General features: G+C 42.4%; 6 protein-coding genes, 3 long non-coding RNA genes, 4 other non-coding genes and 1 pseudogene across 36 annotated transcripts; 8 read left to right on the forward strand and 6 right to left on the reverse strand.

Moving 5' to 3' along the window:
* The first annotated feature begins 30,610 nt into the window (after positions 1 to 30,610).
* LNX1 (ligand of numb-protein X 1) lies at positions 30,611 to 215,930 on the forward strand. 6 transcript variants are annotated; one of them, XM_043906755.1, is made up of 13 exons: positions 30,611 to 30,913; positions 73,117 to 73,212; positions 85,918 to 86,115; positions 105,286 to 105,778; positions 174,720 to 174,958; positions 175,448 to 175,600; positions 184,058 to 184,260; positions 186,659 to 187,030; positions 202,455 to 202,589; positions 206,090 to 206,267; positions 207,278 to 207,506; positions 214,769 to 214,927; positions 215,332 to 215,930. In XM_043906755.1, the coding sequence occupies exons 4-13, from the start codon at positions 105,387 to 105,389 to the stop codon at positions 215,465 to 215,467; spliced, it is 2,196 nt and encodes a 731-aa protein (XP_043762690.1). In that variant the 5' UTR covers positions 30,611 to 30,913; positions 73,117 to 73,212; positions 85,918 to 86,115; positions 105,286 to 105,386; the 3' UTR covers positions 215,468 to 215,930. The 6 variants fall into 6 exon arrangements, with proteins under 6 accessions (XP_043762690.1, XP_043762692.1, XP_043762691.1 ...); XM_043906757.1 differs by lacking the exon at positions 85,918 to 86,115; XM_043906756.1 differs by lacking the exon at positions 73,117 to 73,212.
* LOC122696585 lies at positions 91,575 to 106,977 on the reverse strand. The gene is made up of 2 exons (XR_006341790.1): positions 106,902 to 106,977; positions 91,575 to 91,855 (listed from the first exon to the last, which is right to left on the reverse strand). It is a non-coding gene; the product is annotated as an uncharacterized LOC122696585 (long non-coding RNA).
* An 886-nt stretch (positions 215,931 to 216,816) lies between the features above and the next one.
* Positions 216,817 to 282,715, reverse strand: FIP1L1 (factor interacting with PAPOLA and CPSF1). Of its 18 annotated transcripts, none has more exons than XM_043906765.1 (18): positions 282,415 to 282,711; positions 281,228 to 281,272; positions 281,085 to 281,124; positions 277,696 to 277,753; positions 276,564 to 276,667; positions 271,856 to 271,920; positions 271,221 to 271,328; positions 270,659 to 270,789; positions 270,304 to 270,372; positions 262,566 to 262,669; positions 247,176 to 247,269; positions 245,273 to 245,429; positions 233,706 to 233,732; positions 231,641 to 231,695; positions 229,911 to 229,966; positions 226,188 to 226,401; positions 217,955 to 218,092; positions 216,817 to 217,181 (listed from the first exon to the last, which is right to left on the reverse strand). In XM_043906765.1, the coding sequence occupies exons 1-18, from the start codon at positions 282,497 to 282,499 to the stop codon at positions 217,034 to 217,036; spliced, it is 1,698 nt and encodes a 565-aa protein (XP_043762700.1). In that variant the 5' UTR covers positions 282,500 to 282,711; the 3' UTR covers positions 216,817 to 217,033. The 18 variants fall into 18 exon arrangements, with proteins under 18 accessions (XP_043762700.1, XP_043762698.1, XP_043762699.1 ...); XM_043906763.1 differs by having other exon boundaries at positions 262,566 to 262,675; XM_043906764.1 differs by having other exon boundaries at positions 271,221 to 271,331.
* A 6,130-nt stretch (positions 282,716 to 288,845) lies between these two features.
* SCFD2 (sec1 family domain containing 2) lies at positions 288,846 to 680,027 on the forward strand. Its single transcript, XM_043906784.1, has 9 exons — positions 288,846 to 289,809; positions 306,539 to 306,707; positions 344,493 to 344,620; positions 364,660 to 364,835; positions 444,567 to 444,816; positions 628,690 to 628,835; positions 646,715 to 646,849; positions 666,615 to 666,734; positions 678,487 to 680,027. Exons 1-9 carry the CDS (start codon positions 288,972 to 288,974, stop codon positions 678,577 to 678,579), a joined length of 2,055 nt encoding a protein of 684 aa, XP_043762719.1. The 5' UTR covers positions 288,846 to 288,971; the 3' UTR covers positions 678,580 to 680,027.
* LOC122696708 lies at positions 322,707 to 322,813 on the forward strand. Its single transcript, XR_006341837.1, has one exon. It is a non-coding gene; the product is annotated as a U6 spliceosomal RNA (small nuclear RNA).
* Positions 680,028 to 684,119: 4,092 nt separating the features above from the next.
* Positions 684,120 to 688,469, reverse strand: RASL11B (RAS like family 11 member B). Its single transcript, XM_043906785.1, has 4 exons — positions 688,260 to 688,469; positions 687,574 to 687,630; positions 686,346 to 686,422; positions 684,120 to 685,571 (listed from the first exon to the last, which is right to left on the reverse strand). Exons 1-4 carry the CDS (start codon positions 688,399 to 688,401, stop codon positions 685,101 to 685,103), a joined length of 747 nt encoding a protein of 248 aa, XP_043762720.1. The 5' UTR covers positions 688,402 to 688,469; the 3' UTR covers positions 684,120 to 685,100.
* Positions 688,470 to 689,757: 1,288 nt separating this feature from the next.
* LOC122696588 lies at positions 689,758 to 704,185 on the forward strand. 2 transcript variants are annotated; one of them, XR_006341791.1, is made up of 4 exons: positions 689,758 to 691,574; positions 692,780 to 692,924; positions 701,272 to 703,031; positions 703,589 to 704,185. It is a non-coding gene; the product is annotated as an uncharacterized LOC122696588 (long non-coding RNA). The 2 variants fall into 2 exon arrangements; XR_006341792.1 differs by having other exon boundaries at positions 689,758 to 691,429.
* A 78,785-nt stretch (positions 704,186 to 782,970) lies between these two features.
* LOC122696589 (protein FAM50A) lies at positions 782,971 to 784,499 on the forward strand. Its single transcript, XM_043906787.1, has one exon. The coding sequence runs from the start codon at positions 783,062 to 783,064 to the stop codon at positions 784,079 to 784,081; it is 1,020 nt and encodes a 339-aa protein (XP_043762722.1). The 5' UTR covers positions 782,971 to 783,061; the 3' UTR covers positions 784,082 to 784,499.
* An 11,839-nt stretch (positions 784,500 to 796,338) lies between these two features.
* On the reverse strand, positions 796,339 to 802,804 carry LOC122696590. The gene is made up of 3 exons (XR_006341793.1): positions 802,371 to 802,804; positions 797,350 to 797,458; positions 796,339 to 797,047 (listed from the first exon to the last, which is right to left on the reverse strand). It is a non-coding gene; the product is annotated as an uncharacterized LOC122696590 (long non-coding RNA).
* A 4,844-nt stretch (positions 802,805 to 807,648) lies between these two features.
* Positions 807,649 to 807,771, reverse strand: LOC122696676. The gene has a single exon (XR_006341810.1). It is a non-coding gene; the product is annotated as a small nucleolar RNA SNORA26 (small nucleolar RNA).
* Positions 807,772 to 838,510: 30,739 nt separating this feature from the next.
* USP46 (ubiquitin specific peptidase 46) lies at positions 838,511 to 901,437 on the forward strand. The gene is made up of 9 exons (XM_043906788.1): positions 838,511 to 838,693; positions 864,692 to 864,772; positions 867,175 to 867,388; positions 868,921 to 869,150; positions 882,360 to 882,436; positions 890,975 to 891,058; positions 893,192 to 893,389; positions 896,719 to 896,797; positions 897,630 to 901,437. Exons 1-9 carry the CDS (start codon positions 838,658 to 838,660, stop codon positions 897,729 to 897,731), a joined length of 1,101 nt encoding a protein of 366 aa, XP_043762723.1. The 5' UTR covers positions 838,511 to 838,657; the 3' UTR covers positions 897,732 to 901,437.
* A 136,427-nt stretch (positions 901,438 to 1,037,864) lies between these two features.
* On the forward strand, positions 1,037,865 to 1,037,971 carry LOC122696707. Its single transcript, XR_006341836.1, has one exon. It is a non-coding gene; the product is annotated as a U6 spliceosomal RNA (small nuclear RNA).
* A 44,524-nt stretch (positions 1,037,972 to 1,082,495) lies between these two features.
* Positions 1,082,496 to 1,083,639, reverse strand: LOC122696196 (annotated as a pseudogene).
* Positions 1,083,640 to 1,144,380: 60,741 nt separating this feature from the next.
* Positions 1,144,381 to 1,144,452, forward strand: TRNAC-ACA. Its single transcript has one exon. It is a non-coding gene; the product is annotated as a tRNA-Cys (tRNA).
* The last annotated feature ends 8,981 nt before the right edge of the window (positions 1,144,453 to 1,153,433 follow it).

Consider the following 1,153,433-nt stretch of genomic DNA (forward strand, 5'->3'; position numbering starts at 1 on the left):
TATATAAGGAAAAAGATTCACTTTCTATGGGGCACAGCCACTGAATTATCCCATCCTGTGTATGACATTTTTAAGTGATGAGGCTTCCAGAAATGGCACAGGATGAAAACATCAAAAAGAACATTATTATGAGTGTGCTGTTGAAAAACAGGACAAGCTGCCATGTGACACAATGGAGACCCGTCGTAGAGGCAAGAAGATCATTGGTGAGGCTGGCTGTGGACAAGCTTGGTTCTTGCAGGACCCTGTTGATTTGATAGAGAAGATCTGATCACACAGCCTTCAAGTGCCTTGTAACCCTAAGCATCATTGGGGAATTATGATTCCAAAGAGTTGGATAGAGGATGGGTGAATCATAGCCTTAATCTACAAACAGAGGGGCGACACTCTGCCCAGATGGGAGCCCGGGGAGAGCAGGAGAGCATGTCAGCATTTCCAGCTTACATCGTGGGAGAGGGTGCTGAGGAGCAGATGTGAACATTCTGGTTTCTGTGGTTGGTGTTTTCCTGCAGTGGAGGAGAGTGACTCATGGGGTCCCTGTAGCCTGATGATAATCAGCTCGAGAGGCAGTTTGGAATCATGGAAAATTGCTCCAGGTTTACAACTAAGGAGACTGAAGCTCAGAGAGGGTAAATCACTATTCCACAGTCACCCAGCTGATACGTGGTGGAGCTAGAATTCAAAGCTGGGGCTATCCAACTTAAAATCCCATATTTTCCCTGCTATGTGTAAATGGAGAATGTGTCCTAGGGAAAAGACCAGGGGCTGCAGGAGGAAGGCGCAAGAATGCATTCATTTGGATGAGGTAGGCTGCTATAAAGAAGAGGCCCCAAAAGTCATGAAAACCAAACAGTGGTTTAAATAAGATGCAATACATCTCTTTCACACATAATGGTCCAAACACAGGCAGCCCCAGAGTGATATACCAGCTTCACTGGGTTGGAGACCAGGCTCCTTTTATATCCTGGCTCTGCCATCACCATGGCATTGCCTTCAGCTGCTTCGTTGAAGATGACATTGCACCCCACCACATCCACTGGATCTATATTTCATGCCTTATGAGGGAGAGCAGAAGGGGGTCCCTGCATCCTCTTGGCTGTGATCATCACTGCACACTTTGCTTCTGCTCCCAGATCATTGGCCAAAACTAATCACATGGTCACACCAAGTCAGGAGAGAAGCTAGGAAACATCATCCTTCCAGGGATCTGTCTGCCTAGTTAAGCCTCCGAACCTCTTCCTCTAGAAGAAGAAAGGGAATGGATATTGATGGACAACCAGTAGCCTCGGACCCAGGAAATTACATCTGTTAGAAGAACAAGAAGAGGTACACAGAGGAAAGACTGAGACTATTCTAGCTTAAAATGAGGGAGGGCAGTCCAGGCACTAGAAATAGCCTGGGCAAGGGCAGAAGAGACAGGCCTCTTGTAGAGAAGAGCTTGTGGTCAAGTTGGCTGAAGAGTTTAGTGGTGCACACAGGGAACATTCAGAAACAAGGCTAAAAATTTCCATCATGGGCCTTCAGTAGATCAGGGAGGAATTTGTACCACCTCTTGGTCAGCAAGAGATTGCAGGAGTGTAAGCAGAAAAAGTTCTGATTAGGGTTGCACTTGTCAGAGATTTGTCCTCGCAGCTGTTTGCAGAGTGTAGATAGAGCCCGGCAAGATAGGAAGCAGGTAGGGATTGTGGAAAAACACTGGGTGGTGTTCAGAAGGCCTGGCTGCAAAGCCCCTGCCACTAAGCCACTCTTGTGCAGTGGTTACGAGTCTGGCTCTGGGGCCACGTCCATGTGTTCCGTCTCCGCTCCACTGCGTACTAACCATGCAGAGAACCCAGATGCCGATAGAGAATTCTTAGCACATGCCAGCACATTGCAAATGTTAGCTTGGCTGTAACCTTGACTAAACCTCGCTCCTTACTGAAACAAAGACTCCTTAGTTAAATCTAAAGGTTCAATGAACTGATTTCTAAAGACACTTTTAGCTTTAATACTCTCTGATTCTAAAACCTAAAATAAAATTCCCTGATTACATGAGTCTAATACAAATGTTTAACATTGGTTGAAGAAATATGAGAATAATACTTTAGAATAGTGTTTTTTCCCTTGAGTAATGTGTTAGTATTGTTAAATTCACCTCTGTGTCTTCCCCCACAACTGAATGCTGGCTCAGCGGTAAAGAATCCGCCTGCAATGCAGGAGACGTGGGTTCAATCCCTGGGTTGGGAAGATCCCCTGGAGAAGGGAATGGCAACCCACTCCACTATTCTTGCCTGGGAAATCCCCTGGACAGAGGAGCCTGGTGGGCTACAGTCCATGGGGTCACAAGAGCTGATTGCGACTTAGTGACTAAACCACCAACACCCAACTGAATTGTAACGATTTGTTGATTAGAGGAAAAGAGAATTATTTTCATATCATATTTTACTCAATACAAAATAATGATGCTCATCCAGGACATTGAGGAAATAGTGCCACCCAACTTGGCTTCTGTCTCCTGTCTTAGGAGAGGAAGGAGGATTCCATATAGCCCATTAGTTTCCTAAATCAAATCAGGAAGTAGTTTCTTTATCATAGTCTTTAGAGAAAGTTACTAAAGAGATCCCTAGGTCCAAATGCACTTTCTAGACAGATTGTCTACTTCCTGGAGAGTTACTGGGGACTCTTGGATCCCAAGGTTGGGAGAGCACAGTCTGCAAAGGAGCTGCACCTCTGTACCCGAAAGGGTGGATGCATAAACGGGAAGCAGGCAGCCAGTCTGATATCATTTAGTCCTTATTAAGGGTTAGATTGTGTCCCCGCTAAAGTCGTTGCATCCTAACCCAGTGCCTGAGGGGGAGTTAGGGTCTCTACGAGGTAATCAAGGTAAAATAAGCCATTTGGGTGACTCTAATTCAGTATAAGTGGCAGCCTTATAAAAAAGTGGAAATTTGGAGAAGACATGCATGCAAGCAGAATGTCTGAAGATGAAGACAGAGATAAGGGTAAAGTTTACAAGCCAAAAAACACCAAAGATCATCAGAAAACCACCAGAAGCCAGGTGAGAGGCACAGAACAGAATCAAAGAAGGAAGGATCCAAATCTGACAACACCCCAGTCTCAGGCTTCCAGCTCCCTGAACTGTGAGACGGTGTTAATACATTTCTGTCATTTGAGCCACCTAGTCTGTGGTGCTCTGTTCCAGCAGCCCTAATAAATGAATACAGTCCTCATCACAGAGAAGGGAAAATGACCAGCTAGTGGAAAAGTGCCTGCCTGACACATAGTAAGTGTTCAATAAATACTTGTTGGCTGGATAAATAAATTCATGAAGAAACAGCTTTGAACAAACCCATGACCTGCTCTCACTTCAGGAATCTGCCCTCTGTTGTAAATGGCACAACCTGCACCCTTTCTGGAGAACAAGAGAGGGGAACAGAGGTCACGAGAGCAGGAAGAAAATCCATTTTTTAAAAAAAATTTCTCTCCAGGTTGCAGGGCTCCAGCCTTGGCCAGCCATGCTCAGTCCAGGGAACGCACCTAGGACGTTGACAAGCTGCCATTTATTATTATTTATCATTAGAGCTCAGAACACAGTCACCTCTATAAATTCCCTTAGTTATTAAAATCAGCAAAACAGCTTAAAATACGTTTGGAAGGTTTGCAGACCGAGGGTAACCTCTGGTGTGTATTTTCAGAGCAGTTTTCCACTTCATTGTGAAAGACATCTGAGTTTCTGAGAAAATTTAATCCATATGTTTCTGGCCCCTTTATCCTGAAAACCTCGGGAAGACTTGCTCTGTGAGCTCCATGCAAAAGAACTGCTGGAGGCTTTTCAACCCATTCCCTGTGAATGAGTTGTATTTCCTGTCGCCATTTTCACTGGCAAAGTCTTTTGATTCAGTCCTGTTTCCCAGTCTACTCTCAGAGCTCACCCATGATTTTCTGGTTGTTTCTTCTTCAGAGAACAGACCCATTTCCCAGTGGGTCTGCCTTGAATGAATCTCACACGTAGGTGATACAGCCCCAGACCAAGCTTTGCTCTATTTCTTAAATAGCAGAGATTTGCTTCATTTCTCTAGCCACCTCTCCTCTGCGTATCTCTTTCTGGAAGGTGGTAGATGATTTCTTGTAGACTTTTTTTTATATTAAAAAAAAAAGCAAAGTACTAACAACCCCCCAAAATTGGACAAGATAAGAACTTGCTCAAGTGTTAATGGAAGCAAAATATTTGACCCATGCAGACCAGATTTACGTTTCATAGTAAATTCTTATGTCTCCTGTTCAGATAAATGTGAAGCTCTATTCCAGGAAAACTCCAGATTATATAAACCACATTGGACTGGGCCCTTTCAGTTTAATGCCTCTTATGACAGGCCTCTTTGAGATTTGTTATATTCAGTTATTCATTATTTTGTGTAGGTAGGTAACTTCAGTCAGTTAGTTCAGTCGCTCAGTCATGTCCAACTCTTTATGACCCCATGGACTGCAGCACGCTGGGCCTGCCTGTCCATCACCAACTCCTGGAGTTTACTCAAACTCGTGTCCATTGAGTCGGTGATGCCATCTAACCATCTCATCCTCCATCGTCCCCTTCTCCTCCTGCCTTCAATCTTTCCCAGCATCAGGGTCTTTTCAAATGCGAAGAGTCAGCTCTTTGCATCAGGTGGCCAAAGTATTGGAGTTTCAGCTTCAGCATCAGTCCTTCCAGTGAACACCCAGGACTGATCTCCTTTAGGATGGACTGGTTGGATCTCCTTGCAGACCAAGGGACTCTCAAGAGTCTTCTCCAACACCACTGCTCAAAAGCATCAATTCTTCAGTGCTCAGCTTACTTTATAGTTCAACTCTCACATCCATACATGACTATTGGAAAAACCATAGCTTTGACTAGATGGACCTTTGTTGGCAAAATAGTGTCTCTGCATTTTAACATGGTATCTAGTTAGGTCATAACTTTCCTTCCAAGGAATAAGCATCTTTTAATGTCATGGCTGCAGTCATCATCTGCCATGATTATGGAGCCCCCCAAAATAAAGTCTGTCACTGTTTCCTCTGTTTCCCCATCTATTTTCCATGAAGTGATGGGACCAGATGCCATAATCTTAGTTTTCTGAATTTGAGTTTTAAGTTGAGCTTTAAGCCAACTTTTTCACTCCCCTCTTTCATTTTCATCAAGAGGCTCTTTAGTTCTTCTTTACTTTCTGCCATAAGTGTGGTGTTATTTGCATATCTGAGGCTATTGATATCTTTCCCAGCAATCTTGACTCCAGCTTGTGCTTCATCCAGCCCAGGGTTTCTCATGATGTACTCTGCATATAAGTTAAATAAGCAGGGTGACAATATACAGCCTTGACGTACTCCTTTTCCTATTTGGAACCAGTCTGTTGTTCCTCGTCCAGTTCTGACTGTTGTTTCCTGACCTCCATACAGATTTCTCAAGAGGCGGGTCAGGTGGTCTGGTATTCCCATCTCTTTCAGAATTTTCCACAGTTTGTAGTGATCCACACAGTCAAAGGCTTTGGCATAGTCAATAAAGCAGAAATAGATGTTTTTCTGGAACTTTCTTGTTTTTTTGATGATCCAGCAGAAGTTGGCAGTTTGATCTCTGGTTCCTCTGCCTTTTCTAAAACCAGCTTGAACATCTGGAAGTTCACGGTTCATGTATTGCTGAAGCCTGGCTTGGAGAATTTTGAGCATTTACTAGCGTGTGAGATTAGTGCAATTGTGCAGTAGTTTGAGCATTCTTTGGTATTGCCCTTCTTAGGGATTGGAATGAAAACTGACCTTTTCCAGTCCTGGGGCCACTGCTGTGTTTTCCAAATTTGCTGACATATTGAGCGCAGCACTTTCACAGCATCATCTTTTAGGGTTTGAAACAGCTGTACCAGAATTCTATTACCTCCACTAGCTTTGTTCATAACGTCAAAACCCTCAAAAACTCCATCATCATTTTTAAGCAGAAAAAAGAAATTTAAATGAGAATTTTGTATTTGAATTGAAAACATTTTACTGGTAGTAGATGTGAGAGAGAGAGAAAGTGAATGCTCAGGGCAAAAAACCTGTGGGTCTTGGGACAAGCTACAGGATGTGAGTAAACCTGTTGCAGAGTTGGCTGACTCAGCCGACTGTGCTGTTGGTCCCTTGCAGAGAAGAGGCATCACACTCCTGAGCAAGGCACAAGAGCATCGTGGTCTAAGTCCTCTCAGGCTTAACTCCTGTATCATTTACCCAACATGAACATGCAGTTCCCCACTTGAGGAGTGAAATCACAGGAAACCATCTCTGATCTGATCTGTGAAGGGGAAGAACAATTTGAGTTAGCAAAATCACTGAAGTGCATTGTGCTTTTAATCTCACATGCCTCGTGTGGAATAACTCACATTCCTCATTTCATGATGCATTGTTATAATTTGTCCTTGGAAAGTCCCTTCCATTCTTTTCCTCCTTTCCATTTTGTTTTTTCTTCCTTATTTCTAATCTTTTAACTATTGTCCACATCACCATCCATTCTAACATGTTATATGTGTTTTTCTATGTACGTGTTGTTTGCCAAATGAGAACTATGCTTTGGTGCACATGCGCTTTAGTTTTGAACACTGTATTGTGTTATAGATCTTATGATATGCAACATCAATACTTAGTCATCCAGTGTCCCAGGGATAGATATGAATGTGGCCTTCAACAAGCCAACCCACAAATAAGCCTGCAATTAATTCATTTATTCAGCAAATACTTGTATAAGCATCTACTGTTTAAAGTGTAATTCTAGGTACTTAGGATGTATCAAAAAACAAAATAAAAATTCCTCTACTTGCAGAGTTAACAATCCAGCAGAGAAAAAGAGAAAATAAATAAAAACATAATATATAAGTAATTTACATAGTATGTTAGAAAGTGATAAAGGTGACAAAAGAAAAAAGTTGGTCAGAGGAAGCAGGACTGGTGTTGTGGGGAGGGGGTGGGCAGCAGTCTAAATAGTGTGTCTGGGCAGTCACTGGAGCCTAGACTTTGAAGGAGATGTGGGGACAATCATGCAGAGACCTGCAGGCAGGGAGATTCAGGGAGCAGGCACAGCCATTGCAAAGCCTTCAGAGTGAGAACACGGCTGACCTATTCAGAGGACAGCAGGCCGGCAAAGTGACCAGAGCAGCGTGAACAAGGTGGAGGGCAGGAGGAGATGAGGACAGACCATGGAAGGCCCTGGAGGGCATTTCAAAGGACTTTGATTTTGGATGGGGATTTTTTGGGGACTATTGAGCAAGAAAGCGTCATGATCTGATTTGTGTTTTAACAAGATCAGTCTGGCCGACATGTTGAGAAAAGGCTGCCTGAAAAACAAGGGTAAAAGCAGTGATTCTGGTTAGAGGCTTTTGTAATAATGTGAGCATGAGATAGATGATGATAGATGAGATCAGAATAGAAGTGGTAAAGGTGGCGAAAGGTGGTCAGGTTTGAGACAGACTTTAAATTTAAAACTGATAAAGTTCTCAAAGTTCCATTTCGACTTAGGATGTAGAAAACCACAAGAATACTAACAATGAGAAAAATCTGGAACATCTATAAAATCATAACTTAAGTCCATCAGAGAGTTGAGGTCTCAAGGCAAACAAAGAAATGGAATTTTAAAAAATGACGAGATTCTCGCAACAGATACATAGACAGTTCCACTTTCAGCAAGACACAGGGAGAAGAGGTGGCTGCCATAGAAGTGAGTCCAAAGAAACCAGCTAAAATTTTAGGAAATTCCCAAAGCCCTAGAGTGACTGGTGTGCCAGTATAACTGGAAGCTATAGATATAAGGGGAGCTTGCACTCCTAAGTTTTTTCTCCATAAGCCTCCAACAGGTATTCACGGGGACTGAGGGCAGGGGACCGTATCTGTCAGTCGACCACGTGTGTAGGAAATGATTAGATGCCACTGATAACAGCATAAAACAACTGCATGTTTCCCCAACGTTTCTGTCATTCCAAGCAAAAGCCTTGTGTTGCTGGGGGACACACAGGGGAAATATCTCACCTCCAGAGCTCCTTATTGGGAGTGGGAAGTAGTGGAAGGAAACCCCATCTCCTTTTGAGGGAAGTGTATGAAAGCCTCCTTCCTGCCCCCCAGAAACCAGGCAGAGACGCACTGCTTCTAGGGGAAGGATAGAAGCCAAATCCATCTTCCCTAGAGAAGGGACAGGAAAATCTCTTGGTACCTGGATCTCATACCAGTACAAAGCAGAGGTCTGCTGCCGCTGGCAAAGCGACGGGAGAGTCTCTCCTGTCCAGAAGTACACACCACTGTGAGACAGGATCCTGCTGCTGTGGGCGTGGGGAGGGAAAGAGCAAGAATGCTGAGAGGCTTCACTCTCAAAGTCAAGTGCACCGCCTTGCCTAAGATCAAGGCTGGACCAGGAGAACAGTCCCCTCCTGTCTCCTGGTCAGGAGCCGAGCACCAAGCCAGAAGCACTTGTAGTGTCCACTGCAAGAGAAGGGTCAGGGACAGGAAAAGAGAACCCTTCTATGGTGACTGCACGAGACTGCTGAAATCTGAGGGTGGAGAAGACACACAGGAGAAGTCACTCTGGTGCCCGAGGCCTCTCACCAAGCAGAAGGTAGGACGGTGTACCCCTGGAGGAATGTGAGGTGATGTACTAGAGAGAATGACAGCAACAGTGAGCCCCAACCCAGCTCAACTACCGAGCAGACAGACTGTTCCCCGATAGAATGGCCTGACGGGAGAGGCATGCCCACTTCTGGAACGGAATGCTACTGGTCCTTACTGTTCTTCAAACGTAGTGCCTGGCGGTCAGTGAGAGATGATGAGATACAAAAAAGCAAGAGGGAAAAAAGACTTTATTTTTTGGTTTCCCTAGTTTTATTGAGATATAATTAAAATATAACATTGTTTAAGTTTAAGGTGATCTGATGGATGTATATATTACAAAACGGTTACCACAATTAATTAACATCCATCACCTCCTATTTTTTCTCCTGTGATGAGAGCTTCTAAGACCTTGCTTAGTAATTTCAAATATATAGTACAGCATTAAAAACTATAATCACCAGGTGGTCCTTACATTACATCCTCATGGCTTATTCATCTTAAAATTGAAAGTTTGAACCTTTTGAATACCTTCCCCAACTTTGTAACTTTGGACCATCTTCTCCTTTCCTCCATTATTCCCTCTGCCTCTGCAACCACTAATCTATTCTCTGTTTCTATAAGACCCATTGTTAAGAGAGAAAGCCATTAATAGAAACAACTCAGAGATGCTGGAATTATCACAAAGTGTCTCTAAGATAACTATGATAGCTATGTTAAAGAAACAAGTAAAAAGTTGAACCATGTGCATGAACAGATAAGAAATTGACCACTTACAAGCAAGAAGGATGATTCTTTGAACAATTACAGATTACTTCTTCTGACTGGTGGATTGGTGTGTATGGGCTTCAATCTATAAGCATAAACAATTCTTCCTGTAAATTAAAAAACACCAAGGCTCTGCTAGCAAAGAAGAATGAAGAAATGATTACAATGGAGGCAACCAGCAGCAACATTGCAAGAATACGTATAGGACATGAAAATCACTACTCTTTACAGGATAATTTTCAAAGACTTAAGGCAAACTCTATGTTCTTATCTTCCACTACCTTCTAGGGGTGTGTGTGTGTGTGTGTGTGTGTGTGTGTGTGTGTGTGTGTGTGTGTGTGTGTGTGTGTGTGTGTGTGTGTGTGTGTGTGTGTGTGTGTGTGTGTGTGTGTGTGTGTGTGTGTGTGTGTGTGTGTGTGTGTGTGTGTGTGTGTGTGTGTGTGTGTGTGTGTGTGTGTGTGTGTGAAAGTTAAGGTAATATAAGAAGGAATGTCCACAATGACACCAAAACCACATTGCTATTGTCCCTGGACTGAGTCAGAACTCATCATACCCTAGATGAAGAAGCCTTAATACACTAAAGGAGAAAACAGACTGGAGGAAAAATCTCAAAAAGGAAATGAAATCAAGCAGAAGCACTGGATAGGGAAGTGATCCATATAAACAGAGCTCAGAGGAGAAACAAATGGACTTACAATGCAGTAAAGGGGAAGAAAAGGAGAAAAACCTAGACAGCACAAAATTAAAACCAACTCCAATATCACTGTGAGTTTTACCAGTTAGAATTACATTACTAAAACTAACTGTAAATTTGACTATAGTGGCTTAAACAAGGAGTTATTTGGATTTTTTTCACATAATATGAACTGTGGAAGTTGACAATTGCTAACACAGTTTCAGCAGTTTGGTGATGTTAGGGCTGACCATCTTTACCATTGCAATATGGTTGCCACAGCTCCAGCCATTACATCTGAATTTCAGGAAGGAAGATGACAGAAGAGGTTGGGGTAAGGCCAGCTGTCTCTGTCCTGTTTATCAGGAAAGCAGCCACTGTACCAGAACCAGCCCTCTCCATCAACATACTTCCATTTACATTCATTGGCCAGCTGGTCACATGGTCACCTCTAGCAGCAAGGGAAAGTGGGAAAGAAAGTTCATTTCCTCTGCAAGCAAAATCTAGGTTCTGTAAACAAGAAGGAAGGGAGTATATGATATTGGATAGACAATATCAACAGAGTCTGCTCTGTGAGTATTCATTGAGACAGTGTATGCAAAGGAAGCTAACATAACATCTGGCATGTATAGGCACTCAATAACTTATGTTTTTATAAAGCTGAAGAGATGGAACTTATTGGAGATGGGAGGATAGGAGACAGCCTGTACATCAGAGGTCAGGTTCCCACACTGTAAGACTGACAGATTTAAAAGTTTATACTTGATTTTGTGAATCCTTAAAATACTCAGCAAAAATAGAGCCATACACTTGAAGAGCAGTATTAACAGTTGGAGGAGGGTGATTGTCTATATATTCTTAACGGGTGGGATGGTTATTGTAAACCGAGAGAAAGAAACAGGGCCAGATGCAGAGAAATAGCAAATGTCACAGGAAATAAGCAAAGGCAGAGGTAGCCTCAGTTCTGAAGAGGACTTTTGAGAGGTGGAAGACAAATGGCATACAGAGTCTGTAAGTGTATTGTATATACACACATGTGCACTCTATAAATATTTCACAGGCCAAGCCATTCTTCAGAATCGTGATATAGGAGAGGTTTCCACACACCAAAACAAATCATCTCAACATATCCCTTCTATCAACTTTGCAAAGTTATTACAGACTATTAACTTTGTTGCTTTTAAGAAAGTTTAAGGGATAACTTTTAGAGTCTGTGTCTACATAGTCTAAGCAGAAAGAGGAACTGACTTAAAACTCTCAGTTTTTTTTTTTTTTTTAACAGTGATAACCGAACAGCATAATGAATTTAAGCTCACCACAAAATCTCTTCCATAGTAATAAATTCTTTTTGTGACATTTCTGATAGTAACAGTTATAGAGCATAATTTTCATCTCTACTTAATTTCTTGAGGCTGTGTGAGTCTACAAGTCAGAAGTATCACAGACACCATGGGTACCTAGCCCTTTCCAGGGGGCATTCTGAATCCCCAAGGCCATCTCCTTTTCTATCAAACAGAAAATGGCAGAGCAGGGTAACTATAGAGATGTACCAGACGTCCCTGAAAGGAGAGTGGTTAAGAGAATGCATCTTAGGTTGAGATCATCCTGTTGCAAATAATTTTCTTCAGTCAGTGTCCTGTTAGGGATCTTAATTAGGTCGCAAGACAAAAAAGATTGGTTTGAAAGGATTTCTTCACTATGGATGAATTATTAACTAACATTATCACACAGTTAAGTTAAACATTGTAACTAATTAGAAACCTACCACATAGGAATGTTTCCCTTTGACCACCAACCCTTCCTTACCTAGGATGGTTGCTGTGTTAGCTTGAACACAAGCTTTGATGCTTTAATAAAGACCCCCAAATAACAGTGATTTCATAGAAATTTGTGCTTTCTCATATAGAAAATCAAGAAGGTGATCCAGGGCTAGTATAACAACTTTACAACCACCATTATCCCAGGCTCCTCCTAATCTTGTTGTCCTGTCATCCTCAACACGTGACTTTTATCTCATGGTCTGTATCAGCCTGCTGGGGCTGCTACAACAAAATACCACAGACTGGTGAGCACAAACAAGAGAAATGTATTTCCTCACAGTTCTGGAGGCTGGAAGTCCAAGATCAAGGTGCCAGCAAGGTTGGTTTCTGGTGAGACCTCTCTTCCTTGCTTGCCAATAGCCACCTTTTTGCTGTGTCTGCACGTGGATTTCTCCGTATGTGTGCGCATCCCGGGGTCTCTGCCTCTTTCTTGGTTGTGTTTTTGATTGGAGTATGACTGCTTGCCAGTGCGCGCTTAGTCTCTGCTGTACAGCGAAGTGGATCGGCCGTCTGTATATAAATCTATCTCCTTCCTCTTGGACCTCCCTCCCACCCGGTCCCTCCAGACCCTCCCCTCTATATTGTCACAGGTCATGGAGCCGAGCTCCCGTGCCATACCACAGGTGCCCGCTAGCTATCTCTCACACACTGGGTGTTCCCTGGTGGTCTAGGGGACAGGATTCTGCCATCTCTTCCTCTTCTTATAAGGGCACCAGCTCTACTGGATTACAGCCTCACCCTTATGACCTCATTTAACTTCAGTTACCTCCTTAAAGGCCCTATCTTCAAATACAATCACATTGGGAATTAGGGCTTCAGCATATACATCTTAGGAGGATACAATTTATCCATAATATGGCCAGCATAGCTGCCCTAGCTCTCACCACAATGTCCACATCCCAGCCAGAAAGCAGAGAAAGAAAAAAGGGAAGGTCACAAGTCCGCTCTCTAAGGGCATCGCAAGAAACAAACCTATCACTTCTACTCAAATCTCATTGAGTTCAGTTCAGTCACTCAGTCACGTCTGACTGTGCGACCCCATGGACTGCAGCACGCCAGGCCTCCCTGTCCATCACCAACTCCCGGAGCTTACTGAAACTCATGTCCATCGAGTTGGTGATGCCATCCAACCATCTCATCCCCTCTCGTCCCCTTCTCCTCCCGACTTCAATCTCTCCCAGCATCAGGATCTTTTCCAATGAGTCAGCTCTTCAAACCAGGTGGCCAAAATATTGGAGTTTCAGCTTCAGCATCAGTCCTTCCAATGAATATTCAGGACTGATTTCCTTTAGGATGGACTGGTTGGATCTCCTTGCAGTCCAAGGGACTCTCAAGAGTCTTCTCCAACACCACAGTTCAAAAGCATCAGTTCTTCAGTGCTCAGCCTTCTTTATAGTCCAACTCTCACATCCCTACATGACTTCTGGGAAAACTATAGCTTTGACTAGATGGGCCTTTGTCGGTAAATAATGTCTCTGCTTTTTATTTTTTTATTTTTTTTCCTTTATTTTTATTAGTTGGAGGCTAATTACTTTACAGTATTGTAGTGGTTTTTGCCATACATTGACATGAATCAGCCATGGATTTACATGTGTTCCCCATCCTGAACCCCCCTCCCATCTCCCTCCCCATCCCATCCCTCTGGGTCATCCCAGTGCACCAGCCCCGAGCACTTGTCTTATGCATCCAACCTGGACTGGCGATCTGCTTCACACTTGATAATATACAAGTTTCGATGCTGTTCTCTCAGATCATCCCACCCTCGCCTTCTCCCACAGAGTCCAAAAGTCTGTTCTGTACATCTGTGTCCCTTTTTCTGTTTTGCATATAGGGTTATCATTACCATCTTTCTAAATTCCATATATATGCGTTAGTATACTGTATTGGTCTTTATCTTTCTGGCTTACTTCACTCTGTATAATGGGCTCCTGTTTCATCCATCTCATTAGAACTGAGTCAAATGTATTCTTTTTAATGGCTGAGTAATATTCCATTGTGTATATGTACCACAGCTTTCTTATCCATTCATCTGCTGATGGGCATCTAGGTTGCTTCCATGTCCTGGCTATTATAAACAGTGCTGCGATGAACATTGGGGTACACGTGTCTCTTTCAGTTCTGGTTTCCTCGGTGTGTATGCCCAGGAGTGGGATTGCTGGGTCATGTGGCAGTTAAACAAATGGGACCTAATTAAACTTAAAAGCTTTTGCACAACAAAGGAAACTATAAGCAAGGTGAAAAGACAGCCTTAAGAATGGGAGAAAATAATAGCAAATGAAGAAACAGACAAAGGATTAATCTTAAAAATATACAAGCAACTCGTGAAGCTCAATTCCAGAAAAATAAATGACCCAATCAAAAAATGGGCCAAAGATCTAAACAGACATTTCTCCAAAGAAGACATACAGATGGCTAACAAACACATGAAAAGATGCTCAACATCACTCATTATCAGAGAAATGCAAATCAAAACCACAATGAGGTACCATTACACACCAGTCAGAATGGCTGCTATCCACACATCTACAAGCAATAAATGCTGGAGAGGGTGTGGAGAAAAGGGAACCCTCTTACACTGTTGGTGGGAATGCAAACTAGTACAGCCGCTATGGAGAACAGTGTGGAGATGTCTCTGCTTTTTAATATGCTGTCTAGGTTGGTCATAACTTTTCTTCCAAGGAGCAAGTGTCTTTTAATTTCATGGCTGCAATCACCATCTGCAGTGATTTTGGAGCCCCCCAAAATAAAGTCTGACACTGTTTCCACAGTTTCCCCATCTATTTGCCATGAAGTGATGGGACCAGATGCCATGATCTTAGTTTTCTGAATGCTTTAAGTCAACTTTTTCACTCTCCTCTTTCACTTTCATCAAGAAGCTCTTTAGTTCTTTGCTTTCTGCCATAAGGGTTGTGTCATCTGCCTATCTGAGGTTATTGATATTTCTCTCAGCAATCTTGATTCCAGCTTGTGCTTCATCCAGTCCAGCATTTCTCATGATGTACTCTGCACACAAATTAAATAAGCAGAGAAACAGATCCTAATCACATGGTCATACTTAACTGCAAGGCTGGGAAATAGATTCTTTAGTGGAACTTCCATGTGCCTGGCTTAAATTTCTATTCGGAAGGGGAGAACAGATGTTATGAGATGACCAGCAGTCTCAGCCACAGTTGGAAAGATTCTGTTGCCTGGTATAATCTTAACATCTCCATTTTGTCCATTCTGTTTTCATTTCTCTTTTGTACCCCTGTGTTTCCCCTCCAGAGTCTTGGTTCCACCCAGTGCAACCTGGGAGAAGCCTGTTGCATACTTAGAACTGAAGGCTTCTTTAAGGCATCCATAGAAGACAAGAAAGTCTTATTATACCAAAAGTTCTCTTTCCCTTCAGGGATGAGGGAGATAAAATATGGGAGGGGATGATGCAACTAGCAATGTAAGAGTAATTAGGGGAGAATGTAGGGTCAAGGAAGAGAAAGGAGATTGGCAACATTAGAGCACTTAGTCTGCTGGCAGGAGTGATAACCCTTTGTCCTATTTTCAAATCTCTGCAACAAGAACAACCTTTTGTTCTGGAGGAAACATTTAGAACCAGTTGATTTTCTTTGCTATTTCACTCTGAGCAACAATGGCCTCTTGCCTCCTGCTTCATGTCTTTTGAAAGTGGAATGTCTCCTTTCATTAGCGTTTTTAATCTGGTTCCTGCCACATTGCGCAATTTCCTGCTATTTCTTCTGCAGTAATCCAGCCAAGTTCTGCTTTGGGGGGACTCTCCCCTGTTGCTTTGAGGTCTCCCCAGAGCCCTCCCTGAGTCTCTTACTCTTCTGTGCCTTTGTGGGAACACTTTGTTCTGGTCCTCATGGAACAGCTGAAAGTGCATCTTGTTGCCTTGGCCCCATTTCAGTCAACAAGTATTTACCGAGAACTGCCTTTACTCCAGTGCTCTTCTAGAGCCTGTCAAATATAGACACGAAAGAGTCTGAGGTCCGGAAATCACCTTAGAGATCGCTGCTCCTTTTCCAAATGAGGAAACTGAGGGCCAAAGAATAAACAACGTGCTCCAGGGTCATGGGGCCATTTGGAAAAAGAACCTGCTTAGTTTTCCTGCTTCCTACTCTCATGTATGATTTATCCTTTAATTGGGAGGATGAAAGAAAGTGTATGGAACATTATGTCACCTTTTCCAAGCCAAACTTCATGTTTTCAGAATGTTATGTAAATTGCATCATCTCCCAAAGAATTTAGTAAGATTATCTACTAACCCCACCCCCCTAAAAATTAAACTATGCACAATAGCTTCTCCTACCCCATGGTCCTATCTAGATGAACTAATAATCCAAATTCTGGACATATAAAGCTAAGGGCCAGATCCTGGATCCTCCAGGTGCTGGTACTTTGCAGGGACTCTTGAAGAGCAGTAAGCCAGACATCTTCGGGTCTACCTTTCTCTTGACCTTGTGTAAGTTGGTAACTGTATCTTGCAAACATCCCTGTGAAGTGAATATCACTATTCCCATTTCATGGACGAAAACATCCCGGCTTAAAGGGGAATTCCTACGCAGGAGACTGGCCTGATTGCCAAAAGAGTGTGAAGGAATTCAAGTTTTATTGATGTCTCTTCTTATCCTTTAGTCACATCCGTCTTTTCTTTGTACAGTTTCCCCCACATGGCATGGTACAAGAGCGTGGGGCAGAAGCACATAGGTGGACAGGGACTTGGCTGTCAGGACGAACTTGGTGGTGAGTGCTCACCCTCACAGCTGATCCCTCTGTGCAGGTCTAAGTCTCATGCCCCCGCCCCCTCTGCCCAGGAAGAAGAGCTCTTTCAGGGTGAGGCACAATAAGACCCTGACCCTGCAGAATGGAACTGAGCCCCCTGGAAACAAGCAGGGGCCAGAAAAGACTGTCAGAGTCAGGGGGATGGGGCGTAGAGGACTATAGACCAGAGAAGATGCTCAGGCCAGGTTCCCACCTGAGATGGCTCTGTTTGGCATGAAATGAGATTCCTGGGGAAAGGCAACACTTTGAACCATCTTCCAGAGTCATATGATTGCTCTCTATATGGAACTGAGTTCTGCCTCCCTAATCTTCTAGATGGTGCAGGCCTAAGAATGGAGTTATATATTTGTGTATACATGCAGGAAAAAAAAAATCTGAAATAATATCCATAAAAATATCACTGGTTATGATTAGAGTGGAAGGGTTTGGTGTTTTTTAATTTCTTCTTTCTGCCGAAGGTTTTAAAAATAATAAGCCAAAATTATTTTTTAATCAGAAAAAATGAAAATTTCTTTCATTGTTGTTTGGGAAAGAAGGAAACCACCACATGTACCCACTAGCTTTAATGTGATTGCTGCCTTGGGGATATTTGGAAGTTTCAAAATGACTTTGTGTGTAAAGTGATATTCTCTGGCCACACAAACAATTTCAGAAGAGATAGAAGAAATTTAATCTGAGAGTATGTCTAAGAGCATGTCTGTACTAAACTGGCTTTTAATCTGAGAGCATGTCTGTATTAAACCAATCACACATCCCACCTTTTCTGGTTCCCAAAAGAGGCTGTCTGATATTTCATGTCCCCACACATCATCACCTTCAAACTTTCCAGCTACTTGCTCACTGTGCCTTAGGGCAAAGAGAGCAATTTGCAGCTAATTGTGATTAGCCAGGATCTAGTATAAGAGGCTCACAAAACAAATGGGGAAAATGAGTGAGGTTTTTCCAAATCGGGATCCAAGAAGAAAGATGATGGCCACTCCACAGTGAGGAATGGGAGGCAGACAAGAGTCAAAATAGATAAGAACTCAAATGCCCACTTAGTACTTAAGAGCGAGGCCAGTTATAAGGCTGGGGGTTTTCTTATTTGCAGACCTCTTATCCGTAAACATGTGAACATCCAATAGGATTTGTTTGTGTGATAGTCTGCATAAAGGCACAGAGATAGACTCCATCAATTTCCCAATGTGTGGTTACAGACAATTCATATTTTACTGTATCTCAAGAAGAAAACAGCAATTGCGGACCTACCCCATTCTCCCTCTCTATCCTGACTTCCAAGGAGTGTGGCATCCTTAAAATTCATCACCTATTCCTAAAGGCTGTCGTTTTCAGAGTCCAAGTTATATGATGCGTCAGGGCTGCATCACTGAAAAGGAAGAAGGAGGTATTACTCCCTCTATTCCTACCAGGTAGAGGTGAGCAAGGGAACAAGGGTCAGAGTCCCACCATCTTTGAAGAATTGGATCTTTGTTGGAGAAAGAGTGCTTTCTTAGGCCTTGGTTATCCCACATGTAGCCATGTGTGAGTATGTAAATTTATGTTAATTAATTAGGTAAGGGAGTCTTGGAGACACATGGACACAGACAGAAGTTTCCTGAGCTAGGACCTCCTCCTGCTTTCATCTTTCTTAATTGTTTGAGAATTCTAACAAAAAGTATTGATTACCTCCAAAAAACTGGGCAACGAATTTTTGCTTTAAAAGAGTCTACTTTCTTTTCACGTGACAGGAAGTTTAGAGGGAGGCTCAGTTCAGTTCAGTTCAGTCGCTCAGTCGTGTCCGACTCTTTGCGACCCCATGGACTGCAGCACGCCAGGCCTCCCTGTCCATCACCAACTCCTGGAGTTTACTCAAACCCATGTCCATCAAGTTGGTGATGCCATCCAACCATCTCATCCTCTGTCGTCCCCTTCTCCTCCTGCCCTCAATCTTTCCCAGCATCAAGGTCTTTTCCAATGAGTCAGCTCTCCGCATCAGGTGGCCGAAGTACTGGAGTTTCAGCTTAAGCATCAGTCCTTCCAATGAACACCCAGGACTGACCTCCTTTAGGATGGACTGGTTGGATCTCCTTGCCGTCCAAGGGACTCTCAAGAGTCTTCTCCAACACCACACTTCAAAAGCATCAATTCTTCTGTGCTCAGCTTTCTTTATAGTCCAACTCTCACATCCTTACATGACCACTGGAAAAACTATAGCCTTGACTAGAGGGAGGCACACCCAATGATTAACTATGGGACTCAGAGTGGGACAGGAAGGCCATGGGTCAGAAGAAGAATGGGGTGGGGGGAGATGCCAAGGGATTTTCACTTGTTCCTGTATCCACCTCTGGGTTGCTGAGATTTTTTTTCTTTGATGAGGATATTTTAGTTTTTAGTGTGAGAAAATTATTACAGAGACTTAAAAATAAATAAGCAAACAAACACATGGATCCAAAATGCTAGCCAATCTCATTTTTCTTCTCTAAGAACAAAGATTGTAAAGAATAATAAACAAACATTTGGGAGGAAATCTTGTTTGTTTCCACCCTCCATATGTTTCGCCTGGTCCAAAGCAGCTGTCATGGCATTGTTTACCCATGATGTGTGCATGACTTGGGTTGGCTTCATGTCCTGGGCTCTGCAATTCTAAAATTAATAGGAGGCTAGCTGGGGAACTTCCCTGTCCTCAGTGCTGTAGGGGCACAGATTTGAGTTCTTGGATTTGCTTGGTAAGTCCTTCCTTCCATTTAAGAGATAGCTCTTAGTCTTATTTAGGGGTCAAATTCACTGAGATGCTGAGCTTGCCTCTTTATCAACATGGTCATAGAGATATGTCCTATCTGTCTATCTAAAGGAAATCAGTCCTGGGTGTTCATTGTAAGGACTGATGTCGAAGCTGAAACTCCAGTATTTTGGCCACCTGATGCGAAGAGCTGACTCATTTGAAAAGACCCTGGTGTTGGGAAAGATTGAAGGCAGGAGGAGAAGGGGACGACAGAGGATGAGATGGTTGGATGGTGTCACCAACTCAATGGATGTGGGTTTGGGTGGACTCCACGAGTTGGTGATGGACAGGGAGGCCTGGCGTGGTGCAGTTCATGGGGTTGCAAAGAGTCGGACACGACTGACGACTGAACTGAACTGATCTATCTATCTACCTATCTTCACCTATCCAAGTCTTTTTCCTGTTAAATAAGTTTAAAAGCTTCCCAGCTAGTATATATGGAACATTATAATTCAGTAAAAGCTGAATACAAATGGAAATTGACAAATAGCTGAGAAAACATCAAGCAGGAATCTCATGATTATTTATGAAAGTTATGCTCTGATTCTTCTCTCAAGATTTCTTAGTTCTTTTTAAAATACAGTGTCAAAAAGAGTGGATATATGTATATGTATAACAGGTTCACTTTGCTGTATACCTGCAATTAATACAATATTTTAAATCAACTATACTCCAATAAAATTTTTAAATGCAATTTCAAAATCCCAGGTTATAATAATTCAATTTTCTGGGAGGCAGCATAATTCTGTAATGTTTTAGTCCAGTTGCTCTCAGTCACAAGTAACAGAATACCTCCATTAAAAGTGGTTTTAAACAAAAAGGAATTTAGTAATCTCACAAAACAATAATTTGAGAGGTAGGCGGGCAAGGACAGGGCTGAATCAGCAGATCAGCAGCATCATTAAGGATGGAAGTTCTTTTCCTCTCTCCACTCTGCTATCTTCAAGATTGGCAGCATAGCTGCAAAAAGGCTGCCACTTGCCAGGCAACACATTTATGCCCTACAATATCTGGAAGAGAGAGATTGAAAAGATAGAGACAGGGATTTCTTGCCTGGCGTTTTCTTCTATTAGGAGGGAAAGTCTTCCCCAGAAGCCCCCCAGCTGATGTCTCCTGAGGTCTCATTGGCCGACACTGGGTCACATATTCTAGCTGCAAGGGAGGCAGGAAGAGAATGCCACTCCAGGCCCTTCCAGGAACAAAGGATGGCAGCCAACAGGTCAACCACACAGAGACTGATAGGATCAGAGCCTCTGGTACCAAACTGATGAGAATGCTGTCTCTTTCACTTAATACCACTGCAAACTTGAGCAAGTTACTCAATTACTCGGTGCCTTAGTTTCTTCCTCTGCTGTGTGAAATAAATTCTGCCATACATGTAAAGCCCTTTATAGTGTCTGCCATGTGCTCCCTATTAGGCGTCATGGTTATTTGCATATCTAGGATGACAGAGGGTCTCCTGGGGTTTGGAGTTCATCCAGATGCTCCCACTGAAAATTTGACAGACAAGTCAGATTTAAGTTGCTGTGATGTTAAATTCTTATAGGACCCTAACCACTATGGCTGTCTTCAATTTTTCAGACTTAATGCTTAATATTGTCATATATTTTTAAAAGCTTTTAGCTGGCAGCCTTGTCTATTAAACTTATTTCCAAAAAAGCTCTCAGAGATAGAAAGAGTGTCTTTGGTTGCTATGGGAGGTGCCAGCCTCCTCCAAGATTCCATCTCTTCCTCTCTCACATTGCTTCTATGTCTGACTTCTTGGTCTGTTCTCACTGCAGCTTAAAGAGGCACTAGTTTCACACAGCCCTATACCTCATCTCAGCTCTCTTTCCCAATCCCCCGGCTTCAAATGAGGGCAAATTCGGGATGAGGACAGAAAGTAGCTATTAGGAGTTTCCTTTAAAATTTGATACACTGTTAAATGGGATGGAAATTGGCACAACCTTTCTGAAGTGCAATTTGACACATGAAATATTTAAATACATAATTCCCTTGACCCAGGAATTCCTCTTCTATGCATGTAAGCAAGAAATAAAATTCATAAAGCATTGCTTGCCTTGGCAAAAAAAAAAAAAAAATTTAACAACCTAGATGTCCATTAATAGTAAATATGTCAAATAACTAGAGCATTACCATAATATGAGATTGCTATATCGGAACATTTTTTAAAACATGAGGAAGATCTTTATGTACTGACATGAAGGGATGTCTACAATATATAACTGAGCTTAAAAACAACAAAATACAGACTGTTGTTTACCATATTGTATCAGTTTTCTATGGTTGCATAGTAAACCATTCCAAAGCTTTAGTGTCTTAAAGCAACAGTATTTATTTATGGCTCTTTGATTTGGCATTTGAGTTGGGCTCAGCAAGAACAGCCTGTCTTTACCGTATGTGCTGTTGGCTGGACTCACTCGTGTATCTGAGGCCTCGCCCGGTATGTTGGGGACAAGTCCCTCCCTCTTCCTATTCTCTCATCCTCAAGGAGGCGAGTCCAGGCTGCTCACAAGTCAGCAGCACTCCCGGAGGGTGGGAGCAGCAAAAGGAAACCTGGTCGCTTGGCTCAGGACCCTGACAGCATTATTTCCCCCAGTTTCTATTGGTCAAAGCAAGTTTCAAGGCCAGACCAGAATCAAGGAGTGGAGAAAGAGACTTCACTTCTTCATGGGAGTTGCTGTCTCAAAGCCATCATCCAAAATGCCCTTCAACCATCCCCACTTCCTGAGATCCAGGCCTCTGTGTAGCCCCTCCCTTATTGAACCTGGACTGTCTGTGGGACCACCAGAATGTCTGAGTGTGTCTTGGAGCGTGACGTCAGAGGCTAGATCACACCAGGTCTTGCACCTTCCACCTTGCTCTCTTGGTCCTCTCCCTGTGGGGGACGTCAGATGCCATTTCATGAGGAAATTCAGGCAGCCTGTGGAGAGGCCCGAACATGTAGGAAATGAGGCCTCCTGCCAATAATCGGCACCAATATGTCAGCTGTGGGAGTGAGCGACCACGGAGGCCAATCCTCCAGCCCCAGCCAAAATGTGACTACAGCCTCAGGAGAGCCCCTAAGCTCCCCAGAACCTAGAACTACTGGTCAAGCCACTCTTGTGCATGGAAAAGAGATAGTAAATGATTAGTGTTTTTTTTTAAGCCATTAAATATTAGAATGACTTGTTACACAATGTTCAAGATTGAATGCTGCTGCTGCTGCTAAGTAGCATCAGTCGTGTCCGACTCTGTGCGACCCCATAGACGGCAGCCCACCAGGCTCCCTCGTCCCTGGGATTCTCCAGGCAAGAACACTGGAGTGGGTTGCCATTTCCTTCTCCAATGCATGAAAGTGAAAAGTGAAGGTGAAGTCGCTCAGTCGTGTCCGACTCTCAGCGACCCCATGGACTGCAGCCTACCAGGCTTCTCCATCCATGGGATTTTCCAGGCAAGAGTACCGGAGTGGGTTGCCATTGCGATGCAAATAATTCGTGGCTTCTGTGTGTGTGTGTATATACATAAATATACACAAAGATAAATGTTGCCTATCTATTTAATGATTATCCCTAGAGACCAGGAATAAGGGTGTATGTGTGTTGTTGTTGTTGTCTGGCACTAAGCGGCAGGCAGACATACTTTTTAATTAAGGCCCTTTTTTCTTCAGACTTGTTTGAGTTTTTTACTAAGAAAGTTTTACTTCTATAATTGTTTAAACAAAAACAATTTCCCTGCTATTTCAAAGCACTTTTAGGTACACATGAATATGAGCAACTGGGCTAGGAAGGAGGTACAGATCCATTGAGAAGTCCTTAGAGAGGCCCCCTTGCACAATTGTTCTGGACACTTCAGTTCTAGTAATGGTGCCACATGCCCCCAGCACACCAGCACAGGCTTGCTCTATGGAGATGGACACCGTCCAATCAAGCATAGCGTTGAGACTGCAGTAACAAGGCAACTCAGCGAGATTTAAGCATCCGTTTTCTTTTTAAATGAGATTTTCCCAAAAGACGACATCCAACCGAGTCACTGAAATGCAATTAGTACATACAGCTGGATCGAGTTTAGAACACTGAGAATCTGTTTGAAAAAACACATGAAATGGGGTCCAGCTGTCTGAACTTTTTAGTTTTGTGAAATCCACATTTAAAGACAAAACCTGCCTATATGTTTTCTGATCATTTTTTCATTGCAATGTGGTTTTAAAAATCAACCAACCCAATCAATTCATCAGTGCAATTGACCAGGGCTCTTAAAAACAAGGAATCTAAAGCCTTTTGTCCCCTGAAAATAGAGTTAAATGTCATAGAATCTTGGGGTTTTTTTTTAAAGTCTGTGGTAACTCCATGCATTTCTGGGTTGTAAGAAATCTGAATGCCCCTCACACTATTATTTCTATTCACAATATTTATTATTTCTATATTTATTTGTTATTTACCAAGAATTGACTGCATCCTCAGAACTGGAAACAAAATTCTAGAGGAGACTATAGTTTTTGCTAATAGATTGCAGTCTGGCCTTCTCTGTGATTGTCCCAGAATGGACAATATTTAGTCTCATGGCATTTCATATAGCCCTGAAAGAGCTAGTTTCCCCTTCAAATGGATATATCTCTAACTTTTAAAAAAGCATGTAGTTAAGAAATATATGTGTAAAGATGACATCTTCCTAACCCCTGGGAATCATAAGCAGATCACTGAAAATTTCTAATATTTGTGACACAGTGGAAGAGTTCAAACCCACTTGGTCTTTCTACGCAGGTTAAGTTTAGAGACATTGCAAAGAAAATTGGATTTTTCTTGATGTAACAACTCATTTTATTTATTTTTATTGCCCAACCTCTGCCCCCTAATCCAATTTAAGACAGTAATCTGGGGCACCTCATGTGTTTAAATATGAAAAAGACAACCTTTCTTCAGAGATTGCAAACAATTTTCCCAGGAACTGTTAGGAGAAATTCAGTGATAAAGAATCTGCCTGCCCATGCAGAAGCTGCAGGAGACGTGGGTTCTATCCCTGGGTCAGGAAGATTCCCCTGGAGGAGAAAATGGCAACTCTCTCCAGTATTCTTGCCTAGAGAATCCCATGGACAAGGGAGCCTGGTAGGTTAGAGTCCATGGGGTCTCCAAGAGTTGGACATGACTGTGACTACACACGCATGCATGCACACACAGCCACTGCCCAGTAATTTGGGATTTCCAGCGCGCAGGTTTGAGAGCTACATATCTGATTCATGTGCCCAGCACCAAGACCTGCCGTGGTTTTGAGCAAGCCCCCTATATCCTTCTAGCCTATTCCCTTCAATGATGTGATACTTATTTGTGAGCAAAGCTTTGTAAAATTCTGATTACACGGGTGACAAAATGTGGAACAGAAATCTTAGGTGTGGAGTTGGGATGCATGGCTGTGTGAATTTGTTTGAGTTGACTCAAGGGCAAAGCTGATTCATATAAAATTCCTCAGGGAGTTTTCCTGGGTTTTGTTGAAAAATCTAGGATGTAGGAAGACTTCATTTTAACCCTGATTTTGGAGGCTTAATAACTGGCAAACACTTGATGTACACACTTTATAACTCAAGTGTTAGTTTTATTTTCACATATATTTTACACACAGATATAGAAAAGCTGTTCACGAGGGGCATCCCTGGTGGTCCAGTCATTAAGCGTCCACCTTGTAATGCAAGGGATGTGGGTTCGATCCCTGGTCTGAGAAGATTCCGCAGGTCATGGGGCAACTCGGCCCGCGCGCCTCAGTTACTGAGCCCTCACTCTGGAGCCCGGGAGCCGCAACGAGAGAACCAGGCCCTAAAACCAAGACTCAGTGCGGCCAAATAAATGTGTGATATTTTAATGGACGTGATTTTTTTTTTAAGTTGTTTATGAAAGAAAAAAGTTAAAATACAACACAAATTACTGATTCTGATTGAGGACAGACATGTAGAGCAAGGGTAGATCTTAATACAGCGTCTGCTTTCTGAGGAGGTGGATTGAGAAGGAAGGTTTCCTGCCACCTTCCCTGAACTATGAGACCCACAGGACCCTGACTCCTCCAACCAATGAGAGGGAAGAAAATGGAAGCAAGAAAGCAGAGGCCTGGCATCCCCACACACCCTGCCTCTACCAGGGAGATAGGGAGATTGGGGCTGCATAGTCAACACCTCCCTTCATCCGAGTCTTGCCAGACAAGATCCAAGAGGCGAAGGAAAAGAGGTCTTTGCTTTTCAATGCAGCAGCCAAGTGCCTGGCTTAGGGGGCCCAGCAAGGACCTTCTCACCCTGTCTTTCCAATCAGACTGGCCGTCGCTCCTCCTCTTGGGAGCAACACCGGGAAAGCTGGGGAAGGGGGAGGGTAGCTAGAAGTGCGGTTCTAGATTGCTCCTTCCTGGGGAATGAGTCACAAGTTCCTTCTGAAATATGAACAGGAAAATAAATGTTTCCTGGCTGTGCCTCAACACCAGTAAATAAAACGCCTGTGTGAATAAATTATCTCATGGGCCTCCCCAATGCCATCCAACAGATGCTCACCAGGACCCGAATTCAATGAGCAGTCAGGGAGGGTGTGGCTGGTGATGAGTCTCCATATTTTAGAAAATTTACTGGAAACACAAAACGCTCCTGCTTAGAGAGAGGTTTGGTTTTTTTATTTGGGTCTTTTTGGGGGTATGTCGGTTGTTAGAGAATTTGGAACACATTTTTCCACATAAACTGATGTTCTAAATCTAAATGGTGTTTGGCTTCTCAAAGCTGGCCCCCCAAAGTTTTTATAGCAGTACAGTCTCTGCCTTATTGTTTTCATGGGAAATTAATTACAAAGTTAGCACAGTCAGAAATGCATTAGTCCTGGGTCCACACCAGTCCACCCCCTTCCTCTCCCCCGCCATCTCCCTGGGCCGTGAGGTAACAGCCAGTGGTCTCTCGGAAGGAAGAACGTGGTTAGATTCTCTGAGACCACAGTTCTTTGCTAATTCTCTACATCTACATCTACAAATTTTATCTGTGTCTGAATAAGAACTAGTAAGTACCTCTCAACAGCTATTTAACCAGCTCTTCCTTAAGTGATCCAAATTGAGAGGAAAAGATTTTTCTCATTCAATTACTCATTCCTTCATTCAACTTAAAAAAAATTTGGAACCTGAACATGTAGTTGTGAACCAAACAGATATAGTTCCTGCTTTCCTAGCTGTAGGTGGAGGGGTGGACGTAGGAGGGTAAACTATATAAGTTCTATATTAAGGAAATAGGCAAATAAATAATATACTTGCAAATCACATCAAGTACTACAAAGAAAATAGGTGTTGGAGGTATATGCCTCTAGGAAATGACATTTGTGCTGAGACCTGAAAGATGAGAAAGAGGCAGGAAGAGAGTGAATTTATGTGCTTTTGGCAGAAGATCTGGGAATGGGGTGTGAAGGTCAGTACAAGCCAGCCCAAGATTAGCAAAGCTCTGAGATGGAGAAAAGTTTGGAGTGTTCAGGAAACTGACAGTAAGCTAGTGTCGCCAAGGCAACATTGGAGAGGTGAGTGGGGATCAAATTATGCCAAGACTAGCTGGCCAGTTCAGAGATTTTATATTTCCTCCTTATTGCACTGGAAAGCCTTGAGGCTTTTAGGTAAGTTAATGGCCTCATCTGACTTACCTTTGAAAAATCTACTCTGGCTGGAATGTGGAGCATAGATTTGGTTGGGGGGGCAACATGGGCAGCAAGAAGACCAGCTAGGAGCCAAGATGAGGGCTAAAGTTGGGTCGGCATTTGTGGTAGTAGAAATTTTGAATAGAAAGTTGCAGTTGATATCAGTTTAGGAGGTGAGATTGACAGAACAGACTCATGGGTTGGTTGTGCGACTGGAGGGAAAGACTGGAGCACTTGGGTGGCTGAAAAGATCATTGACTAAGATGGAAGCAGCTGCTGCTGCTGCTGCTAAGTCGCCTCAGTCGTGTCCGACTCTGTGCGACACCATGGACAGCCACCCACCAGGCTCCTCCATCCACAGGATTCTCTAGGCAAGAATACTGGAGTGGGTTGCCATTTCCTTCTCCATGGAAGCAGCAAGAGGGGCGAAAAGAGGTGAAGACTTGGCTTTGGCTGGGTGGAGTTGGAGATGGCAGTGAGATTCTGAGAACACAGTTGGAAACTCAGAAGACAATTCAGAGCCAGAGATCCAAATATGGGAGTTGTTGGCACAGAGATGGTGTTTAAAGCCTCAGCGTGGAACTTTGCACTCCTCATTGCCTCTCCCACTTGCAGGCATAGGTGGACAAACTATCAGCGATGTGCATGGAGGAGGAGAAGGAAAGCAATCGGCCCACAATGGTTTAAGGAAACCATTTTCTGCCTCCTATTTTGATAAATCCACGTTCACCCTCGGCCTCTTATAAGCATACAAACGAGCCTAAAAGAAAGCTAGATCAGGTTCTGATTTCTTGATCACAGAATATTGAAATATGGAGGGGAGGGATAAATTAGGAATTTGGGAATAACACATACACACTATCATGTAGAACATAGATAAATAATAAGTACCTACTGTATACCCCAGAAACTATACTCAATATTTGGTTAAAAAACCTATATGGGAAAAGAATCTGAAAAAGAAAAATACATATATATAACTGAATCACTTTGCTGTGAAACTATCACCTGAAACTAATACAGCAATGTAAATCAACTATACTTTGATAAAAAATAAAATAAAAAGAATACTGAAATAGCTCCTCTAGCATTTTACATAATTCAGTTTTAATACTCCTTCTTCAAAATGCACCAAAAATGAGGACATTTTCTCTGCATACAAGTGGACATGTTACTTTTAGGGACACTAAGGATGGCCATGTTTCCTTGCATGGCTAAGTTGTGCTTGCTTTCCCACAATAATTAAAATCCGTGAGGATTCTAATTGCATCTGGATGTCTCTGCTGAGTTGGAACCTGTCACTCATCTAGAGCATCCCACACCAAACGGAAAGGACACGCTAAAGCCATGGCATTTGAGCAGACCCAGGTCCCGCACTGTGAGCTGCCAGGGAGTGAGTAATTCTGGCCTTGGAAAGGGCACATTTGTAAAGCTAAATTAATACGTCCTGTTTTTCATCTGTGACTTCTCTCTGTTTCCAGTTTTAAACAGTCAGCTGCCTTGGTTACATGACCATGCAAAAAAAAAAAAAAATGGGGTAGGGGGAGGTTTGTATGTTTATTGTCAACCCCAGAATGGACTCAACTCTTGGAAGCAACTCAATCAGTACTGATCCAGATGCTCAAAGGAGAGGAAGGAGAAATAAAACCCATCTACCTCATTACCTTTCTGAATGGAAACCCCCAAAGCATCTGACAGTCCCCAAGTCTGCTATCTTTATTCCCTGGTGGTGAAAAGCTGTGAAGCAGATGAGGAACATGAAAGCTTTCATTACATCAGCTCCCTTCCAACATTTTGGTTTGCATTTCATACGATAAGGTTGAAAGGCCCATTTGACTGTTATAAATTGCCTTTCCTCATCAAAGAACTCCAAGACCAGAGTCTATAAACATATCTGGACACTGTGTTTAGTTGTAAACCACTGGGAAAGAAAAATGAAATGACATCTAAACTAAAAGCCCGGCCCCTTTCCAATCTTCTTTATTTATTGCTATAAATCCAGTAAATAAGTCTTTAGTTTCTGTTGAGAATGAAAAGCTGACCAAACTCAGATTGAAAGGCAAATGTGGCCCCAAAGCAAAGTACCCCCAAGCTCCACAAAACCAAATGCAAGTGTCCCCTGCGCAAGCAGCAGCCCTGATGTCGGAAGTTCTATATTTAAAAAAACGGACAACTTAGACATCGCTGGGAGGCATCTCCTTGTCTCCTAATTAAAGGTTTTACTTTCCTTTGACCAGCGACCAGTTGCCCTGGGTAACTGCACAGGAGAGCTACATGCTAACAGTTGGAAGTAAAGATGAGCCCCCCTCCCTCAAAATAGTTGCAGTAGAACCTGAGGACTGAAAATACATGTCCTAATTTCTTCTCATCAGGCAGAAGTTTCCAGGCTGGAACTTAAAATTGTTCATCCCCTGGATTATTGATTAGAAGAAGCTTGTAACTGTTAAGCTTCTAGAGTCAAAAGGGAAAATTTGGGTGATCAGGCCGTAACTGAAGCACACACAGAGACTACGAGATTTACAGGGCCCTTCCTTCCGGGGCAGTCAGAGTCACAGTGGAGAGCTGGGGGAAAGCAGCCAACAGCACCCCCTTGGAGAAGAAGAGAGGGTGACAGGCTAGGTGTGTCCTTTGTACAAGTCGCATAAAGGTAGCACCACTTGGTAACTCCTGGAAGAGATCATTTAACTAGCCGATGAGCCATGGTTCTGTTTAGAATTCTATTCCCAGACCTAAGAGTTTATTTAAGCAAATCTTTGGCCATCACAGGAGCTGTCAGTCCACCAAAGTGCTTAAGCTGACTGTTGGGAAAAGCAAGACTCAGAAGAGCATCCTTCCAGAAAGGCAATTTCTACATTTTTAACTAGTGGGGTCACTGTGCCAGAGTGACTTAATCTCTCTAATCCTCATTTTCTTCATCTACAAAATGGGAATGAGAGTGATAGAATTATGTTGAGAATTAAATAAAATAACACAGGTTGAGGTCATTAGCACAGCACCTGGCAGACCATAAGCTCTCAATAAATGCTGGCAAAGATGAGGCCACTGATGATGACCGTGACATTGAAGAGTAAGTAGAAGAAAACTTTATTCAAATAATAATCCTCTATCTTTAGAGGATGTCTTTGAAAGTCTTACCTGTGTCTTTAAAAGTCTCGGCTTGTGTCAGCCATAAACTTGCTCATTCTTTTCCTTTGGCTACAAACGTTGGCCAGTGTTTGGTTACAAGAGATGCTGCCTGTGGAAAAATCTCTGAAAGATTTGGCAAGGCATTGGAGCGAGTCAGGATTGCTTGATTGGTCCAACATAGATTTCACACTTCTGATAGAAATGCACACTTCTTTGCATGTTTAAAATTTTTTAAATGCCTGGCGCAATTAAACAATGTCTGGGGCCCCTTCAGGCAGCGGCCAGCTCCTGCCTCTTTAGGAAGTGATCCCAGCGTGATGATGTCCCAGCCCGGTGATGACCTGGAGAGGTAATGACCCTGTGTTTATTTCCTTGTTGATTTCCCTTCCCTGGCTCCAAGCTCATTTTCCCATTGCCTGCAGGAAAACAATATCCAGGGGTGCGGTAGGCCTGACTTGGCAGCCCTAAAGGTGAACAAAAGGACCCCGGCTCTGGCAAGAGCAGAAGGAAGTTGCAGGGAGCCTCAGCCCATCCAAACCAGAACAGACACGTCGCTGACGCTCAGTGGGAGCCACTCTCCCTGGAAGCTCCCCAGAGGCTGCTCCAGGCTTATGGCTCAGCTCTGCGCACAGCCTGCGGCAGGGGCAGGGGTGCGCTGATTCAGTCCCAGGTGGAGTGGATCTCATGCGTGTCTGGAAGACGGGGCAAGGAAATTTTCCCGGGCTACTGCTGAGTCAGAAAAACTCAGCTCCCAAATGGACTTCACCCGGAGGCCTCACACGCCTGGAAACCGATCCACAGTGCCGCAAAGGTAAGAGGCCTGCCTCCTCCAGAGGGCTGCGTCTCAGGCAATTGGAGAAAACTCTGTCCCTGACTCCCCTAGCCCAGCCTCCGCCCCACCCCTGCCATACACCACACACACACACACACACACTCTCTCTCTCTCTCTCTCTCTCTCTCTCTCTCTCACACACACATCAACTTGTTCAGGAGAACCTAGGAATATTTTCAGCACTCTAGAAAGGTCTCAGGTCATTTACTTTCTTTATGTTTGATTTTTTCTGCATCCTTCATGGATACCACTTCCTCGGCTTTCAAAAATAAAAACTACTTTTTTATTTCATTTTTCACTGGCCAAGCTGGTCAGTCGAAATGTAAGTAATCCCACTGATGGTGACTGGGTTTCTATAACATTATTCTTCATCAGTATTCAAAACACATTCACGTGTTTTGTCCCATTTCTGTGGTAGAAATAGGCATTTCCATTACCATTTTACCCACAGAGGCACTTAGGTGCAGAGAAATTGTGACCTGCCCAGCAGTGTGTTAGAAAGTGACAGACAGCTCATCCTGTCTCCATTCCTGCCTCTTTTCAGGAGAACGGTGACTCTACTTTCTAAACCAAATGCCAGACTACACTCTCTGTTGCATATTCCAGCAAATGGTCCGATGAGAGGATAGAATTTTAGCAATTGGAACTCTCCGGGATAATCCAGAGATGGAGAGTCAGGGTTCCCAGGACAATACGCCACCGTGTCATGTATCCTTGTCCACCTCCATCCCTGGACACTGAAGCCAGTTCAGTGATAAGAGGTGGCCCCAGTGCCCACACGTTGTGTGAGGTGCAGACCCCGTGCCCAGCGGGTGCTGAAGCAGGCAGGGTGGGGGCTGGGGGGAGCATGAGTGAGAAAGCTCTCCTGGGAGGGGAGCTTCACACTCGGGCTTAGCATGCTGAAAGAGAGGTTTCAGATCAGCACAGCCCCCGGGTAGGGAGGGAGTGTTCATTTACAGCGCGGGGCAGGAGGTGAAGGGCACAGACTGAAGAATGAGACCATCCAGTGGTGACTCCTGGCTCCACCACCTACTGGCTCTGTTGTTGTCGTTCAATCATTAGGTCATGCCCGACTCTCTGTGACCCTGTGGACGGCAGCACGCCAGGCTTCCCGGTCCTTCACTATCTCCTGGAGTTTGCTCAGACTCACGTGCATTGAGTCATTGATGCCATCCAACCATCTCATCCTCTGTTGCCCCTTCTCCTCCTGTCTTTAATCTTTCCCAGCATCAGGGTCTTTTCCAATGAGGTGGCCCTTTGCATTAGGTGACCAAAGTATTGGAGCTTCAGCTTTATGTCTGGGGTAATTCAGGTAACACCTCTGACCTCAGTTTTTTGACATGTAAAATGGGAACAGTTGGAGATACCTACCTTAAGGAGTTGTTTTAAGGTATAAATGAGATAACACGTATGAAATCTTTGCTGGCACATGAGTGTTCAATACATACTAACTGGCTCCATGGGAGATGCCAGGGATAAAGATAAGAGGAGCCCTACCCTCGATTTGATCACAAGATCATGAGTTCCAATATATGCAGTGCAGTAAGGGCTGTGGGATGGCAGAGGAGGGATCCACTCGGTCTGGGAGATTCTGGGTGGAGGTTCTGGGCAGCCTGTTGGGGGAGGTGGGGAGAAGTTACACAGCAGAGGCCCTGTGTGTAGGAAGATGGCAGAGAACGGAACTGCACTGATTTGATTTTGAACACCAGCTTCATCCTCCCCCAGATGCCCCACCTGTGAGTCTGCTGGGACTACCGTCACAGCACCACAGCCTGCATGGCTTAAACAACAGAAATGTATTTTATTGTAGCTCTGGAGCCCGAAGTCCAACATCAGGGTGAGGCCATTCACCTTGGCTTGTAAACAGCACCTTTTTGCTGTGTCCTCACGTGGTCATTCCTCTTTAAAGAGAGTGTCTCTCTCTGTATGTCCAAATTTCATCTTCTTAAGAGAGATGGCTGTTAGTTGGATTAGAGTCTACCCTAAAGGTCTCTCTTTAACTCAGTCACCTCTCTCAGGGCCCTATCTCCAAATCCAGCCACATTCTGAGATATGGGACTTCAGCAAATGAATCTGGGGGGCGGTGGGGGGAGGGATACAATTCAACCCATAATGTTGAGGCTGTTACTAAGACTTCCCAAGCCTTACTTCCTCATTTATAAAATGGGGACAATTTACTTAGCAAGGAGAACCATTGTAATGATTATAAAAAGAAACTGTGAAGCATCTGTCCCAGTTTCTGACTCTTAGAAGGTACACAGTAGGCAGTGGTGGTTACTATCGGCACTTTAGGCCAAGTCTCAGAAGAACATGGGGTCCCCTGCACGATCCGTGTTCCAGATGGACATTGGAGAACCGGCCCGCAGGTATCCTGCAGACGTTTGGACAGGGCAAGGGGGCATTCAGTGCTTCCACTTCCTTGATTCTGGCAGAAAGCCCATCATCAGATAAGTCAAGTGGCTGGCCTGTGTCCTACAGAAACTATGTTCTCTCTGTCTAGTTACTCAAGTATCTGGATGTCCATTCTTTACTAAATGACTTGGGTGAGAATGTCCATCTCTGCACCTCAGTAGAGAACCAACACTCAGCAGAGAATCAGACACACCCTGATTCTACTCCTGGGGCAGCCACTCCAAGCTCTGTCCTCCCAAGGCAGGCCCTAGGCACCTGTGTCCTGGCAAGGCTGGAAAACAGTATGATTCCAACCTACATCACTAGATACAGATATAGATATATTATTTTGAAAAATCTCAAACTTACAGAAAAGTTGCGAGTACAATACAGTACAAAAATTTCTATAATGTATTTGTCCTGAACCCTTTGAGAGTAAGCTGCCAAAGAGATGCCTCATCTTCCAGAAATACTTGAGGGTGCATTTCCCATACACAGTATATCTCCCACACAACCACAAAACCAGGAGCTTAATGTTGATACATTACTATTATCCAATCCTCAGACTCTAGGAAATTTCCATTAATTGTCACTGGATCCTCAGACCAGTTCAAGTTCTTGTCACTTGTCCCCAAAATAGTCTTTATAGCAAAAAGAGTACTTTCAAATCATGTGTTGTATTTAGTTGTCACATCTCCTTAATCAACTTCAATATGGACTCTTTCCTCAGTGTTTCCTTCACTTTCATGACCTTGACAGGTTTCTTTTTTTTTTTTTTTGAATACTGGCTGGTTATTCTGTAGAATGTTCCTCACTTTGAATTTGAGTTTTCTCACACTTAGATTCAGGTTCTACAACTTTGGCAAGAATATCACAGAAGTGATGCCACGCTCTTCTCATTGCATCTATCATATGGCAAAAGATTTTAAATTCTTTTGAGAATTTCACTGAGGCCCCAGTCTCCAAATAGGAGATCATTGAGAGTAGCTGGTTAAAGTGATGTCTTCTAGGGATCTCCACTGGAAAGTTCCTCTTCCTCCTTTTTTAAATTCATAAATGTTCTGTAGAAAAGGACCTTGAAATTGTGTAAAATCTCATACCCATCAAACTGTCAATGTGTCCTTTTGTAGTTCCCATCACTATTTGCGCTTCCTTACCTCCTGTTACAATGAGATGTTCCAGCCTTATAGTCAGGGAGCTCTGGTTCCATTTAGTGGGAAATTATTTAGAATCCAAATTCTCACTGTTAGGCAGGCTCATTGCTGCCTTAGGTATTGCTGTTCCCCGACTCTTTCAGTAGAAGAGCTAGGGTGTGAGAGTGTGTGAGTGTGTGTGTGAGTGTGTGTGTACCTCTTTATTTCTTTCTACTGATGATTTGTATGTATTGAAAACCAGAATTTCACTCTCATACTTTCAATTCCAATCCAACCCCGCATGTCTCATTCTAGCTTTCTCCCTTTCTATATTGTAAGTTCCGTCTCTCACATTACAGAGCCTGTTTTCCATTATCCTTACTATACTTGCTTGTTTGATCAATCCGCTGCATGTAACCAGCCGCGATCATGACCTCTGCTGTCGTGACCTTCCCCCCAGGTACCCTCCTCATCCCGCTTGGATTCCGACACTCGAGCCAGGCTGTCCCTCCAGAGGACTCCCTTCCTCTGCCCATCCAGGGTCTGGCCCTTGTGCAGGGCAGCCCTTCTATGCGGTTAATCTCCTTACTCCATCTGGGCCAGCATACCCTCTCCACCCGCCACGGGGGTGATTACCTTACTCAGACCCCGTTAATGGCCTTAAGTATTATACTAAATTAGTTAGGAAGAGAAGAGAAGATGAAGAAGACAGTCATTCAATTTTAACATTTTTTTGAAACTTGGAAGTGGCTCTATGACCCACGGTATGCATTTGTATGTATGTCAGCCTTGTCAGTGTCTTTGATTAGCGGGGAGCAGTCTCTGCCATATGAATTGGGCACATGTTTCCACTAGCACTGAAAGCATGGGGTCCACACCACTGATTCAATTCCATTCAAGACCTCTCCAGTCTACATAGATGTGGGCCTCCCACCCCGCTGTCTGCTCAGGGTACCAACAACATTTCTAGGGTGAGAGCTACCATTTGGACAATCATTACTCCATCTTCTACACCAAGTCCCAGCCTGGGCTCTGCCTCATTTATTTCCTTAAGACCAGGTACCAAGCATTTACTACAAATCAAGTACTTGGCTGGGTTGGGACACAGAGACTTAAAACCTTGTTCTCTGCACTCAGGGAGCTCCCAGTCCATGGTGAGAGACAGACAAGAGTCAGACAGGTACAATTCCAGGTGGCAAGGTGCAATGGGAGCTGTCTGAACAGCCAGCCACAGGAAGACACCTAGCCCACCAGAGAAGGCAGAGCGGGGATACCCAAGGGGAACCCCGAATGGGGGTTAACGAGGTGGGACCACAGGAAGGAGGACCCAGGGAGAGTTGTGCAGAAGGGCCCGAGGTGCGGGGAGAGCTGGAAAGGCAGGTGCAGACTGGTGGAGGCGGGCCCACACGCCGGGTTAATACGCCTGGAGTTTATTTTAGACTTTAGGACAAGAGGCTCTGAAGCCCCATGTTCTGGGTTCAAATCCTGGTTCTGCCACTTACTAGCTGTCTGCTCTTAGGCGAGTGACTGCCCTGTGCCTCAGTTTCCTTGACTGTAAAACCAGAGATTGTAATCATGCTTATCTCATGGAATTGATACAATGATTAAATCAGTTATTTTATATAGTGCACAGAAGAAAACATAGCATATAAACAGAAAGTAATAAATATTAGGTGCTATTATCATTTCCCACTAGATGGCTCAAAAAGAGATTGTGGTAGTTTAATCACTCAGTCGTGTCTAATTCTTGCAACCCCGTGAACTGTAGCCCACCAGGCTCATCTGCCCATGGGATTTCCCAGGCAAGAATACTGGATGGTTGCCATTTCCTTCTCCAGGGGATCTTCCTGACCCAGGAATCGAACCTGGGTCTCCTGCACTGCAGGCAGATTCTTTACTGACTGAGCTACGAGAGACTTGCAAAGCCAAGACAGCAAACATATCATTAGTTAAAAGAAAGAGAAGTTTTTAAAAATAGATATGGGCATTTCAAAAGAAACTCGATGCTGTTATTTTGGAAAAATCAGAACTTTGTTGTCCTTCTCTAAGCACATTTTATGGTTTACTGTTGTTTTTCTTTTGTCATTCTTGTAGGGATGGGAAACCACCATAATCTTTCCATTGTTGCAGCCTCTAAAGGTCCCAGAGAGGTGTGACAGACAGACAAACTGCAGAGGCCTCCTCTCTCGTATTTCACTTAATATGTAGTTTTCTCGGGGTTCATTCATGTTGTGGTAGGTGTCAGAATTTCCTTCCTTTTTAAGTCTGAGTAGTATTCCATTATATGTCTATACCCTATTTTGTTTATTCATTAATCTGTTCATGGATATTTGAGTTTCTTTCATCCCATGGCTATTGTGAATAATGCTTCTAAAAACATGGTGTACAAATATCAGTTTGGGTTCCTGTTTTCAGTTATTTTGGACGTATACTCAGAAACAGAATTGCTGGTTCATATTGTAATTCTATTTTTAAGTCTTTGAGGAGTCACCACACCAATTCCCCACTTTCCTTAAGTGCTCTTGCTCATTCCTGGAAGTGGGGTTGTCAGCAAGCTGGTTCCTTCGATGGGGTGAGGGTGGGAGTGGATATGTGGATAGAGCTGCAGGGTTGGCTTAGGTGGTCTGCCTAACACCTTGGTGGTGCTGTGTGCAAGGATCATGTGTAGTGCCCTGCTTTTGCTCCTGGCACTTCAGAAGTGGAAATTAGGTTTGAGCCTTTCTTTTTTTTAATTTTTATTTTATATTGGAGTACAGTTGATTTGCAGTGTAATGTGAGTTTTAAGTGTACAGCAAGGTATAGTTACACATATACTTTTATCTATTCTTTTTCAGATTCTTTTCCCATATAAGTTATTACAGAGTATTGAGTTGAGTTCCTTGTGTTATAGAGTAAGTCCTTGTTGATTATCTCTTTTATATATAGTAGTATGTATATATTAATCCCAACTTCCTAATTTATCCCTCCCCTCCCAAACTTTCCTCTTTGGTAACCATAGGTTTGTTTTCTAAGTCTGAATCTATTGCTATTCTGTATTATGTTCATTTGTATGATTTTCTTGGGAGAAGGCAATGGCAACCCACTCCAGTACTCTTGCCTGGAAAATCCCATGGACAGAGGAGCCTGGTAGGCTGCAGTCCATGGGGTCACTAAGAGTTGGACATGACTGAGCGACTTCACGTTCACTTTCCACTTTCACGCATTGGAGAAGGAAATGGCAACCCACTCCACTATTCTTGCCTGGAGAAGCCCGGGGATGGCGGAGCCTGGTGGGCTGCCGTCTATGGGGTCGCACAGAGTTGGACACGACTGAAGCGACTTAGCAGCAGCAGTATCATTTTCTTAGATTCCATATGTAAGTGATATCATATATGTCTTTCTCTGTCTGACTTACTTCACTTAATACAACAATCTCTAGATCATCCATGTTGCTGCAAATGGCATTATTTCATTCTTTTTTAGGGCGGAGTAATATTCCATTGTATATATGTACCACATCTCCATTATCCATTCATCTACAATGGACATTTAGGTTGCTTCCATGTCTTGGCTGTTGTGAATAGTGCTGCAGTGAACATTGGGGCATCTTTTTGAATTATGGTTTTCTCCTGATATAGGACCAGAATTAGGGTTGCTGGATCATATGGTAGCTCTATTTACAGTTTTTTAGAGGAAACTCAAACTGTTCTCCATAATTTTACCAATTTACATCCCCACCAACAGTGTGCAAGGGTTCCATTTTCTCCACATCCTCTCCAGTGTTTATTGTTTGCAGACTTTTTGATTATAGCCATTCTGACCAGTGTAAGGTGACACCTGATTGTAGTTTTGATTTGCATTTCTCTAGTAATTAACAATGCTGAGAATATTTTCATGTGCTTTCTGAGGTTTGGGCCTTTTTATACCTATTGTTCATAATTTTCCCCAACTGTGCATGCACACAATTATTTTTAGTTAGTTCTTTGTACTCTGTTGCTCGAGGAGACATTTGTCCAGTTGCAAGCACTCCCGTAGGGGGTCCCAGGCCCTGTCCTGTTCTCAGCTACAGATGGAAAATATGAGGTAGAACAATGGTCACATGCTAACATGGCCCATTTCTGGCCAGCAGAGTGTTTTTAATTTTTTATACTTGCCACCAATATCTAAAAACCAGGAGATTTCATATAAAAATCCAAATTCCAAACTGTTAAAATGTAGTAAAAACCTAGCCACACTGGTCCCACTGAGTCATTAATTCATTCGACAGATGTGATTAGGTGACAGTTCAGTGCCAGGCATCGCTATGGATTCTGGGGATATAGCAGAGGTGAGAGACGGTAAACAGGTAAGATAATTCAGAAAATGATGAATGCTATGAATAAGCAGGGTTAGGGGCTAGGGACTGACAGTGGGGGGAGGATGCTATTTGAGTAGAATGGCCAGGAAAGACCTCTCTTCATTCGCCACAGTCTACACCGTGCTCTGTCACCACCGCATACTTCAGTCATTTACTGCCACCTCCCTGACAAGTAAAGGCATCTGAGAGTATGAACTCTGCAATAACAATGATTGGAAATATAATCAGGAATTTAAACTGGGAACAAGGGAAATAAAAATAAGATTAGGATGACAAGACCAGAGGAAATAAGAATCAAGTATGAATGCCAAAAGAGCCTTCATCACTGATACAGCTGGGCATTAGTTGAACCCTAAGCTTCCAGACAACTAGAGCAAAAGAGAGATATGTCCAATGACATCATCCTCATTTTCAGAAAGGAGGAAAGAAAGCCATTCTTTTATAGGTACAAAGCTTTCCTCACTTAAACTTGGAGTAGAAATTGACCATATCGGGCTTTTTATAAAGGGAACTGTGAATGATAGTGATCAGTACCCTCACGAACACACACACAGGAGTATGATGCATTCCACTGATCGGTCATTCATTCAAAACCCCTTTGTTGAGACACTAACATAAGCACTACCGATGCAAAAATGCCTGTGGTTTTCTATTCCCTTAGTGTCCATAGGTAAGAGATGAGGGTATCTCTTATGAGAATGTTGTTGTACGAACGGTCAAGATAATGCCATGCAGACCTTTTCTCCTGCTGATTTCAATTCACGGAGTATCAGAAGGATGCACAGAATGCCTGTCACTCAAACTCTTGTCCTTCCATGGATCAATCTGTTCTCAGCTGCTTAGACAGAGGGGGATTAAGAGCAGAATTGGCAGTTCTACGTGACTTTTCTCAGTGACAGCCACTCCTACTACTAAAATGCAATTTTTGTGGCCCTTGAACCTTCTGATTTAAGTAGATAAACCTCTTTCTTTCTCTGGACTAGCCCAGTGGGGGAAATACCTATGGATACACATTCTGACTGCTTAATACTGAGAATAGCCCACACGAGGGAAGGAAATTCCTACATCTATTTATTCACGCCCTGCATGAGAAGTCTCTGCCACACTCCTGGGCTGGTGACCTAATACTGGGAAATCTAATCTGTCTTCTAGAATGCTCCTGGGAGCTCTTTCATGGCTTCAGTGTCCAAAGCTTCTTAAGGGCTAACAGAGCCCAAAGGATTCCTACATTGCATATCCCCTAAGTAGAGTGCATACCCATGTTTTCAAATATGTCTCCTGCCCCACAAGAAAATGCACAGGCAGAAAAAGAGTTAAGCAAATTTTCTACTCTTATTTTTTGGCCTGGGGGTTGCCTAGCTGAGTCCTTATCACTGGGATTATCTCTTGGCTCACTGGCGATTTTGGGACTCACTCTCCTACGCTTGGCAAGAACAAAGTATTGTCTGAGGTCCAGGGCCAAGCTTTACTTCTCCCTCACTCTTCTGAAAGCTGAGAAGAGCCTTTGGACTGTGCTGGTTGTAATCCCTACCCAGACTTCCTCCACTCCATTACCATACTTCTCTGTTACTCTGACTAAATGTCCCCTTTGAGCCAACCTCACAGAACTGGTTCTCTGGGTTTGCAACAATGACCTTCCAGAAACACCCTGAGCTCAAACTGGCTTGAGCCTCATAGGCTCTGCTTGGCCATCTGGCAAAGAGGCCCTGCTGGTGCCAAAGTATCCGACCCCACCTGAGATCTGATCCAAGTCACCTGACATGGAATCCTGCTCTATCCTGCAACGGGACAGCCCAAGAGTCCCCAAGGATTTGCTGAAAGAGTCCAAGCTAGTGCTGTTTCTGACAAGCTTCACTGTGTAAATTTCTTTCCATAGACCATGAACAAATATATAGGCTTAAATCTATATACATGCATAAATACCTCAATACAGACTATGTTGTTTCAATTTAAATCATTTTTCATTCATTTCTTTTTATCACTAAAGTCAAGTTGAAAACAGTGCATTCAATGCACCCATTGGGCTTTGTTTCTATAGAGAGGGTTAATATTATTACAACTTTTAAAGTAAATGCTTTGAAGACTAATAAAAAAAGTTGTCACCAGTTGGCACTGGGGGGCTAGGAAACACCTAGAAAAGGTGCTTTGAGTTCAGCAGGTGCTTAATTCACAGAATAATGATAGTCACTTCTGAGTTCTTTTCACGTGTCAGACCCTGTCAAACTCTTCACGTGGCTTGGCTTATCTGGTTTAATTCTCATGCTTCTGAAAACTACTAAGGTCATTTCTATGTTTCAGATGGAAAACTGAGGCTTAAAGAGGTTACATCATTTGCCCAAAGTCACTGAGCAGCAGAACTGGGTTTGAAGCCAGGTCAGTTACATGGCAGTTCTTAACAGGGGGGAGAAGGGAAGGCGGTGCGAGGGTCAGAGGTTTTGGGCAGCTCACTGCTCACAACCCCGCAAGCTTCATGATCAACTCTCTCTGTCTCTACTGTGGCGCTCGTCTGCTTAAAGGACATAGAACCAGTTTTTCAGAATCTGCAGTCATATTTTCTGTCCATTCTTGTTGACAGTTGATTGAATCATACAAACAATGATTTCCCAACCTCGCCAACACTAGCATTTAGGGCTGGATAATTCTTGGATGTGGGGAGCTGTCTTGTAGAATATTTTGCAGCATCCTGGCTTCTGCTCACTATATGTCAGTAACCTCTCCCAAGTTTTGACAATCAACAATGTTTCCAGATTTTGCCAAATGTGCCCTCCTGGAGAACCCTGCACTGGATACTATGAGAGGTGAGAGGAATTGAAAATTTCTCAGAGGTGATGGTGAAATTCCCCAGAGGACAGGAGCTTCTGTGAGTGTGGTTGGGAGGCCTCTGGGATTTCTTCACACAAAGCTGCCCCTCTCCTAGTCACCCCACAATCCTGACCTCAAGCTAAGTGGAAAAGGTCAAGGCTCCAATCATCCAAAGAACTTCCCTGTAGCTCAAACAGTAAAGAATCTGCCTGCAAAGCATGAGACCCGGGTTCGATCCCTGGGTCAGGGAGATCCTCTGGAGAAGGGAATGGCAATCCACTCCAGTATTCTTGCCTGGAGAATTCCATGGACAGAGAAGCCTCATGGGCTACAGTTCGTGGGGTCTCAAAGAGTTGGACACAACTGAGCAACTAACACACACCCCAATCACCCAAAGGAAGCCTCAGGCCCCATAGTCGCAGGTGGGTAGAGCAGAGGGTCCCTCCAAAAGGCCCTGATGGCCATGATTGACCTTCCCAGTGTCACCATTCTGCTGGAAAATTTGCATTGATCTGGGAAATGGTCCTTTCGTCCATAGCCATCTCGGTAGCATTCACTTGACCCCAAGTATAAATGGCTATAGAGTGACCATGCCAGATGTGACTTTAGGGTACATGGGGTATGTGAGAAGTATCCAAGCTGGCCCTGGTGTCTCATGACTCATCACAAGGCAGCCAATGGAACACCAGAGTCCTTTGTCTCAGGCCCCACATTGGACTTCAAATTTAAAGTGTTAGCATCCTTTCCAATGTTATATACATGCTGAATTTTTGCATGTGGTCAAAAGCACTCATTTGTTCAACATATACATTTAAAATGTATCACACTTTTCATATGTCTATTTTGGAATTTCTTTTATTTTAAATATCCTAAGAGCCTCAAAAAGTGGGCATGACCCGGGCCTGTCAGGCATGGCCTGCTTGCATCATGATAACACAGCCAGGCACACAGCAAGAGTGCTCTCCAGGCGCCTGAAGGCCCTGGGCCCCCAAGTCATTCCCCACATGCTCTGGTTTGTTATTGCCATTGTTGTGTATTCGCTAAGTCATGTCCAACTCTTTGCAACCCCGTGGACCATAGCACACCAGGCTCCTCTGTCCATCACTATCTCCATGTTTGCTGAAATTCGTGTCCGTTGAGTCAGTGATGATATCTAATCATCTCATCCTCTTCTGTCCCCTTCTCCTTTTGCCTTCAGTCTCAGCCAGTATCAGGATTTCTTCAAATGAGAGCTCTGATTAGTTCTATCAAAATCATCTATGCAGTGTCTTACATTCCATGATAACCCTTTAAATAAAAATATCTCTGGGAGAATGTATAATGACCTCTCAAAACTCAATCATGAGAAAATAGACAAGCCAATTTAAGAAATGGTTAAAAGATTTACACAGTCACTTTGCCAAAAGATGATTTACAGATAATAAGTAAACACATGGAAAAGATGCACGACATGATCAGTCATTAGGGAGAAGCAAATTAAAACCAGACTGAGACACCATTACATACATATTAGAATAGCTAAATCTTAAAAAGAATGACCATACCAAACGCTGGAAAGTACAGGACCAAATACAGGAACTGCACCTACTAGTGGGAAAAAAAAATGGTACAACTACTTTGGACAACAGTTTGCAGTTTCTTAAAAAGTTGAACATATACCTGTCATACAATCCAGCTATTGCACTGCTCAGAATTTACCAATAAATGAAGGCTTATATCTACATAAAGACTTGGGCACATATATTCACAGCAGCTTTATTTGTAATCACTTCAAACTAGGAACAACCCAAATGCCCATCAACAGTGAATGAATGGACAGACTATGATACATCCCTACAATGGAATACTACTCAACAATAAAAAGAAAGAAACCATTAATACATACAATATGAATGAATCTCAAAAAGTATTATGCTGAGTGAAAAAAGTCAGACAAAAAAGATCATACTGTCTGATTCCACTTATGTGGGGCTCTAGAAAATGCAAATAATCCATAATTAAGAAAGCAGATTGATGGTTGCCTGGGGATGTAGAGTGGAGGAAAGAGTGACAGGATGAATTATAAAGGAGAATAAGGAAACTTTAGGGGGTGATGGACATGTTCATTATCTCGATTGTGGTGTGAATAGAGTTACCTGTTGTATCAGTAAACAAAGGATGTTGCAACCAGCAAGCTAGCAGCCACTGCAGCAACCCCCCACCCCAACCCCAGGATTCAGGATAGAGGAAATCAGCATCCTGGCCCTAGATATTACTAGTTAAGATGCATATCAAAGGAATGATTTTAGTGAGCCCAGACTCTTGCATCTTCCCATAGATCAAAAGGCACTAAATTCATTAACTTGAGATGTGAAGTTTTCTTTAATAGTAATCTGATTACCTGGTTTTTGTTGCAGAACTTCTATACATCCTGACTCCTCCCTTGCCTCTGTGGAGCAGTCCCCCAGAGCTATCTGAGAGGCTGTCTTTCATGCTTATATCTTCAGTTTTGTCCGCCAAATAAAACATAACCCTTAACTTTTAGGTTATGCATTGTTTTCAGTCCACAGTGGTGATTTCATGACTGTATCTGGATGCCAAAATTGATCATACTGTACACATTCAATATGCGCATTAGGATGGAGATTGGGCACTAGGGTGTTGTGAGGGGAACAGAGGCACGGTCATTAATTAAATCCACCTGGGCAGTTTCTCCATATCCCTCTCCCTGGGCTAAGCACAGAGGCTGTAGCCATCACTCTTGAATGCTGCCTGGATTATATCACTAGTCAAGTGTGAGAAACCCATAAAAAATGCAGCAGCTTCTGCATGGGTGAAAGCCGGGCTGTGACATCCTCTCATACTACCTGAAGGGCACCTCTTGTCTGGGTAAGTTCTCTTGGGGCCAGAAGAGATTAGATCAAAATATACTAGATTTATTAATACTTGCAGGGCTAAAAATCCCTCCTTCAAGAGGAGAGAAAAGAGGGTCCCTCTCCACTAGAGTAGAGAAAGTGGCTGAGCAGCTTGGATCCCCTCCAGACAATTCAGGCTAAAAGAACCATGCAGTGTCCCAGTGTTCATCGAGGAAATCAAATGCACACACACACACACACACAGCGGCCCCAGAGCCCAGCCGCCTTCCAGGCTGGGGTCTGCAGGTGCAAACTCCAATTAGAGCAGCCGGCCTTCCAATACCTTTTCATCCCAAACAAGGACTGGGTCTCAGCCCCCGCCAGGGATTGAGGAAGGGCCCGGAAGCACTGCCGACCAGACTGGACAAAACAAAGACTGTCCAAATAAAAGTAGTTCATGTGAGTCGAACCTGAAATCCTCCCTTCATTTTTAATACTCTTGGGAGAATTAACCAATGCGCACTTAGTGGAAAATCAGTCACTGGCCACAAGGAAACAAACTGCCTTCCAAGGCGCTCCACTTCCTCCCCTAAGTTGGGGAGATTTCTTTTGCAAACCAGCGAGGCGCAGTATTTCTATAATGGCACAGTCTCCTTGGTTCTCTCTACCGTCAACAACGGTTCACCCTAAGCTGATGTTACTTTCAGGATTACGGATGCAGTGTGGTCCCTTTGTGGCTCTTTAACATCAATTTCCCATCAAGGTTTAAGAGAAACAAGCCTTATGGTTAGCAAATAAGTGTATGTTTGATATGCTTGCCAAGCCTCTATCCTCAGCAGAAAAATATTAAGACCACAGACTCATTTTCTCCACTCCTCCTCTTTTTCCTCCTTATTTTCTTTTACTGACTTTTAAACAGAAGGCTAGAAAGGTCAAGAAACTTAAATGGAGCTCGGTGCTTCCTCTATAGTCAAGCCAGCTTGTCCCACAGCTAAGGAAGCACTCCAGAGGTGGGAAGACATCTCTGCAGGGGAGTCACACTGCCTTCTGAGCTCTTTGGGTGCTTAGCTGCCAAGGCCACCACCCCCCTTCAGCGAGGGCTTCCTCCCCTTCCTGACAAGCTTGCTTGTTTTCTGCTATCTAAATCTCTGAAGGAGTATCAGCAATTAGAAATATAAACAAAAGAATGTTTAAAACGTTCTCGACCTTTTTAGTCTTCTCTTTAAAACTTTAAACATTTGTTTGAGGTCAGAAGGTCTGCCTTTGAGTGGTGCTTCAGTCTCCATTGGCAGCCTGACCTTGAACAAGGCGAACATTTCCTGCTCTGTAAAAGCGGAAGTCCAGAGTTCATCAATTCAAAGGCACTCATTCTTTCACATCTTAACATATCTGAAACTACGTGGTCTTTTTGTTTTGTTTTACAGTTGATGGTGTGTCGTGGTTTAACTGGCAGCATTCTGTTTTCTTTTGGGGTGGTACATAGAATAAAGGTGAATATTCCACCCGTTGGCCTCTTAGAAGTGGTGAAATACAAGAATAATGATACCTACCTCATGATATCTTGAGGACTGGGAAATGCTGCAGCTTTACAAGGTTGATGTGAAAAAGTAAACAGAGTGAGAAAGGATATGAACAGTGCAGAGCACTTGCAAATTAGGGGATTGTTATCATGACTGGGAGTATTTTCTTGCTCCTGGAATAGATCAATCTTTTTACTTTTGAAGTTACTCAGGAAATTTCATAAAAGCTGCACCCGTGATCCCCTGTGACTATATTTTTCATGCAATGGTTGTTACAAACAAATTAGTTTAGTGGATCATGATATGTTTTTGTCATTGGAAATAGATTCCAAAAAGAATTTGAGAACTACTGCTTTGGGAAAAGCAAAACACAAGTTTCTGGGGGCCAGAGCAGTCCTTCCTCCATGTCTGTGATGTTGCAACTGTGAGGCTGCATGTGACCTGATTATTGGGATTCTATTATTTGCATTGTGAGATTCTTTGCCAGTAGAAATTGGATTTCCTCTCATAAAACTGCTTTTGCATATGTTCTGTCATTTCAGTGGTAAAAGGCATGTGAAACAATTGAGGTAATAATTCAGTCCTAAATTATTAATATACCCCAAGATTCTTTCATGTAGTTCATCCAGATTATCACCTCAATTGCCCTTTTTTGCAGGGGTGGGGGGAGATGGGATGGGGAGGGGGAGGAAGGAAGGTTACCTGGATCCTCTGTACAAGAGAAAGCTTATAACACCTTCACTCCAAACAGATGTCTTAAACTACAGATCTTGGCCATGTTTCCTTATACATGTTTGTTTGTTCCTTGATATAAAGGAACAGTATAAATCCAAGACATTTCTGTGGAGTCTAAATACAAGTTTAGGGTGGGATCTGTTGATGATGTGTGTAGGACTGAATGTCTGCTGAGGGTTTGCTCCCTGAGAGCAAAATACAGTGGTCTGCGGTCCTATTGCCAACTTCCTATCCAAGTAAGGAAATAAATGGAAAGGCTAGAAAACCAGGATTCATCAGGCTCCTTTTAAGCACCATTTTATTAGGTGCTTGTGCTGTTTCAACATACTTAAACATGAGCGTTACTGTTTCCATGTCTCTATGATCAAAACCTGGCACTTGAAGGTAAGATGATTTGTGTTAAGGTCACAAGAGTTTCAGAACAGAATCACCCTAACATCCAAGTCCTGTCTCAAAGCCCAGCTCTTCTATTCTAAGGGGCAAGAAGGGCCAACCAGTGTCCCCAAGATGTCGTGACAATCACCCTGCCATCCACTTGTCCTACTGCTGATGCTAAGTCGCTTCAGTCGTGTCCGACTCTGTGCGACCCCATAGACGGCAGCCCACCAGGCTCCCATCCCTGGGATTCTCCAGGCAAGAGCACTGGAGTGGGTTGCCATTTCCTTCTCCAATGCATGAAAGTGAAAAGTGAAAGTGAAGTTGCTCAGTCGTGTCCGACTCTCAGCGACCCCATGGACTGCAGCCTACCAGGCTCCTCTGTCCATGGAATTTTCCAGGCAAGAGTACTGGAGTGGGGTGCCATTGCCTTCTCCGGCTTGTCCTACCACCTTCTCTAAAGGGAACAGCAAACCTGACTACTTTATTCACATGGTTATTTTTCACATGATATGCAGAAGCAGATGCTTGCTAATTTTTTTGAGACCACAAAGTTTCATTTTTCTCTAAGACTGAAAGGATACATCCCTTTCATCCCACCACTTCTCCTCTCTTAAAAAAAAGAGAAAAGTTAATAGAACAGCGGTCTCAATGAGAGTCCCCTTCGGTTTCCATTCTGAATAGCAGATATTGTCCTCAGGGGTTATTACTTTCAGAGAGCTGGCCAATAGAGATTAGTATCTCCTTTGTTTAAATGCAGTGTGAGAACACAGATTTTAATTGACCCGCTCAAGGTCACACAGGAATTAGCAGTGGAGCCAGAAGTGGGCCCAGTGCTCGAATTCCCCTTCTCTGGCCACACTGCTGTTTTATGTACACTCAGTAAATATTTACAGCCTTAAATATCTTCCCCATTGCAGTTAGGACAAGAAGTACTTTCATATACGTGCATGTGCATGCAAAACAGATGTGAAAAATGTAAACTTGAATTACATGGACACAACGCCCCTGATCGTCAAGTACGGAGTAAAACCCAGAAAACCTAAGATTCAAGACTACAATTTTGTCCTTTCCCACCTCTTGGTGGTTCTTCAATGTTGTGAACAGAGAGTACGCCTTTGACTAAGAGACCTAAAATCTGTGCCCACCTAGAAGAGCACTGATGAAAAAGGACGAGGAAAGCCTTCTCTGCGCTGCAACCTTCCCAAGTTCATGATGCCCTAAAACAGCCTATGCTGGGAAAAGGAGTAAAGCCCATTACAAGATGCCTGAGTTTTGTGTTGGAAAGAATGTTGATCAGATCATGCCCTACTTCCTGAGACATTTTTTATATTAAATCATATATAACTCACACCAAGATAGTGACTCTACTTCTCTTTATATGTGTGTTAGTTGCTCAGTCGTATCCAACTCTTTGCAACCCCATGGACTGTAGCCAACCAGGCTCTTCTCTGTCCATGCAATTCTCCAGGTAAGAATACTGAAATGTGGAGCCATTTCCTTCTCCAGGGGATTTTCCTGACCTGGGATCAAACCCAGGTCTTCTTCAGGTGGATTCTTCTCCAGGTGGATTCTTTACCATCTGAGCCTTGAAATACTATTGACCCTTGAATAATGTGGACATTAGGGCACCAACGGTAACCAAAGTTGAAAATCTGCCTATCACTGATAGTCAGCCCTTGGCATTCACATTTCCTCTGTATACACAATTCACATCCACAGATCCAACCAATGTTCAATTGGATAGCACTGTATTTACTATTGAAAAAAAATTGCATATTAGTGGACCCACGCTGTTCAAACCCATATTATGCAAGAGTCAACAGCAATTGCAATATATTAACACTAAATGGACTCATTCTATTCTAATTGCATATATTCTTTAATATACGATACTTGAAGGAGAATATCTATCTGAATGGAAGCTTAGATTTTTAAAATTAGATTTTTAAAACGTTGTAGTAAGTTGTGTGATATAACCTCAAGTCTGACTAAAGAAAAAGAGAGATTTCATTGGCTCACGTAACCAGGCAGTCCAGAGCGGGGGTTCTGGCTGAAGCAGCGTCAGTATTTCCTTCTCTCTCCACATCTGGCCTCTGTATTTGTAACACTTTGGCTTCTGAGTGTGTTGGTAGCATTCTCTCCACCCCCACCCCCTGTGTCAGGAAAAATGGATGGTGGGCTTCATCCTACCAGCTTGTGTTTAAAAAGATGGAGGATACTACCCTTCTAACTCTTATTCCAAGGTACTGGAGAAGGATTCTGATTCACTTGATGAGCTGGCCACCCCTTGGACCAATGCCTGTGACCAGGGAGAAGAGGACTGTTGTCAATGGAGGCTGGGTCGCACACCCATCCTTCCTGTAGGGGACGGGGTGAGTCAGCCGGGCAACAAGCCACCATGGTCACAGCCCCACGAAGGCTCTGGAGAGACAGAGCTCTCCAGAGGAAAAGGAATGCCACTGCCAGAAGGAGGAGAATAAAAGGAGCTGGGCAGATACAAAATATTAATTAGCTCCAGCTGTTCCATTAAACGTATGGTAATAATTATTATTAAAATCCACTTGAGCAGCTGGTATTGGGTTAATACCAATTGAACCAAAGCTAACGTGTGACTTGCAGATTTCCCTCCCTCTTCAATGGAGGATGTGATCGTGACCAACATGATATACTCCATGTCCCACAGAGTTGAATTGCAATGGTTTCATAGCATTATTAACAAGAATATTTGTAACAATATACATTGTTCTCAGTTGGTTTCTGCACTGGGTTCCTGTGCTTCCCTCCCAAAACATTTTATGAATTCTAGGAGGTCCCTAGTGAAGTAGCTGGCACATATTCTGCTACAGAGCCTTCCTGGTGATGGAGAAACTAGACTCCAAGGAGGTTATGTAATCTCCCCAGTCCCACAGCTAGTTTGTGGCTGAGCCAGTAAACTCTTGTCTCAGGTCCTGACTGTGGTGATCAGCTCCCTCCTGCTCCACTGTTTGGCCCAGAAGTTGCAGACTGATGTTGATGAGGGTTCTTTATGTCCATCCAGTGCTAGTGTAATTGGTTTATAATGGCCTTATTTTCATCTCACAAGGAAAATAACATATCCTTTCCTGGCTAAACACTATCTCAGAAAGAGCCACAAATCAACCCCCTGAGTCCTGTTTACAGAACTGAACCCAACCTAATTCTGCTGAACTGGCAAAAACCGATAACTTCACTGCTGCTTCCCTGGCCATGGCCCACAGAACAAGGACCTGTGTTTCTGGATGTTACTGTATATCTTTGTTAGTCTATCATGGCTGGAGAAAGTGAAAAGCACTACAAAAAAATGAGGTGAGGAACCCTGGGGAAAGGAGATAGTATGAGGATAATATAGAAGGGAAGAAAGAGAATGGAGAGGCTAAGAAAATCATCGTGCAGGGGCACCAAAGACATCAGTGGAGAACTAAATTTGGAGAGAGGTGGCAGGAAGGTTCTAGGAGGCAACAGAAATTAACATTACTGGGTCTCTACTATGTGCCATGGAATTTCATGTCCATCCTCTTCCTGCATTTAATATCATCACAACATCCTGGCAAGGGATGCACGGCCATTCCACATTTTGTTGATAAGGAAATAGAATATTATAGGTAATTTGATGGATTCATGCAACTAAGAAATGCTGACATTGGGGGTGAATCCAGACATATCTGACTCTGAGGTTCATATGCTTTCTGCCCCACCCTCCCCATCACCCACATACTATCTACTCATTACTTGTCCTACAAATTATCTACAGAAGCGGAGCCTGAGTCAAGGATTTTTATACAAAGGATGTCTTGAGGAAGGGCTCTCAGGAGAAGGGGAATGAGGGAAGCAGGATGGGGCAGGGAACCTGTAAGCAAGAATAGAGCCACAATGAGTCTAGCTTTAGCCTGATCTGACAGAGCACATAGATCATCCTTCAGAATTCATCCCACCTGAGGCAAGAGAGGCACCCCAGCTAGTCTGTCATTGTCTGTGGACGGTCCCCCCTGGCCAGGGTGGAGAGCACTGTGGGGGTGTACCATGTCAGGGGAGCATCCGTTTAGGAGAAGGGGGCCCTGGAAAGAAGAAGCCACCACACTCGTGGTCACTAAAGACCCATGCCAGGTACTGGTGTCAGCTCCAAAGGCCCGACCACTGAACAGCCAAACTGTGGGTAACAAGATTTACACTGGGGCAGTTCCTGTGATGATGCAGCCCTAGGTCTGTCTCCCCGCCCCAAATGCCCTGCTCCCCTCAATGGCCCACCTGCCTCCCCTCCCAGGGGACAGTTCAATGGATTAGAAGAGTCAGAGGACCAGGATCTTTGAGGGTAACCAATGGCTGGCCTCACTTTCACTACATTCATATATCTATCACTTTCAAATATTTTACCGCATTCATATTTATCACCAACTCTTTCCCCACTCTCTATCTTGCTTTTCTCCAGCAGATTTTATTTCAAACATGTGATAACTATCTCACTAAACCAAGGATTCTCAAGGACTTTATAAAATATACACCAATGCCCAGGCTTTCTCTACCTTCAAGGGGGTTTTGAATTGATTCACCTGAGATTTAAGTACCAGAGTGATTCTAATGCAGCCAGGATTGAGAATTACTCTATTAGGCATACTTCAGTCACCTGGGGCCAGTATATTAGAATCACCAGGGCGTTGAAAAAATTACCCATGCTTAGGTCCCATCCCCCAGAAATTCTGCTTTGATTGGTCGTAAGTGGGGGTCTGACATGAGGGTTTTTGAAAACTGCCCATATGCTTCAAATGTGCAGTGAAGGTGGAAAGTTGGGGGATTTTTGAACTGTGCCACAGGGAAGCCTGTCAGGATAGGAGGTTTGGAACAGTGTTGGTGTCAGACTGCTAACAAAAAGAGGACTCTGGGGACAATTGCAACAGAGGTGAAAGGAGAGACTCCCACTTTTAATTTGACAGCCAATAGCCAGTTTGACTACATTTCCTATCAAATGCAAAGTAAAACCTGGAGAAGGAAATAGCAACCCACTCCAATATTCTTGCCTGGAAAATTCCATGGACAGAGGAGTCTGGCAGGCTCCAGTCCATGGGGTCGCAAAGAGTCAGACACGACTGAACAACAAGCACTTGTGCACGTGCACACACATACACACAAATAAAGTAAAACCAGATTTTTCAGGAATCTTTATATGTCTTCAGGTCTTGTTGGGGAGCTTTCTGGTCGTAGTTTTCTACTGGAAGTCCACAGCAGGATCCCCCCAAGTGATGCATCTTTGTGCCTGAGATCAGGCCCAGAATCAATTTACCCAATCAAGACGGCTCACGCTCCTGTATTATCCCACCAAACTCTCGATCCTTCAACCATGAAAACCAGCTGGATACTGAAATTCTTTCCAAGAGTCTCCCTCCCTCACACAGCCCTCTGCCCTCCTTCCCCACACATCTCTCTTTCTCTCCCCCTCTCTTTCACACACACATACACTTCTCCATATTGACCCGATCCATAAGACTATACTTCTAGCCAGTGGATACTTATTGCAAACTTCTCACCTCGTTCCCCTCATTGCCTTACCTGGACTGGCTTTGCATGAACTGGCAAAAATGCACAAAACTGCACAGAAATGTAAAAAACAAAAAAATGTAGCATTAAACAGATCATGAAAAAAACACGTTTATAGTATGAGAGCTGATAAAAGAAGGCAACTGGGTCTGAGCACTTCCACAGATGACTGTGAATGTGTCACAGGCATCGAATCTGGGATTACAAATACATTTTAGTAACTAGGAGAGTCCACAAGTATGGAATCTACAAATAAAAAAGATTGGTTGTGTAAGTATCCTGTTCTGAGTGACAAGATGTTTTAATGCCTTGAGTCATTATTAATTTAAAAGCCTCTGTTCTAAGCAAGAATTCCTGAAATACTACATAGCTCAGGTCAAGAGAAAACTCACACAGTGATATTACATTTCTTTTTTTTTTTAACCAAGAAATAATTTTTGTGGAAAAATGCTCATACTTTCAAAGATGATTGAAGGTACCCCCTGCCACCGACCAATGAAGCATAATAGAAAAAATCACAATCAGTACATTGTGTAGATTTTGGCTTTTCACTAGGATAGTGTTTTGTCATAATGAGAAAAACATTTCAGTTCGGTTCAGTTCAGTCGCTCAGTCGTGTCCAACTCTTTGCAACCCCATGAACCCCAGCACGCCAGGCCTCCCTGTCCATCACCAACTCCCGGCATCCACCCAAACCCATGTCCGTTGAGTCGGTGATGCCATCCAGCCACCTCATCCTCTGTCGTCCCCTTCTCCTCCTGTCCTCAATCCCTCCCAGCATCAGGGTCTTTTCCAGTGAGTCAACTCTTCTCATCAGGTGGCCAAACTACTGGAGTTTCAGCTTCAGCATCAGTCCTTCCAATGAACACCTAGGACCGATCTCCTTTAGGATGGACTGGTTGGATCTCCTTGCAGTCCAAGGGACTCTCAAGAGTCTTCTCCAACACCACAGTTCAAAAGTATCAATTCTTCAGCGCTCAGCTTTCTTCACTGTCCAACTCTCACATCCATACATGACCACTGGAAAAACCATAGCCTTGACTAGCGAAAAACATTTATTTATGCTCTTTTGTGGATACATGGAGAGGTTCTTCCCAGCCCCAACTTTGTGCAATATTGTATCATTCATTAAAAAAAAATCAGACCATAGCTTCTGTGTCACATAAAACAAAAGGCTCCCGCCAAGCCAGGGGTGTTGGTCTCAGGGTTGTCCCACTGAGATCTGCTGGAAAGAGGCACAGACTTACCACCACCACCCTGATCACCCCCAAAGACTGAGCAGATTTCAGGAGTGGGTGTGTTGTTTCCACCCCCCAGGTCTGAGCCTGTCCCTGCCCTCTGGTTCAGTTCTGTTACAAACGGCTTTGCCTTTGGTTCAGAGCACCCTTGAACTGGACTGCAGCCTGTGTACAGATGAGCCATTTGGAAGGCACACTCCTTTTTTCCAGGTCCAGGAGTAAAGCCACACTTTGGCATTGCCTTGAAAAAAATTGTTAGTTGCTCAGTCACATCCAACTCTTTATGACCCCCATGGACTGTAGTCCTCCAGGCTCCTCTGTCCATGGGATTTTCCAGTCAAGAGTACTGGAATGGGTAGCCATTACCTTCTCCAGGGGATCTTCCTGACCCAGGGATCGAACCCGACTCTTCTGCATTGCTGGCAGATTCTTTACAGCCTGAGCCACCAGGCATTGCCTTGGCCACATTTGAAAGGATGGGTCAACGCAGGTCAGAAAGAGCTAGAGAGAGTTCTTAGCACTGAAACCCTGCCCCTTTGCTGGATGGTGTGATACTGGTCTGTTTCTTGGTGGCAAGAACTTTGTAGCCATCATTCTGCCCCCCCCGCCCCCACCATGTAGGGGCAGCTTCCAGTCTTGTGTTTGTGGATACGCTGAGGAATGGCTGGAGGCGTGGGGATGGGGGATTCCCTGCCCTGCCCATCTCAAGTAGCCCCTCATCAGCCCACAGAAGCACTCAAAACCTGTGCGCCTGCCACATGCACTCAGCTTCAAGAAGTCTCTACCTGCCCCATCCTCACAACCAAATGGCTGCCTCCACACTTTCCCTAATGAAAATCCTGGAGATGATTCTGTTCCCAGTGAATTTAATTTTCACTCCCACTTGAAAATGAGAAAAGGTGCTAAAGAAAAATGCCTTCAGGTTGGAGCGCTGTGAACCAACACCCACGATCTTCTCTTTTAGTTGCTTCCTAAATGCAGTTTCCCTCAGAGACTTGTGAAGTTGGAATTAGGTAAATCCCAGGTCCACTTGATTCAGAGCTGAACACTCCCATTGGGCACCCCCCTGGAATCCTCCCATGGGAAATGCAAAGAGGACTGGCTAATAAGGAAGGTGCGGGCTCCTTAAAACCACGTCTGGATGCTTCAGAGGGCCAGCAACGGCAGTGGAGGCTTTAATAGGCTCGAGGTCAGCTCAGAGTATTACTGTTTTAAAAATAAATTTTAATTTTAAAGTTTTTTAAATTTCTTAAATTTAAAAAGATTATACACTTTTAAAGGTTACTTTCCGTTTGTAAATTGTAAGGTATCGGCTGTATTCCCTTTGTTGTACAATATACCCTTGAGCCTATTACACGCGCAATAGTTTGTACCTCCAACTGCTCTACCATCTACTGCCCTCCAGTCCTCTTGGCAGCTACTAGTTTGTTCTCTGTATCTGTGACTCTGCTTCCTTTTTGTTGTATTCACCAGTTTTGGTTGTAGTTTTTAGATTCCACAAATAAGTGATATCATGCAGTATTTGTGTTTCTCTGGCTTATTTCACTTAGCCTAATGCCCTCCAAGTCCATCCATGTTGCTCAGAGCAGCATACATTTGAGCAGATTATGGTATCTGTCTTCCAGAGGTGTGCTAACTCAAGACCGCTTGACCCTTTACCACATTTAAAAAAGAGCCACCAACTACTTTGTTTCCATATACTCAACAATTATTGGATTTCTTTAATATTTAAATTTTCTTTAGGTTGTGAGACTCTAGTCTGGGATTATTTCATTTTATTGGAGTCAAAGGAAAACCAATTCCAAGTTAAAAAGAAATCGCTATTTTTTGGAATGAGTTGTTCGCAAGTGAGTCCCTTTCAAGATAAAAACTTGCCATCGGTAGGAATTCTCATGGAAGAGATGTGTGTCAACCCAAGTTATTTGGAAACAAATTAAGCTTTCAACAAGATTGCTCAACTCTGTTAGAATCAGTTTAACACACCTTGATTCGGCTTTTCCTTATAAATGTTAATGAGTACTGGGAAGAGCGATGAATACATTCTGAGGACCACATTGTACCTTCAAGGACCGTGATAAGAGAGTTGAGAGGATGGGGCAGCCCATAGGTAATTAATGACTCTAAACCAAGTCCTCTTCATGCCATCTAGGAGAGTCTCATTACACCAGCTAAGTTTTCCTCCTCCCTGAAGACATAACTGGCCTAGGAGACAGAGTCTGGGCACCAGCTTGAACTGCCCTGTGAAACAGCCAGCCCCATTAGGTACCGGGGACAAACGAGGTCGGGGGGACCAGGGGGAGCCATGTTGGAGCAGGGGGCCCCACGGGCCACTCCTGTACAAGCAAGCTGGCCTCAGATCCCCGGCCCTCATCACACGCTGTGGTTTGTCTGTAGCATGTGAGGAACGAAGCCCAGTCCTCCGGGTCTCTTGCCGTATTCCCACCTTCACGTCCATTTCAGACTCTCGGCAAAGATGGGCCTATGGCGTGCTTTTTATGAGGTTTCAAAGGTAAAATTAATACTCGAGTCTTCAGTTTTATGATTATAAAGCTCTTTTCTGAACCCCCTGAGAAACCCTGGAGCTTTTTATTTTGGGGGATCACAAAAAGGCTAGAGAAGAGCTTGTTTCCCTTCTTGCTCTGTCTTTTAGGGTGAAAAGAGTATCTAGAAGTGACTGTTGACCAGCAGCGGCGTGATGCTCTGTATCAGCTAACTCCCAATGTTTCCAGCTCTGCATGTGGCTCTGGGTGCCCGTCCAGCCTGCTTGCCACGAATCTTTTTCAAAATGCTGCTATGCCTAGCTCCTAACACAGTCCCTTCTTCAAAGAATGTTCCACAAGAATTTGGTAAATGAATGAATGAGAAAATGAACACTAACTTGCAGGTAGCCAATCCCTACTTTTTTCCTTTTAAAAAAGCTTTATTGTGTTATAATTCACATACCACAGAATTCACTCTTTTAAAGTGCACAATGCATTTACAGGGTTGTGCAACCATCAACACTATCACATTTCAGAACATCTGCATCACCCGGAAATGAAATCTAGACCCCGTCACAGTGCCTCTCCACCCCCTGCTCTGCTCAGTCCCTAGAAACTTCTGATCTATTTTCTATCTCTGCGGACTTGCTTATTCTGGACGTTTCTTTTCAGTGAATCACATGATATCTGTTCTGAGTCAAGCTTCTGTCACTTACTGTAATGTTTTCAAGATTCATCTGCGCTGTAGCATGTATCAGCGCTTCATCCCTTTTTATTAGTGAATAATATTCTATTGTATGCATAGCAGGGCTTCCCAGGTGGTGCTAGTGCTAAAGAATCCACCTGCCAATGCAGGAGACATAAGAGACGCAGGTTTGATCCCTGGGTCCGGAAGATATCCTGAAGGAGGAAATGGACCCCATGCCAGTATTCCTGCCAGAAGAATCCCACGGACAGAGAAGCCTGCCAGGCTATCGTCCATGGGGTCGCAAAGACCTGGACATGACTGAGTGAGCACACGTATGGATATACCCTATTCTGTGTACCCATTCACCAGTTGCTGCTATGAACATTTGTGTACATATTTTATATGGATATGTATTTTAAATGTTCTTAGGGATATATATTATATAGAAGTGGAATTGCTGGATAATATGTTATCTCTGTTTAACATTTTGAGGAACTACAGAACTCAAAAGTGGCTGCACTATTTTACAAATTCAGCAGTGTCTGAGGCTTCCAATTTCTCTATATCCCTGCCAATGTTTTTTTTTTGCTTGGTTGGTTTTGTTTTGTTTTTGCAAGTTTAAGGTGTAGTGTGGCATTAAATACATTCACTTCTTGTATAACAATCTCCACCATCAATCTCCAGAACTTTCTCATCTACACAACCTGAAAATCTGTACCCATTAAACTGTAACTTTCCATTCCCCTCTCCTTAAGCCCCTTGCAACCACCATTTTACATTCTGTGTCTATGAATTTGACTACTCTGGGTACCTTATATAAGTAAAATCATACAGTATTTGGCCTTTATGACTGGCCTGTTGCATGCAGCATTATGTCTTCAAGGTTTATCTATGTCATAGCATAAGTCATTTCTTTCCTTTTTAAGGTTGATTAATATTTCATTGTATGTATATACATTTTCTTTATCCATTCATCCATTGATGGAACTTGAATTGCTTCAACCCTTTTGCTGTTCTGAATAATGCTTCTCTAAACATGGGTGTTGGAGAAGGCAATGGCAACCCACTCCAGTACTCTTGCCTGGAAAATCCCATGGACGGAGGAGCCTGGTAGGCTGCAGTCCATGGGGTCGCTAAGAGTCGGACACGACTGAGCGACTTCACTTTCACTTTTCACTTTCATGCATTGGAGAAGGAAATGGCAACCCACTCCAGAGTTCTTGCCTGGAGAATCCCAGGGATGGGAGGCTGGTGGGCTGCCGTCTATGGGGTCACACAGAGTCAGACACGACTGAAGCGACTTAGCAGCAGCAGCAGCAAACATGAGTGTGGAAATATCTGAGTCCCTGGTTTAAATTCTTTTGGATGTATATCCAAAAGTGGAATTTCTGAATCATGTGGTAGTTCAATGTTTAATTTTTTTTGAGGAACTACCATACTGTTTTCCACAGTAGCTGTACAATTTCACATTCTCATCAATAATGAACAAGTGTTAGGATTTCTCCACATACTAGCCAGACTTTTTATTTTCTTTCTTTCTTTCTTTTGTTTAAATAATAACCAATCTGATGGAAAGGAAGTGATATCTCCTTGTAGGCCAATATTTGTCCATTCTTTTTTATTTTAGATACCCTAGGGGTCGCAAAGAGTCGGACATGACTGAGCGACTTCACTTCACTTCACTTCAGTGGGTATGAAGTGTTATCTCGTGATTTTGATTTGTATTTCCCCAATAATTTGTGATGTTGAACATCTTTTCATGTACTTATTGACCATTTGTATGGTCAAGACAAATGTCTATTTAAGTCATTTAAGAGAAGTCATTTGCCCACTTTTCAACTGGCCTGCTTGTCTTTTTGTTGTTGAGTTGTAAGGATTCTTTATACATTCTTTTAAAAATTGTTTCTATTTTATTGCTCAAGCACAGAAATTGAGGCAAACCTGGAGAGTTCCTTATATTAATATATTCTGAAGACAAGTTCCTTATCTTATATATGATTTGCAAATATTTTCTCACATTCTATACGTTCTTTTTTCGTTTTCTTGATGGTGTCCTTTGGAACACAGAAATGTTTAATTTTGATGAAGACCAATTTATTTCTTCTTTTGTTGTTTTTTCTTATGCATTATTTCTAAGAAATCATTACTTAATTCAATCTTCAAATCATAAAGATTGACTTTTATATTTTCTTCTAAGAGTTTTAATTTTCACTCTGGCATTTAAACCAATGATCCTTTTTAAAACTTGAAATGTCACTGACATATAACATTGTATTCATTTTAGATGTATCACATAATGATTTACACATATTACAAAATGACTACCATTAGGTTTAATTAATATCGATCACCACACATAATTACAAAAATATTTTTCTTGTAATAAGAACTTTTATGATGTACTCTATTAAGAATTGTCAAATATACTGTACAGTATTGTTAACTATAGTCACCACGCTAATAATCCATTTTGTGTTAAATTTTTATATATTACGTACCAATAATTTAAAAAGTATTAACCAAAAACATATAAATCTTTTTTAAAAACAATTGAATTTATTCCTTACCCTATGAAAGAGGGCTGTTGCTGAAATGTTGGGCAGTTTCCTTAACTAGAATCATTTTCTTATGAATTATTTAAAAATATAGAAGGATGTTTATGTATAAAAACATTTTTTTTCTGATCTTTAACCATATGGACATTGTATTTAAGAATTTTTTTTTTTTATTAGTTGGAGGCTAATTACTTCACAACATTTCAGTGGGTTTTGTCATACATTGATATGAATCAGCCATATACATGTACACCCATGGCAGATTCAAGTAAATGTATGGCAAAACCAATACAATGTTGTAAAGTAAAATAAATAATTTAAATTAAAAAATAAATTAAAAAAAAGAATTTTTTAAATCTTTGAATATATTTTTAACCAATCATTTAATAAATTTTTGTGTGTCTAATGTGCACAGGCAGGATTCCAGGCAGTGGACGGTCTGTGGGGCCAGATGCTGCAGAAAGGTCAAGGTGAAGGACAGCCAGGGAAGGTCTTCAGGTTCGGTGGTTGAAGGTCATGAGTGCCTATGAGGATGCACTTCAGCAGAGCTGGGGGGTGGCTTGTGAGGACCATGAAGTCGAAGCCAAAGAGCTTACTTGTTGAGGAAAGGACAGAACTAGGATAATTATTAAAAGCTACAGAAGAGTCAAGAATTATTCAGCATAAGGGTAACTGGAATATGAGCATGTCGAGAGGGGACAGCCAGTAGAAAGATGAGCCTGAAGGTTCCTCAAGAAAAGGACAATAGGAGAGCCCAGTTCTCAGAGGGAAGGGGAGAGGGCAGCTTTAAGAGCATAGGTTACTCAAGTAACTGGGAAATCAGGAAAATCTATATTCATTTGATGAGTAACTATCTACAGATAGACCTTTCAATGCAAGACTGTCATTTAAACTATTATGAAAGAGGTTCAAAATGTAGAACTTGTACTCCAGGTGCAAACAGACCTGGGTTTAGATTCTGGCTTTGCTACTCATTAGCTGAGCAACCATGGGAATGTCATAACGCCACAGGGCTTCAGTTCACTTGTCTACAAAATGGGAACGAAGTAGGCCTACCTCATCGGACTGTGTATGTGAGGACTCTAAGGAGGACCACATATACATCTCTGGACAATTATACATTCTCTATAGCTCTAGCAGAAATGAAACACATCCGTGTTACTTCAGTTGAGACTTCAGTGGGTTGAAATGATATTTTATTCATGTTCTATGGAGTCAGACCTCTTCCCCTTCCATCCTCTGGTGCAATGGAGATGAAGTTAGCGCTATTTAAGTCAAGCATTCACAGTGGCAGACCTGGACATATTCTCACCATACGATGAATGAAGCCTCAGGTGCTCTGTCTAGAATGTGACTCTGCACACCATTTTGAAATCTCTTTCAGCCCTAGTTTGGATAAGTTATTAAAGCTTTTTAAGACTAAATACCACCATACACCATGTCCCTTAATCTCTGGCTAATGAAAGGACAAGCTCTTTCCACCTTTATTGTACAACCATATTCACTTCTAGCCAAAACTCATGAAAACTCCCCTCCCAAAGAATAATAGTTTACTTCTAAGAGAAATGAAATTGTGAAAGAAAATGCTGCTGATTTCCAGTTAAATTAGATTTTTAAAGTCCTATAACATAGACAAGGGTGAGGAATCTTTCTGGCAACATATGGGACAGCTCTACTCAGCCACTCATTTCTCTAGCAATGCTGTTTTTTTCCCAGCAAATGCAAGAAACTGTGCTGTGCTAGAGGTATTTGGTTTTCTCAGAAATTTTTCATTTACACTTTTAAACCTTTTCCTTCTCATGAGCATCCTTCTCTGTTTTCTTTACTGTATCCTGTTGTAATAAGAGGATTTTGTTTTTATACCGATTTGGAAAACTTCCTTCCTGGCATTCAGGCTCTCTCTTCAGATGTCAGAATGAGAGATAATGGTGCATTGCCAGCCCTGGGGTGGTGGAGCGGTGGAGAAACAAGGGGAGCCCCAGTCTCCCCAGGCCGGCCAGGTTGATGGTCTCCGCGTGTGAGAACAGCCCAGTGTGCGCCAACAGTGCCTCTCTGTTCCCTCCCGCGACACCGGGCCATTAACATGCAAGGCTAGTGTTTTGAAAATTGTCACTATTTTCTAATCAACACACTCGTTGAGGCGTTAGCCGGTTTTTTAAGGAACTTAGTCACTCAGAACAAAGTTGGGTTTATTGCAAATGCCAACTTTCTTGATCAAAATCCACTCTTCCTGGCTTACAATACGCCTAGGTCTTTCTGAAGCAGGTTCCATTCAACAGATTCCTTTTCATGAAAAACTAAAAATACAATAAGCCGTGATTTAAGAAAACGTCTGGGGAAATAGGGAAAGCATATAACTTAGTGTAACTCACCTATGAAAGAGATTTTGAAAACTGATTATCCTCCAGAGGCCTGTTTAAATAAAACCTGAATTTCCCAAAGTCACTTGCATTAGATGGCATTAATATCTCAGAAATATTAAAACTTAAGTGTTTAAAGCAAACTATGGTGGGGTGGGTGAAGACTGAGGGGGTTTCTGAGTCCAACTCCCTCACTTATTAATGAAGGGACAGAGCCAGAGACGAGGAAAGGAAAGGATCACAGTGATTCACCCCAGAGCAGTATTGTATTCAGAACCCAGCTCTTAACCCCGTGTTCGTTTCCTGTCATGTCACGGCCTGTCTTTTGAGGTGGGATCTGGGAAGTCAAAATAGAATGAGAACTCATAATGTGATCTTTTCAAAAGTAGGAATTGGATTAACCCCTGGCCACTCCCCAGTCCCCTGTTGCCCTTTCTGTCCTGCACCCACTATGTCCAATGAGGCCAGTATGGCCTGAATCTCTGCAAATTACAGAGAAAAATAGAAAGCTCCCTGACCTTGAGAAACTCTCAGTCCAGTACTAAAGACAAACAGATAAATAAACAACTGCAGTCTGGTGCTGTCATGAAAGGATGTCCGATTTCTCTGAGGGTCAGAGGAGCCAAAGGACGAAAGGATAGTCCGGACAGAGGGCATTACGCAGGATATAATTGAACAGTTTAGGAGAATGGCTTGGTCCTTCCCTCTAGCTAGAGCTGTACTTTTGAAACTTTATTATACATGCAAATCACCTGAGTTCTTGCTCAAATGCAGATTCTGATTCTGTAGTCAGGAATGAGCTCTGAAACTCTGCATTGCTAAGGAGTTCTCAGGCAATGTCAGTATGCTCTGTGGGCCCCTTTGAGTAGCAGGGGCAATAGGAGAGATGAGGTGGGAACAGACGTAGGAGCTGGTTAGTAAAGTGTTTTAAAAGTCAGGCTATAGAATTTGGGTTCTCTCCTGAAAGTATCAGGAGTAACCAAAATACTTGAATAACCTAAAACTGATGTTGGCTTTCTAAGTTTATTGGAAGCTCAATAAGGCATTTCCTCCAGGAAGCTTTCTCATTCTTCCCCGGGAGGAGCATCATGTGCATACGTTAATTTAGAACCAGCTGCACCATAAGGTAACACTGAGCTACCCTTCTATCAAATTCACTTGATTCTAAACCCTGGAAGGACAGTGATGTCCTTTTCAGTATTGAAGGCTCAGATAGAAATCATCGAACTCCTGCCACTGTATCTGACTCATAGGGGTTTATCTATAAACTGTGATCCTATGACATTCTTGCTCTAGATCAGTGGTTTTCAAATATTCACATGCATCAAAATGACAGAAGGCTTGTTAAGACAGAAATTGCTGGATCCCACCCTCAGAGTTCGTGATGCAGTAATTCTGGACTAGAGCCCAAGAGTTTGTACTTCTAACATACACACACGTGATGCAGACACAGCTGGTCTGGGGACCACATTTTGAGAACCACTGGTCTAGAGGAGATCATGGATTACTTCCTACCAAGTAGTACTAACAAATGAAATAAAGCAAATTACTGCCTTAAAAGCATGGACCCTAAGCCGTGGAATCTTGAGCAGTTAGTTAACATCTTCAGGCTTCAACGTACTCATCCATAAAATGAAGATGGTAATTCTAGCACCTACCCCCTAGGGCCAATGTGCCAATGTGATGATTCATTGAGCTTATATATATATATATATACACACACACACACACACTCAGGAATCACAGATAATATTAATTGTCATTGCTAGAAGCAATGACACCAGAGAAGCCTGGTGGGTTACAGTCCATGGGTCACAAAGAGTCGGACATGACTTAGTGACTAACACTCTCAGTTTACAAGTAAACTTGGCAAATGTGAGTTTTACCCCTCTTCTTTGAAATCTGTAGAAATACAATAGCCCCTGTTGCATTTTTGTAAGCACAGTTTTCAAATTTTTAATCTGTAAAACATTAGCTAACCCCACATTTGTTAAATTTCACACTCATCATGATGGCTATAACAAAAAAAAGTGAAAATATTAGTCTCTCAGTCATGTCTGACTCTTCGCAACCTATGGACTGTGGCTCATCAGGCTCCTCTGTCCATGGAATTCTCCAGGCAAGAATACTGGAGTGTGTAGCCATCCCCTTCTCCAGGGCATCTTCCTGATGCTGGGATCAAACTGGGTCTCCCGCATTGCAGGTAGATTCTTTACTGTCTGAGCTACCCGGGAAGCCCTATAATAAGAAAGTGGATAATACACATTGATGAAATTGGAACCTTCATACACTGCTAGTGGGAATGTAAAATGGTTCAAACACTTTGGAAAACAGTTTGGCTGTTCCTTAAATTGTTTAACACAGTGTTAGGATTTGACCCAGAAATTCCATTCCTAGGTAGAATTGAAAACATATGATCTCACAAAAACTTTTACATGTTCATATTAGTATTGTTCATAGTAGCTAAAATGTGGAAAGAACCCAAAGTCCCATCAATTGATGAATATGTAGTTAAAGAAAATGTGGTATATATCCATACAAAGGAAGAGCATTCAACCTTAAAAAGGAGCGAAGTTCTGATACATGCTACAACATGGATAAAGCTTGATAACATGCTAAGTGAAAGAAGTCTGATACAAGAGGCCACATATACTGTATAAATGGGTCCATTTATATAAAATGTCCAAAAGAGGCAAGTCCATGGAGATAGAATGCTCTGTTGGGGCTGGGAAAAAAGGGGAATGGGGAGTGACTGATAATGGTATGGAATTTCTCTGGGGAATGATGAAAATGTTCTGGAATTAGAGGTGATAAAGAGTGGTAACAAACAATCTTGTGATAATAATAAAGAGCGTTGGATTGTATGCTTAAAAGGATGAATTTCAGTGTGTGAATTATATCTCAACATAAAAAATTATTTAAGACGCTATAATCCTACTTGGTGAGAAAAACATTTTTATCATAGAGTGGCACTGTCCCATAAGGTAGCCATTGGTTACATGTGGCTCTTGAACTCTTGAAATGTGGCTAGTCCAAAGGGAGCTGTGCCCTAAGTGTGAAATGCACACTGCAAATGAAAGTACATTTTAAAAATTGAAAGGATTCTATTTTACGTACATTTAGTTAAAATATAATGGTAAAATCAACTTACCTGTTTGTTTTTACTTTCTAAAATGTGACCACTAGAAAATCTAAAATTCTGTAGGTGGCTCTCATTTGTGGCTCACAAGAGCCTTCGATTGGCCTGATCTGCCTCCGAGGTCCTCCTCACTGGCTTCGAGGCTTTGTCGAGACACACGAAAGTGTTTGCATCTGGGGTTAGTGTATCTGAAGCTGTTCCTTTTCCTTGACATAAAGGGCTTTGTACCCAGGACTTGATTAGCTCTGTTCCATCGGCATGACTCAACACATGTAAACAGGGCAATTCAATGGATGCTTCCAGTTTTTGTTCTTTGAGTAGAAGGCCACCTGCAAAAACAGAGCCTTGTTATCTCAAAGAGCAAGGTTCTGGACCGTTATTATTTGAGAAAGTACTTTTTGTGTCTCTTGCTAATGAACTACACAGCAAGTCATCTGAAAAAGAAATTTTTAAGGCATAATTTCTTTCCTCTTCACAGTTAACTTTTTTTCAAGGCTCAAGTTCTGTGTCAAAGTTTTCTTAGCCTGGATATAAATTTCTAGATATCAGTGAAAATTGATCATAAGAATTCTTTGGGAAGGGAAAATTGTTTTTAAATAAACTGAAGACAAGGATTTATTTGGTAGGCAAAGTACTTAAGGGCAAATTATTTAAATATTGCAGGACTGTCTATCAGTAAGTTAAGTAGGTTGATTGCTTTTAAAAATTATAATTTTTTATTATAAAAAATGCTCATATATGCACTTTTGAAAATAATAATATATGCTTTTTTGAAAAATTTCAAAAACAACAAAAAGCAAAGAGAAGTAAATAGTCAACACTCCTAATCCTACTACCAGAGATATTCATTGTTAATATATACTAATAGATGTTTATCCTCCTGGGAACGGAAAGGTCTAAATTATCCTGTATAGAGAAAACTGGCCCCAGTTCTATTAACTTTTGGTCAAAAAATAGTAAAACAGTGATTTTTCATCCAATAAAAATAATCCTATTGGCACTCTAAATTTTGAGAAGATAAATCCAATTTTTATAAGTTTGGTTATAATATTCCTGTGCTACAATTTACTTGCTGGGCTGAATGTAATCCTTTAGCCTTTACTTCAATAAAACAAGAAAGATATTTACTTTACACACATCAAAGATGTGGGTGGGCATGTCTCTATACATTTTCCTCCTCTCTTCACAAACAAGGTTGTATAAAAATATTTACTGCTTCCCCATAGGTTCATGTGTGTGGTGCAGTGTCCACGTCATGAGGCAGAAGGATGGATTATTCACTGGAGTTTTTACGGACCCAGATTCAAGTATTTCCCCAGCTGTGTTTACAGCTTTGGGTTTCTAAGCCTCTTGAAAAGTAATCAGTTTTGATCATCTTAAATCCCAAAGTAAATTTTCTTTCCTGGAGATTATTCTAGTTGCTAACACAGGTTAGTCTGGCCTATTGAGCCATCTTTCAGTGCTGTAACATCCAAACATGAACTCTGTGGTTTTGCTTCGAGGAAACAGGGAGCTTTGAAATATGGCTCAGATTCTTCCCTGCAAGAGGTGAGGTCTCAGAAATGCTTTGCTCTTTTTAAAATTGTGTCTTGTCTCATTCTCTGGTCATTTCACTTTATAAGTCTGGTCACTTCAAAATAGTGTAAATACCTTTAAAGCCAAGTTCTCATATAATGCTATTTTTTGTATTAGTTTACATGTTTTAAAACTTTCTCTGTACAACTGCAGTAATACTGTCAGTAATACTTGTTCTTGACTAGTGAGAAGTACAGTGATAGTTAAAACTTTGGGGATTGTCATTTATAGGTGATTTCTTGTTAGATAACTTTTATAAATGACTATGTTCAATATTCTTTAGTTTAAACCTTTCTGCTATAACCATTTTAGCTACAAAAAGCCAGAATGTTTGCTAAAAGCAGGAAAGCTAAGACTTTACCATGTAACTGGGCTAGCCTGAGCAGATAAATTAGTCCATCTGTGCCTCAGCTGCCTTATGGAAATAATAATGAACTAATTAACTCAATTAGCTAATTTATGTAAAGTGATAGTGTGATGACTAATATATTGATAAGTGCCAATAAACTCTAGCTGCTGCTCCTGCCACCAGTAACTATGGTCAGAGTCAGGTCCAAGCCTTTGTGACCCCATGGATCATAGCCCACCAGGCTCCTCTATCCACAGGATTTCCCAGGCAAGAATGCTGGAGTGGGCTGCCATTTCCTTCTGCAAGGGATCTTCCCCAACCAGGGACTGAACCTGGGTCTCCTGCATTGCAGGCAGATTCTTTACCAGCTAAGCTCCCAGGGAAGCCCATAGTCAGAACACTCTTGTCCAAGGACATCAGTTCCCCACCAAGTGGAGACAGGCTCACTTCTTCCCCACTGGCAACTGTGAGAACTTTCTATGTGGAAAAGTGAAGCAGCAAGGGGTCATCTGCAGGGCTGTCCAGGTAAGCCAAGCCAACCACAAGTCACCATTTCTTCAGTGACACATGCAAACACTAAGAAAATGAGATGAAAGCAACAGGTGTCTCACGAGATACTTAATTTGGTCAACATATGCTGACCATCCGTGGGTCACATGGTGCTGTTCTGGGTATGGGATACTGAAGAGCAGACACATAAGATGTACTGCCTGCCTTTAGAATCTTCTGTCTCTAAGGAACTTTTAAATGCATGGTATTTAGGAATTATTTGTACCCATGAAGAGAATGTATTTTCCAAGATTTCTAAGGAAAAATATTTAAAAGGAGCCCCATTATACACAGAACACTAGAAAAGAGAAAGAAAAGATACTCAGTTAAAACATCCAAGCCTCTATCTTCATCATTATTGCTGTTATGATAAACTGCTTCAAACTCAGTGACTAAACCCACAACCCTTTATTATTTCTCTTAATTCTGGGAGTTGGCTGAGCTCTTCCACTGTGGATTTTGCCTGAGATCACGCACGAGCCTGCCTTCAGCTGCCAGGTCCGAGACGGCCTGACCACATCGGGGAGGTGATGCTGCCATTGGTGAGAGCCTCTGCTCTCTTCCAAAGGCCTCTCGTTCCCCAGGAGACTTGCCTGAGCGTCTTAACAGCATGGCCATCTCAGGGTCCCAGCGGGTAAGGGTGGAAGTTGCCAAGTCTCTCAGGGCCTAGGCTCTGGAACTCCCACAACATTCCGAGGCCCGAGCAGGTTGATTCACGGGGTGGGGACATGGTCCCTAATTCTCACTGGGAGAAGCATATCATATTGCAAAGGGTTGACACAGCATCAGTTAATTACTTCTGCATAACAAACCACCCCAAAAGTTAAAGGCCTAAGACTAATCTCCCACAGCCCATTCACCTCTCTTTAACTTGCGTCATGTTCTCTTTAGTGGCATGTGTAAATTATTCCTCCTGTTTCTGCAGTTCATCCATTTGAAATGTCACGACAAAGTTAGGGTCAATGACTTGAGGGAAAAAGAAAACTACACTTCTTTCTCACTCTCAGAGTTCAAAAGCGGATGAATGCATTGAGGAATAGCTCCAGAAGTCAGCTTGGGATAAGATGAAGAGAGGACATGTTTCATTAAGAAGAGGAGCCAGACTCGGAGGCGGGGCCTGGGGTCCTCCTTGCACCTGGAGCTTCCTTTGAAGTGAAGGAAATTGCTCCACCACGAGGAGGCGGAGGGAGGCAGACAGATGTGAGCACGGAATGTAAAACTAGTAAACACTCTGTACACACCCAGGGGGCAGTCAGCAGCATAGGCTGACTAATAGTAGCTCCAGTTCATTTTCTTGGCTTCTGGTATTTTACCTCACATTTGATGCTGAAGAAGTTCATAATTTAGACAACTTTAAAGTTCTTGGACTTATGATCTAAAGAGCAACTGGGCATTTTCCAGTACCTTCACCTTCTGCTTCTCTGTTGTGGGGAGAGAACCATGGCCCGACACTCCTAGAGAAGGGTCCCCAAATTGTGTCATTTGCTTTAGTTACAAAGGTTAACCTAGAAGTCATTTCACAGAAGGAAGTATAGACAAAAAGCAACAGAGGTAGAGACCCCAAAGGATGCGCGTTTCCAGAAGGATGTTGGAGCCTTTCTGAGTGCTGTTTCTCAGGTGAGACACTATGCCGAGAGGGCGCTGTTAGTCACTCAGTCATGTCTGACTCTGTGACGCTATGGACTGTAGCCCACCAGGCTCCTTTGTCCATGGGATTTTCCAGCCAAGAATACTAGAGTGGGTTGCATTTCTTAAGTCTTTGGATTAAGAATGGAAATCCCAGAAGCAGAAATTCTTTCCTGGGGAATGTGTTGGTGCAGGTGTACAAATGCAACAAACAGTGTTCCTGGGAAGGAAGAAGTTATCAGGGAGACAGAATCCTTCAAACTGGCTGGGTGAGGTCTTTATGTTTGAACAATACACATTCATGTATTTTCACAAATGCTATATGAGATCAGTTTAAACATAGGTGTGTGGCTGTGTGGGTGGTCTTTTTGCTTGTTTTCCTTTTTATAGACTTGGCGCCTCCTCTTCCCTTACACACGTATATATCAATTCCCAACATACCCACCTACACAGATAACTGATATTAATAATCTAATATGTATCTTTCCTATATTTACTGATGACTGTATAGTCATATAAAAATGTATGCCTACACACACATGCACTTTCTGATCATTGTTTGACAAAAACAGAAAAATATTACCCTTCTTTTTCCTGCATTGTGCTTTACTCAGTCAACAATACTTTCTGAAACTTCCTGTCAACTAGCAGAACTCTGTCATTCTTTTTGATAGCCATGTTGTTCGAACACAGGGCTCCCCTATAGTTTATTCAAATACTCTCCTATTGCCAGAAACATTGTAGCTTTCAGAGATAATTTGCAAAAAAGAACTAAAACAATCCTCCCCTTCCAAAAAAACATTTAGGTTCTAGCAACTACATCTATTGGAGTGTTTCCCAGGAAGAAGATTGCTGGCCTGAAAAGTATGTGTATTTTAAATTTTAGTAGGTATTGCGGTACTGCTTCCCCAAGAGGCTATAGCATTTCTCATTCTGACCATGAAAGTGATCCCTTTCCTACAACCCTGCCAGGAAGAAGTGCTTCAGATCTTTTAAATTTTAGAAAATCTGGTAGGTGTAAAATGATATCTCATCTTAATTTGCATTTCCCTCGCTTTGGGTGAACTTGAACATTTTCTATAATTCTTAGCCATTGGATTTGCTTTTCAACGAATTGCCCATTCATATGCTTTGCCCATTTTCCTACTTTTTTGTTCTCTTGGTCTTGTCAAATTACAATAAATATTTGTATATTATAAAAATGAAATATACTATCTACACAATATGTATTTCTGCAAGCCTACTGTGGTCAATGATATTTTTACAATAGCTTTGCCTTAAAGTTATAATTTTAGAGTTAAATATGCCTACATTTTCTCTCATAGCATTTGACTTCTCAGTTTTGATCAGGAAAGTTTTCTGCACAATATAGTACATATAATCTAGATTTTTCTTGCAAGAGCTTTGCTTTACCTTTATATTTTTAGTGGTGTATTTTACTCATGTATTTGTACCTTTAGATACACAATAAAATTGGAATCAAATAAGGTACTTATCTGAATACAATGGCTTTCTAGAGAGTTCTAATAACTGGTGAGGAAGTCTCTGCCCCATGTTTAGTTTTCTAAAATTACTTACCTTTTCTTCAGTATTTCATTTTTTTCTAGAAATGATATAATCATCTTATTTAATTGCCAAAGCCTAACAAACCAAAATACCTACCTTGCTGTGAGTTTTAGTGAAATACATACACAATTTGAGGGAATATTTTTATGGCATTGAGTCTTATCCAAAAATATGGCATGTCTGTCCATTTCTCCTTTTACATACATATTTTAGTATGATTTTGTTATTTCCTTTTTTTGTTGTATCTATTTCTAAGTATTCCAGAGGGGTTGATTTTGAATGTTTTTTTCCATTTCTATTTTATTACTAGAATAGAGAAAAGTTAATGATTTTTGTTTTTTGCATATTTTTGGATCCGTCTACTTTACAAAATTCTCTTCTTAAATCCAGGAGATTTTTACCAGATTCCTTTGGGTTTTCTAAGTTTACAATCGTATCATCTGCAAAAATAGATCATTTTTCCTCTTCTTTCCTAGTGTTTTCTCCAGTTTTCAAATTTGTTGCCATTAAGTTTTAAATTATATTCTCTTTTAATACTCTTGGTCATTTTAATATTTGATCTTTCTACTTTCTGATCTTTTATAATTTTGCTTTTTTTCTTTTAAAAAATTAGATTATCAAGTGGATAGAATTTTAATATAATAAGATTTTAAATTTATTTATATACTTTATTACTTTTCTCCTTTCTATTAAGATTTTACCTTTATTAATCATTCTTTATTGTTATTTTTCTAATTTCTTAGAATGTAGACTTATTTTATTTACTTCTCATCTTTATTCTTTCACAAGGAAGGCCTTTTGACTGTAAAATTTCTACAGCTCTGTGAAATTAGAGTAGAAAAACTGTACAGTCAAAAGACCTTCCTAGTGAAAGAAGGTCAGTAATTTCCCTTTTGATTTCTTCAAGTCAATTGTTTTCTAACTATTTCTTCATTTTCAAGAAGACAATTTTTGGTCATCTTTTGATAATTTTTTTCTTACTAGCTGAATTAGGGTCAGATAATGTGACCTATAAAATCTTTATTTTTTGAATTTCTGAAGCTTTTTTTGTAGCCAGATATACGATCAGGCTTTATAAATGTTCTATAGACATATAAAAAGTAATAAAAATTATCTATATTTGAAATGTAGGGTATTCTCCAGTTATTATGTGTGGAAGCAGTATGGCACATAGACTAAAAGCAAAGAATATGGGGAATGTCTGCTTTCAATCTCAAACTTACCGTATGACCTTGATTGTGTTTGTAAGATATAAATAATAATGGTATCTACCTCATAGGGTCTTTGAGAGAATTAAATTATTTAATATATTTAAGTACTTAGAATAGAAATTAGCACATACCAAATGCTATATAATTAATTTTGTAAACAAAAAACATTCATATATGTCAGTTCATATATGTCCTTATTTCTTCTTTTCTACGGAATTGCCCAATACAGTCCAAAGAGATATATTGGGTTTATTTAAGCTTTTGCTGTTTCTAAGGATGGCTCTGTATCAAAACATTGTAAGTGAAAGTGAAAGTGATTCAGTCATGTCTGACTCTTTGTCACCCCGTGGACTGTCCATGGAATTCTCCAGGCCAGAATACAGGAGTGGGTAACCTATCCCTTCTCCAAGGGATCTTCCCGACCCAGGAATCAAACCAGGGTCTCCTGCATTGCAGGCAGATTCTTTACCTACTGAGCTATGAGGGAAGGCCTTATAAAAACATCATTCTGGTTCTATTTTAAATTTCAAATTATTAAAGTGATAGATTTTAAAATGCAATCCTTTTTTCTTCTTTAGATTTTCGATGCTCATTTTACTTCCTTGAATTTTTTCTTATCTCTATTACTTATTTTTTACATTTGATGCACAATTTAAAATTTCTTTGCCTTTAATAAACTTAGTCTCAGTCTCATTCTTCCTTAATTAAGTTGCCTTTTCTACCAAATCATACATAAATAACCACTCTCCTTATACTTTATAATGCTGGATTTCCTTCAGAGCAGTTCAGGCAAATTAAGTAGCCTGTATAATCAGATTGGATTACAGGTGTGTTCCCAAAATGACATTAAGTGTACTGAGTTCTGTTGTCAGTTCATTCTTAAAATTTCCAGTGTCCTTCATTTTTTGTGTAAGTCCAAGGTTTTGTCTCATATCATATTCCTTTTGCCTAAAGAAATCCCTTTAAAATTTCTTGTAGTTCATGTCTGTTAGTAATAAATGATCTAGGTCTTTGCTTTTCTGGAAAAAAGTCTCAATTTCCCTTCATATTTGCTATAGAATTTGGGATTGACAATTTTCCCCTTCTAGCATTTTAAAGATATTCCTCTGCAGCCTTAGGCTTTATTCCTTTCTTATGAGAAGTCTGATCTTTCTTATCTTCCTTCCATAGACCTGAACCATGAGGAAGGCTTTCTCCTACCTTCTACTCCACCACTGTCAAATCCAATCATTGAAAACAGCTTACCAACAGGGGCCATTTCCAAAGGTAAGCAGAGGGCCAGGGCAGACTCCGAGCTAGAGACAGTATGTGTTTCAGGGGGTATATAGTCGTATAGTAGTAGTGCTCAGTCGTGTCCGACTCTTTGCAACCCCATGGACTGTAGCCCGCCAGGCTCTTCTGTCCATGGGGATTCTCCAGGCTAGAACACTGGAGTGGGCTGTCATTCCCTTCTCCAAGGGATCTTCCCAACCCAGGGATCAAACACACATACCTTGCATCTCCTGCGTTGGAAGGCAGATTCTTTACCACTAACTCCACCTGGAAACCCAGGGGGTGGGTGAAGCTATTACCAGCAGGAGAGAAGCAATGATTAGAACTCAGAGAAAGAGAGCTTGTGCCCTATGTCAGAAAATGAAGCATTGCATTACCCTGGAAGGGGAGTTTAAGTGCATGGAAGAAGACGTCACTTCCCTCAGAGTTCTATACCTCCAAAGCATCACCTTCCCAAGTTTCCTGCTCCTGCTTCTCTCTTTTCTTGGAAGAAGTAACCCATGACCTGCTATTTCCCACCCAAGGGGTTCAGGCCCATTCCAGACATGAACACAGATTTTCAGCCTTGGGGAATTAAATGAAAGAAAAATTAGTCTGTCTCTGCCTTTGGACTGATGTTTATAATTCATTTCTGGTGTAAGAAACAACAAATCCAGCTAGCCTAAGTATACCTTGGATATGAAGTATGCTCACATGCCGTTTGGATCTCTAGTTAAACTTGGCCTGAACCCCAGTACCACCTCCCACGAGAGTTCAGAGTCCTTGGTACAATCTCTGAGGGTCCTGGGTTCCTTTGTCTTACATCTCCCTCTCTCCAGCTCCTACATCCACATGGGCTCTGCTAGTTCTGCTTAAGTCTAGACAGTTCATCAGTTTGCCCCCAAACACTCCCATTACTTCAGTATGTGCATATAAAAACTTTAATAACAGGTCACATTTCATTTGGTCTCCATTTATTTTTTCTTCAAACACTCTCCAGTTTAAGGAGGATGTCCTGGGCTTATGATAAGAGAACAAAGAAGTCCACCAGCAGTGGTTGCTAGTATATTTTTAGTGGGAGGGTGAGGGAAAAGTAATATAAATTCTTTCCTAGGGAGAGTAGAGCAAAAATCAGCAGCGCATCAGAAACTTGGAATGGACTTAGCCTCAAGTGATAAATTGCCCTCCACCAAATTCATAGAACAACAAATGGATTTGAGTAGCTCCTCTGACTTCAGCACCACCACCTGTGAGAATTGTTAGTATGTGTGGTGGCCCCATGTTGCAGTGAATGGCCATCAGAAATAAATCACTTTCCATTTGTGAAAACATTGCCAAATATTCTAGGCAAATGTGATCATCCATATAATTGGGATGATTTTCAAAATATTTAATAATCAGTACAGCAGAGGCATCAACCAATCTGGTTAGACCTGACCAATCATTAGAGATGTTAGGAGTAAGGACCCATTACAGCCCCATGGTGGACACCAGCTGAATACCTACCCTGCCTACAGCTTAATAACACCTGTGCTAATTCATATCATTTTGTACCCAGATGCTTCCTTTCTCCTTCCCTTTCCAAACTATATTTAATTGGCCAGAAAAGTTTTATGGGAAAAACAGTTTGGCCAACCCAATACTTTGTTCATTCATTCATCTATCCGTCTATTCAATAAAGACAAGATTAAGCTCTTCCATGTGCTTTCCCAAACTTTCTCAGCTCCTGTCCCATTACTCCTCATACAGGTGTCTTCCTTAATTAAGTCCTTGCGTGCTTAGCCTCATCCTGGCATCTGTTTCTCACAAGACCCAGACTGACTCCTAATGGTGGTGTCACAATCACAGACAACAGAGTAGTTTGTTATGTCTGAAGCCATCCCGGTATCACTATGGAGGGTAACCTCCTTTCCATTTTGGGGGCATGCTCATTAACAGACCTTGATTACTGTCTCTCACTCTGTTCTTCTTCCCATCACACCAGCAGAATTCTACAGCTTCCCAATGAGGACCTACTTTTGCTTTTTTATGAAATCTCATACGATCGCTTCCAGGGGAGGATAACAGTGTAACAGAAGTCAGCCATTTAAGCAGGAGTGAAGAAAGTAGGTAGCATGTGGATGCTATAGAACGGGGTGATTTTGGAGAGGGACTGGTAGAGCAGGGCAGGGAGAAATAGTAGCAATCAGTTTAGAACATTTGGTTTTGAGAATACCGGTACCTGGAACAGACCTGTTGGTGAACTCTGGCATGTGGTTCCTGGTTCATTTATTCCAGAGAAGACGCTACCTTAAGATGGGTAGAGGATAGACCAAGAGAGTCACAGATCTTCTTCCAACTTCAAGTTGACAGGAGTTAGTGTGGGCAGTGTTCTCTGTGGCAGAGGTGAGGACATGCCCAACATAACTGCTTCCCCCTCTGCCAAAACCCTACAGCAGCATGACATTGAAGAATAAGCATCCTGAGGTCCACCCGGCTTGCCGCCCCACACACTCCAAAATCACAGCTGTGAGTTTATGGAGGGGTAGACAGAATATGATCAGTGTTGATCCAGGTGCGGCCACATCACCGAGAAGGACTGGCCACGCTGGGGAGACACTAATGAGAATCACCCAACACGGAGCTGGGAATACACCTGTGGCAGGACTTGCCAAAGACATGCTTTCAGGCAGCCTCTGGGGCAACTCAGAGAAAGTGGGAGAAAGGACTGGAAGGGCAGCCTCTCCCTTGCCACATGCACCAGGCTGCTTCAGGGGGACAGGCTGAGCTGGAAGGACCAGTCTAGCCATCCTAGGCTGATGGCCAGTACTGATATTGACACAGCTTCAAATTACAACAGGGCAAATGGGGAACTTAGTGTTCCAGGGCCTCTATTACCCAGGCCAGTTATTAACACTGCTTCTAGTTCTTAACTCCATAAATGTTCATGGAACTAAGCCGAATGGATCTGAAAAGTAACTAGAGGCATCTTTCAGACACTCTCACACCCCAGAGAGAATAAGCTCCTGCTGCCTCACCAGTGCTCTGGCCACTTGGCCACAGTTGAGGTCAATATTTCCAGTGCAGGGTTAGATGGGCCACCCAGGGGTGGAGGACTCGAGGACAAGTTCACAGTGATAACAACTCCACATTCTCATAACTGCTGAGGGGGAGTAGGAGGGGACCCTATTCATTACTCTGTGATCATCTAAACTTCGACTGGAAGTGCAGCTTCTACGCTGGCCCTGGGAGGAGCAGCAGCTCCTAGGGCCAGAGGTACCAGGGCTGGCCATGGAGATGCCTTTGTCCACGTCACCCGAGCCTGTCTGTGGCTCCACCTTGTTGTGGCTTTATGGCCACAAGGAAGTGCCCTTACCTACTCCAGACACCTCATCGTGGCTTAGTGGCAGGTGCCCAGGGAAATTCAGCTCTAAGAAGGGCTGAAAAGAGAGACAATCATCCAGGTTCATTGTCCAAGTTGAGAAGGAAAATCTTCACCTGCTTGTGATTTGAGAAAAACCAAATGAATTGCCCCTTGCTGAGATTCTGTTGGAAGATTAACAGCTATCTCTGCATTAATGGTGAGTGGTTTTCAAGATATTCTTTCTTATATTTGACTTTGGAGAACTGAAGGACAGGATTCTTGGCAGTGAACGCCATTTTTGAGGACCTGCCCTCTCTTGGATGGAGGCAAAAGTTCATTGGGAAGGAAAACACTTCTCCATCTAGACAGCTGGCTTCTTCTGTGCTTATAACACCCGAAGGGACCAGCAGCATGCTTTGCCTCTTGTTTATGCCTTTTCCACACCATCTCTCCTTGGGCCATTTTGGGTGTGTATCTGTGACTCACTGTAGGTCACTAGTTATTGTGAATTTTTAACTTTATCAGGAAGAAGTTTTAAGAAGTTGGGCTCTTAGGCCTGGACAGAGCACTCTATTAGACAACATAAAAGACAGCAATTATAAGGAGGTTTTGTGAAGAAAATGATCATTTGGTCTTATTCACTGAGGATTGAATATACAGAAAGTAGAATTAAGTGGGACTTAAATTATGCAACACTGAAAGTCTATGAAGTTTAAGGTGGGGGTCTTTAATAAAGGTTTACTAACATTGTCAATTCCACTTGAAAGGAATTTCAATTCCTCTAAATAGCTACCGATGTTACTGTCACATGAGAGCACAGGTCTTTTTCAAGTTCTTCCCAAGGTACCAGCCAATCCTGACTGTGGGCAAGAAACTCCAAGACCACGTTTGAGGCGCAGTCTTTCTGCCCACTCAAGATAAGACACATCTACATTTGTGAAAATCATTAAGGTATAAGAAGATCCCCTGGAGAAGGAAATGGCAACCCACTCCAGTATTCTTGCCTGGAAAATCCCATGGACAAAGGTGCCTGGCAGGCTACAGCCCATGGGGTCAGAAGAGCAGGACATGACTAAGTGACTAAACCACCACCACCAAGAAGACTCAGGTTCTCTGAAGCAAACCTAGAAGCATGATGGGTCCCAGTTCTCATGGGCCCCCTTTTTGGCAAAGGGCCAGGGCAACGCCATGTGGGCCTGGGAAGGTCACAGGCGCTAAAATGGACCTGCACCCCAGTGTAAACACTGTCATTTACCAGTTGGGCGAACTTGGGCAGAAGTTTTTAACAACTTAAATCTTTTAAGTGAGAAAAAACAAGCCACCCTTCCTCTTTCCTGTAACTGTATGAATACCTGGCAATCTCCACCTTGGGTTTTAATCCTCTGTCTTTAACTCTGCTTCTTCATGGATGAGGAGTTCCTGAAAACTGAGATTCTTCTCATCCTTGACAGTGACTAGAACATCAACAGTTTAATACGTTTTTTGAATATCTGAATGAATGAATCATGAAGGTCTAGGTTGTGGCATTACTGTGAAAATTAAGTGTAATAAAGTCAGTCTCCTTTCTAAAGTCCATAGGCTTAGACTTCTAGGAAAAGGAAGGGATCCTTCCAGGTGTAACCTAACAATGAGAATTCCTTCATTCATCCACTTGTTTTGCAGTCATCTTTAGTTCTTTTGACTAATGTCTGTTGAAGGCACTGGGCTGTGTTCCTTCCAGACACTGGGCCAAGTCCTGCAGGTCTATGAGAATTCATGTTCCCTAGCTGACTGTCTAGAGAGAAGACTATCTTTTAAAAATTACAATCAGGATCACTGCCTGAGTAGGGCATGCAGCGAGCACAGCGCAGGAGTGGATGTCTGCTCGGGAAGGTGAGGAGAGGTTCTGTAAAGGAGGTGGCACTTATGCTGAGCCCTGAAGATGGAGTTGGAGTTTCCCAAACTGAGGGAGGAGAAATACCCGAATGTCAGGTCTGCCTGTAACCCACTGGGCCATTTGGACAAGTTACTTTACCTCTAAGAGACTCAGTCTCCTCACCTGTTAAGTAGAGTTAGCTCCTGGGGTTTCTGCCAGGATCCTGTAAGAGAGCATTTAAAAGTGCACGACATCAATGCAGGTGATGCTAGATGAATGAGAACTGTTAGGGTGGTGATGCATGAGTCAGAGCCTAGCAGTGAGAGACCCTGGTTGTTACGGGAACCACATTCAGGTTTTCTTGGGTATCTAAGAGGGACCCCAACAAACAGTGCTTCCGTTTCCCACCTGAGTTTGGAATAATTAGAGAAAAATTTAAGAGTAATTACTGAGGCCAAAATATCACCTTTCAAATGGTAATAGCTAAGTTGGAGAACAAGACCTGGAACAAAGTAAAAAGAGCTTGAAGGCACCCAGCCCAGGCAGATCTGGGCATGATGTCTTCTCAAACAGAAGCCTGCCCTGGGAGGACTCAGCATATGGAGCAGCAGAGGAAAACCCCCACGACAGCCAAGGGAGGAGTGCAGCTGAGCTGGCCCATTGATCTTTCCTAGTTTTCCACTGAAGGACTTGCAGGGGGCAGAGTGAGTGAAGGGCGAAGTATGGCTGGAGTTTTCTTTGGAAACCACTTTCTTGTGGAAATGTTAGGGCAGAGGGGGGCGGGGCAGACCCCTCTAACACAGTGTTACTAGGGCATGGGGGCTGGGGCATGGGCAGTATTCTGTGGGTGGAAAGGATACAGAGATGTTGCTGAGGTATGATAGGCAGGCAGGGCCCAGGGTCATGAAAAGCCTGGTGTGCCAGGCCAGGCAAATGGACTGCAGGTGGGCTGACCACAGAGACGAGACATGGTGGACCAGGACTGCTGAAGAGACCAGCTCGAGAGGCTGGCATTGCAGACATACGGATACAGTGGCTCCAACCCTCATGCCCATAGGAAGAGAGAAGCCTGGAGCCCTGGTTCCGCCAGGCCTTTGGGAAGCTGAGGATGCAGGCGAGGAAGTGGGATCTGGGTCAGACAAGCTCAAAGTGAAAACAGAAGAGAGCGATATTCTTGGGTGAGCTCCAGAAGTCAAGAACCAGGAGTACAATCCATTCAGAGAGGAAAGCAAAATTTGAGTAAGGGAGTGGAAAATCTGAACAGTTAAAAGAACATAGGAGAGTAACATTCTCAGATTTTTTTGAAATGAAAGATTTTTGGATGATAAGAAGGTCCAAGCGGCAGCCCTGAAAATGGGCAGCTCCAGGGGAATAGAGGTAAATGTCCTTAGAGTTGGTGGGGTCAAGGATGTAGAGGGGTCATCCACAAGGACATGGACCCCCTCAGAATGAGGTCAAAGTTCAAAAGGAGAGACAACATTTTACACTTTCAACATATGGTATTGGGTCAATTGGGCTTCCCTCATGGCTCAGAAGATAAAGAATCTATCTGCAGTGTAGGCTACCTGGGTTCGATCCCTGGGTCGGGAAGATCCCCTGGAGGAGGGCATGGCAGCCCACTCCAGTACTCTTGCCTGGAGAATCCCATGGACAGAGGAGCCTGGTGGGCTGCAGTCCATGGGGTCGCAAAGAGCTGAACATGATTGAGCAGCTAACACACAAATGATGGAACCAAGAAAGACAGATACAACAACGTTCACAATATCAACAACCATCAGCAAAAAAATTAAATAACCCACCTGGTTCATGCAACAGTGGAGTCATATAAACACAGATATTTACAGTTGAGGAATATAGGCCTTGTAACATTTATAGAGGGAGCAACAATGAAGTCTTTTTTTTTTTTTTCCCACTAAAAAAGAATGCTGGCTGCAGGCCCATGGAGGAAATCTTCACAAAATATGTGCCACCTCCAATGGCTAATGTACTCCCTCTTACCTCCAAAGCCCACACCCCGGAGCAGTGTCGGCCCCCAAACCGTAAATCCATCCAGTATCCTAGCAACTCATCTGCAAACCAGACAACACACGGGCTGTGCGCTTGTGAGAGAAATGCAATCTCTTCCACATACACAGAACCAGATGGCACTTATCCCATCAGCTGATATTTGTGATTATTACTATTATTTTCCATAATTGCCCTTCTGGGTCCTGTTTACTCATATCATGCTAAGTAATTGTAATTAACCAATGAAATATTTGGAGCTAGGCTAGTTCAAAGAAGAAACTGAGGCCAACATGATGGAACGTGTACAGCAATTCCATCTCATAATGCTATATACTTTCAGCTAAAGTATATAGCATTTTATTAAAATCAGATGGAATTTGTTCACTTTTGTTGTGGCATTCAGTCATCTTAGACAACTCTACAAACATGCTATGAAAAAAAAGGAAGCCAACAGGGGTAAAGTAATTCTGATGAATATTGAGGTACTGTCTTAGCAACAGTTCTTTGCCAGGAATGTCTTACAATAGTTTTCTGCCAGGAAGAATCCTTGAGAATGCCAACCTTCATTGTGGTGATCTAGAAGGAAAGAGCTTTGAAAACAGACCTCCTTTCCCCCATAGATTTCCCTGTCAAGATACATAAAAGAATTCAGACTAATCAAAAAGCCCAAGTGAGCTGGCTGCCTAACTAGGACAGGCCCAACCTTGAGTTCAGAGAGCTTTCTAATGCGTTCCATCCGTCTCTCCAGAGAACAAAGTTTACAGGATATGTTGACTGCAAAGGAGGCTTGCTTCTAACGAGAAAGATAGCTGAAATGGCATATCATGGAAGTTTAACTCAACTCTGAAAATACTGCTGCTCTGAATAAATGACGCATGCCCGAGATGCTGAATTTTTTTTCTCTTTCTTCTTCTCTCTTCCTCCCTCCTCCCTTCCTTCATTCTTTCCCTCCTTTCTTTTCCCTTCTTTCTCTCTTCCTTCTTCCCTTCCGTTCCTTCCTTCCTCCATTGCTTTTTTTCTTTCTGCCTCTCGCTGTTTAATCATCATGAGAGAAGTAGCCAGAAGTCCTGTGAAGACCTGAAGAGTCAGCCTTTGAGGTTCTTTATCATCTGGTCCACCTTTCCCACGCAAGCCGAGCAGAGGATGGCTCCTCTTCACCCCAGCAGGATGAACACTCCATTGTCTTTCCCCTTGTTTCCACTCACACCTTCCTCCCCAGCACTCACAGGCTGTGATCACCCCTGTCTCCACCTGCTGTCTGTGCTGGCTTTGTTTTCTTTGTCTTCATTGCTGCACATGCTTATCTCCAGTTTCAGAGAGAGGGGGGGCACTTTAGCTGTGGTACGTGGGCTTCTCATTGTGGCCACTTCTCTTACTGCAGACATGATCTTAGTTGCTCCAAGGCATGTGGGATCCTCCTGGATCAGGGATCAAACTCATTTCTCCCACATTGGCAGGCAGATTCCTTACACTGAACCACCAGAGAAGGCCCCTGCCTGGATTTTTCTGCCCCTCTCAACTATCTCCCCATATCCTTCAAGGTATAATTCATCTTCCATTCTCCATGAAATCTTGCCTAATGACACCAGCCAACACCAATCTTATCCTTTCCTGATTATCCCTCCTGCTTACTCTCAAGTCAAGGATAGAAATTGTCGCTGTGCTTGGACCTCTGTCTTGAAGATTCCTAGGTTACCTCTGAGCTGAAGGCCTTCTAGCAATAACGATGAGAATGATATAGGAGCAGCATGTGTCTAGTACTTGCCAAACCTGGTCTAAACTATCTAACTTGGTAGTGGTTGCATTGGAACTTAATTTTACATCATCTCGTAATATCCAACTGTATATAGTTCTAGGCTCTTATAGCCCTTCTGATAACATTTGCAGCTTTTAAGGGATAGGCCGTTAAAGTTTTAGAGAGAGATAACCATATATAATGTCATAGAGAGTAACAACTGATCCCTCTGGAGGGGCCCCTCAAGTTGGCTTTCCCTTCTTGGGGTTGGTTTGACAGATCCCAAAATATGATTTTGAGGATGCACTCAGGGGTGATGGATTTCCTGGTGTGTTTTCTGACAAATACATGTATAAACATATCCATCTACATACTCAATATATAAACCAGATTAATAATTCTTCTGTAATTAGAGACAGTCCTTCCCAGAAACTATACTTCCCAGGGCTACTTCTACAAGGCACTTCCTTCTAAATAGAGGATGGGTAAGAACTTTGATTAGTGCCCAGGAAGTTGCCAGGGAACATGAAATCAAAACCTTTCCACATTTCTTCCCCAGCGGATGAAACTGCTCTGGCCCTGTCACTTGTTGGCTGTGCTGGCCTTTGGCATGTACTCAACATCTCTATGCCTTGCTTTTCCAACTGTCTATACAAATAGTACGTAACTCATAGTGTTGTAAAAAGTGCTCACAACAGTGAGTAGCACCAGCTAAGCACTTAGTCAATGGTGGTTTTTTATAATTATTATGTATATCTTTTCACCAGTATTTGAGACACACTTCCATAACAACACAGCAGCCCTAATGGAATAATGAAGCCCACACTGATTTTTTTTTGAAACTTCAAAGATTATTCTAAATCCAAGAGCACCAAGTCAAACGGCCTGCTTTTCCTTTGTCTTCTGCACACTGCCCCACTTGCTGTTTTATGGATCGTGATCTCCTGCTGGTTCAACTTCTTGTCTCAGTTTTACTCAACGAGCCGCAGGAGCAGAATGCTCTGTGCTGTGAAGCCCTTAGCCTCAGGACTTGTTGTCACTCCCTGAAAATGCTTTTCCCCAGAAATCTTGCTCCTCCTTTTCCTACATCTTCTGTGAAAGTGCTAGCTGCTCAGTTGTGACCTATTCTTTGAGACCCTATGGACTGTGGCCCACCAGGCTCCTCTGTCCATGGGATTGCCATTTCCTTTTCCAGGGGATCTGCCCAGCTCAGGGATTGAACCCGGGTCTCCAGCACTGCAGGCAGATACTTGGCCCTCTGAGCCTCCAGGGGAGCCTCGTGGCTGCCCCCTGCCTAGGTGGGACCTGCCTCCTTCCAAGGCGATTGACACACAAGGAAGGCAGCTGTAGGCAGGCCTGGATGATTCATGAGGCTGGCGGCTGGCCCTGCCCCTCTTCCTGTCTTGGGAGACACTCAAGCCAGCGTAGAAGCCTGTTTTGCAGGTGTTTCTTAGTTGAGTATCAAACCGGTGGACCAGTACTTATTCCTGAAACACCAGCAGGTATATAAAAGGCTTTGCTGCCTTATTCTTATGTAGTTGTTGTTAATAATAAAGGAGTAGCCACATCTACCATAGTTTCTATCAGATGAAAACGTGAATGGGGAATTTTTTTTAAGCTTCCAGCTCTCTATGAAGTGCAGGCAGTTCCCAGGTGGGGACGGTGGTCTAGGCAGCCAGGGACAGCTTGGGAGAGGACCCAGCTCTACTGCAAGAGAAGATGCAGAGCCTGCCCTGCGGGCCTGCGACTAGAATTTTCCCTCCTTCACTCCCTGGTTGTTTTACAAGGTATCGGATGACAGGCGGCGCCCAGTCAATGGGGAGAACTAGAGACTGCAGTCAACACCTTCCTCCCCGCCCCCCTCCTATTGATTCTTCTTCCTCCACCCCTCCCCCTCAGTCAAAACACCAACCCACCAGCCCAATCCAAACACCTCTGAAGAAGTACAGTGTTAGAATGTGTGGAATCAAAGGATTAACAGTGTCAAGAGAAGAGGGGTACAGTAGAAACTAACAACGTTGTAGAGCAACTCTGCTCCAATAAAAGTTAACTTAAAACAGAGAGAGGGAAGAGGGGGACAGAATACGAGGAAAAGTCAGAATTTCAACATTTTTTTTCTCCTTCCAGGGAAAAAATAGAGTATATCTCTCTGGGCAAGTAGGCCGTCCACCTCGGAAGGAGAACCCATGTGTTCCCCAGGTAGTACATTCCAGAGAGTGAATAAATTGTCGAGAGATGCTGGACTGGGGCCATAGAAATACACGACGTTAAAATGCAATGATAGAAGCTGTTAACAATCCTTCGAAAGATGCCAGAGGGTTTAAGAGGCAGCCGCAATACCTCACAGGTGCTGCTGCAGCGCCGGCTGAGTTGTAGGGTTCTTGTCTTTTGCTGCTGGGAAAGCTGAGGCAACACAATGACTTGCCCAGGGTCACACACCACGCTTGGGACAGAAATAACCCTGACTCCTCCGTCCTGGCTCTAACCAGCTGACAACGCCACTTTATTACTGTACTATCATTCCAATCTGAATCATGTAAATTGCTCCTAATTGCAGGTCTGCAATGAACTATAACCTCCGTGTGACTTCTAGCTGCCACACCGGTGAGCTAGGAAGTGACTGAAGTTTCACAAACTCCCAAATATGGGATAAACTAGTGGGGCAGGGGGTGGGGGGGTGTTTGAAAACTTGACTCTGAAACTGCTGAGAAGCATCATATTTGGATTTTTTTTTTAATGAATTTGAATCATCACCTCTCACTTATTAAATCTGAACAGAGAAGCACTTGGGATCCAAATGGATGACATTCAGAAAAGCATTCAGGAATAAATCTCAGATATTTTCCAAGCATTCAATCTTCACACAGTTCCTTTTCATGCTCATTAAGTGACTGTCTGTTTTTGTATTTAAATATCCTAGGTGGAATCTAAAAGATAAACGAACAGATTCAGAGAGAACAAATCAGTGGGAGATGACCAGTGGGAGAGGGAAAAGCAGAGGGGCAAGATGGGGTAGGGGAAAAGTGAAAGTCACTCAGTCGTGTCCAACCAGTCATGTCTGACTCCTTGCAACCGCATGGACTGTGGCCCACCAGGCTCCTCTGTCCATGGAATTCTCCAGGCAAGAATACTGGAGTAGGTAGCCATTCCCTTCTCCAGGGGACCTTCCCAACCTAGGGATGGAACCCAGGTCTCCTGCATTGCAGGCGGATTCTTTACCGTCTGAGCCACCAGGGAAGCCCTAAGTGTAGGGGACTAAGAGGTAAAAACCAGTATATATAAAATAAATAAGGAAAAAAGATATATTGTACAGCACAGGGAAATATGACTGTGATTTTGTAAGAACTTCAAATGGAATAAAATATAGAGACTAAAATAACATTGCAAATCAACTATACTTCAATTTTTTGAAAGTTGTTAAAACGATAAAAGTAAATAAACTTTCTTTTTTAACTCTTTTATAGGCAGCTATTGGAAGGGGGTGGGAGGAGGAGCCCAGGAAGCAACCAGGCATAGAAATTCAGATCTGTCCTTGGGGCTGGACACGTGCCATGCTCAGGAAAGAAAGTAAATTCCAGTGGGCAAATTGCTTTAACTGATTCATTTGTCCACCCAGAGACGCCACCTACCTGCTCGCAGGTATTCAGGTGAATGACAGGTGGGCGGGGCCTACTGACTGTTTCGATAACTAAGGTCCCAGCAATGTTTTATCTGTCGAGGCTCCTGTGATGTCACACATTTCCTGGTCTCCACCGACCAATGCCCTCCTCCTTCCTCTAGGCACCTGTAGGACGGCGGTGGAGGCCGGTTACTGCTGGGGCAGCCCAGGGAGTTGTTGGACTCAGCCACAGGCGTGAGAACCGCTGGGGTGCTGCCTCTTTGAGAGCCCCGGGCAGCACTTGGAAGGGTGAGCTGAAACCCTGCTGTTCCTCCCTGGACATTTAGACCGTGGACCCCTGACGGATCTGAAGGAAGAATGTGAGTGAAAAATAGAAGCTGAATGGTTTAGCCCTGGGTGTTTGTCCCAGAGGGAGAAGTTCTTTTTGAAAGGAAAGAGATGCCTTTGACATTTTGGATGCAGAGGAAAATTCTCCCAGGTCAGATATTTAATCCTTTTGGTTTCTCTTAATCATTAATCCAGCCTCTGCTTGTCTGGGAAGTTGAACTGATTATTATTATTTTTAAACTCTGAGGTGGAGTGGGTAATTTTTTGAAACTTCAAGATGCAGACCTGTATAGTCTGTGTTGGGAGGGGGCTGAAATCAGAGTTGACTTATTTTCCCTTGCTTTCGGCGTTCACCAGAGGCAATTTCCTTCTAAACCTGTGAGATGACCTTAATTATTCCCCACCGCCCCCCTCTGAAAATCTGTTCCTCCGGCAGGTAAATTCTATTGCCCTTACTCAGAAGCCTGCACTCCAGTCTTCTTCCCTCTTTCTTCTCTAGAGAAGTCTACTGTTTTCTTTGTCCTTTATTCTTTTTAAAACTGCTTCACAGACTTGGATTAGAATTGTTTACATTCAGACCCTGAGTTGGCTGCCTGCTGACCTTTGGCTAAAGTAAAGATCATTTCCTCAGTGTTTACAAGAATATAAATTCAGGTCTGATACATAATTTTTTGGAACTCTTCCATTTTTTTTTTTTCTCTCTACCTTTTCTTTGCAAATATACCAAGGAGACTGTTCTGCCAGGACCTTTCTTTCTTGAGTAATTTTACCTCTAGAATCCATTTTGTTTTCTTAATCCTGACCACACAGACTGTTACCACTTCTGTTCTGGATGGTCCAGGAACCACACACACTCTCCACCCAATACTGTTGTTAGAGGAAAAGAAACCATCTCCAAACCTGGCTCCCTACTGGGATGAGCTGGAAAATGGGGAGAAAAGTCAACCTGTGAGGGAGGCATTTCATCCTGGATTCCTTCATGGGCTATTTTTCTGAGATTTCAGTTAGCCAGGGAATCACCTGTTAGGAATATTCCTATTCCTATAAATATTCATATTCATCCACCCAGAAATTCAAAGTACATGTCAGTTCTCCTAGAGTATAAATTGACACGAATTGAGAACACTTTAGTCTCAGACGCTTGCTTCTCCCCCGAGACTCTGCCTCGCGCGTGTTGCCAGTCTCTCTCACTCCTCGGAGGCTTGTGTTGCCCTTCAGCTGACCTTTGAGTCTGCCCTTCTCCCCTGAGCCTTCTGTTTGGGTGGTGGCTGCTTGTCCTTCACCAATAGCCTCACTTGATTCAGAGTTTTATCAGCACAAGAGAGAAAAAGATCTCTTAGATCCTAAATCTTCTGGATAAAATTGTGTCCTTAAAGTCACAAACCTCTTCACTATATTTCCTTCCCTCTGTGGGCCGTGGTTCATTAGGTCTCTGCATAGTAGGTAATGTATGATTAAACAAATCATTTTATCACTATATGTCAGGGCTCCTGACTATTAAAGGAACAAAGCTATGGATACTATGCCCCCAGATATAAGAAAGAGTGTGTACATGAGTTTTGCTCACAGGGATGAAAAGATCCACAGTGGTTCCCTTCCTGTAGTAACTCCATCCCTTGGTTAGGTGTAAAATGGCTTGATTGAAAACTGTACAGCCTCTTCCATTTACATCTTCCTCATATTACTTCTCTCAGCCCCCGTTTCTTCATCAGTAAAGCGAGAACTAATAATCCCAACAACATAAGATGGTCCTGAGAAGTACATGAGGTAACATATACAGAGCAGCTAGTGGCCACTGCCTGGTGTCAAGTGGGTGCCAAGCAAAGGCTAGATCCAGCCTTCCTGAGGGTATTTATCTGGATTGCTAGAGTAAATAGTCTGACCTTTCTGAGATAAAAGGTCTAATGTGGTTGCAATTGTCAGGAACCCTGATAGTTCTTGTTATGGTTATTCCTTGTAAGTAGTTCACACCGATGTTCACAGTGCAGAGAAAGGAAGCAGGCAGGAGGGAGGAAGATGCTTAAACTGTGTCTTTAAACGGGCCAGGCAGACTGGTTTCAGCCGTTCTCCCAGGCCAGCTTTAGGAGCTGCTAGCCATGTTATTACTCCTGCCTTTTCGCTCCTCGAGACTCTCATCCCTGTACAACAGCCCCACAAAATGTGGTCCTCCGCAGGCTTTCGGGGGAAACATTCTGTCGGCATTTGTGCAGTCTGACTTGGCAGACAGCCCTCTCTGCTCTCAACTGTGTTATCTCCAGGGCAGACTGTGCTTGGTCTCCTCGACTGCAGCCTGGTGAGCGGCAGGGCTAAGTCCCTGGGAGGAGGAGCCCTCCCTGGACTGAGGAAGGGGAACCGGGAGGTCTTGTGGATACGATCACCCCCTCAGTAGACCGTCATGTGCCCTTTGATGACCTTGAGCCATTGCGTGAGGGCAGGCGTGTTCCCAGTGCCCTGGGAGCTTCTCCAGGTCTCATCTTATCCTGAAAAGATAACGTTCCTTTTCATCATCAAGAGCAAGGTAACCGCCTAGTGGGTTGAGATCAGGGGTTCACAACCTTGAACTGATTACTAGCTTGCTCAGGGGAACCTGGAGATGCACCTCAACCTCCCCATCCATCAGTTTCCATATTTACCTTTTCCCCCAAAAGGGACGTCAATGTGTTATGTTTCACATCCCCAGGCCCCATAACAGAAGCTGGATGGGCGGTGCACCTATGTGAGTAGGTCAGGTTGGCTGCAGGGGAGTGGCCACATGCCTCATTAGGAAATATTAGTCTTATTTATTGAATTCTAGGTGGAATGGTGCTACTGCATTAGAACAGTGGCCTGTTTTTTGCCACCAGTCTCCCTGAGTTCAAAACCCATCTCCACCTCCTACTAGCCTTGTAACCTGGGATGGGTTATTTAACCTTACTTTACCTCAGCTATTAAGAAAATTGTGAAGCTGAAATGAATTGAAATGTTTAAAGTGCTTAGAACAGTCCTTGGCACACTGTCAACTATTATTTTCTTGAAAGGAAGGCATAGTGGCTAGAATCAGTCAGATCTGGGCCAGTTCCATCAGGTTAATTATCAAACTAAATCAGTAATTGAATATCTCTTTGTCTCAGTTTCATCATCTGGAAAACAGAAAACTTACCAAACCCAGTGCTATTGTGAGGAATAACTGAAATGGTTTCATATAAAGCGCCTGCTATATAGAAAGCACTCAATAAGTGTTAAATTCTGTAGTATTAGAGGAAACAATTATTATATTGGATATAGCTAGACTTCCTGGGTCATGCCACAGTTTGGGTATAATAATGATTGAAAGAGTAGTAAATTGAGAACCAAAGACTCTCTGAGCAAAACAGATTTCCCAAAAGGCCCCCAAAGGCTTAAAAGGAGAATCTGGTAACAAAGATTATTGATATCTTGTTTATCTTGGAGTTCCAAGCTAGAGGTGCTGTCAGCTGAAATGCCTGGTCCTTTGCAGAACTGTGGGTAGTAGGATTCTGCGATGCAAATAAACAGTGGGGTTTCCTGGAGTGGTGATTCCTGGCTTCCTGGCTTCCAGCATCTCCTTTTTAGACTTGAAGTCCTCACTTAAAGTAGAGAAGATAAGGTCTGCTAGGATTCTGACTACTTAAAAGACCATTCTGTACGATGCTGCCGAGAGGGGACTTATGAGAGGTACTCTAAAATGTATCCTCCCCCTTGCCTCAGCATTTGTGGACTCTCTGGTGTACATAACTCGTCCTGATATTTGTGTGCTGGCAACGTATAGACTCACTTTTATGTGGGTGGCAAATTTATTGTTCTCTGACAGGGCCTCTAAATAACATGGGCTTTTCCAAACTCTTTGGAAGGAAGACTACATCACTCTTTCTGGGTTAATAGGATTTAACTATCTATTATCTCCAAAGAATAAAGGTTTACATGAAAGACATGCAAATTGCAAAGCACAGAAACTGCACTGAGCTGAAATAAGAAACAGAAAACGTTGACTCTCCTCTATAAACATCTTCCATTTATCTTTTCCTCTCCTTTGGTTCTAAGATGAGGACAACACAGTGACCTGTTGCTTACCCACAGATATGGTTCAGATCAACATAAGGCAGAACTTTCAAAGAATTAGAGTTGTCTAAAAATCCAGTAGACTGTCTTGTAGGGCAGTGAGTTCCCTGTCTGAAGGTGATTGTTTTATATATTTATAAATATTTATATATTTAGTACCTAGTACAATGGCAACCCACTCCAGTATTCTTGCCTGTAAAATCCCATGGATGGAAGAACCTGGTAGGCTACAGTCCATGGAGTCCCAAAGAGTCAGACATGACTGAGCAACTTCACATGTTTACTGGATGAATGAATGACAAAGAAGATTTGCATCTCTTTAGCAGCACATACTGCTCATCTGTACAATAAGGATTTAATCACTGATCTCATAGGGTCATTCTAAAGATTAACTGAGAAAATACATGAAAAGTGTCCAACATAGTATCTTGCACTTAGTGAACTGCTCATTAACTAATAATAATTATGTTTTATTTTACATTATAAAATATAATCTAAAAAGGAGGGGAGAGAAGGGATTCCTGGGATTCAAGTAGAGGAGAGACAAGATGACCCCCAAATTTGAGATTTGTGGTTTTCTACCCCTGTTCTCTTCACCCTGCCCTGCTGGGTCTGTCTTTCCAGAAGAATATCTCGTGCCCTCCCCCACCCTCTCTCGCATTTAGGGAGCCACACTTTGACATGGTGGACTGACGATACGCTTCTGTCAGTGGCTAAGTTCTGCCCCAATTAACCAGAGATTTTTTAAATATATATCATTAATATGTGACTTAGAATGTGTGGACTTCACTTCCACCATTATTTTCCAGTGACTCTTAGTTGCTTCTTATGTTTGATGCATTTGTCACAGGGACAGAAAAGACTTCACCAATAGCAGAGTGGAAACTCTACAAGAATTTTCTTTAATAGCTTCTTGGCATGGAGCGTGGCAATAACACACATATGATGGTGAGGTCCAAATATGTCATTGCTATCTGTTGAGATGATTTACATAACTTGCTTATGACTGCTCTCACAGTCACGTGGCCTTTTTTGAATAGTACACTACATGTTTGGGCTCAAGCATACTCACGTTAACACATGAGTCATCTGGTGTTTTCAGATTCCTCATTAACTATTATCATTATGCTTGTCTTATGCCTTCCACAACACATGCACAAATTCAGCTATTCTACCTGTAGTTCTTTTTTCTCCCTTGGAGCCCTAGAAATTTGGTTTAACAGCCATCTCTGGAGACATCTGTGTTCTTGCTTAGCTATGGATTAAAAGAAAATTAGGTTTTTATACTAGAGCAGAACTGCTCACAATATTGTCCCTGAATCCTGTAGAGAAGCATTGGAAAAGATCATGGGGAATGTGTACCCCCTTCTGGGTATACAGAGCCCTGTGTTCATTTCCTATTACTGCAGAAATGAATTACCACACACTTGGCATCTCAAAACAACATGAGTTTATTTCCTCACAATTCTGGAAGCTAGAGTGTGAAATCAAGACATTGGCAGAGCCCTGCTTCCACTGGAAGCTCCAGAAAAGGATCCTTCTTTGCCTCTTTCAGCTTCCGTGCCTCCTGGTGCCCCAGGCTTGTGGCTGCTTCATTCCAACCTCGGTTTCCACATCACCGTCTCCCCGTGTCTTCTCTGTCTCCACATCACCATCTCCCCCGTGCCTTCTCTGTCTCCACATCACCGTCTCCCCAAGTCTTCTCTTCCTCTGTCTCTAAAGAGACACTTGTCATTGGATTTGGGGTAAATCAGAAAATCCAGGATGATCTCATTTCAAGATCTTTAACTTACTTTTATCATCAAAGACAAGACTGTTTTTCTAATAAGGTCACACTCAGGTACTAGGAGTTAGGATGTGGGCATATCTTTGGGAGGGACATTCCTACACATAGGCCCCTCCCACTTCTTATGATGAAATTCCTTATCTACTTGGAGATTGAAATATTGGGCAAAGTACAGGCAGGGAGAAACAGAACTGGCAACCTTCACCACTACCATTATTTATTCCTGTGTTCAAAGTTCAAAATACAATTGTTAAGTATTTTATATGCTAAAGACCTGCTGAACCTTTTCAGTCACTAGTATGATGAATCTACAAAAACAAATCAGTGACGGTCATCCTAGGTTGCTTTAACAGATAAGATAGGTGGTATTCTGGCTAAGGAAGTGATTCCTCCACTCAACCCTGAGTCCATCATTGGAGATGTTTCGAACAGAAGCCAGTAGGTCATCCCCCAGCATGTCATAAAGAGGATTCTTGCTCTTGGTGAGAATCTAAGATCATCACCCAACTCAAATCCCTGTGACTTCTTAATAAGTTTAAAATCTCAGTCATGTGGGAACACCAGACACCAGAGAGTGGATTCCTTTTCCTTGAAGAATTTGCTCAGTTTCTTCCTTCTGCCTGGATTTCTTCCAACCTGCCCAAATTTCATTTATCTTTCGTGACCCTCCCTGAGGACAATCTGTTCCAAGAACTTTCCTTGACTGTTCTGAGCCACACCACACTGCTTCCTCACTCTATTCCTCCACACTTGTCCCTGGCTCCTATTTTGGAGGACCATGCTTATTGTGTGTTTTCTTACACTGTTTTAAGTTGGTTTGTTTGTTTATATGAAAGCTCCATTTTCTTAATTAGACAAACTCATTGAGGATGAAATTGAATTGCCTATGGGAACTGCCACAGAAATGCAGACAAGTGTCAGGAATGTAAGAGGTAAATACTGTAGAATTGAAACAGTAGAGAAATGTTGAGCACTTAAATATCTTCCTCCACCTTGTCCTTTCTTCCTTAAATCTTGGTTATATGTTAAAAAAAAAAAAAAAAAAAAGCATTTCCTAAGTATGTTTAGGCTACCCACTCCAGTATTCTTGGGCTTCCATGGTGGCTCAGACGGTTAAGAATCCACCTGCAATGCAGGAGACCTGGGTTCAATCCCTAGGTTGGGAAGATCCCCTGGAGGACGGCATGGCAACCCACTCCAGTGTTCTTGCCTAGAGAATCCCCAGGGACAGAGGAGCCTGGCAGGCTGTGGTCCATGGGGTCACAAAGGGTCAGACACAACTGAGCGACTAAGCACAGCGCAGCACAAATATGTTTTTCAGCCGTGAGTGTAAGAAGACCAGTCTGCTTCCTCACCATACTTCTCATCTGACATCAGCCCTGCCCAGGACCCTGCGGCAACTGACTGCAAGGGCCATGAGCCGCTGGTCAATGCAGAATATTCAGCCTAGATTTTGCTGTTGGCAGGGGTCAGTTCCATCTCAGTATGTTGGTAGACCAGGAAGTGGAAGGATGTCTTTTATGGGCCAGAGTTCTTACAAACAAACCCAAGTTTGAAAGATGTGCCTTGACACCGCAGGGGAAAGGCAGTAAAATTTTCTGACAAGATAGACAAAGCTCCTCTCCAAGAGGAGCTGGTGAAAGTCCATCACTGATTTCTAAAACTTGAATTTCTTCTCATTTAACATTCCCCTTGTTTTTCCCACTTTCTGAACATCTTCTCAGTTATTGACTCCAGATATATCACATGTTCTCTTTTTAGTTCAATTTTCCTTTAATTTCCTGACTATATTTCAACCTCTTTAAAGATCATTTGTATTTTTTTTCTGTCTTTTATAGTGTTGGCAACACTATACAGACAGGTGTCATTTATAGACTGTGTTAATGAATTACTCTCTCTTAGAGACTGGTGATTTAGATATTAAGTAGGAGCAGAGCTAACCCTGACCTATGTAGCCCGTACACACCTGCCCTCCCTCTTTCCCCTCTCTTTCCCCTGCAATGCATATGGTACCCCCGTCTCCCCACCTCCACTTCCAACCCAGGCTCTTGGTTTGAAGATAGTTTTTATCTGGTGCATGACTATTTTTATTCAGATCACTAAAGTACCTGGAAACGGAAATGTAAGTCACTTAGTCATGTCTATCTCTTTGCAATCCCATGTACTGTAGCCCGCCAGGCTTCTCTGTCCATGGAATTATCCAAGCAAGAATACTGGGGTGGGTTGCCATGCCCTTCTCCATGGCATCTTTCTGACCCAGGGACTGAGCCCAGATCTCCTGCATTACAGGCACACTTTTTACCACCTGGGTCACCAGTGTGCTAAGTTGCTTCAGTCATGTTTCTGAGCCAACAGGGAAGCCCATCAAAGACCCTGATTTCTCCCCACTACAAATGTAAGTTAAGGTATAGCCCCCAGAGCATTTGTCTAGCCTCTTATATATCTTAATTCAAAGTTGGTATTTATAAAAAAAAAAATGATGGCACTTTGATACCTGCAAGTCTCACACAATTTATCCATAATTTAACATGTAACTATAAATTTACATTGTTTAATAGAGAAAGAATGAAGCAGGGCAAAGGCCAATGGAGTTTTGCCAAGAGAGCACACTGGTCATAGCAAACACCCTCTTCCAACAACACAAGAGAAGACTCTACACATGGACATCACCAGATGGTCAATACCGAAATCAGATTGATTATATTCTTTGCAGCCAAAGATGGAGAAACTCTATACAGTCAGCAAAAACAAGACCGGGAGCTGACGGTGGCTCAGATCATGAACTCCTTATTGCCAAATTCAGACTTAAACTGAAGAGAGTAGAGATAACCCCTAGACCATTCAGGTATGACCTAAATCAAATCCCTTATGATTATACAGTGGAAGTGACAAATGGATTCAAGAGATTAGATCTGATAGAGTGCCTGAAGATCTATGGACAGAGGTTCGTGACATTGTACAGGAGGCAGGAGTCAAGACCATCTCTAAGAAAAAGAAATGCAAAAATGCAAAATGGCTGTCTGAGGAGGCCTTACAAATAGCTGTGAAATGAAGAGAAGCAAAAAGCAAAGGAGGAAAGGAAAGATATACCCATCTGAATGCAGAGTTCCAAAGAATAGCAAGGAGAGATAAGAAAGCCTTCCTGGGTGATCAGTGCAAAGAAATAGAGGAAAACAATAGAATGGGAAAGACTAGAGATCTCTTCAAGAAACTTAGAGATACCAAGGGAACATTTCATGCAAAGATGGGCACAATAAAGGACAGAAATGGTATGGGCCTAACCTAACCCTCTTAATACCTAGAAGATATTAAGAAGAGGTGGCAAGAATACACAGAAGAACTAGCCAAAAAAGATCTTCATGACCCAGATAATCAAGATGCTATAATCACTCACCTAGAGCCAGACATCCTGGAATGTGAAGTCAAGTGGGCCTTAGGAAGCATCACTACAAACAAAGCTAGTGGAGGTGATAGAATTCCAGTTGAGCTGTTTCAAATCCTAAACGATGATGCCGTGAAAGGGCTACACTCAATACGCTGGCAAATTTGGAAAACTCAGCAGTGGCCACAGGACTGGAAAAGGTCAGTTTTCATTCCAATCCCAAAGAAAGGCAATGCCAAAGAATGCTCAAACCACCACAAAATTGCACTCATCTCACATGCTAGTAAAGTAATGCTCAAAATTCTCCATGCCAGGCTTCAATAATACGTGAACCATGAACTTCCAGATGTTCAAGCTGGTTTTAGAAAAGGTAGAGGAACCAGAGATCAAATTGCCAACAACTGTTGGATCATCGAAAAAGCAAGAGAGTTCCAGAAAAATCGTCTACTTCTTCTTGACTGACTATGCCAAAGACTTTGACTGTGTGGATCACAACAAACTGTGGAAAATTCTTAAAGAGATGGAAACACCAGACCACCTGACCTGCCTCTTGAGAAACCTGTATGCAGGTCAGGAAGCAATAGTTAGAACTGGACATGGAACAACAGACTGGTTCCAAATCGGGAAAGGAGTAGGTCAAGGCTGTATGTTGTCACCCTGCTTATTTAACTTATATGCAGAGTACATCATGAGAAATGCTGGGCTGGATGAAACACAAGCTGGAATCAAGATTGCCAGGAGAAACAGCAATAACCTCAGATATTCAGATGACACAACCCTATGGCAGAAAGTGAAGAACTAAAGAGCCTCTTGATGAAAGTGAAAGAGGAGAGTGAAAAAACTGGCTTAAAACTCAACATTCAGAAAACTAAGATCATGGCATCTGGTCCCATCACTTCATGGCAAATAGATGGAGAAACAATGGAAACAGTGACAGACTTTATTTTGGGGGGCTCCCAAGAATCACTGCAGATGGTGACTGCAGCCATGAAATTAAAAGGCACTGCTCCTTGGAAGAAAAGCTATGACCAACCTAAATAGCATATTAAAAAGCAGAGACATTACTTTGCAAACAAAGGTCCATCTAGCCAAAGTTATGGTTTTTCCAGTAGTCATGTATGGATGTGAGAGTTGGACTATAAAGAAAGCTGAGCACTGAAGAATTGATGCTTTTGAACTGTGGTGTTGGAGAAGACTCTTGAGAGTCCCTTGGACAGCAAGGAGATCCAACCGGTCCATCCTAAAGGAAATCAGTTCTGAATATTCATTGGAAGGACTGATGCTCCAATACTTTGGTCACCTGATGGGAAGAACTGACTCATTTGAAAAGACCCTGATGCTGGGAAAGATTGAAGGCAGGAGGAGAAGCGGACAAGAGAGGATGAGATGGCTGGATGGCATCACCGACTCAATGAACATAAGTTTGAGTAAACTCCAGGAGCTGGTGATGGACAGGGAGGCCTGGCATGCTACAGTCCATGCGGTCGCAAAGAGTTGGACATGGCTGAGCGACTGAACTGAACTGAATAGAGAAAGATAGAGTTTGCCCTGACTTTGGCAATTTCTTTCCCCCAATAATCTAATTTAGGTGTTGAAGCCAGAGCCAGGGCAGTGGTTGGACTGATAATCATTGTAGAAAGGGAGGCAAGGCCATTGGTGTTACAGGAATCTATCGGCATTGTCCCACCCTTTTGCTCAGAGGGTGTATAGCTGTCTTCACATTTCCAGACTATGTTCCTGACTATGTCTATGATCTGTACTGTCTCTGTACTGAGACATGGCCACAGTGACCAGTTCGAAACCAGCTCTGCAGCCATTCCGCCCTGCGGAGCTTCATCCAAATTTTAAAGCATCATCAACAGCAGGAAAACCTTAAGCTCAGTTTCGTTTTTTTTTTTTAAGGCTAATTCTTTTTTTTTTTTTTTAATTTTAAAAGTCGAAGTGTAGTTGAATCACAATATCATGTTAGTTTCAGGTATATAACACAGTGATTCAGTTTTATATATATATATGTATATTTTCCTCAGGTTCTTTTACTGTATAGGTTATTAAAAATATTTAGTATAGTTCCTTGTGCTATACAGTAGATCCTTGTTGGTTATCTGTCTTATATATAGTGGTGCATATGTGTTAATCCCAACCTCCTAATTTATCTCTCCCCCAAGTAGGGCCAAGTGTCACATTGTTTGTGTAGCAACAGTTCACACAGTGTCCTTCCTTGAGAGAACTCTTTCTATTACTTGAATGGGCTCTCTTATATACCCACAAAACAAAGCTATTTCAGGATTCAGTTGTTTTGTCATTGTTTTGGGGACCTGGCCTTAGGTTACATTTTCTTCCTCTCATTTGAAGAAAGTTCTTCCTCCTGCCTCCTGAACCCGTCAGCAGATTGCTCACCTGGTGCCTCTATCAAGCATGTATCAATACAACGATCAGTCAGATCAATTTAGACCTTGGTTAAAAGTTAGTGGTGCACCTGTGACAAGGTTGTAATTCTTCGCTTTTGCCATTGCAGCTGACTGGGAATCAGGGCAGGTACAAGGAAAATATTGAGACCCACAGAGGTGGTTGGAAGCAGAGCTGAGTCCTAACCATGGCCTCAACACACAGCTCTCTCTACCTGAGTCTCTGAAATAACAACAGTGACAGGGCCATGGGTCGGTGAGGCAAGTGCAGCGCTTACCTTTGGGTGTTAATTTTAAGGGGACCCCCAAAACCCTGGTAATTGTGATAAGTACTGTTTTAATGCATTATTTTAAAAAACCAAAATTAATGCAAAAACCCATGATGAACAAATGATTAACATTTAAATAAATACAAGGATCAGTAGCTCACGTTATCTAAAGATTATTTAAGGTTATCACTTAGTCAAAAGAAATTGTCAAACAGCAGTTTCATCAGTTGAAAATCAGACAAAAGAATAGGTAGATTTTTGAAAATAGTATTGCTGGGCTTGCTTTCTTTAAAGCCAGGAAAGTGAAACTATGGGGAAAAATTTTTGTTTTTAGTAAAGTAAAATACTTAAAATAATGTTGTACATTTAATATATGTGTTTTTCATGTTTCCCACGTTTTTTCAACTATCTTAATGATCTAGGGGAAATTAACCATTAAAAAATACATATGTATGTCAGGACTCATATCTCCTTTGGCCTTAGGCTGCAACATAGGGACTTCCTCGATGGCTCAGTGGTAAAGAATTCGCTTGCAATGCAGGAGATATGAGACATGGGTTTGATCTCTGGGTCAGGAAGATCCCTTGGAGGAGGAAACAGCAATCCACTCCAGTATTCTTGCCTGGAAAAATACCCCATGGATAAAGGAGTCTGGCGGGCTACAGACCATGGGGTTGCAAGAGACAGACATGACTGAGTGACTAAGCACACACTACATATTGCAACGTGGGCCACGTAGCTCTGGTGGGATAAGTGTATCTGTTATTTAGGGATGTCTTCAGTGGATTTTTTCCTGTGTTTGTCATAGGCTAAGTAGGAATTTTCTATAAGCAATGCTTTCTGGCAGATAAATGGAAAAGCCTAATGTTCCAAGGTGAGTGGCTAGTAAGCCTCCTTAGGTACATTTTCCTTCTCAAGCACTTGTGCATCTTCTTCTTTTTTAAAGCAGCTGGACAGGAAGAGGTACAGAGCATTTGAAGTTGCAGAATTTCTAGTTTATTCCATCACCTGCCCCTTCATCAGCTGCCCTTGGCCCTATTTTCATTTTTTCATTAATAGTGAATTCAGTGAAAGCTCATCAATGTTTATCCTCTGGATGGGAAAAATGATCTCAGATTTACCATTTTTTTAAAGTGGTTTCCATTGCCCTTGTGTTATGTATGTCAGGATATTGTAAAATACCAAGAGTTGTCAAAATAAAGGAATGTTTACAAACAAATAGGAGAGCACCAAATTCCCCAAATACCATTCATTCTTCAGATCAGATTATATGCTGAGAATTCTAGTACTGGAACTGTTTGGCCATTAAGGACTTTATTTTGTTTATAGAAATCTAGCTAATGCCAGTAAATATCATTGCATTTTCTAAACTGCTCCAAGCCCTTGCTTTTGCCTTTTAAAGCATCTACTTCTCTACTTCATTAGCCTTAATTTTTTTTTCACTTCCGTGGCCAAGAATTACTAATAGCTTCCGTCAGGGCTCAGGGTAACGTCCCCTGCTCAGCTCCGGCAGGACTGCAGTAACAGCCAAGGTGTGTATTGCCACCAAGAAAGCAGACAGAGGCAGTCTCTGGCTATGGGAGCAGTTGGTTACTCCCATTTCACTCTGTCTTGGAGGCTGTCCATACATTGCGGGACGTACACTGATACGTTTAGAGCTTGCTTTAAAAGAGTGTGGTCAGGCTCTTGGAGTCTGGAAACCTAAAGGAACGTCGGACACACCTGAGGCTGCTGAACCTATGGGAAGACTTGGGGGCTATCTTCAAATAACTGAAATGGATTTAAGGAATTAGACATGCTCTAAATGGCACCCATGAAGGGGTTAGGTGAGTTCCAGAGAGAAAAAATTTTGGTCAGTATATAGACTTTCCCTCCCTAATAGGTTGTTGTCATTTAGTCGCTCGGTTGTGTCTGACTCTTTTGTGACCCCATGGACTGTAGCTCACCAGGCTCCTCTGTCCTCAGGATTTCCCAGGCAAGAATCCTGGAGCAGGTTGCCATTTCCTCTTCCAGGGGATCTTCCTGATCTAGGGATTGAACCTGTGTCTCCTGCATTGGCAGGCTGATTCTGTACCACTGAGCCGCCAGGGATGCCCACATCCCCGAGTAGTTATTTATCCTTTAACTGGAAGTTTTTATCTTTTGACTACATTTACCCACTCTAACTCGTCCCCCACTCTGGTAACTACAAATATGATCTCTCTTTTCCCAAGTTTGTTGAAGTATACCACCACGGTAGTTCCTGGTGCAGCACGTAGTGACTCAATATTTCTATACATTACAAAATGATCACCACAATAATCTGGTTACAATATGTTACCACATGAAGATATTATAGCATTATTGAGTATATTATTTTATAAAATATGAAATGCCTTCATTTTGTAGCTGGAAGTCTGCACCTCTTAATCACCCTCCTGAAGGCTGTTCTTAAGGCCACTAAGTTTCCAGTCTATTGAATTTTCCAGTGCAGGTGACAATGTACATACAACCTCTAATGAGCCTCTTGGTTGCAGATGGTGCTGACTCACATTTGCTCTGAAATGTATCTTTGTTGTCAACCAGAGATGTTTAGAATTTCAAAGTTAGGTAGAAGAACTTCTGGACAGATTTCAGGCAAGATGAAGTAGTGGGAAAGGAAGCAGGGATTAAGGACAAACAGAGGTGGACATTGTTATTTTTCCTGGCACTTCCTGGCATGACCCTGGTGGACTGCACATCTCTGTAAACGTCCCCTCAGGCTTCTATTCTTCCCCAACTCAGAGGCGAGGAGGAAGGATGGTTCCTCAGTCACAACAGTGCTGTATCAAGGCAGAGTAAGATATCCACCCCACCCCCGTACACATACTCAAGGAAGGAATCTACTTCCTGCTTTTTCTCACTCCAAACTGCAAAAAAGCCACCTTGCATGTCCCTTTCTCCTTACCCCAGCTAGGCCCAGACTGCTGACAGCTGATATACAGACTAACGTGTATGGACAGACCCTCGTGCTTCCTCTTAGGGGACAAAAGATTTTGCCTTTTAAGCCTTAATGAGTTTCTATAATTTCTTCTCAGTTCATCAGCAAGGCACATATATGTCCAAAAACATGACACATCATACGTATTTATAAGATGTAAACTGGAAATAAGAAACATCAAGTAAATTATATTAATCATACTTTTAAAAGTCTACCTATTTCTTTTTTTGGAACCCAAACTGCTTTTTTAGCCAATTCTCTCATAATCTGTGTCTATTCATATGGGCTTTATTTAGTCTAAAGCAAAGTTGAAAAATATATACAGCAGTGTTTACATTAATATTATATGAAGAATCTGGTTTACTCACAAGAGTAAGTGCCAGGGAATTCAAATTGCTCTCAGATAAAAAAGAATGAAAAGGAAAACAAATTGGTGTTGGAGCTAAAACCTGCCATTTTTGCTTACTCCAATCCACTTATCCTGTCTTAGGCATTTTAGCACTCAGTAAAGTCAAAGAATCTTTTTATTCAGAGATCTTGGAAAACTCCATCTGCAACGGGGCCTACAGGGATTTTTAACCTTATAATTTCCTGGGGCTCTTTTATTTGGTTCAATTACTGGGTCGGGAAGATCCGCTGGAGAAGGGATAGGCTACCTGCTCCAGTATTCTTGGGCTTCCCTTATATCTCAGATGGTAAAGAATCTGCCTGCAGTGCGGGAGACCTGGGTTCAGTCCCTGGGTTGGGAAGATCCCCTGGAGAAGGGAAAGGCTATCCACTCCAGTACTCCGGCCTAGAGAATTCTATGGGATCTCAAAGAGTTGGACATGACTGAGTGACTTTCACTTTCCTTTTTACTTTTTTTGGATCCTGACTGTTCCTAGACAGATGCTGGAAGAAAAGGAGCAATGTTGTGAAGAGCAGTAAGGAGTTATGAGCCCCTGCTGGTTCGTTCTTTTTCGGTGTAACTGGCGAGTTACTTACCTACTACACCCAGTTTCCTCATCAATTAATTTAAAAACAAAATCCCTGGGGATTTGTAAGGATTAAATAACATAATCATATATATACATGTATATATATAGGCCCCAGAAAAAAAAATTTCCCCAAAGCCAACCACCCTAAAATACTTCAAGAAAACACCTCTATTATATTAGCACAGAACCATAGGACTCTGTTTCTGAAAGGGATTTCATAGTATCTAGTCCGGAGGATTTTTTGGTTTTTGTTTTCCTTAAGCCATGGTCCTTTGAGCAGAATCTTATGAGAAACCTAATGTGTGAGATGAAAGTGGAGCTGGTATATATGTACCACAGCTTCCTTATCCATTCGTCTATGGATGGGCATCTAGGTTGCTTCCATGTCCTGGCTACTATAAACAGTGCTGCGATGAACATTGGGGTACACGTGTCTCTTTCATATACACCATGGAATATTACTCAGCTGTTAAAAAGAATTCACTTGAATCAGTTCTAATGAGATGGATGAAACTGGAGCCCATTATACAGAATGAAGTAAGCCAGAAAGATAAAGAACATTACAGCATACTAACACATATATATGGAATTTAGAAAGATGGTAATGATAACCATATATGCAAAACAGAAAAAGAGACACAGATGTACAGAACAGACTTTTGGACTCGTGGGAGAAGGCAAGGGTGGGATGTTTTGAGAGAACATCATGTATATTATCTATAGTGAAACAGATCACCAGCCCAGGTGGGATGCTTGAGACAAGTGCTTGGGCCTGGTGCACTGGGAAGACCCAGAGGAATCGGGTGGAGAGGAAGGTGGGAGGGGGGATCGGGATGGGGAATACAGGTAACTCCATGGCTGATTCATGTCACTGTATGACAAAACCCACTGAAATGTTGTGAAGTAATTAGCCTCCAACTAATAAAAATAAATGGAAAAAATAAAATAAAATAAAAATAAATTTAAAAAAAAAAGTGGACCTGGGTTTGGGTGGAGTGGAAAATTGGACACAGCCCACCATCCCCCTTCCCTTCCCTGGAAGAGCCCGAGGCATCTGACACAGCTTGCAGAGCACAGTGAGAAGAAAACCAAACATCTGGTCCAATTCCACCTTTTCACCGACGAGGAAACGGCCCAGTGTGACATTGTTGTTACAGTGGTCGGAGCAGAGCTACCACCTGTATTCCTATCACCCTTCCGTTCAGCACAATGAGAAAGAATATGTGGGAGTACTTGACCCAACTCTGAGTGCCGAAGACGTAGGGTTTTAGTTCAAAATATGTGACCTTTTTTTTCTATAGCAGATGATAGTCTTTTCGATGGCCCATTTCCATTTTCATGTTTATTTTTGAACTGTTTTTCATGCTACTGAAAGCATTTCCTGTGTGGTTCTAATATCTTCTCTGAGCCTTGAGGACAAATAGCAGCTGTGTAGGTTTCTATGAAATTTGACTATAAACAGCTTCACCCCCTCCTGTATCCTCTACCTTTGTCTCCAGTGATCTCTTCTGATGCTAAATAAAAGTCTGTGATTTCTACACGCTTTCACATTTGGGGCACTTTACTTCTACCTCTTGACCAGAGTGTTCTTCAAGGCTTATTAACACAGTGCAGAAATGTAAGCTGATTCAGTACAAGTCTGAAGTCAATGTATTTTCTTTTTGAGATAAGGCTATGTTTGTACAAACAACCTCAAACTTTACTTGGAAAAGAAAAAACTGTAAGGCAGTTTATGACTGCTGTGCTGTTTCTAAACATGGTCAGTTTCCTGTTAGGAGATTCATCTGTCTTTATGTTTCTGCGGAAAACTTAGTCATTTTAGTTACTTTCGGAAAAGAAGAAAGTTGAGTTGAGGGCTGGGACACTACAGGATTCTTCATTGTCATGAGTGTTGACCCCGAGTCCCCTAACGCTGACCTGTCTGCACTGCTTACCAGGGTTTCTCAGTACTGGGTCATGTCCCATCCCCTGGGAAGGTCTGGGGACTCCAAGAGGGTAGGCATGTCCTTTAAAGCTCTCTTGAAGGTCCCCCACACAGCCAATTTGCTACCTAGCTCAAGATTGGTGCTCACAAAATGCTTATTGAAATCAGATGTTTATGATTATCATTGTCACTAATCTCACACTACTGCAGCTCATTAATAAAAAATATTGAAGGCAAAGAAAAAAATGTTTATTGACTGATCAGGAGACTTTCCTAGGTGTTGATCAGGCATGTTGAGATCTCCATTTTAAACTCCTGTACCAAAGGAAAAATAGCTTCCCTGGTGGCTCAGATGGTATAGAATCTGCTTGCAATGTGGGTGACCCAGGTTCAATCCCTGGGTTGGAAAGATCCCCTGGAGAAGGAAATGGCAACCCATTTCAATATTCTTGCCTGAAGAATTCCATGGACAGAGGAACCTGGCATGTTACAGTCCATAAGGTTGCAAAGAGTCAGACACAATTGAGCGACTCTTTCACTTTTCACCAATGGAAAATACATAGTGTGATAATATTCTACTAGTTTGAAAATATATGTATAATTGAATGAAAGAGAACTATGAGAACAAAGCAAAAAGACCCGTGACAGGAACTATACCTTTCAGTTTCCAGGCCAAATGAGCTCAGCTGGAGACAGAATGACTTCAGTAACAAATATATGTAAGAATAGTTAATATTTATTGGGCACTTACTGTATTTCAGGCATAATTCTAAGGAGTTTTATGCCTCATATGTCATTTACTCCTCACAACACCCCTCTGAGATAGGCCATTACAGTATTATCTCCACTTTATAGACATGGAAATAGAGACTTAAATCATTGGTGTGCCGTGGCGGTAGGATTGGCCCAGGCAGCGTGGCTCGGGAAACACCTTTACCGTGAAGTAACTGAATAAATGAAATGCACGCAGAAGAAAACAATGCTTTCATCATCATAAAAATACAACTGCCTCAGCAGCTCTTATTTCTTCTCAGATGATTTAGTTGAAGACTATGAGGTGTCCTTTATTTTCTGGGTTTTAGAGAAAAGTAGTGAAGAGAGATAAGAGAAAGCCATGAGCACATTAACTTTTTCCTCTTGTCGTGATCTGACAGAGAACTTTACAAATCACTCGTCTGTTTTGTCAGGGCCTGTTTCTGGACATTCTCAGATTTCTCTCAAATAATTTTCACTGCACTAATATGAGGACGTTAGAGGTAAGTATTATTCCTACTAAGATAGGTAGTTAAGCTGAGGCATAAGGAAGCCAGGCTTCAGGTCACGTCAGTCAGTCACCAAGTGGTCACTCGGCCCAGGCCTTCCTAGTCACAGCTCAGTTCTGTCCATTGGCAGCACCACTGACGTCCATAACCAAGATAGATGAGCAGTTCTTTCTCTCTTTCAGGTTTGTGGATGGCTCCTAGAAGATCCTGACTTACTCTGGAGGAAATACTGTTTTCCTGGGTTGGCTTCCTGTCTTACTGCTCCACCCACCCCCAGCTGACCATGAACCAGCCAGACCCGGCTGAGGACCCGGATCCCAGCCCTGCCCCACTGTGTGTGGTGTGTGGCCAAGCCCACTCCCCCGAGGAAAACCACTTCTACACCTACACGGAAGACGTGGACGACGACCTCATCTGCCACATCTGTCTGCAAGCTCTTCTGGACCCTCTGGACACTCCATGCGGACACACGTACTGCACCCTCTGCCTCACCAGCTTCCTGGTGGAGAAGGACTTCTGCCCCGTGGATCGCAAGCCCCTGGTTCTGCAGCGCTGCCAGAAGTCCAACATCCTGGTCAACAAGCTCCTCAACAAGCTGCTGGTGACCTGCCCGTTCTCGGACCACTGCACCGAGGTGCTCCCGCGCTGCGACCTGGAGCGCCACTTTCAGACGAGGTAGGGAGGGGCTGCCCTGGCGGCCCAGTGGTCAAGAAGGCGCCCGCAGTGCGGGAGACCTGGGTTCGATCCCTGGGTTGAGAAGATCCCCTGAAGAAGGGGAAGCCTACCCACTCCAGTGTTCTGGCCTGGAGAATGTACAGTCCATGGGGTGGCGAAGAGGCGGACACGACTGAGCGCCTTTCACTTTCACTCTCTAGGGAGGGGCTGCCCCTCGGCCAATCCTGAGAAGCCCCCGCCCTCACGGCTGCTGCTGCAAGGGCTGGGTGCTCCCGGAAATGCCTGTTTCTTTCCCTTCTGCTTTGCCGCCACTGAAAGGATTCATTCAAAATAAAGAGGCGGCTGAGGCGTTCTGGCTGTGGTTCGGTGTGAGGAAACAGCGCGCGGGGTGTGAGTGTGTGTGGGTATGTGTTTATACAGTGGGGAGATTTTCTGATAAAATATAAATAATATAAAATTTGCCATTTTAAAAGCATTTTAAAGTGCGGCTCAGAGACGTTAAGTACGTTTACACTGATGTACAATCACCACCAATAACCATTTCCAGGGTTTTTTTCATCTTCCAGAACTAAAACTTCATATCCATTTAAAAAATTAAAATAAACCCCCCCCTCATTCCTTCCTCTCCAGCCACTGGCAACCACCATTCTGCTTTCTGCCTCCATGAATTTGACTGCTCTAGAAACCTCATATAAGAAGCACCGTTCAGTATTTGCTCTTTTGTGACTGGTTTATTTCATTTGGGTGTATCTGAAATGTGAAAGATACTGGAGAAGCTAATGAGCAGCTTTCTCATCTTATTTTGTGAGGCTTCAGGTTCCCAAAAAGATATTCTGGAGGGCATTGCTTGCCTTTTTATGTAAGAAAACAAATCCCTCCCAATTTGTCCCATGATTTGCTCTGTAGGAGAAATACCAAAGCCCAGCTACCCTTTGAGGAGACACAAGGTATTTTCAACTAAGTTTTTAAGAGGAGAAACTTAACGAAACTTTTGTCCTTCTAGTGATTTGTTCTGCAAGGTTTTCAGCACAGGTGTGCGCTGATGCAGAACTGTGGTGTGACTACTCCTGCGTGTAGTCAACACCTCCCGTTCCACCATCTACCTCTTATTTCACCCACTCACACTGTTGTGTTCCTGAGCGTACTTCTTGTGGACAGCCTCGGGGGTGGTCCCGGGTCTCAGCGCAGGAGTTCCTCTCTTAGAGCCTCTGAGGTGCTTAATAAGACATGAACAGTAATACCAGAGTTATTTTGTAAGAGGAAATTTGGAAACTGGTATTTATCTTGGTTCCTGTTGTGACAGGGGCGAGAGGCAGGTGCGGGTGTTTTTTTTTCTAAAGGTCACATTCCTTAAGCCCTGAATCTGAGTCTTTGTCTTTGGGGACGTGCAGAATCTCTAACATGGAAGTTTGCATCCAAAGCACCCGCCTGGGTATAATGCTTCATATATGTTTTCCATAGTAATTACGTCGATGAACATACTTTCCCCCCCTAGATGTTGAGCCAAATGCATCTATGTCAGGTTCGTGAGTTGCCTCTGACGCTCTGTGATCTCAGGTGTGTAAGCTAGGATGTGCCCAGAAGGAAGCATGGCCAGAGGGGAAGGGGTAAGGGAGTCTGCGTGTGACCTTAGCTGCAAGTTTTGCCTGGGTAGGGGAGGCTTTGCCTGCAGGGCAGTGGGTCTGGGGTCAGAGATGAGGTGGATGCAGACAGATGCTGACACAGGGCCAGGGCCGAGACTGCAGCCACATCAGCTCAAAGAGGTGAGGAGCAAGAGGAGGAGAAAAGGCCCTGGGAGACCGCCCTGCCCTTTCCCATGTTGCCTACTTTGCCGTTTATATAATACATTTGTGTTTGGGAGCTGTATGCGATTCCTGCTTTGCTGTAACAATCACAAACTTAGTGGCTTAAAACAATGCCAAGTGTGTTACCTTCCAGTTCCGAGTATTCGGAGTCCAACACAGGTCTCACTGATGTCAAGGTGTTCGGAGGCTGGTTCCCTTTGGCTCTGGGGAGAGTCTCTTTCCTTGCGGCCTCCAGCTTCCAGAGGCCCCTGCTCTCCTTGGCTTGTGGCCTCTTTCTCCATCTTCAAAGCCAGCAGCCTAGAATCTCTCTCTCTTCTCTCCTTTCCCTCTTTCCCTTCTCTCTCTCTCACTCCTCTCCTTCCATCACCACATCTCTTTCTATGACTCTGATCCGCCTGACTTCCTTATATAAGGACGCCGGTGATGACACTGGGATCCACTCAGTGAATCCACCTGGATAGTTCAGGCTCCTTTCCTCATCTCAGGATTTATTTAGTCGCATCTGTAAGTCCCCTTTGCCATGTGAGGTGACACATTCACAGGTTCTGAGGATGAGGAGGCAGACTGCTTCGGGGAGGGGCGTGGTCAGTATTCTGCACTACTGGAGTTTTGCAGGGGAGGGACAGAGGACAGAGACGAGGAGAGAAATAGAAGCGCTCTGAAGAGAGAGAGTGAAATAAGCAGCCCTTCTTCCTCCCCTCATCAAACACTGATGTGGGGCCAAGAATATCCCTAAGAACTGGGATAAGATAGCACGGGGAGCTGAGATCAAGACTGGAAAGAAGTGGTTCTGGGGGAGGTCTGCAAAGAGACTGGTGGGGCGGGGGGCTTCTGGGGTCTAGGAGAGAGATGACTCAAGTGCACCTCAGCTGCCCACACCGGCTGCAGGACCCCACACCTCAAGAAGTCAGGGAGAAAGGTCTGCTGAACGCTCAGCGCATAACGAGATGTGCAGAGCTGATGGAATTCACAGGTCTGAGCCGTGGCCTCAGAGCCCTTCACCCTCCCCTTCAGCAGCCCTCGGTGGCGAGGGAACTCTCAGGGCAGGTGTTGGGCCTCCACGCTTGCTGTGACTCCACACTTCAGCTTGCTAAGTAGGTTAAAACCAACATTTCCAAAAATACGTTGAATTTGTTAGTCATCAAATGCTTAATATACACTTCCTTGCCTCCTGCTCCCTAAGCATTTTACCGGCCAGGATTCAGAATCTGGAGCTAATCTGGAACTTGACTCCAGAGCCCTCTTGGGCCAGGGGCTAGTGACCAATTCAGTAGACTATCTCTTCCTCGTCTTAGAAGAGAGGTTAAGATTAAGGCACTACTCCCGCTGGAGTCTCTTAAAGTCGGAAAACTCAGAGGTTACCAGAAAGCCGGCATTTTCCTTACGTTCCGATATGAGGCCTCCAGGCTGGTGGCTGCTTGTATGGAAGTGTTGTCATATGTTTGTACTAGAAGATAAGCTTATAAATTTTGCATTCTTCATTTCCGTATTTAAAATATAATGAGTTAAAAATATTTTCTTTGACTGATGGTACTTTGATAACTATAAAGTAGGCAGGCTAAAAACCTAAAATGGAGAACTTCACTGTAATTCTGGTTGAGAACTATGGGGAGACCGACGTGGATCCACATGTCCTTCCAGGGGGCCCTAGAGAGCTAGCGACCCTGGGCTTCATGGGAAGCTTCCTACATAGGTTTCTCCACCTGTGCAATGGGAATTTATTTCGGTTGACTCCTTAAATACTAAACTCTTGCAGAAATGAATCACATTTAGAATGTTTCCATTGTCCCTTTAGTAAAGAACCTGTGTTCGAGAACTGCTTCCCCAAGGCCTCTGTTCACGGCCTGTCTGGAGGATCGTGCATGCTACGGTTATCGGGGATGCTGCCTGTTTTTCTGCAGAATTTATGTCATTTGTAAACATTGTCTTACTACTTCAGACCCTGGGTTGAATATAAATCCTAAAGTAAAGCATGTAGGGGCAACTGTGGGTGTGCATGACTGGCTGGACCAGCAATGACTTGGGTAACTATTTTTAACTTCAGACTGTAGAGTTCTTCTATGGGAGTAAATCTAAGCATGTGAGCTGATGTTTGGAATCTTCTGGATAATTCTGTTGTCCTCTGCTCTTAGATGCTTGCAGACTCCCATCACATGGGTCTAATATAAAGAATTCCCACGCGAGTGATGGGCTTGTTGAGTGCAATGGCAGACTTCCCCACCAAGGGATATTGGCAGTGGGCAAAGTTGGGGCACAGCAGAGGGCCAGTTCAATGCACCTCTCTTGACCCAGACTGGCAGTGAGAGGGTGTGTGGAGGTGAAGCTTTTACTTCCTTGATCCTGAGTGGGCATTTTCTTAGTCTCAAGACTACATCTTTACTTTGCAGTATCATTCTCTGCGTATATAATATTTATCAACAATCCACAATAGGCCAGGCCCAGAATGAAAGAAAAATCTATATAAGCCACAATTTCTGCCTCTGAGAAAATGACCTCTGAAAGGTAGAAGAGAGAATTTGAAAACACACACATGTTGAGTTCATGGGACAAGCCACTTGCCCTTGAGTTTCTCTCTCGTGGAAGATAATAAAAACGTGAGACAGTAAAGCTGACCCCCTTCAGTATTTACTTAGCACAAACAAAGAGCTCATTGTTCAGTGCTTTGAAAACAGTCCTGAGTGAAAATTTGATGGTATTGGCACGCCTGACTGGAGACTCTGTAGGGTTATTTTCTTGATTAAACCCAACGTCCTGGAAATTTCCTCCCCAAAGACCTACACTGGAGCCTCTCCTGACCTTTTCTTCTATCAGGGGCCCTTCTCTGTCGTTGTTCAGTTGCTCAGTTGTGTCTGACACTTTGTGACCCATGGACTGCAGTGCGCCAGGTTTCCCTGTCCTTCACCATCTCCCAGAGCTTGCTCAAACTCATATCCATTGAGTTGGTGATGCCATCCAACCATCTCATCTTCTGTGGCCCTCTTCTCTTCCTGCCCTCGATCTTTCCCAGCCATCAGGGTCTTTTCCAATGAGTTGGCTTTTTGCATCAGGTGGCCAAAGTATTGGAGCTTTAGCCTTAGCATCGGTCCTTCCAATGAATATTCAGACCCTCCTCTGTACCATGTTCCATAAACACAGACTCAGCTAGCTGCCTACAGAGCAGGGAAGGGTTTGCTGCCAGAGTGAAGGACTAGGGACTATTACCCTATGGAAAGGTGGGCAAGTAACAAGTCTCGTTGGTCATTTTAGCCTGGCTTAACATCTCCACTCTGACTGTTCTTAATATGCATCCTTCACATGACTTTCCAACTCTGAACCCACTTTCTCCTGGCTCTGCCTAACTGAGAGCTGTTCTTTTAGTTCTCCTGGGCACAGAAGAGATGAGGCAATTTTCTGCCGTTGTTTTTGAGGGAACCATTGAGCATCCATCAGATTATGCTCCAAGCAATTCTTTAGAGAAACCACATTCTCTTAGACACTCATTCCCAGAAATCTTCCTTACATTTTTCCTTGGTTCCTGGGCATTTATTATCCATCCATATACATGCTCAACCCCTGCCATCACTCTCATAAAGTTTGAAGTCTGTTTTTGCTAATTTGCCTGTGATCAAGAAAGACTATTCCAAGAAATGGTCTCTTTAACTGAGTTGAATTCTCTTTCATTCAACAGATATTTATTGAGCATCTACGATGTTCTAGGCACTGTGGTGAGGATACAGTAGAAAACAGGACCAATAGAGCTCCTGCACTCAAGGAGTTCCCTGCTTAGTGACAAGGAAAAAAGACAAGAAAACTGGAGGTGACTGATGATTGGTGATGTCTGAGCTGACATTTAAGGATAAAGAGGACTCAGAGCCTGGAGAAAGGATTAGGGTTAAGACTCTACTGTTTATAGCAGTCCATGACCATGTGAAAGTAGGATATTATTCCCAAAAGATTATATTAGATAGGACTACATCTGAGGATGGGTAAAAAAAAAATTCAAGTTATGTTGATCTAACTATGTAGAAGTTTCCTTTTTCTCATTTAGCACAAAGTTTGGGGCTAGGAAGCCCACAACTAGTATGATGTTGCCATCAGGAATCCAGGCTCCTTCTGCTTTTCAATTAGCATTCATCCTCATGATCATTACCTCATGGCCTCAAAACGGCTACTCAAGCCCCAGCATCACATCCAAGTTCCAGGCAAAAAGAACCAGGCATCAAGGGCAAAATGCAATGTACAAACTAAGACTCCCTCCTTTAAAGAGCTTTCTAGGCTGCGTCACCCAGTAATTTCTTCTTATACCTCATTGGCCAGTGGCGTATTACATGGCTGCCAGTCTGTAAGAGAGGCAAAGTGCATCACCACCATAAACAAAACAGAGGTGCTCTTAAAAAGCAGAAGATGAGATTAGATATTGAATAGGAAACCAGCTGTTTTTGCAAGAGTAACAGAAACAATAAAAACAATATCCTCATTTTTATATTGCATTCACATCCATTAAGGCATCTTATCCTTTTGAAATGCAAGAAGTGAAAGTCAGGCATCTTTCTTTTTAACAGAGACTTGGAGAAGCAATCTGACCTGCCCAAGATCATCAGAAATACAATCCAACACACTCTGAAGACTATAGTCTATGTTATATACGATGCTACTTATGAGTTGCGCTCTATACGGTAGGTCCTGGACATTCAAGATGATCATGTCCCAGGACTCTGTGAAACTCTGTATTCAGGAAAAGACTGAGCAGGAAGAAAGAAGGGCCAGGATGAGAACTGCAAAGCCTCTTGGAAATAGATTCTGATCTGCCAGCCAGGCTCATCCACAATTGTTAGTAGCTATTAATAACAACATTTACAACAACAGCTAAACACTCATGCAGTCCTTTGTTCTTATAGGCATTATTTCATTCCACCTTCATAACAACACTGTGAGTTAAGCATACTATTGTTGTCTTTACAAAGGAGGATACGGAAGTTCAGAGAGATTAAGCAACATGCCCAGTGTCACACAGCTCATTGATGGCAGAGTTAGGGTTCAGAGTCAAGCCTGTTTGATGACAGCATCTAAATTCCAAACCTAACTTCCTTTTTTATGCTCTTCACAGACTCTGTCTCTCTTGCATACCAGAGAAAGGGAGTGGAATTCAAACTAGGACCTCAAAAGAATGATAGATGCCATGCTTTATCAAGGTTGTGTATCCCGGATCTGAACTGTAGAAGTGAAATCTGTACATCCTCAGGGTCTACTGTAGTTAAAGTCTTTTAGCACTGTCAAAGATGAAGGCAAATCTCTGACGCCTGTTTCCTGCGTGTGTGTGTGTGTGTGTGTGTGTGTGTGTGTAAGTCACTTCAGTCATGTCCCACTCTTGTGACCCCATGGACTGTAGACCGCCAGGCTCCTCTGTCCATGGGATTCTCCAGGCAAGAATACTGGAATGGCTTGCTATTTCCTCCTCCAGGGGGTCGTCCTGATCCAGGGAGTGAACCCATGTCTCTTATGTCTCCTGCATTGGCAGACACATTCTTTACCACTAGCACCTGCAGTTGGGGTCATCCTGTAGATTTTCCTTAGTCTTCTTCCTGTGAAGTGGAGTTTGTTGTAATTGCCAGGTTGTGGTTAATGTAACTATCTTTTTGAGCCATTTCTATTAAGATTTGGGTCTTCAGTTAGTGAAATGGACTTTCATCTTCTTAAATATGAACTAGAAGGAGAGGAATCTGAGGCTTCTATGGCATTCCAGAGCTTAGGCATGCAAAGAAGCCCTCTTGTTAAGACAGGTAGTATGGTCTGGAATCAGATCTCAAAGGTGGAAGAGATGCTGTGGTCCAGCCTTCACAGAACTAAGGAAATAAGGCATTATTAGCTTCGTTTCAAAAATGAGATGACTGAGGCTCAGAGCTTCAAAGAAATGCCCAGAATCCTGCAGCTAGTGTCAGAGCCTAATTCAGTTACTCCAGGGAGCAGGAGGAATAGAATAACTTTTCTTCTTACAGATCAGGAGTCTGTATACACTGTTTTTAAAGAACTTCATGTCTGTCTGTTGAGCCTTTTGGTTAGTCTCAGAGAGAATGACACAACCTATTCTATCATAGGGACAGTTTTCAAAATTAACAGGGAAGACATCACTTCCCTTACCTCTGTCTGTGTGGTCAGGACATTGACAGGTGACTTACCTTAAGTACATATTCTAAATATACATGGAGAGGTGGAGCTGGTTCCTATTAACATTCCTGTGCAACAATATCCAAAGACTTGCTTTGAGCTCAGCTCTCTAGCCTCTGTTCCAAAGATGCTGATTTCAACCCGTGTCTTCCTCCAGTCAAGCTGGAGGACAGCTTCTGAGTATCTGCTTGTTCACACAGTGGGCTCTGCGTGTGCCGTGTTCATGCCCTCTTCCAGCACAGATTAGCTTCCAGCCCGACTGCTCCTGGCCAGTGATGTAAATGTACCAGCTGCTTCCTGAGAACCAGTCGGCATTCTGCAGGAGGGGGCAGGTCCCTTTCCCAGGCATCAGCCTGCCTGCTCTCAGCCTAACCCTCTCGCCAGCGTTGGTGGGTCCCTCCATTCTCACATCTCCCCATCTGAGAATCAGAGCACCACACAGTCCTCTTACAAGCCTGTGATTTATCAACGCAGCTCCAGCTGAGGGCTCTGAGTCTGATTCTCTATGACTGCTGATTGTGGGAACATGGCAAGTGTTGTTTAAAGGGGCAGGCTGGGCTGGGCCCCTGCCACTGACGGACAGAGAGAAGGTGGCTGGTGGGGGGAGAAAGAGCTGCACCCTGATCGGAAAATGAAGGCGCTTCTGTTGCTGATCCTGCCTTGGCTCAGCCCTGCCAACTACGTTGACAATGTGGGCAATCTGCACTTCCTATACTCAGAACTGTGAGTCCCCCTCTCACTGTGCCTGCCTGTGTCTGGGTGTGGATTGTCGGGGGTGGGACCTGAGTCCGTCCTTGGGCCGGCATGTCAGTTTAGAGGGATAAATTCCACATCCACTAGATGCACTTGGACAAAACATCCTGTCAGTAGTTTGAAGTCGCGTGCTTAGCGGTCTGTGACTTAACAGAGAAACACCATCTTACTGATGCGGTGCTTTCCCAACAAGGCATTTTTTCCCCTGCATCTGTGCCAACACTGCTTTCTTCCTTGCTTTTTTTTTTTTGATACTCTGCTTTTTCTCAATAGATGCTTCTTCACTTCCCTCCATAAATAGAACCAAAGGACTGTTAAGAACAGAAGCTGCGTGTACAGACCTGAAGTCTCTATTGGACATTTCTAGTTATAAACAGATATCATCCTTTTTTTGAGACAATCGGTCTCCAATCCTGAAAACACCAAGAGTGTCAGTATGGGGGTGAGATAGCCCTATATGTAAAAAATATGCACCCTTTTTGTTTTTATTTTTGATAATTTTTATGCATCGGAAAGCAGAAGAACCCTGCACTGAATACCTGTATTCCTATCACCTAGATATAATGATTAACATTTTGCCAATTTTGCCTCATTTGTTTTATTTTTTTATGGAAGTGATTTGGAGTAGATTGCAGTCATCATAACATTTTATCTCTAAATATTTCATTAAGCATCTCAAAAAAAAAAAAAAAAAGACATTTTCCTCCATGACCTATGTTCATTTTGTAAGAGGAAATGACTCACATCCCTGATCTTTACAGTGATATTTTTCAGGCTGTTTTTGTTAATAAGCTTTGAAAAAGGATTGCAGACTGATGTGAACAGCTTCTAGCAATCAGATGAAAAGTGCTGCGGTGTGTGTCTCAGTCTTGGGAGTATTTACAAAAATGTAGTTCTCAAAAATGAGTTCTCTGTACTCACAGACAGGTAAAAATAGCAAGAGTTGCTTCTTTATAAATTAGAGTTGGGGTAGGGGGCAAATGAAAAGAGGGACTCTAAATAGAGTCCAGACATCCCAGAATAGAAAAGCTTGACTGGTCAGATTTAAGTAGAGATCCTCGCATGTTTAGATATAACCAGTGCCTCTGTTATAGTTAGGCAGACTGATCAATTTGCCCAGCACAGTAGATGCTCAATAAATGCTCCAGAAGTAGAGAAGAGAATAAATGACCTGGGTCTGTGAAGGACATTCATTTTGAGGACTCTTCGTTTCAGAATTTCCTGGTCCTACCTTATTGGAAGGTAAACCCAGTTCACCTTGGATAAGACGGTTCGTAGAGAAAGTATCTGGCTTAAGCCTGAATCGTAAGCATCTCTGGGGTAATAATGACATTGTGGAAGCTTTTCTGGAAAAACATACGATGGCAGATTTGATTGGGATTATGGAAAAGCCCCTTCCTCTCTCATGATGGATGCTGAAGCCATCTCTAAAATCTAGTGCCAGAAAGCTTTCCTCCCAACCCTTTCCACCTGCATCTCTCCACGCCCCACCCCCATCTGCTATTCTTGTTATTTGCTGTATTAGTTTCCCAGAGATGCTGCAACTAAGTCTATACAAGACAGCGCAGATTTATTCTCTCATAGTTCTGGGGGCTAGGAGCTTGAAATTAAGGTGATAATAGGGCCACACTCTGTGAGGGCTGTGGGGGAGAATCCTTCCACACCTCTCCCAGCTTCTGGGGGCTCCAGGCATTCCTTGGCTTGTGGCTGCATCACTTCAGTCTCTTCCTCCATCTTCACACAGCCTTCTACAGTTTGTGCTCTCCAGTTCTACATCTTCTTCCCCTCTTGCAAGGATACATGTCACTGGGTTTAGGACTCATCTGGATAATCCAGATGATCTTGAGAACCTTAGTCTAATTGCATCTGTAAGACTCTTTATCCAAATAGGGTCACATTCACAGGTTCTAGGTGGCATGTTTTTAGAGGCCACCATTCAACCCATGTCGGGTCCTAATGAGGAACCTTTCCATTGAGTTACTTTCCATTTATAGCCTAATTAAAGAAGGCTCTTCTTACTGGCTTACAGTTTTCTTTTCCACAAGTTCATGAATCAGAGGCAACTTTTCTGAGTGAATTCAAGCTAGCCACCTTTTCTGAATGTGAAGCAATCCAGGAGGCATGATATGAGGAAATTATAAATATCACATTCCTGTACTGATTTGATAGAACTTTCTTGGAAGCTCCCAGTTCTGTGCAGCTGTTACCTGATGCTGCTAGTGATGATGAACTAATCAGTGAATTAATGACATGTTTCAGGTACTGGGGCTTCCCTTGTGGCTAAGCTAGTAAAGAATCCACCTGCAATGCGGTTCAGGTACTGTGGCAGGTACTGGAAGGAATATACAGGCAGTAAAAATTAGTCACAGCACCTGCCCGCGAGGAGTTGAGGATTTAATTGAGAAGATAAAACTTATACAGATAAGAAATATAAACAATGATCTAGGACATAAAGGTGTAAGTCTTTAGACAGTAGGTTAGGTAACCAGTTGAGAGGAGGAGGAGATTGTGCATTTTGGTGAAATTGATCAGGAAAAGCTTGGCAAGAAGATGGGGGCCTGAGCGGGAACTTGAAGTAATTAGGGAGGAATTAGGCAGAATCAAAGAGAAGGACAGAGAAATGTTTCAGGCAGAATCCGTTGCACAAGAAAGGGTAAGAGGTGGCTGTGGTTGCCAGCAAAGGTTAGAAAACAACCACAAGCTGTGAGTGGCCCTGGGGGTGGGTCTGCTCAGAGTTCTCGGCCCTGGGGCCGCAGGGTGGTGAGCCTGTCGGCCACGGGGATCTCAGAGGTGGAGTGCATTAACCAGGCTTCTTCAGACACCCTTGTCTGGGCTTTGGCGTCCAGGCCTTGGGTGAAGCTTACCCTGTGTCCTGAGCCTCCAACCACAGAACTTCTGGATTTTCCTTTCTCTCTGACACCAAGACTCCCTCAGCCTGAGTCCTCTTCCCTAGCATCCCAGCTGGAAAACTGGAGGTAATCCAGTAAATGGATTCAAATTTAATGTGGCCCCCAGGGGTCTCAAACTCAAATGCCTAGAGGAACCAGGCAGGAGTTATCTAAACATGTGAATCATTCAGATCTAAGACTACAGGAACACCTGAGGCATCCGATAAACTGCTGAGAAAATAAACATATAAATATATATGCATGTATATATATAAACATATATGAAAAGAAATTGAAAGTGAAGTCACTCAGTCATGTCCGACTCTTTGCAAACCCATGGACTATAGCCTACCACACTCCTCCTTCTGTGAGATTTTCCAGGCAAGAGTACTGGAGTGGGTTGCCATTTCCTTCTCCAGAGGATCTTCCCGACTCAGGGATCGAACCCGGATCTCCTGCACTGCAGGCAGATGCTTTACGTCTGAGTCACCAGGGAAGTCCCATACGCATATACATGTATATATAGTGTCAGGGGAGTGTGTAATTTCCTTGGTTCTGTCTCATCACATCAAAAATTTGAAGCGACGGGGGTCAAAGCCCTCGGACAGGCCGTGTCACAGCTCAGTTTTATTTAGAAAATAAAAGGAAAATACATCCTCGAGGCACGAGGGCATGCCAACCTAAAAGACATGAAGAGAAGAGAAGAGAGAGCGAGCCCTGGCCCTTTGGCTCCTCTTTTTATATGTTATTCCTCCCCCGGGCCTGCCCCATGTAAACTGGGATAGCCAGGAGTGCTGCTTATTCTACCTGAGGTCCTCACTCGAGTCCTCTGACCTTTCTTTGTTCTATTTTCACTGGCTTTTCCCTTCCCGTTCTTTTAGCCACTGCCATTCTGGACTCCTTTTTCCTATTCTAACTACCTAACATATAATATACATATTATGTATACAGGTTCGACCCCTTGGTTCCAGGTTCCCTGGAGAAGGGAAAGGCTACCCACTCCAGTATTCTGGCCTGGAGAATTCCATGGACTGTATAATACATGGATGGGGTCGCAAAAGAGTCAGACAGGACAGAGCAACTTTCACTTTCATATATATGTAAACATGTATATGTATACATAATAATAACATATCTATTTTGTAAAGCATACATAATATATAAGGTAAACATGTATACATATATACTGGCTTGATACTGTTTTAGTTGCTAAGTCATGTCCTATTCTTTTGTGACCCCAGGGACTGTAGCCCACTAGGCTCCTCTGTCCATGGGATTCTCCGGGCAAGAATACTGGAGTGGGTTGCCATTTCCTCCACCAGGGGATTTTCCCCACCCAAGGATCAAACCCATGTCTCCTGCATTGGCAGGCGGATTCTTTACCACTAAGCCACCAGGGAAGCCCATAGATAATGGCTAAAAGGCATTCAAATTCAACTTAACTCCAAATAAAAACACCTGTGTCCAATCCCACAGACACTTCTGCCTGCCTGGTTTGGCCTTGAGGGCCCAGAGTTTATGACCCCAGGCAGCCCCTTCTTTAAACATTTCCATCAGCACGTGTTGACATGACCCAGAGGAGAGTGAATTCCATAGAAGAAGCCGAAAACCAGGGTGTTTAGTATAAAGGAGTCCCAGTCAGAGAATAGGGGGCAGGGAGCTGAGGATTGCTTTTGGGGTCTACAGAAAGCCTGCCGAAAGGATCAAGGGCAGTGCTTTCTTTCATAAGCCCTCACCCCCAGACTCCCATGAACTCTTTCTGAACTTTCTAGACGCCCAAGCAAATTTAAGAAATAGACTTTGAGTTTCACACACATGAGCATGGGTCCAGCCTTATAGTCTTTCTGGGTCTATTTACAGCTTCATGCATGTCCAGACTTACAGGTGAAGTTCTTGGAGCAGTGAGGGTTCTGAGGACCACCCACATAACAACTGAGGGCTGATTTTTTTTTTTTTTTACTTTAAAATGCAGATGGTCGGGCTCTAAATCAATTCCCTAAAACAAAAGTCTTGGGTGGAGTGCATCCATTTTTATTCTCAAGTTCCCCTTAATTCTTATGAAGCCCATCCTATTTTCATTCTTAACAAACAACTCCCCAAGTGATCCTTTTGGGCATTACAATTGAAGAACCCTTAGTTCCAGCTCAGGTATCAACTCACCCTGACATCCTGTGAAAGTCATCTCCCCGTCCCTCTGCGCTCCTCTGTGGTGTACCCTCCACAGCGTCCCATCCACTCTGCTCTGCCTGGTGAGTCCTTAGAAAGAGGGCTGGTTGAGAGTTGTTTATGTCTGAACACCCAGCTTCTGCACAGTACAGGCCTAAACTGAACTAAATGAAATGAATTCGCGTCGTGTCTTGGCCAGTTCCGTGACAAGTTGTCTGTATCTCAGGCTTTGCAGAAAGCAGCACTGGGCCTGAGTAACTGAAACGGCTGCTGCTGCTCAGGTTAATAAATCTCCTGTAGCTTTTGTAACATTTCTTTCAATATTTTGTTTAGCAAAAATCCCAAGGAGAAACATTAGAGTTGCGGGTGGTGGAATGATGAAATGAATTTTACGATACACTCCCAACTCTCAAAAGCTATTTACAGAAAATTGAAAGTTTTGTCATCTTTCCCCAACCATTCAGATTCTATCTCCTGTAGTGTCTGAAAACAGTTCTCACTTTGTGTCATATTTTGGTGGAAGCTGTGTTTATGCTTGTGTGGTAGAGTCTGAGTGAATTTCCAGCAGCTCAAGCCCTATTCTTCAAAGCAGGTGACTGTCCTTTGTTTGAAAGATGAAAGTATCAGTAAGGCAGCTAGGCATCGTCTGCCAGTGGGGGATAACTGGTCCCTAAAACTGGTGCTATGCTATTGCCATGGGGCTTCTCAGGTTGTCAGGAAATGCTGGCTGTCTTTCTCACTTACAGTCAAATATTCTTGGTTTGGAACTGGCATCACTAGAAACAGAATCCATGCCCATATCTGGAGGGAGAAATTGCACTCTTTCCCGACCCCTGCAGAGAGAGTAGCTCTAAACAGGGATGGTTTATTCCCCCTGGAGTTTTGTGCTCGGGAAATTAAAATGCATGACTCCAGTTTTGCAACCTGAATCATTTAAGGCTATGGAAGGATGTCTCTGGAGAAGCTGCCAAGAACAGCAGGAGTTCTGAGGCGGCCCTGTGTGTGTCCTTCTGGGAAGTGGGGTAGGGCCCGGAAGTCAGAGACGCAGAAGACCGACCACGTGTCTCAGGTCCAAGGATCCCAGCCACCCTCTGCAGAACTTCCTCGGACAAACTTGCAAAACACACCTCTGACAAACGACAGTCTTCATTGGGGTTCACAGACCAATAAGAGCCTTAAATCACACCCCACTGGGCATCCTGGGCTTTCACAGGTTTCGAGATGGTTTGCCCTGGTCCAACTTCTCCATTTCCCTTTCTTTAGGGAAAGGTCATGTGGCAGCACTGGCCTCCTCCCCGCTGGCTTCAGCCAGACTTGGCCATGAGCTACACAGCCCGGGGAAGCATCTTTTCCAAAGGCTTTGTATTAAGCAGAGGTCCACACAAGGCATGTCGAGACTGTTGCTGTTGGACTCTTCTTCGTGTGAATGAGGAGGAAGAGGGTTGAGGGAGAAGAGGGCAGTAGAATGACCTCAGCATCCTTTTCCTCCTCACTTCATTTGCACTGTGTTAACGACTCCCAGCAGTTTCCAAGTTTAAACCAACAGAGTGAACTCCATGGGTTTGCCAGGAGATGCTTTCCAAGTTAAGTCTCAAAGAAATTATTTCTTTTTCATCAAAATTGAAAACAAAACAAAAAAAAAAAACTGCCGATCTCTGGATTTTTCTCATCCTATGTTTTGAGAATCCAAGATCAAGTTTAGATTAGGATTTAGAAGCTAGGAGGTAGCATTTACAGAGGAAATGGGGTGAGGTGGAGAAATCCTCCTCCAGTAGAGGGGAGCGAGGTCCATTCTGGGGGAGTGGAGCCAGAGTCCATCTGTGTTCAGTGACTCTCAAAGTCTTCCAAAGCATTGCAACTCAGCACATGTCTACTAGGGCATTTCCCCCTTAAACCTACAGCTTGTGTATTTGGAGGGAAATTGAAGCTGCATGTTCCTGATTGATTATACTCAACTCATCAAAATGGTGCTTTGTAATGATGCTTTATCCAAAGAGCATAGTGATCCTGTTTAATGGTCTTATTTGTTTTCTCCTTGAGAATCAGCAAGTTCTTTTTTGCCAGCAGAAAAGCAACATCAGTCCCAAATCATTTACTTCCTGATCTAAAATGCCCAACTCAGGGGCTTCAAGGTACCACTCTGGTGCTCAGTAAATTGTCTGCTTTTCTTGATGTCACTTAACTATATCAGGCAGATGAAAGACAGTGGGTTTTTTTTTTTTTAATATCGGGCCTCACTGATTTCTTCATGTTTGGTTGATTTTTGTTTTAAAATTCTTCACTTTTTATAGTGAAAATCTCAGTGTAAAAGTAGAGTATAAGGAATCCCCATGTACATTAACACCTGTCTCCAATAATTAATAATTCATGGCTATCTTTTTTCATCTATATCATCTTTTGAAGCAAATCTCAAACATCATAGTTCATCTGCAGATGTCTTAGTGTTTATCTCTAAAGAATACAGGTTCTTAAGAAATGTAGCCATAACATTAATATCATACAAACAACCATAATCCCTTAATATCAAAATGCAAGCAGTTTAAGTATGCAATCAGTTCAGCATTTCCCTGTTGCCTTGGCAAACTCCAAATACCAGGTTAGTAGCTAAAAAAATACAGCAATTATTTAATTTACTGTAAAGTTGAGGGAAATGTAAAGAAGACAATTGTTACATCCAAAACGTGCAACAATCTTATGAATTCAACCAAGATGGGTATTTTTGATGACTTTGTCACCCAGAAGCTTTAAGAGGGGGAACTTAAAGAGGATTGGGCAGTATCTTCTCCTTGAAGTGATAATCTCCCAACTTTTTTCATCTCAGTGTTAGTCACTCAGCCATGTCCTACTCTTTGCAACTCCATGGACTGTAGCCCGCTAGGCTCCACTGTCCATGGGATTTCCCAGACAATAATACTGGAGAGGGTTGCCATTCCCTTCTCCAGGGGATCTTCCCAACCCAGGAGTCACACCCGGGTCTCCTGCATTGCTGGCAGATTCTTTACTGTGTAAGCTACCAGGGAAGACCCTTTTTCATCACAGACCTATAGCAATACATTCCAGGCAAGAATACTGGAGTGGGTAGCCATTCCATTCTCCACGGGGTCTTTCCCACCCAGAAGCTGAACCCAGCTCTCCTGTATTGCAGGCAGGTTCTCTACCCTCTGAACTACCAGGGAAGCCCTTACCTATCCTGTGTGGTGTTGTGCTAAGTTGCTTCATTTGTGTCCAACTCTTTGTGACCCTGTAAAATGGGATTCTCCAGGCAAGAATAGTGGAGTAGGTTGCCATTTCCTTCTTCCTGATCCAGGGGTCAAACCCACATCTCTTATATCTTCTGCATATGTATGATGATTTACAAATTGTATACATGTATTAATGTGTTATATCCATTGTAAGACATACAGAAATGCTGTTAAAGGATCAGAAAATTCTGCATAAGAGTTCTATTATAGTCCCCCACATTCCTCACGGGTATCATCACTTTGGCGACTACCGCGGAGGAACGGCAGGCTCTCAGGACTGGTTGGCATCAGAACACAACCCCTTCATTAAAGTAAACAGGGGAAATTTCCCACTGCCAGTCTGTGGGATTGGCCTTGGAAGGAATAGGGCAGGAAATGGCCCGTTTCTGCAAGCCAACGAAAACTTGCAGACCAAACAACCAGACAACTTTTCTCCTAGTTATTTCCCCCTTTTCAATCACCATTACTTCTTCTGCGCGGCCCATGTGGACCCTACTCTCCTCCAGCTGCCTCTGTCCTAAACAACACCTGCTTTCATAAACATTGGGTCTGGTAGCAGTGGGGGGCGGGAGTGGTCCAGGGTTGTTAAACCTGAAGCATTTAGAGGAGTCCTCTTTAAAAAAAAAAACCAGAATCATGAATTCATACTGGCTAGGTCCCTGGTGAGGTCTTGGAAGGACTCATGCATGCCTTGGGCTGGAATCATCAGTCTTGCAGTAACAACTGCCCCCCGCCCCCCTCCCGTGTGTGAGCGCTGAAATACCAGCTGTGTGTCTGTGTCCCCTTCCCCTCCCCATTTCTCACTGTCTTTTAGTTCCCTGTAGAACAAGCTCTGGGAATTCCGGTGCCCCTCGAAGCCCACTCCTCCTGTGTTTTAACCCCCACATATCCAGAGCTAGAACAGTCTTCCTGATGATCTGTGGGCCGAGGGAGAACTTGTGGCCCTTCTCCACTGTCTTCCTTCATAATCGGTTCTACCCAGAAGAGTCAGGGAGAGGCCTGGGCCCCAAGACCTTTGTCACCCTGAGAATCTTAATGAAGTGGCCCACCACTGAAAAGCTGGAGGTAAGATAAGGTGGTGATTAAAGCCACACACTCTGCAGTCAGACTCAGCTTCCTATTCAGTCTCTGCCAGCTGGGCAAACTTAGGCAAGTTACTTAGCCTCTCTGAGCTTTTCTCCTCTATAAACGAGGGTAGTGACACCTATCTCACAGATCACGAATTTTGAATCCAACTATATAAAACATTTAGTACAGTTCCTGGCACCTAGCAAACCCTTAAGTTATGGATTTTATTAGTAGTAATACAGTAGTTATAAGAACTTCTCATCAATTCTAAGATAATCCTTAATGTAAGAGCTGCCCGGGTCTTCTAATGGCACTGTACAGAGATAATGGGTAGTGCTTTTTTTCTATTTCTGTAAAATAATGCTACACCTACAACAGATGAAATCTTTAATGAAATTTGATAATAGCTAAACATCCAGGATGAGCAGGGATGGGCTGAGATCAAGAAAGTGGAGTTACTGAAAGGATACATTCCCTCCTTTCTTCCCTCCCTCTCTGAAGACTTAGCTCAGACAGGGATGACTAGTGTCTCTGGGAAAACCTGGGGAAACACCGAAGCCGTTTGTCAGTGGACAAGGACCCTGCCTCCCACACAGCTCTGTGGGTCCTCATCTCTGAACTGACTCCTGTGCTTCCTCCTCCCCAGAGTCATTCTTCCCTACTTAGCTCCTTGTCTTGTAACCTTGACATTGCAGCTCCTACTTCTCCTTTCCTTTTTCCTACTCATCTTCCCCCTTTCCTAATTTGCAGAGGAAGACTGGATCCAGCATGGTTCTTGGCTGGAGGAGTCTGTGGCCCAGAGTCATATTTTTTTTCCTAGCCAAAGGGGGCTGTGGAAATGATCCAGTCTGCCCACTTTGTAGGAATTCACCCAGATAACTCAGTCCTACCAGTAACAAGCTATGTGATCTCAAACATGATGTTTTGGGGGAAACAATGTTAATGCATTCATTATTTTAATTTTTCTTCAAGAAACAGTAAAACTGGAGTTAGTTGTTAAAATTTAACTAACCTTGGCTGATCCATATCAATGTATGACAAAACCCACTGAAAAAATAAATAAATAAATAAAGGGAAAAAAAAATAAAAAATAAAATAAAATTCAACATTTTGGTCTTTAAAAAAAAAAACTTTAACTAACCTTTTTGGACAAAGCAATGGCATAGATATGATAAAAATGATACATGTGACTATGCACATCACCTTTAAGGAGTGAGTGACTTCTGAGGGTATATGACCACCCAGGCATACTCAGCATCATTGTGGGACTTCCTTGATCAGTTTTGTACAAATGCAACCTGAGGTCCTTAAACAAAGATAAAGCTTCACATCAGAATATGGCATTCCAAGGATTTTCATATAATCCCAAGGGTCTCACATACAAGGGATGGCAGCAGAGAGACAGGGTGGAGCCCAATCACGAAGCAGTCACAAGCTTCAGCTTGCAGTGATTAAAACCATAGCTTCAGAAGGTACTCACATCTGAATTCAGGTTCTGACCTGTCACTTACCAGCTGTGTAACCTTGGATAGATTACTTAACCTCAGGTAGGCCCCAAGTTTCTCATCCTTAATCAGAGTTTTTAATGATAAGTACCTAACCCCTGGGTTAAAAATTAAATATATGCATGAAGCACTTAGTAGATGCTTGGAGCATTCCAAGGACACTATAAACATTTGCCATGGTGATGATAACCTAGCTCATTTGAACCTCATAGCAAATGTAATGACTCCGCATCTTATTGATGAGAAAACTAAGCTTCTTTGAGGTTAAGGGGTTCTCCTAGAATACAGGCATTCTGATTCAAGGGCCGAGGCTGCTTTTCTACTGCATCTCCCCTTGTTGCCATGGAGATGGCGTTGCTGAGATGTGTCTGCATCTCCCCTTGTTGCCATGGAGATGGCATTGCTGAGATGCGTCTTGGGTTGCTCCAGACCTTTACAATTCATTACCACCAGGTTGGGGAACTGAGATGGATTCAGAACCCAAAAAGTCAATTGCTTTGTAGATGACATCTTTCTGAGTGAGTTATTTGGGTAGTTTCTCTGGCCAGTTGTGCTGAAGATAGAGCTTTCCAGCACGCAGAACTATTTTTGCCACTGGAGTAGGCATAAGAGGGCAGACTACAAGTGGTCCCAAAGACGTTCTTTAAAGTGGTCAGCCAAAAATGGTTTTTGGCCCCATAAGTTAATTGATGATAGATTAAAGAGGATCAAAGGGATTCTGCTGCAAATGCATCTGGAATAACCCTTCCCTCCAAGATGCTGCTGCAGTTTTTGTAGAAAAACATCTGGGCACCATCAAAAGTAGAAGTCGCCTCCATCCTCACTCCCTCTATGAGACAAACCCTGTGCAAGTCATATAGCATTATGGTCATGAGCGTGGGCTCCAGAAAGCTGGACAGACCCTGGCCCTGTCATTCACTATATGTGGAGGCTTCAGGCAGCTCCCCTAACCTTCAAGATCACTCTTCTGGAGTGAGTGGGGACTACAGCCTCAGCAACGTGCCTGCCACATGAGCATCACAACCAATGTTAGCTGTTACGCTTTGGGCTTTTCTACTCTAAAGGCCAACTTCTTCATTTTATGCACATTTTTCTCTTTTCAAAAGAGGAGTCGTGTTGGTGTCTGATTACCGAAGGCTCCTTGCTGACGAGGTACCCCTCTTTTGGTCTCGTTGGATGCTAGTCAGGACAGCAGCCCAACCCCATCAGGGGATTATATTTCCTTTAACATCATGAAAGAATGACTCAACCCCTAAGAGGTTCTGATTCTCCAAGAAAAGCCCCCAGACACTTATAGTCAGCTTCCGAGAATTAAACGGTCCAAGTGGCAACTAGACAGGAATGGTAACTAGGGCTCAAATACAGGACTGGGGAGGGTAAAGGAGAGGAAGAGAAAGTGTTCTCTTTAACTCAGCATCATTTCCTTACAAAAGAACCAACAACTTAGATTATTCTGTGGAAAAAGAGTCAGTTTGTTTAATCCCTCTTCAGTTTCTTGGCATCTGTAAAGAAAGCATCAGGGCAATGAATTGACTTTCTTCACCTGAATTTTCTCGGTTTCTCTGCACATCCGTCCATCCCCTCCTACTTTCTTGGTGTGGATGACAGAGACCAGTGGTCTGGTTCTCCTTCAGATTCTTTATTTAATATTTAACAAAAGCAGGGAGTTTCTATTAATAACAGTACCTTACAGAAACTGTCTGCTTGGCCCAGTAGACATAAATTAATATTCTGGACAAATCTAACAAGACATTTCCTATTCTTCTGTTCAGCATTTTGTGTTATAAGTGTGATTTTTTTCCTAACTAGGCACCTTTAATAGACGAATTAGTGTGCATTTAGGTAATAAAAATAAAGCGTTTGTTCCTGAGAAGTGTATAATTTAGTAACAAATATTTATTGAGTACCTGTAAAGTATCAGACATGTTGGAGACTAGAGATTCTGTAATAAACATATATTCCAGCGAGAGGGCAGAAAGCAAGCCAATATATAGCATATCAAATAAAAATAAGTGGTATGAAATAGAGGAGCATCTCCATACCCTGTTTGGTTGATATAAGAAGGTCTTTCTTACATAAAAAACATAGCACTTGAGCGGAATCAGGAGGTGTAGGTGGGGCAAGGTGTGAGGGTGTCTGATGTTGGGATGAGCATGGGTTTTGGAGCCCAGCTGCGCTGTTTGCAAGCCCCAGATCTGACACTTTCTAGCTCTGCGCCTCCTTATGTGGCCTTAAACTCTTTGTCCTCAGTCGTCTCATCTGTGAAATGGGAGTGGAGAGGCCTGCTGCACAGGATTCCGTGCTGACTACTGACTGACTACTCAGTCAGCAGGACCCACAGAAAAGGAGCTGGCATCTGGGTGGGCTGGGGGAATGTGGCTTCCTGCTGTTCCCGCTTTCACCTCTTCTGGATTATTCCTCAATGAGGGTTGGTGGAGGGCAGTTACCTGGTTAAAGCTTGCTCTGAGTCATATCCTCTGAATATAGTTTTCAATGGAATTTCAAATACCAATGACCTCCCTCTCCACACACATTTTTCTTTTTTAGATTACTTTTTGAAATCACATACATATTTAATTCAGAAACTAATAATGCAGTAATACTCAAATAGAAAGGAAGCATATGTTCAATTATCATGTTCCGTATTTCAGAGAAGAGGCATTAAGGATTTATGCCATAAGTTTATTTACAAACCTATCTAGGATGCTGAAACTAAGTTTTATCCCTTTTTATTTTATTTTATTTTATCCCTTCTTTTAAAAAAAGATTGCACCTCTTAACATACTCCTCTTCATATCTGTCTCATGGATCATTTTTTAAGCAGTTGATGTCTTACTGTAACTGGAGGAGGGCATGGCAACCCACTCCAGGATTCTTGCCTGGAGAATCTCCATGGATAGAGGAGCCTGGTGGGCTACAGTGTATGCAGTCACAAAGAGTCAGACACAACTGGAGCGATGTAGCCGGCAGCAGCAGGCAGGTCTTACTATAAAGAAAGGTGGAGCAGATCCAGACCCAAGGAACAAAGTCTTCATAGCTAGTAACCTCCACTTGTTTTCCACTGCAAATGGTACATTCATCCCTGGACCCTCCTCACAGTGGCTCCTCAGAGGCTGTGAACCTCCGGATGCCCTGTACCAACGTAGCACTGTTGGAAGCTCTGCGAAAGATGCAGACTGAAGGCAGAAGAAACAGTGGCTTCAGACCAAGCACTCCTTTCCTCACCACCTTGTTTCCCCTTTAATTGTTTTTTTTTTTTTTTTTTTTTTACCATTTTTAACTTTTTTGTTTTGTATTGGAATATAGCCAATTAACAATGTTGTGATAGTTTAGGTGGATAGGGAAGGGACTCAACCAACAAATACATGGATCCATTCTCCTGAAAACTCTTCTTCCATCCAGGCTGCCACATAACATTGAGCAGAGTTCCCGGTGCTATATGGTAGGACCTTGTTCTCACATCCCCATTCTTAATCAGTATGAATTCATGTTTAATATTCTCATCCCTAAGCTGTGTTGTTTTCTAAATTTCTCCAGCCTGTTTGTATCTGTTTCCAGTGGATTATCTCTTTGCAGATGTGTCTGTGTCTAACCTAGTTTATTTTTTTTCTTGCTCCTCTCTCATATTTTCCATGGCTCTCCCCACCGGAGTATCATCCGTAAATCCTGTGACACCCCCTCCTGGGTCATCCGTCAGGGTACTGGCTGAGACTGATGTGGTGGCAGATTGTTAAGACATCTTCTGAAACATGTCCCTGTGACTGGGCTTAATACCATCTTTGTCTGAGATTTCTGTCCATTTTCAGCCTCCCTTCTGAATCTTCAGGCTAATGGTGAAATCTTAACTGAGACCCTGCATGTTCATGTCCCCCTCCTCATCCCTTTGCATTCTTAACTACAAGAATGTGTCAGAGTCGTCAAGATAATCTCAAGTTCATCTACAGTCATCTAAATGCAGATGTTGTTTTATTCATCTCTGCTATTCTGAACCTCCCTAAATTTTACCTCCCTAGTGTTTATTCTGGCCTTCCCAGGCGACTCAGTGGTAGAGAATCTGCCAGCAATGCATGAGACCCAGGTTCAATCCCTGGGTCGGGAAGATCCCCTGGAGAAGGTGATGCCCACCCCCTCCGATGTTCTTGCCTGGGATATCCCAGGGAGAGAGTAGCCTGGAGGGGTACAGTCCATGGGGTCACAGAGAGTCGGACATGACCTAGGGACTAAACAACGGCAACAACGTTTATTCCACAGCTTTCAAAACCAGCAGTTGCATATATCATACATTAATTTTCCACTACCCTTTCCTTCTGTTTTCTTTCTACATCACTGCCACATGTTGTTGGTCTTTTTCCAAGCTTCTGACATCCCCCTGTGTGCAAGGTAATTTTTCAGAAATAATTATTCATCTTTACTGCACCATTGTTCAGTAAGCATATTAGTCAAAGTCTTTTATTCCCCGAGGCTGTATGTCATCTGGAGCAGCTGATGTGTGTGTGTGTGTGTATGTGTGTGTGTGTGCACATATGTATGTGTCTGTGTGTATGTATGTGTGTATATGTGTGTGTGCATATGTGTGTGTATGTATGTGTGTATATGTGTGTACCTGTGTGTGTGTATGTGTATGTGTGTGTGTGTGCACACCAAATATTCCTTTGCCTAATTTTTTCTTGTCCAAACTTCTCTGCCTAAGCTTAATTCTTCAAATTTTTATTTATACTTATTTGTACTTATAAAGATATCTTTAAGGAGTTTAGCTTTTCATGTGTTAACATTTTCCTTTCAGTGTTTGCCTCTTTTAAAAACTTAGATCTGTGTTCTTTCAAGCTTCTTGGCCTATTTTTTTATGACTCCGGGTGAGCTTACAGATTTTAAAGCTATTGCTAAGTATTAAATCCTCCTGTTTCAACTCATGTGTATTCTCTGAGTTTAGCAAAGTCCATTGTCTGGGCATTTTACTGTTCTTAAGTATTGAAAACTGTTTAGTGAGTCTAAGAGTTTCTGACATAGGACTGAATAGATGTCCTCTTTTTCCACTTGATATAAATAGTTAGAGACTGGAGTTAAAGAATTATGAACTATGGATTTCTTTCAGAAAATAAAGCAATGGAATATGCTGATCAGCTTCTTAGAACCCACCAAGGCTCATCTTCCCAAAGAGTAGAATTTTCCACTATGTGAATAGTTTGGCACTAATTATTCACTCTTTCCCTCTGAGAAATCATTTTATTCAACCCAGCCTCTTTTTTTAACATGACCTTGCCAAGTCATCATGCTTTTACAGAGCATTTTGCTGAAGTTTATTCTGTGTCCTGACTTGGTTGATACCTCCACCCACCCACTGGAGAATCCTCAAGTCATAGAACACATTCCTGCCAGTTATTTTTAGAGTCTAGTCCAACGCCTTTATTTTACTAAAGACAAATGTTTGACCCCAATAAGCGAGGACACAAATCTGTAAGGACTCTTTGCCAGTGATGACTCCAACAGAAAACTCTGTTTCTGATGCAATAACCCTTCTTAATGAGCTTTGCCAGCTGGTGTGACACTTGACTTGGAGGCTGTGTTGGAGAACATTTAAGTGAGGCTCCATTGTCATTTGAAGCTGTTGGCAATAACAGTGGCTGTGCTGTTTTATTGTATTCAAATGCGTTAGATTTGGTATTGATTAGTAGCCTGAACAAAAAAGAATTGGAACAAACCCAAATACTAAATTTCCAGTTTTAACTGTGCAGCCAAATCAAAACCTTTGTCGTGGATGACAATTGCAAGGACTGCAGAAATTATTACTAACTGCTGTTAGTGGTAGAAGAGGAAGCAGCCTGGTCATGGTGGGTCTCCTGCAAGCAGCTGTTGTCACTGTCCTCAGGGAGCAAACTTTTCACCTTAAAATAAGCAGTAAACAACGTCTTTGATAGTATCAATTTTATATAGATAACAGAAGTCCTGATGTTTGGAGACTTATGTATACATACACTCAAAAGGGATCAGAGCAGGGGTTAAAGCAGACAGGTTAGAGCTGAATTACTCTCTGAAAATGAAAGACTTTGTGTGAATCATGTTCCTGCTACGAGAAGAAGAATGTCAGTTCTAAAATATTACTTACCGAACCTCAAACTAACCACCCCCACACCCCAGGGCTGCTTTCACCTGAGACGATCTGCATTCTGCCTATGGAATGTGTATCTCTCTAAATAAACTTGCTTTCACTTTAAAACTTTTTGTTCTTTTAATAAAATATTACCCACCAAAGTCCTAAAATCTTATGCTTAAATGAGTCATTTTAAAAGAAGGAACTAAGGACCATGTGAGCATTTCTCAGCCCAGACATCACTCAATGGGTGAATATCTGTATATCTCTTATGGACAGGAGGTAGAAGAACGTTCCCTCTTCTTGAGACTCTGATGAGAGCACCAGAAGGGTAGGAAATATTGCTGGGGGCCTTCTGGGAAGGAGATAGTGGACATTCTCCAGCTCAGGTCTAGCCTTGGGCAGCTTCACTTGGCAGAGGGCCCTCGGGGTCCCATTCCTGCCAGAGAGAGCCCTTAACCCATGTGGGCTCCTTTGATGAAGTGGGATATGGCTGATCCAGTTTTAGTGAGGAAATCTACCTTATTTGAAGTAGAAAAAAATGCAACCAGATTAAGCCCTTGGAACTGACCCCATTTTCAGTGGAACCGAGTTGATTTCATGCTCTTTCTGGAGCCCCTTCAGCCAGGCAGCTCTCCAGGAGTCCGTCAAGTAAACGTGCAGAAGTGTCCGTCAGCTGTTTGGCTTATTCCCTCTGATTGCTTCCAGAAGGGGTAGAACACGTTGTCCCTATTGAGGGTCTTCTGTTACCCCCTCTCCCTCCCTCCTTCCCTCTCTCTTCCCCCTTCCCCCAAAAGGGCCCTTGTTCCAATGTGTCTGGCCTTTCCTGACCACACGAAAACCATGAGAGTGGTTGCTAAAGACACCTGCATTCTGACTCTTGTGTCGTGTCCCTAGTGAGCTTTACACCTGTGAATGTGAAGGTTCTTTCAATCACAGCTTTTGGATCACAGATGAATTCAGCAAGAACCAGGCTACACGCAGAAAGCTTTTAACCAAACAAATGCCATGACACTGGGCTTACAACATCTGGTAGAGCAAGCGGATTGACTGACTTTTTCAAAATGTGAGACTTGACTCAGATTAATTGGACCAGAGCTGTAATTTTGTTGTTTTCCAGAGGTAAACCCTAATCCATTCAGAAAAGAAGTGTAAGGGTTCTGCTCTCCTACCGCACCTCCACTGATGCATGTGTCTCTTCCCTGCATTTCACCTGGAGTTATGAGCCCCAAAGGCAGCAAGACTGTAAGGAAAAGCTGTTCTAAATAGCAAACGGTAGTGCTGCCAAAGGTGCTTTTCTGTCACTGCTGATCCTGGCTCTTAGGCTTGAAAATGAGGTCCCACTCAATACAGAGGTTATATGGCCAGGCTAGTAGAAAGAGATGCAGATAAAGCCCAGACACCATAGTATCCCAGCTCCAGGTGCCATCCAGACATCCACACTTAGGGCTGTGTGTATGACTCACTGTCCCTTCCTCTGTGTTCTTGGGGGGCTTGGGAGTGGATTTTGTGATTGTTTGTGGGTTTTTTTTTTTTTTTTTAATGAGACGTTCATATTTAGCCAGTGGCTGTTTGAAACCAATTGCCATGCAGTTTATTTTTATTTTTGGGGGGCCGCAAAATCACTGCAGATGGTGACTGCAGCCATGGAATAAAAAGATGCTTGCTCCTTGAAAGAAAAGCTATTACCAACCTAGACAGCATATTAAAAAGCAGAGACATTACTTTACCAACAAAGGTTCATCTAGTCAAAGCTATGGTCTTTCCAGTAGTCATGTGTGGATGTGAGAGTTGGACTATAAAGAAAGCTGAGTGCCAAAGAATTGATGCTTTTGAACTGTGGTGTTGGAGAAGGCTCTTGAGAGTCCCTTGGACTGGAAGGAGATCAAACCAGTCAATCCTAAAGGAAATCAGTCCTGAATATTCATTGGAAGGACTGATGCTGAAGTTGAAACTCCAATACTTTGGCCACTTGATGAGAAGAACTGACTCATTGGAAAAGACCCTGATGCTGGGAAAGATTGAGGCAAGAGGAGAAGCGGACAACGGGATGAGATGGTTGGATGGCATCACCAACTTGATGGACATGAGTTTGAGTAAGCTCTGGGAGTTGGTGACGGACAGGGAGGCCTGGCGTGCTGCAGTCCTTGGGGTCTCAAAGAGTCAGACACAACTGAGCGACTGAACTGAACTGCCATGCAAATAGAATTCTTTACATACTTTGGGTCCCCTAATATTTCACACTCTGAATGAGAAGCGAGAAGCAGTTGCTGACACTAGTCAAGCCTCATCCAGCTTTAAGATACTGTCTCAGATCAGCCAGCTCACTGACTTCCCTGTATCATGACCTGCAAGGAAGAAGCTGGATGGACCAGATTGTGTATTTTTATGAGGCAGGCGTGCTACTCTCAGAAAGCACTTTCTATTTTCAGTGACAGAGACCTTCTCTTCCTTGGCTCTGTGGTAGAGTGTGGTTTGCTGGGACTCCTATCTGATGGGGAGGCAGTGCAGAGGAAGGTGCCCAGGGCTGCCCACCTTTGTGGAGCTTGGGCATCCCCGAGTCTCATGAGGCTGACAACAGAGCCTGGTGCTGGGTGCAAATCTGAGTTAGAAAGAATGGAGGTGAGAGGATACTCATGGAGCCTGAGGAGTGGCCACATCCCAATCCTTTGTAACTTTTCAGGGTGTGTGCACATGCACACGAGTGCATGCACTCCTATAAGAGGAATAAAACTAATGAATGGTTTCCAAGGAGCCAGCATCTGGCTACCTACTGATAGAAAAATAACAGCCTCTCTTCCTTCTCCACCTAGGAATAGAACTGGACATAGGATTAGAAATTGACCCTCTGTCAAAAGATTCATTCAGTTGAGAAAAGGTAGACCTAAGGCTGTTGAATACATAGGGTTTCAGGGCTGTTGTTTACCATTTCAAAGCATTTATAGGCATGCTCTTAATTCCTTTATGATTTGCTGGATGTTTGCATAAAAGTGCCAGGTGTTCATGCAAGTTGGCTGCCTTTAAATATATCTTTTTCACTTAGTTTAAGGCAAATTACATTTCACAGGAAAATCAGTGTACCTTTTCTGGTACCAGCCTAAAATGCAAAGGGAAGTGACCTAGAGGTGAATCTTTTCACTAGTGGCCTGCTAATGACCAGCTTAGACTAGAAATAAAGCAATAAACAAAAAGGTAAATTTTCCTAAGTAATCAGGAAGTGACTGCTGCTAAAACCATGTTAGTGATACTTAGAATTTACTACCAGCAGAGAAAACAGTCCTGGGACTGGAATAGAAATTCCATCCTGATGCTGATATTTGCATCGTAGTGTGATAAACGCTATCTCCCACATCTTTAGTGCCGTTGTTCAGCTGGGTCAATGCATCCTTAGGTGGGGAATCAAGAAGAGGAAAAGAACCAGCTAATTATAGAAAAACAAAAGGGTGATTTCTCAAGAACATTTTGTGCTTCCTCAGTGCAATCAGGGGCTCTTGAGAGGCATTAAGAGCATTCAAGGAAACTGTCGCTTTGGCATCTAAAACTCTGAAGAAGTGACGTGGGAACAGAAACACTAGACTAGGAACGTGGTGGCCTGAGGTCTAACCTGGAGTTCGTCCATCAGGACTGCTGAACCAGCTTTGATAAAGCATAATTACAGAACACGCTGAGTTTTAGGGCAAAGGTGGAGGAGAAAGGGGAAATCTTTTTAGGTCAGGAGTTGCCTGTGGTCTAGGCACCATTCCATTCAAGAACATTTCTAGGTACTTTGCTGAGACCTGTCTTCCAAAGTAACAGTTCCTCAGGGGATAACCTCAGTAGCTGTATCTTCTGTGTTAAGATCATCTTTCAAAGAAGGGGTACAGTGAGAATCTCCTCTTCTCTGGGTGATGAGTGTCTGCAGTTGATGGGGAATCCTGCTGGGCATTTCCCAGGAAAGTCTGACTCGAACTTGAGGCTTGTTGTTCAGTCACTTAGTTGTGTTCTGCCCTTTGCGAACCCATGGACCGCAGCACACAGGCAGGCGCCTCTGTCCTTCACTACTTCCCAGGGTTTGCTTAAATTCACGTCCACTGAGTCAGTGATGCTATCTAACCGTCGATAGCAGACTAGAGACTATCAGAGGTGTATTCACAGATAGAGGGCTTTGTACTTACATAGCGATGGCCTTGCTTGTATGTTCAGTCCTGTCTGGCTCTTTGCATCCCTATGAACTACAGATCGCCAGACTCCTCTGTCCACAGGGTTCTCCAGGCAAGAAGACTGCAGTGGGTTGCCTTGTTCTCCTCCAGGGATCTTCCTGACCCAGGGTTTGAACCCACATCTCTTAAATCTCCTGAGTTGGCAGGTGGGTTTTTTTTTTTTTTTTTTTTTACCACTAGTGTCACCTGAGAAGCCCCAGAGATAGCCTTATTCTCTACCTATTTCCTTATGGTTAAATGAGGAAACCACATTACCATGTTATGTGGAATAACTAACTAAACAATGGTAAGACAGTTACTTACTAGAAGCAGGCTAAAAGACTTCAGGTCAGGGTCAGGTGATTAACCCACAAGGCTTACAATGGTGCAGTCCCTGAAAAGTTCTCAAATGTACTGGCCTTGATTAAGTCTAATACTCCAATATTTGAGGTTACCCTTCTGCAAAATGGGGGTGATGGTACCTTTGTCAATGGTTATCAGATGCTATATCAAATGTAGGAGTAAAGATAGTCCCAGCCCCGTTGCTCAGGAACTGAGCCAATAGTTGAATGAAAAATAATAAAGGACGTAAGAGAGATGTAACAGGAAGCGGGGACTGACTGTGAAGTACTTGGCGTCCACACGGGGCTGGGGAGCTGAAGCAGGGACGTGAGGCTGATCATTGCGTCAACTCCTGTTTCCCTGGCTTTTGTCTTTCCTCGTTTCATTCCAGTCTATGTCAAGGGGTTAACATGTTTTGTTTTGTTTTTTTTTTTATAACTGATCATGTTTACCTTTGAGAAGATTAATGTGGTATTTAAAAATATTCACTAATAGAATATAAATATCTATTGATAAAAATAATTTTAATAAAATGTTAATAAAATTAACATTAGTTTATATGGTTTCATTAATGTTCAATTTCATTACAATGTGTTACTAATGAGCCAATCTGTTTTATTTGATTGACTTCTCATGTGACCTTGCAGGTAAACAGAGTAAAATAGTTTGCTCTTCTGGATGGAGGGGAGATATTTCATTTGTGGCCCCATCAAGAGGCAGATTTTGTGTCATGGAGACAACATTTCAGGGGGAAGACAATAACTGCAGTAGAGTTTGCAAAAAGGAGAAAAAGAACCATGCCTTAAGCATCCAAAACAACAAAGCCTGTTCTCTGTTGTTTATGGGGTCTACTGAGCCTAATTAAACAGGCTTAGCTTGTAATGGAAATAGTAAAGTTGGTGGGTCCCATATGATTTTGATTATATTCTTTGTGTTCCTTTAAAAAGAAAGTCTAAACCTTTAAGTAATGATACAAAAAGAAAAATCTGCTTTTATTTCTCTTCTGATTCTTTATAGCCTTAAAAAAATCATAATTATTTGAAGAAAAAGATAAACAGCTTCCCTCAACCCCATGACTTAATAGAAAAACATTTCCAACAGGTTGCCACTACTGGTTTCTTTCCTTTCACCTACAAACACATCACTTCTTTCCATTTAAATTTTTTATTTTTATTTATTTTTTTCATTTATTTTTATTAGTTGGAGGCTCATTTCTTAACAATATTGTAGTGGTTTTTGCCATACATTGACATGAATCAGCCATGGATTTACATGTGTTCCCCATCCCGATCCCCCCTCCCACCTCCCTCCCCATCCCATCCCTCTGGGTCTTCCCAGTGCACCAGCCCTGAGCACTTGTCTCATGCATCCAACCTGGGCTGGTGATCTGTTTCACCCTTGATAGTATACTTGTTTCAATGCTATTCTCTCAGAACATCCCACCCTCACCTTCTCCCACAGAGTCCAAAAGTCTGTTCTGTATATCTGTGTCTCTTTTTCTGTTTTGCATATAGGGTTATCATGACCAACTTTTAAAATTCCATATATATGCATTAATATACTGTATTGGTGTTTATCTTTCTGGCTTACTTCACTCTGTGTAATGGGCTCCAGTTTCATCCATCCCATTAGAACTGATTCAAATGAATTCTTTTTCATGGCTGAGTAATATTCCATTATGTATATGTAGAACATAGGCATTTAAATTTTTTAAAAGCACCTTGCTAAGACCTCTCAATGATCCTTCAGCAGTTCAGTGAGTTACGTCAGGCATTACCATGAGCGAGGACACCAGGGCCCCCAGAGACAGCGGCTTGGCCAAAGTGTATGGCTGCTAAGAAAAAAGAGAAAGTAGAGCAGAAATCATTTGACTCTCTATATGCAACTCTTGAACACTAGAAGATAGTGGAGAAGTTTCTCCTTAACTTTTTCACACCTCTCCCCAAAGAAAAGATGTGCCAAAGTACTGTGGCACACCCAGTAACCAAAATATAAGCCCTAGAAATAACTCCCCGTGATCCACTTATGCCACGTAAGGTTGACGATAAGGCCCTACTATGTAGGAGCACAGTGCACTGGCAGAGAAGACTTGCAAACTCTCTTGAGTCCATCAAGCCAGCAAAGTTATAACAACGGGGAAATTGGCAGTGAAGCTGACATTTCAGAGGCACAGCTGCTCAGCATTCCCTTGCTTTTCTGCTTGGGGGTAACTGGACCCTATGGTTACTCACCCCCATGGTCCCATAATAAGTCCTATTAAAGTCTCCCATGGGCCCTGCGTGGAATAAATTTGTAAAGTGTGCTGTGACTGTCCTCAGTGTTACTTATCTGAGTGTATTCCATGTCTGCCTCGACCCACCCTCACTGCCCTGGCAACCTGATGTCATCAGCTGGTTGACAACATGGGTGGAAATTCTCAAACCTCAGAGTGCATTGGAATCACATGCAGAGTTTAGTTAAACACAGAGGTACTTGGCACTGCTCTAGCCCAAAGAGCAAGGTTTCTCAGCCTTGGGATGTTGGCATTTTAGACCAGATGACTCTGCTGTGGGGGCCATCTGTGCATCACAGGATATTCAGCAGTAACCCTGGCCCCAACCCACTGGAGGCCAGTAACCCCTTCCCTAGTCATGACAACCAAAAGTGTCTTTAGACCTTGTCTCCTGGGGAGCGTAACAGTCCCTGACTGAGAACTACTGTCCTAGGAATTCTAAGTCCTAGGGAAGAGTAGCCAGGATTCTCTTTTTAACATGCTTCCCTTCTTCCCTTTCAATGCCCCATGTCCTTCAGCCCCTGCTTCCAGGGCCACCTAGAGGATGACTGCTATCTTAGGAAAAGTAAAAGGTAAAGCCCCGTTCTCCTCTTCCCAGGCCAGGCCAACTGTGCTGCCCAGAAGGCAATTAACTAAATAAACAAAATCCTGCTCTGTGCTGTTGAATGGCCCACTCTGCATCCAGGGAGCATATGTGCTTAATACCAGAGCACTTTTGGAGGGAATGTCCCTGCTGTGGTTGTATAAGCCAAGAAAACAATAAATAGGCTCCCCTGATGGGATCTTTGGACCCAAAAGGGAGAAAGCAAAATTGGTAGGGCTGGCTCCCAGAGGGGGAGATATTTAGAGCAGACGATGCTTGGTAGCAACTCCCAGGGCAGCGTGGAGCCTTCCCTGGGGAGGCTGCACCTGAACTCATGGGCAGGTGAGGCAGCCTCAGCAGAGCCCATCAGCCTGCAGCCCAGCCCAAGCTGGGTACCAGCGACGCCGAAGCTGATGCCTTTGTTGTAGTGTGAATGGCTTGGATGCGTTCAGGAATTCCGCTGTTTAGTCTGTCTCCTGTGGCTGGAACTTCCTCTCCAAACAGTCATACTGGGGATGTTATTTTCCAACTGGCACGAGGAGAATTTCCTATGGTAACCCTAAGTGCTGTGTTCTGGCCAAGCTGGTCCATTTGAGGCAAGAAGGCCTTCTGTGGGGATTTTTACTGAAAGCAAACCTCTTGTTCAAAAGAAACCTGGTCGTGCTCTGGGAACAAGGGTTTCTGGTCTGTGGGCTTCCTTGTTTTCAGCTGTTGTAGCTGGTGGCCTTGTGTTAACAGGTGCAACCTCAAAGAGGACACTGAATATATTGTTGGTATTGTGTCCTTGATCCACGTTTTCTGAAGAACTTAAGCCATTGCAAATGTACTTTGAAATAATGTTGTCTTGATAGGTTTCTTACTGGAAGACCAGAATAGATGTTTGGGGGGTCAGCTCATGGCTTGGATATTTCTTAAACTACACCAGAGGTCTTTAGTTCCTTTCCAGAAAAAAAAAAAAAAAGAGTAACTGAGGCAAAGGGTGATGTCCAGTCTTCAAAGAGGCCACCCTGTGTTTCCTAGGCATCCCTGAAGAGACAGAGATAATTACATCACCGGGATGATGATGTGATGGGACAAGTCCTGAGCGCTTCGCCCTAAGATCCTTCTTAGAACTCCAAGCCTTCGTTATGGTCCCATGTCAAAAAAAATGAAGTGTGAACATCACAGTTTACCAGCAGCTTGGTCTGAACGTATTGCAAACGCGGGACATTTCAGTCTCCTGTTTAATCCTTGTTCACAGTTTACACGGTGATCACAAGTTCATTCACCTCCCTTTATATTCTCCCCAAGCTTATATGTTTACATGATGGGGAAGCATCGAGCAGGCAAAAGCAAGCAGGCAGCTTCAAGCTAAGATAATTTATACTAAAAACATTTTGAAACTAAATATTGTCCTAACCACTGTCTTTTTCTATGTGCCTCATCCAGGAAGCTGTGGGTGTACAGTAGGAGACAGACTCCTGTCTGAGCCAGGACAAGCTGTAGGATGTTAGGATTGTTCGGGGCAAGAGAGGTGACCCAATTCAATCCTGTGCTTTACAGATGAACAGACTGAGGCTTTGGAAAATTAAGTGGCTTGCTTCCGAGAACACAGCAAGCTGGTGCAGAGAAGGGACAGTGGCATATCTTAATTTCTGACCCAGTCTTCTACAAATCACAGAATTGTGTTGCCCATGAAGTGTCTTTTCCCTGCCTCACATCCACAGCACTTTCTCATTAGATAAAAGTAAAGCTCTCAATCAATGCCAGTTGAACTGAACTTACTAGAAGAAAGAGAAGGCTGAAGTTGTATGTATCAATAGCATGTATGAGTTGGCTCAGGCTGCCATAACAAAGTGTCACAGGCTGGGGAGAGGGGGGTGGGCTGAAACAACAGGGGTCTAGCTGCTCACAGTTCTGGGTGTAGGCGTCTGTGACCAGGACATCAGCAGGGTTAGCTTCTTCTGAGGGCCAAGAGGGAAGGGTCACGTTCCAGCCTTTCTCCTTGGCTTGCAGATGGCTGTCTGCTTCAGGTGGCTTCTTGTGTTCCTGACTTTCTACCCTTCTGTGTCCTAATTTTCCCTAAGGACACCGGTCAGATGAGAGCTTACTCCAAAGACCTCATTTATCCTCAATTACCTATTTAAAGACCCGTACCTGCAAATGGTGTCACATCGAGGTACTGGGGGTTAGAGCTTTACCATAAATTCGTAGGGACACAGCTCAGTCCAGGCAGCACACGCACATGCGTTCACTGCTGTTGGTTAGTCACTAAGTCAGGTCCAGCTCTTTTGCGACCCCATGGACTACATACAGCCCACCAGGCTCCTCTGTACATGGGATCTTCAGGCAAGAACACTGCAGTGGGGTGCCATGCCCTCCCCCAGGAGGTCTTCCCGACCCAGGGATTGAACCCGTGTCTCTTTCATTGGCAGGTAGATTCTTTACACTGAGCCCTATAGGTGCAAGCGTGTTTTGTGCAAAAGAGAGAAAAGGGAAGACAGTAACAGAAAATAAGAGCAGGAACAAGAGGTCCCTTGGAGGCCTGTCAGGGAGGCATAACCATTTCACGCCAGGACCTTGGCAGGAGACCGAGGGAGAAAGAAGAAGACATGAGAAAGGAAGGGAAGTGGGGCTTCTACCTGGGCAAGTCCGTGGACCCTCAAAATTCCCTATTGTCCGATGGGGCCAGGTGCACTTGAACTTGGTGTGTTAGTCTTCCAAGAGAACGGGCTAGAGGTTAGAGCATCACGCTTCTAACGATTCTTTTGGTGCAAACACATCACCCAGGAGTCCAGTACGAAGTCAGAGGGGCTTCCAAGGCCTGGCTCTGTACTGTTGTTATGGCAGCCTGAAGCCTCACGTGGCTCTTGGTCCTGCAAATGTGGCACTTCCAAGTCCAGATAAGCTGCAAACATAAAACAGTCGATTTCTAAGACTTAGTTTGGAAAAAAAATGTAAATTATTTCATCATTTTTTATTGACGTTGAAATAGCAACATTATACACTAGACTAAAGTATATTAAAACTTCACTTGTTTTTTAAAATCTTACTTTATATAATATGGTGATTAGAAACTTTTAAATTACCTATGTGACTTTCATTAATTTTCCTTTGGACAGTTCAATGCTCTAAACTGCATGAAAAAAACATGACTTGAATGAAATTAAGCTTATTTTATATATTTTAAATATATATTCATATAGTTTCTATTCTTTTAAAATATATAGTATATATGATGTATATATAAGCAATTTTCTACCTTGCATTTCTTATTTTATATTGTAATTAATAACATTTAATATTCATAATAATTGAGTCATGTTTCCCTTTTATTTACTATTCTTTACAACTATGAATCTTAAGTTTGTAGGGTTGAGTTTTTCAAACATATGTAAAAGTAGAATAGTTTAAGGAACTCCTATGTGTACATCTCCCAGGCTCAATAGTTATCAACATTTTGCAACTTTATTTCATACCCTGCCCACCAGTTTTTTTGTTTGTTTGTTTGTTTTAAACTGGAATATTTTTAACCAAATTCCAGACATATATGTAATTTTACCCAGAAATACCTCAACAAAATGTTTTTCACTTGCTTCCTAGTATTCTACATTTTAGCATGTCATAATTGAATTTCCCTATGTCTAGAGAATAGACATCTTTAAATTTTCAGATTCTAACTACCCTAAGTAATGTGTGATGAACACCATTTGTGTGTTTGTGTGATTTTTTTAAATTTATTTTTAATTGCAGGATAATTGCTCTACAATGTTGTGCTGGTTTCTGCCATACATCAACATGAATCAGCCCCGGTTCACAGTGTCCCCTCCCCCGGGAACCTCCCTCCCCTGCCATCCCTCCCCTCTAGGCTGTCACAGAGCCCCAGGCTGAGCTCTCTGTATTATCCAGTGGTTTCCCACTAGCTATCTACTTTACATATGGTAATATATATATTTCAATGCCACTCTCTCAAGTCATCCCACCCTCCTGCCCCTGCTGAGAACATTAGTCTGTTCTCTATGTCCGAGTCTGTGTTCCTGCCCTGCAAATAGGTGTGATGAACATCCTTTAATATAAACCCTTATTTTTTCAGACTGAAGTCTTAGTAGAATTACTTATTCAAAGTAGGAGACTTCAAAAATATGATACATATGCTAGGTTGCTTTCTAAAAATTTAAGTTCCTACTATAAGCATTTATCAAAGTGCTTCACCTTAAACACTTTGACCAGCAGTGGATGTTATCAATGCCAATTTGATAGATGAAATACTATCTCAGTGTTGCTTCTTGAATTATAATGTTGTGCTTCCTTAATCACAATGAGATCAAACAGTTTTTTTTCTTCTGTGTCACTGGCTGTGTACATGTCGCCCCTTCTCCCTTTGACCCTTATTCTCTTGTTTCCTGGGAATCCTAGTCTCCACATGAATGTAGAAATAAGTGAATGTGATTATAGTAGCTTGGTTGCCTGAAAAAATCAGCGCTCACACTATCCTCTTTTTCAGTTGGATTACCCTCTCTCGGTCTCTGGATCAGGGAGAAGGCAGGTGTGGAAGAAAGCATCTCTTCCTCACCAGCTCTGAGCAGATTCTGTTCTGTTTCACGAGTCAGCGCATCAATCCAGTTCCAGCACCCCATCTCCTAGACTGTGTCAGCTCATCGTCTTCAGTCTTTTCACTCTCTCTCCCCATCCACCTCTCCTGCCTTAATCATGTTGTGTTGACCTGTGTTCTCGTGTGTTGCTCAGGACTGTAGCTGCAGTTGTCAAACAAGCAAACACAGGACGGCTCATACTGAAAACACCAGGCATCACTGGATGTTGGGTCTCCACGCCTCCACCAGTATGATTCTCTCTCACCATCTCATACTCTGTTTTTCTCTCAGATAGCTTCTTTCAGAGACAGCCTCTTCCCACCAACTGAAATGCAGAGTTTCCAATTGGATTCATCTGATGGGGGTCACAGGCCCATCCTGGACCCAATCCCTTTAGCTGTGGATGCTCTGATTGCTAAGATAGACCCCCTGCCTCACCCTTCTCATCTCCAAGGGAGATGGTGCCAGGGGAGATACTCCACTAATTCATAAGGCTGGCTTTGATTCATACTGTTCAATTATTTATACTTGCTGGCTGCTATGTAGGCTGCTCTTGCTTTTTATTTACTTTTTTGAATAAAGATATAGTTGACATACATCATGATATTAGTTTTAGGTATACAGCATTATGATTCGAGGTTCATATATACTGCAAAATGATCGCTACAATAAATCTAGTTAACATCTGACTTCATGCACAATTACAAACTCTTTTTCTTGTGATGAGAAATTTTAAGGTTTATTCTATTGGCTTTCAAATAGTATGATCTATAGTCACCATGCTGTATATTACATCCCCATGATTTATTTAGTTTATAACGGGAAGTTTGTACATTTTGATCCCCCTTCACTCATTTTGCCCACATGTTCTATACCGCCCACCTCACCTCTGCCTCTGGCAACTACCAACCTGTTCTCTGTATCTGTGAGCTTAGCTTTTTACTTAGTCATAGGAGATCGTATGATATGTGTCTTTTACTGTAGTTTGTTTCACTTAGCACAATGCCTGTAAGAGCTATTCGTTTGTCACAAATGGCAAGATTTCCTTCTTTTTCATGGCTGAATAATATTCCATTGTATATATACCACATTTTCTTCATTCATCTATTAATGGACACATGGGTTGTATTCATACCTTCACTCATACCTTGGCTATTGTAAATAGTGCTGCAATGAACACACATGTATTCATTGTGCATGTATCTTTTCAACTTAGTATTCATTTCTCTTTCGATAAACACTTAGAACTGTTGGTTGTGTGCTAGTTCTAATTTTAATTCTTTGAGGAACCTCCATACCATTTATCATAGTGACTGCACAAATGTACATTCCTACCAACAATACATAAGGGTTTCCTGTTCTCCACATCCTTGCCAACACTTGTTATCTCTTGTCTTTTTGATGATAGCTATTCTAACAGATGTGAGGTGATATCTCATTGTGGTTTTGATTTGCATTTACCTGACAGAGTGATAGTGAACATTTTTTCGTGTACATACTGGACATCTGTGTGTCTTTGGAAGAGTGTCTATTCAGATCTGCATATTGCTATCTATTGCTCCCTTTAGGTTTGTTAATGTCTACTTTCTATATTGGATGCTCTCATTTTGGGTCATAGATATTTACAAATGTTACATTCTCTTGTTGGGTTGGCTCCTTTATCATTGTGTAGCACCCTTCTTTGTCCCTTTTTACAGTGTTTGTTTTAAAGTATAGTTTCTCTGTTATAAGTATAGCTACACCCAGTTTTCCATTGATTTCCATTTGTGTGGAAACCATGTAGAAGCATGTAGAAGGGTCTTGGTTTTTTTGTCCATTCAACCACAGTTTTTTTTATTGGAGTGTTTAATCTTTACATTTAGAGTAATTATTCATTGTTGTTGTTGTTTAGTTGCTAAATCAGGTCTGATTCTTAGTGATCCCATGGACTGTAGCCCGCCAGGCTCCTCTGTCCATGGGATTTCCCAGGCAAGAATACTGGGGTGAGTTACCTTTTCCTTCTCCAGGGGATCTCCCAACCCAGGGATCAAACCCAGGTCTCCTACATTGGCAGGTGGATTCTTCACCACTGAGCCACCAGGGAAGATCAGTACATACTAATTGCATTTTGTGATTGTTTTCTACTGAACAGTAGAAAACTATTACTAAAAGTAACTAAAAGTAGTTACTCTACTTTCTTCCTTTGTGGTTTAATCTCTTTCTTTAGTGTTATGCTTGGATTTCTTTTTCATTATCTCTTGCATATCTACTATAGGATTTTACTTTGTGGTTACCATGAGACTTACATATGACAACTTCTACTTATTATAAGTTCTTATAATAAATATATTTTATTTTAAGTTGATAACAAGTTTTGAGCACATTCTGGAGCTCTACATTTTAGCTGTCTCATGCTTTTGCTCTCACATCTTATATCTTTTTGTCTTGTGTACTCTTTAATAATTGTAGTTATTATTTTCACTACTTTTTGTGGTTAACCTTTATGGAGCTCCACAAATGATTAACCTACTATCTATACTAAATATTTACCTTTACCAATGAGATTTATACTTTCATATGTTTCTTCTTACTAATTAGCACATTTTCTTTTCAACTTAAAGAAATCCCTTTAACATCTCCTGCAAGGCCAGTGTAGTGAATTAGCTTTTGCTTGTTCGGAAAGCATCAGTTTTTCAGTTCTGAACTTTGCTGGGTAGAGTGTTCTGGGCATTTTTTTCTTTTAGCACTTTGACTATATTGTGTCCCTCTATTCTGGCTGGCTGAGTTTCTGCTGAAAAATCTCCAGAGAGTCTCATGAGGGTTTCCTTGTATGTAACAAGTTGTTTTTTCTCTTGTTGCTTTTCAGATTCTCTCCTTGTCTTTAAATTTTGACATTTTAATTATAAGAAGCCTTGGTGTGGATCTCTGTGCTTCTTCTCATTTGAACTCTCTGGGCTTCCTGGAACTGAATGTCAGTTTCCCTCCCCAAGTTAGAGAAGCTTTCAGCCATTATGTCTTCAAATGACTTTCTGCTCCTTTCCCTCTCTCTTCTCCTTCTGGTACCCCTGTATATAGAAAGTGTTAGGCTGCTTGATGTTGTCCCATAAGTCAGTATTATTTTATCTTCACCTCTAATTGGCATTTTCTTGTATTTTCTGTCTCTTTGTTGAAATTCTCACTGTGTTCATCTGTTTTTCTCCCAAGTTCAGTGAGCATCTTTATGACCATTACGTTGAACTCCTTTCATTAAACTTTTTTCCAGAGACTTTATCTTATTCTTTCCTTGTAACATATTCCTGTTTCTTATGCTTGACTCTGTGTTGGTTTCTAAGATTATGTTAAATAGCCACATCTCCCAGTCTTGATGGAATATGCTCATGTAGGAGATGAACCTCATCATTCAACCCTGCCTTAGCTCTTGGCTGTCTCTCAAACCTTTGTGATATCCAAGCAACTGATTTTATTTTTAATAGCTCCCCATAGTTGAGGGTGTGCCAAGGCCTGTCAGTGTCTCAAAGGGAAGGATCTTAGCACCTAGATTCAGGCTGAGCCAGACCCTCAGGCAGCAACTGTTAAGGTATGCAAATAGACGCAGTCCTGCTGACCGCCACAGCCCAGTGATCCCAAGGCGTCCCTAGGAGCAGCTGTAGAAAGTGAGGCTGCAGATGTGTGTCTAAGCGCCTTTCTGTAAGATATAGAAATATTTTCTTGGGTTCCAAAATCACTGCAGATGGTGACTGCAGCCATGAAATTAAAAGATGCTTGCTCCTTGAAAGAAAAGCTATGACTAACCTAGACAGTGTATTAAAAATCAGAGACATCACTTTACCAAAAAAGGTCTGTCTAGTCAAAGCTATAGTTTTTCCAGTAGTCATGTATGGATGTGAGAGTTGGATTATAAAGAAAGTTGACCGCCGAAGAATTGATGCTTTTGAACTGTGGTGTTGGAGAAAACTCTAGAGTCCTTTGGCCTGCAAGGATATCCAACCAGTCAATCCTAAAGGATATCATTCCTAAATATTCATTGGAAGGACTGATGCTGAAGCTGAAACTCCAATACTTTGGCCACCTGATGGGAAGAAATGACTCATTGGAAAAGACCCTGATACTGGGAAAGATTGAAGGTGGGAGGAGAAGGGGACAACAGAGGATGAGGTGGCTGGATGGCATCACCCACACCATGGACATGAGTTTGAGCAAGCTCTGAGAGTTGGTGATGGACAGGGAAGCCTGGCGTGCTACAGTCCATGGGGTCGCAAAGAGTTGGACACGACTGAGAAACTGAACTGAACAGTGAGGCAGAGGGAGAATGCAAAGAAAGTGTCCCCAGCCTGTTTTCCCTGAGAGTACCTCTGGAGGCTCATAGGTGTGCACCCTGAACCTGAAGCTTGCCCCTCAGGCTGAAGCTCCAGGACTAGCAAATTTTTTTCTTTAACAGAAAGGCCGAGGCTGTCTGTGTGGTGCTCTGGGGGTGGGGTGGTAGCCTGCCAAAAGCTATCTCTGGTTGTTACTGTCCCATGGGTCCCAGGACTGCAAGGCCTTCTACCTTATAGAACCAGGAGATCAATGGATATTCCCTGGGATTATCACAAAAATCAAGGCAGCAGATGTAAAAACTGAGGCACTAGACCTGTTAGAAATCCCCTTCAAGTGATATTGGTGCTCTGAAGAGCATGAAGACAGGGCCTGTCCTCCCAGGTTTCAGGAAAGCATTATAGCCAGCCTTTGTTGTTGTTTAGTCACCAAGTCATTTCCCACTCTTTTGCAACCCCGTGGGCTATATAGCCCACCAGGCTCCTCTGTCCATGGGATTTCCCAGGCAAGAATACTGGAGTGGGTTGCCATTTCCTTCCCCAGGGGATCTTCCTGACGTGGGGATCTTCCCGATCCAGGGATCTAGCCTACATCTCTTGCATCTCCTGCTTTGGCAGGCAGATTCTTTACCGCTCAGCCAGTGGGGAGGCCCAGGATCAGGCTTAGATGTGTCTAATCAGATGTCTGCTGCTTGGGCTGCAGCCAGGATGATAAGCTGATAGGTTGGGAAAGATGATCTTCCAGGTCTGCTGCTGCTTGCTGCACCCTGAGGGTGGTGGCTGTTTAAGGGCCTTTTCTCCACTGGTTACTGTCCTGTGGGACCTGCAAGCATAAGCTTCTTGGGCCACCAGGCCCAGGAGATATAGAGGTGTCCCCTGGTAGCAGCCACAAAATTCAAGGAGCCCGACCAGGATATAAATGCTTCCCTAGGATATCGATGAGCTGGAGCCAGACAGATGGAGAGCGCAAAGGCTGCATCCCCGTTCTCCATTCCCTGAGTGCACCTGAGTAGCTCCTAGAAATGGGCCAGGCCAGAGGCTGCTCTGAGCCAAAGCTCCTGGGCAAGCAGATAGGCTCCTTTCTCAGGAAAAATGGAGATGTTTTGGTCTGCTCTGTGCAGTGCCTTGGGGGGGTGATCTGCCAAGAACTGTCTCTCTGAGTGTTACAATCCCATGGGACACAGGAAGGCAAGCTGCCCTGGCCGTCAGAGCCAGCCGATCAAGGGACGTCCCCTGGGCAGCGGCCACCAAAACCTGGGCATCATGTGCATTTGCAGAAGCTCCCCTGCAGGTGATATAGGCACTGGAGTGTGGCTAATCGAGAGGGTAAAAATGCCACACACACACCACCCCCCCCAGAAAACAGTGGCACCTGCAGGCTTCAGCAATGTGAGCATGGCGCGCACCAGCCTCCATCCCCGGAGAATATCCCAGCAGGCCCCTGCCCCTCAGGCTGATGCTCTGTTAGCAAATGAACACCTTTCCCATAAAGTCTAGGCACTTCCCAAATGGCTGCTTCTGTGCTGTATCCCAGCGGGTACGAGTCACAGGCTTGGAGCTCTTACAGAGCCATTTCTCAGTCTGGTGCAGTTTTGTGGGTCTCATGCACATGGGCCCTGCTGGTTTTCAAAGCCAGGTGTCCGTGAGGACTCATCTTAGAGTGCAGGTCTTAAAAGAGAGGGTGCTTGGTAGGGCGTTTTCAGGAAGACACTTCAAGTTTTGAGTTCCCTCCTGGTTGAGGGTCACTGTGTCGGGGAAGGCGCTTGTGGTGAACTTGTGTCTCAGCCTCTCCTTCCTGCTTTCGTGTGTTTCCCTCTCACTTGTGCAAGATGCAGAAGTCACTCAGCTAGTTCCTAGTCTTTTTTATTCCATAGAAAGTGTTCCAAATCGTAGCTATAGACTCATTGTGTCTGTGGGAGGAAGTGGGCTTAGGATCTTCCAGAACCTCACACTAGCTTTTTACTTATTTTGGCTATCTTCCCTGGGCAAGCATACACGATTGATTGATTGAAGTACCTTCCAATGGAGGTGACATTCTCAAAGGGGAAACATGGACACAAGGGGAAATAGGCACCAAGGGTTAAACAACAACATTTGTGGTGTTATAAGGCATCAGGGTGGGGCTGGGGTGCTTTCCTGGTTGCTCAGGTGGTAAGGAATCTGCCTGCAATGCAGGAGACCTGGGTTCAGTCCCTGGGTCAGGAAGATCCTCTGGAGAAGGGAATGGCAACCCACTCCAGTATTCTTGCCTGGGAAATCTCATAGACAGAGGAGCCTGGAAAGCTACAGTTCTTTGAGTCTCAAAGACACGACTGAGCAACTAACACTTTGACACTTTAAGGGCATCTTAGAAGATAGATTAGAAAAACAATGGAACACAGGTAGGAAGTTTAGGTAATCTTCAAAAGCATAAAATTTTATTCCCAGGAACTGGCATGTAGTAGGCTCAGCCTTATATTTTGGCAGGGTAAATGAATGAATGGAAGAAAAATAGACTTTCAGACCACAGTCATCATCTGGTTGCTGGAGGCATTTTGCCCATGTAATGGGATTAGAATCCATCTGCTTGCTCTCTGATTATTGGGGAAGATCTGAATCTGTCACGCAGAGGGTGGCTTCACAAGGTCTTTGTCTTCAGATCCACTAGCTGTCAGCCCCAGTGCTCCTGTTCCTCGCTGCGTCCCCCTGTTGCACCAGCCTCTGTGGTGGATGTGTGGAGATGTGGGCATTACCGATGATCCAGAATTCAGGCTTGGTTGAGTGATGGGGATAGAAGGTAAAGACACAGGAAATGTACAGAGGCTTCAAAGCATTTCCTAGACACAGTGAAGGGTTTGAGAGGGGACTGGGGCATACCTGCAAGATGGAGCCAGGGGATGCCCTGGGATTGAGGACTTTTATAACATCAGAGCCCGCACCAGGCATGTGGAAGCCGATTCTGGGTGTGGGGAGTCATGCAGATCCCTTCCCAAGGATTTTGAAGCCTTCAGAGAGTGAATACCACATCAAATTAGGAAAATATTTAGGTGGATAAATTCCTAAAATGGAAAATTAGCTACAATGGTAACTAATTAGTTACAACCCTTTACTTAAATAGCATATTTGTACTGTGAACCTGGGAATCAGCAAATTCATTGACTATGTAGAAATAGAATTTCAGTAAATGGATATAGTTTTATTTCAGATGCAGTAAAGAAGTTGACCTTGGTACTGAGAATATAGAACTGAGTTTCTTTTTTAAATTATTATTAATGGATATATTAAAGATGTTAAAAAAAATAGCTGGCAATCCATAATTTTGGATTTAAGCTTATGCTTTCAGTTATGTACATAACATTAAATATTGTGTGTAATGTGAAGTATTTTATAAAAATGGGATGACATTGTACAGTCTATATTTAACATGCCTTTCTTTTCACATAGCACTGCACTCTGAGTACCTTCCTATCTCACTGAATATTCTTCTCTACCTTTAGTCTTTTTTTTTTAAACTGAATTTTCTAAATTCCTAGCCATATATTTTAGTTGCAACTACTGTCTATAAACACGAGCTCAGGTGGTTTTTTTGTTATTGTTTTTCTTGGGGTTTGGGGGGAGTTGGGGTGGGAAGGTTCAGGAGTCTGAAATTTTATTTGACCCAGCATATCTTTGGTCTCTAAGTCAAGCGTTCCCTACCCCTTGTTTAGGCTTCATTTTATATTATTTGGGGCTTCCCTGATAGCTCAGTTGGTAAAGAATCTGCCTACAATGCAGGAGACCCTGGTTCGATTCCTGGTTCAGGAAGATCCTCTGGAGAAGGGATAGGCTACCCACTCTCATATTCTTGTGCTTCCCTTGTGGCTCAGCAGGTGAAGAAACTGCCTGCAATCTGTGAGGCCTGGGTTTGATCGCTGGTTGGGAAGATCCCCTGGAGAAGGGAAAGGCTACCTACTCCAGTATTCTGGCCTGGAGAATTCCATGGACTGTATAGTCCATGGGATCAGAAAGAGTCTGCACGACTGAGTGACTTTCACTTCTATTATTTTAAAATGAGTGTATACCTTACAAAGAGGAATTTACTCTGTATTTTGATTCATTCTGTAACCTTGTGAGCCTTCCATGGAGCCAACTACTGAGGTTATAAAGATTTTAATACGCCTCTCTACAATTAAGATAAGGTTTCACTGAAGAGACTGAGGAATTTACAACTAATAATTGCCAAAGGTAACAAAGTTTCAAAAGAATAATCTTACCCTGAGAAGCCTAGGAGAGGTTAAGCAAGCAGAGCCTAGAGCACGTGGAAAGGCACTGAGACGGTGGCCATGTGGCTGCTGGACGGAGAAACCTCAACATCACGACTGAAAGGATGTGCGTTCTGCATCTTTATCGGCTGCCTGGCCAACAGTTTTCCCTGGGCTTTAAGACTTCTTCCCAACGTTGTCATTCTAATAAGAAGTTACACGTGCTGACTTCCCCATCAGGTGCCAAGTTATTCGTCGGTTGACTGGTTGGTAATTCAGACATGAAAATTCTGGATTATGGGAAAAGTCAAGAAGTAGCTGCTATGTTTCACTTACACAGTAACCAGTCCTCGTCATTTTACATCAACGTGTATAAATTCCCCAAACTGAATTTCTGATGAAAACATAGGGATGAACACTTAGGAATGTGGCCAGTGATTAAGTCTTTTTTGTTGTTGTTCATATCATCATTGATTAGAAGAGTTTTCTTGTTGAATGTGACTTAAGTTATCCTGAAATTTTTATTACTTTTCTTTCTTTCTAAAACATTCCAAAACATGCTATGATGCTTTCTTTTAGGCAGCTTCTAAACAAATTGCCAGCATTTTTTTAAATTGAATACCCATAACCAAGTGATTATTTTGATTAAAGAATAATTAGATACTGACAATTTGAAAAGTCCAATTTGCAGATTACCCCTTTGCCCGTTTTTATAACATGACAGGGTGCATGCCAACACCAATCAGGTGGTATTTCCTAAAAATGTGACTGAGCTAACAAAGAACCTCATTATCTTAACTATCAACCCAGCTTGCCAGCACCTTCCCACAGGCATACCCCTTCCTGGCCTTCCAGTGCTCTCCCTGAAAGGGCAGGGCTGCTTTAGCCACTGGATAATAGCATTCGCTACCAGGTTTTTGTTTTTTTTTTTTAATTGAAGTATAGTTGGTTTACAATGTTGTATTAATTTCTGCTGTAGAGCAAAGTTATACATGTATATTCTTTTCATATTCTTTTCATTATAGCTCATCACAGGATATTGAATATAGTTCCTTGTGCTATACCATAGGACCTATTGTTTATCCAATCTATTTAATGTGTGTAATAGTTTGTGTCTGCTAATGCTAAACTCCCAATCCTTCCCTCCCCGCCACCTCCCTTCCCACTTGGCAGCCACAGATCTGTTCACTATGTCTGTGAGTTGGCTTCTGTTTCATAGATATGTTCATTTGTGTTGTATTTTGGATTCCACATATAAATTATATCATATGGTATTTGTCTTTATCTGACTTAACTTCACTTAGTACAATAATCTCTAGGTGTATCCATGTTGCTGCAAATGACATTGCTTCCTTCTTTCTCAAGGCTAAGTCATATTCCATTTTATGTATGTACCACATCTTCTTTATCCATTCCTCTGTCAAGGGACATAGGCTGTTTCCATGTCTTGGCTGTTGTAGCTGGTGCTGTGATGAACACTGGGGTGCATATATCATTCCACAGAATAGCTTTGTCTGGGTATATGCCCAGGAAGGGAATTGCTGTATCGTATGGTAATTCTGGTTTGTTGAGGAACCTCCATGCTGTTTTCCATAATGGCTGCACCAACACTGCTGTGTTTTTGATTCAAGAACCTTCTATTGAAGGTTGACTCCTGCTGAGTCTCTACCCTTTAGAAATCTTAAATACTTGAGCTATTTCCAGTCACCAGGCTGATAGCTTTTTCCTTATGGTAGTGATGGCCAGCCAGCCTTGAAGACTAAAGGATAGGCATATTTCTGAGATTTGCTGAGATCAAAATAGAGTTGGAATTGCAGATTAGAAACCAAGCATCATTATGTGTGGTTAACTAGATAAGCTGGGCAAAGCATAGAGCTGAAAAAAATAGAAGTAAGGAGGTGGGAAAAGACATGTCTTTATCCTCTTGGTTTACCAACTCTCTGACTTTGCACAAATGGCAGACTTTTAATTAGTTTTTCAAATATGTAACAAGGGGTGCTCATGGCCTGCCTCAAGTGGCTCTGGGAGCTTTAAATGAGAGTGAAAGAAGACCATGTGAAGTATGTGAAGGTCCTGTGGCTTCAGAGGCTTCAAAATGAAGCTGACTACAGTCTATGCTGCACATGAGAGCTTTCTGGGAGCTTCCAAATCAATCACAGATTCTCATCTGTACACTCAAAGGTTCCTTCCACACCAGACCATCTTTAGATCATGTGTAAATTAGAATAAAGTAGTCCCTTAGCAAATGGACAGACTTTTTTTAAAAGAAAGGGCCCTTTCCTCCTGGCAGGTGGACTCTCTGCTGGCTCTTGACTTGGAAGACAGAGCACTAGCTGGATGCTGGCCCGCAAACCCTCACTCGGGCACCTTTGTGCAGGACCCAAATTGCCCAACTGTGCTTCCTTCCCCTAAACCTTACTAGTAGTCCCCTCGGAAATGCAACAAACTTCCCAGGAATCGGATTCATTCTAAAGATGACATTTACTGGTAGAAAGATATGGACTTGAAGTCATATAGACCCATTTTTCTTTTCTTGATCTGCTATCTACCAGTTGTTAGCATTGAATGACTTCCAGGAAAATCATCTTGGCCTTCATGTGTGATCTTGAGTGAATGACTTAGTTTTCTCTGACTCTGTTTTCCCATCTGTAAAATGGAGACCCAATAGTATGTAGGACACCCAGTAAATGTGAAAGATACCACTCATGAAAGAGTAGCAGAAGGCTCAACAAACGTCTGCCCAGCAGAATGCCACTCACAACCTGGCTCATGGGTTATTACTGGGACAAGAGACCTCACTCTCTGTCACTAGCTCTTCAAATCACCACAGAATTTCAAGAAGATGATGAATAAAGTGCTGTCAAGGCCCAGTGAAAGCCTTGTTGACTATAATTTTAAAACAGAGGCTGTGGGGGAGAACCCACTTTAGTTTAAACATTGGACTGTTTCTTTCTTTCTTCTTTTTTTTGGCTCTGCTACTTGACATGCAGGACCTTAGTTCCCCAACCAGGGATCAAACCCATGGCCCCTGCAGTGGAAGCACAGAGTCTCAACCACTGCCAGGAAAGTCTTCCTGGATTGTTTCTTACCAAACCATATCTTCCCCCAACACACTGATGCTGTTAACATTAAGAGAGCAGATGTTAGCCAAATCTCCTGGTTTTCTGGGAGAACAAAGACTTATCCAAAATGTCAGTTTTGTGTACTCCAATTGATGGTCAATTTAAGAATAGGCTGACCAGCCAGATGATGATTAATAGAAAAAAGTTGTCTTCTGAAGATCAGTTCTCAGTATTGAACTAACAGAATCCTCTACTGTAATTACCCAAATCCTCTGTCACTGACAGACAAGCAGGGGCGGGGTGGGGCGGGCAGGGACAGTGTAAATGGAGCCCCCAGAGGGTATCTTAGGACAATTGGCAGAGTGTCTGAAACCACCTGAATCCAATGCAATATCCGAGCCTGTCTTCATATGAAGAGGCCAAAATTATACTTTCAAGTCCTCATACAAATCAGAAAATCTGATTTTGCATGAGCTGTGCATATTTATACTTAAACTCATTATACAGCTTGAGGTAATCATTTTCAAAAATCAGAGTATAACATTCTTTCTCTCTAATGATCCTTTACTTCGTCTAGAACAGAAACCCATGCCTAAGTTGATCTTCCCTTCGAAGATTTCTAGAGGGTCCTACTTTTTAATCTAGCTGGAGGTCTGTATAATTTTTATCGTATGATAAACAACTCATAGCAGATGAAAGGCCTACCATCTAAATAAAACTTTAAAATATCTAAGAGTTCAAATCTAAAGGCCGTTGGCATCAAAATTCCATCCTTTAGAGATGTAAGTCACCCACTATTTATGATAATACTCTTCAGCTTTACTTCCCACTCTCCAGTTCCCAGTGTTGGCAGATGGGTAAAAGCTTGCTCGAACAACTTGGAAGTCCACATTTCCCTGATAAACCTGGGGGCCCTGTTTACTCCCTCTGGAATAACTGGACAGATTAAACGTTTGACCCCCATTGATTTCAGTGCAGTTCTCTGATGATAGATTTTAGCCGTGAACAAGTTGAGTGATAAATTAGATGGTTGGCAAGCAGCCAACATTTGGGCTTCCTTATGTTCTTTTTCTACTCCCTTTGCATGCTACCCCTTCCCTAGGGGTTGCTGAATTCCTAGAAAAGAAAAAGGAAACTGAATCAAATGGATTGAAACCAAAAAGGCAACCTCCAAGCTCACAAGTGGTAGAAAGTCGGGGCTAAAGCCATGTTGAGGATTCAGTCAGGGTCGTAGGGGTCAAAACCAAACACTGGGTGTTGAAGGGTCACGGTGCAGACAGCCTTTAACAGGATGCAAACCCTAAACTCTGCTTGTTGAAAGTCATTAAGAACACACGCTGGGTAAGTGCTACCGCAAGACATTCACCCACTTCAAGGATTTTATAAGCTGTGTGTGTGTGTGACAGAGAGAAAGTGAGAAGAGAGAATAGGGGAGAGAGGGCGTGAAAATAGCTTTACTATCAGTGTATCAGTGCATCCCCCCTCCAGTGTTTCTTAACCTTGGATGAACAGTAGGGTCACCTGAGAAGATTGTTTAAAAGAGAGTGTGGAAGTAAATGGGATGATGAGAAAGTTAGGGGTGTTGTTAGTTATTTTGATTTTAAATGAGACTGTCAAACCAGGAATCAGGTGACACTTCTACATAGGTTGTTGGAATCAAGAATCTAATTATTAAAATATGCTTGTATGAACACTTAACACGTGTTCATTGACAGCCTGTCATATATTGAGCACTCAGCCTATCTCCCAATAGGGATTTATTATTCTAAGCTTATGGAAGATAGAGCTGAAAGAGAACCCAATAGGTTCTGTTAAAAGGTTTAACCATCTAGGATAATGGGAAAGACCTTCACATAAAAATCTATCACTGTGTTTACTGAGGTGACCTTTCAGTTTACCCTTTGTGATCATAATGGCCATCCTTTGATGTGTTGTTGCCCTGATTATATCTTAACTATACCATGCAAATAAAACTGTAAGAATTCAGCTAATTGCACTTTAGCTTCAACACTGATTTGTGCGGCACGCTGCAGCCCCTCGCCCGCCCACACCCCCACTCGGCCCCGGCCACGCACTGTGGAGGGTCAGGGTGAAGTGACCCCTTGCCCGTGGAGGAGGTGACGGTGAGTCATGATCCTTTTCCAAGCCCAGATTTGATAGCAGGGCAAGAAACACTATCCCACCTCCTTCCCTGAGGGAGTTGCACACCTAGCTCTCACCACCCCAGACTATCTCCAGGGATGGTTCCCAGCACAGACTTCAGGGAGGAGTGAGGGAAATAATTCAGCAGTACCCTGGAAGCCAGCACCCCTGGTCGCTCAGAATCAACAGTGAGAAATGCATGGTTTCAAGGATTCACACAGCAGTGATTGGCTGACGAGCAGATCCAGGGGAGAGGCCCGTGGTGGAGTCGTGTTTGTGACGGGGGACAGCTTGCTTGGATTGCAGAAGTCTTGTCGAGGGCACTGTCTGCCACACCGAACACATGGGGCTAAGCCGCAGCCAAAGGGCAGGCCGGCAAGACAGGAGGAGAAAGAAGTGTTCGATTATCTGAGAAAAATAAATAAGAGCTGGCGTTTCCTGCAAGTGCTCCCTCCCCCATTTGCATAACACAATTTGGGGGAATGAAATATGACTTACAGGAATCAGGGAATATAGTGAGAAGGAAGCAGTTCACTCAGCAAACAGAAGCTGGCTGGGAAGATAGGGGTTTTGTTTCATGCGAAAATATTTGGCACGAAAGAGCAAAGTATCTTCACAAAGCATATTCTCAAGCACAGAGCAAGACAGAACCCACTTTCTCAATACCTGAGAGTCCTGTAAAATCCATCCAGGAGGACTCTGGACACGCAGCCCAGAAAGAGCTTGGAAAAACTGGGGCATTTTGAGTTAGCCCTGAGGGCACTTGGAGGAAAGAAGGAGATGCTTTAAAATAGCATCTGGGAATGATTTCCACTGGAGGGTCCTGCTACCTTCTCCCACCCCTCCCCCATCCCTATGCCAAACTGTCACCTCTGAGCAGCCCCCAGGGTTGTGCAGATTTCACAGAAATTGAGGCTCTCAAAACCTCATCCGAGGCGGCTGGAAGCCTAGGCTGCTTTCAGAGCCCGTTGGAAAACCTCACTGGGCAGTCAGTTCCAATATTTAGAAAACCTCACCACCATGAAACCCACCCTTTCCCATTCCCCTAAACACAGTTCCTAGCCAACCCTGAAATAGAAAGCGCCATTGACCCATAGCCCAGTTTCCCAAAAATGAGAAGCTGAACCTTGGGCATTTCTAAGCATTTTAAAAGTAAAGATGACAAGTCTAAATGGAGCCAAGAATTGCAGGGACCTAAATGTTAGCCCCCGAAAAACGACGACCCTCCCCACTACACACAAACATTGTAATCCATGGAAAGTTGACAGAAGACTCCAATCATTTGTGCCTTGGGAACTGTCTGCTCTCCCTTCCCCCAAAACATCCAGGAAAACAACTTCGTGACCCCAAAGATGCCGGAGACTCACAGAATGGATAAACCATTGTAACGTCTCTGTGAGGAATTGACCTGGCATGTGGACTGTGCCTGAGCCCTTAACCATCCCTCATTAAGCACTGTCAACTTCACATCTGGTTTGGGCTTTGGAATTCTTAGACGTCACCCCAGGGAGCAGCCTGGTATTCATCAGGCACTCCTTGCTCTCAGCAAGGGTCTTCCTCCCTAACAGGAGAAGTTGATTCTTCCAGTTGTGGGAAAGCCCTGGAATTGCACGTGCTTTGTACCTGCCGGGGATGCTGCGAGGCTGGCCTGAAGCAGCAGTGTGGGGAGGTGGTCTTCTGGAGGCCCTGCCAAGAGGGTGTCATCTGAGCACACACTGGGAGGCACTGAACCATGGAAGCCCCCACCCCAGTCACTTCTGCTTCTGTGAAATCTTGGAGCAAAATATATGAAAAAGGAAAAAATGCCGTAGCGTACCATAGTAAAGAGGCTCCCCTGGTGTCTGAGACAGTACAGAATCTGCCCACAATGCGAGACCTGAGCTTGATCCCTGGGTTGGGAAGATCCCCTGGAGAAGGGAATGGCAACCCACGCCAGTCTTCTTGCCCGTAGAATCCCATGGACGGAGGAGCCTGGCGGGCTACGGTCCAAGGGGTGGCAGAGAGTCGGACACAACTGAGTGACTAGCACACACACCACAGTAAAGAGCGTGTCATTTGGAGTCGTGACTCTGACTTAAACTCTGTTTCTGCCCCTTACGGCGTGACCAGCTTGTCCTGGTGTGCCTGGAACTGGCCTGGGTTTGAAACTGAAAATCCTACATCCCAAGAACCCAGTCAGTCCAAAGACAAGCTGGGATGGCCTGTCACCATAGGTGCTGTTGACCCTAGGCAAGTGAACCTTTGTATTATGTTTCTACATCTGCAACATGGGCATGATAATTGTATCTACCTTGTTAGGTGGTGGTAAGGATTAAGTGAACAGAGGGGGAACTGCCACGAAGCAGCTGACCCACACTGAGGACTGATAACTTGACAGTTGCATATTCATGCTAAGTCGCTTCAGTCATGTCCAACTCTGCAACCCTATGGGCTGTAGCCCACCAGGCTCCTCTGTCCATGCGGATTCTCCAGGCAAGAATACTGAAGTGGGTTGCCATGCTCTCCTCCAGGGGATCTTCCCAACCCAGGGATCGAACCTGTGTCTCTTATGCCTCCTGCATCGGCAGGAGGGTTCCTTACCACCAGTGTCGTTTGGGAAGCCCATTACACATTTAAATCAGCAGCACGATCCCAGACAGAGCTATGTTCAAGTCTCAGCTCCTCTGCCTTAGTGCGGCGTCATTTTGGATAAACTACTTAACTTCTCTAAGCCTCACTTTCCCCGTCTGTAAAATGGGCATAATATAAGCCTGCTGGGGCAGTGTTTGCTAGCCTAAGCCCCACGTCTATGCCTGGTGATAAAGACCACGCTTGGAACAAGTGACAGCTCAGTGGTTACTGATATGACTTGTTACTAATGGGGCAGAAGATGATGCACTCCTTACTGGTATGGGATGGCGATGTCTGCCCCTTTTCCCCTAGTAAGTTGTTTTCCACCACAAATGTGGTGTATTTGAGTGTATCTAAACATCTGGAGTAAAGAGCTCCCTCTAGAGGGAGAATAAATCAATCACAAGTTGCCCACTCACCCAGCCCAGATTGTTTTAAGCCACTGCCTGTTAGGAAGTTTGAGGTGGCACCTGTTCTCAGATAATTCCCTTATGTTTGGAGAGGAAGGAGCGCAGGAACACAGGGAGCCTGAGGGTGCATGGGGACCGCTGCAGGTGCCTCACTCTACCAGCAACCCACCGAGTGAGCGCCACTGCCAGATGGCCCCGCTGACAGGGCAGAAACGAAGGTGCAGGCAGCTCCAAGCTCGCCGCTCATGTCTGTCAACTGCAGGCCTGAAGATGCCAACGTGATCAGAACAGGCCACCCTTCCAGCTCATGCTGTCTGTGTTTCTTCTAGCAGCCACACAGTGGCTGGCAGCAGACAGTGGCTGTGGTGGAGTACACTGTTATAAAGGACCTTCTCATGCCTCCTGCCTTTTCCCTGCCTCCTACCTTGCAGTCTCCTCCAAACGTCACCCACCAAAGATCAGGGCATGTTACAGTCACGAGGAGCACACCTCAACGAAAATCCTGCCTGCTCTGGGTTCAGATCCTAGCCCCTCCACTTGCCTACTGTGGGACCTTGGGAAAGTTATTTAACCTCTCTATGCCTTAATTGCTTATTAGCAAAGTGGCTAATTGGGATGATGTGAAAACCAAGGAATTAATATGCGTAAAGCATATAGAATAGTGCTTAGTATGGATATAGCTTATATCCATATAGCTTATAATATAGCTTATATAGTGCTATTCTATATGCTTTGTACTGTAAGTGTTGGCTGTAATTCCAAATTATTATTAATATGTGAGTTGAGATTCGAAGGATAAAAAGATGAAGTCACAGGTTGTCTGACAGACCTAACCCTGCAAACTAACAGATAACATAGAAAAGGAGCCATTGACATTCCATAAGAGAATGTCTGCCTTTCCCTGCCTAAATAAAAATAGACGCCGTGCAGAGAAGGGCCAGCTGTCTCTCGTGACTGCAGAGCACCAGGTCGTCAGATCACAGGAACATATCTTTGGTAAACTGAGTCACGTGTGCCGGCTTCGTTGTCACTGGCCCATTTGTTTGTGGAGCCGATTACACTGTAAGCGCACCCTGCCCCTTTCCCCACCTCACCAGGCCCAGGAAACTGGGGCTCCAGTTGCCCAAAGCTTGGCCCGTGCTTCCAAGTCACTCTCCAGTTTGTTTTAAATTTCCCTTCCTGGGATTCATTAACAAGGCAGGCAAGGGTGGTTGGAATCACTGGGGATGTTCTCCCCTGTGGTTTGGAGGCAGAAGAAAGAAGCTAATGAGAGGAAGAAGTGCGTGGTTCGTGGTGATGTTAAGAAATCCCTTGGTCCTGCGGGGTGAGGGCCTTTCAGGCTCAAGTTCATACCCAGGGTCTAAGCTGACTCCCAGATGGTAGGCTTGTCCAGCTGATGACCTCTTTCACTTATTAACCAATGTTGGCTTTACCCATGAGTATACAATGGTGCTAATGACTTTTCTATGTATGGTTTCTCGTAGCTTCATGAGTCACCCTGTAATTCAATCCCAGGGAACATGCATTTTAACCTAGAGGAAAAAAAGCAATCCAAAGAAAGAAGAATGACTTTACCTAATATCCTTAAACCAGAGATTAGTTAAGAAGCTGCAGGTATAATAAGTGAAATATAGAATTATCCAATCTAACAAAGAAAATGCCCAAAAAAGTTGCAGTGCTTAGGATCTACCTGCCGAAAACTAGAGGAGTCATATTAATAGAAGTTATATTATTGTTACTTGAGTCTTTCCAAGTAAAGTGATCAGGACTTAATTAGCAAGGGCGGGTTCTCTTAGAGGGCGGGCTCATGGAGCCCAAGTGGGCCTGATTTAGAAGATGACTGATGTGTTTATTTTTATCCCAAACATAATAAAGATTTCCACTGTCTTGCATTTTAAAAATTATAAAATATTATCACATATTTTAAAAACACAGCCTGTCTTCCTCCAAAAAGAAGAAGGCAGCCTGCAACAGTAGAAACATATCTGTGTCAGCATGATTAAACGTATAAACAAAAAGCATCTAATAAAAGGAGCATAAAAATATATAGATAGGGTATTATGCTAAGAGAAATAAGACAGAGTAAGGCATATCCCATGAGCCTATGTGTGGAAACTTAAAAAGCAAAAACAAGACTCAGATACGGAGAACCAATCGGTGGTTGCCAGAGGCAGGGGGTAAAAGCTAGGCAAAATGTGTGAAGGGTGTCAAAAGCTACAATCTTCAGAGTTATAAAATAAGTCATGGGGATGTAGCATACAGCATGGTATATACAATCTGCATTACATATTTGAAAGTTGCTAAGAAAGTATTGGATTGGCCAAAAAGTTCATTTGGATTTTTCTATAAGAATGTGTGGAAAAACTCAAATTCACTTTTTGGCCAACCCAATAGATTTTAGGGGCTTCCAAGGTGGTGCTGGTGGTAAAGAATCTGCCTGCAATGCAGGAGAGCCTGGTTTGGTCCCTGGGTCAGGAAGATCCCCTGCAGGAGGAAATGGCAACCCACTCCGGTCTTCTTGCCTGGAGAATCCCAGGGACGGAGGAACTTAGCGGGTACAGTCCATAGAGTCTCAAAGAGTCAGACACAACTGAGCACACACACAATAGATCTTTAAAGTGCTCATCAAAAGAGAAAAATTTAACCATGAATGTTAGGTAGACTTATTGTGGTGATGATTTTACAATATAAAAATATCAAATCCTTATGTTGTGTACCTGAAACTGATTATAATGTGTTTATTGTACCTCCATAAAATCAATAAAAAATACATCTATGTCAACATAATTAAAAGTATAAACAGAAAGCATCTAATAGAGGGAGTAAGAAAGAAACATAGCTGTTTCCAGAATCTCTCAGACTGCTCTGACACATGGCTGACCCCAAGTCTCTGAGCACTGTGTGGTGTGCTGAGGATTTAGTGGTGAGCAAGACATGCTGGACTCTTACTTTTGGGGGGAGACAGACAGTGATTTAAAAAGGAAGCAAGTAAACATACAGAATCATTTCCAAAGATGTTCAGTGCTGGGAATTGAAAGCGAGTGCTGGGGGAAGAGAAGATCCACTTCAAACAGAGGGTGAGGGAGCCTCTGTGAGGGGGTGACTTTGAGCCTTCCACTGTCACCTTCATCCCTCTCCTGTATTGGCATCAGACTTCTCAATGCCCTAGTCCCCTGCGCCCACAGGCACGGCTTTAGCCCCACTAAACTCCAGAGGTGGCAACAGATGACTGGTCAGGTACCCTGGGCTTTCTCCTCAACACCACTGCCGGCATTTGTCTTCTTCTTTGGCCTCACTTCAGTTCTGTTTTTCTCCATCAATGTCTCAAGGGATAAGATCTGCACCAAACACAGTAATCCTCCCATGCACTTGCATCCTTGGGGTCTTTAAACGTGGCATTCACACCTAGTCTGCCAGAACAATGTCACTCACTTTCCTAGACTCAGCTCAGATATCACCTCTGCTGGGACACCTTCCCTGATTACCCCTTGATAATGAATTACCCGCAGAGAGTAAGTGGCCCCCTTCTCTGAGTTTTTCCAACAGTTGGCTCGTACCCCCATCTCTCTCTCATAACATGGCAGTTTTGTGTTTTCATATCAGTCTCCTCGTAGGCATAAACTGTATAATATGTTTCTTTGCAACCATAGGGCCTAACATTATGCTTGACATACAATAATCATGCTGATTACTGCTTATTGAGTTGCTAGTATATTCCAGGTACTGTTAGGGTCTTGGCATGGATCTGTAAATCTTACTATAAATAAACACTGAGCCCATTTTACATCTGGGAAGGTGAAAAGTGAAAGTGTTAGTTGCTCAGCTGTGTCTGACTTTTTGCGACCCCATGGACTGTAGCCCACCAGGCTCATCTTTCCAAGGAATTCTCCAGGCAAGAATATTCAAACCCAGGTCTCCTGCATTGTAGGCAGATTCTTTACCAACATCTGGGAAAGGCTGAAAGAAGTCACGGAACTTGTCCACAGTCGCAGAGCTGGTGGTGCAGACCTAGGATTCATACCCAGATGTTTTAAACATGAAAGCCTGAGCTTTTTCCACATCACTCTGCTCTCTTTTTCAGGAGGTCCTCCATAAGTGCTCACTGAATGAAAAAACAAAGTATTAGTATTCAAAATCACTCATCCCATTGTAGCAGCATAATCCACCAAAAGAAGGCATATGGCAATTGTTTATTCCTCCTATGTACAGAATGGTTTTAAAACCCAGATCCAATAGAATCCTATTAGAGTTATCAGGGAAGTATGGGAAAGAGAAAGAAGGTTAAAGATCTCACTTTTTCCCCTTCCTTCTCACTTCTCATCTCGCATCAGAGCGCAGGGGAATCATGAGTTTGCTGAGGGGAAAAGGCGGCCTGGCAGAGGCATCACAACCAACCACAATTACGTGTTAGTAGGACCGTGTGGGTGGATCATCAGCTCCCAGTCGGGTAATTTCAATAGAACACCCAAAGGGAGACTTCAGTCTAATTCAACACATGCTTGCCGACTGCCTGCCTGAGGAAATCTACAGGCCATGAGGACTCTCTGAAAGTCACCAGGTGGGCAAGACTTTGCTCTTCCCTCCATTCCCTTCCAGCTCCTGGAGCAGACATGCCCAAAGCTGACCAGGCAGCTGAGACAGAGCCGGTGTGTCTGGACTGTCAGCCAGGAGGGACACGGGAATCCCTGACCTCACTCTTTCCCAAGAACCGATATGATGAAGCCCTTTTGATGCTACAGGGATAAAGTTTTCAAAGTTTGGTTCAGTAGGTTAACTATGAAATTAAACTCCCTCTCCCCCCACTTTGGAACTTTTACTCCAAAATAAGCAGAGAGGAGAGAAGTAGGGTAGAAAAATAAGAAGGGTTAGAATGTGCCAGGGAAAAAGCTGCTGCTTGAAAAAGGGCTCTCAGGGAAGGTGGGCTTCAATCACAGACCCACCCAAGGGCTGAGGGAGCAGAGCAGGAGGGCATCTGAAGCATGCGTTCCAGACAGACGGCAGGAGTGGAAATGCACGGTCCGGGAGGCAGGCACGTGCCGGGCAAGGGTGAGAGCCAACAGGAGGCCAGCTGAGCGGGAGATGGAGAGGAGGACCAAAGTAAGACAGAGAGAATACAGGGCCCAGTGGGCTGTTCTGAGGGCCTTGTGTTTTAGTAACATGGAGAGCTGTTTTACAGGGATGACACTGCTGCCCTGTTGAGAATGAACAGGGGAGGGGAGTGAGTGCAGAAGTAGAAAGACCTCTCAGCAGCCTGTTGTAGTAATCCAGGCTTTGATGATGGCAGCACAGACTAGGGCCGTGCTGGTAGAAGTGATGAAAAGCATTTGGATTCTGGATAAATCTGGCTTCATTATATTTGTAGGACTGGGAAAAAGAAAGGAATCAGTGCTGACTCAGGAGTTTGGGGTCTGAACAATGAGAAGGATGTAAGGTAAAACAGAGAAGAGGCGGGAAGAGCTGGTTTGGCAGGGAGGTTGGGGTGTTTGGATGTGTTAGGTTTCAGATGCCTGTTGAGAGTGAGAATGTGGCATGAGCGGTCAGGAATCTGACTGCACACCAGGAGTCTGGGGTGTAGGGTGAGCTCCAGGCTGGAGGCCAGGCCACAGGAGGGGAGAAAGCAAGGACCCCACAACTTGGATACAAGCCCCAGCCTCACTCTGACAGCTAGAAGGGAAGAAGGCTTTATCCAAGTTTTCATATCCTCATCTGCAGAGTGGAGGTGGTTTAACTGACTTGACAGCTGGAGCCACTGGGAGGGTTTAACAAGGTTTTAGCTGAGCCTAAGACCACATTTGTGAAATGTAACGCAGAGTACACGGTAGTCCAGTAGATGTTAGCTCTTCCCAGCCCCTTTCTGGGTTGCCAGACCCTATCATGAGGCCATGATCAACACAGCTCGGAGATCAGCTCAGTTCAGTCACTCAGTCATGTCCGACTCTTTGTGACCCCATGGACTGCAGCACGCCAGGCTTTCCTGTCCATCACCAACTCCTGGAGCTTACTCAAACTCACATCCATCGAATTGGTCATGCCATCCAACCATCTCATCCTCTGTTGTCCCCTTCTCCTCCCGCCTTCAATCTTTCCCAGCATCAGGGTCTTTTCTAATGAGTCAGCTCTTCGCATCAGGTGACCAAAGTATTGGAGTTTCAGCTTCAGCATCAGTCCTTCCAATGAATAATATTCAGGACTGATTTCCTTTAGGATGGACTGGTTGGATCTCCTTGCAGTCCGAGGGACTCTCAAGAGTCTTCTCCAACACCACAGTTCAAAAGCATCAATTCTTCGGCGCTCAGCTTTCTTTATAGTCCAACTCTCACATCCATACATGACCACTGGAAAAATCATAGCCTTGACTAGACAGACCTTTGTTGACAAAGTAATGTCTCTGCTTTTTAATATGCTGTCTAGGTTGGTCATAACTTTTCTTCCAAGGAGTAAGCGTCTTTTAATTTCATGACTGCCGTCACCATCTGCAGATTTTGGAGCCCCCAAATTTAAAGTTTCTCACTGTTTCCATTGTTTCCCCATCTATTTGCCATGAAGTGATGGGACCAGATGCCATGATCTTAGTTTTCTGAATGCTGAGTTTTAAGCCAACTTTTTCACTCTCCTCTTTCATTTTCATCAAGAGGCTCTTTAGTTCTTCACTCTCTGCCATAAGGGTAGTGTCATCTGCATATCTGAGGTTATTTATATTTCTCCCGGCAATCTTGATTCCAGCTTGTGCTTCATCCAGCCCAGTGTTTCTCATGATGTACTCTGCATTTAAGTTAAATAAGCAGGGTGACAATATACAGCCTTGATGTACTCATTTTCTTATTTGGAACCAGTCTGTTGTTCCATGTCCAGTTCTAACTGTTGCTTCCTGACCTGCATACAGATTTCTCAGGAGGCAGGTCAGGTGGTCTGGTATTCCCATCTCTTTAAGAATTTTCCAGTTTATTGTGATCCACACAGTCAAAGACTTTGGCGTAGTCAATAAAGCAGAAGTAGATGTTTTTCTGGAACTCTCTTGCTTTCTCGATGATCCAGTGGATGTTGGCAATTTGATCTCTGGTTCCTCTGCCTTTTCTAAATCCAGGGCCCAGAGATGGCCCTGGGAAAAAAAACTTCAACCTGGGGAGCCAGGACTTGATCCTATAAGCAGTAGGAAATACTTCCATGGGAAATTTTTGAGAAAAGAAATTGTGTTGATGTGGTTGTGTTTAGGATGGATTGGATGATGGGGAGGAGGGGCAAGAATGGGAGCAGGGAGATGGACTGGAATGTGTTGAAAAGCCCTGGAGGTGTCAGGAGGGCCAGGATGGGGGCCCTAGAGATGGAGTTGGGAGCCAGCCACATGACCAAGGCCCATCCTCAGCCTCTGGGTCACCAGCATCCTGACACAGACTCTTTCTGAGCTGGAGCAGTGTGGGTGGATTCCTTGAGGCTGCCAGTGGCCCATCTCCCAGACACCTTGTCCAAGGACACCAAGGAGAGGCTGTGGGTCTCTGATAGCAATCATGTCCTCCTGCAAGGGGCTCCCAACCTGGCCCCAGGGACCCCACTTTGAGTAAAGCTTGAATTATTCATCCTGTTCAATCGAGCAGCTGAGCCTAAGACCCAGCTGTTAGCAGGGAAACTCGCTTCCCTCCAGAGCTCCCAATCTCGATTCTCTTGGCCTGAAAGAAAGAATTCATCCGTTTGAGTTGAACGTGTCCTTTTGCTTGACGCTGTAACTTCCGGCACATGACGAGCTCTCCCATGAGTGGAAGGCAGTTGGGAGCATCCCCTTCTCTGACTGGGATCAGGAATGGGGCTGGGGCAAATGTTGAAAGGGAAGCCCCATCTGAGGCCATGTTCTCTGTGCCTGCACATGCACACACCCCCACAAAAGTGGGGAGGGAGCGAGAGAGCTCAGCGGGGGAGTGAGAGGAAGGTTGAGTTGCTTCCGGAGGACTGAAAGAGAAATGGGTCTGACTTACACACATTGGCAGGTTTTTTTTTTTTTTTTCCTATTCCCAAAGGCTGGAATTTGTCATCCCTTGAGATAGATCTGGCCTACAGATGTGTTTTGTTTGGCCCACAAAATGGTCTGAAAAGTTTTGAATTTGTTGCCAACTTTTAAAAATGAAGAGATTTCACATTAAAAACTGAGATTTAGGCTTCAAAATTGTTTGCTCTAATGATACTGTACCACTCTTACATTTTTCTTCCAGTTTTATGAAGATACAATTGATATATAGCACTGTTAAGTTTAAGGCATGCAACATAATTATTTGACTCAACATACATCATGAAATGATGACTACAAAGTTTACTGAACATTCATCTTCTCATATAGATATAAGATTAAAGAAATGGAAAAGAAAAAATTTCCTGATGAAAATTCTTAGGATTTACTCTCTTAGGACTTTTCATATATAACATACAACAGTGTTAATTGTGTTTACCATGTTGTACATTACCTCCCAAGTACTTAGTTATAGCAAGAAGTTTGGACATTTTGACCATCTTCATCGAATTCCCTCCCCTATCTCCCACTCCCTCTGGTTGACTCTGTCAATCACCAATCTGTATGAGCTTACTTTTGTTTTAAGATTCCACATATCAGTTCAGTTCAGTGCAGTTCAGTCTCTCAGTCGTGTCCGACTCTTTGCGACCCCATGAATCACAGCACGCCAGGCCTCCCTGTCCATCACAAACTCCCGGAGTTTACTCAAACTCATGTCCATCAAGTCGGTGATGCCATCCAGCCATCTCATCCTCTGTCGTCCCCTTCTCCTCCTGCCTCCAATCCCTCCCAGCATCAGGGTCTTTTCCAATGAGTCAACTCTGCGCATGAGGTGGCCAAAGTATTGGAGTTTCAGCTTCAGCATCCACATATAAGTGAGATCAAACAATACTTGTCTTTCTATCTGATTTATCTCACTTAGCATAATGGCTTTAAGGTCCATCCATGTTTTGCAAATGGCAAGATTTCATTCTTTTTTATGGTTGAATAATATTCCATATATGTGTATATATATATATATATATATATATACACACACACACAATTACTGTAGCCCACCAGGCTCCTCTGTCCATGGGGATTCTCTAGGCCAGAATACTGGAGTGGGTAGCATTTCCCTTCACCAGGGGATCTTCCCAACCCCAGGATCGAACCCAGGTCTCCCACATTGCAAGTGTATTCTTGACTGTCTGAGCCACTACGGAAGCCCTGTATATATATATATACACACACACAATTATTTATCCTTCAGAGGGCACTTGGGTTGTTCCATGCCTTGATTACTATAAATAATGCTGCAATAAATATGGGGGTGCATATATCTTTTCCAGCTAGTATTTTCAGTTTCTTCAAATAAATACCAAGTGGAAATGGTGGATCATGTGGCAGTCTATTTTTAACATTTTGAAGCCCCCCTACTGTGCTCCATAGTGGCCGCACCAATTTATGTTCCTGCCAGAAGTGCACACAGGTTCCCTTTTCTCCACATCTTCACCAACACTTGTGATCTCTTGTATCTTGTCTTAACAGGTGTGAGGATATATCATTGTGATTTCAATTTGCATTTCCCTGACAAGAGAGTGATGTTGAGCATCTTTTCATGTACCTATTGGTCACCTGTGTGTCTTGTGTGGAAAAATGTCTCTTCAGATCTTCCTGTTTTTTAAGTCATATTGGGGTTTTTTGCTATTGAGCTGTGTAGATTCTTATTATATTTTCAATATTAATTTCTTATGAGATATGATTTGCAAATATTTTTTCCATTTAGTAGTTGTCTTATTTTGTTGATGGTTTCCTTTTTTGTGCAAAATCTTTTTAGTTTATCCATTTATTTTTGCTTTTTTCTGCTTTTAGTGTCCGATTCAAACAATCATCTGCAAGACCAATATCAAGGAGCTTATCATCTGTTTTCTTTTAGGAGGTTTATGATATCAGTTCATACATTTGTCTGTAACCCATTTGAGTTAACTTTGGTGTGTAGCGTAAGATAGGGGTCCAGTTTCATTCTTTCACATGTGGCCGTACAGTTTTCCTAACACCATTTACCGAAGAGACTGTCCCTTCCCCATCATATAGCCTTTACTCCTTTGTCATAATTGGCCATCTGTGTGTGGGTTTATTTCTTGACTCCCTATTCTGTTCCAGCAATTTACATCTGGGTTTTTTGCCAATATCATACTATTTTGACTACTATAGCTTTGTAATATAGATTGATATCAAGGAGCATGATGCCTCCAGCTTTGCTCTTCATTCTTAAGATTGCTTTGTCTATTTGGGGTCTTTTGTGGTTCTCCACAAATTATAGGAATGTTTATTACTGTGAAAAATGCCATTGGAGTTTTGATAAGAATTACATTGAATCTGTAGATTGATTTGTGTAGTATGGACATTTTAATGATATTTTCCAATCCATGAGCACACAATATCTTTCCATTTGTTTGTGTCATCTTAATTTCTTTTATCAACATCTTACAGTTTTCAGTGTACAGACCTTTTGCTTCCTTGGTCAAATCCCTAGGTATTTTTCATGCAATTGTAAGTGGGATTTTTTTAAAATTTCCCTTTCTGATAGTTCTTTGTTAGTGTATAGAAATGCAACAAATATTTGTGTATTGATTTTGTATAGAAATGCAACAAACATTTCTGTATTGATTTTACATCCTGCAACTTTGCTGAATTTGTTCAGGAAAATTGTAGTGAGGTTTTTTGGGGGTTTTTTTTGTTTTTTTTTTCCTAGTCTTTGAGGGTTTCTATATATAATATGGCGTTGCAAACAGTGACAGTTTCCCTTTTCCTTTCCAATCTGGCAACTTTCACTTCTTGACTAATTGCTCTTGGGCTGGTGTTCTTGAAGCAACACTCAGGAGGTCTGTAGGGTTGCCCGCTGCACTTTTGAAATGGAATAGCACTGCTCACCACAACCACCCCCGCCCCCCATCCCCACCTGGCCTGATTAGCGTATGAGTTTGCAAGCCCTGGTTTAAAGTAAGAGCAGACTGAGCAATTCATGAACTCAATTTGAGAGCAGATTCAGTGTTTACCGAATTCAGAAGTGAACTGAGAAAGAATGTGAGGGAAGTTGCAGCATCAAAGAGAGGTGATACACTAACCCAGACTGTTACAATGAGTGTACTGAGGCTTGATTTCCCAAGGACCTCTTTTATTCTGTCATCAGAAAGGGGCCTCTCCTGCAAACGCACTTGTGCTGAGCTCTGAGCCCATCAGAATCTGTAAAGTACACCAGAGGTCCAACCTGCTTCCAGTCCACCCCCATGAGCAGTGAGCTCACGGACCCAGGAATTTTTGCAAGAAGGAGGTTCGTTTTCTCTTCCTACTTCCGCCTCTCCCTTGCAGAAAAGACAAAAATTCCATGGCACATGCCCCCAGTGTCAGCATTTTTATATCAAGATAGATTTGCCTCCGTTCACTTTGATATAGGAGCTCAGGATCTCAACTCTGTTATTAAGAAAACTGATCTTCAGAGCTGCTTTAAACAGATGGCATATCCAAAGTGGTTGAAAAATGGTTTACCACGTTCCTTGTATTCATCCTTCAAGTTCATGGCTGTCACCCATCACCACCTGAGAGTACTTAATACTCAGGATAACTAAAGGGAGAATAAATCCTGTTTGCTTTGAACACAACCCAGGGTTCAGCATATGTTCCTGTATCGGCCAAGGCTAATCAGCTCTTTCCCCCTCCTCCCCTCACTTATGCCTGTAAATCAAGAGGCCCCAGGATCAGTCAACACGAAAGAGATAATTAGCAAGTATAAGCTGCTACCTTCATAGATCACCCTGTGCCTCAGATTCAAGCTCATCCAAGAAGCTGAAACAAGCAACATTACGCAAGTGTGAGTCGCTTTAGCAGAGCCTTTTTCATACAAAGCTTATGAGTCTGAAGGTTTAAATCTACCCTCCCTGGCTATTGTAAGGGAAGCTGGGGTATGGGACAGAGGGGAGTGATCTTAGCCATTTTATGATGTTTTCCTTTCCTGGACTGAAATGTGTCTTTGGGACCTCAAGGATCCGAAACAGAAGTGGTTTCTTAATGGCATAGTCTTGGCATTCAGAGATCTTTAAATATCTTACCCCTCCTCACAGATGTGGCAGCAGAACAAGATGCTACTTTTTTCCACTGGGATATGCTCCATCCCCTCAGAAGTCCATGGCTTGTGCCTTTGCCGGTCATTTGTCCAATTGGAAGATTCATTTCCTGCTCTGGCAGGGCACATGGTGAAGAGCATTGCTGCCCCAAGAAAAGAAAGACTGTTTCTAGTCCAACAAAATAGTCTAGGAACTTCCTTCCCATGTGTTGCTAGTCTGAGACTGCTGGCTTACAGAGAAGTGTTCCACTCATGTGTTTATGACTTTGGAGCTGCTCAACTGCATGCTGGCTTTTATTTTTTCCATCACACAATGTTTCTTCCAATTTTTGAGCTTCTCATATCAACCACTTTGCTATTTTTAAGCAGAACAATTCAAAGCCAAAGTGGCTCATCAAAACAGTAAAATCTCACCAGTTCAAGCAAGAAGCTTACACTCTTTCAGGGAGGGGAAAACTAGTATGAGAAGCTAGAGGCCCATTTCATCTTCTGTAAGATAAAGATGTAGGTTGGGTTGTATAATCAGAGTCGTTTTCTACTAATATTAAAACCACATAAAATCATCATCATTGATTATAAGAAGCATCATGTTTTATGTACCAACAAGAAAATTTTAAAAACTGTCACTGGTTAAATTATTCCAAAACACTTAAAGATAGCCTCGCAATGCATGAGTTGGTCAGATCAGACTTCAAAATCCATTCAGACCTCTCCTGCCCTCTAGTTGTATTGTTTGGCATGAAAGAGGTCCATTCTTTTGGATGATGTGACACCACTTTTCATCTTCTTGGTGGTATCTTTCTTTCTAAGCAAATAAAGCATCTGCTTCTCTCTTCACAAGAAAATTGGAAATTGCTGTCCTTCTAATGACAAATATTTACTTCGCCAATGTCAAATTTACGTAACACTGCTCTGTTTTTGAGAGTTTCTATTTATACAGTTACTTTTCATTTCAATGCTTAATTGCAATGTAATCTTTTCTAAGGCAATGAGCAGCATTTAAACTTGTTGGCCTAGTACCAAGAGTGGATGCAACTCAATGTAAGGGACAAGCTGGACACCTTTGACCACGTTTGCCATGCTCGGACAATGGCATTTGCATCATGACTACAGCTTGGCAACTGAAGTTTTGGGACCCCATCCATCCCCCATGTACCCTAATCTCAAAGAAGTTAATGTGATAAAACAGGCAACTTAGATGGTTCAATTATGGAAGTGGCTACAATCTGTTGAGAATTTTCTCTATATCTGGCAAGATACTAAACTCTTGCCAAGACCTAATATCTAGCAGACTTCACAGCAAACCAAGATGTATCTGCAGATTAGAAAGTTTAACCACGTTAACAAAATTTTCCCAGATGACACAGCTAGGTAAATTTCAGAGCAAAGATTTCCATCCAGACAGAGGCCCTTCTATCCACCCACTCTATGGTTCTCTCAGGCCATATCAAAGGCCTCCCAAAGAGGCTCTCAAAGTGTTATCTAAAATAGCTCAACCATATCCAGTTTTCTGTAATGAGTTGATGAAAATAATTTATAAATTAACATCCATTAAATGCAAATGGCCACTTCTTACAGGGACTCCCCCATTTGATTTCTGCCTTCATAACCACTGGGAAGTTGGTGTGGCTGGCTACATCCTCACCACAACAATGGAAGGGTGAAATCATCAGCATTTTCTGATCGAAGCCTACCGAAGAGCTGAGATGACTTGCCTAGTGACAATGGAAGGGCATTCACAGCAAAAATATGGACTCAGATCAACTCAAACCTTGGTCTCCTGGCTCTTAGGCTTGCTCTTTAATGTGGAGGGTGAATGGATGTAGACCTATTTTTTTAAAGACCGTGAATGTTGTTTTACTCTCCCAAAGTTAGGAGACGGGCACGTTTTTAGTGCATGGGAGCCCCCAATCCCCAGCGCCTCAGAGGCCTGGCCACTCTGAGACCAGCCCCAAGGCAGGGGACGGGAAGCCAGCAAGCCGGCCTCCAGAGAGCCGTGGTGCTGAGCGAACTCCTGTGGCTTTGTAATGCGGGCGATTCTATTTCCATGGACGGTTAAATATGGAATCTGGGAGGAGTTTTGTGTTTATGTTCAGTGGTTTGGGAAACTAAACCCAAAAGAAAGGACTGAGAGGGTGACTAAGAGCTTTCATGGTCAAGATAAGCCCCAGCAAGAAGGAATTACCACGTCCAAATAGTTGAAGATAGCCAGCCTCAAGCCCTAGTCTTTGTGACCCCATGACAATTCTCACAGTTTGCATTTCAGGCACCAGGATAGAGAGTGTTTTAATAAAATGCAATAAACAAACTTTAAAAACTGTTCTCTCAAGTTGTTCGATCGTTTGATTGGCGAGTGTATATTGACTTACCTCCATGTGCAAAGAGAGGGGGGCCGGGGGGAGCAGACCAATTCCCGAGGGCAGCAAGCCCGCGCACTGGGAGAGGCCCAGTTGAGCAGTGCGAAAAGCCTTCTCTGACCTCCTTCTGGCTTTGTTGCAGCTGCAAAGGTGCCTCCCACTATGGCCTCACTAAAGACAGGAAGAGGCGCTCTCAGGATGGCTGCTCAGATGGCAGCACCAGCCTCACAGCAACAGCACTGTCCCCAGAGATTTCCACAGTTCCCACCGTCTCCTTAATGACAGATGAGCCTGGCCTAGACAACCCTGCCTACGTGTCCACAGCCGAGGACGGTCAGCCAAACAGCCCCCTGGACTCTGGCCGGAGCAACCGAACAAGGGGTGAGTCAAACGGGTGGTTGTCCGGGAATGGGCTCCTCCGCCGTGGGACTGCCCTCTGTGAAACGGTCACTGTGGACAGTCCTAGAAATGTTTTGTTTAAGAGGAAATCGTTCTGGTAGTTTTGGCCACAACCCAAAGTCCAGTTCTCCAAAGTGAAATGAAACCACGAGGACTTGAGATCATTAGAAACGTGTGTAATCTGACTTGGTGAAAGGAGTTGAAGTTAGACCTGGTGATTCATCACTCCCGCGGCGTCCATACCTTCCCGCCCAGGCAACTCGAGAAAAGTGCTGTTATATTCCATCCAGCCTAGGAAAAAAAGACAGGCAGATTTTAAATAAACCGTCCATATTTCATTGTGGAAAACTGAGAACATACAGATAAGCAAATTGTATCATCCCACCATCTAGAAGTAATCACCGTTTGCATTCCGTTGTATGTCTTACCAGCTGTGTCCATAAAAGAGACCTTTTTCTCTCTTGTCTTCAGCACGGCCCTTTGAGCGATCCACCATCAGAAGCAGATCCTTTAAAAAAATAAACCGAGCCTTGAGTGTTCTTCGAAGGACAAAGAGTGGAAGTACCGTTGTCAGCCAAGCTGATCAGGGACGAGAGGATTCTGAAAACACCACTATCCCTGATGGTAAGTTACTTCCCCATGAGGCTGGGCGTGGCCTGGGCTTCCAGAATGACTCCAGGGGTGATGACGATGGGACTAGACCTCACTTTCTATGACACCTCTCTTCCCAAGGGCATAAATATTTTTTACCTTGATTACCCTACTTCTTATATAAGTAACCAAAAGCAGAAATTACTCCCCCTCCTTATTCTTCTGGCTACATTGGGTACTTGTTGCGGCTTACGTGCTTCTCTACTTCCGCATGGTCGTAGTTGCTCCACCACACATGCGATCTTAGTTCCTAAACCAGGGGTCATCCCCTGCATTGGAAGGCAGATTCCCAATGACTGGACCATCAGGAAAGTCCCTACTGTTCACTTTTTACATAGACTGAGGGAAAAGATTTTGGAACCCTTACTTTCAGGTCTTAGCTTAGTGTATATAAAGAATAATATGGTTAAGTGAAGAGCAGTTAGAACAGAGCCTGGCACATAGTAAATGCTATATGAGTATTTATTCTTATTACCACCTTGTGTGATGTGTAATTCTGAGGGTTTTCTATGTATTAATTCATGTACTCCTCAACAACTCTATGAGGGAGCTACAGTTATCATCCCTGTTTTATAGATGAGGAAACTGAGGTACCAGGCAGTTACTTAGTCTGCCCCTTCTGAAGTTGGAATCCGAATAATGTGGCTCTAAAATTCATGCAAAGAAAGTTGCTGGATCTTAGATTCTATATCTTTTTTTCAACATAAATGGAGCTGAGAAAATACTGTCCTGTCCTTTTATTTTCATTTTACATTAGAACTTCACAGCAGTAACAGTAATAACTAAAAGAATTCTTTTGAGCTTTCCTGGGTGCCAGGTAATGCTCTAAGGTATTTAAAGGTCGCAATGATAAGAGATGGGGATTGTGATTCTCAGTTTACAGAAGAAACCAAGATTTAGAAAGACTGGGTAACTAGCCCGAAGTCACCCACTGGAAAATGGCAGTCCTGGGGTTTTAATTTGTGTTCTCTGGCTCCAGAGCCCACTCATTTACTCACTGGATTAAAGTGCCCTCTGCTCCTACAAGGTTGGGGAGTGAAAGAAAGTGAAAGTATTAGTCGCTCCGTCATGTCCTACTCTTTGAGACTCCATGGACTGTAGCCCACCAGGCTCCTCTGTCCATGGAATTCTCCAGGCAAGAATACTGGAGTGGGTTGCCATTCCCTTCTCCATGGGATCTTCCCAACCCAGGGATCGAACCCGGGTCTCCTGCATTGCAGGCAGATTCTTTTCCCTCTGAGCCACCAGGGAAGCCCCCTCAAGGTTGGGGGGTAAACCCCAAACGTCTGTCTTTATCATGTTCTCGGAGAACTTTGAGCAGTTGTATAAGACCCCCCCTTACCTCTCTTACCCTGAACATATACTCCATGCTGTCACTGTGCTCACTGCCGTCGTGTACACACTGTCTTTCTCTCACTCCCATGTTGTTGCCCAACCTGTCCTCTTCCTTGCCTTCAGCTGGCATCCTAATTTCTCTTTCCAGGCTCAGCATAGGCTTTGCCTCCTCCTGGGGGCCCTCCGTGACTCCCCCAGTGCTCTCTCCTCTGTGCTCTTAAAGCACCTGTATCTCTGTTACAGCAACGTCACATTTCATTGTGACTCTACCAGTGGGGGCAGGGGTTCTTTTTTTTTTTTTTTTTTTTATTTATTTTTTATTTTTTTATTAGTTGGAGGCTAATTACTTCACAACATTTCAGTGGGTTTTGTCATACATTGATATGAATCAGCCATAGATTTACACTTATTCCCCATCCCGATCCCCCCTCCCACCTCCCTCTTCACCCGACTCCTCTGGGTCTTCCCAGTGCACCAGGCCCGAGCACTTGTCTCATGCATCCCACCTGGGCTGGTGATCTGTTTCACCATAGATAGTATACATGCTGTTCTTTTGAAACATCCCACCCTCACATTCTCCCACAGAGTTCAAAAGTCTGTTCTGTATTTCTGTGTCTCTTTTTCTGTTTTGCATATAGGGTTATCATTACCATCTTTCTAAATTCCATATATATGTGTTAGTATGCTGTAATGTTCTTTATCTTTCTGGCTTACTTCACTCTGTATAATGGGCTCCAGTTTCATCCATCTCATTAGGACTGATTCAAATGAATTCTTTTTGACAGCTGAGTAATATTCCATGGTGTATATGTACCACAGCTTCCTTATCCATTCATCTGCTGATGGGCATCTAGGTTGCTTCCATGTCCTGGCTATTATAAACAGTGCTGCAATGAACATTGGGGTGCACGTGTCTCTTTCAGATCTGGTTTCCTCAGTGTGTATGCCCAAAAGTGGGATTGCTGGGTCATATGGCAGTTCTATTTCCAGTTTTTTAAGGAATCTCCACACTGTTTTCCATAGTGGCTGTACTAGTTTGCATTCCCACCAACAGTGTAAGAGGGTTCCCTTTTCTCCACACCCTCTCCAGCATTTATTGCTTGTAGTCTTTTGGATAGCAGCCATCCTGACTGGCGTGTAATGGTACCTCATTGTGGTTTTGATTTGCATTTCTCTAATAATGAGTGATGTTGAGCACCTTTTCATGTGTTTGTTAGCCATCTGTATGTCTTCTCTGGAGAAATGTCTGTTTAGTTCTTTGGCCCATTTTTTGATTGGGTCATTTATTTTTCTGGAATTGAGCTGCAGGGGTTGCTTGTATATTTTTGAGATTAATCCTTTGTCTATTGCTTCGTTTGCTATTATTTTCTCCCAATCTGACGGCTGTCTTTTCACCTTACTTATAGTTTCCTTTGTAGTGCAAAAGCTTTTAAGTTTCATTAGATCCCATTTGTTTAGTTTTGCTTTTATTTCCAATATTCTGGGAGGTGGGTCATAGAGGATCTTGCTGTGATTTATGTCAGAGAGTGTTTTGCCTATGTTCTCCTCTAGGAGTTTTATAGTTTCTGGTCTTACATTTAGATCTTTAATCCATTTTGAGTTTATTTTTGTGTATGGTGTTAGAAAGTGTTCTAGTTTCATTCTTTTACAAGTGGTTGACCAGTTTTCCCAGCACCACTTGTTAAAGAGGTTGTCTTTTTTCCATTGTATATCCTTGGGGCAGGGGTTCTTTATCTAAGTCTTTGTGTTCTCAAGGCACCAAGCACAGTATCTAGTACATAATAGTTTTCACCAAATGTTTCTGCAATGAGTAAAAGGATTATAACTTCCTTTCTGCCAGTCTTCCCCCTTATTAAAGGCTCCTTAATTCCATTCCACATAAAGTTTTCTCTCGCCTGAATAAGACTGACTTGCATGTTTATTGCAGAAACTTTTAAAAATAAGAGATTACTATGTGTAGGACATTGGCCTGAGCTTTGTGCTTTTTTAAAATTGAAGTATCGTTGATTTACAATATTGTATTAGTTTCAGATGTACAACATAGTGATTCATTATTTTTATAGATTATACTCCATTTAAAGTTATTATAAAATATTGACTATATTCACTGTGCTGTAAAATATTTCCTTGTAGCTTGCTTATTTTGCATAAGCAGTTTATACCTTTTTCCCCGTTGTGTGCCTCCCCCTTCCCCTCTCCCCACTGGGTACATACTGGTTTGATCTCTATATATGTGGATCTGTTTTTTCATTTGTTTTCATTTTCCAGATTCCACATGGAAGTGATAACATAAAGTATTTGTATTTTTCTATCTGACTTATTTTACTTAGCATAAAATCCTCAGGTCCATCTACACTGTTGTAAATAGCAGAAGTCCATTCTTTTCATGGCTGAGTAGTATTCCAGTATACATACCACATCTTCTTTTTTCATCTGTTGATGGACACTTAGGTTGCTTCCACCTCTCGGTTTTCTTGGTAAATAGTGCTGCTGTGAACACTGGAGTCCATGTATCTTTTCAGATTAATGTTTCTGTTTTCTTTGGATGTATACCCAGAAATGGAATTGCTGGATCATATCATAGTTGTGTTTTTACTTGTTTGAAAGCCTCCATATTGTTTTCTGTAGTGGCTGCATCAGTTTACATTCCCACCAACAGTGTACCCCACTGTTCCCTTTTCTCTTCATCCTCACCAACATTTGTTATTTGAAGAATTTTTTTTTTTTTTTTAAAGTCTTTATTGAACTTGCTACAATATTGGTTCTGGTTTATGTTTTCGTTTTCACAAGGCATGTGGGATCTTAGTTCCCCGACCAGGGATTGAACCTGCACCCCCTGTAGTGGAAGGCGAAGTCTTAACCACTGGACCACCAGGGAAGTCCCTGTTATTTGAAGAATTTTTGATGATGGCCATTCTGACAGGTGTGAGGTGATTAACAATGTTGAGCATCTTTCCATATGCCTGTTGGCCAGCTGCATGTCTTCTTTAGGAAAATACCTATTTGTATCTTCTCCCCTTTTTAAATCAGGTTATTTGGTTTTTTTTGATAGAATTGCATGAGCTGTTTATATATTTAGGCTCAGTGATTTTATATAAGAAACTGCCTGCCAATGCAGGAGACAGAGGAAATACAGCTTCAATCTCTGAGTCAGGAAGATCCCCTGGAGAAGGAAATGGCAGCCCACTCTGGTATTGTTGCCTAGGGAATCCCATGGAGAGAGGTGCCTGGCAGGCTACAGTCCACAGGGTCACGAAGAGCCAGACACAACTGAAGCAGCTTAGGACGCACGGAGGACTTTTATACAAAGATTACAAAATCTAGTTCCTGGCTTCAAGGGGTTCACTCAAGACTAACAGAAAATGAAATACCATGAAGAGTGAGATATAAATAAATGAAAATGGGGGCCATCAGAAGAGACACACCACTTCCCAATGGGACAGTGTAGTCCATGTTTAAGGGGCAGTTATGACCTAGACGGGCACTGGGATCTTGACTGTGTGTTGGGAAGTTGGGAAAGATGATGTTAAAGCTGGATTAGAAGAGTCCTGGAGGCCATTTAGGAGTCTTGACCTGGGGCAGCGAACACACCTGAATGCTTTTGCATCGAGTTATAGCAGAATCGAAACTTTATTTCACGAAAATGAAGACTGCAGCTACATTATGTGTGTAGGGGCTTTGCATGGGAGAGAATGAAATTTCCTCTTCTGTTCCAGGACCTACTACTTCACAATGGGGGAGGGACTAAGATTCAGTGAGGTTGGTACAGGATTTGTGAGGTAACAAGAGATTTCAAAAATGGCCTTAGGGTCTCATTGCTTCAGTAACCCATGGTTAGTGTGGTGAACTTCCATGGTTTATCCATTATTTTCATATCGGTAAAGAGATTGGCTTTAATATTTATCAGTCATATGACCTGGATGGTTTACTTGACTCCTGTAAGCTTTAGCATCTCATCATCTAAAAAAAACAGGGATAATAATAACCTAGTTCCAATCTTAATCTATTGTGAGGACTAAACAAACAAACAAAAATATCATGCAAATTGCTTAGCTGAATGGTCAGCATATAATAAACACTTGGTAAATGATACTATATTCCTTGGTCCTTAAGTAAGGACACAATATTGGACAACTGTTTCTTTTCAGACCAGCACCGAGTGGGAATTAAAAATTTCATTAACTCTTGAAGGTCTCATTATTGTGGCTGTAATTAACATTTTCAACTATGACTGAGTACGTCTTTTCAGACTATCAAACAGCCTTGATTGGTTTAGATTTGGGAGCATGGTTTTTGTAACTCTGTTGGGAGAAGCGTAGAAAGGGAGGGGGAGAAGAGCAAAAATCAGCAGCTTTGATGATTATTTCCAAATCTTTCTTAGCTCAAAATGAGTTTTTAAAAGAACTTCCATCCCCTTGTCACCAGACCTGTTCCAACAAATACTTGTGGATAACGCCTACTTAAGGTAATCAAAGCAGTTTAGACATTAATTGAACTTGATCACTCAAGCACTGTTAGCACCAGGAGCTGACAGATGAAGACTGCTGCCCACAGCCTTACAACAAAGCCCAATTGCTTACGTTAAATCAAATCCCAACGGCAGTCAAGGGCCCACATTTACAATGTCTCTGGCTTCCTCTGGCCACTAAATTTCTTTGTTTATCATGCTCTATAGTATTTAGAAATAATTTTAATTCTTTCTGTATTGTTCCTAGAGAGTTCAGTACTTGTTAATGAACTTGGAGTTTATTAGGGAAAATGGACTAAGGTCATGGGTTTTTGTTTTTTTTTTTTTTTTTCATTTATTTTTATTAGTTGATACTAACACATATATATGGGATTTAGAAAGATGGTAATGATAACCCTGTATGCAAAACAGAAAAAGAGACACAGATGTACAGGTCATGGGTTTTGAAAATAGTCACAAAGATTGTTTTATGTAGAACTAGGCCTACAGTTTTGATCTTTCCCAGTGATATAATTAAGGGAGAATCTTAGGGCAATGGCTGCTGTCAGCAGCTCCAGGAGACAAAAGTAACCCTACCTTCAATGTCCAGACTCCAGCCTCCAGCATCTGGGGAAGCGCTGCGGCTCCTGCCACGCTGGGTGTCCTGTGGCCAGCTGATGTTGCCTCCGTACCCGTCTATTCCCACCGAGGCGGAGAGCCACGCCAGTCGGCACTGCTGGCTCAATAGAGTGTGTGTCTATAGAGCAAGTCCCCTGTGGGCCTGCTGCCAGCTATGAAGGAGGGAGCCTAACAGAAGCCCCAGGTTCTGACCCGGTTCTGGGGCCACCACTGAACTGCCACCTCCAGCCGGTCATGTCACTTCCGTTCTCCCAGCTCACGCATCCTCACTTGTGAAATAAAGGTTTGACTGTGGCTGACTATTTTCTGGGACTCCAAAATCACTGCAGATGGTGACTGCAGCCATGAAATTAAAAGATGCTTACTCCTTGGAAGGAAAGTTATGACCAACCTAGACAGCATATTAAAAAGCAGAGACATTACTTTGTCAACAAAGGTCCGTCTAGTCAGGGCTATGGTTTTTCCAGTGGTCGTGTATGGATATGAGAGTTGGACTATAAAGAAAGCTGAGCACCGAAGAGTTGACGCTTTTGAACTGTGATCTTGGAGAAGACTCTTGAGTCCCTTGGACTGCAAGGAGATCCAACCAGTCCATCCTAAAGGAGATCAGTCCTGGGTGTTCAGTGGAAGGACTGATGTTGAAGCTGAAACTCCAATACTTTGGTCACCTGATGCGAAGAGCTGACTCATTAGAAAAGACCCTGATGCTGGGAGGGATTGAGGGCAGGAGGAGAAGGGGATGACAGAGGATGAGATGGTTGAATCGCATCACCAGCTCGATGGACATGGGTTTGGGTGAACTCCGGGAGTTGGTGATGGACAGGGAGGCCTGGCGTGCTGCGGTTCATGGGTTCGCAAAGAGTCGGACAGGACTGAGCGACTGAACTGAACTGATGGCTGTCAAACTGCACAGCCTGAAATGGTCTTCTGTGTGTGGGCTCAGGGGATGGGGGCAGGGGAACCTGTGAAAGACTTCCCAGGGGAAGGGTCCTCAGTGAAAAGGTAAGGTTTGGAAACCCCAGCCTAGATCTCTGAATCTCCTTCTGGCTCTGAATTCAGCAATGCAAGCTGATCAGGGATGAACCCCTTGACACCACCAGCTGGGCCTGGGGCCGCTTTTCCTGATTGTGAATTAAGCCGTTTGACTTCCCTTCACTGACAGCACAGGTGGGTAGAGAGCCTGCTTTTCATTGAGACTGAAAGGCAGGGCCTCCCAGGAGGAAACCTTCAAAATGATCAGAAAGAGCAGAACAGGTTTGTTCTGTTTTTTCCCCTTGATAAGTAAGTGAGCAAACAGTGGTCCATTCCATAATGACTGTTCATTCATTCCTCTTTGCTCAATAAACACTGGACAAAGTTTCCTATGTACAGAGATCTGTGCACAGACCTAAGAAACAAGGGTCTTAGAGTCCAATGGTGAGTATAAGAAATGGGCATGACAGGTGGGATGCATGAGACAAGTGCTCGGGCCTGGTGCACTGGGAAGACCCAGAGGAATCAGGTGGAGAGGGAGGTGGGAGGGGGGATCGGGATGGGGAATAAGTGTAAATCTATGGCTGATTCATATCAATGTATGACAAAACCCACTGAAATGTTGTGAAGTAATTAGCCTCCAACTAATAAAAATTTTTTTTAAAAAATAAAATAAAAAAAAAAAAAGAAATGGGCATGAGTAATAATAATAGTAATAGAAGGCTCAGTGCCCTGAGAAATACAGCTTTGTGGGAAATAGGAAATTGAGAGAGAGCAGGGGAGGAGGGAGTAGGGCAGAGTTTAATTGGAAGGGATCATTTCATGCAGGCCTTGAAGGAAAAATTGGGTTTAGGCCTAGGATGGAAAACATTCCAGGCAGAGAAACTTATGCTGGCTCAGAGGCAGGAAGATGGAAAACATGTACAAAGAATGATGAATAGTTTAGTTTGGCTGGAACCAAAAGCCTGGCAAGAAGAGAAGTGGTTGGAAATGGCCGTTGGTGGGTGTCTTAAATAAACATTCTTTGTCCATTTTAGTCTTTCCAAGGTTGTATCACCTGATTCCAGATGGTGAAATTACCAGCATCAAGATCAATCGAATGGATCCCAATGAAAACCTCTCCATTAGGCTTGTGGGAGGCAGTGAAACCCCGCTGGTCCATATCATTGTCCAGCACATTTATCGTGATGGGGTGATAGCCAGAGATGGCCGGCTCCTGCCAGGAGACATCATCCTAAAGGTAGAGGAGCCATGATAATGGGCTTAATAAGAGTCACTTCTGAGCAAATCCCTGGATGCATGGGTTAGGGTTATGATGGGTGAGTGGTTGGACAGATAAGTAAAACACTAACATAAATGTGGAACAGTCACTTTCCATAGTTATTAGGCTGATATGAGTCTTCATGAAGATTAGTAATTTGCAATAGGTCCCTAACCCTTCTGTCTGTCTTGTTCTGATCTCTTTCTCTCTGTATAAATACTATCTCTATATCATTTTGTCTCTGCTCTCCTCCTTTCTCTCCTCCTGTCTCCCCCTCCCCTTACTTTCTCCACCTCTTCAGTCTTTTCTCTCCCTTCTTCTCCTCCCTCCTCATTCTTCCTCTCCTACCCCTTTCTCCTACTCTAAGTAACAATAACATAAAACAATATAAAACTGCAGCATATATCTTCTTAAGTTGTTTTTAGAGCAGATTACTGGAACATTTTCTATTTTATCTAATCACTAACATTCACACACTCCCCTAAAGTAAATTTCCTATAGCTTAATGACCCTTCACCAAAGGAAAAAAAAATCCCTAAGCTATTCTGCCAACCCACAGACAGTCCAGGGGAGACAGGTGGTGGAACAGAACGCCTTGGGCATTACTGTCCTCTGAGGCTTGGCTGAGGGTAAGGATGCTCGGGAAGAATTTTCAGACGAAGAGAAAGGACAAAGGAAGAGTTGTTTATCAGACAGAAGTCTAACATGTGCCAAAAGCGATAAGGAAAAATCCCTCCCTTGGTCATATATTTCCTGTCTGACCCTCAGATGACAGTTTCATCCTATCCCTTCTGGGTTGCTGACAGGCCAGCTCCTAACACATTATGTGCTATTTCTCTGGCAAAGGAATTCTTATTTTTTGGAATAAGAGGAGAAAGAATTTGAAGCAGTTATTGTAGAAACATTGATATTCCCACTGGCCTCCGAGATGGAGTACGAGGCAGGGCCCATCAACCTCGGGGGATGGTTGGCCATGCAATTAGCAACATTCTGCATGGCTTTCCTCCAGTTCTATGGAAGCTATGCTGCCTGGGAGGGTTGCATAAGGAAAACATTTTGATTCTTGTGGCCTTCAGCTGGCACTTGCAAGCAAAAAAGCTGCCAGGACTGTTTAGCAGGCGACCCTGACTTTCTCTTGGCCTGGGTGTGATGGGGAAAACTGGACATGGGATAAGATGACAGAGCAGAGCAAGGTCTTTGAGCTTACCTGTGCTTGAACAACGGTTCTGAGCCCTGTCCATGCACGAAGGAGCCTCTGTGCATCCCTGGAGATGCAAGAGGACGTGCAATTGTACGCGGCAGGCAGGCCTTGGAAAATCTCGCTCTGCGACTCTTCTAACAGTTGGCTGCAAGTGCAAGAAATCTTCCCAAACCATAGAAATTCAAGAAGGTTGTTTCTCTTCTGTGGGGCCTCCTTCCTTAAGAACAGAGTGCAGTGCTGCTGTGAAATTATTTTCTTCCCAAGCAGTGACCACCACTGTGGGCCGAAGCCTTGAGGCTGGGTCTGCCTAGAGTAATTAAAACCAGAAAGCCCCACACAGCATCAGTCCCACAGATTACTGGTGAGGCCCACAAATGAGTGGGCCGAGCTGGAGGACATTTAAGCAGTTTAATAAAGTGACCCAGCCTTTCAGTAAAAGAGCCTAGTGCTTCCATTTACTTTCTATTTACTTTCCATTTACTTCCATTTATTTCATTTGAAATAGTACAGAGATTTTTTTTCTCTTTTGTTGAGAACATGGGCAAAAGACCTTGTAGGAGACCACCTGGAGACTTCACAGATGTACACACTGTCACACACATTCACACACTTGCCGAAACACAAACACATGTATGTACACACACATTCTCTGTCTGTGTCTCACACACACACACAACCAGTGAAGCCTAGAAATTCCAGTACAGGTGACCTAGGGAGAAAAATTCATTTGGAGGAGATGTTTGGAAAGAAAATGTCAACTAGTTTGATTTAAATAGCACTTTAACATAATCATTAATCAAAAATTTTCTTTTCTTCTTTGGCCTTTTCCCACTTTTTCTTCGTTTTCCTTCCTCCCTCAGCCAAAAAATAAGTTTAGCAAGCAACAGAAAGGAGAGTTAGGACTGTATAAATAAACTTGAGGGCCTGCCTAAGGAGATGGCTGAGAAAAGATTCTGTCTGCGGAGACAGACAGTTGAAAATGTGTGCAGATGACAGGGGAGGAAAGCTGGGTTACAAGTCCTATTGGAAGATGGGGGTATCTGGGCATTTGGACAGAGAAGGTGACAGAGCAGAGTGGGCCTTTAGGAAGGGCCCTGGTGGGTCTGCAGGCAGGGCCTTTCAGGCAGGACTGTGGCAGGTGAAGCTGATGGCTCGGTGGCGCTCCCCTTCCTCCAGGTCAACGGGATGGACATCAGCAACGTCCGGCACAACTACGCCCTGCGCCTCCTGCGGCAGCCTTGCCACGTGCTGCGGCTGACCGTGCTCCGGGAGCGGAAGTTCCGGAGCAGGACCGACGAACAGCCCCCGGATGCCTACGGGCCCCGGGATGACAGTTTCCACGTGATCCTCAACAAAAGCAGCCCGGAGGAGCAGCTTGGAATCAAACTGGTGCGCAAGGTGGATGAACCTGGGGTGTTCATTTTCAACGTGCTGGACGGTGGCGTGGCAGACAGACACGGCCAGCTAGAGGAGAATGACCGTGTGTTAGCCATCAATGGGCATGACCTTCGGTACGGTAGCCCAGAGAGCGCAGCTCATCTGATTCAGGTAGGTCACAGACGATGACAAGATCCTGGTCAGAAACTGCCAGCATGAGCAAGAACGCTCATCACCGTGATCCACCTACCCTGTTTCTGCCCCGGGTAACACACAGTGCCTCCTTTTCACAGAGTCAAGAGTGATGGGCCAGGTAAGAACATTGCTCCAGCAAATGATGTGTCTCAGGGTCATGGTCATTCTGTTAGTGTGGCCAGCCATCCAGTCTGACTGCAGGTAGACACATTGGGCTCTGTTGCAGCCTCACCAGGTTCAGATCACTCAGGGTCAGCAGGGTTGCATCATCCTTGTGCCCAGAATGGTAGTCACAGACCTTGGGGTCACTCAAATACACTCTGAGGACATCCGGTGTGCTACCCCCGTAGAAGATGTGCCGTGGGCCCTTCAGTGATCCTGTGGACCAGAGACCACGGTAGGATTGGCTAAGGTTGAGCCCCGTCTCCGTGGCTAAGTCCAGCCCCCTTCAAAAGCCCGTGGGACTCAAATATGAGCCTAAGGAAGCCCTCCGTAAGAGAGGCATACAAATTATTATTACTCAGGCAAATGGAGCTCATGACAGCCTGACACTGGTTCAAACTAATTCACTCTCCTGACAGGCATGATGCCACCAAGCCCCAGCCTGCATCTTGTTAACTTCAGCTGGATGACCTTGAGTGTTTGTTGATGGTTTTCCTTTTAAATTGAAGTATAGTAGGTTTACAATGTTGTGTTAGTTTCAGGCATACAGCAAAACGATTCAGTTTTACGTGTATATATATACATGTTCGGTTCAGTCGCTCAACCATGTCCAACTCTGCAACCCCATGGACTGCACGCGTACCTGTATATATATATATACATATATAATTTTATATATGTATAAAATATATTCTTTTTCAGATTCTTTTCCCTTACAGGTTATCGTGAAATATTGAGTATAGTTTCCTGTGCTATACAGTAGGTCCTTGTGATTATGCATTCTACATATAGTGGTGTATATATGTTAATCCCAAACTCTTAATTTATCCCTCCCCTCCCCTTTGGTAACAATAAGTCAGAGGATTTATTTCTGTTTTTTAAATAAGTTCATTAATATTATTTTTTAGATTCTACATATTAGCAGAATCATATGATATTTGTATTTTTCTGTCTGACCTCACTTAGTATGACAATCTCTAGGTCCATCCATATTGCTGCAAATGGCATTTTTTCATTCTTGATTTTATGAAAAAAGTAATATTTTTCATTGAGCTGAGTAATATTTCATTATACATATACCATCTTTTCTTTATCCATTCTTCTGTCGAATATTAGATTGTGTTCATGCCATGACTGTTATAAATAGTGGTGCTATGAACATAGGGGTGCATTTTTTTTTTGCATGTATCTTTTTAAATTATAATTTTCTCCAGCTTAGGTGTGGGATTGCAGGATCATATGATAACTCTGTTTAGTTTAAGAAACTTCCACACTGTTCTCCACAGTGGCTGTTACCAATTTGCATTCCCACCAACAGTGTAAGAGGGTTCCCCTTTCTCCACAGCCTCTCCAGCATTTATTTGTAGACTTTTTGATGATGGCCGTTCTGACTGGTGTGAGGTGATACCTCAATTGCAGTTTTAGTTTGTCTTTCTCTAATAATTAGTGATGTTGAACATTTTTTTCGTGTGTCTGTCGGCTATCTGTATATCTTCTTTGGACAAACATCCACTCAGATCTTCTGCCGATTTTTTGATTGGGGTTATTTGTTTTTCACCATGAGTTTTTCTAATATTCACTGACCTTCCAGCTTTATTCCTAGGGACAGGCTTTGTTCTGGACTCTTATATTCTAACCCTTCAGTTTACTTCATTTAGCCAAAATGTATTAAGTTTTTTCTTCTTGCCTAGTTCTGGATCAGGTTGAGAGAACAGGGAGATGATAACCTCTTAGGTTGCCCTCCCAAAGGAGCCCACAGTCTAGTAGAGGAGGTGGGTTTTTTCTAAATGACTGCCTTGCGGTGTGATAGTGTATCATGGAGAGATTAAGCGTGGTACTGGTTCGGACAAAGGAGAGATTTTTTTACTTAGTGGGGTCTAGAAATTCTTCACAGAGAAGGAAAATCTTGAACTGGGGTTTTGAGGTTCTCTAGGTGGTTGAGGCTGGAGAAGGAAATGGCAACCCACTCCCGTGTTCTTGCCTGGAGAATCCCAGGGACGGGGGAGCCTGGTGGGCTGCCGTCTGTGGGGTTGCACAGAGTCGGACACGACTGAAGCGACTTAGCAGCAGCAGGTGGTTGAGGCAGGGAGGGTCATTCTAAGGAGATACAACACAAAAGAATGTCTCCCCAAAAGCCAGTTAGGGAAATGGTTAACACCTGGAGTGTGGTATACAGTTTTAAAAGCAACAATAGATAAGGCAGGAGTGGTAGATAAGGACCAGATCATGTAGAGTTTTATAAGTCATGCTAGGAAGTTCAGACTTGGCCCCTAAGGCCATGAGGTATCACTGGAAGGGTTTAAGAAAGAAAGTGACATGATTTTATAGAAAGATCTTTCTAGAGGCAGTGGAAAGCTGATAGGAGAGGGACAGGAATGGAGGCCTTAAGATGTGTTTGCTATTATCCATACATTATGTCAGCTTCCCCTTGGTGACTTAGCATGAAGAAGTAGTCATTCTTCAAGTATAGATAGGGAGTTAGCAGCAGTGGTTGAGTGGACCTTGTATCAACGTTCCACAGAGGATGACAGTCAGAAGACAGAGCCTTCCCTCAAGGACTTGATCATCTCAGTACAAACACATCTCCCTCCCCTTGGCTTCCGGTCATGGACTTCTTCCAGATGTTGGCAACTCTTCACTATTGTGCATAGAATCTTATCTCTATGTTTTTTTGTTTTTTTTTTTTTGAGGAGAACCAAGTAGTGGATGAAATTATTGACATTTTAGATGTGAAAAACCTGAAGCAGAGGGTGCCAGGGGACTTCCCCTGTTTCTTCCATCCATCAGGACAGGAAGGATGCATGGTGCTTTGGCCCCTGATCTGGGGCTTTTGATGGTGTCTCAGTTCCAAGGTCATTCTCAATCTGGTGGATGCCCATCTGCCCTAAGTGGCCTGAGGTCATGCCCTGTGGAGCAGATGAAGAACAAACTAGAGTTATAAGAGGCAATTCCTTCTGGAGTTTATGTCACCCATTCCCAAGTTCACATGCCCAGTCCCAACTTTTCTGAACACCACACTTACATGGCCAATTGCCTACTTGGTATCTCCATGTGAGTGTCTGAAAGGCATCTCAAATTTAATATTCAAAAGTGAAACCTTGGCCTCTCCACTCTCCACCCCTTGCCGAACTTGCTCTTCCCCTCAGTCTTTCCTTAACTGTAGAAATGACAACATCATTTACTCAGTTACTAAGAGCAACAAGTATCTTGACTCTCTTCCATATCCCCTGCCTGTAGTCTATCTCACCACCTCCACAGCTTCCATCAGCCAGGCCGCCATCGCCTTTAGTCTGGGCTGCTGCAAGAACCTCGTAACTGGTCTCCTTGCTTCCATCTCCACCCTCATACAGCATTTAGAATGACCACTTTACAGAGTTAATCCCACCATATCACTTTCCTGCCCTCAGCCATCCAGTGCTTCCCAAGACACTTATTTTCTTTTTTTTCATTTATTTTTATCACCAGCCCAGGTTGGATGCATGAGACAAGTGCTCGGGCCTGGTGCACTGGGAAGACCAAGACACTTATTTTCAAATATCAAATCCTTACAGTGGCCAGCAGAGCCATGTAATCTGGTCTTTAGTTGTCTCTCCAACCTCATATCTTAAGCAAATGGGAGGATTTCTGGTATTCTCCCCCTTGCTTAACCATGCTCTTCTTAACATCGCCTTCTTGCTATTGCTACTCCTCAAGCATTTTAGGAACTTCCTCATCCCAAGGCTGATGATCTTGCTGTCCCTCTGAAAGACTCTTCCAGATATCCGCATACTCCCGCACTTCACTCAATGTTACCTCAGAGACCCCTTCACTGACCATCCTGCTTAAAGTAGCATCCCCCACCCTCAATTCTATATCCTCTAATCTTATGTTCTACTGACAAATTATTTGATTAATACCTGCCAATCTAGCATAATATAGTACAGTATTCTACCTCAAGTAATTAGAGAAATGCCTGGCAGTAAGAGACACTCCATAAATATAAATGTATTTTATAATATAAATTTAATATAATATATAAATATATAAAATAATATAAATATAATATCAATGAAAGAATAAATTTAGCGGGTTATGTTGGTGTTCAGTGGCTAAGTCATGTCCAACCCTTTGTAATCCCATGAGCTGCAGCACACTAGACTTCCCTGTCCTTCACTATCTCCTGGAGTTTGCTATATAATTCACACATTAATTTCATCTCATAGGGATATTTTTTGTCAAACCATTTAGTGAAGAAAAAGCACCAAATCCACTTTTACATTATTTTTCCCCAAGGTAGAAGTCTTTTTGTCCCCTTGAATTTGTTCAGTTATTATTAGTTTAGCACCTCCCAAATGTCAAAAGGTGTGTAGGACAACGGTGAACAAGACTGACACAGTCCTGGCCTCGTAGAATTTAGAATACATTCCCATCTATCCCCAAATGCGGTCAAGTCAGCACTGAGCAGGCAGTCTAGCCTGTATGTGCCAATGGGTGAGAACAGGAAATAGACAATGTTTATGAAAATATTAATCCATGGAAAATGAAGAGCCCTGCTTTTTTTCTTTATGAAGAAACTGCACTCTCAGCATGCCTTTTCTCTTTGAAAAGCAGACTCTTGGGTGATCATCAGTTTTTTCCCTGTTACGCCTGTCAACTCCCTCTGCAGGTCAGTCTGTGCAGCTCACAGTCTAGAGATCACCTGCCAACTATCCTTCGCAATAGACAAAAGAAAAACTCCCTTACTCATGTCACTTGGAAAAATCTTGATTACACATGGCATTCTACTTTTGTAGATTAGTAACAGAAAAGGAAAAAATTTTTTCCCTGAGAATGTTAACTTACGAAATAAAATCTTGCTTAACAGTGGGATTTCCTAAAAGATTCTTCTGCTTACCAAACAAAGCCAATGTGCTTTGTAGGCAGGGGAAGAAGAAGGGGGAAAAAAAATTGGGCCAAATGAGTTGGAAAAGAAATGGAAAAAGTAGAATGCTGAGCAAACTCAGTTAAGCGACCTCAAGTGTGGATTTTATTTATGAGATACTTGTAACATACACCCGGCTGGGGGGATTAAACCAAATGCTCTTCAAAAGTTGAGAGTCAAATTTCCAACCAATCTTTGGCTGCACTGGCCTGGTGTGTCCACTCCATGAATCATGTTTGTCTTGCAGAGAAATTCCCAGACAACATGCCCTTTTGGTCATGTTTTCGCCCACAGTCCCACACATTCTACCTTTTTCTACATTATTTCAGGGAAGAGTTATTACAGAGAAGCCACAACTGTTTTAAATTTGACCAACTTTACATATGTGGAGCCCTAACTGTGGCTTACTCAGCAGAAGCCCTAAGTACCAGACCCCAGAGTTAGGTTGAAAGTTGAATGCCTCTCGGAGAGAAACCTGGTGGAGATGGAGGCTTCGAATATTGGGCACTTGACTTATTTAGAACTTAGTACAACTTTATTTTTATCTGTTGTCAATTTTAGCTTTTTGAGCACCATGACTAGAACTCTGCATGAAAGGGACAACTGTCTGGTGTTATACCTAAAATAATAGAACAAAGAAATATGGCCAGAGATTTCAGACCCTGGGACATCTCAGCACCCCAAACCTGGAAGGTTCCACATATATCTATCCAATATTCAATATGAGAATGATTTCTGCTGAAGGTTATACCTGCTTTGAGATGCTCTCATCTACCTGCAATTCTGAATCCGTGAATACATATCTAGGAGTTCAAATATATATACAGTTAATAAATGAAGAAAGCAATGATGGATTTTAAATTTGAGTATCTCCTTTGTGCCATTTTTTCTTAGCTAACTTACCATACTTGATGCAGAAGCTGAAATAATTCAAAACCATTTGCAGAGGTTGTGATAAGATGTGCTCTCATTCTTACAGGTCTATGTGATTTTCTTTCCCTTTCACATGAATTAATGTTTAAGTGTGAAGTTATTTCACTAAAGAGCAACTGACAGCCAGGTTCTTCAGGTTTTCTAGAAGGATATAATAGGCTTTTAAACAGATTCAGAAATTAAAGAAGAATGGACTACTCACGTTACCTACATTTGTTCTGAATAGGTGGTTCCAGTTCATGTTGCTCAGGGGCAGAACTTTTGTCCCCTGGAGCCAGTAAGAATTGCCAATGAAATAAGAGTTCTGTGTGTGTATGTGTGTTTTATAGATTAGTGCAGCTAATATAATCCCTATTTAAACAAATTTTCTTAATGTGGTATGGTAGTAAATTTAAAGCACATAAGACTAAACAGTACGTAGGTTTTTAAAACATTCTTCTTGAGCTGAATTCTTAGAGTCCAAATGACTTTTAACACAAAGTTCCAGATTCCATGCATTCATGGTTCAAGCATGACTTGAAAAACTGTTCAATTTTTCAACTCAGAATTTTATAAGTGAATCTTCTGCTCAGCTACACTGCAAATATTAGGGGATCTTAAAACTTCTCTACCCTTCCCCAACTCTCACTACCCTTCCCCACCTCTCATGTCTCCACACATGATTTTGTTTTGTTTTTTTTATTATTATGGAACGAAATCTATCAGAGTAACTTCCAGATGTCATAAAAGAAAGGCATTTGAGGACTTAGGTCATTCTGCTGAGGTTCAGGACCTAAATTCTTATTTTGACCTTGTCACTGACATCTATTCGACCCTGTATAAGTCAGACTGTCATTGTTAATTTCTTAGCACTTACAAAATACGCTTCTGGGAACATAAAGATGTACATGGAGCTAAAGTCTAGTGGGAAAAATAGATCAAACTGCTGCTCAAATCTCCTCTTCTACCCTCATCAAACCCTAAGGTCCTATTTGTCACTTTTCCTCAAAGCCTCCTTAATCTTCTTTATTCTTGGCCTGACTCTGGTCACCCTTAGCTCAAGTAGCTGCTGCCTGTCTAAAAGACATTCACAATTCTTTTTAGACTGTGCTATGCTTTCTATGTGCCAGGAGCTAAAGTCTCAATAGTGAACTAGTCAACATACCAGATTTGCCTTCACCAAGCTCATTTTATAGAGACTAGCAATTAACATTGCCCCATTAGCTCAACCCGGGGTTGTAATTCTGGAGCCCCAACCTGCTGCCCAGTGAGAGGGATTTCTTTTAACTTTTTCATTCAAGCATGGTTGATTTGCAATGTAGTTTTAATTTCTGCTATATAGTAAAGTGATTCCAAACTTCCAAACTCCCCCTTGGCAACCACAAGTGTGTTTTCTGTGTCTGTGAGTCTGTTTCTGTTTCCTAGATAAGTTTATTTGTGTCATTTTAGACTCCACATGGAAATGATATCATGTGATATTTGTCTTTCTCTGTCTGACTTCACTTAGTATGATCATCTCTAGTGCATCCATGTTGCTACAAATGGTCTTTTTCGTTTTTTATGGCCAAGTAATATTCCATTGTATATACATAACATCTTCTTTATCCATCATCTTGTCAGTGGACCCTCAGGTTGCTTCCATGTCTTGGCTGTTGTGAATAGTGTGGTTATGAACACAGACAGGCATGTATCTTTTGAATTATAGTTTTGTCTGGATATAAGTCCAGGACTAGGGCTACTGGATCATACGGTAGCTCTACCTTTAGTTTTTTGAGGGACTGCAGTACTGTTTTCCGTAGTGGCTTCACCAATTTACATCCTCAGCAGCAGCGTACCTTGCATGGAGACATGCTTCTGTTTCTCAGCTCCTCTCTTGCTCGCTGGCAGAAGCTTCGGGCAAGGGTTTTGTTTCTGTACCTCACTGTGCAGGGTGTTGCTCTGTCAGCAGGAACAGCTGACAGCTTTGTGACTTTGCTGGAGTATCAGTGGGTGACCCTGTCCGGATGCCTCCTATTGCCTACATGGCCATGTATGGTCCATGTGCCAGGCGGGATCTCAGAGGCAGGCTGCACTGCCATGACGCGTTCACCGCAGCATCTGGGGAACCTCCCTGCCATCCTTCAGTTAAGCAGCAATAACCACGACAGACACCTATGGAGTTCTTGGCCCCATAGAACAGAGATAGTCTTTATGCATATGAGAAGTGACAAAATGGGAACTCCATAAATGAAGTCCTGGGTGCAGCTGGTCCATCCAAAAACACTGTTTATTCTGCTGGTCAGACCAGGATATATCTTCTAGGTCTAATTCTCATATACACACCCAACTCAACTTTGTTAGAATGAGTTCAGAGTTCATGTTTTTGAGGTGACTCGTTAAATATGAAGGAAACTAGGAATCCTTGACCTGGAAAGGAGAAGAGCTAAGGGAGGGCCATGAGAGTTATTTTCAAATAGGCTTGTCACATGGAAATTGATTGGGGTTGCCTGAGAGGACAAGGCTAGAAGCAATGGGCAAGCAAGAGAAAGACAAATTTAAACTCAGCCTAAGGGCAAACTTGCTAATTGGCACTGTCTAAAAACGGCCTGCTCCGCCTTGGGACACGGTGACCTCACGGCCCTTGGATGCATTGAAGCGCACACTGGGGGACAAGGAGCTGGAGGGGAACCGAAGCATGGGCTACGGGGGAACTGCTGGATTAGATGGTGCCTGACGTCTCTTCCTGAGCTGGGACTTCCCAACTGTGTGCAACCGATGCTCCACACAGTTCCCCGGGGCTTTGTGAGCATGAGATGGATGAACTGAAAATGATGCTTGAGCTGAAGCTGGAAGGGGAACTCAAGTGGAGCAGCCCCCAAAGGTGCAGGAAGAACCATCTCCACAATTCAAGCTAGACTGTCTGACTCTGGGATTGATAGCTTACGGTGAGCGGTGTCGGATTCGTGATCTCCGAAGAAAAAGATTTAGCTTCAGGACCAGGACCAGGCTTGATCACTCAAGAGCTTTTGTGTAGCAGTGTTTCATTAAAGTATAAAAAGGAACAGAGAAAGCTTCTGACATAGACATCAGAAGGGGAATGGAGAGTGCCCCCCTTGCTAGTCTTTAGCAAAGGAATTCTATATTTTTTAATTAGTTATCACAATAAATCAAAAATGTCTCAAGGTCGTAAAGATCTTACTAGACCCCATAATTTACATTTTAAGATAACAGGATTCACCAGAAGGTTTTCAGGAAGGAGGAACAGTCCCCAAGCAGGATACACTGTTGTTATATAATCCTTAGTACAGAGTTTAAACTGAGTTGTTTGTTGTGTAATTGTAATCATCAGGCTTAAAGAAAAAAAAAAGTTTCATGTGACTAAGACTAAAGAATGTAGAGAAAAAAAAGATATTTGTCCTTTCCTCCTCCTTGAGATTTCCAGACCCTTATCTCCTCCTTAGCAGTGGCCACAGGACTGGAAAAGGTCAGTTTTCATTCCAATCCCAAAGAAAGGCAATGCCAAAAAAATGCTCAAACTACCGCACAATTGCACTCATCTCACACACTAGTAAAGTAATGCTCAAAATTCTCCAAGCCAGGCTTCAGCAATACGTGAACCGTGAACTTCCAGATGTTCAAGCTTGTTTTAGAAAAGGCAAAGAAACCAGAGATCAAATTGCCAACATCCACTGGATCATCGAAAAAGCAAGAGAGTTCCAGAAAAACATCTATTTCTGCTTTCTTGACTATGCCAAAGCCTTTGACTGTGTGGATCACAATAAACTGTGGAAAATTCTGAAGGAGATGGGAATACTAGACCACCTGACCCACCTCTTGAGAAACCTATATGCAGGTCTGGAAGCAACAGTTAGAACTGGACATGGAACAACAGACTGGTTCCAAATAGGAAAAGGAGTACATCAAGGCTGTATATTGTCACCCTGGTTATTTAACGTATATGCAGAGTACATCATGAGAAACGCTGGGCTGGAAGAGGCACAAACTGGAATCAAGATTGCCGGGAGAAATATCAATAACCTCAGATATGCAGATGACACCACCCTTATGGCAGAAAGTGAAGAGGAACTCAAAAGCCTCTTGATGAAAGTGAAAGAGGAGAGTGAAAAAGTTGGCTTAAAGGTCAACATTCAGAAAACTAAGATCATGGCATCTGGTCCCATCACTTCATGGCAAATAGATGGGGAAACAGTGGAAACAGTGGCTGACTTTATTTTTCTGGGCTCCAAAATCATTGCAGATGGTGATTGCAGCCATGAAATTAAAAGATGCTTACTCCTTAGAATGAAAGGTATGACCAACCTAGACAGCATATTAAAAAGCAGAGACATTACTTTGCCAACAAAGGTCCATCTAGTCAAGGCTATGGTTTTTCCAGTAGTCATGTATGGATGTGAGAGTTGGACTAGAAAGAAAGCTGAGCGCCAAAGAATTGATGCTTTTGAACTGTGGTGTTGGAGAAGACTCTTGAGAGTCCCTCGGACTGCAAGGAGATCCAACCAGTCCATCCTAAAGGAGATCAGTCCTGGGTGTTCATTGGAAGGACTGATGCTGAAGCTGAAATTCCAGTACTTTGGCCACCTGATGCGAAGAGCTGACTCATTTGAAAAGACCCTGATGCTGGGAAAGATTGAAGGCAGGAGAAGAAGGGGATGACAGAGGATGAGATGGTTGGATGGCATCACTGACTCAATGGACGTGGATTTGGGTGGACTCCGGGAGTTGGTGATAGACAGGGAGGCCTGGCGTGCTGCGGTTCATGGGGTTGCAAAGAGTCGGACATGACTGAGTGACTGAACTTAACTGAACTGAACTGTCTCCTCCTTGAGGGCCCCAGACCCTCCTCTCTTCCTTGGAGACCTCAGACTTCCTATGAACCTGCCTAGGAATTAACTCTCTCCGGATCCTTGGAAAAGAAAGCAGTGGAGAATGCAGATGCAGGAGGGATTTTTTAAAGAGATGTTTGCTAGAACCTCTGATGTTAATGGATGGAGCACCAAGTAGAGACAAATCCTGCAAACAGCTTATGTTATTAGAAATCCAACTACAGCTCTTTTCTCTGTAACAAGAGGGCCCCCAGTCAGGCGGACCTGTACCGTGATATAAAGGGGGTGCATGTCTGTCTGCTCTGGGCAGCATGATCTCGATGCCCCTCAGTTGGTTCAGAGTCCCCTGTGTCAGCTGTTTGCATAGACCGATACTCTGCAGCATTGAGGGGGTAGGAGTGTGGTAACTCTTTAACTTGAGATTTCTTGAAGTTAATATGTCAATGCAATGACCAAACTCACACAAATTACAGTTTACCAAATGTTTTATTTAAGCATACATATGCTTAAATACTGGCTTCCCCAGTGCAGCAGTGAAGAATCCACTGCAATGCAGGAGTCACAGGAGATGCAGGTTCGATCCCTGGATCGGGAAGATCCCCTGGAGGAGGGCATGGCCACCCACTCCAGTAGTCTTACCTGGAGAATCCCATGGACAGAGGAATCTGGCAAGCTACAGTCTATAGGGTCAGAAAGAGTCAAACACGACTGAAGCGACTTAGCATGCATGCACGCACACATGTATGCTTAAATATAACTGTGTGTGTGTGTATATACACACACATATATATAAAGCAGCAAATGCTAGCATGCATTTGGTTTAACTCCAGTCTTTTGGACATGAATAGGTAGAGCTTTTGGCTTGGTCACCACGCTCTGAAGTACAGGTAGTCCATCCACTCTTGCTCTGCCCTAACTAGCCTCCGCACAGACCATGCAGCAATGGGCCAGTACAGAGTCCTACTCTGCTCCAGGGCACAGCTCTGCAGAACATCTCTCCTGGCCCCTGGTGCAGTGGCATCTTTGATCTCCATCTCTCTACTCTGTGAGGTGCCTGGTCTTTGTCGCATCCTGACAATCAACTGCAGTGGGTTTTGTAGAGAAAAGAGCCATTTCCAAGCTGAACTCAAAGGAGGATGCTCACCCTGGGAAACATCAGTGTAGCACTCTCAGACTCTTCTTCCTTCCAGCTATGAGGGATGGGATTGTATTATTTTAAAATGGGCTAAATATAAATGTGGCTGCCGGACTATGCTTGCCTTTTGTGACCTCTGCTTACTCTCATCATATAAACATGATTGGCAGCTTTGAGTCAAATCTCAAAAGAGCAGAGAAATCATTAAATGAAACAAAAGCAAGCAAGCTTTTCCATGAGAAATGCTATTCAGTTTTCCTTCTGGTTTTCTCTGAATATGAGATTTGTCCTGTTTTTTTTCAGCTAGGAGTAATTGGTCCCACTTCAGGAGGCTTTTATGTGTATTATTCATGTCTCCTTCTTGGCACCTGCTTCAGACTTTTCCTGAAGTAGGACAACTCCCTGAGGGCAGAAGCCTTGTCCCCAAGGTTCTTAGAGGCTAGTCTAAAGCAGACAGCTGTCAACCATGGGGACAGAATGTTTGTAGAGAGGCCTGCCAGCAAGTGGAGGTCCACAGGGGAGAAGGTGGAGGCCATTAGAACCCCTCCCCCTTAACCAAGGAAGGGAGAAGAGGAAGTTAAGACTTGGGCACTTAGAATAGAAAAAATACGGTATTGCAGTAAGACTATGCAGGTTGTAACCTCTATGTCCAGAATTTGTCTGGATCAAAATTTAGAATGTTTAAGGGAGAGAAGAGAAAGGAGAGGAAAATTACCTCTAGCTTGGTCTGTTACTTGAGTCGCAATTGTTAAACAGTTCTTTTGCCCAAATTACAGCATCCCAAGAGATGCCAGAAAGAAGCGGGGCCCCCTCTTCCTTTGAGAGTTATTTAAACAACAGGTCTGCTGCCCCCCTTCCTCCTGGCACAGACTATGTGGGTATGAAATAAGTGAGTTCTTGCCATTCTCTCCTTCATTCAGTCTTTCTGTGATCCCCACTCCTTCTCACACTCATCCCACATTCACACTACATTCAACCAGTGGAAAGAAAGGCTATCTGGTGCTAAGGGCTGTTTCTCAGCCCTAAATCCAGCTGCTCCTTAGAGTTAAAGCCAGGATAAACACATTAGCCCATTTTCCACCTTCAACTTCAAATACTTGGAAAGAAAGAGCATCAAATAGCATCTCTCTGAGAGCAATTTATAAGGTGGCTGGTAAGAACTGGGGATCCAGCCTTGCAGGGAATTTATTTCCAAGTAAATTGATACCAGGGTTATTTATTGGAGTGTTATTTCTGCCAGAGTTGGCATTTGAAAATCCAGTGAGAAATTCATGCTGGAAAATGTGAATTAAATAGCTCTTACAGGCTACTCCTTGGCATTTGGGATTTTGCCTAGCGAGTTGATTCAATCTGTCTCCGATTTTCTCAATTCTCATTAGGTGCTTAGGCCTGCAGCTGCTGCTAGTCCAAATTGAACACGGCACAGCACGTGGGCCTAGACACAAACCTACCACTGAGATCTTTCAAAACGTTGGAGTTTCCCTGAAGATAAAGAGCACATTTGGGCTCAGCAGCTGAAGTTTTGACTTGAATGTTTGCCACTTCTTATCTTTTAGTGACTTTTGCTTCAAAAAGTTCCCAGAGATAACCTCATTTGGATAAGTGAGGCTTACAGTATAAAGAAAAAGCTATTACAAAATCCTCTTCCAAGAATTGAGTTTAGTTGGCTAGTACCATAGTTCTTCATGTCAGCTTACTTCACTGTTGTTTCCTGGGCTTGTTATTTTTATCCTGTTCTGACACAAGTTTTATATATGATGAGAAACACCAGGGGATTCGAGATAAGCAAATGAGCAAGGGAGACGAGTATGTAAGTGATGACTGGGCAGAGCAACAGAAGTGATGATCAAGGAGAGTGAGTGAAGGACTTAAACTTCCTTTGTAGGGTTTTCTACATGTATGTGAAATGAATCATGCTGCCCACCATCCACCATGATGTTTACAATAGGCACTGTACTTTAGCAGCTGTTTTTAAACATTCATCTAATTTATAACCATCCGGCTGATGACCCCTACATTTCTAAAGAGTCCTGAGATATTAATAGAAGAATGTAAAGTCACGAAGTTTTGGGCTAGGCAACTGTAGGGATCTGATTTCACTGGTGGGGGTTCTCATTGCTTAAGATTTTAAAACAAGGTCCTAGTTCCTGAGAGTGACTTACAGGCCACGAGAAAGAAGAGGCAGAGAGGCAGGAAGCGAACAACTCCACTCCCATTGTCTGAACTCATGGAGAAGAGCATGGACTTTCCGTGGCCTCTTTCATGACCTGCCTTGTCCATGGCCTGAGAGCCGTGCCTGTGGAAGGGCAGGTGGGCCATCACCTGTGCTGTGATGCGATGGTCGGGGAGGGGATGCAGAGGGAAACGCCTAGAATTTAGTCTTCTCTTCTCCATCTTCCGTGTCCCCAAACCTAATCTTTCCTGGTTTCCAATCAAATCTAGCCATGCCTCAGCCACAGTCAGCTTTTATTCAAGTGACAGGGAGGTCAGCAGGCTCCTTCAGCCTGGGCCATCAGGGGGCCTCGTTAGGTGTGTTTCACAGGTCCAAGGTTTCATCTATCTGGCCCGCAGATCTGGAACCTCTGTAGTCAGCAGTTGTAGAATAATGACCCCACATGTTCTCAGACACAAGTGAAAGTCCTCAGTGGCAGAGAGCCAGTTGGTAAGTTTATGGTGTGGACTCAACCTTCCTAATAAGCCGTGCAGCTGCTCTTTGTCAGGGTACATAGCAGAGAGGACCGGTCAACGTAATTAGTGACTGTCACATTAAGAAAAAGGATCAGGGCAAAGGCCTTTAATTGGGTTGTGTTAGAGCCTGCTGTCATCCTCAGATTTCTGAAATGCTCATCCTTCCCAATCCTCAAGTGTTTGACACCGTCACTCACAGGGTTCGCGTTCCTGCAGTGGTAGTGTTGCCAGCACCAGCTCCTCTTCTTCTCTTTACTGCTTACCTTTGGTCTTAGGCCTTGGGTCTGGGTTCGAACTAGGCTATAACTTTACAGAGTACACTCCCTTCTGGCTGGAAAGTCCTTCAGTCATGGCTTGTGTGCAATTCATTAAAAATAAGTTCGCAATGCCCAACAGTGTCTTTTCAAAGACTGTTGAATGAGTCAAATGTTCCTTAGTTTCTCCCTTTGAAGTGATGTTCATTACCTAAAGTATAGGAATAAAGGAAATAACTCAAGTTCTTGCCAAATTACAAAGTGGGTATAATCATGGAGAAGTGAGAAATCATTTTTTTCCATAAAAAAGGTAAAACCTTGGGGGAGAATGGATACAGGTATACGTATGACCGAGTCTTTGCTGCTCACCTGAAAACTATCACAACACTGTTTATCGGGTATACCCCAACACAAAATAAAAAGTTAAAAAGAAAAGTAAAACCAGACTCACATCTCGGGAAGTCATTGGTGCTGGATGTTTGGGATGGAAGCTCCGAGTGGCTAACGCCTGTGTCTCATCACGCAGGCCAGTGAAAGGCGTGTTCACCTCGTCGTGTCCCGCCAGGTTCGGCGGCAGAGTCCTGACATCTTCCAGGAAGCCAGCTGGAGCAGCAACGGCAGCCAGTCCCCGGGGCCAGGGGACAGGAGCAACACTCCCAAGGTGAGGCCCAGCCGGGATGTGTCCACTGGTCCTGCAGGGAGCTCTTTCTTGGGAAGCCTGCACACTTGAACATTTCTAAGTGTCATCTCTGGACTTCATCATTTAAACACTGTTTGACTTGTCTTGTAAAACAAAAGCCCTAAATCCCATCTTCACGACCTGGTGAGATAACAGGTGTCTCCTGTCCAGGGAGGAGAGGGAAAGGTACAGGAGTGTTTTAAAACTCGATCGTGAAAAGCAGACCTCATATGGGGACCTAAGTTCTAGTCTAAGCCAAATGGATGTCTTATTTTTTCAACTGGCGTTTTGTTTAAGGATGGTTCCCATTCACGTTGAAATGAGGAAGGTGGCTTGGTTTCTGGCTTTTGAAGTACCCAATCTGCCTGAAAATTAACGATTCTCTGCTGTCTTTTTTTTTTTTTGGCTGCACCACAAGCCATGCAGGATTTTAGTTTCCCAACCAGAGATCAAACCCATGTCCTCTGCAGTGGAAGCATGAGTATTAACTCCTGGACCACCAGGGTTGTTTCCTCTTCTATTTTTAGTGTGTTTGTTTTTGCAAGAACCCAGGAAGATAATAAAAACATTCAAGTTCATGTAACATTAGGGAGTAGTGGGGATTGGGACAAATTAGGGAGCGTATGTCCTTATGGTTTTCAATTCCAGAAAAATTTTAAAACACTGTGGATAGAGCAGAATGCATCTCTAGGCAGAATGCCTCCTTCAGATCAGCAATTTGTAGCCTGTCTTTAAGTGAGGTGACTCAGGCCAGTGTGAACTTCTGTCTGTGGCTTTTGTTAGAGGCAGTACTGTAACCTCCCCATTTGGATGGGTGTCTGAGCAACACAAACCTTGCTTAGTCTTGTGCCTTGGCTTGGCACCCTACTGTGACGGCCGTGAGTTTCTAGCTGTCATTTCTCCTGAGACCTGGTTTCACTAAATCACTTGTCACTCAACTCTTATTGGTAGCCCATTCTTCTTGCAACAGATATTAGGAATGCCTACATTCTATATCAGGCTGTGTTTCAGTTTGGAATAACTCACAAGTTTGAGTTTTTGAGCAATGGATACAGATTTTTTATTTTGGAATATCTCTGCTTTGTATACTATTAACTACGTAGCCTGCAAACCTACACCACCTCTCCTTCCTCCAGCCAGCCAGCCATACCCCATAAATCCGTAAATTTTAGGTTTATTTACAATGAGCAATCTAGAAAAACCAAGTACCTCTTGCTAAAACCTTTTATGGATAACGACTACCTGGTGTCTTTTTGATAATAAATACCATTAGTGTTTAAATTAAACCAATGGTATCTGTTAATGGAAAACTAGCTTATTAGCTCAATTATTTAAAGTTTACTGTTAGTTAACTAGACCATATTATATTCTGGTTCATTAAACCACTAAGAATGCGGCTTCCACCAGCACTGTGGCTTTATAGTCCCTTCCACCTAACCATCATGAATCATGGAAACAGCCAGGGTAATCTGATCAAATTTTTGCTGAAACCTTCTGTTGTGTGTCCTGGAAAACATACATAACAGACTGGTCTAGTGGGAAATTGTAATTATTTTCATTTTAATTTATAGTTCTATCTGCCTTCTGAAATGTCCTCTCTCTCTCTCTCTCTCTCTCTCTCACACACACACACATACACACAGCGGTATATTTAAAATTAAAACATATAGACATTTGATGATTTAGTTTTTCATGATCCTACTCAAGTTTTTTTTTTGCTTAGGAAGTAATGTGGCTTTTTTAAAGTAGGCACTTAATAATTCAAAGAAATACCGAAAGAAGGCAAACCAAGATTTGTGAGACAGAGAAGTTTTTAGCCAGTTGAAAAGCTAAAGACGATTGACAGAGTGTGGTTACCGCTGTGGGAGAGAACTAATGCTTACCTACACAGCCAATCTCTACAGGGCACTTCAAAGTTCTAAGGTTTATGTAAACACACCCCTGATGTTAGAAGTACTAATTGCAGCATGTACCTTGCTATAATTATTAATTTCCAATGTATTATTCTATTACTATCAAAGATAAGGTGTGGCAACTTGAAGTTTATCCATCCATTTATTCAACAGATGTGTACTTATTGTCATCAATGTGTTAAATGCAGTGCTCAGTGCTAGGGATACACTCATGTGGCATTCTGTATATAATAAAACCATTACAAAAGACATGGATTATTTAAAACCATAGGAAATCATGAGGTAATAAATGCTCAAAAATCCTAGGTTTATCTTGCTTCATAATGAAGCATTAAAAATTGATTCTGTGCATGCATTAGTTCTGTATTATGAAAACCATCAAATTTACAGAAGTTTAATTATAATCCATTTGGTTTACTGAATACATAATATATCACAGAGTTCAAAAGATGGAAAGCATAGTTTCTCACCTATCCCTGCCCTGCCCAGTACTCACCTCCACCACTTTTTCTTTCAGAGCTCCTTTATGAAAATGCAAAAGCTAATACAAGTTCTTATTTTCCCTCCTTTTTTTTTAACAAACAGAAGCACGCTTACATTTTGTTCTGTGATGGGATTATTTTTGTCAAATTTTTAAATTTTTTCTTTCTTTAGATAGAACTATCAGCTATGTTTTGAACCATAGACCTCCTTGAGGTTTGATCAGGTGTTATAAATATTTATTTGCAGTGCACATGCTCACTTAATCTGCTTGGTCACTGCCCAAGCAGGAAAGAGAATAACTTTTTAGAAAAATACATATTGATATATATTCACTGATATATATTCCTTGACTCACTCTTAATGCTTCAGGATAATGTTGCATATGGCTTCGATGTTTTTAGTCTTGTGCTATTGAATCAAAATCACAATTCTCTTAATTTGTTTTAGAAGTTATTCTATTAATACAATGTGTATTATGCAATGTGTATATTTTATGTAACATTATTAAAGGTTATAACTGCACATTATTTAGAACGCTAAAGTAAGAATAAAGTTGTCAGCTGGGGAAAACCCAGATATTGGTGAGTTTTTAGAGCATAATATCTATGACGTTCATTATTTTTCTTTGCGGATTTCTGTGATTACCTGAATAATATGGTAATACTCTTTTAACTTAGAAAAAATTGCTGATATTCATGAGTGACAAGAGTTTCATGAAATGCTGACTCACTCTATCAGGAATAAATGAGTCACGTGAAACATTTCCGGTGCAGTTCACTTTGTATGCTTAATATTTCTCCAGTGGTCTCCAGCCTGTTCCTTTCCATTTTTTACTTCTCCATTTGAAATGTAAATGTTCTGAGTCAGCCAATGGCATTTGGGATAATGTGACTGTAGTGAGGACCAAGTGAGTTCTCTGGATCTCTCTCCCCCCAACTCTTTCCCCCTCCCCTGCCTTCCTCTCTGTAAGACCAAGAACCTCCATCACATGTTTATGCAATCTTGGTAGTTTTTGTATGTAAACAGTTCAAACCCACTTGTGAACAAATGTGCTATGTATTTTTTTTTTTTTGTCTGTGCCTTTAGCCCCTCCATCCTGTGGTCACTTGTCATGAGAAAGTGGTAAGTGTCCGAAAAGACCCTGGTGAATCACTCGGCATGACCGTTGCAGGAGGCGCATCACACACAGAGTGGGATTTGCCAATCTATGTCATCAGTGTCGAGCCCGGAGGAGTCATAAGCAGAGATGGAAGAATAAAAACAGGTAAAAAGTAGAGACTTAAGGAACTAGGGCAGCAGTGTTAAAAGGAAGTAGTGTGGCTTCCCGGATTAGGTAACTGTTTCCAGAATTAACAAGAGAATGTGAGGGTGATCTGGCCAGGACATCTCTTACTCATTGACCATGACTGGTTTGAGTGTAGTTGCTGGACTGGGTTTCACCCCTCTTGGTTCATGTGGTTTGATTGTGGGCCACGTTGCTTGCTGGTAAAGTGAGTACCTGCCAAGGATGCCAAGCATTAATAGGCAAGAACTGCAGTTACAAACAAGCTGCTTCTATTAAGTGGAGTAATTTGGTTCTGTTCATCCCAAGTGATCCTTTGTTGGAATGACCAGTGATGAAACTGTTTATGAATTGTATTTATGGGTTGGATAGGAAAAATGATTTGATTCAATGAATATTAAGTGAAAATACCGAGCCAGATACTTTCTCATTGGTGAAAAGTGTTTCACCACTTTAATCTTAATGTGATCCAGGGTACTCTAAGTAAAGGAAAGAGATGCCAATCTCATGGGAAGCTTATTTATTCACTCAATCTGTATTTATTGGGTGCCTACTACATGCCAGGCTCTGTGTACAGCTTTTGCCACGTTGCTCTGCCTTTGTGCTAAAAATAGGGGGTGGGGAGAGGGCAGGGAAGAAAAAAAAAGAAAAAAAGTAGGTTTTCTTTGATTAAATAGTGAATGTGACTATTTTGTCTTCCTCTCATCCTCCCTCTCCCTTCTTTCCTTCTTCCCTCCCTTCCCATTTTAAAGGCAAGAGCCAAATACCAACATGCATGTTTAGACCGACCCGCCCCAACACATATTTTATCAACACCTTGCAACATGCACGCTGCTCACAATTTGCTATGTGAGAACCAACCTCACATCATGAGGATGTCCTTTGCCCTCACCACATTTCTGCATCCCGATCAGCCCTGCCCCTTATCCTTTCTAGCAGAAGTTCCCATTTGCAGCCTCACTAAGAATGGCTTCTGCTTCTCTGGCCCCTAGGTGACATTTTGTTGAATGTGAATGGGATTGAACTAACCGAGGTCAGCAGGAGTGAGGCAGTTGGTTTGTTGAAAAGCACATCCTCCTCGGTGGTACTGAAAGCTTTGGAAGTCAAAGAGTATGAGCCCCAGGAAGATGAGAGCAGCCTGGCAGCCCTGGACTCTGACCACGACACAGCCCCACCCGGCGACTGGTTCCCCTCTTGGGTCATGTGGCTGGAATTACCACGGTGAGTTCCAATGTGACATCCTTGGGGAGGTGTGGGAGGAAACAATTATAGTTCGTAGACCACTGTTTCACTCTCTTGGGCTGCTTCAGGGCACTAACAATCTTAATGAGACCCATGTGTGACTGTGGGTCTACTTGAAATAATTCGTCTTCCCTTTTGTAAGTGAAAACACGGTAATCCTCAGGCAGGAACGAAAGCCTGAATGTGGGCTCTCCTGTTGAGGAGCTTACAGGGCTGCCATGGACAGCGGTGTGGGTCATACATGCAGCAGGAAGCCCCGCTGACAGGGACAGGAGGCTGTGTTCACACACCCTGGAGCCACAGGAAGGTCCCCTTTTCCGAATTGGCGAGCGGCAGCGCTGGGAACCTGCAAGGAGGCAAAACTCTTGCGTGGCTTCCCCTCTCCAGCTTTTGGGTGGCCCTGGCCAGACACAAAGCGACACAGCAGCATGTTTTCCCTTTGCCCAGATGCTGGGGCATGTGCTGGTTGAGGGTCTGGCTCAGATCACCTCTCCTTAGTTCCTACTCTTGTAAAGTTCTTGTGTAAGCCTTCAGGAAGTGGCTGGGTTGTCATTCCGGTGAGATGTAACTAGAGCCTTACAGGGACGCCAGTTAAGTGTTTCAGAAGTTCAGGAAAAGATTTGGGAGCAGACTTACTCAGGGCTGGATACAGAAATCAAATATTTACAGGACAGATAAACTGAGGTTTCCTCACCTGCATCAGAGTGTGACCTCTTGGCCTACGAAGGATCGCCTTAATAATCCCAAATGTGTGATTTCAGTGTTAAACATGGGCGTTGCTGATAACATGCTGGCAGAGGATTAAATGAATGAAAGTAGGATGTTTGGTTTGAGTACATTTGGGGGGTGGGAATAGGTTGGCTTCTCTAATTTTTAAATGAGGTTTTAAAAAACAACCTTACCTTAAATATAAACCGAGATTCCTTTTTGAGCCTTCACTTGATAAAATGTTTTTAAAAATGAGTACATTTTAGGTTGAAAATTGAGCACTGAGTTTAAAAATCTTCAAAAATTTTAAAACTGAGCCTAGGTGGAAGAGAGTATTAAAATTATGTTTAAAAAATCTTTCTAAGCCTGCATTCTGTTAAAATAGATCATTTTGAAGTATGTTTGTACTTGAAAGCTATTTGTCATAGAATTGAAGTTCCTTGTTCATTCATGTAAAGCAGAACAAATGTGAGTTTTTTTTTAGTCTAAATGCAACCAAGTGAATGGCTTTCTCTCCCTCCACCTTTTGCCCTTGACCTTGGCACAGCACTTCCCTACTGGTTTTCTGTGGCACCACTTGCAGGATCTTAGTTCCCCCACCAGGGATCGAACACATCCCACCTGCAGTGGAACTGCAGAGTTTTGATCACTGGACAACCAGGAAGGTCCCGTCCCTGCTCTTGCCAGAAGTCTAATCTGAATTTTGCTCATTTCCTTTAAGAATAGAAAGCATGAAATGATGCCAGCAAAGACAGCACTGGTTTGCTGTCACCCTGGCAATTCTTTATTTTCCCTCATCCACTTCTCTCCTTGCAGTCATGTAATAAGCAAAGTGACCCTCTGACAGTGACTCAGCCCTTGCCTTTCAGATCTGCTCAACAGAGGTCACGGTTACCAGTTCCTTGTGTAATATTTCAGGGAGTGTCAATGTCAGAGGTTGGTAAGCTTTTTCTGAAAGGGCCAGAGAGTGTAGGTGTGGAGGGTCTTTCTGTCTCTGTTGCCACTATTTATTTCTGCTGTTGTGCAAAAGCAGCCATAAACAGTAAATACTCAACACTAAATGAATAGGGATGGCTGGTTATTTACAGATTGGGTGTTGGGCAGGGCCGTAGTTTGCTGACCCCTGGTCTAGGTATAGATGTACACACACATACAGTGGTAACATACACAGTGTGCTATACCATACTTTTTTAAATCTAAAAATGATTTAAATCATTAATTAAATTAAATCTAAAAATGATTAAAATCTAAATACATTGGTATCATCTCACACCAGGACACATCAGCCTGCCTCTTCTTTTCCGTGGCTCAGGGTATTCTCTGGTATAGATGTACTACGTTGATTCAGCCAGTCCTATTGGTAGTGGACACTTAGGTTAACCTGTTTCCCTCTTGGCTTTCACAAGCAATGCTGAGAAAAGAATTCATAAGGTACAGTGATACTCACTGTAGCACTGTCATGCCCACTACTGGTGAGAACTGGTTAAAGAAATTGTGCTGCATCTGTACCGCCCCATGACAGGTTACTTGGTTATGAAACTATCTCATCACCTCTTTTTGGACTTTGTCGGTGATGCATCACTGTTGACTCGCACCGAGGGGTGGTGTGGAGAAATGAGGTCCGTCTCATTTCTTTCCTTCCCCATGTGGCTTGCTTTTTGCATCTAACATTCAAGATAAATGTTGTTGTTCCGGTTCTTCTTTTCAGGGAGCTCAGACATGTATTTGTATCTTTTTGTTTTGTATCTTTTCTCTTGAATCGTTTTCAACTGTTAGCTTTCATTCTGCCTTCTTTGTTTTGATCGCCTCTTCATACTCCTGTGTTTTCAGTCATTCATCTTTACCTTTGTAGGCACTTATATATTTGTGTTTTTTCTCTTCCACTTCTTTCTTCTCAACACTTTTCCTCTCATCTTTTATTTCCCCTTGGAATCTTGCGTCTCTGCCTTGATCTCTTATAGACCCGTTGTTTCAGGAATATTTTAAATTCATAGTAAAAGGGCTGGTGCTATAAATTTCCTTGTCTATAGCAGCAGTTCTTTTCTGTGGCAGCATTTTTCTGGTGAGTTTTTTTTGTCTGTTACTGTTTTTACTGCTACTTTCCATCTTTTCTTTTATAATGTATCTCTACTGGTTCATTCTTTAACTTCTGAGTTAAATTTTTCCTGGAGTGGCTATTTGCTGGAACTTTATAATCAAAGGAAGGAACCAGTCTTCCAGGTGGTAGAAACATCTCTTTATGACAGAGTTGTGTGTTTTACTTCTCCCAAGCCAATTAAGATCTGCCTTGCAGGGCCACTCACAGTACACATCCTTCCCCCACCCTACCACCAGGACAGGTTGCTACTTCCTGCATTTCCAGGCATGCGTCCTGTATGGGTTATCTGTTTGGGTTTTCGTTGCCTCACTTATGCCCTTCTTTTTGGCCAAACTGGGTCTGGTACTGTCTGCGGAATGGCATTCTGCACATCAGAGGGGCACTCACCATGGGCTCAGGGCTCTGCGGGCTTAGTTTGCAAGCTCCCAGTGTAGGCAGCCTCACTTCCATCTACAATCTGACTTTCACTGGCTTTGGTGGCTCTCCCTCAGTTTTAACATGGAGTTCACATTTGTTTCCATGATCCCCAGTTGGCATTCTAGTAATTTTCAAAAGCAGAAGGGGTAACAGTCTGCACTCTGACATTGAGAGGTGTGGTTCTTTTTTGGAAGTCCTTACAGTTCAGTCATGCTCTTTCAAGTCTTCTCCAGCACAATTAAAAAGCATCAGTTCTTCAGCGCTCAGCCTTCTTCATGCCTTCATATCCATACGTGACTACTGGAGAAGCTACAGCTTTGACTATATGGACCTTTGTCAGAAAAGTGATGTCTCTGCTTTCTAATATGCTGTCTAGGTTTGCTATAGCTTTCCTTCTGAGGAGCAAACGCCTTTTAATTTCATGGCTGCAGTCACTGCAGTGATTTTGGAGCCCAAAATAAAATCTGTCACTGTTTCCATTGTTTCCCCATCTATTTGCCATAAAGTGAAGGGACAGGATGCCATGAATTTCGTTTTTAAATGTTGAGTTTTAAGCCAGCTTTCTCACTCTCCTCTTTCAGACTTAGTTCCTCTTTGCTTTCTGCCATTAGGGTGGTGTCATTTGCATATCTGAGGTTACTGGTATTTCTTTTGGCAATCTTTTTTTAAATTTTAATTGGAGGCTAATTACAATATTGTGGTAGTTATTGTTCTTTTGGTAATCTTGATTTCCACTTGTGCTTCATCTAGCGTGGCATTTCACATGACGTACTCTACATATAAGTTAAATGAGTAGGGTGACAATATACAGCCTTGACGTACTCCTTTCCCAGCTTTGAACCAGTCCGTTGTTTCATGCCTGGTTCTAAGTGTTGCTTCTTGTCCTGCATTTAGGTTTCTTAGGAGGCAGGTAAGGCAGTCTGATATTCCCAACTCTTTAAGAATTTTTCACTTTGTTGTGATCCACGTCTGATCTCTGGTCCCTCTGCCTTTTCTAAATTCAGCTTGTATCTCTGCAAGTTCGTGGTTCACAAGCTGCTGAAGTCTAGCTTGAAAGATTTTGAGCATTACGTTGCTAGCATGTGAAATGAGTGTAATTATACAGTAGTCTGAACATTCTTTGGCACTGTCTTTCTTTGGGATTGGAATGAAAACGGGCCTTTTCAGTCCTGTGGCCACTGCTGAGTTTTCCAAACTTGCTGGCATATTGAGTGTAGCACTTCATCAGCATCATCTTTTAGGATTTTAAATAGCTCAGCTTGAATTCCATCACCTCCAGAGCTTTATTCGAAGTAATGCTTCCTAAGGCCTATTTGACTTAACACTCCAGGATGTCTGGCTCTAGGTGAGTGACCATACCGTTGTGGTTATCCAGGTCATTAAGGCCTTTTGTATAGTTCTTCTGTGTATTCTTGCCACCTGTTCTTAATCTCTTCTGCTAGATCCTTGCAGTTTCTGGTCCTTTATTGTGCACATCTTTGCATGAAATGTTCCCTTGGTATCTCCAATTTTCTTGGAGAGATCTCTAGTCTTTCCCATCCTATCGTTTTCCTCTATTTCTCTTCATTTTTCACTTAAGGGTTTTTTCTCTCTTCTTGCTGTTCTCAGGAACTCTGCATTCAGTTGGATATGTATCTTTCTCTTTCACCTTTCACTTCTCTTCTTTTTTCAGGTATTTTCAAGACCTCCTCTGACAACCACTTTGCTTTCTTGTGTTTCTTTTTCTTGGGGGTGGTTTTGATCACCACCTCCTATACAGTGTTATGAATCTCTGTCCATAGTTCTTCAGGCATCTGTCACCACATCTAATTGCTATTCTTTGCACTATGCTAAATCTTCACCAGTGAACCAGTGAAGTAGCTCAGTCATGTCTGAGTCTTTGTGATCCCATGGACTGTAGAGTACCAGGCTCCTCCATCCATGGCATTTTCCAGGCAAGAGTACCGGAGTGGGTTGCCATTTCCTTCTCCACAACTAGGCCTACATTTAGAGAACTGAGAGTAGGAAAAAAGCTCACATTTAAATTTAGATTTTAAATTCACTTAATTTCTCAAGGGTATATCCTCAACATTGATCAAGATAGCTGCCACATTTCCCAGTAGAGAGCGAAGTAATTCAACTTAAGAAAAAAATGCCCTAAAACTTACTCAATCCCAACTGACCAAGATCTGACTCTGAGAATTTAACATAGTGAGTTCTCACTGCTATAATGAAATAAATACTTAAGGAAAGCACTTAATGAAATTAAATTAGTAACACTGAAATTCCCTCAAATAAAGCTACACAAGGCAGGGGTTTTACCTGTTTTGTTCACTGATATATCCCAAGTGCCTAGAGCATGGTATACTCGTATCAAAGCAACAGTCTAAGAAAAAAGACACACTTGTGACTTAATGTTATGTTGAAAATTTTCTGCTGGTACATAGAAATTTTAGATAGTTATTTGTATAGCTTGTCCACGTTGGATTAAATATTCAATAAGAGTGTCAAGGTGATACTTAATGAAAAAAGTCAAAAGGATGAGAAATACTTTTTTGAGTATTGCTCTTTGTACCCGTTCATATATTTTAAAGAATATAGAGATATATTTGGTCACAACCTTGGATAAGAAGCACCCACCTGCTTTCCCCCAAGTATTGGCATAGGTGAGAACATAGTGCTCTGGGGTTTGGGGAACAATTACCTGCTATGAACATGAGCTGTCAGGGTGCCACTGTGTAAAACTCCACAACTCCTGTAAGGTGAGCTTACTAACATCAAGTCTTACTGTGAAATACAGCAGATAAAACATTTTACAGTAAAAATATGGTTATGTTTCATGTAATGAAATTAATATTTTTCAGCTGTCATTTCAGTGAAACCAATGACTGTAAATGCTCTATGATGACAGATACAAAACAAAAAAAACTGAGTTGAATTCTAGTACTACATTTTAAAATTATCCACCATCAAACCCAAATCTTATTTACTTCAAATGGGAGTCGAAATGGCAAGAAAAAGTTGTTACATTGATTAGCAAGGTTGATAACAATAACCAATTTTATCACTTAAAACATTTCACAAGAGATTTTTTTTTTTATTGGTTTCTCAAAAATCAGTTAATATTTTAATGTACAGTTTATAAACAAAATCACCATATCTTGATTTTTACCAACATGAAAATGCTAATTTCCTTTCAAAACAGTTCCTGGCCTGGGGGATTCTGGAGTCAAATCTAGCTCCTGACATACCTGTCATACTTGTAACAGTTTTGTACTTAGCTTGCATCTGTGTTAACACTGATCTAATTGCCACTGAATAATAAAGGACCAGCTTCCTCAATCTAATTTTCTATTTTAGCTGAAGGTTCTACCCATTTACAGAAGACCTGTGGTCATTCTCCTATTCGTACTATAAGTTGCTATTCAGTTTACCGCTGGTTTTTCTCCCCTTCGATATGAATCACTCTTATCTTTAAATGTACCTCAATCTTTACTCACTACATTATGTGGCCTGCATGCTTCTCCATAACCTATCAAATATGTAGAACTATGTATAAACTGGTAAGTCAAAATAATACTTCAGACAATGCATTAATTAGGGTTATGTTTAAATTTTTTCAGATTAACCATCTATTCAAAGAATTTCCTTCATTAAAAATTATATCTATAATAAAAATATGGTACTGTAAGCATGCTTGAATGTGGTTCATCAGTAAAGATTTAGGCATAACTAACTTTTTAATATAAATTGAGGGGTTAAATCTTCAAGTGAAAAATGAATCTTTCCTAGTAGACATATAAACAGAATGCAATAAATAGATGGCCTCATTTTTTAAAGGGTGTTTAGAAAAGATAAGTTCAATTAGAAAAAGCCAGCTTTTTTACCACAAAGGTTACTGGGCTATGACAATTTTGAGTGAGACCCATCCCGTGCTATTAGGCCTAATAATGCCAATAAAGGGAATGGGAGATGAACCACAGTAATTACTATGAGTTCAAATTAACTGTGCATTTACATTGATTTTGTTCTATTTCAGGTACCTGTATAACTGTAAAGATGTTATATTACGAAGAAATACAGCTGGAAGTCTAGGCTTCTGCATCGTAGGAGGTTATGAAGAATACAATGGAAACAAACCTTTTTTTATCAAATCCATTGTTGAAGGAACACCAGCATACAATGATGGAAGAATTAGGTAATAATAATGACTGCTTAACAAAAAACTTATATTCAAAGATGGTGTTTTTTATGTGCAAAAGCTTGGCCCCACTTGAAATAAGGCATATATTAATTATGCCTTTTTTTATTGGTCATAAATTTGAAACATTTATGTAGCATTCTATTCACAAGTAATTCAAAATTAAGAGTTATTCTTGATCCCATACAGCAACTTCTGATACTTTTAGAATTCTTTCTAAAACAAGCTGAATAACAGAATTTGATAGAATTTAAGTGTTAGGTGTGGGGAGAATCTTAATTAGAAGTAATATAGTCAAAACTGACAAGCGTAGCAAAAACTAGGACCACCATAAAAATTGTTAATTTCAGCTATGGCTCAAAATGTTAATCATATACCTTGTTTATTTATTTACTTTATAGATGTGGTGATATTCTTCTGGCTGTCAATGGTAGAAGTACAACAGGAATGATACATGCTTGCTTGGCAAGGACGCTAAAAGAACTTAAAGGAAAAATTACTCTCACCATTGCTTCCTGGCCTGGCACTTTTTTATAGAATGAATGACGGGTTATAGAAAAATAGGAAATCACAAGTAAGCTAAGTTGAAACAATGTATTTATCTTGTCAGTTTTTTTTTTTTTTTAATTTGAAGGCTACACTGTAAAAATATTAAACCTTAACATCAGGAAAAGTAGAATCTAATGAAAGTCAATTACACCTCAGAAAATGTAATTCTCGAAACATAAACATTACTAATTTTTATTCAGTGTGGAACATTTCTCATTACTCCACAGCTTTAAGATTAAGTTTTCTATTCACTATAAAGCTCTTCAACAGCTGACATGGTTTGTATGCTCCCACTGAATTCAAATCATAGTTTAATTAAAATTTGGTATGTGCTGAGGTCTGTAAAGCATTCATTATGGGCATTTTAAAAACGATTTCCACACAGAGGATTATAAAAGTGCACTGCTGAAAAGTGTTTATCAAATGAGAAATAAATATTTTTCAAAAACTATATAGCTGTCCTTCAGTATGTGATACTAAGTTCATTTCTATCATCACTATTTAAAAGTTCCTAGTAATTCATTCTTTTAAAACCATGTTGTTACCTTCACTGACAAAACTCCTCCTATGGATTATCCCTAAAAATGCTCACAGAATTTTGTAAACTTGTATTTTCTTATATGTTACAGAAAATGACTAAAGCTCTTGTCATTTATTTTCATTCACAATATAGCTAGTAACTGTAAAAACCCGACATGCTGCTCAACCAATAAGCCTTGAAAAAGCATCAAGAAAAGGCCAAACCACCTTGACCCTGGTTTGGCTCATAGAAGATGGCCATGAGGCAATTCAAATTTTTGTCACAGTGATGAGTATGTGTCCATGTGCCTGCTCTCTAGAAACTACAAGTTATTTTAGAGGCAACCCAAATGCCATTAGATTTTATTACTGTGGATATAAAAATTCCCCATTTAGTTTCACCATGAACCCAAATTTAGAACACTGAAAACCTGCTATAAAAAAGCTGTGATATCAAAACTGTATATGAGTTCTTTAATATGCAAAACCACAGTGCCACAGCAGTGATGAGAAAAGACTAGTTTTAATCTCAATACGCAGAGGTACCTTTAGATGCCTTTGCAGTGCAACCTCGTAAGAGACTGGTATTTGATTAAGTCAAGAAAACTGGCCAAGACCTCTTCTGCGGGGGCTGGCCCACTCTCTTGCCCCAAAAGTGTACTGTTTGCCCGATAAATCTTGCCTGCTTGAGCTGTTAAAAAAAGAAAGAAAACTGGCCAAGAGGGAACCTTGACTTTTATCAGATACTGTGTATGTACATAGCTAAACATAGCTCTTTAAATTCTCTGCTGAGTAACTCATTCACATTACTTTCTTCCATACAAAGTCATTACTGCCTTTTTATTTTTTAAACATTACAAGACAAAATTTTAACTTAACATGAAAAATTCACTCTTTTATTTTGGAAGAGAAAATTAACTTTTCATACTAACAGAACAAAATGAAAGGCAAGTTTCTTAAACATTATCCAGAAAAATAACAAGATTTACAGTATCTACTTCTGGCACTACTATACACAAAAGGCCATGACCACGCCTATTCTGCAGGTGTAGCTTCGGTGCTCTCCTGTTCAGGGGCAGGCTCACTGCCAGCTTCTTTTCCTTCTTTGCTTCTTTTAGATTTTTTGTGCTTGTGTCTCCTATGACTGTCTCCTTCTTCACTTTCATGGCGACGTCTACTATTGCTGAAGAAAAAAAGAAAGGCGTATTTTTCTTAAAAATGTTTAACTACATGAGTAGTGACAATCAACCCACTTTACGTAAATTATTGGTATAGCCGTGGGTTTTAAATAACCTAGAACTTTTTTCCTCAAATACATTTTGGGGAGTAATCACATTTTATGTGACTTCTATGCTGGGATTATACTTATATTTAATGCTCAGCTTCACTGTTGTTATTCTAGAACACTAAGGCACACATACTTTAGATTATGAGACTCACACAATGCCCACTGTGCCGAGAGGGCCAGTAGGGACCACATACTTGATTCTAAAAGACTAATTACAAATTAGAAACTAAAGAACTAAATCATAACAGGAAATACTTTCTAGAGTTGATTTTAGGCAAACAATACACATTAAAATGTAATGCTTTTTTTGAGACTACAGGGCCCTGAATGTTCTTTGATTAAACTGAACACTGCTTTGTTTAATATTATTTACTATTAAAAATTGATTCATGACAAATTCCCTCCCGCTCAACAAAGTAAGTTTAATTTTCATATATTTTCATTTCATGCTAATTCTGGCTTATGGATATTAAACATAATCTTGTTAGATTTCAAGGTCTTTGCTGAAATCTATGAAAGAACCGACTATTTTAACAGGTCATTCTCGATCTTCTAACTAGGAACACATATATGCTCTCGTGGTTACTGGCAACGCTTGCTTCTACTCCCTGAAGTCACACCAGTTTCTCTGGCTTCACCCTGACTCAGCGTCTCATTAAAGGGCAAACCTGCGCGAGGACTTGTGTCTGGTCTCCTCTTTCTCTCTGTGCCGTCTCTCTCTGTGCCGCTCTTCTTTCTCCCGACTCGCCCTGTGGCGCTCATAGCCCCTTTCTGCATACTCCCTGTATCTGTACCGCTCTTCATCACTGAAACAGAAAGAAACAAGCATTCTTGACAGCTGGACTATTGATTCGGAACGACTTCAAACTATAAAAGAGGTGGCCTGAGTCCAGAAGTCCCCATGTTAGCACCTTAAACAGAACAGGTGCAAAGTACATGTCTGCTGAACTGAGAGGGAAACAATGCTGCTCCCAAATCAGTCCTAGATCTAATACAAAATATACAATAATTACACGTTATATTAAAGGATTGAGTGTGTTCTATGCTTTCAGTTGTTACAGGGAAGAAATTTTATAAAAACAATGATGTTTTTCTTCAAAAATGGGAGCTGAAACTGATTTAAATTTTAATTTGCAGCTTCCCTTGTGGCTCAGCTGGTAAAGAAACTGCCTGCAATGCGGGAGACCTGGGTTTGATCCCTGGGTTGGGAAGATGCCCTGGAGAAGGGTACGGCTACCCACTCTAGTATTCTGGCCTGGAGAACTCCATGGACTATATAGTTTGTGGGGTCGCAAAGAGTCAGACATGACTGAGTGACTTTCACTTTATAGAATTAAAAGCATGTTTGTGTATCTCAGATTTCCAACCAAAATTCTTTTTTTTTTTTTTTTTTTAGTAGTAGTCTTTTATTTTATAAGATACCATTCACAGAAGTAACTCCATGATCTTAACAAATGACCCTCTCCTAGAGAACACAAGTGAATCCAGAGGGACATTCACATCTCCCCAGGTTTAGTTTCTCCTAAACCAACCAAAATTCTTATATTTATAAAATCTTAGGTACACAGTTAAAATTCTAAAAACATATTAAAAATATTTTGCTTTCAAATACAGATAAGGTTCTTAAGTTTTTGAATCACATAAAGAGCATATTCATCTAAAGCAGCAGTATAAACACTAAGAACAGTGTGACGCCAAAGCAACTTCCACATATCCACACAAAACACAGGCTGGAAACTGCCCGTGTGCACCTGAACTCTGACATCCCGGTAACTCACTACTGCTGTGTGTGTCACGGGGGTGGGATGGAGAGGGGCCATGGGAACAACTTCCTCATATCCACACAAAACGCAGGCTGGAAACCGCCCGTGTGCACCTGAACTCTGACATCCCGGTAACTCACTACTGCTGTGTGTGTCACGGGGGTGGGATGGAGAGGGGCCATGGGAACAACTTCAAATCCATATTAAGCTGCATCTCCATTTTCTGATCTTGGAGAAATGGACTAGTGAAACTGGGACTGATGGCTAGTGTTACAAGTGTAATCATCTTGACCTCCTGAGACCTCTCTTCAGGTCCTTTTGTGAAAATAGAGATATACTTCTGGTTTTTTCTTAATCTTTCAAGTCTTTTTGTTTAGCATACAAGCCAACATTCTCTACAGCCTAATATCAGTAAACTCTTTTAGAATAAATAAAAATATCTTTTGGAACACTGTGTGCTAAATAACTATGGTTTCTAGAAATTTTATGTGTAATGCAATTATTAAATTAGTAATTTGTACACAGCATCAAGATGCTAAGGAATCTTAGAGAGTAACAGGAAAACAGAATCAGGTGGAAGTATAAGCCATATAAAAACCAATCAACCTAACAGTGGTCTCTTAGCAAAAGTGGTAATTCAGGAGTGCTATACCTAATGCCAAGTCATATTGCTGACCAAGTTATTATTGCCTGTGATACATTTTTATTTTTAAAAGTATTCATATATGCAGACATATATACATAAACATGTATACACATGCACACACACATGAAAATTTTTTTCTAATCTTAAATATGTACTTGGTATTGGGAAAGTGGAAGTGTGCCACCAGAAAGGTAATGCACTATGTCCGGCAGTGGGAAGTAGCAAGAACAGTCTGGGCAGAGCAGGCCCAGGGGCATCCTGACTCTGCTATGGTCCAGGGTAAGTAACTTAACCTCTCTACTCAGTGTTCTCACCTGTAAAACTGGCCACAGTCTTTTTCAGGGTTGTTGCAGAACTGACAACAGTATTTATAAAGTGTGTCTGGAACAAGAGGAGGCCCTCAACAAACAGCCACTAACGTGTAGGCTCACCACCTTCATTAAATTTAATGCTAAAGTTTTCAGAAGCAGAATCCTTTTTGTAAAGGTAACTGACTAATAAAGTTTCTAAAAGGAGAATAAACTCACACCTACCATGACAAATATTAGCATTAATGTTATCCTCTTTAAAAATAAGGTTCTTGGGACTTTCTTGATGGTCCAGTGATTAAGAATCCACCTTGCAATGCAAGGTACATGGGTTCAATTCCTGGTCCAGGAAAATCTCACCTGCCACAGGGCAACCAAGCCCCAGCGCTCTAAAGCCTGTGCTCCACACCAAGAGAAGCCACTGCAACAAGAGGCCCACGCGCTGCAACTGCCCGTGCAGCAGAGCAACAAAGAGCCCGGGCACCACGAGGAGCCAGTGCAGCCAAAAAGAAATGCTTTTTAAAAAACAAAGCTCTTTGTAATGATTCCAACTGAATTTACATAAAAATAACTAAGGTCAATTATCTCACAATTTGTCATTTGTAACCTCTTTCCCTCTCACCCTGCCACCAATTTTTATTAGATTTGAGGCCTTTAAGATTCTGAAAGCAAGCCATCTGATGGAACCATTCCCACAGATGGTGGAAGATTTGGTCTCATACTCAAAATATAAAGACCCCTTTTCCGATAAGCAGCTGCAGCACAAAGGTTTTTCTGGGCCTGGAAATCATTAGAGCTCATTTCAAACACCCTAGAACGACCAGCCTTCCCTCTGGCCCACAATTAAGCAGACTAAAAAACCTGTTGAAACTAGTCTGTAATTTTCACAATGACTCAGTACTTTGTAACACAACACATACCACATGCCACATTTGCTAAAACGTCAGTCTTGAGGAAAAACAGCCTTTACTTATAGGTCACTTGGATTTTCCAGAGAACACTATTGCTGGGATAATTCAGAACAACACAAAATTCTTCCACCTCTTTTCCACTCTCTGGCCTTCAACTTTTAGTCAGATTTAGGTAAACATTACCCCTGATGCCCTACAGCTAGCAACATGAAAATCAAATGTGGTTTAACGATTAACACTTTTTAGCATCAATAAAAATTGATTAGAATCTGTGCATGGGTGTGCCTGAAATTAAACTCAACGTATTTTATAAACACTGTATTATTCATGCAAAGTAAACTTACGAGCTCTAGCAAAGCAATTCATTTTAGACTTCTTTCCTATTAAGTTTTGCATTACGTTCCTTACCTTGTGAACATGTACATTCAAGAGATAACAGTACTATCTCAAATATATTAATTTTAACTACATTAGAAATGATTCAACTTTCTGGAAAGTAGTGCTCTTGAATTTAACAGAATTCATGCACTTTTTGGACTCAAGTTAACAGCACATTTCCCACCACACAAACTCGAAACATACACCACACACGCACAGATAGAAACATATGTATGGACCATACCTTCACTTATTTAGTCAATAAACTTTTACCAGGTGCCTACAATGTATAAGTCATATTATTAAGAGTTATTAGAGAAAAAAGATTAAAATCTTACTGAGTTTCTTTCTGCGCTTTTTTTTATACAAACTTTTTCCAACCACAGTCCTAGTTAAGGTGACAATATTATATGGTTTAATCTGTAAGGACAGTATATGAGTAATTCTGTATCCTCAGCACACAACTTTGTCCCTGGCACAAAGCAGGGATTCAAAGAATGTCAGTTAATGAATGAAAGAATTAATCTGATTCCCCACTACTTCTAAAAGAAGAAAGAAAAAAAAAAATTGTGTACAGAAAAATAAGGAAAACAAAAGGCAACTGAATTTTTAAACTACCTAATTCCAAGACTAGAAATGATTTTAAGTAATAACCATATTTCCAGTAGATACCATGGCTCTACTGTTGGTTTAATTTCTCTATACTTCCATTCTCTCATCTGACAAGTCAAAATTTAGACTGGATAATCCTCAAGAACCTTTTTGGATTAAGAAGTACATGATTACATGATCACATCTAACAAAACAAATATTGTCTGAATCAGGCATATGCTCACATCCTGAACTGATACATTGCTTCATCTCACCAAGCAAAATCGGAAAACTGTGTACCTGTGTATCTTATGCATAAAAATAGCTGATAAGAAAAAGTTATCTTAGTTAAAGATATTTCACTCTACATTGTGAAGGTACCTCAATGGATATGTTAATTAGAAAGATGTTCATATTAATGCTTTGATAGTGATAAATGGTGATTTTTAACCATTTCAAAACCCATCTAGCTAACACAGTTTCACCAAGAGTTTTCAAGAGTTTTCAAGATCATAGAGACTATTGTATTCAAGATCATAGAGACTATTGTATTCACCCACCTCCCTGATATGTGTATGTCATTTTATTCACCGACATATTCATTATGTGCCAGGCATAAATGGACAAAGGGCTGAGAATAGAGAGATGAAAAATGGTAGTCAATGCCCTGAAAGAGGCTTACTAAGAAAGACATGCTCTAAAGAAAATACATAAAGTGCTTAGGGAGTATGTGAAGGAATAATTAATTCTTTCTTTCAGGTTCAGAAGAGCTCACACAAGACAAATGTGAGCAGAACCTTGAAGAATCAGTAAAAATCTGTGAGGCAGTAAAGGATAGGAATAACATGAAGGAAGGAGGTATTAGAACTTATGAGGATTTCCAGATGTACAACTAGTTCAGTATAGACAAGAACATTCAGTATATGGGCTTGGGAGAGAATTGGGGTTAAAATATAGAAGGGTGCACTGGACTTGTGACTTATGGGTCATAAAAAGAATTTTGAATTCCTTCTTTAGGCTAGCAATAGATGAGTTCTTTCCAATGGCACAACGTTTTAGGGAATCAATTTCCGTATCCTGAACTTCCACGTTTATTCTTTCCTACACATGCTCAGTGGCTCAGTCGTGTCCAACTTTGCGACCCCTGCCAGGTTCCTCTCCATGGGATTCTCCAGGCAAGAATACTGGAGTGAGTAGCCACTGCCATCTCTAATTCCTTCCTAAATATGGAGTGCCTAATGATACACCTGCAGGTAAAACATCACACCACTTCTCTAGTTAATCTTTTCTCCATCATGCTCCTGATCTTTTACAAAAGAAAGGCATTCTTTTCAACAATTTTACTACAGTACATTATTGGCTCAGGGTATAAAAACCATCATGGCATCAATAAGATCTAAGTTAAAATATTAGTGTCAGTAAGACCAATTTTATTCCAGGGACCATAAAGTTTTTACAGGGCTTTAGGCCTTTATCTCGGATATATGCTTCTGTTACAAAGTATGAAGAAATGGAATATTTTGGCTTGTGTCTTGAGACATTCTAACTTCAGATATACTGTAGAGGAGTGTGGTGGGAGCCCAAAGAATTTTCCCTGACTAGCAAAAAAAACTAAACCAAAAATTCCTTCTGAAGGAAAGCCAAACAAAGTGTTGGGGAAGCAGCACCTTATTTTGAGTTCTATGACTATTTTATCTTAGACAAGGGATACAGATTAACTCATTTAACAGGACAAGAAAAATGAAGTCAGACGTTCCCCCCACAGAAATTGGGTGTAATATGGCTGGCTGGCTTGTCAATAGGAGCTGTATTTCATGAATTATTTGGTAGCTATTTTCCATAAATGGAATGGGGGAAGTTTGCAGCTCCAGGTTTGCATGAAAATAAATATAAAAGTACATAAAGGTGTTCCATTAATTTTTAAAGACATTTTGGAAAAGATATACTAAAATTAACAGCATTTCGTTTTCCTAACCCTTTCTGAGCATACTGAGTTGAACAGGGTACCTCTAACATGAAGAGTATTAAATATAATTTGTAGTCTTCTGGCAAGTCTTGGTAAAGTCTTTCTGATATTCCAAGAAACTCAGAAAACTGAAAACTTTGGAAACAGGGTCTTTCTGGATGTAATCATCAAGGCAAGATGAGGTCATACTGGATCTGGCTGTGCCCTAATCCAAAGACTGATACCCTTCTAAGAACAGGGACACTTGTACACAGAGAGAGAGAGGAGAACACTCTGTGAAGACAGAGACACAGACTGGAGCGAGGCATCAAGGGACACCACGGACAGCTAACAACAGCCAGAAGGGACGAGACGGGCAGGGAACACATTCTCTCTCAAGCCTCCAGACCTGTGAGAGGAAACTTCTATTGTTCTAGGCTACCAGTTTGTGGTACTTTTATTGTTACACTGTGTAACAATTGGGTGATTTTTAATTCTTTGCTTTTAAGAAAACTGAGCCATGAGCTTATGGATCCTTAAAAGTAATTTTGGTGATACGTTAATTGTATAATTTTGACGTATCACACTAAATCCTAAAGTGCTCAAATAACAATGACAGAGCCACAACAAAATTCCATGAATTCTTATTTACATATTTTATGTGAACAACATTTTTCAGGGCTTACATGTACACAATTAAGAAAGAAAGAAATATAATAATGGCAAAGCCTTTTTTCCCCTAACAATAGTAACATTCATTTATGGATACAAACATTAATTAAGACATGGGCAGAAGCTCTTTCATCACACTAAGGAATGTAGCTCCACTAAATTATTTTCAGAATTTGCATTATATTTATATATAAAAATACCAAAATCAGAAAAAAATTTTAAATACTTAATAGTATGGTCATTACATTTTTTATACATTAACTTACATATGTATGTTGCAGGGTAAATAGGATGGATAATTAAAAATACTTTTTCATAATAAAAATAAAATTCTTTGGGGGACATGGTTCAGAAATAAGAATTCAAGCACAAAAAGAAATGTAGAGTTTCCAACTGTTAAAGAGAGCTTACTTATACATTTTAAAAAAATGGATAACGATGTTTAACAAATCACTGTAGTATCCTTACCACTGGCTATGTTCAAAAGAGTAACGATAACTTTAAAAATTATGATACTTACTAATGATCATTTTTAAAGTTATCATTACTCTTTTGGACATAGCCAGTGGTAAGGATACTACAGTGATTTGTTAAGTAATTAGCCTCCAACTAATGAAAAAAAAGAAAAAAAAGTAACCTCTAAAGATGTAAATATGAAACTGAGCCAGAGAGATTACCAGCCAAAATTTTTGTGGGTCGAAGAGGGAAACAAGAGATAAATAATTAATTAAATGTAACCTATAACCATATTTGCAATGAATATGTCGGTCAAAGCTCACTAGAACAAATATTATTATGACAGTTTCTGCCCAAAGGAAAAAAAATCTAAGTCATAGTTTAGGATCCATCTTTTAAAGTACTATTACAGTGCCAAAAAAGATTTACAGTGCAGCCAATTAATTTTAGCCATTCCAAAGTGTTATATCATCATAGGGTTTCTAGTGAAATAAACACACAGAATTGTAATAGGTATTATCATTTTGTCACTGAATGACATGAGAGAAGTTAGCCTAAAACTCAACAAAGAGCATGCAATTCAGAAATACTATTTGATATTATTTCTAATTGACCCTGCTATTGTAGACGTAAAAAGAAGGACAATGTTAGTGGTGATGATAAACATGTTATGTGCTAGAATAAAAATATTCTTCTGTGAAAAAAAAAATTATGATACTTATAATAGACTGGAAATTTTATCTATCTGGCTGGTTGGTTGGTTTAGCTGCTAAGTCGACCCCATGGACTGCAGCCTGCCTGGCTCCCCTGTCCATGGAATTCTCCAGGCAAGAATACTGGGGTGGGTTGTCATTTCCTTCTCCTCGGGACCTTCCCGACTTCAATCAAACCCGGATCTCCTGCATTGCAGGCAGATTCTTCACCAATTAGCCAAATGTTTATACTTAAGATGAAAAATTTTATGTGGCAAGATAAAAATACATGAGGGGGTATGACATTTTCAAAACTGTTTTAAGGAAGAAACGAACAAACAAATTTGAACACTGCTGCTTTAGATAGTGGGCAGTCCTTATGAGTTGAACGACAGCCTTGATGCTTTTAAAACCCGCTATCCTCACTACTCTTCAAACCGCCCTCTCCCAGCTGAGCTGGCCTTTCCGCCCTGGCACTGAACGAGACCCTGACGCGCAGGCACAGCACGCGCGTGCGGGCGCCGGCGCGCTGGACGCACCTGTTGAAGACGCTGGGCGTGGGGCTGTGGTCGCGCTCCCGCTCCCGCTCCCGCGTGCGCTCCCTCTCCCTGTCTCGGTCCCGGTCCCGCTCTCGGTCCCGCTCCCGATCTCTGTCTCGGTCTTTCTCTCTTCTTGAGTAATAGTCCCACTGCTTGCTGGTGTCCACAAGACTAGGCCATGAAGGAGCAGAACCAGGAAGGTGGGGAAAGGCAACTAAAGAGAAAATATAATAATTAAGAGTTATGGTACTTAAAAAACAAGACAGAAAGATGAAAAAAAAAAAAAGGTAAAAATCCCACAAAAATGCTTCATTAAATTAAAAACAAAATTATTTAGTATGTAGAAAAGAGAAGTAACACATGGTGAATACCCACAGTCTGGGGACATGCCAGAAACAAATCTTAAAGATATAACTCTTCATTTGCAAGGTGGACAGCAAATCAGAATTAAGACACATCACCAACTTCCCAATATAGCAAAAATATAAACCAGAATACATTAGGACATCTTCAGAGTGCTGAGACAAAGTAACGGTGAACCTAGAAATGTGTACTCAAAATTATATTTGAAGAATAAAACAAAAGGCATTCATAAACAAAAAATAAGCAAAAGTTATAAACAGTTTACACACAAAAATAACTTCTACTGGATATATGCATAATACATTTCAAGAGTAACCACTAAAAAAAATAGAGATAAATATATTATTTCAGAACAATGTAGGGAGAAAGAGAATATTTAAAAAATCACCTGAAAATTTCAGTCACTTTGCAACAGAAAGAATGGGCGTCTGGGAGACAAGTCTGAATGGCTCAAAAATCACAGTAATACAAAGAGGATGGAATTAATCACCTAAGTGACAGAAGTTTAAAAAATTCTACCTATATTTTGAACATGAAACATACAAACACAAGATGGTTGAAAGTCAAAGGATGGGAGAAAAAAATGGAAAATGGTAATATCCCCTAATTTCCATATGAGTAACTGTATATTATAAGTGGCAAAGCATACTCATACAAAAAGGATCACCTGAGGAAGAATGACTACGTGAAGATAGAGGATGCAACTCACCAAGAACACAGGAAATATTAAACTTCCAAATATCTAACAACATAGCCTTACTTTCTATGGAATAAAAACTAATAGAAATAACACAGGTAGAAACAGAAAAACCAACCATGATCACTGGAGACTAATGTAATTTTTCAATTATCGAAACTTTAAGCAAACAAAAACATCACTACAGATATATAAGGACGGAGCAAAACATTGTTAATAAAGTTGATTTAATGAACATAACATAGAAATCTGCCAGGCAGGTTAAGAATACTCATTCTCCTCACCCATATGAAACATTTATGAAAATATATTATGTTCTTTCAAAGCATAATAGACATCATGTTTTCTGACCACCACACAATCTAAATTAGAAGTAAAAATTAAAAGTTATGGGAAAATAATCTCCATTTATTTCAAATTTAAAACACATTTCTGATAACTCAAGGGTCAGTCAAAAAAGTCATAGACTTAAAATCATTTAAAAACTGAACACAAAGAAAAGTACAATATGTCAAAAGTCTAGAGATGAAAACTGTTCTGAAGGAAATTAATCTTAAAAAAACCTGCATTACAAAAGATGGAACGTGAATGAATTAAGCTTTCAACTTATGAACTTAGAACAAAGTAGAATAATCTAACAGAAGAGAGATAATAAAGAAATCATGTCAGCAGAAAACTACCATGTAGTAAGCAAAGGCAGAAGTTGGCTTTTAAAGACTAGTTGAATAAAACATGATAATCTTCTGACAAGATTAGGAAAAAGACCTTATAAAAAATATCAGAACCAGTAAGGGACTACAACTACAGATGTTACAGAGATTAAACAATATGGAGACCATTATATATTTTAGAGCAACATATTAAGTAATTCAAAGAAATCTTGACTAGTCCCATAATTATTAAAGATATTAAATCAGCAATTTAAAACCTTCCCACAAGACCAGATGGTTTTTACAGGTGACTTTTACTCATTTATAAGGTACAGACCAGCTGAATAATACAAAAACTTTCAGAGAATGGGAAAAGAGATTATCCCTCTAACTTATCCCATGTGGCTTGTATAACCTTAATACTAAAACCAGTTAAGGACAATACAAATAAAGGAAAATCACAGAACAATATTACATATGAACTTAGATGTCAAAATTGTAAGTAAGTCTGTATTTATTTTAAAAAAGTAATCAGTTGTGACCAAGTTAGGTTTATGTCAGCAAATACACAGTGGCTTAATATCAGAAAAATTGAGAAAACTGCCACATTACAGAGAAGGAAAACAATACGATCAACTCAGAAAGCATCTGATGAAACTCAATATCCATTCACAGTTTAAAAGCCCTTGGAAAACTAGAAGAGATTTTCCTTATTCTGACAGAGGGTTCTATCAAAAATCTGAGAGTAAGAATTTCATAGTATAAGTATAAAAGCATTTCCTTAAAAAAAAAAAAATTAAAAAAGGGTAGGTGGGGTGGTTCCAGACAAGAGCTCCACTTGCAGGACTTCAACATTATACAGAGGCACTAGTCACAACAGTAAGACCAAACAATGAGGGGGCATGAGGTGTGAGGGATAAACACCTGAACAGGAAAGGAGGGCAGATGATACTGCCTGAGGAGAGTTCAGCAGGTAACAGATCAAAGTGTATACTGACATCCCTATTATACATATAAATGAAAGGAAACCCAATTCTATTTCTAAATACAAGCAAATACAAACAGAACACGTAGCTTAAATGAAGTTACCATTTATAAGGACAATGAAAACATTAGGTACCTATGACTAAATCTAACTAAAGCTGTCTAAGAGCATGTAGAGTTACAGCACTCAGTTGGAACACATTAAAGAATATCTCCGTAAATGGACAGAATGCTTGTTCAGACGTTAACTCAATGTTGTAAGGTATGAATTCCTACAAACTGATCTACAGCATCAATCTAATAATAATACAGTACAGTAAGAGAAAGGGCTCTGGAGACAGGCTGCATGGTTTCAAATTCTGACCTGACTCTGCCACTTACTGTGTGACATTGGGCAAGTTACTTAATCTAGCTGCTCTTAAATTCCCTAGTCCAAAAATGATGATCATAACAGTATGCCTCCTTTATAAGGCTGTCAGGATTACATGAATCAATAGTTTGTAATATTGTAAACATAATATGAGTTAGTTATCAATAAAAATCTCAACAGTTTTCAATGAAACTTGAAAAGTTGATTCTAAAATAAATATAAAAGCAATGGCCCCAAATCACTTCTAAAACAGAGTAAGATAGATTTTGCTAAAACAGATATCAGATTTACTATAAAACTCAAAATTAAAGAGTTTTATAGTAAGTGTGGCACTATTAGCATAGAGATAATTAAAAACTAACCAAATGAATAGTCTCGAAAGCTAAGAAATAGATACAAGCATGCAGGGAACTTGATACACAAATGGAGATGATGCTATAGATACTTCAGGAAGGAAAGACAATTAGATCTTTACTAAAGAAATGAAAAATATTCTGTTAAGTAACCTGGAATATATGTAAGACTAATTATTTCGATAGTAAATATTTTTTAATTCAAGATAGTACTTTAAACCATGGGAGTATGTTTCTACTATTTTACAGTATTTAAGTACTTTACTGATTTAAATTGAATCCAGGCAATTAAAAAATAACACTTACCATTGCCATATGGAAAAGCACGTGCAGAACGACTATCATAACCAGAGGAATGTCCACTGTCAAAGAAAAATGTATGTTTACGTGTTGCAAGTTCTGAATTTTAGCTTGGTGCAAATAAATGCAAAGCCTAAGGTAGAATTATGACTTGCCGAACCACCATGTAATTTGTTCTGTTTATTTTTGTTTGTTCTGTGTCGCTCAGTCATGTCCGACTCTTTGCGACCCCGTGGACTGTAGCCCACCAGGCTCCTCTGTCCATGTAGTACTAAGTTTAATACTGTTAAATAGCTTGTGTTTTCAGTACTAAAAAATTAAGTTATTACGGAATTACAACCACCATAAAATGGTAGCTGCAATTCCATAATAACTTTCTTTTTTAATCCTGAAAACACAGGCTATTAACAGTATTAAGCCTAATGCTACATGTAAAGAAGATACAGCTTATTAGTATTTTTTAACATAAAGAATCCAGTCAATTCAGCCTGACACAACAGACAACAGAAGCTTTGAGGCTGACAGAGTACTTCAGACACAGTTAAAAGTTAGCCTTAGAAAAGTAATTTTAATGAATAAAAATCAGAAATTCCACCCTACTGACAGACTCAACAAATACTACTTCTTAACATTTTGAGTAAGAAAACATATGTTTAACAAGGACTTAAAATTAAATGCTTATAGTCTCACGAGTCACACTTTGCTGAGTTTTATCATTTCTTCTGAAAATCATATGCAGTTTGATGCTACTGATCTAAAGTTCTCATGATTTTTCTTTAGTTTGAATCACTTTCTCAGAAATACAGAATTTTTTTTTAAGTAGCGCTTTTTGCCACTTAAGAGGAAATAATAATAGCTACTATTTACTGGTTAGTTCTGTCTGTCAAGAATGGTGCTGATGCTTTATACTCACCTGAGTTGTTTGAATCTTCATAACTCTATCAACCCCATTTGGCAAAAGAGGAATCTGAGTCTCAATGAGTTATTATGCACCCTGCCTTGCCACAAAGCGGGGAAATTTTGAAGCCAAATTTGAACCAGGTTTGTGTGATTCCAAAGCATATGCTGTTAAACATGGTATTGCCGTCCATGAGGTAAATGTTCTTTACCACAGCATTCCAAATAACAAACTATAAATACAGGGTATTAAAAATAAGGTAACTGCCAGGCAGAAGGGATCCATTCTTCCTCTATGGAAGCCGAGTTGCACTGGGTAGCAAGGAATAAGGCAGCTTTTCTTTACTGTGGTCCCTGATAATAGCTATCCTTACTTAATCCTAAAACAGACACACATTATTCATAATTTCTATATATCTGTTTGTATATCCCACAAAACTTGACTATAGCCAAGGTTTTACCAATCTACTTGTATCCCACAAAACTGTATATCCCACAAAACCTGACTATAGCCAAGTTTTTACCAATCTGTTTGTATATCCCACAAAACTTGACTATAGCCAAGTTTTTACCAATCTAGTGGTTTCTTTAATAAGAGTACCATAAATCAAAGCAAGATAATTCAAAATACTATCATTTCGTTTTCTTTGTCCTGTTCTGCAATTAGGTATAGGTCCAATATCTTTTCTAAGAGTAAATAACACAGATCTAGACTTCCGAATTAAAAGACAGGTACTACTGTTTGCAAAATCAAATCTCTGAAAATATTACCAAGATACATATGATTCTCCTGTCAAAGCCTATGAATGATAAGAATTCACAGCGTCCACACTGATTACCTTTCTATTGTTGGTATGAGAGAAGGAGGCGGAGCACCTGGCGGAGGAGGAAAACCTGCAACATTCAATCATAAGATACAAAGAAGTTAGAATGTAATACAATGTCGAGTTAAAAGTTGTGTGTCACTAAATTTCTCTGGGACTATAACGTGCTTCTCTATGTTATAATGGACAGGAAAAAAATGGAGCTTACATTTATAAACAGATTTTTGGATCAATATTAACTCTGAATGAACAGTCTGGTCTAATACACAGAGCACAAACTGGGAGTCAGGACACCCGGTCTTATTTTCAGCACCACACACAGCCCATTTTGTGAGTATGAGAAAGTTAATCTCAGTGCCTTACCTTTTCCATATATTAAACAGTAGTAGGATTGCCACCAGATACATTTTAAGTATTTTAGAAGAAAAGCAAATAAAATAACATTTACCTCTTTCAAAAATATTTTGAGAGTTTAGATGTATAGAAATGGCCTTAAAATGCATAATTTTTAAATAAAATCTTACCAGTAAATATATAATGCTTAAGGCTGAGAATATCCATCATAAAATATGTTTTAAATAGCACAACCCTAAAGAATTAATTTACAAAGAAAATCACATAATGAAGTTTTTAAATTAGTTTAGAAAGGAAATAATTTGCAGCTTTATATTATGAGGTCTGCATTCTGAATAATTCACAAAACCTAGATGAAATACCACAGAATACGGCTACCAGGGACCTTAACAGTTAATCTACTCTGCACTTTCAAATTCAGTCAGGCAAAGAAGCATCTCAACAAGGCTTGAAGAGTCTACAACTTACAATACCAATTCTTTATGACATCAATTTCTGCCAACTTTTAACGACCCTATTAGAAAGTACATTAAATTATGTAATTTAAATCTCTCATACTACAATTCACATACTGATCTTAATGAGGACAAGAAGCAATCCAACAAAATACATGTTTGAAAACATTTCCACTAAGCCTCCTGTTTAGTCTTCTATGTAAAAATGAATCTCAGTTTTCCTACCCCTTTTCAAAAGTCCATTTAAATCAATTTTTGGCCTTGTTTCAAGCTGTTTTAAATTCACCATGCTCATCTTCACTGTGTCAAGTTTTAGGTTCTCCTCTTAAATATCTTAGCAGTGTAAAACTTAGCAATTACTACTTAGTCCTAGAGTCCACAATCCTATTTTAGACAACCTTACAATCACATTTTTTTTTAACCTATGAAGACACACCAATGACTCCTTTAAGACTTCTCCTGACAGGTCTTTTTCAGCCACACTCATACACAATCAGTGACTATCTGACAACTAAATATGTATACCATCCTAAGCTATTTAAACTCTATTTACCAAGGTCATTTTGAATTTAGACCCACCCTTCCAAGCACTGTCACCTCTCATCTCTTTACATTTCATGACTTTTAATACTGAACTTCATAAACACACTTGCTATCACAGCTGCATCACACTACAAAAGAAAAAAAAAAAACACCCTGAAAAACTGTAAAAAAAAAAACCAACACTGGGCCGCATGTTACACTCCTGTTGATCCTATTCTTACAAGAGTGAACAATTAAACCACTGCTCTATGAACAATCATCTGAACAGCTGTCAACCTATCAGTGTGGTTCAGAACATATTTTCTCACAATATTGAGTTACGTCAGGAGGGTAAAAACAATCAGAAACCACATGATAAAATCAAGATAAATGGAACTTTCTCTTCTCTTGCAGTCACTTCATCATATAAAAAATTCTTTGGTTTGAAAAAACAATTTTTAATAAAAATTTTCTTTTTAATCCTATACTCTGTTTTCTTCAATAAATTGATATGGTAAGAATTTTCTCAGAATCTCTATTTCTACAGAAATGGGTAAGACAGGTATAAGAAAACTAAATATCTTAATCAAAACTGGAATGAAGCAAAGGCAGAGCTGAAAATAGGACCTTGAAATCCCAATAACCTATTTTATATTCTAACCACATCAACACCGTCCCTCCTGTAACTATAAGAGCTTGAAATTTCATGTTTATTAACAATGATGGAGAAAACATGAAAAAAGTTTTACCTGGAGGTGGTACAGTTATTGGAATACCTAAAAAACAAGTGATGAAATTTAATATAGTAACTGGATTTCAAAACCTGTTATGTACTTATGCCATCACGAAAGAAAACTTTGAAATAAAACCCCTCGCCTCATCGTCCTGGCTTATTCACTCAAAAGCAGCATTCTGTTTTCTTGCAGAGGACCAACAATTCGAGTATAATATCAGACTTCCTGATGAAAACCCAGCCTAACAACTTGATAACAAGATTTCCCCACTAATTGTAACCATGAACAAAGTGAGACGTTAGTTTAAAAAAAGCACCCTTGTGCACACACAAATATCAAACTCCATAAAATTAACACTAAGCTTGATAATCAACATCTGATCTTGTTATTTTAACAGTATAATAGGCAAAGTGGTAATGGGCTTATCTTAAATACTGCAGGTAGTACAAGGTAACTCGGAAGATGATGGATATTCACTTTAGTAAAGCTATGAGGGATGTTCAAGTATGGACATGAATTGTTTTTCTATTGTTGACAGGAGTGTGGAAAGGTTATTATTTCCCTTGACTTGTGGGAGTAGAGACAAGGGATATAGCCAATTCATAAATTTACAACCCTAGGGCACACTAAGATGAATGTGAGTGGTTTACTTCAACAGAAGTCAGTAAATACTAATTTGAGTGACTCTCACTCGCACACGTTATAATCTTTAAAGGAATAAACTAGGTATAAACATTCTCAATTTACACTGGTCAAGAAAGTGAAAGTGTTAGTCGCTCAGTCGTGTCCGACTCTTTGCGACCCCATGGACTATAGCCCACCAAGCTCCTCTGTCCATGGAATTCTCCAGGCGAGAATACTGGAATGGGTAGCCATTCCCTTTTCCAAGGGTTCTTCCTGACCCAGGGTTAGAACCTGGGTCTCCTGCACTGCAAGCAGATTCTTTATCATCTGAGCCACCAGGGACTCTTCGAATGTGCCCTTAAATCCTAATTTAAAATTTACATGTCATGCAAATTATAATTTTCTTATTTGAAGAAAAACGACTAAGTATAAAAATTTCAATATGAAAAGCTTTTTCAAGGAAAATGTTAAATCATAAAGAACTTCAACAAAGTCAGAATGGTTTACTAAATCCTTTCTTATAAAACTGCATCAAAACTATTCCCAAACAGGAAAAAGTAACCTAAATTCATTAACTAAGAACATAGGAAAAAATAATGAAAAAAATTGCTTTCAAATGTTTGCTTGTCAATGGAAACATCTGCTAGTAATTTAAAATTTTTCTATGCATGTTTTACCAGATTAAGAGGTTTATTTCAAACAGAACTTAAGGAACTAAGTAGGCCTTAAAATGGAGAATGAAGCACCTTATTTAACCACCCATGTAATAAAAGGATATGGTAAACTCAAACCAACAAGACTGAAAAGATAAATAACGCAGTGGTCATGTTTCAAAAATCATTGGGCATCCACAAGTCTACTAAAATGAGCCACTCCATGGTAATTCCCGTAACTCCTGAGGCACCTCCCTGCTTCCTACATTACTAAACTAGAAGAGTCCAGCAAACAATACAAACTAACAAAAGGTCCAGACACCACACTAAATGGGGAATTAAGGAAGGCAGAGTATATTAAATGCTCTTAATAGCTACTATTACTTGATCTTCATTAGAAGATTATAGATTTTTTAGGGTACTACTGAACTTCACTACATGTCCCAGTTCTAAATACGTGACTATTTAATTCATGACCATTGTCCTAGGTAGGGTAAGGTAACCATGCTGATTTCAGCAACCCACTCTGTAATCCTAATAACTTTACCCAAGTAAATACATCAACAGCATACATCACTTAAGCTAACTACAATGTGAACTCATATAAAATAACTAAGAAAATACTATTCAGCCCTCTCAACATTTAGACCTCAAAAACATTTAAGTTACCAAACTTTCACAAAACATAAAAATAAAAGAATATAACCAAACTATTAAGTGTGCTATGAAGACAGTTAAAATTACAAACATTCTGCTTTTAATTTCTCTTACTACAGTAGTATCATAAGACAGATTCTTTTAAAAAATCAACTGAAAGGAATTAAGAACACAAAAATTATGCTACATAGATAGATACGGATGTCTTTCCAAACAATACCTACACATTAGAAAGTTGGCATGAGAACTAGAGAAGACCCTTTGTGTGAGATGTATATATCATCTAAGATAATTCAAATCTTAATTTTGATTTAAAGTTCACTGAAACAGAATTTCAAAGTTGATGAAACACTATACGATCCATTCTTTTGACAATTAGCAAGTATATTTTAAAAATGCTACTTAAAAAGTTTAATATGTAATATAATGTTATACCAACACAATTCTCATCTAGAAAATCACTATTTAGTATTTGACTTTTGTTAACAAGAGGGAACAGTAAAATGAAAGATAAAATTCACCTCAAAATTCCCTGTCCTGTTTCTCCCGGCACTCCCAACTTTCCTGGCCAACACACGTGCTGCCCAGCCAACAGATTTGAAATACACAAATCACACATTGTGTTTCTGTATCCTTTATCTTTAAAATGAGCAGCAGAAACAAAATGTTTTCCTGGAAAATTCTGCATACAGCAGTAAAATTAAGGTTTCTATTACTGGCCAAAAGCTTTTGGAAAAGTTATATTCAAGTTCTAAAGGGAATGAATAGATGGGATTTTGAAACTTTAGTGACCATCAGAATTACTTCAAGAATTTGTTAAAATACAGATTGCTGGGCCCATCCCCTGGAACTTCTGATTCAGGAGGTCTGGCGTGAGGCAGAGAATCTGCGTTCCAAACAAGGAGATGATGATGTTGCTGACCAGAGACCATGTTTTGAGAATCACTGGATTTACTGCAGAACTACTCAAAATGTATAAATTCCACTTCAAATTTTTATTAAACAAAGCATGTGCCACTGTGAAATAAAACAGTACAGCTGTATGACAGCCTATACTGTAAAAGAAAGAGAATAGGACTTAACTTTACCAGTACGTAATATGAACTTTTAAATGTAAAGAAGTGTAAGGGTGAGTGGAGGGACTGTTAGGGGGTTGAAGGAACTGGTACAAAGAAACAGAAAGGCAGCACGCCAGCAAAACATCACATCAAAAGGAATTCAACTACATTTAAAATTCATTATTTTTAAAATTCTCACAAAAGTAATAGCTCTGTATTCAAGTTAAAAAATGGAATAAAAATTATCTATGAATTCATTCTTAATGTATCCCATCATTATTTTACATAACTAAGGCAAAAGAAGAGTTCTGCGATAGGAGACCTCCAACTTGGCTTCCAATGATTCCCGCCTCCTGGTATTCATGTCTTCTTATACCTCTGGTATTTATATCCTCCCCTTGTAGGTGGGCTAGATAATGATTTATTTCCAACAAATGAAATACAGCAAAAATGATGGAATGTTATTTCCATGACTGGGTTACAAAAGAGACAGACTTCTATTTTGCTGGTTTCTTCTATTGTGTTCTCAGCATTCATGCTATGATAAAGCAAACTACCATGGTGGAGAGGAAGTGAATCTTTTTAACAAAGAAGTCAGTGATTCTGAACATGAGTCTTTTCTTAGCAAGTCTTTGAGATGAGCATCTCAAAGTCTGTGAGAGACCTTGAAGCAGAGGACCAGCTAAGTTGTCCCCACATCGCTAATCCACAATCACTGTTCAATAATAAATGTATGTTGTCTTAAACCATTGCACTCTACAAAAGTAATCTGTTGTGGATCAAGAGCTAACTGATACATATAGTAACCAGCTATCAACTACTTATTATTTCTCTATTCAGTTCAAATGAAAGAAAGAAGCACAGCAGAATAATGTGAACTACGCTTTCTATTTCTCACTTGGAAATTATAACCTTCATCAACACTTCAGTTCAGTTCAGTTCAGTTCAGTCTCTCAGTCGTGTCCAACTCTTTGCGACCCCATGAATCCAACGCTGGTATGTTACAAACTCCAAAACCCCTAACCAGTTGCCTCAAGTCTCACAAATTACTACTTTCAAGTCATCAAGCTCATAGGTAAATACTGCACACACAAAAAACTGAGTATACAACATCAAGGTTTTTAAAAACCTTTAAATATGACCTTCCACCACATGCTTTTCTATGTACCAGTGTTTTAAAGATTACACACACATACATATCATCTACAATCTACACTTAAAAAATATATGAGGTAGAATACTTATAAACCTATAAAGTAAAACAATTAATTACAAGGTACAGCAAGGAATGGGAGTAATTTGAAATGAAACATTGTGTTAAAAGGCACTACGAACACTTAAAGCATCAGAAATGGTAATCAGCATACCCTACACCTAAAAAGTAAAAAAGATAATTTTACATTAACTATAAAATTGGTGAATTATTTTATCTTTATTACAATCTCTTACTCTTCCAATTATAAAATAACCTAAAAGCGTACGGAAAACAAAAATTCTATGTTAGACAAAAGCATCTCAGATTAGAAATATCAGTATTTTTACTTGTAAAGGAATTAAACTCTAAAGGCAAAATGACTAGAAGAGTAGCATGAATGAAAGCAAATATTAAATCATAATTAAATTCTACAATATACAGCATCTATGCTGGTGAAGAAGACTCTGAGAGTCCCTTGGACTGCAAGGAGATCAAACCAGTCAATCCTAAAGGAAATCAACCCTGAATATTAAGGACTGCTGCTGAAGCTAAAGCTTCAATACTCTTAGCAACCTGGTGAGAAGAGCTGATTCACGGGAAAAGACTTTGATGCTGAGAAAGACTGAAGGCAGGAGAAGGGGATGCAGAGGACAAGATGGTTGGATGGCATCACCAACTCAATGGACATGAGTTTGAGCAAACTCTGGGAGATGGTAAAGGACAGGGAAGCCTGGCGTGCTGCAGTCCATGGGGTTGCAAAGAGTCGGATATGACTGAGCAACTGAACAACAAATGATGTATTGAAAATATAACTATTATAGAGGGAGCATCCACAGGGAGAAAAAGACATTCAAAACACTCAACATCCTAAAGAAGCTTTTACATGCTATTAAACTTAAATTGTGCTCATTACAGACAATTAGCGTTATACCCTATTTTGAGTTTACTGAAAACACTGATAGACTATTGTATTTTTTTAATATAGAAAACTACAACAAAACAGAAAATGAAAACTTCTTCAAAAACCCAAGAAATTATCTCTCAAAAGTTACTTTTGGAAACTACATTTTTAGTGCTTACATTTTTGGCAAATAGAATAGATTAACCTGCAGATTTGCCATGTAAGACCAAAAATCTTGATGAAACTATAAAATCAGCTTAATGTTATACTCACAAAATAACTTCTCAACTAAAGGGACAAAATTATACTTCCTCAAGGGTGCAGATAATATTCACTGAATATAAGTCAACCTTCTGCAAAGTAGCAGTTCTCAAAGTACTAGCTGGAGCTTCCTGGGGGGTCCCTAAGGCCCTTCTAAGAATCTGAAAGGTCAAAACTCCTTTCATAAAAATGCTAGGATGTTATTTGCCATCTTCATGCTCATTCTCTTACAAATGTGCAATGAATTTTTCCAGAGGCTACATGACATGTGGAATCACAACGGATTTAATGCGAAAGCAAACGGGAGAGTCCAGTTTTCTGTATTATGCCACATGAGTAAAGAGATTTACAAAGAGTAAAAGAAGGCCATTCTTGGCACTAAAATTTTTTGTCCTTCTGGAAGAATAATTTTTCATTAAAATGTTATCTTAGTATGTAATTGGATTAGACATACCTTAAAAATAGTAAATAAAATATCTTAATTTCTTCGGCTTAATTTCTAATAAAAAATGAATATATCACACATAAAGAAAAGCTCTTTGAGGTCTGCAGTAATTTTTAAAAGTATAAAGGGATCTGTGACCAAAAAGTTTAACAGCCACTGCACTAGAAACCAGATTGCTAACAGGAAAATAATCAAAAGACAATGAAAACCCTGAGGAAATACAGAAAAACTGTAGAAGTGAACTGCTTTTCTCCCTAGCCCCATGTGTCATCACTAACTCAAATTCAAAATATTTAAGGAACAAACAAGATTTTTAGGTTCATATAATTTGTAGTACTAAATGACTACTGAGATGCTAATTGTCTTACCTACCTAACAAAAGTCTTTTAGGAAAAAAAATACTTTGCTATAAAATGCAGAATTTTATACATTTTGAAATCTAGCTGAAGAGCTAAACCCTATGCATGCATGCATGCTAAGTTGCTTCAGTCATGTCTGACTGTGTGTGACCCTACGGACTACAGCCTGCCAGGATCCTCTCTGTCCATGGAATTCTCCAGGCAAGAATACTGGAGTGGGTTGCCAGTCCCTTCTCCAGGGGATCTTCCCAACCCAGGGAACAAACCTGGGTCTCCCACTCTGCTGGCAGATTCTTTACTGTCTGAGCCTCTAGGGAAGCCCACTAGATTCTATATCCAATTTTAAAAGCAGAGATGACTTATCTATGGTCTGGGCTGCATCTCCGTAAAGCAAAGAGCCTTATTCAACTTAGTAGAATTCTACTCATGTGCTAGATTTCAATTGTTTCCAAGACTTAACAAAACAATACTCATATGAGCCTTAACACTGATTAAGGTAACAAGACAGGAGTTAAACTGACTCTTCCCTTCTCTTGTTCAACAAACTAAATTATATAAAAATGATCATAAAATATGACACTAAAAGTAAATTAACATTTAAAATCTAAATTAAAAATCTATCATAAAATGTAATACAGTTTGACCAAAGTTTAAAAATCAGTCTATTTACAACTGCAAATTAAAATGTTAAAAAATAATAATATAAACCAGACATGAAGGACAAATCCTGTATGATTCCACTTATATGAGGCACCAAGAGTAGGCAAATTCAGAGAGACAGAAAGAAGCCACCAGAAGCTACAGGAGGGAGGAAGGTATTATGTTTAATGAACATACAGGCTTTGTTATGAATGATGGAAAAGTTTTGGTATAGATAAGGGTGATGGTAACACAGCATTGTGAGTGTACGTAACGCCACTAAACTGTACAATTACAAACAGGGAGGATGTAACTGTCAATCTTATGTCATGTTATCACACACACACACACCCACCCACACAAAATCAACTGCTCTATAGTATCAATCCTTCCAATTCTACAATTTGTCTTCAAACATGCAAGTATCTAAAAACTGGTTTAATCAGTAAGCAGACTTCTTAACACAAATCAGGCAAACAATAAAACCTCAATGACTGTTGCTGTTTGGTCACCAGGTTGTGTCCGACTCTTTTTCAACCCCATGGACTATAGCCTGCTAGGCTCACTCTATGGGATTTCTGAGGCAAGAATACTGGAGTGGACTGACATTTCCTTCTCCAGGGATCTTCTTGACCCAGGAATTGAAGCTGAATCTCCTGAATTGGCAGGCAGACTCTTTACCACTGAGCCACCTAGGAAGCCCCAAACCTCAATTAATTGAATTAAAAAAATAATGTCTGATTCTTACTTTTTTAGCTACTTTTTTTTTGTAGCTGAATAAAATAGGCATTCAAGCAAAATTGTCTATGTTCGAATTCTGGTTCTGCTACTTTCTAGCTATTGATTCCAGTTTTCTCATCTGTAAGACCAGAATAGTATCTACTTCAGATGGTGTTGAGAACCAAATTGAGCTAAAACATAAAATGTGTTCAGAACAGTGCTTTCAACAGTAGCATTCAATAAACATTAGCTTTTATTTCTATTATTACTCAGTGAAAGCATGAAAGCACACTAATAATGTGCGTCTGAAAAAACTCATACAATAGAAAGTATTTTCTGGATTACTAAAAATAACAGATTTTCTGAAAATTAAGGAAGATCTTGAATAAATTACAGTGTTTGTTTTCAAGTTACTATCAGTATGGTAGCAAGGAACCACATTACTTTTCCATTTAGAAAAGCTAATCCAGAAGTCACAACATTAATTTAGTACGAAAGTCCCTTACATGCTTATTGTACTCGCCAATACAAAACCTCCTCTACTCTTTAGACAAACCTACTGTGGCCAGAAGTATGACTTTGTCTGTTATAACAAGACTTCACATATGTTGTAGATGTGTGTTTGAGGGGGAGAGGAAACAACATCTCTCTTTTCTGTTAACTATTTTACAGTGAAAGTTTCTTGAATGAAGCAGCTTCCCTGGTACCTCAGTCGGTAAAGAATTTGACTGTAATGCAAGAGACCAAGATTCGATCCCTGGATCAGAAAGATCCCTTGGAGAAGAAAATGGCAACCCACTTCAGTATTCTTGCCTAGAAAATCCCGTGGACAAAAGGCTTCAGTCCATGAAAGTAAAAGTGAAGTCACTCAGTCGTGTCCAACTCTTTGGGACCCCATGGACTGTAGCCCACCAGGCTCCTCCGTCCATGGGATTTTCCAGGCAAGAATACTGGAGGGGGTTGCCATTTCCTTCTCCAGGAGATATTCCCAACCCAGGGATTGAACCCGGGTCTCCCGCATTGTAGGCAGATGCTTTACCGTCTGAGCCACCAGGGAAGTCCTGGGGTTGCAAGAATCAGATACAAGTTAGCAACTAAGCCACCACCCTAAGTGTCTATTCATGCAATAAGCCACATCTGTACACCTCCAAGAGTTGATCATAAATGTCACCCTCCACACCAGGGTGCTTCTGAGTGAATAAAAACAATTAAGCTGGGACAATAGGTTTAATAGGACTATTCCAGACAAATCTGGATTAACCCCAAATTAAGGGCATAATACAACATCACTATATTTGTTCCATCATATACAGCTCTACGTTCTTAAAAACTTAAGCATTTGAAAGCTGATGTTAACAAAGGCAACATTAGAATGTTTAAATTAATTCTCCAAAGAATTATCCCATTTTTCCTTTCAGTATTTCTCAAGAAGGCAAAAAGAAAACCCAAGGTTTCTGTAAGACAGAGTACTTTTAAAAGTAATACTTACGAAAAGACTGCTTGAGCCACATCTTTCTTTCATTAGCCACTTATGATTCTTAAGGTGATCTAAATTATAGCAAACTCTACAGAACATGCTGTAATCATATGACTCTGTGGCAAATGGTAACTGTAAATGAGGCTTTAATCACTGCCTATGTTCGTTCATCTGGTATATATATTAATGCACCCATACTGTTGTTTAAAGCCAGTGCCCACTCTGACTGATAAGAGCTTGTGTGACTGCACCAACTGTCAATCTGAAAATGTCTTTGGTGTTACGGATACATGAATATGCTGCTAACTCAATTAGCTAACATATGTAGGGAATGTCAGGTATCCACAGGGTCTCTGTGATTGGCACTGCAAGGAAACACAAATGGAAATGCACAGCTTATGCTCTTTCTAACAGCTCACAATCTAGTAAAAATAAGGAGTAATCCAGACAGTCTCAACTTACAAATATTTGGTTTTAACATGAACTGGTATCTTTCCCTCACTATCACCCCTAGCAAATATACCAGTTAGACTATGACCACATGCACTGATCATCTTTTAGTTTCATTATTTCATATTTTCTCTTTCTCATAGGACAAAAGACCCATTATGAATCATTAAGTCCTCATTATTTTCTCTTTTCATTTAGTTAATTCTCACCCCATCAAAGATCCCAACCAATATATACTGCTTAAAGCAGCATGAGAATTCATCTGAATTTGTATTCCTTAAATGCTGACAGGATGACACGGAAAGGTAATATAAGGATAAGCATCAAAAGAAATCTGTACAGTTGTTAAAAATATGGAAAGCATGCAACTGAAAATTAACATTAAATAGCTTAAACAACAGAAAAATAATCAGTGGTACTCTACGGTATAATTCCATAGGTAATCTAAACATTTTATTAAAAGATTTGTTATCCTTAAAAACAGAGATCATATGGCAAAGAAATGAAATGTATTTTACCATTTTGAAAAAGAACACACATCCAGATAATGCCACTGCCTATCAATCTCCTACAGAGCTTCTAAATATTCTTACACCAGTGAGGTATTTATTCCTTTGTTATTATTTTGTACCACTATTTTCTCACTTACTTTAATAACGTGTTAAAGAATACCTGGGGATATACTATACTAGGCAGTAAAGAAAATTCTTTTAAATCACCTTTAGTAATTAGTAATGTTTAAATAAGATTACAAAGCAATGTAAAGACTATGACCACATGCACTGATCATCTTGTAGTCTCATTATTTCCACATTTTATCTTTCTCATAGGACAAAAGACCCATTCATGAATCACTAAGTCCTCATTACTTTCTCTTATCATTTAGTTAATTCTCACCACCTCAAAGATCTAAGAACCACAGGTTGAATCTTAATTTCTGAATGGTTTCAGCTTCAGAACAACCAATTTATTGTCAGAACAAGAAATTCACTGAACTTGAGAAATAATGCAGTCTGGAGAAAGCAACTCAAACCTATCTAATCTTCTCTTTCTACTATTTTTGAGACAACAGATTCCCTAAAGCCATAGTCATGTTTCATAATTTTCTTATCCTTTTTGGAAAGCAGAGGTAATCTCAGAAGGAAATCAAAGGTGCTGTGGTTGTGGGGCTGATGCAATAGCTGAATTTTAGAGGAAAAGGATGAATATTACAAAGGATTATTCAGATCCCTTAAATGCCTCTGTACTCTAATCAGAACTGCCACCTCTTAAAGACAACTCTCTGGCAAATGCAAACTGAGTGAGTGAATGTGGCTCTCTAGTATAAACTGATTTTATTAATAAAAAGCAAATTTTTACGTATGTGGCACATGTAGTTCTGGTTAGGACCAGCAGCTAATTTTGAGCACTTATTACTGGAGGTCTCCCCAGGAAGAAAATAATTATCTCAATCTGGTTAGTAAACCGGCTAAGGGATATAAATATTAAAAGCCTATTGTGAATAAAATAACAAAGGCTATCAGACAAAAGTTGAAAGTATACAATTAGGGAATTATTTGTGAATTTTTTTCTATTACCATTGATCTAGCTTTTAATAAATCACCAAAAGTGGCTGAGAATATCATAAAAACTGACATTAATTTTCTGTCATGTTTAATAGGCCCCTGGCACCCAGAAACATTCTCTGAACAAGAAACCAGTATACAAAGAACGATGACAACTAGACTTGACATTTTCATTTCATTCTCTTCATAGGATATAATTTTTTTTAACCTATGCAATTCTAAAAGTATCTTTTTTTTTTTTTTCAAAACAAGGTAAAACGACTCACTGTGAGTTTATACATACACAATTAGCAACTTTAATTTAGGGGAATCACTATATTTTTGGAACACAGTTTTAGTCCACTAGTCTCTATTTTAGTACACTGCCTCTTTGCTTTGCTGAAATTGTTAATACACATATACATCTGTTTCAGTGTGAATCTACTGAAGATTGAGCATAAATTTCTTGTTCTATTACTTTTAATGTAATGCAGTGAAGATTCTGTTTTCAAATATATACTTTAATTGTTAAGTTCAAAATTTAAAAACACTCACAGGCTATTTTTCTTTCAGAATCAAATGTCTTATTTACTATTTACCTGGTGGTGGAATCAGAGGTGGAGCAGTGCTGACAGTTGGAGGAGGTGGAAGAAATGGAGGAGGTGGAAGGTGAGTTGGAGGAGCTCCTGGAGGGAAAAATGGAGGTGGTTTGCTAAAATTGTTGTCTACTTCAGTAGCAGATCTTTCAGAAAGGACCTAAAATCAAAGCACAGTTAAGTAAAAAGGTGAATAAATATTCTTATCTAAGAGTAAACTCACTAAATGAATCTCATTTAATCTAAGAAATAAGTTTTATTCACATACACATATTTTGGAGAAGCAGGACTAATTTTTCTACGCATGGGGTATGTGTGAACATTACACGTATGTGAGTATACACTCAAACACACTTTTAAAAATGTTCATAGTCAAAGCCTACGGAAAAAATGAATCATTACAAGTAAAATTTTTATGGAATAATTAAGAGATTTAATAACATTGTAAACAAGAGACAAGTATTTCACAAATAAAATGTAATGAGTATTATCTTTGTTACTCAAGCAAAGTTAAAGTATTCAAATTAAGACAATATAATCATTAGTCACAGATATCAGGATTAGGAAACCAAGATGGCAACAGAACCAGATATGCATTATACCAAAGCCTGTCATCATCAGGTTGCAAAGTAAGAGGCTGTAAGGCATGCATCAAATAGGGTAACAGGCAACTGGATATATAAAAAGCTTCTTCATCTGAGCGTTATAACCTTAAGAAGGGTTTAAGAAGGGTTTAAGGGTTTATACTCAAAAAGCAAAAGTATTTACAAAATACCAATCTTTGTGAATAGGAAAGGGACAAGCATCAAAGCTACAGGAGAGTGGCACCTAGAAATACGAATTTTTTACAAGATCCCTGATGGATTCTAATGTGCAAATGGGTTTGGGAAAAACAAAAAAAGCAGGCAACATAATGTTATATATTTATACTTTTCAAATCCTTGCTGGCTAAAGCATATCATTTAAACATACAATCCTTCCTTTCATTAACTTTTCCTACATTTAAGTACAGTAATTTTTGTAAGGCTTATGTTGAAAAACTATTTTTTAAAGTAGAAAGCAGAGTTATTTTAAGAATAAGCATGGCCTTTTAATGGTGGGAAAAGAGCAGAGGACTGTCTTCCAGTTTAGGAATAATTTACCTTTAAAGGTGCTAGAAAGAACATTCATATGATTAATTTATTAAAGGTAATAAGAATCAAAACACTTTGGATATTTTTTAAAGTACTCAGAGAAAGAAAATTAATAATGAAAAAGTGTGGTCAATTAACAGCTGAAAATCTTAAGTTACTCAAGTTCAAACTTGAGTTATCTAAGCTACTAATAACTCACTCCTTTCATCCTTTTAACTGAAAAGCACGAGATCTATTTCTCTCAGAAATGTCACATTAAATAAATTATGGTACAGCCATAGAATAAATCTATCAAGAGGAGATTTTTAAATCAAATTGTTAAGAATATGGAAAAATGCAAATGATAATTTTAAACGGAAAAAAATGGATACACAAAAATATAATCGTAGTTGTATCTGTCCCAATCTTACTTAGTGACGAGGAAAAGATCTATCAAAATGTTAAGAGTAGTTATCTTTAGATGGCAGAACTATGGATGATTTTATTTTCTTCTTTAAACTTTTCCCATATCTTCCTTTTTTAGTCCAATATATCACACTCATAGCAAGGAAAAAGAAATTTTACTGAAAAATAGCCAAAGGTTATACATTTTAAATAGAACAGTTTTTGTAATAACATAGTGATTATGTTGCAGTGATTGATTCACATTTTAAATCCCCTTTGTATTAAAAGCACCGAAAGTACCTAACACATAGAAGAGTGCTATGACTGAATAAATTAAACTAGAACATAGAATCTTTCATTTAAAAATAATAATTCATAAAATACTAAACCTGTATATTGCTGTTTTCATTTGCTCGTCGCCTTCCTTCTACTCGGCTGATAGTTATAGTCTGACCAATAACATCAATTGCCCCAGGTAATCTCCTGTAACGTAAAAATGGAATCATTTCAGTTTCACCTAACTAGATGTTTGGACAGTAGTATACACATTAGGTGAGAAATAAAGCCCCAAACCCTTTGCAATGTAATTTAAAATAAAACTATCACAACACACTTTGGAAAAAACTTCATTTAGGTAAAAAGTTTTATTAATGAGCTAAGACTAGCACATCCAACAATGATCGTAATGCTAATTTTAAAGTATTTTTGAAGGTTTTCTTTAAAGTTTATTATTTTTTAGTAGTCTCCAACTGAATTTACCTTTGTGGAATTGAAACAGGTAGCAAATACTAAACAAATGGAAATAAAATTTATTGGTCACTATAATTGTAACACATATCACAGTTATATTACAGATTAAAAAATTCTTCAAAAGGGCCTGAAAGTATATAATGCTCATTTTGAGACACAAAGAATATTTTTCTTAGTAATTTATTCTGAGCATTAGAAAAGAATAAAAAGGGAACCAGTTCTGCATAGCCGTTAGAAACAAAGCTTCAAATATTTAAATACCAGACCCACCTCCAACTGTATTTACAACCATTAAAGTTTGTGAGTAGATGGAAAAACAGTCTATCACAAAATAATGCTGCAAATTTAATAGGAAAATCTAACACGTTAAATTAAAAAAATAAAACAACATTAAAAGCCATTTATGCATGTAAGTAAGGACTATATAAAAATACATATGGTTAATAAAATACAAAAGTCACTTGTAGGCATTGGCAATGAAAAATGGACGCAAATTAGATGAATTTCTCTTTATCTGTACTTCAGTTCTGAACAACTGTGCTTTTAAAATTTTAGAACAATCAAAATACCATAAATCCTTCCACAGTCATCAAGTTAGGTTCCTTAAAATGACTAGTAACAGCAGCTACTATTTGTTGAGCAATTACATTCTCTACCTAAACCTCACAATAACCCTTAAAGAAGATTAACATATACCAGTCAGAGATGATAAAGCTAGAGCTAGAGTGATGTCACTGACCTCAGGAATAACTAAACGGCAAAACTAATTTACACATCTGAGTCTTTCCGATTTCAAAGCCTCAGATTCCTTCCCTTGAGCCATGCTGCCTTCCAGCAAGATACAGGAGCCCTTGAAAAATTTAGGACTTTTGGAAAGCAAGAATTGGTGGAAATATGTCTCAAGTAAGCCTTGAAATGACCAATAAATAATTTTATGCTCAGAAAAAGAGAGCCCTATAAAAAGCCAATAATGTCATTTGAAATGTCTTCAACTACTGATCCTGCCCATATAAGATTTATATTAATATATTTTATTAAACGTTCAAGCCTTACTGATTTTATGCCTGGGTCACTGACCTCCCCAAGTTTCCTCATGATCTCAAAGATCAAAAGTGATTTTCCTTCACTGGTATCCTTTAGTATAGCTGGGAAACTATCCTAACATGTATGGATTAGGAAAATTCATATACTTCTGACAGAACAAATACTGCTGTAACTTTTCCCTAAAACTTAAAATACTTATAAAGCTATGACCACTATAATTTCACATGAAATGCACATGTCATCCATTCTCCCATATAAAAACATATCTCAAATTTTAACATCTTAGCAGATAAAGGTATATATATCCTGAGGTCTGGACTTCTCTCACCATTTATTGTACCTAGACTTCATTGTAAAAGTCCTTATTTCTACTCTGTTTCTCTTCCATTCTCTTCTGTTCTCAATCACTGGATTCTCCCCACTCCAATCTTTTAAAATTTATTCCTGTCAAGAATAAATTCTCACAAAGTTGTTTGGGTTTGCAACCTGCATTACAAATCCTCCAAATTGTTAAAGTAACAAAAGGGAAAGATTCTATAACTTTGACCATGAACTTCTAAGCATTTGTGCTTTCAAAATTTCAGGGCCACATGGGAGTGCTCATTTAACAAAATTTGATCTTCAGTGTAGTTAGAGAAGCCTGATTATCTTTTTCAGCTTTAAATGGGTTACTCTATCACTAAAAGGGCTTCCCCAGTGGCTCAGAGGTAAAGAATCCGCCTGCATGCAATACAGGAGCTGCAGGAGACATGGTCTGACCCTTTGGTGGGCAAGACCCCAGGGAAGAAGGCATGGCAGCCACTCCAGTATTTTTGCCTGGAGAATGCCATGGACAGAGCCTGGTGAGATATGGTCCATATGGTTGCAAAGAGTCAGACATGACTACAGTGACTTAGCTGGCTATCACTGAAGATTCAAAATGGCAAATACTATGTTTCTAAAAACATACAAATGAGAAAGGAGTCTTAACAAACATATATGGCTAGAGGGAGTCTAAAAAATTGCAATTCCTTATATTTCCATAATGGTAACATCTCCTTGCCCAAGCACTTTTACCACACAAATTGATTTAACTTAATCAAAAATTTTGTTAGGAATTAGAAACTGATGAGAAATTTTATTATTTTAGAACAGATACATATGTATCACAGTAACATTTACTTTGATAATATTTAATGTTAACATAATTAAGTATCATTCTGATGCCACATTATGGAGAACGATATTGAACCATATTATTATTAAAGTTTCTGATGCACCACTTTCTATTTCAGTGTATAAAAAGATTTAGTAGAGCTTCACCATGAAGATCTACTATAACTTGGATTTCTACAAAGCACAGATTTAATTGGACTTAAAAACTTGTTCAGTAAGGCAGACAGCAGTTAATGTAGTTATCAAGATTCTCTTCTCTATATTAGACTCAATCACACAGTAAAAAGTGAAAAGACAGTAACTAACCATGGTGGATAGCTACAGTTTCATCAATCTAGTTTAATGCAGGCAGTAAATATTCACAAGAACCTCTACCTCTTCTCCTAACACAGATGAATATGAAAACAACTCTGAAATTTTAATGGAATCAAATTAAAATGCCGTATTTTGATAACTCTGATGTTCCAGAAAGGCTCTGAGAGCTGCTTACATAGATACAGCAGAAAATCTAAAGTCATGAACTCGGGACCAAGAGAAGACAGACAAAAGGTTAGTTACTAATCTTTGGCCACAAATTTATCTCTGTTTTTTTTTTAGCAGTCAAAATAAAGGACATTGTTAATAACAAAAGTCTCTAGTGTGCATTTAAGATAAAAACAAAACACTAGCTCTGAAGATTACTTTTCTTGGTAATTATGATAGCTAGCATTTACTGAACATCTACTATGGTGCTAGGAAAGCACTGTTCTAAGCACTTTACATATATTTACATCTCATAACAATCCTATGAGGTAGTACTTTACCTCTCTCATTTTATAGATAGGGGTAAAAAGACAAAAAGTTTCTCCTTTGATTACATCTTAAGTTTTTTTTTTTTTAAGTAGTTTTTAAGCTTTTAAACCACAAAACAGTTATTTAGTAAATATATTTTACACAGAAATCCAGCACATACATTATATAAAAAACAGCAGTTTCATAAAACAGTACTAACACACACTATAAAGGAAAATCAAATATGCCTGTATTAATATTTACATATAATACAGGGGGAAAAAACTAAAACCAATTAATATTTGGTGGTTCAGACCATCAAAGTGATCTCATACCCAACTAATGGATGGCAATTTCATGCTTTGAAAAACACTGAAATAGCGACAAAGTTTCCAATATTACTACAGCCAAAATGGAAGTGAATTTCACATCCAGTTTCTCAAGTTTCCTCCATACTGGGTGAAGCATAACAATGTACGAGTCAATAAAAGCAATTTAATCAGGGAGCAAAACAATGTGGTTTGAGAACACTGCCCTCTTGATGGTCAGGCTTACTCTAAGGATTTAACTGTACTTCTGAGCAAGAGTTTTAACTAGCATGCATGGGATACAGAGAAATCAAGAAGTCCCTGAACCTAAATATGTACATAAAAATACATGTATTTTCTAGGCAAAAGTCCACAGTTTGCAGCAAATTTTCAAAGGGCTTACTGCTTCAAAGAAAGTTGAGAACCTCTAGTCTAAAAAACCAAAAGGAATGAAACACATATCCTTGCAGAAATCTATGAATGTAGTTTTCTCACTACAGAGGTTCTAATAAGAACGAAGCAGGAGATATTTCAAGAGTGAAATCTCTAGGAAAACACTATGTGACTATTTCATATTGCCAAATTAAAGACAGATGTACTTGGTGGTATGATTATCTAAGTCAGGTCATACATCTGAATAGATGGCTGTAACAATTCTGCATGAAAACTGATATTACATTTTTTTAAGCTACTTAGGAGAAAGAGCCTTAAAAGACATGTAGAATGGATTTAGCCGTATCAGATGGGAAGGGAGGACGTCATAGACGAGGGAAGAACAAGAGTGGGGTACATATTATGCGCTGGATTCCAAATACACTATCAACCAATCTATTTGCAACAGGCAAAGCAGGATCCACTTTTGGTAGAGAATACCACATTTTAAGCTCAGCTGCACTTTTTAAATATATCACTGATAGGAAAAGACATGCTTCTACAGGTAATTAAAAAAAATAAAGACCTTCATATGTCCAATCACATAAAATCTTACAAGCCACACAATATAGCAACATGCATTCAGAGTGCTCAAATGCTTTGAAGAACAGGTACATTTTTCTCAGTATACAAATCTCATTTTTTTCAGTATACAAATTAAGACAGAACAGTAAACAGTGCAAGAACAAATGAGGAAGTCAATCTTAGATTTAATGCTCATTTAACATCCACTTCAAAAGTCTTATGTTTGTCTATTATAAGAACCCCAAGTAGGTTTAAATATTTTAGTAATTCTACACTGTAATGGAATTTTTATTATTCCTCTTTCAAGAGTTTGATTTGGTTTAAAAGTATTATGATATTGGAAAAAAGCTTAATAAAACAATGTAGAATTTGCAACTAATAAACTAAAGGGAGCACAGTTTAAAATTTAAAATGGAAACAAAACACAGAAATAAACTGAACACTGTGATAAGACTGTAGAAATCATCTGCAATGCCAATTCTAATTTTCTGTGTTCATTCTACTTCATTCCTCTCACTAACTGGCTTTTACAAGAGTAACAAATCTGAACGAACAAAACAAACTAGAGTCAATACTAGACTGTATTATTCTTTACAGTGAGCTTCAAGAGTTAAAACAAAACACAGTACTATATAAATTAACAGTAACATGGTGAGAAAAGTCTGTGTCTCCAAATACAGTAACTTATGAAAAGGATTTCAACCATCGTACAATTGTTCTTATACAGACTTAAGGAATGCTTCAGAACTAACCCCCCATTTCTCAGCTACATTCATTGTAAGAGCTGGAAAAGAGCTGGAATCTCATTCGCTATCTTCCACTCTAAGAAAGTGTGTGCACTTTCACTTACAGTTTTTACTTCTAATTTTCAAAAGCACAAAATACACACTGAAAATACAGTGCCAAAATTCCTAGTAACTACCCCCTGATATTAATCACAAAGTCAGAATAGGAGTTTTCTAAGTTACCGAAACCATCTTTTTTGGGGGGGGAGAAGGCGAAGCGTGGGGGGAGTTATACAGTCTAAGTACTGAGATGTATCATTTTCAGATTAAAGAACTATTATCTTCCTTAAAACTGGCCAATTTATTTCAAGAAATAAGCTTACATCAAAAGAAAAACTAAGTTAAAAATTGTAAGTCAAATGATCTATATAAAAGAAACTTCAGATGCTAAAACAGTAGCAGTAAAAGCAACAAATACAAAGTTTAAAGTTACATTAAAATAAATGATTTTAAGTATTTCTATGGCTTTGCTTATGAAAGTCAACTTGCCTGACTGGCAACATTTGAAGGCAAAAAAAACAGGGATCCTTGCCCTGGCTCTGCCTCTAACTTAGCCATGAATCTGGGCAAATTCCCTAATTTCTCAAATCTCCTCTTCCATGTAAACCAGGGACTAGCCAGAAAATAAAGAATTTCAGGATTAGAAGGGCTTTTTCAGATAAAATAGTCCAGCCCCATCATTTTACAATCATGGAAACAGAGGCCTAGACATTTAAGGAAACTATCCTAAATTAACGTAAGTGCAAACCCAAATATAATATCCAAATCCAATGTCCATGTCATGAAACTGCTGTAAATTTAAGAAAGTAGTCATTCTCTTTCTACAAATACGGCTACTGATTCATTATCAATAGTAGAATGACGAAAACAAACGCTCTATTGTCTGGCCCTTTGGGGATCAGTAAATAGGCTGTTCATGTTGCTGGCCAGGTTAAATATAAATCCAAGTGTTTATTTACACACTATAATAACAAAGTTAGTTATTAATTAGAAATTATATTAGTAACACTGCTATTAAATGTTGAGTTCCACAGAAATATTAAAAGTGAAGACTCAAACACCACTCCACACCAGTCACATCTAACTTTTCTTTATTGAAAACAACTCTTGAAATTTTCTATTTGTTCTTCAAGGAGGATTGCAACTTTAAAAACTAAAATTCCTGGTAGTCCCATGGTTAAGAATCTACCTGCCAATGCAGGGGACACGGGTTCGATCCCTGGTCCAGGAAGATTCTACATGCTCTGGGGCAACTAACCACATGAGCCACAACTACTGAAACCTGCTTGCTTTAGAGCCCATACTCCACAGGAGACGCCAACACAATGAGAAGCTCGCGCGCTACAACTAGAGATTAACCCCTGCTACCCACAACCAGAGACAAGCCTCACACAGTAACAGATCCAGAGCAGACAAAAATAAAAAATATATTAATTTTAAAACTAAGATCAATGTAACACATCTGCAAAAATATCAATGAGGGTACCTTTAAAATAATAGTCATATATGCAAACTGTCATTCTATAACCTATTAAAATAATATATGCAACGAGACTATTCTAAGACTATAAATAATATATTTTGCTCTGCATCAATGATCATTTGGATATTTACTGAAAAGTCAGAATATTTTTGACTTTCCGATAAATACCCTTTTGAGAATGAGTAAGTTTATTTTCTCTTAAGAAATTTTATCAAAGCCAAGTTGACCAGAAAATTCATACTCACAGGGAATATATAATGGTGACCCCCAAAGAAAAGAAATTGAAGAAATAAAATTTAGACATGGTTCCTCCCTTTACTTTTCTTTTAGGTGCTGTGACCAAAACATCTGATCATAATTTATATATTTAAGTCTGTAAGTGAGAGTAATTAAAAGCACACTAATATATCATCAAGTTGCCCAGGAAAAAAGCTTTAAATTCTTTAACAATAAAGACACACAAAATACACTTCCATATACTATCACCTTGTTTAAAACTTCAAATGATAAATTAGGAAGGTTCTTAGTTTGCATTACTAGTCAAGCAAGGTATAATTGCTTAGACTGATAAGTGTTGGCAATGTACTTTTATACCCTAACATACTTGCTTCTCATTACATCCTTTAGTCTAGAAATTATTACTCCCGTTTTGCAGACACAAGAGTTTACAATATCCATCCAAGGTTGTACACTTTGTAAATTTAAGATTTTGAACACAAACCAAAATTCTATGAAGAATGGATATGAGAAATAAGCATAGAAACAAAGGGAGATACTATTTCCAAAGACACCTGGTAGACCCACCTAAAAGAAAGGCGGGTTTACACACCGTAGTTGGAAATAAAGATGGAAAAGATTCAGTGGTGTCCAATTTTATACAGGTCCTAAAGACTGAAAAGGTCAATTTTCATTCCAATTCCAAAGAAGGGCAATGCCAAAGAATGTTCAAACAACTGCACTCATTTCATATGCCAGCAAGGTAATGTGCAAAATCCTTCAAGTTAGGCTTCAGCAGTACAAGAACAGAGAACTTCCAGAAATACAAGCTATGTTTAGAAAAGACAGAGGTACCAGAGGCCAAATTGCCAACAACTGTTGGATCATAAGGAAAGCAAGAGAATTCCAAAAAACATCTACTTCTGCTTCACTAACTACACTACAGCCTTTGACTGGGTGGATCACAACAAACTGTGGAAGATTCTAAAAGAGATGGGAATTCCAGACCACCTTACTTGTCCCCTGAGAAAGCTCTATGCAGGACAAGAAGCAACAGTTAGAACTGGACATGGAAGAACGGACTAGTTCAAAATTGGGGAAGGAGTACATCAAAGTTGTATGTTGTCACCCTGCTCCATGCAGAGCACATCATGTAAAATGCTGGGCTGGATGAATCACCAGCTGGAATCAAGATTGTTGGGAGAAATATCAACAACCTCAGCCATGCAGATACCATAACATACCATCCTAATGGCAGAAAGCAAAGAGGAACTGTAGAGCGTCTTGATGAGGGTAAAAGAGTGAAAGCTGGCTTAAAATGCAACATTCAAAAAACTAAGATCATGGCATCTGGTGTCATCACTTCATGGCAAATAGAAGGGGGAAAAGTGGAAAGAGTGATAGATTTTATTTTCTGGGCTCCAGAATCATTGCAGATGGTGACTGCAGCCATGAAATTAAAAGACACTTGCTCCTTGGAAGGAAAGCTATGACAAACCTAGAAACTGTAATAAAAAGCAGAGATATCATGTTGCCAACATAGCTCTGTACAGTCAAAGCTTTGGTTTTTCCAGTAGTCATGTACAGATGTAAGAGTTAGACTATAAAGAAAGTTAAGTGCCGAAGAATTGATACTTTGAAATTATGGTGCTGGGAAGACTCTTTTGAGAGTTCCCTGGACTGCAAACCAGTCAATCCTAAAGGAAATCAGTCCTGAGAATTCACTGGAAGGACTGATGCTGAAGCTCCAATGCTCTGGCCACCTGATGCAAAGAGCTGACTCATTGGGAAAGACACTGATGCTGGGAAAGATTGAGGGCATGAGGAGAAGGTGATGACAGAGGATGAGATGGCTGGATGGCATCACTGACTTGATTTTGAGCAAACGCCAGGAGATACTGAAGGACAGGAAAGTCTGGTGCACTGCAGTCCATGGGGTTCCAAAGTGCCAGACACAACTGAGTGGCTGAACAACAACAAAGACTGACTCAGGTGCGTAAATTTTATTTCAGATAGTGAAACGCACCCAGGGTTTTTGAAAATAATTAAAGTTGTTCAAAGTAAAATTCTAAAGAAAGTTAATTTTATCTTGTGTGTTTAACTACTTCACTCCTGCCAATCCTTTAATACCCTTTTAAAGCAATAGGAAAAATATATATTTATATTTACACATCTGCTTATTTATATTAAAAAACAGGAAGAATAAACAAAAAAACTATATGAAATGAAACTCTTTATTGACAGAAATGAAAAAAACTGGGCAAAGAGTAATTTGAGTTACTTTTAGATAGCCTTGCCTGTGGAACTATGTTAAATGTTCTGAACATGTACAAAAAAATAAGTGTGGAGAAGAAATGCTAATACTGAATAGCAACAAACAATGGATCAAATTACTTTTAAATGATTACTAAGAAGATTCAATACGAAATAAAGAAAGAGGAGTAGAATCTGTGGTTTCAAACTGGAAGTAAATGAAACATGACTGTGTGACTAAAATTTTACAAAAATAATGTACATATGGCAGTTTCATATCAAAACTGCTTAATTTTTCCTATCTCTGAGTGCTGAAAAGGACTAGAAGGACTGTATCACCTCAGTAGCAATGAGATAATTAGTGCCAAGAGTGTGGTTTCTAACTACCGCTTCCAACTAAAAAGCATCAGGATCCCTCAAGAAATGGATGCTACTATGGAAGGGGCAGGGAAAGTATAAGACAAGACTAAAACATCTAGGAGTACCAGAAAATAAAGAAGTCATCAAAAAAAGAGATGGTTGGGACATGTCAAAAGGTCACAGGAGCTGGTTTAAAGCTCCCACAGACTAAATTTGAAATAATTTGAGAATCAGTATGAATTACAGTGTGTGTGTGGTATCCACACAAAGTAATAAGCAATATTAATGTCACACATACTCTCTTAAGCATATAAAATAAAAACTGCATCTAATAATAAATAAGTGAGGGAGGTGGGAAAACTCATTTTTAAGGTGGAATGTCAACTAAAATGTAGAGGAATAACAGACAATAACTATTTTGAAGTAATAACTGATTAAATTAAAATCATAACTGAACATTAAAATTCTTGGAAGAGAATATTGATGCACTCTCCTCACAGATTACCTATTTATACAGTAACTTTGTAGAAACCCAAAGGACACCACAACAACTAAGTAATTAAGTTATCATCACTAATAATGAGACAAATTGACATCAAGCACCTACAGGCTAACTCAATGAGAAGAACACAGCATTACTTAGGTAGTATTCCTGTCCAAAAAGCAAAACCTAAACCTAATAATACAGAAATATCAGACAAAACCAGATCGAAGGATGATTTACAACATAACCAGATAGAATTCTTTAAGAGTTAATGTCAACAAACCCAAAGAATGCTCATGCTGTCCTAGATCAAAGATAGAGATAAAAGAATTAATTGTAATGAATAATATTAGACTGAACCCTAAATCCAGGAGGAAAGAAAAGAATTATCATGAAAGATATTATTGAAATATAGTAATCAGCAAAATTTATTGGTTATATACTAAAGTACTGATTCATTATTAGATGTTCTGACTTTGGTAACTGTTCTCTGTAATTATGGAACACAATGTCTTTGTTCTTAGGAATATACATTGAAGCAGTCAAGGAAAAAGGGTATAATGTCTATAATTAGCATTCAAATGGTTCAGGAAAAAATATTTCTGAGAAATTATAAAGCAAATATGGCAAAAAGTTAATAATTAGTGAATCTGAGTGAACTGTGTATAATACTTTTCCTGCACCTCTTCATAAGTCTGAATTTTTTTTCAATACTAAAAAATGAAAACAATAAATGAGGGGGCACAACAGGGGCTTCTGGTAGTAATGGTAATATTCTGTTTCCTGTTTTATATGAAAACTTTTAAAAACTAAGCAAAACTTTCTGATATGTTCAATATTAACATTTTATTTAATTATGTCAATTTGCTGGGCAGTACAGAAAGTCAGAAATCCAACATTTCTACCGATAAAGTACAAAGAACCATTAAAAAATAATTTCTATGTAAACATTCTATCAGTCACCTATATGTTAATAATCTAAGATTTTAAAAAAAGAAATAGTAACTACATCAGTAGTACACCTCATTACTGCTAAATACTTGCTATGCGGTCTCTATTATGACTTAAAAGACATTCACTGTCTTCCCCCTAAAGTCAATAGAAGCTTACTTTCAAAAACATCTAATTTCCATAAGTACAGAGAATAAAACAGATACACTTTGTAAATATATAAGAATAAAAACAAATACTTATTTAGAGAAATACTTCACAGTGGCTGAAAAGTATCCTTTTGATCAAGTAAAGATGAATCCCGAAAACAAGTTCTTCTAATGAGCAATGAATACTGTTCTCTGTATCCAAAAGTGACCGTATTGACATGCTGGGTTTGTTTCTACAAGCTGTGGTGGGAGTATCCATTCTTTTCAGTAGTAGTGATGAGTCAGCTAATTCTTTCAATCCTTTCGTTACATCCTTTTTACTGTGTCATACCCACCAGTGTCCCTTCATCACTCCTTGCATCCATGATTCCTCATTATAATCACGCTTTCAAGTACACCTTCTTGTCCTCTCTATATCCCTTTGTCATACATGTCTGGTAAAACTTCAACTCCTGCTAAATCCAATTCCAGCCACTCTTCATGAACACATGAACACCTGACAATGGACAGAGCAACATACCCAAACAAGTTGACTGGTCTCATTTCAACTTATGGCTATCAACCTCAAGAACAGTTCGGAAGAATGTAGAGTCTCTTTTCCTGTGTCACCAATTTTTCACTCTTCTAACTCATTCCTAACAGCATATAAAAATGCTGTGATTTCTCCCATCTGGGGGGATAAAAAGCCCTCACTTGACCCCACATTTCCCTCCAGGTAACTGCCTAGCAATCCTACTTCTTTTCCCTACTTTATTCATACCCCTCTAAATAACTATTTCATATCATCTCCTCCCCTCTCAAATATTCAATACTCCCTTCCATTATTCTCACTTTTACCAGGTAAGTCTGTATCCTATGCTGCTGGGAAAAATTGAAGCAATCACAGAGAGAACTTTCAGTGGCTCCCATCATTATTAACTACCCACCACCCTCACCAACCCCCACACACCTTCACTGAATCCTGGCCTTCTGCCTATTGCTGTTTAGTCTGTAGGCTGTGTCTGATTCTTTTGTGACCCCATGGACTGTAGCTCACCTGGTTCCCCTGCTCATGGGATTTACCAGACAAGAACACTGGAGTGGGCTGCTGTCTCCTACTCCAGGGATCTTTCCAACCCAGGCATAAAACTTGTGTCTCCTGCACTGGCAGAAGGATTCTTTACCACTGAGCCACCAGGAAAGCGCTCCTTTCTCCTACTACAATAAATGAATTGCCTCCGCTTCTCCTGAAGGTTAAATCCTTCACTTGCACACTACATCTACAAGCTCTGACCTTAAGGACATCGCTTTAACAATGGTACTTTCTCCTTTCTTACATCATTAATTTTCCCTTCTAGTAACTCATTCTCATAAATATAAAAATATGTTATAATTCCATTTCGGCAAAAGCAAACAAACAAAAATCTCCTCCCAATCCCACGTTTCCCTCTAGATACTGTCAAAAGTATCCCAAATTTCTCTCTAGATACCCTCAAAAGGAAAACAAAAAACCTCAAAAAAAATTGTTCATTCTAATCACTTGTTCTAGTTGTCTCATTCTAATTCCTTCCTCTTATGTTGTCTCCTGAATCCGTTCCAAAAATTCTTTCTAAAATCTTCATCTTACACCATTTTAAAACGATTCTGGTCAGAATCACCACAACCTTTGCATTCTAAAATCTCAGTCAGCCCCAGTCCTCTATTCCTGGTCAGTCAATATTATTTGATAGTTAAACATTCCTCCAACTTTGTTCCTTTTTAAGATGTACCCTGGGTTTTCTTCTTATTTCATCAGTCATTCATCTCCACTAGTCTCCTCTTACTTACTGGTCCATCCTTATTTTTCTGACCTGCATGGAAGTGCCTCAAGGCTCTGTCCACTTATTACTTCTCTATTAATACTTAACTCTTTCATAGTCTAATTCAGTTTCACAGACTCAAACAAATACTATTTAAACACTGATCATTCCCAAATTTGTACCTCTATTCTATACCTTTCCCCTCCACTCCAGATCCATTTATCCATTTCCCATGAAAATTTTATACTTGTAAATCTAGAAGACATCTCAATTTTATCATGTCCTAAACTGAACTTCTGAAATTCTCCCTCCAAAAGTAATTTCTCCTATAGTCTTTTCTACCTCAGATATAAATGATCTTTTTACGTTTGAAATGTATATAGTATCTGACTAGGTCTCACCATCTGCACCACTACCACCTTGGTCCAAGTTACCATTATCTTTGCTAGATAATTGCTGCAGCCTCCTAACTGGCCTCCCAATTACTACCCTTAATCCCTCTGTAATCTGAGCTTAATAAAGCAATTAAATTGAGACTTTAAAAACCCAAATCAGATTACTTCATTCCCTTGCTCAAAATCTGAGGGAGACTCCCCATATATTTCATGTACAGGAAAAGTCAAACCCTTATAATGGCACAATGTCCTACATGATTTGACCCAAATTTTTAAAGTGGGGCGGGGGGGGGCGGGCAGTGCGTTAGTTAGAAGTGGGCAAAATACAGAAAAACTGCTATTGATTCAATTAGTTTAATCATGATAATGACATCTAAAAATAATTATTATGTATGCACTGCTATTCTAAACACCTTCAATAAATTAATCCATTTAATATACATTGAGGGTATTATTGTAATATTATTACTGCATTTTGGAGAAGGCAATGGCACTCCACTCCAGTACTCTTGCCTGGAAAATCCCATGAACGGAAGAGCCTGGTAGGCTGCAGTCCATGGGGTCTCAAAGAGTCGGACATGACTGAGTGACTTCCCTTTCACTTTTCACTTTCATGCATTGGAGAAGGAAATGGCAACCCACTCCAGTGTTCTTGCCTGGAAAATCCCAGGGATGGGAGCCTGGTGGGCTTCCATCTATGGGGTCACACAGAGTGGGACACGACTGAAGCAACTTAGCAGCAGCAGCAGAATTACTGCATTTTATAGACTAAGAAGTGAAAGAACAAGAAGACAGGGGATGTACCCAAGAACACACAGCTTGTAAGTAATACAGCCAGAAACTGAACCAAAAGTCTGGCCCTGGAGTCCAAGCTCTTACACCATTTTAGAGTGCAGAACACCACAAACTCAATGAACGAAAGTTGGTCTCATGTAAAATATGAAAAAAACAAATACTATACATTAAAAGAACCAATATTCCTCACTTATCATAACTTATTAGACAAACATTTTATGAGATCGCATTCAGTTTAAAAAACCTTATTTGGAAACATCCACAACTTGTAATTGTTAAGCTGAGAAAAGACAGTCAAAATCTGAGATGGCTTTATGACCTTTAATTTTGGCCAAAAGTTTTAAAATTTTCTTTTAGAGCTAAACTACATGCTTTCTTCCTACAGTCATACAGTATGAAATATCATAATGACAGTAAACTACATAAAATAAGTAAGTAACACAAAAAGTAAATGATCTGGCTGAGAACTAGTCACAACTGAGTTATTGACTTGTTTCAGGTTATAGAAATAACTGATTTAAGTCATCTTTATCTAACCCAAGATTAACCTGCTGACATCAAACTTCCCTAATTTTGGCTTACCCTTTATCATTTTTCTGGTAACAGGCTAATCACGTGTTACGCTTAAGTTAAAAGGACGTTTGCCAAAATATTTGCCTCCTACAATTGGTACCCTATAGAACTTAAAGTTAGGTACTATCACAACAAACCAAAGAAAGAAAAGAAAATGGCTTTAATTTTGAAAGATTCCTCAGGCTAAAATTTCTATGATGTTTTACTAAAATCAGTAAACATCTTTAGGGCAGTAGCTCTAGACTTAGGATGTTCAATAATTCCTTATGAAAGAACAATAAGCACAGGAAACAGCAAGGCCACTGTTATCACCACCTTTCTGGAATATGAGATTATTGTCTCTTTGTATATACACATATAACTATACTCCATGGTTCATTCCTTGCTTACCTAGATTTTTCAGATCAAATAGCACTCAGCAGAGTTTTTCACAAAGAATTCGTTTTGTACTAAAAACCAAATAGAAGGTTCCAATTTTTTGATGTATCATTCAGAGATTTTATACTTTACATAGCACTTAAGGTGAAGAAACGAATGCCTCCAAAAAACTAAATCATCAGTGTCTTACTAACCTGCTTGGTGGGAGTCCAGTCTTGAACAAAGAAGGAGGAGAAGTAAACTCTGCTTTTGTAGATGGAAGCGCTGTTTCCTTCTCTGCATTTCCAGTTCTTCCCTGCTGTACCTTAAAAAAAAGGGTTATTAGCTTGTTTAATGAAACACTGAAAGATAATACAGTAAAGATGTTGACATAAATTCATAATGTTTTATTTCAAATTAAATATGAAGAAAGTTTTGTTGCCAAATATATAATAAAATTAAACCTATTTTAGAATAGCATTAAGTGAAAGGCACCAAACATAGATCGCGGGATCAAAATGTTTCCAACTACTAAAAAGTTCAAATTAATGTCACTTAAAGTCCAATAAACTGTAACTCTTAAGGACTTTCATAAACTCCCTCAGATCACTATAAATATGTCCAAGATATTTGTTTAATACTCCATGTTTCAGAGTTCAAGAAAGGCCTTGGAGAATTCAGTACACCTAGAAGCTTGAAGTCAGTCATCTGCCTCCTTCATCTTTCTTCTTACTCTTTACATTCGGTTATAAACCAGTTATCTACTTAACTCCATAATTTCTCCCATATTTGCCCATCCGTTGTGCTCCTATAGATCCTTGAGTATGGTCCAATCATATTCCTTAGATTGGTGAAAATCTTTATGCTCTTTTGCTTTCATACTCATCTTCCTAACTTAAAGTCATCGCTAATTTATTAAATTTAAACAACGTTCAAGCTGACCTATACTTAAAAACATCTCTACTATCTTAGGCCCTATTTAAATTCTACTGCCCCTGTTCAGTCTAAATTCAGCATCACTCTCCTTCCCCATGAGGCAAAGGCCAAGAGAACTCAAGACACCTTGACTCTGCTATATTCAAACCACTGATTCAACTCCAGAAACCATCTATCTCTCAAATAAACATTATGTGGAACTCACTTTCAAATAAAATATTAATGCTAAATCCTAATTATATAAGAGATGATGAGGATCAGCACCTAGACAATGAGGATAGAAAGACAGAAATAGATTTGATAGACATGTGACAGGAAAACTTCAGGGTGTAGTGACAGGGAAAATAAACATGATTTATTCGTTCAACATTTATTGTCTACTATGTACCAGAAACGGGGACCACAGAGAGAAATACAACAAAATCCATACTGTGGGAAAATACAGACACACAAAGCATCAGAGCAATTTAACTGTTATGAAAAAAATAACTGGGATAAAAAGAGCCTATGAGAACACAGAAAAAGAAATGTGCTGATCTTCCTGGGGATGTGAAGGATACTCAAAAATGACAGTAAGGTCTCAAGTGCACTCCCGAGCACCTAGCTTCTTACCATGTCTAACAAGCATCTCAGACTCATATGGACAAAACAAAGCTACTGACTTCCCTCTATCCACCAATCTGATCCTCTCCAAGTCTTCCTCCTATAAGTAAATGGCACCATCATCTACCGAGTTGCTTAGTAAAAACAAACAAAAAAAACAAAACCTTAGCAATTAGCCAATATGTCTGCATATCCGATATCAACTTTACCTTGACAATATATACCAAATTCAACCACTTGTCATTATGTTCACTATTAAAATTCAGGTCAAATCCATCACCACATCTCAACTGTTCTGCTACATTACCTGGACTCTTTCCTTTGACCTTACCTCTCTAAAATCCATCCTCTGTACACAGCCAAAGCAATCTTTGGTATCGGCCCTGCCTACCTCCCCAACTTATTTTAACAACATCCAATCACAATGGCCTTTTTTCTTCTTTTTAACAGGTAAGTTCCTCCTTAAAGTTGCCTTTGCACTAGACGGTCCTTTTGCTTTATAAGATCATCATGACAACCTCCTTGCAATCATTCAAGTACTGTTCAAATATTTCCTTGAAATGGCTAACCCCAGTCTCCATCATGTCATCTCTATCACATTACTATTTCGTATTTTCTTCACAGAATTTCTTACTAGTATCATTATCTAAAGTCCTCTTATTTACGTTTATTGCCTGCCTGCTGCCACTATAACATAGGATCTTGGAAAACACGGATGTCATCCAGCTCAGATCTGTATCCTAATAGCCTAAATACACTGGCACGCAGTCAGTGCTCAAATGTATTTGCTATGTGACTGGCTTTGGGACTTAGCTTAAATGTCACTTCTTTTAACGTCATTCATAAGGGAAGCCCACTTGGAGTTTACAACAACATAATTTTTGCCATGATTTTCTAATTATCTTTCCCATTAAGTCAGATAATCTCTAAGACCACAAAATCTATGTCTAGAAATGCTTATTTCCTCTTTCCATTGGAACCTAAGAAACTTCCTCACATAGTCAATGCTCAATTAAAAATTGGGAAGGAGGAAAAATAAAAACTAGGAAGGAGGAAGGGAGAGGGCTGGAAAGAAGTAGGGGCGGAGGGAGGAGAGTGCAAACTAGAGTGTCTATAACACGGGAAGAGTGAGAGAGGCGACAGGGGGACACGGTGCAGTGTCTATAACGCGGGAAGAGTGAGAGAGGGCGACAGGGGGACACGGTGCAGTGTTTATAACACGGGAAAAGTGAGAGAGGGCGACAGGGGGACACGGTGCAGTGTCTGTAACGCGGGAAAAGTGAGAGAGGCGACAGGGGGACACGGTGCAGTGTCTGTAACGCGGGAAAAGTGAGAGAGGCGACGGGGACACGGTGCAGTGTCTATAACGCGGGAAAAGTGAGAGAGGCGACAGGGGGACGCGGTGCAGTGTCTATAACACGGGAAAAGTGAGAGAGGCGACAGGGGGACACGGTGCAGTGTCTATAACGCGGGAAAAGTGAGCGAGGCGACAGGGGGACACGGTGCAGTGTCTATAACGCGGGAAAAGTGAGAGAGGCGACAGGGGGACACGGTGCAGTGTCTATAACACGGGAAAAGTGAGAGAGGCAACAGGGGGACACGGTGCAGTGTCTATAACGCGGGAACGTGAGCGAGGCGACAGGGGGACACGGTGCAGTGTCTATAACACGGGAACGTGAGCGAGGCAACAGGGGGACACGGTGCAGTGTCTATAACGCGGGAACGTGAGCGAGGCAACAGGGGGACGCGGTGCACTCTCAAACACGTGAAAACTGCTGTTTCCTAACCTAGTTTTCTTTTCTTGTTAATTTCTTCATAATATACTCAAACAATCCTGAAAATCTTCACCATTTTAGCAACCCTCCTAATCAACTTGCAATAGCACTATCACCTTATCTTCAAGTTACACTCAGCATTAATAGACTCAAAACTTGTTCAGTCAGAACACACTGAGATTACTTTTTCCACATGATCTAATGTTTTAATAAAAGACTATAAGAGAAATAACTCTAAGACATCGTGACTGATTTTATAAAACAAACTCAGATTTTATGTATCCAAAGAAAAGTTAACTGAAGTCTATAACCTTAAGAAGCTATTTAACCAAATTATCAAATTATGCCAAAACTTATTTTGTAAAATTTCCTTCAACTGCCCTTTATAGCATTATTTACATGCTTAATATTATAAAATAATATCTAAAAATAAATTGTGAAACACCCAAATAAAGGAATATGCAAATATTTATAAAGTGTTATTTATCAAAAAACTTTATTAACCTAGAAAAATACCATATGTTAAGATGAAAAAATAAAAGTAGAAAACCACATAAATTATTACAATTTTATTTCAACTCAGAAGAACAAAAATATTGGGAAGACAACAAAAGTCAGGACTTTGAAAGCAGATGAAAAAAAAGTAACTGAGCAAACCAAAGAATCTGAATCCTAAGTCAGCAATGAGAAAGCAAAGACACATTGATTTTCACAGCAAGACCTGCAAAGATTCAGGAACTGACAACTCTAGCTGCCAAAACACTTCAACCAGTCAAGTATAAACATAAACCCTCAGGTAGGAGACTAACGTCTTCTCTGAAAACTCAGATTTCAAAAACAAAAACCCCCAAAAGCAAAAAGATAAAGATACTAACCATCAGAGACTGAAAAATGCTTAACCCTACAGTCAAGTATACAATCAAGTTCTACCCATATGCACAGACCTCTCAATTGTCTTTTCAGTGGCCCACACGCTCATGAGTTAGTAATGACCAGGGATCAACAAATACTTGAGAAAAGTCAAAGGCGAAAGCCAACAACAACAAACTTAAAAAATCAACTTGGAGAAAACAGACTATGCACAAAAAAGAAAGCCTAACAGAAAATACCATTAAGATATTCTGAGAGACAGAGGGAGAAAAAACACTGCATGCCCGAGTCAGAACAGGATGCTAGGGGTGTCCCTAGTGGTCCAGTGGCTGAGAATCCACCTTGCAATGCAAGGGAAACCGGTTTCATCCCTGGTTTGATCCCTAGTCCAGGAAGATTCCACAGGCCACTGAGCTATTGAGCCGAGAGCCTGTGCTCTATAACAAAAGAAGCCACCGCACCACTAGAAGAGTAGCCCCCACTCGCTGCAACTAGATGTGCAAGAAAGCCCACATCCAACAACAAAGACTCAAGCACAGGTAAAAACTAAAAATAAATATATATATATATATATATATTTTTTTTTTTACAGAAAAGAATCGATGCTACAGTTAATTACTGAAGAAAAATCTTCTTATATATTCAAAAACATAACAGCAGAAATGAAAAAGTGAACAAAAGCACTCTGAAGCCAAAGAAATCTCTAGATAATGGAAAACAAAGAGAAAGGAAAAGAAAAAGGAATCAGCATGAGACCCAATTTTTGAATAAGAGGTCCAAAAGGCAGATGAAGACAAAGTAAAAAAAATAACATAAGAAAATACCCCGGAAATGAAGGATTTATAGTTCCAGATTAAAAAGGTACAAATAAATGCTTAGTACAATGGATAACAGACCAACACATCTTAAGAAATTCACAACGGTGACAAAGCTCATACATGCTTCCAGAGTAGGGGGTGGGGTGGATGGGAAACCAACCTATGCAGGTGTGCACACACAAACATTAATACTTTAAGAGAAGGCTGTGGTCAATTTTTCTTAAACATATCACCCATTCTTACTAGTCACTTTTTTCTTGCACTCACTCCCAATTATATAATTATACAATTGTTATACTCAATTGACTTTATACTGAAGTGCACAAAAAGACTTTAAGAATGTGAAAACATTAATAAATCACTTGAGATACTATAATAAATACATGGTGGTTCATTTGTACAGTGAATTGGCAACCCATTCCAGAGAGTCCCAAAGAGTCTGACAGACTTAGTGACCAAACAACAACAGCAAATCTACTTGTTAGAATGTTTGAAAATTTACTCAATAAAAAGTTTAAAAGTTATTTTAAAGATGCTGATTGGCCGTCCCTCAGATAACTAACGATAAAACAAATATTTGTATTAGATATAAAAATAACTTTAAAACCCTATTCTTTTGTCCATTCACCAGTATTAGTCTGAGTCCTTGTTCATTTTGCACCTATACTACTCCAACAGTTTCCTATCTGGACTCTGACTCACATTTCCCCCCTTTATACTCTAAGGGTCACCCTGGTTACCAGTTCTTTTTTCTGAAAACCAGATTTGCTTATGCTATTTTTATACCCAAGAACTTTCAAATGGCTTCGTACTACCTATCCACACGTCTGTAGGCTAGTTGCAGATTAGTCTTTCACGTCATTTCTACCATTTCCAGACTTCTCTCCTGTATCTCTTACTGATTCTCAACTCTTCTTTCACACTACCTGGTTTTGTTCACATTGTTCTCTCTGCCTACAATCTTCTCTACTCTCCTCTCTTGTAGTAATGCAAGCTTACTCATTTTTCATCACATCCCATTTGAACTCTTCTAGACTCTGCAATGTAGGATAACCCACTCTTGTCTCTGAACTCCTTACTGTGTTTTGTCAGAACACCAATATAACACTTTCACAACACAATATGGTTATCAGTTTGCATGTATACATCACTCAGACCATGAGCTCCCTGAACACAAAGACTGTTTCACTGTAGCACAGGGCTGGGCACAAGGAAGACATTCGGATATGTCAATAAAGTTGGGCAAGTTTTTTCCTTCTATCTCCTTCTCACCAATCCTAATAATTACAGTTCAAAATGGTAGAGAAGTGGACAAGAGCTTGGACTTTATTCAACTACACCATATACTGCCACCAAAACAGTAGTACTTGTAAGTCACTCTCCTAATCACGAACAGGCAATAATTCCTCCAACTCATCTTCCTGGTTTCTAGGCTTTCTAAAATTACACTACACCCTACAAAGCCATATCTTCTATTCTCCAAACAGAACTAACTCTCTGATCCAATAAGGCTGATTTCTTAAATAATTTGACTACACCTATCAAATCCAAGTCCTTCTTCTCTCAGAAGTAAATAAATCAGAATGGAACAATCATCTCCTCTCACATGATCAAAAGAAACTTCAAAATAATTTTTCAGGAGACTGTATGTATAACTTATTCACAATGGCTACCTTTAGCACCCTAGCAGTTTCTTCTTATTCTTTGCTTTTAGAAGCTTACTGCAAGAAAACACAAAGTATACAAAAACTGAAAGTTTAAAAAGGCATTTCTCATTTCTGTTGGAAGAAAATGAAAAGCACCATTGCAAACAAACTATATCCTCATCAAGATAACTTCTCTATTCATTGCAATTGTAAAAGACAATATATTCAATGTCTAAATAAGTAGGTTATCACCAAAAAGAACTTGATGACCATTTAAAATGAGAGACATCAAACACTTTCAAAATATTTACAGCAGAACAAGAACCAAATACTTACCCAAAGTAGGATGTAAATTAAAATTAAATTCTCTATACAGAACTGTGTCCAGCAGAGCGGCTACATCTGCGGATATAGCACATGCATTGCATAAGGCAGTATTTTGAAGGACAGGGCTATAAGCCCCAAAAGGGACACAGAAAAGTTCCTGCCCATAAAAATTCCCTGAGTGTATAGCTCAAACTAAAAGTCACTACCGGTCTTCATCCCAGTGTGACTCAACACAAGAATCAAGAATTAAGACTTAAAGTAAAGGAAGAAGAGTTTACAATCAGGTTTTGAGAAAAGTTTGTGGGATGCTGTGTATCACACAAGTATGAAAATATATTATTATTCTTTGGAATGATCATATGGAATAGAGAAGCAAAAAGTCAGACCTGATACCCAAGTGGTATCAACCTACAAGTTCCTCACTAACATGCTCCTTTTAAGTATTCATTTAAAAAATCAATGACTTTATCCTAATTCTGTTGAGTCTTTCTTGGCAACTCTCAAAGAATACCTAAGATTCTTGAGATACCTTAAACTGTAAGAGACATCACATCAATGATTTCAGTGTCACACAGATAATACACGGTATGCCATCTACCTTACCATTTTTTAACAGAAAATCAGGAAAAACAAGTCTCCAATTCTGATAAAAATTACAGCAGGATCTACAATGAGTGCTTAGCCTGATGGCATGAACTTTTATATCCTACAAACAAACATACACTCGACTCAAAATAAAATCACAACATATAGCAAGAATAGTTTTACTTTGCATTTGTTAGTATAATAGGCTATAATTCACATGCTTGCAAAAGTGGAGATAAAACAACAATCAGCAAATTTGTAAGTCACCAGGAAGCTGAAGATTTGGAAAAAAGGTAGCTATTTCCATTTTAATCTTGTCCCTCAAGTAGTGGTATGGGAGCAGACTCAAGAACAAAAAATGAGAGCAACCAAGGATAATTTACTAAAATTCACCTTAAAAAGATTGAATCTGCCATCTTGGATCTCTGCACCTGGTGTAACTTCCATAGTACAGTCTTCGGCCTAAGTTAAATAACATATTCCCCATTAAGATACCACATAATTTTTAATTGACAGGCCACATAAAGACAAACTAGCTGTGGCTAGTCTGCAACATGAAACTAAAAACATCAGATAATCATTAATATGAAACTCTGAAAGGGAAGGAAGGGAAAAAAACAAACACGGTAAAATGGAATTTTTAAACTATCATATAGCATTTAACCACCTTTATAGGGAAAAACTGATTTAGGGAATAAAATTGGGACAGCAGAAAAGGCTGGGGTATTTTGGAATATTTACTAATTACCGTAATTTTATTTGTAGTAGAGGTAACTGGTATAACTTCAAGCCCCATTCGTATCCTCTTCTGTTTTTCACAGTAAGCCTTCCAGGTATCTTCATTAAACCCGTAATTAAAATAATCAGAAAGATCAGCACCTAAAGATAAAACACACTTTCAGTGTACAAATGATTTCAATTCTATTTTTATGTAGTACATAAAATATAATAAACTGTAAAAATATATAGAGTTCTATTAAGTCTTATCGCCTCTTATAATTTTACCAATTCTCCCAATACCACAAAGCAACAGAACTATACAAACTTTTGACCAAAGTTATTTCCTCTAGAAATAGCATTATAATAAAAACAATGAGTCTACTTTTATATAATGCTAGGTCACCTGTAAGATTTAATAATATAAGTCATTATTACTTGTGTGCTTAAGACAATAAAAATTACATTTAAAAAATAATAGTCTATGCTGGAAAAATTCTAATGATTGTTCATACTGATGCTGAAAAAAAATTTGCTAATGATTATTTATACTAAAAATTTTTTCAAACTGATATAATCCACAATAATCTTACCAGGTTTACGCCATGGTTTATCTTCAAAAGAATCCAAATCTACCTCCAAGAGTGGAACTCCATTAATGCTTCCAGGTGCATCAAGATCTACTCCTTTGACCTTTGTTCCTACTTTAGAAAATTACAAAACGGTAAAGGAACCATATTAGTGAGAGATACCACAGATAAATAAAAAACAATGACTCCTTTTTACTACTGCTAATGCTAGCACTAATTGTGGCAACGATTTCACACTAAGTAGTAACGTTTCCACAAATAAAAAGTGAGGTCAAAGTTTATGGTGTAGTTATAAGATAAAATAAAGAGATTAGAGACTTCTTATTTATAATAAGGGATTCCTGTACCAAGAAACTTCCCTGTTTAAAATCATTATCTTCATACATTCTGTCAGCTAAGAAAGATTTCTACCTTTTAAAAAAGCTGTAGAACAAACAACAAAAAAACACATGCGACAGGAACCCTACGGGACCCACACAGCCTAAAGTATTCATTAACTAGCCATTTACAGGAAAGTGCCCACGATATATGGTCAATACTGTTCTTTTTAACTGAGCTGTAATAACTAACGTCTATTCATGACTTATTCAGATATATGCCCGATTTTCCTATTGATGCAACTGCGAAAATAAATTTACCAGTAGTTCCATAAACTCTTCCTCCGGTCTTGATATTAAGATTTACAGGTGCTGTACCGTAACTCCTAAAAGCAAAATAATAAAAATTATCCTGAAATGCTGAAATGAAAACAGTAAAATATTCAGTATGTACATATAAATTATATACCCACATATTAACTGGATAAACGGACACTAAACTCAAACATTTTAGAAAATGGTTTAAATTTTAAAAGTCTGTCACTTGCTTAATAAAAGATAAACAGAATTTTTTTTAAAGTATGATTAATTTTCCATCTTAAAAACCTACCTGTAAATAATTCAATATTCCACTGTTAGAAACTAACCAGAAATTTGGCTGGAAAGGAAAGAATAGTTTACATGCCTTGTTTTTACTTCCTCATCTCCTACTCATTCATTTGGACTTGCAAAAACTCACTGCTTCTTGCTTGCCTAATAATGTTCATCTTTTGCCTCCAATGTGTTAATTGTGACACCTAGGTTATTCTGCCTAAAAAAAGTAAGGCTATATTCAATAAAATACTCAAATATTTGTATAAAGCTCCACTGCTATAAATGTAAGAAATCTAAGGTAGCCCAAACAAATCTGTTACTATCAAGGAGGACCATCATTATCAACTTGAAAGGTTTTATCATCTCATTGACTAATTAATTAATCTAATAAATGCTTCCGCCCATGGCTTAGCGGTAAAGAAGCCGCCTGCAATGTAGGAGAGCAGCAGGAGCCATGGGTTCCATTCCTGGGTCGGAAAGATCCCCTGGGGAAAGAAATGGCAACCCACTCCAGTACTCTTGCTTGGGAAATCCCACGGACAGGGAAGCCTGACAGAGTCGTCGATGGGGTCAAAAGAGTCAGACACAACAATAAATGCTTGAGTACCAACAACGTATCACATATAGTTCTAAGCTAAGGAGAGAGGATGAGGAACTGGACAAATATGGTTCCTGCCTCTTAATACTTACATTTCAACAATCAAGTTCAGCACAGCAAAAGCACTCTGAGGTATCTATATAAGATATACAAAAGTCCCAGCTATTTGAAAGTCAAAGTACAAAAAATAAGGACTGTCTCCAAATGGTCCTCTAACAGAGCTGCTAAAGGATAAACCAAAACAGTATTTATGGCTTACCATAGTTCATTACATGAAGTTCTTTACTTCCCATCCAACTACTTTCCCTTCCCCATTGTGCCTTTTAAAATGTTACTTTTCTTTTTTAATGCCACCAAGCCTTTGCATTCACTGTGCGTAAAGAAGCTTCACTGTCTGGAAAACTGTACTCAAGTAAATCTGACACCAGTCAATAGCTGCCCCGCCACCATGAGATCTCAGGCTTCTCTAGGGGCTAGATCTCATGTACCTGGATGTCTAAAGGAGCCTCAAATTAAATGTGCCAAGAAATTTTATTTTAACCTGCTCCTCCCAACGTACCCATATATGGTAATACACTGTTACATATACAATGAACTCACCTAGAAATCTCCAAGTCATTGAGTCCTTTATCTCCTTTTCCGTCTATAACCACCCATTACCGCGTTATTTCCATTTACTCTTTATTCACACATATGAAATTATCCCATCCGCCCCTGTGGACTGCTGCTGTTTAGTGCTGATCATCATCCCCCGTGCATGATCACTTCAAACCTACTAATCTGTCTAGCACATCTCAACTACTTCTGCTAGACTTTTATTTCAAATGTGACCTACCTAGTAACCTTCAAAGGTTCCATGATGGCATGGCAAAAATGTACTACCTTCCCTCTTCTGTGGTTTAAAGAAGCAACCTTTCTCATCTATGTTATTCTCCAGCATTCTGATTCCTCTAAGTCATGCTGCTACTACATCTAAGTAGCTTCCTCTGCCAAAGCCATCAGTCCATTTCCTTCTGTCTCAAGAATTGTTGAAACAAACTCAAATACTACCTCCTCTAGAATTTTCTCTTCAACACATGTAGACTTTTAGCAACCGTCCTCTCAAACCTTTTAAATCACTGTACATGTTTCCGGCTAAGTACTTACACAGACTAGCTCGAAAGTGTCTGCTCACATGTCTGTCTTCCTCACTACTTTTGATAAACAAGAACAGTTTATATTCCCATCTTCAATTAAAAGAATGCCAGACAAGCTATCTTTAAAAAGTATTTAATGAATGAGCAGATGAATTTCAAAGACATAGCTGAGAAGCCACTCTTCTATACAAGGTAAATTATTCCTACCCTAAGATTTGCTTTTCTTCCTACCCTCCTTATAGATAGAATAAACTCTGTAACAAAAAGTATGTTACCTACAACAATTCTAGTTTTTACTTTCTAGCAGCTTACAATAAACCAATTTAGCACTGTTCCTTAAAAACAATTTGCTCTTTAAATTTGCTTCTGAAAACACTGCACAAAGTAAATATTCATCAAATTTTATTTTCTCCTTGGCTTTCTTTCAGTTTTCAATGGCTATATCTTGAGATAGCAAGGTTTAAAAAGCTTTATACTCTCCAGAAAGATCTGTAACTTAGTTTGAAATGCATTAAAAAACACAAAAGAAAAGATGGACTGATGAGTGGGTGGAAGCATGGAGGTAGGTAGTACATAGACAGGTGATACAGCAAACACAGCAAAACATAGATTATATAATCCAGCTGATGAGTAAATGGGTGTCCACATCAATTCCCTAAACTTCTTTGAATGTTTGAAAATTTTAATGGTCAAATGTTGAGGGAAGAAAAAAGTTCAAACACAACTGTGTTTTTTAACATGCAGTCTATTTACTAAATAAACATCTACAAAATACCATATGTTGGACAATGTAAGAAATAGGAAAATTCATAAACCATGGTTTCTACTCAAAGATTTCAGAGTCTAACTGTGATAAATATGCAAACATAATTACAATCCATGAAACTGCTATAAGAAATAAAGTTCAGATAAAGTACTATGGGAGTCTATGTGTATTTAATATTTGTATGAAAGTCTTACCCCAAAATTGGTCATATTTATAAAAAATAATCACCATTTCCTTTAATTCTTCTATACTTACAAATACAAATAATTTTAGAGAACAATATTTACTAAAAATGCAATGAATACTATGGTATTATTTTAAAGTGTTCCTTCTGTGTAGTGCAGATAAAAAAGAAAGTCAAAGTGTCAGTCACTCAATTGTGTCTGACTCTTTGTGACCCCATGGACTGCAGCCCGCCAGCAGGGCTGTAGCTCCTCCTGTCCATGGGATTCTCCAGGCAAGAATACTGGAGGCGGTAGACATTCCCTTCTCCAGAGGATGTTTCCAACCCAGAGATTGAACCCAGGTCGTCTCCTGCACGGCAGGTGGATTCTCTACTATCTGAGCCACCAGGGAAGCCCAGATGACAAAGGCCTATTACCATAAAGGCTTACTAACATCACAAGCTCAACACTAATCATTTAAGTGGGAATGAGAACATCAAACATTACCCTAACATGAATCATTTAAATCCTGCCCCCCCAAAAGTTGCTAGGGTCTTAAAATTCCACAAGCAGTCATTATCACAATGCAAAACTAATTATGACAACTGAATAACCTTTAAGCTTCCTGAAACAACTTCAAAAAATTTCTCTACTAGGTAAAATATTCAAAAGTATTTATGTATATATTGTTCCATTTCAGATAAGACTGCCTAATAAACCATAGCGCAATTAATGAAAAGTTTGTTTCCAATGCAATGGTACCACAGTATACACCCAAACTGAAAAGCACAGAAAAAAATGTCAACTCTTACTCTACCACCATAACAAAATCACAATCCATACTTTATTCCTCAGCAGTCCATTCACTTGATTCAGCTTTACAGACTATAGACCCTGAGACAAGATATTGGCATGAACAGCTCTCAGGATTATTAACCACTTGAAAAATACACTATAAAAAGCAAAAAAGTGGACTTTGGGTATTGTTTTTATTGAACAAAAAAATTAAAGAACCTAAACTCAGGTCTGGAAAAGTAATAAAATGTTAAAAACAATATAGATGCAAACAACAATTTAAGGTTTTCTAATTCTAATTAAAGAATCTGTGGCACTCAATTAATTTGTAAAAACACTTCAAGAATAAAAAACTGCTTCTTCCACACAAGTTTACCTAACTTTATATTTAAGGAAAAAAATTTCATTCTGAAATCCCTTTACATCATGAGATGTAACTAGATGCACATATGCGTGCCAAGTCGCTTCAGTTGTATCTTGACTCTTTGTGACCCTATAGACCATAGCCCTCCAGGCTCCTCTGGGATTTTCCAGGCAAGAATACTTGAGTGGGTTGCCATGCCCTCCTCCAGGGGATCTTCCCGACCTAGGGATCAAATCCGTGTCTCTTATGTCTCCTGCATTAGCAGGCGAGTTCTTTACCACTAGTGCCACCTGGGAAGCCCTATAACTGACATATAATACTGTATTAACTTTAGGTTTACAACAGAATGATTTGATATATGTATAAATTGTCACAACGATTACAGTAAGTTTAGTTAACATCCATCACCACAGATAGTTACAAACATTTTTTTTTCCTTGTGACAAGAACTTGTACCTGTCTTAGCAATTTATCAGATGAAATTTTAATAAGAATTCATATCCTGGTCAGATGGAAAAATTGTAAAAACAATGGAATCAATCACTACTTGCCTGATACAGGCACACTGCCTTTGATTTAAGCACATACAACTGTTACTTAATAATAACTCACCCATACTGTGGTGCTCCTGTTTTAATGTCTCCTATAGTGACGTGAACATCGTCCTCATCATCATCACTGTCGCTGTCACTATCATCTTCAGTCTCAGTCACTTTCTACACCAAAAAAACCACCACAAAACGCACTCATTAATCCATTTCAACATTTGAGATGGAAAAGGTAACTGCTTTGCATTTTTTGAGCTCCTTTTAAGGAAAAAGTTATAGTGCTGCTGCCTATTGCAACTCATTTACAACTCTGACGTTTTACATGACAAAAGGATAACGATGTTAAGTAAAAGTTTTTCTCATCATTGTCTTTTTGTAAATAACACCACATGTATTCTTCCTATTAAGAACTGTTGCTCTTAAAAAAAGATCTAAGGCAACATACTAAAATATCTAGAAGACAAACTTAAGAAAATTTGAGGAATTCTTAACAGAAAGAACATGAAGGTAAAAGGAAAATAATTTTTAAGGGTCACAGAGTCATGGTTAAAATCACCACAGTTAAAAAACAGTTCATTTACTCCTGACAATCATTTACACACAGTAGAGGCCCTGCACGCAAATGACTGAGGGAATACTTTGTTTCTATGAGTAAAAGTTGGGCCATACACAAAGGTTTTATTTTGACTCTAAAAGGCTTTTTTGTGCTTAGTCACATAACAGTAAAATTAAAAAGTAGAACTCATAGGCTAAGTTTTTTGTATACAAGTTCGAGCTAGCAGAATACAATTTCTTTTTTATAGGATTAAAGCATGTTAAAATATTCCTAAGACCAATGATTTGTTCACCTGCAAATGATCACTTTTAACAGGCATGAGGTCAGACTGTCATACACACACACATATATATATATAAATAAAATAGATATATCTGCTAAAAACACTTGATAAACTTGGGTTGCAAGACTCAGTGTTTGCTTTGAAAAAACTAGGCTATTAATAATAAACTGCTCTTTATTAAAGCAATAAACATTAAGACTTTGTAAATGCTCCATTTCATCTAGAGTTTCCTCCCACTAATTCTCATGCAAAATACTGCAAGTAATGCTAAATTTGGGGTTTTTTCCTAGGTGAACGGGAAACTACAGATAAAGATTTTGAACAGAGAAGTAACCAGATCTCAAAGCCTTGTGTTACCGGTTTAGGTACGCCATTTTCAGGAGTTTCATCTTCAATTCCAGATGGAGGATTGGCACTACAAGCAACAAAAACAAGCACACGCTTTGTATTACTTTTCTGAAGGATGGAGCACTGTAGTATTTTTAAGCTATGTCTGATAGTTTCTTGAAATTACTGTCTCCGTTGGATAAGAAAAAAGATGGTAAAAATCACTTGTCTTACTCTGCTATTCCTAATGCCTATACACAACATGTACATTCAACACTGTAAGTAAAATGGAATTGCATCCACAGTTTGTTAATGATGCCAAATTTGCAGTTTGATGGTGGGGAACAATTTGAGTTTTTTACATTTTTAAAATATGCATCATACTTAATCTTATTTACCCTAAAACTACCTTGAACATTGAGTTACTGTAGGAACGGCCAAGGTCTATGCAACAGTTTCCTCTTTTCCCTGGTGCCAAAGGAACTCAGATGGGTAGTATGATCATTTTAACCCAGTATTCAGTTAACACACAAGCTTCTTCCTCATTCTATAGTTTCACCTTATTGGATATATGTCCTTTGTCAAATAAAAAACAAATTTTAAGATTAAAAAAAAAAAGTTAATTTTCATTTAAGACTGCCTTCCAGTTTGGCAGTGAAGAGCTCCAGATGTAATTTTCACACATGACAAAAATACTTTTTTAAGGCTAGTTATTAACTTGAATTTGCCCTGTTATAACAAAATTGCTAAACAATAATAAACACTCTTATTTTCACGAGACAGCATATGACCATTATCCATGAAGTCAAAGTCCCAGTAGTGTAATGCAATTGGTTTTTTATATTTTTAACAATTATAATTTTTATAGTAGAAATTAACCATTAACCTCATTTTACAGATAAATAAACTCAGGTACAAGGCAACTCACAATTATTTAGGTAAAGCATTTCTAGGAAAAACGTCCAGATGTTGATACAGTTCAAAGCTCTTTTCACTGAATTCCTGCTAATCTCTTCTAAACTTCACTTTTTGTCAAACAGTTTCTATAGGAATCAATTAAATCTCTGAAGTGTTTTTTTTTTTTCATAATACAATCTCCAAATAAAGCAAAATGAAGGGTAAAACCTGACAATTTATCTGTTAAATTTTCATTATTCTACACTGGCCCAAGGAAAAAAATATGCAACTATAACTATTCAGTACATTTCTCAGAAACCAGCTGGGCTTGTTCTTTTAATGTCACAAAACAGTATATTTAACCGAAACTTGGATCAATGCAACATGTCAGAGATCGCACAATGCAATGGTTAATGACAATTTCAAGGATGGGTTAGTCACTTTTTTAGTCACAAAGAATCTGGGGAAAACTAACAGCAGGAGCTCGCTCATTTAGGGCAATGTAATATGTACCACTCTGAATACCAGAACACAGGTTTGTCAGGTGCTCGTGCCCAACAGACAAGCTTTTATTCTCTATCACCACTAAAATGCTAGAAATGTGGTAAAATTATAAGCTTTCTCTAGAAAAATAAAATTTTAAAGATAGATCTTTTACTTTGGATGACATAAACAGCTTTCCAAATAAAGTGCTAATAAGGAACATGTAGATATTTTGACAATGACAAGGGAGGGAGAGGGCTTCCTCTCCAATCAATTTAATCAGGCTGTGTATTGAGGAAGTAAGAAATCAGAAAATAAACTTCAAGAATGGTAGCCAAAAAAAAAAAAAAAAAAAGAATGGTAGCCAAGAACTCATATTAACAAAATAAAATAAAAATTAGTTCACAAAATCATGTTATTATCCTTAATTTCTGGACCAACTGAAAAAGAGGATAGGAAGTAATATTACCTTCATCACTGTACACTACACAAATCCTAACTTTGTGATTTATTGAGATCAGGGTTAGGAACTGGTTTGGATATATCCATTTCAAAATTAAATAGCAAGATTTCAGATGATACAGTACTGAGTTAATAAAAAAAAAAAAGATACGTCCAAAATAGGGGTATTTTTAAGCGAAGAATAAGTTCAACACCCCCTAAGCTGTTTCCATTTCTCACTTCTTCCCTTCATTCACTTTTAAAAAAATAACAGCAGAGATACAATTCATATACCATACAATCTACTCATCTGAAGCATACAACCAGAAGATTTTTAAGTATGAAGACAAAATACTGTTATCTAATTACATTTCCATCATCCCAAAAAGAAATCTTACAGATTTGGTTGGTCTCCATTTTTTTTCTACCCCGGTAACTACTAACTACTTTCTGTCTCTTTGTATTTACCTACTGTGTACACTTAATATAATTAGAAACGCAGTACTTAGTCCTCTGTGGCTGGCTTCTTTCACTAAGCATAATGCTTTTAAGGTTCACCTGTATTCTAATACATATCGGTACTTTGTTTTTCTTTATTGGCAAACAGTATTTCAACTTATGAATATACCACTTTTCTAAATCTGTTCATTCATCATTTAATGGACATTTGGGTTACTTTCATATTTGGCTATTATGAATAATGTTGCTATCTATGAACATTCACATAAAACTTTTTGTGATGTGTGTTTTAATTTCTCTAAAGAATGTATCTAGGAGTAGAATTCCTGGATCACGAACATGTGGCAGCTCTACATTTTAACCTTTAGAGGAACTATTAGACAGTTTTCCATAGTAGCTGCACCATTTACAACTCCACCATCAGAGTTACAATTTCTCTGTATTTTCAGGAGCACCTGTTACTACCTGTCTTTTGATTACAGCCATCCTAGTGGGTGTGAAGTGGCATTTTCTCCTCTTTTTAAACCCAAATATTCTTTAAAAGTCCTTTTTGCAATCATGCCTCCCCCATTGTAAGACACTAAGGAATCTGGTCAGAGTAATGTCAGCGTGTATCCATGTACTTGTATCCATGAGCTATTTCAAATTGAGGGTAAGTTTCTGGCTCCCTGATATGTTCAATAAATGACACTCAGACTTTTTAATAATGTAACAAATGCTTTCAATCTTATAACAAATTCATTAATTCCACTTTTAATTTTAAATTTGAAATACTTAAGTTGTTAAGTTGTCAAAGTAGTTACCCAAATAATCCTTTATTTTTTAAAAATTTAAACCTTTTTTCCTTAGTAGTGTAATGGTTATCCTGTATATTCCACTACTGAGCTCACTTAAGGTTATGAAGTTACTTAATATGAAAAATATTCAAACCCTTACCTCAAAACCTTTTTGTCCCCTAGGCTATTAAGAAACAGAATTGGTATAAGATACATCCTGAAATAGTAATAAACCATAAAGGACTCAGTGTCTTCCAATCTCATTCAAGCCAATGATTACAATGAAATAATTTTGACAAGTCTGTTGACAGGACCACTGTACCACACAATCTTTGTTAAGTATCAACAAGAAATTTCACTAACCTGGCATTTTCTTCTTCTGGCCTTTCAACTTCATTTTCATCTACCAAAAAAAATACATACATAAATAAATAAGATTAACAAACAAATCACTCTTAAAGAAACCGTTATTATGAAAATCTGAAGGGATCATCACAAGCACTAACCTAGGTCCTTTGCCAAATCACTGTGCACATGCACGTCCCATGGGCCTATAAGCACATCCAGAGTTAGATCACCTTATAACGACTTAACAAGATTATGCTTTTAATGAAAAGTAAATTAAAAAACCAACTTTTAAGGATTAAAGATTTCTAGATCTTTCTAAAAGAAACCCTACACAGTTACATCTCAAAGAGTACTAATACTAAATCTTGCACCAAAGGTAATGTATTTTACAAGTTTACCAAAATCAAAATCTGTCAAAGTCACGTCAAGGAGCGGCAAGGTGCCCAAACATGCACTTTTACTAGACTACTCTGAACACAATCGAGAATATGCCTTTTAGGCACTTCACAAACATTAACTTGCAAACTTAGCGCTGCTAACAGACGAAAAGGGACTGTGACTTCATGGAAGTTAAAAAACAAATGTCAAATAACTCTCAACGGGGAAGTGAAAGATGCAGTAAATTCATTTTGTGGAAAAGATAGATACACGAGATGATACTGAAAACCATAAGCCTAAGGGACATGAGGTACTTCTATGTGGGTTAAAGCGCAGTCTCTTAAAAAAGAAAAATTTCACCTTAATACAGGAGACATTCGGGATTTTCTTTATGGGCCATAATGTATTCCATCTCTTTCTCTCACTCTTTTAATTAATTATTTTTAAAGCACGACTTTCAGACAAGGAGGTACCCTTGCAGGTGCATTCCACACAAACTGACCATCAAGAAACAAGACGTTAGTTTTACAGCATCAACTTTATTCAGCTATTATTACAAAACGACTGTTTGTGGGACAAAAAGGGCATCCTACAGTCAAAGGGCAACAACAAACACGCCAACAAGGCTCAGAATCGATACAAGAAACAAGTGAAAGAGTGCAGAGGCGAGGCGGCCGAGAAGCCCGGGCGCGGAGGAGAGCGAGGCTGGGTTCCGACCCCGCGACCCCGGCCCAGCCGGGCCCGGCAGCCGCTGGCTCTTTGCGCGTTGGGGGCGTGGGCTGGGCGGGAGGAGGCGGAGGGGGGCGGGGAACGCGCACGCCGCGCTCGGCCTAAGGCAGGCCGGAGAAGCTCCGCACGGAAGGCCGCAGGCGGCGGCGTGAGGGGCCCGGGATGCCGGCAGTTTGCGGGTCGGGAGGGGAAGCCTGAGAGAACCCGGGAGAGAGAGAAGGGACAGGAAGTTCCGTACCGCCATAGAGCCACTCTTCCTCCTCATCCCCTCCGGTCCCGCCGCTCAGCTCCGACACTAGGCGCTCGACCTCGCCGGCCGACATGGCCGCCCCGAGCACAACTTAAGGGCGGTGATCAACAGCCCCCTCCAACCCCTTCCCCTGCCTCGCTGACCAGGGGCTCGAGAGGGGCGCGAACCCGCCGGCGAGCGGACGAAGGAAGCACGAGACTGAAATCCAGGGCAGACAGCCGCGGAGGCGGCAAAGCAGACGACTCCGGCGCCGCTCCGCCCGCGCACGCGCAGCAGCACCCAAGCGGCGCGGCGTCTCTAGGTGGCTTCACTTCCGCGGCGGCGGCCACCTGAGTCTGGGTGCGCATGCGCACCGTGGCTGGCCCCGCCCCCCACGGGATCCCGCCGGCCTTTCAGCGTGGCTTTCTCCAGTGACGCTCTACGTTGGCTCAGATTCCCCTCCCCCAATCTCGGCTCTGGCGACTTGTCTTTCTACCGCTGGAGCGTACAGCCTTGTTACTTTCTGCGTTGTCTTCTCTACCGGTTTTGATTTGTTTTTCTAAATCTTCCGAAAGGCGTTTCATTTTTCATTTGTATAAGAAGTGATATAAAATCGTTATCCTGTCAGTCCCTGTTTCTCATTAGAGAAGAAATCTAATTCATGCGCACTTTCTTGAAAAATAGTTTTAACAGTAAACAAAAGGCAAACCAAAAAATGAAGAATGCGTTCTCCTTGTCAAAAAGACCTCATCCACCACCCTCCTTTCCAGACGTAGGTCTTGTTTTTCTGTTTCATGCGCAGCATTATGAAATTTTATACATAGTTGTTTCAAGTATATTGTTGTGGAAGAACCTGAGATTAATGAGCCTTAAAGTGTGCAGAACTGTACATATTATTGTGTACTTCTTTTGTTTGCCTTTTTTTCCTCAGCAATGTCTTGAAGATCTTTTCCGTGCTCGTGTATATCAAACTGTCCATTTCTTAAGTGCTTTATGATATTTTTTCCTTTTTTTTTTTTAACAGTTATTGAATATATGCTGTTTAAGAACTTGGGAGATAAAAATATGAGTAAAACACAGCCCTCCACCCCCACCGTTAAAGAGCGCTCAGTTTTTTGAGAAAGTCGGAAGGGTGGTGAAAAATTAACTCTCCTACAAGGGAAAACTGGGTCTTAATAGAAGAATAAAATGTTTTTATACCACCAGTGCCACCCCATCTTATGTTATTTAAGTCATGTGGCTTTTATCCTCGTTACCGTTAAATATTGGACCTCTCCGCAGGCTCAGTGGTAAAGAGACACAGGTTCCATTACTGGGTAGGGAAGATCTCCTGGAAGAGGGCATGGCAGCCCACTCCAGTATTCTTGCCTAGAGAATCTCATGGACAGATGAAGTTGGCAGGCTACAGGGTAAGGCCGCGAAGAGTTAGACCTCCCTGAAGATTTCGCATGGTTGTGTGCACCATTGAATGTTCCTGTATTGCTATTATCAGTCTCCCTTATCTGGAGAGGTTAATCCCTTGCATATTTCTGAAGTCTGTTGAGATACAATCAACTTTTTAAAGTCTTTCCTGAACCGCATTTCTTTATCCTATAAATACGGAGGGCCTACCAAGTTCTGAAGACACTTCTAAACTATGTAAATTCAGCTGTGAGTAAAACAAAGTCCTTCCTCTCATGAAGCTTTCATTCTAATGAGAAAGATAATAAACAGATAAATGTACAGTATGTCAAATGGTGATAAGGATGATAGAATAGACAGGAAAGGGGGACCCAGAGAAAACTGATGACGAGGGATGAGACGTCATGTTATATGGTAGGAAAGGCCACTCTAATGAAGCCGTAGAAGAGTAGAGACCTGAAGGAAAAGAAGGAAACTGGTGAATTTCTGGGAGAATCCTTAGCAGATGGAGAGAATAGCGTGTGCAAAGACCATGAGGCAGAAGCATACTTGGGGCATTCAAGGAACCCAGAATATAGCTGGAGTGGGAGGAGGGCTGGAGGATGAGGATATACAGATGAGATCAGAGTTATTCTGGAGTGGATAGTGCAGAGCTAAACACTCCTTTCTGTACACTGTGCCGATTCAGTGGCATGTGTCTGTCACATCGTGTAGTGATTATTTAACTACGTATCTATTTTCCTAAGATTTTTCACCATGTCGTCTCTCTAAAAGGGCATCATCTTATGTGTCATTCTAATTCCTGGTGTTGTGCCTAGCACTAAGGAGATCTTAGCCTCTGCTAATGAAATAAAGATTTTACATTCTGCTTGAGAGTTTCATAAGGCGATCACTCACAGTCCTGTCTATTTATCTATTTTACCATTCAATAAGTCTGTAACAACCTTTGATAGTTTCATGGGAGGCAAACTGCCATTTGCTAAGGAGCCTCTTTATCCTTTCAGCTGCCTGAAATGAGCTTTTCTTTCAAGGCATTAGTTAAACTGAACTGAAGAACTGATAAATAATAATCAATATATCAGAATCACCTTCATGGTGGAGGTAGCAGTTGAGCTAAGCTTTGAAAATACAAATTTTCACAAGCAGAGAAGCCCATAAATCACTAATAACTACTCTTTAAAATATCACTTCCTTTCTTGCTTGCAAACTGAGTTCTTTGCCTGGATACACTTCCTTGGTTAAAGGTATCTTTGTCTCCTACCAGGGGAGACTTGAAAGATAGGTAGCTTGAAGATGTTATATAAAATTATGCCTTTATCAAAATTATAACATCAAAATTATTCCCTCACTGCCTTCCCTTCTTCTGCAGATCCAGAAATGTTGCTCAGAGATCTGTCCATCACCACAGTTCAAAAGCATCACTTCTTCGGTACTCAGCTTTCTTTATAGTCCAACTGTCACATCCATACGTGACTATTGAAAAGACCATAGCTTTGACTAGATGGACCTTTGTTGGCAAAGTAATGTCTCTGCTTTTTAATATGCAGTCTAGATTGGTCATAGCTTTTCTTCCAAGGAGCAAGCATCTCTTAATTTCATGGTTGCAGTCACCATCTGCAGTGATTTTGGAGCCCAAGAAAATAAAATCTCTCCATCTATTTGTATGTTTGTATATTTGTATGTAGATGTTCCCCCATCTATTTGTATGAACAGTATGAAAAGGCAGGGAGATATTATTCAGCCTTTAAAAAAAAGGAAATTCTGGCACATGGTATAACATGGAGAAACTTTAAGGATATTACTAACTGAAATAAGTCAGTCACAAAAAGATAAATATTATATAATTGAATTTATATAAGGGACCTAGAATAGTCACTCCTAGAAACAGAAAGTAGAATGGTGGTTGCTTGGGTGGGGGGATTAGAGAATTGTTAATAGAGTTTCAGTTTCAGCAGACAAATACGTTCTGAATATTGGTTGGAAAACTGAAAATACTGAACTGTGCACTTAAAAATGGTTAAGATGGTAAATTTCATATATTTTGCCACAGTTAAAAAAACAGAAACAAAAACATGTCCCAATCAAATTCAGTATAGTTATTCTTCAATCTGCTTTTCCACATCTTTGTGACTGCCACTTACTAGTTACCCAAATAGAAAGCTGACCATTAATCTGTGATTTTCCCTCTGCCTCTTCCTTTGTCAATCCAGTCACCTGGATTTTGTCTCTATCTTCTTAACATCTCTTCATAAATCCCAGGCTATCTACTACCTTTATTAGTAGTATTCTTATGTACTGTTTTCCAGAGGTGTTGCTGTTGCTTTTTTCTAGCTGCCCTTCCTGCCCTAAATCTTACTCCATTCAAATTATTTTCCATTTAGAGTATTTTTTCCCTTAAACTGAAGATGTGAATAAATGTTTCTGCTCCTAAAAATACCTTCAGGTCCTCCATATTGGTGGGTTCCACATCCATGGACTTTGGATGGAAAATAATTGAAAAGAAAATCAGAAAGTTTCAAAAAGCAGAACCTGTATTTGCCGTATACCAACAACTATTTACTTAGCTTGTATTTACAAACATTTACATAGCACTTACATTGTATTAGACATTTCAAGTAACCTAAACCTGATTTAAAGTGCACAGTACGTAGGTTGTATGCAAATATTACACCATTTTATATAAGAGATGAGCATATGGGATTTTGTTATTTGTAAGATGTCGGGGCGGGGGCTGTACTGGAACCAAACTTCTAGCATAGGGTTACCAAGAGAAGATTGTACTTTAATAGCTCCCCATTGGCTGCTACTATTTAGAATATGGAAATAAGACTCACTCTAATATAGTCCATTCTTTTCTATATCCTAGCTTCTATTTCTTCATGGGCCTCTCTTTAAAGAAGACACTCAAGCCACAGTAAACCATTTGTAGCTCCAAAGAACATACTGTAAGTTTTCCTAATTCTGTAGCTTTGTTTATGCTTCCTTCTTTGCTTGGGCTGCCAGGAATGCCCTTCCTCATCCCGTACACCTGGTTAACACCTGGTTTTCTTTGAAGACAAATAAAAACTTATGTCCTGTATGAAACTTCTTCTGACCACTTCCCTTTTTCCTTTGCTTAGAATTTATTTTTCCCACTTTATAGCTCAAACTTTAAAATAAAAAATGCTTCTGTAATGTTTTATTGCATTTGCTTGCTTTACTTGTGTGTGTTAGGGAAATGAAAAGTCTTGTTCAGGCTTCAGAAAGTAGGACAACAGGCCTCTGACCAGCTTTCGACCTGCCTGCACCCTGCCTGGACTATGAGTCTGCCTGCAAGTACACCAGCTGTTACCAGCAAGTCAAGCAGCAACTTCGATAAGAAAGGGAGTGGGTCTTAGAATTTCTTGAGCCCCTGGGGCTCAAGTAGCGCCTGCAACTGATGATGATATTAGTTTTCAGCCTGGGATTATAAATGGGAGCCCGCCTCCACCCCCCAAACTGCAATCTGAAGTCTCAACCATGGAGTGGACGCACCGCCTAGGACCCTTTCCCCTAATGGGACTCCAGATTGCTGTTACTCAGGACTTCCCAGTGCTGTTCAAGACGGGATGCAGGTTTTGACCCAACTTGGTGATGTTTATGCCATTACTCTCTCTATTGTTTCTATTTCTTTTCTTTTAATGATTCTATATTGAAATTAAGTTAAATATTAACTCTTAAATATTAAAAATTGTTTATTTTGTGTTTAATAAGTGGTTTCTTTTGTTAATGAATTCTTTGCACCTAAAACGAAAGTAAAACTTTCGCCAAACCTTTTACTTCAGGTTATTTTGAGTCCTTTTACTTCAGGTTATTTTGAAGGCAAGGCTGTGGATGGCTTCTATCTATATCTTCAGTGCCCAACACAATGTATGGAATATTGTACATATGCATTAAAAGTTGGTTGAATGTACTATTTATTATACTGATATGAATTCAACAAACATTTATTCAACATTTATTTAATACCTGTTATTTTCTAGTGCTGGGGAAGCCAAGCTTCTAGTGCCCCATCTAGTAGAACAGATATGTTAAGGAAAACAAGTATCTTAAAACTTACTCCATGATATGGCAAGTACTTAGCAGAGGTGTATATTTTTCATGGATCATGTAATATATCTTATTAGCTACTGTTTTGGAGCCTAGCTCAGTGATCACAATAAGTGCTTAATAAATAGTGATTGAACAAACTGAACCTATAATGCAATCTGGGCTCAATCTGTTGACTTCATTGTGCAGGCATTTAATGTTCTAAGCTAGGAGTGGCTGGAGAGAAATTGAAAAATTGTGAACGTTTCTGGTGCCATTATAATGCGTTGGCTGGATCTGTAGGCAATTGGGCTAGGAGAGGTTTTAAGCAGAAAAATGGCTGAACAAGCTTAGTTTACTAGGAAGAAAAGTGAATCAAAGGGTGAAGAGCTGGAAAACGGGGAAACGATGGGAGAGGTCACTGCTATTGTCCAGTTGAGTGACGACGGTGGATTAAGGCAGTGAGAACAAAGATGGATGAATGAGGAGAAAGGGCTGGATTCTCGAATTTTGAAGCAGGTCAAGGTTTAGTGCCAATGAGAGGAGGGAAGGAAGGTAGAGAAAGTGAAAGCGAAACTGGTATGTGTATTACAGGTTTGTGACCAATAATGTATGGGATAGTAATCTATAAACAATAAAACCTCACAGTAGTTGGTTGTTTTTAATCTTCTCTGGCCGCTCTTAATTTGGGCAAAGTGGCTGTACGTTTAAAGAGATGTGTTCAGGTCCATGAAAAACATCATATTTCAAATTAGGTTTTATCAGTCCTCAGATTTCTCAAGGAGCAGCGAAGGATAATCTGAACAGAGAGGGAGGGGAGGACAAAATTCCTCAGCTATTTCTTGAGCTCCTTCCCACTTCCACGAACCTACCCTGGCACCCTGGAGGCTCGGAGCCCCGCCCATTTCATCTCAGCCCTAACAATTCTTCCGCGACGGATTTCCTCACTAGCCAATCACGCTCCGTGGCGTCATTACTTTGCGCCACACTGGACAAGTCAGAGGCCGCCCCACGTGTACTGTGTTGACTGTCAATGTCTCTTGGAGCCCAATTCCCGGAAGCTGTGAGTTCTGCGAGAAGTTCTGCACTCGGTGCCCCGAGTCTGCGAATTCCCAACAATGAACACTACCGGCGTGCTGTCCTTTACCCAGCAAGCCTGGGAGCAGGTGCTGGCCAAAGTGAAACGGGCCGTGGTCTACCTGGACGCCGCCTGCGCGGAAAGCCTGCACTGGGGCTGCGGGTCCTCGCGGTTGCTGGAGGCGGTGGGGAGCCCTGCGTGTTACCTGCGCGAGTTCGAGCCCGCCGCAGTTGGTGGCGGAGCCGAGCAGCCCAAGGCAGTGTTTGTGTTGAGCTCCCTGCTGAAAGGCCGGATCGTGGAGACCCTGCGGGACATCATCAGCCGAAGTCACTTCCAGTACTGCGTGGTGGTCACGGCTGTGAACCACGCAGTCCATCTTACGGCTAATCACGTGCCGCCGGCGGCAGCAGCCGAGTTGGAAGGGCAGCAGCCAGTATTCGAGCAACTGGAGGAGAAGCTGTGTGAGTGGATGGGCAACATGAACTACACAGCCGAGGTGCTGCACATACCGTTGTTACTCGCCCCTGTAGCTCCCCACCTGGCCCTGACTCCAGCTTTTGCTTCCCTTTTCCCACTGTTACCCCAGGATGTGCATATCCTCAACAGTGCGCGACCTGACAGAAGGAGGCTGGGAAGCCTGGCTGAGGTGGATGCCGCTGCCCTGACCCCCGAGCTGCTGCTGCAGATTAGGTGCCTGGTGTCAGGGCTCAGTGCCCTGTGTGAGCATTTAGGGGTGCGAGAGGAGTGCTTTGCTGTAGGTTCGCTCAGTCGGATCATCGCTGCAGATCTGGCCAATTTTGCTCCTGCCAAGAACAGGAGGAAGACGGCCTCAGGCAGGGCATCAGTGGTCTTTGTGGACAGAACGCTGGATCTCACAGGTGAGTGGCAGTGGCTGTGGGGACTTCATAACCACCCTCCAAATGATTCAACCTATAATTAATTTACCTCTTTCATGTGTCAGCCGCTTCCCGGGTGGCTCAGGCGGCCAAGAATCGCCTGCAGCGCTGGAGACACAGGAGATGTGGGTTTGATCCCTGAGTTGGGAAGATCCCCTGGAAAAGGAAATGGCTATCCACCCCAATATTCTTGTCTGGAGAATCCCTGGAGAGGAGCCTGGCAGGCTACAGTCCATGGGGTCCCAAAGAGTTAGACATGACTGAGGGACTGACATTTTGACTATGTGTCAGGTTAAGGAGACAAAGAACTAAATAGACATAGTCCCTGATCTCACGGTTTATGGTCTAGAGGGGGTTAGAGACAAACAAATAGCGATTAAAATCAACTTATTAAATGCTGTAATGGATAAAGGCATCCTTAAGGTGTACTATCCTGTTAAACAAAAACAACTGCATCTAGCCCAAAGATTGAAAAACTGGACTTATGCTGACATGGAGGAGAACTGTGCACCTGGGAACCTTTAGAAATGTGCAGATATGAGTATTCACAGCAGTCCTTCATAAGGAGGCTTTAAGTTGTTGAAGAACTATTACCAGATGACCAAGTTGAAGGAAACTGTATAACAAAACCCAAAAGTATTACAGAAAGGTGACTTTCAAATCTCTTTACATGAGTGTTAATGAGGCTGAACTTAAATTTCACCAGAAAATGAGACTAAATAGACTTGTAGAAAATATTTTCAAGTGTTCATTGATTTATTCTTAGTTCTTGTTCTATTGAAGATTGGGTAGTCCCAAATTGTAATAATATTTATACACATAAGTAACAAATGGTACCCTTAATATGTTGTTGTTTAGTTCCCAAGTCATGTCCATCTCTTCTGCGACCCCATGGACTGTAGGCTGCCAGGTTCCTCTGTCCATGGAATTTACCAGGCAAGAATACTGGGGTGGGTTGCCATTTCCTTCTCCAGGGGATCTTCCTGACCCAGGATTTGAACCTGAGTCTCCTGCTTGGCAGGCAGATTATTTACCACTGAGCCACTTGGGAAGCCCACCATTAAAAAGGGGAAGGAAAAACACTTTCTCATACTTGTCATGAGCATTACTTTCTTTTTTAAAATCTTTTTTAAAAAATAATTTTAAATTTATTTTTATTATTTTTGGCTGTCCTGAGTCTTTGTCACTGTGTGGGCCTCTCTCGTTGTGGAGAGTGGGATCTCCTCTCTAGTTGCAGTCCTCGGTCTTCTCATTGTGGTGGCTTCTCTTGTTTCACAGCATGAGCCACAGGACTTGCAGGCCTCAGTGCTTGTGGCACGTGGATTCAGTATTTGGTGGTTCCCTGGCTGTAAAACACAAGCCTGATAGTTGTGGCTTATGGACTTAGTTGCTCTGTGGCATGTGGGATCTTCGCAGATTAGGGATTGAATCCACTGTCTCCTGCATGGGCAGGTGGATTCTTTGCCACCTAGCCACAAGAGAAGCCCTTTGTATTTATTTTCAAAGGTCAATTTTATTGTTCTCTAATTAGGTAAATGTATGGTTGCTGGTAGTACAGGCTGGCCACACCCAAGTTCAGGGACAATGATCAGGTAACTGATTTTGGTAAGCATTCCCTTCAGTAGATTAACAAAAATGTTGAATGAAGTAAAATAAAATTAAAAAAACCCACAATAGGTGCATTTGAGATTTTGATTATAAGATTCATCTTCAGATCATAAAATAGATAGTAGGCTAAATGGTAACAGTGAGATGTAAGCTTAATAATGTGACTTAAAAAGCCAGGTGTCAGCCTGTAGGTGTGATTTAAATAAAAGTAATCATTAAAACTCCCTTGAATTCTTAGAAGATTAAAAACACCTGATGAGTATATACTTCTTGAGTTTTTGAGTCATGGTGTGTACCGCCTGTGCTTCAATTTCTTTTTGCCCAAAAAGTGACATTTCAAATGTTCAGTTCAGTCGCTATGTTGTGTCTGACTCTTTGCGACCCCATGGACTACAGCACGCCAGGCTTCCCTGTCCGTCACCAATACCCAGAGCTTGCTCACACTCATGTCCACTGAGTCAGTGATGCCATCCAACCATCTCATCTTCTGTTGTCCCCTTCTCCTCCTGCCTTCAATCTTTCCCAGCATCAGGGTCTTTTCCAATGAGTCAGTTCTTCCCAATGGGTGGCCAAGTATTGGAGTTTCAGCTTCAACATCAGTCCTTCCAATGAATATTCAGGACTGATTTCCTTTAGGATTGACTGGTTTGATCTCTTTGCAGTCCAAGGGACTCTCAAGACTCTTCTCCAACACCACAGTTCAAAAGCATCACTTCTTCAGTGCTCAGCTTTCTTTATAGTCCAACTCCCACATCCATACATGACTACTGGAGAAACCATAGCTTTGACTAGATGGACCTTTGTTGGCAAAGTAATGTCTCTGCTTTTTAATATGCTGTCTAGGTTGGTCATAGCTTTTCTTCCAAGGAGCAAGCATCTTTTAATTTCATGGATGAAATCACCATTTGCAGTGATTTTGGAGCCCAAAAAATAAAGTCTATCACTCTTTCCATTGTTCCCCATCTATTTGCCATGAAGTGATGGGACTGGATGCCATGATCTTAGTTTTCTGAATGTTGAATTTTAAGCCAACTTTTCCACTCTCCTCTTTCACTTTCATCAAGAGACTCTTCAGTTCCTCTTCACTTTCTGCCATAGGTGTGGTGTCATCTGAGATTATTGATATTTCTCCCAGCAATCTTGATTCCAGCTTGTGCTTCATCCAGCCCAACATTTCACATGGGATGTACTCTGCATAGAAGTAAAATAGGTAGGGTGACAGTATATAGCCTTGATGTACTCCTTTCCCAGTTTGGAACCAGTCTGTTGTTCCATGTCCAGTTCTAATTATTGCTTCTTGACCTGCATACAGATTTCTCAGGAGGCAAGTCAGGTGGTCTGGTATTCCCATCTCTTGAAGAGTTTTCCAGTTTGTTATGATCCACACAATGACATACTATTTCATAAATCAAGATTGCTTCTCTCCCTGCCCTGCCCCAAGACTCCAGTTAGGCAAACTTTAATGTCCTGGCCATCTAGCATCATAGCAACTACTTTTTTTTTTTATATAATATACATCTCTTCCTTATATACAACTTCTAAATCCAGAAAAAAACAAGGAGAGCATAGCTTCTGCCCTCTGAAAGCTCCCAAAGCAAAGTTATTAGGAATGATTTAGAAAATATGGGTATGTTGGAAGGCCTAAGTTGCCAAGCCTCCTGATCTCCCCATATTTACCCCTCAAATTTCTTACCTTTATATCACTGAGAAAATATGAGCCATCAGGAAGCTTCTGTATCTTCCCATCACCAAATCTACCAACCTTTCTACATCTACAGCCATGTATTTCTCTCTCCTTCCTTCATATTAAAATAAGATGTATTGTCTCTGCTACTATCTAGTGCCAACTTATCCTCCTTTGCAGACTAGATCTTTTCCTTTCTCACTCCTCTCATAGATTGACTTCTTTCAAATATCCTCCCCCTTTCCTAGATCATAATTTTTAAAAAATGTCTTTTCTACCAGATTTTTCCCATTAGCATGCACACAGAATGGAACATCTCCTTTCTTAACCCCTCTGGCTTCTGCAACTTCAGATTCATTTTTGCTCCATTTTACAGCAAACTTAAAAATTTGTCTATTCTTGCTATCTCTACCATCCTCTGCTCAGTTTTCCCTTGGCTTCACTTCTTTTAGGCTTTACCTGCCTTAATACTCCTCAGAAATTTCCTCTGTCAAGATCACCAGTGGCCTCCATGTTGCCAAATCCAATGTTCAGCTATCAGGATTCATTTTAGTCAGTCTCAAAGCATCATTTGTCACAGCAGAGTAGAGGATGCAAATAGTTTAAAAAATAATATGAATACAAATATTAAAGAAATGCAGTAGATATACAGATAATGCAGTTTCTTGTGTAATCCCATCAGAACATAAAACTGATGCTTTATTTGCTTGCTCACAGTCCTTCCATCAAATCTGGTTTCCTTAGCATTTTTTTCAAGAGCATACATGACCTGCCTGTGTGTACTTAGCCCACCTCAACCCTAAATGATCTCCCGTCACACACAGCTTTCTCGGTACACTGGCTGCCTTGCGCTTCCTCAACATGCCAAGTGCCTCAGGGACTTTGAAGTCCTTCTGCAGCTCAGCTCGGAATGTTCTTCCTTCAGGTATCTGCATGGCTTTCTCGCTCACTTCCTTCTCAGACAACCCTTCCCTGACCACTTTCTGGAGACATTCTCTAAACGTTGGTTGTTTATTGCCTATCTCCTCACATTTGAATGGAAGCTCCTGAGAGGAGGGGCTCCATTTTGTTTAACTATTTATTAACTAGCAGTCGGAAGAGTGCCTTGAAAATAGTAGGTACTCAATAAGTATTTATTGAAAGACTGGATGAATGTACAGGTGAATTAAAGGTTGCTGTTATTTGGATATTCAGTGAGGTGAATGTACTCATTTTTTGTGATAGAAAATACTTCTGAGATCCCTAAGTTGCATCATTAGTCATTCACAAATAAAGTGGAAGTACACCAGGGCATGCATTTTCTGAGTATTCTAAAATTTGACAATTTAGGTCCATGATAGTATTTGAGCCATTTTAGGTCCATAAGATCATGCGAAAGACTGGGAGAGCATGGCTTTAGATCAACTAATTAAATGCTCTAAGTACATTCCTAATGTGCACTGTCCTGTTAAACAAAAGCAACTGCCTCTAGCCAAAGATTGAAAAACTGGACTTACACTGACGTGGAGGAGAACTGTCCACCTGGGAACCTTTTAGAAATGTGCAGACACCAGTATTCACAATAGTCCTTCATAAAAAGGATTTAAGTTGATGGAGAACTGTTAACAGATGACCAAATTAAGGGAGCTGTACAACAAAACACAAAAATAACTGAGATACTACAGACAGTTGACTTTCAAGTTTGAAAGGGGCATTATTCAAAGGGAGCAAATAGAAAAGTTTCTCTGGGTAGATTCAAGACAACAATCAGGTAAAAAGAGAAAGAAAAATCAATCTACTATGTCCAGGACTTATGAGGAACCGTGAAAGTATCGTTTTCAATAGCATGCTGAGAGAAACACAAAGTGATGGCAGAGCAGTGAGTGAACCTCCGGGAAGTTTCCTGAGATCTCTGCCAAGGACATTCAAAATGATCAGGACTCTGTCTCCTCCTGAAGAGTTCATTTGGAAAGCACCAGGTGGGGCTCGGCCAGGTGGCGTCCATGCGTTGAGGACAGCGTCCCCGGCCTGGGAAGGAGAGCTCAGGTTGGCTGAGACCTCCTGAGTAGGCGAGGTCACCCGCCTGGGGTAGCAGGTGGCAGCAGCAATGCCCTGGCGGGAGCGGGGCTCAGGAGAAGCCAGAATGGGCGGCATGACCCTGTCCCTGGGGCCCAGTATACTTATCTCTCTACTGGGGCGTGGAACCCAGTTTGAAACCTATCGACTTTGGCATAGTGTACCCAAGAAAGTTTCACTGATCTACATCCCACTTTTAAATTATGATAATGCTCTCCTTCAGAAGGGATCAAATTATTGCTGATTGATAGAGGGTAGATTTTGGAGGAGAGATTCTTTTTTTTTTTTTTTCATTTATTTTTATTAGTTGGAGGCTAATTACTTTACAATATTGAAGTGGGTTTTGTCATACACTGACATGAATCAGCCATGGATTTACATGTATTCTCCATCTCGATCCCCCCTCCCACCTCCCTCTCTATCCGCTCCCTCTGGATCTTCCCAGTGCACCAGGCCCAAGCACTTGTCTCATGCATCCAACCTGGGCTGGTGATCTGTTTCACCCTAGATAATATACATGTTTCGATGCTGTTCTCTTGAAACATCCCACCCTCGCCTTCTCCCACAGAGTCCAAAAGTCTGTTCTGTACATCTGTGTCTCTTTTTCTATTTTGCATATAGGGTTATCATTACCATCTTTCTAAATTCCATATATATGTGTTAGTATGCTGTAATGTTCTTTATCTTTCTGGCTTACTTCACTCTGTATAATGGGCTCCAGTTTCATCCATTTCATTAGAACTGATTCAAATGAATTCTTTTTAATGGCCGAGTAATATTCCATTGTGTATATGTACCACAGCTTCCTTATCCATTCGTCTGCTGATGGGCATCTAGGTTGCTTCCATGTCCTGGCTATTATAAACAGTGCTGCGATGAACATTGGGGTGCACGTGTCTCTTTCAGATCTGGTTTCCTCAGTGTGTATGCCTAGGAGTGGGATTGCTGGGTCATATGGCAGTTCTATTTCCAGTTTTTTAAGAAATCTCCACACTGTTCTCCATAGCGGCTGTACTAGTTTGCATTCCCACCAACAGTGTAAGAAGGTTCCCTTTTCTCCACAGCCTCTCCAGCATTTATTGCTTGTAGACTTTCTAATTGGAACAAATTTGTTACTCTAGTCCTAATAACTTATAAAGTCTTTTTAATGGATGCGTTTGTGGTAATCATCCAAACTATCTTCCAGATAATCAGTTCATTGGTTCATTTATGTCAAAGATGTTTCAAGATAGTGTTGCAATTTCATATTGATAATTCTTAGGGCTGATTTCCAGCTGGTATGCAGTTGTGTTGTTTGTTTTTTAAAGACTGAAGTACGTCTGTGCATGTGTGTGCAGTCACTTCAGTCTGTGCAAATCCATAGACTGCAGCCCCCTGGGCCCTTCTGTCCGTAAGATTCTCCAGGCAATAATACTGGAACGGGTTGCCGTGTCCTCCTCCAGGGAATCTTCTCAGCCCAGGAATTGAACCCGCGTCTCTTGCCTCTCCTGCAGTGGCAGGTGGATTCTTTACCACTGAACCACCTGGGAAACCCCAAAATGTTTGTGCTAGTAAGTAAAGAGAAATTCTCTACTTGGTGAGACCATAACTCACTTAATACTGTTGCTTGGTAGAGGCAAGTGATAGGGCCTAAGAAAATGGGGGTGCTGAGGGTGCTGAGGCCACAGAAGGAATTCATGATGGTGGTGATGATTGTAGAGAAGCAACACGTGTCCTTTGCTCCACGGTGGCCCCAAACTGGCTGGGGTGGGAAGGTAAGTGGAGTTGGTGGCATTACTTTTGGCCCAGGTGCTTTCCAACCATGATCTAGGCTCTGACATCCAGGAATATACCCGATCACCATGCTTAGTTTTTTTAAAATTTATCTGTCTGGCTGCAGCAAGCAAAAGGAGCTGGGGAGCTCACAACTTGTTACTAAGAGTTTGTTGTGGACTTCCCTATTCGTCCAGTTGCGGGGATTCTGAGTCCCTAGTGCAGGGTTTGATCTCTGGTCAGGGAAGTGGATCCCACATGCCACCTAGGGCAGCCAAATAAATAAAAAATAAAGATTACAAAGAAAAGAATTTGTTGTGACAAGAATTTTGATGTAGTTTCTTACATCAAATTGCAGCTTAGATTGGGGCATTGTTTAGCTAAGGATAGCTGCAGCATGTAGAAGATTGCACCAACAATTTTTTAAAATCAAAAAGTAACTGGAAATCATCAGAATGATTTGAATCTGATATGGATTTCAATTTAAATTACATATGACAGCGGTTTTCATATAGTGACCAAAAGAAAATCCATTTTCAGTTGTTGGCTTAAATGTTAATTTATATACATAGTGTATTAAAATGTTATTTGTTGTTGAATATTTTGAGTGCTATTCTTGACACTTTGCCATTAGAAGATATATATGCATATGTATATATTCTTCTTAGGTGTAAAATTGATGCTACCCGAAATAACACAAATAACCTCCAATAGTTCATAAATACTCCACAGTGTTAATGTCATGCTTACAAATATAGAGAAGCTTCTCATCTTTTTGTCATCATCTTTGCTGAAAGTAATGTCACTTTGTCTAATAGTTGGTTTATTTTTTTTTCCAGTAAACATTTATTGAGTGCCTGCTATGTGCCAGGTGTTATTCAGGCCTAGAGGAATACTGGTGAACAAGATAGACACATTCCTTGCTCCCCTGAAGCAGTCGATAAGCTCTCTGGGCTGAAAAATAGAGGAAGTTTGTTGTAATTGTTTGAGAAGTTATTGCAATTGTATTTTTTTCCATTTATTTTTATTAGTTGGAGGCTAATTACTTTACAATATTGTAGTGGTTTTTATCATACATTGACATGAATCAGCCATGGATTTACATGTATTCCTTGTTTGAGAAGGCCCCCAGTGTCTGTTGCTATAATTTTTGTGTACCTTTACCACATCTAGACCACACAGAAGCTTGTCTGCAGTATCTTCAGACATGTTTGCATAGGTGATTTAAAGACAAACTTCTATGGACTGGTCTGGCTTCTGATTTTGAGTCAAGGGACAATTAAAAAGGTAGACGTGATTTATGAATATCAGAGAGATTTGAGTCTTTTTTTTCTAGTATTTTCTGGTTCTTCAGATGGGCTAGAGGGCTTTGTTGATTATTTACAAGTTCAAGATCAAAAGATAAGAGGGAGCAGTAACTCTGGGAATTAAATTTCTTCTTGGTTCAATTCTTTTGAATTTTAGTTTCATATAAACTTTTAAATTAAATCCATCCAGTTAAAGATTAACTCCCAATCCAATGGGTGGTTCTTAATCCTTGGATTAGGGTTTATTGGTTCATTCAAGATGTGGTTATATATTGTTTTATTAAAGTCTTAAAATTTGAGACTATTCATAATTGCTAACCTTTGGGATCATACTACTTTTCTCAGCACTGTACATATATGTTGTTACTCAGTCGCTAAGTTGTGTCCAACTCTTTGGGACCCCATGGACTACAGCATGCCAGGCTTCCCTCTCCTTCCCTATCTCTAGGAGTCTCCTCAGACTCATGTCCATTGAGTCAGTGATGCCATCCAACCATCTCATCCTCTGTTGCCCCCTTCTCCTCTTGCCCTCAATCTTTCCCAGCTTTGGAGTCTTTTCTAGGGAGTCCGTTGTTCCCATCAGGTGGCCAAAGTATTGGAGCTTTAGTTTTAGCATCTGTCTTTCCAGTGAGTACTCAGGATTGATTTCCTTTAGAATTGACTGGTTTGATCGCCTTGCTCTACAAGGGGTAAATTCCTTTAATTTTTATGACAATTCGTCTATAATTATCCCCATTTTACAGATGAGGAAACAGAAACATGGAGGAGTTAAGGAACTCACCCAAGATCACACAGCTAGTAAGTCAAAGAGTTGGGGTTTGAACCTTCGCAGCTTGCTCCAGAGCCTGTGCTCATAACCTCTCTCACAAGAAAGGCTATTCTTGTCCTGGATAGTGGAGATGAGGTTCATGTGGTCTCTAGAAGCTAGCAGCCTCAGAGACTCAGCACAGTTGTTGGACTCTGGTGCTGCTTTAGTGTTCGGAAAAGTTACTTATTCTTTCCCCCCACATCTGGTTTTCCACAAAATGCAAAATAACCAACCAATATCTTTATCTTGGAGAAGGAAATGGCAACCCACTCCAGTATTCTTGCCTGGAGAATACCATGAACAGAGGAGCCTGGCGGGCTACAGTCCATGGAATTGAAAGAGTTGGACACGACTTAGAGACTAAACCACCACCACCATCTTTATTTTAGGGTTCAGAGGAAATTGTCTAAAATCAGCATAGGTAATGAGAGCAATTGAGAAGCCATGTAGGGCTCCGACTAGGTTGCGAGTGTTAGATCTAGACTGGTATAATAAATTCAAGGCTTAGCCTAGTGACTTACCTGCTGTTTGGTTCTCACTGAGCTTTTTGAGGGATTTTTCATTTGTAAGTGGGGGAAATAACGAGTGTAAAGTGCTGTTGGAAAAATATAAAATCATCCATCCATTTACTTATTCAATATATAACTAATGCAGTAGATAAGAGATTAAAAAGAGATTGTGTTTCCATTTTAGATAGCATAGCTAGAGAAGACCTCTCTGAGGATGTGACGTTTGATCAGAGAATGACAGGAGAGGGGAAATAGGATGTGAGACAGCCTTGGTATAGAACATATAAGACCCAGGTACAGAACACAGAAGACCCAGCTATCGAATGCGTAACACCCGGGGAATGGCAAGTGCAAAGGACCTGAGGTGGGAAGATACTGGATGTGTTTGAGGAGTCCAGTGTGGCTTCCTTCAGTTTGCCCTGCGAGCAAGGAGGGCAGTGAGAGGAGATGAAGTTGGAGAGATAGGCAGAAGGAAAGCATTGTAGGGCAAACTAAAGACTTAGATTAAAAACCTGAATATGACGGGAAATTTGGAGGGTTTTGAGCTGTGATGTGACAGGCTCACATTTATATTACACAGGATCACATATGTGAGGAGTGAGGGGATTGAGGCAGACCCTTAATATACAGTAGCTGCTGCCACTCTCCAGGGTGTGTAACAGGCGTGCATGGCAGTCATAGTGGCCTTCGCTCTGCCCTTCCTAGTCAGAAGTCTTTGGGTGAGTTTCAACTTATTGGTCTCAGTTTCTTGATCCGTGAATTGAGAATAACAGGGTAAAATAAGTTAACACGTCCAGCTCCTAGAATAGTGTCTGGTGCATAATGGGAAAAATGTTAGTTATTACCATTATTGATTAATGACATACCTTTAAAGTGATTTAATGTCTTTGAAATGTATGTTTTCCCCTTCAATATGAGGCTAAGACTGTAAGTATAAGAATAATTTGCCATACATATAACCCAGAAGAATTCTACTACCTAACCTATTATCTGCCACTAAAGTAAATGAGTGCTAAAGAATTGATGCTTTCGAATTATGGTGCTGGAGAAGACGCTTAAGAGTTCCTTGGACAGCAAGGCGATCAAATGAGTCAATCCTAAAGGAAATCAACCCTGAATATTCATTGGAAGTACTGATGCTGAAGCTCTAATACCTTGACTACAAGATGTGAAGAGCCAACTTATTGGAAAAGACCAGGATGCTGGGAATGATTGAGGGCAAGAGGAGAAGGGGGCAACAGAGGATGAGATGGTTGGATGGCATCATTAACTCAATGGATGAGTGTGAGCAAGGTCTGGGAGATGGTGAAGGACAGGGAAGCCTGGCGTGCTGTAGTCCATGAGGTTGTAAATGGTCGGACACGACTTAGCAACTGAAAAACAACAGCAAAGTAACTGAGAGTTGGTTACAATTAACCATTCGTCAGGAACTATATTCTATGATATTTTGGGTGTTAGTATATAATATTTTAAGGATGTAAGTAATAGTTTGGTTCTGCAAAAACAGCTATTAGCTACTGAACCTTAAAGAAAATTAAGTGTGTTGACTTCTCATATCGAAGAGTTTCTAGACAAGTTTCTAGATTTGCTGAAAGGTTTCGTTTTAATTTGCTGACAGTGTAATGAATTGAGACTTGCTAAAGTCCCCTGTGCTTGCATAGGGAGGAGAAGTATCAGCTAGACTGTAGGCACTAAAGAAGTTAAGAAAGAAATGCAGAACACATAGACAACTTGTTTGTACCATGTGTCAAAGAATGGCAGATGGCAGATAAGAGTAACTTAGGGGCAAGACTCTGAATTTGGGCACAGAGTTCACAGAAAAGTTATTGTGGTAATGAGGAGAAGTTTTTAAATTATTGAGAAGGTTACTACTGGAAAGCGAATTTCATGATGCTGTGGGGTAATCTAGTATCTCCTTTCCAGCGTTAAAGAGGATTCACTTAGAGACTTTTGACTCTCCTGTGGGTCTCAGGGCCCCTAATAGACACTAGGCATTCATTCAGCAAGTATTTAATAAGTAAGTTATAGTCTGAGTGCTGGGGAGACAAACATAAACCATAGAAAACATAAATAAGATCTGGTTCCTTTCAGCCCTGATAACTAAGTATTTTTCTGGTGGAATAAAAACTCTTTCCTTTAACAGCAGAAGTCCCCTTCAAAGCACTCATACTGGTTCTGTCTTAAGTCACTTGTATGGGCTTGTTTTTTTTTTTTTTTTTTTTTTAATAAAGAGTGTGGTTATCTGCTTCCTGTGTTTGAATTCCTTCTCTGTAATTTACAGCATATATAATTTTGAGCAAGTTACTTAAACTGAATCCTCTGCTGTGTCATTGAGCATAATAATACCTATGTATTAGAGTTGTTTTAAGAATTAAGTGGATAATAAATGTTTAGTATGGAAGTTAATATCTGTACATCATCAGGTCTCAATCAGTCCAGTTCAGTCGCTCCGTCGTGTCCGACTCTTTGCGACCCCATGAACTGCAGCACGCCAGGCCTCCCTATCCATCACCAACTGCCGGAGTCCACCCAAACCCATGTCCATTGAGTCAGTGATGCCATCCAACCATCTCATCCTCTGTCATCCCCTTCTCCTCCTGCCTTCAATCTTTCCCAGCATCAGGGTCTTTTCAAATGAGTCAGCTCTTCACAACAGGTGGCCAAAGTATTGGAGTTTCAGCTTCAACACCAGTTCTCCCAGTGAACACCCAGGACTGATCTCCTTTAGGATGGACTGGTTGGATCACCTTGCAGTCCAAGGGACTCTCAAGAGTCTTCTCCAACACCACAGTTCAAAACCATCAATTCTTCAGTGTTCAGCTTTTGTTATAGTCCAGCTCTCACATCCATACATGACTCCTGGAAAAATTATAGCCTTGACTAGACCTATATTTGTTGACAAAGTAATGTCTCTGCTTTCTAATATGCTGTCTAGGTTGGTCATAACTTTCCTTCCAAGGAGTAAGCATCTTTTAATTTCATGGCTGCAGTCATCACCTGCAGTGATTTTGGAGCCCAGAAAAATAAAGTCAGCCACTGTTTCCACTGTTTCCCCATCTGTTTGCCATGAAGTGATGGGACCAGATGCCATGATCTTAGTTTTCTGAATGTTGAGCTTTAAGCCAACTTTTCCACTCTCCTCTTTCACTTTCATCAAGAGGCTTTTGAGTTCTTCTTCACTTTCTGCCATAAGGGTCATGTCACCTGCCTATCTGAGGTTATTGATATTTCCCGGCAGTCTTGATTCCAGCTTGTGCTTCCTCCAGCCCAGCGTTTCTTATGATGTACTCTGCATATAAGTTCAATAAGCAGGGTGACAATATACAGCCTTGACGTACTCCTTTCCCAGTTTGGAACCAGTCTGTTGTTCCGTGTCCAGTTCTAACTGTTGCTTCCTGACCTACATACAGGTTTCTCAAGAGGCAGGTCAGCTGGTCTGGTATGCCCATCTCTTGAAGAATTTTCCACCGTTTGTTGTGATCCATACAGTCAAAGGGGTTGGCATAGTCAATAAAGCAGAAATAGATGTTTTTCTGGAACTCTCTTGCTTTTTCGATGATCCACCAGATGTTGGCAATTTGATCTCTGGTTCCTCTGCCTTTTCTAAAACCAGCTTGAACATCTGGAATTTCACGGTTCATGTGTTGTTGAAGCCTGGCTTGGAGAATTTTGAGCATTACTTTACTAGTGTGTGAGATGAGTACAATCGTGCGGTAGTTTGAGCATTCTTTGGCATTGCCTTTCTTTGGGATTGGAATGAAAACTGACCTTTTCCAGTCCTGTGGCCACTGCTGAGTTTTCCAAATTTGCTGGCATATTGAGTGCAGCACTTTCATAGCATCATCCTTCAGGATTTAAAATAGCTCAACTGGAATTCCATCACCTCTGCTAGCTTTGTTTGTAGTGATGCTTCCTAAGGCCCACTTGACTTCACATTCCAGGATGTCTGGCTCTAGGTGAGTGTGAGTGATCACACCATTATGATTATCTGGGTCATGAAGATCTTTTTTGTACAGTTCTTCTGTGTATTCTTACCACCTCTTCTTAATATCTTCTGCTTCTGTTAGGTCCATACCATTTCTGTCCTTTATCAAACCCATCTTTGCATGAAATGTTCCCTTGGTATCTCTAATTTTCTTTGAGATCTTTAGTCTTTCCCATTCTGTTGTTTTCCTCTATTTCTTTGCACTGATCACTGAGGAAGGCTTTCTTATCTCTCCTTGCTGTTCTTTGGAACTCTGCATTCAAATGGGAATATCTTTCCTTATCTCCTTTGCTTTTCACTTCTCTTTTTTTTCACAGCTATTTGTAAGGCCTCCTCAGATGACCATTTTGCTTTTTTGCATTTCTTTTTCTTTGGGATGGACTTGATTCCTGTCTCCTGTACAGTGTCATGAACCTCCGTCCATAGTTCATCAGGCACTCTGTCTTATCAGATCTAGTCCCTTAAATCTATTTCTCACTTCCACTCTATAGTCATAAGGGATTTGATTTAGGTAATACCTGAATGGTCTAGTGGTTTCCCCACTTTCTTCAACTTAAGTCTGAATTTGGCAATAAGGGGTTCAGGATCTGAGCCACAGTCAGCTCCCGGTCTTGTTTTTGCTGACTGTATAGAGCTTCTCCATCTTTGGCTGCAAAGAATATAGTCAATCTGATTTCGGTGTTGACCATCTGGTGATGTCCATGTGTAGAGTCTTCTCTTGTGTTGTTGGAAGGGGGTGTTTGCTGTGACCAGTGCATTCTCTTGGCAGAACTCTATTAACCTTTGCCCTGCTTCATTCTGTACTCTGAGGCCAAACTTGCCTGTTACTCCAGGTGTTTCTTGACTTCCTGCTTTTGCATTCCAGTCCCCTATAATGAAAAGGACATCTTTTGGGGGTGTTGGTTCTAGAAGGTCTTGTAGGTCTTCATAGAACCGTTCAACTTCAGTTTCTTCAGCGTTACTGGTTGGGGCATAGCCTTGGATTACTGTGATATTGAATGATTTGCCTTGGAAACGAACAGAGATCATTCTGTCATTTTGGAGGTTGCATCCAGGTACTGTATTTTGGACTCTCTTGTTGACCATGATGGCTACTCCATTTCTTCTAAGGGATTCTTGCCCACAGTAGTAGGCATAATGGTCATCTGAGTTAAATTCACCCATTGCAGTCCATTTTAGTTCACTGATTCCTAGAATGTCAAAGTTCACTCTTGCCATCTCCTGTTTGACCACTTCCATCTCCTGTTTGACCAGGTCTCAATAAATATTAGCTATTCTGATGAAGATGATGAGGGTGATGACCGTGATTCCTTGAATTTCTGGTTTAGTTTTTTCTACCTAGTTTTTCTGCCCAATTAATATGACATGGCAAATACAATAGAGAGATACAGATAGAAAGACATTAGGAAGTCAAATGTTAATTGATTTGAAGTGAGTGAGATCAAAACAAGTTGATTTGGCCAGTCACATCCATTGTTGCCACTCTAATGGCAGAAAGTGAAGAGAAACCAAAGAGCCTCTTGATGAGGGTGAAAGAAGAGAGTGAAAAAGCTTGCTTAAAACTCAACATTCAAAGAAATAAGATCATGGCATCTGGTCTCATCATTTCATGGCAAATAGATCAGAAGATTGGGAAAGATTGGAAGCAGTGGCAAATTTTATGTTCTAAGGATCCAAAATCACTGCAGATGTTGACTGCAGCCATGATGAAATTAAAAGATGCTTGCACCTTGAAAGAAAAGCTATGACACACTTTGCATTTCCAAAAGCAGCAACATCATTTTGCTGACACAGGTCCACATAGTAAAAGCTATGGTTTTTCCAGTAGTCATGTACAGAAGTGAGATTTGGACCATAAAGAAAGCTGATTGCCAAAGAATTGATGCTTTTGAACTGTGGTGCTGGAGAAGACTCTTAAGAGTTCCTTGGGCTGCAAGGAGATCAAAGCAGTCAATCCTAAAGGAAAGCATCCCTGAATACTCATTGGAAGAGCTGATGCTGAAGCTGAAACTCCAATACTTTGGCCACCTGATGCAAAGAGCCAACTCATTGGAAAAGACCCTGATGCTGGGAAGGGTTGAAGGCAAAAGGAGAAGGAGGCAACAGAGGACAAGATGGTTGGATGGCATTACCGACACAATGGATATGAGTTTGAGCGAACTCCAGGAGATAGTAGAGCACAGGGAAGTGTGTTGTGCTGCAGTCCACGGGGTCAGAAGAGTTGGGCATGACAGCAACTGAACAACAACAACAGCTGGTTGTTGAAATGGAATCTTTCAAGCATTGATGACTTTTGGAAAGATAACTTGGCCTTATGGAAAAGCATTAAGCTGTGTAATTGGTCATGATTTTAATTTGATCTTATTAATTCATTTGTTATTAAAGGAGTTAATATATGTAAAGCACCTAGAGCAGTATCTGGTAAATAGAAAATGCTCTATAAATCCTTCTATCAGTACAAACTTTTTCCATTCATTCATTTGTTCTTTTTTTCATCTAACAAATAATTAGTAAACCTACCAGCTGCCAAGTTGCCTTTATGTATAGAATGGACTAGGTAAACAGCTGCCATTATGAAGATAAGCCTCTCGCAAAGGGGAGATCTGCTATTCTTGGTCCGGTCACTAAGCCCTTCTAAGTCTGAAAGTCTTAAAGTAAAATTAAGAAAATCTTTTTGGCTCGAAAATTTCAGGATAGTGTCATCTTATGTCACCATTTACCTGACCTACTAAATGTTGACTATTTTTATTCACTAAATACCTGTTGATGCCTTCCATGTGTAGGCACTATGCCAAGTGCTGGGAATATAGCAGTAACCAGACAGACATAGCGCCTGCCCTCAGGGACCATTAAGTCCGACACACAAGACATACATTGTCTAGGTAACTGTGAACCTGATTAGTGTTACCAAGGGAAAAATGTCAGCATTGTGTTACTGATTTCTGTAACAGCTTCTTTTTCCTCCCATTTTGTGAGTTCATATTTTCTTGTCTGTTTAAATAGGGGCTGTAGGACATCATGGAGATAACTTGGTGGAGAAGATCCTCGCAGTGCTTCCCCAGCTTCCAGGCCACACCAGTGATGTGATGGTTAACATGGTGGAGCTCACTGCACTCCAGGCTGAGGAGGAGAGTCAGAAAGTGGTTGTACCCGGCTGTCTTGCACAATCCAAGTAAGATATGTGGGTTTTTTCCCTCTTTTCCTTTCCTTTCCTTTCTAGAGTGTTCCTGTAGAAAGGAAACAATGAAGAGTTAGTCTGGTTGAAAAATTTATAGTGGATAGCATTTAGTAAAAATAATTTTTTCTAAACTTTGAAATAATTGTGTTTGTTAAACAATGTAAGCCGAGAAGTACAGAATTTTGAAAATGTGTTATTTAGATGTAATATAAGCTTATTCCAGGGTCAGCTAAGTGAGTCAATTTATACATCTCCATTTCTCAGACAGTTTCACGTGGAGTTGAGGCTCGGCTTTCTCAGCTTCTCTTTCCCAGCTGACTCTTACACATGATGAAAATCCTGCCCACAAAGCTCTGAAACAGTGCCATCTTTTTATATGTAAATGATATACTCTTGGGCATCAGTGGGAAAAGTTTTTATTTCTGTGTATACTTTTGCACATGGTTAGAGAAATCAGAGAAAGAAGGTGGGGTACTTTGTATTATGCAGAGTTCCAAAAAAAATAATAATCATCACTCCAGAAACATGACAATGAAAAGAAACAGTAATTACCTTTCCTACTTTTTCCTTCATCAACAGTTTTTATGGGAACAAAAGTATATTTCAAGAGAAAAAAGTGTTTGAGTATCTCTTTCCCTCATCTCCCAAGTTTTAAAGTTTTAAACAAAGCAGGACCTTTCAGCTCTATAGTTTTCAATGTTAATAGTAATAGACGTGTTTGGAATTTCCTGTCATCGTTGGGATTGATTTTCAGCTCCTGAAACTTTCAGCTTTGTTGTAGACAGTTAATGACATTTATTGGATGCCCAGTGTGTCTGGGCTGGTGTGTGAAGAAAACAGAAAGTTCTGTCCCTGTCTTTTTGTGCACTCTTACACACGATAAAAACAACAGCCTGTGCTCACTTTGGCAGCGTATATGCTAAAACGTTGACCTAATGGCTTGAAGCTATACAAACTCAAGTAATTATGATTGGAAATATTTTTAACTTCTCAGAGGACAATTTAAAACTTTATTATTAAGGGCTTACTATGAGCCTTACTCTGTAGTAAGTAATATGGAGGACATAAAATAATATGAAATGTCATTCTTGCCTTCAAGGAACACTTTTCTTGTTGGGCAGTCATGATTTACACACAGGTACAATTAAAACGTGTAACTCTATGGCTGATTCATATCAATGTATGACAAAACCCACTGAAATGTTGTGAAGTAATTAGCCTCCAACTAATAAAAAAAAAAATAAATTAAAAAAAAATAAATAAAATTACATAAAAAAAAAATACTAGAGTGATACAGAATTAAGACTCATGTGTCTGCTCTAGATTATGATTCCTGCAAGTGAAGTATCAAGTCACTGTGGGCTTTGTAGATCAGTGCGGGCGTTGTGGAAGTGGTGGTGCTTCATTCAGTTATGTCTTGAAGGATTCAGAAAAGGAGAGAGCATGATGACGGGTACGGAAATAAGAAGTCAGGGCCTAAGGTTGTGAGAAATAAAGACAGTGACAGGACCATCACCAGACCATCACTGCATCAGCTTAATTAACATTTTTCAGAACTTACTATTATACATGCCAGGCATTTGGGAAGTCATTTAAGTTTCACAATGACCCAGTGAGGTAGATGTTTTTATTCTGCATAAGGAAACTAAGACAAAGAGAAGTTAAGTAACTAGTAGGACATAGGATTAGAACTTGAGCCCAGAATGTTTGACTTCTGAGGCACTGTGTTAACTTATGTACTGTGTGTGCAGGGGCCAGAGAAAATCTAGCCTCATGAAACACAAAGCTATTTCATGGTTTAATTTGGGGAAGCCTATGTGTTCAACATAATGGTTACACAAACAACAGGATTTAGTTGTGACTAATTGCAGCAAAAAGGGAATTTATTAAAGGGGATTGGAAAGCTAGCAGAATCAAAGGAAGAATGGTTAATCAGATTTTGGAATGGATTAGTACAGTTCCTGAAGCTGAAACTCCAATACTTTGGCCACCTGATGTGAAGAACTGACTCATTGGAACAGACCCTGTTGCTGGGAGGGATTGAAGGCAGGAGGAGAAGAGAACGACAGAGGATGAGATGGTTGGATGGCATCACCGACTCGATGGGCATGAGTTTGAACAAGCTCTGGGAGTTGGTGATGGACAGGGAAGCCTGGCGTGCTACAGTCCATGGGGTTGCAAAGAGTCAGACACGACAGGGACTGAACTGAACTGAACTGAACTGAGTACAGTTCCAGGGACCTAGGGGCCAAGAACTCAGGAAAAGCTCTTCCAGTCATTGACACCAGAGAGACTGAATTTCAACTGTTCTCTGTCTTGAGTCATTCTGCCTAAGATTCAGATTCCAGGGGAAAAAGTAAGATTGGCCTAACTTGGGGCCAGTAGGGGTTGGGAGCAGTTCATGCTGACTGATATTTGTGCCAGGATCATGTGGCATGGCAGAGGGATAGTTCTTCAAAGGAAAACTGGAGTGTTAATCAAAAGGAGGGAGAGAGAGCCTGAGCATATGCCTTTTCCACTCCGGGTTTGTGTTTTTAATGGGTGCCTTTTCTTCTCTTTAGACTATGAGTGAGTATTGCATAAAATATCAGTTTTCAGTGCCACTCAAGTATCAGAGTGCGGTCATAGATGTCCAAGGCAGTGGTGAATTCTAGCAAGATCTAAAGAAAACTTTAAGGAGAGCAAGTTTGGTGACATAGTGAGACTAGAAGGCAGGTCACAGATGATAAAGGTAGTAAGAAAATTGTAACCAAATAAAAATATGAAGCAATAATTAGGAGAAAATATGGTATTCTCTTTATAGTTGCTTTGAAGACTGAAGGAATTGTGCTGATTAATTTCTTCGTAAAGAGATATTGAAATCAATTACAGCCAACCTAGTGTCTACTGCACTTCCATCAAAATAATGACAGTCACTGCTATCTCCAATGCCACCCCCAAGAAAGTTCTTAGTGAAATGAGTGTGAGGATTAAAAATTTAGTACTAAAAGGCAAAACAGATGGCTGTTTGGCAATGAATAATGTGACTGCAGTAGAATAATCTTTAAAAACCAAGTCTCTAACCAGGATATAAACCTTAACAGGCAAAATTGATTGCTAAAATACTTTTTATAAAAGATTGTAATTACAGCAATTAAAATTATGACCTATGCAGATGAAAAATTGGTAACTTAGATGCATTATAACATGGCTTTCCAGTTCCTGTCCACTGGTCACTGGATTATGTGGAATATATTGTTCAGGAAAGAGGCAGGATCTTTTCTGTTCTCATGTTACCTTTTGTTGCAGTGGGTTTCCGTCCTCTGCCCCAGCTCCACTGTCCTAGCCTGTTACTCTTTCAGTTCCTGAAGAGTGCTCCCTCACGCCCTACCTGCGCTGACCGTGTCTCTGCTGGTGCCCCTGCCCCGGTTCAGCCCCACACCCACGGTGCGGCCGGCTCCACTCTGTCCAGCGCCCACTTTTCCTCCCGCAGCGCCACGCGTGCCTGCCTCGTCTTTCATCCTCTCCTCCTTCCTCGCTTCTTACAGCCACGCTAGCTTTCTTTCTCTTCCTCCAGTAGGGCACTCACTGTCCTGCCACGGGACTTTCCTCTTGATTTTCCTGGATCATTCTGCCTGCAGATATAAACCTGCCCTGATTTCCTGTCTTCCTTCTCAGGCCTTCATATTTCCTTTCTCTCTTTAGCCAGTTTTCCTCCTCAGCCCAGATAACTTTCTAATGTACTTACTGATGTTGTGTGTTTATCTGTCCCTTTCCTAGAGACCCACAGAGTGAACTCCTACTAGAGAGTCCTATGAAAGGAGGGATATTTGTCTGTTTTCTTTGCTGCTAGACCCCCTACCTAGTCGCTTTTGTTTGTTTTTTTGTTTAGTTTGTTGATTGATTTTGGTTTATTTGTTTTTGGCCATGCTGTGCAGCTTGGGAAATCTTAGTTCCCTGACCAGGGAGCGAACCTGAGCCCTCAGGAGTGAAAGCAAGGAGTCCTAACTACTGGACTGCCAGGGAATTCTCATCAGGAGATGTTTGTTTAATGGTGATGGTGCTGCTAGGGCAAGATCTGTGAGAGAGTGAAGCTGAAGACTAAGATAGAGAGGTGACGCCAAACCAGAGAATAGGACAGGTTAGTCCGGGGATGTCTAGATTCTATTTATTTATTTGGCTGCATTGAGTCCTAGTTGTGGCACCCGGGATCTTTCACTGTGATATGCAGGCTTCTCTAGTTGTGGTGCGTGGGCATAGCTGCCCCATAGCTTGTGGGGATCTCAGTTCCCTAACCAGGGATCCAGCCCAAATCTTCTGCCTTGCAAGGTGGACTAACCACTGGGCTGCTAGGGAAGTCCCTAGACTCTAACTGTTGAATATTTAAAACAGTCACATCGTGTTAGCTAAATATAGCAAAATTGGCCCAGAAATTCTGCTTTTAAGACCTTATTTCTTAGATGTATTTTGTACACATGTAGAATGATATATTACATTAATTTGTCATAGCAGCATTTTTAAGAACAAGACTGGAAATAATTTTCATGTCTTATCAGTTCAGTAAATTGTGGTATATTCATACTATAAAATAATATATAGCTATTGAAATAGGATGAAGAATGAATAAGCTGTTTATATACTAATAAGCAATGAGCTCAATGACATACTTCAAATGAAATTAAGAAGGTATAGCACACCTGTTTGTTAGAAATGGGGAGATATGTACTCACATTTGCTTGTGATACATTAAATATACCTGGAAAGTGCACAAGGAACTGATGACGTTGGCTGCCTTTGTAGAAGGGTACTAGTTGGCTAGAGCTTGCTGAGAAGTTGGTGAAATGAATGAAGGTGGAGGATGGTAAAAGATGTCTTATTACATATAATTATTACATATAATAATTACTTATTACATATACTTGTGTGTTTTGTATTTTCAATTATGTGAATGAATCTTCCTGTTAAAAACATAGAAATTACTCAACATCACTCATTATTAGAGAAATGCAAATCAAAAGTACGATGAAGTATCACCTCACACCAGCCAGAGTGGCCATCATCCAAAAAATCTGCAAACAGTAAATGCTAGAGAGAATGTGGAGAAAAGGGAACCCTCATCCACTATTGATGGGAATGTAAGTTGATACAGCCCCTTATGGAGATTCCTTTAAAAACTAGGAATAAAACTACCATATGACCCAGCAATTTTACTACTGGGTATAAGTAAGTAAGTGTTAGTGGCTCACTTGTGCCCAACTCTTTTTGACCCCATGGGCTGCAGCCCAACAGGCTCCTCTGTCCATGAGATTTTCCAGGCAAGGATACTGGAGTAGGTTGCCATTTCCTTCTCTCGGGATGTTCCCAACCCAGGGATCGAGTCTGGGTCTCCTGCACTGCAGGCAGATTCTTTACCGACTGAGCTGCTACTGGGTCTATACACTGAGAAAATCATATTGAAAAAGACACATGTACCCTGTGTTCATTGTAGCACTATTTGCAATAGCCAGGAAATGGAAGCCACCTAGACGTCCATTGACAGATGAATGGATAAAGAAGATGTGGTACATATGTACAATGGACTATTACTCAGCCATAAAGAGAAACAGATTTGAGTAGTTCTAGTGAGGTGAGTGAACCTAGAACCTGTTATACAGAGTGAATTAAGTCAGAAAGAGAAAAACAAATATCGTATATTAACGCATATATATGGAATATAGGGGCTTCCCTGGTAGTTCAGCTGGTTTAGAATTGGCCTGCATTGTGGGAGACCTGGGTTTGATCCCTGGGTTGGGAAGATAACATGGAGGAGGTCATGGCAACCCACTCCAGTATTCATGGAGAACCCCATGGACAGAGGAGCCAGGCAGGCTATAGTCCATGGGGTCACAAAGAGTCAGACAGGACTGGATGACTAAGCATAACATATGGAATCTAGAAAAATGGTACCGATGAACCTTTTTGCAGGGCAGGAATAGAGGTGCAGACACAGAGACATAGAGTATAGACTTGTGGACCAGTGGGAGAAGGAGGGGGGCACGAATTGAGAGAGTGGTGTTGAAACATACATTACCATATGTAAAACAGATAGCTAAAGGGAAGTTGCTCTTTAACACAGGGAGCTCAGCCTGGTGCTCTGTGACAACCTAGAGAGTTGGGCTGGGGCGGGAGATGGGAGGGAGGGCCAAGAGGGAGGGGACACATGTATACTTACGGCTGATTCATGTTCTTATGTGGCAGAAACCAGCACAACGTTGTAAAGCCATTATCCTCCAGTTGAAAATAAATTTAAAAAACAAATTAGATTTAAATAAAAACACTGCTCCCTTATTAAGCTAGCTTCAGGTAGGATTATGTGCTCTGAGGAAGGAAAACCACTGTCTCTCACTTTGGAACCTCTACAACGCTACTTGTCCTCCTTCCCCACTGAACCATACTTTCCTTTTAACATCTGTATCGAAATGCCGAACGTGACACCCCAGTGATTGCTGTGTGTCCACTTCCCCTGTGCTGTGCTCAGGTGCTTTGGTCATGGCCGGCTCTTTGCGCTGTTGACTGCAGCCCTCCAGGCTCCTCTGTCCGTGGGATTCTCCAGGCAAGCATGCTGGAGGGGGTTGCTGTGCCCTCCTCCAGGGGATCTTCCTGACCCAGGAAGCGAAACCATATCTCTGGTGCCTTCTGCATGGCAGGCAGGTTCTTTACCCACTGAGCCACCTGAGAAGCCCCGTCCATTTCCCCTGCTGTACTGTAAATTCCTGGAAGGTAGTAAGTGCACCAGGCACTTCAAAAGTGCTAGTAAATTGCATAAAGAGAGAATGAATAAATTTTATTAGATTTGAGGCCAAGTATAAAAATGATGACGTAAATCCCTGAAGAGTCTTAACTGTTTCATTTTAGCACTTCAGTCATTGTCCAACATTGATATGTTTTAACTTCTTCTGTAAGTTCCTATAGAGTAGGCATTTTCTATGTACTTTTCACCAAATGCAGCTATTGTCTAGGTCAGTGAGAAGGAAGGATGGTAACAATGTGTGCCTAAATTTTTTCAAACGTTGTACTCAATTTTTTAAATGTATTATTTCATTCAATTCTGAAAACAACTGTTGTTGATGTTGTTCAGTCTCTCAGTGGTGTCTGACTCTTTGTGACCCCATGGACTGCAGCACACCAGGCTTCCCTGTCCTTCATCTCCTGGAGCTTGCTCAAACTCACATCCTTTAAATCGGTGATGCCATCCAACTATCTTGTCCTCTGTCACCCCCTTCAGTCTTTGCCAGCATCAGGGTCTTTTCTAATGAATTGGCTCTTGGCATCAGGTGGCCAAAGTATTGGAGCTTCAGTTTCAGCATCAGTTCTTCCAATGAATATTCAGGGTTGATTTCCTTTAGGTTTGATTGATTTGATCTCCTTGAGTCCAAGGGACTCTCAAGAGTCCTCTCCAACACCACAGTTCAAAAGTTAAGAGAAAGACACTGAGTAACTTGCCTTAAGCCAGACTTTCCCTAATTGATTGAATCAGGTCATTGAAAATATCTTTTTGCTGTTTCTTTTTTTGTTGTTGTTGTTTATTTTTATTAGTTGGAGGCTAATTACTTTACAATATTGTAGTGGGTTTTGTCATACATTGACCTGAATCAGCCATGGAGTTACATGCATTCCCCTTCCTGATCCCCCCTCCCACCTCCCTCTCCACCTGATTCTTCTGGGTCTTCCCAGTGCACCAGGCCCGAGCACTTGTCTCATGCATCCCACCTGGGCTGGTGATCTGTTTCACCCTAGATAATATACATGCTGTTCTCTCGAAACATCCCACCCTCGCCTTCTCGCACAGAGTCCAAAAGTCTGTTCTGTACATCTGTGTCTCTTTTTCTGTTTTGCATATAGGGTTATCATTACCTTCTTTCTAAATTCCATATATATGTGTTAGTATGCTGTAATGTTCTTTATCTTTCTGGCTCACTTCACTCTGTATAATGGGCTCCGGTTTCATCCATCTCATTAGAACTGATTCAAATGAATTCTTTTTAACGGCTGAGTAATATTCCATTGTGTATATGTACCACAACCTCCTTATCCATTCGTCTGCTGATGGGCATCTAGGTTGCTTCCATGTCCTGGCTATTATAAACAGTGCTGCGATGAACATTGGGGTGCACATGTCTCTTTCAGATCTGGTTTCCTCAGTGTGTATGCCCAGAAGTGGGATTGCTGAGTCATATGGCAGTTCTATTTCCAGTTTGTTAAGAAATCTCCACACTGTTCTCCATAGCGGCTGTACTAGTTTGCATTCCCACCAACAGTGTAAGAGGGTTCCCTTTTCTCCACACCCTCTCCAGCATTTATTGCTTGTAGACTTTTGGATAGCAGCCATCCTGACTGGCGTGTAATGGTACCTCATTGTGGTTTTGATTTGCATTTCTCTAATAATGAATGATGTTGAGCATCTTTTCATGTGTTTGTTAGCCATCTGTATGTCTTCTTTGGAGAAATGTCTGTTTAGTTCTTTGGCCCATTTTTTGATTGGGTCATTTATTTTTTTGGAATTGAGCTTCAGGAGTTGCTTGTATATTTTTGAGATTAATCCTTTGTCTGTTGCTTCGTTTGCTATTATTTTCTCCCATTCTGAGGGCTGTCTTTTCATCTTGCTTATAGTTTCCTTTGTTGTGCAAAAGCTTTTAAGTTTCATTAGGTCCCATTTGTGTATTTTTGCTTTTATTTCCAATATTCTGGGAGGTGGGTCATAGAGGATCCTGCTGTGATTCATGTCAGAGAGTGTTTTGCCTATGTTCTCCTCTAGGAGTTTTATAGTTTCTGGTCTTACATTTAGATCTTTAATCCATTTTGAGTTTATTTTTGTGTATGGTGTTAGAAAGTGTTGTAGTTTCATTCTTTTACAAGTGGTTGACCAGTTTTCTCAGCACCACTTGTTAAAGAGGTTGTCTTTTTTCCATTGTATATCTTTGCCTCCTTTGTCGAAGATAAGGTGTCCATAGGTACGTGGATTTATCTCTGGGCTTTCTATTCTGTTCCATTGATCTATATTTCTGTCTTTGTGCCAGTACCATACTGTCTTGATGACTGTGGCTTTGTAGTATAGTCTGAAGTCAGGCAGGTTGATTCCTCCAGTTCCATTCTTCTTTCTCGAGATTACTTTGGCTATTCGAGGTTTTTTGTATTTCCATACAAATTGTGAAATTATTTGTTCTAGTTCTGTGAAAAATACTGTTGGTATCTTGATAGATCTATAGATTGCTTTGGGTAGAATAGCCATTTTGACAATATTGATTCTTCCAATCCATGAACACGGTATGTTTCTCCATCTGTTTGTGTCCTCTTTGATTTCTTTCATCAGCGTTTTATAGTTTTCTATGTATAGGTCTTTTGTTTCTTTAGGTAGATATACTCCTAAGTATTTTATTCTTTTTGTTGCAATGGTGAATGGTATTGTTTCCTTAATTACTCTTTCTGTTTTCTCATTGTTAGTGTATAGGAATGCAAGGGATTTCTGTGTGTTAATTTTATATCCTGCAACTTTACTATATTCGTTGACTAGCTCTAGTAATTTTCTGGTAGACTCTTTAGGGTTTTCTATGTAGAGGATCATGTCATCTGCAAACAGCGAGAGTTTCACTTCTTCTTTTCCTATCTGGATTCCTTTTACTTCTTTTTCTGCTCTGATCACTGTGGCCAAAACTTCCAAAACTATGTTGAATAGTAGTGGTGAGAGTGGGCACCCTTGTCTTGTTCCTGATTTCAGGGGAAATGCTTTCAATTTTTCACCATTGAGGGTAATACTTGCTGTAGGTTTGTCATATATAGCTTTTTATTATGTTGAGGTATGTTCCTTCTATTCCTTGCTTTCTGGAGAGTTTTAATCATAAGTGGGTGTTGAATTTTGTCAAAGGCTTTCTCTGCATCTACTGAGATAATCATATGGTTTTTATCTTTCAATTTGTTAATGTGGTGTATTACATTGATTGATTTGCAGATATTAAAGAATCCTTGCATTCCTGGGATAAAGCCCACTTGGTCATGGTGTATGATTTTTTTAATATGTTGTTGGATTCTGTTTGCTAGAATTTTGTTAAGGATTTTTGCGTCTATGTTCATCAGTGATATTGGCCTGTAGTTTTCTTTTTTTGTGGCATCTTTGTCTGGTTTTGGAATTAGGGCGATGGTGGCCTCATAGAATGAGTTTGGAAGTTTACCTTCTTCTGCAATTTTCTGGAAGAGTTTGAGTAAGATAGGTGTTAGCTCTTCTCTAAATTTTTGGTAGAATTCAGCTGTGAAGCCAAGTGGTCCTGGGCTTTTGTTTGCTGGAAGATATCTGATTAGAGTTTCAATTTCCTTGCTTGTGATGGGTCTGTTAAGATCTTCTATTTCTTCCTGGTTCAGTTTTGGAAAGTTATACTTTTCTAAGAATTTGTCCATTTCATCCAAGTTGTCCATTTTATTGGCATAGAGCTGCTGGTAGTAGTCTCTTATGATCCTTTGTATTTCAGTGTTGTCTGTTGTGATCTCTCCATTTTCATTTCTAATTTTGTTAATTTGGTTCTTCTCTCTTTGTTTCTTAATGAGTCTTGCTAATGGTTTGTCAATTTTGTTCATTTTTTCAAAAAACCAGCTTTTAGCTTTGTTGATTTTTGCTATGGTCTCTTTAGTTTCTTTTGCATTTATTTCTGCCCTAATTTTTAAGATTTCTTTCCTTCTACTAACCCTGGGGTTCTTCATTTCTTCCTTCTCTAATTGCTTTAGGTGTAGAGTTAGGTTATTTATTTGACTTTTTTCTTGTTTCTTGATGTAAGCCTGTAATGCTATGAACCTTCCCCTTAGCACTGCTTTTACAGTGTCCCATAGGTTTTGGGTTGTTGTGTTTTCATTTTCATTCATTTCTATGCATATTTTGATTTCTTTTTTGATTTCTTCTATGATTTGTTGGTTATTCAGAAGCGTGTTATTTAGCCTCCATATGTTTGAATTTTTAACAATTTTTTTCCTGTAATTGAGATCTAATCTTACTGCACTGTGGTCAGAAAAGATGACTGGAATGATTTCAATTTTTTTGAATTTTCCAAGACCAGATTTATGGCCCAGGATGTGATCTATTCTGGAGAAGGTTCCGTGTGCACTTGAGAAAAAGGTGAAGTTGATTGTTTTGGGGTGAAATGTCCTATAGATATCAATTAGGTCTAGCTGGTCCATTGTGTCATTTAAGGTTTGTGTTTCCTTGTTAATTTTCTGTTTAGTTGATCTATCCATAGTTGTGAGTGGGGTATTAAAGTCTCCCACTATTATTGTGTTACTATTAATTTCCTCTTTCATACTCGTTAGTGTTTGCCGTACATATTGCGGTGCTCCTATGTTGGGTGCATATATATTTATAATTGTTATATCTTCTTCTTGGATTGATCCTTTGATCATTATATAGTGTCCTCCTTTGTCTCTTTTCACAGCCTTTATTTTAAAGTCTATTTTATCTGATATGAGTATTGCGACTCCTGCTTTCTTTTGGTCTCCGTTTGCATGAAATATTTTTTTCCAGCCCTTCACTTTTAGTCTGTATGTGTCTCTTGCTTTGAGGTGGGTCTCTTGTAGACAGCATATATAGGGGTCTTGTTTTTGTATCCATTCAGCCAATCTTTGTCTTTTGGTTGGGGCATTCAACCCATTTACATTTAGGGTAATTATTGATAGGTGTGGTCCCGTTGCCATTTACTTTGTTGTTTTGGGTTCACGTTTATACAACCTTTCTGCATTTCCTGTCTAGAGAAGATCCTTTAGCATTTGTTGAAGAGCTGGTTTGGTGGTGCTGAATTCTGTCAGCTTTTGCTTATCTGTAAAGCTTTTGAATTCTCCTTCATATCTGAATGAGATCCTTGCTGGATACAGTAATCTAGGTTGTAGGTTATTCTCTTTCATTACTTTCAGTACGTCCTGCCATTCCCTTCTGGCCTGGAGGGTTTCTATTGATAGATCAGCTGTTATCCTTATGGGGATCCCTTTGTGTGTTATTTGTTGTTTCTCCCTTGTTGCTTTTAATATTTGTTCTTTGTGTTTGATCTTTGTTAATTTGATTAATATGTGTCTTGGGGTGTTTCGCCTTGGGTTTATCCTGTTTGGGACTCTCTGGGCTTCTTGGACTTGGGTGGCTATTTCCTTCCCCATTTTAGGGAAGTTTTCAGCTATTATCTCCTCGAGTATTTTCTCATGGCCTTTCTTTTTGTCTTCTTCTTCTGGAACTCCTATGAGTCGAATGTTGGGGCGTTTCACATTGTCCCAGAGGTCCCTGAGGTTGTCCTCATTTCTTTTGATCCTTTTTTCTTTTTTCCTCTCTGCTTCATTTATTTCCACCATTTTATCTTCTATCTCACTTATCCTATCTTCTGCTTCCATTAGTCTACTCTTGGTTCCCTCCAAAGTGTTTTTGATCTCATTCATTGCATTATTCATTTTTAATTGACTCTTTTTTATTTCTTCTAGGTCTTTATTAAACATTTCTTGTATCTTTTCAATCTTTGTCTCCAGGCTATTTATCTGTAACTCCATTTTGTTTTCAAGATTTTGGATCAGTTTTTATTATCATTATTCTAAATTCTTTTTCAGGTAGATTCCCTATCTCCTCCTCTTTTGTTTGACTTGGTGGGCATTTTTCATGTTCCTTTACCTGTTGGGTATTTCTTTGCCTTTTCATCTTGTTTAGATTGCTGTGTCTGGAGTGGGCTTTCTGTATTCTGGAGGTCTGTGGTTCCTTTTTACTGTGGAGGATTTACCGCGTGGGTGGGGTTAGATGATTGGCTTGTCAAGGTTTCCTGGTTAGGGAAGCTTGAGTCAGTGTTCTGGTGCGTGGAACTTGATTTCTTCTTTTTGGAGAGCAATGGAGTGCCCAGTAATGAGTTTTGAGATGGGTCTATGTGTTAGGTGTGTCCTTGGGCAGCCTGTATGTTGACGTTCACGGCTATGTTCCTGTGTTGCTGGAGAATTTGTGTGGTATGTCTTGCTCTAAAACTTATTGGCTCTTGGGTGGTGGTTGGTTTCAGTGTAGGTATGGAGGCTTTTGGACAGTCACTTATTACTTAAAGTTCCATGTAGTCAGGAGTTTTCTCGTGTTCTCAGGTTTTGGGCTTAAGTCTCCTGCCTCTGGATTTCAGTTTTATTCTTCCAGTAGTCTCAAGACTTCTCCAATTATACAGCCCTGATAATAAAACTTCTAGGTTAATGGTGAAAAGATTCTCCCCTGTGAGGGACACCCAGAGAGGTTCACAGAGTTACATGAAGAAGAGGAGAGGGAGGAGGGAGATAGAGATGAGCAGGAGGAGAAAAAGGGGGACTCAAGAGGAGAGAGACAGATCTATGCAGTTGTCTGTTCCCAGAGTGTTCTCCGTAGCCCAGACACCCACAAAGATTCACAGAATTGGATTGGGAAGAGAAGGGGAAAGGAGGAAATGGAGGTGTTCTGAGGTAGAAAACGGAGAGTCAAGATTGGGAGAGAGTAATCAACACACTCCTGAATAAAAATGGGTACTGAATATTGGATTCTTAAATGTCCAAAATTTATATCACATACTGAAAAACAAAGATTAAAAATCTAGAGTAGAGGTTAGACTCTTAAAAATACAATATTAAAAACAAAAACACAAAAAATTTTAGAAATATATATGAAGTTCGGTTTAAAAATAGGGCTTCTCTCTTTTTTTTTTTTTTTTGCAAGGTTATAGTGAAATGAAAATGAAAATTAAGGAGTAGTAGAGGAGTAATAGAGGACTTTAAAAGCAAATAAGAGAAAAAGAAAAAAAGAAAAAAGAAAAGAAAAAGGAAAAGAAAAAAAAACAAGAAAAACATTTTTCCCTAATTAAAAAAAATTGTAAAAATCTATGAAAATGAAAGTTAAGGAGTAATGGGGGAGTAATAGGGAATTTTAAAAGAAAATAAAAGAGAAAAAAGAAAAAAAAATTTTTTAATTAAAAAAAAAAGTAAAAATATATCTAGGAATTTCTCTGGAGCTGTTGCGGTCAGTGTGGGTTCGGCTCAGTTTCAGATAGCTCCTCGTTCCAGCTTACACTTCTCGATATCTACAGGCCCCTTCCGGTGTAGTCAGTGTTTTCTACAGGGATTTTAATCTGTTGCACCGGTCCCTTCTGAAGCAGTTCCCTTTGTTTATTTGGCTTCTGTTTGCCGGTCTCTTCAGTGCCTAATTTCCGCCCTGACACAGGCGGGCGGAGGTGGTCTCTTATTCAGGTTGCTAGTTCCGTCGCGCTGCAGGGTCGGGCTGGCGCTGCTTTCCCCTCTATGCTTGCTCAGGCTCCCGGCTGTTGTATATGGAGCGGGCCCTGCGCTGCGCGCGGTTCCAGCCCTCAGGTTCTCCACAATAGCGCGAACTCGGCTGCGCCTGCGTTTTGTGCCTTCCCCGCCCAAGCAGCTCAGGCAGCCAGGAGCTTCACGGGCGCACTCTCCCCGGGTGCGGCGCGCCTTCTCCCCTCCGCGTCCCCAGCCCCAGTCCCCGCCTGCGCCGGTCGGGTGCCTGCGCCCTGTGTCTCGCCGCGACCCTCCCGCGGGATGTCGACCATCCAAAATCTCAGGAGGTCTTTGGTTAGAAACTGGAGGCCTGTTTGCAGTGTGGTAGGGGATGCGTGGTAGGGAATGCGGTCCTTGGGGCCGAGCCTGCCCCTTACCCAGCCTGTGAGCTCTTCTCTGGACTTGCTCAGACCCTTTGTTCTGCGAACGGCTGGCAGCGTGTTCGGGCCAGTTAATTTGCCCTCGCCCTCGCCCTCCCCCTCGCCCTCTCCCATTTTCTCTCTCTCTCTCTCTCTCTCTCTCTCTCTCTCTCTCTCTCTCTCTCTCTCGCTGTCTCACAGTTTAAGTTGGTAACTCACAAAAGCTCCCTCGGATTGTCCTCAGGGCACTCAGGCCCTGTCACTCACAAAAGCTCCCTCCGATTGCCCTCAGGGCACTCAGGCCCGGTCCTTACCCTAAGCAATGCCGCCCGCTCCTCTCCGTTCCACCCCCACTTGCTGGTGGCGGATGCGGGCGTCTGGGGTACTTTTCTGCTGAGAGTTGCTTTTAGGCACGTTATCTGTGGGTTTTATTTATTCTTCCCCTCCCAGTCAGGTTGCCCTCCGAGATTCAAAAACTTCCCCCAGACCAACCAGTGCGAGGGTTTCCTGGTGTTTGGAAACTTCCTCTATTAAGACTCCCTTCCCGGGAGGGATCTCGGTCCCTAGCTCTTTTGTCTCTCTTTTTATCTTTTATATTTTGTCCTACCTCCTTTCGAAGACAATGGGCTGCTTTTCTGGGCGCCTGATGACCTCAGCTAGCGATCAGAAGTTGTTTTGTGAAGTTTGCTCTGCGTTCAATTGTTCTTTCGATGAGTTTGTAGGGGGAAAAGTGGTCTCCCCGTCCTATTCCTCTGCCATCTTGGCTCTTCCCCCCTTTTTGCTGTTTCTTTAAAAAAATTCAGGAATAATTGGCATACAGCATCATTTTAGTTTTAAGTGTAGACCATAATGATTTGACATTTGATTGTATTAGCAAATCATCACCGCAATAAATCTAGTAGACATTCATCACCATACATAGTTACAGATTTTTTGCTTGTGATAAGAATTTTAAAAATTTACTCTTAGGTGACTTTCAAATAGACAATACAGTGTTTTTAACTGTAGTAACCAGGCTGCACATTACATCTGCATGACTTATTTCCTTTATAACTGGACGTTGGTACCTTTTGACTCTGTTTACCCTTTCTGGTACCTTGCCCTCTGCCTTTGGCACCCACCAATCTGTTCTCTGTATCAATGAGCTTGGTTTAAAAAAAAAAATTATTATTTTTTAATTCCAAGGCACGTTTATTTTCTGCTGTACCATACCAACTCTCTGATACATGCTTAGTTAATGAATGTATAAATAGACCAATGAATTCAGAAATTATGTGTACTCTGGTTTATAAAATGAAAATATAGTTTTAAAGAAATTAAGACCAGGGCACTGTGCCCCAAGGTCTTTTTAAGATTACGTACTTGGGTGCTCGCTTCGGCAGCACATATACTGGAGTTGGAACGATGCAGAGAAGATTAGCATGGCCCCTGCGCAAGGATGACACGCAAATTCGTGAAGCGTTCCATATTTTTAAAAAAAAAAAAAAAAGAAAAAAAAAAAAAAAAGATTACGTACTTGGTTAATTTGTTTATTCATTATTTGTTTTTGGCTGCATTGAGTCTTTGTTGCTGCAAGTGGGTTTTCTCTAGTTGTGGTGAGCAGAAGCTACTTTCTGCTTCTGGTGCTTGAGCTTCTCATTGCAGTGGCTTCTCTTGTTGTGGAGCACAGGCTTACTTGCCTCATGACATGTGGAATCTTCCCAAACCAGGAATCGAACCCATGTCCCCTGCATTGGCAGGTGGATTCTTAACAACTGAACTACCAAAAAGCAATATCTTAAGTCCAATTTTCTTGTTAGTTTTTATGTTGAAGGTGGGATTTTTTTTCTTAAGACTATAGAATAGTGGAATAATAGAGTAGATCTTACAGTGAGAGACAAATGCAACAGTGGTTTCACACTAACCACTGATGAGCTAATTTTTTGTTAACTTTCACATTATTAAGTAACCTGTTAGTGGTGTATATTAAATCACTAATTCAATGTCAAAAACTGTTAAATTACCTCTTAAAAGGTAATTTTTTATCTTCTTTCCTTGATTTCCAAATACCAATTAAATATTACTGTTCAAGAGACTAACATTAGGACTTCCCTGGTGATCCAGTAGTTAAGACTCCATGCTTCCACTTCAGGGAACTTGGGTTTGATCCCTGGTAGGGGAACAATATCCTGCTTGCTGCATGATGCAGCCAGAAAAAAAAAAAAAGACTAATATTTTCAGAGGGAAGAAAAATAATTTTTATTAGAGCAGAATCAGAGATACTACTTTGATTTTAAATTTCCTTGCAGATGGAGTTACTGAACTCTGTATGTAGCGTTGACTGTATATGTAGCATTGACTTTGAGGTGTAAAGCCAGACACAAGAGGACGTGTAGCTGTCACCAGCTGAATGACCTGGCTGTTGGTACAGGCTGTGGGTGTTTTCTTTTCCCCACTTGGACCTCCCTGCAAAAATGGCATTTTGTTTTATTTTATGCTTTTACTTTTTAAATAAACATTGCAAATTGAGCAGGAGAAAGACTTACCTCTTCTTAGCATACAGCTGCTATATTTAACTTTCTTTTTTTTTGTTTTGAGGAATTCTATAAGCCAGGTTCTTTTCTACAAATGAAAGGATGAGTGTGTCTACTAAGAAACAACTAAATAATTTGGTGTGTCAGAGACATTTAACATATATTTCTTGATAAAGAATTATGTTTAATAGTTACATTTTTCAGAATTTTTTAAATGCATGCTAAGAAAAGAAAATTTCAAGGTAGAAACTCTTATTCTATAATCACTTACATATTGCAACTCTGTCATGGTATTTCTTTGTTAAGGAATGTGTAGGCAATCCCCAGAATCTTGCTCATCTGAAAAATTTTCAATGATTTGTGGTCTATGTGTTGTGAGAAGATTGAATTCTGGGTCACTGTGGCTTTGGGATCCATAATTTAAATGGAAACTATGAGTCCTTTAAATAAAGCCAGGAATGCTCTGAAGTTAGCTAAAATGGAAAAGGAGGAATGGAAAGACTCACTACGTTTGAATGACAAGTTCTTAATTAGTTTGATGTTCACTGCCAAGCAAAAATCAACAAGTTCAAAAATATCTTGCTGAATAAGCCAACCACAGTCTTTATTGGGTTGACTTCTCAGTCTTGTGTTGTATAGACCAGGGTGTGTTCAACAGCATGCCAAGAGTGTCCCAAAGCCCTGGCTGCAGCTTCTCTCATCTAACACCTGCTGGTATTCTTGCTCGAGGGTCCTTTTCCTTTCTTTTTTCACTCTGTCTTCTATTACGGTGTCACACTTGTTGGTAATGGGGTGGCTGGAATCAACCGGGTGGGGGTAAGTGTCCTTCTAGCAAAGCTGGAAGGAGGATTAAGTAAGAACTAAGAACAAGGCAATGGTTTTAGCATTTAGAGAAGGCTTTTAGGGCACAGCAGGCAGATGAGGTCTGAAATCCAGGAAATTTGAGTAAAACTTCATGAGTGGAAATATGAAAACACATCCTCTGAATGTGTAAATGTATGTTGTAGTTTATTTATCCAAAATATTTGTTGACTGCTCTGTGCCAGACACTTAATGAAGACAAGATCTCTGGCCTCTTGGAAGTTATTCTATTAATAAGTGGGGAGACAGACAACAAACAGATGAACAAGTGACTATATGATGTCAGCTGGGAATAAGTGCCTGAAGGAAATAAAGCAAGGAATTTAAGAGTAAATAGGGACTTGGGGTAGTGAGGAGATATATGGATGGGGGAGAAAAGGCCTTTCTAAGGAGGTATCTTTCAAGCAAAGACCTCAGTGAAGTAAATTGTAAGCCTCATGGATATCTGAGACTAGAGCCTTGCAACCCAGTGAAAAGACTAGATATTTAGAGATTACTTGTGTTAATTTGCTTTCTCCTAATGGCTCATGATGTTGAACATCTTTTCCTGTACTTATTTTCTATTTGCATATCCTCTTAGATAAAATGTCTCCACATCTTTTGCCCACTTTCTAATTGGACTTTTGTTTTTAAACATTGAAGTTCCTTATCACAATTTATTGGTGGTGTTATTTTACCTGTTTAAGTGAAATGTAGAAAGCTTACCATGCATTACTTCCCTTTACCTTCCCACACTTACAATCATCTTAATATTTCCTCTACATACATTTAGGACTGCAACACAGTGTTAAAATTTTTACTTCTACTGTCAAACATAGTTTAGAAAACTTAGGAGAAGAAGGAATGCTTATTGTATTTACACACAGACACACACACACACACACACACATATTTAAGCTGGTTTTTAAAAAAAATTAATTAATTACTTTTAATTTTTGGTTGTGCTGGATCTTTTTTGCTGCACGGGCTTTTCTCTAGTTGTGAGTGGGAGCTCCTCTCTAGTTGCAGTGTGCAGGCCTCTCATTGCAGTGGCTTCTCTTGTTGCAGGGCACAAGCTCTAGGGTGTGAGGCTTGGGAGTTGCAGCACCTGGGCTCAATAACTACGGCTTCCAGGCCCTAGAGCACAGGCTCAATATTTGTGTTGCATGGGCTTAGTTGCTCTGTGGCATGTGGGATCTTCCCAGACCGGGGATGGAACCGTGAGTCTGGCATTCGCAGGGGGATTCTTTACCACTGAGTCACCCAGGAAGCCCTTCCTATATTTTTGCTTATTGTTTTCTTTCTTCATTATGTTTTAAGATTTCCTATTTTTACTTTTCCTTTTTAGAGATTTTCTTTAGCCATTCTTCTAGGATAGGTTTGCTGATGACAGAATCTCTTAGTTTTCATTAATCTGAGAATACTGAGAATATCTTTATTTCTTCTCATCTTTATGTTTTCTTTTGGCGGAGGTGAGTCTGTTGCGGCTTGTAGGCTTCTCCTCGGGGCACTCAGGCTTTCTCTGGCTGTGGTGCAAGGGCTTCTCCTGTTGCAGGGCGCAGGCTCAGTGCAGGCTCAGCAGTTGCAGTGAGTGAGCTTAATTGTCCTGCAGCATGTAGGATCTTAGTTCCTCAACCAGGGATTGAACCTGAATCCCCTGTGTCGTACGTGCAGAGCTTTAGCCACTGGATCTCCAGGGAAGTCCCTCAACAATATCTCATAGTTTTTTGAGTACAGGTCTTTTACCTTCTTAGTTAGATTTTTTTCCCTTAGGTGTTTTTTCTGTTTGATGTGACGGCAAATGAGATTGTTTTCTTAATTTCTCTTGCTGATAGTTCATTGTTAGTTTATGTTAATGAGACAGATGTCTCTGTGTTAAAATTTTGTATCCTGAGACTTACCAAATTCATTGATTAGCTCTAGTAGTTTTCTAGAGGCATCTTTAGGATTTTCTATGTATAGTATCATATCATCTGCAAGCAGTGACAGTTTTACTTGTTTTCAAGTTTGGATTCCTTTTTTTTTTTTTTTCTCTTCTCTGATTGCTGTGTCTAGGACTTCCAAACCTATGTTGAATAAAAGTGGTGAAAATGAATATCCTTGTCTTGTTCCTGACCTTAGAGGAAATGCTTTCAGTTTTTCACTGGTGAATATGTTAGCTGTAGGTTTGCCCTGTTTAACTTTTATCATGTTGAGGTGTGATTCCCTCATAGCTCAGGTGGTAAAGAGTCTTCCTGCAATGTAGGAGACCTGGGTTCCGTTTCTGGATCAGCAAGATCCCCTGGAGAAGAAAATGGCAACCCCCTTCAGTATCCTTGCCTGGAGAATCCCACTGATGGAGGAGCCTGGCGGGCTGCAGTCCACGGGGTCACACAGAGCTGGTAACAGTTAAGTGGCTAGACGACCACCGCCAGGTTACCTCTGTGACCACTTTCTGGAGAGGTGTTTTTATCATAAATCAGTATTTGATTCTGTCAAAAGCTTTTTCTGCATCTATTGAGATCATCATGTGGTTTTTATTCTTCAACCTATTAATGTGGTATATTACACTGGTTGGTTTGTGGATACTGAAAAATCCTTGCATCCCTGAGATAAATCCTACTTTCTCATGGTGTATGGTCCTTTTAATGTATAATGAATTTGGAATGCTAGTATTTTTTTTCTTTTCTGTGTTCAGCCTTAGCGATTTCCACGACTCTGTCGTCTAGCCCACTAATCTATTCCTCTGTATTATTTAGTCAATGGTGGCTCCTTCCAGTGTGTTTTTCCTTTCAGTTATTGCATTCTTCATTTCTGTTTGATTGTTTTTTTATTTTCTAACTCTTTTTTAAACACTTCTAACTTTTCACTCTGTGCAGACGTTTTTCTCCTGAGTTCTTTGGTCATTTTTACTATCATTACTTTGCACTCTGTTTCAGGTAGATTGCCTGCCTCTACTTCACTTAGTAGTTCTCTTGGGGTTTTATCTTGTTCTTTCATCTGCAACATGTTCCTCTGTCCCGTTGTCCTGCCTAACTTGTGTTTATTTCTGTGTTTCTGATATGTTAGTTATATTTCCTGACCTTGGAGCAATGGCCTTTTGCAGAAGACATCCCATGTGTCCCAGTAGCAGACTTCCCTCTCATCACCAGAGCTGTATGCTCTCGTTGGTGCCCTCACCTCGGGCCCTTTGGATCCTTCTCTTGTGTCGGGCTGACTGCTTTTGGTGGTCTGGTAGGCATAGCTGGCCCTGGCCCTGGTTGCCAGGCCCTGCCTGGTGCTGAGGCTACTGGCCACTGGTTGTTGGGGCTGAGTCATGAGATAGCTGGCCATGGAAACCCAGGGGGTCCCCGGGGTGCTGATGGCTTGTTGGTGGATGGGCCAGGTCCTGCCATGGCAGACTGCCTGACTGTGGTGGTTCTGGAGCTGGTGTCTGCTCACTGGTGGCCGTAGTCTGGGCCCACTGGGCCCTGGGGCTGGTGCCTGCCCCTCGGTGTGTAAAGTTCGTCTCTGGCCTAGTTCCTGTCCTCTGGTGGGGCTGCTGCCATCTCAGTGATAGACGGAGCTGCGTCCTGGAGTCTCTGGTTGCAGGGCCCTGGGGGTCCCGGAGGTGGTGTGTTGGCCCCCTTGTGGGTGGACCTTGGGCTCTGGGGATTCTACGGTTTGTATGGATGAGGCTGGTCCTGAAGCTAGTGCTCTCTAGGCTTTCTGGTGGGTGGGGCCAGACCCCAATGCTAAAAAGCTAGAGGGAGAATTCAAAAATGTCGCTTGCCAGCACCAGTGTCCGCATGGTAGAATGATCACTCCCAAATGGCTGCCTCCAGTGTCTGTATCCCCAGGGTGAGCCCCGTTCGCCTCCTGTCTTCTCTGGGAGACTGCTCAGGATCAGCGCCTGGTTCCTTCCAAGTTACTGCTGCTTCCCTGGGCCCCAGAGAGTGTGAGATTTTGTGTACACCCTTTAACAGTGGAGTCTCTGTTTCCCTTTAAGAGTGGAGTTTCTGTTTCCCTTTAAGAGTGGAGTCTCTATTTCCCACAGCCTTCCCTGCTAGGCTTCAAAACCAAATGTTCTGATGGCTTGTCTGATGCTGGACCCCTAGGCTGTGGCACCTGATATGGGGAACCCGTTGTGTGTAGGAAGGAGCCTCTCGCTTCTTGGGGTGAGACTCTACATTTGTAATTATCTTAATTATCACCTACCCAGGGGTATAGGTTGGAGAAGACAATGGCACCCCATTCTAGTACTGTTGCCTGGAAAATCCCATGGACAGAGGAGCCTGGTGGTCTGCAGTCCATGGGGTCGCTAAGGGTCGGACATGACTGAGTGACTTCACTTTCTCTTTTCACTTTTATGCGTTGGAGAAGGAAATGGCAACCCACTCCAGTGTTCTTGCCTGGAGAATCCCAGGGATGGGGGAGACTGGTGGGCTGCCGTCTATGGAGTCTCACAGAGTCGGACACAACTGAAGTGACTTAGCAGCAGCGGGGGTGTAGGTATTGACTATACCATGCCTCCACCTCACCTTTCTCACTGTGGTTCCTTCCTTACGTCTTTAGTTGTAAAAGATATATATACATATTTGTTTTTTTGTTTGTTTTTTAACTAGATTCTAGTCTTTCTCATCAATGCGTGCTCTGTAAACAGTTATAATTTTGGTGTGCCCATAACAGAAGGTGATCTCGGAGTCTTCCCACTTTAATCACCTTGGTTAAGCTCCCAGCATAATTTTTAACTTAGGAAGGGTTGTGAGCATTTAGGTGTTTGGTATTACTGAGTTTTTTCCTTGCCTTTACTTAGAACAGTGTTCCCAAACTTTGCTAATTGAAGAATACCTTATTCATACACTGACCTTCCATAGCTATTTGATATTTTTCTTTGAATTGATTGATGCCATATAAGGTTTTTTTCAAATATTTTTTAACATGTAAAAAAGTGGCAAGAATAGTACAAGAAAGTTTTCTTTTCCTTGGAAACATTTGAGAATAATTTGCCTGTGCCCATCACTCCCAAAGACTTTAGTGTGTATTTGTCTCAAAGGGATATTCTCCGCTGTAATCTCAATCATGGAATTAACACTGTTAAACTAGTACCATCTAACCCACACATTTTGCCATTTGTCTCAATAAAATTCTTTATAAAAACAAAAGGATATTGGTCAAAATCACACATTGACTTTAGTTGTCACGTCTCCTTAGTGCCCTTTATCATGAGTCTTTCCTTGACATTCATGACCTTCACACTTCTGAAGAGCATAGGCCAGTTATTTTGTAAAATATCCCTCAGTTTAGGTTTGTCTCATGTTTCCTCATGAGTGGATTTCAATTATGCATTTTTGGCAAGAATATCACATAAGCAATGCTGGGTTCTTTTCATTACTTTCTGTCAGGTGGCACACAGTTTAACTTTGTCCCCTCATAGTGACACCTTTGATCACTTGATTAAAGGAGACATTTTGAGATTATGTAAATATGCTTTTCCTCATCTAACTTTAACCCACTTGTTTAGCATCTATTAGTATTTCTTGGCCGAATTATTTCCATGATGGCTGTTTTTAATCAGAGTTGTTTCAGACATGTGTACTTATAATCCCTTCATTTTGGGTTTTTACTTTGAATTCCTATCTTTTACTAACAGAATAATTTTAACTACAAAAATCTAGAAGAAAGCCTGAAGATTTCTTTTTACTCCCTTCCTTATGGTTGGACCTCTGTGAAGGGGTTCTCAGATGTTTGGATTTCAAGGAGCAGAGAAATTCAACAACAATGTAAAGCTCCTGACTTTTATTAGTCAAGTAAAGTCCTCCAGTTTTTCCACACAACACAGACACTAAAGATTCTTTATCTTACCGTATTGAAAACTCTTTAATTCAAATAATTTAGCTTTGTGAGAAAGTCTACCTTATCCTCACTGTAACATAGTATACTTGCTGCGCAAATGTAACTTCAAAAATAAGTTCTCTTTTCTGGTCTCTAAACATATGACTGTCCCCCAACCACCCTTATAGAAAAATCTGTTATATATTCTTCTCTTCTCAGATTTGCATCCATGTTAACACTTCAACAAGGTTTTGTATCTCTAAGGTGCCAAGGAACATAGTACAAAATGCCTTAACAAAATATTAAAATGTGGTTGTTAAGATGATATAAATAATATGAGCAACATAAATTCATATTCCACCTGAACTAATGACTGTAATAATTTCAACAAATCAAGTTTTCTTGATTTAGTAGTTTTGAAAACTCACTTTTTTTTTTTTTTTTTTTTTAAAACTCACTCTTAATGTGTGTATAGGTACAATGGTGTCAACCAGGGTGAGTAGAGTATTCGATTCTGGACTCGCTGTGTGGTAGTAGAATATTAATAGGTGTGCTGATTTTGACTTTCCATCTTCCTCATACAGTGGAGTGATTGAAAGTGTGAAGTGAACAGGTTGAGTTTGTCTCTAAGAGCCTCTATATCTTTATCTTATAGTTTCTTATACTTTCTGCTAACTCTTTATCTTATAGTTTCTCTACACAAGAACTAGTCCTGAACTTTCCAAGTCTCGGATTCAAGCCAGAACACACAGATGTAACCCACCATAGAGGAGAGTTCCCCAGTGGAGCAGATGCTGACCTTTGGAATGGCTCATGGAACTCCAAGTATAGCCTTCAGAGTCAGAAAAATGGTCATAGAAGGGACATGTATTTGGTTTTTTAAGCAGTTTAGTTGTGTTAGTAATTTTAAAGTCTTCATATTGAGTTAATCTGTTTATGCACTAGAAATCTATGAGAAAACCCCTATTCTTTGTTTATGAATAAGTTTGTATCAATTATGGGTACTATCATTAGTGAGCTGGTAGAGAGTAGCAATAAGAAATGTTTATCTGTACTCAGATGAAGTTCAGCTTCCCACAGTTATTTTATATGATTGTCAAACAGTTTATATGTTGCATTCTAGTCCATTTTTTAAGAAGTTTCATAGGCCTATTGCTATGCTGAATGAAAGCATCATATTGAAGGAAGAAATGATGAGAGGAAACTTTGATTATATATCAAGTGGAGATTATTCTTTTATTATTCTGAACATTATAAAGCTTGTGTGGAGCTGTTTATCCTGGATTTAAACAATGTTTTATCCTGAACTTTATTTAGTTCGCTTAACACATGGTTGTGATTTCTGCACTGTTAAAAGTCATTCCAGTGCATTTATAATGTGGAACCAGTCACACCAATAGATTTCTATTAGCTGTAGATTGTTGGGAAAGCACATGCATTTTTTAGGACATTTAAAGTTTTTGAATACCAAACTGAAAATATAGTTCACAAGATTATCATGCTAATTGAAAGTTGATAACAGACAACACATTTATTTACGCTTTTAAAATGACAGCTCTTTCCCTAGGTAGACTAATGCAGAGTAACTTGGTATGGTGGTTTATTCTTAAGTGAATATCCTGAGCAAATAGTGAAAATCACTTCCCTAGAGTATAAGAGATACAGAGTATCAGAGAGAGTTGGGGGGTTGATCCCAGTGACCTGATCATAGTAGGAGCCACATCATGGTTCCTGCTTTTTCCATTCTCCTCTGCTTCTTCCCTGAAGTGTACCTCAGTGCCATAGTGAGCTTAACATTTTTGAAGTGATCTTATCTTTTTCAGCAATGTAGTTGATAGTTATGGGAACATTCTTTAACAAATAGGACAGTGGATATAAAACGTCCTTAAAGAAATCCCTTCCTTTCAGTTGAACCAGATAGGATGTGTTGATATGGCTTTTTTTTTTTTTTTTTTTTGGTGTCTTTGAACAGGTTCTATACAGTTTTTGTTTTCTAATCATTATTGTAGTATAGTGGCTTTTCCACCAAAACTTTGTGACCTTGAGCAAGATACTTAATTTCTCATAGCCACAGTTTCCTTTTCTCTAAAAGAAAAGTTCAATGAGTGATTTCTAAGGAAACTTTGATTCAGATTCCTTTTACGTTATGATTTTCATGTGCTGTGCTTGAAAAATAAGCTCTAAACTTGAATTAGCAATACATGAGGGGAGTGATTTTATGTCTCTTTTGTTCACTAAAATCTTCCCCGTCCCAAGAACAGGGCCTGGTGCAAAGTAAGCACTCATATTTGTTGGAAAAAGTGAGTAAAACCCAACAGAAGAATCTTCAATAGGAAAAAATAAATGATTATATTTTAAAATTAAATTTTATCTGCGTACTTTGAAAGCATTATAATTTTAATATTCATCTTGAGTTATTTTTCTAAGACTGGCTATTTATACATACATTTAACTGTGCAAATAATAATAAATCTTATTCTTGCCTCGTCCTGGTAAAATCCTTTGGTGGCTCTCCATTGCCCTTTAAGTAAAGATTAAAACTTTCACTTGTTTTAGAATGCCTTCTTGGATCTGCACCATGCTTATTTTTTCAGCCTTCATCTCTCCCATGTTTTCCTGCCACTTCCTTCTCTTCCCTCCTATGTGCTCACACTCTGGGCTGCAGCTACACCAAACTTCTTTCAGGACATTAGTATCCTGCTTTCTCATCTTCTGGCTATCCCACATGTTACTCTTTTCCTTTCTTTATCTTTTATTTCTTCCAGTAGCCCATAGTGCATTAGCTTATAGATGACTAGTTTAGTATCTGTTCTCCCCAACTGGACTTTGGAGCCTTTCTGAGAGTTTGCGCCTGACTTGTTCACTCTTGTACACTTGTTACACCTCCCGTGCCTGGCGCAGTCCGTGGTCGTGGGTCGTTGATGGTCTCAGCACACTGCCACTCATGGACCCAGGATGCTGACCTTCTGATGAAGCTAGAATATCTCTGTGCTCAGTGCCCTGAAACCAGTTCCCTCTCGATTCATTAAAATAAATTCTATTTAAGAGCTTGTAATTTGAGTTAATGACAAATGTTATAGATAAAATAGGACAAGTGGGATTTGAAATAGGAAGCACCACATTAGCTAGCGTGATCAAGGAGGGAAGCCTTGAGCTGTGCCTACAATAGAACTGACACTTGGTAGGTGCTCAGTAAGTATTTGTTGAATAAATGAGAGCTAATCAATGGACATCTGGAAGAAAGGGGTTCTAGGCAAAGGAAATAGCAAATATGAAGGCCCTGAAAACATATTTTGACCCATTCAAGGGGCTGAAATCAGACCAGTGTGGCTGGGGCCTAATGGGTAAAAGTGAGAGATAACGATGTAAAGTATAGGAATGCACCGAAGTATATAAGCTTGTTGGCCAAAATAAGGAAATTAGATTTCAGTGTGATAGTACTAGGAAGCTTAAAAGGGTTTTGAGTAGAAAAACGATATGATCTGGTAGCTTTAGGAAATCACCTCTAGTCCAAGCTATCAGTTCTTGCCTGTACTGTGTAGTAACCTCTTTCCCAGTCCTTAGATCTGTTCTGTACAATGGGGCCAGAGTGGTCTTTTAATAATGCACATCTGATTAGGTTAGTCTGTTGCTGAAAACCCTTCAGTTGCCCTTGAAGAAATGTCTACAATCTCTAATGTGGATTACCAAGCCTTGGATAATTTGACATAAGCTGAAGGCAGTATCAGACTAGATTTTCATGCTCCATTCTTAGTTTTTCATTTCCTTGAGAAGGTCTCCGGTTCTCTTCTCAGAACCCCTTCCCGTGGTGCTGCTCTTACTTAGACTGATCTTACTCCATTTTTTAGCTGGCGAGTTCCTGCTCGTTTTTCCGGCCTCACCGTCACATCCTTACTGCTCCCTGCCCTCCGCACTCACACCCAGACCAGTGTTCCACCCTCCTTGAGCTTCCTCTGCCCTCTTTTGTCAGCCAGTCCCTAGGCGAATGCTCAGTTCCAGCCTCCCTGCCAGCTTGCTGGCTCCCTGAGGACTGGGCGCTAGAGGCTGCTCACCAGCTGTGATGAGTGCCCGGCTCACAGGAAGTGCCCATGTTCTGACAGAAAGAAGCAGTGAAGAATTGCTTTCCAGTGCCAGGGGTCTACCTCAGTATCCTTCTGTGTTTGGCTGTTTTCTGTTCTGTTGAGATGAAGGTTAACGGATTATTTTGTTTAAGTGAGGTAATTGTTTTAAAAAGTAGTCACGAGGGAAGATGACTATTGAAACCTCTGTGAATAATTCAATTAACAAACCTACCTTCATAGCTCATTAAGCTTACCACTGATGGAAGCAATTATTCCCTGCTGTGAAAAACTATGACTCAGATGGCCCTCTGTTTAAAATTAGTTGAAAATGCTTATTTGGTTGTTTTTGTTGTTGTATCATTGTATTTCTGTTGCAATACTGTGACTGTTACTGCAGACTGTGTGAGTCAACTTAGCTTCTCGTGCGTACCATGGAGAAACCGTTTCTCTGAGTTTAGTCATAAGATAATAGTGTGCACTCATGTTTTACCCTTGGTCTCTTAATTGCAAGCCTTTCATCCGATTGAAGTAGAACCGTGATTCAGTTTTTAGCCACCTTTAAAAAATTAATGCTGTCTTTTTTATATTTTATTTGATGATGAATATTTCCTGTTAGTTCCTAGCAGATTGCATTTGACATTTTATACATGCCAAACCAAGACAGCTTCTAAGATTTCATTCATAGTTGAGTAATTCTGGTGATTAAAATGTCAAGAATTAACTGGAAAGACCATATCTTCCTGTATAGAAGTCTCCTGAGACTTAAAACTAATTCTAGAAGGTTATTATTATGTATATTGCTGGTCTGTAGTCTTCAAACTCAACAGTTTGATTTTTAAGGGTACAAGATAATCAGTTTATCAAAAAAAAACATAAATTTAGTATGTATTTGGCATCTTATTTAGCTACTATGACAGTATAGAAACAAATTCTGTATAATTCATAGTAAAAAAAATGGATCTTTTGATAGGACAAATGTTCTTTTATATTACAGATTTCAAGGAGTGTATTGAAGCAAATAAAATTGTATTCTAGTAACTACAGGGAAATAAAGTTTGTCTCATTGGAAAATGACTTTAAAAACAGAGGAAAAGGTAGAAAATAATTTAATATATTTTGTAAGCTGTCAGGAATATTCTTTTGTTAGCTCTTTTTGTCACTGGGCTTGTGAAAAATAAAAAAAGTTTAGTAAAACTAACAGCATGGAATATTCACGCATCTTTCATTGTGTTACACAATTAATCACATTCATACATGTGAACTTGGAGTAACAAGGCATAAGGAAAACCATGTGAATATGGCTTGTTAGAGATCCTGGGAATCTCAGTAGTATTCAAGTTTGAGGATTTTGTTTTACAGAATAGTGTAGAACTGTGGTAAAATAGTTAGATTTTGGAGTTCACAGGGACCTGGGTTCAAATCCTTATTTATTGGCTGTGTGATTTGGGTAAATTATTTTTTTTAAGACTCAACTTTCTCACTTGTAATGTGGCAATGATTCTTACCCTTAAGGGTTATTGATCAATAAGATAATATAGTCATATTAGTGAGTTTTCAATAAATGAAAATAATAACAATAGATTAATGGCATTTATAAAATACAAAGCCCTGAAAAGGTAAAGTAAATTATTCAGGGTCACAGAAACAGCCCATTGGTGCTTTGAGTGTTAGTTCCTCAATCTAAATATTCCTTCCTTTGTTGTTAACAATGGGATATTAGATAGGTGGCTTCATTTTGTCTCTGTTTTTATCAGTGATGAAATAGCTGGAGGCCACTTCTTCTTTCTTTCCCAAAGATATAATGAACATCAAATAAGAGCTAATAATATCTCAGGGCATTTAGACTTTGATTTTTTTGTCATTTCAGTTACATAAATGTTATATACATGTTGACTTAAAATTCAGCAAGTCTTCTTAGAAACATTTAAAGAAGAGAGTTGTCTAAAATGGAACATGATGGTCATTGTGTCACAAGGACCGTCAGTGACTAATGATGATCTACAAGGGGAGTAGTATGATACTGTTTAGAACAAAATGTGTGCAAAATCCTGAGAGCAAGCTTTACGTGCTTCATGAGTGAATGTGGATCTACTTCATTCTTCTCTAAGGCAGAATAGAGGATGTATTAAGAATTGGAAAAGAAAGCTGACATGAAAAGTGTAAAATAATTTATAAATAATGAATTCTCCCTGATGATTTGTGTAGTACAGCGTGGCACTGCATAGTAGAAAGATTACTGGCTGAGCCAGTAACTTGGGTATGAGTCCTGGTTTTCCAGATGCAGATTGAGTCGTTACGGAAGTCAGTTGGCTTCTCTGAGGCTCTTTATTTATTTATTTATTTTATGTTCTTTCTTTCTTTATTGATTTTACTTTGCAATATTGTATTGGTTTTGCCATACATTGACTTGAATCCTCCATGGGTGCACATGTGTTCCCCATCCTGAACCCCCATCCCACCTCCCTCCGCATCCCATCCCTCTGGGTCATCCCAGTGCACCAGCCCTGAGCATCCCGTATCATGCATAGAACTGGACTGGCGATTCGTTTCACATATGATAATTTACATGTTTCAATGCCATTCTTCTATATCATCCCACCCTCGCCTTCTCCCACAGAGTCCAAAAGACTGTTCAATACACCTGTGTCTCTTTTGCTGTCTTGCATATAGGGTTATTGTTACCATCTTTCTAAATTCCATATATATGTGTCAGTATACTGTATTGGTGTTTTTCTTTCTGGCTTACTTCACTCTGTGTAATAGGCTCCAGTTTCATCCACCTCATTAGAACTGATTCAAATGAATTCTTTTTTAATGGCTGAGTAATATTCCATGGTGTATATGTACCACAGCTTCCTTATCCATTCATCTGCAGATGGGCATCTAGGTTGCTTCCATGTCCTGGCTATTATAAACAGTGCCACGATGAACATTGGGGTGCACGTGTCTCTTTCAGATCTGGTTTCCTCTGAGGCTCTTTAAACTGGGGCAGTGATAATGGCTTAGCTCATGAGGTGAGGATTGTGTGAGACATAACTTGTTTTGTAAATTCTGAAATGTTTCTAAAATGGAATGTAGTGATGGTGTTTTTTACTCATATTTTATTTACCTTTAAAAACTCTTCCTTAAGTTACCCATGAAAAAAAATTGTTTTTGGCTGGACCCAATTATTAAAAAGATATTGTCATGATCCAAAAGGATACACACACCCCAGTGTTCATTGCAGCACTATTTATGATAGCCAGGACATGGAAACAACCTAAATGTCCATCGGCAGAGGAATGGATAAGGAAGATGTGGTGCATATATACAGTGGAATATTACTAAAATCACTGCAGATGGTGATTGCAGCCATGAAATTAAAAGACACTTACTCCTTGGAAGGAAAGTTATGACCAACCTAGACAGCATATTAAAAAGCAGAGACATTACTTTACCAACAAAGGTCTGTCTAGTCAAGGCTATGGTTTTCCCAGTGGTCATGTATGGATGTGAGAGTTGGACTGTAAAGAAAGCTGAGTGCCAAAGAATTGATGCTTTTGAACTGTGGTGTTGGAGAAGACACTTGAGAGCCCCTTGGACTGCAAGGAGATCCAACCAGTCCATCCTGAAGGAGATCAGTCCTGGGTGTTCACTGGAAGGACTGATGCTGAAGCTGAAACTCCAATACTTTGGCCACCTGATGCGAAGAGCTGACTCATTTGAAAAGACCCCAATGCTGGGAAAGATTGAGGGCAGGAGGAGAAGGGGACGACAGAGGATGAGATGGTTGGATGACATCACTGACTCGATGGACTTGAGTTTCGGTAAACTCTGGGAGTTGGTGATGGACAGGGAGGACAGGTGTGCTGCAGTCCATGGGGTCATGAAGAGTCGGACATGACTGAGCGACTGAACTGAACTGGGTAAGAATGAAATAATGCCATTTGCAGCAACATGGATGAACCTAGAGATTGTCACACTAAGTGAAGTCAGTCAGAGAAGAAGTATATGACATCCCTTATATGTGAAATCTAAAAAGAAATGATACAAATGGACTTAACAAGACAGAGACTCTCAGACTTAAAGAACAAGCTTACGGTTGCTGGGGAGAAGGATGCGGGGAGGGGATAGTTAGGGGGTTTGGGCTGGACTTGAACACAGTGCTGTATTTACAGTGGATAGCCAGCGAGGGCCTTCTGTATGACACATGGATCTCTGCTCAGTGCTTTGTGGCAGCTGCGATGGGAGGGGAGTTTAAGGGAGAATGGATACATGAGTCCCTTCTCTGTTCACTGAAACCATCACAATGCTGTTAATTGGCTGTAACCCAAAAGAAAATATAAAGATTTTTTTTAAAGGTGTTGTCCAGCTGTTCCTTAATTTAAAAGGTAAAGCATGATGAATTTGGTTTACAGTAGAGGACAAAGGATTTAGATTTGGTATAAAGAGTTTCTAATAATGGTTTAATTTGTTTGAAGCTGTAGTGTTTTTCTCATAAAGTTTTCTTTAGATGCCTTCTAAAACTAGAGATGGATTTATATCTGTTTGTATTGGGTTAAGTAGCATCCTGCAGAAGATGTAGAGTTTATTGGCATTATTTCTGATGTTGGCTTCTACCCCTGAAGTTGTACATCCACTTTGTAAGTCAGTCTGGAAACATTTATAGAACCTGAACTCCTTGTAAAAGTAAAAACTGTAGTCTTAAAATGTCTTTTAGTGTGCAGTCTACAGAATTTCAGTATTGCTAAATTGATGAGTACCAAAGTCATCGCTTAAGAAGTTTGTATAGAAAACGCTAATTCCCTAAAATGTTGAGTCTCTATCTTTAGTAAAGTTTCTTATTCCTAAAAATCAAAATTCATCAAAATGTCTTATGTAGGGGAATTGGTTAGGTTGGTCTTAATATGTTTCATTATGAATTTTGCACTATATATGTTGACCTTTTCATATAGAAAATGAACCTACTGACAGTGGTTATCCATATATATATATAATTCTGTAGAAGAAAGTACTTCTAAAACAGGCTTCCTTCTATATATCTTATGAGAAGATTTTTTTTTTTTTAATTTGTTGAAATATAGTTGATTTTAGCTTCCCTGGTGGCTCAGATGGTAAAGAGTCCACCTGCCAGTGCCGGAGACTCAGGCGGCATGAGTTCGATCCCTGGGTTGGGAAGATCCCCTGGGGAAGGGAATGGCAACCCGCTCAGTGTTCTTGCCTGGGAAATCCCGTGGACAGAGGAGCCTGGTGGGCTGCAGTCAGTGGGGCCACAGTTGATCCAACTGAGCGACTGAGCAGCAACAGTTGGTTTGCAATGTTATATTAATTTCTGCTGTACAGTAGTGACCCAGTTATACATACATATTCTTCTCGATTATGGTTTATCACACAATATTGAGTAAGTTCTCTGTGCTGTAAATACAGTGAGGCCTTGTTGTCTATCCATCTTGTATGCAGTAGTTTGCATCTGCTAATCCCAGACTCCCAGCCCGCACTCCCGCCTTGGCAACCGCAACTCCGTTCTTCATGTCTGTTGACTGATTTCTTTTTTATTTTTATTTGTGCTACTGCTGCTGTGTTTTGGGGGGCACTTACTGTGTGCCAAGCATTGTCCTAGGTCTTTAGACATATTAGCACATTCACTTCTCATAACAACCCACTGAGTATGTACTATTACCATCCCAGACAACAGAGGCGGAAACATGCATAGAGGGTTTAAGTAAGCCTGCTAGGCATGGAGAGCCTTCGTGTTTGGGATCCAGATCCTGCCTCTGCCCATCTGCAGCGCTGCCACCACCCGGGCCCCACACTGGCCCTGCTGTGGTTGCCCTCTGTGTAGTGTTTTTTCCCTCGTTAGGAAAACAGAGAGCTGGTACACTCGGAGAGGACAGAGAATTACTTAAAACATACTATCATGATTATGATGTGAATTTCAGTGAACTTTTCTTGACATGAAATTGGACATCAGGAATTGATTTCATGTGTGAAATGTCTATTGAATCTCTATTGAGTCAACTTTTCTGAACACGTCAGAGAGAGGCAGTGGTTAACTCCTTCATTCAGCTCCGATGCTGATATGTGCTTACACACTCAGTGTGTGTGTAAGCCACCAAGTGACCTGGTGAAGAAGTGGGTGCAGGACACAGCAGAGCTGCCGGCAAATCTGGTCTTCTTCAGCTCTGAGTTTTCAGAGAACTAGAGCTAGTTCATGAATGTTAGCTCACTTAGCTTGAATGACCATGTTCAATGTGGGGGGTATGATATGTTTAGAAAACTGTTTTGGACAGAAAGTAGACATTAGCGACTGTAGTATCTAGAGAGTTTGAATTGTTTATATCGACAAAATGGTTTTCATGACCCAGCTCCACATCAGTGTTAGAGACTGTATAAACTGTATATTTCTCTTAGTGTTTTAATAGAAAAGAGCCTGAAAGTACAAGAGCCTGAAAGTACAAGACCCCGGTGACTTCAGGACAGGTGAACAAATTAAGATTGTATGAAAAACATACTCGGTGTAATTAAGTGGATTCATGTAATATATCACAAAGCCTTAAGCATATTGAATTTTAAGACAATACCTGTTATAGCAATAGTAATAACAACCACAACAACCGCACAAATACACTTACTATAAATCAGGAGAGTACTGTATGGGTGTTATCTTAGTTAACCCTCAGCTACCTTCTGAGGTAGTCACTATGTTACTTCCATCTCACAGACGAGGAAACAGAGAAGAAGAGAGCATTAGTTACATGCCCGAGGTTATGCAACTAGCAAACATTGTTTGTTCATTCACTGTTTGTTGGGTGTTAACTACCACAGCCTGGCACTGTTCTAGGTAATGGGGAATTAGCAATGAGTAGAAAAGTACCTCTGCCTTCATAGCAGGATCTTACCTTCAGGGAGGGAGCTAGACAAAAAAGAGAAACATGGAAACCTAGAATGAGTCAATGGTAATATGGATTATGCAGGCTAATAAAACCCCATAAGGTGGAAGGGTATGCAGAGCAAAGGTGCTGTGATGGGTTCTCATCACTCTTTTACGCTTAGTGGTAAGGAGGGACTTCTCTGAAATGGTGACATCTCAGCTGACACTTGAAGAGAGAGAGGGACGTTTGTAAGAAGAAAATTCCCGGCAAAGGAGTGAAAGAGGTCCCCATGCTTGGAGTGCCTGAGGAGGCTCACAGACGCCATGTAATTGCTGTGGGTGGAGGGAGGATGCTTGGGGTTGGAACCCAGACTTATCTGACCCCAGAACTCAGATTTGAACCATTACGGTAGTCTGATGGGGCAGCCACAGCATTGCCCAACCTGTTGTGATCTTGGAGACACTGTATTATTCTCATGGCAAAGAAAGCGAGAGCATTAGTTGCTTAATCGTGTCTTTGCAACCCCATGAACTCTTTGCAACCCCATGAACTGTAGCCCGCCAGGCTGCCTTGTCCCTGGGATTTCCCAGGCAAGAAATACTGGAGTTGGTTGCCATTTCTTTCTCCAGGGGATCTCCCTGACCCAGGGCTTGAACCCAGGTCTCCCACATCTCCTGCATCGCAAGCAAATTCTTTACCGCTGAGCCGCTAGGAGAGCCCCATGGAGAAGAAGAGGGCAGTCAGTTTCTACTCCAGAGGTTCTGTGTGTAGAATTGAGAGCATAGGAGGTTTATCTGTGGAAAATAAAAGTAGGAAGTGATTGATTATAGACCATAAATTTGGGAAACTGGGGGGTGTGTATCTTCCTTTCTCAAAATTCCTCAGTGGTTCTCCATTGCCTTCAGAGCTTTAAAGAAATTAAGTAACTCTCCCAAAGCCCCATAACAAATAGATCTAGTTAAAACTCTTTTTTTTAAAATTGTAGTGTAGTTGATTTACAATATTGCATTAGTTTCAAGTGTAAATCAAAGTAATTCAATTATATATTCAGATTATTTTCCATTATAGGTTATTAGAAGGTATTGAATATTGTTCCCTGTGTTACACAGTAAATCCTTGTTGTTTACCTGTTTTATGTACCGGAGTGTGTATCTGTTAATCCCATTCTCCTGATTTATCCTTCCCCCTCTTCCCTTTGCCCTTTGGTGACCGTAAATTTGTTTTCTATATCTGTCTGTTTCTGCTTTGTAAATAGATTCACTTGTATTGTTTTTTAGATCTAGATGCAGTCCTAGTTTCGAATGATGATGAAAACTTTGTTCATGACTGCTGAGCTGTGTTACTCTTCTCAGAAAGTGAATCAGTCACGTGCTCCTTGGCTTCTTGTCACTTGCAACTGAAGTCAGTGAACCCTGGGAAGGGATGCAGGGCCCCCCCCAGAGGAGCTCCCACCATCTCTGTCACACTTACATCTGCTGCTCCTCCGCTTCCACCTTAGTATGGAACGAACCAGTGCTTCTTAGAGTCATTTAAGACCTAGACTTTGAACGCTCTGAAATGTCCTTCCTCTTGCTTTGTGGCTACGTTTTTATATCTTTCTTGAAGACTGGGATATAGTTTCCAGTTCGAGTTATAATTTCTTCTGTTGGCTGCTTTTGTATCTGTGTACTTGCTCATCATTTCTGGTAGAGATCACCGTCTGAGTCCTTGCCCTCCCAGTGAGGGTTGGAGCCCCTCTGTGCCACCACAGAAATCTGTGCCAGCATTGCCTCTGCCTCGTCCCATGCTTTTTTGGGGGGCTAATTTCTTTGCTCATATGTCTGCCTATTCTTCCAAACAATAAATCACTGAAAGCTTGTGCCATGGCTTTTTTTATTTTTTTGGTCTGTGTTCTAACCATGGAGAATAGGGCTTGGCACGCAGTTTACCTGCTCCTTTAAACAGAATATTAATTTTAATATCAATGATGACAGTTTTGGTCAGATCAAAACAAATGGAATATATTGAGCAGTGATGTTAGTTCACTGAGAAAAAAATAGATGATAATAAAAGCAACTACTTTTAATGAAAGGTTATTATGTGCCAGACTCTAAACTCAGCCTGAAATACATCATCCCATTATTCCAAATCACATTCAAATGTGAAAGTTATACCTTGTTAGGTATAATCTTAAAGCTAAGTTAATATCTTATTAGATATAACTTTTAAGGTGAACCTTTTAAAAATGTATCCATGTTTGAACTAACTGAGTAGGAGGAGGTATTTGTGGGGCTTTAAGTAGAGGGAAGTGTCCTTAGGCAGGGACAGAAGTAATCTTTGTTTCTTTATACTTTTTTAAAACGTCCCTACAAATGTGTATACTTGGCTGCATGCAGAGATCTTCCGGAAAGAACACTGTACTCATTTATAATTGGAGCGTGGCGCGCTGGGAGGGACAGAGGGCTGCTGGCGAAGTGAGGCCAGATGAGCCCCGCATAGCGCAGTGCCTCGTGCGCTGATCAAGGGTTCATTGTAAAGGCTTCGTCAGTGCCGGCCTTGCAGCCCGAGGCCCCAAAGTGGGCTGCTTGCACGGTTTCTTAACCTAATTCCTGATTGCCATTCACTTGGAAATCTACTCATTAGGTATTCTGTTGAGTAATTTTTGTATAGGAAAAATTGAATCATTGAATCATTGCTGATTGCTTTCTGCTTCTCAGACAAGTGTACTATCTGAAATTGATATGCTTATCATAACATCAGTTTTGGACATGTATTTAATTGTGGCTTACATAACATTTATAACTTATCTAGCAGTGTTCAGGTTTACTCTGAAGTACTTTTAAATGCGAATTCTCAGGATATCACACAGTTTTCTCATAGTATAGTATGACCTCCCCCCCCCCTTTACTGTCTTCTTAATTTTTCAATATTTTGTGCTGCTTAGAATGGGTCACATATTCTTTATTTAATCCTAATACTTTTAATACTTGAGTCCATCAGTTAGAAGGACTACATTGGTACTCAAAAAAGACGCTTAAGAAATTGTTTTGCTTGCTACTCTTTCCATTATTTAGTAGAAATGTACTCTAAAGCTCTTTCTGTGGTTTTATTGCAGTGACCCTGCAGCCAGAGCCCTGTGGGAAGCCTTACTGAACACCAAGCACAAAGAGGCAGTGATGGAAGTCCGGAGACACCTAGTGGAGGCAGCAAGCAGAGCAAACCTGCCGATCAAGATGAGCATGGGTGAGTTACCAGCTTCCCCAGCAGACCATGACCGCCTGCTCTGAGGAGGTTCCTTTAAGCCTGTTCTGATCTGTGGGCCGACCTAGTCATCATGGCATCTAGGTAAAAGTATTGAAGACACCTTTAAACTGTTGAAAGAGTAGGAAAGGAATTTGTACACATGCCCCACCCCGGGGCTCAGCTTTGGGAAGCCCAGGCAAGTCCTTGCCCACAAAGGGTCATGCTGTTAGTTATTTCATCTAGAATGATTAGAATCAGTCTGAACTCCTCCTTCATTCTGTCCCACTCCCCCCTACTCCCCACTTGCTGTGGTTAAATGATCTTTTATTGGATTTGAAATGATGATGCTGAGAAATCACTTGAGCAAATGGACATATTCTGTTTTGGCTCCTCACTCTTAGACTGGTCTGCTGATTGTCTGGTCACATCCCTCTTACCCCTTCTTCACCATGGTATTTTATAACTTACTCTTCTCATTTCTCTCTCTCTCTTTTTTGAAATGCAGTTTTGTCTTTAGTATTAGAAGAAGGGGCTACAGTGAAATTTAAGTTTTAAATTGCTGTTTTCTTTTGATTCAAAAAATCAGAGAGCTAATGTTTTGAGAAAAATAATCTTGTCTTTACCTTTTTTGAAATAAATACTTTTATTAATATGCTGCTGCTGCTGCTGCTAAGTCACTTCAGTCGTGTCCCCATAGATGTGCGGCCCCATAGATGGCAGCCCACCAGGCTCCCCTGTCCCTGGGATTCTCCAGGCAAGAACACTGGAGTGGGTTGCCATTTCCTCCTCCGATGCATGAAAGTGAAAAGTGAAAGTGAAGTCACTCAGTCATGTCCGACTCTTCGTGACCCCATGGACTGCAGCCCACCAGGCTCCTCTGTCCATGGGATTTTCCAGGCAAGAGTACTGGAGTGGGGTGCCATTGCCTAGAAATATTTAAATACGGATATTGAATCTGGTTAATAGGTAGAATTTATTTCTGGAAACTTGCAAAGGCTTATTTCTCTATTTTAAAAATAAGGTTTCTTTTATAATCTGATCTTAGGTATCTGATAAATATTAATACATTTTACTAGATGGGTAAATTTTTCTTATTGAGATTTCTCGCCCAAATTCTTGATTACTGATGAGTACAAAAAAAAAAAAACAAAAACAAACTGTTAAGTTGAAATAGAAGACCAGAATTTTGGAAATAAAAGAATATGGATGAACCCAGAAGAAAAAAAAATTTAAAAGGTCATAATATGAAAAACAACTAACTCTCAGGGTGTTAAGTGATTACATATGAAGGTTTTAAGTAACATGAAGGATGATAAGAAAAGTGAAAGTAACTAACATTTATTGAGCGCTTACAATGTACCGGGTCTTATTCTAACTCTTTACATGTGTTATTTAAAATTCACAATAATTCTATGAGATTGATACTGTGAGTATCCCATTTTTCAGATAAAAAACCTAAAATAGAGAAAAAATATGGTGCCCAGGGCCCATACATCTGATAAAGAGTAGGACTGGAATTTAAATCTAGACATTGTAATGTGAAAGAATGTGTTTTTTATTTATAAGATTATCCTATCTCCATACAACCAATGCCAGAGTCCTACATGTTATTTTGGAGTAGAAATAAAGTTGTTTCTTTGAGTCATCCTGGTGTTTGGCTGTAATTCTGGTTTCTTTTTCACTCTTTCCTCCCTGCCTCCCCTCTTTCTTTCTTTCTTTCTTTCTTTCTCCCTCTCTCCTTCCCTCCCTTCTTCCTTCCTTCCTTCCTTCCTTTCTTCTTCCCACAGTTAGAGGTATCCATTAAAAAAGTTTGTTTACCTAGCATAGTTCTTTATCTGTGCATATGCTGAAATAAGAACTAATTCACACTGTGAAAAGAGAAAATCAGGAATGCACAGAAGGTTTGAGTGCAAGGTTAATTTATATTGTGTTTCAGTGATAAAATCTTATGATGCTATCCCAGCGCATAAATCAGCTTTTATTGCTCAATCAGTGCAGAACTCTTAAAAGTTCAAAACACTTTACATTTCTAAAGCTCTATATCTTTTAAAAATAATCAGAGCCAGGAAAAAAAAGCGGGTAAGCCCATAAGGAATTCAGTTTAAATATTTGAGTTTTCTGTCGACAAAAAAAAAAAAAAAAATTAGATAAGATGGTTTGATTTATTCCCAAACTCCAGACATGGGTGAGGGGCTGGGGGGAGAAGGAAAGAATCAGACAATTGTTAGCACCCTTTGTTGTAAGAAGGACCAAAAAGATTGATCCAAATCATGTTCTATCTATGTGCCAACTGTAATTTAGGAAAAGATAACACATTACAGCTATGCATTTCTGCTTCATATCACTGGTCAGAATTTCTGGTGTGTCTCATTCCCATTTACAAACAGATACATAACCATGAACAGCAAGGGAAAAGGCTGGAATTTAAACACAATAAAATGTTGATATTTGAAAACTGCTTATCATAAAAGAAAAAAGAAATCATGTTTTGATATCCTAGATAGCTGAAATCCTTTTTCTAGCAGCATTAAAAAATGTGCAATTCAAACTATGCACTGTTCAACCCCTGCTGTAAATTCTGAGGTATACAGTCTTCTGACTATGATAGAGGCTTCTAGTATTTGGGGACATTAAACAGTTATTTTAATTCTGGGTTGAAGATTTTTCTTATATTGAAATTCACAGGGAGGGATCCCATGATTGAAACCTCAGCTCTTAAATATAAAATTTCCCAGTAAAAGGTAAGTTCATATTAAAACATCATGAGCATGAAGAGAAATAAACATCATTCTCTTAGGAGAAAAAAGTTTAATTGCTAAAAGAAAGAAAAAACTCATTTTGTCATTTCACATATAAACATATGCCTTCTTTCCAAGAGCTTGTTATTAAATTGTCAGTTAACTAAGCATGTATGTTCCAGAAAAGTGATTTTTATTTTTTTTACAACATTGCAAACTGAATTGTGTTTTTCCCACTGGCCTTTCGTCATGGAAAATGTATTCTGAAAGTAAAAAACAAAGACTCTAAGAAACCCATTTGTTTGGACCCAGAATGTTCACTCACAGAGGAAATGAGTAGAAGATGCCCATGTTAGTGTCTCCATTTACAGAGAATCTGCTTCTCTGGATTGACACTGTGGTTGGTGCATCTTCACCGGTTTATCCCTTAGTTCTCCGCAGAGTGGCTGTATTTAATGGCTGGTGGAAAGATCCTATTATGGCTGAAGTGAAACAGATCTCTTTATGACACTGTCCTTTGTTTCCCAGCCAGATTTCTTGGAAGAGTGTCCTATGCTTGATGCCTCTGTTTCTTTATTATTTTCTTGCTTATTAGTTCAGTGTAGTCTGGCTTCTGGTACTTTTTTGCTGAGAAAGTGAAGATTATGATTATCAAGCAAACTGGAATTGGTGTGCTGCAGTTGTGTTCTGTCTGTGGGGTAGATATCCAGGGGAGATCCCCTGGAGAGGGAAATAACAACCTACTCCACTGTTCTTGGCTGGGATGTCCCATGGACAGAGGAGCCTGGCAGGCTGCAGTCCGCAGGGTCACAAAACAGTCAGACACAACTTAACCACTAAATGACAAACAGCAAAATGGGGAAATCTACGTGGGAAACAGTTTATAAAAGGGTTGTTTAATGAGAATAAACTAAAAACAGATCAAGTTCAGTGATTTTCTCCTTTCTTTCTTGGAAGTGTAGCAATTTATTCTTTCCACTTAATTTGTCTTTTTTCTAGTCTTTATGCTGAGTATTTCCCTTTAGATAACACATTCTTTCTTTGAGCAGAATTCTAAAAGTTTTTCCATTTTCAGCTTAGTTATGATTACATTCTGTTACCTCTTCCCTGATTTTGTTCACCCTCAAATCACCTAGGCTATATTTGGGATTCCCAGACCTCTGTGGTCACACTTTTACCGGAAGATCTTCTGAGCTGTGTTTCCAGATAATAATCTGATCCATTGTGTTGAGAAGCTTCATGATTACTCTGTTCATTTTGGGGCACTGGAGTGTCAGCTCCATGTAATCACCATCAGTTTGTCTTTTGCAAATTAAATGTGATGAGTTCGTCCAACCATTTGTGAAAAGACTAGCCTTTAACCACAATTTTTTCTAGTTCTGAGCCACTGACAAAGCTCTAGTTTGTTAATGTTCAGCCTAAAATGTGATGTTCAGAGCTGAATAAAGACGTCTTGTTCTTTGCCTCTTTTTGGACGCCGTACTTCTCTTAGTGAAGCCCCAGATGAAATTAGTGATTTTTGCTTTTCACCAATGACACACATACCTATCATTTCCTGCTTTCATAATTTAGCAAAACTGGCTTTGAAAAACAGCAATAAATCAACACACTCTAAAATTTTATTCAATATATACTTTTTCTACATCATTGAGAGTACTCTGATTCCTAGTATTAGTACTTGAGTTCATCCCGTTTTGTGTTTTGATCACATTTATATCTTTTGCCTTCATTATGGAGAGTTTTTTTTTGTTTGGGATTAAAAGGAACATGTATGCATATACATCTGTGTGTGTGAGTGTGAAATGGGTGTGCAGATTGTCAAACTTTGCCAAATGGATAGGTTAAAACCTAATAAGACCAACCTTCCACTTCATGTATGGTAACTGATAAGAGATGAGAAAATCTGGATGTCTCATAGGCACATATACTGAGTGTTAGCTCTTACGCATGCTTGTCTTCATGTTTTAGTTGTTGCCACAGTTTGGAGAATGGGGAAGGGAATTTTATGGGATAGCTACTTTTTTCAGGTATTATAGCAAGTTTTATGTAGTTGGTACTCCCCACGCTGTCCCCATTTCGCAGACAAGGAAAACGGAGACTCAGAAAGGTTGATTTTTTTCCCCAGAATTACTGTGCCAGTTGTTAAGCTCCTGTCTCGAAGATCTCACCCCACCCTTCTCCTCCGTGCTGCTGGGGCTCTGCAGCCCACCCTCTGCTCCACCCTCTGGCTCCCCGGTGGGCTACGCAAGGCTGGAAGGGGAAGAAGCAGCTTGCTCCTTCCTGTCTGCCCCCCGTGGATCCGCTTCTGCTTGTGAGTGTCATGGCAGCAACGCTTTCTTCACCCTGGCGGTGGCAGCTCCTTCTTGTGGGAGCAGCTGAACCCAGTTTGCGGTTCTCCCAATCCTTGCAGAACCAGCTCCATGGCACCCTTTCCTCAGAGGTACCAACCCAGCTGAGTAGTACCTGGTTCTCAGAGGTGTGATTCCAGACCTTCTCCTTGTGTTTTCTTCCACCCTCCTGGCGGGTAGCTGCTTCCAACAGCTGTTGCCTGCTTGATACCCTGGAGTTCTCTTTTAACCTTTCAGTTACCCAGTTAACAATATTGCATGCTAAATTTCCTCTACTCAGATAACCGGTGTGTTTTCTACCTTCTGCTTGGGCCCTGACTGATACGGTCTTGCAGCAAGTAAGCCCGGATGTGGCCTGATCTGTGTGACTCCTGTATCAGGAATCAAACCCCTGGCAGGAGCAGCTATAGAGGCTCACACGCAGATATGGTTGTGCCCGTCCTCTGTCTAAACCCTCCAGTGGTTCCTCATTGCCTTAGGGTAGTATATCGGCTCCTTAGCCTGCTGTTTATATACATCTCTCTGACTTCTAGCCGCGTGCTTCATCCACCACTCATCTTACTTTTCCTCCCTGCTCCCTACTCCCCAGCAGGAACTTCTGTAGATCCAGGTCTTTGTTATTTTTGCCTGAAATGTTCTCATTTGGTGTCCCTTTAGATCCCCTTCACCCTTCTCTTGCTGTGCTTCTAGGGGCTCACCGTCATGGACTGCCTCAGCAGGCTTTTCTGCCCTTGGCCTCTCAGTTGAGTTTGGCTTTTGGGAGGCCTGAGCGGGAGATTTAGAGGGTGAGAGGTGGGATAGTTACAGTATTGATTGCCTCGCTTCGTCCCTGTCAGGATGCCATTGATTGCTTCCCTCTACCCTACCCTGGTTGGGTTTCCTTCACACTCCTGATTGTCCTTAGCCTCACTTCTTAGAAAGTCATGTTGTTAAGTTCACCTTATTTTCCATTTGACTGTGCCATCTTTTTCCTGCTGGGACCTTGATTAATATAACCACACACTTTCCAATGCATACACCCTGCCCGCCCCCCCCGCCCCACACACACTTTCCTATGAAACCCATCTTATTTTTCATGATCTCATACAAATGTCACTTTCTCTGTGGAACTATATTTAATTCCCCTTTACCCTTCTTCCTTCCCCTTCTCAGCAGGCTGCATTGACTGTTCTGCCTTCTAAGGACCCACAGCTCCTTCTCTTTTTGCTGTCTTAGCACTTACCACAGTGAAAAATAGTTACGTGTGTGGATCCAGAACTTTATACTAGACAGTGTCCATGTGACATTCTCTGCTGGCTGTTTGGCTTGGTACATAGTGGGTGGCTTGGTACTTGCTGCTTGGATGAATGATTGCCTAGTGAGTATGGATGAATAGTAGACTGATGATGGGTGTTTCTGCTTTCAGTTACATGCATTATCATTTTTTAAATTTTTTTTTTAAATTTAAGGACAGTTGCTTTACAGACCTTTGTTGTTTTCTGTCAAGCCTCAACATGAATCAGCATAGATATACGTATATCCCCTCCCTTCTGAACCTCCCTCCCATCTCTCTTCCTATCCCACCCCTCTAGGTTGGTACAGTACCATTTCTGTTTACAACTCTCCTTTCTACTCTTTCTTGGTCCTCTTGATATCCTACAGCATCTGCTCGTGTCTTCTTTCTTGATTCTTTTCCCTTGGTCTTCATGTCACTCTGCTCTTCTGATTATCTTCTTATTTCTGATAACTGCTTCATGCTTTCTCTTCCTTACTTCTAGCTTCCTGGAAGACTGTAGCTCTATTTGTATCCTTTGTTGTGCTTTGCATGTAGATACTCAGTTAATGGAAAGAGTCTGCCTGCAGTGAGGGAGACCTGGGTTCAATCCCTGTGTCGGGAAGATCCGCCCGAGGAGGAAATGGCAACCCACTCCAGTATTCTTGCCTGGAGAATCCCATGGATGGAGGAGCCTAGCAGGCTACAGTCCATGGGGTCACAAAGAGTCGGACACGACTGAACGACTTCACTTTCACTTTCTTTCACTCAGTTAATAATTGCTACTGATCTTAAAGCCTTATCCTGCTCTATTCATTCTCCAGAAAGAATGCTCATTTCAGGCTCCTGTATTTTAAAATTCTCCTCCAACGTTTTTCCATCCTGTCTCTCATCCCTTATCATCCTTTCTGAAGGGTGACGTCTCACATTCCTATCGGTACTGTTCTGCTCATATTTCTGTTAGAGTAGTCACCACCAGACCCTGAGTAGTCGGGGCTGAGGATTCTTATCCGTGCTTCCTAGTATTCTCCGCACCTAGCACAAGACCTTAAAATTCCTGTATAGTCATTGAGTGTCTATGGAGCGAATAAATAAATTCTTGAATTAATACTGTCAGTTGGTATTCATTATGTAGTTAATGGATTACTTTTTCTGTCTCTCTCCTGTGGAATCCAAGAGGGACACTGGTTTAGACAGTAAGTTCTCAAACTTTTCTGTCTCAGAACCCCTTTACATTGTTAAAAGCTATTGATGTTCACAACAACCTATGAATGGAAAACAAAACAGAACTATTGAGGACGCCATGAGCTTTTGTTATGTGGCATTTATCTATTGTTATATGTGAGACTGATAGATAGGAAGAAGACATCACATTAGGAATTCAAGCAGGGAAAATTTTTTTAAATATTTAGGAAGAAAACATCACATTAGTGATTCAAGTAGGGAAAAATTTTCAAATATTAATTAATGTAAAATGTTATAAGAAACCTATTTCATGTTAATGTAACATATTTTTGTGAAAAATAACTATTTTCTCAAATAAAATAATGTGGGGAAGAGAGTGGCACCATCTTACATTTTTGTACCTCTCTAACGTCTGGTTTAATAGAAGGCAGCTCTATTCTCATATCTGCTTCTTTATAGAATCTATTGTGATAGAAAGAAAAGCTGGCCTTACAAAGATATATAGTTGAAAAAGGAAAGATTGTTTAAATAATTTTCAGAAAATTTTGTGGATATTCTAGAATTGCAGATATACTACACCAAATTTACAAGAGGTAATTTCTTACAGGTAATTGCAGTGTAGAACATGAAACCATATCATTGAATTTTCCACATTCTGGTACATTAAAGACCATTGATCTCTCTTGCACTTTGGCTCTTTTACACACACATTATTTTATAGCATTTTACATTCGTCACTTGGACAATAATGGTTCTCTGAATTATGCAGATTTTCCAAATGTTGACACATGTTATACAATATAACAAACCACATTTGTTGATATCCCCACTGTTATCATTAGAAATCTTTACATATTAGAATGTAAAGATATAGAGGCAGATACGAGCTTTCCAAAATTATGATTTCACATGAAAACTTGAGTTTTGATTTTGACAAAACAAATAGCTGTTTTCCTTGAAGTGATAGGCTCACTTTATTCTTTTTCTTTTTGGAAAGAATGTATGAAGGACCATATGCTTTCAGTTGTCTTTCCAGTAAAAGTCATACCGTTGAGTATGAAGAGTATTCTACCCAATCTAGGGGTGGGATTGCATTGTCTGTAGGATTGTTCCCTGATCACCGTAGTTGGGTGACATGTGGCTAGAGTAGTGATTTCCAGAAGTGAAAGTGGAGACTGGAGATTTAGTTACCTAGTCATTATGTTGGAGCCTAAGTAGTAAATTTCTAAGGAAATATAAGAGTGATCATCCAGGAAAATAATATAGAATGAGTGAGAAGAGGGTTGAAGGCAGAGCTGTAAAGAACACATCCAGTTAGGGATATGAAGAAGTAGAGAATCTAAAGAAAGAGCCGGAAAGAGTTTTTACTGAATTAATAATTAACAATGCCCCAAAGCCTTAAGGTCAGCAAACAGATATTTCCTTCTTACACTTCATCACCTAAAACAAAACCTGAATTGCCTCTGCTACTCTATTTCCTTGTCCGCAAATGGTCATCTGAATTTCTAATACACTTTCTTCAAGCATCTGTCCTCTGACTCTATATTTTTTAATTGGTGCATCTTTTTTTTCATCCTCCTCCTCCTTTTGTTAATTTTTATGTTTTCTCAACAGAAGGAATCTTCAGCATATGAGAATATGGGCTAGGAGTTTAGAAACCCCCAAGGAAAGATCCATGGCTGTGGTGTGGGAGTTGCTTTATTTGGAAGTACAGCCTTCCGTGTCAGGGTGGACCCACCAGGGAATGGCTCCTTACCTGGCAGGCTGGAAGTCTGCCTCATGGAAAATAAGAGTAGTCTATCAGTGCCTTTCCATGTGCTCAGCTGAATTTGTAAACATTGATGCAGTGTTTAAGCCTCAGGAAGGCTGCATTTCCAAAGAAAGCCAAACCATAAATATTTCTGGTGGTTTTATATTTCATGGTTTTTGTACAAATCTCAGGGAGAGCTGTTTATTTTCTATTTGTGACCTCTGGTCCTGCAGCAGTTATGCTTTATTCCGTACTCTCCTGCAATGGTATCTTGCAATAGATTTCTCAATTTTGGATCCATTTGATTGAATTGATTCATATAATTAAAATGCTCTTTTCACATTGCTTTCTTATTCTATCTTTGTAATACTGTAGAGCTCAAAAATTTGTTTAACAAGAAACATACTATTTAAAGGAAATCTCAGGAAAACCTTCTTCAGTATTTATAGTGTTATAAAAGTAGACGTCGATTCCCAGCTGGTTTTTATCCAAGTTTCACTATACAGATGGCTGTATATACTGCCCTTCAAATCCCTACGGGAGATTTATAATGTCTTCCCTCTTCCTCCTTTAATAACTGGTTTCAATGTCTAATAGTCATCACGAATGTGGAATTTTTTTCTCAGGTCTGACTTAAATCTCCCCACCTGCATGTTAACCATATTTCTTTGTCCTTTGACCTCAATAGAGGTGGGGAACTAGCAGTAATTATTACTCATATATTTCTTTTTCTCTTGAAAGACAATGCTTCATCCCTTGTACAAATCAGTGATAGTAATAGACTCAAATTTCCCAGAGAAAAATGCTTGTCTATTAATTCCACATGAAACAGACATTATTTTATTTCAGAACCAAGAGACTATTTAAAAAGTAATATAACACATTTCTAGAAGATTCATATCATAACATTAGTAGAATAAAAAGTAATTGTCTATCCCCTCCCACGCCCACCCCCCCCCACCCCCCCGGCACCAACCCCACCATCATCTTACTCTTCAGTGTAGCCTTTGTTCCTAAATTAGTATCTTGACTTCCAGGCCTTTTTCTGCATAATTAGGTAAGAAAGTAAGTAAATAAGCTAGTAAACCAACAATGAGCAAAATAAAGGTGTGTACTAAGAGCATGGCAATGTGGTTTCCATTGTGACTTCTTTTCTCTCTCTCTTATTAGAGTTTTGGCTACCCAGCATAAAAATACCATGAAGGAAACTTAATTATACAGTTGTGCCAGGTTTTAAACATTATATGTATACTTTAAAATTTATGTTAAATTAGGTTAAATTTGATCACGTTTAAAGTGTGTGGCTATATTGATACAACCATGGAAAACCAGCCGTATTAACTTAAGTATACCCATCTGATCCACTGGTTTCACAACTGGGCATGTGTCCAATGGAAGCGAGTCTACCAAAAGGTGTGTGGTAGACTGTTCACAGCCTCGTTATTTATAATGACCCTAAATATCCTTCAAAGTAGAGTGGGTAGAGCAGCAGTTATAGTTGTATAGAACAATACAACTCTGGAAGGGAAAAAAAAGATTGAGATTTTGGACGATGTTGAACTAAAGAAGCTAGACACAAAATAGTGTATCTGTGTATATGACATTCAAAAGCAAACAAAAAATTAGCTGTACTGAGAGAGTTAAAAGTAATGGTTTGCTGTTGTAGGATTATTGATTAGGTAGTTGTCGAGGGAATCTTCTAGAGCGCTGGATATATTCCATACCTTGATCTGGGTGGTGGTTACGTGGATAGATGTATGTGTAAAAAGTAACTGAGCTACATACGTAAGATGTGTATGCTTTATTTTATGTTACATTCCTCACTTTCCCTCTCCATTATACCTGAGGCCTCTGAGTCTGAAATTGGTTATATCTTCTAGGTAAGTGGCCCCTCTTTGTTGCAGTGCCTTGTCACATATTCCAGGCAAAGTTTTTGGAGGAGGGGAGGAAGTTTATTTTTACTGTTTGTTTTGCTCCATGATTTAATATTTTTCTAGTCCTATATTACCTCCCAGGAATTTATACTTCAATTAAAAAAATTTTTTTAGTGCATCACCATAGTATTATTATATATTAAAAAGCCAGAATTCTGTTATAGTTATAATTGCCTGAATATTCTCCCTTCTGTTATTTCTGTTTCCTGGTTTAACTAAGTACAGTTATATTTCCAAACTGGAAATTTTATTTAGGCTATATTCTAATATGTATGGATTTATATAGCTGTATATCTTTTTCATAACTGGGGAAATTTGAGTACAGGCTTTCTTCTTGGGATAATGAGAATGTTCTGAAATTATATAGTGGTGATGATTACATAACTCTGAGTGTACTAAAAACCACTGGATTGTACATTTTAAGGGTGAATTTTATGATATGTGAGTTATATCTCTATAAAGCTCATGTTAAAAAAGAAGCTCTTAGGGACTTCCCTGTGAGCCAGTGGCCAAGACTCTGTATTCCCAATGCAGGGGGTCCTGGTTCGATCCCTGGTCAGGGAACTAGATCCCACAGGCTGTAACTAAGAGTTCTCATGCTGCTATGAAGATTCAATATGCTGAGTGCTGCAACTATGACCTGGTGCAGCCAAATAAATAAACAAAATGATTAAAAAAAAAGAAGAAGAAGGTCTTAGTAATAAAGGTATTATGGTAAAAAAAATAAAATTCAGGACTTCCCTGTAGCTTGAATGGTAAAGAATCTACCTGCAGTGCAGGAGACCCAGGTTCAGTCCCTCAGTTGGGAAGATCCCCTGGAGAAGGGAATTGCAATCCACTCCAGTATTCTTGCCTGGAGAATCCCATGGACAGAGAAGCCTGGCGGGCTACAGACCATGGGGTCGCAAAGAGTCAGCAATTCAACCAAAGTTTAGAGATAAATCAAGAAAATCTCCTAAAATGTAGAAAGAACGGGGCATTGAAAATATGATACAAAAAGCACAATATATAGAGAACCAAATCAGGAGACCCAAGAACTATTGAAAGTTTTAGAAAGAGAGAAAAAGCAGAGGACAGGAAATTAGTAAGGAAAGAATGTGAGACTTCCCAGATGTGAAGAAAAACATATCAAATAGTAGAACAGGCTTAACTGAAAAGCAAGTGGAAAGAATAAAAACCCTCTAAACTAGACATCATCACTATGACTCCTCAGAGTACAAGGGAATGAGAAGATGCTATGAACCTCTAGATGGAAAAAAGGAAGCTCGTCTACAAAGGAACAAAAATAGGACTAGCACAGGTTTCTTATGAGCAATGCTCAGCCAGAAGATAATGAAGCAATGCATTATTTTCAACCTTGAATTATAGATCTGGATAAGTTATTATTAAACTTGGAGGGCAAGAAAAAACCTTTTTAGAGATAAAAAGAACTTGGCTTTCCACACACCTTTTCTGAGGAGGTTACTTGATATTGTCCAGCAAAACAAGGCAGCATAGCAGGAAAGAAAAATCAGAAATATGACCAAACAGTGTTCAAATAGAGGAAAGCAACAGAGTCAGTTCCAGGCTGCTGATTACACAGAAAGGCCTAGAGAACAGTCCGCCCATGATGGGACTAGAGAATGAGGGAGTTTGGTTGTAAAGTATTCAGGGAGGGGAAAAAGCAAAACAAAATACCCCCCAACTCAACTATACCTCAGTTAAAAACATCAGCAACAACATAACCTGGACTTCAAAGATGAGACAGTGTATTTGAAATTAGGAGACTTTACAGCTTTGATTAAGGCAGGGAATGCAACTCCCCCATCCCCTTAGAAAAAACCCATAAGCGTTCCAGGACCAAAGTATATGTGTAAGGAAATGCAGTCATAATTTGTGCCTTGGGTCTGTCATTAATAGTTACATAGTTCATTATGATGGAAACACAATTGACTGCTTTTGAACTGTTTGAATCAAGCTATACAAAAAGCGCATAAAGCCTTCCCTGGTGGTTCAGTGGCAGAGAAATCTGCCTGCCAGTGCAGGAGACATGAGTTCGATCCCTGGTCTGGGAAGACCCCACACGCTGCAGAACAACCAGACCCATGGGCCACAATTATTGAGCCTGTGCCCTAGAGCCTGGGAACTGCAACTACTGAGTCCGGGCACGCTAGAGCCCATGCCCCGCAACCAGAGGAGCCACGGGGAGAGAAGTCTGCACACGGCAACTGGAGAGGCACCCCACCCACCGCACCTGGAGAAAGCCCACACAGCAACAGAGACCCAGCACATCCAGAGTAAATAAATAAAGTTATTTTTTAAAAAGCACATAAGACTAAATTATGGCCATAAAACAAAATATAAATGCTATCCATCTTGACCAGATGAAAACGAAAGTACAGATGATTTGAAAGATGAAAGGGGGAAATACACAGTAGAGGGAAGGGCAAAGAGGGATTAATATCCTCTGCTTAGAAGACGAAAAGCCATAGGATAGCATCTGTAATTGACAGAACAAAGAAGAAAGTTTAAGAATGTAGTGTAAATTACGGAGATAACCAACAAATGGGGAGGAATGGTGCTCGAAGCCTCTATCAGCTTAGAGACTATCTCAAGGATCTCTTTGTTGTGTATTTCTTTCCCTTTTTAATTCCTTTTTGTCTTTCTGATGAAATGAGATGAGAATGTAAACCTATGTGTTCAGTCTACCCTCTGAACCTTTTGTACATTATTTAAAGAACTCCAAAACCATCTTTTGTACACAAGAGCTTTCTTATGTCAACTATTGAATTAACACTGGAAATTTTCGCTGACCATGCTGCCTACCAACCTGTAGTTTTGTTTTAGTAGCACCGCCACCTGTGTCTACATGTTAGTATGAGCGCTTTTGCTGTAATTTACATGCATTCCTGGAAAACTTGTTTTGCAAAATCACATACTGGTTATCAGGGCTCATGATAAAACATATCATTAGCAGAAGCCCATTTAAAAATCTATACAAATTTATAATTAGAGCACTAACCAAGAAAAACAATAAAAATCTTGATTAAAATACTAGCACAGTTAAAAAGGTATGCCAGTTTCCTATCGATAAAGAAATGTTACAGTGTGTTTGGGACTTCATGTGAACAAAAGAGTTGAAGGTAGCCCACTGGAAGGGAATCTAAAGAGAAGCTGAGGCTGTTTGTTTATGGACGCAAAGGCAAAATGCCCTGAAGATCAGGGAGGACCGAACAGGAAGCACTTCCAAGACAGGGCATATGGCCAAGCAGAGCTAAGAGGGAGAACTGGAAATGCGGGCAGGACTCAGCTCCTCTTACTGCTTGCACTGTTCAGCGATGTTTATTTACTTTGTGTTCAGCTGCTCCTATTTGGTGGCACAGGATGTTAAAATAACGAGAAAAGTGACAAATGAATAGGTGTGACTTTTTGTGTAATATTAAAAGTATTCCTGTTTGCCAGTTGTGTGTTGGTTAATAAACCAGAGTTTTAGCAGAACATGTTATATTTAATTATTTTAATATGATTTGCCTTTATTATATTAGAAAATAATTAAAAAGGAGACAAATGAAATGCTGATATTTGAATTCTGGGAATACATGTCTTAAGACATAACTTTGTTTATTCAAATTTCACATACTGGGTTTTCATTCACAGTTTCATGACAATGATGAATAAAAAACATGCATGACAGTATTATTATTTGTTATAGAGTTTTTTTTTTTAAGAAAACATTTAGTAGCTAAATTAGACAAAATTTTTGATGGTTGCTTTCTACCATTAAGACACACTTTGAGGGATTAAGTCAAATCTAGCACTGACAGACTGCTCTTTTTTGTTGTTGTTAAGAAAATCAACAAAAAATCATATATGTGTAAATATTTTTAAATATATCTTACCAAGCCACAAAACAGGTTCAGAAGGTTCAGTTCAGTTCAGTCACTCAGTCATGTATGACTCTTTGTGACCCCATGAATTGCAGCACGCCAGGCCTCCCTGTCCATCACCAACTCCTGGAGTTTACTCAAACTCATGTCCATTGAGTCGGTGATGCCATCCAACTGTCTCATCCTCTGCCGTCTCCTTCTCCTCTCACCCTCAATCTTTCCCAGCATCAGGGTCTTTTCAAATGAGTCAGCTCTTCGCATGAGGTGGCCAAAGTATTGGAGTTTCAGCTTCAGCATCAGTCCTTCTACTGAACACCCAAGACTGATCTCCTTTAGGATGGACTGGTTGGATCTCCTTGCAGTCCAAGGGACTCTTATGAATCTTCTTTAACTCCACCGTTCAAAAGCATCAATTTTTCAGCGCTCAGCTTTCTTTATAGTCCAACTCTCACATCCATACATGACTACTGGGAAAACCATAGCCTTGACTAGACAGACCTTTGTTGGCAAAGTAATGTCTCTGCTTTTTAATATGCTGTCTAGGTTGGTCATAACTTTCCTTCCAAGGAGTAAGTGTCTTTTAATTTCATGGCTGCAGTCTAGTTTATCAAATGTATGTAGTAAATAGAAAGATAATTTCCATAATTCATTTGAATTCAATGGAATTAAATATTATAAGGATCATAGACAATATTAAAATATTAAATCATTTTATTTTCTAAATCTGTCCCCTTTCTCCCAAGCAATAATTCTATTTTACTATTTCAAAATATACTTAGAATTAATGTTGTTAAAGTTTTCTGTTTTTTTCTTAACTAAAAATCAGAAGCCTGTTTCTGAAAAACTATAAAAAAAAAACAAAGCCTAGTAGATTTTCTTACTTGAAAACTAGTTTTCAAATTTCAAAATTGCCCCTTTTCACAGAGTTGCTATGTATTATGTCTTGATGTAAAAATAACCCTTGTTTTTATGACTGAAAAAAAATGTGTTGGCAAGCCTTCTTGGGTTGACATTTTTAAATCACTATGTAAATCTACCTGAGAAGTTTTTTTTTTCTTGGTAATATGAGATATGAATAAATGTTCTGTCTATTACTTTTTCATCACCTGGTCCTAGTTGCTTGCGGTTTTAGTTAAAATGAACTGAGAAGTTTTCTCAAGTTAATTAGTCTTATTATGTAACATTTTTAATAGTCAATTAGTTAATTTGACTTGTTTTATGTAGGATTCTGATTAAACTTATATTTTAAAATGTCACTAGTCTATATATTAAAGCATTTGTGTAAAGTACTCTTTTAATAAATTTAAATTACCATGTTTTGGATTTTTACCAAAAACCTCCTGCTTTCATGACACATATAAAGAAGTGTTAGTGGCTTGTGTATGTAAGGAGAAGATATGCAGTGACTAGAGCAGCAAGGGTGAATAATCACTAATTCACAATGTAGTATTCTGTTGGCATTTCCTGTTGTGAAATATAGCCATTTGTTCCTTTGGATCTCATGCTTTATGTTGGAAGGTGGTGTTATGTGAATATGCTTGTTGAGTCCAAGTCTGAGATTGGAAGATGCTAACTGAATAAAGTTTAACTATATTTTTGAACTGAAGACATTCTTATCTCTAAGTTGAACATACGGTTATTGCAGTTGAAATCTAAACAGACCTGATGACTTTCTCTGATGATTCCCATTTTTTCAGAGCTCTCTAAAGGGCAGTTATGTTATGAATGGATTGTGTGTATCCTGAGCCTTTTTAGTTTCTTCTCCTTCAGGTCCTGGAGGTAGGGTTGGAGAGGTAGGCAGTTACGTACCACATAGACCCTTTCACGGTTTCCAGACTCTTTAGCTGTTGCCTTAGCAGTCCTTGTCGCAGTAGTGATTGCGTGATTGTCCATGTGATTGTTCTGTGACTGTCTCTCTCGGTCAGCAGAGCCTTGTGTGTCCAGGGACTGCACTGCCATCAACTGCAGCACCGTGTTTAAAGAAATCAGTGGTGCTCACTGCAGTGTCAGATCTGAACCCATCTCACGTGAAAATTTGTTTTCATGTATTTAATGTGTCAGAAGATGTTCTTGTGTAAAAATGTTCATCCTCTGCACAAAAGATCCCATCCCCTAAGAGAGTGACATGTAATGAGCTGGATTAATTAGATCATCATTCCGGGAGTCATTTGTCTTCTTTATTTGTCGGCCATGAGGACAGACTTTTCTCTGATTTGTTCATGGGCTTATGCTTAGCAGCAAGAACAGTCCCTAGCACCAAAACATGTGTTGAACCAATGGATTAGTAAAAGTTAATGGTACTCTTAACTCAATAATAAGAAAGCAAACAATAAAAATGAGCAAAGGATTTGAACAGACACTTCACCAAAAAAGATACAGGGTGGCAAATAGGCACATGAAAAGATGAACAACATTACTAGTCATTAAAAAATCCAAATTAAAACCCCAGTAAAATGGTGCTGGATAACCTATTAGACTGGTTAAAACAAAAATACGTGGCAATACCAAGGCTATTGTGGATGTGAGGCAACAGAACTCTCATTTGTCACTAGTAGGACAGCTCACTTTGGAAATTAGTTTGTTAGTTGCTTGTAAAGTTAAGCATACATTTAGCATATGACCCAGCAACCCTAGAAATTTACTTATGAAAAAACTAAAGTCGTATGTCCACAGACACATACGCACATAAAATACTATATGAAGATGTTTGTGAAGTTTTTATTCATAATTTCTAAAAATTGGAAACAACCCAAATGATCATAAACTGGTGAATGGATAAGTTTAAACAAACTGTGGTTCATACAACAGGTTACTACTCAACAAGAAAATACAGCAAACTGATAGAAGCAACAACATGAATGAGCACAAATACCTTATGCTCAAGTAAAAGAAGCTAGACTCAAAAGGCTGTGTGCTGCATGATTCCATTTATAGAACATTCTGGAGAGGAATAACTATGGGACAGAAACCAGAAAAACACAGACAAGTGTTCACCAAGGACTGGGGATGGGAAAAGAGAACTGACTACAAAAGGGGGAACTTCTGGGAGCAAAGGAAATAATCTATTTTGATTGTGACTGTGTTTTTGTCAAAATTCATAGAACTATTTTGAGAACACCCTGAACCAGAAAAGAGTGAATTTTACTGTATGTAAATTATACCTTAATCAAGCCAACTTAAAACCAAGCAAAGAAGGGATTAATGAGGCTTTTCTCTGTTAGTACTTAAGCTAGCAAATTATTAGCTTGCTGCTTGAGAATCAGGAATGAACTATGCTTTACCAAGGGACCAAAGAAACTAGTGAGACTCAGCTCTGTACTATTCATTTCCACTGTTCTCCCCCCACCAACTGTTCTTATTGTTTGAAAATGAAAGTTGCTCAGTCATGTCTGACTAACCCTACGGACTATACAAGTCCATGGAATTCTCCAGGCCAGAATACTGGAGTGGGTAGCCTTTCCCTTCTCCAGGGGATCTTCACAACCCAGGGATCAAACCCAGGTCTCCCTCATTGAAGGTAAGTTCCTAACCAGCTGAGCCACAAGGGAAGCCAAGAATTCTGGAGTGGGTAGCCTGTCCCTTCTCCAGCGGAACTTCCCAATCCAGGAATTGAACCAGGGTCTCCTGCATCACAGGCGGATTCTTTACCAACTGAGCTATCAGGGAAGCCCCATATAAGTGGTTAATAAGGCACTTTAGAATCCTTAATCTCTTCAAAATATTCAATAAAAAGGTAGAATTTACTACAGGCTTGTAAGTTTCTTGTGACAAGGTCTTTATTTTTTGTGTATTATAATCTGTAGCAAAACCACTAATTGAACTCTCACTTGTTTGCTACCCCATAGGGTTGCTGTGAAAATCAGAAGAGGGCATGTGCTAAATAAATGCAGGTAGTTTTGTTGCCAAATATTAACAAACCTAGGCATAGCAAGCAAACCTGGATTTTAGGCATCAGAGGGTAAACCGGGAAGACAGTGAGGCTGAAATGTACAGGACGGATTTACTGGCCTTGCATCTGTGTTTGGCTCCGTTGCGCTCTTCTTGCCCAGTGAGGAGAAACTGTGGTGTTCTGGAGTTCTTCCCATTGCATTGATGAAGGGCAGGAATGAGATCTGACATAATAGAATGGGAAGTGACTAAATGGAAGGAGTGCTGTTTAGGAAAACGCTGGACTTAGAGGTCTGAAAGACTGACTCTTCAACAGGGTTTGTTTGTGTTTTTGGTACTCCAGTCTTTAATAAGGTGAGAGTCTTGTTCTAGATCTAGGTGACCATGGTTGTAAATGTGTTGTCACCCATATGAAACCCTTTCTTTTAATATCTCACCTCCCAGGGTTTTTTCCACTCTGGTTCTCCATACATTTTTGCTCCAACAACAGTCTGCTTTTATGCTCAAGGATATTGTCATAAACCCATTGATATCAGTGATAAAGTTTTAGCTGTAGTCCTAACAGATTTCTCCTTTGCTTTATATACATAACACACACAATCGGAAACCTTGCCTTTTTGGCTCTTAGATTGCTATATCATATGTCTTGGAGATGTACTCCACGTTGAGCCCAAGAAATATTTATTCATAAGACTTTATTTGAGAACTCATTTATGGGGTATTGCAGAGTTATGAAATGAATCCTACTAGCAATATGGCTTTGGCAAGACCACTTAACATCTGTTTTCTTGCTTGCAAAATGCAGTTGGTAGTTTCAGGCTTGCTGTTGTCACTGTGTTGTTTTAAGGGTCACAAAAGCTTAGGGAAGCTTGCAGTTGACTCTGAAGTTTTGTGCTAATGGGAGATGGTGAAGAACGGGGAGGCCTGGCATGCTGCAGTCCGTGGGTCACAAGAGTCGGACACGACCGAGCAACTGAACAACGGCAACAGCAAGGCAGTAGCAGTATTAATGGCATGCTCCTCTTTATTTTCACCGCTCCCAGAAGAGGGTACACTGATAAATTGTATGTTTTTCCAGGGAGAGTCACTCCGGGGCAGCTCATGTCCTATATTCAGCTCTTCAAGAACAACCGCAAATCCCTAGGGAATCACTGTGGGCTCCTACAGCTTGGGCTGGCCACTGTTCAAACTCTGAGACACCCACAGACGGCCAAGTGGGACAACTTTCTGGCTTTTGAAAGGCTCCTTCTCCAGGTATGTTGCTCTGGGAGCTTCTTGGGATATTAATAATTAAAGTTTTTACTTCCAGGGAAAAATTTAATATTTATTATAATCTGAGTAATAAATCATATTGTTGACATGTGCCTTATATCATATTCTGTAAGTGCCCCCAATTTAAAATGCAAGTAGCAGCTTTTTCTATACCTACTTTTTTTTTTTCCTCTTGACAGTAATGTCTTTGGCTTCTCACTTAATACTTAGATAAATGTTTTCTTTGAGTACTAAACTTTGAAAACCTCTTTTCGATTTTATGCCGTTTGGACCTTTCTTAATCTTCATGGCATCTTTATTCAATTCTTGCTACTTTTCCTGTAACATATGCTACTTTTTACACTTCTTCTGACAATAGTTTCTAATCCTTAACAACATATAATAACGTGGCTTAAAATGATGTTTAGTAAAGATGAAAGGGAGGCAAACTCCCTTTGTAGTTTTATGAAGAGATATGTACATGGGGTATGGCCTTTTCATTATTGTTAAAATATTTGCATGGGATACTTAAAAAAACATGTATTTTTAAAAATATAAGGTATTCTGAAGCACAAAATATTATGACTGGATATTTATGTATTTTACACATAGATTCAATATAATTTAGTAATTTTTTATATTTATATGCTTTTTCATTAAAGAAATAAAACTAGAGGTAAAGTTGAAGCATCTCTGATACTTAACCCGTTACACGCTCTGATTCTCCTTTTTCCTTTCCTGGGGTAATCAGAAGCTTGATACCTTGTTTCTATATATTTATTAAAAACTTATTTTTCCATAAATAATACAGAATATTGTGCTATGGGTTTTACTTTTTATGTAAGTGATGTCATATTATAAGTATCCCTGAACAACCTGCTTTTTCCTCTCAGCATTCTGTTTTTAAGATAATCCAAATTGACATATACAGATTTAATTGTATGAATATCCAAAAACTTGTCCAATCCATATTGATGTATAGCTAGACTGTTCCATATTTGTGTGTGTGTGTGGTTAGAAAGAATGAGATGAATATCCTGGAGCTTGTCTTCTGGTTTACATGTGAGAGAGTGTCTCTAGGACACATACCTTGGAGAGGATTGTTAAATTTGTTGACCATGCATGTTGATGAGTTTAAAAATACCTGTGACCAAACTGACCACTAGGTTTTTCATGGGTATTTTAATGATTCTAATACCGTATGTAAATTGAATTTTCTAATTGCTTACTGGTATATTGGAATAGTCTTGACTTTTGATTGGTGATCACATGTCTGACAGCCTTGCATTTTGTATTTATATTTGTTATCCAATTTTTTTAAAAAAAAGTTCTTTGGAGGATAATTGCTTTACAATGTTGTGTCAGTTTCTGCCACACAACAATGTGAATCAGTAATAAGTATACACATATTCCTTCTTCTTGAATCTCCCTCCAACTTCCCACCTCCCTCCCCATCCTACCCACTCTAGGTTGTTACAGAGCACTGGGCTGAGCTTGTTTTCCTGTTTCTTGCTGTGTCATTGGTTCTCCTGTATTTCCTCTGCAGGCAGTAATATCTGTAAATAATAACAGTTTTGTTTCTTCCTTTCCACATGTGGTAGCACTTTCTTTTTTAAAAAATTTTAATTGGAGGCTAATTACTTTACAATATTGTAGTGGTTTTTGCCATTCATTGACAGGAATCAGCCATGGTTGTACACATGTTCCCCATCCTGAACCCCCCTCCCACCTCCCTACCCATCCCATCCCTCAGGGTCATCTCAGTGTGATAGCTCTTTCTTAGTGCACTGACCAGGCATACTAAAACTTGCAATGAAAATAGGTGTTTTCATCTTATTCCTGACTATAAAGAAAATGTTCTAAAGTTTTACTGTTAAATATTATTTTTTAAGTTTCTTCTTAATTATATTTTGCTGAGTAATTATTATTGCTATTTTTGTCATGCATAAGTATTGAATTTCACATAATGCAGAGTCTGAATTTTTAGATGTATATATATATATATGGGCTTCCCAGGTGGCACTAGTGGTAAAGAACCCACTTGCCAGTGCAGGAGACATAAGAGACACAGGTTTGATCCCTGGGTCGGGAAGATCCCCTGGAGGAGGGCATGGCAACCCACTCCAGTATTCTTGCCTGGAGAATCCCCATGGACAGAGGAGTCTGGTGGACCGCAGTCCATGGGGTTGCAGAGTCGAACATGACTGCACGCAGACACACGTGCAGTGGGGTTTACTGTGGTAAACCCTGTGAAGAATTCATAAGCAAAAAGACTTCTTTTGGTAGCCTATGAAGAATTATTTTTTTATATTCTAGCAAGAAAGTTTGATTTAGCTTCCTCAATTAAACGGGAATAAAGTACCTACATCATAATGTTATCAGGATTGAACGAGATTGCATATGTATATCACTAAGTTATACTGCTTAACATATAGTAAATGCTCAGTCGGTATTAGTCATTATTCTTTTAGCTGAGTCAGAAATATTGCAGATGCCTGTCAGTTTACTTTATGTGAATAATGGTTTTAATATATTCTCACCTAGATTTTGTTTTTCTAAATTAAAATTTATTAAGGGATAATGAGACTGTTACATAGAAATATGTTACCATCTTTTTAACTTACTATTTGATGATGTTTGACAGTATTTTTCTTTAAATCCAGATTTAAATGCCATTTCTACACTGTATATCTGATGTTATTATGCTAATTGTTTCAAAGAAAAAATTTTATTGATCATAACTTGGTGGTGGTTATGAAACGATTGCAAAGTGTATAGGAGAGGAAGCATCTGTGTTGATGCTTTCTGAAAGCATGCTTTATAAATATGTATGTGATACCCATCTCCAGTTATTTTTTAGGTAAAAATTTACATTTCTAAATAAAAAAAATCCAACTTGGAAAATGGCTTTTAAATAAAATGTAAATGATTTATAGAGCCACTCAAGATTTCCCAGGTAAATGTCGCTTTAGTTTTAACTGTTCTCGTCTTTGTAGTGAAAAGTAGGCACGGCGTCTTGTCGGTTGCCAAAGTAGTTTTTAATAGATAGAATTAGTTTTCTTTATGAGATACTAAATTTCAGAGTATCTGTTCTTTAACAGATGAAGTTTAACTAAACCAAATGACAGGATGTCTGCTTGTCCTGTAGCAAATTGATGAGTTTTACCTTCTCAGTGCTCTAGTGCTTCTGTTAGGTCCCCCAGCCAGATAGCTGGGCTTGGAATATAATGGCTCATTTTAGGTCTGTTCCTGACTTCGTGAGCACCCTGGGAGGTCCTGACTTGTCACTTGCAAAGTGCTGGCAATATTATTTCGATAAAGAGTGAGGGAGGAAGCCGAAAATGGTGATCCCTAAATTCAGGCCAGAGTGTTGTTGACATTTATGGAGATTTTTCATAGGATTTTTCCTGAGAAGAAAAATTGTGGAGCGTGCTTAAAAGAAAACCTCTTGTTTCTTTACTTTCTACTCTTAACACTTCTGAAAACAAATGTGTAGGAGTTTTTCCCACACCAGGCAATCCTCCAGCTCACTCCTGGGTGTCACACACTGGAGGTGTCCTGTAATTCAATTATGACTGACTAAATGGACCCCACAGGTTGTGGGCCCAGTCCCACAAGACTGCTCCCCACTGTAGACATCCATTACAAGTCTGGGCCTCTGATACTTCTGACCAACCCACTATCAATCAGGTTTCCCATGCCTCACCCCCACCCCCACCTCCTTGGGTTCCATAATGTGTTATAATGGCTCACAAAACTCAAGGAAACATTTATTTAGGTTTACTGGGTCCTTAGAGCTCAGGTAAGGTCCGAAAGGGTCCTGAGAGCAGGAGCTTCTGTTCCCATGGAGTTGGGGTGTCCCACCCTCCCAGCACATGCATGTGTTTATCAACCCCAAAAGCTTGTGAACTCTGTACTCTAGGGATTTTTTTTTTTTTTTTTTTTTTTTTTTTACTCTAGGGATTTTTATGGAGGCTTCATCTCCTAGGCATGATTAATAAGTTAGTCTCTAGCTCTTCTCCCCTCCCTGGAGGATGGAGGGTGGGTATGTAACCGAAAGTCCAAGCTTCTGTTCTTGGCTTGGCCTTTCTGGTGACAGCCCCCATCCAGGAGCTACCCAGGAGCCCACCAGTAACCCCCTCATTAGAACAAAAGATGCTCCTATCACCCAGGAAATTCCTAGAGATTTAGGACTTCTGTGTGCCAGGAGTCAGGGTCCAAGACCAAATATTGGAAACAAAGATATTCCTGGCACCGTGTTGATCAGGAAATTACAAGGGCTTATGTGCCTGGAACTTTGGGCAGAGACCAAATATGTGTTTTTAACTGCGAAGGCAAGTTATTAGGAGGAAACACCCCCCATCCCCCAACACACACATAGATTCCCACAAGGAGAGGTTCTTTCTAGGCATGCTGTTGGTCTGTTTCTGACCCTTTATTCCCTCCTTTCTTAGGGAGAGGGAGTTTTATTCAGTTAGCAAGTTCAGGACAAGTGAATGGGCTCAGCTCTCTTTTCTCCTCCTGGGAGTTGTCCTGCGTGCGGGGGGCAATGTGAGGCTCAGCTCTTTGAGAGTCAGAATCTGCCCTCATTGGCTGGCAGCCTCTTCTTTTTCTACCCTTCTTATTCTTTATTCTGGTAGCTTGGTTATTTTGAATGAAATGTCAAATATTTGGGAGAAAAGGTTAAATGGGGATTTATCAGTTATATCTTTGGACATTTGTATTAAGCAGTTGTATATAAAGAGAGGTAGGAATGAACATAATACAGAAGAAAACTTTTTTATGACTGAGCTGAAAATAGTGAAAGTCATTTTCCATGCTGAAAAGAAAAGGGGCATATTTGGCTTGAAGAATACTACCATTTCTATTGATTCTAAGAAATCCTTTGTTTCACATTTCTGAAATTGGGATGCATCTTGGAATCAGTGTCATTTCTCAGTTTAAGTGCAGTATTTTTTTTTTTACCCCTGCTAGGGTACATCAAATAGCAGTGTGTGTTACAGTCAGTTGTGTCTGAGAGTCAGCGAACTTGGGTTTTGAAGGTAGAAAGTCAATGAAAATTTCCCCAGACCTTGGGTCTGACTTGGTACCTTTCTTACTGCTCTTTTGGCAAAGCCGTTGTGTTAAAACTGTGACATTTGAGTGGCAGCTTGCCTTCACTGTTCATGAAAAGTAAAAGACAGTGAAAGTCGCTCAGTCGTGTCCAACTCTTTGTGACCCCATGGACTAAACAGTCCATGGAATTCTCCAGGCCAGAATACTGGAGTGGGTCGCCTTTCCCGTCCCCAGGGGATCTTCCCAGCCCAGGGATCAAACCCAGTTCTTCCGCCTTGCAGGCGGATTTGTTACCAGCTGAGTCACAAGGGAAGCTCAGGAATGCTGGAGGGGTAGCCTATCCCTTCTCTAGTGGATCTTTGAATTGACCCACGAATTGAACTGGGGTCTCCTGCATTGCAGGCAGATTCTTTACCAGCTGAGCTATCAGGGAAGCCCGATCGTGAGTATGATAGAAAGATTTGTCACTTGGAGTAGTTATCTCACTGTAGTACCTTTCATAAGTTAAGTTGGTCTTTCTTTTATGCAAATTTGTGACTATTAGACAATGCTGTGAATACATCATGATAGTTTAAGCGGTACTGAACATTCTCCTAAACTGCTCTCAGACCAAGGAATAGATGCTTTGGGGAAGATCTCTTAGCTGGTGCTACCAAATCCTTAGATTAAGATTTTTATGAGTGGATTCCTGGTAGCTTAAGAATGTGACTTAGCTTGGATCCCTAAATATAAGTTGTGTGATATTTGAAATATATATTAATTTATGGTACTAATGTACAAATATTTGAATATTAAATTTGCTTATTTTTAACCTGTTTTGTGTATGTTGTTGTGAAGTTGCGAAGTCGTGTCTGACTCTTTATGACCTCATGGACTGCAGCACGTCAGGCTTGCCTGTCCTTCAGTATCTCCTGGAGTTTGTTCAAACTCGTGTCCATTGAGTCAGTGATGCCATCCAACCATCTCATCCTCTGTTGCCCCCTTCGCCTCCTGCCCTCAGTCTTTCCCAGCATCCCTACTCATCCCAGCCAATGAGTTAGCTCTTTGCATCAGATATCCAAAGTATTGGAGCTTCAACTTCAGCCTCAGTCCTTCCAATGAATATTCAGGGTTGGTTTCCTTTAGGATTGACTGGTTTGATCTCCTTGTGGGCCAAGGGATTCTCAAGACTCTTCTCCAGCACCACAATTTGAAATCATCAATTCTTTCGTGCTCAGCCTTCTCATTTTAATTAAAATAAAATGTGTAAGACATTTTATTTACAGCTGTCAATTTCTCATTGGGAGCTAAAAGTTAGTTAGAACAATATACCTGAAATTAGTTAACGTTATTTAAGAAATATATGTACCCAGAAACACTATTTAGAACAAGTGAAAACCAAAAAAAAATCTTTTAAATAAAAAGGCTATACTATCTTTCAACTTCTGTAACCATTTGTTTTGTTTTTCATCTCTTCTCTGTATGGCCCCAGGTTCTCTTTCTTCCTGGTTTTGGAGTGTTCCACATTATTGCTAGATGTTAAATATTAATCCTAGGAGTAGAGTTACAGATCTCCTCTTCCTAAGCGTGAACACATGCATGCACATACACACAAACACACACATGTTCTTTTATCCTGTCCCATGTATAGCAGGCCTAAATAAAGAAAACTAGAGCTAAAGCAACTTGATTCTGACAAATAGGGAGCCTTGGGGCTTAACAATTGTTAATCTCTCTTATTAGAATGTTCTTTTCCAGCTCTTCTCATGGCTGGTCAGATTAAAACTGAAATGCCACTTCCTCAGGGAAGCCTTCCCTGGATAGCTTTTCCCTGAGAAGCCTTCCCTGAGAAGCTCCAAAACTTTGGAGCTTCAGCATCAGTCCTTCCAATGAATATTCAGGGTTGACTTCCTTTAAGATTGACTGGTGTGATCTCCTTGCTGTCCAGGAGACTCTCAAGAGTCTTCTCCAGCACCATGATTCAAAAGCATCGTTTCTTTGATGCTCAACCTTCTTCATGGTCCAACTCTCACATCCGTACATAACTACTGGAAAAACTATTGCTTTGACTATATGGACCTTTGTCACCAAAGTGATGCTTCTGCTTTTTAATATGCTATCTTGGTTTGTCATATCTTTCTTTCCAGGGAGCAAGCGTCTTAATTTCATGGCTGCAGTCACCATCTGCAGTGATTTTGGAGCCCAAGAAAAGAAATTCTGTCACTGTTTTCGTTTTCCCCCATCTATTTGCCATGAAGTGATGAGATCAGATGCCATGATCTTAGTTTTTGAATGTTGAATTTTAAGCCAGCTTTTTCACTCTCCTCTATCACCCTCATCAAGAGGCTCTTTAGTTCCTCTTCAGTTTCTGCCATTAGACTGGTATCATCTGCATCTCTGAGGTTGTTGATATTTCTCCTGGCAATTTTGATTCCAGCTTGTGATTCATCCAACTTGGCATTTCACATGATGTACTCTGCATATAAATTAAATAAGCAAGGAGACAGTATACAGCCTTGATGTACTCCTTTCCCAATTTTGAACCAGTCCACTTTTCCATGTGTGGTTCTAATTTTTGCTTCTTGACCTGCATATAGATTTCTCTGGAGACAGGTAAGGTGATCTGGTATTCTCATTTCTTGATTGGCTTGCAGTAATTGGATGAAGATTTGAGTGGTTTGCCTGAGTCTTAAAGGATATCTTGCCCCATGGCCTTAAGGACAGAGGCTTCTTAATGTCCCTACCACCTAGTGTCACCTTTTTACGTACATATTATGTGATCACCCAAAATAATGACAGTGATTTGCAGTTAGCCTACCAGCCTAATGCGACCAAGTTCTCGTGAGTGAGAAATGAGTAGGATTATGTGGGCCACCTTCAGGCTGTGCAGTGAAAGGACAGGTATGTGCTTTTCCCACACTTTCTTTGTGTTGAAATGTTAAGAATAGGATGTGGCTGACTTGAATTATGAGAGGAAGCTGCTGTGTTGAAGATATTTGATGGAAAGATGGAAGAACCATAACTGGTTTGCTGAAGATGGTGTAAACACCAGACCAGCCCTGGACTCCTGACCTGGTCTTCATGTGAGTGAGAAATATATTCCTACTTGGTGTAAGCCACTGCAGTTTTGAGTTTCAGTGATAGCGGCCAAGCATTCTAATTCACACGGCCATCTTTCAGTATAATTTTCATCACAGAAGTCTGTGCTGTGAGTCTTGTAATTCTGATCATTTATGATCTCATGGGGAAGTGATCCCCATAATGGAGTGTCTTGATATTTGTACTCTTAAACATCCCTAGATTCTGAGTTATTTGGAAGTAGTGTAGGAGATTTAACTTATTTTTATGAAACACTAAATTGTTAGAGTTTAAAATTTTTTCCACAGAAATTTATGGGTAAATTTCCAGATGAAAGACATTTGTAATTAAAGAGATCTGAGTAGCCTAAGATGTTGGTTCTTAAGGGGCTCATGTAATTAGACTCTTATATTAACTCAAAAGACCTCTATTCCTCTCTTTCCCCACAGTTCAGAACACCTGGGGAGACACTGCCTCATTGGTAGATGGAATAAACTTTGCTGGTCCTCAGAAATATAAATCATCTCTTCATCACTTTCTGCCTCCTCCAGGGAAGCTCTGCCCTCTAGTTCCTTGCCAAGAGAGGTGTCACTTCCAGATGGTGGAGGGAAAAACTCAGACGCATTTTCCAAAAGAAAATATTCTGTTCCATTTCATATAATAACAATCTATTGAACACATGCTGTTTGCCAGATAGTGAAGTTATAAAGCCAAAGCGTGTATGGTTTCTTGGGTGAGTGTTCAGCTTATTCTGTGATGTGGATGAGATGTCAGTACTTAGTACCATTTGTGCTATTTCAGGGATACAGGACCAAGTAGGATTTCCAGGCCTGGTCTGAGTACCTGAGTACTGCATTTATAGTATTTTAAAAACACATTTCTTGAACTGCTGATTTAACCTTGAAGACTGTATAGCAGAGGTTGGACAAGTTATGAACTTGACCATGGTCCTACCACTGGAGTCAGAACCAGGTTAAAACCCAGACATGTCTGATACTGAAGCCCTGCCTCCACTGCTGTGTAGGGCTGGCACGTTTTTCCTGGGGCTTGGCATCCAGTGGCTGTCGGCCACTTTCTTCTCATGCTCCACCCAGCCTTGTTCTCAGGCGTGAGTGTGAAGAAGTTCTCAAAGCACAGTGACTGCGTAATTCACTCATTAAGATTTCAGTTTATGTCATTTAAATTGATAACTTTCTCTGTGAGTACTGAGGTCATGTAAATGTGTTTTTCACTAATTTGTTTGTATTGATACATCTATAAATTTGGCATCCGGGTTAGAATTTCATCTTGAGCTCTGCTCCTCAGCAAGCCTTTTATTGAAACCGCATGAGACTTACACATTTCTCTGTAAAGATACAGCGTCTCTATTTCACTTTTATCCCACAGAATATTTTATTTTAATCTGGTTCTTCTCTTCTATCACATTAAGGTATTATGTTTTTGAATAATAAAAGAGAAAGACACATGGAAAATAGAAAAATACCCCTGAACTTTTTGTTCCTTTGCCCAGGGAGGGCACGTTGCCAGGTTTTGGAGTTAGGTGAATTCGTGCCAAGCATCTGATTAGAAAGTGAGAGTTGAATATATAGGCTAAGTAAACTCTTGCTTTTAAACTGGGTTTGCCTTAGAAGCAGTGATATCATATGTTATTCCAGCTGGAAGCTAGAGCTAGTAATCAGACAAAGTAAGCTCAAGGCTAGCAATTTTGGTTCTAGTGTTTTGTGGGTCTACCAAAAAAGTTTCAAATACAGACTTTATGCCAGTGGCCAAAGGCACATCTGGGTGGGGCTTTGTTTTGTGAAAAATAAGAAGGGTACAGCCATTCTGGTTCGCTTGACCAAAAGGGAAATAATAATGGTTCGTGCTTCCCTGCATGGACTGAATCTTCTGTCCAAGCCTCTCCCTCCAGCTGTTTTACTCTGCTGGCCACTCCAATGCTGGTGTTCTTTTTTCCTTATTTAAACATCTGGGTTTTTAAGAATGGAAGGCAATAGCACTGTCTCATTGATGTTTTCTTTTTATAGTGTCCGTCAGTCTTGGAGAAACCAAGTCTTGCTTAGGCCCCTTCACAGGATGCCTTGGGTGCAACCTGATGGCAGGTCTTTCTGAAGGAAGCCTGTGCCTGCCTGTATGTGTAGTCACTCAGTCTAGTCAGATTCTTTTCAACCCCATGGACGGTAGCCTGCCAGGCTCCTCTATCCATGGGATTTTTCAGACAGGAGTGCTGGAGGTGTGTTGCCATTTCCTTCGCCAAGGGATCTTCCTGACCCAGGGATCGAACCTGCATCTCCAGTGTTCCCTGCATTGCAGGTGGATTCTTTATCTCCTGAGCCATTGGGAAATTCAGCCTATGCCTAGGCTGGCTGAGTGTCTCAAAGACCCCAGTGCTTCACTTCTGACGTAGAATATCTAAGGTGCTAGAGACTTGCTTAACATCACTAATGAGTACCTGAGACCAGATGGTAGGCTTGAGCCTGGGTGTGGAGAAATCTAAAAAGTTTTCTATTTTTGACCACTCTCAAAGAGTTGCATGAAAGGAATCATTTATTGAGGATGTTTTTTTTTAATGGAGGAGAACAGTACTACTGATCCTCAAAAGTAGGATCTTTGTTTTGTTCAGGATTGGTTCAGATTTGTTCAGGATCTCAAGTTTCTTCCTGATGAGGGACACTGCGGATTGGCCCACACTTGGTTCACCCTAGCACCGTGGCCAACTGTGGGTGCCCTGGCCACACCCTCGTTACTTCCATCTGTGCTTCTAAGGTCAGGGGCTCAAAGCAGAAGAACAAGAGGACTGAGTGGAAGCTGAGCAGTCTGTCCCTTTTTCTCCAGGAAGTGTTGGCCCTTGGAGAGGAGAACATCAAATGATCGCATCTCCTAAGGCAGATATCCCTTACGAGGGGATCTGTACATGGCACTCCTGCACCTTCTATCAAGGAGCAGTGTTAGCTATAACCTGCGGGATACTGTTACACTGTCATGTTACAAACATTATGGAAATAGTTTTTCTAGAGTAACTGATGTAATTTCATATCTGCACAGAAAAAAAAAAAAAATGCACGACAGGGCGATTCCGTGTTGGTTGTACTGTCTTTAACAGGAATTTTCCCTATCAGGGCATGTAGGAACACTGTTCTTACTTTTCTTTAATCTCCTGATTTTGAGCTCTTAAAACAAATAAGCAAAACAGTTACCAATAAGCCTATTCCTAGGGACAAAATGTGTTAAAAATTGATATATTACCATGCTGCCACATGGAGCTATTTCTCTTATTATTATCATTATATATTTTTAAATCTATTGCGGTTTGACAAAATGAGTACAAAAGATTCCTTTTTACTTAGTCCAGGTAGAGTTGATATAGTCTTTTTTCTTTCTAAGTGAGTTGTTTTGTTCAGTGTTGCTGTTTTGTTTGATATGTTAGTAAGTGTTTTAAGTTGGTTTTCCTTGCAATGTTTTGTTTAAATGAAAAAAAACTAAGGAAATGAGATAGGAAAAACATTTTTAAGGTAATTTTGTTTGACAGATTTCTTTTTTCTTTTGCTCCTAGAAAATTTTTTTAAATAAAGATTATAGTCTAAGTGAGAAAAGATACATTACCAATAATCCCATAATATATCTCTCTAGAGGAAAGCTGCCTATTTAAATAGGATAAAGTACAATAACCAAGGCATGGGTTACCAGCACTCAACTGACAAGAATAGTTTGTAATGACACCCACCTGATTGAAATTCTCTTTATGAATAATTACTATACTGATTGTGAAAAGGACTAATTCATTGTGTTCTTGCTTAACATGATAAAAGAGGAAAAAAAGGAAAATATAGATCAAATTTTAGAAGCAAAGGTATTTCACTTTTGTACAGGTGAAATTACCTCTAAATGAAGATCATTTCTTATGTACCCAGAATATAAAATCTGTCTGCTTAACCGACAGATATTTATTGGGCACCTACTAGACACCAGACACCATCTTGGCACTGAGGCTGCGTCAGTAAACAAGTAAAACAAGGCCTCTGCTGTTGTGGCACTTACATCATATGATGAGTCAAGTCAAGCAACAGACAGTTAAATAAGGAGCCTGCAGTCAGCACAGATTTTGAGCATCTTGGGACTTCCCTGGTGGTCCAGTGGCTAAGAATCCCCTTGTAATGCAGGGGACCTGGGTTTGATCCTTGGTTGGGGAACTAAGACCCCACATGCAGAGGAGCAGCTCAGCCCATGCACCACAGCCCCTGAGCCCACGTGTCCCCGAGCCCACACACCACAGCCAGCGAGTCTGCCACAGAGAAAGGTCCCACATGATGCAAGGGAGATACTGCGAGCCACAGCTAAGACCCGAGACAGTCAAGTAAATCAATAGTTTTTAAAAGTTTGGGCATCTGTCGAGTGTGAAGCTTCCTATTAGAAGTTAAGAAGGGTTTTTAAAAAATTAGTTTTCAATTGATAAAAGATGCATGTTTGAACTCATGAGAGATTCCTTTTGGGTGTGCCATAGCCCACTTCACATGCATCCGTGATATGCATGCTAGTTATGACTGAAAGATGGTTGCTTGCATCCGGCTCCACCTGTCAGCCACACCGACACTGACTGACTAGCGTCCTGGGACTTTCACCCATGCTTCCCCTTCACGTGGAGCTTGCTTATGTGATATCTGAGGCTCACGGTGTGTATTGGTTCACTGAAGTTAGTTCTTCACAGTTAGTGAGACATTTTCATCTGACTTTTGTCTCAAATTGATTCTCACCAAACCCATGTAAGTGAGGTAATTTAATGGTTGAAGCAACAGAAGATGAAAGAATTTTAGTGACTACCTATGGTCACATGGAAAATACACATATTTTTATGCACATATGAAAGAGTAATGGGTCATAGACAAGCCAGCTTTAAGAGTACTACTTTGGACCTAAATTGCCCATTTTTGTTGTGAAGATCATCGAGAATGGTGTAGCTGATCACGTCTAATGTAACTTGGTCAAATGTTGTCAGATTTACAAATCTTACCAAAAATTCATCATCTTCCTTTTGCCAAACCACTCTCATTTCACCTTACACTTCGTGAGATCATTCTGAAGCTTGCACAAGATGTTTGTACTGAAGTCACAAGAGAATCCGTCCTCAGCACCACCATCATTGAGCTTTTGGGAGGCGCAGGAATCAGACTTAAGTACTTTATATGCACTGTTTTATTCAAACCTTACCATTCCCTGGGTTGGGAAGATCCCCTGGAGAAGGAAATGGCAGTCCACTCTGGTGTTTGTGCCTGGGAAATTTCATGGACAGAGGAGCCTGCTGGGCTACAGTTAAGGGGGTCGAAAGCAGTCAGACACGACTCAGTGACCAGACGTCAGCATACCACTCCAGCATCTATTTGACAGATGAGGAACCAGAAGGCTAGAGAACTGCCAGCCTAAGGTTACATGTTGGCAGTAGAGACTAGACTGTATCCTGACTCCTCCCAGTCCCAGAGTTTGTGCTCTCAGCAATTATACTACACTACTTCAAAAGGCTTTCTCGAAAATGTGAACTCAATAATGTTGTCAAGCTACATGTCTAGTATAGAACATGAAGATCTGCCTATTTATGAAACAATCATCTGTACATCAATTTACCAGAAAATATAAAGTCAGTCTCACTGATTTTGTTATTTTTTGTAGAAATAAAAAGTAATTTTTTCAAAGAACAAGCCCCTTCACTATGTCAAATTCATTTTATTTGCTGCTTTTCAGCTATACATTGTGAATGATGAGCAGTGTGTAAGGAATAGAGGGTTTAGGCTCCAGAGTTCGAGGTCCAAAACTTAGATGTTCAAGCGTAGTGAGGTTAATCCAAACGGACACAACTTTTGAGGTTTTGAAAAGACTTTGAACTGTTGTCTTCATTTATTTTGGCACTCTCAGCTGTGTTTGATTGTACCATCCATAGATGCTCATTGCTGCGAAGTACTTTAATGGTCCTCTCTGTAAGAAACCCTCTATGGCATCTTCTCTATGGACAGCTTGTGTGAGTCTATTTATATTTAAAGTCTAGATTTCTTTCTAAATGTTGCATGCACAGATTTTACTCTTAGCTTTGAGGGGGTAACATAATTGAGGCAATGGATTATTTGCTTTTTTAAAAAAAATCTTTATTTAAAAATTTATGTTGATATCTCTTATATACGGGCTTCTCCCAATGGCTCAGCAGTAAAGAATCCACCTGCAATGCAGGAGATGTAGGAGATGTGAGTTCCACCTCTGAGTCAAGAAGATCCCCTGGAGTAGGAAATGGCAACCCACTCCAGTATTCTTGCCTGGAAATCCCACGGACAGAGGAGCCTGGTGGGCTACAAAGAGTCAGACACAACTCAGCAATGGAGCACGGAGATGCACTCCTACATACAATGCTCTTTTCTCAAACTGTACTTCATTCTGTCATCTTTCCATGGCTGAAGTTAGATTTGGTGCTCTTTTATACAAGATTATTGAATGGTGATAGGAAGGATCTTTATTATTGAAGGACGATGGATACTCAAACTCAACCAAGAGGCCACAAGAGATGCTTGCAGAGGCCACCCATACTAGCTACCTTTCTATTCTGGCAGCCGCGTGCTCCATCTTTCCCCTCAGGAAGACAGAATGGTAAAAAGACAGGAGACAATCCAAGGCATCCTTGACAGCTAGATCTCCCAAGTATACCTCTCTGGGGGCTTCCGTTCTTTCCTTGGGGTTAAATAACCCATAGCAAATGTGATCATCTGACCACTGTGCAAAGAGTATGTTAAAAGTAATTTTTTGGTGATAGAGGGTTTTGTGGGGCAGCTGGTTTGTGGTGGCAGCAGCGAGTGTTCTAAGGAGACCCTTAGCCACAGGGACCTTGAGATGCACACCCAGTTGCTCCATCGCCGTCGGTGTCTGCGCACACGCTGTTCGCTTTCCCAGACCGTTTTCTCTCCTCACCCAGAACACCTCCCCCTCCTTCAGGTTCAGACAGGCTGCCTTCCTTGTGCTTCCTGTCAGTTAGGCTGATCCCCGGCTTCTTACTGCCTAGTTTATTTTTACCTACGAAGCTCTCTGAAGGTTCAGATCCTGTACATTTTGTTTACTGCTGTTTTTCCACATAGTAGCTGTTCAATAAAGATTTCCTCTTGATTTGTGAATTTAATGCAATGTCATTCTGATTCCAGTGAATGATTTTTTTAAAAAATTTGATTAAATTATTCTTAAGAATAGCCAATAAAGACATGAAAAACAGTAATGCTGATTGAAACACTTGTCCATTTTAGCCTACATTATGATACTACCAATATATGCATCAATAATACTTGTTAATGTTTTCTAGTATTTTTTGTTTTTGTTCTTTTATTTCCCATTTTAATTCAGTAATAATCACTACCTTTCCCTGCTATAAAATAGTTCAGAAATAGATGCTGTAGTATTTTAGTGTATTAATAAATTTTGTTTATTTAATGAAAGCAATACCATAAGCCCTGGAAAAAGAATAATAAATGGGCAAAAGCAATTGGTGCCTTTTTATTGCTGTGTAAAAATGGTATATTAAAAACCAAAACCAAAATAAGTCTACTATAAAATATTGGTAAGCATATGTTTTATCTAGGAATAGGGAAAGTGTTAGGGCTTCCCTGGTGGTTCAGCTGGTATAGAATCTGCCTGCAATGTAGGAGGCCCAGGTTCAATCCCTGGGTTGGAAAGATCCCCTGGAGAAGGGAAAGGCTACCCACTCCAGTATTCTAGCCTGGAGAATTCCTTGGACTGTATAGTCCATGGGGTCACAAAGAGTCGGACACCACTGAGCGACTTTCACTTTCTTTTTCTTTCACTATAGCTTAGTGTGTAAGAGAAAGGACTTTAAAATCAGTTGGTCCATCTGAATTTTGATCTAAATATTGCCTTTGACACCTAGCAAGTGAACTTACAGGAAATTATTACCTCATTTAGCCTCAGTTTCCTTATCTATAAATTGGGAGGGCTGATAATAATAGCAAACTCAATAAATCTTTAGAAGACAAAAATTTACCTAAAGTACCTGCCCTTTGCCAGTTGCATGAAAAGTGCAAAAAATTTTCACCATTATCACTACCCTTAAAATTTTTATATAGGATGTTGGTAAATTAAAACTCCCATAAAAGGCAAGCAAAATAAGAAAAATACTGCCATAAAGATGAAGATTGATACACATGACATGGGGCTTCCCAGGTGGCTCAGTGGTAAAGAATCTCCCTGCCTATGCAGGAGACACAGGAGATGCAAGTTCGATCCCTGGGTCAGGAAGATCCCCTGGAAAAGGAAATGAAAACCCACTCCAGTATTATTGCCTGGGAAATCCCATGGATAGAGAAGCCTGTCAGACTACAGTCCATGGAGTCACAAAGAATTGGACACGACTTAGCGGACACAACTTAGTGATTAAACAATAGCAATACATGACATGAAACTAATCCACTCACAGGTAAGAGAAACATCATAGTTCAGTGGGGAGGAAATTGGGTAAAAAACGTGGCCAACCATCATCCAGATAAAGAAGTAACTGTGGTTAGTGAGCATGTGAAAAAATACTCACCTTTCCTAGTTAAAAAAAAAATAAACGCAGGCCACACTGAAAAGCAATTTACCACTTCAAATTAACAAAGATTAACGATTGATAATTTAGTGTTGGGCAGAATTCAAGGTCATGATCAAGAAACGTTACTCTTGGGAAGATGAATTTTGTCAAGACACTTGACTGTGTATGATGATGCTCTTAAGATTTATACCTTTCCTGGTAATTTCACTTCTGGTAATTAATCTTAAGGACACAATCAGAAATGCTGTTATGATTTACTTTGATATGTACTTGTTGCCATTTTATTTATAACAGTGAAGAATTAGGAACAGCCTAACTATCCCAGGTAGCACAGTGGTAAAGAATCTGCCTGCAAATGTAGGAGATGCAAGAGATGCGAATTTGACTCCTGGGTCAGGAAGATCCCCTGGAGTAGGAAATGGTAACCCACTCCAGTATTCTTGCCTGGAAGATTCCATTCACAGAGGAACCTGGTGGTCTACAGTTCATGGGGTCACAAAGAGTCAAACAATGCTGAGTGACTCAGCACACATACACACAAATATTCCACGGTAGAATGCAGTATGTAGTCATTAAAAATCAAGTTATTGAAAAGTATTTTTGATGAGGTGAGAAAATGTTAATCATGTAATGCTAATGGAAAAAGAGTTTAATCATGGATATGAAAAGCAAAACTGCATATAGTATGAATCCAACTCTTAAATAACAACAACAACAAAGGATGAAGAAAATAAAGGTTAGGTACATAGACAAAATTAGAAGAAACAATGGAAAAAATACACGGGAATGATTATCATTATCAGCTTATAGTGGGCTTTCCAGTTATCTATTGTTGCAGCAGCAAAACTACCCCCAAATTTAGTGTCTTAGAGCAAGCATTTTATTATAGCTCACAGTTATTTTGTATGGCAGGATTTTAAGCAGTAGTCAGCTGGACAGTTCTCTGACTGTTTGCAGCCCCATGGACCGCAGCCTTCCAGGCTCCTCTGTCCATGGATTCTCCCGGCAAGAATACTGGAGTGGGTAGCCATTGCCTTCTCCAGGGATCTTCTCAACCCGGGGATCAAACCTGGGTCTCCTGCACTGCAGATGGATTCTTTACCATCTGAGCCATCAGGGAAGCCCACCTTTCAGCTGGGCAGTTCTTCAGCTCCATGGAGCAGCTAATGAGGTGACTTGGTGTTGGTGGTATTCAGCTGGGAGGGAGGCTGAAATAGCGGGTCCTAGGCACTGTCAGTCACGTGTCTGGGCCTGAAGGGAGCAACGGGGAGGATGAGCTCAGCTGCAATTCCTACACATGACCTCTTCACATGGCAGTCTCAGAGGGCTCAGACTTCTTAAAGGGTAGGCTCAGGTCTTCCTGGGAGAGTGTTCCAGGGAAACTGGTGGAAGCTGTTGGACTTCTAGTTCTAACAACCTCGCCTTGGAAGTCCCAGAACATCGTTTCTATTAACCAGCCCAGGATCAAGGAGACAAAACAACTTCAGAAGGGGAGGAGAAGCAAAGGATTTGTGACCATCTTTAGTCTACCTCAATTGAATTGAGTGATTTTTATTTCCTTATTTCTGTAAAGTCTGTAATGTAAATGTATTTTTGTGTACATTTATAAGAGCTCTTTATATATTAAGTTGATAAGTTTGAGTGAAATAGTAAAATATTTAACTGTGTATCTGGCATAAATAAGACGCCAGCTGCCAACAGCATTATCTTTTTTCCTTTCTCATTAGAATAGAAATGTATTAGTGGGTTTATTCCCTAATTGAAAAAGGCTCATTGAAAAGGCTTTAAAAAGAAAAGGCATAGTTTTGCCCGGGCAATCCAAGTAAGATCTCATGAGCAGTTGATTCTTAAATAATGCTTTGAAGGACAAAAGGGAATTCACGTTTGGGAAGAGTGGGAAAGGCACCCAGGGTAGTAGGAGCTGTATATTCAGAGACATGGACTCTGGGTAGTGTGTGGGTGCTGGAGAATCTTTTGGTGTGCAGCATTCGACTACGAGATGCACATTTGGGGAGAAAAGGGCTGAGAATAGGATTAAATTCAAGAGATAATCCAGAATCAGAGTATGTAGGTTTTAGTGACTGATTAGCTCTAACAGTTCCTTGAGAGTTACAGCAAATACAACCTATCTGTTCACTAGTTAAAGCTTTGGTATCTGTTCCTGATTCACTTTTCTTTCTTTTCAGCGTGAATTGTATGTGAAAAGGACAGAATTCAGAGCTAGTAATAAACTACACATGGATCAATTTCCTTTCAAACCAAAAAAATAAAGAGTTGGGAAAAATGACTGGCTAAGCTGTATTTCTTGGTTTAAAAGTAAAATGATTAACGTATACATATATTTTTCAGAAAGTCAGCAGCCGAAGACTTGTCCATCATCTCAGAGTGGCCGTTCCAGCCTTTCAAGCTGATTAGCTCCATTCTTTTGTCCAGGGCCTCATACTCATGTGCCAGATGGCTTCCACATCTGGTGACCAGTCCATGCTCTTTTAGGGGCAAAACACAAAATTTCCTTTGAGGTACTACATGAATACATTTCTGTAGAATCTGCTACTGCAAAGATCTGGGTCCCAAATTAAATGCATAAAGCTGAAATTGTATTACTTTTCAAAGATAACAGTGATTAAATAAGACACGATACAAATTAGGGCTTTAAACTTTTTGGCACTAGTTCTTTTCTTCCAGCTTATTACTTGTGATGATAGCCCTTTTATGTTTTGACATATCTCTGAAATCGTGATTAAATATGGTAACCAAAGCTGCTGCTGCTGCTGAGTCGCTTCAGTCGTGTCCGACTCTGTGCGACCCCATAGATGGCCGCCCGCTCCCATCCCTGGGATTCTCCAGGCAAGAACACTGGAGTGGGTTGCCATTTCTTTCTCCAATGCATGAAAGTGAAAAGTGAAAGTGAAGTTGCTTAGTCGTGTCCGACTCTTAGCGACCCCATGAACTGCAGCCCACCAGGCTCCTCCATCCATGGAATTTTCCAGGCAAGAGTACTGTAGTGGGGTGCCATTGCCTTCTCCGAACCAAAGCTAGTACTGGCTTATTGTACTGGCAAGTAATTCAGAATCAATATTATAGGGAAAAAAGTGCTATTTGGAAAAGTTTTTCTAAATTTACTGAATTTAATTTTTGTCTTTTTTTCCTCCTTCACTGTCATTAAAGTAGTTATCCTAAGTTATTAAACCAAATAAAAACTTCAAATAAGAAGTTAGTTCAAGATATCATTAACAAATATTTATCACTTAATATTTTTAAAATTTATCATAGACATCCACTGTCCCATGGATAAAAATGACAGTTAAGCTTTTCGGCAACCGCTTATACTGGTATGCTCTGCAGTCATTTAAAAATAATCTCTTCCCCCAAAGCTTTGAGAAGGATGCTGAAGCGCACGTATGTGCAAGACTCTGTGCTGGTAATGCAATCAGAGCTCTGTGTTCAACGCCAGGGTTTTTATTCTCTTCTTAATTCGTTGAGTCACTGTTGCTTCTCTCACTGATTCAGAACATGATTAAAATTTGTACCATTTTTCCTGTGTTAAAGAAACAAAGTGGGGAAAAGCTGGAAAGACATAATCCAGATAAGATGGTTGTATTGAAACAGATTTTTCCAAAGTGTTAACTGATGTTGTAAAAAGCTGTTTTAGTAATAAGCCAAATGGGAAAACAATGTGGTCAGGAAACTCGGTGATACTGAAATTTGACTCTTTCAAAGTCTTGTCAGGTACCAGGAACAAAGGGGCATGATGAGCAGAATCAGTCCCATGTGTTGGTAAAATAGTTTTTTGTTTTGTTTTGTTTTCCTTTGCTGCCTCTTCTTGTAGCCTCCCATGGTGTTGATGGGGGTCAAAGCCTGGCTCTGGTAGAACTTCTGGTTTCTCCCCATTCTTTAGCTCCTTATCATCATCTTCAGCAATGTTAATCTTGTTTCATCTTCCTCTAACTTGCCCCCTGGTGATGCCATTTTGGTCTTAGCTTGTTTTTTTTCTATTAGAATTGTCTTGATTTGAAATTCATTGAAGTAATAAGTAAAAAAAGAAGCAAGAAATCAGTGCAATCACATTCTAAAAATTGTATGTAAAATCTGGAGATACCTGTTGGATGGGGATTCATATTATAAATCACCACTGAAGAAGGAGCTAGAAATGGGGAGGCATAGACATCCCAAACTGTTGTAATATTCTTAAGAGTAGATAGCTACTCTTAACAAGGGTTTTAATTTTACATTTTTTTTTTGTTTGTTTGTTTGTTTCGAGGCAGAGTCTTGACAAAATTAAGAATTCATAGGAGTATTTTTTTTTTTTTAGTCTCAATTGACAAAGACTCCTGTGAATGGGAGTCAGGAGACCTGATTTTCAGTCTTTAAACCCTTTTCTTTTTATTTTCTTCATCAGTCAAACACAAACGTTATTTTCTTTCCTCCTTTCCTCATGGAAATGCTCTAATGATCAGTATTATGTGACTTTCAAGTCTGCAAGAAGAGTTACTTTATCTTTCTAATCCCCCTCCCCCCTTCTCAGTTGTTTAATTGGGCTGACTTTGGGGTGGTCCTGGGCTTTAGAAATAATGTATGCGCTGCGTTAGGCACGGTGCCTGCTGGGTCACGGGTCCTCAGGAGAGAGGTCTGACCATTGCAGTTACCGCTGTTGCGCCTGCCATTACTCTGTGCTGTTACGCGTGCTACCATTGCCTCACTTCCCAGGACTTTGTCAATGCTAGTTCTTTTCATGATTAAAATAAGCATTATAAAAAAAATAAAATAAAATAAGCATCATGATATGGCTGAGATTCATTCGCGCCTCTTCCTGCAAAGGAAGTTTTGTTCGTTTTATTGAAAAGGAAAGAGAAGATAACATTTCAAATACCCCTACATATAATTTAGCATTTCAAATTTTTTATTTAGGTAAGGCATGTTTACTTTCTTAGAGACCGTCCCCCTCTTCTAGACTCTCAGCAGTAGAATCAGTCAGTACTATTTCTGATAATTTGTTAGAATACATTAATATATAGACACACAGAAAGTGCTCAGTTATTCATTTCAGCAAATACTTATTGAGTGCCTACTTTGTTTCTAATACTCATGTTCCATCTGGTTCCATCTAGTCACTGGACTAGAACAGTGACAGTTACAAAACCCCTTCCCTGATAGAGTGCACATTCTAGTTAAGGAAACAGACCATGAACAAACGTATAAAGCATGTGTGATACTGAGCTTATAAACTGGTCGGGCTGCCCATAGCTCTGTTCCATTGTTAGCTGCCCCTGCTCTGCTGGCTTTGAATACTCTGAGTGACACTATTGTGATAAGTGCTCTGATGAAAGATGAATCTGGGTCATGGGGATAATAAATCCTGGGGGCTGGGCAAGCTGTCTTATATCATGTGGTGAAGGCTGGACATTTCTGAAGTGACCTCTGAGTGGAAAGCTGAATGAAGAGAGGGAGTGAGCCATGAGGCCATCTAGGGAAAGAGTGTTGCAGGCAGAGGCGGCAGGAAGGGCCGAAACCCTGGCGCAGATTGGAGGCCATAGCTGGGGAGTGGTGTCAGATAGTGGGGGTGAGCGCAGGTGTGGTGAGGCGGGTAAGATTTTGAGACCCTGTGGGCTTTAGTGGTGGTGGTAGTAACTATAATTATCAATTGTTATTATTAATAATTATTATTGGTATTTTGATCTTAGTCGATTTTAAATAATGTTAAACACTGGGGGAAAACACACATGACATTATTAATTGAATGAATGAAAAAATTTAAGAACTCTTTGAAGAAGAATTCCACTGGTACTCTTATATCCTATGCCATTTGCTTGTGCATCTTAATTGTTAAATTTTCTTTTAGTTTGAAGTAGCATGAAGTTTTTATGTATGAGCTCTTAAAAGTTGTGACAGAAAACTTTTTTGCAGAACCTAACTAAAGGCAGGTGGACTTTGCAGGCCCCATTCACTCTGGTTTGAATTTCAGCCCTCTCTTTGTAACAGAAGTCAGGTCCCTGAAGAGAAGTGAATTAAGTCAGAGGTGTTGTTTTTTCTAACTCTATTCCAAAGAAGGTTTTTTTTTTTTTGGAGTTTTTGTTTTGGCACTGTGCATCTCCAAGAGGAATTTTTTCCCCATACACCTGCAGCAATAAAAAGTAAAAGGATTGTGAACTTGATTTCTATCTTAACTCATCATCTCTTCATGCTTATGCTAGAGACAATTACACCTAAATGCTTTTGTGCAGTTGGGTTGTTTTTGGATGGTAAACTTTGTAAAAAGGCAGTACTTTTAATTCTAAACCTGCTAAATAATTCTAGTATAATTACCACTGTTAGAAACTATGTGTACCACATGTGCTTAAACATACTTCATTTATCATTATTACAGAAGTGTTTTAATATTTTAACAGTCGAAACAGCCGTATTGAATACAATCAGGCTGAATATTTTTCTTGGCCCTCTGTCTACCGGCACCTAATTATGTGTGGATTTTTTTTTTTTTAAATCAACTATATTTGCTAACAAGATAGAAAAGGTAGAATGTGCTGGTTGAAATATATATATATTGATGTAATCATTGCAAATGAGTTAAGGTTCACTTGTAAAGCAGAATTTGAATGATTCAATTGGTTTCCTTTAAAGAGCTGCCATCATTTCTAAAGAACAAATGACTCCATGTAGCCATTGTATAAAAATAACTGAACTCCATGTCTAAAGTGAACAGTTTTCTTTGTATTTTAATGAATATTAGTTGTTTGTCTTTAATTCCTTATCTCTTTCCCCTCCATCCCAATTCCCTATCTCCTTAATACTTTATTGTGCCATTCTCTGTCCATGTGCAAATAGCCTTTGCTTTCTTTTGGTTCGGATACTGTCTTCAGCCTGTTCTGGACTGGGTTGTTGGTTTGGAAAGTGAGATGGGCAGATTTTTCCTGACAAGCTAATTGCTTTCATCATGGTTGTGTCAGTAGGTGTCCTGAGAACAGCACGCTGAACATCTACTGTTTAGTCGCTCAGTCGTGTCCGCCTCTTTGCGACCACATGGACTGTGGCCCACCAGGCTGCTCTGTCCATGGAATTTCCCAGACAAGAACACTGGAGTGGGTTGTCGTTTCCTTCTCCAGGGGATCTTCCCGACCCAGGGATCAAACCTGCGTCTGCTGCTTTGGCAGGTGGAGCCTTTACTCCTGAGCCACCTAGGAAGCCCCAAGCCAGTCACACCTCCCACATTTTGTACTGTTTCGACCCTTTCAAGTCCTTTTAAAGCTATATGATACATGGTTAACTTTACCAACTTCAGGGAAGGAAAAGAGCATTTGGTTTTGAGGGGAGGAGAATGTTTTCCCAACAGTGAATTCCACCAAGTACTAGAAATTTCTTTTTCCCCAGCAGAAGGAATACAGCTGGAGGAAATTTAGCTTGGGCATATACCACCCCTCTGATATTATAAGACCACCAAACAATGGAAGGAAAAGTGAAGGTGAAGTAGTAAAATAGCAAATAGAAAATAGCCTCATTAAGCCTAAAGTTCAGTCTCCTTAGTTGACAGTTTTGACCTTTCAGTTTATAGTTTAAACTTGTGGATCTCAAACTTTTTGATCATGAACTTCTTTGAATTCTTAAACATTTTGTTTATACGGGTTCTACCTGTTGATTATTAGGCATCTTAGAAATTTTTAAAAAATTCATTAAAAGCAACAATAATACATGCATTGCATGTTAATATAAATAGTATGTTTTTCATGGAAAATAACTTTTTCAAAAAAACATTTAGTGAGAAGAGTGGCAGTGTTTTATGTTTTGTGAATCTCTTTAAAATGTCTGGCTTAATAGAAGACAGCTGGATTCTCCTATCTGCTTCTGCATTCTATCTATTGTCATATCACATGTTACATGGCTGCTGGGAAACTTCACCCTCTGCTCCTGAGAGAATGAGTGAAAAAAGGCAAATAATGTCTTAGTATTATTATGAAAATAATTTTGACCTTGTGGACCCCCTGAAAATGTTCCCCAGCGTCCCAAACCACAGTTTGAGAACTGTTGTCCTTGACAAGTTTTTCTAGTCGCACTCTTGTGTCAGCTCCGCATGCAGCCTCTTAGTATTAACGTGTCAGCCTGTTCTCCTCACTCCCACCCACCTGTGCCCCCGCTGCCCACAGTTTGGAGACCGGAATTATAAGCGTTAGAGTCAAATGGAATCCACCCAGTACTTGCGTCTATCATGGAAGGGTTCACCTCCAGATACTATGAAAATAACAAAAGTGAATTGAGAATGAATGAACCCAATTTCTGAAGTTAAAGCTACAGTTGAAGTCTTATCCATGGTGATCAGGGCCAGGAGATGACTGTTTAATTTAAAAAGCAGTTCAAAAGAGAAAAACAAAAAAGATTCATCCACCCATCAGCATTTAAAAACTTATATAAAGCATATCTGTTCATTCACCAATCTTTTCATGCAGTGTCAGGTCTTCTCTTTAAGTAAGGATTCACTAATTGGAATTCTCCATCCTATTTTTTTGCATAAACCACATTCAAAATGCATCATCTACTGTTTCTAGTTTTGAGATTTTAGAATGTGGAGTAAGATCTTAAAGTCACTTGCGAAACAAGGCCAAGGGTTCTACAAACACTGGTCTGTCATTTCTCTTTTTTTTTTTTTTTGTCATTTCTCTATGATGTAGTTTCTTGAGGACAGAGACAATTCCTTGTCATCTTTTTTCTAGTGTTAACACAGTGTCTGACAACCATAGATATTCTTTACAATATTGATTGAGTCTATAGTGTGGGCATATGTCCATGAATGAATGAAGCAGAGGTTGTATAATGAAATTCATTATAAGTTCTTTCTGACTCCACTGTTAGCAATACAGGGAGGAACAGATAAGTGGATATTCTTGTATTCAAAGAGGAACAGATCACTAATTGTGTGCTTCCATTGCATCTTCATCCTGAATTTTCATTGAAAGGATTGATGCTGTAGCTGAAGCTCCAATACTTTGGCTACCTGATGTGAAGACCTGATTCACTAGACAAGACCCTGATGCTGAAAAAGATTGAGGGCAGGAGAAGGGGGCAACAGAGGATGAGATGGTTGGGTGGCATCACTGACTCGATGGACACGAATCTGAGCAAACTCCAGGAGAAGGACAGGGAAGCCTGGTGTGCTGCAGTCCATGGGGTTGCAAAGAGTCGGACATGACTGAGTGACTGAACAACATCAACTTCACCTTTAAAGAGAGTTACCACATTTTCCCCTGTCAGCTTCCAGTTTTTGAGGGGGTACAAGGATTAACCAAAGTCAGACTTTTATTCAAAAGGGCAGGCTTGCTGGCTGCTTTGCCTCATCTAGAGTATATTCTTGTCTACCTTGACCAACAATATGGGAGGACGCATTAAGGTCTAAGCTTTTAAATTGTTGATATTGTGTTACTAACTCCATGGGCTTTGTTTGATTGGGGCATGTGTACCCCCGGTGTTAGGCAACCTCCTCAGGAGGATCATCTCACCCAGTGCCTGAGACCGTACCTGAGACTTCCCCTGGTTTCCCAGAGTGCACTAAGTCTGGAGATTTCCATCAGATCCTCCCCAGCTATCAGAAACAAGCCCAGCTTCAAGGCAGCGGGAAATGCAGCTGTTGGGTGAGAGGTCAGGGATGGAAAGTTGGAGGAAGAACGTGGCAGTTGCCCCCCCAGGGACTGAGCAAGTCTGAACCACAGAATCCCTTCGAGTCCACAGAAAACAGTGCCCATTTGTCTCATGATGGAACACAAGGCCTGTGTGCCGTCGCCCTGCCGGGCATGATGCAGTGTGGAGCATGTGGCCGGGAGTCAGGAGGCTGGGTCTGCACACTGGCTGTGCCGCAAACCCAGGTTTGGGGGCCTCGGACAGGTGGCCTAGCTTTGCTGAGCCTTGCTTTCTTTTTCTGTAAAATGTGATCAATTATATAGCAATGTCACAGATTATTTTGGTTATTATTAAGAGGGACGACTTGTCGGAAAGTGTATGATACACACTGAATTCTTCAATAAATGTTTGTAGAGCGATTGCTGATATATCTGCCGTACCCACTTGTTGCTTCACAGATAAAACTATTGTTTCCAATGTGAAGTTTTACTTTTAGAACATAATCGATGTAAAATGTGATTATTTGTTGACATAACTACTTAACACTTTCTATTACTGACTTTTCAAACTACTCAGCCACATTTTTGTTTGTTCATGATCTACTTCTGTTATTTAAGTTTGGCCTTTTTGAACCTTGGAGATTATTGATTTTGTCAACACAATAATTTAAAAAATGTGAAGTATGAACATTCTTTTTTAAAAAGATCCTCCCCACCTCCTTTCTTACTTTTTAATTTTCACTTTTTGCAAAAATGTATTACGTTCCCAGGTTTGCCATCTTTAGGCCTAGGCACTGGACACACATGGGTTAACGTTGGTTCCTGCTTTTTTTGAACTTCCAAACTTTATGTCCTTTATTTAATCTATTAGAAGTTTTCTGGATATTTCCAGCTAGTTTCAAAAACTTGAAGAATTGCAAAGAGAGTGGGTTAAGAACCAAAGAAACAAAGATATTTAAAGGCGAATGATGTGAAAGAGCATGGATTCATGTACTTTTCACCACTTTATAGCTGTACGGTTCTGGACAAGTGACTTCCCTGAGACTTTTTTTTTTTCCCCCTGTTCTGGAGAAAGGAATTGCACCCATATCACACAGTTTTTTGAAGCAAAAATAAGATAGTGTGTACAACAGCACTTGGCTTATAAATCACACAACCATGTTGTTCTTTGATTCTTGAAGCTCTTCCCTCATTGATCTTCCTCTCTTATTCATACGGCAGTTCTAGTTTTCATGTCTTTGTTAATTTAATTTTTAGCAGAGTAATACATGAGTATAATTTTTATAAATCAAATACAGTCATCACTTTGAACAGTAGCAAAAATCACTGTAAAAAGTGACTGAAGCTGTGCCAAGCAACTTTAAGGATCAATGAGAAAAGTTACCCTTGTCCCGTGACCTTTAACATTTTTTTTTTTTTTTGGTCAAAACTGACAACTCATCTACTTTTGCTTATATAGGGGTAAATTAATATTTATTTCCTGCATTGTAGTTTGAAATATTAGAAACATTGAGAATTGTGGGGGGTTTTTGGCTAAAAAATTTATCAAGAGTAGTTGGAACATTGCTTGTCTTCTTACAGTGTGGAGCAAGCATCTTTTCTGTGCCTTGGTGAGCATCATACTCCTTTTTAAGTTTGGAGCAGCTTCCAGCATTTTATCCGCCGTAGTTTCAATGTTATGAGTGCCTCTGAGAGTTTCTTTAATGTGAAGTTTTTTGCGTGCGTCACGCCCTCTGGACCATCTTTGTCCTCCTTGTGACCGCTTCCCTCACTTATGTGGGTGAGTTTACCTTCACTAATATCTGTTGGCTGCACATGTGGGATTTCCTGAGTGGCCGCGGTGGCAGCGTTCTCAAAGTCAGCTCTTCTTTCTGTAATCACATCAGCACTCTGAACTTTACTTCTGGTGTTATCCTGTCTTATTTGCTGCACTTTGATCTTTTGGGACCAATCTCTACTCTCAGATATCCATTTTTGTAAAATGTCATGTGAAGTCATCACTCACAGACAAGGAGGCAACACCACTACATACTTTGCTGTCTGTGTGTGAACGGAGGGACAGGTGTGCATTAACCAGTCACCAGCAAACTTTGAAAGAACTGCTGTGACTGGTGCCATGATACACATGTGTTATTTGTGTAGTGTTCGTGGACTAACAAACTTAGAATGAAGTTTCTACAGTTATTCGTGGTAATATACTGAAATTTGAGTTGTGCTTTGGGGAACTGAGGCTATTAATTAGTGTTAATAACACCTAGACAAATAATGTACACAGCTGAGCCTTGTAATATACTGTGATTGTGTTTACCTTTTTACTTTCTGCTTTTCTAGAGTTAAGAAATAACTCTTTTATTTGTTGTTTGATTTGTACCAATTAACTTTTTGTACATGTTTCAAAAAAACTTTTTTTTTTTAGTCCTGTAGTTATAATTATCCATAAGATTAATCACATCAGAGTCAGGGTTTCAATCTTTTTTTGTTGTTGTTTCTGTTTTAGACCTCCATTCTCAAGAGTTCTTTGTGAGTGTGTTTGTATATGGGTGTATATGTATTCTGTATGTTATAGTTATTTTTTAAGCATCACTTTATCTTTGTTTTATAGCTACATTATCTTCTTTCTGCATAATTTTTCCACATTGCCTTTTTTCCCTGTAAGTTGTTTTTTCTTCCACCTTCCATGTCAAAAGTGTTCCTCAGATGTTGGATAATTCCTGATCGGAAAGGTTAAGAATAGATGTCCAGCCAGCTGATTGGACATGCTGAACCTATGGCAGGTTTGCAAATTTGAAGTTTACTCTAAGTGTTCAGGTGAGTTGTTTGTTAATAAACCATCTGGATTAGCGGTAGGTCTTTGCTAGGAGTATTCCCCCAAGGGTACTCTTCCAGTCTCCTTCATGGAATGGGAAAGGTCTGCCTATTTCTTCTGAGAGTCACTTAGGTGAAAGGGTGGTATCTTAGTCCATTCAGACTGCTATAGCAAAATGCCACCGACTAGGTAGCTCATATAAACAACAGAAATTTATTTTCCACAGTTTTGGAGGCTGAGGGGTGTAAGATCACAGTGCCCGCATGGTTACCTTTTGGTGAAGTCTGTCTTTTTGGTTTATAACCAGCATCTTCTTGCTATGTCCTCACATGGTGGAAGGGACGAGGAATCTCTCTGGAGCACTAATCCCATTCAGGGGGTTGCACCCTCATGACTTAAGTACCTCCCAAAGGTCCTACTTCCTGATACCATCATCTTTGGAAGTTAGACTTTCAACATATGAATTATGTTGACCCAAACATCCGACCATACCAGGCGGGTAGTGTCAGCATCCAGCTTTTGGTGTGCAGTCAATTAATTCCTATGTCTTTGTCAACCAATCTGTAGACCAAAGCCCTCTGCTTTACTCTCTCCAGAGAATAAGCCTCTTGTCTGCTGCCAGCCTGAGGGAGGGGCAGCTGCCTAGTGATGTAGAGTGTTAGAGGGGACTCAGTCTTATCACGCCTGTTATTAATGTACCCCAGTTCCCTCCCAGTTGCTGGAGAACCTTTTGCTGCCGTTTGCAGATTCTGCAATGTTAAGTAGGTCTGCTTCTTATAATAGCTTTGCCACTAGTTAGGGCCTGGCTTTTCTTTTGTTTTTTGCCACTCTTCATGGCATGTGGAATTATAGTTCCTCAAACAAGGATGTAACCCTCACCTCCTGCATTAGAAGAATGAAGTCTTAACCCCTGGATCGTCAGGGAAATCCCAGGGCTTGGCTTCCTTGGTTCTCCCAAATCGTTTAACACTTACACATTGACTTTCAAGCTTCCAACATTTTGTTGCTGTTATTTCCTCTGTGGTTTTTTCTTTGTATATGTGGGTTTATTTATTAAAAATACAAAATCTTTCTTTTTCTGTTACCTTTCTTGGGTGGTTTCAGTAGGGCTTTGGTGGGTAGCATACTTAGAGATAAATGTTTAATCCACCATCTGAACCTTGAATTCCTGTGATCTTTCTAAAATTGAAAATCTGACTTATGAATCTTCAGTTATATTCCATGATCTCACTAGAGTCAAATACAAACTAAAAGGAAATATGTGTCTGGTCAGGATGCTTTTTGACTCGGTAAATGGGAAATGTCTTAAATAATAAGAAGAATATATCATTGTTAGAAGGAAAATGTGGCTCCATTCCCTTGTCACAGATGACAGCATTTGTAGATGAAATGATGCTTACCTGTGGTTATATCAGGTTTGCTACAGAACAGAACCTTAGCTCCTGTATCCTGCCTAAAACGACTTTGGCAATGGTATTTTGGCTGGTGAGAAACAAATTAGAAGATGAGACAATTTTACATACACTTCAAATGACCCAGAGTCTCAAACAGATGTTTCGAGGAAGTGCATACCTGGTGGCCCGCCATTAGCCAGTTACTTTGTTGGAACTGTCACAGGCTCTTTTGTACAATAATTATGAAGAATTATGTCCCAGCTGGCAACAGAAATGTACATTGTTTAGCTCAATTTGGAGGAAGTTTGGTGGTAATTAGAGACCCAGTTTTTCTGTTAAGCCTTGAAAAAGGAAACTATCACAGTTGAGAAGACCTTGATGAAAGGCATAGGGGCAGATCACATCCTTCAAGGGGCACACACAGTAGAGTCTTGAAGGATCATATGCGCACACACATATACATGCAGTCAAGAAAGCTCTGACTCCAAAACAACTTAAACAAAAGTGGAGAAGTACAGAAAGAGTAAGGAATACACTCTAACATAACTTCAAGCACTGAAATGTAAATTTAAATGTATCAATAATCGCATGAATTCTTGCTGACTTCTCCTGATGTCTCAATGATTTTTTTTTAGGGTCCCTTTATGAACCTTAAAAATATTACTTTATATCTCTGTAAAGGAATAGTTTTAATATTGAATTTTTCAGTAGAATTATTAGGTTGGTGGGGAAAATGCTTGTTTGAATCTATAATATTTTGCTCTCTCAAAGCAAATAAGTGAAAAAATCTTTGAGTCAAAATTAGAGACAAAGATACACATAAACACTTAAGACTGTATTAAGCTTGATTCTTTTAAGGTCAAATAGTTACTTATTGTTTTGCTTAGTGACCTTAAGGCTTTTGTGTAAATTTATGTCCAGACACTCAAATATACAGAATTTAAAGAAGGCCATATGGATTACCATTATGTATGTTAAAAAAATTTCCATTATATATCTATAGGTTTTATTCTTAGTACCTGGCCAAGAATTTGCTATTTTCCTCTACAAACTCCCAGAGCATAGTAAGTAAGTCACTGGAAGCCAAGCATTTAGTGCAAGCAGTTTCAGTTTCCATATTTTCTCGCAGGCCAGCCAAGAGCCATCCTAGGCAAGTGCAAAGGAGAAGTTGACTTCTAGAAAATATGAATACATTCTTGTTCTTGTAAATATTTTCCTACTCCATATTTTTGAAATTAGCATCAATTAACTGAGTCACATTGACTTGTGTTTATAAACCAGCTCTGCATTTCGTTTTAGACCGAGATGAAATATTCATTCTATTTTTTTTTTTTACCAGCTCCCAGTGTGATATTTACAATAAAGAACATCTGGATATTTGCAACTGGAGAAGTATTCATGCTTTTGAAATATGACATTTAATAAATAGTTCTCCTTCCACTGCTAAGTAACTGTCAGCATGTCTCCAATATTTAGGTGTTCTTTTTCACAAAAGCATTTCCTTTTTGTATTATTTAAGACATCTTAATATTGTAGGTAGGTGGTAAAAAAAAAAAGCAAGTTGGACATCAGGAGGAAAAAAATCTAAAATTTGTAATAAATTAGGATAATTATGCCAACATGATTAAATCTTAATGAAGAATAATGGTTCTTTTTCCTCCCTCGGTCAGGCCTTGTTTCAAGTGTGAGCATGATGTTACAATACTGCCCCCTACTGTATAACTTTATTGGGCCCTTTCAAAGGAACATCGAGGAAAAAACAGGAGAAACTAACTGATGACGGGGGCAAGTCTATCTTATTACATTTGGCGTTTTAAAAGCATACTCTGATGAATGGTTTAGGCCCCTTACATGCAGAAATCTAGAATAATAATAAAATATATCCTTTTGTTTCTCAGTTAGTCTTCTTTTGAATTAATGTCTTTGCTGCTCTGTTCCTTTGTTAAAAAAGAGGACACTCTCCTCCCCTGACATACTTTGAGAGGATTGATCTTACTAGGGGTTTTGTGAATGTGTTTTTGTTTTAATTTGTGTTGGTTTCAAGGAATTTTGCATCTTTGAAAAAAAGCACACAGGGTATCTTTGAGGCTGGATAAAGAATGATGCTTTTGTCTATCTTTGGTGTGGCTTTGGTATTTTGAATAATGGGAATGAGTCTTGGAGTAAAATATATCAACTCAACCAATCATATCTTGGAGTTTATCCAATCTTAAACTGTCTGTAAACAACTTTGTATTCTTTTACGTTGAGTAAAGCTACAAACACATGTGAACAAGCCTTTGGCATGAATACGATTTAGGCTGCATTTTTGTTTTATTTTTTGAAAAGTTGAAAAAAATTTTCCTTTTTTATGGATACTGCTTTAACACAGTGATTCTGATGACATTTCTTTTGCCAATGAATATTTTCTGACATTAAAAAACAAATCAAAAGCCACTTATCGTATGAATCATTGTTAAAGTCAGCAGTAATCCACTGCATAAAATCTCCCTGTGAAGACACAGAGGCTGGGGGCTTCAACCTGGAGCACATTAAATTAGTTCCAGTCCCTCACGAATGGGCTTCGCCTGGCTTGCTTAGGCAGGCAAAACGGAAACAGGCAGTTTATAACGCAAGGTCGGCTTGAAAAACCAGGGGGTTCATTGGAGGAAGATTTATATCCTCCACTTATATAAACATTACAAATGTGGACTGCAAGTAGGAGGGAAACCTTTATCGAAATCTCTTCAAGAGCTTTTTCATTGTGAGTAAAATGGACAGCTTGCACTGTTGTTTGAAGATACGCCAGGAGTTCGACAATCATCTTTTTCACTGCTTCGCCTGATTAAAATGTAGCATTGTCAAGACTAACCAGACCACCTACTTTTAATTTATTTTCCTGATGAGACTATGTTGGCATCAAAAATGGAGTAAAAAAAACTCTGTGCCAAAGGAGAAAATAGTCATTCCAGGATTTTTTTTAAAAAGACAATATATTTATATGAAGACTTGGGGAAAAGGGAATCTGGATGTCCGTTTATATCACCTCGTAATTGAATATGATTTTTATATATAAACACTATCCTAGATTTCATGTTGTCTTTAGGATTGTAATAGAACACAGATGAGGCTTGAAATATTTGGCCCAATAAAATGAGAAAGGCTGCAAGGAAAGATTACCAGTTGAGATTAGAGTTGCTATTTATTTGATATTTTGCATATGGTTACTTTGAGTCCTTGAGCTAAATTTCTGTTTTTCTCTCATTTGTTTTTATCTTAAAAATAACTTAAAATCTTTAAAATTTCCGTAAAAGTGTACTTTCCTTTGCCCCAGTCTTGTCGAACAGGGCCCTGAGACCAAGTTATCTTTTTTTCTCTAGGCTTGTTAGCAGTGGCTTCATGGCAAAAGCATCACTTCATGACAAATAAAAGGGGAAACAGTGAGGGACTTTATTTTCTTGGGCTCCAAAATCACTGCAGATGGTGACTGCAGCCATGAAATTAAGACACTTGCTCCTTGGAAGAAAAGCTATGACACACCTAGACAGCATATTAAAAAGCAGAGACACTACTTTGCCGACAAAGGTCCATCTAGTCAAAGCTATGGTTTTTCCAGTAATCATGTACGGATGTGAGAGTTGGGCCATAAAGAAGGCTGAGTGCCGAAGAATTGATGCTTTTGAACAGTGGCATTGAAGAAGACTCCTGAGAGTCCCTTGGACTGCATGGAGATCAAGCCAGTCGATCCTAAAGGAGATCAGTCCTGACTATTCATTGGAAAGACTGATGCTGAAGCTGAAGCTCTAATACTTTTGCCACCTGATGTGAAGAACTGACTCCTTAGAAAAGACCCTGATGCTGGGAAAGATTGAAGGCAGGAGGAGAAGGGGACAACAGAGGATGAGATGTTTAGATGGTATCACCGACTCAATGGACATGAGTTTGAGCAAGCTCCGGGAGTTGGTGATGGACAGGGAAGCCTGACGTGCTGCATTCCATGAGGTCACAAAGAGTCAGACATGACTGAGCGACTGAACTGAACTGTTAGCAGTAGCTACCATTTGATGGGCTTTAGCCACAATCCAGGTAGTGCCGAATCAGTTTTTCTTAGGATTTCTTCATTCTTTCTGAAAGATAGCACATCTGTTTTTAGCATTGTTAGCTGGTTCCAAATATAATGTTATTCTTATACCTTAAAAATCTTAAAACCTTAAACCTATAATCTAAACCTAAAACCATAAACCTAAAAACTTTAAAAATCAGGGCTGACGATAAGAAGCAACATGGTGAAAGCATTTGAAGGACATAACATGAAACCAGGACTTACAGGAGTGTGGGGGTTAGCATCTCAGAAGCTCAGCCCAGAAGGGCCAGCTTGGCTATTTGCCCACGAGGCCTATTAGCTGTTACTGCCATTAGAGGTAAAGGCAGATTTTTGAAAGGAAAGGGCAGTGCAGAAGTGGAAACTATACTTAGATTCAGTGTAAAAAAATTTTTTTTAAAAAGGCACAGATAAAGCTCTCTGGCCAATAACGTAATAATAGAGATAATAATGATCCTTTTGTGTGTGTGCAGTCAGTCATGTCCAACTCTTTGGGACCCCACGGACTATAGCCCACCAGGCTCCTCTGTCCATGGGCTTCTCCAGGCAAGAATACTGGAGTGGGTTGGTGTTTCCTTCTCCAGGGGATCTTCCCAACCCAGGGACCAAACTCTTGTTTCTTGTGTTTCTGGCATTGGCAGGCGTGTCCTTCCCCACTGGCACCACCTGGGAAGCCAAATGATCATTTTAGTGAGTCTCATTTGTAAAGCTCTGATGATATGCCATGTACCGTGTACTTTACACGTATCATTATTTTTCATCTTTGCAACAACTCATTTTCTTAAGGGAGGAACCCAGGGTCCAGTGGTGCTCAGGTCACACCACTGGCAGTGAAAGAGCTGGTCGTTGAAACTGGGAACTCTGACTGCAGAGCGGTGGTCTTAGTTTACTTAACCATGGCATGACACAGATTGATTTTTCCTATTTCAACTTGGAATCCTGTTAATGCCAGATGCTGTCCAGTTTAGATCCATGGACTTTTTTTATCGGCAGCTCTATCTGCCCCTACAGCCAGGATACTCAGATGAGTGACCCTGAGCGTGATAATGAATGGCTTTGTGTTGTGAACTGGGATGGAGGCAGAAGGGATGTAGGGAGACTGTTCAGAGTTTGTCGGGTAGTGACGGAAGGAACTCTGTACAGAAGGACTGAGATAAAGGATGATTCTTGTTAATCTGCAGTTAGCCTGTGATCTGTCCTTCCAAACAAGTTATCCTAAATCCATACTGTCTTCCAATGAGGGTTAGAGTTTTACTCAGGAAGACCTCCAGTTTCAAAGATAAGCTGACCTCTACTCAGAGGCAGCAGAACTATTAATCACTTATAACTATGATTTCATTTGTTGAGCACAACTTTGTTCTTTGAGAAACTTGATTTATATTCACCTGTAGCATAACAAACAGAATGTGTATGTTATTAAAATGGATTTTTGTAATGAATAGCAGTCCTCAAAAATAAAGCAGAAAAAAAGAAAAAAGAAAAACAAAAGTAAGACACAAATATATTACCAGAAATAACACATAATTTTAGGCTTTAAAGAGATTGTGATAGATGATAGCGAATTTCTTCTTTACTTTACATAACTGGACAACCCCTTGCCCCATAAAAAAGGAAACCCAAAAGGTGGATGCTAACAGTGATAGTAATGGTGAGAGGGGGAAGAGACAAAAACAGAGAAAACCCTACTAACTGCTAGTGTTAACCTGTGAAATAAGATGTGTGGTCTCGAGTGGGTGGAAGAAGAAGCAAAGAGGGACCTATTGACTGAACAGTATTTAAAATGAAGGAGGTGATCAGTAGAGAAACCAGAGTTGTACTACAAATGACTGATATCTGGATATGTGTGGTTATATTTTGGGAGAACGGGGTAGGGATGCAACTGAGCTAAATTCTAGTCTTTCATGGTAGAAAGTCAATGTAATGTAAGAAAAAGGTGATCTAGAAAAGAAGTAGTCTGAATATAACGTGTTATTTAATGATTTGATGGTGATCTCCAGAGAAACCAAAACCAAAAATCAGCCAAAAGTGGTTTCCTTTAAGAAGTAGAAGTGGACTTGGGAAGCAGTGAGCAGGAGGCTGTTGTTTTCCATTACAACCCCTTGAACTATTGGAATCAAATCTTATGAGCCATATTCATGTTTTACTTTGATAAGAGTAATTCTTTTAAGAGAACTTTGATTAAGGGACTTCCCTGGTTAAGACTTCTGGTGGTTAAGATTTTGCTTCCCCTGCAGGGGGCCTGGGTTCCATCCCTGGTCAGGGAACTGCTGTCCTACATGCCACACAGCCAAAAAAACAAAAACAAACCAAAAAACCCCCACTTGATTAAAAACAAAAGAACACTCAAGATTCTACTTTTTAAAAAAAGAAAGAACAAAAGACTCGCTTGCGTGCTCCATCACGCTTTTCTTCGTCCCCTTAAGCAGGGATGAAAAATCAACTACCCTACTCAGCGTTGTTTAGTCTCAGACGCTCTCTTTGTTGGTAAGGTGAAGGTTTCCAGAAAAGACATTTTTCATAATCTGGCTAATTAGGCCAATGTTGTTGATGACTACATAAACCTGACCAATGACCTGTAGACCATTTTGATTAATTTTCAATCCCAAATTACTGAGACCCATAGATTTAAGTGATGGATATAGTGACATGACGCCTCAAGGACTTTCTTAGATTATGTTTGTCTTTTCATTACTGCTACTGGAATATATTAGTATTCTGGAGATCTGTTTCTCTGTAACAGATAATCACAGCAACCTTGACTGTCTGGAATCTTAAAGCTGGTTAACCACTTATAAAACCCTGTTATGCTCTCTTTGGAGGTTGATAATCCTGGCTCATTACATGCCTTTTAATATCAGCATTTGTCTCAGTTTTCTTCCCAGACTAATTTTGCTCATTTTTTATATCGTCATTCCTAGATAGACTTTTTTGGTCATGTGTATAGTTCCTGAAAACGTTTTTTGGCTGACCTGATTTGACCTTAAACTTATCTTTAGTTCTCAGGAAATTTAGTTCTTTCCCAGTTTAACAATCTGACAAGTTTAATGTTATTTATGCTTATAAAGTTCCTTAAAAGGAGATGGTTTTCAGTATATATAAATCTATATTTGCATTTCCTGAATTTGTAATCTTAGGCCTACTAATTTCTTTTGTGCCATTAACCATGACTAGAAGATCAAGCTTTCTCTGTGTACCAACCTCAAACATTCATGTAGGATGCTATTGTTTTATAATGTTTTTAAAATGTACTTATCCTAATCAAGGATGCATGTTTGCTGTGTGGTGACACCACTTCTCCGTCAAGCACTTTTATACTTTTGTTCCATTTGCTCATCACAACATCCCTGTGAGGAAGGCAGGGGAGCAGTCGTCATCCCCATCTCATAGATGAGAGTGAGGGGAGATGAGTGAGTTGTATACAGTCACATAGGTAATGTCAAAGAACAAGTCAGTGCTCTGGCCTTGACTTCGTGGTACTCTGCAGCAGGATTTAAATCTAGGGTTTATGCTTAAAGTCAGCAAGGGGAAGTGTTGGACTTGGGGGCCAGGCAGGTGATGCAAACAAGGTGGAAGACAGTAGGGACCCGTGGGGACAGTAGTGACCCCACGAGGAGATGCCCAGCCTCACGGGGACAGTGACTCTTTGTGGATTCTCCTTTTACTCAGTGTTGCTTGAACTTGTGGGTTTTTAAGAGAAGTTGGAAGTTTGAATATTTGGGGGGAAATTTCCTGATTTTCAAATACCCTTCTTGCTAAATAAAACACTTGATTTCCAGGGCCTGTAGCTTGGGACCCATGACATAAATATTGCTCTTCTTCTGTCTCTGCATTTAGGAGCAGCCAGAACTGATGCCACCCCTGGCACTGAACTCATCTTCCCACACTTCAGGGGTGGTGGACTGGAAAGGAGGCCGTGAGAAGGGTGTTCTTAGAACGGGGATGAAGAAAGGAATGGCGACCCACTGCCGTACTCTTGTCTGGAGAATTCCACGGACAGAGGAACCTGATGGGCTACAGTCCATGGGGTTGCACAGAGTCAGACATGACTGAGCGATTAACACTGTGGGACAAGGAAAGTTACGGGTAGTGGGCATGGGACCTTAGGGCATCTAGGAAATCCCTTCCCGATGGACGTTTTTCGATTTTCCTATGGTAACCCCTTTCTGGAATTTCAAAGTACATCTCTCTTGCTTTCTATGACCATGCCTTACCTATTTCTGTTCAGGAGCCAAATAATCATGCCTGTGTTGATGTATGTAGGAAAAAATTATTAATGAATATTTTCAAACTTGATTTTTCTGCTAGCAAATATTGCTCAATTTTTATATTTAATACTGTTCTAGATCTAAAGCAAAGTAAGTGTATACCTTATACTTCTTGGATATCAGTATAGTTTTTGTGATGATATATTTTGGTTCTCAAATAATTTTATATATTTTAATTTCTATAATGTTAGGGACCTTTTTATTAGCAACTCTGGTTTTAAAAATATTTAAGCAACTTTGGTTTCAACTTTTGGAAGAGGTCACATATATACCTGCTATAGCTTATTGGATTGGAAACTATTCATATTTAATTTAATTTGAATCAGAGCATTTAATAGCCCAGTTGTGGTTTTATTGTTTCATATTTTCGTTCATTTATCTAGCATCTATTATCTCCCTGGCATTGGGGGTTCAAGAGAGAACAAAAACCACATGAAATATTTGCTCTCATAGAGTTTATCTTCTAGTGTGGAGAAAATGAAAAAGAACAAAGAATATAAATAGGTACGTTATGTAGTGTATTAAAAGGTGATAAATGCTATGGAATAGGAAGTACTAGTGATGGAGAAGTTTGTAATTAGAGTGGTCAGGAAGGCCTCACTGAAGTGATATTTGGGCAAAGACCTAAAGAGAGATAAGCCAGTAAGCCATATAGATCCTGTACAGGCAGCAGTTACAGAAAAGCAAAGTTCCTGAGGTGAGAGGTGCCAGACATTTTCAGAGAAGACCTGGCAGGCCTGTGTGGCTAGAAAAGAGCAGGCACAGGAAGGATGTGAGGTCACAAGACCCTGTAGGACCTTGTGGACTGTGGTCTAACACACCACACACACACACACACACACACACTCTCTCTCTCTCTCTCTCTCTCTCTCTCTCTCTCTCAAGTATCTGTCTCCACCAAAATTTCAGAACTGGTTCCCCCATTTAATTAAACAGAAAAGGCCATTGACTGGGGATTATTTTCCATGATTAAAGTGTTTTGTGCCAGTTGAATGTCAGGCTAAAGAGAAGACGAAGAATAGGTTGACTGATTAAGTGTTGGATTGCAAAACCAGAATCTCTAATTTCCCTTATGGTATTAGACACCTCCTGTGCATTTTTATATATGTCATTCATTTTTCAGCAGATACTTATTGAGTGATGTTATGTGCCAGGCATTGGACAAAACTTTAGAGTAAGCAGAGTTGTATATTTAAGGGTAGAACCAACATCCTAGTGATGGCTTCTAGTACAATGAAGATTACACAGATGTGCTGGGCAGTAGCATAGTCTAACCTCATCCAATCTATTTGTGTGTATGTCTAAAGGTGGTTTGGGTAGCATTATGGACTGAATGCTTATGTCTGCTCACGGTTCATTTGTAGACAGTAAAGAATCTGCCTGTACTGCAGAAGACCAGGATTCGATCCCTGAGATGGGGAGGTCCCCTGGAGAAGGGAATGGCAACTCACTCCAGTATTCTTGCCCGGGAAGTCCCATGGACAGAGGAGCCTGGCGGGCTATAGTTCGTGGGATTGCAAAGAGTTGGACATGACTGACTAACACACACACGCGCGCGCACACACACCCTTGGTATGACATTGGCAGATGGGACCTTTTGGAGGTGATTTGGTTCAGATGAGGTCACGAGGCGGAGTTCCTCACCGTGGGATTAATGCCTGTACTAGGAGGGGTCAGAGGGCTTGAGCTCTCTCCACCATCTGAGGACACAGCCAGAAGGCAGCAAAGTCTAAAAGCCAGGAAGAGGACCCTCCCCAGAACCTGAGCATGCAGAGGTCAAGCCTTCAGAGCTGTGTGAAATGAATGTTTGTTCTTGAAGCCATCCAGTCAATGGTATTTTGTGAAAGAAGTCCCATTTGCTCTACTCCTGAAACTAACACAGCATTGTTTAACAACTATACTCCAATTAAAAAAAAAAAAAAGCTGCCCCTGCTGAGATAGGTGGATCCTCTGGGGAGGGAGAGAGGACTGTCTGACCTCCCTCTCCCTGTATTTGTTGTCTCCTGTTGGTTTCATTTGACGGAAATCCAAATCAAAGGATATGAATGGCTTCAGGCGTGGTTTGACCCAACTTTTAAAAGTAGTTTGTTCCAAGTCTGTTTCTCTCTGTCTCGTGGATCAACTCCCTGCTTTATTTCTTAGGTAGACTGCAAAATAACGACAAAGAAGTTTATATTGTTTGCATGGAAGCTAGGGAGGAAAGAATATGCTTCTTTCCCAGGAGCTTAAAGAATTCTTATTCTTAATTCTTGCCCCAATTGGTCCTCACTTGGGCCTGTGGCTGCTGAATATTCATTCTGTCTAGGGGAATGAATTATATTGCATGACCATTCCTGGGTTACTCATTAGTTCCTGAAGTTAGGAAATGAAGTCAACCCCGCCATATGAGCCAAAATGTGAGAAGTAGTCCCCCAAAGGAAACCTGGGTGCTGTTAACCAGAGAAGGGGCCATGAATACTGGGCAGAAAAACAAGTGACCAGCCTGCTGGGATAGACAGTGGGTCCCAATCTAAGTAGTTATTTACTTAGTCTCTCTGTCTCCCCCACCTTTTTTTTTTTTTTTTTTAACATTTTCTGTTCAAGATTTATTTTGCTAGATGAAAGTAAGAATCTTCCATTGATCTACTCGTTCATTAGTTTTAAAAAGGCACAAGTGAATACTGTAGGACTACTCTGAATTCTTTAGACTTTGTTCAGTAAGAATGAATCAATGTCCAACCTAGTTACACAATCTGTGCCTGCTCCCTCCCTTCCATGCGGGGTGATGGGGGTTAAATGTATTTGTATTCACACTCACTTCATTCTGAGTAAGGCCTTTCTTAGATTTATTATGAAATTGGAAAGCCACACTAAACACACACACACATACACAAAGATATGCCCCATTTTTGAAGCATGAGGACCTTCTCCTTTTGCCTATTTCTAAAGTGATTGAACTGATTTTTTTCCCCTTAGTTGTGACCAAGCATTTGACCTGTCAGCCGAGCGGTCCCTTTAAATTTGCAGAAAGCAATGAGTTATAGCATAGATAAACACTCACTGAAGTGTTTCTAGAATTATAACCATACATATCACTAAATCTCTCATAATTAATGTTTGTTTCTATTTTTTTTCTCTTTGCTGCTGTGTAAGCATGAGATTAAGGTTTTAACTTTATCCAGTCCTGCTTAGTTGTGTTTTGTTTTACCCTAATGCCATTTAACCACTAAGCATGTGATGGTCCCTTGAGTTATTTTGGTATTTAATTGAACTTTTGGTATTTAATTGAACTCAGAATTTGAGTTATTTTGGTATTTAATTGAACTTATTTAAAAAAACTTTTGAATTGCTTATATACCCATAGAACCTATAGGCTGATTTTCATTCTTGTACGCCCATTTCAAGGAACACAGGGCAGCCACTATTGATTGGTGGTGATGAATACCATCTAACATGAAGGGTCTCTGATAGGACTGGACTATCCCCTAATGGTTAATTTTTTTCTTTTGAAAAAGACAGTTTTTATTTTCTTAATTGTAAAAATATAGTCATTATAAAAAATTTAAAATATGTTATAGCTTTCCAGATGCATCTCAAATTTCATTATCTAGAGATATTTGACATTAACCTCTTGGTATATTTCCTTTCAAACCTTTTTTTGTGTCTGTATATACATGCACACATATATACACACACATGTTCTTTTATGGTTTCTTTTTAATTAAAATAGAATCATGTAGTAGTGCTGTTACAGTGTTTTGTTTTGTTTTTTTCATTAATAGTATTAAATATCTTCCATGAGATCACATTATTCAGTGTTGTACAGGCACTGTAATTTACTATTCTCATCCAGTTTTTCACTCTTGCAAGCAAGCATTCAGTTTATATATTTGACGATTTCTTTATTAAAAATACCTGCTTTCCATGGTCAAAACATGTGTACATTTTAAGACTTTTGATGCTCTTTGGCAAAATGGTCTATCAGTTCAGTTCAGTTCCTCAGTTGTGTCTGACTCTTTGCGACCCCATGAATCGCAGGACGCCAGGCCTCCCTGTCCATCACCAGCTCCCAGAGTTTACTCAAACTCATGCCCATCGAGTCGGTGATGCCATCCAGCCATCTCATCCTCTGTCGTCCCCTTCTCCTCCTGCCCCCAATCTTTCCCAGCAACAGAGTCTTTTTCAATGAGTCAACTCTTCACATCAGGTGGCCAAAGTATTGGAGTTTCAGCTTCAGCATCAGTCCTTCCAATGAACACCCAGGACTGATCTCCTTTAGGATGGACTGGTTGGATCTCCTTGCAGTCCAAGGGACTCTCAAGAGTCTTCTCCAACACCAGAGTTCAAAAGCATCAATTGTTTGGCGCTCAGCTTTCTTCACAGTCCAACTCTCACATTCATACATGACCACTGGAAAAACCATAGCCATGACTAGATGGACCTTTGTTGGGAAAGTAATGTCTCTGCTTTTTAATATGCTGTCTAGGTTGGCCATAACTTTCCTTCCAAGGAGTAAGCGTCTTTTAATTTCAAGGCTGCAGCCACCATCTGCAGTGATTTTGGAGCCAAAAAAAATAAAGTCTGACACTGTTTCTACTGCTTCCCCATCTATTTCCCATGAAGTGATGGGACCAGATGCCATGATCTTAGTTTTCTGAATGTTGAGCTTTAAGCCAACTTTTTCACTCTCCTCTTTCACTTTCATCAAGAGGCTTTTTAGTTCTTCTTCACTTTCTGCCGTAAGGGTGGTGTCATCTGCTTATCTGAGGTTATTGGTATTTCTCCCAGCAATCTTGATTCCAGCTTGTGCTTCTTCCAGCCCAGTGTTTCTCATGATGTACTCTGAATATAAGTTAAATAATCAGGGTGACAATATACAGCCTTGACGTACTCCTTTTCCTATTTGGAACCAGTCTGTTGTTCCATGTCCAGTTCTAACTGTTGCTTCCTGACCTGCATACAGGTTTCTCAAGAGGCAGGTCCAGGTGGTCTGGTATTCCCATCTCTTGAAGAATTTTCCACAGTTTATTGCGATCCACACAGTCAAAGGCTTTGGCGTAGTCAATAAAGCAGAAATAGATGTTTTTCTGGAACTCTCTTGCTTTTTTGATGATCCAGTGGGTGTTGACAGTTTGATCTCTGGTTCCTCTGCCTTTTCTAAAACCAGCTTGAACATCTGGAAGTTCACAGTTCATGTATTGCTGAATCCTGGCTTGGAGAATTTTGATCATTACTTTACTAGCGTGGGAGATGAGTACAATTATGTGGTAGTTTGAGCATTGTTTAGCATTGCCTTTCTTTGGGATTGGAATGAAAACTGACCTTTTCCTGTCCTGTGGCCACTGCTGAGTTTTCCAAATTTGCTGACATATTGAGTGCAGCACTTTCACAGCATCATCTTTTAGGATTTGAAATAGCTCAACTGGAATTCCATCACCTCCACTAGCTTTGTTCATAGTGATGCTTTCTAAGGCCCACTTGACTTCACATTCCAGGATGTCTGGCTCTAGGTGAGTGATCACACCATCGTGATTATCTGGGTCATGATGATCTTTTTTGTACAGTTCTTCTGTGTATTCTGTACAGTACTACTGGAAAAACCATAGCTTTGACTATATATTTCATTGCATTTATTCATGTTTTGTGAAATGCTCAATTCAGCTTTCCTATTTTTTTTTCTATTAAGGTTTTACTCTTCTTGTTAATTTGTTAAAGTTCTTCATATATTTGGAGAAGAAAATGACAACCCACTTCAGTATTCTTACCTGAAAAATCCCATGGACAGAGGAGCCTGGCAGGTTACAGTCTAAGGGTCGAAAAGAGTCAGACTTAACCAAGCTACAAAGCGTGCAGGCTTTCCTACTTTTTTCCTATTAGGGTTTTACTCTACTTATTAATTTGTTAAAGCTCTTCATATGTTTAGGCTATCCATTCTTGTTCATCCTGTGTATTATTTAATATTCATTTATTTATGAGTACTATTTTTTAGACTACAAAGACTATTTTCTTGCAGCCATATCTGTGTCTTTTCCTCTGTTGGTATGCTTTTAAACATGTATGGAAGACACTGTGTCAGACATTGTGGTATGAACTTTACAGTCATTATCTTCTTAATCCCATTTTGTGAACTGTATGAGACTGGTTTTATTTTCACCCTATTTTACAGTGAAGAAATTGACTCTACCAATGGCACCTTGGGAACTGAGTCTGCAGCCTGACACAGAGCTGGCCATCTTGACCGTTTATTTCATTCCTCTTTTGCTGGCTTTTGCTTTTTTGGTGTCATGTTTAGAAATGCCTTCTACCTCTGAAGATTATGTAAATGCTCCATGATTTCTTTCGGTGTAATTATGGTTATATGTTTACCTTTTATTTAATTAAATGCTTTATCCCATAATATCTGGATCTCCTCTGCAGACACAGAGAATAATTGCTATTTGCTCTGTATTCATGACTTTTTGTTTTTACTTTTATTTTTTTTGACTTTTTGTTTTTAAAGTTGCTGCTAAATTCTTTTCTTCTTTCTTCTCCTATTAATGCTAGTGCTAGTTCCATCAGCGTTTGCTGGGCATGTACTTTGTGCAAGAATCTCCATTAGTCACCATAGGTATACAGCAATGAATGAGAAAAAGTCAGCCTTTCCAACAATTTGTGACATAATGGCAAGAAGAAGAGCCCTACATAAAGAACTCTTGAGGTGATCTATGGTAAATCTTACAAAAGAGAGGCAAATAAAATAGTGGAGAGGGGGAGGTAGACAAAATTTGACTTGGTGAGGGAGGTAGTCATAGTTAAAGAACTTGTGAGGAATTGAAATTTAAATCAGACCTCAAAGGACAGGAAAGTCTCAGACTATAAAATGAGGATGATAATAGAACCATTTCATAGGCCTGTTTTAAAGATCAAACAAATAACATGCAAAGAGTGTGGGATAGCACCTGGTATGTTGTTAAGAGTTGGGTCATTGTTAAGCATTGTCTTCTTGATCACAACTTGAGCAAAATCTTGAAAAAAAAATGCTGATTCTAGAATTAGTCCAACCTTGTAGATTTGTATTTATACATTAGAATATCCCTCTTTATTTTTCTCTGTTAGTAGTTGCGGATTTGTATGTTTCATGATTTTCTACCTTGCTTTCACAAGGCTATTCATGTTGCATTTTGAGGGGAGCAAATAAATTTGAAGGAAAATAAATATAATTAATATGGAGCCAGTTTTATTAACTTTTATGTATCATGCTTTTATTTTGAAAAATATTCATTTGTTACAAATTAACCTTAGGCTTCTGTTTAATTAAGAGTGTCTGATAGTCTCACTGAAAGATTGTAATCACAGTTAAACTGAAGTATTTTCAGTTATGTGCCTGTGTGCATGCACGCACAGTGTAACTTACTCTTAGTAACTAAAGCAGTAGTTTAGTGTATTGGACTAATTCAAGTTTAATGTAGACAATGAATAGAGTTAAAAACCATGTTTGATACCTTTTCCTTTGGGCGACTTAGGTGCCTGGAGGACTCTCCCAGTTGGAGGTAGGCCCCTGCCAGGGAACAATAATCAGCAACAGAAACCAGAAAGCAGGAAATTTGAAACCCAGAATGGGAACTTGAGAGCAGCACTGTATAGCAGTCTGAAGCCTGGGGCCAGGACTGTGTCAAATGATGATGACTGTTAGACCTTTCTCATCATACCTTGAGAATAGAAGCCAGTTCCAAGCCTTGAGGACAGGCTACAGGCAGAAGATCAGTGTAGGTGGGCTGGGCTCAGCTGGGCTCAGCTGTTGATGATCTTTAATGTTTATGGAACACTTGGATGGGACACGGTGAGAAACCAGACCATCTGCCTTACTCTTCTCTTCTCTCCGTTCATACAGATCATCAGAACTATCCCTTCCTTCCCCATTAGGACCAGCTGTCTTTGTACATGTGTGGAGTTGGAGAGAAAAATAGAACTACCACTAGTCCAGATGGTACCTTAATAGGAATAAGAAAAGACCTTTTTTTTTTTTTGCTTTTTCAAAAAAATTTATTTTTTTTAAATTGAAGGATAATTGCTTTACAGAGTTTTGTTGTCTTCTGTCAAACATCACCATGAATCAGTCATAGGTATACCTATGTTTCCTTAAGACATTCCACTGCTTCTGCTGGAAAATTTTTATAATCAATACACAAATCTATGATGTCTATAATTTTAATTGTGTAAGTATACAGTAAATGTGCATGTAATCTAAATGTACAATATATAACCATATGGTACTGCCCTGGGGAGTGAAGACTGCAGATTGGGAGAGAAGAGAGAAAAATTATAAAGGCCATTTTGAAGACACTTTCACCCTTGTAGTCTTTTGTCCTACCACATAATGTCACCCACTCTGTCCTCCATGAAAGATGTAGTTGGCACTTTGGATTTGGTTGTGCAAGTCTGCCATGGGCACTGAGCGATACCTAGTGCCACTGGCCCCCCTTTCCACCTTCACACTAAGACTGTAGTGCTCCCCAGTTTTTCTGCCAGCCCACCCCCCTGCTCCCATTTCTAGGTGCCCCTGAGATGGACAGTGTCATTCAGGTTGGGAGCTCTGCTCTGGTTTCATGCTACTGATCCTCCATTCCCAAAGATTTCAAAGTTGCCATGCATGAGGGCTCATCCTTCATGTCACCTCCTCTGTGAATATTTCTGGTCTTCTCTCTGGGTGTAACTGACCCCTCCTATGTGCCCCCACACAGCACGTTATGTTGCCACTTGTTAGGGCAAATACTAGTCTGCATGTGGTTGGATTTGTGGATTTGCCTTTCTGTCTCCCTCTCCCCATTAGACTTTGATCTATTTGAGATCAGGGATAATGTTGATTTCCTGGAATCCATAAAGTCTAGCACAGCCCCTGCGTCTCCCTGGGAGGTTTTTCTCTCCCTTCTCTACCAGGTCAACTTAAATTTTTAAAGGTTAATTTGCGAAAGCACTTTACATAACGAAGAGCTACTTGAAATCAAATAATATTGTGTATTATAATTCAAAGTATATTTAATTGGAAATTGCTGCTATAATCTATCTAAAATGTTAGTTTCCTATTCAGACCAGTATATTTAAGGATGCCAGTCTGTTGGTTTGCTAGTGTGAAATATTGTTCTAGGTCAAAATTGCCATGATTCTCCTACATAAGGAAGTAGGATCGTGGCAATTTTGACCTGGAACAATATTGTATCAGCAAACCAACAGTCTGGTAAGGGAGTAAAATTGGAAAAGGAAATGGCAACACACGCTAGTGTTCTTGCCTGGGAAATCCCATGGACTCAGAGCCCACTACAGTCCATGGAGTCACAAAGAACTGGGCATGACTTAGCGACTAAACAACAACAGGGGAGTAAGATAAGATGGTTTGTAATATGGTTCTTATTTAGGTTCTTGTCTTAAGCTTAATATTGCAAAGGATTATTTTCAGAGATATTTCATTATTGTTCATACTTCCCTTTGGATTATGTGCTCACTGATTCAGCCCTAAGTCAACCGCTGTGACCCGAGGTAACACACTCTGTGAGTCAGTTAGCAGTTAGTAATGTTCTCTGGCTTCTATTTGGGGAGGGCATTTTTATATTTAATTTAATTTGTTTTAAAAGTGTTTTCTGCCCCTGGTAAGAGATGAGTCAAAACCATCTCAATAAAACAACCTACAAAGAGAATGCTTGGCTCATCAGGAAAGCTAATCTCTTGTAGCTGCTAGAAAGACTGTTTCATGGGCAGCCTGAGTATATTAGAGCAAGAAAAAACTTTTCAAGTTTCTGCCTGAACTCATGATAACAAATGAAGGTTGTAATTTCTGCTTAGCACTGCTGCCATTTGACATGAAGCAAACAGTGAGTACAAAAATGAGGAGTTGGTGAGTTGAGCTCCCTGATGCCAGATACTTGCTTCAGAGCGGTGCCCCAGCCATCTGGAGAGGACTTTGGACTCACAAGGCAGATGATGGTTCCGTTCATTAGGATACATATTAAGCAACTATCATAAACAGACTCTAAAATACAGTAGACAGAAGCAAGATAGAAATATAACTGTCTCTCACGTAAAATTTTCCATCAGTGGTCTAGGACTGGTAAGACAGCTTCTTGGTGCTGGGAGCCCAGCTGTCTTCCATTTGGATGTTTTGCTGTGCACACTTTCATTTTGTGATTCCAAATGGTTGCTCTCACTTTCACAAGCATTTCCTTATCCCATAGATAAAAAATAGGGACAGAAAGGTAGTGGTGGGTACAGCATGTTCCCTTTAAGATCATGACCCAGAAGTTGCACCTGTCACCACAGTTCACCATCCCACAGCCTTCCACCCCTTAGTTACAGGGCAATACCTAGTTGCAAGGGAAGCTGGAAAATGTGGTTTCTTTCTAGGTGGCTATGCATTGAGCTAAAGGGGTGGTTTTATTACCAATTTAAGTGCAAAGTCTCTTCGGTCGTGTCTGCCTCTGCAACCCCGTGGACTGTAGCCCACCAGGCTCCTCTGTCCATGGGATTCTCGAGGCAAGAATACTGGAGTGGGTTGCCAGTTCCTTATTCAGGGGATCTTTCTGACCCAAGGAAGCCATGTCTCCTGTGGCTCCTGCATTGCAGGCCGATTCTTTACCGTTAAGCCAAGTAAAGAGGCAATATCAATGTGGTAGGAGTGGGGGCATTTCTGTGTTGGCTGAAAGGTCTGCTGGTCAAAGGTCCCATTTTCTGTCTAAGGTATTTCAGCGGTTCATTCCCAAAGAGCTCCAAGGAGATCCCTAAGGAGTTTTTGAACAATGTATTTCAACTGTATTTTTATATTCCATCAGTTCATGAAAATAAATTTCCTTTCAGCATTATCTGTATTTTCAGATTACTAATTTAAAAGCATATATAGTATTTTTTGACTTGACAAAGTCTATTCTACTTATGCTTTAAGGTGCAGACTTCTGAAAGACGTTTTTGGAGCTAGGACATGTTTCTAGTTTACTCTGTTATTTAATTTAAACCTGAGTATTCAATGAAACACTTTTATTGTGGTGCATTCAATTATTGTCTTTAACATTGAAAGGTCTTTCCCAATTGAATGTGCCTGTTCTTTAAAATATTCTATTGAATAAATAGAAATAGTTGAAAATGGGCTATTGTGTGGAGGGTAGAGAGATATAAAGAATGGAGCTGGCAAAACAGTATCACAGTGGTTTTAGTTCACAGCCATGGTGATAGATTTTTAGTGAATAATTAAGGAAGCCAGGAACTTGGGAGGTATTAAGATTCTGTAAGTATCATGAGATTGCTAAGCTGGAACCAGAAACCTCTGAAATCCACTTGTGTAGTGATCCCATTTTATAGATGAGAACAGTGCCTAAGTATCTGTCCAAAGTCACTGGGCAGGGCAGTTGTCTTCAGTTCAGTTCTATTGCTCAGTCGTGTCTGACTCTTTGCGACGCCGTGGACTGCAGTGCGCCAGGCCTCCCTGTCCATCACCAACTCCCGGCGTTTACTCAAACTTATGTCCATTGAGTTGGTGATGCCATCCAGCCATCTCATCCTCTGTCGTCCCCTTCTCCTCCTGCCCTCAATCCCTCCCAGCATCAGGGTCTTTTCCAATGAGTCAGTTCTTCACATCAGGTGGCCAAAGTATTGGAGTTTCAGCTTCAGCATCAGTCCTTCCAATGAACACCCAGGACTGATCTCCTAAGTGCTCTTCAGTTTCTAAAACTATCATAGCCTGTAGTCTGCTAAAATAGTCCATGGAGGCAAATTTTCAAAGATACTAAAGTTTCTAAATAAAAGATTTTTTTCACTTTAAGTCTTTTTTTGGGGGGTGAGGGGAGAGACAGGGCATAAATAAACTAACTGTAAATATAAATCTGATTCATGGCAATATTTCAGTCAACTTAGGAGTTAATTTTGGTGTACAAGAAATGCTAAAAAATGGAAAGATTTCAGAAGAACATAATTATCATATGAACTCATTAAATTACTTGCAGATTAAGCCAATTATTTAGTTTCACTCCATGTGCAAATGAAATTTTAAATTTAGATGGATTTTGGAGCATTTATATTTGGATATTTTGGAAAATATTACAGTTTTGTCTCCAGTGAATTTGTACATCCAATTTCCTAGTCTCTTAAAGAGGAAATTTAAAAATTCAAATGAAGCTATAATATATTAGCTTACACTGATTTGTTTTAAGAAATAAAATTTATTTCTGTACTCATAATATTTGCTTTTTACTTAGCTGGAAAATTACTAACTCTAAAATGGTCTGAAGTGTTTTCTATTTGTTAGGTACCTTATGCATTCCTGAATTTCAATTCAAATTCCTGTGGAATTCTAGGGGGATGACTAAATATATGCAGCCGTTGTTAGGGAAGAAAGCTTGGTGTGCAGTCAGCAGAATCTGAAACCCCACAGTAAACTGAAGTTGGAGCTGAGTCAGACTTCTAGTCAGCGTGGTACAGTGGCCTGTCACAAACACATGTAATGGCCGTCAGTGCTCACAGTTACAGGCAGCAACGTTTACGTGGATGATATGAATCTTTATTATAAGCAGAAACATTCCATGTCAACTGTACTGAATAAAAGGCATTTCTCTTGACGGAGAACAAGAGTGATAGGGTATAGGGACTGTTTCTTATTAACAGATATTTTCACTTTGTGGTGAATTTATTGTTCCCTTCTCCTGCCCTAAGACTCTAACAAAATGAGGAAATAAGCCAATTTCAGATTTTATTACTGTGAATCTGTTTAGTCTTCCTGGTGGCTAATTTAATCACTTAATTGGCATATAGAAGAATAGAGTTGATTTATTCAACCGTTGTTCTCTGAACGGTTTTAGGGTATGCTCGGCAGTATAACGGGCTTCCCTTGTGGCTCAGCTGGTAAAGAATCTGCCTGCACTGTGGGAGACCTGGGTTCGACCCCTGGGTTGGAAGATCCCCTGGAGAAGGGAAAGGCTACCCACTCCAGTACTGTGTCCTGGAGAAGTCCATGGACTTGCAAAGAGTCAGACATGACTGAGTGACTTTTGCTTCACTTCATTTTGGCAATATAATAGGAGCTCGTGCACAAAGATGACTGGTACTCAGGATTTTGACAATGTTATTTATCCCTTGTATATCCAGACTTTGTTATTGCAAAGTTGAGACATCTGTAGTCTCTGTAATGTCAATTCCTTTGACTGTAATCCATTTTCCTTTGGCTTTTCAGATTTGTGGGGTTTTTTTTTTTTACAATATAATTGTACTGTTACAACGTCTGATTATGGCTCTCTTTCTGTTTGCCCTGCTTGGTATATGCTGTATTCTTAGGTCTGTGGGTTTATGCTTTTCTTCAGTTCTAAACAATTTTAATGTATTATCTCTTCTAATATTATGTTTCTTTTCTATTTTTTTTTTTTTTATCACTCCGGGGCTCCAATTAAACCTATTTTAAACCTTCTTATTCAACTGTCTTTTCATATTTTTGTCTTTTGTTTCTTTGCCATATTCATGGTAATATCTTCACATTTATCCTCTATTTCATTATTTATCTCTTCAGTATTTGGAGTTGACATTTAAGTTTTATATTTTAAATATTAAATTTTTCTCTTTAAAAAACTTTCATTCTAATATTCCCACCTTTAAACTTTTTCATCTTTTATTTCTTTGAACATTTTACATATTATGAGTTTGTATTCTCTATTTGATAATTTCATCCTGAAGTCACCGGGATCTGAATCTGCTGAACAGTGTGTCTGCTGACTCATCCATGGTTTGCTTTTTGTATGTTTTATAGTTTTTGGTTGTGAGATCATTTCTGGTTTAATAACCTTGGTAATTCTGCAAGACTAGATCAGGAGTGTGTCCCTTCAAAGATGATTTGGTTAGGCACCTCCCTTGAAGCTAAGGGTCTCTAGGGACACTTACCAATCTGCAACTGCTGTAGCCCACATTGTTGTTGTTGTTTACTCTCTAAGTTCTGTCCAACTCTTTTGAGACCCCATGGACTGTGGTCTGCCAGGCTCCTCTGTTCGTGGGATTTTCCAGGCAAGAATACTAGAACAGGTTGCATTTCCTTCTCCAGGGGATCTTCCTGACCCAGGGGTGGAACCCGTGTCTCCTGCATAGCAGATGGATTCTTTACCACTGAGCCACTGAGAAAGCCTGCCGTAGCCCACATGAGTGCCCTGAATTAATGTAACATATGCAGATTCAGCGCTCTCACCTTGAGGGGATCCAGTGTCAAATTTCTAGATTTCTGTGTAGAAGCCAGTAGTTTCCCCAAGACAGCACCAGCTTTCTGGTACTCATTATCCTAAATTGGGTTTCAGCTCACTGGTTGACAGTCTGTTTGCCTGCACAGGTTTTCTTTACTTTCTTACAAGTCAGCAGTGAATTGAAAAGTTTATTATTATTTATGTTGTATTGTAGGTGTGCATTATTTTAGCAAGAGAGCTCATCATAGTATCTAGCACAGTAATACTCCAGAACACTTTGGTCCCCCTTTAATAATAGACCACCAGTAATCTGTGTTATTAAGAAAATAAAACTATGGCATTATTAATCTTGAGAAGTTTGAATAATGAAGTGTTTTCATGGGGTAAGCATTTCATGTTACAGAGATTAATCCTATATGAAAAAAGAAAACTTCCTTTATCCTCCTGGTTTTGGCAGACAGTTTAATTAATGCAAAATCTTAGCACTAATTTTAATCTTAAGTTACCAGGTATTTTTACATGATTTTTAAACAAAATTAAAACCTAAATCAAGTGTCTCGATTCATTTGCCAGGTTACAAGTAGCATTTGGAAATGCAGAGAACAACTGGCCAGGTGGATATCTCGAAATGTGACTGTGTTTTAGGGCTGGAATCTTTTGACCTGTTATATATACTTTGGTCATATTGGTGTTGCTGCAAAATATTCAGTTGATTCTTCATAAGTTAGTTTTGCTTCCCTGTCATTGTTTAAGTCTAGCAGGATCAGTTACTAGGGGATGGTAACCTAAAAATAATCGAAATGTGTGCCTTGGACATGGTAGTAAAATGGGAAAGTCTTGTAAGCAAATAATCATAGTTCAGTGGGCCAAGAACTAGAAGAGAATACACAGTATATTATGAGGGTATCTAGGAGAGAACATCCATACCTGTAATACTGAAGATCTCATCAGTCTGAGATGGGTGGCTTCCCTGGTGACTCAGATGGTGAAGAATCCGCCTGCAATGCGGGAGACCTGGGTTCGATCCCTGGGTTGGGAAGATCCCCTGGAGGAGGGCATGACAATCCACTCCAGTATTCCCTCCTGGAGGATCCCCATGGGTAGAGGAGCCTGGGAGGCTACAGTCCATGGGGTCACAAAGAGTCGGGCACGACTGAGCTACTAAGCACGGCCATCAGTCTGAGAAGACTTCTCAGAGGAGGGGGGCCATGTGAGTTTGATGTTATAGAATAAGTTGGAATTACCAGGTGGAGAAGGAGGGTGAGGGATTCCAAGCAAAGGGGTTATTATTAGATGGAGCAGTTTAGAAAGGATTTTCAGAGGAAGAGCTGAATAGTAGTATAACACATTCATTTTCTTATAAGGGGTCAAAGCTATAAAGTTAGTGTTTTACAAAATCACAAATTCTCTATTTCTTCTATTCACCCTCACATCCCCCCTTTCTCAAGTACCACTAAATGTTTCATCTTTGTTAGCATCGTTATATGGCGGCAACTTTGATATGGCAAAAGATCCTCAGGATATGATCTCTGGTTCTTCTAGGATCTTCAAGTCAAGTCTTGATTACTGGTGGCCTTGGTTGTGAATGGGCTACACCTTGCTTCCTGTGTCTGGACATAAACATTTGTGGCAGGAGTAGGAAAAGTGCTTAATATTACTTAGGGTTGCTATAACCCTGTTTTTCTCATTTTCTGAAACTTTTTTCAAGCTAGAGAGTTGCTTTTTGTTTGTCTTAGACACTTTTCTTCTGATGTAATTTCAAAGTTTTGCTTTCCATTATGTCTTCCAACCTTCATATCTCTCTGTGAACCTTTCCATAGAGTAGGCCTATTTCACAAGCATGGAGGAAAAATATTTTAGGCATTACCAATGCAGAGGTCATGATTTCTTCAAGTAACTAGGTTGCTTCACAGATTTTTTTTTTTCTTTTTGCCACAAAGGCAAAGAAAAGACATTGGGATGTTGGCAGAGCTTGGATAGCATGACTTCTAAGGCTTTATTCTGTTTTATTTTCTATGAAAAGTGCATTTGATACACCAGTATTTGTAACAGCATTATTCCCAATAGCCAAAAGATAGAAACAACCCAAATGTCTACCAACAGATAGATAGATTAAAAAGGGTATATACACACAGGGGAATATTATTCAGCCTCAGAAAGGAAGGAAATTCTGATACTTGCTACAATATGGATGAACATTGAAAACTTTATAATTGAAATAAGTCTGACACAAAAGAATACATATTTTATTATTTTACTTGAATGAGAGATATAGAATAGACAGAAAGTAGGGTTATGGTTTCTGGGGACTGAGGGAGGGGAGTGTTGGGGAGTTAGTGTTTAATTGAGTCTAGAGTTTCAGTTCGGGAAGATGACCAACTTCTGAAGGTGTGTGGTGGTGATGGTTGCACAATACTGTGAATGTGCCGAATGCCACTGGCTGTACATTTAATAATGGCAAATTTTGTGCTATATATTTTTTTTGTAGCGTATGTGCTACATAATTTAAAGGATGCACCTGAGAAAAGATGACTTGGAGAAAATTACATGGTACCTAGGGTCTTTTTGAGCCACAAGGGAAGCCCAAGAATACTGGAGTGGATCGCATATCCCTTCTCCAGCGGATCTTCCTGACCCAGGAATCGAACTGGGATCTCCTGCCATGCACGCGGATTCTTTACCAACTGAGCTAGCAGAGAAGCCCATCATTATTTAAGAGGCTCTATTTATTCAGTCATACATTCATTCAACAAATACTGAGTTCCTACTATGTATCATGTATGTTTTAGACATTAGGGATATGGTAGTGAACAAAACAGACAATAATACTAGGCTCACTGAGCAGTTTAGTGAGGTGAGACAGAAAATAAAACATGTATTAAGTAGATGGTGACAGTTCTCTGTGTTAGTCGCTCAGTCTTGTCCGACTCTTTGCTGCCCATGGACTGTAGCCTGCCGGGCTCCTCTGTCCATGGCATTCTCAAGCATAGTGGAGTGGGTAGCCATTCCCTTCTCTAGCGGTCTTCCCCATCTAGGGGTCAAACTCCAGGTCTCCTGCATTGCAGGCGGATTCTTTAGTAAAGCAGAAAAGGGAGATGGAGTAAATTGGAATTAGGTGAGGACTGTTGTAACTTGTCAGGTTCCTCCCTGAGAAGTGGCACTTAAGTAAGACCTGAGGAAATGAGGGGGCAGCCACACAGATGTCTGTGGGAAAGGTTCCAGGAAGACAAAGTAGCAAGGGTCAAGGCCTTGAGACAGACTTATGGTAATAATGATAGATTTCACTTACTAAGCACTGGCTTCAGATACTATATTATTTTTATCTTTTCCCCTCAGTTTTATTGAGATATAATTGACATAAGCACTGTGTAAATTTAAGGTATGCATCCTAATGGCTTGGCTTAACTTATATTGTGAAATGATTACCATACTCAGTTTAGTTAATATCTACCATCTCTCACGCACACACACATATACACGCTTTATTATTAATCTCTAAAATAATTCTTCAAGTAACTCTTATTTTCTAGATGTGGCTATTGAAACTCTTGGAAGTCACCATAGCAAAGCAGGAATTTGTAACCATGTCTGTCTGGCTAAATGTCTTTGTTTTTCCGCTTTTCCATGTGGCTGTCTATGGCACAAAAGTAACAATATTGATGGGGTATCCCCAAAGAATGAGTTGCTCAGCATTTAAAAGTGTTTCCTTCCAATGTCATGTGGGCCCTTTTAAATAATCTTGTTTGTATTCAGGATAATAAAAAATCACATAAACAGACTGCTGGTTTCTAGCTCTACAACTTAGAACTTGCCACTCCAGCCTAACAAGCAAGAGGCTAAACAAACTAAAAATTCAGTGACTCTCGTTGGATCCCAAGAGAGGGAAGGGCAAGCTGCTGCCCCTGAGATTGCAGAGACTGACAAACACATGGAGTTGCCACTTCCCAGAGCAGAGATTCACAGACAGAAACCACCACACTGACCTGTGCTGGGTAAGGAAACCCAGATTGTAATTGATGAATTGCTGGAGGCTCAATTGCAGTGAACTGAGAGCTAAAAGCTCCAGGGAAATCCGGTCATAGGACAGCCCTCACATGTTATATTTACCTCCTAGAACTGGACCATACTTACACAATAAATATAAGAGAAAAATCCCCTCGGGCTCTCAAAAGGAACAAGGAAAATATGCCAGGCCTTGTTCTCAACAAGGCCTGCCCTCAGGGGAAGCCAGTTAACCGGAGCCTAACTGATCTGGGAAAGGGAAATACTCAAGTCCAGTCCACTCTAGCCATCCTGTTCCACCTAAGGGGGGGGATGGTGAGAAAAAAAGCTGAAAAATACTTCTGAAGTTCACAGTCCAGAGGCATAGGCTTGGTTAAACTCTGAGTTCTAATCATAAAGCAATAGAATTCTTCTCCAAACCCTACACCACACTACCACATCACTAAAGTTCTATGTATAGCAATTCCTCTTACCTGGAACATCATATCCAGCTGCCACAAAAAATTATGAATACAAGGCATACCAAAAGGCAAAAAACGCAATTTGAAGAGACTGAGCAAATGTCAGAACTAGACATGGCAGGGATGTTGGAATTATCAGTTTGGGACCTTAAAACAACTATGATTAATATGCTAAGAGCTGAAATGTATAAAGTGGGATGCAAGAACAGATGGGCAGTATAAGCAGAGGGATGGAAATTCTAGTAGAGAATAAAAAAGAAACACTAAACTAAGATCATGGCATCTGGTCCCATCACCTCATGGGAAATAGATGGGGAGACAGTGGAAAAAGTGTCAGACTTTATTTTTGGGGGCTCCAAAATCACTGCAGATGGCGATTGCAGCCATGAAATTAAAAGACACTTACTCCTTGGAAGGAAAGTTATGACCAACCTAGACAGCATATTAAAAAGCAGAGACATTACTTTGCCAACAAAGGTCCGTCTAGTCAAGGCTATGGTTTTTCCCGTGGTCATGTATGGATGTGAGAGTTGGACTGTGAAGAAAGCTGAGCACCGAAAAATTGATGCTTTTGAACTGTGGTGTTGGAGAAGACTCTTGAGAGCCCCTTGGACTGCAAGGAGATCCAACCAGTCCATCCTGAAGGAGATCAGTCCTGGGTGTTCATTGGAAGGACTGGTGCTGAAGCTGAAACTCCAGTACTTTGGCCACCTCATGTGAAGAGTTGACTCATTGGAAAAGACCCTGATGCTGGGAGGGATTGGGGGCAGGAGGAGGAGGGGACGATAGAGGATGAGATGGCTGGATGGCATCACCGACTCGATGGGCATGAGTTTGAGTCAACTCTGGGAGTTGGTGATGGACAGGGAGGCCTGGTGTGCTGTGATTCATGGGGTCACCAAGAGTCGGACACGACTGAGCGACTGAACTGAACTGAACTGAAAGATTAAAAAAAAGTGCTGCAGCAGAAATGAAGAATACCTTTGGTGGTCTTATATTTAAGACTAAGGAAAGAATCCCTGAACTAGGAATATGTCAATGGAATTCTCAGAAACTGAAAAGCAAAGAGAAAAAAAAAAGCAGGACAGAATATCATGGACTGTGGGGTCACTATAAAAGGTGTAGCCTAAGTATAATGGGAATATCAAAACAAGAAAACAGGAAAGGACTAGAAGCCATATCAGAAGCAGTATTGACTGGACTTTCCCCAAGTTAATGTTTAGACAGCCACAGATCTAGGAAGCTCAGAGAACACCGGGTATATCAGATAAGTGCCAAAAACTAATGCTTAGGAATATTATTTTCAAATTATAAAAAATCATAGATAAAATTCTGAAAGAAGCCAGAGGAGAAAGTATATTATCTATAGAAAAACGGAGGTAAGAATTGTATCCAGCTTCTCCTCAGAAACTATGCAATCAGGAAGAATGGAGTGAAATACTTAAAGTGTTGATAGGAAAAAACTCACCAACCTAGAATCCTGTATTCTGCAAAATAATCCTTCAAAAGTGAAGGAGAAATAAAGACATTTCAGACAAATAGAAGGGAATTTATTGCTAATAGATCTGCCTTGCAAGAAATGGTAAAAGTGCTTTAGATAGAGGTAAATAGAGAGAGGTAAATTAGAGAGAGTAATATAGGTCAAAAAGTCACATCTTCATAAAGAAAAGAACATCAAAGAAGAAATGTCAAAGTAAAATAAAAACTTTTATTTTTCTTATTATTTTTAAGTTTTATCTTGGAGTTTAGTTGATTGCTGGGTCATAGGGTAACTATTTTTAATCTTTTAAGGAGTCTCCATACTGTTCCTCCATAGTGACTGTATTAGTATACATTTCCACCGATAGTATAGGAGAGTTCCTTTTTCTACACATCCTCTCTAGCATTTGCTGTTTATAGACTTTTTGATGATGGCCATTCTGACTGGTATGAGGTGATATCTCATTGTAATTTTGATTTGCATTCCTCTGATAATTAGTGATGTTGACCTTTTTTCATGTGCCTTCTGGCCATCTGTATGTCTTCTTTGGAGAAATGTCTGTTTATTTAGGTTGAAATTGTTAACCTAATTTTTGGTTGAGTTGGTTGTTTTTTTGATATTGAGCTTCATGAGATGTTTGTATATTTTGGAGATTAATCCCTTGTCAATCTCATTGTTTGCAAATATTTTCTCCCATCCTGTGGATTTTCTTTTCAGCTTTTTTTTTTAATGGTCTTCTTTGCTGTGCAATAATCGTTCTGGAGTTTAATTAGGTCCCATCTGTTTATTTTTGTTTTTATGTCCATTACTCTAGGAGAATAAATTGAAAAAGATATTGCTATAATTCATATCAAAGAGTGAAAGTGAAAGTGAAGTCACTCAGTCATGTCCGACTCTTTGTGACCCTGTGGACTGTAGCCTATCAGGCTCCTCTGTCCATGGGATTCTCCAGGCAAGAATACTGGAGTGGGTTGTCATTTCCTTCTCCAGTATCAAAGAGTGTTCTACCTATGTTTTCCTTTAAGAGTTTGGTCTTACGTTTCCTCTGTATGGTCTTACATTTAGATCTTTAATCCATTTTAGTTTATTTTCATGTATAGTGTTAAAAAATGTTCTAATTTCAGTTTTTTTACTTGTGGCTGTCCAGTTTTCCTGATACCACTTATTGAAGAGACTGTCTTTTCTCCATTGTATAGTCATGACTCTGTTGTCATAGTTAATTGACCATAGGTGTGTGGGTATATTTTGGGCTCTCTATCCGGTTCTATCAATCTGTATTTCTGATTTTGTGCCAGTACCATTCCATTTTTTAAAAATTGATTTATAATTGAAGGATAATTGCTTTACAATATTGTGTTGGTTTCTGCCATACATGACCATGAATCAGCCATAGGTATACGTATGTCCCCTCCCTCTTGATCCTCCCCCCTACCTCCCACCCCATCCCACCCCTCTAGGTTGTCACAGAACCCCAGTTTGAGCTCCCTGTGTCATGCACCAAATTCCCACTGGCTATCTATTTTACATATGATAGTGTATATGTTTTAATGCTACACAGACATAGAGAACAGATTTGTGGACATGGGGTGAGGGAGGAGAGGGTGGGATGAATGGATAGAGTACCATACTGTTTTAATGACTGTAGCTTTGTAGTATAGTCTGAAGTCAGGGAGCCTGATTCCTGTTTTTCTTTCTCAAGATTTCTTTGGCTATTCAGAGTCTTGTATCTCCAAACAAATTTATTTTTCTTAATTGATCTAATAGATAACAGTTCGAGATAGTAGTAGCAACAACATGTTAAACTAGTACACTTATCCATGTATCATATATATGCATACGATACACACACACACTCACACACCTGGGTATATGTGAAATGAGTGACGACAGTGGTACAAGGAATGGAAGCAAAAGGTATTAGGGTCACTTTATTGTTATAAGGTACTCACACTACCTGTGATGTGATGTAATGATCTTTGAAAGTAGACCTGGATTAGTTACAATTGTATCAATATATCACAAACTCTAGGGCAACCACTTTCTTTAAAAAAGGCCCTTAACTGATATGCTAGAAAAGGAAAGAAAACTGAGTCATAGAAAATGCTCAGTTAAAAGCACAAAAGCAAAAACAAATTGGAAGGCAAAGATAAGAACAAAGATAAAGGCAACAAATAGAAAACACTGATGAATATGGTAAATATTAATCCAATCTTATCAGTAATCACTTTCAATATCAATGGTCTAAATGCACCAGTTAAAAGAGATTGTAAACGTAGATTTAAAAAAATATGACCCAACTATATGTTTATAAGAAACCCACTTTAAATGTAAAGACCCATGTAGATTAAAAGTAAATGGTTGGAGAAAAATACATTATGCTAACACTAATTAAAAAAAACTACAGGTATCTATGGGCTTCCTTGGTGGCTTAGATGGTAAAGAATTCGCCTGTAGTTCAGGAGACCCAGGTTTGATCCCTGGGTCCAGAAGCCTCCCCTGGAGAAAGGCATGGCAACCCACTCCAGTATTCTCGTCTGGACAGAGGAACCTGGGGAGCTAGAGTCCTTGGGGTCACAAAAAGTTGGACACGACTTAGTGACTGTCACTATCACAGGTAGCTGTATTAATTTCAGACAGGGCAGAATTCAGAGGTAGGAAATTTATCAGGTATTAAGTCATTATATAATGATAAGAGATCTATTCTCTAAGAAAACATAATTCTTCACACATATGTACCTGAAAACAGAGTGTTAAACTTTATGAGGCAAGAACTGCAAGGAGAAATGAATGAATTTCTATCCTAGTTGAAGAGTTCAACACCCCTCTCAGAAGTGACAGATCCAGCAGGCAGGAAATCAGGAAGGACATAGTTGAACTCTACAATACCGTCAGTCAATTGCGTACACTTGATGTCTGTACACTACTTCATCCAGCAACAGCAGAATACAGAGTTCAACTGTGAATTCATATCTGAAATTCATAATAATGATCATTATTGCTATTTCCTGACTGCTAGCCCTGGACCATGGCTGCAATCCAGAATGTTCACCAGGATCCAAATGCCTGACTCTGCATTAGTAATTGTCTTCTGTGGTAGTTTCCTATTCCTGCTGTAGCAAATTAGCACACAGTGGCTTAAAACGGCACACATGGATTATCTGACAGTTCTGGAGGTGAGAATTTGAAATTGGTCTTCCAGAGCTAAAGTTAAGGTGTTGACAGAACTGTATTCTTCCTGAAGGCTCCAGGAAAGAAAACATTGCCCTGCCTTTCCAGCATCTAGAGGCTGCCTGCTTTCCTTGGCTCATGGCCCCTTACTCCTTCAAAGTACATTACTCCAACCTTTGCTTCTGCACATATTTTTTCTCTAACTTTGACCCTTTTGCTTTCTTACTATAGAGCCCTTGTGATTACATTGGGTCTATATGAATAATCCAGGGTAATCTCCCCATCTAAAAAGTATTTTGCCAAGTAAGGTAACATAGTCATAGGTTCTAGGGATTAGGACCTTGGCATCTCTGAGAATCCATCATTTTGTCGTCCAGGTAGTCCGTGTGCTTGATTTTTTATTCAGGGTAGTTTACTCCATTTTTAAATCTTAGCTTTCTCACCAGTAGAATAAAGATCTCACTTTTAGGCATTAAAATTAAATGTGAAGATATACCATATAATTCAGTAAATTTTGAGTACCTGGTGCTAGTTTTGCATTTGGAGGGTGGTGGAAGTGTTAGACCCTAGAGCAGCACTGTCTCAGAAATATAATGTGAGATACAGCATAAGCCACATCTATAATTTCAAATCTTTAGTAGCCACATTAAAGGATAAAAGGAAATGGGTATAGTGATATTAAAAAATGTATTTTATTTAACCAAATATATTCAAAAATATTATCTCAATAAGATAAAATAAAAAATTATTAATGAGATTAATTACATTTCTACTCTAAGTCTTCAAAATATAGTATATATAATAAAGTAGTGTATACATATACAATACAGCTCAATTTGGACTCAACTGCATGTCAAAAATTTACCAGCTAATGTGATTAATTTCTACTGTATTGGGCAGGGCAGGTTCAAAATAGTCAGTTATTTCCTTATGTAACATGTAATTCACAGCACTTACCCAACCACGTTTTCTATTCAAAATGTTCACAGATCTGACTCCTGAAAGGTCAAAGTAAGGGAGCTTATTTATATACCCCACAAATACATACTGACTACCTTTGCAATTAATTAAAAAAAATTTCAGATAGTAACAAAGGCTATGAAGATAAGAGAATGGCTGAAAGAGTGATTAGGACTAGCAGTGGGATAGAAGGCAGGCTGCCTCAGACGGCAGAGAAGAGCTCTGAGAAGTGGACAGCTGAGCTGAAACCTGGATGATGAGACAGACTTCACCGATCAGTGAATGTCCACCCTGGGAAAACCTAGAAAAGAGCGTTCCAAGCAGAGGGAGCAAGTGCGAAGGCGCCATTATGGGGACAGCCTGGAGGAAAGGCAGAACTGAAGGGTGGTAACCAGCCTGCGCAGAGCAGACTAAAGGAAGGAAGGAGGGAGAAGCCGGGGAGAGCAGGGTACTAGGTAAAAGTGAGAAGTGGGGCAGGCCTGGTTCTGGAGGGTTGTACGGGTCAGTGCAAGAAGTGCAGATTTCATTGCATTCCAAAGCTTCCCCAGACTAAAGCTCCATCAGCCTTAAAGTAACAATAGATCCTTTTCTTCATCACACTGGTTAGTGTTTATTTTTCACTGATTACATAAGCACAAACAGAGTTCCCCTTTCCTCAAGGACTTTTCCAAAAATTGTATAAGTATACACTTGTGACCACAACATACACACACTTTCTTTCTCTCTCTCTCTTTTTCCTTCTCTCATATAGTTGAGCAATATCAAGCCCCTAGTTTGCCTACTTCACCTTTGTGGCCTCTTTCATTATCTTTTGTCTTGTTTTTCTAGGAAACAGACTCAGAGGCAACATTTATATGAAGATGCTTTAAAGGGGAAGGAGGTAGAATCCCAGACCAGCAGAAGAGTGAGGGAGAAAGGGAAGTGAGTCAAGGAAGGAAGTGAAGCAGATATAAGAAGGCTGAGCTGGCCATTGCCTCCCTAGAAACCAGCTGCTGGTAGCTGTATGTGGCACTCTTGGTACTTGAAATTGTTTGTAGGGGAGGAGCTAGGTTAAGACTCTATGCCAGTTCTTTCCCATCCCCCTGCCTTTCATTGGTCTTCAAGTTTATTATGTGTGCATGCTCAATCACTTGGTCATGTCTGACTCTTTGTGACCTCATGGACTGTAGCCCGCCAGGCTCTTCAGTCCATGGGATTATCCTGGCAACAATACTGGAACAGGTTTCCATTTCCTTCTCCAGGGGATCTTCCCGACCCAGGGATTGAAGCTGTATTTCCTGTGTCTCCTGCATTGGCAGGCGGATTCTTTACCACTGAGCCATCAGCGAAGCCCCAAGTTTATTATAAGGAGTGTTAACTGCTCTTTCTTTCAAGTAGTCTTCTCTTTTAGGTTCTGGCCATGAGGGAGGTCGCAGCCTCCACAGGACTTGTTGGATTGGCTGTGGACGTGTTGCTGACGTGGCCTCCACTTGGTGGGGATGAGAGAGCCAAGTCAAGTTGTGCCCAGAAAGTCTGAGGGCATTGGTGATGGGGAGATGAGGCCATGGAGCAGTGGCCCAGCCACTCCCCTCAACAAGGGGCCAAGTCCAGGTGCTGGAGGGCAGTGTGCAGCTGAGTCTTTGGGGGCGCATAAATACTTCTGGGACACCAGATCTCTGTCTGAACAGAAGCATGGCTTTGATGAAGAAAGTGGTAAAGTAGTAATAAATGTAGTAATGCTTTATAGTTTATAAAGTGCTCATTTCACTGATATTCTTTGAAAGTCTGAGTCTAAGCTAGAAGTATGAGGTGAGGGATGTGGTATTATTGTCCTTTTTACTGAGACCTTAAAGCCTAGAGACGTTAAATGCCTTTTCAGTGGTAGAGTAGAACTTAAATTGCATCCCCTACATACTATCTCTTTAAGGAAATGAGATGTTTACATTCTGAATCTATACAAAAGATTGCATAGAGTAGGAAAAAGATAGTATGCTTTAGTTAATTTCTGTAAACTGTGACTTTGAGGAGCTCTAGAAAGACTTTCCGTGACGTGTGGTTGCTGCCCAGCTACCAATGAACCAGAAATTTTATCATGGAATAGCCGTCTCACTTTTAGATTCTGTCTCTCTTCTCTTGTTTTAAAACACAGCAGTCCAGCCATCCAGTCATTCATTTCTTAGAGGAAGAATGGCTCATTCACTGGTGTAGGAGGAAGTCATCGAGTTCTGCATACTTGCTGGGGAAAGGGCGGAGCACAGTCACAGCAGGGACCGGGGAGACCACTCAAGTCCAGCTGGCCGCCTTCGCCTCGGTGCCTCTGGGTGCCCCGTCCGGCACTCAGGTGTCTTCTGGAGTCTGTCCAGAATTGTCTTCTGGAGCAGAGAGTATTCCAGAGTTTCTTCTGAATAAGATGATTCAGCCTGCTGAGATTCCAGCGGGGGTGCTTTTGGGAGAAGCAGCTCTGCTGCCTTGTCCCTGCTCCACCCAGCTCATGGATCTCCGCAGGCAGGTCGTGGATATGAGGACGCGTTCTGTTACTGAGCAGAGTTTCCCTGTTGCTGGTTATTTTCCTAAGGGGGCTTGAGGCCTTGCAGCGCCTTTTCTTTCTTACTTCCCGTCAAGTGATACAGAACCTTTTGAACTAATACTTAGAATAACTGTTCTGGTTTACACAGACAGACTTTCTGCTGGCTTTTTTTACTGGAGCCTCCACTGCATTTTTCTTCCTCCTCCCCATTCAGTAGTCTTTGCTTTGCTCTATGGATCCTGGAATTCAAATTCTCTCACAGACTGGGAAGTGCAGTATCACATTCTCCATTAAGATAGCTACAATTTATATTTCCATCTTCTCATATATCCTTTCATTTGCCAAAATGTAAGTCCTTTTCTGGAGTCAGCAAAATGACTTCATTTCAGTTGCCTGCTAGTTGTGAAATTGTTGCTTAGCTAGATTAAAAAACAAGCAGGCAGAGAGGGGAAACGTTGGTTTTTAGTTAAGGTATACATCCTATGGGACATTTTGTTATTAAGGAGGAGATTTACTGAGAACGCAAGCACAGAGTCACGCACTGCGTTGGCACCGCTGGAGGAGCGTGAGTGTTTTTAGACAGGCTTCAGAAAGCCCGAGGCTGACCTGTTTTTATTATTTTTACTGGCTCCCCTGATGATAGACAAACTGGTCTTACCTGGGGCCAACAGAACCAGCAGGAAATTTAGGTCACGGGTAGTTGCCTTTTAAAAACTCTGGTTTTTTAGATGCTGCTCAGTCGTAATTGACTGATGATAACGTGGCGCAGAAGGCCCTTAAATCATAGAAGGTGGCCAGATAGAGACAAGCGGCTGGTGATCTCGCTGGATGCTGGTCCCCACTCCCTGCGGCGTTCCGTTCTGCTCTCTGAAGGACCCGCTTGTCCCTCCTTTCACGAAGCTGACGGCCCAGCTGGCCCGTGTGCACAAAAGGGCCTCTTAAACTTGGCAGTTCTGTTTGAAGTAACATCATTTCTCAAGAGATGGGGGAAAAAATTACAAAAAAAGTTCTATCCCCCCTAAAACATATGTGTGTTTTAAAATGAACAGCCTTTAAAAGTAGTTCTTTCCAGCCTCTCTGAAATGAAGGCCCTAGCCTTTACTGGTAGCCGAAGTTAAGAGTAGTCAAATGAGATAATTTGATAACTCCTGTAAGCTTCTTATATGGTCCTGCTCTGGCTTTGGGTAAATGCTAATTTGTAATAAGAACTCTAAGTAGATAGTTCTGTTCTTCCCAGGATGCAGGAAATGTGGCCTGGTATAATGGCATTTTAAAGAGTTTTTATTGAAGTAAAATATAATACTGTAGGAAAGTACAGCTCAATGAATTTTTACTAACTGAAAACATCTGTGTAATCAGTACCTAGGTCAAGAAATAAAATATGAGCAGCAACTCTGGAAGTCCTGCTTTTTCCTCCTCCCTGGTTTTGCTCCCTCCTTTCAAGGGGTAGGGAATTTTAAAAAGATAGTTTTCCCTGGCTTTTATATTTTACATAAATGGGATCGTATAGCATGTTCTTTGTTACAGATTCTTTCATTCAGTGTTCTATTTGTGAGAGTCATCTGTATTGTTGTTTTGTGAAATTGGAGGTCATTCTCATTGCTGTGTACTATTTCATTGTCTGACTCTCGCACAGGTTTTCTCTCCTGAGCATTTTCAGTAGGAGAGAAAGTTTGTGGAGTCTGTCTGCACCTCCCCTGAGGAGTTCACCATTTCCCATACCTGAGAACCATGTGCTCTGCAGACGCAGAAGGCCAGTAAGTTCCAAGAGGGATAAATTTTAGGAAACGCTTTCATACTTTGAGATCAGCCTCTCACGGCTCCTTTACATCTGCTTATTTTATTAGGTCTTCTTGATACCTTCTTCCAAATTTCTTGTCTATGATAGTATTTTGCTCACTCCAGAATCCTTCCATTCATTTTTGTCTCTTTCCCAGTCCTAAGCTCAGACATCCCCCGCTTTCTGAAATATTTGTTTCTGTCCTATGCTTACATATCACTCCAATTCTGCCTTCTCTGTTCTCTACTTTGAACCACATCCTCCTACTCTGAACTTCCATTCAAAAACCTTGCAATAATTCTAGATTCTTCTGTTTCTCTCATACTTCATATTCAATCCATTAGCAAACTATGCCAGCTTTAGCTTCAGAATGTTTCCAAATGTAACTAATTCACATCACCTCCAGTGTGTCTACCTCAGTCCAAGGCCCATTTTTTCTTACTGGGGTTATTGAGACTGTTTCCTACCTGTCTCTTTGCTTCCCTTGCTCCTCTGAAGTCTGTTCTGTTCATCAGAGCCTGAGTAATAACCTTTTTAAAATATTTGTTTATGTTTTTATTCTATATTGTGATATAACCAATTAACGAACAATGTTGTGATAGTTTCAGTGAACAGGTGAACAATGAAGGGACTCAACCATACATGTGCATGTATCCATCCTCCCCTAAACTCCCCTCCCATCCAGGCTGCCACTTAACACTGAGCAGAGTTCCCTGTGCTATGCAGTAGGTTCTGGTTGGTTATCCATTTAAAATATAACAGTGTATACATGTCTATCCCAAACTCCCTAACTGTTCCTTCCCCCCATCCTTCCCCGTGGCAGCTGTAAGTTCATTCTCTAAGTCTGTGAGTCTGTTTCTGTTTTATTTATTTATTTTTTTTATGTTTCTGTTTTATAAGTAAGTTCATTTGTATCATTTCTTTTTAGATTTCACATACAAAGGATGTCACACGATATCTCTCCTTCTCTGTGTGACTTATTTCGCTCAGTATGACAGTCTCTGGGTCCATCCATGTTGCTACAAATGGCATTATTTCATTCTTTTTGATGGCTGAGTAGTATTCCTTTGTACATATGCACCACATCTTCTTCATCCATTCCTCTGTTGCTGGACGTTTAGGTGGCCTTCACGTCTTGGCTATTGTAAATGATAGTAATAGCCTTTTCTTTTCTTTTCTTTTTTTTTTTTGGCCTTTCAAATTTATTTATAGCCTTTTCTTTTTAATAGTTGATATACAATATTGTATTCGTTTTGAGTGTACAGAAAAGTATAAATACATGAATCAAAATACATATACGTACTCTTTTTAGATTCTTTCCTCATGTAGGACATTACGGGGTGTTGAGCAGAGTTTTCTGTGCTATACAGTAGGTCCTTATTAGGTTTCTGTGTTATACATAGTAGTGTGTTTATGTCGATCCCAATCTCTCAATTTATCCCTCGCCCTACCGAGCCTTGTAAAACAGATCATACCATTCCTCTGTTCAAAAGCTCACTTATCTCAGAAGAAAAGCAAAGGTTCTCACAATGGGCTATATGGTCCTGGATGATCTTTGCCCTTATCCGCCTTGTGTCTTATCCTCTTCCCACTTCTCTTGCTAAGGGAACTGAGCCTGTTTAAACAACTTCTACACCACTGATCTACCACTTCCTTCTGCTGCTTCTCCTCTGAAGCCCACACATGGGCCCAGTCTGTCATCTTCAAATCAACTGCTCCTAGAGAGCATTTCCACCCTCTTTGATGACTTCGGGATCTGATTCCTTTTTGTGCATGTCTCCTCAGTGTGTCCCATCCTTTTTTTTATGTAGTTGTAGATATACATAGAAAATTATGCTGTTTGTAACGGACACACTGGGTTGACAGCTACACAGAACTGGAGGCCACTGCCGCGTGGCATTGGCTGACCTAAGCCTCAGCCAGCTGTCCCTTGGGGTTAGGGATGGGGGGTAAATATGGCGTGGAAACACTCTGAATGAAAAATTCTTTCTTTGCATTGTGAACGCAATTGCATATCCTTCCATCAGAGGTTTTTAACCTTGAATGAGCTTCTGGGGCCAATCATCTGCCTTACTGAGGGGCTCTAAAGAGCTGCAAGTCTGTAGATCTCTGACGTGCTGAGTTGGTCTACGGCTGCTTTTCTCTGTGTGATTTATCTCACTTACTGGGTTCCCTTGGTGATTTGTCCCAGTCAGAATCCTGGCTTCAGAGCCTGTTTCAAGGGTCTGAAATCCCCTTCCCTCACAAACTCAGATTTTCCTCTGACTGGGAAGCTCTAGAGAGGAAATGTGTAATGGATCAGATCTCAGTTTTAGAGAAAGACAGTCTTAAGTGGATCCCAGCTCAACTCTTCACCAGCTGATGTCCTTGACAAGTCATCTTTCTCAACCTTAATTTCTTCCTCTGAAATAACAATGCCCATGTTATAGGGTAATCAGGAGGATTAAATGAAATAATCTATAGTAAAAATATTTTTGTAGAGGTTTGTTTCTTTTTTTCCAGTGTCAGCTACTTCACTGTAGAGATGAGTGTACTTTTGATCCTTTATTTAAAGGACCGAGCTAGATGCTTGAGATACCATTAGGAATAAGATGTGTTTCTCACCATGAAGAATTTTTCAGTCTTAGAAGGGAGCTGGATATGAATAAACAGTTATGAAGTTCAAGGTGATAAGAACCACAGTAGAGGAAAATAGAGGCTTCTCAGGGATTATAGAGTAGGTACACTTAACACAGGGAAAATCAGGAGAGATAATTGTGAGACCAGAGACAGGGGATTGTGATTCCCCAGAGATGGGGTGGGGGGGAAGCAGCCACCCTGGACAGCAATATAAGCCTGTACAGAAGCAGAGAGGCAAATGCAAGTAGTTCAGCTAAACTAAAATGTAGCCTGGAAGGAAAGGGTTCATAATGGATAAGGCTGAATGGTCAGTTAGAGCCACAGAGGCAAAAGAATTGTGTGTAGCATGTAAAAGCTTTATCTTGAAGACAATGGAAACCATGAAATATCTTGAAGGATATAAAATAAAATTTTTGGTTCAGAATGAGAGAAGTCATGAGTAGAGGTATTAGTCGTTGCAACCTAGGTGGTAGAGGAAGGAACAGAGGAGATGCACATATAACATCATCAGGCCTTGGTGGCTGATTTGATGCGGCAGGGGCAAGGAAAACACAAGTAGATTCCGAGTTTCAGTCTTGTTCCACTGGAATAGCAATGGTACCACACAGTCAGTATGGGTGTAGACTGTACAGACTGCAGAACAGAACCTGGGGTAAAAATCTCCATTTCAGTTTTAGACAAGTTGAATTAAATTTGCTAATGAGATATATGAGAAGTTCATTTGTTGGCTGTGTAGATTGGGAGTGAAGGAGAGAAATTTGGCTGAAGATGTAGTATTCTAATTAAGGTGAGATATCAAAGGAATTCACAAATACAGTGACTCAAACAAGATTGTTTATTTCCCATATACCCTGCAGTCTAGAAATTGTTGAGTAGTCCAGTCCAGATGCCACTCAAAATGTGGTCCACTGGCCAGCAGCATTGTTATCACCTGACAACTTATTAGATGTGCAGAATCTTCAAGCCCTGTCCCCAAACCTAGTGAATTCACATCTGCATTTAACAAAAGCCCCAGGGAAGCCACATCCACATAATTTTGAGAAGCTCTGGTTTAAGGGATCGATGGTATATGAGAAGGGGAAAAGAGCACACAAAATAATAAAAATTTTTTTTTTAGATGTGACATCTTTAAACCAGTAGATATTAATTTTCACTATAGTAGAAATGAAATGTTCCCTTGGTATCTCTAATTTTCTTGAAGAGATCTCTAGTCTTTCCCATTCTATTGTTTCCTCTATTTCTTTGCACTGATCACTGAGGAAGGCTTTCTTATCTCTCCTGGCTATTCTTTGGAACTCTGCATTCCAGTGGGAATATTTTTCCTTTTCTCCTTTGCTGTTTGCTTCTCTTCTTTTCACAGCTATTTGTAAGGCCTCCTCAGACAGCCATTTGGCTTTTTTGCATTTCTTTTTCTTGGGGATGGTCTTGATTCCTGTCTTCTGTACAATGTCATGAACCTCCGTCCATAGTTCATCAGGGACTCTGTCTATCAGATCTAGTCGCTTAAATCTATTTCTCACTTCCACTGTATAATTGTAAGGGATTTGATGTAGGTCATACCTGAGTGGTCTAGTGGTTTTCTCCACTTTCTTCAATTTCAGTCTGAATTTGGCAATAAGGAGTTCATGATCTGAGCCACAGTCAGCTACCGGTCTTGTTTTTGCTGACTGGATAGAGTTTCTCCATCTTTGGCTGCAAAGAATATAATCAATCTGATTTCGGTGTCAACCATCTGGAGATGTCCATGTGTAGAGTCTTCGCTTGTGTTGTTGGAAGAGGGTTTTGCTATGACCAGTGCGTTCTCTTGGCAGAACTCTATTAGCCTTTGCCCTGCTTCTTTCTGTACTCCAAGGCCAAATTTGCCTGTTACTCCAGGTATTTCTTGACTTCCTACTTTTGCATTCCAGTCCCCTATAATGAAAAGGACATCTTTTTTGGGTGTTAGTTCTAGAAGGTCTTATAGGTCTTCATAGAACTGTTCAACTTCAGCTTCTTCAGCATTACTGGTCAGGGCATAGCCTTGGATTACTGTGATATTGAATGGTTTGCCTTGGAAATGAACAGAGATCATTCTGTCATTTTTGAGACTGCATCCAAGTACTGCATTTCAGACTCTTTTGTTGACTGTGATGGCTATTCCATTTCTTCTAAGGGATTCCTGAACTGTGGTGTTGGAGAAGACTCTTGAGGGTCCCTTGGACTGCAAGGAGATCCAACCAGTCCATCCTAAAGGAGATCAGCCCTGGGTGTTCATTGGAAGGACTGATGTTGAAGCTGAAACTCCAATATTTTGGCCACCTCATGGGAAGAGTTGACTCATTGGAAAAGACCCTGATTTGGGGAAAGATTGAGGGCAGGAGGAGAAGGGGATGACAGAAGATGAGATGGTTAGATGTCATCATTGATTCGATGAACATGGGTTTGGGTGTACTCTGGGAGTTGGTGATGGACAGGGAGGCCTGGTGTGCTGTGGTTCATGGGGTTGCAAAGAGTCGGACATGGCTGAGTGACTGAACTGAACTGAACTGATAGTAGAAATTAAAACTGAGAAAAGTTTAAAATGTTTATTTATCAATTCCTTTAAAAATAATAACAAACCTGTTACAAGCTAACATAAACAACATATTTTATGAAAAATGGCAATATTTACAAACCAAAGAAAAAATGAGAATGGCATTGATTTATATTTTTGCAAATCTTTTAAATGTCTCCCTGAAGAGAAAAACAGCTGGATTCTTGTATTTGCCTCCTCATTCAATATGCTGCCATATGTTGTTTTGGTTGAAGCATTTGAAGAAAATCCAGCTCCATGCAGATACATAGTTGAGAAAGGGAGGAACATTTTGATTTCCTTTTCAGATGTTTGCAATAGTGTGTTTTGATATCATACCTTGACACTGCAAGTAGTAATTTCTTAAAGGTATGCTGTAATATGGGATTGGAAATCATATCAATGAGCTTTCTGTACTCTTTTACATTAGAATCCACTCATCTATCCTGCATTTTGGATAAATCTTTTGCCTATGCCTGATTTTCTTACATCATGCATGGGTCATTTGGAAAATATTGACTCACTGAGGTATGCAAATCTTTTCAAATGTTGACACATTTCATCATTCAATTCAAAGAAAAAAAATCACATTTTTAATGTCATACTAGGTCTCATCAAAAATGTCTTTAAGTACTTAGAATCTGACAGTGAGAGGTACAAGTTTTCCAAAAATTGATTTTTTTTAAAACTTAAAAGCCAGAATTTTATCATTGACAATAAATATGTCAGTTGTTTTCCTGGAAGAAACAGGCTCAGTTTGTTAATTTTTGAGAAGTTTGTCAAATACCCAAATTTTAATTATAATTTCTCTGTCTGAAATTTTTTTCAAGTAATGATGGTATTCATGAGAGAAAGAGTTAATTTGGCTTATGATTCAAACACTTCACAAATGCTTTTCCTCAGAATTGCCATGAAATTAAAAGATGCATGTTCCTTGGAAGAAAAGGTATGACAAACTTAGTGTATTAAAAAGCAGAAACATCTCTTTGCCAGCAAAGGCCCGTATAGTCAAAGCTATGGCTTTTCCAGTGGTCATGTATGGATGTGAGAGTTGGACCATAAAGAAGGCTGAGTGCCAAAGAGTTGATGCTTTTGAACTACGGTGCTGAATAGGACTCTTGAGAGTCCCTTGGACTGCCAGGAGATCAAACCAGTCGATCCTAAAGGAAATCAACCCTGAATACTCATTGGAAGGAGTGATGCTAAAGGTGAAGTGCCAATAATACTTTGGCCACTTGATGCAAAGAGCTGACTCATTGGAAAAGACCCTGGTGTTGGGAGAGGTTGAAGGCAGGAGAAGAAGGGGGTTGATGATGGTTGGATGGCATCAGCGACTCAGTGGACATGGGTTTGAACAAACTCCAAGAGACAGTGAAGGACAGGAAAGCCTGGCATGCTGTAGTCCTTGGGGTCGCAAAGAGCCCGACAGGACTGAGCGACTGAACAACAAGATAATGCAGGTTAATCTCCTCATCTCAAGGTCTGTCACCTTTATCACATCTGCAAAGTCCCTTTTGTCATATATTGTAGCATGTATGGTTCTGGGGACAAGAGTGTGGGTCTCTGGGGGAGGTGCATTATTTTGCCGACCATGCACTGCTGCTGCTGCTAAGTCGCTTCAGTTGTGTCCAACTCTGTGCGACCCCATAGACGGCATGCACTAGTGTGTATTAAGTATTTGTTGAAGGGATGAACAAAGGCTCCTAGCCCATCGTTCATTTCTCAGAGCTTTGCTCTGCCATGATATTGGGTGTTGATTGTTTAAGACTCAGTTGAGGTACCACCTCTTCAAAGAGGTCGGTGTTCCTCTGCGCTCTGTTTCCGGAGTGAATGAATTCCTCTGTTTAAGCAGCAGCGTCATGACTGTTTATTGCTGTCCTCACTCTCCTGTAAGCGCCTGTGTCTTGCTTTGCTCCTTGCATGCCTAGAGTGGAGCACAGTGCAGGGGACATAGTGTGTATACAGGAAATATCTGTTGGTGAATGCACGAGGGTAGCCGTTAGTTATCCTTGCACACACCAATTCACACTTCTGCATTTTCCCTGGAGCATATAAAGCCTGTCCCCTCCCCAAAGAAGCCGAGTGGCTTTAGTTATGGGAATTTAAGGCCTCGTGGCCAGTATTAATGCCAGAATGGCAAAGGCCATTAATACAAATGATATTTGGGGTCAGAAGGGCTTTACGTACTCCCTCAGGCCACACACTGGCACCATCCCTTGAGCCTGCACCCTCTAACTGAGCGGAAGTTGGAGGAATTGCAGACGGGTTCTCAGCAGAGCACAGTTTAGATGGCTCAGAGTTTCCCTGAGTGTCCTCAGGCTCACACCCCAGAGGGGCAGGTGTGGAACCAGCGGTCTGCCCTATAGCCACACCACACATGGCTCGTTTGCACCTCATGCCTGCAGAGCTAGCCAGCAGAGACTGACTTTGCAGAGGGATCTTAATTCAGCCCCAAACTTGGCTTTTCTAAAGACAACATACATTTTACAGAGGGCCTTTTGTATGGAGTTACTGGGGCCTCATTCAAGAATAACAGAAGTCCCAGTCTGCAGAATTTTAAAAGAAGAAATTTTTTTTTTTTTGGTCATTCCAGACACAGCTCCAGTCTTCCACCTCCCACTAGTAAGCCCATTTATATCAAAATGAGTGAGAAATTTAATCCCTGGTACTTTATAAATAATCCATTTCCCCCCTTTCTTTGTGGTTTACTCTGTATGTGCTTCTTTAACGGCAGCGTTTAATAATGTTTATATTGCCTTTAACCTTTGACTAATTTTGCAGTTAGGTTCCAAAATCTGGTTTCACATCCAGTGTGTGTAGGCTGCTGCTCCTTCCTTTGAGACTACTGACTTCTTATTCCTGGAAGGTATTTCATTCCCTTACCAAGCATCTCAATCACTTCTGCTAGGTAAAAAGGGTGTCCATGGGGTAGCAGGAATAGTGGTAGTGGTGGTAGCTCTGTAGTCTGGTAGGCGGGCTAAGTCACTTCAGCTGTGTCTGACTTTTTGCAACACTATACACTGTGGCCTGCCAGGCTCCTCTGTCCATGGGATTCTCCAGGCAGGAATACTGGAGTGGGCTGCCATGCTCTCCACCAGGGGACCTTCCTCACACAGAGATTGCACCCGTGTCTCTTATGTCTCCTGCATTGGCAGGCAGGTTCTTTTCCACCAGCAGCACCTGGGAAGCCCTCTTCCTTATACTCCGCTGAAATCAGTCTTCCTGGAATTTTCAATCTGATAGAAGATCAGAATGTACCTGTCTTTGTCTCTTACTGTCTTCCTTTCCCCCCCTCTCCTCCCTCTCCCCTTCCTCTTCCCTTTCCAATAAATGTTTTCAGAATGGTTTTAGATTTATAGAAAAATTGCCAAGATAATACAGAGAATTTCTGTATACCCCTCACTTTACAGTATTGTGTATCCACAACCATTCATCAAAATTAAGAAACCAACATTGGTACATTACTCTTAATTATCAACTCCAGACTTTGGTCTGATTTCACTGGTTTTTCTCTAATGTCCCTTTTCTGTTCCAGGATCCCATCCAGGACATCACATTATATTTAGTCATTATGTTTCCTTTGTTTCATATAGTGTGTGATAGTTTTTCTTTTTGTTCTAATTTTTCATGACCTTGACAGTTTTGGGGGAGTACTGGTCAGACATTTTGTAGAATGTTCCTCAGCATCTATCTGATGTTTTTGTTATGGGTTTGGGAGAAGAATACTGCAAAAATGAAGTGCTGTTCTTATCACATTATGTTAGGAACACATGATATCACTATGACATCACTGGTGACATTAACCTCGATCCTCTAGGATAAAGTCACTCCACCCTCCCTTTTCCATACATAGTTTTTTAGAAACAAGTCACTATGTTCAGTCCATACTTAAGAGGTAGGGCAATTAAATTCTACCTCCTGGAGGAGAAGTATCCTATATAGATAAGTAATCTGGAATTTTGTTAAGGAAGGTTTGTGTCTTCTCCTGCATTTATTAATGTCGTCATTTATTCATATCAGTTTGGAGTGATGCATATTTCCTTTATACTTTGGGTTATAATCCATTATTACTTTAACTGTTCTCTTGCTCAACTTGTTCAGGCTTTGGCCACTGGGCGGGCTTCCAGTTGTCTCTTGTGCCCTCTTCATGTGTCCCCATTTGTGTGTTTTCTAAGGATTTCCTTACTTTGTGGCACTATAAGATATTCCAGGTTCTTCTTGTATTTCTCCTGCCCCAGCCCTAGAATCAGCCATTTCTCCAAGGATCTCTGGTTCCTATAATTGGAGAGTGATATTAGAAACTAAGATCTGACCACTGAGGTACCCATTGCTACTGGGGTGTCACTACTTCCAGATCTTCTCAGTAGACAGAGTTAAATACACGAGTGTATATCAGCCCATGTTACACATGTATGTGCAATATTTCTGCATCTACATTTCTTCCTATAGTAAAGCTTTTCTATTTTGAGTATTTATATTTTGTTGTGTAGCAAACAATGAGAATATGATTCACTCTATTCTACCATCACTGGTAATTTTTTTTAAAGGAGTGAGAAGAAAGTAGAAATGGAAATCTTAGCATAACTATGACTTAAGAACTCAGTTATCCTCCAGACAGATCATATCATTTTAGAGATAAAGACTTCCTAAGAAGTTTACTGAGGTCCAAAGAAGTTAAGAAACTAGTTAGTGGAATAGTCAGAAGTGGATTCTGGATTTTTGAAGTGAAATCTCTTTATTTCCACCATATCTAATGCCTCTATAAGACTGACTAGTATTCTTGGCTTTGTTTTCAACTTAGTTATTAACTACTTGGAATACATTAATAAGCACTTTAGAGTTGGTGTGCACAAGTATGACCAAGGCAATCCGAAGTCCACCACCGTGTCACTGAGGAAAGATTTTGCTCTCCAGTGACAGGTGTGTGTGTGTGTGTGTGTGTGTGTGTGTGTGTGTGTGTGTGTGTGTGTGTGTGTGTGTGTGTGTGTGTGTGTGTGTGTGTGTGTGTGTGTGTATTCAGTTGCTCAGTCATGTCCAACTCTTTGTGACTCCGTGGACTGTAGCCCACCAGGCTCCTCTGTCCATGGGATTTCCCAGGCAAGAACACTGGAGTGGGCTGCCATTTCCTCCTGCAGGGTATCTTCCCAACCCAGGGATCAGACCCACCTCTTCTGTGTCTCCTGCCTTGCAGGCGGATTCTTTACCACTGAGCCACAGGGGCATATCTTAGATCAAAAACTCGAAAATGATGCTATGATGGCTGGATGTTAGTGAGTGTATCTTCAAATCATTATGATGATTACCCTGCCCCATTTTACTTTTTATAGCTATCTCCAAAAAAGTCTTTTTTGCTCTGGGAAGAGAATCACAGGGCTCCTACCAGACAGATACTTGATGTGTACACCTGCTTTTTAGAAGTGGGACATAAAGTGATAAAGGAATCTGCTTAATGACATCCAGGAGTTGGTGATAGGGTAAAAAGTAAAAAACGAAAACTGTAGCCCCCACAGCCCCTCTTTTAACACACAGCTCCTTTCTTTTAAATTGCTTTTGACAGCACGGAAAGCAAAGAACAAACACTTGAAAGTTCCTCTTAAGAGACTGCCAAGGCTATAGGACAGTCCTAGGATGCCTTCAAACCTTTCAGCCATGTCCTTTGAGACAGGGGTATGTTTATACTTGGTAAACCATGTCTTGTTACCATGTAACAGTAAAATCTCCAATCTGTTCTTTTCCAGTTATACTTTTATCCATTGCATTTTGTTTTTGTTTGGTACATTGTGAACGTCCAAGATTTTTAGTGGAAATAAAAACAGCTGTTTCTCATATACCAAAGAATTTAATTGTGAACTTTAACCTTGAGATGATATGTCCAAATTTTCCCAGGTGTAGGAATGACTTGACTAGAAAAGCTCGTTTTGGGTAGTCATCCCAATAAGAACCAAATTTAACTGCTTACTGTCAACTTCATTAAGAGAGAGAGAGTTTCTATAGGTCTTCAAACTCCCTTCTTAACATGGCTTTTCCTCTTTAAAATAGGGCATATTTGTCTACATAAACAAACACACCCTAAAGTCCCATCTTTCATTCCGGCTTTATTTTTCTCCATAGCTCTTACCAACATTTAATATGCTATATATTTTACTTCTTTAGCTTTTTGTCTGTTTTCCCCCACTAAAATGTAAACTCTATGAGAAGAGAGGATTTGTTTTGTTCGCTGCTATATTCCCCAGACCCAGAGTAGTACCTGGAACATAGATGCTCAGGAACTGCTTCAAAATGAATCATGTGAAAGTTGCAAGTTCTGATTATTTAGCTCCTGATTTTAATATAAATGCAAATAGTTGAACTTTATTTTACAGGGTTATTTTAGATTATAAGTAAAATTAAATCACCATGTGAGTTGGGATTTATCTATTCATCAAAAACCTCAGAATTGGTACAAGCAATATGCACAGTGCCCTGGAAATTATGCAACTCACTCAGCGCCACAATGCTATTATCACTTGGAAGGAATTTTGAAATTCTCTGCTAAATGTCACTCAGGAAATTGAAATATCTAAAAGCACATTTTTTTTTTTTTTAAGTTTAAAGGTGAATCAGTTCAGTCGTTCAGTTGTGTCCAATTCTTTGTGACCCCATAGACAGTAGCACGCCAGGCCTCCCTGTCCATCACCATACCTTCAGACTAACTCAAAGATATCTTGAAGTGTCATTACCCACTTTGACCAGATTTAGCAGAAAATGACTTTTCATTGTTATTAAAAAAAATCAATTCTGACTCATATTTGCCAACTTAAAGAATATTAAAAGAATATGCTATAAAATCCAAAGTAATTCCTCTGAGGAGTGTCAGCATTCATTTGTATACATAGGTGCTGCCATGTTTTTATTTTTAATCATATTACTTTACAGATATTTACATTTTCTAGTGTCTGAAGTACTTACACTTTTATTTTTAGAATACATGGGCTCTTATTTGTTTAAGCAATATGTAAGATAATACAAAAGGGTATGCAACTTGACCAGCCTTTTGATGAACTAGATCTTTCAAAAACAATAGCTCTAATGCCAAATTTCCTGCAGTATTCTCTCCAGGACAAGAAACAAATAAAAACCCGTCTAGTCAGTGAACATCACAGACTTGTTTGCACGCGATCCTTGGACTGATGTAGTGCATAAACTACACCTTTGTACAGACTGACGTATGTCCTGTTCCCCCCGTTTATTTCAGAGCATTGGGGAATCGACAATGTCTGTTGTGTTACATCAGCTGCTGCCCATGATTAAGCCTTTGAACCAGAGGACCAATGATGACTACAGCCCCGAAGAGCTGCTGGTCCTTCTGCTATATATTTATTCTGTCAGTGGAGAGTTCTCAGTGGACAAAGACCTGGGTGAAAGTGAAGAAAAAGTGAAGAAAGCGTTGGCTCAGGTCTTTTGTGAGGAGTCTGAATTGTCACCTTTGCTGCAGAAAATCACAGGTAAGTGTTTAACAAAAATAGAGGACATATACATCACTGATACAGAAAACAAGTTTTAAAATAAAGGCATTTTAGGAAGAGGATGTAACTATCTTCATTGGAGTTGTTTAGAATTTCATGAGGCCTGATGAATGCTAGTCAGCTAATCCTAAGATTAAAAGTTTTTAGTGCAGTAATTTTTTTTTTCCAATTGTGGTAGTAAAATGGCCTTCTAGTTGCTTTTTTAGAATTCATAGTCTTAGAACCTAAATCTTGTTAAAACAGCAAAATTCTCACAAGATGTAATATCTTTAAGAAAAAATAAAATACAGTGCATCCTATTCAAAGGGTCTCTGATGACGTATTCTCTTTGAGATTGTCTTTTCAAACTTAAGAAAAAGCAAACCTGTTTCCCTAAGATATTATACAATGTTATAGGATGAAAATTGACATTTTTCAAGAATAGTTTTATATTTTGACTTCCATTTTTCATTTTAAATCTGAGTTAATTGATAGTATCCAAAATAATACCCAAATATCCCAGTGAAGTAGGCTGTGCTGATTTGGGGAAAATATGTAATTAAAAGTCATAAAAGCTAACCATTTTCACTTCTAATAAGAACTGTGATATAACTTATGGAAGCCCAACTTAAGGAGATAATCAGTTGTATTGTTTCATATCAAATCCAATGTTATTTATATTTTGTGTAAAACTTAATGCCAGTAGTATGGATTGAGCTTGAGTCTGTTTGAGTGTGAGAAGTTATTAGAACTTACATGTGAAACTTAAGTACTTTATAAAAACAGACCAAGTTGCCACTCATTCTTGAGTGTATGTGCGTGTGGGTGTGTTTAGACCTCTCCATTGGGGAAGGCTCAGCTAGGTAGGCTACTAGTGTATCTTCCGCCCTTCCCTCCTGTCCCCTGTCCCCTCCCTGGGTGGGGAGCTTGCTCGGAAGTGAGCTGGGCCGCTGTCCACCTGAGTGTCCTGGCACATGTGCTTTCCCTTCTGCCCCGCTGCTGGCCTTTCCTGTGTCTGGTCGTGGAAAATGAAACCCCGATGAGATGGAAACTGAATGAAGTTCCCATAGAAGTGAAACATTTCCTTGCTCAGTGCAGAACCTACTTGCCAACGTAAAATCTCATAAGCAAAATGTGTGGGAGTTGTTCCCATTTCATTAAGGTATAGCGCTGTATGTGATTCCATGTGTGTGTTTGGTTATAAATGAATATTGACTTAGAAAGGCTTCATACGGTTTGTATAAGGCTTCAACAGTGATTTGATTCAAAGTTGATTTGAACTCTAGGAGAGTGTAATTGGATGTTATTCTTAACACACATAATTCCAGAAACAGACAACAAACTTGGTATGTTTTAGTGAGGGTGTTTGGGTAGCTTTTCTGCAGCACTGGTGAGTTACTGTATTATTTTGGGAATTAAGGTCGAGCAGTCAGAGTGTTCATTTGATTTTTTCTCAAGGTGTTTATTGACCCAGAATTTCATTCTTTATTAGTTTCTCTGTTTTTGATTGCTCAGGATATTGCATTTTCTTGCTTATAAATGTGATTTCACGATTAAAAACACTTCTGTACATTTGTATTTATATATCAGGAAAATTTGTAAGCTTAGCAGTTGAAGGTGAAAAAAAGAATCTATGAAAGTTTTAGTGTATTTTTAAACTTTCAAGACATCTTTTTAATTAATTTATTTATTTTAATTGGAGGCTAATTGCTTTACAATATTGTGGTGGTTCTTGCCATACGTTGACATGAATCAATCATGGGTGTACATGTGACATCTTGTTTTATAATACAAAGTATACATTCCTACCTAGATTAACTTTGGATGTGCAATTTAAATAGAATGGATAAGATGTGCTATTTAAACCTGATATAAGTTAACTTGCCAGTGGAACATGGATGCGTTGGCCAACTTCTATGGACACAAAAAGGACTTGCTTTCTGAAGATAGACTTTTACTTGGCCAGTATAGATATGCCTCTTATTAAGTATGTTGAAATGTCACGTGTCCTGAGGAGTAGGGTTTATGTTTACACTTAGCTGCTGAAGAGAATGTTTAGCCAACATCTCAAGATAAGGAGTAATAGGATGGTGTTGAGGCAGTGGTGGCTCAGTCTTGTATCGGCACAAGGCATGCCCAGCATGTGGTGGAAGAACTGAACTGTCTTCCAGATGTGCCTAGCCTATCATGGAACTAGGTTAGTTTGGCCCACAGTGTTGCACTTAACATTATTCCAACTCTTAGTCTTGACTTACTTGTTACTGGGTGGCAGAAATTATTTTATGTCTTCTGCACATTCTGTGGTTGATGAGATTTAAAAGTATTATTGAAAATAAGCATTTAATCAATATAAGAATTGTTCTTTTCATATAATGCTGTAATTTGGTAATCTTGACTGTTGATAGAATCAAGAAAGCAATACTTTCTAAAGTAAAGTTCAATACTGGACTAGAGATGAAGCATGTTATCATCACCCAACTGCTAAGTGGTAGAACCAGGACTTGAACCCAGGTGTTCTGAGTCTGGAGCCCATGTCCTTAAACATGAGACCTAAACCTGACACAAGTTCATTTCCATAACCATCGAATATCATATTCTGTAACTTATGCTTGCTTACATTTATTGGTTTATGCTATGCATGCTCATTTTCTAAACAGTGAATTAATATTTGGTTAATATTGTAGATATTACTTGTGCTTTTGAATCTATCTGTAAAGATCCTTTCTCTGGGGGATCTTCCCAACCCAGGGTTCAAACCCAGGTCTCCCACGTTGTAGGTGGATTCCTTACCAGCTGAGCCACAAGGGAAGCCGAGGAATACTGGAGTGGGCAGCCTAGGCCTTCTCCAACAGATCTTCCCAACCCAGGAATCGAACCAGGGTCTCCTGCACTGCAGGTGGATTCTTTACCAACCGAGCCACCGGGGCAGCCCCGTATCTACTTACAGATGTTCCGTTGTTCTGTCCTGTTTTGGTGCACGTATCCTCTTTGTTTCTGCATTGCTATAAAGAAATTAAAATATTTTTTCTAGTCATTGAAATCTGTTGGTTGTCTAGCTTTCTAAAACAGGAGCAGCAAACTTAAATTCTTTTTGTTTCAGTAGTATCTCTTGACAATAATTGTGCTGTGTTTAAATTTTTCATTTCCTTTTACATGTTAAAAATGTAATTTACTTTTGACAGTTTCTTTCATCTCTATTCTTCCCTTTTATGGAAAGGGCAATGAGAAATTGTGATTGGAAAAACAAAACAAAATTTAAGATGGTCAACGGCAGCTATTATTTTCTTTTTAATAGGTACTCTTGGGGAAATGGTGGGCAAAAACCCTCTTTTCTACTCACACAAAATAACAAGGGTTGACTCTTGGGTGTCAGGGATGGGAGCTGTAAAAAGAAAATTGATATGGCCTAAATGTGTCATTTAGTGTTGTGCTTCCTCAGTCTCGCTAAGTTCAAAGAGAATATCGGTTTCTATATATGTTAGTGTTTGCATGGCAGTCACAAGAGAAAACAAAGGAAAACCATTTGAACTTTCTTCAGAGTATGAAATCAAAACACTGATTTTAAAGGTCCTTGCAAACTTGGACTGTCTTCATCCAGGGAGGTGTACAGAAAAGTATAGACTCAGAGCAGAAACCCTTGACTCAGAAGTCCTGGCTCTGTCACTTCCTCTCAGTGTGTGTTAGTGGGCAAATCAGTGTCTCTGAACTTTGATAATAAATACAAGCAACCTATTGACCACTCTTGGTTTTGCTGAGAATAAAACAATGTTATGTGTATGAGATAATTTTTTAATCCATTTACTATTGTAATAGGTAATTTTTTCCCGTTGCTGTTATTATTTTGAAAGTATCTAGCTATCGTATCAGAGAAGGCAATGGCACCCCACTCCAGTACTCTTGCCTGGAAAATCCCATGGACGGAGGAGCCTGGTAGGCTGCAGTCCCTGGGGTCGATAAGAGTCAGATAGGACTGAGCAACTTCACTTTCACTTTTCACTTTCATGCATTGGAGAAAAGTGAAGTAGCTCAGTCATGTCCGACTCTTTGCGAGTCCATGGACTGTAGCCTACCGGGCTCCTCCATCCATGGGATTTTCCAGGCAAGAGTACTGGAGTGGGTTGCCATTTCCTTCTCCAGGAGATCTTCCTGATCCAGGGATTGAACCCGGATCTCCTGCATTGTAGGCAGACACTTTACCATCTGAGCCACCAGGGAAGATGCATTGGAGAAGGAAATGGCAACCCACTCCGGTGTTGTTGCCTGGAGAATCCCAGGGATGGGGGAGCCTGGTGGGCTGCCGTCTATGGGGTCGCACAGAGTCAGACATAACTGAAGCGACTTAGCAGCAGCAGCAGCTATCATATAGGACAGTGCTTCCCCCCTTTTCACATTCGATGCATTCCAACAACGAGCATGCTTGCAGAGCCTACCATGGTGAGTAGACGGTGGACAGTGTGGGAGGAGACCAGTGGCAGGGCCTCTGATCACTTCCGGCCCTGCCCTACTGACCTGTGACCTGAAGTGAGGGAGCAGCTTGGCACACCTGTGAACTATTCAGGGCAAATCAGTGCACTAAGGTGTGTTGGTCATAAGGCTCTGGAATCAGGAAACAAAAACAAAACTTGCATATATAGTTTTTGACACCAGAACTCTTGGAAAAAAATTTTTTTGGTCAGCAACTTTTATATTGATCAATTTATTTTCCTGAATTTTTATATTTCCTATCTTTAATTTTTCCATGTCTTTAAAGGGGCTAGATCTATTTATTTAGGTTCAGTGTAATGCTACGGAATGAAAGATTCAAAATATCTAAAAACTGTGCTTCAAGAGAGAAGCGTGATAATACCATGGAAACTGTGATTTACGTTTCTTAGATTCTTATTTTACTTCCTGTTGATAATTTGGGATTATCAATTTCTGTATTCTTGTATTAGGATTATACCTGGTTATATGTGATGGAAAATTTACCAGATTACCTTAAATAATAAATAAAAATAAACAGGGATTTCTTTTTTTTTTCACAGCAGGAAGTTCAGAAACAGGCAGCAGAACTCACACTCTTTTTGGCTTCCTCCTCCTTTTTTTCTGTCATCATGGTCATGAGGTGGATACGCCTCTTCCATGTGTTACATCCATGCTAGTGAAATCTGCCCTTTTTTCTTCATATAGGAAAGCCACAACTTTCTGGAAGTCCTACCAGAAGACTTGTAATCATTTGCCTATGAAGTTGGCTCATTTTCTAAAATGCTGCATGAGTCAAAGGGATCTTACTGAAAGGCAGGATTCAGCCTGTAGGCTTACAGGTTGCGGTCTTTATATTACAAGCCAGTATACAAGCGAGTATGCGGATTGTGATCTTTAGACTAAGTACTGCTTTAGGTATTGACTATTACAGAGAAAAGTTTTTGAATCTCTAATACCAGAAATCTGAAAGATCTCTAGGCAGATGAAATTATGCACTACAGATTTCATGAACTCCTTTTTTGACTTTTTTTTAACTAAAAGAAAAATCACATTCATTTACATTTTAATCTGCCGTGAGTTCACCAGTGAAGCAGCATAGGTTTTCCTTCCAAGTTGATACTGTAAAGACACCATCTAAGTGGAAGTCGACCTCCCACAGAACTCTGTCTATTGGATGGAAAATGCTAGGAAGCAATTTGGGGCTTAATATTAGGAAGACATATCAAGAAAATAAAGCCAGCCAGAAAGTCTGACTCACTCCCCCGAGAAGAGCTTCCCAGCACAGAGGGCCTACACCAGGACTTGAGCATCAGTAGGAATTTTACTAAGACATTTTAGGACTTGAAAATGTTACAAAAAGTCAGTTTTGTGGAAGGGATGGTGCCTAAGTTGTCCTCAATTTCTGGGAAGATGGTACTTTCCCTAGCAAGATCTTTAGTCATCTGCCCTTTCCTATGTAATTCCTCAAACCTCAATATAAAATAATGGCAAAATTCCTGTTACTCTCCCTAGAATAATCAGAACTTCACACTGATGGGAATAAAACATATAAATTACCTTCATGATGGACCATGATTTTTTAAATCATCTTCAACTTTTTTAAGGAATCTTGTTTCCTGAGTTTTTTTCTTCTCTGTTCCTCCTGACGTGGCTATTGCCCCGTTTAAGATTAACCATGGATGACGAATGAGGAAAGGCTGAAGGTAAGAACAGTCTCGAGAGCTCTCATCTGGCATCCACTTGTGTTCTCTAATGGACGTCTAAGAGAGGACTTCGCGTGAGGAGGGAGCTGAGAATTTGTTTTCAGTGGGTTGTAGAAGACAGCTTATGATACTTTCAGGTCTACTTGCCAGTGGAAAGAATATATATGCCCCTGTCCTTAGCAAAACAAAGCCACATTCTACAACCAAGAGTAAAAATCTATTTGCAATGATTTGTATATGACAGCTTTTCTCTTTTTGAAAAAGTTCAGGTAAACATCAGTCAGTTCAGTTCGGTTGCTCAGTCATGTCCAACTCTTTGCGACCCCATGAATTGCAGCACACCAGGCCTCCCTGTCCATAACCAACTCCCGGAGTTTACTCAAACTCATGTCCATCGAGTTGGTGATGCCATCCAGCCATCTCATCCTCTGTCGTCCCCTTCTCCTCCTGCCCCCAATCCCTCCCAGCATCAGGGTCTTTTCCAATGAGTCAAATCTTCGCATGAGGTGGCCAAAGTACTGGAGCTTCAGCATCAGTTCTTCAATGAACACCCAGGACTGATCTCCTTTAGGATGGACCGGTTGGATCTCCTTGCAGTCCAAGGGACTCTCAAGAGTCTTCTCCAACACCACAGTTCAAAAGCATCAATTTTTCGGTGCTCAGCTTTCTTCACAGTCCAACTCTCACATCCACACATGACCACTGGAAAAACCATAGCCTTGACTAGACAGACATAGACTATATAAAATTATTATTGCCATTCATGGCTGATACTTTATTATGAAAACTTTCATCTCCATCCACATAAGGCATAGACATTTTGTTTATTATGTTAGTAGAGGTATATCTTTCTTTCTTTTTTTTTTTTTGGTACCTAGTTTTTTTTTTTTTGTTTGTTTTTTTTTTTTTTCCAGTGGGTTTTGTCATACATTGATATGAATCAGCCATGGATTTCAAACAAAGCATTTTTCATCATTGGTCAAGTACTTTTCCCAGCCTTGTAGAAAGTCAGTCTTCTTTGTAAAATACGAAGTACTTCCCAACAGAGGATGTAAAAGATGAGGCGCTAACGCGAACTTCTCCTCTTTGTGCTTCCCTTCCTCTATCACCTCTGCATTCTTCCCTCCTTTCACAGCTTCCCCTCCATAATTCATCAAATTTCAAAATACACATTTCTGCAGGTTTCTACGCTTAAGGGCACTATTTCAACTGAAAAACAGTTTTCAAGATTTCAAATATCTTTCCCTGGAAAAGTTGTTCCTTGGACCTTGAACATTGGCAATGATAAGGATGTTGCTGTGGTAACTAGCACACTATCACTAGAGTGATCCTGAAAGTTCATTGCCAGCTTAAATATTACCCACAGTTGAATGAAAACTCGAGCTCATGACAGTAGGTGACAGTTTACAAAACCAGGACTGCAGAGTCCATGACTCACTCGGCTGAGAGACTTCAGGGGAACATCAGGGGAAACAGGGGAACAACAGGGGAACATCAGGGGAACAACAGGGGAACATCAGGGGAACAACAGGGGGAAATTCATTTCAGAAAAGATTCTGCTTCATCTTTTGCTTCTAATTTATGGATTCTCAGTTATTGTGGTCTTCCAGCATTAGACTTTTCATCAAGGCATGTACCTTCATTTCTAGTGTTTCATATTTCTTGTTTCAGGGCACTAAAACAAAACAAAACAGCTTTTAAGACTGTTGTTTTCCATTATGATTTGTAACACTGTTTGGTATAATAGGGTCTATTTTTCCTCTTGATTTCTAAGATTTCTGCTGGAAACTCTGATGAAGAACATATGTCTGCCCTGAATCACTCCCATGAGAAATGTTGGAACTGTTACATTTAGTTTTACTGTCCAACATATTAAAATAGTTAACTGCAGCACATATTACAAAATGGCTATATCAAGTGAAGTTTACAATGTTTAGTTCATATTTAAAATACATCACAAGCTGTGTAGAAAAATATTTAGAGCTGCCTATTAAGGTAGCTAACTAGTTAAGTAATTTTGCAAAGATATTAAGGGATCACTACAAATTACTTTCTCAAGTACTTGATTTTTTCATGCCAGATCATAAAAATGATCATTCTTAATTAAGACAATGGAACAGATCTTCTTGCAGTGGTATTTATATATGCACAAATGCATGATACAGACTGTCTAAATGATTCATTTTTATGTCTGCTCATGATGCCAATAGTAATAATTGTGTGTGTGACAGAGAGATTAATAATTGCTGATTCTTATTAACTGCACATTAGATTATAAATTTCTCAGTCATGAAAGAGAACAAATGGAATGCATGGAACACAGCGTAGTTTTCTTAAACATATAGCTGTGGATCAGATAGAAGTGATTGAGTGTTGTGGTCGAAAAGAGCACAGAGGAGAAGGGGATTAAGTTTATTCCCGAAGATCCTCTTAGGTGTGTAACCTGAAAATAAGTCACTTAGCTTCCTCGTTGTAAAGTGAGTCTTATTAGGTGAATCTTAGGTCTCTTCTTTCGCTACCACTCTGTGGTTCTTTCATTTGTTTTTTATTTTTATCAGATTCAGTGTACTCCCATCCCTACCTCTAGACCTACTCCTCCTCAGTACCGTGTCTCTGTCAGGCGATCACTGTGGTCTCAGGAGGGAAGCAGTGGTGTCACTGATCAACCTCAGCTCCTGAAGCTGTGGCCACTCCCTGCGGCTGGCTGTCTCCTTTGAGATGGCCTTCTCCGTCCACAGTTCTCCAGAAATGCTCACTGTTCTCCAGGCACAGTGGCCCTGCCCACCCATTCATTCAGCTTGCTGATACCAGGTTAACATTCTTAAATTTAATTTTATATTTTAATATCTTTAAGGTTTTCCCTCCACTATTGTAGTCATGCTTTCTCTTTGTAGAAAATTTGGAAATGTAGAAGGCACATATAAATTTCATTTCATTGAATATTGATGAAAAACAGGTATTTGCCATTTGTATTTCATCTTCTGTGAACTGCCTGCTCATGGTCTTCTCTGTTTTTCAGACTGAGTTATTAGTTCTATTCTTGATGATTTTAAATCAGAGCACCTGTATTATTAAAGCTATTAGTGCCCAGTCATATGTTTTGTTAGCATGTCTTCCTGGTTGGTATTTATTTGCCTTTCATGTTTGCTCAAACGGCATGTCCAGAGATGCAGCTGTATTTAGGAATGAGGGTGCAGGGACTCTAGCGGTATGATCAGGACACTGCATCTTCCAGACGTTTCTTCCTGCTGAGTATTGGCCTCATTCTTTCCTGTCACAACTGCCTCCGTGTGACCCTCTCGTCCCACTAAGGCATTCCTGGCTTCTGTCATTTCAGAACAGCAACTCAGGAAAAAGGAGAGTTTTTTTTTTCAATCCTAGGACATGAAACTGACTGACTTCCAGTCTCCATTGCCGGGGATTAGGGTTGTCTGTGGCCAGGCTGAGTCCTGAGTTCATGGCTGCATGGGGGAGTGGGCAGGAGAGAGACGGGGGCGGCATTTGGAGAACTGGCAGTGGGCTGTGATCGACAGTCCAGCATTACCATTTACTAATAGAATAGGGACTGGAGTGGCTCCACAAAGGAAGAGACACTGGTGTACAAATGCTCCGTATGGCCATTGTGAAAACATTCACAGATAAACCAGTTTTCTTTCTTTATATCTAAAACACATATCTTATCTTCTCCCTCTTGAGTTTGGTACTTTGCCTGTAAATGGATGAAGATGTCAACTGGCACCAGAATAATTGCTTCAGGAGTAGATGTTTTTATGCCAAAAAATCATTGTCTGGAATTTTCACTAATGTTTTAGAAAACAGCATCAGGACAAGTGGGGAAATTCTTAGACCTCACACTGCTTTCACCATATAATTGCTCTCAACACTCGAGTAGCCGTAATTGTGCCTGTCACATGTGGCTGTGTAAGTGTGTGTGATTCCTTGAATATGAGTATTAGCAGGGCAGTGATTATCATTTGGATGAATTGTAAAACGCCTTTCATGTTTATACATTTCTTAAAATATTTATAATTGGATTTTTTCCCTGATTACAGAAATATGCTTGTTCATTGTAGAATACAATGTGGAATATCTTTTATTCTTTAATAAACACAGAGTAAAATTTAAAGTTACCTATGAACCCACTACCAAGAGAAAATTACTGTTAGGATTTTGATGTGTACTTGGTGACCTATTGGTAAGGAGAAATTCAGGTCTCATATAAGCTTCCCAAGTGAAAGTGGCAGGTGAGATTTTTGTTTTAAATTTGTTTTGTAGTTTATCTGTCAAGGTCAGAGTACCTAAAATAAAGGGGATCCAGGAATAACGTCATATATGGCTTTTGAAACTAACACTGGAAAGGTAATTGTTGAGAATGTTGGTACTGAATTAATGTCCCAAGTTGTAGGAGACATTATCCCTCAAAAGTCAAATTACCCTTAACCAGAACATAAAGGAGAATAGGGGCTTCTCTGTCCATGGGATTTCCCAGGCAAACAAACTGCTGTGGGTTGCCATTTCCTTCTCCAAGGGATCTTCCCAACCCAGGGATTGAACCCAGATCTCCTGCATTATAGGTGGATTCTTTACCATCTGAGCCACCAGGAAATGCACACAAAGGAGAATTCTCTAAGCCAAAAAGGAGAACCATTAGCTCCTTGGGTAGGAGGGAAAACACTTAGATACAAGTAGTTCAGCCTAGAATTTCAGCAAAAGAAAATTAAAAAGAGACACAACAGGCTCTAGACACTGATGTTATTTTATTATGTGAGGAGAGAAGATTAATATTTTAAAAACCAGAAGGAGAACATATGTGTACAACCATGGTGATATTCATTTGTATTTTGAAATTCAGTTGTAATCGTAACCAAGAATGTAATTCCCATGGAAACCTGACTTTTTCTGCCTTCATATGTTGCCTGTTTATTCTGTTCTTAGCACCTGGAGTGAATTGGTCCCAAATGGAATGGTAATTTTCACTGAAGTGTTTATAAAATGAAGCCCCCTTCTGCTTTTTTTCCTTTCATTTTAAACACAAGACATATGCCTGCACCTCTTCTTCAGGCTCTTGAGTTGTTGCCAGCCTGACAGAGAGCCATCTGGAACAGGAAACTGATAGGGTGCAGTGTTCATTAACAATTAACATTTTCCAACGTGTAAAATGCATTAGGGTTTTAATTTTAAATGCTGTGGTTTTGTCCAAACTGTACTCTGAAATAATTGGATTCTTTGTTTCCTTATTTTTGTTGTGGTGGTTAAGAAAAACAGTTAAATCTGATTTTTTTTTTTTTTTTTTTGCGTACAGTGATGTAGAATTGAGTTTCTTTTGTGTACAAATCACCACCTTGCAAAGAATTCAATCCTTGCCCAAAAAAGTTTTCTTCATAGTTAAAATGTGGTTGGATACTTCCTCACTGGAAATGCACACCCTTTCTGTCAAAGTGTAGAAACAATGCACTATGTAAACAAGAACACTTTTTAGTTACAGTTTACAGTACTCATAGCATCTCTTTGATGTACAAGAAGTGAAGCACATGTTTTCATCTGTTAAAAAAGCAGAATGCTTTAAATTTTGTTCCCAGATTTTTCTGTGATTTTTCCTTTGTTATTTTTTTAAATTTGAACCTCTTGCTTACCATCCCTCTTCTCGCTTTCTCCCTCCACATCTCACCTGATCTCACACTTCTACGAGAGAAATCGGAAAACTGGTCACCTGGGGAGTTTGCACACTGTACTCTTGATTATTTCAAGTTGTTCTCCTGGAGAATGCAGAAGCCCAGACCACATGACATCATCTGAGATGAGTACAGCCTTTCATTATAGAAATCGGTATTTAATGGCTTTTGAATAGAGCAATTGTAGCATTTCAGAGCAATAGCCCTTCCAGACATTCTGTGTCAGTGCCACTATGCACAGAGTTTAAAATAGAGCAAAACCACCAGCGTGTATTTGTTGGAACTTCTTGGTAGGGTATGTGCAAATAACAATCAAAATATCAGATCTCTAATTATTTCCTTATTGTTTTTATCTTTGTAGTTCTCTCTTGAGCCAAGTTATGCCTTATCATTTATTTAAAATGCAGATTCAACATGTGAAAAATCCAGGGAAAAGCTCTGGGAACATAGATATGTTGGCTTTTTGATTGGCCCTTTTAAGGACATGGCTCTTGTTTTGCAGTTTGGCAGTGAAAAGAATATCAGTATTTTGCTTAAAATAATAGAAGAGCAAACATGAACATGATCAGGCTCAAAAAAAATCTGGGTCATTACTCTCCAGGGTAGGGAGGAGCTAGAAACGGTTACTAAATAGTGTGCTCCACCCACGATGTCCTCCGTGTCTGGACCAAAGGGAAACACCCTCTGCCCTGGACTCTTCAGAGCTGTAGAATGACATTTTTCCACAATCACCTTCTCACTCTGGAGGTTTTGTATTCTTTCATACCCTTTGCTCTAGCCACACGCTTTTTCAGTTCCTTAAATCCATTGCACTCCCTCCAACTACCTCACCCCAACCCAGTTAACCTCTCTGGGGCACTACTCAGACAGACCACGTGTCCTGGGCTCAGCCTTGTGCCCCTGCGGGCTAGCTCAGAGCCCTCCTCCTTCACCGTGTATCTAGTGAACAGTTCATTATATATCTGTGTGATACACTGATTAGTGTCTGCCTTCCCTCTGCCCCAGACCATAAACTCCATCAGTTTGGCTCACCATTATATCTCAAACACCAGCTACGCTCAGGAGCAACATGGAAGGCTTTTCATGAGTACAGTATTTATTGAATGAAGGAGGGAATATGAAAGCAGGCCTGGCTCAGCTCCAGTGTTTCATCTGACACTGCAGCACTGCAAATAGGTTGCAGCTTTACCAGAGGAGAGAAGAGAATAGAACATTAAAGGAAGCCATGCCCCACCAGTGAGAATTTGAAATCCCATTGTTTGCAATATTAGTGAAGAAAATGTTTCATGCAGTGAAAACAAAGACGATATATCAGCCAGTGATGGAACTGTTATTTTGTGTGAAATACTAAATCTGGCAGTCTTTTTGTGCTGCCAGATTTTGAATTCTGGAGGTTTTTGGTTAAATTCACTGTTTTTCCATTACACCTTTTTTTATTCCCCCATCTTTATTTCTTTGTCTGTCTTCTCTCTTGTCCCCTCATCTTGTTTCCTGGCCAGGTAGTGAGCGAGGCTGCTATTCAGCCACATCTGGAAGGCAAGACATTTTTTAACTTAACTTTTAAACCTTCTCCCACCTGAATATATCAAGGGTGAAACCAGCCACAGAACATCTGTGGCAGTTCAGTGGCCCGTGGACAGAATCACCAGGGCAGGAGAGCTTTCCTCCTGAATGCCTGTCAGCAGTATCCAGCTATAGCCTCCTGACTAACGTCTCTGAGTAAATCTCTCCTCAGCCAGCTTCTGTAGCCCTTTCTGGCTGCTCTCCCAAACTCTCCCCCTCCCACCCTGAACAGAACCATTTCTCCAGAAATGTTTTCTAAAATAACTCTTTTTTTTTTGCACCACATCTGCTGCTCCCACCCCCTTCACCCCACACCTCCACACCTAATTATCAGACCTAAACCATGGGAGTTCGGTCATGAAACTAGCATTCCTAAGATACAGTATTCTATTAGGTACTCATTGATAAGGAAACGACTTGGCATACGTAATGTATCATACAAAGTGGAGGGGGGTGTCTGCCCCCAGCCCCAGGTACCTCTTGTCCACTCATGTGTAACCTGAGGTCCCATCATCAGGCCTGTGTGCCCACTGATAGGAACACGAGCGTGCATCCTGGCTGTGAAGTTTTGCTTCTCAAGGCAGGAGCTGACTAGCCGGAGCACCTTTTGCTTTCCATACATATAGAAGGATCTGTGATCATTTCTTACTGCTGTGGTAAATAGGAAAGTTGCAAAATGCTAGTGAAGGGGAATGAGTATGAGAAAAGCTTTAGGTCCAGATACATGTAATCGTGTGTTTGAGAACTTCACGTGTTCTCGCCTTTGGATTTAAACAGTGTTATTTTCAACTCTACAATAAAGTATTTTCCAGTTGTGCTATATTTAAATACCATTTCTTATGCCTAAAATACATCCCCTGTCTCTCCATTATTACCTGTAAAACTCCTACTTATTCAAAATGCAACGGCAGTAGCATTGCCTTTCTTATTCCTTCTCTAATCATTCCAGCCCAAAGTGACCCTGCGCCTCAGTATTGATTTGTGACATCTCTAGAGCATTTGTATTTGTGTCACCTCACGTGGTTGATACTTGTACATGTGTGTGCTTCCTACCTGGTGATCTTGGACAAGTTATTCTCTCGTTACCTTCACTAGCCTATCTTTAAAATGAATGTACATGAGTTTGAGCAAACTCCGAGAGATGGTGAAGGACAGGGAAGCCTGGCTTGATGGACACGACTCAGTGACTGAACAACAAATAATATTACACCTCTTGTTGGACTACCATATACACTTAACAGTATACAGCTACTATTGTCGTCTGGTTTCTATTACCTTAAGTTCCTTGAGGGCAGCAGCCATTTATTATTCACCCTGTATTCTCAGTCCCCATGTTTAAATTGTGGTGCTGAGTGAAGAAAGAGGTAAAGACTGGGTTGTGTATTTTCATGCCGCTCTTCACTTTTCTCTATTCTTAGATTTGGTTCAGACGGAATGGAAGCTAGACTGACAGCTCAGCCTTTGGGGTCTAGAACTGGTTCTGAGATGTTACATGGTGAGAGAATATTTGATCATGAATAGCCCTGGTGGGCTACGGTCCATCGAGTCACAAAGAGTTGGACATGACTGAGCACACACACATTGTTTTTTGCAAAATATTGCTTTATAAACCTGCTGTATTGCAGAAAACTTTTTCTTCTATTCCTGATAAACCAAACACTAAACAGTGTATCATCTTCTTGGGAGTAGATCTAGATATTCTTCTCCTCTAAAGTTACTTTACTCATCTAGGCACTGACTCTCACATTTTTCTTTCACACATACATATTTGGAACCAATAAGATTTCTTTTAACTTTATAAGAAAAGGAAATTTAACCCATGTGTAGTTGAAAGGAACTTACTTTCTTCTTATACTTCCTTTCTCTGAAGAAGATCTTACAGGTTGGGCATGACCTCCTGACCCTCAGCTTTCATTGGCCCAACTCTGTGGAGTTACCAGACACCAGTGAATTTGCCTATATGAGAAGAAGGGCAGTGAGAAAGTTGGGCTTTCTCTTTCTCAAATACTGGTTTCATGTTCCTAGCTTGTCTGTCAGCACTAATAAGAATTAATATTTATGGTACCCCAAAAACGTCTAGACATGGCACCAGGACCATCTCGTGGGATGATCTAGCTCTCTGAGCTCATCGTCTGAGTGACACAGTGAGATGCCGGGAGCGCTCACAGGACGAAGCCCCGCCCCAGCTGCTCTCTGTTCCAATGGGCTTATCACCAGGGCACATAGAGCCTTTGTTCTCTGGTTGCGTGGGATGGGAATTCTTAGACCCTTCTTAGCACAGACGGGCCTGTGAAGATCTATTTGAATTCTTCCCTAGAGTGGTTCCCAAGCACTGTTCTACAAACCGGCTGCGACAGAATCCCTAGAGAGAGTTGTTCACCAAACAGAGTGATAGACCCTACCCGAGCCCTACTCTATCAGAGTTGAGGGGTCAGGTCTGGGGATCTGGGTGGAAAAGGAGCAGTGTGTTCTGTCTGGAGCTTCCTGGACCAGGCACAAGACAGGGCTTTCCCTTGAGACGTCGCCTCCTGGAGGTGTGTGGGCTGCACCCTCTCTTCTGGGCACGTGAGGCCCCAGGTTATTGAACAGGGTGGACGTTGTCTACTTGGAGTAGGTCAGCAGGCAGTCCCAGGAATCAGCGAGCATCTCCCAGGTACTCAGCTGGCGACCGGCTGTCAGTGCCTGCCACATAGCTCTTAAGTGAAGGCGCTAGAGGTCAAACCTAGTCCTATCTGGGGCCAGTGTCAGAGGTCTCTGTCTAATTCCCAACTGAGCGGCTCCAGACACTCCTTCCCACCTGTTTACTGTGTTTGTTTCTCCTTGTTTATCGTGACACAGCTGTTCCGCTTGGTGCCTGAAGCTCTTGCCAGGGCAGTGTTTATGCTGCGACTCTTCCTTCCCTTTCATGGTGAGTGAGCTGGAGTTTGTTAGCAGGTCAGTGTTCAGAAGTCAGGGTCCAGGAGTTATTTCCCTTTAGATTCTTTTTTTTTTTTAACTTGGTACCAAAGTGATTGAGTCTTGGGAAGTTATTCCTCAGGTGATGCCATTAGGTCAGAACCTGGTTTAAATGGATAATAGGAGGCCATGATGGCAGCTGAAACATTTAAAGCAACAGCACATTTTGGGAAAGAAAACTAGAAAAATGAGAGCGATCCTGGTAACTGCTTATATTAGTATTCTTGATTAATGTCTGCTTTTTAAAACAGCAAATTGCTAATGCATCTCTAATTACTGCAGCAGTCATAACCAATTAGCTGTGTTTATGTAATATTAAAGAGTGCATGGGCAGGGCTGGCCGAAATGTCACTTTCTTCCACGGAGGGAGTCAAGATTGCATGCCTCGCTGCTTCTCCAGGCCTGGTCTCTGCAAAACATGCTTCCCAGCATGAGCAGCTCACAGCCCCGCACTGAGGCAGCACTCCGGGCGACTCGGAGTCGGTTCTGCTGTGGACTCTAAAGGGCCCCCAAGAAACTGCCCATGACAGCCTTCTCTGAAGCCAGGCTGCGTCTTTCCTTCCACACCTCAGAAGCAAAGCGGATTGCAGGCTCATACCCAGCAAGCCTCAGCTGTTCTGTAGGCCTGTTGTGTTTGGCCTCTGCAGTGTTTGTGAAAACCTTCAGTTGGAAGCCAGATTGGAATAGAGCAGCTTTAAATAAAGAACTGGGTTTTTGTAGTTGTTGTTATTTGGTTTCTCTGAAAAATGTAAAGAACGGCAGGAATTGATTGAGGCTAAGTCGTGGCTGCTCTCCGAACGTCCCAGGTGGCTCAGTGGATAAAGAATCCACCTGTCAATGTAGGAGATGCAAGAGATGCAGTTTCCATCCCTGTGTCGGGAAGGTCCTCTGGAAGAGGAAATGGCAACCCACTCCAGTATTTTTGCCTGGACAATACCACGGGCAGAGATGCCTGGCGGGCTGTGCCGTCCGTGGGGCTGCAGAGTCAGACACGACTGAGCACGCACGCCCACGCAGCTGTCCTCCCGCTGGCTGGAGCATCCGTCCCTCACCTCCTCTCCTGTAGCATCTGGGCCCTCCTGCTGCAGGCAGCGCGTGGCTGCATTTTCCTATCACTGTCATGTTATCCCTCCACCTGCCTGTTAGCAGATGGACGAGTGGGACAAGCGGCCATTCTGACCAGTTTGGAAAGAGTTCACTTGTCATTGCATCACTATTTTGTAAACAGGAACTTGAGATCCACACATTCCTGAGTGTTTTTAGAGAAACGTATCGAGCACAAGCTGTGGCATGTAGCGGCCACTTGGCAAACATCTGCTGACTGACTGAATCTTTGACTGGAGGTCCAGGGGTCTGGGGACCCAGGGTCCTGTGTTTGGCTGGAAGAAGAGACCTCGGGGCAGTTTGGGAGTATTACTGGTACTCTGTAGATACATGCAGAGCAGGGAAGCCAGCTAGCGATTTTTCACTTTCCATGAAATACAGGACTTGATCTTGTGTTGGGACCCTTTGACCACTTTATACTGAAGCCTATTTGAAGACATTAAACTTTAGTGACTTTGTAAAATTTCAGTAAATTTTCTTCTCAACTAAGCAAAAGTCCTTTCGGGTTTAGTTGGGTGTGACTGTCTCTCTCAGCTGACACTGTCTATTTCTCCCAGTGTGGGCTGTGAAACAGGACTGCCTCCAGGTCTCTGCTGCCTCTGTGCCCCAGAGCCCTTTGATGTCAACCGTGGACCCTCATTTTGTTACTTGCACCTGGGCTCTGCCCTACTAGACCCAAAACAAGTTCTTAATGGTCCTATCACAGTGGTTTGGGACTAAGGTTTCACAGATTGCCTGGGTTGAAATCCTGATTGATCCTGTGGCCCTGCAAGCTATCTATCATTTCTGTATCTTAATTTTCTCATCTGCAAAATGGGTATGGCAGTAGCCCCTGCGTCATAGCCCTGTTAGAGCTGTGCCGGGCATGCTGGGCGTGCTCAGAAGTGCCAGCTGCTGTCTTGGTGGTGGCAGGGACAGCGGCAATCATGTCTGTGAAATTATGAGAACGTAGCCACTAAGAATTTTTTTGTGATTTAGTTTCATCTTATCTGCATTGAATCCTTGGAGCATTGCGGAGTCCTTTTGTCACCAGATTGTAAGAATTTTGCACACTTCCCCCCCCCCCCACCCCTTAATGTGCGGTCAAGTTTGATTTGATAAAACAAGCTACACATACAAGGGGTCCATTACTTCCTGGGTTATAAAAGGCAAATGAGGCCTTTGTAAGGGAAGGTCATTATCTTCCCATAGTAATAATGCTATAAAGCTCAACACACTCTCACACCTTTTACTGAGGGAAAACAAGACTGGTTTCTGTGTAAAGCTCCTTGTGGTAAAGACCAGCTTTGGAATGTGGTGTGATATCACTGCTGATTGGCCCTGGAGGTCTGGGTTTCATTTGTGTTATTAGAATACATCAATTTATCTGTGTTCCACAGGGGAATCACAGCACTTTTCAAGGGTTTGGAAAGTTCTGAAATGAAAGCACACTTCAGGGCTGAGACATGTCTGTCCCAAACACTGGCAGCTCTCACAAGGCTGACAGTGTCTATTGACCTTAAGGAATGATTTTTTCTTTTTTCTTAGCTATCAAGCCACAGGATTTTTAAGCTGCTTTTATGACCAGCTCTCCCTCTAGTCCACCCCCTTACTTACTTTGGACAGAAACTCGATTTCAGGGACAGAGTTGTAAAGTAAATGTTTGTGTTGGGCCTTTTCTTTCCAATTCCTCATAGATTCCTTTCAGGTCTGCAAGAGAAAGCAAATTCTGTCAGTTATATTTGATTCCCAAAGTCATATGTGTCCTACTGAAACAAAAGACTTCCATTAAAAAAAAAAAAACAAAAACAGTAGATGCCTTGCAGATTATAAGAGGAATGTCCTGTGGTGGATAAAAGAGATGGGAGGGAGGTATAGAAGGAAGTCTTTGAGAATCAGAATTGAAAGTGTCCCTGACAATTAGGTCCATGACCTTGACTCATTCTTAGCTGTTGATGTCTTCTTGGGAGGCTGAGAATCACAAGTACCACCCTCACACAGTGTGGGAGGACGCGTGCTTGGCCTGCCCAGAGTTTTTTAAGCACTCAGTAAGTAATATGTTACCACGATTACTGTTACCATTATCGTGCCTTGCTCTAGACTGAACTCCACATATTCAATTATGAGATCTCATGTCATCAAAATATTTTGTAAATACTTTTTTTTGAAAAAAAATATTTTTGAAGTATTTGAATGAGCCCTGTCTTTGTTTATTGATCACCAAACCTCTTGATCTAATCACCATCTACTTACATGTGGAGAAACGCAGTCACTGACATGACTAATACTATATATCTGTAACTCCTGGTAAATTGTCAGTCACCACACGTTCACTGAGCGCCTACTCTGTGCCAGGTAGAAGTGGGTTCTGGGGATATAAGAGAAAGCCTCTGCCCTGAAAGAGCTTGTATTGCAGTGGTCACATTACTATTCACTCATATTTATACCACAGTCATTCTACATAGTGCCTGGCATACAGGAAGTACTCAATACATGTTGGTGGGGAGGGGGCGGTTGGTGAATTGAGTGCAACTTACTGAAATGTAAATCCAGTTTAATAATCTTCATCCATCTGGTTGGATAGAAAAATAGGTCTTGCTGATGACTCTCTTCTTTCTGGCTGTTTGAAGAAACTCTTCACTGTGATACGTATAGGTCTTTACCTGTGCTGCTTGTATATGTAAAGAAATGTGTTAAAGGAGAATTAGCCAAGGTTGGCATACTTATCCTTGAACCTGACCAGGTTTTGCAGGTTTGTCAAGAGCTCTTCCTTTAGTGGACACAGAACCCCCCCCTGCCTGCACACCAGAGCCTCCCCGTGTACACCTGCGAACCAAGAAGACGGAGAGCAGGTGAGGGGTGGGGAGGCAGGAGCGGGCGAAGGCCTGAAGTGCTTGGCCTTGTATGGAATGCTTCGCCTTTTTAGAATCACCTTTTACCTCTGAAGTAGATGCTATTCGCCACTGCACTCCACCTCCAGTAGGGCTTTTAGCAAGGGGATGTAAAGGTCAAAGTTGAGAATCTTATGCAAATGCTTCCATTTAAATTAACTTATGCAGTCAGGCTTGAAGCTTGATGTTTTAGGGTAGTTAAGGTACCTTAGAGATTTTAATGCATCCTGATTCCTCTCTCCCCGTCTTCCTCCTTCTATTCTGTGTTCCCCTTTTCTTTCATCCGTCCACTTTGGCCATCACTTTTGTCATTTTTTGAGTGATGTTTATTGCAGGGCAGTATAGCAAACTGATTCATAATATAGACTCCCAAGTCCTTCCATGGGGACTTCCCTAATGGTCCCATGGTTAAAAATTCGCCTTTCCCTTCAGGGGACGCACGTTCAGTCCCTGGTGAGGAAACTGAGACCCCACATGCTGAACAGCAGCTAAGCCCATGCGTTCCAGCTAGAGACATCTGGAGCACCACAGTGAAAACCTAGCACCGCCAAAACAAAGTCAGGCCACGTCCTCCTGTAAATGCTTGCCCACACCTTCTGTTGGCATCAGAATTTGGGGTCTAGCACAATATCCACCAGTCTACCAAGCCTTCTCCATTCTGCCAGTCAGTTTTGAATGGCTTTCACTGTGGTTATTTTAAATACAGTTTATCTTAGGCTAACCTCCTATCTCTCTCTGTAGTCTGTTCTCCTGGAGAATGGGGAGCTCATTTTTTAGACTTCTTTCACTTTCCAGGATGTACTCATCATGATGTTAAATATGCAGTTACTTCTTAATATACTTAAGAATAGAACAATGATGTCTTATCTTAATCTTTACATGGCATAGATTTTTGAACATGAAAGTGAAAGTGTTAGTTGTTCAGTCGTGTCCGACTCTTTATAACCACATGGACTGTAGCCCACCAGGCTCCTCTGTCTGTGGAATTCTCCAGGCAAGAATACTCGAGTGGGTTGCCATTTCCTTCTCTAGGGGATCTTCCTGACCCAGGGATCAAACCTGGGTCTCCCACATTGCAGGCAGATTCTGTACTGTCTGAGCCACCGCGGAAGCCATGATAGGCTGTGAAATACAAGTGATCTCAATATATAATCACTTGTAAAATTTCATAAAGCTCAAATTAATATATTCAAATATGAGAATTTTTAAACAGTAAAATTAGCAGTGTTTCCTAATATTCTTTTTCTGTTCCAAGAACCTATAGGGTATCATCTTACATTTAATCATCATATCTCTTTAACCTTCTCCTGCCTATGACAGTTTCTGAGACTTTCAGAGTCCTGCTCAGCCATTTTGTAGGATGTTCCTCAGCTGAGATTTTTCTGATGTTTTTCTTATCATTGGAATCAAGTTATGGGTTTTCTTTTTATTTCTTGCCTCAGTCCTAGAATCAGCTATTTCTACAAGGATCCCCAGTTCCTTTCACTGGAGAATGGTATTAGAAATCAAGATCTGGTGACAAGTGTGCTCACTGCTATTGGGATGTTATTCTTCTAGACCTTCACAACTAACAAAGTAAGAAATTACGTGTATGTATATAAACCCATGTAAATATACACATTTATAAATATTTCCATTATAAAACCATCTGTATTCAGGTTAAAATAAATATGAGTTTATACTGATGTCTCCAACTTTAATCCATTACCATGTGGCTCATTGTAGCCTCATCCCCTTGTTTTTCAGTATACTTCCATACCAATAATATTTCCTAGAAACCTGGCTTCCTCTATCTTCCATCCACTTATTTAATGTGTTAGATTCAGTTTATGCACCCCTCCCCTCCATCAGATGTGAAGTTGTAGATTTCTCAGGGTCGCGTATTCCTCTTCAGTTGTGATGTTGATTTTGGTCACCTGATCAAGGCAGTGTTGGGTTTCTTCCTGTAATGTATTTACTGTGTTCTCTTTCGCAACTAATAACCAATTTATGGTCATTTATTTTTATATAATATAAATATCTTGCTCCACATAAAGCTATCACCCACTGATTCTCACTCTTACAAATCTTATAATTATGGTTACAAAAAAATGATTTTAAGTCCACCATATCTCTGCTCATTAGTTGACATTCTGCCAGAAGGAAAAGCTCTCTTCTCCGCTAGATGTCAATGTATATTTTTATCTATTTATTATCAGTATGGATTCCTATTTAATGTATTACAATTTACTGATTTTGGTGCCAGTCAGTCAGTTAAGTTGCTCAGTTGTGTCCAGCTCTTTGCAACCCCACAGACTGCAGTAAGCCAGGCTTCCCTGACCATCACCAACTTCTGGAGCTTGCTCAAACTCATGTCCATCAAGTCAGTGATCATCCAACCATCTCATCCTCTGTCATCCCCTTCTCCTCCTGCCTTCAGTCTTTCCCAGCATCAGGGTCTTTTCCAGTGAGTCAGTTCTTCAGATCAGGTGACCAAAGTATTGGAGTTTCAGCTTCAGCATCAGTCCTTCCAATGAACACCCAGGACTGATCTCCTTTAGGATGGACTGGTTGGATCTCCTTGCAGTCCAAGGGACTCTCAAGAGTCTTTTTCAGCGCTACAGTTCAAAAGCATCAATTCTTCGGTGCTCAGCTTTCTTTATAGTCCAACTCTCACATCCATACATGATTAGTGGAAAAACCATAGCTTTGACTAGATGGACCATTGTTGGCAAAGTAATGTCTTTGCTTTTTAATATGCTGTCTAGGCTGGTCATAGCTTTTCTTCCAAGGAGTAAGCGTCTTTTAATTTCAAGGCTGCAGCCACCATCTGCAGTGATTTTGGAGCCCCCCAAAATAAAGTCTGACACTGTTTCCACTGTCTCCCCATCTATTTGCTATGAAGTGATGGGACCAGATGCCATGATCTTAGTTTTCTGAATGTTGCGTTTTAAGCCAACATTTTCACCCTCCTCTTTCACTTTCTTCAAGAGGCTCTTTAGTTCTTCACTTTCTGCCATAAGGGTGGTGTCATCTGCATATCTGAGGTTATTGATATTTCTCCCAGCAATCTTGATTCCAGCTTGTGCTTCCTCCAGCCCAGTGTTTCTCATGATGTACTCTGCATATAAGTTAAATAAGCAGGGTGACAATATACAGCCTTGATGTACTCCTTTTCCTATTTGGAACCAGTCTGTTGTTCCATGTCCAGTTCTAACTGTTGCTTCCTGACCTGCATACAGGTTTCTCAAGAGGCAGGTCCAGGTGGTCTGGTATTCCCATCTCTTGAAGAATTTTCCACCGTTTGTTGTGGTCCACACAGTTAAAGGCTTTGGCATAGTCAATAAAACAGAAATAGATATTTTTCTGGAATTCTCCTGCTTTTTTGATGATCCAGTGGATGTTGGGAATTTGATCTCTTGTTCCTCTGCCTTTTCTAAATCCAGCTTGAACATTTGGAAGTTCATGGTTCACGTATTGCTGAAGCCTGTCTTGGAGAATTTTGAGCATTACTTTACTAGCGTGTAAGATGAGTGCAATTGTGTGGTAGTTTGAGCATTGTTTGGCATTGCCTTTCTTTGGGATTGGAATATAATATATATCTGTCTAGTACATACATATACCTGCCATTCTACCCCAGCTCCCAAGGTTCTTCTTTGCCTTTGCCTCATCCCATGTTTGCATTTCACTTTCTCACAATGAGAGCCCTGGCTTTCAGCAGTGTCAACACATCTGCTCCATTTGTTCAATCCTACAATGCACAAACAAAGTAGTCTCAGAGTTGCTATACTCATAGTGCTATGTAAAAGAGGCCTACTAAAAATTGTTCAAGATGTACGCACAGTTCTTTTTTTCACAGACTGAGGGGATATATCAAAGCATTGTGTTCTGAAGTTACTTGGATCAGTTCTGTCTTAGCTTGGTCCCATGCCTCAGCATAGTTCTGTTTAATGGTTGGGATCATATGGTATTTCTGTTTTCTTTCAATTTTAGAATTTTCCTGAAGCTTATTGATTTAGTTGTATTGATACTTTTGAACATGTGCAGCATTGAGATTTTTCCTCATTTAAAATTATCCTTGAGATATATTCAGAAATGTCACCCACTCTTCCATTGCTTTCAGTTTGTGTCCTACCCTCCTCATTCATTCCTTTTGTAGGTCACCAGTTTCATTGTTTTCTGATTTATTCTTCCTGAATTTCCTTTTGCAAAAATAAGCAGGGAATTTTATGCTTTCTTACTTCCCCTCTTTTCTTACACAGAGGCAGCATATACTATATATACTGTGTTATACTGTGCTTTTTTCACTTAATAATATATCCTGCAAATTATTCTCTATCAGTTCATACAGAGCTTTCTTGTTCTTTAGTACATTCACCTAGTATTTCATTGTGTGACTGCACCATATGTTATTCAACCATGTCCTATTTAGATAATTTCTATAGTTCATGATTACAAATGATAGTACCATGGATAACCCTATGTATGTGTGTTGGAGGTAATATGATCAGGATAAATTGCAGTCATGGTATTGCTGGGTCAAGAGTAAGTGATTTAGTTTTATTAGATACTGTCAAATCCCCCAACCCCCAATAGGGGTTGTACCCTTTTCTCTTCCCATCAGCCATATAGGAGAGGGCCTATTTCCCTTTAGCTTCACCACAGACTGTATTGTCTGGCTTTTGATTTTTTTGCCAGTCTGATGGCTGAGGTATATCAATATTGTTTTAACATGATTCCTTTTTTAAGTGAAGTTCAACATCTTGTCATATTTTAGTGTCATATCTTTCATGGGAAATTTTTATTTATGTCTTTCTACAATATTTTTGGTCTGTTTTTGATCAATTTTTGAGTTTTTTTTGTAAATTAGGGACCTTAGTCCTTTATCTAGGATAGATTTTCAAGTATTTTTCTTCTAATTTGTTGTCTTTTTGTTTAGCTTGCAGTGTTTTTTGTCATGCATTTTTCTTGTTGTTTAGTCGCTAAATCATGTCCAACTGTTTGTGACCCCATGAACTGTAGCCTGCCAGGCTCCTTGCTCCATGGGATTTCCCAGGCAAGAATACTGGAGTGGGTTGCCATTTCCTTCTCCAGGGGATCTTCCTGACCCAATGATTGAACCTGCATCTTCTGCATTGGCAGGCAGATCCATTACCACTGAGCTACCAAGAAAGCCCATAATAGGCACTTACTGTTTTTGTTAAGATAGTCAAATATAACAATTTTTTTTCATTGCATCTGGATTTTGAGCCACAGTTAGAAAGCCTTTTTTACTTTCAGGCTAGAAAAGAATAATTTGGAATCCACCCATTTAAATATTAATTATATAATTTTATCTTTTAGAATATCTTATTAATTTGGAGTTTGTGCTTATGAGTAGCATGAAGAATGGGTCAAAATTTATCATTTTTCAATGGTTATCCAGTTGTCCCAGCCATATATTAAAACGTCCATCTTTATTCCCACATTTTGGGATGCCCCTTGTTATATACTAATTTCCATCTGTGGTCCAGAGGAGAACTTGCTGTTCTGTTTCGTTGCTCTGTCTGTCTATGTGCCAAGACCACACTTTAGTTAAAGAGACTTTGTAGTAGCAGTAGCTACAGAGACTTCATATTTCTGTTAGCTATTCCCTCACAATTCTTCCTTTCCATTGTTTTCCTTAGATAACATTTTGCTGTTATTTTTTATAGGAACTTCAGTATTTACTAAAGTCAGTTTGTTTTTTCCCCAAAAAATGATTTATTGGGATTTCACAGAAATTTATAAATTGACTTAGAGATCCCAGGGTTTTTATTTTTTTTAAAAATAATGCTGAGATGTCCTAACCAAGAACCAGTGATGTCTTTCTATTTGTTCAAATATACCATTGTGTTTTAGAGGAGGGTTTTAAAACAGTGTTTTTCATATAAGTTTTAAGCTTTTCAAGTTTAAGTAAATGGAGCTTTTTCTACCATAATATCTTTTAACTTCTACTGGTGTTTTTAACATTTCTATCTAAAAGCAATGCTTAGCATATTTTTTTTTTCTTTTCAAACAACTATCTCCGCACACCCAGACTGTGTGCAGTGCATTGAAGATAATTTTTCCAAGAGTAACTTCCTCTAAGTCAGCAGATACTTCACACATGTACTGTGGCTAAGAACCCATGGGAACCTTCACCACCCAGATTTCAGAAGACCAGCTGTTGTTAAAAGGAGAATATCATTGTGGGAGCTCTGAGAGTTGCTGTTGGGACTAGTGCAGCGTGAATGTTATAACTATGGTCAAGAAGAAGAACAGGACCAGAGATCACACCGGGTCTTAATGGAACGGCAGCCACTTGAACGTGCAGCTCTTCAAGCTGGGCTTTTCTGCAGAACATGGGAGTGACTTGTGAGGCCCCATAAAGTCCCTCATCCTGAGTTTTGCAAGCTGGTCCTTTTTACGTGCGTGAGGGGTGAAGTGTGTTAAGTAGTTTACCATACAGAGTGCTCTGGTGGTTTCTCCCCGGTCCCTGGGAGCTGCAGAGCTTCAGTGTAAACTTTGGGTCTGACATTTCTCTGTCTCTGATGAGGCATTTGAAGTTGTGCCAGAGTGGAGATCTGTGTTTTCTGTCCTTAATCTCACAGCTGTGGGTTTGCGTGTTTCATTCGGCAACACAGTTCGGGGTAGTGATGAGTATTTTAGCTAAAACTCTGAGCATTTGCATAATTGTGAGATTTTAATGGAAACTTACAAACTGCCTTTTACAAATTACTTCCAACATTGGTGTACTTGACGCTCACTAGAAAGGATAAATACTAGAAAATGCTAAAAAAAGAAAAGGAAGTAAAGCAGAAATTAAACCAGAAGTTCAATTTCTACGATCTCTTGATACTTGCTGAGTTTGGCTGAGGTCGCATGTGATTCCGTAGGGAACCCTGTGTGTTTGTTCATCTCCAGCCATTTGTCATTCATCCAAGTCTTATTCTCAATGAGTATTTTGTTAAAATACCTATTAAAGCATCTTTCTGATAATAGGAATTTGTAATGTAGTCCTAATGACCTTTCGACACCTCATTTAATGAAGGTAATTAAATTTTGCTAACGAGACTGGAGAGAAAATTGGTTTTATGACTAATTAAATAACCCAATTAAGAAACCATTCCTGTCTCTCTTTGCACATATACTTGCCTGCATGTGCACAAATTTCTCTGTTTATAGAATTTATTTAGTCTCTTGCAACTGTGATGTTTCTGATTCTTAATAATGGGCCATCACTGGGAATGCTAATACTTTTAGAATGTAGTTAAATAATAATAATAGATAATATTTAGTATAAAAAGCTACACCAGGCACTACTCCAAATGATGTATTTATCCTTCATAGGAGCCCTGTTAAGTGGTTGCTATTATTATCCTGAATTGAACAAATGAAGAAACTGAGGCAAGTTAAATAACTTACCCAAGCTCACTCAGGTAATAACTATTGGTAATATAGTCCCTAGGCTCTTAACCACTTAGCAGAAGTGAGGCTAAGAACTCTGGTTACTAACTAACATGACAGGTAAGAGTCCTGTTATTTCCATTTTCTCCACCAGTTCCCTGATACCCACTTTGGCTTCCTTTTAATTTACACGTACTATCATTTGTTGGTATTTAGTGTGCTTTTACACTAGTTTTTCCTTTATACTTCCATTTTCACAGAACTGGGGTGAGATTCATGGAGTGTTTTATAAATATTCACATATCTCTTATCCATAAATAATTTTTTTTTATAAGAAACAAAAATTTCCAGTGCATTAACACCTACTTGGGGACATTTAACAAGGGGAATGTTAATTATTATGTGTTCAGTAGGCACAAAGGAGGAGGAATGTAATGATAATTTTACTCTTTTCTCTTTCAATTCTCAAATTGGTGAAATTTTGCGATCCCATGTGTACAAGAGAGATTGATGAAACAGTTCTATGAGTAATATTAGTGACTTGGAAAACTGGGAAAGACTTTTACTTGTTTACTACTTTTGTATTTCTAACATTCACAGTCATTGTAGAAATGGTAGAAATGATATCCAGGTCCTCCTTTTATCTTTCCTGGAGACAGCTAAAAGAAGCACAGCAGTGTGTGTGTGTGTGTGTGTGTGTGTGTGTGTGTGTGTGTGTGTGTGTGTGTGTGTGTGTGTGTGTGTGTGTGTGTGTGTGTGTGTGTGTGTGTCCACGCGCATGCATGCATGCTCAGTAGTGTCTGACTCTGCAACCCCATGGACTGTAGCCTACCAGGTTCTTTTGTCCATGCAATTTTCCAGGCAAGAGTACTGGAGTGGGTTGCCATTTCCTACTCCACAGGATCTTCCTGGAGATCAAACCCACCTCTCTTGCATCTCCTGTGTTGACAGTCAGATTCTTTACCATTGTGCCACCTGGGAAGAATATTTATATGTATACACACATATATATAATATATAACATATATGGGTATATGTATAAATTCATAGGGCTTCTCTGGTGGCTCAGACGGTTAAAATTCTGCCTGTAATGCATGTGATCCAAGTTAGATCCCTGGGTCGGGAAGATCCCCTGGAGAAGCGAATGCCTACCCACTCTACTATTTCTGCCTAGAGAATTCCATGGACAGAGCAGCCTGTTGGGCCACAGTCCATGGCGTCTCAAAGAGTTTGACACGCCTAAGTAACTAACACATATATAAATTAATATATATTTTCTTCTTCATTCTCCCCTTTTTATACAAATGATAGCATTGGACTCTTATTTGCTTTTGTCACTGATTTATATTAATCAGTATTACATAGTGTATTATTATGTATTTTTTAGATAAATTGTAATGTAAATTTATCAGGGCCTAAGAATGTGCCATTCTGTCTCTGTCTATGCGCATGTAGCACAAAGCCTGGCATACTGTACTATGTAAATATTGGTTAAATGAAGTGAAGCACAAATCTGGGCTGCAGTTTGCACAATACATCATGTGGCAGTTTCCAATTTAGCTATGAATCGCTGGGACTACTTTGCATGTATAACATTCTGCTGTCATTTTAATATCTCCCTTTTTTGCCACACTTACCTAAAAATCTGCAATGGTGTTGATTTTGACCCTGGAAGATTTGTATTTCTTTAATTACTGAATCACTGCTTCTTTTGAGAGTTTTGATATCCCAGCAGAATAAAATCTAGAAGAATTACTATTTAAGAGGAAAAATGTGTAAATTATTATAATTAGAAAAAAGGCATGACCTACTTTATCTTAATAGTGAAGATGTGATATTGCTAAAACAGATTAAAAACTACCATATACTTCAGAGTATATCTTTTCTCCTGGAAATCTTCAGTCTGCCTGCATTATGTCACAGGCCATCTAAGCTGTTTTTATGCAAGTTGTAGCCACAGGACTCAGCAGGGACTTTGGTATTCTAAATTTGAACTGAAGGTTGAAATAAGTTGACATTTTATGAAGCAATACCCATAATTAACTTTTATATAGCAATCATATTTTTGTAGATATTCCTGGAGGATTATGATAATATAAGGTATTTTCAAGAGTCTGAAATACCAAAAAACCATCAGAGATAATATATACTCTAGTGTCTTTAGTTTTTTTCTTTTTTGCATTATCTATCTCCTGTTAATAATCACTTTGGGATTTACACACCTCTCTAGCACAGAGTTTGCCAGATTTCCTGTTTTACCTATTTTCTTCTTTTCCTTAGGTGCCAAGAGTCATTTCTTTATTTCTATTGGGAGATAGTGCTTTTCCACCTTAGAATAACTCATAGCATTATTTCTCCCCACATGAATATCTCTTTTAACTTTGTATCTCCTCTCTCCTTTCAACAATAATCTGACAGACACGCCGTCACATAGTCACGTCTTTAAACTTTACAAATCTTGAGGCTTTTTCTCTCATCTATAAATGACTACATGCTGTGTGCCAAGTCGCGTCAGTTGTGTCTGACTCTGTGCAACCCCTTGGACTGTAACCCTCCAGGCATCTCTGTCCATGGAATTTTCCAGGCAAGAATCCTGGAGTGGGTAGGCATTCCCTGCTGCAGGGATCTTCCTGACCCAGGGATCGAACCCAGGTCTGCTACATTGCAGTCAAACTCTTTACCCTCTGAGCCACTAGGGAAGCCCATAAATGACTGTACTGCTATAATATAGGAAAAAATGGTATAACACTCATTTGTGTAATTGTCATCCAAAATTAAACAACGTGACAGCAGCTGTGAAATCATGGTCTTAGAGTCACATAGTGAATCTCTGATGGAGTATGCAGCTGTGAAGACTAGCGTTTCAGCGGTTGGGCAGACCTGTGTGCATCACTGATTCCTGAACAGAGGCAGGTCACTTAACCTAAACTTCAGCTGTCTTACCGGTAAGGTGGAAATAATAATAGCAGTTTATCCACAGGATTGGAGTGAAGATCAATAAAGCTATCACATATGAAGATCTGAATACAATTGTTGTTCAGTTGCTCAGTCCTGTCCAACTGAATACAATGGCTGGCACAAATCAATGCTCCATGAACTTTAGCTTTTAATTGTATGTGCCGTGAGGGCAAGGTTTTCATTCTTTTTGTTTCTAGTTGTATCACTAGCACCTAAGATAGTACCCATGGTAAGTGCTCTACAAATATTTGCTGAATAAGCGATGAACAGCTATTAAAGACTTCACTCTAGAATACCACTTCCTCTGTAGAAAATACTACTTCCACAGTCACTGTTCTTTCCTCATCTGAAATCACATACTGTAGGTATTTCCATTCAGGCTCATTTATTTCCTCTACAGATCACATGATCCTTTTCTATAGCTTCTCCTAACATATTTAGCCAGACCTGAGGTTCTAAGGAGGCAGAGGTCTCTGCCTCCAGGAGCTCCTGTCTTAGGAGGAAACACAACTAAGCAGACAAATGCCTCCTGAAGAGGAGGTCCCCTCCTGGTTTTCTTTCGGTCTTCATTCTGTCTGTCTTGGCATTTTCAGTAAGTTTAGCTTGTACATTTTCAAAAAATTCTTACCATGTATGATTTGAATCCAACAGAAAATCTGTTTGTGGGGAGATGTTTGTTTTGGGTTTCTTATTTTTTATTTTGTTGCCAAAATAGTTTTCACTTGTTATCCTCTTTTTGACTGGCTTCCAGTAGAATTGCAGATACAAAGCAACAGATGGCTGGGAGTAGGGTTTTGCAATGTCCCTGGAGCCCAGTGAGATCCCACTTGCCACCCAGACGTTGCAGTTTCTGACAAACCTTCAAAGCTTCTTCAGCTTGTTTTCCATTTGAAAACTATACAGTGCTTGGAAGTCACCATAGCATATTTTATTCTTACCAAAGTGAAGTTCTGGCTGTTGTAGCTCTCCACGCAAGAAGCAAATACACATATTGGCACAGATGTCTTTTAAATTAATTTTTTTCTAATGATTGAACATATTTTGAAATGTCACAGGGGAAATATGTTTGTATAACTTCACATCTTTAGAAATGATGCCAAGCAAAGATGTTCTGTGAACTAATAATATTAGCATTTAGTCAAGATACAGATTCCAAAATATTTAAAAATACGGAAATTCTATAAGCAGGTAGGCTGTCTAGATATGATCCTAACTTTTGTCCATTGTCAAAGAAATTGCACAGATTTACTTTAATGTCCTGTTAGGCAATTTTGCCCTAACTTGTAAAGAAGAACATTCTTTTATTATAAAGGTCTCATGACAAAATTAATATGCATTCTTTAATTTTTCTACTTCATAGATGTTGTCTCTTTCATAACTTTAGAATTAAACAGAAATAATTTAAAACAGAAACGTGGTTGTTGGCATATCTCTAATTGCATACATCAGCATAATTGGACTTGATTAAAATTTAAAACATTTTTTTGCTTTGAAGAATACTATCTAGAAAGTGAAAAGACAATTCATAGAATTAGAGAAAGCACTTGCAAATTCTTATTTGATAATAGTCTGATATTCAGAATATATAAAGAACTCTTACAAGTCAACAATTAAAAGACAAATAACTCAACTGAAAAATTGGCAGAGGATTTTAATAGACTTTTATGCAAAGATGATGACCAATGAGCATATGAAAAGATACTCAGCTTCATGAGCCATGAGGGAAACATAAATCAAAACTACAATGAGATAATACTTTACACTCACTCACTCATGAGAATGACTATATATTTTAAAAAGTAAAAATATGTTGGTATGAAGGAAAAACCTTCATACATTAATGGTTGGAATGTAAAATGATGCAGCCACTTTAGAAAATAGCAGTTCCTCAGAAAGTTAAACATAAAGCTACCATGTGACCCAGAAATTCTGACTCCTGTACCCAAGAGAACAGAGGACATATGTTTACACGAAATCTTGTACATGAGTGGTCACAGTGATATTCATAAAATCCCCAAAGTTTAGAAGCAACCCAAATGTTCTTTAGCTGATGAATGGTTTTTACAAAATGTGGTATATCTATACAATGGAATATTATTCATTCATAAAAATAGATGACATATTCTCATATGCTACAACCTGCATAAACTTCAAAGACCTTATGCTAAATGAAAGAAGGCAGACACAAGAGAGTTGGGTTGTATGATTCCATTTTTGTGAAATATTTGGAATAATTTACTATAGAGACCACAAGTAAATTGATGGTTGCCAGGGGCTGGTGGAGTGGGGAAGAGGGGGTGGGAATGACTGCTAAGTGGCCTGGGCTTCTTTATGGGGTGATGAAAATGTTCTGGAATTAGATAGTAGGGATGGTTGCACACTAAAATTCAATAAATTGCATACTTTAAAATGGTGTATTTTATGGTATGTGAACTACAACTTAACTTAAAAAAAATCAACATAGAAAATCTATTTTAAAATCAATTAACAAATTAAGAATCACCTTGATATCATTCAGTTGTGATTTTTCTCCTTGAAGTCTCATTAGAAGGTGGTTTGAGCAATTATCCCTCCCAGGATATAACAGATAAATTATACAGAAATCACCTAGATTTTGTTAACCCACACACTAAGATAATTGCCTGAAACGCTGGGTGGTCAAGTATAGATTTAACCGTATGTTGCATTTAAGGGGCTTTAGGAGGTAGATTGTAATTTGCAATTCTAACTGAAATACTGTAGTGGATCACCCCCAATGCTGGAATTATCACATACTTACTGTAGTTCATCTACTCTAAGATGCACATTTTCTAAATTTTAACATCTTTGGGATGTATCTTACAATTGATAGTGTCTTGGATTAGATGAAATATGGCAATTTTGTACTGTGTGTGTTTGCTTTTAATGCCTTTCTAGAGTAGTTATACAAAATTAACTTTGCTGTCCCCTAAAGGGCTATTTATATTAAAATATCATTGCCAGTGCACCCCCGTGGTGTGTTTATTTTGAGGCTTGGAAACCCGGTTATTGACATATCTCCTAGTTGCATAAAAATAGTTCTCAGAGGTTAAAGGAAGGTCCCCATGTTTCCCATCCATTTCTCTATGGACTGAAAGGAAAAAGGCCTCTTAAGTTGTCCACCTGCTTATTCTTTTCTGTCATGTTGGGTAATTTGAAGGACTAAATGGAAACTTGAAATAATCAGGCATTAAAAAAATTCCTGTCTCTATATATGATATTTTGATTTGGAGCTTTGAGAATTAAGTCTTTAAAGTATCTATGACAGACCATAATTTTATAGTTTTTTAAAAATTTGCTCTAATATATTTTAATACCATAAACTCCTGCCATATGATAAAGTTTTGCCCAAGTACCTTCTCTAAGGCCTTTGGAAGCAGAAGGTTTTGGATTTCTGAGTGGAGATTGAGGAGGATATTGTTAATCCATGGTTTACAAAATGTTTGTTTTACCCCTAAACACAAAGAGAACCTGGTTATTACAAATGGCAATACTTCTTAAAAATATAAACATAAAATGAAACCTCAGGGCATCCATAGCCTAAGAAGCAGTTGTCAAGGAAAGTAGAGAGGGAGGGAGTATTTTCACTGTTAGAACACTTGATTCTATATGATAGTGACCTTTTACAAAGGTAAAATTTTGCTGGCATTGCCTTTAACAAATGTATAACCCCAGCCATATGTCCATATGTGTTATATAACAAGAATACCTAACTATTCCCATAGTGAAGAAAGGAATGTTTTCATGTATATATTAAAATGTGTATTTATACATATATATCTTCTTATATATGTTTTCTACATAACAGATATGTTTCTGTATATGCCATATGGCCATCAAACATTCCCTAAGGTCTTTGCTCAATGGTGATTTGTAATGGAGCAAGTGACTTTCTCATGCTCTTGGTTGAGAACTGAAAATTGGATAGAAAGTCCAAGTTATAAAGCACTCTGTGAGGGAGGGGAAGCGTTAGAAACAGCCTAATAATTGCTGTGCCAGGAAACAAATAGTGATAATTACTAGGTGCTTTGAGTACTCTCTCCAGTCTGGATTCTTGCTGTTGTTAAAAAATACTCCAGGTTCTTGGACGTGCACATGATCTGGACAGTGTCTCCTCTCCCACTTTCTCTGCAGCACTGTTCAGGCCCCTCCTGGTGAAAGGGGAGAAGCCCTAAGAGGACAGGGAAGACCCTGAGTCGCTGCACTCTGCGCTACGTCTGCCTTGTTAGTGTTCAGTCGCTAAGTTGTGTACGACTCTGCGTCCCGGTGGACTGCAGCCTGCGAGGCTTCCCTCTCCTTCACTGTCCCCCAGGGTTTGCTCAAACTCATGCCTGTTGAGTCGGCGATGCTGTGCAACCATCTCATCCTCTGTTGCCCCCTTTTTGCCCCCTGCTGCCTTCAGTCTTTCTCAGCATGAGAGTCTTTTCTAATGAGTCAGCTCTTCGCATCAGGTGGCCAAAGTATTGGAGCTTCAGCTTCAGAATCAGTGTTTCCAATGAATATTCAGGGTTGATTTCCTTTCAAATTGACTGGTTTCATCTCCTTGCAGCCCAAGGAACTCTCAAGAGTCTTCTCCAGCACCATAATGCTGAAGCATCTATTCTTCAGTGCTCAGCCTTCTGTATGGTCCAACTCTCACATCTCTATATGACTACTGGAAAAAGCATAGCTTTGACTCCACAGGCCTTTGTCAGCAAAGTGATGCGTCTGCCTAGCTGGGCATTATAGCCAGTGATGGCACACAGGGCCTAGACTCAGGATAGCCCATGAAAAACTCATTTCAGACCCAAGATAACACAATGTGTTCTTACTTGACTTACACCTCATTCTATATTCTGTCTTAACTCAATGAGCATGAGTCAAAGAACTGATTATAGCCATTTGGCAGGTTGTTTTATTATATTGGCTAATACAGTATTGTGGATAAGGCCATGGGTAGTGGAATCAGATTATGTGGGTTCATATTCTGATTCCATTGTTTGCTAGCTGTGTGACTTTGGACAGGTTATTTGACCTGTCTGTACCTTAAGATTCCTATTTGTAACGTAGGGCTAGCAACAACATATGCCATGTAGCAGTATCATTATAATGAAGTGAACCTCTTAGAACATTACCAGCATATAGAGTAACTGCCCAAGGAGGCTTCTTGATTTGCTGTAGAAAGCAAGCAATAGGAAAAAACTACCTTTGGAGCTGGGGAAGGGCCTGAGCTGGCAAAGTAGCCTTGAACAGTGAAAGCCAACATGTGAACTTTGATGTAGAATCTTAATGTCGTTTGTCAGAGGAGCAGAGGAGCAGTCCCAAAAGAAAGAAAGAAAGCGGGGGAGAGGGGGGTAGGAGAGGGAAGGGAGAAGAGAGGAGGAAGGACTTCGAATTTGGACCCTATTATTTAGAGAAGCATACAGTGCACAGAATGGAAATTGAAACCTTGGGAATATTGTCTCACTCAAAAAAATTTAAATAACTTAAAATTATGAATTGTCTTTTTGTCAAAACCTTTAATGTTGGGCTTTGCCACCAATTATTCATTAATTACTTAATTATGACAATTTTTTCCATTTGTAGAACTAAATTAAGTTTCTGACCTAACAATACTTTGATAATTTAAATTATTTGCTATAAAAAAAAGGGTAAGTTGTGACTAAAAGCAATTTAGTGTAGTAGAAAAAATATGAAGATTAGAGATATGATGACCTGATTGTGAGATTCCATTCTGCCACTTACTGCATTGTGATCCTAGGCAAGAACTTAACTTCTCTGAGCCTCAGATTCTTCTATAGAAAATGAAACTGAAACGGCATTCAACCTATCATAGTTCAAGGAAATGGTGGTGCTCTAAAAATGGTTCCAATAACTAATTCCTGTTAACCATGGAAAGGGTTGCATGAATCATGTAAACAGTCTTATGTGGTAGTCCCAGTGGTGCTGACCTGGACCCTACAATGCTCCTAACCATGCTGGAACTTCACAGTGGTCACAGCACACCTCGCTGAGCATGATACAAAGCTCGCGTGCAGAACTTTGGCCTGCAAATGGAGACATAAGAAATAGTGGTGTACATTTTAGATGTAAAATCCAAGGAACTGATAATGACAGCTAAGTATAGGATCTTGTGCAAGTTAACTGTTCTATGCCTCGTTCTTGACCTGTGACATTGGACTAGATGACTTTTGAGAAATAAATATTCAGGAACCCAGAGAAGCTTGAATAAACTTTGAATACCATAGAGACAACTGAGCATTTGTCAAACAAGGATGTAAATATTCCTGGAGTCTGCCATGATTTGTTTAGAAAACTTGTGGATTTGAGAAAGGGAGGAATGAAAATTAGATCTTAAAGCTGAAATATAACCTGTTAAACAGTCAAGCACTTAAAGAGATCATCTTCATAAAGCTTTGAAAAGCACTCATCTAATATTGAATTAACTGCATGTGGAAAGCTTGTATTTTTGGGTCCTTATTTTTACTGTCATACTGTGGGATCTTAAAGTTAAAAGTGACCACACTTAGGCTGATTGCCTGCGTATGTATCCCCCAGCGCTAGAGCAAAGAATGATGCTGTTGGATACTAGAACAATATTCATCTGATAGCTGAATGGTGTTCTTAAGACCTTTCCTTGGCCAAGTTTGAACAATATATGAAATCTCTTCCAGTGCATTTAAATCAGAGTAATTACCAAGCCTATTGTCTCTAGATTCTCCTCTGCTGCTGAATGAAGAAATAACTTACCTTTAAAGAAAATGAAGCCCCACTGGATAAACCCAAGTGTGCTGGGCGTCGACTCTGAGCCAGCGAAAAGAAATGCTGCTGAGGGGCCCCTGTTTGTCACCTTTTAAGGGTCCATCAACTTTGAAGGAGAATTATACTTAAATGCTTAGAATTGGCAGGTCCGCCTATCCTCACAGCTTTTTAAATGACTTCTTTTGCCACTGATTGGTCTGGCCACTTCATTTTGCTCCTAATATTTCACTAGCACCTCTGTTCCTGACAGTTATGAGCACTCAACGCCAGCCAGATATCAGCAGGCCCGCCCAGCCCAGTGGCAGCTTAGCGAGGAGTCTGACCAGAGGCGGGGAGCAGAGGCTTTTCATAAATAACGGTGTGTTCTTGTCAGTGGTTTTGGCCCTCGCAGGATGGTAACATGTTTCCATAGCAGATGGGTCAGCTCTTGCTTGCCTTTCTGTCTTTTGAACTTCCTGTGCGAGAGTATGGTTTTCATCAACCTTGATGCTCTAGAGAACACCTCCTTTATAAGACTGGATTTTTTTTTTTTTTTAGCCAAAAGAAAATAACTGAATGTTTTTGTGTATTAAATGTTTCTTTGGCAAAGATTAAAAGGGGGTGGAGTAGCCAGCCCAGATGTCCAAGTGAAAAATTGTAACTGTGATAGAAGCTTTTCCTGGTAATGCATGAAAATTAAGACTGAGGCGAACAACTCTTTCTAGGCTCAGATTTCATTAAATGTCATTAAGAAATTATACCTTTTGCTATAAAACTGCTTTCCCTTATTGTTATTATTATTTTTTAAACAATCCCTGCACTTAGATATCATTTTGCCTGCTTAGGTCTACAGATCTTTTGGCAGGAAAACTAATGTTTCCTACCTTTTCTTTTCAGCATCTTGATCTCATTTTCAGAAGGACAATCCAAATGTAGTGCTCATAGGGTCAACAGAGTTTGGAATGCTGGATATGCTGGCCTCATTCCAATGGTATTTACTGCTGGGGGCTAAACATGGCTCAGGTAAATTGTAAGGACTCCATCAACCCTATTGGACCCATAAATTTAGCTTGACCCAAGTAGTAGAAAGTAATTTTTCAAAGCTTTGAACATTTCCAGAGGAAAAAATAACACATATGTTACTGTCGTGTCTGTGTAGTAGAAACACAAGTATGTCCTACTTCAAGGAGCTCTAATATGTACAAACAGAAACATTAAAAGCCCATAAACTAGGTGGTGACTAGGTGTGCTCCTACATTTATATTCAGATTATGATTACTTGACCATGAGAGTAAGTTGCAAACTGTTAAGAGTCTATAGGGATAATCCCATTTACAAATGTTTAAGAAATGATTGCGTGGTACATTAAGAATGCATAACACCGCCAGAAAGAAATGTCTGATGTTGTATAGTTTTTGCCAACAAAAATCTCAGAGATTTGAAGACCAAATAAATCTGAGGGAAAACATAACCCCGTTAGTTAAAATATGATTGACGTGTAGTTTTTGAAACAAAGAAGTACCCCCTTCACTGTAGTCCTCAGATAACCCCCGGAAAATTCAACCTGATCTGCCATGCCTGACTGATTGGCCGGAAGGGACCCCGTGGTACAATCTGCCTGTGAAATCATGATGGAAGGCCAGAGTAGTCACCTCATAGGTGGATTCTGATTGCTTTTGTATCTGAATGCTTAGCCAAAGGGATGCGAAGTGTTAAGTCCTGATTAAGCATTCACTGGACATGTCTTGTATTGCACACTCTGTACTAGGTGTATGTACTAGGGTACAAAACAGTGGTGGTCATTGTGGTACAAACACTATTAGTAAGAAGAGAAGAAAGAGTTGGTAACAAGAAGCCAAAACCCATATGAACTAGACCAAATGAAAAGGTGACTGATGATTGGGAAAAATGGAAAGTGTTATGGGATCCACTTGCAGGAAGTTAAACAGCCAAGTTTAACAGGAGCTAAAACACGTTCGAGTGCTCAGTCTGACTCAGACGTTTCGAGCTCAATCCTGTCTCCTGTCTTGCTTCTCTGGGCACATCTGGGTGCCCTCCTAGCTGGCCAGCACCTTCTGCTCCTCCCTTCATTTCTGCTTCTCCATAAGCTTAGTCAGCAAAGAACTTTGATGTGCCATGAAATGTGCTATATTCTATATAATTTTATGCTTCAATTCCTCACAGCTAACAAAAACTCAATCTTTGTGCCCAGTTTTAAATCCCCGAGAAAGAGGTCTTACTAAGCCAAGTCTATTAATTAAGTTGTCCTTAGATCCCCCAACACAAAAAAAATCATCGTGTTTTTTTCTCTGAGCCAGGTCCTGCATTAAACACTATATATACTTTATGTGGTTCAGTCACTCAGTCGTGTCCAACTCTTTACAACCCCATGGACTGCAGCATGCCAGTTTCCCTGTCCTTCACCATCTCCTGGAGCTTACTCAAACTCATGTCCACTGAATCAATGATGCCATCCAACCATCTTGTCCTCTGTTGTCTCATTCTTCTGCCTTCAGTCTTTCCCAGCATCAGGGTCTTTTCCAGTTAGTTGGCTCTTCACATCAGGTGGCGAAAGTATTGCAGCTTCAGCATCAGTCCTTCCAGTGAATATTCAGTGTTGATTTCCTTCAGGATGGACTGGTTGGATCTCCTTGCAGTCGAAGGGACTCTCAAGAGTCTTCTCCAACACCACAGTTCAAAGCATCAATTCTTCAGTGCTCAGCCTTCTTTATGGTCCAACTCTCACATCTGTACATGACTACTGGAGAAACCATAGCTTTGACTACACAGACCTTTGTTGGCAAAGTGATGTTTCTGCTTTTTAATATACTCTCTGGGTTTGTCATAGCTTTTCTTACAGGGAGCAAGCATCTTTTAATTTCATGGTTGCTATCTCATGTAATTATCAAGCATTTGATCTGCAGTATCTCATTTAGTTCTTCAAAAATATTATGAACTTCATGTGGTCCTTGAAGGGATAAATGAGATAACGTATGACTAAACAGTGTGTTTCACAGAACCTACCCTTCATTAATAAGGCCTTCATTAACATTAACTCATAATCAAAGTGGTTTCAATGAATGAAGACTTCTAGGTTAAAGCTCCGAGGACCTAAAGATCTTATTATGGTTTTTGTTGGCAACAAGTCTCTAACCATCATTATTTTACACTTCATCAGATTAAATGAAATTATTATTAATTTTTTAGGTATGATAGTACTATTATGGTTGTGTTTTTAAAAGTTCTTATCATTAAGGATATGTACTGAAATATTTGTGGATAAAATTATATGATATCTGGGATTGACTTCAAAATAATTTGAAGAGGGGGTGTGATGGAGATAAAAAATATTGACCATGAGTTATAATTGTTGAAGTTGTGTCAAGGATTTTATTGTAGTACTATTCTTTCTACTTTTGTGTAGGTTTCAAATTTCCCATTAAAAAAAAAAAGTTATAAAAAGATTGGAATAAGATCACAAAAGTCTTTTCAACTCTGGTTTTGTTTTTTTTTATTCTGCCATTTGGAACAGCATAAGTCTTAGCCAGTGTTTACTCTGAATATTTAAGTTCTGTGACTAGTCTTTGAGTTTTATACAATTGGTATTTTTTTAATCACAAAGTAATGTGAGTTAATTATGATGAGATTGGCCTCTGCCATTCCCTTTTCCAAATTCCCGTTGCTCCTACAGTAATCAGAGTGTCCACACATTTTTTTCTGCAGTCATAAGAATATTTTTATACATGCATATACAGGCTTTGGTGAATTTTATTTTATTTTCTTTACAAAATTTGTGCATTGATTCATCATTTGATTATCATATGTATCAAGGACACCCCCCCCCCAATAAATAGACATGGATCTAACTTATCCTCATGGTCCAGGATGCTCACTAGTATTTCACATTCTAGCCAGTTAGGAGGGGTACAGGGGCAGGAGAACATATGAACCATCCCTTCAATGGCCAAACCAGAAGTTCTAAACATTCCCTTATTCTCCCATGTCCCAGATTTAGTCACATGACCACAGTCTTCCCTTGCTGACAGAAGCTCAAGTTATTCCCATTTGTTTTTTGCCATTACAAACAATGCTATATTAACATTCCTATACATGGATCCTATGTATTTTCACTGTTATTTCCATAGGATAGTTCCCCCAAAGTGGAATTGCTGTAAATCTGCATTTTTACATGTTATGAACTGAAACACTTAAAGTTTTGCAGTTGGATTCATGTTAGTTGGTGAAGATCTTTACCTTTTTTAAAATTAGTTTTTGTATAAGTGTAGTTGATTTACAATGTTCTGTTAGTTTCTGCTGTGCTGCAAACGATTCCGTTATACGTGTCTCCTCTTTAAAATTCTGTTCTCAAATAGGTCATTACAGAGTATTAAGTAGAGTTCTCTGTGCTATTATGTAGTAGATTTTACTGTTATTGTTCAGGTGCTAAGTTGTGTCCAGCACTTCGCGACCACAGAGCCTGCTCAAACTCGTGTCCTTTGAGTCAGTGATGCCATGCAGCCATCTCCTCCATCCTCTGTTGCCCCCTTCTCCTCCCGCCCGCAGTCTTTCCCAGAATCACAGTCTTCTGATGAGTCGGCCCTTCACATCAGGTGGGCAAAGTATTAGAGCTTCAACTTCAGCATCAGTCCTTCCAGTGAATATTCAGGGTTGATTTCTTTTAGGATTGACTAGTTTGATCTCCTTGGTGTCCAAGAGACTCACAAGAGTCTTCTCCAGTACCACAGTTCAAAAGCATTGATTCTTCGACACTCAGCCTTCTTTATGGTCCAACTCTCACATCGGTAGTTATCTATTTTACATATATGTATATGTATTTTACATATGTGTGTATATGTCAAGCCCAATTTCCCAATTTATTCCTCTCCCCCTTTCCCCCTTGTGTTAGTCGTTCAGTCGTGTCCGACTCTTTGCGACCCCCTGGACTGTAGCCCACCAGACTCCTTTGTCCATGGGATTCTCCAGGCAAGAATACTGGACTGGATTGCCATTCCCTTCTCCAGGGGATCTTCCCAACCAAGGATCAAACCCAGATCTCCTGCATTGTAGCAGATTCTTTACCATCTGAGCTACCAGGGAAGCTTTTTTACCCCACTTGGTAGCTATAAATTTGTTGTTCTACATCTGCGATGCTTTCTGTTTTGTAAATAAGTTCATTTGTACCTTTTGTAACATCTCTTTAGATTCCACATATGAGCGATATTGTAGGCTATCTATCTCTGACTTACATCACTCATAGTGACAGTCTCTAGGTCTATCCGTGTCACTAAAATGGCCTTGTTTTGTTCTTTTTTTATGGCTGAATAATGCTCCATTATATATACGCACCACATCTTCTTTATTCACTTCTCTATCAGTGGACATTTAGGTTGCATTTATGTCCTGGCTATTGTGAATAGTGCTGCAGTGAACACTGGGGTTCATGTATCTTCAAATTATGGTTTTCTCCAGATATATGTCAAGATCTCTGACTCTTGATGGCATTGTCTCATAGTGAGCAACCAGTCTTGAAAATGTCACCGTATTTATATAACCATGTTTTGATAATTATATAACTATTTTATTGTATTTCATACTTATCTATAAAAATTAATGAGCAATGGAAAAATGAAAGTTTTGCTATTAGTGAGACTTCCACTAGAATTTAATAAAATCTTTGAGAACAGAGGATTTGGGCTCTTTTCTTCCCTGCTTTATTCCTGGCACCTGAAAGAGTATGATACATGGTAGGCTTTCAGTACATACTTGTTGAATGGATATAAGAAATCAGTGATGAATTTTCATTTCTGCAAATCAGAAATTATAAGGAGTATTAAAAGCAGTTAATCTTTAGGCTCAATTGGACACTATGTTTAAACTGATCACTTGTATTTTTCTTTGTGGGGAAAAAAAAAAGTTAAGTAAAATACACAAAATGCTAGAAAGATGCCACCGAAGATGCAGTGATTGGGAGGGCTCTAAAAGTATAGACAGAATTATTCCTTTGGTGTTTTAAATGCTAAAGAAGTTCAGAGAATGTTGACTGGGGATATGGCTTCTTCTAGAATCTTTGCCAAGAAAAGATGATGATCAACATTTTTGTGACAGAATTTTTAAGATGGTTAACTAGATTTGAACTGGACAGTTTCCATCAGCAAATCCCAGGTCTCCATATTGAAATCATTCTTTTGTTAGTTACTTCAGTTCAGTTCAGTAACTCAGTCGTGTCTAACTCTTTTCAACCCCATGGACTGTAGCACCTCAGGCCTCCCTGTCTATCACCAACTCCTGGAGCTTACTCAAACTCACATCCATTGATTCCGTGATGCCATCCAACCATCTCATCCTCTGTCGTCCCCTTCTTCTCCTGCCTTCAACCTTTCCCAGCATCAGGGTCTTTTCCAATGAGTCTGTTCCTTGCATCAGGTGGCTAAAGTATTGGAGTTTCAGCTTCAGCATCAGTTCTTCTAATGAGTATTTAGGACTGATTTCCTTTAGGATTTACAGGGTTGATCTCCTTTCAGTCCAATGGACTCTCAAGAGTCTTCTCGAACACCACAGTTCAAAAGCTGTTATTAGTTACTTAGTTTGTGCCTGTTTCATCCATGCAGAGACGAGTCCAATCAAAGTCTACAGAATCCAGGGAAGCCTGGACATCTCAGGGACTAAAACTAGCAGGACTCTCTTTCCACCTCTGTCTTTTGTCTCACCCTCTTTTTATGTGTGTGTAATGATCTTTTAATTGCACATGAGATTTTCTTTAAGTATCTGCATCACGGGGCCCATATTCTAATAATCATCCAGCGGAGAAGAAATTTTGTCCCAGCAGCTCCCTTTATAAAATTGTTAGAGGAGCACTGAATTGTCCTATCTTGGGTTATGCACCACTGAGGAAAAGACCATTCTCCAGAGGAAAGGTGGGGGTGATGTCATTAGAACAGCATTGCACATTAAACAAATATTTTTCTTATGCTTTTTATATTTTAAATAATCATAGGCAAATTGTAATACTATTTGTTGCTAGAAATAAAAACTAGAAACAATTTTAATTAATGAAGAACTTTGTAATGTCAAATATTTTGTTCAGTTAAATGAAAATAGAATCCCCCTATTAGAACATAACTCTTACTTTTAAGTTATATACATATCTAACTATCTTAGGTGTTTTTAGAATGATTTTTTACAGAAGTTAAGAATGCCTATACAGGGCTTCCCTGATGGCTCAGCCAGGAAAGAATCAGCCTGCAATGCAGGAGACACATGAGACATGGGTTGAATTCCTGGGTTGGAAGGATTTGCTGGAGAAGGAAATGGCAACCCTCTCCAGTATTCTTGCCTGAAAAATCCCATGACAGATGAGCCTGGCAGGCTACAGTCCTTGGGGTCTCAGAGAGTGGGACACAACTAAGCCACAGTGCGCGCACACTCACACGTACTACAGTGGTTGGCGCAGTGATAAGGGCATGGGCATCCCCTTGGTTACAGTTCTCTGTTATTCACTTTGAGCAAGAGATATATCCTGAGATTCAGTTTTGTGTCTGTTTTTGCTTTTAAATCAATTTTGTGGGGTTTTGTTTGCTTTTTAATCTATAAACTGATGGGATTAAAAGCAATATTTATTTCACAGACTGTGAAGATCAAGAGAGATAATGGATGTAAAAAAATTTGTTAATTACAGAGTACAAAACTTAAGTAGTTATCATTGTATCCTGTTTCTAAAGTAATATTCTGAATTTGGGATCTATGACCATCCCTCCTCCTGCCCCTGAATTATATGCAAACTTGAATGTGTTTATACCTGTATCAGTTAATGACAGGCTCAGCTGTGAGTGACAGAACACCAGTAGCTGTGGTCTAACAAAATGTACGTCCGCTTCCTCTCAAACTGTCCAAGCTCCAGAGACAAGCCACCAGGACAAGTACGGCAGAGCCACCATCACCAGCGGTCCAAGCGCCTTCCATCTTGTTTTGCTTTACTGAGCCTCTAGTTTTTAGCTGATGGTCCAGAATGACAGCTTACACATTCAGTCAACAATAGGGGAGTGGAAGAAGGGCATGCTGCCTTTAAGAACACTCCCTGGAAGTTGAACATGACACTTAAACTCTTTTATCTCACTGAATTTAGTCACATGGCCACACCTCACTTAAGAGCAGCTAAGAAATGTAGTCTTTTTTCTAGGGCATCCATTAGTAAGCAGGGCCCTGGAGAAGGAAATGGCAACCCACTCCAATATTCTTGCCTGAGCAATCCAGGACAGAGAAGCCTGATGGGCTAAAGTGCATGGGGTCGCCCAGAGTTGGACCCAGCTGAGCCACTGAGGACATTACTAAGCAGGAAGGAAGAGTACCCAAAGGGAGAATCTTCTGTGTCTGCAATAATGTGGGTATATATTTTAAACGGAATTGTGGGGAGATATATTTCAAATAGAGCTTTCATCAGAATCTTAAAGAGGTCTATTAAAATTTACAAATAGAAAAAAAACCCCACTGTTTCAGAACAGAATCAGCTGTTTTACTATGTAAATATATAGATTAGGGGTATCTTTCTAGATTATCACTTGTCTGTGCTGTGAGCAGGAGAGTAGGAAGTAATAAATAAGCAGAGGTTCAGCGCTGTCATATATATAGTATCGATACCATTTGATAATGGTGGTTTATTATTTTAATTCACCCTCTTAAATCAATCACTTTATATAAGTTAGTGACTTCTTTTTCATGCACTCTACTGATGATGTATTACTTAAAAGATTTTTAAGCAATTTAAAATTGTATCTTTCCCTTCTTTTTCATCATTTTGGATTCTAATCTCAATTCTTTTTGAGAATTAGTTGAGTTTCGCTTTTCATAATTAATTTCAAATTAATAAAGCCTAGTAAACATCTTTTGTAGCTTAATTGAATTTTTTCTTTTAAAGCTTTGCTTTGTACAAATCATCTGATCTTATTGTTTATATCCCATTTTAAGTAACACATGTTAAGCAACACATAAAATGTCAAAAATTCTAATTTAATTCATTTGGAAAGTAAACAACTGATAAAACCAACTCAAAAAAAGTAAATAGTTTTTAGACATTTTAATGGTTTAATTTTTGTTTTTATTGTGCATAGTCTTTTCTTATGCAAAAATTTGTAGCTATAATTGGTTATTTATTTGAATTAATGTCCACTAAGAAGTTTCCCTCTTTAGAAACAAGCCAGATGTCCACATTAAACACATGACCCCCCAAAAAAGAAAGAAAAAGTTTTTACTAATATAATTGTCAAAGTAAAAATGCATCAGGATTTTTTTAAGTATTAAAAATAGTTAATTATGCAGCCATTAAAAAAACTTGATAAAGAAAGATGTATATTTATATTGTTAAAGTGGAAAGGAAGGTTACAAAGTAAGTATGTCTAATGTATTTTTTTGAATATTTAAGTGTCAGGAGGAAAACAGTCTAACAATATACACCAGCTCTCCAACCATTTAATGTCATCTGTCTGTGAATGATGGGATTAAAGGTGATTTTTACTTTCTAGAGTATTCCTTCCTATATTGTATGGACTTTTATAGTGTCACGCTGCATTACTTTTATTACCAGCACCCCCTCCCCCCGCAAAAAAAAAAACAACTAGCAAGTTTTTCCCATTTTGAAGAAAAGTTAATTATAATAAAATGTATAAAGAAAGGTAGCGTTTGGGGATTTTTTTTCCCACTGCAGAGCTCTATCTTTAAAAATGAAAAAGTCAACAGTGCTTACTTTGGCAGCACATATACTTAAAAAAAGAAAGAAAGAAATTAAAAAGTCATTTAGAAGGTAGGTAGAATTATATACCCATAACTGACTACTGCAATTTTAAAGCATAGCATTTAGGAAATTTCACAGGAGACTTGATACATTGCTGCTTTTGTTGAAGAAACTTCTTTGCCTTGTCTGTGCAGTACTGATAGCTACACTGAATTGCAATGAGATGTGAAAGTAGAGTAAGTCAGTGTGAATTAGAAATTCAGTCTCCTGGATCTCCTTCCCTTCAGAGTCACTGACGCAGTGTTAATGAGGATGTGTGTGTTACTCATCTCAAGGTGTGAGGTCAGCAAATGGCTGCGGGGCACGTCAGTAAAGCTTTTGTGCTCTGTGGAAGCAAGAATCACCCAGCTGTTTTCACCCGGGCCCAGGCGTTCCCCTCCCTGGATTCCCTCGCGGCTCCTTCAGCTGAATCCAAGCCTTCAAATAAAGCCGCTTTCTGTGCTTCTCTGTGCATGCTGAGAATCCTGCCAGAGCCTTCTATGAGGTATCTGTGAGTTTCTCCTGGGAGAACACCACACAGTGTCCTTGGCTTCCTGCTCTAAATGATCCACCCCAATGACATACTGTAATCCTACTCAAGGTAGGGAGAATGAGCTGCCAAGACCTATTTATCACTTTGCTGGCCTTGAACCATGCACATCTGTCTAAAGTTAAACAAGGGTCATAGGAAGAGCTCTTCTTTCCCGTCTTGCCACACTAGAATCTTGTATAAAGATTAAAATGAATTGTCTAGTGTTTCACCGCATTGGTTTTCCCACCCTACAAAGTGCCATTCTTTGAAGTTGTATAAAAGAGTGAATTTGGTAAAATAGATGCTTGCAGTTGCACAAATAAATATTGAATATCCAGAGCTAGGAGAAATTGGTTAAATAGATGATGCTTGCCATTAAAATGGAATATTATGCTACCATTAAAAATAATATTGAAGAATATTTAATGAAGTGCCAAATGGCCAGGATATTCCCCTGAATATCCTGTTTAACCAAAATAGTATGTAGAATATTATCCCAGTTTTGGTTTTAAAAATTAAAAATATATACATAGATATGTTCCAATAAACTTTTGTAGTTACCTTTGAATGAAAGAATTATGTTTGAATTTTCCTTTCTTTCTTTCATGAGTATTTATTAACTCTTCTACTTCTGAAATAACCTAGAAAGTCATTTAAAATAGGTTGATTAGTGTTGATCCTTATGTAAAATAGAAAATTTGCTAATTAATATGAAATAAAAGGGGAAGATTTTAGAGCATTCTATTTCTGGCAGTTAAGTTTATATTTTTTAAAAGACACTATGGAGTGTCTTTATATTTTTTAAAGACACTTTAGAAACTGTGGAGAGGGGGCAGAGGGTAATTCAGGAACTCTCTGTGCCTCAATTTCCCTCTAAACCTAAACCTTCTCTAAAAATAAAATCTATTAATTAAAATTTTAGAAGCCATTCTACACTTGTTCTGCTTGGCCATCTTTTATTTTTTCTCCATCACGAGTTATGTCACTAGTCACATGTTACACGGGTACTTAAGTTTTAACAAGCCGCAGGACAGTGTTTACCGGTTTCCCAGGTGGTATTGGTGGTAAAGAGCCCGCCCGCCAGTGCAGGAGATGTAAGAGACACCAGTTCAAACCCCTGGGTCAGGAAGATCCCCTGGAGAAGGAAATGGCAACCCACTCCACTGTTCTTGCCTGGAGAATTCCATGGACAGAGGAGCCTGGTGGGCTACGACCGGTCCATAGTGTTGCAAAGAGTCAGACATGACTGAAGTGACTGCGCATGCGTGCCGGGAGTGTTTATGAGCAAGACGGCTGTGGCTGTGGTTTGGAAAACAATAAGGGCTTGCTGAATAGTCTGTTCTGTTAGGATCCCATGTTCTGAGTTTCTCTCTCTGACTGACTCCCCCTGGCCTCCTGAACCTCAAACACTATCAGCCCCCTTCCCCTCCTAGCCATAGAACAAAACAGACTCTGTACCCCCTGGAATCCTGTAGGCATTGGTGATAACCCCTGTTCTCAGGGGCCTGTCATCAGTGGTGCTGCTGTGAAATCAATTCAATGCCTGTAACTGCTCTGAAAGTTTGCGACCATATCATTACAGCCCCTCTTTGGGGTAAGACTGACCTCCAGATGGCACCAGTGGTAAAGAACTTGCCTGCCAACGCAGCAGGCTTAAGAGACACCGGTTCAATCCCTGGGTCGGGAAGATCCCCTGAAGAAGGGCAGGGCAACTCACTCCAGGATTCCTGCCTGGAGAATTGCCAGGACAGAGAAGCCTGGCAGGCTATGGCCCGTAGGCTCACAAAAAGTCAGACGCAACTGAAGCGACTTAGCACACACCAAAAAGCTCTCACTGAAGTGTAAGTATGAATGAATACTGACCATATGACCAAAAGGAAGCTGTGAGGTCCAGGATGAATAAAGCATGTAAGGATGAGTGAGGGCACTAGAAGGCCATGATATAGGGTATTGAGATCTCCTCCTAATCCTGTATATCTTGCCCCATGTTCTCAGTCACATGGGGCTTCAGGAAGAAGGTAGAAGGGAACCCAGTAAGATAGAGGCAAGGGGGTCCACTATCCAATGCTTGGCTTGGGGTAGAACTCTGGTCATCATGTTTACCCAGTGCTAACTGTTTTAAACCCAGTAACAGTAATTACTTCTTTCCTTCTTTTTCATCATCCCATAAACATGCATTGGACATCTATTCTGTGCCCAACTCTGTGCTGGGTTCTGAGGTTGTAAGGTGAGAACAAGCAGCCATGTCCCTTTTCCTTCATGATGTATATAGTCTAATGGGAAGGAACTGATCAAAAAACAACCCATAAAAATGTAAAATTGTAGCTATGCCAAGTGCTATGGAAGAGAGGCACACTGGTATAGTATCAGAGTCAAAAGTCAAAGTGTTAGTCGCTCAGTCGTGTCTGACTCTGCAATCCCACGGACTCTAGCCCGCCAGGCTCCTCTGCCCATGGGATTGCCCAGGCAAGAATGTTGGAGTGGGTTGCCATTCCCTTCCCCAGGGGGTCTTCCTGACCCAGGGATCGAACCCAGGTCTCCCACATTGCATGCAGACACTTTACCCCCTCAGCCCCCAGGGAACAGCATAGGAGGGCTGAATTTGGGAAGTCAGGCTAGACACCACAAGGAAGTGATGCTCCAGCTGAACTCTGAGGAACCAGTCAAGTGAGTGAGGCAGGGAACCCGAAGAGTTTTCCAGACAGAAGGAAGAGCATGTGCTGAAGGGGGAAGGGGGCTACCAGAGCACTGAGAAAAGCCTTTGGTTTTTAATGTTCTGACTCTCAGACACCCCAAAGGATTCATCCAGATGTAACAGAGGTTCCCCTGAACCTGTGATATTCATCTTTTGTGTTTTGCTTCAGCTATAACATTTGTTTTTACAGCTGCACTTTCTGGTACAGAATTTGAATATGGATCATAAAGCGATCACAGGGAAAGATTGCACATATTGATTGTTCTGATTCTGATTGCTAAATGGCCGATGTCGTCCAGCAGTTACTTTGTCACCTTGATAAAGTAACATAAGCACCAAAGGTCAGGCTCTCAAATTTAGGTTGTCTTCATAACATGATTCTCATACGCTTTTAAAATTTTGTTTAACATTGCAACTTTGATTTTAGATACAAGCCAAATTAGATTGAGCTTTGCCCACAAGTTGTTTTCTTTGTAATTTTTTGATAAGGTAAAGAGTTTTGTCAAGCACTGTTTTTAATGCTTGAATTTAAAGAACTTCAAAGACAATTAGTCCTGGTTAGACCATTCATCTGTGATTATTTTCATGGTGAAATGGTAGTATTAAATCTCCTGATGTTAAGGAATAATTTGACTTCAAAGCATAGTTCCAAAATATTCTGTCCGGTCTTGCCACAAGTTCCTGTTCCTTAAGGTTTTATTCTTAGAAGAGCTGTTCAATGAGTACAGTAGCAAGAAAATGGATGAAAAACATACGGTGTTCTTATTTAAAGGTTCAGTTGATCGTTTTCATTTTTAAACTTTCAGTTATCCACTTTATTTCTGCAGTGTATCGGGCTGTGCTGCGCATACGTTAGCCCTTCCCAGGTGGCACTAGTAAAGAACTCTCTGGCCAATGCAGGAGACATAAGAGACACGGGTTTGATCCCTGGGTCAGGAAGATCCCCTAGAGAAGGAAATGGCAACTCACTCCACTATTCTTGCCTAGAGAATTCCATGGACAGAGGAGTCTGATGGGGTCACACAGAGTCAGAGGGAGGTGCATATGTTAAAACTGTTGAAAATGGCAAAATGTGAACTGTGATAGTGGAATGCAACAGGAAGCATTATGTGTATTTAAATTTTTTTTTTTATTTAGAAAAAGCCAAACTCTATTTTGATAAGACACACTAACAGAAGCCAACTGAAAAGACTAAATTATTTTTCTAAGACAAAAATTTTGAAATAGAGTGTCAATGTCTTTGAATAATGTTGACCTAAAAGATACTATGACACACTTTGAAGTGTGATATAATTATTGTAAAAGCAGGATAACAGTTAATGTCTTTAAATATGACTAAATATAATTTAAGAAAAATAATAAAATCTATTAGATGAACCAGAGAATTATTGAAGGTTTGCTGGGATAGTTTCTCAGCAGGATTGCAGAGATCTTCCACGCTTTCTCCTAATATAACATCGACTTATTATTTGTATCATGTGTTCTTCAGTAAAAGTATTCATTTTATTTCCATATTTCCCTTTTATATTTAGACTAAAGTTTATCTGTGTTAGCTATCCTTTTGCCCAGGTTACTTCCCTGGTCTGTATCTTTGAATTAATTTATATATGGTATAAGTAGTCTTAACTCATAAGAGCTATATTGAATTTACTGTGCTAAGTGGTGTAAGCAGTCTATGTTGTTATTGTTCAGTTGCTCAGTCATGTCCAGCTCTTTGCAACCCCATGGACTGCAGCACGCCAGGCTCCCCTGTCCTTCACTATCTCCTGGAGTTTGCTCAGACTCATGTCTGTTGAATCGATGATACTATCTAACCGTCTCATCCTCTGCCACCCTCTGCTCCTTTTGCCTTCAATCTTTCCCAGCATCAGGGTCTTTTGCAACAAGTTGGCTCTTTGCATTAGCTGGCCAAAGTTTTGGAGATTCAGCTTCAGCAACAGTCCAATGAATATTCAGGGTTGATTTCTTTTAGGATTGACTGGTTTGATCTCCTTGCAGTCCAAGGGGCTCTCAAGAGTCTTCTCCAGCACCACAGTTCGAAGCAATCTATGACCACTGATAATTACATGCTTGTCTTTTGTGTAACAATTATTCTACTGAAATTTTCTTCCACTGAAAGTTTCCCTGCCACTCTCAAGATATCTAGTGCCATGACTAGAGTTCTCTCCCCTCCCTTCCTATTTTTTGATTGCTCCTTGCCCCACCCCCTTTTCTTGCCTCCTGTAACTTTAGAAGCTTATATAAGCAAACTTCTAGAAGCACTCATCTTACTGGAAAATGATAGATGACCCAAATAAAATATTAATAATATTTTAATTATAAACAGTAATTTATTGAGCATTTTTTTATGTGCCAGGCAGTAGACTAATTACTTTACATGAATTATCTCATGGAACCCTATGAAATCTGTACCTAATTTTTAATGCTTATTTTTCAAGCAAAGAAATTGAAGTTCAGGAAAGTCAAGAAAAGTTTGTTCAATATCTTTTCAATATTAAGTGGTGGGGCTAGGATTGAAACTTCATGGGGCATATTTTAATACTATGGTTGTTTCTTTTTCCACATGGATAGTGTCACACTTTGTTACATTAGGGCATCTCCTGAAAGTGAATTTGTTCAATAATGAAATCTTCACCTCTAACCACTGCACCTTACTGTCTCAAGTCTGCTTTCAAGGCCCTTCAGTGATACAGAAAGTAAATGATGTTGCTTCTAGTTTTGAAAATGAGGCATAAGTGAACTCAATTATGTCTTTAGAACAGTTGCCCAAGTAATAAATCCCTCCCTCTGCTTATAGTTTCCATACGTTCATTTGCACAACCAGGATGCTGTTGGAAGGTTCTCTAATAGCACCTTTCCCAATGTTTGAAGAGTTTGATCAAAATCAGATATGTTGGGAGAAATAGTGAAGATAAACTTGAGATAACACTGATATTTTTATGTAAAGAACAAACTTGTTAAGGATGAACAGAAAAGGGAGTCTGCCTTGAAATTAGCCACAAATGATAGAAAAGAGTCTGTTGTTGTTTAATCGTTAAGTTGTGTCCGACTCTTTGTGACCCTAGGACTGTAGCCCACCAGGCTCCTCTGTCCATGGGATTTCCCAGGCAAGAATACTGGAGTGGGTTACCGTTTCCTTCTCCAGAGGATCTTCCCGACCCAGGAATCAAGCCCGGGGTTTCCTACATTGTCAGGTGGATTCTTTAACACTGAGCCACTAGGAAACTCTGCCTAGAGTTTAGCTAAAATAAAATTCTGATTAGCATTGAATTTACCACAGGAGTCTGTTTTTAAGAGCTGTTATATTCACCTGCGGAGAAGGCAATGGCACCCCACTCCAGTACTCTTGCCTGGAAAATCCCATGGACGGAGGAGCCTGGTGGGCTGCAGTCCATGGGGTCTCAAAGAGTCGGACACGACTGAAGTGACTTAGCAGCAGCAGCAATATTCACCTGGGATAGGTCCAGAGGGTTAATTTAATCACATGAATCTAATTTTAGTGTTAAGAAAGTCAGTTGGGCTGAAGACACCTTGGATGAATTGAGTGCCTTCATCAGATAACAGTGAGTCTTATTCAGGTCATGCAGTTGCTCTCCGCTTTCCTCGGTTAATGACAGAGGAGCTGTGTTGCCCTTGTGCTCAGTGCCAAGTCGCTCTTCATGCCCGACTCTTTGTGACCCCACGGGCTGCAGCCCGCCAGGCTCCTCCGTCCATGGGATTCTCCAGGCAGGAATACTGGAGCGGGTTTCCATTTCCTCCTCCAGGAGTATTGCCCTAGAGCTAGACAAATTTGAGTTTGAATCCTAACTTCCCTGTTTATCAGGTTGGAGACTTTGGGTAAATTTTACCTCTCTGAGCTTCACTCTCCTTATCTGTTAAAGGGGCTAATAGTATCAATATATGCTCCTAAGGACCGTTAGATAAATTTGTGAAAGTGAAATCAGACCCCTCCCTCTCTTTCCTTCCCTTTTTATCTCTTTATAAAATGGGAAATATCATTTAAATGTATTGTATGGTAACTTTTCTTTAAGGAACTATACTCCTCTTATTTGCTTTGAGAGTTATTACATCAGGTGATAAGTTGCATACAGAATAATTGCTCTGGGTTCTAATATAAGGGCTTCCCAGGTGGCGCAGTGGTAAAGAATATGCCTGCCAATGCAGGAGACACAAGAGACACGGCTTTGATCCCTGGGTCACAAAGATCCCCTGGAGGAGGAATTGGCAACCCACTCCAGTATTCTTGCCTGGAAAATCCCATGGACAGCAGAGCCTGGCAGGCTGCAGTCCATGAGGTCACAAAGATTGGGACATGAGTGAGCACACATGCATGCCTTTTCTAATAGAAAGATTGACTGTATATTGTTTTGTCCATTTAAGTTGAAAGTCATAAAATCAGTATTCACAAATAAATTATGAAAGAAGTCAAGCAGAAACATTATTCCAAACATTCTCTGAAGAAGATGATGAAGCTGTTAAATTAATCCTTACCATGTTAAGCTCTTGTTGTTATTATGTGCAGGACTTGGTCTTAATAAATTTTAAGTAGGAACACATAATTTTATAAATGAAGATTCCATTTTTTCATCTCATTGTGAAAGGAACTCAAGAAGCTACTAGATGAATTTGTTTTTGGTAGGCCAAAGTTATTTCACATTTTAATTGTATTTTCATATTAAACAGTTTCATATTAAGCATAGTGTATTAAATTATATGGGTTCCATGTAGTGATAGCAGTCTTTTTGCTCAAGAGACTGAATCCCTGGAGGGTACTCAAAAAGCAAGTTTTCTTGTGACTAGTCACATATGTGATACTGCATCACTTGAAGTGAAAGTACTTCCTTTTCCTGTGTCACAGTTATTATAAAAAAATCATAATTTTTTTCCTGCTATTACATTTATATTATGGTGGCATAAAAGTTGTAAAATTTGAATAAGTTTTAGAAAACACAGGAAGAGCTCCTGATTTTGGTTATTAGTCAGAATACCAGTCTCCCCACTCTTGAGTTCCCCGACTGTCTAGAAATAATATTTTTGCTGTTAGGTATGCGTGTTAAGATGCCTAAGCAAAGAAGACCTATAGTTCTTTGCTCCACTCTCTGATAGTTAGGATTAGAGTGAGCAGAAATGCAGAGGAAATTTTCCAAATCACCTATTGTCTATATAGAAGTAAGGAGCCTGATAGATAGATACTCTTCCATGAGAGACTGCTGCTACTCGTGACGGTGATGATGGTGATGTTATATACTGTATTTTATAACTACAACAATAATGGTGTATATTTTAAAGTCACCAGTAAGATAGTCACCCAGACTAAAGGCTGAGTGGCATCTGAATGTAATGACATCAGGCAAGCGGGCTCTGTCACCGCTCTGTCCAAATGTGGGCTCAGGAAAGGTGACCTGTCGTTTGTCTTGGATCATCATTTACTAGTGTCACGTTTCCTCTTAAAGTCCTAAAGAAGGGCTGAGTGAGGCAATTGTATTTGTGCCATGGAAATAGGGGACATACTGCCTTTATGAGAATTTCTTGTGAAACACCTCCCCAGGGAAAAAAAAAATTCTTAAAAACTACTGTTTGATGGCCCAGCCCTGAAGCACTTCACACATAGGGTGTTATTTTCCAAATGAATAAATAATGCAACTGCAGTAAGGACAACTCTGCCCTAAAGGGACCCATGATGTAAAGGCAACAGAAGGCGGAACAGTGGATTCTCACCCACATCCCTTAAGTCATACACTTAAGAGCTTTTCTGACTTGTATTTCCTATTTCCTCATTTGCAATCAAAATGCCTTCTACTCTGGAAAGAAGGAGAGGAAGGTTTCTAAAACAGGGGTGGACTAGATAAGTCCACACAGTAGAGACTCTGGAGACAGACGGGTCCGAATCCTGGCTCTCCCACTTACTGGAAGAGGATCTTGGACAAGCCCATCCTCTTGTATTTTGAGGATTCAGTGAGAGCACAAGTGGAAAACACTTAGGAACAGGCCAGGCACAGAGTTGTCACTGGTGTTGTCAGTGTCAAAACCTGAGTTCAATTTCATATTTTCTTCACTATTGGATGTTCAGAATTCAAGAAAGGTCTAATGTTTTTAAGCTGTTAGCACATTTAAAAGAGAGAATGTCAAGACAGGCTTATAAACATTATGGTATGTTTTACATATTTATATTTTCATTATTGATGTTTCTAGTATATGCTATTTATGGAAGAGCACTTGGTTTTATGCATTTAACCAAAAATACAGTGCAGTTTATTTTTGCTGCTCACCAAATAATTACAGAATAACGTCTGACCTATAGCTCACTCTAGGTGTTACGACCCAACAAAGTAGTGGTTCTTGAACTTTGTGCTCTTTGGGACATCTTTATGTTCTTATAAATAATTCAGAAATCCCAGAGAACTTTTGTTTATATGTTTTATCTGTTACTGTTTATCTGTTAGAAATGAAGCCAGGCAATAATAAACCCATTATATGTCAACATAGTAACATATAAAAAACTGTGTAAACAGAGAAAGTGAATATAGCTTCATAAAAAATAACTGTAGTTTCAAAAACAAAAAAAGCATAGGTAGTGAGTGGTATTGTTTTGAATTTTTGCAAGTTTCATAATATCTTTGTCAACGAAAGACAGGTGGGTTCTGCTATCTGTCTTCTGTATTTAATCTGTTGTGATATCACATGACACGCGGCCACTGTGTAGTCAGAAGAGAGTGAGAGTGTAAAATACAAGTGACATCTCATGCCGCGTGTCCACACCGGGAGGCCCGCCACGGCCCAGAGCCTGGCCTGCCCTAGCAGCCCTGTGATGACTTTGGAACAATGCAGAGCATAATAGCTTTTTGGAAATAGGAAGTCCTTGGAAAGGAAGTGGAATTAACTGCTCCTCTGGTTCCTTACCACTCTGACCCAATTCTACAATGTTTATTTCTTTTTTAAAACCCCTGTGTGTTCCTCATTAATTTTACATCCAGTGAGCAGGGCATATTGTCTTGGTCTAAGTATTATGGGAGAAAATTTTGGCTCATTTGAAAGAATCATTTTTCTGGACCTCAGTGTCCCCTTGTGTAAATGAGAAAATTGAATCAAATGAGTCCAAGAATCCTTTTGGTATGAGATTCTATTCTTCTCATTTAAAGTGGAAAGATTGTCATTAAAAAAGAAGAAAGCAGAATTTGCTTTATGTATCTAGTTACTATAGATCTCGGGATTGCTTAATATGTAAAATTACAGATTGCACAATTTCGAGGAGCAGTAAGTTTGTTCTGAGAAGAGCTGAAGTCATCTCGGTCAGCCTCCTGCCATGTCAGAGCCTCCAGTTGAGTTACACTGCTTTCAACTAGTTTTTGAAAATTGACTAAATGGAAGGAGAGGCCTACAGATTACCTCTTCCCAGACACAGTCGGGAAAAAGGAAAGGAGATTTTATCAGAAGGCATTTGCAAATTGGAGATTAGTAAATCGGGCTCTGCTTATGTTTTAAGTTAGTGTTTAAGTGATCAAGCAGGCTCTGAAGTCAGGCATAACATACCTCTGCAGCTTGGTCCTTATAAATCCTCAGGATAGTTCATCTCTCAGAACCTCGGTTTCCTCCTCTCTAAAATGTCGACTTTATAGGGCCGCTTTGAAGACTGGATGAAACAAGCTGTTACCATGCCAGATCAAAGGTGGTTCCAGATGCTGGTTCTGTCCTTTTCTGCTAGGTTTCCTCATCTGTAAAATAAAACTAATGACACCTCCCTTTCACAGTTGTGGGAGGATTTAATGCACAAGTCCCAGCATATAGTCCTGAACTTTGCAAATTGGAATCAGTTGAGGCTTTTGAATTGTGGTGTTGGAGAAGACTCTTCAGAGTCCCTTGGACAGCAAGGAGATCAAACCAGTCAATCCTAAAGGAAATCAGTCCTGAATGAATATTATGCATCAGGACTGATGCTGAAGCTGAAACTCCAATGCTTTGGCCACCTGATGCAAAGAACTGACTCATTGGAAAAGACCCTGATGCTGGGAAAGATGGAAGGCAGGAGGAGAAGGGAATGACAGAGGATGAGATGGTTGGATGGCATCACCAACTTGATGGACATGAGTTTGAGCAAGCTCCGGGAGTTGGTGATGGACAGGGAAGCCTGGTGTACTGCAGTTCATGGGGTCGCAAAGAGTCGGACACAACTGAGTGACTCAACTGAACTGAACTGAGGTTTTAAAATTCCTGACTCCTAATATCACCTACAGAGATTCTGGAGTGTGGCCTGGGAATAACAATTTTTAAAGTTCTCCAGGTGACTCCAATGTGCAGCCAGTATACTGAAATCCTGCATGTATTTATAACAGCCACTTTCCCTGGAACATTGTATTTGAACTGAAGACACAGTCAGCTCTCTACGTGGTTGTCTGACTGGCTTATATATCAAAAACATATATTACTTTTGTTTCACTAAATATCACATCAACATAGATCTTTTCTTAAAGCAGATGAATCTCCTTCTCTCTGCCACACGATTACACAGAAACATTCCAGTGAAGTATTACTTATAAATGAAATAAGACTCTCATTTAAATAATCTATTTAATAGCATGGAATACTTAAATTGCCCTCTGTGTCTTAGCATTGTTACTTAGACTGTGAAAATTTGTCATATTTGGAATTAGATTTGTAGTGCGCTGAGTCAGTAATAAATTCAGCTGCCTGCTGAATGTTTAGATTTTGTCTGCTAGCCTTGGTTAGGGTGGGAAACGAGGTGCTGACAATGAGGGGGTACTCATTGCACTTGCATTCTGAAGGCGGCTCATGCTGCTTTTCTAAGCTCGAAGCTGTCGCCCTTCTGGAAAGAGGTATTTTCTGCTGGTCTCTGCATTGCCCTCTGACTGCTCAACTGTGGTGTTGGTAACTTTAGTTTTTGGCTCCTAACACAGCACAAAATATATATGACTTCATTTTTATGCTCAACCAACTTGGAAAGCCAATGAGAGCTCCCTAGTCACCCTCCCTCTAGCCTGGAATGGCAGGTACTTTCTCCCCGCGTTGGTGAACAAGTGCCCTGTCCCTGATATGTTTTACTTTATCAGCTGTACTCAAGCGTCCTCCTTTTCTCGGCATCTCCTCCGACATCCTCGTTACTTCTCTTTTTCCTCCATCCTTTCATCTCCCCACTCAGCACCCTGATTCTTCTTCCCACTCATCACGGTGTTCTGATACATACAAGAGTCAATCCAGAGGACATGGAAGAAAGTATAGCAACAAATTACCAGTGATTAAAAGTGGCTTATTACTAGAGAAGCTAACAGTTAGAAAGAAACACACAATATATCATGGAAAATCCTATCTCTGGGAGGGAGTTGGGATAGTTCACACTATTTGTTATTATTTTTCAAGTTGTAGTTCATGTACAATTCTGCCATTTAACTGAATAATACTTGGGAAAAAATATTAGGTGTAAGTCTTTGTTGTGAATAAAACAGAATCAGCACTTTTGAGTCAACTATTTTTCCTTTCCTTAAGTCCAGGAGCTGTCATTTCTTTGGGGCCAAAACATACACTTCACAGTAACATTTTAGAGATGCTGATGGGGCTCAATTACTGTGGCCGAGGCTGCGTGGTCAAGATTTGCTGTGAGAATGGACATCCCCTGAGTCCTCACCTGAGGTCATTAAATTGATTTAGTCTGGATCCACTGGCTGTATTTTAATGCATCTTAGCTGTAAAAATACAAGGCCCCATTGTGTAGTACAGGCAGTGTATTGTGATTTTTCTAGGCCTGTCAATGTAAAAAATGTGTCTGTTTGCCTTCCCTTATGACCTGAAAAAAAAAATTTTTTTTAGCTATATTACAGAGTAGCAGGACACCCTGGAAATGTTGGTTTTGGAAGATACCTTGAGGAATAACATAGAAAGATCTGGCAACGTAATTTGTTAAAGGTGCCAGGGATATATGCATGTTCATCTGGGGGCACGTTATTACCCTCCCTTTTCAGTTAAGTACTGGGCCTAGGAGTGAACCACATTAGGAGTCTCCAAGAAGCTGGTGGTTCTTCCAGTGGTGGTCTGCTGTGGCCAGAGAGGTCATTTTCACTGCAGCCAGTCAGAAGAGAGGCCAAGCAGATGGGCACACGCTCCAATACCCAGAGCCCTAGGAAACCACACTAAATATACTGTGTCCAAGATTTGCCCAAAATAAACCAGATGGCGTTCAGCTTGCCAGTGCCTTTGTATAACGTGTGTTGTGGGTTGTTGCAGGACCCATGTGTCTGTCATAAGATTCTGTTGAATCCGGGTGTTTTCTTTTCTCTCTCCATTTTTTTTTCCCTCTCTGGCATGCGGTCATTGGTAACCATTTCTTCAGATATATCTTCCTGTGGGTCCCTCTAGGGTGGTTTTGCTTTATTGTAGTAGGTGCTGGGTTGAGTACCTTATACAGGAAATTGCCACACAGCTTCATAATGCGGTTTTGTACTGGGCCTGTTTTTAGACTCTTTTCCATACCTTTGGGACTCCTGGGTGTTCTTTCCCGAGGATAAATCTCCAGCTATGGATGTTTAAATGCTGCCCGTAAACATGGGAGACAAGCTGTACCACTTTTCTGCCTGCTCTCTGCCATGATGTGGGCTTCTGAGATGCTCATTTGAGAGTCTTTGGTAAAAGTCTCACAGCCAAAGACTCTAGAGCCCCTTAGGCCTGGGTTAGAATCTGAACACTGCCACAGCCTGTCTCCAGCAGGCTCCTTACCTTCCTAGAGCATCGGTTACCTAATACGTAAAAGTGGAGATTAAGAGCAGACCTTCAAGGAGTTGCTTCGAAGATTAAATCAGATAATGAATGCAAATTGCCTGGCAGATAGTAAGCATTCAATAAATGTCAGATATTGCCATTAGCTATTATTACTACTATGACTGTGAATATCCTGACCTAATTCAGGCCCTATACTCATAAACACAGTCCCCTAAATTATCGTCATGGTTGCTTCTCTTGCCTTAAACTGTTTAACATTTTAAACTTGGAATTAAGAAAGGACCTCATTTTTGAAGACTAAGCTATTCATTTTGATTCTTTACTTCACCTGTCTCTGCCTCCTTATGCTCTGAAAGGTTTCTGTCTCTTTAAACTACCATTGGTCCACATGCCCTTATTCTGTGCTAACTGTTCATTTTTCCTGCTCCAGGATTCTGGCCTGGAGAATTCCGTGGACTGTGTAGTCCATGGGGTCGCAGAGAGTCGGACACGACTGAGCGACTTGCACTTGCGCATTTTTCAGTTCAAGTTCAGCCGGTGTTTGTGAGGCAGCACCGTGGGCACAGCAGATGCAGAAGCATGGGGGTGAGCGACGCGATGGCCCGCCTAGAGGATTCGGGGGAACCACATGCCCGGAGCATACTCTGCCCATGTGGAGCTGGATGTTGCGATGAGAGCATCTCTGGAAGGGGCTAGGTTACAAAGAGCTTTGTAGGCTTTCCTGAGGAATCTAGACGTTATCCTGTAGACAGTGATAGGGCCATTGCAGGGGCTCCAGAAGTAGAGTCCCCATTTTCTTTTTCATTAAATTACTGCTTACCTACAGTGGAGCGTGCAAATCAGAAGTCCACAGCCTAATGAATTTTTCATACGTATGCACCTATAGTCGCTCAGTCGTGTCCGACTCGTGTGTGAACAGCATTTCTAGTAACTCGCTTGCATCTCTTCCCATCAGTTCCCCCAGAGGTAACCACCGTTCTGACTTATTTCACTGGCAGTCTTCAGCTTTGTGTAACTGGATTCGCGCAGCATGGGCTTCTGCGCCTGGCTTCTTTCATTCCACATTTTGTGTGTGAGAATCATCCACACTGTGTGCAGCGTAGCCTATGCCTGTTTGGATGCTGTGTCACCTTGCCTTGTATTAGAAATGCCTCTGCAGGCATTTGTGACCACTGTTCTCTTTTCATTTATTCACCTAAAATCACCCAAAAGTGGACCAAGAACGGACTCCTCCACTTTCATTTCTGTGCCCCTTACGAAATGCTCACCGTACAAGGACCATCTGAAGGATCGAGGATCTGTCAATAGCTGGAACATTTAGGATCCCAAGGGAAGATGGCTCAAGGGTGTTCTAGTTTATAATGTAAGGTCTTTATTTTCTTGTTATTCTTTACTGCCTCCCATGACCTTCCACCTCATCAATTAACAAATGATTATTGAGAACTGACAAGGTGCCAGACACTGGGACTTGCAACAAGAAGTCTGTAATACACAGTCAGTCAAGAGTCCCTCCTAATCTAGAGGGTTGGGGAACTTTCTTAAAGGAGTAACAGTTGGTCTGTGAACTGAAGGATGAGCAGCAGTTAGCTAGGGAGGAAGAATAGCAGTCACAAAGGCCCTTAGGTGGGAGGAAATCCCCAAAGCCTCAGAAACAACAAGAAGGTATATCTGGAATGAAAAGGAAGAGGGGGAGAGTGGCAGAGTTGGAGCTGGGGACAGGGACAGTGACCTAGTCAAGTGAGAGCTCATGTTCCCTTAAGGATCTTGGACTTTATTATAAAGGCAACGTAAAGCCTTTGAGCAGAAGGGAGTAATGTAATCTGTTTTGCGTTTTTTAAATACTTAGATTCCCTGATGATGCATGTTTATTGCTAGAAAGGGGCCTACTGCTGAGTATCTGACCTGCTGGCCTGGGACCTGTTGGACAATCAGCCCTAGTTAAGGGGCCAGTCATTATTCCCTGATGGCTTCATCTCATTTTTAACATTTTCAGGGCTTTTCTGTATATTTTCTCTTCCTTGCATCCTAGATTTTCAGAACTTCCTTCCCTTTGACTAGAGTGTAAGGGGAAGTACTCTTCAGAACTAATTTAAAATCCTGACTTTCTTCTTTAAATTGAACTCTTCATTTAATGGTGGTAAATCTCAGGATTTAAACTTCAAAGGGGTTACCACGTTGATACATCACTAGTCTACTTCAGTGTCATTAGTTTTACTGTGTATCCAGACTGAGAACAATTTATTAAGAGTAACATAAGCACTTGTATTAATTAGCCCTAACCACTGTACTTAAAAAATCAAAGTGACTTAACCTAGAGTTTCATGTTCTCACTCCTGCCCAGTATGATGGAGGTGGCACTCCTCCGAGAGGCAACTCAGAAACCTGGGCTCCTGTCCCCAGGTGCTTCCATCATCTCAGAGTCTTTAGCTTCCACTGGCACTGCTGAGGAAGGAATGGCATAGGAGATTGTGTTGGGCATTCTGCCACAAGTCCTGGAAGAGGTGACTGTCACTTCTGTGCACATTCTGTTGATCAGAGCACAGTCTCATGTCCCCAGAATTCAGCTTAAGGGAGACAGGATGATAAATGATCTCCCGAGTTCCAGGAAGATTTGAGGAGTCAGCATCCTGCCATCCAGCCAGTCTGACACAGTGATAGAAAATGTGCTCCAACTTTTGTTGCCTTTTGCAAATTACATTTATTCATCTTTCTATTCACTAAGGGTTCTAAGTACCAGCACTGTGCCAGACCCTGGAAGTACAATGGGAAGCAAGACAGTCATTGTTTCTGCAGTTCAGTCAAGAGAGGGACAGAAATAACACAGTCACAGGAACGGCTGTTTAATGGGGTGGCCCTGCAGTAAGGGTGATGAGGGAAATTAGCAAGAGTTCGGGGAGAGCACCCTGAGGAAGAGGCGGTTTGAGCTGTCTCCTGACAGATGGCAGGGAGCAGAGAGACAGAAGAAGTGGGCAGCTTTCAGAGGGAGCAAGAAGGGGCACTGGAAGTTTAAGGAACTGAAGAAAGCGTGGTGGAAGCCTAGCGGGGATGGGGAGACAGGAGCCAGATGATCCAGGGACTTGGTGGACCATGAGAGGCAAACAGTGGGGGACATAAAGCAGTGGGGAGCCAGTGAAGGATGTCCAGCCTGGGAGTACATGATCATAAACATGTTTTATAAAACACTGCCCTCATCATGGAAGATAGATAGATTGGAATAAGGCCAGGGACGGTGTCGGCAGCCAGGTGTTTTATCTGTATGGCTTCTTTCTGGTTTCTGTTCTTCCTTCATAGCCTCCCACCACTGTACGTAAAACTGATAGGCTCCAGTGGAAGTGCTGGAATTTTCAGTTCCAGACATGGAGATGTTATCTGTATTATTGAGGTAGAATAATCTCATCCAATTCTGAACTCTTTGTCATCTTGAAATATTCCTCATGGCCTCTGCTGTCTGTCTTGATTCAGTTAATCACATCAGCTGTGTGGCCAGACCCTTGTCAGTGAGGTTTGCTGCCTCTTAATCTGGAGCTGGTATTGTATTAATAGAAAGCAGTGCCCATGACTGCCCCGTCTGCCATTTTGAAAAAGTCTAATCAACACTTCATTCATCCAGCATTATTGGGTGATAAGCTGTCTCCTATAAGATCTTGTTTCTCTTAAGTACTCAGAACTGTTTTAAAGAGTTTAAAATTTTCTGATTTCTAAAATGGACATAGAACAATATTAAAGGTGGAGTTTTAAAGGGAAAAAGCCCTTAGCTCCATTAGATAATAATGTTTACTTTTGCATATCATGTTAGAATATTTTTAGACTTGTGTACGTGTATCAAAATATCTTCGATTGTTTTTTCCTTTTTTTTCCATATAGTATCTTGTCTATGGCAGGAATAAATATGTTGGATGTGTTAGTGAACATATGAAGGAATGTATGTTAATAAAAGAAATTTTTAAACGTTGAAAAGCCAAAAGAAGAAAATTTAAATGACCTGAAATAATTTTTAACAATAACAAAAAAAGACCTGTGATTGCTCCACTGAAAGACAAATTTTACCTGTACATTTTAACATAGTTTTAATCAGCATTTTGTATCCTGCTTTTCTGGAGGAAAAAAAAAAATTTATGGCCTTTTTTCTAAAATATCGGATGTGGTTTTCTGACACTAGGTAGTCACAGAGCAGATAACATTATCAGACATTTTTATACAGAAATAAACTCAGACTCAGATTAGATGGCTGGGTGCAGGGAGCAGGGCCAGGAAAGGTCCCATGCTTCCTTCCAACTGACGAATTTGTTTCATTCATCACACTGCACTGCCCCTCTACTCACTCTTTTTTTTTTTTTTCCATTTATTTTTATTAGTTGGAGACTAATTACTTTACAATATTGTGGTGGTTTTTGCCGTTCTACTCACTCTTATTTGTCATTCTGTCATTTGGGAACAAAATGAAGAGGAGGAGGCGTTAACGTCGGTGACACATGTGCTTTAGAGTACAAGGAAGCCAGGCTGCCTGGATCTGAGTCCCAGTTCCTCTGTGTGAGTTTGCTAAAGTAACTTAACCTCTGTAGACCTACCACACGTGTGTATCATTGACATACCAGTGTGCCTGTGCAGAGGAGGTGGTAAGGAGCAGATAGTTAAAGGTCAAGAGGAAACATAACCTGTAAAGAAAATGCCTGGAAGAGAACTGTATTTTTCTCTTGAAGAAGAGCTCAGGAGAGGTGTAATGATACATTCATACTGGGTGGATCTTATGTTGCAAAAAGCACTTCCATCAGAAGAAGAAATGTGTCTTTTTTTTTTTTTTTATTTGCTCTCCTTAAGTCCGAACAATTCTTGAAATATACTAAGCATTCAGATAACATTTGTTGAATATAAAAAGTGAAATCAAAACTTGGCGAAGTAATTACCATACATATCATTGCAAGAACATATAGCATTGTTAAAGTGGGGCTATGTATGAGGTACCATTAAAATTAGAACTTGCTAGTTCCTTTTGAAACATTATTTTCTGAAACTTGTTCTTTATTTTAAGAGCTTCTACTTATCACAGAAAATGTGTATGCTTTTTTTTTTAACTTATGCTCTTTGAAAAATATTATAGAGTCATTCATGCCATTGCTAACTCTATGATTATAAGCACTGAAGATTTGTTCTGAAACATTTTTCAGTACGGCTATGATAAGGATTTCTATTCAGAGTGAAGTAGAAATAAAAATTGCATTGGAAATCTAGAGAAATGGGTTCTGGTCCTACTTCTGCCCCTTAGTAGCTGTGTGACCTTGGATGACTAAATGACCTCTCTGATCTTTAGTGTCCTTATCTTTAAAATGGAGTTTTCAGCTAAGTGACCTGTGGGAGACTTTGCAGCTCTTCAAAGCTATGATTTTTTTTTTTAATTCCACGAACATTTAGTAAACTTTTATATTTTAAGAAGCTAGATTATGACTAAGAGAATTTATTTATGAAGAGTATTTCAAGGGATATTAAAGCTCTTCTTAGTTAATAGGAATGAGCACCAAGATAGTCATAGACTTTTTTATTTTCTAAAATATGTGAATAATTAGTAGATAAATTAATTCACTCATTAAATAAGTGTTTTACATTCCATAAGTGTACCTGCTATACATGCACCAGGTATTGTGTGTTAATCCCACAAAGAAAAATACCTTATTTGGCAGAATATAAGGTTTCTTGTGCAATCATTTTGTCATGTCTGACCCTTTGCAACCCCATGAACTACAGCAAACCAGGCTCCTCTGTCTTTCACTATCTCCTGGAGTTTGCTCAAACTCATGTCCATTGAATCGGTGATGCCATACAATCATCTCATCCTCTGTCATCCTCAATCTTTCCCAGCATCAGGGCCTTTTCCAATGGGTTGGCTCTTTGCATCAAATGGCCAAAGTATTGGCGCTTCAGCTTCAGCATCAGTCCTTCCAGTGAATATTCAGGGTTGATTTCCTTCAGAACTGACACTGGTTTGATCTCCTTTCTTTCCAAGGGACTCTCAAGAGTCTTCACCAGCACCACAATTCGAAATCATCAGTTCTTCAGTGTTCAGCCTTCTTTGTGGTTCAACTCTCACATTCTTACACAACTACTGGAAAGACCATAACTTTGACTAGGTGGACATTTGTTGGTAAAGTGGTGTCTCTGCTTTTTAATGCACTGTCTATGTTTGTCATAGCTTTTAATTTCAAGGCTGCAGTCATCATCTGCAGTGATTTTGAAGCCCAAGAAGAGAAAATCTGTCACTGTTTCCCCTTTTTCTCTATTTACCATGAAATGATGGGATCAGATACCATGATCTTAGTTTTTTGAATGTTGAGTTTTAAACCAGCTTTTTCTCTCTCCTCTTTCATCCTCATCAAGAGGCTCTTTAGTTCCTCTTCACTTTCTGCCATTAGAGTGGTATTATCTGCATATCTGAGGTTGTTAATATAAAAATATAAGATATGAGTGTTGTTGATATAGGAATATAAGATAAGCCATTAGAATGGAATAATCTGCATATCTGAGGTCGTTGATATAAGAATATAAAATATGTAGCTATATAAGAGTCAAAAAAGATTGAGGGCAAGAAGAGAAGAGGACAACAGAGAATGAGATGGGATGGCATCGTTGACTCAACGGACATGAGTTTGAGCAAACTCCAGAAGATAGTGAAGGATAGGAAAGCCTGGCGTGCTGTAGTTCATGGGGTTGCAAAGGGTCAGACATGACTTAGCGAGTGAACAACAACAAATCAATCTAATTTCATACGGAAATTTTGGGGAAAATGAAATTTTAAATATGTTTTATTATACAGAGAGTGAAAAAAGATGTTATATATATATATATATATATATATATATATATATATATATATGTGAGTGTGTGTGTATTTGTAGAGTGTATGAAAACCCAAACTCTGGATATATGGTAACATGTTATCCTCAAAAGTACATTTTTAGAGCTAGATTACATGTCTAATAAATACATCGGCCATAGAATACTAGTGCATAGCAGGCAACAGAGCATTAATTGCATTGGTAAATGAAGTGACTATACTCTCATAGGGTTAGGAAAGCAAACAGAAGTACTAAATGTCATTGAACACTCATAGATAAAAAGCCCACTTCAAAAAACAGATGAGTTCCAGTAGGATACGTGCAGTCAAAGCAATAACATTAATAAAATCTAGTACAAAGGGAAAGTAAAATGCTATAAATGTGCTTGAATTCTTCTCCAGGTAACCTAGGTATTTGTGAAACTCACCCCTTTGCCCCTGGAACTGCGTAGCTATTGCCCTGTTACTGTCCACGGAATACAAACAACAAACTCTTCAGCTGAATTTCCCATTGCAGTAGTTTTGTTTATTTATAGTTCTGTACTGAATGGACTATAATAAGTTCATACAGTTCATTCCAAATCCAAGACAGGCTTTCTTTTACAGGGGAGTAGAGGTGGGAGTCGGGGTGGAGAGATGGATGGATTCACTTAGGTGCTGGCAGAAAGGGGAAAAAACAATGACAGTAAAGAGAAATACTCTTGCCTCTTGTTGGACTCAGGGTCTGGGATGGTGACAGAGTTGTAAACGTGCAGTGTGATCACTAGTCGTTCTAATCCTGGCTGCATTGCGTCACTGAGGGAGCTTTGTGAAATTGAAAAGGAAGAGCGGAGGGGAGGGAGAAAAGTAAATAAGTTTAAGACCTAGTAGAGCATAGTCTCTGCGGTTAGAGTCTTTGAAAAACTTTTCTACTGTGGCTGGGTAATAGGATACAAGAGCGCAAACAGCGAGTGCTCAATCCGAATGGCCAAGCAAGGCTACTTCCCAAACGGCCTTGTGTGACCAGCTGCACAGAGTCACCTTATTCCTTAAGGAGTGAGGAGTCGTGAAAGCCGAGGACCATTGTGTTCATGTTCAAATTACTGTTCTCAGGAGCAACCCTGGAAAAAAGGCCCGCTGTTAGGAGGTACTGTCCTAGCCCAGGCCAGTGACAGTTGAGCCATGGCGATGCGGCGGGGAAGAGGGGATGGTTTCTGAGGGTCCTTGAGGACGAGAGTCAGCAGGGTCTGGTGTGAGTTGTGAGAGAAGGTTTCTAGACTGGGCCGCTAGGACTCAAGCAGTGCTGTTGTTGAAGAGGGGAAGAGTAGGTGACAGAAACAAGTCTGGGAGGACACAGTGGGTTCCGGCAGTTTGGAGTGACTGTGGAGCATTTGTCTAACAGGCGTAATTGTATTGTCTCCAAACTGGTCTCTCTGCTCCTGCCTTTGCTCCCCTGAGAGCTTATCATGGCAGCCAAAATCAGCCTTTGAAAACATAATTCAAACCGTGTCATTCCTCTGCTGAGTAGCTTCCCATCTCACCCAGTGAAAGCTGCAGTGTCCTCAGCGGCCTCCAAGCCTCACCTGCATGTTAGCTCCGACCTCGCCTCCTCCTGTTCTCACCTGAGTCGCTTCACGTCAGCGGCACAGGCCTCCACGCTGTCCCTCAGACAGGCCAGGGCCGCTCCCGCCTCAGGGCCTCTGTCTCGCTGTGATCCCTGCCTCAGGTAGGGTTTCTGTTGCTTCTGTTGGTGTTTCTGGTGTTGTCGTGGACTGTGTTCAAGCGAAGAACAGCGTCCAGGACCTTAGTAAGCAAAAGAGGAGTACCTTCCTCACAAGTGGCTGGTTCTTGCTGGAACGTCTCCTCCTCTATTAAAATGACAAATGCCACCTCCCCTCTCCTGTGCCCTTTTAAAAGTGCTCATATTTAAAGCCCCAGCCCAAATAGCTTTCTGAAGGATAGTTCCATATTTAGAATTATTGTTCAGTCAACAAATACTCATTAAGTACGTACCAGGTGTGGGCCACAGTTCTGAGCACTGTAGGCACAACAATGAACAAAACAGACAAACACCCATCCCTTCGTGGAGCTCCATCCCAGCTGGGGAGAGTCCGCAGATAAGCACGACATTCTGCTATTGCACGGCGCTTTTCAGGCTGTGCCCTGCTAGTCTCCCAGTCTCACCCGACTCTTTGCGGCCCCAGGGACCGTGGCCCACCAGGCTCCTCTGTCCATGGGGGTTCTCCGGGAAAGAATAGTGGAATAGGTTGCCATGCCCTCCTCCAGGGGATCTGCCTGACCCAGGGATCGAACCCAGGTCTCCCACATTGCAGGCAGCTTTTCATGCCACTTGTTCAGAAAACCTGATGTAGGACAGGAGAATAGAAGTCTGACTTGCGTTCAGGTTTAGCAGGAGAAAGTAGTGACGGGATTGGGAGTTCTTGAATGACAAGGTGTGGACTGGAGACAGAAGAAAGCAAATTCCAGAAACTACAGAAAAGTTTAAAGAGGAAAGAAAAATAGATCATATTTCTTTTGCCCACAAGTTTAAATATTTTCATTTACTTACTTCTGATGTCTCAAAAATATTCTTAAAATTCATAATTGCTTATTAATTTATTCAATTCAGAAAATATTTATTGAGTCCATATTATGTGCCAGACGCTGTCTGTAGTCTCTGGAAAAATAATGTTAGGCATATTATTGAATTATTGAGTTGGGAGAATCCTTAGAAATAAATTAGGCTAAAATCTCCACATTTTATAAATCATAAAACCAAGCCCCAGGAAAGTGATGTGGCTTGCCCAATGACGTATAACCAGTTAATGGCAAAGCTGGAATTTGTAACTGGGTCTCCAGACTCAAAATCAGTGCTTAATCCAAGTTACGTTTCTTGGGATCAAACCATTAAAGGCCTAAACTTGACATTTTATGATGGAAATCACTGGGGAAAATGGTATTTTCTTTATGGATGCCTTCTTTTCAGCTTGCCTTTCAGGAATCTCCATAAAACAAAGTCCAGTGCATGAGAATACTAGAAGTGAGAGACACAGTCGTTGAGTATATTAGCTAAGAGTTGTGTTTACAAGTGAGAGGAATGTAATTGAGCTAGCATGCACATCATAAAGGAGAAACGGGGGTAGACAGTGAGGTCCTGCCGTGCGTCACAGAGAACTGGATGCAGTATCCTGTGATAGACCGTCTGGAGAAGAATATGAAAGAGCACATGTATGTGCTCTGAGCTCCCTGGAGGCTCAGACAGTGCAGAATCTGCCTGCAATGTGAGAGACCCGGGTTTGATTCCCGGGCTGGTCAGACCCCCTAAAGAAGGGAGTGGCAACCCACTCCAGTATTCTTGCCTGGAGAATTGCATGGACAGAGGAAGCTGGCGGACTACAATCCAGAGGGTCACAAACAGTCAGACACGACTAAGCGACTAACACACATATATATGTATAAATTAATGCATCATTGGATATTAATGTACTTCAATAAAATTTTTATTTAAAAAGGTTGGGAAACTGGGAAGGATTTATCAGTTCCAAGAGTAACTGGTGTAGCCTGAGTTATGTGCCTTCTTCCTCCACAGCCAATGTTGTCACGACAACGCCAAATGATATAACCAAAGCCGGGCAAGAGATTATGGAGTGAGGGTGGAAAGAGGGGTTCTCAGAAAAAAAGAAGAGTCCTTGTAAAGTGTGTAAAACCCCCCAGAAGATGCCTGTGTTGGTTGAGTCCTCCAACAAGCAGGTGCTGAGACAGGGTTATAGGGTAGCTGGTAATGACTTTGAGAGGTAAGAGGGGGAGGGAGTGGGACTGAGCAGGGAAAGCCTTTGGCCGACGCGTGGGTCTGACAACCGTGAGAGGGGGAAGGGGGAGGCAGGACCAGGGAAGCAGAGCCTCAGGTCTGGACGCAGATCTGACAGAGAGGTGACCAAACCAAGGGGGATTTGGCAACAGAGACTGTCTGTCAGGGGAGATTCCTTGGAGGCAGTGGCAGGCCCTTGATGACCGTGCCTTCACCATCCTCAGTCACTGGCTGGTCCATCCGGGAGTGTGCCCTTGGCCTTGGCTCAGAAGCAGAGGAGGATGCCAGTGGGTGATGGCTGACAGCTGTTCACTGGTTACACCCCTTCCAGCTCCAAGGAAGGGAGATGTCTGCCGCAACATCTAACGTGAGCTGTGAATGTTCTGCTGACAAAACGCAGGAAGCATGTCAATGCCAAAAAACGTCAATAAGAGAGTTTATTTGGGGGGAAATTTTCTATTAATGTTTTTATTTAGAAAGGATTTTAAGAGTTGTTTTTTTTTTAAAAAAAACAAATACAGAAAAGCTGAAATGTTCCCTCAGTTACCACTTCAAAAATCTGGTGTGTGTCCTAGCAAAACTTTTTCTATGTCATATATATTTACATACTTTCTATATAGAAAAGTAGAACAATATTAAGAGCAACACTGCCTTGCAAATTGCCTTTTTTATCCCATAAGGTAGATAACCTCTAACATATATTAACATCTTTCCCTGTTCTAACCCCCCATGTTTTGTTATAATTATTTTTGCATTTTATACTTCTTCAATTTAATTAATCTTTGTTTACAAATGCATGGGATGTCACAGCGACATGGTCAGTAATTACTGTGAGTTAAGTATGACTGAGTTCTTTTCTCAACATGCTTCTTATACGTCAAATCTCCCTAATTCATTTATATTTGCTAGTTGACAGCACCTAAGAGCTCCAACCTAATCAGATGCTTTAACTCTGCTGCCATATGTCTCCTGAGTGCTTCCATCCTGAGGCTCTGCTGACTTGAAGAGGCAGATGAGGTGGAGGGAGTGGGGCGGAAGGGAGAGAGGGAGTGAGGAAGGAACACGTGTGCCTACCTCTAGCACCTGGAGATGACGCAGGGTGTTCACTCACGTTGCTCAGCGTCAGTCATGTGGCCAGCCTAACACAAAGCCCTCTGGGAAATAGAAAGGAGCGTGTCCACATTGTTGAGCATCAGCAATTGCAAAATACTCTCAAAACACTAATACATGCAGGTAAGTAAATGGTGGTGGTGGTGGTGGTGGTGGTGGTGGTGATTTTAAATGGCTTGCCTTGGATATTGGAATACTCTTTAACTAAGTAGTAGGATGAACTCCCATATCTCTGAGGCACATATTGGTGCTTTTGGTAAACTCCAGTTGATACGTAACATATATAAATATGCACTGAGGTTTTCTGGGCTTTGTTATTTTTTGTTAATGATTCAAATCAGAAACTTATGGACTCCTTGGAAACTGAGGCCTAGAAATGAGATGAAAGGAACCAAGACAAGATCTTGGTTCTTTTTCCAGTGTTGGTGCTTCTTCATGTGTTCTGTCCCCATCAACTTGTAAACACATTTATGCCTTCAATGGTGTCCTAAAATTAGTCATATACCTTGATAAAAGCCAAGATTGATTTATACAAATACGGGAAGTGTAAGAGTGTTAAAGGCTTTGTGCAACGGCTCTTCCCTTACAGAAACAGCAAACTCAAATGCTTACAAGAACCAGGAAAGGAGGATAAGGAGACCTGGGGTATGCCACAGAAAATGGGCACGCTTGCTCAGTTCTGTTATGACCATGTGGGAATCACAGCCCAGTGTTCTCAGATCTTGGGTGTTTGTTTGTCTTAGGAGAAGTCGTCTACTGCTTACATAGAAACAAATGTTTGTAATATCATGTTATTGAAATCAGAGCAGTGATTTTGTACTCTTCCAGAGTTGGGTTGGTATCTGATGGCAATTCCATCTTCATCCCATATAGAGAAGGAGAGAAACTTATGCACTAGTCCAGCCAAGACAAGCTCTGCAAACCACATTAGGGTTATCAGTTACCGAAGGGCCCAGAAGTCATTGGAAGCACTATCCAGTTCTGCCTTAATGAGACCTATTAGCCCCAGTCTTGGCTCTAGTATATTTGAGACATGTTCTATCTTTTGGACACGGCCTATTTATCCCTTAGCTTATCTTAACAAAGAGGAGTGGGTTTCGCTTCAGGTTCTTGCATTGAAGAGAGGGCAGATACAGAAATAAGGAAACTCCTGGGGGCAGCAGATGATGGAAGTAAAGAGCTGGGTAAGGCCTGGGAAACAGAGCTGTGCTGAGCAGTACTCAACAAGAATAAAACTTATTCTCACACCACCAATTTCAAGTAATTTTATTACCAGCAACATAGTGAAGCACAGTTTTAAAGCAATAATATGTGCATTTCTTAAGGGTTACGTCAAACCAACCATAAACCACACGTACAGAGGGACCGCTTCCATGTTCAAAGCCAGAGACAGTAAGGCTGGTTCTCTTTGTTCCTCTCATCTTCACCCAAAACTTACTCTTGCAAAACTAAATTCTTACACATCCCAAAGTGCCAGCCTGGGTGCACAAGTTACTCACGCACTCGCATAGGACGTCTCACCTCCTGGCTTAAACGCTGCTTTACCCTGCGCAAGTGTTATAAATAGGTCAATGTCACGCGACGCTGATATGCTCTCCACAGAACTGTCGTTATGGCAACCTGACTCCATCGAAATGTGTTAAGTCTATCAAGTTACAGGCCTTGATTTCACTTCCCTGTTAAGTTCTCATGAATCCACAAGGTCCAGTAACACTTTTGTCATCATCATCATTGGTAAGAATGTTGCAGGCACCAATAAAATGGAAATCACATCAGATGCAGCACCACTGAGGGTTCTAGAAAAAAGCCTGTGCTACTGGGGGTCCCACGGATGGTTGCATAAACCCTTTTCATTAGCATATTACTGACTAATTAATAGCTTCTTCTCAGAGATGTGTTTTCTATCCCAGTCCACCCAGCTGGCATGGATATGCTGCTTAAAGACTACATAATAAAATTCTATAAAAATACTCACAGAATATGTCTGGTAGCAGATTTATAGACTAAATAGTCCCTGTGGTTTTCTCTCTCTCTCTCTCCACCAAATAAGAGGAATGAATAAACACCCAGAACCTGAATAATTATTTAGGTTCAGCAGAGTTTTCTTTATCTTATTCATAAAAGATATCAATTTATATCAATAAATATAAAATTTTATATTTATATCAGTATAAAACTTTTTAACCCCCACTGTCAAAACTCATTATCATTTTCACTCTTGGTAAAGATCCTTTACAAATTCATCAGTAAGATATGAGTCGTTAGAAAAACAGTGCTTTTTGACAGTGCTGGAATTCCACAGCAAACCTGCTCTAAGAGGTAATGAATAAGAAGTGTCCACTGGAAGAACTTAACGTGGCTGTCTGTGGTTTGCAAAAAAGATAGAGAACCCAAAGAATAGAGATACAGAGATATTTATCATTGCAGTTTGTGTGTGCTGTATGTATATGTTCAGTTGCTCAGTTGTGTCCAGCTCTTTGCAACCCCATAGACTGTAGCCCACTAGGCTCCTCTGTCCATGGGGATTCTCCAGGAAAGAATACTGGAGTGGGTTGCCATGCACTCCTCCAGGGGATCTTCCCAACCCAGGGATTGAACCTAGGTCTCCTGCATTGCAGGCAGATTCTTTACCATCTGAGCCACTGGGGGAGTCCTTGCACAATTTAGAACATTTGAAAGAAATTAAAAAAGGAGAAGGGGACAACAGAGGATGAGATGGTTGGATGGCGTCACCAATGCAATGGACATAAGTTTGACTAGGCTCCGGGAGTTGGTGATGGACAGGGAAGTCTGGTATACTGCAGTCCATGGGGTCACAAAGAGTCGGACACGACTGAGAGACTGAACTGAAAAGAAATTTTCAGCCAAAGTAGTCAGAGAAAAATATCTGTGTTAAATATGGCTACCTGCTTTCCAATTTTCATGCTAGTAAGTTTCCATAATAAAACATTATAGAATCTCAAACTGTTGTATTTTTATTGCATTGGAGAAAATTAAATTTTTGGTTTAAATGAATCCCGCTGTATGAAATTGAGGTATGCTTAGAGAAAAAGTATCAAATTCCAATGTAGATTGTTTATAAAGCTCCTTCATCAGATGATTTACTTAACTCTATTCAAGATTTTATTCATGCCAGACAACTGATACTGCATTCAGGCTCACCTCCTTCTGCATATCCTGTATGAGTTACACCCTCTGCTAATTACATGGGCTAAAGATACAAAGATATGCTCTTCATTTGATAACCTTAGCTCCACAAAGAGTGCAGTGCTATTGACAGAAATAAGAGGCCAAGGGGAGAACCCAGTTCGAAAGGAACGTATATATAGGATTTCAGGCCACGCTCACCTGCTATGTATTTGCTGTGTCCACAGCACCATGCTCGAGGCTGATGGGGGTGATTTCTCAGTAAGTGTGAAGTCACTGCCCTCTAACAATCACGTTGGGAAAGTAAGCACAAGTGAACCATCTAACCAGCCATTCAAAACAGAACGAGATTAAGTGTCAACTAAGTGATAAAAGGGCTTCCCTGGTGGCTCAGATGGTAAAGAATCTGCCTGCAGTTCAGGAGACCTGGTCTGATCCCTGGTTCAGGAAGACCCCCCGGAGGAGGGCATGGCAACCCAGTCCAGTGTTCTTGCCTGGAGAATCCTCATGGACAGAGGAGCCTGGCGGGATACAGTCCATGGGGTCGCAAAGAGTTGGACATGACTGAGTCAGCACAGCACAGCACAAGTGATACCAAAGAGAAATCTGGGCAAGGTTCAGAGCAGAAGAGATGGGTGAAAGCAGCATAGAGCCAGGAAAGAGCAGTGACTGTGGGATCAGGGAGCCTTAGGGTAAAGTCTCATTTTTACCCTTCTCTAAGAGCAGCATGATCTTAAATCAGTGTCGTGCTGCGCATGCTAAGTCGCTGCAGTCATGTCCTACTCTTTGCGACTCCATGAACTATAGCCTGCCAGGCTCCTCTTTCCATGGGATTCTCCAGGCAAGAATACTGGAGTGGGTTGCCATGCCTTCCTCTTCCCAACTCAGGGATGAAACCCATGTCACTTAGGTCTCCTGCATGGGCAGATGGGTTCTTTACCACTAGCACCACCTGGGAAGCCCAAAGTCAATGTCACTGTGCTCCAATTCCCTTATCTGTAAAACAGGGATCAGAGCACCTTCTTTACAAGTTGTTTCCATGATGAAATGAGATACTGTATGGGAAATGCATGATGTGAGTTTAGTTCAGTTCAGTCACTCAGTCGTGTCCGACTCTGCAACCCCATGATCCCCAGCACGCCAGGCCTCCCTGTCCATCACCAACTCCTGGAGTCCACCCAAACCCATGTCCATTGAGTCGGTGATGCATCTCATCCTCTGTCGTCCCCTTCTCCTCCTGACTTCAATCTTTCCCAGCATCAGGGTCTTTTCAAATGAGTCAGCTCTTCACATCAGGTGGCCAAAGTATTGGAGTTTCAGCTTCAACGTCAGTCCTACAAATGAACACCCAGGACTGATCTTTAGGATGGACTAGTTGGATCTCCTTGCAGTCCAAGGGACGTGACGGAGGCACTAATTATTTGGCAGGTGTTCCTGTGGCTGTTGTGATCCAGTAGAGCAGGAGTGGGGCAGTCAGATCTCATGCAAAGATGTGCTTGAAGTTGAGGACAATGAAGGATTTTCTTGGGGCTTGCCATTCAAAGACAGGAATCAGTGACTAAACTGATCCACTAGAAATTTGTCTTTAAAATGTGGTAGAGATGAAAAAAAAAAAGGTGGTAGAGAAGCTTAAAGTAGTTGGAGTCAGATTACAGAGGGCCTTGATTGCCAGTAAGCGATGTTCACATTACATTCTGTGGGCAGTTGGGAGCCACTGGAAAATTTTGAGCAGGGAAGTTACCTGATGAAATCAGTGTTTTAAGGCTCTTGTTTTGATAGATCTGATAATCAGATATGCAACCTGGATAGCAAATGAGAGAGTCAAGAGTGAAGAGTGAGAAAGGGAGAATGAACATTTATTGAACAGCAGTCGTTTATGTTTTAGGTCATGTCCTGAGAACCAGTCTCTGATTCCAAATGGGGCTCCCCCTAAAGAAGAATCAATCTTCTTCTTTAATGGAATGGACAGTGAAAGTACAGAAGAGCTTTTCAGAATTCTGAAGAGAATAAACTAGAGCACGAAGACTACTGTTGACGGTAGATTGAGGGACTCTTTGGTGCTGGCAGAGGGAAATCTCAGGACGAAGATTCTTAATATAAATGTATATTCTTTTTCTGTTAGGTGTCTTCTTTCCTTCACCCTTTTGTACTTAAGAGTAAAATGCATAATGGGGAAAACAGAGGCCTTAGACATAAGCTATAATTGCTATATAAAACTCTCCACTCAAGCTCATTTTCATTAAAACCAGACAGTTCTAAAATGAAAGCTATTTTAAACAAGCTCGTCTGTGAACATTTGAGTATCCATAAGGAAATGTACAAGAGCCCAATTATCGATCTGAAAAGTTGTATTAAAAAGAAATGCAGTTTCCTTTACAGTTGAGGATGGACCAAAGAAAGGTGACTTCATTTTGGCAGACTCCCTGGTCTGTGGAACCCTCTTCAGACTCATGGAAAGATTTGCCAGCCCCAGGGGTTTGCAACCTCATCTACAGAGTTCTCTTATTGGACTCCAGTGAATGCCAGTATATAGCTCAGTAAATCAGAAAACAGAAATTTTTCTAGACTTGTATTCATTTTTCTTTCCAGAAGTATCTTCAACATGTTGTTCTTGTTAAGGAAAATCTTGGGATCCATGTGACTCTCGAAGAGTGAATTTGTGTTTCCAGTGAATTTTTTTTTAATGTTACATTCAGAGCCTAACATTGGCCAACACTTTCATTAAAACTATAGCACCACCATTTTATTTTCACTGAATGCAGTCTTAAAAAAACTTTATATTCTGGCTTACAGGGAAGAAGAAGGTTCCAAGAAAATATTCAAGATCTGCATTTCCCAGGGTTTGGTTGAACTGTGACATTATGTTCATTGTTGGATTGTTTGCATGTTTATCATAGATTTTCTTGCCTTGTTTGGCCAAGTGGCATTCTCTGGCCTATAAAGGATATATGTGGTTTTAGAGAGATAAGACGTTTTACTGTGAAAAAACAACTTCAGATCTGAAACAGCATAAGTGTTTAAAAAGCACTCTTAAGGTTTGGAAGCTACTTTAAAAAAAAAAAGGAAAAAAATTTACTTTTGATGCACCTGTGCTTGTAGGATATGTCTCAGGTTTGATTTGCCTTTTTCATTGATTATATAAAATGTTCTTTTAAACCTGTCAGGCACTTGCTGATGGGAAAATTCAGATTTTCCATATTGATATTCAAATGAGAGAGTATGCTTTTCTCTCTTAGACATAGTTTATGGCTGTTGAATCTAAACCTGAAAGTGAAAGCAATAGTGTTAGTCTCTCCATCTTTGTGACCCCATGGACTGTATAGCCCAGGCGGCTCCTCTGTCCATGGAATTCTCCAGGCAAGAATACTGGAGTTGGTTGCCCTTCTCCAGGAGATCTTCCCAACTCCGGGATCTTATGATAAATCTATGATAAACATGCAAACAATCCAACAATGAACATAATGTCACAGTTCAACCAAATCCTGAAGTCCAACCCAGGTCTCTTGCCTTGGAGGCAGATTCTTTACCATCTGAGGTACCAGCTTATTCTTTTTTGAAAGGAGTATTTTATCTTTTTGTGAAGTGGCCCATAATTTATTTGGACAGCCCTCCCTCTGTTGATGGATAGTATTTACATGAGATAGTAATTGTTTATCCAGTTTTTTGTTCATGTACGGAAAATTTTACTGTTTTCGGTGTAATGTTTTATGAGTTTTGATGAACAAATATAGTCATGTAACCACCACCACAGTTAAGATACAGAACTGTTCCATCGCTCTTGAAGTTTCCCTTTGTAGTCAACCCTTTTCTCTACCATCTGCCCCTGACAATCTATTTTCTCTTCCTATAATCTTGCTGTTTCCAGAATATCATAAAAATGGAATTATGCAGGATGTGGCTTATTTAACTGAGCATAATGTTTCTGAGATCTAGCAATGTTACTGTCTGTATCAGTTCATTATTTTTATTGTTGGGTGTTCTACTGTGTGGAGGTGCCAGTTTGTTTATCTGTTCTCCTATTGAGGGACATTTAGATTGCTTCTAGTTTTTGAAATTATGAATTAAGCCACTATAAATATTCATGTATAGGGTTTTGTGTCCGTGTAAGCTTTAATTTCCTTTGGGTAAATACTCGGGAGTGAGATGACTGAGTCACATAAGTGTATGTTTAACTTTATAAAAAACTGCCAGGTTGTTTCCAAAGTGCCGATGCAAGTTTGCACTCCCACCAGCAATGTGTGAGGATTCCAGTTGTGTGTTTTCACCAGCACTTAGTATTATCAATCTCTTGGTTTTTGAACCATTCTGATAGTTATGTAGTGGTACCTCATTGTGGTTTTAATTTGCATTTTTGTTGTGACTAATGATGTTGAGTATCTTTTCACATGCTTATTTGCCATTCATGTGCTTTCTTAAGAACTTCTCTGGTAGCTCAGTGGTAAAGAATCCACCTGCCAATGCAGGAGACCAGGGTCAGGAAGATCCCCTGGAGAAGGAAATGGCAACGCACTCCATTATTCTTACCTGGGAAATCCCATGGACAGAGGAGACTGGTGGACTACAGTCCATGGGATTGCAAAGAATCAGACATGACTCAGAAATTAAATAATATAATTTCTTGTGTAAAGTGTCTGTTCAGATCTCTTCCCATTTTTTTTACTGGGTTGTTTTCTTATTAGTGACTTTTGAGAGTTCTTTGTATTTTCTTGATACACATTCTTTAGGAGATGATATTCAGCAAGTAATTGTTCCAGATTGTGTTTGTCTTTTCTGACTGTGTCTTTTACATATCAGAAACTTTACATTTTGATGATTTCCAATTTATCATTCTTACATGTCATATTTAAATTCTTGCCTAACCTGAGACTTCAGTGATTTTCTCTTGTGTTTTCTTCTAGAAGTATTATAGTTTTAACTCTTACATTCAGACCTATAATCCAGTGAGAGTTAATTTTCTTGGTTAAGGTTCATATTTTGTTTATGAATGTCCAATCAGTTCACTGTCATTCACTGAAAAGATTATCCTTTGTCCATGGAATTGCCTTTGCACATTTATCAAAATCAAATGACTGCATGTGTGTTGATATATTTCTAGACAATTTGTTTTCTTTCAGAGTTATGAATTTTAAATGTCTGCCATATCACTGCTGAATTTATCCCAAGAAATGAAGCTACCAAATCCCATTTAGACCATAAACTTGTTTATAGTTTAATGAAGTCAAAGGGAATGCATTTTGTAGTTAATCTCAGGTCATAAAACCTTGCATTGTTTAAGGCAGGATTGGACAGGAAGAAGAACAAAGTTAATGAAAAACAATGTGTGTACCCTTTGGTTTAAATATTTTTGGTAGAATTTTTTCAAAGATAATTATTGGTGTTAACTTTTTCCAGATTCTTCCTAATAGAGAAAGTGTGAAATTACAGAATGGTTCCCCTTACACTCAAAATACACATGCACACATGCACAAATATTAGAAGGAAATTTTTATAGCTCAAGAACGTTTGATATTTGTTTAAACTCCAAGTAATACAATCTTTTTATTACTAGAAGCTTGACTTTCTTCTGGTATTAGAACAGATTATTAGAAACTGCCATTCTTGAAGGGGAGTGTCAGCCAGTAGGATCCCAAAGCAAGATATAGAAAGTGGAGCCTGCATTTATCAAGGAAATGGTTCAGAAAACACACCTCCCCTCCAACCTGTCGCATTTTCTGTTTGCTAGCTTACTATACACTGGCCTACCTGTCCCTCAGAAGCCCTGAGGATGTTTCATCAAGTAAGTGATCAGATTTGTGGTAGAGGAATTTAGAAAAATAAGTTACTTTGGCAAACTTAAAAAGAGCCAGGCAGGTGCTCCATGCTTTAAACTTAACCCATAAAATGCTTGGCCAGGAGAAACCTAGAAGCCTGGGGAAGATCTTTCTTCTTTCTACCTCTTTTGTCCTTCCTCTTTTCCTCCCTTCCTTCTTCTCTTCCATCCAGGGTGAGTACATGGCACTGAGTCATGCTATGAAGCAGTAGGACACAGTCCCTCACTGGTCACTTAATTGGAGAGAGACAACAGATCTGCAGAACATACAAGTAATACTACAGCTTGAGTCACAAAGAATGCTACAGAAACTGAGTTTTACCAAGATACGCCGATACCTCTTTCCAAGAAAATAAGATGCTAGCAGTCTTTTGTCTACTTTGACCACCCCAACCCCCCCAAAAAGTCAATGTATACAATTTTAAGCATTTTCCCTCATTTAATTTTCTTACGTCCTTGATGTTGCTATCACTAGTGTATCCTAGGGAAAAAATAGAATCTGAACTGTCCCCAAATTTGTCATATTTTTCATTGGCCTTCCCAGGTGGTGCAGGGGTAAAAACCCACCTGCCAATGCAGGAGATGCAGAAGACGCAGGTTCGATCCCCGGGTCGGGAAGATCCCCTGGAGGAGGAAATGACAACCCACTCCAATATTGCCTGGAAAATTCCATGGTCAGAGGAGCCTGGAGGGCTACAGTCCATGGGGTCGCAAAGAGTTGGACAAGACTCAGAACACACAGGTTGTCTAAGTATATTTTTCATTAAATATATGTGTATTAATAATTCCTACTGTTTTACAAACCACCCACAGATTTTCACATGAAGAATTTACAGAACTGCCAAAGTGACACATGAAATTATAGACACTGGGGGCTGAGAGGGACCTCTGTCTAAACCTCTCAGGAAGAAGACTGGGCCATGTTTATTGAGATCCCTGCCCCTTGGCCTGGAAGACAGGGGAGAACTGGGGCGGCTGAGAGGAGGTGTTTGCAAAGCTCTTAAGCTTAGAGCGCTCCAGGCAAACACGTCCATGGTCTGGATGAGGCTGGCTTACCTCTCACTGCTGCTGTAGTCAGTAGAAACTTGAAAGGATCTGTTACGTTGGGTGCGTGCAGGCTGAGTCACTTTAGTGGTATCCAACTCTTTGCAGCCCTGTGAACTGTAGCCCACTAGGCTCCTCTGTCCATGGGATTTTCCAGGCAAAAATACTGGAGTGGGTTGCCATGCCCTTCTCCGGGGGATCTTTCCGACCCAGGGATAGAACCTCGGTCTCCTGCATTGCCGACAGATTCTTTGCCGTCTGAGCCACCAGGGAAGCCCCTCCACCGCCACCCCTATTATGTTGGTGTATATTAATTCTGACAGGTTATCAGGGCGACAATTACTATAAGAATAAGGCATGCACATCTCATTCAGTCAGAGAAATTTTCACTTCACAATTTTACTAGTAGGGAAAATCTGGAAGAGTTTAGTAACCATTTTCAACTTTGAAATTTGTTATTCTCCATTCCTTGCTTTTTTCCTTTAAAAAAGTTTTTTTTTTTTTTTAATTTTAAATGGTTTAAGTTTGAAAGTTTGCATTTCATGAAGTTCCTTCTGGTTCCCTGGACCACAGCGTGTTCCAGTGACCTTGAAGACGCAGTTGCTACTACTCTGGTTATGTGGAAGCTATGGAGAGGTTCAGATATCCACACGGATCAGGCTCCTGGAGTGACTGCCTGAAGATGTGAGGTTAGGAAATAGCAGTACATGATTCTAGTATGCCAGGATCATGTGTAGGATTCTCACTGTAACTTCATCCTGGTATCCACAGCTGGCAAGAGGTAACTCAGCCATGGAGATGCCCATCTCCAAGCATGTGGTCTGACATCCCTATTTCCCACTGAGTGTATCACTGCAAGACTGGTCTTATGACTTGGCCATAGTGCCGTAGAAAGACTGGACAGGGAACTCAGAGACAGCATTTTCAGCTCCTCTTGAGTCATTTGTTTATCCAACAAATATCTATTGAATATCTACTGTGTACCAGGCATTCTGCTTTTGCCTCTAATTAGCCCTGGAACCTGGGCTGGTTTTCCCATCCTGTAAATGAAAGATCTGGACTGAATATTCTTGGAAGGTCCTTTCCAACTAGAATATTCTATTCCTGAAAGCAGAGAGTTCCCAGTGTCTCCAAGGGGAACAGAGGGTTAATTTAAGAAGCAGTATGGAAAAAAGTTCCTAGTGTAACAACAATTTAACACAAGAATTTGGTGGGAGGAAGTTGTAGTTGTTGTTTAGGTGGTGATAGCTTGCTTTTTTGGAAAATTTTATGGAGTTTTCCTAAGAAAATGAAAAACTTTGAGTCATTTATATCATCCATGATAACCCTAGTAGATTTTAAGAACATAATCCAGTCCAAGTTAAAAGATTTCTTGAAATGTTTAATATGTGAAAGTGTCCTTGTGCAAATCAAGTTAGTCTTACTTATATTTAACAAAGGTTGGGTCTTGACAGAATTTTACTTCAAAATTAAACCCATGAACTCAGTAATACGACTCCAGTTAGTAAATTTTTGTATCTTCTGTCAGGCTCAGGAGCAGGCCACGTGGCCATCAAAAGTGAATAAGATGACTTAGCCTTGTCTTTAAATAGCTCACAGTGTGGTAATTTCTCCTTCATGAACTGAGTAACTTTTTGAAATTCTTTAAAAAAAAAATACTTGAGTCTTAGCATTTATAGAAGAAATATGATGCCCTTGAGTAACTGGGGGATGGGGTGAGGGGTGGAGGTGTGATACCAAAATAGAATCCACTGAGAAGGCTTTAGAAGTGAATGCTGGAGCTTGGAGAGGCGCTGTCTTCCTCCTGCAGGAGTGATCTCTAAATTGTGCTTACTGGGCATTCTCTATTACTAGCACAGAGAATATTTGGTTTTCTTTGATATATTGCTTGGTTTGGAAGTATCAATGCTATTTGGCATCAATTAAACCAAAAAACGTTTTGTGGATTAACAGCAATGTTTGCTTTAGCGTTGATTTTATAATTTTGTTGTACAACGGATATCCCCATCTGTGTTTCATCCAGGAAAACCATGGAAATAAAGATAGTTTTGAATGTGCAAATGTGATTGGAGAATTTGAAAAACTTAGAGTGGTATTTATATGAGCAAGTATAGATTTCTATTAAGAGCTGGCCACCCAGAAGGACTGAGCCACCCCTACCCCCCCTTCCTTTCGTTCCACTCCTTGTATTCCTAACTATAAGAATAGGGGCTTGCAGCAGAGCAACACAGCGGGGCTGGATCAATCATAACACTCCTCAACCATGAATAGATAAGGTACAGTGTAACCAGTGGGCTAGATGGAACAGATGCTACAGTCCAGGCTGATGCTCTGGGGGTGGGGAGGATTCACAGTTTTAGAAGCTATTTTAATGCCTCTGGGTTACCAAGGACTGGCTTCTTCAAACTGCTCATGCCTGGAATAATCTGGGCCAATGTGTGATTACTGAAGTGGTAGTTGCTCCTTCGAGTCCAACTCTGCAACCTCATGGACTGCAGCCCACCAGGCTCCTCTGTCCATGGGATTCTCCAGGCAAGAATACTGGAGTGGGTTGCAATTTTCTTACTGAAGTGGTGGTAAAACAGAAGCAAAGACACCTGAACCCTTTTGCAGTAACATCCTTCTGTGGGTCAGCCAAGAACCGACTTGGAGTTGCTGAAGGCAAAGGAAATGGATGTAGACATTAAAAATAACCTTTCAATTAAAATACTAGTAAAGGGGAAAAATGGAATTTTTTTTGTTATTTTTATTTATTAAGATTTTAGATAGCCAGTCTTCAAAACAGGCCAAATGAAGGGTTTATAAAGAACTGATAGTGTCTTGGCCTACCAGTTTATTTGTTCCACCATTTATTCATCAAATACTTATTATCTGGCTACTTGATATCACTTTTCTTCAAATTTCCACCCCTCCCCCATCTTTTGTATCAATATATTCCTCCAAGTCAACCATGCCATTTAAACAGGGCTTTAAATTCTGTTGAATTCATCACCTAGAACTTGCTGGATAAAAAAGCCTTCAGTTCCCAATGTTTGTTAGCCTGTTTGAGTTGCATAAGAGAAGAATTGAGCCAGCCATCACCTCTTTAGAGGACTTTTCTGGAGCCAAAATGTATGTAGCCCAGAAACCTTCACACTGGTGAGGTAAGCGAATCTTCAAGTCTTCAGGTTTCCTTGTGATGACCAGGACTTGCCATAAGGCTTTTAGAAACACAGCCACAAATACTTAACGAAAGCAAACATCTTGCGAACAGCAGGTTTCCATTGGGTAGTTGTTTCCAGGTGCCCGAGAACAGAGCTGCTGCTGACTCTGGAGTTTAGGTTCCAAGTCGGAGCAGATTCATTTGAATGACTATGTCTCTGGAACTCTGACTGGTCACCAGCAGGGTTCCCCCACCACGACCCGTGATCTCCCACCCAAGAGAGGTGTTCTCAGTGTTGGGGATGAAGTTTTCTCTTGGATGATTAACTTCACATGGTGAGACCTGCCCCAGCCAGCGAGCTAAGAGCTCACACAAGACAGGTTTCACTTCATATTCAGGTTTCACTTGGGAAGCCTCCCAGACTGGCACTTGGAGTTGCATTTATTGATATTATGCCAAAAGATATCCAAAGTGATTTCCGGTAAAAAAAAAACACACTGTAAAAACTGTGATAATGCCGGAGCAAAAAGAGGAGAGTAGAAAATACAATGAAACTAGAGGTAAGATAATCTCTCAGGTAATTCTAAGACATAAGGTAAAAGCCACAGGGTTCTGTATTGTTGGGATTGGTCTAGATTTGGCACCAAGATTCTTGCAGCCAAGGAGAAGGGAGAACTAAGATTAGGTTAGAATTTAGGGGAGGGGACTGATGTCACAGCATTCTGTCCAGGCAGACTCCACCTTCTAAGTTTGGACTGAGTCTCCCAGGTTCCTGGAACCTCCAGCAGCCACACCAGTATTTTTAGGTCCAGGGTCATGTAGGTCTGTGATTCCTTTTCCCAAACCATGCCTTGGGAAGCTGGTGTCCCAGTTTTCTCAAGTGTGCAGTTAGAGACACACAGTTCATTGAATTGGAGACACAGATGCAGATTTCAACTCATCTCAGCAATACTCATCTTTGAGGGAGCAAATTCAAATCAGAAGGAAGGGCATGAGAAGTGAATTAAGAGTCTAAAATAAGATATAGTAGCACAGGAAAGGATTTTCCTCCCTGGAGTCTAGTTCTGCATTCAGACCCATGTACCCCTGAGTCTAAATCTTTATTGGACTCTCTACTAAGTTCTCAAGAAGACACAACTGCTTATGTGTACCATAAATTAAGTCAGTTGCCTGTGATGCACTGAAGAGGTTTATTGTGCCTTTCTTTTAGGCTTTTGTATACTTTTCAGGAAGCCTATTGGAGCGCTGCTTATTTACCTCACCTCATTCATTGATTTATGTAATAGACAATTCTCACACTCCACATTCATGCCAGACTTTGTGGGGATAAAGCAATGAATAAAAATGTCCAAATCTCTATACACATACAGTTTATAATTATTATTTTGCTGTTGCTACTTAATGTTAAGAAAAATTCAACCCTCCTTGCATTTTTTTCTAGCTGACCAATCAGTCTCTGAGGTATTATCCCACGTCTATTCTGATCTCTAAATTACCCTGTGAGGTAGTTTGGGAGGGATTAATCCTTTCTTTAGAGATCAGGAAAAAGTACAGACTTGCCAAGGTCACACAGAGCTGGAATTCAAAACCAGGTCTCTTAACTCTAAGGCCTAACCTTTCTCTGTTCTTCATGTTCCCAGTTTAGTATCTTTACTTTATTTTCTGACTTCCAGTTTGCTAGATAGATGGAGATAAGCAGTTCTTTGTGACACTGTAGATTACAATAAATATCTCAGAAAACCAAACAGATAGCAAGAAATCAGAAGTTTTTTCTTAGACCTACTGCCTGATTTAATGTTGGCCTTCAGTGGCCTCAGGGGCCCTGACTGTGTTGGTTCCAGCTTATTTCCAGGGCTACCTTATGGGTAGAGAAGACAGACAGATACTGTGTTCTTATTCCTTGTCACTATCATTTTTTTAAAATCCAGGCCCCTTTAAGGAAAGTAACATCCTTCTGTGTTTGTTCCTCTTAATAGTTAACTTGCATTTGACGTCCTTCTGTAATCCAACCTCCTTCTCCTAACCCACCAGAGACGTGTTTTTCCTACCCCCCAAAGCTTAAAGAATAAGAAACTGTAGTAGGAGGAGGGTTTCCGCCCACAGCCCAAATCACTTGACAGCATCCCCAGTGGCATTAACCATCATGCTCTATGATACAGGGACCTGTGGCCCCTCCTCATTTTTCAAACAGGGGTGCTGGCATCCAGGCACTGGAGCAGAGCTGGTCCTGTAATGCTTTCCATCTGCCGGCTTGGCACCCGTCATCACAGAGTGTCACCTGGGTTCTGTCTTCTGGTCTCTGGGGCCAAGGCTAGAGGCTCTGCAGAAGAACAATTACCTTATTCATCTGTCAGCACTGTTTACTTTATGTGAACAAAACAAGATTTTTCTGAAGTATATAAAAGAAATTTACTGGGGAAAAAAAAGGCTAGGCACCTTCTCTCTTCCTTTCCTCTCTCCCACATCTTCAAATTCTGACGGATCTCAAATGTCACCTTCTCCCGGGAGCTTTTCCCAACACCCTCACCTTCCTGGTCCCCCTGGAGAACTCATTTCATTCTGCATTGTATCACCATTGTTTATTTGTATTTCTCTCTTGCCCACTAGATTGTAGACTCTTCAAAGGAAAACATGCACTGTATCTTTTAAAGTTCATACCATTCAGTATGTTCCTATTCAGGGAATGATTTGCAAGTTTAGAAAAAAAAATGTAATTCCTGTTAGCTTTTAAACTAAATCAACGGGAATAAACTATGTTGAAATTTGCCATTCTGAAAAATAAATTAGTTAATGCTGTTTTCACTTTCATAAAAAGTTAGCAATAGCAAAAGTTAGTTCAGTGTTAGGGTTGTACGATATCCTTTCAAAGACAATTTTTAAAACAATTGAACTTATTGTTGAAAACCAACAGGATATTTGAAGCTAGTCCATATTATTTAAAACAGATCTAAGACATTTGACAGCACCATCATTAATTAAATGGCCCAGTAAGTTCATGCTTGTGGTTCTAAAGTAGTGGGTTTCTGTTTTAATGAAAATTTTCACATTATTAGTATTTTATCACAAGTGAAGTACATGCGAATCACAGTAGAAATTATTCCTAAAATAAGATAAGATTTTTTTTTTTTTTTTTTATGTGTCACATTGATGCTGGCTTAGTCAAGTCAGCAAGAGTTGATGAGGTGGCTACAGGAGCAATTCTGGAAGGAGGAATGTCTGGGACAAAAATATAACTCAAAAAACCAAAGCAAAAACCATCTACCATGGCATTAAGTCCCTCCACGCAAATTTTCATCAAGAGCAGAGACTGGTATTTATGATCAGCTCTCATCTGAGCAGTAACCTCAACACTAGGCTCCGTCATCTTCAGGGCTCGGTTCCTATGACCGCATCAGGGCACTTTACGGGCCGGACGTGGTGGTGGCCCACAGCGTCACATGGACCCTGCAGTCCGTCCTGTGGCCCCTCGTGCCTGCAGGGAAGGCCGGGGAACACAGGCTGGCTCTGTGTCCGGGAGGAAGGGGAAGCACTGTGGGGAACAGCTGTCTAGTCCCTGAGATCTGAACTCATCTCTTAGGAAACCCAGTTCCGGGCACAGAACAGTGTGTGGACTGAAGATACAAATCCCAGAGCTCTTCAGATGGGAATCATCAGGATTTGGGGGCTGACTGGATGGGGAAGTAGAAACACAAGAAGAGCATGGATAGTTTCCTAACCTCTGCCTGGGTCTGTCCTTATTAGGCTCTCTGAAAATGACTTCTGAAAAGCAGCTGGGAAAGGCTGTCAGACACTGTCTGTCACAAAGTTGTTCTCACACAGGGGCCGTTCTCTCGTAAGCTGTGTATAAACCCACTTTTCACATCCCCTCAAGACCAGATGAATTTTTACAGGGACCACAGTGTGATTTGAAAGAGAATATCATTTAATTAATGTGAACTAATGTTAGCAAGTACAGTTTTGTTACCAGGACATTAATAAAGGCCTGAAATGGCATGCTAATTTAGTGTGTGGGCACAGGAAGAGCCATTCTGTATTCAAAGATAGTTGTCAAAGAAAAGAATCGACCACGACGAGCTGGCTGCTAATAGTTTTGGCGTGGGAGGAAAAACTGCTCTGCAGCTCTTGGCTCTGAGGTGGGGTCAGGAAGGTCAGCAGCCCAGCGTTGACCCTTGTGTTTGGAATCTTTCTTGCTGACTCACCAGACTCTTGTAATTTGGGGAGCCGACGAACAGAAGTGTAGATGGTGGCCTCTGGGCCTCGACTTTAAACTCCTGAGACGCTTGTCTTTTACAATAATAATTAGCACTGCCTGGAATCCAAAGCAGGATAGCCAGCAAAGACTGACCATATTAATCTAAATTAAATCAATGCGTGACCACTTCGAGCGGGCCTCAGAGTAGCACCGTTGCCTGACCATACACCGTTCGGAAGTCTGTCTGGAGGTGATTTTTACAAGAGTAATAGTTCTGAGAGGCTGAGAGAATGTCAGCCACACTGATGTGATCACATGCTCCCCTGGTGTTGAGGTTCTCCTGTCCCTTTAAATCTAAATGGAACTTTTACTTCTTATTTCTTCTCCTAATGATGAAGTAGTAAATTGTCATTTTATAATCAGGTCAATGGTATTTTTAAAAATTAAGTAATATGTATTTATAGTAGAAAGCTCTGAAGCTAAAGATTTTAAATCAGATTTAATCCCATCACCTACAGATGACCAGTATAAATATTTTGGGAAGTTTCTTTCAGCTCATAGGCATGTGTATGTATAAATGTACATATACCTATATAAATAAGGCTTAAGTATATAACCTTGATATCAGGATTTCTTCCCAAGTTATTTTTTTTAATTTACCTTTGTTGTATTTTTAGTTGCTCAGTCGTGTCCAACTCTTTGTGGCCCCATGGACTGTAGCTCTCCAGGCTCCTCTGTCCATGGAGTTTTCCAGGCAAGAATATTGAGTGGGTTACCATTACCTTCTCTAGGGGATCTTCCTGACCCAGGGATCAAACCCGAGTCTTCTCCATTGGCAAGCTGGTTCTTTACCACTGAGCCACCAGGGAACAAATTTACCTCTAATCGTTGCCTAATGTTCTAAGATCTACTATTATTTACCTAAGCATTTCCTCTCTTTGAACATTTCAGTTTTTTCTAGATTTTGAATATCCTTGTGCATAAGTCTTTGTCCTTATCTTCAACTACTTCCTTAGGGTAAAGTCATGGCAATGGAATTACTAGGTCAAAGGCTGCAGTCTTTTTTAAGACTCCTAATGAATGTAAGTCACATGGTAACCTAGGAAATGTACTGCTGTTTACTCCTGTCATCTGGGTATGAGACAGCCTGACTGATCAGAAATCCTTTCAGCATTGAGTATGATTCTTTACTTATCAAGTGAGAATTGGCGCATTCAACTGGGCTATCACTTCGATAGTTCTACAGGCTGCTCTGCTCCATAACTGGCTGTCTCGAGTACATACTGTGTGGAAGGCTGCCACAAAAAGCCTCATTACCGCCACCCTTAGTCTATAGTAAGACGGACACAGACAATCTGAGATGTGTCTGCCGTGAGTACGTGCGTCAGATAGTTCTTAGTAAGCAGAGTCAGACTGGTATGCGTTTTGTTTCTGATACACGTCCTGAGCGTCCTCTGGGAGGGTTCTGTTTGGTTTCCAGAGGTGATCTGCTGAGTCTCTTCCCCAGAAATGTCTGTCAAGCAGTAAAGGAAACTCCAAGCGTGAAAACCGCACATCGTGAGCACGGTGGAGATTTCCTGCTGACAGAGAATTGATTGACTGAATATAAATCACTCTGACTTGAGTGATTGTGTCCACTCAGGATGAACTGGAGAGAAATCACCAGAAGGAAATTGGCCTCTGAAGTGTGAGCACATTGGATTATTGCAGTCAGGGGTAGTGCTTGTCAGGAGCATTGCATTTTTGCCTTATTTTGGATCTCATGTTATTTGGAGCAGTGTTGGAGTGCTGTAGGATTTAGATCTACCTTTCTGTGGGTGTAATGTTCTAGGTTTTTGTTTTTTTCTTTTTCTTTATTGCCATTTTAGTAATCTAGGAACAATGGATTATAATATTTTATTACAGTTTACAATGCTTGGCTCATTCTGTAACATTATCAAAATTCCACTGACTCTTTCTTAAATGCTTAACAGTGTCCCAGAAATCTATTAAATCATTCCATGAGTGTATCTGGTCCTATCCCATGCCCTGGGAGTAGAACTGTGAGTAAATCCAGTGAATCCATAGAGCTTACATTCTGGCATGGGAAGACAGTAAACAGATATGAAGTATGTCACGTGCTGATAACAGCTTTGGAGGAAAACAGAGCAGGAGAAGGGGGCAGGGTGGGTACAGAGGGGATACGGGTATGGGATTTTTATGGGATGATCAGGAGAGGCCTCCCTGGGAAGATGTTTGAGCAGACCTGAAGCCAGCAAGGCCCCGAGCCTTCTGGACGTTTTGGGGGAATGCCATGCCAGCAGAGGGGAGAGCACATGCAGAGGCCCCAAAGGGAGCAGCAGCTCGCGTGGCCTCTTCCAGGACAGCAGCAGGAGGGTGGAATGAATGGCCTCTTCCAGGACAGCAGCAGGAGGGTGGAACGAACGGCCTCTTCCAGGACTGCAGCAGGAGGGTGGAATGAACGGGTGGGGCGGAAGGAGAGGCGGCAGGGCTGAGGGCTGGTAGGACCTCGTCGGCCTTCGTGGCGGCTTTGGCTTCGGCTCTGTGTGAGGAGAGAGGGTCGAGGAGGGTTCTGAGCAGAGAAGTGACATGATTTGATTTCAGTTTTTGTTGGCAGCAGAGGTGGTTTATCCACTGGAACAGGAGGGAAGTTGGAGCCCCTTGGAAGGTGGGCGGTGGGAACGTGTGGAAGGCCTGATTCAGTGCCTTTGCTTCTCGGTGGAGGAAGCCAGGCTGCCGGCCAGCAGGGCGGTGGCGGGGGAGGCACTGGAAGGTTGAGGAGCAGAGAAGGTTTGAAGGAAGTGGTCTGGGAGGGTGGGGGACTCAGTGGAGTAAGGTAGGAGGAATGAGAATTGATGTGGCCATGAGTGCCGTGATTATCAGTGACTTGAGTGAACGACCAGTTGTATAAAACTGTTTTCTGAAATCATTTTCAGATTTTCCTTTCGCTGGCTGCTTCTTCAGCCTTCAGGAGCCCTTGGCTGATTTTCTTTGCCAGCCTTGGTACATTTTGACTCTAGGGGTTTGGGTCTAAGGACCAAAATCCTCATATACGAGGACCAATAGAGCCAGAAAGGGCTCGGAAATCATGTCCAACCCCTTCATTTTACAGATAAACCACCAGGGAGATTGAGTGACCTGCCCGGCGCGGAGAACTCGTGGTCCTCGAGCTGACCTCAAATCCCGTTTCCTGGTTCCCCATCCAGGGAACCTTCATACTACAACAAATTGTTCTCTTCCCCCCTCCCCAGAAATTAATTAAAAAAAAAAAAAACTAATCTTGGATATTTTAAAATCCCTAACCTAATGTCATCTAGCTGGTTTAAATTTAGAAGATAAAAGAAAATTGAGGAAAATAACTTTTGACAACTTTATTGAGATTTGTAAAACCCATAGAACACTTCCTTTTTCATCTTTCATGTAACTATAGAGACAGATCAGTATTATCAGCAGCAGCAAAACTTTGGGCGAGTGAGTCCCTATTTCACATGTTTTTATTTCAGTGTCTTTTTTATGTAACTAGTTTTTGTTCATCTTTTCTCTCCTCGGTTTTTTTCTTGTGTTTGTTTGTTTTAAATATGTGATTGAAATGTTTTCCACGTTTATTTTCAGTGGGTGAAGTGTGGTCCATGTGGTCTATTGCATAATAACCCCTACCCCTGGATAATTACCCTCCTTATTTTTAGAAAGCAGAAAACAGCCTATTGTGTTATAATTAGGCAATGGTGCCCACCCAAACATAAGTATTAGACAAGAATTTTTGCTTCTTCTCTCTTTTAGGGAAAGGAATGGTGATGGAAACAGGAGGGAGAATAAGATTTTGATCATTTTTGTATATCCTGAATACCATCTTGGGAAAGAGTCATGTTTTTTCAGGTTCCCTAAGAGACTTTTAAAAAAATCCATTAAACCTAATTTTAAAATTAAATATTCCCCAAAGTAACAAGTATATGTTTTCTTTCACCTATCTTCTAATTAGAACCTCGTACTCATTTCTAAGTTAATTCATCTATTTTGTCTCATACAAGGAAGATTTAGAATACTCACTGATGGCTAAAGAGCTCAGGAGTTTTAGCTAGAAAAAAAAATTTGTACATTAATAAAAAGTAATAAAAAATAGAAACCTCAGCAGTAGCTTATAAACAACAGATACTTAAATTTAAAAAAAGTTTTTGTACTTTTTTGGAAAATCTATATAAAGATCTTGAAGACTTTTTAAAGGTTAATGTCATAACAGTTTTGAAGTTTGTATGACAGTTCTAACTTGTTTGACCCCAACAAGTGAAAATGTTAGCACACGGCAGGTATGAGTTTCTTGCTTTCTGCTCCTATATGATCCAGGATAATAACCAAAAAATTATTCTGTGACATCAGATTTCTTCCCATGGCAACTGACTGTAATGTTACAAACATTGGGTTATTGACTGGTTCAGGATGAAGGTTAAGGAAGATTCCCATTTGCACAGGATCATACAAACGAACGCCCAGGGGAGTGTTGTCAGAGCCGTGTCCAAGGAGTTAGTCCCTTTCAAAAATGTTCTCGTTATTTTGAGAGCATTGTTTTATTTTGTGAGGGTTTTCATTGTTTGTTGTTGTTATTGTTTAATGTTTTAATTTTGTTTGCTTGCTTTACTTATTTATTCCCTCCTCCCCTAGAGGTGATGGGGTGGAAAAATGGTTATTTTTAGTAAAAGAAGCCCCCTCTCATAAGAAACAGTCTCCACCTTCATGTAATTCTTCCTTCATAAATAAGATTTATTTTGGAACTTCAGTCACAAACATCTGTACCGTGTGCTGGACAAACATCTGCTTTCCTACAAGAGCTGCTGGCCTTCCTGATGTTAGATAAACCCATTTTGTTCTCTGCAAGCCCCTGGTAGAGCAAAGAAAAAATGTAGGATGGGAAAGAGAAGCCCACTCATTCTTTAATCCAGAGCGCCTCTGTGTGGCGTGAGCAAGTTACTACAAGAGGAGGGTGAAGATAGTCAAACTGCTCTCCATTCCCCACCCCCAAACTTCATACATTTTTAAAGGCAAAATATATTTTTATAAACATATTATTTGATGGTGTGGTATGAATACAAAGAGAGAACATGGAGCTATTTGACCGTCTTGGAAGATAAGCCAGTGTTAACCAGCATTCTACTTGAGATATTTTTCTAATAGGGATGGGAGACATGTGATGATCAATTTTTAAAGCTTCATCTGAACCACCCAATGATTGCCTTTGAGAGACTCTGTTTCTCTTGGGAATCCTGACCTCACTCTCATACTGCTTTCTGCAAAGGTTAGATGAGTTGTAATCTGTTTAAACTTACTTTTCTGTATCCCTTGCTAGGTTATCAGTTTCTTACAGCAGAACTGTTGTGTTCCTCACCTCTGTATTCCCAAGGCATAGCATACTGCTTGGCACGTAGTAGGTCCTCAAAAACGCTGGGTAAATGATAGGTATTTAAGGACCAACAGTGGTGGATCAGAGACATGAAATCCATAATCTTGACCTATGTCTTGACCACCAATTGTGTATGGTTAGTCTTTATTACTGTGTTTTTCTGCACTTACTCTTTGAAAATCGCCTTAAATACAGTGAGCTTTGCTTAATGAGAAACCGAGGCAGTAAATAGTAGACCCTATAATAAAGTTGGACATTTTGACTTCATTCTCCTTCTCCCTCCTGACTTGCTGGCTTTTGGTTTGTTTTGCTAAATCATTAGTTTGTAATGTCTACTTTTTATTCAAAACATCTGCCACCCAGTACTACACCAGTAAAATCTTCTAGTAGATACAATAAGCTTGGAGAAAAAAAATAGTACCATTGCCCTAATAGCAGGGAATGCTGAGTTATGCTGCTTTTCAGAGAATAGAGACACCCCTCCAAAAAAAAACCTTTTTGTTTTTTTTTTACTGCTCACTTACCATCTGCATTGGAACATACTATGTAGGAAACACTTTTTTTAAAGGTGAATTTAAGTATATTTTGAGAATTGAACTATGTCCTACCAATCACGTGGGTCATTCAACAGTCATTTACCGACCCCTTTATATGGCTGGCATTGTGCTAAGGTTACAGAAGTGGGTGAGACAGTCCTCCCTGGGCTTTATGGGGAGGCTGAGGGGGCCCTAATATAGGTGATCTGTATACACAGGGCTGAAATAGTGAAGAGAGCAGTGCCTCTGAGATGCTTAATAAGTGCTTCAGGAATTGAATTTAAGGTCAGTAGAAGTACCTTTGTGTATTGCAAAGCCAAACTGAGAACAGTGTCTTGGATTACAGGGGAGAATAGTCAGGCAAATAATGTTCCATACCACACTTAAAAATGTTTAATTTAGACAAAGCAAATAAGAAATGTATGGATTTTAGGTGTGAGTGGTTAAAATCAGAGACTCTGACTATAGTCCCTTTCTTATGCTCCCCCAAGTGTGGACCAGTGATACTGATTTATCAAAAACCCCGAAACTTTCTTTTCCAGACTTTTATAAAAGTTGTTCCTTCTGCCTGGAGCAGTCACAGCAGCTCTGTCTCCAGACCGTCTTCTCCTTTCAGCCCGAGGGGTCTTCTCCCTCACAGGGCTCCGTGCTGGCCCCTCACAGCACCTGCCACACTGTTGTGTGAACAGGCCCACCTGCTTACCTGCCCGGCTCCCTGCCTGACCGAAGCCACGTGAGAGGTGTGTGCTGTTTCCTCCAGGGCCCAGCCCTGTCTTGGCACCTCCAGGAGTAATAGAGATGTGTTGATCAAATTGGCTAATTAATTTCCAATAGCTCTTTGGTGGTGTGTCTCTCTATGTGACCTTGGAAACCAAAAATATTTCAGTTGCCCTTTTTTACTTTATGCTGGGAGAAGAGACAAACTTTTATCATATAGATATGAGGAATATAAACCCTTCACTGCAACAAAAAAAAAAAAGTAAACCCTTCACTGCATAGAATCCAAACAATGTCCTTTCCTTCCATGGTAAACATAGGAAGTTTCTTAAAGTACAGGAAAGTTTGTTTGTTTGTTTGTTTGCCCTAATAAAAAAGATACACAGTCTATTATCTGCCCTTTTGCCTGTTTACTTATCTGTAAATGAGGACTTGGGCCTGGTTGATCTCAGAGTACCTTCCAGCAAAAGTGGTTCAAGGAAGCCACACCATAAATACTACAAAATCTTCTTACACTGCAAAAATTCCACATAATGTTTGTTCAGATTTTGTAAAGGACTCATGTGAACTTAGAGGAAAAAGTGAAGAGAGTGTCACTCCAGGAGCTTCTAGCACACAAAAACTAAATTACTTTTGTTGACAAGATGAATGAGAAAAAAAAAATGAGGTGGGGGGAACTTAGTAGTTAAATGAGAAATATGTTTACCATTGATGGGATTTTCAAGAAAGAAAGGGAGAATGGCCTGCAGTGGCCAAAGTGGACATTTACTGTGAAAACGTGTTCCTTAAACATTCCATTATTTATTTACATGGGAAATGGCCCATGGATCTACAGCACAAAACCTTTATAAGAGAATGAGACTTCAGAACTAGTGTAGCTGTACTTACGGGTCAGTGCTTGAAAATGCCACGCACTAATGAAGTGAGCAAGTGTCTCTTTGAAATTTAGAAACAAGGAGTCCCAGGGAAGTAAGGACGGTGTGAGGAAGAGTAGCCTATTCTAGAAATAATGCCATTTGCAGCAACATGGATGGGCCTAGAGGTTGTCACACTGAGAGAAGTCAGTCAGAGGAGGAGGAATATTGGATGACATCCCTCATATGTGGGATCCAAAAACACACGATACAAGTGAACTTAACTTACAAACGGAAAGAGACTCACAGACTTAGGGAACAAGCTTATGGTTGCTGGGCAAAGGGGATAGTTGGGGGGTTGGCATGGACATGGACACACTGCTGGATCTAACACAGAGAGCCAGCAAGGACCTGCTGTGCCGCCCGGGAGCTCTGCTCAGCGTTAGGGCAGCCTGGACGGGAGGGGAGTTTGGGGCAGGACGGATACACGTGTGTGTGGCTGAGTCCCTTCACTGCTCCCCTGAAACCCTCACAACACTGTTAATTGTCTGTGCCCCAATACAATACGGCAGCCTGGACGGGAGGGGAGTTTGGGGGAGGACGGATACACGTGTGTGTGGCTGAGTCCCTTCACTGTTCCCCTGAAACCCTCACAACACTGTTAATTGTCTGTACCCCAATACAAAATAAAAAGGTAAGAACATAGCCTGTTCTAGACAGATTTCTTGCCTTTCTCCCTCAGGTGGCTGTCTTGAGGGAGGGGGGCTTCTAGCAGTTTTCAAACACAGGCTGCAACCGGCTTGTCACTGAGGCGGCCACTGGACCTGGGGCCGGAGGCCTGCAGCTCCTTGTCTCTGGAACAGTCTATGAGTGGTGGCGTCCAGTCTAGCTGGGCCCCTTCCTGTCATAAATAAGATTACTTTCATTTCACTTGTGGAGTGTGCTATTCCTCAGAGTAATGAATTTCCTCTGTGCCTTTGAGCACATAAACATGGTTTTCATTAGCTTTCTCTCTTTAAAAAAAAAAAAAGAGAGAAACAGGGAGGTGGGGAGGAGAGAGAATCTGAGTAAAATTAATAGATGTCAATTAACTCCATAAATGCAGATGGATTTTTTTTTTTTTTTTTTTGCCTGCTGGCTGAAACAGGCTTGTGAGCAGTTCCAGAAAGGCATTAGTTAGTTCGTCTCTTCTGAAAAGCTGCAAAAATTCAGTGGGGCAAAAAGGGGTGCTGATTTAAACCTACATGAACAGAGAAACAAAGAAAAAGAGAAGGGAAGGGAGAGAGAGTATTCTTTTTTTTTTGCTTTAAGAACTGTGTCCAAAAAAAGTCCATCAGAGTGGTGCCCAGGCCAGACAACTAGCCCTGGGTTCCTCTGGAGTTAGGGAGCCATCACAGAGGGCAGCCTGGCATGACCAGGATCACAGCGCATTCTCTGCATGCACCTCCCGCCTTGCCTTCGCCGTGTGTGTGGTGTGTGTGTGATTTTATGCTAATAGGATATCCCAGCCTTTCTCAATTTCAAACTTACCCTGTTGAGATTTGTGCTAACTATGAGGTTGTTCAGTTTTATGGTCTGGACTCTCTTGTCAAGGGGTGACTCATTATAACACGGCTGGACTTTTCTCGTTGACATTGCTTACTTGAGCCTGAAAGCTATTTAGGAGCCACTGACCCTTTGACTTCTGCCAGCATCTTTTTTGCTGTATTTTTGGACATTTGGGGCCAGAGAGTAGAGGCATGGGGTGTTTGCAAATGGTGTCCCAGTGCGAAGGAGTCAGGCCATTTTTTTTTAAAGTCTGAAACTTGATTTCAAAATTACTTATTCTCAATGGAAAATCCCCAGATTTGTCTTTCCAGAGTCTTTTTCTCTCTCCGCCCAAATCAAGGTCTGTTACAGCCCCCAGTTCATAATATATTGTGTGTTTATGTCTGCCTCCTGAGAGGGAGAAATGATAATGCTCTGAAAGCATCAATGAACTGAATTCTGGGTCGCAGGTTGTCACTGACAATTCACCGCAGACAAACTTTAACCCAGATAAAGAGGCCTGATGCATTTTCCAGTGAGGTGCCTTCAGCCCAGCTCTGACCTTGTGGATAGGTGTTCTCGTTACAGTTTAAACGTACAGCTGGTTTCCATTTGAAGTGAGAAGGAGGGAGCTGTTTAAGGAGCCAGTGCTTCTCCTAGGTGAAAGCTGCTTTGCTGAAATGCGTACAGCATATAGCAAGGAGCCTTAGATCCGAGCTTCCATTTCACTTAGCTGTAGCACAGGAAATTGTTTCTGGCTTGTTGTTGCTGTGAACAAAGAGAGCGTTGCATATTAAAAATTCCCCGTAGTTGTTTAATATTTACTGGGTAGTGCGCTAGTCCCCAGTCAAGGCCTTCTCCTCAGTAAATCATGTCAACTCTGTCACTGTTTTGATTGGAAGCATAAATTGTAATGTTGAAAATCTCCCAGGACAGTAAACCTCTGCAGCTGTGGAAGGCTGCAGCTATTTACTGGGGTTATTAAAGGAACCTGCATGACTTCTTTAGTGGGGAGGGGAAGCTAAGATGGAGTGAAATTCATGAGGCCTACAGGGATTTGAAATGAAGGTTCTGTTATGAGCACAGTCCCACAAGCATATCCTCATAGAAATGGATACAGTATAATAACAATTGTTCCTTGAATAATCTGCTGTCTTTTTACTTTAGAGGAAAAAAACAGAGTCCAAATGTGGATACTAAAGTAGACATATTTAGTGCTTTAGAACAGTGTTTGAACTGAGTGGTTTTCAAAGCAGTGTAGAAACAAATGTCACCTTTATTTCCTAGAGGCCTTTTGGAAGGGTCTGCCATTCATGTTTTTATGGACTTAATTCTCTTTAGAACAAAAGAATTGGAGAAACTTTTTATTTTTATTATCTAAAGACATGACTAACGAGTCTGCCTTCTGCTACTGGGGCCCCGAGGAATGTCCTCAGAGCACAAAGGATGTGTTGGCGGGGCAGGAGCCCAAGGGGTGGAAAAGAGAATGCGGGGAAATGAAAACTCTTGCTGGGGAGCAGAAACCAACACCTTACCTGACCCAAATGTTTCTTTGCTCACCTGTTCATTCCTTTATTCAATCATGTATTCTTCTAAGCAGCGTTTATTGAGCATCTACTCTGAGCCCAGAACTGTGCCACGTCCCTGGAGGTCTAATTTAAAGGCAACTTGCCCCCAAGGACAGGCTTTTCTGGCAAGAATGTCCTGTTTTCAGTGCACAGTTCAAGGAGCAACTGATGCCCCGGTTCAGCCTTGACATTCGGCAGAACTCAGTGTTTCTGCTTCTGAAAGCACAAACCTGTTTGCTTGGCGGCTGTTCTTCTAATTGCTGGCATCTTTGCTATCGTGTGAAAGCCATTATTCATTTTAAAGGCAACCTTCTAAATGGACGTAAATCTCTGTTGTATCTAGAAGAAGCAGTACAAGGCCCTAAAAGTAATTTATAGAAAATAGTTTTTGAGTCATTTAAAGAAAGTAACTGTAAATTTGGCATAATTCCAAGGTTCACTGTCAAGGGTAAGCATCAAGAACATCTGGCACGTCTGTAGAAAAGCAGTGAATGTATTTTCTTTGGGGCAAGAGCTGGATAATCAGAGATGAAATTTCTAAAATATTAACTCAGCAAAGCAAATGCAGAACTTTTGGAGACTCAGTCCTCAAGTGGGGGACTGGACACTGTGGGAGACATGACAGGGGATAGATTGTCCCCAGCCTAACCTAGGGCAGGAAATGAAGCTTAAGCCCTTGACCTCAAAGACCATGTGCTCCAAGCTGTCAGCGCAGCCGCAGAAAGTATAGGCTCCTGTGGCCAGAGGGCCAATGAAACGCTGGGACCTTGGGAAGGTTACAAGAAGCCAGACCGAAAACATGTCCAGAGCTATCCGGTGTTCCTACCTGGAATGAATATGCTGTTCCTGGCCTTGTTCCTCAAGAAAAATAGTTTGGAATTGGATGAGGTTCAGAGAAATGCAATTAAAATGATAAAGAGGAACAAAGGGTGATGGTGAGAGAGGACGCAGGCCATATTAGGAAAAATCAAAAAGGTTGAGATTCTTCAGTCTGCCGCAATGGAGGCTGAGACTAGTTGTGTCTGTGAAAGAAGGTTGCATACAAGGTCAGTGCTAAATCGCAGCATTACTGGAGGCAGGAGGAGGGAGCTGTATCAGTTGGGAAGCCTTGAGCAAGATGTTTCTTTTCTTGGAGTCCAAGTTTCTTCTTTTGTAACCCACATGCCAAAGTGTCATTAGCAGCACACCTGTCCTGCAAAATGCTTGCAGGGAAAAAAGGTACTCTGTAGCCAAATAAATTTGAAAATCTCTCCGCACCACAGGTTCTTCCAGGAGATTCACCATTTGCATTTGATATTAAAAGCTCTCAGAAGTTCATTCTTAAGGGAAATCTATTTAACTTTTGTGAATCTCAATCAGTATTTCCCCAAACTCGTTTGATCATGTGGAATTGTTTATTCACATAGTGTCTATGAGGACGTTTGAAAATGCTTTTGGGAAGACTGGACTCCAAGATCTTTAAGGTCCCTGAAAGTTCGTCCCAGACAAAGAAAGTGCTTCCTGACCATGTGAAACTTACTACTTCTAGAGCTGATACAGGAAGAAAACCATACTTTGCAAGAAGTAGAAATTATAGCCACTTAAAGAGTCGGACATGACTGAGCAACTAACACACACACGGACAGTGGCGGGTTCATCAAAGTACCTGAGAGGTGCAGGTTCACAACACGAAGAAACGTCGTCAGAGTTTCATGTCCACACAGTGCTTGGGGGGCTACTGGTGAGACCCACCAGCTGCCCCAGTGGCTGAGCGGGAAAGCATCCACCTGCCAAGCAGGAGATGCAGGTTTGATCCCCAGGTCAGGAAGGTTCCCTGGAGTAGGAAAGGGCAACCTGCTCCAGTGTTCTTGCCTGAGAAATCCCACAGACAGAGGAGCCTGGCGGGCCACAGTCCATGGGGTCGCCAAAGAGTTGGACACGACTTAGCGGCTAAACAACAACAAATTTCGACCCAGGCCCCTGGACTTAGATTGTTGTGTCAGGACACAACAGGCACCATCCAAAGAGAAAGTACATAGAAACAGCTCATTTAAATTTTAGCTGAAGCAAGCAGAGAGGCCTGCAACATAATGAAATTACAGACAGTTGGAAAACACTTCTCCTAGACCTCTTGACCTGTCACATTCCATTATTTAAGATTCGCGTTCATGTCCATTACGACCCTATCAGTCGTGTTCTCTAGCTCGTCTCCAGAAACCTGGCTAAAGACTCAGGTCCAACAGCCTTGTGACTGGTGTGCTTGTGTTATTTCTCCCTGGAAACCGTTTGCTGTTTGGGAAACTGTTATACGCATGCCGCTCTCCACACGCAGAGCCACTGGTGACTCCCTTTCTCTCGCTTCCCCACCTCACTGAGCATGTGTATGTAGCCACGGTGTCCTTCCAACATTGTAAAATGTTTTCCTGTTATTTATGGGACTTTAGGGAGCACAAAGATATAGGGTAGATTGAAAGACTAAGGCTGAGAATACCTTTCTTGCTTTCCAGCATGTTTTTGGCCTCTCTCCCTTTTGCTTCCTCCATCCCTTTGGGCTGGATACTCCCCACTGCCCACTCCTCGCCTCTGTGCATGGTGTGGGGGCGGGGAGGAAGAGGTTAACCTGCATGGACTGCACCAGTGGGCTCCCTTGCCCTATGGCTTCCGGTTGGGGTCCGTTGATGGCGAGGCACCAGCTGGAGATTGTAGGAGACTGAGGTTTGGGTGTCTGTCCACCACCCCCTCCATGGAGCGTGTTTCTCATGTTCTGGACACAGCTTCCTTCCCTTGTGTCTCAGACCTGCACGTGCCTCCCGCATTACTAGCTGTACTTCTACTTGTTCGTTTCCATAAGCCCTGCCCACATCTTTGTAAACAGCCCTTTTCTTAAACTCTCCGCATCTTACCCAGTTGGACTGTGTTGTCTCTTCCCTGCAGAGACTCTGACTCACATACCCACCTGCCTGTAACTTCTTCTGTCTTTTCTGCAGTCTAATGAATAGCACCATTCAGTAGAGCCTAGCACAGGCTCGCCTTCTTCAGGAACTATCTCCATTCCACATGAATCTCTTCTTGAGATCTCCTAGCCCTTACACTCTGTCCCGCTCATCAGCGCCTAAAAATGCCATCTTGTATACCGACTTAACTGCAGTCAGACTGATGCTCTTCACGTGCGCGGCTGCTGTCTCATGGGTGTGCAGGAAGGAAGGCTAACGAGTGGAGGTTGCCACTTGGCAACCTGACTGGCCACTATTGGCCAGTTACCATACTTTTACAGAATGCTTCCAGGCATTGTTAAGCAGAGTGCAGAGTTAACAGATAGCACAATTATTATCTTCCCTTTACAAATACAGATGCTGACCCAGGGAAGTTAGGTAGCTTGTCCTGGGACACACCAATAGTAAATTCTGGAACTAGGATGTAAACCTAGTCTGCCTAGCTCTAGAATCTATGCCCTTAACATTATACTAAGTTACCTCTCACGGTGTTTTTTAAGTTTTTGAATCACTAGTTATCACTTAAAATTCATATTTCACTTTAGAATCTGCATTTCTATGTCTCTTGAAAAAATAAATCGTCTGGTTTTTGGGGCCCATAGGCCATGGCCACGGTTGGCTCAAGGTCAGTAGGAGCTACCCCACTGAGGTGGGGATGTGTTCTCCAGCTCACAAGGTGGGCTGGGGGATCTCTGCTCAGCTTGGGCCTACATAAATGCTCTTTCCATCCTCAGGAGCATTGGGTCCGGGGCCCTTGAATAAGAGTGATTCTGATGTGTGGCCTTTTAGAAAGCATTCACATGCCTTTGGTCATTTCCCATGTGAACACCTGTTTCTCCTGCTAGATAAGGTTTGAGCAGCATCGCTACTGCTTCCAGCTAAAGGAGAACCCACATCCCCTGTAGGCCCAGTGCCGTGAAGTTCATAGGAGAGAAAGCAGCCACTGCTTGAGTGGGTGGTGGGAACGGGGAGCGCCTACTCTTCAGAGCAGCAGCAAGGTGAAGCAATGTTTCAGAGCAGAAGCTGAGAACACAGAGGCTCCTGCTGCTGAATGACATAGGTTCTAGAAGGCACAGGGATTTAGAAGTTGGGCAGGAGACGGAAATGGAGGCAGAGTGGCGATGTGCAGGGCCATATTGGAAACAGGCGAGATGAGGGATAACTAGGAGCCTTGGGTGACAGATGTTAAAGGGGTGCTGGGTATGTTAGAGTTAGTCCTAAGGGTCTTCAAGGCAGTTGCAGTAGTGGAAACCTGGGTCTTGAAGGTGGGGCAGGGATGGAGGAAGGGAAAGGTCCTGCTAGGAACACGGAGCTGGGGGCCCCCCTCCTTCCTCTTTTCTCTTGGAGTGTGGAGCAGGGCAGGCAGGAGTGCTTCCTCTGAGGCAGGTGCATGGCAGGATGCCCTGTTGGGAATGATGCCTTTTGCTTTTGCGAATGTGCTTAGAATGTGGGCCATCTCAGTGGAATCTGCATGTTACCATAAAGTACAGCTAAGAAGCTTGCTTCATCATGTTAAGGGCACATAAATCTTTAATTTTGGGGGCATGATATTCTTTACATCTCTTTGCAGGTTTTATTACTTCATCTTATTACAGCTTGACTCGTCTTTATGGGGCAAAAACGACTTCAAGAGATAGATGCCAGTTTGGGCAAATGAATCATCTTTCCTTAGCCAGGGGGCTGGCGTATTTGTAAGGCTGTAATCGGCATATCTACCGATTACAGGCTAAAGGAAGATGAAGTGCCGGTGGTACCTGCAGCCCTCTCAGTTTAACGTGCAAGGCGGGCACGTGAACTCCCCCTCGTGAGCTGGAAACACTGTCAGTGGCTGGGGCTGCAGCACTGGCCAAGAGGTGGAGCTCTTGGTCCTGGCCGAGCAGGAGCAGATGCCAGACCTCCATCAGGCAAGCCAGGGGCTTTCCCGCCAGCAGAGATCGGCTGTGATGGGTCACTCTTGCTCACGTCCCTTGGGACTTCATGGAAAAGTACAGAATTTGCACATCTCATCAGCATCTGTTGCCTTGGCCTCCGTGGATTCAGGGAGTGCAGTCTTGACCAAAGCTGAATAGAAATCCCCATCTTTCCTGAGAGCGCTGAGATTTTAGGAGGCAAAAAAGGATGGATCAGACTTAAAAATCTGGTGATGAGTGATTTCCCTAACTCTACCTTTCTCATTCCTGGTGGTGTATCACCTGTCCTCAGGGATTTGGGTGGGGGAACCACCCTGGAAAGTTTTTAGGATGCCCCCACCAGTATAAGCAAGGCTCGAACCTTCCCACCATTCTGCCCTCTTTGACCTGTCTCTCCCCAACCACACTTGGCGTATGATCAGTGCTCTCAGATTCCAGCTCTCAGTTCAGTTCAGTTCAGTCACTCAGTCATGTCTGACTCTCTGCAACCCTGTGGACGGAAGCCTGCCAGGCTTGCCTGTCTATCACCAACTCCCAGAGCTTGCTCTACCACTTGCCAATTAGTTGTGTGACCTTGGGCAAGTCACTTCGCTTCTCTGTACCTCAGCTCCTTCGTCTGTCAAGAGGAATCATCAGGGTACCCATCTCGTGGGGTGGTTGTAGGAACTAAATGAGTTAAGTGATGCCTGGCCTGTGGTGAGGGCTCAAGAAGTGTTAGTGTCAGACGGCGGGTGTCTGCTCAGCCCCCTGGTCAGCTTTATACAAGGCAAGTCCGGGTCGTCTGCATGCTTGTCTGGTCATCGGTAACTGAAGTCAGCCTGACCTGGCCTCTTGTTTATGTCTTCCTTCCATGACCTCCGACCTACCGGCTCTCATGTAGCTGAGAGCCTCACGGAATCAGACGGCTCTAGACGAGTGCGATTCTGAATGAGACCCCAGAGGCCTCCATCACTGACCACATGTCGTGTGGATGTTGTCATTCCGTTCACTTCGTGGCTAAGGAGTGGACACCTAAGTACTGCTTCTTTTTATGGAAGGCTCTGACTAGCATATTTGCTGATTAAAAGGGAGGCCTCGTAGAGCGTTCATTTCGAGGCATATAGTGATACTTAAAAACCAGCACTATTCCAGGCATTTACTGCAAACTGTCTATTTCCTAAAATAGGGAGGCCATGCTTTTGTTTACTTCCTCCTAATGAGAATTCCTCAGGAGTTTGAAAGCTGTTATTGTGGCCTTTTCCTCTTCCCCTGCATTTTGCAGCCTACCCCGTCCAAGGAGCAGCTGAACAGTGCACCATTAAAGTGGTCATTCAGCCTGGAAAGGAATCCCCTTCCACTTTCCCCTTGGAATTATAGGAAGCTGCCTTTGTCGACCAAATGTATATAAAAACTTTTAATATATTTCAAATCCTATCACTGATTCCTCTCTCCTCTGGAGCATATTCCCTGACCCCCATGCTATTATGTAGAATATTTCATTCTCTGATATTTATGTACTGGGACATATCTTTATTGTTGTACCTCCCACACTGCCTTAACATGTAGCAGCTGTTAATGGTACCCACAGTGTGCCCGGCACAGGGCTAGACTCTGAGGACCTAATCACAACTGAGGCTCCAACGCAGCACCATCTAATGGAGCTGTGGGTGGCGGTGGACGTGTTCCGTACCGACCCTGTCCACTGTGGAAGACACCAGCCTCCTGTGCCTACGGAACACCTGAAGTGTGGCTAGTGCAATTGAGGATATAAGTGTAATTCCATTCATTTAAATCTACATTTAAGTAGTTACATGTGCCTGATGACTACTGTATTAAATAGCTCTAGAAGGTATGCCTGGGAAGGCCAGAGACTCTTGTTTACTGCTGTACTTCTGGCACCAGGAACAACGCCTGGCAGGTGATGTGAGGGAGAGGAAGAAGGGGTGGCAAAGGGAGGGAAGAAGGCCTCTGTCCTGGTAGAACTCAAGGTATAGGTAGGACCTAGTATTTGTGTTATTTGTGTACAGGTGTTTAAGTCCAGAGGCGGGGATTGTCTTTGCATGTCTGTACCCTTGGACCCACTGCTTAAACCATAATCAAAGCCATAGGAGATGCTCAAGAAATGCAAGTGGGATTGATGCTGAGGAAGGAGTAGGCACTAGGAAAGTTAAGATAGCTCTTTTGAGATTAATATTCCCTTTCATTTTCATGAATATGCATTTAAGAATGAATAAGGGGGATTTAGTCTCTTATCATTGGAGAAGGCAGTGGCAACCCGCTCCAGTGTTCTTGCCTGGAGAATCCCGGGGACAGAGGAGCCTGGTGGGCTGCCCTCTATGGGGTCGCACAGAGTTGGACACAACTGAAGCGACTTAGAAGCAGCAGCAGCAGTCTCTTATCATGAGCCACCTTCAAAAGCTATGTATGGTGCCAACAGTGACAACTTCGAGTGGGCTCAGAGGGACACAGTCTTAAACATAACATACCCAGTGCTATAGTGGGGAGAAGTCCTCGGTCTGGGGAAGAAGGTCACAGTCCCTCCAGCCGAACCTAGTCCATGGCTGACCTGAATCACGCATGCCCCTGAGGCCGGGTACAGATTAGACATCTGAAGTGTGCCTGGCGACGCTGCTGTCCTGAGTGTCCTAGATGCACAAATACAACCAAGTGCTCAGCCTGAGTTTTGAAAAGTAACCTGATTGTGCCTCCAGTGAATGGCTTTTCTGGTAGAAGCCCTGGAATGCAGCCTTATCGCCTCCTTCTCTTGGGCTGATCCTTTGTCCTGGCTGCTGACCTTTCTCCTTCCTCACACAAGGAGGTTTGCTTGATTGGGAAGAGGAACAGATGCAGCCAGCTTCATTTGTTCTTGGCAGGCACCACAATCTGCATTGCTGTGGAGGTCAGGAGAATCATAAATAATTCACAGGGTTCTGGTTTTCTGGGATGAAATGGGCCAAATTAGTCATAATTTCATTGCATTCTCCCTCTTCTCACCCCAAACCCCATACACCCCTATAGCCGCTTAGCCCCTAAGCCAGCACCTTCCCTTTGATGCCTTAGAAGGAGAGGACAGAGCGGGCTCTCTCCACATGAACATGAAACACATGGAGTCGGTATGTGAAGATGCTGTGATGCAAAAACTAGGACATCTTGAAAGCTGAAACATAAAACAGCATTTTTAAAAGGGAAAATAACTCCAATGTGTTTCCAATATGCTGTGTGCAGGAAACGGGACAGAGGCTGCAGTGATGCTGAGGGGAGTCATCTCCAGCTGGAGGGCTTTTATCATTGCCCTGTTATCATCCACGCATCAGAGCCCCAAGATCTTTTTACTCCCGCTCCAGGAGACAGTGGGTACTCAAGGCTAGAGAGCTTATAATGTCAGCATGACCTCACAGGCCCCTCTGTCTGCTTCAGCATTTCCCTGTCTGACTCAGAGTGGTGAACATGTGAGCACGTGCCTGGGCAATCCACAGGGACCTTTTGTTTGCGACTTACTCACTTTTAACCAAAGGTGGGGGAAGAAAGCAGCTCAGAGGCTGGCCCAGGGCTTCAGGCATCTGTGTAATGTTGTTTAGCCACAGGTGGTTTAGTCTCTCAGTCGTGTCCGACTCTTTGTGACTCCATGGACTGGAGCCTTCTAGGCTCCTCTGTCCATGGGGATTCTCCAGGCAAGAATACTGGAGTGGCTGGTGGCTCAGTGGTGAAGAATCTGTCTGCTAATGCAAGAATACTGGAGTGGGTTGCCATGCCTTCCTCCAGGAGATCTTCCCAACCCAGGGATCGAACCCAGGTCTCCTGCATTGCAGGCAGATTCTTTACCAACTGAGACATCAGCAAAAAGTCTTTTTAGCCGCAGCAGAGGCTAACTGGGGAAGGCAATGGCAACCCACTCCAGTACTCTTGCCTGGAAAATCCTATGGGCAAAGGAGCCTGGTAGGCTGCAGTCCATGGGGTCGTGAAGAGTCAGACATGACTGAGCGACTTCACTTTCACTTTTCACTTTCATGCATTGGAGAAGGAAATGGCAACCCGCTCCAGTGTTCTTGCCTGGAGAATCCCAGGGACGGTGGAGCCTGGTAGGCTGCCGTCTATGGGTCGCACAGAGTAAGACACAACTGAAGCGACTTAGCAGCAGCAGCAGCAGCAGCAGAGGCTACCTGCAACCAGAGTGCCACTCTGGCTGGATCTCGGGTGGAGAGAGACCTCAGCTCAGCGTCTAGACTCCCATCAGCAGGGCCTGTCCTGCTTTCGGCTTCTGAGTCCCTTGCCTCACTGGGCTCTAGAGCCGGGGCACGGGGCAGCCTCCGAAGGTTGTGTAGGGGCCGGCACTGCTTTGTGATGTGTGGGGAAGACCACAGCGATCTGCTTACATCCACCCTCCCCGCTGCAGACCTGGGGTCCTTCAGACCCCTCCCCTCTGTCCTTCTCTAACTGCCACACTTGTTCTCTTTGCCTCTTTCCTTGGAGGTGAATCCGAGAGGTGTTAGTTCCTCAAAGCAGACAGGGCTTTGTTGGAAAAGTCCAACAGAGACTTGTTGGGAAAAGTGTGAAGGAGATCAAAGTTTTATTTTTCTTTCTGTTTTACAGAGACCAGTCATGGTGCTAATTAAATAAGTGCTGCCCAAACAGCAATCCATGCAGTCCTTGCCTTTAGGAAGTTGAATCTAGAAGAGGAAACACAAGTAAACACAATAGTTACTTATGGTACCAGTTTGCTTCCTTTCTTACAATAGATATTATTAGAGGTCAATAAAAATAATTTTGAGCTCTAGTCAATATCCTGTTCTTCCCTAGTAACAGATGGTGGTGGTGTCATAAACATAGTAGGTGTTAGGAAAGTTTTTTTTATGTTGATGTTGGTCATGATTATGGTAAATATGCTTTATGATATTACGCAGAAACTCTCACTCCTCTCTTAGTGTTGATGAGTGGGTGCCTTTGCATCGTCAGCACTCGGGGCAGAAATGGCGTGAGTGTCGGTGGTTCTATGGCGTCTCACAGGCAGACAGGACTTCACCTGATGACAGCGTGGCTGGGTGTAGAGTGGGGAGGAGGAGGCGGGAGAGCTCAGGAGACAGTGCAGGCCCCAGCGCCTGGGATTCCAGGGCAGCCCAGGCCGTGTGATGCTTCGGCTTCCTCCCTGCTCGGTTCCGTGTGTCAGATGGGCTAGATGATCTCCAGGCTCTTCGCTGACCACCGGGGCTTGCATCCATCCTCTGCCTTTGAGAGATTAGGACACTGATGCCAAAGGGTTTAATGAACCTGCCTGAGGTCAGAGGTAGCAGAGCCGGAAGTAGAATCCAGTTCTCTGGATCCAAGTCCCCGGTCCTCTCCTCTTCCCCTGTCATAATTTCAGGGTGGTCAGAGGCAGTGTGTGATATTAGTGAAGTGTTAGGGCTCTGCAGAAATGTCTGGTAACACAGCAGCATGCCAAAAACTAGGGATCCTCTGTGTTTGGTCGTGGTCCAGCCAAGATGTGTCCAGAATACCTGGGCTTCTTCAGGTTCCCCCCGCTGGGATCCACAGCCCTGGGGCATTTGTCAGCCCCCCCCCGCCCAGCCATTCAGGGGAGCCACTGGCCTGAGGGTGCTGCCTGCTCCAAACCCGGTTGTCGAGAGCAGGGCCAGCCTCCAGACAAGGAGGCCAGACCGGGGTGGGGTGGGGGCGGCACGGAGGCGGCAGAAGGCTCGTCTGCGTCCTCGGCCCCTCAGCACAGCACTGCCAGCAGACCCACAGTTTGGGCCGCTGGCTCTCTGTTTGACAAGAATTTCGCACACTCCTCCTGTCTCCAGCTCTTCTCCTGACAGTGTCTGCCGTCGAGGACCAAGCACTCTAAATCATTTCAGTGTCCAAACAAAAGTACCTGTCCTAGAGAGTTTAAATGATTTCAGTTGACTTTATGGCATTTTTATAAAGTAATTTTATTAACTTATTTATTTATGACTGCTGGGTCTCCATTGCTGCACGTGGGATTTCTCCAGTTGGAGCGAGCAGGGGCTGCTCTTCATTGTGGTGGCTTCTCTGGGAGCACAGGCTCTAGGCACTCAGACTTTAGTAGTTACAGCTCCCAAGCCATGGAGCACAGGCTCAATAGTTGCGATGCACAGGCTTAGTTGCTCTGTGGCATGTGGGATCTTCCTGGATCAGGGATAAACCCGTGTCCCCTGCCTTGGCAGGCGGACTGTTCACCACTGAGCCACCATGGAAGCCCCTTATGGCCATTTATTATGATTGTAGTTTGGAGACTTAGGGGTGCAAATCCAGCAATGTTGTCTACGTTTTCCCAGACTGCGCAGCAGGGCATTTTGTTTTGACCAAACAACCTGTGTGTGCCAGCCCCTTGCCACTGTCTGTCTGTCTTTAGTTTTCTTGAAGCAGTCATTTTGAGGAGAGAGACAGCATATGTAAAAAATTATGAGCCCATGAACACAGTTGAAGCCAAAACATAGAGCTACTTTCAGACATGCATCGTAGTGAATATTTTGATGATTTAGTTGCAGCACATAAATAAAAGATCCAATTAAAGAAAAAAGTACTTAAGAAAAATGCACATACTTGTTAAGGCTGCTTGGGGAAATGTATCCACCGTACAGACATGTACATTTGTTAAGTTCGTAGCCTGCCTCATTCCAGAAGGACTTGAGAGCGCTTCGGGACAAATACTGGCAGAGAACCATCTGAACTCAACATTTTCAGGCCAGAACGACTTCCTGCCAGCACAGGACTGCACAGCAACAACTCCACTCGTTTCCAGAACCAGAGAGAATCAAAGGTACTTCCCTCACTTGGCAGTTGGGTGGAGCCACGCCAAGTAACCGTGAAGCTGGTTCTGCTCAGAAGTGCAGAAGTAACAACCAGACTCCTCATCTGTTTTTGGTGATCAATTCCTCTCCCCTGACCTTAACCCAAGTTAAGGGTGCCAATCTTGTTCCCCAAGGCTGAGGTCATCCTCAAAAGTCTGTGTGATTTTTCCTGGTCCTCCAACTCAGGAACCTTCCCTTCTAGTCTTCTTTGTGGTAGAAGCTCTCCCCTTGAACCCTGATCCCAAAGGGTCTCCACTTGAACTCCAGCCTCTCCTCCTAAAGTGAAGGGGAAGAATATAAACTTTGAAATCAGCAGATCTGGGAATGAATCCAGAGTCAGTCTGCCTTTCACTGTCCCTAAAACCCTGACCACTTGCTTAGCTTCAGTTTCCTCAGCTTGAAATGGGAGGAATAGTAGTATCGATCACAGAGGTTCTGCTGTGGATGAAATAACACCTCTAGTAGGCAAGGCCAGACACATGAGTATCTAAGGCGTGGTCGCCACTGTTACTGAACTTGCCTCTCCCTAAGCACATGGACAACAGCCGTGTATCTCCCGAGTCTCCCCGTATCACCTGTAAACAGGCTTTCCTGTGGGCCGGATCTACTCAGCCCCCAGGGTACCCCCCCAGGACTCCTCACTGGGCCTCCCTCCCTCCTCCAGCCCACTTTCCACCCCCACCACCATGATGTCCTAATTCTGTGTATCGGAGGCCTGCCTTGCGTTGCTCCCCTGCAGCCACATCTATTCCACATTCAAGTGTAGGTGTGCAAACCCTCCCACACTCTCCCTGGTCACCGCAGCCCTGTTCTGACGTAAAGAGAGAACTAACTAGTGCTTTAGGGTTAAAACAGTGAGACCTTACAGTTAAGATCACTGTGTGTTTCTCTTGTTGGAAAAACCAACCCTCTTGATGTTTTGTGACTTTTCCCCTTTATTTTTTCATTCATTCCAAAAATAATAGCTACAGGGATGGACAAGATGGACCGAGCGCCTGTGCTCAATGTGGCTACTGTTTAGTAAGGGCCTAGTTTACAGCGTGACAGGTTATAGAATTGTTAAAAGGTGTTAAAGGCCCCATTCTAACTTTGTCATTCACATGGTTCTTCCATTTTGAAGCAAATTACTTAACTCCGTGCTTCTTCTTCTTCATCTGAAAAATGGAATAACAGTAGCTTTTACCTACAGGTCGACAAGCAGCCTCAGCTCTCCCCTCTGCTGGACTCCTCGGCACAGTAACAGACGGCTCAGTTATATAAAGAGCCCTGAATTTGCTCATTCACTTTGAATAGTTAGAACAGAGCTAATGCCCTGGAAGTGCACCATAGTAAGTTATTATTCATTGTAGTGATAAAACAAAACTGAGGAAGCACCTTGGGCGTACAGAGATTGCTGTCATTCGATTCTGCTGCAACGGTGTCTCTTTAGAAGCATTTGCAGTCACCCTTGGATGCAAGAAGGCAGCTTTCTTGTTAACTATCACTCGCTCCCCCTTCAGGAGCTGCTGAATCAGGCAGGATGTCTCTTTCAGTTCTGACCCCCTGCTTCAGCATTTCTCCAAAGAGGATAATAAATGATCAGGGTAAGTTTGCCTGTTGCAATTCACTACTGTCTGTGAGATGTAGCAGGAGATTATCTGAGCATGTTTGGATAAATGATACATCACTTGGAGGCGGTTTATAAGTGCAGCATTAATGAGGAAAAGTTGAAGGAGGCATGAAGGACGAGAGGGAGGGAATCAATGCCAGAATGTTAACTGTGAAGACAGAAGTCAGGGAAGGAAAACATAAAGGGAGGTAAGCAACTAGGCTGGAAACACGTGAGCAGAGAGGGCAGGAAGTGGGCATCAGAAGGTGAGGGGAAAGAGGATACAGAGAGAGAGAGAGAGAGAGAGACAGCATTGTCCACCAACGAAAAGGCTGAATTTTGAGTAAACAAAATACATCAGGCACATTAGGAAAAAAGTGGAATAAACGAAATGGAAACAGAAAGTTGAGAAGAATATAATTCAGTACATAAATGGAGGACACATATGAGATTATGGCTATTTTTTATAAACCAAGGAGTAAGTGTTGTGCCTGATAGAGATTACTGAGCTCTTCTAAAGTCACTACCATAAGCATTCCATGACTGTTGTATTCTTTTCTTCTTTTCCCTACAATATATTTGAAATAGACAAACTAGGGAAACTTATGGAGTATCTTTATCATAAATTGAACTCCTAAATTGTAGCATTTCAAATGCTGAAATAATTTGATATGATGTAATATAACAATATAATAGTATAAAGGAAATTATAGTATGAGTAGAGAAAAACTGGAGTTACACTGTTAATAAGACTGTTTGCATCATCTCTCTTTAGTCTGCTTTATTAGCAATGGTATATCTGACTCATGATATCCCTTTAAGATATACTTTCAGGTAAGGTATAGCATGGTTTTTTTTCTCCATGTGTTGTGCTTAGCCACTCAGTCATGTCTGACTCTGCAATCCCATGGACACATCCTGCCAGGCTCCTCTGTCCGTGGGATTCTCCAGGCAAGAACACTAGAGTGGTTAGCCATTCCCTTCCCCGGGGATCTTCCAGGAATCAAACCCAAGTCTGCATTGCCAGTGGATTCTTTACCATCTGAGCCAGCAGAAGAGATTAAAAGACTAGCCAAATAATCCATAGTCATTCACGGAATAGAAACATCATCAAGTTTTCTGTTCCATTCTTACGACACCCCACTCTGCTCATCTTCCGTAAACAAGTGAGCCTGGGGAGTGGGCATGCTCGGGCGGGAGTCCAGGCTCCCTGGTGTGTTAACTTTATAAACTGGAACAGCTAACTTGGCCTGTCTGAAATTTCATTTCCTCCCTCTGTAAAATGGGGATACTGCCATCCCCCCCACCCCGCCCCCAGAGATCATTTTACCTATTAGAGATAAAAATACAGTAAAGCATTTGGAACAAGTAGATGGTCAATAAATTTTAGCTATTATTATTTTCATGCAACAGAAACTAGTGATATTCATCTTTATAGTCAAGGAAAAGCATGATTGCACCAACAAGGAAAGAAGGGAAGAGAGTGGCAAGATTAAATCAAGGAGGAAAAGGGAAATAATCACCTGAGAAAGCATGCTTGTTGTTGTTCAGTCACTAAGTCAGGCCTGACTCTCTGTGACCCTGTGGACTGTAGCACCCTCTGTCCTTCACTGTCTCCCAGAGTTTGCTCAGATTCACGTCCATTGAGTCGGTGATGCTGTCTAACCATCTCATCCTCTGCTGCCCCTTCTTTTGCCTTCAGTCTTTCCCTTCATTGGGGTCTTTTCCAATGAGTTGGCTCTTCAAATCAAGTGGCCAAAGTATTGGTGGAGCTTCAGCTTTAGCATCAGTCCTTCCAGTGAATATTCAGGGTTGATTTCCTTTAGGATTGACTGTCCAGGGGACTTTCAAGAGTCTTTTCCAGCACCACAATTCAAAAGTATCAATTCTTTGGCATTCAGCCTTCCTTATGGTCCAATTCTCATATCTGTACATGACTACTGGAGAAACTATAGCTTTGACTATACGGACCTTTGTCAGCAAAGTCATGTCTCTGCTTTTTAATATGCTGTCTAGGTTTGTCATAGCTTTCCTTCCAAGAGGCAAGTATCATTTAATTTCATGGTTGCAGTCACCATCTGCAGCGATTTTGGAGCCCAGGAAAATGAAATCTGTCACTGCTGAGAAAGCATACTGAGATTAGTGTATCGGAAATTAAAGGGAAATGTATTCCTATAGTGCCCTGGATTAATGTACCTAAATGGAAATCAATGTAGAAAGGAAGTCAGTTCAGCCACAGATGTAAGGAAATGCTATTAAAATGGAGGTTTGCCATCCCTCAGAAGATGTGTTAATCTATACCTTAAGATTAAGGTAAAGAGATAAGTGGAAATGACACTATAAAAACAAGTGTTACATAGGTTGAGGCTTGATTTTTTGATACTGAAAATCCTAAGCAATAACAGTAACCATTTCCTCCTGGTCTTGATGATTCGCACTTACATCCTCGCTAGACCCCCAGGTTGTGTAGGCCCCCTAAATCATGTAACTAATATGTTGAATAATCACGGCTCGCAAGGGAGGTCAGATCATAAAGCAATCTTATTTTGTTTCTCAGTGTTATTCAGTTACTCAATGAGGTCTAGTTCTTTCCCTATCTTTGGATGAATATTGGGCAAGTCCATAAGTTTTGTGGTCACCCTTAGGAAATATAAATGGTCTCAATTTAGTAATTTGTGTGTCTAATCCCATGGAATAGTCAAAACTTCAAACTTGGTTTAAAGTTCAGGAGTTCTTTCTCTCCTTTTCTGCCTCTGCAGCTGAAGAAGGGAGGTGTGGCTGGTTGCCTCTCCCTTCCTGCCTCTGAGGTTTCTCCTCCTCCTCCCATAGCTGGAAAACTGCACTTTGCAACACCTGCAAGGTTCTGAGAGAGGGGAGAGGGGCAGGGTGTAGGATAACTCTTACCTCACTGACACAGTGATGAGCGGATCTCACACTGTCTGGTCTTGGCAGCTGTATCAGCCTGCTCTTTTTCTCATGTGCACTTTGCGGGGGGCTTTTGAGCCCCCATATCTCTGGAGATCACCTGTGGTTCCTTCGACGTGGAGAAATGCTAGGCTGTGTTGGTCAGTGGTTAGGGGGCAACTGCATTGCGGTTTCTTTCTCTCTCCTGCCTCTCTCTTAGGGATAGGAGTTGTGTGTGCCACCACCTACTCAGCTAATAGTGCAAAAAGCATGGAGAATAATTCAAATACATGAAAAGACGGACATCAGTGAATCTGAGCAGAAATGCTATTGCTTAGAGTCAGTACAGCCAAGAACTTATCAATTATTCTGATTTACAAGAGGCTTAATGATACTGGGGCTTCTCAGGTGGCTCAGTGCTAAAGAATCCACCTGCCCATGCAGGAGACTCGGGTTCGATCCCTGGCTCAAGAAGATCCCCTGGAGGAGGAAATGGCAACCCACTCCAGTATTCTTGCCTGGAAAACCCCATGAACAGAGGAGCCTGGTGGGCTACAGTCCATAGGGTCGCAGAGACTCAGATATTGGCAGATTGCCAATCCCCGGTTTTTGAAAGGTTCCCCTCCTCAGATGAAATGGCTCACCTTTCCACAGTCTCTGTTGGAAGAGAAACTCTACAGAAACCTCTGCCCTGCGCCCTGGAGATTTCAAAAGGGAGGGGCGAATGGGGTAGGGTAGGCAGAGTACAGCAGATTCTTGCAGTGTCGTCTCGAGAAGGAAGGGATGGCCATTGGACAGTGAGTTTGCTCATCAAGTCAATGTATGGCAAAACCAATACAATATTGTAAAGTAAAATAAATTAATTAATTAATTTTAAAAAAAGAAAATGCACTTAAAAAAAAGGTAAAAAAAAGAAAAATCATGTAGCAATGAAGGGAGAGGGGGGTGATACATAAGCATTCATTTTAAAATCCTTTCAAACAATTGTGAGTTTGCAACTAATTTACAAAGCATTATGTATCAAGTTCTAAATTTTCACAAAGTATTGTTAAGCCATGGAAATTCTGATTTTTTTAGACTAGAAGAATGTTCAAATGTTAGCAAGTTCATTTGATTCAGACTTTTTTCATCCCCTCTTGTCACAAATACTGAATTCCATCTTGTAGTTTAGAAATTTTAAAACTTAAATGAGGTACTTTTGTCATCACATACATATTTCTAAACTTCCTGAGATGAGGAATGGCAATTATTTATCTTTGTAATCCCTGCAGTACCCAGCACACAGTGGTTGCTGACAGAATACTTATTAACTTGTATCATAAACTCAGCGTCAGGCTGGAACTCATTATTAGCCACAAAATGGCAGAGTTCAATTCTAATTAGCAAACTTTACCTTGATAGAAAGTGAAAAGTGCAAGAAGTTGAAAAGCCTTACTTGTGACCTACAACTGAAAACATTGTCCTTTTTCCCCTTTTAAAAGTCCCAGAGAAGGGAAAAGAAGAGGGAAAGATGGCACCTCCTCCAGGATGCAAAGAGGAGCAGCTGTAGGGGAGGATATTGGGTCCAGCCTCCACCCTCAGATGCCCTCAGATGCCCCCGGAATCTGAGGGAGGTGGCTGGATCAAGCCAGCTTCCCTGTGCTCCTGCCAGATGTCAGACAGGGACCAGAGCAAAAGCGGGATCTTGAGAGGAATTGTGCACCCCTTCTGCCCACTCAGTGTCTAGGAGAAATTGTTTTTTGGCGATCGCTTCAGCATTTGAAAAAATTCCCAACCCCAACCCGCTCTCCCTGGTGTTTGTCTGAGCTGATTGGAAATTCCCCAAGTGTGTTTAGGGCTTTGCTCTAGAATGGGTGGACATAGCTGAAATTGCAGAGTGTCATCTGTAACATATTTGGAGAAACTTTTTAAAACCTAACTTGACACTAACCTGCTAACTCTAACCCAGAATTCCAGACAGATACATGGGTCTTCTAAAATTCTAAACATTTGATGTTTGTGTTCCTGAGCTATTTGTTTTTTTAATACAAAAATACTTGCATCTGGCATTTTGAAACCTTCTAAAGGAAGTTTTCCAGACACCTTTGAGGGGATGATCTCTTAATCAGATAAAACTACCTTCATTTTTTTTTTAATTTTGCTAGAATTTTCACTAGACACCACTCTAAAACACCCTAAAATTTATCAATACCAAAATCCCCAGTCACAAAGATGATACTAGCATTTTATCATAAATGCATTTGGAATCATCAGTAACTTGAAGGCTTCTATTAGGATAAAACCATAAGGCTAATTAAGAAAATATGAAGCTAAGCACCATGCCAAATGACATAGATATTTATTGGAAATAACCAAAATGACTTTGCTGCAGTAGAAAGATCCTAAATCTGTGTTCTGTGGAATAATGCTGAATGTGTTCATATGTTTTTACAAACACATCCTGAATATTATGCCCAGCTCTCCAGAACTGGGTAGAAATTGGGTGAGGGTTTATCCCTACTACCAGGGAGCAGGCATATAGTTGGACAATATTAAAGAAGGATTTTAAGGTCAATACTCTTAAAATCCCTATAGAAACTTTAAAAATGCAATTGTCTGAGATTTATCAGTATGGCTCCCAATTAAATGAATAAGTTGTGTCTTTAAATGCCTATGCCCTGCGGAAAAATCACCATAGCTTTTTAAATTATTTATTTATTTAGGCCACACTGTGGGATCTTAGTTCCCCAAGGATTGAACCCACGCCTCCCTGCAGTGGAAGCACGTCATCTTAGCCACTGGATTGACAGGGAAGTTCCTCTGCATAACTGTTTTAAAAAGCTATAAATGTGTTACTGGCGACAGAATTCAGCTTAATAAGTTTTCAAAGGTCTTGATAGTTTCTTTCACACTTTAACTTATAAAACATATAGGCAAGTAAGTGGAATCATTTTTCCCATCTTCTACATGATTAGGAAAGGTACAGAACCCAGTGCATTCCATTAGAGTGGTTTGGGGAAGCCTGAGATGGCTCATGAGAAGGGAAGAGTCCAGGTGAGTCCTGGCACCTGAGCTGACACATTGCATGTGGCTCAGTTCGCCCTTCTCCTGTTCTTCTCGGGAGCATAGACCATCTCAGACCTCTGCTGACCTAAGGTTTTGTCACTGTTGATTCAACCAGAAGAACTGTTAATACTTAGACCCATTTAGGATTCACAGCTAACAAGCGATTTCCCATTCTTCCTATCATCTAATGGTTACTCTTAGGTCATAGATGCTCCCAAAGGACCCTAGTTTCAGAGCAACTTAATTCTTTGTAAGTTGCAGACTCTGGTATGAGTCCAGTCCCATTGGAGAGCATTTGATTTCAATGTCAATCACCATTTGGCTCTTTTGTTCCCCTAATAAGAATTAGAAGTGAGTTGGAACCTCACAGTGAGTTTGCAGGATACCCTGGACAATGGTGGCTTTGTGATAGTGTTGAGGTCATCATTTTACAGAGCAGCACGAAAAGGTGCTCCAGGGACAAACCAGCACTCAAAACTCTCCAACTTGTTACGTCGGTGATTTTGACATTATACATGTTCCTCCCTTTCCTTTCAATATGAATGTATCTAACCCAGCCCCTTCCTCTTCCAAAGTTAGAGTTTTAACAAAAGTGCCTTTGGCGTAAGTTACCAACTGGTGTCATAATTACAACCTGTTCCACTGGCTTCCTGTTTGGGAACCCAGGAAAAGCAGCCATGAATGGACCTCAGACATGCTGTGAAAAGTCTGTGACCCTGTTGATGCAGTCCTTCATGACACAGGTCCCTGCTCCCACTCTGCAGAGAAGAGGTGAACTGATAACCCTGGGAACTTAGTTAGGAAGCTACGTGGGGTCATTACTTGGAGAGAGCTTTCTCCTAGGAAAATAGATGCTCACCAAACAGCCTAAATTTAAATTCTTCATGGTAGATGAGAGCAGAGAGCGCATCCGTCTTAGAGAGCGCCTGTTTACTGGCAGGCTGGGATGTGAATGTTTCCTTTTCCATGCTCCAGGTAGTGGGACCAAGCCAAAGGAAAGGAAAGTTTCCTCTTGATTTTCCCAGCAGAGGTCACCATTTTCATGATCTGAATGGATTTTGTGCTTAGAATCCACACATTGAAAGGATCGTGGTTACTGAGCCCTCAGTTCCTGGACCTGAGGACAGGCCATCTACAGGCCACTTTATTCTGTGCATGAAGAAAAATAGCAATGATCTAGAAACTGTAGATTGTTCAAGCAGTTTAAGTTAGATCTTGGTATTTAAAATCTCTTGACTAAGCTGAAGACATCTCCTTTGAACATTTGCACACACATGCACATGTGTGTTGTACACACACAACTATTGTTTTTAAATTATTTGAGCTGCCTTATAATATGGCTTTCCACGCCCCACCCCCGTAGAATATTTAGCCCGAAAGAAGAGTCATAAATATTACTTATTGCAAATTTCTGCCGCACTGTGACTTAAGTTATATCTACCTTTAAAAACCAATTCTATAGGTATGAAAAATGACAGATGTACATGTTGAGCATTGGAATTTGGTTTTATGGGCTCTGGTGCCCATAAGTGGTTAGGCAGAGTCATCATGCCCTTTTGTCCTTTTACTTATGAACTTCCATAGACTCTTGTCTAGCAAGCATCCAGGTTTTATGTTAAAGGCATCAAACCATTACATTGTCAAAAGCAAGGGATCATGTAGTTCACACTAGAAGTCAATAAAAATACCTTCTCTAAGAGTGAGTAGGGAATGGTGATCATAAATAGCACCCAGTGGAAATCTTTGAAAACAGATATTCTTTAAAATATTTGTTACACCTCGTGAATCATTATTTTGAATATTTCTGTCGTGTGAATCTCCCTAAAATAAATTAGGATGAAATAGCAGGTGGAGTTGCTACTTCCCCAGTGGATTGCTATGTGTGCACGCTTAGCTGGCTGCTGAATAATTCTGAACAGCAGAGAGCAGTAGAAGAGTGTAGGAGCACACAGCTGGCCAAAACCAAGAGGGTGTAAAACGAAATCAAGGCACATTCTCTTAAGATGGTGCTGAGTTTCTACTGACAATGAAAGACACTTTTGAACTATATTGTAAATGTATCCATTTTTAAAGAATGGCTAAGTAACATCCAAACAATAAGTTATAAAATAAGGATGCCAGTATTTATACTGATTAGCTGTTTATTTATTAGAATTAAGGCTGTTTCCTTTGGAGGTGTGGAAACATCCAGTAAAAACTTCCGTACAAGCTCCATCATCATTAATAGCAGCAGCAGCATTGTAATCTAATGCAGGCCACAGACTAATCATACAGGAGAGTCATCAGAATCGATCATCATTTCTGTGAATGCCGACTTACATGGAACATTCAAGACACGTGCATCAATTTCCCAACAAACGTTTTTGCCACTCTCTCTGTAGTCAAACCAGCCTTTGTAGAAACTACACCATGATGCTGATGTTTCCCTTTGGCCTTGGTGACCCCACTGGGGTGGTAGTGAATACAGCAGTGGTTTAAAAAAGAAACAAACAGAACCCCAACCGAAAAGCCGACAGCAGCATCACTGCCACCGCGCCTCACTCCTGCAGCCGTGGGCAGTCCACATCTGCTGTGCTGTTTCCGTCTCAAGCCTCACTCGACCACCTGGCCAATGGTGGATTCTTGGTTCCTTGCCCTTATTTTTTCCCCATCTCACAAATAGTCCCTGCATCCACCCAAACCCAGAAACATAAGAATCATCCTTGACCCACCTTCTTCCTGATCACCCACAATAGCAAGTCCTCTAGATTCTAATTCTAAAAATGCCTCAAATTCTATAAACCTCAGATCCGTTCCCTTCTTTTTCACTCCACAGTCATACCTGCACCTGGGCCACCATCATCTCACACCTGTGGACTGCCAGAGCCTCTGAGTGGCCTTTCTTCTCTGGGCAGCAATGTGGTCTTTATATCTGAAAACATGGGTCAGATCCTGGCATGCTCCTGAGTAAAACCCTTCAGCTGCTGCCTATTAAGCTGGGAACGCAGTGTCAATCCCTGACGCCGGCCCCCAAGCCCTCACCAGCTTTCCTGCCTCCCCTGCACCCTCTCCAAATTCTTTTGGACTCAGAACCTTCCCACATGATGCTACCTGTGCCTGAAGGCTATGTGATGTGGGGAAGTCACTCAATCTCCTGGGCCTTGGTTTTCTCCTCTGAAAGGCGGGAGCTTGGTCCTTTTCCAGCAGTGTTCCTCCTATTTCCTTTGATAAGACAGGAGTTCTCTTGAATGTATCTTTGAATAACCTTCTACCAAGCACTGGATCCTGAGATAGCAGAAGAGGCTAGCCACATGTCCATCAGAACATATTTTCTAAGGATAGTGCAGGAGTAAAAAGTGCTTTGAAACTGAGATGTATATGTTAACCAACACTGCTTTCAGTTAATAGAGGGATGTTTATACCATATGAGAAGCCTAAAAGCCTCAAATTACAGCAGGGCAGGAGACTTAATCCTTACAAAGTGAATTTACTGCTCTCTCCCTAGGCTCTATTTGAACACACCAGTTACATGTGGGTACCTATCTAAATTGGCATTCCAACCATCTTGTACTAAAAGTGCATTTTCAAGGTTTATCCTCTTCTCATCAACAGGATAGTGTTGTCAGGGCTTTCAGTTTCAGATTGTCAGACACCCAAGCCAGAATTTTGAACCGTTTTCTTTCTTACACCGCCTATATTCCTAAAGCAGTCTACCACACACAATGAAGGTGAATATTCTAAAAACATGTTTATTAACTGAGCCAACCTTACACCAATTCAATCCAGTTATGCAAACTTTGTTGAGTATTTGCTGGATGCCAGACACCTACCAAGTACCAGGCTACAATGAGTAGGTCCTGGGCTCAGCTCTCAAAGGGTGCACAGTCCAGCAGGCAGACCCAGATGCAGACAAATCATGTAAAAGTCCAGTGTGTGCTCAGCCATGTCCTTCTCTTTGCAACCCTTTGGACTGTAGCCCGCCAGGCTCCTCTGTCCATAGGATTTCCCAGGCAAAAATGCTGGAGTAGGTTGCCATTTCCTCCTGTAGGGGTTCTTCCCGACCCAGGAATCGAACCTGCATCTCCCGCACCTCCTGCATTGCAGGCAGAGTCTTTACCTGCTGAGCTACTGGGGAAGCCCATCATGTGAAAGAGCTGGTGAAAAAATAAAGTACGATGCTGTGGGGTCTGGGACAACTGTCTCAGCATGGAAGGATCAGGCAAACAAAGTTTGATGCACGGATAGTATTTACCTGTCAGAGAAGAAAACAGTATTTCAGGAAAGAAAGTCAGGTATACAGACAAACAGGAGTGCAACAGCTGTGTCCTCTGGGGGTTCCAGAGGGTCTGTAGCCAGATACAGCTGGAAAGAGAGGAAGGCACCTTGTTGTGAAGGGTCTGGTATGACCCACATGCAGTCCATCAAGTTTGATTGGATCCTGAAATACTAATCACTAACTGCTGCTGCTGCTGCTAAGTCACTTCAGTCGTGTCCGACTCTGTGCGACCCCATGGACTGCAGCCCACCAGGCTCCCCCATCCCTGGGATTCTCCAGGCAAGGAAACTGGAGTGGGTTGCCATTTCCTTCTCCAATGCATGGAAGTGAAAAGTGAAAGTGAAGTCGCTCAGTCGTGTCTGACTCTTAGTGACCCCATGGACTGCAGCCTACCAGGCTCCTCTGTCCATGGGATTTTCCAGGCAAGAGTACTGGAGTGGGGTACCATTGCCTTCTCTGAATCACTAACTACTACTTTCCGTGAACTAACTCCTGTCATCCTGGAGAGCTGAGCTCCCGGCCCTCGTCTGCCGTCTCTTCAGCCCTGCTATGTGGTTGTTGTCATTTAGTCGCTCAGTCATGTCCGAGTGACCTCAGTCGTGTCTCTGTGACCCCGTGGACTGCAGGGCACCAGGCCTCCATATCCTTCACCATCTCCTAGAGCCTGCTCCAAACTCATGTCCATTGAGTTGGTGATGCCATCCAACTATCTCATCCTCTGTCATCCCCTTCTCCTCCTGCCCTCAATCTTTCCGAGCATCAGGGTCTTTTCCAGTGAGTCAGCTCTTCACATCAGGTGGACAAAGTATTGGAGTTTCAGCTTCAGCATCAGTTCTTCCAATGAATATTGAGTTTTTATTTCCTTTAGGATTGACTGGTTTGATCTCCTTGCTGTATAAGGGACTCTCCAGAGTCTTCTCTGGCACCGCAATTCAGAAGCATCAGTTCTTCAGTGCTCAGCCTTCTTTATGGTCCAACTCTCACATCCGTACATTAGCCCTGCTATGAACCAGTTACTCTGCCTCCCAGATAAAAGGAGACATTAAAACTCTGTGATCCTAGGCAAGTTACCGAACACCTCTGAACCTACTACATCCTCTATAAAATGGGAATAACTTGTGCAAGGAGAATACTTGAGTTTTTGTTAGAACTAAGGTTAAAATAAAATGTGAAATATTTAGTACTAGGCCTTGTACATGGTATGTACCTGCCATTTTTAGCATCTTAAACATCATTGTAATTCTTTTTTAAGATTTGAAGGAATGGAGCAGCATAACCTTATTTGCGTGTTCAAAGGTGTCTGATAAGAGAGCAGGGTGAAGGGAGGCTAGGGGCAGGACTGTGTGCATGTGGACAGCTCTGGGGGGGCATCATTCACTTTGTAATCAGTGTACAGGTGCCCCTTGAACCAGGCCCTGGGTGAGGCTCTAAGCTGAGAGCTTTGCATGTATGACTCAGCCCTCCAGCCACCTTCGAAGTAGGCACTATTATTGTTCCCATTTTTGAGAAGAGAAAGCGAAAGTACAGAGACATTAAGTAACTCTCCCAAGATGACCCAGCTTGTAAGAAGTGGAATGAGGATTCAGATCAACGCTGCCTGTCCCCAGAGTCATTGCCAGCATTTCTGCTCTGACCTCTCTCAATGCTGAAGCGAAGGACGCTCAGATGATGCAACTGTGATGAGCTGCAGGCGCTGGTGGTCGGCTGGGCTCGCTCGCTGTGAGTGGAGCCGCCACAGCTGCCTTTGGCCCAGGTCGTGCCAATCCATGCCTCAGGATCAGAGTGGCAGCTTGTCACAGGTGTTTGGGGCCTTAGAACGTGAGCTCTTCCAGTGCCAGGGTCTGGGAGCATTCTGCCTTCACTGAACCCACGTTCTCTGTAGTTCATCAAGGTTTGTTCTTTGTGTGTAGCCTCCCTTTCCCCCCACCAGACTTTCTGTATCTCAGGAGAAGGTAAAGCCCTGGGAGAGAGATCTCTATTTGGAAATGACACTGTTGATCAAAGAGCAAGCTGCAGGGAGGGGAGCACCAATTTCCCATGACTTTGAAGGAGGAAATAATTTTCTATTTGACTCTGGAAGACCCGAGAAATGCCTCCCTGGCAGATTTTGTTTATTAAAGCTGCTAGGTATGCATTACTTCATTTAAATACAATAGCGCCCTTTGGCAGAATATTCCCAGTGCTTTCTTTAATAAAGCCTTCTGCTCCACATTTATACAAAAAGAAAATCTTAGAATCAGTTGATAGTTTTTCATGTTCCTTGAGCTTTCTATCCTTTTAAACTGTTTTCGTAAGTGAAAAAAATGACGATATTAAAGAAAACTGTGCTTTTTAGCAAAGCTAACAGTGATTTTCATTTTTGCATGTTGTGTTCCAGTCCAGGCTCCATCTAGTAATGTTTTCCATAATGTACTTGCAGCTCATGTTAGTCAGTAGAGTAACTCTAGTAACACGAGTTTAACACAAGGAGTTTAACACAAGTGAAATTTGCATCTCACTCCCTCTGCGTCTGTCACTCAGGCCAGCAAGAGCTCTGCCGGTCACAGTCACAGAGGCGCAGACCCGAGGGATGGGGCCCCACTGTGATGCACACCTCACTGAGGCAGGGGAAGGAGAAACAGGAGATTACAGGCCCTTACACCTCTGCCTGGAAGTAGCACCCATTGCCTCAGCTCCTGTCCGCCGGCCAGAGTGAGTCACACAGCCGAGCCAGCTTCAGGGGAGGTGGGGCTGGACGTTCACTGTGTACCTGGAAGAGCGAGCGATGGGGTATTTGAAAACGTCCCCTAACTGTTCCGTAGCTGTGTTATGTTCTCCCGTAAGTCATGACTTACTGAATTGTTTTATACTGGCGTTAATGCCAAGAGCAAGTTTATATAGGATTTTAGAGTTTATGTTTGAGTGTGTTTTATGGTACCATCGCCAGGCAACATTTGCCTGCTCCTGCTGTATGTATGAGGTCTCTCTCTATATATGTCTCTCTCTCATACACACACACACACACACACACACACACACACTCCCACTCACACACACACACACACACAGTCACACACATACACACTCACACACACACACTCCCACTCCCACTCCCATACACACACGCATACATACACCCACACAGTCACACACACACACTCCCCCCACACACACACACATACACCCACACAGTCACACACACACACTCCCACACACACACACACATACAGCCACACAGTCACACACATACACAGTCTCACACACATACTCACACTCACACACACACACTCCCCCCCCACACACACACATACACCCACACAGTCACACACACACACTCCCACACACACACACACATACAGCCACACAGTCACACACATACACAGTCTCATACACATACTCACACTCACACACACACACTCCCATACACACACACACATATACCCAGTCACACACATACACACACTCACACACACACATACACCCACACAGTCACACACATACATACACCCACAGAGTCACACACAGACACACTCTCACACACATACTCACACTCACACACACACACACATACATACACCCACACAGTCACACACACACACACACACACACATACAGCCACACAGTCACACACATACACACTCTCACACACATACTCACACACACACACTCCCATACACACACACACATATACCCACACAGTCACACACATACACACACTCACACACACACACACACATACACCCACACAGTCACACACATACACACTCTCTCACACACACACACACATACACCCACAGAGTCACACACAGACACACTCTCACACACATACTCACACTCAGACACACACAGCCACACACATACATACACCCACACAGTCACACACATACACACTCTCACACACACACACACACACACACACTCTCACACTCACACATACACACACATACACAGTCTCACACACATACTCACACTCAGACACACACACTCCCATACACACACACATATACCCACACAGTCACACACATACACACTCTCACACACACACACACATACACCCACACAGTTACACACATACACAGTCTCACACACATACTCACACTCACACACACACACTCCCATACACACATATACCCACACAGTCACACACATACACACTCACACACACACACACATACACCCAGTCACACACATACACACTCTCACACACATACTCACACTCACACACACACACATACATATACCCACACACATACTCACACTCAGACACACACAGCCACACACATACATACACCCACAGTCACACACATACACACTCTCACACACATACTCACACTCACACACACACACATACATATACCCACACTCTTACACACATACTCACACTCAGACACACACACGCTTCTGGTCATCTGTTTGCCCTCTGGCCACAGACTGGAAGATCAGACACTGACAAAGCCCGGCTCAGCCGTACAGTCCAGTGCACCAGCGTGTTCTAATTTGCTCCCATTTCAACTCTGGTTGCTGTTTTAAGCATCTCACTCCTGCAGCCCTGACTCTGGGCCTTTTGTGAGAATGCCTTTTGTGCCCAGCCTCTAAAACATCCAGCAGCAGCCCCCTCTGCACAGTCAAATGACAGCAGGCAGGCCCTCGGCCCACGCACAGTGGTCACGTCCAAACGAGACAGAAACGACTCTAGCGATGAAGTGAAGGTACATTAAAGTCATACTGTCTCTGTGAAGGCAGTGACCTTTCCCAGTTATAAAATTGATTCTATTAATCCAGGTCAAAGAACTACTATGGCCTTTGAATTGAATTATGTTGCTTACATCCAGTCTTCCAGATTATAAAGTAAAATGTTAGTGGGACACCAGAACCACCTGGCCTGCAGTGGAATAATTACACGGAACTGAAACATTAATGACTGACAGAACGTGCCTGAAGTTATATTGAAACTGGGAAGCAACTCAGCACCCAGGTGGGTGACATAAGGCAGGGGAAGGGACAGAATCCCAGAACAGGGCTTGAGGCGTAGGCTCCAGAGCCCAGGCGGTCACAGAGCAGCCAGCAGAGGGCCTCGGAAACTCAGACCGGCTCGGGAAAACACGGCACCACCAGGCCCAGGCTAGCGGCCAAGACAGCGGAGAGAGAGTCCAAGAGGAACCAGCAGCATTTGTAGTTTAATGAGGAAATGTGTCCATTTGTGGGCATATGAGAAGTTCAGAGAACTGAACTTCCTCCCCTATGGAAGGAAAGCCAAGCCTTGTAGAAACTAAGAGACATCACAGGACACGCGGGGCTGCCTGGCTCCCAGTTCAGGAGCTGCCGTTTGTCGACGGTGTTCCTTTGGCACGTTGCTCAATCCCCCTTCTGCTTGGGTTTCCGAGTCTATAAAACAAGATTAGTAATAGTACCTACCGCACAGGGGTGTATTTTCACATTTAAACAAGATGGTATGTGTATCTTGTTATCATATGTATTATATATGTGTGTTATATGTATTTAATATTACACATATTATGTATATATTGTTTACAACAAGGAGCCACATAGTAAGTGCTTTTAATATGTAAGTTCCTATGAGGGATTCTTGGATCCCAGATACTAAAGGGGATTTAGGACAGAGTCCCAGAAATGGAGGTAGTCTAAAGCTCACTGTAGTGTAGGACCAACTCTGTAGTAGAGAATCAGAAAGTAGATTGAAGATTCAGAATGTGCAAATCATACCATTTTGAAGTTGGTTGAAGATTCAGAAGATGGACAACACAGACAAACCTGAAAGACAGTATGCTAAGTGAAGTAAAGCAGTCGCTAAAGGACAAATACTGGATGACTCCACTTATTTGGCGTGCCTAGCCCAGTCAGCCTCATTGACACAGAAAGTAAAATGGTGGTTGCTAGGGGCTGTGGGGAGGGGAGAATGGTGATTTGTTGTTTCACGGGCACGCAGTTTCAGCTTTGCAAAATGAAGGAGTTCTGGAGAGGGATGATCGTGATGTTCGTACAATTATGTGAATGCATTTATTGTCACTAAACTGTACATTGAAAAATGGTTAAAATAGTAAATGTTATGTTTCTTTGATCACGTTTTTAAAAAAAAAACTAAGGAAGTCTGTACAAAATATGGACATTAGTCATAATAATGGGTCAATTTTGGTTAATTGATAGTAACAAACGGATCATGCTGACCTGGGCTCCGCTTGTGGCTCAGTCGGTAAAGAATCTGCCTGCAATGCAGGAGACCTAGGTTTGATTCCTAGGTTGGGAAGATCTCCTGGAGAAGGAAATGGCAATGGGGACACTAGCTTCAAGGGTATATGAGAAATATCTGTACTATCTTCATAATTTTTTTTTGTAAATCTAGAACTGTTCTACAAAATAAGGTTTATTTTTTAGAAACAACTCTAGAAGATGGGAAGAACCAGATGAAGAGCTGCTCTGGCTTGAGTGAGGGACAGTTGAGCTAGCTGGAGGGATCATTATGAGTCTGGAAGCAGAGGTTCCCCCTGTGGTTTCAGAGGTCACATGTGAAGAAGAAAGAGACTTAAGGAATCAGAAAGTTGGTCTCAGCAGCAGGAGGGGACAGATGACCAGTGACACTGACTGGGAAAGGATCAGGTCATCAAAGTGGACCCACGGTTAACCTAGTCCCACATTGCACGTGTGTAGGAGAAAAATCATAAAAACACACATACCATCAACTGAGGGTGTTTCAAATTCCAAATAAGGAAGATTAGTAGACCTGAACCCTTGGGCATTTCCTTAAAACCAAACAAAAAGCAGACAGTTAGGAGTAGGCAGAAAAGGGGTCGAGCAGGGCAGGTGGTGTTGGCCCCAGAGCCCCACCAGTCTGGTGGGTCTGAGTACAGCTAAGCACCTAAGCATGTCAGGACTGAGCAGAACAGTGTCGATGCTGTAAATTCAGATGTCATTTTACAGTAAGATTTACTGTTTTAAATTCTCGTCCCTGAATGTCCCTAGGAAGTCTTTATGAATCAGCTCTAAGTTCAACACATTTTTAGCACCTATGGAGTTCTGTATTTGACATGTTTGCTCATATTGTTTTAATTCTCATAATAGCTAGTCGTCATATTACCATAGAATATTATGTGAAAAAACTAGAATAGCATTATTTGAGTAACCAGTGATAGAGGAAGGAATCAAGCTATGATCCTCTAACCATATAAATGAATCGTGAGTTTCTAAGCTCCTTCTATAACAACTGTTAAAGCAAATAAAATCAAATCATATACGGTGGTGAGGAGTTTGCCTAAAGGCCTGATCAAGCCAGACGTGCTGGCTACAGAGGAGGTCCTAGGGGAGGCACTGGAGAGCAGATGTGGGCATAGCAAGCCCTTTTTAGAGGATGCGTGCCCTGCCCCACCCCTGCTGGTACCACATTGTCAGCAGGGTGGGCATTGTTTTGCACGTCTGCACAGTGCTATGACAATTGGGCATGCACAGATTCTGACCAGTCACCACAGGAAGAGAGTGAGGCGGCTGTGGGGGATGCGGGAACACATGTCACAGTGTGGGCAGAAGGAGGGGAGATGATGAGGTGGAATAAAGGGGTGTGCACTCAGCAACTGGAGGAAAGTGGGCCTTAGGGCGGGGCTGCAACAGGGAACAGAGCCCTGGGCTGAGGCAGGAAATCAGCAGCTCTGTGCCATAAGTGAAGAAACCTTTAAACATTGGTGATATGCTATGAGAAACACCAACATTAAGTTCCTCATACTTCTGAGCTTTCATAACCTACTTCACTTCCTGGAATACAGTGCGGCTCCCAGAAAAGGAAAGACATGCACCAGGGTGCACAGATGGTGTGGAAAGATTAGCAGGAAACCTAATGTGCTCCAGCTCAGCTCCAACGGCCCTGGTGGTGCTGTGCGTAGTAGGTGCTCAAGAAATGGGTTTTGAATGAATGGTTACAACATGGAGTAAATGGCAGCAGCGCGCACACGTGTGTGTGTGTGTGTGTGTGTGTGTGTGTGTGTGTCTTCGTGCAGTTTCGGTTACTATATGAGGCTTTCTGTTTTGTTTTTTTAATGTATCTATTTTTTACTATATATTCTCCCTTTGAGGTCAGGAATCATATAGTTTAGCATCTTTGTAACTATTCACAGCTTCTGTGAGGTTTTTTTTCCCCCATTGTGGAATGGAATCTATAGTGATACAGTTTTCTAAATTCCAGACTGAGTTAACATGGTGATATTTTATTTGAAATGCTTATCTCAGCCCATCCTATTTCATGCTGGCCCATACTTAGAAGCACTCAGGTAACGGCTGGACAAACAACTACACTGAATGGGAATTGGGATTAAAAGATTCAAGGATCCTTTCTGACTTTGAGTCCATTTTCCTGTGGACCCCCCCAACAAGTCCCCCAAGGTCAGTATTCTCTTTATAATCATATTACAAATCCACTTATAGGTGGATTGTAGTACTTGAGTATATTGTCTTCACATTGCTAACCAGTGTTATTTAGCCATCCATTCAGTGAAATGAAAACTCAAGCCACTGAGTTGCAACTCTCATAGAATGTGCCTGGGAACATGGATGGAGGAACCAAGAAGCTTCAGGGGACACTGACAATGACATTGGTTTTAGCAAAGGGTGAGGCTCCTCTGAGTATAGTAAAATCTCTCTCTTTAATATTTTGAAAACTTTAGGCCTGTTGGCTAAAGCAATTAGTAGTCAATGCTAATGACTTTTTGGCCTTTTTCATGAGGTTCTAATGACTTATTGTTGGATCAGGTCTGACCTGGTGACACAATACAGCTTTACCCTTTGCTAAACTCTTATCCCTTCAACTGGTCCAGACCTTAAACAACTAACAATAGGCAGAAAACATTCCTGACCTAGTTTTTGAATCTTTACATGATACAGAGATAAAAATAAGTTCTCTAACTAATTAACTGAGAAGTCTTGGAACATTACAGCTTGGAATCTTTCCATTTCTAAAACTGGTGCCCAGAATATTGCTGAGTGGTTTGCTTTAGGGAATGATGTGATGGATTTCATTAATCCATTGTTGAGCTTTTCAGTGGAAAGAATTCAGTAAAATCTTTGTATTACTTTTTCTCCCAATTCATAGCAAGAACATAATGTACTTTGGGAAGGACAAATATATGACTAATCCTTCACTCTTATGTCTAATTTTTCTTATGCACCTTTTTGCACTCCATGTATTTGTTTAACCATTCAGATAACTACATAACAGAACCTTAAAGTTCCGTCATTATAGATTCTTGTCTTGTCCAACTTAGGAAACTAGAGAGCGACCTTTTCTCCCCCGTCACCTCTGTTTTTATCAGTCACATGTCTTGTGGAGAGAAGAACCAAGACTCACTGAGAGACACAGACCCTGCCCATCGGGCTGATGAGAAGGCTCCCGTCTCAGAGAAGGTCCTTTCCCCTCTTCCTGAGAGAACCAAACAGATAATCATGGCTAGAAGAGAAAGAATTTGAGTTCATTCGATAGAGACTCTTTTGAACACAGTTGAGTTTATACCTTTATCCTTGAAACTTATATATGAAGTCGTTTGACCCTGAGGTCAGTAATGCTGGGCAAAGACATCACAAGGACACATGTCAAGTCAAGGTCACAGGTTCTCTCAGAAACATAGAGCGCCTCGTAGAACCTGGCTTCAAAAACGGAGATGAGAAGGCAACTCAAGGGCCTTCCAGCAAATTCTTAGTGCAGAAGGATTAAGTATATGTAAACATTTTATAGCAGTATGGTGAGTAACCCCAAATATTCCTGCTGTTCCTCTGACCTTGTATTGCATCAGAAGAAAATAACACCAAAAATGATGATGATAAAGAAAAATAGCTTTGGCTGTTTTCTGTTCATCAGAAAACAGATGAACCCATATGACCCCAATAGTAATCTCACTTGTAATTTTTTTTCTTGTTTAGTAACTCAGGCATTTCTGATAATAATCTGCAAGCTTAGGAGAATACATTTGTTCTTTTTATAATAATAGAAGATAGTTAAAACGCTTTAGAAGCCAGTGGAATAACTGTGAGGATTTAAACTTGGTCCAACATGTTTGTTTAGTGACTTCTTGATTTAAGCAAAACCAGTACGTGTGTGTGTGAAGAAAGAAATCAATGAGCTTGTATATAAACAAGTCACTTTTATGTGAATTTGAGGCCCTGGCTCTTCTCTTAGTCTCTCTCTCTCCTTTGGGGATCTCATCCAAGCTCAGAACTTTAGCTACATCATCTGTGGAGATAATTAATTTGGAAAAGAAAGGTTCACAATGACCACGAGAGTGAAATATTGGATAGGCTGTTCTGGGTAAAAGGGATTAGACTTCATTTCAAAGACAGCCAGAGTTCATCATCTGGCAGCCAGCCTGGGGATGGGGCAAGTTTCCACCCCCTGATTGGAGGAGGGGGAAGAGGGGCCACAAATATACAACTTCCATCTGCTTGCTTACCGTGGCTCGCGGTCATTCTATTTTCCCTAAACTGTTCACGTCATAGTCTTAACACGGCTGTCATTTTAATGTGCAGCTTAGAAAAATAGGTGAGAATACAGCCCCTTCTTGAGAGCATGGCCAGGGAGAGTTGCCTGTGGCACCCCACTCTGCAAGCCAGCTTTGCTCTTCCTAACTGAATCACTCTCAAGGGGAACTACTACCTCAGTCTGTGGGTTGAGTTTACAGGGAAGTCCATTTCAGCTCAATGAAAGGAATCACTTTGTGTTAAAGCTACCTGGTGACAAACTCTTGATGGCCTTGGGAATTTGTGAGGTGCCAGGAGTAAAGAAGGGTTGAAGGGCCATCTGTCAGCATTTCTGGAAAGGGGATTCCTGTCTTCGGTTGGAGCTAATGCTTCGGTTGGAACCTCTGAGGTCACTAAGAACTGTGAGTTTCCCCTCACTACTAAATCTGCATTGCAACCCCAGCCTCACTCCTGGAATCAGGGAGTAGAATTGGCCGTGACCTCAGAGGCCGTCTTGTCCATCCCTGTAGAGGTGGGTTAGGGCCTAGCTGGGGGCCCCTCTGAGCTCCAGTCCCCCTCCTCCCGGAGCTCCCCTCCGAGTCAGAGGCGGGAGGAATCCTCCCCACTCTCAGACCAGCCCCACACTGCTTTCCACCAGTGGCGCTGCCATCCTCCCGACTCAGAGGAGCAGACACTCCACATCACCTGCCTCCTCTTTCCCTTGCCTCCCCCAGCTGGTCATCAAAGTGCTTTTACAATGCCATTCTGAGCCTCCCCTCCTCATTCCTATCGCCACAGCAGTATTGCCTCTAGCCTGTCAATAATGGCCTGAGAATGTCCCGGATTCCAGTCCTGCCCCCTCTAAGCCATGATGCAGACTCTCACCAGAGACTGCCATCTACCGCACAGTCTCAAGATTGGAAGAAACCAGAGAATTCATCTTGTTCTACCTTCTATCCCATGCCTGACCCCTTACGAAAACATTTCCTCTTTCATCAGTATTCCATTTCTCAGAGGTCACCGTGGCTTCTCTTGCCTATAGTCTATAAAGTTCTTATTCCCTAGCTTTTTAATCACGCCTCCTTCCCATCTCCTGCCAAGTCTGGCCCCAGTTTATTCTTCCACCTGTCCTTTCAACAACATCAACCAATGAGACTCATCTTCCCACTCTTCCATTAACACTCTTACACATTTACACCTATAGTGACAAAAAGTTAATCAACCAAACTAGCCTTAAAAAACAAAAGCACAACCTGCTCATGTGACGTAAATGGTCCAGGTATAGAGCTGGTTTCTTCAGTCTTCATCCTCGGGACAAAGACCTCTGTGGGTTCTGCTTCCATCTGTGCCGGCTTCACTCTAAGGTCACCCCCCGCCCCGGTGTAGTAGTAAAGTGGCCACAGTCGCCCCAGGAGTACATTCTCTTAGCAGACAACCATGAAGAGAGGAGAGATTCTCTTTATCTGAGGTTCCTGCAGAGGTCTCGGGATCCAGTCTCGCTGGACTGGTCTGGAGCATGTCCTCAGTCCTGGACCCTCATGGTGGCCAAATGGAGAGGGTTCTGATGAGCAAGGTCAAGTTCAGGCCCACCTGAATCACAGGGCTAAGGGTGAGTTTAAGGCAGATCAGGGCACTGTTACTAGAAGAAGTGGGAACAAAGACCGCAATCATCCTCTCTATTCCAAATGTTCTGCCGGCTCTCCTCAGCTTCTCCAAGGCCCAGGTCCCTCTTTCCCCCGGAGGCTGTTTGGTGACCAGCCTGCTCACTGTGACCCCTGAACTCCAACCATGCTGGCTTTCTGGAGCATATCTATAACTAGGCGCTAAGGTCCTTGAAGAGAGAGACCACGTCTAATGCAGCTGCTCGTTTTTTCTCATTGTGCCTAGGGCTGTGCTTTGCACAACTGATGCATAGTAAATTTTTGTTGTGGTAGTGACATGGCTAATATTAGCATTCGTGTGTGTCGGTCAGAGAGAGGGATGCAGTGCATGGGAAAAGCAGATGTGCGTCTCCGTGGAAACGCAACAGCGGGCAGCCCCAGAGCCTGGTGGCTGCATGATTGATGCAGGCGTTTGGCCATCTTGGTCAGCCAGGGGTGAGGCCTCGGCTGAGGGGGTCTTGCATCCTTCCGCGCTGGGCAGTAAGATGATGACATTACAAGGTGTGCTGAGTGCAGGCTGTTTGTCACTCTGACCTCGATGTCAGCAGGAAAGGACAAAAATAGAGACCAAAAGGCAAGTTAGAGGGAAGAATGAAAACAAAAGGTAAGAGGGCGTTTTTAGGGGAAATAAGGAGGTAAATCAGGAGGAAGAGTCAAGGCGATGGCTGATGGCAGCAGAGCTACTTGTTTTCCGTGAGAAAAGGCGTGTTTGCGCTCACACTCGCCCCTCACAGCCCTGTGTCTTCGTTTGTATGATTGGAGCATGTGTGTTTGTGCGTGTGTGTGTTTTGATTTAGAAACACCTTCTCCCCCCACCCCCTTTCTCAGAAATGAGAGATCACTGGCGATGTTCTCTAGTCCAGTGACTCTTCTCAGTAACTGCTTCCATATGTGTGTTGACTTCTACTTGTAAAATACCTTTAAGAAAATTCTTTTGGCTAAGGTCATGTCATCTTGTTTTTGCATTCCTTCTAAATGGGAGGGATTTGTTTCGTATGGTTTAAACATATTGGAGAATAAAGAATTTGCTTATGTCTTATATGAAACAAGATCTCATGTTGTATAAAGCTGATCTAAAGAAAATGTGTGGGGTATTTAAGGGTTAATTCTGGGTGGGATGGAAGAGGAAGGCTTGCATTCTTGAAGAGTCTCTAACAAAAGGAAAGCACAGGCCATCATAGTAGAGCTGGGTGAAATTTGGGAATTGTATACCTGGGGGTTCTCAGACCTTAATATGCTTAAGAACCACCTGGGATTCTTGTTAGATTCCTGGGCCTCACACCCAGGGATTCCTATCTGGGCTGGAGCCAGGCGTCTGCAGGTCAGTAAGCGCCCGTGGTGACTCGGGAGAGTGGTCCACATACCACATTTTGGGAAATACTGACCCCCAGTCAACCTCCTGCTTTTAGGCAGGAAGAAACTTCAGTCAGTTGTTGTGGGCATCACACAGCCACGTAGGCTTTACCTCTGCAGGGTTCAGTTCTGTATTCAGTGAGGCAGGAGGGACAGTGTTGTCTATTTCCAAGGGTTTTGGGGAAGATTACGTTTGACAGTACACGTAGAGCACTTTGCCTCATGCCTAATATTGATACATAATAGGTTCTGGTTATTATTATTATTATCAGCTTATTGTTACCATTTTAGGTGTATTATTTCCCTGCTTGAACTCTAGTTATCTGTAGAGCTTGCTAAAAGATACCAGGGTCATTCGGGATGGACTGACAAAGTGTCCCTGGAGGGGAAGAGAGGTCCTGCAGAGCTGGGCAGAGCCCCTCTTCCTCAGCTCCGGGCACAAGCTTCATTCTGCAGTTCCGACATGGGCAACTGACATGAGACTCTGCTGTCCCCAGAGTTAAGGCTGAGCATGTGGAAGCTTTTCCTTTGGCCTGCAGTGGCTGAGAACGAGGCAGTCTGTCACAGACATGAAGGTGCTGGCTCAGATGGTAAGCAGACAAAAGTCAATTGTTGACAGTGGGGGTGAAACACTAGGAAAGGTCAGTGATGAGAACCTCTCCAGCACATGAAAAAAGTCACCGCGTTATAGAAGGTTAGTGCTGAAAGGCACAGCAGCAAAGTCCTTGTCCAGCGGGCCCCTCCCTCAGTCAATAAGTGAGAGAAGTACTTGGTCCAAACAGCTGGGATAAGAACCCCGTTAATTCCCTTCCTGAACAGAAATAAACAAATGCGTAGTACTTTCCTTTTAGTATCAACAAGGGCCTCACAGCCCAGGCAGATTTTAATATGCGAACACAAGTTCGTAACCTTGTCATGCAGACCGGGATCAAATGTTTATGCAGGGGTGTATTTTCTCACTGCACTCAGAGTGTCGTTGTTTTTCCTTCCCACCTTGGGGAGCAGAAAAGCCCCTTTCAGTTTAAAGGAACACTTTAGATGCAGTAGGAGAAAATGAACCTTTTCTCCTTTGTGTCTGACTTTATTTCTCATGTACAAAGAGCTTGTGTTCCAAGGAGAGCCTGGAGATGGCAACCAGAGTCCTAACAATCCCGTTTACTGTTTGACTGCACAAGGGGGCCGTCTGTCGGGTTTAACGGCCCTCTCTCTTAAAAACAGCAATGACCAGCCAGTTAATAAAAAACAGCCCCGGCTGAGTCCTGCTCGGTCTGGTTAACTTAGATTTGTATTAACACGTGAAGATATAAGCATCACCTCGGTCTGACGTGAGCACATGACCCCACCGGGTTTGGGGTTTCATCTAAACCAGTGCTAGGAGCTGCACGTGCAAGCTCGTCTCTGTGGATAAAATCAAACGATGAGCAGGTCAGAGGAGTCAGGCACGAGGAAAATGCTTCGGCTGAGATCTCCACGAGCCGCCACCTCCCTTTCTTTCTTGCGGTGGGACCTGGTGTGCGCTGGCCATTGTGAGGCTGCGGAAGAGACGGGAACAAAAGCTCCTAAACGTGCTTGATGAGCAATGGCGCTGGGAGCCACTCGGTGTGTGGACCCGCCTTTGTGAGGGGTCAGCCGGGATTAGTGAGCGTCCGTAAACTGCCGCATCAGGAAGATCGCTGCTATTCTCAGCAGTGGAGAGCTGGCAGCTGCTGCCAAGAGTTTTTTTTTAAACTCAGACCCCATACTGCTCCTGTCCTGCTGATCCTTTCAGTGTTCCTCTCCAAGTGACAGATGGTGACATTTTTCCAGATGTTGCAGCTTTCATGTTCCTCTGATGTGTCCATGGCGCACCAGGGTTTTTCATGTCAGTGGACTTGCACACGAATCCAGGTGCGTGCTGCTCAGACTGGCTGTCACGGTGACCTCTGCATTGCCCAGGTGGAGGCGCCGAGCCCACCCTGGGCCCCTCCCATCCGCCAACCCTCCTGGCCTAGGACGGCTGCGTCTCCTTCCTCTGGAAGGGCAGTGTTTGCATTTGAAGCTTAGAGTTGTTTCTGGAATCATGGGGTGTCTGTAGTCCACTTGCCCTCTTCTGCTGTGTAACTTCAGTCTCCCAGGCTGTGTGAGTCCCCCAGAAGCATCAAAGTCTGGGGTATGAAGGAGGGTTTCATGCTGAATTTCAGTCATTTTTCCCTGGTCACCCTGGGGCAACTCCCCACGGTACTGCAGATACCTGATGGTCCAGGACTGCAGGATCCTTTGGCGGCCCTCTATGGTTTTGCCTGGACCACACCAGTCCTTCTGTTGGGAATCTTGTGTGAGGAATTGCTCATCCTCATCCTCTGTTTGATCTTACTGGGTCTGCTTATCACAGTACCTGCCTTGTTGGCCACAGAACCAGGCCAGTTGGATTTCTCATCTGGGACATTACTAATTGAAATGAAGAGCCTACCTTCCTAGCTGAGAAGATGGGCTCACGACAGCTGCTGGCAGCCACATTTCATGCTTCATAGAAGATGCCAGTCTGCAAGAGAGTTCAGCTGATCATCAGAGAGAAGAAGAGAAAGGAGCCAGAGAGGGAAGAGTGGGCTCTGGTTTCACTACCCCAGGACCCAGCTAGCCGCCTGGCCCTTCCGTCGGCTTAGTTACTTGAGCCAATAAATTCCCATGTTTGCCTTTAGATACTTTAAGTTGGGTTTCTGTCACTTGTGATCAAGAGTCCTAGCTCATGCCGTCACGTTGACCTCTGTCATGAAGTCACTCCACTCTCCTCTGTCCCCTCGGCGGCCTCTCCCCAGCTGGTCTCTGAGAGGAAGGAGGTTTTCCTTCCACACGTGACGGGTGATTGTGACGTGCTGTTGGGGAGACAGCCACTGCTTCCAGGAATGGGGGTTCTTTGGGCTCCTAAAGGTAGTCTTGGGCTTCTTCCAGATATAAAACTCAGGCTGTGGAGAAATTTATACCAAGGCCTCTCATGTGACACTTCAGAGACCCGAAAGCCGGAAGGAAAATTGGGCCCCTGTTTCATCTTCACTTGACCAGGACGTCTGAAGTCCCTGTGGTGCCGCTGATCACAGTAGTAGGTGTCTCAGCCTGCTGTGGGACACTGGCTTAACACAGTCGGCCACCTCCTGCCCTTGGGAGGCGTTTCCTCCATCAAGTAGCTGCCTTCACTTGAATTCAGCATTCAATTTCAGGCAATACAAGGACTGCTTTTCTCAGTCCTGAATCATCGTGGCCGCCCACTGCCTTTGTCCTGGAATATCGTCACAGAAAATCATGTTTTTCTACTTTTGTGTATGTTAAGTATGTTTTCTGTTCCCAATCCTGAGGCAGAGTTTGCTGCCAGAATTTTCTGATGAATGTCCTACAAGGTTATAGCAAAATGAGACCAGTTCTTAGTGATGTTTGGAGTAAGGCTAAGAGCAGAGGCCGCAGAGATCAGCTGCCTGGTGGAGCTCTCAGTGTTGTCATCTAGCAACGGTGGCTTCTGAAGCCAGTCACTTACCCCTTCTGTAAGCGGTTCCCACATATGACAAACGGGGATAACCATACCACCTGTTATAGGACCTTTCTGAGGAGTGGATATTCTAAAGGAATATCCTTTAGGCTTAGCATAGGTTCTATCACATTAGCGTCATTTAGTAAATGTTGAGGAGAAGGCAATGGCACCCCACTCCAGTACTCTCGCCTGGAAAATCCCATGGTCGGAGGAGCCTGGTAGGCTGCAGTCCATGGGGTCACTAAGAGTCGGGCACAACTCAGCAACTTCACTTTCACTTTTCACTTTCATGCATTGGAGAAGGAAATGGCAGCCCACTCCAGTGTTCTTGCCTGGAGAATCCCAGGGATGGGGGAGCCTGGTGGGCTGCCATCCATGGGGTCGCACAGAATCGGACACGACTGAAGCGACTCAGCAGCAGCAGCAGTAAATATTTAGTAAATAATTTAGTAAATATTACCAACAGTAATATTAGTTCTTTCACCTGGAGCCTCTGGGATCTGGTGTCTTATGTTTGGTCAGATATTTAGCTGCTAGGAAATGGGACTTGGAAATATTGGCAGAATGAAGAGCAATGGGATAAAGGAAGAAAAAGATGCTGGCGTGACCTCTTGCCTGTGCTAAAGCTGCTGCCCTACGCCCTGCTGCCTGGTACAAGTGCAGAGGGAGAGTCCTTGGAGCCTGGCCACGCATCTGCTCTCTGCTTCCTCCCCAGCCTTAGTCAGAGAGAGGGGATGGAAGGTGAACCTGCAAGGGTGGGAGGAGCGTCGCCGACAGATGGAATAAGGAGGGGGCACAGCGTGGGAGGAGGCTTGACGTCAGGAGCAGGAGGGGTGGGTGAAGAGGGTGGGCTGTGATTCTCCTTTGTGGATCAAAAGGAGCAGAGAAGAAAAGCGGCACATGAAAGGGGAGCATGTGGCCGTGCACAGAGGAACCAGCTCCCTGGCTCCCTTCCGCGTCTCTTTTATCGCCTTAAAAAAAAGTCCTCCTCTTCCCACTTCTTAGTCACACATGTACATGTGCATACCCACCAGCCCCTTGAGCTAATGTTTGTGCTTAATGGACATGATTAGATCCTGCACTTAATTTACACGTTTCTTTGATACTGATGCAGCTGTGTAAGCCCTGGTTATTTTATTTACATTTCATCTGACTCTCCCTTTCTGATTTTTGCTAGACTGCTTGTTCCTTTTTCTCCCCTGCTTTTCCAAGCTTTACCTCTGTTTGCTTATGTGTTAGGTTGAAGAATATGAAATTGGGGATTTCCCCCCATATTTCCTACCAAAACAGCCATTTCATAGGGTACAAGTGAATTTTTTCACGTTTAGGTTATAACCATAAGTTTCCAGAGGCACGGGGCCACAGCCATGTGCCCTGAGGACCTGTGACTGAGGCTTGATGGTGACAGAAAGCTGGTTAACCATCCAGGACAGAGAAAGGACGTGAGGGCAGCTCCCGCTTTGCCAGCCGCGCTCTGTGCCAGGCACTGCTCCTGGTTCCTGCTCGCAATCCTCACACCAGCCCTGTGACGTGGGTACGTGGGGTGCCCCCTCTGTGACGAGGGGACAGAGGCACAGAGAGGTCAGGGGCCTCGCCCACCGTCACACAGCCAGCAAGTGGCAGAACCGAGGCTCGAACCCAGATAGCTTAGCTCAGGAGTCAGCGGTCTGAACCACCACACTATAGAACGTCTGACCAGATACTTGTAATGTGATAATTGTTTGTTGTTTTGTTGTTTTAGTTGCTAAGCTGTGTCCGCCTCTTTCTGCAACCCCGTGGACTATAGCCCACCAGGACCCTCTGTCCAGGGATTTCCCAGGCAAAAATATTGGAGTGGTTTACCATTTCCTTCTCCAGGGGATCTTCCCGACTCAAGGATCAGTAGGAGGATTCTTTATCACTGAACCACCAATGAAGCCCATAATGAAATAATGCTCAACCATTTAAAAAAAAAAGAATGAAATGATGCCATTTGCAACAACATGAATGAACACTAGAGACTGTCATACAGAGTGAAGTAAGTCAGACAGAAAGAGACAAATAGCATATGATACCACTTATATGTGGAATCTAAAAAAAAAATCATACAAATGAATTTATTAACAAAACAGAAATAGATTCATAGACATAGAAAAGAGATTTATGGTTCCCAAAGGGGAATGGGCGTGGGGGAGGGATAAATTAGGAGTTTGGAATTAGCAGATACACACTACTATGTATAAACTAAACAACAGGGACCTAACAGCACAGGGAGCTCTACTCAATATCTTATAAGCTATAATGGAAAAGAATCTGAAAAAGAATGTATATATGTGTATGTGTGTGTGTGTGTGTGTGTGTGTATTTGAATCACTTTGCTATACATTTGAAACTCACACAACATTATAAATCAACTATAGTTCAATTTTTTTAAAAAAGAATATAAATTTTTTTTAATGCAAATAAGACAAAGGAAAAACAGTTGCCCTAAGCGTGGAGTAGTCAGCAGTGCCCATAGGCCCATTGCTGCAGACGGTGCTGTTATCACTCATCAAACACTCCTGCCGCGCCTGCCCAGCTCCTGTTGGCTTGGATGAAACTGCATTTCTGGATAAACTCTAATATAAATTCTTTGTAATTACCTGCTTGAGGATTTTATTTGTATTTGGCATTTTACCACCACCACCTCCCAGTTCTTTCATGTCATATGTATGCAGCATCTGAGACTTACAAAGCCTTTAACTGTCATCTTCTCATCATCCCTTGCAAGCCCTGTCTCTTGCGTGAGGGAACCAGCGTGCTGAGAGTAGAAAGGCCTTTCCCAGTGCATGTGTGATGCCTGTCGGGCAGGCACTGACCGGGACTCCACGCGAGGGTCACCCCAGGGCTCACATGGTACCCTGAAGACATGCATGACCCACTCCACGCTTAGAGCGTGTGGCTTTGGTAAGGCCATCTGCCCTCCCCAGCTTCCGTGTCTTCATTTTTAGGTTTTAGTAAGTTTATTTATTTTTGGCTGTGCTTCGTTGCTGTGTGGGTTTTTCTGTAGTTGCAACAAGTGGGAGCTGCTCTCCAGTTGGGGTTCACAGGCTTCTCATTGCTGGGGCTTCTGTTGTTCCGGACCACAGGCTCCAGAGTGCGTGGGCTTCAGTGTTTGCGGCTCCCGGGCTCTGGAGCACAGGCTCAGAAGTTGAGGCACACGGGTTTAGTTGCTCTGCAGCATGTGGGATCTTCCTGGGCCAAGGATCGAACCCCTGTCTCCTGCTTTGGCAGGCAGATTCTTTACCACTGAGCCCCCAAGGAAGCCCTGTGTCTTTATTTTTAGAAGGGAGGTATTCATACCTGCAGGATTGGTATTCATCACTGTCGTAAACTTCTTTAGGTGGTAGACATACTAGGAGTCTCCTTCCTTCGTATCTATTCTACCCGAGGCTGACTGTGCTGAGAGACTCCACGTCACAGCTGTTGGCATAGACTGACACCAGGTCTCTAGGGTGTAAAACAAACACGACTGGACGCACATTCTTCACCGCCCTCTGGTTGTAAACTCATGTCATGAAATGGCTGCTTTTAGAGTTTTCATCTGCCAGGTGGGGGCAGTAATAGTAATAACAGCCCCCTCGAGAGCTGTCGGTGAGGCTTGGAGGCGATGGGCAGCGCTCAGGGCCGGGCGCTTCACAGGATCTCAGACGATGTGGCTGTTGCTGCAGGTGTCGCTGTTGTTTGTGGTGTTGTTACTTGTCCAACAGGCCCTTACATTCAACCAAACCAGCGGAGGAGCTTGCCAGCCCTGAGGGACGTTATAAAACTGTGAGCACTTTGCTACTGTTCTGCAGTTACTAAAAAAATACTTATGCTAGATTTCAGGGTGCCAGCTGTCACTTTATCATCCATTCCCTGCTACTTGGTGACTTTCCCAGGGAATGGTTTGGTCGCATGAAGATTTCTATTTTTATCTGGGAAAAAGCCAGGGAGAATTTGAGTAACATTTAGGGGCACAAAAGGATTATCATTTCTTTAATGGACCTGTTTCCAACATGGGTCCCCTTATCACTAGCAGATTGTAAAGCTGTAAGCCCTCCTGTTCCACACTAAACCATGAGTCATGTGTCAGAAAAGAGAAATACCTTCAGCAGCCTGTCGAGCGGCTCCCTGACACTCGCTTCACCTACGTGTTACCCGTGTGTGGTTACTGCTTATTTCAGAAGATATTTTAAAATTAACTGCTGCAGTAGTAATGGAAATATTTTAAAGTCTATGTTTAGGTCTGCGAGTGGGGAAAAGAAACCTTATTCCGGAGTGAAGTTACACTGGTCTTGTTTAGTTTGTTTGCTTTGCTTCTCTCTCAAGAGTTACTGCCCTTTCAAAGGTGTCAGCTCTTAAGCTATTCATTCTCTCTCAATAGACATTAGGGGGCTGCAGAGAAAGGATCAATTACCCTGAGACTGCCCCCTGAGAGGTTCCTGGCGGGGGTCCTTACTGTCTGGGCCCCACGTGGGCCATCTGGGGTAGACGGGTGGGAGAGGCTGGGGGTAGGGAATGGCTCTAACAGTTACATAGACAGACAGAAAGCTCAGAAATGTGGCTTTCCTGCCTTCCTCTTATCTTCTGCCCCCTCTTGTCTTCTATTCAGGCTTCTCTTTACCAGCTTAACATCGGAACCTAAATCCAGGCACCAGCTCTAAGTGAAGAGATCACACTACTTACTGTCTGTCACTTTCATCTCTTTCAGGAGATAATTCTTAAAATACTGGTCACCTAGGAACAAAGCCCCTTTTCCTCTGAACAATATTGGAATGCATTTTAATAACCCAACTCCCCCTTTCAGTCCATCATCATTCTCACCATTGGTCAGGATATTCTAAGTTTTGCTGCAGTAACAAAATAACCCCAAAAGTTAAGGGACTTAATCAAGAACTTATTTCTTGCTCATATTACATGTTGATTGTGGCTCAGTGGAGTGTCTTTTCCACACATTTTCTTAAAGATTGAGGACGATGAAGGCTCAGACATCTTGAAGCCACACCACCTGGAATAAGAGGGCTCCACAGGCCCCATGGTAGGGACAGAGGAGAGCTGAGCTGGATGGTCATAGGAGTCCCCCTTCTTGTACCATATTGGCAAGAATTAGTCACATGGCCTCTGCTAACCTCAAGGGAGGCTGGAAAATGTGGCGGGTCCCCATGGATAGCCAGTGTGCAGATGATGTCTCTGCCACAACTCATCCTCAGATTGTCCATGTGACTGAGTGGATGACAGCTTAAGGTAGCTTTCCTAAGGGTGCTAGTTGGCTAGAAGGGAGTTATCAGTTTTTAGAGACTTCCGAATCTCAGACTAGCAAGCTGTCCTCTGTGCTCCTAGACCACACTGTATGCACTTTCACCACAGTCCTTACCAAACTGTGTTAGATTTAGCTGTCAGTGTCTCCATTTCTGCATCCCCCTGCCTCTCCCCCTCCTAACTAAATTACTAAATCTGAGGGCAGAAAACACATATTTGAAGTCTGTTTTTAAGTTGAAAAAAAAAAAAAAAGCATTGCTCAGGACTTCCCTGGTGGTCCAGGGGCTAAGACTCTGTGCACGCAATGCAAGGGACACAGGTTCGATTCCTGTCAAGGAACTAGGTCCCACATTCTGCAACTAAGACCACGACGCAGCTAAAATCCCATGTGCCCCAACGAAGATCACAGGTTCTGCTTGCTGCGACTAAAACCAGCTAGCTAGATGAATGAATCAGTCAAGGAATAGAGAAATAAATCAGCAAGCAAGACTTGCTAGTCCTCAGCAGAGTACCTGTCTGTTTGGTAGGTCAGAGAGGAAGGAATGAGTTAGTCAGTCAGTCAGTTAATCAAACAAATAAAACCACCTCTTAGGGTGGGTTCATCATCAATTAGACTCATCCACCATGGGTTGATTTTTACCAGTGTACTGGAAGTCAGTCACATTTGGGTGTCTGACACATGCAGGCGTAGTTGTTGTTGTTTCCTCAGCTCTCTTCATTGGTACATGTGCTTCCATCGCTCTGGGTGATGGAAATTTCTGTCTGGCAATTCCACGTCCTCCCACCTTTCTCCCAGGACATATCTAAGGCTGGTATCTGCGGTCCAAATGCTGTCTGTCCCTGAAGGGACATCCTTCAGGGATGTAGCATCCTTGTTCCACAGGATCCCTGCTGTCAGTCCACAAGGCCCCGATGGGTAGCTGTTTTCAAGGCTTCTCTGGCCAAGCTCTCTATCTCTCCAAGTCTCTCTTAACTTCCATAGGCCAAGAGAAGCTTTCTGCTGCCCTTAACCAAGGGCCCAGGGGGCTCTTGTGAGTCTGTTCAGGGCTTCTTTGACGGCCAGGCCCCTCTGGGCCACGTGCAGTTTGAGGCCATGGGAAGCGAGCGCTGTGACCTCCTCTGATGTCTGACACAGCCATTGCTGCCCTGGGGCTTCTGCTCCCCTGGGCTCCCCTTGAGAGGTAAAGCATAGACGCCCTTTGTTCTATAACCTACAGACGAATCCAAGGGTTCTCTCCTCCCCCGGACGTCCCCACCCCAGGGGCCTTTCTCTACTAGCCTTTCTCTACTCTCCTCTGCCTCTGCCTCTTTGAATCTCCTGAGAATCCTCAGGGTCTACCTTTTGACACTCTACACCTGGGAGAAGATGGGTTTTAGGGTCAAAAGAAATGTGACTCTGTGTGTGTATATGAAACTTATCAATGCTTTAAATTATTATCTTGCCTCCCTAGTACCTCTCTCAGGGTCACCAGCTTGTTAGGCCCCAGATTTAGTCTAGAGACATCTTCATCATGTCTCACACCCTGTCCTTTAGTGTCTGCTGTCCTGTTGGGTGCACTGATGCCTCAATCCACCACCTCCGCCCAGAGCAGAGGTCAGCTTTACATAGCAAGTGTACAATGCTGGCTGTAGTGCCCAGAAGGAACCCCACCCTACCACCCTGCCTCCACCCCTGCCCCAGGAACTGGACTTCCCCTGCTCTGGATTCTGTACCAAGGTTCAAAGACACCCTGCCCATTCTGACATTTTGGTGGTATTTAGGCCCTAAATCAAAGGATAAGAAATCTGTACTTTCCTTATTTCCATGGAGCACTTAGGCCTGGCCTTTGTGGTTCACCCACATCTCTGCATCTTCCAAGAAATGGAAAAGATTGAGACTTCAGGGTGGTCACAGCAGGCTACTGTTCCAACAGTGGAGCCTGTGGACCAGGCCTCTCAGTAATCTTGTAGGAAAGATTCTGTCTACCCAGAACGCCGAGGGAAGACAGCCTGAAAAGAAAAGCGAACAAGAACACCTGTTGGTTCAGTTAAAAATGAAAGTAACTGGGCTTCAGACATCCGAAGGGAAGGTGGCCACTTTCGGAAACAGCTGAAGCCACACACGGTTATTGGGGACAAATACTACCCACCTCTGAAGAGCAGCCGTGTTCAATCTCCAGGCCCCTTGGCTCTGAACCCTGAACCAGATTTTCATAATATAAAATATCCTTGGAAAAAATCCTACTCTTAAAATATAACCAAATATAAGTACTAAATATAAAAAAAAAAAACCATGTGTGTGTATAGTAAACTAGCGCTCTGAGTGTATTTTCATGCCCTGTAAGAACTTATGATGAGAACGTGGAGCCCCCAACAGGTCATGTGGCTTTGCCTGAGTCCCACAGAGAGTGGATGACTCCACAGCATCTATCAAAGCCAGTCTCTTCTGGCTCTTTGTCCTGTGTTTCTCCTTCAGAAGCCTTTATGCTCAGAATTTTATCTCAGCCTGATGATGCAAGAGTCTTTTTAAGCCATATCTTAAGATGCCTGCTTCTCATTAGTTGATATTAAAAGTGCCTGTGTAAAGAGAAGAAAAATAGAAGGCAGGATGTGGGAGAGAGAGAATATACATTACAATCCTGGAAATAGATACACAGAAAGAACCAACCCGCCCATTGTTTTAAATCCAGCCTGTCCACCCCCATGAAGGTTCAATTCAGTTCAGTTCAGTCGCTCAGTAGTGGAACTCTTTGCAACCCCATAGACTGCAGCACACCAGGCTTTCCTGTCTATCACCAACTCCCGGAGCTTGCTCAAAGTCATGCCCATCGAGCTGGTGATGCCATCCAACCATCTCATCCTCTGTCATCCCCTTCTCCTGCCTTCAATTTTACCAGCATCAGGGTCTTTTCCAATGAGTCAGTTCTTCATATCAGGTGGCCAAAGTATTGGGGTTTCAGCTTCAGAGTCAGTCCTTCCACTGAATATTCAGTTTTTATTTCCTTTAGAATTGACTGATTTGTTCTCTTTGCAGTCCAAGGGACTCTCAAGAGTCTTTCCAACACCACAATTCAAAATCATCAATTCTTCGGTGCTCAGCTTTCTTTATAGTCCAACTCTGACATTCATACATGATTACTGGAAAAACCATAGCTTTGACTAGATGGACCTTTGTTGGGAAAGTAATGTTGGCAAAGCTTTTCTTCCAAGGAGCAAGCGTCTTTGAATTTCATGGCTGCAGTCACCATCTGCAGTGATTTTGGAGCCCAAGAAAATAAAATCTGTCACTGTTTCCATTGTTTCCCCATCACTTTGCCATGAAGTAATGGGACTGGATGCCATGATCTTCAGTTTTTGAATGTTGAGTTTTAAGCCAGCTTTTTCACTCTCCTCTTTCACTTTCATCAAGAGGCTCTTTAGTTCTTCTTCACTTTCTGCCATAAGGGTGGTGTCATCTGCATATCTGAGGTTATTGATATTTCTCCCGGCAATCTTGATTCCAGCTTGTGCTTCATCCAGCCCAACGTTTCTCATGATGTACTCTGCATATAAGTTAAATAAGCAGGGTGACAATATACAGCCTTGACATACTCCTTTTCTTATTTGGAACCAGTCTGTTGTTCCATGTCTGGTTCTAACTGTTGACCTTCATACCTTCTTGACCTGCATACAGATTTCTCAGGAGGCAGGTAAGGTGATCTGGTATTCCCATCTCTTGAAGACTTTTCCACAGTTATGATCCACCCAGTCAAAGGCTTTAACATAGTCAATGAAGCAGAAGTAAATGTTTTTCTGGAATTCTCTTGCTTTTTCAATGATCCAGCAGATGTTGGCAATTTGATCTCTGTTTCCTCTGCCTTTTCTAAATCCAGCTTGAAGTTCTTGTAAGTTCTCAGTTCATATATCGCTGAAGCCTAGCTTGGAGAATTTTGAGCATTACTTTACTAGCGTGTGAGATGAGTGCCATTGTGTGGTAGTTTGAGCATTCTTTGGCATTGCCTTTCTTTGGGACTGGAATGAAAACTGACCTTTTCCAGTCCTGTGGCCACTGCTGAGTTTTCCAAATTTGCTGATATATTGAGTGCAGCACTTTCACAGCATCATCTTTTAGGATTTGTAATAGCTTAACTGGATTCATCACCTCTACTAACTTTGTTCATAGCGATGTTTCCTAAGGGCCTACTTGACTTCACATTCCAGGATGTCTGGCTCTAGGTGAGTGATCATACCATCGTGATTATCTGGGTCATGAACATCTTTTTTGTACAGTTCTTCTGTGTATTCTTGCCACCTCTTCTTAATATCTTCTGCTTCTGTAAGGTCCATACCATTTCTGTCCTTTATTGTGCCCATCTTTGCATGAAATGTTCCCTTGGTATCTCTAATTTTCTTGAAGAGATCTCTAGTCTTTCCCATTCTATTGTTTTCCTCTATTTCTTTGCACTGGTTGCTGAGGAAGGCTTTCTTATCTCTCCTTGCTATTCTTTGGAACTCTGCATTCAAATGGGTGTATTTTTCCTATTCTCCCTTGCCTTTAGCTTCTCCTCTTTTCTCAGCTATTTGTAAGGCCTCCTCAGACAGCCATTTTGCTTTTTTGCATTTCTTTTTCTTGGGGATGGTCTTGATCCCTGTCTCCTGTACAATGTCACGAACCTCCATCCATGATTCTTCAGGTACTCTATCTATCAGATCTAATCCCTTGAATCTATTTGTCACTTCCACTGTATAATGGTAAGGGATTTGATCTAGGTCACACCTGAATGGTCTAGCGGTTACACATTGATCGGAAAAAAACATGGATCCAGCCTGATCTGGCACGTGTTCCTGTGGGGTGCTGATGCTGGCGGCTGCATCCTCCGGGGTCATCACTGCACATTTATAAGCAAGAGTTAGAAAGAATGCCATTTCCACGTGTGAGCCATTGGCAGTGAAGAGAGTCGGCATGTGACCGCTAGTAGCGGCTTAGCAGCACCAGCACATCTGTGTATTGGGTGCAGTTTAAGTTGCACTTCACCAGCTCACTGGCATCTTCAAGGTCACAGTGAGGCCGTTGTGGCTCTGTCACTTTGTAGAAGAGGAAATGGGACACCAAGTTAAAGCGAGTGTGCAGAGGTCCTCAGTAAGCCCAGATTCTCTGACTCAGAACCCCTCATTTCTTCTGCGACCCTGCAGTTGCCTCAGTCATGACTTCGGTTTTTTAGGGGCACCAGGCCTTGGGAGAGAGTTGACCAAGCTGTGGGCTCTGCCAATTCAGAACCAGGCTCCGGTGAGCTAGGAGAGGGAAGAGGGTACGTCTGAGGAGCACGGCACCTCTGCCGACCCTCAGAGCCTTCATCTGCGTGTTACAGCCCAGCGCTCTCCCACCCAAGGCTCCCTGCCTCTGCCGTATCCCCAGAGCCCCTGGGTGGTACCAGACTCTCATATCTGCGTCATTCTCATTCCCTGACTGTTGTGGAAAGATGCATGTATGAACGTATTTTTAACCATTCACGTGATTTTTTTTCCCTGTGATTTGCCTCTTTATATTCTTTGCCTATTTTTCTACTTGGTTGTCTTTTTTCTACAGATTTTCTTACTGATTCATTCCTTTGGCTAATAGTTTGTTGATTTTGTATGTTACGAATGCCTCATACTCGTTGAAGGCTTCTCTCTTCACTTTGTTTATGGTATCTCTCGGGCTTCCCCGATGGCTCAGCCTGCCAATGCAGGAGTTGCAGGAGACGCAGGTCCAGTCCTTGGGTCAGGAAGATCCAGAATTCAAATTCTTGGCTGGAGAACCCCATGGACAGAGGAGCCTGGCGGGCAGCAGTCCACAGGGTTGCAGAGAGTCAGGCGCAACTGAAGCAGCTTGGCCCACACACGCATGCGTGGTATCTTTCCTTTTATCTAAAAGATTTTCAAATTTTGTTTTTTCACATTTAGGTCTTTAATATCTCTGAATTTTTGAATGTAATAAATCATACAGGAACCAACTTTTATACTGATTATGTCCAAATACCACTTGTTGATTAGTTCATCCTCTCCACACTGAATTTCAGCATCATCTTGGTTGTATATCAAGTTTCCATGGTATGCCTGACAGTTCACAGGCTCTCTGCTTTCATTTCATTCTTTGGTTTCTCCCTATGCCAATACCACACTGTCTTCATTACTAAATCTGTATAATGAACCTTGTCCAGCTTCAGCTTTTTGCTGCTTTCTCTTAACTCTTTGGTCTCCCATAGAAGTTTTAGAATCAAATTGTTAAATTTTACACATGCATACACACACACCCCTCACTTTCTTGATTTGCACTGAAGGTGTACTGAGTTAATAGATTTATCTGGAGAGAACTGATACAGTTACAGTTTGTTTTTTTTTTTTTTTTTTCAGTTACAGTCTTAATCCCTAAGGAACTTGAGTTTGTCACAGGTGCATGAAGGCCAGAGCTCGCTCTGAATAATGCAGGGACACCTGGCTTCCGTCTGGTGGTTTCCCTGTAAACGGAGAGCTTTTTCCAAATGGCCATCCTTGACTGAACTTTGGGTGCATATTACAACAGCTCTTTCTCTGCATGGTGAGCCAAGGTGGGAAAGGATTATTATAGTGCAATTTGCCAAGGTTTTTTTCTAGCTGAGTGATCAAATGTATGTAGTTAAGAAGAGAAGAGCCCGTAGGAACAGTGAGAAGGCCAACACAGCCCTGGCAGCTGGATTCCCGTGCTGCCCAGTACGAGAATACTCATAAATGTCAGGACGCAGTGAGCAGTTTTCACAGGCTGGACGCTCTGCCAGTGAGACGAGAGTCAAAATAGAATAATGAGAAAACAAGAAGGGTGTCTTCAAACATGCTGCACATGACACGTCCCAGCCAATTTCATCCTGAAGGTTATTACCCTTCTTCTCTGATGAGTACTTTCCTGTTCCTCCCAGCTCTCCTACCGTAAATACCTGAGAGTCAAAGAAAAACAGTCCCTGCATTCTGAAGAATAATAATGCTGATCCTTTACTCTGGAAGGCTCTGATACATATTAAATGAAGATTTTTAAAGGATGGGAGCCTGTTTCTTTTAATTCTTAAGATTTTCAAGAAAATAAAATAAGCATCTGTATTATGTTAAACTATAGACATATGTAATATTTTTGAGTTGAGGAATGAAAACTGTAGTGTTTGCTCATGACTTTAATCATAGGCACTGTCATGGTAAGTCATTTGCAGTTCCAATTATCATGAGAATTATAATACTCCTTTCTCTTTGTTCAAGAAGGAATAATGAATTTGAGGTTTATACATCAAATGTTTTTTAAGGGACAGATATTCCCGACCTTTTTAGAATTGAAATACCCTAGCTTTTAGAAATTTTGAAACACAGTCTCCCTAATCTTGTAAAAGTACTCAATTGAGTATATTTAAAGTGAAAAAAGTTTTAATATTTTCCTATGAGACTTGAGAATATCTTTAAAATTCTTCTAAGATAAACCTATGGTATCCATGGGTGATAATCACTCATTTGAAGATGAATTTTCCACCAACATGGGATCTGGCTGTGACCTTCATAACCAACTATGGCAGTAAAAGTTCAGATCCCTAAGTCCCACTCCAGAAGATTCCAGAACTTCCCCGGTGGTTGACAGTCTGCCAATGCAGGGGGTGTGCGGTTGATCCCTGGTTGGGGAACTGAGATCCCACATGCCACACAGTGTGGCCAAAAACACACAAGAGAGGTTCTGTGTTAGCTGCCTGAGACAATTTTCTGTGCTTTTGAAACAAGCGTGCATCCTATCTTCAACTTCTTACAAGTAACATATTCCATTTTTCCACTATAATTAATCATTCTAAATTTATAGGCTTTATTTTCTCCTTAAACTATAAGATCTAGAAGATTATTTTAAAAGGATGCCACATTTGGCTCACGGGGGCTATCCTCAGGCATCCGCCACCATCACCCTGGCAAATTAAAAAAAAAGAATGATGTAGCATTTGCTTTTAAAATCCAGTTGATTTAATAATTTAAGAGAAGAATAAGACAAAATGTTTGATGTAGAAATCCCAAACTCATGATTCCTTCTTGGAAAAAAGGGAAAAAGTATTACAGTTCTCATGGGTCTCTCTATAAGTGGAAGTTTGGAGGAAGAAAAAGAGAGTTAAATTTAAAGTCAGTAAAAGAATCATTCCATTTGAAACTTGTGTCCTTTTACATTTCTTGGAAAGAATGTCCAGAAATATCTGATAACTGAAGCCTGTGAGAAAGCCATGTCCTAGTAGAAGCTATAACTTTCTGTCAATAAGGAATTCTGTCCCCTTGGTTTTATTTATTAGTAGTGGTATTTTTTGGATTTGAGTTTTTTCCCCCTTGACTTCAGCAGAAACACAACTCATTTCTCCATGGATTAACACCAAGAACTGATGAAAAAAAGAAACATTTATGAAAAGGTTAGTGTTACACCCTCATGTTTGTTTCCCTGACAAGGATGTGATACAGTTGTGTGTCAGTTCCAAATTGTGTGGGTTGAGAGAAGAGGATTTGAGGGAAGAAAATCTTTAGTGGAGGCTCGAGCTATAGAAATAAAGAAGCAAGTAGATTCTCTAGTTCCCTAAAGAAAGGTAAGTTAAATGTAAAATTCAGTTCATTACACTTATGATATATGAATATAGGCTATTGAACAAAATGTAACCAGTACAGGTAAAAACACGAGTTCCTCTTGATGTCTCCCCTTCTCTAACTCCACTTCTCTTTCTATAACTAACCCCAGTCATCGATTTGAATATAATCATCCACATTATTTTCTAAGTTTTCACATCCAGATATATGTGCAATGATATACCAAGATGTATACAGGGCTTTTTAAAGTAAATATGATATCATGGTCTACATATTATTCTGCAACTTGTTTTTTCCACTTAATATGTCTTAGAGTTCTTTCCAAGGGACCACATATAGATCTACCCCATCCTGTTTTTAACGGCTGCATAATATTCTATGTTAATGTAATCCTTATTCATTGGTGTACGTATTAAACAGTTGTTTCTAATTGTTCTTTGTTGTAAGTCAGGCGTAGTGACCACCTTTCTACATGCTTCTTTGTACCCAAATAAGATTATTTCTAGGGTAGATTGCTAAAAGCGGAGCTGCTAGGTCAAAGGGCCTGCATATTTGTAATTTTAATAGAAGCCACCTGTGCATGTGTGTGCTTGGTCACCTCCGTCGTGTCTGACTCTGTGCAACCCCAGGGACTGTAGCCCAGCATGCTCCTCTGTCCATGGAATTCTCTAGGCAAGAATACTGGAGTGGATTGCCATCCTCTAAATGATTTCGCCAATCTATATCTCCACCAACTGTGTATCACCACCATGCTTGATGTAGTCAAATGCTTTAAAATGCTTGCAATTAATTATACTTTGATTTAATTAGACTTAATATTTAATGCCTTTTGAGAACTGTCATATTAATAAATTCGTGTACACACGGAGAGGAACCTTTTGCTGCCCACATGCTCATGTTTAGCTTCACTGTAAACGTGCCTTGTTACAGCCTCTAGTCAGTACTTCCTCTGGAGCCCAAATTGAAGACAGACTAGGTGGCTACTATGGCAACCAGCTTTATGCTAGATCCTGGGGGAGAAGGGGTGACTATTACATGAGGAGAGGTGAGATAGACAGTAGTTTCTGGAAAATATCCTTCCTGCTGGTGTAAATCGAAGCCTGGAAATTTCTTTCAGAAAACAAACCCCTTTAGATGGAGCACTGACCCTTGGCAAAGAGACCTTTACTAACAGAAAGGAGTTGGTCTGTAATGTGGGAGTACTGCATGGCCTCCATAGCCCTTTCAGCCTGACATTCTATAACTCCTCTATGAAACTAGCTATTATAGTTGACAGGATTAAACAAGGGCTTGAGAGAATGGAATTCAGGAGGGAGGAGGTAGTCCAGAAGTCAGGATTTCCCTGGTGGCTCAATGGTAAAGAATCCGCCTGTCAATGTAGGAGACTCAAGAGATGCGGGTTCAATCCCTGGAGAAGGAAATGACAACCCACTCCAATATTCTTGCCTGGGAAGTTCCATGGACAGAGGAGCCTGGTGGGCTACAGTCCACAGGATTGCAGAGTTGGACACGACTGAGGGACTAAAACAAAAACAGCAAGAAAAGCACAGATACAAGATTTGATGACTTCTGGGGCGCTCGCAGACTGACGGCAGGAGGAACGTGGATGGGAGGTCACCTTCCCCACCCACCCACTGCCCTGGCCGCCACCTCACCTGCCCGTAGCTCTGCTCAGAGGGATATGTCTATTCAGACATTAGGCAGTAGCTCCCAGCTAATCAACTGAAATGTTTTTAAAACCAGATTAGAAAGTTGGAATAGTTCCTCTATGACGTCTTTTAAGACACATGAGAAGAGAGGTGAGCCAATTATGTCATTGAGAGCAAAGTTTGGATGACAAATGTATCATTAGAACAACAGATACAGGCAATTCAATTTTCTTTCATAGAAGAGTCATAACATCTGTTTCTTTATAGGGTTGCATCGTTCTCTGGCATGGACTCTGAAGGATTAGAATAATTTGTTGTTCAGACGCTAAGTCGTGTCTGACTCTTTGTGATCCCATGGACTGGAGCACGCCAGGCTTTGCTGTCCTTCACTATCTCCTAGAATTTGCTCTAACTCATGTCCTTTGAATTGGTGATGCAGTCTAACCATTTCATCCTCTGTTGACCCCTTCTACTCCTGCCCTCAATCTTTCCCAGCATCAGTGTCTTTTCCAATGAGTTAGCTCTTGCCATCAGGTGACTGAAGTATTGCAGCTTCAGTTTCAGCATCAGTCCTTCCAATGAATATTCAGGATTGACTTCCTTTAGGATTGACTGGTTTGATCTCCTTGCTGTTCTAAGGACTCTCAAGAGTCTTCTCCCACACTACAATTTGAGAGCATCAATTCTTTAGCACTCAGCCTTCTTTATGGTCCAACTTTCACATCTGTATATGACTGTTGGAAAAATCATGGCTTTGATTATACAGACCTTTATCGGCAAAGTGATGTCTCTTCTTTTTAATATGCTGTCTAGGTTGGTCATAGCTTTTCTTCCAAGGAGCAAACATCTTTTAATTTCATGGCTGCATTCACTGTTGGCAGTGGTTTTGGAGTCCAAGAAACTGAAATCTGCCACTGTTTCCACCTTTTCTTTTTCCCCATCTATTTGCCATGAAGTGATGGGACTGAATGCCATGATCTTAGGTCTTTGAATGTTGAGTTTTGTTTTTTTTTTTAAATGTACAAATTCGGGTTGTTTATCCAGGGCAAAATCAACTCACAGGACTCCCACTCCCCACCCCACCCCGCCAGCCAGGGACCACCTGACCAGAGAATCATAAACCAGAGATATCCTGACTCCCAAAGCTATGATTAAGAAAATGTCGCAGAAATGTCACAGTTCAGTTCAGCCTCTCAGTCGTGTCTGACTCTTTGCGACCCCATGGACTGGAAGCACACCAGACCCCCTGGAAGCACACCAGGCTTCCCTGTCCATCACCAACTCCCGGAATTTACTCAAACTCAAGTCCACTAAGTCGGTGATGCCATCCAAGCATCTCATTCTCTGTCATCCCCTTCTCCTCCTGCGTTCAGTCTTTCCCAACATCAGGGTCTTTTCCAACGAGTCAGCTCTTCGCATCAGGTGGCCAAAGTATTGGAGTTTCAAGTTCAATATCAGTCCTTCCAATGAACATTCAGGACTGATTTCCTTTAGGATGGACTGGTTGGATCTCCTTGCTGTTCAAGGGACTCTCAAGAGTCTTCTCCAACACCACAGTTCAAAAGCATTAATTCTTTGGCGCTCAGCTCTTTCTTATAGTCCAAATCTCACATCCATACATGACTACTGAAAAAACCATAGCTTTGACTAGATGGACTTTGTTGGCAAAGTAATGTCTCTGCTTTTTAATAGGCTGTCTAGGTTGGTCATAGCTTTTCTTCCAAGGAGTAAGCATCTTTTAGTTTCATGGCTTCAGTCACCATCTGTAGTGATTTTGGAGCACTATTTCCACTATCTCCCATCTATTTGTCATGAAGTTATGGGGCCAGATGCCATGATCTTAGTTTTCTGAATGTTGAGTTTTAAGCCAACTTTTTCACTCTCCTCTTTCACTTTCCTCAAGAGACTCTTTAGTTCTTTGCTTTCTGCCATCAGGGTGGTATCATCTGCATATCTGAGGTTACTGATATTTCTCCCGGCAATCTTGATTCCAGCTCGTGCTTCATCCAGCCCAGTGTTTCTCATGATGTACCCTGATAACCCCACATGCTGAGCCTCTGGCTCCTTCCGTCCTGGTTCCTCACTTGGTTCAGGATGCAGAGAAGACACCCAGGCAGGTCTTCTCCATACCCCTCGGCTTGGTGGGAATTGTTCCGGCTCAGAGGGACCTTCTAAAAAGTGAACAGGAGGCGCTCTTTCCTGGGCCTAACAGGTGGGGCATCCCTGGGGGAGAAAGGCTTTATGTTTGGAGACTTATCGGAAGGACCAATCTGTCTTGCCTGTGCATGCTGTCCACGGCTCTGTGTGTCCTCAGCGGTGATGTCAGACACAGGCCAGAGCTCTGACTCTCTGCTGCAGCTCTCGGCCTTGGGGCCAACCTGCCCGCTCCTGCCCCATCCCAAGGGAGCCATGGGGTCCCCCGGCCGGCTCAGCCCGGGGGCATGCTCCAGCCTCTGCAGCAGCCTCCCAGGGATATCTTTAAAATCTTCCAGAGGCCGAATGTTGAGTTTTAAGCCAACTTTTTCTGCTCTCCTCTTTAACCCTCATCAAGAAGCTCTTTAGTTCCTCTTCACTTTCCACCATTAGAGTGGTGTCATCTGCACATCTGAGGTTGTTGATATTTCTCCTGGCAATCTTGATTCCAACTTGTGATTGATCCAGTCCAGCATTTTGCATGAATAGAAGAATAATATAGGTTGAAATTCTTTTTTGCCTGATAGTTTCTTCCTTTAGTGCTTAACCCTATTTGTCAAGGTTCTACTCTTATACCCCAGACATTTGGGGTATGAGAGGGAGCTTAACATTTCCGGGACGTAGTTGTTACAAAGCAATATCATCTCCAGTGTCCTCCCCAGCCACTGACCTTCTGTGTATGAATTCTATAATATTGTTGCAGCATGGAAATCTTTTTAAAAATGAGATAATACATTATTTGAATGAATAAAGGAACAAAAGAATCCTCAATATTAGTCTCAATTGATATAAGTATTGAGAGGTCTTATGCTTAATTATATTATTCTAGACACAACTGAAAGAGACAGAATATGTCTAAAATTACAAGTTTTATCTATCCCACAATAAAGTTCATTGACAATATTTTTAGTGCATATTATCCTTGTCAATTTCTAAAGACTTCTCTGCTGAATAATTGTCTGTGCCACTGACATTTTGACATCCTGGAGATTTTATTTTTAGGCTGTCATTTCATTATGTAGTTTGGTAAATAAAATGTTCTCAGTGTGCTAAAAGGGAAGGTGTACCTTGTGTCTGAATTCACCCCTTCCTTGTGGTTCTATTTTAGACATCCTAAAGGGCTGGGGAAGGACAGGTGAGTTGAGATGGACAGTACAGAGCCATTGCAGTGAAAGGCAGGCTCTCTGTGCCAGTCCTGTTATGCTAGGTTTTCATACACATGATGGATAAGCCCAGTGCCTATCTTTTACAGGGATTTTTTTTTCAACTAACACTTTAAAATGAGATTTAAAAATACCATATTCCTACTCTGGTCACAAGGTCCAGCAAAGCTGGAATCTGCCCCTTGTCTTCTTGAGTTAGGCACACCATCTTGAATCATGGGCTTATTCTCACACCTTTGTTTTAATTATTTTTTACCGTGTTAAAAGATTTTCTTTAGTAGCAGCAGGGTAATGTCATATTTGAAAGTGAAAGAAGTGTTAGTCACTTAGTCGTGTCCAACTCTTTGCAACCCCATGGACTGTAGCCCGCCAAGCTCCTCTGTCCATGGAATTCTCCAGGCAAGAATATAGGAGTGGGTTGCCATCCCCTTATCCAGGGGATCTTCCCAATCCTGGGACTGAACCCAGGTCTCCCACATTGCAGGCAGATTCTTTACTGTCTGAGCCAGCAGGGAAGCCCAGTGTCATGTTTAAATAATGCCAAATTCCCTTCTGCCTAATGCTTTTTTTTTTTTTCCTTTAACCTTATTTTGGGCTTTTCCATTCCATAATAGATTTATATAGGTCAGATCCCCAGCTATCTTAAGCTATGCTATATAGGCATATCTCATTTTGATGAGGAATATTCTCATATCAAAATGCTCAGGACATCTAAAGTATTTCCAAGGCCAAGCCCACTTGTTTTAAGAGGTATTCATTAAAGCACTTTCTCCTTGGACCTCAGTCCCTCTCGCTCCTATACCCCTCACCCTGAAACGCTGTTTTAAGAGGTATTCATTAAAGCACTTTCTCCTTGGACCTCAGTCCCTCTCGCTCCTATACCCCTCACCCTGAAACACTGCTCAGTCAGTGCTACCTAAAGATAACATTAACAATAGTTAACTTTCAAGACCTTCCTGTATATTCACTCCTGTATTTCCCCTCCCCACTAAAACCTGTATTAATGAGGCCCAGAGAAGTTAGGTCACTCGTCCAGGCTCACACGGCCTGTGCTTGGCAGTATCACACCAGTCCGCCTGGCCTGGGAGCCAGTTCTCCTAACAGCCACCTGACACTGCCCATCCTGAGTCAGTGTCTTCAACCAAGATGGTCGCATCTCTGCACATCTGCTCCCAGCTCCTCTTGGGGAATATTGGCACTGGAATCAGAACGTTCAGCTTCTTTCAAACTAACACTCGCTTTCCTACTTTCTCTGACGTGGCCCACCTCCTTCTTATCCCTTGGTGAGTTAGCTCAAAAGTCAGTCTTTTTGCCAGATCTGTGGTGGCTCAGAGGGTAAACCGTTTGCCTATATATAATGCAGGAGACCCGGGTTCTATCCCTGGGTCGGGAAGATCCTCTGGAGAAGGAAATGGCAACCCACTCCAGTACTCTTGCCTGGAAAATCCCATGGATGGAGGAGCCTGGTAGGATATAGCCCATGGGGTCACAAAGAGTCGGACACGACTGAGCGACTTCACTCACTCACTCTGCAGCGTCTACTCTTAACATTCCTCTTCCTTTAGCTATTACCTTTCTACCATCTAGATTCAGTATTTTGATCTCCCCCACCCCCCGACTCCTTTCCGGTCAATTCTAGTCCCTCCATGCATAGATACTAGAAAAATATTTCTTAGCACTCACCATTTACATCCAACTCCTGCCCCTGATAAAGAACAAGCAATAGATTCTCTTTCACTAATAATACCGTATTCCTAGGGCCTCCTAGCATTCACCATCCAATGGGTAGCTTGTCCCCATGTCCTCACTCTCTGAATTTCTCTCATCTCTACCAGGCAGATCTTGCGTTTAGGCGAGGTAGTCTGTTTTAGATGGAGCCACTCACTCAACAAGCACTTGGTATGTGCCATCAGTGTGCCAGGCTAGTGAACCAGTGAAAGTGCCTGACTTCTAGAAGCTCCTTGTCCAATGATGGAACCAGGTTCAACACAGTGGGATGATGCCCCAGTACAGTATCTCTGGGGTCTTTGATTCTACCGCAAGTGAACTTCTGAGCTCTTGGGCAAGACTCTAAGAAGTGGAGCATTTAGTTTTCTGGCCTCTGCTGTACAGAAAGACCCACCAAAGGAAGCAGAAAGCGATGTCAGGAAAGCCATTTCCCTGTCTGCCCTATGATGCTTTGTTTTCCTCATCTCACTTATCTTCAAGCGTTTGTTTACGTATCTATTCGTGTACTGTCTGTCACCTCTGCCAAAATACAGGAGCCACGAAGAAGGAATGTTGCGCTTGTTCACAGATACATCTTCTAGACGCTATACCTAGTGCAGAGTTCAGTTCAGTTCAGTTCAGTCGCTCAGTCGTGTCCGACTCTTTGCAACCCCACGAACCGCAGCACGCCAGGCCTCCCTGTCCATCACCAACTCCCGGAGTCCACCCAAACCCATGTCCATTGAATTGGTGATGCTATCCAACCATCTCATCCTCTGTCATCCCCTTCTCCTCCTGCCCTCAATCTTTCCCAGCATCAGGGTCTTTTCAAATGAGTCAGCTCTTTGCATCAGGTGGCTAAAGTATTGGAGTTTCAGCTTCAACATCATTCCTTCCAATGAACACCCAGGACTGATCTCCTTTAGGATGGACTGTTTTGATCTCCTTGAAGTCCAAGGGACTCTCAAGAGTCTGCTCCAATACCACAGTTCAAAACCACCAATTCTTTGGCACTCAGCTTCTTTCTAGTTCAACTCTCACATCCATACGTGACCACTGGAAAAATCATAGCCTTGACTAGATGGACCTTTGTTGTCAGAGTAATGTCTCTGTTTTTTAATATGCTGTCTAGGTTGGTCATGACTATCCTTCCAAGGAGCAAGCATCTTTTAATTTCATGGTGGCAGTCACCATCTGCAGTGATTCTGAAACCCCCAAAAATAAAGTCTGCCACTGTTTCCACTGTTTCCCCATCTATTTGCCATGAAGTGATGGGACCAGATGCCATGATCTTAGTTTTCTGAATGTTGAGTTTTAAGCCAACATTTTCACTCTCCCCTTTCACTTTCATCAAGAGGCTCTCTAGTTCTTCACTTTGTGTCATAAGTATGGTGTCATTTGCTTATCTGAGGTTATTGATATTTCTCCCACCAATCTTGATTCCAGCTTGGGCTTCTTCCAACCCAGTGTTTCTCCTGGTACTCTGCATATAAATTAAATAAGCAGGGTGACAATATACAGCCTTGACATACTCATTTACAAATTTGGAAGCAGTCTGTTGTTCCATGCCCAGTTCTAACTGTTGCTTCCTGACCTGCATACAGGTTTCTCAAGAGGCAGGTCAGGTGGTCTGGTATTCCCATCTCTTTCAGAATTTTCCACAGTTTATTGTGATCCACACAGTCAAAGGCTTTCGCGTAGTCAATAAAGCAGAAATAAATGTTTTTCTGAAACTCTCTTGTTTTTTGATGATCCAACAGATGTTGGCAATTTGATCTCTGGTTCCTCTGCCTTTTCTAAAACCAGCTTGAACATCTGGAAGTTCACGGTTCACATATTGCTGAAGCCTGGCTTGGAGAATTTTGAGCATTACTTTACTAGCATGTGAGATGAGTGCAATTGTGTGGTAGTTTGAGCATTCTTTGGCATTGCCTTTCTTTAGGATTGGAATGAAAACTGACTTTTTCCAGTCCTGTGGCCACTGCTGAGTTTTCCAAATTTGCTGGCATATTGAGTGCAGCACTTCCACAGCATTATCTTTTAGGATTTGAAATAGCTCAACTGGAGTTCCATCCCCTCCACCAGCTTTGTTTGTAGTGATGCTTCCTGAGGCCCACTTGACTTCATACTACAGGATGTCTGGCTCTAGGTGAGTGATCACACCATCATGATTATCTGGGTTGTGAAGATCTTTTTTGTACAGTTCTTCTGTGTATTTTTGCCACCTCTTCTTAATATCTTCTGCTTCTGTTAGGTCCCTACCATTTCTGTCCTTTATTGTGCCCATCTTTGCATGAAATGTTCCCTTGGTATCTCTATAATTTTCTTGAAGAGATCTCTAGTCTTTCCCATTCTATTGTTTTCCTCTATTTCTTTGCACTGATCAGTGAGGAAGGCTTTCTTATCTCTCCTTGCTGTTCTTTGGAACTCTGCACTCAGATGGATATATCTTTCCTTTTCTCCTTTGCTTCTCACTTCTCTTCTTTTCACAGCTATTTGTAAGGTCTCCTCAGATGCCATTTTGCTTTTTTGCATTTCTTTTCCATGGGGGTGGTCTTGATCCCTGTCTCCTGTACAATGTCATGAAACTCCGTCCATAGTTCATCAGGCACTCTGTCTATCAGATCTAATCCCTTAAATCTATTTCTCACTTCCACTGTATAGTCATAAGGGATTTGATTTAGATCATACCTGAATGGTCTAGTGGTTTTCCTACTTTCTTCAATTTCAGTCTGAATTTGGCAATAAGGAGTTCATGATCTGAGCCACAGTCAGCTCCTGGTCTTGTTTTTGCTGACTGTATAGGGCTTCTCCTTCTTTAACTGCAAAGAATATAATCAGTCTGATTTCAGTGTTGGCCATCTGGTGATGTCCATGTTTAGAATCCTCTCTTATGTTGTTGGAAGAGGGTGTTTGCTATAACCAGTGTGTTCTCTTGGCAAAGTAGGTACTCAATAAATATGTGTTTGATTAATTTGGTCAGCTGGAAGTAGCTTTCTGGAACTCTGCTAAGAAGGAGTGTGAGGCTGCCTCCCACTTCTACAGGGAAAAGTGCCAGGACTTAGCAGTGCCTTTCTTGGGCCTGGGAGAGGGTCTCACCTCCTAGGCTACAAAACTACTCTCTAGAGCCCTGGGGAGGGGCACGAAGGGGCCTGCATGGGGAAAGATGACATCCAAGCTGGTAAGGATGGACTCTACCAGGCACAGAGTCCAGACAGATGTTTCTAGCTGAGGGAAGAGGGTGCCTGAGGGTCTTGACCACTGCTCTCCATGGAATCTACCCATTCCTACCCCACCCGCAGGGAGCAACATGTGCTCCTTACACCCTCGGAATGCCGTTCCCTCCCCAGCTTTCCATCAGTTTATGTCTTTGCTGCTTAGTTCTTTGTCCCACAGCAAGAAGCCCTGTACCCTCTGCCTGAGACAGGGCAGACTGCACCCTGTCCGAGCTCTCAGAGACCATGTGGCTTGGGGATGCTGGGGTCCCCTTTTGAAACTTGAACTCACAGAAGCAGTGTTTCATGTTTCCCATTGTTCCACCCACGTGCCTCTTTCCAGCTGCAATTGAAATCTCCTGGTTTCAAGACTCCTCTCAGTTCATCTTCTAATCTCCTATGTGATGTGTTAACCCTTCTAGCCTTAAATCGCCCAAAACAGAGACTCTGCCATTGATTTCCAAAGCAGGTTGTGTTTGTCTCCCCAGATGTGGCCTAGCAGCCCCTACCCTAAGACATTCTTCATTCCCAAGTGGGAGGGGTCTCTTTCTGAAGCTCAGACCTGCATGCATTCGTTCATGCATGCTAAGTTGCTTCACTCATGTCTGACTGTTTGCAACCAATGGACTGTAGCCTGCCAGGCTCCTCTGTCCATGGAATTCTCCAGTCATGAATACTGGAGTGGGTTGCCACGCCCTCCTCCAGGGGATCGTCCAGACTCAGGGATCAATCCTGTGTCTCTCACATCTTCTGAATTGGCAGGCGGGTTCTTCACTTCTAGAGCCACCTGGGAAGCTCTCAGACCTGCATAGCTGATATTATCTGAAGAAGCCTGAGCTGTTCTAGGATATATTCTAGTCCCCACGGGCCTCAGACCTGTGGGTGCTCAACAGCCCCTGAGGTTCCTTAGATACCTTTCCACCTCCATGGCTTCTGTTCATGCCCTGCACATCACCAGTAATCATTGACTGGGCAGCTGTCTCATGTCAGGCCCCGTATGAGGTCTGGTGAATATGACAGAGAGTAACAGATGGGCAGGGAAGACCAGCGAGCAGATTGTCCTCAGCCCTCTTGACTTGGGGTGCCAGCCACCAGGGAAGGCACACTCTCTGCTTGGGTTTGAACCCCTGAGCTGGCTGGGCAGGGGCCGCTGCTCCCAGCAGGAGGAGCTGCCTCTCTTGGCTTCTGTGGGTGTCTTGACGTCATCAGTCGGTGTCAGCATGCCGCTGCAGATGTGGGTGCCAGGGTGAAGCATGTGGCATATTCTTACCAAACGTGTGCAGATCTGAGAAGGAAGAGAATTCCATTCATGGCATGTCTTTTTTGACCATCACCTCTCATTTGCATTCCTAGGTTTCCCTTCTCTGCTGTGTGTGGGTTTGGGAGGGTGCTTTTCTCCTGTTTTTCCCTTCCACAATGTTGAGTATACTCCTAAGCTGCACCCCATCCTTGCCCTAGCCAAACATAGCTCATAGACCGTATTGAAATTGCAGCTTTTCTCATCTGTGGCTGACTCTGGTCTGTCAGTTCCTCAGGGCAGGAGCCATAGCCATGTTAGTTGCTTGAGGAGCCCACTCAGTGCCTGCTGCCAAGTAAGCATGCTGTATGTGTTTGGTGAATGACTGGATGGCTGACTGTATTTCCCACCTAGTGGTCATAAGTCTGGCCTTTACAGGAACCTAGTTGCATATGCTTCTATTGACAGCATTGCATAATCACAAAATTCAGACAGACTTGAGTTTGAAACTTGCTTCTGTCACTTACTAGCTATATAATCTTGGCTAAGTCCCATTCCCTCTCGGAACTTCAGTTTCTGTGTCTGGAGAGTGGAGGTCATACCTACTTCTCAGTGTTGCCAAGAGGATTAGGCCTGATAATATGTTAATAACTAAAATATAGTAATGGTCGATGTTTATTTTCCTTTACCTTCTAATTGGCTTTATAGATTATGTATTCGTCCCTCTTTGCACCAAGAATTTAGAGGGTTGGTGTTTGTAATAGTTAGCATGGGCTAAACACAAACAACCCCAGAATCTCAGTGGTTTAAAACAGCCATGGTAGTTTCTTCTCTGTATCCGTGTGCACCTCAGGTCTACAGGGACTCTGCCAGATGGCCAAGTTCCTGCTCTCATATAGCCTCCATGATCGCTGATGCAGGGGGTAGGGATGGGGGGGGTACTGAACTGTGGCTTTTGAAGGCTTCCCCCTAGAAGGGGCACATGTTACTGCCACTTCTGTTTTACAGCCCAAGTAAACACCATGGTCCCACCTCGCTCGGGGACACATGTAATCCTACCACACACCAGAAAGAGGAGACAAAGGTGCTGTTAATTGAACATCAGTGACCACCCAGGAATATTTAAGATGAGTTGACTTTAAAGTACAGTGAGATCGTAATTTACTTTGGCTTAGATGGGGCATGAGGACTGTTGAGCAAATGAGTAAAATCTGTGAGAATGTAATGATGAGTGAATAGCCTTCTCAAGAGAACAATCATTTCTAAGGATATTAAGTGTTAGTTATCAGCTGTGGACACTTGAGTTGCAGTCTTAAATATTCATCCCAACAGGTAGCAGAGTCCTCTGCTTGATAGTAGACTCTTGTTGTTTTTGTTCAGTTGCTAAGTTGTATGTGACTCTTGACCACCCCATGGGCTGTTCTCATTGACTCATTGGAAAAGACCCTGATGCTGGGAAAGACTGAAGGCAGGAGAAAAAGGGGACGACAGAGGATGAGATGGTTGGATGGCATCTTTGGCTCAATGGACATGAGTTAGAGCAAGCTCTGGGATTTGGTGATGGACAGGGAGGCCTGGCGTGCTGCAATCCATGGGGTCACAAAGAGTCGGACACAACTGAGCGACTGAGCTGAACTGAACTGAACTGGACTGTGGCCCAACAGCCTCCCCTGTCCTTCACCATCTCCTAAAGTTTGCTCAGATTCATGTTTGTTGAATCAGTGATGCCATCTAACCATTGTGTCCTCTGCCACCTTCTTCTCCTTTTGCCTTCAATCTTTCCTGGCATCAGCGTTTTCCTATGTTAATAGATTGTGTGTGCACACACATGTGTGTGCTCAGTTGCTTTAATCATGTCCAACTCTGTGCAACCCTATAGACTATCACCTGCCAGGTTCCTCTGTTCATGGGATTTTCCAGGCAAGAATACTGCAATGGTTTGCCGTGTTAATAGATTACCAGTCACTAAATTAACCCTAGTCTCAGTATGCACTTGCAGGTAGTAACAATATAGTTTGTTCCAAATAACCTAGAATTTAAATTTGACACAATGTAAACTTACCAAAAAAGGCAATCCCAAAGAATGCTCAAACTACCACACAATTGCACTCATCTCACATGCTAGTACAGTAATGCTCAAAATTCTCCAAGCCAGGCTTCAGCAATAGGTGAACCGTGAACTGCCAGATGTTCAAGCTTTTTTTAGAAAAGGCAGAGGAACCAGAGATTAAATTGCCAACATCTGGTGGATCATCGAAAAAGCAAGATAGTTCCAGGAAAATATCTATTTCTGCTTTATCAACTTTGTGAAAGCCTTTGACTGTGTGGATCCCAATAAACTGTGGAAAATTCTTCAAGAGATGGGAATACCAGACCACCTGACCTGCCTCTTGAGAAACCTGTATGCAGGTCAGGAAGCAACGGTTAGAACTGGGCATGGAACAACAGACTGGTTCCAACTAGGAAAAGGAGTATGTCAAGGCTGTATATTGTCACCCTGCTTATTTAACTTATATGCAGAGTACATCATGAGAAATGCTGGGCTGGAAGAAGCACAAGTTGGAATCAAGATTTCCGGGAGAAATATCAATAACCTCAGATATGCAGATGACACCACCCTTATGGCAGAAAGTGAAGAGGAACTAAAAAGTCTCTTGATGAAAGTGAAAAAGTTTGCTTAAAGCTCCACATTCAGAAAACTAAGCTCATGGCATCTGGTCCCATCACTTCATGGGAAATAGATGGGGAGACAGTGGAAACAGTGTCAGACTTTATTTTTTTTTTTTTTTTGGCTCCAAAATCACTGCAGATGGTGATTGCAGCCATGAAATTAAAAGGCGCTTACTCCTTGGAAGGAAAGTTATGACCAACCTAGACAGCATATTAAAAAGCAGAGACATTACTTTGCCAACAAAGATCCATCCAGTCAAGGCTATGGTTTTTCCAGTGGTCATGTATGGATGTGAGAGTTGGACTGTGAAGAAAGCTGAGCACCAAAGAATTGATGCTTTTGAACTGTGGTGTTGGAGAAGACTCTTGGGAGTCCCTTGGACTGCAAGGAGATCCAACCAGTCAATCATAAAGTCAATAAACCAATCAATCCATCAAGTCAATCATAAAGCAGTCCTGACTATTCATTGGAAGGACTGATGCTGAAGCTGAAGCTGTAATACTTTGGCCACCCAATGCGAAGAACTGACTCATTGGAAAAGGCCTGATGCTGGAAAGATTGAAGGCAGGAGAAAAAGGGGATGACAGAGGATGAGATGGATGGATGGCATCTTTGGCTCAATGGACATGAGTTAGAGCAAGCTCCAGGAGCTGGTGATGGACAGGGAGGCCTGGCGTGCCACAGTCCATGGGGTGGCAAAGAGTCGGACATGACTGAGTGGCTGAACTGAACTATTATCATTGTTTTTAGGCAAAGTGGAGAAGTACAAAGGAAATCTGATGCAGGAAGAAATTTTTACGTTTTGTTTGTTGTTGCTTAGAACAGTGCCTCACGTTGGGTCACTCAGTAAATATTTGTTGAGTTAATCATCGAATAGGCTCTACCCTGGTGAAATTGAAATCCAGCCTAACCCTCAATTCCTTCCTTAAAATAATAAGAGAACTTCCTTCTCTCAAATACTGTAGCCAACCTGGAATTTTCAGGTCAGCACCAGCTCTTGATCTCCCTGACCAGGGATCTTCATTTTCCCTTGTCAAAGATAAGGTGTCCATAGGTTCGTGGATTTATCTCTGGGCTTTCTATTCTGTTCATTTTCCCTTAGCTTGCCAACTCAGTCTCTTAACACATGCTAGCAGCCGTGCCAGTCCTGGGCTTCACAGGCTGCCTTCCCTTGGCACCCTCTGTGGGTGACCCTGGCACGGTGGCATTGAGCTCTCACAGCTGGGCTGGCAGCCATGAAGCAGCACCAACATGCCAGTTTCCTCCTGTGGCGATTTGGATGGCTGTCATGTTATTTGATGTGGCTTTTTGTTCCACTGAGTTCCATTGTGTGCTTACCGTCAGTCAGAGGTGGGGAGACACTGAAGATGTGCATGTGGATTCAAAGCCGATATGCTCTCTGCCACCGGCCAGCAGCCCCTGCCAGATGGCCTGCTTCTCTCCCAGGCTCACGTGTTCCACTAAGGCCCACTCATCCGCACAGCAGTGGATGTCCGTTCCTTCCCCGCCTTCTTCCTCCACGTGTGAGCCCTTTCTTCCTCCATCCGCCGTAGCCTCCATACAAGGTCCCCCACCGTGACCTGCCTCTGCCTGTCTCCCTGACCTTCTCTTTCTCCCACTTGCTTTGCCTCCTTTTTCCCCTTGCTGCTCACTTCAGCTGCTCTATCTCCTTGCTCTCCTGAAACCCTTTCTGCCTCAGGGCCTTTGCACCTCCTGCCCTTATGCCTAGAAAGCTCTTTCCTAGGTGTCTGCAGTGCTTGCCTCATCACTCCATAAAGATCTCTGCTGAAATGCCACCTCCTCCAAGAAGCCCTTCTTACCATGTCTAAAACAGCTCCTGCCTCTATTTTTCCTCTGAGCATTTATCTCTAAGGACATATTATGACTTGTTTACTTGCCTATTTATTTGCATATTGTCTTCTTCCCCCCACTGAAGCGTAGCCTTCTGAGAGCAGACAGTATCCTCAGTGCCCAGTGAGTAGCTCAGTAAATATGTAATGACAGGATAGAAGGAAGGAAAGAGAGAAGGGAGAGCGGGAGAAAAAACAAGAAAAGGAAATGCATTTCTATGTATTTATAAATGTTAATAAAGTACTTTAGGGCTTCCCAGATGGCATTAGTGGTAAAGAACTCACCTGCCAATGCAGGAGACAAGAGACACGAGTTTGATCCCTGGATCAGGAAGATCCCCTGGAGAAGGAAATGGCAAGTGGAGAGTCAGATACGACTGAAGCAAATTAGCATGCACACACCAAGTAGTATACTTTTAGAGAGACAACTTAATTGAGATGGTGAAGAAGTGAAGTGTTAGTTGCTCAGTCGTGTCTGACTCTTTGCAACCCCATGGACTGTAGCCCACCAGGCTCCTCTGTCCTTGGAATTCTCCAGGCAAGGATACTGGAGTCGGTTACCGTTCCCTTTCCCAGGGGATCTTCCCGACCCAGGAATTGAACCCAGGTCTCCTGCAATTGCAGGCAGATTCTTTACCATCTGTGCCACCAGAGGCATCTTTGAGGAGATGTCCTAAGCTGATACCTAATATATATGGTAATGGTCAGAACAGGTAGAGGGGGAAAAGTGCACAGATCCTGAGCTTGACATCTACTGGGGAGCAAGCAAGGCCAGAGCAGCTGGAACCCTGAGGGCAGGGAGGAAGGGGTGGTGGGACTGGATCACAGATACATAGCAAGGGGACTGCCCTGGTGAGACTAGACTGGCGCCAGGCGGGTCGGAACAAAGGCGGGTTCCGGGGTCGCGTGGTCGTGAGGAAGGCCTGGGAGAGCAGAGCTGTGCTGCGGGAGAGGCGACTTCCTCCCCGACTCCTGGCTCTGCGAGGCTGTTTTCTTTGTAAAGGAGTCGCTTATTCATTAAGCCAGCCTTCCGGGAGCCACTGCAGCATCCGTGCCATCAGGTGAAAAATGAGCATAAGAGCACCTGCTCTGAGCGGTCATCATCAGCCCAGCTCCCAGCAGCCGGGAGCCGCCTCCTTGCGGTTGGCTGACTCTCAGCTTCCCACATGCAGCTTGGCACTGGGGCCATGGTGGGGACGGAGGCAGAGGGGACCCTGCCTCTGAGAAGCAGATGAGCTTCTTAGGAAAAGACTCGGGGTCCTGGCTTTGCACGAGAAGAGCATCCGTCCACCCATGAGTGCACACCGGTCCCTAGGGTGGTCTTCGAGAGGAGTTGAGGGGAGGGTGCCAATGAATATTTTCTATTTTCAGTTATGTTTTTTCTGATGCATGTTAGAATAAGTAAACATTAGCACATCGGGTCAACTCAAGTAGAACTAATAAATGAGTTGATTTCAAGCTAACTTATAGAAACAGGCAGAGTCAATCTTGGAAGCCGGCAGTGCCTAGAAGTGGCAGGAGTGAAGGTGGTCAGTGAATGGCTGAAGTTCAGGAAGCAGGGATCCGGCATCTGTGAGCTGAAGGAGGCAGCGTGGACTGGTCTTGAGTCAGTTTCTAGAGTCACACTGTGAAGAGGAACAGGTAGGACGTGAGCCGGAGGGGCCAGCCAGTAGGAGGTGGGATGGTGGCATTCATCAAGGCTCGTGGAGAGGGCGGAGTGGGTGCTGGCAGGACACGGAGAAGCAGGCAGACTAGGCTGAGCCAGGGGTGGAGAAGAGGGATCTTAGGGTCTTATTCTAAGACCCGCGTTGACTTAGGAAGGTTGTCAGGACTCTAATTGACTCTGTGCATAACAGAGAACAGGGTGTCTGACCCCACATTTAATGGCAGGGACAGGCTTTCTGTCAGATTTTCTTCCCCACTAGAAATGCAGACTCTCCGCTGACCTCATTTAGGGAAATGGAAGCCATGATGGCCTTGTTGAAGGAAGACAATGAAATTGAGAGTATATTTGCTATGAATCAAGAGCAAGGAGGCAAGGTGAGGCAGGTGGAACTGTGGCTCCCAGCAGTATTCATCTGGGAGAAATTGGCCCAGGTGGCCAAGAATAAACACGCCACCACTCAGGGGCCAGCCTTCCCCTCCCGTCAAAGGGAGCACTCAGAGCAGTTAAGAAAAAGAAAAGCATGAGATCATGTGCATTGTACTTTGGAATTGGAATATCTTTATTGTTTTGCTAATTTAAAATGTGTATACTTATTTAAAAGTCAGAATGACACAGAAGTACATCAAGTAGAAAGTCTCCCGTAATTCCATAGGTAACAACCTTTAAGAGGCAGTTGTTTATTTCATTCAACAGCTGTTTATTGAGTGCCTACCATCTATGAGGCACAAACACTATTTAGGAGATTCAAATACATCTATAATTAAGACAAAAGTCTTAGTCCATACTAGGCTTACATTCTTGAGCTGTGCTGTCCAATATAGAAGCCACTAGCCATGTGTGACAAATTAAAATTTAATGTGTCTTAAAACTGAGATTCCCCTAGTCACATTTCAAGTGCTCAAGTGTAGGCAGTGGCTGCCATATTGGACAAAACAGATGTACAGCATTTCCATCATTGCAGACACTTCTTTTGGGCAGTGATGTTCCTGCCTTCAGGTCTCAGAGTTGGCTGGAGCTCGGTGATTTCACCCCTCCCCTTACCCAGCCTTTTGGGGAAAGAGCTCTGAACCCAGGGCCCCCTTGCTCATCCTCCCTGACATGTGAGGGACATAGAGTAACTGTGGAAACAGCTGTGGGCTTAAGAATGTCCCTGCCCAGAAGCAAGTGAAAGCCTAGAACGCTAAGCCTTTGTGATAGTTCATTTTTGTCGACAGAGTTGAAATCACTTGGTAGACATGCAGCTCATCTGAGCCATCTCCATCAGAGGTTGGAGTTGATGGGTGAGAGCCCACCTGAGACTGGACTGGGGTTGGAATGGGTAAAAGTGTCCAGAAGCCCGCAGACAGCAGCCCGCTCCACCCAAACAGGAGGCCTGGCTCCGTCCTCAGGGTCAGGGAGGCAGGGAGCACAGCTGCCCATCCCACCCCACCCCGCCCCCCGGGACCTGAACTCTGAGGTGCAGGAGGCAGGCCTCGGGCTGTACGCGTTCCGGAGTTCTCTGCATTTGCTTCTGGGGTCCACCCGCAAGGCTCCTTCTGCCCCGAGAAGAGACAAGGGCAATGGTGGTGTTTCTCCCCTTCCCCTCCAGGCCAGGGGCCACTGGCAAGCCTCCCTGGACTGTGTCCCATCTCTGCATCAGGAACGGCTGACCCATAATTAAGCCACGCTGCCTCCGAAAGAAAATACAGAAAAGTGATAGATAAGAGACCTCATTTAGTGGGAGCTTAAATTTCAGGCATAGCAATGCTGGCTCGGTTCAGTGGAGATTTACAACAACAGGTGCAGGGGAACCTTAGATTGAGGCTGAGAGTGATTTTTGTGTGTGTTGGGGGAAGGGTGAGGTGGGGTCTCATTTGATCTGGCTGCTACTTAGAAGAAAAATAAATTCCATTTGCTCTTCCATTCTTTTAAGAAACAAAAGGGATGAAAGAAACCTTAGGCCAATAAGCTTTCCTTTCATTCTTTCCTTTTTCTCAAATCAGAAAATGATCCCGTATCATTAACCACCTAGCCTTTCCCAAAAATATAAATAGACACTACTTTCCCTCCATGCTTAGAAGTCTCATGATAACAAGTGCAGTGAGGCTGGATCTCCAGAAACATAGTAGAAAAGAAAAGACAGATTTTGTTTTAAAGCCCCTCTAAATGACAGTGAGAACAAGAGGCCGGGGAGGGCCAGACAGTCATTTGAAAGGCTTTGAAATGTGCCATGATTTGGACTTTTGATTTCATCCTTTTCTACAAGCTATTAGCTATAGCACAGGTTTGTGTAATCAGCAGACAAACCAAAGCCTGAGTGATTTACTCACTGGAACTCGGATAAGAAAGCCTTGCCCAGTGGCACGTCACAGCCAGAAGCAACACCATATTACTCCCACTTTCTAAATTTTATTGGAATTTTAGAATAAAGTACAACCTTATCTCTTAAGAATCCTTTGTGGGCAATGGACCTTTGGTACTGTTTGTAAAACCAGGAGCAAGATTGGGCCTGGAATAAGATTCAGGATGGAGCAGAAAGTGTGCACCTTGATGGGGTCCTTCACATCTGCCTTCCTCTCCTGCTCCTCCAGGAAGCCTTCCAGGTGGTCTCCTTTTTTTTTTTTTTGGCCATGTGGGATCTTAGTTCCCCAAGCAGGGATGGAACCTGTACCCCCTGCAGTGGAGGCTCACAGTCTTAACCACTGGACAGCCAGGGAAGTCCTCAGCTGGTTTTCTTGGGGGAGCTCTAGGCCTCTGCTGCAACTGCGTCAGGTAGAACCACCCCACCCCCTACACACGCATCTCCGCATGGGAGAACAGGGAGGGACGGAGTGTGGGAGGTGAAGAGGAACAGGGCTGGTAGCAGGTGGTCACGCATCAGGCTCACTTCCTGGAGGACAGGTGGGATGGGATCAGCCTCGGCAGGTCTCAGGAGGAGCCCCTGGGCTTCCTTTTCCCTCTCTCTGGAATGCCCAGCTGCCTCATTGGTTCTGAAACTGTGCCCTGGGGGAATACTATTCATGGATAAAAATCAAACGATGGCACTCTTTACTCAATTCAGAGAAAAATTAAGTAAGCAGATCAGACTTTCTCCAACATAAATTTGTATCTATCCTGTGTTTTCTTCCCTCTGTTGCTATGTCAGCTTTGGTAGCACCCCAAAAAGAGCAGATGAGAAGCGAGCAAATGTTGACAGAACCGCCAGCCGCGCTCGGGTGTCGCCTTTATGTGCGTGTAGCATGGCCTCCGGCGCTCCCCTGGTGCTCGGTCAGGAAAGAATCTGCCTGCAGTGCGGGAGATCTGGGTTCGATCCCTGGGTTGGGAAGATCCCCTGGAGGAGGGCATGGCAACCCACTCCAGTATTCTTGCCTGGAGAATCCCCATGGACCGAGGAGCCTGGCGGGCTGCAGTCCATGGGTCACGGAGTCAGACACGACCGAGCAACTGAAGCGCGGCTCAGCACAGCCTTGCCGTCTCCTAGTGGAGAAAACAAGATCGACAGCGGTCATCGTCGCGGGGGTCTCTGGGGCTCACAGGTGCTCTGCCCCCTGACAGCCTGTGAAAACAACCGGAGGCAGCTTACCTCTCAGGTTGGCTCCGAGAGGCCAGCGCTCCGTGTTGAGCCATTCAGAACCATCAGACATGTCAGCACGTTTTGAAAGGGGACTCAGGGTGTCAGTGGCAAGTTAGTAAATCAATAGAATTAACTCAACAGAATAAAAACAATCAGCCTATCAGGAAGCACTCAGCATGCGACGGGGGTTTGGGACCGTATCCGTGATTACTGTTAGCAGCCTGTGTGCCAGCCTGCTTGGGACTGGGAAGGTTTATGAGTGCAGGTTTCAGTGGTTATGTGGGCATCTCCACTGGTGGCAGGTTTTGTTCCTGGAGAGGGGGCCCAAAGTCGAAATGAAATGAGAGAAATCTGATTTTTCCCATGGTGATAGCCCCAGTAATAGGAGATTGGGGTAACTGATCAAAAACCAGCGTCCGTCTTTTGAAAGAAATAGCCTCAAACGTGGTATTTCACTTTCTCTGAATGCTGAACATCCCTTTGTCTAAGGTGATTCGGATTGATTTAATAGGATAACACAATAACTGATATATGACGTTATAGTATTTAATATGATGTAGTTTCACAGGAGTTTTTACACTTATTCCGTCCTTAATTAATCACATGAACTCTTAGAATAAAGAAACTCTGTGGGTATAGTTTGGGTAGTCAAAAAAGCTGCTTTGGAGAGGTTTTTTTCAGCAGCACCTCGGAGGGAATGTTTTGAAATAGCTGAGGCTGTCTCCTCATCTGTGCGGTGACCCAGCATCGTCTGTCTTGCTGCCTCCTGGGCTCTTCCGGAGGCGGCGCGAGGCTGCTCCTCTCTGTGTCCCTATTCTGCTCCCTGGGCCTCACTGACAGTTTGTCCTTGTTCCCTGTCTTCGTTAAAGGTGCAAGTTCCAAAGCATGTTCCTAACAATGTCCCTTCTTTCAGATTTCCCCCACCACAGATTTTCTCACAAGAAGCCTCAGACCTTGGGCTAGAATTCTGGGCAGCGACATTCTCTCGTGATTGTACAAGCCTTTCCACATCCACCACACATCCCAAACCTGCCTGATAATAGTGCATTTCAGCTGTCATTTCTTCCTTTTTCCAACTGTTATAAAAAAACTGAGTTTGCTGGAGGCTTAAGAAAGTCGTGTGACTGGTTTTTTGTTTCATTATAGTTTTAAGATCATGTCCAACTCTTTGCAACCCCATGGACTGTAGCCTGCCAGTCTCTTCTGTCCATGGAATTTTCCAGGCAAGAATTACTGGACTGGGTTGCCATTTCCTACTCCAGGGGATCTTCCCAACCCAGGGATCAAACCCACATCTCTTGTGTCTGCTGCATTGGTAAGCAGATTCTTTACCACTGTGCCACCTGGGAAGCCCAAGATAGGGGATACATTTAAAAGATTGTATGATATATATGTGATAAAGCATATTTACATAAGAAACACTCATGAACCCATCACCCCATCCCAAAGGGTTGCTTACCCACCCACCCCCTCCCCAGAAGTAACCACTTTCTGAAGTTTATATTTATCATGTTTTTCTTTCCTTTTAAAACAGTTTTATCTCATATGCATGTAGCAAGTTTAGTTTTGCTTGCTAAACAGACAAAATGAATTTATGTGGCCAATTGAGGTTGTTCTTCTAAAGTAGCCTTCCTGGGACCTGATCCACTTATGCGTGGAGGCTGCACTTACTCCAACTCATCTGGGAGCCCTTTGTTTGAAATTTGCTGCAGAGACATTTTCATCAGCTCCTCAGGAATCATTGCTGTCACTTTATGGCATGTTTGGTCTGATTGAGCTTTTTCCCATCACCTCACTATCTTCCTCATTCATTTATTTGAGTGAGAAATGTTTCATGAGTTCTTCTATGAACAGAGACTCTGTGTTGGAGACCAGTGGAGAACCAGGTAGAGCCCTGGCTTCCCTGGAGCTGTCCCCACCCCTCTCCTCCTGCCCTCCTCTGTCATTCAAACAATAACTAGAGGCCACAGTCTAGGAGGCTCCAGGACCCTGGGCAGGATCCACTGCACCAAGGGGCCTTGGTATCAGGGTGGGCTGAGAGCCTGCGGGGAGATCTAGAAGGGACTTCTGAAGGTGGTCCCGTCTCCATGAGCCGTCTCCAGCCCTTTGTGGCCTCATCTGAGTATTTCTGACCCTGATTTTCTTAGTTAGGTCAGGCACACGAATACTCTCGTCCAAGCATGTTTATGTCAGCACCTGCTGAGGAGCGTCTGCCGTGTGGTGTAGATCAAGGATCCTACAAGGAAAGAAATCAGCCCAGTAAGATCTAAAGGCTGAAAACCCAGATTTTGGATGTTTTATGTTAGAAGAACTTAAAAGCCACACTAGATCATTATATAAATATTAGATTGATGACATAAATACATTGCCTGTGTAGTATAAATATGAGACCTTAGAAATATGTATGTATATATATGTTTCATTTATTGTATATGCAATATAAGTTCAATGAATATAAATTATATGTACATCTAATTCACGTGTTCTCAGCCAGCCTCCACATGACCCATTCACCCAAATAACTTGCATCCTGCAATCCATCTGTGAAACAGAATGACTGGTGCAGAACTGTGACCCCTGCAGAGCTCAAAGCAGCCTGCCTGTGCCCGGGCGTATCTGCTCTTCCTGGTTGAGGCGTGTGACTCCCGGGAGCCAGTTGTGTTTGTTCCCAAACCTGCCTCTGCTAATTGTACTTTTTATTAAGTTGCAAACTCTAATTAAATGTTCTCTGAGGAAATATGAATTCAAAAAAATTTGTTTCAGTGAAAACCAAATTGAATGCTTTTGAAAAGCATCTAAAGATGAGTCATTTTAAACAGGCTTTTGAATTAGGTCTGAACTAGGTGATTGTGAAAGATTGAAGGGAAAAGCAAGATTAAAATCTAGAAGAATTCTGCTTTCAGATTGTGCTTCAGGTGTCTTCAACTTCTTGTTCCACTTTCAATGGACTAAGATTGGAAATTATACCTGGTATGTAATGGTTTAAAAGAAGAAAAAAGAACTCTAATCGGCAGACAATACTCAAAGAAAAGACCTTGGCCTTTTCTTGAAAGATTAGTGAATAGACACTTACATTTTAAAAAAATTTATTTGTAATTGAAGGATAATTGTTTTAAAATGTTGTGTTGGTTTGTGCTATACAATGACGTGAATCAGCCGTAAGTATACGAAGGTCCCCTCCCTCCTGAATCTCCCTCCCTCCCCTCTAGGCTGCCACAGAGCTTCTTGCATTGAGCTTCTTGCATTGCACAGCCAATTCCCCCTGGCTGGCTGTTTTACATGTGGTGATGTGTGTGTTTCAGGGCCGCTGTCTCAATTCTCCCACCCTCTCCTTCTCCCACAAATTCACAAGTCTGTTCCCTTATGTCTGTCTCCACTGCCGCCCTGCAAATAGGTTCATAGTTTATGTTTTAATTTTAAACAAAACTATACATACACACAAATACACATATATGTCTATATGTATACATACATGTGTGTGTGTATGGAAAAGAGATCAATTTTTCATGATCCCTCCCCTGTGTTAAATGACTGCTAACACCTACTGGTCCCAAGTACATTTGAAAAGGAGGGCTTCTACTATAAACATTACCAGGACTGGCCTGCACTGTGTAATCAGTCTCCCTAAGAGATTTCAGATGTGACAGCACTCGCTAAGGTTTATTTGGGTTTTTTAGTGTGTTTGGTTTTGTTTTCATTTACCAACCTTTTATTGAGAGCCATGAAAAAATGACTCCATCTTTAAAACAATGGTTTGAAAAGAGAGAAAAGGCAACGTCAGACAGCCGGACGGATGAGGGAGGTCATGACCTGCCAGCGCTCTGTCCTTTCTGGCCGTCTTGCCCTCCCAAGCCAACCCTTTCTCTGACTTCCTGGGGATCCCACAGAGGTGGGTCCCCTGCTGCCAAGGGTTTGCTGAGAGGCAGGAGGGCGGGATGCAGATTGGAAAAATGGGCCTGATGTTCTCAGCCTGGGGCCGGAAGAAGGATGAGGAGGCCAGCTTTGGATAATTTGGGTCCAGATAAAAAAAGAGCCTCTTGACCAGGCTCAAATGATATTCTTTGACCCTAGCTTTTCCTAGTCGGATGTGAGGGACGTTTACAGCTGTGAAGAGAGTAATATCACCTAATAAGGAGGCATTTCAAGTCCTATTCCAACCATGCTCCCCAGGTTATCCACCCACGCAGGTTCCGTGTGTGTGTGTGTGTGTGTGTGTGTGTGTTGGAAGACCTTAGGTGAGGTGCTGCATCTCTAATCCAGACTGAAGCTTTGGATAAGGCAGCCTCCTGTTGCAAGATGCTTTATTTTCCTGAATACCTAAGAAATAAAACCCAAAGTCTGGAAACCAGGCTCTTTTGAAAAAAATTCCCCATGCCCCAGAAAGTTTAAAATCTGCTCCATGCAAGACCCAAACAGAAGGAGTAGGCAGACCGGAGCGAGGGGTTCAGCTTCTTTTCAGCCCTCCCGAAAGGATCGCTGAGCTGCTCGACTTACTGCCCACTTTGACTTGGTTGCTGCCTGGACTGCGGGTCCCTGCAGCACTCACAGCCGTGGAAACTGCTTTCCTCCCTCTGCCCAAGGAAAGCCACTTCAGTAGGCGGAGACGGGCGAGGGGCCTGGGGCGGGCAGGCATGGCCACGGGAGCCCTGTTCGGGTGCTTGGAGAAGTAACCGGACCGCTGCCTGAGACCGCCAAGCCCTCCAGAGAGAGGGATTGCAGGGGCGTGAGTCATGCCCCATTTTAGACGAACTCAAGGGCGCCCTGGGGGCTGGGGGCCTCCCTTATCAAGAAGCAGGCAGCTGAAGTACACAGACTGTGCTTGGCCAAAGGCTAGGCTCAGCTTCTGCTTTATTATCTATTAAACTAAGTGGCTTAAATGAGAATTGACTAGAACTGCACACTTAGCGTTCCCTTACAAAACACCATTATCTCATAAGCGGGCTTGGTGGAACAGGCTGTCAGGGGCTTATAAGCAGTAACTCAATACAGCACCTTACAGGACAGAGAAATGGAGGGTGTGCAGCAGTCCTGGGAGGTCCCAAGATCCCACGCCTCGTGTGCACGCGAAAGACAGGCCAGGGGTATAACTGCGAACCACACCATTGGCGTCTATCCCAGGAACGGGCCCAGGTCTTCCCAGGAAAAGCATCTGCCACTCACTCCATTTAAAAGCACTTCTAATGCTGGGAAAGATTGAGGGCAGGAGGAGAAGGGGACAACAGAGGATGAGATAGTTGGATGTCATCACCGACTCAATGGACATGAGTTTGAGCAAGCTCCCAGAGATGGTGAAGGACAGGGAAGCCTGGCGTGTTGCAGTCCATGGGGTCACAAAAGACACAACTGGGTGGCTGAATGACAAAAAGTGCTTTACTAACCTTCTGAAGACAGTAGAGTGGTGTGGCTGATACGACTGTCTTGGCAGTTAGACCACAGGCTTTGCATCATAGCTTTACTGCTTTCATTGAGGGACCATGTGTTACTTCTCATGGCTCAGTTCCCCCATCTGCAAAATGGGAGTAATAATAGTAGTACTTACCTCACTGTGTTTCTGTGGAGATTAAATGAGCTAATATGTATAAACTCCTTAGAATAGTGCCTCATGTAAGTGGTTATTTAGGTGAACTATTATGGCTTTTACACAGAAAAAGAATTTATCCCATTTCATAACTTTTGCACCCACATCTCCTCTATTATTAGTTGCAGCATGAGTTTGGAATGAGCTGCATTCACAAAGGAGATATTCTGAAAGGCAGGAGGCAGTGTACCTGGAGGAGGTCAGGGCTGTGATCAGAGGGACATTTTGCTGGAGCTGGTGATGTGGTTTTGCACATCATTTGTCTTCTTTGATCCACATTTCTCGTGTGTGTGTGTGTGTGTGTATGACTTTTCATTATAGGGTTTGGGTAAACTGAATGTAAACCCTGCTTTTGGTGAAGATTGGTATAATTATGAAAATGCTCAGAGATGATAAAAATGAGACCCCTTTGGCCTGGTGGGTGGCCAGAAGCATGTCCACTGCAGAGCACTTGCTTTGAGGATAACAGACACGTCAGAACGAGATGATGGTTTGGAAGAAGTTGCCATTGTGCAGTTGATTTGAACAGTGGAGAATATTAACTGTTTTTCAGGGAAATTTTAGTTTATTTGTAAATTTAGGACTTTTTTCCCAACAATTTCTTTGACAGTTTTATTTTTCTGTTGGGTTTCCTTGAGTTCAGGTTACTTGTAAACATTTCTATCAACAACCTGCTCCACAGTCAACCTGCCTCTTTGGAATTACACAGCCTTTGCTTAACCTAATTCTAATGTATAATCCACAACTTCCACATGTAGTTTATTATTTTCAGTACTCTGCAATCCAGGATATGGTTTTATCCCTCTCAGCCTAATGGAAGAACATTATAGTCCTCACTTTTCAAAAAAATTGAAAGACGACAAATGAAAAATTGTATAAACTGTTGTTGATCTTGATGTTTAGTCACCGTGTCCGACTCTTTTGTGACCCCAGGGACTGTAGCCCACCAGGCTCCTCAGTCCATGGGATTTCCCAGGCAAGAATACTGGAGTGGGTTGCCATTTCCTACTCCAGGGGATCTTCCCGATCCAGGAATCAGACCTGTGTCTCTAGCATCTCTTGCACTGGCGGGCAGATTCTTTACCACCGCACTATCTGGGAAGGTCTAGGCTGCCTGTGTTCAAATTGCCCTGGAAGCTCTGGTATCCTGAGACAAGAATTTGAGTGCAAGTACTATCTTTGAGAAGATGTCCCAGGTAGTGTGGTCAGGAAGTGGGGAAGTGAGATGGGAGGAAAGAAAGCCAGTAGTGAAGGGATCCATGAGTGAGTTACTGTTGTGGGCAACTAGGACTCAGTCCTACTGCCCCCTCCCCGTCAGGCAATGGAGACCACAGTTCAGAATCGTTCCTACTGTCCCCCCAACAACAATTGTGTTGTTGTTTCTGAGTGCTGACTTCCATGCTTCTAACCAGAAGAAGCCCTCAGACAGGAAGAGAGACACAGAAACAGATGGATACAGAAACAGACGTGCAGGTCCTTGAGGAAGGACACAGAGGCCGCAAGAACTGTTCTCCAGACCTACACGTGAGCCAGGTGCCTGAGCCCAAGGGGGCCGAGCACTGTCAGCGTGCTAGCGGGAGTGCTCCTTGATCTCCCTGGATCTCAGCACTCTTGTCCTTAAAATAGGAGAAAGAATAGCTCCTGCCTCATAAGGGTGATACGGGGATTGGTGAATTCCTGTATCTGCAGTATTTCAGCAGTCAAAAATACTCATCTTGAGTCTTTCTCTATTTTTTGAACCTCTAACTTACCGTAATCATTCCTCTTCTGAATAGGCTTCTAACAAGATAGAGAATAAATCCATCTATTATAAGTTTCAAAAAGAAATAGAACCATTTCCGAGAATGGTCTCCTTATTAGGCCCCCTTTGTGTTTGATCAGCTTTGAATGGCTGCCTTTTGAAATACGCCGTATGCTTTGTTAGCACATTAGATGCCCAGTCCAGCAAGTTCTGTTATTGGAGCAGCTCTATGAGCTTTCTCGTCCTGGCTGTTCTATTTTATGGAAACCGTTGGTGGGATTCAAGTGTGAGTGGCTCATCACAGTCCTCTGTTGATTTTTCTCTGTGTCTTCTCCTCTTTTCTCAGAGCTATTTTCTAAGGATAGCAGACCCTAGGGAGCTTTCTTTTTGTGAAACTTCTATAGTCTAGGGGCTGAAGCCAGTGGCTGCAATCCCAGGCAATTCTGAGTTCTCCTTCTGTCAAAGGCATTTATGCTCAGCGTGTTTCGTTGCTCAGGGGTGATTGAAACAGCCCAGTTGGTGAACAGCCAGGGGAAAATAGGGTTAAGAAAAAAAAGAGGAACCCAACTATGTTACATGGAGCTCAGCCTGTCATGATTAAAACTCAGTTTAAAGATTTGTTCACCCGAGCAAATATCTCTGGACTGTTTCAGGCTGTGACTCTTCAATTAACCTGACATTTCACAAATCCAAAAGTGCTGTGGATGAACTCTTCACTTCGCTTCGGGATGTTGCTGGAGCTCGGAACCTCATGAAACAGTTCAAGTCTGTATATGTTCCTGGAAATCATACCCACCAGGCAAGTACATATGTTTTAAAGCAACCAGCTAATCTGTGCTGTGTTTTTAAGATTCAGAAACTAAAAGAAAAGTTTCCATTTTAAGCTGTTTAAAATGAAGGATTTGTTCAAGATGAAACCTAAAGCTCTTCTAGTCCAGAGTTCTGGATTCCCCTGAATCCGAAAGCTTCCCAGTTTATTTCTACCACAGGCTTAATGCAGTGAGATGAGCAATGGATTAGGGGATCAGCACTACTTTGTCAGTGGCCCAGACCTGTCCCGCCACCTTAGGCAAGTCCGTAAGTGCCAGATGAGGGGCTGGCTTTAGACAGTGCCTGGGTTTCTGGATCTAAGAATAACAGAATTACCGAATGATATTATGCAAAGAAAATAAAAGTTGATGACAGCAAAAACAGTTGTTATTTAAAATGCCCCCACCACTTTATGGGCTTCCCTTGCAGCTCAGCTGGTAAAGAATCCGCATGCAATGCGGGAGACCTGGGTTTAATCCCTGGGTTGGGAAGATCCCCTGGAGGAGGGAAGAGATACCCACTCCAGTGTTCTGGGCTGGAGAATTCGATGGGCTGTATAGTCCATGGGGTCACAAAGAGTCAGACACGACTGAGTGACTTTCACTTTTACCACCTTATAAGGAGAGTAGGAGACCCTTACAAGGATGTTTTGAGCAGGGAGTCAGAAAATGGTAAGAAAATCCAAGATGAATGGGGTAATTACTGTACCACAACTTGATGGCAAAGTGAAGAGCAGGGTGGTAGAATGAGGCACAGAAAGACCCAGAGAGAATATGAAGGGTGAAGAAAGGCTAGAGCCATCGACGCTAGGTAGTCTCTGTTAGACAAGGAGGAGAGCAATCAGGTTGCTGATGGCCAAAGATGAGCTTTCAAGGAAGAATAGATGTTTCTGACAGAAAAGATCATTAGGTTTTGCTGTGGCGTGGATGAAGGAATCTTCTCTCCCATCTTCCCATGAAATATTCCACAGAATTCACTCTATTTGCTAAGGCTTTCTTAGAGAGTTGAATGAGCTGTTAGTGGGGACTATGATCTAGTGAGGGGTTCAGCTTCGGGATGCTGACTCTCCAAGGTGGGCGTGTAGACAGGAGTTAAGGTTACCCACTATCACCTAGCGACATGCAGGTTCTTCCTCCCATTTATTCGTATAGTAGCTGATACTTGAAGTGAAGTGAAGTCTCTCAGTCGTGTCCAACTCTTTGCGACCCCATGGACTGTAGCCTACCAGGCTTCTCCATCCATGGGATTTTCCAAGCAAGAGTACTTGAAGAGTCCCCTGCATTTGGTTTCCCTTTGATCCTCACGCAAGTAGGCCAGAGAGGTATTATTATCCGAGACCTAGGAAGGCCACAGTGACTTGCCACAGGCACCCAGGTGGCCAGGACCTGACCCTGTGTTTGCTGCCAACACAAAACCTCCAGTCACTGTTCTCATGGAGGTTCTAGAAATACTAACTGATGGTGCTGTGGGTACCTGAAGTCACCCACCAAGACACCGAAGACCTTAGAAACTGGTGCTCAACTCAGTAGTATAAATTCCCATCCTATGTTCAGTGATCTAAAAAAATACTGATAAAACCACTCATAATTGATCAGTTGTAGTTTTGTCATTTAAAAAGTTACGAGTCTTAAATATGGCAGTGTAGACTGGTTCTACAAGATGTGATTGAACTGAAGGTGCGTGATGAAATTTAGACCAAAGACTGTTGGGAGGCAAGTGGCTGCTGTCATTGACAAAGGGGAGGTAACCACTAAATTACTAAGGTCTTTTCAGTTTTTATGATCATCATGGTGGCTGATTTGGCCGACTTCACATAAGCATGTTATCTGTAAATCTTGAGCGTGATAAAAGCAAGGATCAGTTTCCTAGACTTTATCTCCCTGCCACCAACTCAGTCGTCTCCCCAGACCTCAGAACCCTGTCTGAGAAGCCTTTGCCTTTGGAAAATGAACTCTCCCTTGTTGCATACACTTCCTGTGTAGTGACTCAGTAACATTATCAACTCATTCAACAAAACTCCTAAAGGTCCGTGAGTGGAAGTGGAGGCAAGGCAGAGAGTATATGTGTATCTTGAGGGGATTAAATAATATTAATCCAGACACCAAGTGAAATTCTATGCAACCAAAAAGTGAGATCTATACATACTCAGCAAGGACTGTGTTTGGATCCTTAGGTTCTACTTGGAGAACTCAAACTGTGGTTCATGGTCTATTGGGTGAAAAATGTTGTAGATTATTCTGTAAAGTGCTATCTTAATTTTCTTTTAAAAAACAATAAAATAAAAAGTATGTGGGTACGTATACTTAGTAAGTATTTAAAATTTTAGGAAAAATGTATAATGGTTGCATATGGGGCATAGGAAGGGTCGAATGAACAAGGAGGAACTCTGGCTTCTTGCTTTATATATGTAGAGAAAGAATTTTTGATCGGATTACAGATAATTTTTACCTGTTTGGGTTTTTCAACGTCTTTTGGAGGTAAAGAAATACTAAGTCACAGGTGTAAGCCCTGTGAGGACAGGGATTTGATCTGGTGTGTCCACTGCCATAGTTTCCCTGCTATAGTGGTATCAGGCACATAATGGGTGCCTGATAAATGTTTTGGGGTACATCTTGAATGCATTACATGTGTTTTTATCATATACTGGAAGAGTCATTGGGACAAAAATATTTACAGATAGAAAATAACAGGTGTCCAGACTAGAAGCAGAGGCCAGCTCCGTCTAGCTTTGGAGATAGACCCTGGCTCGGCAACTTTCTGCCCATCTCTTCTCCCAATTTGGTCCTCAGCTCTAGGAAAAGCTAGTGCTTTCCATCTAGCTCCATGCTGTTTCTACACATCATCTAGTTGGGATGTCCTGGGCCTCCTGGGGCACTCAGCAAAGACATTGACATGGTCTGGCGAGGGATTCCTGCCCCAGCTCTGACCAGTGCTATGTATCTGGGCTCTCTCCCCTGGATCTTGGGGCCCTACTCAGCCCCAGGCTTCCTCCCAGAGTACCTTTCTCCTGCTCTGAAGCAAGTGAGTTGACTCTTAGAGACACTCCTCTTTACTCTCCTAGCTAGAGGCACTTGTTATTTAACCATCATCCTTTAGCCCTTTAGGTAAATGTTTCGGTCACAGCTCAGATGTAGAAAGCATACCCACTCTCATCATTTTAAAGAAAATGTGATTTCATATAAGGAATTAAGTACATGTAGTATCTGAAAGAGCTGGAGGAGTGGGATCTAGACCAGGTATGTAGAAATGAGCCCCAAACATCACCACACACCTGGTTCCAAGAGAACCAGTACCTCTGCCACGGCCACGGGAGTGGGCATGGTGGCCACCACGAGGCTGCCACTGAAGCTCTTGGCTTGAAGAACACGCCAGCAAAGCTGGAGACAGCTTCTGTGTTTGCTCATCCTGGTAAATACAGAGCCCAGCTCAGTGCTTGCCACCTAGGGGTAAATGGGTAGGTGGATGGATCCTGGACTATGTCTTTTTCAGAATGGTATTTCTTAATTCTAAGTGAGAGGGAGGTTAGCATGTAGGTTACCCTCAGCCTTTGGGTTCATAACCCAGCTCTGCTCCCTGCTGTGTGACCTTAGGCAAATTACTTTACCCCTCTGTGCTGAGTCCCTCTTAGCTACTGTTATCAGCTCCTTCATAAAAGTGCTCTGATGATTAGGTCAGTTAATACATGTAAGGCTTTTCAGGACACAGGCCAACACAGACAGTGCTATGTAAGTACTGGCTCTGACAGTTGTCTTAAAGGACGAAATAGACCTTCTCTTTGTCCTCTTCTGTAGCGTTTCATTGTTTCCTTTGTTAGGAGATGGGCTACACAGAAAGGGGGTCATTCTCAAGTTGACTTTACTGTTAGCTGTGGCATATGGTCAGAATTTACTACTCACACCCCTTTGTTTGGAAAAGTCATGTTTGTCCGCAGACACTGTTGACCAGAAAGCTAAGCCCCAGTTTTGCCTTTATAGCAAGCCTTCTTCTGCTTTCCTTTCTTACTGCAAATGTTCCGGTTTAATGGGAGGCTTAACCCTCTTCCTGAATGGCAGCGTTTGATGCGCTGCTGTTCCTCAGATGACTCAGGGCAAGGAGCTTATGAGCACTTTCAGACAAAACACTGTATGACTCTTGCTTGACTAGCTTTGGCAAAACTCTCAAAGCGCTGTGCTGTGTTGGAGGAAATGTCCCACATATGGGCACCATCTTCTGTGCCTCTGGCATGTTGAACAAGAGCCTTTAGAACCTGCGGGGCCCAAGGAGGCTCAATTCATCTTGTGCCTGGTGAAACAGGGCCTCTGGACAGTCTGTAGGCCCAGTCTCTTCATCAGCAATCCCCAGCCCTGGCTGCCAGCTTTTTCCAGTCCTTGTCCAAGTGCTAAGCTCTGTTCTTCCTCCTGATTCTATCTACCTAACTCCAGACCTGCTGACATCCTTTTTGAAAGCATCTGCGTGAGATAGCGTAAACTGGGGGCCAGGAAGCTTGACTCTCTCCTGCAGCCTAACTTCTAACTGCCTGTGTGAATTCAAGCACATTGATTAATAGCTTTGGGCTTTGATTTCCTTATATTGAGGTTAAAGGGACTAGACTGAAAACTTTTTAAAAGTCATCTGCTTGTGGTTTAAGGGATGGATGGATGGATGGATGGATGGATGGATGAACAGATAGACGAATAAACCACTTTTTAATCTCCAGAGCAAACCGTTATCCTCAAGAAGATGAAAGGAGGAAAAAGTCAGTCATAGTGTACAGCAGAGGATAAAAAATAAATAAGCCCTGGGGTAGTCAAAACCCAAAGCCAAGACCAGGTTTGAACAAAAGTTTTTTCTGTGCAATCTTGGATTGAAACAAAATAAATATCCTCTGTACAAGTCTAGTTCTCCTGGGAAGTTGGTTGTTTAGAGTCAGTTTTGCAGAAAAGAAGCATTTGCAGCAGGAGGATTAAGAGAGGCCCCAGCTGCACCAGGACCAACCAGCAAAGCCAGGGTCAGCAGCACAACCAAGGGGATGTGGTTGTGGCTACAAGAGTTTTCTTGGAAACTGATCTCCTCGGCCCTCTTCAGGTGGCCACATTTAAGAGGATGTTGGAGTTGGTTTTTCAGAATCGTCTCTGACTTATGTGTAATGTCAGAAACTAATGCTGTGCTCAGAGCCTTTCTTCAAGGGTTGGAATCAGGTCAGTAAGAACTTTCTAGACTGAATCATACGTTATCTCCACCATGAAAAGGAACCAAAGACATAGAAAGAAGTATTTTATTTTTCATATTCTGATTAACTGTGGGATATTAAAAGTCCAGTTTGTTCTGAAACAGATACTAGCCATTTGACAACAAAAAGAGAGTTTCTATTTTTTTTGAAGCCTCATCTATTTCATGTGTAACACCCATGGAGGTCTTGTTAGGTTCTACCTACCCTTCAAGCTAGCCTCATGAGACTGTCATACAGGACCACATTGTGACCTCCATGGCCCTGAGCATTTTTTACTTCATGGCTCTCTTCCTATATTAAAATATGTATTTATATATGTGAATAAATATTTATTAAGTTTTATATGGGGCTTCCCTGGCGGCTCAGATGGTAAAGAATCTGCCTGCAATGCAGGAGACCCAGCTTCGATCCCTGGGTTGGGAAGATCCCCTGGAGAAGGACATGACAACCCACTCCAGTATTCTTGCCTGGAGAAATCCCTTGGACCCAGGAGTCTGGCAGGCTGCAGTCCATGGGTCACAAAGAGTCAGACATGACTGAGTGACTAACACTAAGACTAAATATTATATAATAAAATTTATAAATATATTCACTTGAATATATATGTTGAATATATAATTCATATACTTATATGAATATTCTTATATTTGCATATATTCAATTGTGTACATGTAATTATACAGTTACATTGGTATAGAGACAAATATATTTATATTATATATTAAAACATTGTCTTTTACCTAAAAGTTCATATTTTTCTTCTGATTTTAAAAGAAATTAATGCATTTTCGTGGATTGCTAACAGTCTCAGGGCCCTAGGCATCATGCATTCTGTGCCTACTGCTTGAGTCTTCTCTGTGGTCATAGCCTGCACCGGCACCAGTCTGCCCAGGATGGGAACATAGCTCACCCATAGGCAGCGGCGGGCATTTTTCTCCTCTGGAGTAACCATCGTGACCATCCATGAAGCTGTCCATGCAGCTACCCAGGAGCTGTTTGCTTTGGTCCCAAAGTGACAGCTGAGGAGTGAAGGAACTAGACTCACAAGGAGGGAAGGGTGGGGGCAGGCGTCTCCTGGCTTAATTAAAACTCTCACGTCCTAGAGGATCCACTTTCTCTGAACCAGCTCCAGACATGATTCTAGCATTCCTCCAAGGGACATGCCAATTACACAAGAGCCATTGTGCTCAGAGAAGCCTAGAGCCCTGACTTTCTGTCCAGTATTTATAGTTCTCCCCGTCTAATGCAATTTACTAAGCGGGGGTCATTTTTATCATAAGCAATCTTGCTTGGCTAGAGTTTGACATTCTTCCCTTATCAGGTTTCCAGGGAAACAGAGCTCAAAAGTTAACTAAAGGTCAAATTCTTATGCAGAAGGGAAAAGAGGTTTAATAATCCTTTGCCTACCACAAGCAACCTGCCAGTTATTAAGGAAATAACTAATATTTCAATTCAGACTTTACGGTGTGTCTGTGGTAGAGACATGCTATGTGTGTTCCCCAAACTCGATTTCTGTTTCCTCCTGGCACAATTAGACCATGTTTCCCAAGTTCCCTTATAGGTAAGATGTAGGTTTGTGATTAATTCTGACCAATGAACAATGGCTGGACATGATACAGATCACCTTCAGCCCATAAAATCTCTCTGGAAATCCTCCACACTGTCTCATCCTCAGTTGATGAGATGCAAAGGCTTCCGTGTGGGATTCCAGAGCCCTGGGGGGCGGGGCGGGGGGCTGCTCAACAGCAGGAACATGGATGTCTGTCTGAATGATCGTGTAGAGCGGAGACCCCCTACTGCCGGCACACACTGAAGGTGGTAGAAGCAAGGAAGAGGGATGAATTTGTCTGTGTTTTTAATCCCTCTCCTTCCCCCCTGAAAGATGAACTGCCAGTGAATGTTTGATTAGGAAAACTAAATTACTCTCGTTAACATCTCATGAAGTCAAACTACACGACTGATCCCCCCTCGGTTCCTCTCTCACACATGAGGAAAACTGAACACGGCCCTAGGGAAAGACATCTGTCTTCCCCTCACCCCCTTCTCTGGGCCTTTGTTGAGATGTAAGTAGCTTCTGGCTGAATAGAAAACCCCTTAATAGTTAGAGGAGTCTCATCTAAGAAGCTACTGCCAGGGCTTCCCTGGTGGCTCAGTGTTACAGAACCCACCCACCAGTGCAGTAGACACAGGTTTGGCCCCCGGTCCAGGAAGATCCCACATGCCGAGGAGCAGCTGAGCCCCTGCGCCCCAAGTGTCCAGCCTGCGCTCCGCGACAGGAGACGCCCCGGCAACGCGAGGCCCTCACAGGCACCTGGGGAGCAGCCCCGCTCACCACGGCAAAGAGTACCCTGCACAGGAAAAATAAATTAATTAAAATAAGGAAGACTCAAAGCCTTAAAGTATAAACAAAGAAGCAGCTACTGCCAAAGCCATTCATTCTAGTCAGATTTCAGTGACAGGATGTGGGGCAGAAAAAAATCCAAACTCAGTGAGGAAGAAGCCAAAAGTTCTCATGATTAAAACCCTGATTGGGAAAACTAAGAAAATGTTTGCTAACGGGTCATGAGACAAGTATTGCTTTGAACCCGAGAAGGTCTTTTCCTAAATCGAGCCCTTTAAATGAACAATGTTATTTAGTTGTTCTGTGCTTAGTTGTTTTGAAGAAGAATTTAGAGGTCTTTTTCTATATAATGTTTAAGTGGCAAAACTTATCAGCATCTCTTTTTTTTTTCTTGACTGTGATGCACAGATTGTGGGATCTCCGTTCCCTGACCAGGGATTGAACTCCGGCCCCAGCAGCAAAAGCACCAGGTCCTAATCACTGGACCGTAAATCACTGTAAATTCTCTCTTTCTCTCTTTTTTTTTTAATTGAAGTAGAGCTGTTTGCAATATTGTTAGTTCAGGTATATAGTACAGTGATTCAGTTATAAGTATATAAATTCTTTTTCAGATTATTTTCCCTTATAGGTTATTACAAAATATCAAGTATAGTTCCCTGTGTTATACAATAGGTCCTTGTTGATTATCTGTTTTATATATAGCAGTGTGTATATGTTAATCCCAACCTTCTAATTTATCCCTCCCTGCCCCTTTGCCTTTTGATAACCATAGGTGTGTTTTCCATGTCTGTGGGTCTATTTCTGTTTTGTAAATAAGTTCATTTGTATCACTTTTTTATATTCCACATATAAGTGATATATATTTGTCTTTCTCTGGCTTCCTTCACTTAGTATGATAATCTTTAGGTCCGTCCACCTTGCTGCAAATAGTCTTATTCTTTCTAATGGCTGAGCAATACTCTGTGTCTGTGTGTGTCTGTGTGTGCGTGTGTGTCTGTGTGTGTGTGTCTGTGTGTGTGTGTCTGTGTGTGTGTCTGTGTGTGTGTGTCTCTGTGTGTGTGTCTCTGTGTGTGTATGTGTGTCTGTGTGTGTGTCTATGTGTGTGTCTGTGTGTGTGTCTGTGTGTGTGTGTACACCACATCGCCTTATTCTTTCTAATGGCTGAGCAATACTCTGTGTGTGTCTGTGTCTGTGTGTGTCTGTGTGTGTGTGTCTGTGTGTGTCTGTGTGTGTGTCTATGTGTCTGTGTGTGTATGTCTGTGTGTGTCTGTGTGTGTGTGTGTGTGTGTGTACACCACATCGCCTTATTCTTTCTAATGGCTGAGCAATACTCTGTGTGTGTCTGTGCCTGTGTCTGTGTGTGTGTGTCTGTGTGTGTGTCTGTGTGTGTCTGTGTGTGTGTGTATGTGTGTCTGTGTGTGTGTCTATATGTGTGTCTGTGTGTGTGTCTGTGTGTGTGTGTACACCACATCGCCTTATTCTTTCTAGTGGCTGAGCAATACTCTGTGTGTGTCTGTGCCTGTGTCTGTGTGTGTGTGTCTGTGTGTGTGTGTATGTGTGTCTGTGTGTGTGTCTATGTGTGTGTCTGTGTGTGTGTCTGTGTGTGTGTCTGTGTGTGTGTGTACACCACATCGCCTTATTCTTTTTAATGGCTGAGCAATACTCTGTGTGTGTCTGTGTCTGTGTGTGTCTGTGTGTGTGTGTCTGTGTGTCTGTGTGTGTCTATGTGTGTCTGTGTGTGTGTGTATGTCTGTGTGTGTCTGTGTGTGTGTGTGTGTGTGTACACCACATCGCCTTATTCTTTCTAATGGCTGAGCAATACTCTGTGTGTGTCTGTGTGTGTCTGTGTGTGTGTGTGTACACCACATCGCCTTATTCTTTCTAATGGCTGAGCCATACTCTGTCTGTGCCTGTGTGTGTGTGTGTGTCTGTGTCTGTGTGTGTCTGTGTGTGTGTGTATGTCTGTGTGTGTCTGTGTGTGTGTGTCTGTGTGTGTGTGTGTGTCTGCGTGTGTCTCTGTGTGTGTGTGTGTGTACACCACATCGCCTTATTCTTTCTAATGGCTGAGCCATACTCTGTCTGTGCCTGTGTGTGTGTGTACGCCACACCTTCCTTATTCATTCCTCTGTCAGTGGACATCTAGCTTGTCTCCATGTCCTGGCTGTTGTAAATAGTGCTGCAGTGGACATCGGGGTGCATGTATCTTTAAATTAACCATACTTATATCATTTAATGAGTTTTTGGTTACCAGTGAAAACAGAAAAAAGAAAAAAGCTGAAAGCAGTTTAAGCAAGAAAGGTAATGTATTGGATTCTATGATTTAAAAGGCCAGAGAAGGGACAGCTTCAGGTGGTGAGGAGCCACTGCTGGGGTGATGCTGAGAGACAGCAGACAGGAGCAGGTGCCGCTTGCTTCCCCGCCTTCCAGCGTCCTTCCTGGGCTCCTGTGGGCGGAGTCGGACAGATCTAGATGGCAAAGCACAAACATGGTCTGCAGGCCAGCCTCCCAGAACTGAGCGCAGAAGAGAGGATTTGGGCTTGAGAGACAGCAGCTTAATAACCATCACATCTCATTATAAAAAATGATATTTCGAAATTGCTATCCTGGGGCTTCCCTCCCCCCACCCAGAGTTAGACCATAAAGAAAGCTGAGCGCTGAAGAATTGATGCTTTTGAACTGTGGCGTTGGAGAAGACTCTTGAGAGTCCCTTGGACTGCAAGGAGATCCAACCATTCCATCCTAAAGGAAATCAGTCCTGAGTATTCATTGGAAGGACTGATGCTGAAGCTGAAACTCCAATACTTTGGCCACCTGATGCGGAGAACTGACTCATTTGAAAAGACCCTGATGCTGGGACAGATTGAAGGCGGGAGGAGAAGGGGACAACAGAGGATGAGATGGTTGGATGGCATCACCGACTCGATGGACATGAGTTTGAGTAAACTCTGGGAGTTGGTGATGGACAGGGAGGCCTGGCGTGCTACCGTCCATGCAGTCACAAAGAGTCGGACATGACTGAGCGACTGAACTGAACTGAACTGGGGCTTCTCTGTTGGCTCAGCGGTAGAGAATCAACCTGCCAGTACAGGAAACATGGATTTGATCCCTGGGCTGGGAAGATCCCACATGCTGCGGAGCAGCTAAGCCCATGTGCCGTAACTATTGAGCATGCTCTCTAGAGACTGGGAGCCACAGCTACTGACGTCCGCGTGCCCTAGAGCCCAAGCTGTGCAACAAGGGAAAGCACTGCAGTGAGAAGACCAAGCACTGCATCTAGGCAGCAGCCCCACCTCACTGCCATAGAGAAAAGCCCGTGTAACAATGAAGGCCCAACACAGCCAAAATTAAAAGCAAAATTATTTTTAAAAATTGCTATCATATAAGAAGACAATCATGTGACAATGTCGTGTGAATGTCATAGGAGAGAGTGCAGTCAGAAAAAGCGAGTATTACATTACAGAGGTATGAGAGGCAGTTCATTAAGAAAAGCACTTTGATTATTTCTCTGGATTATGTGATGTGTCTGTTGTCTGTGGCTTTTCCGTACTTAATTTGTGGCTGCTTTTCTCAATCTAAATAAATGTTCTCTACGTATCTTAAAAAATAATAAAACGTGTTTACAGCCTTGCCCAGTAACATTCCATGACCGCAAAGTCCAGAGAATGAAGGTGTAAGGGAATAGCACTTCCAAATCTCTGCTCACCCTCAAGGGGAGGCTGACTCGAAGGGCCTTTCTCCCTAGAGCTGCAGTCCCCAGGGCTGAGCTGAACGTGGAGAAAGGGGATGTCTAACCCCCCATGCTTCCTTCTTCCCCTGTCTCCAGTCTACACAGGGGCTCCAGGGGCCCTGAGCACAGACCGGTCACCCTGGCATCCTGTGCCTCGCATGGAGGGGGCCCCGGCATAGTGTTCTTGCTGGACAGGGGACCGCCTCTTCCCTGCACCTGAGCTCTTCTTGGGGTCACTGGTCATCCTGCTTGCGAAGGTGCATCCAGCGGCGAGCAGCAGCCTTCTTCTGGTGTTTGTAGGCTGAGCGGTGTACTCCCTCCTCTCTGAAATGTGACAGCCTGTGTGTCTGTCTCTGGTTCTGCCCAGTGTTATTCTGTATCACTATATGTAGACTAATAAAAGAAATAACTGTCAGCTCCTGGAAAGAAGAAGTGGGCTTTTTATTTATCTTCTTTTTGTGCTTTGTAACAGAATTTTATTAAGTTGCAAGTAGCAGAAATCTGAAACATAGTGGCTTAAACATCTAGGTTTTGTCTTGTCACATATGTAGGTTCTGATTCAGTCCTTCTGTGTTGTAGTAATGCCACGAGTCTCCACTGACCCAGATTTCTTCCAGCTCTCTGCTCTAGCATCTCCAAGAAATGGTTCAGGTTTCCACAGTGGCTGCTGGGACTGCCGCCATCACTTTCATATTCCAGGCAGCAGAAAAGAGAAAGGGGAGGAAACTTTCTAGAAGTCCCATTCCCCTTCTCCTTGCATATCATTCTCCAAAACTTCCAGACTCAGCAGCAAGAAAGGCTGCAGAATGGAGTCTTTCAGCCGATTGATCATGTGCCTGGCCAAAAACTGGTTCTATTTCTAAGGAAGCAGTTGATAAATATTTGTTAAGTTAGCAGAGTATTGGCCAAAGGACTTCTCTGTGGAGAGCAGTTTAGAGAGATTAAAGTTTAAGAGATTAAATATCCAGAAAGGCTGAGATGGTAGAAAATTTCTCAAGACAGTTTACACAGGGAGGAGGGCTTGGAAAATTCAGAGGCCATTCTGGACTTGGAAAATTCAGAGGCCATTCTGTGAACTTTTTTTTTAACATTGAAAATACATATTGGATTGTTTTGATTCCAAAATTATACCTGTTAATTTCTGAAGTTTTGGAAAAAGAAGAAAAGAGAGTCCCCTACTCACAGAACCTAGCGTTAGCCCTCGTTTACATTTTCATGTGCTTTATTCCAACCTCTTCCAGACATAAATAACTTATTAATTTTTAACAAGTGAGGGAAAAAAGACCATTCTTGATCTGTGTGAGTATGTGTGGGTGTAGATGTGTGTGTAGTGGTGTTTTAACTGCTTTTTAAAAAAGGAATACAGTGAAAAGACTTCCTCCCACCTTTGTCTCTTCTGTGGCCCTCCACTTCATGATCACTGCTCATGGTGGTTCTGGATATCACACCGAGTTTATTTTTTGCATGTTTCAGCAAATGCACACTTTCATATTCCCTTTGGCACATTTTACGCGAGCGCCTGTTATTCGTACTGCTCCTCATCTTGCTTTCTCCACTCACAATTTATTCTCACCTCCCTTTCTCCTATCAACACAGAGCTCCCCTCCTCACTTCCACAGCATTCCTTCATGTGGATGGATTCCGTTTGTTAAACAGCTCCCTACTGATGGGCACATGAGTTTGCAATCTTTTGCTGTAATAAACAAATAGACTTTTATGGATCTCATTTGCATACAGTAGCATATTTGTAGGATTAAGTCTTAGATGTGGGATTGCTAGGTGAGATGCATTCATAACTTTGATAGGTATCTCCAGATTACTCTCTACGCTGATTGTAACAATTTACACTCCCACCAGCAGTATATGAGCATGTCTGTTTCCCTATGACCTCATCAAAAGAGTGTATTTTCAAACTTCTGCATTTTTGCCTGTATGATAAATTTTAAAAATCTAACTTGGTGTTACAGCTTTATAATGAGGAGGTTGACTCATAGCTTTGTTTGTTTTTAAATTTCCATGTCTCTGCTCACTGCTTTCCCTTTCGTGAACATTTGCCTATGAGATCTTTGGGCACGCAATGGTCTGTTTAATTAATAAACAGAGGAGAGCTGCAGCCTCAATTCAACAGTTGCTATTTCTCCCTGCATCTTGTCCCTGTTAAATGCTCTAGTTACCTTCTAGCTGAGTGATTATTTATGATTGTGATGATTTATACCCTGATTTATTTCTAAGATATTTCAAGTCAGAAAGTTGGAATGAGGGGAAACTAAGAGTAAAGCATGACTGTAGGGAAAGCAAGACGAGGCCAGAGATGAAGTCAGCGCCCCAGATGTCCTCAACACTGACTAGAGGTCGGTCACAGATCTGGCCAGTACGAAGAGAGACACAGTTCACTGCATCTCTGCAGTGCTGGCCTTCCGGAGTCTGTGATAGATACAGCAGAGTGCTTCGAGAGTAGACACTCCTCCTCCTTCGCCCTCATGGTCCCACTGGGGTGCTGTACAGATCTGGAGCAGCAAAGGCAGCCACACGACTGGGAGGAAAGCAGTCCCGTTGATGGGAAGGGAAGCGGAGAGAAGCTTGGTAGTAAGGAGACCCGGGGAAAGGAGGAAGGGAATGTGCTTAGAATACACACTGGTCAGAGGCAGCTGCCTCCAAAAATTACCTGGATAGATGTAGCACCATTTACCAAACTGTAGGTGTTGCAAATTCATATCAACTTAATTCTACTGAAATTCTTTTTTTTTTTTTAATTTATTCATTTATTTGACTGTGCCAGGTCTTGGCTGTGGCATGTGGAATCTTTAGTTGCAGCATGCGGGGTCTAGTTCCCTTATCAGGGATTGAACCCAGGCCCCCTGCATTGGGAGTGTGGAGTCTTAGCCACTGGACCACCAGGGAAGTCCCCTACTGAAATTCTTATTCACGTGGCATCCTTTCTCTAAGTCCCGACCTTGGTCAGATTTCTTTGGGGCATCTTGGCTTATTTTTCTGGGCAAGTTGTACTTGGAGTTGACTTCTCTAGAAAAAGAAGATTGCTTTGGGCTTGGTTAGTGACAATACATTGTAAGAAAACATTTGGGATCCTAAAGGAAGGGAGCATAATTCTAAGAATGTTTAGGAAAGACCTGAGAACATCTTCATGTCTATCTAAGTTGACAATATTTTGCTTTTCAGCATACTTCATGCTGAAGGGAATGGCAAACCACTTCAGTATTCTTACCTTGAGAACCCCATGAAGAGAATAAAAAGGCAAAAAGATATGACACTGAAAGATGAACTCCCCAGATCAGTAGGTGCCCAATATGCTACTGGAGAAGAGCAGACAAATAGCTCCAAAAAGAATTAAGAGGCTGAATCAAAGCAAAAATAGCACCTGATTGTGGATGCCACTGGTGATGAAAGTAAAGTTCAAAGCATAGAAACCTGGAATGTGAGGTCCATGAATCAAGGTAAATTGGAAGTGGTCAAACAGGAGATGGCAAGAATGAATATTGACATTTTAGGAATCAGTAAGCTAAAATGGAATGGAAAGGGTGAATTTAATTCAAATGACCATTATAACTACTATTGTGGGCAAGAATCCCTTAGAAGAAATGGAGTAGCCCTCAGTATCAACAAAAGAGTCGAAAGTACAGTACTTGGGTGCAGTTTCAAAAAACGACAAAATGATCTCTGTTCGTTTCCAAGGCAAACCATTCAGTATCACAGTAATCCAAGTCTATGCCCCTGCCACTAATGCTGAAGAAGCTGAAGTTGAACGGTTCTATGAAGACCTACAAGACCTTCTAGAACTAACATCAAGAAAAGATGTCCTTTTCATTATAGGGGACTGGAATGCAAAAGTAGGAAGTCAAGAGATACCTGGAGTAACGGGCAAGTTTGTCCTTGGAGTACAGAATGAAGCAGGGCAAAGGCTATCAGAGTTCTGCCAAGAGAATGCACCGGTCATAACAAACACCCTCTCCCAACAACACAAGAGATGACTCTACACATGGACTTCACCAGATGATCAACACCAAAATCAGATTGATTATATTCTTTGCAGTGGAAGATGGAGAAGCTGTATACAGTCAGCAAAAACAAGACCAGGAGCTGACTGTGGCTCAGATCATGAACTCCCTATTGCCAAATTCAGACGTAAATTGAAGAAAGTAGGGAAAACCTCTAGACCATTCAGGTATGACCTAAATCTAATCCCTTTTGATTATACAGTGGAAGTAACAGATAGATTCAAAGAATTAGATCTGATAGACAGAGTGCCTGAAGAACTATGGACAGAGATTCCTAACACTGTACAGGAGGCGATGATCGAAACCATCCCCAAGAAAAAGAAATGCGAAAAGGCAAGATGGTTGTCTGAGGAGGGCTTACAGATAGCTGAGAAAAGAAGATAAGAGAAAGGAAAAGGAGAAAAGGAAAGATATATCCATCTGAATGCAGAGTTCCAAAGAATAGCAAGGAGAGATAAGAAAGCCTTCCTCACTGATCAATGCAAAGAAATAGAGGAAAACAACAGAATGGGAAAGACTAGAGATCTCTTCAAGAAAATCAGAGATACCAAGGGAACATTTCATTCAAAGATGGGCTCAATAAAGGACAGAAATGGTAGGGACCTAACAGAAGCAGAAGATATTAAGAAGAGGTGGCAGGAATACACAGAAGAACTGTACAAAAAAGATCTTCATGACCCAGATAATCATGATGGTGTGATCACTCACACTCACCTAGAGCCAGACATCCTGGAATGTGAGGTCAGGTGGGCCTTAGGAAGCATCTCTACGAATAAAGCTAGTGAAGGTGATGGGATTCCAGCTGAGCTATTTAAAATCCTAAAAGATGATGCTGTGAAAGTGCTGCACTCAATATATCAGCAAATGTGGAAAACTCAGCAGTGGACACAGGACTGGAAAAGGTCAGTTTTCATTCTAATCCCAGAGAAAGACAATGGCAAAGAATGTTCAGAATACTGCATAATTGCACTCATCTCACACGCTGGCAAAGTAATGCTCAAAATTCTCCAAGCTATGTTTCAACAGTGCATGAACTGAGAACCTCCAGATATTCAAGCTGGGTTTAGAAAAGGCAGAGGAACCAGAGATCAAATTGCCAACATCCATTGGATCATAGAGAATGCAAGAGAATTCCAAAAACATCTACTTCGGCTTCATTGACTATTCTAAAGACTTTGACTGGGTGGATCACGACAAACTGGGGAAAATTTTTCAAGAGATAGGAATACCAGACCACCTTACCTATCTCCTGAGAAATCTGTATGTAGGTCAAGAAGCAACAGTTAGCACTGAACGTGGAACATCAGACTGGTTCCAAATTGGGAAAGGAGTACGTCAAGGCTGTATATTGTCACCTTGCTTATTTAACTTAAATGCAGAGTACATCATGCAAAATGCCAGGCTGGACAAAGCACAAGCTAGAATCAAGATTGCTGGGAGAAATATCAATAACCTCAGCTATGCAGATAGCACCACCCTTATAGCAGAAAGTGAAGAGGAAGTAAAAAGCCTCTTGATGAAAATGAAAGAGGAGAGTGAAAAAACCTGGCTTAAACCTCAACATTCAGAAAACTAAGATCATGGCATCCAGTCCCATCACTTCATGGCAAATAGATGGGGAAACAGTGGAAACAGTGAGAGACTATTTTGGGGGGCTCCAAAATCACTGCAGATGGTGACTGCAGCTATGAAATTAAAAGACACCTTTTCCTTGGAAGAAAAGCTATGACCAACCTAGACAGCATGTTAAAAAGCAGAGACATTACTTTGCCAGCAAATGTCCATCTAGTCAAAGCTATGGTTTTTCCAGTAGTCATGTATGGATGCGAGAATTGGACCATAAAGAAATCTGAGTGCCAAAGAATTGATGTTTTTGAACTGTGATATTGGAGAAGACTCTTGAGAGTCCCTTGGACAGCATGGAGACCAAACCAGTCAATCCTAAAGGAAATCAAACCTGAATATTCATTGGAAGAACTGATGCTGAAGCTATAGTTCCAATACACTGGCCACGTGATGCAAAGAGCTGGCTCATTAGAAAAGACCCAGATGCTGGAAAGGATTGAAGGCAGGAGGAGAAGGGGACGACAGAGATGAGATGGTTGGATGGCATCACTGACTTGATGGACATGAGTTTGAGGAAGCTCCAGGGGTTGGTGATGGACAGGGGAAGGTTGGTGATGGACACGCTAGGGAAGCCTAGCGTGCTGCAGTCTTTTGGTTGCAAAGAGTCGGACATGACTGAGTGACTGAACTGAACTTATACTTCAGGCATTAAATTGTCACTTTAAATCTAGATTGAAAAATCAGCCATCCTATAACTATAGCTCTGGTAAGAATTGTTTGCTTGTGAAAGGGTGTATGAGAAACAAAAAATAGTGCTAGTATAGTGGAATAAACATTTTTCCCAAAAAATCAATGTTGTTATATTGTCTTTTCACACACACACAAAACCATAGCCATTGCTCAGGATCAAAAATAAACTTGTTTTGCTTCGTTTGGTTCAGATAAAGCAATCTTCTCTCCAGACGAACCAAACAAACCCTTTTACTTACAGCACAATATTTTGTCTTTCCAGGCATCCTATAAACCACTGTTGAAGCAGGTTGTGGAGGAAATATTTAATCCCGAGAGGCCAGATCCAGCTGACATTGAACACATGTCTTCAGGCCTCACTGATCTCCTTAAAACTGGATTCAGCATGTTCATGAAGGTAAAGTCACTGTGACAAGGTAATCCTAAGTGTAATGCTGTCTTTGCTGGGCTTGAAAATGCTGGTACCTCCTTAACCCTGGTGAGTATCACAGAAGAGAATGTCTGGCCTTTCTGAAATCAGGTACAATCTTCATGTAACTTTTGCTTATAAGCAGCCTGACCCTCTAGCTTCCCTTGACCTAAGTATTATGATCTTTTCTGATCAAGAGGTAAGGACAGAGCTTCCTCCAGGGTAGCGCTACTGAAAGTATCCCTCCTGGTTCACACTTTCACTTAACACAAATCCACATACAGATCTTAGTGGTAGTTTTGTGCCCTTAATTCTAGAGCTTACTGTGTGGGATAACAAGTAACTCTCCTCAGTCATATAACCAGCATTATCCCACAATCCATTTGAAAATGACTTTTAATTTGGCTTAACAGACTCCTGGGTGACAAGTACGAGAATTTCTCTAGCTAATATCGAGACTAAGTCAAAATTACCAAACCGCCTTTGCAGTGGGGATGAAAGGAGGAAAAGTACACAAATGTGATCTATTTTTAACCCACTGTAAAGTTTCTAAATTTAAAAAGCTCTAAATGAGATTACAGGCTGACCTCCTCGTCTATGCCAGGATTTCGGTTGTAATAACTCTTGGAAATAACAGAATGTTTTGCCAGTTTCAAAGCGTCTTTGAAATCATGAATTAATCTTCATAGATGATCTGGCCTTTCAGAGTTCAATAAATGCATATGCCAGGAAAACTGGTCCGCTCCAAAAGCCAGAGGGCGGAAGCCAGTCAGACTCTAAACCAAGCAGCGAGCAGCTGGAATGGACTGTAGGTCTCCTCCCCAGTGCTTCCAGTCATCATCAGCTTCTGATGCAACATGTAGCTGGGGCATTTTCCCTCTATCTGTTTGTTTTTTTTTTTTTTTAAATAATACAGCACAGATCAGCTTCTCAAAAGTGTTCAAGGGCTCCTGTGTAAATGTGAGCCAGGGTTGTCTAGCAGCTCTTCATACTGGCTGGTTTTTACAGATGCTTCCAAGCTAGATGTGCTCTCTGACTTTCTCCACCTGAGCACTCTATTGCTTCATTCATAAGCTTGGACTTAATCTTGAAGAGAAACTAAAATAAGAAGTGTGGATTTTCCTGCCCTCGTTGGTCAGGTCTGAGCGCAGCCCACTGTGACCTTTTGCAGTCAGCCTGCTGCATCCAGAGTCTGGCCAAGGGCCCAAGTGGAGGCTCGAACCCGCCTGAGCAGAGCGCTGATTCGCAAAGAGGCGCGGTGTCAGTGAGAGGAGGCCTTAACTTGCCCGAACATAACTCGCCAGTGATGTTCTACAGAAGAACGGTTTCCTGGCAAAAGGGTTCTGTGACAAAATATGTCACAGACATTATTAAACAGAAAATTAAACCGAAAGTCTTTGCTGTCACATGTCACAGTGCCTTTAATACGCTAATGGACTTCGCAACTCTCCGACGGCTGACTCAGGCCGTCTGTTGTAGGAGGACGGTCCACTTGTATTTTCCATCACTGTTTCATGAACCATGAGACATCACATCTTTAAATTACCCTTTTAAACTCTACAGAGTGTTTTCTGCAGCTCTCCTTGCAGTCGGAAGCTTCACTGTCCTGAGACGGGCTTTGCCTGGGGGATGTTTAGGACTGTCCTGGGCCATCACTGGGCTGCCAAGTTTCTCTCCATTCAAATCCCTGGAGTTAGGGCTCATACAGAGATGCTCCTGCCCCCAGAGATGGATCCCAAAGGGAGGTTTCCATTTAATGGATTTAAGAAAAAAGAATTGTGCATTCTCCCAGCAGCTGCCAGGACCCACTCCTCAGACCCCAGCTGCTGGGCCTCTGCACTCACTTACCAGGGGCGTCTCATTTGTCTGCAGGTGGTGGGAGAGTCTTGGTGGGCTAGGCAGAACCTTCCCCACCCCAGCACCCCAAGGGAGAATCGTTTTATTTTGTTTCTACCTGGACCTCTATGGCTGGCTCTTCTCATCATTCCAGAGAACTTGGCAAGGAAAGTTACTGGCAGCCCACGTGTCAGGGTTTGAACAAAACTGTGGTAAATGAAAAGAGGAACACTGGGCTTTGAGGAACCGCTTTGGTTTGGTTTAAGGCCGGTGGAAAGAAGAGGATGTGGAGGGAGGAGGCAGAGGCTCTCATGGCCACGGCCGTTCACCAGTTTCCCTGGTCCTGTTCTCGGAGGCTTCTCACTACCAGAGTCAGGCAGCTAAGCTGTGGTTACCTGTACCCGCGGATCAGCCATCCTCACATTCAGACCTTACAATGACCCTTTCATTATCCCTGCTTTACCCACAGGGAAACTGAAGCCCAGAAGGGGTAAGCAGTAGATATGAGCTTTCAGAAGGCTCGGGTTGGGTCGTCCTCCCCCTCTTCTAGGTGTTTTCTGAACAGCACACAGGAAGTGGGACACCAGGATTCGTCCCCAGACCCATCTTATTCCAAAGCCCACGCAACACTTCTTGGCACCAGGATGCTACCGGGTATTCTGTTGGAAGTTCAGTATTCATGTCATGAACTCTTTTCTTCCTGCTGACTCATTAGCACAGATGCTTTTCCTCTCCAGTATCTACGCAGTGCCTCAATCAGTTCCCAGCCCGGAGTGAACCTCAGAACAGCCCAGGTGGGGGCACTCTCCCGCGGTCATCTGCTGGGACTGCTTCTCTGGGACTCAGTCCAGGGACTCCTGGGCCGTACAGCCCCGGGAGGAGAAATGTGCGCAGCGGTGTTGGGTTGCCTCCATACGCTGCAGCTTCATTCTGTATCAGCGGCCGACAGCCATTGCTTTCCTGCCACTTGCTGCCCTGCTCTTTGCCTCTGGGACCTGTTTCCCCCTCTTCTCACTCAGAGCCAACCGAAGCTAAGCCTGAAAGGACCAAACAAAACCTGATGAAATAAAGGTGTCCATGCGGCCTCCTTCTCTGCTTGGGGTGCTGCTCGTCCAAATGGGAGCTCCGTGGTGCCAGAAAGGGAGCTGTCTCTGGACTCACATGGTTTCACAGGTGACATTGGCTCAGAGTCATCAGAGGGAGAACCTGCAGCCTAGGCAGGGGGTGAGAAGCTGGGGAGAGATGTGCTAGTAAGTAGACGAGTAGATGTTCCCGCAGGGTGTGCTTGGGCCCCACAGCGGTGACAGGAAGACCATAGGGGAGGGGTTTCCAGGCCCCAGGGTATCGTCAGGGCGCCTTACCTGGTGCACACACCACTGCGGCTGCCTGTACTCCCGCTTTTTCATGATACATCTCTGTCATTACACACTGCAGTGAAGGGAAAGTCGCTCAGTCATGTCCGACGCTTTGTGGACTATAAATTGATTTGATAATAGCACCCACTTTATAGGGCAGTTGTGAGAATGCAGTGAGTTCATGCATACAACGGTGCCTGTCCTACAGTAAGTGCTAGTTCAGTCGTGTCCGACTCCCTGTGCCCCATGAACCGCAGCACGCCAGGCCTCCCTGTCCATCACCAACTTCCGGAGTTCACCCAAACCCATGTCCATTGAGTCGGTGATGCCATCCAACCATCTCATCTTCTGTCGTCCCCTCTCCTCCTGCCCTCAATCTTTCTCAGCATCAGGGTCTTTTTTAATGAGTCAGCTCTCCACATCAGGTGGCCAAAGTATTGGAGTTTCAGCTTCAACATCAGTCCCTCCAATGAACACCCAGGACTGATCTCCTTCAGGATGAACTGGTTGGATCTCCTTGCAGTCCAACGGACTCTCAAGAGTCTTCTCCAACACCACAGTTCAAAAGCATCAATTCTTCTGTGTTTAGCTTTCTTAGTCCAACTCTCACATCCATACATGACCACTGGAAAAACCATAGCCTTGACTAGACGGACCTTTGTTAGCAAAGTAATGTCTCTGCTTTTTTTTTTTTTTTTCTTTTTAACCATCTATTTCTGTTTATTTGAAAGTAGGACCTCACAGATTTTTCTTCTATATCTCATTTTTTCTCCTGTATTTTCCAAACTTTTTGTTGTATATCTAGAACACATCCTTGACTGATAGGAAATTATCAGATTATTAACTTGTGTCTTGAACTATATTATTATAGTTCATTATAATATATGCTTCTGAACACCATGTTAGTCTCAGGTTAAATATACTTGCTTGTAGGAATCCAAATAATTTTTGGAATGAATTTATCAATATGTTTGGAAACATCTTAATTTTCACTGAATTTCAAAAATTTTCACTCAGGTATTGTTATTTAAACATAGTGAAGGAATAAAGGAAAAATAATGCTTTTTAATATGCTATCAGGTTAGTCATAACTTTCCTTCCAAGGAGTAAGCATCCTTTAATTTCATGGGTGCAATCACCATCTGCAGTGATTTTGGAGTCCAGAAAAATAAAGTCAGCCACTGTTTCACTGTTTCCCCATCTATTTCCCATGAAGTGATAGGACCAGATGCCATGATCTTAGTTTTCTGAATGTTGAGCTTTAAGCCCATGTTTTTACTCTCCTCTTTCACTTTCATCAAGAGGCTTTTTAGTTCCTCTTCACTTCCTGCCATAAGGGTGGTGTCATCTGCATATCTGAGGTTATTGCTATTTCTCCCGGCAATCTTGATTCCAGCTTGTGCTTCATCCAGCCCAGCGTTTCTGATGATGTACTCTGCATATAAGTTAACTAAGCAGGGTGACAATATACAACCTTGATGTACTCCTTTTCCTATTTGGAACCAGTCTGTTGTTCCATGTCCAGTTCTAACTGTTGCTTCCTGACCTGCATACAGATTTCTCAGGAGGCAGGTCAGGTGGTCTGGTATTCCCATCTCTTTCAGAATTTTCCAGTTTATTGTGATCCACAAAATCAAAGGCTTTGGCATAGTCAATAAAGCAGAAATAGATGTTTTTCTGGAACTCTCTTGCTTTTTCGATGATCCAGCAGATGTTGGCAATTTGATCTCTGGTTCCTCCGCCTTTTCTAAAACCAGCTTGAACATCTGAAGGTTCACAGTTCACATATTGCTGAAGCCTGGCTTGGAGAGTTTTGAGCATTACTTTACTAGCGTGTGAGATGAGTGCAATTGTGGTAGTTTGAGCCTTCTTTGACATTACCTTTCTTTGGGATTGGAACAAAAACTGACCTTTTCCAGTCTTGTGGCCATTGCTGAGTTTTCCAAATTTGCTGATATATTGAGTGCAGCACTTTCACAGCATCATCTTTTAGAATTTGAAATAGCTCAGCTGGAATTCCATCACCTCCACTAGCTTTGTTCATAGTGATGCTTCCTAAGGCCCACCTGACTTCACATTCCAGAATGTCCGGCTCTAGGTGAGTGTGAGTGATGACATCTTCATGATTATCTGGGTCGTGAAGACCTTTTTTGTACAGTTCTTCTGTGTATTCTTGCCACCTCTTCATAATATCTTCTGCTTCTGTTAGGTCCATACCATTTCTGTCCTTTATTGAGCCCATCTTTGAATGAAATGTTCCCTTGGTATCTCTGATTTTCTTGAAGAGATCTCTAGTCTTTCCCATTCTGTTGTTTTCCTCTATTTCTTTGCATTGATCAGTGAGGAAGGCTTTCTTATCTCTCCTTGCTATTCTTTGGAACTCTGCATTCAAATGGGTATATCTTTCCTTTCCTCTTTGCTTTTTGCTTCTCTTCTTTTCACAGCTATTTGTAAGGTCTCCTCAGATGACCATTTTGCTTTTTTGCATTTCTTTTTCTTGGGGATTGTCTTGATTCCTGTCTCCTGTACAATGTTATGAACCTCCATCTATAGTTCATCAGGCACTCTGTCTATCAGATCTAGTCCCTTAAATCTATTTCTCACTTCCACTGTACAGTCATAAGAGGTTTGATTTAGGTCATACCTGAATGGTCTAGTGGTTTTCTCCACTTTCTTCAACTTAAGTCAGAATTTGGCAATAAGGAGTTCATGATCTGAGCCACAGTCAGTTCCCAGTCTTATTTTTGCTGACTCTATAGAACTTCTCCATCTTTGGCTGCAAAGGATATAATCAGATTTCGGTGTTGACCATCTGGTGATGTCCATGTGTAGAGTCTTCTCTTGTGTTGTTGGAAGAGGGTGTTTGCTATGACCAGTGCGTTCTCTTGGCAGAACTTTGTTAGCCTTTGCCCTGTTTCATTCTGTACTCCAAGGACAAATTTGCCTGTTACTCCAGGTGTTTCCTGACTCCTACTTTTGCATTCCAGTCCCCTATAATGAAAAGGACATCTTTTTTGGGTGTTAGTTCTAGAAGTCCCTGTAGGTCTTCATAGAACTGTTCAACTTCAGCTTCTTCAGCGTTACTGGTCAGGGCATAGACTTGAATTAACGTGATATTGAATGGTTTGCCTTGGAAATGAACAGAGATCATTCTGTCGTTTTTGAGATTGCACACAAGTACTGCATTTCGGCCTCTTTTGTTGACTATGAGGGCTACTCCATTTCTTCTAAGGGATTCCTGCCCACAGTAGTAGATATAATGGTCAACTGAGTTAAATTCACCCATTCCATCACCTAACATTTAATGATGTTATTAAGAAAATGAAAATAGCAGAAAGTACTAAGTACATGTTTGCTGTTTTTATTTTGACAAGTTCACGTTCCTGGTCAGAGTGTGGCTCCCCAGAGCCGCCGTGAGAGTCTCTATATCCTTGTGCGGAGCCCACTTGTGGGCCATTGGTGCTCACGGATTGCCTGCTGAGTGAATTAGTGAATCACATAGGAGAGAACAGACACCTCCCCGCAAAGCCATGAGCACGTCCTATCTCACTCCTGACTTGTTCTTGCTAGGAGACATGGAGCCTCAGTGCCTGTGGGAAGCTGTGTTTGTACGGCCGCGCTGAGTTTTCCCAGACCCCCTGGTTCTCCCCTGTGAGTCCAGCCTTCGTGTCCTCAGTCTCAGGGGATATGGACTGCCCCGCCTGGGGCAAGCTGTGGAGCCTGTGAGATTCTGTACGTGTGCTGTGATGAGATGGTTCAAGGGAGGTGTGGCCAGCTGGGCTGGACCCTGAGCACCTGGGGATGGAGGCAGAAGCCCAAAATAACTCGAGCCCCTAACTCCACCAGGAGCCCTACAGAAGCTCTGTCTCCACATCCCTGGAGAGGGCAAGTGCTCCACCCTACAGGTGCTCCTCAGACAGCCTCTGTGCTGTAGGGAAGTGAGACTTCCATCCCAGATGCTCCAAAGTGGCTAACAGCATTCAGTCTCATTGATGAACATGTCTGCAGACAGTGAAAGTTAAGGATATGCCCATGTGTCCAAGATTCTCTGCATCAAACAAGTCCTCTGTGAGAGGAAAGTCAAGGTAGCTGGATTCTGCCCTTAGTGCAGTCAGAACCTCATGTGCCGATACCAGACTGCAACTTGTTAAAGTCACTTCCCTTCCGTTGCTTTAGCACACTTGCCTGTATAAATCAGACTCTCCAGACAAGTCTCTCATCCCCACCTGTCCTGGTTATCAGTCGGTACATCAGAAGCCGTGTTGAAACACTGGCTTTAAACATCATTGATCATTTATTTGGTTCATGAATGTGCTGTCTGGGCAGAGCTCAGCGGAGAAGAACTCTCCTCCAAGGTTAAGCTGACCATCAGCTGGTAGGTAGCTCAGCCCGGCCTGTGAGCTGAAGGCGTCAGTTCCTCTCCACACAGGCTTCTCCACGTGGCCTGAGCGTCCTCACAGCAAGGCAGCCGCATTCCAAGGGCAAGCATCCTGAGAGAGCAGCAGGTGGGAACCTCAGAAGCCACAGAGCGTCACTCCCTCAATGCTCTGTCGGTTGAGGCAGTCACAAATGCCTTCCTGGGTTCAAGGGGAGGGACCTGCTCTCCCTGTTAAAAAGGGAACCAGAGCATGAGGAGCAGAAAATATCATTGAGGCCACTTTGGAAATACCATCCACCCTCCACTTAAGTGTAGGATTGGCTGTCCAATCCAGCAAGAGCAGTGTTTGAATTCTAGAAGTTTTCCCTTCAATCTAGAGGACAGAAAATTCACTCATAATTCTGATCTGGTTTCAAAATAAATGAGTCTGGAAAGGCTCTGGTAGCAAAAGGCATGCTTGCTACTTGCCTAAAATCATTTTAAATAATATAATCTTTAAAAAAAATTTAACAAAAAATAAAAAAAGCCTTCCTGAGGGATGAGACACTGAGCCGTAGAACTTTGCTCTCCCAAGTTCTCCCCATCACGCCCTGTCAAGGTAAGAGATAGGCTAGGGAGCAGAGCTGAGCACCCTCGAGGTCATTCTTCCTGCGGTTCTGAGAAAGTGTTTGGAGTCAACTCAGCGTACTCCTCCACCGGAGGCTAGACTTGTGGTTAGCCGCACAGAACTGTCGGCTTCAAAGGGCAGTGCCCTGGGTGGAGGGGAGTATCAAAGTCCAGAGAAACTGCTTTGGCAGAACCTGAGTCTTTAAACAGTCAAGTAAGTCTTCTCTCCAAATGCCTGTGCGTGAAGCACCTTGATCTCTGTAGAAAAAAACTTGATAGCGATCTAATAAATAAGTTGAACCATACCTTCCCACTCTCACAACAGCGTTAATTTAATTTAAAATGAGCATGTCTAATAGGCAGCACTTTGAAAATGCGTTTCTGGAATTTGTGGTTTGGATTTCAGTCTCCTGAAAATAATATATTTTATATCTACTCCATGTGTTTGGACTCCAACTTGTTTTGACTAAAGGACATGATTTGTCAAGATGTTTTCTCTGCTGGAATTGGCATGAGGAGGGTGGGTTGTATCTGATGAAATTGCACAAGGCCCTTTTACCTCCTTTTATGAGCGTTGTTAAACTGCGTGTTGTTGTTGTTCCCTTTCTTATATGGCCGTGCTTAACTGCAAAAAAAATTAAACATTTATGAAAAACACTCACAGAAGACTCAGTGCTTGCCTCTGGGCCCTCAATAGGAGTCCCGTGAGCGCTCCATGGCCTTAGGCAGAGGAGGAAAAGGCCCACAGAATAGAGGGGACAGCTGCTCAGGCCCACCCTGAAAAGCCGGAGCTGAGATACGTTGTTGGCAATTAACCAAGTGGCCCTAACTTTATCAAGGAAAGCCCTCATTGGGAGGACCGAGGTATCTCCGAAAATGTGAGGGCAGCCATGCAGTGAGCCTCAGGAAAGATTGGGCCCAAGAACTGGAAAGCCATCAGGAAACCAGATAGTTCTTGAAGACTGGCTGCGGCCTGCAGAAGATGCCAAGAACCATCCCAGCTTCGCTCAGTGAACAAGAGTCACGTGAACGGTGGGAGCTGTGCCGCGGGTGTTGGTGCTTCTTAGGAGCTTTTTCTGGGCCTCATCTGTCTTAGGTTCGGTCTCCATTCCCAGGGCTGGGTCTCACATTGGGCCAGCCTGGGCCAGGGGCCCATTCCTGCGCCATTCAGTCGAGGTCGGAGGAGGGCAGGACCACAATGTAACTACATGCTGCCAGGAGCCCACCCCGTAACCATGCAGATGGAGGGGACTGTTCATGTGTGAGCTGGACAGACATCTACAGATGCAGCTACGGTGGGGTGAAGGAGGCTGTAAGGATAAAGGGCAAAAGTGATGAGCTTCAGGTGCAATTTGATGTCAGATCCCTAGACTGAGGATGGTCATCAAGTCCAGCTCCTTATCGTTTACATAAGAAAAACACAACTCAGAGATAAACTGTTGGCTTAGGCCCATTACACTTAATAGCATTTCTGATGAGAGGAAAACGTCTCAGCATTTGGTGTCTGTTGATTAAATCAGCACAAGTCTTGGAATTTGTTTGCAACACTATTTATAACTATTGTTTATATTTTCTTCTTCTTAATTATGCTCCATACTATGGTCTGATTTTTGTGTAACATTTGCTAAATAAGATCCATAAGTTCTAGTGAGTTAGATCTTGGAAGGAATCATTAAACAGAAACTTGGTTTTGGCCGGCTACAAACTTTGCCTGCCTGTGAGCAATTACCGAGAGCCTCTTGCATGCTAGTCACTGCTGTGGGTGAGGAAGATGCAGACAGGCTAGCTGTCCTACCTGCCACAGCGCAGCTCACGTCGGAGAGCTTACAGTTGGTTAGGGAGAAGGACAGGAACCTTGAGAGCTGTGGGGACAAAAGAGAAGTGGCGTCCGGGCGGGCTGTGAGAGTACAGAGAAGGGGGAGCTTAAGCAGGCAGTCAGAGGAGCTGAATGTGTCCGACCCAGTAGGAGTGAGCAACAAGTGATGGACGTTCTGGGCTAAGTCGAAGGAATTCCAGGGAGCTCCAAATGGCTGGAGCTCAGAGCAGCCTGTGAGGAGTGGAAGAAGATAAGACAGAGAGATAAGCAGAAGGCGGGTCATGAAGGGCTGGAGGCTTGACATTTGACCAGAAATGATGAGGTTTTATGCCATGTTTTTTAGGAACATAGAACCAGTGTGTTGGAGAAGGAAATGGCAACCCACTCCAGTATTCTTGCCTGGGAAATCCCAGGGACAGAGGAGCCTGGCAGGCTACAGTCCATGGGGTCACGAGAGTTGGACACAACTTAGCAACTAAATCACCAAAACAACCAGTGTGTATTTTATAAAGATCACCTGGCAGAATGAGAGAGCAGGGAATGAGGCCAGACTGGCATCAGATTGGGGAGAGAACGTGAGAAGAGTCGGGGTCAGGTAGGGGCTGAGGGAGGGAGGGCAAGGATGCAGCCCTGGTGGGTCCCCTGGACTGGGCATTGATGGGATGTGCAAGTAAATGAGGGCATTTTCCAGGGCCCCTCGTCCAGTCGGGGATGATTGGATGGCAGGTGTTTACATTCTCTCTGACTCCGGAGCAGAAGTGGAGAAGAAAATAACTTGTGTTTTAGAGTTTAGGTGCCTGTAAGACAGCTTTGCAGCTCAGCAGAGCCTGGGCCTGCGGTAGTGACCTGGGGACAGGCCCTCTGAGTCCCGGACCGTGGACAGGACAGGGCCACCCAGGGAGGGTGTTTGGGAGAAGAGGCCCCGGCAGTCAGGAACACAGTGTGGGATGGGACGGGTCACGCAAGAGGAGAGCCCGGGAGGCAGGAGAGACACTGAGGGCTTAGAAAACAGAGAGGTGGGGTGGGGAGGCTCCAGGATGGGGACGCCGTCCACGGCAGCAGATGCAGCAGGGAGGTCGAGCTAATGACACAGTGACTGGCAGCATGGCAGCCTTTGCACTGAGATGAAGTGAGTCCCACGAGGAGCCTGGGTACTGGCTGACATTGCCGAGGAACTAAACGTGCAGAGCCCTGAGAGATGAAAGCTAGTAAAAATGCTTTCAGTTTGAAGAATCTGTTTATAAAGGAGGGCGTGTGGAATGTATCCCACTCTTCTCCAAGGCAGACCTGCATTTCTGTCTCAGCCCTATAGCTTACGAATTGGAAAACTTGGGACAAGTCACTTCACTGTCTCTGTCTGTAAAATGGAGCTTCTACCTACTTCATAGAGTCCAAGATTGTGCAAAGTAATGCCTGCCCCGTGCGTGCGTGCAAAGTCGCTTCAGTTGTGTCCGACTCCCTGCAGCCTTATGGATTATAGCCCGCTAGGCTCCTCTGGCCATGGGGTTCTCCGGGCAAGAATGCTGGAAGTGGGTTGCCTATTCCCTTCTCCAGGGGAATCTTCCCTACCCAGGGATCAAACCCGTGTCTCCTACTTCTCCTATGTCGGCAAGCAGGTTCTTTGCCACTAGTACCACGTGGGAACCCCAACCTTGCTTTATTTCCTCCACAGCACTTACCGCTTTCCTTACTTACCAATTTACTTCCGTATTTTGTCATTTTCCCCAACAAAAATATAAACTGTTTGATGGCAGAGATTCTTCTTGGTTCATTCACCGCTGAGTTCCCAGTGCCTAGAGCAGTGATTTGTGGAATGGATGAATAAGGGAATAAAAAGCGGAGCTGGACCTGAAGTGCTCAGTGGCGGCAGCAGTGCTGTTACTGACTCCTTCTGGGACAAGAGCCGTTACGAGGCCACCCTCAAAGTCAGCGCAGCTGCTGTCAGGGCCCAGGGACCTTTGGGCCAACGCTCCCGTTACACTGTCTCCCTCCTGCGAGGCCTGCCCACTACTGGAGGATGGAGGGCCTGACCATTGCCCGTGCTGGGGACAAAGAGTCAGTCATGAAGGGAAACAGGAGTGGAGGAGAACCAGCAGCTGGGTTCCCAGGATGCCCAGAGAACTCCAGGGAACCAGGAGCAGAGGAAATGCTTCCCATAGAGACCAGCCAGGACATCAGAGAGTGCTCCTGGGGCCAGAGCTGCAGAGAAGGTGTCGGCAGCCTTGGCCTCAAAGGCTGGGTTAATGGTGGGGAGAAACGGTCTTCTCCGACCAGAACTGATGTCTTAAAATCACAGCCAATGAAGGTTTAGAAATGTCTTAAAGTCACAGCCAGTGAAGGTTTAGAAAATGAAAGAAAGGGCAGTGAGCCCGACTTGCTTTATTAATCTACGTGTTTGTGATGGCAGTAATGACGTTTACATCTTGCAACTTCAAAGTGCCCTACACCGTGAACTCACATACAAATGAGACTCAGCCGAGTGTGGCTGATTATAAGGAATGTGTTATTTTGATGGAAAAGACTGGAAAGACTCCACTTCCCAATAGTCTGCCGACTTGATGTGTTCTATAAAGGAAGCTGGTATCAAAACATAAATCTAAACAGAAACCAAAATAGCAAACAGCAACATGCATTAATGGCACCCGTTAATTTGTACCAAAATCAACATTCTCTCAACTCCTTGGCCCAGGGATATTGATCCTTGTTGCTGTTTCTTTTTTTTTTTTTTTTCCCTTTTCATCTTTCAATGCATCCTTCCAAGATTCTTGCAGTGTACTTCAGAGTCCGGACTCTCTTATGGAAAGCATATGTCTTTGAGAACATGCTGTACCAATATGAAGTTCTAAAGTCAGTTGTATTTCTGTCCCAGGAATAAGTGAGAAACAATTGTTTGTAGGGTTGGAAGGAACTTCAGGTTGTCACTCAGCCAGGAAAACAATGCATAGAATGGAGTGTCTAAAAGATCTCTCTCTTAGAGAGAGATCTAAGGAAAGAAAGACATCTCCAGTTAACCTGTGGACCTCATCCATTCATTCATTCATTTTATTCATGCAACACTTGTTGAAAGTTTACCATGAGCTACCTCTAAGCTCAGAACCCCAAATACCAAGATAAATATGATCAGTCCCTACCCTCCAGTAGCTTACAGTCTAGGAGAGGAGATAGGCAGGCCTATCGAGGTTGCAGCCAGCATGATAAGGCCAGGGCAGAGGTGTCTATCAGATTCAGGTCATGGAGCAGGAGTTGAGAGGTGGTTAGAGAGAGATTTTTAGAGGCAAGGATGGCTTTTAAAGAGAGAAGGAAGGAGGCAAAGAAGAGGAGACAAATATACAAGAAGCAGCAAAGGCTTACTGTAGTCAATATCTTACAATAACCTATAATGGAAAATAATTTCAAAAACAATATATGTGTATTTGTATAACTGAATCACCTTGCCATGTACCTGAAATGTAAGTCAACTGTACTTCAATAAAACATATATATTAAGATAAAAAGAAGGAGAGGCAAGGGCACTTTACACAGAGGAAACAGTCCGTGCCACGTAACATAAGACGATGCAGATGGTGCTCAACGTGTTTAATAACTGGAAAGTCATGGGCACAGACAGAGGCCACTGGTGTGGCTAGGCCAAACCCACCGGTGTGGTCCCAGCCAATTCCTGTGGGCCCCAGATCTTTCCCGCTAATATAGAAAAATCCTCAGGGTATATCATTGAGCAAGAAAAGCAAAGTCCAGTATTGAGCGGCTAGAAGTCAAGGCGGCAGTTGCCCTTTGGTGAGGCAGTGACGTGAAGGGGGCATGAAGGGACCCAGAGTGCCGGTGTTCTGTTTCTGATCTAGGGACTGGTCACAAGGGTTTGCTTGGTTTATGAAAAATAAACTAAACACTTGTGATAAATGCTCTTTTCAGGGCAAATGTTCAGTAAAATGTTGTAAGTTTACCAAAATGTTTTTTTAAAAATACCATGCATTCATGAATGGTTCAGGTCTTTGTGAGTGACTCCAGCAAACAGTGAATATGGAGCAGATGAAAATGGAGACAAAAAGCAAAGCCATGTGAGAAAAGCCTTATATACTAAATTGAGGAGTCTGAACTTTATCCTTCCTTGCTCTGAGCATGTGATGGAGCTGATGGGTGTTTAAGAGTATAACCTCTGCAGTTTGGCCCCTGCCTCCATGATTTAGTCACTATGTGTAAACTTCAGTCTCTTCATCTGCATCATATACCAATGATTGTATTTGCCTCCTAAGGATTTTTGAGAATCAGATAAGATAATGCACAAAGATTCAATAATAAATATTTGCACTTTAGAAAGTTCACTTGGGCAGGAATGAGAAGAATGGATGGGGGTGGCCAGATAAGGGACAGGAAGACAAGTTAGAAGACTCTAGCAATAATCTAGTAAAGAAGAAATGAGAGACTTCCCTGGGGGTCCAGTGACCAAGACTCCAAGATCCCAATGCAGAGGGCCAGGGTTCAATCCCTGGTCAGGGAACTAGATCCCACATGCCACAACAAAGAGTTCTCATGCCACAACTAGGACCTAGCACAGCCAAAATAAATAATAAATGTAAATATTAAAAGAAGAAATGAAAGCCAACCAGAACAGCGATAGTAGGAATCAGAGAGAGATCAGTAAATCGAAGGGGACAGAATTAACAGGACTTACCTAGGAGATCAAAAAGACAGCAAGTCCCGGATGACTTCTGCATATCTGGCTCAGGTGACTGTGAAGGTGGTGATGCTTATAGAAAGTTAAGAGAAGGAATAGACTTGACGGAGGGTGGGGAGTGGTTAAGATCATGCATCAAATTTGAAATCTATTGAGTTTAGGAATGCCAGGAGGCATCCAGGTGGAGATGGCCACTGGAACTCAGTAGAGATGCTAAAGACATAGATTTGGGAAGAATTAAAAGATTATTGGAGGCATATGAGTAGATGAGGTCCTCAAGTGAGAGTAGCTCAGTTCAGTTCAGTCGCTCAGTCCTGTCCGACTCTTTGTGACCCCATGGACTGCAGCATGCCAGACCTCCCTGTCCATCACCAACTGCCAGAGTTTCCTCAAACTCATGTCCATTGAGTCAGTGATGCCATCCAACCATCTCATCCTCTGTCATCTCCTTCTCCTTCCTTCAGTCTTTCCCAGCATCAGGGTCTTTTGAAACGAGTCAGTTCTTCTCATCAGGTGGCCAAAGTATTGGAGCTTCATCTACAGCAACAGTCCTTCCAATGAATATTCAGGACTGATCTCCTTTATGATGGACTGGTTGGAACTCCTTGCAGTCCAAGGGACTCTCAAGAGTCTTCTCCAACACCACAGTTCAAAAGCATCAATTCTTCGGCGCTCAACTTTCTTTATAGTCCAACTCTCACATCCATACATGACCACTGGAAAACCATAGCTTTGACTAGACGGATCTTTGTTGGCAAAGTAATGTCTCTGCTTTTTAATATGCTGTCTAGGTTGGTCATGAATTTCCTCCCAAGGAGCAAGCATCTTTTAATTTCATGGTGGCAGTCACCATCTGCAGTGATTTTGGAGCCCAAAAAAATAAAGTCTGCCACTGTTTCCACTGTTTCCCCATCTATTTGCCATGAAGTGATCGGAGAAGGCAATGGCACCCCACTCTAGTACTCTTGCCTGGAAAATCCCGTGGACGGAGGAGCCTGGTAGGCTGTAGTCCATGGGGTCGTGAAGAGTCGGACACGACTGAGCGATTTCACTTTCACTTTTCACTTTCATGCACTGGAGAAGGAAATGTCAGCCTACTCCATTTTCTTGCCTGGAGAATCCCAGAGACGGGAGCCTGGTGGGCTGCCGTCTATAGGGTCACACAGAGTCGGACACGACTGACGTGACTTAGCAGCAGCAGATGGGACCAGATGCCATGATCTTAGTTTTCTGAATGTTGCGTTTTAAGCCAACATTTTCACTCTCCTCTTTCACTTTCATCAAGAGGCTCTTTAGTTCTTCATTTTCTGCCATAAGGGTGGTGTCATCTGCATATCTGAGGTTATTGATATTTCTCCCGACAATCTTGATTCCAGCTTGTGCTTCCTCCAGCCCAGCATTTCTCATGATGTACTCTGCATATAAGTTAAATAAGCAGGGTGACAGTATATAGCCTTGACGTACTCCTTTTCCTATTTGGAACCAGTCTATTGTTCCATGTCCAGTTCTAACTGTTGCTTCCTGACCTGCATACAGATTTCTCAAGAGGCAGGTCAGGTGGTCTGGTATTCCCATCTCTTTCAGAATTTTCCAGTTTTTTGTGATCCACCCAGTCAAAGGCTTTGGCATAGTCAATAAAACAGAAGTAGATGTTTTTCTGGAACTCTCTTGCTTTTTCAATGATCCAACGGATATTGGCAATTTGATCTCTGGTTCCTCTGCCTTTTCTAAATCTAGCTTGAATATCTGGAAGTTCATGATTTATGTACTGTTGAAGCCTGGCTTGGAGAATTTTGAGCATTACTTTACTAGTGTGTGAGATGAGTACAATTGTGTGGTAGTTTGAGCATTCTTTGGCATTGCCTTTCTTTGGGACTGGAATGAAAACTGACCTTTTCCAGTCCTGTGGCCACTGCTGAGTTTTCCAAATTTGCTGACATATTGAGTGCAGCACTTCCACAGCATCATCTTCTAGGATTTGAAATAGCTCAACTGGATTCATCACCTCCACTAACTTTGTTCATAGCGATGTTTGCTAAGGGCCTACTTGACTTCACATTCCAGGATGTCTGGCTGTAGGTGAATGATCATACCATCATGATTATCTGGGTCGTGAAGATCTTTTTTGTACATTTCTCCTGTGTATTTTTGCCACCTCTTCTTAATATCTTCTGCTTCTGTTAGGTCCCTACCATTTCTATCCTTTATTGTGCCCATCTTTGCATGAAATGTTCCCTTGGTATCTCTAATTTTCTTGAAGAGATCTCTAGTCTTTCCCATTCTGTTGTTTTCTTCTCTCTTTGCACTGATCAGTGAGGAAGGCTTTCTTATCTCTCCTTGCTATTCTTTGGAACTCTGCATTCAAATGGGTGTATCTTTCCTATTCTCCCTTGCCTTTAGCTTCTCCTCTTTTCTCAGCTATTTGTAAGGCCTCCTCAGACAGCCATTTTGCTTTTTTGCATTTCTTTTTCTTGGGGATGGTCTTGATCCCTGTTTCCTGTACAGTGTCACAAACCTCCATCCCTAGTTCTTTAGGCACTCTGTCTATCAGATCTAATCCCTTGAATCTATTTCTCACTTCCACTGTATTTGATTTAGGTCACACCTGAATGGTCTAGTGGTTTTCCCTACTTTCTTCAATTTAAGTCTGAATTTGGCAATAATGATCTGAGCCACAGTCAGCTCCCTGTGTTGTTTTTTCTAAGTGTATAGAGCTTCTCCATCTTTGGCTGCAAAGAATATAATCAGTCTGATTTCAGTATTGGTCATCTGGTGATGTCCATGTGTAGAGTCTTCTCTTGTGTTGTTGGAAGAGGGTGTTTGCTATGACCAGTGCATTCTCTTGGCAAAACTCTATTAACCTTTGCCCTGCTTCATTCTGTACTCCAAGGCCAAATTTGCCTGTTACTCCAGGTGTTTCTTGACTTCCTACTTTTGCATTCCAGTCCTCTATGATGAAAAAGGTATCTTTTTAGGGTGTTAGTTCTAGAAGGTCTTACAGGTTTTCATAGAACTATTCAGCTTCTTCAGCATTACTGGTCAGGGCATAGACTTGGATTACTGTGAAATTGAATGGTTTGCCTTGGAAATGAACAGAGAACATTCTGTTGTTTCTGAGATTGCATCCGAGTACTGCATTTCGGACTCTTTTGTTGACTATGATGGCTACTCCATTTCTTCTAAGGGATTCTTGCCCACAGTAGTAGCTATAAGGGTCATGTGAATTAAATTCACCCATTCCAGTCCATTTTAATTCACTGATTCCTAGCACAGGGTCAAAGATAAAGCCCAAAGAGTATCGACACTTGAGCAGACCAAAAAAGGAACCAATGAAGAAATGTGAGAAGAAGCCGTGGGAAAGGTAGAAGGAAGACCCCATAGAGGGTGCTATTGCGGTAGCCAAGAAGGATGTCATCAGCTGGGACACACGCCACAGAAATGTCCAGATCAATGAAGACAAGTGTCTGTCGACCCCTACCTGTGACAGCCATTGGTGACTGTAGAGAGAGCCACAGCAGGGGGACAGCAGGACAGAAGCAGCGTGGCTGTGAGTGTGTGGTACCCGGACCGGAAGACAGCAGTCAACAAGTGCAGTCAAGGGAAGGAGCCGCGGGGCAGAAAGTCGAGGGGTGGGGCGGGGAGTCTAGAGTCTTTTTCTAAAGATCCAAGAGTTCTGTAACTTTGTCCAGTATTCACCACTGCCCATTTGGAAGAAGTTTAGACCCACTTTTCCTTCTTTCTTTCTGCCTTTTGTTTTTCCCCTCCCTCCCCCTATTTCTCCCCATCCTTCCCTCCCTCCCTCTTCACTCTGAGTTTCCTCTCCAGAAGCCAAGGAATAACTTATGTAACTGGAAGCACTTAATGTATTACCTTCCTAAGTGTTTTAAAATAAGATACTGAAAAGTTATATTTAGGCAAGGGAGTCAGAAGAACCAAGTTGAAAAAAGAGTTGGAGCCGGGTAAGAGAAGGGCTGCCTCTCTTCCTCTCAGCCTGCCGTCCACCCTGCCACTCATGGGGACCTTCCTTTGGCCCAAAGATGGCTTGTGTGTTAGTGGGTGTGGTGAGCGCAGACACTTACCTACTTTGTCTGCACCCTTCTGACTGGAGACCAGCCTGCTTCTCCCGCCTCTGGCTTCACTGGTCATGCGGGCAGCTGGCAGCATCCTTCCTGTAGTGACTCCAGGCGGCTGTCCTGGTCACTCCCCCCACTGGTGACCACTTCCCTGCAGAACTGAGCTCATCCCACTTGCACCCACTCCTCACCGAACCTTCCTGAGCTTGCAGGTAGGACTCAAACACACTGTCTTCAGGAGCCCCTCTTGCCCGCCTCAGTTAGTCCCCAGGTCTACATGTTGGCACTGTGCCTTTCCTGAGAGGTTGCTGGGAGGCACTCTCACTGTGATTGTTTATACTGTCCCTCACTGGCGAGACCTTAAGGCCCCAGCAGGGATTATCCGTGACATTCAGTGCAGCGTTGCATGCAGGTGAAATCCTCAGCTGAGGTTGGTTTGCAGAAGGTAAGGGCATGAAGTCTGCCCTCAAGGGTGGGCGTGGGGCTCTTGCATCTTTGTCCACCCTTCACCTCCTCCTCCCTAGGGATGTGACCATCTTTCAATGCCACAGGCATTTATTGAGCACCTACTCTGAAATGGCAGTAAGTACTCTGGGACTTCAGCAGTGAACCGGGCAGACAAGATCGCCGCCTCCTCAGTTTGTGTTCCCTTAAAGGAGACAGCCGTCAGAGAAACGTGTGTAAGCAGAGACGATGACTCCAGGCTGTGGCTAGAGCTTGGAAGGACCTGCAGAGGCTCTGTAAGGCAGGGGCACATTTGTGTTGAGACCTGTAGACTGAAGAGGAAGGGGAAGTTGCCCTCTGTCTTCTCTGATATTTAATAGCTCCTGCTCCTTTAACTTCTCTTTCAATAGAATATTTATGTAAAGGGCTGTAGGACGGCCACGTGCCAGGCATGCTCCTGGTCAGTAGGCTCACACCGGCTAACACATCGTACCCCTAACGAATTATAATCTCTTAAATGGCTGTTCACCGCACCTGAAGACGCCTCTAACGCTAGGCGTGTTTTGTTTGCAGGTGAGCCGGCCTCATCCCAGCGACCACCCCCTCCTCATCCTCTTCGTGGTGGGCGGAGTCACAGTCTCTGAAGCCAAAATGATCAAAGACCTTGTGCCCTCCCTGAAGCCGGGAACCCAGGTACTGAGTCCTCGGTGACGCTTGGTGACGCGATCTGAGTGGGAAGCCTGGATGGGGAAGGGTGGGCCTCCCTTAGGCTTCCCAGCCATCTGCGTCTCCATCCCCCAGCCTCCTCTGCCCTGCTCCTTCTGCCTGTTCCAGGCCTGAGGCCTCTCCTACCTCTGGGCTGCAGTGCTGTTCCCCAGAGTCCTAAAAGGCATGTCTTCTCTGATGTCCAAGCAGTACTTAATTCCTCAAGCAGTTTCACCTCTTAATAGGCCCTAGATCATTGAGGGTGGCTCCCAGGGACCCTCTCCACAGCATGGAGAGGCTAGAAAGGCACCTCGTCTGGACAGTGACAAGTGCAGTATCTTTCTTCTCTGTGGCCTCCTGCCAGGCTCCGTCTCCCTCCCCACACAAATGCCCTTGGTGGTTAAGGCACAGCCCTCCTCTATCTGCCTTTTACTAGCCAGGTAACCCAAGTGAGAAAAGCCTTCGGTTTTCTCACTGAAGCGACAGGATGGGGTGCCTGGGAATCTTAGCTCAGAGACGAGAGAGGATATGCTTCTTAGTGCAGTGCCCAGCACACAGCCCTCGGTACAGGTGGCCAAGGTTATTGTCAAAAACCACTTCTGAAAAAAAAAAATAAAAATAGAAAAATAAAAAGACAAAACAAAAAGTATTTTAAATTTCAAAAAAAAAAAAAACCACTTCTGAGCAGCCGCCACTCTGCCCTGCAGCAGGAGCTCGGGGAGAGGGACTTGAGGAACAGGCAAGGACTTCCCTGTCTCTGGAAGCTCTCAGCTGGCTGGGGCAGCAGAGCCCGTAACTCAGTAAGACCGGAAGTCCTTGCCTTAGCAGGTTCCCAAAGCAGCCTGAAACAGGAGGCTGCAAGCAGACTTTACGTGGGAGGGGATCCCGAGGAGCAGAAGGGAGGGAACTGGCAGAGGGACCGTGAGGGAGCGAACCCGGCGGCTCGCTGGCGCGGGCGCCCCAGGCTCTGTCCTCCAGGGCCAAGGACCATCCTCGGAACTGTCCTGCTGGGGATGGAGCCCCTGGGACGTCTTCCCGTTGACCCCACCCTGAGGTTGAGGCTCGTCTCTTGGGGCCTGTCTTCAGCTTTGTGCTGTGTCTGTATGCTGCCGGCAGCCTTCTGTGGTTTGGAGACGTCAGAACAGAGATGCCAGTGCAGTGCTTCGGGTAGGGTGCCGGCTCCGAGACAGAGTCCACCACAACCGCACAGAATCCAGGTGGTATTCCAGCCATGCCTGGCTCCCCCGCTCCCTGGGGGAGAGGTACAGATGCCCATGTCTCCCACTTCCACCCGCTCAGCCAGCCAAGGAGCCCCTACCCCCGCTGGCATCCCAGGCGGCTCGCTGATGGCTCCCCATTGCTGACCTAGCCTCCTGAAGCAAACGTGCTTTCCTTGAGGACCAAGCCTGGGCCTCCCCAGGCCTGTGCACAGATAGGAGCTCTGTCACCCTCTGGGCTGGTGGCGTGATGTTGTTGAGGTGGCCAGGCCACCTGGTGGTGTAGAGAAGACTAGATCTCTGTGGGTCTCTCAACACCCAACTTAGGAAAGGGACCCAGGTGTCCAGGAAGCCATGGTATGTTTTTGAGCAAGGCAGTGACCCATCATTGGCTATGGCCACGTGTGCTGTTACTAACACCTGTCTTGGTCATAGCTGATGGGATTTCTGATAAAGTGGTAAATTCAGCCTCATCTCACACCCACTCCATCAGCAGTGTTCAGGGTCTGTTTAGTGAGCAGTTGCCTTTTTGAGCAAGACATTCTTCTTTTTTATCAGCAAGCATGCTTCTCACTGCCCCTAACATGGTGAACCGAATTCTTAGCTGCTGCATTGTTAACTGGCTGACAGATGCGTTAATCTCCCCTCTAAAAGGATGAAATGCACACTTTTTCAAAGCCGTGTGACCTGAGTTTGACAACAGAGACCCGGAATCTGCAGTGGCTCAGTGGCTGGACTGCAACTGACCGACCTTGTCCTCAGTCATCTGCAGAGAGAGTGGCTCAAAGAGTTGGGGGCTTAAGGGGCAGCCGTGCATGCTGCTTGTCCTTTGTGCAGAAAGCTCCCCCTGAAGAGTTAACAGGGCCCAGGAAGATTGCAGAGAGGAGTTATTTACCATCATGGCCTTCATTCCCAGTCCTGAAAGGAGGTGGATTACCTGCCTGTTTGCTGGAGCGACACCTGCGGAGGCAGGTCTCCCAGTGTTAGACCTCCACAGACGGGCAGCTAAGTCAGCCCAGATCTGAGATGTAACCAGCTCCGGCTTCAGAGGTGCATCAGAGGGATGAGGGCTGGATGCTCTGGCTGTACGCAGGAAGGCCTGCTAATCTGCTGCCTGCTTAGACCTCTGTCGGGGCGCACGTGGGAACAACTGAAGTGGGGCGGGTCTGGCAACCAAGAGAGTGACTCTAACCTGACCAGTGACTTAAACATGCGCATCTAATACCACAGCTAATCCAGCCTGCACGTAAAGGTCCCCGGGGATGAGGATTTGCCCCTTGCCCAAAGCCTACCCGAGTCCTGGAGGCCTTGGCCCTTGGGACTGTTTGCTCCCAGGCCCCACAGAATCTCCCAACAGATCAGGCTCACCCCTCCTCCGCAGGTCCTCTTGCCAGCTGCTCTTCTCCAGACTGGGCGTCCCTCCAGCCACCTCACCGCAGCCCGTGCCGGGAACCTGGGTGTCCCAGCCTCCGGGCGGCTCTCCTGGGACCCTGGTCTCTCCTTGCAGGCTCACTTACACCGGAGCGCCTCCCTTGCCAGGGGCTGAGCAGTGCAGAGGCGCTGGGGCCACCTCCTCCTCCCACCACAGCCCCTACCTGCCGCTGGGCCTTCTTTTCCTACCCCTTTCTGCTGGCCTCCTGGCCTCTCTTTCTGAGCCTCAGGACTTTGCACTTATTTTAATTCCAGCACCGCAGAAAGGATCTGGCACTGGGCGTCATGATTACTCATTGAATATTGAACACTAGAGAGCTTCCCAGGTGGCTCAGTCAGTAAAGAATCCCCTGGAGAATGAAATGGTAACCCAATCCAATAGTCTTGCTTGGGAAATCCCATGGACAGAGGAGCCTGGGGGACTATAGTTCATGGGGTTTCTAGAATCGGACATGACTTAGTGACTAAACCATCACCACTGAACACTAGAAATTCTACTTGCATTATTGAAGAGTAAGATAAAAGCAGTTTTTCTGGAGACTACACCAGCCTGTTATTGATCCTGAGATTATGGACAACTAAGACCACCCTGTCTTTTGTATCAGTTGCTGTAATTCATATCTATTCCATACCACATAGATGCTTTTTGGACCCAGGAATGGGAACTTGACAGTCTCTTAAATTGGATTAGTTGATTATTCAGTAAACATTTATTGAGCATGTCCTCTGTGCCAAGCACTGTTCTTTGTGCTGAGGAGACCAAGCCAGACTTGTCCCTGCTTTCATGGAACTTACACTCTAATAGGGAGTGACTGACTGACATCAGACACAGAAGCTCCAGCCAGACGTGAGTGTTCTGGAACATAGGCAGGTGCTTTTATGGGAATACCTGCAGGAAAGGGGTGGAGGCAGGAGGGTTCTTCAGATGACATCGGCTTCTCCTGAAGGAGAGGGTTGATGAGCTGAGATGTGCAAGGCATTCAGGGATCCACTCATCAAAGGAAACTGCCGATAGAAGCCACATAAGGCCCACATATCTTGGAGAGAGAAAAGCTTCATCTAAATTATTTCATCTGATTGATGACTGTCATCTATAACTTTATTGCTACGTCTGTCTTGGGTATTCCTTTGGAAAAGGTGTATGGATTCATTGCATATTCTAATGTGTTGTCTATAGATTATAAGATAAAGTCAAGCATGTATCTGCTGATACTTTTTAAGTTGACCTGTCTTTATACTTAGAATTGTCTCTTAGTAGTAGGCTTCCCTGGCAGCTCAGATGGTAAAGACTCTCCTGCAATGTAGGATCCCTGGGTCGGGAAGATCCCCTGGAGAAGGAAATGGCAACCCACTCCAATAATCTTGCCTGGAGAGTTCCATGGAGAGAGGAGCCTGGCAGGCTACAGTCCATGGGGTTGCAAAAAGTCAGGCATGACTGAGCAACAATCACTCACTCACAGCACATCCAGAAATAAATTCCCTTTTACAGAAGGTGATAAAGATCTCATGAAACAGTGGCATTCAGAAACCGCATTAGCACCTGCTAGCCCCAGAGGATGGCTGTCCTACGCTACAGTGGGCATGTTTTCTCTGCTCTCCTCCCCTGGTTGTTGCTAAACGCCCTGATGAGAGAAAGCGGGCAGCTAGAAAAAGCCCTCTTCCCTGACTACAAAAAAAGGGATCAAACAGGCAGCCTCTCAACCCCACCCCACACAGCCGCAGCCACGAGCAGCTGACTTTGCAGGCTTGCCGTGGCTCTGGAACACGTGTGCCCAGCCCTGGCCTCTTCTCACTGCAGACAGCTCTGCAGGCTGAACCCTGGGGCTGGGACGTGGCCGAGATGCCAGCCGAAGTCTGGGATTGTGGGAGGAAAATAACAGGGAGGGACCCTCCCAGAAAGTACAGGGGAAGGCCAGCTCAGGAAACAGAGAGAGACAAAGTGGGCCTGACCTGCCGCCACGGCTCTTCCTGGTACACGGGGCCCAACCGCGCTTTCATGTGCGTCTACGTTTCTGGAAGCAAACGTTCAGTGAGACTGTAATAGGAAAAAAGAGTAGACCCAGAAATGTGCTCACACACTTAGGATTTTGTGCCACGGTAGACGTTCGAGGATAACTGAATCCTGACTCTAAACCCTGGCCCCAGGTTATCCTAAAATTTATGCAGGCCCTCAAGGAGAGAAGTCAAGCGACTTCATTTTTTTTTTCTTCTGGTCTGCATTTAATTTGTTCTGACATTTCCTATTCCAAGGAAAATGTCAGTGAGATTTACAACTTTTCTTCTTTACCTTATAATTTGAAATATTAGACAGCATCACACATGTTCATATTATTCTTATTAATATTGCCCTTTATTCCTATGCACTTCATGTATCTTTGATATTTGATGCAATTCTCTTAGCAATGCTGAAGTCATTTGCAATAGAAGTTTCTTGTTGTTTTTCCCCAAGTAAATTCTTTTTAAATAACCATCAGAAGGGACAAAAATGGAGACATCTGAAATCTCTGTGGATTCTTTAGAAGAGCCTGAGCACAACACACTCACGCCTCCAGCAATGCAAAGGCAATGGGTTTTCCAGAAAGCTCGATCGTGTCTGTTTTAATGCACTATCCCAGTGGTTTAACAAGACACACCTTTTATGTTTAACATGTGTGGCACCTCTACAAAATGAGGGCGAATGGTGCCTTGAATATGATATGTGCTCAAGAGCCAGTTCATCAGCGGGATGAATATGCATGTTGGTGCCTGTGCATGTGAGTTGCTTCTACTGGAAAGCACCTCCCAAGTTTAAGAGAAAAATAGAAAAACCATTTTTGTCCCCTGCTCCTTTCAATTCTCAGTGTTGGAAATCAAGGGATATGAGTCTAAATCCTGGGCTGCCCTGCTTCCTCTCTGTTCAGCAGAAATAGAACAGGAAGATGCTGGCACCTCCAAATTATAGCAATGCCCAAAAAAGTGAAAAGTGGAGAGAAAGCAGGGGGGCTGGGCCACTCCTGCAGGAACCAGTGCAGACTGAGCACAGAGGAAAGCAGCTCTCTCGGCTGGAGGGGAACCTGCATGGAGCCTCAAAGGCTGCTTGTTAGGGGCTTGGCTCCGAGGTGCCCTTGGGTCCTCTGGCCCTGCCTCACAGATGGAGATTTTCATCCTTGCCCTCGGTTGCTTGAGAAAAAGCCACTCCTCTGAAAGGAAGTCTCTAGTGCTTAATTTGCCTCATATCACACGTTTGATGACTATGTTTATAAAATTTAAATTTCATATCCTGCAGGCTGTTTCAGATTGCTTTAAGCATTTTCTTTTTCAGAGTACCTTTCCACCTCCCCCCACTACCCCCTGCCATTTAGCTAAGTGTTTTATAATTTTAAGGACTATTTTAGTCAAATAATGCAGAAATACCTTCACTTGAATAGGCTAGAAAACTGAAAATGAACAAAAGATGCCTGAGATGTGAAAATACTTCAGGACCATCAACTATTTTACTGTAAAGGAAATGTTAGCCATGTGATCCTGCTTGTTCTTCAAAATAGGAATTTTAGACAAATGGGTTTTCAGTTAAACCAATTTGAAACAAATTTACAGAGAGCCATTATATGTGAGCCTCTTGGTGTGAAAAACTCCCTGCTGAACATGGCTAAACCCACTTCCTCCTTCCTAGTCTTATTTTTGTTTATTCAATTAATCAATCATTGGCTAACTTATTGTATCAGGGATCTGCTAGGTATCAGGCACTGTGCTAGCAAACAGCAAAGAAATTCAAGGAAACAAGGAATACAGTGTAATAGCAACAGCCATGGGAACATCCTCAGTCTTCAGGGAGAGGTGGTCTGGGAAGGCTTCCTGGAGGTGGTGATGCCTAAGTAGATCATTGAAGGATGACTAAAAGGTCTTCAGGCAAAGAGTTGGTAACTCTCATTCTAGATGAAGAAACACCCCCAAAGTTCCATTTGTGGAACTGTAAATAGTTTAGAGTGTCTAGAATGTGGAACTGGTGAGGAGGGGGATGCTGTGGCCAGGGCCTGGGGTGTGGAGTGCTGAGCAGCCTGCAGACTCCAAAGTCTTGCAATGCTCTCTAAGAGAGTCAGGCTTATAGATTTTTGGTTTGTGGTTACCATAAGTTTTTGATATAGCAATTTATCTACTTACAAGACTGGTCTCTTAATTTCAAATGCATGTCCAATAGCCTGCATTTGTACTCTCCTCTTCTCACAGTTGCTGGTTTTGAATTCGTATTTGTGGGGGGGTGATTTCCTACCTTTACTGTACGTTTGCCTTTACCAGTGAGCTTTCCCATTCATAATTTTATTTCTAGTTGTGGCCTTTTCTTTTACATCTAGAAAAGTTGCTTTAATATTTGTTGTATAGCTAGTTTGGTGGTGCTGAATGCTCTTAGCTTGTGCTTATCTAGAAAACTTTTGATTTCCCTATCGGGTCTGATCAAGCCTTTGGGTAAAGTATTCTTGGTTGTAGGTTTTTCCCTTTCATCACTTTAAATATATTGTGCGATTCCTTCCAGCCTGCAGAGTTTCTGCTGAAAAATCAGCTGATAACCTTATGGGGATTCTCTTGTATGTTGTTTGTTGCTGTTCCCTTGTTGCTTTTAGTATTTTTCTCTTTGTCTTTAAATTTTGCCAGTGTGATTAATATGTGTCTTGGTGTGTTCCTCCTTCAGTGTATCCTGTATGGGACTCTCTGTGGTTCTTGGACTTGAGTGACTATTTCCTTTCCCATATTAGGGCAGTTTTTGGCTCCGATCTTTTCAGATATTTTCTCAGGCCCTTTCTCTCTCTCTTCTCCTCCTGGGACCCCTATAATGTGAATGTTGATGCCTTTAATGTTGTCCCAGAGGTCCATGAGACTGTCCTCAATTCTTTCATTCTTCTTTTTTTATTCTGTTCTGCAGCAGTGGGTCAAGCTTAGAAAGGGAGGAGGAAGGTAGTCAGGATTTGCAGCCTGGGAGTAAATGCTATCAGACGTACACATGGGGAAGACGTCTCTGGCACGTCCCCCTCCCCTGCATCAGCCCAGTGACTGCTCTGCGCTGAAGGGAGTGACGCAGCAGAGGATGAGGCTGGTGAAGGTGGTGGTGCTAATGAAGATGATAAGACCAGGCACCATTTTAAGCCCCTCCAGGGCCTGTCATTGTGCTGAATATTTTATATCTACGTTCACATTTGACCGTTATGATAGTCATGTGAGGTGGATGTTATTATTTCCACTTCACAGACAAAGAACTTGAGGCTCAGAGTGATCCAGCAAATTCTCCAGGGTCTGTCATCTGGCAGGTGGCCAACTGAGGCCCCACTCACACGGGACACTCCTAAGGCTGTGATCTGAACCGCTGGACCATCCGGCGGGAGTCCTTGGTCTCCACGTCCTTCCCTCCTGATGACACTGACACCTCTCAGTGACTTCACAGACTGCCTTTGTTTTCCACCTGTTTCTTTCCAACCCTCCGGAACACACACCCCAGACGTCCTCTGGTTCAGCCCTCTTGCCAAATACCCGCTTGTCTGGTTGTGACAGGGTCCCGGTCCTTGGTGCCGGCTCAGTGCAGGTGACGGCCAGCAGTCCGTCGGCCGTGAGTGGGAGCCCAGCCTCCACCCTGAGAGCGATGGATTCTTTGGGCTTAGTTGTCATTGCTCTGGAAGTCTGCACATCAACCGAGCCTACATTTCCCTCCCAGTTCCTCTGCCATGTTCATGAGACGTGCGCATCCTCAGAGACTCACTCGAGCCACTATACTTGCCCTCACCTGAGCCAGAGAGGAATCTGCAGTTTTGGCTTTGGAGCTAAGGACCCCGGGGGTTAGCATGGTCTAACCATGGTGGTTAGACCATCTAGCCCAGGGGGTGGGGTCTGGCAAGCCCAGGGCGGGGGGGGGGGGGCCTGTGGCCTGGCCACCTGTCCTCCTGCACGTCACAAGAGTCAGCTCTCGTGCAAAGGAGGCTTGTGTTTATGTGTGCTCTTTTAGAAATATCTGAATAAGGGTCTTTCAACTTGTGGTCTGGGCTTCCCTGGTGGCTCAGATGGTAAAGAATCCGCCTGCAATGTGGGAGACCTGGGTTCAGTCCTTGGGTTGGGAAGATCCCCTGGAGGAGGGCATGGCTCCCCATTCCAGTCCTCTTGCCTGAAGAATCCCCATGGACAGAGGAGCCTGGCGGGCTCTAGTCCACGGGGTCATGAAGATTCAGACAGGACTGAGCGACTAAAACACAGCACAACCTGTGGTCTACGAATCCTTGTTAGCCACAAACCTCACCTGAAACTATGCTCAAAGTCTTGTATATATGAACATACGTGTATTTTTCTAGAGAGTTCTTAGCTTCATGATATTCAAAAGGAGGCCTGGGCTTCCCTGGTGGCTCAATAAAGAATCTACCTGAGATGCAGGAGACCCAGGTTCAGTCCTTTGGTCAAGATGATTCCCTGGAGAAGGCAATGGCTACCCACTCCAGTATTCCTGCCTGAAGAATCACATGGACAGAGGAGCCTGATGGGCTACAGTCCATAGTGTCTCAAGAGCTGGACCCGACTTAGTGACTGAACCGCCATGACCCAACCACACAATCACAGTGAAACGGCAGCTCCGCAGTGCTGGGCGCCTTGCGCTCTTTACAGTCTTCACCTTGGGTCATCCTTGGGTCATCCTTGCCACGATTCTGCTGGCTTTGTTTTTTCTCCTGGGATGGATAAAGTGAGGCCACAAGCGAAATGACCTTCCCCAGGGTACATAGCCAATCAGCCATGGTGCCGGGCTCTGCTAGCGTCTAATGAGCCTGCTGGTCTGGGTACCTCCATTCTCAACTATCTGTTGGGCTTGGTCTCGAAGACCCTGAGGGGTGAGTAGAGACCCTCTCCAGAGCCGCATATTCCAGTGGTGTCTACACCGTGTGATAAGGGGATGCTCACATTCACTCTCTGCCCCCAGACTCTCATCACATGGCTGTCAAGGAAAAACGTGAGCACAGGCTGCAGTGTACTTCTTCTGCCAAAAATGTGACTTGACTGATATTAACCATATATTTTCAAGGATAATTCTCTTTCAAAATAAAAAGTAATCACTGCTTTCAAAGGTTAATTTTTGTTTTAAACAGAAAACTTTTTAATACTGAGAACAAGAAAATTCTAAAATGCTTTCTTCTCTCCTCCCTTCCCTCGGCTTGTCCTCCACATAAGAGAGTAGGCTCTGTTTTTGGCCAGCGAATTGGCTGATTTATTGGTTTCCTTCTACCTAGCACCATATGGGGGTGCGGGAGGGGAAGAGAGTGAGTGAGTCTCTTGCTCCCCACTGAGAGACCCAGCCAGGTGGTGTGACCCCTTAAAGCCCAGGCCTGCTGGCCACCTGGGACCCCTGCACTCAGGGGCTGGGGTCCAGAATCTGGCTCCAGCGCCTCCTTCCTCACTTCCCTCATCATCTGGGTGTAAAACCCCTGCCTGGGAGAACCTCGCCAGATTGGCAGAGCACATCGCTGCCCCAGCCCAGCCCTGGGAACGTGCTCTCCCAGTGCTTCAGAGGGAACTCTGCCCCCCAGGAACAGTTGAGTCTTGCGGAAGCAGAGGGGGATACCGTGACAACAGGCCAGAGAGGCCCAAGTGTCCATGTGGACTCAGAGAGTAAGCAGCCTTCCCAGAGCCCTTGATAATGGAGCAGTGACCCAACAGGCACTTGGACACTGGGGCCAGCCTGCCTGGATTGGAATCCTGATTCAGCTTCTTCCTGTGTGTCCTTGGTCAAATTACTTAATCTTTCTGTTTTTCATTTTCCATATCTGCAAATAGGCTTGTTATGAAGATTAAATGGATATTAAATGAGAGCATCCTCTGTGCCTGGCACATCATAAAAAAATAACTAATAAGTATTAGCAGATATCATCTTTATTATCATCATTGTCATGTGTGGAAATGTGTCCCCTCCCACAAGATGTTAAAGTCCAAGCCCCTCGTACCTGTAAATGTGGCCTTATTTGGAAATAGGTCTTTGCAGATGATCAGTTTAGATGAAGGGCTTCCCAGGTGGAGCTAGTGGTAAAGAACCCGCCTGCCAATGCAGGACATGTAGGAGACGCAGGGTTCCATCCCTGGGTCAGGAAGATTCCCCTGGAGTAGGAAATGGCAACTTGCTCCAGTATTCTTGCCTGGAAAATCCTATGGACAGAGGAGCCTGGCCAGCTGAGCAACTGAGCACAATTAAGATGAGGTCATTAACCAGTCCAAGTTCGATGCATGAAAGAGGGCACTCAAAGCCGGTGTACTGAGACAACCCAGAGAGATGGGATGGGGGAGGTGGAATGGGGGTTTGGGACACCCCTGATGATTCATGTGAATGTATGGCAAAAACCACCACAATATTGTAAAGTAATTGGCCTCCAACTAAAATAATTAATTTTAAAAAAAAGATGTCGTTAGGGTAAGCTGTAATCCTCTACGACTGTGTCCTTATCAAAGGGGAAAGAGAGACACAAAGACAGACTTGTAGAGGGAAGACAGGGTGAAGACGTAAGGAAGCTTAAGAGGGAAGGTCTCCCTCACAGCCCTCAGACGGAGCCAACCTACCAACGCCTTCATCTTGGACTTCTGACCTCCCGAGCTGTGAGATGACGACTTTCTGTCATTAAAATTGGGTACTAGGAGATAGATACAGTCATCATCATCATTATCACCCACAGCAACATGCGGCTCTTGAGTATGCCTTCTCTCTTTCCCTGAAGGAGCAAAGCCTCCCTGGAGGAGAGAGGGACCCCTTTGTGGAGTTCAGATTACCAGATCACAAAGCAAAGGTCTGATTGAATGCAACTAAGCAACGAGGTAGTGGCTAGGCTTGGCCCTGCCCAGTGCCCCCTGGCCCAAGGCTCAGCAGACGCACCCCCCCACCCCGCAGTCCTGCAAGCTGCCCTTCCCAGCCTGTGTTCCCCTCCTTCCACCTGGGACTCGAGAGCCCAGTGGCATTCCAGCAGCTGCCTTCTGCCTTTTCCTCCACAGCATCCACTCTATGCCTTCCCCTCAAAGAAGCGTGTTGCGCTTTATTTCTTGTTACCTAATAAGCTGGGATTGGCTCTCCTAATTGTCTGCAATGTGTTTGCCCCTCCCGTTGTCAGGTAATCGTGCTGTCCACGCGACTCCTAAAGCCGCTTAACATCCCTGAGCTGTTGTTTGCGACTGACCGGCTGCATCCAGACCTTGGCTTCTAAGCGTCTCCCAAGAAGATGAGCCCTACCTGAGCTGGAAACCCCAGTACTGTTATCTGTCTCCATCCAATGCCTCCCAAACCAGTCTCCCTGTTACTAAGCATGGTTATGACTAAATGTTGCCCAAAGGATCTTCGTAACCACACAGTGAAGTATTGCTGAGATTTTTTTTTTAATCGTTTTTCTAAAGGCATCAAACTGCCTTTCAGCTGGCCTAATTCATGATAATGCCCGTTTATCCTTACCCCTCTGTCTGTGATCTTTCTGATTCCACCTGCAAGTTTGTTCATTCTAAACAAGTGCCTGTCCGTGAGTGTTGGTAGATTACAAGCTGTTTGATCTGCAGTTGCTCTAGGAGAAGTTAGACATGCTTTAGAATCATGGGTGTCAGGAAAGTTTGGTTTTCAAGATAATGTAGCTGAGGAGGGAACGTTGCGAATGGGATCTGAGGCTTTGTTTCTCTCTTGATCTGAGACATTTCTGAACAGGGGAGGAAAGGAGGGGGGTGGTAGGGCAGTGCCGATCGTCTGCCTCTGTTGTAAATCTCCTGCCGTTACAAAGAGCTGCATTGTTCCTGTCTGCTTACTGGGCAGGGCTGCCAGCCTGCCTGGAACAGGAGTGGGGGAGAGGTTGATTGGAACACTGTGACTGCCCATAAAAGGTTTCCTCTCCTCCCAGAGGAAGGCCCCAATAAAGATATCTGGTCCAGGAGGTCTAGGTTGGAACCCACCCCTTATGACTTATGATTTCACATTTCTACTGGTTACACATTTCTACTTCTTTATTTTCTATGAATCTTAGTCTTCCTTCTAGCCATAGCAGAGAAGCCTAGACCCACAGAGTGGAATTGTTTAAGAACTCCAGCAGAAAGGACCCTCTGGGAACCCATCATGTGTAGGTGTGTAGCTGATGGAAATTTCTAGCGTCTCTAAAAGATGTTTATAATAAAGAGGAAAAGCTGAAAAACAATGACTAGTGTGAATTAAACAGGTAGAAGAAATAAAATGTAAACCAAAATGTGTCTCTACTTATAGTTCTCTGCCACATACTACTATTTTATGAGAAAACTGTGAAGTTGGAAATCATTTTGAGATGTCATCAAAGCAGGTTTTCTTGACCCCGACATTCTTTATTTTGTCCAAGTATGTTTTCCACCTAACACTGGTTCTTTCATGGTGCTGAAATACTGGAGACCCCAGATGCTTCATTCATTCTACTCAGAAGTTTGAAATTGTGTAAGGGAGAAAATGGCAGATAGCCCCAAAGAAATGATCATTAAAGCAAAGATCACTCTTTTTAAAAATGAGTAAATAATCTCTTGAATTCCCTGGCAGTCCAGTGGTTAGAACTTAGCATCTTCCCTGCAGTGGTCTGGGCTCAATCCCTGGTCAGGGAACTAAGCACGGCCAATAAATTAACTAATTCATTAATAAAGTAAATAAGTAACCTGTTGTGGGTCTCCAGTCTGTATTCACTTGATCACTCATTCATTCCCAACTCCCCAGTGGCACGTGCCAGGCACTCCCCAACGTTCCGGGCCACAGCGGAGAAGGAGACTCATCCTGGACTCCGTGTTTCTCACAGAATGACCATATGGTGCTTTTCCTGATGCCTGGGCCCTGTGAGAGGATCTGCTCAAGGTTAAGTTTTAAACCATATGTCTATATGCAAAGGAAACTTTCAGGAAATACAAAACTCCAACTGCTAACAAGCAGTTCCCTCTGGGAAGGAGTCTATTATAGGAGGACTAGGAAAAGGGAATGCCTCACTCTCAATATATTTGTGTCATTTGAATATTTTCACAGTAGATGTATTGATATATTACTCTTGGGCCTTTAATGTATTTTTACAAGTTGATTTTCTCTTGTATAAAAAGAATCTTCCAAAGCTTCTAATCTGAAGTGGTAAACAAAGGAAGTTTCTGATTGTAAATGTTACCCATCATCAGTTACTGTGTTCCCCAAATGCTCACAATACTAGATTAAATATAGCCAAAGGCAGTCTCTGACTGTGTGTGGGGGGGGGGGGCATCAAAAGTTTAGTTTATAATCATCTTTTTCATCTCTGGGGTCACCGGTTGTAGAAACTGAGCTAGGCAGACATTGGATAGCAGAAGGCTCTGGAGGAAAGGTGAGCTGAAAGAAGATCGTGGTGACCAGAGTTTGCTTTGAATAAAAAGGTCGGAGGCATAGGACAGGGTGCTGCTCCTTGAATGAAAAGCAGGAGCAAAATGAAGACTCAGTGTCAATCCTGCAAAGCGCCTTCAGCAGATAAGGAAAGAGCAGGGACTCCAGAAGTAGCACGTCTGGCCCCGGGTGGAGGATGGGGTGGGGGGTGCAGGGAACAGCTGTGCTCTTGGCATCCTGTGAAGCCACGGTGGTTAGAACAGAGCTCCCAGCCTTGTCTGGGTTTGAGTCTCAGCTCGCCACTCCCAGCAGTGTGACCTCCAGGCCTTGGTGCCCCCATCTGTAAACTCCAGGTGGTAATAATGAGCAGTCCCCTCCTCGTGAGAGGGCTGCTGTGGGAGGATCCCATCCCTAACACAGCTAGCCTGTGGCGCTGAGCAGGGTGGGTTTTCACTCCTGGTTTATTTATTGTAACAGATAAAGCTCTGTAACTCCTAGTGGCCTTTTCCAAGTACCATGCTGACTTACCAGCAGAGACTCAGCGGGGCAGCCCCACACCGCCACCCCACACCGGAGTTACCCAAGGGCTCATTCCTAAGGGATTTCACCACAAGCTTGAGCAACAGCTTTACCCTCCACAGGGTATAAAGTGAATGTTGAAATCTCACTTTTCACCAGCACGAGGGGCTCCCTGCAGGCAGGCCCGTAGCTCTGGAAACAGGGATTCGGGCAGGGTGGTGGCCAGGCGCTGACAGGGAGCCCCAGGCCAGGAGCACTCAGCCACCTCAGCCCACGACTCAGGGCCAGGCCGGCTGTAGAGTGCTCGGATGGTTTTGATTTGCAGCAGGGAGGAAAAGCCAGACATCTCTACAGACGAGGATCCGGTGCTAAGGCAGACGGGCTGTGGGCCGTGCTGGCCCCCGCGCCGGCCTGGACGTCTTTATTACTGACCTGGGATTGGAGGCCAGTGAGCAGCTGGCTGATGGCAAGAGCAGATGTGGCCTTGGCAGCCAGGCAGGCCCGGGCCAGGGAGGAGCCACGAGCCGGGGGTAGCAACAAGGAGGCTAAGGCAAGCCTGATGAAGAACACGGGGCCAGGATGGGCAGGACCTGCCTCTGCAAGCCAGAGGCAGAAAAGCGACGGTGGCTTGCTTAGGGGGGCCGGAGCTGCCAAGTCCTGAGCTGGCCGCCTGGCGTCTGGGCGTCAGGCAGACCTGGGTGGAGTCTTGAATCTGAATCTGCCACTTAGGAGCTCATTTTTCTGAGCCTCCCTTCTCTGCGTCTGCAGAAGGGACTAAAGATGGACTGTGGAGTTGGTGTGGACAATGAAAGTTATTTCAAATCCCCCTCCAGTGCTGGGGACGCAGGTTTTCAGTCAAGAGAAACAATGACTGCCTGTGTGATCCCAGCTTTCATCTCTCCGACTCTCAGGTTTCTCATCTTTAAACTGGAAGTGCTATCATTACCTTCCTTGCAGGATTCTTCAAAAGATTAAAGGAGATGGATTGTAGTCTGGCATACTGTAAATGCTCAGTAATTCCGATTCCTTTCTTCACTCCCCTGAACACACACACACCTCTCCCTCCTTCTACCCAGGTGGCAGGGAGGCCATCCCCTACCTAGGTAGGAGGGGACCATCCTCGGTGCCACGTGATTGCAGATCAGATACTAAAAACAAACGAGGGATTCAGAGATATCATGAAAGAGAGGAACAAAGGTAATGAAATAGGAAGATAAATTCGTGAGAAGAAAACATGGTGTACTCTAGAACTGTAAATAGTCAAGTCAGCCTGAGACAGTGGACAGGAATGGAACGCAGGTGGTTTCCAGCCAGGGGTCAATCCCTCTCTTCCAGAGTGGCCTCCAGCGAAGCATTATCCCCAGGATGGATGAGAACCCTGAGACTCTTAAGCCCGAATTTCTGAAAGGAAGTTTGAGACCGAGTCCAGTGCGGTGGGGAGTGAGGGGCAATGGAGAAGTGCCAGGAGGTCAGGAAGGCCAGCTCACAAGGGAGAAGGAGAGCTCTGCCCAAGCGCTGCAGATTCCTGGAGCAGGTGGGATGGACAGGGAGGCAGCCAGGCGCCGCTCACAAACAGAGGATGTCCAGCGCTGCTCAGCACCACTGCAAGATAAAGCCCCAGGGAAAACTCATCTTTATTTCCAGGACATGGGCAGAAGACCATTGTTAAGTATATAAAGATGAACCGCTCAATCACTGGACATTACTAATATAGCCACATAGGATGAATAAAACCAAACGTGAGCAGAATCTAGTCAGAGATCCTTGTCACTGCCTTTGAAAGGAGATATATTTAGAATCTCCCATGAGCACCGTTCCCTCCCTGTCCCCAATACTTTCTCAGAGGTTAGGTTAGGCTTGAAGTGTAGAAAACTGCCCTCCACCTAAGGAAGGTGTAGGGCATAGCCAGAAGCCCTGTCAAGAGCAGGCAGGACATTCACCCTGTGGGAAAACAGATTTGAGAGTCTGGAGTTGTCCCATAGTAGACCCTCAGCTCTTCATTATGGCTGCTTCCCTCAGGCCCGAGGCCCCACACATGCAGCAGTGGCCCGCATATGAAATGCTGTGAAGGAGTAAGAACATTGAATATAGTCAGAAGATATTGATTCATGCCCTTTCTGTGAACTCAAGGACATCCCTCTAAACTCAGAGCCTGTTTCTCTCACCTGTAGAAACAGTAATATTTCCTCCCCTGCCCTCCCCACAGGGTTATCCTGAGGGTTACATGAGATCAGTATGTGAAAGCACTCTCAAATACAAGGTGTAATTATTTGCCCGTAAACGTGGTGACTCACCTGGCTTGTATGAAAGTTCTCCCTGGCCCAGTGGAAGCAGATGAGAGTTTTAGCACGTCGCTGGGGAAGGCGCCACAGGAAGGGGTTCCTGAACCGCCCCGCATCAACGGCTGTGAGTTTCTACAACATGAGAAAAATGTGACTTTTCGAAAGTGGCATACCCAATGACGGCTCGCCAGATAAGGCAAATAATAAGCAGTGGTCTTGTGTAAGAGCATGATCTTCCATGGCTTAGCCAGGATATCTCTTATCAGCTTAAAATACAAACCCAGGCATCTGTCTTAGGTTTCCCTGGAGGATCAGGAAGGAAATGAATAGATGTGTTACTCTTGACTAGACAGCAGCAAACCAGAATTTACAAGCTCAAAGGCCAGGGCCTTTGACAAGTTATCTAACTTGTTTTCAAGTTTGTTTCCTCATCTGTAAAACAGGGATAAGAATAGAATGCACCTCAGTGGTTTGTTGGGAGACTCCAGGGCTCACTCCAGGGCTCACCCCAGGAATGCAGAATGCCCGCTCGACGTGCCTGAGAAACACTAGGTGCTGAGACATACAGTCTGAAGGACAAAAGACGAACATTTCAATCAAGACCAAGTCAGATGTCTGCCCTTTTAAAATGAGCTTTATTGTACATAAAATAAATTAATTACAGTTTAAGCCAAAGCATGAGTGGCTTTTTAAAGTGCATCTGTGTCGGGGATTCGGCAGTCGCCCCTGCATCTGTTCGCTTGCTGTAAGTGTTTCCACAGTTAAGCCACAACTCGGCCAGCTCTGGAAAAACCCGGCGTCATTGCTGTGTTTACACAAATCACACCAAAATCAACTGGACACATTTTGTTTTTCTGTACCTGAAGAAACAATCTGAAAAAAAAAAAAATTATACAGCCTCACAATTACTCAAAAGTCTGGGGCTGAAGAGTTTGTGCTCTCAACCAGCCAACACTTTCCCAACTCAGCATCCTCATACTGTGTCTGAGCCCAGAAGCTTACACATGTCTGCATATATAACATTCGGCCCATAAACTCCACTCTTTCTAGTAGGGTGGAGGTAGCATTTTCTTCTTTTTCTTAAAAAAAAAAAGAAAGAAAGAAGTCTGAGTATCCTTCAGGTTTGAAAGTCATTCTATAAGGAAGAGTATTCCAGAGACACATACTTGTATTAAAAAATCAATTCTTTCTCTTGGGGGGAGAAAAAGAAGAAGAAGAAAAAAAAAGGAAAGTCTGTGAATGCTTAATCTGTTCTTTCATTCCCACTGTAAATCACATCAATATATTGGGTGAATCTACAACTGACTGTCATTTACAAGGTAGTTAACAAAATCCCAAGCCATCACCCAACCCCTCCCCGCTCCAGAGGGAAAGCCGTGGAGGCTGTTTGGCATCATCAGAGGTGGCTCGTTCACGCCGCATCAGTTCTGTCCCCCTGCTCAGGACAACACTTCCTCTCCTGGAGCGATTCAACAGGCCCTCCTGGCCTCTCCGCTCCAGCCCTTCCTGGGACCACAAGTAACCGCCAGCGTCCAACGTTCCTGCATCAGCCCGGACCCCTTCCCGGGAAGACCAAACCCCCTCGAGCAGCCCTGCTTCAGACGGAGGTGACAGTCCTGACTTTGGCCGAGAGGGCTTGCTTGAACCTCCGCTTCAGGTCCTGCATGTTGGGGGACTTGGGCCGAGGGATGAGGGAGGTCCGTCGCTTCTCCGGCGTACCGCTGGGCTGCTGCTTGTGACTCACTTCTTTGCACAGCACATGGAAAGCGTTGTAGACGTCGTTGTCATTCTCGCTGACGGACACCTCATAGAAGGAGCAGCCCAGCACGCCGGCCAGCTGCAGTCCGAGCTGAGGGTCCACCTGCTTGACGTGCAGCAGGTCAGCCTTGTTGGCCACGACCACCACGGGCAGCCGGGTGCCCAGGTGCAGCTGCTGCACGTGCTGGTGGAGCTGGCTGGTGAGCTCATAGCTCTTGTAGTCAGTGATGGAGAAGACGATCACCACGGCGTCCGCCCAGCGGATGCACCTGTTCAGCTGCTCGCTGCAGCTCAGGCCGTTCTCGTGGACCTGGAAGAGACGGGTGAGAGCGAGATGAAGGGCAAGGGCCAGAGAGAGCCCTGGCTCAGCTACAGAGCATTCAAAAGAGCCCTGGGCAAGAGCACCAGGTTGCAGGCCGTCAACAAGTTCTATCTCCCCACACTTTAGCTTTCTCGACAATATGTTGATCCAGCTGCATGGAGCTGGAATAAATAACAGAGCAGCTCACCACACTCAAGTGGAAAATTGACCTGCAGAGAACTCCATGCAGAGAGAGACTTTGTAGTTGCACAAAATGGGAAATTAACTGGCTAGACAGTAAGTCTGGGGAAGTAAAGATAGGAGCTGGAAGCATTTAAACCTGGATAACTGCCCAGTTCAAGAGGGAAAACACACACACACACTAGCATGGCTCTTTGTCTATAGAGTAACTTTCTACAGTGTAAGAGTGATTCTGAGGATTTGGAGACGATACCTAGATGTTTGATTTTTAATGCCAAAAACATAAATGTAAAAACTGACCTTTTAAACCCTAGCACGGGCATTCTGCCAAATCCAAGTGTGTTTGGTTTGGTCTTTCCTGCTGAGTAAAATTGTCCTAGAAGATTTCTGCCCCTTTAGCCAAGTCTCCCATCTAGGCTAAGACTGATCAACAGCCAGATACAACTGAAGTGTCAAGCAATATATAAAAGCCTAGACTTGACTCCCCAGGTTCCTTTCCTTCTTCGGCACAAGGTACTTTGAAAACAGAACAGGAGCCAAGCAGACTCCCCTTAGACTTAGTCACGTATCTCAGACACTCACCTGAATACCTGGAGTGTCTTGAACCTGAATAGCCAGGGTTTCACCTTCTATTTGGACTTGTCTGGTATAGAGATTACCTATAAAGGGGGAAAAAAAAGAATATGTCCTTCCTTCTTATACAACTTTTAAAACATTGTAGGGAGGAACAAAAAATTGTAGGATAATTTTTACTTAGAAATTATAACCTGAACCAATGCACAAAATCAGCTATAGTCTATTCTATTTAATGGACTTATTTCAGATGTTTTTTTAAAACAACTGCAGTTTCAACCCTGCATAGGCAGGTTTATTAAAACCAGGACAAAGCTTGTTATGTTCTTGGAAACTTAATTGCCTAATTTTAAACAAAACTTACATGTTTAGAGAATTTCCTTGGAAAAAAATGTTCTTGTTCTATTTTCATACTCATCGCTCTTTGGCACCAATTTATTTTTTAGCCATTAGATATAATGGCTTAGTGGGCAGATCTTGTCAGTAAATTCACAGCCAACATCATCAATTGGAATAAAATTGTAACATAACATAGCTGACTCTACATCAAAGCAGAAGGCTGCCATGCCTTATCTGGGGATGGTTTATATAGTACATGTGAAGTAATCCCCTGTAGGTACTTCATATGGTCTAAGGACTTAAGCAATTTGCTAGCAGAGCATAGGTAGAAAGCCCTTAAGCCTCCCCAGTGGATATCCTTAATCACAGGGATTGAAAGGATGTCCAATCATTTATTTAGGAACTCTCCTCCTAAAATTTTACCATGTAGTTATTTTTCTTTGTTAAGAAAAGAGAACTTTAGGTTTACAACTGCGCTCCTTTGGCCTCTGCTTTAAAAGGTCACCTCTGAAAGGCAGCCAACAGAGAAGGCCAGGGGTGGGGGTAGGCGCTGGCCATCTTTTTTTTTTTCTTTTTTATGACTTTTGCAGGAGTGTTTTGAAGGGAGAGGCTCTTGAGTACAAAGGGTGCTTCCAACTGGGGTCCCTATAGTTAAAACATACCAAGGAGAATACTTTCAGGCACTTGATAAAATGATGAATGGGCTTGGAATGGAATGAGGCCAGATGGCAGTTATGGGAAGGGGGGGCACACAGGAGGGGGCTAGGAAAGTTGGAAGTGGCAGGATCCCAGTGCTCTGGCTGTCACTCTGAAGGAACCTGCCTGATAGACACTTAAAAAATGAGAACAGCAGTACTAGTGCAGGCTGAGAGCACTTTCTTCAAATACATTTCCTCACCTGCGTTTCTTTCATAGTCGCCGATGAATCGTTTGGTGAGGAACCGGACCACGAGAGCTGCAGGTCAGAAAAGAGAAAGGAAAACGGGCTTAGCCTTGGCACAAGAAGTTAGATTGGTCTCCCTCCCCCAACCCCCACCCTAAAAAACAACTCTCAGGGAAAGCCAGCCACCAAGTGAAATTCCTACCCTGCAGCGCCCCGACCCTAGTTCCAGACACAACGGCGAGGGGCTAGGAGGCATTGTGAATTACGGCTCTGTCCAGCTGGAAGGGTCATTTGGCCCACCCCCATTCTCCGAGCCCGGCCGAGCCACACCTAAGCCTGCCCGCAGACAAACGTCTTTCCTAACCTTAAAGAGCTCCAGGAAGGGTTACGTTCACTACCTCCCCTTCCTGTGCCAGGGGCTCAAAACCCCAAAACTTCGAATCCCAGTTGTGTCGGTTGTGTAGAGGGCCGTCAAGCCATTTAGGATCAGTTTGTTTCCCTCATCTGATGAAGGAGGGGGGAGTGGAAACGAAGCTGTCTAAGGTCCTTCCCGAGGGACCGCGGGTCAATAGGAGAGGGTGGGAGGTCCGGTTGCAGCTCCAACCTCTACTCCAAGCCCGGTTTAGTCGCAACTGCCAGCGGGGGCAGCCGAACTCCAGACCGAGAGTTAAGCGGGTTCCCGCCGCAGCGCGAGGACTCACCAGTCTTGCCCACGCCACTGGCGCCCACCACGGCAATCTTGACCAGGCGGCGGCCCGCGGCCCCCAGGCAGCAATCGGCTGCGGCTGCGCTGCCCGGGGCGGGGTACTCGGCGATGGTGCACATGTTCTGAATGAGGCGCATCGCCGCTTCGGCCGGGGCTTCACCGCGGGGAACAGGCTCAGGCTCCGGGCTGGAACTGCAGCCGGGTTGCGCGCGCGCTGTTTTCTCCGCGACCGGCCCCACCCCTTGCTTCCCGCGGCCAATCCCGGGGCGTCCTGCGCGAGGCCCCGCCCACGGCGCCGCTCCGCGCGCGCCGCGCCCCTGGGGTCTCTCGGAGCCAGTGCGGGGCCCCGTGAGGCGCGGGGGAAATGGGGCAGGCAGCCTGGGAGGGGGCAGCGGGGACTGCAGGCGACCGCGCAGCCAATGGCGGGCGCCGGGCGCGGGCCTAGGTCCCGCTGCGCCGACACGGGGCAGATGCTGTGGCTGTGGGATTGGGGGCGCCTCGGTTCCAGGAAGAGGGGCTGGGTCTGGGATCGGCGGTGGAGAGATGTCTGCAGCCTGTCTGCCTGCCTGCCCACAGGAGCGCCGCCCCGGTCCCGCATGAGCTTTCCTAGGCATCTGCACCCGCCCGGATGCCCAGCCCGCCGGCCTATTCCTGGCGGCCTGCGGACCTCTGGGCCCAGCCCCGCCCACCCTCGGGGAACCTGCGCCCGGGGGGCCGGGGCCGCGAGGGTGTGAGCGCTCGGGGTCTCTCGTCTAGCTGTCCAGCTGCGCGCTTGTCCACTACATTCGGAAGATATTGCCTCGGGTGCCTCTGGGGCGGCGTCCCGGGTCATAGATTTGACTACAATGGCAGTCTATTAAAGGACCCGATACCCACTCCCACTTTGACGTTGACTTTGGCGGGTTGAGGGGTGGGAAATAAAGTCACCCTTCTTGTTCTACCTCTTCTTGGCCGAGTGACAAGCTCACGTGAACACACATATGGTCTGGTGCGTGTACAGCACACCCAGAGGCAAATCTAGAAGTAATTATAGAACAAGCTTTCTAGCGCCTCACACACATCACACCTCCTCCAGGAGCTGTGAAAAGGAAAGAAACGGTTGCCCCAGCTGTCACGGGATACTGACCAGATTGGGAGGCAAACAGCATCTGAACTTAGTCTCTGGTTATGAGGAATGGCAAGATCAGTTAAGTGACTTGATGCCAGTTTGCGCTCATGAAATCCCAAGCTCCAGCCCCTCACATCCTCACCAAGGAAAGGCATCTGAATCCCCCATGCAAGCAACGTTCTGTAGCTGGAACTGCTGCACAATGTCACCAGACACTCAGGCTGACCGCTTACCCATCCCCCAATCTCACCCCATCTCCTCACTACCCCCCCTAACCTTGCCGGCCCCCAAATCTTCCAGAGGCTTTTATCCTAGAGGTATATGAGAGCAAACACCATGGCCCTGTGTCCACACCCACATTAAAGGATAAAACGTAAAAGTAAAGTAAACCAATTCCCTTATCTACACATCAGGCATCTAGTTCAACTCCCCCTTCCAACCTTGACTTCACTGACCAGGTATGTGACAGAATTTATGATGCTGACCCAGTTCAGACGCTGAGATGAACTCTCTGGCCTGTCACGGTTTAGGTGTTTGCAGGAACTCAAGGACAAAAAAGGAGAGTAATCTCAAGTTGCTTGGCAGCAAGTCTGCTAGAAAAGGCAACATAATTAGCAAGACCTTAGCCATAAATATAAGGAAAGATTGGCTTCTAGGGAGGTATCAAGAATGACAGAAATTCAGCCATTTGAGTCTGAAGGGAAAAGATATATCCAAAATGCACTGTGTTTTTCTGTATGGTTTAACTCAAACTTGAATTTTGCTGTTCATAGACACTCCAAAGAAATGTGCCTTTTTTTTTTTTTGCCATAAAATCAAATTTAGGGAGACTGTAATTACAGGTAACCATGTACTTTTCAACCCACTCCCCCTCCAAAAAAAGGCAATAGTTCTATCATGCTTACATGGTAAAATAATTGTGTACTCTATGAAGTTTTTGTTTCACTGTTTTTTATACACACAGAGAGAGAGCCATATAAAAGTTGTCAAGGGGAAATTTGCTTTGATTCATTTTAGCTTCTGGAGCTTGATTTTTCAGTACCATGAGCCTGTACCAAGCCTATGATTTTTCTGTCTGAAACACAAAGGCTGAATTTGGTATTCTTATTTTAGGTCTAAACGATCTGACTGTGCTTTAAAGAACACAGGAAGGAAAGGAAGAAGAAAAAGATGGGGGAAAGCTCTTCAGATTCCAAATATCAAGCAAAGAGCCTGCCTACCTCCACCCGACCCTGCCTCAGACCATGACACTGGGAGTTACCCCTTCTCAGAAACACATAGAATTAATATCAACAAAGAGGAAGGAGCAGGAGAATTGATGTACCTTGAAGGCTTGTTTTATTCCAGGCTTCAGGTTAGGGATTTAACAAGCAAAAATCTCCTTTTTCCTTCGTGATGGTCCTGAAAGGTAGATGCCATCATTACTTCCCATTGCAGTTTTCTGTTGCTGCTTAGCAAACCACCCCCAGCCTTCATGTCTCACAGTTCTGTGGTTGACTGTGCTCAGCTTGGTGGTTCTCCCTTGGGGTATCTCGTGTTGTTGCAGTCAGATAGCAGCTGGGCTGGAGTCATCTGAAGCCTCATCTGGGCTGGATGTCTGAAATGGCTTCTTCACTGACATCTCTGCGTTTCAGCTGACATGGCTGAAACAGCTGGGGACTGGCCAGTATCTCTGTCTTCCTCTCAGTGTGGTTAGCTCAGGCTCACTCACAGCATGGCGGTGGCTTCCTTTAGCAGGAGTGTTCTAAGGAAGGAAGCAGAAGCTGTTGATCTCTTAAGGCCTGTGCACGGCAACTGGCACGGCATCACTTCAGCTATATTGGTCAGTCCCAGAACCCACCCAGGTTCGGGCACAAGGGGAACAGATCCTCCTTCCTGAAAAGCAGACATTGACATCCTCACCAGCTTTCCAAACATCTGATCCATTGCTCCTAAGCCTTCCATGGTATTCGGAAAAGACTAAAGGACTGAACAAGAGAAAAGGAAAGGTGCTTGCCTAAAGGAACAAGAAACACCCACTGGAGGCGAGTCTCCTGCATCTTCACTGAGGATGACTTGTAAGAGCCTTTCAATCATTCTATTTTAAAAATTAAGAAGAACCATGGCTCAGAAGCAGCATCTGGATGAAAGAGGGGAGAGAATTCATTTTGAGCTACTCATTTTCTAAGAGCTTTCTGAGGGTGGAAATAGCACCAGATGGAAGTAAGTGTATAGAGGGTTTTCGCCCAATGGCCCTGTGCACTGTGTTGAATGTCTTGCAGTTCTGTGCATTCCACTGCAGGGAGTCATGCCCGGTACACAGTGGGGGCACAATGATTTTTTTAAATTGTCAACCTTCTCTTTAGCAGAGGCTGGACTGAAAGAATAACTCAGCTCAAGAGACAAAAGAGGGAAGGCAGATTGGAAATCAAATAAAAAGGATACATGCACACATACACATACCTCTCGCCATTAGAAAGATTACCTATTGACCAGAACAATATAACATTGAAAAACGTTAAGATCTTTAAGTTCCTCAAATGGGCCTTCCCTCCCCTCTACATACCTTGGTTAGTTTCTATGGTAGCGAATGACCCACACTCCCCACCCCCCTTTCCACACTCAGGGAGAAAGAAGAACTAGTGTTCTGCAATTATAATCCCTTGCTGCTCTACCAGATTTTATCTTTCTTATTCTGGAAGATTTCCTCCACTCTCTTTCTCTACTTCAATATAGTGTGTAAAGTGAAGGTAAGAGAAAAAGGGGAGATAATCCTCCTTGTCCTTCAGGGCAAAACTGGAGATTTTCTTCTCCTCTCAATGATTTATATCTTAAAGCCTAAGTTGTTTTTTTCTGACAACATAGAACACCTATTTGATAAGTAATCTGATGACAGTGGGGCTTCCCAGGTGGCGCTAGTGGTAAGGAACCCGCCTGCCAATGCAAGAGACATAAGAGATGCGGGTTCAATCCCTGGGTCAGGAAGATCCCCTGGAGAAGGGAATGGCAACCCACTTCAATATTCTTGCCTGGAGAATCCCATGAACAGAAGAGCCTGGCAGGCTACAGTCCATAGGGTTGCAAAGAGTCAAACATGACTGAAGCAGCTCAGCACACACACACTGATGACAATACTCAGAATATATTCAAGTTTTAAATATTACTTGGAGCAGCTAGTGAATTTCCACTGTGTTTTCATGGAAAGTAAGAAAACTCACAGGGTGCATTTTCCCAAAGGCTTTTAAAACATTGAGCATTAGGAACTGACTGCATTAGTTCCTAATTATTAGGACTGCATATTATTAGTTCCAGGACTGCATTATCAATAAAGCCATGATTCGGGCTCCCTTAGTTAAATGAAAAGTCTTGCAATATTGGCACTGGACACTTAATTTTCTCTGAGATCGTTTTCTTCTTCTTTTCCCCAGTGCAAAGAATCCTGTAAGCATGCAAGGATCCTGCCCCTTCTCTCTCCAACCCATCATTTGCCCAGAAGACTAAGGAGCGAAGAGGAATAAGAATTGGTCCTGCAGGAGTGATGCTCTTGGGATATTGCCAGGATTCTAAGATCAGGTGATAAACATAAGAAGAAACGGTTCAGAAAGAATCTGACAATTGAGCCAATTGTTTAGTAGAATCATTGGTTCCAAATTCCTAAGCAGATTGGACACACCTAATATTTGCCCTCTAACTTTTCTTAGGGTGCTTAAAAGGTCACCTCAGAACACTATAGTCATCCTTATTTGTCTTTGCAGAGAAAGCAAAACCTCTCCCCACAGCCTCAGCTTCTAAGCATAAGGTGAGAAGCTAAAAGGAAATTAAAACTTCATAAATATCCACCCATGTTATGAGAGAACAAACTTCTACTTCCCTTCATTCCAAGATCACCTATACGGTGGAATTAACAGGACTGAAGTCTTGTTTGGGGCCAAAGCTACTGATTCTCACTGCTTTAATTAGCTCTCAAAATCACAGGAACCATCAAATACTTTCTAAGCCCTAATTAGCATCTCTGGCTCAGGCCATTCAGGAGTGTCTAAAATATCGCAGGTCATACTGTGAATTGTAGAAATGGGGCCCCAGGTTAGCCGAGATAGGTAAGTTACTTGGTTCATGAAATATAAATCATGATGTGATCATTTCTTAAACAAGCTTGAAATTCAGTCACTGCCAAAAAATAAGAAAACATTTTCATTCCAACAGAACTCTGTGAGAGGTTAGGATTTGCACCAAGATATTTGCCTTGTTAATGCATCTCCCTTCTGATTAAAAAAGAAAATGGATAGCAGATGAGAAAAACGTGATGCGATCGCTTTTAGGAAATGCACAAATGACTCATGTACTCACTTGATTTGACAAGGGTACTGGTTTCTATATAAAGAAGCAACCTAGTCCCAAAATAGAGCTTCACACAGCAGAATGTAGCTCAGAGAGGAATTACACATTCCAAGCCTGAGGAACATGAAGCTTGGTATGCTGGGCCATCTCTGCCGGGAATGTTGTGTGAAGTCCATTATTAATTCATGTGGAATGTAAAGCTAGCCGCTCCATGACCTTAGCGTTTGTCAAGCTAGGAGAACTCCAGTGTAGCCTGAGACAATTCTTACCTTGCTCTAAAAGCAAACAACGACTGAATTTTTTTTTTCTTTTGCAGAGAATATGTGGTGGTGGTTTAGTCGCTAAGTCGTGTCTGACTCTTTGCACCCTGTGGACTGTGGCCCGCCTCTCCTCTGTCCATAGGACTCTCCAGACAAGGATACTGGAGTGGGCCACCATGCCCTCTTCCAGGGGCTCTTCCAGGCCCAGGAATTGAACCTGGATCTCTTGCACTGCAGGCAGATTCTTTACCAACTGAGCCACCAGGGAAGCACCTAAAGAATGTGTACTCCCATATTAACTAAAAAACATGTTTAGCTCAACAGTAAATAAATTATAACAGTTTTTGTGCCGTATATACATTGAATATCCATTGAGATTAGGCATGTGAAAATGCTCTGTAAATTATAAAGGTTTAATACTTTTATATCTTCATGATGAGAATGAAGCAGAGTAATTTTCCAGCCTGGATCATCCCATAATCAGTTGTTGGGAAGTAGTCCATTGACAATGCGCTTTCCAGGTAGTGCTGGTGGTGAAGAATCCACCTACCAATATAGGAGACATAAGAGATGCAGCCTGCATCCCTGGGTCAGGAAGACACCTGGAGGAGGGCATGGCAACCCACTCCAGTATTCTCACCTGGAGAATCCCATGGACAGAGGAGCCTGGTGGGCTACAGTCCATGGGGTCGCAAAGAGTCAGACACGACTGAAGCGACTTAGCACACACAAGTCTATTTACATTTCAGTGAAATTCTCCCTCAAATCCCTCTTTACCTGGGCCTAAATGTGGAGATGGGCTGCAAAGAGCGAGGCTGAATAAAGCCTTTCTTGTGTTTATTTGTCAAAACATCCAGCCAAGGCATTCCTCTCTCCCTATCTGAAGACAAGAGGTGGAATCATGTCTTTTGGACCAGCCAGTATACTGCTTATCAAGCAGACCCACTCTGACTCTAGGGCAGAATGTGGCGGCTCCCTGAGGTCATGGCACTCACCCAGCCCAAGAGCATGTGGAGAGCGATTTCCAGGCAGCTGTGCTGTACAGTGGCCCGCCCAGGGATTCCTCACATCGGCCAAGCAGCATCATCAAGGAGCCCTAAGCAGCTTCTCCCTCGTTATTGTAAAATAGCCTTGACCTACAGGAGGCCCTTCCGTGGCATGACCTGTCCTGCTCCTCCATCCTTCCTCCCCAGTTCACCCGGCGGGCCCAGGGCCACTGGAATATGCCGCAGCGTGCTGTATCCTTCACCCTTCATACTACACTCTTTGCTTGTTTGTTGTCCAGCTCTCCACTCCAGAGTGTAAGCCCCACGCAGTAGAGATATGTTGCTCCGTCTCCAGAACCCAGAAGCAGGCGCGTCGCACGTGCTCCCACTTACTCATCTCTGTGCTCAGTCGCTCAGTCGTGTCCGCCTCTTTGCAATCCCATGGACTGTGGCCCGCCAGGCTCCTCTGTCCAGAGGGTCCTCCGGGGAAGAATACTGGAGTGAGTTGCCATGCCCTCCTCCAGGGGCTCTTCCCAGCCCAGGGATTGGACCTGGGTCTCCTGCATTGCAGGTGGACTCTTTACATCTGAAGCACCAAGGAAGCCCACTAACCCTTATAGGTATTGTGAAAAGTGAACAGATGAAAGAATCTGTGCATTTTCTATGGACTGAGAAAGGAGGTGAAGAGAGCCTGGGACGCTAGAACTGTGGATGGGAATGGTGGGGGGAGTCAGGACCAGAGTGGGCACAGAAAACGGAGTGGGGAGAACACAGATGGAGAAGGCGTCAGAGGTGAGGCAGGCTCCCCGCCTGCTCCTGGCTCTGACTCAGCCTTGGCTCACTGTTTCCACTGATGCCAGGAGACGGACCAAGAGGGTGGCTTTGGACTAAGAGGATGGCTTTGCAGTCAGAGGTTCCTGTCAGGTGGAGAAGATGGAGAGGGTGCTACGGCTGGCTGACTAGGGGCTTGGGAAGCAGAATTGAGGCCAATGGCCCAGACTCGGGGAGAGGACGAGGAAATGACAGGAGGTGGTGAGGATAGCTCAAGGAGAACATAACAGGCAAGTCAAATCCACTGAAACGCTTCAGAATCCAAAGGACCAGCTAAAAAGAGAACAGGAATATGGGGGGTGTGGCTCAAGCAACAACATTCCACGCAGGTAAGAAGAAGCAGAGAAAGGGGTATGGCATCTCAGGGAGCTAAGGGGGTGAGTTTATCTGGGATTTGGATGGGCAGGTGATGCTGGAATCTACATGGGCAGGTTGGCTGTGAGGAGGGAGAGAGTAATGATGAGTGACTCTAGGACCTTCCCGGCGGCCAGTCCCTGTGCTACACAGCCAGCCTCCAGTCTGTACAGAGACAGGCAGGCTGGACCATAAGCTCACAGGGGCCAGGACTGTATTCTCTGTGCCTGGCAAGTGTCTGGCACAAACTGGTGGTGGTTGAGTTGCTAAGTCGTTGGACTGTAAACCACCAATCTCCTCTATCCATGGGATTTCCCAGGCAAAAACACTGGAGTGGGTTGCCATTTCTTTCTCCAGGGGATCTTCCCAACCCAGCAATCAAACCTGGATCTCTTGCATTGCAGGCAAAGTCCTTATCAACTGAGCCACTGGGGAAGCAGGTCTCGGTAAATAGTTGCTGATTAAAATTAATGACTAGAGGAGATTTTTGTGCAGGAACAGGTCCGATGTGGCTTTCTATTGTTTATTGTCTCGTGTGGGTCTTAGCTTGGTCCTAAGGGGACTTATGTGCCTTCCCTGACAATGATAATCAATACTGATTAGGCATAGGCCACATCACAGGCACTGTTCCAAGTGCCCCATATGTATTGAGTCAGTTAATTGTCTCCACAAACCCACAAGACAAGGCTAATACTGCTGTCTCCTTGTTTAACGACAGGCCCAGAAAAGCTCAGCGGTTTGCTCAAGATGACATAGGTAAAAAGTGGGAAAGCCGACGTCTGAACCCGGACAGTCTGGCTCCAGAGCCCCGCCACCCACAGCCTGCTGCCCACCGCTCAGCACTGTCCCACCGCCCCGGGGCCAAGTCCCCTCTATCCTCAGCCTTCATCGTGCTTGTTCATCTTCTGTGAAACTTGCAGGTGGAGGGGCTTTGTATTTGGAAGGGAAGATGTGAAATGCAAGGATGAGAGGGCAGCTGACTGGGGAAAGACTGGAGTCCCAAGTTCTGTGTGTGTTTGCTGTGTGGTGTAGCAGGAGTTGCAGCTGTTAAAATGACTTCTCATATGTATTTAAAAATGCCTTCTCATATAACCCACCAGGGTAAGAGCATTCCCCAGATACAGCTACAGGGCTGAGATGTGACCAGGGTGTTACTGTGTCAGTTTAGGATCAGAGCCCAGAAAGTCAAGGATTGGTTCATCAGAAAAGCAACAACAAAACAAACACTTTCAGCTTATTCCCAGGGTGGGAAGAGGAAAGAGTATCACTTCTTAAATTTAACTTAAGCATTCAGTTCAACTATCTCTTCGTTTTGCCCAGAAGTCTCCAGGTCTGAAAAAGAGACTATAGTCAGCCCTTCACAACTATGGGTGCAAAACCCACAGAAACGGAGGGAAGACTTAGCATCTGTGGATTTTGGCCACTGAGGGGCCTGCTGAAACCTATGTCCCACCGGTACTGGGGGACTGAGTACTTAGAAATGGGTCGATGGAGTAAAATTCCATGTAACCCCAACTGTAAGCCAGGTACTCTGCTTAAGGTACTTTAAAAAAGGAAAAGTGGCATTCGTCTATTTCTTTTTCCACCTCCTGTCCTTCTATTATATAACATCAACCCTATTCAGAGCAGAGAGAATGCCTCACAATAGGCCCGGTGCTCAGTGACCAGAAGCACATTTGCTGAACACTGGTGGCTTTTGACAAATGCCGCAGCCCCACTTGAGGGTTTAGTCATTCATAGGCCCTCTGATTGCTTCATATGTTCTTCCCATGTGACCATTATGTACAGGTAACAGGCTTCAGCAGGGGTTCAGGGGAGAGGATTCTAGTTTGTTCTGCATCCCTGGCAAACATACGTTCAATTGTCCTCAACAACGTGATGCTGAAAGTTTGGAAAAACTGGTGCTCTTTCAAATGTTAACAGAAGAAGATACATCAGACATACTAGGTATTTAAATTTACTTGTTTAAACTGTCATGTGTGGGGGGCCATGTGAAGGTCACTGAAATAATTTGGCATGATTCCTGCTCCCAGGGAATGTGTAGTCTGGTTAGGGAGGCCAGATTTACAGAGGGAAGAATGGGTGATATATTGTGATGCATACAAAGAGTGTCAAGTTGTACTTAAGGAGAAAGAGGAAGATCAATAGGGCTGGAGTGGCCAGAGGAGGCGGCTTAGGAGAGCTGAACGTGGAGCTGGACGTTGAGGGGTGAGTGAGCCTTGGATAAGAGAGCGCATTTAAAGGAGGAATGAATGTGGCATCGTGGAGAGGGGTAGAAGAGGCTGCCCTGATAAAGGAACTGTGTCGGTCTGGAGTGGGAACTCGGCCTGGGTGAGTAAGATGTAGCCAGAAGGTGGAGGCATTTGGAAGCTGGCAGGCAGGGCAGCTTGTTTTGGGGCCCAAACCCAGCAGGGAGCCCCACGGTCCCACAGGCACACGGCGCTAGGACAGTGGGAGTTAGGGAAGCAAAGGGAATGAGAGAGGAAACTTGGAGACCGCAGTCGCCGTCTGCAACGGACCAGAGGATGGCCACCTACTGCATCACCCAGGGCCTCCACTCAGTGCGGCCCCGACAGGGAGGAAATCCAAAACAGAGGAGCTTATGTGCACGTATCGTGGATTCACTGCGCTGGAGACCTGACCCTGACACAGCACTCCAGAGCAACCATACCCCAATAAACATTAATAAAATAAAAGAGTGTCACCTTAAAAAATAGAGAACAATATTAGCAGAAAAAAGCGACCATGGTTTAATGGCTAGCTTGAATTATAGTCCATTTCTGACATTTATTTTTCCGTAAGAAACAAAGAATCTAAAACCACTGATACTGGTGCCTTGACAGTCCACAAAAGTCCACATGCAGGATCAAGCAGGAATAAAAGAGAGATGGGGAGAGGGGTACAGGCCAGGAACCCTGAAGAGTTCACTGCTGGAGTGGAACTTGTCCGGAAGTTAAAACAAGCAATCACATTTCTTAAATGGAAAGCAGCTAGGCGTGGGAACAGGATTAATCTAGAGGCTGATGCCATCCAGTCAATATTTACGAATAGAATTTTAGTGAAAAGGAGAACCTTGGGTATTAAAGGAGAGAGGCCAGAGCACGGCCAACCAAGATTTCTTTCATTCATTCATTCATCTATTCATCAGCAAAATATATTGAATGTAGTCACTGAGTTGCCTGATTCCAGAGAGCCCGTTCACACTGTTTTCCATATAAATGGCACCACAGAGCACCATGTAGAATAAATATAAATGGGGCCCCTGGAGCTGTGCATCAAGGTAGCCTGGATTGCATTGCTCCCACGTGTCAGGCCCTGTCGTAGGTGCAGAAGAGTTAGGTTCCGGGTCAAATCTACGGATGTTTGCTTTGTTTGTTTTTTTCTTTTTGGCTGCATCACACAGCATGTGGGATCTTAGTTCCCCAACCAGGGATCAAACCTGTGTCTCTTGCATTAGAAGCTCAGAGTCTTAACCACTGGACTGTCAGGAAGTCTCCTGGGGTCAAATATAAGAATAGGAACAGCCAAGGCTGAGGGTTGAAAGGGCATAGAAAAGAGAGTAAGATATGCATGTGTATGTTGTGTTTAGTCATTAGTCATGTCTGACTTTTTCTTTTTAAATATGTAACTAGGAAGGAGGTCACTGCCAAGGGAATGGTGTTACCTAAGAGTTACTTTTGATTAGAGTTTTTTTTCATTTATTTTTATTAGTTGGAGGCTAATTACTTTACAATATTGTAGTGGTTTTTGCCACACACTGACATGAATCAGCCCATATCTGACTTTTTTGCGACTCCATGGACTGTAGCCCGCCAAGCTCCTCTGTCCATGGAATTCTCTAGGCAAGAATACTGGAGTGGGTTGCCATTCCCTTCTCCAGGGGATATTCCCGACCCAGGGATCAAACCCAGGTCTCCTGCATTTCAGGCAGATTCTGATATTGTCTGATCCGCCAGGGAAACCCTGTAGATAAGCATGTAGACATCCCCAAAGCAAATCCTGCCGGATCCCAGGGATCAGGTCTTGTTTGTGCCCACTCATTCCTGTCCTCCCATTAGAATAGATGTGAGGAAAACTGCAGGCAGAGAGGTGCTGAAGAAGGAGAGGTGAAAATTAAAGCATATTTATAGACAAATGCTAGATTAAAAAGTTGCCTCCGCTAATCCCCCAGGGTGTTGCCTTCCTTTGGTGATGAAAGGTCAGTGTGAGCGCAAACAGATCCAGCCCCTCTGGAGACAGACCAGACACCTGAAATGACTTGATTCTCTAGGCTGTGCTGTGGAACAAATGGCTTTACTCCCTCTGAAAGGCCTCTGACGAAGAAAAACAACAAACCTGTTATGATACCTTTCTCTCTACCTCATTAAACACTTACTTGAGTGAGAAAACTGAAGTCAGTAAAAATTTGTGGACTTCTCTGCCCTCATTTCTACAAAACTTCAACTTTTCCTTCTCATCAGCTGCGTGAGTTATTGAACTTGCGCTAACAGTCACAAGCGGGGGTACCAGGGAGGAGGGGGGCGGGCACAGGATGCTTTGAGGAAGTGGATATTAGTGTCCCAATGATGGTTTATATAGTAGGAAACTGGCTTAATGTCACAGCGGATGTCTGATTGCTTACAATGATTAAGAGTGATTTCCATAGAAAGCTTGAGTCAGCAAAGCAATGGAAAAGCTGAGTCTTTTCCATGGAAAGCCTCTGCTCACAGCTGTCTCTCACTCAAACCGAAATCCCTCAGTCCTGAGGTCATTGCTGGAGATGGGGTCATCACGGTGTCAGTCCATGATGCTGAAGAATAATCCATGATGTTTAGCTGAGAGAGCAGGGCTGGTCTCAGCTATGGAGCAAAGGAGCAAGGCTAGTGGAACGGTTTTCATCTTATCTAGGGAGGATAGGAGAAGAAGCTTTCTTTTCAAAGTAGTCAGGATACTTTCTACAGGAAAAAAAAAATGACAGAAACTCCATTTAAACTGGCTTAAGGATCAAAATGAAATTTCTAAGCTTGTGTAACTGCATAGAAAATCCAAAGGTAGACTTGGGGGGTGGGGGTTCAAGTATAGCTGAACACGTGGGTTTATAGGCTGCAACAGTGTTCGTAAGTCCACAGGTCCCAGGCCGGCTTCTCCTATCCTGCCTGTTCTCTTCTCCAGGCAGGCTCTAGCCACGTGACTTTCCTTGGAGGCTCCAGGCTGAGATCGGCCACGCCATGTGCAACTCTCAGCTCAAAGAGACAACCTCTCTCCCAGCGTCTCCAGCAAGAGTTCCAGGATTGAGTCTCATTGGCCTGGCGTGGGTTATATTCTCAACCCAAAGGCGATCATATCGGCCAAGAGGATAGCAAATGATGATTGATCAGGTGTAGATCACATGCCCAGCCCTGGAGCAGAGCAGGTGAGGTCTGGATTCCCCCCTGATGGCTGGGACCAGGAGTGAAAACAGGTTGCTCATCATTAGGAAATGAATGCCAGGCAGGTCAAAGAGCAGATCTCCAGCTCATGCCCCCCTCACGTGTAAACGAACAGTCTCTTCTGGGGTCTTAGCTGACTCGTGTGGGTCCTGGAATAGAGCAGGCCCTTCCTGGGCCCGGGGACGCTGCCTTAGGCTCCTTGAGAGCTTCGCACTTCTCTCGTTCCCTTTTAGTGTATCTCTCTGGAACACAGAAAAATGGGCTTTAAACGGCATTTCTGAAAGGGCCTTCATCTCCAACGACTGGCCCACGCGCACTGGACAATCAGAACATCAAGGGGAGGGTGGCGGGGAAGGCAGAGATATTTGTATCTCCAGGTCTAAGTTCCAGCTGTACCACCTGCTTCCCATGTGCTCTTGGACAGGGTAATCAAAGGAATTACTCCCTACCTCAAAGACTGGTGAGGCTGTGAATACTTGAAATTACGAGAAAGCACTTGATAGACTATCAGTAGTTATGGTAATAGCTGTGTGTCAGTACATACATTATATTTCTTGCTTTTTAAATTTGTATTTATTTGGCCATGCTTTTAATATATAAATAAGTAATTTATTTATATAATTAATAGACAAATATTTATTGATCGGGTTTTTGTTGCTGCATGGGATTTTCTCTGGTTGAGGCAAGCAGGGGCTCCTCTCTGACTGTGGCACACGGGCTTCTCCTTGCGATGGCTTCTCTGCTTGCAGAGCACAGCCTCAAGAGTCGTGGCACTGGGCTTACTTGCTTCAGGGCCTGTGGATCTTCCCAGGCCAGGGACTGAACCCATGTCTCCTGCATGGCAGGCGGATTCTTTACCACTGAGCCACCAGGGAAGCCCTATTTCTTACATTTTAAAGTAAAGAGAAATGAGTCCTGGAGAGGCTAAGAAACTTAGTCACAGTTACCCAGTTGGTAGAGTTGAGCTTTGAATCCCGGTCTTTGTCACCCCAAAGCCTACATTTTGTCCACCATGCAGATGGTGGCAGACACCTCAGATTGCCTCCAGAAACTATCCCTTTCCCTCATCATTCTTTCTTCCTAACCAGCAAGACCCTATTTTGCTCTGGGTAGAAATGGGCCTAGCTCTTCATCATGCCTCATGATTGGTCTAGGCTAACCCTAACTCTCCCGTTTCCCTCTACAGAATATTTACTTCCCCAGGCTCCTTTACCACAAGAAGTGACCAGTGAGATATAAAGGGGGGGTCTTCTGAGGGAGGTTTTGGGAATCACCTTCTACCTAGTTAAAAAGAAACACGGCTTCTTCCTTCCCCATTCTCTTCTGCTTGGACCACTTGTGTGGAGACATATGCCTGGAGCCATTGCACCCATCTTGTGATCATAAGGTAACAAGCACAAGGATAAAAAGTCAACTCGATGGCGATACAGAAGCCTAGCTCTTTGTGGACACCTTTGAGTCAGTGAAAAAAAATGAATGAACTCACCTCCTTCCAGACTTTCTGTAAGTAAATAGTATTAAACGTTCTTTCATTCTAAGTGATTGCTGTCAAATGAGATTAAAACTGGTACAGCCCCTAGTTTTAGTTTGAACCAGAAGAGTAAGGTAATTCTCTCTGCACTTCATTTTTCCCTTCTATAAAATAAGGCTGTTGGAGTAGAACATATCTAAGGTCTCTTCTTCACTGTAGTGGAGAAGGAAATGGCAACCCACTCCAGTAATCTTGCCTGGATATTACCCCATGGACAGAGGAGCCTGGCAGGCTACAGTCCATGGGGTTGCAAAGAGTCAGACACGACTGAGCACACACATACTCATGACTCTAAGATTCCCTCATTCTGTGACTACCTCTGAACCCAGGCTGTTAGGGGACCCTATAGGCCATTCAGTCCAACTAAAGAAAAGGGCCCCAAAGGAGTAGCATGTGGGGGTATCTTGAAGGCCTTGGCCTGAAGGGACATATTGTACAACTTGGCTTAGAGGGCCTAGTACTACTTTGGCTGAATTCACAGACCTGCTTTATTGAGGAGTGACACCGGAAATATTTATCACTCTTACAGGACAAAATCTGATCCATGAGAAGGGACCCAGGCTGCCCCACAGTGCATGTGGGATGGCCGTCCGCCCAGACTGAAGTGCAGCTGCCCTTTCGCTTTCCTGCTTTCCACCCCTGCCAAGGTTTATCTCCCAGCAGTGATTACTATCTGTGCCCAGTGGAGCTCCTACCACCGTCTGGAGCCACCAGAGACACCTTGGTCTTGTGGTTTGCCAGAAGAGTGACTTCCGCCACCATTAGAGCCAGGGTTTCTGCCTCTGACATCTTGGTCGTTTCCTGAAACAAAATTTGAAGGTTAATCGTAATTGACCAAGGAAGGGCATTGTGGGTTCTGCCACCTCCCTCATTCCCACATTATTTACCTTCTCCACCAGGGCTGTCACCAAGGCCACCGTAACCACTGAAGTTTTTGCCCATCAATAAAGTGGATTCTATTACAGTATCACTCAGCCTTCTTATTTACTTCTATACTGTTCAACTAATCTCTTGAGAGGAGTTCTTTGGTGTCTAACTTAGCCAGGTTGGCAGGCCGTCAAGAGCCTTCTCTTGAGAAAAGCTTATTTGGCTCGCCTTGAAGTTTGCTTGTCCATCCACCTTCAGTGGCCTTGCATGCTTGGCTGCTTCTCCTTCTACCATGGGGGCCTGCTGACAAATGCAATGTCTCCGGAGGGATTGGTGCCTGCCTCTTCCAACACCTCGCAGTTGGTGAACATTCCCCGTTGTTCCCAAAGCTCCTCAGGCTCCCGTAGTTCATCTCCAAGTTCAAGTCCCCAGTGAGGAGCTTCTGTAGCCATGGGACTTCAATATGATAGTTCTTACAGCAGACACTGCCACCACCCTCCTCAGGGACATCCACAACAGAAAGAAGCTGATCCAGACCAGACCCCAGAATTTCTTGTTTTCTGAACTGAGTCAGGCTGGTGAGACACACTTTCACTCTTTCTCCTCAAAAGCAGAGACATTACTTTGCCAACAAAGATCCATCTAGTCAAAGCTATGGTTTTTCCAGTAGTCATGTATAGATGTGAGAGTTGGACCATAAAGAAAGCTGAACACAGAAGAATTGCTTTTGCACTGTGGTGTTGGAGAAGAGTCTTGAGAGTCTCTTGCAGTGCAAGGAGATCCAACCAGTCAATCCTAAAAGTAATCAGTCCTGAATATTCATTGGAAGGACTGATGCTGAAGTTGAAGCTCTAATACTCTGACCACCCAATGTGAAGAACTGACTCATTGGAAAAGACCCTGATGCTGGGAAAGATTGAAGGTGGGAAGAGAAGGGGATGACAGAGGATGAGATGGTTGGATGGCATCACCAACTCAATGGACATGAGCTTGGGTAGACTCCAAGAGTTGGTGATGGACAGGGAGGCCTGGCGTGCTGTGGTTCATGGGGTTGCAAAGAGTCGGACACGACTGAGCGACTGAACTGAATTAACATACAGCACTGTATAGTTTTAGGGTATATAGCATAATGATTTGACTTACATACATCATGAAATGATGACCACAATAAGTTTAGTGACCATCCATCATTTCATTTAGATACAATACTAAGGAAATTTTTTAAAGTTTTTCCTTGTGATGGGAACTCTTAGGATTTACCTTCTTAACAACTTTTCATACAGAACATACAGCAATTAAATATGTATCATGCTGTACACTCTATTCCTAGTACCTAATTTACCTTATAGCTGGGAGTTTGTACATTTTGACTCTCTTTATCCACTTTCTTCTCCCCACCCCTGACACCCTTTTGCTTTTACATTGCCCAGGAAGCTCAGACCTGAGGTTTACCCTTAACTGGATGCATTTTCCTTATCCTGAACACCCTGTATAACTATTCTGCATCTTCATTGATAAGCCTTCATTGTTTTAATTGGTTTAGAGTTTCGTTGTATCTTTGCCTTTTTTTTTATAAAGTAGTCTCAATCCCCAACATAAATACATGGTTGAGAGAATACGAAGAAATACCTACCAATCACCAAGAAAGAAACAAGCAAAACGGAACCTCCAGCTCGGTTTAGGTTGTAGGGAGTGTGTCCTATAGATTGAATAAGGTAGTAGTTAGTGTGTTGATTAAGGTCTAGAGGGAGACAGAAAGTCAAAAAGCCCAGAAGATCTGTTCCCTTCCTTTTAGCCTGTCTGAGAACGCTCCTCCTCCTAGAACAGTGTCCATGAGCTCCCCACCCCACCACCCATTTTGAGGCAGGAAGGACCCTCTAGGAGAGCATCACCTAACCCAGGAAACCAATTTGCTGCCATGAATGAGTCTCAGGGAGTGAGACTGTATTTGTGGCAGACCCTCCAATGCCAGTCACAACCCCTGGTCCTTGCTGCTTTTGCTACGGAAGCAGAAGAGACAACCTCCCCTTTCTCAGTCTCCTCTACAGCAAGGAGGGTGAAGCATGGTTCTGGGCAATGGAACAGAGGAGTGGAGGTGTGTTGAGTTGCAAGGAAACCTTTGGCTTTGATGGAACTGGCCCTGGCCTCTCTCCTAACGGGCAGAGGGGGGTCAGTGTATGGGAGCAAGCAGGCTAGTTGGGGGTTGGGGGGCTGGGGGGAGCAGGGCGGAGGGCACATGGGAGTCTCTTCCCATCATTCCCTTCTCACAGTGAAGCAGACAGCAAGACCATCCACTTCAAGTGAGGATGAGTAAGGAGACGTGGAGACACAGACTAGGATCAGTGGGCAGACCCAGGACTGACCTGAGGTTAGTGGTCAAGGATGTAGAGTAAGACCAGACAGCATGGGTGAATATTTCCCTCCAATCTTGTTCATCGGCCTGTGTCCAGCTGGGGACCAGGATTTAAGTAGAGTTCATGTTTTATCCAAAAAAAAAAAAAGTTCAACAAAAAGAGAGAGGGAAAGGGGTTGAGGGTGCTTGCAAGGAAGTGACTATAGACGTGGACCACAGGCTCTAAGGGAAGTGGGGGAGGTACACGGCCTGGCCTTAGGGAGTCTTCTGCCCAATGAGGCTGACAATGGTGCAAGACAAGCTACAGGGAAAAGAAGCTGAAAACGTGGGAAGTGGTGTCAGAGAGATGCTTGAAACTGAGCTGAAGGAGACGGTGGAGTTGTTGGTCACAACCACCTGATGATAAAGATGCGGTGTCCCAAGCGGAAGACAAGGGCAGAAGAGATTATGCCCCATCTCTCCTTGAAGTTAGGTACCCAGACCCGAGGCCTGAAACCTCAGAAGTACCAGCCTTCCGTTCCCACCAAACTGACCTGCTAGAGCCAGTAACTGGAAGCTTTTCTCCAGTAGCGGAGCTTCGTAAGTTTGCTCCTTCCCTCCCTATCCCTATGAGCAAACTGCCAGCTAGCACCCAGGTCAGGGGACCCCCAGCACCAGAGAGGCAGCAGGATGGGTCAGGAGGATCCTAGGGGGCCAGGGTGATCGTGGTGGAAATGGCAAGTTCTTCTCAGAATGAAGCAGGGTCTCGGGACTTAGATTATAAGCGCAGGTGGAGCCAGGCAGCCCTGAGCTGAGGGCTGCTCTCCAGGGCTGGGAAGACCTCTCTCCTTATGCAGGGGGGCATGAGGCAGAGGAGAAAGCGGAGGAGTGGGTAAAGTTCCACATGGGTTCTAAAGGTTGGAAAGTGAAGGGCTGTGAGGCAAGCTGGACATCGTATTCATCATCAGGACTCCAGAAGAGGAAGAGATCTTGGAGAGCATTAAAGTTAGAGGAGCTGCATGTAACAGAAGTCTTAGGGTGGACTTCGGGGTCATCCACAGAGGATGGTTATGATCACTCCACAATTGTCAGGGTCTTGGCTTCATTTTTTGGCCCACTACCCAACCAGTAGCTTCCCTTCTAGTGACAATAGTTGGGGAAAGTTGCCGTATTTTTCTAAGCCTCAGTTTGTTCAGCTGAAGAATGGGGCTAACTTTACTTTCTACTTCATGAGGTTAAGAAGCAGGCTAGTTAAGATGGCATATGAAAAGCGATTTGCACCCATGCCAACACAACAGACTTTTGTTCAGTGCTAGTCCAGAGCCGGGTATATAGTTGGAGCTCAATAAATATGGAGCTCAGACTTCCCTCATGGTCCAGTGGTTAAGAATTTGCCTGCAAACTCAAAGGACACGATCTATCCCTGGTTCTATCCCTGGTCTGGGAAGATTTCACATGGCCCACGCAGAGCACCTAGGCACACGCTGCCAGAATTAGGCAGCCTGCACGCTGCAGCCACTGAAACCCTTGTGCCTGGAGCCTGGGCTCCCCAGAGCCTGTGCTCCCCAGAGCCTATGCTCCCTAGGGCCTGTGCTCCCTAGGGCCTGAGCTGCCTAGAGCCTGTGCTCCCCAGGGCCTCTGCTGCCCAGGGCCTGTGCTGCCCAGGGCCTGAGCTGCCCAGGGCCTGTGCTCCCTAGAGCCTTGCTCCCTAGAGCCTGTGCTCCCCAGGGCCTGTGCTCCCCAGGGCCTGTGCTCCCCAGAGTCTGTGCTCCCCAGGGCCTGTGCTCCCCAGGGCCTGTGCTCCCCAGGGCCTGTGCTCCACGACAAGGGGAGCCACCTCAATGAGAAGCCTGTGCTCCTTAGAGCCTGTGCTCCCCAGGGCCTGTGCTCCCTAGAGTCTGTGCTCCCTAGGGCCTGTGCTCCCCAGGGCCTGTGCTCCCTACAGCCTGTGTTCCCTAGAGCCTGTGCTCCCTAGGGCCTGGGCTCCCCAGGGCCTGGGCTCCCTAGAGCCTGTGCTCCCTAGGGCCTGTGCTCCCCAGGGCCTGTGCTCCCCAGGGCCTGTGCGCCACGACAAGGGGAGCCACCTCAATGAGAAGCCTGTGCTCCTTAGAGCCTGTGCTCCCCAGGGCCTGTGCTCCCTAGAGTCTGTGCTCCCTAGGGCCTGTGCTCCCTAGGGCCTGGGCTCCCCAGGGCCTGTGCTCCACGACAAGGGAAGCCACTGCAATGAGAAGGCTGTGCACAGCAACTAGAGAGTGGCCCCAGCTCACTGCAGCTAGAGAAAGCTTTGCACACAGCAATGGAGAACCAGCGGAGCCATAAGTAAATAAATAAATGAATATGGAGCTCCGCATATGTGGCCTGAATTGATGATAATTAGTAGTAGTATCATTAGTCCTGACGTGGCTTCACACAGTGCTCCCGAGCTACGTCCAGACCCACTCCACTACCCTGCACAGGAAGGGCCTGATTTCCTTGATCCATTTTTATTTCTGGATGACCAGTTGCTGGAATTGGAGCTGACCAGGGGGCCAACTGTCGAAGAGCAGCTGAGGGAGGCTGCAGCCCACGGACAGCCCGGCAGGGCCCGAGGCCGCCTCCGCCAGACCAGACGCTGCTCACGGCTTTTGTTCGCCTGCCAAATTCCCCAGGCCGGCCTCCTCTGGGAAGAAAGAGCAGACACGACCGAGTCGTCGCAAGGCCGACACCGGCTAGAGGCTGGGAGCCTGGGAAGGAGCGGGTGGGGAGAGTCACTGCAGGGGGCCTTCTGGGGGTTTCTGCAGGAGCCCGGGCGGCATCCTCCTTCCCTGCACCCTCAGTGAGTCTGTGCACAGCCCCCACTCAGGATGGCCTCACTTCCTCTCTCCCAGAGTCACGAAGGGATTGTGGCGAGAAAGCTCAAGCAAGTCAAAACAAGCCTGGTGATGTGAAAACCATATAAGGACTCGGTGGGCCCCCAGGTCAGCCCAGTGGGCCTCCCAGCCATCCCCGAGCCTGCAGACACTGGCCCTGTGTGAGGTGGGGGGCCCTGGCCCCCTCACTCAAATTCAACGGAAACAAAATGTAAAAGGAAAGCAAGATGAGGAAGGCTGCTAGTCTCTTCATCTCTGCGCTTCCAAGGGCCGAGCAGTACAGTGACGCCAGGCCCGTAAAGTGAGGCACAGTTCCTAAGCACTTGCTACCTGCTAGGCTCATCCACGGGATCTCATTTCTCCTCTCACCCCTCTCACTGATCTCACGGGTTACCTGATTCCGTGTCAAAGCTCAGGTCTCCGAGGTTTATGGAGGTCAATTCACCAAGGTGACTGGCTAGTATGTGGTGAACAGCCTGGGGCTGGGGAGGAGGTTCAACTGCAGGCCCATCTAGCTGAAAACCTTGATATTTGATAATCACAGAGCTGCCTCCCTGATGACCTTTGGTTATTTCAAACAAATTTACCAACTTTCAAAATTGTACCAAGGCGTAGCTTTCAGAAGATGTTCCCTGTCCTAAAGTAGAGACATATTTTTTTTCCAGTCATATTAGCTAATCTTTGGACAATACTCTAACATGCCAATTGTTATTTATGCCTGAAGTTATTGTGTTGGAAAGCCTGTCAGGATGGAAGGGAGACTACTTTCCAGAGCTATCATTATTGTGATGCTAAAATTAAATATTCTCCTAGAGCAACTGAGAAAAAAAAAACAACTATTCAGAAAGTGAGCTAAATGGCTGTGCACATATAATGGCTTGTTCCTAGGGTTCCCAAGCACCAGAAAAACAAGTTTGATATATAAATATATAAATACATATGCAGACTTTCACCTGTCTGTGATCTGCAATTATGTATACATCCAACATCTATCTTCTTGGAATGGTTTCTTGAAAATCATTCAAATCCATTTTAAAACTCAACAAACTTTTGGAAGTCTGACCAGACCCAGGTGTTCTGAATTTTTTTAATTGAAGTATACTTGATTTACAGTGTCATGTTAGTTTTAGGTATACTGCATATTGAGTCAGTTATATGTATATGTATGTGTGTGTATATATATGTATGTATATTCTTTATCAGATTCTTTTCCATAGGTTATTACTAGCTATTGAATATAGTTCTCTGTGCTATATATTAATAGTAGGTCCTTGTTGTTTATCTACTTTATATATAGTAGCATGCATATGTTAACCCCAAACTCCTAACTTATCCCTCCCACCTCCTTTTCCCTTTGGTAACCATGTTTGTTTTCAAGGTCTGTGAATTTCTTTCTCACGGACTGTGGTCAACCACCTGGAGATGGAGCTGCTTCCAGAAGCTGCCTGGCTCACATCTGGAGTCAGTATGAGGCCTGATTATTTCAGGAGAAGCAAGGGCCTGCTTCAGATTCCTCACAAAAAGACTCAGATAGGGCCGTCCCGCTTAACTGACGTGAGGGAAGGCAAAGAGCAGCGTGTAGGAGCGAAAGCAGAGCAGGCAACGGGGGCAAAACAATCCCAATGCCCACAGGCTGGTGAAAGGGTCCCTGCGAAGCCAGACGGGGGCTCGTGCAGTTGCTGGGAATGAGCTGGGTCTGCAGGGGTTAATAAGGAACAATTTGTTTGTTTGTTTTCTGATTTACAACAAATATTTTTTTGTACTTAAAATTTTAAAGTACAGATCATTGTATAATCTGTTCTATTTTATTTTTTTAAGTCGGGAGCTATCTGTATCTATAGCTTTCTATTATGTGTGGTGTGGTAGCGTGAGTGCTGAGTCGTGTCCCACTCTTTGGGACACCATGGACTGTAACCCACCAGGGTCCTCTGTCCATGGAATTTTCCAGGGAAGAATACTGGAGTGGGTTGCCACTTCCTACTCCAGGGGATCTTCCTGACCAAAGGATAGAACCCAAGTCTCTTTCATCTAGGCAAATTCTTTACCACTGTGCGATCTGAGAAGCCTCTCTGTTATGTGTATATCTGTATAAATAACCATATTTGTACACAAATATGCTTTAAATAGCTCTTGGCTAACAGCTGGTAAACTTGTAACAGTGGATGTTTCTGGGGAGGAAAGCTAAGAGCTTTCAAATCAAGCTCAAAGGAACATTTCCTTTTCATCCCATACCCATCTATAATATTTGAATTTCAGAACTTTTTTTAAAGTATTGTTGCCATCACTAACACTGATTTGGCAGTTTGTTGTTCCATGTTCCTCAGTCGTGCCTGACTCTTTGTGACCCCATGAAGTGCTGCACGCCAGGCTTCCCTGTCCTTCACTATATCCTGGAGTTTGCTCAAACTCATGGCCATTGAGTCAATGATGCCATCCAACCATCTCATCGTCTGTCACCCCCTTCTCCTCTTGCCCTCAGTCTTTCCCAGCATCAGGGTCTTTTCCACTACTTGGCACTATCATATACCAGGTACTGTTATAAGCACTTAACATGTTTAAATTCATTTAAAATTGTCACCATACCCTAAGATGTAGGAACTCTTATTATGACCATTTTATAGATGAGAAAACTGTGGTACAGAGTATATACCTCTAGTAAGTGGCAGAGCAGCCATTTGAATGCAAATAGAGAGGCTCCAAATACCGCATGCATGTACTGTTTTCAAAGAAAAAAAAAAGATACTGTTTTTGTCATGTCAAGGGGGTTTGTTGCAGCCGTCTCTGATCTTGAGAGTGACGCCATCCCTGTGCCCAGCTCTCGGAGTAAGGGGTGGGTTGGGTTTCTAGAGGGAGGTGGGGGTGATGAGGACCATGAGCCCAGGGTCCCAGCTTCTCTAGTAAGAAGCTGAGGTTTATTTTCTAGCAGGCCTACTGCTACTATTCCATTGCTAATTTTAGAATATATAAATAGATCCTGCTTTCAGCCTTCATTATGTTAGCATACCAAGGGAGAGGATTAACTGAGAGCCTCTCCTGGTCTCCAGAGGATGGATGGAAATGGAAACCCCTCTCCCCACCGTTTCCCTCACCGCCTTAAAGAAACTCATTGTGTTGTCTGAACCGGTCAGGGCCGCGGTGAGAACGGCACCCTCTCCAGAGTCGCCGCAACCCTGAGCCAAGGTTCAACCTGTGGGCCGTCTGGCCTTGAACCCTGCAGTCCTCTATGTTACACTGAGAGCACTAATTGCCTTGCTAACAGACCTGTCTCAAGAGAATGAAACTTAAGCAGAGGAGTATCAGAGCATGATGTCCAGGGAAGTGAGCGGATCCAGAAACTAACAGTCTTTCCAGTCGCAGAAGGCCCGCAGAGCAAATAAAAGAGCATTTTAATGGTATTGTCAGGGGGGATATGACTTGTCAAGGCAGATTTGCAAACCGGAAAGGAGGCAGGGGCCGTTCTTGTCTAGACATCTGATTAGGGGAAACCGTAGGATTATGAGGAGTGTGGGTTTTTCTGGCTGCCTCTTCTGAGGAGGTCAGGCTTTCACACACAGGGCTGGATGAGAGAAACGTTTGTCCCCGGTGGAAATCACTGGCTGGTTCTCATCCTCCTTTGGGCTCCAGCAGCCAGTTCAGGACCAAGAAACTATACTGTGTGTGTATTCAAATATGCTCAGTCATGTCCCACTCTTTGAGACCCTATGGACTGCAGCCCACCAGGCTCCTCTGTCCATGGGATTTCCCAGGCAAGAATACTGGAATGGGTTGCCATTTCCTCCTCAAGGGGATCTTCCTGACCCAGGGATCCAACCCAGGTCCCTTATGTCTCCTGCACTGGCTGGCAGGTTCTTTACCACTAGTGCCATTTGGGAAGCCCAAGAGACTATATTAGTGGGTTTTAACCTGCTACTGCTCCAAGTGATAGGCACTCACCTGGGAAAGTCTGGGGCTTGAAGTCAAGGGAATCATTGCCTGGCTTGTCCCCTCTTCCTGCCCTTCCATCAGCAATCTTGGCTTGCTCCCTGATTACACTGCAGGCTGATCCCCTGGACTTGAGACCTCTGTCTTGCTTAAAAGAGCAATCCAGCTTTTGCCCCTTCAGCTCAGGACACGATGGAAACAACAGCACTTTCAGGTGGGGGTTGTGGGTTCTGGGCTCAGACAAATTCTCGCTTGGATAGTAGTGAAGTCAAGTGAACCTGAGGTGCATGTAGGGAGGATTGCAGGGTAATGGGTGGGACCCTAGAGGTGACAGGTGGGTTCCTCAAGGAAATGGGCTGGGAATCAGGAGAGGTGAGACTCTAGAGCAGGCTCCTCACCTCCTAAGTGAGGAGGTGATCTTTAACATTGATTGACGGATGGATCTGGCCACATTGGCCCCGGCTGTAGCGCACGGACTCTGCACCGCGGAGCGCGGGCTCCTCTCCAGCCGGGGTGCGGGCTCACTAGTTGCTGTGTGAGCTTAGTCTCCTCCGCGGCATGTGGACCTTAATTCCCCAAGCAGGGATCGAACCTGCGTCCCCTGCATTGGAAGTAGATCCTTAACCACCAGGGAAGTCCCCCAAGTGTGGAAATTGTATCACAATCCCTGTCTCTGTCGCCCTGAGTGCTTGCTGCTCAGTGCTGTCGGCCATCCCTGGGGCTGAAAAAGTCACGGCCCAGCTCCGCGTTGGCAGCAGGCGCTAGAGCACATGTCATAGTCGGGGCTGAAGCTACGAAGAGTCATCCCATCAGTCTGAGTCCAACGAGGCCAAGAAAAACCACTGTGGATTTCAAAGAAGGAATGCGTTCCAAGGACTTTGTTACAGGGGTGATGGGAGAGCTGAGAAGCCCAATGAGGGATGGTGAGACAGCCCTGAAATTGACAACATCAGGAAGTAGCTACCTCCCCAAGGCTGGGGAGGCTGAGAGAAGGTGGGAGAACCAGAGCTGAGGCAGGAGGCCCCTGACAGGAGCCCCTAACCAAGGCAGGCCCGTCCAGCAGGAGTTAGGATCTCCCAAGCAGGGAGGGAAAGGGGACAAAAATATCTTCGATTTTCTGCCTTTGTCCTGCCTCCAGCCTCCCCCTGGCATGCAGCCTTCAGGGGTCCGGCCCTTGCAGGGAGAGCAGAACAAGGCGCTGCAACCTGGAGCAGATGCCCTGGGTCTCCTCACCTCCTATGCTCTCTCCTCTGCAACAACCAGAGTCAAATCACGGAATTAAATATTTGCACAATTATTGGTCTAATATTTTTTTTGCCTCCACCACATCCCCAGCGCTGCAAACCCTGAGCTCCATGAAGGCAGGGCTGGAGTCAGCTCTATTCGCTGTTGTAGCCGAGCACCCAGCACGGTCAGTGATTCCTAGCTGATTCTTTAGTGTATTTGTTAAGAATAATTGAATGAATTGATGTGTGCTGCCCATCGTGTAAGAAACTAGGATTTAAGTCTAAAAGCAGTAGCACTTACACTCACCACGTGCTTGTGTGTGCTAAGTCGCTTCAGCCGTGTCTTTACGACCCTACGGACCATAGGGCGCCTGTCTCCTCTGTCCATGGGATTCTCCAGGCAAGAATACTGGAATGGGTTGCCATTTCCTACTCCAGGGGATCTTCTCAGCCTAGGGATCAGACCCACGTTTCTCATGTCTCCTTCATTGGTAGGCAGGTTTTTTACCACTAGCACCTCCTGGGAAGCCCACACACTCCATAAAGTCTAAATCACCCAGCCCCTAGGGTTGGTCTTTTGAGGATTCAACTTCACATGGTGGGATTTTAGAATTTAAACAGATTTTAGTGTGTTTCTAGGACAGGATTTTGCCCCATGATAAATATGAATTTATTTTGTGAACCACCAATTGATGCAGTTCTCTCAGAGAGCGTAGTAACATGTATTGCCCTTGCACAAGTAAGCCCTGCTTCTGCCTCTCTGAGAGCGGCAGGGGAGGGGTTAGGGCTCCTCCTTTCTACGACCTGTAAATATCTGGCACAGACAGAAACTCCGGGGGACAACTCAAAAGTTAGTCACAGGAAGAAAGGATAAAGGGGACGATGTCACTGGGACTGACCGGCCTCCTCCCGGAACTCCCCTCCCTCTTGCATCCTCCCCCCACCTTGCCCACAACCAGCTCCCTCATTTCCCCAGGTGCTTTCTCAGTGAGCTCTCCCTGACCAGCCTAGCTAGGGTCACCTTCCACTGGCACTTTATTCCCCCTCCCTCGAGGTAGACGCTGTTATCAGCGTACCCAGATTCTTTTCTGGGCCGGTGCACCCACCCCAGCTGCTGTGAGTGGGGTCACCAATAGCTCTGAGAAGCCCTGCTTTCCAGAGAACTGCCTGCGACCAACAGGCTCTGCCTCGGCTGGGACATCATAGCTCCTCTCTCCCCTACCTCAGGGCAGCTCACAGCAAAGAAGTGCCCCCGTGGAAAGTAGTCTTGAGCATTTGTTGTTATTGAAACCAAAGAACACACGCTGCCCAGAGGCCAAGCCCAGGGAGGAAACGAGGTCACTAACAAGTCAACAGTGCAGAACCTTTAAGATCTGGGCCCCACCTGACTGTCTGATTCCTTCTGTCCAGTCCCTTAGTCCCTTCTGGCTGGCAGCCCTGCAGCCTTGCTGGAACGCAGCCCTAAATGTGTGTGTGCTAAGTTGCCTCAGTCGTGTCTGACTCTGTGCAACCCCGTGGACTGTAGCCCGCCAGGCTCCTCTGTCCGTGGGATTCTCCAGGCGAGAATACTGGAGTGGGTTGCCATGCCCTCCTCCAGGGGATCTTTCCAACGAGAGATCAAACCTGCATCTCTTAGGTCTCTTGCATTGGCAGGTGGGTTCTGGGAAGCCCAGGCACCCCCTGAAATGTGCCGGAATTAACCTCTAGAATGAGTTAGGCAGTGGTCCTCAGCTGGGTTTGGCAGGGCTCCAGCCCAGGAAAATAGAAGCCTTCCCCTTGCCCCGACCTTTACTGTCTGGGTCACATGTTCTGATCGCTCTTCTCAAGGAGGAATCACAGGCTTACCTGGATGCCTTCTACCACGCACCTTTCCTCATCCCCCTTGTTTTCAAATCACATCGGGGCAGATGAACAGACTTCTTTCCCTTGTTTACTTATCATCTGACTGAGACCTGAGTGGGCAAGACTATGGGAGGCAGGGAGTCCCAAGAGAAGCCGACAGATGCTTTTGGACAAACAAGCAAGCAAGCTGGGTTACTGGCAGATCATCCAAGACAGAGAGGAAAGGCTGCTGGGGTCAGAAGCCAGCTTCCATAGGCTGGAGAAAACAGATGAGAATGTGGCCTGAGGTTGTGGGCAACAGTGTCAATGGTTTAAGACTCCTGGCTTGTTGACCAAGGTTAGGTTAGGTTTGCAAGTCCTAGGGTGCATAGAGGTGTGGGGACTGTCATTCCTTCAATACACATTTGCTGAGCACCTACTGTATGTCAGGTGCTGTTTTAGCTACTGAGGATGCAGCAGGGGACAAAGGAGATAATGACTGCCCTCCTAGGTGGACATTTTCGTGAAAGATAGACAAAGTTAAATATGTCAATATGTTATGCTAAGTGAGAGCTAAGAAAGAAAAAACAAAGAAAATGTCTTAGGCTGGATTCCCTAGAAGCAGAGTCTGAGACAGGGATTTCATGCAGGTGGGCTTGTTTTTATTAGTTTGTTTGGTTTTGGGGTTTGTTTTGGAGGAAGAGTTCTTAGATGAAAGGGAGTGAAATAAGCAGGTAATTAATGGGAGAAAGTCAAGTAAGAATGTGGGCTTAGGTCTGATCCATGAGAGACTCAGAGTTTTCATATAACTCTTACAGAACTGTCTCCACCTTGAAGCATGGCAGCCAGCATCTTGTGTCCCTTTATCCTTCAGTCACTGGTTTTGAGCTGCCCTTAGGTGGGTGAGGAAGGACTGCAACATCCCAGCCAAGGCAGAGCCTCTTAATTGAGGGCAGTTCTCCAGAAAAACAGGGCATCTCAGTGCCACTGGCAAGCACACTCATACGGCTGGGGGTGGGTGCACTGGCCCAGAAAAGAATCTGGGTAGGGCGACAGAAGTGGCTACCTTGGAGGGAAGGGGGATTAAAGTGCCAGTGGAAGTAAAATCCTAGATAGGCTGGGATGGGGTGTTCCAGAAGAAGGCAGGGTCAGCACCAGTGATCTGATGTGGTCGTGGTCCCAGCCCTGAAGACAGAGGAATGAGGCTGGAGCAGAGCAGGGTCAGGGGTAGGAGCAGAAGAGGAGGTCTGTGATGGGCTGGAGAGGGAGGGGGGCAAATCATAGGGCAGGCGGGGGCTCTAGCAGGGACTGTGACTTCCTCCCGGGAGTTAAGAAGCCATTTGAAGTTTCCAAGCAGAGGGTTGACATGATCTTACATTCGTTTTAATCAGTTTGTCCTGGCTGCTGTGGTGAGTAGACAGAAGAGGCCGAGAGTGGAAGCTGGAGGACAGATCAGAGGCTGCTGCAATAATCCAAGTGAGAGAAGAGAGTGGCTTGGACCAGGGGGTAAGAGGGAGGGTGGTAAGAGTGGTCAGATTCTGGAAATATTTTGAAAATCATTTCAGTGGGGCTTTCTGAGAATCTGAATGTCAGGTATGAAAAAGAAAGAAGGTCAAGGTTGGCTCCAAGGCTTTTGGCCTGAAATCTTGAAAGATGGTTTCCATTAACTGACATGGGAGAGCTGTGGGTGAGGCATACGCCTTTTCGTGTTCAGTGGGAGCTCTGTTTGGACATACTGGTGCGTGATGTCCACTGAACATCCGCGTGGAGTTGCTGATAAGGAGGTTGTTGGATATAATTGTGGGAATTGTGGGTGAAAAGATGTTCTTTAAGCTATGAGATCATACAGGGAGCGAGTTAAGATGCAAAAGAGAAGGGGTCCAGGAAGGTTTGTCAAACAAAGCATGCTGACCATGAGCCACCCCACTGGACGTATGGGTGTCTCCGAATAGCCGAGGCCAGATCCACATTTATGACTCCTGTCGCAGGGAATGTCACGAATCCCCAGGAACTACCCCACCTTGAAGATGGTGTTTCAAAATCATAAATACAGAGATATTCAGATTTAAACAATCCTTACATCAAAAACCTACATTTTTAAGAGAAATGAAATGGAGGGTTGGCAATAACTGGTAACAGGTCATGTAAATGGGTCCCCACAGACCTGCCCTCAGTCAAGTTTCACACACACAGCCCTCTTGGGCATTTCAAACAGGATCGTCTGTAAAAACAAGGCATCAGCTTTTTCATCAGGTCATCTGTTGTTCAAAGGGTCGCTGGTCCCCAGGTGGAGATACTCAAAGGTCATCAGCATATACCACCCTGTGGGAACATTACCTGCCAAGCTGCCCATCCGGGTCCTCTGTGCCCAAAGGACAAGGGCGGAGCAGGCATGGAGGAGACAAAGCTGGCTGTCCCCCAGCACCTGCTGTGAGTCCAGCCTGTAGGTGAAGCCTGTCGCCCCAGGTCACATGCAGATGGAGGCAGCCATCACAGAAAGACACTAAAAGATTTTGCCTTTTCAAAAATGACTCTAGCTTGGAGGCCTTTTTTTTTCAGTGCTTCTTCTAGGGTCCCCTGGAGTAGGAAATGGCAACCCACTCCAGTATTCTTGCCTGGAAAATTGTGTGGACAGAGGATCCTGGCAGGCTACAGTACACAGGCTCGCAAAGTGTCGGCCACGACTCAGTGACTGAGCAAACACACTCACGCATGCTGGGGAGGAGCAGCTCTGCAGTGAGGGGCCCTCGGTCCAGGTTCTGCCGTGAACCAGCGGGGTGGCTTTGGGAGCACGCTTTACCTGTTTGTGCCTCAGTGTCCTCATCTGTGAAATGGGAATCTTAGTGCCCCATGGGGCCATTCTGAGAATTAAAGTTGAAATGGGTCAAGTGCACAGAAGAATGTCTGTCACCAATTAAGGTATTGTCATATTTTATGTTGTGTTAGTAATAACATAGCTCTTGGTTGCTTTTATTATTGTTGTCATTGAATTGACTCTTTGAATGGTCTTGGTGATCTTGGGCAAGTAGGTTCACTTCTCAAGGCCCGCAGCGGTGCTCTCCAGGAATCCGTGAACAGCCCTCCCTCCAGGATCTGAGACTGAGGAAAACCCCACAACTGCATTCTAAAGGCCTGGCATCTGCTGAGGCCTTTACAGGAAACAGTGGCACCATCAGGAGGAGGCGATGACCACGTGGGAGGTGAGGGAGCCAGGAGCTGGCCAGGCCGCCTTTGTTCCCCTCACCGTCTCCCAACAGCCTACCGTAGTGGTGTTCTTTGTCTACAATTTCAGGAGAAAAAAAAAAATCACGTGTCATCTGTTTACTCCAGGCAACAGGTTGCATAGTCATTGAGAAGCCCCAGACTTCTGAGAAAGTCTCTCTGTTTGCAGTATCTGTAGAATTTGCTTATGTTTCTGTTTCCCCTGCTAATCACCGTCCTGGCGCTCCACCTCCTGCTGCTCTTCCTCAGCCTGGGTGCGCCTTGCCAAGTCGGGAGGGAACTGTTTATAGGCAGCCTGCAAGAATCCTTGGGTTCCTGGGCCTGTGAGGGAAGTAAAGAAGGAAAAAGGAAGAGGGCTCCGGGTTAAGGACCAGGAGCAGACCCAATGGAGGCATAGAGCACCTCAGGCAACTTGACTCCTGATTCAGTTAGAAATAGTCTTAATTGTTTGTATTAGCGATCTAACTGTGGTACCTTCAAGAAGAAGTTTATTCCTCTCTTAAATGAAAGAAGTCTAAAGGACTTTTGTAGTAGCTCCTCAAACTCTTTAGCTTTCTGCTCCACCATCCTGGTTCATTGCTTTCATCCTTCAAGTTTGCTTCATGATCCAGCGTGGCTGCCAGGAGCTCTAGCCATCACATCCATATTCCGGACAACAGGAAGGAGGAACCAAGGAAGGGTTAAAGGAGTATTCACACCCTTTGCCTTTTACAGAGCCTTCCTAGAAATCCCATACAGCAACTCTGCCTATATCTCAGTGGCCAGAGCTCAGCCACTCACCTGTTCCTGACTGCAGAAGAGGCTATGTGACATACGAGACCCTGAGAGTGGTTTGAGGGAAAGGGGAAAATGAAGCCTGTTAGTAGCAGCACAACCTCCAGTTTCTGTCCTGAGCAATTCTGCTCTGGCTCCAAATTTGCACACCCACCTAGCAAGAAAGCAGTTCCTAAAGCATCGTATTTATTTGTTATCCAAATATCCCCCTGGAGAATGTTAAGATTTCTCCCATCTGTCTATGTTATACTATACTCTCTTACAGAAGAATTTTAGTAGAGTTTGTTCCATGTCAGAACACAACTAAGGATAGTTTAACTTAACAACAATATTTTACCAGCTGAGCCACAAGGGAAGCCCTAACAATATATTTTAAACTCCCCTCAACTCTTGGTCTGAAAAGTTACCTGGCTCTGACAAGAGACCTAGGTCCTAGTCTTAGCAAAGGCATCATCAGTCTGAATTCTTTATTCAATGTCATTGGTTCTCATGTACTCACCTATAGGAAATCCATAGGCACTGGTGACGCATGGTGGGAGGCGCTGGGGGCAGGTGTGAGGCTCCTGGGTGGTTCCTTGGCAGGTTTGCTTTGATCCTGGCCGGGAACCCCATGGACAGAGGAGCCTGGCGGGCTATAATCCATGGGGTTGCAAAGAGTCAGACACGACTTATCGACTAAACAACAACCGGACAGGTGGGAGGTCACAGGGGTGACCTCCAAGTTGAGAGCTGAAGGTCAAGCAGAGGTTATTCAGATTGTAAATAACAAAAAAAGTCACAAGATCAAAGGATGAAAGATCCTTGGGCCACAGTACAGAGGATGAACTGGAGAGGGGCCTGTGTGGAGGTGAGGAACCCGGCGATGAGGCTGTTGCTCCGTCCAGAGGAGCCGGAGGGGCAGACTCAGCTTGGATGGTGAGAAGGGGAAGGATACAGAGTCATGCTAGAGGTGACATCAGAGAATGTGGTGAGGAGTATCTGATCTGGGATGGCAGGAGGGATTCAAACATGATGGCAGACTTCCAGCTCAGGGTTTCTAGCTTTGGACACTAGCTGGTGATGTGTCCTAGGACTGGCTGATGTGGGGGAACAGGCCAGGACTTGTGGCTGAAGCCTGCCCTGTACCTGCCTCCTGAGAAGTCAGGCAAGTTGACACACTGGCCCACGTAGCCTGACTCCTCTGACACCCTTTCCCACAGAAATGGCTCCTCCTGAGGCAGAAAGCATCCTCTGGGAGGCTGACCTGGCCCAGAGGCCAGCACAGACGCTGGGAGAAGCTCGGGACTGTTTGGTTGGGGAATGCTGAGGCCTGGGAACATAAGATTGACATGGGTGCTGGGTGGCCATGTGCTTGTGGGAAGGGGCAAAGGCAAAAGTCAGCAGGAGGCAGGGGGGCCTCCAAGTGCCCTGGGGCAGAGGTCTCAGGACCCAGGTGTAAGGGCAGTGCTGCCAGGAGAAAGCAGGGTGCAAGGAGATGCTGACTTTAGTTCTGGGCAGCTTGTGTTTGAAGGACCTATGGAGATAACTGGGCTTCCCAGGTGGCGCTAGTGGTAAAGAACCTGCTTATTAATGCAGGAGATGTAATAAGAGATCTGGGTTCAATCCCTGGGGCAGGAAGATCCCCTGAAGAAGGGCATGGCACCCCACTCCAGAACTCTTGCCTGGAGACGACACCCATGGAGAGAGGAGCCCGGAGGGCTATAGTCCATACGGTAGCAAACAGTTGGACACAACTGAAGCGATTTAGCACAGGTGCATGTGGAGATAACCAGGAGGTAGTCAGAGCTGTCATTCCGGGACACAGAAAGAAGATTTTGAAATCACACTTCTCACACTGGCTCCCCTCAGCATCATTTATAAGACAGGGCTCTGCAGGGCTGTGGGACTGGGTCCCTGAGTTTCCTTTCTCCTCTAGCATTCTCTGGACTGTAAACCAGCCTCCTCACCCCACTGCCCTGCCCCGGGGCTGCCTGGCCTGCGTGGAGGCAGAGTCTGAGGAAGCCTGTTCGAGGGACCCAGCCTCGCCCGATTCACCAAATTCTTGTAATCAGTTTAGTTACACGACAGAGTTCGGATCAGAGTGAGGATTAGCAGAGGAAGTTTGTGAACAGTGCTTTGAACTTCACAGATGAAAGCCCCCTCCCCCGTTCTCACAAAGAAAGTCCGGGGTATGAAGGCATGGCCCCCACCCCCTCCAGCCTCTCCCCCACCCGCTGCAGCCGGCTGACGAGCCCTTGGCATCCCAAACGGCCTTCCCCCACCATGGCATTCCACCCAGGTCTCCCAGAGCGGGGAAATGGATTCTGTCCTCAGCCCGCTGCTCCTGGAATTGCAGGCATTCGGTGAGCTGGTCCCCAGCCCTGCCTTCTCCAGGACTCCCGCGTGTAGCCGGGAGTAGCAGGGACATCCGTGTCCCCACCAGCTCCCCCACCCCAATCGGAGTCCACACCCCACAGCGCCACAGGGAGGGAAAGAAGAGGACAGAGCTGGGGGCAGAGCAGCCCTCCCCGCGGCCCAGCCTGCCGCTGGTGGGTTATTGTTCCCAGATGGAGACTGTCAGACCCTGTCAGCCGCAGATAGACACTGGGCGCTACATCCGCATTCCTGGGATGTGTGACCGCCCGGCTTCACCTTCTGTGGCCCTCGATTCAATAACATGTCAAGTTCTTTCAGCCTCACCCGGGGCTGAAACCCCCTCACCCACTCCCAGCCTCTGCATTTGGAACACAGATTGGCTGTGGCTGTCTAAATATTTAAGCTGGGCCAAGGGGAGGCCCATGCAGTTGGATTGATTACACTTAGTTGTCCAAGCTGAGGAGGGGGTCTCACCTGTTAGCGCTGGTTTCATGATGAGCTTTGGAAGCCAGGAGTCTTTGGTTTCAAGAGTGAGCCAGCTGTGCTCACTGGGCTCTGGGCTGAGGATCCTGGATGCTGTCCCCAGTTAGCAGGCCTCGGTACCTGAGTGAGTGGTAGTGGTTTAGTCCCTCAGTCATGTCTGACTCTGAGACCCTCATGGAGTGCAGCCCACCAGGCTCTTCTCTCCATGGGACTTCCCAGACAAGAATACTGGAGTGGGTAGCCATTTCCTTCTCCAGGGAATCTTCCCCACCCAGGGATTGAACCTGGGTCTCCTGCATTGTAGGAAGATTCTTTATCAACAGAGATACCAGGGAAGCCTGGGGGAGGAGCATGGCAATTATGCTGATGACTTAAGTCAAGGGCCTGGCTGCGGGAAGGATCCTGTGTCCTTGATCCCCACTCAAGGTACCCGATCTGCCATGCTAGGAAGTGCATTCCACAGCCCCCTCCATCCCTTCCTCTGAGGGTCTGCCTCTCAGAGTCATGATGCTGCTCCCACCCTGGCAGACCCTTTCCACAGTGAGTCCATTTTCTTTAACTAATTTGCAATAAATTAGGCTCTCATTTGGATTTCCTGGGTGGCGCTAGTGGTAAAGAACCCGCCTACCAATACAGGAGACTCAGGTTCAGTCCCTGGGTCGGGAAGATCCCCTGGAGGAGGGCATGGCAACCCAGTCCAGTATTCTTGCCTGGAGAATCCCATGGACAGAGGAGCTTGGTGGGCTACAGTCTGTAGGTTCACAAAGAGTTGGACTCAATTGAAGCAACTTAGTACACACGCAGGCTGTCACTCAAACTGAGTTGTATCTGTTGGCCACAAGGGTAACTGTGGGGACAGATGAGGGCACCTGGGGCCCAGAGATGGTAAGTGACTTGCTGAGGATCACAGAGCAATTGGTAATGAAGCTGAACCTACTATCCCGGAACTTTGGGTTTCTATCTGTCATGGGTTGAATTGTATCCCCCATAAGATATACTATGGTCCTAACCTCCGGTGCCTGTGAATGTGACCTTGTTTGGAAACAGAATCTTGGCAGATGGAATCAAGTCGAGGTGAGGTCACTAGGGGGACCCTGATCCAATATGGTGGTTTCCTATCGGAGGAGGGGAGAGTAGACCAAGGCCCAACCATAGAGGAAAGTCAGTCTCGTGAAGAGGAGGCAGGGATGACAGTTATACAGCCACAGGCCGAGGAACAGTGGGACGAAACCACCGAAGCTGAAAGGGCACAGAAGTGTCCTCCTCTAGGGCTTGGAGGGAGCGTGGCCCTGCCCTCTTTGGACTTCAGAACAGAGAGAGAGTACACTTCGGTCGTTCTAAATAGTCCAGTCTGTGCACTGAGAAGCTGAGACATCGTCCAAAAGCGTTCCTGATACAAGATGTGAGTGAATTCTGGATGGAAATGCAGCTCCTTAGAAGCAGTGAGAGGTTATGGGTCTGGACTCCTGGCTACCGACCAGATCACATTTACTGTGCAAGTCACCTCTGAGCAGCCTCCTATCCTTGAGATGTGCCCTCCAGTGAGGCCTGTTGATATGGGCTCCTTCTCAATTTCTCAACTTTAATCTATGGGTTGATGTCAAATCAGGAGACTTTTCCCCTGAATCCTTAGGCTGCCCAACATAATTCTGATCATTTGCTCTTGAGTAGCCTTCCCCTCTGAGGGATTTCAAGGCACTTAAACCCAATTCTGTGACCCATGGGAGTGGCTGCGGGGGTTAGGAATTCCTGGTTTACATCTACCCTCTGACCTCTCCCTGTCCCTATGACTTCATCAAACTGAGTCCTTTTGTTGAGCAGACTTTAGGAAAGAGGTTAAGAGCTGGCGTAGAAAATACCATGGCTCAGGCTTGGCCTGACGGTGGGCCAAGGGTTTGGGCAAATGGATGCTTTGCAATTAATCTTAATGTTTATATTCAATCTCAAGAGCTGGCAATTTTCCAGAATCCATTGGCCTGCTCCTGAGTCTGTGGTATTTCTTACAAGGCAGTCAGTTGGTGGTTTACATCCAAGGTGGCTGTGTTCATACCCTGCTGCTGCTAAGTCGCTTCAGTCGTGTCCGACTCTGTGTGACCCCATAGACGGCAGCCCACCAGTCTCCGCTGTCCCTGGGATTCTCCAGGCAAGAACACTGGAGTGGGTTGCCATTTCCTTCTCCAATGCATGAAAGTGAAAAGTGAAAGTGAAGTCGCTCAGTCCTGTCCGACTCTTAGCGACCCCATGGACTGCAGCCTACCAGGCTCCTCCATCCATGGGATTTTCCAGGCACGAGGTTCATACCCTAAAACCCAGCAGTTCTGGCCTGCAAGATCCCTAAGCCCACTGCCTTCTGTCAGCCTCACACACTGGCCAAGGTTGGTTGACCAAATCCTAGATCTGGTTGCATACGTTGGGAGTAACCGTTCTAAAAGACATGTTCTATTTTCTTGCCTCACTGCTCTTCCCTGAAGCTTCTTGTTTACTGTGGAATTGCTAGGAATCTAAACACATCAAGGGACAATGCTCCCAGTCCCACAGGCATGAGCTGAACTAAAGGGAACCATACCTTTGCTTTCCTCCCAAACCACTGGGTGGAACCAATGTAAAACCGCGGGATCATTCACTGTGTGTGCAGAGACTCCCCTGTGTGTTTTTATGTTCCTCCCGAGAAGGATGTGTGTTCTTGCCTGTGTTTTATCTACCAAAAGCAGGCATTGCATTCCAGAGGCGACAGGTCTAAACAACTGGTCACTGCTTACACCAATTATGGTACAGCCATACAACGCACCCCTATGTAGCCACAGAATGTCATGCTTTGGAAGCAAATTTAATGACATGGGAAAATGTCTGTGGTCTACTATTAAGTGAAAAAAGCTACTTACAAAACAGAATGTACAGTATGAAAATAATTATGCAAAAATTAGGTAGATAGCCATTGAAAATCTGGAAGGCTATAATCCAAAATGCAAACATCGATGAAATACTCTAGGTCACAAACACACAATGGAGAGTCTGTGCACCCCTCAAGGGCATCTGTTTGAGGGAAAGAAGTGGCGGCCACCTTGGCACAGGACAGACCCTGCTGGGAAGGGCCACCTTTTTCGGAACATACTTGGCACCATGGAGACTGGTGTTAGCTCTGGGACTGTGCTTGTCACTTCTATGCTGTGCTCAGTCATGTCTGACTCTTGAGCGCCCATGGACTGTAGCCTGCCAGGCTCCTCTGTCCATGGGATTCTCTAGGCAAGAATACTGGAGCGGGTTACCATTTCCTCCTCCAGGGGATCTTCGTGACCCAGGAATCGAACCCGTGTCTCCCTCGTCTCCTGCATTGCAGGCATATTCTTTACCCCAGAACCTTCGGGAAGCCCTCTAGGATTGTGGGTGAGTCAAAATTGTCTCCTATGAGCTTTTTCCTACTTCCCTAGAGTTCTTCTGTGATTATGTGCTACTTTTGTGTCAACAAAAAACAATGATGTATCATATAATCAATCCTAAAAATGAAAACAGGTGGAAATTTAAACACTGATAGAATATTTGATGATATTAAGGAAGTGTCTTTAAGTATACTAATGATATTGTGGTTATATTTTTTAATGACTTTTTAGCTTCTAGAGATGCATACTGACATGCTTGTAGATGAAATGATATGTCTTCTGGAATTTGCTTCAAAAGAATATGGGAAGGGAATTCTCTGGCTGTCCAGTGGTTAGAATTTGGCCCTCTTACTGTCAGAGGCCCCAGGTTCAATCTCTGGTCAGGGAACTAAGATCCCACAAGCCAAGCAGTGCAGCAAAAAAAAAATAATTGAATGGAAATATAAAGTATTGCTTTCAAAAAAAGAAAAAAAAAATGCAAAGATGGATAACCATCAATCTCTTGTCTCTACTGAGGCAAAATAAAAAGGAAAGGATTTTTAAAAAAAGGAAAGGATTAATTTACAAGATTGAGAAATTTTATTTAGCCAGATGGAAAAAATAAATTATTACAAGTATTGGAACGTTAAATACCACAGTATTATTGTACCAGTTAGGACTGCTTTCAGCTGCAAGTAGCTAAAAAAAAATGTTGGACTTCCCTCATGGTCCAGTGGTTAAAAATCTGTTTGCCAATGCAGGGGACACAGGTTTGATCCCTGGTCTGGGAAGATTCCACACGCCATGGAGAAACTAAATCTGTGTGCCACAGCTGCTGAGGCTGAGCTCTAGAGCCTGCGAGCTGCAACATCTGAAGCCACGCGCCCTGGAGCCTGTGCTCCTCAACAAGAGAAGCCACCGCAATAAGAAGCCCACACACCACAATAGAGAGTAGCCCCTGCCTGCTGCAGCTAGAGGAAGCCTGCATGTACCAGTGAAGACCTAGTGCGAAAAAGAAAATCTTACAGTGATTTAAGCCCTAAGTATATCTGTCAGTTAGCTAATGTGGAGAAAACAGGTAGAAATCCCAGGGTTATTCAGCAACTAAAGGTGACATCAAGATACTGAGAAGTGAGGTGTTTTCCATCCTTCTGTTGTGTTTTTTTAACTGTAGACTTACTGCCGCAGAGTCACAAGATGGGTGCATGAGCTCCAGACTTCCCAGTCGTAAGTAACCCATCCAAATGCAGGAAGCAGAGGGAGGAGAGTGAGAGAAAATCCTCATGTGTAGCTCTTTCTCTCCTTCTCTTTTCCCAGGAAGGAAAACTCTTGCCCTAAACCCCTTTGGCAATCTTGCCTTTGTATCTTACTGGATGATACTTGGTTGCCTGGTCACCTCCAACTTCAAGGGAGACTAGGAAAATGAATATCTAGCTGTTTAAAGCCCTACAAGAGGAAAGAAAAGGATTAGGAGTGGCTGCCGTAATTACAGAGAGAGCTATGGCATATCCGTCCTCATTTCTGAAGCAATTTTTGCTAATTCTAGAAAGATTGAAAAATGCAGGTAATTAGCTATTTCTTCATCCAAAGAAATCTGCTAATAACACTTTGGTGTCAGAGGAGTAGCTTTTAACAAAGTTAGATCTTCTTTATTGGGTACATGAAGACAACAGGAGACAGAGCGGGTCAACCCAGGCCTTCCAGGTTTTTTGCAGCTTTGTGAGTCAAAGTAAAAGGCTCTATCTTGATTTCTAACACTCTTTAGGAATAGAAAAAGAGTATTTGGGTAGAGTTTATCAGTTGTGCATTGCTGTATAACAGACCACCAAAGCTTAATGTTTTACAACATTTATTATTTTTAATAATTATTTATTATATATTTTTTATTTACTTACTTGGCCACGCTGGGTCTTAGTTGTGGCACGCGGGATCTCTGATCTTGGTTAACGGCATGTACAATCTAGCTTCCTGACCAGAGCTTGAACTCGGGTCCCCTGCATTGGGAGTACAGAGTCTTAGCCACTGGAGCACCAGGAAAGTCCCCAACCATTTATTACCCTTCTCGTCTCTCTGGGTCAGGAATCTGGGCTGGACTCAGTGTGAAGACTCTTTCATGGGGCACTGGCTCCTTCCCTCCAGCCACAGCATTCAGCTGGCCAATCAGCTGGGCTGGAAGATCCAGGATGTCTTCCCCCATCTGTCTGCAGCCTCTCTGGATTCATTCTGCCTGGTCCTCCAGGGCCTTTCTCTCCAGGCGTCCTCTCCCTTTAGCAGGATAGCTCAAGTTCTCTCCATGGTGGCTGCTTCCCCCAGGTGAAGTGTGTTAGTCGCTCAGTCGTGTCTGACTCTTTGCAATCCCATAGACTGTAGCCCACCAGACTTCTCTGTCCATGGAATTCTCCAGGCAAGAGTACTGGAGGGGGTGCCATTTCCTTCTCCAGGGGATCTTCCCGACCCAGGGATTGGACCCGGGTCTCCTACATTGCAGACAGTTCTTTTTTTTACCATCTGAACCAAAAGCAGAAGCTACATTTTAATGCATGCCTTGAAGTTCCATAATACCATTCTCACCGTCTTCTAACTGGTTGGAGCAAAAGGCACAAGGGCAGTCCAGATCCAAGGGAGGGGAATAGATTCTCTCTTTTTTTCCTTTGTAGAAAGCTTTTTAATTACAAATTCAAATTATTTGATAGATACAGACCTGTTCAGTTCTATATGTCTCCTTAAATGAACTTTGGTAGTTGGTATCTTTCAAGGATTTTGTTCCTTTCATCCAAGATTTTGAAATAATGAACGTAAGATTATTAAAACATTTCCTTATTATTCCTTTGATTTCTGTGTAATTTTTAGTGATAATCCCTCTTTTATTCTGTTTTAATGAAGTATAATTGATTTACAGTATTGTATTCATTTCTGTTATACAGCAAAGTGATTCAATTATAGATACAGATGTGTATATATAAATGTATTATATGTGTGCATATATATGTGTATGTATATATTCATTTTCATATTATCTTCCTTGAAGGAGAGGCAAAGGGTGTGTTGGATGGGAGATATTGTTGTAATCATCTTGGAAACATTCTGCTCCATATGGCAACAGATCTGCTCAGGGTTAGAGAAGTTAAAACACACACACACATGCAAATGCGCTAAAATTCAAAACCAAAACCCTTTGCCTCTGGCAGCTGTATGCCACGTGTGTGTGTGTGTGTGTGTGTATGGGTACAAGTATGTATACATCAACAGTGATGCTCTATAATTCTCTTCAAATAAGAGCTTTCAGGTTTGTTGAGGCATCTCTGTCAACTGTTGGTGAGAGTGTAGTACTTAATAGCTCTAACCTCAGAGCCAGAATGCCCGGATTCAAATCCAGCAGCACATCTTCTTCAGAAATTAGCATTTGAATCAGCAGAATGAGTAAAGCAGAGGACCCTTCCCAGCAGGTGCCCGCATCACCCACAGAGCTGTCAAGAGAACAGCTTTGTCAAGAGCAAAAAACTGAAGGAAGGGCACCTTTGCTTTCTCTCTCCTGAAGCCAAGACATCCACCATCTCCTGCCTCAGGACTCTGTATCTCCTGGTTTGGATCAGGTCTTAACAACATCAGCCCCCTGATTCTTGGGCCTTCAGACTCAGACTGAATTATTTCATCATCTTTCATGGTTCTCCAGCTTGCAGGCAGCAGATCATGGAACTTCTTAGCCTCCATAACTGTGTAAGCCTTTAACAAGCTGTGTAATTCCTATAATAAATCTCCTCTAATCTACATCTATCTATATCTATCCTGTTGGTTCTATATCTCTCTAGAGAACCTAATACAAGACCCTTAGTTGAAATACATTGGCAAAAACCCTTTTCCCAAATGTGGTCCCTTTTACAGGTTCCAGGGGTTAGGATTGAGACATCTTTTTTGGGGGGCCATTATTCAACCCATTACACCACTGTATATAATAACTGCAAAATTATAAATGTGTGCACACATGCACGCATGCTTACACACAGATACACACACCAGGTCCTCCGGACACCCTTACCCTGTTACTATTTTCTTATTTTTCTGTAGTACTTGCCACCTTCTAATGTACTATGTCAATTGTATGTAAGGTTTATAGTTATTATATCCTTTGTATAAGGTTTATAGTTATTCTCCCCTCCCACTGGAATGTCAACTCACCAGATTTATGTCTGTTTTGTTCAGTGATGTAACACAAGAATTTAGACATACAGCAATGCTTGACACATAACAGATGCTAACTTCTTACAGAATTAATGAATGAATGAATGCCACATGTTACCGGGAACCAGCCACCCAAACAGCTCCAGGCACACAGGCAGGAGTCAATAAATGCCTGCTGAATGAGATGAGATGGAACAGTCTGGAGCCTGCCCTTAGAAGAATCCTGGGAGACCCTATTACAAAGGCAAAGATACTCCCTTTCCAAGCTAGTTTTTCTAGATTTTTTTTTCTCCTCATCAGATTTGCAAATACTGAGCTGCCCACTTCAGGAGCAGCGATTCTCCATTGGTGATTCAGTGTTACATGGTCCTGAAGCTGCCTGAGTTGAAAATTACTTCCCCTAAATTAGAAAAGGTTACATTTCCAGAGAATATATCTTGGTCTCTAAATAAGGTATAATGAATCACACCAGCAAGCATAATGACCAAAATAGTTTCCAAAGAGCAACTTAGAGCTGGATAATTACAAATCAGAGAGGATGATGAGTCCAGGATGCTGCTACATGGGGCCCTGATGGCCCAAGCTAAGCAAACCGAAAATGCCGTGGAAAATACACACCAGGGCGTGCTCTGTACCTGTTTCCCAGACCACTCTCCCCCTTTACACCCCACTCTGATGTTCACGCTTATTTGTCCTTTATAAGCTACACTCAGTTCAGTTACTCAGTCGTGTCCGACTCTTTGTGACCCCATGGACTGTAGCACTCCAGGCTTCCCTGTCCATCACCAACTTCCAGAGCTTACTCAAACTCATGTCCATCGAATCAGGGATGCCATCCAACCATCTCATCCTCTGTCGTCCCCTTCTCCTCCCACCTTCAGTCTTTCCCAGCATCACGGTCTTTTCCAATGAGGCAGTTCTTTGCATCAGGTGGCCAAAGTTTTGGAGTTTCAGCTTCAGCATCAGTCCTTCCAATGAATAGTTAGGACTGATTTCCTTTAGGGTTGACTTGTTTGATCTTCTTGCAGTCCAAGGGACTCTCAAGAGTCTTGTCCAACACCACAGTTCAAAAGCTTCAATTCTTCAGTGCTCAACTTTCTTTATAGTCCAACTTTCACATCCATACATGACTAGTAGAAAAACCATAGCTTTGACTAGACACCTTTGTTGGCAAAGTAATGTCTCTGCTTTTTAATATGCTGTCTAGGTTGGTCATAGCTTTTCTTCCAAAGAGAAAGCGTCTTTTAATTTCATGGTTGCAGTCACCATCTGCAGTGATTTTGAAGCCCAAAAAAACAAGGTGTGCCACTGTTTCCATTGTTTCCCCACCTATTTGCCATGAAGTGATAGGAGCAGATTCCATCATCTTCATTTTCTGAATGTTGAGTTTAAGCCAACTTTTTCATTCTCCCTTTTCACTTTCATCAAGAGGCTCTTTAGTTTCTCTTCATTTTCTGCCATAAGGGTGGTGTCATCTGCATATCTGAGGCTATTGATACCTCTCCCAGAAATCTTGACTCCAGCTTGAGCTTCATCTGGCCTGGTATTTCACATGTTGTACTCTGCATAGAAGTTAAACAAGCAAGGTGACAATATACAGCCTTGACCTACTCCTTTCCTGATTTGGAACCAGTCTGTTGTTCCATGTCTGGTTCTAACTGTTGCTTCCTGACCTGTATACAGGTTTCTCAAGAGGCAGGTCAGGTGGTCTGGTATTCCCATCTCTTTCAGAATTTTCCACAGTTTATTGTGATCCACACAGTCAAAGGCTTTGGTATAGTCAATAAAGCAGAAATAGATGTTTTTCTGGAACTCTCTTGCTTTTTCTATGATCCAATGGATGTTGGCAATTTAATCTCTGGTTCCTCTGCCTTTTCTAAATCCAGCTTAAACATCTGGAAGTTCATGATTCATGTATTATTGAAGCCTGGCTTGGAGGATTTTGAGCATTACTTTGCTAGCATGTGAGATGAGTACAATTGTGCGGTAGTTTGAGCATTCTTTGGCATTGCCTTTCTTAGGGATTGGAATGAAAACTGACCTTTTCCAGTCCTGTGGCCACTGCTAAGTTTTCCAAATTTGCTGACATATTGAGTGCAGCACTTTCACAGCATCATCTTTCAGGATTTGAAATAGCTCAACTGGAATTCCATCACCTCCACTAGCTTTGTTCATAGTGATGCTTCTTAAGGCCCACTTGACTTCACATTCCAGCATGTCTGGTTCTAGGTGAGTGATCACACCATCATGGTTATCTGGGTCATAGGATATGTCTATTTCTTTATTTCCTCAAATAATGGTCTATAAGACTAAAAACAAAAATTGTTTGGCTGCTGAGAATGAAGTTTTGGAGCCTGAGTTTGGGTTGGTTGTTTTCTCCTTCGGCAAAGTTCAGGACACAAACAAAGTCTTTAAATACAAATGTATTTCTTATTTTCAGTAAAGCAATAATGCGTGTTTTGAAGGGTATTTAGGAGATGCAGATGAACAAAAGGAAGAAAGTATTTGAAATGGCCTATAAGCTCTCCTACCCAGAGACAGCTGTGGCCATTGTTCATGAGTCTCACTTTCACCTTTTTGCATCTCATGAACTTCCTCACTTCCCACCCATCTCACTCCTTGTTTAGATATTTTAGGTGTGTTTATGGTGGTTTAAAGACAGCATTTGCTGCAGTAAGCAAGGAAGCCAGTGCCAGCCAGCAGACAGCCCCAGTCCTTTCTCTCACGTGTGTCCTCAACTCCTGGCCCCACTCCTGCAGGGGAAGTCCATCTTCTTCTTGCATTAATCTTGCAAGGATTCAACCACAGGCCTGCAGTAAGGATTCTGTGGCCCAGGGCCAGAGGTCCACCCTGGAGGACACACTAGCTCTAGGTCTGTCTCACATTACTGTGGACCTATAGGTTCCCACAATCAAAGAACAAAAAGAGTGAAATCCATGCATCATTCATTTGACCAGGGGCCTAGTCTGTGTCCGGGGTTCACATTTTCTATTGCTGACTAACAAACCACCCAGAAATAAAATGGCTTTACACAACTATTTACTATTACTTCTTATGAATTTGTCCTTTGGCTGCGCTCAGCTCAGGGGTCCTAGCTTTAGGTCTCTGTGGTTGTCATCAGGTTTTTGCAGCTGGGCCTGGAGTTATCGAAAGGGTTCTCTGGGCAGGATGATCAGGGCGGCTCCCTCACACAGCGGGTGCCCCGTGGACTCTCTCTCCCTCACAGAGTGTTTCAGCCTCCAGGGCTTCTCCACGTGGTGTGAGCTTCACATAGCATGGTAGCATCAATCTACCTGTACTTCTTACATGGCAACTGGCTTCTAAGGGTGGAAAGCAGAATCTGCCAGCCCTGTTAAGGGCCCCCCAGGACAAGTAGTGTCACTTTTGCCATAGTCTATGAGTCAAAGCTGTCACAGGGTCTATCCAGATCGAAGGAGGTGGAGAGATGGATTCTACTCCTTGATGGGAGAGTGGAAAGTCACGCTGCAGTAGCATATGTGGGGCAGGAAATATTGTTGCCAGATCCTTTGGAAACTGATCTGCCACAAGCTGGATCTGTGTACAGCCAGGGGGTACAGTGTTGAGGGCTCCCCAGTCCTCAACATCTAGTACATCTAGTAATCAAGATAGCCATTAACCAACCATGCAATAAAATGTATATTTCCACATTGTAAAGCTAGGTGCTAAAAAGGAAAAGAACAATGGGAAAGGAAAAGCATAAAAGAGACTTGGTCAGGAATGCCTCTCTGAATATGGGACACAGAGACTGAGACCCCGACGGTGAGCAAGAGTTGTCCAGGTGAAGCGCACCCCACAGAGAAGGAACAGCATGTGGGAAAGGAGAGCGCAGTGAAAGTGTGGGGACCAAGAGATGGACACAAGACAACACCAAAAAAGCAAGTAGGATAGTGTCATGCAGGACATGCCAGCTCTCATTGAGTACCTAGGATTTTTTTTCTCAGTACAATAGAAAAGCTCTCATTTTGTTAGGTCAGGTCCAGCTGCAAGTGACAGAAACTCCAAATAACAATCTATTAAACAGTTAAACTCTTTCCCACATGAACTAAGGTTTGCATAATTCATCATAGGCTAGGATGCCTGTCCACAGTATCAGGGACTAGCAGCTTCAGTCTTTCATCTGCCATCCTCAGAACACAGTGTACCCCTACCTCATGGTTCAGAATGGCTGCCTGAGTGCCAGCTATCACATCCACATGGCAGTCAGCAAGAGGGAGGATATGCTTTCTCCCTTTTCTGACACATATCATTTCCAATCTGCCTGTGATGGAGGCTAGGGAATAGAGTCTTTCTCCCATTACCCATGTGCCTAGTAAGAATTGAATGTTGTACTACTAAGGAAGCAGGAGAGAAAATGGATAAACAGCAGTCTCTCCTATAGTACTGGAAGACTTTAAGGAAGGGAATATTTCTAACATTGCCAAAACATCTTATAAATCAGGAAATTGGTTTCTTTGTCAAGAGTCCTGAGTTCTACAGCGTCCTTCTCCCACCCCACTACTGTTCTCAAGGTGACCTTGTGAATCCCCTTAACTTCTCTGGGACTTTGATTTCTTATCCACAAAAGGGAGGCTAGCCTGCCCATCGCATAAACGTGTAATGTGAACTGGTAAGATCATAATAATTAAAAGGCTTAACAGGGGGTGGGAGTGAGTAATCATGTTTAAGGAGGATGTTAATTTTGAGAAATTCCCAATCTGTGAAGTATTTAGAGATTTGGAGGCACTCGGGAAGCAAACAACACTCTGTCTTTCTGATGTTCCTCCTGTAACCCAGCAACCAGCAAGAAGTCCTTACGTGCACAGAAGTGGGATAATGTCCACTGTCCTTAAGTGGACAGAATGAGGCTGACATTATCAGCTTCCTTGGAAATGCCAAAGTTAAACTGACTTGCCGCCTGAGCAGTGAGCAGTCATGAGCCTTGGTCACAGAGCACAGACAGCAGAGATAGGGACTAGAACGTTGCTTCCAGGAAAGCTGAAGCTGTTCGCACACCACACAGAGATAGATGAGCTGGTCTCTAAAACCTGGATTAAAGGCCAAGGAGGGACAGAACTAGGGTTCACTTGTTCTCATTCTGAAAGTTTCACTCATCTAACAATACAGCAAGATGAGCTGTTGTTTATGGACTGCCTACTAAGCCAAGTGGCAGAGTCTGGGCTAAGCTCTTAAAATAATTACCTCATTCAGTGCTCAGTAGTCCAAAGAGACAGGTGCCATTCATACCCCCAAGTGAAAAGATGAGGAAATTGGGCTCCAAGAGTCCAGTTACTACTGGCTAATCACCTGGCTTGTTCCTAGAAGTCTGGCTGCAGAGCCATTCCATGTAAACGACTGTGTCCGGCTCCTTAAAGTCCTAAGATACCTCACTTCCAAGCACACAGGTCTTGAAGGCCTGCTATGTGCCAGGTCCTGGACTAGGTGTTGGTATCGTAAAAACAAAGCCAGGCCTGGGCCACAAGAAGTTCACAGCTGGTGGGAAAGTACACCAGGTAAATGTGCTGCTGGGTATTCTGAGTGGCTGCTTTGTACATGGGAGGAAGGCCTAACCCAGCCCTATAGATTGTGCTGGGAACAGTCTGGGAAGGCTTCCTGGAGGAGGCAATGCAAGAGTCAAATCTGACGTCTCTAATTCAAACACACTTGAATGTGTCAGAAGGGCTTCACACACACAAGCAGACAAATATTACTGCTTTATACTGTGCTTTTTTGACCCATCAGTCTGATCGTCCTAATTTGGTTATAAACAGAGCTCCAGGGACCATTGGTAAAGACAGCAGGGTAGGCTCTCCTGAAACTCAGCTCCCCCTGTTTTATTGGTCAGCCCATTTAATTTATCATGTTTCATCTCAAGTTCCAGCAGGTTTGGAGCAAAAAGTAGCCTCGCATGAGCATCCAGAGAAGGACAGAAGTGAGCAGCAGTGTCCTCGCCTCTTGAGAGCCCGGGCCCTGGGTGTGAACCAGGTCATTCCTTCTTCCACTCACACTGCTTCACCACAAGCTTGTTATGACCTTCATCCTTATCTTTCATCCCAATAAATTGTTTCAGTGGAGAACATTTTCTTCTCGCGGAAAACACAAGTCTTGAAACTGAAGAAAATGAAAACATGTGGACAATTTTCAGTGGCTTTTCCAGGAGGGGCGGTCCTCACATGGAAGGGTTCATGTCCTGCACCCACCTATCTGAGTATTCTTTCTCTTTTTTGTTCCACCGGGGTAAGAAAAATGAGAAACCTGGGATTTCAGCCCATTGCAAGAAAGATCCAGAAAGTGCACAGCAGGAATAGTGGGGTAGCCTGGGTGATTGGCCTTGCTTCCTGAGAGTCACGTGTGTGTGCTCAGTCGTGTCTGGCTCTTTGGGACGTTGTGAACTGTAGCCTGCTGGCCTCTGTCCATGGGATTATCCCAGCAGGAATACTGGAGAGGGTTTGCCGTTTCCTCCTCCAGCGGATCTTCCCGATCCAGGGATGGGACGCGTGTCTCCTGTGTCTCCTGCATTGGCAGGCGGATTTTGTACCTCTGAGCCACAGATACACTGATCATCTGTAACAAGTGCACAAGAATGTGGGCCTGCACAGAACTTCTCCAAAGAAGGGACGGTGGGGCCAGGCTGATAACGGGGATTCAGGGAGGGGGCTGGCTCGGAGGCCGTACTATACATATGATGCAAAAAACATCAGTTGTTTCTATATCAGAGGTGGAAGCCTGGATATTAAGAGGTAGGGCTTAAAACTGATCCTTCAGTTTAGAAAAAAGAAAAGATAAAGGGAGAGAGCAGATTGAGAGGGTTGGGGAAATAATGAATGGACAGAAGTAAAGTCAAAGTTACTCAGTTGTGTCCGACTCTCTGTGACTACGTGGTACACGCAGTCCATGGACTTCTCCAGGCCAGAATACTGGAGCGAGCAGCCTTTCCCTTCTCCAGGGAATCTTCCCAACCCAGGGATCAAACCGGGCTTTCCTGCATTGTAGGTGGATTCTTTACCAGCTGAGCCACCAGCGAGGCCCCGGACAGAAGCCAGGAAAGGAGAAAATACTTAACCAGAATTTCTAAAACCAGATTCCAACAGAAATTCTTGCCCCCATTTGTTAAAGATTTACCATTAGGGCTAGAACTCTGATTGGCATTATGGGGTGATTAAAAACATCTGAGTTTTAGAGGAAAGCAGGACTGATTTTAAGTTCTGCTGCTGCTGCTTCTCAGCTGAGTGGGCAAGGAAAGCCCTCCTTTCCTCGTTCGTAAATGATAATGTGATAACACCTAGTGAAGAGCCCCCAGCAACATCAGCTGCAGGCGGGGACTCAGAGAGGACACGGTGAGGACTTCTTCCCCTTGTGGGACTAGAAAACCCGATAGCCTGGCCTGATGCTCCCTGCTGCTCCCAGGGGAGAGGAGTCTCCTACGAAGGCTTTTCCATCGCTGCTGGCGGGTCGCAGGGGGGCCTGAGGTGAGAAGGACCATCGCCCTGACAGCACCTGAAAGGCGGAGATTGTGCTGAGGGCGTGTGAGTAGGAGCAGAGCTGGGGGAAGTGGGGGATGTGGGCGGCCGCCCAGCTCTAGCCTGGGCCAGGCATTTGTTGAAAACCACTGGACCTCTAGGTTCTTGTATGTGAATTACTTTTCTTTTATTTCTGTGTATAGCCCTGCCCTGTGACACTGTGGCAGCTAGTCACCTCTTCATTCACTCACAGCCTCTGTTCCAGACGTGGAGTTCAGGCCTGAAGCCACTGTCTTCTGCTTCAAGGTTGATGGCACGTCTGTTCTTTCGCGGTCTCCATCTCCTTCTCTTGGGCTGCTTTGACTGTGCGAACACGCTCTTCGGAGCAGGCGTTTGGCTCATGTTCAGCTCTTAGGAGTGGGGACAGTTTGCGGCGGGGGCCCCGTGAACAGTGGGGTGTGCACCTGCGTGCACGTGTGTCTGTCTGTCTGTGATGTCTTCTTCTCCAGTGTGACCCCTCCTGTCAACTGTCAGCTCTTCCACTCTCTTCGCAGCCTCTCTTTAAATAAATTCATTCCAATCCTTTGAAACATTTCATCTTTAAACCCACAAGAATGTTCAGATTCTATCTGGGCTTCAGGAATTAGCTAGTTTCAAAGTCACTTCCAATTGCATGACCATTCATGTAGAAACATTAACCTTTTTGAATCTTTCAAGTTGCTCCATTAGCAGATCTAAATGTGTCCTTTTCCTTCTTCGTTTAGTAAGTTAACTAATCATTCTGGCATTGCCCTCATTTTTGATGTTAAGGAAGCCCACAGGACCCTTCGCACTGTATAAGTTTCTGACTGCTCTTAAAATGGCTTGTGATCAGGAAAAAAGCAAAAACCAAAAAAACCCGCGAGTGACGTTTTCCAAGGCAGGCTTTAAACAAGATTATTCTCCAGGAGTGGAGTTAAAAGAGAAAAATTATATAAGTAATTGCTTAAGAATGTGCCTTAATACTGTAATTTCTTAATATGATGACAGTCTAAATGTGCTATCTGAGATGTCCTTGAAACAACTCGAGGTCCTTTGTGCTGTGGAATGAGATACTTTTCTATAATTAAGAGATGCAAGTGCTCCAAAGAAAAACAGAATGTAACGCCTATTAGGGAGTGGGGTGGTGGTGGGGATTTCTCCAAAAGAAAGGAAAAGAAAAACTAAACTTTATTTAAACTTTGAAAATCTAGTGGGCGTAAATGAAATGGTTGAGTACAGTTCAGCAAGATAAGGATGTTGTCTTACTATTATTTTAATCGGTCAAATAAAACACAGTTGTAAAAACCTAACTTCTTAGAATCCTTGGGTATTGCACAAGGATCTAGTCTTACCTTTCAGCTATTCAGGTATGCTGGATTTTTTTCATAACACTTATTAAGGTAGAATATAAATAGGAAAGCATATTTTAATGTTGAGGCAGCAGTTCCTCTTAAAAATAATGTTTTGAAAAAAAAAATAATGTTTTGTTATTATAAAAAGTTACACAGAAATTTACAGAGAAAATAAAAATCACCCATAATCATACCATTAGGGAAAACCATTATTAATGTTTTGGTGTGTTTCTTCTAAACATTTTGTGTGTGTGTATGTGCATAAATAATGCAATTTTACAAAACTGGGGAATCATGATGTGGATACAGTGTTACATTGTGGTTTATTATCTTTGTGGTTTATACTTAACATATGCTGGGGAGGATTTTCCTTGTCATTATACATTCTTTTATACCATCATTAGTACTGGCTAGGTAGTTTTCCATTGTGTGAATGTACCATAATTTTTTAAAAAATCAGTTCCCTGCTACGCATCACTTGGGTTCTCTCGTGGGGTTTTGTTTGCCATTACAAACAATGGCATAGATAGGTCTCCATGTGTATCTATGAATACACACGCTCTCTGAAACAAAGGTGGGAACATCCATAAAGCCATTCATACAGAGGCTGAATTACCCTCCAGAAGAGCAGCACCAATTAATACTCACTCCAGGAATGAAGAAGGAGAGTGGGGAAGTCGAACATGCAGACTGGGCTTGAACCTTGGCCCTGCCACCCTCCAGTCATGCGATCTTGGGCAAATGATAGAAATACTCTGTGCTGCAGACTTTTTATCTGAAAAATGGGGGAAATCAGTGCATTTATGTCATGTGGCTATTTCGAGGATTAAATGAGAGAAGGTGCTTGGATCTGAGATGCTGGTCCATCAGGAGAATCTTACAACCAGATTCTCCCACCTGTCAATTCAATTCACTTAACAAATCCTCGGTGAGTGCCCATCCACCATGTGCCAGGCTCTGTTCTTGGCACGTGGGGGGGGGCATCCATGAGCAGAACAGTTGAAGATCCTGGCCTGAGTGGGAGCTCCCATCCTGGTGGCGGGGAGGAAGGAGGAGACTAACAATAAATAATCGAGCTGAAGAAGAAGTGAGTGTACAGTATCTGAGAAGGTAATGAGCGTGCTATGGAAAAAGAGAAGGCGGAGCAGCGTAAGGACTTTCAGGAATTTGGGGTTTCGGTTTGGAATTTTAAGAAGGGTAATCAGAAGAGGCGCCAGTGAAAAAGTGACAGTTGACTTGGAGAGGGCGAGAGAGCAGACAAGCAGATAACAGGAGAAAGGCTGGGAGCAGGAGCGTGCTGGGGCCGCAGAGGCAGGCCGGCGGCAGTGTGGTGGGAACAGAGGGCGTGAGCGGGGCGGCAGGGGAAGGTGATGAGAGAGAGGTGGTGGGGCAGACCCCATGGAGCCTGCCAAGGCCTCTTCCTCTGTGTGGAGGGAGGCGCTACTGCAGACTCCCGAGCAGGGGAGTAACAGAGTGGGGCTTCCATGCTGTAAAATCACCGCCTGCTGTGCTGGAATAGACTGTAAGGGTCAAGAGTAGAAAGAGGCAGTCTGTTGAGGGTCACAGTGACAGGTGATGGTGACTCTGATCGTGTGGAAAGAGTGACAGTGGTCCAGCACAGGCAGACTCGGGACCTGCTGTGAAGGTAGCACCACTAGGATTTCCCGTGGGTGTGAACTGGATGTGGGGTGTGAGAGGAACAAGAGTCAAGGATTTACCCCATGGTGTTTGACCTGAGCACCTAGGATAATGGAGTTGCCTTTCATTGAGCTAGAAGATCAGCCATGGAGTTTGGAAAATGCTAAGTCTGAGCAATCAGTCAGATATCCAAGTGGAGATATGGAGAAGGTGTTTTGAAAGACGAACATCTGGACAGGGCTCCCTGGAGGTTCAGTGGTTAAGACTCTGAGCTGCCAATGCAGGGGATGCAGGTTTGATCCCTGGTTGGGGAGCTAAGATAGCACATGCCTTGCAGCGTGACCAAATAATTAAAATTTGGGGCTTCCCTAGTGGGTCAGAAGGTAAAGAAGCTACCTGCAATGTGGGAGACCCAGGGTCGATCCCTGAATCGGGAGGATTCCTCTGGAGAAGGGAATGGCTACCCACACCAGTATTTTTGCCTGGAGAATTGGGACAGAGGAGTCTGGCAGGCTACAGTCCATGAGGTCACAAAGAGTCACACACGACTGAGCGACTAACACAAGAGTCATAGGTATATGAGTGACAATTTTAAAACTACAAGATTAAATAAAATCTCCTAGAAAATGTATTTGCATAGAAAAGAGAAAAGGGGCCGTGACTGAACTCTGATGGTGCCCCAACTTTATAAGATCGGAGAAAGAGGAAAAAGCCTTGCAGGAGAGTGAAAAGAGCCAGTATCAAAGTAGGAAGAAAACTAGAGTCCAATGTCCTGGAACGCAGGTGAAGAGAAGGATCAAGGAAGAAGGAATGATCAAATGGTTCAAATGCTAGAGAGAGATCAAGTTAATCTGAGGGTGGAGGACTGATGGGTTCTTGTGGATTCTGCAGCCTCACCAGATGAGAGCAGATTTGATGGAGTGGGCAGAGCAAAAAGCCTGATGAGAGTAGTCTGAGCAAAAACAAGAGAAGGCTTGGAGACAGTGAGTATAGACACATCTTTGAGGAATTTTACTCTAAAATAAAGGTGACAGGGGCTAGCTGAGGAAGTATATTCAAAAGAAGTTATAGTGTGTGCATTTGTGTGTATATGCATGCATGCTAAGTCACTTCAGTTGTGTCCAACTTTTTGCAACCCTATGGACTGTAGCCCACCAGGCTCCTCTGTCCATGGGACTCTCCAGGCAAGAATACTGGAGTGGGTTGCCATGCCCTCCTCCAGGGAATCTTCCCAATCCAGGGGTAGAAACCGCAACGCTTATGTCTCCAGCATTGACAGGTGGGTTCTTTTACCACTAGCGCCCCCTGGGAAGCCCCATTCGTGTGTACATGTTTGTTTAAATAATAGCAGGTGTATATGTTCGGGAAGAAACCTGAAGAGAGAAAACTTTCTGGCTATAGGAGAGATAACTGTTGGAATAATGTTGTGAGTAGGCAAGAGTAAATGGGCTCTAGGGCAAAGTGAAAGAATTGACGGGAGCATAGGAAATTCATCTGTATTAAGATATGGCTCCAGATATGCCACAGTGGGTAGATGTGGTCAAAGGAGGCTGGAAACTTCTCTTCTGATTGCCACTTTTTCTCATGTACTTATTGAGTGTCTACTGCATGTCCGGCCCTTGGCTGTTCATCTGGTCTTTTTGCCAGGTTCCCCACATCTTTGACATGCCTTCACCTCTCTGAAATAACTCAGGAATGTTTCAAGGACTTATTAGGTTTCAAGTGACAGCAATAGTGGTACCCAAAGGAGCCTGGAGGGATGAGCACTTTTCCAAATGCCTCCCTGAATACCTGGGCTCTTCCTGGGGTCAAGAATTTGAAGCAGTTACTCTATCACCCATTACTAAATGTTGATAGAAACTCGTGCTAAAAATAGTTGTGCTAAAAATAAAAAGTCCCCGCACTTATCTGAATTCCGTCAACGAAACTGCCAACATCTACATATTTGGAAACATCTGTGCAAACACTTGGATGTTTGGAAACATCAGGAACCTTGGCATCACTTGGCATTTTTAAAGTTTTATACTCCTTATCCTGATATTTCGGTTTCATGTAGACATAGCCAGGTGGTGTGAAGGATCCATTTAAATTTGAGTCCCTGCCCACAAAGGTCTGTTTCCTTCCTCATTCAGATACCAAAGGAGAGAACACAGTCATCATGGAACTCTGAGAAACCAATGTCATTGCCGTTTTACCTGATCTTGTCCATGAAAATAAATATTCTCTTATATTTAGAGCTAAACCCTCTCACAATTCTCATTCTAAACGGTCAAACTAATTTTGGTGTCTTTTGTTACCTCAAGCAATTACAAGCCTTTCCTTCATCTCTTTTTTTTTTTTTTTTTTGGTTTGATGAAATCTTAAACCTACTAAAATCCTTCCAATGTGCACTCCTCGTGGTTCTTATCAAGTCTCATGGGTAAGTCAGCTTTGTTTTTTATTGCCTTTGGATTATGTTACTGCAATCCATTATAAGTTGTGGGATAAGATGCTGTAACACAACTGGAAATTAAATCCAAGGTCCTCCCAGTTTTTCAAAAGCTTGTGATTCCTTGCAGTCAATGTGGTATTAAATTCAGCTTCCTTTATTTAATACAAGGTTTCATGGTAAAAGGTAGGCAAATCTTTTTTTTTTTTTTTTTTTGGGTCACACAGCATGTGGGATCTTATGTTCTCTGACCAGGAATCCAACCCGCATCCCCTGAAGTAGAAGCCTGGAGTCTTAACAAAGGAACCATCAGAGAAGTTTCCACGACTTTTTAATCCGTTCTTCTTTGTAGCTGAAGAGCACTTTGCAAACTGACATCATTTGCTTATACAAACTTATTTTCCACTCAATGCAAGGAAAAGCAAAGTTTGCAGTATCTGTTTCCAGTATCTTTGACACCTTTTTGTCCCTTTGGAGTAGTAATAGCTCGAGGATTTTTAGATGACTTTCTTTCCAAGATCAGATTCTATGTTAAAAGAAAGGGGCAGAAAGGCTCATACTGCCAGCTTTTTACTCCTTTTTCTATGGATCTCTCCAATATCTTTTAGATGATGTGAATTTTGAGAATTAAAAACCAGTGAGGATGCTTGTTGCTATAACTGGAGCCCTGAAATCCACAAATATTATTGTTATGTTTTTAATTACTCATATATGAAAAGAAGAAAATAAAGATTATAATTACTGACCAGTCAGTATAACTTGTATTAGATAGGGTAGCACCGTTACTTGTATTAGGCAGGGTGCCATAACAAACTCCAAATTCCCATAACACAGCACAACAGAAGCTTGTTTATTGCTCACGTAACTAAGTGTTCTTGCCTAGCCTGTGGCTGTTCCTCACTTCAGTTCAGTCGCTCAGTCATGTCCAACTCTGCGACCCCATAGACTACAGCACGCCAGGCTTCCCCTTCCATCACCAATTCCTGGAGCTTGCTCAAACTCATGTCCATCGAGTCGGTGATGCCATCCAACTATCTCATCCTCTGTCATCCCCTTCTCCTCCTGCCTTCAATCTTTCCCAGCATCAGGGTCTTTTCCAATGAATCAGCCCTTTGCATCAGGTGGTCAAAGTATTGGAGTTTCAGCTTCAGCATCAGTCCTTTCAATGAATACTCAGGACTGATTTCCTTTAGAATTGACAAGTTGGATCTCCTTGCAGTCCAAGGGACTCTCAAGAGTCTTTTCTAACACCACAGTTCAAAATCATCAATTTTTTGGCAGTTAGCTTTCTTTATGGTCCAACTCTCACATACATGCATGACTAATGGAAAAACCATAGCTTTGACTAGATGGACATTTGTTGGCAAGGTAATGTCTCTACTTTTTAATATGCTGTCTATGTTGATCATAGCTTCTCTTCCAAGGAGCAAGTGTCTTTTAATTTCGTGGCTGCAGTCACCATCTGCAGTGATGATGGAGCCCCAAAAAATAAAGTCTCTTACTGTGTCTATTGTTTCCCCATCTATTTGCCATGAAGTGATGGGACCAGATGCCATCATCTTCGTTTTCTGAATGTTGAGTTTTAAGCCAACTTTTTCACTCTCCTCTTTCACTTTCATCAAGAGGCACTTTAGTTCCTGTTCGCTTTCTGCCATAAGGGTGGTGTCATATGCATATCTGAGGTTATTGCTATTTCTTCCAGCAATCTTACTTTCAGCTTTTGCTTCATCCAGTCTGGCATTTTGCATGATATACTCTGCATAGAAGTTAAATAGGCAAGGTGACAATATACAGCCTCGATGTACTCCTTTCCCAATTTGGAACCAGTCTGTTGTTCCATGTCTGGTTCTAACTGTTGCTTCTTGACCTGAATACAGATTTCTCAGGAGGCAAGTAAGGCGGTCTGGTATTCCCATCTCTTGAAGAATTTTCTACAGTTTGTTGTAATCCGCACAGTCAAAGGCTTTAACATAGTCAGTGAAGCAGAAGAAGATGCTTTTCTGGAATTCTTTTGCTTTTTCTGTGATCCAGAGGATGTTGGCAATTTGATCACTGGTTCCTCTGCCTTTTCTAATTCCAGCTTGAACATCTGGAAGTTCCTGGTTCATGTACTCTTGAAGCCTGGTGTGGAGAATTTTGAGCATTGCTTTACTAGCGTGTGAGATGAGTGCAGTTGTGCGGTAGTTAGAATGTTCTTTGGCATTGCCTTTCTTTGGGATTGGAATGAAAACTGACTGTGGCCACTGCTCAGTTTTCCAGTTTTGCTGACGTACTGAGTGCAAGGCAGAGGAGAAAAGGAAAGATATATCCATCCGAATGCAGAGTTCCTGGGGTGGCTGTCCCCACACATGGTCTATCCAGGGACCTGGGCTCCTTCCACGTGGTGGTCCAATAGCCCGTTTCCTTGGAGTCCTCTGCGTCTGGCTGACAGGTGGCAGAGGGGAGCAGGAAAAGAGGCATAGCCCACCACTTAAAACACAAACCAGAAGTGACACAGCACTTCTGTTCACATCCCATGGGTAAGAATTAGTCATACGTCCTGTTCTGGATGCAAAGGAGGCTGAGATATGTAGTCCCTAATTAGGCAGCTGTGTCCGAGTAATAACTCTGAGCTAAGGGTTAGCCAGCCATCCCTGCCACACTGTGTAATGTAATTACATTTTAAAAATATACTCTGCAATGCCTCCTACTGTGAACATTTGGAATGTAGCTGGATCATACTACATACATTAATGTTGTTGTTGTTCAGTTGCTAATTCGTGTCTGACTCTTTGGGACCCCATGGACTGGAGCACGCCAAACTTCCCGGAACTTCAGTGTCTCCCTAGAGTTTGCTCAGATTCACGTCCTATGAGTCTGTGATGCTATCTAACCATCTCATCCTCTGCCACCCTCTTCTTCTTTTTGCCTTCTGACAAAATGTGGTCCACTGGAGGAGGGAATATCAAACCACTCCAGTATTCTTGCCACGATAACCCCATGAACAGTATGAAAAGGCAAAAAGATATATATCAATACTTATTGTTTTATTACACTAAAGATGATCTTTCTTCATTAGCAATAAATCAAATCACACATCTGTCACATGTATTGTAGACACACATCATTGCGGTGAACAGAACATGTTCTGTTCTGTTCTCTGCAGCCAGGCATTTTTCTGGCGTGTCTGTTTGTAGCCAGTATCAGAAAGACAGAGAACAGCATGAGACTACGCAGCATAACGAAGGCGGCTTTGGGGTCAAGCATATCTGGGCTCAGATCCCAGTCCTTGCATTCACCAGCTTGTAATGATAAGGAAGCCCTTTGTTTAACCTGTAAAATGGGAATAGGAGACTTCTTTTATTAGGTTTTTGTGAGGCTTAGTGAAATAATTTATGCAAAGAACTCAAATACCAGGCTGAGTGATAACCTTAAACTTTATAAGTGACTTTAAAATGTTAAGTTTTATAAGAAAAGCTTTATATTTTGGCATTTTGTGGCCTAGTGAGATAGAGGAATATGTAAAGCAAGACTGCATACACATCACCTGGGGATTAGATACTGATTTGGTAGGTCACAGTTTGGGCCCATGAAACTGAATTTCTAGCAGATTGCCCGAACTGACTCTGATGGGTATTGTCCTTGGACCAAAATTGAGAAACACTGATATAAAGGCTCCATCTAAGCAGTCAAAAGGGGACCAGCAGATGGCAAAGAGTAGGAAAGCAGAAATCAAGAGAAAAGAATAAATGACCCAGAGTCACAAGAGAGGTAAAAAGCAAGAGGAACATCTAGCACAGTATCTTGAGAGGCACTTTGGGTGAAATGGATTCTCTTTATTGGGATCATGCCAAGCATTGTGGACGTTTGGCATGCCTGCCCACTCAGTGAGTGCCAGACGTATCTCCACACTTACTGTAATAATGAAAAATGCCCCACATTTCCCCAGATATCTCTTATGGGCTGAGGACCACTGATCTAGTCCAACAGCCTCACCTTTTCAGATGAGGAAGGTGGGTTTCAGAGAGGTGAAGTGACTTGCTTATGGTCACACAGCCTATAGGTGGCAAGGCTGGGAATAGAACCAAGGGTTCTGCTCCAGCCAGGCATTTATTTCCACCATGTGGCCATTTTACTTTGCATATTACTGTAAGTCATAGAAAACCCAATTTTATCTTCCCTCAATAACAGGGAAGTTGATTGACTCGTTTCACTGGAGGGTCAGAGGTAGAACCCACTTTAAGATGATACAGATCCAATGGCTGTGATTCCATAAGTCTATGACATAACTGGCTTTGCTGTCCTCTGTGTCAGCTTCATTGTCAAGCTGATAAGATGCTTATAGTAACACTAGGCCTTGCATCTGGGCAGCAATATCCAGGGAAAGTGAGAGGGTAGTGTTTAGAAACTCCCCAAGAAAATGAGGAAGAACTTCCCCAGGAGCTCCTGGATCTGCTTCCTGTATTCCAGTGGCCCAACTTGGGTCATAGAGCCATTCCTGAACCAAACTCTGAGCAGAAATCTGGGATAACGCTTAGTTCACCAGGCCGTCCCCAGAGTGGGGGTGAGGTTGCCTTATTCCAGGATGTGTTGAACAGGAGTGAGTAGGTATCGGAAAAAAGTTAAGTTTCTATTAGAATGGACTCTCCTGCTGATTAGACCACCATCAGCATTAATGATAATAACCTTGGCTCCTTTGCATCTTATACTTTTAAGTAGTTGTCCAATTATTCAGTCTACAACTGTGATGTCATGCTCTTTGAGGTTCTCAGAATGTGCATTAAAAAAATAAATAGTAATATTTTCACACATCAAATAATATATGGTTAGATGTCTGGCACATGTATCAATTCAGACTAGCTTTAGCTGTGTGTGACAAAAGACTGAAATAATAATGACTTAAAAGACACGGTAGTTCTCTTCTTACACATGTAAATAATCCATAGGGTAGAAGGCCAGACTAATAGGGTGTCTCCACAATCACCAAGGATCCAGATGTCTATCTTGTTTATCCCTCATCCTAAATTTGAGGCTCTGAGCTTCACGGTTCAAGTTGGCTGCTTGACTCCAATCACTGTGTCCACACTTCAACCAGTAGAAAGACAGGAAGGCCTGAAGAAGGGTTTGCTCTCCTTTTAAAGACATTTCCTAGAAGGACAATATAAACTTCTGCTCAGAGTCCTTGGCCACACCTAGCTGCAAGGGAGGTTGAGCAATGTGGTCCTTATTCTGGAAGCAAAAACATTTGGAATTTTATTATTAAGGAAAAAAGGAAAAGGATACCGAGGGTAATTAGGAATCGATGCTGCTGCCGCTAAGTCGCATCAGTCGTGTCCAACTCTGTGCAACCCCATAGACGGCAGCCCACCAGGCTCCCCCGTCCCTGGGATTCTCCAGGCAAGAACACTGGAGTGGGTTGCCATTTCCTTCTCCAATGCATGAAAGTGTAAAGTGAAAGTGAAGTCGCTCAGTCGTGTCCGACTCTTCGCGACCCCATGGACTACAGCCCACCAGGCTCCTCCATCCATAGAATTTTCCAGGCAAGAGTACTGGAGTGGGGTGCCATTGCCTTCTCTGAGGAATCGATGCTACATGTACATAATTAAAAAAGAGTGAGGGCTTTCCTGGTAGCTCAGTGGTAAAGAATCTGCCTGCCAATGCAGAAGAGATGGGTTCAATCCCTGGTCTGGAAGGATCCCACATGCCGTGGAAAATATAAGCCCAAGCATCACAATTACTAACCTGTGCTCCAGAACCCAGGAGCCACAACTACTGAAGCCCGCACACCCTAGAGTCCATGCTCCACAACAAGGGAAGCCACCACAATGATAAGTCCATGAACAGAAAATAGAGAGTAGCCCCCACTCTCTGCAACTAGAGAAAAGCCCACATAGCAGTGAAGACCAAACACAGCCAAAAATTAAATAAATAAAATTATTTTAAAGAAATAAATTCTGAATATTCCCACGACACCAATAAAATACATTTCGAGAATTATTCAATAATACTCAACTACAGTATTTAGAATTCTTTTTTATTTTTTTTGCAAAAATGTAACTTTATTAATTTTTTTAACTTTATTAATTTTATTATTATTGAAGCTAGCTGAGTTCTTTAGCCCTATGTCCACTCAAACCTTAATTGCTACCCCAAAGTAATTTGCCACTTCCATTTTAAAGTGCAAGATACTTAAATTTATAATGTTATTTCTGACCTCCTTCTTTCCTTTTTTTTTTTTTCCTTTATTTTTATTAGTTGGAGGCTAATTACTTTACAATATTGTAGTGGTTTTTGCCATACATTGACATGAATCAGCCATGGATTTAAATGTGTTCCCCATCCTGATCCCCCCTCCCACCTCCCTCCCCATCCCATCCCTCTGGGTCTTCCCAGTGCACCAGCCCCGAGCACTTGTCTCATGCATCCAACCTGGGCTGGTGATCTATTTCACACTTGATAATATACATGTTTCAATGCTATTCTCTTAGATCATCCCACCCTCACCTTCTCCACATTTATTTATTTATTTGGCTGCACTGGGTTTTAGTTGCAGTGTGTGGGATCTTTATTTAGAAATCTTCAGCCTCACTGGCAAGTCCAGCCAAGTAAGGAAGAGGCAGTTTACTCTCAGCTCCTTAAAGAAGCTTCCCTACCCCTAACACCAGGCATTCCTCCCCGGGTGACCGGGAGAATCAACTCAACCAGCCACAGATAAGAGTCAACAACCCAAGCGAACAAAGCGGCTGGTTATCCACCTGTGACCCGGAGGTAAGGCAGGGCTCATATCACCAAATTAAACATCAAGCACCTTTGAAGGAAAATATCTGAAAACCAGAAGTAGCTGAAAAGTAACTCTAGTCATTCATTGTATTTTCCAAGATCAGTGAAGGAACCTGAGTCATAAGCCACAGCCACACCCCCTTGTCATCTCAGGGCTCTTACCTGCTCACATTCTGACGCTGCTTCAGCATCTTGATGCTTTGCTCTGTCTTGAAAGCCGTATTCTCTTTTCTCTTTCCTCCCTCCTCTCCTGCCCTGTCACCTATACCCGTTCTCTCTGTGTAGAATCCCTGAGACCCAGAAAACAGCAAATCATGACAGGACTGTCCTCGGTGTGGGGGAGGGAGAAACTGAGACAGCAAAGCAGGACCAGGCAGAGGGGACACAGAGGGTGGGACATTCCCACCATACTAATCCTCCATGTGGCCACCACCCCTGAAACATGTGATCTAAGGTCAGTCCACTACCTGGACACCCTCGTCTCCTCCCGGAGTGGATCTCGGCAGGCCTCTCTCAGGGTTGGTGGGGATGCTGCTCAGAGGCACTGCCTCCCTCTGAAATGACCACCTCTGTCTGGAGGGTAATCTGTCTGGTAAAGATGACGCTGTGCTGGCTCAGCCGCTCAATCGTGTCTGACTCTTTGCGACCCCATGGGCTATAACCCGCCAGGCTCCTCTGTCCATGGGATTTTCCAGGCAAGAATACTGGAGTGGGTAGCCATTCCCTTTTCCAGGGGATCTTCCTGACCTGGGGATCGACTCCATCTCTTTTGTATCTCCTGCATTGGCAAGCAGATTCTTTACCACTAGCACCACCTGGGAAGGCCAAAGATGATGCTAACTCCCACTTACTATCTCTCTGCTCTTCAGGATTAAGTTAGAAATGATTTTTTATGAAGTTAATTCTTAAAAATGAGAGCATAGGTGATAATTTGAAGTATTACCAATGCACATACACAAAAGGATGACGTCTAGTTGACATGACCAACAAAAACAGAATCCTGATGTACTTTAAATACATAGAAATGATGGACCAAATGGCTTTTGAAATATATTTTAAAATATGTATTCATCAAGACTTCCCTGATAGCCCAGCAGTTAAGATTCTTGAACTGCCAATGCAGGGGGCACAGTGAGATCCTTGGTCAGGGAACTAAGATCCCACATGCTGCGCGGTGTGGCTAAAAAATTAAAAACAAAACAAAACACACATGTTCACACTCAAAAGTAAGAAAAGGGTAAATCCAAGAGCTAAACATAAAGCAGTAATTCACAGCCCCAGAATTATGCAGAGATTAAATCAATGCAGCCTGCAGAGAGATAGACTGGATTAGTGGTTTCAGAGCTGAGCTTCTAATGCCCCAGAAGAGCCACGAATTAAAGCAGTAGACCCTGCAGAGGGCAGAGAGCTGGAACTGGGCTCCCTGCAAGAATTTGGAAGCCAGAAATCTGCTAACTCCTTTATCCATTAACAAATACTAGGAAAGGTCTGGGAGCTATTGAGTGTTATAACAGGAAGCAAAGCAAGAAATTCACAGAAGACAAACAGGAGAGATTACAAAACCCAAAACTTGTTTTCTGAAAAGACAAGTAAAAGCAGTGGACCTCTGGGGGAGTTCCCTGGTGGCCTAGCGGTTAGGATTCCAGGCTTTCACGGCCTTGGTCTGGGTTCTATCCCTGGTCAGGAAACTGAGATCCCCGTAAGACATGTGTCATAACCAAAAAAAAAAAAAAAAAAAGAAAGAAATGGACCTATGGCTACACTGATCTTTTTCAAAGCATAAACAAGCCAATATTAAGGCAGAAAATAAAATAATAACCATAGGTACACTAGAGAGGGAAACAGAGTATTCTATGAATGAAGAATATTCTGGGCCAATAAAACTGAAAAATGAAATGGGATAATTTTCTAGAAAAATATGAAATACTAAAGTTTATTCAATATGAAAAAGAAGATCTGAAGAGAAGACTTAGTTACGGTTCCTATGGTCAAGCAACAAAATAATTTTGCCTTGTTTTAAAAAAAGTGAAAAAGGATAGTGCAAGAAAAGTTACCAGCCAATGTCTCTTATGACTATGCCAGCAAATACCCAAAATAAAATATCAATTCATTGACTGCAGCAATGAATTTTAAAAAAGAGAATCCAAAGGTAAATCATGCCATAATTGGAAAGGATATCTTGATACCACTAAGCATTGTTCTTAAACATTTGATGCTATTTTTCATACCATTGCCACATACAAAAAAAAAAAAAAAAAACCCAACCCAATTCTCTTGAATGTCCCTGATTCTTTGCTGATTGGCTCCAGACTTAAAATCCTGGGTACTGTGAGCTGAGCCAAAAACATAGTTCCAGGTCCTAGATGCTGGAGCACAGAGGAAAGTATATGTTGGTCGTTTCAACTCTTACAATGAACACAGGTCTTGCCTTTGGCCAAGATTCAAACAATAGGGAATCCCCCAACAGGAAGGTATTTCAGATGCTCGATGGCAATAAATAAATTAATTAAATAAAAAATTTAACTCCACAAATACGAAAGAAATTTAAAAAAATTTTTCCTCTTCCCGAAAGATAGCATGTTCAAATGATTTTTTTTTGTTGTTGTTCAAATGATTTTTATGGGCAGTTTCTGTCAAATCATCAATTATAAAATTGTTTCAAATATTTCAATTTTCCCACATTAAGCTATACATTCACAGCAATCCCAATCCAATTTCCATTTAGATATTTCTGGGGAAATTGAAAAACTGATTCTAATGTTTAATTGAAAAAAATAAATGTTTGAGAAGAGTCAAGAAACCCTGAGATAGATGAGAGAATCACTCTTCAGGATGTGAAGATGTATTATGAACCTATAATAACTGTAAGCATTATACAAAATATCCATGGAAAGAGAAGAAAGTTACTGAAGAGACCCATGCTTTTGTAGGAACCTGCAGTATGATAGAGAGGGCATCTTCTTCTAATGACTCTGAGAAGCCTTCCTGAAGGTGACAGAGGAGGCATTTGGTAATTACAGGAAATTAAAAGTAATGAGGAAACTGGACATGTTTTCTACAATTCCCAGTTCAAAAATCACCATGAGGATTTCCCTAAACCTTTATTGCAAGTTCTTCTTTAGAATATAGATAAATGGATGCTAGAAGTGTAGATATTTTTAGAAATAATTCTTTTGAGCTTCCCTTTAAATAGCTATAGTTTTATGCTGTGCTAGAGACTAGAAAATAATGAATATATTTAAATAGACTTGACCACATTGCGAAATGCAAAGTACCTAAGCAAAATGAATAGTGATCAAATAAAATCCTTGGTAGAACTCACATATATTGATCTATTATTTCACCAGAAGAACACACTAAGTACTTAGGGGCTTTTTATTTTTATCATTTTAGAGCAAAGAGAATTAACTACTGCAGATGCAACAAGGATACCAAAGGAAATATGAGTGTCAAGTTCTCAAAATCTAGAGAAGAAGCACACACAGTATGTAGATCAGAGCCATGATATTAGCAGGAACACATCTAGTGACCGTATAGGAAAACGCTACTGAAGGAAAGATTGACTTCCAGAGCTGTTGAGTAAATGATAGTCATTGTTTCATGGAGAGAGTGGAACCAAGCTTATCACACCACACAAGAAAAGGCATTTCTTAGCTTTGATCGATCAGGTCAGTCACTCAGTCATATCCGACTCTTTGTGACCCCATGAACCGCAGCACGCCAGGCCTCCCTGTCCATCACCAACTCCCGGAGTCCACCCAAACCCATGTCCATTGAGTCGGTGATGCCATCCAGCCATCTCATCCTCTGTCGTCACCTTCTCCTCCCTCTTTCAGCCTTTCCCAGTATCAGAGTCTTTTCAAATGAGTCAGCTCTTCACATCAGGTGGCCAAAATATTGGAGTTTCAGTTTCAACATCAGTCCTTTCAATGAACACCCAGGACTGATCTTCTTTAGGATGGACTGGTTGGATCTCCTTGCAGTCCAATGGACTCTCAAGAGTCTTCTCCAACACCACAGTTCAAAAGCATCAATTCTTCTGCACTCAGCTTTCTTTCCAGTCCAACTCTCACACCCATACGTGACCACTGGAAAAACCATAGCCTTGACTAGACAGACCTTTGTTGACAAAGTAATGTCTCTGCTTTTTAATATGCTGTCTAGGTTGGTCATAACTTTCCTTCCAAGGAGTAAGCGTCTTTTAATTTCATGGCTGCAATCACCATCTGCAGTGATTTTGGAGCCCAGAAAAATAAAGTCTGACACTGTTTCCACTGTTTCCCCATCTATTTGCCATGAAGTGATGGGACCAGATGCCATGATCTTAGTTTTCTGAATGTTGAGCTTTAAGCCAACTTTTTCACTCTCCTCTTTTCACTTTCATCAAGAGGTTCTTTAGTTCTTCTTCACTTTCTGCCATAAGGGTCATGTCATCTGCATATCTGAGGTTATTGATATTTTTCCCAGCAATCTTGATTCCAGCTTGTGCCTCATCCAGTTTTGATATGTACACATATTTTACCATATTTTTATAAACACAACCACAAAAACCTTTTCATTTTCATGTTCAGTTCAGTCACTCAGTCATGTCTGACTCTTTGTCACCCCATGGACTGCAGCACTCCAGGCCTCCCTGTCCATCACCAACTCCCGGAGCTTACTCAAACTCATGTCCATTGAGTCAGTGATGCCATCCAACCATCTCATCCTCTGTTGTTCAGTTTTCCTCCTGCCTTCAATCTTTCCCAGCATCAGGGTCTTTTCCAATGAGTCAGTTCTTCACATCAGGTGGCCAAAGTATTGGAGTTTCAGCTTCAGCATCAGTCCTTCCAGTGAATATTCAGGACTGATTTCCTTTAGGATTAACAGGTTGGATCTCCTTGCAGTCCAAGGGACTCTCAAGAGTCTTCTCTAGCACCACAGTTCAAAAGCATCAATTCTTCAGCACTCAGCTTTCTTTATAGTCCAACACTCACATCCATACATGACCACTGGAAAACCATAGCTTTGCCCAATCTGATTACAGAGGTCAGTCATCCCTTCTTCTACCTTGTTATTTTGATTGTCTAAAATTATATTTTACTAAACCATCCCTTGCTGAAAAAAATAAATAGAAGTTCAACAAAGTCAATAATGATGTGTATCCAAAATTATCAAACAAATATTGATCTTCTGAAGATAGTTGGTGACAATAAACCTGTGGAATCTCATTCCCAACAGTGCTTAATCTTAGCCTCCCCATCCCCCTATTAAACCAACAGTATTCACTGGCTTATGGAAAAGGCAAAACCCAAGCTAGAACAGAAGAGACATTCTTTGCTTTTTTCTTCAAATGAGATTTTTTTTTAATTTAACAATTGGATAATAATTTTGCAAGGGTTTGGCATAATATATCTAAGAGAGGTACTTCTGATAACATACTAATAATAAAAAAGTGTATTCAATATTACCCATGTTCCATACCCTGTTCCAAGTACTTTTGACATTTAATCTTTACCAGAAATTTCTCATTTTTTTCCTCCCATTTTAAAGGTGAGGAAACAGAGACCCAGAGGGGTGCGTACCTTGTCCTGGGTCATGCAGCTAGTATCTAGTGGGGCTAGAGTTAAAGCCCAGACAACCTGACTCCCGAGCTAATGCAGTGGGTGGTTTGCTCATTCAGTCGTGTCCACATCTTGTGACCCCAAGGACGGTAGCCCACCCACCAGGCTTCTCTGCCCATGGGATTTCTCAGGCAAGAATACTGGAGTGGGTTGCCATTTCCTTCTCCATGGGATATTCCTGACCCAGGGATGAAACCCAAGTCTCCTGAGTCGCAGGAGGATTCTTTTTCATTGAGTCACTAGGGAAGCCCATGAGCTAATGCAGACCCCACTCCAAATACATAGTGGATAAACATAAAAAGAGCACTTGAAATGGCCATCCTTGAAAGAAAGTTCCTAAAACAGAGAGACTTGGAGCCAGAACAGTGATCACAGCTTTGCCTGTTACTCCAGCCATGCATTTAATTGACTTGGCACAACCCATCAGGAGCCTTTGACTTTAACGTTGCTTCTGCATCTAGGTGTGTGATTAGTGGACACATCTCAGTGAACAGGGTCTGGCTCACTCAAGAGTTATCATATTTCTGTCACCAGGGTGGGGGGTGGGGGTAGAGGGGTGGGGTGAGTACCAGGCATATGCAGTAGGACCATATGACAATATGTGACATTTTAAGGTTAGTTCATCAAGGGTAACACAAATGTGTATAAAGAGTCAGAGAAAATGTAAGCATTTATTTATTTTTATAATCACTTTTATTTTTAATCAAACCTGTTTTTTGATACATGTTATTAACTGAATCAGAGAATTGAAATCTATATTTTTTAAAACATTAAGCTTTACTGATAAATGACAAACAAGTTTTTCTGGGTTTTCTTGTCAAGAAATGATACCACTGTTTCAAACCCCCCAGATGATGGTGATGAAAATGATTCTGAAGAAATGAGCACCGTAATACGTAACCAGTGAGAGAAACTGCGGAAAAGGGGCCCAAGACTTCTCTGTAGGATCTGTGCAACTTCGTCAATCTACAATCATTTCAAATTAAAACAAAAACCTTGAGTCCAGACAAGAGACTAAGAGACTATAATTTCTGTCTGTCTCTCTTTCCATATATTAAAGGTAAAATACCCTAATCATCACTGAACAGCTTGCTAAAATTTTAACATATGTATATATACTTTTAAACATTACCCAGACCACAATATAGAGCATTTCCATAAGTAGAAAAAAAGTCTTCATGTCCCTCCCAGTCCATGGCCCTCTTCCAAGGGTATTCCAAGGACATAATGTCCCAATTTCTATCACCATAGATCACTTTTCTCTGTTTTAAACCTCATATAGGTAGAATCATACAGTATGTTCTCTTTGTTGTTTGGTTTCTCTCACTCAGCATTTGTCTGTTACATTCATCCATGGTGTTGAGGGTATTGGTAATTCGTTTTGTTGCTAAGTAGCAACTCATTCTATGAATAAAATACACAGCATTTGCCCTTCCTACTCTTGATGGCTACCTGAACTATTTTTGGTTTGAGGCTATCACAAATAAAACTGCTAAAAAATTCTCATTTTATAAACAGAAGAAGAAAAAGGAAATGAACACCAAAGAAATAAGTTTATTTCAGCTTTGAGAGGATATATTTGTCAGGGTAGCAAAGCCTCTGTGGGTGTTATGGAATATGGTACGGTTTAGATCTGAATGACTGGGCAGAGGGTCTATAAGGTGAAGTTAATGGATCAGAAAAAAAGTCACTGACAGTTTCTCTGTGCACTGGTGTAGGCAAATAAGTCTGTGATTCTTGAGAGGCTAAGCATGGCCAGCTGTTGAAATGGGATCATAAAGAAGGAGCTTAGGCACTGTTCTGTGGGAGGCTGCTACCTTGAAGTAGAATATTCTTTGATAATCCCTTTGAGAGTCCACCAACCAGCATTTGCAGTAAGTCTGGGGGCTACTGCCTCCTAGCAGGGTTAGCTCTTAAGAGCTAGAGACATACAGATGAACTTATTTATGAAAAGAAATAGATTCACAGACATAGAAAACAAACTTATGGCTAGCAAAGAGGAGAGTGGGGGATAAGTTAGGAGTCTGGGATTAACAGATACACATGTTATATGTAAAACAAGCAAACAACAAGAACCTATGTATAGCTCAGAAAACTACATCCAATATCTTGTAATAACCTATAATGGAACAGAATCTGAAAAAGAAAGGGTAGATGGATATCGGTGTAAATGTGAATCACTTAGCTGGACACTTGAAACTAACACAGTATTATAAATTAACTGTGTTTCAATTTAAAAAACTGAAACAAACTATAAGCAGAGCAAAGAAGGTCAAGGGCCAGCTGGAATTTGTGGGCAATCTCTATTCGTCACTCTGTCTGACTGTAGAGACTAACATGATTGTCCATAGCAGCTTCATTTACAATGGGCACAAAACCTAAAACAACCCAAAGATCCATTGGTGGGTGAGTGGATAAACAAATGATGCTATATACATACAATGAAATGCAACTCAGCAATTGAAAGGAATGAACACTGAGGGGATTCCCTGGTGGTCCAATGTTTAGGTCTCTTTGCTTCCCCTGCAAGATCCCTGGTCAGGGAACTCAGATCCCGCAAGCTACTAGTATGGCCAAAAAAAAGAAAGGAATGAACGCGGAGAGGTAAGGGAGGGATACAGGACGAATTGTCTGCATGGATATTGATATGCCATAAATTAGGGTAGAGTAGTGTTGAAGAGAATATCAAGGAAGCAGGAGTGAAAATAATTTTTAAATAAAGGGGAATAACCTATGAATCAGTAGATGACTCCAACCACAAAGGGCAGAAGGGCAATAAAATCTGAGGAAAAAGCAGAGAGAGTTGCAGTGAGGAGCAAAGATGATATTTCAAACAGATCAGAGCAAGAGAGTTGGGGGAGACTCATATCCAAAATTAAGCAATACCAAGATATCACTTAATTCCCATTATGCACGTATGTGCTCAGTCGCTTTGGTCATGTCTGACTCTGCGACCCCATGGACTGTAGCTTGCCACGCTCCTCTGTCCACAGGATTCTCCAGGCAAGAACACTAGAGTGGGTTGCCATTTCCCTCTCCAAGGGATATTCCTGACCCAGGGATCAAACCTGGGTCTCCTGCATTGCAGTTGGCTTCTTTACCAACTGAGCCATCAGGGAAGCCCCAAACCCATCATACTGGCAAGAATTTTAAAGAGCAGCGACAAATAATAATCATGGGATTTGGAAGAAGGGACTTGAATAAGGTCAGGATTCAAGCAAATAAAAGAGTCATCACTTTAGCTGTTTGAATTAGAAAGAAACTTAATACCAGAATTTATTGAAAAAGCTAGGACAGTTGGCTCTATGCTAGAGCTCTAGTAATGATTCCCAGAAGACTCTGCTGAACATCCCACCAGAGGCACTGCTTTCTTTTTCCTTTCTTTATGTGGAAGTGAATATAATGAGATAGTATTTCTGTAAAATAACAAGATTATGTGTGTGTGCGTGTGTGTGTATAAATGTATGCCTGCTTATATGAGCTTGAGAAAAAACACGGAAGGATGGGTTACTAGCATAAAAGAAGGCATGGAAATGGGGTAAAGCATTTGAAATTGTATGAGTAAAAAAGAGTAAGAAAGGTAATGAGGAAAGTTGGCTGTAAGAAATGAACAAAAAAGAGAGAAAAGCACCCGAAAAATGTCCATTGTTTTCAGCATGGTTCATTCAAAGTCACCCTGTCAAAACCTATAATTTAAAAAGTCTGTGTCCAAACATTCACCTGTAGAAGACACTACCATTCAACCAAATATGGCATCATGATTGATATGCATGACAGCAAACACTGAGCTAAACTATTTTAAAATTTACCAGATATTCTAGAGTGGAATCTTTTCTATTCTGGAAGGCAATTTGGCAAAAACCATAAAATGTTCATATGCATTTATCCAGATATTACACTTCTAGGAATCTAAGGGGAAATCCTAAGGAGATTTGGGTGCGATTTTTGGTTTAAAGATGTTATTTCAGTGTTAACTGAAAGCAAAAAAATAAGGGAAATAAGAACAGTCTAAATGTTTAGCAAAAATTAATAGATCTATAGAATGGGACATCAAGCAACTACTATAAGTCATATCTTTAATAATTTAATAGCATAGGAAATTGCTCATGATATAATGTTAAGCAAATAATAAAACCAGAGACTTAAAATTATGTACTGCATATTTCACTGTTGTTATACACATGCAAACACAGAAGACCTTAAGTAAATACACCAAAATGTTAATGGTGATCAGTTAGTCGCTCAGTCGTGTCCGACTCTTTGCGACCCTGTGGATTGTAGCCCTCCAGGCTCCTCTGTCCACGGAACTCTCCAGGCAAGAATACTGGATGGATAGCCATTCCCTTCTCCCGGGAATCTTCCCAACCCGGGGATCAAATCTGAGTCTCCTGCATTGCAGGCAGATTCTTTACTGTCTGAACCACCAAGGAAGTCCCTAATAGTGATTAGTTCTAGGAAATATTAAAGATGATCATCATTTTATTTGCATATTTTCTAAATTTTCCAGATTAAGTAATTATTTAGAATAGAATGCTCTTATTTTGCTCTGATGTGAGGACAAACTGGCTGGCAAATCAGCCACCCAGTGATTCACAGGTTACAAAGTCTATGAGAGTAGTTGTCTGCTTAACATTATGTCCTCACCACTTTAAACAGTGGTAGATGGAATGACGGATGCACACATGCATGGATGAAAGCGCGGATGGACATCTGGATGAATGTGGTTGTTCTGTGGAGCCAGGCAGCAGTTTCCCTCTCTAAGGCCCAGCAGGGTGACCAGAGGTTATGGGCCATGCCGCTGATTAAAGCACTACTTCTGCCTGTGTGTTCTTGTTGTTGTTTAATCACCAAGTTGTATCCAACTCTTTTGCAACCCCATGGATTGTGGCCCACCAGGCTTCTCTGGCCTCAGTATTTCCCAGGCAAGAATACTGGAGTGGGCTACCATCTCCTACTCCAGGGGATCCTCCTGACTCAGAAATCAAACCTGCATCTCCTGCCTTGGCAGGTGGATTCTTTACCACTGAGCCACCAGGGAAGCTGCTACCTTTATAGATCAGGTTATAAACTAAGGCAAGAATAATATTTGTAAGAGAAAGCCAAAAATAACCAGAAATCACTGTTGCTTATGTTAATACAGCATATAGGATAATTACAATCTTTGTGTGTGTGAACAAATCGGTCCTCTACCAGATTCCCTACCAGGTTTCATCCATATCATTCCATGAGTCCTGTCTGACATGTTCAGCCTTCCATCGCAATGATGAAGCACATTAGCCAATATCATACTATGAAGTGCTGGCAAGGTAGGGTATATGGGGCATTTAGTGCATTTAAAATTCATACCATAACTTTAAATGCATTTAGTGCACTGAAAATTCATATCAAAGGATACCATATCCTTTGAGGCTTCAGTTAAATCTTTGTGAAATGACTAGTTTGCTCAAGATCAATACATCTACCATTTTGAGCATGTACTTATGTATTAGGTGTCTTAACTATGTAATTGCAATTAATCCCAGAAGCAATAATACTATCTCCATTTTATTTACAAGAAAGCTGAGAAGATACAATTTACTTGATGGCACACAGCTAGAAAATAACAGAGCCAAGATTCAAAGCTGACCCTGTCCAGCTCTGAAACTCAGTCTTGGCCCAGTATTCCTAGCAGTCAGACTCATAACCTGTTACTCTCCTACTCCAACTGTACTAAAGCAAGTCCCCTTTTTCTTCTGTTACTCTGATACATTCATTTGCAGTCAATTAAACCAGTTTTTTTACATAGACTGTTAATGGATGTTAATGCTTCAATGCTAGAACTAGCTTTCCCTTCAGGGTGCCCAGGAACATTTCAAAGTCACACTGAGCAGTAACAAATTATATTTTCCTTAACAAACTTCTCACCTAATCATAAAGTGATCTGGATGTTGCCCCTGAATGTTGGTGTTTACATCCTGCCTGTGAGCATTAGTGCAGGAAAACATCAAAGTTTCGTGGGTGACAAAGAATCACCTCTGATCTTCACTTCAAAGACAGCCAAACAAAAAAACCCTTCCCATCAGCACCTTTGGGATTATCGCCAATCACACTTTGTCCCTCAACTTGTCTACACAAGTAGGCAAGTTATAATGAGTGAAGCTTGTTAGGAAACCATAAACCTCCCCTAAAATGGCAGTAAAATAGTACAGCATGCACACAATTTTCCCTGGTGTATTATAAGAGAATTTTAGTAAATGGACCCTTTTTATCCCTTAACCCTGATTCTCTAACCCCAGTTTTTCAAAGGTGCCAATAAAGCCCTATCAAAAAGAGGAAAGAATGCTGTTTCTAAGCACCCACATCTAAACTGACATTTTCTATAATGTCTACGGAACTTCCCTTTCCTTCTGCAGAGCCCACATCTAACTATTCCTCTTCATCTGACCACAGACTCAGCTTCACAAAGCCTTTTGTCGTGGGTCTGGGACTTGTTCAAAATTCTCAATTCTCAAGTCAGAATGGCCATTGCCAGAAAGTCTATAAGCAAAAAATGCTGGAGAGGGTATAGAGAAAAGTGAAGCCTCCAACACTATTGGTGGGAATATAAACTGGTACAGCAACTATGGAGAAGAGTATGAAGATCCCTTAAGGAAACTGAAAATAGAGCTACCATATGATCCAACAGTCCTACTCCTGGGCATGTATCTGGGTAAAAACATGGTTCAAAAGGATACATGCTCCCCAGTGTTCACTGCAGCACTGTCTACGATAGTCAAGACATGGAAGTAAGCTAAATGTCCATTGAAAGATGAATGGATAAAGATGTGGTATATATACACACTGGAATATTATCCACTAAAAAGAATGAAATAATACCATTTGCAGCAACATGCATGGGCCTGGAGATTATCATACTAAGTGAAATAAGTTAGACAAAGAAATATTATATGATCTCTCTTAAAATAGTGCAAATGAATTTATTACCAAACAGAAACAGACTCATAGAGAATGAACTTATGGTCACCAGTAGGGAAGGGTTGAAAGGAGGGATAGATTGGGAGTTTGGGGCTGACATGTACAAACTGCTATATTTACTAATAAAATAGATAACCAACAAACACCTATATAAAAATATTAAAAATTTAAAACAAAATCTCAATTGACCTTCACCTAAGTCTCTTCTGGGACATGGCAACCTGAGGAAGGAGGTCTTGCACCTGGAACTCTTCTAGATCTGGCTCAATGTCTCATTTCTGTCTCCACAGTGCCTGGTGCTAACTCAACCACATCACTTACTGTCCAGTCATTACCCAAGAGCTCTGGGAAAACCAGAATTAGGCATAGATCATCTTTGTATCCCAGGCACATAGCCCAGTGCTCAACACACTTGGTACTCCATTAATGCTGTTATTAAGTGCATTAATGAAATTGAGACCACTCTACCCATGAGGCTGAAAATGAGAGTTCCCAGGAGTCCGGGAGAGGAGAGCGAGAATCCCTAAAGGTGTGTCATCTGGAGCAAGGACAGGCAAGTGGAGTTTGTGATGTGGAAAGGTCCAGGGAGTCAGAGGAAGTACACTTGGTAAGTATATAGGGGCTCATTGGGCACAGGCTGAGGGTGAGGTGGGTATTGAATGACAGCCGTTGCTGGGCAGAGGCTAGCGCTTCAGGCCCCGGAAGGCTGATATTTCCCTTGTAATTAGTGTCCATGATAGGTGTTTTCACCCACAAGTGTTTGGCTGGGATTCTGTATTTCTGTATTATGTATTTATGTAGATCTGTGTGTGTGTGTGTGTGTGTGTGTGTGTGTGTGTGTGTTCTCAATCATGTCTGGCTCTTTGTGACCCCAGGGACTGTAGCCTGCCAGGCTCCTCTGTCCATGGGATTCTCCAGGCAAGAATCCTGAAGTAGGTTGCCATACCCTCTGCCAGGGGATCTTCCTGACCCAGGGATCGAATTTGCATCTCCTGCATTGCAGGTGGATTCTTTACGGCTTGAACCACTGTTGGGGCAGGGAGTGGGATGGGGAGTCTGTATGCTAATTGGTTGTTGCCTCCTTTCTGTGATAAATGCTTTAAAAACGTCCTCATTTCTGCATACCCATGACCTTTGTGATGGAATGCCCCGAAAAATGCTTGGTAAGACCCCCAGGCTGGATCCAATAACCTGTAAGTAATTATGGAATTTGATTAAGGGCATTATGAAATATCTTTAAATGTTTTTTAAACATTTTCAATGAAAATGCCCTGAATTTAATAATTCATTCAGTCAGTAAACAAGATTGAACTTCAAATATGTATTAGCTACTATGTTAGATCTAAGGAGATGGCCTTGTACAACCCACAGTCTTCCTTAAAATTAAAGGAGGGTAAGTAAAAGTAAAAATGTTGCACTTTTCCTGTTCCCTCTGCACTTCTACAGCCTGTGCTGTGGAGAATATGAAGAAGATGAACAGGAGTAAAAGACAGAATATCCATTATTTTCCATTTTATCTGGATTCCAGGACATATAAAAGGGTGATTTCTCCTCTGAGTTACTGAAATGAGATGAGTCTTGATTGAGCAGAATTGTATGAATATGGATGAATTGTCTTCATTATGCAAAATTCATCCCAAAGTCCAGATAGCAAACATTAATAATAACATGGACAGAAGCATGAAGCAAATATGTTACATGGACTCAGTGGCAGTAAACAGAAATCACATCAACTCCTGTGGCTCAGCTGGTCTCAGGGCCCCGGAGGTGGGGAGAAGCTGCCCAGCTCCTTCTCCAAACTCATCCAGGAGAGAAGCCGCTCCTTCCCCAGGGAAAGAGGAAGGAAGCTGACAGCCAAGCGTATTATTTTACTCGAAATACTTCCTGGAACCTATAGATGAGGGAATTCAGCACTTCCCACTAACCAGCTCCATATTTTGGGAGTAGTTGATTTCATTCCTTGTGATTCTGACCTAAATTCTGTCTTTCAAAAACAAGCAAATCATAATGTGTATCTAACTCAATCACCGAAATAAGGACTGCATTCTCCCACTGTGATATAGATCAGTAACCATTGCCTAGGATGCAAAAAGAATCTCTTGACTAGCTGGAGCTCTGCAAAAGCATCACGTTTGAGTTGTTTTCTTCCTTCATGAACCATCAGTCCCAGGCCCACAGCATCTGTATCGGGATTGATGGAAAGATTTCAGTGGTCAACAATCATTCTAAATTAGCGCATTACCACGAACTTCTCAACTGGCTTAATACGTAAACACATGAATACCACATCCTGACATGCCAACTTACTTTTGGCATGATTTCTTCCAGCAAGCCAGCCTCACTCACCATGGCTTTACTAACATAAATATTTCAGATACTCTTACTAATCTTACTGAAAATCATGGTTTTTGAAAAACAGACTTCAATTTATAAGGCAAACCGTATACTTCCTTCCTATTGTTTTGAATATCACTTGAAAGATTTATCTTAGGGGGGGGGAGAAAAAAAAAAAAAAAGATTTATCTTATTCTCCTTTTGTTTAAATTTGGAAACTGGAGTTTTTAAAAACACCTGATAAAGTACATGTTCCAGACTTTAAAGTTTTAGCCTAATATTGACTCATTAAAAAAAAAATCTAGCAGATTTTCATTTTTCATGAATATTTGGCAATAAAAAGACATTTGCAGTTACAAAACAGGTCAAGGTCATCTGTGGCTCTCATTAATCCTGTGCCTTCTGTAAAAAAGGCTAAAAGCGTTGCCTACATTTTGCAGGTGGAAAAAAGTAACAGGTTCCATCTTGCTCTGGGTATAACAGCAAAGCCTGTGGTAGAACCAGAAATAGAAGCTGGAGGGATTTGTGTTTCTTTTCTAATGCAGAGCAAGACTCATCTGAAGCAGTCTCATTAAAACTGTGCCACAGAACCAGGTCTAGCTCTTCACTCCATTATCTTTAATGGAATTAAATAGTCCATTTAGACTGTACTTTCAGTTGGATACCTTATGCTAATTAGTTTAGCTGACCAACCAAATATAATTTATATAGTACTTTTATAGAGTACATTGGATGTTAAGCATAATGGATAGAAACTAAAAATACATGATTCACAACCTAAAAGTTGAGAGTTATGTTTTTAGGGTTTTTTAAAGATTTACTTATTTATTTTTGGCTGCACTGGCCCTTCATTGCTGCACACGGGCTTTCTCTAGTTGCGGTGAGCAGGGGCTGCTTTTCATTGTGGGCTCCCATCGCAGGGGCTCCCTTGTTGTGGACACAGGCTCTGGGTGTTGGGGCTTAGTAGCTGTAGCACTTGGGTGAAGTACTTGTGGTACATGGGCTTAGTTACTCCAATGCCTGTTAAGTCTTCTCAGACCAGGGATCGAGCCCGTGTCCCTGCCCTGGCAGGTGGACTCTAAACCACGGAACCACCGGGGAAGTCCAGGAGTTACAATTTATTTGGTGGAAATTTTTAGGACTTCAAGCCTGGAAGGCAGCATCTCAAGTAACCCTGAGAGAACTGAGTGGGGAATCAGAATATTATAGACTTTTCCAACAAAAGGGCAGGTAGTCTGAATGTCAAGAGATTATTGTTACTTAAGGAAAATCAGATAAGTCAGGGAATTTAGCACTTTTCTATGAATGAGAAAGGGCTTCCCAGGTGGCACTAGTGGTGAAGAACCCACCTGCCAATGCAGGAGATGTAAGAGAAGGGGGTTTGATCCCTGGGTTGGGAAGATCCCCTGGAGGAGGGCACGGCAACCCACTCCAGTATTCTTGCCTAGAGAGGCCCATAGACAGAGGAGCCTGGCGGGCTACAGTCCATAGGATCACAAAGAGTTGGACACAACTGAAGTGACTTAGCATGCATGCACGCACGTATGGGAAAACGCAGGAGTCTGGGCTCATTGAAGTCGTTCCTTTGATGCACACTGCAGCTAGCAGGGCCAGTTTCTTGTGTCTTCACACCTCGAGTTTCCTCGGGGCTCACTGTAGGGAGTGGCTACAGCCTGAGGACTGGTAGACGGTAGCTATTCCTTTCCTTCCTAAGTTCCCTCAGGGCTCCCTAGCTCACTGTCAGCAGCAGCTGCAATGGCTGGTGACGGTAACATCCTTTGTTTATTGACATGGCAGCCAGTATTCCATTTCTCATGAATGACATGCACTCAAGTTAAAGAGTGCTCTTTTTTTTTTTTTAAAGAAAAAGCAGTCTTTGGGAATACCCTGGTGGTCAAGCTGTCAGCGCCAAGGGCCTGGGTTCAATCCCTGTTTGGGGAACTAAGATCCCACAAGTTGTGTTGTATGGTCAAAAAAAGAAACAAAAGGCAATATTTAAAATCTAGTATAATCAAATGCTATCTGATGTGGCTCAGTTGGTAAAGAATCTGCCTGCAACCCAGGTCAATTCTTGGGTCGGGAAGATCCCCTGGAGAAGGAAATGGCAACCCACTCCAGTATTCTTGCCTGGGACATCCCATGGACAGAGGAATCTGGCAGGCTACAGTCTAAGGGGTCTCAAGAGTTGGACATGACTTAGCAAATAAACCACCACTACTGTTTAGGTTCAGTTGATCAATGTGCAACTTCCAATATGGCCGTCAACATACTTCTGGACTTTTTTCAGCGTTCTCATTTAAATTCCACAGTCATTTTTAGAGAAATGCACCTTCAAAGTTACAGAAATTGAGAATTCCATGCTGCCATCCTGTGTCTACCAGCTGGCCATTGCAGCTATGATTTCAGTTTTCTTGCCTAAGGTTGTGTTTGTATATACATTTCACTAAGGAACTTGACCCACTAGATGCTACACTAGATGTGCTTATAATTCCTTATATGTTTGAAGTGAAGAGAAGTGAAAGTCACTCAGTCATGTCCGACTTTGCGACCACATGGACTATAGCCTGCCAGACTCCTCTGTTCATGGAATTCTCCAAGCAAAAATACAGGAGCGAGTACCCATTCCCTTCTCCAGGGTATCTTCCTAACCCAGGGATTGAACCTGGATCTCCTGTATTACAGGTGGATTATTTACCCTTTGAGCCACCAGGGAAGACTCCAATTTTTTTTATGGTCAAAGGGCATGTGAGATCTTAGTGTCCTGACCAGGGATTGAACTTGCACCCCCTGCATTGGAAGCAGAGTTTTAACCACTGGACTGCCAAGAAGTCCCTTTATATGTTTACCAGCCACCTAAACTGTTAAAATGATAAGGGAACAACGCTCACAAAATATTAGCAATATGTGGATCCTCTGGTACAAAATGAGAAATTTTATACCCTGTAAATAGCTGAAAGGAGTAAATAAGATAATATGTGTAGAACACTTAAAGGAATGTTAATGGCAAGCTCATGTGCTCAACACACAAGTGAGGCTAAACAAACTGGAATGTCAGAGTTTGGAAAAGAGAAAAGGTTTACTGCAAGGCCAAATAAGCAGACAAGCCAGCTCATACCCTGAAAAGCCTCTAGCTTGCCGAAGGGTTTTTGGCAAAGTGTTTTTAAAGGGTAGGTGGAGGGGTGGGGCATCAGAGGTCGGCAGTGTACCTGACCAGTGTTTTGCACAGTTCTCTGACTGGCTGATGGTGAGGAAGCAGGGTGGTATCGCAGAGGTTAACATTATCAGTCCTTAGACTCCAGACAACATGCTTATGGTCATCACGAAGTTCCTTCACTTGGTGAGAGTGGGGGGTGGTGGCATTTCTCATCTACAAAATGACTCAGGAAATGTGCATCAGATACTTTTATCTATTAGTAGGTACTTCAGAGAGGAGCTAACGCAGAGGGTTTGGGGTGAGGCGTGTCCCAGGAAGGCCCCGTAGGGATGTGCTTGATTACAGAAGCATGTAATAAGTGTGCAACAAAGGCTAGCACTTATCTTTAACATGCTGGCCTGAACACACACCAGGCTTGCAGACAAGTTTTTGCTAACATGCATATACACAGCACAGGATAACCCCCACCCCCGACCTCGCCCCAGCCCCCACCCCCACAGCCCAGTTCCCATCATGCCTTGTCCTGCATCTCCATCCTCATCCTCTGGTTTTCAATGCAGCAGTCACAGCAGGCTTCCTGCATCTCCACGAACGCACTGAGCTCCCTTCTGCGTTCACACTCCGCACATACATGATCTTCCCTCTACAGAGAAGCCCCTCTACGTTGCCTCATAAGCTCATCTTCCATTTTCTGCTTCCTCAGCCTCACAGCCGAGTCTCTGACCTCCAGTGTGACTCTGGCATTAATGTGTTTTACTCACTAGACTGAAAGTTCCACACGGCAAGGTCCATGTTTTGTTCTATTTTTTTCTTCTGTCTGTTTATCTCCAGGTCTACCACAGGACTTGGCATATGGTAGTTCTCAATACAAATGGGTTCTGTAAGTGAATAAACACATCCCAACATGAGGCAATTGCTTCTAAAGACTGAACATTTGTCTCTTTCCACTTTATTTCCCCATCACTGTTCTCCTCACCCCTGGCTTTACTCAATTATACTGTGAAAACACACATATTTTAGAAGGTAGAAGTAGCTTGGGGAAACAAAATGTAATTTAATTTAAAAGGGAGAAGGAGGAAAGGAGACATCAATGAAATAAAGATAGTTACAAATGAGGTGGTCCATCGGCATAAGCAGAGGGCAGTTTGGATAGTGATCACACCCATTTCTGGAGCCAGACTGAAGAGCAAAAAGAGAAGGCACTGAAGAGGCAGGAGAGAAAAAGTAAATAGCCTGGGGAGGGCTGAAGAAACCAGTGGGACTGGAGCCCAGACTGGAACAGTGCTCTGTGGAAGGGTTCCTCTGAGCTGACAGAGCCCTGGAAAGGGTAACACTGCGGGCCTATCCAGGGCTGGGAGGGGAGGACTAGCAATATGGAAGGTTTGAAGCCCACCATCCCAGCCCCATGACACTTAGCCTCCTTCCTGAGCATCCTTTAACTAGTGAGTGCCCCCAGGACCGCGGAGCACGTGTCCCACAGCTCAGGGCCGTTGTTCTTGTCCATCTCCTGTCTCCTCTGTGTGATCAAACACAGATCCACACAGGACCTTACTCGGGGGCGCAGGGCGCCACCCAGCTATCACTCCTGGTAAAAAGCCTCCCATCGTATTTAACCATTTCTGCATGAAATATGTTTTCCTGCTTTCCTTAAAGCAGCACAGTAACACCAATCGTGATGAGTTTTGCTTCTTTGTTCCTCACTGTCAGAAGAAGCATTTGTCCACAGAAAATACTATCTTCTATCTTTAGTCTTCCAAGTAGTAATAAATACTTAGGTTTTTCTCCTTATTATAAAGACATTATATATTTACATCTTGATTTTGGTTTTTTTGTTGTTGTTGTTGTTCTCCACTAGAATGTCAAAGGCCTCTGTTTCCTTCTTTGAAGGATTAGAAGGGTGCATGACACATAGGAGACATGCAAAATAAACTGAGGCAGGGCAAGGGAGCCAGCAGCTCAGGACTCTAGGGGGCTGTGTGACCGGCAGCCCTGGCCCAGGCGCGGACCTGAGGAGAGGTTAAAGGTGAAGGCCTTGCTGGGAGAGTTCTTGTAGAAGGACCATTGGCGGGAAGAATCAGATCCACGAGGGCCAAGGCCCGGGAAGGCAGCGGATAAACCCGGTTCTTATTCGTGGACTCCTTGAGCCATAATGAAGAGCCATCCCACCCAGTCACTTTATGACCATCTAGATGGTTTCTAAACCACAAGAAAAACTCTTTAGTGCATCCTTTCGCAAACCATATGTGTTCTTTTCTATGATGGCTCTTGTAAAACATTTTTCAGGGAAGCTGACTATCCCACAGGAAACCCTTGCTGCACACTGCCTGGTGGCTTCCCAAGTAGCTCAGTGGTAAAGAATCCACCTGCCAATGCAGGAGGCTCAGGAGATGCAGGTTCCATCCCTGAGTCAGGAATATCCCCTGGAGAAGGAAATGGCAACCCCCTTCAGTGTTCTTTTCTGGAAAATCCCATGAACAGAGGAACCTGGAGGGCTACAATCCATGGGGTCCCAAAGAGTCGGAAACGACTGAGCGACAAAGTGTGCGTGCCCACTAGAAACTCCGCCCATGCTGCCAAGCCCCTAACTCTTTCGAGGGCTGATACACTGGCAGAAGGGGGAGTTACAGCCCTTTACTGAACTAGAGAAGCCTCTGGAGCCTGTCACGCTGTTAGCGTACTTTGGCAGCTCCCTGGTTTCTTGACCTCTGCGGGTACTTCCTGCTCATTGTTCCCCAGTGCACCACCTGTAAATCTTACCAAGTTTCCAGAGGTAACTAGTGTACCCCAGGGAGACCTCCAAGACCCCACGCTGTCCTTTATGGCACTCTAGGTGGACTTTATCGATTTACCTTCAGCCTTTGACTCTTTTTCACTCTTTGGCTATTGTCTGCACATTTAGTGGATGGTCTGTGCTATCCAGTTACACATACTGATTCCACAGTGGTTGTAACTAACAACGTCAACAATTCCTTCTTTTGCATTCCTTTTTGAACTGAATCTGACCAAGAAATTCTCTCTTTTTTTATAATTTTTAAATGTTTCATACAATTTTTAAAGCTTATACTCCATTTACAGTTACTGAAAAATATTAGCTGCATTCCCCGTGTTGTACGGTACATCATTGTGGCTTATTGTACACCCAATAGTTTGTACCTTCCACGCCTCCACCTCTATATTGCCTCTCCCCACCCCTGCACTGGTAACCACTACTTTGTCCAAGGAACTCACTTTACAGCAGAAGCAAATCACTTGCTCACAAAGACCCATGAGAGGATATTCATTAAAATTTCATGTTCCCTACCATCCCTGATCCTCAAGGGAAGGAAGACATTAAAGTGTAGACATGAAAAAGAATGCTAAGGGAAAAAAGATTTATCTAGAAACTAGACTTACATGGAAAAGATCAGTTTTCATTCCAATCCCAAAGAAAGGTAATGCTAAAGAATGTTCAAACTACCACACAATTGCACTCATCCCACATGCTAGCAAAATAATGCTCAAAATTCTCCAAGCCAGGCTACAATAGTATGTGAATCAAGCTGGATTTAGAAAAGGCAGAGGAACCAGCAATCAAATGATGCCAACATCCATTGGATCATCGAAAAAGGAAGAGAGTTCCAGAAAAATATTTACTTTTGCTTTATTGACTACACCAAAGCCTTTGACTGTGTGGATCACAACAAACTATGGAAAATTCTTCAAGAGATGGGAATACCAGACACCTGACCTGCCTCTTGAGAAATCTATATGCAGGTCAAGAAGCAACAGTTAGAACCAGACATGGAACAACAGACTGTTTCCAAATTGGAAAAGGAGTACATCAAGGCTGTATATAGTCACCTTGCTTATTTAACATCTATGCAGAGTACATCATGTGAAATGCCAGGCTGGATGAGCACAAGTTAGAATCAAGATTGCAGGGAGAAATATCAATAACCTCAGATATGCAGATGACACCACCCTTATAGCAGAAAGCGAAGAACTAAAGAGCCTCTTGATGAAAGTGAAAGAGGAGAGTGAAAAAGTTGGCTTAAAACTCAACATTCAGAAAACTAAGATTATGGCGTCTGGTCTGATTCAGTTCAGCTCAGTTGATCAGTCGTGTCCGACCCTTTCCGACCCCATGAACCACAGCACGCCAGGTTTCCCTGTCCATCACCAACTCCCAGAGTTTACCCAAACTCATGTGCATTGAGTCGGTGATGCCTTCCAACCATCTCACCCTCTGTCATCCCCTTCTCCTCCCGCCCTCAATCTTTCCCAGCATCAGGGTCTTTTCAAAGACCCATTACCAGTCCCATTACTTCATGGCAAATAGATGGAGAAACTGTGGAAACAGTGACAGACTTTATTTTGGGGGGCTCCAAAATCACTGCAGATGGTGACTGCAGCCATGAAATTAAAAGACACTTGTTCCTTCGAAGAAAAGTTATGACCAACCTAGACAGCATATTAAAAAGCAGAGACATTACTTTGCCAACAATGGTCTGTCTAGTCAAAGCTATGGTTTTTCCAGTAGTCATGTATGGATGTGAGAGGTGAACTATAAAGAAAGCTGAGCACCAAAGAATTGATGTTTTTGAACTTTGGTGTTGAAGGATACTCTTGAGAGTCCCTTGGACTGCAAGGAGATCCAACCTGTCAATCCTAAGGGAAATCAGTCCTGACTATTCATTGGAAGGGCTGATGCTGAAGCTGAAACTCCAATACTTTGGCTACCTGATGCGAAGAACCGACTCACCAGAAAAGACCCTGATGCTGGGAAAGATTGAGGGTGGGAGGAGAAGGGGACAACAGAGGATGAGATGGTTGGATGGCATCTCTGACACAATGGACATGAGTTTGAATAAGCTCTGGGAGCTGGTGATGGACAGGGAAGCCTGGCATGCTGCAGTCCATGGGGTGGCAAAGAGTCAGACACGACTGAGGGACTGAACTGAACTGAACTGAGACTTACATGGCTAGAAGTATTAGCCCTGGCTCTTATACAGATCCAGATGACTCAAAATGAACCTCTCTTGAAATAGTTTTTAGTCACCCCAATGCTTGCTGGCATCTCTAAACCTTCCATTCCTGGATTGGGCTAGCATCTTGGGGATTTAAGTGAACAATTTCAGTATTCTGACTAGTACTATACTTGGTGTATATCATCAACAGGTGAAAAAAAGCATGGTCTTCACTGACAGGCCATGCTTTCCCTTTCTTCCAGGAGGTGAGTATACATCAATATTTTTAGAAGAAAACATACACCATCCCCTTGCCAGGAGATGCCTTAGGACGTACGGCTAACCATCTGCACTGTCATCAGAATAAAAGTCCTCCTGGATTTACATGAGATAGCAAGCTGCATCCAGATATCACCCTCCAGAACAATTAGAAAGCCATTCCTATGAGCGACCTCAAACTGAGGATTTCCAGAGCTCTCTAGGATTCCAGAAGCAGATGACACCATAAAGTAGACAGCTCTACCCAAGATCTCAGATCAAGAATTTCTCCATTTATCTTCCCTTGAAACCTCTCCTCTGCCTGACCTGCAAAATTCTCTGACCACAAATTTAGAACAAAACCCTTCCTCTTTCAGTTAGTGAGAGATTAAGATTAACTGGAGGTTGCTTGTCTTAGCCTGTCCCCCCTCTATTCCATCACTGTGTGCTCCCTTTCAAGCTATGTCTTGCTTCAACTAACTCTTACTGCTTTTTCAACAATTTTAACATGGCCTAACACTGCCCAAGAAGCTGAACTAGGTTTTGTGTGAACACCTGGTGGACCCACTCTGGACAGTGGATGTGTGGAAGACACCCTAGTTCCTCCTGTGGCAGGGCACTTGGGGATCCCCCATGGACGCTCAGGGTCTGTCCTTCACTCAGGTGAGGCTATTGGAGGGAAATTTTTCTTTTTGCATTGAAAATAAAAATGGCACTGGACTCTTCTTAGGTGACATACCAAAACAGTACTGTAACCAAGCACTATGGTTGGATTCCACAGATGGAGGCACCTCGAACCCTCCGTGGATGTTACAGATGAGTTCAAGACTGATTATAATGATACAAATGTTTGCCTAGTCACTGGGCAGTATTCCTGGTCTGGAGACCACACAAATGGGACCTGGAACAGCTCAGCTGTTTCCCTGGTTGATCTGCCCAATGCCCCAGGCTACAAAGGGGCCAACCAGAATTCTGGAATGACCTGGGCAGGTAATGACACCTATCTCTATAGCTATCAAAACTGGACCACCAGATGTTTCACAATCCATTCGGCTCTGACAACCTCACAGAGGCACATGGGAAATGGAGATGGACAGATGCCAACATAAGTAATGACAGAGGCCACCATGGACACCAAGCTCCAATCTGGTGGGTCACAGGTTCCACTCTGACCTTGTCTGCGAACACCTCTGGTCTGTTTATTTTATGTGGCAATAAAGTATATAAAGGGTTCCCATATAAATGGTCAGGGCGATGTGGTCTTAGCTACTTCGCCCCTTCCTCACTAGGTGCCTGTGTGTGCCAAGTCACTTCAGTTGTGTCCAACTCCATGACCCTATGAACCCACCAGGCTCCTCCGCCCATGGGTATCTCCAGGCAAGAATACTGGTACCTCCTTCAGGGAATTTTCTTGACTTGGGATTGAACCGGTGTCTCTTAGGTCTCCTGCGTTGGCAGGACGGGTTCTTTACCACTAGCACCACCTGGGGAGCCCCCCTCACTAGGTATCCCACTTTAAATGATAACCCAATTACAAGCCTGGGCTCCTTCAGGCATAAAGTAGCACCACATAGACACATCCAAACAGACGTCATAGGCAAGTACTTGTGTATCGCAATACTGATTCGGTAAGGATGCTTTTTCAAGTTTGAGAACTTCTGATCCAGAAGAAGCAATTCTGAACATTTCCAGAATCATGGAACTAGGATTCACCACCTCCCCGCACACCTTGGAAGTATGTCCACCAGGGTTTGGCAGCTTTGCCTCTATGCTCCGAAATCACCGTCTCTTGGCCCCATGGGATGCCCAAAAGGGTCAAGGTGTGCCATCGTTGGCAGACAGTGCTGCTTTGTGAGCCAGCAAGAACAGGCTGAAATCCTACCTAAAATGAGGAAAGCATTTTAGGATTAATTGGACTGACCTGTTCTCGAGGATAAGAGACTGGTTCAGCAAAAGATAAGGCTACGTGTTGGGATTTGCTCTTTTAGGCATATGAACTTCCAGATGTTCAAGTTGGTTTTAGAAAAGGTAGAGAAACCAGAGATCAAATTGCCAACATCCGCTGGATCATCGAAAAAGCAAGAGAGTTCCAGAAAAACATCTATTTCTGCTTTATTGACTATGCCAAAGCCTTTGACTGTGTGGATCACAATAAACTGTGGAAAATTCTTCAAGATATGGGAATACCAGACCACCTGACCTGCCTCCTGAGAAACCTGTATGCAGGTCAGGAAGCAACAGTTAGAACTGGACATGGAACAACAGACTGCTTCCAAATAGGAAAAGGAGTACATCAAGGCTGTATGTTGTCACCCTGCTTATTTAACTTATATGCAGAGTACATCATGAGAAACACTGGGCTGGAAGAAGCACAAGCTGGAATCAAGATTGCCGGGAAAAATATCAATAACCTCATATATGCAGATGACACCACCCTTATGGCAGAGAGTGAATAGGAACTAAAAAGCCTCTTGATGAAAGTGAAAGAAGAGAGTGAAAAAGTTGGCTTAAAGCTCAACATTCAGAAAACTAAGATCATGGCATCTGGTCCCATCACTTCATGGCATCTGGTCCCATCACTTCATGGGAAATAGATGGGGAAACAGTATCAGACTTTATTTTGGGGGGCTCAAAATCACTGCAGATGGTGATTGCAGCCATGAAATTAAAAGACGCTTACTCCTTGGAGGGAAAGTTATGACCAACCTAGACAACATATTAAAAAGCAGAGACCTTACTTTGTCAACAAAGGTCTGTCTAATCAAGGCTATGGTTTTTCCAGTGGTCATGTATGGATGTGAGAATTGGACTGTGAAGAAAGCTGAGCACCGAAGAATTGATGCTTTTGAACTGTGGTGTTTGAGAAGACTCTTGAGAATCCCTTGGACAGCAAGGAGATCCAACCAGCCCATCCTGAAGGAGATCAGTCCTGGGTGTTCATTGGAAGGACTAATGCTGAAGCTGAAACTCCAATATTTTGGCCACCTCATGCAAAGAGCTGACTCATTGGAAAAGACCCTGATGCTGGGAGGGATTGGGGGTAGGAGGAGAAGGGGACGACAGAGGATGAGATGGCTGGATGGCATCACTGACTCGATGGACATGAGTTTGAGTAAACTCCGGGAGTTAGTGATGGACAGGGAGGCCTGGCGTGCTGCGATTCATGGGGTCTCAAAGAGTCGGACACGACTGAGCGACTGAACTGAACTGATCCTTGTGTCTGTGCTTTTGTTTGCAGATCTCTTACCTCCTGACTTGTAATCCATCTCTCTACAGCAATCTCCCCAGCTCCTTGCCAGTGAAACTTCATGACAGCTTCTAACAGGGAAATGAAGGGGATAACCCCACCAAAATGGCATGATGGCTATTTTAAACTGAGAACATCTGAACAAACAGCAGCTGAAGGGTTTTTTTTTTTTTTTTTAAACCTTCCCTTTGATACGTATAGCAAGTCTTTCTAAGAATTCAGCTGCTTTAACCCAGGTGACAGTAATGGTATAGAATCTGCCTGCCCATGCAAGAAATACAAGAGATGTGGGTTCAATTCCTGGCTCGGGAAGATACCCTGGAGAAGGAAATGGCAACCCACTCCAGTATCCTAGCCTGGAAAATCCCATGGACAGAGGACCCTGATGGGCTACAGTCTATGGGGTTGCAGAGTCGGACACGACTGAGCACACATACACTTAACCCCTCTCCCAAGGAGCTTTCTCTAAGGGCGGAGCCTGACTCCACAGCAGCGCCTGCCAAGGAATTGTGTAAATACGTCCTGTGAGAACCTTCCATACTTTCCCCTGAGGCCTTAAAACCTTTCCCCAGCTGGTCCCGTCTATTCAGATGGCATATAAATCCGTACTCCATGAAGTGTGCTCCTGCATACATGTGTAATAATCTTTGCTTCTATTAATTGGTCTATTCATTCACAGGCCCCCAACTACTTCAGCCTAAGTTGAAGAAAGAAAAAGTTGGTAAAGGAAGTTTTCCTCCCAATAACGCTTTCTAGACTGTGCTGGGGACACCAGAGAGTGTTTTCACATACATGAGGGAATTTGGAAACCTGGATTTTGTTTGAAGGTGAAAGAATCCAGTGTACATGTACACAGGTTCCATGGAAATCTTTTAAGTTTGTTTCAAACTGTAAACCTTGGGTAATCATCTGGTGGGTTTAATAACTTTCTCTTTATTTCCCTTAGGGAGGAAGCTCTGGACCCTTTGATGTGGGATGATGTGCTGTACTGGCCTGATTTCCTGTGGGCATTTAAGCTACAGGCTAAAGGGATGTTTGTCTGGTACAGACTGTAGTGTTGTCACCACCATAGGCAGTGGCAGTGAGGGAGCAGAGTGCATGTAGCATTCATCCCATTGCATTTGTCACTTTGTCGCTTCTGTCCTTACATTTTTTCATTTAATTCTCCCAGTGCTCTTCCCATTTTACAGATGAATAAATTCAAAGGGTAGGTAACTTGCTAAAGATTATACCATTACTGAGAATAAAAGCAAGACGCAGAACTGAAATCTAGGGTGCCACCTTTCATAAGGCAGAAGAAAGAAGGAGGCGTTCCTCAGAGATATTGCTAGGTTTGGTTCCACATACAATAATGATGGTAAATAAAGTCAGGCAAATTGTTTGCTTTCCCGGGACATGTAAAAGTTGTTTATACTGTAGTATATTAAGTGCAGTAGCAATATGTCTAAAAAAACAATCCACATTCCTTAATTTAAAATAGTTCCTTAATTGAAAAAATGGTAACCATCACTGAACTTCCAGCAAGTCATAATCTTTTTTGTAGTAGTAACTTCACAGGTGTCTATAACAAATATGATAACAATAATGAAAAAGTTGATACATTGGGAGAGTTATCAAAATGCAACACAGATGCAAAGTAAGTAAATGCTGTTGGAAAATGGAGCTGACAGGCCTGCTCCACACTGGCTTGCCACACACCTGCAGTCTGTAAAGTATGGAGTGTCTACAAAGTGCAACAAACTGGAGCAATAAAACAAGATATGCCTGTGTGTACATATACATATATTTACCCAATTTTGCAAAGAGACAGGGAAGGACAAGCCAGAAGCTAATGAAAGTGATTACTTATCATGGGGCTGAGCAGATTCCTACTCCCCTTTCAAAAGTTGAATATAAACAAACTCATGAACATTATAACAAATTGACAACTTATCCACAGAGAGAAAATTATTCCAGTAGTGATTTATTTCAAGCTGTGCCTGAAACAAACAGTATTCTGGGTACATCCTTAGAAGTGGGTTTATTGCTCATAGTAAAGCTGGTATCAAAAGAAGGTAAGAAATGGGAACAGGGCCAGTGGTACAGGCTTTACTAAGAGGGCTCCTGAGCAGAAGTCCTCTATCTATTCCAGAACTGGGCGTGTTAAGCCAAGTTGTTAAACTTTTGCACTGAAATTAGAGAAACCTTTAAGAGATGAGCATTCAGCTTTCAGTATTGGGTGATTGTGGTACATGTATAGATGAGAGACCTGAGATGCTATATTAAAGTGGCAGGAGTTGTTCTAAGCAATTGGGGGAAGTGATAAATTCTTGACACAATCTGCATTTTCTTCTGTAAAATGGAGAAATAAATAGCTTTCCTGGTGGCCTGTTATACAAAAACAATGATATAAAAAAGTTTATTAACAAATGTCCTTTCAGGAGAAGGTTGATGATAGCTACTGACCATTAGAATTCAGTGTTCAAGGGTCACTTTTTTAAAAAAATTAATTTATTTTAATTGGAGGTTAATTATTTTACAATATTGTGGTGGTTTTTGCCATATATTGACATGAATCAGCCACAGGTGTACATGCGTCCCCCTCATCCTGAACACCCCTCCACCTCCCTCCCCACTCCACCCCCCTGGGTTGTCCCAGAGCACCGGCTTTCAGGGCCCTGCTTCATGCGTCAAACTTGCACTGGTGGTCTATTTTACACATGGTAATATGTCTGGTTCAGTGCTCTTCTTTCAAATCATCCCACTCTCGTCTTCTCCCACAGAGTTCAAAAGTCAGTTCTTTACATCTGTGTCTCTTTTGCTGTCTTGCATATAGTGTTGTTGTTACCATCTTCCTAAATTCCAAGTATATGCATTAATATACTGTATTGGTGTTTCTCTTTCTGACTTCTTCACTCTGTATAATAGGGTCCAGTTTCATCCACCTCATTAGGACCCAAATGCATTCTTTTTTATAGCTGAGTAATATTCCATGGTGTATATGTACCACAACTTCCTTATCCATTTGTCTGCCGATGGACATCTAGGTTGCTTCCATGTCCTGGCTATTGTAAACAGTGCTGCGATGAACACTGGGGTGCACGTGTCTCTTTCAGATCTGGTTTCCTCAGTGTGTATGCCCAGCAATAGGATTGCTGGGTCATATGGCAGTTCTATTTCCAGTTTTTTAAGGAATCTCCACACTGTTCTCCATAGTGGCTGTACTAGTTTGCATTTCCACCAACAATGTAAGAAGGTTTCCTTTTCTCCACACCCTCTCCAGCATTTATTGTTTATAGACTTTTAATGGCAATCATTCTGACCAGTGTGAGATGGTACCTCATTGTGGTCAAGGGTCACTTTTAAAGAGGTTTAAGACAGATTCAGTCAGTCAGTTCAGTCACTCAGTCGTGTCCAGCTCTTTACGGCCACGTGGACTGCAGCACACCAGGCTTTCCTGTCCATCACCAACTCCCAGAGCTTGCTCAAATTCCTTTCCATAGAGTCAGTGATGCCATCAGTGATGAGACAGACTAGATTTACTAATTTGTATACCAATTGTCTATTCCCTGGTAGAATGTAAGCTTCACAAGGACAGGCACATCTGTTGAAACATGATGAAGAGGGTTTTGATGAGCATTAAGTAATGCATGTAAAGCTGACCTTAGGCATTGCTTAACTAAATGTAAGTGAGCTCAGTTGGGCTTCCCCGGTGTGTTAGTGGTAAAGAACCTGCCTGCCAATATAGGAGACTCAGGAGACATGATTTCAATCCCTGGGTTGGGAAGGTATCCTGGAGAAGGAAATGGAAAGCTACTCCAGTATTCTTGTCTGGGAAATCCCATGCACAGAGGAGCCTGGCATGCTACAGTCCATGGGATCGCAAAAGAGTCTGACACAACTTTGCAACTCAACAATAGCCAACATGGTTAGCAAGTTTGACTTCAGCATTGGCTATTGTCAGATGTAAATTTCCAAAAACTTATGAATAAAGTTGATTATATCATTTTGGAGTTCTGATCATGGCTTACTTTGGTTCCCTTTTCAAATATTCGGGTATGTTAGAAACCGCATACAAATATGCAGATGTGTTTATTCAGCCCTTATTTCACTGTGTGCTGTGTGTTCAGTCATGGGCTGTAGCTCACCAGGGTCCTTGTCTGAGGAATTTTCCAGGCAAGAATACTAGAGTGGGTTGCTATTTACTCCTCTAGGGGATCTTCCTGACCTAGGGATTGAACCCACGTCTCTTATGTCTCCTGTATTGGCATGCAGATTCTTTAAAACTGCACCACAACTATTCAGCCCTTATTTCATGCTGTTGAGTTCTAATAAAGTTAGGAACAGTTGTGAAATAAGAGTGATTGGAATGTTAGAAAATGTCTGTTGGAAGGATGAAGTCTTTTTTTTTTTGAAGGATAAAGTCTTATTCTGTCAACTGGTATGGGTGATTTCAAGGTGTGTTTAGCAACACAATACTAGGTTAAAGAATATGAATCATTTATGCTTCCTTATGTAAAAATAGTTTCAAAATTATTAATAATGAACACATTTTTTTGAGATTTGAATCTTAAATTATTTGTAGGACAGATTCCCTCTTTCCATCATTTTGTAACAGATGGAGCACAAGATACATTGATTGGCAAAAGAATTTATCTATTAGCCAACTCAAAAGGCATCTCAGATGTTTTAGCAATTAATTGAATTATTTATCAACATTTACCAAGACTCAGTGAAAGATGCCAGAAAACAAGGGCTGTTGTGAGCAATTCTGTTAGAGTTAAGAGTGATATTTGTTACAATGATAAAGGATTTGAACACCTGAACTCAGAAATAGAATTAAGACAGCTCTCTAAAAAGCATTGTTTTTAAGTGCTTTGTTCACAAATTGATACCATTTTAGAAATTTCAGTTTAATGAATGAAACCACCAAAATTGAAGTCTTGTTATGCAAATATCCTGTTTCTTATTAAAGTGTAACTCACAAAATTTTGCTCTTCCACAGTGGATCTTGCCTATTTCAGTTATTACTGTGGTGATTTACTACTTCTCTATTTATTAGTTGGAATTCTACTGTAAGAAAGATTTGTCATCTCAGTCATTTTTATCAGCATGGAATTATGAATATATACATTACTCTTTGGTTGTAATCCAAGTCTACCATTTATGTTATTGTTCAAACTGTCCCAGCTTTGGCCTCTGAGAGCTCTGAAGGTGGCTCCTGCATCCCTTTGACACACTCCCATCCTTGTTTTGTTTTGAACACTTCCTTACTTTTTTTGTATTACTTCAGCCTCATCTTGTAGCTTTCCTGTACAATCCTAGGACCTGTCATTTTTCTAAGTAACCATGACTCCTTTTACTGATACTGTTATTTAGAAACCAAGATCCAGGCACAAACTGTGCTCATTGTTACTATTACTAGGGTGTCAATGCCTAGGTCCCTTGGTGGACAAAGCTAGGAAATACATCTGTATGTTAATCCATGTAGACACAGGTTCTTACAGTTCTGAATCTAGACATGATAAATGAAAGAGTTCATACTGATGTCTGCCACCCTCAGTACCGCAGGGTGCATTCTAACCCCACCTCCTCCCTCACTTATTCATGCCTTCTGTCTCTAATAATGAGAAGTCTGTTGTCATTTGTTAAACTCTGTCCTGCGTGTAAATTAGCTGCATAAAATTACAGAGTTGCTGACCTGTACCCTACCAGGCTCAGGTTCACCAGTGAGAATACAGCATTGGTCTGTCTTGAGCTTCACAGTATCCAATCAAATACTGTTTTCAAAAGTTAAGTCTGCCTCCAGATTTTTTTTTGTCAGAAAGATACCTGTAAGAATTGGCATTTAGAAATTTTTTAATTCATATTTCAGTGATCTTTTCAGGAAAAAAATATATATGTGCTTTTCTGAAACAATGAAATACTATCATGTGTGTATATGATATAAAACTATTGAAAAATTGATCCATCATTGGAATCTAGATTATCTAGGTAAAAATGGAATTGAGCAAGAAAATCACTTAAAGGAAATGGCATATATTCTTCACTCATTTCTAATGTTGCATAGATGATCTACTGGAAAAAACACATTGTATTCTAATGGTTATATTGTGACTTTACAGAAGATAAAGTATTTAAAGGTAACTATCAATAAATAGTACTACTGCAAAGGAATATTTCAGGGGGAACCTCTGTACCTGAGCGTTGCTGTGATTTAATGTATCTGTAATGAAAACTTGAGAAACAGAGACCTGATTGAAATAAAAAAGATGTTTATTGGGGGGTTTGTTAGGACTGAAGCCCAGAAGACAGCCTCAAGAAGCCCTTGAATTGCGTTCCTCCAGACTACAAAATGGGAGAGGTTTATCAAGGTAAAAACTGCAAGGTTGGCGGGCGTCAGCGAACCGAGCCGCTGTCTCCACAGCCGCTTCAGCTCCGGAGACCCAGCCAGTCCATCATCGCCGCCGCCGCCGCCGCCGCCGCCATGGCTCAGTACAAGGGTGCCGCCAGCGAGGCGGGCCGCGCCATGCACCTCATGAAGAAACGGGAGAAGCAGCGCGAGCAGATGGAGCAGATGAAGCAGAGGATTGCTGAGGAGAACATAATGAAGTCCAACATTGACAAGAAGTTCTCTGCGCACTACGATGCCGTGGAGGCCGAGCTCAAGTCCAGCACTGTGGGTCTTGTGACCCTGAACGACATGAAGGCTAAGCAGGAGGCGCTGGTGAAGGAGCGGGAGAAGCAACTCGCCAAGAAGGAGCAGTCAAAGGAGCTGCAGCTGAAGCTGGAGAAGCTGCGAGAAAAGGAGCGCAAGAAGGAGGCCAAGCGGAAGATCTCCAGCTTGTCCTTCACCCTGGAGGAAGAAGAGGAGGCAGGCGAGGAGGAGGAGGAGGTGGCTGTGGACGAGGAGGAGCTGGAAAGGGAAGAGATCACCACAAAGAAGAGGAAAATGGGAAAGAACCCAGATGTGGACACAAGTTTCTTGCCTGACCGAGACCGGGAGGAGGAGGAGAATCGGCTCCGGGAGGAGCTACGGCAAGAGTGGGAAGCCAAGCAAGAGAAGATTAAGAGTGAGGAGATTGAGATCACCTTCAGTTACTGGGATGGCTCTGGGCACCGGCGCACAGTCAAGATGAAGAAGGGCAACACAATGCAGCAATTCCTGCAGAAGGCACTTGAGATCCTGCGCAAAGACTTCAGCGAACTCAGATCGGCAGGGGTGGAGCAGCTCATGTACATCAAGGAGGACTTAATCATACCTCACCACCACAGCTTCTACGACTTCATCGTCACCAAGGCTCGAGGGAAAAGTGGGCCCCTCTTCAATTTTGACGTTCATGATGATGTGCGGCTGCTCAGTGACGCCACTGTGGAGAAGGATGAGTCGCATGCAGGCAAGGTGGTGCTGCGGAGCTGGTACGAGAAAAACAAGCACATCTTCCCCGCCAGCCGCTGGGAGCCCTATGACCCCGAGAAGAAGTGGGACAAGTACACGATCCGATGATGTGGCGGCAGTGTGGCCCGGCTCCCCGCGGTCCTCTCCTCTGGGCCCAGGACTCCGGGTGCCCGGCTCCCCGCTCCTAAGATGGGATCGGACCTGCTCAGCCCCTGCCCTGGCGCTGTTGTTTCTTGCCTTTCTTTCATGACACTTGGAGCACCTGATGTGTGTTTTGTCTAAAAACTTTTTTTGATCAAGCTAAAATTCACTTACAATGAAATTCACCGTTGTGATCATGTGAAAGTACACCACACAGGGGTATTGCGTACATTCACGGTGTTGTGAATCACTCCTGAAAGAGACTCCACGTCCATTAGCAGCCAGCCCCTCACACCCATTAGTCTATTTCCTGTCTGTTTGGATTTGCTTATTCTGGAAGTTTCTATAAACAGAATTATACAGTAAAAAAAAAAAAAAAAAAAAACTGCAAGGTTACAGTTGTTACATAACTTGTTTATCAAGAATTATAATTGGAGCTGGCAGGAAGTAAGGGTACTTGTTAAATAAGGATTGATTGGGGTCTGAAATGGTTGCATAGCTACAAGGGGGAACAGCCTTGCAATAAGCTTGCAGCTAGCAGATGTTTTAAAAATGGTTGGTATCCTTGGTTAGGTATAGTTTATGGAAAGTTCAAGTTCTCAGTGGGAGAAGGATGTGTCTGAGACAAGGTCCTCAGTGGACACTGGGCTCCATTTTCGTATGCCTGTACAATGATTATTCTGTTATTGTTTCAATTTGTCATGATACCTAAATGTGCTGCCAGGTCTCAATTTAAGTTCACAATCACAGAACCAGAATTGGCACTTAGCACTGCCTGACAATTCTATAATCTCTACTCTCTTAAATGACTGCCACACTTGGTCATCTTTTCCCTCAGAATAGTCTTATACTCCCCTACTTCACCCCCCAAACACATTTGCATCTGATGACCTTGCCTCATATTCATTGAGAGGTAGAAGCAATTAGACGAGCATTCTATCATTCACCTTCTCACCAACCAGCCTTTATTGGTACTTGCACTCTGCCTTCCGTTTGTTCCGATGAAGTGCCCTTGAACCTACCAATATCTGCATCTCACATTCTTGCATTGACGCTTGTATCCACCAACCTGGTTGTTCTCATCGAGGATTTCAATTATGTCCATCTTGCCAAATCAGTGGTCCTAACTAGGTTCTTAACAGATGTCTCAATACCATTCTTTTTCATATTTTTAAATTTTTTTTATTTTATGCAATTTTGTACGGTTACTTTTGTACATTTACAGTTATTACAAAATACTGATTTCTTTGTTTTTTTAATTTTATTGAATACAGTTGATTTACAATGTTGTGTTAATTTCTGCTATACAGCAAAGTGATTCAGTTATAGATTCTTTTTCATATTCTTTTCCATTATGGTTTATCACAGGATACTGAATAAGGTTCTGTGCTATACCGTAGACTCTTTTTTTTTTTAATTTTTATTTATTTATTTATTTATTTTTGTCATACATTGATATGAATCAGCCATAGATTTACACGTAGACTCTTATCTTTTATCCATTCTATCTGTAATAGTTTGTACTTGTTAATCCTGCTAATCCCTGCTGCTGCTGCTGCTACGTCATGTCAGTCGTGTCCGACTCTGTGCGACCCCATAGATAGCAGCCCACCAGGCTCGCCCATCCCTGGGATTCTCCAGGCAGGAATACTGGAGTGGGTTGCCATTGCCTTCTCCAGTGCATGAAAGTGAAAAGTCAAAGTGAAGTCACTTAGTCGTGTCCAACTCTTTGTGACCCCGTGGACTGCAGCCTACCAGGCTCCTCTGTCCATGGGATTTTGCAGGCAAGAGTACTGGAGTGGGGTGCCATTGCCTTCTCCTGCTAATCCCAAACTCCCAATTTATCCCTCCCCCTTGGCAACCATGGTCTGTTCTCTATGTCTGTGAGTCTGCTTCTTTCACCAGTGAACCAGTGAAGTCACTCAGTCGTGCCGAGTCTTTGCAAACCCATGGACTATAGCCTACCAGGCTCCTCCATCCATGGAATTTTCCAGCCAAGAGTACAGGAATGGGATGCCATTTCCTTCTCCAGGGGATCTTCCCGATCCAGGGATCAAACCCAGGTCTCCTGCATTGCAGGCAGATGCTTTGCAGTCTGAGCCACCGATATGTTCATTTGTGTCATATTTTGAATTCCACATATAAGTGATATCATATGGTATTAATATTTGTCTTTCTCTCTGTGACTTACTTCCCTTATGATAATCTCTAGTTGCATCCATGTTGCTGCCAATGGCATTATTTCATCTTTCTGTGGTTAGGTATTCTATTATATACGCTTGCAGTACCATTCTTAATAATTGACCACTGCCTCTTTCCAAATACCTTCTTCCTTCAACCATCACTTTGATGGTTAATTTTACATGTCAGCTTGACTTGGCCATGGGGTGTCCAGATATTTGGTCAAATGTTCCAGGTGTTTCTGTGAGAGTGTTTTGGATAAGGTTAACATTTAAACGGGTAGTCTCAGAGCAGATTTCTCTCTCTAATGTAGATGGGCTCTATCTCATCAGTGGAAGACCTAAACAGACCAAAAAGAATGCCCCTCCCATGAGTAAGAGAATTCCTCCTGCCTGACTGTCTTCAAACTAGGACATCAGCTTTTTTCTTGCCTTTGAACTTGAACTAAAACACCAGCTCTTCCTGGGTCTTGAGCCTGCTGGCCCTCAATAGGAGCTGCACTCAGCTCTCCTGGTTCTCAGGCCTGTGGGCTCAGACTGGGACAAAAGCATCATCTCCCCTGCATCTCCAGTTTGCTGACTTACCCTGCAGATTGTGGGGCTTGCCAGGCTTGTGATCATATGAGCCAGTTTCTTTTAATAAATCTCTGTGTGCGCTCCCCTGGCTCTTCTCCTACTGTACGAGGTGGTCTCCTTGGCCAACCCCTCTGATCCATCTCTGAACGTTGGGGTGTTCTGGGGCTGGGGCTGGCCTCCCTACTGCTGGTACAGTGGCAATGTGCGTGCTCAGTCGCTCAGCCGTGTCTGACTCTCTATGACCCCATGGACTGTAGCCCACCAGGCTTCTCTATCCATGGAATTTTCTAGGCAAGAACACTGGAGTGGGTTGCCACTTCCTACTGCAGGGGATCTTCCTGACTCAGGGATTGAACCCGTTCGTGTCTCCTGCAGCCCCGGCCCTGGTGGGTAGATTCTTCCCCACTGAGCCACCTGGGAAACGCCTACTACTGTCTATCTGCATAGTATTTCGCACCAGTGTCCTAGTCCAGGACTGGTCTCTGTAAACAGTATCTATGTGTCAGGGATTCCCAAATCTATCTCCAAAGCTGATTCCTCCTCTCACCTCTAAACTAATACATTCTTACGTATTTGTTGTCACCACTTGAATGTTTTGTGTCCATCTCTACTTAATCATGGTCAAAACTTCGCTCTCAATTCCCTCCCCAAACCTGCTCCCTCTTCAGTGTTCCTGGGCTCAGCGAATGATGACATTGTGCCCTCAAGTTGCCCATCCCTGAATCAGATGGTTTCCCTTTCCCCATCTGCCCACACTTGCAATTTGCCAGCCCATCAGCAAATTCTTTGAACTCATTTCTATCCACATCACCCTATTCAAATAGCTTCTAGCTAGACTGCTACTGTGCTGTGCTTCGTCGCCAGTCGTGTCCGACTCTTTGTGACCCCGGGGACTGTAGCCCACCAGGTTCCTCTGTCCATGGGGATTCTCCAGGAAGGAATATGGAGTGGGTTGCCATGCCCTCCTCCAGGGGATCTTCACCCACTACTAACTCTTCTAACAGAATCCAATCTTGTCCTCCTGAAATTTATTCTTTATTTATTTACATGAAATAAAAAATGTATTCTTTGTTCTTTTAAAAGGAGACTTAAAAAAAAAAAAAAGGAGACTTTTAAAAGCAAACAACATCACAGGATTTCTGACATGTCAAGGGTTTCCCATGATAACTAGAATAAGATCCGAAGCCCTTACACGGCCTGTAAGGTCTTATGTGATCAGAGCCTTCCCTCCCCCACGTTTGCTCTTGAGAGGGGTGTTCTAGCTCTGCCCACAGTGTTCACCCTCGCCCATCTTCAATAACTGGAGCCCACTCAGGTCTCAGTTTAAATACTACCTTTCAGAGGCTTCGCTTACCTGAGCACCACATCTCAAAAAGCACCTGCATCCCTCACTTTGTGACACATTTACTCCCCAGTAACTTTTTTCACTTCTAGAACAAATGAGGGACAGTGCGGGCTACACCCATCAGCATGTAGCAGGTTCTGAATGAGAACAAAAGTGAACTTTTTGGGACTTCCCTGGTGGTCCAGTGGTTAAAACTCTGAGCTTCCAAAGCTGGAGGAGGGGCAAGTTAGATCCCTGGTTGAGGAACTAAGTTCTCACAAACCACTTGGCCAAAAAAATTAAAAATTAAAATTAGGTCCTTAAATAAAAATAAAACAACCAAAAAAATGAAATGTTTTTTTTTAAAAAGTGAACCTTTGGTTCTCCTGGTCTTTTTTTTTTTTAATCTAGCTTATTTCTTAATTATTCACTTAATTACTCATCCATTCATTCAACATTCAAGAAACATTAGTTGAGAAAAAAATAAACAAATATTACTTGAATATTTCCCATGTGCCTGCCCTTGTTTTAGGTGCTGGACATAACTCAGTGAGCAAGACAGACAGGTTTACATTCTACCGAGAGAAGAAAACAATACGCAAGCAAAATCACACTTGGAAAAGTATGATTGTGATGTGATTGTGAGTAGTTGGCAGGCTATCTTATAAGCAGCAGAGCACTCAACCAAAGTCTCTGATAAGCTACTTTCTTGCAGTATATTGAGATTTTTACATATCTTTCCTGGGAGTCAGTTCCCTTAAATAGAAATGGAAATGATAATGATAGAATGGGTCTCATTGGGTTCTTGTGAGAGTCTTGGGTTATTGAAAATAGTGTCAGAAAGTGCCTTGACACTTCATAAACGTTAGTTTTTATTATTACTTTAAACTGGGGACTCATGTAAAGTTTCCGGGGGAGGAAGAAACATTTAAGCTGAGACCTAAAGGACATAAGAGACCCAGCCTTGTGAAGATGGGCTAGGAAGAACACTCCAGTCAGAGGAAGCAGGTGATACAAGACTCAGGCCGGGCCCTTCAAGGCAAGAGACTGAGGGGGAGGTGAGGGATCACATGGGGCTACATGAGCTTGACCAAGGGTTTAAATTTTAGGAGCCATGGAAAAGCAAGGCAGAGTGTTGAGTGTGAGAGTTGACCCAGTCTTAACTAAAATCTTTGAAAAGTATCACTCAGCTCATCATGCAGAGAATGGATTTTTATGAAAGCAAGGGTGGAAGCAGAGGGACAAGTTGGAGGATCTATTTCGGAAGTTAAGGGGTGGAAGCCTGGGTAGGACGGTAGCCGTGGAGATGGGGAGAGTGATGGACTGTGTCGTACTTGATTTTTAAACTTCCAGTTCTGTTACTGTGCTTATGTTTTCCATTTTACAAATATTTAAAATTATAATATATATTCCAATGTCTTCTTCTATTGAGTTCTTCAAAACAGAGAAATTGACTTTTCTTTCACATATGTGTTTCAAAAATCATTCTCTATAAGTCTCCATAAAGTTAAACTTTTACATTTAAATTTTTATCTATGAATTTATCTTTTAGATTTCTATTCAGTTATCAAAATATTAGTTTCCTTTATCTTTTTGATTTTGAATGCTCTTAACACAGCCAGATTTTCTGTTTTCTGTTGCTTTCTTCTTTAAACTTGGGGTTTCTTCTTTAAACTTGTGTCTGTTTCTGGATTCTTCTACACTGAAGTAGAATTCCACTATACCACTACTAGTCTGTAATTGCTGCAAAACAGGATGTAAAAACTGATAACAGCCTTTCCCTTTCAGGTATTCCTTTATAGCTGAATCCATGTACTTTTCTATTTTAAAAATTACTTTTTCTTTATATTTAGTATTCTCTATGTTTAATTGGAATTGCATTAAAATGAAATGTTATAATTTACATATTTATGCAATTATAAATAAGGAAAACATACATATAAAAACTTAGTCTCAAATTTCAGAATTTCTTACACACCCAATGTTTCATTGTTTATTTTCTATCTCTCTCCATCCTTTTTTTTTTTTTTTGCTGACTTTAAAATGTTTATTCTTTAAAAAATTAGTTGCATTTTATACAGCTATACAAAGTTCTTAATGTTTCTTTGGCAATGGGATATAATGGAATTTTACAACTATATAAAAAAGTTACCTTTGCCTAAGAAACAGTATTTACTGTGTATACATAGTTGACTGACAAAATTCTCTACCATTTATGCCTATAAATTCACACTATTTGAGAATATGCTATAGTTCTCCACTTGTCTTTATTCCTTTTTCAAAAAACTCCCATTTTACAGATGGATAAACTAAGACTCAGAAAGGTTAAATAATTTCCCAATTTCCCACAGATGCTAAGGGTGAAAGCCAAGATGGGCACCAAACTCTACAAGCTGCCCTCTGAAGTGCTATCCTGTATGGTTGATTACTAAACCAATAAAACAAAAGAAAATAAAGTATATATCTAAGTATTGTATATTTTTAAGTTTGATCTCTTATTTTCAGCTGGTTATACAAGGATCCTATCGATTTTCATCTTTTCCTCACCATTAACCTATTTTTATATCTCTAGAATTTTTCTTTAAAACCTAATTACTCTGGATTTTCTAAGACTATCAATTGCATTACCAGCAAATAATGGTGCTTTTCTCTTTTCATGTATAATTACATTAGCATACAATTTCCAAAGAAATCTTAAATAGTTGTGTAAGTGGGAGCTAATTTTTAGACCTGAAATTAAAGAAAATATTCTAGTTTTATTATTAGATCTAATTGCATGAAAGTTTATTTTTTTATTCTTAAATATATTCACTTTGTCTCTGATAGGAACAAAGATTTCTGTAATAATGGAAGGTAGAGTTGAGACTTCCTCTCAACCAACCCCCTTCCAACCTTAGATTATAGGTGCTAAGTGTTCTGACTGTGTGCATGCGTGCTAAGTCACTTCAGTTGTGTCTGACTCTTTGCGACCCCATGGACTGTAGCCCGCCAGGCTCCACTGTCCATGGGGATTCTCCAGACAAAGATACTGGAGTGGGTTGCCATGCCCTCTCCCAGGGGATCTTCCCAACCCAGGGATCAAACCACGTCTCCTGCATTGTAGGCAGATTCTTTACCACTGAGCCACCAGGGAAGCCCCAAATGCTCTGACCAGCAGATCTTAAAATTATAAAGATGAATTCAGTTAAACTGGATTTGAAAGTATGGGGAATTGAAGTGTGATTTAGATATTGTGGGGAAGAAAAAATACTTTAGATGAAACGGTGTTCCTAGTCCACTGTTTAGAGCACCAGTTCTCAAGCCGGGCTGCACATTGGGATCAGCTGGTAAGATTCACAAAGATGCTTATGCCTGTGCTCCACTCCCAGGCAACCTGATATAACTGGTCTGGGGTGCAGCATGAGCACTGGGAGGTTTTAAAAACACCCCAGAAAGTTCTAATGTATGGCGAAGTTTTACAATCACTAGTTTAGGGAAGACTCTAAACCTGTTTCTCACCCTGCACAAATTCTGGTTAAAAAGGTTTGTATAAGCTAGTAGTAAAATAGGCCACTGTGTACACCAACATTCATAGTAGCCAAAAAATTGGAAACAATCCAATACCCATTGATGGATGTGAATAGACAAAATGTATATCCATACAATGGAGTATTATTCAGCCTTAAGAAGGAATGAAATTGTGATAGATGCTGCAACATGCATGGACGCTAAAAACATCATGCTGAATGAAATAAGCCAGATTGTGCATGATTCCTCTGAATCTGAAGTTTCTAGAAGGGTCAAATGTGTAGAGACAGAGTGGAATAGAGGTTACCAGGGCCTAGGAGATTTACTGTTTAAGAGGTATAGTTTCAGTTTAGGGATGATGAAAAATTTCTGGAAATGGATGGTGGTGTTGATTGCACAACATTGTGAATATTTTTAATGCCACTTAATTGTACATTAAAAAATGGTTAAAATGGTAAATTTTATGTTATGTATATTTTAGAACAATAAAACAATGTTAAGCATAAAAGTTGCCAGTGGTGGGTTATGAGCCACCTTTCCCAGCTGGTTTTACAGTGTTGATGGTAAGGAATATGATACAGAGTAATTTAGTAATGGTCTTCATAGAGTTTGGTGGTGATTTTCTCTCCACATCATTTTCAAAGAAGGCAGCTCTTTTTATTTTATTGTTTAAGTTTGGGCTGTGTTGGGTCTTCTTTCAGGGCATGGGCTTTCTGCAGCTGTGACACAAGGACTTCTCATTGAGGAGCACAGTCTTCTCTTGGTGTAGCGCATGGGCTCTAGAGTTCACTGGCTTCTCTAGCTGTGGTGTGTGGGCTCAGCTGCCCCAAGGCACTGGGGATCTTAGTTCCCCAACCAGGGTAGAACCCACATCCCCTGCATTGGAAGGTGGATTCTTTTTTTTTTTTTTTAGTAGAAAAACCTGTAATCACTTTTCATTTATCTATTTTTTTTTTAATTTTTAGTTTTTTTGACATTTTTAAAAGTTTATTTATTTTTTCATTTATTTTTATTAGTTGGAGGCTAGTTACTTTACAATATTCAGTGGGTTTTGCCATACATTGACATGAATCAGCCATGGATTTACTTGTGTTCCTCATCCCGATTCTTAACCACTGGACCAGACAACAGTTAACTGTTATAAAACCTTTGCATGTGTGCAGACATGTAGAGACCGTGAAGCTGAAATCTGCAATGCATTGCTGTGAAAACTACCGTGTGAGGATCCTTCTGAAGCAAAGTTCAGAAGTGAGTCTTTCTCACCCTCACACCTCCGATGTGCTCCCTCCTGGACCGCACGTGTACACAGCCAAGAAAACCAAGACATCTAGATCACTGTTTCTATTATGTGAGACATTTAGCAAGAGAAGGATAATTTGTATCTGACGTGATGCTATTTCTGGTGTTCCCAAGAGAAAGATAAAGTGAAATAAGTCTCTTTGGTATCAAATTTTCATGACAGAAATGAGGCCATTTATAAGCTGTCTTGACTGCAGTAAATGGATCACAATGTCAAAGGGCTTGATTTTCCAGTCCGGATGATCTGCTGGAGCAGAAGACAGGTGAGCTCTCGTAGCTTGGTTTTCCTATGCAAAATAATTGTATCATAAATTCATACTGGCTGCAAGGAACATATTAACATTCAGAGTTTCTAAATTCTAAAAGATGTCCAGGAGATAATCTTCCTCCTTAAGCAGAAGATTCTTGAACTGTACTGTCTAGAAGTGTGCTCTTGAAATGAGGCTAGTGCTACTGAGTATATTAATTCCTTATGGCTGCTGTAACAAATGTCACAAACTTGTTGGCTTAAAGCACGCATTTATGACCTTACAGTTCTGGGGGTCAGGGTTCGAAGTCAGTTTCCCTGGGCCAACATCAGGGTGTCTGCAGGACTACGCTCCTCTTGAAGGTTCCAGGGAACAGTCGGCATCTTTGCCTCTTCTGGCTTGTAGAGCTTCACTCTGAGCATTCATTGGCTCAAGCCCCCCCTCCACCTCCAAAGCCTGCCGTGTAGCATCTTGCCTCAGCTGTGACATTGTCCTGTTCTGCAGTCAGATCTCTTCTGTTCTGCAGTCAGATCTCTCTGTCCCCTTCTTATAAGACACCTATAATTACCTTTAGGGCCCATTCAAATAATCCAGGATAATTTCTCCACCTCAAGATCTATAATCTAGAGGGGAGGAGAGGGTGAGATGTATGGAAAGAGTAACATGGAAACTTGCATTACCGTATATAAAATAGATAGCCAATGGGAATTTGTTGTATGGCTCAGGAAACTCAAACAGGGGCTCTGTGTCAACCTAGAGGTGTCGGATGGGGAGTGAGATGAGAGGGAGTTTCAAAAGGGAGGGATATATGTACACCTATGGGGGCTTCCCTGGTGGCTCAGATGGTAACGAGTCTGCCTGCAGTGTGGGAGACCTGGGTTTGATCCCTGGGTTGGGAAGATCCCCTGGAGAAGGAAATGGCAACCCACTCCAGTATTCTTGCCTGGGAAATCCCACGGATGGAGGAGCCTGGCAGGCTACAGTCCATGGGGTCACAAAGGATCGGACATGACTGAGCAATTTCACTTTTCTTTCTTATGGCTGATTCATGCTGAGGTTTGACAGAAAACAACAAAATTCTCTAAAGCAATTAATCTTCAATAAAAAAATAGATTAAAAAAATCTTTAGTCTAATCACATCCATAAAGTCCCTTTTGTTATATGTTACAACTAATAGGTGCTGGATGTTAGGAGGTGGATCTGTTTGGAGGCCGTTATTCAACCTACCATACTGAGGACTGAATTTCTTATTTAATTAAATGTAAATATCCATGTGGCTAGTGGCCACCCTAGCGGACAGTACAAACACAGGACATTTCATCCTCACAGGAAGTTCTATGGAAACAGTGCTACTTTAGGAGACATCTAGCAGCCAATGTAGGCTTCCCTGATAGCTCAGTTGGTAAAGAATCCACCTGCAATGCAGGAGACCCCAGTTCAATTCCTGGGTTGGGAAGATCTGCTGGAGAAGGGATAGGCTGCCCACTCCAGTATTCTTGGGCTTCCCTGGTGGCTCAGCTGGTAAAGAATCCGCCTATAATGTGGCAGACCTGGGTTCAATCCCTGGGTGGGGAAAATCCCCGGAGAAGGGAAAGGTTACTCATTCCAGTATTGTGACCTGGAGAATTCCAAGGACTGTATAGTCCATGCGGTCACAAAGAGTTGGACACTGAGCGACTTTCACTTTCAGTAGCCAGTTCTAGATGGTTCATTTCATAGTTACAGGCCATCTTAAGTTATTATTGAGCTGCTGTTCAAAAGAAAAAAAAACTATATAATTTTTTTAAAGAAATTCAGAACACATCTTCCCATAGATGAGCCAAGGAAAACCCCTAGTGATCCTTCATCATTGAGCAATGAGGTAATGAGTATTTATGATGGGCCAGGCACTGGACTCTAAAAGAAGTTCCTAATCGACAACATAATTAATAAACACCATGATACCAGGAGGCACTGGGAGCATGGGATCAGAAACCAATCCTGGTGAGGTCAGGAAGGGAATTCTGGAGAATGAAAAAGCCTAAGGGGTTGCCAGGCCAAGAAGGGCGAGAAAGAACACAGGCAGAGGGTAAGAAAGATGTTCTTGGCACAGATGAAAGAGATTAAGAGAGGATTTGGGAGTAAATTAGTGCCAGGTGACTGAATATGTGGGCTCCAAAGGGAGAAGGCAGAAAACAAGCCGGGGACACATCTTAACTGGGTCTGGTATGTTGCCATAGGGAGTTTGAGCTTTTCCCTTACTATCAGGATTGGTTTTAATGCAAATAACAGAGGCCCAGTGATAGTATCTAACTGATCACTAATGAAGATGTATGGGAATTTGCCACACACATCAGCTCTATTCTGACACTATCTACCCGGAGATAGATCAGATCCCACAGATCAAGGGCTCAGTCCCAACACCCCCTCCCCGCTCAAACATCCAATGCCAGTTGTGAGTCTAGGTTGTTACCTGTGGTTTTGACCAACTGACTTGAATCAGATGTTCCCACAACTCTAGACTTGGGTTCAACTATAGCCATTAGAATGCCTCACAAACCTCAGAGAAACATTTTATTTACTAGATTATCCGTTTATTATATATAAAAAGGTATAACTCACAACAGCCAGATGGAAGAGATGCAGAGAGCAACATATTGAAAGGGGGAGCAGAGTTTACACGCCCATTTTGAGGGTACCATTCTCCCAGAATCTCCTTGGGTTCACCAACCCAGAATTTTCTGGACCCTGTCTTTTTGGTGCTTTGTAGAGGCTCCTTACTAAGGCATGACTGATTAAATCAGTGGCCATTAGTGACTGAGTCAGCCTCCAGCCCCTTTCCTTCCCTGGTGTGGGGTAGCGGGGAGAGCAGAGGGAGTAAAAGTTCCAATCCCCTAACCACAGGGTTGGGTCCTCCGGCAACCAGCCCCTAAAAAGTCATGTCATTAACATAACAAAAGACACTTTTTATTGTACTCATCCAGAAATAGGGACAAAGACCCAACGTATATTTCTTATTATGAGTCATAGTACACAGGACCTTGAACAAGGAAGATGTTTATCAGGACCAAAGCTGATGTAGAAGTTGTGCTCCATACAGTTCTCAGGGGCTCAGACTCCTCCTAACTAATTTCTCTGCCATCTTTAGCATGTCAGTTTCCAAGGGCTGCCATAACAAAGGACCACACACTGGGCGGCTTAAAGAACAGAAGAGCAGCATCTCCCAGTTCTGGAGGCTGGATGTCTGAGAAGGAGTTTTATAGAGGCTGGAGGGATGAATCTGGTCTAGGCCTATCTCCTGGTTTCTGGTGGTTTCCTGGGAACCTTGGGCATTCCTTGGCTTGTAGAGTCATCTCTTCCTTCATCTTCGTATTCATATAGCATTCTTCCTGAGTGTGTGTTTCTGTGCGCATGTCTCTCCTTTTCATAACAACACCAGTCATACTGGATCAGGTGCTGCTCTACTTTAGTATTACCTTCTTCTTTAATTACATCTGCAATGATCCTACAATATCACATTTCAAATAAGGTCATGTCTAAGGGGGGCAGTACTTAGACACATGAATTTAGGGGAGACACAATCCAACCCATCACATCTAGGAGATGGTCAAAGATGGCAGCTAGAGATGCAGCCATCACAGTCACATTCAAGGTCTTCTTAAAGGGTCCATCCTTACTCTGGAGGGTTTCTCAAGGCAGCCTAGCACGAACAGATTCTGGTTTTGAGGTGAGAGTCACTGGAGAGTCATTCTTTAAAGAGGATCCTGACCACTTGTTAGCAATGCCTCCTCTTCAGAAGTTAGATCAGAGAAAAGCCTGGCTGAGGATGAGAAGAGGAGCAGGGAAACTTGTTGCTTCTCCTCAGATCATTCCAGAAGGAGGAGAAGGGATCAGGAGTCATCTACAAGACCAGGCTGTTAAGGACATCTGACTCATTTCCCATAGACTAGTTCCAACTATGACATGCTACAGACCTGCCGGCAGGACTCATTGCCAATTGTCATTTCTGCTGGGCTTTCACCCCCTTTTCTTTTTGTAATATCTTTTCTGTGGGTGGGTTGGGGTTGTTGTGGGTTTGCCTCCACTATGAGACCACATGCTCCTCAAGAGGAAACAAAGTACCTTTTCTGTCTGATAACTCTCACAGAGGTGGTGGTGGTGGGATTCATAGCTCCAATCTCAGCTCCAGCACTGGTCAGTCATCTGACTCCTAGAACTTTAGCTTTATCATCTGAAAAAAAAATGTAGTAACAGTATATATCTTACAATGTTGTTAGGGCTAAAAATAACAAATGCAAGTGCTTGGGGTATAGTATTTAGTAGATACTCAATGGTAACTACTATTGGTTATTTGTCAGAGTTTATCCTAGGGGCCAGCACAGGGCATCTCACAGAGTAAGCACTCAATAAATATCTATTGCCCCAGTGGAAATTTAGATCATGACCACAGCCCTGTGCTATCCTCATGTGTGGAAACTGATAATAATTAAAACAACCATCACAGTAACTATAAGACACAAGACATTGGAAAAGAAACAGTCATCAAATGCAATCAAGCATTGTGGGGAGAAATAAATACATGTAACATAAAAAGTAACACTGGAAGGACATAATAAGTACATATGTATCATTTACAAGTCAAAAGACTCCAGTGATACCATGGAATAAACAGGACAGTATGGTTTAAGGAATCCTTTACACATAGGAGCCAGATTTGACTCAGACCTTTGATTACAAGTCTGAGGGCAAACTCTCAGACACAGCTAGTAACAGCCCAGAAAAGCCCTCTGAAAGAGAATTGTATGACCTTGGATGAGAGCAGACAATAAACTACAGGTGATGGCACTATAGCAGGGAACTTTCCCTATGATTTGGGGCTACATATTTTGTGGTGTCTGATCACAGGAAATGTCTCCTAAAACATTAAACTCTCCCAAACCTAAAATAATATTTTTGTTGCTAAAAGTACAAGGTCAAAACAGCTGGATGTCCTACCTATCTTTGTGGAGATGCATTTTTAATTTCTTTTAAAAAAGATATTACACAGATATTTTTGAAGAGCAGCCCAGCCATAAACTCAAGATGGCCTGTGGCTGTGAAATGAAGTGTCTGGTATTGGCCTCTAGATGTCTTCTCAAGCAGAGCTGTCAACAGAACTTCCTGTGAGGATTTCCTATATCTGCTCTTACCAATATGGTAGCCACTAGCCCCATAGCTATTTAAATTAAAGTTTAAAAATCAGTTCACTGGTATACTATCAAGGGTAATTATAAAGCTATAGTAATGAAGACTATGCGGTATTGGTGCAAAGATAGACAAAATCAACCTATTAAATAGAACAAAGTAGGAAATAGGTCTACAGGTATGTGGTCACCTGATGTATGACAACTGCAAATGTGGGCAAGTGATCAATTAAAATAACTATGCTGGAGTCATTGGATAGCCATATAGAAGAAAAGATGTCTGGACCTACCTTTATATCCGATCACTTACAACAATCAGTTCAAAATGGATTACTATTCTAAATGGGCAAATTAAAACAGTAAAACTTCTGGAGGAAAATAGAGAAGGAATCTTCATAACCTGGAGTAGGCAGAGATTTCTTAAAACCAGTCACCATCAAAAATTGATACATTGGAGTACTAAAACTAAGAAGTGGGCTTTGCTGGTGTCTCTGTGGCGAAGAATCTGCCTGCCAACACAGGGGACACGGGTCCAACCCCTGGTGCAGGAAGACCCCACAAACCCGGGAACAACTAAGCCCATGGGCCACTACGACTGAGCCTGTGCTCTAGAGCCCAGAAGTCACATCTACTGAAGTCACATCTACCTCCTGCCTACAGACTGTGCTCCGCAACAAGAACCCCATGAACCACAGCTACAGACAAGACCCCTCACTACAACCAGAGAAAAAGCCCACACAGCAATAAAGACCCCAGCCCAGCCAACAAATAAATATACTAAGAACTCTCCCTCTCAAAGGGCATCGCTAGAAGAATGAGAAGGAACTCAGAATTGAAAGAGATATTTAACACATACACTTGACAGAGGAGGCATTTTTTAAAAGTCCTCTTACTATGGATACACTAGTATATTTACTAAAGTGGAATACTACTCAGCAATAAGAAGAAGTGAATTATTGACACATGCAACAACATGAAGGAATCTAAACTACAGTAGGCTGAGTGAAAGAAGACACAAAATACCACATATGTATGATTCTAGTTATATGAAATTCTGAAGCAGGTAAAGCTAATCTACAGTAGGGAAAAAATAAATCAGAACTGTGGTTTCCATCAGGAAAGTGGAAATGGAAGGCTGCATTGAACTTGAAACTCCTTTGCTCAAAACTCAGCCAATCTACACTGAAGATTTGTGCATTTTAAGTTTTATATCAAAAGAAAAAACCTTAAATACCAAATTATATATATGCTGAAGTATTTAGAAGACATGTATTGCTGTCTGCAATCAATTTTGACATGCAACAACATGAAGATGGATAAAGGGAAGGATAGAAATATAATAAAACAGATTCTATAAAAAAGGGAGATCAAAGCAGTCAATCCTAAAGAAAATCAACCCTGAATATTCACTGAAAGGACGGATGCTGAAGCTGAAGCTCCAATACTTTGGTCACTTGATGTGTGCGGTGCTGTACTTAGTCATTCAGTTGTGTCCAACTCTTTGCCCGCCAGGTGCCCAGCAGGCTTCTCTGTCCATGGGGATTCTCCAGGCAAGAATACTGGAGTGGGTTGCCATACCCTCCTCCAGGGGATCTTTCCAACCCAGGGATCAAAACCAGGTCTCCTGCATTGCAGCCAGATTCTTTACCATCTGAGCCACCAGGGAAGCCCTTGGTCACTTGAGGCAAAGAGCCAACTCATTGGAAAAGACCCTGATGTGGGGAAAGATTGAAGGCAAGTGGGGAAGGGGGTGACAGAGGATGAGGTGGTTGGATGGCATCACCGACTCAACAGACATGAGTTTGAGCAAACTCCAGAAGATAGTGAAGGACAGGGAAGCCTGGCATGCTGCAGTCCACGGGGTCCCAGGAGTCGGACATGACTGATCAACTGAACAACAGCAACAGAATCTGTGTGGTAGGTTTACTTGAGTTTACCATAAAATTCCTTAAACTTTGCTATTTGAACATTTTTATAATTATTAGGAAAAAAATTTTTTTTTAAATTAGGAAAATGGGCAAAAAATTTAACAGAAACTTCATGAAGTTATTTCTAAGTAACCAATAATCATATGACAAGGTGCTCAACTTCATTAATCCAGTTCCAGCTCAGTTGCTCAGTCGTGTCCGACTCTTTGTGACCTCATGAGCCACAGCACGCCAAGCCTCCCTGTCCATCACCAACCCCCAGAGTCTACCCAAACCCATGTCCATAGAGTTGGTGATGCCATCCAGCCATCTCATCCTTATCGTCCCCTTCTCCTCTTGCCCTCAATCTTCCCTAGCATCAGGGTTTTTTCAAATGAGTCAGCTCTTCACATCAGGTGGCCAAAGAACTGGAATTTCACCTTCAATATCAGTCCTTCCAGTGAACACCCAGGACTGATCTCCTTTAGGATGGACTGGTTGGATCTCCTTGCAGTTCAAGGGACTCTCAAGAGTCTTCTCCAACACCACAGTTCAAAAGCATCAATTCTTCAGCACTCAGTTTTCTTTATAGTCCAACTCTCACACTCATACATGACTACTGGAAAAACCATACCCTTGACTAGACAGACCTTTGTTGACAAAGTAATGTCTCTGCTTTTTAATATGCTGTCTAGGTTGGTCATAACTTTCCTTCTGAAGAGTAAGTGTCTTTTAATTTCATGGCTGCAATCACCATCTGCAGTGATTTTGGAGCCCCCCAAAATAAAGTCAGCCACCGTTTCCCCATCTATTGGCCATGACGTGATGGAATCGGATGCCATGCTCTTAGTTTTCTGAATGCTGAGCTTTAAGCCAACTTTTTCACTCTCCTCTTTCACTTTCATCAAGAGGCTGTTTAGTTCTTCACTTTCTGCCATAAGGGTGGTGTCATCTGCATATCTGAGGTTATTGATATTTCTGCCGGCAATCTTGATTCCAGTTTGTGCTTCACCAGCCCAGCGTTTCTCATGATGTACTTCATTAATCAGGGAGATGAAAATTAAAATCACAGAAAACATAATTATCACCCACCAAAATAGCCAAAATGAAAAAAGATGGGACATAGCACTGAGAAATATGTGGAATGATTGGAACTCTCATATGTTGCTGATCAGTGTAAATTTGTGCAAACACTCTGGAAAACTACTTTAAAATGTCTACTAAATTTGAACATGGCACAACTCTGATCCAACAGTTCCGTTTCTGGGTATACACCCAACATGGCTTGTGCATTTATCTGCAGGTGTGAATATTTCAATAAATAGCACTGTGTGCCAGAAAGTGGCAATAAGGCACCACAGAAGGATTTGACATTTCTGAGGCCTGAGAAGGATTTGAGAGACATGATCAGATTTGCCTTAGGAAGATTAATCCTTGGATTTGCAGAGGATGGCAAGGAGAGGAGCTAAGAAGTTGTTTGTAGAGGTAATCCAGCAATTATGAAGTCACGGATTAAAATAGAGAGACAGGGATGAAAAGGACAGAGTATAATTCATATTTGCAGAGCAAACACAGAACTTGGGCAGGTCACTAAAGTTGTCTGTGCTTCTGGTTTCTTCACTTGAAAAACCATTGACAGTACCTACTTCATTGATGATTATTTTGATGACTTAATGAATTAAGGCACGCGGGGCAGAGGGTGGTGGTTAACGATTGTTAAAAAAAAAAAATTAATTCTCACTGCATGCTATGCAGAGCAAGACGTAGGTTTGGAGATCAGAAAGCTTTGAAAGAAATATCTTAATTTGGCAAGGTCTATGGAAGCCTGTTTTCTCTCAAGCACAGGTAAAGACAGCTCCCTGCCCAGGACAGGGTCAGTTTGGGGACACAGGTTAGAAAACTAAGGTTAGGAAGGAGACAAGACATGCTAGAATCCGGGCAAGAAATGATTCTAAAATGCCACGGGTGAAGAGGTGGGATTCTACTCGGGCAGCCCAAGCTCTCGCACCAGGAACTGGGGGAAAGGGTAGGCGTTTCCTCTCCTGCTCCCCACCTTCTCAGCTGAGAAGCGGGGCCTCTGAGTGCGGCGAGGATTCAGACGGAGGAGGCGACGTTGGCTCCGGAAAACATGCCAATGGGACCCGAGCTTTCCGGTGCTTAGCCAGTTGGGTGCGCCCGGAACCGCCTCCATGTGATGATTGGCAGGCCGCGTCCCAGGGTTCTCGCGGCCTGTGGGAGCGTGTCAGAACTCTCGCGAGGGTGCAGGTCTTCCTCCGGTTTGGGACACTTGGTCTCATTGCTGGGGGTTGGGGGGGTCTTTGCCCGCCTCGGGTGCCTCGGGCCCTGGTGGCTTCCATTCGCTCGCCACCCCGAGCCGCGGGGCTTTGAGGGGCACTGGGCGTGGTCAGGGAGTTTGACGAGCCGCAGGCAGAGAGCTGCCTGTCTCGAACCCCGGACCCGCGGCGCCCGAGGCGGAGGTGAGGCTAGGCCCGGGCCGTGGGGTCGGGTCGCTTAGCCGCCCGGTCTTGGGTTTTCCCTCGCGGTTCCCTGCCTTCCCCTCCGCGGGGCGGAGATTCGCTGTTGGCGCGGCTCTGCTGCCGCTTGGCGGGAGGACCCGAAGGCAGTAAAGCGCGACCTGATTGGGCCCTGCCGGGCACTGACGCTCGCTCCGTCTATTGAACGGCTTGCGGCCTCGGAAGGGACATTTGCATTAAAAACAGTGGGTGAGTTGGTGGCGCTCTGGTTACTGTACTTGCGTGCTCGCAGGAGAGTGAGATAGAATGCTGAGAGGAATGAACCGCCTCGCTTAAATGGTCGGTTCTTGTTCCAGCCTGTTTCTCGCTCGTGATTATTTGACTGATAGTTAAGTGAGGGTAAAGTCACATCTACATTTTGAAGTTCGTTTCTAATGGAAACACTTAAAGCAGTAATGCAGATTCCTCCAGTAATGGGGAGTGTCAGTATGTATTGAATTCTTGCACTTGGCAAACAACACAAAGTTATCTTCAAGTATTTTACACTTAATACTAAAAGTCTTGTGGCTGAGTCTGTTTTCACTGCAGAAAAAGCACGGTCAAAGGGGTAAAAGGTAAATGGGGATCTCGAATACTGAGCCCTGTACATACCTGAATATTCACGTACTGTTGTGAAAAGTGGTAGAAAAACCAGGAGGTTAGGCCTCCTGGTATGTACCCCAAAGAACTGAAAGCAGATTGTAGACAACAGCATCCATTCTCTTGTTATGCATTTGGCCTATTGATACAACACGTTTCAGCTGACCACAATGCTTTCTAGGTTGTCAGCTAATTTTGTGAGCAGATGACAATTTGTTTTTCAACCATAAAAACGAGTGACCATTATTTAGAGCAAAAATTTCGTATTAAACTTTGTATAAAGCTAAGTGTAAATCTGCGAGACCCTTGAAATGTTAAATATAACTTATGGTGAAGAAGTACTGTCAAGAGCAAGCCTCTGACTTGCGTAGAAGGCAGAGATGAAACCCAGGACAAGGCAAGCAGATTGCAGTTACCCATATTACACATGAACAGTTGAGGGTAAGGAATTTGGCTTGCTGAAAGTCAATTAACTAAGAAAAAAAAATGAGTAAAAAGCTAGATTAATACAGACTCATTCTGAAAGGAAACGTGCACCTGAGGGAAGTTCCAGGCAAACTGTTGTGGGCAGTGATCCTGTGGAGGTCTAACCAAAATAGGGCTGTGTCAGAGCCTGCCACTTGGGTGCATATTTAGGGAATCCCAAGTTGCTTCAGTCTTGTTCAACTCTGTGCTACCCCATGGACTGTAGCCTGCCTGGCTCCTCTGTCCTTGGGGATTCTCCAGGCAATACTGGAAGTGGGTTGCCATGCCCTCCTCCAGATCTTCCCAACCCAGGGATCGAACTGACATCTCCCACATTGCAGGTGGATCCTTTACCTTCTGAGCCTTCAGGGAAGCAGGGAGTTAAGCCAGAGATAACGGGAACATCTCAGACAGAGTGGCCACTTTTAGGCAGAAATATTCAGACTTGTAGTAATGAAAATTTTTTGTTGTGGCGAGTATTAAAAATAGGCATTCAAATCTGTCAGCAAGAAAGGAACCGGCGGGGGGGGGGGGGGGTTATACTTCCACCCTATTCAGCTCTACAACTTGCTGTGGTGAGCTTTGACCCTAACTTCTTTGAAAGCAATGAGATTCAAAAGGCATTACTGTGAATGGCAACATGTAAACAACACACAGTCTTTTTAATAATTTTTATTTATTGACTGTGATAGTCCCACAAGAATACTGAAATTCAGTAAGTTTTTTATTCAGAAACTTGGGTCTGCCCATCTACTTCGCAATCTCTAGGATGAAGCTGCCAGTGTTCAGTATCAGAATTTGTTGCAGCCTGTGTGCTGAGTCACAGCACCATGCTGTGCTTAGTCACTCAGTTGTGTCTGACTCTGCGACCCCATGGACTGTAGCCTGCATGGACTGTAACTCCATGGACTGGAGAATTTTAATTAACAAATTCCTGGTTATTTAAAAAATTTTTGGAAATCCAACATATGAACAGGACGGTACCAGTTGCAGCTGCTTCCTGGGAGAGGGGGGAAATCTGTGGCAGACCCAAGGTTTCCACCTGTCTGCCCAGCCCAAGTGACTCCTCAGGGGACACAGAACCACCAGCAGGGCTCAGTGGAGTGAAGCTTCTTGTGCAACCAGTGGTTACCCTTGGAAACGTTGCTAGCACCCTCAGACTTTTATCCTTAGCATTTGAAGTCACCTCATCTAGGCCTTTAGTCTACCAAATACCGCCGCCACCAAAATGCTAGTCACAGGCCTTTACACTGGAGGCCTCCATCAAAGACCAGTTGCAATTACATACTCTGATCTGCTTTGTTCACAATACCCAGAATAGGTCTTGGCCCATAGCAGGTATGCTATTATTTAACGAACATTAAAGCCAGCATCTTAGTACCATATACATATCAAGTATCAGTATTTTCATTTTGATCTAAATTACAGTGACCATACAGTATTATCAAAATGATCCAATAGCACTACTAAGTGCCTACTACTCACTGTGTATAAACTGTATGTACTGTTTATAAACTCCAGTAACTATCAACTTAAGAGTTAGACTCGACTTAGCAACTAAACCACCACCACAGATAAAGAAATTGAAGTTAAGAACTGGTCAGAGATCATTTAGGATGAGGACTTGAATCTAGGCTCTTATTAACTAGGCTCCACTCCTAAGTAAGCCACTTACTTCAGTGTGATTTATAAGACAATTCAACACAATTAACAATAGTATTAAACTGAATTATAAATGATACTGCTCCTTGTACTATAGTCACCATGGGTTTAGGGCTAAGTATTTGAGAACTTGTAATACGCCAGGTATTTGGTCAGACCCCAGGAATATGGTGGAAACCAAGGTGGACTTTATGGGCAGGGGCAGGTAGGCAAGCTCACAAGAAACTACAGAATGTGCTCCCAAGTATAAGGGCATTACAAGGTCCTATAGAAATCCAGAATAAGAGCACTGGGGAGGGAAGATAGCACTTAATAGAAACGTGGGAAAGTATATAGATGGCAGAGGGCATTGTAGGTTAAGTGATGGCATTCAGAGGTCCGACCGGCCAGAAAGCAAGCTGCCATCTCAGAATGATCTCAAATACCCACCCTAGCCCTGCACACAGACAACACTTCTCTGCAGCTTCACCATGCTTTCCCCACAAACCTTTAAACATATCCCTCCTCAGGGCCTTTGCACTTGTTCTCCCTCTGCCTGAAATCCTCTGCATCCAAACATGTACAGGTGACCTTTGTATAATAAAGGAGTTAATCTGAATAATTTATAGAGGGCCGTCTACATCCACAGATTCAACCTTGTAGTAATATAGTACTCACTACTGAAAATACCTGTGTGTAAGGGGACCCATGTAGTTCAAACCCATGTTACTCAAAGGTTGACTGTAACAACCGTGTTACCTCCTGCAGCCCTTTCAGGTCTGTAGTCAGTCTCGCGAGCTCCATCTGAAATTATGTCCTCCACTCACAGTACACACACATGCCTTTCCTATTTCCCTTGTCTTTTCCCTCTAGCAATTACGCTTTTACAACATATTTGTTGAATTTCCTATATTAGGAGGCTAGATTTTACAGAATATGGAATATTAGAAAATGAAGTTTACACAGAGGCTAAAACAGTGTTGTTTTTTTTCATTTATTTTTATTAGTTGGAGGCTAATTACTTTATAATATTGTAGTGGTTTCTGTCATACACTGACATGAATCAGCCATGGATTTACATTAAAACAGTGTTTTGAAATAAGCATTAGGGGTGAATCCAAGGCGAATACCTTTAAGATTTCTGGAAAATGAGGTATCTGCAAACATTCAGAGCTGATCAACAGGAAGAATTCCTAGCTCCTACTAGGCTATTAATTTTGCTACAAGGACATTTCTTCCTATATGAAAACTTTCCCATCACCTCCAATCCTTTCAAAATTCTAACAATCTAGCATCATTGTGTCCTTTAAATTCCTTCTTATAATAGCTCATTGTGCTACATTCAGCAGCAACATTTAACATGCTGAAGAATGGTCCCTTTGTGCCAAATTTTGATATATATTCTCAGTAAGTCTCTAATCCTAACTCCCTCCTGAAATGGCCTAATCTCTATTTGAATACTTCTACTGTTACACGAGGACACTAAATCTCAGAGATACCTGACTTTCCATAGTTTACATGGCCAAAAAGGTACATATGAGGCTCCTTGTTTAGGGCTATGCATATGTGACGGAATATTAATTCACTACCTGAACTATTGCTTCCTCTATCATTTTACACTACCCACTTCATAAAGCTGGGAGAATTAAACCACCAGCATCATCCCACTGACCCAGCTCCTATGCCAGTGCAGATCCATAGCTGCTGCAAGTTATGTGAGAACAGCCGGCCTCATTAGATGCACTTGTGTGTTGTACACTGCAGAGTGATGTAGTTGGTGTGGGTCAGTTAAAATACCAGCATCAGGGAGCATTCTGGCTTCAATGGCTTGTACCTGTAGTTTTCAACCTAGAAAAATAAATGTTTTAAAATTACCTTTTTGAATAGAAAATCTGTACACGTGTTTCATCATCTAGATTTTTTCCCACCATCAGAGGTGACCACAGTACCCAAACTGCCTTGTATTTTTGAACACACTAGATGGGACCCCCAGAGGAATCTAAAAATCAGGCCTGAAAGTATTGTTAAACTGAAGGTCAAGTTTAAATTTAATGACTTTGGTATTAACTATACACATACTAGTAAGTGCTAAGACTTAAAATCTTCCAGTTCAGTTGTGACTCCAGACAGGATCCAGAGAAGAGTTCTAAAAATCTCTTCTCTGGGTTTTATGGAGACTTTCTTTACCCTCCTGTGTTAGCCTCTTAAGGCACTGCGTCAGCCTTGAAAGGGCACTGGAAAGGGCGATCTGGGTTTCTCACAGGGTTCTCTACGATTTCCTACACTCCTCTTAATATCCATGGACCTCAGCAGTTTCTTTAGCCAAGTCCGAAAACCCACTAGAAGCAGCTGTTCTGCTGGGTGAAGCCAGTAAACGTCCATTTCTTTTAACATTAAGGGCCTGATCCGAGCCTTTGCATGGAACACGAGCTTGGGAACCCTCTGGTCACCGTTAGCCGCGTGCGCGGGCCTGGGTCATCTTACTTTCACTTAAGGACAGGGTTGTAAGGAATAGGTGGGGCATTTTGGGTAATCTTTACCTGAGATGGCACTTGCAGTTGAGCAGGGGGTGGAAAGTTCCAGGCTGATGCAATCTGCCTGGAGTATTGGGGTAGGGATTAAAGTTCACTTTTGTTTTCCCCAAAGTCAGGTGGTTCAGCAAGGGCCCTTGAGGTAGGTATCTTCTTTTTCTAGGCCTGAGGACTCCTTCATTCCAGATCCTGAAAAGGATGGCAAAGGGGTGCCGAATCTCTCTGGCTACTTCCTGCTGGATAGGGGCGAAGGTTTGGGGGTCTGGAACAGAGGATTGTTATCGGGCCCAGGGTTTCGTTTTTCCAATGTTGAGGTGAGGCTCTCAAGAATGGTCTTAACTTGGTCTTGAGAGATGGCCCGAATCTGGTCTTGGAGAAAACTTTGAAAGAGATTGAAGAAACAGGTCCAAATAAGAGAAGTACTAATGGTTCCAAGAAAGGGAGCAACCACGGGAGGGCCAGCTGGAACAGGCTGTGGAGAGTGGAAAGATTTTATAACTCTTCTGATTCTGTCTCTAAGTTCTCTGACCCTACCCTGGACTATGCCTGTTTTGTTAACAAGAGAGCAGTCGTCTTCTCCCAGGAAAAGGCAGGTTCCTCGCTTTTCTGTGGTGAGAAGGTCCAGGGCTCGTCTTATCTTGTAGGGCCACAGAAGCCAGTGAGTTCATTTGTCTTTGGACTGCAACAAAGAACTCCACCACCGGCTCCATGTCCTCATTAAGTTCCCCGGACAGTGTGCAGTAGAAATGGGCCGAGGTCGAGATGCCCCTGATGCCGGTGCCAAGCCGCCGCTGTGTCAGTCCCAACCAGGAGGGGGGCCAGGACAGCCTGTTTTTCCCTGTGGGAATGTTTCACCTGAGGATCGACCGCTTGTTCTATCTCTTTGTCTTTTAGGATGGTAAGACCTTGGTCACAAAGACCAAGATGCAAGGTCCAGGGGGTTTGGGGGGAAGACATGAGTAGGCGTAGGTCCCTCAGAGAGTGAAGATTCCCAGGCTGGTGCAATTACTTGTGCTGTCCCAGAGAACCCAAGTGGAACAGAAGGGTGGAGTCTGTGAGGCTGGTGTAGTTGGGACTAGAGTAGTTGACACAGGTTAGGTTTGAAGGGGCTGAGAGGAGGATATTGTCAGAGACTGGCCCAATGAGTCGTGTGGCGTTTTGTTGGGGAGGGAAGGTATGGTTGCCCTGTGACAGCCACTGTGTGTAGTGATGGAGACTGCGACATGCATGTCCAGCACTGGGATGTGTAATGTGTGTTCTGGAAGAATTGGAAGGAGTTAAGGAGGATAAGATGTCAGTTGTCAGAGGGAGGATTTAGGAGGGGCCGTAATTGGGAAAGGAGGTCTGGGCGTCTATAGGGCTCAGGGGTCGCCTGTAACTGGGAGATTCAGTTTATAACCTGTTCTTGATTCTTTTTATGATCAGGTTTCTTACAAGCTGTTCTTGGTTCTTTCTACGCTGTTGATCTTGCGCCCCTCCCCCATCTGAGTACCCCCAGTGGGTAGTGGGATAGAAACAGATGTCTTTTCCATTTGGCTTATAGCAGCTGCTCACGGCACTCCCTGTCTTCTGTACCTTAACAGTGAGCAGGGATTTGGACTTCCCCGCCCCGATGTTCATGGTGCATGGCTTAGGGGCCGTCTTATAACATGAGGAATGGACATAGGAATGAATTTCATCACAGGGGCAGGAACTAGCCAGAAGGCCAGGGAGTGTAGCAAGGATAAGGAACAGGGGAGTCATGGGTCTGGTAGTTAGACAATGAGGAAGAAATAGAATCCTGACAGCGTAGGCGGCATTGACAAAGAGACGGAGGATGGATGACCAGTCTAGAGGGGAGACAGTTGTTAGGCCTATAGCAAGGGCTAAGGTTAAGAGTGCGGTTATGGCTAGAGAGATGGGGAGAGGCCAATCTGGCGAGAGGTGGAAGGCCCCAAATTTGTGGTAGCTTAAATCTGGGGAAGACGAACTGGATGTAGAATGATGTAGAGGATGAGAGTAAAGAAATAAATTTCGTCTAGAGTTAGGTTGTAGAAGGTTCCCTTAAGCCACAGTTCAGACACCAGCGTGGTCAGGTCCTCGAAGGTTTCTGTCAGGGCGCTGGTCCAGAGGTCTTGTAGTAGTCACGTCAGGAGCAGCTGTAGGTTGAAGAGTGTCCAGCTCATTCAGTGTCTTCTTGGATGCTCGACAGAGGTTGTCGCCAGCTGATTTTTAAGGAGGTGGGTCCTGTGAGGGAGACCTGATAGGCATCAGTTAAGGGGGGCAGTACAGGATTGGAGGCAACCCTTTTTAGGCGAGAGGGGTGTACCCAGGAAGCAACCTTTTTGAGCTTAGCTGCAGTTGGGATAAGGAGGACGATTTTGAATGGTCCCTGCCACTTTGGGGTTAGGTCACCCTGGGGATCTTCAGACAGATAGACCACGTCCCCAGTTTGTAGAGGGGGCGAGGGGGCTTGGGGGCTAGGAGCGGGCAAGTTGTGGCTGATGTATTTCCAGAAGGCACTGTGGAGTTCTGCTAGCAGAGGGGAGTGTACGGAGTTTGGTATGGGAGGAGGTTTAGGGGGAAGTCTGGGAGGGTTTATGGGTCTTCCATACATAACTTCAAAGGAGCTTAGCCCAAGGGCTTTTCTAGGCAAAGCTTGTACTTTTAGAATGACTGGCAAAAGTTTAGTCCAATCTAGATGCACCTCAAGGGATAATTTGGTAAGAGTTTCTTTAATTATCCTGTTCATCCTTTCTACCTTCCCTGAGAACAGGGGACAATATGGAATGTGAAATTTCCAGGGATCTCTAAGAACTGGACACGTTGTTGGGTGACCTTGGGCATGAATTCTGGGCCATTATCAGACTGTAGATGAAGGCAAGCCAAACCTGGGGGTGATTTCTGTGAGGAGGACCTGGGCCACAGTGTGGGCTCTTTTGTTTGTGGTGGGAAATGTTTCTACCCATCCCAAAAAGGTGTCTACAAGGACCAGGAGCTATCTGACTCTCCGAACTGGGGGCATATGTCTATCTGCCAATCTTGTGCTGGGAGACTGCCTTGCATCTGATGGGTTGGAAAGGATATAGGTTTAAGGTTGGAATTGGGATTAGTTCGTTGACATGTCTGACAGGAGTGGGTAAGGTCATCTAAATATTTTTGGTTGGCAGTTGATATGGGGAAGTAGTTGTGGATGAACTGTTGGAGTACCTTGGATGAAGGATGGAAGAGTGAGTTTAGACAGGAGAGAATTTCTCTGGTGGGAGGGTCGAATGGAGTCAGGGCTAAAATGACAGGGGACTGGAGGGAGGGATGGGACAGGGCTACCTCCTTTGCGTTCTGGTCTGCGGCATTGTTGTAGGTTGATAGGAGACTTCCCTTTTGATGTCCCCTGCAGTGGAGGATGGCAGCTCTGTCATCTGTAAGAGTGTGGCCTCTGAAAGTTTGTGGATCAGGTCAGAATTAATAATGGGGGATCCCTTCTGGGTGAGGAGCCCTTTCCCTCTGTATCAGGGTGTTTGAGTGAAGTGTGTTATAGGCATGGTTGGAGTCTGTGTAGATGTTAACTCTTAGATGTTTGGCCAGGGTCAAAGCTCTGGTGAGGTCAAAGCTCTGGTGAGGTCAAAGCTCTAGTTCCGCCTGTTGGGAGGTGGCGTGAGGTGGCAGAGGTGAGGCGTCAATTATCTGTGTCTTGTGGCTGTGATGAAGGTTTCCCTGGATGATGGCATATCCTGCCGCAAAGGGTGGGGATTTTTGAGAGCTGCCATCAATGAACCAGTATGGGGTGTCAGGGTCTAAGATGGGCTGATCTGTCAAGTGTTGGCAGGGCTTTTGGGTAAGATCCACTGAAAGGGAAGGTCTGCTGTAGAAGGTGCAGGGTTAAGGGGAGCGCAGGGAGACAGTGAGAGTTGAGGATCGAGGAAAAAGGCATGCAGAGCCTGTATCCTGGAAGGGGAAGGGAGAGTAAAGCCCAGTAAGACAGTAGGTCTCAGAGGCTGTGTGCAGAGCAGACTGTCGAGGGGGCGTGTCTAGAGAATTTGTTCGCTTCGGGTACCAGGGCTGCAGTGGCAGCCACGGCTTGTATGTAGGGAGGCCACCCCTTGGTCACCAGGTCAAGTGGTTTTGATAAACAGGCTCTAGGAGTCCAGGCAGCCCCAGCCTGCTGACATAGAAGCCCCAGGGCCTGTCCTTGATTGGAATGAGCAAAGAGAAAAAATGGTCTGGTATAATTTGGTAGGTGGAGAGTTGGCACTCGGAGGAGGCTCTTGGTAACCTGGCGAATGGGAGAGGCCAGTGAGGAGGGGTCAAAGAGAGGTTCATCTAGGGACCCTTTGGTTGCCTTATAAAGTGGCTTTGCAATGAGGGAGAAATTGGGGATCTAGATACAGAAAAAGTTTAGGAGGCCGAAGAGAGACACGAGTTCCTGTTTTGTTTTTGGGGGCCGGCAGTCAATTAAGGCCTGGATTCTGTCTGGAGGAATGGTTCCTCGTTGGTGGGATGGGGGAGTCCCAGGTAGGTGACGTTTGTCTGGGCTATCTGGGCCTTGGATCGGGACACCCGATAACCCCAGAACCCCAGGCCCCAAGGAGTTTGGCAGTATGCTGGAAGCAAAGCTTTCAGGTTGAGCCACAAAGGAGGAGGCCATCTGCATACTAAAGGAGGCGACTCGGGGCCAGGTCGCGTGTCTGCAGGCCCTTCTGTAAGGGTCTCCCCAACAAAGTGGGGCTGTCCCTGAGCCCTTGGAGAACTGTCTGCGCTAGCTGCTGGGAAACATGAGTCTCGGGGTCTTGCCAGGTGAAGGCGAAGAGGGGTTGGGAGAGGGGATGGAGGGGGCTGGTGAAGAAGGCATCTTTAAGATCTAATACTGTGAAGAAGACGGTCTGTGATAGGCTTAAGTTCCTTGTGGGCCTCCGGGGTGAGAGAGTACTGTTGTTGGACGATTATAGCTGAGGGGTCCTTTAAGGTGATGTGGACTGGGGTATGATACTTGGCTATGGATGGGTGACCAGTATCTCAGACTTGAGGGTCTACGGCAGGTAGGTCCAAGGGAAGATCAAGAGTAGGGGACAGGGATGGTCCAGGTGCCATCTGCATATAGAACAGAGACTGCATTGAGAGGGGGTATGGTAATAGAGACCCCTAATTTGGATAACAAATCTCTCCCTAGGAGCGCCATGGGGCACTGAGGCATTATGAGAAATGAGTGTATGAGGGTCAAGTTTCCAAATTGACAGAGTAATGGGAAGCTGATTCCTGGGCTCAGGGGGACTCCAGAGATTGTGAGCTTTGAATTTTGGGTCGAGCCAGAGTAGGAGGTCACGAGAGAGAAGGCAGCTCCAGTGTCTACTATGAGGGAGACCTTTCTCCCAGCCACTATCCCATCTACCCTGAGTTCTGAGCTCGTGTCCGGGACACGGGTTCCGTCGCTGGAACAACTCTTGCAGGGTCGGGCTGGAGTTCTGGGAAGAGGTGGGGACAGTCCATCTTCCAGTGTCCCCAATGGCCGCAGGGCCGGCCTGCCCTGGTGGGGCCGCGGATTTGGGCCTGCTTTTGCCCAGTGTCCCGACCGGTTGCATTGGAAGCAGGGTCGGGGGCGAGGCTGGTCGTAAGCCCCAGTCTGGGATGACTTGCGCCAGGCTGATCTCTTCCCTTAATTGCTGCCACCAAAAAGGCCTTTCTCTCACAGTCTTTTTCTCCTATTATTGAACACCTTGAAGGCTACTTCTAGAAGGTGCCTTTGGGGAGGTTATGGGGCCCTTCTCTAGTTGTTGAAGTTTGTGTCTAATGTCAGGGGCGGACTGGCTGATGAATTGAACATGGAGGTAAAGAAACCAGCAGGGGTGGTGATATGCAGGTTGTTATAATTTTGGACTGCCTCTGTGAGGCTCACCAAGAACAAGGCTGGATTTTCATCCACCCCTTGGGTGATTTCCCTAACTTTATCGTAATTGACATGGATATGAGCATTTTTCTGCATGCCCTCTAGGAGGCAGGGGGCCATATGATTGAGCCTCCTGAGGCCTGGGTCACCGGGCTGGTATGTCCAGTGAGCTTCTAGGTGAGGCACCGCCTCATCAGCAACTGGGTTGGCCCGGTCTTGGTTATGTAAGTGACTGGCGTGGGCTTTCACTGCTTGCCAGATACGGTTTTTTTCATCTGGATTGAGAGTGGCATTTAGGATATAATATGTCACTCCATGTAAGGGTTATAGGCCTGGGTAAGCCTCAGGAACCCTTTTCTGTACCTGGTAGAGTTTTCAGAAAATGATCCTAACTTTTCTTCTATCTGGCTCGTGTCTGACAATGAAAATGGCATGTGGACTTGGGCGGGGCCCTCTGTTCCTGCCACCTCTCAGGGAAAACATGTGTTGGGTACCTGATCGCGTGGCGGGGGGGTGGGGGTGGGGGTAGTCGCGGGGTTGAGAAAGGCTCAGGAAAGGTTTCGGAGTTATTAGGTGAGTTCAGTGAGGGGGAAGGAGGGGGTTGACGGTGTGGCTGGTAGGGAGGGGACTGGCCCGCTGGGGTCGAACTCTGGGGGTGCAGAAGGTCACTCGCGTGGCTGGTTGAAGCAGAAGGGTCCCTTTGGGAGGCAAGGTGCACAGAAGGACCTCGCGGGTGGAACAGGACTTCCATGGGGAGCGCCTGCTCTAAAGGGCCCAAGAGGCTTGGGCATAGGGGACCTCTGAACACTTGCCATCCCGTTTGAGGAAGCTGGTAACATCTTGAAGAATGTAAAAGTCAAATGTGCCAAATTCAGGCCAGTGGTTTTGACTGTCTAATTACTACCGAGGCCAGATCTGCATGCAGGGCCGTTCTAAGTGGCTAGCCTTGAGTTCAGTGAGTAAGAGTGGCTTGAGGTTTTTGAGGACGCAGGTCAGAGGTGAATCTTTCAGCATAGATTGGCTGGACCTCATGATTGGGAGGCAAGCAGAGGCTCCTATTGCAAGCATGGGTCATCACCCGTAGTCACAATAGGAGTTATGAAAAGAGAACTCACTATCAAGGCAGAGCGTCCCCCACCGTCGCTTACAGAGTGGTCTTAGGCTGGGGGTCCCTGGGACCAGAGAGGACAGTATGCTAGGGTACCTCTAGAACACTATCCGGATCTTACCTTAATGTAGGGGCCGGAGTGAGTGAAATGTTGGATGCGGAGCGGTCGAATGGCAAGAGTTCCCTGTTCCGGAGGTCGTCAGAGAGAGAGAGAGAGAGAGGAAAGAGAGAGAGAGAGAAGACACGAGTGCCTCGCCCTTTCCGGGGTTTCAGCACCAAAAAATGAAAGGAATAGTTCGGGAGGAGGCAAAGAAGAAAGGAAGACGACCTCAACGAAGACAGGTTACCTTTATTCAGGCAAGGAGGGGCGACAACAGGCCTAACGACCACGCTGAGCACGCGAAGGGTCAGGGAGGCTGCGTATTTGGGTAGGGGGGTGGGTTGCGGAAGTGATAGGGGAAGTTTTAGTCAGGCGGGGCGTTTTGGGTTAATCTTTAGCTGAGATGCCTTTTGCAACTGAGCAGGGGGTGGGAAGGTCTGGACAGCGGGGGAAGTGCTTGGCTCATGCCATTATCTTCTTTTTCTAGGCCCGAGGACTCCTTCAAGGGTCATACCTGCGGTTAGTACTCAGGCCGCTGCAGCCGGCAGTCGCTGGAGATCAACTCCCCAGGCCCATGGTTGGTTCAAGATCCGCTGTAGCCGCCGCAGTCTGGGTGGGGCCCGACCCCGCCACAAAGTAGCCGCGGCTGCACCCTGGGGAAGCAAAGCGCAAACTTGTAACCGCGCCCGGGTCGGCCAGCCTGGAAGCCTCCGGGCGACTCGGCGCGGCGCAGTGTGCCTCGCGCGGCCCCGGGACGGGCACGGCCGCCCGCCCCTCCCAGGCCGCCGAGGGCTGCTCTACCCCTGCGTTCTGGCCGCCGAGAGCAGTGGCGCTCCGGGCGGGCAAAGCTCGAGGGGACGAGGGGCGAGCCCAGCCCCACCCGGCCCGCGGACCGGCCGGGTGCCCTCCCCACCGCACCGACCCACACTCACCGCCCAATTCGGCAAGACTGAGGCCGGGGCGCCTGTGCCGCGCCGAGACAAAGCGAGCGGGGCGGGGCGGGGCGCGAGCAGGGCATCCGGGGCGGGACGGTCGGGGTCCGGGCCGGGTAGCCAATCCCGGGCATCCTCCGGACGTGGGCGGGGCGGGCAGGGCTGCGGTCTCCGGCTAGTCCGGTTACTGCAGGTCTTTCCGTGGCGGGAGCACTAGGCAAGCCTCCGCTGAGCGTTCTGCTCAGATGCTCTAGGAGTCTGGGCGCCTTCCTAGGCCTCGGTGCTCGTGGATCTGGTTCTCTCGGCCAAGTGCCTTCCTTCCCTTGGACTGCCCTTAGAAGACCCCGAGATTCCCCTTCCCGTAGCTACACTTAGAGGCCAGAGCCACTTGAACAAGCTCACTCCATGGTTCCTCCTAAACCCGGAGGACCAGCCTTTCTTCATGCTCCCTGTTCACTCATTCACAGTGTTCAATAAGTGAATTGGGGTGGGGAGCGGGCGTGGGCGTGGCAGGGGAGGGTGCTGGTGGTGAGTGGGGGCGGGTGGGCAAAGAGGCACTGTAAACCTTCCCTAGGTGACAGGTCTCAAACTTGGCAAACAATTAACTGGATTAAAATTGGAGTATATGCTAAAATGAGAACTTCTATTACAGTTTTATCATTTGTTAAATTTAATTCTCAAAGTATTTTTAATCATCCCCACATTATAGGTGGGGAAACCCAGACAAGTCCAGTAACTTTCCAAAGTCACAGAGCAGCAAACAGGTGGTGGATCTGGGATTTGAATGCGTTTTGAAGGCTGCTGCTGCTGCTGCTAAGTCACTTCAGTCGTGTCCGCCCTGTGCGACCCCAAAGGCCGCAGCCCACCAGGCTCCGCCATCCCTGGGATTCTCCAGGCAAGAACACTGGAGTGGGCTGCCATTTCCTTCTCCAAAGCATGAAAGTGAAAAGTGAAAGTGAAGTCGTTCAGTCCTGTCCGACTCTTAGCGACCCCATGGACTGCAGCCTACCAGGCTCCTCTGCCCATGGGATTTTCCAGGCAAGACTGCTGGAGTGGGGTGCCATTGCCTTAACGACAGAGCCTCTCAAAACACCACACTACATTGCTCTCCCCAGGTGGGTGCTGTGGGTGGGAAGGAAAACAAATGGCCTAGGTTTGAATGGCTGACCAAGGTATGCATCTCCAGTGGAGCTGGGGGTCTGCAGGCATAAAGAACAGCTTGTGATAGAGCCCTGAGATAGAATGGAAAGTGCTTGACCTGTTCATTGGAAGGACTGATGTTGAAGCTGAAACTCCAATATTTTGGCCACCTGATGCGAAGAGCTGACTCATTTGAAAACACCCTGATGTTGGGAAAGATTGAAGGCTGGAGAAGGGGACAACAGAGGATGATATGGTTAGATGGCATCACCGACTCAATGGACATGGGTTTGGGTGGATTCCGGGAGTTGGTGATGGACAGGGAGGCCTGGCGTGCTGCGGTTCATGGGGTCGCAAAGAGTTGGACACAACTGAGCAACTCAGCTGAACTGACCTGTTAAGGACCCCGAAGTGCAAATAGAACTTAAGGACGTAGGAGCAGAGTGGCCTGAGAAAAGCGTGGGGCCACACCATGCAGGAGCCCCGGCAGACTTTGTGTTTTACGCTGAGAGCAAATGAAAAACTGTTCAAGCATTTTGTTTTTTATCAATTTTTTATTGGAGTATGGTTGATTCACAGTGCTGTGTTAGATTCTGTCGTATACCAAAGTGGATCGGTTATCTATGTACATATATTGGCTCTTTCTTGGATTCTTTTCCCACATAGGTCCATAGAGAATATTGAGTGGAGTGCCCTGTGCTACACAGTAGGCTGTTGTGTGACTGCGTGAGTGCTAACTCGAGTCAGTCGTGTCCGTCCCTTCAGCCCTGTGGACTGCAGCCCACCAGCCTCCTCTGTCCTGGGGACCCTCCAAGCAAGAATACTGACTTAAGTGGATTGCTGTGCTCCAGGGGATCTTCCTGACCCAGGGATTGAAACTGTGTCTCATGTCTCCTGTATTGGCCAATTGCACTTTCTAAAAATGGCCAATTGCCTGCACTTTCTAAGCAGCCCTCAAGTCCTCTGGATAAAAAAACTGCTGGGAAGTGATCTGCTTTCTCCACTCTCTTTGGGATGGAATATATATCACATGCGCTTCTTTTATACTGTCTTGCACAGAAATGCATAAATCACAGTATCTTCCTCAGACCTTTTTTAATCTACTTTTCCCCCTTCAATGTTGAAAAGTCATAACAAACCTGAAACCTCCCTAGTCTCTTCATTATATTTGTGTGGTAAAGCTCACAGTTGATGTTAGAAAAGAGACATCCATGTATAAAGAAAGATGTGGTACATGTTAAAAGTAAAATGGGGGAAGACCAAGAGGAATCGGGTGGAGAGGGAGGTGGGAGGGGGGATCGAGATGGGGAATACATGTAAATCCATGGCTGATTCCTGTCAATGTATGACAAAAACCACTATAGTATTGTAAAGTAATTAGCCTCCAACTAATAAAAATAAATGAAGAAAAAAGTAAAATGGATTTAACCAGCAACTTGAAAATGACCTGTATTTCCTTGTAATTTTTTGTGCTTGTATTGATATTTATTTGCAATTTTAAAAATAATTTATTGTTGTTCATTCATTTGTTTATTCACTGTTTTATATCTCATTCTAGCCCAAGAAGAATTTGAATGTAGTTTACAAGAATATATTACAATTCTATTTTAAAAACACAGTGAGAAAATTGGATTGCAGGGAAATTAAGGTAAAGTCTGGGGCTGGTACAGAAACTATAACCCATGAGGCTCTGTTCACTTGCTGGAAAAAGGACAAAAATTTTGCTCTGAGCTGCCTAACAGTCAATTCAAAAACTAGAAAATGGAAACAAATCAGACACTCAAGAGAAGCACAAAGATTCCTGAAGGAAATTTCCTCTATGGATCTTCATAAAGAGGGCACTGCAACCAACTTCCTCAATATCAAAAACCTAAAAAAATATAATTCACATGTTCAAGATTTTTGACCCCCGGGCAGACAGTTTCCTAGTCAAGGTGATTTGACATGCTTAAACTTACTTAAAATAATTATTTTCTTCCAAGTCCTAATTATCATGTGATAGGAGGGTCATCAGGCCACATGCATCTGAGAACAAAATTGTACCTGATTATGAAGCAAATAGGCCACACTCTATAACACTGAAATCAGTGATACAGATAGTATGATCTGAAAGAAAGATGTAATTTGGGTTAATTCCCTGATCAAAGATTCATCATTAAGTTGTGTGTGTGTACAGTAGTAGATTTTTAAGACAACTAAATCTGTAACAACATTATAGAATTAGGAAGTTCTCAACAATAAAATCTTATTAAAATTTTTTTACATTACAAAATTATTTATTTTAATTGGAGGCTAATTACTTTACAATATTGTGGTGGTTTTTGCCATATATTGACGTGAATCAGCCACAGGTGTACATCTGTCCCCCCCTCATCCTGAACACCCCTCCACCTCCCTCCCCACCCCACCCCCCCCGGGTTGTCCCAGAGCACTGGGTTTCAGGGCCCTGCTTCATGCGTCAAACTTGCACTGGTCGTCTGTTTTACATATGGTAATATATATGGTTCAATGCTCTTCTTTCAAATCATCCCACCCTCACCTTCTCCCACAGAGTTCAAAAGTCAGTTCTTTACATCTGCGTCTCTTTTGCTGTCTTGCATATAGGGTCATCGTTACCATCTTTCTAGATTCCATATATATTTGTTAATATATTGAATTGGTGTTTCTCTTTCTGACTTACTTCACTCTGTATAATAGGTTCCAGTTTCATCTACCTCATTAGAACTGACTCAAATGCATTCTTTATAGCTGAGTAATATTCTATTGTGTATATGTACCACAACTTCCTTATCCATTCGTCTGCTGATGGACATCTAGGTTGCTTCTATATCCTAGCTATTGTAAACAGTGCTGCAATGAACATTGGGGTACATGTGTCTCTTTCAATTCTGGTTTCCTCGATGTGTATGCCCAGCAGTAGGATTGCTGGGACATATTTCCAGTTTTTTAAGGAATCTCCACACTGTTCTCCATAGTGGCTGCACTAGTTTGCATTCCCACCAACAGTGTAAGGGGGTTCCCTTTTCTCCACACCCTCTCCAGCATTTATCAACAATAAAATCTTAAGTCCAGAACAGCACATCAAAGTACAAATTTATTTTGATCTGAAGTCAATTCATTGTTTAGAGTAAACATCAACTAAATATTTATTTAACAAGAATTTCATCCCCTGAGAACTTAAAGTGGCTTTTGAGGAAAGAATTAGAATGGCTTTTCTCTTTTTTAAAAAAGAGCCAAAGAACTTTGAGCTCAATTCCTTTTCAGTGAGTTCATTAATTTCTCTGAGTATATGGAATTATTCTCAATTCTCCCTCTGACCTTTTCCTGTTGAAAAGCTAAAAAGTTAAGAATCTGCCTCTAATATTTGCCCTTCAGTCTCACTCTAACACTGCAGGTACAACTGAAATTTCGGGAATCAAAACAAAATCACCAAGCCCTGAGTTCCTTCATTCTTAAATATTATCATAAAAATTCCCAAATATAGAAGGAAGAGAATTCAACAAGTCCCTGTATACTTATCTTCCAGGTGACAACTGTCAACCAAAACTATCATTTATTTTGCATACTTCTTCCATTTATCTCCCTTTTATCTTGAAGTATTTGAAAGAAAATTCCAGATATTATGTCATTTCTGTCCTCAGTATTTCAGTATTAATCTCAAAAGACATAATTGTACCTGAAAACAATGCAAATATGGTTGCTAAGAAAATAAACAATAATTCCAAATTCATATTCAACATCTCCCCTTGTCTAAAAATGTCTATTTTACAGTTTATTTGAATCGAGATTCAAACAGGTTTACTTATATTTAGTTATGTCTTCAAAGTTTAATGCTCTTTTAGTCTGGAAAAAAATGCCCTCCTTTTTTTTTTATTGTTGTTCCAATGTCTTTAGCTTTTTAAGTAACAGTTTTGGAGATATTGGGCTTCCCTGGTGGCTCAGACGGTAAAGAATTTGCCCACAGTGCTGGAGACCTCAGTTCGATCCCTGGTTGGCAAAGATGCCCTGGAGAAGGGAATGGCAACCCACTCCAGTATTCTTGCCTGGAGAATTCCATGGACAAAGGAGCCTGGCCAGCTACAGCTACAATCCATGGCGTCACAAACAGTTGGACATGACTGAGTGACTAACACTACCTTTCTAACTTTGGAGGTATAATTCAGATGCCATAAAACTCACCTTTTTAAAGTGTGCGATTCAGTAATTTTTAGAGTTGTACAGTCATCATCATTGTCTAATTTCAGAACATTTTCATCACTCTAAAGAGAGACTGACCCGCTGACAGTCACTCCCTGCCCCTCCTTCCCATGTCCTCCAGCAACCGCTAGTTTACTTTCTGTCTCTATGGATTTGCCTAATTCTGGACATTTCACATAAATGGGGTGAATCAAGATGTGGTCTTTTGTTTCCGGCTTCTTTTAGTGTAATGTTTTCAAAGTGGAACAAACAAGAGCAGTGCTATGCATTGGTGGACTTTATTCTTTTATGGCTGAGTCATATTCCACTGATTGGACTTACTAAATTTTCACCTGTTTATTAGCTGGTGGACAGGTTAGTCATGCTGTGGTATGTTCCACGTGTTGGCTGATTGCTTCCTTCTGCTGGGTGTCTTTTTCCTGTTTTTCTCAAAAACCTGAGAGAAACTCACATTCTTGAAAACTTGTTTGTCAGACTTTAATGTGTGAAAGAACTACCTGACATACTTGCTAAAGTGCAGAATTCCAGGCCCATCAGCAGAGAGTCTGACGTAGTCTGGTGAGGGGCCCAGGAAACTGCATTTTTTTTAACCTACCAGTTGATTCTTATGCAAGTACTCCCAGAATATGCTTGAGAAGTTCTGCTAGGTGTCCCTAAATCTTGATTTTAATATAAATATAAAAATTTTTAATTAAAAATTTAATAAAATTTTGACATAAAACAAAAGTCATAACAGCAACTGGGAGATTATTCACTAAGACTTTTAAAAATAAAGTTGGAAATATTACTATAGAGTTACTAGAAAGAGCCTAAGTGAATACCCTGGATGATGTCTTCTAGGTTGGATTTAGACATTTGCAGGAGTGATGGCCAGGAGAATTGAGTTGTGTATGTTAATTAGCCACCCTGGAGTAAGTGAAGTAGCCAAATTTAGTTTTAAACACAGTGGAAGTTAAATAGCCTCTAAGAATTAAATTACTCCACAGATCTTTACAGTATCGACCTCAACATTTACAAATGCACTCAGCCTGATTAATTAGAGTACTTCTGATGCGGGAAATTTTAATTCTTAATCTGAAGCCATTTTCTCTTAGGTGACCAAAGCCAAAGTAGGTCGTAAATATTCTAAGAGAGCTTCCCTTTTCCTCTAGAAATAGGCTATAGCCATATACAACCATATGTGCTTCAACACTTTTTCATGATCTTTTTCACTATGTAAATATTGCATTTTAAACACCCCAAACTCCTGAGTATGAAGAGTGGTTTTCCCTTAATTCAATGACAAGGATTTTCTTTCATTTAATAGATGAGTGAGGTTAGCAGGGTCTTACTGGTTCTCAAGCAGCCAAAGGGGCCATCAGAGCTCCATTTACCCTGCACATCTCATTATTACAGAAGAGAGCAACACGGGAGAAGAGCCACGTGCTCTTCTGGGCTGTGAGAGAGAGATGAAAAAAAAAAAGGATTTCAGGATATGAAAACTTAGTTTTGGGCATTTAAAGGGGAGTTACCAGTAAAAGGGAAAGTTTAATTTGTCACTAAAGTGACAAATTAAACTTTCCCTTTTACTGGTAACTCCCCTTTAAATGCCCAACACTATTTTAAAAAACTTTTTATTATGGAAAATTTCAAGCATACCCCCACATAAAGAGAAGCTTCACATACTCAGCACCCGTCTTCAGCAATTAGTAACATTTTGCCAATCTCATTTCATCTGCCCACCCATCTTTATTTTCACTCATTTTCAAGGAAATTCCAGACTTTGTCATTTCACCCATTAAAATTGTAGTAAGCATTTCTAGATTGATAAACGCATTTTAAAACATAACTATTTTCCATTATCATACTTAATAATTTTTTTATCATCTAATACCAGGTCCATGTTCAGACTTCCCCTATTGTCTCAAAACTCTCTTTTTACAGTTGGTTTTTTCCCATCAGAATCCAAACAAGATCCACACGTAGCATTTGGCTACGTCTTTAAGTCTCTTTTATTTAATGATCCTCCTTCTTTACCTGATCACTGATTTGCTGTAGAAACTGGGTAACTTTTTCTATTAAAATGGCCCACATTCTGGATTTGTCTTTTGGTTTTCCTTTGTGTCATTTAGTGTGTTTATCTTTGTTTAGCTTGTTTTCTTTATTTACCTTATTTTCTATAAACTAGCTGGATGAGTTTCAAGCTGAATTTTGGGATGAGAAAACCTTAGCACTCTGGTGCATCATGCCAAAAGGCCCATGATGGCACACTTGTCCCATTTTTCACACTTTATTAGTGGGCTGAGGTTGGAGAAGGGAATGCCAACCCATCCTGTGCTGCAGGACGCCATCCTTAGTCATTGCCCTTTCACTGACTAGTCTCTCGTTAATCCCAGGTGTCTCAGTGGTAAAGAATCTACCTGCCAATGCAGGAGATGCAGGAGAGGTGGCTTCAATCCCTGGGTTGGAAAGATCCCCTGGAGGAGGAAATGGCAACCCACTCCAGTATTCTCGGTGGGAAATCCCACACCCATAGGGTTGCAAGGCGTCGGACATGACTGAGCACGCATGCGCCGTTTCCCTGAATGGCTTTGGCTTCCACTCATGCTCATTCCTTAAACTCTTTATTCAGAGCTATAAAATATCGGATTTATTAGAAATTTTTAAAAAATCATTCCTTCTGCTTTTATTAGCTGGACTTCTAGAAAGAACAAGTTTTCTTCAAATACTATTTGATTACTCCCCCAAACAGGTCACATGGGTAAGGCAGGATAAACCTTTTTCCTTTGCACCCCCCCACCTCAAATTTCAGAGTAATATTATACAACCTCAAGAATTACAGGAAGGTTTTATGTTTTCATGAATTCAGGATTTTTATATGTTTTACACTCATCAAAAGTATGTTTCTAAAACTGATGCTGGAAATGGAATAATGAAATACTGGCATCAGTCTTTTGAGCCAGAGTTTCTCAAAGTATGGCCACAGACCACATACATCAGAATCCCCTGGGGCACTGGCTAATTTGTAAATTCCTGGTGCCTACCAAGACCTCCTCTCCAAGGAGGAGAACCCTGGAATCTGCATTTCTAACAAGCCTCTCTAAGGATTCCTAAAGCAGCTATGGGATGGATAGCTTTATGGAACAACCTCATCAGAGCTCGGGAAGAAAGCACCCAGTGGGTACACACCTGAGCAATTACTTCAAAATAAGGTCACAAGATCAGTGACCACTGATAATTCAAGAAAAGAGAAGGTGGATACACTAACTCCTTCAACATCCCTGGTGGTCCAACGCCTAAGACTCTGCGCTCCCAATGCAGGGGGCCCAGGTTCGACCCCCTGGTCAGGGAACTAGATGCCACATACCACAGCTAAGGGTTCACATGCCAAGGCTAAAAGATCCTGCATGCTGCAATGAAAGCCAAATAAATAAAAAATATATATATATTTATTAAAATGGGCCCAACAGACAAGAGTAGTACAGTGACCTTACCTCTTTCAAGTTTCTGATCAGATGTCACCTTCTCCATGAGGCCAATCTTCTAACCTTGTAACATGGCAACCTGCCAAATTACTCTGTTCTGCTACCTTTTCTTTACATGGCAATCATCAACTTATTTATTATGCCCATTGTCTGACTCCACCTGCTAGAATGCAGGCCATATTAGAGCAGTGAACTTCATTTTCCCAACTATTTCAAGGGTCTAGAAAAGTGTTTGGCACATACTAGGTGTTCAGTAAATGTTTGCAGAGTGTTGAATAAATAAATAAATAAAATTAATTAATTAATTAAATAACAGTGGGGTGCCCGTGTAATGAAAGAAAAAAACAATTCTACCTTATATTTCAATACTTGGTAGATATTTTGTAAACACAATGTTTATGCACATGGATCATTTCATATTAGACAGAGGAAGCATCTGGCTAACATTTTGGACTGAAAAGCATTAGAATCCTGCCTGGTCTTTGATGCAAATGGTCCTGGACCCCTTACAGTGCTCTACCTGGATGGAGACAATCTAGGTTCTGACTACACATTGTTCTTAGAACTCTGGAAAACTTCCACAACAATAAATTCTGTACAACGTGCCTCGACATGACATTGAACTAACCTCTCCTGTGGATTTGCTTGGACCAGTGTGTTGTTCACATCCAAAGCCTCAGATCCCACACAGCTGCTGTCCACTAGGCCCCAGAGACTATCACTGCATGGTATGTGTCATCGCATCAAGTAACATGGCTCTGCATCCGTTAAGGCATGGACTGTCTTTGGTATTTGGAGGATCATGTAGCACCGTTCTCATGCGTCCTACTTTTGAATTGCTCATCTCCTCCAGGGGATACACTTTCAACATTTTATTAAAGTCCCCAGATGCTTGACATTTTGAGTGAAACATTTATTTAGTTGGTTTTCCATAGAAGTGATGATCCGTTTCTGTAATTTCATTTGCCTTTATTTATTGAATTTTAAGTATCACTGTTGAATGCACTGACCCACAGGGATAAAATGCAGGCGCAGAGAGGAGGAGCCAAACTCACAGATCTTGCCAATTGAAGTTTCGGCAGATTGGAGAATGCTAAACTGCATCACTCAGCACTTTTTCTGCCCATGTACTTGAAGAGGAAAAAAAAAAAGAGAGAATTAGGTTGCTGGGGCATAACGGCAGTCCCAGCTCTCCCTGAATGAACGCAACCCCACTGTGTGCCAGTGAAGCCCTGCGTTATGCCAATAACCAGCCCAGAGAAGGGCACAGCAAAGGACAGCACTGGGGGATCCAGAAGGACCTACAGGGGACTGGAATTTTACGCAGCTTGTATTGAGATTCTTCAAGTTGCTGCCAATGAACGCCTTGGCATTGAGTTCCAGGCAGAAACCTGGCCTTGATGTTATTTGATTAGGGCAGGAGTCAGTTCAAGTGCTATGAAAGGAAGGCAGCATAAAGGAGTGAAGAGGCCTGGATAGGAGGCTGGTGAATCAGGGAGATGTGTCCCCAGTGAACAAAGCCACCCCAGTCAACAAGAGCTCTCACTGGCTCGAGCTTTTGGTATTTCAAGAGAGGCTTATCATCTACATTTTTAAGTGAACTCTCTAGATTTCAAAGGTTGTCATTAATTCAAACAGCTTCTAAACACCACAGTGGTCAAACTAAACACACCAGTGGGCTATTGTTTGGGGGCTTTAAGAGACTGTTGTTGTTCAGTCACTAAGTCATGTCCAACTCTTTGCAATCACACGGACTGCAGCATGCCAGGCTCCCTGTTCACTATCCCCCAGAGTCTGCTCAAATTATTCTCCATTGAGTCCATGATGCCATCCAACCATCTCATCCTCTGCTACCCGCTTCTCCTTTTGCCTCCAATCTTTCCCAGCATCAGGGTCTTCTTCAATGAGTTGGTGCTTTGCATCAGGTAACCAAACTATTGGAGCTTCAGCTTCAACATCAGTCCTTCCAACAAATACTCAGGGTTGGTTTCATTTAGGATTGGTTTAAGAGATACAGTACCTTAAATTAACACCACAGTGAAATAGAGGAGAACTTATATTTCCCAGACTGAAATGGTGAAAGTTAGTCCATAGATGGTTTGCTGATGCTGTTAGTGAAGTGAGTCGCTCAGTTGTGTCCAACTCTTTGCAACCCGATGGACTATAGAGTCCAAGGAATTCTCCAGGCCAGAATACTGGAGTGGGTAGCCTTTCCCTTTTCTAGGGGATCTTCCCAACCCAGAGATCAAACACAGGTCTCCCACCTTGCAGGCAGATTCTTTACCAGCTGAGCCACAAGGGAAGCAGAAACTCAAACCATGAACTTCGTAGGGATAAATTAGCTATATTTTGGTCAGTAGAGAAAGGCTAGACATTTGCAATTGTGTGCCATTTGTCATATAGACGTTCTGGATGAATGTACAAGGATCAGTGCAGAGCCATAACTTGAGGTTTACAATCTACTGATTGTGGGTCAGTGGTGAAATCTTACAAGAAAGCCACCACATTACGGAGCTAGTCCTCAACCCCCCTTGAGTCCTCAGAGGAAGATAGCAGAGTATTTACATGGATTGTTCTATAAAACTCTTAGTCTTGACTTGCTGGTGAAGACGGTAGTGAGAATTTAGACAGACTGCTTTTGTCTTTCTGAAGAGTGATAGCCAGATGGCATGTTCTGTTGGGATTGGATTTCAGTGTTGAGTTGTCTTCTAATTAGTCAGAGAAAGCATGGCTATATAATTACAACATGTGGACAGAGTGTTCCTTCATGGTTAACTAAGTGCACTTACAAAATTAATCTGAACTCTGGGAAATTGAGTTCAAAGTGAAATTTTAGTCTTAAAAAAGTACATTGAGTAAAATTTTGGGTACCCTATAAAAGACCAGGGATGTAGGGACTAGAATTCTAGTTCTGGCTCTGTCTGCAGCTGGTATGGGTCTTAATCATTTAATCTCTCCTGGCTCCAAAGCGGTTGAATGAGATTAACGTAACTCTAATATTCAATTATTCTATAACTTACACTTCACTTTTTAAAAAGCTGGTTGTTTTCTGTTACTGCTTATAGGCATTGACTATTCATTTCTCTGTCTTGTTTTATTTTGAGGAGAGAGTGAATGGATCGTTTTCTTGCTAGATGATTCACATGTACTTGTCACATGTCTATGTTATTCCTTTTATACTAGTTGGGACATGGACGTTACTGAGATGGACTTACAGTGAAATAGGGTGATGTGGACTCAGTACCAAAAATATTTAATAAGCATTATTAAGTTATATGGAGAAGGAAATGGCAACCCACTCCAGTACACTTGCCTGGAAAAAACCCAAGGATGGAGGAGCCTGATAGGCTGCAAAGAGTTGGACACGACTGAGCGACTTCACTTTATCTCACTTTATTAAGTCATATATGGCATACTCACCAAAAGGCGAAAGTTAAAATGCTTGATGTACTAAGCCGCTTCAGTCATGTTCAGCTCTTTGTGACCCTCATGGGCTGTAACCCACCAAGCTCCTCTGTCCGTGGAATTCTCCAGGCTCCAGGAGTGGGTTGCCATTTCCTTCTCCATGGGATCTTCCCAACCCAGGGATTGAAACTGCATCTCCTGTGTCTCCTTCACTGCAGGTGTATTCTTTACCACTGAGCCATGTGAAGCAACCGGAGAAGGCGATGGCACCCCACCCCAGGACTCTCGCCTGGAGAATCCCACGGGCGGAGGAGCCTGGTGGGCTGCAGTCCATGGGGTCGCGAAGCGTTGGACACAACTGAGCGACTTCACTTTCCCTTTTCACTTTCATGCACTGGAGAAGGAAATGGCAACCCACCCCAGTACTCTTGCCCGGAAAATCCCATGGACGGAGGAGCCTGGTAGGCTGCAGTCCATGGGGTCTCGAAGAGTTGGACACAACTGAGCGACTTCACTTTCCCTTTTCACTTTCATGCATTGGAGAAGGAAATGGCAACCCACTCCAGTGTTCTTGCCTGGAGAATCCCAGGGATGGGGGAGCCTGGTGGGCTGCCGTGTATGGGGTTGCACAGAGCCGGACACAACTGAAGTGGCTTAGCAGCAGCATGTGAAGCAACAGGTGAGTGTAAGTTAGTATGACCCCTTTAAAAACCAGTTTGGCATTATCATCCCAAGTTGAAAACATGCCTACCCTATGACCTAGCAACTTATACCTAGATGTATATCCAACAGAAATGTGTGTGCATGTTCACCAAAGGACACATACATACAAGAACATTCATAGAAGCATATTTTGGCAATACCTTTAAGCTGGAAGCCAACCAAATATCCATCAGTGTTGAATTTTTATATAAACTGTGATATCTTCATACAACAGAATTCTATATAGCAGCAAAAGCTAACAAACTACAGATTTTCTGAGCAACATGGCTGAATCTTGTAATACTGAGCAAAAGAAGCCACACAAAAAAGAGTTACACACTGCATGGTTTTATTTAGATAAACACACACAAACAGAAAACCCAGGCGAAACTAAGCTATTGATTTAGAAGTCAGTGTAGGGGTGTGAGGGGGGAGAGAGGTTGGAAGAAGCATGGGCGAGGACTTCAGGAATGCGGGTTATGTTCTATTTCTTCACTTGGGTGGTGGTTGTACAGGTGTGCCTGTTTTGTGACAATTCACTTAAGATTTATGCCTGTATGTATGTTTTAATTAAAAATTAAAAGTTCTGAATGTGTGCTTTAATTTAAAATATTAAAAACAGAAAAGTCTCATGCTCTCTTCTTAGACATAATATCAACAGCTCTTTTTAAAAGTTGTTATAACCTATAGAAATCAATAATAGCTGAAACTTATTATAAGTGACTTCAACTAAATGGCTGAAGAAGCTAGCTATCTTAAATTGTCCTTTTTATTTAAAAATAAAGTCTAAACAGCAAGGAATATAGTGTGCTTAAAATGGAAACATCCACAGTATCATTGTTTCAATTGAACCAGAATTCCACCAAAAACAGCAGAAATCATTAGGTAATCATTTGAATCAATTTGTACTCTTGAAACATTTGAATTCACTTACTGAGCTTCCCTCATAGCTCAGTTGGTTAAAAAAAAAAAAAAAAAGAAAGAAAAATCTGTCTGCAATGTAGGAGACCCGGGTTCAATCCCTGGGTCAGGAAGATGCCCTGGAGAAGGATATGGCAACCCATTCCAGTACTCTTGCCTGGGAAACCCCATGAGCAGAGGAGCCTGGCAGGCTACAGTCCATGCAGTCACAAGTCAGACATGACTTAGCTCGTGGAGACCGTGAAAGGCCTGTCCATGAGCGTGTGGAGCGTCCCGAGCTGTCGGCTGCTCACAGCCTCTCTGGACCACTGGCAATGGTAGGTGATGACCGGCATGCGTACAGTGCTTTTCAGGGCACACAGCACCACAGCCACCAGGAGGAGGATCTGCTCACGTGGCCTTATCGATAGCACCCTTCATCTGGCCGACCCTAGTTTCTTTCTTTTTTAAAATTTCTTTTTAAATTGCTGACCCCTTTTTCTGAGAAGAAATGCTAGAACCCTAAACATTCACTGGAGACAAAGTTATACAGTAAGAGAGTTCACGTCAATCTTGCTTTCAACGAAGCACATGGCTGCGTTTTCTGGAAGGGCATGACCACACAGGAGACTTTTATTTTTTTATTTTTTAAAAAACCCTCCCTGTGTCGATATTTTATCACTTTTATTGATATATGTTTTTCTGAATTCAATTTGCCAACATTTTGTTAAGGATATTGACGTCTGTTCAGGAGTGATATTAGTCTGTGGTCAGGATCATGTTCTTATCTGTTTTGGGAATCAGGGTTAGACTGGCCTCTCGTTTTTGGACAGAGTTTGTAGAAAATTGCTTTTATTTCTGTCTTAACTATTTCCTAGAATTTCCTAGGAAAGCCATCTTTCATGGAATTTTCTTTGAGTGAAGATTTTATTATGAATTAAACTCATTAGACATATTTTGAGCTATTTACATTTGTTTCTTTGTGTGTCTGTTTTGGCAAGTTGTGTCTTTCTAGGAATTTTTCCACATCAGTTAAATTGCTATACTTAAGGATATAAACTTATAGTATTCCCTTATTATCTTTTTAATAACTGTAGAATCAAGACTAATGTTCCTCTTAAATCCTGAGTTAGTCATTTGTATTTGCTTTCACTTTTATCAGTATTACTTTATCAGTTGTTCAAACAGAATTTTTTCAATTTTATTGATCTTTTAAAGAATTAGCCTTTGATATTACTGATCTTGCTCTGTTGTTTGTTCATTTTGTATTTCACTGGTTTCTGATCTTATCTTTATCATTTCCTTCATTCCTGTTAATCTGGTTCTAATTTGCTCTCTTTTTTTCTCCTAATACTTTAACATGGAAGCTTAGGTGATTGATTTTAAACCATTCTTCTTTCATTATATAAGCATTCAGAGCTTATATGATTATATGTAGCAGTATTAAAATTGCTATATCCTTCAACTTTTAATATATGGTGTTAGCCAGTTGGAAATGTTTCCCGTATGCCCTCTCTTTCTAAGGATTATTCAGGAGTTTATGTCTATTTCTAAATAACTGATGATTTTCCAGATATCTTTTTATTTCTAATTTAATTCCACTGTAGTCAGAGAAGACTTCTGTATGATCAAATACTTTGATATTTACTAAGACTTGCTTTATGCCCAGCATCTGACCTATCTTGGTGAATGCTCCACACCCACCAGAAAAGAATGTGTATTCCACTCGGTTGTGTGTGTTTGTAGTACTATAAATGTCAATTTGGTGAAGTTGAATGATTGTTGTTGTTTAGTCTATAAGTTGTGTCCAACTCTTTGAGACCCCATGGACTATAGCCCGCCAGGCTCCTCTGTCCATGGGATTCTCCAGGCAAGAATACTGGAGTGGGTTGCCATTTCCTCCACCAACACAGGAGACTTTAAAGCGCTGCTGCCTGCGGGAAGTCTCCTTCCAGGGGTCACTTGTGAATCCCTGCCCCTCCACCGGGTGGCAGCGGCTGTCAGGAGGTTGCTAAAGCTAAGCAAGTGATCAGACGTGGGCGCGGAGCCCACCCACGGGTATCATCTGGTGAGGAGGCACACGTCTTTCCTCTATTGTAAATAGTGTTTATGGACATGGAAGGAATGCAAGTGCCCCCAAAGAAAGCCTGTTCTAAATCTGATTAGGCTATTGGAACAACAATTCGCTTACATTAGAATTTATACTTGGAGTTCTTCTAATCTTATCCTTTCAATCACCCTTTTTTTTTTTTTTCAATCACCCTTTCAACAAATATTAATTGAGCCTTCTAAGAGCCTTACTGTTCTGAGGGCCATGGCAGTAAAGAAAGCAGTCAAAACCCCTTGGGGGCAATGGAGCTTCTATTCCTGTCTCCTAAGACAGTGGAGGCCTTCTCCTGTTAATTTCTTCAGTCTAATGGATGGACTTCCTCCTTTCCAAAGCTCTCAGGCCCTCAACCTGACTGAGTGCGGTGCTCAGTCATGTCTGACTCTCTGCGACTCTATGGACTGCAGCCTGTCAGGCTCCCCTGTCCATTGGGTTCTCCAAGCAAGAATACTGGAAGGGGTTGCCGTGCCCTCCTCCAAGGGATGTTTCTGAGTCAGGGATCAAACCCGCATCTCCTGCGTTGGCAGGCGGGTTCTTCACCACGGACCACCTGGGAATCCGCTCGACCTGACTCCTACTCTTCTAATAACCATCACTTGTAGGTTCACTGGCTCCTCACATCTTGATGACAAATGTACTAATAATTATGGTAAAAGAAAAAATAAAATGACTAAACCCTTCCATTGATTCCCTTGCCTTCCTTACTGCTGAGATCTCTCCTTATTTTAAGATCAAATTTCTTTAGAAGTCTCATTTCTAAATGAGGGAAGCTCATTTGCTTCAACTTTGTCATCATGCATTTACCTTCTAAACCCTGCCTTCCCTGGCTAAATTCTGTATAATTCAGATTGGAACTTGAAGAAAAGAGAAAACCACCAGGAAAGCAGGATGGTGAGCAAAATGGTTCTGATCAAGGGAGCCAAGTGTTGTAGGTAAAAAATTAATTACCTGTTAATTATCTGAGAGCTTCCTGTGTGCACATAGCATTGTGTCAGGCATTTCAGGTTTCTAAAGTAACGTCAAAAGTGACCTCTGATAAAAACCTACCAAGAAAGGTGAGACTGAGCAGACTTCCTCTGGAAGTAAGCTTTGAATTGAGTTTTGAGGAGTGAGTGGACTTGAAATGGAAGGCAGAATAATCAGCTGAGGGTGGGGGGAGCTGTGAGGCTGCAGGCCTGGAGGCACAGAGGGAGAGTGATATGATTTTAAAGGAGGTCCTTGCAAACCTGGCAGAGACCCACTTCACAACTTTGAACTCTTTAATTATCTATTTATCTCTTCTTCTCCTGAAAGCCTTTAGTCTGTTTTCTCTTCTCACTCTTATTAATCTAATACGAATAATCCAATATCCAATATCCTAACTGTTCCATGCAAACTGCCTTTGATATAATTCAAAGAACTTTTCAGTATAGGTTCTGGTGCTTAACTGAATCTGAGTAAGTTACTTAAACCCTTTCAGTCCTGGTTTTTTCTTCTCTAAAACGGGGACCATAACAGTGCTTTCCTCCACAGGACTGTCAGAGGATTAAATGCATCTTCAAGTTTTGCTCAAGAATTGAACAGTTATTAATCACCTGTGATATCTAAGCTGTTTGATACTTTTGACCACCCCCTCCCATCCTGAAGTACTCTGGCATCTGCATGTTACACCTTTGTTTCTCTTCTACCACTTTAGAAGCGCTGTGTTAGTTTTCTCTGGCTCCTCCTTGCTCCACCTGATCCGTTCCTGGTGTTCTTCCCAGCTATTCCTTTGTTTATTCTCAGTCACTAACACTCCTTGGCAAAACTCTTTCTATGCAATTTCATCCATAACCACAGCTTTCTGTTGTTTTCTCTGTGTTAATTAGACTTATCTCCAGCCCAGACATCTCTTCGGAGCCCCAGATTGGTACCTGACATAATCTTTCAGGTGGTTTCATGGTTATCTCTAACTAAGCCTCTGAAATCAAGTTCATTTCTTCTCAACCACCTACACCTGCACCTTCTCCTTCAGCATCCTCTATCGTAAAAAAATGACATTCCTTTTCATCCTAGTCAGAAACCTGGGTTTTATTTTTGACTCATCTTTGTCCCTCATCCCAGACAACCTCCAAAAACGTCTTCAGTCTGTCTGCTTCTCCCCTTTCCATTGCTGTTCCTTACCTAAACCCAGGCTCCCAGTAGCTCTGGGAATCTCTCTCCACAGATTTCTAACAGGCCTCCTCTAGAGCACTTTTGCTCTCTGTCAACCCTCTTTCCCCACACAGTAGCCAGCTATAGTCATCTCTTCTTTCAGTTAATCAAAATGTATTAGCAAATACAAATCTAATTATGTTCGAGCCCAGTTTAAAAGTCCTTCAATGGCATTTCAATAGGCACTTCAAAATAAGTCAATTGTTCCAAAGACTTAGGGAATCTTAACCACCCATAAACACATTCATGCTTTTAGAGGTAGTTTTCTCATTGTAGGAATTTACCCCAAAGTTAGCTTATCCTTATTTTATATTAACTGCATGCAAAAAGTAGTGAAGACATCCGCAGTGATGCCAGCGACCACACTAGAAACGGCACGGCAGAGCGCTGAGACTGCCTCCTCCTACTTCAGGGCCGTGGGTACCGCACACAGCATCTGGTGCAAAGCTTGTCTTCAGTATCTGCTGTGTACATGATGTAAAAGACTGTCATAAAGTTCCTCACAGAGCTGAAACATAACCCTCAGAAGCTGGTCTGGTTTTAAACTGAAGTCTACAACCAGGGAAATGTTTCCCCCCTGACAGCCAAACGTTTACTAGTCTTTGCATCTCAAATCAGCAATGAGGGGAAAGGAAGAGGAATGAATGTGCCAGGCACAGTGCCTAAGACCAGATGAGATATTTTTTAATACAAAAGACAAGGTACCTTCCCTCCAGGAGCTTCCAGGCCACCTGGAGAGAGGCAATTGCCCAAATATTTAATATCTGATTTCTTGGCCGCTCTTTCGGACAAGGCACTGTGTCTTAGGTGTAAAATGGTAAGCAAAAACAGACCTCTCACTTCACATCTAATGTGAGAGGAGAAATAGATATTAAACACTCACATGCACAAAAATAATAGCAGCAATCACGTATAATGCACATCAGCCATAGTTTTGCACTCTACATAGACTAACACAATCACACTCTTTGAAGGGCCTCCTCTTTTTATGGATCCAGGAATTTTGGCATAGAGAAGTTAAGACATTTGCCCAAGTCCAGAGTCTGGATCCAGGACTCCCCTTTTTAACCACCCACTCTGTCTCCATGTTGTGTGCTGGGTGGCATAAGCAATTCACAAATATCAGAACCATGAAGGGAAGAGGGATGGTGCTTCGAGAGCGTGTGACAAAGGCATCCCATCTCGTCTCAGGTCATCTGGGGGCTGCATAATGGTAACTAAGCACAGAGGGGAAGCAGGAGGGCAAGGACTCAAAACTGGAAACAACAGAAGGGCGAGAATCATCTGGATACACTTCACTGGTGGTGGCGGGAAGCGATCTTGGGCGGCATCACGGAGGAGAAAGACTGGAGAAACCCATATAGTGGGATGAGAACAGAGGAAAAGGGAAATCGTAAATTCAGAATGAACCTAATGAATTTTGGGAACAGGGAGACAATGACGTTTTAGAATTGTTTCAGTCGTGAGCAGCAGTCACTCAATTTGAACTACCAAAGAAAACAAGGACATTACCACCCCAAGTTGCTAAAGAGGCCAGGATATAGATTTGGCAGCAGTAGGACAGAAGATGTTGTTTTACATTTCTCAGCTTTATTTTTCTTCATGCAAGCAGTGGAAAGACAGAAGCTCTAGACACTATCATATCAGCTCAGCAAACTAAAGGGGAACACTTCTTTCCCCAAAGACCCGGGGCCAACTCTCATCGACTCAGCTTGTATCACATCCTCCTAGCTGAGCCAACCATTGTGGCTGGGCCATGCGGTGCCATCATTGGCCTGGCCTGAATCAGGTTCCTTCATCTGCTTAGTGCTAGCTTATGTCCCAACTGTCCACTTGTGTACTTTGCCGAGATTTTACTCTATACTTTCACATCAGCTGGCCCCTGTATGTGAAACACTTCTAAAAATTCTCATTAGCTTGTCAGCATTTTCATTACTTTGCATCTTATCGCCTCCAAACAATGTTTCCCGCTGAAAAAGACTGAAGTTACGATTCTTCAACTAATGCCCTTTCCGATTGGGCCTGTGAATACCAACCTCCTAGTAGTATAAAAATATATTTAATTATTCATGAGTCTGACAAGATCTGCTGTGTTCAATTGATTTGTTGTGTTTGTAATTTGCTGAGTTTCAATCTGAATGTTTGTCTATATTGAACACTTGGGTTTTAGCCTATAGGCTGTTCATGCAAAGGATGCCTTGCTGACATAGCACTCAGTAATCCAACGATGTTCAATTTTTACTGTGTCAATGGCATTTTCAATCCTGAGGACTTTGCCATCCATTATGCTATAATGGCAGAAATTCTGAACTCTACTATGGTATAAAATTTCCATATTATTTAAGGTTCTGGATTAATGCTTTTATAGTGGAATGTCTGTGAAATTTGAGTCCTAAGGCCTGAGTTCTAGCCTTGAGGTTGCTCCTGAACTTGTTCTATGACTTTCCTCAAGTATATCTGAAACCTTTACAGGTGTCAGCTGTGGGCTTCTCAGGTGGCACAGAGTGGTATAGAATCTGCCTGCCAATGCAGGAAATGCAAAAGATGTGGGTTCAATGCCTGGGTGGGGAAGATCCTCTGGAGGAGGAAATGGCAACCCACTCCAGTATTCTTACCTGGAGAATCCCATGGACAGAGGAGCTTGGAGGGCTACAGTCCATGGGGTCCCAAAAGAGTGGGATGTGACTGAGCCACCGAGCAGGCACATACACTCAGGTGTCAGTTACCCTAACTGGCCATAGGTTGGGTGTTTTGCAGCCTTGTCTTCAAGGTGCTCAGCCAGATTAGCACACCAGCTTCAGGTGTAACATATGGGTAACATGATGGAGGTAGGATGCTTGGTATCCTAAGTTTTTGGTTTTTTTTTTAACTGACCTACAAAAGGCGATTATAACAGTATCTATTATCTGATGGTTTTGGTGGTGGCCAAGATCATGAATGTAGTAAAGAGCATCATGACTGACAATGGTAACAAGTCAAAGTGAGCTACCATCATTATCAGGATCTGTTTGGAAATAAGATGTAGGCAGAATAACTTAAGCCGGAATTGATGTCTGGAAATCCATTGAATATCCAGAGCCGAGATGACCCCCAAAGAAACTTTTGGTCTCCGTTGTCTTATTTCCATCCCAGGTTCTAAGGACATTAACAATCAGTGGTCTTCAACTATTAAAGAGCATAACACTAAATAGATAATGGAGGACAGGAATCGAGCTATTTTCTCAGTATGTTCCTCTAGGTTAGATAAAAGCTATCTTCAATTATATTAATTTCTCTAATTCGATTTGTCATTAAATATATGGGTTTAAGAATTGTCAGGCGTTTCCCTCGTACGACTTCTCTGTTGAAAGCATAAAACTGCCAACTTTGTATGAGAACTGTTTCACACCTTCGGAAATGGGCTCCTCCACTTCACAGAACAGAACCACTAAATGGTGTAGATTCGCGCTTTCAAAAACCACGACTGTGTGTGCAGGAAGTGTGTATAAGCCAATACAATGACCTTCCAAACCTAAAGAAGTTGGGTGGCCCCGAGAGAAGTAGGTTTTTCTAGAAGACGCGGAAAAGTTTGCTTTTCATTCTTTCCAGATTCCATCACTCCCTGGACCGTCCCTAGTCCTTGCCCAGACCCGAGACTTCCCGTTTGTACCTGCTACAGTCCCCCACTGCCCGAGCGCGCCTCGGCCCAGGCTCCCGTCCCCTCGACCCGGCTGGCCAAGGGCTCTCGGCACTCCCGTGTCCTGACCCCGTTTACTTCGTGGGTCCCCGCCGTTGCCATCTAGCTGGAAACCCGGGGAGAAACGAAAAGTTGGACGTAGTCACCCCTGCCCCTTGCCTCCTCCACTCGCCCGAACGCGAAAACGCGGGGCTGCTGCGGGCCGCGCGGCCGGAAAGAACAAGTGAAGAGAGAAAGCGGCCCCGAGTCCCCAGCCCGCGCGCTGCACCTTCCGCCGGCCGACACCCAGCGCGGGCTCGGTCCTCGCTTCCCCGGCGGCGCCGCGGGCCGGGGCTGGGCGGAGGAGGCCGCCGGCAGCTGCGCGAGCCAGGGCCTGGCCGCGCTCTCCAGCCCGTTCGGAGTGAAGCGGGACGCCGAGAGAGAAGAGAAAAGCCGAGCCGGGGCGGCCGGAGGAGGCGGGAGGAGGAGCCGCGGGGACCCGGGCCGGGCCGGGGCCGGAGCGCGGCGCGAGCGCTCAGGGCGCGCGGGCTGCACGCGGCGTTTGGGCCGCCCCTCCTCCCGGCGCCGCCGGCCGCGGCCCAGGCTCCCTCGCTCCGCCACTCCCCGCCCCTCCGCTCTCCCGCCCGCCTCCCGCCTTCCCCGCCTTCCCCGCCTCCTCTCCTCCCTCCCGGCCTCCCTTCTCCCAGCCAAACTGAAAGCCGGACCCCAGGCCGCCTCCGCGCCGCCGCCGCCGCCGCGCCCGGCCTCCCCGCGAGCGCTCCACCATGGCCGGTGCTGTTTTCCCCTTGTAAAGATGGCGGTGCGGGATCGCTGTAACCTTTAGACTAATGACTGTCCGAAACATCGCCTCCATCTGTAATATGGTGAGTGGTCGCCGCCGCCGCCTCGAGGGTCGCGCCCCAGGCGCGGGGAGGCGAAGAAAGGGAAACCCGAGCTGCACGCCCGGCGAGCGGCCGGTGGGGGTGGGGGCGGCGGGGGCCGCGCGGCGCCGCCAGAAGTTCCCGGCCCCCGGGCTGGGCGGGCCGGTCGCGGCCCCGAGAGCTGCCGGGGGAGGGGCCCAGAGCCCCCCGCCCCCTTCTCGGCCCCGGGACCCGGGAGCCCGCCCGCGCGTCCCTGCGCCGCTGCGCCTCCGCCCTCGGGTTGCGGTGGAGCGTCTTGGGGGGAGGGGGTAGGCCGAACCCGGACGTCCCGGGGGACCAGGTTGGAGGAGAGGCTGGGGTGGGTGGGGGGACGCCCACCGTGTTCTTGCCGAAGATAAAGCCCTGCCGCTCTCCCTGACCGCCCTTATCTCATTTTTGAGTTCACTCTTTTGAACTGTATTTAAGATTCACTTTGCAGAGGCAATCGGTGTGTCTGGAGAAATCTGAAATGTGATAGAGATGTAAAAAAAGTGCAAAATTGTGGTTAGGGAAGTGAACTTCTACCTGGTTTGGGAAAGCACGGTCATTTGTTGTGGATGCCTCAGTTTCCCCATCTGTGAAAGGGGGACAAGGTCATAAGGCAGTGACATTTAAAGGTCCTGAGGATGGGAGCCGGCTGGGGGCGTGGAGGAGGTCTCCAGGGTCATCCTGCCTGATTCCCTGTAGACCCAAGTGTGGACCGGTGGGCGTGGACGCAGCAAGAGGACATTGCTGGGCTCCGGTGAGGACGGGGCCCACGGCATCGTGATCACGTTCACTTGTATTTCTCCCATTGCTTTGCCTTCCTTCTCAGCTTCTCCAGGAACAGCCTCCAGCCCTAGGGGCCCCAGGGTGCCGCCTGCTGATAGCTCCACTTGTCAGAGCCTTAGGGAGCACGGCTTGCCCCCTGGAGTGAGGCACTGCCTTTCTGTGCACGAGAGGGTGCAAGAGGGTGTGTGCTTTGCCTTGACTGTCCAAGGACCACCCCCGCCCCGCCCGCATCCCGTCTCCCCTCCCTCCAGCTGGATGGAACACATGCTCTTTTAATGCCAGTTTGGGGAAACCTCTCTCAAGCTAAAGACACAGGCCGCCAAAGGGAATCTGAGGAGGCTTGATTGAGAAGACTGGGAGTAAGGTGATCTGGCTACCCTTCCCCCATCACCCAGCTTTTTAAATCTTCTGTCCCACATTCTCCTGCAAGATTAACACGTGGGAAAGGAGCATTAAGGAGCCATGTGTTACTCAGGGATGGAATCAAGACCCACTGGCGCTGGCTTCAGTTTTCAGCGCTGCTGGACGTGGCTACTGCTGTGGTGGGCAGAGCAAAAGCTGGGCCTTCCCGGAGCGACAGCTGCAAAGACACTGGCAAGGGACCAGTTAGACGTGGTGGGTGGCTCCTGGCGGGTCTCCATTTCCTCTCTTCCTTCTCCACGCGGAGACAGGTCCCCTGCTCCCTCCTGTCGAGTGGCGTTAGTGTTGCTTGATGCAGTGAAAAGGTGATGCCTTGCTTCTCGGTTTCTCTGTCTGCGAAGACCAGCTCCTGAGGGGAGCTGAGAAGCCAGAGCAGCTCTAACACTCTCTTTGATGCCTGCTGGGGCGGCTGTGGGCTTACAGGGCAGTGAAGCCGTCCGTGGTGCTGTTCCCGTCCCGCTTGTGTGTGGTGACACCTCTCTGTATTGGAGCAGGCTGGAAACTGGAGAGCTAGCGTGTGCCGAGGTGAAACCAGCCCCCAGCTTTTCTTCTTTTCTGCCCTCAGTGCAGCTGGGCCTTCTTGGCACACCTGAGCAGAATGTCACAACCTGTTTCCAACAAAACTCAGCCAGAGAGGCAAGCATCAGGGCAGACATGAGAGGAGTGGGCCGTGGAGAGTTGACGCCTCATGGGAAGTTCTTGAAAAGGCCCCAAACTTAGGATCATCACTCAAGTGAGTTGAGGAACCAATAATTCACAACTCAGGAGTTGTAATTCCGATATGGACCCTGTGTAAGGGGTTCCGATATGGACCCTAGGGTAAGGGATTTGAAGAGTTTGGGCTCTAAAGTCAGACTTCCTGGGTTCAGGGTTTTGGTTCGAGCATATACTAGCTTTTTGTCCCGGGATCAGTTGCTCTGTCTCCTGCTTTCCTTGTCTGCAAGAAGGGGATGATAATGGTTCCTACTCATGGGACTGTTGCATTAAAGGAATTACTGAGCCTACTATGGAGCAAGTGCTTACTGAGTGTCAGGTGTTGATGATCAGCTTCATCTTTCTCATTATTATGTCACCTTCAGTTGTTTAAAGGACAATGTCTTCTTGGACCTGATGGAAGCAGCTGCTAAGATAAATGCTTGTTTATGCAAACCAAGCCCTTCCAGGGAGACTGGGGTGGGAGTCCTTAACCCCGCCCCTTATATAAGGCTGCTCAGGTGCCCTGGTCCCTCCCAGTCTTGCTTCCCACAGAGGAGGCTCGGTGACAGGAGACTGCAGTCTTTTCACTTGTTCAGACATACAGTTTCATTGGACCTCCCTTTAGATTCTTCACTCAATGATGAATTGTTTCCAGGTAGGTCTTCTGTGGGTCTCTTCTCACCGCTTCTTTTCTCTCTGGGGCTCTAACTGATCCTTCCCAGTCCCAACTCCATTTGGTCCCAAATGGAGTTGTAGTAAGAAGAAGTGACAGTTGGTCTTTTTTTTTTTTTAAAGGAGATCATCTGGCATATTTTAAACAGGCTGATGTGTGTCACAGAAACAGTGATAGAAGGTACATCCTTCTAGATAAGGCTTGTGTGAACCAGGACCTAGTCCGGAGTCTGGATGTGTTTTATCCAGCAGACAGGAAAGGACCCAGCAGAGCAGGAAAAACCTTGTTGCAAATCCTTGTGTGATTGAGAAATAAACACCTCTTTTCCCTACACTTCTTGTGCCGGTTTTAGATATAGGGGTCGTGGAAAATACTCACATCCCTCTACTTGTCTTCTACCCCCGAGGTTTTATTGTCCATTGGCAGTTTAATGCAAGTTCCCATTTGTCTTAATTTCACTTCGTGTGAATTCCTGCCATGGTGATTCTTGATCAGCTTGTTGAGGGCTTGTCACCTTAGCTATACAGCGTGTCTGGTTCAGAGATAGTAAAGCTTGTTTGGCTGGTATGTTGTAATTTTTAAAATGTATTAGCTGCTACCAAGCATGAGGAAATGTCCCTTGTTGATAGTCTTCTGATTTTGGCCAGGCTAATGGATTTAAGTTCTGTAAGTGAAAGGTTTTTTGGGGGTAGATTTTCTGTTTGAAAAGCCTGAGGAATTTTCTAAAGAGGAAGCATTTGTTAGCAGAAACCAAATGTGCCCTCTAGAAATGTGACTTGTCCGGGTGCAGATTGGCCTAAATCATCAAATCTTAATTTCGTTTGTGAATAGTGCTGTAAAATATTCCATGGAGGAAATGCCTTGTGTCAAATAGATTACGTTTTGTTCCTGAAAATGGCCATCTGTTGAGGATCTCTGTGTTAGTGTTGACACGTATTATGTGCAGGTGTGTTATTGAGTGAGGTGAATCGCTGTCCCCAAGGAACTCAATGGTTTCTTATCTTGTGGGTATAACATTGGTAAAGATGTAACTATCTCAGTACAGTGTGATATCCACACGGGTAAAGATTGAGCAAAATCTCAGAAGCAGTACAGTAAACTGATGATCACAGTAGGATGTTTCTTTAATATAATTTGCATTTGACTCAAGTTTGATTCTTTTATTTTCTATGATTGTAGTCAGAGGAGCTTAGAACTTAGAACTGAAATCTATGCTATTTGGTGTCTCTCCAGCTAAGCCTGAGTCTAATGATGCCATCGAACAAATTGTTGTGTTTCTTGGGATCACAGTTTCTTTCTCAACTTGTAGAACTGATGTGTATATATATGTATTTGGTTGTCAGAAACTTCTTAGTAGTAGTTCTTAGATTCTTTCCTTGAGTACTTAACTACTTTGTTTGAAACTGTGTTGAATTTACCAGATATTACCATTTTAGCATCCATTGAACAACCCTAGGATGTTATTGCGCACCACTGTGAGTGCCAAATTTGACTTCTTTTAAATAGAAATCACCTCAATATGAAGGGAAAGTAAAATTACTAGAAATTTGTAATAAAGCTGGAGGACATTTATAGAGACATTTTATATTGGAAAGTCAGTTACTTATTTGAGGCAGGCATTTTTACGATAGTTGAAAATGTTTTTTGAAAATTATTTAAAAATATGTAAACCTCAAAATTTGAGAGGAGAGAGGACTGTGCCTCTTCCTCTTCTTACTGTTACTCCTTCCCATTGTCAAAGATAATTGGAGACTCTAAGTTGAATTAATGAATCAGCTAGGAGAGGTTAAGGTCACGTGTGAGCATCTACACTGATAATCGTCAGATTTAGAAATTGCAGCCTGAGGTGGGCTGGGTTAATGTTTAAAAAAACATTCTGTTCTTCTGGCCTCTTAGGTCTAACATGAAGGAGTTTGTGTTGGGTCAGGACCTGACAATTAGGTCTACAGATTCTTCTCTGTTTTTCTTGGAATCGTATGGGAAAACAAAGCTGAAAGCCGGTATTTACTTAGAGTTAAATCTTCCATGGTGGCTCAGACGGTAAAGCATCTGCCTACAATGCGGGAGACCCGGGTTCAGTACCTGGGTCGGGAAGATCTCCTGGAGAAGGAAATGTCAACCCATTCCAGTTTTCTTGCCTGGAAAATCCCATGGATGGAGGAGCCTGGTAGGCTACAGTTCATGGGGTTGCAAAGAGTCGGACATGACTGAGCAACTACACTTTCACTAAAGATTGTGATACCCTCTTCTGGATATCAGCTTCGTGTGTTCCAGTTCACCCAAACAATAAAACCTATTTATTTTTCAGTAATGTGGAATTTTGGTGTGTTTGGGTAGTAACAAAGTAATTTTCAGTTTTTATTCTCTTGAGCAATTAAGAGAAAACTCTCTAAATTTCTCTAAACAAGAAAGTTCATATGTCTTTTTTCACCCTACACTGGGCCTAGTCTATCTAGTTAGTTTTAATGAATTGAAGTTTTATGATGGTATTGAATTCTTTGGTATCATCAGAAAGGTATCTCTCGGTGGTTTTATCTCTAGCCTACCCCCCTCCCCCCTCACCCGGAGCCAGCCCAAAGCAAACCTACTGGGAGAGTTGTTAAAGTTAACTTTGAGTCTAGTTAACTTTAATGGCCTAAATATTTTAATGCAGTTTCTTATAATAAACCTTCATTTGTGGTGAAACACACAAATGCTAGTCTAAGGGTTTGAAAGGCTTTGCTGATTTTTTAAAAGAAAAGGCCACCCAAAAATGAACCAGGAAAAAAGTGTCTTCAGGCAAATAAATTCTGTGTCAGCATGAAAGGCTGTTTAGAATGTTTCTGTTCTGGGATTGCGGCCTAGAATTTTGGGGGTGTCACAAGTCCTCTGCATGGAATTTTACCACAATTCTGAAAATGAGTTTTTGCCATGGATAGTTTGAAGAGGGAGAGGGGAACCCTATTGGTTGTTTCAGCTTTCCATTCATAGGTTCAACTTTCCTTCTCCCCATCAAGTTCTGATTCTGCTCTCAGAACCTTCAAATGCTTTCAGGGAACTCAGACGTGAGACTGCCATTCTAGGTGCTAATAAATTTCAGGCATGCAGAATAATATGACCACTCAGTGTCTACACCCTGTGAAGAAATAAAATATTACAAATACGAGTGAGCATTTCCCCATTCCCTTCCTACCAGACAGTGACCACTCTTCTGAATTTGGTGTTTATCATGTGTTTTTACACCTTTCCTAGATATGTAGGTATTCATACACTAGATATTGTATTGCTTCCTCATGTTTTAAACATGCTCTTGTAATACTGAACAACTTCAAAATTGCTTTTAAGTTATGATTTTGAGATTTATCAATGCAAGCATGTAATCTAGGTTGTTTTTAACTACTGTGTAATAATCACACAAATGTGTTATATTTATTCATTTTTTTTGTTAGTTTTAGAATTTTGTCTGTGTGCCATGACCGTCTGGAACTTGTCTCCCTGTGCATCTGTTTAGTTTTTCTCTGTGGTGTACCTACCTAGAAGGGAAACTGTGGGTCAAAGGGAGTGGGCATCTTTGACTCTAACATATGACCTGATTTCTCTTCAAAGCAGTTGTACCAATCTACATTCCAGCAGGCAGGTTTGGGAGTTTCAGTTGCTTCATGTGCTTGCAGACACTCAAAAATTGTTAGACTTAAAGTTTTGCCATTCTGATGGGTGTGAAATGATATCATTGTGGTTTAAAATGTGCAATTTCTTATTTTCTAATGAGGCCAAACATCTTTTCATGTGTTCGTTGTGCTGTTTTTTTAAATTTTATTTTCAAAAATTTCTTATTGAAATATAGTTGATTTACAATGTTATGTTAGTTTCAGTTATACATATGTGTGTGTATATACACAAACACACACACACACATTATTCTTTTTTATAGGGATTCCCAGATGGCTCAGTGGTAAAGTACCCATTGACGGTGCACGAGACCAGGAGATGCAGGTTCAGTCTCTGGGTGGGGAAATCTGGAGGAGGAAGTGGCAATCCACTCCAGTATTTTTGCCAGGAAAATTCCATAGACAGAGGAGCCTGGCAGGCTACAGTCCATGGGATTACAGAAAGTCAGACAGGAGCAACTGAGCACTACTCGGCACACACACACACACACACACACACACACACACACACACGCGTTTTTTAGATTCTTTTCCATTATAGGTTATTATAAGATATTGAGTATAGTTCCCTGCACACACACACACACACACACACACGTTGTTTTTTAGATTCTTTTCCATTATAGGTTATTATAAGATATTGAGTATAGTTCCCTGTGTTGTATGCAGTAGGTTCTTGGTGATCTATTTTATATGCAATAGTGTGTATATGTTAATCCCAAACTCTTAATTTACCTCCCCGCAACATGCACACACACTCTGTGCTGTGGGTTTGTTTCTTTTTTGGCTGCCTATGTGGGATCTCAGTTCCGTCACCAGGGATGACCCAGACCTCTGATTGTGGAGGTGCCGAGTCCTCACCCCTGGATCTCCAGGGGGTTCTCTGTACTGGATTGTTTTAACCCAGGGGCTCCAGAGAGGTTTTCCAGGGCTTGAAAGTCAGGACTGTGGTGTTGGTTTTGTTTGCACATAGGGAAATGGAAAATGAAGGGGAACATGGGGGAGACCAAAGGAAAAGTCAAGAAAGAGAAGGATGGAATGGAAGATGAGACTAAGGAGGTGTCAACAAGATATGGGAAACTTGTAGCAAAAGGACTATAGAATGGAGAAGATGGTCCTAAGAGAAGAAATTTGGCATCTCTTACTGTGCTAACCATTTCTGTTTAATTGAATCTGGCTCTGGTGTCGGGGCCTCTTCCCGTGAGAAGAGCAGCAAGGCTGGACCTGTGGAGCTTTCCTGTTTACCCAGTTGCTTTTTGAAGTTCTTTTATTTAGAAAGGCAATCTGAAGTTACGTTCTTCTTCCTGAAATATGTTTCTTTGTCCTTCAGGGTTAGATACGCTGTGTGGGAAACCAGTTTTCATCAGGATCTGCTTGCATATACTTGTGGAATTATGATCTCAAGCATTTAGGAAACATTCCCTGCACCTTAATTTTCAGAGTATGAAGCATGTCACCTTATACCAGACATACCAGACACATATGTTTTTAAAATTTTGAGTAATAGTAACTTAAATATACTTGAGTGGTTTTTCAGTGTACAGTTGCACCCATGGGTGCATTCTTTTATTCAAAATTCAGCTTCTGGGTTTCTGCCCTCAGAAATTTTGATTAAGTAGGTCTAAGGCAGGAAACCTGGAATCTGCATTTTAATAAATACTCCCTCCCCTTCTCACTCCCTCTTCTTTGTATTGCAGGTGAACTGAGGATCACAGTTTGAGAAATATTGCTTTCCTTGGGTAATACTTACCTTTGCCTCCTGAAAAAATATATATAGCTTACAGAAACTATCTGCACATGGAAGTTTTTTTTTAATCTATATAAAATTATTTAAGGAAGTAATTTAACTTCAAGAGCTATAGATCATTGCCATTCTATAGATGTGTTTCCTGATATTGAACACCTAGCGTTGTATTGCTTCATGTTCTTAGAACAGGGATTCCCAGCCCTGACTATATATTACACCCCCTGTGAAGCATTTGAAAGAATTTTAAAGAAACTAACTCACAAAACATTAGCATCCAAAAATGTATGGAAAAAAAGAAAGTAATTTAATGTATATTAGATACCCAAATTCTAACCTTCAGATTTAGCAGACTTAAAGTTTAGTTGTATTTGGTTAAGATCTTTTTTCAGATCTACTAAGTACCTTAGAAAAAAACCACTAACCACTGTTTTCTCTTTCCTCTCCCCTCCTCCTAGAACTAGCCATTTTCCTGAAGATTGTGTGTGTTTGCCATGCATGTCTTTATACTTCATATTTATGAATCCATATATGAGTGTGTATAAAATTATGTAGCCTTTTGGAACTATCTCTTTCCACTCAACAGTTATATTTGAGAATATATTGACGTGTACAGGAGACATAGGAGATGCGGGTTTGATCCCTGGGTTGGGAAAATCCACTGTAGTAGGAAGTGACAACCCACTCCAGTATTCTTGCCTGGAAAATTCCACGGACAGAGGAGCCTGGAAGGCTACAGTCCATGGGGTCTCAAAGAGTTGGACATGACTGAGCAACTGAGCACACATACACATGCATCTATTTTCTGTTTATTCATCCTGAGGGCTCCTTAACAGTGTTCTTTGATCTAACCATGGTTTACTTGTTCATTCCCTTATTTAGGGACAGTGGAATAGTTTCCCAGATTTCTGTCTGGAAGCATTGCTGCAGTGAGCATTCTTGTTCCTGTCTTCTTTGCACACAGGCTTCCATTTCTCTAGGATGTAGTCCTGTAAGTGAAAAGGCGGCTCTTAGGATACGCTTGCCCACAGCTTTCCTAGATATTGTCAATTTATTCTCCAAGGTAGGTGCATGAATTGGAGCTTTTCCGATAAGCAGCATCTAGGGCTTCAGTCTCGGTTTCTGACTGTATAGAGACGTAGGTGGGTCTGGGATGGGATTTAGGCACCTGCCTTTTCTGGTTGTTTAGTGCTACCTTTGATTCTGGTGAGCACCCAAGGTGGAAAAACCACTGCGTTAGACTGGCAACCCGTGAGGGCAGGACCTGTGTTTACGTTATTCACTGCGGATTTCCCAGCATTCCGCACAGTGTAGTAGACGCACAAAAAAATAACTATTGGATAAATGAATGAAGAGCTGCAGCATGGGAGAATGGGAGGATTGCCTTGCAGTAAAGCAGTGCTCCTCAGATTGTCTTGTCCCTGGAAATTACCTGGGGAGCTTGTTTAAAATGCAGATTCTGATCCAGTATGTCAGGAGCGGGCTGACATTTTGCCTTTCTGGGGCCCTCTCTTGTGATCAGATGCTCCTGGTTTGGGGAGCACACTTAAGACCCTAGGAAGACAAGGAAAACATTTTTTTTCCCCCATACAACTCTAAAATGGAGCAGTTTGAGTTTGAAATCCTGCTTGGTAAATCTCAGAGCCTGTTCCCCCATCTCTTTACAACACAAAAAGACATGATGCAATACCCTCCTCACAGCTTTTTGTTGTTGTTGAGAATCAAAGGATATCTTGCTTATGGAAGCATTTTTAACCATGGTGCCCTCACACATACTACTTTTCATAATTCTCTTTTAGTGAATGAACATTTTCTTTAGTTTGATCAAAGCACAGAGCTGTTGACATCGCAGGAACCAGTGGGATCTTGTAACTCTGGCCTGCCATCTACATTTAGTGGGCTTTCGGGGAAAGACAGGACTGGACAAAGAGGCTGGGCAAGAGCAGAGGCAAAGTTCACTAGATGATTTGGTTCTGACTGCAGGTGCTGGGGAAGTGGGGTTCCTTCTCACTGTTTCTGGGGTGACAAGGGCTAGAGAGAGGTCACAGATCTTTCCCAGTCAGCTCTCCAGTTTGTTCACCAGGTCAGTGAGAGAGGGCACGCTCAAAACAATTATCTGGTATTAATTGATCTACTATACGTGTAATCAGAACTATTCAGGGTCAAACCTTGATAGAAGGTTTCAAGATGCTTTGGTAACAGGGGTCCTGCCTCGTCCATCTAAGAGAGGCTGGGTGGTGTGGACAGTGGAGGGCAGATGGAAATGAAATAAATACAAATAAAGCGCCATTCAGAACTCGTGTGTAGTGTGTGCTGGGGTATTCCTGAGTTTCTCTTCCTCTAGATAAAAACGGTGGATTGGATCCACTTCCTTAGACCCGTGATTCTCAAATGTCAATTTGTTTTCCTTCATGGTTTTCATTTTATCTGTGAACCACCTGAACTTATTTATTTAGCAGTTGTCCTTAAATCTGTTCAGCTTCTTTTAATTCAGTCTCATTCTGTGCTAAGACATCTGTGAAGTAATGGGTTTGATGAGCTAGTTATATGCTTTTTAAATACATATCAAGCATAATTGCTAGAGTTAAAAAAATGTTCATATTTGTGCCATCTAAGATTATTTCTCCTTCCTTGGGCATTCATGGTCTGTGGTTTGGGAGACACTGGCTCAGAGAAGAAGTTCCTTATGGCAGTTCGTGTCACTGGCTCTCGGAGTAACACTGTTAAACTGGTTTGCAGGTTGTGGGCTGGTGAGCTTCCTCCAGAGACAGGTCAGCGTGTGGAGCGGATCTGGTTGGTTGGGTGTGAGAGGCTGTCAATGCTCCACCCTCTCAAGAGACTCTGCTTCTCATCCGCGGCATGTGGGTCATGAGAGCACCTCCCTCCCTGGGGCACTGGGGGCGTAAGTGGCATCATTTATGTCTAGTGCTTAGCCCAGAACCTGGCCATTTAATTTTATTGCTGTTTTCTTCTAGTGCCCCTCCTTCCCACTAGCAAAGGAGTCCACAGGATGTAGTGGGAAGAGCTCTGAACTTGGGATCCAAGGTCCCGAGTTCCAGTCCTGATCCTGCCACTTTGTAGCTTTTGTGATGCTGAGCAGGTGAGTTAGGCGTCTGGGTCTGTAAGATGCTAAGAGCCATTCCTCCTGGTGAGTAGCAGTAAAGAAGGAGATGAGCAGACTTGCTGTAAACTCACTGGGGCTTCTAGTTAGAGGCAAGCTTGGGCAGGGGAAGTGCATGGAGCGGACAAAAGGAGGAAGAATCTGTGATTTCCGACTGAGATTTTGGAAGACACGGGGCTGCTGGTATGTGGCAAAGCTTTTATAATCATCAGTCAGGATGCTGTGCTTTCCCTTTCTTAGTAACGAGGGCACATGATGCAGTAAACGATTTTCAGCCATCTGATAAGCCAGCAAACATACCCTTTTGTGTTATCTGGTGTGCAGTGAGAAAACACGTGAAGTGGCTAAGCTCAGTTTCTTTTTTAAAAAAGTTTTGAAATAAAGTTTTTGAAAAGGGAGTATAAGTTACTGGTAGAAAAAATTTTCAGACTGTACAAAAGGATATACTGTGTTGCAATTATATTCACCTTCGGATTCTTGTCTGTGGCATCCATCAGTATTTGCCATTTCTTCCTCTTGTATTCAGTGATGTTTTCTTATGCATATACAAGCAAGAATGTTTTTATTTCTCTCCTTGTTTTTAAAAACACAAATAGTGCTTGTAGCATATACTGAACAGTCTGGACCTGCCCTTTGCTTTTTGTATCTTGGAGTTGGGTCTGTGCTGCTACGTGAAGAGCATCCTCATTCTCTTTTTATGGCTGCAGAGTGTTCAGTTGCCTGAACGTATTGAATTCACTTAACCAGCCCCCACTGATGGGCATGGAGGTAGTTTTCCATGCCTTTTTACAAACAAGGCTAAAGGGAACAACTTTGTCCCTGCGTCATTTTGCGTATATGGGGGTGTATCTGTCAGCTGACTTCCCTGCAATGGATCTGCATTTGTAACTTTGATGAGTTTTTCCAAATTTCCCTCCACTATCAATGTGTACGACTGTTGCTGCCCCACCCTTGCCAAAGTAGGGTGCTATCCAAAAACCTTTTGATCTTTGCCAATAGGGGGAAAATGGTGTCTTAGTATATTTTTAGTTTGCATCTCTCATATTAAGAGTGAGCTTGAGCAGCTACTCACACATTTCAGAAAACAAGCTCAATTTTCACACTCAACTGTTTTGCTGTTGGCAATTATTTTCAAAGTCTGTAGGGAAGGACCAGTTTTATTTTTATTTTCATCTGTCACAGACTGATATTTTTGTAAACCACAATAAAAAATTAATTGCAAAATGGAATAAAAACCCCAAGATATGTAAAACACCAACTCTAGGGTGTTTCTTTTTTTTTTTTTTTGGTCATTGTTGCTGTTACTAAACTCATCAGATAGAAAATTACTCTGTGCGATCATTATAACATGTTTTCAGTTTCTGAACTTTGCTTCTGGCAGAGGGTTAATAACACTTTGAGTAATGCTGCTGGGAAGACCTCCTTGTTCCCTCTGCTTTCTCCCATTGCAACACTGTTTGGGAATGGGGGGGAGTCCTCAGAATTTTCTATTTTATGTTTCATAATGAGTACATTACAGGGTGTTTCCAGTGCACTTGACTAAAATATCTCTGATCCAAGGGCAGGGATTCCCGGCTGTCAGGCGGGGGTACTGGTTTTAAAGACCTTGAGCTTGTGCTAGAGAGAGTGAGGGAGGTACTTGAAGTCACCCTATTACTTAACTTTGCAGAGTTGGCCTCTTTGACCAGGATTCCTGTGCCACCTGATGGTCAAGGAGGCAGCTTGGTGCCTTTGTAGAACATTGGATTTAGAATGAGGTTCTTGCACAATTCTAAAAGACACATGTGCCCCAGTGTTCATTGCAGCAGTATTTACAACAGCCAGCACATGGAAGCAAGCTAGCTGTCCATCGACAGACGAGTACGTTGTACATTTAAACAATGAAATATCGCTCCGTAAAAAGGGATGGATTTGAGTTGGTTCTAGTCAGCGGGGTAACCTAGAGCCAGTTATACAGGGCGCAGTAAGTCAGAGAAACATGCATCTTATTAATGCGTGCGGGTGGAGGCGGAGAGACACGCATCTTACTAACGCCTGCGCGTGGAGGCGGAGAGACACGCATCTTACTAATGCGTGTGCGTGGAGTCAGAAAAACCACTGCTGAGCCTCCTTGCAGGGCGGCGATAGAGACGCAGAGCACAGACTGGTGGACACAGCCGGGGAAGGAGAGGGTGGGATGGATTGAGGGTGTAGCGCTGAAACATGTACGTTACTGTATGTGAAACACACAGCCAGTGGGAATTTGCTGTGTGGCGCGGGGACCTCAATCCTGTGCTCCGTGACAGCCTGGAGGGGTGGGATGGGGTGGAGGATGGGAAGGACGTCCAAGAAGGAGGGGACGTGTGTATCCCTATGGCTGATTCGTCTTGATGTATGGCAGAAACCAGTACAACATTGTAAAGCAGCTATCCTCAAGGTAAAAATAAATTTAAAATAATAATAAAGCAAAAAAAAAAAAAAAAGAAAACGAGGTTCTTGCTGCTAGCTCACTGAATCCAGGGACTGGATAAGTATTTTCTCTTTCCCATTCTGCTGGAAGACAGACCCAGTCCCAGTTTTCTTTGCTGTACTTTTGAGTTGAAATTTAGCCTTTGCCTGAGGACTTTGTTGTGCTGTCTCTAGCCACGAGAAGAATTGTTTCACAGGCCAGAGTCTGCCACTGCTCTTGACTGTCCTTCCTATGACGACTTGGGAGCATGATGTATCCCAGGGTCGTCGTCTTCAATTACAGGCATTTTTGCTTCTGTGTTATGGTTCTTAGGTGAAGTCACACTCAGGTTTTTTCCAGCATTGTTTCTCCCGCCCCAGAAAGGCATGGAAATGACGTGTTCTCCCAGTGCAGGATGAAAATGCCCGTCACTGCCTTCTAGTGAAAGCCCTTTTCCTTGTGGGAGTCTGTCTGTCTGGAGGTGCAGGAGCGCTGTTGAACCGGGAGTTGGCATTGTGATGGTAAATGAGGTTGTGGGTTTGCAGCTGACCTCTGCCTCATACTAACACTTGACCTTGGCAATTTTCTGAGCCTCCATTAATTTCATTTCCCTTACCTGTGAAATGGAGGTAGTGAGTCCGAGTGAGCGCCTTGTCTGGAGAGAGAGTCAGTATTGCTCTGTGGGACCAGGTGAGGTGCCTATTCTCGGAGGAGGCCGGATGGGCAGAGGGCACTGGTGGTGAGGGGATGTGTGAGGGCCAGCGGCCAACGAGGACACGGTCAGAACCAGTGGTGGCCCTCTGCCCAGGCCCTCCACCTGCAGCTGAGGGATCACTCAAAGTCTGAATGGGTAGATCATTCTCCCTGCCTTGAGGTCAGGAGCCCTGGCTCTGGAGCCGAGTGGCCTGGGGTTGAGTCCTGGCTCTGTCCTTGCTGGCGGAGTGGAAGGGGACAGTAAGTGGAGTGGCCTTGGTTAGTAGACAGTGGCGTTGATGAGCACAGAGACGCGGGATTCTCTGAACCGCAAGCGGCACACACTGCTCATTACCCGTTTACCTGGTTGGTTCAGTCGGCACATTTACTGAGTGCCTTGTGCATGGCAGATGTTCTGTAGGGTCCTGGAAGACCAGTCAGACACAGTCCTGTCCTCACAGACTTTACGGTCCAGTGTAGGACTTGGCAGGGTTGTCGGGAAAGGGCTCGATCGTACATATTCAGGCTTTGTGGGCCACAGTGTCTCTGTTGGAGCTACTCAGCTCTGCTGTCCTGTTGTGAAAGTAGCTACAGTGAGTAAATGAGTGATCACAGCTGTGTTCCAATAAAACTTTATTTACAAAAACAGTTAGTGGGCCGCATCTGGCCCAGGGACTGTCATTTGCCAATCTGTGGTCCAGTGGGAAGACAGACGTTAAAGACATCAGCCACAAGCAAACATGTTATTACAGATTGTGATTAGTTGTATGAGAGAGACACAGCATTCTGTGAGAGAGAAGGGTCAGAGAAGATAGCTTTGAAGAGGTGATGTTAAAGCCAAATGCTGAGGAGGCGGTGATGGGGGCTGGGGTGGAGGGGACAGCTCTGAGGGGCCGGAGGACGGCTGCGCTAGTTCTGAGCCAAGAGGCACAGAATTGCCATCTGCATTTCTGTTTCTCTAGAGGCCTGGCAGAGGCTGTGCCCCTCGCTTTGACTAAGGAAAAAAGGACAGTTTTTCCCCTGATACATAATTCACACCATTTCTCCCCACTCACCCCTCCCAAATGGTCCCAGCACTGAGAGATGAGCTGTATTACTATATTAACACATTTTATTCTGAATCCTTCCGGTGGGCCCTTTCTCTCTTCTTTTTTTAATTGTCAATATCTATCCATGTTAGGGAAGTAAGAATGCACATTATTCCGTTATTAGATGTAAAATGGTTTACTCCTTAGAACTCATTTCTACTTTTTGATCTTATTTTTGCTTTCTCCTATTTTAAACAGTAATATTTTCTTTTACTATTATATTTGTCTGGATAAAAATTCACAGCCTGAAACTATTTTGGAAAAAAAAAAATTATTACCTCTTGATTACATCTCAGGTTTCTCCTGATTTTCAACCTCAGTTTTATATATTCTTTAAATTGGTTGCAGTATTCTGTGGTGATTTTACAGAGAAGGACGCCTGCATTCCTCATTCTAGAATATTTGGAGTGGTGCCTCAGAGGTAGGGGTTTAGATCTCTTAACTCTGTCCTCTTCTCTTTCCTCAGTTTATTATTCTTATGGTTCTGGGGCTCTGAGGGGACCCTACGACCTTGAGAGTCAGTGTGGTATAGTGCTTGGGAGCCTACACTCTGGAGCCAGATGGTGTGAATTAAAACCTAATTCCAGTATTTATTATCTGTGTGATCTTGGGTGAAGTTATTTACTCCCTCTGGACCTCAATTTTCTTATCTTTAAAATGGAAACAGTAGTGATATCCACTTCACAGAGTTATTGTGAAGATTAAAATGAGTAAAATATACCTTAAGTCCTCAGAGCAGTGACTGGACACAGTGTTATTTTTTGTGTTATCTATCATTATTACTAATTATGTTTGGAAGCCAATGACTGTAATGCCTCCTTAACCATCCGTGAATTCTGGCAGGTGGCTCCTGACTCCTGAGATCTTGAGTTGCATCACTTTATTTATTTTTATTTCTCATTTGTAATTTTAATCCAAGTATTGCCATTCCTTTTTAAAAATCTTTCCTTGTAAGCAACAAATTTTAATATCTTTGTCAATTTTGGGAGGGGGGGGGAAGAAACTCACTCCATTAAGAGCTTCCTTCCAGAAGAAAACAAAACATCACTTCATTTTTGCTTCACTTTCTCCTTAAGGCTCTACGAAAGACCTTTTGTTATCAGAAGTCTGGGAATTCTAGTCCTTTTGAGAATTCATCCTCAAAGTACTTTCGTACTTTGAAACACGCTTTTTAAGTAAAATAGCCCTTTTTTGAATGTCGACTTTAAAAGGTCATTTTAGCAACAACATTCACCTCTCCTGCCGTGTATTTTAATTCATGGTTTATAATCGCGACTTAACTCTCTGTGTACTTAGACTTCTTAAGTGTTGTTTGGGGCCTTTCTGCACTTTGTACGGACTAGAAGGAGATCCCGCATGCCTTAGGATGCAGAAGAGTAGGCTGCCTTGGGGTGATCTTGAGCAAGCAGGTTTATGTCTATGATCTTAGGTGTTGGTTTTTTTGATCTGTGTAATGGTCTAGCTGATCTTCAAGGCCCCTTCCTGGTTCCTATTTTCGGTTTAGGCTCCTGCATAATATACAATGTTCTTACCTTTTTTTTTTGTTTTTTTAACTTTTATTTGGCTGCTTCTGGTCTTAGTTGTGGCATGTGGGATCTTAGCTGCCGCTTGAGGGATCTAGTTCCCAACCAGGGATCGAATCTGGGCCCCCTGCATTGGGAGCGCAGAATCTTAGCCACTGGACCAACAAGGGAAATCCTTCATTGACTTGTCTAGATCTTGCAGTGCCATTGTTCTGATTACATCCTCCTGGGCGAGAATCTGTCTTCATCCCCTCTCCCCCGAGGGAAGGCATTCTAACTTGTTTTCCTATAAGCTGCTTTTAAAATTGCTTTAGAAGAATTGCCTTTCTTTATACATCTCACGCGTTTATGATTCATTCTTCCCGAGCTGTTGTTGCCTCTGTGTTTCTGTCGCACCCCGTGGTAGCCACACAACTGCTTTCAGACGTGCTGTGAAGAGCTAGCATTAGAGTCTTCTCGTTGGAACTTGTCCCAGCCCAGATTCTATTTTTAATAAAGTGCGGTGCATTGTTTTCAAAGGTTACCACGTTTCTCACCGATGTAAATGAAAACTCTGTCTGTTATGCCCGCAGACCCTGTCATTTACTGCTGTGGATCAGTTTTCGTTCAGCATCTGGTCAGTTGTTCTCAGCGCCCCGTTTGCCTTTGTGTCGTTGTGCTGGGCGCAGTGATCAAAGTGCAAGCTTGGGTTTACTTGCCATTTACTGAGTGCTGATAACGTTCCTCGTTTTGCTTGGTTTCCTCCGCCACCCTGAGCCACAGGCAGGCTGAATGTGAGCAACCCCACTTCTAACCCAGGAAACAAAGGCCAAGAGAGAGGACGTGCCCCAAATCAAAAGGAAATTCATCCTGGGGGGAACAGTGGCCAAATGCAGCTGTGAGGTGTGTGCTGTGGGCCTTCAATAACTGGTCTGCAGGATATTAGTTTGCTAACTTTCATTACATTTTTTATGACAAAGATAATACATGCTCATAGTTAAAAATTGGAACAGTTGAAAAAACAAAAAGCCCCTTGGTGGGCTTGTCATCTGCAAGCCCTTCCCCTAGACACTGGTGACAAGTGTTAATAATTTCTTAAGTGTTCTTTCTGGAATTTCCATTAAAGCATAGATGTCACAGTTGAAAAAACAAAAAGCCCCTTGGTGGACTTGTCATCTGCAAGCCCTTCTCCTAGACACGGGTGACAAGTGTTAATAATTTCTTAAGTGTTCTTTCTGGAATTTCCATTAAAGCATAGAGGTCGAAGGCTGGCTCTGGCCACCCTGCCCCTTTATGTCCCTCAGGTGTGTAGTTGCGCTGCAGACCAAGAGGCTCAGTCTCTGCTGCTTGGATGGAGGACATTTCCAGCAATTGTTCTGTACACACGTTGGCCCACTCACATGTTTTTACTTATTGTTGTATCTTAGGCAAATTTTCACAGCCATACCTGTGGAGTAGCTTTGCTGTTTTTAAGTAGCTACATGGTATTCTGTCTTATTTATTACTGTATTTATTTAACCAGTTAAATTATTTCTTGGAGAAGGAAATGGCTACCTACTCTAGTATTCTTTCTTGAAGAATTCCCTAGACTGAGGAGCCTGGCAGGTTACAGTCCATGAAGTCACAAATAGTCGGACACGACTGAATGAGTAATGCTAAATTATTTCTAACTTTTTTCTGTTACAAACCTTGCCAGGGAGGACCATTGCATGCTGTTACTGCAGTATCCTTTTTCCATTTCTGATTTTGGCAGCTCATCGCTGCTCAGGAGCACGTTTGCCAAGTTCCCCTGGCAGCTAGGTGTGGCTGCGTGGCTGGCAGATGTTCTGGCCATCAGGATCCTGAGAAAACATGATGTGTGTGACTCTCAGGGACTTTCTTGGAAGGGAAGGAGAAATCTCTCTCCTCCTCGTCTGTCTGCCCCTGGCGCAGGTTCGATGATAGGGGGCTGGAGTGGCCATCTTGGTTCCCGAGATAGACTCTTGAGGATGACAAAGCAACAAGTTAAAAGGAGCCTGTGTCCGTGGCCCTGCGGAGCTGCCGTTTCAGACCTGCAGTGCTTCCTCCCTGTGAACACTTACGTGAAAGAGAGAAACTTCCATCTTGTTTTAAGCCGGGCCTGGATACAGGCTCTGTATCTTTTCTACCTGTGTAAGTATAGATGTGGAACAGATTTCAGGGCTGAAGGACATGCTCATTTAAAGCTTTGATTTACAATGTCTAATTGATATTTAAGTATCTGTCATCATCATCTCATGAAACATTCCCCATGATGTCTATATCCTTTTATTGTATAGAGATCTACATTTAACATAGAGAACTCCAAAATCTGTTAAGATTGCATAAAAATTCATGTTACCAATGCAAAATGGTGAAGCAAGAGTTTGGTTCCAAGGGTAAATATTAGTAACATTCTGTATCCATGGGAAGGAATTCCTAGGATGTGTATTTATAAAAGGTCAGGGAAAATGGGGAAGTGGTTGAGGGTACCACTTAGGCCTCACTGAACAATAGATCTGGAGAGTGCACACACCCACGTCCAAATGATCATGGATATGGAAGCAATTCACACACCCTGACCATTCCCATCCACGCATCCATCCAACCATCCATCCATTCATCCATCCATCCATTTACCCACCCAGCACGACTGGGCCTGCCCTGTGCTATTCACTTAGTACTGTACTTGCAGGATTAAATAGGTTAAACATAGTCTTTGCTCCCATGAGACATGTAGTTTAGGGGATTAGACAGATATTAATAATCATGCAAAGAACAATTGGCATAAATACTGTAAGGGAGACAGTATGAGAGGAGGGTGGAGGTTGTTGGGGAGGGGGGTATGTCAGTTTTGTGTTGCCACAGTAAAATAGTACCACAAATTTAGCAGCTTTTTTTTTTTTTTTGGCCATGCTGTGTGGCGTGTGGGACCTGAATTCCCCAACCAGGGATCCAGCCAGTGCCCCCTGTGGTAGAAGCGCAGAGTCTTAAAACTGGACCACCAGGGACGTCCCTTAGCAGCTGAAAATGACAAGAGTTTATTCTCTTGGAGCTCTGGAGGTCAGAAGTCCTCAAATCAAGGTGTTGGCAGGGCTGCACAGCTTCCAGACATTCTAGGAGAGCCCTTTCCATTGTCTAGGGCCTGTCTGTTCCTTGGCTCATGGTGCATCCCGTCTTCAAGGCCGGCAGCATAGCATCCTCAGGTCTCTCTCTCTCAACTCTGCACGTGTCATCATGTCTCCTCGCTGACGATGGTACTCCTGCCGCCTCCTCATGAGGACCCTTGATGACACTGGGCCCACGCAGACCATCCAGGATAATCCCCCCATCTCAAGCTTCTTAAATCAGTCATATCTGCAAAGTCTCTTTTGCCACATCAGTTAACATATTCACCAGTTCTGCGGACTAGGGTGTGGGCATCCTGATTTGGTCCACACAATAAGGTACCGTTATTTTGTCAATCAAAGAGACTCCCTGAGTCTAGGGGTGGCTGGTGAGGAATTCCCTGCGAAGGATGTTAGGGTACAGCTGGGTGGAGAAGCAGGGGAAGAGCATTCAGGTGATGGATGGGAGGGAACTTGAGGATTTGAGGAACAGGACAAAGGCTGTCCTAGTGGGCCAAGTGTATGAGAGAATGTGTGGCCGGGGGGTGACCCTGGAGACAGCGCTGGAAGTTACTGGAGAATTTCAAAGCAGATGTGTATTTTATTTTTAAAAGCTTTAAAAAAATAATTTATTTATTTTTGGCTGTGCTGGGCCATCGTTGCTGCGAGGGCTTTTCTCTAGTTGCGGAGTGCGGGCTTCTCGTTGCGGTGGCCTCTCGTGGAGCACAGGCTCTGGGTGCACAGGCTTCAGGAGTGGCATGCGCATTCGGTAGTGGCGGCTGCCAGGCTCTAGAACACAGACTCAGTAGTTGTGGCACGTGAGCTTATTGGATTTTGGGATCTTACCAGATCACAGATTCTTTACTGGTGAGCCACCAGGGAAGCCCCAGATTTCTATTTAAAAAGAACAGTTTTGTTGCCATGTTGACGGTGGGGTTAAGGCCAGCAAGGTGGGTGTTGGATGCCATTTAGGAGGCTGTTTAAATTCAGATGAGAAATGGGGTGGCTTGGTCTCACTGGGGGCTGGAGGTTAAAGAGAAGCCGATGGACTTGAGCGATTTAAGGAGAGGGAATTAGTCAGTACACTGTGATGAATGAGTGGGGAGTGGGATGTTGGACCTGGCCCTGAGGTTTGTAGAAGGAGCTGGAATGAAGGTGGCATTGTCATGGACGAAGTGGGGAAACACCAGGAAAAGAGTGGATTTGGGGGGAAGGAGAAATGAAAGCTAGGGCTTGGAGTAGAATGATTTTGAGGGTCTGTGAGACAAGCAACTGGAAATGTCTATTCATCCTACCTGAATGATCTCAGAAGTGAACTTTCAGCGATCAAGGTGGTGAAGAGTTTGAGGTGTTCGGCACATAGCTGCTGACTAAAGCCTGGTTATTATCTGGACCCTCCACAGAGAGGCATGGAGGGAGGGAGGGAGCCCTCAGATAGTGGCTGGGGAAAGCTAGCAGCCGTGCGTGCCGTCCAGAGTTGACCGTGTGTGGAGTGCATCAGGGTAGCACCCAGAAGGGGCTATTTTGAGGAGAGATGGCGAGGTGAGAAAACAGACAGGTCTCAACACGTGTTATGGAAAACTTCAAACACAGTGTATGAGTTTCCTCTTGCTGCTGTAACAAGTTACCATGACCTTAAGTGGCTTAAACAGCACAAATTTATTATCTTATAGCCTCAAGGTCAGAAGTCTGAGCTGGGTTTCCCTGAGCTAAAATGAAGGCAGTACAGTGCTGTGTTTTTCCTGGCGGCTCTAGTGGAAACTGCTTCCTTGCCTTTTAAGCTTCGAGAGGCTGCTTGGTTCTCTGGCTCCTGGCCCCTTCCTCCGCCTACAAAGTCAGCAGAGGCATGACTTACACATAGTATCGCTTTCATCGGTTGTCCTGCTCTGTCTCCCACTTTTAAGGATACCTGTGATTACGTGGCACCCAACTGGATGGTCCAGGACAATCCCCCTATTTTTGGTCAGCTGATTAGCAAATCAATCCTTCTGCAATCTAAATTTCCCTGTGCCGTGTAACATGATGTCATCACAAGTTCTGGGAGTGAGGACATGGGCATCTTTGGGAGACCATTACCCTGCCCATAATATATGTAAAAGTATAAACAGGATGGTATAATAAGCCCCATGTACCCATGCTCAGCTTCAACAGCAGAGTTTTATCCCCACCCCCCACCTCCCACTTCTCCCCATTGGATTATTTGAAACAGCTCTTAGAAATCTTCTGATTCATTTGTAAATGTTTCAGAATAGACAGTTGTTTAAAGTAGTTTAGCTGTGAAAAGAAGGTGAGAAAAGATGGGGACTGGGGAGATAGATGTGGGAAGAAGATGTGTGTGTGTATTTTCACATGTGAGACATGTAGGCATGTTCAGTTCAGCAGGGCAGGATCTAATAGTGCAGGAGCAATTGACCTTGAACGAGAGTGAGATCTCCATCATTGACAGGGAGGCATGTAGGTTTGAAGATTTTGGAGTGTGTAATTAAGAAAGTTCCTCTCTGCTGGTTTTATTTTGTTATTTTTGCTGTTGAGTAGGAGGCCAGTGAGAGGGGCAAAGGAGTGTAAGAGTTTTGAGGAGCTTGGAGAAGGCTGGAAATAGTCACTGTGGAGTGGAGAATGAGCGTGTTAGAGAAACGCTATTGGAATGTAGGCATGTTGAGAGTTGGCCTAAATTTGGTGAGTTCAGTTGAGTGCAGTCAGCTTGGGGTGTGACTTCTCCCCTCTAATGTTGCTCATCTGTCCGGGTTCAGAGAAGGTGGATAGTTTGGTCCCCTCTGGGTTGACTTTTTGCCAAGTAGTATAAGCAAAGGACGGGTATGGGGGTGTTTATGAGCGCCATTGAAATCATGATCCATGGACTCTAAGCTGGATGAGAAAGGAGAAGGGTGAGGGGTTCCGGCGAGTCTCTGTGTGGCTGTAATGGGATGAGCCGGCAGGCAGAGCCCAGCCTGCCTGGGTTTAGGGTGGTGACCAGATCCAGGCTGTGTCTTTGGGAGTGGGTAGCTGGAGTGGAGTGGAATAAAAGGCAGCTGCAGAAGAGGACGCCAACACTGAGAGAGCAGGTGTGGGAAGGTGCTTTCACCTGGATCCCGAAACCACCCAGCATGACGGCAGGAGACGGGGTGTCAAGGTAGGTCGCTGGGGGATGGGGTTTAGGCAAGATGAGGAGAAAGGAAGGGGTTTGTACAGTGCTGGGAGGCATGGGCTGCAGAGGGCAGATTTTAAAAAATTATGTATTTATTTCCACAGGCTTTCACTAGTTGCAGCGAGCAGGGGCTGCCCGCGAGTTTAGTGCATGGGCTTCTCATTGCGGGGGCTTCTCTTGTTGCAGAGTGTGGGTTCTGGGACCTGCGGGCTTCAGTAGTTGCGGCACATGGGCTCCAGGGTGCACGGACTCAGTAGTTGCAGGCACAGGCTTGGTTGCTCCATGGCACATGGGATCTTCCTAGATCAGAGATTGGACTCGTGTCCCCTCCATTGGCAGGCAGATTCTTAGCCAGCGGGCCACCAGGGAAGCCTGAGGGTAGCTGTTCTGACAAAAGGGTGACCTTGCAGAGATCTGGAAGCAGCCCAGGGAGAGAGAGCATCTGCGAGAGCATGAGCAGGCCTGACCTGCGGCGTGGCCGGGAAGTGTGGGTCTCCCTGTTAGCTCCTTCCCTCTTCCTGAGCTGTGCTGTGGGCGCCTCCTCGCCCGCTGCCCCTTGTCCAGGGTGTCCTCTCAAGCACCACCGCGACCCCCCGCCCCAGCCCCCAGTCACTGTGGTCAGCCTGAGTCTCCACCAGCACTGCCCCCCACCCTCACCAGCTCCCTCTTCGGTGGGAAAGTTAAGATAGATAGAAGAAAAAAGCAGACTCCATTCAGGAATTCCCAAATAGCAGAAGTCATGGGTTGAGTAAATGGCTGCCTCATAGAGAAAGATTTAGTGAGATCTGTCTCCATGTGCCCTGCTTTTATATCTGACACTCCTCTGGGGCACTAAGCCACATGTCCTAACGTTGCTTCAGAAATGGCCGCGCGTGTATTTAATGCACATTGTTTACATCGATTTATGATCGAGATGTAGCTTTATTGGAAAATATTAGTGATTTTTTTTCAGTTCCATGAAATCCTGCTTTAATTTTAAGAATTGAGCCTGTATATGGAGTCACATCATTGTGAAGGCAACGAATCGCTCCCTACCCCCCAGCCGGACCCCTCACCATTAAAAGATAGTGAAACTGTTGTGCACACAAATAGCCACTGAATGTTAAGTCTCTGTTGACGAGTAAGGGACTTTAGATTGGTGGAACAGTATAATGGACAAGTGGAAACAAAGGATATTATGATAAGAGGATGGAATGTACTATTTCTGCTGAGGTTCTGTTTGCTCAGAATTGAGTTGTTCTGCATTTATTGCTTGCTTGTTGACACATGACCATCTTGACAGGTTCTTAGTCTGCCTTTTGGCCATTTCTTTCTGTGATAGGAGATTCTAATTATACGAATCCAGAATAAGTAGCAGCAGCAGATTTATTTTTTATAAAGCCTAAGAGTCTCTTTTTAAAGTGCCTGTCTCCCAGATCTTTGAGAGTCTGTGAGCTGTAGGTCTTCTGTGATAGCCCGAGGATTTGAGGAGCATCGAATGATGTAGAGCTGTAGGTAACCATGGGGCCTGGTCCTCCCCACCCCCAGATTACTCACCTGGTTGGACTGAACTTTGGTCACTTTTCCTAATCCCAGTATCCAGGCCTTGGGGGAAAATGATCATCAGTGAGGTATTGCCAGGCCTCAGGGCTTAGCAGGGCTCAAGAAATGGTTTTATTCAGTAGGATTGCTCTGCATAGTATTTGGTTAAGACTGTGAAATCCCAAGTCTGCCTCCAGGGTTCAAGTCTAAGCTCTGCCACTTATTGACTGTGGTTCTTGGACAGATTCTCAACCATTCAAAGCCTTAAGTTCCTAACTTTTAAATGGGGATTATAATAGTAAGTACTTACCTGATGCTGAAGCTCCAATACGTTGGCCACCTGACGTGAAGAGCTGACTCATTGGATCCTGGGAAGACCTGATGCTGGGAAAGACTGCAGGCAGGAGGAGAAGCGGGCGGCAGAGGATGAGATGGTTGGATAGCATCACTGACTCAGTGGACATGAGTTTGAGCCAACTGCAGGAGATAGTGAAGGAGTCTTGTATGCATTCTATGGAGTTGCAAAGAGCTGGACACGACTGAGCGACTGAACAACAATTTACCAGATGGGAATGTTGTGAGAATAAATAGTGCAGTCCCTGGCACATGGTGGGAGTATCCAGTAACTTATTATCCTCATGTTGGAGTGTTGAACTTGAGTATGCATGGCTTACGATTTGATACACTTGAGAACAGTTAGGTTTTAAATTCTATGTCTCCAGTATTTATATGTCCTTGGACATTTTACTTTCTCAGTAAGGCCTTCCCTGCCCACCCTATTTAAAGCTGCAGCTATCCGTCCTTCACTCCTCCCCACCCCGTGCCTGCCCTCCTCCCCGCTCCCTGGAGCCCCTGCCCTCGTTTCCGGCTTTGCTTTTCTCCACAGCACTCATGGCATTCTGATGTGCTGTCCATTGTACTTGCTTTTTCTTTCAGACTATCTTTGTCCACTGTTCTGTTGTCAGAGCCTAGAATAGTGCCTGGCATGTGGTGGGTGCACAGAGATAAATCTTTATCAGACACACACCATTGACTTTGAAATTGGTGGTACGATTCTATACACCACTGAGTAGTGTAAAAGCTACTCCAGGAATCTGAGCTTAGAACATTTTATTTGGAAGTTCTGAGTGGTAGGCTCGGTGCCTGTCCTAAACCTCCTTTCCTAATGGAAGGTCATTGAAACTGGGTAGAACAGGTTTGAGGGATGATGAAGTTGGGTGAGGAGAGGACAGGCTGACCTCATAACCTCATCTACGGTTTACTTCCAATACCTGTTTTCAGTGTGACCACCTCCAGACTCCGTGGCCACTAGGGGAAATGTTGGTCTCAATAGCCGGCTCTCTCAAGTAGCCTTTTGCTTTCTTGTCTGTTTTACACGCAACAGAACTTTTGCTGTTTTTCTCTTTTAGGGCACCAATGCCTCTGCTCTGGAAAAAGACATTGGTCCAGAGCAGTTTCCGATCAATGAACACTACTTCGGATTGGTCAACGTAAGTATTTTGAAACGTACTGTTTTAGTCAGGTGTTTCAGCATTCTTGAAGCAATGTCACTGCCATTTTCATCATTACCAAGTTTTAAATAATCGTTCATACTCCTTGGTTACCATAGGTGGCAAATACCCCAGTGGGGGATATTTAGTCCAGTTTTTGGAAGCATGAGTTGCCCCAGAAGAGGAGGTTTAATTAGTGCATTATTAGGTCAGAGTCTCATTTTTCCCTCGTGCCTTAAAGGATTTCCTTTGCACACTAACCTTCAGAGCAATGTTATCAGCCTTTGTAGTAAGACCTGCTTTTGTGGTCCTCCCTTACCATCTGCGTGGGCTCGTCAGCTCAGCCAGAGTGTTGAAAGGGTTACCAGCTCAGCACCAGCGGGTGCTTCACGGCATAATTTGGTATTTGAAGCATCAGTGGGAAGTGGGGGGAGACTGGGGCCAGTCTATCTCTAAATCCCTTGGCCTCATTTCACTTGTGCTCAGCAACGGTCCCCGTGTATACAGCCAGACTTGTCAGGCTGTGTGTCCTGGATAAGTTCATGATGGCCGGGTAGTAAGGCAATATTACCCTCCACCCTCATGAGCTTTCTTCTCTAGCTGATCCTTTCGCTCTGGGATGGAGGATTTAAATAACATCAGTGGTTCCCTCAAAAGCACCAGGTTTTCTGGAACAACTGCTCTGAGCATGGTCTGTCAGAACTCAGGTGTCATAGGTCATAATTTCTACGGGGAGTGTTCTGAGTGAATGCCGCTTGTGGAATAACAGAGTGGACATTGTCTCTGAAGTAGTACAGACCTAATCCAAGGTCTGCCTGTGCTGTTCCCCAGCTGTGTGATCTTGGGCAAGTCCCTTCCCCTCTCTGAGCTTCCATTTCGCCCTCTGTGAAATGGATCACAGCGGTTTCTACCCTCTGGCTTATAGTGAAGGATCCATGAGAGGTCCTATTGGAGGTCCTGACATGAGGCCGAGGCACACAGTGACACTCGGTACATGTTCCTTTTCTTTCCCAGGAGTTGTTCACTGGTCCAGGGACCAAGTGTTACTAAAGGGTGTCTGGCTAAAGGTGAGGCACTGAGTAAAGAAAAGGATGGAAGGAGAAGTCTAAAGTACTGGAATATAGGGCACTGTGTTGATGGAATACTGACATAATTTTAATGCAACTTTTTAGGCATTGTGCAAAGGCCTCTTGCTTAAGCTCTATGAGGGTAGTTATTCAAGTTGCGGGAATTCTGCCTTGGCCAGGGAAAAGACAGATGCAGACTATGGAGGAATAAAGAACTAAAGCCATCTCCTAGTCTGGGGAAGCATTGTAAGTTCTAAACCTGTTAATAGTTTTATACATGTTCACTTCAAATGGTAGTTCATGAAAGTTACAGCTTCTCTTTAAAAAGGGGTTTGTCTCATCACATAATTGTGTCAAAGTAGATTAAAGTGTATAAAAATAGGAAGTGTTCTATCTTAGCATATGAAGAAATGTCACGTTAAGGATGGCCATGCATCTGCCTCACTCTTGGGCAGATGAAACACAGCCAACAGCCAGGCTTGAGAAGATGTTTGTGTTCTATTTTAATCTTACACAGCATTTTCTAATCTGCTATTAATCTTCTAATTGCCTTAGATGGTTTTCCTCTTTATTTTAGCACGTATGAGAAATTCTAAAATGAACGTCTCAGCTATGTGTTCTCCCATAGTATTGGTTATCCAGTCAGTTGAAAACCAGTGAGATGATGACTTTTTGCCTCTTTAAATCATAACCGTGGCTTTTGAGAAGTGCAAAGTGTTACTCCGTGGGTCCTACTATGATGGCAGGAGACCAGGACCTATGTGGTATTGTATTGAGACAGTGGCTATTTCAGCAGAAACAAGATTGCTGTGGAGAAAGTGAGGCAATTGGTCTGAAGCCTGTGGAGGAGTGCCAGACGCTTGAAAGAGAGAAACTTAAAACAAGTCCCCACTCGGTTAAGGCTGTTTCAGCTGAGCAAGTGGCTCCTAGTAGCTGGATTTCTTTCTGATTGGGGTTTTTATTTTCCCTGTCATAGGAGCTTTGATATGTTGCAGTGTGACATCTTTTGTGTCGCCAGCTGCTTTTCTATGTCTCCATATCATGTTGATTTTTTTTTCTTCTTCACTCTCTCTTTAAGCACCAGAAAGTCTCATTAGATTTTTAAAAACCAAGGCTGAGTGCTCCTTATCATTTTATAGAGACTTTTATAGCCTAGCGAGCTCTCCAGCTTGTGTATACTAGCATTCATTTCCCTAGTGATCAGATGGTCACTGGTGTTCTGCGTGGCTTACTGGTCTACCACGGCACGCAGACCGTGACACGGGATCTGGGCCAGTTCACACAAGGGCGGCCCGGAGAACCCTGATTTAAATCGCCCTTCTTGTCCTTTGGCAGTTCGGAAACACATGCTACTGTAACTCCGTTCTTCAGGCCCTGTACTTCTGCCGGCCGTTCCGGGAGAATGTGCTGGCATACAAGGCCCAGCAAAAAAAGAAAGAGAACTTGTTGACATGCCTGGCAGATCTTTTCCACAGCATCGCCACACAGAAGAAGAAGGTCGGCGTGATCCCACCAAAGAAGTTCATTTCGAGGCTGAGAAAAGAAAATGGTGAGTGGCATGGAGACAAATGTGTTTCAGTTAAGGAGAATCAACAGGTCTGCGTAACCTCAAAATGAATCCCCCCCTCCCTTTTTTTTAATGGGAAAATAGTATGGCCAATTACTCAAATATCTGTTTTTAAATAAAAGATATTTCTTCTTTGCCACCCAGTATATAAAGCAAAATTGGATAAAAAAAAATACTTAAAAATTCTGATTGGAACTTCCTTAGTGGTTCAGTGGTTAATACTCCACATGGCCAATGCAGAGGGTGTGGGTTCAATCTCTGGTCAGGGAATTAAGATCCCACATGCCACATGGCCAAAAAAAAAAAAAAAGTAATTTATCATTTCAAAATGGAATGATATTTTTATTTGCTCCACATTAGGAGGACTTTTTTCTGGGTAGGATCATTATAAGAGTAAAAATTGCCCAAGGCAGGACACTGACTGGAATAAGTAGGTTGATGAAATAATTGAATAAAATAGTACTGTCTTATAAACTTGTCATAAGTGATTAAACTAAATGCACATTATCTAATTAGAGCCTCTGCTGTTTTAAAAATAATACCTCTGATTTTTATATGTCTAAAAGAGTTGAAGGATATCAAATTGATATTTTTCTATAATAAAAATGTCCTGCTGTCACTTGATTTTCTTCCTTTTTTTTCCTGTATCTGGTTTTTTTTGGGAGACGTGGTGGTAGAGACGAGGTTATACCAGAAGTTTTGCATGGGTAAATTTATGACTATAGAAATATTTGATATGGCAACTTGTGTTTAGCCTAGATTTCAGCCGTGTTGCAACAGACTTGCACAGTTAATAAGATGTTTGTTTTATAAAGTCTCATTTAATTTGATTGCTGTCTTTTGAAGTTGTAGTTTATACAGACCAGAATAAAAATCATCTGAGAAGGAAGCAGAACCCTCCCAAGTCTCCCTTGTGAACATGATTAATAATGAAGTTTCACAGCTGCATTCATCTCTTGATTGATTGTCCTTATGGCAGGGAGCAGCAGTGGGGCTGCTGGAATCTTCTGTATCTGGTTTCAGAATGCTATCAGATAGATACATTCTCGTGTATATCTCTCGTCTCCCTTATGTGTTTCATTTAAGCTGCTTCCAGGCTGGTTCAGAGTTTAATATGGTCTTTGGGAAGAGACCCCGTCACTCTGGATAGATTACAAAGTGAATAATTGATCATTGGTGGTCATATTATATTAAATATTGATATTTTATCAAGGAGCTCAAGTATTTCCTGTTCTTTCCTTTTTTTGTAGAGCAAATACAAATGTTTGTAGCTGTATATATATATGATGACTTTACAGAGGGAGATTGGGAAAATTTAGTTCTCGGTGGTAAAAAGTAGAAGTGAACAAAAAATATTTTAAAAAACTTATCCATTGAAGTTGCAAGATAGAGGTGAATATATCCCATACATGTCCACTCTTTCGATATAAAAATTGAAACGTGGTTTGTAAAATTAAGCATTTCCTTTGCTTTTCAAGAGCCAGAGACTGAAATAACAACCCTCTCCTTTCCAGATCTCTTTGATAACTACATGCAGCAGGACGCCCACGAATTTTTAAATTATTTGCTAAACACTATTGCGGACATCCTGCAGGAAGAGAAGAAACAGGAGAAACAAAATGGAAAGTTAAAAAATGGCAACATGAATGAACCTGCGGAGAATAATAAACCAGAACTCACCTGGGTCCATGAGATTTTTCAGGGAACGCTCACCAATGAAACTCGATGCTTGAACTGTGAAACTGTAAGCGTCACGAGGGCGTTCATGTAACTTGCTTGTGCATATTTGTGCGTGAGCTGTGTTGTGCGTGAGTGCAGTGTGACATCTTAGCACCTAGCAGTTCTCTGCCTTGTACATAAATTGCTCTGTTTATATGTGTGAGCCTCAGATGCAAACTTTGGAAGCTTGTCTCCATCTAAGATGTCTCAGCCGGTGGAAGTAGAGTGATGAGGGAAAAATCTCAAAAACTTAGATCGCTATGCAGCATGGGCTAATTTGAGGGTCTAAAGGTTGAACTATTGAATTGGACTTCTGCCAGTTAGCTTGAAAAGATTTGGGCCACGAGGAAGTCATGTGTGACTTAGACCATTTCCTCGGCATAAAGGGAATCGGCTGTGCTATGGTGAACTTGAACTCAGAAGACAGGCCTGACTTCTGATCCTCCAGCAGTTAGCTGGGTGTCTGGGATGAATCTCTGACAGTGCTGTTGCAGGGCCTGGAGTCTGGCACACGGTGGGCACTTAGTGTTGAATTTGAAGATGTTTTCCGGAGGGTGATTCACGAGGTCACGTTGGCTTCATATGTTTGATTTAACTCTGTGAGTGGCCTCATGATGTGGTAGATAAAGCCCAACTCTAGGGCCAGGCTGCCAGGTTTGGAGCTGTGGGACCTCATCTGTAAACTGGAGGTGATGAGACTGCTTATCTCCTAGGGTTGCTGGTTGTTGGTTTAGGTGCAAAGTCGTGTCCGACTCTTGTGACCCCATGAACTGTAGCCCACCAGGCTCCTCTGTCCATAGGATTTTCCAGGCAAGAACACTAGAGCAGGTTGCCATTTCCTTTTCCAGGGGATCGTCCCAACCCTGGAATCGAACCTAGGTCTCCTGCCCTGCAGGCAGATTGTCTACCGACTGAGCTACCAGGGAAGCCCCAGGGTTGCTGGGAGGATTAAACGAGTTAACTCTTGGACAGCACTTAAAGACTATGCTTGGCACATACCAGCCAAGTATGCAGTAAAAATCAGCTTTTGTTATTTATTATTTTAACTACTCACAATATAGAGAGTATGGGCTCATTTGGGGTCTCAAAGTTTAACACTATGAAAAATTCTGAAGGATTGTGCATTTCAAGGGGAGAGAATGACTTTCAGCAGATTCTGTAAGGGGACTAGGACCCAGAAATAGTTAAGAAATGTGAACTTAAGCGGGAGGCTTTTTCTTTTTTGGCAGTCTTCTATCTTTTTAAACAAGTTTTGAAGCATTCTGATACGTTCATTGTAGAAATAATTAGAAAACATAGCTAAGCAAAAAGAGACTAAAAGTTACCAGTAATCTCCACTAGAGATGATAAATTTGTAACTTTTTCTAAAAATTGTGATCATGTTAGCCCAGAGATAACCACTTAAACATTTTAGCATTCTGAAATATATCCTGCCAAAACATTTTCTACACATATTGATCTATCTAGAGATCTCTCCTCCCTCCCTTTCTCCTTCTGTTCCTTTATATTTTATATTCCATTAAAATTCAGTGGAATATAGAAGTAGAATGTGTAATAAACTCATATGTGTATTACTTGGGGTCAATGATTGTTAGCACACTGATGCGTCTTGATCATCTTTCCTGTCATATCCCCCTTCACTGAACCAGTCTGTTTTTAAGGACGTCCCAGGTAACATCATTTCTCATTTCTTCATTACTTTGCTATAAATCTCTGAAAGATAATAAAAGGTAAGAAAAAAAATTTTTTTTAAAAACATTAGTACAATACCATTATCACACCTAAAAATGATTCCTTTAGATCGTTATTCACTCAGTGTTCAAGTTTCTCTATGTCTTTTTTTTTTTTTTAAACAGCTAATTAATTCAAATCTGGATCCAAACATGATCCATACATAGTCCATATTTTCTTTGGGAGAGTTTGTATACATTTTGAATGTTTGGTAGAACTCAGAACTTACCTTTACATCCTTAAAACATATAGTTCAGTTTGCCTTATTTTAGATCTCTATATGAATGAAATCATACAATATGTGTTCTTTTGCATCCTATTTTTTTTCCTCACTAACCCTTGTGAGATTTATTTGTGTTGTTACATGATGCTTTAGTTCATTCATTCTCATTGTCCTATGTCAGTATTTATACAACTCTTAATTTTTATGATACAAGCTATTTACTTGAGATTTACTTCTTAATATTTGCTTTCTATTGAATTAATTATTGCCTGAAAATATCACAATTCATGAATCCATTTTACTGCTGACGGATATTTAGTTGTTTTCAATTTGGGGCAACTATGAGCAATGAACATTCTAACATATAATCTCGTATACATAAATTTAGTTTCTTTAGGATATATGCACAGAAGTAAATTTGTTAGGGCATTAGGTGTGCTTATCATTAAACTGATTTGAAAATATCAAATTCCCACTTGGTGTATAAGTATTCTCATTTCTCCACATTCTTGTCTATACCCACTATTCTGATATCTTCACTTTGGTAATATAGTGGCTGTATAGACAAGTATCCTTTTATTCAATAAATACCTTTTTTTCTCTTTCACATGTACTAAGTAAAGATATAGACACTGAGGATGCAGTGAGATCTTTGCCTTTCTGGAAGTTTGAGCATGAATGATAGACATAACAAAATGAATAATGAGTTTTGTAATTATGATTGCAAAATTCTGTGTAGGAGGACAGAGTGTTCTGTGAGCTTTGATACAGGAATCAGAACAATGGGTCATCACATCTCTTCATTTAATCAGGTAACCTTCCCCAGATTGTACCGCTGGCCTAATCCTTTTGGTTATCTTTGAAATGAACACAGTTACTAAATCTATCTTGTGATTCTCTGCATGGATTTTCAGAAAGGCTCAGATAGGCTCAGTCACATTTGTAATTTCTTTTTTTGTCTAAGAACAAGTCAGTTAATCCCAACAAATACAAAGGTTGCACCCCCAGACAACTGTATTGCAGAAGCTATTACTGAGCCTGTTAGTTCATGGAGGGTTACTGTGGATCAGAAGCCTGTGCCCAAAGATTCCTCCAAAACTTTTGTATCATACCATAGTGTTTATTTCAGTGGGATTCCAATCATTCCAACCATTTATACTTCATTTGCGGAAAACAATGAGACTGTGTCTTTGTGGAGGATGGTGCGCTTTGAAAAACCTGAATCTTTTTCCCCCACCACAATTTTATTTTTTAATTTATTATTTAAATGGAGGATAATTGCTTTGCAGTGTTGGTTTCTGCCCTACAACAATGTGAATCAGTCATAATTATATATATCTCTCCTCCTTCTTGAGTCTTGAGTCTCCCATCCCTCTCCCATCCCACCCCTCTACATCACAGAGCGCCAGACTGGGCTTCCTGTGTTGTATAGTAATAATTAGATTTGTGGCAAGAGTTGTTTTTTTTCCCCCTCTGGAGTTACTTGGATAATCACCTCCATTTTCTTAGAGACTTTAACTGGTTGGGATCCTAGGAGTCACCTAATCCTTTCTCGCCCTGTGTCCAAGTCCCTCCAGTGACGTCCTAGCCAGTTGGTCACCAGCATCTGCTGGATTCTGTCCAGCGATAGGGAACCCAATCTCCCCCGGCGACGCCTTCCATTTTTAGAAAGCTCTGATTGTTAGAAAGCCATCTACTTTCTAAGAAAATACATAGTCTGCAGGCTTTTTCATTGTTGTTATTGTAGAATGTTGAGAACTTAGTGTAAAAGAAGACCGTAAGTTTTCCTTCACAGGGTGAGAAATACAGGGCTCCATTTGAGTACTGACCTCTGCCCAGGGCAAGCAGCCTTTTCAGAGTGCTTCCGGCGGAATTGCCAAGGCCATTAGTGAGTGCTCACAGTGGGATTAAACTGCACTGGATCTGGAGCAGCAAATTGGCCCCTGGGGGAGCCTCGCTGTTTGGGAGGCCTCAGCTGGTAGTTCCTCCAATTGTGCAAAAATCTTTTATGCCAGTCTTCATGCTTTCAGACAACAATGATTTTTGTCTTTTTCTGGGTCTCACCCTTTGTAAATGTTGCCTGGGATTGCAGTGCAAATGTCAAGGGAAAAGTTTATGGAGAACAGCCGGTTTTCATTCTGCAGTAGAACTGGGGAGACAATTTTAAGGGGCTCATCCTGTGCCGAATTTTCCAGATGACCTTGACCAAGGTACTTTAGAATTGAGGCATGGGATTTTCCAGTCTAGCCTCAGCGCTCCCTTGGTTATCCTCTGCTCGGATCACAAGATTTGCTGCACCAGTTGGAGCTTAATTTTGTTGTTGTTAATTTTCTCCCCTTTCTGTTTAATCCGAGTTTTTGCTTTGCAAATTTGTGGTTTTCATAGCTTCTCAGTGGCTTTAACGCATTTATATCTGTTGCTAGAGCCAGAAGTTTATCTGAAGATCTGCTTTATTAAGTGCCAATTGTAGGCTCCTTCTTGCTTTGTCTGCCAAGGTTAAAATGGATTCAGTAGAGCTTCTGAGCCCTGTACAGAGGAGCAGTGGGGGGTGGGCACGTGGTCGCTGAGTAATGGTTCTGAGTTCCTGGGATTCAGGGGGGCTGTCATTGCCACTTTTCCTGAGCCCACCTTCTTGGCATCGCCTCTGAGCCAGTTTTCAGTTACTAGCAGAACAGCATGGAGCCGCCACCTGGTCACCTTTACTGCTAAGCCCAGTAAAGGCTGCTGGGAATTTAGAAGCACATTTGAATAGGATTTTAATTACTCAGGAACTTAGCAAAGCTTGTGATTTTTTATGTATGCCCTGTATATTAATTTGTTCTATTAATTTGTAATTAAAAAGAAGAGCAAGTAGGATCTCTTCCAGTCTTTTAAAATTAGTTGCTGAGGAAGTCCATGCCCGGAATGAGGAGGGAAGAAAGGAGAATAAGATGTAGCCTGTACCTACTGAGAGTATTGGAGTCTTAGCGATATATATGTTTCCTTGGAGACAAGCTGTGTTTTCACTTAGACCAGAATGAGATTCTTCTGTGTGGGAAGAAAATGGTTTTATTTTCTGGCAGTTTCCTGGGAAGAGAGAAAAGGGGGAAATTGCTTGATCACTCACTGCTTTTGACTATGTCAGTCTGAGACAGGGAGAAGGAGAGAGGAAAATCCACGTGGAAGAGTTAGTGCCGTGTTTTGACATCCCTGGCCTGGCTAACCCACCTGAGCAGCACTTGCTCACTCTTAATTCTGGAAGCAGTTTGCACTGGGAATTGAGAAAGTTACTTTCTCCAGTCCTTTAATTAGATTTGTACCTTTCTTCCCTCTCCCTAGAATAATTAAGTAGAGGAAAAGATTTGCATTTAACGGGAGACAGTGTTTCTTTGTTTTTATCCCCCTTTAAGTACAAGAACTTTAGTAGAACTATCTAAATTATGTGTGAATTTCAGTTGGCTAGATTCCTTTTATTATCTCTCAAAGAAGGGCATTTTGAGTTTTTAAAAAGTTTTACTGATTAAAAATAATACCCATGAATTATGTTTTTAAAAATCAGGCACAAGAATGTATAAACAGTAAATCATCCATAATTCTGCCACCCAGATGCCACTGTTGGCATTTAGATATCTTTTCATTTGTTCAGCCTTTTGTTCAGTTATGTATTCATTTATTTAGTGAATATTAATATTAATCTATTAAATAATGGAAATTATTTTAGTACTAGAGATATAGCAGTTAAAGCAAACAGAAAAGACAGTACCTGCTCTTTTATTTACTAATGTACACATTTAAAGCTATACTTTTTCCTTTTAGCACTGGTTACTTTTTCCTTTTAGCATGCAACCAATGCTGGTTGCATCTCTCAAATCCGGATATGTTTTCTTTGTCAGTAGCTCAAAATATTTTCTAATTTCTCTTGTGTCTTTTTTTCGTTTTACTCATGTATTACTTAGAAGTATGTTGTTTAATTTTCAAACACGTGGTGTTTTCCCAGGTTTTTTAATGTTTTCCAATTTCATTCTCTTTTGGTTAAGGAATATATTCTGTATGATTTCAGTCTTTTAAAATTTATTGTAACATGTTTTGGATCCTAACACAATGTCTGTCTTGGTAAATGTACTTGAAAACTGGGTGTCTCAACCCTAGAACTGTTAACCGTCTGGATCCGGTGTTTCTTGGTTGTGGGGTACTGCTCTGAGCATGGTTAGCTGCATCCCTGGCTTCCACCTACTGGATGCTGATAGCACCCCCAAAGATGTGACAGCAAAGATGTCACTCAGCTCAATTCAGTTCAGTCGCTTCGGAAAAAGATGTCTCTAGACATGGCCAAATATTCCCCGAAAGGCAAAATTTCCCTTATTAAGAACCATTGAGTCGAAAATGATTTGTATTTTGTAGTGGTTGGGTATAATATTCTATAATCATCAGTAGGTCATGACGATTGGTAGAATTATTCAGATTGTCTGTGTTTTTCTTAACTCCCCCCCTCCCCCTGCCAACCCTGGTTTTATGTAATTTGTTGAGAAAGGAATGTTAAAATATCTAACCATAATGTGGGATTGTCTTATTTCTCCCTCTAATCCTGTCAGTTTTTGCTTCATGAATTTTTTTTACTTTTTAAAAACAAATTTGTTGAGGTACAGTTTATGTACCATAAAATTTATCTATTCAGTGCAAAAAAGATATATATATATATTTTTTTGGTGATTTGCTGGATTGTGCAACTATGACCATAATCCAGTTTTAAAACATTTCTATCACACCAATAAGATCCTTTGTATTGAGCAGCATCAAGAATGGGAATGTAATATCATCTTGTGGGATTATATCAACTTCTGTCTTTAGATATTTACCTTTTTTGAACACTTCATATAATTAGAATCATACAAATGCGGTCTTTGTTGTCTGATTTCTTTCACTTACATAACATTTTTGTAGTTCATCTGTGTTATAGTAAGTGGTTCATTCTTTTTTTTTTCTTGGTGAAGTGTTCCAGCTTCATATATTTTTGAGACTTTGCTACAAGGAACTAGGGCTTCCCTAGTAGCTCAGCTGGTAAAGAATCTGCCTGCAGTGCAGGAGACCCCGGTTTATTCCTGGGTCAGGAAGATCCCCTGGAGAAGGATAAGCTACTCACTCCAGTATTCTTAGGCTTCCCTGGTGGCCCAGCTGGTAAAGAATCTGCAATGTGGGAGACCTGGGTTCGACCCCTGAGTTGGGAAGATTCCCTGGAGAAGGGAAAGGCTACCCACTCCAGTATTCTGGCCTGGAGAAGGGAAAGGCTACCCACTCCAGTATTCTGGCCTGGAGAATTCCAAGGAGTGTATAGGTTTTGGGGTTGCAAAGACTCGGACACGACTGAGCAACTTTCACTTTCACTTTCACACTTCTACGAAGGACTTCCGTATTTTTAATTATGTTTTTCTAGTAAATTGACCCAATTATTAGGAAATAGCTTTTTTACTTATAATTTTGTCTAAAACTTATTTTCTTATATTAAGTAGCCCACTATATATGCATGTTAACTCTTTATGTAGTATATCTTTTCTACCCATTTATTTTTAGCTTATCTGTTTGTTTATTTTTAAAGTATAGCTCTTGTGGACAGTATATAACTGGTCTTGCTTTTAGAAAAAAGTCCAACTTAAAACTTTCACTTGAAAAAAGTGTTTAATTATTAACATGGTTGGGTTTGATGCTCCATTTAATTATTTTCTATTTTTCCTCCTGAGCTCTATTCCTCCTCCTCTGATTTTTTTTTTCTTTCCCCTTTTTGGATTATTTGTGCATGTATATATATGTATTATATTTAATAATTCCATTTTAATTTTTCTCTTAGTGTATCTTTGGAGAGTATAGTATACTTTTCACAGTCCCCTTAAAGTTATTAGGTTGGTGCAAATGTAATTGCAGTTTTGGACCATGAATTTTAAGTAATTATAACTAGGCTCAAACATATTTTTATTAATCAAAATAGGAGCCATTACAATCAACACATTTTTGCCAATGAGAAATAAGTTTGTTTATTCCTTTAGCATAAAAGTCCGTGCTTTGGGATTTGACGAACTCTTGGAAAGCATTTTCTGCCTCCTGCTGGTTGTGGGAGTGTTTTCCCTGCAAACGTGGTGGAGATGCTTGAAGAAGCGGTAGTCGATTGGCAAGAAGTCAGGTGAATGTGGCGGGTGAAGCACGCCTTTGTAGCCCAGTCCGATCAACTTTCGGCGTGTTGGTTGTGCGATGTGCAGTCGGGCGTTGTCGTGGGGAAGTCGGGCCCTTCCTGCTGACCAGTGCTGGCTGCAGGTGCTGCAGTGGTCAGTTCATCTCATCGATTTGCTGAGCACACTTCTCAGGTGTGATGGTTCACTGGGGTTCAGAGAGCTGTAGTGGACCAGTCAGCAGACCACCAAACAGTGACCACGACTTTTTTTGGTGCAAGCTTGGCTTTGGGAGTGCTCTGGAGCTTCTCCTCAGTCAGGCCAGTTATTGTATAAAATCCTCTTTTCGCCCAGTGTCACAATCCAATCAAGCAATGGTTCGTTGTAGTTGCGTAGAATAAGAAAAGATGACACTTGAAAACGACAATTTTTTTTGATTTGCAGTCATCTCATGAGGCATTCAGGGCTTCCCTGGTGGCTGAGATGGTAAAGAATCAGCTGCAGTGCAGGAGACCCAGGTTCGATTCGTGGGTCAGGAAGATCCCCTGGAGGAGGGAATGGCAACCCACTCCACTGTTCTTGCCTGGAGAATCCCTTGGACAGAGGAGCCTGGCAGGCTACAGTCCATGGGGTCGCAGAGAGTCAGGTATGACTGAGTGACTAACACATGAAACGTTCACTTATCAAGCTTATTCACCTTTCCAATTTGCTTCAAATGCCGAACAGCCGTAGAACTGATCAACGCTGAGTTCTTTGGCAACTTCTGTAATTGTAAGAGGATCAGCTTCGATGATGTCTCTCAGTTTCCAATGATTGGTCACTGCACTGCTTGTCTTCAAGGCTCTCGTCTCCTTTGCAAAACTTCTTGACCCACCACTGCACTGTACGCCCCTTAGCTGTTCCGTGTTGATGTTGGAAGTTAATCTCTGCTGCTTTATGACCCATTTTGAACTCAAATAAGAAAATCGCTTGAATTTGCTTTTTGTCTAACGTCATTTCCATTGTCTAAAATAAATATAAAATGAAGAGCAAGTAATAAATTATTAGCAAAAAACAAAGTGAGAAATGCGTTTTAAAATGATGTATAACAAAAAAAAAGATATATAACATAACCACATTTATTTAAAATGTATTCCAATATCAGATGGCAAATATCAACATTGCAAAACCACAATTACTTTTGCACCAACCTAATACTAATGTTACATTTTGCATAAAACATAGTTAACTCATAACTGTGTAGGTGCCTATTCCTTCCACCCCAACCTTCCTTGTCTTTTATGCTGTAATTATATGTATTACATTTACACATATTATAACCCCCACAAGACAAATCACAATTCCCATTTTTGATGCTTTTCATTTTTTCTTGAGGATCTGGATTTCCATCTGGTAACTTTTCCTTTTGGTTTAAAGAATTTCCTTTAACCTTTCTTGTGGTGCAGTTCTGTTAATAATGAATTCTGTTCATTTTTTTGTCTTCCTTCTTGAAGGATATATTAATCAGATACAGGAATTCTGTTCTGATAGTTTTTCCTTTAGCACACTAAAGAAGTTCAGTGTCTTCTGGCCCTTGAATTTTTGATGAGAGACCAGCTTCTAGTGAAATCATTCTCTGATAATGTGTCATTTAAAAAAAAAAATTATTTATAGTGGGATCTCCGTTCCCCAACCAGGATTTGAACCTGGGCCACAGTCATGAAAGCCCGGAATTCCGATCACTAGATCACTAGAATTCCAATCATTAGATCACTAGAATTCCAATCACTAGATCATCCTTAGAACTCCCTGTCATGCGTCATTTCTCTCTGCATGTCTTTAAGATTTGCTTTTTCACCTTTGGCTTTCAACAATTTGACCTTGGCTGGCCTTCTTTGTATTTATCCTGCTTGATTCTTATTGAGTATATTCAATCTATAAATGTATGTCTCTCACTGAATTTAGGGAATATTCAGCCATTATTTTTCAAATAGTTTTTCTGCCCTATTCTCTCTCCTCCCCTTCTGGGACTCCCATTAGTTTATGATATTTTCTAACAGGTTTACTGACTATCTATTAATTTTTATTTCAATCTTTTTTCTTCCTTTATTCTTCTCATTGGATAATTTCCATTGTTCTATCTTCAAATCCACTGATCTCTCTCCAGATCTCTGTTAAGTCCAACAGTGTATTAATTTTTTAGTTCTGGAATTTCCATTTGATTCTTTTTTTGTTTCTATTTCTCTGCTGTCTTATGTTTTGGTTCACTGTGAATATATTATATTTCACTTTATTGAAGATAGTTCCAATAGCTTCTTTAGAATCATTGTTTCTTGAAACTTCCAACATCTGGGGCATCCCAGGATTGGTCTCAGTTATTTCCTTTTATTTAAGGATATCTTCCATTTTCCTGATTCTTCACATAAGTTTGGAGACACTGAGAATGCTAAGTTTGAGAGTCTCTGGGTTCTGCTGTTTTTATCCAGGGAGTTGCTTTAGTTTCAGCAGGTAGCTGTGTTGGCTGGACTCAAGCTGCAGACCCTGTCTCGCAGGCAGGAGCCTGACCCTTGGGCCAGCCCTCTTGTCTCCAGCCGTGGTGCTGAGAGTGTGCTCTGCGTGAGCCTGCCTCGGGGGTCAGCCAGAGGTGCAGGCAGATGGAGTTGGGAATACCTCCTCAGATTTTTTCCCTTCCCAGTGGACATGGTTTCCCAGGTTGGTTTTTCTGACTCCTAAACCAGAAAGATTGCATTTTCCCCCCCATGAATCCTCAGCTAAAGGCTGTGAAACCATGAATTCATTCTTTGCAGCTCTTCCTCCTCCAAGTGTGGACCACCCATCTGCCTGTCTTCGTTTCTTCTCCATTGCTTTATCTGAGTTTGTAGTGTTCTGGAGGAGTGCTAGAAGACAGGATCTTAGTCATCACTGAAGCCAGGCTTTCAAACTTTCATTTTAGTAAGGGGGAAGCTGACAATAAATGAATAAAAATAAAAAGTATATACAGACATACCTTGGAGGTATTACGAGTTTGGTTCCAGACCACTGCAATTATTTTACAATATTACAAAGAGGCAAGTCACACAAATTTTTTGGTTTCCCAGTGCATGTGAAAGTTATTTTTACACTCTATTGTAGTCTTTTAAGTGTACAATAGCATTGCATCTAAAAAATGTATATACCTTAATTAAAAAACACTTAAATCTAAAAAATGTTAATCATCATTTGAACCTTCAGTAAGCCATAGTACTGACGTCAAAGATCACTGATTTCAGATCACCATAAGACATAATAATAATGAAAAAATTTTAAATGTTGCAAAAATTACCAAAGTGTGACACAGAGACAGGAAGTGAGCAAGTGCTGTTACCGATAGACTTGCTTGACACACAGCTGCCACAAATCTTCGAATTATAAAAAACACAGTATCCGCCAAGTGCAATGAAAGGACGAATGCCTGTCATGTTAAATAGAGCTGTTGGTTATTTGTTGCTTTGTTACAGACTTCCCCAAAACTCTGAGGCTTAAATCAACTCTGATATTTTTTCACTGTGATTCTGCAACCTTGGGAGGGTGGGGAGTTGCCTGATCCAGCTGGCCTTGCTCAAACCTGTGCGCCTGCATCTCAGCTGTCTCACACATGTATCCACAGGCTGGTGGGGGTTGAGCTGTAGTCTGGGCTTGGCCAGGACACCTTCGTGAGAACCACTGTCCTCTCTGGGCTCGCATCTTCCTCGGGGAAGCAGTCACTGGGCAGCAGTCACTGGGCCAGCCGGGTTACCTTTCTCATGGTGATGGCGGAAGTGCAGGAGGGGCGTCCCGTAATTCATGTAATATTATGCCCCCAACGTAGTAACCCATTCCCAACTTTTTGACCATTTTAGGCCATTTAAAATATTTTGCCCCTCCTGGATTTGTTGAGTACCGACTTCTTAAAGCACTTTACACGTATTAGTTTATTTCATTCTCATAACAACCTTATGAAATAGATACTCTTACTGCTCCCACTTTACAGATGAGGAAACTGAGGTACAGAGCGGCCTAAAGTTGCCCACTGTGAGTAGCAGAGACAGGATATGGAGCTGGGCAGCTGTCAGCACCCATTCTTCAGTGTGCTAATAAAAATAGGAAGAATTATGTCCACATCTCTGAATGTTGGAGTACTGGCTCCTAGGATAGTTGTTACATTTATAGACGTATTATTTTTGCCTGCTGTCAGGTGACTGGGCATCTTAAAGTTGCTGCTGGGCTAGTTTGCCCCTCCTACTCCAAGACGGTGGAATGCTAGGCTAGCTGGTGAACTTCGTTAAGTACAGACCCAGAAGTGGTGTGGTGTTAGCTGTGCAGGCTGAGAAACAGTCAGGACTGATGATCGACTTGGCCAGCACAGGAGACATAGGAGATATGGGTTCAGTCCCTGGGTCGGGAAGATCCTCTGGAGGAAGGCATGGCAACCCACTCCAGTATTCTCGCCTGGAAGGTTAGGACAGAGGAGCCTGGCAGGTTCCAGTCCATGGGATCACAAAGAGTCAGACATGGCTGAAGTGACTTAGCAAGCAAAGCAGCCCAAGCTCCAGGCCTGGGTGGTACCCCGGACAGCAGCGGGCGTTCTGCAGAAGGGCACTTGCTGGGCCAGAGGACGGCTGTGTGTGCAGGTGGGTGATCCTCCGGCCCATAGCACTTTCAGCTCTCCGGCCCCACATGCAGTTTGAATGACGAGGCACCAGAGGAAGGGAGTGATTTCAGGGCACTGGCAGAAGTGCAGACAGCTTAATGGAGGGCAGTCATCTGAGCAGTAGGTTTGTAAGGCTCTTGTCATTTTTCTATTTCCATTGTTAACCATTCTGCCAGGCTGAGCTGTGAGGATACCTGTCTGATATTTCTTGCTTTGAAACAGTGGGGGAAAGGAAAGGTCAGGAAGAGAAATCTGGTTGAGTTATAATTGTGGAAAGCCTAAGTCAAAGCTGGGATACAGGTAAGGCTAAACTAAGAATTTAGAGTTTTCTCTTGTTTGGGATTGTTTTCAAGGTTAACCAGTTGCCAGTGAATATACAAAGTCACACCGGCCTTTAACTGCAGTTACGGGTTTTGGTCCCCTGAAAGTATTCAGAATTACACCTGCTTGTCTGTTATGTACTTTATGCCTAATGGTTTTTCCTTTTTTGCTCAGGTTAGCAGCAAAGATGAAGATTTTCTTGACCTGTCTGTTGATGTGGAGCAGAACACGTCTATTACCCACTGTCTAAGGTAACCTCATGAATTCTGACTGTGGTCTGAGTTTTTGATGAGGCTAGTAAGTCATGGAGGAAAATTTCCTGTATTTCTTCAGGAGATAATCTTCCTTTCTGTTAAACCAGTGTAATCCTATTATTTTCTATTTCTTCTTTCCCGAGGGAGATTAGAAATAAGTATATGTTGTCTAGAGAAGAGTCCTGCTGAGGAGCGAGGGGATCAAGTGGAAGTCATTAGTCATTAAGTTTAAAAATAAGGTTTTAATCTTTAATACAGATGTGTGCTTTGGGCCCTCATCTGCCTCTCCACACACACAGACACACCCCATCACAGTCACACAATTAAGTTGAAAAATGCTACGGATGCCTACCATTCCTTTCTTTTTCTAAGCTAATCTAGTCTTTGATTTTAAAAATTATGCACCTTTGAACTGAGAACCGATGAGGGCATTGCCTTTTCCTCCATCTTGCAGCGTTGTGTAGAGCTCATTCATGGAAGAAGGCTTCCTCCTTATTAGGGTTGGGGGAGGTAAGGTTCCCTGAGTGTAAGTAACACACGTCCAGGGTTCCTGCAGATACTGTGTTTTGACTTGTGGTTGAAAATGTGCTCAGAGTTGGTTTGTTGTTGTTCAGTTGCTAAGTTGTGTCTGATTCTTTGTGACCCCATAGACTGCAGCACGCCTGGCTTCCCTGTCCTTCAGCTATCTCCCATAATTTGTTCAAATTATGTCCTTGAGTCAGTGGTGCTGTATAATCATCTCATCCTCTGTTGCCCCCTTCTCCTGCCCTCAATCTTTGCCAGCATCAGGGCCTTTTCCAATGAGTCGACTGTTTGCATCAGGTGGCCAGAGTATTAGAGCTTCAGCATCAGTCCTTCCAGTGAATATCCATGGTTGATTTCCTTTAGGATTGACTGGTTTGATGATCTTGCAGTCCAAAGGACTCTCAAGCATCTTCCCAACACCACAATTGATGCCAAAAGCATTGATTCTTCGGCACTCAGCCTTTATGGTCTAACTCTTAACATCGTATATGACTACTGGAAAAACCATAGCTTTGACTATACGGACCTTTGTTGGCAAAGTGACTCTGCTTTTTAATGCTCTGTGGAGACACAATTCACTGTCCTGTCCCCATTGCTTTCTCCTCCTTTTAACTTATAATCAGCCCTGCTCTTCTGGACACTGGAGGTCAAGGCTGAGAATCAGGTGTGTATCTCATGGCGCTGACAGTCTAGTGGGAATGCACAGACAGGAATCGGTGCTTTGAAGGACATTAAACGTGTCTAGAGAGTGCCTGGTAGTGGGGGTGCCAGGACAGACGAGGTGGTCTGGGTGGCCCTTCCCATTGCTTAGAAGGCCTCATCAGCTCAGGGCACTGTTGGTTTTATTTATCTATTTTAAACATGTATTCTATTTAAGTGTAGTTGATTTGCAGTGTGGTAATCTCTGCTGTACCACAGGGTGACCCAGCTATACATGTATGTGCATTCTTTCTTGCTTTGTCACAGGATATTGAATACAGTTCCCTGTGCTGTATAGTAGGAGCTTGTTCATCCATTCTGTATATAATGGATGCATCTGCTGACCCCAAACTCCCAACCCTCCACCCCTGCCCACACCCCGCAGCAACCACAAGCCTGTTATTCTCTGTGTCTGTGAGTGTTTCGTAAATAAGTTCATTTGTGTCACATTTAAGATTCCACACGTAAGGGATACCATGTGGAGTTTGTCTTTGTCTTTCCGGCCCTGTTGATCTTTATCAGTGGGCATCGTGTGACAGAATTGTTCTATCAGGAGTTCAGGTTACTCGGAACTCTTTAGATTAAAGGGACTTGCTGTGGCTGTCGACTATTAGAAAGTCATTTTTCATGGCAGAGGCACCAACTCCAACCTGGCAGAGCGTCCCGGTTTGTCTGGGTGTCATGTATTGTGTGAGCTGGGGGCTGGTTACTCTCGAATTCCCAGGAGGCTGAGCCTTCCCCGTCCCCACCAAGTTACCTCCGCACCTCCTGCTGGTCTGGCATTTCATCCCTTGTCTCCAGATGCCTTGGGTCCAGGTCTCCAGGACACATTATGGTCTCTGTTTGCAAAGCATTTTGCAGGCCAGGATGGCTTTTTTTTTTTTTTCCTTCTTACTGGTTCTGTTTTTGGCATGGGCTTTTTATATTCCTGTGAAAAGAAGCCAGTTTTGATTTCCTCAGGGTTTTGTGATCACAAGGAGTCAAAAAAGCTATAAAGTTATGCCAGAGCTGGTCATGGGTGAGGGAACAGAACAAAGGATATTGCCTGCCCCTTCTCCTTGGAGAAGGGGAGCTAGGAGGCTGACTGCTTCCCCTCCCTTCTGAGAAATTCCTGGGCTGTTCAAGAGGGCAGTTGGCAGTGGCTGTTGCTTTGAGAGCAGCCTTTTGAGACCATCGGGGAGCCTTCTTATAGGCAAATGTAACCCAGAACTAAGTCCCCCTACTTTTTTTTCTGGAGGAAATATATCCATTGGCAATGCATACCTGATGAAGGCAGGCTAGAGGCATTTGGAGGCCTTAAAGCGGGGATGGGTAGGTACAGAATAGCCTCAGAATACATTTTAAACAACATCAGATTCTCATCTGATTGTCCAGGCTGATATTCCTGAAGGGCCTGCCCTTCCCCCTTAGTACATCATCCTGAAGATAGACGCTGGCTGACTTACCTGGCCCTGCCTTCATCGATGCCTCAGAGCTCACCTCCCCAGCAGAGAGGAGCCTGCCAGCCGTGGCTGCTCACCACTGAGCATTCTGGGGTGGGGGTGGCGGCCTCCCAGCCTCTCCCAGAGGAGCAGAGCGCAGGAGAGAGTCCCAGGAATAAATGATGCCAGCTGGTCCGTTAGCTTGCTCTATTTGAGACAGAAGAGAAGGAATGATGATGATCTTTTTTGGCCCCTTTCATGGCTTAATGTGGTTTGCGTTCTTGAGGATTTGTTTTTCAAACTAGAATTGAGTTTTCTTCTTTGACATCATGCCTGCATATCTCTTCTGGTGTGATATCATTTATTTTGATATTGAGAAAAGTTAAAAATCAAGCTAAAATTGTAGGATTTAAATGTAAGATCTCTGCCACCTTCTTCCAGAAGGTGATCAATTACGACGTGTTTTCAGTGAACTTTTGTCCCAGAGAGATGATGATATCAATAGTGGTCAATTCAGGAAACAGGTCTGGAGAAGCCATTAAAGCCGTATTGTAGCTGAGCTATACTTCTAACATTTCACATCTCAGCACTGTGTCTTAGGCAGGCAGAGCGAGCCATCTGCATCATAGGAGGATACTGAGAAATTTCTTTTTCTTTTGAAAAGTTCAGGGATGGCTGCAGGCAAAAACTTAAAATGCGTGTTTATCTTGCCCCCCTGTCCTTCTGGGCATTTTTTGTCTTTCACTTCAGGGCCTTAGTCCCTCCCAGGGGCTCCCGCACAGAAACATCCCTTTCTCCTCAAAGTGCTCCATGCTCTGACACCACTCTCCCCTTCCTCTGTCCTCCTCTTATTAAAAATGCCCATTCTGCCAGGGCCAGGGAGGTCAGCCTTTTTTAGTTTTCCCAAAGCTCTATTTCAAAATTACTCTTCCTTTTTAAAAAAAATGTCTTTTCATTTTGGAAACTTCTCTGTGCCAAGTTTATATGCATCTCTATCACAAGTCTGTTGCTATATGCCTATCTGTCAGTTTCTCTGTTTATCTGGCTTGTGTCTTAGTTTTGGCTATTTCTGATATATGGTATTTGCTAATATCTGACACATCTTTCTTGTGGATTTCTTTTTCCTAACCTTCTTTTAACACTTGAGTCAGTAGCTTTCAAACTTTGGAGAATATCAGAATCATCTGGGGAAGTTGGTAAAAGCGGAGGCCTAGGTGATATTTAACTTCTGTGAGCCTGGGCATCTACTATTCCTTAATTTTCCAGATGGTTTTGATACTGCCAGCGTTTGAGAACCACTGCCCTAGATCTTTGCTACTCACGCAGGGGTCTGCGGGCTAGTGCCATGGACATTACCTGGGTCATTAGTAGGGCAGAGTCTCTGGTCTCCTTCAGGAATGAGTGCTCGGGTCAGGGCCTGCACTTGGACAAGGTTTCCAGGTGGCTCCCGCGCATGTTCATATTTGCGAAGCACTGGGGACAGTGGCTGTCAGCCCACAGAGCTTTAAGAACAATGGTGCCTCTGATTCTTGGAGACGTTCTCAGGTAACTTGGCTTGGGACAGAGTGATGGGGGATTGAGGTTGTTTTGAAAGCTCCCCTGGTGATTCTGATGAGCAGCAGAGCGAACCACGGCTGTAGACTCTAGAGCAAAGCTTCCTAGCTTATATGCCATGGAAGGTGGGTTACAGGTGTGTGTAGACCCCCTCAACTGCCAGGCAAGGCTGGAGCTGCCGGCAAAGCAGCCGTGTCAGTGAATCCCAGCTCCTTTCTGCGTGGCATGGCCGTGTGAGTGAACCCCAGCTCCTTTCTGCGTGGCGTGGCCGTGTGAGTATACCCCGGCTCCTTTCTGTGTGGCGCGGCCATGTGAGTGTACCCCAGCTCCTTTCTGTGTGGTGCGGCCGTGTGAGTGTACCCCAGTTCCTTTCTGTATGGTGCGGCCGTGTGAGTGAACCCCAGTTCCTCTCTGCGTGGCACGGCCGTGTGAGTGTACCCCGGCTCCTTTCTGCATGGTGCACCGTGTGAGTGTACCCCAGCTCCTTTCTGCATGGCGCGGCCATGTGAGTGAACCCCAGCTCCTTTCTGCATGGCACGCCGTGTGAGTGTACCCCAGCTTCTTTCTGCGTGGCACAGCCATGTGAGTGAACCCCAGCTCCTTTTTGCATGGTGCGCCGTGTGAGTGAACCCCAGCTTCTTTCTGCGTGGCACAGCCATGTGAGTGAACCCCAGCTTCTTTCTGCGTGGCGCGGCCATGTGAGTGAACCCCAGCTTCTTTCTGCGTGGCACGGCCATGTGAGTGTACCCCAGCTTCTTTCTGCATGGCGCGGCCATGTGAGTGAACCCCAGCTTCTTTCTGCGTGGCGCGGCCATGTGAGTGTACCCCAGCTCCTTTCTGCGTGGCGCGGCCATGTGAGTGAACCCCAGCTTCTTTCTGCGTGGCACGGCCATGTGAGTGAACCCCAGCTCCTTTCTGCGTGGCATGGCCATGTGAGTGAAACCCAGCTTCTTTCTGCGTGGCACGGCCATGTGAGTGAAACCCAGCTCCTTTCTGCGTGGCGCAGCCATGTGAGTGAACCCCAGCTCCTTTCTGCGTGGCGCGGCCATGTGAGTGAACCCCAGCTCCTTTCTGCGTGGCGCTGTTTATTTTGTTTGTTTGTTTTGTTTTTGTTCTTCTTGCGCCACTATTTTATAAATGTGCATCATAACATGATATTATTGAGAAGACTCCCTAGCTTGAGAATTTTTTTAATCAATTTTTGAGCTGATGTGTTGAGTGAAAGGTTAAGATTTAAATAAAAAATGTTATCTCTTGAACATAGACATTACTTTGGTCACGATAGCTATTCTTAACAACCTGTAGCCATCTCACCTGGAGACATAGTCGTTCTCCATTTCTTTCAAGTTTTCTTGTGTACATTTCCATTAGGCTTTATAGTCCTTATGAAGGTATGTGTTTCATATTAGACTTGCTCCCAAAGTGTGTTTTGAAAAAGTGTTTCTTTGACTCTTTTTCAAGAAATACAGAGTTATGTGCTTTCCCGATAACCTCTCCTCTGTGCTTTGATGTAATTTATCCCGAGACCTTTCTCCTCTCCTCTTTGATTTCCTCATTGAGAAGTGTCCTCAACATCTGTTGCCCTCTTTTGTTCCAACAACTGTACAGCATCATCTGACAGATCCACTGTGCCTCAGTTTCCTGCTGGGGCCACTCCGTCTTTCTAACTTAGCCGCATTTTCCAGTTCTTGACTCACAGATGCTCTGAGGGCTTTGTCCTGCCTCTCCTGTGGCAACAAGCTTCCAGTCATCTAGGGCTGGGCAGGATGGTGAATCGGATCTTGAAGTACCAACTTCTGCTATGTTTTTACCTTTGTGGATCTACAAAAACATTTTTTATTGAGAAATTAGGGTGAGTAGAAAGTGTGTAATTTCTTATTTGTTGTACTTGCCTGAGGTCTTCTTTTTTTTAATTAACTTTTATTGGAGTGTACCTTATTTACAGTGTTGTTGCCCGACTTACTCTGATTCTCTAGTAGGATAGAGGAGAGGTTTGTCTGTGGTAGACATTCCAGAACTATGACTGTCCACCCTCACCCAGACTCACTGCCCCTTCTTGGTTGCTGTCTTCTACCCCAGTAAATCCTTTGCAGACCAAGAAGAGATTTCACAACAGTTACTCCCTGAAGAGCTGAGCAGTATTCGTTCAGCTGAGTTTGAGTCTGTATCAGGTTATCAGGCACTTGGAGTCTGAGGGTTGAGTATACTTGCCTTCTAAACCGTGTTTTTGCTTTTCAACCCCCTCCGGTTGCTGCCTCGGTTCCTCCCGAGTGCTGCCGGACATGGTCCAGGAAGCACCATCTGATGCTGTCAAGCCCACAGAGAGGGGGCTGCAGGGTCCACACGGCTTCTAGGAAGTGCGCTCTGTGTTCATGCCTCTCGGCCACGGCCTTCACCCTGTGTGGAGTCCTGGACTCTTAATCCCTTGGTTCACTTTCCCTTTCTGGGAGTCTGACTCGGATACCACCCCCTGGGGAAGCATGCTGAACTGCCCCCGTTCAGGTCCGTGTCTCCGTCCTCCGTGCCTCGCCGGGGACCTGATACCCGTGCGTCTCTCGCCGTTCAGCCGGCGCACCGCGTGGAGCGCCGCTGTGTGTCAGGCGATCTCGGTGTGGGGCTCTGGCAGCGGGCGCGACTCGGGGCCACTGCCATCCACACGCAGGTCGGAGGGTGTTTCAGATGGTGATGAGTGCGCAGAGGGAGACAGGACAGCAGCAGAGGAGGGGAAGTCCTCTCCAACGAGGTGACGTTGAAGCTGAGCTCTGAACAACGAGCAGGGCCAGCGCTGGGAGCATCTGGAAGGAGAGCTGTCCGTGCAGAGAAGAATGGCACTAGCAAGTGCCCCGGCGCACGGAGGGCGTGCACCCTGGCGCTGCAGAGACGGCCAGCCGGGGACTGGAGCAGGGTGAAGGAGGCGGGGAGGCAGGAGACGGTCAGAAGAGCAGACAGTCTGTTGGCATAGCAAGAAATTTGGATTTTAGGGACTTCCTTGGTGGTCCAGTGGCTAAGGCTCGGAGCTCCCAATGCAGGGGAGCTGGGTTCGATCCCCGGCCTGGGAACTAGATCCCACATGCTGCAACTGAAGACCCAACACAGTCAAATAAATTTTTTAAGAAGTTAAAAAAGAAATTTGGATTTTATTCCTGAATTCACCAAGAAACTATCGAAGAGCTTTGGGCAGGGGAGTCAGTAGTAGGAAATGATGTATGTTTAAGCTGCACCGAACACTGAGTGTTATAAATGGCTCCTTGCGTGTGTCCCTGGTAAGCTGTGTGCTGTGACAGCACACGTTCCCTGTGGATCCCCAGCACCCAGTCCAGGGGATGGTCGGTAGCCGCTGGGGAATCTAATGAATGAATAATCTATGTATTCTCTTGATAGGCTCTATTTAAGTGATTGAGTTAGTAACACCACGTAAATAACCTTTTCTGTTTGGTAAAAGCTGGTCAATCGAGTGCTAGGACACTCCCTATGAATAAGGAAATGTCACGGCCTTTTTCAAGACTCCAGGGTGTTATATTCTGGATGTTCTATTCAGTCCTTGAGGCAGTACCCCAGGAATGTTAAGTAGAATCTTGATGAGCAGAGAAGAATGAAAAGCCATGACATTTTAAAAAATGAAAGCTATCATCAGTAGTATAGTAAAGTCTTATGATGAGGTGAATACAGATATAGCATCCCAGTGGCGTTTGTTCTCAAGAGGAGGCAGTCAGGAGTTCTTTTCTTCCAGCATGTGGGGAGGTGGGGAGCAGGGGTTGGTAGTCATCTCCTGATAATTTGAGACTCTCTGAGTTCAATATAAGGGCCATTGAACACGATTTAAATTTTATTATCTTCCATGCTCTTTGAAAATGTAGACCACCTGAGACAGGTCGTTTTTCATTAACCATGTAGTAATGTCTCCTGGCATTTTGTGTGATGGTTTTTTGGACTTGACTTTCACCGTAATGGTTGGCTTTTACTATAGTTAGTGTTTTTCTATTGTAATTTTTATCTCCAGTTTTCAGGTACTGTCTCTTAAAAACCTTGAGTTGTTTTTTTTTCTCCTGAATCAGTTGGAAACCCTAATTTAGATCTATCTGTGTCCCATTAAATAATGCTTACTTGAAAATCTCTCATGGTGAAATCATAACCCGGCCCAGTGAACACGCTCTAATCATCATAGCACTTGCTCCCAGGAAGGATCTTTTCTCATGACTTCTTTCCCCACATTCACTTAAAAACCACCCTACAAAAAAAAAAAAAAAAACCACCCTACAGGTAACAGAGAGTTTAGGACGTGGTAAACTGAGTACATTTTGGACTTCTTTTAAGTTGAAAATATTTTTCTCTGCAGAGATTTCAGCAACACAGAAACACTGTGTAGTGAACAGAAGTATTATTGTGAAACTTGCTGCAGCAAGCAGGAGGCCCAGAAAAGGTGCGTAAGGGTTCAGCCCAGGGGGTGGCTTCCTGTCCTCGGAAGGGACCAGACCGTGGAGCCTGGCAGAGCTGATTTCTGGATCCCAGTTCCTAGGGCTCGTAGCCAAGTAGCTTTGGAGAAGTCAGCTACCTTCTTCACTGAAAACAGGATAAGAGTGCGTACCTGGGGAACTTGCTCATTCACCTGATCACGTGTTCATCTGTTTGTTTGTTCATTCATTCATTCAGTGGCCAGATACTCATGCTGGGTAAACAAGTGGTGAGCGAGTGTGATCGCTGTCCTCTTAGGATTACAGGTGACCTATAAAAAGGACTCGGCATGGTACATAACACATAGTGGTCACCCAGTAATACTGTTAGTATTGCCTAATGTTGGAACTGCTTATTTAGAAGGGAGAAGAGACAAGTAATACTAATCATTTAATAAGGAATCATGAGGAAATCAATAACATTAGTCTATGGATGGGTAATAAAAAAGTTATCATATTCAGAGTTGATACAAGACCCAAGGTTGCCCATCTTTGTACCAGCACTGGCCAGTTACAGCTCTTGAACAATGTGGAATAACCAGTCCTTCCCTGTGTTCTGTCCCCAGAAGCCAAGAAACTTGACATTTTCACTATCCTGTGAAGCTTTACCATGAGTTAAGCTTACCCTGCCCATGGTTTGTGGCATATTCAGGATAACTCACAGATGCCCATTCCTACCATCTAAAACCATGAGGGGTCTAGAGCTGAAGCTGAACGAGTTTCTCTTACCAGCCTCCCAGTCCTTCCTCCCCAGACATGCACATCTTTCTTTGGTGCCTCAGAACTGGAGAAAGGTTAGTCATTGTGCTGGCAGATGGGAATTAACATTCATTAGTGGTTGGGGAGCTTATCTCTGTCCCCATCCATATAATCTAAACTAAGTCTGCCTCAGGCCATCTTGGGTCTTCTAGTGGAGCATGAAGGCATATTCTATTCAACCCTGAAAGTTTTATACATTAAAATGCTGTGTTCCTGAAAAATAATAGGGATCCCCATGAATCTTATGTTTCTGCTCATGGTGTGGTTTTGCTTACTTTTATGAACAGGATTTTTTTCAATAGATTTCTAAATAATATTCTATTGAATTTGTCCTTTACAAACAATAATTCATGGAAAATATGCATACGTCGAACAGCATTTACAATAATTCAGGACCTTCAAAGAGGGTGTCCTCGAAGGTAACCAGAAAATCCTCTTCTAGCAGAGTTATCTCCATAAACTGTTGTCTTTGTGACTTCTTGCCGAAGAATCTTAATGGTCATCTAGTTGAAAAAAGAGCTTTTCATGTTCGTGTAAGTTGCAGAACTGCTGCTTCGAACAAAAGACAGTCCTTTTCTGCAGGATTTCTCAAAGCCTTTGGTATGTGGATGTGCAAGGAGGAACTTAGGAACAGAATGGAGAGCAGCATCCTGGCTTGGCCTCAGAAACCCTGCATCCACTAACATCTCTGGTGCTCTCACAAGCCTATTTTGAGAAATATAGCCCTAATCCAATCAATCTCTGAATTTATAAGTGAGGAACCTGAGAGCCAGAAAAGGGAAATGACTTGGCCAGGAGCCCAGGAGTAAGGAGAGAGAATGGGCCCAGCATGCCTGGTTATCTGATGGTAACCAGTTGGCGGTGGGTATCTGAGGCGTGCCTGTCTGTCAGTTCTCAGAACCTGTATGTACAGAATCCACCCTCTGCTTGTCCTCTCCCCAGCCTGCTTTTCTCAAAAACTGACCCCTCCTCTCCATTATCTCAGAGTTGAGGGATTATCCAAATATCGTTCTTCCCTGGGAGGCAGAGGGCAGTGATGTAGAGCAATTGTGCATCATGTTTTTATGGATACGTAAGTGCTGGGATGTCTCCTTTGACCAAACAGATGACCCCACCCCCCACATCCTGGCCCCACTGCCCTTTTCTCTGCTTACTCGGCTCCCGTTAGGCGAATAGACTCTGTTTAAGCGAGCATCCTTCTATTCTGGCAAGTGGATTGGATGTTCGCTGGTTTGAAGTTTGCTGGACCCCCTCCTGCTCTCCATTTGCGCAGGCGGTGGTATAATCGGTCCCACTCACAGGGATTGGGTACCACTGATTTTCTACTCCATGGTTTTTTTTAGGATGAGGGTCAAAAAGCTGCCCATGATTCTGGCCCTGCACCTCAAGCGGTTCAAGTACATGGAGCAGCTCCACAGGTACACCAAGCTCTCTTACCGAGTGGTCTTCCCGCTGGAGCTCCGGCTCTTCAACACCTCCAGCGATGCAGTCAACCTGGACCGCATGTACGACCTGGTCGCGGTGGTGGTACACTGCGGCAGGTGAGGGCGGGCAAGGAGCGCGTTGAGGGGGGGCGTGATCCTTGGGCCATGTGGACTCTGCCCGGTCCTTCAGGGGCGGGGCTGGGATGTGAAACTCAGTACTGATGGTGCTTTGGGGAATTTCATAAGCTCCAGTTTATCACCTCAAAATGAATCTCTAAACTTATATAAAGTAAAATAATAAATTTAAAAATAAAGATAAAATTAATGCATAATAGTAGTTTAAATGTTCTCTCATAAGGGAAATAATAAATCTCTATTAGATACAAGGAATTTGAAATCACATGGAAAAGTAAACGTGCTGTAATTTTAATTTTTGAAAAACCATGCATATAGCATGATCGCAAAAGTGTTTTAAGATACCTAAATAAAGACTGGAAGCAATGGATGGAATTTAATACTTTTTTGGCATTTGAATAATTAAAATGTATTCTTAAGTGTTCTTTGGGCAGTTTTAAGCCTTTCCCCTGTATTCTATAATAAGTACATAATCAAAAAAAAAAAGAGTGGAGAGAAGTCCCCTAGATATGGAGAAGCAAAGTGTTTTTTCTGGAAGTCTTGAGGAAATATTTTTTATTGTATAATTTGGTGTAAGTCTTGAAAACTACTGAAAATTCACCTGTTGCTATCATTTGCTCAGCTGGGATGGGTTTGCATCCCCTCCCTGGGACCGACATTGCTGTCGCCCTTGTAGGTTTCAGATTGGGGCCTGTCACAGAGCAGGTGTCTTTTCCTCTCCACCCACCTGGATGGGATGGCAGTAAACAGACCATTACCAAGAGGATGCGTGGTCCCACGGGGAGGGATGGAGTGATTCCCTTTCCTCTGCCGGGTGGATGGAATCTGAAACTGTAACCTGCCTGAAGCAGCCCTGTTTTGTCCCATGCAGAGCCACACGTCACAGGTTATTGTCTTATGTTCTCAGAAAGTTGTACTTGTTGGTCAGTTACAAGCCACCTTTCTATTTCCTCCTGAAGAATACTTCTAACTGCTAATTATTTTAAAGAACCTAAGGGTTGGGAAGATCCCCTGGAGGAGGTAATGGCAACCCACTCCAGTATTCTTGCCTGGAGAATTCCATGGACAGAGGAGCTATAGTCCATGGGGTCCCAAAGGGGTGGACACAACTGAGTGACTGAGCACACATACACATACATCTATTTTCTATTTATTCATTCTAAGGGTTCTTTAACAGTATTCTTTGATTTAACCATGCATTCCTCCAGGGGATCTTCCCAACCCAGGGATCAAACCCAGGTCTCCCTCATTGCAGACAGATTGTTTACCATCTAAGCCACCAGGGAAACCCAAGAATTCTGGAGTGGGTAGCCTATCCCTTCTCCAGGGTATCTTTCTGGCCCAGGGATCGAACTAGGGTCTCTTGCATTGCAGGTGGATTCTTTACCAGCTGAGCTACCAGGGAATCCCATATATTATGTATATGCTATGTATATTCTATGTTCCTGGTGGTTTAGTCAATAAGTCCTGTCCGACTCTATGTATATACTAGGAAATGGCAGCCTACTACAGCATTCTTGCGAGGAGAATCCCCGTGACCAGAGGACCTGGCGGCTACAGTCAGTGGGGTCACACACGGTCAGACGTGACTGAGCACACACAGGGGTGAGGACCAGGGCGATGACAGAGCAGTGGGAGGCGCCCCTTTAGGGAAGGTGGTCAGCAAAGGTTTCTCTCCTGAGATGACATTTGAGCTGAAGCCCGCCCAAGGAGTAAAAAGAGGCAAGAATGCAGACGTGAGTGAGGAGACTTTCAGGCAGAGCTGCAGCCGGCACAGAGACCCAAGCTGAGAACGCTGGTGTGTGTGAAAATGGAGGTGGCCCGTGAGCTGGAGCTCAGGGGGAGGGGAGAGAGTGGCTGGAGAAAGGTGAGAACCATCCTCTGGGGCATCTTTTATTCAAAGAAAGCAAACTAAAGGGACTGCCCTGGGGCCCCAGTGGTTAAGGCCCTGCACTTCAAATGCATGGGATGTGGGTTCGATCCTTGGCTGGGGAGCTGACATCCCGCATGCTGTGCAGTGTGGCAAAGAAAAAGCAGACTAAGACAGATTCAGCTTTCCAACTTTGATGATGCATTGAGAAAACAAAACTCTAGAGTGAGAGCTAAAAACTCCCTCAGTTGTGCAAATCTGACTTCATAGGAGAAGCTGTTTGGCTGTTCGGTCTACTTTTTCCTGTGGTGTGTAATAATGTACCTTTTGGTTTTCCTACTTGTTATTATACATTTTGGTTTAATATCTTTCTAAAACTTGAATCAGATCACATCACTCCTCAAAGTTCCGAGTGTCTTCCCGGCTCATTCACAGTGAAGTCCATAATCTTAACCGCAGTGGCCCATTCCTGACCGTCCTCCACCGCGCCCCACTTGGCTCTGGCTTCCTTGCTGTTCCCTGATTGCACTGTTCCCACCCCTGCCCATTCCCTAGGCCTTGCACTTGCTGTCCTCCATTCCTGAAACTTCCATCATGTGGTCTCATGGCTACACACACACACACACACACACACACACACACACACACACACACACTCCTTCCCTTCAGGGAAATTCCCTCTGCTCACATTTCGTGTCATCACTATAGCACCTTCCCTCTATCGCTTACGAACCCATTGCCCTGCTATATTCTTCAGCATGTATCACCGCTGGAAATACATTTGTGTTTTAGTTTATTACCACTCCAACCCTCACCTCAGGAAAGGCAGGACTTTGTTTCATTCACTGCTTGTTTTGTTGGTTTCAGCAGAAGAGGAGAGGCTTTTCTCCACCTTAATACTTATTTATTTATTTGTTTGGCTGCACCGCCTGGTCTTAGCTGCACCATGCTGGATGTCCTGCGAACTCCGTTTGGCACCTGGGATCTAGTTCCCTGACCAGGACTCAAACCCAGGCCTCTGCACTGGGGGCACGGAGTCCCTGGACCACCAGGGAAGCCCCCATTCACTGCCTTTTTTTTTTTTTTTTTTTGCCTAGCTGCCTGAATGGACCTAGATGGAACACAGTGGGTGTACAGTAATTATGTGTTAATATTTGTTGAATTTGAATGTCTGTTTTCCCCAGTGGATTGCGAATCCTTCCAAGACAGAGGCTTTATTCATCTTCCCTTAAGCCCAGCACAGTCAGCACCCAGGTGTCTCTCTGTGAGTTGTGGCCAAAGACATGTGGATGTGGACATGACCTATTCCAAGTTCTCTGTCCGAGTGATAGTTGTTTTTTCCCCCCCGCCCCAAAAAGTCATTGCATATAAAGAGCTACATAGAGCTTCGTAAAGAAGTAAATGTTAACTTACTAACATTCTTCTGTTTGTTCTTTTCCAGTGGTCCTAATCGTGGGCATTATATTACTATCGTGAAAAGTCATGGCTTCTGGCTTTTGTTTGACGACGACATTGTAGAGGTTGGTATGCAGATGATTATATCCGAGGGAGGTGGGGCAGAGACCATGTTTTGGGATGTGTGCATGTGGACATTTTCTAAAATAGGCCTGTATTCCTGTCATCTGACTTGAAAACAGCTTACATTTCTCTTAGAACTACATTCTGCTGCTCCCTACCCTCTCTGGAAGGGGAGAAGGGGTGTGATCATGGACTCATCAATACTGTGTTTTTATTAACTGATCGACCACAGACATGGGACCTCCTTACCATTGTAAGTCATGTTTACACGGAAGTCCTCTTTCCTACAGAGACTAAAGCCCACAGTGGGACCAAATAATAAACTTCAAAGTTGTATTAAAATCCTTTTATTATACCAAAATTTTCTGATATTATTATTTAAATTTTTTTTTCACTCTGTTCAACCTAGAATTCTTTATATGACACCAGAATGGTCCATATATTGGTTTTGTTGCGAAGGAACACTAGCCGGAGAGACTTCCACACTCAAAGACATGGTCTGTTTCAGCCACCTAAGGTAGCACCAAAGGGAGTAAGCTTTGATGACCTGAATGAATTATGCTTATTCCCAAGAGCTCCCACAGCTTACTGCTGGAAAGACAGAAGTCCTGTGGTTGCTAGTAGTCGAAAGGGTGGCGTTCTTCCCCAGGGATTTGCAGTGTATGTCGTCATGCTCTCTCGGTCAGGTCTGTGGAGTTACCCATTTGCTGTTGAAAGTTCCCAATTTTATGACGGTGTTTCTTACATTTTCTTGTACATCCCACTAGCCCTTCTTTCCTTCTCCCAGTAATCATGTGAAACCACTGTGTTGTTTCATTTCTCTCTTTCTTGCAGAAAATAGATGCCCAAGCTATTGAAGAATTCTATGGCCTGACATCAGATATATCAAAAAATTCAGAATCTGGATATATTTTATTCTATCAGTCAAGAGAATAACTTACAGGACTGTGGAACTAACTCGAGTGAGGGAAGATGCACTCGGACCTGGTTTCTCTGCAGACGTCCCTCCTCTCCAGCGGACCACCAGCGAATGGCATCGCTCCAAGTCTCGGTGGTCTGGCTGCGTGACTCTCTTCCCCTTCATTTTTCTACAAGCAGCACTACTTGTGGTTTTATGTTAGTCTGAGGTAGAGTTAACTGCAATCAGATTGTAGTAAGGTTTAGATGAGTAACATTTGCTAATTTTAGGATCAGGTACATGCTGTGCCACTGTCTGGCTGAATTAGAATGCCATTTCTTACAAACATCGACAGTCTATTTGGGGTCTTTGCTAATCTTCCTAAATGGCTTCCGGGGTCTCCTTTCAATGCATTCCTTTAACTTGTCCCTGGAAACATTGCTCCCCATTTTTAGCTTCTCTGCCTCTTTTCTGACAGAAGGACAGAAGAATGGGGTAGATGCTTACCTTTTAGAGCAGCCACTATAGCTTTAAGTTTGTTCGAGTGAACATGTTTTAAAAGTGAGTAACCTCGAAACTGAATTCATCTTCCCGGTGGAACAGGGTGAAGAGAAGCTGTTCGAGGATGCCCAGGGCTGTGCCCACCCGGCCATTACAATTCCAGGGGCTGAGGAGGCGAGGAGCTCAGGGCAGGCGAAGCCGAGAGGAGGAAGTTTTGTGCACAGTGGAAAGTTGCTTTTCTTCTCTTTCTACCAAAACCAAGTTTCAGGAAAATAGCTCTGTGCTCTTTGTTTTTAGTGATGCTCTTCTGTCCTGTGAGTTGTATCTCTCCTTTATCCAGCGCTGCTAAGCTTTCCAGGGTATCTTTGCAACCCCGCTGGTGTTCTGTGGTCCGAGGCGGTAGGGCTGAGACCCCCGGGGACTGCCACCGACCCCGCTCTCCTTAGCCAGGCAGCCCTAACACCGTCCTTTCCCAGGAAGAACAAAGGCGCTGCACCTGTCCTCCCATCAGCCACACTGTACAACAGTTCATATTTCAGCATTTCAGGTCCTGGCAAGCCCAGGGCTACCATGGAACCTTCTCCGGAGGAGATCCTGGAGTTAGCTGGGGATGCAGGTGGGTCAGAGGAAGTGTCAGTGGGCAGGTGGTGGGATGAACAAAGTGGCAGCCTTTCTTTGGCTCAGGTTCCCAGGATGTTTGACAAGACGGAGTTTTTTGGAAGAACCTCATCTCACCATAGTTTTACTTTTTTTTTTTTTTTTTTCACTTTTGTTGTATGTGTATTTATTGAATCATTTGAGTATCGATGCCTTTTATTAAAAGGTTCGATATGCTGTTTTGCTGTTGAGCAGGTTTTTGGTTTCCTACAAATCTATGAGTTGTAGATCTCAGCTTCCTGTGGGAAGAGTGCCGACTTCCATACACTATAATATACTGTGAACCTGTTATTTTGTTACCTAATACATCAGCGAAGGAACATGCAAACTTTTGGCATAATGTGAACTAAAATTGAGATTGAAAATGTTACTGGCCATTTTGCAACAATTAAGAAGAGCATAGCACTTTATCTAGATGAAAACTGGATTTCTTTATCTTTGAAGTATCTTGAACTGTTTATCGCTCACAGCTTCCATAAGCATGCCACACTTCATCTGTTCATGCTTGAAGTGAAATGTTTTACTTTTCACTGGAGAAGACAAAAGCAGGGTGATCTTCACATTATTGTTTTATACAAGTGATGAAAATATACCTTGCCTTGTTTAGAGGTGAATTCATATTTATAAATATTTTGTCTTTTTTCCCTCCACAAGACTTATGCAGTAATCGCTTACCTGGAAGGTGAATTTTTATCCTGTTTTTAAGAAGAGATGCTTTTCATTTGAAGGTGACTGATACAGGGAGCTGTTTATACTATACATAATCCATATATTTGCAGGTTGCAAAGTTTAAAAAAATGATGGCCGATCCCTAATATAGTTGGAACTGATACATGAGAAACACTGTTAAAATTATCTTTTAAGTAACTCTTGAAGCTAATTTATTAGGAAGAAAGTTTCAATTGAAAACCTATAGAACTAATTTGCTGTTTAGTTTCGAAGTCATGTCCGACTTTGTGACCCCATGGAGTGTGGCCTTCCAGGCTTCTGTGTCCATGGGACTTTTCCAGCAAGAATACTGAAGTGGTTTTCCTTCTCCAAGGGATCTTCCCAACCCACTGATCGTACCCAAGTCTCCTGCATTGGCAGGCAGGTTCTTTACTGGTGACCACTAGGCAAGCCCCTTACAGAAGTGTTATCTGAGTGCTAAGTCATAAATTCAGTACTTTTGGGGCTTTTTGGATGAGTAAAAAGTTTTTCTCAGTGATTTAGCTGAAATAATTCCTTTTAGTAGAAAAGGTCAGTTAAAATTCAGTATTCATGGATAAATGTTTGCATAAATATTGAAGATAATAAAGACATTAACATGGTCATGTGGTGCAGGAAAAAGAAAATTGAGATAAAAATACACTTATCCACCAACACTCCATCAGTTTTTTAAACTTTAGCACTATCTGGGATCATCTTCCCCCTTCTTCTTTAACAAGTGAAAGAAACACTAGGCAGCTACATCCTCCCAAGTCATTTCACTTTATGTGAAGACTAGAGCACATAACACTTCTTCATTTTCATCCCTCATTCGTTGTGTGAAGCAGGGATGGTGTGGGACGTGTGAGACCATTCTGAGGTGAACGATAGCACAAAAGCTCAGCAATAGTCCCTCAAATGGCCAGGGTTTTTGTGTCTCATTTTTCTGGCAGGAATGGGCAGGCTTGCTGTATTTCTTTTAACTGCTGGGTGTTTTAAAATAAGTTACAGTGTTTTCCACTTTCAGAAGAGAAGGAATGTTTGCTTTATTGGTTACTTCCTTGTTTAACAGTCTAGATTATGATACAGTGTGCTAAAATGTTATTTGTTTAAAAGTAAATATTGGTAGAATGCTGATGCCCAGTCTTGTCATTCTGATGCATTTTCCATTCCGAAGAAACACGAAGTGAGCTGGTTTGAAGAGAGCCAAGGAGCAAAAACAGAAGAGAGTGGTGCTTTGTCGAGGAAGCCAGTCATATTGGTTTTATAGCTTGGTATATTTTGGATTTCAGATGAAATGGGGAAAAAATGACAGAAATGGTCCCTATGCATTTATTTTCATGGATACCCTTAATTTTCATGGGCATGCCTAACAATGAACTATGTTATAACTGGAGCTTAGGGCTTATTTTAGATATTGGAGTGTAGCTTTATTACAAAGATGGATTTTATCTATAAACATTGCATTTTGATCAACTTTGTATGTTCATGTGTATTAAAATATTGTGCACTAAATGTTTTGCCCTCGTCTGCTATTATATGGTCAAGGCATTTATCAGCGCTAGTGTGATTCACTCATGTAAGTGGCATGGGTCAGGGAAAGTTATTTCCTACGTTTCTGCCTAATTAAATTTGTTTTCCAGTATTACATTAATTTATTTCTGGCTTCCATTTCTGTGTAACCAAAATAGTTACTGCATTTGTGTGGCACATTTGACTTTGTTGCTAAAAAAAAATTTTTTTTTTTAGTTTTTATTTAAAATAATCTGTACTTTTTTTTTTTAAATGTAACCAATTCAAGCACTTTAAGCAATAATGTCAATCTTGTGAAACTTCAATCAGTTTAATACCCTGCCTCTAAAGTTGTTGACAAAAAAATAAAGAGGAATTCTCTTCCTAGAGAATTATATCTGGGTAGTGTTAACACACATGGATTTAAAATCCTTTTTGTAAAATGTGAGTCATTGGCAAGTCTCGTGTCCAGGTAATCAGTCCAAGCCTGATTTTGAAGCATTGTAGAGGATATTCTGGTTATCGTAGTAAAGTTGCCACTACTGTCGAGGTTCAGAAAGTTAGGGTTCTGGAGGTTACTCACCACTTTTTTGAATGAGAAAGAGCAACACAATCCAGAAACCTGGGTCTGGGGAAGAGCAAATTGAGAGTATCAGTGGAAAAGAGAATTAGGGTAGGTATATTAGGCGTAATGAATTGCTTAGCTGAGATTTTGCATAGGAAATGCCCTTTATTGATTATGAAATAAAAGATCCATTCTAAAAATAAGGCAGTGGCTTCCAGCTCATTGATCTTGTGGGCATCAGGTTTCTAGGAGAGAGTCGGTGTGGCTTTCTCCTGCCCCCAGCACTGGCAGCAGCCACGGGCTTCTGGGCAGGGTCCGAGCCGCATAGACCCCATCGGGGGGCGCAGCAGTCCCACCACTGCCTACCTGGGGCGGGGCAGTGCGGGCCCGTTTCTGGTGGTCTCAGCATGTGGCTCCCCGGGGCTGATACACAAGCTTGCTGTTAAAATGCCTACGGTTTTTTTCCCCCAACAGTTAACTTCAAGGGGTCCCTGTGTGGACAGGAGATTGTCATCTGAATACATTTTCCTGGGCCGAGTGATGGGAGTAAAACCACATAGGCCAAGAGCAGAGCAATGTGCCTTGAAGTCTCCCGGGTTCCATCCATCTTAGAGCAGCTCAGGTGAACCTGGCTGAGCTGCGACAGCCTGGATGGGGAAGCGCCTCCGTCCTCCACCAAGGCCGTGGGATGGAAGACCTCGGGAATAGTGTGTTTCTTTCTCGGCCTCCTTTTGTCCATCTGCCAGAAAGGTTTATGGGATAAGCCTGTGGCCACCAGCACAAGATAGTTTCTGGGGCGTGAGAAGTGCCCGTTTCTCCAAATTTCCGTCCTCCTATTCACTGAGACTTCAAACTCCTTGAACAGGATGAAGCCTTCCATTTCCATGTCCTGTATCCCCATGAAGATGAAAAGGCTTCTAAATCATTTTTCCCCCGAGGGAGACTCGGGAGACATGGGTTCAGTCCCCGGGTCAGGAAGATCTCCTGGAGGAGGACTTGGCAGCCCACTCCGGGGTCCTTGCCCAGAGAACCCTGTGAACAGAGGAGCCTGGTGGGCGCAGAGCCGGACACAACTGAGCAGCTAAGCGCAGCATGGAGATTGGAGAGGTTTTTAGTGACGACATCACTTAGCTCCTGTAAGTGCTAGCAGGGGACAGGACCTGGGAGGTAAAAAGGTGAAGCAGACAGGGTCCCCTTTCTAGTGTCCTGCCTCGGGGAAAAAAAAGTTCTGTGGAAGAGAAATTTAAATTGTGGAAATAGCGTGAGCAGTGGAAGCCATCACAGCCTGGCACATTGTGGTAATTGGGCTGGGTCTTCTGGTGCAAACGGGCACCGATGCCGCTGGTGCTGTGGGTGAAGCAGCCAGTTCTTTCTTGCCCTCAGGTCACCTTCTTGGAGTCCCCACTTTCCTCCTCACCTGCTGCCTTTTAGCTCCTTGTAGTAGGGATTTTTAAAACAACGCGTAAATCCATTATGTTACAGTGATGGACTCGGGCATTTTGCTTGTTAATGCTCATGTTAAAAGAGCCAGAATATTGAAAATCTTAATGGGATTTTATGAATAAATTATCTAAAAAAATCTCCTTCTGTGACTACCAAATAATTAGAGCCTAACCTACTTAACCAAATCAAACCAGCATGAGTTTTCAAGCCATTTTACTGACCTTTCAACCTGTGCTCCCTTTTTGGATTCCATTGTTTTAATACTGCTTTGAACAAAACACATTAGGAGCTTACAATAAATGTTAGATAGCTTCACTCTGGTTCTGAGACACCAAAGTCAGAAATGACATGAGATTTTGTAAAAAAAAAAAAAAACAAAAAAAAAAAGTCCCTAATTTTGTGCTTCTTATCCATGTGATGATTCATAATAAAGTATTTATTAACAACCTTGAGGGTATCATACAAGTTACATCGATGTGTCTTTCACTTTTTCCCCCCTCCCTCAAGTGAGCGAGCATATGGGCTGTATCAAGGAGGTGTGGAATTCGACAGAAACTGCTCAGGAAGGTTAAGCATTTGTGCTGTGGGTGGAAATCTTTTCTTACCTCCTCCTCATAGTCAGGGAGCTTGGAGAAGAAAACTGAGATGTAGATTTGACTTGGCAGGAAGAATAGTTGAAACCACTATTTCTATGTATTTAACCAAGCTCTCCTTCTATGATCCAACTCAACTGTATTTGTATTTCAGTGTCTCTTGGTTGACCTTGCCTGAGAGAACATTCTGTGCTGAGATAAATGAAAATAAACACAAGAAAAATTTGAGAGCGAGCCGTCATGTCTTCCACAGAAAGCTGTCTCTTCACTGTAGAGGCCGTCTTGACTTGAGATTGCCTGCTTCCCCTGCTGAGGGGCACCAGAATGTATCCTGATGGGTTATAAGACCTCCTCGCACCCCCACCAATCCCATAGAACAATTTGAAAACTGTCTTTGAGAAGAAATTGTTTCTGCATGTTTTCCCACCTCTCTTGCCCCAAAGCCCAGAAAACAAAAAATAAGTATAAATTAGCTTAAATATGTTGCCAGTGCCAACGTGGACTTATGAGGCTCCAGCAGAAGAAGGGGTGAAGATTGTAGAAGGGAGAGAAACCTTCCTCCTGGACATTCATTGACTGACCTGATCTTTGTGTCAGACTCAAGGGGTCTGGGAAGGTTAAGAAGCAGCAGCTCATGGCAGAATCTGCCTTCAAATGGAATTGGTACAGAATGTAAGTAAGTTGGCAGAGGGTGAATCTCAGGGGGTAAGAGGAGGGGAAAATGTTGAAGCCCGCCTAACGTTTGTATATAGAGAGAGACTGCTCTGTTGAAACCTCATGAAACAGCAAACCCCCAAACTACAGCTGATACATGAAAAAGAAAAAGCAACCCAAATAACACTACAGATAGTCATCAAACCACAAGAGAAGGGAACAAAAGAGGAAGGAAAGGATAGAGACCTACAGGGACTTCCAAGGGGTACAGATTCCATCCATCCTTGGCCGGGGAGCTAAGACCTCACATGCCTTAAGGCCAAAAACCAAAACAAAACATGGAACAGAAGCAATATTGTAACAAATTCAATAAAGGCTTTAAAAATGGTCTATGTAAAAAAAAAAAAAAAAATCTTAGAAAAGACCGCTAAAGATAAAACCCCAAACAAAAAAATAGGAGCATACTGATGATTACCTTCTAACGTGACTGCATAGCTTCTGACCTCAGATGTCACTGCAGTGTCTGTCCTGGTCTGTGCCTTTGCCCTGCAGGGTCAAGGGGGACCCCAGGGAGCCCCACAAGTGCCCCTAGCTGACAGGCAACCTACGGCCTTGAAGCCCTTTGTGTCCTCCTCACTTTGATCCCTAATAGTAAAACTTAAGACTTGATTCAGTAGCAGTGTGAGAAAGCCCCGCTGGACTTGGAATCACAAATCCAGGTTCCAGTGTGGGCTGGCATTCACTGGTGCCATCACGGTGGCGTGTGCGAAAGGCAGAGGGTCAGGAAGCAGAAGGTCCGAGTTCAAGTCCTGACTGTGGCTTCCCACTTGGATGGTGTTAGGACTTTGTCACCTGAGTCAGATGTTGGTCATAATGTCGGGGTTGGGGTGCTAAAGTGGTGTTTGGCAGAGGGACCCTTCTCTGTAGGTCCTCAAGGGAGATAGAGATGCAGTTGCCAAGACAACAGAAAGCCCATGAGAGCTAAGTCACTTAAATAGGAAGTTGTGGGGTAGTGTGCTTTACTATTTCATTCAATCTAATCCCCACAACATCTTCCATAAAACACAAGACTAAAAAGAGCTGAGTGAAGAAAAACAAAAAAAAAGCCCCAGTAGCCAGAGAGCCAGTGACAATTATGCCTGGGATGTTGTCTGGAGATGGGCTGTGCTGTTTCCTAGACATAAACAATCTCACAGGACACCAACCTCAGACAAGGTCATGATGTGACCACAATGAAATGAAATGATAAATAAGACCACTTTGTAAGTTTGCCCAAGTGTGGACAAAAACCAGATCACTGAAAACCACAAAATACCAACCTCCCTCCCGGACCAGATCCCGGTCACTGTTGCTGCTGGACCGGTGATGGCGTCAGCACCACTCCCATCTGTCCTGGGTGAGATCTATTAAGATACACAAGCAAAGGGCTAGCCCCGCTTCCTGACAGTACCCGGTCCAGAGCTAAACCCTGTTCCTTGAGCCCTCCCGCAAATCGCCAAACCAAAGCCTGATCCTGTTTAAGTTCTAACAGCCTCTTACTGAAGGCCCCCATGCTTCCCGCACAGCGTGTGGTCTCTCTGAGCTTTAAACACACTTGCGAACCACAGCTCTAGTCCCAGCGGTCTGGCTGGAGAGCGTGGAGTCAGCACTTGCTGGACTGAGAGGTCAGCTGCTTCCTGGTGTCAGCCTGCGGCTGCTGACCTTGTGGCTGCAAAGGAAAAAGAGCCAATTCAAGGTCGTCAGGAGTGTCCTGAGACCGCGCTGATCTGCAGTGACCCCCACCCGGAGGGGATGCTGGCGAGGGGCTGGATGCCAAGGAGGGTTCTTAGAAGAAGCTTTGGATGAATCCGGACCTCATTTTTTCCTAACCTGTAAATAAAGTCAGAACAGGGCCATGATGTGTAGAAACTACGAGAAAGCAGAAGAGGCATTTAATATGCTTATGAGCAGGATATGGTAAGACTGACAATTTTGTTTATTGCTTATGGATTCCTGGCACCCCCATACCGACTCTTAGACTCCCTCAGGCTCAGCTGTGTCTGTCTCTAGAGCCTTGAGTTCACTGTCAGAACCCCTGTTTGGGGCCGGGTTTGAAACCAGTAAGATGGGGCCTGAGCTCCACCTGTAAGAAGAGTACAAAACCTACTTCAGGAATTCCAATGTTCTATAGCAGACAAGTCTCAGTTCTTCCCAGATCTCTTGTATGTGCCAGAGAGCTCTGTATTTAGAAGCATACAGTTGGGTTGCGCTAAGAGCAGAGGGGATGAAGACAGGTAGCAGAAGAGGAGATTGAGGACTTGTGCTGGGTCTAGTGCCCTCTAGTGGTGATGGTCTAAAATAGCTCCTGATCTTTTCTCAAAAAATTGCTGGACATGTCTTGCTTTTATTTTATATACATTATTTGTCCATGGGTTTTTAATATAAACAAGCCAACCTAAAATCTGACAACAGTTACCTTGACTTGAAGCCAAGACAAGTTAAACAGGCCGTTACCTTTCAGCAAGATGGGGCAACACAGGATCTCAGGGTCAAAGGAGAGAGGATAGAAACCTCCTTGAAGACAGAGACTGTCCTGTTCACCTCTGAAGTGTCATGGCTAGAGAAGGGTGAAAACAAGAGCATGAAGTCAAGCAGAAGCTGGAGAGAAGAGGACTATTGGTTCCCGGTCCGACTTAGATTGTTAATGTCATGAACTAGGAAGGGAAGAAAGAATATGGAAGGAAAGAAAAAGAATGACATCTTTGAGAAAGTGATGTAAGGGTTTAAATCAAAGATCTAAGAGCTACTGTCTTATTTTGGGAAGTGACAGGACAGCTGCCCACAGAAAGTCAGCTAAGGTGAGAAGGCATAATTTACTCCTTATAGTCCAACCAGAGTGCAAACGTGCTATTTCATTTTTGTTGTTGTTCAGTCGCTTGGTCGTGTCTGACCCTGCCACCCCGTAGACTGCAGCATGCAGGCTTCCCTGTCCTTCACCATCTCCTGGAGTTTGCTCAAACTCATGTCCATTAGTTAGTGATGCCATCCATCCATCTCATCCTCTGTCGTCCCCTTCTCCTGCCTTCAATCTTTCCCAGCATGAGGGTCTTTTTTAATGAGTTAGCTGTTTGCATCATGGGACCAAAGTATTGGAGCTTCAGTTTCAGCATCAGTTCTTCTAATGAATATTCAGGATTGATTTCCTTTAGGATTGACTGGTTTGATCTCTCTCTTTGAGAATCCAAGGAACTCTCAAGAGTCCTCTCCAAATTTTATTTTGCTATGCACATTTTGGCTAAAGCTCTTCACAAGCTATTGATTTTTGTGATAAAGCTTGTGAGGCCTCACAGGGAACTGATGGTTTGCGATTTTCTGGGAAATTATTTTGCATTTTGGAGCAGTCCTACATTATTCTTGTAGAGACCTTTATTTGTAATCCTATCTGCTGACCCCAAACTTTAGCATATGTAATAGAACTTTAACTACATCAGACTCAGTATTTTTCTCCTCTCTGGATATATGGGAAGTGAAGTATTTGAAGGAAAGTCTCTAGTGACGTCTAAGAAGAGGAGTGTGAATAGTGACTGTTAGAAGTGTGAGAACATTCAATAAAGAAAAACCGCAAAGCAGCGCGGAAGGGAACAGGGAGAAAGAATGTGTGTTAATCTTCGTAGGCGAGGCTGGTTAGCATGTGACTTCTGTCACAGGAAGAGTTAGATGAAGCTGGCTGAAAGCATCTATTTTAAAATAGATTTCAAGGAAGGCAGATACATTTAAAAACTTTGTTATGGGAAATTTTAAACACTTACAAAAGTAGGATACAGAATAGAATAGATTTCTGAACCTCCATGAACCTAGAGCTCAGCTTCACCAGTTAACCATGGCTATTCCTGTTTCAGACAGAATCCTCAGATCATACTGGAAAGTTACCAAACTAGCAAACTTTCAGCTCTTCAGAATCTCTGAACTGGTAGAGGATAATGTATGAGCAGCTCAGATGAACAACCACCTCTAAGAGATCATCTACCTAGTTGTTTGTTCCTCTGGCTTGAAATAATGTGTTATTCCTCTAAGCTGAAATGTCCTTGCATAAATGCAGGTTTTTGTTAGTTTTTTGATGATACAAAGGCATTATGGTTGAAATAAGTTTACTTTGTATAGTGGCTAAATAATGTCAAATATAGTGGAACTGAAGCTGTAGTGTTTGAAGGTGACCACATTTATTTGGAAAATTATAACAAAAATAATGACACTTTACTATAGAATATGTATGATCTCACATACATATGTGCAAAAGTGAAAAAGCTCGTGGCTGTTTCACATGCTTTCTGTTATAGGTTTTCACTTTTCCATCTACCCCTTACTTCTGGAATTTCCCCAAAGAGATGGGGTTAGTCTCAACATTTGTTTGTCTCTGGCTTTTCCTGTTGGTATTTTTCCTCATGACGTGTCATTAGCTGGTTTCACTGATTAATGGATTAAATTGAAGAATGCAAGAGAGAGGAAGAAAGTTCCTGGATAAGAATGCAAGCTTTCCATGGTCATGAAAAGAACTAGAAGCCCTGAGATCTTAGCAAGACTTGCTTCATTGTTTTCCAAGTCAAAATTACCTAGAATGAGGAGGCGGGGCTGGTAGAAGTTGCCAGGTGTCAGAGCAGGGTCACAATTCCGTGTGGTGGACCTTCGTATCAGAAAAGGACTACAGGTTCCATTTTGTCTTTCTGAATCTCTGTCTGTACCTGGTGCCTGCAAAGCTGCAGGGCATTGGGCAAGAAAGAGAAAAGAGTTGGTCTTAGCAGTCAAGGTAGAGCAGGATCCAGAGGGTCTTATACAAGGAACTCACTTTCCCTGTTCCATTGTTCAACTGATCAAAGGCTGAAATTCTCAAACTTTTCATTTAGTAATACTACCATAATCTTTTTGAAAAATAAAATGTTACGTAAAACCTTACTATTGTAAATACGTACATAGTATTTTATATGTTATTTTATTGGTGCAGTTCTTTAGTAACTAAGTCATGTCCAGCTCCTTTGTGATCCTATGAACTGTAGCCCACCAGGCTCCTCTGTCCATGGGATTTCCCAGGCAGGAACACTGGAGTGGGTTGCCATTCCCTCCTCCAGGGGATCTTCCCAACGCAGGGACTGAACCTGTATCTCTTGCATTGGCAGGCGGATTCTTTACAGATGAGCCACTGGGGAAGTCCTAGTGTATGGTTCTTCTATAAGTAAATTTTGAAAGTTAATGAGAACAAAAGGGCTACTTGAAGAACATGACATTTTGGAAGTGACAACCTGCTATTGGTCTCAGCATTCAGTTTGTATCTGAATTTTGTTTTTGCTCACAGAGGATTAAGAAAATTCAAGTTCACACAAATATATTATTGCAAATTCCTCTTTTGTTTCTGTTGTTTTGTAAACAACTTTCTTGTATTATCCAAGATTCTTTTCAACAAAGAAACGCAGTGGGAGAACTTTTGAGGTCTTCATAAAAATAAGTCAACCTCCCAGTTTATCTCAGTTGGGTCTTCCAATGAGTTTAAATTAGATTTATAACACCCTTGAGTATATCTGTTGATTAGTTAACCAAGTTATGTTTTAAATGTGAAATCTTAATGAAAACATTTGTGGAACCCCCAAAGCAAGGTTCCATGAAACACAGTTTGAAAACCAACAATCTGATGTTAAAAAGGTAAGGCCTCCTTTTATTTCCTTACCCAAACATCTTTCAGCCTTTCATAGGGCACCATCATGGCTTTTCCCCCTTTTAGAGAGAGCATTGAACTAATTTTTTTTTCCGCTTTATTGAGATATAATTAACAGATAACTTTGTGTATGTTTAAGATATACAATGTAATGATTGACATATGTATGCACTGCAAATAAATACCACAGTAAGGTTAGTTAACACATCCATCACCTTGTATAGTTGCAATGCTTTGTTTTGTGGTGCGAGCTGTCTTAACCACTTTCAGATAGAGTTGAACTCACTGTAACTCAGCTTCACTTAGATAGCACAGTTGGTGGGAGGATGGAGAGGAGGTCCAGCTGCCAGCTTGTTCTACCTCAGTCCCCGCATTCCTATCTCCCTTCCCTCCCCGCTGCTCCCGCATTGGTATCAAGAGGGTATGTTCCAGTTCAAACGAGAATCATCAGGAACATGGACTTAATTCTTGTGGCCTCTTTAGTCCTTCCATCGAGACTCCCGCGTTCAGTATCCCATGGCTCAAACCATGCTTTCTACGAAGGCGTTTGCTGGCTGTGCTGGTAAACTAACCTAGCTGACATGATCACTGGCATGCTTTTGCAAGTATTAGTTATTTCGATTACATATTAACTGAGCAATTGCTATGTGCCAGATACTAAGCTAAGCTCTTTGTGTGAGCTTTCCTCCTTGGGTTCTCACCACTCTGTGAGACAGGGTCTAGCATCACCATTCCCATCTAGAGAGGAGGAAACTGAGGCTGGGACTCCCGGAGTACCCTGAGAATCTTCCCACTCCACCTACCTGGTTCGAATTCCAGGTGCAAATAATCAGGTAGTTTAGAACTTTTGTTCATCTGCAGAATAGATCTTTCCCTCGGATAACACAGCTGCAGACTCTAAAATCAAATGAGCACAAATCAGGATATAGGCCCTGCTGCTGACCAGCTCTGTATTCTTCGTCAGTCTCTGTTTCCTCATCTGTCACACAGATAATGAAAATGACACCCACATCTGATGTCACTGTGAGGATTGCATGAGATGAAGTATGTCAGGCGTGTGACACAGTACCTACCCATGTGCTCAGTGCATTCAATACATTCAGTGCTGGACTGTGTTTGGAAAGTATTTGCTGTTATTTGGTTATTATTAATTTATTAATAGAACTGCCTGATAAAATGGTACCCATCAAATCTTCCACTTAAGCACATATTTAAAATAAGAATAAATGATGTTCCCTGGATTAATTATATATATATATAATTTTATTTATTTACGTTTGACTGTTCTGGGTTTTTGTTGCTGTGTACAGGTTTTCTTTCGCTTCGGCAAGTGGGATCTCTGCTGTGGTGCTCAGCTTTCTCATTGCAGAGTTTCTCGTTGTAGTGGCTTCTTTTATTTCAGATCACTGGCTCTAGGGCTCCTGGGCTTCAGTAGTCGGGACCTGCAAGCTCTAGAGCTCGGGCTCAGTAGTCGTGGCCCATAGGCTCAGTTGCTCTGTGACATAGGGGATCTTCCCCAGACCAGGGACTGAACTGGTTTCCCCTGCATTGCAACGGGGACTCCTAACCACAGGATCACCAGGGAAGCCCTGCCTGGATTAATCTAATGAAAGAAATGAGATGATGCTAAAACCATCTAGCTTAATTCTGTGATCCATTCTCTGGAAAGACACCAGCTTTCCTCTGGAAAGACACCAGCTCATATTGGGCCTCTGCCATGGCCAGTTCTAAAGTTCACGTTTGATATCTTCTTTTTCCTTCGGGCAGGTGGGAGGCTCAGCATAGGTGGATGTTGTTTGAGGCAAGTCAACAAAAAAGAGCAGAGAGACCCGAGATCATCAAGCTCTCACCCTTGTGTTTTGCTCAAACTTCTGTAAGTATCTGGAGCAGTTTGGTCCCCGGGAGTGGGAGGCTGATGCTGCTATCTAATGAAGTCAGTGCTGTCCCCACAGGGGCTGTTTCTGTCCCTGCAGAAGGGCAGGGGGGCTTGCCGGCTGCAGGCCTTTGTGGCGCGCACGCCGTGGGGCTCAGCGCGGGGCAGTCAGCTTGCTGTGTCCCAGACTCCCAGATACTGTTCACTCCTGGGCCCAAAGGGATAATGAACGGGGGGCCTGGGGTGAGGGCTTCTTCGTTCCTGTCCATCCGCTGAAGGTCGGCCCAGCAGACCAACTGCCATTTTTTTATTGTACATTATAAATTATTAGAAAGTTATACAAGTGACATACAAATCATGATTACAGTTAAAAATTCAACAAGACCTGGTTAAATAGAGTAAAAATGAAAGTTTCTCCTTTCTCCCAACCCTATTTCCTTCTCCAGAGATAACTACTAAGGAAAGTTTATAGAAGACTCTTCTAGACCTTCTCTTGCATTAACACACATCTGTGTGCCAGAGATGATATTAACATGCACATATGTATTTAGTTTTGATTTTTAAATGTAAATGTGGGACTTCCCTGGTGGTCCAGTGGTTAAGACTCCTTGTTTCCACTGTAGGGGGTGAGGGAGGTTTGATCCCTGGTCAGGGAACTAAGATCCTGAATGCCACAAGGTGAGTCCAAAAAAAGAAAAAGAAAAAATAATGTAAATGCTTCAAAATGTTATTCTGCAACTTGCTTCCCTCTCCCCCAACTTAATAGCCTTGAAGATCTTTATGTACCAGCTTCATTAAAAAAAAAAAAAAAGTACTGCATACAGTTCCATAACATGGACATACCATAACTTATTTAAAAACATTTAGGTCCTTTTTTGCTGTGATAAGCAAACTTGCAATAAGTATCTTGTACATATATCTTTATGCAAGCAGCATTTTTCATTTAAACTTAAAACTTTCCCCCTGTGCAGGAAGAATTTATACCTGTAGGCTTGGAAGATTTAGCTGCCTATGTGCAAATGTTGTATTAGTTCAGGGAAGCACTTGGGGAAATTAGAAGGACTCTAAATCTTGGGCTGGAAAAGGTCAGTTTTCATTCCAATCCCAAAAAGGCAGTGCCAAAGAATGCTCAAACTACCGCACAATTGCACTCATCTCACACGCTAGTAAAGTAATGCTCAAAATTCTCCAAGCCAGGCTTCAGCAATACGTGAACTTCCAGATGTTCAAGCTGGTTCTTTCTAGAAAAGGCAGAGGAACCAGAGATCAAGTTGCCAACATCTGCTGGATCATCGAAAAAGCAACAGAGTTCCAGAAAAACATCTACTTCTGCTTTATTGACTACGCCAAAGCCTTCAACTGTGTGGATCACAACAAACTGTGGAAAATTCTGAAAGAGATGGGAATACCAGACCATCTGACCTGTCTCTTGAGAAACCTGTATGCAGGTCAGGAAGCAACAGTTAGAACTGGACATGGAACAACAGACTGCTTCCAAATAGGAAAAGGAGTATGTCAAGGCTGGATATTGTCACCCTACTTATTTAACTTATGTGCAGAGTACATCATGAGAAAAGCTGGGCTGGAAGAAGCACAAGCTGGAATCAAGATTGCCAGGAGAAATATCAATAACCTCAGATATGCAGACGATACCACCCTTATGGCAGAAAGTGAAGAGGAACTAAAGAGCCTCTTGATGAAAGTGAAAGAGGAGAGTGAAAAAGTTGGCTTAAGGCTCAACATTCAGAAAACTAAGATCTTGGCATCTGGTCCCATCACTTCATGGGAAATGGATGCGGAAACAGTGGAAACAGTGAGAGACTTTATTTTTGGGGGCTCCAAAATCACTGCGGATGGTGATTACAGCCATGAAATTAAAAGATGCTTAAAAGCAGAGACATTACTTTGCCAACAAAGGTCCATCTAGTCAAAGCTATGGTTTTTCCAGCAGTCATATATTGGTGTGAGAGTTGGACTAGAAAGAAAGCTGAACACTGAAGAATTGATGCTTTTGAACTGTGGTGTTGGAGAAGACTCTTGAGAGTCCCTTGGACTGCAAGGAGATCAAACCAGTCCATCCTAAAGGAGATTAGTCCTGGGTGTTCATTGGAAGGAATGATGCTGAAGCTGAAACTCCAGTACTTTGGCCACCTCATGCGAAGAGTTGACTCTTTGGAAAAGACCCTGATGCTGGGAAGGATTGGGGGCGGGAGGAGAAGGGGACAACAAAGGATGAGATGGTTGGATGGCATCACCGACTCGATGGGATGAGTTTGAGTAAACTCCGGGAATTGGTGATGGACAGGGAGGTCTGGCATGCTGCAATTCATGGGGTCACACAGAATCGGACACGACTGAGCGACTGAACTGAACTGAAATCTTGGACAGGAATGAACACTGAACTTCAGAACTAGTCTGGTTTATGAATACTTAGAGATTTCATAGTTTCCTGTTGGTTTAATGTATGTAGACCCTAGAGCCATCATCTAAGGAGTCATCATTACAGCATAAAAGACTTGATGTCTATCCTCATCTGGTGTCTGAAACTCTTTCAAGTGTCTGAGAGCCAAGAGAGAAGCTTGAAGGTTGATAATATGTGTTTTATGTTGTTTACTTTTCACCAGCATATAGAATTTCCATCTGGTCCACTTGTGAAACTTGCCTTCTTGCTGAAATGTTTTTCCTTGATTTGGGGTTATTTTGTAACTGTTGCTAAAGTCACATGACTTAAATTGTAAATGCCACAAAACGTATTCTTATTCTACTATTCTTGAGATAAAGTCTATAAATTGAAAAGTTGAAAGGTAGGACTTGGGGAGAGAATTTAAGAAGCTATGGTTGAGCTAAAGTCCTTAATGAGAGTGAGAGTATCGCCTCCTGCTTTGACGTCAGGGTCTCTTGAATCATCTTGTCTGTCTGTCAGAACATCCCTGCCACAGTGATTAATAAATCCACTTAGCCTGAGGGTGGCTTCTTGCAAAACGCTGAGAGGCAACAGGGTGAAAGGCTAGAATCCAAACCCAGACTAGAATGGATTTGGGTTTCCGGAGCCATGGTTCTGCAACCTGACTACATCAGAACCATCTAGAAGCTTTCAATATAATTTCCTGGGTCTCACCCCACACCTACTGGACTCTGGCCTGTGGTGACAGTTCACCCATAAGCATTTGTTACCTAAGTAGAAACAAGTTATTCATATGTAGTTTGTAATAATTGCATTCATGATAGCACATATACATTTATGCATATGGTGATTTTAGTGATTATTATAACATGTTGAAAGGTAATATTTTGCTAATACAGCAGCTAGAAAGGAGCTGACATATAGCTTGTCACAGTCACGGGTAAATATCATTCCTTCACCTGTGAGACGTATGTCAATCAGATAGGCATCTCTTCATGTCCATTGCCAAAAGCCTAGTCCAGGCCACCTTTATGCCTTCTTTGCTGCTTCCTCCAGTCCATTCACTCATGGGCTTCCCAGGTGGCGCAGAGGTAAAGCATTCACCTGCCAGGGCAAGAGACACAAGAGATGCGGGTTCTGTTCCTGGGTTGGGAAGACTCCCCTGGAGTAGGAAATGGCAAACCTCTCCAGGATTCTTGCCTGTAAAATTCCATGGAGAGAGAAGCCTGGCGGGCTACAGTCCATGGGCTTTCAAAGAGTCAGACACGACTGAGCATGCACACGCGTAATCCGTTCATGGTGCCTGCCTGCTAGGTTGCTTCAGCTGTGTCCAGCTCTTTGCAACGCTATGGACTGGAGTTCGCCAGGCTCCTGTTCATGGAATTCTCCAGGCAGGAATACTGGAGCGGACGGCCATTCCCTTCTCCAGGGGACCTTCCCGACCCAGGGATAGAAAGCAGGAGCGCTCTTTACCAGTGATGCCACCCAGAAAGCCCATTCATGGTACAGCGGCCTGAGGAATTACTTTTACCTTTTTACCTTGAAAAACGGCAAACCTACAGAAAAGTTGCCAGAATAGAGTGATAAGCTCCTGTGTACCCTTTCCCTGGATTTACTGATCACAATATTTTGCCGTATCTGCTTTCTCTCTTTAAAGAGGTATGTCTTATTATTATTACTATTATTATTTGCATTATTATTTTTGCAGATCCACTTGAGAGTACACTGGAGACATCATGGCCCTTCACTTCTAAATATTTCAGCCTGTATCCTCTAAGAAAAAGAGCAACCTCTTAACACAGTAACTACAGTACAATGACCAAATTGGGAAATTTGACATTGATTCAATACTATTATTTAATTTACAGTCCATAGTCAAAATTCACAAATTGTCCCCAAAATGTGCTTTATCACATGCTTTTTTCTTTCAGGATCTGGTCCCCAGCAGATATTTACTTTGTCTTTTGTAACATTAGACTCTTTTGAAGGGTGCAGGCCGGTCATTTACACAACACTCCTCTGTCTGGGTTCGTCTGAGGTTTTCTCATGAGTAAATAAATGTGGGTGATTCATTTTGGGTAGGTTCATCATCTCTCCAGCCACACTGGGCTTCCCCTAGTTCCTTGAGCCCATTAAACCCTCACCGTGGAAATCTCTTCCTCACTCTTCTCACAGTTGATCATTTCGAACATTCCAGAAGCTTGCCCAAGGAAAAGAGAGTGAGGAATTGCCACCGCCTTGAAAAGGAAGTCCCTGTAAGGTGATTTGTGTTCAAAACAGTTTTCCCTCTTTAAGGCTACTTGTCTTTCGCTTTCTTTGCTTCATTGCTTTAATACTGTATTACTCAAAAAGCAGGATGTTCCATAATGCCCTTGGCACACGCTGAAGTACGCCCCTTCTCCCGTGCGCTACATTACCTGTTACTTTACCATTTAGAATTTAATATTTTTTTTTTATTCAACTATTTCTGGAGGCAGAAGGGCTGTACTCTGAAATGGTTTGATTGAAGCATACTTCAATACCTCCCCCACACTAATTACAAAGGCCTTAGTATGATGTGGCATTTTCTATCTGACTCGGAGCTAGAACTAGCAAAGATTTACTAGGCATCTTCTGTTGAAAAGATTCTGAATTATATAGAGACTCCTATATTCACTTATTTGTTTAATAAGTAGATATTTACTGAGTGCATACCATGTGCCAGAGGATACATGTGTTTGGGATCCATGGATATATTTCTTCATCCCACGGTTTGGTGGGGGAGAAGGAATAGAATTCCAACCACTTACTGAGTGCCTCCTTCGAGCTAGGCACTGGGCCCAGTGCTCTGTTCAGTTCAGTTCAGTTGCTCAGTCTTGTCTGACTCTTTGTAACCCCACGGACTGCAGCACGCCAGGCTTCCCTGTCCATCACCAACTGCTGGAGCTTACTCAAACTCATGTCCATCGAGTCAGTGATGCTATCCAACCACCTCATCCTCTGTTGTCCCCTTCTCCTCCCACCTTCGATCTTTCCCAGCATCAGGGTCTTTTCCAATGAGTCAGTTCTTCGCATCAGGTAGCCAAAGTATTGGAGTTTCAGCTTCAGCATCAGTCCTTCCAATGAACACCCAGGACTGATCTCCTTTAGGATGGACTGGTTGGATCTCCTTGCAGTCCAAGGGACTCTCAAGAGCCTTTCTCTCAAAAGCATCAATTCTTCGGTGCTCAGCTTTCTTTCTAGTCCAACTCTCACATCCATACATGACTACTGGAAAAACCATAGCTTTGACTAGATGGACCTTTGTTGGCAAAGGAATGTCTCTGCTTTTTAATATGCTGTCTAGATTGGTCATAGCTTTTCTTCCAAGGAGCAGTGCCTTTTAATTTCATGGCTGTAATCACCATCTGCAGTGATTTTGGAGCCCCCCAAAATAAAGTCTGTCACTGTTTCCATTGTTTCCTCATATTACTTTAAATTTATTTTTAAAAAATATTTATTTCTTTAGGCATGTGGGATCTTTTAGTTATGGCACATGGAAACTAACTTTTTTAGTTGTGGCTTATGGATCTACTTCCCTGACCAGGGATTGAACCCGGGCCCCTGCATTGGGAGCTTGGAGTCCCACTGGACCACCAGGGAAGTCCCAAAATTGGTTTATTGTTTAGTAAAAAGACTCAGCATTAAAAGATTTACAACGAAATATAGGTGTTCATCACCCCTAAGCCAGACAACCCCCTAGAAGGAAGTAGCCTCACTTGCTCTAGCCATCTCTCCTGGCCACCTTCGTATTTGTAAATAACATGCTTAAATTAAAAAAAAAAAAATCTGTTTAAGGTAAAATAAAACACAGGGAACATCACATAAAGCCAATGAATGGTTTAGCAGGATATGGTGAGCATATGGAACTCCTTGAAGCCGTCACCCAGGGTGAGACAGAACTCGAGGAGTCACCCAGAAGCCCCTCCATATGCCTCATTCTTGTCCCCACCACCCCTTCCCCAGAAGTAATAGTTCTGCTGACTTAACTGCTATCATATTCTTGTGTTTTTAAAAACAGCATTATTATCTGGTATGCATTCTTAGACACTGTGGCATGTTTAGATTAGATTAATTGACAGGTTACATCTAATCTTTTCTTTTTTTAAATAAAATCTACAATCTGCATTTTCTTGTTTTTAATCTTGGAGTGTGTCCTTTATGTGACCTTGCCCAGTGGAGTCCTTTATATACCGGCTAGATAGGCAAATAGACGCTGCTTGCCCTAAGAAACAGTTTCACACTTAACATTCTCTGTAGAAACACATTTGGGACAGTCAAATTATCCATTTTGGAAAGTAGGAAGATGGTGGATAGTTAGAAGTTTGGGAGTTTGGTAGGGTCTGGCAGGATGTGTTACCCAGCATTTTTGCCTTATGCAGAAAAATAAATATGTATGTAACAGTGGTTATTACATAGCTTTGAAAAAAGACTTTAAAAATTGTGTACTGATTTGAAGTAGGTGCTTTGATGTCTGCCTGAGTTCAAATCCTGGTCTCTCTACTTCTTATTGGCTTTGTGACCTTGAGCACGTACTTGGCTTCTTATTGCCTCAATGTTCTGCAAAATAAGGGCAGTAATTGTCATAGCGTTGTTGTGAGGATCACATTAGACCTTTTGTGTAGAGTGCTTGCAGTAGTTGGCAAGCATAAAGTAAATGTTCAGTTGTAAGCTGTTATTATTATTATTCTGTGCGGTGGGGAATAGACTGGAAATGATCAGCTTAAGTCTGACGCACATGGCTCACATTTTCAATTCATTTGTTTGCTTTTCCTCATGGTACATTTCCAGCTCTCAGTCATGTGATTGGGGATACAATTAATTCATCCACAGCTGTTCTTTAATCTCTGGTTATTTTCTGACTCTTTGGCACATTAATTACCAACCTTTAAACTACACAATTAGTCTTAGCTTGAAAGAATTTGTATAAATCTCCAAGGCCATGCACGATGAAACAAATCCTTTGTCCTGTCTGTTTATATATAAACTATGAGATGGAACTATGGAAGCCTCCTCTTTCCTGTAAAGGCATTTCAGAAAGAAAAAAAAAAGGACTCTGGTAATTAATGTTTAGCAACACAGAGAAAGCTGGTGCATTGCTATGCACATCCTTGAAACTCAGAAATGTCTCTCTTCAAATCTATTTCCTGCAGTCATATGTCCTAAATATGAGGTTATCTTCTTGTAATTGAGACAGGAGGGAAGCGACTATTCTATACATCTGTGTCTCTTTTTCTGTCTTGCATATAGGAACGGGCAGGGTGAAAACTTTAAAAGAATGACATAACCCGAGGACACCACATAAACTGATTAGAACCAAATTGGTCCAAGATGGTGGACAAGTCAACTTCCACTTGAGACCTTGAGGCTCAGCATATGCTCATTTAATATATCAGCAAGCTAAATGACAAGGCTGAAGCTCCAATACTTTGGCCGCCTGATGGGAAGAGCTGACTCATTGAAAAACACCCCAGTGCTGGGAAAGATTGATAGCAGAAGGAGATGAGGGCGACAGAGGATGAGATGGCTGGATGGCATCATCAACACAATGTACAGGAGTTTGAGCAAACTCTGGGAGTTGGAGATGGACAGGGAGGCCCGGCGTGCTGCAGTCCATGGGGTCGCAAAGAGTCGGACACGACTGAGCGACTGAACAACAACCACAAAGCTAAGTGACACACCTCCCAGCCCCGTGACAGTTCTGAGGTCAGCCGTCAAAGATCAAAGTCTTTGGGCAGTGGCCTGATTCCCAGAAGCCCTCACCTCTTCCCTGAAACAGCGACCGCTCATTAGCCTATGAAATTCCCAGCCCATAAAAACTAACCATACGATATTTCAAGGCTACTCTCACCATCTTTGAAAGGCCCGCATTTTGTCTGTGGAGCGTCTTTCTCTTTAAATAAGTCCATTTCTTACCAATCACTTTGTCTCTCACTGAATTCTTTCTGTGATGAGACATTCAGAACCTGGGCTTCATTAAGTTCTGAAACCAGGTGTGTGATCTCAGTTAAAAAAACAATGTGAGTTTTGGCCAGGTTCCTGTCCTGTCTGCATGAGTTCAAGTCCCAGTCTGGGTTTAGGCTGGGTTCAAGTTCCAGTCATATGGGTTTAAGTCCCAGTTTGAGGTGAATGGTTTCATAATGGGTTGAAGGGTATCTCCCCAAACTTGTGTTCAAGCCCTAACACTCTGGATGAAACTAATTTGGAAATAGCATCTTAACAGATATACTTAAGTTAGGGATCATGAGATGGGATCATCCTGGAAGTGGGATGGATCCTAAATCCAATGGCTGGTCCTTATGAAAGAAGAAAGAGAAAGTGTTAGTCATGTCTGACTCTTTGTGACCCCATGGATGAGGCTCCTCTGTCCATGGGATTCTCCAGGCAAAAACACTGGAGTGGGTTGCCATTCCCTTCTCCAGGGGATCTTCCCCACCCGGAGACTGAACCTGGATCTCCCGCATTACTAGCAGATTCTTTACCATCTGAGCCACCAAGGAATAAGAGACTCTATAAAGGGGAAAGCCATTGATGACTGAGGTTGAGGCTGAAGTGGTCTGTCTGCAACTCAGGGAAGGTCAAGGATTGCCGCTAATGACTGGAAACTGAAAGGGGGCAGGTGGGTGGATTCCCTCCCAGAGCCTCCAGAAAGGACCAACCAACCCTGCTAACAGCTTCCTTTCGTACTTCTGGCTTCTGTGACTGTTGGCAAACATGTCTCTGCTGCTTTACGCCCCCGTGTTTGTGGTCATTGGCTGTGGCAGCTCTAGGAAAGTGATAATACCCTCATGATGATCAAGGACGTTCTGAGCAATTTTTTTTTTTTCTCAGTAACTGAAAAAATTAGAGGGTAGACCTAGACAATCTAGTTCTGCCAGTAATATTAACAGCCCCTCCTCACACGCACCTTTTAATTATCCCAAATTAAACACAGTAAAGGGCGAGTTCTGGTTAGCTACGGTGTCCCACAGCAGGCAGGGTCCTTGGTTTTAGGAATCCAAATATTTACACTGCATTGCACACTGACTCTTCATTCTTAGGTGATTCTGAAGGCACCGCTTCTCTCCAGGGACCTGAAGTTAACTGTGGTCACCTTCATCCTGACGTTGCATGAGTCACCAAGTGCTGTAACCATTTCCTTCTAGAGGTCTCTCTAATGTGCGCGCTCTTCCTCTGTTCTCTGTCGCTCTCCGGGCCTGGCCACCACTGGCTCTCACCCTGACCGCCAAGCTGCCTCCCGGACGGCCTCTGTGCCCTTCACTGTGCTGCAAGTAGCCCAGTCTCTCAATAAGACAAGTCAGGTTTTGTTATCTCCTGCCTAAAATCCTTGCACAGGGCTTCCAGTGTTCTGGACAAAGATCAGACTCTTTGAGAGAAGAGTCTGCTTTCTTCTCTATGTCAATGCCTAAAACAGAGCATGGTACACAGTAGGTGCTCAGTAAATGTCCATGAAATGAATGACTTAAAGCCACAATGTTCTGCATGATCCAGCTCAGCCAGTCTGGTCCCCAGATGTCCTGGACGTCCGACCTTGGGACAAGTCACTGAAATTGTCAGGCTTCACTGGGGTCCTGCCCTCCCAGCATGCTGTGCCTTAGTCACACAGCCCTCTCAGGTCTTTGCAGATGTTGAGTTTCTTCCTCTTTGAGGGTTTTATAAGGCAGTCCCATCTCCTCCTTAGACCTCTTGTCTTAGCATCTGCACACCAAATGCCACTTCTGCAGCAAACCTGCCCAGGTGAGGCGCCATCTCCCTCCTATAGGCTCTTGTCCATGTCCTTCACCTTGCATATGACTCTGTTGGGCATCTCTGCTGGCTCAGTGGTAACGAATTCACCTGCAATGCAAGAGATGCAGTTTCAGTCTCTGGGTTGGGTCGATCCCCTGGAGAAGGAAATGGCAACCCACTCCAGTATTCTTGTCTGGAGAATCCCATGGACAGAGGAGACTGGTGGGCTACATGCAGTCCATGGGGTTGCAGAATAACTGGACACAACTTGGCGACTAAACCACTACCACCGTGACTCTAAACTTTATTTTATTTGGTGATTACTTGTTTACTACCTCCCTCACCAGTCTTCAAGTTCCATGAGAGGAGGGAGAGACAAGCTCCACCTGATTCATCGCTGTCTCCCCAGGGCTGGGCCTGGGGAGACAGGGAGTGCTATGCGACGGTGGGCAGTCCAGGTTTGTGGGAGGAGCGAAGCCCCCTGGGGTGTCTCAGCAAGGTCACTAAGACTCTCAGTGCACAGCAGGCTTCTGGCTTTGTTCACTGCAACATTCCCTGGGACCCAGGATGAGTAGGAGATTCTATATGATGGGAGATTTCCTACGGGTACTGCTGGGACACTGCTGCGGTCCACCGCTGGGCATCACTGATGAGGTTCACTGCAGGGGTCCACTACTGAGGTACGTTGCTGGGGTCCTCTGCTAGGGTACATTACTGGGGTCCTCTGCTGGGATTCATTCCTGGGTACCCTCCTGTGGTACTCTGTTGGGGTTTACTGCAGGAATCCACTGCTGGGGTGTGGAGGGAGGTGGGTAGAGGTGTGCATGGAGCAGAGAGTCCCAAGACTCTGCTGTAAGTTGGTGGCCCCACTAGACTGCTTGCCTTATAGCCAGTTGAACTTTGCATAAGCAAGAAAGAAAATGGACTAATGTTAAATTACTAAGCTATTTATTGCAATAGCGAGTGGATTCTAATAGAGAAGATGAGAATGTCTGTGTAGTTTACTTCTGTTTTATTTTACTTTTGGGCTTGGACCAGATGGAAATCATACTCTGCAATTTAAGGGTATACCACTGGGTAGAGAATGCTTTGTTCAAGCTGACCAAAGATGGAATTCTTGCTCCATATTGTTTTAATTAACAGACAAGCCAATGAGTAATTTGCTGTCCCTTTAACTTCATCTTCTAACAAAATGAAAAACAGGGTTTGAAGAACAGTAATTCTTTGAAACTTTGGGGATACATACTCTGGTATTCATCCTGGTCCTAAATCTCATTATCCCATGGAGAATCCCTGACAGAATTTAGAGGAGCTTGAGCTCTACTTTAAAGACAAAAAGTGCAATCATCTTCTTAGAATGGAGAGTTCTCCTGGGGTGCTGTGATTTGTGGAATGTGGTTTAAGTTAAGCTTTCTCAGCAAGGGTCTTTCTTATGAACAAGCCTTATTCTTTTGGCTAAGCCCTTTTAGAAGGTCACCATGATCAGCAGCCAGGGGCAGCATCCATTTTAGAAAACAGGCCCCAACTTGGAATGGAAAGAACACGCAGACGAAACCAGCCCACTTCATGAAACTAGAGGCACGTTGGTTTGGAGGTATCAGACGGAAACTGAGAGTCAGGAATCTCAACTATCAAAATCGCCACAGCAACCTCTGAAAAGCCAGAAGGCATTTGTAATAGCATGACATTTAAATGGCTGCACCAGCCAGGAGTCCTCCGAGTGTCTACAGCATCTTGATGATGGTTATGGACTGAACATTTGTGGCCCTCCCTCCATTAACATGTTGAAGCCCTAACCTCCAGGGTGATGGTATTAGGAGGTGGAACCTTTGGAAGGTAACGCGGTTTGAATGAGACCGTGAGGGTGCAGCCCCCTTGGTGGGATTAGTGCCCTGATAAGTGGAGAAGGAGACACTGAGCTCCCCTCATCCCTGCCGTGAGGGGATACAGAAAGTAGGCAGCCGTCTGCAAGTCAGGAAGAGGGTGCTCACCAGAATCTTTCCAGGCTGGCACCCAGATCTCAGACTTCCCAGCCTCAGAACTGTGAGAAATACATGCTGTTTAAACCACCGGTCTATGTTGTCTTGTTATTGTTCCCTGAGCTAAGACAGTGGCTGACTTTGTACTTCACATTAGAAAGAGCTTCTGGGGTTCAGAGTGTGAGAAGTGGGTTCTTTCCCTTGATCTGGGGATCTTTTTGGGGAATGTGTTAAAACCCTGTGAGAATCATTTCCTTTCTGGAATCTGAGAGACTTAGGAAATCTCCCTATGAAGCAGTTTGTTATTTTCCTAGTTTCAGTCTATCAGTTCACATGTACTTCCAAATGTAAAGCCATATAGGCTCAGTGTTACTTGACTCAAACACTGTATCCTCTTTCCAAGATCTCAGCAATCCCAGGTTCCGAAGGATAATCAGGAGGGTCTTCCATGAATACAGTCTCTCCCCTTACATCTGCTACTCCTGGACCTGGCATCCTTCAGGTCACATCAGTGAGGTATCCTTTCCTCCTTGCTCTGTGTTGGCAGCCGCACCAGCCTATCAACTAGGCTTTTTTCTTTGCACACGACTGTAAAGGTAATGCAAATTCGTTTAAGTAGAAATAGATAATTGCTTGACATAATTGAAAAATCTATGCATCTACCTCCAGCCTCCAGCTCAGTTTGATCCAGGGCTCACAGAATATCAACAGGATCTAATCTCTCTTCCTACTTTGATTTTATATTCTTTATTTTTTAACTTAAAACATTCTTATTGTTATTTTATTTTTTGGCTGTGTTGCATGGAATGCAGGATCTTAGTTCCCCATCCAAGGATTGAACCCACACCCCCTGCATTGGAATTGCAGAGTCTTAACCTCTGTACCACTAGGGAAGTTCCTCCTTTCATATCCTTTGTCTCTCCTATTTTATCTCACCCTTTTGGTTCTATTTCCTCAATTTTAGCTTTATTCTCAGCGCTTTCCTCCTTCAAGATGGTTGTGGCCCTCGATTTTCCAATGTCAAGGTTCAAGTTTGTTAAGTAAGAGCACTGATTTCTATTCTAGTAGTAATTAATAGACGGTCTCATTGCATTTCCCTGGCTCTGATTAGAACATATGTGGGTACCCAAGACCAATCACTGCTGGAGAGAGTTTGCATGAATTGCGTAGCTGAGCTTACATGTTTCATATCCTGTACTTTGGGTGCCGTGGGGTTGGGGGAAGGTGAGGGGTGGTGTATCTCTGATCTACATGGTACAAGAATAAGGGAGCGTGGGTTTCCCAAGAAAATGAGAGCAGGGCCTGTTGGTGAAAGTAGGGTGAGTGGATACTGGATGACCCCAAATCAACAAATGTCCATTACCAGACCTGTCTAAACCTCTTCTGCATTAAAACAGCAAAAGAAGTTAGCATCCTAAATAGGCAAAGTAGACCTCAGCTTTCCAAATGCTTTTGCTCTGGGTTAAATGAGAAATTTTATCTGGAGCATAAATCCAAGTGCTTTAGAGGAACAGTGTTTCAGATAAGCGGAGTGTGTCTGGGAGCATATGGGTACAGAGTCATCCTCGAACAAGGGGTAGAAAGCAGAATAGTTCACTAAAGTGGCTGTAATATCAGAATTTATCCTTTGAGCATTGTGTTCAGCACTTTACCTGTGTTTCTATATCCAATAAAGTGCAGACATGAAAAATTAGAATGTTAGGTCCCCAGCTCAGCAATGGACGGGAGAGGACATCCAGTCCAGACCATGCAGGGGCTGAGGGAACATTTCAGACCCACTGCTGACCTGCTAACCTGCCATTCTGCTCTGCTGTGCCCACCATCTTCACTGTTTGAGCTCATAAAGATCCTGTGTTTCCTAAGATTTAGAAGCCTACATGCACCACTTGTATTTATTTTTCTGACCAAATTAGAATGAGTGGGTAAGTTTTTTCTAAAATTGGTCATAATCCCTTTAAATGTAAGCTCTCTTTCATCCCCACGAGAATATAAGCTCCACCAGGGAAGGGTTTTTTCCCTTTGGTATCCCTGGTACGTAGAACAGTGCCTGATACAACATGGGCAACCTCCCCATATTGCCCAAACTTACCAGTGTTTCCTGGGCTTGACTTTGCTTGGGGACACTTGAGTTTGCTTGAGGAAATTAGGACTCTAGAGTTGATAATCACATAGAAGGAGACCAGGCATCCCCAGCAGGACCTGGGCCTGAAATCTAGTCTGGAGCATCCCTTTGGAGGACGTGGACAAGGATGGTCCTGGTGTGTACCTGAGCCTCTCTTAACAGTGGTTCCAAAGACTGTGGAGTCCCTAGTGATAGGGGGTAGCTTAGAACATACATGGTAGATAGCTTCTGGACCTTTTCTGGGATTCTCACTGTTGGACCTTTAAATCCCCTAGGAACATACTAGGAGGAAAGGTAGACAACCTGAAGAATAGCAGATCTGTTCCCAACAGAGAAAGTTCAGCTGAATGTTCTCCAGGTCACACCTGATGTTCCTGCTCATGCAATCATAGGGGGCCCACCCCACCCTGACATTGCTGGAAGGACCATCGCAATGAATCATGGTAGGTTGAAAACACATGCTTCCCTCAGTCTACAGTCCTTCCCCCATCACCAATATTTACTAAAGGGACAGCAAAGGGGAAATCACAAGAGGACATCAGCTGAACAGTGACCACCCTCTTACCTAGTCCTCCTTCACCACTGGGTTCTGAAAGCAATGCAGACTGGAAAAGAGGCTTTATGTCCCTCTCTGTCCCAGGCAGGAAATCAGAGGATGCCTCTCTGGTAAAGCCAGTCCAGCCAAGAAAAAAGAATTAGTGGTGTTTAGCCTGAGCAGGTAAAGAATTAGGCATCTATAGCCTACTGTCCAATCGGAGAAGCCCCCCAGGCGACAAGCCCCGTGCACAAAGTCTCTGCTATTTCTCACATTGTTCCCAAACTAATTTATGAGGACTGATACAAATAGCATAGAGATATAAGATGGTTCAGCTGTGTACAAAATGTAAACTCACACTTGCCAAGGGTGGGCCGGCTCACTCTTTCAAAGTCAACTGCTAAAAGGAAGTGGACAGTTACCAGCTTTGTGATAGTCATAAGATAAAAGCTCATCAGTTGCTCCCAACTCTTTTCTCTCTTACTACATCCATATCTCCCAGCAGTGGTTGCCATGGAATCTGTCTGGGCTCCACTTTTGTAGATTTAGTGTCTGTCTTTGGGGGCATCTCAGTGAAATTCCAGAAACCTTTGGTTCTGTTTGAACTGAAGACTGCCCAACCTGTCACCCATGCGACACACACGTTTCCAATTTCGTAACAGCTTTGAAAAGTCGTCATGGCTATTGATTTCTAACCCATCAATTCATTAGGTCCTTAAAGAAGATTAAAATGATGATAGAAATTAATTTTTAAGAACAAAAGAAATATCATTGTAAGGGTTGACTCCCAGGGTGGGTTTTGGCTTGAATTGCTGGTTTCACATGCAGGTTGCCTCAAAGGGACTAGGGCATCCCCTGCAGTCTCCAGGCATAGTGTTTGGGAAAGTTAGAGTGCCTCAGTGAAGTGTAATGCCATTAAATTCAATTCAGGGTGTAGTCCGTGCTCTGCAAATTTACTACATAGAAGCATAAAAAAAAAATACATATCTTTTCTTCTAAAAGCCTGTTAAGGACTCCCTTCTGATAGCCTCCAAATATCTGAACAGTACAATATAGATACAGTCATCTTTTGTTGCCCCTAAATGGTCAGCAAAGCAGAACTTTATCTCTTTATTCAAAATGGATGAGACAAAGAATCCTGTGTACCAATAAGGTATTTTTAGCTTAGATACTCCATGGTATTTACTTACAGCATATTGAATATCTATGATGTGCCAGGCACTGTGCTAGGTGTTGTAATACAATAACAAATAAAATCCTGCCCTCCTCAAGAGACTGCTGGTCTAGTGGGGAAATAGACACATACATGAATCTTCACTATAACACACGTGATCAGACCCTTACATATGTTTATACAAAGGGCTGTGGAAATACCTGAAGGATCAATGCATTCCTTCCCAAAGGGCTGGGTGTGGACATGAGGAGGCGGTGATACTAGAGAAGACTTTGGAGAGCCATGCTTCTCTTTTCACATTTATACAATAAAAGAAAAGGAACAGCCAAAGTAATTGAGTTTGAACATCTATTGAGCCCTGGAAAGTGGACATAAAGAAAAGTAACATGAATTTCTTGGCTTTGAGAAATGTCTTACTTCTTTTTGGGCCGAAGTTTGGTTTCTGTTTGGTTTCCTAAAAACAGTATTCAGTAAAAAAACACATACTCCACATGCATTGATGAGTATCCAGATGCTTGATCGAAAGACTAATGAGGAGGTGATGTGCCCAGTCTGGGAAGGGAGAATGTGGCTCCACAGGCTCAAGGAGTGATTGATGGAATAGGCACTGGGCTGCTTCTATGCAGCTTAGGACAGGGGAACTGAGGGCAATGGGTGGAAGCAGTTACAGGAAGGCAGGCATGAGCCCATTTTGAAGAAGATTAATTTTTCTGAATCTAGTACTTTCTAAGCCAGGAACAAGCTATCTTGTGGGGCAAAAAGTACCTTGTTCCCACCAAGTAAAGCAAACATGATAAAATGATATTCGGGCTTTATAAAGGATTAGGCCAGAAGAGTTAAATTCAACAATTGCCCATCATGTGCTAAGCATTCTGCCAAGATCTAGGCATTTAATGATGAGTAAATCGTGTATACTGCCCTCAGGGAAACAGACAGGCATACAGGAAGTATATAGAGTACGATGCATGTCAGTAAAATTAACGTGCTGGAGGGGATCGCTCTAAATTAAAATCCAAAGGGCAAGAACATAGTCGGGCTAGGTGGTGGCAGAGAAAAGGGGGAGTGCTGGGAGAGTTCTTCTAACAGTCTGCAAATTTATTGACTCAGTTCAGTTGCTCAGTCATGTCTGACTCTTTGTGACCCCATGGACTATAGCACTCCAGGCTTCCTTGTCCATCACCAACTCCTGAGCTTGCTCAAACTCATGTCCATCGAGTCGGTGATGCCATCCAACCATCATATCCTCTGTCGTCCCCTTCTCCTCCTACCTTCAATCTTTCCCAGCATCAGGGTCTTTTCTAATGAAAATTTACTAACATACTAAAAAAGTAAATGAAACTATGCTTCCTGTTTTATCTGGAATAGGAAATAAATAAGACCATATTTATTGGGTATCTTTTAAGAATTCTGAGTAGCCTAATCATGTAGGTTAAGTAATTTTGCATGCTTGGTTGCTTCAGTCATGTCCAACTCTTTGCGACCCCAAGGACTGTAACCTGCCAGGCTCCTCTGTCCAGGTGATTCTTTAGGCGAGAACACTGGAGTGGGTTGCCAAGTGCTCCTCCAGGGGATCTTCCTGACCCAGGGATTGAACCCGAGTCTCTTGTGGCTCCTGCATTGCAGGTGGATTATTCACCACTGAGCCACCAGGAAAACCCTTGCTAATTATAGAGCATATTAAAAAAGAAAACCTAGCCCGACTATATTCTTGCCCTTTGGATTTTAATTTAGAAGCAATCCCCTCACACTTTCATTCTTCCTGACACTCAGCTTTACCACCATCTAACAGCCAGCACCACCTACTCCCACAAACTTTTGGATATCCCAGACTATTTCAATTCAATGCAGTTTAAGAAACACTTCTTGAGGGACTTCCCTGGTGGTCCTGTGGTTAAGCGTTCACCTCACAGTGCGGGGGATGTAGGTTCGATCCCTGCTCAGGAAGCTGAGACTCCCCCGTGCCTCAGGGTAACTAAGCCTGCAGACAGCGTCTACTGAGCCCACATGCTATGCAGCCCCTGTGTCGCCACGAGAGTCTGTGCAATGCAAACGGAGATCCTGAATGACACAGCAAAGACCCAACACGGCCAGATAAAGACTTAAAAAAGACTCATTTACTAAAAATCAGCACCAACAAATATCCAGTGTTTCAGTTCCTATGGGTCAGAAATTTGGGTGTCCCTCAGGATTTCTCATGAGGTTGCATTCAAGCCAGGGCTACTGCAGGCTTGGTTGCAAGATGATCTGCTTCTAAGGTCACTCAGGTCACTGTTGACATGCTACGGAATACCTATTTCCAAGTGAAGTCCCACAGCTGTTGTCCAGTCTCAGAACCTCACTAGATCCCGGCTGGAGCGCCTGAGCACACAGGCATCGGTTCTTTGCTTCGCGGGATTCTCTGTAGCTGGTCACACGGGGCAGCTTGCTTCCCCAGCGTGACAGATGAGAGAGGAAGGAAGAGGAACTGTTGCAAGGAATTGGTTGACACAGCAGTCAGTAGTGAAGATTGGCAAAATCAAAATCTGTAGGGTGGGTTGGCAAATTGGAGACCCAGGAAAGAGTTGCAGCTTGAATCCACAGGTCTGCCGGCAGAATTTCCTCTTCTTCAAGGGAGGTCAATCTTTGTTTTATTAAGGCCTTTGATTGATTGGACAAGGCCCACCAACATTATAGAAGGGAATCTGTTTACTCAAACGCTACTGGTTTAAATGTTAACCTCACCTGAAAATACCCTCATAGACACATTTGGAACAAAGTTTGACCAAATATCTGAGTAGGGTGGCTTAGCCAAGCTGACCCATAAAATGAACCATCACCATGCCTGTGTGTGAGAGCGGGTGGGAGGTTAGGTCATGGGAGGTGGGGGTAGGGAGAGGAGGTACCTTTCCCCAGTCACTCCCGCCTCCCGTCTCCCTTATTCCCCAACCAAACAGGTCACTTTCTCACATGTGCCACGACTCTGCCCCCACTGGATGGCTCTTTCTTTTGATGGGCATGGCTTGAACACAGAGGTTGACTGAGGACCCATAGGAGGGGCAAAATGTGGTTCTGGTGGCTTCTTCAGGACACAAAGAACCTTGGATGGTGGGGTCAGTGCTTATTAGTCTGTCTTACATGGGTCCCACATCACTGTGCTGCAGTCAGCCAGAGCTACCGCTGGCCGGGGCAGCTCAGGGCCAAGGGCAGCTAGAAGGGAAGTTTGACTTCTTACGTACAAACCTCCACTTCCTTCTCCGCCCTCAGCAAAGAGTTGTGCCCATCCCCTTCCATCCACACACCAACACTCACATGTGTTTCTTTTCCATCCCCGCAGGGTCTTCAAATCTCCTGGTTGAACACTGATTTGGGAGCAAAGCAAGACCTAGCAGTTAGATTCATTTTTCTGCAGAAAGGTAACTTTTCATAGAAGAATGATCCAGTTTACTTTTGTGTTTAGTCTAGCATTTCAGTGTAATTACACTCTCAATATGCCCTCTGAACACCAATATTCAGAAACCTTGGGGTAATCGTGTCTATTTCTTATCCTCAGAAAAATGCTTAGAGATGGTTTAGGCTAGAGCAATTATGCACGCAGCTTAATTATTATTTTAGAATATCTCAGAGCCATTTCTTGTTTGAACACTATCTATCAAGCCCAGGACTGAGTTGGAAGAGAGAAAATGTGGTTTGGCAGTTCAGTGAAAAATGACTTGCATTTTGCCTCCTGTGTTGGGGGAAGGTAACTGTTGGTAGGGAAGGGGTGGGCATCTTCTCTGTCTCTGCCACTCTTTGTTACAAAGTTCCTTTGTTCCTTTTTAATGCACTGGGAAGTTCTTTGAATCTAAAGAAATTTACTTCTGCCTCTTTCTATTTCTATGATTATAGAAAACATTTAAATTGAAAGGAACTCCAGAGACAGCAATTTTCATGCTTCTGTAGATTATATAATAATGAAGTAGGTTCTTCAAACTTGACTTCCAATTTGTTTTAAAACTATTGTGACTTTTTTGTGTTGTTGTTTTTTTTAAAAAACTTTATTAAAATACAGTTGATTTAAAATGTCATATTAGTTTCAGGTATATAGCAAAGTGATTCAGTTATGCATCATAAATACACACACACACACATACATTCTTTTTCAGATTCTTTTCCCTTATAAGTTAATACAAGATATTGAATATATTTCCCTCTGCCCTACAGTAGGTCCTTGTTGGCTATCTATTCCATATATAGTAATGTGTCTATTTTAATCCTAAACTCCTAATTTATCTCTCCCAACCTTCTCCTTTTGCTAATCTTAAATTTGTTTTCTATGTTTGCGAGTCTGTTTCTGCTTTGTAAATAAGTTCGTTTGTATCATGTTTTTTAAGGTTCCACATATAAGCGATATATATTTGTCTTTCTCTGACTTATCATGGTAATCTCCATCTGACTTACTATGGCAATCTCTAGGTCCATCCCTGTTGTTCCGAATGGCATTATTTCATTCATTTTTACGGCTGAATAACATTCCATTGTGTATACATGCCACAGTTTTGTTGTCTTGTTCATCTGTTGAAGTCTACTTAGGTGGCTTCCATGTCTTGGCTATTGTAAATAGTGCTGCTATGAATTTGGGGGGGGGTGCATGTAATTTTTCAAATGATGGTTTCCCCCAAATATATACTCAGGGTTGGGACCACTGATCACATGGTAACTCTATTTTTAGGTTTTTAAGGAGCCTCCTTGCTATTTTCCACAGTGGCTGTACCAATGTACATTCGCACCAACAGTGTAGGAGGATTCCCTTTTTTCCACACCCTCTCCAGCATTTGCTGTCTGTAGACTTTTTAATGATGTCCATTCTGACCAGTGTGAGGTGATACCTCATTTAGTTTTGTTTTGCATTTCTCTAATAATGAGTGATGCTGAACATCTTTTCACGTGCCTCTTTGCCATCTGTATTTCTTCTTTGGAGAAAGGTCTATTTCAGGTGGGTTTTTTTTTTTTTGGACAAGTCTGTTCTTCCTGTTTCTGACCTAATCCCAGCCAGTCTTTCTCCTATACTGCACCAGAGTTTTCTAACATATCCTATTATTCTTATTGAATTAAAGAACAATTATGCACTTGTGCGTGTGGGTAGGGGTGACTGTTGTGAAGGTGTGATGTGGAAATTACTACACTCTGCTTCCCCTTCTTTCCCCCTTGTTTGTTTCTCATTGTGTTTCTGAATAAACCAACGTGCTGCCTGCAACCATTGCTTGTCTTTCCACGCTCTGCCCCTTATTACCTGATATATATATATATATTACCTGCCTGCCTTGGCAACCTCTGATTTTCTCATTAAATAAATAACAGGTCCTTAGTATTTAAGCCAGTTTTTTGGAGTGGGGATTTGCAGTCAAAAGCAATCCTCACTGATACATGAGTTGGGTAAACCCTTTATTGAACATATATTTATAAAGATTCCAGAGACATTAAAGTGAATAAAACACAGTCCAAAACTTCCAGATGCTCACACTTAAGTCAGGAGAATAGACATGAAAGAAACTAATTATGTCAGGATGGTATATATTATGGTAGAGGTATGTATTAGGCATTGGAACAGATAGGACTTTCTAAATATGGCATGGCAATATTTTTAGTTCCACATGCCTTCCCCCGCCGCCACATCACACATCAAGAGTCAGAATCATCCCCTCCAACCTCGGTGGGCTCATGACTGCTCTGCCAGATACAGTAAAGCAAGGGGCCCACGTGTATTCAGTGGATGCATGAATAAGAGAATAAATCAAAGAAGCTCCTTCGTCAACCACAAGTTTCCACACTCCAGCTGTGTCTGCCTGTTACTCGTCTGCAGCCTGGGCCTTGCTCTCTGGCTTCAGCATTTTGCACAATTTATTCTGTGTCTGGAAGAATATCCCTTTATTGTTCATCCAGAGAATTCCTTGTGCATTCCTCCTTCAGAACTGAGCTCAAGTATCAGCTGCTCTGGACAACCTTATTTGACTTCCCTAAATGGAGTGAAGAATTTCATGCTCCCAGAGTTTCACTTGGTGTTTCTGTGTAACAATCTACTCCAAAACTTAGTGGTGAAAATTACTGTTTATTATGTCCCCAGATTCCATGGAATTTGTACACGGCACGGCAGGGTGTCTTGTCCCTACCTCAGTTGGAAGTCTTGACAGCAGGACTGGGATCATCTGATGACTGGTTCATTCACCTGGCTGGTGGTTGATGGGAAGGATCAATCATATGGAGGATGGAATAGCGGGGGTTCCTTGGGCATCTCTTTCTGTATCTCGGTTGTTTCCCCATATTGCAGCTTCAAGGTGACTGAAGTTTTTCCTAGGTGGTTTGGGGCTCAAAAGGTGTACAGAAGGAGAGAGATAGAGATAGAGATAGAGAGAGAGAGAGAGAGAGAGAGGAAGGGAGAACCAGGAGAGAGTTGTAGTCCTTATATGACCTAGCCTTGGAAGTCACATAGCATCACTTCTGCCATACTGTATCTGGCAGGGCAGTCACGAGCCCACCGAGGTTGGAGGGGATGATTCTGACTTTTGATGTGTGATGTGGCAGGGGGTTGGAAAGGCATGTGGAACTAAAAATACTGCCATGCCATATTTAGAAAGTCCTATCTGTTCCAATGCCTAATACATACCTCTACCATAATATTTACCATCCTGACATAATTAGTTTCTTTCATGTCTATTCTCCTGACTTAAGTGTGAGCATCTGGAAGTTTTGGACTGTGTTTTATTCACTTTAGTGTCTCTGGAATCTTTATAAATATATGTTCAATAAAGGGTTTAAACTAACCTGTCTGGGCCTCATTTGTTAAAGGAGAAAAAAATGCATTAGGAGCAGTAAGAATTTTGATCTAGGTTGCCAAGGTCCTTGTCAGCTACCACATTATGAGTCTGCCTCTCTTTAGGGGGATAAGAGAATAATGATCAAGCCGACATAGATGTTGACCTGTGTTTGCTTTTCCCCTGTCAAGCTTTATAGCAGTGTTGTTCTGTAGAACTTTCTGGAGTGATGGAAAAGGTTAATATCTGTGCTATGTTATGTCAGTTTCCCCGCTGACTCAGTGGTAAAGAATCAGCCTGCCAATGCAGGAGATGGGGGTTCAATCCCTGGGTCAGGAAGATCCCCTGGAGAAGGAAATGAGACCCCACTCCAGTATTCTTGCCTGGGAAATCCCAAGGACAGAAGAGTCCATGGGGTTGCAAAAAAGTCAGACACGACTTAGTGACTAGACAACAACAATAATATGTCATGTCACGTGTGGCCATTGAGCCCTTGAAATGTGATTAGAGTGACTGGGAAACTACATTTTAAATTTATTTCACTTCCATTAATTTTTGTTTAATTCTAAATAACACAGGTGACTGGGGAAACCTTATTGGACTGAGCTCTAGAGGATCAGGTTTGGCGTAATTCTGTCCCAGGTTTGCAGAACCAGATACTACTGGCCTCTCTCTCTTCAGCAAAATAAACAAAAGTTTCTTTATGTCCCTTTCTGCTCCCACCAAAACACTCCTTCAAATTCCTGAGACAGCCCTTCTTAGCTGCCTTCTATTCACATCCTCTCTTTTTCCCTCTGGTTTTCTGCCTAATTTGTTTCCATATATAATTTTTTTGTTCCCATTTTGCTTTCTACTTGGAAAAATACTTCCTCATGTCTAATCTGTATCACATATACTAATGTGATTCTGTTGAAAGGTCATTGATGTTAGTTAAGCCAGTTATCATTTTCATGCACTTTAATGAAAACCTGACTTTAAACATTCCTGTTGTTGACAAGCTCACTGCGAATCTTTAATCTGGCCTTTCTGGCCCCCTTCTTTAATTCCAGCTGTCTTTCTATTGGCATGTCCTGTTTTTTATTAAACTATCACTGGAATGCTCTTGCCTGTAATGTGCTTTTTGGGAGAGGAACAAGCATTGTCTTGGTTTGAAGAGGAGCAAGTGGTAATCTTAACTTTATTGACCTTTGTAATACCAGCTTTGTAACCCTGGTGTTTTTGACGTGCACACACCGCTGTATGTATTGGAGGCTGTGTTGGGTCACTGTTGCCGCTTACAGTCTTTCTCTAGTTGCGGAGAGTGGGGGCCACTCTCTAGTTGTGGTGCATGGGCTTCTCATTGTGGTAGCTTCTCTGGTGGCAGAACACAGCCTCTAGGTACACAACTGCAGTAGTTGCACACACGGGCTTAGTTGCTCCAAGGCACGTGGAATCCTCCTGGACCAGGGATTGAACTCATGTCCCCTGCATTGGCAGGCAGATTCCTATCCACTGTGCCACCAGGGAAGGCCCTTTGTAACTCTGTTTTGAATGATCAGAGTAAGAACAAGCTAGTTTTCTTTGCTAAACCCAGAAATACTGCCACGCGGAGGGTTCAGGAAGCAGGGCTGGGGATCTGGAACATTTTACAGTTAAAGGGCCAACTTTATTTTCAAAAGAACAAGTGTGAAGTTAGACTCTGGAATGACCTGGGGATGTAGGTTTTGCAGCCAAGGCACTTAGGCTGCTCTGGAGAGAAGCCACAGATGGCCTGGGGCACCTGCAGGAAACAATGGAAATGTCAGGACCGTGTGTTAAATCCATCATCTCAACCCAGTGAATTGCAACTCTGTGCCCAGATGGAGGGAGTGGGACAGGGGGTAAATTTGCAGAAGGCAGAGAATTGTGTCTGTTTTACTCACTGTGGTATCCTTGGGGGCCTTGTTCTGTTCACTCACCAACTATTCAGTACCTACTATGGGCCAGGTCCCATATCAGTGAAAAAAAACAGATTAAGATTCCTGCCTTCTGTAGCTGGAACACTGAGCGTCAGGGCTGGGGAGAAAGATACAAATAAAATTCAATAGAGATGTAACTTATAAGGGGGGAAGGAGGAGAGGGACGGATAGACTGGGATGGACACGCACACCTGAAATAGGTAGACTCTGCTCAATATTCTGTTATACCCTAAGTGGGAAAAGAAGTTGAAAAAGGACACATATATGCGTTTGTATAACTGAGTCACTTACCGTACCCCTGAACACTGTTCATCAGCTACTATTGCTGTTGCTCAGTTGCTAAGTCGTGTCTGACTCTTCCGTGGCCCCGTGGACTGTGGCCCGCCAGCTCCCCTGTCCATGGGACTTACCAGGCAAGAATACTGGAGTGGGCTGCCATTTCCTTCTCCAGGGGATCTTCCTGACCCGGGAATCAAACCCGCGTGTTCTGCATTAGCAGGTGGATTCTTTACCGCTGAACCATGAGGGAAGCCCATTAATCAACTATACCTCAATATAATAGAGAAGGAAATGGCAACCCATTCTAGTATTCTGGCCTGGGAAATCTCATGGACAGAAGAGTCTGGTGGGTTACGGTCCATGGGATCACAAAGAGCTGGACATGACTGAGCAACTAACACACATATATTCTTCAATATAAAATTAAAAAAATTTTGTTATGTTAAAGTATGTGAGTAGGTAGCACATGTTATATAACAAGAAAGCCTAGAGCAGAGTAAGGGATACAAAAAATCTGAAATTCAAATTGCAACTTAAAATATAACAGTCAGGCTAAGCTTCATTGAAAGCACATTTGAGTAAAGCCTAGAAGTGAGAGTAGCCTGGCACCCAGATCAGCGCCTGGCTCAGGGGAGATCTGCTGGGTGAACAGATGAGTACAGTCTGCCCACCGTTCCTCTCACTGCGTGTGTTCTTCAGGTGAGCCTGAAATGGGGTGTGGGAACACGCTGCACTTTAGTGAGATCTAGGGGTTCTCCAGGTGGCACTAGTGGTAAAGAACTTGCCTAGCAATGCAGGAGACATAAGAGATGCAGGTTCAATCCCTGGGTCGAAAGATCCCCTGGAGGAGGGCGTTGCAACCCACTCCAGTGTTCATGCCCGGAGAATCCCATGGACAGAGGAGCCTGCTAGACCACAGTCCATGGCATTGCAGAGTCAGACACAGCCGAGGTGGTTTAGCATGCATGCACACAGTGAGGTCTAGACATTGATTATCTCTCCACACTGAACCTTGCTAGTGTTAAGGATTTCCACATACCTCAACTCATAGTTGTAAGCCAACAACTTCATCAGATGTTCACAGAGATTTAGTGATGTGTTTCAAAGCCAGAAGAAAAATTTGCCTAACTGAATTTACTGAAATGTGCACTTATATAGTATTATTATCTTAACTGATATTTTCTCAAGGTATGTAGAAGCAAACCCTGCAAAAAACATGCCTGTCTATGGAACTGAATGTTGCATATGTTAGGTGGTGGGGAGAGGATTGAGGAGATTTGCAGAATTGAGGTAGCAAAGCCAAGTTTCCTTTGCTTCACAATTTTGCCTGAGGCTAGCCCTGCAGGAGAATTTTAATAATGAACATCCTTCATGGTTCTAAAATTATTTAATTTCATGGTGATTTTACAATTCCCGTTTTAAGACTCGAGACACGATGAAACCAGATCATTTGTCTGGGCTCCTCCACAGTGAAAACATGAAAGCCAATAGAAAGTGTCATGCTGCCAGAAGCATGAGCTCTTATGCTAAACACTAGATCCAAAAGGACTAAGTTTAGAGGACTTGGAGTTGATTAAATCACTTATTCATTTGTTTGGAAAATCTGAGCCAGATGGGAGAGATATGCAGAGTAAGATTAGAAGAAGGGGGTGGGATTTCCATGCCCTCCCAGCACCTTGATATATTCACCAACTCGGAAGCTTTCTGACTCTTGTTGTTTAGGGTTTTTAACTAAGATAACATTATATGGATGCTTGATCAAATCATTGGGTATTAGTTATCAAACTCAACCTCCAGCCCTTCTCCCCTCTCCCAAGGCCCAGGAAGGGACTAGGAAGTGATTGGGGGTGTGAGGACAAGGGACTCTGAAATTTCCAACCCTCTAACCATCACTTTCTTGGCCATCAGCCCCCATCCTAAAGCCATCTAGGCGTCTCCAGCCACCGGTCATCACAATGGCATATAAAAGACACTCTTGGGGAGTTCCTCAGTGGTCCAGACTTGGTACTTTCACAGCTGTTGTGCAGCCTGAGTTCAGTCCCTGGTCAGGGAACTAAGATCCTACAAGTGGCCAAAAACCCAAACCAAAGCAAAAAAACCCATTCTTACTGTTTCAGAAATTACAAGGGTCTTAGAAGCTATGTGCCAGGAACTAGGGATAAAGACCAATATGTATTTTCCATTATACCACAATTGTTTTAAGTCAAATTAAACTCTGAGGTACTATTTTACTCAGTAGTTGATAACTAATTCACATGTGGGGTGCTGCCATAATAAAAGCCTGAACTATGGGTTTGACTTTGAATTGGGATAGTGGATGGAAGGACCTCAAGAACAGTGAGAGTGAAAGCCTAAAGAATACAGAGACACATGAAGTCAAGCTCCACTAATGTTGGGTTGTAACTTTACCTTTTAAGAGAAAGTTTTCCCCTGAACCCCAGATGGCTGTTCCTCTCCCAGTGACTGGTTGGTATGGTAAGAGCTCGCTTAAGTATTTCTAGAAGGATTTCCAAAACAAATGGCTCCTAAGCACCAGGAATGGTGTGAGGCTGAAAGTCACCTTCACTTTGCTTTGTTTATGCACGTATTCAGTGAATAACCACTGAGCACCTACCACAGGCCAGAAGTGATTTTAAGTGCTGGAGATACAGTTGTGAATGAGGAAGGTGAAAGCCCTGCTCTCATGGAGCACATATTCCTGGGGAGGAGATGAATAATAAATAAACTAACAGGCATTACCATTTCAGGGGGCAGTGTAAGTGCTCTGCAGAAAGCCTATGACGCTTCTATAGAACCTCTGTAGAAAGTCAGAGATTCTGACTGATACTGACACTGCTGATACCCAGCAGAAAATCTATGATAAGAGTAAATCCAATAAGGAAGTGTTCCCAACGTTTTGGCACTAGACACCAGTTTCGTGGAAGATAATTTTTCCACAGACCATGATGATTCAAGTGCATTATTAATACATTTATATATTGTGCACTTTATTTCTATTATATCAGATCCACCTCAGATCATGAGGCATTAGATCCCAGAGGTTGGGGACCTCTACTAAGGGGTCCCCTTTGATCTCTGAAGACCCATTCGTCTCACGCTGTTACAGCTTCTAGACTCCAAGACTTCTGCCTCTATCTCCCTTTCTTTCTAATGATACCATAATTACCCAAACTACAATAGGAAGCAACCAAGATGTCCTTGGTCATAAGTGAAAGCTTTGACACTGTCCTTTGGGAATGGGGCTCCTGCATTAGCTGATTCTTACAGAAGTGGGACATACTCAAATGCAGGGAGAAAAACGTGGCCCTAGGTCATGAAGTTGATGGGTAGGTAGCCATTGCGCACAATTCACCTATATGACTTCACAAGTAGCCTATTGTGTTAAACTCCATCATTATTCCAAAGGCTACCTAATTTAAAGTTCCATTTAATGTGTTGATTTTTTAAAAAAAGTTTTATTTTTTAACAGCAACTTCAAGTTCATAGCAGAAGTGAGAGGATGGTACATAAATTCCCCACAAATGCAGAGCCTCCCATCATCTATATTCCCCACAGAGCAGCATGTTTATTTTAACTGATAAACCTGCAGACACATCATTATCACCCAAGGTCCATAGGTGTACATTCTGAGGGTTTTGACAAATATATAATTACACATATACATCATTACTGTATCATATGGAAGTGTTTTATTACTGCTCTAGAATTCCTCTGTGCTCTGCTTATTCATCCCCCACTTACCCCGTGTGGGGACAACCCCTGACAATCACTGTACTGTCTCCATAGTTTTGACTTTTCCAGAATGTCATATAGTTGGAATCATATAGTATGTAACCATTTCAGAAAGTGGCTTCTTTCACTTAGAAATATGAATATAAGTTTCCTCTATGCCTTTTCATGGCTTGATAGCTCATTTCCGTGGCTTGGGTGATAAAGAGTCTGCCTGCAATGCAGGAGACCCGGGTTTGATCCCTGGGTTGGGAAGATCCCCTGGAGAAGGGAACGGCTACCTACTCCAGTATTCTTGCCTGAAGAATTCCGTGGAGAGAGGAGCCTGGTGGGCTACAGCCCATGGGGTTGCAAAGAATCAGACATGACTGAGCAACTAACACTTTTACTGTCAATATTTCCATTATCTGGATGTACCACAGTTTATTTATCCATTCACCTAATGAAGGACGTCTTGGTGACTTTCAAGTTTTGGCAATCATGAATAAGCTGCTATAAACAGCTGCGCGCGGGCTTTTCTGGACATACATTTTCAGCTCTTTTGGATAAATACCAACAGCACGATTACCTGATTGATAAGAGTATGTCTAGTTTTGTAAGGCCAGCTGTCTTCCGAAGCAGCTGCCGCGCTGCCTTCCCACCGGCCGTGCGTGAGACCTTCTGCAGCTCCACCTCCTCGGTAGCACCTGGTGCTGTCAGCGCTCTGGGTTCCGGGCTTTCTAGTAGGTGCGTGTTGGTATCTCACTGTTGTTTTAATCACCTTAACTTAAAAGATTAATACAAATTATTTTTTAGTTGAGCTTAACATTTAATTCACCTCCTACACGTTTGAGTGCCTATAATGTGTGAAGCTTTGAGTGTGTAGAAGTGAAGTGAAGTCGCTCAGTAGTGTCCGACTCTTTGAGACCCCATGGACTATAACCTACCGGCTCCTCCATCCATGGGATTTTCCAGGCAAGAATACCTGGGGTGGGTTGCCATTTCTTCTCTAGGGGATCTTCCCAACCGAGGGGTTGAACCTGGGTCTCCCGCACTGCAGGTAGATTCTTTACTCTCTGAGCCACCAGGGAAGCCTGTGTGGACCACAACAAACTGTGGAAAATTCTTTAAAGAGATGAGAACACCAGACCATCTTACCTGTCTCCTGAGAAATCTGTACATGGGTCAAGAAGCAACAGTTAGAACTGGACATGGAACAACGGACTGGTTCCAAATTGGGAAAGGAGTACATCAAGGCTGTATATTGTCACCATGTTTATTTAACTTATATGCAGACTACATCATTTGAAATGGCAGGCTGGATGAAGCACAAGATGGAATCAAGATTGCTGGGGGAAATATCAACAACCTCAGGTATGCAGATGATATCACTCTAATGGCAGAAAGCAAAGAAGAACTAAATAACCTCTTGATGAGGATGAAAGAGGAGAGTGAAAAAGCTGGCTTAAAATTCAGCATTAAAAAAACTATGATCATGGCATCTGGTCCCATCACTTCATGATAAATTTTGGGGAGAAAGGTGGAAATAGTGACATTTCCTCTTCTAGGGCTTCAAAATCACTGTGGATGGTGACTGCAGCCATGAAATTAGAAGATACTTTCTTCTTCGAAGGAAAGCTATGATAAACCTAGACAGTGTATTAAAAAGCAGAGACATCACTTTGCCAACAAAGGTCCATATAGTCAAAGCTATGGTCTTTCCAGTAGTCATGTATGGATGTGAAAGATGTGAAAGTAAGAATGGCTGAGTGCCAAAGAACTGATGCTTTCAAATTGTGGTGTTGGAGAAGACTCTTGAGAGTCTGTTGGACTGCAAGGAGATCAAACCAGTCAATCCTGAAGGAAATCAATACTGAATACTCATTGGTAGAACTAATACTGAAGTTGAAGCTCCAATACTTTGGCCACCTAATACAAAGAGCCGACTCATTGGAAAAGACCCTGATGCTGGGAAAGACTGAAGGCAAAAGGAGAAGAGGGTAGCAGAGGTCGGATGGTGTCACCGACTCAATGGACATGAACTTGGGCAAACTTTGGGAGGTTGTGAGGCACAGGGAAGCCTGGCTGCAGTCCATGGGGTGGCAAAGAATTGGACACGGCTTTATGACTTAACAACAGCAAATGTGTAAGTCACTCATGTTTAGCTTGGTAGGAAGATAAAAGGATTCCACAGGGCAAAACAGACATTTAAAAATTTAACTGATTCTCCATGCTGAGCACTGAGACACAATGGTTACCATGTGGATCATCTTACTTAAAAACAGAACAAAGAGGGGCTCTGACACATACCAGGCATGCCCTGCCCAGCGGGTTTGATTCATGCTGGGTGATGGCTGCTTCCTGGGATTAGTACCCAAATGCATGGATGGAGAGTTGCTTTTTTCTGCTTGGAATTCTTTTCAGTTCTGCCTCCTGCCTCTCTGTTGACAACCTGCAGTATGTATAAATAAGCTTAAAGAAAAAAAAGCAACATGTAGAACAGTATATTTAGCAAGTTTCCACATGTATAAAATGGAAGGAAATATTTATACATGGCTATTTGTTCATTATTATTATTGTCATCAGTACTTATGCCACTCAGTAATAGGCATTTTTCTAGGTCTTCAGGATACAGAAGTAAATTAAACAGATGACATCAATGCCCTCATGGAGCTTTTACACTAAGAGTGTAAATAAGATTGATTAATTTTAGACATAGTTATTCATAGTGTGATGTCTAGTTCATAAGAGTCAAATAAAGGAAACTTCTTAATTAACTACACAGAATAAAAGAATAAATTAGATTAACTTTTGAACATAGGTTTATGGCTGGGCATCCTCTGTGAGACATTCTTCAAGACAGCTGGCCTGAACTTTTCAAAAATGTCACTTCTATTATAGGGAGATTGATGGGGGAATGTCATAGATCAAAGGAAATTAAGTGGGACCAAATGAAGTAAGGGATCTTGATGGGTTTCCAAACTGGAAAAAAAAATCTTTGAAGGACATCCTTGGAGCCATTCAGAGACTCTGAATATAGACTATATATTGGTTTATAACATTGTGCCAACATGACTTTTCTTGGGTAGGATATTTTGGTTTTGTAGAATGTTCTTGTTCTCAAGAGATACATGCTGAAGTTTCTAGGAATAAAATGTCATGATTTACTTTTGAATCTTTTTGGAAATAAGTATAGTGGTGGGGTGTGGGTGTGTTTATGTGTGTAGATAGGTAATAAAGATATAGAGAAGAGATCACATTTTAAAAAAATAAATAAAGGAAACTTCTTTAAACTGGGAGATGATCTGTTAGAATCATGCATATACCAGACTCATACCAAGTATATTGAAAAAACAACTCAAATGCTATTCACCAACAATTACAATGAACAGCCCGGTTGGGAGAGGGGAATTCAGCAGATTACTCTCAGAATTCAAGCAGGGGTTGAACAGCAAGTCCTGAGGGCCACGTGGACCCCAACTGTGACTTTAATGAGACAACTCTCAAATCCTAGTTTCTGTGCCTCTTCATTTACATTTTTTAGAGCAAAACCACTGCACCTGACTCAGTGTGAGACTAGTCTTTGCTCTGAAGCTGGACTCACCCATTTTCTCATGAGTGAGTAAAATGGGACTCACTTTCCTCCAGTGATGAAGAAAGAATACGGGGAAATCCATAGGATTTCTGCTCTTCTCAGCCCGAATGCTTTCGCTTCCCACCCCACTTTTATTTTAACCAAAACAGCCCAGAATGGCCCCGTTCATCCTCTCCCTGTTCCATGGCAGAGCCTGTGGTGGTTCGGGTCAGTGCTTGAGTAGGGGATCAAGCACTTGCAAACCTTCTAGGTCCCTTTATCTGTTCCTGATGCTCTCCTGGCTCCACTGATACAAAGTAGCAGCACCAAGCCTTTCCAAGCACTAATATGATACAACCACACATGCCAAAACATTGTGCAGGCTTTGAAAGTGTGAAATGGCAATAAACTAGCCTTTCCTAAATTCTGGGAAGACTTCTTTCATTTTAGAGAAGTTGGAGAGCTGAGTGGTCAACAGTTTGGACACTGGAGCCAAGTAGCAATGTGTTCCATTCCAGCTCTACCCAATGACCAGCCGTAATCCAGAGTGCGTTCTGTGACCCTTGCGTACTTTTGTTTCCTCAAATGTAAGTTCAAGATGGTAATAACAGTTCTTATCTCAGGTCGCTCAGCAGACTCGCACTCACCATGTGATCTCAGCAAGTCATTTCCTCTCTCTGTGCAGCGATGCTCTCCTCTACAAACTGGGGAGAAACTATCAAAGAACATGTCTCAGAGGGCTCCTAAGAAGACTAAATAAGCTAATGCATGAGTTAGAGCTTGGATTGCACCCCTGATAATACATGTTGAAGTCCTAAGCCCTAGTACCTCAGAGAGCGACCTTCTTTGCAAACAGGGTCATTGCAGATGTAATTAGTCAAGATGAGGTCCTTGGGGTGGGCCCTAATCTAGGATAACTGGTGTCCTTAGGAAACAGGAAAGTTAGACACAGATATACGCAGGGAGAATGGCATGTGAGGATAAAGGCAGAAATCGGGACAATGTTTCTATTACAAGCTAAGGAGCACGGAAGATCTCCAGCAAGCCTGCAGAAGCTTGGGGTAGGTATGGAACTGACTCTTTCTCAAAACCCCAAGGAGGAATCAGGTTTGCCAACACCTTGGTCCTGGACTTCTAGTTGCCAGAACTGTGAGAAAACCAATCTCTTTTGCTGAATCTGCCTAGCTGTTCCAGCAGCCCCAGGAAACTGATGCAGTAAGTAAAGTACTTAGGATGGGGTTGAAAGTATGATCGGAAAGGGCGTCACGAGTTCCTACAGTGTCCCAGTGCAGAATGGAGTTAGTAGCCGGTGGCTGTCAATCATTATTTTTAGAACAGAAGACTCAGAGCCTCTGAACGACCAAGATCCTTATCACAGGCTTCTAGAGATGGGTGGACTCCAAAAATACAGGGAAGACTCAGCCTCCTTTTAGAGCAGATGCTTATTTGACTTCAGTGCAGTGAGGGTGAAGCTCAGTCAGGGTCGGCGTGCAGCTCCGCTCACTGTTGAATGAGAAACCCTCAACCTCCGAGGTCACTGCAAGGGGCAGAAAAGCGGCAGCCCCCCGGGGCGGGAGAGGGTGGTGTTCATGGGTGTGCACAGACACTGGCCCCAGCTAACAATAGCAACAAACCTCAAGGGCTGCTGAGGACAGCAGAGGACCAACCACTCACTGCCCCCAAAAGACACTGGTGTGCACCCCAGTCCCTGCTGGGAAGGTGCGCCTCAGAGGCCCCTTAACCCACTTCTTGCTGGTGTCCGGGTTGGCCTGGAGTGTCCCTCGTTTTGATGTTGAGACTGAAGCAGCTGTCCTTTCCTGAGTACATGGAAGTGTCTGGAAGCCCTGAAAGCTGTTTTGTTATTTGGCTGCTGTTGTCTAGAAGGAGCAATCTGCCCGAGGTGTTCTATTTGTCCTCGTAACACTCTGATGACAGCTGCCTCTCCCCCAGCCCCTACATAGAAAGGACAGTTCTGTGGGAGTCGCCCTGGTGTTTTCACCACGTTTGTTCTCAGCGGGCTTGCTGATAGCGTAGGAACCCCTCCTGGGTCGTGGAGGGTGGGGTACCTCTGGGAGAGCAGGACAGCCTCTTCTATCCAACCCCATTGGCATTGACCTGACCATGTCCACCCTAGCTCACTGTTTAAGAACAGCAGGGAGGCGATGGATTTGTGTCCTTCTGGACTTTACCTGAGGAGGGGAGGTGGAGTCAAACGTAGGTTATTTTGTTACAGGAAGCTCCTTTTGATCAAAGGAGTTTTACCCGTTATATTTGGGTGAAACATTTCTCAGAAGGGCTCTGGTTGAGCATAGAGTCTGTGTGACAAGTCCTTCACTTTGAGAGGCCCAGAATGAACCTGGTGTTCAGCTCTGCACAGTCCAAGGCAGGAACCACCAGCACGTGGCTGCTGAGCATTTGAAATGTCAGAACTGAGAGGTGCTCTGAGTGCAAAATCACACCAGCCCTTCAAAAAGACTTAGTACAGAAAAGGAATGCAAAAGCTCCCATTCATGATGTTTTATTGATTACATGGTAAAATAATATATTGGCTATGTGGATTAAATATTAAAGTATTATTAAAATTAATTTCACCCATTTTTTCTTATCTTTCAAAAATATTCTGGCAGTCACCTTAAAATTATGTCTATGACTTAATCTTTGTGGCTCAAATTACATTTCTAGCACACAGTGCTTGTCCAAATCATTGTACCGGTGTTTTCTTCTTCAAGGTTACTTGGGTGGTTTTTTTTTTTTTGTGATTTGCCTTCCTAGTAAAACTTTAGTCCTGCCTTTTAAAAACTGATAACAGACACCTCATTTAGATCATTTAATCTCTCCTTTATTGCTTTATGTTTGGTTCAGATGACTTAGCAACTTGCTACCAAATACTAAAATATATATTTGAATCTCTCTTTGCCTCTTGTCATGTATTTTATTCCTAGGTCTTAAAATTTTTCTATTTCTTCATCTTTACACCAGAATGTTGGAAGTGATATAATCCCAAAGTCTCCTTCTGTTTTATGATTCTGCTTTGAAATTTGAGACTTAAAAGGAGGAGGAAAATCTAGATTACTCTCGGAGAGTCTTGACATTTGAGGTGTGATGCAGTTTTCTGAAGATAAAATCATTTTTCCGATCCTGTTCCGGCTGAGACGGAAGCCTGGCATCACAGCCTGCAGATACGCCAAGGCTGAACAATGGGAGGGGCGATGCTGCCTCCTACTGGGCTAGACAGGAGCTGCAAGTCTACGGGGGTGTCGGGGCCTTGCGGGCTGTGCTGGTCACACCGAGAGCCAGACCAACAGCTCAGAGACAGACCCAGCAACTCTCCTGTTGTGCTTGCCGAGTCTGCCCCAGACCTTTTTCAAGGCTCTCACATTTGATGCAAACACAGCTGATGGCTCCCTTCTGGTTATAGCACTCACCCAGTGTCTCTGGGGTCTGGACTGGTGAAACTGGCAGAATATGGATGCAGACTCAGTCCCTCATGGTTCCAGCCCTCCGCAGGCCAGTGGGAAGGTGCCTGACAGCCCAGGAGAAGCCAGACGTTGGTCCAAACTGGGTTTCTACCCCTTTTGAGCAGGAGTCCTAACCCTTAGGGTCTACAGACCAGCTCTTTAGAAGATGAACTGACTTTCTGAGTAAATCCAATGATGGATCAGTAATGTAGACAGAAAGGTTACTGTACCGTCTTCTCTATGTGGTGTATTTAAGAGAAAGGGAATCTGAGGAACACAGGAAGCCACAGGTGCCAAACATATCAAGAAGCCTCGATGATGAGTTTGTCCATTCCTGTTAGTCCCGTGGCCAGGCTCTCCCACCCCATTATCTCCTTGTTCTCCCCAAATCATCACTGCTTTCTGCCTTCTGGGCCTTTTTGCTTCTCTCGTCACCTTCCTGACACACACTGTCAGACACGCGCATGCACACTCTACAAGCACACATACGCTCCACTCCATGGCAGCAAAGAACACAGAGGAGTATACTCACCCATGTAACTTCAAGTAAGACAGGTTTAGCTCGTATATACATAGAGTCGGACATGACTTATTGACTAAACCACCAGAAACATAGAATATACATAGCATACACATAATGTGTGGGCTTCCCTGGTAGCTCAGCTGATAAAGAATCTGCCTGCAATGCAAGAGACCCTAGTTTGATTCCTGGGTTGGGAAGATACCCTGGAGAAGGGATAGGCTACCCACTCCAGTATTCTTGGGCTTTCCTGGTGGCTCAGACAGTAAAGAAGCTGCCTGCAATGCAGGAGACCTGGGTTTGATCCCTGGGTTGGGAAGATTCCCCTGTAGGAGGGCATGGCAACCCACTTCAGTATTCTTGCCTGGAGAATCTCCCTGGACAGAGGAGCCTGGCAGTCTACAGTCCATGAGGTCGCAGAGTCAGACATGACTGAGCAACTGAGCACTTAATTTAATCACGCAGCACGATCCCTTTTACCATATTCACAGAGATTAGGAAATGAACATCTTTGAGGGGCCACTATTCTGCCCATGGTACACACATCAAACTGCCCAGTTGCCCAGGCCTGCCAGATTATGTAGGGACACCTGAGTCTGGGTGCTCAGCCTCAAACCTGCTGCAGGAAGGAAGACCAGAGTATGAATCCAAACTCATCCAGAGGCCCCGCAAGGATTCCTCCCTCCACTTCACGGAGCTGCTCAGACTCGTATGAAAGAATGAAAATGACACCGTTAGCTGTGCATTAAATGCTTTTACCAAAAGTAGCAATAGCTATGTAGAGTAGGAGGCACTGCTTAAAAACAGCAGCATATTTTTGAGGTGTGTTTGTTCATGACAAAAGCTTCTTCTGTCCCAGGGTTTCCTTCTCCTTGTGTTCATTTGCTAGGGCTGTAATAACAAAATCCCACAGACTGGGCAGCTTAGACAGAACATTTTATTTTCTTGCAGTTCTGGGGTCTGGGAGTCCAAGATTAAGCTGTCAACAAGATCGGTCACTTCTGAGGCCTCTTTCCGTGGCTTGTAGATGGCAGTCTTCTCTATACGCTCTCACATGGCCGTCCCTCTGCGTACACACCCCTGGTGTCCCTCCCTCTTCTTATAAGGACACCAATCATATAGGATTAGAGCCCCACCCATAAGGCCTTCTTTAAGTTCAACACCCTCTCTGCCCAAATTCCCATCATCAATTTCTCTTAATGGCCTTTTTCAGGAGGTTCATGTTTTATTCAAGTTGAGACATTAGGTAAACTCAGGGAAGGTTGTCACAATAAGAGCAAGGATTTATTAATATGATTAATGAATATAGTGCACATTTTCTTTTTTAAAAAATTAGAATGCACTAAAATACTTGTAGTAATAAAATAAAGGGCTTCCCTGGTGGCTCAGTGCTAAAGAATCTGCCTGCTAATGCGGGAGACACAGGAGACATGGGTTTGATCCCTGGGTCAGGAAGATTGTCTGGAGGAGGAAACGGCAACCCACTCCAGTATTCTTGCCTGGGAAATCCCATAAGGAGGCTGGTGGGCTACAGTCCATGGGGTCACAAAGAGTTGAACATGACTTAGTGACTAAAGAAGTGAAATACAAATATAACAATAATATTAATATGTAAATCATATGAAATATATCAATTATCTTAAGTGGCATCTAACAGATATATGCCTTACATTACACAGTATCTGATTTAATTCTCTTAAAAACATCTTGTGACACGTTTATGGTATAGGTGAAGAAGCTGAAGCCCTGAGAGATCATGGGACTCCTTCAAAGTCGCACAACTGGAACACTGAACTTTGGAGACTGTGCTCTCGATGATCCATACTGATGCTGCACATCATAGCTCAGACTGTTTTTACTTTTCATCTCATCTGATTCTCCCAACAACTCAGAGGGTTAAACATCAGGAGTGTGCCCTCTTTTCAGACAAAGAAACTGAGGCACAGGTTATGAAATTTTCTGCCCAATTTCATACCCAAGAACTAGGTGGTGAAAGTGGGACATGAAGCCAATACTGATTAACTCCCAAATCCCAGTCACTACTTCTGGAGTTCTGTCAGCACCTGGAAGGGCTGTTCCTCAGGTACCATAACATTCTAGATGCAGACAAGTTGACAAGAGGATGCATTGGTTAACAGAATGCCAGAGACCTGATCCCTCAGCTATGAGACAGATGCAGAGCTCTAGAGCAGATCTCCAAATTCTATAACCCTCCTGCTCAAAATGGGGTCCGAGAATCAGCAACAGCACCATCACCCAGGAGTCTTGGGAACCGCAGAGACCACGACCCACCTTAGAGCCACTGAGTCAGAATCTGCCTTTTAACAAGACCCCGGGGGAGCCTTGTGCACATAAAAAAGCACTTTAAAAATGATACCTTATATTATAGGACCAAAGCTATGATGATTTAAACTTCTAACCCTCCACCCATTATCTCTTTTTAGCTGTTGTTAAAATGTAACAGTGAAACCTCAGTTTTGTTCAGGCTGTGAAGCTGTGTAAACAGTTCCCAAATTCACTGTTTTACAACCACTAGGGATGTTTGTTAGAAACACACATTGCCGACCTCCTATCCACAGATCCTGATCAGAAGCTCTGGGGTTGGGCCCAGGAATCTGTGTGTGCACAAGGACTACATCCCTCACTGCCCCACTCAATGATGCTGGCTGTCCATGGATCTTGTTTGGGGGAATCATATTTTTTAAAGTGCTATTTTGTGACTGCAGTTGAGATTTTTAAATACAAATTCCAGAAGCAGGAAAAGGTTAAAAGATAAGATTGGAGTGTCAGATTACAGGAGTATTAGAAGATAGTTGTTGTTCAGTTGCTAAGTTGTGTCCCACTCTTTTGCAACTCCATGGATGATAGATAGCCCACCAAGCTCCTTTGTCCATGAGATTTCGCAGGCAAGAATACTGGAAGTTGCCACTTCTTCCTCCAGGGTATCTTCCTGACCCAGGGCTTGAACCCAGGTCTCCTGCATTGGCAGACAGATTCGTCACCACTGAACCACCAGGGAAGCCCATTAGAAGGGAGAATGGGATCAAATCTGCCCTTCCCCTGCGTACTGATGGGCTTTGTTGAAGCTGATGATCTTTGGCCCTTGACACCAAGCACCACTTTAGGGTCATCTGCGGCCAAAGCACTTTACCTTATGCCTTCCTGCCAGTTCCCAGCTAAAACACAGAAAGTTTTATGATGAAAAGAGTATTTTTAACTTGCTCAACCTGGCAGATTGTATCAGTGTCTTCCTGGCCTACTTGAATCATGAAGTGCAGTTAGTGGTACAATCTTCAGCTGAGCTATATAGGAGAAAAGTCAATTTTATTTGAAAGAAAAAAAAAAAAAAAGGTACATCCTGAGTCAGAAACTTTATGGATTTATCCAAAGTCAAACGTCTTTTGTACTGAATTTACAAACTGTGAATTGTTTCTTTTTCAGAGACTGATCTAAATTTTAGGGCAGCAAACACTCTTGAGGCACAGAAAAGTTGGGGGACACACACAAGGCCATGTAACCCATTCATCATAGAACCAGGCCTTCAGGAAATGTTTGGAAAGTTCTTTCTGTTTCATCCTGTCATGCAATTTTTTTTCCTCTTTAAAGTCTTATTATTTTCTTATTAGTATTTAAATAGTATTAAGAAATAATTATGGCTAAGAACATTTACTCCCAGATGCAAATCTAATTTTCTGGGAGGTCAGCATGAGGGAATAATGATGAAGGCAAGCTGTCCTTCAGACACAAGAGTTTCCATCTGCTCAAGTTTATTTCTACTTTTCTGCATGTTGCTTTCAGATACCACCTCACACCTCCCGACTTTGTCCCAATGTACACAATACACTCTTCTCTTCTTCAGGCTGGAACTGGGGGCTGCTTTTATTTGCCCTTCTGTCTGGAGCAGCGTTCCATCCATGATTTATCTTCTTGATGTCAGCGGTGTTTCCTATTTTCCTAACAAACAGGAGGCCAAGTGTGGGAAGTACTTGGATTGTGGCTATATTGCCCTCCAGAGGCACCCTTGCACACAGGGTAACTATATAGCATTAACAGTTTCATTCTGTCCTTTATAGAAAGCAGTGTGTCCTTTGCAGATTAGATAAAAGCTGTTTCCCTGCTTCACTTTTCCTGAACAAACAGATTTCCAGAATGCTTTAAGGGTAGAGAGTGTGCTGTCTGTTTGTTAAAGCTCAACAGTAGATTTTGAGGACAATTAAGACCCCAGAACACGGAAAATGGAACAGCATTTTCCATTCCCCTATTAGAGGATATATGGATTTCTTGTCATATGAATATCAATGCCATCATTATTTTTAAAACTATTCACAATTTATTACAGCATCAGTGCTTTCTAGTCCCTTATTTCATCATGGCTTCAAGTATAGTCTAGAAAGGACAAACAATGAGAAGGATCACTGCTTCCACCGTTTGCTCTTTCACTTAGAATTTATGTGTTTTCTCTCCTGTTGAGGCACATTTTTTTTGGCTGCACTGTACAGCGTGTGGGATCATAGTTCCCCGACCGAGGATGGAGCCCGTGCCCCTGCAGTGGCGGTGCAGAATCTCAACCACTGACCACCAGGGAAGCCCTGGGCTACAAAATTTAAGTGAACATCAAAGTGCACAAAACGTCCAACCCTAATGTAAAGCTTGGTTCTTTTTATTTTAAATATACACTCATGTAACTACAATTCGGATCCAGATGTAAACTCTGCAGCACCCCTGAAAGTTCCCGCATGCTCTTGCCTGTGCATACCTGGCCCTCTACTGGAGTTTACCACTGGTAGATTTTTACCACACTTCATAGCTTTGCCTCTTCATGGACCTCTTATCAATGGAATGGAATTTCTCTTTTGTGTCTGCTTTCTTCTATTCTGCCTGACTGTGAGACTCATTTACATTGTTGCTTGCATCAGTAGGTTTTTCTTTTTAAAATTGAGGATGGGGGAAGCTAAGAACTAAGGACTGTTGGGAAGAGCATTTCATAGATTTATTATCCTCAGCTATCTTCAGAATATCAATTCTTGTTTGATAATTTTGGATACATTCATCTTTATTGACTTTGTTGTATTTTAATTTATTTTTTTTGCAATGGATCATTTAATAAATTTTGTTTTAGATACAATCCAAATAATAGAGTGTGAGTAGGGATGGAGCTTCCCTGGAGGCTCAGTGGTGAAGAATCCACCTACCAAAGCAGGAGATGCAGGTTCGATCCTTGGGTCAGGAAGATCCCCTGGAGAAGGAAATGGCAACCCACTCCAGTGTTCTTGCCTGGAGAACCCCCGCAGACAGAGGAGCCTGGTGGGCTACAGTCCTTGGGGTTGCAAAGAGTCAGACATGATTTAGTGACTAAACAGCAATTGTGTTCTTTATGTGACTGTATCAGAATGGATCTATTCCCAGTTGACAGACATGCGGGTTATGTTCAATATTGGGTCATTATAAATAAAGCTGCTAAGAACATACTGGCATTTATATTTTGGTTGGCACAAGTACTCTTTTCATTGTATACCCAGGCGGGGAATTGTCGGCTTCTAGGGCAGAGGGGGAGAGGCTTGGATGGCATCACCAACTCAATGGACATGAATTTGAACAAACTCCAGGGGACAGTGGAGGACAGAGGAGTCTGGTGTGCTCTGCCCGCGAGAGCGCAGAGAGTGGGGCACAGCTGAGCAGCTGAGGGCCGAGAGCGAACAAGGGTGGCGTGTGTTTAGCTTCAGTGGTCATTACCAGTTTTCTGATATTTAGAAAACAAATTTATGGTTATCAAAGGGGAAGGCAGGGAGGATAAATTAGGCTGAGATTTCATCACTAACATGTAAGGTTTCCAATTGCTCAATATCCTTACCAGTATTGGTATCTCAGTCTTTAATTTTAGCCATTCCAGAGGTATGTAGTGGTAACTCATTGTGGTTTTTATTTTTTTCTTTTCCATTATAGTTTATTACAAGATAATGAATATAGTTCCCTGTGCTATATAGTAGGACCTTGTTGTTTATCTATTTTATATATAGTAATTTGTATCTGCTAATTCTAAATTCCTAATTTATCCTCCCTGCCTTCCCCTTTGATAACCATAAATTTGTTTTCTAAGTCCGTGAGTCTGTTTCTGTTTGGTAAATAAATTCATTTGCATCATTTTTTTAGTTTCCACATACAAATGATACTTGTCTTTCTCTTTCTGATCATGTGGTTTTAGTTTGCATTTCCTTGGTGAGTAATAGCATTGACCAACCTATTTACTTTATTTTGTTGATTTATTTTTGGGTCTTCGTCGCTTTGACAGGCTTTCTCTTTTTGCGGACGGGGGCTCCTCTTTGTGTGCTGCTCGGCCTTCTCCTTGCGGTGGCTTCTCCTGGTGCAGCGCGTGGGCTGTAAAGCTTTTGGGCCCTTGGTTGTGGGGCAGGGGCTTAGTAACCCTGAAAGTGAAAGTGAAGGTTGTTCAGTCGTGTCTGACTCTTTGTGACCCCATGGACTATACAGTGCATGGAATTCTCCAGGCCAGAATACTGGCGTGGGTAGCCTTTCCCTTCTCGAGGGGATCTTCCCAACCCAGGGATCAAGCCCAGGTCTCCCACATTGCAGGTGAATTCTTTACCAGCTGAGCTATGAGGGAAGCCCTAGTAGCCCTGAGGTGTGTGGAATCTTCCCAGACCAGGGACTGAACCTGTGTCTCCTGCATTGGTAGGCGCACCACCAGGGCAGTTCTGACATTGACCAACTTTTCATAAGCTTATAGGCCAATTGGATACATTGTTTTGAGACATGCCTTTCTTTTGCCTATTTTTTGTTTTGGGTTGACTGTCTTTTTCTTGCTGATTTAGAGGAGTTCTTTATATATTCTTGATATGGATCCTTCATTGTATTATGCATTACAAATATTTTCTCCCATTCTATGGCTTGTCTGTTTTCTATCTTGATAGTGAAGAACAGAATTTCTTAATTTTTTTGAGACTCAAATTCTCAAACAATTTTTTAAGACTTTTATGGTTGGTGCTTTTTTTGTATACCACTGAAGAAATCTTTGCCTAGCATTAAGTCTAGGAAATATTCTTCTATGTGTCTTCTAGAAGGCTTGTCATTGTACCTTTCACATTATATCTGTGATATGTTTCAAATTAGCTTTTAAGTATGACAAGGAAGTGGTGGTTTAGCGCTAAAGGATCCACCTGTCAATCCCTACCAATGCAGGAGACACAGGTTAGATCCTTGAGTTGGAAAGAACCCCTGGAGAAGGAAATGGCAACCCACTCCAGCATTTTTGCCTGGGAAATCCCATAGACAGAGGAGCCTGGCTGGCTACAGTCCATGGGGTTGCAAAGAGCTGGACACGACTGAGTGACTAAACAGGAGATGAGGCGGGGGTAGCGCCAATGCAGGGGACACAAGAGACGTGGGTTGGATGCCTGGGTTGGGAAAACCCCCTGGAGGAGGACCTGGCAACCCACTCCAGTATTCATGCTGGGGAAATCCCATGAATAGAGGAGCCCAGCAGGCTACAATCCACGGGGTTTCAAAGAGTTGGACATGACTGAGTACGCACTCACAAGCAACTAAACAACATCAACAGCAAACGAGGAACTGTGGAAGTGTATCTGCCTCCCTCCCCTGTTAGGAATATCCAGTTGCTCCAGGACTGTTTATTGGAAAGGCCAGCCTTTCTCACTGCAGTGTGATGGCACTTCTGCTGTAAATCAAGTGACAGCAATATGTAAGTCCATTTCTGGAGGAAGGAGTTCCACTTTTAGTATATTCACTGCAAATATTGTAGTGGATGTGGCATTGGATTGAGTATTAGAAACCTTTGCCTTCAGGGCCGTTTTTTTTCGAGGGGTCTGGGAGACTTAGGAGCAGAGAACTTTGACCTGTTTGCTGCCACATCCTAACTCCCTCCTGGCTTTTCATGCCTCTTCCCACACAGCTAGCTAGTGATCACCTTCCTTCTTCGTCACTGCCGATGACATCAATGATTATATCACTGCCAATCCAGTCCTACTTAGCTACTGGATGGCCTTCGACAAGCAGATTCTCCCTCTTGGGAGAATCTTTTTTTTTTTTTTTTATTGGAGTATAGTTGCTTTACAATGCTGTGTTAGCTTCCACTGTACAGCAAAGTGACTCAGCTATGTGTTTGCATGTATCCCCTCTTTTTTGGGCTTCCTCTCATTTAGGTCACCCAGAGCACTGACTCTAGTTGCCTGTGATACACAGCAGGTTCTCATCGGCTATATTTTATATATAGTATCAATAGTGTACATATGTCAGTTCAAACTCGTGATTCATTCTCTCAGGAGAATCTTCACCTGAGATTTACAGAGACTGCTAATTTGCTTTGGAAGATCATATGGAATGAGTGTTGCAGCTAAACAAAGGGATTCCACAAACTAGTTAAATATACCAGGTTAAACTTATGGAAGATACCAAGTTGTACTTAAGGTATCATTGAGAACGCTAGCCAGCGGAGAGAGTGTGTGAAGGAAAAGAATGGCTGAGAAGCGCAAAGAGGATGGAGATGGAAGAACAGAGGAGAGCGCTGCAGGCAGAGAGCGACTGCTTGAAAGAGCTCTCGCGACTCTTACAAATCCATCTGGCGACAGTTGTTTGAGAAAGAGCAGGAGAGATGAACAGAGGGGTGTCTGTGCAATCAAACACACTCCTTCACCCAGAGGCAATGCAGAGTGCTCTTTATAAATTTTTTTTAAAAAGTCACATAAAATATATTTTAACAATTTTATTTTCTCCTTAGGCCTCCAAGTAACTTTGAAGTTTGCTTTGCACAGGCGCTCACAGAGGCTGCGGATGATCAGCTGCAGTCCAGGAAGAGCCCCTGCTCAACTTAACAACCCCTCCCACCCGGGACCCTGGAGCCAGACTGGAGCTGCTTTCCTGGGTGAGCTTTGGGTCCAACACCTTCAACTTCCCGAAGGCTGTGTATCTTTGTAAGAAGTCCTACTTTTACTCAAGCTAGTTTGGGTATTTTTTTAAATTTTTTTAAATTTTTATTTAAATGTTTTGTTTTATGTTGGAGTATAGTCAATTCATGGGTTCCCGGGTAGCTCAGTGGTAAAGAATCTGCCTGTAATGCGGGAGGCACAGGAGACATCGGTTTGATCCACATTTTTCAAAGTGCGGTCTGTGGAGACCCAAGGGGGTCCTAGAGACTTTCTTCCCACTGTGTTATTATTTGAACTGATAGTTCAAAACAACGCGGGGCAAAATTTCTGACCATGTTGCAAAAATTAATGCAGTAAAACAAAGCTGTACTCTTTGCACTACAGTTATTACCTAATTTACCATCATACACAGGAGGAAAAAGAATGACCAGTTTCACTTAAGAATGTTCTGGATGTAAAAACTGTATTGTCTCAGCCCTTGAGTAAATAACTTTTTGACATTTGGCATTAGGAAATGAGAAGTATGCATAAAAAGCACTTTTGCTGTATAAAGATAAGTAAGTAAGGACTTTCCTGGTAGCTCAGTTGTTAATATATAATGATTGTCTTTAGGAAAAGCCTTGTGAGATTGTTTGAGCTGCAAGTTGAAATAGCTACTTTCTTTAGGATAAATCTTTTTTTTTTTTTGGATAAACTATTTTTTATAGGAATGATTGACATTGTGGTTATTTAGGTTTGAATGTTCAGGAGGCATTTTCTAGAAAATAAATGAAATGAGACGGTAATTTCAAGAAAAACAACTCACAGCATCTGTTGCCATTTATCAAATTTGAGTTTTTAAGTGAAAATTAGAATTTGACAGCTTTCCAATACTTGAAGACTTTGAGATAAGATCACACACATATACATGATCTTTTGGATATTGACACATTTCATCTAACATATAATTTTGACATTCCATAAAAATGATATTCCATGTAAAATGAAATGTGTCAACATCTGAAAGATCTACATAATTCAGCGAACCAATATTATTTAAGGGACCAATGTGTGCTGTTGTACAAACATGCATGGGAAAAGATCCATTCAAACTATAAAATGGGCCACAGGATTTTAATATAACAGAATATGGAAAATTCATTAATCTGATTTAATCCATACTGAAGTTAACCTTTAAGAAACTACCACTTGTCATATTTTGATGTGGTATCAAGGAAGAATATCCACAATTATCTCAAAAATATCTCCCTTTTCCAACCATACATTTGTATGAAGATGGGTTTTCTTTATATATGTAAACTAAAATAACATAATGCAACATACTGAATAGCAAGCAGATACAAAAATCCAGCTGTCTTTTATTAAGTATGACATAAAACAGATGTGCAAAAATGTCAAGCAATGGTGCTTTTCTCACTAATTTGTTTTGGAAAATAAAGTTATTTCTTTAAACAGCTTTATTAAGGTATAATTGAAATATAATAAACTACCCATGTTTCAAAGTGCACATTTTGACAAATTTTGAGGTATGAACACACCTATTGACACCATCACCCCAATCAAGATAATGAACATATCCACCACTCTCAAAAATTTCCTTTTAAATTTCTACCTCCCTCCCTGACTTGCCTCCCTCATTTCCAGACAACCACTGACCTTCTTTCTGTCATTCTCCTTTACTGTACATTTTCTAGAATTTTACATAAATGGGTTCATAGATCATGTACACTTTTTTGTCTACCTTGAGATTCACCTGTGTTTTTGTATGTATCAAAAACTCATTCATTTTCATTGTTGAGTATTCTTCCATTGTATGGATATAGCATAATTTGTTTTTTGATTCACCCATTGCTATGGTCTGAATGTATGTGTCCCCCTGAAATTTATATGTTGAAAAGGTAAAGCCTAAGGTGATGGTATTAGGAGGTGGGATCTTGGGGAAATGATTAGGTCATGAGGACAGAGCCCTCACAAATAGAATTAATGTCCATAAAAGAGGCACAGAGATGGGACTTCCCTAGTGGTCTAGTGGCTAACACTCCATGCTCCCAATGCAGGGGGTCCAGTTTGATCCCTAGTCAGGGAACTAGATCCCATATGCTGCAACTAAAGATCCTAAGTGCAACTAAGACGCGATGTAGCCAAATAAATAAATAAAAATCGTAAAAGAGGCCTAGAGAGCTTGATTGGCTTCTCTGGCACTTGAGCGTACAACAGGAAGTCTGCAGCCCAGAAGAGGGCCCTTGCCTGACCTGGCTGGCACCCTGAGCTGAGACTTACAGCCTCCAGAACTGTGAGAAATAGATTTCTGTTGTTTATAAGCTACTCGAGTTTGTTGCATTTTGTTCTAGAGGCCTGAACGGACAAAGACACTGGTTAATGGGCATTTGGAGTGTTTCAGGTTTCGATTATAATAAATACAAATTTGCTGTGAACAATAGCATATACATCTTTGTATGGACATATTCTTTCATTTCTCCTTGGTAAATACCTAGAGGAGAAAAGACCGGGTCATATGCTAGGTGTACGTTTCATATTCTCAGAAACTGACAAAGAGGTTTCCAAAATACTTGCACCGTTTTACACTCCCACCAGCAGGGCATGAGAGTTATACTCCCCCACATCCTCACCAACACTTAGAATAGCTATTCAGTTTTTGCCGTTCTCACAGGTGGGTATCAGCATCTTGATGGTGGTTTAGTCACTGTCATGTCCAACTCCTTGCGACCCTGTGGACTGTAACCCACCAGGCTCCTCCGTCCATGGGATTTCCCAGGCAGGAATACTGGAGTGGGTTCCCATTTGCTTCTCCAGGGGGCGTCTTCCCGACCCAGATAAACTGTGTCTCCTGCATTGGCAGGCAGATTCTTTACCACTGAGCCACCAGGGAAGCCCTATTGACATCTTATTGTCATTTAACTGAATGGTTAAGAATGTTGAGCATATTTTCCTGTGTTTATTTGTCATCTATAACTTCTTTGTTAAAATGTCTGTTCAAATATTTTGTCCATTTTAATTGGGATGTTTTTCTTATTGTTGAGTTTTGAGAGTTTTTTAGAAATTCTTTTTCATATTCTTTTCTATTATGGTTTATTGCAGGATTTTGAATATAGTTCCCTGTGCTATACAATAGAACCTTGTTTATTCATTCTGTACACGATAGCTTACATTTGCTAATCCCAAACTCTCCATCTAACCCTCTCCTGAGTTTTGAGTTTTAAAGCCTTAAAATTCACCGGTGAAGCTATCTGGTCTAGAATTTTTGTTGATGAAAGTTTTTTGTTGATTGATTCAATCTTCCTACTACTTACAGTTTCATTCAGATTTCCTATTAATACTTTGAGTCAGTTTTGGTAGCTTGTGTGTTTGTAAGAACTTGTCCATTTCATCTAGCTCTAGTGCTGGCATGCACTTGTTGAGTATTTGCTTGCAATCATTTTTATTTCTGTTACTTTAGGTTTTTTTTTATTTTTCCCCTAATTCTTTCAGGTGGAAGGTTATGTTAGAAATTTGAGGGTTTTTTTTTTTTTTTTTTTTCAGTATAAGTGTTTGCAGCCACAAATTTCCCTGTTTTTGCTGCATCCCATAAGTCTTGGTGTGTTGTGTTTTAGTTTTCATTCATCTCAGAGTGTTTTCTAATTTCCCCTGTGTTTTCTTCTTTGTTTAAGAGTCACAGTTACAGAGAATAGATTTGTGGTTGCCAAGGCAGGGAGTGGGGAAGAAGGATTGGGAATCTGAGATTAGCAGAGCAAACTTTTATGCATAGAATTGATAAGCAACAAGGCCCTATCGTATAGCATAGATAACTATATTCAATATCCTGTGACAAACCATAATGGAAAAGAATATGAAAAGAATACATATATATATATAAATATATATATATATATATATAGTTGAGTCACTTTGCTGTACAAAAGAAATTAACATCCTGAAACAACTATATTCTTCAATAAACTAAAAAAATTAAAATAAAATACTGGATAGAGGAAAAAAAAGTGTGTTTTTTAATTTCCACCAATTAGTGAACAGTCCGTTTCCTTCTATTATTGATTTCTAATTTCATTCCATTGTGGTTGGAGAAGATACTTTTCTATGACATGTCTTTTAAAATTTATTGAGACTTTTTTGTGGTTCAACATATGGTCTATCCTAGAGAACATGCAAGAGAAGTATGCAGTGTCAAGGGAACCTGTAATGGAAGTTTGACCTGGGCAGAGAAGTCAGGAAAGGTTTCCCTGTAAAATTGCCAGTTACACCAAGAGCTGAGAGATGGCCAAGTGTTACCTTGGAGAAACCAGGAAGAAGCAGGAGTCAGCAGCAGGCCAGCCTCACTTCCCCACAGGGCGTGTGAGAAGCCGGTTTGCATTTTTGTTCTCTTCCTCCTCCCCCTGTTTCTTCTCCTTCTATTCCTTTTCCTGTTTCTCCTCCCTCTCTCTTCTCCCTCTCCCCCTCTTGTTGTCTTTATTTATTTGGGATAAATGTTGAAGTTTTTATCAATATTGTTTGATCACTGGAAATTTTGTGTATAGGATGTTTGTAAGTAATTGTAAAATTCAAATGGAGAAGGTTTGTGCTAACTTTCTGTGACTTGATCAGTTTTAGGGAGAGGTCAAAGTTTCAGGGTTTGGGTGGTATTTGGTTTATTGTTGGGATGGAAGCCTGAAGGGATGGCTGCAGGCTGCCAGTTGACTTTAGATATGTTTGGTTTGGATTTGTTAGACATCAAAGTGTGAGTTGGATATAAGTTGGATATGTGAGTCTGAAATGCAAGTTGGTACTTGCAAGTTTGAGAGTCATTAGTATGTAAATGGGGGCTTCCCAGGTGATGCTAGTGGTAAAGAATCCACCTGCCAAGGAGGAGATGCGATTGCATTCCTGGGTCAGGAAGATCCCCTGGAGAAGGAAATGGTAACCTATTCCAGTACTCTTGCCTGGATAATCCCATGGACAGAGGAACCTGGTGGGCTGCAGTCCATGGGGTTGCAAAAAGTCAGACACTACTGAACAACTCAGCATGCACATGCACACATACTTGAGAATGATGATGCTAGAAGAGAACTTAGGAACTGTATCCTCCAGTGATTTTCAAGAAGGATTCTAACAAACTGTGGAGCTGCCCCCTCAAGATAGGACTGGATAGGCTCACATAGTTAATTTGGGTATGTTTTAGGACTTTAGTTCTTTTTCATATTGATATTTTTAAAACATTTGTTTAAATTTTTGTAGAGAAGAAACTGAGAAACTGAGCCATGTTCTCTGAGTGGGAGGTTAGAAGATTGATGGTCTTTATCAACCTTTTCTCTTTTCTACCAGGCATGCCAGCATTGACCCTGCCAGTGTTGATTGCCTGCCTCATAGGTATAAAATATGTCCATTATCATGCCATTTATTATGGACCTCACTTCTTTACTTCAAATATTCCTTCTAACATAACATATTGATCTTCTTTAGAAAAATTCTGATAGATACATATTTCTTGTTAGCACAAAAAATAGCACTGGCATAAATGAAATAGTACTCTATTTCCCACACACAGAAAAATCTTGCTGGGATAGCAGCTTTGCTCTGCAAGATTCCTGGAAGTCCAGACTCCTTCTTGCTTGTTGACCCACCAACTGTGTGGTGTAGTTCTCATCCGCAAGTTTCATCCTCATTTCAAGGCAACTCACCCCCATGTTTGTACTCTAGCTAGTGGGAATGAGGAAAGAGGATGGAGTAGGTGTGTCCTTTCCCTTTAAGGGCAGGCCCTAGTGTTACATATATCACTTTATTCTTATCCTTTGACCAGTACTTGGCCATACCCAGTCACAAGGGTGCCTAGGGCAGATAGCGTTCAGTCAGACTGGCCTTATACTTGGCTAAAAAAAATCACTGTAGGAGACAGAAAGATGCATACCTGCATAAAACCAGCAGTCTCTGCTTCAATTGTATTCTTATCCTGTGACGTGTTATGCTTCTGGTTCTTCCTTAGAGGCTGGCTCTTGGGCAAGTGGCTGGCCTGCATTTTATTCTGCACCCACCCATGGGATAGCCACAAGGATGAGGAGGAGGTATAGAGGGATGATCCTACAATAAGTTTTCAACAAGTGCAGCCGCATCTTCTTCAGTTGTTTCATATATTTGACTCCTGGATAGGATACTATTTGAATAAAGTGTTACCTAGCTGTGATGGTTAACTTATCAGTCATCTCCATTGAGCCATGGGCATTACCCCCTGGTTTGATCAAATATTATTCTGATTATGTCTGTGAAAGTGTTTTGGGATGAGATTACCACTGGACTTAGTAGACTTGGTAAAGCAGATTGCCCTCCCTGATACGGGTGGGCCTCACCCAACCAGCTGAAGGCCTGAATAGAACAAGAGGGTCAACCTTCCGTGAACAAGGCAGAACTTCCCCTGCTTGACTGCCTTGAACAGGGACATAGTCTTTTCCTGTTTTCCAACTTGTACTGAAGCATTGTCTCTTCTTGGGGTGTGAGCCTACTGGCTTTCAGACGAACTTACACCACCAGAATCTCCAGATCTCCAGCTTGATGACTGAAGATCTTGGGGCTTCTCAGCCTCCAGAATTGTGTGAATCAATTCCTTACAATAAACCTCTCTATATCGCTCTCTATGTATCTCTACTCTTATGTTTTCTTCTATCTCTATCTCTTATCAGTTCTGTTTGTCTGGAGAAATCTGGCTAACACGCAACTTTTAAAAAGACTAGAAGTCACTGATTTAGTCCCTATGTGTAACAGATGGAGAAATTGAGGCCAAGAACCATTAAGTGGCTCCCATAAATCCAGCCACAAATCCAGGACTAGATCTAATCTTATACAAATCAGTCTAATTTTCTCTTTATAGAGTGTTTTCTTGTCTTTCAGGTCATATTACTGTTGAAAACACACTGCATTTTACTAAAAGGCATATTCATGTACTGCTTCTAAAGCACAGTTGACCTTAGGTTTCCTATTATTTGAATAATCTCCATAGAAACTGTAAAATAAAAATTCACTTTTCATATGAAGGTTTTTCCTAGGCTAAAATGATGGGAAGATGTGGAAAATAAGCATATTTTGCAATTTTAATGGTCTGCCTTGGAACAGAACATCCTCTATAATCTGTCTGGTAACTGAATTGGTGATTGAATTCCGCAAACGAATGCCAGTATCACCAAAGTAAAAACACAAGTGTTAGAGCAGAGAAACAATGCAAGCTCTCAGCATCTAGTAGACTAGAATTCAATTTTACTTTCAAAGCTCGAAAATAAACTAACTCTCTATGGCAATGTTTATATAAGTAGCCCTGTGTCTCATTTTCCCTTGTGTGTGGGTGGAAATAAAAAATAGTCTCTCTGGAACAGACACCAGGAAGAATCATAACTTCTGTGCATACTATGACAATATTTTCTGTGTCAAAAATTAGGTCATGTCAGCAACGACTTTTCAGAAAAAGTTAATAGGAACTATCTGTTGGATTGTAGAGAAAGCAAGGGAGTTCCAGAAAAAAATCTCCTGCTTTATTGACTATGCTAAAGCCTTTGACTGTGTGGATCACAACAAGCTGAGGAATATTCTTAAAGTGATGGGAATACCAGACCACCTTACCTGCCTCCTGAGAAACCTGTATGCAGGTCAATAAACAACAGTTAGAACTGGACACAGAAGAACTGACTGGTTCAAAATTGGGAAAGGAGTACATCAAGGCTGTATATTCTCATCCTGCTTATGTAACTTATATGCAGAGTACATCATGTAAATGACAGGCTGGATGATTCCCAAGCTGGAATGAAGATTGCTGGGAGAAATATCAATAACCTCAGATATGCAGATGATACCACTCTAATGGCAGAAAGTGAAGAGGAACTAAAGAGCCTGTTGATGAGGATGAAAGAGGAGAGTGAAAAAGCTGGCTTAAAACTCAACATTCAAAAAACTAAGATCATGGCATCTGGTCTCATTACTTCATGGCAAATAGTTGGGGGAAAAGTGGAAAGAGTGACAGATTTTATTTTCTTGGGCTCCAAAATCACTGCAGATGGTGACTGCAGCCATGAAATTAAAAGATGCTTGCTCCATGGGAGGAAAGTTATGACAAACCTAGACAGTTATTAAAAACCAAAGACATCACTTTGCCAATGAAGGTCTGTGTAGTCAAAGCTATGGTTTTTCCAATAGTCATGTACAGATGTGAGAGCTGGACCATAAAGAAGGCTGAGTGACAAAGAATTGATGTTTTCAAATTGTGGTGTTGGAGAAGACTCTTGAAGTCCCTTGGACAGCAAGGAGATTAAGTCAGTCAATCCTAGAGGAAATCAACCCTGAATATTCATTGGAAGGACTGATGCTGAAGCTGAAGCTCCAATACTTTGGCCACCTGATGTGAAGAGCCAACTCATTGGAAAAGACCCTGATGCTGGGAAAGACTGAGAGCAGGAGGAGAAGGGGCCGACAGCAGATGAGATGGCTGGATGGCGTCATTGACACAATGGATAAGTTTGAGCGAACTCTGGGAGATAGTGAAGGACAGGGAAGCTTGACATTCTGCAGTCCATGAGGTCGCAAAGAGTCAGACACGACTGAGCAACTGAACAACAACAAGAGCAACAATAGGAACTAGAGATAATGATTGAGGTGTTCTGAGAATTTGTGCCAATATTATGTTTCTACATAGAAAAAAAACAGATATGACTCATGTAAGGTAAAGTTCATTTAAAGTGTACAATTCCGTGGTTTTTAGTAATTCACAATGCTATACAGCCATCACCACTATCTGATTCCAGAACATCTTCATCACCCTGCAAAGAAGCCCCTAAACTATCAGCAGTGACTCTCCATTTTCCATTCTCTCCAATTCCTGGCAATCACTCATCTGTTTATATGGATTTGCCTATTCTGGGCATTTTGCAGAAATTGAATCTTATAATATGTGTCCTTCTTGGGAATGCAAACTAGTACAGCCGCTATGGAGAACAGTGTGGAGATTTCTTAAAAAACTGGAAATAGAACTGCCATATGACCCAGCAATCCCACTCCTGGGCATACACACCGAGGAAACCAGATCTGAAAGAGACACGTGCACCCCAATGTTCATCGCAGCACTGTTTATAATAGCCAGGACATGGAAGCAACCTAGATGCCCATCAGCAGATGAATGGATAAAGAAGCTGTGGTACATACACACAATGGAATATTACTCAGCCATTAAAAAGAATACATTTGAATCAGTTCCAATGAGATGGATAAAACTGGAGCCCATTATACAGAGTGAAGTAAGCCAGAAAGATAAACACCAATATAGTATACTAACGCATATATACGGAATTTAAAAAGATGGTAACGATAACCCTATATGCAAAACAGAAAAAGAGACACAGATGTATGGAACAGACTTTTAGACTCTGTGGGAGAAGGTGAGGGTGGGATGTTCTGAGAGAATAGCATTGAAACAAGTATACTATCAAGGGTAAAACAGATCACCAGCCCAGGTTGGATGCATGAGACAAGTGCTCAGAGCTGGTGCACTGGGAAGACCCAGAGGGATGGAGAGGGAGGCGGGAGGAGGGATAGGGATGGGGAACACATGTAAACCCATGGCTGATTCATGTCAATGTATGGCAAAAACTACTACAATATTGTAATTAGCCTCCAACTAATAAAAATAAAGGGAAAAAAAATAAAATGTAGATGTGAAAAAAAAAATATGTGGCCTTCTGAGTCTGGCTTCTTTCACTTAGCATAATATTTTCAAGGTTTGTTCAAATTGTAGAATCTATCAGAATTTCTTTCCATTTTATGGCCAAGTAATACTTCATTATATGGATATGCCACTTTTTTTTTTATCATGTTCTAGCATTTCTATATAAATTTTAGAGTCAACTTATTAATTACTACAAAATTTCTCTTAGGATTCTGATTGTCATTGCTTTCAATCTACAGATCAATTTGGGGAGAAATGAGACCTTAATAAAATTAACTCTTCCATTTTATGAATATAGGATTGTTGTTTAGTTGCTCAATCGTGTCCGACTCTTTTGCAACCCCGTGGACTGTAGCTTGCCATGTTCCACTGTCCCTGGGATTTCCCAGGCAAGAATACTGGAGTGGATTGCCATCTCCTTTTCCAGGGAATCTTCCCAACCCAGGGATCAAACCTAAGTCTTCTGCATTGCAGGCGGATTCTTTACCACTGAGCCACCGGGGAAGCCTGAACATAGGATTACTCTCCAATTATTTCAGTCTCTAATGCCTCAGTTTTCAACATAGAGATATGTGTTGTTTATTACATTTATCCTTAGGTAGTTTAATATTGTTTGTTACTGTACATAGTATTGTTTTAAAATGTATATTCTAGGTTCTTGTTGCTGGTGTAAATAAATATGTTTGATTTTGGTGTATTGACATTGTACGCTACATTACTAAATTCACTGAGCTGTTTTAATGTTTTCTATATAGTTATAAGAATTTTGTACATACTCAGTCCTGTTGTCTGTGAATAAAAACAGTTACACCTCTTTCTTTCCAGACTTTTTGCCTTTTATTTTGTTCTTTTGCCTTACTGAGCTGGCTAGAATTTCCAGTATAGTGTGAGCAGAGAAATAGGATTAGGTGTCCTTGCTTCATTCCTGATCTTAGGAGGAAAGATTTAATTCTTTCACCATTAAATACCATGTTATATGTAGATTTTTTATACATATTCTTTATCAAAATGAGATATTCTTTTCTATTTCATTTTGTTGAGAGTTTTAAATCACAAAATCACACTGAAATTTGTTAAAAGTTTTTTCTGCATCTATTGAGATGGTCATGTGATTTAGCTTTGCTTTTAATGTAGTCAATTAAATTTGATTTTTACATGCATGTTTATGAAAGACACTGATCTTTGGTTTTCCTATAATGCTTTTGTCAGATCTTGGTATCAGGTTCTACAGATGTTCTCATCTCCTCTATTTTCCATGTGTGTATAAGATTGTTATTATTTCCTCCTTAAATGTTAGAAATCATCAGTAAGGCAGGTTGGAATCTCTGTAACAATGGAGCTGGAGTTTGAGCGTGAAAGCCATTTGCTGGTGCTTAACACCTCTATTGGGAGAGTGAGAAGTATGGGGTGAAGCTAGAAGTTCAATAAATACTTCAACAAATATTCTGCTAACTTCAACTGGCAGGCAGCAGTCTTTGGAGGCAGTGCTGCTTGTTAGGGTGTTAGGCCAAATATTTTTACCTTTCCTTGAAGGTTGCTTTGAGAAGGTCGTGACAATTGATGGGGAGTGCTTTGCAGACAGGTGGGCCCCACCAATGCCAACCCAGTCAGTATCTGCATGGTAATCCGTGTCCTCAGCTCTCTGAGATAACTAGTGTCCATGACCCTTCTGCCTCTTGCCCCCCAGTCCAGGAAGTGCTGGGCTGGTGGTGGGGCTCATGTCCTTTGCTTGCCTTTCCTCTGGGATCATAATTCTGCATTCTTATAGTCAAAGAAACTCAGTGGCTTGTATTCCTTTATCAGTTTTATTGTTGTTTTCAATAGGAGGGTTGGTTTAAGACCAATCCTCCAACAGGTGAGGAAGAAAAAAGGTCTTAGTTTAGCTTTTGATAACCAGTTACAAAGACATTTCTTTTCATTATCTTTATTAGGAATTTATTTTTAACACTATTTTATCATTTTAAGATATATTTTTTCTTAGCTGACTACAAAAGCTTAACAAACTTGGAAATTACAAAATGCAGCTATAAATCCAGATCACAGTTCAGAAAGTTTGGCTAACGTAGGTCTCTTTTCAGATGTGCACTCCTCCCCCTCCCATCCCTATAATATCCTTTTTAAAAAAATTGAATTAATCACATACACCAGTTTCATGGCAGCTTTCCTGACAGATCAGCCAAAACAGAAGAGCTTCATGATATCTTCCTGCACAAACCAGTTCTGCTCACAAACCTCAGTGGTGTTTGCATATTTGCATAATGGGGCTCTGGTGGTCCTCTCTGGGAACTCTCAGGATTCTTTATACCTACATATTCGGTGGGGGAGCTACAAAGTCAAATTTGGGAAAGCTTCTAAGGTACTGCTTTTCAAGAAAGCATATTTGGGATAAAAAATGGTTTTCTCAAATGAAAGGAAGTAGGAACTGGTATAGAGATGGGAGGAGGTCTTGCTGTATTTCATTTTCATGAAATTTTTGTACACTGTACATTTTTGTACATTGCTAGGTATACAGAGAGTTTCCCTGGTGGTTCAGATAGTAAAGAATCTGCCTGCAATGCAGGAGACCTGGATTCCATCCCTGGGTTGGGAAGATCCGTTGGAGAAGGAAATGGCTACCCACTTCAGTATTCTTGACTGGGAAATCCCATGGACAGAGAACGCTGGTAGGCTACAGTCCATAGTGTCGCAAAGAGTTGGACACAACTGAGCGATGGACACTTTCACTTCACTTTCAACATTCAGCATAACTGGTACTTTTCCTTTATTAACAGTCGTCTCATTTTCAGCCCTACATTTCCCCGTGGAAGGAATCATTGCTTTATTTTGGCACTTTTGAAATAATGGCAGACATTTTGAATGCAGGAGCAACAGCAATGGAATAAAAAAGAATTATCAGCAAGTGAGATTTCTAGTGTGGGTGTTGAAAACTAATGAAATGCTGTATTATTCTGTGTTCTGCTTAAGAGAACTTGTAATATTCTTCTTTCATTAAATTTGACTCTATTACTTATTATCATTGCAGAAATGTGAAGAATAAAAAGTTCAGAAGCCATTTGTGTTCAAATAGAGTGCAATTAAAAAGTCCCAGGAAAGCATTATAAGCTCATAAACAAGAGAGCTAGCAAGAAGAAATTCAAGAAGCCAGTGCCGTTATCACCTGCCAGATATGAGAAAGGCAACAGAAAATCAAAAACAGAAGAAAAGAAAAAGAACAGTGTGACCATTAATTAGCAAATGGAAAAAGATAATTAGAGGCCCCAAAGAAGCTGAATTAGGGAAAATGTTTCTTCAGTTTTAACAAAGAAATTCCAGGCAGTGACAAGCTTTTAAACTTACAATGAAGATTGATGAATAGAAAAGAACCAGTATCAGAATATTTCAGGGAACAAAGAAAAACGAGTCCAAGCTACACAGTGAAAACAAGCTATAGGGCTGAACAATTCCTGCTAAAGGTACAAGATGTCACTGTACTCTCTGCCCTCCTTTGTGCTTCCACAACTGTTTTGATTCTTCCATTTGGGGTGGTCAAACCTCTGGTAAATGTTTTTCTGGGAGAGAAAAACATTGTTGTTTTTTTGCTGGTTGTTGGGTCACTGCCATCTGCCATAACCACATCCTCAATAAATACACAAGCAAACAGATCCCTTATGAGTCTTCATTTTTAAGATGCTTCTAATTGATTTTGCAACGATCGTGATTGAGGTCTGATGATTACTGTTACTATGAGTTCTGAAAAAAGACCACAAAACAAAGGAGAATGTCTTTTGGCCAGAACTGATTAAAAAACATGAACAAAGCAAACTGTTCCTGACAATAAAAATAACTACCATTTCTTATGTGCCTAGTACAGGCAAGCCCTGCACACGTAATGTCTGATTTAATCATCATAACAATCTTACAATGTTTTATAATGATCCTTATTTAGTGGATGAGGAAACTGCAGTTCAGAGAGACTGAACAGCTTGCTCAAGACCTCCTAGCTGATAAGTGGCAGAACTGGACTTGGCCCAGTTTCTACTGACACCAAACCCCACGCTCTTACGGGACACAATGTTCCTACTATTTGTGAGTCCCTTTACAAATTTCAGTGCTTTCACATAAGAAATGACAGCTAGAGAAATCTGATGACACATTGAAAAAGTTGCTGTGATAAGAGAGAAAATAAAAGAGTGGGAGTGAATCCTAAATCAGAGGTTAAATTCCAAAGGCTGTGAGAAAAACAAAAATACCTTATAGACAAAATTAACTTTGAGTGACTGTGATGGATTAAGCATGCCTTACACTATCTCCCTGATTGCAGCTTTAGACAGAATGTATAAAGCTATCTGAGAATGCTGAAGAGAAAATAACAGCATGCATATGGGGAAAAAAATTAAATCTTGAAGAATGACTGATACAGGGGTAGATTTTATTTTTTACTTTCTAGTTGGTGCAGTAAGACAAGAAAAAGACTTAAAGGCATACAAACTGAAAGGAAAGAAATAAAACTGGCTTCATTCACAGATGACAAGACTATCCACATAGAAAATTCCAAAGATTCTACAAAAAGGCTCCTAGGACTAATAAGTCAGTTTAGAATGGTCGCAAGATACATGATCAATGTCCAAAATCAATTGTATCTCTCTCTACATAGCTTGAATACCTGGAAAGAGACATTTCTATTTTTTAGACTCCACATACAAATGATATCATATGATGTTGACCCAACAAGTCAACACTGGAACCCAGCTTATGCAGAAGAAAAGGCTCCAATCAGTTTAGGATTCAGAAGGCAGATTTTTTTTTCCATTAAAGAGGAAAAATTTTTTACAGTTGATATTCACAGCTGTTCTCTTTTTTGTTTTTCTCTTTTGTGAATTTTTAATCTATTACATAGTAATCTTTCAATATAGTTGGCCTGAGGTACAAATGCCATTTTTTGCAAAGGATACGTGTCCCTGATCCTGTGCTAAAATGGATCATTTTTGGCCACTTACTTGGGGAAATAAAAGGTCATGAGATAGATGGGTTATTGAGAAAATGACTAAAAGAGGGAACCTTTCAGACTACTCGTCATTGCTGCAATCTGAAACCATCTTCACTTTGATTCAGGCCTCAGAAGAAGGAACGTGGGGCTACTTCTAGGCTGATAGATGAATTAGTGGAGATGTCATCAAGTGTTCAAATCATCTACCATATGCGTAGGTCTGGGTAGTTGCTGGCCACCATGACAACTGGCTTCCGCTATCAGGTGAGGATATACAGAGTATGATGACATGAGAACCTTGTCAACTCTGAAAAGCTCTTTTCTTGCAAAGGGATACGTTTTGTGACAGTGGATAGCACAGCCCTAAAAAAGAATGGTTGCGCTAATTGTTCTGCCGCAGCAGCTTAAAATTTCTCACAAATGGAATCAGTCACCAGCAGGAGCATCCCTTTGGCCAGTGTGGAGATAAAGACAGTTTCTTGATGTAGCGCAGTCTGTCTGCACTGTGACCTACTTTCTTGGAAAAGTGATAGTAAAGGTTTTCAGAAGATTCTACTCCTTTAAGGATAAATGTGATGTGCCATCTTGAAGCGTCATCGAAGTCACTGGGATGGTTTTAGTCTCTCCTTATCCCAGGCGGTCTTGTGCTCAGTGCTTAAACCCACAAGGTCAACAGTTCCTGGTCTTTGACTTGGAAAAACAGAAACCAGCTGTATCTCATCCTGGGCAGCATAACTGACTGAAAGGAAAATTCCAAAGATCCTACAAAAAGGCTCCTAGGACTAATAAGTCAGTTAAAATGGTTGCAAATACACGATCAATGTCCAAAGTCAATTGCATCTCTCACTACATAGCTTGAACAACTGGAAAGAGACATTTTCACAGATTCTTCTCTCTCCAAGTGTTCCTTCCATTTGAAGACATGGTTCTAATCATCTGCATAAGAGCAGACGTGTTTCTGGCGGTCCCTGTGTTAGTTCACCTTGTGCTTTTAATTTCACTTGTTCTTTTCAGGGAAAATTTCCTTGGAAGACATAAGGTAATGTAAAAAAGCAACAGATCTACATTGAAGAGTGAATGTTAAATACAGAGAAACTGAACTTCATGTTAGAGCCAAGCGAATGATGATTGTAAGTGAGGGCATTTTCATGGCTCTTGTATAAATTCTAAATCATTGATAAGAATTATTACAAAAGAAACAGTTGATTGACCTACTTTCATGCTATAAAAATGGAATGAGTACATATAGCAAATTTTTTCTTTGTTATATCATTTTTATTAATTTTTAATGTAATCAGTGGTTATATCTGTGCCATATATAAATGTTATTAGTGTCATAACTTGCATGCACCATACACCTCCCTTTCCAGGTTGCATGAGGCAGCCCTGGAACACACATATGATCATGTATGTACATATGTATTAGATTTGCTTCTATCTTCATATGCAGCCATTCTCAAACTCCTCAATATCATGAAGTTACTCCCTTAATGAAAGATACAGCTGCTGTGAACAGTATAGTATTATTTTAGTTGACTGGTGCTTCTTGGCTAAATTAATTGAATTAGATGTTTAAATAGGTGTAATTTTCTCTCTTAGACAAAATTGTCAAATCTGAATCTAACATCTTTCCATAAGTAAAAGTGACTTTTAAAAAATGAAGGAGGAAATGGCCTTTGCTATTTTAGAAATATAGCAATTGTATTTTGATAATTTTGAGCCAAAGAAAATGTATTCTTTTATATGTTCTAAGAGTCTGTTTTTTTCTTTAATTTTTAAATAGGCAGCTCAATTAGTGTAAGACTGTCTTAAGGGGGAAAATTAACAAGTAAATGTACATTTAACAAAATAGAAATTCACTTTGGGGAGTATGATAGCTTTAGTTTTTCTATGACTATGTTTTTTTGGAAAGCAAATAGAAAATTGAGAATAATTTCCTTTTACATGTATCAGCTGAACTGAGATTTTTATGAACAGTTAAGGTTGAGAGAGGTGAAAAAATATTCTAATGAGATTAAAAAATACATGATGGTTAGATTGTCTATAAAATTTTTATCTTTCATTTTGTGGACATGTAATGTTCAAATTTGAATAAGGGAAGTTATAAAAGATTAAAAATCTTAATTGAAATGTAAGCTTTAACAGATCAAAAGATTAAAAGCAGTCTAGGTATTAGAAGAGGAAATTACGGAAGTAATATAGGTTGTCATTTCTCTGGATTTGTATTATTGAAATGATCATCTTGGAAATTTATTTAGGTTATCTAATACAAGGCAACTGTGTACAGAATATGACACCTAGCTGCCACAGTAAATCTTGTTTTCAAGGTATTATATGATACTAGAAGTTTAAGGACATCAAGTGAAGAAAAACTAAAGAGCCTCGTCATGAAAGTGAAAGAGGAGAGTGAAAAAGTTGGCTTAAAGCTCAACATTCAGAAAACTAAGATCATGGCATCCGGTCCCATCACTTCATGGCAAACAGATGGGGAGACAGTGCAAACAGTGGCAGACTTTATTTTGGGGGGCTCCAAAATCACTGCAGCCATGAAATTAAAAGATGCTTACTCCTTGGAAGGAAAGTTATGACCAACCTAGACAGCATATTAAAAAGCAGAGACATTACTTTGCCAACAAAGGTCTGTCTAGTCAAGCCTATGGTTTTTCCAGCGGTCATGTATGGATGTGAGAGTTGGACTAGAAAGAAAGCTGAGCGCCGAAGAATTGATGGTTTTGAACTGTGGTGTTGGAGAAGACTCTTGAGAGTCCCTTGGACTGCAAGGAGATCCAACCAGTCCATCCTAAAGGAAATCAGTCCTGGGTGTTCATTGGAAGGACTGATGCTGAAGCTGAAACTCCAATACTTTGGCCACCTGATGCAAAGAACTGACTCATTGGAAAAGACCCTGATGCTGGGAAAAATTGAAGGTGGAAGGAGAAGGGGACGACAGAGGATGAGATGGTTGGATGGCATCACCGACTCAATGGACATGAGTTTGGGTAAACTCTGGGAGTTGGTGATGGGCAGGGAAGCCTGGCGTGCTGCAGTCCATGGGGTCACAAAGAGTCGGACTAAGCGACTGAACTGAAGGACATCAACTGAGCATGTGCAATCACCACACACTCTGACTTTATAAAAGTGTTCTAAATTCTCTTTATTTTAAAAAGCTAATCAAAATGGTACTTTTTTATTCTCTTAAACTGGACACAAATGTGCACTTTCTTTTCCTTGTTATTTGCAAATGGAGCCTGAAGTTGATAATAGTTCAGATGCTTTGACTGAGGGAATGTTTCGACTACTCATAATCAGGGAATTTGTGAAAGTCATTTTTATATTACTTAACATTTTGTTATGAAAGTTTAAAAATATATAGAAAACATGAAAGAATTTTACAGCAATCCCCCAAATATTCACCACTTAGATTCTACAATTAACATTTTACTATACCGGATTTGGTTCGCAGGTGGTTCAGTGGTAAAGAATCTGCCTGTCAGCTGGAGACATGGGTTCCATCACTGGGTAGGGAAGGTCCCTGCAAAAGGAAATGGCAACCCACTCCAGTATTCTTGTTTTGGAAATCTCTTGGACAGAGAAGCCTGAGGTCACAAAGAATTGGATACAACTTACTGACTAAACAGCAACAGCATACTGGATTTATCACATTTCCATCCATCTAGCCAATGCCCTATCCATCCATCAATCCATCTTATTTTTTGCTACATTTCAAAGAGTTACAGACATCAATATATTTCCCCTTAAGCACTTCAGAATGCTAACATTAACTGGAGCTGTGAAAATCTTTTAACAGCAAAAGAATTAAAAATTGTTTGTCTGGAGAGGAACATAATGTCCTTGAATCCTTGGGGGAAAAAGATAAATTACAATTTGGACACTTGGATGAATTTCAGTGTTTAATAGCTAAGGCCTAGAAAAATAAAGACAAACTGATGACACAACTTATGATAATGGTAAAAAACAAACCTCTAAACCATTAAAAGTTTCACCAGCAGGAAGAAGCCTTCCAAAGTCATTCATTCCCCCAAGAGAGGCATTTTGTGCCAAGCCCAGCTCTGATAGGCCTGTAGAGGTTCCCTCTCCTACCCCACCCCCCCACATGTGGACAAATCTTGACAAAGGCAGAGAAATAGACGAGAGCTTTCTACCTGCAAAAACAGAAGGTTGCCAGCTGACCTGGCTGTTGTTTCAGCATTAAGGATAATCTACTAACTAGCCAATTAACTCCTAAGTGAGTCACAAGCTGCTACAGGCTAGTTCTAGTAACTTCTGGAAATGAAGCTCTGAAGAATGTAGAGTTCTTAGCTCCTGTAGTACCAAAATGCAAAGCAGAAGTGACCACATGACACAGAGTTAGTTGATCTGGCCTCTCTGCATTCTAAACACATCAGGGCCAGTCTGCGTTTAGGAGGAAATATTTTGTAAGCTTTGAGAATGCTAAGAGGCAAGTCATCCTGGGTATCAGTGTTGCTAATCCAGTGTCTGACTAACTGCATGCACAGAATTTTCTCAGTGGATTTAACATTCAATGAATTTCACAGAAATTCCATTTTGCAGTGTACCATGACTGACTGCTTTTAGTGCTCAAGATGGTCTCACAGAATTTTCCCTCTCTGACTGGTGCTTGATTTATAAAGTCTTGCCTTTTTTGGCCATGTCCAGGCAAGTCAAGAGGGCTCTCTTAAGCCCTGTCCTCCACTTGGAGCTCTTTTGGAAGCTGAGGGTGCAGAGCAGTGTTTCCTGCTTCCAACTGTTCCCTAAAGTACTCCCCCTGCCTCCTCCCACCTTTCCATCTCATCGTCCTAGCACCATGATGAGGATTTTAGCTCCTGATGACCTACTTCAGGAAGGACAGAGGGTGGCCACGGCAACTGGCTCCAATGGATCTGAGAAAGGGGCCTCTTCATCTCCAAGGTAACTGTCACTAGAGGAGCTCTTGGGGCCATGGTGGACCACCATCTCAGGAGGGATGGGGCCCAGGGAGGAACATTCGAATCAACAGTGGAGAGAGAGGAAGGGCCCCCGGGAAGTTTCCATCCTCTGCTGGACAGCCCTGCCCCCAGAATTTGCAAGGCCTACAGCCAGATACAAATGGAGGTTTGTATACCTTATGTCTAAACAGCTAGAAGGTATTTTAAACAAAATGTTAATTCCTCTGACTTTGACAAATATACCATTAGAAAGACCTGAAAGGCTGGGTTTGAATTCAGAATTCCTGGACTCCTCTGAGATCTGAGCTTGGGCATAGCAGCACAGGAAGGTAGATCCCTGGCCACACCCTGCAGGCTTCTCCTTTCTCCCTCCCTCCCACTCCCATCCTGTCCCACATGCCCCGGCCTCACTGTCCCAGCTCTACCCACGTGCCTACAAACAGTGGCCCCATGGTCACGTGTTAGGTCCAGGGAGCACACATGCTGGGTGTGGTCCATTTTCTGGAACACAGACTCCAGGGCACATCTGCTTAGCCCACTGATTCCTCACCTAGCAGGCAAGGAAGCTGCCCACTGTTGGCCAGAGCAGGACATTTAATGCACGGGGCCCTCTTGCCTGGTCCAAGGCAGTTTATAGGAGCGCTCAGGTATTGTCAGATGAAGCTTAGGGAATGGGAGTCGGGGAGGACCAGGCAGTACTTGTAGCTCATTAGTTCAGTGAACTGTTACTTCTATGAGTGTGTTCTATATGCTTGTGATACAACTGCGAACAAGACAGGTGAAGTCACTCCCCTTGAATGGCTTTCAGTCTGAAGGTAGAGACATTACACAGTTAGGTATGTCAATGATTTTATCACAAATGTATTGAGGGCTGTGGAGGAGAAACACGTGGAATCCAGAGAGTTTTCAACAGGAGGACTTGACTTGGTCTAGGAGGCAATCAGAGGAGGTTTTCTTGGGGAAGTGATGTTGAAGAGACACAGAGGATGAGTAAGTTATTCAAGAGGAGACCCAGGAGTGGGCGGGGGAAGGGTTTCACACAGAAGGAGCTCATGGGTAGGCAGCACTGAAGCGGGTATCTTCAAGCTTGCTGTAAATCAGGGGGAAGAGGTGGGGTGAACCTCAAGAGAAGGAAATGCCTGATGGGTAACTCATCAGCAAATGGGAATGTGGAGAGAACTAAAGTGAGCTGTTTCTACCTGGACCAGACTCTGCTTTGTGATCAACACGCAGCATCTCCATTATCACTGAACATGACTGTTGCTCAGAGGGTCAGGCACTGTTGTCCTACGTTCAGAGGGGAAAGATGATATTCAGAGGCTAAGTAGTTTTCCCAAAGATGCACTTGTATTCAGGAATGGGACTGTATGCTCCGCAAGTACTTAAAAAAACCAAGTAACTCAGTGAATTGGCTTTTGGTGAATTCTTCCTTCTTTCTTTAACAAGGATAGAGATTGAGGCTCTGTTGAAAATAAATATCAGGGCAGTATGACAGTATGTTACAGGATATATGTTTATTGGGTTTTCTTTTTGAGTAATGAGACTCCTTTTCACACATCATGACCAAAGTATTTGTAACCTGGAGATAAGGTATCAGTGTCTTGGGTGGTCCAAGAGCTATTTCCACAGGTTTTTGGGTGATGTTAAAAAGAAAGAAGAGCTATTCTCAGAAAGTGTGTTTTTTGACTTAGGTATTTAAAGAGAATGAAAGAGTAAGTCAGGAGAGATGCAAAGAAAGAGAAAATAAAAGTATACTATTGACTTTTGTGTTTGCACATACACCCACACCCACACATGCACTCATAAAAATTTACGAGTTCTTCAGATTAGACCTTGAAATTATGATCCATTTCTAGAACCTAGTGGGGCAGGGTGCCAGCAGTAGCCCAGTTTTCAGTACAGTTAACGTGGGTGTGAGTGAGGGGCAATCAGAACAGCGTAGAATGACTCTGATGGAACATGGGGTCTTCAGTCAGACCGCCTATTTGAAACCTCGCCCTACCACTTGCCCGTCGAATGACTGTGGGCAAGGCGTTTAACTTTGCCTAAACTCCTTGTCTGTAAAATGAAGTTAATATACTTCCTGCACAGGACTGTAGTCAAGTTTAAATGAAAGTAAACCATCCACATATAATAGATTCCCTTGGATGCCTATTCAATAGTTCTCTATTTCTTCCTTGCTGACAGATCACAGTTTTGTTTGGGGATTTGCAGAACCGCAGGCTCAAGATAGCTGAACTCCATCTCTGTGGCCCAGGGAGGCCAATTAAAATGATTTTTTTCCCCATTTGTCAGAGATATATAAGAAATGATTCCTTCTGCTGTTTCTTCTATGCTGTGATGTTGGGAGCTGTGGCAGCCATTCTGAAATCATGAAGAGAATTAGCTAAGGACAAGCCAACCCATGGAGAATGGCAGACTAGAAAGGGGAGAAGAACCTGGGTGGTCAATGATATTCTTTAGCCCCTGAAGACATTTGATTTCTGGTCTTTTTGTACATAACACATGTCTGATTGAGATAATAAATGTCTTTGTTGTTTAGGCCAGATTAAACTGGATTATGTATAAATGTTGCCCAAAGCACTCCAAGGGAACACCTCTGCATAGATCCTTAACGCATAGTGAAGATGCAGTTGTGAAGCACAACCGATAAAAAGTGCATCAGACTTAGAGACAGGAGACTTAGTTTTGGCTGTTTCTCATGACTGTTACTAGTATCAGTTCTCTCATCCTCTGAACGCTTGCATCTTACTTGCCTAGGCCTGTGGTACTGACCAGATTCTTCCTATCTGAGCTGATTTTACTTAAAGCATCTTCTCTGCCCAGATACTTTCCTGCAGTATTACCAGCTGAATCTCTCCCCCAGACATCTACCCCCACCCACCCTGCCCTGGAATTTCATTCCTTACCCATGGTCCCCACAGAACCTTCTAGATCAGTCCTGCCCTCCTCCCACATCTATACCCTTTGCACGCTTTGCCTGTTTTGTTTATGTCTGAGTAAACAAAAAGGCAGTATTGCGTTTTTAAACTGCATAGAAGTAAACTAAGCATGAACGTGGGGAGCTAAGAAGTCACTCCCAACATCTGCAGTCTCCAGAATAAGATTTTCACGTTGGGGAGAGGAGGGCTATTTTGCCAATGAAAGGTCACTGTAGTGTCTGGAGGCACTTGGGTTGTTTTAACTGGAGCATGCTACTGGCATGTACCGGGTAGAGGCCAGGGAGGCCATTAAACATCCTACGGTGCAGAGGACAGCCTCCCATGACAAAGAATTATCTGGTCCAAAATATCAACAGTGCTGAGGCTGAGAATCCTTGCTCTAAGAAAATGAAAATTAAAAAACAACAACAACACTACATTCCAAGGCTTTCACAGCTTTGAGCATTCCCAGCCTCCTTCCTCCAAGAGCAGAGACCCAGCACCCTCATGCTGAATGACTCTCTTGTATTCTGTGTTACTCAGAAACTAGAGGAGGCCTCCCAGACTCGAATATTACTTATCCAACTGGGCTTCCTCTGCATCCTTCTGGCTTTTAAAAATGAACTGTATGAGTAATGAACGCTTACTCTGGGGACAAGAGTCTTTGATCTCCCAGGCCTTTTCCTGTTTCCCGAAGGATTTTACTCTCTCCTCCCTCCTCTTCAGCATAATTCTAAAATCATTTAACTTTGTCCTTAATCAAACGCTGTTTGTAATGTTAGTAGATTCTAGCCTTAGGAAACTAGACCATATCTTAGATTGATGCTGCATCTGTTAAGGTTCAAACTTACAGTCAGCTTTGCTGTTGTGGAAATCTAACATCTCAACAGTGAGGGTGGCCTTCATCCATCATTTCCGTGAAACTTTATTTTTACAGAATTTCCTTTCAAGATGGTAGATTACTGTACATTCTGGGGCGGAAGGTGAGAGAGGAAAGTCCATCACTGATGGGGAAAGGAAATGGCAGGCCTGATCTCTATGGGAGTGGTATAAGAGGTCAGATCAGGTCATTGAATTTTTTTGAGTTGCTGGATTAACTCAGAATTATTTATTAAATGACCTCCAAGTCTTGAAACTTCCCAGCTCTGAAAGATGCTCCAAAACAGAAAGAAACACCAGTTTGTGCCATGAAGGACTATGGAGCTGTGGGGCCAGAAAATCAAAATGTGGAGCTTCATTTCTACGTTTGGTAAAATGGGAGGCTGCATTTGTAACTAGCTTGCTTGCTTAGGTGCTCAGTCATGTCCAACTCTTTGTGATGCTTTGGACTATAGCCTGCCAGGCTCCTCTGTCCATGGGATTTTTTCAGGCAAGAATACTGGAGTGGGTTGCCATTTCCTTCTCCGGGGGATCGTTCCAACCCAGGGATTGAACCTGCATCTCCTGTGTCTCCTGCATTGCAGGCAGATTTTTCACCTGGTAACTATGACCTTAGATCTTACAGTGACTTTGAACTTCCCAGAGATTTCACCCACATCATGATTTCCTTTGCCCTCTCGTCAGGGCTTCCCTGGTGGCTCAGTTGGTAAAGAATCCACCTGCAATGCAGGAGACCCTGGTTCCATTCCTGGGTTGGGAAGATCCACTGGAGAAGGGACAGGCTGCCCACTCCAGTATTCTTGGGCTTCCCAGGTGGCTTAGCTGGTGAAGAATCTGCCTGCAATGTGGGTAGACCTGGGTTCAATCCCTGAGTTGGGAAGATCGCTCAGAGAAGGGAACGGTTACCCACTTCAGTATTCCGGCCTGGAGAATTCCATGGACTACAGTCCACGGGGTTGCAAAGAGTCAGACATGACTGAGCAACTTTCACTTTTCACTCGTCAAAGCGATCCTGTGTGGCAGGCAGGTCAAGAGTTATTGCTCTCACTGGGCCAAGAGGAATGAGGTTAAATGACTTACTTAAGATCAACACAACTTAAAGCTGTGTTCTTTCCCTGAGAGATAATGCATGCCTTCTAAATATAACCAGATGTTTCAGATCTTCCCCAGGGCAGATAAGATTAAAAACAATCTGCTCTTTATTCTGGGCTTCCTAGGTGGCGGGAGTGGTAAAGAACTCGAACACTGCAGGAGACGTTCAGACAGGCAGGTTCGATCCCTGGGCTGAGAAGATTCCCTGGAGTGAAAGTGAAAGTCGTTCAGTGACCCCATGGACTATACAGTGCATGGAATTCTCCAGGCCAGAATACTGGAGTGGATAGCCCATTCCAGTATTCTTGCCTGGAGAATCCCATGGATGGAGGAGTCTAGTGGGCTACAGCCCACATGATCAGAAAGACTAGGACATGACTGAAACGACTTAGGACGCACGCACGTTCTTTACCCTGATACACTCCTTTCTCAGATAGCAAGGCATAACTTTTTTATTCAGGATATACAGTCACTGGCCCACTGAGCCGGATGGTCAAAAAGGAATCCTTTCATCTCTTCATGTAGCTTCCCTCGATGATTGTGCATGTGTTATGTGTGAAGTTTTGTATTAGGAACTGGAGAAGGAGAAAGGAGACAATGATAAACATGCTCTAAAACGTGATTTTTGCCCTCAGGTCGCTCAAAGTCTTCCAGAGGATGCTAACGTGTAAAACAGCAGCAGACACAAAGGCAGAAGAAGGTTTGGGGCAGAAGCCACAGTTTCAGAACTAGAGTGGAAGAAGCATTCACTCTGCCTCTGAGAGAAGAGAAGCTTTTGGGGGAAAGAGTCAGCATATAAGCTGGGCCTAGAAAGAGCAGGATTCTGAAAATCTGAGAAGATAAGCCTATCACAGAGTAGCAAGGAATATTCACTCCTGACATTCCTGAGAAGGTTTACCCAAAGTTTTACATGTAACATCAACTTGCTGCTGCCATCGTGTCCGACTCTTTGTGACCCCATGGACTGTAGCCTGCCAGGCTCCTCTGTCCAAGGGATTCTCCAGGTGAGAATACTGGAGTGGATTGCCATGCCCTCCTCCAGGGGATCTTCCTGACCCAGGGATCGAACCCGAGTCTCCCACATTGCAGGCAGAGTCCTTTCCACGAGAGCCACCTGGGAAACCCGTAACATCAACTTAGGTGCTTTCCATTCATTGTTTGGCAGTGTCCTAGACCATAAATCTTCTGTCTTCTTATGAGGGAAGTATTCTGTATCTTTTCCTTCTCAGGAATGAGTGGCCTCTAGTTAAGGGCACAGACTAAATGGAACTTTCAAGAGGGAAAGTCATCTCATCTCTCATTCCAGTTTTCAAGGTCAGTGCCACCTTGATAATTTGCCTTTTCTGTATCTCTTCCTTGCATGACCTGGTAAAAGTATATGTAAATGTATATAGATACACACATAGACAGAGATATAGATATGATGTATGTATGGATACACAAACGATTTTTTTTTCTATGTATCAGGCACTGTGAACGTATAACTCAATCTTCACAGGTCTGTGAGTTAGGTGGGGTTATTGTTCCCATTTTGTAGTTAAGGAAATGGAGGTTCATTGAAGTAGAATAATATGTTCATAAACACACAGACATCAGGTGAGAGACACAGGATTGTGAGGTGTCTATTTCACTCCAAAGCCCTGCTGTTTGCCTCTAATTCTATAAAAGAGAATCCACACTGTGTCAGAGACTGATCATTGTTCCCCAGGATCCATTCTCCTCTTTTTTTTTTTCTAATGATAGAATTGACTCCCACCCACCGCCAGTCTTGGCAGAGCCTGCGGCTTCCCAGCTGTGGCTCACGTAGCCAGCTGTGACCTTGGGATTTCCTTCTCCCCAGCAGAAGCCAGAGAGTGGCGTGACTGTGCTGTGTGGATAGCACACCCTTACAGGGAGACCGCCTGAGGCCCACTTCCTCTCTTTTCCCTCCTGTGGCCTGGAATATGGGGGTAGCACTGGGGTCCTCCTAGCGGAACACCAACTAGTTTGGGAACAAGAGTCCCTGGACAACTTGAGCTTGGACCAACCACCTACCTCTGGGCAGTGAGTCAGAGAGGGATTTCTATTTTACTTGAATCACTGTAGTTTTTGTGGCCTAAATTGCTCCCTAGCTAATATAATTTCTGTGATGCAAAAGCACAAGTCACAGTTTCCTAAGGTATCAGAGCTGATACCATAGGAGTTTCCTAGGGCATCAGGTACCGATACCTAAAAATTTCAAGTTGTGATGGGTTGCTGATTTTAAAACTCTATTACTTTAAAAGTTTGCTGCAGCCTTTGGATGGCAAGCCACATCCTGCACACACCTAACATTGTTACCAAAAGTGGGATTGATTACAAGTGATCTGTCCTAAGAAATAGTGTTACTTAGATTGACACATACATGCTGTTGTATATAAAAGAAGTAACTAATAAAGACATACTCTATAGCACAGGGAACTCTGCTTAGTACTCTATAATGGCCCATATGGGAAAAGAATCTAAAAAAGAGGAGATATATGTATATTTGTAAAAATGTTTAAAAAAAGAAATGGTGTTGCTTGGTAGGTCTGCTCTGTGAGACCTAGCTTGTGAGTTCTAGCGCCTCATGGCCTTCTGCTTTGCTCTCTTTCTTCTCCAGACCATGTCCCTCGTCCTGACTGGTTGGCTGCTCCAGTCAGAAACAGCCCCTCCTTCACCTCTAGGGCCTAGGACACCGTGAATGAATCACAGAATGTCTGTTGTTTCTGTGTGTGTGTGCTCGGTCGTGTTTGACTCTTCAAGACCCCATGGACTGTAGTCCACCAGGTTTCTCAGTCCATGGAATTTTCCAGGCAAGAATACTGGAGTGGATTGCCATTTCCTACTCCATTACTTTCTCTAGATAATGAGAAACCATGAATGGAAAGATTTATGATCATTGGGAGCTAACCTCTTTGATTAGCTGATGAAATCTGCAGGAAAAAAATGCATGTTTGTACCTAATTTTGCATATTTCAAGACTGTCCATAGAACTTCACGAAGCCCATCCATGAATACCCAGGTTTATAACACTTGTATCAGTGCCTGGTTGATATTAGCACATTTGCATGAAAACATGTTATAATATTCAATACTCTGATGTATTACGTTTGAAATTCCCTAAGGACAAGAGTTATAATATGTTGGTCTGGCACACTCCTATGTAGGTGTTTAATGAGATGTATAAAGGATCAAGCATCAGAAATTGAATTTTCCATTTGGTCTAAAGATTTACAGTCAAAATGTTCTATTTTTAGAACTACTCAGAAAATGAGGTGAGAGAGAGTGAGGAAAATGGTAGGGACTCAATGTCCAGGAACTCTCAGTTCCATCCATGTGTAAATCATTTAATAGCTTATGAATGATTTAGCAGCTGGTCACTGGTCAGAGAATAAATCTTTTAATAGGCAAGATGCTTGCCTCATTGTCATTGTTAGAAGATCCAGCCTAAAATTGATGTAATACTTTGAGCTGTCTAATTTTGCTTAATGATATAAAAATTTATAACTTGATCTCAATGAAAAAAATCCTCCACTATTTTCTTGTTCTCTGTGGCAGAGACTGTTAGTTTCCCCCCAATATTTATTTTCTCCTTCCCCAGTACAGAACCTGGGATGCTGGAGGGACATGTGGCTGCCCAGAATAAAGAGGACATTTCCCAGCCACCCTTGCAGCTGGAGGTAGCTCTCTGACTAAATTCTGGTTTATGGGATGTAATTGATTGTATAAGCACAACGAAATGTAATTAAATAATGGTGAGGAGGGTTGTCCTCATTCCTTTCCTCTTTCCTATTGGTTGGAATGTAGACGTAAGGAAGGGCACACCCACAGGGGCCCGGAGTGCGTTGACGATAGCAAACCGCAGGTAGCGGGGGCCCAGGTCCCCATCACTGTGGGTTGCCCCAGCAGTCCAGAGTGGTTTTGGCTCCCCAACACCACCCCCACTCTTGGAGAGTTCTTAGAAGGACTCGCAGGACTCAGCATATAAATATGCTCATGGCTAAGACTTATTACAACCACAGCAAAAGGATACACCGCCCAATCCTAAGGGAGAAAAGCAGAAGTGGAGTCTGGAAGAATCCGTGTGCTGGCTTCTCTGTGCATTCTGCCTCCCATGAGAAGACACACAGAACTTGTCTTCCCTCGGCAATGAAAATGCTGCAACATGCATGTGACGTCTCTGCACACAAAAGCCCAGCTGACACTCAGCGCCCAGTTGGGAGCGGGTCCTGTCAGGCGCCATCTGCCTGGGCTGTACCAAAATTCCAAACTCTCACGGGGAAGTGGACAGATAATTGAGGCACAGGCCTAGTGGAATACGGTTCGTTTTAAACAATTTTATTTATTTTTTGGCTGTGCTGGTCTTCGTGGCCGCACGGGCTTTTCTCTGGTTGCAGAGAGCCAGCACTTCTCTATAGCTGGGTGTGCAGATGTTCCACTAACGTGGCTTCTCTTGTGGAACGTGGGTTCTAGGGCGCGTGGGTTTCAGTAGTTACGCATGTGGAGGGTTCAGTAGCTGTGACTCCTGGGTTATAGAGCACAGGCTCAATAGTTGTGGTGCCTGGGCATAGTTATGAGGCCTGTGGAATCTTCCCAGGTCAGCGATCAAACCCGTATCTCCCGCACTGGCAGCTGGATTCTTTACCACTGAGCCACCAGGGAAGCCCAGTGGGGTAAGATGCCTGATCTCAATTTTAAAAAAAGAATCCCCCACTATTTCCCTGTATTTTGTGCCAGGGATGGCTATTGCTCTGTAACATCAGCTCACTGTTGACTTGGACACCCAAGAGCCAAGTTCCCAGATGCCAGCTAAGGGCTAACCTTGCAAGCATGTCTTTCTAAGGAGAGCGGTTTCAGGGCTACTACACCATCTCTTCTGCACAGGCATAATCTATACATTTACCTGAAACAGAAATCAACTCTCAAATTTGTTTGAGTTAATGTTTCTCTGTGTGTTTTTTTAAATCTCTTTTAGCCAAATCTAATTCTAACAAATACTCTTCCTTCTTCATCTATTTGAAAACTAGGTGGAGATAAATCTTGGTGTCAAGTTAACAGTGGATGTGGATACTGAAGGCTGGTTGGGATTTTCTCATCCCAGAACAGGTATTTTCTTATCTCCAAATTCTGCTTGCATAGCATTAATTTACAAAAGAACCTGTGTTTCCAAGGTTCATTTGTAAACTGCACAAATCAGCTCATGAAAGACAGCCATGGCGAGTCTGTGGTGGGGCTGGAGGGATCAGGTTCCCATGAAAAAACTGCAACTTGCTTCTTCCTATTTCCTGGAGCCCTACAGTGGTCCAGGCAATGGCCATGTGCCGTGAATACCTGGAGAATGACCTTCCTCTGGCTTTTGATAGGTCTGATAAACCATAAAGCATCTTTAACATTTCAGCATGCTATAGTAGTTTCCACTAAGAAACACAGCAGTTTATAGAGTTTCTACAGCAACATTCAAGCTCCAGAGGTTTTGTTTTTTTTATTATGTATTTGTTTTAGAACTGGAGATGTTCTAATTCATTTCTTCATTTTACATAAGTGAAATGTAACCCATCTCACAAGATCCAGCACATCAGACAAAAGTAGAAATAGAAACCTGTGTCCTGATCCCAAACCACATACCCCTCCTGAATAATAATCATCTGGATTCCCTGTGAAAACAGATCTGGACAATGGACAGCCCCTAGTCATTGACTCACTGACTTTCTGTATGGCCACTGACTCACCTTCAAGCTGTGTGGAGCTTTCAGAGGCAGGAAGAAAAGTCTCCTAGTAGAGGCATGTGGGTAGGCAGAAGGCGCTTCCTCCATGACAGTGAGTCAGTGGTTAGGGGCTGTCCATTGTCCAGACCTGTTTTCACAGGGGATCCAGATGATTATTATTCAGGAGGGGGATGTGGATGGGGATCAGGACACAGGTTTCTATTTCCACTTGTGACTAATGTGCTGGATCTTGTGAGATGGGTATTATAAATGGTGCCTGTGGGAGAGCAAAAAGTATCCTAGAACACAGGAAGTAATCAGTGCCTCCATGCTGATTATAATCACAGAACTTCCCTTCTGTCGGCTTCAGACACATATTTGACAACTTCTTTTGAGGTGCTCCTGAGACACGTGTTATTAACATGGAAGTAACTAATTAATTTGCATGCACACCAAACAATACTGCAGTTTTCACATGCCTCTGTGGGCCCTTGATAAATGTTACTCAAGGATGCTAATATCTACTCATCAAACCAAAAGACATTTCCCAGCCCCTGAATAACAACTTTTAAAGAAAAGTATATATTGAATGTGAAAACCCTGGTCTTAAGAATCAAATGACTCAGTGGGTTTTCTGGGTATTATTTGGAGCCAGTATTGGGCATTCTCTTCCTGCCCACTTATTTGAAATGTCTGTGTGCTGACCAGAGTCTAAGGCAGCTTAATAACTGGGTGAAGAATAACCATCAAATTGCTGAGGGCTGTTCTTTGTCACATAATGGCTATGCTGAGTAAAAAATAGAAGTCCCCCATGTACTCTCTCCTATATTTAAAATGGATAATCAACAAGGACCTACGTTAGAGCACATGGAATTCTGTGCAATGTCATATGGCAGCCTGGACAGGAAGGGAGTTAGGGGGAGAATGGATATGTGCGTGTGTATGGCTGAGTCCTTTCGCTGTTCACCGGAAACTATCACAACATTGTCAACCAGCTATCTGCTCCCATACAAAATAAAAAGTTTAGAATAAAAAAATCAAAAAAAAAAAGAAGTCCCTATGCTCACAAAGTGGAAAACACACACAACCACTGAATATTACTCACTTTACCTGGGATCAGTGGGAATGGTGGCCAAGGTCTGGCCTTGGGGTGGATCTGAGATTAGCTTCCATGAGGCTCAGATCTGTGTAAGAGTGTGGCAAGCGTAACCAGCTGTTAGGACGGCTGGGAAGATACAGATGAGAATATTTATGTAAATATCTGGGGAGTGCTGCGGAAGACACAAAGAGGCCGATCTCATCCCTTCCATCTACCCAGAAAAACAAAAACATTTCATTCTTGCTATTGAAGATATGATTAGACTCTTAAAAGTGTGAGACATCAGCTATGAAAATTGGAAGGCATATGTCAAGGTTCTGTTTTGTTTTTTTTTTTCAGATAGGAAAGAAATACACACTTTTACTTTTCCACAGATGCAAGTGCCTCAGTCCGGCCATCACTTCCCAGATGGCATTCCACGTGCCTGACTGTGACAGTCTGTTTATTTATATGGCATTTTACAAAGCTTGTGGTATCAAAGTGCTTTTCTCTTTCAGTTTGTCTGACCTCTTCTCCATGAAATACTTAAATGATCATTGATGGTTTCTTTCTTGCAAATGGTACTTTTTTAAAAAGTAGAAACAAAGGTATTTTTACCAACCACCTGTGCCCACCTCTGAGTGGCCTTGCCATGTGATCAGACCCTACCCGGTTATTGCTCACTTTCCCCCTTGCCTCTCTTCTCTCGTCACTGCCTCTTCCCCTGAATGTCCATCATTCCTAAGACACAGGAGTGCACAGTGTTCCAGGCGTGCAGAAACAATCTTTCCTGGGAACATCGTCCCCAAACTGTGGGCTATGATTTAGGTGTTTCCAGGTGACACACTGATGCTCCGTGATGTGACATTTTATCACAGACTGAGAAAACCATTCCCTTTCAACTCTCTTTCATGCTTTTGATTTCACAAAGGGAAGAGTCTATGCTTTGGCACTATTATGCCTTTAACACATCTCTAATGCTTTCATTCTTCATTTTTAACAAAGAAAGAGCAGCTTGCAGGTTCAGAGTCTTGGGCACAGTAAGGTTTAACTATAAAGTCTTATATTATTTACTACCATTTCCAGTTAATGTAAAAGATAGACTGTTTTTCACTCAGAATAATAAAATAATTTTTAAAGAACAAATTTCCCATGAATAATAATAAATAAAATTGCTTTTAAACAACAGTCCTTGAATTTTAAAAAATAAGTGATTTAAAGAAGCAAACATGAATATAACTCATGAATACGTCAAAACTCTGAAGGTGACACTCATATAGCTTAAGTTTTCCCGTTTGTCCAGGACCATTGAGAGAAGTTAAATGTGCCTGGGAGGGTGGAGTAGGTGCTACTCATAACATATTGTTTCTCTCTAAAGAAACACAGAGACCATTGCTTTCTCTTCTCCCGCTGATACCTACCAGCCCCATCACTACCACCATTACCACCACCATCACTACCAAGATTGTCAACATTCCCTCCAACATCACTGAGCCTCATCATTACCTCATCACCATTATTAATCCACGTCAGTATCTCACCACCTTCATCACCATCACCTCCATCCCCACTTACAACCCAGGTCCTTGCCACCTTGGGCCTCTATTACTGCAACATTCTCCTACCTGGGGTCCATGATTCCAGTCTGTCTTAACACCAGTTAATCCCTCACATACACACAAAACCCACTTTTATTCTACGAGTTTCTTACTGTGGAACTGATGATGCTTCTGACTTAACTACCTTGTTAAGTCTGAATTCTTCTGTTTTTCACGACTCCCCCATCTCTCTTCCATTTTTCTTCTTCTCCATTTTCTTTCTAGAGAATGGTAAACTGAATAAAGGAAGAGAGAAAATATTTCAATTGGGATATGTATACATTTCAATATAAAAAATAGAATAGAGAATATCCCCATTTACCATGATTGACTCCAAAACTACCAAGTACCTCATCTACAGAGAGAAAATATTCTTAATTTTAAAATGTTATCATCTCAGAGAAGAGTTAATTGAAGGGGGTCAATATTTTTTTAACTCACTAATTATTATACTAATTGTGCATTGCAACACCAATGCTCAGTAACTCACAATCACACAAAATTTCAATGGCATTTGACAGTAAATGTTTACTATTCACATGTCTGGGGCTTGACTGATCCTGGCTGGCCTTACATCACTGTTGTACAGTAAATGTTTACTATTCACATGTCTGGCATTTGGCTGACCCTGGCTGGCCTCATATCATTGTCGTCTACCTGCTCACTGATCAAGTCTGGCCGCAGCTGACACAGCCTCTGCTCTGCTACTAGGTCCCTTATGTCCTAGCTGGTAGCCTGGGTATGTTCTCATGACAACGGCTGTTCAAGACCCTGCTTGCATCACATTTGTTATCATCCCAATGGTCTAAGGAAGTCATATGGCTGGGCCTTGTGTTTGAGTAAACTCCAGGAGTTTGTGATGGACAGGGGAGGCCTGGTGTGCTGTGATTCATGGGGTCACAAAGAGTCGGACACGACTGAGCGGCTGAACTGAACTGAACTGAGAGTTGAAGTGGGAAGGGATAGCAAATTACCTGGCAAAGAATGTGGATATAGTGAGAGACAGTGAACTGGGGCTATTTTGCAATGTACTGAAACCTTAAGATACTTTTTTGAAAAAGATTTCAGATTGATTTTTCTGAAAATTTAAAGTCACTTTGGAATAAATACATTCTTTAAAAATACCAGTGATAGGATATTAGATGTACAAAGAGACATAGTAAGGTATGTTAATATGTACCAAAGCATAAGTAGGTGCCAAAATAGTCATTGTTTGTGGTGTTTTTAAATGATCACATAATCAATATAGAAAAGTTTATGTAGCTTTAATATATAAAAGTAGATATTATTTTTAGTTTAAGAACTATTTAAAAAATTTTGAAGATAAGTTTTAGACCTATTTTATAGACTTACCAATATAATAAAACCCGCTGATCAGTTAACAAATGACTATTTCAAAGTTTACATAATTTTAATAACTTTTGGTACCCTCTTTTATTTTAAAAATATTTCGGTTTGGGTAATAAATTATATGGACACCACTCATATCCCCATCAATAGATACAGCCACTTTTAACAGTTTGAGAATAGATTCTTTATGATCACTATTATACCTAATTGTGTTTCTTAAACAAAATTGAGGATGACTTGATTTTTAACAGTAAATATGATACTGCACAATTGTACTCATCTCACACGCTAGTAATGTAATGTTCAAAATTCTCAAAGCGAGGCTTCAGCAATACGTGAACCATGAACTTCCAGATATTCAAGCTGGTTTTAGAAAAGGCAGAAGAACCAGAGATCAAATTGCCAACATCTGCTGGATCATCAAAAAAGCAAGAGAGTTCCAGAAAAATATCTACTCCTGCTTTACTGACTATACCAAAGCCTTTGACTGTGTGGATCACAATAAACTGTGGAAAATTCTGAAAGAGATGGGAATAGCAGAACACCTGACCTGCCTCTTGAGAAATCTGTATGCAGGTCAGGAAGTAACAGAACTGCACATGGAACAATAGACTGGATTTAAATCGGGATAGGAGTATGTCAAGGCTATATACTGTCACCCTGCTTATTTAACTTATATGCAGAGTACATCATGAGAAACGCTGAGCTGGAAGAAGCACAAGCTGGAATCAAGATTGCTGGGAGAAATATCAATAACCTCAGATATGCAGATGACACCACCCTTATAGCAGAAAGTGAAGAAGAACTAAAGAGCCTCTTGATGAAAGTGAAAGAGGAGAGTGAAAAAGTTGGTTTAAAGCTCAACATTCAGAAAACTAAGATCATGGCATCCAGTCCCATCACTTCATGGCAAATAGATGGGGAAATAGTGGGAACAGTGGCAGACTTTATTTTTTTGGGCTCCAAAATCACTGCAGATGCTGTCTGCAGCCATGAAATTAAAAGACGCTTACTCCTTGGAAGGAGCATTATGACCAACCTAGACAACATATTAAAAAGCAGACACATTACTTTGCCAACAAAGGTCCATCTAGTCAAGACTATGGTTTTTTCCAGTTCTCATGTATGGATGTGAGAGTTGGACTATAAAGAAAGCTGAACACAGAAGAATTGATGCTTTTGAACTGTGGTGTTGGAGAAGACTCTTGAGAGTCCCTTGGACTGCAAGGAGATCCAACCAGTCCCTCCTAAAGGAGTTCAATCCTGAGTGTTCATTGAAAGGACTGATGTTGAAGCTGAAACTGCAATAGTTTGGCCACCTGATGCGAAGAACTGACTCATTTGAGAAGACCCTGATGCTGGGAAAGATTGAGGGCAGGAGGAGACGGGGACGACAGAGGATGAGATGGTTGGATGGCATCACTGACTCGATGGAGATGAGTTTGAGTAAACTCTGGGAGTTGTTGATGGACGGGGAGGCCTGCGTGCTGTGGTTCATGAGGTCACAAAGAGTCAGACACGACTGAGCAACTGAACTGAACTGAACTGATGATTTATCATGAACATTTTTCTTTGCCATTAAATATTTCTCTAAAAGCTCCAAATTTCTAATAGCTCCAAAGTATGTATTTATGGATGTTCCATGATGCATTTATCCAACCCCTTATTGTTAGCTGTTTTGCTGTTTGTGTTTTTTCATATACTGTACACTGCTACAATAAAAATTCTTATACATGAGCAAACTTCACCCCATTGATCATCTCTTTCTCATTTCCTCACCTTGCAGGCAAGTAAACAGTTACTGCTCCAGCTTAAGAGATAGCAAGGGCATTCCAAAATGTCACTTTAAAAGGGAACCTTGAATTGTTTGAAAAAAACAAAAAAAACAAAAACAACTTTGACTCGGATGACCTTGTTTCCTTTTCTAAGCAGAGAGCAAAGAGAAATGGAACAGCAGCAAGAGGACACAACTCTGCCCTTTCAGAATCTGGGAGATATTTATTTCTGAGGTCTTGTGAATGCTACGATTATGATTGGAAAGCTTTCAGCTCCCTGCTTGACCCCAGTAGCCTGAGGCTACAGGTCAATCTCTTGATGAAGTGACAGCCTCTGGTCCCAACTATCTTCACCAGTGGAGATTGGAAACATGACCCAGGACTGCTTAGGAGAAGTTACTTATTTTTGTTTGCTAGGAAGCTGGGGCAAGGGTGGTGAGAAGACTATACCCTAAATATGATATAATCCAGCTGTCCAAACACATATAATTCAATTCGGCCAGCCAGCCATTCCCCCAAATCCAGATGTTTGCCATCACACAATCTCAGATTATCTTTTCTTCTATCAAACATGATTTGTCCTAATCATGTTTGTCAAAGACTTGCATTTGCTTTTAATTAGAAAACATCTATTTTAGTTCAGCTGGGACCTCCTCATCTCCACATAGGGACACAGCCTCCACTATTAATAAGCTTTAAATCCAAACTGCCCTCTGCCTTCTGACAAATCACTGAGGTTTTTATTCCACTTGAGAATTCAATTATAAGAATCTCACAACTACTCTAACACTAAATATTTGCTGATTACTAGTATTATTTGAATACAGACAATTCTATTTCACCTATACATTCTCTAACGGTGAGTTCTCACAGTAGCAGTGGTCTCTTAATATTTGCATCTCCTTGTGTTTAGAAATCTCCAACAATTATGTCTCACCGTTACACGTGCTTTCAAAGCCTGACCAGATGTGTGGTCTGGCCTAGATCATTAGCAATGTCCCTGAGCTTAATTTCATTCTCTGAAAGTTAGAGGATTATACAGTGTTATTGTGAGGATTAAATATCATAAGATATTGCAAACACCCAGCAGAATGCCTAATACATAGAGTGTGCGTGCATGCGAAGTCGCTGCAGTCATGTCCAGCTCTTTGTGACTCTATGGGCTGCAGCCCTTCAGGCTGCTCTGTCCATGAGGATTCTCCAGGTGAGAACACTGGAGTGGGTTGCCAGGCCCTCCTCCAGGGGATCTTCCCGACCCAGGGATTGAACCCTTGTCTCTTATGTCTCCTGCATTAGCAGGTGGGTTCTCTACTACCGGCACCACTCGGGAAGCCCCTTAATATGTACTATGTAAGCAAATACTAGTTGAACCCTCCATTTCCTTAAAAATCTCTGGATGGGAGTCTGACTTTTCCAGTAATAAATCCCTATTGGCCCTGCTTCCAGGAGACTGAAGTAAACTTTCAGTACATCAGTTTCTTTAGTTCTTGATGAAGTAACTGCCTCTAGTCCCAACTACCTGCATCAGTGGAGATTGGAAACATGATCCGGGACTGCTTTGGAGAAGTAGCTTTTGTTCTTTAGTCTGAGAGACAGTAAGCAAGAAAAGTAAGGGGAAAACCCTCTATGGGCATTCTGAATATTCTGGAAGCAAGTGAAGACCATTCTATAATGGGTTCCTTCCTTGTGAAATTGTTTCTGACTATCCTTTGATCCAATGCTTTGCTTACTAAGAGCAATCCTCTGATTGCTGATTTTACTTCTCAAAATATATCAATACTAGTTACTAATGACGGAGTAGTGTCTGGCATTTATTACCCTGGGGACATACATCTACCATTAAAAATAAATATGTACAAAAAAGATCTTCACACACACACACACACAAAAGATCTTCATGACCCAGATAATCACGATGGTGTGATCACTCACCTAGAGCCTAACATCCTGGAATGTGAAGTCAAGTGGGCCTTAGGAAGCATCACTATGAACAAAGCTAGTGCAGGTGATGGAATTCCAGTTGAGCTATTTCAGATCCTAAAAGATGATGCTGTGAAAGTGCTGCACTCTATATATCAGCAAATTTGAAAATCTCAGCAGTGGCCACAGGACCGGAAAAGGTCAGTATTCATTCCAATCCCAAAGAAAGGCAGTGCCAAAGAATGTTCAAACTACCACACAATTGCACTCATCTCACACACTGGTAAAGTAATGCTCAAAATTCTTCAAGCGAGACTTCAGCAGTACATGAACCATGAACCTCCAGATGTTCAAGCTGGTTTTAGAAAAGGCAGAGGAACCAGAGATCAAATTGCCAACATCTGCTGGATCATCGAAAAAGCAAGAGAGTTCCAGAAAAACATCTACTCCTGCTTTACTGACTATGCCAAAGCCTTTGACTGTGTGGATCACAATAAACTGTGGAAAATTCTGAAAGAGATGGGCATACCAGACCACCTGACCTGCCTCTTGAGAAATCTGTATGCAGGTCAGGAAGTAACAGTTACAACTGGACATGGAAAAATAGACTGGTTCCAAATCAGAAAGGAGTATGTCGAGGCTGTATATTGTCACCCTGCTTATTTAACTTATATGCAGAGTACATCATGAGAAATGCAGGGTTGGAAGAAGCACAAGCTGGAATCAAGATTGCTGGGAGAAATATCAATAACCTCAGATATGCAGATGACACCACCCTTATGGCAGAAAGTGAAGAAGAACTAAAGAGCCTCTTGATGAAAGTAAAAGAGGAGAGTGAAAAAGTTGGCTTAAGGCTCAACGTTCAGAAAACTAAGATCATGGCATCCAGTCCCATCACTTCATGGCAAATAGATGGGGAAATAGTGGCTGACTTTATTTTTCTGGGCTCCAAAATCACTGCAGATGCTGTCTGCAGCCATGAAATTAAAAGATGCTTACTCCTCGGAAGGAAAGTGATGACCAACCTAGATAGCACATTAAAAAGCAGAGACATTACTTTGTCAACAAAGGTCCATCTAGTCAAGGCTGTGGTTTTTCCAGTGGTCATGTATGGATGTGAGAGTTGGACTAGAAAGAAAGCTGAACACCGCAGAATTGATGCTTTTGAACTGTGGTGTTGGAGAAGACTCTTGAGAGTCCCTTGGACTGCAAGGAGATCCAACCAGTCCATCCTAAAGGAGATCAGTCCTGGGTGTTCATTGGAAGGACTGATGCTGAAGCTGAAACTCCAATACTTTGGCCATCTGATGCAAAGAACTGACTCATTTGAGAAGACCCTGATGCTGAGAAAGATTGAGTTCAGGAGGAGAAGGAGACGACAGAGGATGAGATGGTTGGATGGCATCACTGACTCAATGGACATGAGTCTGGGCAAACTCCAGGAGTTGTTGATGGATGGGGAGGCCTGGCGTGCTGCAATTCATGGGGTCGCAAAGAATCCAACACGAGTGAGCGACTGAACTGAACTGAATGCTGATTAGATTATTAATTCTTTTTATTTTCATAGACATTAGGAGTTGCTTTCTAAAAGGTAGCCCTTTCTTAATGAGAAACAAAATCAAGATCCTGAGGCTAAAAAATGAACCAAGACCAAGAATAATGAAAAAATGCCAAGATGGACTCTTAAGGTCCTACTGGGTTAGCAGATAGCTTGTTCTCTCGTCTGTCTGTCAGTCTCTCTCACTGCCTACTCCCTTCTCTGCCTTTTTTCTCTTCATTTGCTTTTGAATTCTCTGCTTTGCTTTGATCTGGTACTTTATCATGGCTCCTGGCTCCTTCCCCCTCCTTTAATGTTTTGCCTGGTTTACATTCATCTCCTTGCTTTAATGTCTAATCTTTTTGTTCACACTATAAGTCAGATGTGAGCCAGCAATAGGATGAGGCATAAAATAAATATTTATAGGATGGAATCTAAGAGGTCCAGCTTGACTCTTCTTATAAACAGAAAGTGGCTTATATAACAATTAACATTATTGAACGTGGACACCATGTATTCCACTAACTGTCTTACATTTTTATGAACTGAATGTTTGTGTCTCCCCAGAATTCGTACACCAAAATCCTAACACATGCCCCACCCCCTGCTCCATGTGGCATATCCTTGGAGGTGGGGCCTCTAAGGAAATAATTAAGGTTCAATGAGACAACAAGTGGGGGGCCCCAATCCAATAGGATTAGTGTCTTTATAAAAGAGATACCAGGGAACTTGCATAAGCTCTCTCTCTCTCTCTCCACCTCCAAGCACATGCACAAAAGAAAAGCCATATGAGCACATGACAAGAAGGCAACCATCAGCAGCTCCCGGGAACATGCTGAGATCTCACAGACTCTACTGGGCCACTCCTGTCCTGGCTGCCATTCCTTATGTCATCTTCATGTGATCATGGGAGGGAGAGTCTGTCACCCTGAACACTACTCTATTCATTTTAATGATAAAAACATGGCAAAAAATAAAAAATAAAAACATGGCTTATTGATTAAGGTAGGCTGAAGTGCTGTACCAAATTGATCCTAAAGTATATACTAGAGAATAGAAGTTTATTTCACACTAGTATAATTATCCAAGGTTTTTGGTGATGGCTTTCCTTAATGCAGTGATTCAGGGACCCAGGCTCCACCTATCTTGTAGTTTTACCATCCCCTGGGGCCACCCTGGTATCTGCACCTGGCCAGCACCCATTCCAGAGGAGGAATGGGACTGTGGAGGAGGTGTACCTGTTTATTAAAAGCATTGGGATAGCAGTGCATATGTGGGATCTTCATGCATTCTATTGGTGAGAACTAGTCTTACATCCAGGCTTCTCTGGTGGTGGGCTATATAGTCCATGGGTCACAAAAGAGTCGGACGCAAATTAGAGACTAAACAACAATAGCAGTAAAGTCTTATATCCACTTAGAATCAAGAAGGAGGGACACCATAGGTCTTAACTAGGCAGCCCCTTGTCAGTTGCACCTCTGCATGGTGGGGAGAAGAGTAGATCTGATTGCACATTTGATTTCCTTTGCCAAACATATACAGGCCCCAGAATGGAGGTGAGAGGCAATGGTAAGAAGAGGACACAATTCCACTTTGCTTGACTACAGTGAACAGTCTTTATAATAGCAGTGATACCTTCAAACCTGCATGTTCCCCAAATCTCTGCCACACACCTCACTGAGCAACCCTGGCTGCTTAGAAGGCAAGCCAAAGCAAAACAATGTTCACTTAATAAAATCTATGTGTCAGGCATCATGCTAGGTTATTTCCATATGACCCACACAGCATGGGTTCTCTCTGAACCACAGCAAAAGCTGTTTCTTTCTATTTACAAAATTTGGGTTCACTGTGGGAAAGACATAGTACTTGGGTGTCTTTTAAAAGGAGTAATCTGGCATAAGTGCCAGACATGATGCTCAGTCTTAGGAACACAGAGATGGCAAAGGCTCCATGTCTAATTTTCAGGAGCTCAGTTTTCTCCAAAATACAATCACAGTGCAATGTGATGAATGTTATTGTGGGAAGGAGTGGAGGGAGAATGTTCTCTGCCTAGAGTGAGCGGGTGGGCTGTGAGGAAGGAATCAGAGGTGTCACAAAGGAAATGTCTAGCATTTGAATAGGGCCTTCAAGGATGATTAAGAAGTTGCCAGAGAGAAGGGAGGAGAGTGAGTGTGAGCAGAGAGACTCACATATAAGGGTCAAGTGTCATGGACCGCCCAGATAGTGATGGCTGATCCATGGGGCACCCAGGAAGGGGAGGTTGGAAAGGAGACATGGTGGGGAGGAGGAAAGGAAGGATAGGAGCTATCACTAGCCTTTGGTGATTTCCTGGGAGAGTCTGAGTGTCAGGCTACCTGCCTGTTGTAACCAGTATATCCCACAGTCACTTCCCTCACCAGCAATTTTAGCTTCCTCAGACAATGGAGTGCACAGCTTCCTCCAGACCAGGGTTTCTCCACCTCAGGCCTATTGACATTTAGGGCCAGATCATTTTTTGTTGTGGGGCTGTCCTGTGCATGTAGGACATTTAGCAGCATCCCTGGCCTCCACCCTCTAGAGGCTGGTAGCACTGCCCACAGTGTGACAATGGAGAATGCCTCCTTAGGACCTCCATGAAGGTCCAGTGGCTAAAAGTCCACTTGCCAATGCAGGGGACACAGATTCAGTCTCTGGTCCAGGAAGATCCCACATGCCCAGAGTAACTAAGGCCCAGGCACCACAACTACTGAGGCCCATGTGTTCTAGAGGACGTGCTCCACAATAAGAGAAGCCACCACAATGAGAAGCCCATGCACAGCAGCTAGAGAGTAGCCCTAGCTTGCAGCAGCTAGAGAATGCCTGCATGCAGCAACAAAGACCCCTGGCAGCCAAAAAGAAACAAATAGAGTTAAAGAAGAAAAGAAAACGCCCCTCTCGATGTTGCTAAATGCCCTCTGGTGGGCAGAATGGTCTGGTTGAGAACCACTGCTTTAGACAGATGTCAGCTTTCTCTTATCATCTATCGTAGAATTAAGTATGGTATTTTGCACATAGTAGATCTATGTGTGATTTGAGGACAGCTCTCCTTTGAGCCAAAGTGCCTTCTTCCTACTGCTTACATCCAGCAGCCTTGCTGCTGAATAGCGTTATGAGGAGCTATTCAGGCTCAGAATAGCATGATGAAGAGCAACCAATATACAATACTCACTCTCTCCTTTATATTCTGGTTGCCTTGAAAATGTCTGTTTACTGAAGGAAATCAAAAGCTAGCCTAGTAAGCATTCAGTGGATATTTATGTTCTTAAATGGATGGGTATTCACCTTTTGAAAATAAGCTGATGGAGATCCAAGTAAATTAAAAATGATTTTTGAATCCCCTTTCTATCTTCCATGGTGAGAATGATCTCTCCCTGCTTTATGACCTTAAAAATAATACTTCATTCACTTGTAGACAACCCTGCCGTCCATCTGGGGGAAATATCAGCCAGGCTCTTACATTTTCTCAAATAGCTGTTGACTTTCCCTGCCTGCACAACTGGCATCTGAAATGCATGGCTCACTCTTTAATCAACAGCCCAGAATATCATCACTTTAAGCACCTGTCGGAAAATTCATCCAAGTACTGATTGCAGTTCAGCTTTTGCCAAGAGAGTGACGGAGACATCTGATTTTTCAGACTGTTTAAACAGCATGTTAACTCCCATTCCTCTTCATTCTTGAAGTTTTATCCCAATACAAATTTGAATCATTAGAAAAACAACAGGCCTGGGCTCTATTATTCCAGATTTTCACGGAAGTGCTTTTGGTGGGGAAAAAGTTGTGATTTCACGTTTTTTGGTAGAGGGAAATATAAAAAATACCCATCTGTGGGAAAAATCTGTCTTTTGCAAAACCTTAGTTAAAATTCCTGCCAGTTGTAATCCAGTGTCTGCTTCCTAAGAGTGAGCTGAGTTCTGTCTCCGGTAATGAGGCAGGAAAAGCTCATATATGACTTTGGACTGAACGCAAGCTGGTTTCAAGCCCAGGACCAGAGGGTAATGTCCTTGTCTCCCCAGACTGCTGGGATGTCTATGACAACTGCATACAGAAGAATGAAGCATGTCCTGGGGGTAACAGATCACACTAGGAGACTAGAGTTGGGGTGGAGACGTCTTTCATGCCTTCAGAATTAGTCATTTAGACACAAGGGAGCCCTCAGGGGAATCCTAGGAGGAAAGAAAAACATTTTCGCTTTAAGTGAGATGAAGAACCTGGGACTCTTAATTTCAATTGGGAGACAATATACAAATGGACAGTGGCCAGATCATTTAAAAGAATAGAACTCTGACCCACACCTGCAGCAACTTGCTCAGGAAACCAGCTCATTATTGAGACTCACCAGCCCAGGAAGCCAGCCTGCTGTAAGTCAGGCTTGTAGAAAGTCAGATGGCTATCTCTAGGAACAATCCAGAAAGCCAAACAGTAACTCCTGTGACAATCTGCCCTGAAAGGCTTGATTAATAACTGATAGCTCCCCTAATTTTTGTCCCCGCTTCCAACTTAGGACCAATCAGAGAAAGCTGGATATGTGCTCCCAACCAATCACAGAGGATGCCTGCTTCCTTAGCCCACTTCCAGCTTCCCCTGATGCCAACAGCTTTCAACCAGGACACACTCGAAGCCTTCCCTTTCCCCACTATAAAGCTTTCCTGCTCTGCCTTTGAGTCTTTGCCAAAACCTAAGTGATGGTGGCTGACTCCCTTTCTAAAGCAAGCTCTGAATAAATATGTTCTCATCTGGTTGGTCTTCATTTATTTCCACAGAATGTTGAAAATTATATCACCTAGTTTTGAACCCCAAGCTAGTCAAATGAGATAGTTGCAATACTTACAGAAGGGCATGAGTGTAGCAGATCCCACTTCCTCTGTACCTTCCTCTGTCTGGGATGGTCCCACCCCTGCTCTTCTCCCCAGAGAAATCCCATACATCCTCCTGAGTCCAGCGTAAGTGTCCCTGCATCTGAAGAGCCTTCTCTGCCTATCATCAGTAACATCTTAGAAATTCTGCTCTTCCTCCATGTTAGAATGACCACAGCAGCCCAATGATCCATGTCAATGGGAAACAAACTAGTATTTCCCAAGTAGTATTTATTTCCTGGGTGTTTCTTACACATGTCACTTTGCTAAATCCTCTCTTAACTTTGGTGAATTAGCAATTGCTCTCTCCACTGATGATGAAAGCAAGATCTTAGCTCATAAAATTGATGTGTCTGTCTTTACCAATGAGGTTTTGAGTTCTTGATAAGATTATTTCTTACACATTTTAATTCTTTAAGAGGGGCAAATGCTGGGCACATGAAAGATGAATGAATGAATGAATAAACAACTACAGAGCAGGAAAAATGAATTTGTTTGCAAGTCTAATTTGGCCTGAAGAACTAATTATTCAAAGCATGGACCATATGATTCCTAAAGATAAAGGAATATAAGTCAAACTTTTTCTTTCTCCCAGGCTCAGTTTCTCTGGACAGGAAATCAATCACTGTAAAATTCCTGGTAGAGGCTGCAAGTGTTTCTAGCTCTGACTACCTTGATTTGGGGTCTTTGATGTCTGAGTCATGTGCTGAAGATTGAAGACAGCAGTAGTACCCTGCCTCAGTGAGGGGATGCTTGTCAGCAGGTGATCTGCAACCATGCCTGAGCAGTGGAGGAGGAATTTTCTCTTATACGCAGTGTGTGTGAGAGTGCATCATTTTGCCCACACTTAGGGAGTTCACATCTTTGGTGCCTCTGGAGTACTTAATTATTTTAAACAGTTTTGTTGAAAAGTTGTCATGGCAACAGCATGGACAAATATTTTGAAGGACAAATTCTATTTCCAGCACTCTCAAGTAATGTTTCATTTTTTTCCCATTATCTATCCATGCTCATCCACTCATAAACATTTTATTTGCTTACAACCACAGAGCAACATCTATTTTGTATTCTGCTGTTTCATTTAACATCACATCAAAAACATTTTCTATGTTGCCAAAGCCTTCATGTTTAACAATTTCAATAGCTGCACAATATCCCGTGACTTAATAAGCACTCCCACATCATTGTGCAAGTCCACTTTTCATAGTTTCATTCTCTTTTAGATAACGTTAGGATATTCTTGCATATAGTCTTTGCCTTCTGATTAACATTTCCTTAGAAGAAATTCTTAGGAATGGAATTTTTGACTTTGTGGTTTTTGCTGCATAATACAATCTTGCTTTTCAAAAGCCCTTGTGCTAATTTAGAGAACCAGATGGGAGCTTGAGGAGAATGCTCCGCTACAAACCTGTGCAGACTTCTTCTCAGAGTGAGGGGCTGGACAACTGGCGGGTTCAGCATCTCCTTAAAAAGAATTAAATGGCATTTCGTAAGGTACCCATGTGGGCTGCCCAGGTAGGAAAAATTAACTCCAAGGATGCCTTGATTAGAATTTTTTGAAGCAAAACTCTTGCTCTGGATATTTGAATGCTCATCATGATAATAGAGGGATTTCCTTTTTCCTGTTCTAAATTTTGCATCTCATACAGTTAGGTGTGATTATAAAACCAGAGACTGTTTTTTAATAAACAATCTGGAATTCTTACATGCAAACAGGGATGATCTTTCCATAGTCTTTCCATAAGAACATCATATGTAATTCTTAAAAACATGAAAGTGTCCTTAAAAAATTGCACTCATATCCAGTTTTTAAACTACAAAAGGAAATTTAGGCTTCTTTCATGTTTTTTCTGTATTGCAAGAGGTTATCACCTAGCTTGATGACCAAGCAGTGAAAAATAGGCTGGATGGGCAAGTCAACTTCATGATCATAATCACACCCGCCAACCCAGGAGCACTCACTGTGTGACAAGCTCAGAGCTCAGTCTCGTTGAATCCACACAACTAATGCTGAGAGAGAGGTGTTTCTAACACACCCATGTTCTAGATCAGGAAATTGAGGGTTGAGCGTATGAGAGAAGTGCTCTGTTATACAGCAGATCGATGGCTGGTGTTGGTTCTCAAGTCAGAGAGCTTAGCCACTCATCAAAGGGTGAGGTGAATTACACCCTGTTAGTTCCCTAACAGCAGAACTGGGCAGTGGAAGGGTTTCCTGAAATAAAGGCAATGGTTCAGTCCTAGGGACTAGGGCATGTGGGCAGAGGAAGGACAGGGACTCAGAGCCCAGCACTTGGGCAGGGACACCTGGGTCATGGGTTTGGAGGAGTAACTTGGTTATTCTCACCCCCTCACCACAAAGCTTTGCTGGGTAGCCCTAGAAGTACAAAAACCTTCCAGATGACGCCTACTTTCCATTACCGTGTTCCATCATCTGTTGGAATCCACCGTTTCTTCCCAAAAGCTCACTGCAGCCCACTGTAAAACCTTGTACTTCTTGCCTTGTCCTTGGATGCTGGGCATTACTTCCTAGCTGCTAACTGGCTGCCCTCTCCTACTAGCCATGCCTCAAGTCAGGGCCTGGCTTCCTCCTGTCCATATGCCCCTCTCACACCTAGGAGGCATCATGGTTTATTTCCAAGAGGTGGTAGGGTGCCAAGTCTTTACATGACTTGTCTGACTGGTTATCTGTCTTTCACCAATCATACCTGCACCCAAGCTCCCAGCTGTTCTAGTAGACAAAGATCTTTGTACTAGATCCTGGCTCCTCCCCTCTCACCTGCCCCACATTGACTCTCTCCCCCAATAACCTCACCTTCACACCCTAGTCCTGAGACATGGCATAAGAAACTGGAAAAAAAAAAAATTGGAGACAAAATACGAGGACACAGCCAGGGAGAGAAGACTTTCAGTGCACTTGCCAATCTCTCGTGTACTCCCCTCTAAAGCCTCACAGCGATCATGGGGTGAGAGAAATCACTTGTTTTTTCTATCTTGTGAATAGGGGAACTGAAGTTCATAAAACTGAAGCAATTTTCCCAAAGTCACGCAGCCAAGAAATGGCAGACCCAGATATGAGGGCAGAATTCTATGTCTGTAACCCACACAGTAGTACATCTATGGGTAGAGGTTAACAAAGGGGAACGAGTGGGACAGACCTAAACACCAGAGTGTAGAGGTCCTTGGGAGCAACCTAAGTGTCCATCAACAGATGAATGGATAAGCAAGATGTGGTACATATACACAGCAGAATACAACTAAGCCATGAAAAAGAATGAAATAATGCCATTTGCAGCAAAATGGATGGACCTTGAGCTTATCATACTAAGTGAAATCTGTCAGAAAGAGAAAGACAAATATCATGTGATATCACTTATATGTGAAATCTAAAAAAAAAAAGATACAAATGAACTTATTTACAAAACAGAAGTAGACTCAGCAACTTTAGAAAACAAATATATGATTACCAAACGGGAAGGGATGGGGAGGGTACACTGAGGACTATGTGGTATTAACATAGTATGTGGGATTAACACATATAAGTGTATAAAGCAGAACTACATTCAATATCTTATAATAACCTGTAATGGAAAAGAATCTGAAAAGGAATAGATACATATATGTATGCATGGATAGCTGAACCACTTTGCTATACACTTGAAACATGTAAATCAATCATACTTCAATTTTAAAAAAGAATGTGGAGGTCCTCGTTTTTAAATAAGTGTTATTCAAGGGAGAGGTATAAAATTTGGGAAAAATAAGACATGTCAAACATTTGAAAATGAACTCTAGATATCACTCCCCCAAACCCAATTATCCTTGTCTTTCTCATCTCAGTCGGTGCAATCCATCCTTCCATTTGTTCAAGTTAAAAACCTGATTGCCCTCCTTGACTCTTTCCTACATTTCATTCCTCAGAAAATCCCATTGGCTCCATCTTCAAAGTGCAGACTGCAGCCACTTCTAATACCTCCACCACTGCCCCCTGGGCTCGGCCACTGTCCTGTCTCATCTGAACCATTCCAACAGCCTCCTAACAATGGCCCTGCTTCACCCTCACCTCCCCGACTCCATAGTCTAGTCCCCATGGGTTCACCAGAGTGGTCTTAAAACACAAATCAGATCAGATCACTCCTTTACTCAAAACCCACTGACGGCTCCCATCTTACTCAGAGTTCAAACCCAAGTCCCTTCAGGGGTCAGGTCCTCACCCCCTCCCAGCTCCTTATTCTCCATTCATCTCCTCACTCACTTTCCTCTAGCTGCATTGAACCCCTGGAGATTCCTCAAACATGCCAGGCATGGTCTGACCTCAAGGCCAATGAGGTATGAGCTGTGTATTGCATATACTTAAATGTTATGTGTTCCCCACCTCTAAACAATGGGAACCAAACAATTCTCCTGAACTCTGACAGCAGACCACATTTGCTAGTTTCATCCTGTAGGTTTTCATGCATAGTTATTCACTCAGTCATGTCCCAACTCTTTGTGACCCCATGGACTGTATCCCACCTGGCTCCTCTGTCCATGGATTTCTCCAGGCAAGAATACTAGAGTGGGTAGCCGTTCTCTTCTCCAGGGGAATCTTCCCAACCCAGGGATTGAACCCAAGTGTCCTGCATTGCAGGCAGATTTTTTCTTTTTTACCGTCTAAGCTACTAGGGGCAGATAGAAGACTTTCTAAAAAAAAAAAAAATCAGTGACTTTGGTTAACAATGACATGTGATTGGAAAATTTTGGGGATAGATATATATTTTACTTATTAATTAAATAGATATTTTCCCCAATAGTCTTGACCAAAGGATATGTTGGCTAACTGATAGAGCCATGCCTTTCCCTCTTTCCGGCATTGCAGGAATTCCCAGGTATGGGGGGGATAGCCAACATTCCCCAACTCATGGTTTAAGGAGAAAATTGGCAGCATTTTTCTGTAAATGTCTAGACAGTAAATATTTTAGGCTTTTGCAGATCATTCTAGTGTGAAAGGATCTTTAGATAATATACAAATAAATCAGCATGGTTACATTTCAGTAAAATTTTACTTACAAAACATGGTGGTGGCCAGATTTGGTTCATCAACCATTAAGTTGTCAAACCTTAATCTAGGGGCATATGTAGGAGCCCAATCCAACAAAATGGGAGCACAGGTCAGGTAGGATATTTCCATGGGAGCTCCTGGCCAGAATATAAACCACGTTTTTTTTTTTTCTTTTACTTTCAGTGTCTAGAACCTCAGCTGGTACATGGTAGACAGCCATACAACTTGCTTGGAATAAATTACAGAATGAAGTATAGTTAGGAGTGGATGGATCTTTTCCTACACTTATAGAGAGATCTTGTTCATCTGGACATGTATTAGACAGAGATTTACTCAGTGCTGCCATGTGCCAGCACGTGGCCTATGGGCTGAGCAAAAGGATGGGAATTTTGTCAGACCTCACAGAGCGTATCTGAGGAGATGAGTGCATCTGAGAGCACAAACGTTTGAGAAGGAGTATCAGTTGAGTGTGAAACATGGTAATGGGATGTTCAGGGGGCTTTGGAGTCACTTTGGGGGTGCAAAGAACACTCTCAGATGTGTTCCAGGAACAAATGATGATGTTTTCACAGTTGATCAAAGCAGGATTGAGTTTGGCTAGAGGGCAAAGGTATAAGCCCACTTGAGGGGACCATAGCTTACCAAGTGATGGACTGGGTTGTTTTTGGAAACACTGATAAACTGTTCGGCTGCAAGGACCTGTCTTCAATAACGGAGGCTCAAACGGGTTCATAACAGGGCTTTCCAACTGTTAATCAAGGGTAAATCACTCTGCTGTGAGGCTGCTTTACGAATTTTGAGCACCATTTTCTCTCTCTTCAAGGCTTTTTGAGAAAGTATTATGTTCAAAGCCAGCCCTTTAACAAAGCATTATATTTAATCTTTTTCCACTTTGATCTGTTTCAGTAAAAATCATTTCCATTATTCCAGTTTCATTTTTCCTTTTCTGTAACTCCTTTATAAAATTTTCTTTAAAAGATAAAGAGGCCATTAAATGTTGTGAAGTCCCAATTTTCCTTTAATAAAGAAAGAAATGTGGGAGCCGTAATGGAAGGTCACTGCATTGTGAGAGAAATGGGTTCACAGGATGTGGATGTTTTTGGATTTTTTTTTTTTTTTGCACACATGCTGGAGGCTGTGACTGTAAGAAAAATGGTAAATTCCAACCCTGCGATTGATCAGGATAACATTGTGCATACACAAGATAGCCAGACTATAACAAAAGATCTAACACTCACGTCATTAGAGCCTCAAAAAGATATGATAAAGAAGGTAGGGTTGAAAAAGTACATAAAGTATTGTAATAATGGCTGAAAATTTCCCAAATTTGTCAAACAATACTCATGCAAAGATGGGCACAATAAAGGACAGAACTGGTATGGACCTAAAAGAAGCAAAAGATATTAAGAGGATGTGGCAAGAATACACAGAAAAATTATACAAAGATCTTCATGACCCAGATAACCACGATGGTGTGATCACTCACCTAGAGCCAGACATCCTGGAATGCGAAGTCATGTGGGCCTTAGGAAGCATCAATATGAACAAAGCTAGGGGAGGTGATGGAATTCCAGTTGAGCTATTTCAAATCCTGAAAGATGATGCTATGAAAGTGCTGCACTGTATATGCCAGCAAATTTGGAAAACTCAGCAGTGGCCACAGGACTGGAAAAGGTCAGTTTTCATTCCAATCCCAAAGAAAGGCAATGCCAAAGAATGCTTAAACTACCGCACTCATCTCATATGCTAGTAAAGTAATGCTCAAAATTCTCCAAGTCAGGCTTCAGCAATACATGAACCATGAACCTCCAGATGCTCAAGCTGGTTTTAGAAAAGGTAGAGAAATCAGAGATCAAATTGCCAACACCCACTGGATCATCAAAAATGCAAGAGAGTTCCAGAAAGACATCTATTTCTGCTTTATTGACTATGCCAAAGCCTTTGACTGTGTGGGTCACAATAAACTGTGGAAAATTCTGAAAGAGATGGGAATACCAGAACACCTGATCTGCCTCTTGAGAAATCTGTATGCAGGTCAGGAAGCAACAGTTAGAACTGGACACGGAACAATAGACTGGTTCCAAATTGAGAAAGGAGTACGTCAAGACTATATATTGTCACCCTGCTTATTTAACTTCTATGCAGAGTACATCATGAGAAATGCTGGGCTGGATGAAGCACAAGCTAGAGTCAAGATTGTCGGGAGAAATATCAATAACCTCAGATATGCAAATGACACCACCCTTATGGCAGAAAGTGAAGAAGAACTAAAGAGCCTCTTGATGAAAGTGAAAGAGGAGAGTGAAAAAGTTGGCTTAAGGCTCAACATTCAGAAAACTAAGATCATGGCATCCAGTCCCATCACTTCATGGGAAATAGATGGGGAAAGAGTGGAAACAGTGTCAGACTTCGTTTTTTGGGCTCCAAAATCACTGCAGATGGTGATTGCAGCCATGAAATTAAAAGATGCTTGCTCCTTGGAAGAAAAGTTATGAGCAACCTAGACAGCATATTAAAAAGCAGAGACATTACTTTGCTAACAAAGGTGTGTCTAGGCAAAGCTATGGTTTTTCTAGTAGTCATGTATGGATGTGAGAGCTGGACTATAAAGAAAGCTGAGTGCAGAAGAATTGATGCTTTTGAACTGTGGTGTTGGAGAAGACTCTTGAGAGTCCCTTGGACTACAAGGAGATCCAACCAGTCCATCCTAAAGGAGATCAGTCCTGAATATTCATTGGAAGGATGGATGCTAAAACTGAAACTCCAATACTTTGATCATCTGATGCGAAGAACTGGCTCATTTGAAAAGACCCTGATGCTGGGAAAGATTGAGTTCAGGAGGAGAAGGGGACGACAGAGGATGAGATGGTTGGATGGCATCACCGACTCAATGGAGATGAGTTTGAGTAAACTCCAGGAGTTGGTGCTGGACAGGGAAGCCTGGCGTGCTGCAGTCCATGGGGTCACAAAGAGTCAGACGTGACAGAGTGACTGAACTGAATTGAATAAATTCACAGATGCAAGAAGCTGGGTGAATTCCAAGCATAATCAAATTAAAGGAATTAACTCCAAAACACACTGTAATCAAACTTCTGAGCAGATGGAAGAGTATCTTAAAAGTAATGAGGTGGCTCAGATGGTAAAGAATCTGCCTGCAATACAGGAGACCCGGTTTCAATCCCTTGGTCGGGAAGAGCCCCTGGAGGGGGGCATGGCAACCCATCCAGTATTCTTGCCTTGGAGAATTCCATGGGCAGAGGAGCCTGGCAGGCTATGCGGTCGCAAAGAGTCAACACGACTGAATGACTAACACAATGAGAAGGAAGCAGAACCTTATCTAAGGGGAAAAACAAATAGAATGGGCTTGGATTTCTCCTCAGAAACCACGGAGGCATTTTCCAAATGTTGAAAGAAAAGAACTATCAACCCAGAATCCTATTCCTCTGAAGATATCTTTCAGGAGTGAAAGAGGAATCAAAATAGTCTCAGGTGTAGGAGCTAAGAGAATATGCCACTAGCATACCTACCCTAAAAGAATGGCTGACTCAAATTCTCTAAGTAGAAAGAGAACAAAAAAGGAAAAAACCTTGGATCATTAAGAAGGAAGAAAGAATACAGCAAAAGTATAGATAAATACAACAGGATTTGTTTCTCCTCTTGAGTTCTCTAATTTATATAATGGTAGAAGTAAAAAGATATTGTCTACTTTGGTTCTAAGTGTATGTAGAAAAAATACTTATAATAATTACATTATAAATGGGGAAAAGTAAAGGGACATTAAGAAAGTTAAGTTTTCTTTTCTGGTCACATGGCGTGCAGGATCTTAGTTCCCCAACTAAGGATTGAGCCTGCGTCCCCTGCAGTGGAAATGTGGACTCTTAACCACTGAACTGCCAAGGAAGTCCCAAGAAAAGTAAGTTTTCTATACTTGATTCAAACTGGTGAAATGACAACACCAGTAGACTATGTTGTGTACATATAAGATAATATTTACAACCACTAAAAATATCAAAATAATATACAGTACATACAAATATTTGTAAATTAATACAAATATATACAAAATAATATACAATATGTAATATTATACAATCAAAAATATCACAGATAAGTCAGAAATGGAATTCTTTTTTTTCCCATTTATTTTTATTAGTTGGAAGCTAATTACTTTACAATACTGTAGTGGTTTTTGTCATACATTGACATGAATCAGCCATGGATTTACACGTATTCCCCATCCCAATCCCCCCTCCCACCTCCCTCTCTATCCGATCCCTCTGGGTCTTCCCAGTGCACCAGGCCTGAGCACTTGTCTCATGCATCCAACCTGGGCTGGTGATCTGTTTCACCATAGATAATATACATGTTTCAATGCTGTTCTCTTAGATCATCCCACCCTCACCTTCTCCCACAGAGACCAAAAGTCTGTTCTGTACATCTGTGTCTCTTTTTCTGTTTTGCATGTAGGGTTATCATTACCATCTTTCTAAATTCCATATATATGTGTTAGTATGCTGTAATGGTCTTTATCTTTCTGGCTTACTTCACTCTGTATGATGGGCTCCAGTTTCATCCATCTCATTAGAACTGATTCAAATGAATTCTTTTTAATGGCTGAGTAATATTCCATGGTGTATATGTACCACAGCTTCCTTATCCATTTGTCTGCTGATGGACATCTAGGTTGCTTCCATGTCCTGGCTATTATAAACAGTGCTGCGATGAACATTGGGGTGCACGTGTCTCTTTCAGATCTGGTTTCCTCGGTGTGTGTGCCCAGAGGTGGGATTGCTGGGTCATATGGCAGTTCTATTTCCAGTTTTTTAAGAAATCTCCACACTGTTCTCCATAGCGGCTGTACTAGTTTGCATTCCCACCAACAGTGTAAGAGGGTTCCCTTTTCTCCACACCCGCTCCAGCATTTATTGCTTGTAGACTTTTGGATAGCAGTCATCCTGACTGGCATGTAATGGTACCTCATTGTGGTTTTGATTTGCATTTCTCTGATAATGAGTGATTTGAGCATCTTTTCATGTGTTTGTTAGCCATCTGTATGTCTTCTTTGGAGAAATGTCTGTTTAGTTCTTTGGCCCATTTTTTGATTGGGTCATTTATTTTTCTGGAATTGAGCTTCAGGAGTTGTTTGTATATTTTTTAGATTAATCCTTTGTCTGTTGCTTCGTTTGCTATTATTTTCTCCCAATCTGAGGGCTGTCTTTTCACCTTGCTTATAGTTTCCTTTGTTGTGCAAAAGCTTTTAAGTTTCATTAGGTCCCATTTGTGTATTTTTGCTTTTATTTCCAATATTCTGGGAGGTGGGTCATAGAGGATCCTGCTGTGATTTATGTCGGAGAGTGTTTTGCCTATGTTCTCCTCTAGGAGTTTTATAGTTTCTGGTCTTACATTTAGATCTTTAATCCATTTTGAGTTTATTTTTGTGTATGGTGTTAGAAAGTGTTGTAGTTTCATTCTTTTACAAGTGGTTAACCAGTTTTCCCAGCACCACTTGTTAAAGAGGTTGCCTTTTTTCCATTGTATATTCTTGCCTCCTTTGTTGAAGATAAGTTGTCCATAGGTTCGTGGATTTACCTCTGGGCTTTCTATTCTGTTCCATTGATCTATATTTCTGTCTTTGTGCCAGTACCATACTGTCTTGATGACTGTGGCTTTGCAGTACAGTCTGAAGTCAGGCAGGTTGATTCCTCCAGTTCCATTCTTCTTTCTCAAGATTACTTTGGCTATTCAAGGTTTTTTGTATTTCCATACAAATTGTGAAATTATTTGTTCTAGTTCTGTGAAGAATACCGTTGGTAGTTTGATAGGGATTGCATTGGATCTATAGATTGCTTTGGGTAGTATAGCCATTTTGACAATATTGATTCTTCCTATCCATGAACACGGTATATTTCTCCATCTGTTTGTGTCCTCTTTGATTTCTTTCATCAGTGCTTTATAGTTTTCTATGTATAGGTCTTTTGTTTCTTTAGGTAGATATACTCCTAAGTATTTTATTCTTTTTGTTGCAATGGTGAATGGTATTGTTTCCTTAATTTCTCTTTCTGTTTTCTTATTGTTAGTGTATAGGAATGCAAGGGATTTCTGTGTGTTAATTTTATATCCTGCAACTTTACTATATTCATTGATTAGCTCTAGTAATTTTCTGGTAGAGTCTTTAGGGTATTCTATGTAGAGGATCATGTCATCTGCAAACAGTAAGAGTTTCACTTCTTCTTTTCCTGTCTGGATTCCTTTTGCTTCTTTTTCTGCTCTGATTGGTGTGGCCAAAACTTCCAAAACTATGTTGAATAGTAGTGGTGAGAGTGCGCACCCTTGTCTTGTTCCTGATTTCAGGGCAAATGCTTTCAATTTTTCACCATTGAGCGTAATGCTTGCTGTGTGTTTGTCATATATAGCTTTTATTATGTTGAGGTATGTTCCTTCTATTCCTGCTTTCTGGAGAGTTTTAGTCATAAATGGGTGTTGAATTTTGTCAAAGGCTTTTTCTGCATCTATTGAGATAATCATATGGTTTTTATCTTTCAATTTGATAATGTGGTGTATTACATTGATTATTTGTGGATATTAAAGAATCCTTGCATTCCTGGGATAAAGCCCACTTGGTCATGATGTATGATTTTTTTTTTTCATTTATTTTTATTGATTGGAGGCTAATTACTTTACAATATTGTAGTGGTTTTTGTCATACATTGACATGAATCAGCCATGGATTTACATGTATTCCCCATCCCAATCCCCCCTCCCACCACCCTCTCCACCCGATCCCTCTGATGTATGATTTTTTTAATATGTTGTTGGATTCTGTTTGCTAGAATTTTGTTAAGGATTTTTGCATCTATGTTCATCAGTGATATTGGCCTGTAGTTTTCTTTTTTTGTGGCATCTTTGTCTGGTTTTGGAATTAGGGTGATTGTGGCCTCATAGAATGAGTTTGGAAGTTTACCTTCTTCTGCAATTTTCTGGAAGAGTTTGAGTAAGATAGGTGTTAGCTCTTCTCTAAATTTTTGGTAGAATTTAGCTGTGAAGCCATCTGGTCCTGGGCATTTGTTTGCTGGAAGATTTCTGATTACAGTTTCGATTTCCTTGCTTGTGGCCGGTCTGTTAAGATCTTCTATTTCTTTCTGGCTCAGTTTTGGAAAGTTATCCTTTTCTAAGAATTTGTCCATTTCTTCCAAGTTGTCCATTTTATTGGCATATAGCTGCTGGTAGTAGTCTCTTATGATACTTTGTATTTCAGTGTTGTCTGTTGTGATCTCTCATTTCTAATTTTGTTAATTTGGTTCTTTCCCTTTGTTTCATAATGAGTCTTGCTAACGGTTTGTCAATTTTATTTATTTTTTCAAAAAAACAGCTTTTAGCTTTGTTGATTTTTGCTGTGGTCTCTTTAGTTTCTTTTGCATTTACTTCTGCCCTAATTTTTAAGATTTCTTTCCTTCAACTAACCTTGGGGTTCTTCATTTCTTCCTTCTCTAGTTGCTTTAGGTGTAGAGTCAGGTTATTTATTTGGTTTTTTTCTTGTTTCTTGAGGTAAGCCTGTAATGCTATGAACTTTCCCCTTAGCACTGCTTTTACAGTGTCCCATAGATTTTGGGTTGTTGTGTTTTCATTTTCATTCATTTCTATGCATATTTTGATTTCTTTTTTGATTTCTTCTATGATTTGCTTGTTATTCAGAAGCGTGTTGTTTAGCCTCCATATGTTTGAATTTTTAATAATTTTTTTCCTGTAATTGAGATCTAATCTTACTGCACTGTGGTCAGAAAAGATGACTGGAATGATTTCAGTTTTTTTGAATTTACCAAGGCTAGATTTATGGCCCAGGATGTGGTCTATTCTGGAGAAGGTTCCGTGTGCACTTGAGAAAAATGTGAAGTTGATTGTTTTGGGGTGAAATGTCCTATAGATATCAATTAGGTCTAGCTGGTCCATTGTGTCATTTAAAGTTTGTGTTTCCTTGTTAATTTTCTGTTTAGTTGATCTATCCATAGTTGTGAGTGGGGTATTAAAATCTCTCACTATTATTGTGTTACTATTAATTTCCTCTTTCATACTCATTATCGTTTGTCTTACATATTGCGGTGCTCCTATGTTAGGTGCATATATATTTATAATTGTTATATCTTCTTCTTGGATTGATCCTTTGATCATTATGTAGTGTCCTTCTTTGTTTCTTTTCACAGCCTTTAAAAATCATGAACTAACTTCAAATAAAGTTGTTCTTTCGAATCCCTTCATGGCAATGGCTGTAACTTCACACCAAGCAAAGTCAATGTTTTTTATGACCTTGTAGATGTTATTGTCCTTCCAAAATTGTTGCGAGGTTGCTCCTGATTCATCATTTGCCTTTATGGCTTGACAAACAGTTTGATGTAAATAATATTTCTTGAAAGTCACTATCATTCCCTGGTCCATGGGCTGGATGTTTGATGTAGTATTCAGGGGAAGAAGCATACTTTGATGTTCAGGTGAAAGTCATCCATGAATGGGGGTGGCCCAGAGAATTGCCTAGGAGCAAAAGAATGTTGAATGGGGCCTCTTTCTCTGAGTAATATTTCCCTAACACCAGGATAAAGTGGTGGAAAAACCAGTCCTGGAAAATGAGCTATGTAACTCAGGCTTTGGTGTTACTCCTCCACACAACAAGAAGAGAGTCCTTGACTCTGTTTTCAAGGGCTCTTGGGTTCTCTGAATGATAAACTAAGAGAAGCTGCAGCTTTGTACCACCAGAAGCATTGCCACCAAACAACAGAGTTAGCCTATCCTTTGCCGCCTGGCATCAACTTTTCCTCCTTGTTGAGGTAACTTCAGTCTGGCATCCTCTTCTAGTATAGCCCTGTCTCATCCACATTAAAAGGCTGCTCGGGGAGATATGTGCCATCATCAAAAATTTCTGGAAGCATTTCAGGAAATTCCCAGGCAGCTACTATATCTGTACTCACTGCCTCGCCACAGTTTTGCGTTGTGTTTGGCACTAGCTTTGAACTGGTGAAACCAGTCACGACTGGCATTAAAAGGTGCACCCACCGATTCTTCACCATCCTTCTTCTTCAAGTCTTCAAAAAGGCTTTTAGCTGTCTCTTGAATCAGCATTAAGCTGAGCGGGACTCGATACTGATGCTGACCCTGCATCCACACATTGAGAATTTCTTTACCTCCTCCATCACTTTTCCATGCTTTCTCAATGTTATTGTTGATGTCATTGGCACAGCCAACTTCACACGTTCCATGATCTTGTCCTTGTTCTTTAGAATCATGTTGATGGTTGAATGATTCATTGTTTTAAGAACAATCTTTTGTTAGCTCGTGTTATAAGAACAATCTTTTGTTTGAAAAGATGGTGTACCATCTTTTCACCTTGTTCTACTCTCTCAATTATTTTCCTTTTGGTTTCCATTGTTATCACTTGGTGCTTCTTAGCAGCAACAGCTACATCACCACTGCTTTTATGCTTGCTTTTGGATATCATGGGCTGGAAATAAAGATACTGTGCTGCAGTACTCTATACAGCACTGTACATAAAGTACACAGAATCACAGCCTCTTGTGGAGGACGCACGCCTGAGACAAGGTACACTAGACATACGAACTAACTTGCATGACTGGACATGAGGACACATGCTTGCATCTTTGAAAGTTTGCAACGTGAAGGTTCATATATAGGGGACTTACTGTAATGAGAGGCTTCAAAAAAAATCTGAATCAGGAGATATTTACTGAGCACTTACCATGGCCAGAAACCGTTTTAGGAGCACAGGAGACATCAAGGAATCAGACTAAGTCCCTGATTTCGTGGGCTTTATAGTCTAGGGTAGGGGAGAGAGAATTAACAAAGAAGTTAATTTATAATGTAATGTTCAGTGTTGGTAAGTGCTTTTATAAAAATAAAACAGTTTAAGGAAACAGTGATTGGGGGAAAGAGTAGAAAGATCTTTTAGATAAAGTGATCCAGGAAGGCACTTCAGGCATCTGTGTGGAGATTTAAAAGTTTGGTTTGGGACATGCTGCATTGAGATGCCACTGGAATACATAGATATCAGGTAGAGACATCCAGAAGATAGAAATAAAGACATAAATTTTTGGAATCATTTTCATGGGAATGAATATTATAGTCAGGGGAATAAATGCTATAACTAAGGGTGACAGTGTAGAGGGAGGGTGGAAGGAACCTAGAACAATCTTCATGAGTCAATATTTACATTTTTTCCCTCCTTGTGAATCCTGTGTTGGACATTACCAGTTTTCTTCCTGAGTTTCTCCTGCACTTCTAGCCCTCCTAACATTGGAATTTATCAGCCCCTAGTCCTTGAATTTCTTCTCTTCTCACTCTCTATGATTCCATTAGCGATCTAAGCCATCTGAACCCTTCTCCTAAGCTCTAAATTCTTCAATTCAACTGCCCCTCTCTAGTCCATTTGGGTAGCAAGCTAGTTTTCTGGAATTGAATTTGAGACCATAGATATAAACAGAGTAGAAAAGCAGGAAATTTCAACAGGTCCTAAAGTTCCGTATCTTGTTTTCATAGAAGTTGGGATATCCTGGCCCAATTTTTTTTTATGGTGTATCGTTTTATATTAAAAATAGACATTTATCCAGACACACAAAAAGCCAGGAGAATGTAAGAACAACAAAATTAAACAGTGATAAGTTTGGCCCAAATTTTAACAAGAAGTTTTTCTCTAGGTTTCCTTCAGAGATAGTCTATTCTTATTGGCACAAATATTATACACTGTATCCATAGTCTATGTTTTGCAACTGCTCTAGAGCAAAAACCGTAATACCAATTGAAAAGGAAGTAACTGAAATGGGTGGGATGACCTTATTATCTCCTTTTCTCATTTTATTTGCACTGCTTCCATTAACAAGGGCTTCCCTGGCGGCTCAGACAGTAAAGCATCTGCCTGCAGTGCGCGAGACCAGGGTTCAATCCCGGGGTTGGGAGGATCCCCTGGAGAAGGAAATGGCAACCCACTCCAGTACTCTTGCCTGGAAAATCCCATGGACTGAGGAGCCTGGTAGGCTACAGTCCACAGGGTCGCAAAGAGTCCGACACAACTGAGCAACTTCACTTTTTCACTTTCCATGAACAAAGATGAGTTTTACAGAGGCAGATGTCATCTGAAATAATTTCTAATCCAGGCTCCAGACACTTTTTGTTCTGAAATATATGCATATTTTCAAGTTCTTAATGAACTGTTTCCAAGCAGTCTGAAATATCCCACATAATTAAAAGTCCTTCCAAATCACTTTAACTTATGGTCAGTTTCATGACTCTTATATATTTAGGCTAAAAGGCCAAATTACATTATTATTGTTACCATTGTGTTTTGTATACAGATGCAATAAAGGCTCAGACAGTAAAGAATCTGCCTACAATGCAAGAGACCTGGGTACAATCCCTGGGTCAGGAAGATCCCCTGGAGCAGGGAGTGGCTTCCCACTACTGTATTCTTGCCTGGGAAATCTCATGGACAGAGGAGCCTGGCGGGCTATGATCCATGGGGTCGCAAAGAGTCGGACACGACTGAGGACTAACACATGACATGACATGACATGATGCAGTGAGGGCAGGTCCCACTCTCTATGAAAACTGTTTGCATGTCTTAAGAAAAAGACCAATGTATTTTTTTCAGTTTATATCTTTGGTGCCAGGAGAGTGTGTATAGGTCACGTCTCTGTGTAACAAATAACCCCAAAACTTGGTGGATTGAAACAACATTTATTGTCTCCCAGTTTCTGTGGATCAGAGATCAGGGTGTGGCTTGGCTGGGTCCTCTGAATCAAGATCTCTTGAAGCTGGGGTGAAGACGTCACCCTGGGCTGCAGTTAATGCAAGGCTAGGCTAGAATACACTTCTGAGCTCACTCACCCAGTTCACAGCACTCAGTTCCCTGTCTGATGAGCCTCTCAACAGGTCAACTCACAGTTCAGCCACTCATTTCAGCAGATAGAGTCAGCAAGTGAGAGGAGACCAGAGAGAAAGAGAGACAGACTGAGACAGTCAGAGAACGAGAACAAGACAAAGTCATGGTCCCCTGTAACCCACTCTTGCAGGTGATATTCCATGACTTTTCCTCATTCTTTTTGTCAGAAGCAAGTCAGTAAGCCTACCCCATATTCAACATTTATATTTAAGGGAAAATATACATGCATAGTTCCAGGAGGCAGAGAAAATATACATGCATAGTTCCAGGAGGCAGAGATGGTTGAGAAACATTTTAGGGGCTGTGTACCACATGATGCTTGTATATTTGTTGAATGAATGGATAGATTCAATACATGAGGTTATATAGTCTGATGTCAAGTCTTACAAAAGAACAAACTATATGATACCCTTGATAAAGTCAGTCCATCTGATCAAGCACTTCTGGGTCAAAGCACATTTCAGTGAAGGTCCATTCTTGGAAGGCTCTAATTGTTAGTTAGATATTTCTCCAGCTTTGTTGAGTCAGTGGGATATGGAGCAGGCACTTCCTTAAAATGTTTATTTGTGTCAGGCTAGAATCTGCCAGTCTGGTTGTGGAAGGTAAATATTTCCATACAGCTGTCACTGACTCACTCAAGAAGATTCAGGCTTATAAAAATAGTGGGCATATAAAAATTTCCTTTATTAAACCAAAAAAGGACTGTTATCAGCCCAAGGGGGAAAAAAATCCCATTTTAGAGTCAATGAAATGGCCCAACAGAGACACAGGAAAGATTTCAGACTAGTAAAGGAGTGAGTAACAGTATCAGATCTCAAAGGGCCTGTGTAATTATCTATCTCAGTGCATCCAGTGTGGACTCACAATGCAGGAACCGTGCTCCCAGCTGCTCCAGCCACTGTGCCCAAACCAACCCTGAGGCAAGAGCCACTGGCAACAAGAAATATTCCTGTAAAAGTCTGCAGCACGATTCTCAGACTATTCCAGTTGTCTTCCCTCAGGATTTGTGACTGTCGATTGTGCACAATTTCCAAAATGAAACCAGGGCTAGCCCCACCGGCATGAGGTTAGGTGGTCACCACTGGATGCCATCGGAGGCTGAGGAATCATGAGCCCGGCTCAAATGTCCTCCAAACCCCCTTGCCCTCATTGGTCTCAGGTTCCCGTGCCACCAAGAAACCAAAGCAGAATCTGAGTAGGACATATCCCTTTAAATGTATCTCATCCAGGAGGAGACACACAACAACTCATAAAGTTCAATATATCAGATTCCAAGCTGGTAAGTTGGCAAGCGGAGATCCTGAGAGTAAATTTTAGGGCAAAACAGTTGGAACACACTGGGAGGTCTGGCCAAGCGCCTTGGGGCTGCCTGCAAACGGGAGAGAGAAGGCCCCACCACAGCTCTGCCAGCCTCGCCTACTGTTTTGTACCAACTGTACCAAGCATATGATCTCTGACCCATTTCACAATTCCACTGAGGACTATTGCTACCATCTTACAGATGAGAAAGCAAGGTCCAAGGGACGAAGGGACAGGAGGAGGTACGGCCGGGATTTGAGAGTAACATTGTCTAGTTCTATCGCCCTAACATAAGCATTATTAGGGGTCTGTGGGCTTAGGAGTGTCCCCTAATATTATATCCATCCAGAACCTCAAAAAATATGATCTTATTTGGAAATATGGTCTTTGCAGATGTAATCAGTTACCTTAAAATAAGATCATGCTAAACTAGACTGGGCCCTAAAGCCAACGGCTGGTGTCTTTATAAGAGGAAGGAGAGGGAGAGCCAGACGTATAGGCACGTGCACACGGGAAGGAAGGCCACTGACGATGGAGACAGAGACTGGAGTGATTGATGCAGCTGCCAACCAAGGATCTCCGAGGATGCCAGAGCCACCGGAAGCTGGGGAGGGGAAAGGAACAATACTTCCCCAGAGACTTCAGAGGGGACATGGCCCTGCCAACACTTTATTTAGGACTCTGGCCTTCAGAATTGTGAGAGAATAACCTTCTGTTGTTATAAGCCACTCAGTTTGTGGCAGTTTGATATGGCAGCCCTAGGAAGCTAATAAGGTTCCCTAAAATGGACATAAGCCCAAATGTTCTAAACCATTGTTGCCAAGACTTACAATTACAGTTGTAGGACCACAATTCTAGGACCACAGATAAATATTCCCTAAGCAGAACCCTCCCACTGTAATCACTTCCTTTCCTGTTTCCCCTTCACACTCTTCTTTTGGATCCAGTTTTTTTTTTTTTTTTTTTTTAATCAGGGCTCACATTTTTACCTACCTCAAGGATGCTTGGGCCAGTGAGAAGTTCGGTACTAGACCACAATGCCTACCTTATCTCATTCTCTTTCCAGCGTCCTTTATTTCTTTTCACCTGATAAGGTAAGTCCTACTTAAGATGCCCCATGCTGGGTGTCGTATATCCCAGCCACTCAGATACTCTTGGCTAGTGAGACCCATGTTTCCAGTTCATAGTGGCATGACAATAACTTGTGGGATTTTATTCAAAGGGAACATTTTCCCCTCTTATCTATGGAATATTTCCTAAAGAGCATTCATATCACCAAGTCTATGGACATCACCGCAGAGAACCAGATTCTTTCAAAAATTCTGCTGGGCTGCCTTCTCCCATAAAGCTTAAAATAAAAAAAAAGGCAGTCTGGCTATTGTCCTCAGTAAATCTTGTTCCAGCAAGTTCTGCATCCACTTAACTTTATGAATTTGGGTTCTGTGGTTTGGATTCCATCCTTGTTCCCCTCACCGCCCTCTTCCCGATTGAAATCCAGGATTTCAGACAAAGTTGGGGGCTGGGGAAGCCGAAAAGAACATCAGATTTACTGTCTCTTGCTGCCCCCTGCTGGGAAAATCATTGCTTGTATTTTTTCCTTTTTCTTCCTCTTTCTTAACTAAGGAAATATGGGCGGGTTCCCGGGGGTGGATGGGTGAGGGAGAAGCAAAATGTCTTAGAGGGCGATAGAGGGCCAGACAATTTCCATTACTTGAGATTCTTAGTTTACTTATTTTTTTTTTTAATGAAGAAATGGAATTTGCAATATTTAAAACATGTTTATATTTATCTGATTAGCATTTTTAAACACACACAAATACAAAATAGTGTAATAGTGCTTTCATAATCGTGCTCTCAGATTAGATTTGTGAAAGTGTTGATTGAAGGACTTCCCTGGTGGTCCAGTGGTTAAGAATCCTCCTCCCAATGCAGGAGGTGCAGGTTCAATCCCTGGTCAGGGAACTGAGTTCCCACGTGCCCGGGGTAGGGGAGGCGGCAACTAAGCCCACGCTCCACATCTGAGCCTGTGCGCCAAAAACAGAGTCCTTGTGCCGTAATGAAAGCTCCTGAGAGCCCCAACAAAGACCTGATGCAGCCAAAGAGGAAAAATGTCTGAAAGTACACTGCTGGCAGTTTGGCCTAGGGATGGAACATCAGAGTGGTTTTCGTCATTAATCCATCTTGGTCTTTGACCACGTCTGGCACCACTTTGGGATGATGGTGAGATTTTCTGCATGCTGAGATGAGGCTTATGGCCTCCCACCCTCCCAGGGACAGCATCGAGGACACTGGCACTCAGAGGGCCTTCAATGAGGGGCGATGGGGGACGCAAGGGTGGGCACAAGCTGGGGACTACACAGTCCCTGGTCAGTGTCCAACACCCCACCACCAGGTGAAAGACTGTATGACCCTCTTCCCTAGGATGCCATTGTTACTAGAAAAGCTGAGGGTAGGAAGGCCTCTTAGGTGCCTCTGTTCACAGCTTCTCTGGGCTGGCCCAGGACTGAATGCCATCCCGAGAGCTTGGGGCCAGGCCCTGATGTCAGAACTCGGAGGTAAGAGCAGAGGGATGGCCACAGAGACAGCCACAGCACCTCCAGGGCTGACTGCCCGAAAGGAGAAAGCCAGGGCCTGCCTCTGCTTCCTGATGCTAATACACTGGGATTTCTGCTCAGGATTCAGATCACCGACCTCATTTGCAGAGTCAAGGCCTTTTGGGAGAACGCAATTTCCTGCCAGCAGGAGTAAGTTCCCCATGCTGTGTATACTAAGGGCCTGCTGCTTCTGGGTCTGCCCCACCCACTTCCCTTCCCCAATCACACTCACTTAGTAGGTGCCCAAACATAATTAATTAGCAATAGTGTTTCTTTTTTTCACTGTAAAATCAGTTCAAATTGACTTCATTGTCTAAATTGGTTTATCTAAAATGCTGAGACAGTGAATCAGATGCAGACTTAAGTTGATTTGGAGGAGGTAACGGAAATGACCAGGCACATCTCTCCTCCCACCTGAGTCTATATACACTCGAACCCACCTACTTGTTTGTCCTGACATCTCTTGTGTTTCACTGGGTACCCCATAACCAATATCTCCAACATGGAAGCTTCTTCTAGGTCTGCTTCTATCTCATACTCCTCCCTAATTGTGAGTCATTGAGAGTAAAGGTTTAAAAACTTTGGTTGCAATTTGACACTGCTGCAACATGCAGTCTCAACTGCAACATGCAATGGACTGATCTCCTAGAGTGGAGCAGAACACTCAGGTATTGACAAGCTCAAGTGGTGGGTCTCACGTGGTGTGTGAGTGCACAAATCATGGCCATGAGAACTACATATTGGTTTAGGCTGAACCGAAAGAAATTCCAGCCCTTCACCACAGATAGTTTGAGAAGCATGGGAGAAACATCCTCCCCACTCACCCACCTCTCAACTGAAGAGAGGTCACTATGGCCTCTGTGTGTGTGGAGACTTACTCGATTTGTTTCCTCCATTGAAATGTGCGTTCCAGGAGAACATGGCTTTTGCTGTCTTGTTTTCCACGGCACCCAATGCCAGAGTGATGATGAGTACATAGAAATGAATCACTTGACAAATACTCGTTAATGTTCCCTCCGCCCATGATCAGGAACTACCCAAACCCAGCACATTTTCCTATGTTGCAGTCAGAACAATCTTCCTAAAACTTAAGTATGATCAGGACCCTTCCCTATTGAAGGCTCTTCAAAGACTCCTTGGGCTTCCCTGATGGCCCAGATGGTAAAGAATCTGTCTGCAATGCGGGAGACCTGGGTTCGCTCCCTGGGTTGGTAAGATCCCCTGGAGATGGGAAAGGCATCCACTCCAGTATTCTGGCCTGGAGACTCCTTCGCTGTCAGTGTCGAGTCTAAATCTCTTAAGGAACCTAATAAAGGCCTTGACCGGCATTCCAGCCAAGCTGAACTTTTGAATCTTGCTGAAGGGCCAAACTCTCCAGCTTCCAGGCCTCATCTAGGCTCGTCCCTTTGCCTGGGATTCTCTTTGCCCTCCTCAGCCGGGGAAAACTCCTCCAGCTCTCCAGAGGCTCAGCTGTGACTCCCCCTGAGCAGACCCCCGGCTGACACTGATCCCATCCAGCTGCCTTTATTTCCCTCTCCACCCACTGGAAGGTGGTCTGTGCCTGTGTTGGCCACCATTATTTCACTCAAAAACAAGACAGCACTCGTTCCATAACTGAGAAGCAATAAACACAATGGTGTCTGTAGAACAGAGTTGAGCAGGACCCCAGAGATTTTAATTAAGGGGTGGGATGGGGATGGAAGTCACCTCTCACTCTCTGGCTGGTCAGGTGTGGCAAATAGGTTCAGATTCAGATATTTGCCAATTGTAGACTGTGTTTATATAACTTCTGTGCCTCAGTTTCCACCTGTAACATGGGCTCATGGTTGTACCTGAATAAAGTGGGTGGGATGTCTTATTCCAGAGCCTGACAATGAATACTTCATTTGCATTAATGAAGTGTTAATGTTGGTTGTGATTATCAACCATTACATCCCAGGCCCCTGGCTTTCTCTCTCTTCATTTCTAAGCTGTTGCAACCTCCTCTAAGGACTTCACTGCACAAGATGTGATAGAAATGCCTTTTCTTTTGCTGCTAGTCCGGAAATAGGTCCTTCATGGAAAGATGTTGTTTTCAAAATAGCTAATATAAGCATATTACATAAACGATAGACATCTTAGAACATTCTCAAACTGATTATTCACTTTCTTACATGATTTCCTGAAATCCAGGTACTCTATTTTATTTTCAATGTTAGGAAGGGGGCCTTGTAGTCAAAAACTGATTCAAATTCTCCTCTCTTCCAGGCTTTCTTGAAGTCTCTGTTTTTAGGATTGAATAGAAAGATAAACTTGATGAGGGACGTCCTTCTCTGTGCTTGCAAGTCGCAAATGTGTGGTTGTATTGGAAGCACTCCCAGTGCCCACTGCCACATGAAGAATCTAAAAGCAATAATAAAATGAATAGCCATAAAATCACTGATTAATGGCACTTGTTACTACAGAAGAACTTCACTATTCTCATGTCACCACTGGCAGAAGCTGGCTTTGAGAGCAAGTCCAGTCTTCTGTTGCAGAGGTCATAGGATACACTTTCCTCACCTAGGGCTGCAGGATTTCATGGCAAGCAATGCAGTGCCTCATGCAGGTCTCTCCTGGTCAGCCACCAATTTTGCCCTGTCCCTTAGATCCAGGAGGGTTTCTAGGGACAGGAGACAGTCTCCTCATGGAGCTGGGTGTCTGCACTCGAGAATCTGTGCGTGTGCGCCGACATGTGCATTTATGTGCATGCATGCATGTGTGTGTTTGTTAGAGTTCATGTCTCTGTGTTCTACATGATAACCACCCCCCTTATTTTGTTTTTAGTTCAACCTTTCCAAATTAGGTAAACAAAGTCTGGTTGAATAGATACAATGAAATAGATATCTTACATTAAAAAAAAAATGGGTTCACTCAAAACTTGGGCAGTAAGAATGGTGTGGGTTTGGAATCAGACTGACTCTGGGAAATGGAAAATTCTCTCCGTGAAAAAATTTGAATCCTGATGTATTAACTGAAAGAATACAAGTTTTCTTTCTTTTTTTTTTGGCTGCACCACATGGCATTTGGGACCTTAGTTCCCCAACCAGTGATGGAAGCCGTGCCCCCTGCGGTAGAAGCATGGAGTCTTAACTACTAGACCACCAGGGAAGTCCCAATAAACGTTTTCTTAAGCAGTGACCTGAAAGGGTAAACTTTAAAAATGCCTCCATGACAGCCCGAGAGTGACTTGGTCTCAATCTTGAATGTACACCAGAGCCATGAAGAGGGCTTATTAAAACACAGATTGCTGCTGTGAGGTGGCCGTCAGGCCCTAGAGCTGCTGACTCAGCAGGTCCGGGGCGCAGCTTGAGAACTGGTGCTTCTCACAGGCTCTCAGGGGCTGCTGGTCTGGGGCACACACTTTACCACTGATCAGACCACTGGTTCTGAGACTTGGCTACATAAAAATTAATGACGCCTTCACCCTGCCCCCAGTGACTCATTTAATCTGTATGGAGAACGACCCAGGCGTAAGAGAATCTTAAAAGCTCCCCAGGTGATTGTAAAGTAAAAAGTTGAGAACCACTGATATGGGGGAAAAAAAACCTCACTTGTTGAAGGCCATTCAGGACTTTCCTTGGTGGCTCAGATGATAAAGAAACTGCCTGCAGTGTAGGAGACCCAGGCACGATGGAGCCCTGGGCCAGGGAGATCCCCAGAGGAGGGAAGGCTACCCACCCCAGTATTGTTGCCTGGAGAATTCCATGGTCAGAGGAGCCTGGCGGGCTACAGCCCACGGGGTCACAAAGAGTCGGACACTTCACTTCATTCTGGCAGAAACTAACACAAGATGTAAATCAACTGTACTCCAATATAAAATAAAACTTTTAGAAACGTATAAGATTTTTAAAAAATGAGGGTGTGGGAATCCCCGAGTGTGAAGTGGTGTGCCATCCGCTTCAGATGATCATGGTCCTGGACAGTTACAAGTGGGCAGGCGAAGAGTGCACTTGTGCTCAAAGTCTCAAAGTGCCTGACTTGCTAGCAGTAACACTGGTCAGCAGTGATTCTCAGGCTCCTGGAAGGCTGAAAAAATTCCCTAGTATTTTGCACTTATATCTCTCAGGGTTCTCAGTTTAATGCAAAGAAGTTTGCTGTCAACTAGGTAAGAAGAGTTTGTAAGAAGATCCTGGATGATTTGAGGCTAAACTTCTGGAAGTCATGGACAAAACCAAGCTCAGAATGGCCTGATGAGGAAACTGAAATGATTGCCACCATCCCCACCCCCGCCCCACCCTGCCCCCTGGACACTTGAAAAACCACTGTAGCCACTGCCCCACCAAGAACTTGACATTGTAAACTTCTGGCACTGTGGAAGCCAGACACCCCCTGTCACCCTCAGCAATAGACTTGGTCCCCCAAAGTATATGTCTCACTTGGGTGAGCCTGATTAGAAGAGCTTCTTCACATGTTCTGTTCTGGAAACCAAAAGATGCACATTCTCATTGGACCTGGCCATAGATGTCTGGAAATTCCTCCAAGTATCTTCCATAGACAGGGAAGATGACAGACAAGGTGTGCTTATTATTGCTCAGACTTGTGACTCCTGAATTTTTCTTTTCTGATGTGACCTTCACAAGAGATGTCCTCCACCCTACAGTTCAGCTCAGTTCAGTCATTCAGTCATGTTCAACTCTTTGCAACCCCATGAACCACAGCACTCCAGGCCTCTCTGTCCATCACCTACTCCTGGAGTTTACCCAAACTCATGTCCATTGAGTCGGTGATGTCATCTAACTATCTCATCCTCTGTTGTCCCCTTCTCCTCCTGCCCTTGATCTTTCCCAACATCAGGATCTTTTCCAAGGACTCAGCTCCTCACATCAGGTGGCCAAAATATTGGAGTTTCAGCTTCAACATCAGTCCTTCCAATGAACACCCAGGACTGATCTCCTTTAGGATGGACTGGTTGGATCTCCTTGCTGTTCAAGGGACTCTCAAGAGTCTTCTCCAACACCACAGTTCAAAAGCATCTATTTTTCGGTGCTGAGCTTTCTTCACAGTCCAACTCTCACATCCATACATGACCACTGGAAAAACCATAGGCTTGACTAGACGGACCTTTGTTGGCAAAGTAATATCTCTCCTTTTTAATATACTATCTAGGTTGGTCATAACTTTCCTTCCAAGGAGTGAGCGTCTTTTAATTTCATGGCTGCAATCACCACCTGCAGTGATTTTGGAGCCCAGAAAAATAAAGTCTGCCACTGTTTCCCCATCTATTTGTCATGAAGTGATGGGACTGGATGCCATGATCTTAATTTTCTGAATGTTGAGCTTTAAGCCAACTTTTTCACTCTCCTCTTTCTCTTTCATCAAGAGGCTCTTTAGTTCTTCTTCACTTTCTGCCTTAAGGGTGGTGTCATCTACATATCTGAGGTTATTGATATTTCTCCCAGCAATCTTTTTTTTTTAATCCATTTATTTTTATTAGTTGGAGGCTAATTACTTTACAATATTGTGGTGGTTTTTGCCATGCATTGACGTGAATCAGCCATGGATTTACATGTGTTCCCCATCCTGAACCCCCCTCCCACCTCCCTCCCCATCCCATCCCTTTGGGTCATCCCAGTGCACCAGCCCCAAGCACTTGTCTCATGCATCCAACCTGGACTGGCGATCTGTTTCACACTTGATAATATACATGTTTCAATGCTGTTCTCTCAGATCATCCCACCCTCACTTTCTCCCATAGAGTCCAAAAATCTGTTCTATACGTCTGTGTCTCTTTTTCTGTTTTGCATAAAGGGTTATCGTTACCATCTTTCTAAATTCCATATATATGTGTTAGTATATTGTATTGGTCTTTATCTTTCTGGCTTACTTCACTCTGTATAATGGGCTCCAGTTTTATCCATCTCATTAGAACTGATTCAAATGAATTCTTTTTAATGGCTGAGTAATATTCCATTGTGTATATGTAGCATAGCTTCCTTATCCATTCATCTGCTGATGGGCATCTAGGTTGCTTTCATGTCCTGGCTATTGTAAACAGTGTTGTGATGAACATTGGGGTGCATGTGTCTCTTTCAGATCTGGTTTCCTCAGTGTGTATGCCCAGGAGTGGGATTGCTGTTCTCCCAGCAATCTTGATTCCAGCTTGTGCTTCTTCCAGCCCAGCATTTCTCATGATGTACTCTGCATATAAGTTAAATAAAGTGAAGTCACTCAGTCGTGTCCAACTCTATTGTGACCCCATGGACTGTAGTCTACCAGGCTCCTCCCTCCATCGAATTTTCCAGGCCAGGATACTGGAGTGGGTTGCCATTTCCTTCTCCAGGGGATCTTCCCAACCCAGGGGTTGAACCCGGGTCTCCTGCATTGAAGGCAGACGTTTTACCCTCTGAGCCACCAGGGAAGCCCATAAGTTAAATAAGCAGGGTGACAATAGCCAACCTTGACGTACTCCTTTTCCTATTTGGAACCAGTCTGTTGTTCCATGTCCAGTTCTAACTGTTGCTTCTTGACCTGCATACAGATTTCTCAAGAGGCAGGTCAGGTGGCCTGGTATTCCCATCTCTTTCAGAATTTTCCACAGTTTATTGTGATCCACACAGTCAAAGGCTTTGGTGTAGTCGATAAAGCAGAAATAGATGTTTTTCTGGAACTCTCTTGCTTTCTCGAGGACCCAGCAGTTGTTGGCAATTTGATATCTGGGTCCTCTCCCTTTTCTGAAACCAGTTTGAACATCTGGAAGTTCACGTACTACTGAAGCCTGGCTTGGAGAATTTTGAGCATTACTTTGCTAGCATGTGAGATGAGTGCAATTGTGCGGTAGTTTGAGCATTGTTTAGCATTGCCCTTCTTTGGGATTGGAATGAAAACTGACCTTTTCCAGTCCTGTGGCCACTGCTGAGTTTTCCAAATTTGCTGGCATATTGAGTGCAGCACTTTCACAGCATCATCGTTTAGGATTTGAAATAGCTCAACTGGAATTCCATCACCTCCACTAGCTTTGTTCATAGTGATGCTTCCTAAGGCCCACTTGACTTCACATTCCAGGATGTCTGGCTCTAGGTGAGTGATCACACCATCATGATTATCTGGGTTGTGAAGATCATTTTTGTACAGTTCTGTGCATTCTTGCCACCTCTTCTTAATATCTTCTGTTTCTGTTGGGTCCATACCAATTCTGTCCTTTATTGAGCCCATTTTTGCATGAAATGTTCCCTTGGTGTCTCTATTTTTCTTGAAGAGATCTCTAGTCTTTCCCATTCTATTGTTTTCCTCTATTTCTTTGCACTGATCACTGAGGAAGGCTTTCTTATCTCTCCTTGCTATTCTTTGGAACTCTGCATTCAAATGGGCATATCTTTCCTTTTCTCCTTGCTTTCACAGCAGTGAAACCAGTCTTCCCAGTTGTTTCTATCACCTGCTCCTTTCACAAATGGATTTTACTCTCAATCACTGCTCTTTACAAAGAACAAACTTGTGTTGTCAGCATTAAAGAAGAGAACTACTGTACTTGTTTTATGTGAAATGCCTCCTCTTCAGCCAGATTAAAGGAGACCAATAGATTAAATGTTCTGGAATGTTGTTCACACATGGAAGAAAGGCCAAGAGTGGAGCCATTTAGAGCTGCTGCCTGGAGCTGTTTTGAATTCCTGATATAAAACAGAAATGGGGTTTGACAATGCAAACTGGAGTTGAAACAAATCTATCTGACTGAGTTGGTGGTGGCCTGGCTTGCCTTGGAATGAGTGTCAGTGGCAGGTTTTAGAGAGGCAAATTTCATTTGTTTCTTCAGGAGCCACCAGTTGTGAGCTCCGTGAATGCAGGGGGCATCTTCCTTTGAGCTTCTTCCTCAGGCCTGTGAGAGTCAGGGTGACTCTGCGGTCAGGACTCTGCTGTCCGCTCCTCTCCACTCCACAGCAGGTGCTTTCATGGGCCCCATTGCAGATAAGGAAGCCCAAGGTAGGGAGGATAAGACACTTGCCTAAGCTCAGATACACAGTGACTCAAACCCAAACTGATTCCAGAGCCATCACTCTTTATTTCACAATAGAAATAATTTAATATCTTTTTTCTAATTACAGAACTGCATGTTACTCATTGTAAAAATGCAAACAACACAGGAAAATTTAAGAGAAGAGGTCAGGTTCACCTGAAATCCCATGGCCCCGAGGTAACAAACATTTACATTTTGGTAACTATTCTACACACACACACACACACACACACACACACACACACACACACATGCCATGTTGCACAAATGGAATCATTATGCTAATATTGATTCAGAATGGTTGCTGCTGGTCAGTACAAGTCAAACAAACCCTCTGTTTCCTTATTGAAGTTATGATGATTTTCGGTAAAGAAGAAAGTTTGATCCAAGCAGATAGAGCCCTATGCAGCAGGCCAAACTCTTCACTGTGCATGGATCAGTCCATTGCACTCCATCCCCATGGAAGGGAGGGAGGGAATGTGGCGTGATTAGAGTGTGGGGTCAGGCTACAAGGGCTCCGTTACTTACTAGCATCTCAGTTTCCCAGCTTGAAGGGAGGATAACAGTATCTACCTCATAGGTTGTTGTGAGAACTACATTAGAAAATACATGTAAATTTAGAACATTCCTTCATCTAGAGTAAAGGCTTAATGTGGACTGATATATCCGCAGTGTGCAGAAATCCAGAAGGTAATCAAGTGAATCGTTCATTACCATAAAAGTGTATGTGCTGTATTTAAATGTTCTTTCCTTGATACTAGTGATATTTACTGCTGTTTTTAATCTCCCAAGTATGAGGTCTGTGGACAGTAACAGGTTCTTAAAAATTGTTATATTTTCTGAGGACATGAAAAACAAGAGCACATAATGTTGGAGAGATATAGTAGTGTCTTGAAGCTGGTGGTTTATTCGTTCACTTGCTCATTTATTTCTTTATTTGTTTATTGATTGATTGATAGTGCTAGGAAAGTAGTAAATATTCGTTGATTAAAAGAATGAATTGAAGTTACTGAACTAAACATTTCGTGGGTGCCTACTATGTAGCAGTTACTAAATTAGAGACATAAGAGATACAGGCTTTAGTAAAACAAGACCATACCCTCAAGATGCTTACATTCATATGATTCCTTATGTTTCTTCATTGGAATCACACGAACACATGGTTTAAGAAAGTGATTTTCCAATAGCAATAGTCCTCTGGTTCAATTGTTTCAAAATTTAAGCTGCAAGGTACAAATGGATAAAAATTAAAGCCCAGACACATCCAAATTAACTACACTTGTTTGTATCCTGTTTGGTTTATAAGGACAACAGAAAAAAAATGTTCAAAATTGAGTCCAAATGTCGGCCACCCAATTAGATAGAGCCTAAGCTTCTCTCCGGAGTTAATAAATCATGCAGGTCCCAGCAGGGGAAAGACGCAGCCCTCTGAAAATGCCCTGAGGCAGGAAGAGACGCTGCGACTGAGCAGAGGGAATTGCATGTTGCACGTGTGTCTTTGGAATACCTGTCGAGTGCTCCCTCGTGATGAAGGAAAAAATGCCCGATGGAGCAGAGCATGCTTCATTGTCAGCCAAACTCAATCCACTTTTTGGCGTGTTTACCTCGGCAGACAAGGAAGAGGGCTAGCGCGGGATCTGCACAGGTTCGCAGTGGATAATAAAACAGATGCGGAGGGAGATGTTCTCTGGTGTAAGTCATTGAAACACGCACACTCCTTTAAGTGCACCAGGGATATTCAGTGGTTTCTGTTCCCTCCTCCTCATCCCTCAGTGTCATTATTTGCCTTAAGTTAATTACTTCTTACAGCAGATTCAGCAACAATTTCTCTCTTACTGGCAGACACAACATTGAGTTTTATTGCTAACATTGTGTGCTTGTTAATCAACCACCTTGGGGGAAAAACAGCAACATTAGACTAAATATTAGAAGTATTTTTGCCTCTATTTTATTACTTACAGACACAAAACTTTATGGCAATTGGAGGAAATGTTTCTTTACTTTATTAAACTTGGCACTCCTTCAAGAAAACGTCAGTGAACAGAATAAAATCCATTATTGGTACGATTGCCTCAGCTGTTGTCTGGGAAAAGATCAAAATAGCAAAGTGAACTATTAAAAAAAGCGAGTTCATTCAATTTACTTTTTTATTGTTGGCTAAGTGAGTTCCATTGTAACCAAAAGAGATAATGGAAAAACAGGATGTTGTTTTCCTCTTTTTACCAATGCTTGGCGCTTGGGCTTCATCTGGGCTTTTTGGGGGCCTAAAGGAAGGTGCTCAGACTAACTGGTGAGAGTCACTTTGGCTGTGGCACTTTCTACATTTCATTGTGTTCCATTTGGCTGCGGGCCCAACCTAATACCTTATAAAATACAGTTTTCTCTGAAACATACGTTAAATACAAAGGCGTTTCACTTAAAGGAAGACATTTTACCAAAGCTGATTGTCTTCGAAGAGGCTTTATTTCCGAAAGTTTGTATTCACTGATTTCATCAAACAAAACAGTTGTCTTTGGCAGATTTTTTAAGTTTCTCAAGATACCATTGAGTCATTTTTTGATATATGAAATATTTAATGGGTGTGAATCTCATTTTGCAAACTTCAGTGTAAAAGAAATATAACTTTGTACACTTTCCATAACTCAAATTCTTTCATGGCTCTGAGCTCTTGCTCTGCTAGACTCGAGTGGGAAACAGTCTTAAGCAGAGCCAAGATGTGTGTGTGTGCCTGTGTGTATGCAGACTGCTTACTGATGAAAGTTTTAAAATTATGGTCCTATTTGTTTAACTTTGGATATAACTTGAAAATAAATATATTGAGCTTGCTGAAATTGCTTTAATCGCTCTTCTTCCATTCCTATCCACATGCCTCTGTGAAATTAGCTTCTCTACTATGAGTGTTATGAAAACAAAATATACAAACTATTTAGATATACAGTATCCTCTGTGAGGATCATTCACCATCAGTCCTACCTAAGTGGTGTAAATCATTCAGCAAGAAGCAAGCTTGTTTGGTCACACTAAAACTTTAAAAATTGATATACATGGGGTTTGTTCTAAATATGCATATAAAAGTCTAAATGCAGGTTATTTCCTCCATGAAGTCTTTATTATTATAGTTGAAAATAGAAATTTACAGGTGTAATTACAACTCTGTTTTAATCGTCTATTACCTATTCTTTCAATGAACAACATTCGCAGTTTTAGTGATGTTTTTCTTTTCCCCTATATTAGGTTTGTTCTGACTACATTTATTGAACTGTAACTTTTTGTCTGTGGATTCTAATAATTAAAACATTAAAATTTTTAATCTTTAAAATTTAATTTTCCTAGTAATTCATTTTTACTGTATTTTACAAAAGTATTGGTCTGTGATGATAAAAAGTACAAAACAAGAAAAAACTGTCCATTACAAATAGTTTGAAAATTCACAAAGGACTGTACGCAAGTTGGAAAGAAGCTAATATACACAAGTTTTACATGCAATCATTTTCCTCTTTTCTGACAGAGCGGCAGCTTCAGAGACTTTTCTCAGAAATCTCTGGAAGCAGGGGTGGTGCCCTAGGTACTCAGCTGCCGTTTCTGATGTCCATCAGCGTTGGTGAAGGCTGTGAGTAGGCACCTGACTTCTATAAAGGTCTGTGTAACTCCAAAGACATTGCTTTTTCCAAGAGACTGCCCTGGCTCCTAAAGGAAGCAGAATGTATGAACCCGATAAATAATTACTGAACAACTATTATGTGCGCCACTTTTTCTGAGCATTGAGAGTCAGTAGTAATTAAAACAGAAAACCCCGCATAAGGGGCTTTCCACTCTAGAGCAAGGGGGAGAACTTGATGTCTGGGTCGTTACACCTGAAATGAGGCTTTTTGTTGGGTGCTTGGGATTTAGCTCAGTGTTTTCCCATTAAAAACAAGTGCATATAACTCCATGGCTGATTCATGTCAATGTATGACAAAACCCACTGAAATGTTGTGAAGTAATTAGCCTCCAACTAATAAAAATAAATGAAAAAAAAAAAAAAAAAAAACACAAGTGCATAACTGAGATGACCCTGAGGGATGGGATGGGGAGGGAGGTAAGAGGGGGGTTCGGGATGGGGAACACATGTACACCCATGGCTGATTCATGTCAATGTATGGCAAAAAACACCACAATATTGTAAAGTAATTAGCCTCCAAAATAAATAAATTAATTTAAAAAAAAAACAAATAAGTGCAGAGTAGAGGTTTCGCCCAGTTAATGATACAATTAACTAAGAGGATACACTGTCTCATGTTAAAGATTTTGCCCAAATTTTTCTTAAAACTTCAGTACTAAAGTCTAAGGAAATATGGCAATTGCTTAAGCACAGTTATTCTGATATTTTAAGATGAATACATCAATATTTAGGATTATTCCATTAGGATCAAATGGTCTTCAGGAGTTTCATCTCCAAGGACAAGTCTGAGAACTCCCAAACCATAGACAGACAAAAAGGAAGCGCCATCTTCTCCCAAGGTCAGACTTAAAGATGAGTAAGCTTATTTCTAAAGGTCTGGTGAATTAATTCCTTTAAATTTATAGAAATGTTTAGAGTTTTTTCAGAATCATGGGGAACTGACAACAGATAAAGAGCCTATGGAATCCAACCTTAAAAAGATAGGGAGAAAACCATTACAATAACACACACACACACACAAAGCTAATAAACATATTTTAAAACATCGATCTCATTGAGGATCAGAAAAATGCAAATTAAGCAATAACTGTTGTTGTTTAGTCTCTAAGTCATGTCCGGTTCTCTTTGTGACCCTATGGACTGTAGCCAGCCAGGCTCCTCTTCCAAGGGATTTCCCGGGCAAGAATACTGGAGTGGGTTGCCATTTCCTTCTCCAGGGCATCTTCCCAACCCAGGGATTGAACCTGTGTCTCCTGCACTGCAGGCAGACTCTTTACCACAGAGCCACCAGGGAAGCCCTAAGCAACAATAAACTACCAGTTTTCACCTGTCCAAAGGCAGAGCTTTAAAACAACACTGGAGATAAAGATGAGGTGCTTGCTCTTTTGCACTACTTTTGGGAATATACAGTGGGTACAACTTTACAAAAGCACTTTCTCCACAATAATTTTAAATAGGTGCATAATCATTGTTCCAATACATACATCTCTGGAAACCTACTGAAAAACAAAAAACGTAGGAAAGGGTCATGTACAAAAATATTCACTGCAGTACAACCTACATCAGCAAAACATGTAAAGAAAGAAAATTGATAAGTAAAATATGTTGCAATCCACATGATTTAATTATGTAGCCACAAATTGTTCATAAAGTTAAGGGACAGAATAAAACTATAGTTGAATCTCAAACACCCATTAAATGCAAAGGGTACAAGACGTAGTGACTGTAGTTGATGATAGTGTATTTTATACTTGAAAGATGCTAAGAGAGTAGAACTTAAAAGTTCCCACCACACAAAACAGTAACAATGTGTCATGATAGATATATTAACTAAGTTTGTTGTAATAATTATCTTGCAATATATATGTATATTAAATCACTTTGTATACTCAGGCTTGAAAAGAAGTGAAAGTGTTAGTCACTCAGCTCAGTCGTGTCCAATTCTTTGCGATCCCATGAACTGTAGCCCGCCAAGTTCCTCTGTCCACGGGATTCTCCAGGCAAGAAAACTGGAGTGGGTAACCATTCCCTTCTCCAGAGGATCTTCTGGACCCAGGGATTGAACCCAGGTATCCTGCACTGCAGGCAGATTCTTTACTGTCTGAGCCACTGGCTTATACACTGTTATTTGTCAATTGTATCTCAAAAAAGCTGGAAACAAAACAGAAAAACACAAAAGGGCAGCATTAAGATTTTAATGTCATATTCTCTGGGTGGTGGGTGGCATTATGGGCAGTATTTTTTTTTCTGTTTTTCTACATAATCCAAGTTTTCCATAATTATGGTATATGACTTTGATTATCAAAACTCTTGAGAGGACAGTACAAGTATAAACCATTTTAGAGTGTCAATTCAATAAAGATGTCCATAGTTAAGTCCTTATGATTAAAGAAATTTTCACTCCAGAGCTGAAGAAAGAATCTATTAGTGGAAGCACACGCATATGCACCCATGGGCAAACCTGGAGTGCAAAGTGATCCACCCACCAGTCACTCACTCCACGAGCAAACATGTCAGAGAGTGCAGCTGGAAACGCTGAGTGAGGCTCACTGCTGGAGCCGCTTGTGTAAGGAGACAGTTCTCTGTTATACATGAGTGTTCACATGCACATTTATGCAGACACAGCACTGCACACAAAATCATCACACCAGGAGGGTTCAACAGCCGTGCGATTGCCATTTTGGAGCTGGTGTTTCTTGTTGGGTGAGGCAGGTGGGGGCGGTGGAGGAGGTCTCCCGTGCATAGTAGGACTTTTGGAGTATCTATGACTTCAAACCATGGGATGCCAGAAGCAGCATCACCCGCAGTCATGACATGTCTCCAGACATTGCCTAATGTCCCCTGGAGTGGGTGGCAATGCTCTCTCCCAACTGAGAGCCACTCATGTGCAGAACTGCCCTGTGCCAGGCAGAGATGCACCTGCACGCATGTGTGTGATTGCTGCCATGAGGTATTTACAACCAGGGTGTCCATTCTATCAACAAGTGCCAATGCTAAACCTAACCTGCTGTTAAAAAGTTGGAGTGTCGCATTTCCGTGCTGTACTTTATGGTCAATTTAAGAAGGACCCAGGGAGAACACAGCTTTGTGTGATTTCCCCTTTGTGCTGATTTTAAAAGTTAGCCCAGTGTAGATTATGCTGTGTATAATCTTTTATGCAGTCTTCACATTTTCACATCATTTTTAAACCATAAACCTGGCAAATTCTAGATTGCTGATGGATACACATTGTGTGTTTAGTTAAATGTTAAGTTATTAGCTCTGGATGAGGGGAAAAATTGATTACAATTGTAAAACTGAGCTTTGGAGTCAAACGAACAAAATCATCCAAGGGTAGCTCACGACCAACCGCACTCCAGCTTGTGAGTAAGCTGCCACACACCCTGGAAAATAGGACGCCTCACTCTCAGGACAGGGGTGCAAGGCCAGGCCATCCGAGACTGGCCAGAACCTTCCCACAGCTTCCTGTAGACTTTTGAAGGTAAAGGACACACTTCAGCAGCATACTATTTCTTGGGGGAAAAATTCTTATTGAAGAATGATTTGGAAATGAAAAAATTTGGGAATAGCAGCTCAAACCTGTGGATCAATAAAAATAGATCTTACAGAGCTGGAAGTTGTGCTGTTGTTTACTGGAACCCACACTCACATCTGGCTACTAGATACAGCACCTTATGGATAAAAGCTACAAATGGACTTGCAGTCATCTATGGAAACAAGTTTCAATCTATGAGGATTTTAGCACAAGATGATGCTGGAATAAACAGCAGGCCTGTCCAGCTTTGACCAGTAGTATCTTCTCATTTAATTGGATTTTTTCAAACCACCTTGACATAAACACCATTAATATACACTTACTAATATACACATACAGACAGTTAAAGAGGCCTACTGACCCCAAAAGCCTAATTCCAGTGTAAGGGCATTCTTCAGTAAAACCATGATTTCTCTGCTCCATGGGCATGGCCATGTAAGTCCACTCACTCCCACCATGCCGCTGTGTAAGGACACATGAGGTGACAACTGGCAAGAACCAAGAAAGTGAGAAAGACAGGCTCTAAGAAAGATATATCTCGTGCTCGCTTCAGCAGCACATACACTAAAATTGGAACGGTACAGAGAAGATTAGCATAGTCCCTGCACAAGGATGACACGCAATTTTGTGAAGCATTCCATATTTTTAAAATAAGAGCAAACGGAGCAACAGACAAAGGATTAATATCAAAAATATACAAGCAACTCCTGCAGCTCAGTTCCAGAAAAATAAATGACCCAATCAAAAAATGGGCCAAAGAACTAAATAGACATTTCTCCAAAGAAGACATACAGATGGCTAACAAACACATGAAAAGATGCTCAACATCACTCATTATTAGAGAAATGCAAATCAAAACCACAATGAGGTACCATTACACACCAGTCAGGATGGCTGCTATCCAAAAGTCTACAAGCAATAAATGCTGGAGAGGGTGTGGAGAAAAGGGAACCCTCTTACACTGTTGGTAGGAATGCAAACTAGTACAGCCACTATGGAGAACAGTGTGGAGATTTCTTAAAAAACTGGAAATAGAACTGCCATGTGACCCAGCAATCCCACTCCTGGGCATACAGAACGAGGAAACCAGATCTGAAAGAGACACATGCACCCCAATGTTCATCGCAGCACTGTTTATAATAGCCAGGACATGGAAGCAACCTAGATGCCCATCAGCAGACGAATGGATAAGGAGACTGTGGTACATATACACCATGGAATATTACTCAGCCATTAAAAAGAATTCATTTGAATCAGCTCTAATGAGATGGATGAAACTGGAGCCCATTATACAGAGTGAAGTAAGCCAAAAGATAAAGAACATTATAGTATACTAACACATATATATGGAATTTAACAAGATGGTAACGAAAACCCTATATGCAAAACAGAAAAAGAGACACAGATGTACAGAACAGACTTTTGGACTCTGTGGGAGAAGGCGAGGGTGGGATGTTTCGAGAGAACAGCATCTAAACATGTATATTATCTATGGTGAAACAGATCACCAGCCCAGGTGGGATGTATGAGACAAGTGCTCGGGCCTGGTGCACTGGGAAGACCCAGAGGGAACGGGTAGAGAGGGAGGTGGGAGGGGGGATCGGGATGGGGAATACATGTAAATCCATGGCTGATTCATGTCAATGTATGACAAAAAACACTATAATATTGTAAAGTAATTAGCCTCCAACTAATAGAAATAAACGAAAAAAAAAAAGAAAGATATATCTCTATTTTGATGACATTTATGTAATCTTTAAACATACACGTGGTAAACTACATTGTTAATGGATATACATCAGTTCAGTTCAGTCGCTCAGTCATGTCCGACTCTTTGTGACCCCATGAATCGCAGCACGCCAGGCCTCCCTGTCCATCACCAACTCCCGGAGCTTACCCAAACTCATGTCGATTGAGTCGGTGATGCCATCCAACCATCTCATCCCCTGTCTCCCCCTTCTCCTCCTGCCTTCAATCTTTCCCAGCATCAGGGTCTTTTCCAATGAGTCAGCTCTTCGCATCAGGTGGCCAAAGTACTGGAGTTTCAGCTTCAACATCAGTCCTTCCAATGAACCCCCAAGACTTATCTCCTTCAGGATGGACTGGTTGGATCTCCTTGCAGTCCAAGGGACTCTCAAGAGTCTTCTCCAACACCACAGTTCAAAAGCATCAATTCTTCGGCACTCAGCTTTCTTCACAGTCCAACTCTCACATCCATACATGACTACTGGAAAAACCATAGCCTCGACTAGTTGGACCTCTGTTGGCAAAGTAATGTCTCTGCTTTTTAATATGCTGTCTAGGTTGGTCATAACTTTTCTTCCAAGGAGTAAGCGTCTTTTAATTTAATGGCTGCAATCACCATCTGCAGTGATTAGTGGAAAGATGCAAAGAAATAGTGGAAAACAATAGAATGGAAAAGACTAGAGATCTCTTCAAGAAAAATAGAGACACCAAGGGAACATTTCATGCAAAGATGGGCTCAATAAAGGACAGAAATGGTATGGACCTAACATAAGCAGAAGATATTAAGAAGAGTTGGCAAGAATACACAGAAGAACTACACAAAAAAGATCTTCATGATCCAGATAACCACGACGGTGTGATCACTCACCTAGAGCCAGACATCCTGGAATGTGAAGTCAAGTGGGCCTTAGGAAGCATCACTATGAACAAAGCTAGTGGAGGTGATGGAATTCAAGCTGAGCTATTTCAAATCCTAAAAGATGATGCTGTGAAAGTGCTGCACTCAATATGCCAGCAAATTTGGAAAACTCGGCAGTGGCCACAGGACTGGAAAAGGTCAGTTTTCATTCCAATCCCAAAGAAAGGCAATCCCAAAGAATGCTCAAACTACCACACAACTTCACTCATCTCACACACTAGTAAAGTAATGCTCAAAATTCTCCAAGCCAGGCTTCAAAAGTACATGAACTGTGAACTTCCAGATGTTTAAGCTGGATTTAGACAAGGCAGAGGAACCAGAAATCAAATTGCCAACATCCGCTGGGTCACTGACAAAGCAAGAGAGTTTCAGAAAAACATCTATTTCTGCTTTACGGCCTTAGACTGTGTGGATCACAACAAACTGTGGAAAATTCTGAAAGAGATGGGAATACCAGACCACCTGACCTGCCTTCTGGGAAATCTGTATGCAGGTCAAGAAACAACAGTTAGAATTGGACATGGAACAACAGACTGGTTTCAAGTAGGAAATGGAGTACGTCAAGGCTGTATATTATCACCCTGCTTATTTAACTTGTATGCAGAGTACATCATGAGAAATGCTGAGCTGGAGGAAGCTGAAGCTGGAATCAAGACTGCTGGGAGAAATATCAATAACCTCAGATATGCAGATGACACCACCCTTATGGCAGAAAGTGAAGAACTAAAGAGCTTCTTGATGAAAGTGAAAGAGGAGAGTGAAAAAGTTGGCTTAAAGCTCAACATTCAGAAAACTAAGATCATGGCATCTGGTCCCATCACTTCATGACAAATAGATGGGGAAACAGTGGCAGACTTTATTTTTCTGGGCTCCAAAATCACTGCAGATGGTGACAGGGGCCATGAAATTAAAAGATGCTTGCTCCTTGGAAGAAAAGCTATGACCAACTTAGACAACATATGAAAAAGCAGAGACATTACTTTGCCAACAAAGGTCTGTCTAGTCAAGGCTCTAGTTTTTCCAGTGGTCATGTATGGGTGTGACAGTTGGACTAGAAAGAAAGCTGAGCACCGAAGAATTGATGCTTTTGAACTGTGGTGTTGGAGAAGACTCTTGAGAGTCCCTTAGGCTGCAAGGAGATCCAACCAGTCCATCCTAAAGGAGATCAATCCTGGGTGTTCATTGGAAGGACTGATGTTGAAGCTGAAACTCCAATACTTTGACCACCTGATGTGAAGAACTGACTCATTGGAAAAGACCCTGATGCTGGGAAAGATTGAGGGCAGGAGGAGAAGGGGATGACATAGGATGAGATGGTTGGATGGCATCGCCAACTCAATGGATATGGGTTTGTGTAGACTCTGGGAGTTGGTGATGGACAGGGAGGCCTGGTGTGCTGCAGTCCATGGGGTTGCAGAGTCAGACACGACTGAGCAACTGAACTGATGGTGTAAAGGAGATGTGTGTGGACAGCTTGCCTGGGGAGAGGGAATTCCCACTTCCACAGAAAGTTTAGTTAGGGCACTGCTTGAGTAAAACCGAGCACTGTCCCAGTGACTCCACTGGCAAACAAACCAGAAGGAGCCCTTTGGTCCCTTCCGGGATAATCCTGCTTATCCCTCTAGTGGACAGAGAATGACAGACACTCGCAAACATTCAGCTACAATAAACTTTCTAAACCATCTCGAAGACCATAATGCTCATATAGGTCAGGTAAGAAGTGGATGTAGTCTCTGCCCACATCTTCCATGCAAATGCTGTGAAAATTAGAGGTTTTGGTGCTTTGGTGGCCTGGGGTGGGGTACGTGGGTGTGGGGACTTACCGGGTATGGAGCACTTGAAATGGGTCTCAAGGGATGAGGGGCTGTGAAGGATGGAGAAGAGTAAACGCTGGAAGAACTGAATGAGCAAAAGCATGGAGGAGGACAAGGAGAACAATCTAGAATAAGTTGATGTGTAATGCTTGAACTGAGAATTTATTTGGAGGTGAACCAGAAGGGAGGTTGAGATCAGATAGTGGCGGGAACCAATCACCAGGCTAAGGCTTTTAGACTCTAAATGCAGCTGAGGAATGACAGCGCCAGGGTGATAACTCAGGTCTTCTGGCTCCCAGGTCCTCTCCAGCTCCCTTCAACTCTCCTGCACTGCCTCGCAATGTCTGTCTTCAGGAAGCATATTGTTCCACTTGGAAATGAGATAAATTGGGCTTCAGGTCATGAAATAATTGTGTGCCTTGGCCAAATCACCTTTTTGGGTTTCGGTTTCTGAAACCCAAATTAAGATGGTTGGAGAAAATATTTTTTGGCTCTTTCAGATGGAAGAAATCTTTTTGGAAGACTAACATAATAACAATGTTCAGAATGGTTGGGGAGGAGGAAAAATCAACAGAGATACCTAAAATCCTCTGGTTCCATGATTTATGCTATAACATAACATATATATATACACAAACACTCCTAATCTCTCTCTCTCTCTCTGCTCCCTCTCTACCGTCCTTTTATTTTCTTTTTAACATTTTAATAAGCAACTGTGCTTTACTTAATTTCATCTTTAGTTACTGTATTTCTCTTAGTATGAGGAAGTTTTATATGTAAAATACTTTCTGTTTGAATGAGCTGCCATCAAGACTAATAACTCATCTCTTAAATCTTTTATCCATTGTAAGTTTCATCTAATTCCTGGTCTCCGTCCTTAATGTCCAATTCCCACATGTCCGCTTGTCTTTGTCTATAAAACCCAAAGCAGGTCTCAGAAAGAGGAGCAAAGCAGAGACTAGGAGGGGCAGCCAGCCAAATGCTGGGCCATGTAAACTTTCTCTTGATGCGCCCCCGAAGGCTGCCAAACCCAAGTCCTCGAGGATCTCAAAGAACTCAAAGCCGGATATAAACTAAATAAATGCAAATGGCACATTTCTTAACTATAGGGTCTTCCTGGACTTCTTCAGATCCAAGCTGCTCCCTTATTTTTTCCTTCATTGATGTCAGGGGGGAATGAGGCCAGAGTTTGACCCTTTACTGAAAGGTTACATACATGGAGAGAGGGATGAAAGAATAATACTGAGTCAGGTCCTATGGGGAAGAAAAAGGAAAAGTAAATATCTCCCTGGAAAATAAACTCCTGCTCTTTCAAACCCTGAATACCACCTTTTCAAGAACAAGCTGTTCAAAGAGTGGATATATGTATATGTATAACTGATTCACATTGCTGTATACTTGAAAATCACACAAGAGTTTAAATCAGCTATACTCCAATTTAAAAAAAGAATGAACTGTTCCAAACTCTGGTGTCATCCCTGAGTAGATCTCTTTGTAGAAAATTGACCAAATTAAATGAGCCATCCTAACCTGTACAAAATGTTTTCATATTTTCATCAGTCATGTGTATGTTTATCTGGTGTTACTCACTATTGGCTTCCCACACGGCACAGTGGTAAAGAATCAGCCTGCCAAAGCAAGAAACACAGGAGACACAAGAAACATGGGTTTGATCCCTGGGTCAGGAAGATCCGCTGGAGAAGGAAATAGCAACCCATACCAGTGTTCTTGCCTGGAAAATTCTATGGGCAGAGGAACCTGGTGGGCTGCAATTCATGGGGTCACAAAGAGTCGGACATGACTAAGCAACTAAACAACAACAACATGTGGAAGAAAAACCTGTTTCTCCTGCTCTCAGCACTTCTGATGCCAGAGCTGTGGGCTTTTCCTACACCAGCCAATCCTCTGCCTCTCTGGGTACCACCTAGGTATGCCACAATTCAGGTATGACAGTAACCACCAGGAGCTAGTGTGGACCCCACGGATCAGGAGCCCCGTCTCATGAGACTCCTCCCACTTTAGACATCAATTGCAACTGGACTCAGTTCAGTTCAGTTCAGTCGCTCAGTTGTGTCTGACTCTTTGCAACCCCATGAATCGCAGCACGCCAGGCCTCCCTGTCCATCACCAACTCCCGGAGTCTACCCAAACCCATGTCCATTGAGTCAGTGATGCCATCCAGCCATCTCATCCTCTGTCTCCCCCTTCTCCTCCTGCCCCCAATCCTTCCCAGCATCAGGGTCTTTTCCAATGAGTCAACTCTTCACATCAGGTGGCCAAAATATTGGAGTTTCAGCTTCAGCATCAGTCCTTCCAATGAACACCCAGGACTGATCTCCTTTAGGATGGACTGGTTGGATCTCCTTGCAGTTCAAGGGACTCTCAAGAGTCTTCTCCAAGACCACAGTTCAAAAGCATCAATTTTTCAGCACTCAGCTTTCTTCACAGTCCAACTCTCACATCCATACATGACCACTGGAAAAACCATAGCCTTGACTAGATGGACCTTTGTTGGCAAGGTAATGTCTCCGCTTTTAAATATGCAATTGGACTGACTAGCTATAAATTGGAGGGGGTGGGTCTCACAACCCCCTCCTTTGGTTTGATAATTTGTTAGAATGCCTCTCAGAACTCAGGAAAGGGCTTTACTGTCACTTATTTATTACAAAGGATTCAACTCGGGAACAACTAAATGGAAAAGATGCCTGGAGCAAGGAGTGTGGGAAGGGGCAGGGAGCGTCCTTGCCTTCTCTGGGACCACTTTCAAAGTCTGCTCACCTATCACCTGGGAGACAATGACAGTACACCTGCCTCCCAGGGTTGGTGTGAAATGAAATACTGTGTGAAGATAACACATGTGTGTGAAGTGTTCAGAACAGTGCCTGTGAATAGTAAATGCTATTAAGGACCAATGCATGTGACTTTGTGGTGTAGGACAACAATAATTAACGTTCATAGAAGATTGACCCTGAGGCTAGGTGCTCTCCATGTATTAACTCATTTAATCCTCACAGCAGCCCAGGCAATATATAAACCCTTACTTTCACCATCATTACCACCACCATCATCCTTGGCATTATCCCCATTATACAAATGAAGATACTGGGATCCAGAGAGGTAAGTGGCTAGTCCAAGGTAAACTGGCTTGCAAGTAAGTAGCCCAGCTGGGGTTTGAGCCCCAGAAGTCTAAGACCAGCGACCACTGCCTTCTCCCCTATTCCAGAAGGTGAAGATCCATGAACAGGCAGATTAGGAAACACTATATTAAATGTTATTGCCTTTTGTTTGGCAAACTTCAGGGCAACAAACTTAAATACCATTTATTTTCCAGAAATACGCGTCGTTAGCTTATGCTTTGAGGGCTTCTTTGCCCTTGTTCTTTTCAGCTCTGAGGCCAACTACCCACACTGGCGGTGTCCCCTGTATGCATATTCAACCTCCATTCCTGCAGCACAACCTACAATTCCAGAAACATCTACAATTTCAGGGCCACAAACTCTTTCTCTTTCTTTCCAGAGTTTTTTTCCCTCTTTTCTTTCTGCTTTCTCCTTACCTTCTCCATAAACCTCTTTTCTCTCCTCTGCACAATTTATTTAGGCCTGAAAAGAAGCCAGGGAAACGATATTTGCTTTGGGAGGAGTAGAGAAAAATAAAAGTTGAGCTAGCCAAGTAAAAGAATTAACTCTGATTTTCCACAAAGGGCTACTTCATAGAAAGTCTGGGACTTATGGTGCTTTAGAGTGGCTCTCCCTTTCTCCCTCTTTCTCTTTTCTTTAGGAAAAACAAAGTTGATGTAAACAGCTGGAGACCATAACTTGAAAAACCAAGAAAGTAAGATGAATAAAACTTCCTGTTTTCCTCTCCTACCCAAGTCTACAGGGGGTTGGCCTACCAGGCCACCTTCCAGACCAGATGTTTGATTCCCAAAGCTTGTTTCAGAGTCTCTGCATATCAATTAATCTTGACACAGCACGACCAGACCTTAGATTCAATTACAACGAGCAGGCTTCAGCCAAGCGCCTGCTGGGACACAGGTTCCTCCTGGGAAAAGCTAGGTAAATGTGGCCAGCATATGACATGGGACTAGCAAGTTAAATTCTTTTATCACAACCTAAATGACATGCAACAGCAGAACTCCTTCTAGAAGCCAGGTACCATGCTAAGACTCCAGATTTAGTCTCACTGAACCTCCTCTAATCCGCACAACAGCCACACAGGGAGATACAGTTACTAGTATCTCTGGTTTATAAGTCAGGAGATCAAGCCTTGGAGAGGATAATGACCTGACTTTACTTCCCCTCCATCCCCTTCCTCACTCTCAACCCTTACATGTTTAGAAAAGACTGTGTGTGTGTGTGTGTGTGTGTGTGTGTGTGTGCGTGCATGCGTGCTAAGTCACTTCAGTCATGCCTGAATCTTTGCAACGCTATAGACCCTAGCCCACCAGGCTCCTCTGTCCATGGGATTCTCCAGGCAAGAAACTAGCATGGATTGCTGTGCCCTCCTCCAGGGGTTCTTCCTGACCCTGAGATAGAACCCACATTTCTTGTGCCTCCTGCACTGGCAGGCAGGTTCTTTACCACTAGCGTGGCCCAGAGAAGACTAATGCATGGGAAAGAAACAGGGACAGAGAAGCCTTCTCTCTGGAAAGGAGACATCCTTGTCTGCGTTGCTCTGCTCCTGCCTAGGCTTCTGGGCGTGTTGCTTTTCTCCTTGGCTGTTCATCCTCTTTGGAGACATGTTGTCATCTGTTTTGAAGGTCTGTCTGCATCCTCTGAGATCACACCCAGCCATCAGCCCCAGGACCCACTGCCAGTAATGATGCAGGCTCCTTTCAGCCCGTCTCTCCTCAGATGTGTAACCCAGAGCAAGGAGGATGTATCCTTTCACAGTAAAACTCTTAAGTGCTCCAACAGATCATTAAACCGAGCTCCAAGCATGACACCCATCTGTATTTATCGTTCTCACTCTGAGTGAGATCTGCCAGTAGGGTTAGTGGTGGGGTTGTTATTAAGTCTCTTCCCTGCAAAAGAAGGCCAAAATATGTACTTTGACTGGAAGCTGACTCTTGCCTATTGGGTAGTTATCAGTAGCTAGAAATAGGAAGTCATTAAAGTCTGTTTTTGTTTGTTTTGTGGCATCTTCAAAATTTTCCATAATTTCTCAACTATAAAGATAACAGGTTTAGGTTTTCAACCAGCTAATGGGCACCTACCAGTAGCCTTCAACGCTTTTCTGGGTGGCTTCCACATCAGGCACGGCTTTGAGTGGCTGCCCCCTCCACAGTTTGTGGTTCCCGTTCTCACCACCAGCACCCCACCCTGTGCACCAAACTCTTCAAGGAACAGAAACGTAGTCTTTCCTCGCCAAGTTCAGGAACTCCAAGCGTAACCTCCCTCATCCTTTTCAGGCAAGCAGTAGGCCAGTGTTTAATGTTTGACATCTGGAGAACACCCATTTAAATGAAGAAAAAAAAAAAAGAGAGAGAGAGACAAAACAAATTTCTTTCCAATAGACATTTTCAGTGCCGTTAATATCCTAATGTCTGAGTCCCCAAGAAAAGAATGTAATATGTAGAGATGCCTTAACATTTTTGACCTTAAAAGTCTTTACTTGGGGACCTCTTAGGATATTACTGTCCCATAGATACACTTTGGGAAATCATGAAGTACCCACACGGCCACCATATGTTAAGGACCGATCAATGCTGAACACTGCATCCATTTTCTCACTTAACATTCATCACATCCCAAACCGCAGGCCTGATCACCATTTTACAGGTACAGAAAATGAGGCTTAGAGAATTTCAGTTACTTGTTCAAGGACACACAGACAGGGGAGAATAATGCAAGGGCAGGGCCAAAGTTTTTTGCTGTTGTTACTGTTTACATTTTATTGATTGATTGATTTGGCTACATCCGGTCTTAGTTGCAGCACGTGGGTTCTTCGTTGTATCATGCAGGTTTTTTGGTGTGACACGTGAGCTCACAGCTGTGGCATGGAGGCCCCGGAGTGCACCAGCTTCAGCAGTTGTGTCCCTTGGGCTTCGCTGCTCATGGATTATGGGATCTTAGCTCCCCTTCTAGGGATCAAACTTGCCGCCCTTGCATTGCAAGGTAGATTCTTTACCACAAGACCACCAGGCAAGTCCCCAGGATCAATGGTTTTGAATGGTAAATTTCACCTTCTTTTTCCTTAAGAAAATGTCTTCCTTTCTAAGAAAGTTTTAAAATGCAGGAGACAGCATAACAAACACCCACCTTTTTACTATGCAAAATTAGTCATTTTTCTTTGGTCATATTTCTTTCCAGTCTTTTTAAAAATAAATTAAATATTATAGATAAAACATTCATTTCTTATCAGGCTGCGTCCCTGTTATCAAAAAACCCCAACTCTAGGGGCAAGGTCCTGAAGGTCCATTGCCCAGGCTGCTTTTGGGTGCTCTCTTTTCAATCCATAAAAGTATTTTCTCTCACCTATTTTTTGTTTCCCCAGTGCCCTCTTGCATTCCATTCTAAATCTGAGGTGCACAGAGAAATATTTTAAAATAACAAAATAAAATAGCAAAACCTGAGATCAGTCGCCAGGACCATGGTCCACAGTTAAGAAGAGCCCTATTCAGGTTTTCAGAGAAGGGAGTAGAATCTAGGGGCATATTCTCAGGTGGGGCTGGAGCTGTGGAGCACTAGCTACTGGCTGCTCATGGTGGAGCAGAAGACGGAGGGTCTCCACAAGAGGACCCAGACGGCTCTGTGTGCAGGCCAGTTAGACCTGCAATAGCCCCAGGCCACCTCATCTCAGGTAAAACTCCCCGCCATCCTCGCTCTCCTTACTCGATTTCTTGTTCTGCATAGTTACCCCTTCCTGGAATTCTGTTACATTTTCATGTGTTTATTGTTATTTGTCTGTCTTCTCTGCTAGAATGTGAGCTCTATGAGGGTAGGGCCATGTCTGCTGGTCACTATGCTCTCCCTTCATCTGCCCTCCTCTGCTCCAGCTCACAGAGAATATTCAGTGCTTCTGGCGAGCATGGAAGGAGACAGCCAAGGAGGGAGCAGGAAAATATTTTTTAAGATTTTAAAGCATCAATGGAGAATCAAGTCTGATAACAAGGATTGAGTATTAGTTTATGACACACAAAAAAAGAGAGATGACAACGCTACAACTGGTATTATTCTCGTAGGAACCTCTTTTCATAGAAGGAACATATGGACATTAGGAAAAGGAATTAAACCCCATGCTTCATGGAACAAAGTTTCCCATGAAAAATCCTGCTGCTGGTCACAGGAAGGAGGGACAGTAAATAGAGTTTTGTATCTCCCAGTTTTGGGCTGTAGAGGTAAAGGTGTGATGACCAGAGGTGGTTAAACAAAGGCACGTTGATCATCTTCACTGTGATGACAGCAGACCCCCAGCATTCTGTGGTTTGCAACAAGGATTTGCTTCTGTCCACTGTGGTCTCTGTTCCATTTAGGATACAGGCCAATGGAACAGCCCTTATTAACAGCACACATTTCTCGTGGTAAAGGACTTCTCCTTAAACGTGGTATCCATTTCCATTCTATCAACCAAGGCAAGATACTTCGAGGGGACGGGGCGGTATACTTCTCTTCTCAGAGAAGTCACTGGAAGTCTATGGCAATGGACAGGAAGCGCAAGACTTCCATAGGAAGGAAGAGTGAATAGTTGAGAGCAATGATATAATCTTACCCCATTCCACCCCCCAATTTTTCTGTCTTACTGGAGCCTAAGAAATATCAGACCACTTCCCATACAATCTTAGGATTCTAGCTGCTGTCGTTTCTTAAAACAAGGAGAGAGAAATCAAGGACATAGGATGCAGGTGAATGTAACATCTCCTCCTCCGTTTATGCCCTTCAGAAGGTAAGAAGGGGCACAGACAGCAAAATCACAGCTGTCAAAGAATATGGCCTTATGCATCACAGCTGTGACATTTGATTCATCATTTGGTAGACTGCATTATCACTCCCAATTATTTGCTGCCCCTCCTTGAGAGAGAATTGGGTTTCCCTGCCCCCTTAATATCAGGATTGGCCATGATGTGACTTACTTTGTCTAGTGAAATGTGAGCAGAAGTTTTGTAGCATTTCAAAGCTCCTTGTAGCATTTTTAAGCTCCTTGATGATCAACAGCTTCCAGTGTTTGCTGCCATTTTGTAGCTTTAGGGCTTCTAGTTGCTACATTTTTTTTTAAACTGCTACAAAGAATTACAAAGTATGAATCATTTACCTTTTCCCTATTAATGAGTATATTCATCCTTTTCCTATTATAAACACTTTGATGGAGTTTTTTCTCTATTTACAATAACAATTCTTAAACGTGTTTTCAAGTAACCATGGGACAAGCAAAATTTCTGGATGGAAGGGGATATACAATTAACTAGCAAAAAAAATCTTCCAAATATATAGCTCAAAATACTTCACCAATTCATGTTTTTACCAGTGGTGTGTGTCACTTTTCTGTACCTTGAAAAACAGTAGACTTTAAAAAATTTGTATTGAAAAATTGCTGTGTCTCAGAAACAAAGTGTTCTGCATATATCAATTTAATTACTGGTGGTGCTAGTGGAAAAGAGCCTGCCTGCTAATGCAGGAGACATAAGAGATGTGGTTTGATCCCTGGGTTGGGAAGATCCCCTGGAGAAGGAAATGGCAACCCACTCCAGTATTCTTGCCTGAAGAATCCCATGGAGAGAGAAGCCTGGCAGGCTACAGTCCGTCGGGTCGCAGAGAGTCATACACAACTGAAGAGACTTAGCATGCATGCAGAACAAAACTATGTGGTAAGTACTGCTGCTGCTGCTAAGTCGCCTCAGTTGTGTCCGACTCTGTGCAACCCCATAGACGGCAGCCCACGAGGCTCCCCTGTCCCTGGGATTCTCCAGGCAAGAACACTGGAGTGGGTTGCCATTTCCTTCTCCAATGCATGAAAATGGTAAGTACTGCTATTATCCCCTATTTACAGATGAGAAAATAGAGGCCAGATAAATTAAGCAAATGCCCAAAATCACACAGTTAGCAAATGATGAGCTGGAGTAGGAATTCACACAATGTGACTCTAGAGCTTATGTTTCGGCAGTCACACGGGAAGAAAAGGAATGTTGTTGTTTCCATTTGAGTTGTTCTGGTTAATGTGAGACTGTCCACTTTGTTTTGTGTGCTAGGCTTTCACTTTCTTCTGTGAGTCTCCCACGTGTAAGCATTGCTTATTGTGGTGGACCATGGGTACCACAAGATGGAATGCAGCGGTCCTTCCTCCTTGTTTTCACATGATTTAAGCAGTAGTGTGAATCAATCAAGTGAAGAGTGAGTTACACTTCACTATGTAATCTAGTCAGTCTCTTGACTAATTTAAAGAGACATAGTCATCAGTGGATGGAGTCTGAGTATTCTGAATTGGAATGGTAGGTGAGAGACCACAGCAGTACTTGAAAGGCACTGCTTCACTTAAGTAAGTACACTTTAACTTAAGCTGGTAAACAGATTTTACTCTAAATCTGCACCCTCCACCCTCTGTCTCGTCTCTTGTCAGTTCTAGTGCTGTTATTTTTCTATAATCTTTACAGTAGACATTTTACTGATTGATATTGGACTCAACTCTCTAGACTCTGATTGTCAACCCTGATCTGGGTCCTAAAAGCTGGTCCGTTACATCCAACAGCAGCTAGGTAATCATATCTGGATTTTTTTTCAGTAGCTTAAACTTGATATTACTAAACCTGAGTTCATCATTTCTGTATTTCCCTTCACTGTTCAGTGTCTCTTCTAACTCCAGTATTCAAATTACAACTCTGCCATAGGCTAAAATAGGCTCAAAATAGGCTCCATAGGCTCAAAATAGAGAGTGAGATATACATACTGAGATGTTTGCCACAACATATATCTTATTTGTGGAAATAGCCTAAATGCTCAACAATAAGGAGTAGTTTAAATTATTTAAATATATATAAGAGTTATGATATTTACACTAATACATTTATTTATTTAAAGTAAGTTTCCAAGGAATGTTTAATGACTGGAGATTGGGTCCATAATATAGCATTAAATGAATATAGACACAGAGGGGGAGAAAAGGAAATTTTTGGAAGTCAGACTTCAGTCAGGAGAATAAAGACACCTCCTGTCTTACAGGTAAGGAGAGCTTCAATACAAGGAACAAGAGGATTCCAGACTTGTTGGAAGGGCTGAGGAAGCCATCCTGATTACCCCAGCCTGCATCCCTGAAGCAGGTAGCTCCCAGTAGCTCAACTGGAAGCCTCTGCAAATCTCAAGAACCCCCAGGAACCTCTGGCCAGTGCCTTTGTCTATAGCAGAGAAATGGCTTGTTTTCAAAGGCTCATTCCCCTTAAGCCACTATGATGTGACAACGTCCTCCCCTGTCTCAGCTGCCTCCAGGCTTAATGGCCTCTCCTTCTAGACTGGCTTTCAAACCAGCATGAGCATCTCTTATAAGCAGATCCCAAGAGGGAAACATTCAGCAAGAGGATTCTGGGAAATGTGGTCTCCAGAAAGGACTAGTGGTGATGTGTTGATAGCAGATAATCAGTAAGTTATTGTGAATTATTGTGCTTCCATGTAGTGGAATAGTATGCAGGAACTAAAAAGAAGCAGCTTTACATATATGTTAAAATTGAAAGGTTTAAGACATATTACATAAAAAAGGAATATTGCTGACCATAAGTATAGTGTAACCCATTATAAAAATTAATAAAACATAAGTGTTGTCATAAAGAAATATAGCAAAGGAAGCTATCTGAAAGGTCACATACCAAATACATCGCCACAATTAATTCTGGGGAGAAAGTGGAATTAATGGGTTAGTGAAGAAGGGCTTCTTTTTTAATAGGTTCTTTATTGTTTGACATTTTCATAAAAATAAATTCATGTACTACTTATATAACTAAAAATTGAACCATATACATATACATACAGGTGGAGCTTCCCTGGTGGCCCAGATGTGTTCTGCCAAGCAGGAGACCTGGGTTTGATCCCTAGGTTGGGAAGATCCCCTGGAGGAGGGCAATCCCATGGACAGAGGAGCCTGGGGGGTCACAGTCCGTGGGGTCACAAAGCTGGACATGACTGAGCAACCGAGAAGCAGCAGCGTATCTATGTCTCTATACAGACACCATCTATTTATCTATCATCTATCTTCATTATACACTGCAATGTGGCAGATATTGGGACAATGACAATGAGCAAAGCAGACGCAGCTTGAGTCTGTGCTCCCCCTTCTCAGCAGCCTTTAGGGACTTCCCTGGCAGTCCAGTGCTTAAGACTTCGCCTTCCAATGTAAGGGGTGCAGGTTTGTGCCCTCGTCAGGAAACTAAGATCCCACATGCATGGTGGCCAAAACACCAAAATATAAAATAAAAGCAATACTGTAAAAAATTTGATAAAGACTTAAAAAAAACCTTTAAAGAATTCGGACTTGCTAAGCTCTTGCCCCTCCTTTGCCTACACATTTTCACTACCTCTCCATTTGAGTCTCTTTATTCCAACTATTTCATCTCCCAGAGGCATTAACCTCTCTCTCTTCTTGTTTAATTTCTATCTAAATTCTACAGATTTCAAGGTTTCGTTCAACTCTTAGTTTCTCTGAAGTAGTGTGACTTGGGGAATGATTCCCAAACTTTAAGTCCTATCCTCTCTGAAGGTCAATGTAAAGTTTCTCCCTGGGAACCAATCTCCCTGCTTTGTCCATAGTGTTAAGCCCATGGCTATTTACATCCACTTACTAGACAAGGAAATGAGGCTCTCTGAAAGTCAGACTGCGGCTCCCAACAGCCCAAGGCTAGTGCCGAGAACCCACCTCCACTTCCCTTCAGTCCTGATATAAGATGCTGTCTGATGTCTGCTCGGACTGCAGGCTTTAAGGACAGAGCTCCGGCATAGTCTCAGGAGACGCATGAGACTTTGCACACAGCACAGACTAGCCCTGCATTCCCTTGTTAAAGGCAGTGCTCATTTTCTATCTATAGAAGAAATCCAAGATCAAAGCCACAGGTGTTTTTGTGGAAAAGAAAGCACTTGCCTTTCAACCAGTAAAGAAGAGGAAGCCTTCACCTTTTCTCTGAAAGCTTGTTGAAAACTCCCCTCTATAGCCCTGTCCCCCTGTGGGATTAACCTGAATGGTCTTGCTCCCTGAGGCTTCTGTTCTTCTTAAAAATGTGTCACTAATCTCACAGGGTTATGGCTGAGTATAGAAGTAAAGATCTAGCTCTCCTGGGACACTGTGCTGGTCTCTGGAAAGATGTGATAATTAAGACATGGATCTGGCCTCAGGAAGCTCACAAGCTTAAGTTTTTTTTTTTCTCCAGAAAATGTCACAAGAATCACAAGGTCCTTTGAGATCAAAGCTGCTTGCTAATCAAGCCTGTGCTTCTATCCTGACTTGAACAGATGGCCCCAGTGTGTTATTCCACCTGGCCTTCAGGATCAATGTAACCTGTGTCCTTGAAGATCCAATGTAATTAACATTCATCGGTCAGCAGCTATTAACTGAGCACCTACCACGAGAAGGTGAGGCAAGGGCAGGGACCCAATGCTGAGTAAGGTGAGCGCCTTGCCTTCAGAGCAGTTGCACACCAGAGGTAAGTTTATTTATTTTATTATCACTAAAGGCTCTTCCTGCTCCTATCCTCTCTATTCCTCTGACTCTCTGATCCTGTGACTCAAAGCCTCTGCCACTGCCATGAAAACAGAACATGACCACTAGTCTCACTCAGCTCACTCGTCTCAGGGGAAGGATGACGAAATCGTGGAGTAAAGCTGAGCTGTCCCAGCCCAGGCCAGGCAAATGCCCTGACACTCAACTGAGCAGCAGCCCCATGAGAACAAATGGTTGCTATTTTAACCCACTGAGTTTTAGGGTTGCTTGTTATGCAGAGAATCTAAGCCAATCCACTGTATGATACTGCAGTCCATGCCCTAGTCACAGCTGTCTTACAGGTAGGCAAGTTTGAATGTTCAGAAAAACTACAAGATCTTTCATTCCTTGCATTATGATTCTTAAAGTTCTTAAAATGCAAAGGACATATGAATTACTGTACAGATTTATATATACAACTTACGTATGGAACATTTCATGGACAAATTAAAGAATTCTTTGAAGGTAATTTTTTTTCAAGATTTTGTTTTAATAAAAAAAAAAAGATTTTGTTTTAATGTAGACATCTCTATTGAATTTGTTACAATATCTATTCTGTTTTTTATGTTTTGGAATTTTTTTTTTTTTGCCATGAGGCATGTGGGATTTTAGCTCCCTGACCAAGGACTGAGCCTGCAACCCTGCAATGGAAGGAAAACTCTTAACCACTGGACTGCCAGGAAAGGCCCTTGAGGGTAATTTTGATTAAGTGAGATTTTCTATTTACTCACAATTTTTTTTTTCTTTTTTGCCAGGGAGTGGGTGCAGGGAAAGCTGTCTGAGCCTTTAGTTGCAGCATGCAGGATCTGTTAATAGTTCTCTGACCCGGGATCAGACCCAGGCTCCATGCATTAGGAGTGTAGTTTTAACCACTGGACCACCAGGGAAGTCTCTAGTCATTAATTTTGGAATCTACTCTTAATTAAAATGGAACTTTATCAATAATATAAGCTTCTGGAGGCAGTTCAGTTCAGTTGCTCGGTCATGTCCGACTCTTTGCGATCCCATGGACTGCAGCATGCCAGGCTTCCCAATCCATCACCAACTCCCAGAGCTTACTCAAGCTCATGTCCATCCAGTAAGTGATACCATCCAACCATCTCATCCTCTGTCATCCCCTTCTCCTCCCGCCTTCAATCTTTCCCAGCAACAGGGTCTTTTCCAATGAGTCAGTTCTTCGCATCAGGTAACCAAAGTATTGGAGCTTCAGCTTCCATGTCAGTGCTTCCAATAAATATTCAGGACTGATTTCCTTTAGGACGGACTGGTTGGATCTCCTTGCAGTCCAAGGGACTCTCAAGAGTCTTCTCCAACACCACAGTTCAAAAGAATCAATTCTTCGGTGCTCAGCTTTCTTTATAGTCCAACTCTCACATCCATACATGACCACTGGAAAAACCATAGCTTTGACTAGATGGACCTTTGTTGACAAAGTAATGTCTCTGTTTTTTCATACGCTGTCTAGATTGGTCATAGCTTTTCTTCCAAGGAGCAAGTGTCTTTTAATTTCATGGCTACAGTCACCATCTGCAGTGATTTTAAAGCCCCCAAAATTAAGTCTGTCACTGTTTCCACTGTCTCCCCATCTATTTGCCATGAAGTGATGGGACCAGATGCCATGATCTTAGTTTTCTTAATGTTGAGTTTTAAGCCAGCTTTTTCACTCTCCTCTTTCACTTTCATCAAGAGGCTCTTTAGTTCCTCTTCATTTTCTGCCTTAAGGGTGGTGTCATCTGCATATCTGAGGTTATTGATATTTCTCCTGGCAATCTTGATTCCAGCTTGTACTTCATCCAACCCGGCATTTCACATGATGTACTCTGCATAGAAGTTAAATAAGCAGGGTGACAATATATAGCCTTGACATACTCCTTTCTCGATTTGGAACCAGTCTGCTGTTGATGTCCGGTTCTAACTGTTGCTTCTTGACCTGCAAACAGATTTCTCAGAAGGCAGGTAAGGTGGTCTGGTATTCCCGTCTCTTTCAGAATTTTCCAGTTTGTTGGGATCCACACAGTCAAAGGCTTTGGCATAGTCAATAAAGCAGAAATAGATGTCTTTCTGGAACTCTCTTGCTTTTTCGATGATCCAGCAGATGTTGGCAATTTGATCTCTGGTTCCTCTGCTTTTTCTAAATCTAGCTTGAACATCTGGAAGTTCACAGTTCATGTATTGTTGAAGCCTGACTTGGAGAATTTTGAGCATTACTTTACTAGTATGTGAGATGAGTACAACTGGGCGGTAGTTTGAGTATTCTTTGGCATTGCCCTTCTTTGGGATTGGAATGAAAACTGACCTTTTCCAGTGCTGTGGCCACTGCTGAGTTTTCCAAATTTGCTGGCATATTGACTGCAGCACTTTCACAGCATTATCTTTTAGGATTTGAAATAGCTCAATTGGAATTCCATCACCTCCACTAGCTTTGTTTGTAGTGATGCTTCCAAAGGCCCACTTGACTTCACATTCCAGGATGTCTGTCTCTAGGTGAGTGATCACACCATCATGATTATCTGGATCATGAAGATCTTTTCTGTGTAGTTCTTCTGTGTATTCTTGCCAACTCTTCTTAATATCTTCTGCTTCTGTTGGGTCCATACTATTTCTGTCCTTTATTGTCCACATCTTTGCATGAAATGTTCTCTTGGTATCTCTAATTTTCTTGAAGAGATCTCTTCTTTCCCATTCTATTGTTTTCCTCTATTTCTTTGCACTGATCACTGAGGAAGGCTTTCTATTCTCTCTTTGCTATTCGTTGGAACTCTGCATTCAGATGGGTGTATCTTTCCTTTTCTCCTTTGCCTTTAGCTTCTCTTCTTTCTCAGCTATTTTTAAGGCCTCCTCAGACAATCATTTTGCCTTTTTGCATTTCTTTTTCTTGGGAATGGTCTTGATCACTGCCTCCTGGATAATGTCATAAACCTCCATCCATAGTTCTTCAGGCACTCCTTTATCAGATCTAACCCCTTGAATCTGGGGGAAGGGACTGTATCTCTGTGTCTACCTACCCTGATTCCACTCCTATGATAACTCAGTGCTTCTTTAATTGAATAGTTTGTAGTCATGAAGCTTCCCGTTGCATACATAGGGCAGCCTTTCTAGAGAGCTCTGGGGCACAGTTTGTTGCTGCCAAAAGTTTGCAAGCTAAGATGTGTAAGCACTCATTCATACATTACATATATCTTTTAACTAAAATTTTAAAATAAAGCCAGGAAACCCTGGTCTCAGGTACACATTTCCCTTGCCAATTAAAGCAGCACATTTTTCTTCCTCTCTGCCAATCAGGTGCAAATTAGAAACAGGATCTTTTTTAGAAAAGTTTTCCCTCCCTCAGATTTCATCACACAGCTGCCCTCAGTGCATGCACCCTGACAATTGCACAACGCCCAGTAAACTGCTGTGCTTGAAGGAGGCCTGCTCCAAGCCCTGGCGCAGGAATTGGAGTCTTCCCCGGGGAGACCAGCCCCAAGCTCCCACTCTGGCTGCAGGAGGATATAGCCCATTTCTCTGTCCAAACCTGGCCTCCGTGTGGTCTAGGTCAGCGCAGCCAACCTCCTTTGTTTGTCCAGCTGGACATTAGGGATAATGATACCTCACCAGGGCCTCGAAGAGTTCAACAATTAATCACATAGAGACCCTTGGCTGAAAAGTGCCGCAAAAAGTGGGCAGGAAGAGAAAACCCCCTTTGGCAGAAAAAGACCGGCCGCACAGACAGGGCCCCCCAGCAAAGCAGCTGCTCCCCTCCGGTGCTTACGATTCCCCAGGTGTTAGCCCGCAGCCGACGCACTGCTTCCCTCCACCGCAGCGGCCCAGGGTCGCGGACCGCAGACCCGCCCCTTTGACTTTCCCGGAAGCGGAAGCGAGGATGGACCCGCCGCACACCAGCAGATCTCTCTGACAGTCTTTCTCCTGCGTCCGGCTCTTCTCTCGGCTCCAAAGGCTGGATCCTGAGCGTCAGCTGCGGGCAGACCCCAGTCCTCCGCAACCTCATGTTGCGGGTCTCGTCTGGTGGTCTCACACTCTCTTGAAAATATGGCTTCTATATCTTGACAGCTCAGGTAAACTGAGGCAAAAAGGATCCGATTTTAACACCTTATTTTGCTGGTAAATTGCCAGACTCTTCGGCCCCTGATAAATTTTGTTGAGTAAATAAATATTGCTATTTCTTTCTTTACAGTTTGTTTTGTTTTGAGTGTGTTTTCACTCGCCAGCTAAATTTGAAGGTTCTCTAGGACAGAGGTTATGCCTCGCAGAGAGCAGGACCTCCGAGAGTCCAAGGAACTCAAGGTACAGTCCTGGGACCACCAGCATCAGTTACATCAGTTACCCTTCTCGATAGATGTCTCATTGTCCTAGCAAAGTGCAACCAATTTCCTTGTTTTCTGTTTCTCTCCCCAAGAGCAATTTGTACTTTTACATTACAGAAGAAACAATGAAAATTGGTTCTGATTTATCACAGCATAGTTGGTGTACTTTTGACAGTTCTATCATGCTTCTAATGTTACACATTTCTTGCTCTTTCTGTATTTTGAGGAAGGTACATGTTCAACTCATCCTCCAGTGTACAATAATCCCTTCACGTACTAAATTTATTTTGAAGTGTTTGATTTCTTTCTTTGAGATGTCCTTTTATTGTGCCTACTGCCCTGCATGCATATAGTAAACACTCAATAAATGTGCCACATTCTTTACCAGCTGAGCCACCAGGGAAGCCCAATAAATGGGCCAGTGTCTTGTCAATAGAGTTTTGATGAGAAATTCAGTGATTAGTAGGAGAGAGTGGCAAACCCAAAGCATTAGGGTTATAACATATCAGCATAAAGATCTTTGTTGGGAAGAGGACAGAGTATTATGAGGAGAGGAAGAGTCTGTAAATGGATGAGGTAATTAGAAAACACCTGGTGTGCAAAGATCAGTGTCTGTGTTAATATTTTTGCAAGGATAATCACAATTTCAGTTATTTTGCAGCACTACAGATTTCTGTACTGGCTCCGACTGTTGAAATATGCACCTGGAAATCTGGAGGAAAGCTTTTGTCTTTTGTTGAGCTCATCTTAAATGTTGGCTGGAACTTCATTTTTATTAGAGGAGACTTTATAGCTATTATCTGGAATGATGAGTACACGCCTTGATGTTAACAAGGATTTCCCAGTGGAAATGTTTCAGTGTTACAAAATGGGAGACCCAAGATGCAGGGAATAAAGTCCGCACAGAGATGGGGCATCCGTTTCTCCATTCTGAATTTCTTGGCCTTTTTTTTTTTAACCTCTGCAGAATATATAAAATTCTCTGGATCTGAGCTTATACTCAAGCTGGAAGAAGGATCTCACAAAAGATGGAATCCTAACCATTTAATGCTATATAAATGTGATGTTGTATATTTAGAGGGCAAATGTGGAGTCTCTGAGCCTCTCTCAGTAAATGAGAATATGGAAATAGAAAAACCAACAAAAGCAAATGTTGGTTCCCTGAAAAGATCAACAAAATTGACAAAACTTTAGCTGGACTAACAAGAACCAGAGTGAAGATTCAAATTACGGTACTAAAATCAGGAATGAAAGAGAAGATGTTAGTATTGAACTTCCAGAAATAAAAAAGATTATAAGGAAATATTATGATGTATCAACTTTTCTAGGTGAAATGAAGAAATCCCTAAAAAACACAAGATACCAAAACTGACTTGAGAAGAAATAGAAAATGTAAATAGAATTAGAACAAGTAAACAGATTGACTTAGTGATTTAAAAACTTTTCAAAAGAAAGCCCAGGCCCAGATGAATTACTTCTGAATTCTAACCATCTAAAGAAGAATTAATGCCAGTTCTTCACAAGCTCATCCAAAAAATTAGAAAAGGAGGAAATAGGCCCCAGCTCATTACATGAGATCAATGTAATCCTGTTACCAAAGCTAGACAAAGGCATCATGAAAAAGAAAATGATGGACCTATACACCAATGAACATAGATGCTGTAATCTTCAACAAAATACTAATACAATAAATCCAGCAATGTATTTAAAAAAGAATTGCTCCCAGATGCCTGAATCTCAGGAACTATATGAAATAAAAAACATCTTTTATTTTACACCCCTAGATTAGGGGGAAATTTGTTACATGGCAATTGATAACCACTGTACATATTGGTACATGAAAGTCAGGTGCTACCATAACAAAAACCAAATGTGCGATTGAAATGGAGCTAGACCCAGTGGGGACCTTCCAAAGATAGAGGCCTTTCTATGTCCCCTGCTTCCTGTTTATAAGAAAAAAGTTTTCATTTTTCTAGACCTTCCCTGAGTTTGGAAGGGTAGACAGACAGTAATTAGGAGAACAAGGGAATGCAGAAAGAAGCCATGGTGCAGGGAGAGTGCCTGGGCCTGGTTCCTCTCCTGGGTATGTGCGTACCAACCTGATGCAGAATCTCTGAGTTCTTTGCAGGAACTAAGGCCCCCCATCCAGGTGGAAGATGGTAATTTCAGGTTGAACACAGCCTGTGGATCCCAGACTGCTTGGAACCAGAAGGCTGTTGATTGAGATTTCTGGAACACCATCCTGTTACTTCACCATCAACCAATTAGAGAAGGGTTACATGCCACATTTTGCTTATAAATTCTCCTTGCATGAACCTTTCTCTGCTCCAGACTCCAACAACATTGACATTTCAGTTTGTTTGCGGGTTGGGCACAGGAACCTGGGTTTGACAACAGGAATAACTTTGGAATCAGAAAGTGGGATAAACATGAAAGAACTTTTAGGAAAATGTGCTAATGAAAGCACAGGAGTTTTGGCTAAGGGTTAACGAAGCCCACTGCTTCTAGAGGAGGCTACCAGAGAGGATGTGAAGGGAAGGAAGAAAATGGCATTGGCAAAGGGAGGGAGAGGTACACAATGGTAGAAAGTTCAGCGACATTAAACTGTGGGGTTGCGGAAGACGAAATACATGCCCGGGGACCTGGCTGAGCTGGGGAAGGGAATTTCCAGGCAAAGTGCTGAAGGAGCCTCCTGGTTTCTTCTTCCTGCTTATATTTAAACACAAGAGGAAAGAGACAAAATCAAGAAGTATTGTTTGAAAAAAAAAAAGGAAAGACCCTGGAGGACTGACAGGTTTTGAAAGTTCTCAGCTTCTTCTTTTTTTCTCAGCTTCCTTTAATGGCCAAGAATAAAACTTAAAACTGACTTTGAAGCAGCATCAGTTCTATTACAGCAATCCATAATTTGTCACACAACAATACATAGTGTATATACTTCCCATCACACTCATAGTAAGTCTCTAATTTTTTACCAAGGCCTTAAAAATTCCCCTTTACCTACCTGTTGGGCCAACCAGCACCCATAGTACTTTCCTCCCACCTCATGGGCTCGAGCCAGGCTGAATTTCTCTCTGTCTTTAACACTCCAAGCACTCTTCAATCTAAGTGACTTTCTATTCTCTCGATTTCAAATAATTGCCCCCAACATGTTCATGGATGACTCTCTCTTGTAAGTCAGTCCTTCCCTTGATATTTAGATCAATACAGTTGATTGATCAATACAGTAGATCAATACAACTTAATTTAGATCAATTAAGTTGAAGAGTCAAAGTTTCTTTAAGGAGGCAACATTTCAGCTGTGGTCTGAAAGACAAGAAAGAACTAATAGTATCATTTAGTAGCTGGCATTATTTTTCATTTATTGATTTGTGTGTATTTTAATTGTCTCTGCACATCATCAAAAATGTCAATTCTATGAGAGACCATGTCTATCCTATTTATCACTATACCCTCGGTGGGGCTTATGTAGAACCGTGCCCAGCACAGAGTAGGAAACCAATAGATGTGTGCTGAATTAACAATGAATGAATAAGTGAATGAATGCCTAGGCTAGGTGTCACAGCGAGCAAAGTTGAAACTGGTAACTCAACACTCATGCCTTTAACCTCTTCCTTCAATTATTTGAACAATTCCAATGAAATTGATGTCATTAATAATTTTGATCTCTCTATTGACACAACCTTTCTCAAGTATATAAACAGAAACATGCAATATACCCAGAACAAAAGATATTTTACAAAGTAGTTCAAGAAGTTTTTATTTTATTATTATTATAAGATGTGTTCACAGTCTGCAAAATGTAGTCATTTCGTCTTTTCTTTCTATGTATTTTCCATAGAATTTTCCTTTCTTCTACCAGACTCAGGTAAGTCAGGATTTAGGATTTCATCATTTCTCCCTTTCTTCCTCTTCAATTTCACAAAAAAAAAAAAAAAAAAAATGCAATCACCAGAAAAGCCCACCACAGGGAATAATGAACGTGAGGGGCCATATGGAGGTGAGTGGAAGGCGTTAGAGTCACTTCATCTCTTGTTTGGAGGGTAAAATCACCCTGGCGAGGGCAGGCCTGACACATTCATTACCACAGGGCAGTGAGTATTCTGCCTGGGGGATTATTTTTTAACTCCATCTGCCTGGCATCACCAGAGGCTCCAAGAGCATGCTGGAACATTGAGACAATCTCACCTTGGGGGAGAACCCAAGCTCTTTCATTACTGGGTTCCTCTGGGGCTGATAGGGATCCTTTCTAACTGAGAAGTCTGTTTTGATCTCACTAGGGGTGAGGTCCATTACTTTTTGTGGGCTGGCCCTGTTGGCTCACTCAGCAGCCCTCAAGTATTTTAGCTTCATATTGAAAGCTTTTCGTAAGCCATGGAGGCAGGAGAAATAAGAAAGCTTTGAAAACTGTGGACAAATTTGGTCTCATTGATAGTGTTCTAACCAGTAAATCTTATTCCTCCCCCATAATAATCCTTCAATACACACACATACAGTCTCACCACACACCTTGATACATACACACATACACACCACATATATATACATACACACACTATCTGCTTGCTAAGTCACTTGTGTCTGACTCTTCAAGACCCCATGGACTATAGCCCACTAGACTCCTCTATCCATGGGATTCTCCAGGCAAGATTACTGGAGTGTCATGCCCTCCTCCAGGGGATCTTCCCAACCCAGGGATAGAACCTGCTTCTCTTATGTCTCCTGCATTGGCAGGTGGGTTCTTTACCACTAGCGCCACCTGGGAAACACATATATACATAAACATATACACACAAGCACACACACCACCCCTTTAAAATTAGCATAAAATTCAACTTTAAAATTAGCATGAAAACACAAAAGCTGTGGTTTCTGTATGTGTATTTTCCAGGCTACTTTAATTAAGATTTCTTGGATTTGTTCTCATTTGAAATTTCTTTCAAGTCTTGTGGAAGTTAGGCAGGAAGACTAAATTGAAATAATAGCGAAAATACTTCCCCAAGACTTAGTCTTTGTGTAAATGCTCATCCACACCAACCAGAGAAAATTGCTAGTTATGGTGGGAGGTGGCAAAGCAGTGTCTACATACGGAGATATTTGAATCAATTTCTAATAAATACCTCCTAGGCTTTCTGTGTGGACCAATATTTTAATATGGGATTTGGCATCAAATCCTCCCTGGAATAAACTGAGGGAGGGGATGGAGAGTGAGAATTTGTTTCATGGATGTTACTTTATGGTATCTACTGAAAAAATGATTTGACACATAGGAAAGGGTAGGGGTGATCTGGGGACACTGAGGCAGGGTGTCCTTGTTCTGCTTGAAAGGCACAGGACCCAGACCAGCCATCAGAAGACCCTCATCAGGTTGACTAGGCACATTTCCTAGGGAACTTTAGGCTTACCTGATCCCGCATTCTAAGAAGCCTCTATAACTATCAATTCATCCCCAGGTAACTAGCCCCACACTGGGATTTTCAAAGTCCACAAGCCCACAATCTGTACGAACAAACGTTTTTGTGTCCTTTCTGCCTCTCAACCATCAAAAATTATGAAAATGCTATTATCTGGTACTGTTTACAGAATGTTTTGTAGACTGAACAAAGGTTGTATCAGGGGGTGGACAACTCACTGGCCTAGGAATTAGAGGGTAGGTATTCTGGTCCTCCACTATTACCTGTGTAAGCTCGGGGGAACCCTGAACCTCTCTGAGACTCAGGCTCTCCATCTTTTAAATGGAGATAGTGGTAATATCTGCTCTCCCAATTGGTCAGGTCAGGATCAAAGGACTTAAATGTGTGGAACAGTCCTAAAATGTGTGTCCCAGAGGGAAGGCATGATCTTGATTTATGTCAAGGGATGCATGGAGTTTATTTATTACAGGTTACAGATTATTTCAGGCTTCCCAGGTGGTGTCGTGGTAAAGAATCTGCCTGATAATGCAGAAGGCACAGGAGACGTGGGTTCAATCCCTGGGTCAGGAAGATCCCTTGGAGAAGGAAATGGCAACCCACTCTAGTATTCTTGCCTGGGAAATTCCATGGACGGAGGAGCCTGGTGGGCTAGAGCCCATGGAATTACCAAGAGTCGGGCACAACTGAGCGACAGCATGCACATGTACAGATCATTTCAGGGGGCTGCATAGAGCCCAACTGGAGAAATCTTTAATGCCCTCCCCCACCCCACTCAAGCATGTTGTCGTGTGTATATTAGCAATTCTCAACTAGAGGTGATTTTGCCACCCAAGTGGCATTTGGCAATGTCTGGAGACAGTTTTAATAGTCATGGTTGTTGGAGGGAGAGCAGACATGCAACTGGTATCCAGACAGCAGAAACCAGAGACCTCTAAACATCCAAAAAGGCGCAGGTCAGCCCCTCACAACAAATTACAGAACCCAAAATATCAATAGGGCTGAGATGGAGAACCCTTGTTGTGTGCACATGCTTACACTCTGTGCCTTCAAGCTAGAGAGCAGTTGTAGGATGACTTGAGAGCCTACAGTCCTCTGAGACACACCTTGAAATCTTCTCCTGGAGAGTTCAGCCAGGTGGTGGGGGTGACTTAGTCACAAGTCATGTTCGACTCTTGTGACCCCATGGACTGTAACCTACCAGGCTCCTCTGTCCATGGGATTTCCCACCGGAGTGGGTAGCCATTTCTTTCTCCAGGAGATCTTCCTGACCCAGGGATCAAACCCAGGTCTCCTGCATTGCAGGCGGTCTCCCTGCATTTCAGGTGGATTCTTTACTGACTGAGCAACCAGGGAAGCCCTGGAGAGCTGAGCCAGTTAGAGGGTGTGAAATCCCTTGCAGTAATTATGTGGGGGTGGTGGGGTAGGGGGAGCTCCTGAAATATCTTCAGCAGTAGCTGTCAATGTGTGGGCCTCAGACCAGCAGCACCAGCACTGCCCCAGGGAGCTTGTTAGACATGCAAAGACTAGGCCCTCACTCGGGACATGCTGAGTTGGTGGTGCCTGGCAAGCTGCATTTTTAACAAGCCCTCCTGGTGATTCAAACCCAGGCTGTAGATTGAGAACCCCTCACTGAATAGTATCATGACTCAGATCTTGCCACGTGGCACCTGGAAAAAAGGTTAGCTTGGGCCAGCGGTGGGGACTCCTGACCATCTTTTTAGCCCAGGAATCTCCCTGCTAGCAGCTCTATGCTTCAAAGAGCTGAGGCAACCTCTAGCTGCAGAAAGCAAGTGTCGTTAGGACCTAGACCTCCTGTTCCAAGACGCCTCGCTGAAAACCACCTGGGCGAGGAACGCCCAGATGGCACAGACTCACCTGTGACAAGGTGTTTGGGGGCAGGGCTTTTCTTAGCAGAGGAGAGGAGTGGCCTGATGCTCCCCTGGGAGAGGCTGGCTCCCGGGCTCATGGTCTCGCCACAAGGCATGGCATGATGCGGAGCACTGCTCTCTCCGGTTGGTCCTCTGAGGATGTGGTTGAGGCAGAAGTGGGGGTGGGTAGCCAACGACGTTTCCAGAACTTGTGTTTTTTCCTTCAAGAGAGACTTCTCAGTTTCTAGACTTTTACTAATGGGACAGGTTCAAGCCCTAGTGGGAAGAGATACAGTAAACTCCTTTTGTCTCCAGATCTGGTGTCTGGTCCCATCTCTCATATGATCTCTGATCATGTGGCCCTGATTAACCTTCTCGAGACCACACTGCTTCATAAGTAACTTTGTAGGAATAATCCACTTCCACTACTTCATGACAATACTCATTCATTTAATATACATGTGTTCTGTACATACTAAGTGGCATGGAAATTTATAAGTGGGAACTGAAGATGCATGATGCAAAATCAACTGGAAACATACATGTCCACTCAATTGTTTACAATATAAAGTGATAAATGCTGCCTGAAGCCTTATGGGGTCCCGGAAGAGGAGGTGTGGAGGTCATCTATTGATCTCCAGTCCCCCTTGTTCTGACAGCAGCACCCAATTCAGTGTTGGGTAGCTAGGCTTCTCCCATGGGATCCAGTGTTGCAGAATATGCCCATCAAGCAATGTAGCTTTCTCCTGGCTGAGGGCTGGCCTGGGAGCCCTGCTTGTCCAATCAGTCACATCATCCCTGGAATTACATGTTTGAGCTAAGGAAGCAAAGGCTGAAAAACATTTGAGTCTCATTTTTCCTCACAGGGGAAGTATGAAAAGACCATCTGTTTCTATTTCTTGGATTCTAGCACTGCTTTCTGAGAAAGTATTGTTCAGCTTATCCTTCAGTTCTATGAGGACCCAACGCACAATCAATAGATGCATTCTTCTTGACACAGACTTGTTTCTGTTGCTCACAACCAGGGGGCTCTATTCACACAGGGACTGTGAGTGTTCAGTATGCAAAGGCAGGTCCACCGGGAAGCTCTCTGAGCTTGGGCATCCAGACACTCACCTGCAAAGATGCCTTCTAAGACACCCAAATAAATCCTCATAACGTAATCATATGGTCACAGGTTTTCATTGCAAAAGAAGATTTTAATAGCAGTTGCTTATGAGCAATGCTCCTTTCCATCCTGGCTTTCTCTTATCACATTTCCCCTTGTCTTGGGTGAAAATGGAGTGGCATTTTGAGAACTCAGTTCAGGGGAAACCAAGAAGAGAATACATTTAGTTGGAGTTTAATGGAATAATTAGCAGATTTTCAGTCATTTTCAGATATAAAATAAAGTATTTATAGTCATTCCAGTTTAGGAAAACCATAGGTTTTAGGTATCCTAAAGTCATCTATAATAAAAAAACAATTTTTTTTTGATCAACCATGTTAGAAGAATGACTAAATTATATGGCTATTTCTCTATTGAACAATTATATTATAAATAATATTATAAAACTGTTGTTACATAAAGAGGTGATAAAAGACTATGCAGCCCAATGAATAGGGGGAAACTAACACAAAGACAAATCAGGTAATTAATTAAAGAATTCTTTGATTTTTGTAACGTATTGGTTTTCCAAAACCTGCATTTGTTGTAATTTTTCTCATTCTAAAGAAATATTCAATGTTTATATCTAATTTTACATTATTTTCTTAAAGAAGTTCTTCCCAAATTGAATTAGGATCGAGCCCACAAAACACAATCCAGCCCTGAGGATAAGAGCGCATGCGGGAGACTTCCGTGGTGGTCCAGTGGTTAAGGATGCAGGGGGTCCCTGGTCCAGGAAGGTTCCACATGTCGCGGGGCGACTAAGCCCGTGAACCGCAACTCCTGAAGCTTGCAGACCTAGAGCCCCATGCTCCACAACAAGGGGAGCTACAACGATGAAAAGCCCACGCATTGCAGCTAGCGAGCAGTCCCCACTCCGCGCAACTAGAGGAAAGCCCACCTGCAGCAACAGAGACCCAGGGCAGCCAAACACTGAGACAAAACATTTTTAAGACTCCACGCGGGAGATACGGGACGGCCCTTTGGAAGCTGTGACACATCGTGTCAATGTAAAGGATAACACTTACCCAGCAGTTTACCGAGAGCTGCCTTTTTATGCCAGGCATTGGATAGCACTGATGGTACAAAGTCGCAGATGCGGCAGCTGCGCGGGGCAGGAGCCCCGAGAGGAGCTACCCCGCGTCCAAGGTTGGGACGGTGGAGAGGAGCTACCCCGCGTCCAAGGTCGGGGGCGGCGGAGAGGAGGTGCCCCACGCCCAGGGTCAGGAGCGGTGGCAGAGAGGAGGTGCCCCGCGCCCAAGGTCAGGAGCGGTGGCAGAGAGGAGGTACCCCATGTCCAAGGTCAGGAGCGGTGGCCGAGAGGAGCTACCCCATGTCCAAGGTCAGGAGTGGTGGCTGTGAGGAGCTACCCCGCGTCCAAGGTCAGGAGTGGTGGCCGTGAGGAGATACCCCTCGTCCAAGGTAAGGAGCAGCAGCTGCACTTTGCTGGAGCAGCCGTGAAGAGATACCCCACGTCCAAGGTAAGAGAAACCCAAGTAAGATGGTAGGTGTTGCCAGAGGGCGTCAGAGGGCAGAAACACTGAAACCATAATCACAGACAACTAGCCAATCTGATCACACGGACCACAGTCTTGTCTAACTCAATGAAACTAAGCCATGCCGTGTGGGGCCACCCAAGACAGATGGGTCATGGTGGTGAAGTCTGACAGAATGTGGTCCACTAGAGAAGGAAATGGCAAGCCACTTCAGTATTCTTGCCTTGAGAACCCCATGAACAGTACAAAAAGGCAAAATGATAGGATTCTGAAAGAGGAACTCCCCAGGTTGGTAGGTGCCCAATATGCTACTGGAGATCAGTGGAGAAATAACTCCAGAAAGAATGACGGGATGGAGCCAAAGCAAAAACAATACCCAGTTGTGGATGTGACTGGTGATAGAAGCAAGGGCCGATGCTGTAAAGAGCAATATCGCATAGGAACCTGGAATGTTAGGTCCATGAATCAAGGCAAATTGGAAGTGGTCAAACAGGAGATGGCAAGAGTGAACGTCAACATTCTAAGTCATTTTGGAAAACTCTTAAGTCATTTGGGAAACTCTAAGTCATTTTGGAAAAGAGAGCTGAACTGCTTTCATTAATCCCAAAAGAGCTAGTCAAAATTACAAGAGGAATAACAGTCTTCCTCATTCAGAAAGAAAGAAGTGAAAAGGAGTACAAGCTATGATCAATTTCTGTGTGTTGGGGATGTGGTAGGAAACTGAGAGTATTAATGCTTAAATACTCTATACAGTCAGCAAAAACAAGACCACGAGCTGACTGTTGCTCAGATCAAGAACTCCTTATTGCCAAATTCAGACTTAAATTGAAGAAAGTGGGGAAAACCACTAGATCACACAGTTATGACCTAAATCAAATCCCTTTTGATTATGCAGTGGAAGTGAGAAATAGATTTAAGGGACAAGATCTGATAGACAGAGAGCCTGATGAACTATGGACGGAGGTTCGTGACATAGTACAGGAGACAGGGATCAAGACCATCCCCAAGAAAAAGAAATGCAAAAAGGCAAAATGGCTGTCTGAGGAGGCCTTACAAATAGCTGTGAAAAGAAGAGAAGTGAAAAGCAAAGGAGAAAAGGAAAGATATAAGCATCTGAATACAGAGTTCCAAAGAATAGCAAGGAGAGATAAGAAAGCCTTCCTCAGTGATCAATGCAAAGAAACAGAGGAAAACAATAGAATGGGAAAAACTAGAGATCTCTTCAAGAAAATTAGATATACCAAGGGAACATTTCATGCAAAGATGGGCTCAATAAAGGACAGAAATGATATGGACCTAACAGAAGCAGAAGATATTAAGAAGAGGTGGCAAAAATACACAGAAGAACTGTACAAAAAAGGTCTTCATGACCCAGATAATCATGATGGTGTGATCACTCTCCTAGAGCCAGACATCCTGGAATGTGAAGTCAAGTGGGCCTTAGAAAGCATCACTACGAACAAAGCTAGTGGAGGTGATGGAATTCCAGTTGAGCTATTTCAAATCCTAAAAGATAATGCTGTGGAAGTGCTGCACTCAATATGCCAGCAAATTTGGAAAACAGCAGTGGCCACAGCACTGGAAAAGGTCAGTTTTCATTCCAATCCCAAAGAAAGGCAATGCCAAAGAATGCTCAAACTACCACACAATTGCTCTCATCTCATATGCTAGTAAAGTAATGCTCAAAATTCTCCAAGCCAGGCTTCAGCAGTACGTGAACCATGAACTTCCAGATGTTTAAGCTGGATTTAGAAAAGGCAGAGGAACCAGAGATCAAATTGCCAACATCTGCTGGATCATCGAAAAAGCAACAGAGTTCCAGAAAGACATCTATTTCTGCTTTATTGACTACATCAAAGCCTTTGACTGTGTGGATCACAATAAACTGTGGAAAATTCTGAAAGAGATGGGAATACCAGATCACCTGACCTGCCCAGAAACCTGTATGCAGGTCAGGAAGCAACAGTTAAAACTGGACATGGAACAACAGACTGGTTCCAAATAGGAAAAGGAGTATGTCAAAGCTGTATATTGTCACCCTGCTTATTTAACTTATATGCAGAGTACATCATGAGAAATACCGGGCTGGATGAAGCACAAGCTGGAATCAAGATTGCTGGGAGAAATATCAATAACCTCAGCTATGCAGATGGCACCACCCTTTTGGAAGAAAATGAAGAAGAACTAAAGATCCTCTTGATGAAAGTGAAAGAGGAGAGTGAAAAAGTTGGCTTAAAGCTCAACATTCAGAAAACTAAGATCATGGCATCCAGTCCCATCACTTCATGGCAAATAGATGGGGAAATAGTGGCTGACTTTATTTTTGGGGGCTCCAAAATCACTGCAGATGGTGATTGCAGCCATGAAATTAAAAGATGCTTACTCCTCAGAAGGAAAGTTATGACCAACCTAGATAGCATATTAAAAAGCAGAGACATTACTTTGCCAACAAAGGTCCATCTAGTCAAAGCTATGGTTTTTCCAGTAGTCATGTATGGATGTGAGATTTGGACTATAAAGAAAGCTGAGTGCCGAAGAATTGATTCTTTTGAACTGTGGTGTTGGAGAAGACTCTTGAGAGTCCCTTGGACTGCAAGGAGATCCAACCAGTCCATCCTAAAGATCAGTCCTGGGTGTTCATTGGAAGGACTGATGTTGAAGCTGAAACTCGAATACTTTGGCCACCTGATGCAAAGAGCTGAGTCATTTGAAAAGACCCTGATGCTGGGAAAGATTGAGGACAGGAGGTGATGGGGACGACAGAGGATGAGATGGTTGGATGGCATCACTGACTCAATGGACATGAGTTTGGGTACTCTGGGAGTTGGTGATGGACAGGGAGGACACGACTGAGCTACTGAACTGAACTGATGATACAAAGGAGAAGAATCCAGAGGTTCCCAAACCTGGCTGGTGGGCAGAAAATTGATAAGCTTTGAAAATATACAGATGTCTTGATCCAAAGGAGACTCACTGAAACCAACTCTAGAGATGGAGCCTATAAATCTATATTTTAAACAAATTCCTCAAGGAACTATATTCAGCTAAACCAGCATCAGTCCCCCAGCAATCAGAAAGCACTGGAATGAGACTGTCCTTGCTGCCTTCAAATTACTTCACTTCCAGTGGGAGACTGAGAACTAAGTGCATAATTACAGTATTATGTGATAAAGTCTATATGAGAGATACAGGCATTTGAGAAACAGGGAATTCATCTACATCTATACCAGATTAGAAGGTTAAGGAAGCCTTCCTTAAAGAGGTGATGCTTACATTGCACCTATTTCTGGTGAAATCAAGGAAAGCTAAGTCCCTTCTTTTCTCAATATAAGATTGTACTTTCACATCCTAAAGCTAAAATCTCTGACCCTGGCTGATTGTTCCCTTTTGTGCCAGCACCATTCAACATGGTAGCCTTGTCACTGCCTGTGTTTTTATAGATGAGGGGACAGGCTCAGAGAGGGTAAGCAGCCTGCCCAACCCTCACAGCTAAGTGGTGAACCAAAGCACCATATCTCAGCAATCTGACTCCAAGTTCATGTTCTCTCCACCTCAGTACATGCCACCTTCCTTTAATCACATACATGACTCGGAAGGGCAGCAGCCTTCAGAAATTTGCTATTCAAAGTGGGATCCAAAGAAGAGCAAGTAGGTCACCAGGGAGCTTGTTAGAAATGCAAAACTCTAGGTCTATTGAATCAAAATCTGCATTTTAAGAAAACCCCGGGGGCACAGGGAATGGGAGGAACACTTCTGGGAAAGAGAAGACAGATGAAGAAGGAAGCTTCCTTCCTTCAGATACAGGCCGATCTCATCCCAAGGAGGTTAGGATATATTGAATATTCTTTTCCAGAGGAGGGAATTCCCCAAGATATGAACAAGGACACTGTTTCCACTCACTTTCTCACTCAGATGTTCTGTTTCCCCCAACCACTTCGTCTGGAACCTGCATTGTTCAATATGGCAGCAACTTGTCATATGTGCAACTGGGCCTTTGACATGCGGATTGCCCAAACTGAAATGTGACCCAGTGTAAAATGGGGCTTCCCAGGTGGCGCAAGTGGTCAAGAATCTGCCTGCCAATGCTGGAGAGGCAAGAGGCTTAGGTTTGATCCCTGGGTTGGAAAGATCCCCTGGAGTGGGAAGTGGCAACCACCCCAGTATTCTTGCCTGTAAAATCCCAGACAGAGAAGCCTGGCAGGCTACAGTCCAGGGGGCCACAAAGAGTCAGACATGACCGAGTAACTGAGCATGCTAGGTAATTAATGCACACCAGGTTTTGCAGACTTAGTATGACAGAGAGCACTTTTTCATCAATAATTGTTTATACTGATTGCAGGTTGAATTGATAGTTTGGGGGATCTATTTCGTTCACTAAAATGTATTATTACCATTAATTTTACTTATCTCTTCAATTTTTTTTTAACATGGCTTCTAGATCATTGTAAATTACATTTGGAGCCTGGTGTGCTATAGTCCTTGGGGTCACAAAGAGTCGGACATGACTGAGCGATTAAGTATACAAGGACAGCAAGCATTTGGGGCTTGTATAATATTTCTGTTGCACAGCATGGACTTAATTCTTCAGCTTCTGCAGCAAAAGAAGACTGAAATTTCCTTGCTTTTCTATTAAGTGGTGAAAGGTGACAGCAGGTTCTTACTCTAAAGAAATTTGTGGGCTCCACATCTCCATTGAGATCAGGTTAGAGTCTCAGTAGCTTGTCTTCCACATGGGTTGAACCAAGAGAGAGTCCAAGTTTGTCTCTAGGTTTGACAAAATGGCAAATCTGGTATCTACTTGTGTGAGGATTTTGGATTTGGGGCTGGGAGACGGGTCAGTTTCTGGGGAGCAAGACAGGAGAGCTGGAGAATGAAAGAGGACTCAGTGTTGTGGAGGCCTCCACAGCACAGCGGAAGGCAGACACGTTTCCGGTGCATTGGCCCCTTGAGGGTAACAGTGCCATTTGACTTCTTGAGTCCTTCTTGGCACAGGACATGCTTAGCTGTCTCTCATCCTAAATGGACAGAGAATACACAGATGGAATAAATATTAAGTTGCATCTCTGTGGATTATCTGTTAATATAACATAAAGGTTAACAAAAAAAGAAAGAAAATGCAGAGCAAGGCATCTTTTCTATACAATTGCCTTTCAAGCACACATGCTCTAATTATATAGCAGGCAAACAGAGAGAGGAGAATGAGCTGGATGCTTCCTGGAGACTAAGGCTGCAGTCCATATGGAGTTTTCCAGGCCTTCCAAGGTTGGCTTCATGGTGAAATGACTTTCAGCTGGTCCTACAAACTGCTGCTTTCAGCCGGGCTCAACAGCTTAGTTCCTTGGTCCAAGAAGCGGAGAGAACCCTGAAGGCTGCATTTTGAAAAACAAAACAAAACCTTGCTAAATGTGCTCCAGCTTTTCCTGTCCCAAACCAGACAGCTGCTCTGTGGGGCTCATGGATGTCAGTGCTATAGAACACTTCAAACAGGAGGGAGTTTCCATGATTTCCAAGTGAGTGAGAAGGGGGGCTCATCTTTGGAGGAGGGGTTGGTGGAGGACTTCAAAAACATTGACTATATAGAAGAAAATATGTGTTGTTCATCATTAAGTGATGGTAGATGAGACTAGGACAAAATGTTGGTGTCAGTGGATGAAACCCAGGCATGGTCTTTATTTTATGGGTTGGATATTAATTATACCCAAGCTCTTTGTTAAAATAAATAAAGAGTGAGGGAGACCCCAGGCTTTTGGGAAAGAAATAGAAATAAAGCCGTGACAAGGTCCAGGCCCATTAGGTGACATAACTTGGCAACGTAACTTAGTGCTGGAGGGTAGGAAAGAAAATCCTTTAAAAGAGAAATTGGAGGCGGCTTTTAAGAGATTTTGCATTGTTTGTTAGAATGCAGTAATGTCTTATAGGGAGTAGATGGGTAGGAATAATAATAGCCTTCGTGGGAACATCATCTATGCCAGATTATGCCCCAGACACTCTCACTCATTCATTCTTGATTTTCACATCAAGTCTGCCAGATAGGTGCAGATGAAAAGTTTGAAGCTAACAGAGGTTGGTTCATGAGTTTAAGGGAAAAAGCTGTCTCTGTAACAAAAGTGCAAGGTGAAGCAGCAAGTGCCGATGTAGAGAGCACAGTAAGTTATGTCTTCTAGATATAGAAGATTTAGCTTAGATCATTGATGAAGCTGGCTCCACAAAACACCAAATTTTCAATGTAGACAAAACAGCCTTATGTAGGAAGATGTCATTAAGGACTTTCATAGCTGAAGAAGAGAAGTCAATGCTTGGCTTCAAAGTTCCAAAGTCCTAATAACAATTAAAAGCCATGCTTGTAAAATTTTGAAGTAATATTTGTAAAATTTTATGCTATGAATTTCTTAGCAAATGTTCCTTGTCTAGACTTAAAGAACCCAGTTTATCATAGTTTTGACATACACTGAATACAATATATAAATACATGAATGCATATTTCAGCAAGGGGCTTCCCAAGTAGCATAGTGGTAAAGAATTCTCCTGCCAATGCAGGAGATGCAAGAGGTAAAGATTTGATCCCTGGGTTGGGAAGATCCCCTTGAGAAGGGAATAGCAACCCACTCTAGTATTTTTGCCTGGAAAATTCCATGGACAGAGGAACCTGGTGGGCTTCAGTCTCTGGAGTCACACAGAGTCAGACACGACTGAGCACATACACATACGTTAGCAATGAGAAAACTAAGAAGGAAGTGTGTGTGTGTGTGTGTGTGTGTTTGTACACATCTTTCAAGTAATTTAGAAATGTTAAATCAAAAATGGTAATTTCACAATATTTAATAGAAAGAAGAGAGAGAGAGACAGGCTGACTCTTGTAGAAGCTAATGCAGCTGGTGACTTGAAGTTGAAGCCAGTGCTCATTTACTGTTTGGAAAATCCTAGAGCCCTTAAGAATTATGCTAAATCAACTCTGTCTGTAATATATAGATGGAACAACAAAGCCTGGATGACAGCACATCTGTTGAGAACTTTGGCTCAGGAAAAAAAGATCCTTTCAAAATATTACTGCTCACTGATAATGCACCTGGTCAGCCAAGAGCTCTGATGGAGATGTACGATGAGATTAATGCTGTTTTCATGCCTGCCAACACAATATCCATTCTGCTGCTCATGGATCAAGTCATTTCAACTTTCAAGTCTATTGTTTAAGAAATACATTTTATAAGACTACAGCTGCCATAGAAAGTGATTCCTCTGGTGGTTTTAGGTAAAATCAATTAAAAACCTTCTGGAAAGGATTCACTATTCTAGATGCTGTTAAGGACATTTGTGATTTATGTGTGTGTGCATGCTAAGTCGCTTCAGTTGTGCCTGACTCTTTGTAACTCCGTGGACTGTAGCTAGCCAGGCTCTTCTGTCCATGGGATCCTTCAGGCAAGAACACTGGAGTGGGTTGTCATTTCCTTCTCCAGGGGATCTTCCTGACCCAGGTTTCAAACCCACATCCCCTGCATCTCCTGCAGGACGGATTCTTTACCAGAGTGCCACTGAAGATCTATGGGAAGAGGTAAAAATAATTAACACTAATAAGAATTTGAAAAAGTTGATTTCAACCCTCATGACTTTTTAGGGTTCAAGGCTTTAGTGGAGGAAGTAACTGCAGATGTGGTGGAAATGGCAAGAGAACTAGACTTTGAAATGAAGCCTGAAGATGTGACTGAATTGCTGCAGATTTCATGATAAAATCTTAATGGATAAGGCGTTGCTTATTATGAATGAGCAAAGAAAGTGGTTTCTTGAGATAGAACCTATTCCTGGTGAAGATGTTTTTGTGAAGATTGTCAAAATGACAAGAGATTTAGGCTATTGCTTAAGTTTAGTTGATAAAGCAGTGGCATGGTTTGAGAGGATTGATTCCAATTCTGAAAGAAGTTCTACTGTGGATAAAATGCTTTCAAAGAGCATTTCATGCCACAGAGAAATTGTTTGTGCAAGGAAGTGTCAATCAATGTGGCAAACTTCATTTCTGTTTCACTTTAAGAAATTGCCACAGCCACCTCAACCTTTAGCAGTCACCACCCTGATCAGTCAGCAGCTATCAATGTCAAGGTAAGACCCTCCACCAGCAAAAGAATATGACTCACTGAAGGTTCAAATGATGGTCAACATTTTTTAGCGATAAAGTATATTTAAATAAAGGTATGTACGTTGTTTTTTTAGACATAATGCTCTTGTACACTTAGTAGACCACAGTATAGTGTAAACACACTGGGACTCAATTTATTCTGATATTCACTTTATTGCAGTGGTCTGGAACTGAATCCACAATATCTTGGAGGCTGGCCTGTACTTGGGGCCAAAATACAGACTTGCTCAATAGGACAGGAACAAGTCCCCTTGGCCACAGTGGTAACCTGTCAATCACCCTGATGAGCGCCTTTGGAGTATACTTGTGTTTTGTGGGCAGAGGACACATGAGAACAGAGAGGGTCTCACCAGTGGGTGGCCAAATTAAAACTCTATGAAAATTAAAGGCTTCACATGCCTTGTGTCTGTTTAGTGTTTCAGGAATATTTGGCACCTCATGAGTATTAGGTTTCTGTTAGTCCTTCCATCCTTTCGATATTCAACACTGAAGTGCTTGCTGTACTTATTAACATATTTATTCAATATATCTTATGAATTCTGACTACGTCTTACAAGGTACTTGCTTACTCATTATCTATGCTTAATACATGTCATGAGTTTCACATCTTTTATAGTAGAATTGGACATTTTTGAATGATACTGGAAAGGCTCATCACAACTGTTTAATGCAAACTATTTCCATTGGGGTAGAAGCTCCCTCAGGTTAGATTTTGTCTGACTTGTTTATTGCTGTATCTTTACTGTATCATGGGTAATCTTTAAATTTTTGAATGAGTGAATGAACATCGTAGAAATAGGGAAATACAGAGAGAATAATTAGGCTAAAGAAAGGAAAGAGGCACATGAGTCCAAGGCTTCCTCTGCTAAAAGCCACACATGGGTCCCAAGGTCACAGGCGCCTTCCTGTTCCTATGTTCACCAGGTCTGTGATTCTGCCAGAGCGGTGACTTCTGAAGCATGGCCCCCAGACCAGCAGCAGCAGCAGCATCTGGGCAGAAATTCAAACTCTGCTCCCCAGACCTCTCCCCCATCTACTGAGTGTGAGCCCATTAATCGGTATTTCCACCACCCTTCCATTTGACTGTCAAGCGTGCTCAGATTTGAAAACCACTGTGCTGGAATATTGTGGTGTCATCATGCTTTATTTCAATACACTTGCCTTGCAGGACACTGTGTTTCTCCCCTCTGGAAACAGGAGTCCAGTTTCATTGGTTTGTATAGGAAACCGTCCCTGGGTTTGCAGCCTCCTGGGTCGATGATGCTTCCTCACTGACAGATGCTAATGGGCAAGACCTGCCCAGGACACCGAAGGTGAGGCACCACCAATGAGCCAGCTTTTTCTAGAGTGAAAGTGCAAGCAGGACAGGAAAGAGAGTGGATACGGGAGGATCAGGCTAAAGCCGGCCACATGAGGGGTTTTCCTCCAAGGTTCATCAGAAGCTCAGGCATGCACTGTTTGTGTGAGCAGCACCCTTTCAGCTACCTAGCCTTTACTAGCAGACTTGGAGCCTCTGGGTGAAAACAGGTGCAACTCAGGCCCAATAGGTGGTCAGAGAAAGCAGGACTTAGAAGGGAATTCAGCATCACATGACTAAAACAGTCAAGTACTGTGTTTGTCTTCCCATGAATTATTTTTTTAATTACAAATGTATTTTAAAATCTTGCTTTGCTTGTGTGTGCATACTCAGTTGCTCAATCATGTCTGACTCTTTGTGACCCCAGGGACTGTAGCCCACCAGGCTCCTCTGTCCATGGAAGTTTCCAGGCAAGAACACTGGAGTGGGTTGCCATTTCCTTCTCCAGGGACCTTCCTGACCCAGGGACTGAGCCCAGGTCTCCTGCTCTCCTGCACTGGCAGGCAGATTCTTCACCACTGTGCCACCTGGGAAGCTCCATGCGCTGCTTAGTCCTAGCTATGTATTTATGCATAAAATTTGAAAGACATAGAAAAGTATAAAGAAAAAATTGAATCATCCATTACCCTACTTCCTAAAGATGACAACTCAGTGTTTTAAAGTATTGCATTTGAGAGAAAATAATTAATAATATTAATAGATCTTCTATATAATAACTTTTACAGAGTAGGAAATCTTGATTTTCCTTCCTTTTTAAATACTATATACTATACACAGTATACTATATATTTTAATACTATAATGCTATACATAATTCTTCATAAGCATCACTTTTTAAAGAAAACTTTAAATTTTATATTGGCATGTAGCCAATTAACAATGTTGTAATAGCTTCAGGTGGACAGCAAAGGGACTCTCTGCCATATATATATATGTTTCCTTTCTCCCCTAAACTCGCTCCCCATCCAGGCTGCCACATAACATTGAGCAGAGTTCCCTGTAAGCATCACTTTTAATAGCTACACAGTTGGTAAAAAATCCACCTGCCAATGCAGGAGATGTGAGAGACTCAGTTTCGATCCCTGGGTTGGGAAACTCCCCTGGAGAAGGAAATGGCAACCCACTTCAGTATTCTTGCATGGGAAATCCCGCGGACAGTGGAGCCTGGTGGGCTACAGTCCGTGGGATTGCAAAGAGTCAGACATGACTGAGTGCACATACACACACACACACACACACACATAATACAAAATATCCTGTCATATGTATTTTGTTAGCAATCTTTCCATTAATAAAGACTTGGGTATTTTCTAATGCTAATATTAAAAAGCAGAGACGTTACTTTGCCAACAAAGGTCCACCTAGTCAAAGCTATGGTTTTTCCAGTAGTCATGTATGGATGTGACAGTTGGACCATAAAGAAGGCTGAGTGCCAAAGAGTTGATGCTTTTGAACTGTGGTGTTGGAGAAGACTCTTGAGAGTCCCTTGGACTGCGAGGAGATCCAACCAGTCCATCCTAAAGGAAATCAGTCCTGAATATTCATTGGAAGGACTGATAATAAAGCTGAAACTCCAATACTTTGGCCACCTGATGTGAAGAATTGACTCATATGAAAAGACCCTGATGCTGGGAAAGATTGAAGACAGGAGGAGAAGGGGACGACAGAGGATGAGATGGTTGGATGGCATCACCGACTCAAAGGACATGAGTTTGAGTAAGTTCCACGTGTTGGTGATAGACAGGGAAACCTGGTGTGCTTCAGTCCATGGGGTCACAAAGAGCTGGACATGACTGAGTGACTGAACTGAACGTCTTTAGGTTTTTCCTTGCATCTCTATTTCTTTAGGATTGATTCTTAGAAGTGGAATTACTAGATCAAATGATATTGTGTGGGTATAGTCTGAGATGGAAGGGCTTGTCTAGTTGGGCAATAGTAGGAGCTGACATTTAAGAGACCTGGGGTTCAACCCGAGATTGCCAAATATTCCCTATGTTGTCTTGAACAAGTCACTTTCTCTCTCTGGATAAGAGTTTTCTCCCATGTTAAATAAGAGAATGGGAATAAGTCCTTGTATCTTGAATGGCAGTATTATACCACTCAGCTAAAAATGTAAAGCATTACTTTTATATTAAAACAAACATCATATCTATATATATAATACATATATATATTCCACATCTTCTTTATTTATAAAACTGACATTTAAATTTCAAGATAAAATTCCAAATTCCAAAAATTTCTTGCTTTTATTTGGCTAGTTAGATATCTCCCATAGAACAGACCTCCCTTAGAGCATGTGTCAGAATCCTTGGCCAATAGAAGTATGTCAATGAGAAAGTTTAAGAATAATTGGACTAAGTGACCTCATGAACTAATTGTAGTCTGGATATTCTGTGCATACATAGTTTCGGGTGTCTAAACTACATATCCTTAGCAAATCTTCCAGGTCTGATTTAGTCTTCATCCTGGGATTGGGATATTTTCATAAATTTTTCTATTGACCAGCTCCATGTGGACTCAGGTTAAAAAAACTTTTGAAGATATCTTAAAACCTGATCAGTCTGCCCTTAGCCTACAGTTGCTTAACACACATCACACTAGTTCATAAAAGCTCACCTTCAGGCACTTATTCACTCACACAAAAATATTTATTTTTGGACACAACTGCAAAGCCAAATACTAAGATGAATAAGATATAATATTTATCCCTGTCTTCTGGGAATTAATAATGTATTTCCCGCAAAGTATCCCAGAAAATGCCCAGTGTCAATAGGTACTATTTTTTCTTTAAAAAAGAGTATTCATATCAAATATGTTTGAGAAGTGTTGAATTAAAGTTAAGCAGGTTCATTTACTGCAGGCCTTTTCAGAGACTTTAATATGCTAATATGCAAAATGTCCAGTGTTCCCAAAGTTATTTGTCTAGGGAACTCTTCATTTGTGGACCACCTCCAAGAACTAGAGATTCATGGCTCACAACTTGAGAAATGCTGACCTAGTAAAATCTAATCAGTACACTTACTCAAAAAATAAATTATAGTTTTATAGATAGCAAAATACAGAGGGAACTGAGGACAGATTCTTTCTCTTGGAGAGCTTTCAATCTATTTAATTGGAAGGGCAGTCCTGAAACACACACAGAGAATATCCACAAACAAATTAAAACCAATGTGAAAGTGTGGAGATGTGGAATCAGCAGAAACATCTGAAGGGAAAAGGATGACATTAATCCTTTCAATTAATTAATCAAGGAACATTTCATGGAAGAGGTGGGGTTTGGAGAAAGAATTTCTCCCATGAAATAAAACTCCAAAATTAATTTTCTTAAGAAAACATTATGCTAAGTGAAATGCTGGACATGGAAGGACAAATACTGCGTGAGCTCACATATATGTGGATTCTAAAAGAGTCAAAGTCATCAAATCAGATTGTACCAGGGTACGGGGTATGGGAAGAACTGAAAGATAATGGGCAAAGGGTACAAAGTTTCAGTTAGATGGGATAAATATTTTCTGAAGATTTTATGTACAGCCTGTTAATTGTGATACTGGTGAATAATTGAAATTTTCCAAGAGAATAGATCTCAAATTAAATCTTCTGAACACACACAAGAGGATAACTATGTAGAGGTGGTGGATGAATTATTTAGGTTGGCTGTGGAGATCCTTTCACAAAGTAAGTGCATCCTCAGTTGCTAAGTTGTGTCTGACTCTTTGCGACCCCACAGACCAGCTCTCCAGGCCCCTCTGTCCATGAGATTTTCTAGGCAAGAATACTGAAGTGCGTTGCCATTTTCTTCTCCAGGGTATCTTCCCAACCAAGGGATCGAACCCTCGTCACCTGCATCTTCTGCATAGGTAGGTGGGTTCTTTACCACTGAGTCATCTGGGAAGCCTTCACAATGTACGTTGTTGTTGTTTAGTAGCTCAGTCGTGTCTGACTCTTTGCCATCCCATGGACTGTAGCCCGCCAGGCCCCCTGTCCATGGGACTCTCCAGGCAAGAATACTGGAGTGGGCTGCCATTTCCTTTTCCATCACAATGTATACATATCCACAAAAACATCGAGTGGTACACTTTAAATGTATACAATTTATTTCTATGTGTCAAATATATTTAAATAAAATGATTTTAAAAAGAAAATAATACATCTTCATTAAGGAAATTATTTTTTAATTTCAGAAAAGTAAAATAACCCTCAATCCCATACACATACATATGTATGTGTTTATACATGTATGTATTTTTTCTTTTCATGAGGGACTATTTTCTACTATAATTTTTTTCCAGGGTCTACAATCAATTTTATTTTAATATAATCTAAACACATACCATTTGGAAAATACCAAGAAATATTTATGTACAAGAGTTGATGCTAATGCATTTGGATAAAGCTGGCAAGTTCTTGCTACTTGGATAGCCCAGGAAATATCACCAAGAAAACCCAATATATTGGAATAGATATTGTGGCATTTGGCCCACAGTTTGATAGCCCTCAGGGTTAATCCAAAGTCAGTGTTTGGTACTAGGTGTAAACTTTTATTGGTTACCCTGCAACCTTTAAGACTTATTATACATCTTATATCTAAATTTTTAAGCAGACAATCATCTCTTAAATCCAAGTCTTCTGGAATAGTCTGCAGTGCTAATCTTGCAAACAAAATATCAATCTCTATCCCATCAAAACACAGTTTGATAACTGGTACAAATGCCTCTTCAACAGCTCTTAAATCTTTTACTTCTTCCTGTAATTTCAACTTATCATAGAATGAGGTGAAAAAATCACTTCAATCAACAAGTCTTGGTGCAACACACAATGCATCAATATCAGCACCTTTTGTACATACTCCTAATCTATAAGATACACATGTAAAAATTTTCCCACCAACATTTTCAATTACAGATGGTGGAAGATTCTTGCTTTCCCTGATTTCTCATATCCACTCTTTTACCAGGTTATTTAATTTCCCCCAAATTAAAATCCTGCACTTCCGTTCCTCTTCCTCTTCAAAAACCCCAAAGGGCTTCAGAGTCTCAACTAGCTTCTGTGTAAGGAGGCAGTCAGTCTTCTTGGGTGCTGCTAAGTCAGTCCTGAATATTCATTGGAAAGACTGATGCTGAAGCTGAAGCTCCAGTACTTTGGCCACCTGATGCAAAGAGCTGACTCATTGGAAAAGACCCTGATGCTGGGAAAGATTGAAGGCAGGAGGAGAAGGGGACGACAGAGGATGAGCTGGTTGGATGGCATCACCGATGCGATGGACATGAGTCTGAGTAAGCTCCAGGAGTTGGTGATGGACAGGGAAGCCTGGTGTGCTGCAGCCCATGAGGTCGCAAAGAGTTGGACACGACTGAGCGACTGAAATGACTGAAGCTGATGGGAGAAGTAATGCCTTAGTGCTTCTGTGGCGACTGTGCTTGCTTTGATCCCTGTGTTGTAACTGGAAACGGCATCATCTCTTGAGCTGGTACCACCTAGTCACTTCCTCACCCCCCATCCCCCTCCCGCAACTGCCGCAGCTGCCGCCCTGGGCACGATCCACTAAGGCCAGAGGGAGGCAGGGGGTGGGGGGGGCCCCTGCCTTAGCCCTGGGTCCCACCCCACTCCCGCACCCGCTCCTGCCTCTTAAAGCGCTTCTCCTCCTTCTCCTTCCTCCTCTCTACTAGTATTTTTAATATGCATTGGTTTTGGAGGAATTATTTATAATAAGCATAAATAAATAGTTTTTGTTTTCTTGCTAAGGTAAGGAAAAATCTGTGCCTCGAAGCTATGCATTGTTTAGAGCACACCCTTCCAAGTTATTCTTCTCTAACCTTCCACTGTCTTTGAGCTATTTTGCAATTCTGAAAATTGCAAATAACCGTATCGCATTATCTTTGTGGGGTAGATTCTTCAGAGCAGGACTAATGAGTCAAAAAGTATGGAAAGCTTTCAGGCCCCTGATCCATTGGCCAGGTTGCCTTCCAGAACTGTGAGTGAGAATTCTTTTTCCTTGACAAAGGGACAGACAGTTTCACCTGGTGCTTGTGTTCACCCCAGTCAGTTCTGGAGTCAAAGCCAGCTTGTATTGCTTTTAAAAATACCTTTTATTATGTTAGATAGGAAACAGTATTGTCTCAGTTGGGGGGTGGCTTTTAATTAAAAACATATTAACAATATAAAAGAATGTATGTAACTTTAATAAATATACTAAGGTGTGGACAACTTCATCCAGCAGAATTCTCTCCCAGAGAATACCACGTGTGTCAGGAAGAAATGTCTTGGGAACTTCCTTGGTGGTCCAACGGCTAAGACTTCACACTCCCAATGCAGGCAGCGCAGGTTCAATCCTCGGTTAGGGAACCAGATCCCACAGGCCGAAACTGAGAGTTCACATGCCAGAGCTAAAAATCCTGCATGCTACAATGAATATGGAAGTTACTGGCTGCAACTAAGATCTGGCGCAGCCAAATAAATAATTTTTTAAAAAAGGAAGAAAAGTCGTGATGAGATGGATGGAGTAGGGATGAGACACCAAAAATCATGCTAAGAGAAAGTGATGGTCACTGATTGCTCCAACCTTACCTCCTAGAACAATCCTTGGCAAATGGCAGGAGCTCAGCAAATACTTGTTGAATGTATGAATTATGGAGTCTGCTTTTTAAGGTGCATAGGTTCTATTAGCTGGAGAATTCTTTCTTGTGCTAGATCCTATCAATGAGTTTCCCAGGTTAGAAACAGAAACAGAGGCAGCTAAGTTGATCTGCCAAATAGACGGTGGGAGAGTTTGCATTTCTTGGGGTCATCTTACAGTGAGGGTCAATATAAAGGATAGGCATGCACCTCACAGAGAAGCAGCAGGTGGGGGGATCATTCAGGGAGGAGGGTGAGGTGGAGACCGGACTTTGGAGAACATAAACCTCCTTTTAGAAATGTATTTTATTAAATTATAGTGGATTTATGATGTGTTAATTTCTGCTATACAGTAAAGTGATTCTGTTATATATATATATGTACATATATATACATACATTCTTTACTGTATTTTTTTCTATTATGGTTTATCACAAGACATTGACAATAGCCCCCTGTGCTATGCAGGGGCACTTTGTTGTCTATTTGTTTACCCACCTTATGTACAATAGTTCGTCCCTGCAGGAGGACCTTGTTGTCTATTTGTTTACCCACCTTATGTACAATAGTTCGCCCCTGCAGGGGGACCTTGTTGTCTGTTTGCTTACCCACCTTATGTGTAATAGTTTGCCCCTGCTAATTCCAAACTCCCAGTCCCGTTCCTCCCCCTGACACCCAAGTCTGCTCTCTGTGTCTGCGGACGTCTTAGAGGAGCCTCAGTGGCCCGCTGTGGGGGGGCTAATGCAGAGCCTCTTCTCTGTCTCTCTTTCAGTGGGTAGCAACAGCTGCCTTACTCACTAACGCTTCTGTGAGTGGATTCAGAGAGGTGCTGAGTTCCCCACGTCTACGCAGCAGGTACAGACGGACAATGAGTGAGCACACGGGTGTGGAAGAGTGAAGTGAAGTGACGCACATGCAGAGGAAAGAAGGAGAGCCAGCGATCCCCTCCTGAAACACGCCCCCCTCTGTCTGGCCAGCAGCGTCCCCGGGGCTGTTTTAAAGTGCAGGTGGCTCGAAGTCGTGGTTTGGAGTGAGTGGCCGGGGTGTCGGGGTCTCTGGGGCCGGCATTTGTGCAGTTTTGAGTTTTATTGCACATTTCCTGGTGCACCTTATTGAAGGAAAATGTCTGCGACTTTTCACACACTGCTTCTAAAAATGTATAAAAATGGCAGGGCTCACAAATTTTGGGTTTCAAGAACCCATTTCTTTCCAACGTCATATCTAAAAATGAATCTCATCAATTTTATAGCTCTTCTGTCCCTTATTCCACTTCTGAATTCTCTTATGCAGCCAATCCTGTGTGGCCTTAGGCTCTCCTGGGGCTTTTAGAGTTTCATTATCTTTTGATATGTACACCTGCAATCTACATTAGAACTAAGAGGAAACGGCCTCATTTCCACTGCTTGATGTCCACGTTTATGGCACATGAATCCTAAGCCTGATTGAATTCCTTTCAAATTCAAAGCTGACCCCCCCACTCCTATCTTCTATCTCTTGGGTAATAGCCAAAGGCATTATACTTTTCAAAGGACTTTGTATAATTCCCTTTTTAAAAACTTCAGTGGGCAAAAAGTGGTTAAGGGCAAGCTCCTTCTCAAATGTGGAAGCCAGAGTGTGTATGCTTCTAAGTCGCTTCAGCCACGTCTGACTCTTTGTAACCCTATGGACTGTAGCCCGCCAGGCTCCTCTGTTCATGGGGATTCTCCAGGCAAGTATACTGGAGTGGGTTGCCAAGCCCTTCTCCGGGGGATCTTCCTGACCCAGAGACTGAACCTGTGTCTCTTACATCTCCTGTACTGGGAAGCCAGTTCTTTACCACTGGAGACACCTGGGAAGCCCTCATAGTAAAGTCTCCGAGATAGCAAAGTCACTGGTTGTCAATCTAGTAAGTAGGCTCACCTCTCCATTTATTCTTCCCTCCTGGCTAGGGACCATTATTACTCTTAGATTTTAAAACATCTTGAAATGTTGGTTCTTAAAGTCCCAAGAAAGAACTAGAACAAATTAGCTTTATGACCACATTAAAAGTTAGAAAAAACATCCAGAGGGCAACCCTGTGACACTAGGCTCACTCTTTTGTTCCTAAGTTTTCCTCTTCTTGTTTGTTTTGATTTTCTCATTACAAAATATGATTCATGGTAATTAAAAAAAAAAAAACACAAAATGCAAACAAGGGATCCTTGATTTTCAAGCCTCATGACCTGACTGACCTTTTGGTTGAAGGTGATGAGCAATCTTCCAGTGTATGGCACTGTTCTTTATTGCAGCTTAGATAGCTGACTTATTTCAGCACTTTCAAATATTTTCTTGGAGTATGACTCATGATTTAAATTATGTATTTTTTAGATACTGAATAAGTTTCCTCTTTCTCTTACTTTCTCTCTTGCTTTCGCTGTCTTTTTTTATACATGCAAATAAAACAGAATTTTCATAAAACAATACTTACCCTTCCTACACATAATATGCACTTTCCTTTCCATTCCATTCTTTTACTTAAAAAAAAAAAACCTCTTCTGTTTCCCTTCCCATCTTAAGTAAATATTTTCTTAAATACAGACTCCTGGACTTGACCAACGAAAAGTTATAGAAATAATGACCAACCCAGTAGCAATAAATATCCATAGTGCTCAGACGTGTCTCTCTAAATATTATTTCCCACTAGAAAAAACCAGAGCTCTTTGAAAAAGTAGCTTGGGTCTGGGAGAGGAAATATTTGAAATGGGCCAGAATTAATTGATCTACTAGACAGGAAAGAAGGTATTAAGGAATATTAGGGCCATGTCACAATGATCCAAGAGTTAACCTGAAGAGGTTCCCACAGACCAAAGATGGGATAATTTGGCTAGATTATCCTATATAGTAAAAAACAATAACAATAACCACAGTGATTGAGACACACCAAATACTGGATTGGCCAAAAAGTTCATTTGGGTTTTCCCATAACATCTTATGAAAAACCCAAATGAACTTTTTGGCCAACCCAATATATTAGAATCTATGAGTTTGTAATGAGACCAAAAAAAAAAAAAAAAACACCTCTAGATGGTAATCCTGGAGGATGCTAGGGAACCAACTTATTCTAGAAACTGGTAAGTAAAGGGAAACAATTAAGCATTTATCCTGCCTTTCCTGTAGGGATTGGATCCCAGGAAAACCAAGTAATTGCTGAAGAAAGTTTTTAGAGGAGAAATTAGGCCAGTGAATGTGTAAGTATGTTAGAATGGACTCTTTTCATGAATGGATATAAAAGGGTGATATTCTAATGAAATAATGGACATGGGTAATAATCGCCAATACCTGCTGAAGTCATTAGGGCAAAGCCCATGTCCAGATTAGGCTGATAGCATCTGAGCCCATGGACCAATCTTAACCTCACAAAAAGAAAGACTGCCAATGTTATGCAATGCTAACAGAAATTTGTCAACATCTCCAAGAAAAATCTTCCAGAAAATTGAAACTGGTTCTGATCAAATCTTTAACTCTATGTACTATTTTACAGGAAAGGCAGAAGATAGAGGAACACAGCAAATGTTGGTAAGCACCACAACAAATAGGAGGCTGAAGAAGTACCATCCCACACCAAGTTGAGGGGAACTGTCTGCTTAAGTTACAGTTGATGGGGTCCAGCAAGGGAAGCCCAAAGAGCCCACAAATGCACTTTAAAACAAAGGGAAATACCTGAAAATTCATCAGGCTCTGCCAGGGCCAGAGAGAACCACCAGATTACACGGGTGTCAGACAAACACACCTCCCCTGTCCTGGACTCTCTCGCCTCCTCCTCTTCAGCCCTGGAGGACCCAGGGCCGCCTGATGGGGTGGAGGTGGGAGCAGAGCTGTGGCCATCCTGCCTCTAGACAGGGCACCTGTGTGCAGAGGCCATGCTGATCCTGGGTCCACGTCAGCAGCAGCTCTGGTTCTCAGCCCAGGTTGATGGAAGAAGAAACAGAACAAATGGGCAAGGAGCTGAAAGGCAACAGAGACGATCAGATTTACAGAATAAAGGAGGAAGAGTGGTGGAAGTGGGATTTCAGGCAATCTTCTCTAATCTTACAAATCAGCCTGTATATAGTGGTCAATGTCTGTGTCTTTTGTCTGTGCTTTATCTCATCTTGCCAAATTGTATACAATTCAAGGGATAAAAAAAATCTCAGGACGGCCTTATCTATGACAGTTCACCATTCCTAACAACTGGATAAAAGGAACTAATCAAAATGAACTAATGAGGTGTGGTGGCCTGCCTTGGACTTTTTCTGAAACCTTCTCTCCTCACCACAGTGGGGGCTCAGGCTCTCTCTGCCAGGCAGCCGCTTGAGCTCCAAGAGATTCCCCACCCCCCACAGTTGCCTCTGCACACCCCACATTTTGTTCCAAGGGGGACCAGATGGCAGGTCTGGGTAGGGGTTCCCTAAAAGAAAAACAAGGTGTGCAGTTAAAGAAAATAAACAGGGAGAAAAAAGAGACAAAGGCATCTGCTGGTGGGAAGAGGTGGGCAGCTGGCTGAAGAGCTGCCTGAGATGGAAATGGAAAAGCCCCCCTCCTGACCAGATCTGTATCTGCATCTGAGGTCAAGGGGGTGTGGACCAGGAGCCTACGCCATCTCTGTGGTCAGACGCTAGGTGACAACAGCTGCCTTGTACTTAGACTCAAGCAGCTAAGCAAGTGGGAGGAGCTGGAAGAGTGGCCCTGAGTGGAGGCAAGTGGTGGAGGGTGGCTGGAACCCGGGGAAGAGGCGTGTGAATAACTCAGAAGTGAATGCATCGTGCCTGTGAGGCTGGAATCAGGAAGGGTGGAAGACAAGATGATTGAAGTCACAGGTCACAAGAAGGCGTGTCCTGGCCTGTGCTCCAGTGAGTGAGCTGGGAGGCCGGAGGTCATGTTGAGCTACTCTCTGAAGGGGCTTCAAATGTACGTTTGGAGTGTGTCGCAGAATATTTCAGTCACTAGCAGAAACTAAAAGCAAAAATGTTGCAGTGGAGGGACACTGAGAATGTTGAAGACATGGGATTTAAGGGAGAAAATTGAGTAGTGCAACAGAGATGCGGCCTGTGAAGCCTGAAATGCTTACTGTGACTTTTTGCAGAAAAAGTTCACTCTCTCCTCGCTTCAGCCACTCGGGACCTACTCTCGAGGCTGGACCTGGGCCTGGTTCCCTCTGCAGTGCTCAGCCACCTGGAAAAGGGGGGTGATACAACCAAGTTAGGCTTCCTTGGAAAGGAGAAAGCAAGCATGAAATAGACTTTCCCCTCCCAGCCTTTGTGTGAATCACAACAAACTGGAAAATTCTTCAGGAGATGAGAATACTAGATCACCTTACCTGCCTCCTGAGAGATCTGTATGCAGGTCAAGAAGCAACAGTTAGAACAAGACATGGAACAACAGACTGGTTCCAAATAGGAAAAGGAGTACGTCAAGGCTGTATATTGTCACCTTGTTAAACTTCTCTGCAGAGTACATCATGGGAAATGCTGGACTGGATGAAGCACAAGCTAAATCAAGATTGCAGGGAGAAATATCAATAACCTCAGATATGCAGATGACACCACCCTTATGGCAGAAAGTGAAGAGGAACTAAAAAGCCTCTTGATGAAAGTGAAAGAGGAGAGTGAAAAAGCTGGCTTAAAATTCGACATTCAAAAAGCTGAAAAAAACTAAGATATGACATCTGGTCCCATCACTCATAGCAAATATATGGGAAAACAATGGAAACAGTGACAGATTTTATTTTCTTGGGCTCACTCCAAAATCACTGCAGATGGTGACTGCAGCCATGAAACTAAAAGATGCTTGCTCCTTGATAGAATAGCTATGACCAACCTAGACAACATATTAAAAAGCAGAGACATTATTTTGCCACAAATGTCCGTCTAGTCAAAGCTATGGTTTTTCTAGTAGTCATGTATGGATGTGAGAGTTGGACCATAAAGAAATCTGAGTGCTGAAGAATTGATGCTTTTGAACTGTGGTGTTAGAGAAGACTCTTGAGAATCTCTTGGCCTGCAAGGAGATCAAACCAGTCCATCCTAAAGGAAATCAGTCCTGAATACTTATTGGAAGGATTGATACTGAAGCTGAAGCTCCAATACTTTGGCCACCTGACATGAAGAACTGACTCATTGAAAAAGGCCCTGATGCTGGGAAAGATTGAAAGCAGGAGGAGAAGGGGACAACAGAGGATGAGATGGTTGGATGGCATCACCGACTTGATGGACATGAGTTTGAGCAAGCTCTGGGAGTTGGTGATGGACAGGGAAGCCTGGCATGCTACAGTCTATGGGGTCGCAAAGAGTGGGACACAACTGAGCTACTGAACTTACTGACAGCCACAATTTATTAATCTGTCCAAGGATAGTAATGTCCTAAGCCAGAAGAGTCTAATTTTTTGAACTTGAAAAGATGGAAGGGGGCCAGTCCCTCTTTGGTGTCTTGTCAAAATGAGCCTGAGAGTTGCCAATGGCCAAGTTCCCAGTGCTATTGAGGACACCAGTTTGACAGAATGGAGCAAGTTTCAGAAACAAAAGATGAAGAAGCAGAGAGAGTGTGCTGGCAATATTCATGTTCCTGGTTCCAGGTGGGGCCCAGCTGCAGACTTCATCTTGCAGAGATTAGGAATGGAAGCATCACATTCTCCTTGTTACCCACACAGGTTTCATGTGACTGTGATGCTTCACTTTCAGACACATGAGACCCAGCAGCTCCAGGCTTCAAAGAATCTACTACTGACCTGGGGAGCTAGAACTTTCTCTCTAAAATGAGAACTAACACCAGAAGGTCAAAACTAAGGACCAAAGGATACACTCAGCCAGAAGTGCCATAGGATTTCAGAAGGGAGAGGGACAGCCATGAGTTGGTATGTTCAAAGAAAAGTTATGAATGCACGTAAACTTGAGAGAGACCTGAATGCAAGAAGGGAAGGCTGGGGGATCTCACGCTGGAGAACTGTCTGGGCAGAGTCAGAGGTGAACATGCACAAAGCAGATTCAGAATAGTGTGGTAGGCCAGTCTTACCAAGCTTGTGGCTTCTTTGCTGAGTCAAGAGCCGTCAAAAGCCACGTGAATCCACTGACAAGTGATGAGCAAGGGCCAGATATGATGCCGTTTGCAGCTATTATCATTACTGATTGTTCAGATTCTGATGCAGTTTCACTTACACATCTGGAGTGCATAGTAAAATTCTGAATTCTCTTTTGCTACGTGTGTGCTGGTAAGTTAAGGCCTATCCTCCTTAGAAAAGCACTGTTAGTAGAGTTCAGCTATTGTTCAGTGTCCTTCCCATATTATACATCAGCCACGAAGCCGGAGTGAACAGCTCCACCAAAGAGCGCTGAACTGAACAAGTCAGGAGAGCGTCCTGTGCTCCGTAACTTCCTAAGTCCGCCTTCTTGACACTTTGAAGGATGAGACAGGGAAACTGCTGGTCTCCTGGTAATTATCACCACCTGTTCTCTAAGCAGCCCTTCCCCAGTTACATCTCTCCACAGGAAAGCGAGGGAGGGTGAAGGGAGAGAGCCAGCTACACAGACTTGGCAGGTCTGCCTGGCAAGTGTCACTTCTGCAGACCCTGTCTGCAGGGTCGCATTCTCCCGTTCTGGGAACCCGCCAGCCCTTGGCAAAACTGGGAAATCGCCACTCGAGGCTCCCTGTCTCCTTTTAGTGCTTTCTTCTAAACCAGCTTTCTCAACTTTCCATTGATACCTTTCTCAGGCTCCTGGAGGCTGCCCAGCCCGATTCTCCTGCCAGGATCTCATTCTGTAAGATTATGTGAAACACCTCTTTGTGAAGGTTATCTGGATGGTGCCAACAGCCTCTGTTTAGCTTTTCTGCTCCCAGCTGCACTCCCTTCAAGGCAGCCCTCCACACTACCACAGTCTGAGCTTGGAAAGTATGAACTTGCTCCATAACCCCCTCCCACCTAGACTGAAGTCCTTCAAGGATCCCACACTGCCTGATGAATAGAGTTCAAGTTCCTTGATATGACGCAGACCGGTGACTCTCAAAGTGTGGTCCCCAGACCAGTAGCAGCATCCCCTGGACCTCTCTCCAGACCTACTGAACCAGAAACCCTGGTGTGGTGTCCAACCATTTGTTTTTAACAAGCTCTCCTGGTGGTCCCAATGTAAGGTCAATTTTGAGAAGTATTGATGTAGGCAATCCCTGCCCACTGACCCAATATACTTCCCATGGTTTTAGCTCAAATGGGCAAAGAGACTTCACCCGATCTGTCAGTCTCTCCAGGTTTTGGTGTCTATCTGATGTGCTGTGCTGAAGATGCTGAAGCCTTAGCCTGAGTGTATCAGGCAAGAAAATGGCTCCACAACTGATCAGTGAAGTCTACGTGTGTAAAGAATAGGGTAATCACGGTACAATGCCAGGCACTGTCCAGTCTCATTCTAGCCACAGATTACCAATCCCTCCAGTTCACCAAGGCTTGTGTTGAATTGACCTGATGGAGATAACCAGCTACCCTGGCAGAAAAAATGTGTATTTCAAAAGATGACAGGCTGGAGATGGTTTAGTGTTAGTTTCTCAGTTGTGTCTGACTGGAGACACGACTTTCCAACCCCACGGACTGTAGCCCGCCAGGCTCCTCTGTCCATGGGATTCTCCAGGCAAGAATACTGGAGTGGGTTGCCATTCCCTTTATCCAGGAGATCTTCCCGACCCAGGGATCAAATCCAGATTTCCTGCGTTGCAGGCAGATTCTTTACTGTTGAGCCGCCAGGGAGAGGGTTAAATTTAGCCCTAAAGAACCAGTCTCTAAGAAGAAAGTGACAGGGTTCAGGTACCTGGGTAGAGTCTGAGGCTAGGGGTGCTCTGCCGTGGAGCCACGCGGCACCTTTTCTTTCTGGGCTTAGCTGTAACTGATTAGCGGAAGGGCTCAGCCCTAGGGCAGCATGGAGACCCCATGGGAGGCAAGCCAGCCCCCATCGTCTGCTGCTGGAGATGGATGCTGTGGCCGGGCTCCTGCTCAGGATCCCTAAGTCCTAAGGGGGAATTTAAGTGTGATACTTAATTTTTCCTCCACGAGAGGCAGAGGGCAGGAAGGCCAGACGGGGAGGGGCCAGAGGGGCTGCAGGAGCCAACACAGCTGGAAGTGATTAAGACTCAGCCTAGAAGGCAGCAGACAGGTAATAGTCTGGGGCCTGGCAGAGCTTCAGCAAGAAACCTTTGCCCCAGAAGTGTTTGGCAGCCCCCTCTGCTACACTTTGACTCAGTGTCTGACATGGCTGTGGAGGCATCACAGTGAAAAATGAAAAGTGTTTAGCAAGTTCCTCTGCACTCTGGAGATGGGGGGCTATTTCTCATTGCTTCACATGCGCAAGGGGCCAGATGCTCCCTCCAGACCTACCTGGAGAAAAATATAGCTTAGAATTTCCTGTGGACCTTTTTCCTTTCCTGAAGGCTGAGGCTTACATTTCCTGCTTGGGCCATTCAGCTGCACTTTCTTTCAGATGACTCCAAGGTACGCATGGTGCCTCTCCATTGTCCCCTCAGGTCCTCCCTCACCCAGATTTGTCCCAGACCTGGCCCAGCTGGGGGACCGTGATGGCAGCCAATTCCTTCTCCTCCCTCTACTTTCGAAGTTTCACACCTTCCTGGAAATTCTCAAGCTTAGCATTCCTCTTGGACATTATAAATGTAAATCTTGCATTGGAGTTTTTCAAGGAAATCTATTTAATAAAAAAGAGAGCTCTACATCCCTCTTTATTATGGGAAAAAAGTGCCCCAGGATTTATTTACAATGATCCACACATGAAATGTTCCAGTACAGCCCGCAGTAATTCCCTTGTCATAATTCACGAAGGACGAATGCCAACAAAAACAGGCTTGTGTTTTATCTTAGAAATTTCACCTATGCACCTCTAAGAACAAACTTAAATGCAGAGGCAGTTGAGGAACGCTGCTTGACACACCGTTTCCCCTGAATTGAGCCTGCTTTGCAGGAGTACAATCTGTACTCCATTATGCCTCATTTTCTAAGTCCTTGCTAAGTAGTATCAGGCCTGCCACCCTGACTGTTAAATGTCATTTAAGACCTAATTAATCTAACTGCTCTGACAAGTTTAAATTAGTTCCCACAGAGACCATAATTTGCCTTTTCCCAACTGATAGTGCTACAGGCATATTTTTAAAAGACTTTAAAAAAGTTAACCAAGTAGTACATGTTCATTATAGAAAAATTAAAAAAAAAATTAACTGACATCAAAATAAGAAGATTTTTAAAAATCACACAGTTTTGTCATACAGTTATAAACACTATAAATACCCTCATGTAAATCCTTTACCTTTTTTGGTATGTGTCAGGAGGTGATATTTCAAAAACTATTAATGAGCATTTTTCTTTTACATTTTCATGTTCCTGACTCAAAATACAGTTTTACAGGCAGTGACTCTTAAAGCCATAGTGAAAGTGAAGGTGAAGTCGCTCAGTTGTGTCCGACTCTTTGCGACCCCATGGACTGTAACCTACCAGGCTCCTCCGTCCATGGAATTTTCCAGGCGAGAGTACTGGAGTGGGTTGCCATTTCCTTCTCCAGGGGATCTTCCTGACCCAGGGATCGAACCCAGGTCTCCCACATTGCGGGCACTTTTCCTTCTGAGCCACCAGGGAAGACCCTCTTAAAAGCCAAGTTTTATTCAAAGAGAGAGGAATTTTCTATTGAGGTACAAATGACATACAACTTTATACTGGGCTTCCCAGGTGGCACTAGTGGTTGAGAACCCGCTTCCCACTACAGGAGACATAAGAGACACAGGTTCGATCCCTGGGTCGGGAAGATCCCCTGGAGGAGGGCATGGCAACCCACTCCTGTATTCTTGCCTGGAGAATCCCATGGACAGAGGAGCCTGGCGGGCTACAGGCCGTGGGTCACACAGAGTCAGAATGACTGAAGCGACTTAGCACGCAGCTTTATATTAGAGTCAGGTGTATAACATAGTGATTCAATATTTGTATATATTGTGAAATGATCACAATAAGCCTAGTTACCATCTGCCACTATACATAGTTATAAATTATTTTTCTTGTGACTTTTAAGATCTATTCTCTTAGCAACTTTAAAAATGTATATTTATTTATTTATTTGGCTGCACCGGGTCTTAGTTGCAGCACTCAGGACCTTTCGCTGTGGTGTGCGGGCTTCTCTGGTTGCAGCCCGCAGGCTTCTCTCTGGTTGCGGTTCTTGGATTCCAGAACTTTCATCCTCGGTAGTTACGGTACACGGACTTAGTTGCCCTGAGGCATGTGAAATCTTAGATCTCTCACCAGGGATCAAACCCATGTTCCCTGCATTGGAAGGCAGATTCTTAACTACTGGACCATCAGGGAAATCTCCTCTCTCAGCAACTTTTAAATATGCAACACAGTATTATTAACTGTAGTTACCATGCTCAACATTACAACCCCGAGACTTATTTATTTTGTAACTGGAAGTGGCAGGGGGGAGTTGAAAGCCCACATTCACATGCAGATAAACTAGAGAGACAGGGAGAAAGAGGCCACATACGGACACATAGCACTCAGTCTGTCTGCTTCAAGACATAGGAGTATGTCAGGTAGGATGAGAGGAACCCCAAAGATACAGGACTTCTGCCCATGGGATACATCTTAGTTACTCAGTGTAAGGCCAGGTGTGGTTCCTCAAACAGTATTCAGTTCCTTGTCTCTGATGTTGGAAACTTGCTGCTGAAACCAAGGAACCAACTGTCCATCATACTGTGATGGCTGTCTCAGGGATGAGAAGTAGATGAGGAAAAAGCCTGGAAAGCTGGGTATATAGACTGACAAGGGACACAGTTACCTAGACAGTCTGTTCCTAAAATGGAAGAGTTGATCAAATTGGACTAAATGTATCCAATCCAATTGTTACCCGGCAGAGTAGGGAGCTTGTGAGCGAACTCAAATGAATCGTCAGTTAGTAAAGAAACTACTGTTTTTTCCCTGCACATCCGAATATAGTCTGAATGACTTTTACCAACCCACAGCTGACATATAAAAATGTCTGGAGGGACTTCCCTGGTGGTCCAGTGGCTAAGACTCCATGCTCCCAATGCTGTGGGCTTGGGTTCCATCCCTGGTCAGGGAACTAGATCCCACATGCCACAACCAATGATCACATGTGCTGCAGCTAAGACCCAGTGCAGCCAAATAAATAGATAGGTATTTCTTAAAATGTCTGGACACGCTGGAGCTGGGATTAGAAAGAGCAGGCTGATGATATAAGCTACTTCCCACCCTGTCCCAGAGATTTGTCACACAGACCCCAAATCACTTAGCTGCCTCAGAACACCTACTGGATATCAGGGGTCCCGGAGGAGGACACTTGAGCCTTGTAGCACTGAAACTCAGACATGAGTGGTAGGCAGGGTGGGGACAGGGTCAGAAGTTGGATTTCAGGGAGCAACTCCAGCGAACCATGAACGAAGAAGGCTCCAGTGCAGGGGCCAAATTCAGAAGCAAGGCCTGGAGATCCAAAGGGAGAAGGTGTCTGGGTAAAGAAGAAGCTGGGTGTGAATCTTTACAACCCAGACCCCCTGAAGCTACTGTGAGCCCTATGAAGAAAGTGGGCAGGCTAAGGGGCAGACAAAATCCAGGGAAAGGCATTTGAACTCCAATCTCTTAAAAACAATTCTAAAGTCCCCAAAGTCTGAGCAAGAGAAGTTATTTCCAACCTGGACACAAACTTGTTAGTAGGAAACCCTCACCTCCACTAAGCTGAAACTCTTTATGGGTTTCTATGTATCCCACTTAGTATGGTTATTTCATTGCAGAAATAGTCATAACCACACACTAGGGGTATTAAGTAACACACAGCATATTTACCACATTACCTTTCTCAAATCTGAACTTTTCTGAATTTGAAACACCTCTGGCTGTGTGTTTCAGATAAGGGATGCGTAACATGTATTTTGACTCCTGTGTTGGGAAGATACCCCGGAAAAGGAAATGGCAACCCACTCCAGTATTCTTGCCTGGAGAATTCCATGGACAGAGGAGCCTGGTGGACTACAGTCCATGGGATTGCAAAGAGTTGGACACGACTGGAGCGACTAGGCACAGCACAAGATGTATTTCAGAACTGCCCTTGCCACCCATGCAAGGCAGAGTCTTAACTGAGTAAACTTCTCTTTGCTGTCCAGACATTAGATTTTCTCTAATACTTTCAAAGAGGTTATAGAGTTTTATCTAACAGAGATAGAGCTGACATTTATTTTCTTTATCTGATTTTTAAAGCTGATTTGATGGATGAAGGAAAATTTAGCCAGCTTTTTAAAATTTCCAGTTTATGAGAAATTGGGAAATGCCCTCCCAATTTCCCTCCCCACCCCCCCACCCCATTTTGATTTACTTTCCTTTTTATGGTTTATTCCGATTGTATGGAGGAGCAATGTCATCAGACAATAGATGGGTGGGTAATTATTTTTGCAACACTTGGTATTTGGGGATGCACTTTGGAAACATCTACTTAGGCTGGAGATTGTAAAGAAGAGGGTTAAGACTGTCTGCTACAAGCCTCACTGTCTCCTGTACCATTTAGTGTAGTCCTCATCACATTCACCATTTAATTTATTTGCTCTAATCCTCATGAAATGATAAAATGGTAATTTTATCGCTACTGTTGATGAAATGCATTAAAGTTTGTCCAGTAACAGCCCCATTTGTGTAGCTGAGTGAACCAAGGTTCAGATGGGTTAAAGTAACTCGCCCAAGGTCACACAGACAGCAAGTAGCAGAGTCAGGAGCCTCTGTCTCCTTCCTTCTTTTTTTAAAATAAATTTATCTATCTTTTCATATTTATTTTCTTATTTCTGCTTGCCCTGGCTCTTTGTTGCTGTGAGGGGTTTTTCTAGTTGTAACAAGCAGGCTTCTCATCGCAGTGACTTCTCCCTCTTGGAGCATGGGCTCTAGAGCTCAGGCTCAGTAGCTATGGCTCATGGGCTTAGTTGGATCTTCCCAGGCTGGGGATAGAACCCATGTCTTCTGCACTGGTGGGCAGATTCTTAACCACTGAACCACCAGGGAAGCCCCTCATTTCTTCTTAAGGGCTATGGCCTCCTAGCTGGTCTCCACACCACTGGTCTTGCCTACCTTCAGTGCCCCCTCTAAGTGCCTTGAATCCATCCTCCAACACATCTTTCCAATGCTCGTTTCTGTTCATGGAACTTTCCTGCTGAAAGTTTTCCAATGGTTTCCCTCTGCCCTCAGAATAATACCTATTCTTATTCTGGTGTAGAATACCACTTATCATGTGACACTTTCCTACATTTCTAACTTCATCTCCAAGCTACAAAGCACTGCTTGACATTTCCTAAAATGTCTGTTCACTCTTCTTGTTTGCACAAATTATTTCCCCCACTCAGAAGACTTCCCACTGCTGTTCCTCCAGTGCTCCTCACTGATTCAGTCTCATCTCCCTGCCACCATGGTCTGGTGACTACTGCAGAAGCCACCTCACAGATCTCTCTGCGTCTACCCTCACCCACCTCACACCTCTCCCCCAGTCCATTCTCCTGAGAGTAACACATGGGTGGTTTAAAGCAGAAACCAAGTCTGCCATTCTTCTGCCCTTGGTGGCCAACCCTCATCATGACTCACAAGGCCCAGCATGGCCTGGTCCAGTTCACCTGTCCACCATCCCCTTGAGTACCAATGTTCCACCCACACTGGCCACCTTCCTGTCTCTTGTCACCACCTCAGAGCCTTTGCACTTGCTGTTCTCTTGGTCAAGAATGATTTTTCCCTAGTTCTTCTCGTGGCTGACGTGCCTCTCCACCTTTGGGTCTTCGCTTAAACAAAGCCTCCTCAGAGAGCCCTTTTCTGACCATTCTCCCATTCATTCTAAGTTCAAGAGCGCTCTGCCCCTGGCTGCCACCATCTCCACTCCACTCCACTCCACGACCACTCTCTATCACGGTATTCTGTTTGTATCCTTCCCCATGTCTTTCAGAGACATAATCATTTGATGTACTTGTTCATGTATTATTTTATGTATTTATTATTTTCCCTCCCACTAGACTATCATTCTTTTCTCAGCACCTGGTCCTAGTGCTCAGCCCAAATTTTATTTGTTGATTAGAAGAATGAGTGAATGAGTAAATGAATGACTCCTCCACCACCCAGCACAAGCATCAACTCATTGCAGAAGCTTTCCTGCCCCCTCCCAGCTGAATTGGGCTTCCTATTACAGATACTGACTTTCTCATGTTTCTCCCCATCCCCCAGGCTGATTGATCGTTAAGAGAAAGGACTATGCATATATTCTTTGTGCCAACCACAGTGCCTGGTGCAAATGGTGAGGGCTTCATAAATGTCTCTTTAGTTAATGAAGATTGAATACATAAAAAAAAAAAGCCCTGCAGTTTCTGTGACAGCTCACAGCTCCAACCACAGTCGACTCTGCTTCATTCTCGCTGGTAATCCTACTTCAGCTCAGCGCTTGACATAGGGGAGGTGTTCAGGAATATTTGTTAATTGGAGGAATAAATACATTTTTAAAGGAGTAATAGACCTACAGAGCTTATCTGTTTATTAGCAACTACCCTTTCACAAAACTGTGCTTAGCTTTAGCTTCATGTCATTTTTGTCCATTACCAAGGAGAATATGACTTTTCTGAATCTAAAAATACCCTAAGATTTTTTTTCTTTTAGCAGTGACACTCTTTGGATAACTCCATATTAATTAACCCATTCGTTCTTTCACTCACTCATTTATCCACATATCTGTTCCCAGAGTTCCCAAAGGCCCAAGCTCGATTGTCTATACTATAGTGCTCTTTACTGAAAGATCCCTAAACACAGAGCAGTTCTTCAGCTTACTGGGTGAGAGGGACTATTAGCCCTTTTTACCTTAAGGAACTAGGGCCCAAGAGATGGGAGAGGGCATGAGCTGCAGACCTGGGAGTGAGAGACGTTCTTAGGATTTCATCTTCTAACCTAGGTCTGATGGACTCCATCCACCCTGGCCTGTTACTTCCTCGGAAGCCATCTGGAGTCCCTACACGTGGTCATTTTCTTCAGCTTCTCTCCTTGCTCTGCCCCTCTCCCACCCCTCCCCTCGTCAATGTGCTACTGACCCTGTCAGCTTCCCCAGTAAAGGAAAGAATATCTGGAAATGCTGATCACCTTGAACTAGTGCTTTCTCATGCATTGAACTCTTAAAAGTTCAGTGGAAAACCACATATAATTTGTTTTTCCAGTTTTCTGATTTTAAAATAATACACATGCATTTGTGGAAATTTTAGGAAATACAAAAAGGACAATGAAGAAAATTAAGGACACCAGTATTATCATGCCACACAAATAACCACTGTTAATATTTTTAACATTCCCTTCCACTTGACATAATAACTTCCTGTGTCTGTCGTGTTTAAGTCTTCCTCCTCCCTTGTCTAGGTGCTCAATAAATGAATGAACATGTAGTTCTGCTTTTTTCTCAAAAGTGGTTCATACTAGAGATATACTGTTTTGTTATTTACCTTTTAAAAACCTAACATCATATCAAGAACATTATTTCATTGAACTTTTTCTACAAAAATATTTTTAATCATTTAAAACAACATTTATTGGATTTCTTTAAAAAGAGCTACTTAATATTCTAAAATATAGGTACAAGTTTTTAAGCAATCCCTCATTGTTGAAAGATTTAGATTTTTTTTGCCTTCTTTTCTCACTAAAAATAACACCACAAGGCCTTTCACTTAAAAATTTCTAACTTAAAAATAACACTAAAAGACCTTAGTGGGTATATATGATTGTTTCTATAGTATCTGTTCCTAGGGGTAGAATTACCAGAATTACACACGTTTAACACTTGTGACATACATTGACAACTTGTCCTTGAGAAGGCTGGTCTAGTCTATCCTCCCCAGTAGCGAGGTATGTGGGTGCCTTAGTATTGCCTGGAGTTTAGTGCTTTTGAAGTATCATTTAAATCATTCCAGGGTAAAGTTCTATCAAAGCAAGATGCATTTACCACTTTACTTCATCTACTTCAGTTGAACATAAATTGCTCTGAGTAGTTGCGTTTTTCTTGTAAAAGGCATGCTTGTTGCTAGCACGTCTTCCTATCAACTAGAGGACTGCGGGACTTCACTGGTGGTCCAGTGGTTAAGAATCCATCTTCCAATGAAGGGGATGTGGGTTTGATCCCTGGTCCCAGAACTAAGATCCCACATTCTGTGGGCAACTAAGCCCTTGAGCCACAACTACTGAGCCCACGCCCAAACTAGAGAACCTGGGTGCCATAACTAAGACCTGAGAAAGAAAAAAGAAAGGAAGGAAGAAAGAGAAAGAAAGAAAACCAACTAAAGGGCCAACTCTCCATCCCAGTCTTAGACGAAGTGCATTTTGTAGATTCACGGCCTCCTCAGCCTGCCTTTGGTCAAGATGTTGATGATTCCTGGTTTTAGTTCAGATGAAAACACATCATGGCGTCTGCTGCCAATTCCCCTTACAGGAGGCTGAGCTCCTGCAAGACTCCAGGTCCCTTCGGGATAACAAGGTGGGACGTGGGATACATCTTAAGACGTGGTCACCTTTGAGGTAGCCAGCCAGGCTCAGCTAGCCTCTGAGGCCTGTGCCAGAGACCTCCTCAACAAACAGTCCCACCCAGGGCCTGAGGGTCCCCAACCAAACCTCCTGCCTACCTGCCAGATACGAGCCTTCTGCTTTACAATAAGTCCATTCAGTCTATCCTTGTCTGAGCTCTTTCTAAATGAAAAAAAAGTGCCCCAAATGCATACCTCTCGGTTACTTCAGTCGTGTCTGACTGCTTTCGACACCATGGACAGTAGCCCACTAAGCCCCTCTGTCCATGAGGTTTTCCCAGCCAAAATACTGGAGTGGATTGCCATGCCCTCCTCCAGGGGATCTTCCTGATCCAGGGATCAAGCCTGCGTCTCTTGTATTGCAGGCAGACTCTTAACCTACTGAGCCATCAGAGAAGCCCCATACCTCTTTATAGCCTACTAATTATTTAGAGGATGAAATGGAATGATCATACAAGCTCTCAAATAATTCCCAGCTGGTTCCTTCTTCCATTGTCTCTGCATCCAGACTTAAGTGGGAGGTAGCCGGGAGCTAGCTTACTTTTCAGTTCATTGCATTGCTCAGAATATCCCAAATCAGTGAATGCTGGGCTCCCTGCACCTTGATCTCTTCTTCCCTCTCATGTCTCCCTAGGAAGGTTGTCACTGAAAGAGATTTTCCCCAGACAAGTAAACCCTGGATAAGTGGGAGGGAGGAAGCCCACTGACTTACGAAAAAACATCTAAGAATTCCTTTAAATATATAATCCTTTTAACATACAGGGCAATAGAAAAGGTACTTAAGTAGCCATTTTTGAAATCAGTATTCTGTTAGTATATTTTAAAATTCCATTTCTGTGTTTTAATTTAACTTTAATTTTATTATTATAGTATAATCAACTAAATATTAGTAGCTATTTACTTACGCATGCTCAGTAGCTTCTGACTCTGTGCGACCCGATGGACTGTAGCCAGCCTCGTCTGTCCATAGGATTCTCCAAGGCAAGAATACTGGACTGGGTTGCCATGCCCTCCTCCAGGGAATCTTTCCAACCCAGGGATCAAACCTATATATTATACCTCCACATTAATAGATGCCTGGTACTGAGGCTGCCTGAGGAAACCTCCCTCAAACATTTTACAATATTATTTTTAAAAAAATTTTTGGCTGCACCACAAGATATGTGGGATCTTAGTTCCCCAACCATGGATTGAACGCACACCCCCTGCATTGCAAGGCAGATTCTTTACCACAGTACCACCAGGCAAGTGCATATTTTGTGTTGTAATATGAAAATGACCTTTGTCATTCTTCTCCTTTATCCTCATCCTCCCTTACTACTCTCATCTTTTTCTTCTGCTAAATGAATACTTTCCCCTATTCTTTTGCTAAAAGGAATGAATTTCCCCCTATTTTGTTTAGTGCTTTAAAGAAAGTGACTGGTTTCAAAGAGGAAAATAGACTTCTTCACTGTCTTCCAGCAGAGGACAGGGAACAGACCAGGAGAAACCAAAAGTTCTAAAATGATGTGAACACACATGTGAGTATTCTATCCATTGGGAACCTGGCCCCACAAGGCTCCAATTATTATTAGAGGAAATAACAGGACACAGATGCAAAAATCTCTGACCCAGCCTCTGCGGTCATGCAGGGCCAGCCCTCTCAGAAGGCTCTGTAGTGGCGTGGCCCTCCACACTGGCCTGGAGGCCTGGAGACTGACCTTTAAGAGAGATGCAGGCCCCCTCAGGAAAAGAGGGCTCTCCCCGGCACCATCAGAACTGACTGGCGTGGCTCGAAGCTCTGCAGGCACATTTTCTTGCCCCAGTAAGAGTCTCAGGGGATGTTGTGCGGCTGTGGGAGCTCATAGAGCCGATGTGGTGACTTCATCTCTGGCCAGAGAGCAGACCATTAACAGATCAGGAGCCACTAGCTAGAGCTAAATAGGGGTGAGCAGGAAAGCCTGGAGAAGATGGAAGAGTCACCTGTGGGTGTTAAAAACCACACCCTACCAAGAATAGAATCATTCTACTATAAATTAGCAATATCCCACATAAGCATGGAGGAGACAGATGAGAACTCAGGCTCCTGACTCAGGTTTTATTTAACAGATGCCCCGTGTCCTTCATCTGGCTCCTCAATGGCTGACTGGGCCCCCATAGCACAGGGAGTTCATTTGTTTTAAGCTGTTTTCACTCATTTCCTAATGCTGGGGATATGTGTGTTTAGTAATGCCCATCTATGTGGGGAACTTGAGCGATCTTCCCTTTTATGTTTAAAAAACAATGTATGGAAATATCGCTGACTTACAGCATTATGTTAGTATCCGCTGCACAGCAAAGTGATTCAGTTATATATGCATATATTCCTCCTTTTCCAGATTCTTTGCTCGTGTAGGTGTCACAGAATGCTGAGTAACGTCCCCTGCACTATACAGCTGGTCCTTGTTGGTTATCTATCTCTTACATAGTAGATGTTGTTACTGATGCTGTTGTCGATCAGTTGCTAAGCAATGTCCGACTCTTTGTGACCTCATGGACTGTAGCCTGCCAGGCTCCACTGTCTGTGGGATTTTCCAGGCAAGAATACTGGAGTGGGTTGCCATTTCCTCCTCCAGCATGTAGAGTATTGTGAGTATGTTAATCCCAAACACCTGATTTATCCCTTCTCCCAACATTTCCCCTTTGGTAATCATAAATTTGTTTCCAATGTCTGTAAGTCTGTTTCTGTTTTGTAAATAAGTTAATTTGTATCTTTAAAAAAAAATTAGATTCCACATAAGAGTGATATCATATAATATTAGATCTTCCCCTTTAGAGCATCTTTAGAACCCCAACATTCTCTTGCTTTGGAAAGAGAAATTCGGGACTTATATAGACCATGTAATAATCTGTGGTGAGGACTGATTCTGAAAGTGCTCTTGGCTAGTGGTGGTGGTTTTGACACTGAATACCAAGGCAGTTAAAGTCAAGTTTTCTCACTTGGTCGTGTGGCTTTTCCATGTTCTTTAGGTCAACACATTGAAACAACCCTTCATTTTTGGACATTGTGATAGGTGCATGTGTATTTAAATTCTAATTTCTGAATATTGAATCATATTTTATAAACAACAGGGCATTATGTTATTTAAAGGATACTTTGTGAATCCTTTTGTTTGGTTGGGCTTGGGAGAATAAACATTCACTCTCCTCAGACAAAAGAAACATCCTAGTAGTGGATAATCTTATTAATAAAAATCAGAATATATCAATGTTATTTACAAAGTCCTTCAGTGTTTTTTCAAAATAACAATATATTTTTCTTATCACTTTTTAATGGTACACTCCAATATTTTTCAAAGGATATTTAAAATATATGTATATCAAAGGACAGCTTTCAAAGTACCAGTGTACTAAATAATGGCAATTTTTTTCACTTGTTGCTCAAAGTCTTTTTATGAAGCTGTGAAGTCCCTGGTATGTTCTGGGCACTACAAATTGACCCTAACTGCTCTTTTCTAGGTACTTCCAGGTAGAAAGTCATTTAAAGCAAGGCTTGTCAGCTGAGATTGCCTATCCCAAGCTAGCTCTTAGTTACTCATACATGGCTAATTTGCTGTACCATGGCTGACCTTCAGGACTAGTGGGATGTCACCAGGGCCATCTCCTTCTCAACTCTGGGATTAAATAAGGCTCCTTTAGAGTGCAAGTCAGAATTCTCTATGAGCCAGACTGCAGAATCTCTAGAGAGAGCTGAGAGAATAGGAGTCTCCAGCTAAGAAACAGCCATAAGAAAGAAGAAAGGTGGGGTGGTGATTAGTGACCTTTGCTGCCTGCAGTCTACTTTCAAAGATGAGAAAACTGAGGCTGAGAGAAGTTATCTGCTTGATTTCAATAGTTGTAACTATTTAAACACCCATTTGGAGCCGAAAGTTGTGCTTTTCTTTCTACTATTCAACATGTACTTGTTCCCCAAGCACTGAGCGTCTTCCATGACCCAGCACATTTCAGTGGCCTTAAAGGCGTGGACAGTGGCCAGGCCCTGAAGAGGCTCGGCGTCCAGTGGGGCAGACACCCCGGAGCCGGGTGACGACCGTGGCTGTGTTCTGCTGCTGCTTTTACTATGGATTTCCTTCCTCTTTGGTCTAAATTGAGATTGTTACCTACACTTGGACCAGCTCCATTTTTCCATCCCCTTCTTGTTATCCTCAAGTGTTCCTCCCTTTATTTTCACAGGAGGCAGTAGTGACATGTCCTAAGGGTACGTGCATGCTAAGTCGCTTCAGTCATGTCCAACTCTTTGAGACCCTATGCATTGTAGCCCTCCAGGCTCCTCTGTCCCTGTCCATGGGATTCTCCAGGCAAGAATACTGGAGTGCGTTGTCATGCCCTCCTCCAGGGGATCTTCCCAACTCAGGAACTGAACCCGCTTCTTCTGTGTCTCTTGCATTGCAGGTGAATTCTTTACCCATTGAGCCACCTGGGAAGCCCCTGTCTGAAGGGTATAAGCTTTGATTTGTCTTTCTGGTGGTGGTGATGTGTTTTCATGAAGACATTTGGCACTCATTCTGTCCATCTTTTACTTAAGGATACCTTTCAAATAGCAAAAACTCTATAAATATTGACAGAATGACCCAGTTTGGAACACAATCTGGACTTTGAAATGGAAAAGACCCAAGTTAACAATAGAATAAAGAGAGGAGCTACATACAGGGACTGGATCATCATCTGCAGCTGTCTAGTTCATACTGTTTGATCGAATTCCCTCGCTTGAGTGCAGCCAAAGCCGCGTATAGCCACATTCCTGGCTTCGTTTTAGAACACCGCCCTTGTTTTCCTTTCTTTCATTCCTCTCTCAATTTATGTTTCCCTGAAGTATGTGTAAATCCTTTTAAACTTTCTTAAATTTTTCCTGGAATGAGGGAAAACATAAATTAATCAATAAAGATTAATCAATAACTGTGGTCATATTTCTTTGTCTTCTCCTCTCTCTTGGCTCACTGCACGGCTTCCGCCTGCTCTGTCTCCCATCATGGACCTGGCTTCTGCCACCAGATTCTTCCCAGTGGCCTTTCTCACTCCTTACCTCTGTGCCAGTCTAGCCCTCAGTCATGGTAATCATCTCCTCTTCCTCTTCCTCAGTTTCCATTGTGATGCCTGGTTCTCCTCTTATCTCTTCAACAGCTTATTTGAGGATCCTTTTCTAGTTCCCCTTTCCAACCCCATTCACTAATTACGGTTCTGAGACTGAGCTCCTGGCACTCCTGTCTTCCGTCTCAAAGAGAGCTCACGTTCTGCCAGGGGCCACAAACCCCTTAGGCACAGTGACCATGTATTTCTCAATATCGCAGAAGGCCTGGCATGTACCCAGAACTCAACACTCATCACTGCTTTAAGCTTGATAATTCCAGGAGTGGTGGTCTAGAGGGTCCCTCTAGAGAGTTTAGAGAAGAATTTTAAGAAAACAAACTACCTAGTCATGGAATAGATACAATTTATGTTGTCCACTGAAGTCTCTAGTCTCATAAACCTATGAAATGAAAATAGACAAGGATTAGCTTGAAATCTTTTATTATGACCAGCATTAGTTTTAGTACCTCTCTACAATTTTGGTTGTTGTCGTTGTTGTGTGTTTTTATGTATGTATTTCTAAAACATATCTTGAATCCCTCATCTCTCCCCATTCTCACTTCCACGATGCTGCATGCTGTTTGCAGGCCTATCGCCTGTTACTTCGATAACCCAATGGCCTCTGACTGGTTACCCTGATGTCTTCACCTCTCATGTATTCTCCACACAGCAGCCAGAGAGGTCTTTAAGCAACCAGCATGTGTTGTTCCCCTGCCCCATTTCCTTTCCTGGTTCCCTATTGCTCTGTGGATAAATATCCAGTTGTGTGACCCGCAAGGCATTCCATGACCTCAACAGCTTTTCTCAGTTCCTAGGATGCTCCACACTGCTGACATTATGCTGTTACATGTCCTCTTTGTTGGGGAGACTCTGAACTTACCCTTAAGGGCTTGGCTTCTGCAGAGAGGCTGCCCTGACTCCTCAGATTGGTTCAGAAATGCTGATTATTCAATATCATTCTTCACTCTGCTTTTCTTCCATAGGACTTACGATAACCAGAAGGAAGCAACTATTTGGCTCTTTATTAGTAGCATAGTGTCTGCATTCCCTTGCTGGACCAGAAGCTCTCCAAAGCCAGGCTTGCTGCCTCTCTTGCTCACCACTTTATTCAGAGGAATTAGCCTGGCACATATATGTTTGTTGAAGGTACAGAAAAATAGAAGTTGTTAAAGAATCAGACCTTGCTGTTTGGTATTCCAATAAAACCCTCTAGTTTAGAAAGATATTTAAGGCATGGCTGAAGCTGGAAATTAAAGAGGCAGGCTGAGTTGGGAGTGATGTGGTGAAGGTTTACTTGAAACAGGTTCTGCAGACCCCTAGATGCTGACTGGAATGTGAATTGAATGAGGGTCCATGTGAATGTTGAGCAGAGAGGCCCAACTCTGAGAGCCAAGGGTCTTTTCCTCAGTCATGGAACACAAAGGCTTATCTGATCTTCCCCACTTGCCAAGCCTACACATAAATGCCTTGATTTATTTCTGCATCCTATTTTTCACATAGTAGATAAATCTGTGATTATCTTTTAGGAATTCTGCTAGATGGAAGCCAACACACTGAATAAGTCACAAGTCATGATTCTTTTCAGAAAGAATCACAAGTTGAGTTTCACTTCACCTTTCCCTGGCTAATCGTTGGAATTTTGACATATTAGCATCTCAGGATAAATTAAGAGCTTTGGGAAATTAAAAGCAGCGTCTATGGTTTGAGAAGAGTAGGCATCAACTATAAGAAACTGAACATCCCTGTAGTTCTCAACGTGACTTCTTTTTGGAGTCCCAGAGCTAACTTCACTGCATCTTCTATTTGGTGACATTGATTTTATTATTTTTGAATATATTCGCCATGGCAAAATACCTATGTGAAGCTTTTTAGTTGTTCATTTCATTAAAAAGACAGATTTTTTTTTTAACTGAAGAATAATTGGTTTCACAATGTTGTGTTAGTTTCAGGTGTACGGCAAAGTGGTTCCGTAATATATAAGTATTCTTTTTCAGATTCTTTTCCATTATAGATTATTAAAAGACATTGCATATAGTTCCCTGTGCTATATACTAGGTCCTTGGCTTTTAAATCCATTTTATACATAGTAGTGTGTATTTGTTAATACTAAACTCCTAATTTATCCGTCCCCTGCCTGCCCCTTTAGTAACCAAAAATTTGTTTTCTTTGTCTGAGTCTGTTTCTGTTTTGTGAATAAGTTCATTTGTATCATTTTTTAGATTCCTCCTGTAAGTATGGTATTTGTCTTTCTTTGTCTTACTTCACTTAGGATAATAATCTTTAGGTCCATCCATGTTGGTGCAAATGGCATTATTCTGTTCATTTTATGACTGAGTAGTATTCCATTGTGTATACATACACATCTTCTTTATCTATACATCTGTCATCTGTCAATGGACATTTAGGTTGCTTACATGTCTTGGCTACTATAAATAGTGCTGCAATGAACATTGGAGTGTGTGTAGCTTTTAGAATTATAATTTTTGAAAAAAAACAGGATTTTTTTTTTTTTTTTTTTTGCTCTGCCAGGTCTTATTTGCAGCTTGCAGGATCTAGTTCCCTGATCAGAGTGGAACCCAGGGTCCCTGCATTGGGAGGTCAGAGTCTTAACCACTGGACCATCAGAGAAATCCCGAAACAGGATTTTTAATTTTGAAAGAGAAAATTTTGGTGGGACCTTTCAGAAAACACAGAGTGTGCCCAAGGATGTACATAATTATTCTCTCAAGAGGAATGCCCTGGCCGTCTGCACCTGACAGGGACCGGGAAGTGAACATTGGCGCTTCAGGAGGCAGAACAGGACTCAAACCGCCTTTGCTCTCAAAGTGCTTAAATCCACTGTGGGGGACGGGATAAGACAGCACTCCTCAGGTCTATACTTCAAGGAGGGAAGTTGCAAGTGTCACAAAGGCATACATGCAATTCTGCATGTTCTACGTACGTTTTACGTATCTTCTACATACGCTTAGGTATGGGAGATACCTTCCAGACAGCACTGTCATAAAAGATTCTAAAAGGAAATAAGATTTTAAACTGGTCATAAAAGACGGTAGGTTTTCTTTTCTTTTGCTTATTAATTTATTATAGAGAAATAAATATGTGTAGACAGTATGGGCTTCCCAGGTGGCTCAGTGGAAAAGAATCCAGCTGCCAATGCAGCAGATGCAGGAGATGCAGGTTCGATCTCTGGGTCAGAAAGATCCCCTGGAGAAGGAAATGACAACCCACTCCAATATTCTTGCCTGGAAAAATGCCATGGACAGAGGAGCCCGGTGGGCTACAGTCCATGGGGTTGCAAAGGGTCAGACACAACTGAGCAGGCATGCAGACAGTATAAATGAGTGAAAAGGACCAAATAAAAAGTATCACTAATCACTGTTAACAGTTATTTTTTCCTTGTATATATTTATGTTATTGTTTTTACAAACTTGGGATCATACATTGTGTAACACTGATAATCTGATTTTCTCGTTTAACATAAACATCTCTCTGTGTCTGCTTGTCAGTCAATACACAGGTATATTTTTGACTGGGTAGCAGCTAGGTGGGAAATGCCTAAATCTGAGCTGCAGGATCTTTGAGAACAAAGTTTAGGAGCAAAGTATAGTCTTTGTGGGGAGAGACATGCTCAGCAAGGGCCAGGGAATCCCTGCTGACTGCAGTTTTTCAACTTGGTTATTTCTCTTCTTGGCATCAGACAAGGCTGGCCGTACTTAGAACACAGTGAAGCACACCCCGCCATTCTGGTTAATAACCTGATCTATACAATCAACCCAAGTGCTACTGAGATGCTTGGGGAGACTAGAAAGTTGTTAGAAAAATTCTCTACCTGATGGAGCAGGCCTGTGGTCACCACTGAGAGTGTGCCTGGCTTTTGACTCATTGCCAACTGGAGTGAACGTGGCATGTGGGTGGCTGTATTTTTATTCAGAAAAGCACTGCCAATTATCTGGCAAAAGCCTGCAATTTTCTGAATGTTTATAATCTCAGTGGGTGTGCTCAGGGTGGGGCTTGGTGAGAAACTGAACACTTGAAAACGGGCTGACCAAGGGCTAGGGTACACGGGCTGGCGGTTTTTCTCCTAAACAGAATAAATGTTAAAGTGCCCGACGTGAATGGAGGGTGATTCAGAACGTCTGACCTTAAACGCAGGACGTTAGCGTTTGCCTCCGTGGCAGGGTTCTGGGGAGGAAATGCTGGTGAGCTAAAGTTCACGGTGATATGACCAAGAGGTTTTGGAGTTGCTCATGCCCTACAAGCAAAGACTATTCCCATCTTGAAAGTGAGTGTCCTGTGCCCAGATTGGAGGTATGCAAAAAGCCTCCAATATTTCTATTCTTCATCTGCTCACACACACACACACACACACACACACAGAGTGATTGATTCAATATCTACTACCATGTGCCAGCAACAAGGTAAAATTCCACTGAGGACAAATCTTTCTAATCTTCCTTGCTTGTGGAGGCATGCAGGGAGAGCTATGGCACCAGACCACACTTTGACCAGCTGCAGGAAAAGCGGACACCAAGTGTCAAGAGAGCTGAACTGACCCAGCAGAGCAGGCTGGGGATGTCCTGGGAGTTCACAGCAGCAGGACGACACTCCCACAGTGAAGAGCCCTTGGTGAGGTCCCTCTGGTTTATAAAGTTCAGACTTCATAGGCGAAGGCAACTGAAGCGACAGTCTCATGCCAGGCAGAGCAGGGCTCGTCTCACTGCCCCCGCAAGCCCACCTATGCTCTCTGCCCCGTGCTCCCGGAATGGGCCATTCAGCCTCACTGGCCGTGAGTCAGACTGCCCAGCATTTCTTCAGAGAACTGTTGGTTCCTTCCCGTTGTGCCTCGCATGCTGCCTCCAACCTAACTTCCTTCCAGCTGTGCTCCCAGGCCCACTGGGTCAGTCAGTCCTAACAGACCATCTCCTCCCTCCTCTCCGGCCTCTGCAAGAGGACAGTCACCCCTTGGTAAATGAATGTTCCTGGTGGTCAAGAGAGCCATCTCTGCCGTGTGAGTGGTGTGGATCCATATGGATACAAACTGTGGATTGAAAACAATTAGCTGTGTGAACTTGGACAAATTAACCTCTCAGGGCCTTGGTTTCTGCATCTAAAATGGAGGGAAAATAATGTTATCTACCTCCTAGATAGATAATACCTAGGATTATCTATGTTGTGAAGATTAAAAGACATAATACTCTCGAAATGCTTAGAGGTGTTTCTGGCACTTTGCTCATAATCAATATTAACCTTTATCATCATTTTTAAGTTATTATCATTATTACAGAATTGGAAAGGCTCTTGAACATTTATTATAATTTAAAAACTATTATTACTATTTTAGAGCAACACGGATGGACCTGAGGATTATCAAACTAAGTGAAGTAAGTCAGATAAAGACAAATATCACATGATATTGCTTACATGTGGAATCTAAAACAATACCCAATACAGATGAATTTATTTACAAAACAGAAATAGACTCACAGACAGAAAACAAACTTATGGTTATTAAAGAGGAAGCAGAGGGAGGGATAAATTAGGAGTTTGGAATTAAAATATACACACTGCTGTATATAAAATAGACAGTCAACAAGGACCTACTGTACGGCACAGGGAACTGTACTCAATGTCTTGTAATCACTATAATGGAGAAGAATCTAAAATATATATATATATATATATATATATATATCTGAATCGTTTTGCTGTACACCCAAAACTAACACAACATTGTAAATCAACTACATTTCAATAAAAATTGAAAACAATAAAATGAAAAATTAAAGTTATTATTCCTAGTACAGAATTATGAAGGCACGAATTTCATACTCTTTGGCCATGGATAGTGTTTGTTGCTCTCAAAATTTACTGACTATACAGAAACTCTTCTATCCTCTTTTTCTAGCCCATCTTGCCCCTGACCATTCATCAGATGATGAGTGAGTGGAAATCAGAAATGAAATCTTTGCTCTGGGTCTAAGCTGAAATTAATTTCCACTTTAGTTTCCTTGCCAAATCCTGTGGCTGGAGGGACAAGTGAACACTGAAAGATTTAGAGCTGTAATTAGGGGAAGGAGTGTGGTTGGGAGCCTGTAGCAGGGAAGAAAATGAAGGAGAGGGGAGCCTGACCCTGGGTTTCCTGTGTCCCACCCTTGAAGTCTCGTTTGTGCCCAGAGTGGTTGATTCAGATGAACTCCTGAGTGTGGTGGTTGTAGTTGCCTTTTGGGGTTGTTAGGATTTGAAGTATTATTTCAACAATGGCTGCAACATCTACTCCAAAGTTTTGCCGATGACATAAACCACCAAATCTTCCACCTTTGGTTTTATGGGGAATTTTGCGAAATACTTTTCCTGTGCCCTCATGTCTGGACACACCTCTGCTTCAAGTTAAGAAAATGATCTCTACTATGATTAAGAGACCCCAAAGCATTATATTAAAATTTGATCAGGGTATCACATATTATTCCACAAGCCAGAAAGGAACCTATAGGCCAGAGTGGCCTTTTAGGACTATTTCATTCCAGACAACCCAAAGGGAATTTGGTTGGGAAATAGGGTAGCAGGCCCAAACAGATTTTTTAATGTTCACCAGAATCTGCAAATCGCTAAGTAGTGCATAAAGGTCATACTAAAGGCATTCTGATTTCCCAGGTGCTGCTACTGGTAAAGAACCTACCTGCCTAAGCAGGAGACATAAGAGACATGGGTTTGATCCCTGGGTTGGGAAGATCCCCTGGAGGAGGGCATGGCAACCCACTCCATCCATGCTTGCCTGGAGAATCCCCATGGACAGAGGAGCCTGGAGAGCTACCGCCCACGGGGTCACAAATAGTTGGACAGGACTGAAGAGACTTAGCATGCATGCATGCAAAGGCTTTCAGCATAATCCAAAATACAAAACATTTTAAAATGTGCATGGTAGATTCTAATAAAATCTGGCACAGTTATTATGAGTATTTCCCATGAAGGGGAGTTCTCCTTCAGATTCTGGCTCCACTATTTATCATCTGTGTGACCCTGAATCAATTTGCTGACCTTGCGATGCCAGTTTCCTCATCTATCAAATGGGAGTGATACTAGCCACCTCCCAGGGTTAAGTAAAGGAAGTAATAGTTGCAAAGCCCTTCAAGCAGGTCTTGGGTCAAAAAACCCCTCAGCTAATCTGAGTTATAAACATAATTTTACTTTCCAAGTGTCTCATCAATCACCTGTGTAAAATCACAAACCTTTAAATGCTTAAAAATAATGTATTTTAAAAAATCTTTTCATTAATATCTGACCAATGGGAAAAAATTACAACAGTAGTTTTATTTTTTGAATATATACAGACATACCATAAAGAAAGAATGTTTTAAAGTATCAGTTCAGTTCAGTGGCTCAGTCATGTCTGATTCTTTGTGACCCCATGGACTGCAACATGCCAGGCTTCTCTGTCCATCACCAACTTTTAAAGCATAGGTTTGGTAAAATACTTTATCAAAGTAAAAATATTGTAAGATTTTTCTCCTCTTTCCCTTGATAAGGAAGAAGAGGAAGTTGACTTTCAGCTATGCTTCAATCTAGAAAGTTCTAGAAGGTTGCTGTCTATGGTCCATTGAACATTCTACCAAGTGAGCACCAAATGTTATCTAACACTCCTCAGATGTGGGCAAGAATGGCCAGGGCTGCCAGCTTGCGTCAGGGCTTGGTTGGCATTTCCATCCTTTCCCCAACAACCAGAGATCTTTATGTGAAACTACACGTCCCTCCTCTTCTCAACCTATTCTCTGGCCCATGATTTTTTTAAAAAAATATTTATTTGGCTGCAGTGGGTCTTAGTTGCAGCTTGTAGGATCTTTAGTTGAGGCATGCAACCTCTTAGTAGCTACATGTGGAATCTAGTTCCTTGACCAGGGGTCAAACCCAGGTCCCCTATATTGGGAGTGTCGAGTCTTAGCCACTGGACCACCAGGGAAGTCCCATAGCCCACGGCTTTAATTACCTTTGCTAAAACACTCATATTTATTGCTCAAGCCCAGACTTTCCAAGCTCTGAACTGCCTCTAACTTAATAAGTTCTCTAGGGTGCCCAAGAAACCTTAAAATCAATGTAACTAAAGCTGAACTCATCATCTTCTCAAACTTGATCCTCTTCCAAGTACCACTATTTCACTGAACGGTACCACCAACCCATCATTATCCCATGGTTCAACCATAACGTTCAGCTCAACCCTGACACCTCCTCCACCCTCACCTTTTACCCAACTTCTCACCAAATCTTAAATTTCCATGGAAGCATCTACTTCTGCATGTATCTACTCCAATCCCCACTGCCTGTACTTAAGTTCACACTACCTATATTACTTATCTGAACCATAGCCTTTTAGCTGGGTTTCCCAAATTCACTCTAGCTGAGTAACCTTTTCAAATCAAAGTCACCTCCCTTCTTAAAATACTGAAATGATTTTTCATTATTTTTAGGATAAAGACAACTTCTTGACTTCTTAATTCAGCCTGCAAGATCCTACATGGTCTGGCCTCCACCCTTCCCTTCCTCTTTCATCTTGCAATCCTATTTCATTTGGTCTCTCCTCCTCTGTCTTTCAGGTCATCTTTCTGTCCTTTATCTTTTTTCATATTCCCTCTTGCCACAGGGTCTTTGCGCATATTACCTTGAATGATCTCCCATCATTTCTCAGCCTAATTCCCACTTTTCTTCTCAAGTATCTCTTCTGCAAGGAAGTATTTCTTGACTTCCCTGATGAATCAACTAATTCTAATAAAGGATCTCAGAACACTGAGTACTTCTGATAGCACTTTATTAATACTTTTATCCAAAGAATATTTACTGAGAATCTACAATGTGTCGAGTTCTATTTTAGGTACTAGAGCCGTGTTACTGAACAGGACAGACAACGTCTCCCTTATGGAGCTGCGTTCTAGGATGGGAAACAGACAGTAAACAAACAAATAAATATAAACATCACAGAATAAGTACTTTTAAAACAGATAAAGCAGGGAAGTAGAACAGAGAGAGACAGAGGGTGTCAGATTTGCAGTTTTCTATTTGTTTATGTGGTTACTTGATTAATACTATATTCCTCACTAGACTGAAAGCTCCAAGAGAGCTGGGTTTTCTCATCATTTATCTGCAGCATTTAGCACATATATGAGATAGTGCTTATCTAGTAAAAGACATCCAGTAAAAATAATTGAATAATTTTCATTCTAACTAACAACAATTATACTGAATGGAATGCAACACTATTGGGTTGGGTTGCCTTATGTGAGTGTAGATATTAATATTCTTTAAAAGTGAAAATGAATAGTATGTCTTACTTCAAAGTAATTTAACTTTTTAAACCCCTATATTTGAATGTAACACAGAGATCTTGGGAAATTTCATACATTGAATACTTTGAGTATACTTTGTTCTTAGATGAAAAAAAAAAAAATCCTGAACCCATTCTGCACTTTCTTAATTCTTATACTTGTAAATAATTTTCAAATTGAAAGTTAAAAAATCAGTTAAATTAGTGAACTCTACTGTAACCAAAAAAGCCAGCTAAAATGTGGCCCTGCTTCACAACTGGGTTTGCACCTTTGGAAAGAGTGTAACTCTCCCCAAAGAATGGGTGATGGCCCTAAAATCATAAACTTTAACTTGAGTTTTTAGCTATTTCCAGGAAGCAAGACTAGCTACACTTCCAAGAGATTTTATTTTTCCTCTCTATAGAGACAGTCAGTGCCTTTGAAGAAACACGGTTTGTCTGCTAATGAACCAAAAAAACAGGGTTTGTCTGCTAAGCATTTCTGGGTAAAGCAATAAACCAAAAAAACAGGGTTTGTCTGCTAAGCATTTCTGGGTAAGGCAAAGCCCTCTGGTATATCTGCTTTATTTCTCAATTAGAATGAAAACTAAATTAGGAATGAGGATAACAGGATGGTGAGGAAAAAGTCAATGCAAACAGGATTTTTTGTGACGTTTAATTTTTAAAGCAATAAATCTATCTACAATAACTATCCTAAATTGTTTTTGTGAATTTATACTCCATAGCAGGTTTTCTCTTGGTTTTCACATTTTCTACTAAAGGAGCCCTTTAGAAAGAATGATTTTGTAGAAATTCCTCCAGAAAATGAAGAGGAGGAAATCTCCAATAAGGCAAAAAATTGTGCTGAAAGCAGAATTCTAGTGAGATGGAGATGAGTATGGTGGGTATGAGTCAAGGACCCGTGAATTCACGGCCATTTAATAAAAAATGCAAAAAAGCAAAAGCTTTTTTTTTTGAAATTTTTTCAAGAATGGATCATTGCAACCAGGCATAGACACCAGTTGAAACATAGAGCTCTGCTGACATCTAGTGCACAGAAACATGATGACTTTCTATCAAGTGAAATACTCTCTTGTTATATGAACTAAAAAGTAAACTATTTATGTATCCATATAGGTCTGGTAGTCATGTACTGATGTGAGAGTTGGACCATAAAGAAGGCTGAGCACCGAAGAATTGTTCCTTTCAAACTGCGATGTTGGAGAATACTCCTGATAGTTCCTTGGACTGCAAGGAGATCAAACCAGTCAAACCTAGTGGAAATCAACTCTGAATATTCATTGGAAGGATGGATGCTGAAGCTGGAACTCCAGTACTTTGGCCACCTGATGAGAAGAGCTGATTCACTGGAAAAAGACCCTGATGCTGGGAAAGATTGAAGGCGGGAGGAGAAGGGGACAACAGGGGATGAGATGGTTGGATGGCATCAGCAGCTCAATAGATGAGCTTGAGCAAACTCCAGGGCAGCCTAGCATTCTGCGATCCATTGGGTCGCAAAGAGTGGGACACGACTAAGTGACTGAACAACAACAACGACAGGTCAAGAGAAACCATAGCAAGTCCTTCAGTGGTGAACTTTCTTATATGACATCTAATTTTATTCCTTCTGCAATCACCCTGCAGGGAACTGAGAAAAATTATCATCAGTCTCATTCTGCAAATGGGAAAACTGAGACTAAGAGAAAGAAAGGTGACATGCCTAGTGCGGGACAGACCAGGACAAAAACAGAGACTCCTTCCACCTCAGGCTTCTCTCTTCTCCAAACCTCTGCACTCCCAGTACTGCCCTTCCAGCCTCAGAGGACACTGAAAGACATCCCCTCTATGAGAGAAGGGGAGGTGGGAGACGCGTGGTCTGATCTCAATCCCAGGCAAATTGAGTTCACTCTAAATTTGTGCTCCCCTGGCCTCTAAAACCACAAATTAGAAAAACCCAACTCCCTAATAAAAATGGTCATTGAAAAGTAACAAACTTTACTTTTTTGTAGAGTAAATGTCCTTCTTCCCACTTCTCAAGGGCTTTCCAGGTGGGACTAGTGGTAAAGAAACTGTCTGCCGATGCAGGCAATGTAAGAGACGTGGGTTTGATCCCTGGATTGGGAAGATCCCCTGGTGGAGGGTGAGGCAACCCACTCCAGTATTCTTGCCTGGAGAATCCGATAGACAGAGGAGCAGTTCATGGGGTCACAAAGAGTCGGACACAACTGAAGCGACTTAATAGCCCCCCAAAAGGTAGAGTTTTTCCATCAGTATATTTTACGCTGCTGGCAGATTCCAAGCATCTAGTTTTAAGTTTGTCCATTTACTAGCAAACACAATAAATAAACAACAACAACAACAAAAAGAATGCCAGATAAATAGTAAAGAAATTATAAGAAGAGTAACTGGGGAAAGTAAAGATAGTAGAGAGAACATTTGCTTTCATTTGGGCTTCTAAAAGGAGTTATCTGCAGATAACTACAGCCCTGGTTCAGACTTCTGACCTGATTTTAACCTTCCCAAAGGCTTTTTTAAAATGTTTAAGCTCCCATAGTTAAAGTACTATAAAGTCAACTTCTTTTAAGTGAAATTTAATAATAACTACACACTAAAAAGTGAATTGCTATGAACAGACAAAGTATTTGGGGGGAATTATAGCTTTTCTTATTCATCTAGGGGGCTCATGATATGCTTAATGAGCATTATTAGAGCATTTTTACTGGTGAAAAAGTCATTACGTATGCCCTCATATATTTTAAAAGACATAATCTCAACTTCTTTATAGCTCAAAGAGCAATCAACAAAAATGTACATTTGATCTTCATCTGACCTATAACCGGGATTAAATGTTCTAAAAAAAATACTTTTAATATCTCATTTTGAAATCTGATCATTTTGCATTTAGTTGATTTTTAAAAAGTGTCCAAGAGAACACTCCAGAAAATTTAAAATAAGATGGGTATTTATAACAAGGGTTTTCCCAGGCCTTCAGTTTTAAGGTTTGACCCATTAATGTATGTTTTCATTGGAATCCTAAAAGCAGAGAAAAGACTTTAATTGAGGGGAAATGATGGTTATTTGTTGAAACAACACAATTATTTATTCAACCAGAAAATTACTATAATTAAACTCCCATCCAGTTCAGGATTTCATTTTCATATCTGTTCTTTTGTCATAGAAAATGAACATATTGGACGCTGCTGAGAGATTTATTAGGATGTCTTTAAAGCAAGAAATAATTAGAAATTGATTACCTGCAAATTTTGTGTATTCTTAAGAGTTTACGTTTTGTGCCCATAGAAGTTTTAGCACAACAAGCAAAGAAGTGGTTTGGCAATTGCTGTGCTGATTTCAACAAGGAGAAGCCAACCCAGGTCATTAAACAGCCACCTGGCTTCCTCATGGTCTACAGCGACTGAATTAACCTAATACTATACTTCCTCTGAAAGGGTGCACAATAGTCAGAAACCTAGGAGGAGAAAGAGGAATGAAGTTATTAGAATCTGATATGAGTAGTTCATTTCAAGAAACTAGTAAGATTTGTGATAGTCAAGAAATTATGCACAACAGGAGCCTTAAATTTAAATATCCTGATCTGTCCCTGGTGGGTAAGCAGTGAAGAATCTTCCTGCCAAGCAGGAGACCTGGGTTCAATCCCTGGATCAGGAAGATCCCCTGGAGAAGGAAATGGCAAACCATTCCAGTATTCTTTCCTGGGAAATCCCATGAACAGAGGAACCTGGTGGGCTGCAGTCAGTCCATGGGGTCTCAAGAGTCAGACACAACTGAGTGACAGACTTTAGGAGCCACAGATGACTTGGAGGGGAGGTGACGACTGGAGTGATCTCCAAGGGTGGTAAAGAATGTGACAGATTGAACCGCACATGCCCTGATTCAAGAGGCATCATCTACTCCCCATCTGTAGTCAATAACATGAGGTAAGAATGTCAGAAGGGGCCAGAAATCAGGCGTTTTCATTGAAATCGCCCAACTTTTAAAATATTTAAATAACAATTTTAACCTAAAAACTCAGACAGGGTCGAATCAAGAATGTCTGCAGATTGCATTCAACACATGAGTCACCAGTTTATGATATCTGACATGTAACATCTGGGCTGCATCAGCTTTGCATTTCTTAGTGTGTATATATGTGTGTGCCTCTGTGTGTGTGTGTGTGTGTGCGTGTGTACAGACATAGATTTACATATCTTAGATATATCTACATAGCCAAGGATAAGTCAATCTGATGAATTAAAACAACAGTCCCCACCCCCACAATCAGTCTGCCCTTCAGCTATGCGATAGACAATGGTAAGGCACACAGGGTCACCCTCCATCAGATCCCTTCCTCTCCCAATTCTTCATGGACCTCCCACCTCCTGCCCTCTCCCCAGTTTCCCACCTTTGCTGTGTATGGCATCCAACAGGGAGACTCCGCAGCTCTTCTGTGTAGGACGCCTTAGACCAACGGGAGCCACTTTGCTGACAGGTGCAGAGAACCAGAGGTACAACCTCCGTAGGGCAGGCAGCCCTTAACAACTGACTTCCCGGCATGGGAGTATGAAAACTCGGCTCCTCTGCCTTGGACTGGGGTGACTTTGAACTGGAGCATCCACCCCAGACCTCCCCTGCAGGATTAGGGTGATGCTTCCTTCCTTGGACTTTGTCTCCATCGGACCCTTGTTTTACTTCCTCCTCTTCCCCTTTCTGTTCCCCTCATCCCCGTTGGTCCCCCCTGGGAGTAAGCCCTTCCTTACTAAATCACTTGCACATGAACCTTCATCTCAGAATTCTGCTGAAACCAACCAAAGAGCACCAGCCTCCACTGTTTCTTCATTTCCTCTTCCTTAACATGAGACAACAATGTTGCCTACATTGTAGGGTGATTGTGATAATGAAATGACTTCACGTGTATAAAGAGCTCAGAACAATCTCTGGCAACCACTATGTAAGTGTTGGCTAAAAGTATCTCTCCTGATATTTAGAAAATGCAAATAAAAATGAAACCATCATCATGTCGTCTTTCAGCCAAGTTCTGTCTCCTGATGCAAGCACATATTGATTGAAACTTTGGAGGTATATATATATACACATATATATACATACGTAACTCAGTACATCTCTCTGTTCTTCAGGATGCACACATGACTTCATGACATGCCTCTGGGGTGAAGCAGGACCCCAGAAAGAAATCCAACCTAAGCGCAGAGCAGGGGGTGTGTTTATAGGTGGCAAAACCACCAGACCATGGCATGGGACACCCAGATACCCCAGACATCCTAATGAAGCATCACAATTGATTCAGCTGCAGCCCATCTGTCAAATAAACAGGCCATAGCTTAACTCCCATGGTCCATTTGTTTTTTCTATATTGACGTGGCTTAAGCTTTCTGTCTTTGCTGCAGAAATAGGCATCTCTTTCCAAATTTCTCCATTGTTGTCAACAGCACCATCATCTTTCTAATCCCTCAAGATTACAAGCTTAGGATAGTTTATTTCCAACTTTATCCTCCCAAACCAATCTATCATCATGTTTTGCTTATTGTTTTCTCACGAAGCCCAGCAGATCTTTTCCTTTCTGAAGCTGCCCCAGTAATTAATATAAGCACTAATATGTTGTGTTTAGGAATTCCCATTGGTGACTTATTCTCTTAACTTCTTGTCTCTTCTGTCTTCAAGTCATTGTCAATATAGCTGGTAAAATACTCTTTTAGATTTTTCATTTCTTTCTATAACCAAAGTGCACATGTAACCTGCTCAGATTATTTAAAATACAAGAATATGGTACAGTATATGTGCTGGTTCTAAGTTCTTTACAGATACGATCAATCCTCTGGAAGTGAAAATCGCTCAGTCATGTCTGACTCTTTGCGACCCCATGGACTGTAGCCCCCCAGACTCCTCTGCCCATGGGGATTCTCCAGGCAAGGATACTGGAGTGGGTAGCCTGTCCCTTCTCCAGAGGATCTTCCTGACCCAGGAATCAAACCAGAGTCTCCTGAGTTGCAGGCAGATTCTTTACCATCTGAGCTACTGGGGAAGCCCCAGTCCTCTGAATAAGGTTCTATTACCCCAGTTTTACAAAGAAAGAAGCTGAGAGATGTCAGAGCCATGACTCAAAGCCACAGCAGTCTGGTTCCAGAATCCATGAGCTTACTGTCAGGCACTTACTGACAAGACTGGAAAAGCAACCCCACCTCCCAATCAATGCTGGGAGTCACCATCATCAGCCTTTACCACTACCTTCTCCCAAACCCTCAGTTACCATTTCTGAGTTACTGTGTGTCACTCTGTAGGCAGAACGGGACAAGAAATGTTCTGTGAATAGTGAGAAGATGGCTTGTTTGGAAGATTTAAGGAGGAAAGTCATAGGAAATACTGCTAGGTTTGGGGTAAGTGATATCTTGGTGAAGGATCAGCCTACAACTATAGGCTGATCTGCTCATGAATGCACACACTAGTGAATGTATCTATCGCTGGCTCTCAAAATGTTAATCATCTCAGTTTTCCAGCCTCCCACCTGGAAATCTGTTTCTTAGGGAACTTGGCCAGAGGCTATTTTACAGTCCTACCAAGTGCTTTTCCCCAGAGACCAGGAATCAACCTCAGAAAGAGCCTATGAGTAACTCTCTTATATTCTTCGATTCCTTAAAATTCCAAGACTCTTCCTCAAAGGTTGGAGCAAGGGTTCTCTCTCTTTGCTTGAGAGTATTAATTCCAAGTTTTATTTGAAGGTAAATAAGAATATATGTAATTTTAACTTACATATATTGTTGAGGATACAAGTAATATTTCCATTATTACCACACCGATGTATATTATTTCATGTTCAGAAGGCCTACCCAAATTCTTATTTACCTTCAAACGAACTAAATTTGACTGTGGTCATGAATCTTTAGCAATTTGCCAATCCTTGCCATAACTACCACTTGCTCCAGTTCATTTTCAAAGTAATTGCTTAAGTGATCATTGACATCTTCCTTAGGAACACATTAATATTTGCTGAACCTTTTAACCAAAATAGAATTACTAGGAGTGGTTTCACAATTATAATTAAATGCTAAAAATCAACAAAAATATGATACAAAAGTTTTGCAACATAACTATTAACTGAAGACAATAAATGAAAGACTTCAAATGTACATTCCAGTCACCATCTGGAATGGTTTAATATAATAAAATACAAAAAGCAATACTATAGACTGCATGTTATTGTATTTCTTCAAACTAACTCAATTAGAGAGCCATATAGTGGGAGCAGACTGTGGTTATTTGGCTAGGGGAAACATAAACTTTTAAATTACTGTTTTCATTTTGAACCCAAAGGGAGGTGACAAAGAAGAGTTGGACATTAATCCCTTTAAAAGTATCTCTTGAGAGAATATAGCAACAATTTTATTTCACTATAACTAAGACGTAATTTCAATATGGCTCCCCAGCTGAATCAAACATGATGTGTGACAGAGACGTTGGCAGTAGATGAATTGGTAGCATGAGATCAAAGCATGAAGTGGGCAGAATGGACTCAAAGTCAAGTTCTCTTGGCCTAAATTATTGCAGATTTTAAATATTCCTTACAATACTGTCTCAGGATCAGAGCAAGATGGTAGAGAACCATCTTAAGATGGTTTATTTAAGATGTCATCTTAAATAAAGTTCTGCTACTTCCTGAAATCTTAACTTTAACAATCAGCTATGGCCCCCATCACCCTAGATATCTCTCTTAAATAATTCCTGGAGGGTATCTTTGACAAAAGATTAGTTGAGAGTGCCAAAACCCATTTTAAAACATCACTACTATATAAAGCTTATTGTTGTTGTTTAGCCACTAAGTCTGACTCTTTTGCGACCCCAAGGACTGTAGTCCACCAGACTCCTCTGTCCATGGATGTCCCAGGCAAAAATATTGGAGTGGATTGCCATTTCCTTCTCTAGGGGATCTTCCAAACTGAAGGATCGAACTCGTGTCTCCTGCACTAGCAGGCAGATTCTTTGCCACTGAGCCACCAGGGAAGCCCTTTCATAAAGCTTGCAGTACATTATTTTGGGCATCTATAATCACTATTTAAGCATTAATTCACACCAAATCTCATATTTAAAATAGTGTAATTTACATTATTAAAATATAAAGAAATGTAGAAAATTGTTTTAGTTGCTCAGTTGTGTCCGACTCTCTGAGACCCTATGGACTGTAGCCTGCCAGGCTCCTCTGTACATGGAATTCTCCAGGCAAAAACACTGGAGTGGGTTGCCGTTCCCTTCTCCAGGGGATCTTCCCAACCCAGGGATTGAACCCGGGTCTTCCCACATTGTAGGCAGATGAGCCACCAGGACAGCCCCAGTAACAGAAAATTAAGGGCAGTAAAATATTCAAAAGCAAGTTTGGTGCATTAAAACATAGTGCACAGTCGCCAGGAGTCAAAGCAAAGAGAAAAATGTCTTAGTGTATACAATTCACAGAATTCATAAGCATAAAATGGAGTACTTTTTCAGTGGATACCAGCCTTTCTTGGTATTAAGATCTGAAAGTAATTTCTTCTGTTCAGTTCAGTTCAGTTCAGTCACTCAGTCGTGTCCAACCCTTTGCGACCCCATGAATCGCAGCACGCCAGGCCTCCCTGTCCATCACCAACTCCCGGAGTTTACTCAAACTCATGTCCATCGAGTCAGTGATGCCATCCAGCCATCTCATCCTCTGTCGTCCCCTTCTCTTCCTGCTCCCAATCCCTCCCAGCATCAGGGTCTTTTCCAATGAGTCAACTCTTCTCATGAGGTGGCCAAAGTACTGGAGTTTCAGCCTCAGCCTCAGTCCTTCCAATGAACACCCAGGACTGATCTCCTTTAGGATAGACTGGTTGGATCTCCTTGCAGTCCAAGGGACTCTCAAGAGTCTTCTCCAACACCACAGTTCAAAAGCATCAATTTTTCGGTGCTCAGCTTTCTTCACAGTCCAACTCTCACAGCCATACATGACCACTGGAAAAACCATAGCCTTGACTAGACAGATCTTTGTTGGCAAAGTAATGTCTCTGCTTTTTAATATGCTATCTAGGTTGGTCATAACTTTCCTTCCAAGGAATAAGTGTCTTTTAATTTCATGCCTGCAATCACCATTTAATTCCTTATAAAGGAGGTCTGATTAAATTCACTTTTAGCTACAGAATCTTCCTTAACAGCGCAGAACACGTGCTCTTTCTTTTTACTGAGTTCTTAATGTGTTCATTTGTCTTTTATTCCAAAATGTTGATTGAGTACCTAGCATTTGTGTCAGATGCTCAGAAATTTGTGTCAGATGCTCAATCCTTGAGCAGAACAGACACAATCTTGCTATGTAATTTATAGTCTGGTGAGAGATGAGATTTTTGAAAACCACATAAACAAACATGTAATTATACTATATATCTATAATGTAATATGTAAATATATATAATTACAAACTATGATCAGTGCTATAAAGGAAATCTATGCAGTACTATGAAAACAAGTGGCTTGATCTACCTTTAAAGGCCAAAGAACACATCCCTGAGGAAATAAATGAAGCATGTGCTTGGAACTATGAAAGGAATATTATCTCATTTAATACTACATTATGCTGGGGGGATTTTTTTTCCCTATTGTTTAAGGGAGATAGAATCTGGTCCTGTTTTCCAGATTTCCCCATGGAGATGCTGAGTCCTTCTGGGCATCAATCAGGACTTCTTTTTCTGTGTCTTCCATCCTGCCTCCACGACGTCAGGAACACCGCGGTGCTCGCTCAAGAAACCCTCAGTTCAGTCAAGCGTAACTGAAGAGGAATAGAATATAGTTCAATCCCGCCACCACCAGCAGTGCTCAGCAAGAGAATACAGCTCCCTTTAGCCTCGGTGCTTAGTACTTGGACTAACAAATGTTTTAATTGACAGGAAATTCAAATACATCTTCCAAGCATTTTATTATTATTGCAAGTTTTTGGAGGGATTGGAGTTCCCCTGGAGAGAAATTTAAGCTGGAGAGCTGGAAAAACCCAGGCTTTGTAACAACCTGGGACTTTCTCGTCACATGCTGTTTTTCTTCTGCTCACGGTAACTGATATTTCAATATTCCCTCTGCAGCAAAGAACCAAGTAGCACCTGCAGACCTGTTCTCTTGTTCCTACCATAACAAATTGTTAATTATTCACAAATACTGCCAAATTGTTTTAACATGTCACTGAGGTCATTTGAGCGAGCCTCGACTTCTCTCATCCCCATCTCTCCTTTTTCCCCCTTCGCATCTGTCTTCCCTCCCTTATCTTTTCTTTTCTTTCCCTTACATGAATCTCTCTCCCTGTCTAACCTACCACCTCCCCTTCTCAGGATGTAAAAATAATAAGACTTGATGGTGCTGCATCGTGACACAAAGCCTGTGGAGTTCAGGGATTATGTGCTTACTGACTTCCCCCGAGACTAGGGCTGCGCCTGCCTGGATGTGCAGGAAATGGGGCTGGCCTTGCATGGTCCCTGCAGGCTTGTAGAGGCCTTCAAGGTACTCCTGTCCCGCATGGGAGAGGAGCAAATATCAAGGGAAGATAGTAATAATCAAATCAGTGGGAGGAAGCAGAGAGTAAGGTTGGAATGCAAAGAGAAAGCCCTCAATGGGGAATAAGCAAAGTATAGATAGAGAGATTGGGTTAGAAAACAGAATTTTGAGCAATTCCCAGAGCCAAGGACGCAAGAGAGAGAGAGAGAGCTTAGTCTTGGGCTGAGTGTGGAAGGGGGAATTGCTATTGAGGGTCCTTGATCCAGGCAACTTCCCCCCCAGCTTTATTGAGATAAAGTTGACTCATAACATTGTGTAAGTTAAAGGTCGTGAAGAGTCGAACATGACTGAGTGACTTTAAATGTAAATAAATGCAAGGGTGGACAAAGGTGTTGGTTTGATACGCATATATACTGTAAAATGATTATCACCATGGCCTTGGCTGATTTCTCCATCAGGTCACATGACGACCATGGCAGAGCGATGACGGAGAGTGGGCCTAACCGTAGATTCAGATGACCCAAATTTGAATCTTGATCCTGCTTCTTAAGCCACATGACCTTGGACAAGTGACTCACCTTCTCTAAGTCTCACTGCCCAATCTGTAAAATGGGGAGAATAGTATGAACCTGGGCTTCCCTGCTGGCTCAGCACTAAAGAATCTGCCTGCAATAGAGGAAACACAGAAGACATGGGTCCGATCCCTGGGTCAGGAAGATCCTCTGCAGAAGGACGTGGCAACCCACTAAAGTACTCTTCCCTGGAGAATCCCATGAACAGAGGAGCCTGGCGGGCTACAGTCCATACGGTCACAAAGAGTCAGACAAGATTCAAGTGACTTAGCACACACACAGTATGAACCTACAGTGGCAATTGCCCAAGAAGAGGTAGCTGTTATTATTTCTTCTTGCTTCTATTACTATTCTAACAATGTCTAGCATATGATAGGCACTAAATTTTGTTGTTGTTGACTGTGGAAGGGATATACGTGCTATCTATGAACAGTAAGGAAAAGTTTTTCTCATAGGACAAAGTGCAACCAATCAGCTCAGACTTTAAGCAGCTTCTTTCACATGTTACAAACATTGGCTGGACAGTAAAGAGTCTGTTTTAGTCCTTGACAGGCCCCATGTGGCCGCAGGGCACTGTCCTGTGCTTATTTTTCTGGACGTCCTCCTATCGTATGATCGGGTTTGCTTCATTCTTTGGGAGCTACATGCTGCCAATGGAAACATCAGCATCCCCTTCCCTCAGGCGAGCAAGTTATGAAATAGAAAGGAAAACAGCCCTCTCGACCTGCACTTAGATGCAACCTTGATTTGGGGCTGCCAGGAGCTGAGAGGCTGGACCTGTATGTTGATGGTCTCTGGGCAAAGGTCACAATTCTGATGATGAGGATTTCTATCAACAGCATGGTAAGAAAAGGGACTGCGTATCATCTGCCCTCTCTACGACCCTGACGACATGACTGTTACGGCCACCCTTGCCAACTTAGATGACTAAAACCACTGAGAAGGAGCCTTAAATAAACCAAGGAGAGATGTCAAAATATTAGGGTGGTCAGATCCCTTCTGGCAAACTGTGCTGAATTTTGGAGACCATATTTTAAATGACCGTCTTAAAGTTGTGTCCCAAGGATAGCAATAAGATGAGAAAGATAGTGATAATTTATGGATCACAGCACACAGATGTATCAGGTACTGAATTAAGAGCTAAAAAACACTAACCAAGCATCACCCCATGAAATGTTCACCACTACCCCGTAAAAGGGCTAGTGGTCCCCATGTGACAGACAGAAACATAAGTACTAGAGAACTATCAAGTAGCATTTCTAAAGTCACAGCTAAAAAGCTATGAAGGTGAGTTACAACCTCAGGTCTGTTTCATTCCAAAGTCTTTCCTCTTTACAATTACAATTACAGAGATTTGAAACATGACCTTTCAGAAGGGGCTGGACATGCTTAAGAAAGGCTAAAATGGAGAAGAACTGACAAAGACAAGACATGACCCTTGTATTCATCGTAAGAAAAATGCTTTTTTCTATTTAGTTACAGACTTTGATTCTAGGATGGAAGCTTCTTAGAAACAGTTTTGACTTAGTAATTTAAGTAGAAATTCCCTAACAGCCAGAGCTGACTTACAGAGAAACAGGTCGACTTGGGCACATTCTGAAAGTTCCAGCATATTCAAGCAATGGCCCAGGCTTCTTCTAACAAGGAACGTGGTAGAGAGATCCTTGCATCAGGTTATGGCCAAACCATAACTTTCAAGATCTCCTCAATACCAAGATCATGCAGTCCTAAGTCATTTGCATTGTGTGTTATTGTGTCATGCAAGAGCAGGCAAGTTCTTGCAGAGAGCAGTGTCTAAAGGAGGACTCCTCTGATCTTAAATGACAGAAGCCCCAACTCAAAGAAGCCTGAACAAGAAAAAATAAAAATGGAAATAAATAAACCAGTGGGAACACACTGGCTCAAGCAATTGACAAGAATATGGCTATGGATGTGGCTAGAAATACCACTAGATCTAGGATCACAAATAATAGCTTCAAGATCTGACTTCCACGCTTTTATCTCTCAGCTCTGTCCCAACTCTCTTGAGTGACTCTTATAACATCAAGATGGCTTCCAGAATTTCTGGGGGCCTACATCTTTCTAGGTTCAAAACAAGTAGAAGAAAACAAAAGTTGGACTGACTCTGTTTGTCCCAACATTTCCAACAAGTTCTGTGAGTCACTTCGACAAAACTGGCTTTAGGACTTATAATGTTCAGAAAAAATAAGAAGATCTGATTGACTTGGGCCAGGCCCTCTGTTAAATTCCCAGGGAAACCATGCAGACAGACTTGGGAAAAGAGTAGCTTTTTTAACTCATTCAATGAACATTATTTTATTTAAAAAAATTAAATAATGCCATTTGCAGCAACAAAGTTGGACCTAGAGATTGTCATACTGAGTGAAGTAAGTCAGAAAGACAAGTTTCATATGATATTATTTATATGTGGAATCTTTAAAAAATGAAAAAAATGATACAAATGAACTTATTTTTAAAACAGAAGTGGACTGTTATAAATAGAGTGGTTATCAAAGGGGAAAGACTGTTGTTTAGTCGCTAAGTCGTGTCCAACTCTTTTGCAACCACATGGACTGTAGCCTGCCAGGCTCCTCTGTCCATGGGATTTTCCAGGCAAGGATACTGGACTGGATTGCCATTTCCTTCTGCAGGGGATCTTCCAGACCCAGAGACTGAACCCACATCTCCTATATTGCCAGGTGGATTCTTTACCACTGAGCCACTAGTGAAGCTCCAAAAACGAAAGTGGGGGAGGGATAAATTGAAATTTTGGGATTAACAGATTATATATATATACATATAAAATAGGCAAACAACAAGGACCTACTGGATAACACAGGGAACAATACTCAATATCCTGTAATAACCTACAATGGATAATAATACTATATATGTGTGTTCAGTCCAGTCGCTCAGTCGTGTCCGACTCTTTGCGACCCCATGAATTGCAGCACACCAGGCCTCCCTGTCCATCACCAACTACCGGAGTTTACTTAAACTCATGTCCATTGAGTTGGTGATGCCATCCAGCCATCTCATCCTCTGTCGTCCCCTTCTCCTCCCGCCTTCAGTCTTTATATAGGTGTGTATATATATACATTTATATATTACTGAATCACTTGGCTATACACATGAAATATTGTGGATCAGCCATAATTCAACTTGAAAAAACTGAGCATTATTTGGTACCTACTATGTGAATAGGGCACTGTGCTGAGCACCAGTGATCGTGCTATAGATGACTAAAAGACTTAAAGCTGTTGTATACAACAAGTAAAGACAAGGATGGTTCATTTGTACTGAACAACATTTAGGAAGCAGGTTATAGTCATCATTCTGCCTCTGTGTAGAAAATCTTATTTTTCTAATGTTTTGAAATCTGGGGACCTTCTCACTGGTTCTTAGATAAGGCAGTTTTACTGTCCAGCCCCCACCTTCTGGGGGAAGTTTGACAACGTCTGGAAACATATTTGGTTGTCACAAGCAGGGGAATGCTCCTGGCATCTGGTGGGAGGAGGGTACTGCTAAACTTCCTATGATACACAGGATAACTCCTAAAAACAAAAGTATCCAGCCCTAAATGTCAGTAGCACTGGGTTGAGAAACCCTGTTGTAGTGGAAAACACATAAACATGCATTTGCAATGTCCAGAAACTTCTGCATCACAGGTAAGACTCTATGGTACTCTAACAACTGATAGCACTCCAGCATAGCTCTAAACTGGGAGACGCATGCCACATTCAAGTTGGAACAGAGGGTAGAGAACCAGGCCTGGGTTTTGCTTCATGCAGAGGCACTGCTAGTAATTGCTCACAGGTGGCAGGTCACCTACCCTCTCATTCCAGTGAAACCATCCCCAGCTGGAATGCACGCCACATTACCTTCTAGCTTCCAGACTGATCACCGGACAATCAGTAACTCAAGAGTCACTAGGAATTCATACCTGCTGGAAACTAGCCAGACAGCTAATGAATTGCACAGGGTTGCTGTCAAACACACGTCTTTAATTGGGCAGGAGACCTAACTTCATTTCAAAACTATTTGCTTGCCTCTCGGATGGGTGTTCCAGATGTCAGGGACAGAATCCTGTTGATGATCCAGGAATCGTGCCAAAAATATTTGCTGGCAGCACTCCAAGGAATTGACTTCACACTCTTTGCAGTGGGCTAGAGTCGGCCAGTGGTCATATAAGTATTCTTATTGAATTTGTGCTGCACAGTCAGACCTCACAGTCCAGAAACTTCATCAGCTTACAATGGAACTCTGTCTATACTGTTACTTTAGCAAGTCTGAGACAGACTGGCAGACTGAAGGATGGAGCATGAAGGAAAAAAAAGACTGAAACTGTATTATTTCGAACCAACATCCCCTCCTTCTGCCTTTCTGCCTCATTCTGAATTTGCAAAATCCTGCCATAATAAACTAATCCATAAGTAGGCAAAGATCATCACTTTAGACCAAACTGGGGTTTAGTCAAAACTCCCAACATAATCATTTAATTATTCAGTTTCGTCAACAGTTCAGTCACTCAGTCGCATCCGACTCTTTGTGACCCCATGGACTGAAGCACGCCAGGCTTCCCTGTCTATCCCCAACTCCTGGAGCTTGCTTAAACTCAACAGGGAAACAAATCAACTGTTTGACTAATTTAGAATTGATTTTACTTAAATCAGTAGTTCTCAATCTTGACTTACATTGGGACTACTTAAGGAGCTAAAAAAGCTAATAATAATAATAATAATAAAGTCCTAATACCCAAACCACTCCCTAAGAATCAATGGAGGTGGAAACCAGGTATTTTTAAAGCTCTTCTGGTGATTCTAAAGTACTCCTGCCTACATGTGCGTACTTCCCATTTTATGATCTGGCCATCATGGATAACTTAGGAGGTATAGACTAGCAGTGTAACCCGGGCCTTACCACTAACAAAGGAAAAAGGAAAAGGAGGAGGAAGGAAGAGTGAGAGGAAGGGAGGGAGGAAATTCATTTCAGACCATTGCCATAGGTTTATTATACTTGGAATGTGGGTTTCATGTAGACGTAGCTTCGTCTCATTAGCAAGAAAATAGTAGCCATTCAATTCTCTTGTGCAGCAGCAATTCTGAAACGTCAAAGTGTTTTCCTACAGTTTATGCAATTGGAAAAGAAAAGCATAAACATTTCAGACCAGATAGTGTGGCCAACCCTGAGATAGATCATTTTCTGGTATTACTACTTGTTTGCCCATGTTAATAAAAATATTCAGTGACAGGCAACTGCATGCTGGTAGGGGGTGTGGAGGGACTTCTCAATCTCATGCTAGTCAATTTAGGGGAGAGCAGATGACTTCTACATGTTTGTATTAGCCTTAACAGGAGACCGCAGCTCTCTTATGGATTCTTGGGTTCTCTTGGGTCCTTAAAGCCAAGAGATGCCACCCACCTCCTAGAGCTTAGATTTTCCTAAAACCATGGGACATAAAGACGCAGGATGAACATTCTTCCTCCCAATACTGGAGAGTTCTCTGGCAATTAGCCTCTCTGCAGGATTGAAAACTTCCCTTCAAAACTTCATAAATCCCTGCTTGAGAGTTATGTTTTTCCAAGCCTAGGTTGCTAGTACAAGCTGTTTCCTGAAATTAATGACCAGCTGGAGAGAATACATGTTTGGAGTCTACATCTATGCAGGCTGTATATCCGTCTCAGGCCTAGATCCCTTTTCCTGGGAGTGGCATGCTTCTCACAGCACCTGATAGCTCATCGTGAAAGGATGTGGCGAAATTACTTCCTGTTACTCCCAGTGGAGACAGGAGTGTTTGGTACCATTTCTGGCAATGAGGAGAGGTGGGTGGCAGAGCAAATGCAGAGAAGATGTGGGGCAGTAGGCCTTGGCTGAGGCTACCAATGTACACTCAACTTTATCTCAAAACAGGGAATTCATAGCCACCAAGATGAATGGGAAGATTCAAAGGAGATATTCATTGCATCTGTTTAATTGTACCCCATTAGCAGTCTATGGTGCTTCTAATATACTATGAATTATTAATTTTTAAAGTACTTATTTACTTATTTGGATGCACCAGATCTTAGTCATGGCACAACACGATCTTCTTTAGCTGTGGCATGAAAAGTCTTAACTGCGGCATGTGGGATCTAGTTCCTGACTGAACCTGGGCCACCTGCACTGGAGCACATAGCCTTGGCCACTAGATTGCTAGGGAAGTCCCTGCATTAATATTTTTATAAATTCTGAGTTTCTTATGAATAGCATCATTACATTAATCATTTCTTCATGTGTTAAAAATGTTAATATATTAAACATAAACATTTACAAAATATTACAATTTAAAAAAATGTTGTGATATGCCTATCTTTTAAATGAGCCCCAAACTATGGAGGTGGTCAAGGTCTGTCTCACATTCTGAGGGGCCAGGGTAAAGGGGTGTGCATCAGGAGACAGGGGAACCCTTCCAGCGGGAGAGAGGTACTGCATGCGGCTCTGTTCTCTGAAGCTCCGCTGGGGCTGGGGCTGGTAGCCCTTTGATCTCCCATGTGCTGACAGAGCCATATTTAGCTCTCCCTCAAGCTGGCACAAAGGAGAGACCGGATCCCCTTTGAACGTTTCCTGCTCAACAGAATGCACACAGATGCTGAAGGAGGAGGCGCCCAGCACAGAGGCTGCCAGGTTAAGTCTCCGTTGGTGGGCTGATGCTTCACACCTTGCCTGGTGAGCAAGCAGAGGCTGAGCTCAAAGGACACACCAGAAGGACCCTTGGCCACTGGTGCAAACTCCAGCACCGTATGCGGAGAAGCTGGGTGTACCCTAGACCGTGAAGACTTTTCAACTTACGTTTATCGATTTTCAGATGATGAAAATTCTTCTCAGTACCCCAGCACTGTAGTTAGAGGTGCAAGTGCTAACAGGAATGGGGGAATAATACATGATTAGACTAAATAATAATGAAAAAAACAGCCACTTCTGAACTGGCTGTAATAACAGAACCAACGATGCTATTGTAGTTTCTACTCCAGCTGTAATTACCACAAACTTAGTGGCTTAAAACAACACGAACTTAATATCTTATAGTCCTAAAGGTCAAAATTCCAAAACAGGTCTCCTTGGGCTAAAATAGAGGTGTCAGCAGTATTTCACTCCTTATGAGGCTCTAGAGGAGAATCTATTCTCTTGTTTTTCCCAGTTTCTAGACACACATTCCTTGGCTTGTGGACCCTTCTTCTGTTTTCAAAGCCAACAACCTTAAGATGAGCCCTGCCCACATAGCATCTCTCTGGTTCTGGCTTCTGATTCCCTCTTCTACATTTACCTTGTGATTACATCAGGCCCACCCAGATAATTCAAGTTAATTTCTCCATTTTATTTTTAAACTTTGTTCTTGGTAATTTTTCTTTATTTTTCTTAGTTTTATCAAGATATAATTGACATAGAAGATTGTATTAGTTTAAGCTGTACAGCATAATGATTTGTGTGTATATATATATGTATGTATATGTAATGTATACATATGCACTGTGAAATGATCGTCCTGATATGTTTAGTTAACATCCATCATCTCACAGTTACAATTTTCTTTTCCATGTGTTAAGAATTTCAAACGTCTATTCTCTCATCTATATATTTGTATTCTATGAAAATGCCATAATCTCCCTATTTTTAAAGGCAGATGATTAGCAAGCTCAATTCCATCTGCAATCTTAACTCCCACCTTCCTCCCAACATGTAACCTAGCATCTTCACAGGTCTCAAGGACTGGGAGGTAGACATCTTTGGGAGGTCATTATTCTGCCTCTCACATATGACACGTATACACTACAATTGAAGATCAAACAGTCTTTTATTAACAGACATTTAAGTTAAGTAAGTTAAGTCGCTCAGTCGTGTCCGACTCTTTGAAACCCCATGGACTGTAGCCCACCAGGCCCTCCGTCCATGGGATTCTCCAGGCAAGAATACTGGAGTGGGTTGCCATTTCCTTCTCCGGGGGATCTTCCCGACATAGGGATCGAACCCAGGTCTCCCGCATTGCAGGCAGACGCTTTAACCTCTGAGCCACCAGGGAAGCCCCAATTAACAGACATTTACTGAACACTAATTTGCACCAGACATGTAAACAGACACAAAGAGAGAAGGCAGTGACAGAAGTAACAGGATGCAGGCCTCTGCGAAGAGGAAGAAATGGCTCTTTGACTCGGCGGGACAGGGCAGCCCTCACATGGAACATGTTCTTTATCCTAGAATGTCACTTACTTCCACCACTTTCCTGACAATCATGTTAGAGCTGCAGAAGTAAGTAGACAAATGGGCTAGTGGACCATCGTCATCATTACTAGTGTTTAATGGAGCACTTACTGCTTACCAGGTACTCTCCTAAGATACTTCACTTACACGAACTCACCTAATCCTCACAATGATCCAGTGAGGTCAATGCTAGTCTCTCTATTTAGTAGAGAAGGAGGAAACTGGGCCCCAGAGTAACTTGCCCAGGTTCACAGAGATAGAAAATACTCTTGCTATTCCCCCTTCTGGGCACTGTGTCTGCCATTGATTTGGCAAAAAGACAGGCAGAAAATGGTAATAACAGTAATAACTGTTAGAAAACGCCGCGGGAGGAAAAAAGCCGCCTCTAAGGACCGGTGGTAAAGGCCTTTATTGAGCGGTCGCTCTCGGGCAGAACTCCCGGGGGCGGGTGAGCGAGGAGACAAAGGGAGTCTGCGAGGTATGAGGGGGTGGGGAGGGGTTTTATAGCCAGGGCCGAGTCCAAGCCAGGTCTTTTCATATAAGGAAGAAAACGCAGGCTACAGCGGCGGTCAGTGTCTAAGGGCTCTGTGTTGGTACCTGATTGGACCAGGCTGCAGGGGGTCAGTCTCCGGAAGTTTAGCCAGCCTCCGGAATTTGCCTTGCGGCACTTTTCCAGGGCATGTCTCAATATGCCCGACCCTTCAGTAACGGTCACAGCAACTGTTTACTGAGTGTTTTCTCTTTACCAGGTGCTTTTCTATGTGTCCTGCATACGTTATCTGACTTAATCCCAGTAACACCCCTGAGATGCAATTATTATATCCACTGTACTGATAAATACATAGAAACTCAAAGACATCAACTTGACAATAGTCACCTAATCAGAAAATAATGTTCTACCTGCTGTATGGCGTAGGGAGCTCAGCTTGGTGTTTTGTGGAGGCCTCTCCAGAGGCGGGATTGGGGGATGAGAGGGAGGTCCGAAAGGAAGGAGATAGATGCACACACACAGCTGATTCACTTGCTGCTCAGCAGAAACGAACACAACTGTGTAAGGCAACCACACTCAAATACATAAAAACGTTTTTAGAAGTGTGTCAACGACAGCAAAAAAATTGTATGCCCACATTTATATTAATTAGTGCATAAGACATGGAAAGAGGAAATCATGTTGTGAGAGCAGGGTTAAGGCTAGAATTGGTGCAATAATAAATATACACATTGATAAAAGAAAGTGGTGTTCGTTTGTCTAGTGTCAAACCCCATGCTTGGGGAGAGAAAAAAGAGAAGGTAAAGCATGGTGCAATGCAGTGGTTCTCAAACTTCAGCGTGCATGAGAATCAGTTGGAAAAATCAGCTGGTTAAAATCCAGATGCTTCTGACTGTGTGAGAGCCTAGTGAGATCTAGAGCTCTGAGCCATGTCTGTGGTGGAAGGAAACAACAGCTCCCTCGTTCTTTCAGCACGTCACCTATGTGGAACTTTGACCTTTCCCATCAACAATCATGTGAAAAATTTCACCATAAAATCTGATGTGATCATGGAATCAGGCCTCCCAGAAACCTGGGAAGCAGTTTCATCTCAGGAGAGCCTTACTGAAACTAATGCTTCTTCTCCCAGACTTTCTGGTAATAGCAGTGGGGATGATAAGTCTTCAAAAACCTGGTGGGTTTGTGAGGGCTGAGAAAAGAGCTTGGAGACATGAGGATTTAATAAACATATTTTTGTTCTTTAAAGGGTAAGCATTGTCTCATTTCAAACATTTCTCTCTCATTCATGTCCTTGAAACAAAACCAGTGCCAGGGTCTTTCAGATCTGGTGAAAGACTGGCTTCATTTTCCCCAGAAGGAGCCCACCCCTCTTCCATTGTCCTCATCCCCAAAGCAGCATTAACCACTGATCATGACCCTCAGCTCGCACTCTCAGACATGCCTGGGAGATTTCTCTTTTAAGATGCTAAAGTCATCAGGAAGAGCCATAGACTCCAAGAAATTTTTTAGTTGTTTCGATTTAACAATAAAATTGACTTACTGAACATTTTCAATATTATCTCCTTTGGACACAAAATATATTCCCAGGAGTACTCTTGCCTGGAAAATCCCATGGATGGGGGAGCTTGGTAGGCTACAGTCCATGGGGTTGCAAAGAGTCAGACACAACTGAGCAACTTCACTCACTTAGGAGAGTTAATCTGATAAAATAAAATGAGAAGCCAATGTCATGATTCACTAAAGAGATAATTCTTGGAAAAGTACTATCCAGGCCCTGGAGTAAGGGCTGATAAACCCTGGGAAGGCATGGTAACGAACATCAGGAAAGCCTGACGTCTGCTTTGCAAGCCTGTGGGAAAATTGGAGCTTAAAGAGTGGTTAAGGCTGAGTCCCTAGTTCTTAAACGTCACGGTCTTGTGTGTGCTTGTATACACACATACACGCATGCACACACTTTAAAAAGGGTACTCAGAATTTATTTTGATCATACATGGTAATCCATGTTAACATGGAAATGACTGCCACAAAGGAAGAAGTTTCTTATATTCACACATCCTAGAAACAGGAGGCATGCCATACCACATGGGGCTTCCAGGGTTGGTAAGGAGGCAGAAGAAATGAGAGGAAAGCGTGGGCAATAGCCTTTGTTGTGGTTTCTGTGGGAAGGAACAAGAGAGGAGGGGTAATCTGAGGTTCTGGAGCATAGGGGTTGTCCCTAGCAAGGTACCTAGCCTTGAAGTGATCAGGAAGGGCGGATATTGGCCCAAAGTGTAAGAATCCAGTAGTGAAGGTATTTGGGGGAGAGAGTGTACTTTGCAATGATTGGTTTGCATTTAAAGGCACGTTCCTGGGCAAGTGGGTGCTCTCTCTAGGAATTAGCTAATCCAGGGAGGGTAGTCCCTTCAGGGCCAGCAAGGTCCCAAGATGTCAAATCATCAGTATACAGAAAATAGGAACACATGATTAATATGCACACAAGGACACACACACAGAGCTGGGAAATTCTACAGCATAATACCCTACATCAGGCAGCTGTTTGGTTTCAGAGTTGTTTTGGGTTTCTCCCCTGGACGCTTTGCTGGCAGTAGATGCTTTTTCTCCCCTTGCAAGTGACTGGCTTGGTAGTGAATGTCACTGTCCTGTCTATGCCATCACATGTTTTTATCACCAGTGCAGTGGTGGGAGGGTAGGGGTCGGGGTCCTAGTTTTGCAGGGTCTTCTAGGGGCTGCCCCAACACTGAAAGAAAGGTGAGACCTCAATTTGGTATAAGTCCGATGGGAAAGAAGAGAGGCCTCATCAGAGAATGCTGATGATAGCAACTCCTTATATCATTGGCACAAAAAGTTTCAAGGATTTTGGCAAACATGTATTCCCTTAACAGCCTCAACAGCCAAATAAGGGGCATATGCAAGCCTTGGTCTTTGTTTTCCAGCACTCACCTCCTTGCCCCTTTCTGATACCACACTCTATTGACCCCTTCTCCATATCAATACCCCCATCAAGGTGGGCATGTGACCTGGCTAGGCCAGTCCTAGTTCCCATCTTCCCAACCACCAGGACCTTCACCCACACTGGAACAAGCCCAGCCCTTCTCTGGGATTTCTCTGCTGGTGTCTTCTAGGTTCACAGAGCCAGAATGAAAGAAACGCTGTTAAAAAATCAGGAATAATAACTAATATGTGCTGAGTGATGATTAGGTTTTCCTGCTTTCTATTAGCTGTCGTGTGACCCCATGGACTGTAGCCTGCCAGGCTCCTCTGTCCGTGGGATTTCCCAGACAAGAGTACTGGAGTGCCTTGCCATTTCCTCCTCCAGGGGATCTTCCCAGCCCAGAGATCCAACCCGAGTCTCCTGCATTGACAGGCAGGTTCTTTATCACTGAGCCACCTGGGAGGTCCTTATTAGGTGCTAGATGTACTCAAAGCATTCTACATAGGTTATTTGTTATGGCTTGATCATCACAACCACCCTATAAAGATCAATATTGCTATTATTCCTAGTATAAAAAGAGGAAACTGAGGCACAAGGCATTTAAGGAATTTGCTCAAGGTCACAACCTCCTGAGTGGCTGAGCCAGAATGCTGCTTGAGGCAATCTGACTCCTGAACTCCTCTGAATAATTATTGTCTACTTTCTCTGGAAATGCTGGCAGCTGTGTTGCCTGCTGATTGAGGGAAACTGATATATGGTAGAAGAGAGAACGAATTGTTTTCAGTTGCATATTAGGAATTGTTTTCAGTTGCGTATAACAGAAAACCCAAATGCCAGATGCTTAAATAGGGGGTTGGTTACTTTTCTCTCAAACAAGATGAGGTGAGGAAGTAGGTAGTCTGTGCTGGAATGTCAGATTTTCTATGTCATCAGGGATGCAGTCTCTTTCTTCTTTTCCATTCTTGGTGAATGGTTTCCATCATCGAGTTTGCCTCATCATCCAAGATGGCTGCTGGAGCACCAGCCACCAGGTTATGGTTCCAAGCAGGAAATAGGAAGCATGGGGAGAAAGGGGAAATGTTGGATCTATCAACAGAGCCAACTCTTAGAGCCCCATCTGAAAACTTTTGCTTATATCTCACTGGGCACTCTGGACTGAAGGGAACTGGGAATACAGTCTTCAGAGTGATATTTCCAAGAAAGGAGGATAGAAGAGCTAGCAATTTTCAGTGTCTGCCACAAACACAGATATGTTCTAACAGGACACTAATGACCAAGAAAGTTTTGCAAATATGAGCAAATATGGACATTTTCATGTCCAGCTCTCTAGCTCATATTTGCAAGACTGGGAAAAGATTTTACTCTTCTCTACTCCAGCTCAGGGAATTTATCACCACATGAAGAGCTCACCTTCTAAAAGCAGCAGCCAGTGTTGAGTTTGACAGCCTTTGAAGGCCAGGAAACGTTGGCAAAATTGAACAGAATCCACCAGCATCTCTACGTTATCTTGGGGCTTGTAGAAAGACTCATGCAGGAGAACTAGCTTGTTAGAAATGATATATGCAGCAGGACAATGCCAGTTTCTTCAGTGACTGCCAGAGACAGTGCTGACTGACATCCCAGGCAAATCTCACGAGCTGGCTTTGAAGTTCTCTTGCATATCCCAACCCACCAAGGACTTAGACCACCAAATCCATTCCACAAAAACCCCATAACGCAGTTATCAACAAGCCCCCAGAGCAAATGAGAATGCTTTGTTCACAAAGTCCAACAGCCCTTGTAAACAGGCCCTGAAGCTGGATTTCTCTGTAAATTTATGAGAGCAATGAATTTATATTATTTCATATATCATATAAAAATGAACTGTGCTGTGACATTTATAAGACCCTTTCTCTCCCATGTTATTCTTTCATCGATATATATTCATACAGACATCGTTAGTTAGACTCGACTCACTCTTGAGGAAATATATCAAGAATGCAAGAGGGAGGGCATTGCTGATAATTAACCCTACATGTCTCTCTGTCATTAGAAGGAGGAAGAAGACACTGATTCTTCACAGACGTGCACACACCCAATGTGCACGTCCACGTGGTCTTTAAGCAGCCCTCGCCTGACCCTCCACACCTCATGGGCTTGGCTTATTTGCTTGTTCATTTTGGCTTCTGTGAGTTTGCATGGGCTTTCCCCCCTGCTTAAAGCACTATTCTCTGCCTATTTGTCCTTCAAAACTCCACTTAGAACTCACCCTTTCTGATAATTCTAAATTCCTCAGGATTCTCAAAAGAAATTCATTACCAATAAGGACATACTGTATAGAACAGGAAACTATACTTAGTATTTTATAATAACCTGTAAGGGAAAAGAATCTGAAAAGAATTCAGATTCAGTTTTATATGTATATCAGTTTTTTATATATATACACACACACACACACACACACACACACATGGGCTTCCCCAGTGGCTCAGCAGTAAAGGATTTGCTTGCAATGCAGGGAGACCCAGGAAACATGGGACATGGGTTTGATCTCTGGGTCAGGAAGAGCCCCTGGAGAAGAAAATGACAACCCACTCCAGTATTCTTGCCTGGAAAATCCCATGGACAGAGCAGCCTTGCGGGCTACAGTCCATGGAGTTGCAGAGTCGGGCATGGCTGAGGGACCGAGCACCAGCACAATAACTGAATCTCTGTGCTATTCCCCTGAAACTAGCACGATGCTGTGAATCAGCTGTGCTTCAGCTAAAAAAAATCCACTGCTTTCTCTCCGGTGCCATGCAGGTATTTAGCATAGTCATCACAGTCAGTTGTTACTTATTTGTTTTCATGTCTGTCTCCCTGACGGGACTGTGAGCTCACCATCAGGAACTGTGTCTTCCTTACTTGTGTATTCAGTGCTGGACATACAATAAGCACTTAAGGATGGTCGAATTTTAAAATGAACTGAGTTAGACAATAGCTCCCATCTTATACTGGCATTCCCTAGCTTATGACCCCATGTTATTGTTTTCCTGACTCACAGACTTGTATTCCTCAAAGAATTGTGTTCAATCTCATAATGCCCAAGTTGCCTCATTTGCTTCAGCCCCTGGGTCCAAAATTCTGAAAGCTTCAAACTCCAATGCCAGGAAATACACTTCCCTCTTTGCACCCTGATTATTTTTACTTAGCTTCCCCAATGCCTCCCCAAGATCAGAACCTGTGAAAGAGGAAAATATTTCTTCTAACTAAGCAGTTGCAGATAAGATTTTAACTTTAATTAAAACTCCCTATCTGATCCAGGAAAACACAATGGATATTATTAGATCGGGAAAGTTCCGTAAGATACTCCTTATCTCTAAGTCAGATTGGCAAACCCCAAGCTCTGCTGGAGCCTGTGGTCTGTGGTTGGGAGGCTGTGGTGGGTGGAACAGAGGAATGAGTGAGTGTATTGGCAAAGGACATTTGAGGGAGGGTGGGCAGGATGCCCGCATCAGATATGGTTCATGTATAAGGTTATTGGACTTAGTTTTAGAACGAATTTTACACGGTTGATGGATATAAGGAGGCCCAGCTTTGGAACTAGCCAAATTAAGGTTTGAAAGATGGTTTGGTCAATGACTAAGCTTGGTTACTTACTAAGTTTTTGAGCTTGGGCATATTCTTTACTGGATCTTAGTTTTATCATCTCAAAAATGAAGACAGTACTATTCATAGGGTGTCTGCTGGGATAGGGTAAGGTTATCCCTTTAAAATATCTAGGGGCACATAATCAAACATAGCAAGCTGAGTGTTGCTCTCCTTCTTTCCTCTTTGAAAGACTTGGGTCAAAAGAGGCAGAGATCATCATCCCTAACTGCCCTCCCACTCAGCTCCCTCCCCCAACCTTTGGAAGAAAAAGGAGACTTTTGACCATTGAATAGAACCAGTGTAGGCACTTTTATGCACTCAACAAATACTAGTCAATGAATAGCTAATGATGAGTTGGACTACATCCCTTCTCGCGAAGAACTCACAGTCTAGAGAGAAAGACACATCCTTAAGGAGTTAAGATTTTATCCCCAGGGATAATGGAGAGCTATTGAAGAGATAATCATGTGTGGAAAGAGTGTAGAGAATGGATTGGAGGCAGGGCAAAGTGCTGGCCATACCTGCAAGAGGTATTTGCAGTCTGATGGAAGGGGTTGCAGTGGACAGTAATGGAAGGAGAGGTGGGTGACAAAACTGCGTAGATGAAATGTAAAGGAGAGGAATCTTAGCGTTTTTTATGAGATAAGAATACAACAGAAGGAGCCTGTTGTGGAAGCTAGAAAGGAGAGTTGTTCTGTTGCTCAGTCGTGTTTGACTCTTTGCGACCCCATGGTCTGCTGCACACCAGACTTCCCTGTCCATCACTATCTCCTGGAGTTTGCTCAAACTTACGTCCATTGAGTCGGTGATGCCATCCAACCATCTCATCCTCTGCCAGCCTCTTCTCCTCCTGCCCTTAATCTTCCCCAGCATCAGTGTCTTTTCCAATGAGTCAGTTGTTCGCATCAGGTGGCCAAAGTATCAGAGCTTCAGCTTCAGCATCAGTCCTTCCAATGAATATTCTGGGTTGATTCTCTTTAGGATTGACTGGTTTATCTCCTTGCTGTCCAAGGGACTCTCAAGAATGAATAAGTTCAGCTATGGACCCTGAGTTTGTGATCCTCTGGGATCTCCAAATAGAGATGTGCAGCAGGCAAATGGATGTGCTTATCCTAAACACAGCAAAGAGGTGTGGGCTAGGGGTCAGACTTGAGAGGAGGAGTAGAGGGAGCAGAGATCTCATCAGATTATCCAAGAAGGACACCTAGACCTGTGGCTTCAGTGCCTGTTAGCTATGACCTGGGATCTCTATATATTAGTCTTTAAAATGAAATAATAATCTTACCCAAGTCACTGGGTTATTGTGAGAATTAAACACAGGTATAGACTTCCCTGGTGGCTCAGACGGTAAAGCATCTGCCTACAATGCAGGAGACCCGGGTTCAATCCCTGGGTTGGGAAGATCTCCTGGAGAAGGAAATGGCAACTCACTCCAGTATTCTTGCCTGGAAAATCCCATGGATGGAGGAGCCTGGTAGACTACACAGTCCATGGGATCGCAAAGAGTCGGACACGACTGAGCGACTTCACTCACTCACTCACTCAGAATGCCTAAAACAGTGCCTGGCACATAGTAAATGCACAATAAATGCTCAGTATTATTGTTTACTTTACTATTTCTAGATGTTCCTAGAAGGAGGATAGTATGCTCAAATTTGTCTCAGTCTTACATAGTCATTCATCCAAAGAAAATATCACTAATATGGAGTTAATTAAGGAAAGGTGACTGGGAGTGTGTCAGAGTTGACTTTGAAGAGCTAGAATTGGAACTCTAGAGCCTACAGTCTGGCTGGTAGCATCTTGCAGAAGCTAAGACATCAATACATTAAGAAAAGACCCCGAGAACTACTTAGAGTCCAGTTAGCTCTGACCAGCCACATTCTAATGACCTGGGTGCAAAAAAAGTTAGAAACACATGGACTAGATTTCCTGTCCAATACACATGGGTTTCAAAATTAAGAGGAAGGAGCACACGCCAAAATGCAATTCATAATAATCAGTGTAATAAAGAATGGTTCATTGAGCCAGAAACATCAATGGATCATCTGTGATGCTCATTAAACCCACGAGGCGGCAGGTTGAAATACTCAGGAAACAGAAAGAGATCAAAGAGGCTCGATCCCATCAGTTCTTAAAGTTGAACTATGACAAGATTTGAGAAGAAAAAGAAAGATGGTTCTTAAGTCTGGTCAGGAGTATGGCACCAAGAAAGAGAAAAACAGATAGGCTGAAAGGTGACTACTTGCAGCTCTGGACTGAATGCTGGCGTGCCCCTTGGGAGGGAGGTGGGATCCTGTTCTGTTCCTCCCTGGTTAGCTGCTGAACCTTAGATGGGTTCTTTCACCTCCTCGGGCCTGTTTCTTCACCTGGAAAGCGAGGCTTCTCAGTACAATATTCTCTAAGTTCTCCTGGCATGGTGAACATCAGTAAGCATTTTAAAGCAGAAAATAGGGACTTGAATCCTCTTGGTGTCTAGTAAGAAAACATCATTCCAAACTATTATAGAAACAACATGTCAGGGACTTGAAGACTTGGAAGAAAAGAATACTCGAGAAGAGAAAACTTTCCTGATCGTAGCAGATCTCTGCTTTTGCCAGTTGAATGCCTCATTGAGGAAAGCTGAAAAACATATCCAGATGGGAATGTTTTAATAAGGCAGTTTTGGCCCAATCTCCTGCTGCTGCAGTCAACAGCAGTTTTTGCTAATGAGCTTTGACAGGATTAGAAATATTAAAGTAAATTAGACATGCAAATACACATTTTGACTGAATTACAAATGCCTGTATAAAAAAAAAAAAATTCACCTAAAGCCAAATATCCTAATCAGAGAACTTGTTTCTGGGATAACCACAATAAATCTAAATAACAATAATTATTTTTATCAAACTTTTATTGTTTAGCCTTTTATTAGCTAAATTGTACAAATTTACCATTAAGATTTAGAGCAATAGCTTCTGAGCTCTGTCAGTTGCTGGATTGCTCCTGGGGTTGCTTGCCTCATGTTTGCTGCATTGACTAGTCACTCGCTTTAAACTGACAGCAGGAAAGGGGGAAGGAGTTTTTTAGATACTTCCTTTTCCTCTAGTACTATCTTACTTCCCTCATGGCGTATATTTTTTCTCTGGATCAATGGTAATTTACCATGGGTGCTGCTGTACCTAATTATGAAGATTTTTCCATCTTATATAATTTTTGAGATGAAAAAGCTGGCCTTCTGCTTTTAATTCATTCATTAAAACTCTTTAAAAAGGTCTTTGTCTTCTAAGAAGCATAACCCAAATAGGGGTTAAATCATTCAAAACAAAATGATTCTTTTAAGATTATTTTGCTTATTGTTAGGAATGCTAGTACACCAAGTGATTCCACAAAGATTCTGATTATTAATAAAGTTGAGCTTTATTATTCAGACTTGTGTTATTTAGCTTTTATAAGCATTTATTGGCTAAAAAAGGATATAAACTTCTTCCAAAAAATTGTCTAGCTAATACATTCTTTTCATGCTTATACAATGAATCAGTTTATCTATTTAACTGTTTGAATATTCTTTTTGTCTTTATCTGTAAAGTTAACAACTTCTTTAATAATTAGCAATACATTATACTCTTAAAATTAGTAAGTGTGCACCTTCTTAAAGAAATAATAGAATTTCAACATTAGTTCAGTTCAGTCGCTCAGTCATGTCTGACTCTTTGTGACCACATGGACCGCAGCACGCCAGGCCTCCCTGTCCATCACCAACTCCCAGAGTTTACCCAAACTCGTGTCCATTGAGTTGGTGATGCCATCCAACCATCTTAATCTCTGTCGTCCCTTTCTCTTCCTGCCTCCAATCCCTCCCAGCATCAGGGTCTTTTCCAATGAGTCAGCCCTTCGCATCAGGTGGCCAAAGTATTGGAGTTTCAGCTTCAACATCAGTCCTTCCATGAATATTCAGGAATGATTTCCTTTAGGAAGGACTGGTTAGATCTCCTTGCAGTCCAAGGGACTCTCAAGAGTCTTATCCAACACCAGCGTTCAATTCTTTGGCGCTCAGCTTTCTTTATAGTCCAACTCTCACATCCATACAAGACTACTAGAAAATTTCAACATATAACACTCATAAAGAGATTTTTAATCCAAGTTATATCAACAAAGCTTATCTGCATTTAAAAGTGAGTATTCAAATATTAATAAATTTGACATGCTTTGTTCCTATTGTAGATTTTGTTACAATGATTAAATACCATAGATGTGATTGGAACTTACCCAATCACACAGTCATTGGGCACACTCAAGTTCAGGAAGGTCAGAAATGACACCGAAGAAGGATTTTGCTGTTCAGTCTTCCAATGGTGGGACACAAATGTCTAAGTTAAGGGGCAGATTTTGGCCAAAGTCAACCTGCAATGCATTTCTGCAATGTCCACAAGCTTCCCTCTAAAGCCTCTTCAAGGAAATTCTTCGCTCAATCCATTTCTGGGCCTTAATTTCACTACTCAAGGCTACAGCTGGACATTTTTTTAAAATGAAGAGCTTACGTTTGTTTACAAGAGAGAGGCAAGGACCTAGGTCTGGAAGGTGAGAGAGATCAGCTGAGGCTGGAGAGAAAGACAGAATAGAGATTGTCAGGGGGAAGCTGTAATGAGGCAACTCTGGGGAGAGAGAGAGAGATTTAAAGAGGGTATTTAGGAAGTTTTCCTGTGTACTGTGTGGCAAAGTTTCTTCTGTTAGCTCCCTCTTCAAAGAGACTTTCATAAATTTTCTTTCGAGAAATTTTGATATGAAATTTCTTTTCCTTCTAGATGAATCACATGCTTATTATTTTGAGAACAAGAAGGCTTAGTCTTATTCAAATGGCAAAGAAGGAAGCCAAAATCATGCTGTCTTTGCAACAGTGTTCACATTTAAATACGTCTTGGTTAGAAATAACAAATGGAAATATATTTCATGCACATATAGAAATGCTTATTTTGACTCAGCTATTTCACTTTGAGTAAGCTAGAGTAATTAGAAATGTAGGCAAAGATTTATGTGCACAGGTATTCATTACCATTATTTGTAGGAGCAAAAATAGTAGAAATCTGCAGAAGAGAAATGGCTCAGTAAATTACACATGATCACACGATGGAATGTTATATATCTATTAAAATGATGCTTTCAAAGAGACTTATTAATCTGGAAAGTCTGCGTGTTTAAAGGTTATTTTTTATCAGTATGAAATATATTTTTATGACTGTGATTATTTTTTACCAGTAAAAAATAAATGCTTGACATAGATGTTTTGCTTGTATCTTCCTGAAAGTTTTCCAAGCTAAAATAGTTTTGGCCAGACTAATGGAATAGGACTTCAAGTACCCATCTGTCTGCGCTTTGTAGCCCTTTGATAACAATTTCCCCAGGGAAAAAGCCTGGCTCCCCCAATTGGGAACAAGCACTTCTTTAGCTCACTTCTAAATAAATAATGTAATGGTCATCTGAAGATAGATTAGGTTAGGCCACTTCATTTTTCCAAGAGGATTTCAACCCCAACTCTTGGAATCCCCACCATGGTCACCACCCAAACTGAGTCTTAGAACTCATGGGTCAATACCACTGGTTCTCAAAGAGTGATCACTGAAGCAACAGCAGCACATCATAACTTATTAGGAATGCACGTTATTGGAGTCCACCCCAGACGTAAAGCAAAACTTCTTAGGGCAAGCTGATAATCTAGGTTTGAATAAACCTTAGGGAAGCTACTATAAACACAAGTGTGAGAACCACCATTCCGTATTTAACTCTAGGAACTCAATGGGGTTAGACCTCACTACTGTACTCTCCCATACTTACTAATCCTTGGATGAAAAACATGTTACAGTCATATTTACTGATGATTTGGGGCTTCCCAGGTGGCGCTGGTGGTAAAGAATCTGCCTGCCAATGGAGGAGATGCAAGAGATGTGGGTTCAATCCCTGGGTTGGGAAGATCCCTGGAAGAGGAAATGGCAACCCACTCCGGTACTCTTGGCCTGGGAAATCCCATGGACAGAGGAGCTTGGTGGGTTCCAGTCCAGGGTCACAGAGAGTCAGACACGACTGAGTGACTGAGCACACAGGGCACAGATGGTTAGTTACAGGACACGAAGTCCACCTATTTTTCTTTAGAATCTAAAATCGACTTCTGCAGACTATGCTGCTACCCTATGTGAATCACCTTTCCTGAATTCGACTTGGTCTTTATTGAGGGATGCTACAAACCGTAGACCACAAAATTCATCTTTTGCCCCAGTTTGAATATTCCTGGAGTAGGCCTTCTCTTCTCCACTCTGGCACTGTCCCACTACTTGAAATGATATATTTTTAATTTATTTGCTTGCTTATTGTCTGTCTCTTTCACTACAATGTAAGATCCCTAACACAAAGACTTACTGCATACTGTATTGCTAACACCTGGAACCATACCTGATCCAGAGTAGGTGGTTCAAGTGTGAGTTACACAGCCATGTCCAACTCTTTGTGACCCCGTGGACTATACAGTCCACAGAATTCTCCAGGCCAGAATACTGGAGTGGATAACCTTTTCCTTCTCCAGGGGATCTTCCCAACCCAGGGATCGAACCCAGGTCTCCCGCATTGCAGGCAGATTCTTTACCAGCTGAGCCACAAGGGAAGCCCAGGTGCTTAATAATAATGAAACAATGAATGAAAAGAATAAATCACATTATTAGTTACATTACATGATAACCAAGTATTTATGACTTCTGTCTGATCACAATATCAACAATAGCAATATCTCTGTTGATCATTTGATCTGTTTTTAATCTTATGAACCCCAGTGTGAAAGTGTAAAAGTGTTAGTCACTCAGCTGTATCTGACTCTTTGTGACCCCATGGACTGTAGCCCCGCCAGGCTCTTCTGTCCAAGGAATTCTCCAGGCAAAAATACTGAAATGGATTGCCATTCCCTTCTCAAGGGGATCTTCCCAACCCAGGGATCAAATCCAGGTCTCCTGCATTCCAGGCAAATTTTTTACCATCTGAGCCACCAATGAAGCCCCTATGAGCCTTTTGTAATTGACAAGACTCCCCTTCTAAAATTACAAAAGGATAGATGTAATTTTGTAATTACAAAATTACAAAAGTTAGAGCAAACTTTGTGGAATGCTAGAAGCAAGGATAAAGATTTTTATGGTTTGGAATTTTTAGTCAATATATGATTCCAGTTTATGATCTTACCTTTGTTTTTCCTTCTGCTGCTCATGTTTTTAACTGATGTCATATCACTCTATTTTGTGACTTGAAGTGTGAGCACTTGAACACAGTGTTCTGGTTCAAATCCAAGTCTCACCACTTATTTTTTATGTGATTTTGAGCAAATGGTATAACCTTTGTCTGCCTCAGTTTCCTCATCTGTAAAATGAAGATCATAGGAGTTTTTACTTTATATAGTAAAGCTCTTAGAACAGTGTCGAGCTTTTAATACTAAGTGCTGTTATGCTGGTGATGGTAAAAGGAAACAAGTAAGCATAGAGAAATAAAGAAAATATGCTCAAGTGTTTTTAGTGATTGTCTCTCGGAGCAGAGTCAGGAAATTTGTATTTTCTTCTTACACTTTCTGTGCTTTCAAAATCTTAAACAAAGAGCATGTTTTTTAAAAAAAAAAGAAAGGAAAAAAAGAAATGGCCTATGGAGTCCTGGGCTTGTGTAACTGAGTTTGAATAACATGACAGGAGAATTTACTCCAGCCGAATCCCTAAAGAGCAATATACAGATCTGTCAAAAAAACACCAGCCCTCTGGTTTACCTGGAGATATATAGCTGGAACAGACAACTGTGAGAGACACAAAGAGAGATGATTCAATCATGAAGATGACAGTGTTGGCTTATTTCCCTCAAGGGTTTCTAAAATCTGAACATGGTCTTGTAGGAAGGTGGTGATGGTCTTCTATAACCTTTGCATGTTTCAGCCACAATAAATCATGTTATTTTAGGCTTTTACTGCCATTCATAAACTTTTACCCATTTTTTCCAAACTCAGCCTAATTTTAAAGTAAAAAGTAACAAAGGAAGTAGGAAACAATAAAAGGCACCAGATCTTCATTAAACTCTTGACAATGACCTTGTTGTAGAGTGAAAGTCGCTCAGTTGTTTCCAACTCTTTGTGACCCCATGTACTATACAGACCAGGGAATTCTCCAGGCCAGAATACTGGAGTAGGTAGCCTTTCCTTTCTCCAGGGGATCTTTCTCCAGTTTGACCCCAGAAATCAAACCAGGGTCTCCTGCATTGCAGGCAGATTCTTTACCAGCTCAGCTACCAGGGAAGCCTTTGTTTTAGTAAAACCCATGTAAAGTGTGAGACTCATTACCTAGTTGAGATGGGCACTGGGTTGTCTGTCTTGTCCTTCCTGATCCACCCTTCACCCTGCTCTGTGTCCTGGGTCACTGACCATTATGGAGTCTATCAGTTGGGCTGCTTTGCCCTCTGGTTTCCATCTGCTTTGGATAATGGCCATTGCTGGCAAGGGACTCAAGGTCAAGAGGAGAAAGATGTTGGGAAATTTGGCCTAGGCTCCTTCCCTGCAGGACCCTGGGTTGGCAGTAGTTGTGGTCCTCCACCAACAGCTACAGCTCCCATCAGGCAGCCCTTTCCTAGGGCAGCAGACACTTTCCATGTTCCAGCAACTGCTTCCCATTTCTCCTCCAGACTCTGGCTGCAGTGGCTTCCTTCCAGCTGCAGTGAGCCATAGAATGTCCCACCATAACTCACTGGCTTCCCTTAATGTTCCCCAGACCTTCATCAAACTCTTGACTATGACCTTGTTTAAGCATCGGCAGGGCCAAGACCCTGACTGATATGTAGGGAAATGTGCCAGAAGAGTTGCAGTGAAAGAAACCAATCAGACTTGTACATAGTGCAGAGTTCCAAGCCTCCTAGCAGCCAAGTCAGAAAGAAGAGCATGATGAAGTACTTGGCTCTCCTTATCTAACAAAAAGAAGCATATCAGGAAGCAGAAGCAGATTTTTTACTCTACTTAGTACTTTGTAATGATCTATATGGGAAAACAATCTGAAAAAGAATGGATACATGTCTATGTATAACTGACTCACTTTGCTGTACGCCTGAAACTAACACTGTATTGTAAATCAACTATACTCTCATAAAATTTACCAAAAACAAAAACGATTTTCTTTTCTTTTCTTTACACTGAGCCCTGAGTGAAATTTCCTTGGTTCTGTCTCACCACAGCAAAGATTTGAAATGGCGGACCAGTGTTACGGCTAGGTTACAGCTCGTAGTTTTATTCTGCAAGCAAAGGAAAGTACACCCTCAAGGAGTGAGGGAGGTCCAGCCGGAAGGAGAGGCCTCAGTCCGTCTGGGCTTCTCTTTGTATCTCCTCCCCCCTGAGCCTGCCCTGTGAAAACTGGGCTAGCCAAGAAGGGGTGTGTTTGCTTCACCTGAAGTTCTCACTCCGGTCCGTGGATTTTCTTTTGTTCTGTTTTCACAGGCTTTTCCCTTTCTTTGTCTTCCGGCTACAGCCATTTTGGACTCCTTTTTCCTATTCTAACTACCTAACAGGTCTTTACATAGTAGAAGTGTCCAAACATCCCACCTCTATTATGGTGCTCTAACTCTTCATTTAGGAAGAAAGTGTCAACTGAAAAAAATATGCACAACCTAAAAGTGAAGAGTTAGGTTTTATTTGGTGGGAATTTTAGGACTTGAGCCAGGGGACAGTATCTCAGATAACCCCAAGAGAGCAGACTTCCAGGAGGCAGGGGAGGAGCCAGGCTATATACAAGCTTGCAGCAAGGGACAGGTAATCTGAATATTCAAAGATTACTGTTAATTAAGAGAAAACTAAATCTCTCATGTGAACAGATTTAGTGATCTAAATGCAAGCCACAGGGCTTGCTGAAATAATTTCTTTCATATGCATCTAGCTATCTGGGGCCAATCCTGCTTTCTTCATTGTTCACGTACTAATTCCTTGTTTACCATAAGAGATGGGGAATGTGGTGGATGGCCGCTTCTCACATCCCCTCAGCTCCTCAGTGCTTACTGGGGAGGACTTAGCTGATGGTTTCCAAATAACTGACTTTGTTCAGTAGTGTCCGACTCTGTGCAACCCCATAGACGGCAGCCCACCAGGCTCCACCATCCCTGGGATTCTCCAGGCAAGAACACTGGAGTGGGTTGCCATTTCCTTCTCCAATGCATGCAAGTGAAAAGTGAAAGTGAAGTCTCTCAGTCATGTCCGACTCCTAGCGACCCCATGGACTGCAGCCCACCAGGCTCCTCTGTCCATGGGATTTTCCAGGCAAGAGTACTGGACTGGGGTGCCATTGCCTTCTCCTTGGAAAAGGCTCAGTTCAGTTCAGTCGCTCAGTCATGTCCGACTCTTTGCGACCCCATGAATCACA

This window comes from Cervus elaphus, chromosome 6 (genome assembly GCF_910594005.1).
Source record: "Cervus elaphus chromosome 6, mCerEla1.1, whole genome shotgun sequence".
Classification (NCBI taxonomy): Eukaryota; Metazoa; Chordata; class Mammalia; order Artiodactyla; family Cervidae; genus Cervus; species Cervus elaphus.

Coding starts and splice junctions, on each gene's coding strand:
- LNX1 (XM_043906755.1), top strand. CDS start 105,387: ATGAACCAGCCAGACCCGGCTGAGGACCCGGATCCCAGCCCTGCCCCA. Junction 202,590..206,089: donor ACAGGAGCAACACTCCCAAG/GTGAGGCCCAGC, acceptor CTGTGCCTTTAG/CCCCTCCATCCTGTGGTCAC. Junction 214,928..215,331: donor TACAATGATGGAAGAATTAG/GTAATAATAATG, acceptor TTTACTTTATAG/ATGTGGTGATATTCTTCTGG.
- FIP1L1 (XM_043906762.1), bottom strand. CDS start 282,499: ATGTCGGCCGGCGAGGTCGAGCGCCTAGTGTCGGAGCTGAGCGGCGGG. Junction 277,754..281,084: donor CCAGAAGAAGAAAATGCCAG/GTTAGTGAAATT, acceptor TGTTGCTTGTAG/TGCCAATCCTCCATCTGGAA. Junction 233,733..245,272: donor ACCTCTGATTCCACCACCAG/GTAAATAGTAAA, acceptor CTTGTTTTTTAG/GTATTCCAATAACTGTACCA.
- SCFD2 (XM_043906784.1), top strand. CDS start 288,972: ATGAACACTACCGGCGTGCTGTCCTTTACCCAGCAAGCCTGGGAGCAG. Junction 306,708..344,492: donor GGCTGTCTTGCACAATCCAA/GTAAGATATGTG, acceptor GTTTTATTGCAG/TGACCCTGCAGCCAGAGCCC. Junction 364,836..444,566: donor TTGAAAGGCTCCTTCTCCAG/GTATGTTGCTCT, acceptor CGTTTATTTCAG/AGCATTGGGGAATCGACAAT.
- RASL11B (XM_043906785.1), bottom strand. CDS start 688,401: ATGCGCCTCATTCAGAACATGTGCACCATCGCCGAGTACCCCGCCCCG. Junction 686,423..687,573: donor CGACTATGAAAGAAACGCAG/GTGAGGAAATGT, acceptor CCCCCTTTATAG/GTAATCTCTATACCAGACAA. Junction 685,572..686,345: donor AAGACACTCCAGGTATTCAG/GTGAGTGTCTGA, acceptor CGTCTCTTCCAG/GTCCACGAGAACGGCCTGAG.
- LOC122696589 (XM_043906787.1), top strand. CDS start 783,062: ATGGCTCAGTACAAGGGTGCCGCCAGCGAGGCGGGCCGCGCCATGCAC.
- USP46 (XM_043906788.1), top strand. CDS start 838,658: ATGACTGTCCGAAACATCGCCTCCATCTGTAATATG. Junction 869,151..882,359: donor GATGCTTGAACTGTGAAACT/GTAAGCGTCACG, acceptor TTTTTTGCTCAG/GTTAGCAGCAAAGATGAAGA. Junction 882,437..890,974: donor TCTATTACCCACTGTCTAAG/GTAACCTCATGA, acceptor TTTTCTCTGCAG/AGATTTCAGCAACACAGAAA.